The 1,153,433-nt window shown below is 39.6% G+C and overlaps 2 protein-coding genes and 1 non-coding gene across 11 annotated transcripts in view; 1 reads left to right on the top strand and 2 right to left on the bottom strand.

Annotated features, from left to right (window-relative positions):
- Positions 1 to 237,670: 237,670 nt before the first annotated feature.
- On the bottom strand, positions 237,671 to 715,718 carry IQCM (IQ motif containing M). The gene is made up of 14 exons (XM_070769022.1): positions 715,483 to 715,718; positions 713,417 to 713,535; positions 637,947 to 638,028; positions 628,901 to 628,983; positions 625,018 to 625,285; positions 567,634 to 567,724; positions 563,400 to 563,494; positions 507,618 to 507,733; positions 482,409 to 482,467; positions 461,077 to 461,275; positions 449,558 to 449,702; positions 442,413 to 442,547; positions 313,310 to 313,471; positions 237,671 to 238,257 (listed from the first exon to the last, which is right to left on the bottom strand). Exons 3-14 carry the CDS (start codon positions 637,978 to 637,980, stop codon positions 238,154 to 238,156), a joined length of 1,491 nt encoding a protein of 496 aa, XP_070625123.1. The 5' UTR covers positions 637,981 to 638,028; positions 713,417 to 713,535; positions 715,483 to 715,718; the 3' UTR covers positions 237,671 to 238,153.
- A 246,388-nt stretch (positions 715,719 to 962,106) lies between these two features.
- On the bottom strand, positions 962,107 to 962,179 carry TRNAE-UUC (transfer RNA glutamic acid (anticodon UUC)). Its single transcript has one exon. It is a non-coding gene; the product is annotated as a tRNA-Glu (tRNA).
- Positions 962,180 to 1,001,276: 39,097 nt separating this feature from the next.
- DCLK2 (doublecortin like kinase 2) overlaps positions 1,001,277 to 1,153,433 on the top strand; it is a 228,084-nt gene continuing 75,927 nt past the window's right edge. For 4 of the 9 annotated variants that reach the window (XR_011561284.1, XR_011561283.1, XM_070770127.1 and 1 more), the window contains exons 1-6: positions 1,001,280 to 1,001,960; positions 1,026,071 to 1,026,402; positions 1,123,385 to 1,123,487; positions 1,127,674 to 1,127,775; positions 1,128,651 to 1,128,701; positions 1,132,732 to 1,132,826. Coding sequence is in view for 6 of the 9 variants with exons in the window: in XM_070770127.1 (XP_070626228.1) it covers positions 1,001,540 to 1,001,960; positions 1,026,071 to 1,026,402; positions 1,123,385 to 1,123,487; positions 1,127,674 to 1,127,775; positions 1,128,651 to 1,128,701; positions 1,132,732 to 1,132,826 (1,104 nt within the window). In the remaining 3 variants the exon portion in view is untranslated. Of the gene's footprint in view, positions 1,001,961 to 1,026,070; positions 1,026,403 to 1,123,384; positions 1,123,488 to 1,127,673; positions 1,127,776 to 1,128,650; positions 1,128,702 to 1,132,731; positions 1,132,827 to 1,153,433 lie in introns of all 9 variants that reach the window. The other 5 variants (XM_070770124.1, XM_070770123.1, XM_070770126.1 and 2 more) reach the window with 5 other exon arrangements.

Below are 1,153,433 nucleotides of genomic sequence, written 5' to 3'. Positions count from 1 at the left end.
AATTACGGTTAGATTAGGTCAAGGGAGTAGGGCCTTCATAATGGAATTTCTGTTCGTGTAAGAAGAGGAAGAAAGAGGGTCTTGCTCCTTCTGTACTCACACACCAAGGAGAGGCCATGTCACGACACAGTAAGAAGGTGGTGTCTGTAAGCCAGGAAGACAGCCCTCACCAGAACCATATTCTGAGACCCCGCTCCAGAACTGTGATAGAATAAATCTCTGATGTGTACGCACACCAGTCTGTGGTATGTCATTCTGGAAACCTGGGCTAGAATAATGCAGCTATAGGCATAGTGATATGCAATGTCAGTAGTTTTAATTCAACATTTAAATACAATTTTCTTTCAAAATATCCTATTTTTATTCTCTCAGGTCCACTTCTACTAGCTTTCTGGTAACAAAGGTGCTAATACATACCTCATTGTCTGAGATTGTTTAATAATCAGTTTCAAGAGCAACTTTTCCAGTTGTATTTTTAATATTCTATTTTGTGAAATATGAGCAAAAGCATGAGTCTTGGGAAATGTGTCCTTTCCCTAATTGGAGTGTATTCATTTAAATTTTTTTGCAAACTCTGTCAAAAGTTAAAAGTCTTCTCTGATATGCATATTATGATTTTATTGGTAGAGATTTTATAGATTGCTTTGGCTTTAAGAGAAAAACATTGTTTTCTTGTTTGAATGGGAGATTTTTGCCCACTATATCAGAATTCTTCTATCTATAGTTATTTGTTTGTTTGCTTATTGACTAATTATTTATCTTATTATCATATTTTCATTGGTTAAAACAAGTGGGGTCTCTGATTGCTCTCTTTCAGGAGCTTAGTGATCTGATTCCATACATAAATGATTATAAACTGTTAGCGGCTCAGTCATGTCCAACTCTTTGCAACTCCATGGACTGTATCCCACCAGGCTCCTCTGGCCATGGAATTCTCCAGGCAAGAATACTGGAGTGGGTTGTCATTCTCTTCTCCAAGGGATCTTCCCAACCCAGGGATCAAGCCTAGGTCTCCTGCATTGCAGGTGGATTCTTTACCAGTCTGAGCCACTAGGGAAGCCCTACATGATTATAAGGCAGAGTTAAATTTTGCCTGACAACTCAGGCTCACATGAATGAGCTGCTTGTAGCTGCTCTTGGCTACAATTAGTGTTCAACTAGTTTCTCCTGAGCTCTTTAGAAGTCCCATGCCACTTTTGTGATTCCTACAGTGCCCGTGTTCTCTATGCCTGTCCTTGCTTTTTGCACAGGTGCTCATGCCCCACACAATGGTAGGTCTTTTAAGGATATCAAGAATCACTTTCCTTCTTGACCCTCCTCATACGTATCCTCATTTCCTTCATCATTTTCATGTGTCACTTCTTCCTTTCTTAGGGCTTCCTCCTCCCCTTCCTCCTTCCCTTCCTCTCCTCCTCCTCCCTCTCTCCTCCGCCTCCTTCTCCTCTTCTTCCTCCCCCTCCTCCTCCTCCTGCTTCTTCTTGTCTTGTCTAGAGTTTGTATTTGGGCTCCCTGGCTTAAGCATTTTCTAGATCTCTACAGGATTTCCACCAAATTTCCCTACACTGTGAGACATGTTTATCATTTCTTAGCTAAGACTGTTTTGAAGAAGGGAAATAATTGACTTCTTGGCATTTATCTCCAGTAAGCAAACACACAAGTAAGCAAACCAACAAACCCCAGGGTCTTCCTTCTCCCTGCCTTTAAGACTCATCTAGAGGCCTTGGGCCAGACATTGCAAGTGTAAAATCATGACAGAAATGGTGCTTTGGAACTCAGCTCTTTACATCTTAACTATCATAGCATAAGCTATGTAAGAAATCTTTAATGTCTTCAATCTTAAAGAGAAGTGAGACTATGAATTATCATCTGGTCCCAAAACAGAATTCTAAGAATGAGATAATTTGTCATTTGAGAGAAAAATGAACTTCCTTTGTAAAGAACATGGCTCACCTTCTGCAGTACCCCCCACTGAGACATAAATGTGATATTTATGTTTTAGGGAAATCAAGGCCACAAAAATAAAGTGAATAGACAGTTTTGTTGAGATTCAAAAATACATTCCCCCCCCCCAACTTGTTTAGATTTCCCATCATTCTTTCATGGTTTTGGTTTTTATGCTTATGAGTCATCGTAAGAAAATTTCAAAACAGAGTTGACAAGATTTATGGAAATTTCGTTCCATATTTTTAAAAGAAACACTTTTATTGGAAGAAGGTAGGCATTCATCTGTCTCATATGTCATTGTCTCAGTTGCATTGGGCACCATAACAAAAATCTTCATCTAGTTGTTTGCAGAGAAACAAGTAATCCTGTTAAGTTTATACTAGATAATTTTTAAGAGCTACATAATTCTGAACTCTGGAGTCAAAGTGTTCTGGCTTTACCCCCTGTTTCCTGTGCATCATTACATAACTTACTCTGCCTTATTGAGCCTCAGTTTCCCCATTTGAAAAATAATACCAGTGCCCACCTCTTAGATTTCTTGTAGGAATTAAATGATGAAATTATACATAAAGCACATTTAACAGAACATCTGCACAGAGTAAATGTCCAGTAAATACTAATTGTATTGCTATGACTACTGTACATTTCCAATTTTGTGACTTCTGAATGTCAATATATTGAGGTAGTTTCCTCCATAACCAACTGGAAATCTGTGACAAATGACCTAGCCTTCCTTCTCCTTTACATATGTCCCTCCATAGGAGCTTTCTTTTACATATAGTGGGTCATAATATTGAACCCTCAATCAGATATTTTTAGATCAGCATTTTGTTGTTCAAATGGTAATATTCAATAACTGAAACTGAGCAGGACCCTGTGGGGCTCCTGGGCATGGAAGCCTATCTGTGTCCTCCGTTTCTTATTTGTAGGATATAGATTTCATTTAGCCTTTGTGGCCTTCCCTGAGTCCCAAGAGCAGGTTGAAACCGTTGCTAATCAGGGACAGGAGTGGCCACAGAGACAAAGGAGAAGCAGCCAAGAAAGAATAGTACAGCCATGCCTGGGATCCTGGTTTTGCCCCAAGGGATACATATAACAATACCGTTGACCTCTCCGGCAGAGCTGAAACCCACAGCAAATGGAAGATGTTAACTCCTTGAAGCATTCTTCATTCCAGAGAAAAGGTCATGGCGTAACCTCAAGAACCACAGACACTCATCAGAAGACCCCTGAGGCCAGATTAAAGGAGCGTAGACCCTTGTTGTTCAGTCACTAAGTCGGCTGGACTCTTTGCGACCCCGTGAACTGCAGCACACCAGGGTTCCTCTTCCTTCACTGTCCTGGACTCAACCCGGTCCTTATCAGCAATACCGCTTGGACCATCGCTATAAAACTCCTCACTAAATCTCTCCCAGCTTGGGATGCGCAGTTTTTGAGCTGACGCACCTCGGTGGCCCTCTTTGCCTGGCAAAGCTATAATGCTATTCTTCTCTAATTCACCCAAAACTCCGCTTCCAAGATTTGATTCAGCCCCAGTGCACAGAGGCTGTATTTCGGCATTGTAACTGAAGTTCTACAGTCTGAAGTCTGAATTAGAGAACAAACTTCCAGGTGCCACATATCTGCTTCTTTTCTCTCATCATCACGCAACCGTATTCTCCATTATTACTGTTGATGATATCCAGAATCTATATTAAATTAAAACATAATGACAATGAGCAGTTATAACATACAATCAATCATGGAGTCACACAGTTTTGACCTCAGTAATTGCCACATAAAAATAATTTCCTTTTTAGTCCTGTCCTTTCTATCAAATAATTAAGAACTTCATACCTGTTAAATAATAATAGATTCCAGCTATTAGGACTCTGCTAGCTAAAAATCAATTACCTACATATTGTTTTCCTTATTCTTCAGGTAATAAAACTGAGACTTAGTTTAACTCTGTTTAAAATGTCTTGACCAAAATAATAATAATAATTTAAAAAACCCCAGCAAATAGTCAAAGGTGACTCCAGGATTAAACTCTTGGTCTGTTAAGCATGAAGGAAGTAGCCTCAACCATCTCACATGACCATGTAGCATGCAAACCTGCTAAGGAAGCATTTTCAGTCAGTCATTAGAGGAAAAGCTATTTCCCAAAATGAACAATACCAAACTGGTTTATATGGTATTGCTTTCCTTTCCCCATGCATAATTCACAGGATTGTTGACCCACAGGGGCTACACCTGTTACTCCACAGACAGACTATAAATTTTACAGTATAAATAATAGATTCTTGTAAATTTACACACCCTGCCAACTTTCCAACAACCTAGCTCAACCAGTTCCTGTGTTAGTTGACACAGGGCAGAATATTTACATGGCTGATTTCTAGAAGCGGTCATAAGCACTGTGTGGGAATAAAGGGTCATTGAGCTCCTTTAGTGGTTAAACTTTTTATTAAAAAAAAAAGTCATCTAGATGCATTCTTAACAACTAAACTTTAAATCACTGAGCTGCACTTAATCTATGAAGAAGTCACGGCAGGAAGTATTGATATATGTTCTGGTGACCACAGATGTTGCTGGGGGTGTGTTTTGCACGTGTGTGCAAAGCTCTAGAGCAAAGGCAGTTTATCTTCCAAAAATGACATTATACAGCTTTATAAAAATTTCGTCCTTAGCAGGAACTAAGACATCTTTTGTGCTTCATGTTTAGTATGTAGGTAGAGAAATTAATCATGAAGGATATAATGTATTTACTTATAAATGACTGTTTTGCTAAAATAGCTTGTGTTGCACCCAGGAATCACTGTCGTTTCTAAATTTTGTCAGGTTTTTCACTGTCTTCGGAGTAAGTTCAGTGGCTTATCTACACACACACACACACACACACACACACACACGCACACCAGCGTCCTTGATTAGGAGGTGGAGGCTAGTGGCTTGGCTCTTCTGTAGTAGAATTTCTTGGCTGATCATCTCAGGTCCTGGTCTTGGGTGTGCCGTGCTTGGAATTCCTTCTCAGAGCAGTTCAATCTTCTTGACCTGGTGCTAGTTGGCATGACTTCTGAGGGAATGTGCCTTACTTGCTAAGACAACTAAAATGAGGCTGTCCAAACCTGCTATTGTCAGTTACTGGAAATAGCATCAAGGCGAGACTTTATCTGGAACTCTGCAATTTTTACTTGATGTATCAAAATGACTTCACAGAACTGTGATAAACTTTTCTCTATTACTTCATTAAATAATAGTCACATGCTATATTTGTATTTTAAAGATTTATTCCTGAATTTTACATGAATGTATCTACTTACATCAGAAAAATGTCAATGGTCTTCCCCACTTAGATTTGCCAATAAAAAAGCCCCATCCAAAATCATCTCTTTCCATTACTTTCTATCTCAACTCATTTTTTTTTTACTGTTTCTGTGTAGCATATGCTCATCACTAATTACCTTTATTTGTTTATATCACCTCCATTGAGCATGGACTTTGCCTATTTTATTCACCAGTGGATTAAGAATTCTTGGTGGCAAAGTAAAAGTTCTTGATAAATACTTGTTCAATGGATGAGTGATGGGATGAACCAAAAGGTATCAACAGCTTAAGTAACCACCTTTCTTAGTTCTACAAACACTATTTGAGAAGGCAAATGTGAGGCAATCTCTAGAATATTTTAAAATATTTTAAATATTCAACCAAGCTGAGGATGGTTGCTTTAGGTTGAAGTACTGGGGGAAGGAAGTAAGAGAGTGTGTGTAAGTATGGAAATTATAATTGCTTCAATTTAGCCCACATACAGTAAGTTCAAATTCCATACTGAGTTGGAGACTGATAGCCTTAATATCTTTAAAAAATCAGTTTTGCCATCTTTAGATCATACTCTAGAACAAGTGTGGGCAATAGCAAAATCCTTGATCCAGAAATTAGCCTCAAGGAAGTTGAATCCAGTCCTCTCATAGAAAACATTTTCAGGTTCCAAGCAGGTCTCAGTCGTCTATATAAATACTAATGTTTGAATCAAAATGGTTTTTGCTGATTGCCAAGTCTATGCCATTGAATTCAGAGTCAATAACTAATTAAAAAAATGAAAATAAAGCTACTGGACAAAGTGAACTACACTTATCTTCCTGTGGGCAAATGTGAACTTGCTCACTGTGCAAGTAAATATCCATCTTACACGTACTTATGTGAAAGGACAATTAGGTTTCTTTCTGTTCTTCTTGTTGCTGCATTTTTGCAAACATAGATTTATAAATAGATGAACTGATAGGTAGATACATAGATAATACATAGATCGGGAGAGACAAATACAAAATGCTTGAAAATTACAAATGTATATCAATATCATTTATGCTCAAAACTAGGCACACTGATTTTCTGAGAATCTGAACATGGCTCAGTGACTTATGATATATCCTTCTGATTGAATATTATTGTAGAGGGAAACTCCTTTCCCCCAATCTCCAAACTCCCACTCTCACCTCCACAAAAGACAACTCTCCATAATTTCTACCTTTTTGCTCCTAAGGAACCTCTGCTCTGCTCGCTGTGTATTATTCCTCAAGGATAAAGGATTTGCTAAACCTATTGGCAAAAGACTGATCTTCACTGGGGTGGAAGTACTTTACCTTACAAGTGGGGACACAGTTTGGGGCCTTTGTTTCATTTTTACCTCTTTCCTTGGGCTGTCTGCTTTGGGAAAATGAAAGTTAATGGAATTCTTACCTGGGTCTTTTCCCATGTAAAAGTATACCCCGTTTAGGATCTGGCATCTGTCTTTTAGAATATGTCTTAAAAACTGGTATGGTAAGTTCTCCTTGTTTATTTTTCATTTGTAAGGCTGTTGATGTTTGTGGACTTCTATTTGCCAGATAACTTTTTAAATAGTTTTATTGAATTCCTCAATGATCTTAACAGATATTGAGTTTGCATTCAATTTGTAGAAGAATACAGAAAGGATTGACTGATTAACTGAATTCACATGTCAACTGTCAGGTACAGTGTGAGTGCCTCTGACCTGAGAGCTCTCCATTGTTATTGTTCAGTCGTTCATTTGCCCCCGACTCTTTGTGACCCTATGAACTGTGGCCTACCAGAGTCCTCTGTCCATGGGGTTCTCCAGGCAAGAATACTGGAATGGGTTGCCATTCCCTTTCTCCAGGGGATCTTCTCAGCCCAGGAATTGAACCCATGTCTCCTACTTTGGCAGGCAGATTCTTTACCTGGAAAGCCTCCCAATAGAAAGTATTATCTTCTGTAAAATATAAGGAACTTCTAGCCAGGACACTCAGATGTCTCTTCATTTGTCTTTTATTGAAGTATAAAGTTGCCCCCCTCCCCACCAAGAGAGTATTCAATAAGTGTAGTAAACTGGTAGAAACGTAGCAAGGCGTGTTTTTTACATTCCTCTTGGAATCCCTTTCTTTGGACATAAGGACGCTTCTTTTCTCAGGTTTGGGGCGGGTAGCTCTCACATGGAGGATTTCTTGCCTGTTTTAAGGGAGAAGGGTGGAGTAAAATGAAAGTGCTCTTTTGCTTCGGCTGTTTTGTCAAACGCCCACAGCTTAAAGTGTTCGGTATGCTAAGGTGTCATATTTTGGGTTAGCAGGTCTTGTACCTCATCACATACAAAAGAAAATTCTCAAAGGTTAACTAAATATAAGCCTGAAGAATTCTATAGTCAGGGCACTTCCCTGGTGGTCCAGTGGCTAAGACTCTGTGCTCCCAATACAGGGGTCCTTGGTTCAAACACTGGTCAGGGAACTGTTAGGGGAAGCACACTGATTGAAACTGCCCACCCTGGCCAGGCACCATAGTAACCATTGGCACGAGTTGTTTTATGACAGGAGGTCCTGGTAAGGAACATGGAATTAATAAGCCTCCACCCACCAGAAGAGTTCGGCAAAGGTCAAAAGGAGACACCACGTTTCTGACCACCTCCCAGAATCCTCTCTCTGGCATCCGTCTTGGATGGACAAGGCGTGCACCATCAGGAAGGAGTCTGAGTCAGAATGACTGGCTAAGGACAACCTGCAAGCCACGCAGCAGAGCTGTTCTCCTGGGTTCCCTTACCCTCCTGCTCTCCACCCGGGTGCCCTTTCCCAATAAAATCTCTTGCTTTGTCAGCACATGTGTCTCCTGGGACAATTCATTTCCAAGTGTTAGACAAGAACCCAGTTTCGAGCCCTGGAAGGGGTCCCCCTTCCTGCAACGGAACTAGATTCCGCATTCCACACCTAAAGGTCCTGTATGCTGCAACTAAGACCCACAGAAGAAAACAAATAAGTTCTTTTTTTAAAAAGGAATGGTACAGGTCAGTTCTGAAAGTTTTTTAAAATGAAGAGAAATACAGTAATCTCTGCAAATAATTTCTATTTTGTGGTTCATATCTAATGACTTTAAAAAATCATTTAGTTAAGAGTTGTAGCGGTAGAAAATCAAATAAAAATGAAGTATTGGTAATGACAAAAATTTATTAGTATAATTTAATTGACCTGTAAAATGACTATTTCTAAGGAAAAGAAAGCAATCTGTTTCAGACTAATCACAAAGAGTAAATCCCAATGTTTCATGCTTAATTGCTTAATTTAGGACCTAAATTTTATTATGGAAGAATCTTATAGAAAAGTTATTTGATGAGAGAGACATACAGAGAGAGACTTTCCTATTCACTATCTTTCCAAATATTACGTGATAGCTAAGGCTTGCCAGTATAATTCTACTTAATCATTTTTATGAGAATTAAGTTGCCAAACTTTTCATCAAATTTCACCTAAAAATTGGAAAAATACAGACTTTGTGGTCACATTTAATTTAATGTTATACAAAAAAAAAAAAAAGCAAAGGTTATGTAAAGACTGCATTCACACATGCAAAGCAAATAGAAGAAATGGGACTATTTTCCTGGTAGTCTGTACTGACATCAAACTTAACCTTGTGATACCTGGAATGAAATGTATTATGAAAGAAAGCAGTTAAGAAATTAGCCCTATTTCTCACTTCATTCAGAGTAAATACATATTTGATTTACACTTCAATGAAAATTGTTTGGGTCTTATGCTACATTAAAAAAAAAAAAAAAGCAACCCTACAGAAGGGAAAAGTTAAATGCATGAAGAGTTAAGGAACCTCTTAATTATGATATTTAGAGAGGATTTGCTGGAAATCACTTATACATTTCTTCTTCCCTGGTGGCCCATTGGTAAGGCTCCCTGCCCTCACTGCAGGGTACATGAGTTCAATCCCTCATTAAAGTTCTGCGTGTCATGTCGTACAGTGCAGCCAATGGGGAAAAAAAGGGCCCAAATGTGGATCACAATTTACGTTGAGAAACATATTTCTGCAGCTAGATTATTTTTCTCTGTGATTCTAATCTAGGATAATCTGGCAGTTTGTGGTTTAAGAGATCTCTTTTGTTGAATAAATGGTGTTTTGCTAACCGGCTGCCTTTTTGAGGTAGGAAATGGAATTTTTAAATATGAATAACACCCTGGGAAGATAGCAACAGTCAAAACAGTGTAAAAGGGCTCAATCTAATTTTTATCTTCCTGTCATCCTGGGTGGGTTCCCCGAGAGACAATAATGAAGACTTGCAGAGGGAAAACTCTCCCAGGATGTTTTACTCTTACAATCAACAGTAAATATTTTTTTTTTTTGACAGCTAGCTTAGGGATCTGCCCCTCCTCTTCCCCTGAATCATGCAAAGAATGTATGAGCCTAAGAGGATAAAGCAGTACTGTTCTTAAAAAGATAATGAACACAGAGCCACAAAGGAAACCCAAGGTCACAGATAATGGAAAATACACCATAGACACTTTCATTGCCTTTATGTTTTTAATGATGTCTTCATTGTCTTTCACTGAGTTTTTCTTGTGTTTTCTTTTTACAGTTGCTTATGTTTCCAGCTCTTTGCCACTTGCTTTTAGGCTGGCAAGAGCACTGTCATAAAATACCTTAATGGCCCCCTGCAGGGCTGCTGTAGTGAAGGGTCTGCTAATGTTTCTATTATGACCCTGGTCTCAGAGATCTTTATATCACAGTGATCGTAATTTGCATTAGACCTTGGGGAACATGTCACATAGGTCAGTCTTGGGAGCAATATTTTTTGATACATTTGAAAAAAATTATAGCTTAAACTCCTTAGCAGCTGTGTAGCTCTATAGCACTGAATCTAGTTCCAGTAGCATGTGCTGAGGTTTTACCTGAGTAATTTCCATAGAAGTTAATTGAAATTACCTGAATAAAGCCTCAGGTGATAATTTGAAAATACAGACTAACCTTGTAATTGCCTGATTCTCCTTTCACCCTCTTCTCTTGTGGATTAGCTGGAATGTCATCTTATAGATGAAGGTGGAAGGACAGAATAATTAAAAACAAATTGTACCTTAGTTTAATAAAGGATCCCAATATAAATACAAGACAAAACATTTGTTTTGAAATATCAAGGTGACCAAGGGTAGTGAAAATTAGAGATGTAAATGTTCCTAGGAAAAGAAACTGTCCCAGCATGGTATTCTTACCCTGGATTTGGAATCCAAGGAAATTAGACACTACTTTGAAAAATGTTTGCAATCTATCTCCTTTTTGTAAAGTGTGATCTCAGTATTTCAAAAGTTTTATTTAAATATTGAACTATCAAGAAATGACTAGAGAAATATAAGAAAAAGATCCCAGTAATACTGAATATATGGTGTGGTGGTTTAGTCACTAAGTCCTGTCTGACTCTTGTGACCCCATGGACTGTAGCCTGCCAGGCTCCTCTGTCCATGGGATTCTCCAGGCAAGAGTACTGGAGTGGGTTGCCATTTCCTTCTCCAGGGGATATAGATTTTTTAAAATAAAAATTTTAAATAAATTTTAACAAATATTTTGCAATTATTGTAAATCTTAAAAAAATACATAGCATTTTAAATTTTAAAAATATTTAGCATTCAATTATTCTTTGAGTCTTCCCAGCAATCTTTTGAACCATGGAAAATAGTTCCATTTCCTTTCAATTTTTAATTGCAGATAATTGCTCTACAATGTTGTGTTAGCTTCTGCTGTACAATGAAAAGGATCAGCTATATGTTTACATTTATTCCCCCACTCTTGAATTTCCTTTCCGCCACCCCCAACCCACCCCCAGATCACAGAGCACTGAACTAAGGAGCATCTTGTGCTTTATAAAAGCTTCCCACTAGCTATCTATTTCACATATGGTATTATATATATCCCCTTCATGGATCACAGCCTTGTTGTGGTGAAGGGCCTTGCATAATTCAATGAAGCTACGAGCTATGCCATGCAGGGCCACCCACGATGGACTGGTCATAGTGTAGAGTTCTGACAAAACACGGTCCACAGAAGGAAGAAATGGCAACCAACTCCAGTATTCTTGCCATGAGAACCCCATGAACATTATGGAGGCAAAAAGATATGACACTGGTAGATGAGCCCCTCAGGTGAGAAGGTGTACAATATGCTGCTGGGGAAAAGCAGAGAGCAATTACTAATAGCTCCAGAAAGAATGAAGAGGCTGGGCCAAAGCGGAAACGACACTCTGCTGTGGATATGTCTAGTGGTGAAGGTATAGTCCGATGCATAGGGACCTGGAACGTTAGATCCATTTATTGTTGTTCAGTCACTAAGTCATGTCTGACTCTTTGCGACCCATGGACTGCAAATTGCCAGACTTCCCTGTCCTTCACTGTCTCCCTGAGTTTGCTCAAACTCATGTCCATTGAATTGGTGATGCCATCCAACCATCTCATTCTCTGTCATCCGCTTCTCCTCCTGCCCTCAAAATTTCCCAGCATCAAATCTTTTCCAATGAGTTGGCTCTTGGCATTGGGTGGCCAAAGTATAGGCTCTTCAGCTTAAGCTTCAGCATCAGTCCTTCCAATGAATATTCAAGGTTGATTTCTTTTAAGATTGACTACTTTGATATCCTTAGGTCCATTAATCAAGGTGAATTGGATGGAGTCAAGCAGGAGATGGCAAGATTGAACATCAACATCCTAGGAATTAGTGAACTAAAATGGATGCTAATGCTGCTAAGTCACTTCAGTCGTGTCCGACTCTGTGTGACCCCATAGATGGCAGCCCACCAGGCTCCCCCGTCCCTCAGATTCTCCAGGCAAGAACACTGGAGTGGGTTGCCATTTCCTTCTCCACTAAAATGGATGAGAATGGGTATATTTAATTCAGATAACCTTTATATCTACCACTGTGGGCAAGAATCCCATAGAAGAAATGGAGTAGCCCTCATAGTCAACAAAAGATTCTGAAATGCAGTACTTGGGTGCAGCCTCAAAAATGACAGAATGATCTCAATTTATTTCCAAGGAAAACCATTCAATACTACAGTAATCCAAGTCTCTGCCCCAACCACTAATGCCAAAGAAGCTGAAGTTGAATGGTTCGATGAAGACCTACAACACCTCCTAAAACTAACCCCCAAAAGATGTCCTTTTCATCATAGGGGATTGGAATGCAAAAGTAGAAAGTCAAGAGGTACCTGGAGTAACAGGCAAGCTTGGCCTTGGAGCACAGAAAGAAGCAGGGCAAAGGCTAACAGTCTTTCAAGAGAATATGCTGTTCTTAGCAAACACCCTCCTCCAGCAACACAAGAGATGACTCTACACATGGACATGACCACATGGTGAATACCAGAGTCAGATTGATTATATTCTTTCTGTATCTAAAGACAGAGAAGCTCTATACAGTCAGCAAAAATAAGACCTGGTGCAAATCATGAGCTCCTTATTGTAAAATTCAGGCTTAAATTGAACAAAGTGGGGAAAACCACTAGGCCATTCAGGTATAATCTAAATCAAATCCCTTATGATTATACACTGAGAAGACAATGGCACCCCACTCCAGTACTCTTGCCTGGAAAATCCCATGGACGGAAGGGCCTGGTGGGCTGCAGTTCGTGGGGTTGCTAGGAGTCAGACACGACTGAGCGACTTCACTTTCCCTTTTCATTTTCATGCATTGGAGAAGGAAATGGCAACCCACTCCAGTGTTCTTGCCTGGAGAATCCCAGGGACGGGGGAGCCTGGTGGGCTGCCGTCTATGGGGTTGTGCAGAGTGGGACGCAACTGAAGTGACTTAGCAGCAGCAGCAGCATGATTATACAGCAGAGGTGAGGAACAGATTCAAGGGTTTAAATCTGGTAGACAGAGTACCTGAAGAACTGTGGACAGAGGTTCATAACATTGTACAGGAGGCAGTGACCAAAACCATCCCAAAGAAAAAGAAATGCAAGAAGGCTCTGTGGAGGCTTTACAAATAGATGAAGAAAGAAGAGAAGTGACAGGCAAGGGAAAAAGGGAAAGATATATCCAACCGAATACAGAGTTTCAGAGAACAGCAAGGAAAGATAAGAAGACCTTCTTAAATAAACAATGCAAAGAAATAGAGGAAAACAATAGAATGAGAAAGACTAGAGATCTCTTCAAGAAAATTGGAGATACCAAGGGAACATTTCAAGCAAGGATGGACACAATAAAGGACAAAAGTGTTAAGGATGTAACAGAAACAGAAGAAATTAAGAAGAGGTGGCAAAAATACACAGAAGAATACAAAAAAGGTCATAATGACCCAGATAAACACAACAGTGTGGTCACTCACCTAGAACTGGAAATCCTAGAGTGTGAAGTCAAGTGGGCCTTAAGAAGCATTTCTATGAACAAAGCTAGTGGAAGTGACAAAATTCCAGCTGAGCTATTTCAAATCTTAAAAGATGACTCTGTGAAAGTGCTGTACTCAATATGCCAGCAAATTTGGAAAACTCAGCAGTGGCCACAAGATTGGAAAAGGTCAGTTTTCATTCCAATCCCAAAGAAAGGCAATGCCAAAGAATGTTCAAACTACCACACAGTTGCACTCATTTCACATGCTAACAAGGTTATGCTCAAAATCCTTTAAGCTATGTTTCACAGTGAACCAAGAACTTCCAGATGTCCATGCTGGGTTTAGAAAAGGCAAAGGAACAAGAAATCAAATTGCCAACATCTGTTGTATTATAAAAAAGCAAGGGAATTCCAGAAAAACATCTACTTCTGCTTCATTGACAATGCAAAAACCTTTGACTGTGTGGATCACAACAAACTGGAACATTCTCGAAGAAATGTGATTACTAGACCACCTGACTTGTTTTCTCTGAAACTTGTATGAAGGTAAAGAAGCAACAATTAGAACTGGACATAGAACAACAAACTGCTTCAAAATTGGGAAAGGAGTACACCAGAATATATATTGTCACTGTATTTACTTAAATTATATGCAGAGTACATCATGTTAAATGCTGGGCTGAATGAATCACAAACCGGAATCAAGATTGCCAGGTGAAATATCATCAACCTCAGATGATACCACTCTAATGGCAGAGAGTGAAGAGGAACTACAGAGTCTCTTGATGAGGGTAAAAGAGGAGCGTGAAAACGCTGGTTGAAACTCAACATTCAAAAAACTGAGATCATAGAACCTGACAAATAGAAAGGGGAAAACTGGAAGAAGTAATAGATTTTATTTTCTTGGGCTCCAAAATCACTGTGGGTGGTGACTACAGCCATGAAGTTAAAAGATGCTTGATCCTTGGAAGGAAAGATATGATAAATTTAGGCAACATATTAAAAGGAGAGACATCACTATGTTGACAAAGGTCTGTTTAGTCAAAGCAATGCTTTTTCCAGTAGTCGTGTACAGATATGAGAGCTAGGCCATGAGAAAGGCTGAGTGCTGAAGAATTGATGCTTTCAAATTGTTGTGCTGGAGAAAACTTTTGAGAGTCCCTTGGACTGCAAGGAGATCAAACCAGTCAACCCTAAAGGGAAGGACTGAAGTTGAACCTGGAGCTCTAATACTTTGGCCACCTGCTGGAAAGAGCCGATTCATTGGAAAAGACCCTCATGGTAGGAAGAACTGAAGGCAAAAGTGGGCAGCAGAGGATGAGATGGTTAGAGAGTATCACTGATTCAATGGACATGAATTTTAGCAAACTCCGGGAGATAGTGGAGGACACAGGAGCCTAGCAGGCTGCAGTCCATGAGATCGTGAAGAGTTGGACAGGACTTAGCGAATGAACAGCAACAACAAAAAGTGTACATATGTCAATCTCAGTCTCCCGGTTCATCCCATCTTCCTCTCCCCTGCCCGTGCCCACTTGTCTGTTCTCTACACCTGTGTCTCTATTCCTGCCCAGCAGATAGGTTCATCGGTACCATTTCCACTTTCAAGATAAATAATTGAAAATGCTTAGCTGGCAGCAGGGCCTTCGAAGACGGACCTGGATTTGAATCTTGTTCTACAGCCCACTAGGTGAGAGTTTGGGGCAAGTTACTCAGTGTCTTAGTGCCTCTGTTTTGAACTTACAAGTGGGAAATGTAGAGTGATTTTTACAGGATTATCGTAGGGCATTAATGAGGTTTATGCTGTGCTTCACACAGTACTAGTACAGAGAAGGTACTTAAAATTCTCTTCTAGCTTGTTTCTTTGAGGATATGGGGTTTACTGAATAGGAAAGATAAGCTTAAAATATGAGTGTTTTGACTTCTGACTTGAATTTGTTACACTTCATACCTTGCTTCCTATGATTCAAGATATTTCACCAAATATTCTCACATAATTTTACTTTCATTTATTCACTCACTAATCAAAGCAGAAAGAATTGTAGTTGAGGAAGCATGATCTTAGAACAAAATATTATGTGAGTAGTAGAACAAAATGTGATCTCAGGAAAGGCAATTTCTTTCCTTCCAAATGAATTTGGAAAATATAAGGAAAATTTGAAAAATTAGTACTAGCTGCCAGAAGTCATGGGACAGAATTTGTAGAATCTACCCGCAAAGTTTCACAGGAAACAATGATGTAGAATGTGAAAACTGAAGACTGAATTATCTTATATAGCAAATAACACACTGTGATCTTTCATTCTTGATATTGAAATCACTCTCTGGTGACTTTGTTATTTGACATTATTACTCTTTTAATACACAGAGCATCTAACAGGATGGGTTCTGAGGAAATGCTCAAATTATAGTGTACCTATAAGTCTCTATATGCCTGAGATAATCTCTTTTTAGGTTTGTTATATGACACCATCCTAATGGCAGAACGCAAAGAAGAACTCAAGAGCCCCTTGATGAAGGTGAAAGAGGACAGTGAAAAAAGCTGGCTTAAAGCTCAACATCCAAAACTAAGATCATGGCATACCATCCATCATTTCATGGCAAATAGATGGGGGGAAAATGGAAACAGTGACAAGTTTTATTTTCTTGGGCTTCAAAATCACCGTAGACAGTGACTGCAGCCATGAAATTAAAAGACACATGATCCTTGGGGAAAAGGCTACAACAAAACTAGGCAGCATACTAAAAAGGTGAGATATCACTTTGCCTACAAAAGTCCACATAGGCAAAGGTATGGTTTTTCCAGTAGTCGTGTACAGATGTAAGAGCTGGACTACGGAGAAAACTGAGTGCCAAAGAACTGATGCTTTAGAACTGCGGTGCTGGAGAAGGCTCTTGAGAGTCCCTTGGACAAGCAGGGAGATCCAACCAGTCAATCCTAAAGGAAATCAACCCTGAATATTTCATTGGAAAGATTGATGCTGAAGCTGAAACTCCGATACTTTTGGTTACCTGATGCAAAGAGCCAACTCGTTAGAAAAGATCCTAATGCTGGGAAAGATTGAAGGCATCTTTCTTTTGAGGAGAAAGGGGCAACAGAGGATAAGATCGTTGGATGGCATCACTGACTAATGGACATGAATTTGAGCAAGTTCTTGGAGATAATGAAGGACAGGGAAGCCTGGTGTGCTACAGTCCACAGGTCACAAAGAGTTAGACACTGCTGACGAACTGAACAACAACAAATCCTACTGTAATTATTAATACTCTCAAAAATGATCGTATTTGGGTGATAAATTACATGGTTACCTACGAGAGTAGGAAAGGCTTTTCCATAGTTCTTAACCCAATGCCAGGCATCAGAATCACTTCAATTACCTAAATTCTTTGCTCACTCCTTAACACAATTCAACCCCCGGAGGTTAGGGCTCTTTGTGAAAGAGAGTGTGAAACTAAGAATGAATATCAGTTTGTCGAGGAGGGGGCAAGTGGTCTGTAGGAGCAGGAGTAGAGCCACAGTGGGATTCATCCACTAATCAAATCTAAGGCGTGTGCCTTTTAAGCCATTTTTAGAAAGGAAAGATAAACAGCGGGAAGCAGAGCATCTGGATGCTAGAGATCAGCTTCTAGTGTCGGACCCAGTTACATACTCAAAGCCCCAGATCTGGAGTCTATGTAGCACTTGTTCATTGGGCCCTTTGGTTAGGATTCCAAAGAAGGTTTCCTGTTAGAATGTTCCTGAGATAACTTACCATGTGCTGTGTCACTTCAATGTAATCAGTTTTTGGTCTTAAACTCTTGGATCAAATAGATTAACTCCTGTCTATACTAGTTGAATTGTTAGGTTGAACCATTTGAAATCATTGCTTTTTAACCATTTAGACTTAAAACCTGGATTCCATCCAGTTTAATCTAATATAGTCCTAATATGATAGGAAAAGGGAGATAAGGAGCTTGATTTGGCCTGGTAATGACCCTGAAGTACAACAGAGTGACAGTGAGAGACAGGAGGAAACAGGGAGAATTCACTTAAATATTTTATTTATTTACTTGTTTATTTTTAATTGAAGTATAGTTGATTTACAATGCTTTGTCAGTTTTCAACAAACACTACTGAGTGCCTGTGTCTTCTACGTGTCAAGGAGTGGTGCCAGGTGTTTGGGGTCACACTGGACTGAAATAAGCATTTGCTCTCCCCTCATGGTCTGTGAGGAACACAGGTATGTTCTGAGGTATGGTCTGTGGGGAGCATAGGGCCTCCCAGGTGGCACTAGGAGTAAGGAACTTGCCTGCCAATGCAGGAGACATAAGCGATGAGGGTTCAACCCCTGGGTCAGGAAGATCCCTGGCGGAGGAAATGGCAGTCTCCCTTATTCCATTATTTCCACTCCAGTATTCTCACCTGGAGAATCCCATGGACAGAGGAGCCTGGCGGGCTACAGTTCATGTGGTTGCAAAGAGTCAGATAAGACTTCTCTACTAAATCACCACCACCACCACCACAGGGCAAGACTGTGTGATCTCTGCTTCTTGGATTTTTAGTCTGACGAAGGGGCTGAACCCGTCCATGGGATTCTCCAAGAATAACAACCTGAGTTCTAGTAACAAGTTCTATTTTGGCTCCTGGAAAACATTATAAACAGATCTTTATTTAGAGCAGCGATAGGGTAATTCTAAAGTGGTTTCTCTCCCCCTGTACCACACGCTCACAGAGGCCAGCAGAACCTGTGTGTCTTGTCTGCTTTGTGTCTCTGGGCACCAGGCCAGGATGTGGCCCAAAGTGTGTTACTAGTGATTGATTGTGAGTTTAATTTACCTCCATGTGGAAAACAAGTCAATCTTAATTTTCATTATAATCTTGAATTAGCTTTCCATCTCCTTGAAGGAGAGAAAGATGATAAATGGAGCAAAAGAAGAGTAATGTGAGAGGAAAAAAGATAATCAGGTTTATAATTATTACAGTCTGGTCTAATAATTGCAAAGTGTTTATTAATAGTCCAGACAATTTCCTAGACAGGTAGGTACCCTTATTTATCTAATTTGACAGATGAGGAAACCGAGGCATGGAAAGCTTAAGTGATTTGCCTCAAGTTACAGTGCTAGTAAGTGGAAGAGTTAGGATTGGATTCAGGTAATCTAACCACAGAGGACACCACCCTTATGGCAGAAAGTGAAGAGGAACTAAAAAGCCTCTTGATGAAGGTGAAAGAGGAGAGTGAAAAAGTTGGCTTAAAACTCAACATTCAGAAAATAAAGATCATGGCATCTGGTCCCATCACTTCATGGGAAATAGATGGGGAAACAGTGGAAACAGTGTCAGACTTTATTTTTGGGGGCTCCAGAATCACTGCAGATGATGACTGCAACCATGAAATTAAAAGACACTTACTCCTTGGAAGAAAAGTTAAGACCAACCTAGATAGCATATTGAAAAGCAGAGACATTACTTTGCCAACAAAGGTCCGTCTAGTCAAAGCTATGGTTTTTCCAGTGGTCATGTATGGATGTGAGAGTTGGACTGTGAAGAAGGCTGAGCACCGAAGAATTGATGCTTTTGGACTGCGGTGTTGGAGAAGATTCTTGAGAGTCCCTTGGACTGCAAAGAGATCCAACTAGTCCATCCTAAAGGAGATCAGTCCTGGGTGTTCTTTGGAAGGAATGATGCTAAAGCTGAAACTCCAGTACTTTGGCCACCTGATGTGAAGAGTTGACTCATTGGAAAAGACTTTGATGCTGGGAAGGATTGGGGGCAGGAGGAGAAGGGGACGACAGAGGGTGAGATGGCCGGATGACATCACTGACTCGATGGACATGAGTCTGAGTGAACTCCGGGAGCTGGTGATGGACAGGGAGGCCTGGCACGCTGCGATTCATGGGGTCTCAAAGAGTCAGACACGACTGAGTGACTGAACTGAACTGAATCACAGAGGGCTTCCCCTGTGGCTCAATGGTAAAAAATCTGCCTGTAATGCAAGAGATGCAGGTTTGATCCCTGGGTAGGGAAGATGCCCTGGAGGAGGGCATGGCAACCCACGCCAGTATTGTTGCCTGGAGAATCTCATGGACGGGGAATCCTGATGGGCTACAGTCCATAAAGTCTCAAAGAGTCAGATGCCACTGAAGCGACTGAGCACGCACACATGCAATCTAATTACTGAACCTGCACTCAACCCAAGACTCAGCTCCCTTTGGAATACTTTTATCAAACTAAGTTGTCAAAGTCACTAAGTTAAAGGGGGAAATTTTCAAAGAATATTCACAAATTTTGCAAATGTGTATAATACTGAAAACAAAACAAAAATAATCTAGGATTTGATGATAGCAACTCTGTTTAAATGCTTTATACTGGAGTTAATCAAGTATAACAAATTTAGTACTACAGTGAACTACATATCAGCTAGCACTTATATGAGCACTGGAGTGTATTCATTCAACAAATATTGACCAGCAGCCCTGTACAAGGCAACGTGCTGGTGATGTGGCCAGGGCACACTATGGCAATCAAACCACCAACAGACCTGCAGGGCAGGGAGAGGTGAATGAATGGCTCCCTCATAACTGACCGACACAGACTGTGTGATGTGACTTGGGGAAAGGGCACATTTGTTTGGATAGAGCTTGGGAGGCAACTGGCACCAAGAATGCAAGGCAACTGGAGGGGAACCAAGAGTAGCGTGGTTCAACTGGTGCATGAAGTGCATGAAACCGATGAAGGATTTACAAGCTACTGGCCCTGTGCATGAAAGCCTTGAATACCAAGATAAACAAAGAAGGTGTGTGTGTTTATATGCATGTGTGTATATGAGAGAGAGAAAGAGAGACACCACCTTATATCCTATGCTTATCCTTCCATTATCCAGTCTTCTATCTATTTATTGTGGTTTAGTTGCCAGGTCATGTCTGACTCTTGCAACACCATGGACTGTAGCCCGTCAGGCTCCTCTGTCCATTGGATTTCCCAGGCAAGAATACTGGAGTGGGTCACCATGGTGTGTGTGTAAAGACAAACACATCTGTTTGTGATAGAAAGTACAAAGAATTTGGCATTAGTTGGACCTCAGTATCAAACCAGGCTCCATCTCTCTCTATCCCTGAAATCTCAGGAAAATCATCTGATATCTCTGGATCTAGATTTTTTAGGATGAACTAACCTGCAGAATTATTATGAGGACTGCATTAGTTCCAACCTCAGTACTTTGATCCATAAATATTAAATCAATATATATTATTTATCTAAGAGTATCAATATCATCCTTCAAGCAATGCAAAGTTACTGCAGATTTCTAGGTAAGGGAGAAGCATAGTTCATATTATATCTTGGTTCTGATTTCTGTAAAGAACAGAATAGAGACATGAATTTTTTTTACTTAACTAAAGAATTCATCAGTAGCTAGTGATATGTATTATTTAGTGTTCTATTTCTATGCTGCTGCTCAAATTTGAGAAACACAGGCCACTCTCAGCTCACAGTTAGGGTTTAAGAAGATCTGGTATGATCCATTCCTTCCCCTGAACATAGGGCCAGCTGGACTTCAGAGAGTTTCAGTGGATTGAGGGCTCACTAACAAATTTTGCCCTGTTACTCAGGCACTCTCTTCTACTTTTTTTTTTTTTTCCTGCTGTTTCTTATTAACAAAGATGCCCATAAAAACTGTGGGAAATGATGAGTGAAATACCCTCAGGCCACCTCGGTGGAGCCTTTTTGCTGTTGTTCTGTGCACACTCACACACAAACACACACATATATTCAGGATGGATGGATGTTCACTATCTATCCTGAATAACACTCTCCAGAATATCTAAGGAAAAACACAGAGACAGTCTCATCATTAGGCATCGATTGCAGGTAGGTGGTCAAAGGAGAAAAAAAGTGGCAGGGATGAAAAATTAGGACATATGAATATTATCACAGAAGTAGAATTTTCTGTGATCCTGATATAATTTCCATACACTGAATGCCTACTTTTCTATTCCCTCCTTATATTTTTACTTCTAAGCATAGCTTGAAAGATTTACCTCAATGTATTTCTTTCAGAGCTTAATCCTCAGGAGATTTTTGGGAGTATATATTCCTCCTTTTTTTTTTTTTTTTATTATGGCTTTAAGTTCCTGGAATTTTTCCTTCAGAATTGAATTGAGTAAGCCACTTATCACTCCATGCTTTTAGCCTGTCCAAGTCAGTCTAAGCATTCTTTTGTGACTGCCCCTTCAACACCCCAACTATCCCTATGTCAGCAGATTTTATTCTCTTAATGCATATGCCCTCTTTCAGGTCACTGATGTATAAAGTGAGCAAAACTCTATTCTAATATTTATCCCTGTGGCAGCAGTCCATTAGTTAGCCCTGACCAGTTACCAGTCTCAATTACCTTCCTTCTTAGTTATTCAAGCTCTCTCTTCCCTTCATTCAAATATCTCACTGCTTCACACCGTAATTGCTGACCTTATGAGTCTGCTTTTCTGTAGTCTATTATATTAAGAAATGTCTTAAATTTTAGAGAAAGTATCTGTTCATTGCTCTTATTCCAAGACTTTATACCCCTTGTTCAAAACATTTTTATCAGTCTTATAATGCATTGCCTCTTTTAGCTAATCAACCGTATCTTTCCATTTTAATTTGCCAATTTTGTACATACTTTTAGTCTCTCCACTCTCATTTCCCTTTTATAAAAAAGTACTGATTTTTTATTTTATTGTATCTGATTTGCTATACATAAACTTTGTAATTTAAAACCTAAGCATATATTTTATATATTTTAAATATATATTGATTTCTTATTTCAAATGAAAGTTAATTTTACATTAATGATACTTGTTTGAATTGGCTAACGGGTCATGGAAATTAAACTGCTTTCTGAGAATCAAAACTCATGAACCATATGAGTGCTTTTATCAGTGAGCTTTTGCCAAAAGTTAATGTATAATTTAACATTTTCAAATTGTTTGAATAGCTAAGAAACATTTTAAAAATTATATTGGTGACAAGTTTGAAGTGTTAACTTAGTTTTAAAAGATTATACTTTACCAAGTGCCAAGTGACTGATCTAAGCCTAGAAATTGTTGGTCAATTTTTTTTTTTTTAATTTGAATACAGCAGACTGCTACCAGTTGCAATTCTCTTGAATCCCAGGACCCACTATTGACATCTTGAGGGTCAAAATAACAGTCTGTGCCACAAAACTTGGGGCTTACCAGGTGGCTTGGAGGCAAAGAATCCAATTACAATGCAGGAAATGAGGGTTTGATTCCTGGGTCAGGAATAGCCCTTGGAGAAGGAAATGGAAATCCACTCCAGTATTCCTCCTTGGAAAATCCTATGGATATAGGAGCCAGTCCACGGAGTTACAAAAGTGTCAGACATGACTTGGTGACTAAGCAACAACAATGTCACAAAACTTACTTTTGACCATTAATTACAATTAATAAGAACTCTGCAAAGATTGCTTGTATGCATTATATAAGATGATGCCATCATTATCATGTAATTGAATCAAATTGAATTTAACCACAATGATTCTAGTTGTAAAGAAATACAAATTGCAGCCATTGCTAGAAGACAAGTATATTTAAATTTCAGGTTAACAATCAGTGAATGCCTACTGCTAGAAACTCATAATATTATTGACAGAGGGGTGAGTTTTTAAATTATGATTGGATTTTTAAAAAATAATCAGAATAAGTTAATTCATTTTCAGGGTACAATGTCATTTTAAAACTTTAGGATCAGATGCCCAGAAAGCCTGAAACCTTGGGCTGCTAGGGATAGTGTGAAAATGGCCTTTCAGTTGCTCATCATGCAGGAGCTGGTAACATGCCATTGCTGTCAGTTGCTTACATCTCATGGATAGACTGGTCCACAATCAGGTTTTCCAATGTGGGTGAAAGGGCCTAGCAATGGATTTAAATGAAAAAACCAAGAAGAATCTTGAAGGACTGAATGGGATCCCATTCCTGATCAGAGAGGGTTATTAGTCTAAAGACTTACATTCCAGGGAAACACAAATCCAGGTCAGGAGTACTGCTAGTGTTCCTTGCATTGCAGGGCTAACTTCAATGTGATGAGGTCTATGTATCCTTACAGATTGCTGTTGTTCAGTCACTCAGTCATGCCTGACACTTTGCTTTCCCATGGACTGCAGGACACCAGGCCTCTCTGTCCTTCACTATCTCCTGGAGTTTGCTCAAACTCACGGTCATTGAGTAGGTGATGCCATCCAACCATCTCATCCTCTGTTGCCCCCTTCTCCTCCTGCCCTCAATCTTTCCCAGCATTAGGGCCTTTTCCAATGATTCAGATCTTTGTATCAGTGGGCCAAACAATTGGAACTTCAACTTCAGCCTTAGTCCTTCCACTGAATATTCAGGGTTGATTTCCTTTAGGACTGACTGGTTTGATCTCCTTGATGTCCAAGGGACTCTCAAGAGTCTTCTTCAGTGCCACAGTTTGAAAGCATCAATTCTTTGGTGCTCAGCCTTCTTTATGGTCCAACTCTCACATCCATATATGACCACTGGAAAAACCATACCTTCAACTATACAGACCTTTGTCAACAAAGTGATGTCTCTGCTCTTTAATATGCTGCCTAAGTTTGTCATAGCTTTTCTTCCAAGGATCAAGTGTCTTTTAATTTCATGGCTGCAATCACTACCCACAGTGATTTTAGAACCCAAGAAAATAAAATCTGTCACTGTTTTCATTTTTACCCCCATCTATTGGCCATGAAAATATGGGACCAGATGCTACAATCTTATTTTTTTTAATGTTGTGTTTTAAGTCAGCATTTTCATTCTCCTCTTTCACCTTCATCAAGAGGCTCTTTAGTTCCTTTTTGCTTTCTTCCATAAGGGTGGTGTCATTGCATATCTGAGTTTATTGATACTTCTCCTGGTAGAAAGAGATGGGAATACCAGGCCACCTGACCTGCTTCTTGAGAAATCTGTATGCAGGTCAGGAAGCAACAGTTAGAACTGGACATGGAACAACAGACTGGTTCTAAATAGGAAAAGGAGTATGTCAAGGCTGTATATTGTCACCCTGCTTATTTAACTTATATGCAGAGTACATCATGTGAAACGCTGGGATGGATGAAGCACAAGCTGGAATCAAGATTGCCGGGAGAAATATCAATAACCTCAGATATGCAGATGACACCACCCTTATGGCAGAAAGCAAAGAAGAACCAAAGAGCCTCTTGATAAAAGTGAAAGAAGAGAGTGAAAAAGTTGGTCTAAAGCTCAACATTCAGAAAACTAAGATCATGGCATCCGGTCCCATCACTTCATGGCAAATAGATGGAGAAACAGCGGAAACAGTGGCTGACTTTATTATTGGGGGCTTTTGGGGCTCCAAAATCACTGAATATTGTGATTGCAGCTATGAAATTAAGACACTTGCTCCTTGGAAGAAAACTATGACCAACCTAGACAGCATATTAAAAAGCAGAGACATTACTTTGCCAACAAAGGTCCATCTAGTCAAGGCTATGGTTTTTCCAGTAGTCATGTATGGATGTGAGAGTTGGACTATAAAGAAAGCTGAGCACTGAAGAATTGATGCTTTTGAACTGTGGTGTTGGAGAAGACTCTTGAGAGTCCCTTGGACTGCAAGGAGATCCAACTTGTCCATCCTAAAGGAGATCAGTCCTGAGTATTCATTGGAAGGACTGACGTTGCAGCTGAAACTCCAATACTTTGGCCACCTAATGAGAAGAACTGACTTATTGGAAAAGACCCTGATGCTGGAAAAGATTGAAGGTGAGAGGAGAAGGGGACAACAGCGGATGACATGGTTGGATGGCATCATCGACTCAATGGAGATGGGTTTGAGTCAACTCCAGGAGTTCGTGATGGACAGGGAGGCCTGGTGTGCTGCAGTCCATGGGGTTGCAAAGAGTCAGACATGACTGAGCATCTGAGCTGAAATGACTGGGAATAAGTTATATATTATTATCCATTCCCACTGACTTCTTTCTGTCAATCACATTGCTACTTCCTTCAAGACAAACTTGCAAGTTGTTTTCCTCCTTTTCAGCAAAGGCATGGAGGCATGGGTGTCTTTGGCATCACATTGAAACCAAAATTATCTGTGACCAGTGAAGACAACTAGCCATTCTCCATGCCACGCCTTAGGGAATATCCTAATCTAAAGCTTCCTACATAGTCCACTTGTTCTTGAACAGTATCCTTAGTGAATTCTAGAGCTAAATAGATACTAAATGGCTAAACCTGAGTTGATGGCATATAATCTCTTTCCGTTCAATGGCTGCAAAAGTCTCTAACTGCTGAATAATTCATTTGTGCTTGAAATCAGCCATTCTCCATCAGCTACACCCTATTTATTTACCATCCACACCTTTCCCTTCCTTTAGACACCATTCCTAAGAGAGAAGCTCATGAATATCACAACAATGGATGTTTAACAGTGGCTGATTCACCTTTTGATATAAATGTTAATCTATTATATGAATTTGTATATTTTTGATGCTAGAGAATTTAATTTTTCACTCTAATGAAATTTTATACTATTCTAACTCTGTAAATGTGGGATACAATTATAATTAGAATATCAATTGTAATAGAAATGATCTCACTGTAATACTGGCCTTCGTATTAAACAGAACTATGGAATCATAGGTGGTTTCCCTGGTAGCTCAGTAGTAGAGAATCTGCCTGCCAACACAGGAGATGTGGGTTCGATCCCTGGGTCAGGAAGATCCCCTGATAAGGAAATGGCAATTCACTCCAATATTCTTGCCTGGGAAACCCCATGGACAGAGGAGCCTGGCAGGCTGTAGTCCACGGGGTTGCAAAGAGTTGGGTATGACTTAGCAACTGAGCATGTGCACATGGAATCATAGACCTTATATCATAGTGCCACTAGGTCTAAAGATTTGTTTAAAATCTTTTCTTTTCATTCATTAACCAAATATTTATTTGTATATATGAACTATGTGTTCAGGAACTGTTCTAGACACAAGGATACAACAAATGAGGTACCTGGCCCCACAGAGCTTAGAGTCTAGTGTGAGGGTGAGAGATGCGACAATAAATAGGCCATTTGATACTGTCATTTCATATTCAGAAGAAAATAAAGATAGGATGAAAGGAGAGAGATTCACTGGGGGCCGTATCACTGGGGACATGACATTTAAGCAGAGATTTTAAGGATTAGAAACAGCCAATTATGTGAATTTTCAGGCAAAGATATTTGTGGGTAAAGTCATAGCCAATGCAAAGACCTTGAGTTATGACATAGTCAAGGGGTTCTGAGGCATAGTCAAGGGGTTTCCAGTAATTGAGTTGATGGGGAATGTTTTAAACAAAGGGGAAATGTAGGCCATGAGGCAGACAAGGGGACAGGGGTCGAGTGTTGTAAGGTCTTCTAGCCTCTGCCAGGAGTTCATATATTATTCTAAGAGGAAGCCACTGGAAAATTATACATATGAGAAAGGTCTGATCTTATTTATGCTTTCAAAAATATTATTCCACAGATATTATTTGTGCCCATTCTCCAAAACTCTTAGAGAGTTAAGACTCCCTATATTCAGGATAGTCTGAGATTCATTGAAATAGCAGATATAAGCTATATCTGTTTATAACTAAATAGATATAAACTGTATTTCAGAAGTGTAATACAATAAAGATTTACTTCTCCCTTAGAGAAAGTCACTGAAGTCAGGAATCTCTCTTTCATCCTGGAGCTGGGTGACTTAGAACATGCACTCCCAAGCATGCCATGACAAGGAAAGAAAGAAGACTGCAGGATCCTGTAATGCATATTGAAGGGTTAGACCTAGACATGGCTTATATTGCGTCAGCAAACATCCTGTGGATGTGAACGGTCAGATAACATCAAAGGTCCGACAAGGGATGTTAGGAAATTTTGTCTTCCTGTGCGTCTGAGAAGAGAAAACAAATGTTTCTACCAAACTTCTTGAGCCATGGTAACTCTGACTTACTGCTTTCTAGAAGCATAAGAAGATGATAGATTGTCTCCTCCTCTTTAGGAGTAATGAAGCAAGAACTCCAGGGTCTTGGCATCCATTAGCGACCAGGAACTTCTTTAATCTGGCATAGTTCTAAACCCCACAGACCCACAGACTTAATTGATCTAGGCTCTTCAAAAAGTGATGGTAGTTCGCTGGCCGTTCTGGATAAGACTTGACTTACTGCTCTAAACTGGAATCACCTAGGTCAAAAACCTTCTCCAGGACCAGGACTCAGAATGGTATACATTTCATACAACTCAGAACTCACAGAATGAGGTGCCTGACATGGCTGGAATAAGCTGTGAGCAACTGAATCTTTGCCATTTTTAAGTGGGAGGACTGGTCTAGTAAGTACTACCGAGGGAAATCATTGCTCTAACTTTTCTTAGTAAAGTTGACTTTACCATATTTTATTTACACCTCTCCTCTTTCTCTGTGAGAGTGGAAAATTTCTTATTTCAAGACCAAAAGGGAAAGTTATAATTATTTGACTTATGAGACCTTTGCTTCTAAGCCATATGAATACTGGGGATATGTGAAGTATTTATTAATTTTCCTTTTTTCGGCCAGTCCTTGTGATTAATTCTTTCGAATCCTTTTTAAACCTCACTACAAATGGATGAAGCTGGAACTATTAAAAGTTGGTGAAACTGAGCAGTAGAAAGAGTACGCCCTCTTTCTGGTAGTGTAGCTAATAAACAGTGAGCTGAATCCAAACTCATGACTTTCTAACTCCTAACCCTATGCTTGTAAAACAAGAGAAGGTTAAAATTGACCCTCTGCTTATTCTGAGTCATTAAGATACAAATGTTCAGTTTAAAAATTTCATGGCCATTTACTAATTTCCCTAATACCTAGAATTATAGAATCTATAGTTTGTTCTTTTATGATATGCAAACATATATTGAACATATATTAATCTTTTTCACTACTGCTGCTGCTGCTAAGTCGCTTCAGTCGTGTCTGACTCTGTGGGACTCCATAGATGGCAGCCCACCAGGCTCCCTCATCCCTGGGATTCTCCAGGAAAGAACACTGGAGTGTGTTGTCATTTCCTTCTCCAATGCATGAAAGTTAAAAGTGAAAGGAAAGTCGCTCAGTCGTGTCCGACTCTTAGCGACCCCATGGACTGCAGCCTACCAGGCTCTGCCGTCCATGGGATTTTTCAGGCAAGAGTACTGGAGAACCTTTTCACTATATAGATATTAAAGATAGATGTTCTATAAAATTATAAGTTCTATGGAAGCATGAGGATATGCAGTTTCTCTGATAGCATCCCCTCCTCTAGATGGTCACCACCCTGTTATCAGCCCTCCTAGGCTGTGTTTGTGTTTCAATCTCTCATATTGCTTTGGAAATAGTATGCTTTCAACAAATATTTGTTAAATGAGTAAATTCATATTTCCATAAGTACCTACATGGTTGAAAATATTTGTAGGAACAGCAAATATTGATATTTTTTGAAATTATAACATGATGTGTGCTTTTGTATTGAGAGTAATTTTTGTTTTTATTTTCTTGTTACATATTAATATATAATGCATGACAATTGTGTTACTGAATTGGTCAGCCAGACCTGAACTGGGGTCCTAGCTTGGATGCCTTATTTTTCCAATCAGATTCAAGCTGTCAAGACATACTGAGACTGGAACAGCACCAGCTTTATTCAATGGCCAAAGAATGAAATGGGAAACTAGTTTACAAAACAATTTCTCAAACAAATTCAGGCAGAGAGAGATATCAAATATATAGGAGGGTCACGGTAAAAGGGGCTTCCCGGGTGGCTCAGACAGTAGAGTCTGACTGCAGTCCAGGAGATCCAGGTTTGAGGCCTGGGTCAGGAAGATCCCCGGAGAAGGAAATGACAACCTATTCCAGTATTCTTGCCTGGAGAATTCTATGGACAGAGGAGCCTGGCAGGCTACAGTCATGGGGTCGCAAAGAGTTGGATGAGACTGAGCGACTAACACTTTCACTTTCAGGGTAAACAGGAGGGAATTGAAAAGAGTGGGAGGAATATTCATGACTTATCTGAGAAAAGGCCTGTAGCTTGAACCCAGAACCCAATGCAACTTTCCTTTTCAATCCTTGCATCTTGCATTGGCTTTTTCAGCTGTTGTCAAGGCAATCAGCAACTGTCATGGGGTTGATGGGTGTGTCATTTAGTATGCTAATGTATTACAATGAGCATATTATGAGGCTAAAGATCTATTAGAGAATCCCTGGTGGCTCAGGAGTACAGAATCTGCCTTCAGTGCAGGAGTCTTGGGTTCAATCCCTGGGTTGGGAGGATCCCCTGGAGGAGGAAATGGCAAACCATTCCAGTTTTCTTGCCTGGAAAATCCCATAGACAGAGGAGCTTGGCAGGCTACAGTCCATGGGGTAGCAAGGGATCTACTGAAAGTCAAATCCTCTGCCATCTTGGGTCTCTTAGGTTTTAATCAGTTCTCATTTTCCTTTCTGTAGCTTCCTCCTGAAACTTGCACAAAAGCAACTGATTTCCGTTTGAGGGAGAGGCAGGGGTGTGATTCTGGGGCAACAGCTTCATTAGTAGCTAAAAAGAAAGAAAATACTGATATGTTTCGGATAGAATATATATGTATATATGTGTAAAATGGGCTTATGCTAGTGCACTATTTTTTAACTCTTTAAATTTTTCATTTGGTTACCTATCAGCTACTGTTCAACCAAGAAAACTTTCCAGGGCTTCCCAAGGGGCTCAGTGGTGAAGAGTCCACCTGCCAATGCAGGAGAGAAGGATTCAATCCCCAGTCCAGGAAGATCCCACATGCTGTGGAGCAACTAAGACCGTGCACCACAACCACTGAGCTTGTGCTCTGGAGCCCAGGAGCTGCAACTTCCGAGCCCACGCGCAGAAACTACCAAAGTTCAAGTACCCGAGAGTCTGTGCTCCGGGATAGAAGCCACCGCAAAGAGAAGCCCATAGGGCACAACGCGAGAGACGCCCCTGCTCGCCACAACCAGAGAAGAGCCCACGCAGTGATGAAGAACCAGCACAGTCAACAATAAATAAATAACGTTATTTTTACAGACTTTTTCAACCATGTTGAGTACTGTATGACTACCCTGTAAACTTTTCATAGTCCTTTCTTGCTGCAGTTTGCTGGAGAGGAATATGTGACACTGGATCTCAACCATGCTGAGAAATAGCATAATAAGTTTTACTGCTGTGCCAGTAAAATATTCTTGCCTCAAAAATCAACAAGGCAGCTCAAAAGTGAGATTCTTTCTTCACAGTAATCCGTACATAGTAGATTTATGCAAAATTTGTATTGGTAAATAGCCAAACAAAACAAGGTCCCTTCATTATGAATGCAGACAAAACTAAGAAAAATAATTAAACAATCATTTAAAAACCCATAAACGCAGTGCTCATGCACACACACACACACTCACACACATACACACACACACACAGAACAGTCTCATTAACTGCAAACCATAAGAAATTAATTACAGATTCACTGCTAATGAACATATGGGCCAAGTGCTGACACTCAACTGGCTTCAGTTGTGAGCACAGAGACAAAGCAGCACTCACAGACGGATGGTGGGGGCGCGTCAGGGAGCGGGGGCCAGGAAGCGAGATTCCTTCTGAACTATGGAAAGCAGTTCCAAAATACTCAGACAGAGAAAAACGGGCTCCAAAATCCATCCCATCCTGAGTAGGAACAGACCTTCTCCCTCACTACCACCTGCCGTCTCTACCTCTAGAGAAGCTGAAAGGTCTGATGGGGAGAGGTTAGAGCAGAGGGGAGGGTCAGGGCAGAGAGGCACCAGCAGTAAAAGAGATGTAGGTATGCATGCTAAGTTGCTTCAGTCATATCAGACCCTTTGCCACACTATATACTGTGGCCCACCTGGCTCCTCTGTCCATGGGATTCTCCAGGCAAGAATACTGGAGTGGGTTGCCATTTCCTTCTCCAGGGGATCTTTCCGACCCAGGGGTTGAACCCGCATCTCCTGCATTGGTAGGAGGGTTCTTTAACACTAGCACTACCTGGGAAGCCCCCCAAAAGAGATACCTACTCCCCTAGAATAAATAAAAAGGAAATGAAGTAAAAAAGAAAAGACCATGTCTAAACAGTCATAAGTCAGAATCAGACAGCTATCTATTCCCACAGGTCAGAGAGTAAATCACTCAGTGATTGCGGAGAAGTTAAGATGGTGACACTGTGTCCTTTTCCATTTAAATATGCTGATGATTTGAAACACCATCCTTAAAGATGCAGATCATGGAGCCATTTGCCTTTTCATACACAGAGTTACAATGTGGAGCTCAAAAGAAACCACAGTAACAGAATTGGCATGGCTTTATCATCAGGATTCTTACCTCACTGAAAACAGAAGTCGGCTATGTGGGACTTCGTCCCCATCAGCAGGATGTAAGAGCAAGTGGTACCACCTGGAGTTATAAAAGGGTGATTGCCATCTCATTCCTCGGGATGAACAAATTTCTCTATTTCTGTTCGTGTCCAGAGTCATCAGTTCATTATTCATCACCTGTGATGTATGTATTATTCATGATTAAGTAGTTATCAATTCATGTTGGTGTTTCTTCCTGTTGAATCACTTTCTTATTCGTACTCATCTGTGTTTAGATCCATTGAAAATGTCTTAATTTGTCTATGAGACGGGAAAATCCTAAACATTTTGTGTCTTTGTGCATTGCCTATCTTCTTACTTATAAATAATTATTCTCCAGATGTTTTAACTTCCTTTGGAGTTAGGCCACTTAAATATTCTTCTTCTTAGTTCTAGGATCAAAACCATCAGTTTATGTGATCTCCAATTCTATACTGATGAAGATATCCAGTATAATGTGGATACAAATGAATTCATTTAGTTTCTAGTTAGGAATTTTTCCTTCCTGTCTGTAGAAACTGTACCAACATTGAAAAACAAATCAATTATAAAGTTAGGCAATAATAATAGAGAATATAATTTATCAAAAAATTCTATCATTTTTGCCAGAATTTATTAATACCAAAAGCAAGCCTAGCAAACCATAATTTCAATTATGTAAAAAAAAATGTAATGATGTAAAATTGTAAGATTCAATAATGTAAATGGACAGTAAGACAGCATGATAAATTCCACACTACCCTTTAATGTGCAGTTTGAACCTTTGTTTATTTTTCTGGATGTACAAAAGAAATCCATCTCTAGCTAATGCACTTCCCCAGTAAATCTCCAGCCCATGAAAGAGTATAATTCTACACAGATAACTATTATACTAGATAGATACATTTTTTATAAATTGCAGTGACCAGTTCTGATTGAAAGGCTGTTTAATCATTACTTTGAGGACATTGAGAAATTGTAGTGAGTTGATGAAGGGCATAGTCTTTAAAGGTGAACTGCTTGAACCTGTTGATCCTTTCTGTGCTGCTGCTGCTAAGTCGCTTCAGTCGTGTCCGACTCTGTGCGACCCCACAGACGGCAGCCCACCAGGCTCCACTGTCCCTGGGATTCTCCAGGCAAGAACACTGGAGTGGGTTGCCATTTTGATCCTTTCTGTAGTTGTGGCTTTAACATCTGAAGAACTTGCTGAGGCCATCAGGGCCTGGTTTTGTTTCTAGGGACCAGACCATGCCAGGCCATGAGAGGGGTCCTGAAACCTCCAAGGTCACTGGTGCAGTCTGACTCTGACCCATCTAAACATCACTTGCGTGTCTCTCCTCTCTGGAACTTCACATAGCAGCCTGACACTGGGGTCAACTTGCCCTTATTTTCTATGATAAACACTTGGAAAAACTGTGACAAATCTTTCGACTCTAATATTTTTTTATTGTTGGAGTCTTGTTGATTCTCTATGAATAATTTCCATTTGACTGTACTGTGTAGAGTTAATACCTACTAGTAATATGTTAATAAAACTATAAATGCCTAGTGTAATATAGAATAACAATCTTTTTTGTGAGCAATTTATATAGAAAAGTAAGTTGTTTTTTAAGTATTAGGCACATTTCTTTTAGGAACTTAAAATGCTATGAGTTTTTTAAACATTCAATATTTTTAATTATAAGAAACATTTGTTACTATGGCCAATTATTTCAGGTAATATTCTAATTGGAATATAGATTTTATTACCTCATATACCCCTAGATTGCCATGTTCTGTTGGAGAAAAAATTGCACAATAAATGTTGTCTCTCTTAAGTGTTAAAAATAAAAATAATAAAGCTGAGCTGCTTGCATTCAAATCCCAGCTTCTCCACTTGCCAACTACGTAACCATGTCTGGTGCTGTGTGCTCCGACTCTTTGTGACCCCATGGGCTGTAGCCCACCAGGCTCCTCTGTCCATGGGATTCTCCAGGCAAGAACACTGGAGTGGGTTGCCATGCCCTCCTCCAGGGGATCTTCCTAACCCAGGGATTGAACCCAGGTCTCCCACAGTGCAGGCAGATTCTTTACCATCTGAGCCACCAGGGAAGTTCAACCATGTCTTGGTTTCCTTTTATGTAGAATGGGGAATAAATATACCTATATCTATGATGCTATATCTACATGAATGATAAAGAGGTATTTCAGATTTTTGAAAGCTCACTTTACGCTATTTGGCTTTTATGAAAGACATACTTTAGTACCTGTTTTTGCTAAGTGAAAGAAATCAGAATTGGACTTTAGCTTTTACCAAAGAAGTCTTCTTTTACCAAAAGAAGTCTTAAATCAAGGATACAGTTCTGTTTGTTTCATAAGGAATCTTGATAGGGGCAGCTGACATACCTTGGCATCACCAAGCTTCCTTTCAAGGAACTACGCTCAGTGTCTCAGCATCAAGCTACTAAAACTTCTGAACAGTGTCTGTGAGCAGCTGCACTTTATCTTGATTGATATTGTGTGTATGTCTGCAGAATGGGCCCTAAGATAGTTACCTCTTAGCTTTACACTGCTTAGGCTTAGGCAAGGTTTCATAGGAATACTCTCCTTTTGGAGAGTGAAGGAAACAAGATGTATCCATTTTGTGATACAAATATTCATGCATGTATTATATATACATGAATAGATATGTACATATACACATATATGACAGTCATAAGACCATCAATACTGCTAAAGACATATATCTATGATGTATTATATATACATGGACAGATATGTACACATACACATATGTCATAGACATATAAGACCATCAACACTGCAAAAGATTTCAATTACAATTTGGGAAAGCATTAAAAGTACTCTCATCTTATTTGCATATTCATTCACTCATCCATTCAGCACCTATTCCTTTAGTGTCTCCTCAATGCCTTCATGATAAAGTTCAAGCTCATTAGTATTGTCTACAAGTGCCTTCCTGAACTTATCTCTGCCTCTTTCTATAGCTATATTTTCTGCTACTTACTCACACAGCTTCTATATTCCAATCACAAGTTTTGCATGCACTATAATCTTGTCTCCTACTTGAAATTTGGTTTTTCTCTCCTTGCTACCAGGAATGTCCTTTCCTGCCCTACCCGGGGAAACTGGAACTCACTTATTCAGAGTAATTTGTTTTGACCCACCTGACCTTTCAGATTGTTAGAGACCCCTCATCTCACATAAATCTATACCATCAGCTGTCCAATTGTATGATAATTGCTTATCTTCTGATCTCCACTGGGAACTCCCTAACACATCACCATCATAGTCAGTTTCTTACACAATGGCTGGCACACAGTAGCAATTCATGAATGTCTTTTGAGTGAGTAAATGGCAGAACGAATAAGTAAACCACCCCACAAACACTTGGGTCACATGTTGCAGAAATATTCAGGACTTTGTTAACCAAAATACTTTTATTTCTTCTTTTCTTCTAGAGAGTTCTGGAATGGCAGCTTAAAGAGACTATGAAAGCTTTCCTAAATTGAGATTCAATTTAGCAGCAAAACCACCTAAATTCCAACTAAATCTCGATCTTTAGGTGTATCTAAAGATCTACATGACAAAAAATACCAAAAACAGTTGGAGATAACCAAGTATTTTTCTTAGATGTTTTGAGCACAACTTTTTGTTGTAAATAATGACACCTACACCTTTTGAAATCTCTTCAGTTTACTCCAAGGGCAGTGTGTCTCAAGAAATTCACCTTTATTTCATCTGCCTGCATGAAAGTTGACAGTTCTGAGAAATAAAAAAATCTCTTTATGTATACTTTCCCTCAGTCATTTCTTTAAAATGGGAGGTTCCTGAAAGCACCAAACACTGACAACAGATATAGCTATTGAGACTGTCTCCTCTGTCCATTCATTGTGAAAACCGTAAATGATACAGTCAGGGTGCATGTGGTGCAACGTTAACGGCTGCCTGCTCACTGTGCTGGAGCCTCTGCTGCTGCTGCTAAGTCGCTTCAGTCGTGTCCGACTCTGTGAGACCCCATAGACAGCAGCCCACCCGGCTCCCCCTTCCCTGGGATTCTCCAGGCAAGAACACTGGAGTGGGCTGCCATTTCCTTCTCCAATGCATGAAAGTGAAAAGGGAAAGTGAAGTCGCTCAGTCGTGTCCGACTCTTAGCGACCCCATGGACTGCAGCCAACCAGGCTCCTCCGTCCCTGGGATTTTCCAGGCAAGAGTACTGGAGTGGGGCGCCATTGGTCCTTCCAACTCCAGCTCTGAAAACATCCCAAGGCTCTTTCTAGAAATAGAATACACCCAGCTTGCTTTCTTTGACAATTTTTCCAAAAATCTAACTTAAAAAAAAATCGGGATTCTTCAAATAAAGGGTCATTGAGCATCACCAGCTTCTCAAAGCTTGATTCTATTGCAAATTACAAATAAAGCCAAGCACAATGAATGTGCTTGAGAAAGATGCTTTGTCATAAGTCAATAAATACATGAATCTTAGAATAAAAATTATAGCTTCATGCAGGAAATGGAAGATTTTATGCATGCATTCATATATAATTTCATGTATAAGATATTTTATATGTATCTATTTAAAGCCAGATGACCAAATAGCATAAATAATGTATGGATTAAAATTCAATTTGACTTTAAGCAATTATGTAATGTTCTGAAATCTTCTGAAGCTGTAGGGAAGTTAAATTTCCATTAGCAAGGCTATTGTACAATATTGCATTGTTCATTAATTGTTGCTTGAAGACTGAGTATGAAGTAATGGAGTCTGTGGCACTTACATAATATTTTATATTTGCAAAGTGCTTTGCAATTGTGTGCCAGTTAAATGTTAACTGGCCTTATATCCATTATGAATGAGAATTTAAAAAATCCTATATGCAGGACAGATTATTGGAACTTTAAAAATGAGACCAGAAACCTTTTCATTAACTACATATGTCCTGTAAATTATTGACCTGTCTACATCTTCCATTTTATGAAGAGTATTTGAAGTTGAAAGTTTAAAATACAACTAGTCATACCTCAATAATTTTCATTCAGATTTTGGAACAGAAACGGCACTAATTCCAACAGCCACATATTTCTCTCTGATCAATATCCATCCTAAATTGCCAATCTACCCTGGATTTTGGTGCATTTTGGCATGAATATTTCTTTTCTTCAACTCTCTACACTATAGAAAATCTTTAACAATTAAAAGAAATATAACAAATTTCTCCTATTTTATTGATCTTTGTATTTTTTATGTCAAAGTCTTTCAGGATCCTGCTTATTATTTAAATGAGCTCATCCTTCAATAGGACTAACCAATATTTTTAAAAATATATCTTCTACCTTCATATCATATCTTATAAAAATAGAATCTTTTCACAAATTGCATTATTTATTCTTATTAGAGATAATGTTTCTTAAAATCTTAGAATGATTTTTTAATTGGGTTTAATTTTGCTTTAAATGAAATCAGTAAAGTGAAATGAAAGTGAAAGTGAAGGTCACTTAGTCCTGTCTGACTCATTGTGACCCCATGGACTATAGAGTCCATGGAATTCTCCAGGCCAGAATACTGGAGTGGGTAGCCATTCCCTTCTCCAGGGTATCTTCCCAACCCAGGTATAGGGCATGCCAAATTTACCAAGTGGAAGAAACGCTTTAAGAACCGACATAAATCACACCTTGAAACTTCCTAACTCAAAGTAGTTATTTGTTGATAAATAATTGTAAATAGAATCTATGCTGAGCAACTATATGCCAATAAAAATTAATTTAAAAAAATCTATGCTGGCATCTGCTTAAAAAATAGTGATTATAAAATGCACATACAGTTTAATTATATAGTAATGTTCCTGATTCTTTAGTCAAACAAACCAGGACGTTCACATCCCTCATCTGAGTCAGGAGGATTGAATAGGACGCACTGGGATAGTTCAAGGACCTGAAATGGGGTGGGGGTGATGTGGCTGAGAAAGTGAAGGCAAGATAAGGGGGAGGTTGCTGTAGAACCACCACAGTGAGGCAGCACACAGCGGAGAAGTAGCCGAGGAGAGGGCCAAAGCATTGCAGCAAAAGCAGGCAACAGAGGAAAGATGCAAGCTCAATCTGAGACATTTCGGAATCGGGAAGAGGTGTCTGAGTGGGTTTATGGATCGGAGAAGGAAATGGCAACCCACTCCAGTGTTCTTGCCTGGAGAATCCCAGGGATGGGGGTGCCTGGTGGGCTGCCGTCTATGGGGTCGCACAGAATCAGACACGACTGAAGTGACTTAGCAGCAATAGCAGAACTAGACTTTGAGGGAGTGACACGGTGTGGCTGAGGCAGTGCATATGGATTTTGCAGCCATCTGGATAGTCATTTCTGTGGGGCTGATTTTAAACAGAGATTTGCGTTTGCAGACTCAAGATGCAAATTCTGCATATTTCTTTCTGCATCCTTTACTAAGCTTAGGTAAAGATAATCTATCAATTATATTATATGATTGTATTTCTAATAGAGAAAGATTGAAAGAAATAAAATCATCAAGTACAGAAGAGCCATTTTCATTAATCTTTAACTGTCATCACCTGTTATATATGTAACTTAAACTTTTCCACATAAAATGTCTCAAATACAATCATTTTTAGGTGTCAAACCACTCTCTCTGGGGCGGGGGTGGGGGAAAGGAATTTAGGGTTGAAGTTAGCCTCAGAGTCCAGAGTATCCTGGCTCTGGAAAAGTGAGTTTTTTTAAAATTTCTTCTTTTTTCTCATTGAGCCCTATCTATAAGACTTCATCTGGTACCTCAGATGGTAAAGAATCTGCCTGCCATGAAGGCGCCCAGGTTCGATCCCTGGGTCAGGAAGATTCCCTAGAGACAGGAATGTGAACCCACTCCAATATTCTTGCCTGGAAAATTCCATTGACAGAGGAGCCTGGCGGGCTACAGTTCATAGAGTCACAAAGAGTCAGACACAACTGAGCAGCTAACATCTTAACTTTCCTAAAAAATAAGGTTTTTTTAGATTGTGTGCCTGCTCAGCTGTGCCCAACTTTTTGCAACCCCCTGGGCTGTATAGCCTGCCAAGGCTACTCTGTCCATGGAATTTTCAAGGCAAGAATACTGGGTTGGGTTGACATTTCCTCTTCCAGGGGATCATCCCTACCCAGGGATCAAACCCACATCTCTTGTATCACCTGCATTGGCAGGCAGATTCCTTACCAACTGCACCAACTGGAAAGCCCCGAGGTTATTTTAACTACCCATCTAAACCCACCATAGGAGAAGTGTTGTTTTGGTTTTATTATTAGTATTCTCTCTCTCTGTTCCAAGGGTTCTGTCTTGGACTCACTTCCTAGAGCTTCTTACATTTTTTTAGACTTGGGATAAAGAAGAAATACAAAAATAAAAAGTTAAAACTCAAAACATGATCTACATTTTTGTGACCGTAAGACCATAGAACTCTTCCTAATTAGACAAAATTGTTGTTTCTTTTCAACTTCTACTTTTTAACCTTTGCAGCCATATCTAGGTACCCCTGATGGTTCAGTGGTAAAGAATCTTCCTGCCTGCCAAAGCAAGAGACCTGGGTTCATTTCTCCAGTCCAGAAGATCCCCTAGAGAAAGGAATAGCTACCTCCTCCAGTATTCTTGCCTGAGAAATCCCACAGACAGAGGATCTTGGTGGGCTACAGTCCATGGGGTCACAGTCCGACACGACTTAGTGACTAAACACCGCGCCAGCCGTATCTAACTATTGCTCATTCGCCCTGGATAGTTCATCCTCAGCCAACTGTGACACATAATTGATTTCAGTTATAAAGTAGCTCTCTGAATATTAATATTTATCAATTTTCCTAAAGTGTTTTATGTATTTAAATTACATTTAAACAGAGCCTTACATTTTAAATATAAAACTCAAGAGAAAAAGAAGTTTAACACAGGTAATAAATAAGGTATGCTGAATGTCCATTGGTAGTATATATATTTTTCTAAGTAAAATACTTAGAAATGAGAGTTTTAAAGTAAATAACTTGATTCTTTTCTGTTAGCAGACAAGTGAAAAGGTTTCAACTTAATTTGTAGGAATGAACTCTAATGAGAAATGCCAGTCTTAAAATCTGAGAAAACAAAAGTAGTCACTGATACATTTGGGGCAGCCTGACATATAAGAAATGAATAAATTCACATAAAATTAAAAGATTCCTTAAAATTAGATAAAATTGTATTTGAACATTAAAGAGATCCATCGAGGCTATATTCCAAGTCATAGTAAACAGCCAAATATACATGCACTTTTCACTATAAAATAACTAGTCTCTCTTTGAATGTATTTAGAAAGAAAGTTTATTGGCAGATTTGCTAGCAGACTTGTGATATATTTGTCTCACCACTTGGAAGATGTTGCTTCCAACCTACAAAGTAATGTTTCTTATTTTTCGAGGATGTGGGAAGTTTCAATATCTGTCTTATAGTTTGTATTTCCAGGTGTGTTCTGTGTTCCATATATGATCTGTGGAGTCAGGATGAAAATGTAACACTTGCTGTGTGAGCAAGAACTTTTGTATTTCATGCAAGTTATTTATATAATTCACTGAGTCTAAAACAGATATGATACATTGCCAATTGAAATCTTTACATAAGAAAGAAAATATGTGCAATGTGTAAGATAGTGCTTGAAAGCTGTTACATCTGACACATTTCCATGGCTTCATCAATCAATTGTGGAGTCTTTGGTGCAAGAGCTGTTTTACACTTCCTCAATGAGTACACAGCAATACATAAGGCTTAATATCTTTTTTCTTCTTATAGTTCTCTCATTAAACCAGTTTATTTGAAAACATTTTTTTCCACAGTGAATATGTGAGAGCAGCAACACAGTAATGTTTTCCTCTTTATCCCAAGAATCTACTTAATATCCCAAGCATTCATATGCAATCATTTGTGAGCCAAAGCAAGTGGCTGATTTAACAGGGGTGTTTACCAAAAGTTCTACTGGAGAACAAAAAGCCTGGAGGCTGAACCTAACAACCTCTGCCACCGAGCAGAAGTGTCCCCCATGGATGGTGAAGAGCCCTCACCTGGGACAGTTCTCCAGTAAGCAATGTTCCCACCCCATCCAGCATTTAACACAAATCATTAACTTCAGGGGAAATCAACTGGTGCTGGAGCAGGAGGCTAGGGTTGGGATGAACAGAAAGCCCTGAACAGAAAGGCACGTGGCAACTGTTTCATCAGTGAAAAGGGGCCTGTAAATAGCCAGAAGTACCAAGGCCAACCATTTCATTTGGCCATGTTTTCCTTGGCCACTACTATTAATTACAATCGTTTCCTCTGTTCTTTGCTGTTAGATTCCAGTGGGATGGACTGGATGGAACACAGATAGGGTTGCCAGGCTTAATAAGTAAAAGTGCAGGGTGCTCGGTTAAATTTGAATCTCAAATATACAATGTATGTATTTTTCCCATGAATTTTAAGAAACAAAAATAGACTATTATTTGTTGTATATCTGAAATACAAATTTAATTGGCCATTCTGTATTTGATGAGGCAACCTTAGATCTGGGGAGAAATTATGGAAGGAAACAAGCATATGGAAAAGAAGGGAAGAGAGGATGCAGGAGAGCCCAGGTCATATTAGAAGAGCCTCTCATTAATCCTAATCCTCTGGGGTCCTCTCTCTGTCTCTACTAGAGGCCCATGCTGAGTTTTCCTTGTGAGTTCTTCTCTACTTTCAGAAATTTGAAAGTCTGCTTTGAGATAAGAGCCACAAATATATTTTACTACATTTATTTTTCTGGCTACTTCTTTGTGAGCCTCCGCAAACCTCCTCCTGAGGACCACACATTTGAATTCTTCATTTGACTCTTGGAAGCATACAGTTTGCCTCCTAAAAACCTACATATAATTGGAGCCAATGAGAATGGAAGCCTCCAAAGCACCTTGGGATCCATGATTTCACATTCCCAAATGCTTTTATAAAAAATCTCAAGGAAATTTTACCTCTCCTCCTGAACCAACAGCTCAATTCAACTTCTCACCTAAAAATTGCTTGTCACTATCATGGACAATAAACACGTTTGGGACAACTCACTCAGGGCGGATGCCACGTATGAGGCAGGACCTTGTGATTCTATGACATTCTAAAACTGGTGGAGGGCAGCCAAACTATAAAACTGGAAACCTTCAATCATAGTGGCTGATAAGATGATGGTGCTAAAAAGAAGAAGAAAATGTCTGCCATTTCAGCTCTATAGGGATCAAGCCATGAGCCATTGCAGTGCATCCTAAGAGGAATTTAGGACAGAGAAAAATAGGGAACATTCTGTGTTTTGGCTATTCTGGTCCCTAGATAATTAAGTTGCATAGCTAAGGGAAATTTTCAATGACTCTGAGTTCTTACATCTTTCCCTACATAGAAAAGCACCCAAATCATTAACTTAAGGTAGCTATTCTTTGTGATCTGTTTAATCTTTGGATGTTCAACTACATGTTTTTTTCCTAGCAAAAAAAAATTATGTATACATATATATCCTGGTTCTCCCTTCTTCAGTGCAGTTTCTCAGAGCTGTCTGAAGGCTGTTCCCATCTATATTCCTCCCTGGATAAAATTTCACTTCCACCTTTTAAGTGTGCATTTTCCTTTCAGCCAGTAGAGCACTCAGGAATTTTAGTCCAATCCCTAATCCAAGTTTGATTTGTACTGTATTCTCCATGTGTCTGTTTTACTGTCTATCATTACTATGTGATGCAGCATGACACCCAGGGGTATCTGAGGTAGAATCCATGGTCATTTGGATCTGCACCTTCCAGAGGGTTGAACCTCTGGAAGCTAGAGGGTTAAGGAGAAGCACTTCACCATTCCTTCAATGAACTCATGCCTTGGCTGTCCCCCATGCATACAGAATGAAGCTCACACAGAGAATGAGCGCATGATGCTGTGATCTCATCCTGTAGAGGGACATTACTTTGCTGGCTCCCACACTTGAAGCAATTTGAATTTCTCAGCAGCCATACATCACCCATTTTGACAGAATTTGCAGGTTTATTCTTTATTCCAAGTCTAATGGATGAAATTAAACTTGGTGAGCTCCCAGAATTGGACAACCTTCAGGATGCTGAGACAGACCAAATGAAAGAAGAAAGTCCTTGTTTGTGTTCTCCAAAACACAGCACTCCCAGAACCTGCGGTGGGATCCTATTGTTTCAGTGAAAACCCAAGACAGTTGTAAACCAGCAAGTGGTCCCGATAATGACAAAAGTTCTGAGATTCCAGAAACTTTGGTTCAGCCTTCTTGTTCCTCTGGCCAAAGAAGATGGCATTTAAAGGACAAACAATACCTGACCCTCACCATCTAGCAAAATGACTTGCACACGCAAAGCAGATTCTCAATACAGTTGGCTCATGCCTGACTATCTCCAAGAGAAAAGGTGCATTATAAAGTCAGTTCAAATTGTTAGGGTTAGGTTTCTTTGTTTTGAGGTTTGTTTTCTACTTGTTTAACTTAAAAATCATCTCAATTTTCTTTGATTAAGATTGTATTTAGGATTGATAGCCCTAAATTTAGTCCTGTTGTTCTTGTTTCTTTAGAATAACATTGAATAACGGTTTTTAATGAATGGATCTTCAGATGCATCTATTCTATTAAATGCACAATTTCAGGTTCTTTTTTTTTTCTAAACCTGCCTGAAATATATGAATTTCTTATGTAAAGTTATAAGCATATTCTATTTCTTAGCAGGCCATAAATAGGATGAAAACATCTCATATATGTTTTATGCATTATAATTCTGACATTGCTTCTGATAATGATTGATGTGTGAAAATAGATAAAAGAGTTTGACCTAGAAAAAACAACTTTTTAAAGGCTGAGTTAGATTTTTAGATCGGAGTCTGTCTTTTGCTTCCTCAAATAAAAATCATATTCAATAGGAAATCTCATAAACATCTGAATGGGGTGAAGACATTGTTTCTCTTAACTGAACTTTGCTTTCTTTACTTATTAGTTAATCTCAACAAGGATGGAGGGCAGGACCGGCGTGGAATTGATGTGTATCGATGTATTATGAAGCATTACAGCTGAGCTCTATGGCCCCTGGGTTGAGGTCAAGTGAAGGTGGGAGAGATGACTTCATTCAGGTTCCTGCCAGGAGCTTGATATCGATGTTGACTGCTGACAACAAGCCAAGTGAGTTCACTAACATTTGGACACTGTACTATAAGTTTGGTGCCTCCTGTGGCTGCCTAATTGCTCTATACACTCCAGATTAAACTACTTGTGAAAGCTAAGGAGTCGTCAGGAGGATTCAAATTTTACTACAAAGGAAAAGTGCTTAGTTTTATTCACAGACAATCTTGTTGACCTGACTCAGGTGTATGTCTGAATAGTAACAAATATAATGGACCCTTGCACTTTATGTGAAGATAAACTTTAGGGCTAAAGTTCTTTTAGATAAAATGATCAGTTCTGTCCACATTTGCTTGTTTATTTGCATGTTGCCCACCCCCTCCTATATTTGAATAAAGGTCCCTAAGCACAGGAATGGTTGTTTTGTTTACAACTGTGTGTATTCCCCATATGTAGAAGAGTCCAAGGCTCATAAGGGGCACTTAATAACTATTTACTAAATGAATTATAAATGATGGAAATAAGAAACATTAAACTCAGGTTCCTGGGGACCACTAGGTAGAAAAAGGTTAAAAATAAACTGTGAAGGGTTACAGAATAGTATCACCTTTAAGTGGGATATCACCTTCAGAAAAGATCTGATATAAATATGCCAAAATGCTCAACTCTAAAAAAAAAAAAACAACAATTTAAAAAAAAACCAAAACAGAAAAAAGCCTTCAGCCACCGTTAAACAGTTGTGGGATATGATATAATAAATATTTTTCACAACTTGTTAGAGCGCACACCATGCAATTAAAAATTATAAATGACTTTGATTCACATAAAGAAAAATATGAAATCGTTTTCCTTCTTGTTTTGCCTTTTAGGTGAGTTCTTTTAAAGCTAACTCTTTGCTGTCTTACCAATTAAGTCTGTGTCTCCTTTTAATCAGAAATGGTCCTAAGAACCACTTTGTGTTGCTGTTGCTTAATTCATATCGCATTCAAAGCTATAAATGACAGTTTCAGATTATACAATGCACATACGCAAAGCTTTAATATATAAAGATATATTTGACTAATTTATTCAAGCCCATCCTGATTTTAGAGAGAGTCCAAATTATTTAGACGAAAACGCTTTATTGATTAAATTGACCAAACAATTCTAATTCTTTATTTTATTTAGCTTCTTTTTATAGACTACATCCTTTGCAGACTATATAGAAAGTGTCCTGACACATATTATATTCTAGATCTTATTCACTGACAAAAATATATTTTCTGTCTCTTGTACTATAAATTAAGAATTCAAAAGTTGAACTTCCATTGATTTTTCGGAATACATAAATGGCAATGCCAAGCAAATGATAAACAGACAAAATATCAACCCTTAATCTCATATGTTGACACTGACACGTTAGAGCTAAGTTATTTCATTGGCAACTATTTGGCAGGTGGAGATGTTCTTTGTTGTTGTTCTCTATCCTAGACTCAACATGCTTCAAGCTACCACTGAATCCATGGCCTCTACAGGAAGTAGTATAACAGAGCAATGAATACCCAAAAGCATTTTTTAGTTTTTATTTTATAAGAGTATAGTTCAGATGGTTAAGAACCTGCCTTCAAGGCAGGGGACACAGGTTTGATCCCTGGGTTAGAAATATCCCCTGGAGAAGGGAATGGCAACCGACTCCCATAGGAGACTTTGGGCTACAGTCCATGGAGTCACAAAGAGTTGGACATGAGTGAGCACACGTACACACAAGCACGCATAGTTGATTTATAATTTTGTGTCAGTTGCAAGTCTACAGCAAAGTATTTAGTTATACATAAACATTCTTTTTCAGATTATTTTCCCATAGAAGTTATTACAGAGTACTGAGGAGTGTTCTTGAAGAGATTTTGCAGTGTAAGAATCTAGGACATTTTATAACCCATTTCTAAAATCTTTTCCCTAAACTTCCCTTACACCATAAACAAGGTCTGTTGGTCTCCTCTCCATTCACTTATTAATCCACTTATTACAGATAATTATGTGGACATTGTCCTTGGACAGAAACGTTCTTCTCTCTACATAAAGTCATCAGGCAAGTCTAAATATAACTCTTTGGAGCTCTGAGGGTTCTGTTTTCCTCCAGTGGGATGATAAGTGAGGAGAAAGAGGTCTCCCAAAAATCATACAGAAAAAGAGTACAAAGATTCTCAGAAGGCTGTCCAACTCAGATGTTATTTGAAATACCTAGGGAATTTATAAAAGAAAAAAAAATCCTATCTAAGGCTTTTCTCTAATGTTTTTGGATAAAACTATTCTTCCCCAAACAGGCTTGGTGTGCTTTCTCATTCCATGCCTTTGGCCTAAAGTGTCCTCTTTCTAGGCTGCTTTTGTATCCTCTGCCTGATGGAATGAGGTCCCTCATCGTCCAAGGCTCAGTGCAAAAGGGACCAACTCTCTCTCCAAAGCTTTCTCTAATCCTTCTGATTCGAGCCATTTCTCCCTCCTCTGAGTTTCCTCGGCATCTTTATTTGGCGATCTAATGACCTTTAAACATTTCCAACATATTTAACAGCTTTCTATGTACTTTAGACAATAAACATTTGGAACACTGTGGGTATTATCTAGTTGAATCCTCCACCTTAGCCAGATGAATGTTTCGTATGCAATCGGCTGTCAATACATGCATGGTGAATACAAACTGAGCTGGATCACTCTCTTTACCAAGGAAGGAAGAGCTAAAAAATCACAGTTTAGCAGAGTATCTTTTTTCATATCTAGCCAGTCTGTCTCCTTTACAAAGTAAAAGTCTGGAGAGTCAGCCTATCTATAACTGAAAAAAAAAAAGAAATTGAGAAAAAAAAAAACCTGATAATGGCAGCTATAAACCAGCTGTTATGCCTTTTAAGCTCCAAGAATTCAACACAATCTGACTTCCCAGGAATCTCAGAGCTGTTGAATGTGTGATTCCACAATATAATTCTGAACATCAGCATTGAGGCTGGTTAGTTAATGATCATTCAGACTCTACTTCTCTTCATATTCTGTTTGGCTCTTAGCTAAGAAACAGCAACAAAAAAGCTGAAACAAAAGCTCTAGCCGAAGAAAATAAAGGAAAGGGGTGTTTAAAGATGAGATTATCACTTGAAAGTATTTGTATCTTTCAATTGTAAAGCCATATAACAAATATCCCAATCAGATTTTTCCCTTAAGTAATCTGAATTTACCTAAAATTTCTTATTTTCTTGTTTCTCTGGTCATCTTTATCTGAACCTGGTATAATTTCTCTGTCTAATATACCTCACTAGCCATTTCATGGGCTTTCCAGGGTGGAGCGAGTGGTAAAGAACTCGTCTGCCAGTATAGGAGGCGTAAGAGATGCTGGTTTGATCCCTAGACTGGGAAGATCCCCTGCAGGAGGATATGGCAACCCAGTCCAGTATTCTTGCCGGGAGAATCCCATGGACAAAGGAGCCTGGCACGCTATGGTCCACAGGGTCGCACAGAGTCCAACGTGACTGAAGTGACTTAGCATGCACTGCAGGCAGCCATTACATATTACGCTAGATAATGTGTTTTAAGAGAAAGTTCCTTCTTTCTTATGGGTTAATAGTCATATCCAGGTCACAGTGAGTTAATGTTAAAGCTCAGCTTTGGAATCCAGGTTTTCTGCTTCTTAATTTAGAGTTTTGTGTAAGTGAAAGTGTTAACCACTCGTCATGTCTGACTCTTTGTGACCCCATGAACTGTAGCCCACCAGGCTCCTCTGTCCATGGAGTTTTCCAGGCAATGATACTGGAGTGGGTTGCCATGCCATAAGTTTTAAAAACCCAGGTACCATAAAATATCAAGCTTCCTTTGTAAAATATGATTCCATTAACAAATAATTCAACCCAAATGGAATTTTTCCAGGAAACATCTATCAGCCAAAGTAAGAGACGGAATAATAAGACAAATGTAATAAAATTTAAAATAAAGCTAAGGAAAACAGTTTGGCAATTCATCAAAAGGTTAAAAATAGAGTTACCATATGACAATTCTAAGTTAAGTGTCGCTCAGTCTTGTTTGACTCTTTGCTACCCCATGAACTGTATAGCCTGTCAGGCCCCTCTTTCCATGGAATTCTCCAGGCAAGAATACTGGAGTGAGTAGCCATTCCCTTCTCCAGGGGATCTTCCCAACCCAGGGGTTAAACCCTTGGCTCCTTCATTGCAGGTGGATTCTTTGCCATCTAAACCACCGGGGATACTCCCAATATATTTGAAAGAGAAGAAAACATATTTTCACACAAAAATTTACACACAAATGTTCATTGAAGCATTATTTAAATAGCAAAAAAGTGGGAATAACTCAATGTTCATCAACTGATAGACACATAAAGTACAGTATATCCATACAACTGGATACTATTCAGCTATAAAAAGGAATGAAGTATTGATACCTGTCCCAGCATGGATAAATCTTGGAAACTCTCTATCAAGAAAGAAGTCCCTCTCTGAAGATCAATGTTATATGGTTCCAATTACATGATGTATCCGGAATTCTACAAATTTAGAAAGCAATTAGTGCCTGTATGTGGCTGGTGGGGGTGGCATAAACAAATTCCAGGGAAATGTGGAGTGACTGCTAATAGGGATGCATTTCTTTTGGGAGTGTCAAAAATGTTCAAAAATTGATTGTGGTGAAGGTTGTCCAACTCCATGAATACATTTAAAGCCCTTAAATCACACCCTTTAAATAGGTGAATTGTATGGTATATAAAGTCTTTATCAATAAAGCTATTATATATGTACATAAATATATATTATATACCTATAAAAGATAAGCCTTAGGGGCTTAAAACCCAGCTGATCCGTTTATCATTACTATTCTTTCATTCACGTATATTATATTCCCATCCCTAGACTAGCCTTTCCTGACATTGCTACCTCTACTTTTCTGTCAGTGTCTAGACTGACGACATCTTCATAGCACTCCTGAATTTTCCTTCAGGGCACAATTCACATTTGTAGGTAGTCTTTGTTTTCAAGTTTATTTATATTTAATTAGAGGATAGTTGCTTTACAGTATTGCGTTAGTTTCTGCCCTAAATGAACTGGAATCGGCCCCAGGTGTACTTACGTCCCTCCCTCTGGAGCCTCCCTCCCGCCTCCCACCTCATCCCACTCTAGTTGGCCCAGAGCACCGAGGCTGAGCTCCCTGACTCATACAGCACATTCCCACTGGCTGTCTACTCTGCATATGGTAACGTACAGGTTTCCATGCTACTCTTTCCTTTCCTCCCGCCCTCTCCTTTTCCCACTGTGTCCACAAGTCCCTTCTCTATGTCTGTGTCTCCATTGCCGCCTGGCAAATAGCTTTATCAGCAACATCTTTCTATATTCCATATATATGTGTTCACATACAGTATTTATTTTTCTCTTCTGACTTACTTCACTCTGTATAGTAGACTCTAGGTTCATCCACCTCATTAGAACTGACTCAAATGTGTTCATTTTATGGCTGAGTAATATTCCATTGTATATACATACCACAACTTCTTCATCCATGCATCTGTCAATGTCCTAGCTATTATAAATAGTGCTGTAACCAACCTTGGGGTACATGATAATTTTCAGTTATGGTTTATTCAAGTTATATGCTCAGTATGTTCAACATTGCTCATTATCAGAGACATGGAAATCAAAACTACAATGAAGTATTACTTCACACCAGTCAGAATGGCCACTGTCAAAAATCCTACAAATAAATGCTAGAGAGAGTGTGTAGAAAAGGGAATTCTCTTGTACTGCTGGTAGGAATGTAAATTGATATCGCTACTATGGATAACAGCACGGAGATTCCTTGAAAAACTAGGAATAAAACTACCATGTGTGTGCCTAGTCGTTCAGTCCTGTCTGACTCCTTATGACCCCATGGACCGTAGCCCGCCAGGCTCCTCTGTCCATGGAATTCTGCAGGCAAGAATACTGGAGTGGATAGCCATTCCTTTTTCCAGGGAGTCTTCCCAACCCAGGAATCGAACCGGGGTCTCCTACACTGCAGGTAGATTCTTTACCATATGAGACTTCAGGGAAGCCAAAAACTACATTGTGACCCAACAATCATGCAGTCTTTATAACTAAGGCATAACGCCTGTTTGGGTTATAGATGGTTTTCAGGAGGACCATGATGTTCCTGATGTTACATGCAAAGTTTCTTTGTGTCCATATAGATTTTCTTGGAGACTATCTATAGCTGTTATCGTAATATTTTAAGGCAGTCCATGAGCCTCCGAATGACCATTATTAGCCTTTGATCATAAAGCCCCCAAATGCTAGTGAAATTTAAAACTGGGACTGTTAACTTTTTCACTATCCCCATCTAACCCAACCTCAACTCCTATTGATAATAATCCTTAAACATTAGCTGAATGTGCCCTCATGTCTCTAATTCCATTTCTATTGCTTTGGATACTGCATTTGTAATATACTACCTGTACCAATATAATAGCAGACAAACTACTCTTCCCACCACCAGCAGAGAGGTGCTTACAATCTTACTCAGCAAATTAGTCATTTGCAGATGTTATGCAAATAACCTGGGTTGACTATCATATGCATATCTGCAATTATTAGTTTTACTTTCTTCCTTTTCAGTTAGTACAGGCAAAAGAAGCAATCAGATTCCTACGAACAAAGACCATGGTTAATCATCTGTATACCCATGTCTGGAATATTTTAGATGTTAAATAGTTTTTGTTTAATTGAATAAAACTGTAACCCTAAAATACCAAATATGTGTTTGCATAAGGGAGAGATTTAATAATGTAGAACAAATACATAGCATATTTTTGTATGCTATGTATTCATGTGTATTCTATGTGTTCATTATTTAGGATTTCTTTAAAGCTCTCCTGGGGGCGGAGGAAAGGCAAAAGCCTTGAAAACAGCAGGGGTTTACTTCTACATATGTTGGTTTAAGAAACTGATGTGTCTTAAAACCCAAACCAATTCTCTTAGCACAAAACAACCCCAACTACACATAGTGCAGAGTGGATGAAATTTAATGCAGTGCTGGAAGAAGCTACCCTGAAATTGCCATCTTGTTCCTTGGAGATTTCTAAATTATTTTAATATTTTATGTAAATTTACAATATCTTGAATGTTAAAAGTAGTTTTAACAAGAATTTTTCCACTATGTAGCCCATTGAGTTTATTCCATTTTGCTTTTTTTTTTAAATCTTTAACATATATTTAGTTATGACCTAATAAAGACCTTGTACAACAGCTCAGTAGCTGCTCTATTGTGGTGCCACAAGCAGCATGAAGGGCTTATTTTGTTTTTGCTTCAGGTTTCACATTGACTAATTTCCGGAGGTGTTTAGTTCAGATAGCTAGATTTACTGTGTATCCTTTGGTACACAATACATTTGCAAACCAGGAGGTAAATGCTTAGATTTGAAAAAGTCCAACATATTATTTTAACTAAATATGGGAATAAAAAGACATTTTATATCTTTAAAGAGCAAATCAGTGTTAGATGATCAGTGTCCAGTCACTTTACATTATATAAATATTATACACAATAAACCATGGTGCAACTACAACTTCCCAAACCACGTTTTACAAAATGAATCCCAAGCCATCCATCATCCCTGGAAGTGTGTTCAGCCTATTTTCCAGATGGAATTTTCCTTCCTGACACCTGGTACTTTCCATCCAACCTTTCACTAGCTATTGGTTTTGGGCAAATCTTTGAGGCCTGATTACATTATCTGTGAAGAGCTTAATGTCTTGTGTCAAATCATGGAGGCTGAAGTAGATCAAGAATTGAGGCTCTTTGAGGTTTCAGGGTTTAGAAATCCAGAATTTATTCAACATTCTCAGGTTTAGTACAATGAAGCAGATTTCACTAAGACAAAGAATAAAATGGAAAAATTAGTGGAAGGAGCTGGTAACCACTGGGAACTGAACATCCTCAAAACAAAATCTAAAGTCTGTCCCTTTCCCTCCAATGCAACTGCCATTGACTTAGTTGTCTAAAGTTGCTGGGGAAACATATCACTAAACTCTGGTTGACATCCCCCCAAAAGATTACCTGGCTTCTCAGCTTGTTCCTGGTAATCACTTGGATGAAGTCCACTCTTCTGCCATTTTTGACCCTTGATACTCACACAGATCTCTAACTCCTAAGTTTCTCAAAGATAATATTCTCTCTTAGAGACCATCCCAGGGGAACCCCCACTACTCTCCACCTGCCGTCATCATCAACACATACTTTATGAAAATTCAACCACTTTCACTGTCTTTTCTCAAGGCTTGGAGGAGGAAGAAGACAACTTCTTTTCTCATTTCAAGGATTGTAAGCTGTGCTTAGTTATGAACCTATTTTGGTCTGCCTCCTTTAAATATATGCCTTTCTATGGATAAAGATGAAGTGGTATATATGTATATATACACATACACCATGGAATACTACTCAGCCATGAAAAAGGATGAAATAATGCCATATGTAGCTACATGGATGGACTTAGAGATTATCATACTAAATGAAGTAAGTCAGACAGAGACAAATACCATATAATACCACTTATATGTGGAATCTAAGATAGAACACAAATGACTTATTTACAAAACAGAAAGTGTTGTGTGTGCTAAGTCACTTCAGTTGTGTCTGACTCTGTGACCCTATGGACTGTAGCCCACCAGGCCCCTCTGTCCATGGGATTCCTCAGGCAAGAATACTGGAGTGGATTGCCATGCCTTCCTCCAGGGAACCTCCCCAATCCAGGGATCGAACCTGTATCTCCTATGTCTCCTGCATTGGTAGGCAGGTTCTTGATTCACAGGCATGAAGAACAGATTTGTGGTTGCCAAGGGGGAGGGAGGGGGAAGAAGTTATGGATTGAAAATTTGGAGTTAGCAGATGCAAAATATTATATATAGGATGGACAAGTCCTACTGTATAGCACAGGGAACCATACTCAATATCTTATTATAAGCCAAAATGGAAAAGAAAAAATATATACTTTTCTAAGTACTCCCTTTCTTTTATCTATGTATGTATTAATATTATTCCTTGCATTCTATAAATATGGTCAGATCTCTTATATCTTAAAAAAAGCAAATCAAAAGCCTCTTCAAACTTAACTCCCCTTTTAGTTACTATTGGGGTTCCCTGGTGACTCAGATGGTAAAGAATCTGCCTGCCATTCAGGAGACCCTGGTTTGATCCCTTGGTCAGAAAAATCCCCTGGAGAAGGGAATGCCTACTCACTCCAGTATTCTTGCCTAGAGAATCCCATGGACAGGGGCGCCTGGCGGGCTACAGTCCATGGTGATGGTGGTTTACTCGCTAAATCGTATCCGACTCTTGTGACCCTGTGGACTGTAGCCCGCCAGGCTCCTCTGTCCATTGGATTCTCCAGGCAAGAATACTGAAATGGGTTGCCATTTCCTACTCCAGGGGATCTTCCTCACCGAGGGATTGAACCCAGGTCTCCTGCATTGCAGGCAGATTCTTTACTAACAGTCCATAGGGTAAAAAAAAAAGTAGGACAAGACTGAGCAACGAACACTTTCACTTCCACTTAGTTACTATCCCAGTGTTCTCATCCTCTCTCAGTGGGCTCCTGGGAGGAAGAGTCTATGTTGTGTTCTCTCTGCTTTATTTTGCACTCATGTCCACGACTTCTAAAATTTGACCATAAGCAATTTTTGTAAGGTCACCAAGAGTCTCGTTTCTTAAAGTCTAGTGGAAATTATCCATGTTTAATTAACCTCCACTTGTTCCAGGATTTTTGAATATTCGAGCTTGTTTTACACTTCTTTCTCAGGATTCCAGGATATTTCACATTCCTGGTTTTCTTCCTTTATTTCAACCTCTCATTTTAAGCCTTGTTGTTTGTTTCTGTCCCTCCCTCTGCTATTTGTGTAGCAAAGGCATCAAACCAGTCAATCCTAAAAGAATTCAACACTGAATATTCTTTGGGAGGACTGATGCTGAAGTTCGAATACTTTGACCACCTGATATGAAGAGCTGACTCATTGGAAAAGACTGATGCTGGGAAAGATTGAATGCAGGAGGGGAAGCAGGCAACAGAAGATGAGATGGTTGGATGGCATAAGCAACTCCATGGACGTGAATTTGAGCAAACTCCCTGGGAGATGGTGAAGGAAAGGGGAGCCTGGCATGCTGTAATCCATGGGATCACAAAGAGTCAGACATGACCTAGCGACTGAATGACAACAAACAACCAGACCAGGACCTTGGCTTTTTCTCTCCTCATTTCAGACGTGATTCCTTTGGGATGATATTCATTTCCATAGTTGACTTGAACAAACCTCAAGCAGTATTGCATAGATAGTTTCAAGTTAACATGTACAAAATTAGATGAACCCTTTCTCCCACACATGGACCTATTAAGAGGGAGAATGTTCAGAATAAATGAAAAGAAAAGATCTTTTGTGTACTCCAAAAAAAGGTCTTTTGTGTTACTTCAAAAAGTAACATAGCTAAACAATTTTGAAAACTTGGAAAGGATTTACAAATGAAAGAGCTAAAAATGGCTGCTTTCAGAAATTTGAGTATACCTAAGCTGATATTGAGAGAAACTGTGTCATTGTCCTTCAGTGGGACAATCTTAAAACCACTGTTTCCAGAACACTAGATGGGTGAATCTTTTAGGTTTGATTCAAGGTTGAAATTCTTGGACTCGTAAAAATGGGGAGAAAATATTTTACGTAGTATGGAGCAGTGAGGGCTTCCCTGGTGGCTTAGACAGTAAAGAATCTGCCTGCCAGGCAAGAGACCCTGGTTTGATCCCTGGGTAGGGAAGATCCTCTGCAGGAGGAAACAGCAACCCATTCCAGTGTTCTTGCCTGGGAAATCCCATGGAAAAGGGAATCTGGTGGGCTACTGTCCATGGGGTTGCAAAGAGTTAGATGTGACTGAGTGACTAACATGTGCGTGCATATGAACACACAGACACACATACGGAGCTGTTGAATTTTCAACCCAGGATCCTGGGAAAGATACCATTCCTAGGTACAACATACTAGATTCTTGTAGCTGAAATAGAAATAAAGAGGGAGGCACTTGGGTCTCTGGCTCTAGCTTGAAAAAATGCTTCAAATATTATGATATATTATCAATGAAAAACAAATATATTTATTTTGCAATTTCAAATAGCATTAAATGAATACTTCAGATTTTGTATTTAACAAATTGGGCATGGATTTCAAAGGTTTGAGAAATATCTATCTTTTCTAACATGTAGACACATTTTCAAAAAGGAATTTCATTGTTAAACTAATTTTTATTGCTATACCAATAAACAGGCAATTTTTGAAAATTGGTTTAACCTAAGATTTTTTATTTAAAAAGAGAAATATAAGTATTTTTAGTTATTCAATGAAGCAATGTTAATTCCTATTAGAATTTGAGATTGGAAAACAATCTCATATAGAACTGACTTCCATAATATTATTTGTTAAAACAAAATTTCTTCTTAAAGGGATCTTGATAAGAGACTTTCAGGTTCACATGGAACCTGAAAAATGTGTTATAATCCCTGACCTAGAATATTCATGGAGTTCTCATGATGTAATTTTTCAGGAAGCTCTGTAATTGTATCTAATCTTATGTTTTCATACCTGGTGTCCACAGGCGATAGCATATTTTGATATTTACAGGATTGTTGTGATTTAAAGTGTTTTACTTTTAAGCAGCTCTAATGTGACCTTAATTTAGATCATTTTTAAAGCAACTACAAGAAAAGCATTCCAACAAGACATTTTGGTGAGCAGATAAAGAAGAAGGTTAAAGTAGAGAACCAAGTGCAGGAAAGTGTAAGCATATATGGAAAATATTTATAAAGCATTTTTAATTGGGTTAAGAATTTATAGTGGGCAGCAGTGAAACTCAGATCCTAATTGTTACAATATTATTTCCCAAGATGAGTCAATCTGCATTTTTGTTCTTAAAGATATTGTGCTTGAATTTAATTTTTTTGGCATTGAAACTGCTTTCTTGAAAGCTTTCTTAATCAGCAGGACTTCAAAATAGAATTAATTCTCAATTACCTGTACCAATAAAGAGAATAAGAATAGAAAACAAAAATTATACCAGCAAAAGTAAGTAGCATTATATAAAAAGGAGTTAGTAACTCAAAATGGATTACAGTGAACCTAAATGAAAGAGCTAAAGCCATAAAACTTCAAGAAAGAAACATAGGTATAAATCTTCATGACTTTGAATTAGGCAATGATTTTGTAAATATGATGCCAAAAGAACAAGAAACAAAAGTAAATATAGATTAACTTGACTTTAATCAAAATAAAAAATTTATGCATCTATCAAGAAGGTGAAAAGACAACTGATAAAATGGGAGAAAATCTTTGCAAATCATTCATCTGACAAGAAATTAAGTACTTGGAATATAAAAAGTACTTGGCATATATAAAGAATTCTTATGATTCAATCACAAACAATCAACTGAAAAATAGGTCAAGTATTTGAATAAACATTTCTCTAAAGATGAAATACAAATAGCCGATAAGTACATGAAAATATGTTTAGCATTGTTAGTTATTAGGGCAATGCAAATCAAAACCATAATGGGATACCACTTAACACTTGCTATGATAGCTGCTATTTTTACAAAGGAAAATAGCAAGCATTGGTGAGGATGTGGAGAAATTGGAAATCTCATACATTGCTGGTGGGATTATAAAATGGTGCAGCTACAGTGGAAAACAGTTTGACAATTTCTCCAAGAGTTAAGTGTAAATTTACCAGATGACCTAGTAATTCCACTCCCAGATCTATACCCAAGAGAACCAAAAACATATGTACATGTAAAAATTTGTACACAAATATTCACAGCGGTATTATTTAGGGTAGCCAAAATGTGGAGACAATCCAAATGTCCATCAAATGATGAGTGGATAAACAGAGTGTGTTATAGCCATATGATGGAATATGATTCACCCATAAAAGGAATGAAGCTCTGATACATGCTCCAATATAGATGAATCTTGAAAACATTATGCTAATGAAAGAAGCCAGTCACGAAAGGCCACATATGGTATATTTCCATTTATAGGAACTGTCCAGAATTGGCAAATCCACAGAGAAACAAATTAGCTTAGAGACTGCCAAGGGATAGTGGGGTATGGGGGAGTGGAATATGTGTGGGTTTTTTTGGGGGTGGTGATGAAAATATTCTGGAATTGGATAGTGGTGATGGTTGTGAAACACTGTGAATATATTAAGAGTCATTGCATGCCTTAAAAAGGTTAAACTGGTGAATTTAGGTTATGTGTTTTATATCAATAAAATTTTTTTAAAGTGATTAGAATGTTGTCTTGATTCATCTTTATGAAGGCAAGAAGAAACACACCTTTAAATGGTCATTACTTTGTAATTAGTACTCTGAAATTCCTAGTTAGGCCTCTGATAAAACGATTCGTTTAAGACTTTGCCCTCCAGCAATAGAGGTGTAGGTTTGATCTCTGGTCAGAGGGCTAAGATCCCACATGCCTCATAGCCAAAAGGAAGAAAAAAAAAAAAAAAAGAACATAAAGCAGAAATGATATTGTAAAAAAAAAAAAAAATTGAATGAAGACATTAAAAGTGGTCCACATAAAAAAAATCTTTTTAAAAAGTCATTGTTGATAGATCATAGTGTCTTCAAGTCATAAGGACTATTTTTTAGTCAAGAGTTCCATCAGGAAAATAGACACATTTTAGATATTAGAAGTAGAGAAGACATTAATATAAAGAACTTTATGAGTTTAAAAAAATGAAATATTGAAAATACTAGGGTGGGGATACAAGAAAGCCATAACTGTGTCTCTAGAATGCCACTGGTTTCTATTGAATCAGGACTTCTCTGGTGGCTCAGACAGTAAAAGACTCTGCCGGCAATGCAGGAGACCTAGGTTCGATCCCTGGGTTGAGAAAATCCCCTGGAGAAAGGAATGGCAACCCACTCCAGTATTCTTGCCTGGAGAATCCCATGTAGCCTGGTGGGCTACAGTCCATGGGGTCTCAAAGAATGAGGCATGACTGAGCGACTTTCACTTTCTATTGAATCAGGGAGTCTCTTGGGACACCCAGGTCAGGAACTGGCAAATTTCAACCACATGTCCCAGTTCTCTGGAGTCCTTGGGCAGGCAATGTCTGGGGGCTGCTACAAACCTCCTGGTTCCCATGGCGCAAGCTTCTGCCCAGAGCTCAGCATCTTTCTTTAGCAGAACGTAAACTGCAAGTAGAATCCTGGTGGCAAGAGAATCTGAGAGATACAGTTTATGACCTGCAAGTCTTGTAAATAGAGAGAAGAAGAAAGAAGTAGGGTTATATTGTAATCTCCAAAAAAAAAAAAAAAAAAAATCTAGTACATTTTCCTAGAGTTAACTGTAGTTAAAACATTTAAATCCTCACGAATGTGATTACTGAATTGTCGGATATTAACCTCAATCAATATGGATGCTAATTTCTCACAGAGCTATGGAATTAATATAACCATTTAAGTCCATTTGGGAGCAAGTTTTCCTTTCACCAGTTCTTATTCTTCTAAAGGAAATACCATTTTCCCCATAGCAGTGGACCAACAAGTTATCAAGAAGGTAGATGTTTATAGAAGAAAAAACTGAAATGAAAGCTAGATTTCTTTAGATCATTTCAAGCTTACTATGCCGCTGGGCTCTTTATTTTGTTCTGTTGTTTTGTCTTGATGATGATTGTTCTCAGTCTAAATTTCTGGAACAGCCTGACTAATCTGAATTATGTAGGAATCTGATACCTGAAAGAAAAACAAATATATATGGAAGAGATAGGGTTTGAGTCAATATTCAAATATAAAAATTGTTAGATGAATTCCCTAAAATGAATTTTGGTTTGGAAAGATTCACTTCCAGAATAGCTTAAGAGTTACTATTTTTATGATTTTCTTGAGATATATGTTACATGAAATCAATTTACAATATATTAAATTAAAAACTAAAAAATCAATCTCTTCACAACAGATATTGGAAGGCAGAATTATACTATTAATGGATTTTAGACAAAATCGGGACATTCTTTTAAGTTACAAACTGTAAAGATAATTTCTGCATGGGTTCTCTTGACAATATAACCTAGTTATAGTTGCAGTATTTCCCTTATGTTTGGAATAGAATGTTTCCAAATTATTTTGGACAAACTTGTAAAGCATGAGTTGGTTCCAATTTACTTAGGCCATAAATAATAGAATCAAGAAAACTTATCTCCTTTGAACCATGGATCCTTAAATCAGCATGAGCGCTAACTAATATTTAGAATTTTATTTTAGTCTCTTTGAAGAACCTAGGATAATATTTTGGCTTTTTTCCTCTACAGAATGACCTCACTGCTGGCTCATGAAGTAGGTGAAATAATGCTAATAATTCATTGAGGCTATTTTAATATAAATTTATTTGGATTGGAAAACATTTCAGGTAGATGAATTTCTTGTCACTAAACATGTAAGAGAAGTTTTGTGACATAGAGTAATGTTACTGATGTAGTATTTGTTTTTATCTTATACTCTCAAGACTTGCTACCACAGAGTAAATTAAAAAAAAAAAAAAAGACCAAAAGAAAAGAACAATTTTAAAAAATATATCATGTGAAAATTACCTCAAAATGGATCATTAATTAATTAGAACATTTCACAAATAATTACCCACCTTGAAAATAAAAGCATTTTAAAGTCTATGTCAAAGTTGAAAACTTAGATAGCTAATTATTTATATAATTAAAGAGTGTCTAAAGACTGTCATAGGAGTTTCTACACAGCAAGGATCTGAAACATTTGTTCACTGTATTCCAATACTAGTCTAGGATGTTCAATAAGAAATGTGTTAACCAATTGTAAAGTATAGATATTGTTAGTGGGTGCATTGTCAAGGAAAGTATATCACTCAAGATCAAAATGATGTTTCTTGTAAAAATTTAAATTTCTAGAAAATTATATGTCAGCCTTCCAACAAATGGTAATCTTGCCTACTTTTACTTTACATTTAACATAACATTTCTTTCTAAAGCATAGACTCTGTCTTATTAAGGATTATGGATTATTATATCTTTGGATAATTATGTACTATTTTCTCTTCTATGGCATTTATTATTTCTTTATGTAGTCTTTATTACGGGGAGAAACAGATTAGTGCACAAGCAAAGACACATATAACAAGTGTGAAAAAGAAGGAGAACTTCTGTATCCTCTTTCAGCATGAATGAATCACCAAGATTTATCATAAGTACCAATTCTTTTCAAAGTTCTCGCTTAGAAGCTCAGAAGCTCCTTGAGGATTGTGTGAGACTCTGCCCTGCTGGTAAGGAATTTCTTCCAGGAATATTCTTATCTTTTGTCAACCCCTACTGTCAAAAGGAAACAATTTTAAAATTCAAAGTCTTGAGAATTTAGTCAAACTTATTCCTGACAATTTAGAAACTGTCATTAAATTCGACTACCTAGCTAGCACACAAACAAAAATAATGTGACAAGACAAGAATAGACAGTGGAATTATTAAACATCAATCTGTCTTTTAGAAGATGGCTTGGAAATTACGTTTTGTCAGGTTTTAGAGCTAAATGAAATAAATCTTTTTCTACTTGAAATTGTTACTACTCCCCCTGCATACCTCACAGGACTTTGATGAGACTCAGTCATGAACCAGACTCAAGATGGAGTAAAATAGCATGACTCTTTATTTAGAAATGAATGTAGAGAGACTGGGGGTCACAGAAATATTAGGGAGAAGTTTTAAAGAAAGAACTCAACAGCGCTGGTAGCTGCTGAGATGCCAAAGAAAGAAAGAGCAAGCTGAAGATTCCCTTTTGCTTTGGTGACGTGAGGACTGCTGATGACGAGGGAAAGAGTGGTTTCCATTGCAACTGAGGATTAATGGAAACCAGATTATTAAATGAAAGAGTAAGGAAGCGATGAAGAGGTGGAGAAAGCAAAAATCAAAAATGGTTTGTGAATGCTTGACACATGAGAGGAAGACAGATAGGAACATAATTACAGTCCCTAATTCCTTTGACTTTTCTCCATTGAGAGCTGGGGTCTACATCCCATCCCTACAACTGTTCATTCTAAGAATGCTTGACAAAAAAAATATGCTGTGCCAGTTTCTGGAACTGAGCACAATTCTGTGAGAAAACCACAGCCATCCTGTCAGGTGGTATAGTGAGAGGTGATCTCTGCACTGAGCGCTGCCCAAGTGGCAGATTTGTGAACAAGATAAATGGTTACAGTTCAAGCCATTAAGTTCGGGGATGGTTTGTTATGCAGTGATACGTAGCAGGTGTTTGTGCTGGAAGCAAAATGCTGCAGTAACAAAGACCCCTGCTCCCCCCAAACCATTGAGTTTAGAATTGGATGGTTATCAGAAGCTGGGAGGACATTGAGAAGCTTGTCTGGAGAAACCTAGAAAATTCAAGAAGATCAAAAAGTAGTGGTTTCTTAAAGTTTAGTTGTAATATGGAATCCATAACTACACTGATAACTTTTGTACTCCATAACATTAAAATGTACTGATTTGGGAACTTTCCTGGTGGCCTATTGGTTAAAATCCACCTTCCAGTGCAGGGGACACAGGTTCAATCCCTGGTTGGGGAACTAAGACCTCATATGCTGTAGGGCAACCAAGCTTACACAGCACAATGGCTATGTGCCACGGCTACGGAGCTGCTGCACTCTGAAGCCTGTATACCACAACTGCAGAGGAACGCATGAACCACAAGAAAGAGGCCAAGTGCTGCAATGAAGACCCTATGCAGCCAAGTAAATAAACAAATGTTTAAAAAAATAAAATTTACTTATTTATCTTAAAAAAAGAAAAGTCAAGGAGAATGCTAATGCAAACCTCAAGGGATAAGGAGAACGTTAGTAGAAGTCTTAAGGGCTTCACAATACTGTTGGTAATGTTTTAAAATAAGTAAAATATTGAAAACTAGAAGAAAAAGAACCCTTTTATAGTGGCAGAAATTTGCTGTCACCTGTACAAATGTGTAAATAGGAGCACACTCACTGTATTCAATTACGTACTAGCTCAGGGGATTTTCCAGTGTTGAAAGTCCAGCCTGGCTTCCTCACATTATTTTTCATAAAATTAAGGAGGAGAAAGATGAGCTAAAAAGGGAACTGCTAGATTTTGGAGAAAATTTGGAGGAAATATAAATGATTCAGGATATGCTAGTCTCAGAAATAAAAGTGTCTTATTCTCAGGGTCATTAGACGACAAAATATTCCCAAGTTAAAATATGGCTTCCACAAAAAGGTCAGATCCTTGAAGAGCCTCTAAACCCCTTCCTTAAGACATTATGAAGATTTAGGACAATGCCTTACAGAAACTTTCCAACAGACAAAATATTTTCTAAAAATGTTAAAGGCACGCTTCACAGACCCTGCTTATTGAACAATAGGGCCTCTAAGAATATTTAAGATATGGCTCATCAGTAGTGCATGATAGAGCAGGGTTTATCTCAAATACATTTTGGGTTGAATTTTTTTTCTGGTGGAGTGAACTGCAGTAACATTTATAGAAAATCTGGAATGCAAAGTCAAGTGGGCCTTAGAAAGCATCACTATGAACAAAGCTAGTGGAGGTGATGGAATTCCAGCTGAGCTATTTCAAATCCTGAAAGATGATGCTGTGAAAGTGCTGCACTCAATATGCCAGCAAACTTGGAAAACTCAGCAGTGGCCACAGGACTGGAAAAGGTCAGTTTTCATTCCAATCCCAAAGAAAAGCAATACCAAAGAATGTTCAAACTACCACACAATTGCACTCATTTCATACGCTAATAAAGTTATGCTCAGAATTCTCCAAGCCAGGCTTCAACAGTACATGAACCATGAACTTCCAGATGTTCAAGCTGGTTTTAGAAAAGGCAAAGGAACCAGAGTTCAAATTGCCAACATCTGTGATATCATCAAAAAAGCAAGAGAGTTCCAGAAAAACATCTATTTCTGCTTTATTGACTATGCTAAAGCCTTTGACTGTGTGCATCACAATAAACTGTGGAAAGTTCTGAAAGAGATGGGAATATCAGACCACCTGACCTGCCTCTTGAGAAATCTGTATGCAGGTCAGGAAGCAATAGTTAGAACTGGACATGGAACAACAGACTGGCTCCAAATAGGAAAAGGAGTACATCAAGGCTGTATATTGTCACCCTGCTTATTTAACTTATATGCAGAGTACACTATGCGAAATGCCGGGCTGGGTGAAGCACAAGCTGGAATCAAGATTGCTGAGAGAAATATCAATAACCTCAGATATACAGATGACACCACCCTTATGGCAGAAAGCAAGGAAGAACTAAAGAGCCTCTTTTTTTTTAATTTAATTTTATTTAACTTTGCAATATAGTATTGGTTTTGCCATATATCAAAATGAATCTGCCACAGAACATGGAAGCAACCTAGATGTCCATCAGCAGATGAATGGATAAGAAAGCTGTGGTACATATACACTATGGAATATTACTCAGACATTAAAAAGAATACATTTGAATCAGTTCTAATGAGGTGGATGAAACTGGAGCCTATTATACAGAGTGAAGTAAGCCAGAAAGAAAAAAAACACTAAAGAGCCTCTTGATGAAAGTGAAAGAGGAGAGTGAACATGTTGGCTTAAAACTCAACATTCTGAAAACTAAGATAATGGCATCTGGTCCCATCTCTTCATGGCAAATAAATGGGGGAAACAATGGAAACAGTGACAGACTTTATTTTTTTGGGCTCCAAAATCACTGCAAGATGGTGATTGCAGCCATGAAATTAAAAGACACTTGCTACTTGAAAAAAGAGTTATGACCAACCTAGACAGCATATTAAAAAGCAGAGACATTACTTTGCCAACAAAGGTCCATCTAGTCAAAGCTATAGTTTTTCCAGTAGTCATATATGGATGTGAGAGTTGGACTCTAAAGAAAGCTGAGGACCAAAGAATTGATGCTTTTGAACTGTGGTGTTGGAGAAGACTCTTGAGAGTCCCTTGGACTGCAGGGAGATCAAACCAGTCAATCCTAAAGGACATAGACCTGAATATTCATTGAAAGGATTGATGCTAAAGCTGAAACTCCAATACTTTGGCCACTTGGTGCGAAGAACTGACTCATTTGAAAAGACCCTGATGCTGGGGAAGGTTGAAGGTGGGAGGAGAAGGGGATGACAGAGGATGAGATGGTTGGACGGCATCACCAACTCAGTGCACTTGAGCTTAAGTAAACTCTGGGAGTTGTGGATGGATTGGGAGGCCTGGCATGCTGCAGTCCATGGGATCACAAAGAGTCGGACACAAGTGAGCGACTGAACTGAACTGAACACACATTTAAGGGTAATGGTTCTGGAAGAAGTGCTATTATTAAAAGTGATAGAGGTAGTACAAAATAAAAAGAAGAGTGGAGAACCTCAACCTATGCCTTCTTATGGGCAAGAAGCGGCTGAGGAAACAATTCAGTTGCAAACTCTGAAAAGAGAAGAATGATTCAATGATCAGGACCAAGAGCTAGGAGGATAGAGCTAGGTGCAACAAGGAATCATTCCCAGGATTGGGAGAAGGACTGACTCTAATCCGGGACCTGGCTTACTTCATTCTGTGTAACACTTTCGTCATATATCAACCCATACATGTGGAATCTATGAAAACGGTATGAAAGGGTTAGTCACTGAGTTGTATCTGACTCTGCAATCCCATGGACTGTAGCCCACCAGACTCCTCTCTCAATGGGATTCTCCAGGCATCACTGACTCAATGGACATGAGTTTGGGTAAACTCTGAAAGTTGATGATGGACAAGAAGGCCTGGCATGCTGCAGTCCATGGGGTCATAAAGATTTGGGCACAACTGAGCAACTGATCTGATTTATTTATTTAGCATATATGTGCTATATCTTTGTTTAATCATTCTCATTGTTTTATGTGTGCCTCTCTTAAAGAGATTACAGCAGAATTTTTCTATAAATTAATATTATCTGGATTATATAGATCAATTTATTTCTGTATGATTATTGCAGTTATTCATATGTTTTATACTATTTACTAAAAAATAGTTCACATTTTTATGAACTATTATGAACTATTAATAGTTTTATAAACTATTAAGAAATAGTTCATTTCAATATTTCATAACCAGTTGTTACCTGGTATCATTTTTCAGTCACTCAGTCATGTCCAGCTCTTTGTGACCCCATGGACTGCACCACGCCAGGCTTCCCTGTCCAGACTCCTCCCGGAGTCCACTCAAATTCATGTCCATTGAGTTGGTCATGCCTCCAACTATCTCGTCCTCTTTTGTTAACCTGGTATAGTTATGCCAAAATTTATTTATTCTACCATTTATGGACTCTCAGGTTGTTTCCTGTTTTTACAGTTTCAAGCTAGTATATGGTTCTTATACATGTTTTCTTGATTTGTGCTTTTGGGAGTACAGACACGAGGTGACGGAATAGGTGCATGTTTAATTTTACAAAATTAGCCTCATATTTTTGTGAAATGGCACCAAATTATGTTTCTATTAAATAGCATATTAGAGTCAATGCTTCTTCTCCTCCTCCTCACCAATGTCAGACTTTTTTTATTTTGATACTGCAAAAGGGTTTGATAAAATTTTAAAAAACACTATTGTGGTTTTTAATGTAGAATTCTTGGCTACTAAGGAGACAGAGCAACTTCTGGACCATTCTGGTCTCCCCTCAAGGAAAATGTCTTTTAACTGTCTTTTAACATCTTTTATTCATTTATTTTCCTATCTGTATGTTGTCTTTTTATTGATTCATGGGAATTCTTCATATAATATATATATATATAAAATATATATAGACAATTTGTTATTAGTTATATAGGCTTACTATCTTCTAGTTTTTCTTTTTATTTGATTTTTAAATTTTTTAAAAACAATTATTTTTAACTGGAGGAGAATTGCTTTATAATATTGTGTTGGTTCAGAGAAGGCAATGGCACCCCACTCCAGTACTTTTGCCTAGAAAATCCCATGGATGGAGGAGCCTGGTGGGCTGCAGTCCATGGGGTCGAGAAGAGTCAGACACGACTGAGCGACTTCACTTTCACTTTTCACTTTCATGCATTGGAGAAGGAAATGGCAACCCACTCCAGTGTTCTTGCCTGGAGAATCCCAGGGACGGGGGAGCCTGGTGGGCTGCAGTCCATGGGGTCGCTAAGAGTCGGACACAACTGAGCGACTTCACTTTCACTTTTCACTTTCACGCATTGGAGAAGGAAATGGCAACCCACTCCAGTGTTCTTGCCTGGAGAATCCCAGGGACGGGGGAGCCTGGTGGGCTGCAGTCCATGGGGTCGCACAGAGTCGGACACAACTGAAGCGACTTAGCAGCAGCAGCTGTGTTGGTTTCTGCTGTACATCAACGTGAATCAGCCATAGGTGTGCATGCGTGCCCCCTCTCTCTTGAATCTCCCTCCCGCCTGCCTCGCCATCCCACCCCTAGGCTGTCACAGAGCGCTGGATTTGAGGCGCCGGCATCACAGAGCAAATTCCCACTCGTGGTCCACTGCACGGATGATGATGTGGATGCGTGTTTCCATGCTACTCTTCCAGTCGTACCACACTCTCCTTCCCAGTCTGTGTCCACAGGCCTGTCCTCAATGTTTGCTCTTGAAACAGATTCATTAGTACCATCTTTTTAGATTCTATATATATGTGTTAATATACAATATATGCTTTCCTATTTCTGACTTATTTCTCTCTGTATAATAGGCTGATGTACATCCGTTCATCAGAACTGACTCAAATGCCTTCCTTTTAGAGTTGAGTAATAGTCCATTGTATATATGTACCACAGTTTCTTAATCCATTCATTGGTCAGTGGACATCTAGGTTGCTTCCATGTCCCAGATATTGTAAATAGTGTCAAAGTGAACATTGGAGTTCATGTGTCTTTTTAAATTATGGTTTCCTCAGGGTATATGCCCAGTAGAGGGACTGTTGGGTCATGGAATTTTGGGCCATGCCACACGCATGCAGGATCTCAGTTCCCCAACCAGGGATCAAACCCTCACCCTCTGTATTGGAAGCACAGAGACTAAAACACTGGACTACTAGGGAATTCCCTTCCAAGTTTATTCTCATATTTTTATTTTCATGTAGTGTCTTATAATGATTATAGTGTCTTATAATGATCTAAGGTCTATGGTCTAAGGTCTATAGATCTAAGATCTAATGATCTACTTACATTAATGTATTTTAGTGTTTCTTTTAGTGTCTTTTGCATTTTGTTTAAGAAATCTTATATCACTATAAAAATATAAAGAACACTTCTCTATTTTAAGAACTTATATAAATTGGTTTATATAATGGCCTTCATGCTCTCAGAATTTATTTTTGTATAGTGTAATATAAGAATGAAAATTCATGTTTCCAATGAGCATAATTAATGTTTTATTACCATTTATTTAGTAATCCAAATCTTCCACATAGATACTCAATTCATCCTTTCATTGAAAAATCTTTATGTCAACTTTATTACAAATTAAATTTTCACAGGTGCATGAATGTCATCTTGGATTTTACTTTGCTTCGTTGCTTCATTGACTAACTGTGTACTAATATCAAACTGTCTTAATAACATAACTCTATGAAATCTTATTTCATAGAGAAAGCCTCATCCCCAATTCTACCTTGTTAAAAAATGCCTTGGTTATTATTGGCCCATTGTCCTTCAATGTATGTTTTGGAAATGTCTTATACAGAATATGTAAAATAATCTTGTTGAAAATTCTTTTGAAAGCTTAATTACTGTATAGAAACTTTTGGTAGAATTTATATATTTCTACATATATGAATGCCCTATCTCTTGATCTATTTACGTAGTCTCTCATCTTTTAATAATATATTATAATATCCTCTACAAAAAGCTTACCCTTTTTTGTGTACTACTTTTGAAGTATTGCATGTATTTATTGATAATGTAAATGTTACCTTTCTTATTTATGAAATTTGAACTTCAGAATAACATAAATACATAAAATTCACAATCATGTACATAAAACAATGAATTATGGAATTGAGAACCCATACATTTAACTAACAAACAGATATAAAAATTGAACATTATCAAAACCACAGAAAATTAATGCAAGATGCATCTCAAAACTTTCCCATTGTAGAAGTACCACTACCCTCTCTGATTCATACATTTATATACTTGTTTTTTTTTTAATTTTAATTCAATAAAATCATATAATATATGTCTAGTTTCTTTAGCTCCATATTATATTTGTGAGATCCATCAACATCAAAATGTAGCATTAGCTGGTTTGTTTTCATTGCCATTTGGTATTACATTGTAGTGATGTTCCACCACTTAATTTACTATTCTAACACTAATGTGTCATTTTTGGCTATTAGTAACAGTATGGTTATGAACTTTTTGGTATACATACTAGTAAACATATGTTTACATTTCTAATTAGTATATACCTGTTAGATCTATTCTACCCCATTTCAAAACTAGTAAGTTAGCCTATGACTCTTTACTGGATGCTGCTGCTGCTAAGTCGCTTCAGTTGTGTCCAACTCTGTGTGACCCCATAGACGGCAGCCCACCAGGCTCCTCTGTCCCTGGGATTCTCCAGGCAAGAACACTGGAGTGGGTTGCCATTTCCTTCTCCAATGCGTGAAAGTGAAAAGTGAAAGTGAAGTCTCTCAGTTGTATCTGACTCTTAGTGACCCCATGGACTGCAGCCTACTGGGCTTCTCCATCCATGGGATTTTCCAGGCAAGAGTACTGGAGTGGGGTGCCATTGCCTTCGCTAGCAGAAAACAAATAACTGAATCAGAGGCAAACAGTTTGTTTCTCATGACACAGCAAGCAACTTGCATATTACTAAGTCTGTGTCACTTTTCCTTCCTCCCCAGCAACACTAGTCCCCAAATCTCATGGGAATGAGGCAGAAGCCCAAGCTGGATGCCTGTACACGTGAGTGCATGTTAAGTAGCCGTGGCAATAGCAAGCATCTTTTTCTTCTAGATCAAGTAGCAAGCTTTCAAAACTTTATCATTAAATGCAATGTCTGCTCTATGTTATTACCATTTCTAATATTATTATTGTTAGAAAGCGAAAGTGAAGTTGCTCAGTCACGTCCAACTCTTTGGGACCCCATGGACTGTAGCCTATCAGGCTCCTCTGTCCATGGAATTTTCCTGGCAAGAGTACTAGAGTGGGTTGCCATTTCCTTCTACAGGGAATCTTGCTGACCCAGGGAGTGAACCCAGGTCTCCTGCATTGCAGGCAGACACTTTACTGTCTGAGCCACCAGGGAAGCCACCATTATTATTATTGTTGTTGTTGTTGAAACATAAGTTAAATATGATATAGATGTTTTCACAAATGTACACAGACTTCAGTAAGTCCCTGTGGTAGACACAATTCCAAGGTCGCCCCCAAGTTTTCCATTCTCTAGGACACACACCTTCTATTATTCCCTCCCCCTGAGACAGAGTGAGTCCTATGAATATATTAGGATATCACTCCCTTGATTATGTTATATTTCTATAGCCAAAGAGATTTAACAGATTTAATTAATGTCCCTTACCAGCTTGCTCCCATCATAAGGGAGATTATCCTGAGACAACTTTACCTAGTCAGATAACCATAAAGAAAGAAGCAGCAGCAGTAGACACTCTTGTTCTGGTCCATAAAAAGGTAATTAGTCATATTGTGAACTGCCTTTTGAGGGAGTCGTGAAGCTAGAACTTGAGGCTGACCCTGAGATATTAATGATGATTCCTGGCTGAAAGTCAGTGAGACACAGGAACCTTAGTTCTATGGGTGCAAAGAACTTAACTCTTTGAACATCCCAGGAACTTAGAAAAGGGCTTGGGACTTCAGATGAGATGTCAGCTCCAGCTAACACCTTGACTGCAGCCTCCTGTGACCCAGAGTAGAGCACCCGTGATGCCAAGCCCACACATCTGACTTACAGAAACTGTGAGATAATAAATGGATGTTGTTTAAGCCACAAACTTTATCGTAACTTGGTATGTAGCACTAGACAACTACTACATTTCCTTCTGCTGTTTTTCCAGGTAATTTTCATATCCTAGAGGGTGTTTTGACTTCAATCACTATATCTTAGTCATCTTTTCTAGAATTCCATAAAATTGCTATGTATGTATAGTGTGTGTGTGTGTGTGTGTGTGTGTGTGTGTATATATATATAATATTATGTGTCTTTTTGCTTCATATTTTAGTGTATATCAGTAGTTTGTTCTTTTTACTGCTAAATATTTTTTATTGTGTGAATACACTACAATTTGATGATTCATTCACCTAATTTTGATGTTTGGGTTGTTTTCAGCTTGGGGATAATATGAATAAAGCTGCTATTTTGAACATTCTTGCCCATAAATCTGGATGTATGCTTCATTTCTCTGAACTAATTGTCTACTGTAAAATTGTTGAGTCATAAGGCAGGTGGATGTGTATATGATATCTCCAAATTGTTTTCCAGAGGATTACATTTTTTTTCACTCCCGCCAGCAAAGTACAATCATGCCAATTCCTCTACATCTTGCCAATACTTATTATTGCCAGTCTTTTTAATAGACTCTGGAGTAAGACTACCAGAATTTGACTCCTGGTGTCAAACACTTAGTGTATGACTTTGAACAGATTATTTTCTGTACCTCAGTCTTCTTTTTTTGTTGTTATTTTCAATCAGAGGATAATCGCTTTACACTGTTGCATTAGTTTCTGCCATGAATGAACTGGAATCAGCCATAGGTATACATATGTCTCCTCCCTCTTGAGTCTCCCTCCCACCCTTTTCCCCATCCCATCCCTCTAGATTGCCACAGAGCTCTGGGTTTGAGCTCCCTGCGTCCTGTAGCAAGCTCCCACTGGCTAACTGTTTTACATAAAGTGATGTATATGTTTCCATGCTGTTCTCTTGGTTCCTCCCACCCTTTCCTTCCTCCACTGTGTCCACAAGTCTGTTCTCCTAGTCTGTGTCTCCATCACTGCCCTGCAGATAAGTTCATTGGTAAAATGTTTCTAGATTCCATTTACATGCATTAATAAACAGCTTTTGTTTTTCTCTTTCTGACATGCTTCACTCATATAATTGGCTCTAGGTTCATCCACCTCACATTAGAACTAATTCAAATGTGTTCCTTTTAATGGCTGAGTAATATTCCATTGTGTATATGTACCACAACTTCCTTATCCATTCATCTGTTGTGGACATCTAGGTTGCTTCCATGTCCTAGCTGTTGTAAATAGTACTGCAATGAACATTGGGGTACATGTGTCTTTTTCAATTATGGTTTACTTAGGGTATATGCCCAGTAGTGGGATTGTTGGGTCACATGATATTAGATGTTAAGCTCTAGGTTTCATCCCTAGTTTTTATAACAAATCGTACTATCCTCCATAGTGGCTGTATCAATTTACATTCCCACCAATAAGGCAAGAGGATTCCCTTTTTTCCACACCCTCTCCAGTATTTATTGTTTGTAGATTTTTTTGATGATGGCCATTCTGACTGGTATGAGTAATACCTCATTGTAGTTTTGATTTACATTTATCTAATAACGAGTGATGTTGATCATCTTTTCTTGTGTTTATTAATCATCTGTACGTCTTCTTTGAAGAAATGTCTGGTTAGGTCTTCTGTCCATTTTTTGATTGGATGTTTGATTGGTTGTTTTTTCTGATATTGACCTGCATGAGCTGCTTGCATATTTTGGAGATTAACCCTTTGTCAGTTGTTCCATTTGCTGTCATTTTCTCCATTCTGAGGGAGAATGTCTTTTCAACCTTGTTTATAGTTTCCTTTGCTGTGCAAAAGCTTTTAAGTATAACCAGGTTCCATTTGTTTATTTTTGGTTTTATTTCCCTTACTCTAGGAGGTGGGTCATAAAGGACTGTGATTTGTGTCCAAGAGGGTTCTGCCTATGTTTTCCTCTAAGAGTTTAATAGTTTCTGGTCTGACATTTAAATCATTAATCCCTTTTGAGTTTGTCTTTGTGTATGATGTTAGGAAGCATTCTAATTTCATTCTTTTACACAGAGCTGTCCGGTTTTCCCAAACTGGGAATGTTAGTATCTGATCCATAGTCCAGAACATCTGATCCCCTTGGGTTTTGCCGGTGGCTCAGTGGTAAAGAATCTGCCTGGGTTCAATCCCTGGGTGAGGAATATCCCATGGAGAAGGGAATGGCAAATCACTCCATATTCTTGCCTGGAGAATTCCATGGACAGATGAGCCTAGCAGGCTACAGTTAGACATGAGTTAGACATGACTGAATGACTAACACACACACACACACTCACACTCACTCACACTCACTCACACAGTAGTAAAGAATCCACCGTAATGCAGAAGACACAGGAGGCACAGGTTCAGTCTCTAGGTCAGGAAGATCCCCTGGAGGAGGGCATGCAACCCACACCAGTATTCTTGCATGGAGAATCCCATGGATAGAGGAGCCTGGTGGGCTACAGCATATAGGGTTGCAAAGAGTTCAACAATAGTGAAGCAAATGAGCATGCACTGATCCACAAAGTTGTTTTAATGACTAAAAGAGTTTATATATGCAACATCCTGAGGATTGTGCTTGACATCTAATACCATATAAATTAAAATTATTGTTACTTATAATTTTTCACTTGTATTCATAATGAAGATTGTTCTATAATTATCCTTTCTTGTACTCACTTTTTAAAAGCTTTGCTGACAATAAATTAGTAGTAACATTATGTTCTTACTTTTTCTATTCTCTAGCAAATTTTATAAAATGTTAGAGCTATCTAAATTTTATTTGGTAAAGCTCAGCCATAGAGTTGTGTGAGAACTGTGTTTCATTTTGAGAAGAATTTTAACTCCTAATTCTATTTAATTGTCATGAGAAAATTCTAAGTTTCCATTTCTGTTGGTATAAGATTGATAAATTATATTTTTTCCAGAAATCTATCAATTGTATCTAATTACTCATATTCATTGGTTAATTTTTTCAATGGTCTTTAAAATTTTCATTGCATCTATAAGTATGAACTCAATTGTTTCCTAATATTGCTTGCTTTTCTTTTTTAAATTTTTTGGTCTTGCCATCATTTTGTCTGATCTTTCAAACTCAGCTGTTAACTGTGTTGATCTGCCCCACTGTATCTTTATTTTCCCTGCCATTCATTTATGTTTTTATCATTTGTTTTTTCCTATTCTTAGCAGAAATAGGAAATTCTTTTCTTTCTTAGCTTCTTTAATTTGATGTTTAATTCTTTAATTCTCAGCCCTTCTTTTAAATGTGTCAGCATTTAAATCTAAATTAACATTCCCTCTATGCACACTTGGAGAAGGAAATGGCAATCCATGTCAGGATTCTTGCCTGGAGAATTCCACGGATGGAGGAACTATGGGGTTGCAAAGAGTCGGACACAACTGAGTGATTAACACACTGTGCACACTGGGTCACCCTTGCAGCTCAGCCGGCAAAGAATCCACCTGCAAGACAGGAGACCCTGGTGTGATTCCTGGGTCAGGAAGATCTGATGGGGAAGGGATAGGCTACCCACTCCAGTATTTTGGAGTTTCCCTAATGGCTCAACCAGTAAAGAATCTGCCTGCAATGCAGGAGACCTGGGCTCAATCCTTGGGTTGGGAAGATCCCCTGGAGAAGGGAATGGCTATAACCCCAGTATTCTGGCCTGGAGATTTCCATGGACTGTATAGTTCATGGGATCACAAAGAGTTGGATGACTGATTGACTTTCACTTCACTGTCCACACTATTAGCTGCACACCAAAAGGTTTGGTATGAATTGTTTTCATTACAACTTAATGCTAAATTTTGACCATTTTTCACTATTGTTTTTTTTTTTAAAGGTTTAAAGTCTGTTTATTATTATTATTTTTTTTTAATTTTATTTTATTTTTAAACTTTACATAATTTTATTAGTTTTGCCAAATATCAAAATGAATCCGCCTCAGGTATACATGTGTTCCCCATCCTGAACCCTCCTCCCTCCTCCCTCCCCATACCATCCCTCTGGGTCATCCCAGTGCACTAGCCCCAAGCATCCAGTATCATGTATCATATGTGGCACATACATATGTTTTTCTAAATTCCAATATGACATCTTTTCTCATCATCTTTTTTGTTATTGAATTTTATCAAATGATTTTCTGCATTTTTGAGAATATATTATGTATTTCTATTTTGACAATAAGGTGAATTTTATAGTTGCTTGTCACATGGTGGAACAGTTATTGAAACAGATTTTTTACCTAGGTTATGGTTAAGCTTCCAAAGTATGTTTCCTACATATGTTGAAAAAGTATATTTTTATTTGTGGAATATAGTATTTTGTATTTTATATATGTATTGATTGATTTTGCTAATCAAACTTCTCAAAATCATGATCCTACTGATTTTTTCCTGTCTGCCTGATCTATTCATTATTGAACATTAATTCTTTTATTCACTTGTGAACGTGTGAGTGTTAGTCTCTCAGCCATTTCCAACTCTTTATGACCTCATGGATTGCAGCCTCTGTCCATGGAATTCTTACCTGTGGTCAATTATAATTGGAATTCAGAAATAAACAATTATTATGGAAACTGTAGCTTTGTAAAATTGAAATTCTTATTTGTAATTTTTTAACCTGTTTTGCCATGAAATTAAAAGACGCTTACTCCTTGGAAGAAAAGTTATGACCAACCTAGATAGCATATTGAAAAGCAGAGACATTACTTTGCCAACAAAGGTCCATCTAGTCAAGGCTATGGTTTTTCCAGTGGTCATGTATGGATGTGAGAGTTGGACTGTCAAGAAAGCTGAGCGCTGAAGAATTGATGCTTTTTAACTGTGGTCTTGGAGAAGACTCTTGAGAGTTCCTTGGACTGCAAGGAGATCCAACCAGTCCATCCTGAAGGAGATAAGCCCTGGGTGTTCTTTGGAAGGAATGATGCTAAAGCTGAAACTCCAGTACTTTGACCAACTCAGGTGAAGAGTTGACTCATTGGAAAAGACTCTGATGCTGGGAGGGATTGAGGGCAGGAGGAGAAGGGGACGACAGAGGACGAAATGGCTGGATGGCATCACTGACTCGATGGATGTAAGTTTGAGTGAACTCCGGGAGCTGGTGATGGACAGGGAGGCCTGGCGTGCTGCGATTCATGTGGTCGCAGAGAGTAGGACATGACTGAGCGACTGAACTGAACTGAGACTATATCACTAGTCTCATACAATTGTACCTTTCTGGTATTGATCTTATCAATATATGGTGATCTTTTTTGTCATTCGTAATCTTTTTATAATTGTTTGGTTTTTTTGTTACTTATAAAACTACATTAGCTTCTTTTGGTTAGTATTTATCTCTTGTACCTTTTTTATATTTCATCTTCAACAATTGCATATTTCTATTTTGTAGGAGCTCTTAACTAAAAAGTCTAATCTGATAGTCTTTGTCCTTAAAACTTAAGAATGTAGTCCATTTATGTTATTGTTAATACTTTTCAATGTGTTTATTTCTACCCTGTTATTTTGTGCTTTTCATTTTGTTTTTCTATAACTGAGGAAGATTTTCTTTGAATAATATAATTTTCCTCCTCTTGCTAGTATCTATTTATAGACAATAAATAAATCTTTCTAGGCTACTTTTTGAATAACTTCTAACTTCTCACTCAATTTTTAAATTCCCTTTTTAACTGAGTTTAATATATAACTTAACCTATCCATTAAGCTTAAAATTATAATTGCTGCTTTTGTGAATAGAAGCTCTTTCTGATTGTTTTCCAAACTTCCTCAAAAATTTTCATATGCCCTTTTTCTTTGTTTATATACTTAATCTCTTTTATTATTTCAAATTTATTAATGATATTTAGTTTTTTCTGTCTTGCAATTTAAAATTATCATGGATAATTTTATATGATTGTTTGTTTTCGTGACTTTTAACTCTGAACTTGTGTTCCTTGGAACATTTTGTTTATAGAATTCTTTGAGGCCTAGTCTGAGGTGCATTTTCTAGAGAGGAATTCAGTTTGTTTCTGCTTATTCCTAGGAGTGCCACTAATCTGGATTCACTTTTTTTTTTTTTTTTATTTTTAAACTTTACATAATTGTATTAGTTTTGCCAAATATCAAAATGAATCCGCCACAGGTACACATGTGTTCCCCATCCTGAACCCTCCTCCCTCCTCCCTCCCCATACCATCCCTCTGGGTCGTCCCAGTGCACTAGCCCCAAGCATCCAGTATTGTGCATCAAACCAGGACTGGCATCTCGTTTCATACATGGTATTTTACATGTTTCAATGTCATTCTCCCAAATCTTCCCACCCTCTCCCTCTCCCACAGAGTCCAAAAGACTGTTCTATACATCAGTGTCTCTTTTGCTGTCTTGTACACAGGGTTATTGTTACCATATTTCTAAATTCCATATATATGCGTTAGTATACTGTATTGGTGTTTTTCCTTCTGGCTTACTTCACTCTGTATAATTTCATCAGCCTCATTAGAACTGCTTCAAATGTATTCTTTTTAATGGCTGAGTAATACTCCATTGTGTATATGTACCACTGCTTTCTTATCCATTCATCTGCTGATGGACATCTAGGTTGCTTCCATGTCCTGGCTATTATAAACAGTGCTGCGATGAACATTGGGGTACACGTGTCTCTTTCCCTTCTGGTTTCCTCAGTGTGTATGCCCAGCAGTGGGATTGCTGGATCATAAGGCAGTTCTATTTCCAGTTTTTTAAGGAATCTCCACACTGTTCTCCATAGTGGCTGTACTAGTTTGCATTCCCACCAACAGTGTAAGAGGGTTCCCTTTTCTCCACACCCCCTCCAGTATTTATTATTTGTAGACTTTTGGATCGCAGCCATTCTGACTGGTGTGAAATGGTACCTCATAGTGGTTTTGATTTGCATTTCTCTGATAATGAGTGATGTTGAACATCTTTTCATGTGTTTGTTAGCCGTGTGTATGTCTTCTTTGGAGAAATGTCTATTTAGTTCTTTGGCCCATTTTTTGATTGGGTCATTTATTTTTCTGGAGTTGAGCTGTAGGAGTTGCTTATATATTTTTGAGATTAGTTGTTTGTCAGTTGCTTCATTTGCTATTATTTTCTTCCATTCTGAAGGCTGCCTTTTCACCTTGCTAATACTTTCCTTTGATGTGCAGAAGCTTTTAAGGTTAATTAGGTCCCATTTGTTTATTTTTGCTTTTATTTCCAATATTCTGGGAGGTGGGTCATAGAGGGTCCTGCTGTGATGTATGTCAGAAAGTGTTTTGCCTATGTTCTCCTCTAGGAGTTTTATAGTTTCTGGTCTTACGTTGAGATCTTTAATCCATTTTGAGTTTATTTTTGTGTAAGGTGTTAGAAAGTGTTCTAGTTTCATTCTTTTACAAGTGGTTGACCAGATTTCCCAGCACCACTTGTTAAAGAGATTGTCTTTAAACCATTGTATATTCTTACCTCCTTTGTCAAAGATAAGGTGTCCATATGTGCGTGGATTTATCTCTGGGCTTTCTATTTTGTTCCATTGATCTTATTTCTGTCTTTGTGCCAGTACCATACTGTCTTGATAACCGTGGCTTTGTAGTAGAGCCTGAAGTCAGGTAGGTTGATTCCTCCAGTTCCATTCTTCTTTCTCAAGATCGCTTTGGCTATTTGAGGTTTTTTGTATTTCCATACAAATTGTGAAATTATTTGTTCTAGCTCTGTGAAGAATATTGTTGGTAGCTTGATAGGGATTGCATTGAATCTATAAATTGCTTTGGGTAGTATACTCATTTTCACTATATTGATTCTTCCAATCCATGAACGTGGTATATTTCTCCATCTATTAGTGTCCTCTTTGATTTCTTTCACCAGTGTTTTATAGTTTTCTATATATAGGTCTTTAGTTTCTTTAGGTAGATATATTCCTAAGTATTTTATTCTTTCCGTTGCAATGGTGAATGGAATTGTTTCCTTAATTTCTCTTTCTGTTTTCTCATTATTAGTGTATAGGAATGCAAGGGATTTCTGTGTGTTGATTTTATATCCTGCAACTTTACTATAGTCATTGATTAGCTCTAGTAATTTTCTGGTGTAGTCTTTAGGGTTTTCTATGAAGAAGATCATGTCATCTGCAAATAGTGAGAGTTTTACTTCTTCTTTTCCAATTTGGATTCTTTTTATTTATTTTTCTGCTCTGATTGCTGTGGCCAAAACTTCCAAAACTATGTTGAATAGTAATGGTGAAAGTGGGCACCCTTGTCTTGTTCCTGACTTTAGAGGAAATGCTTTCAATTTTTCACCATTGAGGATAATGTTTGCTGTGGGTTTGTCATAAATAGCTTTTATTATGTTGAGGTATGTTCCTTCTATTCCTGCTTTCTGGAGAGTTTTTATCATAAATGGGTGTTGAATTTTGTCAAAGGCTTTCTCTGCATCTATTGAGATAATCTTATGGTTTTTATTTTTCAATTTGTTAATGTGGTGTATTACATTGATTGCTTTGTGGATATTGAAGAATCCTTGCATCCCTGGGATAAAGCCCACTTGGTCATGGTGTATGATCTTTTTAATGTGTTGTTGGATTCTGATTGCTAGAATTTTGTTAAGGATTTTTGCATCTATGTTCATCAGTGATATTGGCCTGTAGTTTTCTTTTTTGTTGGATCTGTGTCAGGTTTTGGTATTAGGGTGATGGTGGCCTCATAGAATGGATTCACTTTGCATGAGTTGGCATGAATTTGTGCTATAGACTCACAGGATAGGAGTATTGTGTTGTGATATCTCCCAAGGAGAATTTTTCATGTTCTTCTGATAATATAATCAATAGAATGATTCTTGTATCCACTTCTGCTAGACAACCTAACACTGCCTACATAACCTTTGGGACTCAGGTTTCTGTAAGACAGTTGTATTAGACTCCATATTAGTGTGCAGCCATAGGCTGCATGTTGAGTTTCTCCCATATGCTGTAACCGATGGAATTAAAACTCAAGGTCACCAGGGTTTGGCAAGCATCATCAGAGTGGCTTAGGCACTGGCTTACCTCCCAGAGTTCCATCTTTCACTTCATTTTTTGACCTCTTTTGATTCCAACCTTTTTTGTTTTTCCTACCTCTGTTGTGTACTAAAATTTTATATTTAAAAAAGTTTTAATTTTGCCCAGTTTATTAGTAACCTGGTTATTCTGCAGTATTTTTTTTTTCAGAGTATCCAGTCTACTTTACTAGTAGAAATAGAAAATAGCTATATCTTTTAAAATATTTATAGAATCTGCCCCTTTCCCCTGTCCCACCTGAAGTATCTTAAGTTCAGCCCTCAGCTGGGTTCTTACCTAGGTCTTAGCATCACTTTCCTTCACAGTGTGGTACTGTCAAATTTTTATGGAGTATTTTTCGGACTTGGTATAAGATCCAAATTCCTTGGCGAAAACAGAGAAGGAATGATAAATAAGATATGACTTAAACTGAAGCGTGTGCTTTTAGCAAACAGAGCCAGTTAAAAATTGGGTTAATCGATAGTGTATCTTGCAGGATATAAGGCCACAGAGTTATTTCACTTTATGTTTTAGTATAAAATCATAGATGTCTACTTTGCAATGAAGAAAATAATCAGAGTTCCCAAGTTCATCACTTGTATTTCAAAGCACATAAAATTATTGGCTTAATCTAAAAAGCTCTTTGACAGCAAGTTTCAAGTACTTAAGAATGCATGGAGCTTCTTGGCCATGAACAGAATGAACAGAAAGATGGATATATGCCTCAATATGGAAGTCTTCCAGCATGAATAATTCTATTGCAGATGGATAATGATATGTTGTCTCTCTTTGTTGTTATTGAGCATTAGAATGTTATTAATACTTTGTTTCTTTTTCTGTTACCTACAAAGTAGAGATGGAGGGAGAACCAGGTTCTTTTCAAAATGAATTCACAGCTTATTTTTATTAGAGTCTAAGATACTGTGATTTTTAAATCATGTGATCAGTTCCTCTACTCAGTTAATTGAATACTAATTTTAAAGCTTAAAATCTTTAATGACAAGGGAGTTCAAGGAAATACTGAATCAGATAATGCTCTATTTTATTTTTGATTCTCCTGTGCAGTATAGAAGGTACACATTCTGTTTCTCATACACACACACACACACTTTATCAGTAATCCAGTGAAAAAGTTCCTGGCACTTTAAGTTCTTGGACAGAAGGGGGAAGTTTTGTTGATAATATATCAATACATCTAATATATTGGCAAAATGTCATTTAGTAAAAATCTTTAGATAGTGAAAAGCAAATTTCATGAAGAATATTACCATGGTTATAAACAGAATAAGAAACACAGCTGTTCAAGTAACAGTGTTGCTGTAGATGTTTCAGGGAAACAATATGCAATCAATAATTCCTTGCCAAAGACCTGAAATGGAAAGCACACACTTAGCTACGTAAGCACTAGACTTGGGTGGGATGAGAACTATTTTCAGTGTAAGGGGTTTGCTGAGATGGATAACTGACTTCATAAAACTTAATCCTTTTGGCCTACATGTCTTCATACCTTTTGCCTGTTCTTCCCTTGTAACTGATGTACAGTTAAAACTGGGCCACTCTGTCTCAAGATATCAGGGTCTTGCTGATTTCATTGTCTTCCTAATAATCATTCCCTGCATCACAGTAATCAAACTCAACAGAAACCTTACAATTCTGTTCACTGCAGCCCAGCACTGGCCAATAGAAACATAGGACAAGCCAAAAGTGTAACATGAATTTTTTCTACCATATTTATAACAAAGGAGAAGAAACAGAGGAAATATTTTAACAATCTATTTTATTTAATCCAATGTCCAAAATAGTATCATTTCAAATACAATCAAATTTAAAATTATTAATCAGATAGTACACATTCTTTTTTTTTTCAAACTAAGCCTCCAAAATCCTTTACGTATTTTAGACTTCCTGCACATTTCAATTTGGACTAGTCACCTTTCAATATTTAGTATCCAAATGTGACTAGTGGTTACTGCATTGACAGCATGTGTGAGCTCAGTCACTTTAGTCGTGTCCAACTCTTTGCAACCCCATGGACTGTAGCCTATCAGGCTCCTCTGTCCACAGAATTCTCCAGACAAGAATACTAGAGTGGGTTGCCATGTCCTCCTCCAGCGGATCTTCTCAACCCAGGGATAAAACCTGAATCTCCTGCATTGCAGGCAGATTCCTTACCGCTGAGCTGCCCGTACAGTAATAGACAAAATTTTTTAAGCACAAGAAACAGGTTTTATGAGCATGAACTCATCCACCTCAGTGATAATGGAAGTTTGAGAATACACTTAACTCTCATTTTTAATTCCCTAAGATTGAAATACGCATCTGTTTATTTAACAAATATTTCTTCTTTGTTGATTGCATTTTATGATGGACTTAGTGGTAGCGTTGTAATTGTAAATCATCCCCACTCCTGGGGATCTTACATTATCATAAGAAGGGACTGACAAACAATTATTGAATATATATTTTGTGCCCAAAACTCCTCTAAGTGTTCTTTATTTAGTATCTCTGGCATGTTATCAGGAAGGTACTAACTATCATTCTTTCCAGTTTACAGATGAGGAAATTATAGTCATTTAGCTCCTTGCAATAAATAATGTCCTGTTCTCCATAGTATTGAAATTCCCCAAATGAAGTAACTGATTCCCACCTAAAGAGTCCTAGGGCATTTGTGTTCAACCTTGGCAGCACATTGGAACCAACTGGTAAGCTTCTTAAAATTACCAAAGCCTGAGAACCTCCCTCAGAAATTCTGATTTAGTTGGTTTGAACTTCAAAAGTAAAAAAAAAAAAAAAAAAGACCCAAGTGATTCTAATATGCTGCCCAGGTTGTTTAGGGAAATTCAAGGAGATTTAATCCCATGGTCATGGGAAATTGCTGCCAGTGACCAATAATAGTGGTCTCTATCTAATTTTTGCTCAGCACAGTATAATTAAGCTTTGGCTTTGTCATTGATACCAAGTTTCAAAGCTTTTACCCAAGTTCCTTTTGTTAATAGCATCTTCTGCTCACTTAAGAGACAACAAATATTTAGCTCTTGCTAAACTTTCTGTTGAGTCTGGAGTCCTTCTCTAAACCTCTACCCCAAGGCAGGACTAAGTTTGCATTTCTAACAATACCCAAAAGTCTCTGATGGTGTTTATCCAGGAGCTATACTTGGAGAACTACTGCTCTATGGAATGCTGAACTAGATTCTGCAAATTGCTTGTAACTGAATCTGTCTCTTCCCACAAACAGCATGGTACTTGCCTCTCTCTAGTGAATATGCCCACTAATTTCCAATATCTGCTGTTCTACTCTGTCTTATGTGCTTTGCATTTCTGTATCTAGCTCTGGGATGAGATATACTTATACCCTTACAAGTATGATATAGTCTCAGCTTTGATCAATGATGCCTTTGTAGATTTCCAGACAAACCTCATTCATCTATGAGTGCTGCCTGTGAATCATGTTCAAATCTGAACTTACTATACCAGAAATTTTGTAATCTTTCACAGAGAACTCAAGGTAAGATGCTACATATTTAGGATGGCATATGATTATAACAACAGAAAACAAACAAGCAGAAATAATTTAACAAGGGGAGACTGTATTGAAATTAAAAAAAAAAGAAAATATGAATTGAGACCTGCTTAGGTCATGTTCATATATACCGCTACAGATTATTATTATGGTACAATATGTATGTTTCACGAAGTATCTGCTTTAGGTAAATCGAGATCATTAAGTCTTCTTGGGATTAACCAGTTTTTATTTTGTCTTAACTTGGTCCCCTCTTATCATTATAGGTGGCTTTTGATGCTCTATGCTTGATAGTCTCAGTTTGGTCTCTCCCTCTCTATTTTGTGGCCAGCTCATTTAGCAATCACTGCAACCCTTTGATTGTTCATCTTCCTCTATAATGTATATGATAGATATTAACTAAATACCTGAATTTTCAGCTTTCCTTCCCAACAGAGGTGGCATAATTCTGTGAAATAATCCTGATCAGGGAGGTAGAAGCACGAGCCCCTAAGAAGGGCTTTCTTTCTCAAACAGAAATGCAGAGGTTCACAAAAAGAAGACTTTCATCCTTTATTCTTTTGCCTTTGTCTATCCTCCTTCTTCCTGCTGGGACAAAAACACAATGTCTCATAGGTTCAATAGCCATCTTGCACCAAAAAGAAATAGGAAGTTAGAAGGAGCCCAGGTCTTTGATAAGAACTTTGAACAATCACACCAGCCCTGAAATGCCTAACACTGAACTTTCTGTTACATGAAAATGATAGTCTATTTTATTCATCAAGTTTTTATGACAGTTTTTATAAATTTATAAAAATTGATAAATTTTATAAATTCAAACATGCGTGATACATATATTGAACTCAACATACCCTTTAAATTGTTAAACCCAAATACCCTTTACATTATTAAACCATTTCTTTAAACAACACTTTGTTGTTACTGAGTCCAAGATTCCTCTGCTCATTGCAGGACAGACCAATAAATCAGAGAACAGGTGTTGAGGCAAGGAATACTTTGTTGGGAAAACTGGCTGACTGAGAAGATGCAGAATAATGTCTCAAAATAACCATTTTATCGGGATCTACATGCCAGATTCTTTTAGTGAACAAAGACAGGGCAGAGGTGAGGAAGTAAAGCAAAAAGCCCATTACTCTTGCAAATATGTCCTAGAACAGCAAGCCTTGGGAAGGAGATATGTTAAATTCTTCCTTCCTGTAGCCATCCACAGGTGATCAGTGCACGTGTGCATGCTAGGTCACTTCAGTCATGTCCAACTCTGTGAGACCCTAAGGACTGTAGCCCACCAGGATCCTCTGTCCATGGAATTTTCCAGGAAAGAATGCTAGAGTGGGTGCCCATGCCCTCCTCCAGGGGATCTTCCCAACCCAGGAGTCGAACCTGCATCTCTTATGTCCCCTGCATTGGCAGGCCAGTTCTTGACCACTAGCACCCCCTGGGAAGCCCAAAGAGACGCATGGAACCACATAAACTTGCTCGCTAAGTTATTGTTAACCAAAAAGAACTTAATGTACGAGGGAGGGAAGTGCTGCCTCCAACAGTTTAAACCCTTTTAGTCTCTGTAATAGCAGGTTGTATAGTGTTTTAGGTTGAGATTAGTTGCTCATAAAGTTGTCAAGATAAAGAACCTTTGCCCAAAGTCTGTTTCTCAGCTGCTTTATGATTAGCAATACAACAGCTGGAGAACCACATCCTGTGGTCTCCTACCTGTTAAACAGCTTCACAACACCAGATTTTTACATCAAATGAAAAGGGCTATTAAAATGGATTTTAGTTTCTGGTGACTGAGGCTTTTGCGGTCTGACATGCAGAGCAACTCTGAAATATCTGATGACTTATTCTTATTATAATTTTGGTATGGTATGTTAGCATTCTGAGCTTGAAAACACAAAATTTTAGCATTCATAGCATCCCTTTCTTAACAAAGAGAAATGCATTTCTTCTAAAAGGAAAAAAGTATTACAAAATTACCTAGACGCAAATATATTTCAAGTGGTTATCCAGGCCCTATACAAAAACATTCCAATGGAAGCAAATCATTCTTGGTAGCATTCTTTGCATTTTTAATTCCTTGCATTATTCCTGCAACTTCAATGGTTTCATTATTAAGTCAAAATGAAGGTCTTGGCAGCAATGTCCTTTGAATGGTGAACAAAGCAGGTTAATTAGAAGCATTCTAATTTTTCTTATGTTACAAATTGTCTTGAGTAAAAGAAATGGATTAGAAGTCTCATAAGGCAAGAAGAAAAATGACATTGTATGCTTTCTGTTGAATAAGCCACGCTAAGAAAAAATATTGTTTATGGAAAGTCTGTAACAATAGTGGATTTTTTTCTTTTAAAGAAGATTGGCCCCTTGCCATCTTTTTCACTAAGCATCTATTCCCTATGGTGACCACAACATCAACATTTTATGTAATAATCTATTCTGTCTTCTTTTTCCCTATAGTCGTGAACTCCTTTCTTCTAGTCCTTCTTGCCCTGCGTTTGGACAGAAAGAGAATCTTTTTGTGATCACAGCGATCTATGGTTGCCTTTCAATTATCATCGCAGGCATTTTCCATTTCCCAGATTCCCTGGGGCACCCTGAGCCAGCTTCTCCCACTGTGCAGCATGCTCCCAGGATAAATTCCCTGCCATCAGTTGCTGTGTGGGCAGGAAATGCAAACTAATTTTAACCTTAGCTTCACCAAACCATTATTAGAATCTTTAAACCAGAGAAAATAAATCCTACAGTATAGGCAAAAGGCAAGCAAGAACGGTATTTGGAGAAAATCTGGGGCTATTAGGCAAGATGGTTTATTGTAATCTCTGATTCTCTCCATGAATACCAATCCTTGAGAGCAGAGTCTATAGATTTGCATATTTATTATTCTCAAGCACATGTCAGACAGACAATATTTATCTGGGTCAGTGAGCTCAGTTGGTGTGGAGCTAATAAGGCCAAAAGCATGGACTCTTTCCCCTTAGAAACCAGGAAAATGGACTCAGAGAAAAACCAACCTACTCTACATTCACGAGTTGTATCTCTAAACCTGGCCAGACATCCTGCGAGTGCATGCTGTGGGTAACAAGCAGCATGGGTGAGGAAACATGTGCTGACTCGGAATGAGTCCAAAGTAAGCATGCTAGAGTTGACTCAAAGTTGAGGTCCTTCAGGAAGCAAAGCCGGATGGCGACCAATTAGGAGGATTGGAACGCATATGCTAGACGAAATAGGCATATAGAGGCAGGTCACTGATCCTTTTTATAGCAAACTCTTTGGAATATAGTGTTATCTCCGCTGATGCGCACACGGTTTGTTCTAAGGTACTGATCGTGCGTTTTGCTGGCTTCCACTATTTTCAGTGTTCACCCTTTTTCATGTGACTCTGCCTCTTGGCCGCACAGGAAGACACTGTGCAGAAGTGTCATCTACTTTGGAGTCAAAGACCTGACATCACTTCCATCGTTTGCATCACTTACTTCTTGCATAGTGCAAAGATACTTGCACTCTCTAAATAGTTTCCTCATATGCAAGAGAGCTGTTGGGAGGATTCAGAAAGATAAGGTATGTAAAGCTATTAACTTGGTGCCTGGGACATAGTAAGCTCTCCACTAATGATGATGGGTGTTATTAGTATATCAGCAGACGGCATTTGAACAATGAGTGGCGTAGTATCAGGTTTATGATAAGAAATAATTAAAAATTAGTTTCCATCCTTCTTCCCCAGTTTCTGTTGTCTTTCTGTAGGTATCTCCCTTTCTCCATTGTGTTGCATTTCTTTTATCTTTGTGGGGCAATCTCTCTCCCTGCCCAGAGCTTTTCTACTCCATGAGTTCACAGAAGAGGTACTTAAGGGTCTTGCTGCGACTGTCTCAGGAGTGCTGCATCCTGCATCTCTTCATCTCTGCAATGATTATGTCTCAAAGTCCACCTTAGAGCAGCCATCTTTCTATTTAATATTCTGTAAGGCTTACTCATGGGGCTTCCCTGGTGGCTTAGATGGCAAAGCGTCTGCCTGCAACGCAGAAGACCCAGGTTCGATCCCTGGGTTGAGAAGATCCCCTGGAAAAGGAAATGGCAACCCACCCCAGTACTCTTGCCTAGAAAATCCTATGGACTGAGGAGCCTGGTAGGCTACAGTCCATGGGGTCCCAAAGAGTCGGACATGACCGAATGACTTCACTTCTTCACTTTAAGGCTTACTCATGGGAAGATTTCTTGATGCATCCAAAAAATGTATCTAAGTGATATCATTTAGGAAGCCAGGTATGGTGTATTTGGAAGGTATAGGCCACTTCATTTATAGAACGTTAAAAATTTGCCTCTCTATAGACCATTTCTTTGCCCAAAAGCTGGAGTCTATTTGGTTGGTGCAAAACTAATTGCGGTTTAGCATATTGACATTTGCCATTTGATATTGGAACACATTCTTATATAAATGTGGTAAGGTTATACATTATTTTAATGCACATTTCTCTGTTTATGTTATTTTGGTTAATGACATTACTTGCTGTTTATTTTATATTTATTTTAGACTATGGAAATGATGTTAGATAAAAAGCAAATTCAAGCGATTTTCTTAGTTGAGTTCATAATGGGTTATAAAGCAGTGGAGACAACTTGCAACATCAACAATGCATTTGGCTCAGGAACTGCTAACTGCTAAATGTAGAGTGCAGTGGTGGTTTGAGAAGTTTTGCAAAGGAGATAAGAGCCTTGAAGATGAGGAGTGTAGGGGTCGGCCATCAGAAGTTGACAAAGACCAATTGAGAGGATCATCGAAGCTGGATCCTCTTACAATTACATGAGAAGTTGATGAAGGACTCAGTGTTGACCATTCAATGGTCATTCAGCATTTGAAGAAAATTGAAAAGATGGAAAAGCTTGATAAGTGGGTACCTCAGGAGCTGACCAAAAATCAAAAAATCATCATTTGGAAGTCATCTTCTCTTATTCTGCACAACAACAGCAATCAATTTCTCAGTCAGATTGTCATGTGTGACAAAGAGTGGGTTTTATACAAATGGCAATGATCAGCTTAATGGTTGGGCTAAGAAAAACTCCAAAGCATGTCCCAAAGCCAAACTTGTACTGAAGAAAGTTCATGATCATTATTTGGTGGTCTGCAGCCTGTCTGATCTGCTACAGCTTTTTGAATCCCTATGAAATCATCACACCTGAGAAGTATGCTCAACAAAGCAATGAGAAGCACCAAAAATTGCAATGCCTGAAACCAGCATTGGTTAACAGATTGGACCCAATTCTTCTCCATGACAAGGTCCAACTTCACTTTGCACAGCCAGTGCTTCAAAAGTTGACCAAATTGGGCCACGAAGTTTTGCCTCATCCATCATATTCACCTGACCTCTCGCCAGCTACCTACCACTTCTTCAAGCATCTCGACAACATTTTGCAGGGAAAGTGCTTCCACAAACAGCAGGAGACAAAAAATGCTTTCCAAAAGTTTGATTCCCAAATCATAAACAAAAATAAGTTTGTTTATCAAACTTATTCCTCATTGGCAAAAATGTGTTGATTGTAAAGTTTCCTATTTTGATTAATAAAGATGTGTTTGAGCCTACTCAAAATGATTTAAAATTCACAGTCCAAAATGGCAATTACATTTGCACCAACATAATATATTGGCATCATGTTCAACTCACTTGAATTAAGCTTTTTTTCCCCTCCTCTCAATGATACAGAGAGTGAACTTAATGAAAATAAAGTGGTAGGCATGAAAGAAATTTATCATAAACCTTAACTCTAGCCTTACATGCTATGATTCTCAAATTTTAACTTTTGTGTTGGGACTCTAATGTTGTTCCTATATTTCAGTGATTAAAGTGGTAGAAATAACTGCACTTAATTTTGTCATGTACATCTGAGCGAGTGCTTTAGTCTACCTTATTGCTTACATTGATACTGTGATATAGAGGGTGCCAGAGATCACTTCAATTCTGCCATGAGAAACAGATTCCTTTTTAATATTCAAGAAAGTGCATCTGCGGGAGAAAAAATTCCATCAGAGGAACCCATGATTCAAGGAATTTTGCCTGGGTTTCCTTGTTCACTGACAGCTGGCTCTGAGGTCAGAGCTACCCTCACTCTCTTTTCTCCCCTTTTTTCATGATGAGTCATGGTCAGGTTTGATGTCTTCTACTATTCAAGTATGATCTCAGTTTGTCCTCGATTGTGACTTATCTACACTTTCTGGACTTTGATGGCCTATGCATAACCTTGTAGATACATTTGACCTACATTTGTGTTTTGTGGTAGTTTTGAAAACTAGTGGCAGGAGTCACAAAGAGACAAGATATTGGATGCAAGGATCTCTGTAGAGGCCCAGTCAGATGAACAAAGACCAATAAATTACATTCTTCTAAAGTAGAATCCCTGTCGATGTGTGTATTTCTTTGAACTCAATTTTGACTATATTATCTAGTTGGGTCTAAAACAGATTATTCCTCCTTCATTTCTTCATAATGTGACCCTCCAATGCAACTCTTGAGGGTTTTTTTTTTTTCTCAGATACCTTCCAAAGAATACTTCTGAAGATGGAAGGAGGCACCTTGGGAAATGACTGTCTTTAGTGTGGGCTGGGAGGCTGATGGTTTGTCTATGACTTAGGAAGCCATGCTCCAGTGTTTTCTCAGTACTCCATGCAAAGGGCAGAAGACATATGGCCAAGTTAACTCATTCTTTAAACTAACACATATTAAGCACTTACAGATAAACACTCAAAAGATGAAGATGAAGAAGATGTGGTCCCTGTCCCCATCTCATAGGCAAAGATAGATAAATCCTAAAACAAAAAGGTTTATTTATGGATAATGGGCATGATAATAATGCTTCACCTTATAGGCAATAGATGTGCTTTTCAATACCATTGAAATGTTGTTAACTTTGGGGAGTAGAGTTAGCAACACAAGTCTCCTATAGCTTCACCATATTTTCTATCCATATCTATTTCTCCAGCTCCCTTTTGGTTTTTAATTTCCTGTCCTTCCCCAAGATCTCAGGCAGTTTCCTCCAGTGCCCCTTTGATAAACTGCAGGGCAGTGTTATAAGTTTTGGTCTGTCTGCTAGCACCCAGATCACTGACTAAATGTACCAAGATTTAAAATCACTCGGCAAAGCTGTTGGTTGAATCTCCAATAAAATTATGCACTGAAATGTGCTTGAAGACAAGAATGGAATGTTTTTGTCTGTGTTTATTCTTTTTAAAAATTTGCTTACTTTTTATTGAAGTACAGTTGATTTAAGCATGTTAGTTTCAGTAGTACAAGGGTGTACAAAATATATATACATATATATATATATTCCTTTTCAGATTTGTATATATTATTACAAAATATTAAGTTGAGTTCCTTGTGCTATATAGTAGGTTATTTTTGGTTATCTATTTTATATACAATAGTGAGCATATGTTACTCCCAAACTCTTAATTTATCCTTCCCCCTACTTCCCTTTCCCCTTTGGTAATCATAAGTTTGTTTTCTATTGACATTTTTTATTGATACACTCCCTTGAATCAAGGACTCAAATTTTAAAACCAAATATACCTAAAAGGAGGGTCATTTATAGTGTATTCATTACTTCAAATTGCTTTCACTTTTTTCTTTCAAAAACCCATAGGACCCAGAGTATTACGTATATTCTTTAAAAGGGTATATTTTAACCCAATTTCAGAATGTAAAGAATTTCAATTGGTCAAACTCAACTCATGAATATTCATAAAGCTTTACATGTCTTTCCTCCCATAGACTACCAGGAACCCACAATTCATTTTCTCTTCCCTTTCTCTTTACAAAAATGAACCTATGAACAGTAATTACAATGAACTGAAATGACAGAGCTGACATTTAGGTGCTCATAATTAGGTTTGAAAGTAACCAGATTATTGAGATGGATAGAAGTGATTGTGTCACTTTCTTTTGTTCTAGTGGGCACCATTCCACTGGCAATCATATGTCACCATAGGGAGGTTAAGAAGTCCATAAAGTTTAAAATAGAATCAAGTAGAAGCCTTACAGAGGACCATCAGTTTTCAAAATCATAGACTGAGGACACTCCAATTTGTGTTGTTTCTGTATAAGCTGGGAACTATTCTTTGCCCATAAACCAACTAAATATGTTTGTATGTCTATGTATTTTCCCTTTTACTCCCTTTTGTTGCAATTATATCTATATTTGCATCTATGTTTTTACTTTTCCTTTAGCCTTTAGAAGATATTGATTCTTGCTAAAGTGCTATAATGTAAGGAGTACTTCTAAATCTAATGTGTTAATTCTGTGTACCAGAATCCTAAGAGAAATTTTCAGTTGTCTCATTATTTAAGCACTGATTTATAAAAATAATAGAATGAATCTTTACCAAATATTAAATCACTGAGAAATAACTGTGGAAGGGCTTCCCGCATGGCTCAGCAGGTAAAAAATCCACCTGCAATACAGGAGAAATAGGAGAGGCTGGTTTGATCCCTGGGTCAGGAAGGTCTCCTGCAGAAGGGAATGGCTACCCACTCCAGTATTCTTGCCTAAAATATCCCATGAACAGAGGAGCCTGGCGGATTACAGTCCATAGTATCATAATCACAAAGAGTCAGACATGACAGAGCGATTAAACACTTACTTTGTTTAGGTTAAACTACAAATAAAGCCTGGTTCTAATTTCAGCATCCAGTCGGATCCTTCCTTAAACTGGCTATAGTCTTAGAAAATTTGACTGAAGGATTGACTTTAGCCTCCATAAGTTTATACCCTCTTCTTTAATTTTTCTGGCACTGCTTTGCTCCCTCATTAAAACATAAGTTCTATGAGCCGAGGCTTCTATTTTGTTTACTTCTGGACTTCCTGTTCCTGGATGGAGTTAGATGTTATTATCGTGTTCTGTCTATCTATTTTATATGATGGTAGTAACTCTGAACTTTTCTGTTCAATCGTCACAGGTGGGCTTTTTTTTTTTTTTTTTTTTTTTCTATTTTAGCTTTTTCTTTTTTTTTTAATGTGGACCATTTTTTTAAGTCTTTATTGAATTTTGTTACAATATTGTTTTTGTTTTTATGTTTTTGTGTTTTGGCTGCAAGGCCTATGGGATCCCAGCGCCCCCACCAGAGCTCAAACCCTCACCTCCTGCATTGGAAGGTGGAATTCTAAACCACTGGACCATCAGGGAAGACCTATGTGTTTGCCTTTATGTAGCCCACAAATAAATATGTATATATAAATTAAATATATGTAAACATACATACACCTAGCATTTCATCTTTTCTCTTTTTTTACAAATATTCCATCATTGTGTTTACTCTAACTTTAAGTAGGAATTCTGTTTTGTATAGTAGAAAACATTTTGACTTAAAAATAATTCCCATAACTTAGCAGAAGATAGCATGGGGCAAGATAATTAACCTTTCTAAGCTTAAATTTCCTTACTTGTAAAATTTTTTAATTAATTGATTATCTTTTATTGAGGTATAGTTGATTTACAAAGTAGTGCTAGTCTCAAATATACAGCAAAATGATTCAGTGATACATATATATGTATCTATGCTTTTCAGATTTTTTTTCCCTTCAGTTCAGTTCAGTTCAGTTGCTCAGTCATGTCCGACTCTTTGTGACCCCTTGAATTGCAGCATGCCAGGCCTCCCTATCCATCACCAACTCCCGGAGTTCACTCAAACTCACGTCCATCAAGTTGATGATGCCATCCAGCCATCTCATCCTCTGTCATCCCCTTGTCCTCCTGCCCTCAATGCGGCCCAGCATCAGAGTCTTTTCCAATGAGTCAACTCTTCGCATCAGGTGGCCAAAGTACTGGAGTTTCAGCTTTAGCATTGTTCCTTCCAACGAACACCCAGGGCTGATCTCGTTTAGAATGGACTAGTTGGATCTCCTTGCAGTCCAAGGTACTCTGAAAAGTCTTCTCCAACACCACAGTTCTAAAGCATCAATTCTTTGGTGCTCAGCTTTCTTCACAGTCCAACTCTCACATCCATACATGACCACAGGAAAAACCATAGCCTTGACTAGACGGACCTTTTTTGGCAAAGTAATGTCTCTGCTTTTGAATATTCTGTCTACGTTGGTCATAACTTTCCTTCCAAGGAGTAAGCGTCTTTTAATTTCGTAGCTGCAGTCACCATCTGCAGTGATTTGGGAGCCCAGAAAAATAAAGTCTGACACTGTTTCCACTGTTTCTCCATCTATTTGCCATGAAGTAATGGGACCAGATGCCATGATCGTAGTTTTCTGAATGTTGAGCTTTAAGACAACTTTTTCACTCTCCTCTTTCACTTTCATCAAGAGGCTCTTTAGTTCTTCTTCACTTTCTGCCATAAGGGTGGTGTCATCTACATATCTGAGGTTATTGATATTTCTCCCGGCAATCTTGATTCCAGCTTGTGCTTCTTCCAGCCCAGCGTTTCTCATGATGTACTCTGCATACAAGTTAAATAAGCAGGGTGACAATATACAGCCTTGACGTAGTCCTTTTCCTATTTGGAACCAGTCTAGGTTATTAAATTATAATGTCTATCTCACAAGTTGTGAGATTTAAAAATGATAATATACATGAAGTATATAGTACAATGCATGGCCTCTAGTATGTGAAGAAAGCTGAGTGCCGAAAAATTGATGCTTTTGAACTGTGGTGTTGGAGAAGACTCTTGAGAGTCCCTTGGACTGCAAGGAGATCCAACCAGTCCATCCTAAAGGAGATCAGTCCTGGGTGTTCTTTGGAAAGAATGATGCTAAAGCTGAAACTCCAATGCTTTGGCCACCTCATGCAAAGAGTTGACTCATTGGAAAAGACTCTAATGCTGGGAGGGATTGGGGGTAGGAGGAGAAGGGGATGACAGAGGATGAGATGGCTGGATAGCATCACTGACTCAATGGACGTGAGTCTGAGTGAACTCCGGAAGTTGGTGATGGACAGGGAGGCCTGGCATGCTGAGATTCATGGGGTCCCAAAGAGTCTGACACGACTGAGTGATTGAACTGAACTGAACTGATATGCTTAATAAATATTATCAAAATAATGGAGATTATCTTATTCTCTCTTTGAGACTGAGGTGCATGGAACAAGACAATTACAAGGTTATGGAATTGCTTGGTGGCAAGTGGAGAATGCCTGGCCAGAGTTACTGACTGAGATCATGTATGAATGACAAAGCCTAATCAGCCACAGTGTAACTGAATTGCTTGTTTTGGCTTTATTTAACAATCAGTTCTGCACAATTAGTTACTATCAATCTAGTCAAAATTAATGGAGCTCCTTCTAGTGAAAGACTATTATGCAAGCTATATCTTTGTTATTTAAAATTCTGTAGTGTAGTTTAATTTCTAATTCTGTAGTGTAGTGTAATGTAATTTCTAAATCAAAGTGTCTTCCCCCAAATCCAAAGTAAAAATATTGGTTTATCAACAATTATATGCCAATAAAATGGACAACGTGGAAGAAATGGACAAATTCTTAGAAAAGTACAACTTTCCAAAACTCGACCAGGAAGAAATAGAAAATCTTAACAGACCCATCACAGGCACAGAAATTGAAACTGTAATCAAAAATCTTCCAGCAAACAAAAGCCCAGGTCCAGATGGCTTCACAGCTGAATTCTACCAAAAATTTAGAGAAGAGCTAACACCTATCCTGCTCAAACTCTTCCAGAAAATTGCAGAGGAGTGTAAACTTCCAAACTCATTCTATGAAGCCAGCATCACCCTAATACCAAAACCTGACAAAGATCCAACAAAAAAAGAAAACTACAGGCCAATATCACTGATGAACATAGATGCAAAAATCCTTAACAAAATTCTAGCAATCAGAATCCAACAACACATTAAAAAGATCATACACCATGACCAAGTGGGCTTTATCCCAGGGATGCAAGGATTCTTTAATATCCGCAAAGCAATCAATGTAATACACCACATTAACAAATTGAAAAATAAAAACCATATGATTATCTCAATAGATGCAGAGAAAGCCTTTGACAAAATTCAACACCCATTTATGATAAGACCATGGGGTCGCAAAGAGTTGGACACAACTGAGCAACTGGACTACAACAAATCCTTCCCCCTAAAATACTCTTCCCACCCATCTGTATCTAATTACTAATTGCTCAGACCTCATCATTTATCAGAAGATCTTTTTGTGGTCTCCTTGAATTACTCAAATACCCACAAATTTACTTGCTGACCATGTACCTTTCATTTGTGGCATTTATCCTTCTAAGCGAGCATTTGATAATCACTTTTACCTACTACTAGACTGTAACAGAGAGCAAAGTTTGGTTTTCCTCACAAGATCAGATCAGTCACTACGTCGTGTCTGACTCTTTGCGACCCCATGAATTGCAGCACGCCAGGCCTCCCTGTCCATCACCTACTCCTGGAGTTCACCCAGACTCACGTCCATTGAGTCAGTTGTCTTGGTAATGGTTTTGATATGGAAAATTATGCAGGGGATGGCTTAAGATATGCGAAATGGTTTCTGATTTGGAAATTCACAACAATTGAATCAACTTACTAAAATAGTGAGCTTTAGAAGAAGGCTTTATGGTGGAGAGAGCAGGTGTTGAGCTTTTGATTATGTTGAGTTGGAAATGTCTATCATATATTCAAAAAGAGATGGCAGTGGTACTAAATGGTTGGGAAATTTTTTAAAAGGCACCTATACCGAGATATAATTGTATTCATTCATTTAAGATGTCTTGAAATACTTATTGCTTTCTTTTTGTGCTAAATAAACAGTTTAAACTCCAAAAAAAAAAAAAAACTCTCCAGAAAGCAGGAATAGAAGGAACATACCTCAACATAATAAAAGCTATATATAACAAACCCACAGCAAACATTATCCTCAATGGTGAAAAATTGAAAGCATTCCCTCTAAAGTCAGGAACAAGACAAGGGTGCCCACTTTCACCATTACTATTCAACATCGTTTTGGAAGTTTTGGCCACAGCAATCAGAGCAGAAAAAGAAATAAAAGGAATCCAAATTGGAAAAGAAGAAGTAAAACTCTCACTATTTGCAGATGACATGATCTTCTACATAGAAAACCCTAAAGACTCCACCAGAAAATTACTACAACTAATCAATGACTATAGTAAAGTTGCAGGATATAAAATCAACACACAGAAATCCCTTGCACTCCTATACACTAATAATGAGAAAACAGAAAGAGAAATTAAGGAAACAATTACATTCACCATTGCAACAGAAAGAATAAAATACTTAGGAATATATCTACCTAAAGAAACTAAAGACCTATATATAGAAAACTATAAAACACTGGTGAAAGAAATCAAAGAGGACACTAATAGATGGAGAAATATACCATGTTCATGGATTGGAAGAATCAATATAGTGAAAATGAGTATACTACCCAAAGCAATTTATAGATTCAATGCAATCCCTATCAAGCTACCAACAATATTCTTCACAGAGCTAGAACAAATAATTTCACAATTTGTATGGAAATACAAAAAACCTTAAATAGCCAAAGTGATCTTGAGAAAGAAGAATGGAACTGGAGGAATCAACCTACCTGACTTCAGGCTCTACTACAAAGCCACGGTTATCAAGACAGTATGGTACTGGCACAAAGACAGAAATAAGATCAATGGAACAAAATAGAAAGCCCAGAGATAAATCCACGCACATATGGACACCTTATCTTTGACAAAGGAGGTAAGAATATACAATGGTTTAAAGACAATCTCTTTAACAAGTGGTGCTGGGAAATCTGGTCAGCCACTTGTAAAAGAATGAAACTAGAACACTTTCTAACACCTTACACAAAAATAAACTCAAAATGGATTAAAGATCTCAACGTAAGACCAGAAACTATAAAACTCCTAGAGCAGAACATAGGCAAAACACTTTCTGACATACATCACAGCAGGACCCTCTATGACCCACCTCCCAGAATATTGGAAATAAAAGCAAAAATAAACAAATGGGACCTAATTAACCTTAAAAGCTTCTGCACATCAAAGGAAAGTATTAGCAAGGTGAAAAGGCAGCCTTCAGAATGGGAGAAAATAATTGCAAATGAAGCAACTGACAAACAACTAATCTCAAAAATATACAAGCAACTCCTCCAGCTAAACTCCAGAAAAATAAATGACCCAATCAAAAAATGGGCCAAAGAACTAAATAGACATTTCTCCAAAGAAGACATACACATGGCTAACAAACACATGAAAAGATGTTCAACATCACTCATTATCAGAGAAATGCAAATCAAAACCACTATGAGGTACCATTTCACACCAGTCAGAATGGCTGCGATCCAAAAGTCTACAAATAATAAATACTGGAGGGGGTGTGGAGAAAAGGGAACCCTCTTACACTGTTGGTGGGAATGCAAACTAGTACAGCCACTATGGAGAACAGTGTGGAGATTCCTTAAAAAACTGGAAATAGAACTGCCTTATGATCCAGCAATCCCACTGCTGGGCATACACACTGAGGAAACCAGAAGGGAAAGAGACACGTGTACCCCAATGTTCATCGCATTACTGTTTATAATAGCCAGGACATGGAAGCAACCTAGATGTCCATCAGCAGATGAATGGATAAGAAAGCAGTGGTACATATACACAATGGAGTATTACTCAGCCATTAAAAAGAATACATTTGAAGCAGTTCTAATGAGGTGGATGAAACTGGAGCCTATTGTACAGAGTGAAGTAAGCCAGAAAGAAAAACACCAATACAGTATACTAACACATATATATGGAATTTAGAAATATGGTAACAATAACCCTGTGTACAAGATAGCAAAAGAGACACTGATGTATAGAACAATCTTATGGAATCTGTGGGAGAGGGAGAAGATGGGAAGATATGGGAGAATGGCATTTAAACATGTAAAATATCATGTATGAAACGAGTAGCCAGTCCAGGTTCAATGCACGATACTGGATGCTTGGGGCTAGTGCACTGGGACGACCGAGAGGGATGGTTTGGGGGGGAGGAGGGAGGAGGGTTCAGGATGGGGAGCACGTGTATACCTGTGGCGGATTCATTTTGATGTTTGGCAAAACTAATACAATTATGTAAAGTTTAAAAAAAAAATTAAAAAAAAAAAGTTGATTGTATCAAAGCAAGCGATGTGTCACTGCATGTCAATACCCTGGTTTCACCGAGTTTTAGGTTTTAAGCATTAATTAAGTGTCACTTAATTCTAAGTTATTTTCTCCTGACTACGTGGGTATATGGGAAACAGTTCTAGAATTATCTTTTTCCCACATAGTTGCTTCGAAGTTTCAAAACACATTGGTGTCAAGTCTATAATTCTCTGAAAAGTCAATGAAAAAAGAATATTGGAAATCCTCAGTTCCTTGCTCTATGCACTATGAAGTTGTGTCCCACAAGTTCACTAGGTTCTAGGGAGAAGACCTGGATTGAGAGTCCATATCTCCCATGTTACTAGGGGCTGGAGCTCAACCGTGGTCCCTTCTGATGGGCATGCCTTTTCAGATTCCCATGGTCCACTCTGTCCCTACTTCTGCCATTCTAGTGAGCTTCTTTGCCCCTGAGACACTAGATTTGGAGATTCTACACTTACTTACAAAGAGTGGGACAAAGTGACCTTACACAGGAGATGAAGTGCAATTTATTCAAAGAGTGAGCTGTTGAGTGGATGATACAGCAGGTAGGCACCTAGATGGAGGAGAAGGAGTGTAGAAGAAATGAACCAAGGACTGTGGTGAGTTTAAGAGAAGCGCCAATGCTAATAGCAGTCATAGGTTTGAGAGATTGACCCGTAGCCAGTGCACGAGCGCGGCGCAGTGCCTGCGACGGTGCAGGAGTGCGGCTGAGAGGAGCTACCCAGCGCCCGAGGTCAGGATGGTGGCCTGAGAGGAGCTACCCCGCACCAGAGGTAAGGAGCAGCGGCTGCGCTTTGCTGGAGCAGCCGTGAAGAGAGACCCCGCTTCCAAGGTAAGTAAAACCCAAGTAAGACGGTAGCACTGAGAGAGGGGATCAGAGGGCAGACATACTGAAATACAATCACAGACAACTAGCCAATCTAATCACGTGGAAAACATCCACTCAATGAAACTCAATGAAACTAAGCCATGCCATATAGGGCCACCCAAGACGGATGGGTTATGGTGGAGAGGTCTGACAGAATGTGGTCCACTGGAGAAGGGAATGGCAAACCACTTCAGTATTCATGCCTTGAGAACCCCATGAACAGTATGAAAAGGCAAAAAGATAGGACACTGAAAGATGAACTCCCAAGGTTGGTAGGTGCCCAATATGCTACTGGAAATCAGTGGGGAGATAACTTCAGAAAGAATGAAGGGATGGAGCCAAAGCAAAAGCAACACCCATTTGTGGATGTGACTGGTGATAGAAGCAAGATTCGATGCTGTAAAGAGCAATATTGCATAGGAACCTGGAATGTTAGGTCCATGAATAAAGGCAAGTTGGAAGTGGTCAAACAGGAGATGACGAGAGTGAACATTGACATTCTAGGAATCAGTGAACTAAGATGGACTGGAATGGGTGGATTTAACTCAGATGACCATTATATCTACTACTGTGGGCAGGAATCCCTAAGAAGAAATGGAGTAGCCAACATAGTCAACAAAAGAGTCTGAAATGCAGTACTTGGATGCAATCTCAAAAATGACAGAATGATCTCTGTTCATTTCCAAGACAAACCATTCAATATCAAAGTAATCCAAGTCTATGACCCGACCAGTAATGCTGAAGAAGCTGAACAGTTCTATGAAGACCTACAAGACATTCTAGAACTAACACCCAAATAAGATGTCCTTTTCATTGTAGGGGACTGGAAAGCAAAAGAGGAAGTCAAGAAACACCTGGAGTAACATGCAAATTTGGCCTTGGAATATGGAATGAAGCAAGGCAAAGGCCAAGAGAATGCACTGGTCATAGCAAACACTCTCTTCCAACAACATAAGAGAAGACTCTACACATGGGCATCACCAGATGGTCGACACCAAAATCAGATTGACTATATTCTTTGCAGCCAAGATGAAGAAGCTCTATACAGTCAGCAAAAACAAGACTGGGAGTTGACTGTAGCTCAGATCATGAATTCCTTTATGCAAAATTCAGACTGAAATTGAAGAAAGTGGAGAAAACCACTAGACCATTCAGATCAGATCAGATAGTTGCTCAGTCATGTCCAACTCTTTGTGACTCCATGAATCGCAGCATGCCAGGCCTCCTTATGCATCACCAACTCCCAGAGTTCACCCAAACTCACGTTCATCGAGTCGGTGATGCCATCCAGCCATCTCATCCTCTGTCGTCCCCTTTTCCTCCTGATCCCAATCCCTCCCAGCATCAGAGTCTTTTCCAATGAGACAACTCTTCACAGGAGGTGGCCAAAGTACTGGAGTTTCAGCTTTAGCATCATTCCTTCCAACGAACACCCAGGGCTGATCTCCTTGCAGTCCAAGGGACTCTCAAGAGTCTTGTCCAACACCACAGTTCAAAAGCATCAATTCTTCAGCACTCAGCTTTCTTCACAGTCCAACTCTCACATCCATACATGACCACAGGAAAAACCATAGCCTTGACTAGACAAACCTTTGTTGGCACAGTAATGTCTCTGCTTTTGAATATGCTATCTAGGTTGGTCATAACTTTCCTTCCAAGGAGTAAGCGTCTTTTAATTTCATGGCTGCAGTCACCATCTGCAGTGATTTTGGAGCCCAAAAAAATAAAGTCTGACACTGTTTCCACTGTTTCCCCATCTATTTGCCATGAAGTGATGGGACCAGATGCCATGATCATAGTTTTCTGAATGTTGAGCTTTAAGCCAACTTTTTCACTCTCCTTTTTCACTCTCATCAAGAAGATGTTTAGTTCTTCTTCACTTTCTGCCATAAGGATAGTGTCATCTGCAGACCATTCAGGTGTGACCTAAATCAAATCCCTTATGACTATACAGTGGAAGTGAGAAATAGATTTAAGGGACTAGATCTGATAGAGTGCCTGATGAACTATGGATGGAGGTTCGTGACATTATACAGGAGACAAGAATCAAGATCATCTCCATGAAAAAGAAATGCAAAAAAGGCAAAATGGCCATCTGAGGAGGCCTTTCAAATAGCTGAGAAAGAAGGGAAGTGAAAAGCAAAGGAGAAAAGGAAAGATATACCCATTTGAATGCAGAGTTCCAAAGAATAGCAAGGAGAGATAAGAAAGCCTTCCTCAGTGATCAATGCAAAGAAATAGAGAAAAACAACAGAATGGGAAAGACTAGAGATATCTTCAAGAAAATCAGAGATACCAAGGGAATATTTCATGCAAAGATGGGCTCGATAAAGGACAGAAATGGTAGGGAGCTAACAGAAGCAGAAGATATTAAGAAGAGGTGGCAAGAATACACAAAAGAACTGTACAAAAAAGATTTTCACGACCCAGATAATCACGATGGTGTGATCACTCACCTAGAGCCAGACATCCTGGAATGTGAAGTCAAGTGGGCCTTAGAAAGCATCGCTACGAACAAAGCCAGTGGAGGTGATGGAATTCCAGTTGAGCTTTTTTAAATCCTAAAAGATGATGCTGTGAACGTGATGCACTCAATATGCCAGCAGATTTGGAAAACTCAGCAGTGGCCCCAGGACTGGAAAAGGTCAGTTTTCATTCCAATCCCAAATAAAGGCAATGCCAAATAATGCTCAAACTACCGCACAATTGCACTCATCTCACACACTAGTAAAGTAATGCTTAAAAATCTGCAAGCCAGGCTTCAGCAATATGTGAACCATGAACTTCCAGATGTTCAAGCTGGTTTTAGAAAAGGCAGTGAAACCAGAGATCAAATTGCCAACATCCACTGGATCATGGAAAAAGCAAGAGAGTTCCAGAAAAACATCTATTTCTGCTTTATTGACTATGCCAAAGCCTTTGACTGTGTGAATCACAATAAACTGTGGAAAGTTCTGAAAGAGATGGGCATACCACACCACCTGACCTGCCTCTTGAGAAACCTATATGCAGGTCAGGAAGCAACAGTTAGAACTGTACATGGAACAACAGACTGGTTCCAAATAGGAAGAGGAGTACGTCAAGGCTGTATATTGTCACCCTGCTTATTTAACTTCTATGCAAAGTACATTATGAGAAATGCTGGGCTGGAAGAAGCACAAGTGGGAATCAAGATTGCCAGGAGAAATATCAATAACCTCAGATATGCAGATGACACCACCCTTATGGCAGAAAGTGAAGAAGAACTAAAGAGCCTCTTGATGAAAGTGAAAGAGGAGAGTGAAAAAGTTGTCTTAAAGCTCAAAATTCAGAAAACGAAGATCATGGCATCTGGTCCCATCACTTCATGGCAAATAGATGGGGAAACAGTGGAAACAGTGGCTGACTTTATTTTTCTGGTCTCCAAAATCACTGCAGATGGTTATTGCAGCCATGAAATCAAAAGACGCTTACTCCTTGGAAAGAAAGTATGACCAACCTAGACAGCATATTAAAAAACAGAGTCATTACTTTGCCAACAAAGGTCCATCTAGTCAAAGCTATGGTTTTTCCAGTAGTCATGTACGGATGTGAGAGTTGGACTATAGAGAAATGCTTTTGAACTGTGGTGTTGGAGAAAACTCTTGAGTCCCTTGGACTGCAAGGAGATCCAACCAGTGCATCCTAAATGAGATAGTCCTGGGTGTTCATTGGTAGGACTGATTTTGAAGCTGAAACTCCAATACCTTGGCCACCTGATGCAAAGATGTGACTCATTGGAAAAGACCCTAATGCTGGGAAAGATTGAAGGCAGGAGGAGAAGGGGACGACAGAGGATGAGATGGTGGATGGCATCACTGACTTGATGGACATGGGTTTGGGTGGACTCCGGGAGTTGGTGATGGACAGGAAGGCCTGGTGTGCTGCGTTCCATGGGGTCGCAAAGAGTCGGACATGACTGAGCGACTGAACTAAACTGATATTGTTTCTACATAAATCATGCCTTTACCTTTTTTTAAGGGTGAAATGCATTAACTGAAGTAGACCAACACCTTATTTTTTCTACTTGTTGCTTATATCTAATGCATCCCTATGTCTTATTTTTATCATTTACTTTTGCAGTGTTGCTATCAGTTTATTAGTAGCTTTATTTGACAAATATCTGTGTAGCAATTACTGTATGTGGAGCACCACTCCATGAATTTTACAAATGGTAAAAGTTATTCTCAACCAAGGACAACATGTGGAAATAATTTCGATTGTCTTAATTTGAGAGGGGATAGCTTCCTAGGTGGCTCATTGTTAAAAAAATCCACCTGAGATGCTGGTTCAATCCCTGGGTTGGGAAGATTCCCTGGAGGAGGGCATGGCAACTCACTCCAGTATTCTTGCCTGGGGGAACACAATGGACAGAGTAGCCTGGTGGGCTATAGTACATGGGATTGCAAAAGAGTTGGACACGACATAGTGACTAAACAACAACAATTATCACATCATTTAGTGGGTAAAAGACAGAGATGATGCTAAATATTCTGTAATGCACAGGATTGCCCCTCTCCCTGAACTAAAAATTAATCTAGCCAAAAATATCAATAGCTTGAGTTTTGAAAAATCCTCTATTAATTCCTTAACCTTTATAATAACCCTATAGAGTAGGTACCATTCTTATCTTCATTTTACAGATAAGGAAAATTAAACATAAAGAGGTTAATGAAATAGCTCAAGGTCACACAGCTGATGAGTGGCAAGGTTGATGTGTAAGACTAAGAGGTCTGTGTCTGAAATCCATGCTCTACCAACACACCAGGCTACCTCTGGGTTGCATGAAAAGTATTTTTACTCTTTTGAAATCTCACCAAGAAAGGCCATATTTCATCTCGCCCCATTTCCTGACCTCAAGACCACAGAGTTTAGACAATACTAGCTTTGTTCCTGTTACCCATACCTTCAATGGATGTCTTGTTATTGCACTGGAGTGGATATGTCAGATACAGAGAAGTTTCCCCTCCCCTAAACTGGACTCAGGTCACAGAGCATCCTTAACCCTTCAAAAGTGAAGTGAAAAAGTGTTAGTCGCTCAGTCACGTCCAACTGTTTGCAGCCTATGGACTGTAGCCTGCCAGCCTCCTCTGTCCATGGGATTCTCCAGGCAAAATACTGCCGTGGGTAGCCATTCTCTTCTCCAAGGGATTTTTCTGAGCCAGGGATCAAACCCAGGTCTTCTGCATTGCAGGCAGATTCTTTACCATTTGAGCCACCAGAGAAGCTCTAACCCTGTTCAGGGATAGTCTGTCTTGTGGCTTCTTTATCCTCTTCTTCATGACTTCAAGCCTTTTGACTATTTTAGAGCTAATTTATGTAGGCTTCAGAAGGTAGGTAATGGATAATGAAATTCTAATGAATCTATTTTATGACAAGTGAGCATCACTGAAGAAGGTGTGATACACAGTTTGGAAAATTATAACTAAAATTAAAATCAGCTCACTACTGTACATTCTTTATAATAAGACTTCTTAGGCCCTTATATTTATTTTGATATTCATTAAGTATAAATGTGGTATTTAATAATTGGATGCAAAAATGGATGTGAAATTGCATGATAAATGCACACTTACCTGAAAAAATAAAGCAGAACCAGGTACTCATATTAGCTCTTTGCTGTATTGTGTGTATATTCACTGATGAAACACAGGATTTCCAAGCAATATGTGAATCCTAACACACAAAAGAACTGAAGGAAAATATATCAAAGTGTATGTTTCTGAAAAGCTCCTCTTAAGTTTGTAAAACACATGGCATCCATCAAACAAAGCGTGGGTGGACAGTCTTGCTGTCAGTAAGTCAGAAATACTGGGTAATAATTAGAGTTCTGATTTTCCTCAATGATGTTGGTTCAGTATATATGTTAGGAAATTGTGATACTTGAACTGCCTGGATCTTCAGAAGCCATGTCACAGCTGGCCTGTGCCCTGGAATCACCCAATGTGACATGCTGATACTGAATAAAACTCTCTTTTCTTTAAACTTCTCATTTTTGTGCAAGCGTGATTACCAACCCGGGCTGTGTACATGGATGCTGAAGGAACAGGAGAATACACAGGGGAACAGAAAAGAGAAGCAAGGCAGAAAACCAGTGAAGGGAAATTGGTCAAGGCTTGAGTCCTGCAGCATCAAAGAAAAAGGGAAGCAGTCAAGAAGAAAAAGAAGTAAGATAGAAGAAAAATTAGGCAAGTGCCCACCAGGTTCCTCTGTCCATGGGATTTTCCAGGCAAGAATACTGGCATGGGTTGCCATTTCCTACTCCTGGGGATCTTCCCAACCCGGGGATCGAACTCATGTCTCTTGCACCTCTTACCTTGCAGGAGGACTATTTACCTCTGTGCCACAATCCCCCTCAAAGTTTTTGGTCCTTTTTTTTTAATCACCTCTCTCTCTCATCTCTTCCAGTCTAATGTTATCAGCATATAAACAAACTGTATTACTTCCAAGGTAAACTACAAAATAAAACAAGCAAACCTCACTTCCCCTTAGGGACCCCACTAGCTCTTGCCCATACATTTGCTCCCCTTTATTGCAAAAGCCCTTCAAAGAGGTGTCTATGCTCAGTTTGCTTTTCCTTCCTCATTGTCCTACATCTGTTTACCCCAATCAGAGTTTATCTGCAAGATTCCAGAGAAATAACTCTTCTTAACTGTTCATCCTCCTCTGACAGGAGGAGCAGGGGCTAACACTAGATTCAGGATGTCATAGAATGAGAGATTTTACTTTCTTGGGCTCCAAAAACAATGCAGAAGGTAACTGCAGCCATGAAATTAAAAGACACTTGTTCCTTGGAAGAAAAGCTATGACAATCCTAGATAGCATATTAAAAAGCAGAGACATCACTTTGCCAACAAAGATCTGTATAGTCAAAGCTATGATTTTTCCAATAGTCAGGTATGGATGGATGTGAGATTTGGACCATAAAAAAGGCTGAGCACTGAAAAATCGATGCTTTTGAACTGTGGTGCTGGAGAAGACTCTTGAATGTCCCTTGGACTGCAAGGAGATCCAACAAGTCAATCCTAAAAGAAATCAACTCTGAATATTCACTGGAAGGACTGATCCTGAAGCTCCAATACTTTGATCACCTGATGAGAAGAGCTGACTCATTGCAAAAGACCCTGATGCTGGGAAAGATTGAAGAAAAAAAGGAGAGGAGGGTGGCAGAGGATGAGATGGTTAGATAGCATCATCGACTCAATGGACATAAATTTGAGCCAACTCTGGAAGATGGTGAAGGACAGGAAAGCCTGGCATACTGTAGTCCATGGGGTTGCAAAGAATTGGACATAGTGACTGAACAACAACAGCAAAAGAGGATCAGGGGGCCCCTCCCGCCATGGCAGCCCAGACTCTGTCCCTGAGTTTTGTTCCAAGATCTCTCCCCCATAACATGAAATGGCCCCAGGCCATGTCTTCACTGTCTTCTCTCTAGTCTAAGATGATAATTGGGGAAAGTGAATTTTGTCTTTGCCTCCCTTTGAGAATTGGGACTTTGAAATCAGCCACTGTTGGTCTCTATTCACATTTTACTGCAGAGGGAAAAAAAAAAAAAGGAAATATTGAATGTAGTCTTTGCCTTTTATACACTGAAACTTGTTGCCTACAGACCATAGTTCATCAGTTAAGCCAGGCCAGTAACAAATGATAGAATTACTAAGTCTTTGTCACTAGTCATTCTGAGGTTGAAATTCTCATTTACCTTTTTGCTGTGATTCTCTGCTAATGGGCATGTGTACAGAACTACTGTGACCCTCATTTGGGAGAAGAACATGCCAGAAGGCCAGGACACTGGTCTGCTTTTTGGTTGGCTACAGAAAATTTGCACAAGAGATGGGAATACCAGACCACCTGACCTGCCTCTTGAGAAACCTATATGCAGGTCAGGAAGCAACAGTTAGAACTGGACATGGAACAACAGACTGGTTCCAAATAGGAAAAGGAGTACGTCAGGGTTGTATATTGTCACCCTGCTTATCTAACTTATATGCAGAGTATATCATGAGAAACGCTGGGCTGGAAGAAACACAAGCTGGAATCAAGATTGCCGGGAGAAATATCAATAATCTCAGATATGCAGATAACACCACCCTTATGGCAGAAAGTGAAGAGGAACTAAAGAGCCTCTTGATGAAAGTGAAAGAGGAGAGTGAAAAAGTTGTCTTAAAGCTCAACATTCAGAAAACGAAGATCATGGCATCTGGTCCCATCACTTCATGGCAAATAGATGGGGAAACAGTGGAAACAGTGTCAAACTTTATTTTGGGGGGCTCCAAAATCACTGCAGATGGTGATTGCAGTCATGAAATTAAAATATGCTTACTCCTTGGAAGAAAAGTTATGACCAACCTAGATAGTATATTAAAAAGCAGAGATATTACTTTCCCAACAAAGGTCTGTCTAGTCAAGGTTATGGTTTTTCCAATGGTCATGTATGGATGTGAGAGTTGGACTGTGAAGAAAGCTGAGCGCTGAAGAATTGATGCTTTTGAACTGTGGAAAACTCTTGAGAGTCCCTTGGACTGCAAGGAGATGCAACCAGTCCATCCTAAAGGAGATCAGTCCTGGGTGTTCATTGGAAGGACTGATGCTGAAGCTGAAACTCCAATACTTTGGCCACCTCATGCAAAGACTTGACTCATTGGAAAAGACCCTGATGTTGGGAGGGATTGGGGGCAGGAGGAGAAGGGGACGACAGGATGAGATGGCTGGATGGCATCACCGACTTGATGGACATGAGTTTGGGTGAACTCTGGGAGTTGGTGATAGACAGGGAGGCCTGGCATGCTGTGATTCATGGGGTCGCAAGGAGTCGGACACAACTGAGTGACTGAACTGAACTGAACTGTTCACCAAATATAATTGTCATTTACCTTACATCATTTTGAGTGCATGTCTCCATACATTAAGTAGAAGTGGCCTATGGAATTCATTGTATGACTGTGAAAACGTGTAGATTGGAGACTCAAAGCCAAAGTCAAAGCATCTTAGAACATGGCCCCTGAAACCCAGTGAGGGATTCTGTGTAGTAGAGGTTCTCATTGCTGAATTTATTGGGGAATTTTTAAAAAATCCTTTTTAAAATAGAAATATTAAGAAACAACTTGCTAAACTCATTTTTAAAATTTTCAGTTTATTTTTTGGAAGTGACCATCATTGCTGGTTCCCAGGCAACATCAAAGTGGGTTAAAGATAGTGTCAAATGAGAGAGGCTTTGAGGTCCTAGCATTGGATCTATTCTAGTGTACTTGGAAAGAATGAAGATGCAGTTCTATGCTGAGGGGTCTCGAGCCACTATGGGGTCCCAGCCACACAGAAGAACAATCCGGTGTGTTGTGTCTGGGCCATAATGAGCTGAAAAGGATTTATAAATGAAAGCACCAGAAACAAAACAATAAAAGTGATGGTTTGTAGATGAACATGGAGAGAAAAGCGGAAGTGATACCGTAGCAAGAATATCTTGGTAGAATCATGTGAGCTGGTCTAGCGTCCAGCTGCTTGACTGCAGTTACACTCTGAGCCTCTGTGCTCTGACCTCTACACTGGGAGTAACAACATTTTGCCCACTCCCCGTCTGCCCGCAGTGCTTCACAGACGCAGCAGTGATCTGTGTCCCACCACGGGGATCACACCTCCGGGGTGAAACACAGTGGTTAAGAGTCGAAACTCTAGATGTCCACCACTCTCATGCATGGCATCCGTCTAGGCACTCAGTGCCTTGTCCACTTGCCTTTCTCATCTATAGCATGAGCCACCTCTCAGGATTTGAGGACCAAATGAATTCTTTTTTTTTTTAATTAATTTTCAATGGAGTACAGCTGCTCTACAGCGTTGTGTTCGTTCCTGCTGTACAGCAGAGTGAATCAGCCGTACCCGTACATACATCCCCTCCCTTTGGGCTTCCTTCCCATCACCTCACCAGCGTGCATAAAGTAGAGCTCCTTTTGGTATGCAGTAGGTTCTCATTAGTTTTCCATTTTATACATAAGATCAATAGTAATCACATCAATAGTAATCCATAGTAATCACATCAGTCAATAATATCGATGTATTTTATCCATAATACATCAGTGTATATGTGTCAACCTCAGTCTCTGGATTCCTCCCATGCCTCCCCTTATCCTCTTGGTAATCCTTAAAAACGGTTACTTTGGTGCCTGGCACACAGTGAGTGCTGGCTGTTGACTCCAGTGTCCCTGCTGCCCCTCCACCACAAATGGAGAAGAAGACACATTGGCCTCGTATTTGCCTCCGTTTGAGGTGGAGTTATCATCCATACAGGCAACGCCATAGATGTGTTTCAGGCATCAAGCAGCAGAATAAAGGGGAAAAGCTTTATAAGTTCTTTACAAATACAAGGCATTGTTATTATTTGAATTCAGCACACCCCCAAGGACGAAAAACAACTTTAATGATGTACATTCAACTAAATAATGCAGAATTTAATTAGTTTAAACTGTGGGATTTGGTATGAAAGACTTTTTAGGTGGGTTGTAGCATTGCTTTTAGAAAATAATTAGTCCATTTTAGGGTATGAAACGAGTTTCTAATGCTTTCAAGAATGAATGCACCCCTTGAAGAGCCCTTCATAAGACTGGCTGGCACTAGGGCAAAAAGAACTCCCTGTAATACAGACAAATACTCACCCTCCCCATAAACTACCCTAGGCCAGTCATTGAGCGAATCTGTCTTGTTATTAATTTCCATTTTACTTTTTAATAAGTTTAAACCTTTCAACGTTTTATCATGTGAAGTGTTTGAGTGTTGTCCATGTACTTTTCGTATAAAGTTTAAGTTATCTAGACTGGCACAAGAAACTATTTTTTTTAATGTAAATTTGATTCAAACATTGGTGCACTCTAGGTCCATTATGGACTTGACAGCTGAACTCTTGAATCTCTTGACAATTTAAATATTAATGTAGACTTTCAATAGCATCACAGGTGTTTTACCCAATACAATCAAAAGGGAAATTGATGACCTTCAAGAAGCTGGCATTTGATAATGTGACTTTCTGGAGGGCCCAGCAGAGGTGCTCTCAAGGGAAAGAGACATGCAAAATATTTGCCATAACTTTTTGTCTGCCACAGAACTTCTTCTCCACTCCTAGGAAAGGTGAGTCTAATTTTATAGAAGTTCCTAGGCACCTGGCTGCTCCTAGATGCAGGCAATTTGGAGATTCATGGGTAGAGCTTGAATTAAGCAGCATTTTTCTTTGAAATAAAATCTTTAGCACTTCAAGAATGATCCCCTTTCAGAAAATTATGGCCCCCAGGTTTCATCCTGTCATCATGAAAAGTAATCTTGGAGGGGAGTTGTTAAATCAATGTTATGTTTTTGATAGATATTAAATGTCCAGATAGTCTTCAAATAAAATATATTATAAAACACAAAGGTAAGCTAATTGTTGTCCATGTTTAAAATCAAGTAGCACTGACATATATACGCTACCATGTATATATGGACAAATGTACACTAGCTTAAAACAGATAGCTAGTAGGAGGCTACTGTATAACAAAGGGAGCTCATCTCGGTGCTCTGTGATGGCCTAGAGGAGTGGGGTCTGGGGCAGTGGGCGGGAGACTCAAGAGGGAAGGGATGTATGTATACTTAGAGCTGATTCATGTTGTTGTACAGCAGAAACCAACACAACACTATAAGCAATTAGCCTCCACTTAAAAATCAATTAAAAAAACCAGAATGCACATATATGTATAACTAAATCACTGTGCTGTATAGCAGAAGTTAACATATTGCAAATTAATTATACTTAAATGTAAAAAATAAAATCACAAGCATTAAGTAACATTCATTAAAATTTATATTCTCCATTTTTTAATGAGGGATAAGTAGTGATAGGGTAAACCGCAAGAATTTGCATAGACAATTTAATGGATAAAACGTGAAGCAGGACAGTGATAAAGAATCAATTTAGAGTAGAAAAGCCAGGAATTGCCTAGTAATATCAAGTCTACCGTAGCTTATCTTTATACAAAATGATGGATCAAGAAAGTTTTTCAAGAGAAAGTTTTAAGAATAAATTTGCAGTGTCATGCTTTGGAGTTAGTTGCATCTGGGATTGAATCCTGCTTTTAGTATTTACTGATGTAATGGACAAATAACTAAACAAACACTCTGTGTTTTCCCTGGAGAAGGTGTATGTCTGCCTTTTAGAATTTAGAGGGAAGAATGCAATAATATATTTATGAAAAGCATCTGATTAATAGAAAATACATATAGTACATACTTATCTGAGAATTTGTGCGTTTCATGTGTGAGAGTGTGTATTTCTGTGGATGTGAGTATATGTGCTTTTCTCCCATGTAGAAATTGAGACCCTAACTCAAGAACTTACTTTCCAAGGAACACATACATCTCAATAGCTTAATAAGATTTAAATCTAAGACAAATATTTTAATGTTCCTTCTATTTAATGTGATCCTCATAATTCTCAATTCTGAAAACAATCAAGTTGTTCTAATTGATTAATTCTATATCTGATTAAGTACTATAGTGAAAACATATATATATATATATATATATAAAACATATATGTGTGTGTGTGCTTCCCTAGTAGCTCAGCTGGTAAAGAATTCGCCTACAATCCAGGAGAGCCCAGTTCAATTCCTGGGTCGGGAAGACACCCTGGGGGAGGGCATGGGAACCCACTCCAGTATTCGTGGGCTTCCCTGGTGGCTCAGCTGGTAAAGAATCTGCCTGCAATGCGGGAGACCTGGGTTCAATCCCTGGGTTGGGAAGATCCTCTGGAGGAGGGCATGGCAACCCACTTAAGTATTCTTGCCTGGAGAATCCCCATGGACAGAGGAGCCTGATGGGCTACATTGCATGAGGTCACAAAGAATCAGACATGATTGAGTGACGAAACACAGCACAGTATATATATAATTGATCTTTCTAACTACACACACACACACACACACACACACATATATATGTGTGTGCATTCAAGTGAAATAAACCACAAACGAGCAAGATAGGAAACTGAGGAAGTATTCAAGATGCTAAAACTGGAAGAAAAGCAATTAACTTGGGTAGCAGGTTAAACGTAAGCCCAACAGACAACCTGCTGGGTCTTTATTTAGTATTGGTGAGTGGGAGAGAAATGCCTACTCCATTCAGAGTATAAGCCAAACCTTGTAATAGACATCAAAATATTAGCATATCCAAAACTTTATTCATCACTCTAAGTTCTTCTTTCCTTTCACCCATTTTTGCTAAGCTTACATGTTTTTCTAGGCAGTAACAAAGATCATTAATAATACTTCTTCCTGAAATTCTTCAAACCTTGGAAGAATTTATATGAATTCCCTTATAAATTGGTAAAAATGCAAAAGGTAACAGTGTCACTAATATTAACACATGCACGCACACTTTCTTTTCTTGTGCACAGGAGAGATATAAATAATTATAAGCTGCAGTCTTTGATTTTAAGATGTTTATAATGCAGTTTGGGAAATGGTTGTTTAGAATTAGGTTACTTTATGAATGACAGAAAACTCAAAATATAGCAGTGTAAACGAGGGTATGTTTCCTAGCACTGCAGCACAAAATTACCACACACTTCATGACTTAAAAAAAAACACAATTTTATTCTCTCTCAGTTCTGGAGGCCAGAGGTCCAAAATCAAGGTGTTGCCAGGGCCATGCTCCCTCTAGAGGCTCTAACAGAGATTTCTTTCCTACTTCCAACTTCTGGTGGCTTCCAGCCTTCCTTGCAACTGGATCATTCCAATTTCTGCCCCTGCCTTCAACGCCCCTTCGCTTCTGTGTGTCTGAGCCTTCTCTTCCTCTGTCTGTGTGTCTCTCCTCTGTGTCTGCAATGAAAACACTTAAAATTGAATTCAGAGTCATTCAAGATGACCTCATCTTCTGATCCTTAACCTAACTGTATTTGCAAAGACTGTGTCTCCCAATAAGCTTCCATTCACAGGTTACATGGATTAGGATGTGGACGTGAGGACCATAAATCAAGCCACTACAACTGGATTGAAGTTCATTTCTCTCATAAAATCTAGACAGAGTCAAAGGCAGATAGGATTCTCCACCATGTGTCTGGAACCCAGGCTCCTGTTATTTGCTTTCCCTGCTTGAAGTAGCTGCCTTTCTGAAGACCACCTTATAATCAAAGAGAGGGGCTCAAGCCACCACATCTACTGTTGATCCAGTAGAAGGAGAAGCTGGGTTCATGAAAGAGTTTTCCTAGTGAATTGCTGAACTGCTGCCCCTGGTGACCTTATTTTATAAGAACTCTATATTTTAGTACTTGATAACTTAAACTAGCTTTTCTGAAACATATGCATATTAAAGGATATTGAATCTTGTACAGCAGCATTTCATAGAGTCCCGAAGAAGGGGGATCTCTGCAGCTTAGGTGGTCCACAAAGAGTTGACTCCTGATCATTATAAGGATTGGTGAGATTCATCAGTGTGGGAAAAACGCACTTCCAGATGACTTCAAGACTCAATTGATTGTCTTAACCATAACATTAAACCACTTGGATTTTTATAAGTACTTGTTACCTGTAACTACATGGACTGCTTATTAGGGACAAAAATATACCATTGCTAGAAGAATCCAAGACTACCTCTTAGGTTCTGCAATGCTGATGGAGTTTAGCTAGGAAAGGAGAACCAGAAAAGGCCTGAGATTTACCTAAGACACAGAGCACAATCCCAGGAACAACAGCAGCAAACAATGAAAGATTTGAAAGGTAAGAAAGATGTGACAGGGTCAAAATTTTGAGGCGGACAGAAAAGAATCTGGGGCAGCTGTTTTTAGTTTTAAAAACTTCTGTCCACCTCCTGTTGGCACCGCATTCGCTGCCACTTAAAGAGAATTCAGAAGAGACATAATATTATCGAAGGCTTTGGAGGAGCACTGTAAACAGCAAGCCTTAAAGCAGGCATGGGGGAAATATTTGCACCTCTAAGGTGAAAACAACAAAACTCAACAAACACTATGTAGGACAGATCTCCATTATAATCATTCAAGATTATCCTGGTTGTAGATCATTACTTCTACTCGAGGCAGACACCCTTGAGAAGCTGGGCACTGATCTAGCCACAGAAATATTCACTCCCCTGAAGTCACAGGAAGATGGATAAGACGCACATACAGCATTAGATATCGTTTGTTTATATGTTATTATCAATAGCCTACTTATATTGCTTTAAAAATATCGTGCACATTTGCAAGTAACCATCGGGAGTACTTTTCCATAAATTATTGTACCCTGTGCTGAAAGGAGCACAGGCAACTCCTGACTGGAGACAGAGGCTCTACGTGTTTACTTGCTACACAGCGCCATCTGGTGGCAAATACTACAAATTTCAGACACAGGGTCCCTGGGTTCCAGAGAGACTCCCAAGCTCATAAGTATCCACCCAATGGAGAATGAGTAAGTATACTATCTTTAGGAACACATGTCAAAGTTGAAGATCAAGTTCTTTGTTTATTATTCTTATTGATATTCCTAATATCCATAGTTAATAGTTTCCCAAGAAAAATGAACTGCTTTATGTACAAACTGATTCTGAATAGTAACAGTTCTCAATGGATGTAACACTGTCATTTACAAAGTTTGATTCTAAAGAGGGGTATGGATACTATGCCTTCCTCCATTTGGCATTTATATTTATAAAATGAAGCTCATGTAGGTAATAGAAATCGCTCAAGTTCAAAAAGTTGGGAAAAATAACAGTGCTGCTGAAACTCCAATAAAGACTCTTACTAATCTATGTGTTGTCTTCAGAGTGATCCTGTTTCTTTCTGCTTAAAATGAAGTGAAGCAGTTTCAGCTGAAACTAGATTGAAACTTTAGCTTTAGCAGGACGTGGTCTTTTGAATTAGGAGGTACTTGTTAGCTTTCCTGGTGGCTCAGATGATAAAGAATCTTCCTGCATTGTAGAAGACCTGGGTTTGATTCCTGGGTCAGGAAGATCCCCTGGAGAAGGAAATGGCAGCCCACTCCAGTATTCTTGCCTGGAGAATTCCATGGTCAGAGGAGCCTGGTGGGCTACAGTCCATAGGATCACAAAGATTTGGACACAGCTGAGTAACAAACTCTTTCACTTTCTTATAAACCATAGTTTCTCCTGTAGAATCTAGAGGAAGGCTTGGAAACCTTGGTGGCAATGGCAGTGCATTCCTAAAGTCTGGCAATTTTTTTTCTTGTTTTCTCCCCAGAACTTGTATTTACTTGTATATAATACCATCTCTGTTTTGCTCTGCTGCCCTATCTTGAGATTCACTTTTTATAATTTTTCATCAAAGGCACCACCTACTTCTCCATAGACCTTCAGGTAACCCTTCACTGCTTCCTAGTAGATGCATTTCTTTCAGAGTTAATCAAAGGATGATATTTAAGGTGGCATCTCTCCCTGGGCATCTAGATGACTTATGCCATTCATATCAATGAGACCTTTTCAACCCTAATATCTATTCCAGTGAGCTATGGAGCACAGCCTTGAAATTTAATCATGGGGATGTTTCAGAGGCTGATGGACAGCATTCAGCATCTCGCTTTAACATCATTAGACAGTCCCAAGTTTCAGCGCTATGAAAGATTGAAGACCAGTCTACTGCATGTCCTACCTGGATTATGAGCTGTAGGTATAAGCTTACATTTCTCAGACCCTGTCAGAAGGTGTTTTATCTTACGGCTGTGATATTCCACCTTGTGAAAAACTATTCAAATTTAATGCTATTTTTTGAGAAGCCTATTTAAGTCTTTGGATTTCATCCTGATTCTGGCAGTAAGTATTTTGGTCATTGCTATACAGTTGCTTACATTCTTAGACTTGGGCAAGGAGTTCTGGAACCATTCCAGGAGAAAAACTGAGACTTATTAATGTTGCATTAATCTAAAATAACCTCTTGGGGAAAATGGTAAATATGCATTTTTATAAAGTCTAATTTTTATTGGTTTATCGAAATAATTTAAAAATTTATTTTAGAATGTATCTCAAAATGCAGAATGTTTTCTTTCCCACAGTTATCAGACCACTGAAAACTTCAAATTTCCTTTTTCCTTTAAGCCATTTATCTTCAGCAGCAATAAAGATTGTGGAATTAGAACTTAGGTAGCAATTTTGGGATGATATATTAGCCCTTCTTCAGCTGTGTTTGCTTTAGAGAGCTGATTAATATAAATGTCAGTTTATTTGTAAACTAGGAGTATGTAACACAGAAAAGAAGACAGAGGAAATAATAGATAATGCCATTTCCAGAGCTTCCTTTTAGGTCCTACATGAACTTTAGTTGGGCCAATAAACACTAGAAGTAATATTGCCTAAAATGACAGAGAACACAGAGGCATCCATCTCTTTTCAAGGTTAAGAATTTGCTTATTCTGTTTCAAGAGCTCAGCATATAAATACAGTTTACAAGGAATTTTAAATTGATCAGTAAAACCTATGTATCTTCAACTGTTATATCAAAAAGGAGCCTGTGGTGTTGATCAAGCCCAGTAATCACTCTTTAATATCACTGGGGGAGACGGCAGCATGATGAAAAGGATAAGGACAGTATAAATCAACTGGAGAAATTCTGAGCCAAAGACCTTCATTTTTAAAAGGCAGAGATTAAAATCACCAAGCTAATAAGATCTGCTCAGGGACCTAGAAATGTCAGCCAAAAATATGGAAAATGTATCCCCCAAGAGTAAGCTTGACTCAGGTCGGTTTATAAATAATAGTTATCTGCTGAAAACAGACCATTAAAGCTTGCTGTTTAACTTAAAAGTTGTATTCTGTTATAATTCTATATATGGAATATCTTATTCATATGTTAATGTTCACATTTTAATGGACAGGAAAAGAAATAAACATTACAAATAGATTTTGCATGAGTCTCCTAGGTTTTCCCTGACATCTGGCATTCATTTCTCTACTCTCAATAATGTTGCTTTGCAAACATCTTCCTCCACCCAAGACCCTCAAAAGGTCCTCTTCGTCAATAGGTTACCCCCTTCTTACTAAGATATTGATACCTTAGATATTGATACTACCTAAGATAATATCAGTTCCTAAGATATCAATATTATTATCTATTGGCTGGGCAGTCATTCCCAACAGATTTGAGGTTAGTATATTAGTATATCAGTAATGTTTCTTTCTCCAGGGCCTAGCGCTATTCCTAACAAAAAAGCAAGTGCTCAGTACAAAGCGCTCATCTTTATTTAATTTTCATCATAAACATCTCAGCATAGACATATCTTGAACCCAGATGGTCAGCTGACATCCCCAGCCACTGAAAATCCCCTCCTCTGTGCTTTGGCTTCTACTCTATCGTCTTCTAGGAGGTTCTGATCCTTCTCTACCTTTTCCCTTTTCTTTTTTAAAATAAAATACAGCCTGTGAGACGTTGTTTTCCAGAAAATACAAACTTTTCTCTCCTTTCCTTCCCTTCCTAGGGCATTTGCTGTTTTCCCCAATTCTCCTAGTTCTTATTAGGACATTATCGTGTGTCTTTAGTTACATTTTTAATTTACAATCAAAATTCCTAATCAAGGTAATGTTTTTTTGAAGAACAGGAGTCATAAATGGATCTTGTCACATAGCAGTTACCCAGAACACTGTGTTAAGGCACCCAGGCATTCAGTAAATTTGAGTTTAAAGAACGCTGGTTCAAAGTTAGTCTAATGATAAGATAGTGTAATAAAAATAAAGCCCAGTGCCAACAACACAAGTGTAAACGATGAACAGAGGCAGTGATAAGTGAAAGTTCAGGCTCAAACAGGTGATGCGCCAGAATTTGGAACAATTAATTTTTAAAGATGATTTGAACCATTAAGGTGAAAAGGTTGTATACATTCCCACCAACAGTGTAAGAGGGTTCCCTTTTCTCCACACCCTCTCCAGCATTTATTGCTTGTAGACTTTTGGATAGCAGCCATTCTGACTGGCATGAAATGGTACCTCATAGTGGTTTTGATTTGCATTTCTCTGATAATGAGTGATGTTGAGCATCTTTTCATGTGTTTGTTAGCCATCTGTATGTCTTCTTTGGAGAAATGTCTATTTAGTTCTTTGGCCCATTTTTTGATTGGGTCATTTATTTTTCTGGAATTGAGCTGTAGGAGTTGCTTGCATATTTTTGAGATTAGTTGCTTGTCTGTTGCTTCATTTGCTATTATTTTCTCCCATTCTGGAGAACAGTGTGGAGATTCCTTAAAAAACTGGAAATAGAACTGCCTTATGACCCAGCAATCCCACTGCTAGGCATACACACTGAGGAAACCAGAAGGGAAAGAGACACGCGTACCCCAATGTTCATCGCAGCACTGTTTATAATAGCCAGGACATGGAAGCAACCTATATGTCCATCAGCAGATGAATGGATAAGAAAGCTATGGTACATATACACAATGGAGTATTAATCAGCCATTAAAAAGAATACATTTGAATCAATTCTAATGAGGTGGATGAAACTGGAGCCTATTATACAGAGTGAAGTAAGCCAGAAAGAAAAACACCAATACAGTATACTAACGCATATATATGGAATTTAGAAAGATGGTAACAATAATCCTGTATATGAGACAGCAAAAGAGACACTGATGTATAGAACAGTCTTTTGGACTCTGTGGGAGAGGGAGAGGGTGGGATGATTTGGGAGAATGGCATTGAAATATGTGTAATATCATACATGAAACGAGTCGACAGTCCAGGTTCAATGCATGATACTGGATGCTTGGGGCTGGTGCACTGGGACGACCCAGAGCGATCGTATGGGGAGGGAGGAGGGAGGAGGGTTCAGGATGGGGAACACACGTATACCTGTGGCGGATTCATTTAGATATATGGCAAAACCAATACAATATTGTAAAGTTAAATAAAATAAAATTAAGAAAAAATTGAAAAAAAAAAAAGGTTGTATACAACTCCTACTCATCATTCAAGAGGCAGGGGAAAATGTAACTTTCTCTAGGAAAATTTTCCTTACCCAATCCACTTCCCTCCCTAGTCAGTCTTGAAGCAATGACTTTCTGAGATAAATACCCAAAACATAGTATTTATTTCTCAAGTTTTTTTTTTTTTTTTTTTTCCTCAACCACACTTGGGTACTTATCATCTCCACTTTGGGACTGAACAGAATATATATTGTCTTTTTCTAAACCATAAGGTATATGAGGAAAGGAGTTCAAGTTTAATTTATTTTTGAATCACTCCCAACAGTTAGAGCATGGCTTACCTACAGAAATGCCTCAGTGTACGCATGCATGCCTATGTGAGTGAATAAGGATCCATGTCATGAATATAGGGGCATTCTAGTTAAAATTCTGTATCTGGAGATTAACAAGAAGCACACTGTTATTTTATTTGTAACACTTTCATATATATATATATATATATATATATATATATATATATATAATTTTTTAAAATATAGTATAATTGCTTTACAATGTTGTGTTAGATTCTGCTGTGCAATGAAGTGAATCAGCCATATGTATGCATATATCCCTTCTTCTTGAGCCTACCTCCCCCCCACCCAATTCCACCTCTTTAGGTCATCACAGAGCACTGAGCTGAGCTCCCTTCTGTAGCTGCTTCCCACTAGCTATCTATTTTACACATGGTAGAGAGCACATTTTTTAATTATAACATTTCTAAAATAAGAATACCTCTTACATTATGTTGATTACTTCTTGCATTGGGTTACTTCTGGACTGTGCTGGGGAAAAAGCAGTTATTCATCAATAGCACATCTTAGAACAAAGAGCATCTTTGAATTGAGAAACAAGTATACAGGCCCAAACTTCTAAATCTAGGCTAGAGGGTTCACATGTGTCCATGAGAGAGCACATGGCTAAATGTGAGAAAAAGACATCGCCATCCCCCCAGAGAAGTATAGAGTTTTTCTCCATGCTTGCCTTCCTGGAGTGAAACTAACATTTGCTTTCACTAGATGACATTCTGATCTCTGAAAAACTCCAAGCGACTGTTTAAACAGCCCTAGCCACCTGTTCCCTGCGCTTCCTGCATTATTTGTTCTCAGATGTGGATCTGTCAGCCTCCCAGTGCCCTGGCATCGCTGGATTCATGTCCATCTTTGGGCGTAGTTGCACCCTTTAATAAGCCCCGCCATTCCTCTCTGTGTTCATTCATCCTTTGCCTGAAGCTTCTCATTCACAAAAGGACTAGTTACTTCAGATGTGTATAAAATCATGGGTCCACAACCAAACAACAGTTGGCCAGCTTGAAAATTACATCCTTGGGTACAAAGAGGTGCCAGAAAGGACAAGACATACATACCACTCAGTGTACCTAGAATTCTATCTCTAGAATGCCCTGGCACTAGATGTGCTGACAATGTGAGGTTGCTCAGGCAGGAGGCTGAGCTGCCCGCTCCTCAGGGCAGAAAATCATCAAGAATAGAGAACCCTCTCTGAGCCCCTGTTGCCTGCTTTGAGATTATCCTTAAGGCTTATAAAAGTGAATAGACATCACACACTGAATTAATTTCAGATAATGGCCAGGGCAGCTGCTTAAGTATATATGTTCAGTAAGTCTCTGATACAACAAGAAGACATTATTATTTCTTAGGAATATATGTGGAAAATGCTGTTTATTTTTCCTTTTTCACAGCAGAGCAGGCCAGCCCCTGCGTGTGTGTGTTCATGCATCTGAGTACGGATGAGTAGGCAAATGATCAAGAGCAGGTATTCAGTGGAATTGTATTTTGAAATGTAATCATTGCTATGAAAGACTGTAATTGTATCTATGAGCCTAAAGAGTTAATTTTTTTCCTAGCATCATTTCATTTTACATCCCAAAGAATCAGATTACTCCCAGAAAAATGCCACTTAAACAGGAAAAATAAAAGGAGGCAAGAAAGGGATTGACAAAAAGCAGGCTTTGAATGCATAATGAATGCTTTGCAGCTCATTGATAGACAACCCTTAAAACAAAGCATTGTTGTGTGAAATGTTCTAGAGAAAAGAACTCAAGAGTTTATCAAATGAGTTATTGGAAAAGAATTTTTTTTTTAATTTGCCAGAAAAGTACCAGGCCATTATTGCATCTTATAAATTATTTATTATTCTTAGATATGTCATAAAGTCCAACACAAATAAAGGAAAAATGCTGAAAAGACAGAAATATCATTGTGAATATAGAGATAGCTGCCTGAAACCTTGCAAAAAGTTCTAAGAATTTTTGCACCCTGCCTACCACATTTTCACCACTTAGATATTTTGCTTTACTGTATTTGAGGGTGTCAGCAGTTTCTTTTTCCAACCAGACCACCCATTCCCATCTTTCTTTGCATGACTAAGCTAACAGACCGTAAACCCTTTGCTCTGTATGTGTGTGTGAGAGAGAGACAGCAAGAGAGAAAGAAAATTAACCATGAAAAATTAAGTAAAATATGATGGTGAAGAGAAATCCAATTTTAAAAGCATCTATTCATATGATTACCTAGTTTATATGCATCTCTGCAAGATTCTGCTGGGGACTGCCTTAGCTGTTCTGGAGTCTTACTTAATAAAACAGCCAAGTTTATTAAGAAAGACCCTAGTCTTTCACTCTTATGAAGCAGGCTAATGAAATATCATAGAAACGGTTTCATTTTAATACTAAGAAGATATTGCGTATCTGACTGTAAAATATTTTTCTTCTTATTCACTTTAAGAGTCTTATGAGAATGACTGGTTTAAAGTAAAAGCAGCAATTTCAAAGTTGCCTAGTCACACAAAGACACACCATCACTCACCTTTTCTGCTCTTTGCCCATTAATTATTTCAGAATCTGGAAGCACATATTTATCTCTCATGGCTTTTCCAGTGAATCACAGGATCCTCCAAGGCACTTCACCAAATGTTTTACAGATCGCCAGGTTCCAAAAATATTTGTTGATTTGAATAAGTATGTGTGTGGAGTGAGGTGCATGGAATCTTTCATCTCCCATCTGCTGGGTGCTTAGGAAATTCTAGAACACTGAGGGTCACATGACTTTATCTGACCTTCTTTACCATGGCAGGTGTTTGGGAGGTCACAGCTCTATTCTTTTGTATCTGCTCTATTATTTTGTATCTGAGAACCCCACTAAATGATGTGGGTTTTTCCCACTTAACTCCTTGTCATAAGCACAACACATCTAAGAAGACAACTTGCCTACTGTTAACTTCCAGCCTAATGGCTCAATATTTTCCTACTTTCGTGTTCTTAATCTTATGTCTCAATTAAATGCAGTTTTTTAATTTTTATTTTTAATTAGAGGATAATTACTTTACAATTCTGTGATGGTTTCTGCCATACAGTAACATGAATTGGCCATAAGTATACATATGTCCCCTCCCCCTCAAACCCCACTCCCACCTCCATCCCCACCCCACCCCTCTAGGTTGTTGCAGAGTCCCAGCTTTGGGTTGCTACACTGCTTACAATAGCCAGGACATGGAAGCAGTCTAGATGTCCATAAACAGAGGAATGGATAAGGAAGTCGTGGTACATATACAATACTCAATGGAATACTACTCAGCTATAAAAAGGAACATATTTGAGTCCATTCTGATGAGGTGGACGAGCCTAAATGCACTTTTAATCCTTACATATTTTTCAGAAACATTCCTCTGTACTTTGTAAAGGATTGCTCTGGAAATATTCAGATGATAACAACTAAACCATAGGTGGTCTAACACAAAAACAGAAAAGTTGAAGTATTGTGGTAAGAACTGTCATAATAATTAAGCAATAGTGAAGGAATATCAAAGAACACTGAAATTGTCTGTGAGAGATGTTGAAAGAAAGGGAATTGTTTCAATTTTATACTCTTCTCCTTACCACATCCAAGATCTTATAAAAACTAGATTGGTCACTGATTGAGCCTGAAGCTCTCTATGACTTTAACATGAATATGGAGTGGAAACATGGCTGGTGCTGAGGAGGCCTTCCCACTAAGAGACTGGAAGACTCCATATATTTCTTTTCTCAGCTACAGCTTATGACATTGTAAAGTGAGGACGTTGGACTAGTTTTTGTAGTTTCTCTACCATTCCTACCACACTCCACGTACTCAGTCTTGGATTCCTGCTTTCTCCAGGACCCAATAATAATCACTTCACAAGGACTCCTGATATTATCTATCCTCATATTCTGGCCAGTCTCTTGGTTCAAACCCTCTCCAATGCAAAGTTTCCTTAAACATTTTTCCTACTTTTATCTTTAATGACTAATTCATCCTGTACATTTGGTCTCTTCTAATTATGATTAAATTTCATCTGCTCCAGCTCCAGCAACTTCAAAGATGCCCCATGATCACAGAAGACAGTTCACCCATCTGAGTTCATGTCCCTCTTTAGTCAGAGTCTCATCTGTTTTTCATCTGTTCTTTACTGAGAAGTTAGTTATTAGCAGACTTCCTATCTCTTCTTTTTAATTTATATGTCCAAACACTTTTCATGTCTTGATTTCAAACATAACACTTGTTAATGCAAGGTTAGGCCCCCTTTCTTTCCTTACATCACTCTACTGCACAGTGAGCTCTGTGTGTGTGTGTGTGTGTGTGTGTGTGTGTGTGTGTGTATGTGTTAGTCACTCAGTCGTGTCTGACCCTTTGCGACCCCATGGACTGTAGCCTGCCAGGCTCCTCTGTCTATGGGATTCTCCAGGCAAGAGTATTGGGTGGGTTGCTATGTCCTTCTCCAGGGCATCTTGTCACTGGCAGATTCTTTACCATTTGAGCTACTTGCAAAGCCCCACTGCACAGAAAGCTCCTTCCTTCTAAATCTCTATGGTACTGCTGTTTACACTCTTTTCTTCCTTGCCATTTGTTGCTTCAATATCAATAATGTCATCTCCCCGTTATAAGGTTGTTACAAAAGTAATTGCGGTCATAGACCATGAATTTTAAATCCTTATAACTAGTCTCCAACACAGCTTTTTAATCAAAATAGGGACCTTTACAATCAACACAATTTTGGCGATGAGAAACAAGTTTGTGTATTCCTGTAGTGTAAAAATTCTGGGCCTTTGGATTTGATGAACTCTTGGAAAGCATTTTCTGCCTCCCGCTGGTTTTGGAAGTGCTTTCCCTGCAAAAAGTTGTAAAGATGCTTGGTAGTCAGGTGAATATGGTGGATGAGGCAAAACTTCTTAGCCCAATTCATTCAACTTTTCAAGCATTGGTTGTGCAATATGCAGTCAAGCATTGTTGTGAAGAATTGGGCCCTTTCTGTTGACCAATGCCAGGGGCAGGCATTGCAGGGTTCAGTTCATGTCATCGATTTGCTGAGCATACTTCTCAGATGTAATGGTTTCACTGGGATTCAGAAAGCTATAGTGTATCAGATGGGCAGCAGATGACCAAACAGTGACCGTGACATTTTTTTTGGTGCAAGTTTGGCTTTGGGAAGTGCTTTGGAGCTTCTTCTCAGTCCACACACTGAACTGGTTGTCCCTGGTTGTTGTATAACATCCACTTTTCATTGCACATCAAAATTCAATTGGGAAATGGATCATTTTTGTTGCACAGAATAAGAGAAGATGACACTTCAAAATGGTTTTTTTTAAAATTTTCAGTCAGCTCATGAGGCACCCACATATTCAGCTTCTTTGCCTTTCCAATGCTAAATGACTGTGGAATGGTTGGCACTGAGTACTATGCAACTTCTCATGTAGTTGTAAAAGGATCAGCTTTGATGATCCTCTCAACTGGTCTTCATCAACTTCCAGTGGCTGGCTACTACACTTCAACTTGAAGTTTTCATCTCCTTTGCAAAACCTCTTGATTCACCACTGCACTGTATGTTTGTTAGCAGTTCCGTGGCCAAATGCATTGTTAATATTGTGAGTTGTCTCTGCTGCTTTAAGGCCCATTGGCTGTATATTGTAACCCTGAAATCCCATGGACGAAGGAGCCTGGTGGGCTGCAGTCCTTGGGGTCATGAAGAGTCAGACACGACTGAGTGGCTTCACTTTCACTTTTCACTTTCATGCATTGGAGAAGGAAATGGCAACCCACTCCAGTGTTCTTGCCTGGAGAATCCCAGGGACAGTGGAGCCTGATGGGCTGCTGTCTATGGGGTCGCACAGAGTTGGACACAACTGAAGCAACTTAGCAGCAGCAGCTTATTTAACTTATATGCAGAGTACATCATGAGAAATGCTGGGCTGGAGGAAGCACAAGCTGGAATCAAGATTGCTGGGAGAAATATCAATAACCTCAGATATGCAGATGACACCACCCTTATGGCAGAAAGTAAAGAAGAACTAAAGAGCCTCTTGATGAAAGTAAAGAAGAGAATGAAAAAGTTGAATTAAAGCTCAACATTCGGAAAACGAAGATCATGGCATCTGGTCCCATCACTTCATGGCAAATAGATTGGAAAACAGTAGAAATAGTGGCTGACTGTATTTTTGGGGGCTCCAAAATCACTGTAGATGGTGATTGCAGCCATGAAATTAAGAGACGCTTACTCCTTGGAAGGAAAGTTATGACCAACCTCAGTTCAGTTCAGTTCAGTCACTCAGTCGTGTCCAACTCTGCCAGGCCTCCCTGTCCATCACCAACTCCCGGAGTTCACTCAAACTCATGTCCATTGAGTCGGTCATGCCATCCAGCCATCTCATCCTCTGTCGTCCCCTTCTCCTCCTGCCCCCAATCCCTACCAGCATCAGAATCTTTTCCAATGAGTCAATTCTTAGATGAGGTGGCCAAAGTATTGGAGTTAGCAACAGTCCTTCCAATTACCAAACTAGACAGCGCATTAAAAAACAGAGACATTATTTTGTCAACAAAGGTCCATCTAGTCAAGGCTATGGTTTTCCAGTAGTCAGGTATGGATGTGAGAGTTGGACTATAAAGAAAGCTGAGCACAGAAGAATTGATGCTTTGAACTGTGGTGTTGGAGAAGACTCTTGAGAGTCCCTTGGACTGCAAGGAGATCCTACCAGTCCATCCTAAAGGAGATCAGTCCAAGGTGTTCATTGGAAGGACTGATGTTGAAGCTGAAACTCCAATACTTTGGCCACTTGATACGAAGAGCTGACTCATTTGAAAAGACCCTGATGTTGGGATTGAAGGCAGGAGGAGAAGTGGATGAGAGAGGATGAGATGGTTAGATGGCATCACCGACTCAATGGACATGAGTTTGGGCAAACTCCAGGAGTTGGTGATGGACAGGACGGCCTGGCATGCTGCAGTTCATGGGGTTGCAAAGAGTCGGACACGACAGAGCTACTGAACTGAACTGAGCTTAAATTTTTAAAAATTGCTCAAATTTGTGTTTTGTCTAACATCATTTCTATAGCCTAAAATAAATATAAGGTAAACAGCAAGCAATGTCATTAACAAAAAGTGTAAATCGAGATTAAAATGATGTATAACATAAGCACATTTATTTAAGAATGTATTCCAGAGAGAACAAGATGGTGGAGGAGGAGGTGGACGTGGAGTATCTCTCTCTCCACAGATACATCAGGAACACACCTTCAGACACAGAAGTGCATGCAGAACACCAGCTGAGAGCGGACAGGAGGACCTGACCAGTGGGAAAGAATATATAGAACCACTCAAAACTCAGTAGGATGGATGAACTAAGGGGAAAAACAGGAATGTTAGTAGGACTGGATCTGCCCTTGATGGGTGGGGGAACTGAAGCAGGGGTCTGATGCCCACAGAGGGGCAACTGTCTGAGTCAGAGGAGAAACATTTAAGGTTGAGAATGAAACTGCTGACCTGTGGCAGCCTACATGGAATGAGAATCAGACAGTCCTTGCCACTGCCATGCATACCCTGGACAGTGACGCAGGTCCCCTAGAAGGCGCAGCAGCTGGGAGCTGGAGTTTAGGGATTACGAAGCAATCCCAGGGCGAGGGCTGCTGGTGACTGCAGAGAGACGGATTGAGTGGATGTGAGGGAGGAGATCGTGGTGGGAAATGCTGGTGGAGGAAAACCAGGCAGCCATGGAGGCAAGGTCATGCTGCTGAGTCACGCTAGGGGGTGGAGCCATCATCATAGCATCTCACCCCTGACACACCAGCATGGGCAGCTGAGCAACAGAGAGGCTGGTCCATCAAATGCCTGAGGCACTGAACTACAGAGTAGGACCCCACCCAGGGTGTCCCTTTCAGTGACTGACACGCCAATCTACAGAGTAGGACCCCAGCCAGGGGGGCCCCTCTATGTGCCTGATGTTCTGAACAACAGAGAAGGACCCCAGGCAAGGGAGCCCTCTAAGTGCCTGAACAGGCAGAGCTACAGAGAAAGACTGGCCAAAGAGGCCTTCTGGTCGCCAGCTACAAGAGGCTTGAAAAAAGACTCTGCTAGGGACATAACTCCTGAGGCAGAGGCAGTCTGTGTCCATGCACACTTGGTGCCACTGGGGTCCCCCCAAGCCAACCAGCTGCACCACCTTCACGCTCAGCTCTCACTGGGGCAGAGCTGCCACAGGCAAAAAGTCTTGCATCTATGCGTGCAGGGTCGCTTTGGTCGTGTCAGACTTTGTGATCCTATAGACTGTGGCCTGCCAGGCTTCTCTGTCAGGGAAGGGGTTTCTCCAAGCAAGAATATTGGAGTGTATTGGCCAATACTGGTTGCCATACCCTTCTAGAGCACTATATTTCCTGTTGCCCTAGCTGCCAACTCCCCTGAGTACCTGGTGCTGCCAGAACCCCTGTGACCCAAGCAGTTGCATCTCCATACCTGGCCTTCACAGGGGCAGACCCAAGTCCTTCAGGGAAGTCTCAGGAGCAAACTCCAGTGGACAACCCACAGGTAGAGGTGGAAATAAAACCACAATTGAAACCCAGGGGCAGTGTGGCTAAGGAAGAAGACCCAAAACCTTCCCACCAGCTGTACAAGTTGAAAATTAAATCCACACAATCAACTAGGCAAACTCTGTCTATGGACTATTCAAAAGGCCATTGAGAGCTCCCACAAAGAAAATGCACTAGTTTTGATAGCTGTGGACATGGGAGGCAAGAACACACAGGAGTAGGACCAGATTAAAATCTGAGCTGCCCCCACAGCAGGTCCAAAGATCAGCACAGTGTTGGAGGGCATCCTAGGGAGGTGAGGTGGACCATGACTCCCAGCGAGGGAAAGGACTCTCACAGAAGTGTCTCAAGAAAAACATTTATTATTCTTATTTTTTGACATTTCTGTAGATTCTTTTGGATGTTCTTTTCTCTTTTTCCCTTTCCTCTGCCCCTGTTGTAGTTGTTGATTTCATTGGCACTAAGAAATCCAATTAAGCTTTTGAGCTTTTTTTTTCTTTTCTCAGTCACATCTCTTATTGTTGTTATAAGCCTCTGCCTCTATGTTGGGCTTTTGCAGTTCTTCAGAGTTTTGGGGTGGTTTTATTTTTCCTTTTCTCATTTTTATAATTTTAAGTTTTAATTTTTTTAACCTATTATATTTTTATACATTTATTTCTTTGTTTGCCTTTCCTACTGTTCTTTCCCCCTTGCAGTTAATCTTTAATGTATACAAATCTTCTTCATCTACCTCTGTTTAACTTTGCATATTCATTCTTTCTTTCCTTTCTTCTCAACATATTTGTTAATTTTGTTTTCATTGCTTTATTCCCACCTTGGAATCTTGCTTTAGTTTTGTTTTCCAGTTTGTGCTTTAGTTAATTTTGTTTTTAACTGGTAAATATAATTTTTTATTTCCTTTGTTCACCAGGTGAATCTACTGTACTTTATTTTTTTTTCTTTTTTTCTTTTTTTTTTATTTTTAAACTTTACATAATTGTATTAGTTTTGCCAAATATCAAAATGAATCTGCCACAGGTATACATGTGTTCCCCATCCTGAACCCTCCTCCCTCCTCCCTCCCCATACCATCCCTCTGGGTCGTCCCAGTGCACTAGCCCCAAGCATCCAGTATCGTGCATCGAACCTTTCTATCGTGCATCTCGTTTCATACGTGATATTTTACATGTTTTAATGCCATTCTCCCAAATCTTCCCACCCTCTCCCTCTCCCACAGAGTCCATAAGACTGTTCTATACATCAGTGTCTCTTTTGCTGTCTCGTACACAGGGTTATTGTTACCATATTTCTAAATGCCATATATATGTGTTAGTATACTGTATTGGTGTTTTTCCTTCTGGCTTACTTCACTCTGTATAATAGGCTCCAGTTTCATCCACCTCATTAGAACTGATCCAAATGTATTCTTTTTAATGGCTGAGTAATACTCCATTGTGTATATGTACCACAGCTTTCTTATCCATTCATCTGCTGATGGACATCTAGGTTGCTTCCATGTCCTGGCTATTATAAACAGTGCTGCGATGAACATTGGGGTACACGTGTCTCTTTCCCTTCTGGTTTCCTCAGTGTGTATGCCCAGCAGTGGGATTGCTGGATCATAAGGCAGTTCCTTATGTGCACTCCACAACTCGACCACTCAGAGATGTTCACGGAGTTATACAGAGAAGAGAAGAAGGAGGAAGGAGACAGAGGTGGCCAGAAGGATAAAAGAGGGGAATGAAAAGGAGGGAGACAGATCCAGCCAGTAATCAGTTCCCTAAGTGTTCTCCACCGTCTGGAACACACAGAAATTCAGAGTTGGGTAGAGTAGAGAGGGGTTAGGGAGGAGACACAGGCGACCTGGTGGAGAAAAAGGAGAGTCCAAAGGGAGAGAAAGCAGTCAAGCCAGTAATCTCGCTCCCTAGTGAAAAATGGGCCCTGAAGATTGGGTTCTTAAAGGTACAAAATTGGTAACAAATACATAAAAGCAAAAATTAAAATTCTAGAGTAGAGTTTGGAATTTCAAAAATATGATGTTAAAGAAAAGAAGAAGGAAAAGAAAGAGAGAAAAAAACGAACAAAGAAAAACAAACAAGGTCGTGAAAATTATAAAGAAAATATAGGTACAAAATTGATAACTAATACCAAAAAGCAAAAATTAAAAATCTAGAGTAGAGTTTGGAATTTCAAAAATACAATGTTAAAAAAAAAGGAAGAAGAAGCATAAAGAGAGAAAACAAACAAACAAAAACAAACAATGTCGCAAAAATCATAAAGAAAATACAGGTACAAAATTGATATCAAATACCAAAAAGCATAAATTAAAAATCTAGAGTAGAGTTTGGAATTTCAGATATACAATGTTATATAAAAGAAGAAGAGAAAGAAACAGAAAAAAAAAAAAAAGTCACAGAAATTATAAAAAAAAACTATAGGTACAAAATTGATAACATATACCAAAAAGCTAAAATTGAAAAACTAGAGTAGAGTTTGAAATTTCAAAAATACAATGTTAAAGAAAAGAAGAAAAAAAAAAAAAAAACAAGGTAAAAAAATTATAAAATGTATATATATGAAGTTTGCTGAAGAAGAAAAAAATAGGGTCTTTTTTTTTTGCAAAGTAATAGGTTATAAAAGTGAAAATTAAAGGAACAATAGAGGAGTTAAAAAAATTTTTTTAATTAAAAAAAGAAAGAAAGAATGATCGTAAAAATAGTAAAAATATATCTAGGACTTTTTCTGGCTTTGTTGTGAGTATTGTGGTTTCAGTTCATTTTTGGCTAGTTCCTTGGTCCGACTTATATTTCTCAAAATCTATAGGCCCCTTCCTATGTAGTCCGTAGTAACCACAGGGTTTTCATCTATTGCCTGTAGCTTCCAGGGTGTTTCCCTCTGTTACAGCTTCTTCTGTTTGCTGGTCTCTTCAGTGTCTGGTTTCCGCCCTGACACAAAGGGGACAGTGGAGGAAACTTTTTTTTTTTTTAGGCTCACTTGTTCAGTCGTGCTCTCGGGAGGGAGGGAGGGATGCTGCAAACAACACTGGCATGCGCTCACAGTGCCTCAGCCACACTGGGTCTGCCCCCACTCACGGTGCGTGTAGCCTCCCTGCCCACACTGCTCAGGCTCTAGGTTGTTCCTCTGGGAACAATCCGAGGCCTGCCCTGGGCTGCATGTACCTCCCAGGTCCAAGCCGCTCAGGTTTAGGCACTCGGATAGTCCTCAGAGGCGCAGACTCAGTTGGGCCTGCGTTTTGTGCTCTTCCCAGGTCCGAGCAGCTCAGGTGATGAGGTGTTTGGCGAGCACCAATGCTGCGACTTATCACCTCCCCGCCACTCGGTTATCTGGGTGTAAAACCGGCGCACCTTCTCAGGCAGATGTTAACCGTCCAGACCCCCAAGAAGTTTTAGTTAGCAAAGAAGCCTGCTTACAGTTTTATAGATAATGTCTCTCTGGGGCTGCGATTGCCCCCTTCCGGCTCTGGCTGCCTGTCACCGGAGGGGGAAGGTCTGCAGCCGGCTATCTCTGTTCAGTCCTTTGTTCCGTGCATGGGCCTGGCGGTGTCTTAGGTTGGGGCTGGCTTTTCGCGTGGTAGATATCCCACAGTCTGGTTTGCTAGCCCAAATTATTTCGCTCAGATAGCGCTCAGGGTATTCAGGCCAGATTCTTACTCTAAGCGATGCAGCCCGCCGCGCCTCCCTGCCCAGCCCCCGCTTACTAATGGTGGATGCAGGCGTCTGCGCTGCTTCTCCGCTGGGGGAGTTACCGTAGGGTTCGCAATCTGCGAGTTTTAATTGTTTATTTATTTTTTCTCCCTGTTATGTTGCCCTCTGTGCTTCCAAAGCTCAGCACAGATTTGGCAGTGAGAAGGTTTCCTGGTGTTTGGAAACTTCTCTCTTTTTAAGACTCCCTTCACGGGACGGAACTCCGTCCCTCCCTCTTTTGTCTCTTTTTTTGTCTTTTATATTTTTTTCTACCTCCTTTCGAAGAGTTGGGTTGCTTTTCTGGGTGCCTGATGTCCTCTGCCGGCATTCAGAAGTTGTTTTGTGGAATTTACTCGACGTTTAAATGCTCTTTTGATGAATTTGTGGGGGAGAAAGTGTTCTCCCCATCCTACTCCTCCGCCATCTTGGCTCCTCCGGCCTGTACTTTATTTTTGTTGGGCTGTTTTGACTTTGCTCATGGATGTATATTCATATGTGTATATTCCATTATTTTAATTATTATTTGCCTGATTCTGTAACTGCCATTTGCCTAGGGTTCATCTTTGGTTTCTCATTTTTTGATATTTGTTTTAATCTCACTTGATGCCATAACAAACCACTTGTGGAGCCTTTGTTCCTGACCAGAGATCAAGCCCTGAGCGTTTGGAGTCACAGCATTGACTCCAAGACCCTAGACTATGAGAGAACTAACCCTGCTGCTGCTGCTGCTGCTAAATCGCTTCAGTCGTGTCTGACTCTTAGCGACCCCATGGACTGCAGCCTACCAGGTGCCTCCATCCATGGAATTTTCCAGCCAAGAGTGCTGGAGTGGGTTGCCATTGCCTTCTCCGAACTAACCTTAGGGAGTACCAAATAGTGAGAACTCACACAAATGAAACCACTTGAACGCAAGAAACTGCATCACCCAACCACCAGTAGCACCCTGTGCAGGATGCCTCATCTAAACAACAAAGAAAACAAAAATACAAATCCAATCATCAGCAGACAGGATTACCATCTCACTCAGCCTTGCCCATCAGAGCAAAAACAAACAAAGAAAAATTCAGCAAAAATATCACCCTACATGATGCTTATACAAACCACTGGACCAAGCTTAGGAGTGCAGAAACCAAAGGAAGAAGTAATTCAACCTTCTTCAAGGAAAGAATCCAACTTTCCTTGAAACCTGGGAAAAGGAGACCTCAAACACAATAAGTTAAAATAATGAAAAGGCAGAGAAATACTACACAAATGAAGGAACAAACTAGAAACACAGAGGTCCAAATAAATGAAGAGGAAACAGGCAAACAACCCGAAAAAAGAATTCAGAATAATGATAGTAAAGATGATCAAAAACCTTGAAAACAAAATGGAGAAAATGCAAGAATCAATTAACAAAGACCTAGAAGAATTAAAGACTAAACATACATAGACGAACAACACAATTACTGAGATTAAGAATATTCTAGAAGGAACCAATAGCAGGATATCTGAAGCAGAAGAACAAATCAGTGAGCTGGAAGATAAAGTGGTGGAAATAACTTCTGAAGAGCAGAACAAAGTAAAAAGAATGAAAAGAACTGAGGACAGTCTCAAACACCTCTGGGACCATATCAAATGCACCAACATTCAAATTATAGGGGTCCCAGAAGAAGAAGAAGAAAAAAGAAAGGGTATGAGAAAATTTTTGAAGAGATTATAGTTGAAAATTTCCCCAACATGGAAAAGGAAATAATCAATCAAGTCCAAGGGGCACAAAGAATCCCATACAAAATAAACCCAAGTAAAAACAGGCCAAGACACATACTAATCAAACTAACAAAGCCTAAACACAAAGAACATTAAAAGCAACAAGGGTGAAGTAAAAAATAGCATACAAGGGAAATCCCATATGCTTAACAGATGATCTTTCAGCGGAAACTCTGCAGGCCAGAAGGGAATGGCAGGAAAAATTCAAAGTACTGAAAGGGAAAAATCCACAATCAAGATTACTGTACCTGGCAAAGATCTCATTCAAAGTTGATGGAGAAATAAAAAGCTTTTCAGACAAGCAAAAGTTAAGAAAATTCAGTACCACCAAATTAGCTTTACAACAAATATTAAAGGGACTTATATAGTCAAGAAATACAAGAGAAGAAAAAAGAGCTACAAAACAACCCCAAACAATTTTTAAAATGGCAATATAAACATATATATCAATAATTACTTTAAATATCAATGGATTAAATGTTCCAACCAAAAGACACAGACTGGCTGAATGGATACAAAAACAATACCCATATATGTGCTGTCTACAAGAAACCCACTTCAGACCTGAAGACACATATAGACTGAAAGTGAGAGGATGGAAAATATATTCCATGCAAATGATAAGTAAAAGAAAGCTGGAGTAGCAGTCCTCATATCAGACAAAATAGACCTTAAAGAATATTACAAGAGGTAAGGAAGGACACTACATGATGATCAAGGGATAAATACAGAGGAAGATACAACAATTGTAAATATCTATGCACCCAACACAGGAGAACCTCAGTACATAAGACAAACACTGCTGCTGCTGCTGCTGCTGCTAAGTCGCCCCAGTCGTGTCCGACTCTGTGCGACCCCATAGACGGCAGCCCACCAGGCTCCCCCGTCCCTGGGATTTTCCAGGCAAGAACACTGGAGTGGGTTGCCTTGTCCTTCTCCAGTGCATGAAAGTGAAGAGTGAAAGTGAAGTCGCTTAGTCATGTCCGACTCTTCGAGACCCCATGGACTGCACCCCACCAGGCTCCTCCATCCATGGGATTTCCCAGGCAAGACTACTGGAGTGGGTTGCCATTGTCTTCTCCAAGACAAACACTAACAGACATAAAAGGAGAAATTGACAGTAACACAATAATAGTAGGAGACTTTAACACCCCACTCACACCAATGGACAAATCATCAAAACAGAAAATTAATAATGAAACACAAGTCTTAAATGATATATTAGATGAGATGGATCTCACTGATATCTTCAGGACATTCCACCCATATGTAGAAGAATACACCTTCTTTCAAGTGCACATGGAACATTCTTGAGGATAGACCACATCTTGGGCCACAAATCAAACCTCAGTATATTTAAGAAAATTGAAAGCATATCAAGCATCTTCTCTGACTACAATGCTATGAGACTAGATATCAATTACAAGAAAAAACTGTAAGAAACAAATACATGGAGATTAAATAATATTTTTCTAAATAACCAACAATTTACTGAAATCAGAAGGGAAATAAAAAAATTTCTAGAAACAAATGACAATTAAAACACGACAACTCAAAACCTATGGGATGCATCAAAACCTGCAAACCCCAAAATTAGTAGAAGGAAAGAAATCATAAAGATCACGGCAGAAATAGATGAAAAGAAATGAAAGAAACAACAGGAAAGATTAATAAAACTAAAAGCTGATTCTTTGAAAAGATAAACAAAATTGACAAACCTTTAGCCAGACTCATCAAGAAAAAAAGAGAAAAGAATCAAATCAACAAAATTAGAAATGAAAAAGGAGAGGTTACAGCAGACAATGCAGAAATGAAAAGGATTATAAGAGACTATTATGAACAACTATATGGCAATAAAGTAGATAATCTGGAAGAAATGGACAGATTCTTGGAAAAGTTCAATCTTCCAAGACTGAACCAGGAAGAAATAGAAATTATGAACAACCCAATTACAAGCACCGAAATTGAAACTGTGATCAAAAATCTCCCCCAAAAAACAAAAGCCCAGGACCAGATGGCTTCACAGGAGAATTCTATCAAACATATAGAGAAGAGCTAATACCTATCCTTTGAAAACACTTTCAAAAAAATTGCAGAGGAGAGAACGCTTGCAAACTCATTCTATGAGGCCACCATCACCCTGATACCAAAATCAGACAGAGACAACACAGAAAAAGCAACCTATGGCCAATATCACTGATGAACATAGATGCAAAAATCCTTGACAAAATTTTAGCAAACAGAATTCAGCAACACACCAAAAAGCTCATACACCATGATCAAGTTGGGTTTATTCCAGGGGTACAAGGATTCTTCAATATATGCAAATAAATCAATGTGATACACCTTATTAACAAATTGAAAGATAAAAACCACATGATAATCTCAATAGATGCAGAAAAAGCCTTTGACAAAATTCAGCTCCCTTTTATGATAAAAAAAAACTCTGTGGTACATATACACAATGGAGTATTACTCAGCCATTAAAAAGAATACATTTGGATCAGTTCTAATGAGGTGGATGAAACTGGAGCCTATTATACAGAGTGAAGTAAGCCAGAAAGAAAAACACCAATACAGTATATTAACGCATATATATGGAATTTAGAAAGATGGTAACAATAACCCTGTGTACGAGACAGCAAAAGAGACAGTGATGTATAGAACAGTCTTATGGACTCTGTGGGAGAGGGAGAGGGTGGGAAGATTTGGGAGAATGGCATTGAAACATGTAAAATATCATGTATGAAACGAGATGCACGATAGAAAGGTTCGATGCACGATACTGGATGCTTGGGGCTAGTGCACTGGGATGACCTAGAGGGATGGTATGGGGAGGGAGGAGGGAGGAGGGTTCAGGATGGGGAACACATGTATACCTGTGGTGGATTCATTTTTATATTTGGCAAAACTAATACAATTATGTAAAGTTTAAAAATAAAATAAAATTAAAAAAAATAGGCATTGAAGGAACCTACCTCAACATAGTAAAGGCCACATATGATAAGCCTACATAAAACATTATTTTCAATGGTGAAAAACTGAAAGCATTCCCTCTAAGATCAGGAATAAGACAAGGGTGCCCATTTTCACCACTAGTATTCATAGCTCTGGAAGTCTAATGCAATCCCAACACAGATTCAATGCAATCCCTATCAAATTACCAATGGCATTTTTCACAGAACTAGAACAAAAAATTCACAATTCATATGGAAACACAAAAGACCCAAAATAGCCAAAACAATCTTGAGAAAGAAGAATGGGGCTGGAGGAATCAACCTTCCTGACTTCAGATTATACTACAAAGCTATAGTCATCAAGACAGTATGGTACTGGCACAAAGACAGAAATATAGACCAATGGAACAAGATGGAAAGCCCAGAAATAAACCCATGCACCTATGGGTACCTTATTTTTGACAAAGGAGGCAAGAATATACAATGGGGCAGACAGGCTCTTCAATAAATGGTGCTGGGAAAACTGGACAGCTACAAGTAAAAGAATGAAATTAGGACACTTCCTAACACCATACACAAAGATAAACTCAAAATGGGTTAAAGACCTAAATGTAAGACCAGAAACTATAAAACTCTTAGAGGAAAACATAGGCAGAACACTCAATGACATAAATCAAAGCAAGATCCTCTATGACCCACCTCCTAGAGTAACAGAAATAAAAACAAAAGTAAACAATTGGGACCTGATTAAACTTAAAAGCTTTTGCACAGCAAAGGAAACTATAAGCAAGGTGAAAAGACAACCATCAGAATGGGAGAAAATAATAGCAAATGAAACAAGTGACAAAGGATTAATTTCCAAAATATACAAGCAGCTAATACAACTCAATACCAGAAAAACAAACAATCCAATCAAAAAGTGGGAAAACGACTTAAGCAGACATTTTTCCAAAGAAGACTTACAGATGGCTAACAAACACATGAAAAGATGCTCAACATCACTCATTATTAGAGAAATGCAAATCAAAACTACAATGAGATATCACCTCACACCAGTCAGAATGGCCTTCATCAAAGTCTATGAACAATAAATGCTGGAGAGGGTGTGGAGAAACAGGAATGTTCTTGCACTGTTAGTGGGAATGTAAATTGATATAGCTAATATGGAAGACAGTATGGAGATTCCTTAAAAAACTAGGAATAAAGCCACCATATGACCTGGCATCCCACTCCTAGGCATATACCCTGAGGAAACCAAAATTGAAAGAGACACATGTATCCCATTGTTCAATGCAGCTCTATTTACAAGAGATAGAACATGGAAGCACCTAGATGCCTATCAACAGATGAATGGATAAAGAAGCTGTGGTACATATACACAAGGGACTATTTCTCAGCCATAAAAAGGAATGCATTTGAGTCTGTTCTAATGAGATGGATGAACATAGAACCTATTATACAGAGTGAAGTGAGTCAGAAAGAGAAAGATAGATATCGTATTCTAATGCATATACATGGAATCGAGGAAAATGGTACTGAAGTGTTTATTTACAGGGAAACGATGAAGAAACAGACATAGAGAATGGACTTATGTACATGGGGAGGGGAGGAGAGGTGAGATGTATGGAAAGAGTAACATGGAGACTTACACTATCATATGTAAAATAGATAGCCAATGGGAATTTGCTGTATGGCTCAGGAAACTCAAACAGGGGCTGTATCAACCTAAAGGGTGGGATGGGGAGGGAGATGGGAGGGGGTTTCAAAAGGGAGGGGATATATGTGTACTTATGGCTGATTCATGTTGAGGTTTAACAGAAAACAGCAAAACTCTGTAAAGCAATTATCCTTCAATAAAAAATTAATAAATTAAAAAATAATGTATTCCAATATTAAACAGCAAACTTCAAAAATACAAAACTGCAATATTCGCACCAACCTAATAGCATCCATGTGGTTTTGGGCTAACTTCATAGCCTCACAGGTCTTCACTTGTCCTATCTGTGAAATTGGACAACAGATAGGTGTCTACCCAGGTGAGCTTGGGTCCCACAGATAATGTGTACAAAATACTTTGCACAGTGTTCAGTTCCTAATGGTGATAACCATTATCACCTAGAAAATATGTATATTGTCCTTTTTTGTTATAAGAAGTTTACTGCTTTTAAAAAATTAATTTTATTGAAGTATAGTTGATTTCCAGTGTTGCATTAATATCTGGTATCAGCCAAAGTGATTCAGTTGTACATAACTATCTATCTATATTCTTTTTCATATTCTTCTCCATTATGGCTTATCACAGGATATTGGATACTGTTCTCTGTTCTATGTAGTAGGACTTTGTTGTCTACCTGTTCTATATAAAATAGTTTGCATCTACTAATCCCAAACCCTTAATCCGACCTTCCCCATTCCCCTTTCCCTTAGCAACCACAAGTCTGTTCTTTGTCTGGGAGCCTGTTTCTGCTTCATAGATAAGTTCATTTGTGGCTTCCCTGGTGGCTTAGATAGTAAAGCATCTGCCTGCAATGCAGGAGACCTGGGTTTGATCCCTGGGTCGGGAAGATCCCCTGGAGAAGGAAATGGCAATCCACTCCAGCACTCTTGCCTGGAAACTTCCATGGATGGAAGAGCCTGATAGGCTACAGTCCATGGGGGAGCAAAGAATCGGACACCACTGAGCGACTTCACTTCACTTTTAGATTCCACATATAAGTAATATCACATGGTGTTTGTTTTTCTCTTTCTGACTTACTTCACTTAATATCTCTATGTCCATCCATGTTGCTGCAAATGGCTTTATTTCATCCTTTTTTATGGCTGAGACGTATTCCATTGTATATATACCATATCTTTATCCATTCATCTGTTCATGAATATTTAGGTTGTTTCCATGTCTTGGTTATTGTGAATAATACTGCTATGAATATAAGGGGTGCATGTTTAAGAAATTTACTCTAAACCACAACAGGATACAATACAAGGAAAAATAAAAGTAACCTATATCTGGGTAGAATGCTTGTGTATACAAACATATGACTACTCTTCCATTCAAGAAGAAAATGACCAAAAGTACAAAAAATGGAGAGTATGAGGCACCTGTTGCCAAAAAAAAAAAAAAGACTTGAGAAAGATATCATACTCATTGAATTTTCAAGATTTGATAGAAATAACAGCAAGAAAATCTTATTGGCAAAAGATACTCAGAGGTATATGGCAAGTAATTTCCCCATGTAATAGAGGTGGCCTCATGGGATCCAAGAAGAATAGCTCAGGGATATAACCCATCAGCTTAATAGCTGAATAGCCCATTAGCACCATCTATTTTGGAGAGCAGAGGATTAGAAGTGAAGGTGAGCTATAGGGCAAAAGGCATTTCTTCTGGCAGATGTAGATTGAAGACATTTGGACACTAAGGGGGAATGCCCAGGGCTATGGGCATTTATACACAGCAGGAGGACTGTGATGGGCTTTTCCTTGAAGCAGCAGGTCTTTTGTTGAAGAAGCAGTTGATGAGCCATGAGCAGCCTCTCCCAGACCACACTGGTGCCATCGACCACGATGAAAAGATAGTATCAATAAGATTATCATTGGGAAACAGAAATAGAGACATAGCCACAGAGAACAAGCATACAGACACTAAGTGGGGAAGAGTGAGGCGGAATGAACTGGGAGATTGAGATTGACATACATACACTATTGATGCTATGTATAAAAATAGATAACTAATGCAAATCAACTATTTAGCACTGGGAACTCTATTCAGTTAGGCAATGGCACCCCACTCCAGTATTATTGCCTGGAAAATCCCATTGACGGAAGAGCCTGGTGGGCTGCAGTCCATGGGGTCGGGAAGAGTCGGACACGACTGAGCGACTTCACTTTCACTTTTCACTTTCATGCATTGGAGAAGGAAATAGCAACCCACTCCAGTGTTCTTGCCTGGAGAATCCCAGGGACGGGGGATCCTGGTGGGCTTCCGTCTATGGAGTCACACAGAGTGGGACACGACTGAAGCGACTTAGCAGTAGCATAGTGACTTAAATGGGAAGAAAATCCAAAAAAGAGGGGATATATGTATACATATAGCTGATTCAGTCTGCTGTACAGAAGAAACTAACACAACATTGTAAAGCAACTATACTCCAATAAAAATTAATTTAGAAACAAAGATAATGCTGAGACCACACTCCTCTTTAGGAGACTATCTATTACTTATACAAGAAAACATAGAAAGTAAATGACCAATGAGTCACGATTTAAACTCAACTGTTTGGCTAACAAATGCTAAAATAATAGATTTAAAAAATAGGAAAATTGTGTATAACTAACTAAAGCTGTGCATCAAATCAATTTTGAGATGTTTGAATAATTATTTTACCTGTGGTTGCAAAAGTGGCAACTTTAATTTTGAAAATAAATTATGTAATATTGTGGAGATTTTAAAAACTGTAACTAAAAACTTAGATAATACAAAAATAAAACCAGGATGTGAGAAGATAAATTGTGGTAATGTTTTCATTTTGTATCACAGGAAGCCAGTGAATACCGTTTTGTTCTTGATATTGATGAAACACTGGAAAATTAAATACTCTTCCAGATAAACTGTGGGTTATTAAATACATCAAAACTGAATTTATCAAATGCATCAGGAATGATGATGACAACACTGCATATTAAAAACCATGGAACCTGGCCAAAGCTGAAATTAAAAGCAAACTTACATCATAAAATACTATGATTAAAATAAGAAGGAATGAAGATATGCAATAAACAAAATAACAAATTAGTTCTAAAGAAAGGAGATATAGAAAGGATTAATGAAAATACAGACAGAAGTGAATGTAAGCAAAAATGGTAAGAATCTACATGAAAGACATTCCTCCTATTATATCACTGAGAATGATATTAGAGATGTTAATAAATTATGGAATTATGTTTGAGATTGCCTGATTTAAAATATTGAATATGTGGAAACCTCAAACTTAATTTTAGAGATTTCTGAGCAACTCAAAGAAATATGCTTCATATTTCAATATAGCTAAAACTTAAATGAAGTTTTCACCTAATCTTGAGAGTAGCTGAGATGATCTCCTGCTAAACAAAGTTCATGAGAGTTTCATGAACTTCACTTTGGGAGCCCATGAAAGTGAAAGTCACTCAGCTGTCTCCAACTCTTTGCGACCTCATGAACTGTAGCCTGCCAGGCTCCTTTGCTCATGGAGTTCTCCAGATCCGAATAGTGGAGTGGGTAGCCATTCCCTTCTCCAGGGGAATCTTCTCAACCCAGGGATCGAACCCAGGTATCTGGCATTGCAGGTGGATTCTTTATCATCTGAGTCACCAGGGAAGCCCCTTGGGAGCACATTAGCACAACTAACAGAGAAGGTCGTCATCTTACGAACAACTGGGGCTGCAGCATAATGAACGATTCTCAAACTTCAAGCTAAAAGATATATTGCCACGTCTTAAGACATAATAAAGAAATAGGCATTTAATTATCAGGACAGAAAAATCAGCATCAAGAACTATGAAGGAGGGGAGATTTTATTCATCCTACTTTCAAATTCACAAGTTTGCCTACCACAGTTGCATGGATGTTGACAAAAGATACAAAACCTATGGGTCAGAGACAAAAGACTGTGAATATCATGTTTGTAGCAGTTTTTCTTGTACCTCAAGTCCTAGGTGGGTAATGTGGAGTAGCCCGGGTAGGTGCTGTGTACACAGTGGATTCAAATATGAGGAATCTTGAATAAGAATACAAGTCTGTTGTAATGGACTGCACGCAAACCTGCCTGACCTTAGTGCCACAGCTAGACGTTATCTTTATTACGCCAAGCAGGAAATGCATCTGCCCTCTGCTCCAGAGGGAGGTATCATCTCTATCTTCCAAGGCTATTTGCTCTGCAACATCCTTGAAAAGATAATCCAGGACAAAGGCTGCCTGGCTCACAATATATACAGAAGTGAGGGAGACAACATGAAGAACTGTCTCTAAACATACATATATGCTCTAAATTGTAGGTGTTGACTTGTAATTGCTTTGCATCTTACCTGAAAAATGATGTAGCAGGCTAGAAAGTAGAAGTCAGCATTTATTGAAAAACATTTACTGATCCTTCCAAGTGACTCAGAAGAGTTCAGCCAGTAAGTCCAAGGGTTGATTATTTGAAATAATTTTTTAAGGAAAAATAATAACTGGACAACCTGTATCAAAAATACAAAAATACAGAAGATTAGAAATTAAGAAAGGTATAAAACACAGATAAAGAGTTCACAAAAAATTATAAGAAAATACTATATTTAACTAAATTATAACATTGATGCACCATATGATTTTCTAAGAAAACAAAGATTACATAAAGTTTTGGCATTTAACTCCTCAATATTTCTGGAATAAACTTTAATACATGATATGATAGAGGCACTGCATTTTTATTTTTAAATATCAATACTCAAAATTTTTATAAATACTAATATAAGTGTATTATACATATTAATATTTTGCACTATTTTTTAAACCTTTTACTTTGTATTGAATGAATGAATGAGTGCATGCTCAGTCATGTCCGACTCTGCCATCTCATGGACTATAGCTCTCCAGGCTTCTTTGTCCATGGAATTTTCCAGACAAGAATACTGGAGTGGGTTGCCATTTCCTTCTCCAGGGGATCTTCCCAATCCAGGGATTGAACCTGTGTCTCTGTGTCTCCTGCATCTCCTGCATTGGCAGGCAGATTCTTTTACCACTGAGTCACCTGGAAAGGCCCTTACTTCGTATTGTGTGTTGCTCAGGCGTGTTTGACTCTCTGTGACCCCATGAATTGTAGTCCACCAGTCTCCTCTGTCCATGGGATTCTCTGGGCAAGAATACTAGAGTGGGTTGCCATTCCCTTCTCCATACTTTGTATTGGGGTATAGCCAATTAACAATATTGTGATAGCTTCAGGTAAACAGCAAAGGGGCTCAGACATATATGTACAGATACCCATTCTCCCCCAAACTCCCCTCCCATCCAGGAAGCCACAAAATATTGGGTAGAGTTCCAATGTGCTATCCAGTAAGTTCTTATTGTTTATCCATTTTAAATACAGCAATGTGTACATGTCTATCCCATACTCCCTAACTATCCCTTTTTCTATCATTTCTTTTCAGATTCCACATATAAAGGATGTCACAGGATATTTCTGTCCTGTCTGACTTACTTCACTTAGCATGACATTCTCTAGGTCCATCCACGTTGCTGCAAATAGCATTATTTCATTCTTTTTGAGTTGAGTTGAATAATATTCCATTCAAACATGTTTTTCTAACATGTATTAGTATTAACATTTTAAATATTTTAAAAATATTCTTTTATCAAATTTCTCTAATATCTGATATTCTAAGCATCACCTACTTATAAAGCTCATCTTTAACTTATTTAAATAATAAAACCCTAAAATAAATGAAAATAGCATAACATTAGAGATAGTAAAAAAAAAAAAAAAGGTCGCTAGTTTTATTTTGTAACTTTATTAACTGTCCATTCTGCCATAGAGCATAAGCAACCCATAACAATTCAGGCCCAGGAGCCTGAGTTCTGGGTAAGAGATCTGGTCACTAGATTTGAATGATTTGGGTCATGTTACTTTACCTCTAAACATGTCCGTACCCTAGTTTCATCCACTATAAAATAAAAATAATAACTGTTTGCATCTCTTATGATGATTAAATGAGTTAATAAATTTAAAGGATTAAAACAGTGTTTGGGACAAAGCAAATACTCAAAAGTATAAACTATTATTATTGTTTTACCATTTTTTATTTAGCACACCAAAACATAAATAAATATAGATGAGAAAAAAGGCAACCTATCTGAGAGGCTGAGTATATGGCTTTAATTGATGAGATACTTAGAAGCCTTTTAAGAAAAAACAAAGTCCCTAATGGAAAAAATTCTGGGAGACATAAGCAGGTGATATACCTACAGAAAAATGCAATGAAAAATAAAGTACTAAAATATTTAATATGACTAAACAGTGAAACTATAAATGATCAGATTTTTTATCATACTGCAGAGATTAAAATAGGTAGAAAAATGTATATGAAAAGTCTCAAATACATACTACTAAAAAAAATAAGCATAGAGGCATATCAACTTCCTGATGGAAATATGTCAATCTGGATCAAATCCTTAAGCCTTTTAAGAAAATATTCAACTACTCTAAATGTATTTCAATGATAAAATCAAATATGTTTGTGTTACATGTTCATCAGAATGTTATTTAAACAGGTAAACATTAAAAACAGCCTAAATGTCCAAAATGAAGCACTAGTTACTTGTATTATGGCACACTGGACTGTGAAGAAAGCTGAGCGCCGAAGAATTGATGCTTTTGAACTGTGGTGTTGGAGAAGACTCTTGAGACTCCCTTGGACTGCAAGGAGATCCAACCAGTACATCCTAAAGGAGATCAGTCCTGGGTGTTCATTGGAGGGACTGATGCTGAAGCTGAAACTCCGGTAGTTTGGCCACCTCATGCGAAGAGTTGGCTCATTGGAAAAGACTGATGCTGGGAGGGATTGGGGGCAGGAGGAGACAGGGAGGACAGAGGATGAGGTGGTTGGATGGCATCACCAACTCGATGGACGTGAGTCTGAGTGAACTCCGGGAGTTGGTGATGGACAGGGAGGCTTGGTGTGCTGTGATTCATGGGGTTGCAAAGAGTCGGACATGACTGAGTGACTGAACTGAACTGATAGTAAACCAGGTGCAGGAACTGGGATGAGAGGAAGCTCAGGGCACCTGATTTAAGGAGTCACTCACTCTCAGGGTTGTGTCAATGCCTATACTGCCCCTGCGGACCTCTGAGAGTGAAAGTCTCCTTAAATTTTGCTACCAAGGTGCTTCTTTTGCCTCAACCTAGGCCTGGCACACCACTCCAGTACTCTTGCCTGGAAAATCCCATGGATGGAGGAGCCTGGTAGGCTGCAATCCTTGGAGTCACTAAGAGTCAGACACGACTGAGCAACTTCACTTTCACTTTTCACTTTCATGCATTGGAGAAGGAAATGGCAACCCACTCCAGTGTTCTTGCCTGGAGAATCCCAGAGACAGGGGAGCCTGGTGGGCTGCTGTATATGGGGTGGCACAGAGTCGGACACGACGGAAGAGACAGCAGCAGCAGCAGCAGGCCAGATTCTACAGATAGACATCATTTAAAATCATGCTATTAAAAACCATCTGATAAATTAGTTCAGATACTTATATATTTCTAATTCAAAATCCAGGCTAAACATGCTGCTGCTGCTGCTAAGTCACTTCAGTCGTGTCCGACTCTGTGTGACCCCATAGACGGCAGCCCACCAGGCTCCCCCGTCCCTGGGATTCTCCAGGCAAGAACCCTGGAGTGGGTTGCCATTTCCTTCTCCAATGCATGAAAGTGAAAAGTGAAAGGGAAGTCGCTCAGTCATGTCTGACTCTTCGAAACCCCATGGACTGCACCCTACCAGGCTCCTCCATCCATGGGATTTTCCAGGCAAGAGTACTGGAGTGGGATGCCATTGCCTTCTCTGGTCTCTACTGAAGCTTAAACACCTGATGAATTTGAATTAGTTTTCCAACTCATCAACTATAGAGCCTTCCACGAAGGCAAAGACTTGACCATATACATTTTGGTTTTTCCTTATGTGCATTGCATGTGTGGCCCAAGTTAGAATATTGCTAGGCATTAATTGATCATTACTCAGTTCAGTTCAGTTCAGTTCATTTCAGTTGCTCAGTCATGTCCAGCTCTTTGCGACCCCATGGACTACAGCACACCAGGCCTCCCTGCCCGTCACCAACTCATGAAGCTTACTCAAAATCATGTCCATCATGTCAGTAATGCCATCCAACCATCTCATCCTCTGTCATGCCCTTCTACTCCAGCCTTCAATCTTGCCCAGCACCGGGTCTTTTCCAACGAGTCAGTTCTTTGCATCATGTGGCCAAAGTATTGGAGTTTCAGCTTTAGCATCAGTCCTTCCAAAGAGTATTCACGACTGATTTCCTTTTGGATTGACTGGTTGGATCTACTTGCAGTCCAAGAGACTCTCAAGTTCTTCAGTACTACAGTTCAAAAGCAGCAATTCTTCAGCGCTCAGCTTTCTTTATAGTCCACATCTCAGATCCATACATGACTACTGAAAAAGCCATAGGTTCGACTAAATGGACCTTTGTTGGCAAAGTAATGTCTCTGCTTTTTAATATGCTGTCTAGGTTGACCATGCTTTTCTTCCAAAGAGCAAGAGTCTTTAAATTTCATGGCTGCAGTCACCACCTGCAGTGATTTTGGAGCCCAAGAAAATAAAGTTTCTTACTGTTTCCATTATTTCCCCATCTATTTGCCATGAAGTAATGGGACGGCAACTAAGATGCCATGATCTTAGTTTTTGAATGTTGAGCTTTAAGCCAACTTTTTCACTCTCCTCTTTCACTTTCATCAAATGGCTCTTTAGTTCTTCTTCAGTTTCTGCCAAAAGGATTGTGTTATCTGCATATCTGAGGTTATTTATATTTCTCCAGGTAATCTTGATTCCAGCTTGTGCTTCACCCAGCCTGGTATTTCTCATGATGTACTCTGCATATAAATTAAATAAGCAGGGTGACAATATACAGCTTTGACATACTCCTTTCCCGATTTGGAACCAGTCTGTTGCTCCATGTCAGTTCTAACTGTTGCTTCCTGACCAGCATACAGATTTCTCAGGAGGAAGGTCAGGTGGTCTGGTATTCCCATCTCTTTCAGAATTTTCCACAGTTCATTGTGATCCACACAAAGATTTTGACATAGTCAATAAAGCAGAAGTAGATGCTTTTCTGAAACTCTCTTGCTTTTTTGATGATTTCACAGATGTTGGCAATTTGATCTCTGGTTCCTCTGTCTTTTCTAAATCTAGCTTGAACATCTGGAAGTTCATGTTTCATGTACTGTTGAAGCCAGGCTTGGGAATTTTTAGCATAACTTTACTAGCGTATGAGATGAGTGCAACTGTGCTGTAGTTTGAACATTGTTTGGCATTGCCTTTCTTTGGGATTGGAATGAAAAATGACCTTTTCCAGTCCTGCGGCCACTGCTGAGTTTTCCAGATTTTCTGGCATATTGAGTGCAGCACTTTTACAGCATCATCTTTTAGCTCAACTGGAATTCCATCACCTCCACTAGCTTTGTTTGTAGTGATGCTTCCTAAGGCCCACCTGACTTCACATTCCAGGATGTCTGGCTCTAGGTGAGTGATCACACAATCGTGGTTATCTGGGTCATGAATACCTTTTTTTTTTTTTTTTGATATAGTTCTTTTGTGTATTCTTGCCACCTCTTCTTAATGTCTTCTGCTTCTGTTAGGTCCATACTGTTTCTGTTCTTTATTTTGCCCATCTTTGCATGAAATGTTCCCTTGGTATCTCTAATTTTCTTGAAGAGATCTCTAGTCTTTCCCATTCTGTTGTTTTCCTCTATTTCTTTGCATTGATCATGGAGGAAGGCTTTATCTCTCCACGCTACTCTTTGGAACTCTGCATTCAAATGGGCATATCTTTCCTTTTCCCCTTTCCCTTTCACTTCTCTTCTTTTCACAGCTATTTGTTAGGCCTCCTCAGACAATCATTTTGCCTTTTTGCAATTCTTTTTCTTGGGGGTGTTCTTGATCAGTGCCTTCTATACAATGTCATGAACCACCATCCATTTTTCTTCCGGCACTCTGTCTATCAGATCTAATCCCTTGAATCTATGTGTCACTTCCACTGTATAATCATAAGGATTCATTCTTAAAATGTATTGCTTTCTGCCACAATTGTATAGACTTTTTAATCCAATAAGTTCTTTTTTTTTTAATCTCTATTTCTCTTTTAATCTTCTGATAGCCATAATACGAGTGGAAGCTGGCCAGAAGTCAAGGGAAGACAAAGGGTCCTGTTGGCTTTTTAGCAGTTCCCATCATTCTGGACCATCACAGTGTGGAGGATGCTGAGAAATGGTGAGTTAGGTAGAAGGTCTTTGGGAAAACGTCTCCTCCCTCCACTGACTGCTGTCCTTGACTCTCATGTCCTGGGATTACAAGCAAAGTTTACTGCACAGGTGATATTGGGAATTTGCTAAACTAAAATTAGAGAGACAGGACATTAAAACTTAGTTGACAAAGAAGAGAAAGGGAATAGTCTTACTTCCCATTGTCAGGGTGTGTTAGAGAAAGAGGCATCTCTCTGAAATGTTCTCAGGAGGATGGCCTCTTGTCCAGGCAGCCATGTGTGTGCTCTCAGGCCTGTCTCCTGACAACAGGGATCCCCACTTTCCCTTTTTATTTTCCTCCTCTATTACTGGGAATGTCCACCCAACTGGTCCCATCAGTAGTTCAAGTCTGTTGTCTAGGGCAGGTGAGAACACATAATCCATAGTGTAAAAGCCAAGATTCTCTTAGTCACAAGGACACACCTGGAAACCTGCATGAAGTACCTGGGTCTTCCTGTGCATGATGACTTGGAAGCAGATGACAATAAACTCTGCAGGAATTTGAAGTGAGGGGCAAACTGATACACAAGAGGAAAGGCGTCTTATTGTCACCTCAAATTCCTAGAGAATTTGTCTTTAAGACTTTGACATTTATTTCTTGGTTCCTTCCTCAACCTCTATTTCTGTCTCACTTTTATATTTATATTTATGAGTTGATAAGGGAACTTTCAATTAATCCAAGAAATCTGCCTATGCTTTTAAAACAATAGAAGGTCACTAACCTTGTTCTGATGGAGAAGGCAATGGCACCCCACTCCAGTACTCTTGCCTGGAAAATCCCATGGATGGAGGAGCCTGGTAGGCTGCAGTCCATGGGGTCGCTAAGAGTCGGACAGGACTGAAGTGACTTAGCAGCAGCAGCAACCTTATTCTGAAAGGAATACTAATTAGTTGGCATATTTGCAATGAGCCTCACATTTTACTGATGGACATTGTGAAATATTTTAAAAATTCCGATGTCTATTTGAGCAACTGACCCAGAGATAGCAACTTATGTTCTGCCTCTCAGCTATCATGAAATGATACTTACAGTTATCAGTTTTGAAATTTAAGCTACCAGCTATGAATATGTTAGAATGTTCAACCCTCCTTCAGCAGTTATGATATTGAAAATAATGATGCATATGAAACAGGAACAGATGCCCAGACATAGAGAACAGATTTGTGGTTGCCAAGGGGAATTGGGTGTGGGAGAGAAGGATTGGGAGTCTGGGATTAGCAGATGCAAACTATTATATATGGAATGAATAAACCACAGGGTCCTACTACATAGCACAGGGAACTGTATTCAATAATCTGTAATAAACCATGATGGAAAAGCATATGAAAAAGAATGTACATAACTGAATCACTTTGCTGTACAATAGAAATTAACACAACATTGTAAATCAACTATACTTCAATTAAATAAACAAAAACAAACTGGGACTTCTCTGGTGGTCCAGTGGTTAAGACTTTGCCTTCCTATGCAGGGGGTGTGGGTTGGATCCCTGGTCAGGGAACTAAGATCCCACATGCCTCTTGGCCAAAGAAACCAAAAGATAAAACAGAAGAAATATTGTCACAAGTTCAATAAAGACTTAAAAAGTCATAATAGACTTTAAAAATCTGAAAATGACTTCTGATAACAGAAAGAAAAGGAAGCAATCATAAGGCATTTCTCTCTTGGGTTCCTGAACATGTGATGGGCCAGACTCTTGGCACCTGCTGTCCCCAGCTGTGGGGACGACAGTCTGGTACATCATCAGCTGTTCCACATCTTGCCCTCCAGGTACCGTTCTGATTCCCACTGACCCAAATGCTAGCAGGGCCAGTGCTCTGAGCATGCATTATGAATGGCATGCCCTGCTCATCCATCATCTGCATTCTCAGGCCACCTCTGCGGGTCAAAAGTAAGCAGCTTGACACTTGTAGAAAATAACTGCACCCATCCCCTTAGAGGCTGGCATTCCCTGGAATTATTTTGTTCAGTGCAGTTCTGGGCCTTCCCCTTGCCTCTTCTTGTCAAATGTAGCTTCCCTTCTTCCCAGCCAGCAAGGAAGTTTTGTAGTTGGAAATCTTCTGATAAACATAACATGCAACAAGAGAGAAAGAGTCAGAAGTCTTGATTCAGAGTTCTACTTGAGGATGTGAGCACATTTCTGCAATCTGGACCTGCATATTCATCTAATGAATTCAGTTGGGAAATTTGGCTCCCATCGCGACTTCCTAAAAGAGATGGAGTGCCAAGAGGGTGGCAGCTGACAGGGGAGGGACAGAATGCTGGAGAGTGGGCGAGACTAATTGGTCTTGTCACATACACAGATTAGATTATGTCTGCCGAGGACGAGGAGGGGGCAGGGGCCCCGAATCACTGTTTATACTGAGAAGATATACAGCCAAGTGTCCTCCTAGAACCAGAAGCAGGGATAGAAGCACAAGCCTCTTGACAAGAAAACAGGGGAACCTAAGTGTAAGGCAATTAAAAAAAAAAAGATACAATATTTTTCTTGTCAACTACATAAGGGAATTGAGACCCAGAATAGCAAAGTACAATCTGATTAGAATTCCAATCATTTTTGCTAATTCACAAAGGTCAGGATAGAACTTTACTTTGCTAGACAAGTCAATAGATTTTTAAAAAGAGGGCAAAAATTGCTGGAGTTGTGAGGGGTATTCTTTAAAGAAAGATCAACTTTTCAAGAAATTAGGAGTCACTTTTTAAAATGTAAATAACTAACATGATTAACTGTTTATGATTCTTCTCTGTCAAAGAATAAGGGAACTTAGAATCTCTAATATAAAATTACTGTTGTAATTCAAATTACTGTATGTTCTACAATGTAAAACTGCATTTTTAAGACAGTACTCTGCAAATCAAATTTATAGAACCCAGGCCTAAATGACCACTGTGTGCTGGTTAGTGACCAAAATTCCTAAAATGAAGAAAACCAGTGCCTTTTTTTTTTAACCTATTTTATTTTATTTATTTATTTATTTTACCTATTTTATTTTTTACCTTCCTTTTTTTTTAACCTTTCTTCTTACCTATTTGTCCTCCTGCTCCATTTCTTCCCTTGTATCTTTCTTTTTTTAATTTATTTATTTTTTACTGGAGCTTAGTTGCTTTACAATTTGTTAGTTTCTGCTGTACAGCAAAGTGAATCAGCTATATGTATACATATACCTGTCTTTCTTCTTTTCCTGAGATACTTGGTCCCCTTTGGCATATTCCAATTCTTTCAATAAGAAAAATCATGAGAAAGAAGTAGAAAGTGTTTGTGTGTGACTAAAATATTCCCTTAAATTAGTGTGTCATTTCTATAACATAACCTTTTCTCTAGGCTCTGGAACTCAAAGGAAATACATATTTCCCCAAAGTCTTTATCTGTTGCCTCTGGCCAAGGATGACAGTGAAATCAGCCTTCCTGGGTTTGTCTTAACATTTTACATCGGATATCCCAAACTCCCTCATTATTAAACCCAGCTGTGAGCTAACTGATGGTCGCAAAATACAGTGTACTCTCTTTTTTACTGTTAAGAAAGCATACATAAGAGTCACAGCTTCCTGTAAGTAACCAAGTCTGTTCTGCAGTGTTAGTAAATAATCTGTGGATTTGTGATGGGAACTTCTTACTTAACACCTAGACCTGTTTGTCATATTGCGTGGCATCCGATAACTTAAAGCTTTTCCTCTAAAGAAGGTTTCGGAGGGTTTTCTCTGGTCAGTGAATCTTTCCAATTTTTTTTTTTCTACTTTCAGTCACTAGATATTTATTTTCTGTGAAATTGTAATTAGTGATATTCCTAGAAAGAATACTATTGAGTTTTGGATTACAACTCTCACACTCAAGTTCTGCACAGATGTTTCTAGAACGATGAATGCCACGATTACACAATGACCTTGAAGGTAAAATAGCACCAGTGATTGAATGTTGAGAAATGGCTGGCCTGTGAGCTCAAATGGGAACATTTCTTTCTGAAAGGATATTGGCCAGGAATCTTTAGCAGGGAGGATGCTTACGTCTGCTTTTAATGCAAGAGGGTAACTCTAGCTTCTAACCTTACATTTACAGGATCAGAGATGTTAAGGAGAGGATGGGAAAGAGTGTGCAGAGAAAGGTAGGGACCCTGAGGGTGACAGGGAAGGGTCTTTGAATGGCTATACAGCCGTGCCAAAAAGCAACAATTACAGGAACCAGATAACTTTGAAATAAAACATATAATTCTGAACTCATAGTTACAGAAAGCTCTTGGGCAAGATACAATAAAAACTAGTCCTTTTGATTTGTAAATTATTGGAATTGTTTGCAGACACTGTGGCCAGATACTGTTTGATTTTCAAGGCATCAGAGCTCTCTTAGAGACCTGAGTTCAGGAGAAGTTAGTCTCCCCTGTCCTGTGGTCTGGTCGTCTACTAAACTGGGGAGAGCACTCTAATCAATTGTTCTGAAAACCCCAGTTCAGTGCAAAGTGAATGACCTGGGTGGTCCCTTGATCTGTAAAACTCACCTGTGGTCATCCTGGTCATTATTCACATGGACTCATTTTTTGCACCCCAAAATAACATCTTTAGATTCCACTAGAAAAACAGTTTATGCTTTTGGTATTTACAAACAGTGATGATTGCTGCTAATACTATTGACCACTTATAATTGTGATAGTCTAATACATATCTGTCTATATATCTATCGCTTCACTTGATTCTCATGACAACTTTATGAAGGTAGCTATTGTTATTATCTCTGTAGTACCATGAGAAAACTTACTTTCAAGGGTTGAAAAGTCTCCAGGGTCCTAAGACAAATAAAACACACACCAAGATTCGAACCATCATCATTTTGACTATAAAGTCGTACAACTACCTTGCTTAACCTATTTTAGTTCATTTTCAAGGTTATTACATTGCCATTGTTTATGTCTAATACACAAAAAGGTAGAAGTTATAAAAATATTGGAATAAAATGAGTTAATCTTGTTTTACTATTATTCACTTGCAAATTTTTGCATTCCTGGTTACTTGTTGATGAATAGGTTCTTACCCAGGTAATGAAATCAGGTAAGATACCAATAGGGTCATAGGACTTTGCTTTGGTGCTTTTCTGTTTGTGTTATTCTCTAAAATATTCTGTAAGTGTTCTGAGGTCATCCTTCAGAGCTGTTCAGTTCAGTCGCTCAGTTGTGTCTGACTCTTTGTGACCCCATGAATTGCAGCACGCCAGGCCTCCCTGTCCATCACCAACTCCTGGAGTTCACTGACACTCATGTCCATCGAGTCAGTGATGCCATCCACCCATCTTATCCTCTGTCATCCCCTTCTCCTCCTGCCCCCAATCCCTCCCAGCATCAGAGTCTTTTCCAATGAGTCAACTCTTCGCATGAGGTGGCTAAAGTACTGGAGTTTCAGCTTCAGCATCATTCCCTCCAAAGAAATCCCAGGGCTGATCTCCTTCAGAATGGACTGGTTGGATCTTCTTGCAGTCCAAGGGAGTCTCAAGAGTCTTCTCCAACACCACAGTTCAAAGCATCAATTCCTGGCGCTCAGCTTTCTTCACAGTCCAACTCTCACATCCATACATGACCACTGGAAAAATAGCCTTGACTAGATGGAACTTTGTTGGCAAAGTAATGTCTCTGCTTTTTAATATGCTATATAGTTGGTCATAACTTTTCTTCCAAGGAGTAAGCATCTTTTAATTTTTGTACTAAATTCCTACTGTTGTTTGTCTGAATAAAGGCAACTTTAGTCTTGATAAAACTCATAGCTAGGAATAGTTGTCAAAGTAACAACCTAAATGGTTGATCTCATGGCCTCCGCATCCTGTTCTTGTGATGACACTGCATTTTATGCTTTTTCAACTTTGAATTTTTCTGTCTTATTCTTTAGAAAACGATTTAAGTCAACTCAGAGAAAAGATACAATAGCAAGCATAATAATATTTTGGGAAAAGAATCAGCAAATAAGATATAAGGAAAAGAGAAGAATGCAGAGAGCCAAATGGCAGGATTAACTTCATTGTACAGTTAAACTATAAGTTTGCCTCTGAACTTCACTGACACCAAAGGAAGCATGATGAATTGTATTGTTATTATCTCTGGAAAGCATATGTTTTAGGAAATACAATTGATGTTTAGGAAATACAGCTGTATTATGCTGCTGCTGCTAAGTCGCTTCAGTTGTGTCTGATTCTGTGCGACCCTATAGACAGCAGCCCACCAGGCTCCACCGCCCCTGGGATTCTCCAGGCAAGAACACTGGAGTGGGTTGCCATTTCCTTCTCCAAGCTGTACTATGAACTCTCCTTTATTTTCACATTTTTATTATGTCCATTCCTCCCTATTCACTTTTCTAATTTGGCGGTGGGAGTGAGAAAATTGTTAGGTAGGACTCCTACATTTACAAACCCATATATTGCTGGAATTTCATTAACAGAAAAGTTGTTATAAAATAAGTGTTTTTGTAGATACAATGGTCATCTGAGTTAAATTCACCCATTCCAGTCCATTTTAGTTCGCTGATTCCTAGAATGTCAACGTTCACTCTTGCCATCTCCTGTTTGACCACTTCCAATTTGCCTTGATTCATGGACCTAACATTCCAGGTTCCTATGCAATATTGCTCTTTACATCATTGGACCTTGCTTCTATCACCAGTCATATCCACAACTGGGTATTGGTTTTTGCTTTGGCTCCATCCCTTCATTCTTTCTGGAGTTATTTCTCCACTGATCTCCAGTAGCATATTGGGCACCTACTGACCTGGGGAGTTCCTCTTTCAGTATCCTATCATTTTGCCTTTTCATACTGTTCATGGGGTTCTCAAGGCAAGAATACTGAAGTGGTTTGCCATTCCCTTCTCCAGTGGACCACATTCTGTCAGACCTCTCCACCATGACCCGCCCATCTTGGGTGGCCCCACATGGCATGGCTTAGTTTCATTGAGTTAGACAAGGCTGTGGTCCTAGTGTGATTAGATTGACTAGTTTTCTGTGATTATGGATTCAGTGTGTCTGCCCTCTGATGCCCTCTCGCAACACCTACCATCTCACTTGGGTTTATCTTACCTTGGATGTGAGGTATCTCTTCATGACTGCTATAGCAAAGTGCAGCCACTGCTCCTTACCTTGGACAAGGTCGCCCCTCCTGACCTTGAAGGTGGAGTAGCTCCTCTCAGCTGTCTTGCGCTGGTGCAGCCACCACTCCTTGGACATGGGGTTGCTCCTCTCAGGCAGGAATCCCTTAGAAGAAATGGATTAGCCATTATGGTCAACAAAAGAGTCTGAAATGCAGTACTTGGATGGAGTCTCAAAAATGACAGAATGATCTCTGTTCGTTTCCAAGGCAAATCATTCAATATCACAGTGATCCAAGCCTATGCCCCAACCAGTAACGCTGAAGAAGCTGAAGTTGAATGGTTCTATAAAGACCTACAAGACCTTTTAGAACTAACACCCGAAAAAGATGTCCTTTTCATTATAGAGGACTGGAATGCAAAAGTAGAAGGTCAAGAAACATCTAGAGTAACAGGCAAATTTGGTCTTGGAATACGGAATGAAACAGGGCAAAGGCTAATAGAGTTTTGCCAAGAGAATGCACTGATCATAGCAAACACGCTCTTCCAACAACACAAGAGAAGACTCTATGCATGGACATCACCAGATGGTCAATACCAAAATCAGATTGATCATATTCTTTGCAGCCAAAGATGGAGAAGCTCTATACAGTCAGCAAAAACAAGACTGGGAGCTGACTGTGGCTCAGATCATGAACTCCTTATTGCCAAATTCAGACTCAAATTGAAGAAAGTAGGGAAAACCACTAGACCATTCAGGTATGACCTAAATCAAATCCCTTATGATTATACAGTGGAAATGAGAAATAGATTTAAGGGCCTAGATCTGATAGATAGAGTGCCTGATGAACTATGGATGGAGGTTTGTGACATGGTACAGGAGACAGGGATCAAGACCATCCCCACGGAAAAGAAATGCAAAAAAAGCAAAATGGCTGTCTGAGGAGGCCTTACAAATAGCTGCAAAAAGAAGAGAAGCTAAAAGCAAAGGAGCAAAGGAAAGATATGCCCATTTGAATGCAGAGTTCCAAAGAATAGCAAAGAGAGATAAGAAAGCCGTCCTCAGTGATCAATGCAAAGAAATACAGGAAAACAACAGAATGGGAAAAACTAGAGATCTCTTCAAGAAAATTAGAGATACCAAGGGAACATTTCATGCAAAGATGGGCTCGATAAAGGACAGAAATGGTATGGACCTAACAGAAGCAGAAGATATTAAAAAGAAGTGGCAAGAATACACAGAAGGACTGTACAAAAAATATCTTCATGACCCAGATAATCACGATGGTGTGATCACTCATCTAGAGACAGACATCCTGGAATGTGAAGTTAAGTGGGCCTTAGAAAGCATCCCTATGAACAAAGCAAGTGGAGGTGAATGGAATTCCAGTTGAGCTATTTCAAATCCTGAAAGATGATGCTGTGAAAGTGCTGCACTCAGTATGCCAGCAAATTTGGAAAACTTAGCAGTGGCCACAGGACTGGAAAAGGTCAGTTTTCATTCCAGTCCCAGAGAAAGGCAATGCCAAAGAATGCTCAGAATACCGCACAATTGCACTCATCTCACACACTAGTAAAGTAATGCTCAAAATTCTCCAAGCCAGGCTTCAGCAATACGTGAACCGTGAACTTCCAGATGTTCAAGCTGGTTTCAGAAAAGGCAGAGGAACCAGAGATCAAATTGCCAACTTCTGATGGATCATGGAAAATGCAAGAGAGTTCCAGAAAAACATCTATTTCTGCTTTATTGACTATGCCAAAGCCTTGACTGTGTGGATCACAATAAACTGTGGAAAATTCTGAAAGAGATGGGAATACCAGAACACCTGACCTGCCTCTTGAGAAACCTATATGCAGGTCAGGAAGCAACAGTTAGAACTGGACATGGAACAACAGACTGGTTCCAAATAGGAAGAGGAGTACATCAAGGCTGTATATTGTCACCCTGCTTATTTAACTTCTACGCAGAGTACATCATGAGAAATGCTGGGCTGGAGGAAGCACCAGCTGGAATCAATATTGCTGGGAGAAATATCAATCACCTCAGATATGCAGATGACACCATCGTTATGGCAGAAATTGAAGAGGAACTAAAAAGCCTCTTGATGAAAGTGAAAGAGGAGAGTGAAAAAGTTGGCTTAAAGCTCAACATTCAGAAAACAAAGATCATGGCATCTGGTCCCATCACTTCATGGCAGATAGATGGGGAAACAGTGGGAACAGTGTCAGACTTTATTTTTTTGGGCCCAAAATCACTGCGGATGGTCATTGCAGCCACAAAATTAAAAGACACTTACTCCTTGGGAAGAAAGTTATGACCATACTAAATGGCATATTAAAAAGCAGAGATATTACTTTGCCAACAAAGGTTCATCTAGTCAAGGCTATGGTTTTTCCAGTGGTCATGTATGGATGTGAGAGTTGGCCTATAAAGAAAGCTGGTCACCAAAGAATTGATGCTTTTGAACTGTGGTGCTGGAGAACACTCTTGAGAGTCCCTTGGACTGTAAGGAGATCCAACCAGTCCATCCTGAATACCCAGGAGACCAGTCCTGGGTATTCATTGAAAGGACTGATGCTAAAGCTGAAACTCCAGTACTTTGGCCACCTCTTGCGAAGAGCTGAGTCATTGGAAAAGACTCTGATGCTAGGAGGGATTGGGGGCAGGAGGAGAAGGGGATGACAGAGGATGAGATGGCTGGATGGCATCACCGACTCAATGCACATGAGTTTTTGTGAACTCCAGGAGTTTTGATGGACAGGGGGGCCTGGTGTGCTGCGGTTCATGGGGTCGCAAAGAGTGACTGAGTGACTGAACAGAACTGAACTGAAGTGTTTTTGTAAAAATAAATGAGTTAAAATATGAAGCTACATAATTTTGATTAATTCTCTTGGACTATCAATAGTAAAATCCACTAGATAACCGGTTGACAATTATGAAAAAAGAAGTAGTTATCTGTATACCGTGCAAATGATATGATGAGTAAAATTTGACAAAACAGAAATATTAGAAGCAATTTATACAATTTTCATCTCTCAAAATCTGACAGTGTTTAGTTCTGTCACTGGTTACATAGGGTGCAAAATAGAACACGGAATGGTGCTGAGAATTCTTGAAGAAGTCTCAAGATCAAAATATTGAAGAAACTTAACATCATGTATTTTGTTTTCCACGAAATCAAACTGCAAAGGCGTCCAAAAAAAAGTACTTTAGTTCTGAAAATGCGACTACCTAGAACCAGAGACCTCATCAGCCACTGCAGACAACACAGCATGGATTAGAGATGGCACATTTCAGTTGTCTCCTACAATATTTTTTTATCAAAATTTTACTTAACACTGAGCTTTTATCATTCCAGATTATAGTCAGCATTTTTTTAAACTTTGAATCATTAAATAAACCATAGTCTCATTATCTAGACTCCAACACTCCAACAAAATTATTTCTAGACTTCCTACGCATTATCCTTAATAAGTTTCTATTTATATCCCTTTGTAACACTTTTGAAATTTAAATGTGCTTTAATTTGTTTTAGATTTGTATTATGGATATTGTCTACAGAGAAAATACCATCACGTTATGGTTGAGAAGAAAATGGCAATAAGAGGAAGTCTAGGAAATATCCAGAAAACATTCACCAAAGTTCATGGAATTAGATAAATCAATTAGTTGAAAAAATTTAACTCAGTGATTTTGCTACCTGACAGTTTTGATACACTTATCCCCTAATTTTGGAATAACTGATTTTAAATTTTGTATAATTTTACTTCACATCTACTTCTTTTTAAGAACAATCATGTTTATTCCCTATGAAGTAAATGGAAATGCTACTATTTGTATTGAGAAATACAAGTTCTGAAACTAGTACTTTTTTAAAATTCATTATCAGGGATAATGTTCTATACCTGTTCTAAGAAAATATACCAGCAAATTACATGTATTAATACCTTCTGGACAACATATGTAGATAATGCAAAAATGATACATCAAGCAAAATGATACATCAAGCAAAAATGATACTGGTGACACGACTTGCATTTTTAGAATCATTTCTTGATCACTAATAGCAATATGTGAACCGTGAAATTCCTGATGTTCAAGATGGTTTTAGAAAAGGCAGAGGAACCAGAGATCAAATTGCCAACATCTGCTGGATCATGAAAAAAGCAAGAGAGTTCCAGAAAAACATCTATTTCTGCTTTATTGACTATGCCAAAGCCTTTGACTGTGTGGATCACAATAAACTGTGGAAAATTCTGAAAGAGATGGGAATACCAGAACACCTGATCTGCCTCTTGAGAAATTTGTATGCAGGTCAGGAAGCAACAGTTAGAACTGGACATGGAACAACAGACTGGTTCCAAATAGGAAAAGGAGTTCATCAAGGCTGTATATTGTCACCCTGTTTATTTAACTTATATGCAGAGTACATCATGAGAAACGCTGGACTGGAAGAAACACAAGTGGGAATCAAGATTGCCAGGAGAAATATCAATAACCTCAGATATGCAGATGACACCACCCTTACGGCAGAAAGTGAAGAGGAACTCAAAAGCCTCTTGATGAAAGTGAAAGTGGAGAGTAAAAAAGTTGGCTTAAAGCTCAACATTCAGAAAACGAAGATCATGGCATCTGGTCCCACCACTTGATGGGAAATAGATGGGGAAACAGTGTCAGACTTTATTTTTCTGGGCTCCAAAATCACTGCAGATGGTGACTGCAGCCATGAAATTAAAAGACGCTTACTCCTTGGAAGGAAAGTTATGACCAACATAGATAGAATATTCAAAAGCAGAGACATTACTTTGCCAACAAAGGTTCGTCTAGTCAAGGCTATGGCTTTTCCTGTGGTCATGTATGGATGTGAGAGTTGGACTATGAAGAAGGCTGAGCGCCGAAGAATTGATGCTTTTGAACTGTGGTGTTGGAGAAGACTCTTGAGAGTCCCTTGGACTGCAAGGAGATCCAACCAGTCCATTCTGAAGGACATCAGCCCTGGGATTTCTTTGGAAGGATTGATGCTAAAGCTGAAACTCCAGTCCTTTGGCCACCTCATGCGAAGAGTTGACTCATTGGTAAAGACTCTGATGCTGGGAGGGATTGGGGGCAGGAGGAGAAGGGGACGACAGAGGATGAGATGGCTGGATGGCATCGCTGACTCGATGGACGTGAGTCTCAGTGAACTCCGGGAGTTGGTGATGGACAGGGAGGCCTGGCGTGCTGCGATTCATGGGGTCGCAAAGAGTCGGACATGACTGAGCGACTGATCTGATCTGATCTGAATGAAGAAGGCAAAAGGTTAGCTGGAAAAAGAAGATTCTGAAAAAGCATGAAAAATGTTTTCTGATCAGACATGCTACAATGTAGAGGAGGTGCTGGATTTGATCTATGTTGCCCAATCAAATAAGATTTCGTTGGAAAGAGACTGCTTTCCACTATCTACCAAAACTGGATTCCATTTACAACTTCAGGAAGGCAGGAACATCTGTCTTTTTAAGCATGTATCCAAGCATGGGCACAATGCCTGAAAAATAATAGTTATCCTATCAGTAATATTTATAAAGGAATGAAATTCAGATTTTGGAAAGTGAATGGAAGGACATTCCATTTCTCTGGAGGATTTTCTCTGCAGAAAATATGCTTCTGTTGAGAGATGGGAGGTCAGGGAATCCCAAGATAACCATGATGATCTATACCTTATGGTTTAGATTGTCTAGTTCAAGCTTTGTCTGTAAAGGTCAGATAATAAATACTTCGAAGGCCAGTCTTCCTTACAACTACTCCACTCTGTTGTTATAGTATAAAAACAACCATAGACAATAAACGAAAGAATTGGTATGGCTGGATTTGGCTCATTGGTGGGCCAGAGTTTCCCAACTCATGATCTAATTATGCATCACTTTCTCTCTACTACCTTTATTTATCAATACACTTTTAAAAATTTAAACAGTTTTCATATTTTTGATTTTGGTAAAGTATACATAACAAAAATTTACCTTTTAAACCATTTTTTAATTCAGCATTTCCAATATAACTTTTTAAAAGTTTTATTTATTTTAATCAGAGGATAATTACTTTACAATATTGTGATGGTTTTTGCCATACATCAACATAAGTCAACCACTGGTAAGTACACAGTTCAGCAACATTAAATGCATTAGCATTTTTGTGTAAAGACCAATCTTATTCATTTCCAGAGCTTTTTCATCATCCCATACTGAAACTCTTTATCAGTTAAACAATAATTCCCCATACCCATCTCCCTCCAGCCCCAGGACCACTGTTTCACTTCTGTCTATGAATTTACTATCTGTACTTCACATATGTGGACTCATATAATATTTGTCCTTTTGTATCTAGCTTATTTCACTCAGTATAATATCTTCAAGATTCATCCATTTAGTAGCACACATCAGAATTTAATTTTTTCGGTAGGATTTATTTTTTAGAGAAGTTTTAGGTTCACAGCAAAACAGAGAGAAGTATAACAATTTCCTATATACCCCTGACCCTGCACAGGCACCGCCTCCTCCATTATCAACATCCCCTATTAGAGTGGTACATTTGTTACAACTGATGAACCTACACTGATAAATCGTAATCACCCAAGACAGAAATAATTTCTCTCTTGACCTTATACATTCTATGGGATTAACAAACTTTGGATAATATGTGTCCAATACTTTTACTGCCCTAAAAATCTCCCTACTCTGCCTATTCATCCTCCCCTGTCTCATTCCCTAGTGACCACTGATACTTTTACTGCATCCTTAATTTTGCCTTTTCCAGAATGTTATATGGCTTCCTGGTGGCTCAAACAGTAAAGCATCTGCCTGCAATGTGGGAGACCTGGGTTCAATCCCTAGGTCGGGAAGATCCCCTGGAGAAGGAAATGGCGACCCACTCTAGTACTCGTGCCTGGAAAACCCCATAGATGGAGGAGTCTGGTGGGCTACAGGCCGTGGGGTCGCAAAGAGTCAGACAGCACTGAGTGACTTCAATTTCAGAATGTTACATGGTTGGATTCATAAAATATGTGGCCTTTTCAGACTGGCTTCTTTTATTTAGTAATGAGCATTTATGGTTCCTCCATGTCTTTTCATGACTTGATAGCTCACTTCTTTTAGTGTTGAATAATATTCCATTGTCTGAAGTTACCAATTTATTTATCCTTTCACCTACTAAAAGACATTTTTGTTGCTTTCAAGTTTTAGCAATTACAAATAAAGCTGTTACAAACACCTCATCTCACATGCTAGTAAAGTAATGCTCAAAATTCTCCAAGACAGGCTTCAGCAATATGTGAACCGTGAACTTCCAGACGTTCAAGATGGTTTCAGAAAAGGCAGAGGAACCAGAGATCAAATTGCCAACATCCACTGGATCATTGTAAAAGCAAGAGAGTTCCAGAAAAACATCTATTTCTGCTTTATTGACTATGCCAAAGCCTTTGACTGTGTGGATCACAATAAACTGTGGAAAATTCTGAAAGAGATGGGAATACCAGGACACCTGACCTGCCTCTTGAGAAATCTGTATGCAGGTCAAGAAGCAACAGAACTGGACATGGAACAATAGACTGGTTCCAAATAGGAAAAGGAATATGTCAAGGCTGTATATTGTCACCCTGCTTATTTAACTTATTTGCAGAGTACATCATGAGAAACGCTGGGCTGGAAGAAGCACAAGCTGGAATCAAGATTGCCAGGAGAAATATCAATAACCTCAGATACGCACATGACACCACCCTTATGGCAGAAAGTGAAGAAGAACTAAAGAGCCTCTTGATGAAAGTTGAAAAGGAGAGTGAAAAAGTTGGCTTAAAGCTCAACATTCAGAAAACGAAGATCATGGCATCCGGTCCCATCACTTCATGGCAAATAGATGGGAAAACAGTGGCTGACTTTATTTTTGGGGGGCTCCAAAATCACTGCAGATGGTGATTGCAGCCATGAAATTAGAAGATGCTTACTCCTTGGAAGGAAAGTTATGACCAACCTGGATAGCATATTAAAAAGCAGAGACATTACTTTGCCAACAAAGGTCTGTCTAGTCAAGGCTATGGGTTTTCCAGTAATCATGTATGGATGTGAGAGTTGGACTATAAAGAATGCTGAGCACCAAAGAATTGATGCTTTTGAACTGTGGTGTTGGAGAAGACTCTTGAGAGTCCCTTGGATTGCAAGGAGATCCAACCAGTCCATCCTAAAGGAGATCAGTCCTGAGTGTTCATTGGAAGGACTGATGTAGAAACTGAAACTCCAGTACTTTGGCCACCTGAAGCGAAGAGCTGACTCACTTGAAAAGACCCAGATGCTGGGAAAGATTGAAGGTGGGAGGAGAAGGGGATGGCAGAGGAATAGATGATTGGATGGCATCACTGACTCAATGGACATGAGTTTGAGTAAAGTCTGGAGTTGGTGATGGGCAGGGAGGCCTGGCGTGCTGCAGTTCATGGGGTCACAAAGAATTGGACACGAATGAGCAACTGACCTGAACTGATAAACACCTATGTTCAGGGTTTTGTGCAGACATAAGGTTTCAGCTCCTTTGCTGGATCACATGCAAGAGATATGCATAATTTTGTAAGATACTGCTAAACTGTCCTCCAAAATGCTGTACCATTTTGCATTCCCTTCAGGTATAAATGAGGGTTCCTCTTGCTCCACATCCTCAGTATTATTTCGTGTTTCCAGTGTTTTGGATTTTAGCCATTCTAATAAGCATGTAATAGTATCTCACTATTGTTTTAAGTTGTATTTCCCTAACAACACACGATGTGGATTCTCTTTTCATATGCTTGTTTTCCATCTCTATGTATTCTTTGGTTGGGTGTCTGTAAAGTTTTGAGTCCATTTTTTAATCGAATTTTTTCTTATTGTTGACTTTATAAAGTTATTTGCATATTTTGAATATGCAAAGGTGTATCTTTTGCAAATATGTTATTTAAATCTGTAGTTCGTCTTTCCATTTTCTCAATCCTGGACTTTTCATAGAATTTTACATAAACATTCCATATATGTTTCAAGTGTCCCATGAAAAATTCAGGGAAAATGCACTTTTGGGTAAGGGTAGGACAGTACTCTGGAGCCAGTACAGAGAGATCAGTAATAACAAGTGAAGATCACATATGAAAATAGAAGTCACAAGAGTAAACTCAGGTTGCAATGTCCAACTGTCACATTTTGCTAATGCCAGCTTTGAAGATTTTTCTTGGGCATATCAGCACTCTGATGTGATAGCAGAAAAGTTTATTAAGGTTCTTGGGTCTGGTGAAATTGAATAAGCACATTTTTCCACTGAACGCAGCTATAGAACGTAGACAGAATGCATGAGCAGCTCTTTGGGAAATCTGAAAAGTAAACAGTAGCAGGCAAATTAGAAGATCAGAATTCTAAGAGCCACTAAACCACCGATAACTTATTATTTTCTGTCTCTGATACTTCCCAACCTGATCTCAATGCAGCCTGCAAGCCAGAAGTAGGAATTCTTGCAGGCTGATAGAGTTTCAGAAGAAGCTCTCAGATTTTGACTCAGAAGATGAGAAAGGGGTCTTCTAATGGTCAGAGGGAATGGGATTTAAAAAAAAAAAAAAACAACTTATGTGTTGTTTTCTTTTTATCTTTCCCTCTTCCCCTAGTTCTCAAGTGATCTAGTACTACTGATGATGACAATGGAAACAATAGCTTCAATGATGGTTTGTGTGCGTGCCTGCTAAGTTGCTTCAGTTGTGTCTCACTCTTTGCGACCCCATGGACTGTAACCCACAAGGCTACTCTGTCCAGGGGATTCTCCAGGCAAGAATACTGGAGTGGGTTGCCATGCCCTCCTCCAGGGGATCTTCCCAACCCAGGGATCGAACCCGAGTCTCTTGTGTCTAACGTGCATTGGCAGGAAGGTTCTTTACTACTAGCATCGACTGGTGAAGCCCAAAATGATGATTTGGGGACACACAGTGGGCAATTTGAAGCTTCCTTGCAAATCAGAAGAACTGAGGACCTAAGAGTGTTGGAGGGGGAGTGCCTATTGCTTTTCCCTCTCTTTTTTCCTGCTGCATCTAGACTCAGGACGTGACTACAGGTGCAAGCTGTACATGATAGAACTGGTAAAATAAAGTCCAATCTTTCTGGCTAAACTAAAAAGAGGAGTCACAGAGAAACAGAAAACATTCCAGGGATGTCAAAGAGAAGAAAGAGTCGAAGGGTAACCAGGAAAAAAAAAATTAGTCTATTAACTATTGGGTATACTCCCAGTTGGAGAAGGAAATGGCAACCCACTCCAGTGCTCTTGCCTGGAGAATCCCAGGGACGGAGAAGCCTGGTAGGCTGCAGTCCATGGGGTTGCACAGAGTTGGACACGACTGAAGCGACTGGGCAGCATACTCCCAGTATGCCCATGTAGAGCTTTGACAGAAACAGTGTTCCATTGACTTTGAGAACTGAACTACAAGATAGATCACTACCCAGAAGTAAGAACGGCCACAGGGTGGCACACACAGGTGAAGTGAGAGTGTTAGTCACTCAGTCCTGGCTGACTCTTTGCGATCCCATGAGTTGTAGTCCACCGGGCTCCTCTGTCCTTGGAATTCTCCAGGCAAGAATACTGGAGTGGGTAGCCATTCCCTCCTCCAAGGCATCTTCCCAACCCAGGGATCAAACCCAGGTCTCCTGCATTGCAGGCAGATTCTTTACCATCTGAGCCGTCAGGGAAGCCCACACACGTAGGACAAATACAAATAATACTGCAAAGGAATTGGTGGAGGAAGTGACATTGGGATCATAATTCCCATAAGGCTTGTCAGAACTTGCAATCTGAAAAACGTCAGTTCAACTTCCTGCTAAAACAAAAAAAATAGCAACAGTCTCCAAAGAGTTAAACAAGACCCAGATAATTCTAGCATGACATTCAAATGTCCAGGATGCAATCCAAAATTACATGGCATATGAAGAACCAGGAAATGTCAATTTGTGTGAAAAGGCAACAAAGGGATGCCAACACTGAGATGACACAGATGTTTGGGATTATCTAACAAAGACTTTAAAGCAACTATTTAGAAAATTCTACAGGAAGTAAGGTCAAAGACTATTAAAATGAATGGAAAAAGATAAGTCTCAAGAAAGAAATAAAAAATAAATAAAAACCAAGGAATTATAGAATGGAAAAAAAGTATTTAAAGTTTGAAACTTATTGGACAGACTCAATACTGATAGGAAATAACAAAACAAGAAGTGAACTTAAAGATGCATAATAAAAATTACCTAATCTGAATGATAAAGTGGGAAATGATTGCAAATTATGACCAGAACCTCAAGGATTTGTGGTGCATTGCCAAAAGCTTTAAATTTTGTATCATCAGAAACATAAAAGGAGAGGGAAGAAAGCATTATTCTGGGAAAGATCTAAAGAAATAGTGGCAGAAAACTCCCCAAATTTAGGGAAAGACATACCCTTACAGATTTGAGAAATGCAACCATCCTTAAACAGAATATACCCAAAGAAATTCCCACACAGACATATCATACTTAAATTCTTCAAAACTAAAGAAAAAATCTTGTATTTTTATAGAAAATATTGCATTATTTATAGGGCAACAATGATCTGAATAATCATATCTGTGATCAGAAACAAAAATTGGAATCTGGAAGGAAGTAGAATAGCACTTTCAAAGTGCGGGGAGGAAATAAAACGCCTAGAATTCCATATCATGCAAAAATATCATCCCTAATTGAAAGTGAGACAGAGACATTAACAGATAAAGGAAAACTGAAAGAATGCAGCGTCAACAGACCTGATATAAAGGATCTGCTAAAGCAAGTTAAACAAAGTAAAGGAAGTGATATGAGAGGGGAAGTTGGATGGTAGGGAGTAAATTAATCACAATAGAAGGAAAATAGTTTGGTAAGGATAACATACTGTTCTCTTGAATTTTTTAAAAATATGTTTGATAGCATAAAGCAAAAATTATAACACTGACTTATATGATTTTCAGTGTATGCAGAATGCAATACATAAGATATTATATCATAACTGGGAGGGGAGCACAGGACCCTAAATGGCTATTAAGTTTCTACATTCTACGTGAAGCAATAAACTACTGATTTTAAGTTGACTGAGAAAAGTTAAGCATGTATATTATAATCTCTAGAGCAACCACTAAAATTCTGTACAAAGAAATAGGTTGAAAAAGAAAGTAAAACAGAATACTAGAAATAGTCATCAAATAACTTTAAAGAAGCAGGAAATGGAGAAACAGAGGAACAAATAATAGAAGAAATAAATATAAATCAATTAATAAAATTATAGACCCAATTCCAAGCATACCAAGAATTATACCCGACAAAAATGGCCTTAAAATGCTAACTAAAAGAAATTAGGTTTGCAATGCTGGAGAAGACTCTTGAGAGTCCCTTGGATAGCAAGCAAATCAAATCAGTCAATCCTAAAGAAAATCAACCCTAAATATTTAGTGGAAGGACTGATGCTGAAGTTGAAGCTCCAGTAATTCTTTGGCCACCTGATGAGAAGAGCCGACTCATTGGAAAATATCCTGCTGCTAGAAAACACTGAAGTCAAAAGGAGAAGTGGGCAGCAGAGGATAGATGGTTGTATAGCATCACTGACTCAATGGACATGAGTTTGATCAAACTCCAGGAGATAGTGAAGGACAGGGGAGCCTGGTGTGTTGTAGTGCATGAGGTCGCAAAGAGTCAGATGTGACTTAGCAAATAAACAACAACAAAAAAAGAGATTAGAATGTATTTTTTAATTAATTAATTTTTTATTGAAGGATAATTGCTTTATAGAATTTTGCTGTTTTCTGTCAAACCTCCATATGAATCAGCCATAGGTATACATAAATCCCCTCCCTTTTGAACCTCCCTCCCATCTCCTGCCCCATCCCCCCTCTAAGTTGATACAGAGCCCCTGTTTGAGTTTTCTGAGCCATACAGCAAATTCCCCCTGGCTATCTATTTTACACATGGTGATGTAAGTTTCCATGCTACTCTCTCCAAACATCTCACCCTCTCCTCCCCTCTCCCCATGTCCATAAGTCTCTTCTCTATGTCTGTTTCTCCATTGCTGCCCTGCAAATAAATTCTTCAGTACCATTTTTCTAGATTCCATACATATGTGTTAGAATACAGCCTGACTCATTCCACTCCGTATAATAGGTTCTAGGTTCTTTTTTTTTTAGAAAAACATGACCGAACTTTATGCTGTTTATAAAGAATTACTTTAGATATAATTATAGAGATTGATTAAAAGTAAAAGGACATGAAAAGATACACCATACATGTATAAATGTAAAGGAAGTTGGAATGACTATACTGATGTCAGACAAAATAGACTTCAGAGCAAATAAACTTAGCAGACACAAAAAGGAACATTACATAATGGTGAAGTAAATTTACCAAGAACACATAACAATCTTAAATATTTATGTGCCAAAGCACAGCCTCAGAATGCATGAAACAAAAAGGAGAGAACTGAAGGGATGAGAAGACAAATTCAGAACTGTAGCTTGAGATTTCAACACTGTTGTCTCAGTAATTATGAGAATGAGTAGATGGAAAATTAGCAAGGATACAGAAAAACTGAAAAGCATCATCAACCACTAGATCCACTGACTTTTACAAAACCCATATAATACTTTTTTTCCAAGTTCACTTGGAATATTGACCAAGATAAACCATGTATCCCAGGGATTCAGTTCAGTTCAGTCACTCAGTCGTGTCTGACTCTTTGCGACCCCATAAATCACAGCATGCCAGGCCTCCCTATCCGTCACCAACTCCCAGAGTTCACTCAAACTCATGTCCATCAAGTCAGTGATGCCATACAGCCATCTCAGCCTCTGTCATCCCCTTCTCCTCTTGCCCCCAATCCCTCCCAGCATCAGAGTCTTTTCCAATGAGTCAACTCTTCACATGAGGTGGCCAAAGTACTGGAGTTTCAGCTTTAGCATCATTCCTTCCAAAGAACACCTAGGACTTATCTCCTTTAGAATGGACTGGTTGGATCTCCTTACATTCCAAGGGACTCTCAAGTCTTCTCCAACACCACAGTTCAAAAGCATCAATTCTTCAGCGTTCAGCTTTCTTCACAGTCCAACTCTCACATCCACACATGACAACTGGAAAAAACATAGCCTTGACTAGACGGACCTTTGTTGGCAAAGTAATGTCTCTGCTTTTTAATATGCTATCTAGGTTGGGTTAAACAAGTGTTAACAAATACAAAATAATTAAGACCAGATAGAGTATGTTGTCATAATCTGCCTGTAGTGCAGGAGAACTGGGTTCTATCCCTGGATCAAGAAGATCCCCTGGAAGAGGAAATTGCAACCCACTCCAGTAGTCTTGCCTGGAAAATCCCATGGAGAGAGGAGCCTGATGTGCTACACTCCATGGGGTCACAAAGAGTCAGACATGACTGAGCAACTAACAGTTTGTTTTTCAGAGTATGTTCTCTAATCAAAATGGAATTAGATTGGAAATGGATAACAGAAAGCTAACAGAAAAATTTCAAAACACTTGAATATTCAGTAAGACATTCCTAAATAATCCATGCTTCAAAGAAGAATTCCCAAGGAAAAAAAGATAATATTTGAACATATCAAAATTTGTGAGAGAGAGAAAATAGTACTCAGCTGTACATTTATATTGGAGAAGGCAATGGCATCCCACTCCAGTACTCTTGCCTGGAAAATCCCATGGATGGAGGAGCCTGGTAGGCTTCAGTCCATGGGGTCGTGAAGAGTCAGACACAACTGAACGACTTCATTTTTACTTTTCACTTTCATGCACTGGAGAAAGAAATGGCAACCTACTCCAGTGTTCTTGCCTGGAGAATCCCAGGGACGACAGAGCCTGGTGGGCTGCCATCTATGGGGTTGCACAGAGTCGGACATGACTGAAGTGACTTAGCAGTACATTTATATCATTCAGTGCTTAATTTGAAAAAGAAGGAATGTTTAAAATTAATAATATACTTCTACTTTAATGAAAAGAGCAAAATAAACTCATAACAAACAGAAAGAATAAAATAAGAAAGAGAAAAAAATCAATAAAATTGAAAACAACAAGCAGTAGAGAAAAAAAAAAAAAAACCCAATGAAACAACAAGGAGTTTCTTTGGGGAAAAAATCAGTTAAGTTGATATAACTCTACTAACAGAGAAAGTACAAAGATCCAAATTACTAATAAGGGTGCAAAGACATTATATCACCATAGACTGTGAAGACATTAAGAGAAAACTGTAACAAGTCTATATATATATAACTTTGAGAACTTATATGAAATTATACAAATTCTTGAAAAACTAACTCCCAAGAATTATCAAGTGGAAATAGATAAGCTGAGTCACTCTAGAACTATTGAAGAAATTAAATTCATATTTTAAAACCTTCCAGAAAGGAAATTTTAGGGCTCACATGATCTCCCTGGAGAAAGTCTTACCAAACATTTAAGGAAAAAGTAAAACCAATTCTGCACAATCTCTAAAATAAAATAGAAGAGGATAGAATACTTCATAACCTGTTCTGAAGGCCAGAACCTCCCTGATGAAATTAGATGAATAGCAAGAAAATAAAATTACAGAAAAATATCCCTCATTAAAATAGGTTTAAAATCCTCAACAAAGTATAGTACAAACACCACACCACAACCTTGCAGGAGATCAGGGCTGTTTCTGTATTTAAAAAGTGATTAGTATAATGCATGTTATAGTTTAAAGAGAAAACCAATATGATTATTCATGATTATTAATTATTGAATAAAAAACCTTTGACAAAACTCCATGATAAGAACTCTCAGTGAACTGGGAGTAAATTAGAACTTTTTGCATCTTGATAAAAAACATCTACCAAAAACCTATAGCTAATTCCATATTTGGTAAAAGACTGACTGCTTTCCCACTAAGATTGAAAAGCAAAGAATTTCTACTCTTTCTAATGACATTCAGTATTAAACTACAAGTCCTGGTTAGCTTAATAAGAAAAGAAAAAACTTAAAGCCACACAGATATGGAAAAGAAAGAAAGAAAATTGCCTCTATACTCAGATAATATGACTGCATATGTAGAAAATCCCATGGAGTATATTTTTTAAATTTCCTAAAAATTATGTTTTTAGCAAAGTCACAAGCCAGAAGGCAGCACAGAGAACAATTGTATTTCCATATCTATGCTGCAGTCCATGGGGTCGCACAGAGTAGACACAATTGAGCGATTGAACTGACTGATGTAATAAGCAGTTTGTTGCTGTTGCTGTTGTTTAGCTGCTTAGTCATGCCCAGCTCTTTTTCGACCCTGTAGATTGTAGCCCACCAGGCTCCATGGGCCTTGGATTTTCCCAGGCAAGAATACTGGAATGAGTTGCCATGCCCTCCTTCAAGTGGTCGTCCCAACCCAGGGATCGAACTCACATCTCCTGAACTGGCAGGCAGATTCTTTACCACTGAGCCACCAGGGAAGCCCAATAAACAGTTAAAAATCATAATTTAAAAATTAAAACATGAACTCCGACTCCAATAAATGAAATGCCTTAATGTGGGCTTCCCTGGTGGACACCTCACCCTGGGTCCACATATCCATTCCCTACATCTGTGTTTCTATTCTCATGCTGTGAATAGGCTCATTATTTGCCGCTTTTCTAGATTCCATACATGTAGGATGCTTGTTTCTCTCTTTCTGATTTACTTCATTCTGGATGACAGACTCTAGGTCAACCTACATCTCTACAAATGACCCAATTCCATTCCCTTTTATGGCTGAGTAATATTCCATTGTGTATATATATATATACCACATTTTCTTATCCATTCATCTCTCTGTTGATGGACATTTAGGTTGCTTCCATGTCCTATGTTCAGAGTCCTTTTTTTTTTTTTTTCATAATGGTTCCAAACTGGACTGGAAGCAGACAAAAGTCCTTCAACAGGTGAAGGTAAATGAATAAACAAATGGAGGAACATTGAGAATTTACTATTATCAATGAAGAGGAATGAACTCTCAACACAGACAATATATATATATTGTCCAAAGGAATTATGCTGAGGGAAAGCAGTCTCAAAAGTTTCTATGTAGTATGATTCTGTTTATATGGCATTCTCAAAAAGACAAACTAGAGTCTTTGAAAAGATTTGATTTTCGAGGGATAGGATGATGGTATGTTTTAATGCTCAAAATCCTTCAAGCTAGGCTTCAATAGTACATGAACTGAGAAATTCCAGATGTATAAGCTGGATTTAGAAAAGGCAGAGGAACCAGAGATCAAATTGCCATCATTCACTGGATCATAGGAAAAGCAAGGGGATTACCAAAAAAAAAAAAAAAAACTGCTTCTGCTTCATTGACTACACTAAAGCCTTTGACTGTGTGGATCACAACAAACTGTTGAACATTCTTAAAGAGTTGGGAACACCTTATCTGCCTCCTGAGAAAACTGTAGGCAGGTCAAGAAGCAACAGGTAAAACTGGACATGGAACAATGGACTGGTTCAAACTTGGAAAAGAAGTACACAAAGAAAGCTGTGGTACATATACACAATGGAGTATTACTCAGCCATTAAAAAGAATACATTTGAATCAGTTTTAATAAGGTGGATGAAACTGGAACCTGTTATACAGAGTGAAGTAAGCCAGAAAGAAAAATACCAATACAGTATACTAACGCATATATATGGAATTTAGAAAGATGGTAACAATAACCCTGTGTAAGAGACAGCAAAAGAGACACTGATGTATAGATCAGTCTTATGGACTCTGTGGGAGAGGGAGAGGGTGGGGAGATTTGGGAGAATGGCATTGAAACATGTATAATATCATATATGAAATGAGTCGCCAGTCCAGGTTCGATGCACGATACTGGATGCTTGGGGCTGGTGCACTGGGACGACCCAGAGGGAGGGTATGGGGAGGGAGGATGGAGAGGGTTCAGGATGGGGAGCATGGGTATACCTGTGGCGGATTCACTTTGATGTTTGGCAAAACTAATACAATATTGTAAAGTTTAAAAATAAGATAAAATTTAAAAAAGAAAAAAAAAAAAAGAAGTACACAAAGGCTGTATATTGTCACTCTGCTTATTTAACTTACATGCAAAGTATATCATGTGAAATGCCAGCCTGGGTGACTCAAGCTGGAATCAAAATTTCTGGGAGAAATATCAATAACCTCAGATGTGCAGATGATATCACTCTAATGGCAGAAAGTTCAGAGGAACTAAAGAGCCTCTTGATAAGGGTGAAAGAGGAGAATGAAAAAGCTGGCTTAAAACTCAGCATTCAGAAATGAAGATCATGGCATCCAGTCTTATCATTTCATGGCAAATGGATGGGGAAACAATGGAAACAGAGACAGAATTTATTTTCTTGGGCTCCAAATCACTGCAGATGGTGATTGCAGCCATGAAATTAAAAGACGCTTACTCCTTGGAAGAAAAGTTATGATCAACATAGACAGCATATTAAAAAGCAGAGACATTACTTTGCCAACAAAGGTCCATCCAGTCAAAGCTATGATTTTTCCAGTAATCATGTATGGATGTGAGAGTTGGACTATAGAGAAAACTGAGCACCAAAGAATTGATGCTTTCGAACTGTGGTGCTGGAGAAGACTCTTGATATTTCCCTGGACAGCAAGGGGATCCAACCAGTCAATCCTAAAGGAAATCTACACTGAATAATCATTGGAAGGACTGATGCTGAAGCTGAAGCTCCAAGGCTTTTGCCACCTGATGTGAAGAGCTGACACGCTGGAAAAGCCATTATACTGGGAAAGATTGAGGGCAGGAGGAGAAGGGGTCAGCAGAGGATGAGATGGTGGGATGACATCAACAACTCAGTGGACATGAGTTTGAGCAATCTCTGGGAGAAGTGAAGGACAGGGAAGTCTGTCATTCTGAAGTCCATGGGGTCACAATATGACACGCTTAGCATATGAACAAAAAAGACAGGTTAACAAGAGAAAAACAGACAGAAGTTTATCAACATGCACATATTGTATGTACACACAGGAACATCTGATGATGGGTAACCCAAAGGGGTGTTTAGATCTTGGGTTAATGTATCGTAATAAGCTAAATAATGGAAAAGGAGCTTTGTATTCTGGGTGGGGTGGGGAAGACAAGCTAAGAAATGTGTGGGGAGGAAACATGGTCCACAGGGGCTGTTTAAATCAGTGCCTTCTCTGTTAGTAAGAACTGTTGAGTCTTCCCCTTCTTGCAATGGGAGAAAGAAACACATTTTACAAAGAGAAGTGTCCTTTCAAAAAGGAAATCTCGTACCCTGTTTTTAGAGTTTTCCCTGCATCTGCTGGTTCTCAATGGCCTTTAGCTCAAAATAATTTATATGTCAGAGGAATATTTGGGGGTGGCATATTCTGCTGGCCTTCAGGGTTGATTTTTTATATGAATGTGTCTGTGTGTGTGTTAGTCACCTGGTCATATCCAACTCTTTGCAATCCCATGGATGTTGCTTGCCAGGCTCCTGTGTCCATGGAATTCTCCAGGCAAGAATACTAGAGTGGGTTGCCATTCCCCTCTCCAGGGGATCTTCCCAACCCAGGGATTGAACCTGGGTCTCCCACATTGCAGGCAGATTCTTTACCATCTGAGCCACCAGGGAAGCCCCACTGTGGTCAAATTGATATTTTTATTATATTTTAGCTTGAGCAATACAACTTTGATAAATATGAAAACTCATTGAGAAAAAGTAAAAAATGTGAAAGAAACTTTGACTTAGAAATTCATTCTATATCATAATCTATTAATAATAAACCACTTCCATCAAGTGAATTCACTTTTAATTCTTCTCAGCCCATTAAATGGATACAGTACCTAACACAACTTTCCAGACAGTAGTCATTCTCAATGTTCTTTTATCTCCATTTTCATTTAAGTTCTTAACAATATTAAAAATGTCAAAGAATTTTTATTTACATGTGTTTATCAGTATTTACAATATCAATAAGTAATGTAATATTATTTACAATAATATTGTAAATGCTTATCAGTATTTACATTTAGATATTTAGAAACATTTACAGTATTTAGAAACTAACACAGAACAAATGCAAATATGTATTAACTCCTTTTAAATGAGCAATAACAAACCTATTACATATTAACACGATAACATTCTTATAAAAGCTATTTTCCAAATAAATAAAATAGTGAGAGTAGTAAAGTTGTTTAAAATATTTTCAAATGTCCTAATGTACAGCTTAATGGAAGACAGCTGGATCTTTTATAGTTGTTTCTGGCCTCTGGGACCCCTGGATCTCAGAACAGACTTTAAGAACTACTGCTTTTTAGAAGGAACAGGAGGAATGAGAAATAAATATTTGATATGAAAATTTCCCTATCAATGAATCTGTATATATTATTAATATGTTTTAAAATGGTGTGTGTTATAGATTCAGAAACACAGTTGAGAGATATTTATTTCTTTATATGTGAGAATACAGGAAAATTATTGTCTTAGCCAAAACTAGAATCAACTTCCTTTGATTCCAAATCTATTCTTTCATTGTCATTTCCTTCTCAAATGCTTAGCAAGTTCAGTTCAGTTCAGTCACTCAGTCATGTCTGACCCCATGGACTGCAGCATCCCAGGCTTCCCTGTCCATCACCAGCTCCCGCAGCTTGCTCAAACTCATGTCCATCGAGTTGGTGATGCCATCCAACCATCTCATCCTCTGTCATCTTCTTCTCCTCCTGCCTTCCATCTTTCCCAGCATCAGGGTCTTCAAATAAGTCAGTTCTTCACATCAGGTGGTCAAAGCATTGGAGTTTCAGCTTCAGCATCAATCCTTCCAATGAATATTCAGGACTGATTTCCTTTAGGATTGACTGGTTTGATCTCCTTGCAGTCCAAGGGACTCTCTAGAGTCTTCTCCAACACCACAGTTCAAAAGCATCAATTCTTCAGCACTCAGCTTTCTTCACAGTCCAACTCTCACATCCATACATGACCACTGGAAAAACCATAGCTTTAACTAGACGAATCTTTGTTGGCAAAGTAATGTCTCTGCTTTTTAATATGCTGTCTAGGTTGCTCACAGCTTTTCCTCCAAGGAGCAATCATCTTTTAATTTCAGTGGTCAGTTGGAGAAGGGAATGGCAAAGCCCTTTGGTATTCTTGCCTTGAGAACCCCATGAACAGTATGAGAAATGCCTAGTGAGAGACAGTACAAATCCTGCCTTTCCCATCCTCCCCACCCCAAATCTATTGGAAGGTATGTTAATTTTTCTGGGATCACTAGATATTTTAAAAGTCTAAAAGTGCTATTTTGACTTATCTTATTTTCTTTCCCATTTTTCCTTTCAATTTTCCCCCTGAATTATATCTTCCCAAATATTGTCTGAATTTTTCTGAATAAGAACAGCTGCTCATTCCCAGGTTGGCTATGACCCTAAAGCAGCAATGGCACCAAGCCAATGTCCTCTTCTTGTCAGCATCAAGAAAATTAACATTTTCTGGATTCTGTTCACTTGGAGATCCTCTTCAAACTTGGACTCACAAGAGATGTTAGGAAGAATGAAGTTAAATGAAAACAGTATACCTTCTTTACTTTTTGTTTTGGCATAATTAAAAATACTGGGAAGTTTCAAACATCATCGATAAAGAATACATCTGTATGTTAAATTATTAAAAAATTAAAGAAGTTTATATGCCCTGGAAAGCCTTTTATTTTGCATCCTTTATTCAGTAGCACACTGATGTAAGAATTACATCAAAGTGCTACAAATATCTCTTATAGTAGCCCATTTTAATAGTTAGTTTTTGCTACATAAGAAACCACTTCAAAATGCATTATGTAGCTTGTGAGTTTATAGGCCAGCATTTTGAGCTAAACTGGACTGGATGGTTCTTCTGGGTTCAGCTGCCTTATTTATCTACAGTCAGCTGGGATGACTCATTTCTACAACACACGTTCTTATCCTCTAGGAAGCCAGCCCATATATTCACTGGTCATAGTTTTGCAACAGAGCAGATAATTAAGACTCTCTTGAGACTTGGACTTGAATTTGCACACTGTCACTTCTGCTACATCCTGCTGGCCAACACAAGTCACATGGCCACCTCAGATGGAATGGGTAGGAGAGTAGAATCCATCTCCTGATAGGAAGGACCTCCGTGTAACATGATAAGAGTATGTTTATAGAAAGGAGAATAATATAGCCAGTTTTGAACAAACTATTATACCCATTTTAGGGGATCCAGAAAGATACTCTATGTCAATTTTCAGTTCAAGAAGGAAATTATACAAGTTTGCAAGAAGAAGTAAGAAAATGTATAGGAAAATACCTAAATACACAAAGAGGGATACTTTTGTCAATGGTGACAGGGAGCAATGGAAAATGCTGAGTACTAAAATTTATAAAGAGCACTTCAATCTCCACTGTGTAGTTATATAGGGTTAATGAAGAGTGAAATTAAGAAAAAGAAAACTTGGGCAGAATTCCATGAAAGTTCTCAGAGTAAAGACTATTATTCTATAGAATAATCATGCAGATAAAGCAATTTATTATGAATTGCATAAGCATTTGAAAAAAGCTTGTTAGAAATGTACTTTTTCATTCTGTAAAGAAGAAACTTGTCTGATACATCGCAGGACTGACCAGTTTGTTTAGCATTCTTCCTGTCTACTTATCTGCTGATGTCACCAGTTTTCAAAGTGTGTCATCATTTTCTGCTCCGTGATCACAATGATTGGACCAGCTGTATTTGCGTCACGCCTGGTACTATCACAACACCACTGTCAGGCACCTGTTGCTTTCATTTCTCTTTCCTGTGCAATATTGAAAAATGAATTCCAAAAGTATCATCTTGGAATTACAGTCTCCTTAAAAATGTTGTGTTTTGTTTAGACTATCATTTTTAGCCAATGAACAATTTATTCAGCTCTGATCATATGCTAGATGTTAGATTAAAAAGCAGTTTGTTTATATAAAATATTACACTTCAACTGGATAATTTCTTTTTAACCATTTCAAAGAACTTTCTCACCTATTATTTCATTGAATCTCTGTGGATCGACTAAACAGATGCTTTCTTCCTTCTGTACATGTGGAAACTAGCGTACGATGAACTATGTGGGGCCAGGAAGTCGTTAATTATAGAGAAGTAGGAAAAAACAAAAAGATTAAGACTGAAAGCCCTGAGAAAGAGATAGTGTGTTTGTCACTATTTGGTCTGTTTAGTTGTCCAGTCCATTAACTACATCTTTTATATACCCCTTCCTCAAAAAATACTTACCTTATATACATCCTCCCATGGAAAATGAACTGTTCTTTCTGCCAGATTTCTCCTCTCCTCCAAATGTCCTTCAACACCCACCTCCACCAAGATATTGCCTCAGAGACTCCCCAGTTATAAAATAAAAAGTCTTTACAGTTACAGCTCTCATTTGTAAAAAAAATAAAACACCTAGAGATTTGATTTGATCCTTACACGATGGTTTAGTGACAATTTTTATCCTACATCACAGAGAAGGCTCTGGTATGACTTCAAGAGGTTAAGGGATGTCCAGGATCATAGTAGAAGAGCCAATACTGTGATTGAATCAACTAGGGAGTTTCCTTCTACAAGTCACTGACTCTAATCAGTCATCACAGCTTCTCCTTAGCATCTGTGAACATTGCAGCACCTTCCATATTCATAGGTACATTTCCAAGGAATGTATTTTCTCCCCAGTTATGAGCTGAATTGTTCCTCCCCATTCCTATGTTGAAGTCCCAACTCGGTACCTCAACGTGACCATATTTAGAGATAAGGTCTTTCAAGAGATGGTTAAGTTAAAAGGGGGCCCTTAGGGTGGAGCCCTCATCCAATATGACTGATGTCCTTATAAGAGAAGGGCACCAGGGAAGAGCACGTGAAGTCACAGCAAGAAAGTAGTCATCTTCATGCCACAGAGAAATCAAACCTGCCAACACCTTGATCTTGCACATCTGACCTCCAGAACTGTGAGGAAATAAATTTCTGCTCTTTAAGCCACCTAGTCAATGGTATTTTGTAATGGCAGCCCAAGCAGACAATTGTTGCTATTGTTGTTGTTTAGTTGCTAAGTCAAGTCTGACTCTGAGACCCCATGGACTGAAGCACACTAGGCTTCCCTGTCCTTCACCATCTCCTGGAGTTTGCTCAAACTCACGTCTATTGAGTCAGTGATGCCATCCAACCATCTCATCCTCTGTCACCCCTTTCTCTTCCCCTCAATCTTTCCCAGCATCAGGGTCTTTTCCAATGAGTTGGCTCTTTGCATCAGGTGGCCAAAGTCTTGGAGCTTTAGCATCAGTCCATCCAATGAATATTCAGTGCTGATTTCATTTAGGATTGACTGGTTTGATCTCCTTGCTGAAAAAGAGACCCTCAAGAATCTTTTCCTGCACCACAGTGTGGTCATGCTTCCTATGCATTCGATATTATTATGCTACTCATAACAGGACTGTTGTAATTTCTAGGTAGTTTTTGTCTCAACCTAGAAATTTCAGTTGGAGTGTTTTCCAAGAAATCTAAAGAAATCATAAAGAAAACATATAAGCCTTGGCCATGTTATTTCTCCAAGATAAATCCATCAAGTTATCTCTGCTCTAAAACAACTGTTAAGGATTTCAGGTAGGAAAATGAAAAAAAAAAAAAAAAAGGAAATTTGATAGGAAAGTGTTTTATATTACCACTCTGAAGCTTATGGCTTTCAGGTCATCAAAGATAAAATCTTAGGCATCGCTGCACTATTTAAATGCTTATCAGGAGCTAGAAAATTGTTGTGTAGAACATGGCATCTGCTGTGTGACCACAATAACAAAAGTGTGTTGCTAAAATAGAATTTGTTCCTTCCTGCCTATGTGTCTTTTCTCTTTCATCCTGGAAGCACACAATTCCACCAGCAGGTTAGTTGCCAAAACTAAAAACAGGCAGAATATGCATGGCAAATGCTAAGCTAGGCTTGGTAAAGTGTCTTCGGTTCTCCTCTTCTGTGCCAGGGGCTTAGTGTTTCCTGGTCATGTTTGAAGTGCAGGATTGACTTTTTCCCAGCCTCAGAAGGACTTGGTCCTTCTAGAAGCATGAGTTTTTGAAATACAGGGAACAGATGAGACATGGTGTAATGATTCTTACAGTATCAGAGCTCGGGCAAAGGATGAGAGGGGGAATAATTCAAACCAGTGCCATTCACACCTGCTGGATTTTTGATCAATCAATGTGCCAAATATTTGACAGTATAGTTATGAATGAAAAATGAAAATCTTTAGAAAATCCTAAAAGCTGTTTCATTCTGAGAGCCACTCAGCACGTGGACAAAACATAACACCATAAATGACAGTCATAGTCTAGAAAATAGACAATCACAGAGCTACTGGTCGGCAGTGGCACAGAAGATGCAAGTACAGGCACGTTTGCTTTTAGGAAACTATGAGATTCTGGGCGTGGCCTAGGCTTCACCTCTGGTCTTTTGTGCTGCTCAGTGGTCAGGAGAACTGAATCACCCCAGGGGACAGGATCCCTAGGAGTGCTTTTTGGAGCTAACTCCACAAGCACTAGCCAAAATAAATCCTGTATTCCTTTCTCACAACAAACAAATTTCTTGGGTTACATGAGAAACCAAATAGACCTCTAGACCTAGCAGGAACTAGCACCAGAGACAGTCCTCTTAAAGACTTAGAATGAAATCCCAAATTTCCCCAAGGACCAAACCAGCCTGATAAGACTAGTGGGTAGAGGCAGGTTGCAGTGAAGCATATCCTGGAATTGCCAAAGCAGGAAAAAAATCTTTAGTCTATCAATATCTGTAAATGCACTTTGCTTTGCTTTGTCCCTTTGAAATCCCGGAATGGCTAAACATTTGTGAGCCAAATGCAGTTCTGCTGCCCTTCATGATTACCGTGGGGAAGATAGCAGATAAGAGGGCAGGGCACACCCTCCACCTGAAGTGGAACGTTCTTTCTGCTCTCTGCACCTCATCAATATGGAGAAGACTGTGGTACGAGGGAGGATTATGATCTGAAAGGGAGGAAAATATGGAGCTGCCCTCTCTGCCTTAAAGCCTCACACTGCATATAAATAATTCAGAACTCAGATTATTAACTTGTTCATAAAGTTAACTTTTACTAGGAATCCAGCGTGCCTGTATAAATAAAAGAACTTTCTCTCAAAGAGAATTGGAAAACATGGAAAACACAGAGGCTATTTTCAGATTTATTTTCCGTGAAGAGCTTTTAGATCTTTGTAGATCTTTTATCTTTTAAAAGTAATGTATGCTCCCTATACAAGAAATTTGAGACAATGCAGAAGGATATAAAGGAGAACATATGATACTCTCCCTACTCTGCTTTTTAATTCTGAATCTAATTCTCTAGGGACTAACTGGTAACCATCTGATGTATAGCCTTATGCAAATGTCCCTGTGGATTTAAAAATATATACCCATATCCAATTGAATTACTGTGGTTAGATTATATAGTAGAAAACATATTATTACCTTTTCATTTAGTAATTGATCATGGATCTTTTCCAAAACAGGATATGTAGATATACTTCAATATTTTTAACCACTGCATAATACTCTAGTATACGCATTGTCATTGAACTTATTTAACTAGTTCCTAAAGATGAAAATGGGTTGCTCCAATGTCCACATGTAACGAACACAAGTACTGTGTTTACACTTCTAAACATGCATTACTTACTCTTTTCTCTTATAGACTTATTCCTAACATTGCAATTTATAGTTGAAAGGGCATTAGCAGTTAAGCTATTGATTTATGTTGACAAATTGTCCACCAAAATGTTATATCGAGGGAATTCCCTGGTGGTCTGGTGGATAGGACGCTGGGCTCTCACCGCCAAGGACCAAGGAACGGGGAACTAAGTTCCTGCGTCTCACAGTGTATTAAAAAAAAAAAAAAAAAACAGAAAAAAGGTTAGAATGAACTCATTAACAATTCAAGCATTATTCTGACTGCTCAGTTCCTCTACTCTCACCCAAGTTACAATGTACATTTCTTTGCCGTTTTAACTTTTATTTATTCAGTGAAATTGACCTTATTTTATTTGATGACAAGAGTCTGGGTGAACTCCGGGCATTGGTGATGGACAAGGAGGCCTGGCGTGCTGCGATTCATGGGGTCGCAAAAAGTCGGACACGACTGAGCGACTGAACTGATCTGATCTGATTTGTACCTACTATTCTGTGCATATAGCCTTTTCCCATTTAAAAATGATTTTTTATTGTATGAATATATAAAAGCTCCTTTTGTCTGAAGGACATTAAGCTTATTTAAAGCACCATGTATTGTAGAATACATTTTGCTATTAAGATGTAGGGAGTTTCTTGATTCATGTGGAAGTTTTAGATTGGGATGTACTAAAAACGAGTCAGTTTTCTTCTTTATGATTTCTAGATTTTATGCCAAACTTGGGAAATTTTTCCCTAACCCAAGATTATCATAATATTTGATTGCATCTCATCTCAATACTTCTGCTGGTTTTTAAAGAACATTTAAACCTATAACTCATCTGGAATTCATTCTGGTGTTAACTTTAAGGCAGAAATCCAGTTGCATCATTATTATTTTTAAGTGGCTATGTTACTGTGCAAAGCATCAGAGAATGAAAAATCATTTTCCCAGTGGTTTGCAACACCATCTTCATCACATTGTGAATTCCAATAAAGGTTTTCATCTGTTTGTTGATTATTCTGCACCATTGGGTTGTCTGTTCTCTTACTATTACCATACTATTTTAATTAATGTAGCTTTATGAAAAAAAATTACAATCTGACATGAATAGTTCCTTTGGATTATTCTTTCTTTCCAGCATTTCTCATCCAAGTCTTAGATATTTATACTTTTAGATGAAATTCATGAAGTTTTAAAAAAGCTATGTTGTGATTCACATTGGGATTTTATTTACTTTAGGGATTAATTTAAAAAGAATTTTTATCATGATGGTATTGAAACTTACTGTACAAGAACAGGAATTTTAAAAGGCATCAATTTCTCACATTTGAAGTTTATCATTTTCTTAAAAGAGGAACTAAGTAATTTTTTTTCTATATTCCTAGATATTTTTATTGTTTCTTTACTGGAACAAATGACTAGAATTACTTTAATTAATTATCATTGCTAATTGCTTATTGACACACATATGGTAATTTTTAACTGGAATTCAACTAAAGTTTTTAAATGCAGTTGATGGGAATTCCATGGTGATCCAGAGGTTAGGAGCCTCTGGTGTCACTGCAGGGGGCCCAAATTCAATTCCCCCTGGTCAAGGAGCGAAAAACCCATAAGCCACGTGGCACAGCAACCCCCACCCCCACAAAAAAAAATGCAGTTGATACTCTTCTATGCCTTCCCAGCATGCAGTTATAATATAACCTGCAAATAATCTACATCACTTGAATATAAACTCCAAGAGTGCAATCATTCCTTCTTTACATGGCAGTACAGTCATCCCTCAGTATCCGCAGATGATTGATCTCAGGACTCCCGTGGGTACCAAAAACCACAGATGGTCAAGTCTTTATATAAAATATTTGAACATAACCAACCTGCACTGTCCCATATACTTTAAATCATTATTAGGTTACTTATAATACCTAATACAATGTAAAAGCTTTATAAATAGTTGTAAATACAATGTAAATGCTATATAGATAATTGCTGGCCTGTGGCAAATTCATGTTTTGCTTTGGGGAACTTTCTGCATTTTTTTCCAAATATTTCTGATTGAAGTTTGGCTGAATTTGCAGATGTACAACTCTGGGATATGGAGGACCAACTGTATATCCAAACAGCCTTATTATATGGCCAACATTTAAAGGGGCTGTCAATTAGTATTTGTGGAATAAATGGATGAGATAACATTTTCTCCTTGTGCCAAACTTTCATGTTTCTTTGCTAGTTTTAAACACTGCTGGTAATAACAGGCATCGCTTATATTTCTGAGTTTAATTGTAATACTTCAAGTGCTTCATTGTTGTTCATCATGAGCCTTTTAGTTGGCATCTACATTTTTTTTTTTATGTGAAGGAAATTTCTCTGTATTCCTATTTCTCTAAGATTTTTTCTTCCTGAATCAGGAGTGAGTAATGGAACTTTTCAAATGTCATATCAGCATATGTTGAAGCCATCCTTTGCTTTCTTTCTCTTTTAACTCATTAATATGCTGAATATTATTAAAGCATTTTAAAACATTGAATCAGTTTCAATTTCTGGGTTGACTCCCAATTGGCTATGGTTAATTATTCTTTTAATGTACTACTGGATTCTATTTGCTAATATTTTACTTAGAATTTACATCAATATTCCCAAGTAAGATGGGTCTTTGGTTTTCTTTTTGGTACAGTTTATGGATATCAGCAGGATGGGCTTCAGACAGAGAGGTAGGAAGTTGACTTTCTTTGTGTTACAAACATTTTATTTTATTTTCATTTCACATATGATATTATACATGTTTCAATGCCATTCACCACAGCCAATCATTTAGGTCTCGGAGCTCTAACTCTGCTAATCTGAAGAAAAAATCAATTTCAATTCTTTTTGGGGAAATCCTTGCTTTCCCAGGTTTGTGTTATTTCCAGGAATCTGGCCCTTTCAGTCTGGCAGAGTTTCGGATCTTTTGCCTGCCCTCCCACCTCCAGACAAGAGAGCTTTTAAAATGACTATGCGTATATCTACTTGAGAACCTTTCCCTTCCTAGATCATATTAAATTTCAGTTTTATCTCTTGATTCTCCTTTCTGAGTGCCACGTGTTTATTTTTATAGCTCTATTATAAACACATGCTGAATTTTATTAAAGATCTTGATTAAACACTATACTTTTGCTATTCCTAAACATTTAAAGAGCTATCTACTAGAAAAGACTTTGTCTCATTCAACTTCGGTATATTCATTGCAATAATTTTGAAACACTATTGCTTATCATTTGAGAGGTGCAAGGCAAAACCAAAGTGGAATGGCCAAAAAGACGCTGGTACTATGATGCTTCAAATTCTGACACTGTGACAACATCTACAGACACTGTTAAAAAGACCAGACCATTTAAAGCTATGTTTTGAGATAAACTCTACTCTATTCTTCCCTGCTAACAGTGCCAATAGGTGGGGTGGTGCTGGCTTCCAGTATTCTATGATGCCAGAATATTGCTGCTGCTGCTGCTAAGTCACTTCAGTCGTGTCCGATTCTGTGTGACCCCATAGACGGCAGCCCACCAGGCTCCCCTGTCCCTGGGATTCTCCAGGCAAGAACACTGGAGTGGGTTGCCATTTCCTTCTCCAATGCATGAAAGTGAAAAGTGAAAGTAAAGTCACCCAGTCGTGTCCGACTCTTAGTGATCCCATGGACTGCAGCCTACCAGGCTCCTCTGTCCATGGGATTTTCCAGGCGAGAGTACTGGAGTGGGCTGCCATTGCCTTCTCCAGCCAGAATATTGAGATGTTATTAAATATCAAAATGCTTTGTTGCAGTAATATCATTACTCTGCTCTTTTTAAAAATATGAAATCTAGATCATTTCTGCCTTAAAATGATTCAATAGCATTATATACATTTTCAACAAGAACAAAAGTATATTCCTCCAAAAGCATCTTTCAGTGTTTAGAATCTATCCAATGCATCTTATTATTTTTATTCCAAGTAATTATGTTACCAGTGAAGCTGAGAAAATTATACTTATTGTCTATTCCTATTTTTTTGTGGAGCCAGCTTGCATTTCTTTTACATTTGGAGGATTGGAAAGCCATTTAAAGAAGTTGGGAGAAACCCATGGAAGAATTGGGGAGAATAGTGTAGGCAAGGGCTAGTAGGAGGTCTCCAGGCCCCAGTTCAAGCCTTTGTCCTGTTTCTTGACCACCCTTGTCCCCCAAGACTGAATTCCTGCTATTCTCACTTTTTCCTAATAGGATTAGGTCTAATATCTAAGTTTTTCCCTTACTATGATCATTTATTTTTACATTATAGGCATACATTTCTAATCATCCAACTGAATGAGACTCAGGTATGCAGGACAAAGAAATTCAGCCCTGAATCCCAAGTTTTTCTTAAAGGGAATAACTTTTGAGAACAGAGTATAGAGGACTGTGGCAGTGGTATCTCACTATTTAAAATAAGTATCTAAAGAGTAATACATTTTGTTCTCATTCTGGAATCACTAAATACTTTGATGGACAAGGTCAAATATTAAGTCTTTGAACTTCTCTTGCTTGTATTTTCTAAATAGTGTATATTCATGGGTGAAATCTTACAGTGATTCCAGTGAGTCTGAGAGCACTTTAGGTGCTAAGATATTGCTGGCAAATACAAGCACAAAGGATAGTCAAGGGCCAAAACATTGAAGCATTGATAATCAGACAAGAATATTTAGCAAGGGAAACATGTAACTCTCCTGCAACTTTGTGCATAAATGATGTGATCTAAATGGAAGACGTGACTCTTATGTGACTTCAATAAATTCTTAAACTTAGAAGAAAAGGACATTTAAGATACAAGAAAAAATGTTATCAGAGCCAAGGGCTATGATAGAAAAAAAGTGAAGAAAGAGAGATTAAAATGATTGAATGAGAGACCACAGGGTCAGTGGACTGGAAATCTCACTACTTTGACAACCATCTGGTGGGATTTTGGAAACATTCATAATTCTAGCTGAATTTTATTTGGAGAAGAATGCAACTGGTTGCCCATCTGTACAATGAAAGAGGATGACTTGACCTGAGTATGAAAGACAAAAAGGTGGAAGAGGAAAGAGTCACATGTAAATGTTAGAGTGTAGGGTAGTGGTTGGAGGTGTCAAAGGACAGCAGTAACAGAAGTAATGAGGGAATAAAGTGTGGGTGGGAGAGACCACCCACAAAGGCTGGGTCCCCAGGGCACAGGCAGGTTTACTAAAGCAGATGGAGAAGGAAGCACTTGGAGAAACATTTGAGTTATGAAGTCAGGTTGATAACTACGGAAGGATAGTTCTAGGACACACAGAAGAGGCAACAAGAGCTGGAGGAAAACTGAAGACTTGAACATAAAGCCTTGTGGGCAACAGAGTGTGATGCCTAATGTCACAGGTGTCCACTGACAGAATCACATTTAAGAAAAACGGTCAATGTAGTCTAATTGTGAGGGAAGTGGAAACTGCCTGATGTCCAGAAAAAGTGAAAAAAAAAGTGAAAGTGTTAGTTGCTCAGTCAAGTCTGACTTTTTTGTGACACTACGGACTATAGCCCACTAGGCTTCTCTATCCATGGGATTTCCCAGGCAAGAGCAATGAAGTGTGTTGCCATTACCTTCTGTAGGGGATCTTTTCAACCCAGGGATCGACCCCAGGTTTTCTGCATTGCAGACAGATTCTTTACTGTTTGAGCCTAGCGGCCTTAGCAATTAAGATGCTCAAGTGTCTGCCATATATAAATCAGTATTCAACATCAGTGACTTATAACCAGCAATTGTTTGGAAGACTAAATGTAATTTCAATTAACTCTTTTACTTATAATTTACCCATTTGATTTATAATAGGTATTCTGATATCACAGAAATTTACATGGTCTTTGACCTTGATTCCTTGTTACCAGCTCCTAAAACCCTTTGAATTTCTTGAGTGATAAGGGCAATAGAATTGTCTGATGTTCTAATGAGGTGGGCCCTTGATGGCTTCAAGATGAGGGCTAGTTATCAGAAAGATCAATGCTTGATTAGAAATTTTGAACCTGCCGTCCCATAGTCTCCAACCTCTGCGGAGGGGAGAGGGGCTGGAAATTGAGTTAATCATCAGGCTAATGATGGAATCGGGCTTCCCTGGTGGCTCAGTTGGTAAAGAATCTGCCTGTAAGGCAGGAGATCCAAGTTTGATTTTTGGGTTGGGAAGATCTGCTGGATCTTCCACTTCACTCCAGTATTCTTGAGCTTCCCTGGTAGCTTGGCTGGTAAAGAATCCATCTGCAATGTGAAAGACCTGTGTTCCATCCCTAGGTTGGGAAGATCTTAGCATATTAAAAAGCATATTAAAATCCTAAACAGCATATTAAAAAACAGAGACATTACTTCACTGACAAGTGTCCGTCTAGTCAAAGATATGGTTTTTCCAGTAGTCATGTATAGATGTGAGAGTTGGACTATAAAGAAAACTAAGCACCAAAGAATCGATGCTTTTGAACTGTGATGTTGGAGAAGACTCTTGAGAGTCCCTTGGACTTCAAGGAGGTCAAACCAGTCAATCCTAAAGGAAATCGGTCCTGCATATTCATTGGAAGGACTGATGCTGAAGCTGAAGCTACAATACTTTGGCCACCTGATGCAAAGAACTGACTCATTGGAAAAGACCCTGATGCTGTGAAAGATTGAAGGCAGGAGGAGAAGGGGATGACAGAGGAGGAGATGGTTGGATGGCATCACTGACTCGATAGACAAGTAAGCTCCAGGAGTTGGTGATGGACAGGGAAGCTTGGCATGCTGCAGTCCATGGGGTCGCAAAAAGTCGGACATGACTGAGCTGAACTGAATGATGGAATCAATCATTCCTACCTAATGAAACCTCCATTAAAAATCCCTCTGCATCAAGGTTTGGAGGACTTTGGGGTGGGTCAATGTACTTGAAGAGTGACACATTCCAGTTCTATGAGATCCTGGAGACCCTTCTGGACATCACCCTATGTACCTCTTTACCTGGTTCATTTGTATTCTTTATAATAAACTAGTGTCAGTAAAGTGTCTTCATGAGTTCTGTAGCCATTTTGACAGATTATTGAACCTGAGCTGGGGGTTGCAGGAACCCCAGTCAGTCAGAAGTACGGGTGGCCCAAACTTCCCACTGGATTTTGAAGTGAGAGCGGTCTTATGAGACTGAGCCCTTCAATTATTGGGTCTGTGTTAGTTTCAGGTACTGTCCGGACTGAGTTGAATTGATGGACATCCAAATAGTGTCCAAAGTTAGAGAAATCATAGTGGGGAAGCACCATGTATCTGGTGCCAGGAGGAAAGATAAAATTCCCTCTCAGGTACTGTTTCATTACTAGCCTGAACAATAACAGAACAAAGAAAATTGAATAGAATACCAATTATAGTGAAATGAACTTTCTGGCTCTCCCTATATTGAAATTCAGCCATAGGCTCTATTAATAGTTCCAAGTCAAATAGCAATAATTGTGAGCACAATAGAACTGGGCCTTATGTGTGCCTAGCATTTTCTAAGAAACTGCAACCTTCCTTCCTCTGCTTCATCCCTATAGTTTTGGTTCTATTTCCAAGATTAGAATATAATTATTTTATTTAGCTTATAAATTTCAGGACCACTCTGAGGTCAAGCTTGTTACATGTTTCTATTGAAATGGATAAAATTCCTAGACTGTGCTGTAATCCCCCAACACACTGTGTGAGGGAGGAGACTCAGGATACATGCCAACCATATAAGCCCCATGTGAAATAAATGTGTCATTGGTTTTTATTGCAGTTATGGTGTGAATTTCAACTGATCAACAAAGATAGCTGTTGAGATCCTGAGCATCTATCTGAGATGAAATTTAAAGTAATGAATCACCCCCTTGGAGTCAAAAAGTATGACAATTCAGAAATTGAAATACTTCCTCATACAAAATCCTTCTCTCTAAATTATGCTGTAGGTTTTCACTGCAGCATACATATGCTGTAGAAGTAAATAAGCATCTCATCTTTGTTCTCTCTCAATTCAAATAAATATTCTGAAGCAAATCTTATTCTCAGATACTTTAGTAAAGGTTTCCGGATATATTCATGGGTTATCCTGTGTCCCGGGAAAGTAAAGAGCATGACAGTTTCCGTCTATAATGCTAATGTGAGATAATATTTTCCTCAATAATTTTCCTATGCAGTAAATTTGGACTAAAAGGGGAAAATTTTAACTCAGTACTTGTCAGTTGACAATGAATTATTAAATATAACAACAATCATGGGTTATCCTGTGTCCCTCGAAAGTAAAGAGCGTGACAGTTTCAGTCTATAATGCTAATGTGAGAAAATATTTTTTCAATAATTTTCCTATGCAGTAAATTTGGACTAAAGGGGGAAAATTTTAACTCAGTATTTTTCAGTTGACAATGAATTATTAAATGTAACACACAAATGCCAATGTGACTCTCCTGTGTTCATTAGATGATCTTAGAGAACATTCTAAAAAGTTAAAAATAAATCTGTTGTGATTTTATCCAATCAAGGCACTGACAAAAAATTTCCATAAGGCAAGTTAATTATATATTTGAAGATAGAAATCTTTAGCATGTATACTTTTAAATAATGAAGACTATTATCTACTCATGTTATCAGTTAACACACTGAAGTGTCTAAGCATTGGTCAGAATTAGTGGCTATATCTCAAAAGAAAAATATTGTGCTCATTAGTGGCGGTTTTACATTGAAGAAAGCTGAAGTGCTGGTATAACTTTCTTAATAAATTATGATCTCTCTCCAATTTCTGTCACCTAACTATTTCTCCTCCCCTATTCTATACTGAATTTCAATCTGTAACATATGCACTTTAAATGGGATGCCAGAGATATGTGACTATGTGAACAGGTGTTGCTGTTAAAATTAGAACAAGAAAATGGAAAAAATTTAAAAAGCGTTTATCATATCTCAACTCACATTAGCATAAAAACACAATGAAATTTATTTTTTGTTTGAAGTGGAAGGGTCATATGGAAATTTGACCTATGACTACATTGCTCACATCTATATAAGTTAATAGAGTTTAAAACTTTAATGTACATCTGTGGGCATATATCTTCTCTATGAAAAAAGAAAAGGTACTGGTATTTTGAAAGGTACATACTAAATACACACACAAACAAAAAACAAAACCAATAACAGCAACAAAAAAGCTAACACCTAAACACTGCTTAAAATAGCCATCGTTTCTCATTAGCAGTTTGTGTTGTATTATTCTAAGAAGTGAATTAGTTTCTCTGGAGCTCTCTGTAAATACTAACTTACCAAACACAAGGTAATCCACCAACCACTGAATATACACCTAGGTGCTTTTAGAGGGCTATAGAACTCTGAATATAAGAAATAGCAATGCGATCATGGCAATATAAAACTTTGCAGGTTATAAGATTTAAAATGAAATACAAATTTAAAATCGAACTAAAATTGTCTTAAAAACACCACAGTATAAAACCTTTTTTGCCTTCCTGCATATTGACACACTTTTTTCATATACAATTGCTGTTATTTATGTGTAGTACGTATGCTACTCTAAGGAGCTTTAAATCAGGTTACATTCATTTTAAAATGTCTGATTGAACCCTAGAGGAACTCTATGCTTTTGTTAGTTTTCAGAAAGAAAATTAATATGGTAATTTTAATATACAAAAGGAAACTATTTAGTTTTTCTCAGAACATCCGATGCTGCTGAACAAAAAATAAAAATCAAGGTACTAGGGATGGTCCCATCTCAGTAGATGATGGTTGTGTTTTCTTAACATATAGTACTTCCATTGATACTGGATCTGGCAGCTTTTCAGAAATGCATGGACAATTCAACAAACGTGAATTGGGTTTTCTTGTAGATCTCCCTCAAGCTTGGACCACCTCCAGGCTGCAATCTAAGGTTAATGGAAGTACTATACTGTATCTGACAGCAGATACTCTTGGTCAGTTAAGCTTGCTGAATTTTTGCCTTATGCAAAATGGCAGAAACACATTGCAATATGTCCCCCTCCAACCCCCACCTTATTGAATGACTAGCTCAACAGCACTGACTCCTCTTAACCTGTTCCAATCACTCAACAGCCAAGTCTTAGGGCTTTATCAATGATGTCGAAATGTTTTTGTTCAGTACTATTTTAGAACTTTTCCAAAGGGACGTGTTTTCTTTTTTTTGGTGGGGAGAGAGAAAGGGGTGACTACAGCATGGTGAAGAATGGAAGAGAGTATCTCTATTACTGTATTCTCCTTCTCTCATCAAGTTTTATGAATATCTTCATGACAAGACAGTGAATAATAGATACTTTCAAAAAGTGGCATTTCCCACCAGATAACCCCAGTTTAGGACAGGATATCCTGGTCTCTCAACTGCCTGACAGAAACTCTTTTTGGATGAAATAGACCATCTGTTTTCCAGGATGGAAACAAAGACTTAAAGTTTGGAGGGAAGTTACTAGACATTCCTTCAAAGGACGAAGGAAAACAACAGAAGCATTTTGGAGCTGCCCTCTGAAGGAGCATGTCATAACAGATTTAGGAAATGTTCATCCAAGCCACAGAGAAATATTTAGCTAGTGGAAGGGAGAATTCATTTTCTAACCATGAAGATATTTAACATTTAGTTCTGTGGAGCAAAGAGTTTGTAGGGGAAATTCTTTCACTTTCCTGCTAGGATAATTCCCTGAGGAGGTCTCTTCAACTCTTATCTTAAAACACATCACTGAATCTTGGAATCGTAATGATTTTCATCGCTTTTCTGGAGATATGTCAACTTTTTTTCAAGTCTGAATGTGTGAATTATTTATTTCCTCAAAATAACTAGGGGAATATTCACAGATACTATTTAACAAGTATTCTTTCATCCAGTATTCATTTAGAAATAATATTTGCTTGGTACCACTGCATATGCAATTATAAATGGGAAAGACGTTAAAACACTAAAAATGACATATACCCTGAGCACAAACATGATGGTATAGTGATTCTCGTTAGAAATCTGGGTCTAGTATCAGTGCAGTGTGCTTGACGCCATTAATAACTGATATCATAAGATCTTTATTTCTTAAGTTAACTATTAGTAACATTTATCAAGTGCCTTCTACATATTTGCCACTGTACTAGGCACTGATGATCCAAAAAAATCCATAAAATGTAGTATATTGTATAAACTAAGTTTGTTAAAGAGCTAAAGGTAATAAATAACCTTTTAATAAGCAGACATCTAAGTATAGAGTATGTTCCAGAAACTATGGCTAGTTGCTGAAAATTTTAAAGTGAACTGTTCAGTCTCTTAGTCGTGTCTGTTTGCGACCCCATGGACTGCAGCACGCCAGGTTTCCCTGTCCTTTAGCATCACTAGGAGTTTGCTCAAATTTATGTCCATTGAGTCAGTGGTGTCATCCAACTATCTCATCCTCTGTCACACCCTTCTCCTCCTGCCCTCAATCTTTCCCAGCATCAGGGTCTTTTCCAATGAGTCAGCTCTTTGCATCAGATGGCCAAAGTATTGGAGTTTCAACTTCAGCATCAGTCCTTCCAATTAATATTCAAGGCTGATTTCCTTTAGGATTTACTGGTTTGATCTCCTTGCAGTCCAAGGGACTCTGAAGAGCCTTTTTTAGCACCACAATTCAAAAGCAGTAATTCTTCAGCACTCAGCCTTCTTTATGATCCAACTCTCACATCCATGCATGACTACTGGAGAAACCATAGCTTTGACTATCGGTAGAAGGATGTGCGCTTAAAGTGAATAAGAAAGTCAAGATTTCTACCCCCACAGATCATACAGTGTACTATAAGAAGAAGTCAGTTAAAAATAATTGCACTGAAATATGATAAAGACTGACAGGGAAGTAAAGATTACTAATAGGAGTGTACAACTGTCCACCCAACCACTTAAGATAAAGAGTGAAGACTTCTGGGAAGAAATGTCTATGTTGGTACCTAAAGAATTGTTAGCAGTTACAAGGGCTTCCCAGCTGGCTCAGTGGTAAGGAATATTCCTGCCAATACAGGAGATGCTGGAGATGCAGGTTCAATTCCTGGGTTGGGAGGATCCTCTGGAGGAGAAAATGGCAACCCACTCCAGTATTCTTGCCTGGAAAATCCCATGGACAGAAGAGCCTCGGAGGCTACAGTCTATGAGGTTGCCAAGAGTTGGACACAACTAAGCATGCACACACACAAGGTCAAGGCAGAGTGGGGAGGGGAAAGGGAGTTTTACAGGCAGGGAAAACGTGCGAAGATGCTGAATCCCAGTCTTGAGGAGTGGAAGTGATGAGGAGTGAGGATGAAGGATGGGGAGAGGCAGGAGTTAGGTCATAAAGCGCCTTGATCACTACCTTCATGGGACTGGTCTTCATTTGAAGGTCAGTAAGCAACCATTTCAGGTTTTAAGTGCAGGAACAATTTGTCAAACTTCCCCTTGGGAACATTGCAGTGGCTGCACTGGGGAAAATGGATGGAGCAGAAAGCAGGCTTTTGTAACAGTAAATCAGGTAAGAATCACGATGGTCTGCACTAGGGTAGTGAAGGCAGAGGGAAAAAGAGGAATCTAGAAGATATATAGGGACTTCCCTGGTGGCCTAGTGGCTAAAACTCCATGGTTCCAATGCAGGGGGCCCGGGTTTGATTCCTGAACAAGAAATTAGACCCAATATGCCACAACTAAGACCCAACACAGCCAAATAAATATTAAATAAATATTTTTTAAAGATATTTAGAAAACACCTCAGCAGTTCCAAGTGACTGTTAAATGAGAAAAGGGAGTAAAAGAGACAAGGCAAGAATAACCTTGATTTTCTGATTTAAGTAACTAGGCTGAAGGTGCCCCTCATACATTCAGGGAATACAGAGGGAAGACTCATTTTAAAAGGTGGGTAGGTGGGGATGTGCTGAATTTCAGCTGCACCTGAGCTCTCTAATACCAAGCAGGCCAATGGTCTAAGGAGCATGAAGGAAGACTGAATTTGAAGAATAAATACAAGAGTCAGTGCTCCCAAGCTAGTAGACTGTGCTATCATAGAAGCCAAGGGAAGAAAGTGCTTCAATAATAGTCATTATTAGAGACTTTCTAGTCCCCAGCCACAAGCTATGAGTATGCAATGGGTCTGTATGCAGAGCAACTCTAGAAGTATCTACGAAGTAACACCCACCAATAAATCCACCACCCAACGATATACAGGAAAATAGTGGGATAAATGCACCGGCTTGTTAGTGCCTCTTAGTTTTTTTCTACACAGCTACCCCTGCAGAGGTGCTGGTACCTGGCGACCCGTGGACACACTGGGGTAGCAAGGCAAGGGGTGGAGATCTCTGCAGGGGGTCAGGGGTCAGGTGGAAAATGGCGCTTGCCTTCTGAGTACATAAGGGATAACACTGAAAAATTCTGTGAGACAGAGAATAGGTGACTTGAGGAGGCAAAATTCTTCTCCAGATAAGGAGAGGCTTAAGATTATCTTACTTCTGATATCTGAAGAAAGCTAACTATTCTGTCAGATCTTCCCTGGTGGCTCAGCTGGTAAAGAAATGCAGGAGACCCAGGCTCAATGCTTGAGTCAGGAAGATCCCCTGGAGGAGGACGTGGCTACCCACTTCAGGATTCTTGCCTGGGAAATCCCATGGACAGAGGAGCCTGACAGACCACAGTCCATGGGGTCACAGAGAGTGAGAAATGACTGAGCAACTAATACAACTATTCTGTAGTCCAAGCTATTGAGGCCAGGGCTATATGAGTTTTTAAATTAAAAGTAATTAGAATGCAAGAGTTATGATAAAGTGAAAAAATATTTAAATTGTCTCAGAAAAAATTAATTTTAGATGTTTTAAGAAAAGTACTGACAATAACTTAAAATTTATCAAAGATTTATAATATCTCTCCTTAAAGATTTTTTGTTTTTGAAGCAATACATTTCGTAGTCAAGAAAATGAGCTAGTTGGTATTTTCATTTGTCTTAAAGTTTGTTTATTAAAATATGTGAGCACAGGTTTCAATATATTACACATATAAACTCTGGTCACATACATGTAAAGATTTTAAATGATTTATTTGATAACATATAAGACATGTTCATTTCCACATTGATGGGAAACTACATTATACTTTCAACCTAGACAAAATAAGAACCTGTCACTGATATAAATCACATACTTTAAAAATTTTTATAAGCCATTTGAAAGATTAACTTGGGCATATAAACACAAATCAGCTTTCACAGATAGACAATAAGATAATAAGAGGTGTTTTTATATTTTAGTGTAGAACACATGAAAAATTTTTAAGTTATCCATTACTCTTAATGCCCTTTTTGAAAACATTTATTGTAATAAATCATCAAAATATACACTATATTTTACTTATATAAGTTTAAAATGTTTAAATATCAGAAAAGTTTTCTTAAGCAATGTGACACATATTATGCTAAATAGATACCCATGTATATGGGTATACACATAAACACACACAACAGGGCACATATGGCGTTTATACATGTGTTACTCAAGGTAACAAAGAATTCTTACGTGTTTTTCTTGGACAGAGGGATTCAAAACTTTTTGAAGTGATGCTAAAGAATGTGACTATAATGTACATTTTATATATGTGTGTGTGTGTATGTGCTTAGTCACATCCAACTCTTTGGGACCCATGGATTATAACACATCAGGATCCTCTGTCCATGGGGATTCTCCAGGTCAGAACACTGGAGTAAGTTGACATGCCCTCCTCCTGGGGATCTTCCTAATCCAGGGATCGAACCCAGATCTCCCACATTGCAGGCAATTCTTTACCAGCTGAGCCACTAGGAAAGCCCAAGGATACTGGAGTGGGTAGCCTATCCCTTTCTCCAGCGCATCTTCCCAACCCAGGAATCGAACTGGGGTCTCCTGCATTGCAGGAAGATTTTTTACCTGCTGAGCTACCAGGGAAAAGTAAAAGTGAAAGTTGCTCAGTTGTCAGACTCTTTGCGACCCCATGAACTATACAGTACATGGAATTCTCCAGGCCAGAACACTGGAGTGGGTAGCCTTTCCCTTCTCCAGGGGATCTTCCCAACCCAGGAATTGAAGCCAGCTCATGGAATTCTCTAGTCTAGAACACTGGAGTGGGTAGCCTATCCCTTTTCCAGCAGATCTTCCTAACCCAGGAATCGAACTGGGGTCTCCTGCATTGTAGGCAGATTCTTTACCAACTGAGCTATCAGAGAAGCCCAAGCTACCAGGGAAGAGAAGCTATATATATAATAAACATGTGTATATAAACATATATATATATATGCACATGTAGATACACATGCATCTATGCATATATATGTAAATACATACACATGTTTATTACATTACTGGTTAGGCTAAACACTTTTTCTTTAGTACATTCCCAGTTACAAGATCCCTAGAGTTCAAGAGTCTACAAACTCTAATTTCACACATTGGAAAATTTTGAATACACAAATTAGAAAATTTATCAATATTATAAATCAAAAGATATTTATTTTATCCATATTAATTAAAAGCAATATTGCACATACAAGTGAAACATTTATGGGCTTTTTAAGAATGAAATTTGAAAAGTATCAGGGAAAGACAAAAATGGTGATTTTCTGCAAGTAGTCTTCTTTTATGTAAAATAAAAACAATGAAATGTGTGAGAAATCTAATTTTGGAAATGGAAAGAATAGAGGAATTTTGAACATTTTATGAGGTTGTAAGAATACAAATTTCTTGAGTTCCTATGGCAAAGAGCTCCAGGAGGTCTGTTTATGAGAGAACAGGGAAGTGCCAATAAATGTTATTATTACATATGTTAGTATTCAATATTAACAGAAATGGACCTTAGAAGGGATATAGCCACATGTGAAACATGTAAATTTCCTCCATCATTACCAATAAATATTTTACCACTTGATGCATATTTTATTTAGCATACTTGGAAAAATGATACAGCACAGTTATATAATTACAAAATAATGCAAAACCCTTTACTACAATCATATGTTAAGTTTGGAGGTAATGAATATATATCTCTCAAAAGTAAGTTGTGAAAACAACTTTAAATTTAAAAATTTCCATGCAATTTTAGTAGATTAGTGGGTAGTATGCATAGTTTCATGAAAGACTAAAGTTGTGAATATATTGAGAACAATATACAATCTAATTTTTTAAAAATTTTCCATGATTTTCATATATATACAAAATCAAATCTGAAATCTGTGCATGCATGACTCCTTGGAATCATACCAAAGTTAATGACACTGACATGATATAATACATTGGAAAAATACCAAAACTTTATACAATACTAAGATGCTACTTTTATATAACCATATAATTATAGTAATCTGGAGAGTTGCTGAAAATCACTTAGATGATTTCTGCATGAAAATTTCCTTTTTAAGTGCTCTTGTTCTTGAAAGTTCCATTGCATTTATAGATTTTTAATGAAAACTGTAAGATTTGTGTCCTATTCAAAAATAATGAACAATAAATAAGTTCTGCCTATTTCAATCAGATTATTTAGTTTTGAGCTATTTTTTTGGTTATTGAGTTGCTTGAATTCTTTATGTATTTTGGATAATAAGCTCTTAACTGATAATAATTCATAAGGATCTAAGGTACACTAAGATGAATAAAGGAAATAATACTGTGCAATAACTATATTAGGCAATAAATATCACTACAGTGTCAATCATATCAAGATATATAAATGTATTATTGTAAAATGCTGTACCTTAAACTTACACAATGTTAGATGACAAATTCACTCAATAATAAGTAAATGTCATGTGAATTAATTTAGACCACACGTCATGAAACATTTAAAATAGAAGATGTCTTAGAGATTAACTGAGCTAAACTCCTTATTTTACATGAAGAGAAAATGAGGCTCAAAGAGGTTAAATAATTTTCCCCCAGTCACTGCATTAGTTAATGATAGAAATGGGGCCTGAACCCAGCAGACATTACATATTTGTTCAGTTACCACCCAACCTATCACACAAACACATCCCCCCGGAACTAAGGCTGTTTCATGCATTGTCCTTAGCTGTATGGTACCTGAAAGAGTTATTTCATGTGACTAGCTCTTGTTTTCACAAAATTATAACGTTTTGCTCTACTGTCCCTCATAAGGGAACACAATGCTCACTAAGAAGTCTGTTAAGCTTTGATGACTTTGCTCAATGTTACTGTGTAAACCTCATCACTGAGATTTAGTGGGGCCTCCTAACTTGTCTTAGAGACTGCCCTTGTGTCCCCACGGCCCCGCTCTCCTCTGCACTCACAGTGATCTCCTTGAACTATGAGTCAGGCCACATTCCCCTTCTGCTCAGGATCCTGTCATGGGTCCTGTTTAACCAGGAGTAAAGGGTCAGATGCTCATGACGGTCCCTCCGTGACGCCGCCTCCACCTGCCGCACACACCTCCACCTTCCTCACCTGCTGTCATCCCACTCCACTCCTGCCTTCACCCCACTGGACATATCCATGACTGCATCCTTCTGCCTTCTGGCCACTACCCAGAATACTCTCACCAAATGCCTCCAGAAATATTGTCTTAGCATTTTAAAAAATGCTGAATATCACCTTCAAAATGAGGTATATCTGATGACACAAGGGTCTACTTTCTTTCCACCCAAATACTATTTAACTAATGATAAAGCCTTACAAATAGCTGAGAAAAGAAGAGAAGCTAAAGGCAAAGGAGGAAAGGAAAGATATATCCATCTAAATGCAGAGTTCCAAAGAAGAGCAAGCAGAGATAAGAAAGTCTTCCTCAGTGACCAATGCAAAGAAATAGAGGAAAATAATAGAATGGGAAAGACTAGAGATCTCTTCAAGAATATGAGAGATGCCAAGGGAACATTTCATGCAAAGATGGGCAAAATAAAGGATAGAAATGGTATGGACCTAACAGAAGCAGAAGATATTAAGAGAGGTGGCAAGAATACACAGAAGGACTATACAAAAAGAAGATCTTCATGACCCAAATAACCACGATGGTGTGATAACTCACGTAGAGTCAGAGATCCTGGAATGTGAAGTCAAGTGGACCTTAGGAAGCATCACTACAAATAAAGCTAGTGGAGTGATGGAATTCCAGCTGAGCTGTTTCAAATCCTATAAGATGATGCTGTGAAAGTGCTACACTCAATATGCCAGAAAATTTGGAAAACCCAGCAGTGGCCACAGACTGGAAAAGATCAGTTTTCATTGCCCAAAGAAGGGCAATGTCAAAGAATGTTCAAACTACAGCACAGTTGCACTCATCTCACGCATTAGTAAAGTAATGCTCAAAATTCTCCAAGCCAAGCTTCAACAGTACATGAACCATGAACTTCCAGATGTTAAAGCTGGATTTAGAAAAGGCAGAGGAAACAGAGATCAAATTGCTAAGATCCGTTGAATCACCGAAAAAGAAAGAGAGTTCCAGAAAAACATTAAATTCTGCTTTATTGACTACGCAAAAGCCTTTGACTGTGTGGATCACAACCAACTGTGGAAAATTTTTCAAGAGTGGGAATACCAGATCACCTTACCTGCCTGCTGACAAATCTGTATGCAGGTCAAGAAGCAACAGTTAGAACTGGACATGGAACAACAGACTGGTTCCAAAAGGGAAAGGAGTACACTAAGGCTGTGTTTTGTCACCCTATTATTTAACTTATATGCAGAGTACATCATGTGAAATGCCAGACTGGATGAAGCACAGGCTGGAATCAAGATTGCCAGGAGAAATATCAATAACCTCAGATATGCAGATGACACCACCCTTATGGCAGAAAGTGAAGAAGAACTAAAGAGCCTCTGGATGAAAGTGAAAGAGGAGAGTAGAATCCAAGAGCCTCTTGTGAAAGTGAAAAGGATAGTGAAAAATTTGGCTTGAAATGCAATATTCAAAAAACTAAAATCATGGTGTCTGGTCCCACCATTTCATAGCAAACAGATGGGGAAACAATGGAAACAGTGATAAATTTTATTATTCTGGGCTCCAAAATCTCTGCAGATGGTGACTGCAGCCATGAAATTAAAAGACACTTTCTCCTTGGAACAAAAGCAATGACCCACCTTGACAGCATATTAAAAAGCAGAGACAAAAGAGACATAAAGAACAGACTTTTGGACTCTTTGGGAGAAGGCAGGGGTGGGATGCTTTGAGAGAATAGCATTGAAACATGTATATTACCATAAGTGAAATAGATGACCAGTCCAAGTTTGATGCATGAAGCAGGGCACTCAAAGCCAGTGCACTGGGACAACCCAGAGGGATGGGATGGCTAAGGAGAGGTGAGGGGGTTTCAAGACAAGGGAACACATGTACACCCATAGATGATTCATGTCAATGTATGGCAAAAAACCACCACAATATTGTAAAAATAATTAGCCTCCAATTAAATTAAATTTTAAAAAAAGCAAAGACATTACTTTGCCAACATAAGTCCGTCTAGTCAAAGCTATGGTTTTTCCAGTAGTCATGTACGGATGTGAGAGCTGGACTATGAAGAAATCTGAGCACTGAAGAATTGATGCTTTTGAACTGTGGTGTTGGATAAGACTCCTGAGAGTCTCTTGGACAGCAAAGAGATCAAACCAGTCCATCCTAAAGGAAATCAACCCTGAATATTCATTGGAAGGACTGATGCTGAGGCTGAAACTCCAGTACTTTGGCCACCTGATGCAAAGAACTGACTTATTAAAAGACCCTGATGCTGGGGAAGATTGAAGGCAGGAGGAGAAGGGGATGACAGAGGATGAGATGGCTGGATGGCATCACTGACTCGATGGACATGCATTTGAGCAAGCTCCGGGAGTTGGTGATGGACAGGGAAGCCTGGCGTGCTGCAGTCCATGGGGTCACAGAGAGTCAGAGCACACACATAGCATGTACTGGGCTTCCCAGGTGGTGTTCACGCAGACACAACAGCACACACGTACCTGCGCGGCAGGTATTATATTTTGAATATTCTAAAATTCACTTTTTTTTTGTAGATTTTTGACTTGACTATCTCCTCCTACATTACTGTAAGCTCCACAATAATAAAGATCATTGTCTTTTGTTCATTTGCATTTTCCCTGTGCCAAGAACTGTGGGTGGCTAATAGCAGATGCTTAATATGCTATGCTATGCTCAGTTGCTGCAGTTGTGTCTGACTCTTTGTGATGCTATGGACTGTAGCCCGCCAGACTCTTCTGTCCATGGGATTCTAGAGTGGGTTGCCATGGCCTCCTCCAGGGGATCTTCCCAACCCAGGGACTGAACCTACATCTTTTAAATTACCTGCACTGGCAGGCAGGTTCTTTACCACTAGTACCACTGGGAAGCCCAGTAAATATCTGTTAAATTGAAGCCAATTAACCACACTTTCCAATAAAAGATTACTCAATTCCTTTACAGCAGAGCATGTTTTTAAAATGCCTCAAATAACTGCATTCACATTAATGACTATGACAAAGCTGTCATAATTTCAGATTGGGCAAGGTGCCTATAGAAAAATAAAAATCAGGTGGACTATAAAGATTTTGCATCTAATTCAAAATTTTACATTTTCAGTGTATAAGCTTTTCCTGAATATATGTTAATCATCTTTGAAAGCTATGTTAATACTTTCAGGTGACTAAAGCACTATTTAAAACACAACAGATAAATGAGAGTTTACAAAGTAGTCAATACAAGTCTACCTTAATCTATTATCTTTGTAACTTAAAAATCATATAAGCCCAGTTTTGTTTTATCATTCAGTAATTCTTATTTTGTTGGCATCTGAAAACCTCATTGTAAGATCTGATCTCTTTTTATCAGATGGAAACATATTTGACCAAATATACAAGCAGGAACATATAGATGGTGATGATAGTCATTTCATCCTAGTTGAATTTCCTTTAGTCCAATTACTAATGCATTTTTTCTTTCATGTTATTTATTATGATGCCTTCTGATAATTAAGTTCTTTCCATGGGAAGAAATAGTACATTAGGAAATATTTATTGAGTAAAAAGCCTTGCTTTGAAAAATCTACCAATAGTTTTATGTCCTCTCAGCAAGAGTCAATTGTAAGATGAAATTTTCCAAACATTTTCTTTTTTATAAAAATAAAATTTGCTAATTGAAACAGAGAATCTGTTGAACTTTTGTTATCCCCTGTAGAGAAGCTAAAAATGCATGAATTAATATACTGTGACTATGGAGCTTAGATACTATTAACAAGGGGAAAAATAAATATGATTCTAGGCCACCAACCACTTTTAGTATCCTTCTAGCTATTATTTTCTCTATTGAAAAAGTACATTAGGATTTGATGTGCTTGGCATACTGTACAGAATGCTAATACTTGCTAATTATAGACTGCTTTAAAAAAAATCAGGTAGATCTACAAATAATGTCCAATTTATCTGCACTTGCAGGAAAGGCAATTCAATATTGCTGAGAAAGTAAGAGGCCAGTGGAAGATACCATATACCATGACAATTTTACCTTAGCTTTGATTCTCTTTTCATATTTTAAAACTGGGGTATAGTTGCTTTACGACGTTGTGCTTTCTGTTGTACAGCGAAGTGAATCAGCCTTCAGTTCAATTCAGTTCCGTCGCTCAGTCATGTCTAAATCTTTGCGACCCCATGAACCGCAGCACGCCAGGCCTCCCTGTCCATCACCAACTCCCGGAGTTCACCCAAACTCATGTGCATCAAGTCGGTGGTGCCATCAAGCCATCTCGTCCTCTGTGGTCCCCTTCTTCTCCTGCCCCCAATCTCTCCCAGCATCAGGGTCTTTTCCAATGAGACAGCTCTTCACATCAGGTGGCCAAAGTATTGGAGTTTCAGCCTCAGCATCAGTCCTTCCAATGAACACCCAGGACTGGTCTCCTTTAGGATGGACTGGTTGTATCTCCTTGCAGTCCAAGGGACTCTCAAGAGTCTTCTCCAACACCACAGTTCAAAAGCATCAACTCTTCAGCACTCAGCTTTCTTCACAGTCCAACTTTCACATCCATACATGACCACTGGAAAAACCATAGCCTTGACTAGACAGACCTTTGTTGGCAAAGTAATATCTCTGCTTTTTAATATGCTATCTAGGTTGGTCATAACTTTCCTTCCAAGGAGTAAGTGTTTTTTTAATTTCATGGCTGCAATCACCATCTGCAGTGATTTTAGAGCCCCCAAAAATAAAGTCTGACACTGTTTCCACTGTTTCCCCATCTATTTGCCATTAAGTGATGGAACCAGATGCCATGATCTTAGTTTTCTGAATGTTGAGCTTTAAGCCAACTGTTTTCACTCTCCTCTTTCACTTTCATTAAGAGGCTTTTTAGTTCCTCTTCATTTTCTGCCATAAGGGTGGTAATCAGCCCTAAGTATACATATGTCCCCTCCTGCTGGGGCCTCCCTCCCATCCACTTCTCCACATCCCACCCTCTAAGTGATCAAAGTGCACTGAGCTGAGCTCCCTGTGCTACACAGCTGCTTCCCACCTAGCTATCTGTTTTAATCCTGGCAGTGTACATACATCAACCCCAGTCTCCCAGTTGAGGCTACCTCGTATCCCCCTCCACATGTCCAGCATCCATTCTCTGTCTGTGTCTCTATTCCTTCCCTGAAAATATTAATAGGTTCCTCTGTGCCATTTTTAGATTCCACATATATGCAATAATATATGATATTTGTTTTTCTCTTTTTGACTCACTTCACTCTGCATGAGAGTCTATAGGTCCATCCACATCCCTACAAATGACCCAATTCTGTTCCTTTTTACGTCTTTTCAATGTATTCCTCTGGCTGAACTTTTCAACCATCTTTTTCTCAAATTCAGGTTACTCTTCAGATTCAGGTTTAAAGAGCTCTTAAAAATTTAAAGTAGGGACTTCCCTGTGGTCTAGTGGTTAAGAACCCACCTTGCAATGCAAGCAAACTAAGATCCCACCTGTTGCATAGCAACTAAGCCCGCACTGTGCAACTACCGAGCCCACGCACCACAACTAGAGAGTCTGTGCATTGCAGTGAAAGATCCCGCATGGCACGCTGAGACCATGAAGCTAAATAAATAAATTTAAAAAAATGTCTTAGACTATCTCCTTGAACAACAATCTCAGTGACTATTCACGAGAAATAAGAGTAAGCAAGTAAAATTGAATTAGATGATGGGTAGGCAGATGATCATGGCAGGGAGGCAATGCACGTACAGAAAAACACTAGGCATTGGGGGCTCAATCCCAATTCTAATCCTGCTTTGGGTGCTTTAAGTTACAATTGCCTCTTTTCTTGTAATGCAGTAATAATGGCCTGCTGCTGCTGCTAAGTCGCTTCAGTCGTGTCCGACTCTGTGCAACCCCATAGACGGCAGCCCACCAGGCTCCCCCGTCCCTGGGATTCTTCAGGCAAGAACACTGGAGTGGGCTGCCATTTCCTTCTCCAATGCATGAAAGTGAAAAGTGAAAGTGAAGTCGCTCAGTCGTGTCCGACCCTTAGCAACCTCATGGACTGCAGCCTACCAGGCTCCTCCGTCCATGGGAGTTTCCAGGCAAGTGTACTGGAGTGGGATGCCATTGCCTTCTCTGAATAATGGCCTAACCCATAAGATTTTTGAGAAGAGAAATGAGATAGCTTAAAGCTTCTAGTGTAATTTTTGCACATGTTTAATTTTCAGGGAATAGCAGTAATTAAATGAATTATTTTCTTGAGTTTACTTATGTTTTTATTTTAGATGACTAGATCATCCTAAGATCAATATTCCAGTAGGAAAAGAATACCATACAACTATCCAAAGTCAACTTACTATGGTGTCGACAGGGATTTATCTTGGTTAAATGAAACAAAACAGTGAGGTTTCTGTTGAAATTTTTACTACAAAAAGTTTCAAGTGAGGTTTTGCAAGATGTTGCAAATGCCTTGCCTTGTGGCTAAGAGTGGAAAAATAATCTGAAATTTTAGCCTCAAGGTAAAGCTGGACTCATATTGCTAAAGGAAATGGGGGGCAGATGGTGTCACAAGAGGCTTCGTGGGGAGACACTCACAACCCCTGGCTCTCCAGGGTGCAGGGGACAGCAGTCTGACTTTCACACTCACACATGCGCCCATTAGGGTTAAAATGTTTGAGAGTCACAGTTACTGAGATATAACCATGGTAAGCAGAAAGGTTTTCTTTTTTTCTTCAGAAGTTGTTTTCCAATATCACAGAACAAGTAGGACTGACTCTAATGCTGGTGGTGTGTGTAACTGACTTACTGTCCTTTGAAAATTCAGTAGAGTTCTGAGTGAGCTCTGCAAAATTAGATCTCTTCCCTCCTTGTCCCTAAATTGTGTATGACGGAAATGTTTCATTCTTCTCTCAAGTGTAGAATCATATTTTAGCATGAAACTAGAAATGTCAGTTCATTAATTTACAGTGAATAATCTCTGATGCTTTTGAACTGTGGTGCTGGAGAAGACTCTTGAGAGTTCCTTGGACTGCAAGGAGATCCAAGCAGTCCATCCTAAAGGAAATCAGTCCTGAATATTCATTGGAAGGACTCATGCTGAAGCTGAAACTCCAATACTTTGGCCACTGACTCATTGGAAAAGACCCTGATGCTGGGAAAGATTGAAGGCGGGAGAAGAAGGGGTTGACAGAGGATGAGATGGTTGGATGGCATCACTGACTCAATGGACATGAGTTTCAGTAAACTCTGGGAGTTGGTGATGGACAGGGAGGCCTGGCATGCTGCAGTTCATGGGGTGGCAAAGAGTTGGACACGACTGAGCAACTGAACTGAATCTCTGTAATGAAACCAAAGTAGTCAAAACCTGACATGTAGGTCTACATAGAAGCCAAATAAAAATTAAAAGTTTTCTTTGGAAAGCAGAAATCAGACCAAGAGGAGTTCTGTGGAAATAGATGAGTGGAAATATACTGTTTCAATCCAGTGTTTAATAGCAGGTTTCCTTGACTATGTATATTCCCTCCTCCCATTACCCCATGGCCCTGCTCTCAGTCCCTAATAAACTCCTCAGAGGTGCTCCCTGTCACTGCTGTGTCTGCTTTCCTCTCCCATATTTCCATTCTTTCTTTTCCTTGTTTATAGGGGGATAGTTGCTTCACAACACTGTGCTGGTTCTGCTGCACAGCCAAAGTGAGTCAGCCACACGCATACACAAATGCCCCCCCCTTCTGGGTTTCCCTCCCATCTAGGTCACCATAGAGAATGGAGAGCAGGGCTCCCCCTTCTATACAGCGAACCCTCACATAATCTATTCCATGCATAGCCGTGTGGCGGTGGTGGTTTACTTCCTAAGTCATGTCTGACTCTTGTGACCCCGTGGACTGTATGTAGCCTTCCAGGCTCCTCTGCCCATGGGATTCTCCAGGCAAGAGTACTGGAGTGGGTTGCCATTTCCTCCTCCAGAGGATCTTTCTGACCCAGGAATCGAATCTGGGTCTCCTGCACTGCAGGCAGATTCTTTACCAACTGAGCTGTGAGCGAAGCCCAATGCATAGCAGTGTATACGTGTCAATTTCAATCTCCCAACTTATCCCACCCCACCGCCTTTGGTGTCCCTGTTTGTTCTCTTTATCTATGTCTCTATTTCAGCTTTGCAAACAGGTTCCGCTGTACTATTTTTCTATATTCCACATATATATTTTAATACAAAGTATTTGTTTTTCTCTTTCTGACTTACTTCACTCTGTATGACAGCCTCTAAATCCATCCATGTCTCTACAAATGACCTAATTGTGTTCCTTTTGATGATTAATATTCCATTGTGCACATGTACCACATCTTCTTTATCCATTCCTCTATAAATGGATATTTAGGTTGCTTCTATGTCTTGGCTATTGTAAAAGTGTTGCAGTGAGCACTGGGGTGGATGTGTTTTGTTTTTAATTATGGTTTTCTCAAGGTATATGCTCAGTAGTGGGAATGTTCGGTCATACGGTACTTCTATTTTTAGTTTTTTAAGGAACTTCCATTCTCTTTTCCATAGTGGCTGTATCAATTTACAGTCCCACCAACAGTGCAAGGGGCCCTGGTGGCTCAGCAGTAAAGTAAAATGCAAGAGAAGCGAGTTTCATTCTTGGGTTGGGACGATCCCCTGGAGAAGGAAATGGTAACCCACTCCAGTATTCTTGCCCGGAAAATCCCATGGACAGAGGAGCCTGGTGGGCTACAGTCCATAGCATCACAAAAGAGTCAGGCACGACTTAGTGAGTAAGCAACAACAGTGCGAGAGGGCTTCCTTTCTCCACATCTGCTCCAGCATTTATTTGGTGGTAGATCTTTTGATGGTGGCCATTCTGTTTGGGGCTTCCCTGATAGATCAGTTGGTAAAGAATCTGCCTGCAATGCAGGAGATCCTGGTTCAATTCCTGTGTCAGGAAAATCCCCCGGAGAAGGGAAAGGCTACCCAGTTGAGCTAGTTCAAATCCTGAAAGATGATGCTGTGAAAGTGCTGTACTCAATATACCAGCAAATTTGGAAAACTCAGCAGTGGCCACAGGACTGGAAAAGGTCAGTTTTCATTCCAATCCCAAAGAAAAGCAATACCAAAGAATGTTCAAACTACCCCACAATTGCACTCATCTCACACATTAGTAAAGTAATGCTCAAAATTCCCCAAGTCAGGTGTCAACGGTACGTGAATTGTGAACTTCCAGATGTGCAAGTTGGATTTAGAAAGGGCAGAGGAACCAGAGATCAAATTGACAACATTTGTTGGATCATCACAAAAGCAAGAGCATTCCAGAAAAACATCTATTTCTGCTTTATTGACTATGCAAAAGCCTTTGACTGTGTGGATCCCAACAAACTGTGGAAAATGATTAAAGAGATGGAAATACCAGACCATCTTACCTGCCTCCTGAGAAATCTGTATGCAGGTCAAGAATCAACAGTTAGAACGGGACATGGAACAACAGACTGGATCCAAATCAGGAAAGGAGTACATCAAGGCTGTGTTTTGTCACCCTACTTATTTAACTTATATGCAGAGTACATCATGCAAAATGCCAGGCTGGATGAAGCACAAGCTGGAATCAAGATTTCTGGGAGAAATATCAATAACCTCATACATGCAGATGACCTCACCCTTATGGCAGAAAGTGAAGAAGAACTAAAGAGCATTTTGATGAAAGTGAAAGAGGAGAGTTAATAAGTTGGTTTAAAACTCAACATTCAGAAAACTAAGATCTTGGCATCCAGTCCCATCACTTCATGACAAATAGATGGGGAAAAAATGGAAACAGTTTTGGGGGGCTCCAAAATCATTGCAGATGGTGACTGAAGACATGAAATTAAAAGATGCTTGCTCCTTGGAAGAAAAGCTATGACCAATTTAGACAGCATATTAAAAAGCAGAGACATTACCCACAAAGGTCCATCTAGTCAAAGCCATGGTTTTTCCAGTGATCATGTATGGATATGAGACTTGGACTATACAAAAAGTTGAGCGCTAAATAGTTGATGCTTTTGAACTGTGGTGTTGAGGAAGACTCTTGAAAGTCCCTTGGACTGCCAGGAGATCCAACTAGTCAATTTTAAAGGAAATCAATCCTGAATATTCATTGGAAGGACTGATGCTGAAGCTGAAACCCCAGTACTTTAGCCACCTGATGCAAAGAACTCATTTGGAAAGACCCTGATGCTGGGAAAGATTGAAGGCAGGAGGAGAAGGCAACAATAGAGGATGAGATAGTTGGATGGCATCACCAATGTGATGGACAAGAGTTTGAGTAGGCTCCAGGAGTTGGTGATGGACAGGGAAGCCTGGTGTGCTGCAGTCCATGGGGTCGCAAAGAGTCGGACACAAATGAGCAACTCAACTGACTGAATCTATCTGTGTGAGGTGATACCTCATTGTAGTTTTGATTTGCATTTCTATAATAATTAGTGCTTGAGTGGACTCTGATTAGCCTTCCATGTAGCCAGATCCAGTAGTCATTTCACAGTCCACACTAACTTGATCTTTGAGCGTGTAAAACCATGTAAAATATTATTGATGACTTCCTCCTCTTTGAAACATTTCATCACTTGTTTCTTAGTCATAATACACCCAGTACCATATTCCCTTGGTTTTCTGACACCACACTGGTTCTTAAAGATTTTTTTTTAACTTTTATTTTGAAATAACTTTATACTTAGAGAAAAGTTGCAGAAATAGTGCAAAGAACTTCCATAGACCCTTCACCCAGATTCAACAACTGATAATATTTTGCCACAGTGTATCATTTTCTGTCTCAGTCATTCAGCTTTTCCCCTGAACCTTCTAAGAGTATATTAGAGTAGTCAGGATCCTTGACCCATTCACTTCTCTGTGTATTTCTTCAGAAGTGAAGTGAAGTCGCTCAGTCGTGTCCAACTCCTCATGACTCCATGGACTGCAGCCTACCAGGCTCCTCTGTCCATGGGATTTTCCAGGCAAGAGTACTGGAGTGGGGTGCCATTGCCTTCTCCGAGGACATAATTTAATATAATTACAGTACAATAATAAAAATTGGAAAACGTTACACTGATATGATATTATCAATATTCTCCATTATTAGAATTAATCACATTTGATCAATTGTCCCAATAATATCCTTCTTAGGATATTCTTCTTAGGATCCTTCCTATTAAACTTCTTAGGATATTAGAAAAAAATATCCTTCTTTTCTAGTCTGGGATCAAATCTGGAATCATGACTGCTTTTATACTTTTAAATCACCTTTAATCTGAAGTTCTTCAGACTTCTTTGTCTTCCATGACATTGGCTTTTGAAAGAACACCAGACAATTATTTTGAAGAATGAGTCTTCCTCATGATTGCACTCAGGTTTACATGTTTGGTAGGAATGCATTTTTGGTAGGAATACATTTTGGTTCACATGTTTGGTAGGAATGCATTTTCATCAGGAGGCTCACAGTGTTGTCTGACTTGTCCCACTACTGGTAACATTACCTCTGATCATTTGGTTACAGTGATGTCCTCTGGGTTTCTCCCTGAAAATTACAACTTTTCCATTTACAATTAATATGTAATTAATGAGGTGATATGATGAGGCTCTGTATATATTCTGCTTCCCATTAACTTACAACTACTAGTCTAGACACATGCTGATGATTCTTGCCTTAATTATTATGATCGTGGTTGCAAAATGATGACTTTCTAGCTTCAGCTTTATTTGTTGGCATCCTATTCACAGTAAGGAAAAGTTTTCTCCCCCCCACCCCCATTTATTTGGAGAATGATTTTTCATTCAGTGTGAAGCCATTGATTCATATTATATTTGATAGTTTGATTCAATAGGTTTATTCATCTATCACATTCATCATATTTGTTGATGCTGAAATTGCTCCATTTTTGAGTCCCTTTTGCTTTTTTTCTAATTTCTTGTCCTGCAAACATGGAATAATCTAGGGCTTGCCCACACTTCTGGTTTCTTTTCTATGCACTCATTCTGGGTCATCTCATCCAATCCAATAGTTTAACTATTGTCTTTATACTGAAGACTCTAAACTTATATCTTTAGTCTACCCCTTCCCCATGAACCTGATCTGTGTTTCCAGTAGCCTGCTTTACCCTGTGAAGTCTACTACACATCACAGATTTAAACTATTCTCTCTATATACGTACCTCCCCTCCATATATCCCATCCCAATTAAGTAAAATTCACCTGAGCCAGTGATGAAGTAAAAATTCTTGGAGTCCTGCTTGACTCCTCTCTCTTTTCTCACACCCCTCATGTGATCTGCCAGCAAGTTCTACAGCTTCCAGTTTCATAAATAATCTGGTATTTGACTGCTTAACATCACTTTCACTGTTACCATGTAAATCTAAGGTTGTTATTCTTCACCTGGATTATTGCAATAGACTTCTACTCCTATTGGCTTTCCATGATCTACACTCCAATCGCCAACCAGACTGTGGCTTTAAAACCATATATTATATCATGGTATTCTTCTGTTCAAAATCTTCTAATGTCTTCCTATCCTTTTAAACTAAAATTAACAAATCTGATTATGGCCTGAAAGGTTTGGCATAGTCTGGTTGGTAATCTATCTGCCTGACTTCATCTCCAGTCCTCCTTTCATCTCATCCTATCTTGTCCCCTTGCTTGCGCTTCCTCTAGCTTCCTTGGCCTGTCCCTGCCTCAGGACATAATTCTGGGCAGATTTAATTTTTACCTACCTCTGCTCCGATTTGTAATGGATTGACTTGGGCAGTGGTTCTCAGCTGGGGGCAGTTTTTCTCCCCAAGATTATTTAGCAATGATTTAAGACATTTGGTTTTCATGACTGTGGAAGTACTACTGGTATCTATTAGGCAGAAGACAAAGATGATGCCAAATGTCCTATAATGCACAAAACAGCTCTCTACAACAAAAACATTACCTGGCCCCATATCCTGAGGTTGAGAAGCATTGATCTAGGGCGAACATGATAATTCAAAAAGCTCAGATATTAATGATAGACAGATTTGAGGTCAATACCCTTTCATCTACTAGCCTCCCTAACTATCAATTATATATCCGCAAAATGGGAATAGTAATATATAGCTGACATAAAGTATTGTTAGGTTTAAATGAGATAATGTTAAAAAAAACAACACCCACCCTTAGGGTAGATGGTAAATTTCCATAACTGCCACTCCAGTGACCTCTAAATTAAGGTCAGAATTAAAGTAATTAAAAGAAACTGAGCCTTTGGGTCTCACCATTCCCTCTGGATTCTCTTTTTGTTTGGTTTTCATGAAGCTCTAAATATCCTGAGAACACTGCTTCACACATGGCAAACACTCTATACATATTTGCTATTGCTGTTATTAGTATTGTTGTATTTTTTACCTCTATGCTGAACAAGTAAGCATTTCTTTGTTGTTGTTGTTGTTGGTTTTTTTTCATGAGAGATACACCCTAGTCTTTCCTCCACCAAAGAAATGTTTCTTCAGTCTAGAGAAATACTGAATTTTGATGGGTGGGATGCATACTCCTTCTTTTACACCACACCACGTCTGCTCTGACAATTGAGCATCTGTGATCACTTTACACTTTCTCTGATCCTTTCTGTGAACTAGCAGATTGATTTTTAAGCTTATCCTGTTGACATTTTCAGTTCCTAGGAAGTAAGACGTTTGTTTTGCTCTAAGCTTTGTCCCTGTGGATAACTCTACCCTGATGGCACCCATCTTTTTGGGATTTCAACAATCCCCCAAATAAACCCAAGTCCATCTGCTAAAGGACCTAAAAAGAGTCTGAAGTGTGATTAAAGGAAATTGAGCCTTTTGGTCTCACCATCCCCTCTAGATTTTCTTTCTGTTTGGTTTTCATGAAACATTAAATTTGCCAGGGAGTAAATACTGCTTCCCGCAGGTTAATGCATGTGTTCTCAGTAACATGAGAAATAAGGGGGAAAGGTGTTGGATGGAGAAAGTTATGCTGGGGAATGTGGGAGGATTAGCTACAGTGAAGGAGATAAGACATTTCAGCCTAATGGATTTTAAAAAGTTTATGCTTTTGTATGTGGGGAATCACAATTCCATGTAGGAAGGCAATTTGGTAGAAATGCAGGCACAGGTTAGGCTCAGGTTTAGGCACTCCCGAATTTCTCCATTGGTTCAGCCTGGACTAACGGCACGTTCTGAGCCCCATTAGTTTCTTCATCTATATTGTGAAGACAATAATATATCCACAGGGTACTTTGAGAATTAAGGTCATATGCCTGCAAGGACCTGATGCACAGTGAGCACTCAACATTACCATTATTTTATTTTCCTAACAACCTTCCTTGTGTTTCAGAGTCTCTGACCTCCTTTGGGAAGAGGAATGCCTGATCTGCTTCAACATGGAGATTTTATTAAAATGTTCTAATCACCTAAAATCTGATTTCTCAAGTTCTTTTTTGCTTGCTGATTTTTCTTCCTTCTTTTCTCACAGTTCTCTGATATAGAGCATGATAAAAGATTTCAGTTGTTACTTTTTAAACTAATTCTCCTTATATGCAAATATCTTTAAATGTGTCACTCTATGATCTACTCTAGTTCAGTTCAGTTCAGTTACTCAGTCACATCTGACTCTTTGCGATCCCATGAACCGCAGCATATCAGGCCTCCCTGTCCATCACCAAATTCCGGAGTCCACCCAAACCCATGTCCATCGAGGCGATGATGCCATCCAACCATCTCACCCTCTGTTGGCCCCTTCTCCTCCTGCCTTCAATCTTTCCCAGCATCAGGGTCTTTTCCAATGAGTAGGCACTTCACATCAGGTGGCCAAAGTATTGGAGCTTCAGCCTCAGGATCAGTCCTTCCAATGAACACCCTGAGTGGTCTCCTTTAGGATGGACTTGTTGGATCTCCTTGCAGTCCAAGGGACTCTCAAGAGTCTTCTCCAACACCACAATCAAAAGCATAAATTCTTTGGCACTCAGCTTTCTTTATAGTCCAACTCTCACATCCACACATGACCACTGGAAAAACCATAGCCTTGACTAGATAGACCTTTGTTGGCAAAGTAATGTCTTTGATCTTCAATATGCTGTCTAAGTTGCTCATGACTTTCCTTCCAAGGAGTCTTTTAATTTCATGGCTGCAATCACCATCTGCAGTGATTTTGGAGCCCAGAAAAATAAAGTCAGCCACTGTTTCCACTGTTTCCCCATCTATCTGCCATGAAGTGATGGGACCAGATGCCATGATCTTAGTTTTCTGAATGTTGAGCTTTAAGCCAACTTTTTCACTCTCCTCTTTCACTTTCATCAAGAGGCTTCTTAGTTCCTCTTCACTTTCTGCCATGAGGGTGGTGTCATCTGCATATCTGAGGTTATTGATATTTCTCCCAGCAATCTTGATTCCTGCTTCTGCTTCCTCCAGCCCAGCATTTCTCATGATGTACCCTGCATAGAAGTTAAATAAGCAGGGTGACAATATATAGCCTTTACATACTCCTTTTCCCATTTGGAACTAGTCTGTTGTTCCATGTCCAGTTCTAATTGTTGCTTCCAGGTCAGGAAGCAACAGTTTCTCAAGAGGCAGGTCAGGTGGTCTGGTATTCCTATCTCTTGAAGAATTTTCCACATTTTATTGTGTTCCACACAGTCAAAAGCTTTGGCATAGTCAATAAAGCAGAAATAGATGTTTCTCTGGGACTCTCTTGCTTTTTCAATGATCCAGTGGATGTTGGCAATTCGATCTCTCGTTCCTCTGCCTTTTCTAAAACCAGTTTGAACATCTGGAAGCCTAATAGAGTTCTGCCAACAGAATGTACTGGTTATAGCAAACACCCTCTTCCAACAACACAAGAGAAGACTCTACACATGAACATCACCAGACGGTAGACACCGAAATCAGATTGATTATATTCTTTGCAGCCAAAGATGGAGAAGCTCTATACAGTCAGCAAAAACAAGACCAGGAGCTGACTGTGGCTCGGATCCTGAACTCCGTTAGCCAAATTCAGACTGAAATTGAAGAAAGTGGAAAAACCATTAGACCATTCAGGTATGACCTAAATCAAATCCCTTATGACTATACAGTGGAAGTGAGAAATAGATTTAAGGGATTAGATCTGATAGACAGAGTGCCTGATGAACTATGGATGGAGGTTTGTGACATTGTACAGGAGACAAGAATCAATACCATCCCCATGGAAAAGAAATGCAAAAAAGAAAAATGGCTGTCTGGGGAGGCCTTATACAAAGCTGTGAAAAGACAGGAAATGAAAAGCAAAGGAAAAAAGGAAAGACATACCCATTTGAATGCAGAGTTCCAAAGAATAGCAAGGAATGATAAGAAAGCCCTCCTTAGCGATCAGTGCAAAGAAATAGAGGAAAACAATAGAATGGGAAAGACTAGGGATCTCTTCAAGAAAATTGAGATATCAAGGGAACATTTCATGCAAAGATGGGTTCAATGAAGGACAGAAATGGTAGGAACCTAACAGAAGCAGAAGATATTAAGAAGAGGTGGCAAGAATACACAGAAGAACTGTACAAAAAAGATCTTCATGACCCAGATAATCACGATGGTGTGATCACTCACCTAGAGCCAGACATCCTGGAATGTGAAGTCAAGTGGGCCTTAGGAAGCATCACTACGAACAAAGTGAGTAGAGGTGATGGAATTCCAGTTGAGCTATTTCAAATCCTGAAAGATGATGCTGTGAAAGTGTTGCACTCAGTATGCCAGCAAATCTGGAAAACTCAGCAGTGGCCACAGGACTGGAAAAGGTCAGTTTTCATTCCTATCCCAAAGAAAGGCAATTCCAAAGACTGCTCAAACTACTGCACAATTGCACTCATCTCTCTACCACCCTTATGGCAGAAAGTGAAGAGGAACTAAAAAGCCTCTTGATGAAAGTTAAAGAGGAGAGTGAAAAGGTTGGCTTAAAGCTCAACATTCAGAAAATGAAGATCATGGCATCTGGTCCCATCACTTCATGAGAAATAGATGGGGAAACAGTGTCAGACTTTATTTTGGGGGGCTCCAAAATCACTGCAGATGATGACTGCAGCCATGAAATTAAAAGACGCTTACTTCTTGGAAGAAAAGTTATGACCAACCTAGATAGCATATTCAAAAGCAGAGACATTACTTTGCCAACAAAGGTCTGTCTAGTCAAGGCTATGGTTTTTCCAGTGGTCATGTATGGATGTGAGGGTTAGACTGTAGAGAAAGCTGAGTGCTGAAGAATTGATGCTTCTGAACTGTGATGTTGGATAAGACTCTTGAAAGTCCCTTGGACTGCAAGGAGATCCAACCAGTCCATTCTAAAGGAGATAAGCCCTGGGTGTTCTTTGGAAGGAATGATGCTAAAGCTGAACTCCAGTACTTTGGCCACCTCATGCAAAGAGTTGACTCATTGGAAAAGACTCTGATGCTGGGAGGTATTGGGGGCAGGAGGAAAAGGGGACAACAGAGGATGAGATGGCTGGATGGCATCACTGACTCAATGAACGCGAGTTTGAGTGAACTCTGGGAGCTGGTGATGGACAGGGAGTCCTGGCCTGCTGTGATTCATGGGGTCGCAAAGAGTCGAACACGACTGAGTGACTGAACTGAACTGAACTGAACTATTCTAGAAACAAGTCTTAAACATTCATTCATGCGTTGGAGTTCAGATAGTGCTACAAGTTCAGGTTGTAAACTAAACTACCCTCTCTAATCAAAGCACACAGAAGTGATAGAATATGTGTGTTTATATGATGTATATAAATATAATAAAATATATTGTTATATATATATATATATATATTTTAGTCACACTTTGAAAAACAGATCAACATCTTAATGCACCACAAATTGCACAGGAACTCAGAAAAATCAAGGGCTTATTTTGGTTTCTAAGCCCCAAAATATTCAAGGATAGCTAAGAACTGACATTTGAAGGGTAATAGAAGCTGGAGTAGGGTCATTTGTAATGGGGGATTACAAACTTCAGGAGCCTCCAGAGGCTGTAGGTTATAGAAAGCTGCATAGTGTGTATAGCTTGGAGCTAAGCCTCTACTTAGGTAAGTGACTAGACCTGTGATAGCTCCAAGATCCTTTATATTCTCCTGCCACTATTATTTCAGATGCTACACTGGAGGAAGTGGCAATCAAGGGAGGCAATCACAAAACCACAAAGTAGGAATGATTTAAAACAAAGAAGAAAAAGAGAAGAAACAATATGCAATTTGAAACAATTCTAACTAAGAAGACTCTATATTCTGCAGAGATGGGTAGAGAACTAACATTTTGGAACAAATCAACAAGATCAGTAAAAGACATGGATTTATTTAAAAAATTCTTTCAAATGATTGTAAATGAGGTAAAGGGAAAAAGAGCAAACATATTTTTAAAAATATACTATGAAACAAAATCAGGCAGGTATGAATCAAGAATACATGAATATATAAAAGAATCAGTTGGATACCTTTTGCAATAAAAATATGTTAATTTTTTAAATTCCATGCACAAAATAATACTCTAGAAAGACAATCACAAAGAGGAGTATTGAATTGAAATATAGCCTTGAGGAATTCTTTTAAAACATGGCTTTAAGAGGTAAAGAGAGAAAAAAGTACAACATAGAAATTAAGAGACATGAAGGGTAGAAGGAGGCACCAATAAACTTGGTTTCCCAAGCTAAACACAGAGGTAATGACAGGAAATATTTATTCAATATGGTGGGAAATTTCCCACATTTGAAGAAAATTTAAAATATACATATAAAACCCAGCAGACAAATGAAAACAAAGTACTCCATGGGCACGCATTCTAATGAAATTTCACAAAACAAAGAAAAAATAAAGAACCATATAAGTCTTTGGGAAGAATAGTAAAAGGTACCTACAAAGGATGACATTTACATGTACAGCAATGAACTCATCAGCAAGAATGAATGACAGAAAATGATGGAATAAAATCTTCTAAGTACTGGAGGAAAATAGCTTGCAATTTCAAATTCTAGATCCAGCCAAATAAAGTATCACTTGAAAGCGTGAGAAGTAAAGCTATTCTTCAGCTATTTAAACAAGAGAATTAACTTCCCACAGAAACTTATTGGAAGAATTACTAAAGCACACAATTTTACAAGAATAAAAGTTAACCCAGAAATAAAAATACCACAAACATTAAAATGTGTACCATAATTTACTATTTTTAATCACAATATGTACAAATCTAAAATCCTAAAAGTAAATTGTTCAATGAAGAATTCACTTGCTAAGTTTTGTTTCTCATTCAAAAGAATAATGAAAATTTTAGACTCTGATAGAAAAATATATTTGAGTATGTATGTTAACATTTGTAAAGGTAGTAAATCAGTAGAGTGTGAAAGAGGAAACAAAACAAATTTATCAATCCAACAGAAGGCAGACAAGGAGAAACATAAGCAAAGGAAAAGCATGTAAAGCAGAAAGCACAAAATGTTCACAATGATTCCAAATTCAACAGTCTAAAATGTGAAGTTAGAAATTGTTTAGATGGAAGTTTTAGACAAATGCATTTTTAGAAAAAAAACAAGAGACATTATAAATAAATTGACTATAGAAGCTGTTGAAAGGGAAACAGAGTATATCTTAAAAAGGTAGAAATAAGGAAACAAAAGAGACAAGAACTTACAATAATAAGATAGAAAAAATACATAATCACAAAAGTAAGAGAATGTTTCTTTAAAAGGCTAATAAACAATCCTCTAGCAAGGCACTGATGTGAGTACTTCACATTGCATTAATTTGTTTAATCCTCACAGGAACCCTGTATGGTAGGTATGATTAAGAGTCAGTACAAATAAACATTAACACAGAAGGGAAAAGGAGAACATAGCTATTAATACAACAGAGATCTTACAAATAGTACTAAGTTCTGAAGACAGTTTTTGCCACTACATTGAAAATTTGTCCATGTCAATTACCCAAAGTAACTTAAGAAGAAAAAGAGCTAAATAACTCTGTATCTATTTTAAAAATTGGAACTGGCCGTCTAAAACCATTCCCTCTAAAAAGCTATTAGTAAGCTCAGGCAACTTTATAGAATTATTTTATTAATTTCAAATCCTATCTTAGAAAAAGTGTTATATAACACAATTAGGGAGTAGGTTAACAAATTAATGTTAGGAAGCTAATATAATTTTGAAAATGAGACCTGACAGGAAATTCAAGAAAATCTAAAATTAGAGATAATCTCAGGTGGTAACATAGATGAGAAAGTCTTAAACATATTTTTCTGTAAATCAAATCTAGCAGTGTTAATGTACACCTTGTACCTAAGGAAGATTTATCACAGGAAATCAAGTGATTCAATATCAGAAAATATTGCAATGTAATTAACACATTGACAAATGAAAACTAAGAAAAAATAGGTATATACAGTAAAACTTAAGAAATATTCCCAGTCTACATCAATAAGACATTGTTGCTCACTATAACTCATCATTCATCATTATTCATTGTTGTACTAAAGCTCCTAGCAAAAGCAAGCCTAGAAAAATAAATACATAAAACACAAGGATTGGTAAAGAGTATATAAAGCAATAAGTATTTATACAGAGCACATTTATCAATAAAGAGAATGTATGATAATTTCTAAACAACTAGAACACATAATAAAGTTTTGCAAGATGATTAGGAATAGTATCAATATTAAATTCAAAAGGAATGTTTATGTTTTTATATAGTAAATACACAAAATCAAAAATAACCAGTTAAAATTATAATAAAGAATAATACTAATTTTAATGGCAATGAAAATTATAAAGTACCTAGGAAAATAAAGTACCTAGGTTTATACAAAAGTATAAACCCTGTATTCATTTCCTAGGCCTTGACAAACTAGCATAAGCTGAGTGGCTTAAACCAACAGAAATTTCTTGTCTCACAGATCTGGAGACTAGAGATCCATCAGATCCAGGCCCATCAGATCCATCAGGTCCATCAGATCCAGAGAACATCAGGATGTTGGCTGGGCCATTCTATCGTCTAAACCCTCTGAGGGAGGATCCTTCCTTGTCTCTTCCAGCTTCTGGGAGGCCCTGGGGCTCATTGGTTTGTAGATGTATCACTCCAGGCTCTGCCTCCATCTTCACATGGAGCTTTCCCTTTTGTGTCTGTGTCTTCACACAGTCCATGGTCATATTCTTATAAAGTCATAACAGATTAGGGCCCCGTTATATTCTAGTATGATGTCATCTTAACTAATTACATCTGTAACAAAGTGTTTGTGACCCCATGGACTGTAGCCCACCAGGCTCCTCTGTCCATGGAATTCTCCAAGCAAGAATACTGGAGTGGGCAGCCATTCCCTTCTCCAGAGGATCTTCCTGACCCAGGGATTGAACCTGTATTGCCCGCATTGCGGGCAGATTCTTTACCATCTGAGCCACCATGGAATCCCATCTGTAATAAACCTATTTCCAAATAGGGTCACATTCTGGGTACTGGCAGTGAAGACTTGTCTTTCGGAGATCACAAATCAGCACATAACAATTCCTAAATTCAAACTATTATTTAAGGACATACAAGACCTGTATCACTGCCCAAAAGACAAAGACCATTAGCAACACCTGTCTTCAAATTGAGCTGTCATCAATTCTACAGATTGTTAGACTCAGCGGGGAGAACTGCGTGCCATAACCATGGGGCATCTCAGAAAGATGAAGGTGTGTATAGGGAGCTTCTGATAGGATTTGGGCTGGTATGGATGATTTGGGGAGGGCTGAAAGCTGCGAGATTCTGCTTTAGACTGGATGATGTGAGAAAGCAAAGTAATTGCTTAAGGATTACAGGTGATCTTAACAACTTTATCTAAGAGGTGTGAGGAATAGAGCGGATTTCATTCCCTAACTGGCAAAGTAGCAACATTCACTCATGTTAGCTGGGAAGTGGATATTTGGTCATCTTTATGCCTTGCATGGTGCTCTTGTTTTTGTCTGTGTCATTAGGTCATGGCCTAGTTTTAGTCTTACTCCATCACACTTTCAGGGGGCTTATCTGATGATCGGTTCTCTGATGCTATATTCACCCATGTCTAGCTGTCACCAGCCCATTAACAGCTAACAGTTATTAAGGGGACCTTCCCATATCTTACCTGTATTGGGGCTTCCCTGGTGGCTCAGACGGTAAAGCGTCTGCCTGCAGTGTGGGAGACCCAGGTTCGATTCCTGGGTCAGGAAGATCCCCTGGAGAAGGAAATGGCAATCCACTCCAGCACTCTTGCCTGGAAAATCCCATGGACAGAGGAGCCTGATAGGCTACAGTCCATGGGGTCGCAAAGATTCAGACACAACTGAGCGACATCACTTTTACTTTCCCCTATCTTACCTGTATTAGTAATGAAATTTACCATGATTATGAATGAGAATATTATAAAGATGTCAATTCTACCCAAATTAATTAATAAAATCACTTTGTAGAATTAAAAGAAGATGTAGTAAAGTTTATGGCAAATTTGAAAGTGCCCCTGGCTAAAGGTATTAACAGACAATTCTGTTTTCCTTGAAGCAGTGCTGGCTTATATGTATTGCCCCCCAGATTTTTACATTTTTAACAAAGCAGTGATTTTATTAATTACATTAAAAATAAGCCAGAATTAGTTTGGTAACATTCCTCTGTGCATATCCAGCTTCTATCATAATTTTCATCTAGCAGTATGTAATATATGTGTGCAGTGAACAGTTTTCATTCAATATAAGCTTAATTCAGGAAATCAGTCCTCAGTAACCCACCTCTCTTTTCCCCAAGCTCTTCATAAATATTTCTATTTATGCCTTCCATTAAAGAACAACATGCAGAGCAACCAGTGATAATGCATATACCACCAAGAGCAGCTGGAGACAGCAAACTTCTTTTGGTCTCCAGTTACAGGGGAAAATGGATATATTTTTTATTTGAGAATACTTTATTTATTAGGACTTCCCAGGTGGATCAGTGGTAAAGAAGCTACCTGTAATGCAGGAGATGTGGGTTCGACCCCTTGGTGGGGAAGACCCCCTGGAGCAGCAAATGCTGCCATGCCTGGGAAATCCCATGGACAGAGGAGCCACAGTCCATGGGGCCCCAAAGAGTCAGATATGACTGAACAAGTGCAAGCATCATCATTATTTACTAAGGATTCTCGTCAAGATGGAAACTCTTACCATTTGTCTCGGGGATAGAAATGTAAATTAAGCTCCATTCATTTATCTTAGCAATATCCTGGCTTTTAATAGATTTCCCCCAGTTTTATTGAGGTACAACTGACAAATTGTTATGTGTTAACATTTAAAGTATGTGACATGATGATTTGATATAAAGGCATGCCTCAAAGGCATTGCAGGTTTGTCTTGGCACCAGACCACCATGATGAAGCAAATATTGCAGTAAAGAGAATCACAATTCTTTGGTTTCCCAGTGCATGTAAAAGTTAGGTTTATACAATATTGCAGTATATTAAGTGTGCAATAACATTATGTCTAAACAACAATGTATGCTATGCTATGCTAAGTCACTTCAGTCGTGTCTGACTCTGTGCGACCCCAGAGACGGCAGCCCACCAGGTTCCCCCATCCCTGGGATTCTCCAGGCAAGAACACTGGAGTGGGTTGCCATTTCCTTCTCCAATGCATGAAAGTGAAAAGTGAAAGTGAAGTCGCTCAGTCGTGTCCGACTCTTAGCGACCCCATGGACTGAAGCCTACCAGGCTCCTCCACCCATGGGACTTTCCAAGCAAGAGTACTGGAGTGGGGTGCCATTGCCTTCTCCAAACAACAATGTACATATCTTAATTTAAAAATATTTTTTTGGTAAAAATACTAACCATCACTTGACCCTTCAGCAAATTATAAGCCTTTTATAGATTATAAAAATATGTAATTTTATAGATTATAACAGTCTAAAAACCTGGTGGAAGGTCCTGCTCATGTTGGTGGCGGCTGACTGATCAGGGTGGTGGTTGCTGAAGGTTGGAGTGTCACTAACAATTTCTTAAAGCAAGACAACAATGAATTTTGCTGCCTCAATTGACTTTCCTTTCATGAACAACTTCTCTGTAGCATGCAAAGCTGTTTGATAGCATTTTACCAACCATTTCACCCATCTTTTAATTTGGGGTCAATCCTCTCAAACCCTGACATTGCTTCACCTACTGAGTTCCTTGTCATGCCTCTAAATCCTTTGTTATCATTTAACAATCTTCACAACATTTGCAGCAAGAGTAGCTTCCATTGCAACTTTCTTTCCTCATCCATAAGAAGCAACTCCTCATCACTTCAAGCTGTATCATCTTTTGGAGCAATGTGGTCACAACTTCAGATGGCTTCAACTGTATTGAGAATCTGTGTTTTAGTGCATCCACATTCCTTAATTATCTTAGCTAGATCTTCTGGATAACTTGCTACAACTTTTCCAACAGCACTTGCTTCATGCACTGTCATGCTATGGAGATGGAATCTCTCCTTAAACCTCATGAACCAACCTCTGCTAGCTTCAGACTTTTCTTCTGAAGCTTCCTCACCTCTCTTGGCCTTCATAGAATTGAAGAGAACTGGGGCCTTGTTCTGAATTGATGCTTGCACACTGTGGTGTTGGAGAAGACTCTTGAGACTCCCTTGGACAGCAAGGAGATCAAACCAGTCAATCCTAAAGAAAGTCAACCCCGAATATTCATTGGAAGGACTGATGCTGAAGCTCCAATACTTGGGTCTCCTGATGCGAAGACCTGACTCTTTAGAAAAACCCTGATGCTGGGAAAGACTGAAAGCAGAAGAAGGGAACAGCAGAGGATGAGATGGTTGGATGGCATCACTGGCTCAATGGACATGAGTTTGAGCAAACTGTGGGAGATGGTGAAGGACAGGGAAGCCTGGTGTGCTGCAGTTCATGGAGTCGCAAAGAGTCAGACATAACTTAGCAACTAAACAACAGCAAGGACATTGCTCTGCATTTGGCTTCAGATTAAAGGAATATTGTGGCTGCTCTGATCTTTTATCCAGGACATGAAATCTTTCTCCATATCAGTAATAAGGCTGTTTTATTTTCTTATCATTTGTGATTTCTTATTTGTTTGGTCACTGGAGTAGTACTTTAAATTTCCTTCAAGAACTTTTACTTTGCATCACAACTTGGCTAACTATTTGGTATAAGAGGCCTAGTTTTCAGCCTACCTTAGATTTTGACATGTCTTTCTCACTAAACTTGATTATTTCTAGCTTTCATTTTAAGGTAAAAGACATGTGACTTTTCCTTTAACTTGAACACTTAGAGGCAATTGTAGGATCATTAATTGGCCTAATTTGAACTTCCTTGTGTTTGAGGGAATAGGGAGGTCTCAGAAAAGGGAAAGAGACAGGGGAGCAGCCAGTTGGTGGAGCAGTTAGAACACACACATTTATCAATTAAGTTTGTCATCTTATATGGGTGCAGCTTGTGGCTCCCCAAAACAATTACACTAGTAACATCAAAGACCCCTGATCAAAAATCACCATGACAGGTGTAATAAATGAAAGAGTTTGAAATATAAGAAGAATCGTAAGAATGTGAAACTGACACAAAGTGAGCAAATGCTGTTGAAAAATGGTGTCTATAGATACTCGCTCGATGCAGGGTTGCCACACACATTCACTTTGTAAGAAATGCGGTGTCTGAGAAGTGAAACAATGTCAGGCATGCCTGTACATACACATGATGGAAGGGTTCCCACAATCAAGTAGGAGATGTCTTTGATGGTGCTATCCGGGCCGGCCACACGACTCACGAGACAGCTGTGCTGCTGCTCCCCCCGAGGTTCACATGGTGCAGGGAACTTTCAGACTTGAGTTGATGGGCTACGTGGGAGACACGGCAGATTACAGGTTAGATGTACGTGGAACATGTGGAGGGAATGGAGGCTGAGAACTCTTGCATACATACATACATACACACATACACACATACATCAAACGTAAGGTGTAATCTAAATGGTCCTGCATAGTAGACCTATAATTTACACTTGCTTTGACAACATTTTCTCTCTTTTCCCCTTTTACTTTTTCAATCCCTTGTTTGCATGATTATGGGATCATAGTTTTTTTTGTTTTTTTTTTTTGCTTTGTTTTCATCTGTTTTGATTTTGGGGGTTAAAATCCAATAGTATTATAATTTATTCTAGCACTTAGAAACTTTTATTCTAGAAAACATTATATTTTGATTATTTGTAACATCTCAGAAAATGAGAATCTTAGGTCTCATTATCTAAAACAAATTCACTTCTTTATCCAAGCCTAGTTTAAGTGTAAAGTAGTTTCAGAATCGTTACCCCATATCTTGTACGGTAACAGTTTAATTTTGCAACCAACACTTTCTAGTAGCCATGAACTCAAGAAAACAATGTCTGTGTTCAATTAAAAATTAAGAACTAAATTTATTTCTTGAAAAAAATTAGTATTGAAATCTTCCAGTAGTTATTTTAATAAGACTATGCCCGAAGATTAATGACTTAAAGTGTACAGATCCAGAATATGCCTTTAAATATAACTCTAAAGTATGACACCATTTTAATTACTAAAAGGTTTTTGCTTATTTTCCATTTCAAGCTTTCTTTTATTAATCTCCAAGTTAAGTGGTTGTTGTTAATGTACTAACTCTATTAGCAGAGAAAGATAATTACACGAACTATATTATATTAATGCCATTAAATTGTACAAAAATAAATATAAATTAAGCTAAGACTAATAATAATATGTCTTTTTTTCATATACTTAATGGCATTCAAGTAAAGGTTTGGATTTTTATTCTTTGAAAGATGAGAAATCTGATATTTCTATAAATGCTTAATTCAGATAGTGACTTAAAAAGTTCAACATTGAAAATATAATTAAAAAAAAAAAGAAAATATAATTTTTGTTTTTTGCAGCGGTAATGTCATTATAAATTTTATTAAGAATGAGATTATGGTAAAAATGATGTTCTTATAAAATTAAAAAATCTTTGGGGCAGAAATATCCTTGGAATTGGTTGTAATATACACAGAATTCATAATCGCATACAAACAAGCTGTAGAATTCTGAAATAGAAACTGCAGTTGCTAAACATCATACACACACATCCAATGCATATTCACAGACACACACAAAAACACATACACACATCTGTAACCAGACTTGGAATAACTTTATCATTGATACAAAGTTCACGGGATGAAGATGTCACTGAAAATAAAGCAATACTTCCACATAGCAGTGTTCACTTTCTCTTTTTGCTTGCTGCCCATTGCAGAGATGTTTTTTCTTTACACTATTTTATGAATAAACATTTTGTGAGTCCTCCAGATTTGGGGCTTATTTTCTTCAGAATCAATATGAATTTTTAGTAAACATCAATGATGGGGGTTCTCAAAATGCCATTTTTTAAAAAGTTTTTATTGCATTGCCATTATTGAAAAACAGTACTAGAGAACATGATGACAGGTTTTTAGCCATATCTGGTATTTATCCACATAAAAGCAAGAGAGGGAGTGAGCAAATTAAACAATAGTCACTTAAATAGTATATAAGATTTAATTCTAAAATTCTATAGTTTCACGTTGGAGTATCTTGACTAGCAGGAACACAATGTTATTGGAGTTTTAATACTTTATTGGATAAGTTATGTTATGGAATGCAACGAAATTAACACTGCATGTAATTTTGTACCATCTAAAGTTAATAAAACATTCAAAAATCATATTGAGAATATACGTAGGTGATATATTTTTTTCATGTAAAAATAATAAAGAATGCCTTCTAACTGGAGCCTAAATGTGATTATCTGTTGTTGACTTGAAATAAAATGACTGCCAGATATTTTTCCAACAAAGAAGGATTTATTTGGAATGAGCAGAAAATTGTAACCATATGGTTGGGGTCTGCAACCACGGTCAACCACATGCAAGGTCTCACAAGGAAAGAATATCCTTTACTAGAAAGGGAAAAATGAGTTGAGAGGGCTATCATAAACACAGAGTCCGTGGCCTTTTATTGACTGAGTCCTTGAAGGGAAAGAAGAGGAACCTTTTTCCTCCCTCTTGGGCTCTGCTATTGTCATGGGGAGTGAGTGCTCCCACTGTGGTCCCTTGACTCTGAGATTTCTGTTTATTAATTTTTTCTACTGTGAAAATACTTGAGTTCAAATATTTATATACATCAACACAAAAATTTTTAAATTGAGAATATTCTCTGTTTGGCAGAATTTGCTCTGAGCTTACCTCAGTACATATGAAAAGTGTTCTCTCAATTCCAAATAATATAATCTATGGAAAACATTCAATGGAAGGTGTCAATTTTAAATCTGTTAAACATAAAACGCAATTTAGAAGACTACTGCAGGCAATTTTATGAAAGAATACAAATGATACCATATTTGAGAAAAATATCAATGGCATTTTATTCAAGAGCTATATCTAAGTAATTCACTAAAGTATGTGATTTTAAGATGTGATTTAATACCAAGAACAAATATTTTGCTTATTTATTTCTAATCAATAAATCAGTAATCAATAAAAAGATGGTTTGGTATGCTACATTAAGGGATATATATGTATGTTGTTTTAATTTTTTAAAAAGAATTTTATTTCTGAAGAGTTCAATAGACGCTTTACAGACAGACCATTGAAAAAAGTGAATAATTTTAAATATTTTTAGTACCATTTTTTACTCCGAGTTATTTTAGTTTGGATGATACATTTTTTTTGATTAGCTTTTTTGTAACCTGCTTCTGTCTACACTTTCCCCACCATTTGCTGTAGAATTAGGGTCTGATGTCTTTTATTTCTTGGTAAAAATCTTGCCAGCCTCTTCTGCTTGATTGAGAAGTTTACTTTAAAACTCTCTTAATAAAATGAGTATGTCTCAAAAATGTCTGATAGGTTTAGGCATAATGGCATAATCCTTGCTCTCAGGGATTTTTTTTTTCCTCTTTTTTTGGTGAGTTAAAAGTTACGCACATGAAGCCCCTGATAGAGACCAGTTCAGTTCAGTTCAGTCACTCAGTCGTGCTCGACTCTGCTAGAGACCAGTATAAACTGGTGCAAAATAGCATCATCAAGAAGACAAAAAATGGTGCAAGTTCACTCTGGCAGAAGTGTAAAAAAGGACTGAAGGATGACTGAGCTTTCTGGGAAAGGTTTTAAGGTAACTCTAGGGCCAGTTGCTAAGAAGACTAGCTAAACTCTGAGTGGACAGGAAGAAGATGAAGTGCCCTGAACTAGGGCAGGCAGATGGTTTCCTTCGGGTGATCAGGAGATTGGGCAATAAGGTGAAAGTATACTGCAATCAGCGTAGAATGCAAGGGTGAAGATGGAATGTCACCTGAGGCTCTGGAAATTCGTGGATGAGGGACTTGAGTGGGAGGTCTATACACCGCCACATGGATCTGGCGAATGGGATATTAATATCGGAGAAAATTCTGAGACATATTAAGAAGTCTAGATCAAAACGGATAAGGTTCTGGACCAGCAGAATGAATGAGAGTGAAAAAGAAAGGGACAAGTTCAAGAAGCATTTCGGGAAAAAGGAGAATAAGTAAAGTATCTTACCTCAAAAACTTAAAAAAAAAATGTAACTTTCTGGTTCTTTACCTCAAAGACTTTGCATTGGCTAGCCCAGGAAGAAGGATCCAACAAAGACTTGATATATTTATACAGCACTGGGAATATAGCCAATATTTTATAATAACTTTAAATGGGATATGATCTACAAAAATTTGAATCACTGTTGTACACCTGAAACTAATATAATATCATAAATCAACTATACCTCAATAAAAAGGGATACATTTGATAATTGAACATGTAATTATAAACACTCTGTACTGATTTTTTCTTTTTTATAAGAAATGTATGAGATTGAATTGATCAGAATTCCCGTACTCGTGAAGTGCAATCCACCAGAAGTACTATAGATAATCAAGATGACAGTGTGTACAGGCTGAATGCACTCAGGTACCAATAGTATAATACAAATCCTGATCAGTCATGCTAGGAAAAACCTGACAACTTTCTATATTCTCTACAAAAATATTGCAAGATCACTGATAAATAAAAAAGCAGTTAAAGCATGGAGCCAAAAAATGGGGAAAACCAGAAATATGTCAAACAGTTACTTAACAAAAACATTATGCTTTTTCTGGGGGGAAAAACCCTGAAATAATACACTGTACTGATATAATCATCTAGTTATAGATGTATAACTAGGAGGCTCACTTAGTAAAAGTCATAACAAACATCCAATATAAAATTTCTAGAAAGGAATGTTTTTGTGTTTCAATTCCTGTCAGTGGTGACAGGAATGTTACTAAGATGCTTCTTGAATACTTTACAGAACGTCCAAAGCTCCCAGCATTAGTCACTCAGCATTGATGTTACTGCTGCTGCTAAGTTGCTTCAGTCGTGCCCGACTCTGTGCGACCCCATAGACGGCAGGCCACCAGGCTCCCCCGTCCCTGGGATTCTCCAGGCAAGAACACTGGAGTGGGTTGCCATTTCCTTCTCCAATGCATGAAAGTGAAAAGTGAAAATGAAGTCGCTCAGTTGTGTCCAACTCTTAGCGACCCCATGGACTGCAGCCTACCAGGCTCCTCCATCCATGGGATTTTCCAGGCAAGAGTACTGGAGTGGGGTGCCATTGCCTTCTCCCGACAAGATCCTCAACTGATCCCAATTCAGGGACTAAATCGCCAGATGGCCCCATGAACCATCCACTTCAGCTTTTTATTTTTTGCAAAATGAGGACATTACAGACCACACAAATGATGCTTGCTCCAGCTACTCAAGTCTATAAAATAGTTGCTGTTGTCATTTTAGCTTTTCAGTTGCTTAGTCATGTCTGACTCCTTTGCAACCAAATGGACTGCTACCCGCCAGGCCCCTCTGTCCATGGGATTTCCCAGGAAGAATACTGGAGTGGGTTGTCATGTCTTTATTCAGGGGATCTTCCCTCACATTTTAATTTTTACACGTTTTTTTAAGTTGATATTTTTCTCTTAGTGTAAAGGAGTTTTATAAATAAGCTCATACTTTTATCAAGAAAATCACCTATTTGAGATTCTGAAGCACTGATGATGTTTCAAAGACATATATCTTCAGACTCTTTTTACAGGTTAGCCAGGTAGCTTGGCTTATGATGAAAATCTGTAAGTCCCACATTTATTGCCATTAGGCAATATCAGTTTCTTATAATCATATTTCATTTAATACAATGTTCCAATACATATGTTCCATTAATCATTTAACTATATGAGAAATTTCACTTCTATTAACCATGACATCATCACTGAAAACTGTCCCATATTTACAAATGGTTTAGTCTTTATATACATGTTGTCAAAATGCAGAAAGATTAAACTGATAAATCTCTTCCTATCACATCGCTTTCATTTCTGTGGATTATAAACAACTGTCAAGCCTCTGGAGTTTCATAAAATTATCATCCTGCTATCAAAAATACAGTTACTTTTCTGATATCTTTGGCTTTTCTTCTCTACAGAATTACTTATAGCAATATTATTTAGGATATCTAATATGCTTTCACCCAAGATGAAGCTGCAGTTATACCCAGAGGAAAAGAGAAACTAGGATTATTTGGGACAATGTGACCTGCCAGGAGATCTGATATTTGGGATTTATGCCGTGGAGTACATCCAAAATCTCCATTTTGAAAAAAAAATGCAGCTTAACTGTTCAATACCTTTATATTGCTAGAGTCTTTACTGGGAAGAATAATTTAGCTAAGACAGAGGGAAGAAGGGAAAGAAGGAAGGAAAGAGAGAAAGGCAGGAAGGGAGAGAGAAAGAAAAGAAGGAAAATGTATGGTCAGGTTTCTCTGTTGAAGATGACAGGGGAATATCAGGTATATTAACCAAAAAGAGATTTATTTTTTTATTTATTTTTAAAATGTTCTGACTGTGGTGGACCTTTGCTGCCGCCCACAAGCTCTCTCCAGCTGTGGTGAGAGGGGCTCTGCCCTAGCTGTGGAGCGCAGGCTGCTCACTGCCTGGGCTCTCTCGGTGCAGAGCACGGGTTCCCGGTGCCTGGGCTTCAGGACTGCAGCGCAGGGACTCAGGGGTGTGGCTCACGGGTCTAGTTGCTCTGCAGCATATGGGGTCTTCCCAGACCAGGGGTCAAACCCGTGTCCCCTGCAAGGTGGATTCTTCCCCACTGGACCACCAAGTAAGCCCAAAGAGAGATTTATTAAGAGATATAGACCACTAAAAAAACTGTTGGGATGGCAGACAAGAACAGGTTGCAAGAATTCCATGAGTCGGTCTTTTTCATCATATCATGTCAGGAACCGGCTTAACAAAATCAGGAAACTCTGAATCAGAAACCTGCTCCGTACCTGCGGACCCCGGCCAAGACAGGGCCATGAAGTATTCAAGTAGGTTTCATGCCTTATCCTCACCTTTATCCCTCCATAACTCATTTCCTGAGCAAAATTTTGTTTGGAGGAGGCTGAAAATTTGCATTATTATTATTATGGTTAAATTGTAAATGTATGTTTTACAATGTGGAAAACTAGTAAAATGTAAAGAGACTTTTAAAAATAACTGGAGGAAACACAAATAGAAGTTCAAAGTAGAATTTAACAATCCACAAACTTGAACGTTTTAAGTATTTATTCCAGAAAGAAAGTGCAGTCTTGAAATGAATGTACCCAAGTTAGCACATGCGCTCAAAACTTTCAGCAAATTTAGAATTTTGTTTCTTCCAGTTTTCTTTTCCTTTTCCCTTAGTTGTTTAAAAAAAGGCTTTGAAAACAAGGCTTTTAACCCTTCAATATTCTTGCTATTGAAATAAAAAGAATTATTTCTGAGATGGTGACTCAGTCTTGCTTTAGTACCATTTTATCATCCTTTCTTTTCTTGATTATTTATATAGAAAAGCATTCCTCCACGGCTCTGCAAGCATTCATTTTTGATAGACTGCTTCCAACTGGAAATAGGTGTTTATTTTTAAATATAGAAAGAATGATTCTTATCAACATATTACTGAAGATTATTTACTTGACATGATATTTATTTGAATAACAAAACTAAAACAAAAATAAAACACAAAGTTCAATTTCTAGAAAGAAAAGCATATATGTAAGACATAGAAAAATGGTTTCCCTTTAAATTAATGTGAGATGTTTCAAGATTCTTGATGAACTGTACAAAGAGTTAGCATCAAAATGCTAGAAAATGAAAAAAAACTGGATTATTTGAAAACTTTTATAATAAATTATTTTTGCTGGTATTTTTCCATTGAAGTATACAGTTGATCTACAATATTACATTAGTTTTGAGTATACCAGAGTGTTTTGACATTTATATACTTTATGAAATAATCACAATGAGTCTAGTAACCATCTGTCACATTACAAAGTTACTGCAGTTTTGTTGACTATATTCTCTGTGCTGTACACTACAGCCCCAGCACTGATTTATTTTACGACTGGAAGCCCCTATCTCTTAACCCCTTTTACCATCTGTCCGATCCTCCACCTCCCTCCCCTCTAGCAACCACCAGTTTGTTCGCTGTTACCTGTGAGTCTGTTTCTGTTTGGGGATTATTGTTGTTATGGTTTGGGATTTATTGTTGTTATTTATTGTTTGTTTTGGTTTTTAGATCCCACATATAAGTGAAGTCATGCGGTATTTGCCTTTCTCTGACTTTTTCATAATATCTTCTAGATCTCTTCATGTCATTGCAAATGGCAAGATTTCATTCTTTTTTACGCCTGAGTAATATGGAATATTGCTTTATCTATTCACCTATCGATGGAAGTTTAGGTTGCTTCAGTGTTTTGGTTATTTTGAATAACGCCACAATACCTATAAGGGTACATATATATATATATTTTTTTAATTAGTGTTTTCACTTCTTTGGATGCATACCTAGAGGTGCAATTGTAGAGACATATAGTAGTTGTATTTTAAATTTTTTGAGGAACCTCCAAACTGTTTTCCATAGTGGCTACACCAATTTACATTTCCACCAATGGTATACAAGGGTTTCTTTTTCTCTACATCCTCACCAATTCTTGCTGTTTTGATCATATAAAACATTGTCTTTTGATAATAACCATTCTGATGGGTGTGACTTGGCATTTCATTGTGGTTTCAATTTGCACTTCCCTGATAATTCGTGATATTGAGTGATTTTCATGGTCATCTGACTATCTTCCTCAGAAAAACGTTTGAGTCCTCTTGTTCTTCTTTCTCAAGATTCTTTGGCACTTCAGGGTTTTTCGTGGTTCCCAGGTGGTGCAGTGGTAAAGAATACGCCTGCCGATGCAGGAGATGCAAGAGACACGGGTTCAGTCCCTGGGTCAGGAAGATACTCTGGAGAAGGGAATGGCAATCCATTCCAGGACTCTTGCCTGGAGAATCCCATGGACAGAGGAGCCTGGTGGGCTATGGTGCATGGGGTCACAAAAGAGCCAGACGTGACTGAACTGCTAAGCACACACACATTTTAGGTTTCTTTGTTTCAGTTATGTGAAAACTGTCACTGGTGTTTTGATAGGATTGCATTGAATCCGTAGGTCTCCCCTTTAGGGGTCTAGACATTTTAACACTTTGAAATTCTCTACTTCCTAAGCACAGTATGTATTTCTATTCATTTGTATTATCTGAAATTTTACATCGTCAATATCTTATAGTTTTCAGAGAATAGGTCCTTCACTGCCTCGGTTATTCCTAGGTTTTTTATTCCTTTTGATGTAACTGTAAATGGGATTGTTTTCTTAATTTTCGCTTTCTGATCATACATTAATAGTGTGTAAAAAAGCACCAGATTTCTGTAATTACTTTTGTACCATGCAACTTCACTGAATTCCTTGATTAACTCCGTTTTTGAGTGTGTGTGTGGCATCTTTATGACTTTCTATATGTAGCAGTATCATGTCATCTGCAAATGGTGACAGGTGTACAGCTTCCTTTCCCACTTGGATGCCTTATATCTTTTTATCTGTGTGGCTAGGACTTCCAGTACTATATTAAAAAAAATAGCAATAAATGCTGGGGCAGAGTGAATCCTGTCTTATTCCTGACCTTAGACGAAATGCTTTCCGCTTTTAACTGTTGGGGATGTTGTTGGCTGACTACCACTAGCTTTTTGGTCCCCAGGTGGAGCCCCAGCTACTTCCTGCCTCTGCAGGAGGCTCTCCAAGATCATGAGTCAGTCTGATCCAAGCACCTTTCAAACTACTGCCTCTGCACTGGCTCCTGGAGCAAGTGAGGTTTGTGTGCAATCTACTTTAAGAGTAGAGTCTTGGTTTCCTAAAGCCCTCACTCCAGTACTCTTACCTGGGAAATCCCATGGACAGAGAAGCCTGGCAGGCTACAGTCCATGGGGTTGCAAAGAGTCAAATACGATGAACGACTAACACTCTGCTCTCCTGAGCTTAAGCCCTGCTGCCTTTCAAAGCCAGACTTTTAAAGGTGCAGGACCCTGGGATGGGGAACCTGATGTGGGGCTTAGACCCTTTCCATGTTCCTTGGAGAGGAACTCCTCAGTTATGTTATCCCACCAGCAGTAGGTCATCATGCTAAGGGTCTGGTCCCCAGTAGACCATGTCTACACCCCTCATACTCATTTCACTGTGGCCCCCTCTTTATATCTTTAGATGTGGAAAATCATTTCTACTATTCTTCAGATCATTCTCAGAGATGGCTGTTCTATATTTAGCTGGAGTTCACTTTCCACTTTCATGCATTGGAGAGGGAAATGGCAATCCACTCCAGTGTTCTTGCCTGGAGAATCCCAGGGATGAGGGTGCCTGGTGGGCTGCCGTCTATGGGGTCGCACAGAGTCGGACACGGCTGAAGCAACTTAGCACATAGTGCTACTGGAGAAGGTAAGCTCAAGATCTTCCAAAGCTGCCATCTTGATCCATACTCCTTATAATATTTTAAACTAGAATGATGACAATTCAAGTGAAAGCATTTGAAATTTTTCCTGTTCCCTAAAATAATGAGGAATGCAATTTCCTTCCATGTCCCAAAATGGCATATTCTCTTTTTTGATAAAACTAAACTGCATTTCCCAGTCCCAGTGCATTTAGATGGAACCAGTTAACAAATTCTCTCCAATAGAGATAAGTAATATGTTCCAAGCTCAGATTGAAGCAGTTAAGAAAAGGGTATGCCTTCTCCACACTCTCTTTTTTATCTGCTGCCTGGCTGTGAAGATTGCAGGTGAAGCCCTAAAGAATGTCAAAGCTATTAAGATGGAAAAAACCCGAATGTTTAAAATAATGCATGGGGCAGTACCTGCTGGCTTATGTTGAATTATGAAGTGAGCAAAAAAGAAGTCATTATTTTAAACTAATGGGATTAGGAGAATTGTTTCTCAAAGTTATTAACCTACCCAGAATCATATACTTCTTTCAACATAATATGGGCTTCTCTGGGGCTCAGTGGTACAGAACTTGCCTGCTAAGCAGGAGACTCCGGTTCAATCCCTAGGTCAGGAAGATCCCCTAGAGGAGAAAATGGCAACCCAATATTCTTGCCTGGAGAATCCCATGGACAGAGGAACCTCATGGGCTACAGTCCATGGAGTCACAGAGTCAGACATGACTGAGCATGCACGCGTGTGCACACATTCCAAAATTCACTTTTGTGTGAAAGTATACTGCAAACTCTAAAGCATTTTGCAAATTTAATATATCTTTGTTATAACAACATTAATACAAAGTTACATAGAATTCAGTATTTCAATTGTGTGTTCTAGAATGGAGGCTGAGAAAAGGAACGAGTCCACAAGGAATAATTCCCTTAAATCTGAATTTTCTGAAAGGTAGTCCATGTTTCAGGGTCATGGAAGTTTGGCTTTCAACTATTCTGATAGCTGCATTTACTTAGAAAAATACAGATTTATAAGAAAAGGTAAGACATAAGACAAAGATCATTTAAGAGCTGTAAGAAACCTAAATCTTGACCTTCTGTTGTTTCTGCTTTCTTTTCTTAATGCACTTTTATTTAATTTGGCTTAGGTATTTTAAAGATTGTATTACTCTAGTCAGAAGCAGTGTTTTAGAACTCAGCTGGGTCACAGGAACTTTCTCACCACTCCATTCTAATTTGCAGTTTTGCTATAATAAAAGCCCTAAATATATTGCTACTGTCTAGACGTTTTATCTGAAACAAGTGTCCTTTGTAGTCTCAGAGGACTTTTCTATTTTATTTCCAGTAAATCAAAGTCTGTGAAGAGCTTCAGTTCTTATTAAGACATACCCTTCACAGTCCAGTAATCGCCAACAGTGGCAAGCCATTGACAGTTCATTTACATATAAGTGATGACTTCCATCAGGTAGTTGGCTCAAAAACACAGTGGACATTTAGAGCATATCCTATATTTCTTGTTCTTTGATGAGCACCAAATGCCAATTTTTATATAGAAATTGACTATTGAAAAGTGAAGGCTCCTTTTCACTGACCTTACACTGTCTTCTAAACTCTGGAGTGACACGTCAGTGAACTTAATGTAGGATCACACCTCTACAAGGCATTTAGGAGCCCTACTTCAGTTAGCTAAAAATCAAGGAGTCAAATGTAGAAAACATGAGACAAGAACAATCACACTTTTTTAAAGGAAAAATAAATTTCTTCGGCATCTTGCTCCCAATTGTCATCATCATAGCTTAGTTTTCATATTTTATGTTAATAGGCTGTTGTGATATTGTTTTATATTCATTGTTTTCTCCTATAAATATATTTGTCATTTGAAATAGTGGCATTCATTACATAGGACTCATTAGGATATCTTATGTTTTAGTTTGTAAGTGCCTTTCTAATGAAAGAATATAATTATTCTATGCTTTTGCTCTCAATTTTTTGGAATACTGGAGGCAGAAATCTAGCCAACTTTTACCTTAATAACGCTATAAAAAGGAGCAGGCTGATGATCTGTTACCATGCTTGGACTCAACTCGTGTGAGTATTTAACTGTATATTTTCCAGCTATTTTTCAGTATTGAAGTAAAATGTTTCTCTTTAAAATGAAGCTTTCTCAATTATTAGCAGGGATAATACAGATCATCTAATTTCACAGATAAGCTAACCTCTCTATTTTGGCTACAGCACTCATTCCTCCCCAATCAGACGTCTTACTGTTAACATTTTCTAATTAGAGTATCAGCACGTGTTTTTGTCCATCTTGGTTCTGGTTTTAGTGGGGCCCCGACTTTACATGATTCTTGTAATTAGCTTTTCTGAAGATTTCACTCTAGTAATTTCCATATTTACAGCAAATGCCATTGCATGAAGTAGTCTGAGGGATTTTTTTTTTTTAACAAAACTTAAGTGTCTATGGAGAAGGAAATGGCAACCCACTCCAGTGTTTTTGCCTGGAGAATCCCAGGGATGGGGGAGCCTGGTGGCTGCTGTCTATGGGGTCACACAGAGTCAGACATGACTGAAGTGACTTAGCAGCAAGTGTCTATTACAGAGGTAACAGACTAGGGTGAGGACTGGGAAAATGGACCGCCTGTCACGCAATCCCTGCCTCTTTCTTCATGCCAAGTCACTGTGCTGTGTGTGGATTATGTTCTGCTAGGTTCACGCCTTCACCTATTTCTCCAATCTCATTCACAGATGAAAGGAGGAACAGAGGGACGAGGGAAGGAATGATGGATAGATGGATGGATGATGGACAGACTGATAAATTTAAATTCAAGATTCTTAAAGGACTGGTGTCAGCCACTGTGCCTCAGATCTTTTCCAAATTAAGGCAGGGAACTCAGGAATACTACACATTAACTCTCAGTTGTTCACTTTCAAGTGAGCAATAAGATAGGGGAAGCATAATAGGATGACTACACTAATAAAATAATATATTTTAAAACACACTTTGAGAAATCATTTCCAAAAATGGAAACAAATGTTTAATGGTGCACTGGGACGACCCAGAGGGATGGTATGGGGAGGGAGGAGGGAGGAGGGTTCAGGATGGGGAACACATGTATACCTGTGGCGGATTCATTTCAATATTTGGGAAAACTAATACAATATTGTAAAGTTTAAAAATAAAATAAAAAGAATTTTAACTTTTTTACAGCATTTATTGGTCCTGGAACAAACCAAATTTGAGTCCAATGAAAGGAATACTTGATACTATGTGATTTCTACTCCATTATGATTAAGCAGATGTTATTTATAAAAAAGATCCAATGAACGGTTCATCTGAAGACATTTAGTAATTATAGACCGTCTTGTGGAAGTTCTTCTTTGGATGTTCAAAGATACTTGTCCTTTTTTCCAGTTGATACAGAATTAATCCATGGCCAATGCTAATCTATGTCTTTGGGGAGATAGGTTCAACTCTTAAGGTAACAAAATTGTTTTGAAAACACTATCTTACTTCTCATGATGAATACCGTTGTCTCATTTTCCTTTCTCTTATAGATGCGGCCACCAGCTTTCCAACAATCCGGATGTTAGCTCTTTTGAGTACTGGATGCCCACTTACTGTCAGACAAAATATATAATTACATTAATGAATTTTAAATTCTATAACGGAATGTACCATGCTTTTGAAATCATCAAATGTTATAGAAAATCAGTTATGGTGGTGCTGAAACAGATTTGACTTTGGCACATTTCCTTCGGGTGTATTCATTACATTATATATCCTGACATGAAATTTAGCAAGAATGACATTGAACCAAAAGGTTGAGAGAAAGGATGGCAGAATCTGGACCCCACCAATATACAGCATAATGAAGTAAGTTGGATGCAACATATGTTTGGCCATAAGAACAACAACAGTGAAAACTTTTGCTTTACAATGAAATCAGTTCTGACACTGATATTCAAATCAATACAAAGCATTTTTTGTAGAAACGGCTTATACTTGATTCATCTTTATGAATGAAATGCATTCAAATAAGAAACAAAAGGGACTTCCTTGGTGGACCAGTAGTTAAGAATCTACCTCCTAGAGCAGGGGACATGGGTTCCATCCCTGGTCAGGGAACTAAGATCCCACATGCTGTGGGGTAACTAAGCCCACACACTGCAACCACTGAGCCTACACACCTCAGCCAGAGAACCCTGAACTGCAACAAAGACCCAGTGCAGTCAAAGATTTTTTTTAGAAAAAGAAATAAAGCCACAGATTTACTGCAGACACCATTACCCACAGGACTAACTTACAGACGTGGTAGTCTATTTGGCCCTGCAAGAACTATTGTTGTTCTTAAATGAAAACATAAACAACTACCCAAAAGAACATTTAAAGTTATGAGAAGAACACTCCTCATTACTAAAAGAAAATAAACGATGATGTGCTGTTAAGCCAAAAGCAGAGCATTGTTGTTTTCATGCTTATCTATATTGCCATTAGATAAAGAACAAGGCTTATAATAACAAAACTAAATTAGACTACAGAGTATTCATAAAACAATTAGTAACGGTAATTTTCATTGCAGGTGTGATCACAGGAAAAGGCCATCACCAACCAGTGTCCTAATATAATAGTTGGGCTTTCCTGGTGGCTCAGAAGGTAAAGAATCTACCTGCAATGTGGGAGACCTGGGTTCAGTCCCAGGTTGCGAAGATCCCCTGGAGGAGGGCATGGCAACCCACTCCAGTATTCTTGCCTGGAGAATCCCCATGGATAGAGGAGCCTGGTGGGCTACAGTCCACGGGGTCACAAAGAGTCAGATACGACTGAGCGACTAAGCACAGCAAAATATAGTAGTTATACAAGATAAGTGAGTTAGTTCTAAAGAAGAGATCTCAAAATACAATGATTTCCTATGGAAAATTTTTAATAATATGCAATACTAAGCATACATTTCAATAAGCAGAAAATAGCTGAAATATAGGATTATTCAAAGCAAAAATAGAAGAGAAAGTAAATATAATGGTCGAAGCTCTTGTTCTTATACACTTGTGAGTGAATCAAAATTTAATACTCAATCTTAGCTTCATTTTTTTTTTGAAATAGGGATAACATACATCTTGTCTGATTGCTAAAAGGATTCAAAAACATGTATCAAGAGATACAACAGAATGAAGTCAGACAGAGAAACAAATACCTATATTAGTGCATATGTGTGGAATATGAAAGTATTGGTATAGATCATCTTATTTACAAAGTAGAACTAGAGACACAGACACAGAAAACCAAGGGGGAAGGGGGCATGGGGTGAATTGGGAGATGGGGGTTGACACATAGGCACTGTTGATACTATGTATAAAATAGATAGCCAGTGAGAACCAAAAGTAGAGCTCAGGGACCTCTACCCAACTCTCTGTGGTGACCAAAATGGGAAGTAAATCCAGAAAGAGGAAAGGGGATATGTGTATGCTGTGCTGTGCTAAGTCTCTTCAGTCACGTCCAACTCTTTGCAACCCTGTAGACTGCAATGGCCTGGAGCATCCCATGGATGGAGGAGCCTGGTGGGCTGGAGTCCATGGGATCGCTGAGGGTCGGACACGACTGAGCGACTTCACTTTCACTTTTCACTTTCATGCATTGGAGAAGGAAATGGCAACCCACTCCAGTGTTCTTGCCTGGAGAATCCCAGGGACGGGGGCGCCTGGTGGGCTGCCGTCTATGGGGTCGCACAGAGTCAGACGCGACTGAAGAGAATGAGCAGCAGACTGTAGCCCGCCAGGCTCCTCTGTCCATGGAGTTCTCCAGTCAAGAATACTGGAATGGGTTGCCATGCCCTCCTCCAGCAGATCTTCCTGACCTAGGGATCGAACTCATGGCCCCTGCAGCTCCTGCATTGCAGGCAGGTTCTTTACTGCTGAGCCACCGGAGAAGCCAGGATATGTGTATACGTAGAGCTGATTCACTTTGCCATGTTTACAATGTGGCTAAAACAACATTGTAAAGCAACTACACTCCAATAATCTTTTTTTAGAAAAGAGACTTATTTACAACAATAATGTATTAATATTGACTCATCAGTTATAACAAATGTACCACACTAAGGTGTTAATAACAGGGACCGGGAGGAGGGAGTTGCAAGTGAGAGAGTATAAGGGAACACTTTATACTCTCCACTAATGGTTCCATAAACCTAAAATCCCTCAAACATAGAAAGCCTATTAGTTAAAAATGTGTCTGAAAATTCATAAGTATTCAAAATATAGTTGCTGAATTATTATTTATGCTGAAATTATAATATAGGTAGGCTTTACAAAGAAAATCCACTAACAATTGCATGAGATAATAAAAAAGGTGTATCAATTGGTCTCTGCCCCCAGTTCCTGGCACAAAGCTCCTAAAACACAATTTCCTAAGTGATATCAGTGCTGGGAGCACCTTTGGTTCTAATGAGGTGACTGGGTGGGTTCCTGGAAGGGTGCTGGTCACCAGCCATGATTAGAAGCTTAGAACTTTTAGTCTCCCCATCAACACTTCTCCAGGGAGAGACAAGGGCTGGAAATGGAATTAATGGTCCATCACGCCTATGTGATGTTCTTCCCTGGTGGTTCACAGGGTAACGAATCTGCCTGCAGTGCAGGAGACCTGGGTTCGATCCCTGGGTCAGGAAGATCTCCTGGAGAAAGGAATAGCAACCCACTTCAGTATTCTTGCCTGAAGAATCCCAGGGATAGACAAGCCTGGCGGGCTACAGTCCATGGGGGTTGCAAAGTGTCCCACAAGACTGAATGACTAACACTCTCACACCTATGTGATAAAGCCTCTGTAAAAATCCCAATAATGTGGGGTTCAGAAAACTTCCAGGTGGATGAAAACATCCTCAGACTTGGAGGGTGATGCCATAAGGACAGAAGTAGGGGGCTCTCCCAGATCTCACCCTCCTGATCTCTCCCACTGGCTGTTCTTGGGCATCTTTTATCCCATCCTTCAATAAAATAGTAAATGTAAGGAAGTGTCTCCCTGAGTTCTGTGAGCTGCTTTAACAAATTAATAAAACCTGAGGAGGGGGTCATGCGAATCTCTGATTTGTAGCCAAGTTGAGCACAAGTTGTGGGTACCTTGATGATCTACCACTTTATAAAGAATATTTCTCTATTTGGCTGCCCCGGGTATGAGTTGCAGCATGCAAGATCTTCACTGTTGCACATGTGATCTTTAGTTGCAGGATGAAGACTCTTAGGTGTGGCGTGTGGGATCTAACACCTTGCCAGGGATAGAATCAAGCCCCCTTGCATTAGCACCAGGGAAGTCCTGAAACCTACTATCGATTTGCATCGAAAATGGGAGATTGTCTCCTGGGATGGAGCCCTGAGCCTAGGGGGTCTGATTGGGAGTTGACACTCTCTCCAGGTAGACTCTACCAGAACTGAATAAGACTGAAGGACTCCCAGCTGGTGGCAGAGAATTGCTTGTTGACATGGGGGAAAAAAATCCCACACATTGAAATTGCCTACCAGAATCTTAGTTGCTGACTTGAAGTGGGACTGGGAGCAGAATCCTAAATTGCATAATTTGTTATTTCATAAATATTTCAACTAAATAAAGGATCGTCCATATTAGGGAGGATAAAAATGTGAGTATACATGATATATTTTTAATCATTCAAAGTAAATATTCTTGACCTTCATTTTTCTTATATGGTGAGACAGATTCAGAAAACAATCGTTTTGATTAAAAATACTCAAATCTTGAATAAAATATTAAATATATTTTAAGCTGTATTGCTGAATTGGCAGATAAGGAAGAAAATAAAGGCTAAAAAAAAAAAAGTAAAATGAGTAATCTTAGTGGATATTTGGGCTTCCTGGGCGGTGCTGGTAAATCTAGCTAAAGAACCTGCCAATGCAGGTAAACATAAGAGACTCGGGTTTGATCCCTGGGTCGGGAAGACCCCCTGGAGGAGGGCAAGACAACCCACTCCAGTGTTCTTGCCTGGAGAATCCCATGGACAGAGGAGCCTGGGGGGCTACAGCTGATACGGTCATGCAGAGTTGGACAGACTGAAGCAATTTAGCATGTACCCACAGTGGGTATTGTCAAAGTGCTAAAGCCAGTTTACTTCTGCTGTTGTTCTGAGGTCTTCTGCTGAGCCTTGGATGTCTGAAAAGGAAATTAGAAAGAAGAAACAAAGAAAGATGAGCACCAAAGAACTGATGTTTTTGGACTGTGTAGAAGAATGCTCTTGAGAGTCCCTCGGACTGAAAGAAGATCAAACCAGTCCATCCTAAAGGAAAACAGTCTTGAACATCATTGGAAGGATTGATGCTGAAGCTGAAACTTCAATCCTTTGGCCACCTGATACGAAGAGCTGACTCATTTGAAAAGACCCTGATTCTGGGAAAGATTGAAGGCAGGAGGTGAAGGGGATGACAGAGAATGAGATGGTTGGATGGCATCACCAATTTGATGGACATGAGTTTGAGCAATCTCTGGGAACTGGTGAAGGAAAGAGAAGCCTGGCATGCTGCAGTCCATGGGGTAGCAAAAAGTCAGACACGACTGAATGACTGAACTGAACTGGATGTCTGAGCTACAGCTTTGTGAGGGGAAAAGCATCAAGAGGCAAAGCATAGAGTTCACTCAAAATGGGGAGCCCAGCAGGAGACCACAATTGAAGGCATGGGCCCAGAGGGTTACACGATCAGAGTAAGTGGGATAATACCAAAAAAAAAAAAAAAGAGAGAGAGAGAGAGAGTTAGAGAGAGAGAGGAGGGAAGGAAAGGGAAGGGAAGAAAAGAGAAGAGAAAATTTCAAAGAAGGGGAGCAAGGAAACTTTCCCTTTTTCCTGAGGCAGGGTAGATGGAGCAGAGCCTCAAAGCTGCCATTGGTTTGATGCCCCAGTTCATGTCACCTGTGTGGTCCAAATACCTTAAATAAATTTAGAGTTTGCTGGGTACCAAGGACAAATAAAAAACTTCTCTAGATGAAAACAACTTCAACCAAGAACTTTAAACTATGTCATAGAACCTTCAAGCAAAGGACTCAACTCCCTGGGCCTGGATTTCCTTATATAGAAAGCAGAGATGGTAACTGTACCTACTCTCTAGGATAGTAGTGAGAGTAAGTGAGATGCCAGAAGGAAAACACCTGGCCCACAGGAGGTGCTCAGTAATTAGGCCATCCTGTTTCTTTTTTTGGCTCTGTGAAGTCTTCTTCAGAGATGTTCACCTGTTGTATGACAAGAACTCATTTCAGGAACATTTGTAATTTTTTTTATACCTTCTGGAAATCTCTTTTATTAACACTTAAACTTGGTCCTCAATAAAAGCACTGATCAATCTTGTCCAAGAAAAATAATATGTCATAGAAACATTTTATAAACCCCTATATGCTATAATTCATTTTAAATAGAAAAGCCGGTTACAAAGCAGTATCATGTAGATTCCAGGTTTTTGCTTTTGTTTTAAAGTTACACACATAGGAAACCATGTACAGTATTAAATACCAAAATATTCACAGTGGATGGAATTATAATTTAGCTTTAGTCTTTCTGCTTATCTATATTTTAAACAGAATATATTATTTATATAAAATAACAATATTAGACATTGTCAAGTTTCTAGATTGGAATATGGGAAAGGAAATGGCAACCCACTCCAGTATTCTTGCCTAGAGAATCCTGTGGACAGCGGAGCCTGGTGGGCTGCTGTCCATAGGGTTGCAAGTCGGACACGACTGAAGTGACTTAGAATGCATGCATGCATTGGGGAAGGAAATGGCAACCCACTCCAGTGTTGTTACCTGGAGAATCCTGTGGACAGAGGAGCCTGGTGGGCTGCTGTCCATAGGGTTGCAGACACTTCAGACACGACTGAGGCGACTTAGCATGCATGCATGCATGCATGCGTTGGAGAAGGAAATAGCAACCCACTCCAGTGTTCTTGCCTGGAGAATCCTAGGGACAGAGGAGCCTGGTGGGCTGCTGTCTATGAGGTCACACACAGTCGGACACGACTGAAGCAACTTAGCAGCAGCAGCAGCAGCAGATTGGAATATACGGTAAAGGTCACTTTTACTATAAATAATGAATAAGTAATCAGAAGTTAGATCTTTGCTGATATTCAATAATTTGAATAAATGACTTCAACTTGAGAAAATAATCCAATAAAAACAGACAACATGCTTAATACTCATTTAATAGGCTGTCTTTTCAGAAAACAGAAACTAGATTTTCCCCAAAGGCTCAAAGTAAGCTTTTACCCTCTGTTTTCTTTGAAACCACCTCTATGTTTTTATGTTCACAAGTCTGTTTTATGATTTTTCATGCCATTTCTCTGACCCAGTCAAGGTTATATATTATTCTACATTATTGGCTACTTTTGTCAGTGTTTCAAAATGAATGTTTGTAGAGCAACTTGGAAAGAAAACAAACATAGATTGTGTTGGAAAATAAAACACACATTTAGGGCACTGAGGATCTATTTAGTCCTATCTGTTTGGGTTCATGCTAAGTATTAGGAGGTGGTGTAAAAGGCATGAGATGAGCCCTTTCTGGGCTTTCATTTCCTAATCCAGAAAGAAAACAAAAAAACAGCGATTATTATGCTACTCATAGACATTTAGTATAAAAAATGAAAGTATCTACCTAACATAATATAATGGCCCTGCCCACCAGAAAATTATCATAGTCAATACAAAGCAAAAATACAGTCTGGGAGTATAACTGCTCTATAACCCTGTGTTTCTGCTACACAAGGAGGTGAATCAGCTATACACATACACACATCCCCTCCGTCTCAAGCTCCCCTTCCACCCTCCATCCCATTCCTGCAGATCCTCACAGAGCACGGAGCTGAGAGTACAGGGCATCAGTGCTCTGAGATTGAGGGAACCGGGGTATGAAAGCCAGGAGAGGGGCTTTTCTCTTCAGCAGGCTGGCCTAGGCCCACGTGGGACCAGCACAGGGTGGCCTGGACAGGCACTGGTGGCCACAGCAGCAGCAGGACGCCCCCATCAGCCTTCCTGAACTTCAGAGTGGCAGCAGCACATGGAACTAACTGCCAGGGGCTGGGGCGGGGACAGGGCGTAGTCCATGCTGTGGCCCAGAGGGGAGCACAAGGGAGACATCTTAGGAGAACTGCTAGAAATAGCTTCCGTTATGGGGCTGCTTTCAAAGAGGCCAGAGGCTGCCCAACAGTAGGTCGAAAATTCTACAGGCCACTATTTGGGGACTATATATGTATCTGCATGCATGCTGCATGCTAAGTCACTTCAATTGTGTCTGATTCTTTGCAACCCTATGGACTGTAGCCCACCAGGCTCCTCTGTCCATGGGATTCTCCAGGCGGGAATCCTGGAGTGGGTTGCCGTGCCCTCCTCATGTATGTATCTACATATACATATATGTGTATGTCATGTATACACATATATCTGGCTGTCTGACCGAAGGACGCCTAAGATCAACCACATACATGTGTATACATAGTTGGATATTGTTTTGAAATATCCAAGTTGGACAGAGGAGCCTGGCAGGTACAGTCCCTAGGGTTGCAAAGAGTCAGACATGCCTGAGAGACTTAGCTCATATGCACACACCAATAGCTTCCTTGAGGGTGACTAAAAGTAATCACCTCATTTCTGATGAGTATCAATCTTGAAATAGTGAAAAAATTATACAAACTAACAAATATTCTATTCTTGAGTTTTTAAGCAATCAGCTCTCTTATTAGTTATCTGTAAAGAGAAATGGAAAACATATAGCTATTTAATAAACATAGCCATTTAAAATGAGGTGAATAATTTTGTGACATTCCAGATACATGTTACCCTCAGGCAGAAAAATCCTAGAACAAAAAAACACCATTGCATTTCAAGAAGGAGGTTTTAAGCAATAGCAATATTTTCTAAAGGAGGACTTCTACTTGGAAGAGTATGGCTTTGCTCAGAAAGTGCAGCATTGGGGGGATTCAAGAAACTGGAATCTGAAGCACTTGGCACGTGGAGCCATATGGTAAGGAAAAATGTGTGATTACATGACAACGCTTTCCAACTTAGAGACGTGAGCTAACAGACTGGTGGGGGAATGAAAGAGGAAATATCCATGAACTCTTGAGATGGGGCCAGACACCCTCACTCTTGTATTTTGCCCTAGGGGAAGAGAAAATGGGAACCCTCAATGGTAGAAAACATGAATAGGTGGTGGAAAAATCTGGGAGTAAAGGGCTTTTTTTTTGAAGGGGTCAGCAAATCACTTAGAAGACATCATGGGGCCAATATGGCGCCAGAGCAGTGGCTGTGGGCAGTGCCTCGGTGATGGCTCTGCAGCCTGATGTGCTGTGAAGACAGCTACTGAGAGCTGGAGCATCCCAAGGGGATACGGGAATTCTGGGCAGGCTGTCTGACTGAAGGATGTCTAAGTTCAGGACAGGGAGCAAACAGAATATATGAACTTAACTGCTGAGGCCGTGGCAGATATGAATACTGGGGCCAGTGTATGGTTCCTGAGGTCCAGGTGGTGAGATTCACACCACCAGTGGCCAGCAAGGAGGAAAGATCACATTGAGGATGTCTCTCAAGATGAAAGGAAGAGAGAGAGCAGGCTTGTTATAAATGGGCTTCTGACACAAAGTAAGAATAAATGATAAAATTAGATGGCATAATATAAACAATGAATAGCATAAAAACAGAAATGATAGAAAAAGAGCTTACAGAACATTGACATGAAAGAAATCAGTCTGGGAAATATTTCTAATTTTAATCAGACTGATTAATTTCAATCAGTCTGGGAAATATTTAGCAGGGAAATATTTTCCATGTGAAAGACTTGACTCTGTATACTATGCAATCAGGAAATACAGGTTTCACCAAAAATCATGTCAACTCCTTGAAAGGGGTGCGGCGAGAGGAAAGGAACTTATCTAAGTAACTTTGGAAAACAATGCTTTGACCAGATTTCTGGAGCCTAAAGATAAAATGCAGATGGACTGACACAGAAGGAGAGATACAGACATGATTATAACTACGGGTACAAACAGGGGTTTGCATTCGTGTGTGTGTTTCCTAGAATTGTGCACCCAGAGAGCCTGGAAACAGTGATACCTCAGTAGCAAGGAGCACACCCAGTGCCCAGATTTTGGTCTCTAAAGATTATTCTCCAATAAACAGAACCAGGACTCCTGGAAAAATGGTTGGTTCTAGGACTAGGGCAGGTACTACAAGATGAGTCTGCAGAACCTTGTGTTGCCTAAGGAAGCATTAAAAAAACTGAGAAGCCAACCTGAAAAAAACTCCCAATGTCTAATGCTGAAACAATCTGAACAATAACAACAGAATAATATAGTTTTAGATCATAACTCGTATTAGGAAATGAATATACATAAGTAAATGTTTTTGAAAATATCTAGTAATTTTTAACAATTTATTGTAGAAACTCCCATCTCCAGGCAAAAAGCTTTATTCCTCCATTCCTCCCCACTCCTTCCCCCAGTATCAGTTGGACTTGGTTACATGCTTTCATAAATAGACTGCAGAAGGTGGTTGAGAAGAAAGTTACTAAAGTATTTCTATATATATCTCCCTGTTTCCATAAATAGTGAGTAGAAAAACCTGACAAATGCCTTGGCCAGGTGATTAAGGATAATATCACTGCGGATAAGTTATATTGACAACATGTTCCTGCTGATACGATGGGATGAGAAAGGCACTTCACCTCTGTGAAATTCTTTCAAAAAATGTATCATTTCAGCATTTAAAAAAGAATAATAAGAACAAGGATAACAGATGTCATTTTAGTGTACATTTATTCTTTGCCAGGCAATGTGCTGTGTGCTTTACTTGTATTATCTTACTTTCTCTTTGTACCAATACCTAATGCTAACATTATTACTATCAATGACATGTTTTATCAGGCCATAAGTAATTCTTGATCCATATATGGATTGCAGAACATTTGATAAGAACTCATTGGAAACCATAGTTGTTTAAAAAATTTCAACCCATAAATTATTTTCTTGTTATACATATGTATTGTGAAATGCTTATCACAATCAAGTTAATTAACATACATTTGCTGCTGCTGCTAAGTCGCTTCAGTCGTGCCCGACTCTGTGCGACCCCATAGACGGCAGCCCACCAGGCTCCCCCGTCCCTGGGATTCTCCAGGCAAGAATTCTGGAGTGGGTTGCCATTTCCTTCTCCAATGCATGAAAGTGAAAAGTGAAAGTGAATTCACTCAGTCGTGTCCGACTCTCAGCGACCCCATGGACTGCAGCCCACCAGGCTCCTCCGTCCATGGGATTTTCCAGGCAAGAGTACTGGAGTGGGGTGCCATTGCCTTCTCCATACATACATTTATCCTCTCCCAATTAAGCATCCCTCTCACACCCATCCCACCCCTCTGGGTCATCACAGAGCTCACCACAGAGCTGAGCTCCCTGTACTACACAGTAGCTTCCCACTGGCTATCTATTTTACACATAGTAGTATATATACAGGACTTCCCTGATGGCTCAGTGGTAAAGAATCCACCTGCAATGCAGGAGCCACAGGAGCCGCGGGTTTGATCCCTGGGTGGGGAAGATCCCCTGGAAGAGGGACTGAAGTGACTTAGCAATTTTTATATCTAACTGAGGTCATTTTTTCTGTATTTTTTTTGAGTACTATCTTGCCTGCTTCTACCTTAAATATGTAGTTTTCTAGATCTCCTCTCAGATTTATTTATTCACTCATTTTTATTTATTTACTTACTTAATTACTTAGAGTTTCCCAGGAGGTGCTAATAGTAAATAATCCACCTGCCAATGCAGGAGATGCAAGAGATGCAGTTTCGATCCATGGGTTGGAAGGATCCCCTGGAGTAGGAAATGGCACCCCGCTCCAGTATTCTTGCCTAGAAAGTTCCATGGGCAGGGAAGCCTGGCAGGCTACAGACCATGGAGCTGCAAATAGTTGGACACAACTGAGCACATAGTCACTTACTTACTTACATATCTATTTATTTATTTAGATGCTTGTTCAGTTTTCACAATTGACTCTTTTTGTATCTATCGATATTATATGATTTTTCTCCCTAAAAGTGTTGATGTAATAAACTATGGAAATAAAATTCTTAATTCTTCATATGGTATCATTCTTCTTTTTGGAACAGAATGTTTAGTAGACAGCCAGAACAACTTACTTGTCTCCAAGTAAGTTTGTACTTAGTCATGTCAAAATGGCAAAGAATGCCAACCTCTTCCACCTTGTCTGAAACTTTTTTGGATCTTTCAGACCCAATTACAAGACATCCACTCTCGGTAGGAGCCCCTCAGCCAGGTTTATATAAAAATGGCCAGGATGGCTTCCACAACTTGGCTTTCATTTTCTGACCAGTGGTGTAGCAGTGAGGCTTTGAACAAAGACATTATAGATGGAAACACAAGAGCAATTTTAGAGCTTTCAAATGGAAATTCGTCATCGTATTTCTTTAAGGGGGTGATAGAAAAAAGACAAGGTAATATAAGCAGAAGACTTTAGACTCTATATAAAACATATAAGTAAGAAACTCCTCTGAATGGATGTAGATCCTAATATTCCAAACAAATATATGAGATGAACCAAGAAGGAGGTCCATCTAAAGAAAACACATTTTGAATCCTAGGAAAAAAATGTATACAAATGTATTTTATCCCAAGTGTTCTCCTTAATTTAGCATATCCCTTGACCTTCCTTGGTTTTTCCATCTCCTTGTCATAAAATGAAAGTGGTATGGTATTACTATAATAATCTACTTAGAAATAAACATGTACATCATTATTAATTTTAGTTTATGTTAGGACAACACCAGAGTGAAGACTCAGACTGCTGATTGTCCTCTGAGAAAAAAGAAAATTAAAATGTTTCAATATATGTGCACATTGGAAAAAAAGGCTCAAACTGTTTGTGTTATATAATCTATTGAGCTCTTACTGAAATCCAATCAAACTTAATAGGATTTAGATAAGGACAGACTTTTCAAAGCAGAATGGTCTATATCTCACCAGGAAGTGATTAACATTCCTGTGATATTTTTGTTGTTCAGTTGCTAAGTCCTGTCTAACTCTTTGAAACGCCATGGACTGCAGCACAACAGGCTTTCCAGTCTTTACTACCTCTTGGAGTTTGTTCAAACTCATGTCCATTGAGCTGGTGATGATATCCAACCATCTCATCCTCTGTTGTCCCCTTCTCCTCCTGCCGTCAATCTTTCCCAGCATCAGGGGCTTTTCCAGTGAGTCAGTTCTTCACATCAGGTGGTCAAAGTATTGGAGTTTCAGCTTTAGCATTAGTCCTTCCAGTGAATATTCAGGGTTGATTTCCTTTAGGATCGACAGTCCTTGCTGTCCAAGGGACTCTCCAGCATCTTCTCCAGCACCACAATTTGAAAGCATTATTCTTCAGCACTCAGCCTTCTTTATGGTCCAACTCACATCCATACACAACTACTGAAAAACCATAGCTTTAACTCTACAGACCTTTGTTGGCAAAGTGATGTCTCTGCTTTTCAATATGACGTCTAGATCTGTGACGGCTTTCTTTCCCTGGTGGCTTAGATGGTAAAGAATCTGCCTGCAATGCAGGAGATCAGGTTCAATACTTGGGTCAGGATGATCCCCAAGAGAAGGGAATGGCTACTCACTCTAGTATTCTTGCTGGGGAGAATTCCATGGACAGAAGAGCTTGGTGGGCTACCGTCCATGGGAGACACAAAGCGTTGGACATGACTGAGCAGCTAAGACAACATTTTTGGCACAAAGCAATTTGGGGAATCAGAAAGACCAGAATTCAGATACTGGCACTACTAGCGTAGCATTTCTGTGTTCTTAGGAAAGATTAGTTTGCTTTTCTTTAACTGAAAAATGAAGATAATAAGAGTACCTACCTAAAAGGATTAGTACAGGAATTTAATGAGAAAATACATATAAAGTACTTGATTTAGATTTGAATACACCATAACTTCTTGATAAATTATAGCTGTTATCATTGCCATTCTCTCGCTCTCTCTCTCTTTTTTTGGCCATCCTTCACTGAGATAGAGATTAATTTACTATCATCTGCCTTAGTATGTATTTATTTATTTATTGGGTGTATATATATATATTTTTAAGTAGTATGCTTGCTATATGAATGCAACTTTCAGACAAGCAAATGACCTCCTCTAATGGATTAGCAAATTGTTTCCTCTAACCTTTTCTTAATATTCTCCATTTACCATAGATGTGTCTACATTCTGATGTAAAGATTATGAAATGTATAATTTTCCTCCATTCTGATTGGTTTTCAACACACAACGCTAGCTGCTCTGCCCACACACATACCCCAGGTTAAATTCTGAGAACAGAAATTCTTCATTTTGTTCAATTTTCTCTGATTGATCAGATAGGTACCTCTCTCTGGTGTACTCACTTCCTGCCATCTCACCTCTCCCTTCTATTATGAGCAAAACTCTGGAAATACTGAAAGACTCAGGCTGGTAGAGTTCCACTAGTTTCCTTCACTCAGATCTTGAATCTAGGCAATGACAATTTCTCAGCAAGCATATTTATTAAGGTATTTAATCCCTTTCCATACGGGATCCACGTTCCTGAAAAGGCTCAGAGCAGGATGTTCACAGGGTAAGAACCCTCATAGTCATACTCTGCCACTAGATGGCACTCCCTGTCACATCAAAGTAAATATGGGGCCACTTCCTGCTACCAAAATGCTCAGGCACTTTTCCTGCACTTGAGAAACTTCTAACAGTAACAATGACTTTGTCACACTGGAAGCAAATAATAATTTCCAGTGTAAGACCAAGTCTAGGCTAGATACGGATAAGAAAAACCGATTTATCTCCACCAACAAGGACCTTATTTGGTGGGAACCCATCTCCAGTATGTAGTTTTTCTGTTTCCGAGGGTATCCAGTTCTCCAAACCTCATCATTCTCGAGGTATATAACATCACCTTTTACCTTTACAGACTGTGTTGTCACTATGGTGTCAGACTGGGGTCACTAGCAAGAACTCAGATGGGCTTCCAATTTTGTGATGAAAATCAAGCAATACATCTTTATCATGCAAAACTCCTTATGTAAACACCATCAAATTGTTCCTGAGTCTGCAAGATTCATTCTACTATTGCTGACAATTCATGGAAGTTAATTTTCAAGCTGAATATCCAGCATTTTTCTTTCTCAAAGATGCACAGGAACTGAACAGATAAATTCAAGTGATCCACCCCAGAAACATTTTTGTGGAGCTGAATTCATAGAAAAACCCCAGTTCTAAGCAATCTAGGTCATATTAGCATTTCATGCTTCCAAAGACTCCCATCCCTAGAGATTGAGTGGCACGTTCTCATCATGACCAAGTCCTTTTTCTTTATTTGATGCTTCTTGTACTCTTGCCTGGAAAATCCCATGGACACAGTCCACAGGGTCGCAAAGAGTCGGACACGACTGAGCGACTTCACTTCACTTCATGAATTTCTCAAGTATCTTTCAATTACTATAATTATTCTGAATCAAGAAAAATATTATCTTGCTGTGCAAGTTCCACAGGCCTGGGGGCACTTTCTCACATTCTTAGGGGTCCATGTTCGTCTGATATGAACATTCTCTGAACAGAAGAATTTTAAACCTTTCAAAAATTAGGTCTCCATTGAGGCTTGGTTAACTCATATCCAATTGAAAACTTTAAAAAGTACTTCTTTAGGCTTCCTTATTATAGTAAATTTAAGTGATGCTGAATAGCTGTGCTTCCTTTCTGGCATTTCGTGTCTTAAGTAGGTCATCCTAAACACAACTGTAATTAGCACAAGTTCAGTTTCTTTGATGTCTTTCTCCTTTACAGCATCCTTTGACCAAAAAAAAAAAAAAAAAAAGTGAAATGTACTCTTGGCTCAATTTTAGAGTAATGTTAGTTTTTAGAATTTTATTTATTTTTGGCTGCACTGGCTCTTCATTCCTTGTGCAGACTTTTTCTAGTTGCAGCAAGCAAGGGCTACTCCTTGCTGCCGTGTGCGGCTTCTCACTGAGATGGCTTCTTGGTGCAGAACACAGGCTCTGGGCAAGCGGGCTTCTGTGCTTGCAGCTGACGGGCTCAGCAGTTGTGGTGCGTGGGCTCCAGGGCGCACGGGCCTCACTAGTTGTAGTTCACAGTCTTAGTTGCTCCACAGCATGTGGAATCTTCCTGGACCAGGGATCGAACCCCTGTCCCTTGCCTTGGCAGGTGCATTCTGATCCACTGCACCACCAGGAAAGTCCCTTACAAAGTAATTTTAATGCTGAGTATAGCAATTTGGTTTTAAAATTCTAGGTTATAGATCCCACAATCTACCCAAATATAATTCAGGGGTTCATGTGATCCCATTTCTGACATAATCTAAAGTAATGATAAAGAATTCTAATTTTTACTCACCATAAGAAAATGCCCATATACACACTATTGTATAAAACAGATAACCCACAAAGACCTACTGTATAGCACAGGGAACTCTGTTCAATATTCTGTAACAACCTAGATGGGAAAAGAATTTGGAAAAGAATAGATATATGTATATGTAATATATAACTGAATCACTTTGCTGTAAAGCTGAAGCCAACACAACATTGTAAATCAAGTATGTGTTTAGTCGCTCAGTCAGGTCTGACTCTTTGCAACCCCCTGGACAATTGCCCACCAGGCTCCTCTATCCATGAAACTCTCCAGGCAAGAATACTAGAGTGGTTTGCCATGCCCTCTGCCAGGGGCTCCTTCCTACCCAGGGATGGAACTCAGGTCTGCTGCATTGCAGGCAGATTCTTTACCATCTGAGCCACTAGGGAAGCCCAACTATAGTCCATTATAAAACAAAAATTAAAAATAAATAAATAAATAAATTTTAAAAAAGAAAATGCCCCAAATGTAGCTTCTTAAAAATTATTTAAAAGTAATATTTAGACATCTTTTCAGCAGCCACTAACATGAGCTTCCCTGGTAGCTCAGCTGGTAAACAATCCATCTGCAATGCAGGAAACTCTAGTCTGATTCCTGGGTTGGGAAGATCTGCTAGAGAAGGGAACAGCTATCCACTCTAGCATTCTGGCCCGGAGAATTCTATGGAAGTTATAGTCCATGGGGTCACGAAGAGTTGGACACAACTGAGCAACTTTCACTTTCAACAGCCACTATTTTTACGTATCATCTGAAGCTCGCTTTAAAAATATTAACTGTTTCTCTGCTCATCAGTGCTCTTCAACATCAGCCCAATGAATCATTTTGGTTACTATCCTAAATATTTAACCATTCATGGCAGTTGCTTAAAAAAAAAAAAAAAAATTTAAAAAGCATTTCTTTCTCTCTCATCCAAACATCAAGAACTGTCTCCAGTCATCCCTATCTTCTCCTTTTATTCCTGTGCTGTTAACACGCATGTGCTCCTGAAATCTGTCCTCACCCTACCTCTCTACTTCTGTAATACATCTAGAATCAAGCATAGTAGAAAAAAATGGTCATATCTGGAAAGACAATTTTTTTTTCTACTATGATTGATTCTGGGGTAAGTCTCAATCTATTTCTACCCCCTTGAATTCTAGGGAATAAAATTCTCTGTTGTCTAACTACTAATATCATAATGGTTGAACAGAAGAGGAAACTCAGGATTGGAAGAGCTAAGGAACTGGTCGTGGTAAGTGGTGAACTGTGAGTGAAAAACCAGGCCTGCATTACTCCAGAGCTTGAGTTAGTCAGGTAGCATTAAATGGCCAGTTATGAACAATTCTGGGCCATACAACCTGGGTTCAGACCATCACCCTGCTGCTTCCCATCTGTGTAACCTTGAAACAATCTCTCTAGGCTTCAGTTTCTATATTTGCAAAACATGGAGAATGACTGTACCGATATCTACAGTTGTGGTGATTAAATGAATTAATACATGAGCAAAATACACATGACAAGACTGTTTTAATGATTTATCACTAATTTTTACACTATAGGGGTCAGGAAGATGCTCTAGAGGAGGGCACGGCAACCCACTCCAGTATTCTTGCCTGGAGAATCTCCTGGACAGAGGAGCCTGGTGAGCTACACTTCATGGAGTTGCAAAGAGTCGGATATGACTGAAGTGACTTAGCACATGCACACACACATTGCCTTTCAAATTGAAAAACAATTTTTTAAAAGTGCAAATTTATTAGTGAAAAAATATAGATTATTAGTCTCCAATTCAAGTAGTAAATATGGAGATAACTTGACTTGTTTAACAAAGGAATAATTCACTGACCTGACGATTCATTTCAGATACTTTGTTAGTTGAACCCTCAATCAGAGTTTGAAATACATAGCAGGTACTTAATGATGATGATGAGGAAGATGATGATAATTGCTAATGTTTATTGAGATGGGGCAATAGGTGCTCATTGGAGGCTCTGACAAGTGCTTTCATTATCCCTATTTACAAATGGCTGTCTGGGGAGGCCTTACAAATAGCTGAGAAAAGAAGAAAAGCGAAAGCAAAGGAGAAAAGGAAAGACATATCCATTTGAATTCAGAGTTCCAAAGAATAGCAAGGAGAGATAAGAAAGCCTTCCTCAGTGATCAGTACAAAGAAATAGGGGGAAATAATAGAATGGGAAAGACCAGAGATCTCTTCAAGAAAATTAGAGATACCAAGGGAACCTTTCATGCAAAGATAGGCTTGATAAAGGACAGAAATGGTATGGACCTAACAGAAGCAGAAGATATTAAGAAGAGGTGGCAAGAATACACAGAAGAACTGTACAAAAAAGATCTTCATGACCCAGATAATCACGATGGTGTGATCACTCACCTAGAGCCAGATATCCTGGAATGTGAAGTCAAGTGGGCCTTAGAAAGCATCACTACGAACAAAGCTAGTGGAGGTGATGGAATACCAGTTGAGCTATTTCAAATCCTAAAAGATGATACTGTGAAAGTGCTGCACTCAATATGCCAGCAAATTTGGAAAACTCAGCAGCGGCCACAGGACTGGAAAACATCAATTATTATTCGAATCCAAAAGAAAGGCAATGCCAAAGACTGTTCAAACTACCATAGAGTTGCACTCATCTCACATGCTAGCAAAGTGATGCTCAAAATTCTCCAAGCCAGGCTTTAGCAATAGGTGAACAGAGAACTTCCAGATGTTCAAGCTGGATTTAGAAAAAGGCAGAGGAACAAGAGATCAAATTGCCAACATCCACTAGATCATTGAAAAAGCAAGCGAGTTCCAGAAAAACATCTATTTCTGCTTTATTGACTATGCCAAAGCCTTTGACTGTGTGGATCACAATAAACTGTGGAAAGTTCTAAAAGAGATGGGAATACCAGACCACCTGACCTGCCTCTTGAGAAATCTGTATGCAGGTCAGGAAGCAACAGTTAGAACTGGACATGGAACAACAGACTGATTCCAAATAGGAAAAGGAGTATGTCAAGGCTGTATATTGTCACCCTGCTTCTTTAACTTATATGCAGAGTACATCATGAGAAACGCTGGGCTGGATGAACCACAAGCTGGAATCAAGATTGCTGGGAGAAATATCAATAACCTCAGATATGCAGATAATACCACTCTTATGGCAGAAAGTGATGAAAAACTAAAGAGCCTTTTGAGGAAAGTGAAAGAGGAGAGTGAAAATGTTGGCTTAAAGCTCAACGTTCAGAAAACTAAGATCATGGCATCTGGTCCCATCACTCCATGGCAAATAGATGGGGAAACAGTGGAAATAGTGAGAGACTTTTTTGGGGGGCTCCAAAATCACTGCAGATGGTGACTGCAGCTGTGAATTAAAATACACTTACTCCTTGGAAGGAAAGTTATGACAAACGTAGACAGCATATTCAAAAGCAGAGACATTACTTTGCCAACAAAGGTACATCTAGTCAAGGCTATGGTTTTTCCAGTGGTTACATATGGATGTGAGAGTTGGACTATAAAGAAAGCTGAGCGCCAAAGAATTGATGCTTTTGAACTGTGGTGTTAGAGAAGAGTCTTGAGAGTCCCTTGGACAGCAAGGAGATCCAACCAGTCAATCCTAAAGGAGATCAGTCCTGGGTGTTCATTGGAAGGACTGATGCTGAAGCTGAAACTCCAATACTTTGGCCACCTGATGCGAAGAGCTGACTCTTTTGAAAAGACGCTGATGCTGGGAAAGATTGAGGGCAGGAGGAAAAGGGGATGACAATGGATGAAATGGTTGGATGGCATCACCGACTCCATGGACATGAGTTCAGGTGAACTCCGGGAGTTGGTGATGGACAGGGAGGCCTGGCGGCTGCAGTCCACGGTGTCGCAGAGTCAGACGTGACTGAGCCCCTGAACTGAACTGACAAATGAGGAACCTGATGCTCGCAGGTTAAATAATTTTCTCAAGATCAAGAAGGCATAAATGCCGAAGGTTGAGCTTCATCCCTCTCGAGTAACCGCAGTGCCTACAGAACCTACAGCTGACTATCAAGACATAATTTAATACATTTTCACATAAATGTTTCAGTTTTTTATAGTACAATTGTATTTCTTCAGTTTATCTTTTCATTGCCTTTACATTTTATATAATCTAAAGTTGTACTCTGGTCATAGACTCACAGAATCTGCTAGTGATAACAAGTTTTAGGTACAAAAAATTATAATTTAGTATACAATGTTCACTGAGGCTTAGAATAAAAAGAACTTCAGAAGATGTACCTATTAAACCAATGGGCATGAAGATGAATAAACTTTAAATGTAATTTCCCTAAGAACCCTGTAAGGTAGTTCCATATGGAAATAGAGTGCAGAGAGGTTAGGAGCGAATCTAAATTCACAGGGACAGTAAGTGTGAATGGGGATTTGCACAGATTAGTTTTCCTGAGCTCAAAGTAATTTCCACTAAACTGATCAAAAAATGAGTTTTATTTCTTAAGTTCGTCAGATAGGACTTTAATTTTTTTTTCTCATAAACAAACCTACCTTTATAAAAATCAATCTGTAATCATACTCTCAAAAACATTCTCTTCAAAATTCTACTGTCATTATTCACTGGTTTTGAGAGACAAACTCAGTGGTGTTACACTCTAGAATTTGTATCATTTGGCATCTACTGTATTGCTAGTAAAGATTTTACATGAAACATCCATCGTATCATATCTAGATAGCACATGAATCCTGTGTACCAGTCTAGACTGCTTCAGGCCTGAGACAGTTTATAATGCAATCAGTGTCTATAAGATATAATAAACAGAAATGGTTTATTCTGTTTCTCTTTAGAAAAACTGCAAAAACAAAGACCTTGTTTTTGTGTTAAATCTTCAGAAAGAAAATATTCACTGGAGGATGTTGTTATGGTAAATTCAATAACTAAACGTAAGATGTTTTTAAAAATAACCTGGATCTTATTTTGTGTCAGATACTCTTCAAAGCACTTTATATGTACTATTTCATTTCTTTCTTTCTTTTTTTTTTTTTGTCTGGTTGGGCATCGATGCTTTTATTTTTTTATTTTTTTAAATTTTATTTTATATTTAAACTCTACAATATTGTATTGGTTTTGCCAAATATCGAAATGAATCCGCCACAGGTATACACGTGTTCCCTATCCTGAGCCCTCCTCCCTCCTCCCTCCCCGTACCATCCCTCTGGGTCGTCCCAGTGCACCAGCCAGCCCTGTGACAGGTACTGTTATCATCTCAATTTTATATGTGAGGATACTGAGGCACAGGCATTTAAATAAATTTCCATAGTTACAACATTAGTAAATGTTACAACTGGACTGCAAACCCAGCCCAAGTAGGTGAGGTGTCTTGAGGCCAGCATACAACAACAATAAAACCAGTGCAATAATAGCAGTGACTCAGACACTATATAAGTGCTTTACATGTGTTTTCTCATTTACTGTTGACATCGACCCTATGAGATACAACTACTGTAATTGAATACAAAGTGTTCTTGCCTAGAGAATCCCAGGGACGGGGAAGCCTGATGGGCTTCCATCTATGGGGTTGCACAGAGTCGGACACGACTGGAGCGACTTAGCAGCAGCAGTATCTGTCTACAATGTGGGAGACCTGGGTTCAGTCCCTGGGTTTGGAAGATCCCCTGGAGAAGGAAATGGCAATCCACTCCAGTACTATTGCCTGGAAAATCCCATGGACAGAGGAGCCTGGTAGGCCAGAGTCCATGGGGTCGCAAAGAGTCAAACATGACTGAGCAATGAGACAACCACAGTTCACAGAAGTTAAAGAACCTGTACATATCACATATTTAATGAATGGTATGATCAGGATCTGAATCCAGCCAGTCAACAGACTTTGCACTCTGCCTTCTGTCTGAATATTAATTACCTGCATACATATTTAAATGAGATATATATTTATGCAAGTGAGATAAGTCACTTCAGTCGTGTCTCTTTGCAACTCTTTGGAATGTAGCCTGCCAGGCTCCTCTGCCCATGGGACTCTCCAGGAAAGAATATTGGAGTGGGTTGCCATGCCCTCTTTCAGGGAATCTTCCCAAACCAGGGATCAAACACTCGTCTCTTATGTTTCCTGCATTGGCAGGCAGGTTCTTTACCACTAGCGCCACCTGGGAAGCCTGAGATATATATTTATATGTTACACAATTATTTTATCTACATTATGATCTTAGATCTAGGAACTTAAATTTAAAATAACTATAGAAGCATTCATAAACATTTTCTATTCTCAGATATTGACTCTGCAGTGGATATTGTGAACTGACTCCTCCCTTCAACCTAGATTTTAGAGTAAGTAGAAATGCAAAAACTGTATTTCTGAGATGCCCATAAAACTGACAGTGGATGTCAATTACTTCTATCAACCAGCTACTCTTTCCTAAGATTTGGAAGGCAAAGGCGATGTGGAAGTCTTTTTTCCTACCCCTCTTTTTTTCTTTATGCTAGCATGTAAGAAAGAAAGGCAAGCTTGTTCTGCTTAAGTATTTCAACAACTCTTATCTAAACTCCTAGATGACTTGAAGTATTTGCAACAGCATCAACAATTACATGTTCATGACTGCACAACCTGATTTCTGGATCAGCTGTTGGGGTGTGCTCCTGCATTCACAGCTCCAGCCATCAAGATGGTAGCTTCTTCCCTCGTGTGTCAGACCTTCACTGCTCTGAGAGTCATTCTTAAAAGTCCAAACTAGAAACCACCCCTTTACCACTTGACATTATTTTAAAGTATTAATTTATTGTATCAGATGTATATATTCTTAACATTTCTAGCATGCTCTTCATTTCCTGAGCTGGGTCTTGACTGATAAAGTATTCATTGTTTGAACTGTATTATCGCTGTCTGGTAGAAGTTCTTGGAGCTGATGCCTTTTGGAGACTATGGAGATGCTGTGTCTTGCAATTTTGTCTCTTTGTACATTCTGGTCCACCTTCCTGACCTAGTCCTCCTTTCCTTACTAACCCTCTCCACCCACTACTTCAAAACCATTGATGAAAACCATCTTGTCCGTCAAGCTGCATGAATTCTTTGGTTCCAGTTTAGGAATGTTAATATCATTTTGACAGATTAAGACAATTCAGAAAATAGAATGTTTCAAGGCATTTAAAATGAAGATGTTCCTAATGAAGGGAAGGAAGATCCCCTGAAGAAGAGAAGTAGGCCAACCTACTCCAGTATTCTTACCTGGAGAATCCCATGTACAAAGGAACCTGGCGAGCTGTAGCCCATGCGGTCACAAAGAGTTGGACACGACTGAGTGACTACCACACTTTCACTCTGCTTGTTTCCTCTTCTCTGGTATATTTAAATTAGGAAATCGGTCCTGGTCCCTAGCTTCCAGCTCCCTGACACTTTCATCACTGATGCTACACACTTTGCTTCTGCTACTGTTGCTGCCTAACCCTGTTTCAAAAAGGTGTATAACTGCCATGCTTGACACATTGCATTTGCCACAAAATAGAAATATTTTCAAGATCTATGGGCTTAACAATTAGCAGTCAAGATCATGCCTAGTTCCTTGCCTCTGCCACAGGAAAATCCTTCATGCAAAAAACCAAGTTTTGAGAATTCCATTTTTTTAGGATATTTTAAAGGAACAGCCATTATGGAAGTCTCAAATCCATTCAGTTAAAAGGCTCAATAAGTTCATATCAAACAATAAATATTGGTAGCAGAGCACCTTGCTGGATTTGTTCTCAGCTGCACACTATAATAAATACCATACATATTTATATGTGATGGTTGTTGGGAAGAATATCAGAAGGGTAAACAACATTTGGGGAAAGCAACAGCCATTTGTTTCCTTGTACCTGACCAGAAATATGATCAGCTGGTATTTGTGCTACTACATCGATGGGCGCCTACAGCCCATCTGATACTTCTGCTTTCATCCTCGTCTCTGCGGAAGGGAAGGAAAAGACACAGAGACCTAAAACTATGCCCAAGTCCCACAATGCCATGGCCGATCCAGAGACGTATCCTAACAAAGGAGAAAGTCCTTGTCACCAGGAGCTAAGTTGGCTCTTACTTTTTGGTTTTTGGATGGCAAGGATTTTGTATAAAAAGCAAATATTAAGTAAAAGACAATTTCTACTCTCAAATTATTTTAAACTCTCGTTTGAAAGTTAATCAGGTTAATGCACTTCTGTTGAAAGAACTGGGACTTTTTGCACTCTGATTTCTTTCCAGATCTTTTACAAAACATAAATACAATTTCCCACTTCCATTTTCTTATGGGAAATATCCCATCTCCATATTCAGTTGTGTTTTTCCTAAATATTACAATTCATTGACCGTTCCTCCCAGTTTATATTTCTTTAAATTTAGATTGGAATTATGGAATTTCCTTAACAAAGAGCATTAGATGCTGCAAGATTATTTTAATTTAAATTTACTATAAATAAGCATTTAATGAAACAAACAAATGTCTATTCCATGTTCACTGACAGGGCCAAAGGGGAATATTTGAGTATTTTGTTTATAATAATTTATTATGAACATTTTCAAGCATACTAAAAATGAGAATAAACTGTACAATGAAAACCACTTAGATTCTACAATTAATATTTTACTGTACTTTCTTTATCATATAGTTTCTTTATCTTCGCCTATCTGCCCTATTTAAGGATTCTGTAATCAAATAATAGGAAGAATCAGCTGAAAAAGATGGGCATGACTGAATAGAAATCTCCCCACCCTTAATATTTTCAATATTTTGGCTTTGCTTTTTTCCTACCTAAACATTACTACAAACATTTTTTGATGATTGAATAGAACACTAGGATTATGACTCATATCTCAGTTTTCAGCAGGTTTTCCCATGTTTTCCAATAAAGTAGAGTTTGTTGGGTGGTAGAGGAGAAAGGGTTATCACTGAGCATCAGACTAATATATAAAGCTTCTTACATGCCATCACTCTTCCCTCTATTTTTAAATAACGGGATTTTATAAAAAGCCTGAATAAAGCACTCTAAAGCGATAAACCACAGAGATACAAGATGCTATTGCCAAAAACAGATAGCACTCAATTAGTTTTTTAAAAGGCATTCTTATCACATCTCTTCCTAATATTAGCTTTCTCAATAAACAATAGCCTGCTGCAATATTGCCAGGGTGGCCCAGCTGAGACGACAATGTGCAGGGACAGATGATCAGGACCGTCCAAAGCTGTTGATGTGATTCACAAATGACACCCACGAGCCACTCAGTCTTTAAGATCATTCTGATTCTAACAAGACACCAGATTAATATTTATATGGTAAGAGAGATAAGAAATGCATTTTTCTGCAATAAAAAAAAAAGGAACTAAAAATATTTTGTGGGTCTATTTTCATTTACTAGCTTTTATTTAATTGAATCTAATATGTACATAAAAAAGCAATAAACACCAATCTTTCTGCCTTTTTAAAAGGCTTTAAATATGGTGTGTCTGTTCAAGACCTTGGTTAAGATTTTCATATCATGCTTGCTATAAATTAAGAAAAAATAGGTAGGGGAAAATATTTCTACAATTTAACATAATCAGGCTACCATTCACACTAGCCTATGTCAGTTTCTGTTTTTTAAACTTATGAATTAGCACATTAAACTATTGGGCCAAATTAAAGCTCAGAATAATATTTTATAATCTGTTCTTTTCTCCAGAACATAGGCATTTTTAAATTTAGAAAAAATTCATTATTTTAAATCATCTACTAAAAATTATATTTTCACATTTTGGCACTTTGGCCAATTTGATAGAATTTAAATAGTTGACCTTCTGAAAGGAAATATTTAGATTTTAGAACTAAAGTAAGACATCTTGAAATCTTTGTAACATAATATTTTAAATTCAAGACATAAAGCAATTGCTGATTTATATTAAACAAAAACTGTCTTAACATTATCTATGAGTCTCTGAAAGGTCTGGCCCCTTCCTATCTTTCCAGTCTCATCTGGGATAAAGTTCACAGGGTTTCTAGTAAGTCAGCTCTCTAGTTTTCTCTCACCTTGATGAGCTGCTGTTTCTCAGTCTTTTAAGGATTCTTCCTCCTTCACTCTGTGAAGTGAAGCAAAGTGAAGTCGCTCAGTCGTGCCCGACTCTTTGCGACCCCATGGATAGTGGCCTGCACCAAGCTCCTCCGTCCATGGGATTTTCAAGGGAAGAATATTGGGGTGGGTTGCCATTTCCTTCTCCTTCACTCTGACTTGGTATCAAATTCTGTGCCCTAAACACTCCTCTGTATTCACCCTCCTTCTGTCTTTATCCAATACCACACTCTTAAATATCATAAATTTATTAATGCCTATCAAATATATGTCTTCAGTTTCAATAGCTCTCTAAGCTCCAGATTTGATGTGAAAAAGGGCCCCCAAATCCACTGCATATAGGGATAAAAAAATGAACCCTTTCAACGATAATCCTGGATTGATCAGTGGCGATTTTACACATCTCTTCCCAATTCTGTGTTTAGTGACATTACATTGGTAGCTTGAATGGCCATATTGGGAATATTTAGTCCATGAAAATCAGCAAATGCTACAAATTCCTGACCCCACCCAGAGCCACTTGAGCAGCACACAATGACCTGTAACATCCTGAAGAGACCCAAGAAAACCAGGTCCAAAAAGACCCTGAGTTATTACCATGCTCTTTTTGCATGTGGGAAAAAAGTTATTGTTTTCATTAATCTTGAAGATCATTTTTAAAATACATTGCTTCAGTTTCTTTGAAGAATTTCTGAACACACAAAGCTCCAAATCCTGGTCAGCAGCTAGATTTGGAGTAACAAGATTAGAGCAGTATGGAAAGTTAGAGGAAACAAATTTCATTACTTTAGGAAAATTTTCCTAATAATTATTATCTAGTACAAGAGCTCATGATGCTGGCATCTCTAACCCCTTCCCAATCCAGATTATCTGGGAGGTGATACTTAACACATACTAGCTAATCAGAATTTTTCTTGTAGAATTTGTAGGTCAGTTAGCTATTGACAAGTTGGAAAGTCAGAGGCATATATTCTGTCTGACATTACTGCTGTGAAGAGTAATGTGTTATAGGACAGAGGAAGAGAGACAGCAATGGGCAGAATAAAGCAAATACGCAAAGAGCAACAGTGCTAAGAGATCTTGTGATTCAGAAAAAAGAGAGGGGGGAAGGCGAATTGTTATTCTATAACCCATAAGTCTGGGGGCGCTAGTAGTAAAGAACCCACCTGCCAATGCAAGAGACACAAGAGATGTGGCTTCCATCCCTGGGCCAGGAAGATCCCCTGGAGCAGGGCATAGCAATCCACTCCAGTGTTCTTGCCTGGAGAATCCCACGGACAGAGGGCCTGGCAAGCTACAGTCCATAGAGTTTCGATGAGTTGGACACAACTGAAGCAACTTAACACATACACACAGCCCAGCATGGCTCTCCTGCTGCAATTGAGTTCCACGTGCTTCCATTCTGTTCTTAAATAAACATTCTTTTAGCTTAAAAGTTCTTATTAAAAACTGCCATTAAGACATAGTTGAGAAAAAAATACTATCTCATTGACATCCAGATATTGACATCCAGATTGACCTACTGCCATCACCACTTAGATGTGTAATAGTCATATCAAAATTCATATATCTAAAACTGAGTTCCTGAATTTCCCCCAAAGCTGCCTCATTCACATTTCATATTCCTCCTCAGTTCAGTAAATCCATCTGTTTTTTGTGGTTGTTTAGGCTAAAATCATTAGACTTTGAGTCCTCTTCTCTCATATAACTATATCCACTCCCATAGCATGTCCTGCTAGCTCCATCTTCTGAATATATTCAGAATCTGAATATTTCTTATCATCACCATCTCTGTTGTTACCACCCTCTTTCAGGCTCTTATTCTCTCCTACCTGGTTTATTGCAATAGCTCTTAATAGTCCCTGCCTCGGTCTCTCTCCACCTCCCTGACCTACCTCCCAAGTATATTCTCTACCCAGCAGCTAGAGTAAACCATGTCACTCTTCTGATCAAACCTCCATTGAGTTTCCCATTTCCCTCAGGCTAAACGCCAAAAACCTTATAATGACCCCTCCTCTTTAGCTCTGTAAACTCACCCCTAACTAGGCACCTCCTCAATTTCCTGCCATCTACACAGTTTCCCTTGCTGTCCAGAAACATGCCAGACACTCCTCTCCGGATCTTTGCTGTTTCTTTTGCTTCTCAGAATTTCTCCTCGATGATCCCTTTGGCTCACTTCCTCACCACTTTCAGGCATTTGCTCAAAGAGCATCTTCTAAATGCAGATTTTCCTGCTCATTCCATTTAAACTGAAGCACCATCTCCCCCCAGGACATCTAACCCACTTCTAACCCCTTTCTGCCATACAGTTTACAAGCATATATATAGTGTGTGTATTTTATTCATTTTGTTTATTTTCTATTTCTCTGCACTAGAATATAAACTCTTGGCTGGCAGACTGTTGACTATTTAAGTCACAGCTGCATCCTCATGTGCCTAGAATGAGGCCTATCATATAGTAGATGCTCAATAAATCCTTGAATAAATGAATGAATTCAGATAATAAATACAAATACTTGTGGGGGTGAGATTGGAAAAATGGCTGAATTACACAATCTGTTTGCCTCCACTGCCCTGATTCAATGGAATATTGCCAACTCTTTGTTTTGTTCTATTTTGATTCTGCATCTGTGTTGAGTTTGTTTCCAAAATTTGGGGATGTATAGTAATTTAGTCAGGGAAAAAGTTGTTTCCATGGAAGCCTGGTAAACTGATTATAATGAAATTGGCAGTGGGTCCTAGTTTTAATATGACACCATGGCATATTATAATTCTAATTTCCACTATAAAGGTTTTCTAGTGGCAGAATGGGTACTTTCCCAGGTCTTTTTTATTTTTATTTTATTTTTTTTTTACAGAACTTAGATGAAAAGCTCATGTTGTATTTGGCATACGATTGTTCACAGCAATCATCTCAGATAAAACACAGTGTCAGTGAGAAGAAAAGAAAAAACCTCCTGCAGACTAAAAGGGAATAATCCCTTGTGATACTGTCTCTGGATGCTAATGAACCAACAATAAAGACCCTATTGTGGGACTGTTTTGAATGAAATTGTTCACATTAGGTTTTAGTGATCCAAAGGCGGAACCATCCCGAGGCTTGGATACATCAGTTAGGACAATGACACATACGTGAACTCATCAATATTAACAATGGCTGCAGCATCGAGTTTAGATCAAAATGTAAAAATGGAAACTTGAGTTTTCTTTTTAGTCTTACATGGACATTTTGATCATATTCTTGTTCAGAAAAAAAAAAAAAAAAAAAGGAAGATTATATTGAGATATCAGTATCCTGAAATACACGCCAACATTTACCCTAATGGGAATGGGATAAGACCGGCATTAAAAGTATGTTGAGTCCACTTGCCTCTCCCCAGGCTGAAATGGTAACACTAAATATTTCTAGAATTTCTTTTGTCCTCAGACTCCAAGATTTTAAAGTCTGGTTAGATTGATAATTGCTTCCATTGCTATAAGTAGACACTTTAAATAATGATGTAGGTGATAGAAACTGGAGACAAATGCATTGTCTATATATTTTGACTGACTCATAAATCTAGGAAATTTAGAGATCTCTAGTCATTAACTTATGTTTGAAATCATATATGGATAATGAATATCTCTGTGGTCCTCCAAGGATAGTAAAGATTCAAAATTAGACACTAGAATTTTTCACCACATGAATGTGATACTGAAATCAGATGGTCAGCATTTTGGCATATTTAATAAAACACATTTGACACAATTGTGTTTTTTAGTGTACAATTAAAGTTATGTCACAAACTTTATAAGTAGTTGATTTCAGAACATTTTAAATATTTTGGTATAAAGTTGACTATTAAATCTGAAGAGCTGGATCTTTTTGGCCAACTGTCTACTGAAAGAATGGGCTAAAGTCCTCCATTATCTGTCCTCACATTCTCTGTATAACATTCTGCAGCATGTACATTAGAATTTCTTATGAAGTTAGTTTCTATGAATGTGAAGATCATGTAAGACAGATGACAGAAAGTATGTCTTCTAAAGAAATTTGAGACCTGAGAAGAACACTGGATATCACCTCAGTTCGTTTCCTTTTTTTTTTTTTTTTTCCAGATAAAAAGCTTTGATCCAGTAAGCAAAGTAGTAAAGTGATATGGAATCAATTAATAGTTATAACTACATTATGTGACTGAAGGGCATCCAAATATGCCATCCCAAAATACGTCTCTTTAGTAAAAGAATTATTTTGAATTGAAGGTAAATGAGAGGCAGCAGATGCAGGAAGAACTCTCTGCTCTTCCACTTTCTGCCTAAAAGCAAGGCATACACTTTGTGAAGGTGTTCCTCTTCCCTCTCCTATAACAGGAAGAGGAAAATGACTTCTAATATTGTTAGGTGGTTAGAATAGGAAAAAGGAGTCCAGAAGGGTGGTGGCTAAAAGACAAAGAAGGGAAAAGCCCACGAAAATAGAACAAAGGAAGGTCTGAGGACCGGAGTGAGAACCTCGAGTAAGACAAACAGCCCTCCTGGTTAGTCCAATTTACATAGGGCAGACCCAGGGGGAGGAGAAAAAAAACATATAAAAAGAAGAGACAGGGACTTCCCTGGTGGCCCAGTGGATAAGACTTTGCTCATAATGCAGGGGGCACAGGTTCGAGCCCTGATCAGGGAACTAGATCCCACATGCCACAACTGAGAGCTGGCTCAGCCTAAATAAAAAAATTAAAAAAACAAAAAAAGAGCAAAAATTGGGCCAGGGGTTTCTCTTCTGTTTGTGTCTTTCAGGTCGGCCCGCTCTCACGCCTAGAGGATGTATTTTCCTTTGCTTTCTAAGTAAACCGATCTGTAACACGGAGCTGTAACCCCGGACCATTCGAGGAAATTACATGGGGCTGTACCACTGGCCCATCAGAGGAAATTACATGGGGCTGTAACACTGGTCCATCCATTGCTTCAAATTTTTGTTGCAACGAGACAGAACTCAGGACATTACAAACTCCCTGGACAATATCACTGCAGAGTCATAGACTCTGCATAACAAACCTTACTAAATAACACATGTGTTTCACTAATTTCCCCATATATTCACCCTCCCCAAATTCCCTACATCTAGAAGCTCAGACTCCCTTTCCTTTGTCTAGTTAATTCTCCACAATCTATTTCCCATTTGTTAAAATGGTACATAAGCCCCAGGTCTAACTGACTCTTTGGGGCTTTTACTTCTTTTTTGTGAACCCTTCCCCACAAACTGCATGTAAAAATATTAAAACAAATAAAATGTGTATGCCTTTTCTCTTGTTGATCTGTCTTTTGTCAGCTTAATTTTGCAAGCCTCATTTATAAACCTAAAAGGGTAGAGGAAAAGGTTTTCCTCCCCTACATGACGAATGATTATTTGCCATTCAGTTAAATAGCTAGCATTAAGAATTTACTCAGAAACAGCTATTTTCATAGTGTGTTTATAATCCAGCTGTGGGTGATTTAGCTTTATTACTTAAAAAACTGTACATCCTACACTACCCACTTCAGAACGCCATCCCTCTATTTTCTCCTTGTGTTGTAGGAGGGGGAGATGAGGCAAGCAGGCACTACTGCCATTCATTCTAAAAGATCAGTGTAGAAAAACAGGAGAGGGAGAGGAGGCCTACTGTTTTAAAGTTGTCACCCTAGCTATATTCCAGGATTTAATTTTTAAATAGTCTTAATTTGCCTCCTTATTAATACCTTTAATACAACTAAGTGCTTACAAAACATTGGAGACTTGTTAAAAATAAGTAAGCCATGATACCTATACTTAAAGGTCTTACAATCCAACATGAGGAGACAGTTAAAACATAAGGTGTGAAATGAAGAGACCATAGGCACCACACCAGCAGCCTGTGTCAGAATAACGAACAGTGTGAGAGCAGATAATTGTAACACAGCATGGGCTGACACCCTTGGATAGAGAAGATGGCCCTTGAGCTCATGGAAAGCTGCTTGTTAAGAGAACAATGCCAACGCAGGGGACACGGGTTTGATCCCTAGGTTGGGAAGATCCCCTGGAGCAGGAAATGACAATCCACTCCAGTATTCTTGCCTGGAAAATCTCATGGACAGAGAAGCCTGGTGGGCCACAGTCCATGGGGTCGCAGAGAGTTGGACACAACTGAGCACCTGAGCACCCACGCCACTTCTATGTTATGTGTCATTCACAAATCCATCTCAAAGATTTCTAGAAAGCTAAGACACTCCCCCCGCCCCAGATTACAGACCCAAATATCCAACTGACTTGACAAACCCATCAAATTCAACATGTTTTACAAACTTAGGATCTTTCCTTACAAACCTGGTCTTCTTCACCATAGATATCCTGCCTGTTCCTCAAGAGAGAAATCTGGATCCAACTTGACTCCTATTGTCAAACCATTCATTGTCAAGTCCTTTCCTATGGATTTTTACCATCTGAATGCCTTTCAAATTCACTGATACCGGGAGAGACTGAGGGAAGAAAGAGAAGAGGGAGTCAGAGGATAGCTGGGTGGCATCACCGATGCAATGAACATGAACTTGGGCAAACTCAGGGAGATGATGAGGGACAGGGAGACTTGGCATGCTGCAGTCCACAGAGAGTCAGACATGACTGGGCAGCTGAACAACCACAACAACCTTTCAAATAAGTTCAGTTTTTCAATTTTCTCCAGCACCACTATAATTAAAACTATGATCATCAACCACTTCTGTTGCATTACTTGAGAACTTTTAACCTCAAAGAGGCTCTGTCAAGCCCAATGAAGTAAAAACAGAGATCCATGGCTTGAAACCACCCTTCCTGTGCTTCAAGTCCCAAGAAGCCCATGGTAGGGCATGTGCATTTCTGAGAATAATGGAGATGGGCAGAGGGAGCATGTTTATTAAGCACATATTTTATGCCAGGCTCATACTCAGCTTTATATATATGTGTTAGCTCTTGTATCTTAATGCTAACACTTCGACTTCTAAAAAAATAGGAGACTCAAAGTAGTTCAACACTAAAGGTCTTTTTTTTTTTTTTCCTAGTAAATGATGGAGCAGGGTTCAAACCCAAGCCTGGGTGACTCTTAATTCCTGAGCTTTTTGCATAACCCAGTCTTCCCCCATGGGATTTGTTTGGTTGGGTCTAAAAAGCAAGGAGGCTTAAACGACATTGTTTTGATGCTCAAATTTGACTCCCTGGAATTGGAAACTGATCGTGGGAGATGGCATTGGAACAGACCTCCAGATGTTGTAGAGAGATCACCAACAAGCTGAAGTGCAATTGAGAGGTTGATAAATACGACTAGACAGTGGTTTGGCAGCACCGTGGAAAGTTCTCTATTGTGACCTCTCTGGACCATAATGGTTGGTGAACATCCAATTGGGTGTGAGTCAATGCTTAGAGATAAATATGGGTAATTGGAATCTATCTAGAATTACCTTCTAAATTGAGTTTGACCTTCCTGGAACTGTGATGTTGGACTGTCTGAACTCCTTACATAGAAACTACCCTGAACTGTAATCCATTGAGGGGGATTGTTATATGGATGCTTACTTAGCATTAATGTTATTTCCATAACATTTCAAACAGCATTAATAAAAATTTTCTGTGTGAATCATTAAAGGATGAGAAAAAAAAAAAAAAAAAACCACATTGGCAATATCCTTCCAAGAGACACAGACGTAGAGAACAAATGTATGGACACCAAGCGGGGAAAAGAGGGGTGGGGTGAATTGGGAGGTGGGGACTGACATCTATAGACTCCTATGTATAACACAGAAAGCCAGTGAGAGCCCGCTGTATAGCACAAGGAATTCCACTCAGAGCTCTCTGGTGACAAAGAAGGAATACATCTATACATATAGCTGATTCACTTTTCTGGAACAGCAGAAACTAACACAATATTATAAAGCAACCATACTCCAATAAAAAATTCTTAAAAACACATAAGCTTTCCATTGCTTGTAAAGAAAAAATGAATAAGCCTTAAAACATCCTGCATTATTTACTGTTTTTTTTTTTTTTTTTTGTAGCTGAAGTATTTTAAGGGAAATGCTAACCCTCATGTCACCTCATTTCAGCATGTTTTAATGGGCATCTTTAACAATATGCACAACTTCTTGAAAACTACAATGTCATTATCATACATAGCAAAAACAGCAAGAATTCCTTGGTATTATCTAAGTCATAGCCATATTTTAAATTTTTACATCTTCTCCAAAATTGTCTTTTTCACATGAGTTATTAAAATCAGAATCCAAACAAGGAGTTGTCTAAGTAGTCTTCCCATCTTTTAAAACTTTCGTCCCTTTGACTTTAAGAAACTGGTTAGTTGTCCTATAGAATGTCCTATCTTCTGGATGTCTCAGTTTGATTCCTTTGTGGCCTCATTTAACTTATTTTACCAGGAAATTTTCTGTAAATTGGAAGTCAGCTTGAAAGATGTAAGTAAATTCAGGTTTAGCATCCTTCCATATGTGACTAAGAACACTTAAGCCACACTATCTGTGAAGCACGTAGCATCGCAGAGGAGGGCCATGATATCCAGCTGTCTCCTCTGTGAGACTGAAATAGCTATAATGATGGTGACTGACTGGCTCCTCCATTATAGAACTTGCAGTAACGTCATTGAGTTTTACCTAATAGCTTAATTCCTTGATGATCTTTGCTGTGAGTTCATTTTTTAAGGATTACAAAATGGTGATTTTCTAACTATTTCATTTCTTCCACATTTATTTGTTGGAATTTCTCTTGATGAAAAACGTTCCCCTTGTCAACTAAGACTCTTTGTTAACCCTAAAGCATAGTTCATAGTTCTTCATTGTTTTCCTGTAATTGACCATAGATGCTGGTTCAGGGCCTAGTCTGTGTATGTACTAAGGACTTCACTGGGAGACTTACATGTCATAAATTCACCCATTCAAAGTTTACAGTTCAGTGGTTTTTGATACATTCAAAGAGTTGTGCAATCATCAACACAATAAAATTTTAGAGCACTTTCAACATCCACCCCCCAAAAACTCATGCCCATTAGCAGTCACTTCCCATCATCCCACTCCCTAGTCTTAAGTAATCAATCCAATTTCTGTTTCTATGGATTTGCCTGCTCTGTATATTTCACATAAATGGAATCATGCAATGTGTCACCTTTTGTGACTGATTTTTTTTCACTTAGTATAATGTTGTCAAGGTTCATCTATTTAGGACCATGTATTAGTACTTCATTCTTTTTTTATTGATGAATAATGTTTTCTTTTTTGTATCTATATACCACATTTTGTTTATCCATTCATCAATTAATGGACATATAGGTTATTTCCATTTTGGTGTTTTATCAATAATAGTACTATGAATATTAGCATATGAATTTTGATATGGGCTTATGTTTTCATTTCTCCTGGGAAGATAGCTAAGACAGGAATTGCTTGATCATATGATAATGCTATGTTTGGCCTTTCGAGTAGCTTCCAGACTGTTTTCAAAAATGGCTCTATTACTGTACATTACCACAAGCAATATATGAGTGTTACAATTTCTCCACCTCTTCATCAACACTTGATTACAGTTATCTTTTTATTTTCGCTATCCTAGCATGTGTAAAGTACATTTTAATTGAGCTTTTGATTTTCATTTCCCTAATGACTAAAATTGTTGAGTATGTTTTCATATGCTTATTGTCCCTTTGTATATCTTCTTTGGAGAAAAGTTTATTCCAATTCTTTGCCTATCTTTCATTTTGCCATAGTCCTATAGGAGTATGGCCCCTGTTATGACTTCATTTAACTTTAATTACTATTAAAATTCCTGGGCTTCCCTGGTGGCTCAGATGGTAAAGAATCTTCCTGCAATGCAGGAGACCAGGGTTCAATCCCTGGGTTGGGAAGATACGCTGGAGACGCAAATGGCTACCCACTCCAGTATTCTTGCCTGGATAATTCCATGGACAGAGGAGCCTGGTAGGCTATAGTCGATGGGGTTGCAAAGAGTCAGACACAAGTAATCGACTACACTCTCACTATTAAAGATCTTATCTCCAGATATAATCACATTGGGGATTGAGACTTCAACATATGAATTTGGGAGGAACATAATTCGATCCAGAACAATCACACTGTTTTGATTACTGTTGTAGTATAGTTTTAAAATCATGAATCTTGCAACTTTAGTGACTTCCCCAGCATTTTTCCATTCTTTATTTCATTAGTCCCCCTCTAAACCCTATTTTATTTATGTTTTCCCTTCTTTTACTAGGATAGACAGGTTGCTGATTGGAGAGCATTCTTCTTCTTCTTTTTTTTTTTTTTTAATACAGGCATTTGCAGCTACAACTTCCCCTGTAAACACTACTTTAGTTGAATCTCCTGAGTTTCAGTATGTTGTGTTTTCATTTTCATTCATTTCTAAGTATTTTCTAAAATATCACTGGTGTTTCTTCTTTGATCTACTGGTTATGTATGCAGCATTGTTTATTTTCCATATATTATGAATTTCCCAAATTTTCTTAAATACAGTGCAGTCAAATAACATACTTTGTATAAATGTTAACCCCTATTAATTTACTGAGTCTTGTTTTATAGACTAGCATTTTCTCTATCCTGGAGAATGTTCTAAACGTGCTTGAGAAGAATGTGTATTCTGCTGCTGTTGAGTCGTGTGTTCTACAGATGTCCATGAAGTCTAACTGGTTTTCAGTCTTCTTTCAGTTTTCTATTTCTTTGTTGACCTTCTGCCTAGTTTTTCTATCCATTATAGAAAGTGGGGACTTGAAGGATCCAACTATTAAAGATTATTGTTGAATTTTCTATTTCTCCCTTTACTTCTGTCACTTTTTGCTTCATGGAGTTTGGAGCTCTGTTAGCAGGCAAGTATGTCTTACACATGTTTGGCACATATTCTTGGCAATATCTAATCAGCTAGTAGCTTGTTTTGCTAAAATCAATGACCTTGTATTTCCTATTAGATTCTATTAATATTTCTTGTTGACTCTGACCACTGTCTTCTGAATTAATAAAAATTAGTGAGATTTTGTTATATATCTAAAATTTATATACTCAAATGAAATAAATTTCATTAGGATTTGCAAAACAAGCTAATTTCTGACAAATATGATACCACAGTTCCACTGAGCCTTTCTCTTTCAAAATAAATTCTTTAAAATAATCAAAGTAACATGTAAGTATAAAATACCATTATCATATAAGTGTTTTAGGAATGAGGCAGTATAATGAATGGTTACAGCTTATCATGTATAAAGATTAATCTGGATAAAATCATGCAAAAATTAAATGTAGTCAACAAGTGACCACAAACTAAAGGACAGACTACCTTTAAGAGGAATCCATACCTGATAAGTGATGGAAACATGGCTCTAAGAAGACTATGCAAGTGTGCTATATTAAAACATTGGAATTAATATATGGAGAATGGGAGATGCCAGGTAGAAAACTCATATCCCTTACAAACTGAAGAGTCTGTGACCTCCTATTAAAACAATTAAAGTGCACATGGGGCAAAAATTAATAGGAATATATAAATAGGGAAATAAAGGGCTGAAGACATAGTACAGCTTTATAGGGGTCACTTGTTAAGCTCTGTCATCTATAAACAATATCCATAGCCGTGAACAAAAGGCAGGAGACAAGCTTTGAGCTTGCATAACATGAAGAATTGGAGTTACTATCTCCATATAATTTTCTATATATTATCTCCATATATAGTTCAACCTCAGTGAAAGAAAGGGCTAGACAAAAATCTGCCCATGGGGAAAAGAACCATGTCTGACACAACCTGGACACTGGGCAGGAAAAAAAGAGAAGAAAAAACCCTTCACTGAGAATTTATAACCACAGTTTTCTCATGGGTTTAGGATTAAATTTATATTAACCATATTGTTCCAAAAACTCCAAACTCACAAATTAATTTATTATTGTTCCATGATAGGGATGTACCAGAAACCTGGAAAGAAACCACAACAAACCTTTACTAAGATATTTATAGAATCATAATCCAAAATTTATATAATGGCCCAGAAAATAGGCAGCCATCAGTGAAAGTAAAAAAGCATACTGCAAATTTTGACTGCTGAGAACTTTGAAATTTAAAAATTTTTTAAACTTTTTTTTTTAAATGAAGGAAAATGAAAATTAAAGTTTAATAAGATTGGATCAAAAAGATGAACAAGTAATAAAATACTATTAAAACATCAAGTGAGGTGGAAAGTAACAAACAAATTTCTAGAGACTGGAAATGCAATAACTGAAATTATAAACTCCAATATTGGTTAAATAGCACAACAGGTAGTGTTGAAGAAGGATGAATAAATCAAAAGAAGGGTTGAAAACTTCGTAAGAAGGTAGAGAATATCAAAAACATGAAAGATAAGTTTTGAGATATGAAGAAAAGAATGAGAGTTTCCATTATAAACCTGATGGGAGCTTTATACGAAACAAGTATAATGGAAAAGATGAAATCTTCTAAAGAATCGTAGGTGAGAATTTTAAGAACATAATGAAATATAGAAATTCAAGATTCTGGAAACTGAAACAGACAAATAAAAATTTATCTTTTTAGAAATTAAAAAATATAGTTGCCACATCTAAACACCTCTTACTCAAGTTGTGTGAATCAAAGACCAAGACAATATTTTAAAAGAATCAAGGGAGGGCAACATACTTATATAAAAATGAGTGACAATGAAAATGGCAGCAAGAATAGACCAAACTGACATCACTGAAATACTGAGAAAAACTACTATAGATGAAGAATTAAATGCCCAGCTTAACTATCATTCATAACCAAAATAGAAATGATTTCTGAGAAATAAAAATGAGAATGTTTACCACCAACTACAACATTTCTAAAGGATATATATCTGGAAAAAGAAGGATCCCAGAAGGAAGTTGGAGATAAAAGAAATACTGAATAAAGAAACTGGTAAAAACACACAAAAACTAAACAAATGTTGAATAAATTAGTAGGTAGGTGAAGACCTAAAATATCATAGTTTCCAAGTCAGGAGGCCTAATCTCAAATGCATTTCTCCATTGTCTTTACATAGTCAGTGTTATTCTTGGCAAGTTTTATGCCATTTTTGTTCAGATTGATTTGAATATGAATCTTTTTGCCTGTTTTATTTTCTCATTGTAAGCTTTTGAATCATTTAAAGTAACTTATTTTGATGGTTGTCTTACTGTAGTTTATCTTCATGGTTACTTTGAGGGCTCTTATCTTAAATGTTTGGAACGTTTTCTTCCATTATTTCTTTGATAATATTCTCCCTTCATTTTTTCTATCTTTATTTTTTCAAATTCTAATATTTAAGAGTTGGACCTTACAGATTAATCCTCTAATTTTTCTTACACATTGTTCTCATTTTTCATTTGTTTTTTGTTAAGTCCTTCATTCTTTTCTTTTGAGATTTTTCTTTATCTTTCAGGTTCTTTTTTAAAATGTTTATTATATTATTGGTTTCTAAGCTATGTTTCAGTTCTCTACTATTTGGGGCTTGCTTAATCTGCATACCTCCCTAAATTTGCTGAGTCACATGTTCCTCCGGGGGCTTGATTATTTACTTTATAAAAAGCCCTGCTGGTTCAACTCACTTTCTTTCCTAGCACAACCAGTTGTCTCGGCCTCCCTTGGAGGGAAATCAGGTTTCACAGTCTTCAGGCTGAATGCCAAGGTGGGAGTACCTATAGTTTGGATGCCTGGGTCCTGCTCAACTAAATTCAATCCCACTACTTGCAAACTAACCCGCAGCTCATAGAACCTGGCTTCTGCAGCAGCAATTACACACTTGGAAGACTTAATATGAAAGATCTAAATAGTTTTGTGCATCTAATCTCATCATGACTAAAGACTGATTTGAATATTTTTACCTCGTTGCCCATTAAGTCAGAGAAAGAGCCTTGTAGCAAATTTTAGAGCATTTGCTTGATTAAACAATTACACTGCCTTGAGCTCCATATCATTGCCTCCGAACGCTTTTATTGGCCTATAATTTAACAGACATGGAAAATATCTTGAAAACCCCACCAAATAAAACCCAGCTAAGGGAATAGGAAGAGCACATGTCCACAAATAGGTACTAAAGCTGTCCTAGTGAAATCTAAGAATTTAAAAGAGGCCAATTCAAATGGGAAAGATGTCGCAAAGCAAAACATATAAACATATCTATAGCTAACATTTGTTTTGATCACACGTTCCTCTGGGAAACACATGGCAACTAGGAAGAAAATCTTATTTTCATTGCCAGCAGTTAAAGGGCTAACCTGCCTTGGAATCCAAAGTATTAGGGGTGTTGTATGTGTTTTAAAACTCAGCAAGTACCACTTTACACGAATGGTAGAGATTCACTTTTGCAATAATGATAACTATTTCCAGTATAGAAATATCATTTGCTGAATGTATATATATATGTGTATATATATATAGCTTTCAGGCAAAAAAAAAATCAGTATGTGAATAAATAGACCTCAGGTCTAATTAAATGCTGCTCTTTGGAGAATGGTTTACATATGCTTACCTTGGATTTAATGTTTTATTTAAGCATAGTTTGTTTTATATAACAAAGGATGGAAAATATAAAAGCATAAAGGGAAAGGGACCCCAAGGGGTTACACATTGCTTCTCTTTAGCCACTGGAGAATTGTACAACCCACCTGTCATGGGGTTGTCTGTTTTCTGCCCCAGAATGAGGCAGAAAAGAATGAGGGTGAATCACAAATTATTCTAAGTAGCTAATTCGGTTTCCTACCACCATCAGGAGACAGAAAAGTATTTTGGGAATAATAAAGTGCTATGCAAATGCAAGTTTTTATAATTAGTACTAAGACCTGTTCTCTATTCCCAGAAGGTGAAAATGACTAGACATTTTGCATCTTATAAAAATCCTTGTAACTCTGAAAACACTAAGGTTATTCTTTGGATTCTCCTATATAAATAAAACTCACATTTTACTTTTTCTTCATTAGCCTTACTTTTCAGTCTGATTTAGTAATCTGATTTATTGGACAATTGCCAAACTTACTATGCCATGAATTTAAAGCAAGTAGTAAATTAGCAAAAGCTGGTGTGACTTTTATTAAAATTTTTGTGTTTTTGAATAAAAGTCAATATCAAGTTCAAGTCAATCATGTATAATAATTACATTTTACTTTTTATCAATACTACTTTTAATTATAATTATTTTTAACATGAAAATCCAAAGAATACTACAAGGAACAAAGGAACGCTTGCATTACCAGGTAATCAACTTGATTTAGCATGATCAACTTTTTCTCATAGTTGATGATCTACCACACACCCACATGCACACATACGTAAGTTACCAAATTGTTCAAAAGCTGCAGATGCTACCTAACAATAATATCATTATCCCCAACAAAAATAACAATATCTTAATCTTATGCAACGTCCAGTCCATGATCAAACTGCTACAATTGCTCTCCAAATGTCTTGCACTATTTATAGATAATTCTTTTAATTAGATTCTGGTTTAGCACTCCAATTTTTACTGAAAAAAATGCATATATTCTTATGGGAAAGGAAGCATGATGTAGGCAGTTCTGCTCATTTAAAGTTGTAACACAAGTGATTTCTGTATATCAGTATACATTGAGCGTCTCCATTTCTCTTACCTCATGGGTTACTCTAAATATGAGTGGATACATGTAAAGTACTTATTAGCACAATGCCTATAAAACTTAAAGCTATCCATAAATGCTAATTGTTGTCCTTTTAGAGAGGTTATATAAGGAGCCTGTATATGGAGAAAAACACCCTGTTGATTTTCAGGAAAGGTACTAAACACATCTATGTGTAAATTGATTCCAAGATATTTATTAATTTGATGAAATAAGATTATAAATTTTGGATTGGCTACCAAAATGCAGTAGCAACACTTTGTTGCCTATCTGTTAAATTTTAGAGGCTGAACGACTGTTACTCAACTCTCTATTCTCCACTGCAGCTCTTGATGCTCTGAAACAATAAGAGTAGGTGGGCATCCCAGACCTTCTCATCCTATAAAGAGGCCAAGTGTCACTGGGACACTGGGAATAGGGTTTCTTGTTTGTTTTTAGTTTGTTTGTTTTTTCCTCCTTCGTCCCTCTTTCTATCTAGAACTCAGACCTGTGGTCTAATGATACATGAGCTCTTTTCAGACCCTAAAGCAAGAAGCTTGAAGACAAAGGCTTTCAGGTTAGGGGTAGAAGACTGAAAAATAGAAAAACCCTGACTTCCTTATGGCACCGTGAAACTGCTGCACTCTCTAGATTATTTTTGTTGTTTTGTTTATATTTGTGTATATTTGGTTTTCCCTGTGCTGAGTCACTGCTGCAAGCAGACTCTTAAGTTGCAGTGAGTAGGGTATCTCTCTTGCTGCAGAGGACAGGCTCTAGGCGCATGCGCTGTGGAAGCACGGGCTTCAGTAGTCGTGGCAACTGGGCCCAGAATTTATGGCTGGCGGGCTCTAGATCAGGGGCTCAGTAGTTCTGGCGCACAGGCCTAGCTGTTCCGTGGCATGTGGAATCTTCCTGGAATAAGGATCAGACCCATGTCCAAAGCATTGGTAGGCAGACTCCTATCCTCTGTGCTACCAGGGAAATCCTTTAGATTGTTATAATGCGAACAACTTTTATTTTTTTGAAAGCCACTTTTTGTCTGGTTTCTTCTCTTTTTAACTAAACGCATCTCTAACTGATAGAGACAGAAATCAAAATATTACAAGACTTTTTTCTGAAAACAAGATGCTTTTATTTTAAATTATACTTATGATAATGTGTTGTTGATTATATGAAAGAATATTCAGAAAAAGAATGAGGACTACTATGAGCCCTTCTGTATATTAAAATACATTTAAAGCAAAATTAGCTAAATTAATATATCACTGGGTGACAAATAATGATAGATCAAGGGAGGAGTATTCAAGTCTAATAAATATCTCAAACTATAATACTTGATAAATCAGGCATGACCAAATGATAAAGACAGAGAGAACTCAATATGTTTAAGAAGTCATTGATTTGAAAAAAATCAGACTTGTCCAAACATGTTCGTGGGTAAAGCTTTAAGATTAACCTTTAAGTTAATCTTAAAGCTTTAAGATTAACCCTGTGGTGGACCATATCTGCAGAGGGAACCCAGGGATCCTATTCTGTGTTGGGCCATACACTTTGTTCTGGCACTTTTCCCATACATTAGAAATATTAATTTGCTTGTCTTTGAATCAGTTCAGTTCAGTCGCTCAGTCGTGTCCAACTCTTTGCGACCCCATGAATTGCAGCACGCCAGGCCTCCCTGTCCATCACCAACTCCTGGAGTTCACTCAAACTCACGTCCATCGAGTCAGTGATGCCATCCAGCCATCTCATCCTCTGTCATCCCCTTCTCTTCCTGCCCCCAATCCCTCCCAGCATCAGTCTTTTCCAATGAGTCAACTCTTCACACGAGGTGGCCAAAGTACTGGAGTTTCAGCTTTAGCATCAATCCTTCCAAAGAACACCCAGGACCGATCTCCAAAAAGTAGCTGTGGGCTCAGTAAATATACAATGCACGACTGAATAGATATCCCTTTAGGTATTTCTGGATGTACAAAATGTATGTTAACAGACAGACCCACTCTCTGAAACCTCACAACCTGAAAAGAGCATATGAGAACTTAACTTCTGAAAAAAATAATATAAGCAGAAAGCTGTGAATATCTTAAGACAAATGAAAAACAGAACATTCTGGGAATCCATAGTATTCAAATGAAATCAGGAAGACAGAGGAAAATAATTATGATTTTGTCAAATACAGGAATAAGTATAATTTTAAAATTCATATATTATTTAGAAAAGTGTTTTTATCTTTCAGTGGGTGATGGAATACATTGGGCATCCAATTCTTACCAATAAATGCTCCAATGTCCATTGATAACAGTCTCGTACACGATTTCAGGAGATTCAAGGACTCCCCTGAAATTTGGCCACAAACACTTGGGGAAGAACCCTTGATCCATATATTTGTAGCTAAGCTTTTACCAGTATTTACGCAATCATTAACCTGACTGTGTCTCCATACAGACTAGCAAACAAACTATTTTTAATAAGACAGGAACAATGCTGCAGATCATGATACAATGAATGCATGTTTTAAAATGCAGGTTTAAACATTCCATTTTCAATGGCAACTTCATAGTGATGAAATTTTCTAAATAATCACAATACTGCTAATGAAAACCACAACCCTCCAAAGATTGCCATAAAGACCTAGCACAAGTTAGAAGATTCTTTTACAAGGGTTGATAGTTTCCAGGATATTGAAAGCATCTTATATATTCAATTCTGATTGAACATTAATTTTATTTTAGTGCAAAACTATAAATGTTCAGTTGAATTATGAAGGAGCTTTATGTCCAGATATGTTCAACTTAAAATATGTCTCAGAAATTAGCACTCGCATATCTTTAGATCATTTTGGTGGACATCTATTGGTTCTGAAAATGCTTTTCAAAATACATCACGAAGATTAAACTCCAGGCCATCATTGATTCCTTTGTCCATGATGGCAAAGTGAGGAGAAGCTTGGCTCACAGAGGACTGAGGCAGAACAAGGTCACTTATTCATGTCCAGGAAGAAAGGTTTCTTTTTTTCATGAAATACCCATATGAGGATCAGTACACCATAAATAAAATCTAAAAAGTTTTCAAACAGTGTTTTAATCAACAGGTAGAACTTTGTGGTTATAATATATTTCTTAAGTTCTTATTAGAAACTTTCTCTATTTGGAAAGTCCCAAGTCATACAATGTTTTAAATAATCATGCTTTTGTTAGTATGCTGTAACATAATTTACAAAGCATTTTAAGAAATATGGTTTTATTTAAACTTCTTAATTTTTGAGTAGTTCCTTTTATTTATAAATAAGGAAACATAGGGTTTTTTGATGGCTTATGCATAAGATGGCCAAACCAGGAGCTAATAAAGGTCTTTCAACTCTATCTCATATTATTTCCATGGTTACTTGCATTTTGTGATACATAACATGTACTGGTTTTTACATTTTTCATTATGATATAATTTATCATAATCCTCATACCATTCTTCTTTGAAAATTCATTAAAAATACATACAGTATAAGCACTTTTAAGTGAATGGAATATTTTGATCTTAAGCATTTTATTTCTTGAGACTGAATTTAGTTGGTGTTCAAATCTCCTTAAGAGAGATATTTATAGATCAAAACTACCTTTCCAGACTGCTGGTTTCTTTCCAAACAAAATTTCTTTTTACTTTTTTTCCCCTCTGGCACAAGTTTCTGCATGTAACAGCAGGAATACAAATTATGTCCAAAGCATTTACGTAGTTGGCAGAAGTATTTTCTCTTCTGCTATAAATTTATCAAACACTTTTCAAAACAGTAAATCCCTGAAAACAAGGGCTGAATTCCAAATACAATCATCACAGTCATGCCATTTACAATGTTGAAGTTAAGAGACTCTTCAATTATCTATTGTAAAGATCCTAAGTTTGAGAGCAATAACCATTTACTATGGGTCTAAACTGGCAGACTAATTTTCAGCTTCAGCAACTCTATTTTTTTTCTTGAAACTTTAGGCCAATTTTTCACTATGGGAAATGCATTGCTAATTAGTGATGAGTTCCTGCATGAGTCTTTTCACTCAACCTACAAATATGCATGCCTCTCCAGACAGTAGCATCATCATCAAATCGGAGCATAATGGGACAGATGGAGGAGAAAGGAAGAGCTTTTAGGAGTCAGAAGACAAAATTGAGTGCATGCGACATCATTTATAATGTCCTCAGCATGCACATTCAATTAGAAGTAAAATATTGATTAGGTAGCTGATGTCACAGATAATACATTATGGAAAAGTAATTAAACATTTTCAATTTTTCATCTTTTAAAATTCACACACTACAGCCGAATTAAAGATGAGTTAGTTAGGAAGCAAATGGTGCGGATGAAGGAGAGAAATTAGTCAGGTATGGACAAACCAAGTGAGTATTTTTTTTTTCATCAGAAGGGTTCAACAAGCAGTTATTAAGAGCCCAATATCTGTCGGGCACTCAGTTACGCAAAATAGACACAGAAGTGGACACAATGAGTAAGACACAGCTTCTTCCGTCAAAGGGCTCTCACATCTTGAGGGCAGAGAACAGACACCTGTCCTGTGGATCATCTCACACCATCACTTAACCCTGGAGTTACAGGGATCAACTGACTACACTGAGGCAACTCCAGCTGCCACCGGTCAATAAATGCAAAACACTTATTGAAATAGTTGTGCAAGTGGCCACCATCAAAGCAAGGATGTATTAAGACCTTCCCAGATTCTGAATAGTTGGTTTTATCCTCTATTTATAATCTGTGCTTGGAAACATTAACTTGATGGACCCTCAGAGAAGAGTTTCTGAGCTCTTGACTGTTTATCAACTGAAAAGGTGCCCTAAGAGAGTTTGAATGCTGCTGCTGCTAAATTGCTTCAGTCATGTCCGACTCTGTGCAACCCCATAGACCACAGCCCACCAGGCTCCCCCGTCCCTGGGATGCTCCAGGCAAGAACACTGGAGTGGGTTGCCATTTCCTTCTCCAATGCATGAAAGTGAAAAGTGAAAGTCAAGTCACTCACCCTCAGTGACCCCAGGGACTGCAGCCTTCCAGGCTCCTCTGTCCATGGGAGTTTGAATGAACATTGCTAAAAAAATATGGAAATACACAGGTCTTGGAGGTGTTATGAAAAGTTTCAGTTTACAAATACAGAGGCAAAGAGAATATAAGAAATGCACAGAGAAAGGCAGTGCTTATTTCTTGGGGTACAAAATCAAACCCAGGAGCTGGTGAAAGCTCAAGCAAAAAACTTCAACTCAGATATGGAACAAAAATCAGTACAGTTAAGAATGATAGACAGGAAAGTGTTTGAAGAATATAAAAGAAATAAAAGAATACAGGCGCCAAGGGTAAGGACAAAAACAGTACTATGGACACAAATATAAGGTTTTTAGAGGTTATGGGAAAAGATGAATTAACCTGTTAACAGCAACATGTGTTTCTGTAGAGAAAGCCGAGAAATATATTCGAGTGGTACACTGTATATTTTCTATAGAAGGATATTCTGAATAATCTAACAAGTAGACTTTTTTTTTGCTAATGCTTCCCATAATGAAGAAGCAGCAATTCAGGTAACATATAAATACAATCCACCTTGAGAAAAAAAAAATGTGTTTTGGAATAAAACACATCATTTAAGGATCTCTGTGTGGCAAACTGGCATGTTCAGAAGAGAAAGAATATTAGGTCATAAAAGAAAAGAAAGGGGAGAAGGAAGAACAAGAGGAAGGAGGCGGGGAGGGGCAAGAGACGTCAAATGATAGTCAAAATGATGTCTAAGAGACATCTTCTTAGAGATGTCTAAGAAATCAAAAGATATTGCAGAATTGCATACAGTCATTGCATACTCAATAAAGTCTTCCTAGCCATGCCTGACACATTGACCAGTGAATTAGTCCAAAAGGAACTTCCTGGGTCCTTTTATTATACAACCATTTAGCTTTATTTTAGACATTTTTCCAGCTTTGCCATTCAATTTACTAGCCCCCAAGAGATTAGAGATGAAGATAAGTAAACTGAGAAGAATAAGTAAGAGCTGACCCTCAGTCATTGAAGGAGGGGATAGGAAATAAAACTAGAAAAAGCCTCAAGAAAAATCAACATCAGTCACTTAATGTTGGAATATACACCTGAAACAACGCAGGAAAATGATATTCAGGTTAGAAATCACTGTTTACAAACACCAGATTGTTTTAATCATCCTTTATTCCAATAAATATCACTTATCTTCAATGTTTCTCAACCCATCTTTTCATTTTCCCCTTAAAAAAACTTTACAGACATTTAGTTTTTCTGAGCAACCATTCACAATTTTTGCCATGAAAATGTAATACCTCAAATATACTATTTATACTTTTACGTACTGTGGACCTTTGGAGGATGTCAAATCCTTGTAATAGCTAGGATTTTTTTCCACCCTTAGAGAACCAAGCTTTGCTCCTTTGAAAACAACATCACACCCACTGAAAATGCATGCTCTCATCTGAGCCAGGCACCGTACCAGGCACTGAAGTGGTTGATGGTGAGTAAAACAGACAAGGCCTCTGACCCTATGGAGCTCACTGTTTAGAGATAATTAATACAGGCTCAGTATAGTGGCAAATGCTAGGGGATAGCTCTGAGTTCATATTAATGGTTATGGAAATAAGAAAAGCCTTGTTTGAGAAAGTGGCATTTCAATTGTGATCTGAAGGATGGAGAGGATGCTCTAGGAAACAAAGGAAGGAAAAACATTCAAGACAGCGATGACAGCGTATACAAAGGTCCTGTTGCTGCTGCTAAGTTGCTTCAGTCGTGTCCAATTCTGTGCGACCCCATAGACGGCAGCCCACCAGGCTCCCCCGTCCCTGGGATTCTCCAGGCAAGAATACTGGAGTGGGTTGCCATTTCCTTCTCCAGTGTATGAAAGTGAAAAGTGAAAGTGAAGTCGCTCAGTCGTGTCTGACCTTCAGCAACCCCATGGACTGCGGCCCACCAGGCTCCTCCGTCCATGGGATTTTCTAGGCAAGAGTAATGGAGTGGGGTGCCATCACCTTCTCTGACAAAGGCCCTGTGGCAGGAAGGAATACGGCACAATTTTAAGAAGACCAATGTGAGTAGAGAATGGAGAACATCAGAAAGCATAAGGTACAATGAGGCTAGAGGAGGAGGCAAGGGGGTTACAGGTCATACCACAGACTTGCTCTATTCTAAGAGCAAGGTGAAAAAAATAAATGGTGTTTTAAAAACAGAAACCGAGTCTGTGACATGATTAGATTCTCAACAATCACACGTGCACACAGAAAAACTGAATTATGTTAAAGGTACTCTGCTTATGAATGCTTGGAATTGCGGAAGTTGTACACATTTTCAATGTTTCCATTAAAACAACTGTGTTTTAAAAATGAATGCATCCATGGAAGATTTTAGTTACTTAAAAAATCAGAATGCACAAAACAGTTAATTCTCAACTATGCCAGGAAAAGCAGGTATTTCTCTGTTTAAAATTGGACTCATTGTGACGTATGGAGTAATAAAATGAATAATGAATGTATGCAACAGATGATTATTCTGTTCAAAGTATGACACACAGACTGCTTACAAAACAACTGATGAAGAGTAAATGCTGATAAGATATGCCGCCTTAAAAGCTGTAAGAGCTTCACCTGGACTGATACACTGTGCCGTCCGCACTCAAGTAAACAACAGAACTGCTTCTTTTGTCTTTGAACACAACTGTTTCCCATCATCTAAGAAATTCCCACTAGAAACCAGGCAATTTTAAGAAATGACTTTAGCAGTCATTCAGTTCCTGCTCCTTGCTACTATAACAACAGGAGGTGAGTCTTAAAGAACTTCGTTTAAATTCATTTAGATTTAAGGTTCCATTTAGTTCCAAATACATCTCTGATTACTAGCTGCAGTATATCCGTGCTTGTGCAAGTGTGTGTGTATATAACATTGTTATTTTTAAAAAAATCCTTAAAGGCCTTTCCTACATTTCAATTTTATTTTTTCAGATAATACCAACTATTGTTCTTTAAGCGGAGCCTGTGCTCCCAGTTGACACTCTCAGGCTAACTAGGAAGAACATACTAGGAAGAAGGGCAGAGAGGTCTAGAAGTTTGTTATTCATGCCATTCCAGAAAAATCTAACCTTGCTCCAACCTAGCAATCCAATGGTTTGGTCAGATATGCTCACACAACACCACCTTTGACAAAATTCCTTCCTGCAGTTACTTTTATTTTCCAAATGACGTAAAGTTATAGAAAGTGATCAACAACTTTCTGCAACCCTTAAGAAGATGGCAGACATACTTCCCCAGCCATCCTGCAAAAGAAGGGTGGGTTCTCATACCAACTGGGGCCCTGAGCCAGTTCCAGGGCCCTTGCCCCTATCCAGTGGGTGACAAGCCAGATCGGAAAACATATACCAAGAAGATTCACAAAAGGTCAGTCAAGACAGGCCCTCTGAGGACGTTACAGATGAGGCTAGGATGGGTCCACTGAGACATGTGTGAATCGAAGCATTGAAAGATCTGGCAAGGGTCAGACCATCATTCATGCCAGTCAACCCCAAGCCCAGAAATTCACAGCTCACACCAGAATGGTCTCCACTCAGACATTCTGGCAGTCTCAGTGGCTGCACGCTGAGTCATAGGATGTGGCAAATCATCCAGCAATTATCATTCTGGCATTTCACAAAGAAAAACTCGTGGGGTTGCTTCTGTTCGGTTTTGTGAGGGCCAAGCTGACAAGAGAACAGGAGACGGCCAGAAACTATTTTTAAGTTTCTTCACCAAATCCCTTTCTGAAGTCGATTAGAAATTTGTGTGTTGGCATAGAGTAGAACTTTTTTTTTAATTATGAAGAAACAGGGGTAGTGTGTTAAAGGGCTTATGATCAGCTCTGAGTGTTATTTCATACTCTGGGATCCTGAAAATGGCCCTGTTCTTTCCTGGGGAATGGCCTCTATCTGCTTAGAAAGACCCTCTGCCCTTTTTCTAAAAGAATTATGCACCTATGCAGTGCAGCAGTAACATAGAGGGGCTATGAGGGCAGTAGCAAGAGTCTTTCATTGGGTTATACCTTCTCTGCAGGCTGACAGTACCCACGCTGCGTTGGCAGCATACCAGTACTGGAAGAGAACCAGATCTACAGTAAAAGACACCAAAATGCTCACTTCTGCACCCTAGTGCTCCTTGAAATCACAGCTTAAGATAACAGAGTTTATAGTATTATATTTTTAAAAGATTTTTTTGATGTGGACAATTTTTAAAGTCTTCATTGCGTTTGTTGCAATACTGTTTCTCTTTTATGTTTTGTTTTTTTGGCCATGAGACATAGGGGAGCTTAGCTCCCAGATCAGGGATCGAACCCACGCATCCTGCTTTGGAAGGCGAAGTCTCAACCACTGGACCACCAGGGAGGTCCACCATAGTACTATATTTCCAGTGTCAAATGGAGCCTTAAATTATTAAAATATGTTTGCCCTCCTGTGGCGAAGTTGTTCTACAAGTACATAGGTGGTTGCTAGATACTTTCAAATATAATATTTCCATGCTATATATCAGCACATATGATATCTTGTCAATATTTTACAAAAATAAAATTTATGTAATATTTTCCTTTTGTAATTTACAAACAAGTGGTTGGTGATGGGGGATTTATGTCTTCATAGACTGATTCAAGACCTACAATAATAACAGTAATACTTACATTGTCTACAATTATTATTTTTTTAAGGCAAGCACATTGCTCATGTTTTTCTGCCTTAAAAAGAGCTATTTTCAATTGCATGTAGGCTAAAATTAGCCAGATCAGACTTCTATTTGTATCTAGTGATATCTGATGCAGGGGAAATTTTGTAGCTGTCACTGAAAGTATTAAGAAAGATATCTTCCAGCTGTCTGGTAGTTCCCATGGAACAAGGACCTGTTCCCCAACCCTCTGCAGAGTGAACTTTACTGATTTATTTTACCTCACTAGATTTTATGTTTTATATTGGAACTGTGTATAATATCCTGGTGAACAAATGGGCAAAACTCTCCATTGTTGTTTTTTAACTATGGAGGAAAAAAAGAAATAAAGAACACTTAATTATCTTAGCATGTCTTGAAAAGCTAAGAGGCATCCTCCCAGTTACCATGGATATACGTTTCCTATTTATAATAACAGTCTTCTCAAAGAAACTGAAACTCATTAAAGTTGCCAATTACAATGTAGCACTTTATTGTAATGTCCCATTAAATTTATAAAGTTGTGCATCCTCAATATTTCACTTTCAATAGTGTCTTTAGTAGCAGTTTTTTCATACAATATGTTTTTTCAAATGTCATTTTAAAATGATTATATTTTAATGCATTTTAAACAAAATATGGATTCTGTTCATTGCAGTTCTGTTGGATAAAACAATTATTTAAGTTCAAAATATGTTTGTAGTTTTACACATACTGTGGCCATGAAAAATAGGTTAATAATCTGTCAGTAAAAAAGTCAACTGTAGCTAACATTTTTTGAGTGGTTACCATGTGTCAAGGTTTCTTTAAGGTAATTTGTATGTATTAACTAGTTTGTATTTTGGAATGAAAATTTATTTGGCAGTTTTAACAGAGGCTTAAATGAGTAAATCACATTTTGACTCTATAGAAGAAAGGAATCTGTTGTTTAAATATCCCACCCAGAGAAGAAGAATGGAAGGAATTCCCAAGACGTTTTTCACTAGGTTAGTATGTATCTAGTTCACCTTAAAATCCATTTTGTCAGGTTAAAAAAATCAATTATGCTTACTAGGAAGTAGAATAATGAAGGTGGCTAAAAATTACCAGGTGTTTTTTAATCAGGCACTATTAAGAATTGATGCTTTCGAACTGCAGTGCTAGAGAAGACTCTTGAGAGTCCCCTGGACAGCAAAGAGATCCAACCAATCAATCCTATAGAAAATCAACTCAGAATATTCATTGGAAAGACTGATGCAGAAGCTGAAGCTCCAAAATTTTGGCCACCTGATGCAAAGATCTGACTTATTGGAAAAAATCCCTGATCCTAGGAAAGATTGAGGACAAGAGAAGAAGCGGGCAACAGAGGATAAGATGGTTAGATGGCATCACTGACTCAATGGACATGAGTTTGAGCAAACTTCAGGAGGTGAAGTCCTTCAATAATAAAGGACAGCGAAGCCTGGGCTGCTGAAGTTCATGGGGTCTCAAAGAGTCTGACACAACTTAGCAACTGAGCAACAACAATAAGTCTGTTAGTTAAACACCTTACATTACTCAATCCACATAATACTCTTTGCAGACTTTTTTTTTTTTTTAATGGATATAAAAACTGGTGCTGAGGAAAGTAAAGAATTTGTCCCAACATACATAATTGATAGTGATAAAGGCAAGACGGAGTCCAAGTTGATCTATTGTTTTACTCAAGAAACAAAGGTCTCTACTACACTATATATTTTAATTATTATAAACATAATAAAACTATATAGTCTTATTTTATATATAACTTTATACTGTATATACCTTCATATATATCTTACATATAAAATTTAGTTAGATGGCTTCCCAGGTGATCAGTGATAAAGAATCTGCCTGTAATGCAGGAGACATGGGTTTGATCCCTGGGTTGGGAAGATCCCCTAGAGGAGGAAATGGTGACCCACTCCAATATTTTTGTTTGGGAAATCCTATGAACAGAGGAGTTTTGTGGGCTACCATCCATGGGGTCGCAAAGAATTGGACACCACTGAGCTACTTAACAAGGATAACTATTTTTTTTTTAAGATCTTTTTTTGGGGGGAAGTGGACCATTTTTTAAGTCTTCATTGAATTTGTTACAGTATTGTTCCATGTTTTGGCTTTTTGGCCAGGAGGCATATGGGGTCTTAGCTCCCAGACCAGGTGTCCCATGCATACCCCAGGGAAGTCCCCAGACTTGTTTGTTTTTTCTTTAGCCTCTCACTCTGCAACCAATCAGACCTAGAGAACAGAATGAGAAAACAATAAGGATGACCACAGTGCATATGATAGTCTAATCTGCCAGGATCCATGGCAAGAAAAAATGCAAGCCCAGGTCACCCTAAGCCTAAGAAATTCCTTAGGACTTAAAAATAACAGGGCTAGTCATAAATTATCATGTGTTTATTTTTTGACCCTTGAAAATACTGCTGTGGACACCTAGAGCCTTCCCAAAGAAACCTCTTACATTTGCATTCTAACATTTTCCTGGTGTCAGCGAACATTGACTAAATTTACAGCCATATACTGACTTGCCCTAGTGTTGATTATAAGCAGTAACCTATCTGTAAGGCATGTTCACAGTTCTACACACTCATTCAAAAGTGTTTATTGAGCACCTGTGATGTACCAGATGCCCGGCAAGGCACTGTAGATGCGAAGATGAATAAGAAACGACTCCCATCTGATGGAGTGCAAAGTAGAACTCGGGAGACAGATATATGTAGATTTGAATTATTGCGCTAGGTATTTTCAACATCTCTGAAGAAATGGCTATGGGCAGTCAGGGGGCAGTGACTGCAGAACTACCAAGGGTTCACACCATGGTAGCACTGACTGAGTTAAGGTTTGTACAGGGGATTTTCTGTACAAGGGAATCTGTGCTGGGGCAGGGCCAGGGAAAGGTGAAAAGTTCAAAGTGCCCAGAAGGTAAGCAGGCAGCAGGTGACCCAGTGGAGAGGACAATATCAGGGCCAGACTGTGAAGGAGCTTGAATTTTGTTCTCCAACAGAGTGTGGTCTCTAAAATCATTTGCTGTGCATCTCTATTAGTATGAATCCCTTGGTATTCTTATAAAATGTACATACATATATATTTATCTATGTGTAGAACTTATGTACATCCTAAAACACACATAAAGTGCAAATCCCAAAAATATTGTGTAAAAAATAAAATCACATAGAGGTCCTCTGATATTCTTCTCCCAACCCTATAGATCCCCCTGTGTCTGCACTCCACTTTAGAAGCAACTTTTTTAGGCAATGGACATTTGAAAGAGAATTGAAAACCATCAGCTTTGCTTTTTTTAAATTTATTTCTTGTTATTTGTTTTTTTTTTCATTGGAGGAAAATTGCTTTACAATGTTGTGTTGGTTTCTGCCAAGGGTAAAACAGATAGCTGGTGAGCAGTTGCTCTCTGTGACTACCTAGAGGGGTGAGATGGGAGCAGGGGAAGGGAGGCTTAAGAGTGAGATGATGTATGTTTAATTACGGCTGATTTGCATTGCTGTAGGGCAGCTTTGACTTTTTTGAGACTGACTCAGGGAGATGCACGAAGATTAGGCTGAAAGAGATGAGTGGAGCCTAGAGCGAAGGAGCAGGGTCGCCCATGGGAACCTGAGTTCAACCTGAAGCAGGAGCAAAGGTAATGATTGCTAAGGTCCTTGCAAGGGATGGTGTCGGGGAGGGGTGAGTGGGATGGTGGGGAGCAGTGCCAGGACCATGCTGTGGGTCTAGGGACCCATCTGCCAGGGCTGCTCAGAACCATCTACACACGGTTCTCAGGAGAGGTCTTCTGCACGTTTTATATCAAGACCGCATTAAAGAAAGATAAAGAAATGAAATAGAAATAAACATACAGAGAACTATATAAACAAAGCTTTAAGAGTCTTTGTGGGTAATGAACAGGTAAGCACTCGTTATATTAGCTGGTGTATTTCTTTATGTTTAGAAAATATTTTAAAATAAAAATAGATTTATTTACATTGCTTACATGCTTAAATCAACTTCATTAGCTAACAGAGAATTTTGAAACCTATGATTATTAAACACTATATTCTCCTTACAGAAACAAAGCAGTTTTGCTAAATTCAGTGAAATGTTGACATGTGAGAATTTCTTACCTAAAATGACTAAACATTTCATATATCTGCAGATAGGTGCAAAATTGCTATCAACTCCCCTCTTCTGATACAAAATTAATGAGTATTCAGTGAAGCCATAACAAAGAATTTTCCTCCAGGCATGTTATAAAAACACTTCTGGTTCTGGTATGAATGCAAAGTCTTGTCTGAAACCCAGTGATTTAAAATATGCACATTTGTGAAGCTGATGAATGCCACACAGAGTAATTCTTTTGATGTTTCTCATATTTAAAATCCCTGTCCTACCTTATCAAGTCCTATCTTACAATGAATGTTTTCCTAAGGAGACTTGAAGAACAATTAATGATTAAATTCAGAGCATTTTCATTTCATCCAACTACTTAAAGATATGAAGCCCTAATAAATTCTAAATATCAGTAAAGTACTCAATCAATACTACTGTTTCTTTTTCATAAAGGATGATACTGTCCATAAAAGATGATACCTCGAACTATCTCAGGAGTAAGGGAATTGCTTTCACGATGACAGCTTTTGTCTGCTGTATAAAAATACTGGGATCTGAATTTCAGTCTCTGATTCATGGTACATTCATTTAGTCCCAATGCAAGGGAAAAGCAGTGTTGGAAAGTGAGGTATGAACCTACTTGAAGTGCATAGAGTCATAGATTCATGAAATAAATAATCACCGATGCACTCAAGAGTCAGGCCATTATGATCCTTATGATAAAAATGTAATACTTTCCTTTTATCTTTTCCTTCTCCCCTTTTAAAAGGCTTCATGAGAATATTCTATATTTGTAGATATTTCTCAATAATAAAATCAAAAATAATCCAAAATATTAACAAACTGATGACTTCTCATATCAATAGTCCTATCTAAGAATTTTATTCTCACATTTATGAAATAATAATCTGAGGTTTTAAATGTAAAATTTAACAAAATAGAAAATTGCTCCTATAGGACAATAAATCTCATAGGGAAAAAACTGCAAATATCAGAAATATTAAAACAAACTTTTTTATTTTGTAGATTTATGGAGAAAATTATTTGCATTAAATCTAATAAAATATATTTTATAGCATAGACTCAACTATGTTTTGTTTTATAATTCTTATTTTCCACTTATATTCTATAATATTTGTATCCAGTTGAAAAGAAATTAATTTTACACTACTTCTAAAAACGTCAATTATGTTGGAAAAAGAAATGGATACTTCAAACTTCAATTAAAATGCCATCATGCCACATTTTCATCCTATTTTAAAATGCATTGGAAAAGGACAGCCTTGAACACTTGAAGTTTTGAGGTTACCTAGAAAAATTATATTGCAGGCCTTGGTTTGTGAAGAAAGTTCAATCACCATTTCCTGCTCATCATTCTTTGTAATTGATGATACAACCATATGAAAAAGAGCCTGCCATAAACTGACTGTGGCTACTTGGGCAAGATATGACTTTCTTAAAGCTCAGTTTTCTACCCTGCTAGATGGAAAAAGGCCTATCTGTGTCTATCTCTATCTGTCTACCTATCTAATACTTGCCTGAGTATTATTGAAAAGATCACAGTGACAGTGGTCAGCGAGTTTTATAATGTTTTTTGTGAACCACAGAACAGCTGCAAACGTCCACAAGGAAGAGGTAGGGAGTTTGAGGCCTGTCCTTGCTGAATGACTCTTACTCTGTTTTGTGGCTCCTGATTTAACAGCACAGCCAGAATGCTTTTCTAAATTATCCAACTTAACAGCAACGTTCATTCTATAACTATTCACAGATTGCACATAAGCCAGGACAAAAAAAGTCAGGGAAGGGATTAATGCTAGCATCTTCCATTCTTGGATGCGTAAGACTTTAATAGTACCTTATGAAAGGCAGCTTTTCCCAAACTTACCTATTCAAAGAGCTGGGCATTAAGACCCAGGCTGGGGAAAAGCCTGCTAGTAGTTAGTTTGAAAGTGAAAGTGTTAGCCAACTCTTTGCAACCCTGTGGACTGTAACTAACCCACCAGGCTCCTCTGTCCATGGGATTTTCCAGGCAAGAATACTGGAGTGGGTTGCCATTCCCTTCTCCAGGGGATCTTCCTGACCCAGGGATTGAACCTGGGTCTTCTACATTGCGGGCAGATTCTTTACCATCTGAGCCACCAAGAAAGCCCCTGGTTAGCCTCCTAATCAGCTGGCTGAATGCTTAAGACCCATGAACATGTGGTTAACACTAGTACAAGAAAAACTTTTCTTCACTCAGGATGAAAACAGGAAACACATCAATCTCTCTCTCTCTCTCCCTCTCACTCCCCCGCACCAACCCATGCTTCCCTCACCCTCATTCATAATTTCTCTGTCTCTCTTTGCCTCTCTCTCCCAATATGGACTTAAAAATACATACTGCAGAACCAAAGTGATTCTGAAGACTCAGAGGAATAACATATTCCTGATAAATTATCTATTGCTGTATTTATTTTTTTTTTTTGGAATGTATTTAAAATATAATTTAGGTAGGAGCCAAGCCCTCATTCATTTAATTAAAAGGTTACTGAGTATCTTGTATGTGCCAAGCATTTTCATAAGGCAGTGTTTCTTAGTTCTTGGTAGGCCCCAGAATCACCTGGGGTGGAGGGAGGGTCTGAAAAAAACAGTGTCTAGGTCCCACCCCAGACTGTATCATTCAGTGCTGCCCAGGTGCTTATAATGTGCCAACAGGGCTGAGAACCACTCGGCTAGAGGTGGAGGAGAAAGCTGTGAACCCACGGACAAGATTCCAGCTGTCCTGGAGACAAGTTCTCCAGCTGTGAGTTGGGGCATCAGTGGAGAAATAATAGAATTTTAGATAGTGATAAAAGCCATGATGAAAATAGCACAGCTTGTTGTACTAGGAGAGGGACAGGGACTGGGGCAAGATGTTTTTGATGGGGTGGTTAGGGACACCTCAACTGAGATCAGAAAGCTCTCCAGGTCATGATGAGTGTTTGGGGTCTTTAAAATTTAATGAGAAGGCATAAGAGATGTTAGGCATGAGAGTGGTGAGATCTGATTTACTTTTTGACTTTGTGTGAAAATAGACTGGAAGGTGAGCAAGGAGAAGATTATTAAGAGACTTTAACTGGTCCAGACCAGAAATAATGTGAATTGAACAAGAGTGAAGAAAGTAAAGAGAGCAAGGAATGTTCTGAATGTTGCGAAAATGCTGATAGTTGAGGAAGCCGGGTGGTGAGGCTCACTGGGCTATTCTGGCTGTATCTGTATACATTGAAAGATGTAGGATACATGAAGAGCTGTTATACACTTTCGAGGGAGAAGATTTTGACCAGAGATTTCATATGCTTTCTAGCTTTATGGAGGGAATAGACTTTCACAGGTGGGTGAGGATTTAAATAATTTTCAAAATCTTTTAGATGGACTTTAACAGAAGGAGTAATTAAGACCAAATTTAAGGATGGAAATGTCATGAATTATGGTTTTTCCTTATTCAGCTTGGAGCCTAAACTCAGGGGTCCTGTTGAATTCGTGTTGTCAGAACACAGGAGAGCCTGATTTCATTCTGTCCTTCATGGTGCTCCGCTTTTGCTGTTTTCCCTGTCTTAGGAATCGTGTTTCTTGTGCCACGACCTTTAACCCATTACTTAGATGGGGTTTTTTATTGCCAGGTTGATGTCTGCTAAGATCTTTTAGAATTCTCTCTAAAACTTGCATTTCAGTGCTTCTCTCCTTGCATGTGGGTTTTTATTACCTCATGTCAGATCAGAACTGCAACGCAATTCCATTCCAGTGGAGCTCAGCACTCTGCAGCCAGTTGTTCTGGGGCACTTTGGTTACACTGGAATTGATCTTAGCTGAAGATATTTCTGAGTGTTGCCTCCTTCTGTCATTAAGTCCCCTGGAATCTAATTTAGCAGTTTTCTAGTGTGACTAATAGGGAACGTAATTCACTATACATTACAGTGGATACTTTCCATGGGTGTATCATTGTTTCGTACCCCAAATCTGCTAGACTCAAAATCCATAATCTAATATTTAAAGTTCTACAACCGAGTCATCCCCTCTCTGCTCTACAGGAGAGAGACACACTTTGCTGTCCCCTCTACGGTGATTCGCCCTTTAGGCTAGGCTCTTCCAAGGTACTGGGTGTATATATATGTTCAGATGCCAAATGCTAGACAAGAATTTCCTGTTCCCTTTGTCACTTTGTTTCTCAGTGAAGGCACCTTAAATGTGCAGAAACACAAACTTGAAGATTGTAGGAGTATATGAACAGTGACTTGGGGTTGCAGGATGAGTGAGGGTCATTACCTACATATATTGAGCCTAGCAAAAGCAATGATGGGCTCTATTATCTTCTAGAACTTCTTTATTGGCTAAACGACTTACACAGTTGGATACTGCGATGGGAATAGTGCTAATTTTTTCCATTTAACGTTAGCAGAGAAGCATAGAGAAAGAGATTGGCCGTTTTCTTTATGGAGAATTGTGATCGACGCTCTTCCGTGTCTTTTAGACTAATGTAGAATGGCCCAGATCACTCAATTACTCAATCAAGAAAGATGACTAAACTTTCCCAAGCTAACGGTATTTTTCCATCATTCTCTTCATTATCATTTTTCATTCAGACATATGAATATTCTTGAGTTCACTGTGATAAAAATCAATACATGTAGATGTGTTTAATAGTATTAACCTATACAGTAAGTGAAATGTCTTATAATTCATTGTGCAATTCATGAGATACATATAAATTGTGACAGATTATTTTGAGGAGATGAATATTCCAAGGACTTAAAAAACAGTTACTTTACTTTCTTTTTCTAAACTTTCCATAATGAGCATATATTATTTTTATAATCAGAAAAATTGATTTAGAAGTTCATGTATGTATGTGTAACTTTTACATTCCCTGTAATCACAATTATGTATTGTAAAAAGCTGAACATTAGAAAATACAGCAGCAAGTTAATGGTAGTTATCTCTTGGGGCCTATTTTATAGGTGATCGCAATCACTCTGTAAATATCTGTTGAGTAAATGGGCAAATTTTCTTCTTCATCTTTTCTAAATGTAAGCAGTTTTTGGTAATAAACAAATGGCTTCCCTGGTAGGTTGGACAGTAAAGAATCTGCCTGCAAGGCAGGAGACCCAGGTTGGATCCCTGGGTTGGAAAGATCCCTTGGAGAAGAGAATGAAACCCATTCCAGTAGTCGTGTCTTTATAATCCCATGGACAGAGGAGCCTGGTGGGCTACAGTCCATGGGGTCGCAAAGAATCAGACACCACTGAGCGACTAACGCTACTGCTACTACTACCAGCATCCTTTTTAGGAAAAAAGCAATAAAATGCAACATTGATCATTGGTGTAAGTCCATAAGAACTAATTTTGCACTCCCTCTCCCCAAAAGAATTTATTGACTCTTACATAAAATTACCGATAAAAAATTATATCTACTTACGATATTAGTTACCATCCAAACAATTGTGTGTATGTGTTGGCCTTTCTTTTGAACTATTGTTTGAAGCTTTTGTTTTGATTCACGACTTTTATGGGTTATGTGTTGGAGATCCTACATTTTCTTGAAATATTTTGGAACCAAGGGCTGAAAAATCAGAACACTGTGGTTTCATGTCACAACTCTACCACTTTCTAGCTATACATTTTATTTTTTTAATTTTATTTTATTTTTAAACTTTACATAATTGTATTAGTTTTGCCAAATATCAAAATGAATCTGCCACAGGTATACATGTGTTCCCCATCCTGAATTTGCTTCTTTGTGATTTAGTGTTCTTATGGTGTATGGCCTACTGGGTTTCTAAGAGGATTAAATAAGATTATTTAAATAAATCATTTTGTTTGATCCTTTGCATATAGAAAGCATTCAATATATGTGAAGTGTAATTATTATTATTTTTATTTATTTCCAAATAATACAGTATCTGGAGACAGTTCTAGTTCATTAAACAGATGTTGACTTGTTTTGACTTTAAAGAATTCTGATTAACCTCAAACTTAAAGCCAGAAATCCAAATCATAATACCAGATTCTTCTTAAACAGTGAACATATATTAAAGAGCACACTTGCTGTGTTCTACAGCGTGAAAAAACTGTTTTACTACTTGGATACATAGGTTGTTCATTATGTAAGCACTTCTTTAAAAAGACAGAAATAGTTCTCTTGACTTCTGCCCATACCTATCACAGTGTATAGCGGTGTAGTGATGTTTTGGGAAATAACTAGGGGAAAAAATGAGGGATTTCCCTATAGCTCAGATGGTAAGGAATCTGCCTGCAATGCAGGAGACCTGGGTTCAGTCCCTAGGTCAGGAAGATCCCCTGGAGAAGGAAATGGCAACTCAATCCAGTACTCTTGCCCGGAGAATTCCATAGACAGAGGAGCCTGGCCGGTTACAGTCCATGGAGTCACAAAGAGTCAGACATGACTAAGAGGCTAACACACACGCACAGGAAAAAAAATGAAAATAACTAGGAGCAATATCTATTATAAAATTCATCTCCTTCTCATCCCTTCTATACACTTCCCTCTTCCGCCTTTAAATTTTATTCTTAAAATGTCAAATAAGAGCACACTCAACAATCAGGTGGAGGTTAATATACATAATTATGAAAAGCACAAATGTTTGTTTGATGGTGCCAAACCATAATCAATATTTTAGCTGAAAGGTCCTGAGAATCTACTGTTGACTCTCAGGAGTCAACTATACTGACTAGAAATAATTCGACTCGATGTTCAGCTTGCTCCATGATCCTTTTATGTCTCTACTTTGTGACAGGTTCCTGGTATGTAGTACCACAGCATGAACTTCAGAATATTTACTCAATGCATGAACATATAAATAGATGAAGTTTTGAGTGTTTCTTTTAAATAAGGTGAGTTGAAATAGTTCAACTTACTCTGAAAAAAAGCAGGCCATATCATCATAAAATGGACAGTATGTAATCGGGATGTGAAAGTTTAGAAAGCTATGTCTAGTGGTCATAATCACCAATTCCTTCCCATTCACAGATAAAGGAATTACAGTTCAAATCATTGGAAGACCTATATTATTTGCAACATGACACAGGAATTAGTTTTCAAAAAAGTTAACAAGTAGCTGTCAATGTAGTTGTTTGCATACCAAATAAAATCTGGGAAGGTCTAAATTTTTAAAACTTTATCATTCACTGTTGCTGCTGCTGCTGCTTAGTCGCTTCAGCCGTGTCCGACTCTGTGCGACCCCATAGACGGCAGCCCACCAGGCTCCCCCGTCCCTGGGATTCTCCAGGCAAGAACACTGGAGTGGGGTGCCATTGCCTTCTCCAGTATCATTCACTATTTTCCCACAATATACAAAGAATTAAAAGCTAAATAATCTTGTTCATTGGTTGATTTTAAGTTTTAAAAAATCTACATTTGTATAGAAATATCTATTCTCAACATTATGAAGGCTTTGAAGAGGAAACGCAACTGTAGATTTAGTGGCACATGATTTATATACTTGTTTAAATTGAGGTTAACTTTAAAGACATTTAAAATGTGCTATGCCCTCTAGAGTAATCTTATTTAACAGGTTAATTTATTCTAATATTATATAATCAAAATAAAATTTGAGCAAACTATATTTGAACCAGGATTAACATAATGACATACCTTTAATAGAAAGTCTTACCAGCTCCCTACAATTATCACACGTTCTAATTTAACTGACAGTCAAACAATACAGAGGACAATTATAAAAATTCCAAAGTATTGTGAAAACATTTTTACCTCATTATATTGCAGTCTTGGGGAGAAAAGTCATCATTGTCTCCTAGGGATATGAAATGATTTTCAGCTTAAACAAAATCTACACCTAAAAAGGATCAGTTTTTGTTTTATGTGAAGTTTCATGATGAAATACTATTCCCTACACTTCAATATGTGTAGTTGGAAAAGGAAAGCAATTGAGCTTAAAATAGTCATGCAGAGCGACATACGAAGGGGCCAAAAATGCACAGTCAGAGCTCCCCAAAGAGGCTGGAATCCAACCTATCCACAGGCAATATGAGTTTCTGCAGGACCAGACTGCCTTGACTCCAGGCCTCTCCTCACCTCCACTCGCAAGATAGAACAAAAGGGGTAGTGAGTATATTCCTTTTGGTTTTTGATTCAGAAAATATTAGAAGGATAAAAGTAATAGCCAGTTGTAAAACTTGAGGAAAACAAAGAAGAAAATAAGACTAGTACAAAGGCAGATACAATGGTACCTATTGGATTGGCTAAAACATTTCTTGGGGTTTTTCCATAAGATGCTACTTATCCAGAAAAATTACTTTTGATAAGAAGCCAGGGTGGTTTGGGAAGCATGTGTGTGTGGTGGTGGGGGTGGGGGGGGATGCGCCCGATGCGACTCTGAACTTGAATCATCATCATTGTCACAGTAACAGTTAAGGTCATGACCTTGAGCAGGCTCTTTAGCCTCTGCACCCTCAGATCCTCAATTCAAATGATACATTCTTAATACCTCCTAAATGACTCCGGATAACAATGGAAAGGGAATTGGGCAACAGGACACACAGTGTTACTTCCAGGGCTTAAACATTATCCTTACAAGTGGTGGTGGTGGGTGCAAGCTCAGCCTGTTTGACTCTTTGAGAATCCATAGACTATAGCCCACAAGGCTCCTCTGTCCAAGGAATTTTCCAGGCAAGAATACTGGAGTGGGTTGCCATTTCCTTCTCCAGGGGATCTTCCCAACCCAGGGATCAAAACTACATGGCTGGCATCTTCTGCATCAGCAGGGGGATTCTTTACCACTTGCGCCACCTGGGATGGCAAAAATATTCTAGTTACAAGTAATTTTATAAATTGCTGTAAAAAAAATATGCCAAGGTAATTAAAATTGCTATATTAAAGAAACTGAACTCTTAGTAATATTTTCCTATTTTATAACTTTAGATTTTCTAAAAATCTTTATGTTCAGATTATACATAAAAATATAATCGTCTAGTACATTGAAGGTGATCACTATATAATGAAGCAGTGCATACTTCTTAGTAAACAAGGGTAATGTTTTATTTCTCAGTTATACATACATATATACTCTTTTTCAGATTCTTTTCTGTTATAGGTTATTACAAAATATTGAACATAGTTCCCTGTGCTATGCAGTAGGTCTTTGTTATTTATCTATTTTATATATAATAGTGTGTATATGTTAACTCCTACCTCCTAATTTACCCCCTCCCCCCATCCCCTTTGGTAACTATAAGTGTGTTTTCTATGTCTGTGAGTCTATTCTGGTTTTGTAAGTAAGTTCATTTGTATCTTTTTTTTTTTAGATTCCATGTATAAATGATATCACATGATATCTGTCTTTCTCTGAATTCAATGAGTGTACTGTTTTTAATTATTGTTATTTTAGAAGGACTGGCTATATGTATTGTGAATGTGAGCATGTCATAACTTTAGAGGCATCCTCACAGTTCTCAAAAGATGTCAGAAGTGTCTGTCTGCACTTCAGACACTCAGAAGAGCTCAGGCTCCTCTCACTTGAAAAGCCCCTTCTATGTCCTCCTCTCAAGACTGCTTAGCAGAGCAACTGAGAACTCAGCACGTGCTTGTTTTACACCACTCACCACTTCATATCTTCTATTGTAGTTACTTATGTATATGGATCATTTCCCCAGCATAAATCATAAACACACAAGAGGAAGATAGTCTATTTACTTTTGAAACATCCTCAAATTTATCACAGAGTATTGAACACAAGGTACTCAATGAAGATTTGTGGAGGGACTGAAGAGGCTCTTATTATCTTGGATTTCTGCCTCCATTCTGGTTAAATTATATTTTATTAAATGAAAAATGTTAAATATTAAAGAACAGTGCCATACCACATTACATGCATATCATGGTACTCTCTGAATGAATCCAGAGAGAGTAAACAAAAGGTATGAAAGTGAAAGTGAAGTCGCTCAGTCGTGCCGGACTCTTTGCGATCTCATGGACTGTAGCCTACCAGGCTCCTCTGTCCACGGGGTTTTCCAGGCCAGAGTTCTGGAGTGGTTTGCCATCTCCTTTTCCAGGGGATCTTCCCATCCCAGGGATTGAACCCAGGTCTCCCGCACTGTAGGCAGATGCTTTACCGTCTGAGCCACCAGGGAAGATCCCAAAACAAAGGTATGTTGATAAGTAAAAGATGAAAAAATGAGTCAACTGCTATAGTAATACTTCGCACATACATTTATAAAACAGTTATGCATAAATGCTTACTATGTGATAAAGAATTTGAGTGTGGAAATAAGGAATATGCTCTCAACAGCTAATAGCACTACCAGAGAAAAAGATACGAAGGTTCCTGAAAAAGTTAAAAATAGAATCAAATTCTAGAAATTCCACAGCTTGGTATTTATCTGAGGGAAAAAAATACTAACTCAAAAATATGGGTACCCCCATATTCCCTGCAGTACTATTTGCAATAGCTAAGACATGGAAATACCCATATGCCCATCAATGGATATAGGGATAAAAAATTCCATACAAGAGAATATTGTGTGTGTGCTCCATCATATCCAACTCTTTGTGACCCCACGGACTGTAGCTCACCAGGCTCCTCTGTCCATGGAATTCTCTAGGCAAGAACATTGGAGTGATTAACCATTCCCTTCTTCAGGGTATCTTTCCAACCCAGGAATTGAATCCAGGTCTCCTGCTTTGCAGGCGGATTCTTTGCCATCTGAGCTAATATTATTCAGCTATAAAGCAAAGGGAATTTTGCCATTTGCAACAATATGTTTGTACCATGAGGTCATAATACTGAGAGGGAGTGACATAAATCAGACAGAAAATGACAAATATCAAAGGATTACACTTATATATGGAATCAAACAATCACAGAAAACACTGAATTCATAGATAAAGAGAATAGATTGGTGTTTGCCAGAAGTAGGGAGGTGGGTAAATGGGAGAAGGTAATCAAAGGTACAAATTTCTAGTTATAAAATAAATCACGGGGATGTAATGTAGAGTTTGGAGATTATTCTTAATAATACTATAATATACATTTGACACTTACTAAGAGGGTAGATCTTAAAAGTTCTTGTCACAAGAAAAAAAATTTGTAACCATGTTATCATGATAACTAGATTAATTGTGTTAATCTTTTCACAATATATATAATAAAAATATCAAATCATTATATTATATTCCTGAGACTAATATAATATTATTTGCCAATTATATCCCAGTAGGCAAAAAATAGTCTTGTACTAAGTTGTGCAGAAGAATTCAGTAAAAAAGAACTTAAAGTTAGTTCCAACATCCGGACTCCTTCATGCTCTCCCTGTTGCCTTACACTTTCTTCTATTCTGTATTTAGTAACTGTAACCTATTCTGTAAGAATAAACTAATATATCACCATCTTTATAAAATCATCTCTAATACTGTCAGATAGAGTCATTCTCTTTTAAGAGTCTTCTCCAACACCAGAGTTCAAAAGCATCAATTCTTTGGCAGTCAGCTTTCTTTATGGTCCAATTTTCACATCCATACATGACTACTGGAAAAAAAACCACAACTTTGAATATATGGATCTTTGTTGGCAAAGTAATGTCTCTGCTCTTTAATATGTGATCTAGATTTGTCGATATGTTATCTAGATTTTCTTCCAAGGAAATGATCAAATACGAAATAGCAACAGTGAACATCGACATATTAGGAATCAGTGAACTAAAATGGACAGGAATTAGCAAATTTAATTCAGATGATCATTATATCCACTAGTGTGGGACAGAATCCCTTAGAAGAAATGGAGTGGCCCTCATAGTCAACAAAAGAGTCCAAAATGCATTACTTGGGGGCAATCTAAAAAATAACAGAATGATCTCTGTTCATTTCCAAGGCAAAACATTCAAAATCATAGTAATCCAAGTCTATGCCCCAACCACTAATTCGAAAGAAGCTGAAGTTGAACAGTTCTATGAAGACCTACAAGACCTTCTATAACTAACCCAAAATAATATGTCCATTTCATCCTGTGGGACTGGAATGCAAAAGTAGGCAGTCAAGAGATTCCTCGAGTAACAGGTAAGTGTGGCCTTGCCTTAGAGTACATAATGAAGCAGGGCAAAAGCTAACAGAGTTTTGCCAAGAAAATGCACTGATTACAGCAAACACCCTCTTCCAACAATACAAGAGATGACTCTACACATGGACATTGCCAAATGGTCAATATCGAAACCAGATTGATTATATTCTTTGCAGCTGAAGATGGAGAAGTTCTATACAGTCAGCAAAAACAAACATTACTTTACCATCAAAGGTCTGTATAGTCAAAGCTAGGGTTTTTCCAGTAGTCTTGTATGGATGTGAATGTTGGACCATAAAGGAAGCTGAGCACCAAAGAATTGATGCTTTTGAACTGTGGTATTGGAGAAGACTTGAGAGTCCATTGAACTGCAAGGAGATCAAACCAGTCAATCCTAAAGGAAATCAGTCCTGAGTATTCACTGGAGGGACTGATGCTGAAGCTGAAGCTGAAGCTCCAATACTTTGGTCACCTGACGTGAAGAGCTGACTCATTGGGAAAGACCCTGATGCTGGGAAAGATTGAACGCAGGATGAGAAGGAGATAACAGAGGATGAGATGGTTGAATGGCATCACTGACTTGATGGACATGAGTTTGGGCAAGCTCCGAGAATTGGTGATGGACAGGGAAGCTTGGCATGCTGCAGTCCGTGGGGTTGCAAAAGAGTCAGACACAACTGAGCAACTGAACTGAACTTCTTCCAAGGAGCAAGTGTCTTTTAATTTCATGACTGCAGTCACCATCTTCAGTGATTTTGGAGACCAAAAAAATAAAGTCTGACACTGTTTCCACTGTTTCCCCATCTATTTATCATGAAGTGATGCGACCAGATACCATGATCTTAGTTTTTTAAATGTTGAGTTTTAAGCCATCTTTTTTACTCTCCTCTTTCACTTTCATCCAGAGGCTCTTTAGTTCCTCTTCACTTTCTACCATAAGGGTGGTGTCATCTGCATATCTGAGGTTATTGATATTTCTCCCTGCAATCTTGATTCCAGTTTGTGCATCATCCAGCCTGGCATTTTGCATGATGTACTCTGCATATAAGTTAAATAAGCAGGGTGACAAGATATATCCTAGGTTCATAATTATGCTTAATTGCTTCCAGTAAGTCAACTGCCATGTACCTTTGTTTCTTTCTGCGCCTATGCTGAGAATAAATTTTCCCCACAATATTGCTTCCCTGGTAGCTCAGATGGTAAAGAATCTGCCTGCCATGCAGGAGACCCAGGTTCAATCCCTGGGTTGGGAAGATGCCCACGGAGAAGGGAATGGTTAACCACTGCAGTATTCTTGCCTAGAGAATTCTATGGACAGAGGAGCCTGGTGGGCTACAGTCCATGGGGTTGCAAAGAGTTGGACATGATTGAGCAACTAACATTTTTACTTTCAACAGTTCTACATCTATGTACCAAGTTAATACTAGAACTTTTTATACCTTTTTAACAAAGAAGTTACAGTTCTATAGCCATGCTGATGGCTCAGTAGGTAAAGAATCTGCCTGCAGTGCAGGAGACACAGGAGATGCGGGTTCAATCCCTGGGTAGGGAAGAGACCCTGGAGGAGGAAATGACAACCCACTTTAGTATTCTTGCTGAAAGATCCCATGAACAGAGAAATCTGGTGGGCTACAGTCCAAAGGGTTGCAATGGAGTGTATAGGACTGAGTGACTAAGCATGCAGCCATGATGACAAGCAACCCCCAGAACCAATATTAAACCTGTTTTATCAGCCAGTGGAAACTCACCTCAGTAAACACACTTCTGAAACCAATCAGTGAGAGGTTCTACTTTTGATAGTTAAGCAAAGAACAGAAGTTTCACTCTAGTAATACGTTCTCTGAAGGCCAATCAGCAACCCAGTCTTTCCTGAGGAGCCACACTCAATCCTATGTCATTTTGCTTCCACTGTTAAAAACTACTAAATCACTGACTTGTATGCTCTGTAACAAATTTCCCCCAAACTAGAAGCTTAAAGCAACAGACTCACACAGTGAGTCAGGAATCTGGAGTGGGCTTTCTGGGTGGATCAGGCCAGGGTTTCTCATGAAGTTACAGTCGAGCTATCACTGGAGCTGCAAGCAACCTTGCAGAAGTAGAATGGTACTGGAGGTTTCACCTCCGTGCTACTCTATGAACACAGACCGCAATTCCTCACTGGCTACTGCACAACACTCAACTGAGTTTTGAAAAGAGCAATAAATGTCCATATTCTAAATACATTAAGTGAAATCAGGACAAGTCAGGGTACAAAATTTAAGAAGGCAAAATAAATTACATATGTCTAATAGTTACAAGAAAATATGCCATAAAAAGGAGATTAAAAATGACTATTAGAAATCCAAGTAAATGCTGAGATATGTATTTTAAAAGTCTAAAACAGTGAAAAGATATAAGCAGAATACATAGTAGCTAGGATTATATTCACAATAAATCAGATTTATTGGATTATTAAATCTTAGTCTGAGTTCCATCATTTAAAACAAATGAGAAAATGTGGGAAATGTTTAGAGAGAAGTGCCAAAAGACATTACGGATCAGAAGGAGAGCTTCTGAGGAACAATATTTTAAAAAGAATATTTTTTAGAACAAAGAAAAAGTCTTAACATGCAGGCATAGCATCTATTTTGTGGAGAGTGAAATAGTTACAACTGCAATAAGGGATGTAAGAAAAGAAAGTCTTATGTTGCAATGTAGACAATTCTGAGAAGATCATCAAAAACCAGACTTGACTGTCAAGGACAACTGAGTAATTGCCACAGTCTTTAAAAGATAGGAAAGATTCTCATTTGGCTAATGTACATTAGATCTTGCCTGAAGGCTGTGGAATAAACTGAAGGACATAAAAAGATACCTTGTTCTCATAATGGGATAATATTAGCGATTCAGCCAGGAAGTCAGTTTCCATTAGTACTTATAAAACTTAAATATCTATATGTTATCAAGGTAAGTAAAATTTACAGCACGAAGGGCTCAAAATGCTGTGTGAAATAGGAGTAGAAGTAGAGGTCTTTGCTCATTACTTGGAATCTGAACTAATTAGAAATCTTACATTAATATAACAATATGATTTCAGTTAAGAATGGACCATTGGCTTGAGAAAGTAGCTTAATCATTCATTTGTATTCCCTAAATTATTTCCTTGAAAGACAATGGCTGAACTACCCCTTTTAAGGTATTCCCATTAAAATTCCACAAGTTCCTTAATGTAACCTACAGCTTCCAAGTTGGACATTCACCAAAGTCACAGAAACTTAATGAAGGAGAGGAACAAGTTCAGTGTATCTGTGACAGGCCAGAAGGTCAAGTGAGCTCAAGGACAGACAACTCATAAGGAAATACAATCAAAAGCATGTTAAAAGACTAGCCTTCCAAAATAAGCTTTCTGAAAACAAGTTTGACAAGAAGACATATGCTCCTGAAAAAAATTTTAGACTTTTTTTTATTCATTGATGTTGTAAGACTATAAAATTATGATTCAGAAGAAATAATTTGTGCATATTAAGCAATTTGAAATCATGACTTATACAGCATTCCAGTTACATTCAAGCTACTGTGCTAGGAATTCTGGGATGTAAAATATGGAAATACCAAATATTTTTAGAGTATGTGTGATCTTTATATTACATAATTTGTTAGCAGCCCATGCCATTTATAGAGCATTCAGTAACTCTATTAACTGCTCCTCAGTTCTTGCTGATGATACATCTCTAAATCTACAGAGTGAAAACAATAAACAGAAGTGCTACATTGTGGAGTATTAATGTTGAAAAATGTAATAAATTCCCAGAGTTATCTTCCCTAAAATATTTATGGTCAAGGAGTTACTGAGTTTTAGAAGGCCCTTCTGTAATAGACTAATCTTTTTCAAGGCAAATGCTGTAAACTCTACTGTCAATCAATTTAATAACAACTGTAATTTTAAAAGATACAAGGCCCTGGCCACTTACTAAAAAGGGCAAAGACAGCACAAAACTTCAGAAGATGGAGTCTTCAACTTATAAGGCCACTTGCATATCTCCTTTCTGTCTATTTGGACCAAATGTTCACAAATGGACTCTAAACAATGAACACAAATCTTTTAGAATGATAGGCTAGCTCTAAACAATGATGCAAATTTTTTAGAATGATAGGCTAATTTTCAAGAGGGAAATTGCGAAGAGAAAATAAATTGCAATCAGGATCTTAGTTCATCTCATAGAACCTAAAGCCTCAACTTTCTTTTTCGTAATTTTCTTTCTTTTGTTTCCTCTTCTTTCTCCAGGCTATCTTTTAGAACTGAGCACTTAAATACACCTTTATATGCACAAGCCAAACGAGACCGCATTTAATTTGTGACTCTCTGTAGCTATCTCTAACATACTGGTTTTAATAATTCCCAAAATACCAATTTCACTATTTTGGTTCTTTAAATTTATGCTTTCAACTTTATTTTTATAGCTTCATTGACATGTAAATGAAAAACTACACATACTGAAAGTGTATAATTTGACAAATTTTGACATATGTTTACACCCATGAGACCATCCCCCATAACCACAGTCAACTTAATAAACATTTCCATTCTCTATTGTAATCCATCAGGTCTCACTTCATTTCCCACACCCATTCCAGGTAACCACAGATCTGATTCTGTCATGGGCCTAGTTTATTTGCAACTTCTAGACTTTTATATAAACAGAATCATACTCTTGTACTCTTTTTTGTCTGACTTTTTTCAGCATAACTCATTTGAGATTCAGTCATGTTGCTTATTAAATGTAAGCATCAACGGGCTTCCCAGGTGAGCCTAGAGGTAAAGAACCCGCCTGCCAATGCAGGAGACCTAAGAGACATGGGCTGGATCCCTGGGTTGGCAAGATCCCCAGGAGGAGGCCATGGCAACCCACTCTAGTGTTCTTGCCTAGAGAATACCATGATCAGAGGAACCTGGCAAGCCATAGTCTATAGTGTCACAAAGAGTCAGACCCAACTCAAGCGACTTAGCCACATGCACACACATAGCCTTTGAGTCTGGCTTCTTTCACTTAACATGATGCATTTAAAATTAATCCATGTTATTGAATCAATAGCTCATTTCTTTTTTATTGCTTGATAGTACTTCATTGTATATATGTTAACAAATTTTGATTATTCATTCACTAGCTGAGGAACATTTGTGTTCTTCCAGCTCTTGGCAATTATGACTAATCAGCTACATATATTCATTATAGGTTTTCATGTGAACAAATACTTTCATTCCTCTTGCATAATTACCTTTGTTTAGGACAGCTAGGTTTTATGGCTAGAGCATATTAATTTGTAAGAAAGTATCAAAATCTTTAGAAACTCATTGTACAATTTAGCATTTCCACTAGCAATGTATGAATGTGCCAGTTATTCCACATTCTTGCTAGATTTGGAATTATCAGAGTTTTAAATTTTATTTTAGGCATTTTAATAAATGAGTGGTACTATGACATTTTGGCTTTTATACGTATTTTCCTATTGATTAATGATTCTGGTTATCTTTTAACATGCTTATTTGCATCTATATATTTTCTTTGGTTTATTTGGTTTCCCAAAATACAAAGTTAATTCACAGAAGGATAGTCTTTTCTACAAGCAGTGCTAGCACATTTGAATATCAATATGTTAGATACCTTGAGTCATGTATAAAATATAATTCAAAAAACCATACATTGAAATATAAAATTTAAAACTATAAAGTTTCTAGAAGAAAATCTTTTGACCAAAGGTCTAACTAATATTTCTTGAATACGACAGTAAAAGCATCAGCCATAATTGTGATAAACTTGACTTTATCACAAGTAAAATCGTCTGCTGTTCAGAAGAAAGAGAAAGAGAAAGAAAAACAACAAGTCACAGACTGAGAGAAAATATTAAAAGCATATGTATGTTAAAGAGTTTATATTCAGAATATTGAAACATCTTGCAACAATTAAGAACAATAGCAAAAAATATAAATATGGCAAAAAGTTTTAACAAGCACACCAAGGAAGATACAAAAATGACAAATACATGAAAATACGCTGTATATCGTTGTCTACTTGTTGCTGTTGTTCAGTCGCTAAGTCGTGCCTGACTCTTTGTGACCCCATGGACTGCAGCACGCCAGGCTTCCCTGTCTATCACCATCTCCTGGAGCTTACTCAAACTCATGTCCATTGAGTCGGTGATGCCACCCAACCATCTTATCCTCTGTCATCCCCTTCTCCTCCTGCCTTCAATCTTTCCCAGCATCAGGGTCTTTTCCAATGAGTCAGCTCTTCACACCATGTGGCCAAAGTATTGGAGCTTGGCATCAGTCCTTCCAGTGAATATTCAGGGTTGACTTACTTTATGATTGACTGATTTGATCTTGCTGTCCAAGGGAATCTCAAGGGTTTTCTTTAGCACCACAATTTGAAGGCACAATTCTTTGGTGCTCAGCATTCTTTATAGTCAAACTCTCACATTTATACATGACTATTGGAAAACCATAGCTTTGACTATATGGGTCTTTGATGGCAAAGTGATGTCTCTGCTTTTTAATACACTATCTAGGTTTTTCACAGCTTTCCTTCCAAGAAGCAAGTGTCTTTTAATTTCATGGCTGCAGTCACTGTCTGCAGTGATTTTGGAGCCCAAGAAAATAAAATCTGTCACTGCTTCTACTTTTTGCCTATTTGCCATGAAGTTATGGGACTGGATGCCATGATCTTAGTGTTTTGAATATTGAGTTTTAAACCCATTCCCTTCCATTTTAGTTCATTGTTTCCTAAGATGTCAGTGCTCACTCTTGCCATCTCCTGCTTGACTTGGCCAATTTACCTTGATTCATGGACCAATGAATGTTCCAGGTTCCTAGGCAATATTGCTCTTTACAGCATCAGACTTTACTTTCACCAGACACATCCACAAATGAGCACTGTTTCTGCTTTGGCCCAGCCCTTTCACTGTTTCTGGAGCTATTAGCAATTGCCCTCTGCTCCTCCCCAGTGGTATATTGGACTCCAGCCTGGGGTGCTCATCTTCCTAAATGATGAGTGTCATATCTCTTTGCCTTATCATACTGTTCACGGGATTCTGGTGGCAAGAATACTGGAGTGATCTGCCATTCCCTCCTCCAATGGACCATGTTTGGTCAGAACTCTCCACTATGACCTGTCCATCTTAGGTGGCCCTGCATGGCATGGCTCATAGTTTCATGGAGTTATGCAAGCTCCTTGGCCATGACATTGAATCACTGTCTATTAGAGAACTACAAACTAAAACCACAGTGGAGTACCAATTCATATCACTTAGAATGGCTAAAATTAAAATACCGATTATAGTGAGTAGTGATACATCTATGGAACAAAAGCCACTCTCCTATTGCTACTGATAGGAAATATGAAATGGCATAACCACTTTGGAAATAAGTTTAGACAAGAGAAATGCAAACATATGTCTATACACAGCCCTGTACATGAATGTGTGTAACAGAATTCCTTGTAGAAGCACATTAAAAACAAACAAACAAACAAACAAATAACCATCATCCGGTGAATGGATTAACACAGTATTTCCACTATTCTAATGGAGTCACCAAAATAGAAAACAGCCACTTTTTAAACTGCAAGTATAATATTTAGAAACAAAAGGGAATATTCTATAAGGCCAATGTATCATCCCGTATCATCTAAGTGATGAATAAGAGTTATATAAAGTACAAGTCTCTTCCTTATTTATAAAAAGAAATAATAAGATTCAGAATCTTACCTATATACTTATATCCTTCTTCCCCATTTACTATGGGTCTCAGCCAAGTTGACCTAAGCCTCAAATTAGTAGACACATGGGCACCTTGAGGAGGGTAGAGTGTAAATAACATTTCAATTGCATTGTGCTTCTTGATGATATCAGAGTATTTTTCACGGTCTTCTGTAAAAAGAATAAAAAACAACATTCTTTTTTAATTTTAGACCTTTTGCAAAATTTCATATTCCTTTCTTTTAAGGGATGAAAATTAAAAACTATTGAAACATTTGAATGCTAATGCTTATTCAACATAGTTAGACAACATAGTTCTCTTTAGCCAAAATACTTTACCAAAAATCTGGTCTTTCAGATAATTCCTAGCAAAAATTAAGGAGTAAAGGCTTACAAGTAGAATTCTCTAACACTATCAGTCTAAAGCAGTGCTGTTAATAGCTTTGAAAAAAAGTAAGATAACCAACTAATAGCATTCATATAATATATACTATAACATAATCATATTTTAATTGCCATTAAACAATAATCTGAGAAAAATATTGAGTAAATATAGAGTTCCATAAACTGCCGCTGCTAAGTCACTTCAGTCGTGTCCAAGTCTGTGTGACCCCATAGACGGCAGCCCACCAGACTCCCTGGTCCCTGGGATTCTCCAGGCAAGAACACTGGAGTGGGTTGCCATTTCCTTCTCCTCCATAAACTACAACTACTGAATCAATGGGAAACAGATGGAGAAACAGTGCAAACAGTATCAGACTTTATTTTTTTGGGCTCCAAAATCACTGCAGATGGTGACTGCAGCCATGAAATTAAAAGACGCTTACTCCTTGGAAGGAAAGTTATGACCAACCTAGACAGCATATTCAAAAGCAGAGATATTACTTTGCCAACAAAGGTCCATCTAGTCAAGGCTATGGTTTTTCCTGTGGCCATGTATGGATGTGACAGTTGGACTGTGAAGAAGGCTGAGCGCCGAAGAATTGATGCATTTGAACTGTGGTGTTGGAGAAGACTCTTGAGAGTCCCTTGGACAGCAAGGAGATCCAACCAGTCCATTCTGAAGGAGATCAGCCCTGGGATTTCTTTGGAAGGAATGAGGCTAAAGCTGAAACTCCAGTACTTTGGCCACCTCATGCGAAGAGTTGACTCATTGAAAAGACTCTGATGCTGGGAGGGATTGGGGGCAGGAGGAGAAGGGGACGACAGAGGATGAGATGGCTGGATGGCATCACTGACTCGATGGACGTGAGTCTGAGTGAACTCCAGGACTTGGTGATGGACAGGGAGGCCTGGCGTGCTGCGATTCATGGGGTCGCAAAGAGTCGGACACGACTGAGCGACTGAACTGAACTGAAATGAATCAATATTCTTAGGCTATGGTCTTTAAGAAAATGTAACATCACCTATACAAGTATTTATGTAACACTTACTATATGTAAGAAACAGCCCCAAGTGCTTTTGAATATTAACACATTTAATTTTCACAGCACACCTGCAAGGCCAATACTGTTACTATCTTCATTTTACATGAGGAATTTGAGGCCCAAAGAAATTAAATAACTTGCCTAAATCTTAGAGTCTGCAACTGATGCAATTAGGATTTGGATTATCTGAGTAGATGCTTTGGCTATACTTTGGCCACCTGATGCAAAGAACTGACTCATTTGAAAGGACCTGATGCTGGGAAAGATAGAAGACGGGAGGAAAAGGGGACGACAGAAGATGAGATGGTTGGATGGCATCAGCGATGTGATGGACGTGAGTTTGAGTAAGCTCCGGGAGTTGGTGATGGACAGGGAAGCCTGGTGTTCTGCAGTCCATGGGGTTGCAAAGAGTCGGTCACGACTGAGCGACTGAACTGAGGAGAAGCTCTCATTTGCAAACAAATGTTTGTCAAGTGAATATGACCTGCATTAACTAGCTTTCAAGTTGTGGTGCTGGAGAAGATGCTTGAGAGCCCCCTGGACTGCAAGGAGATCCAACCAGTCAATACTAAAGGAAATCAACCCTGAATATTCATCGGAAGGACTGATGCTGAACCTGAAGCTCCAATACTTTCGCCACCTGATGCAAAGAGCTGACTAGTTGGAAAAGACCCTGACGCTTGGAAAGATTGAGGGCAGGAGGAGAAGGGCATGGCAGCAGATGAGATGGTTAGATAGCCATCACTGACTCAATGGACATGAGTCTGAGCAAATTTCAGGAGACAGTGAAGGACAGGAAAGCCTGGTAACTGCAGTTCATAGGGTCAAAAAGAGTTGGACACAACTTAGAGACTAAATAACAACGACTAGTAGATGAGAAAGATGAGATTAATGAATAATTTGAATTGTGGAGTGAAAAATCACTGGTTATGGCCCTTGGGCCTTCAGTTTGTGTTTTCAGCTTTTGGTTGATAACCCAATGTCCTAAAATTCAATGAGGCAGTCTACTGAGCAATTAATTCAAAGAAATTCTACCTAGAAATATTTCAAAGAAAAGATACTAATATAAATCTTCATTTATAATCCTGTTGCATTTTTTTCTTTTTTTCCCAACTACCTTCCTTCCTTTTTCTCTTTATTTTTTTAATATCATATTTTGTAGTACAGTAAGTATAAGGCAGTACAATATAATGAGTAAATGAATAAGAAAGTAGATTTGTTGGTAGACACTGTGCCAGGTATCTTTTACATGCTAAGTGGCTTCAACCATGTCCAACTCTTTGCAACCATATGGACTGTCGTCCGCCAGGTCCCTCTGTCCCTGGGATTCTCCAGTCAAGAGTACCGGAGTGGGTTGTCATGCCCCCCTCCAGGAGCTCTTCCTAACCCAGGACTGAACCCGTGTCTCTTACATCTCCTGCATTGACATGCGGGTTCTTTACCGCTAGCACCACCAGGGAAGCCCCATCTATTGCCTCACCCAAAATCCATCTTCACTGTCCTATTTGTGAGACTAGAATATTTTCCCCTTGCCATCTGGCAAAATTTTAAACATCCTTGATAGAAGGCAATCTAGGGAACTAGTGAATAAAGGGGTTCTTCCTGGTTCTGGGGGATTTTCTCCTACAATAAATAGTGACCCACAGTGCCGGGTTTTCTGGGCCATGCTAGCTGGTACCTCACAGGGCTCCTGAGACACACACACCGGGAGCTTGTGGGCACGTTCCTTGTGGCACCACCTTCCCTTGAATGGTTTCCACACTGAGACACTTGCCTGAAAACAGCTTCCCCAGAACCCCAGTAAGTATGTTCCCTGGGAACTACACTAGCATGCTACATTCGTGAGTGTCTCTATTTACTGGGTCACAGCTATGTCCTCTCCAAGAAAAGCTGGATCCAAGTTACAGGGAGAAATACGGTAAGGGGCACTGTTTAAAATTTGTTCGTTCCTTAAGTGCTCTATCCTCAGACTGACAGTGTGACTCCTCTTCTCAATACTTTATAATTAAATTTATTTATTTTTAACTGCAGGATAATTGCTCCACAATATTGTGTTGTTTTCTGTCAAACATCAACATGACTTAGCCATAGGTATACCTATCTCCACTCCCTCTTGAACTTCTTCCCCATCTCCCATCCCAGCCACCCCGCTAGGTTGTTACAGAGCCCCGGTTTGAGTTCCCTGAGTCATACAGCAATTCCCATCGGTTAACTATTTTATTTCACATATGGTGATGTATATGTTTCCATGTTACTCTCTCTACATCTCACCCTCTTCTCCCCGCCCCGCCCCCCGCCCCGTCCCCATGTCCATAAGTTTGTTCTCTATGTTTTCTCAATTCTTTAAGGTTCCTTTTGCCCTTAATAGCCCATCTTGGGCTTCCCAGGTGGCACTAGTAGTAAAGAATCTGCCTGCCAATGCAGGAGACATAAGAGACGTGGGTTTGATCCCTGGGTCGGGAAGATCTCCTGGAGGAGAGCACGGCAACTCATTCCAGCATTCTTGCCTGGAGAATCCCATGGACAGAGGAGCCTGGTGGGCTACAGCCCATGGAGTCACAAAGACCTGGACACGACTGAAGCAACTTAGCACACACCCACAGTCTATCTCAGTGTCCCTAATCTCCATCAGAGTTAATAATTCTTTATGTTAAACATTTCCTGCTCAAATCGCCGTGTAGTTTTATTTTCTAATTGGACCCTGATTGATACAAGCAGACCTGAGTTATAATTCATTTTCTTTTTTAATTTTTATTGGAGTATGGTTGCTTTACATTGTGTTAGTTTCTACCATAGAGCAAAGTGAATCAGCTGTATGTATACACATATTCCGTTATATGTATGCGTATATTCCATCTTGGTTTGGATATCCTTCCCATTTAGGTCACACACAGCACTAAGTAGAGATCCCTGTGTGATACAGGCTCTCACTAGTTATCTATTTTAACATTGTACCAATAGTGTACGTGTCAATCTATGAGCTCTAATCTTTCAACCATCATAACACGCTTTAAAATATTAGACAAATCACATTTATCTCCTGGTGATAGTACTGACCTCTGAGGATTATTGTTAGGATTAAGTGATATAAGAAACATATACAAATTCATAGCACCGTGTCTATAGATACTACATGAGTGTGTTAGTGTATGTAACCCAGTACTACCTCAACAGTAATGAAAAACAAAGAGAGTCAGGAAATAATAAGCTATTGCATCTTTTAATTATAAACACATTAGAGAGTTTTCTGCTCTTTTTAAAAGGAAAAGTTCAAAATTATTCCCTTCTAACTCAAAAAAAGCAGACATCTTTATATGTGCTCAGATATGCGAACAGATATTAGGTATACCTCACCTGCAAGCTGTGGGCTGAGTTGCTCAGTCGTGTCTGACTCTTTACAACCCTATGGACCATAGCCCACCAGGCTCCTCTGTCCATGGGATTCTCCAGGCAAGAATACTAGAGTGGGTTGCCGTGCCCTCCTCCAGGGGATCTTCTCGACCAAGGGATCAAACCCACATTTATATGTGCTCCGATATGTGAATAGACATTAGGTATATCTCACCTGTATAATTTTAAGCTCTTTCTCATCTGTCAACAGAAGAAAGAAAGCCAGTATGACAAAGCAGTGCTAAAGAGTCAACCCTGCTTTACTTTTTCACCCAGGTTGTGCTTCAAGAAGTTGAGCCAGGGACTTCCTAGGCAGTAGAGGTCTCTTGGAGTTGAGAAGGAGGCTAAGGATGCAGCATTAGTTACATTATAAGAAATCACAGTGAAATTAAATACAACCCTGAAGTTTTACTTCACACATAAAATGGGGAGGCAAAAAAGATCAGAGTTTTTTGTCTTTGAAACCATAAAGTAAGAAAGTAAAGTAGGGAAATCTAGCAATAATAGCAGCCTTTTTAGTGTGAAGGGCCAAATTGCACCTAAGGTTTCTCTCTTCCCTAAGATTGATACCTTTCTAACTCTTTTAGCTTAACCAAGATGTTTAAGCAAAATAGCTTTATGCTTATTAGTTTTAATAAAGCATCTTGTTTTCCATCGAGGCCATGTTTCCATTTTGGGCAAAATAAGATGCCTATGCTCAAGTCTAAGCCGTGGTGGATGCAGAACTGCCACTTTCTCTTCCTGGATTATTCTGATTAAACACTAAGCAGAAACTCATGAAGTCTGTGCAATGTTGAACTTGCCGTGATAATGGGATGTCATGAGAGCTACAGAATCAAGCACACGTTGAAGGTGTCTAGTTCAGAGTCTTGCTAATGCCACCATTTGCCATCGAGTAACACAAATGGCAACCCACTCCAATATTCCTGCCTGGAGAAACCCGTGGGCAGAGAAGCCTGGGGGCTACAGTCCACAGCAGCACAAGGAGTCAGACACAACTGAAGCGACTTAGCACACATGCAATAAGATGAAGCCTTGGGGCTTGTACAATATAAACAAAGATAACGATTTCGGATAATTGTACCTTCCGTCATAATGTCAAAATTGATTGCAAGTAAGCATGTTTCATTTTAGAAAGCACATGGCTTGTAAAATATGCACTCTTCTTTTTGTTTTATTACATATGTCACCCTAAGACAAAACAGGAATTTAATTTTTGTCGCTGATATTGCTAACTTGTTATTTATGGAGTATCTGACTTTTAATATACTGCTAAGTCAATATTGCCACATTACATTTAGGTGTAATAATAGGGTTCTCAGAACTCAAAAGAATAAGATCTCTTCCTTACTCCTTCTTCCCCAAGCCATATATGTAATAAAACTCTGCAGATCGCAGGTGGATGTGTCTAGGTCTGGTCTATGGCAGAAGCCCACACAATATTTCCATAAGTCTCTGTTGCTCCCAGATCATCAAGCAGTCACTTGTCTTCATTAGAGGTAGCAGCTGTGACTGAGCTGTGACTCTGGAGCTGACCATCACTGGGGTATGGACCTGACCTGGCACTGATGAGATGAGTGATCTGAAGCAAGTTAGCTAACCTCTTTAAAGCTAAAATCCCCCAGAACCAGGAAGAACCCCTTTATTCACTAGTTCCCTAGACTGCCTTCTATCAAGGATGTTTAAAATTTTGCCAGATGGCAAGGGGAAAATATTCTAGTCTCACAAATAGGACAGTGAAGATGGATTTTGGGTGAGGCAATAGATGGGGCTTCCCTGGTGGTGCTAGCGGTAAAGAACCCGCATGTCAATGCAGGAGATGTAAGAGACACGGGTTCAGTCCTGGGTTAGGAAGAGCTCCTGGAGGGGGGCATGACAACCCACTCCGGTACTCTTGACTGGAGAATCCCAGGGACAGAGGGACCTGGCGGACTTCAGTCCATATGGTTGCAAAGAGTTGGACATGGTTGAAGCGGCTTAGCATGTACAAGATACCTGGCACAGTGTCTACCAACAAATCTACTCTCTTATTCATTTACTCATTATATTGTACTGCCTTATACTTACTGTACTACAAAATATGATATTAAAAAAATAAAGGGGAGAAGAAGGAAGGTAGTTGGGAAAAAAGAAAAAAAATGCAACAGGATTATAAATGAAGATTTATATTAGTATCTTTTCTTTGAAATGTTTCTAGGTAGAATTTCTTTGAATTAATTGCTCAGTAGACTGCCTCATTGAATTTTAGGACACTGGGTTATCAACCAAAAACTGAAAACACAAACTGAAGGCCCAAGGGCCGTAACCAGTGATTTTTCACTCCACAATTCAAATTATTCATTAATCTCATCTTTCTCATCTACTAGTTGTTGTTATTTAGTCTCTAAGTTGTGTCCAACTCTTTTTGACCCTATGAACTGCAGTTACCAGGCTTTCCTGTCCTTCACTGTCTCCTGAAATTTGCTCAGACTCATGTCCATTGAGTCAGTGATGGCTATCTAACCATCTCATCTGCTGCCATGCCCTTCTCCTCCTGCCCTCAATCTTTCCAAGCGTCAGGGTCTTTTCCAACTAGTCAGCTCTTTGCATCAGGTGGCGAAAGTATTGGAGCTTCAGGTTCAGCATCAGTCCTTCCGATGAATATTCAGGGTTGATTTCCTTTAGTATTGACTGGTTGGATCTCCTTGCAGTCCAGGGGGCTCTCAAGCATCTTCTCCAGCACCACAACTTGAAAGCTAGTTAATGCAGGTCATATTCACTTGACAAACATTTGTTTGCAAATGAGAGCTTCTCCTCAGTTCAGCCGCTCAGTCGTGACCGACTCTTTGCAACCCCATGGACTGCAGAACACCAGGCTTCCCTGTCCATCACCAACTCCTGGAGCTTACTCAAACTCACGTCCATCACGTCACTGATGCCATCCAACCATCTCATCTTCTGTTGTCCCCTTTTCCTCCCGTCTTCTATCTTTCCCAGCATCAGGTCTTTTCAAATGAGTCAGTTCTTTGCATCAGGTGGCCAAAGTATAGCCAAAGCATCTACTCAGATAATCCAAATCCTAATTGCATCAGTTGCAGACTCTAAGATTTAGGCAAGTTGCTAAGGATATAAGCCAGGATAAAAGTCCACAGAATAAAACCTTAGACACCTCTCATTTTCCCCTGCCTCTCACATAAGTGAGGCTCATCATGCTTAATACTCAGAGTAGGTGGTGAGTGTTCAGAGAATCCAAATGCCCTTCCATTCCTCTCCCTCAGAGGACGCTGTATTATAGAGGACTCTGCTTCCCTCCTGCACAGCCTCAACCTAAATATTTAAGGCAGTGGTCCTCAGACTGGTATTTTGAGATGTGCAGTGACTTAAAAAAAATTATAAGTGGGATCATACTAAAGACTTATTTTTGTTTTCCCAATATTTTGATCCATGGTAATTTTAACATTATTTAAAGGTTTAAAAACATTATGTGTTCATGACAGGAAATTCTGGAAATACAAAGTATATAGGAATAATTATTACTCTTAATATTTTCCAATTCTAACCCCATATGTGTGATTTTCCTTCTCCCACAACCCCCAAGAAACTACAGTAGAGCGTAAGTAGTTAACAGGACACTTGGCGGCGGATCACTCTTAGCATCAGGAAACAGGCCTAAAGTCATCAGCTCTACGTTATAGAATGCTGTTCTTGTTGCTCAGTTGCCCATTCATGTCCGAGTCTTTGCGACCCCATGGACTACAGCACATAAAGCCTCCCTGCCCCTCAACATCTCTCAAAGTTTGCCCAAGTTCATGTCCATTGCATCAATGATGCCAACCAGTCACCTCATCCTCTGATGGCCTTTTCTCCTTCTGCCCTCAATCTTCCCCAGCATCAGGGACTCTTCCAATGAGTCAGCTGTTTGCATCAGATGACCAAAACACTGGAGTTTCAGCTTTAGCATCAGTCTTTCCAACAAGTATTCAGACTTGATTTCCCTTAAGATTGACTGGTCTGATGTCCTTGCTGTCCAAGTTACTTTCAGGAGTCTTCTCCAGCACCGCAGTTTGAAGGCATCGATTCTTTGGCATTCTGCCTTCTTTAGAGTCCAGCTTTCACAACTGTACATGACCACTGGTCCCTATTGCCTTGACTATATGGACCTTTGTTGGCAGAGTGACGTCTCTACTTACCAACAACACACTGTTGAGATTTGTCATAGCTTTTCTGCCAAGAAGCAATCATCTTCTGATTTCATGGCTGCAGTCACCATCCACAGTGATTTTAGAGCCCAAGAAGAGGAAATCTGTCACTACTTCCGCCTTTTCCCCTTCTATTTGCCATGCAGTAATGGGGCTGGATGCCATGATCTTAGATTTTTTAATATTTAGTTTTAAGCTGGCTCTTTCATACTCATCAAGAGGCTCTTTAGTTTCTCTTTGCTTTCTGCCATTAGAATGGTATCATCCACATATCTGAGGTTGTTTATGCTTCTCCCGCTTATCTTGATTCCAGCTTGTAACTCATCCAGCCTGGCATTTCTCATGATGCACTCAGCATATAGGTTAAACAAACGGGGTGACAGCAGACAACCCTGTCTTATTCCTTTCTCAATCTTGAACCAATCAGTTGTTCCATACAGGGTTCTAACTGTTGCTTCTTGACATGCATACAGGTTTCTCAGGAGACAGGTAAGATCAGGTAAGATGGTCTGCTATTCCCAACTCTCTAAGAGCTTTCCACAGTTTGTCATGATCCACACAGTCAAAGGCTTTAGGGTACTTGATGAAACAGAGGTAGATGTTTTTCTGCAATTCCCTTTCTTTCTCTATGATCCAGTAGATGTTGGCAATTTGATTTCTGGTTTCTCTTCCTTTTCTAAAGCCAGCTTGGACATCTGGAAGTTTCTGGTTCACATAATGCTGAAGTCTAGCATGCAAAGTTTTAAGCATGACTTTACTAGCATGGGGTTTCCTGGTGGCTCAGAGGTTAAAGCATCTGCCTGCAATGCGGGAGACTCAGGTTCAATCCCTGAGTTGGGAAGATCCCCTGGAGAAGGAAATGGCAACCCACTCCAGTATTCTTGCCTAGAGAATCCCATGGAGAGAGGAGCCTGGTAGGCTATAGTCCACGGGGTCACAGAGTTGGACACGACTGAGCAACTTCACTTTCACTTTACTAGCATTGGAGATGAATACTACTGTCTGATGGTTAAGTCTTTAGTACTATTCTTACTACCCATCTTGGGAATTGGGATGAGGATTCATTATAAAACAGGGGTGACAAAAAAAGAAAAACCATCTATTATCACAACTGTTCCCTTTCTAGGATTATTATTAAAAGATATTTTAACACCAAAAATGACTGAGGGACACAATCTCAGGTGCGTTGCGCACAAAGTAAGTTTTGGATTGAATAATGAGAAACTGGAGGTTCTAGGATTTTTGAAAGTGCTAACTTTTTCCTAACGGGCCAGTCCTCAACACAAATTCCGGCACAGACTCAATATTAGGATCAATCCTAAGTGTATCAAGGGACTTTACAACTGACCCTCACTTATTAAACCAGAATAGAAGACCTCATTGTGGAAGTCAATTATTAAGAAGTATTTGCAACTATGGGGCTTCCCAGGTAGCTCAGTGGTAAAGAATTCTCCTGCCAGTGCAGGAGACACAAGGGCCTAGGGTTTGCTCTCTGTGTTGGGAAGATCCCCTGGAGTAGGAAATGGCAACCTGCTTCAGTACTCTTGCCTGGAGAATCTCATGGACAGAGGAGCCTGGCAAGCTACATCCACGGGATCGCAAAGAGTCGGACACGACTGAGCACAGTGCACAGTAAACTTAAAGCCATGAGTAAAAAGTCTGATCACATGTGAGTTTAAACTGGTGGTCAGATTATCTATAACCCAGAGAAAATGACCGATTTCTAAATGTTGTACTTTTAATATAAGGCCATTGTTAAAGCACTTTAAACTTCTATGTTGCATTCATTTTATTTTATTTGAATTAGATGAATGTCATACTTTTTTATCTTGCTGCTTTTATCTAAGCTTTCTCTATTAATTAGTAAATTTAAAAGAATATCAATCTATCAGTTTAAAAAATTACATGTCGTGAACAAGGGAAAGTGAATTTAAAGCATTCCCATTCTGAAATTAATGAAACTTTCCTACATTCAATTTATCTTAAGCTGATATATAAAATCTTAAAGATCACTGATGAAGAAGCAAAACATTTAAGAATCAAAGCCGCAGGGAAAAATGGTTAAGAAGGCAGTTAAATAATATGCCCTTGGATGATATAATCAGCAAAAATAAATTCAAGGAACATAGATCTCTTGTATTATAATTAAATACCAACATTGTTTAACTTAAAGGAGAGCAAAAATGTTCATAACACTTCACTCTGAGTAAATAATCTAAAATAAGAACATGAATTAATTAAAAAATTATTAAAGTGTGGAATATTAATTTAAATTTTTTTAATGTAGCAAGTATTACTACTTTTAAGTCCTCTCATTTCATGACAATCATGCATGTTATAAGTTTATCCAGAACATTTTTGCTATATTATTCAAAGATTTCATGTGGGAACATTGTGTCATTAATACATACATATCTTTATAAATCCAATCAAATTTCTAATACAAAATAGAAAATTAGAGGATTGCAGTCATTTGATTGTTGAATAATCAAAGTAAAGTTATTGCAAAAGGTTCACTTCTTCAGTGGAATAAGTATACAGAATTCATAAATACGCTAAAATTTATTTTTATTTTTATTTCTATGCTGTTGTTAATTTTTAGATTTATAAGCAAATTAAACACATTTGCAATTGTTGTTCATTCACTCAATCATGTATGACCCTTTGTGACCCCATGGACTATAGCAAACCAACCTTCCCTGTCCTTCACTGTCTCCTGGAGTTTATTCTAACTCATGTCCATTGAGTCAGTGATACCATCCAACCTTCTCATCCTCTATTGTCCCCTTCTCCTCCTGCCCTCAATCTTTCTCAGTTTGAGGGTCTTTTCCAATGTCTTTGCTCTTCGCATCAGGTGGCCAAAGTATTGGAGCTTCAGCATCAGTCCTTCCAGTGTATATTCAGGGTTGATTTCCATTATGATTGACTGGTTTGATCCCCTTGCAGTCGAAAGGACTCTCAAGAGTGCTTTCCAGCACCATAGTTCAAAAGCATTAATTCTTTGGCACTCAGCCTTCATTATGGTCCAACTCTCACATCCATACATGACTAGTGGAAAAACCATAGCTTTGACTATCCAGACCTTTGTTGGCAAAATGATGTCTTTGCTTTTTAATACACTGTCTCAGTTTGTCATAGCTTTTCTTCCAAGGAGTATCTTTTAATTTCATAGCTGCAGTCACCATCCGCAGTGATTTTGGAGCTCAAGAAAATGGTCTGTTTCCATTGTTTTCCCATCTATTTGCCATGAACTGATGGGACTAGATGCCACAGTCTTAGGTTTTTGAAAAGTAAGGAAAACCACTAGACCATTCAGGTATGATCTAAATCAAATACCTTACGATTACACAGCGGATGTGACAAATAGATTCAAGGGATAGATTTGATAGACAGAGTGCCTGAAGAACTATGGACGGAGGTTCATAACATTGTACAGGAGGTAGTGATCAAAACCATCCCCAAGAAAAATAAATGCAAAAAGGCAAAATGGTTTTCTGAGGAGGCCTTACAAATAGCTGAGAAAAGAAGAGGAGCAAAAGGCAAAGGAGAGAAGGAAAGATATACCCATCTGAATATAGAGTTTCAAAGAGTAGCAAGGAGATATAAGAAAGCTTTCTTAAGTGAACAAGGCAAAGATATAGAGGAAAACAATAGAATGGGAAAGACTAAAGATCTCTTCAAGAAAATTAGAGATACCAAGGGAACATTTCTCCTTATTGCCAAATTCAGACTTAAATTTAAGAAAGTAGGGAAAACCACTAGACCATTCAGGTATGACCTAAATCAAATCCCTTATGATTATACAGTGGAAGTGAGAAATAGATTTAAAGGATTAGATATGATAGACAGAGTGCCTGATGAACTATGGACGGAGATTTGTGACATTGTAGAGGAGACAGGGATCAAGACAAAAAAAGAAAAAAAAAATACAAAAAGCAAAATGGCTGTCTGAGGCCTTACACAAAGCTGTGAAAAGACAGGAAATGAAAAGGAAAGGAGAAAAGGAAAGACATACCCATTTGAATGGAGAGTTCCAAAGAATAGCAAGGAGCGATAAGAAAGCCTTCCTCAGTGATCAATGCAAAGAAATAGAGGAAAACAACAGAATGGAAAAGACTAGAGATCTCTTCAAGAAAATGAGACATACCAAGGGAACATTTCATGCAAAGATGGGCTTGATAAAGGACAGAAATTGTATGGACCTAACAGAAGCAGAAGATATTAAGAAGAGGTGGCAAGAATACACAGAAGAACTGGACAAAAAAGATTTTCATGACCAAGATAATCACAGTGGTGTGATCACTCACGTAGATCCAGACATCCTGGAATGTGAAGTCAAGTGCGCCTTAGGAAGCATCACTACGAACAAAGCTAGTGGAGGTGATGGAATTCCAGTTGAGCTATTTCAAATCCTGAAAGATAATGCTGTGAAAGTGCTGCACTCAATATGCCAGCAAATTTGGAAAACTCAGCAGTGCCACAGGACTGAAAAAGATCAGTTTTCATTCCAATCCCAAGGAAAGGCAATGCCAAAGACTGCTCAAACAACTGCACAATTGCACTCATCTCACACGCTAGGAAAGTAATGCTCAAAATTCTCCAAGCCAGGCTTCAGCAATATGTGAACCGTGAACTTCCAGATGTTCAAGCTGGTTTTAGAAAAGACAGAGGAATCAGAGATCAAATTGCCAATATCTGCTGGAACATCGAAAAAGCAAGACAGTTCCAGAAAGACATCTATTTCTGCTTTATTGACTATGCCAAAGCTTTTGACTGTGTGGATCACAACAAACTGTGGAAAATTCTTCAAGAGATGGGAATACCAGGCCACCTGACCTGCCTCTTGAGAAACCTATATGCAGGTCAGGAAGCAACAGTTAGAACTGGACATGGAACAACAGACTGGTTCCAAATAGGAAAAAGAGTATGTCAGTGCTGTATATTGTTACCCTGCTTATTTAACTTACATGCAGAGTACATCATGAGCAACGCTGGGCTGGAAGAAGAAAAGCTGAAAGCAAGATTGCTGGGAGAAATATCAATAACCTCAGATATGCAATGATACCACCCTTATGGCAGAAAGTGAAGAAGAACTAAAAAGCCTCTTGATGAAAGTGAAAGAGGAGAGTGAGAAAGTTGGCTTAAAGCTCAACATTCAGAAAACCAAGATCATGGCATCTGGTCCCATCACTTCATGGGAAATAGATGGGGAAACAGTGGAAACAGTGTCAGACTTTATTTTTTGGGTTCCAAAATCACTGCAGATGGTGATTGCAGGCATGAAATTAAAAGACACTTACTCCTTGGAAGGAAAGTTATGACCAACCTAGGTAGCATATTGAAAAGCAGAAACTTTACTTTGCCAACAAAGGTCCATCTAGTCAAGGCTATGGTTTTTCCTGTGGTCATGTATGGATGTGAGAGTTGGACTGTGAAGAAAGCTGAGCGCCAAAGAATTGATGCTTTTGAACTGTGGTGTTGGAGAAGACTCTTGAGAGTCCCTTGGACAGCAAGGAGATCCAATCAGATCCAATCTCCTCCATTCTGAAGGAGATCAGTCCTGTGTGTTCTTTGGAAGGAATGATGCTAAAGCTGAAACTCCAGTACTTTGGCCACCTCATGTGAAGAGTTGACTCATTGGAAAAGACTCTGATGCTGGGAGGGATTGGGGGCAAGGAGGAGAAGGGGACGACAGTGGATGAGATGGCCAGATGGCATCACTGACTCGATGGACATGAGTTTGAGTGAACTCCAGGAGTTGGTGATGGACAGGGAGGACTGGCGTGCTGCGATTCATGGGGTCGCAAAGAGTTGAACACGACTGAGTGACTAAACTGAACTGAACTGAACTGAAGGGAACATTTCATGCAAAGATGGGCACAATAAAGGACAGATATATGGACCTAACAGAAGCAGAACTATTGGATAAAGAAACCTAAAAGACCTTTCCTTTTTTCAGTCTTCATGGAATTTTGACAAAAATACAGAACATATTACTATACACAAATAAGTCATATAGCTACATAAAACATAAATAACATTGGTTAATAATTTGTATAGAATTATGAGAATTCTTTATGAGGGTCATTTTCCTTTATTCTAAAAGCCTATGTTAAAAAAAAGTATGTTAAAACCTATAATAAACTGCTTAAGAAAAGCCTAATGATATATCTGCACTTTTAAAAAGCATTTTTGTCATTAAACAACAAAGATTAAAAGAACTTTACATCTAAATATCCTAAAATAATAATAGTATGAAAAATCCAAGAGCATAATTAAATAATAACACATAATGAGGAATAAAGATTTAAGCTGGGAATGCAACAGGTCAAATAAGATTTAAACTGTCTCCATACATATCAAAAGATATTTAATAAAGCTGAAAAAACAATCTCTTCATAAAGACATTTAATAAATAGGAAGAGAAGGATACAACTTCAAATAAGTATCAACATTACATAATAACATTAAAATTAGTGAGAAAATTATAATGTCCATCATTGACATTACTATCTAATGTCATAAATAATCCAGCTAATGCAAAAGTCAAGAAAAAGATATCTTAAGTTGTATTGTACACAATAAAAGTAGAATTGTAAAAATTTCATATCATTTTCAGGTGGTACAATTGCATACTTATGAAACTCAAGAGAAGATGAAAATTATTATAATTTAGGAGGGCAAAATACAACTACTGATTATAAAATAAGCTTATAAAAATTAGGGCTTCTCATATACAAGAAGAATTTGCTAAATACATACTAGAAAAAGAGCAAGATTAAAAAATATTTAAATCACAAACAAAACAGCTGGAAAGAAAAAAAAAGCCTATGTGTGTGTTTGTGTGTGTGTTTCTGTATGCTGGAAGGAAAGCAAACATTTTCTCATAAATGATTAGAGTCTTATGATTAATTTTAAGTACTCTTTTAAAAATATGCCTTTCATTTTTCTCTGAAGGTCTAAGTCTTGGGATAGCCAGATTAAATCCATTAACATGACTGTACTCTGACAGGCTAAAGACAAATGTCCTTCTCACCTTAGTTAAAATGCTCTCACTCCTAGAGAAATATAATTGCACAAAAAGTTCTTCAAACATAAAAGCACAGTGGCAGCTTTTACTGGGATCCCCATACATAATTGAAAAGAGATTTCTTTTCTCTTGGTTTGGAAGAGTGTCCTATAATGAAAGCTATATCTTAATAGGAAGCATAAAATCACAAATAAGTACTGCTATTCTAAACTGTTAAATTCAAATTACGCAAGTGTCTTGTATTTCTTGCCATGTATTTCCTTTTATTTATTTTTTTAATTTTCCTGTATGTATACATATCCTTAAGGGTTGAGAGAAATTCAACCAATCTCTAGGTTATTTCCCAGTAATATGAGTTTTAAAAAGTATACTGAGGGGAAATTTGGAGTTAATCATGAAACTCAATATTGTAGGTATTATTGTCCCAGATTATCTCAACTGCTTAGCAAAAAAATTATAACAATTGGCAGTTGATTACAACAGGCTTAGCTCTATACCTTTACTCAACAATTATGTCAGCCTGCAAGCAAAAAATATTCTCAAAAAACCCAGAAGATTTACCTTGCCTTTTAGATGGTTAGGATTTTCTCTAAATTCTAGAGACAAAGCTAATAATATCATGCTATTTCATAAAGCAAAACATGAACTCCAAATCAAGGAGCATTTTCCCTGATGCATTTTGCAAGTGAGTATCCAACACCAAATGGTATTCACCTGGAAAATTATTTGGTACTAGTTTTTTAAACAATAAATGCTGTCTTTTAGAACTAAACCATTCTCCAGCTTTTTGGAGATCACTCACCAAACTAATTTAGATTTCTCAATTCTAGCCTGAGAGACCTGTTGACTGATTATAGAAAAGTTAAGATTAATTGTAGTGTGGAGAAGACTCTTTAGAGTCCCTTGGACAGCAAGGAGATCAAACCAGTCAATCCTAAAAGAAATCAACCCTGAATGTTCATCGGAAGGACTGATGCTGAAGCTGAAGCTCCAATACTTTGGCCACCTGATGCAAAAGGCCAACTCTTTGGAAAAGACCCTGATGCTGGGAAAGACTGAAGGCAGGAGGAGAAGGGGATGACAGAGGATGAGATGGGTGGATGGCATCACTAACTCAATGGACATGAGTCTGAACGAATTCTGGGTGATCATGAAAGACAGGGAAGCCTGCCGTGCGGCAGTCCAAGGGGTCACAAAGAGTCAGACATGGTTTAGAGACTGAACGACAACAACAGGATTAATCTGAATTCTTTATGGAACAAGGCTGCATACTAGCTAATCATTAAAAGGAAAAACTTACATATTTAACACATGTCCAATCTCCCGGCTCAGTTTCTTTCCTGGTATCATTGGGCTTCCCAGTTGGTGCTAGTGGTAAAGAACACATCTGCCAATGCAGGAGACATAAGAGATGTGGTTCATTCCCTGGGTTGGGAAGATCCCCTGGAGGAAGGCATAGCAACCCACTCCAGTATTCTTGCCTGGAAAACTGCTATGGTCAGCAGAGCCTGGTGGGCTACAGTCCATAAGGTCGCAAAGTCAGACATGACTGAAGCAACTTAGCTGAGGTAGAGCTGAAGGCAGGAAGATTTCTGTCTGTCTCATGTGCTGACTTCATCCACCTTGTCCCAATGTCCCCGAAAGTCTCTATCACTGCAAGCATCAAATCATTCCAAAAATCCCCTCAGCTCTAATGTTTCTAAATCATCTAAATTTGGTTAGAGATGAAGCTCTCTGTATAATCTATCTTGGGGAACAATTCCTCTAACAATTCCTTTCTACCCAACAATTCCTCTCAACTTAAGAACACTTGTCTGCTCCTTTAACCTTTGTATTTTGGGGGCAGACAACGTGTTCTTAAGTTTCAGATGTCCACAGGTAGAGAGGAATTGATAAGCATAAGTTAAGACGTTTTCATTTCAAAGGGAGAAAAAGGAAAGAAAAAAATCACGGTGGTTTTGAAATCCAGCTGGATAAACTCCATTAGATTCAAGGGCTGGAAATAATCCTCTGCGGTTTGCAGCTCCAGCCTCTGAACCATCTTTCCTTTTTCATGAAGGGTAGCATGGAGTTGTAGCTGAAGCGCTTGATCAGTCTCTCCTGCCTATAAACATCTGGGTGTCCAGCAGCCTTCTTTCATTCCTGACTGTCTGTGTTCCTCTTTAGCACAAGCGGACAGTGTTCTCCTGTTATAAAATCCTCAAGAATCTGGCAATTCTCTCACGTAGGTTATAGAGATTCACTCCATTAAACAAGAAACTTCTCCACACATCTTTTCCTGGAAAATCTCATAACCAAGATGACTAAAAGGTTCACATATTTTTTTTTTTTTTTCTCTTCAGAAAACCTCTTTGTGACTGAGCTCTCTTTTTTCATCTTTTTGATGTATTAGCAAAAGATGGTCCAGTTACATTTTCAGCCTTTCCTCGAGAGCACGTTTTCCTGATGGTGAACCTTGTTAATTTGAGTATCTTTCAAAATTGGAATGAATTTAGAATTCTCCAAATCATCTAGTCTTGTTTCCTTTTTTTGTTTGTTTGTTTGTTTACCAGTTTTTCCCTCAATTTATAAGCAGCAAATGGTAACAAGGTTGCACTTTCAACTCTGCTTGGAAATCTCCTCAGCTCAAGGTCATAGTTAAAACATTCTGCTTTCCACATAATGGTAAGACACAATTCCACTGAACTTTCTGCCACTGCAGAACAAAGATCTCCTCTCCCCTATTTTCCCATAACATGATCATTTCCTTCTGAGCCCTCAGTAGCAGCAACTTTTAACATTCACATTCTTAGTAATAACAGTCTGTGATTTGGGGAGCCTCCAAAGTGACTTGGGATTTCTCTCTGTTCTTCATTCCCCTCTGAGTTCTTATTAGCAGAATCATTAGCATCCATAATTCTACTAACAGTCTATTGAAGGCTATCCAGGCTTTTCCTATCGAAGTCCCCAGTGTTCTAACCTCCACTTGCCCAATTCTACATTTTTAGACAATCTTTATCAGTTGATGTTCAACTAGAGAAGCAGATCTGGTAAGATATATATATCTTAAATTTTGGAATCCATGGACTTCTCCAGGCAAGTATACTGGGGTGGGTTGCCATTTCCTTCTCCAGGGGATCTTCCCAACCCAGGGATTGAACCCAGGTCTCTTGCATTGCAGGCAGATTCTTTTACCACTGAGCCACCAGGGAAGCCCCCTATATATACATATATATCTTATATGTGTGTGTGTGCTCTGCTCAGTCATGTCTGACTCTTTGCAACCCCGGGGAATGTAGCCCATCAGGCTTCTCTGTCCATGGGATTCTCCAGGCAAGAATCCTGGAGTGGGTTGTCATTTCCTTCTCCAGGGGACCTTCCTGACTCAGGGATTGAACCCACATCTCTTGTGTCTCCTGCATGGGCAAGTGGATTCTTTACTACTGTGCCACCTGGGAAGCCTATATATAAATATAAATATATATATATATATATATGTATTTTTTCTAAGAGATTTATTGTAAAGAAAGTTAAGTTGCTCAGTCATGTCCGACTCTTTGTGACCCCATGGACTGTAGCCTACCATGCTTCTCCATGCATGGAATTTTCCAGGCAAGAGTACTAGAGCGGGTTGCCATTTCCTTCTCCAGGGGATCTTCCTGACCCAGGGATCAAACCCGGGTTTCCTGCATTGCAGGCAGATGCTTTACCATCTGAGCCATGAGGGAAGCTATTGTAAAGAATTAGCTTACATAATTGTGAGCAGTGGTTAGGCAAGTCCTAAATCTACAGAGCAGGCCATCAGGAAGGGTAGGCTGAAATTCCTGGGCACAGGATGAATGTACTATTCACATTCTGCATTTCTTATTCAGAGAAGCCCCAGATCTTTTGTATTAATAAAGGCTTGTCATCTGACAGTATCAGGCCTGCCCAGATACAGATAATCTACCTTACTTAAAATCAGCCAATGATGTACTTCATCATATCTATAAAATACCTTTGCAGCAACATCTAGATTAGTGTTTGACTGAATTAGTAGGAAACCTTGAAAGTAGTTTCAAAAATCATAAGATATAATTTTAAATTTGGGAGAGGTTTGAGAGGAGAAGTAAAGGGAAGTTTAAATGTGATGATTTTCTCATTATACCGGTAATGTGTCAGTAGACAATTTTGACCAATTGGCAAAATGTTTAAGTGTTATGTTTAAATTTCCTTTTGTAAAATTAAGGTATAGTTGACATATTGTCACCTTGCTTATTTAACTTATATGCAGAGTACATCATGAGAAACGCTGGGCTGGAAGAAGCAGAAGCTGGAATCAAGATTGCTGGGAGAAATACCCATAACCTCAGATATGCAGACGACACCACCCTTATGGCAGAAAGTGAAGAGGAACTGAAAAGCCTCTTGATGACAGTGAAAGAGGAGAGTGAAAAAGTTGGCTTAAAGCTCAACATTCAGAAAACGAAGATCATGGCATCTGGTCCCACCACTTCATGCGAAATAGATGGGGAAACAGTGCAAACAGTGTCAGACTTTATTCTGTGGGCTCCAAAATCACTGCAGATGGTGACTGCAGCCATGAAATTAAAAGATGCTTACTCCTTGGAAGGAAAGTTATGACCAACCTAGATAGCATATTCAAAAGCAGAGACATTACTTTGCCAACAAAGGTCTGAAGCTAGTCAAGGCTATGGTTTTTCCAGTGGTCATGTATGGATGTGAGAGTTGGACTATGAAGAAGGCTGAGTGCTGAAGAATTGATGCTTTTGAACTGTGGTGTTGGAGAAGACTCTTGAGAGTCCCTTGGACTGCAAGGAGATCCAACCAGTCCATTCTGAAGGAGATCAGCCCTGGGATTTCTTTGGAAGGAATGATGCTAAAGCTGAAACTCCAGTACTTTGGCCACCTCATGTGAAGAGTTGACTCATATGGAAAAGACTCTGATGCTGGGAGGGATTGGGGGCAGGAGGAGAAGGGGATGACAGAGGATGAGATGGCTGGATGGCATCACCGACTCAATGGTCATGAATCTGAGTTAACTCCGGGAGTTGGTGATGGACAGGGAGGCCTGGCGTGCTGTGATTTGGGGTCGCAGAGTCGGACATGACTGAGCGACTGAACTGACTGACTGACTGACATATAACAATATTTTAGTTTCAGGCATACAACATAATATTCAATATCTGTATACACTGTAGATTTGGATGCTGGAAAAGATTGAAGGCAGGAGGAAAAAGGGATGTCAGAGGAAGAAATGGTTGGATGACATCACTGCCTTGATGAACCTGAGTTTGAGCAAGCTCTGGGAGACGTGAAGGACAGGGAAGCCTGGCGTGCTGCAGTCAATGGGTCACAAAAAGTTGGACATAACTGAGCGACTAAACAACAACAATACTGTAGAAATGATCATCACAATAAGTCTCGTTGTTCTCTATCACCATATACAGCTACAAAATGTACAATACAAACTGTTACACATGCTGTACATTCTATCCCCACGACATTTATTTTACACCTGGAAGCTTGTACCTCTTGATCCCCTTCACCCATTTGCCCAACCTCTCTCCCCTCTAGCAACCATTGTTCTACTGTCTAAATTCATACAGAGTTTGCTTTTGTTGTGTTTTGTTTGTTTCAATTGTTAAATTCCACATATACGTATATTCATATTTCTCTGGCTGATTAATTTCACTTAGCATATTTTCACACTCAAGGTCCGTCCATGTTGTCTCCAATGGCAAAATTTCATTCTAAACTGTGGCTGGGTTGTATTTCATCGTGTGTATGTGTAGACACGTATCTTCGTTATTCACACATCCATTAGTGGACGTCCAGGTTGTTTCCAGAGTTTGGCTCTTATGAATAATGCTGCAGTGAACACAGGGGTGCACATGCAGACCAGTGTTTTCCTTTTATTTGGATAAATACCCAGAGTGTAACTGTTGGATTACACCAGCCGCACATGCCAAGTCGCTTTAGCTGAGTCTGACTCTGGATCTTCCTGACCCAGGGATGGAACTGTGTCTCTTATGTCTCCCGCACTGGCAGGCGGGGTCTTATGACTAGTGCCACCTGGGAAGCCTGGATTATATGGAAGTTCTACGTTTAGTTTTGTGAGGAACCTCTAAACTGTTTTTCATAGTGACTGCACCAATTTATATTCTTATCAGTTTCAGTATGTTTGTGTCCTTACCTTTGAAGTGAACCTCTTGTAGACACCATATAGATGGGTGTTATATTTTTATACATTCAAAGTCTATGTCTTTTGATTGGAGAATTTAGGTCATTTGCATTTAAAGTAATTACAGGCATGCATGTATTACTGCCATTGTAAAATTATTTTTGGCTATTTTGCATTCCTTTCTTCTTCTCTTGCTCTCTTCCTTGTGGTTTGACAATTTTTTTAGTGCTATGTACAGATTCCATCCTCATCTTTTCTGTATCTACTGTAAGATTCTGTTTTGTGGTTACATTGCAGGCATGCTCAGTCACGCAGTCATGTCCGACTCTGCAACTCTATGGACTGTAGCTCTCTAGGCCCCTCTGTCCATGGAATTTTTCAGGCAAGAATATTGGAATGGGTTTCCATTTCCTCCTCCAGGGGATCCAAGGTCCACATATAGCGACCTATATATTTAGCAGTCTATTTTAAGTTGATACTAAGTTAAGTTTGGACACATTCTAAAACTATAATTCTACCCACTCAGCATTTTATGTTTTTGATGTCACATTGTACATTTTATTGAAATTATAGTTGTGGGTTTTTTTTTTTTTTTTTTTTACTATTTTTGTCTTTTAACCATCATACTAGCTTTATGAGTGATTTGTTCAGTAACTTTACTATATATTTTCCTTTACCAGTGAGATTTTTATATCTACATGCTTTCTTGTTAGATTAATTAGTGCTTTTTCTTTCACCTTAAAGTTCTTTCAACATTTCTTATAAGACTGGTTGAGTGAAGTTGCTCAGTTGTGTCCGACTGTTTGTGACCCCATGAACTGTAGCCTACCAGGCTCCTCCATCCATGGGATTTTCCAGTTAAGAATCCTGGACTGGGTTGCCATTTCCTTCTCCAGGAGATCTTCCCGACCCAGGGATTGAACCCAGGTCTCCCGCATTGCAGGCAGATGCTTTACCGTCTGAGCCACCAGTGAAGTCCATAAGACTGGTTAGTAGTGGTGAACTTTAACTTTTTGCTTGTCTGGAAAACTCCTTTTTTCATATCTGAACAGTAACCCTGCCAGATAGTTTCCTTGGTGGAATTTTCTTTTGCTTTTAGCACATTCCTCCCTCCTGTCTTACAGAGTTCTCACTAAAAAGACTGCTGATGGTCTTACACAGTTTTCCTAGCATGTAGCAAGTTGTTTTTCTCTTGCTGCTTTTAAGATTCTCTCTTTAAGTGTTGATATTTTACTTATGTGTCTTGGTGTGAATCTCTTTGAATTCATCTTATTGGGAACTCTCTGGGCTTCTTGGATCTGGATGTCTGCTTCCAGGGTAGGAACGTTTTCAGCCATTATTTCTTCACATAAATTTTTTGTCCCTTTTTATATGTTTTCTCTTTCTGAGATTCCTATAATGCAATTGTTCTGTTTGATTTTGTCCCATAGGTCGGTTAAACTATCTTCCCTTTTTAAAACTTCTTTTTTCTTTTTCTGCTCTGTTTGGGTAAGTTCCACTGCCCTCTTCAGATTACTGATCCTTTTTTTTTTTTCTTCACCTCATCTAATCTGCTCTTGGAACCTTGCAGTGTATTTTTTTCAGTTTGGTACTAGTCCTCTTCAGCTCTGTGACTTCTCTCTGGAACTTATATTTTCTAACTCTTTGTAGAAGTTCTCTCATGTTCATCCATTCTCTCCCAAGACTAATGAGCATCCTTACGACCATCACTTTTAACTCCTTTTTTCTCATTATCCTTTTTTAAAAAACATTTATTTCATATAGGAGTATAGTTGATTAACAATGTTGTGTTAGTTTCAGGTGTAAACTAAAGCAGTTAAGTTATACATATATACATATCTATTTTCAAATTCTTTTCCCATTTATGTTATTATAGAGTATTTAGTAGAGATTCCTGTGCTATATTTGTTGGTTTTCTATTTTAAATACACCAGTATGCTCATGTCAATTCCAAACCCAAACTCCCAATCCATCCCTCACCCTCAACCTTCCCCTCTGGTAACCATAAATTCATTCTCTATGTCGGTGAGTCTGTTTCTATTTTGTAAATAAATTCATTTGTGTCAATTTTTTAATATTATCCATATAAGTTGGTGTTGGTTATATTATCCATAAGTTGGTGTTGGTTATATTATATTGGTTATATTATATTAGTTATATTATATTGGTTATATATATTATTATATTATATATATAATATTATATATTATATTATATATATATTGGTTATATATATTATATTATATTGGTTATATTATATCCATAAGTTGGTGTTGGTTATATTATCCATAAGTTGCAAATGGTGTTGTTTTATTCTTTTTAACTGATGAGTAATATTCCAAAAGCTTTTGGACAGCAAAAGAAATCATAAACAGTGAAAAGACAATCCACAGAACGGGAAAAAATATTTATAAATGATGCAACCAACAAGGGATTAGTCTCTGTTAGGGAAATTAAATGACTAGTCTTGTTTAGGCGTCAGAGGCAAAGCAGAGCAGGCCTCTGACCTTGCTTCTAACCTGCCTGGATGCTGCCCTGACTGGGAGTGACTGCCTGCTGTGAGTGCAAGACTTGCAGCACGTTAGATAAGATGGGAGAGAAATCCTGAGATTGTTGAGACCCTGGAGGGGGCCAGGTCAACCAAGCCCCAGGCTTAACTACATTCCAAGTTTTACAGGACAAAACAAACAGCATTAAAATGAAACCAGAGCTGCAATTTGGTCACAGATTGATGATGATACCGGTTTATGACCTTCCTGGGATTATAAGTGGGAATTCAGAACTTCAGTCTTTGAAGTCTCACCCACTGAGGGATGCACTGCCTGGGATCAGTTCCCAGCTGGGACTCCAGATTCACTGTGACACAGGACTTCCCAGTGCTGTTTAAGTCTGGATGTTGGTCAGAACCCAATTTAGTGATGTATTCTCCACTCTTTGTTTTCTCCTTTCTTTTGATGTTAGAATGTTGAAATTAGGCTAGATAATTATCTAATAAATGTCTGTATTATTTATTTGTATATAACGAGTCACTTATTTTGTTAACAAATCCTCTGAACCTGAAAGAAAAGTGAAAACTTTCAGCAAAACAGTCTCTAAAATCTACAAGCAGCTCATGTGGCTCAATACCAAAAAACAAACTGCCCAATCAAAAACATGAACGGAAGAACTAAACAGACATTTCTCCAAAGAAGACGTATAAATGGCCAAGAGGCACATGTAAAGATGCTCACCCTCAATAAATATTAGAGAGATACAAATCAAAACTACAGATATTGCTTCCTGCCAGTCAGAATAGCCACCATCAAAAGCCTACAAACAATACATGCTGGAGAGGATGCGGAGAAAAAGGAACTGTTATGGGAAGTGTAACTCTAGAAGGCAATGGCACCCCACTCCAGTACTCTTGCCTGGAAAATCCCATGGATGGAGGAGCCTGGTGGGCTGCAGTCCATGGGGTCGCAAAGAGTCGGACACGACTGAGTGACTTCCCTTTCACTTTTCACTTTCACGCATTGGAGAAGGAAATGGCAACCCACTCGAGTATTCTTGCCTAGAGAATCCCAGGGACGGGGGAGCCTCATGGGCTTCCATCTATGGGGTTGCACAGAGTCAGATACTACTGAAGCGACTTAGCAGCAGCAGCAGCAGCAGCAGCATGGGAAGGGGACCACTGATGGGAATGTAAATGGGTAGAGCCACTATGGCTCTAAGATTAGCAGGTTAATCTCCTACACATATGATCTAGGCACTTTTCATTCCATGCTGTATGGAAAACAGCATGGAGTTTCCTTAAGGAACTAAAAATAGAGCTATCACATAAACCACCAATTCCACTTCTGTGCATGTATAGTTCAAAAGGATACATGTACCCCAATGTTTATTGCAGTGCTGCTTACAATAGACAAGATATGGAAGCAACCTAAAAATCCAAGACAGATGAATGCATAAAGAAGGTGGGGTACATATATACAACGGAATACTGCTTTTAACTCTTTATCAAATAATATACTCATCTTCATTTCATTAAGGATTTTTTTCTGAGATTTTAGTTTGTTCTTTCATTTAGAACATAGTCCTCTGTTTCCTTATTTTGTCTGACTCTGTTTGTTTCTATGTATTAAGTGAAATAGCTAGCTCTCCCAGTCTTGAAGGATTTATCCAGGAAGTCTGGGGAGGTGTGTTTCTATCAGTTGTCTGTGCCATGCTGTAGGGGTGGCAGCCTTCCAAAAACTGTCTCTCCAATTTTTTCAGTCCCATGGCATTCAGAGCTAGGCATTCAAGGGGAATCTCATAAATGACCTGTGCATACCCCTTGGCTTTAGCCAGGCCATAGGGCAGTGCCAGGACAGGGCAAACCCACCTGCTGGCTTTGATAGGGCTTTTGGTAGGGTGGTCCAGGGCCAGGGAAAACCTGCCTGTTGGCTTTGGTGAGGCTGTAGGAGGGCACCAGGAAGCAGAGGGCCTGCTGGCACTGGCAAAATAAAAGGAGAGTGTAAAACATCACTCACCAGAGCCTCTGTGCTCAGAGAGTTCCAACATACCCTTGCCTCTGTGGCAGACGCTCTAAGATTAGCAGGTTAATCTCCTACACATATGATTTAGGCACTTTTCAAACTGCTGATTTTGCTCTGGGTCCCAGAGCAAGTGAGTTTGTACACGAGTCATTTAATAGCAGAATCTCCATTTCCCACGGCCCTTTTGGTTTCTTGGATGTAAGCTTCCCTGGTTTTCAAGCCAAACATTTGAGGGCTTCTCTCTGATACAGGTCTCAGAGTTTAGGGCGTGTGATGTAGAGGTCAAATCCCTTGATCCACAGGGAGAAACTTCATATTTGTGAGATCCTTCCCAATTATGGTTTGCTGCACCAGGGGTGTGGAATGAGGGTAGCCTGCATTTCTGCCTCTCCTACCCATCTCACTGTGACTGTGGCCCTTTTATCCTTTATGTGGAAGGAGACTTTCAGCTATTTTTCAGAGGAAATTGTTTAATATACAGTTGTATATTTGGTGTGTCCATGGGAGAAGGTGAGCTCAGGAACTCCCTACACTGCCATCTTGAATTGTTCCTCCTAAATTTCTTAAGTGAAAGTGTCAGTCACTCAGTCATGTCTGACTCTTTGCCACACCATGGACTGTAGCCCACCAGGCTCCTCTGTCCATAGGATTCTCCAGGCAAGAATAATGAGTGGAGATAATCCCCTTCTCTAGGGGATCTTCTCAACCCAAGGATCTAACCCAGATCTCCCCCGCTGCAAGCAGATTTCTAAAAGTGTTCTTTGTGCTGTGCTGTGCTTAGTTGCTCAGTCGTGTCTGACTCTATGTGAACCCACGGACTGTAGCCCACCAGGCTCCTCTGTCCATGGGGATTCTCCAGGCAAGAATACTGGAGTGGGTTGCCATGCCCTCCTCCAGGGGATCTTCCCAACCCAGGGATCGAATCCATGTCTCCTGCATTGGCAGGTGGGTTCTTTACCATCTGAGCCACAGGGAAGCCCAAAGTATTCTTTTAAAAAAAACCCAAAACATTGTGGGATAATTCCTAATAAAGCTAAATTCCCATTAAGCAGCATAGATAGCTTTTAGTCAGACACGTTGCTTCCTCTAACAATTTAAAGGTTTGGTTACCAATGAAAAGGGAAACGATCACACACACACATATATTTATGGTGCCTTCACCCCATTCTCTAAATGAATTAATGGCATTTGGGGAACAAACTCTCATGAGATACTTTTTACACATACATACATATCACTTTTTTCTCTCATATATATTTTATGCTATTTCCTAAATCTAAGTAAACATTTACCAATCAGGTTATCTAGTAATTGAATTTGGGAGAAAAATGATGTGTAATAATATATTTCTTACTTTTGAAGCTAGGTAAGCAACAAAATTTCAGTGTTTTATGTATGTTGTTTCTTAGAAAATAAGACCACTTGGATTATTTCCCTTTGGGTTTTTCCCAAAAGAGCAAGATCAATTGCTGGAATCAAGATAAGCTTACATAATTTATAATGTGTATGTGGTCCACTGTGCTGTATTTCATTTCTTTCATGGGATAACAAGCTTAAAGGATAAAGTAAATTAGGGACCTGCTATCTATTTTAATGGGGCTTTAAAGAAGATTTTATTTAAAAAATTAAATGGAAATGAAAGAAAAACAGATTATCAGGGACGAAGAGCAAATGGATTGGCAGAAATAATAAACAGATTGTTTTTAGTGTTCCATGGCAAATTGACAGCAGATATTAGCTAAATTGATAACAAATATGAGCCTAACATATTGTATTGTTTTAAGGGAAAGGGGGAAATGTTAATTTAATGTAGTTCCAAAAATGCATTGAGATAATCTTCAGAAATAGCACAAAGTAAAGAAGATAGATGAATTTGACTAAATAAAAATTAAGAACTACTGTTTACCAAAAGACCACTTCCCTCTTAATCTCCACTTCCTTTTGGATTGAAATACACTTTATAAGCACAGTCTAAAAACATGACATATAATACACTGAGATTGTATCAGAGTCACAGTGTGCATTTTTTACCTTTTACCCTGAAGCACAGTTATGAGATTTTGGTGGCAATCAGCTCGTCCTTATGAAAAATATAACCTGTACACAGGCCTTCAGGAGCACTTCTGTTCTGCATTTCAGTGTAGTCTTCTACTTGGCTTAAAAACTAGCATCCACTAGATATAAGTGACTGAGAGAATGGTAGCTAAGAGGTCAACATGGCTGTCAAAGGAGGGTAATCTCTATTCTTGCAAAAGTTCATGTAACATGTGTATGTCTGTTAGTAATGTGTATTTATACAAATGCCTCAGTTCAGTTCAGTTCAAGTTGCTCGGTCGTGTCCAGCTGTTTGTGACCCCATGGACTGCAGCACGCCAGGTTTCTCTGTCCATCACCAACTCCCAAAGCTTTCTCAAACTCATGTCCATCGAGTCAATGCTGCCATCCAACATTTCATCCTCTGTCATCCCCTTCTCCTCCTGCCTTCAATCTTTCCCAGCATCAGGGTCTTTTCCAATGAGTCAATTCTTCACATCAGGTGGCCAAAGTATTGGCGTTTCAGCTTCAGCATCAGTCCTTCCAATGAATATTCAGGACTGATTTCCTTTAATATTGACTGGTTTGATCTTCTTGCAGTCCAAGAGACTCTCAAGAGTCTTCTCCAACACCACAAACGCCTCAGTTTCAGACTATTTAACAGAGGACATAGAATATATATAGTTATACCTTTTCATTAATTTTATTTTTTATTGAAGTATAGTTGATTTACAATATCATGTTAGTTTGGAAGTGAAAGACAGCGTTAGTCGTTCAGTCATGTCCGACTCTTTGAGACACCATGGGCTGTAGCCCACTAGGCTCCTCTGACCATAGAATTCTTCAGGCAAGAATACTGGAGTGGATAGCCATTCCCTTCTCCAGGAGATCTTCCTGACCTAGGGATAGAACCCAGGTCTCCTGCAGTATAGGCAGATTCTTTACCATCTGAGCCATCAGAGAAGCCCCTTGTTAGTTTCAAGTGTCCAGCAAAGTGATTCAGTTATTACAGATTCTTTTCCCTTATGGATTATTATAAAGTATTGAGTACAGTTTCCTATGCTATAAAGTATGGCCTACGCTCATCTATTTTATATGTAGTAATGTGTACATGTTTTAATCTCATAACTCCTAATTTATCCCTCCCCTATTCTTTATCTTCGGTAACCATAGTTTGTTTTCTATGTCTCTGAGTATATTTCTATTTTGTAAACAAATTCCACTGCATGCTTTTTTTTATTCCATATAAGCAATATCATATATTTGTCTTTCTCTGTCTGACTTATTTCACTTAGTGTGATAATCTCTAGGTCTATCCATGTTTCTGCAAAAGGCATTATGCCATTCTTTTTAAAGACTGAGAGATATTCATATATATATATGCATATATATATATATATATATACACACACATATATACACACACATATATATACCATATCTTCTTTATCCATTCATCTGTTGATGGACATTTAGGCTGCTTCCATGTCTTGGCTATTGTAAGTAATGCTGCAATGAATATTAGCATCCATGTATCTTTTTGAATGGTGGCTTTCTCCAGATATATGCCTAGGAGTGGCATTGATGGATCATATTTGTTGTTGTTCAGTCACTCAGTCATATCAGACTCTTTGCGACCCCATGGACTGCAGCATGCTAGGCTTCCCTGTCCTTCACCATCTCCCAGAGCTTGCTCAAACTCACATCTAACGAGTCTGTGATGCCATCCAGCCATTTCATCCTCTGTCATCCCTTTCTCCTCCTGCCTTTAATCTTTCCCAGCATCAGCTTCTTTTCTAATAAAGGCAGCTCTTCCCAATCAGTTGCCCAAAGTATTATAGGAGCTTCAGCATCAGTACTTTCAATTAATATTCAGGATTGATCTCCTTTAGGATTGACTCATTTGCAGTCCAAGGGACTCTCAAGAGTCTTCTCCAGAACCACAGTTCAATAGCATCAATTCTTCAGTGCTCAACCTTCTTTATGATCTAACTCTCACATCCATACATGACTACTGAAAAAAGCATAGCTTGGATTATATGGACCTTTGTCAGCAAAGTAATGTCTCTGCTTTTTATATACATTATCAAACTTTTTAATTTGCACATTTGATATACCAGATATCTAATTTCAAAACTGTGAAAGTGTGTTCATCACTCAGTCATGTCAAACAATTTGCAACCGCATGGACTTGCAGCTCACCAGGCTCCTCTGTCCATGGAATTCTCCAGGCAAGAATACTGGAGTGGGGAGCCATTCCCTTCTCCAGTGGATCTTCCTGACCCAAGGATAGAACTTGGGTCTCTTTACCAACTGAACCACCATTGATAACCAAAATTAGTACATTAAACCAGCCAAATGGTGGTTAAAAATATGATTATAATAAAAGAGGATAAGATAAACTATACAGCCTAAATTTGGGGTCAAATAGTAAGTTACAGGATCCTGACTTAATGGCTCTGTTAACTATTGCCTGTGTTTAGAGTAGCTTATTACCATTGGGTAGTAACACAAAAACTTTCACAGGTTCAGAATTTTTAGCTGTATTGTTACTCTCTACAGCCCTTCATAACAGGCTAACACTGTTTCTCTGATGATTTATCCTCAAATCTGGGATCTTGATTCAAATATTTAAAGGAAAAATTTATGTTTCAAGTAGCATCAATGTTTTACTTAGGATATCAATTGGAACTAAAAAAGGGGGTATCTCTTTTTTTTTCCCTAAGAAATACAGCTGCCCATTAATTTGGGTTGTCATATGATCTGTTACTGATCTGGTTTAAAAAATATTTCCCCTGTACTCCCATGAGATTTAGATCATTACTACAAACTAAAGAATATTTTCTATTCTCCATAATATTGGTATGAGTGTGTTTCTCCTGCTCAACGCAAATTTTTGACACTAACTTCCAGAGAAATAACCAAGGACTAAAAAATGAGAAAATTATAAAAATTATTATATTCTGACAAGTAATATTTTGGATAAAATCATTGTTACTGAATTAAAATACTAAAAGTACAGTTTAAAGACCGTTTTTCTTTATTAGCTGTCATAAGAAATCTGGAATGGGCCATTCATGCCCTCTTATTTGGTGACTCTTTTAATTCCTGAGATATACTTATGAAAAAGCTGTCTTTAAAGCGGATTTAATTCTTGTGCAGTTAAACACAATGGATTCTTCATGTCAAGCTGACTGGCTCATGAATCTATATTGCTAATATGCACCATTCAAAGGAGCTAGCTGGCTAAATATAAATAATACTAAACTTTTGAACAATAACAAAGATGCATGTCAAAGATATATTTGCTTCTTTAAAAAGTGATTGGATGTAATGTGTCATTTTACTGGACAGCAAATTGCACAGGCATGAGGGAAAACTTGAGAAATTATTATAACAAACTGAAATGGAATTTTTTACATAGCACCAAAAACCTTAATTTTAATAATCTCTGGAAGTAGCTGAAGAAAATAATGGGTCTTACACTTATTCTTTATTAACTTCACAGTTATAGATTTCATGTTAAAAATTCAAATTAAAGACATACATTCTTCTAAATTGTACATATAAATGCATTTCCATGAAGTATTTATTTTAGTAGAACATTTCATTAGAGAAATTCAGGGAAAAATACAGTGTTTTAAATTCTTTTAAAATAAAGTCAGGATAATGAGTAATAATTCCTTAGAATCAAAATTATGAAGCCTGAGGATGGTTTATATTTTACACTTATTAAGTGAAATTCACATGTTGCCAAAATGTTAAGTCCCCAAACTCGAACATTAATCTGTGGCATTAACATAGCAGAAATCAAAAATCACTCACTTATTTACTGAGCAATTATTATATGTTAGACACTGTTAGATATTAGGGATAAGAAGAGAACAAAGTGGCACTTTCCTTCATAGACCTGATGTTCTATTAGAATATGAGATTGACAATAAAAAAGTAAATGAACAAACATTAATACATACAAATTACTATTCATATAACAAAGGAAAAGATATATGAAAGAAAATGACATGGTGAGTGGTAGGAGGAATTGAATCACTTCACCCAGATTTTAAAGAAATTTCTTTATAAAGATAGAAAGTATATTAATAGTTGTAGAAATTGAATTATCAAATACCAATAAATTAAAATGCAAAATGTCTGTCATCCAATAAAAATTATGAGGCATGCAAAGAAACAAACCATACCGAGAAAAAAAATCAATCAGTGTAAACAGACTCACAAATAACTTGAGTCGCAGAAATAATAGACAGTTCCATGAACTGGCAACTCTTTATGTAACATTTATATTGTATTCATAACTATTACAAATAATTTGTAATTTGGGGCTTCCCTTTTGGCTCATCTTGTAAAGAATCCACCTGCAATGCAGAAGACCTAGGTTCGATCCCTGGGTTGGGAAGATACCCTGGAGAAGGGAAAGGATACCCATTATAATATTCTGGCCTGGAGCATTCCATGGACTGTATAGTCCATGGGATCCCAAAGAGTCAGACACGACTGAGTGACTTTCACTTTCCCTTTTCTTTCAGGTATTATTAGTAGTCTGGAGATGATTTAAAGTATATAGGAAGATGTGCATTGGCTATATAGAAATACTATGCCATGTTATATAAGAAACATGGAGCATCCTCGGATTTTGGTATCTGCAGAGGGTTTTGGAATATTGAAGGCTGATTGTACTTTCCTCTTTAGGTTAAGAAAAAAGAAAGGATAAACATTCTTGACACTTCTTTTTAACACACTTGTGGTTCTAGTTAGTGTCATAAGATCAGAGAGATAAGTAAATGAAAGGCATCTATCTTTAGAAGAAAGCAGTAAAACTGCCTTTATTCACAGGTTACATGTTTGTCTATGTTAAAAATTCTATAGACTCTACAAACACTACTAGAACTAGTAGTAGGGACTTTAGCCAGCTTGAAGATTACAAGATCAATATAGAAAAATCAATTATTTTTTATGTGCACGCACACACAACAAAACATCTGATTTGATATTAAAAACTGTATCATAATATAAAGCATGTAAAGATAAATTAGATATATGTAAGACTGGACACTCAAAGCTATGAACACTGCTGAGAGAAATTAAACAAAATCTAAATAAATGGAGAGATACATCATAGTTAGAGATTAGAACACTCAATATTGTTAAGATGTCAATTCTTCCCAAATTGATCTATTGATTCAATGAAATATCAAAGTCCTAATTTTTTTTTAACAGAAATTGACAAGGTGATTCTAAAATTCATATGGAAATGCAAAATATCTAGAATAGCCAAAATAATGTTGGAAAAAGAGAAAATTGAAGTGGTTATACCATCCAATTTAAGCCTTATTATAAAGTTACATAGGGCTTCCCTGGTGGCTCAGAGGTTAAAGCATCTGCCTGCAATGTGGGAGACCTGGGTTCGATCCCTGGGTCAGGAAGACCCCCTGCGGAAAGAAATGGCAACCCACTCCAGTATTGTTGCCTGGAGAATCCCATGGACAGAGGAGCCTGGTAGGCTGCAGTCCATGGGGTCTCAGAGTCAGACACGACTGTGGTATTTACATAAAGATACACATATATGATCAATAGAACAGAGCAGAAAGTCCAAAAATAGACCTATATATATACACACACAGTCAAGTTAATATTTGACAAAGATACAAATCGTTTGGGAAAGACAGTCTTTTCAATAAATGTCAAAACACCAAACTTCTGTCAATTAGGTTTCAACAAACCTGTTTAAATTAAATGAAATGGATTATTTTCTATAAAAGTTTAATTTGAGAAAAAATTAGAAACCAAGTTATAAAAGAGAAAGGGTGGTTAGAACAGCTTGAAATAATCAGGAAATAGGATGCAATGAACTGGAAGCAGAAGACCCAGGTGGCTGCATCATAGAGACTGTGGGCAGAGATGAATGATGAGATTGGAAAGACAAGCGAGGCCTAGAAAACATCTAGCTAATCATTGGTTAAACATATAATGGAAGACCATAATAGGGTTTATTCCGGTTATTGCTATGTGAATTTACATAGTTAATAGACCACTCTGATTCCTATGTGCTAAAAAGCACTAGTAGAAGGGTAGAGGTTGGCTAAGAGGCTTCTTGCAGGCAGAAGACACTGGTTCAATTCCTGGGTCAGAAAGATCCCCTGGAGAAGGGACAGGCTACCCACTCCAGTATTCATGGGCTTCCCTGGTGGCTCAGCTGGTAAAGAATCTGCCTGCAATGTGGGAGAACCTGATTCAATCTCTGGGTTTGGGAAGATCCCCTGGAGTAGGAAATGGCAACCCACTCCAGTGTTCTTGCCTGGAAAATTCCATGGACATAAAGCTTCCTATGAGCCCACTGGTATAGTAGGCATTGCCACACATGAGATCTCATGGATCACAGAGATCTTATGTTTTTGTTGTAAGTCTCATTTAAAGATTTTTTTTTTTAAGGCACAGAGAGGTTATATCTGCCTAATGTTCCACAACGGCAAGTGAGACCACATGACTGCAAACTCAGATTTGTCTGATTTCAATTATTTTCTTTATTCCACAATGAAATGAATAGCAATCTTTTTTTTTTCTCCTTAAAATTGGCACAGTTCTTCCATGTCTCACTTGGTTATAACTAGATTTGTGGGAAAACACTGAGAAACATGTTCTGCTCTAGGATTGCACTGTACTTAGGGCTTTCTGGAAAAGTAGTGCTCTATTTGTCCACAAATAGATATGCACTGGCCCTGGAGATCTCTCCTTTATCTTCTCCAGCCTCCTGTGAGTTCCTCTAGTCACTAGCATTAGAAAAACAAAGGCAGGTGATATAAATGTGCCCTGTAATAGAAAGGATAAATAGAACAGTGTGTTCTCTCTGATACACATTTCCAGAACGGGCAAAGTCTCACTCATGCCAGCATCCTTGATTTTTCAAATTTATAATAAATCTGAGGAAATCCAAAACAAGGCCATGGAAAAACATTACTTGTTTTTTGCTATTAGCTTGACAAATGAAAAAGGACATATAGAGGTTGGCTGGTGAAAAAAAGAAAAAAGACAGGAAAGTGTGATTGAAATTGTGCAACAATAAAATGAAAAAGAGATTTGGAAAAAAGTGTACCATGATGCCAGTGCTGTGTTTTAGAGACAGAGTTAGGGATACATTAACAATTCTACTTTTTTATATAACAGTTTTCGATTGCAACCGCTTCTTTTTAAAAATGAGGATATGGACTCTGTGGGAGAGGGAGAGGGTGGGAAGATTTGGGAGAATGGCAATGAAACATGTAAAATATCACGTAGGAAACGAGTTGCCAGTCCAGGTTCGATGCACAATACTGGATGCTTGGGGCTGGTGCACTGGGACGGCCCAGAGGGATGGTATGGGGAGGGAGGAGGGAGGAGGGTTCGAGATGGGGAGCACATGTATACCTGTGGCGGATTCATTTTGATATTTGGCAAAACTAATACAATTATGTAAAGTTTAAAAATAAAATAAAATTAGAAAAAAAAAAAATAAAAATGAGGATAAAGGTTTGCATGGATATAAAGTGGAAGAGTGAAAAACCAAAAATGTATTTTGACTTGTTACTTTATTTCCTTTTGCCTGCCTGTCTGAGTTACGAGTTCAGGAAAAGTAAATTAAGCAGTGCTATATGCACTTCATCATAGGTGATCCAGAGAAAAAACAAGGAATAAAAATATAGACATGCCATGAAAAAGGCAATAAATGTCACACAAACAACTAACACAAAAGGTAAAATGCACAAGAGTAGACTTACAAAACTTCACTGGGAACACAAAAGTGGAAGTTTAGGAAAATGTTTAATTTTGTGCTTGAAAGTACTTAATAACTCAAGCACTGTGCTAATCACTTTACTTAAATTATCCTGGCCATCTGAGAAATAATGTGACTTCACCACATTAAAATAAGATCAACAAAGTGTACTATGTAAATAACTCTGAATACATGAATAAAACAATTACCAGAAAAATAGTGGCAAAACCTCTTATCTAAAATTTATAAATATATATAAATTTACAAATAATATATATGAATGTATAATAGAATATATAGTGATAAATATATATACATGTACATTTTTAAATGTATATATATGTGTGTGTGTATATATACGTGTGTGTGTGTGTGTGTGTGTGTATAAACATCCTGTAAGTAAATTTAGGGATCAAGATTAATGAAAAGCAATTAAAAAATGAATGAGAATATTGAGAGCATTTAAATTCTGAAGTGTAAGATTATTCTATAATCCTCTTAATATTTTCTGTTTTGTTTTGTTTGTTTGTTTTACTTTTTAAAATTCCATCATAGTAGTCCTGCTGTGTTAATTTCATAACATCTAGTTTGAAAAAGAGGAAATCCATTTAAGAGTTAAATTTCTTATAGAAAATACAGATACAAATTATTTTATGCAATGTTCTTCTTCCTGGTAGCTCAGCTGGTAAAGAATCTACCTGCCATCCAGGAGACCCTGGTTCGTTTCCTGGGTTGGGAAGATCCCCCGGAGCAGAGGGATAGGCTACCCACTCCAGTATTCTTCGGCTTCCTCGTGGCTCAGCCGGTAAAGAATCAGCTTGCAATTCAGGACATGTGGGTTCAATCTCTGGGTTGGGACAATCCCCTGGAGGAGGGAACGGCTACATACTCCAGTATTCTGGCCTGGAGAATTCCATGGACTATAAGAGTCAGACAGGACTGAGCGACTCTCACTTTTCTTCTTAGAGACAAATTAGTTTGGTGTCAAATATTTTGAATGTTAATTCAGAATTCAATATTTTAGGTACAAAATCTCAAGTGGCAAAAAGGAGAGAAATTTAATAGCTATAGGCGGCAAACAAACAAATCAAACCTACAAACACTGTTTATTTTCCATGATCCTCTGCAAAGTACTAGAATTGGGGATTATGCTTTACCACAGATTAAGTGGTTTATCCTTGGGTGCCCTAGGCAGCCATCCAGTGTAGTAAACGTCTAACGTAAGTCATAACAATAAAGCTAGATAGAGAGTGTCTGTTACTGTTATTACTTCCAGCACCACTAGATCACAGTGTAGTGGGAGTGTGAATCCCCCAATGATGCCTTGAAAATGTTTCCATATGTTTCACACAGTGGTTTCACTACACTGAAACAAACAGAAAGGTCTAAATAGCACAAGAAGCATTTACTCCCTACTTTAGTATGCACTGCTGCTACTGCTACTAAGTCACTTCAGTCGTGTCCGACTCTGTGCGACCCCATAGATGGCAGCCCACCAGGCTCCGCCATCCCTGGGATTCTCCAGGCAAGAACACTGGAGTGGGTTGCCATTTCCTTCTCCAACGCATGAAAGTGAAAAGGGAAAGTGAAGTCACTCAGTCGTGTACGACTCTTAGCGACCTCATGGACTGCAGCCTACCAGGCTCACTAGCATGATCATATATTCAAGATGAATGTAAAACAATTGTTGCTCCTCTGCTTTCAATGGGAACAAACAAGACTTCAGCATGAAAGTAAAAGATGCTCTGTGTTAAGGTTTTTATCACACTTTCTCCCCTTAGGTCAGATATAGCATTTTTGCCCATTTCATCCCTCTCTTGTCAATATTTGGCACTTAGCTGCAAAATAAGTGTAGACTGTTGGATTAACTGAGAAGAAAACCATGAAGTAATTGCAAAAAACAAAGTGAGAAATACTTCCCCATAATCTTTTCTCAGGTAACTTGGTTTCAAGTTTTAGAAACAGGTAGGTAGATGTATAATATATATATTTTTCCCCTGTATAAAAAGTCCACTCTAGAGCTACCAAAACAAATGTTTGAATTAGCTTGAGTAATATAATTATACTGCCTCAGGTTAAAAAAAATCTCTGAGATCAAGGGTGGAATTTTTCTGGTACCACACAGAGGGTCAGCTGAGAGGATCAATACCAAATACACTGCAAAAAAAAAATGGGGAAAAAAGAGAGGAAAAGAAAGGAAAAAAGGATCAAATGACTGACAGTATAAATTAACCCACATCCACAGAAAGGTGTAATGCTTCGCAATACTTGCCATAGCCGTGCACAGTAAAAGGCACTGAAAGTCCCTGGGTCAAATGGAATAAAGGTGTCTGTTTAAAAAAACATCAAGTATTGATTTTCAAAATTCCTCCTGGATCCCTTGAAATAGTACTGTTATACTACTTTGAAATTTTTCTCTTTTAAAGAAATCATTGTCAAAAGATGTCATTAATGAAAGGTAAAGCGGTATATGGACTGCTACTGTTCATGGTAAGGTGACATCTAAAGATGATTTTTACTATGTTATACTATCAGGAATCATTTCTCCATGATGAGAATTTAAAAATACCCATTATGCTTACAAGCCTCTAGCTTTATTTATATTAGACTAGAGTCAGTTCAGTTGCTCAGTACTGTCAGGCTCTTTGTAACCCATGGACTGCAGCAAGCCAGGCTTCCATGTCCATCGCCTACTCCCAGAGTTCACTCAAACTCATGTCCATCGAGTCAGTGATGCCATCCATTCATCTCATCCTCTGTCATCCCCTTCTCCTCCCACCTTCAATCTTTCCCAGCATCAGGGTCTTTTCTAAGGAGTCAGTTATTCATATCAGGTGGCCAAAGTATTGGAGATTCAGCTTCAGCATCAGTCCTTCCAATAAATATTCAGAACTGATTTCCCTTAGGATTAACTGGTTTGATCTCCTTGCAGTCCAAGGGACTCTCAAGTGTTTTCTCCAGAACCACAGTTTAAAAGCATCAATTCTTCAGAACTCAGCTTTCTTTATGGTCCAACTCTCATATCCATACATAACTACTGGAAAAACCATACTCTTGACTAGATGGACTTTAGTCTGCAAAGTAATGTCTCTGCTTTTTAATATGCTGCCTAGATGAGTGTTGCCAATGTTAGTCATTTCAGTCGTGTCCATATGGAGGATATTGAAAGTCATTCACTCATGTCCAACTGTTTGCAACCCCATGGACTATATAGTCCATGGAATTCTCCAGGCCAGAATTCTGGAGTGGGTAGCCATTTTCTCCAGGGGTCTGGAGTGGGTAGCGATTCCCTTCTCCAGGGATCTTCCCAAGCCAGGGATCAAACCCAGGTTTCCTGCATTGCAGGTGGATTTTTTAACAGCTGAGCCACCATGGAAGCCCACTGGTAACATGGGGCCAATAAAACTAAAGGAATAACTGATGTTCATCCATCCTGAGGCTAAATGTGACATTTTGGCTCATTTTCAAGAAAAGCAATTTCTGTAAAAATGACTAAATTTATCAAAAGTTGGATTAGTCTCATTAGGAATATGTTGAATCATCCTATACTGTCTAGGGAAAAAAGTGATAAATGACTAACAGTGAAGAGATTTTGAAGAAAACATATACTCAAAATAAAAGTGGTCAAAATGACTGTGACTTGGATGGAAGATAAATGTCAATTCCCTTAGAACTACTTGAAGAAATACCAAATCTAAGCTAGAGGGAAGGTCTAGAAGCCTGAGAACTAAAGCAACTCTATTCCAAAATGAGTACAACTGTAGTTTGAACATAGTAGTTTGAACATCTTTAGCACTGCCTTTGGGATTGAAATGAAATTCTTTTCCAGTCTTATGGACACTGCTGAGTTTTCCAACATTGCTGGCATATTGGGTGCAGCACTTTAACAGCATCATCTTCTAGGATTTGAAATAGCTCAGCTAGAATTCCATCACCTCCACTAGCTTTGTTCACAGTGACACTTCCTAAGGCCCACTTGACTTCACACTTCAAGATGTCTGACTCTAGGTGAGTGATCACACCATCATGGTTATCTGGGTCATGAAGATCATTTTTGTACAGTTCTGTGTATTCTTGCCACCTCTTCTTCATACCTTCTGCTTCTGTTAGGTCCATACCATTTCTGTCCTTTATTGTGCCCATCTTTGCATGATATGTTCCCTTGGTATCTCTAATTTTCTTGGAGAGATCTCTAGTCTTTCCCATTCTATTGTTTTCCTCTATTTCATTGCAGTGATCGCTGAGGAAGTCTTTCTTATCTCTCCTTGCTATTCTTTGGAACTCTGCTTTCAGATGGGTTTATCTTTCCTTTTCTCCTTTGCCTTTAGCTTCTCTTCTTTTCTCAGCTATTTGTTAGGCCTCCTAAGACAAGCATTTTTCCTTTTTGCATTTCTTTTTCTTGGGGATGGTTTTGATCACCGTCTCCTATATAGTGTTATGCACCTGTCCGTAGATCTTCAGGCACTCTGTCTATCAGATCTAATCCCTTGAATCTATTTGTCACTTCCACTGTAAAATTGTAAAGGATTTATGTCATACCTGCATGGTCCAGTGGTTTTCCCTATTTTCTTCGATTTAAGTCTGAATTTGACAATAAGGAATTCATGATCTGAGCCACAGTCAGCTCTCAGTCTTGTTTTTGCTGACTGTATAAAGCTTCTCTATCTTCACCTGGAAAGAATATAATCAATCTGATTTTGGTATTGACCATCTGATGAGGTCCATATGTAGAGTCATCTCTTGTGTTGTTGGAAGAGGGTGTTTGCTATGACTAGTACATTCTCTTAGCAAAACTCTATTAGCCTTTGCCCTGCTTCATTTTGTACTCCAAGGTCAAGCTTGCCTGTTACTCCAGGAATCTCTTGACTTCCTACTTTTGTATTCCACTCCCCTATGATGAAAAGCACATGTATTTTTGGTGTTAGTTCTAGAAGGTCCTGTAGGTGTTCATGGAACCATTCAACTTCAGCTTCTTTGGCATTAGTGGTTGGGGCAGAGACTTGGATTACTATGATATTGAATAGTTTGCCTTGGAAATGAACAGAGATCATTCTGTCGTTTTTGAGATTGCACCCAAGTACTGCATTTCAGACTCTCTTGTTGACTATGAGGGCCACTCCATTTCTTCTAAGGGATTCTTGCCCACAATAGTAGATATAATGGTCATCTGAGTTAAGTTTGCCCATTCCAGTCCATTTTACTTCACTGATTCCTAAAATGTTGATATTCAGTCTTGCCATCTCCTGTTTGACCACTTCCAATTTACCTTGATTCATGGACCTAACATTCCAGGTTCCTATGCAATATTGCTCTTTACAGCATCGGACTTTACTTCTACCATCAGACACATCCACAACTGGGCGCTGTTTTCGCTTTGGCTCAGCCTCTTCATTCCTTCTGGAGCTATTTCTCAGCTCTTCTCCAGGAGTATATTGGATACCTACTGACCTTGGGGGTTCATCTTCTGTTGTCATATCATCTTTTTGCCTTCTCATATTCTTCATGAGGTTCTCAAAGCAAGAATACTGAAATGGTTTGCCATTCCCTACTCCAGTGGACCACGTTTTGTCAGAATTCTCCACCATGACCCATCCATTGTGGGTAGCCTTATACGGCATGGCTCGTAGTTTCATTGAGATTTAGACAAGGCTGTGGTCCATGTGATAAGTTTGGTTAGTTTTCTGTGATTGTGGTTTTGCCTAAACAGTCAAGAGAGTGGAGTAGAAGGATGTGTGCTCATCTTCTCCTGTGAGTGTTCCAGAGTCTCCACCAAAGAAGATATATACAAGTATATGGTTGTAAGTGGAATATCACTTTACATAAAAAAGAAATAAGTAATGTCATATGCAGCAACATGGATGGACCTAGAGGTTATTATATTAAGTGAAATAAGTCATGCATGCATGCTAAGTCGCTTCAGATGTCTCCAACTCTGTGCAACCCTATGGGCGATAGCCTGCCAGGCTCCTTGGTCAATGGGATTCTCCAGGCAAGAATAGTGGAGTGGGTTGCCATACCCTCCTCTGAAGTAAGTCATACAAAGACAAATATCATCTGATATTGCTTATATGTGGGATCTAAAAAAAAAATGATTCAAAGGAACTTATTTACAAAACAGAAATAGACTCATAGACATAGAAAACAAACTTGGTTACCAAAGGGGAAAGCGGGGATAAATTAACGATTTGGGATTAGCAGATATAAACTGTTGTTGTACTGTATGTTAAATAGATAAACAACAAGGACCTACTGTATAGCACAGGGAGCTATTTTCAATATCTTGTAATAACCAATAACAGAAAATAATCTGAGCAAGAATAGAACTGAATCACTTTGCTATATACCCGAAACACTGTAAATCACTACACTTCAATAATTTTTTCAAGAATCTAAATTGAAAAATAAAATAAACCTCAAAAACTAAAGCATTAGTAATTGAGAAAGAGATTCTTCCTACCCTATAAAATCAAATGCTTCTACAGGATTTATTGCATATATATTATGTGCTTCCCTTCCCTTGTAGCTAGCTCAGTCGGTAAAGATTTGTGTGCAATGCAGGAGACCCAGGTTCGATTCCTGGGTCGGGAAGATCCCCCGGAGAAGGAAATGGCAACCCACTTCAGTATTCTTGCCTAGAGAATCCCATGGACAGAGCACCCTGGCAGGCTACAGTCTATGGGGTCACAAGAGTCAGACATGACTGAGCAACTAAGCATAGTGTGTGTGCGCGCGCACACACACACACACACACGTGTGTGTGTGTGTATATAATGTACCTCTCTAGATACTTAGTACCTAAAAGGGTTTATGTGCTCAGTTGCAACTGACTCTTTTTGCCCCATGGACTGTAGCCCACCAGGCTCTTCTTCCCATGGAATTTTCCAGGCAAGAATACCAGCTGCTGCTGCTGCTAAGTCGCTTCAGTCGTGTCAGACTCTGCGACCCCATAGACGGCAGCGCACCAGGCTTCCCGCCCCTGGGATTCTCCAGGCAAGAACACTGGAGTGGGTTGCCATTTCCTTCTCCAATGCATGAAAGTGAAAAGTAAAAGTGAAGTCGCTCAGTCGTGTCCTACTCTAGCGACCCCATGGACTGCAGCCTACCAGGCTCCTCCGTCCATGGGATTTTCCAGACAAGAGTACTGGAGTGCGGTGCCATTGCCTTCTCTGAAGAATACCAGAGTCAGGTGCTATTTCTTACTCTAGGGTATCTTCCTGTCTCAAGGATCAAACATGCGTCTCTTGCATCTCCTGCATTGGCAGACAGATTCTTTACCACTATTGCCACCTGGGAAGCCCAAAGTGTTAATATGTAATATCTACTAAGTCACCTGCAAATACTTTGGAGATTATACCAAGTGATGTTCTATATCTGTGCTACCCATATGTGCATCATGATTTGGTAGATCCGAACCAGAGCTTGAGGTCATGCATTTCAAACATAAGCCCAAATAACATCAGGTTGCTGATATCAATGAACATTGAGTGGAAAGGTCCTCATAGGCTAACTAGACAACACAACGGAATGGTCTTTCTCAGGGACAGACCAAAATCAGAAGGACACTCCTTCAGAAAGTTACCCAGTCAAACTAGTGACCAACAACAGTAGAGTGGGGTTGTCAGCCCCATTGTCTCACTGTGCATGTGTTTCCTTGATCATTATAAACACATGGGGGAGAGTAGTGTTAAAGGGATGAACACAAATGAAAAACTACTCATCTTTTTCCCATCTCTCAACCACACCTACCACCTACATACAGCACACAGAAGCTCATCTTCAATAAACAACAGGACTATTTCCTCCTGTTTGACTTTCTATCTTTTCTTGTTTCCCTTACACGTGTCTTTTTCTCCATTCTCCACTTAGATCCCATTAGTTATCACGGAAACAATGATCCTGGTGTGCATGAGGAATAGAGGCATTAAGCATTTTCAACTGAGGCAAAATGCCACAAGTTACATACAATTCTCAGAGCTGGCTTTACACCACAGTTGGACAGCAACAAAATTAAATCAGAAATTAGACTCCTGAATTATTCTAGATTCAACTTTAGAAGGCAGACTGCTAGTCTCTGCAGGAGAACGTATGAATCTGAGTTGCAGAGAATGATTAGGCAATGAACAACACACTGGGAGAAAATGGATTTGTAGGAGGAAGGGATAAATAAAAGTTCCATCTCTTTTCTACAAGTTTCAAAATACCCTTTTGGTGTGAGGTGTTGCAATTACTGCATTAAAGGAAAAAACACAAAACTATTAGAACTTAGGGAAATAGCATGATTTTCATCACTGAAGGGAACAGCCTCTGGTTAGGAAATATAGAAAAGACAGCCACGTTACATAAGAATTCCATTTATATACTCAGGCAAGGTGAAGACTACTAAACTGGAGGTGTCCAATGAAAATCTAAACCGGATTCATTAAGTCATGAAGACAAATGACGATCAAACAGAACACTTTAAAATGAACTGCCATAAACAACAGGAGTACAGCTTACTGCTGCTATTAGCCATAATTGGGTTTTGGAAGGAAACAGAAGCTGAATGCAATATAGGTAATTAAAGAACAAGCTTTTGTTAACACTGGCAATCAAGGGGTTGTGATTTTACAGACTTGGAACCTATTATGGTATCCTGAAACTAGTCTATTTTTAAACAGTAGTGTATTTCTCCTTCTTGCAACACTAAAGTATAACTCTGGCTAACAGACAGGTCGTTTTCTATTCAAACTATTTACTATCCATTTAGGGAAAAGATGAGCATTTTTAGAATCCAGAATTACCATGGAAACCATATTCTTAATCCCTGAGGAATGGGGAACAATCGGTTATGAAATCATGACGGCTAAATTACAAGTCCCTAAATAGTGCATTATCGTAACTGCTATCTCAATACTAAGCATATGGATTTTTATGTTATTTCCCTTTAAAATGAACTCATTGTTCTCTTATAAGATACCTATAACATTTTGACTAGGTAACTTAAAGCAACTAGGGTATTTCAAAATATGATGACTGAGAATCAAAATTAAAATCATAATGAAATAAAAGAATGATTACAATTGTCATGCCAGACGTTCAGCATTTCTGAAGAAATAACACACACTAAGTGTTTAAAATAAGTTCAGAAGTAAAACATGAAAATAACACCAGCAGACCTGATAAGTAGGAATCTTTTTAGAAAGTTCCTAATCACAGTACTTGGAAAGGAGATCTGAATCTCAAAGTAGCTCACCAGATAAGAAATTAGTATAAACTGTATATTTCTTTCTAGGTTGAGCAAAAGGTAGAATTATAAAGTTTGATGGTATTCATCATTTTCCTCTTTTATTGAAGATGTAATATTGCCCCTCAGCTAATTAAAGTGAGCTTTCAATTTTAGACTATCCATACCTACCAACCCACAAAAAGAACACTTAATCCTACCTCAGGGTTCTGCTTTACACCGTATTCTTAATCAGGGCATTGAATTGCTCTCAAATCAGCCCTATTCTGATATTATAATCTATTATAATCTAATTTTACTAATTGATTTCCAGACTGCTGCTGCTGCTGCTAAGTCGCTTCAGTCGTGTCCGACTCGGTGCGACCCCATAGACAGCAGCCCACCAGGCTCCCCCATCCCTGGGATTCTCCAGGAAAGAATACTGGAGTGGGCTGCCATTTCCAGACTAGGTCCTCATAAATAGACCACAATCTTCCTCTTAAAATTATTCCAAATCCAGACCCAGGGGATTCTTCCTGTCCCCCTAACTAAATTCTTAACACACATCTTGTGTGTGTCCAGTTCCATTTAAGATTAGAACCAATCCTGCTTTGATCGTGTAGAGCTCTCTGGATTAGGTATCCAGCCCCTAAAGCCACTCTCTTGCTAGACTGGTCTGCTTTCCTTGTGTTGACCTCTGACTATTGCCACTCAGAGACCATACCTTTCTTATCTACAGCAAACCATTAAGGCTTTCTGGTGCAGACTTAACTTGGCTAATTGTACATCCAATTATTGATTTTGTTGGGACCTTTTCCTGACACAGGAAATCTACATCATCTCAGGGTTCTAGTTCTATGTGATCAGTGCTACCTAATAGAACATCCTGGGATACTGGAAATGTTCTATACCTATGTTGCCCCAAATGGTGGTCACAAGGAACTTGTGACTCTTGAGTTTTATAAATGTGGTTAGTGTGACTAAGGAGCTGAATTTTTAATTTTAAAATTTTTGATTAGTTGAATAACATATTGGATATCTCAGGTCCTCCCCTAAACTCTTAGTAGTTTACAAATAAAAATCATAATATAAAGTTAGATAGGAATAGTTATAAAGTCTAGATGTAGGGTGTGCATGTAGATAAAAAGGGAAAACAAAACCATGTTTTATTATTTTGTTTTTGTCCTTCCTCCATTTTCATCACATCTATAGTATTCACCAATGTATTAAAGTACACAAATCATTAATTTAAGAACTGACAACATATTCAAGATGATAATGAAGAAAAAGAAGAAATGACACTTAAATGCTAGTCTTTGTGTACCATTTCTTAAGCTATTGGATATAAATAAGGAGAAAACGTCAATGACGAGAAAGACAATTTTATATTTTTATTTTTAAATCAATTACCTAACAGAAAATGTAGCTTAAAAAGCACAGTTTATATAAATAATGCACAAGTTTTATCATTAAAAACATAATGTTTCTATGTATAATGGAATGATACTAGGAGCCAAAGAACAAAATATGTAAGTAAGATCCCAGATGAGTTATAAGAAGCTGAGATACTACATTTTAAGTGTGAAACGAAAGTAAAAGGGTTAGTTGCTTAGTCATGTTCTGTTCTTTGCAATCTCACAAACTATAGCTTGGCAGGGTTCTCTGTCCATGGGATTCTCCAGACAAGAATACTGGAGTGTGTAGCCATTCCCTTCTCCAGGGGATCTTCCCAACCAAGGGATCAAACCCATGTCTTCTGCGTTGCAGGTGGATTCTTTACCATCTGAGCCACCAGGAAAGTCCCACATTTTAAGTTTATAAAACTACAAACTATTGAGGCACAATCTTCCCTGAAGGAGTGTTGAGTGATGCATACTACAGAACCAGTTCTAACTCCCTTAAGACTCACCTCACTGCACAGCCACCACCACCACTGGAGAAATACAAGTGCCTCTGAAGGAAGACCACTGTAGGAAACTTGTCCCTTCTCCTCACCTCCTTGCGGGAACTTTACCAAAGTCAAACGAGAAAGATTCCAAAGAATTTGTTTTACATAATGGTGGTCTCTTCAAGAAGAGGAAATTGGCTTTTTGGTTTGTATCAGGCATTATACTTACAGACCTGTTCTGTATTAATGGAGCAGGGAAAAAGAATATGGGGGGAAATAATAAAAAACTAGATGACAGAGAATATGTAGGTGGCAAAAGAAGGGATGCTTTTTCATGTCCCCATTTTCTGTAAGATCAAGGAGCACAGATAGATTGGGAGGGAGGAGGAAAAGAAATGTGTGAGCAGGTTTTGCCTCGGACATTGAAAGAAACACGCAAACACCTCTGAGGAGTGTATCAAGACATCAACAAGAGAAGATGTAGGGCATCCTAGAGAAGGACCATCGATGCATATGGGGGCTTCCTGGGTGTGAGCCCTTCTCCAGGGAGTCTTTGTGAATCTCTTACCACAGTACAGAGTCTATATACAATAAAACAGAACAACAGATTTACCAACTTTGGCACAGGTAGGTAAATAAGGCATGTAAATTATCTTTCCTAACCCACTCCTGCCCAAAATCAGGATATTAATTGCCCAGAAGAAGGTATGGAAGAGTAAATGTACAAACCAAACATCTTTACCAATTTTCATTACAAGCCATTATAAGCTCACAGGTCAACCTTCTGTGAGAAAGGAGGGGGGCTTACTTTCTAAGATTGTAAACATAAAATTAGTTTGTGAAATACATAAAATATAAATATGTTTATAAATATATATGTATATATATATTTATGTATGTTCACTAAATATAAAATCAGTCTTACCAAATGAAAATGAGGGTGGTTAATTAACTGGGAGTGACAGAAAATTTATTGAATTATACATGAGATATAATTAATATAAACATATTTCCAGCTAGAAAGGGGTGGTGGAGGTTGAAACAAGATAACTGGAGGTTGTTATTACAATAAATTATTTCACTTTACTCCCAAATGAGGTGACATCCTTATGTAAATCACTGCATTGAATCAGAAAGAAAAATGTTTGTAGAGCTGTGTGTGTGTGTGTATGTGTGTTTGCATTATAGAAAATATGTACCCAGTTAGCAAGAAGAACAAAAAAAACTAAACTCACAGAAAAAAAAAAAAAAAAACTATAGGAATATTTGGGGAAAATGCAAAAGTGTAACACATACGTAATGAAATCTCAGAAGGAAAGAAGAGAAAGAATGAGAAACTCAAAACAATCTTTAAGACTAAATTTCTTTAAGCTTAGAGCTAATGATTACAGAACAAAACAACACATCTTGCTCAAGGATATGTTTTTCCTTAAGCTCTGTACTAATGATTATATAAAAACCTTTATATAATTTGATATACAAAAGCTGGCTTAAAACAACATTCAAAAAACTAAGATCATGGCATCTGGTCCCATTACTTAATGGCAAATAGATAGGGAAACAATGGAAAGGGTGACAGAATTTATTTTCTTGGGCTCCAAAATCACTGCAGATGTGACTGCAGTCATGAAATTAAAAGATGCTAGCTTCTTGGAAGAAAAGTTATGACCAACCTAGTCAGTATATTGAAAAGCAGAGACATTACTTTGCCAACAAAGGTCCATCTAGTCAAAACTATGGTTTTTCTAGTAGTCATGTATGGATGTGGAGAAGGCAATGGCACCCCACTCCAGTACTCTTGCCTGGAAAATCCTATGGACAGAGGAGCCTGGTAGGCTGCAATCCATGGGGTCGCCAAGAGTCAGACACGACTGAGCAACTTCACTTTCACTTTTCACTTTCATGCATTGGAGAAGGAAATGGCAACCCACTCCAGTGTTCTTGCCTGGAGAATCCCAGGGACGGGGGAGCCTGGTGGGCTGCCGTCTACGGGGTTGCACAGAGTCAGACACAAGTGAAGCGACTTAGCAGCAGCAGCATCGGCAGCACGTATGGATGTGAGAGGTGGACTACAAAGAAGGCTGAGCACCAAATAATTGATGCTTTTGAACTGTGGCGTTGAAAAAGACTCTTGAGAGTCCTTTGGACTGCAAGGAGATCAAACCAGTCAATTCTGAAGGAAATTAGTCCTGAATATTCATTGGAAGGATTGATGCTGAAGCTGAAGCTCCAATACTTTGGCCACTGATATGAAGAGCTGACTCATTGGAAAAGACCCTGATGCTGGGAAAGATTGAAGGCGGGAGGAGAAGGGGATGACAGAGGATGAGATGGTTGGATGGCTTCACAGATTCGACAGACAAGCGTTTGAGCAAGCTCTAGGAGATGGTGATGGACAGGGAACCCTGGGGTGGTGCAGTCCATGGGGTCGCAAAGAGTCAGACACTACTGAGCCACTGAACTGAATGATTATACAACAACAATGTATCTTGCTCCTGGACATGTTTGTCCTTCTTGACAGGAACCTTCTGACTAATTCCATTATCTTAAGATGTATGTTGTGGAGTTGGTCTGGTGACACATTTCTATTATTAGTTCTAATCCTGTTATCTTAAGATGTATGTGGTGGGAGTGGGCCTGGTAAAAGTATACAAGGCTTACATAAGCCTTGCTGAAGGCAATGGCACCCCACCCCAGTACTCTTGCCTGGAAAATCCCATGGACAGAGGAGCCTGGTAGGCTGCAGTCCATGGGATCGCTAAGAGTCAGACACGACTGAGCGACTTCACTTTCACTTTTCACTTTCATGCATTGGAGAAGGAAATGGCAACCCGCTCCAGTGTTCTTGCCTAGAGAATCCCAGGGATGGGGGAGCCTGGTGGGCTGCCGTCTATGGGGTCGCACAGAGTCGGACACGACTGAAGCGACTTAGCAGCAGCAGTGGGGTGCTCTCTGCCCTCTCCCGATGTCTGTGCCAGAAGCTTTCTCCACCCCTTTTTCACTGCAAGAAAACTTTTCCCACATGAAGCTCTGAGTGCCTGAAGCCTCGTCTCTGGTCATGAATCCGACACCATTCACTGTAAACTATGAAAGCTACAGTCATTAAGACAGTATGGCACTGGCACAAAAACAGAAATATAATCCAACTGAAAGATAGAAAGCCCAGATATGAACCCACACACATATGGGCACCTTATCTTTGACAAAGGAGGTAAGACTATACAATGGGGAAAAGATAGTCTCTGTAATAAGTGGTGCTGGGAGAATTGGACAGCTATCTGTAAAAGAAGAAAATTAGAACACTTCCTAAAACCATACATAAAGATAAACTTAAAATGGCCTAAGACCTAAATGTAAGACAAGAAACTATAAAACAGAGGAAAACATAGGCAGAACACTCTTTGACATAAATCACAGCAAGATCCTATATGACCCACCTCCTAGAGTAATGGAAGTAAAAACAAAAATTAAAAAAAAAAAAATAGGGCCTAGTTAAACTTTAAAGCTTTTTTTCATAGCAAAGGAAACTATAAACAAGGTGAAAGGACAACCCTTAGAATGGGAGAAAGTATCAAATGAAATAATTGACAAAGGATTAATCTCTAAAATATATAAGCAGCTCATGCAGTTCAATGGCAGAAAAATAAACAACCCAGTCAAAAAGTAGGCAAGAGACCTAGAGAGACATTTCTTCAAAGAAAAAATACAGATGGCTAACAAATACATGAAGAGATGCTCAACGCTGCTCATTATTAGAGGAATGAAAATCAAATCTACATTGAGGTATCACCTTACACCAGTCAGAATGGCCAACATCAAAAAATTTACAAACAACAAATGCTGGCGAGGGTGTGGAGAAAGGCAATCCTCTTGCACTGTTGGTGGGAATATAAATTGATAACAGCCACTATGGAGAACAGTAGCAAGATTCGTTAAAAAAAAAATTAGGAATATAACTACCATGTGATCCAACAATTCCACTACTGGGCATATACCTTGAGGAAACCAGAATTGAAAAAGACATACATACCCCAGTGTTCACTGTAGCACTATTTACAATAGCTTGGACGTGGAAGCAACCTAGCAGTTCATTGACAGACAGATGGATAAAGAAGTTGTGGTACAAATATACGATGGAATATTACTCAGCCGTAAAAAGGAGTACATTTGAGCCAGTTCTAGTGAAGCTGATAAACCCAGAGCCTATTGTATAAGTAAAGTAAGTCAGAAAGAGAAAAGTCAGTATCATATACTACTGCATATACATGGCATCTAGAAAGATGGTATGGATGAACCTATTTGCAGGGCAGCAATAGAGACACAGACACAGAGAACAGACTTATGGACACAGTGGGGCAAGGAAAGGATGGGACAAATTGAGAGACTAGCATTGAAACATACACCTTACCATATGCAAAACAATCAGTGGCAATCTGCTGTATAACACAGGGAGTTCAAACCTGGTGCTGACAACCTCCTACTCCTGGGATGTGGTGGAAGGTTTCAGGGAGGTTCAAGAGGAAGGGGACATATGTATACCTATGGCTGATTCACGCTGGTGTATAGCAGAAATCAACACAATATTGTAAAGCAATTAACCTTCAGTTAAAAAATCAATTGATTAATTAATCAAAAGAAATATGAATAACCAGGAGGTAGGTATTTATTGAGCACTTACTTTGTACCACACACGGTGCTGGGAAACTGGGGTATATAAGGAAGTGAACATGGACGTGCCTCTTGGCTTCAAAGTGTTTACTGCCCCAGTGGGGGCTAGGAGGAGACATATCAAATCAAATAGAAGACACATAAAACCAAATAGTCCCACATATCAAATATCAAACAGACGTGGAGTAGTTAAGATAGAAGGTAAGAGTTGTGATTTGGGGGGAGCTATAGTGGCAAAAAAACATTGTGTGTGCTGGGTGGTATGAGTGGCATGATCAAGAGTTAGAGACCTTTTAAAACAAAATCTTTCACAAGAAGGACTTATCCACAACTGGAGCCTGTGCGCCACAACAAAAGAAGCCACTGCAACGCGAAAACCGTGGACCACAATGAAGAGGAGCCCCTACTCCCCACAACTACAGGTAGCCTGGGCAGAAATGAAGGCCCAGTGCAACCAAAAAATAAATAATTAATTTTAAAAACAGTAAAGAGAAATTAATTTTTTAAAAAGTATGTAGAATCAAAGAAGTGGGACTTTGTTTTCGGGGTGGTGAGCTTGAGAACCAATGATGGGAAGTGACTCACCAGAGGTGACATGGCTATTAGCTATGATTCTTTCAGTTTCAAGCAACAGAAGACAATTTTGATGACTTTATGACAACATAGAGGATTAATTAGAAATCAAGTGATGTTGCTCTTGGAACCCATTAAAGAGTTCTAGGTGTTGTATGTATCTTACTATGCAGGGTGAGAACTGACTGCCACCTACTTCTCCCTGACCTCTCAATTAACCCAAAGGTATAGTTCCTGTTTACTGCACAATTCTATTAACCTCAGAGTTACTAAATGCTTTGTTTTTCAAAAAAAAGAGAGAAGGATTTACGGTCTGCAAGACAAAGTGGGATGTCAGAAGCATTTCAATTCCATATCTTATCCTAAAGTTTCTGGATAGAAAAAAGAGTCAAGACTTGAAAACAAAAGCAAACTGCTATCTTCAGGGGAGAGGCACTTTTACAGTAAGGCGGGGAGCTAAAGGAACTACATATAAGAGTAAGGACAATGTAGGATTCACCGAGCAGGGAACAGCAGCCCCAAGGGCACAGTGGAGTAATTTAAGCTATTATGAAGTGAGAGGAGATGATCAGGGAAAGAAAAGCAAAATATTGGAAGAGTTAGGGCTTACACTTAGGCTGTTGACTGATGAAAAGGTAGATTACTTCATTTACTTAGCAGTTTAACAAATATTAAGTATCACCATGGGCTCAAGGGCTGATGAGACCGTGAGACCTTGAAGTACCAGGGAAGCAGTAGATGCTGAATGGTTAATAGCACTGACTCTGAAGCCAGGCTGCATGGGTTTAAATTCTGTCTACAACAGCTATTAGCCATGTGACCTTGGAAAAGATACTTTACATTTCTAAGCTTTGACTGTCACATCTGTAAGATATAATATACCTGTCTAATATACTTTAGACTTATATGAATTTGGCCATGAAGCATCTAGAATATTTTCTGGAACTTAGTACTATATGCACATTAGTTATTAGACAACTTTTATTCTTAAGCAACAAAAAAGTGGCAAACAATATCATTCCAGATACTGTGTTGATATGAAGGGAATAGAGAGAAAGAGTTGGCCATGCCAAAAACCATAGGCAGCTTATAATGTGGAATGGGCTCTGGCTTCTCACCACCTGGCTTCAGATCTGGACTCTACACATTCTAACATGTGACCCTTCTTAAACTATGTGTCTTTGTTTATTAATCTCTCAATGGTTAATAACACTCATTTCATGGAGTTATCTTGAGGAATTAGACAAGTAAACACCTGTAAGTTACTTAGAGTAGTGCCAGGAATAGAGCTAGTGTACAAAAGTATTGGCTATTAGTATAATAATTAATTTATTTTAGATAGTGTAAGAAGCATGTGAAAAACTTCCACGGCCCATACAAAGAACAGAAAGCCACTATGACTGGAAGTTAGTGAGCAAGAGTTTCAACAGTCTTAGACATGAGATGGGCAGCAATCTTAGCCATCATAGGACTTGTCTTTCTCATCTGGGTAATGGCAGGTGGGAGATTATAACCACTTGAGAGTTTGCTTCCCTGATGGCTCAGCAGGTAAAGAACCCATCTGCAATACAAAAGATACAGGAGACACAGGTTCCATCCCTAGGTTGAGAAGAACCCCTGAAGAATAAAATGGCAACTCACTCCAGTATTCTTGCCTAAAAAATCCGATGGATATAAGAGCCTGGTGGGCTACAGTCCAAATGGTCGCAAGGAGTCAGACATGACTGAGCAACTGAGTACACACACAGAGGAGGTAGACCTCGCAGACCCCTATATTCTGGCTGCTGCTGCTAAGTCACTTCAGTCGTGTCTGACTCTGTGCGGCCCCGTAGACGGCAGCCCACCAGCCTCTCCCGTCCCTGGGATGCTCCAGGCAACCTGAATCAATTCCCCAGCATAGAACAAGAGTTGGTGGACCGGAATATAGACCGGAAAGGGATACCAGGGCATTCTGATATATGGGTTACAATCTCAGCAGCCTAGGTGCCAAGACACAAGGATGTGACGATACATACTTTGCCAGAGAGACAGTCTTCCTATTAAGACACCAAGGCCACAAAATTCTGGTTCAGTGAGGCATAGAAGGAACATGGCATGTTTGGTTCCTCTAGAATTCTGCAGCTTTGGATCAGCAGGAGACACACTCACGAACAACTGCATGGAGAATACAGCAACAGGAAGCAGCATAACGGCCTCAGCCTCCTTCAAAGGATCTGAGGACAAAAAGAGCACCCAAGTGCTCTCGTGCATGAGAATCCATAAGAGTCCTTCTAGGGCCTTCTAGGAATATATGGGGTGAGATTTCCTGATAGGTATAGGATTCCCTGCAATTAGTTTCAGGTTATGTTGTTCTGTAGTCGCTCCATCGTTTCTGATTCTTCTGGGACCCCATGGACTGTAACCTGCCAGGGTCCTCTGTCCATGGGATTTCCTAGGCAAGAATACTAGAGTATATTGTCATTTCCTCCTTCAGGGGACCTTCCTGATCCAGGGATCAAACCTGCATCTCCTGCACTGCAGGCAGATTCTTTACTGCTGAGCCATCAAGGAAGCCCAGTTCAGGTTATAAGTAGGTGAAATTTGAGTATTAACAGTAATTTGATTTCATTTGTACCTACAGCTTGATAATGACTGGGGAAGCTCGGAATATATAATGCTTGTTATTTTTCCAAGATTATACACTGTGTCTCCTAAACTCCTAATAAAATACCAATTAACAAATAATTGATGATGGTAATAAAGGTGAGTCTTATTTTCAACAGAAGCAAAGAAGGCAAGAATTCCAGATCTTAGAAGTAAAGAATCATTCAGTTTCTCTTTGCTTCAGAATATGGAAAAGTGTTGCTGGAGAGAAAATATAGCAGGAATAGAAAACTCTTTAGAATATAATAGGAACAATTCATATTTGAGTCACTTAATGCCAATGACTGATCATATTGACACTATTAGCTTAAGTATGGGGTAGAAATTCAGTAAGATAAACTACACATTTTTCAAGTGTTCAGCTCAAATGGCCTGGTGTATAGAGGGGAAAACCTTGTTCCAGGAGTAGATGTCTTAGGTCCTGCTCTGCTACATGACCTAAGTTATGATACTTGGGGCATGTCACACTTTTTAAAATAATGATGCTGATAATAATTATAAACCTCTATCTTTGGGGGGTATTTACAATTTGCATGTCACTGTTTTTTTTTTTTTTGTTTGTTTGTTTGTTTTTTTGCCTGTCACTATTCTAAGGGTTTGACACCTAGCAATGCATGTGAAGAGCTGACTCATTGGAAAAGACCCTGATGCTGGGAGGGATTGGGGGCAGGAGGAGAAGGGGACAACAGAGGATGAGATGGCTGGATGGCATCACTGACTCGATGGACATGAGTTTGAGTGAACTCTGGGAGTTGGTGATGGACAGGGAGGCCTGGCATGCTGTGATTCATGGGGTTGCAAAGAGTCGGACACGACTGAGCGACTGAACTGAACTGAACTGAATTCATGTGATCCTCCTTGTAACATTCACAGGTCACATCCATTTTAAGTGGTATAGCCAAGTTAAGAATCCATGGACTCCCAGAAGGACTAGGGCTCATCTCCTCCTGCGAGAGCACCAAAATCACTACTAGCTGTTGAGCAACCATCCACAGGAGGATGCTGGAATCTATGAAGAAAAGGCACCCCACGTCCAAAGACAAAGAAGAAGCTGCAGCAAGACGGTAGGAGGGGCACAATCACGATAAAATCAAATCCCATACCCAGTGGGTGAACCACAGATTGGAGAACAATAATACCAAAGACGTTCTCACACTGCTGTGAAGGTTTGGAATCCCACGTCAGGTTTCACAGCCTGGGGACCCAACAAAGGGACTGGGAATCCCCAGGGAACTTGACTTTGAAGGCCAGTAGGATTTGATAACAAGACTTCCACAGGACTGGGGGAAACAGAGACTCCAGTCTTGGAGGGTACGAACAAAACCTTGCATGTACCAAGACTCAGAGGCAAGGAGCAGTGACTCCACAAGACACTGAACCCCAAATACCTCCTAGTGTTGGAGGGTCTCCTGTGGAGGCACAGGTCAGCAGGGGTTCACCACAGGAATGGGGCTGCTGGCAGCAGCTGTCTGGGAAGGTCCCCATTGGCATTAACCCTCCTGGAGGTCACCATTAACCTTACCATAGAGTCCACTGACCTGAGGGCTGAGTCACCTCAGGCCAAACAACTACCAGGGAGGAGGGTAACCCTACTCATCAGCAGATAATTAGATTAAAGCTTTATTGAGCATGAGCCCACCAGAGCAAGACCCAGTTTTTCCCACCACCAGTCCCTCCCATCAGGAAACTTATACAAGCCACTTAGCCTCCTCCATCAGAGGGCAGACAGAAGAAGGAAAAACCACAATCCCACAGGGACAAAAACAAAACCATGTTACAGAAAGTTAATCAGCATGAAAAAGCAGAAAGCTATGTCCCAGATGAAGGGACAAGATAAACCCCCAGAAAAACAACTAAATGAAGTGGAAATAGGCAACCTTCCAGAAAAAGGATTCAGAATAATGGTAGTGAAGATGATCTATGATCTCAGAAAAAGAATGGAGGCACAGATTGAGAAGAGGCAGAAAGTTTACCAAAGAACTAGAAGAACTAAAGAACAAACAAACAGAGGTGAATAATACACTAGAAGGAATCCATGGCAGAATAACTGAGGCATGTCTGATTCTTTGCAAACCCATGGATTGCAGCTGCCAGGTTTCCCTGTCCTTCACTATCTCCTGGAGCTTGCTCAAACTCATGTCCATCGAGCTGCTGATGCCATCCAACCATCTCATCGTCTGTCATCCCCTCACCCTGCCTTCAATCTTTCCCAGCATCAGGGTCTTTTCTAATGAGTCAGTTCTTTGCATCAGGTGGCCAAAGTATTATAGTTTCAGCTTCAGCATCAGTCCTTCCAATGAATATTCAGGACTGATCTCCTTTAGGATGGACTGGTTTGATGTCCCTGCAGTCCAAGGGATTCTCAAGAGTCTTATCCAACACCACAATTCAAAAGCATCAGTTCTTCAGTGCTCAGCCTTCTTTACAATCCAAGTTTCACATCCATACATGACTACTGAAAAAAAGCATAGCTTTGACTATATGGACCTTTATCAGCAAAGTAATGTCTGTGCTTTTTAATATGTTGACATAGCCTTTCTTTCAAGGAGCAAGTGTCTTTTAATTTCATGACTGCAGTCATTATCTGCAGTGATTTTGGAGCCCAGGAAAATAAAGTCTGTCACTGTTTCCTTTGTTTCTCCATTCATTTGCCATGAAATGATGGGACCAGATGCCATGATCTTAGTTTTTAATGTTGAGTTTTAAGCCAGCTTTTTCACTCTCTTCTTTCACCTTCATCAAGAGGCTCTTTAGTTCCTATTCACTTTCTGCCATAAGGGTGGTATCCTCTGCATATTTGAGGTTGCTGATATTTCTCCCAGCAATCTTGATTCCAGCTTGTGATTCATCCAGCCCTGCATCTTGCATGATGTACTCTGCATAGAAGTTAAATAAGCAGGGTTGCAATATACAGCATTGATGTATTCCTTTACCAGTTTGGAAGCAGTCCATTGTTCCATGTCTGGTTCTAACTGTTGCTTCTTGAGCTGCATACAGGTTTCTCAGGAGGCAGGGCAGGTGGTCTGGTATTCCAATCTCTTTAAGAATTTTCCACAGTTTGTTGTGATCCACACAGTCAAAGGCTTTAGCATAGTCAATGAAGCTGAAGTAGATGTTTTCCTGAAATTCTGTTGCTTTTTCTATGATACAGTAGATGTTGGCAATTTGATCTTTGGTTCTTCTGCCTTTTCTAAATCCAGCTTGAACATCTGGATGTTCCAGTTCACTTACTGTTGAAGCCTAGCTTGGAAAATTTTGAGCATTACTTTGCTAGCATTTGAAATGAGTGCAATTGTGTGTTAGCGTGAACATCTTTGGCACTGTCTTTATTTGGGACTGGAATGACAACTTTCTTTTTCTAGTCCTGTGGCCGCTGGTGAGTTTTCCAAATTACCTTCAATGTAAACGGATTAAATGCACCAACCAAAAGACACAGACTGGCTGAGCAGATGAAAACATGTGCATGTATGCACTTCCACTTACCACATCACTCTGCTTGATTCCACCCCCTCAAACTGCAAGTAATTATTTTGTATTGTTAGGTTAATCATGTTCCCACTATGGCTTGCAATTGTAATTATCTTTTATTATTAGTCTGGTTATTGATTGTGAAAACTGATAAACATCTTTTCCTATTGTGATTATGTAACTATTACTCAATACCATTCTATCATGATTGGTCAACAGAAAAAGTATAGAATTCTATATCACCAAAACTAACATTTAAGAGAAAAACCTGTAATCACTTTTTAAAATCCAGATGCATATCAGAATTACCTTGCCATTTTTTGAAAAATTCAAATGCCCCAGTATTGCTTTTTTTTCTCTCCAGAGCTCCAGATGTATTTCTGATGAGCAGCCATGTTTAAAAACAACTAGATTATATGGGGATTTGTTTTATTAGTTTGTTTCACTTTTTCTATTTCATATTCAGTGATCCCATTTCACTTAGTTTTCAAATTTCTCCATCTCTTCTTTTTTTTTTTGATGTTCTTTCTCAAAACTTTATCAAGGATAGTAGAAAAGTTTTAGTAAACATATATATAAATAATACACATAATACATATATATATATATATTTGGTAAACATATGAATTTTGGCCTAGCTAAAATATTTATGACATGTTGATTCTAGTTGTTTGACTTAGTATGAATAGAATGCTAAATTTCTAATTTAAAAAATAGATATGCCACAAGCAACAAGGTTTATTGTATAGCATAGGGAATTATAGTCAATATCTTCTAGTAACCTATAAAGGAAAATAATTTCAAAAATAATATATGTGTATATGTATAATAAGCAAGGTCCTATGCTGTAAAGAGCAATATTGCATAGGAACCTGCAATGTCAAGTCCATGAATCAAGGCAAATTGGAAGTGGTCAAACAAGAGATGGCAAGAGTGAATCTCGACATTCTAGGTATCAGCAAACTGAAATGGACTGGAATGGGTGAATTTAACTCAGATGACCATTATATCTACTACTGTGGGCAGGAATCCCTCAGAAGAAATGGAATAGCCATCATGGTCAACAAAAGAGTCAGAAATGCTGCACTTGGATGCAATCTCAAAAACGACAGAATGATCTCTTTTCATTTCCAAGGCAAACCATTCAATATCACAGTAATCCAAGTCTATGCCCCAACCAGTAACACTGAAGAAGCTGAAGTTGAATGGTTCTATGAAGACCTACAAGACCTTTTAGAACTAACACCCCCAAAAGAAGTCCTTTTCATTATAGGGGACTGGAATGCAAAAGTAGGAAGTCAAGAAACACCTGAAGTAACAGGCAAATTTGGCCATGGAATACAGAATGAAGCAGGGCAAAGACTAATAGAGTTTGGCCAAGAAAATGCACTGGTCATAGCAAACACCCTCTTCCAACAACATAAGAGAAGACTCTACACATGGACATCACCAGATGGTCAACACTGAAATCAGATTGATTATATTCTTTGCAGCCAAAGACGGAGAAGCTCTATACAGTCAGCAAAAACAAGACCAGGAGCTGACTGTGGCTCAGACCATGAACTCCTTATTGCCAAATTCAGACTTAAATTGAAGAAACTAGGAAAAACCACTAGACCATTCAGGTATGACCTAAACCAAATCCCTTATGATTATACAGTGGAAGTGAGAAATAGATTTAAGGGACTAGATCTGATAGATAGAGTGCCTGATGAACTATGGACAGAGGTTCGTGACATTGTACAAGAGACAGGGATCAAGACCATTCCCATGGAAAAGGAATGCAAAAAAGCAAAATGGCTGTCTGGGGAGGCCTTACAAATAGCTGTGAAAAGAAAAGAAGCAAAAAGCAAAGGAGAAAGGGAAAGATATAAACATCTGAATGCAGAGTTACAAAGAATACCAAGAGAAAGAAAGCATTCTTCAGCAATCAATGCAAAGAAATAGAGGAAAACAACAGAATGGGAAAGACTAGAGATCTTTTCAAGAAAATCAGAGATACCAAAGGAACATTTCATGCAAAGATGGGCTCGATAAAGGACAGAAATGGTATGGACCTAATAGAAGCAGAAGATACTAAGAAGAGATGGCAAGAATACACAGAAGAACTGTACAAAAAAGAGCTTCACGACCCAGATAATCATGATGGTGTGATCACTGACCTAGAGCCAGACATCCTGGAATGTGAAGTCAAGTGGGACTTAGAAAGCATCACTACGAACAAAGCTAGTGGAGGAGATAGAATTCCAGTTGAGCTATTCCAAATCCTTAAAGATGATGCTGTGAAAGTGCTGCACTCAACATGCCAGCAAATTTGGAAAACTCAGCAGTGGCCACAGGACTGGAAAAGGTCAGTTTTCATTCCAATCCCAAAAAAAGGCAGTGCCAAAGAATGCTCAAACTACCACACAATTGCACTCATCTCACACGCTAGTAAAGTACTGCTCAAAATTCTCCAAGCCAGGCTTCAGCAATACGTGAACCATGAACTTCCTGATGTGCAAGCTGGTTTTAGAAAAGGCAGAGGAACCAGAGATCAAATTGCCAACATCTGCTGGATCACAGAAAAAGCAAGAGCGTTCCAGAAAAACATCTATTTCTGCTTTATTGACTATGCCAAAGCCTTTGACTGTGTGGATCACAATAAACTGTGGGAAATTCTTCAAGAGATGGGAATACCAGACCACCTGATCTGCCTCTTGAGAAATTTGTATGCAGGTCAGGAAGCAACAGTTAGAACTGGACATGGAACAACAGACTGGTTCCAAATAGGAAAAGGAGTACGTCAAGGCTGTATATTGTCACCCTGCTTAACTTATATGCAGAGTACATCATGAGAAATGCTGGACTGGAAGAAACACAAACTGGAATCAAGATTGCCGGGAGAAATATCAATAACCTCAGCTATGCAGATGACACCACCCTTATGGCAGAAAGTGAAGAGGAACTCAAAAGCCTCTTGATGAAAGTGAAAGAGGAGAGTGAAAAAGTGGGCTTAAAGCTCAACATTCAGAAAACGAAGATCATGGCATCCGGTCCCATCACTTCATGGGAAATAGATGGGGAAACAGTGGAAAGTGTCAGACTTTATTTTTCTGGGCTCCAAAATCACTGCAGATGGCGACTGCAGCCATGAAATTAAAAGACACTTACTCCTTGGAAGGAAAGTTATGACCAACCTAGACAGCATATTGAAAAGCAGAGACATTCCTTTGCCAACAAAGGTTCGTCTAGTCGAGGTTATGGTTTTTCCAGTGGTCACGTATGGATGTGAGAGTTGGACTGTGAAGAAGGCTGAGCGCCGAAGAATTGATGCTTTTGAACTGTGTTCCAACGAGAAGACTCTTGAGAGTCCCTTGGACTGCAATGAGATCCAACCAGTCCATTCTGAAGGAGATCAGCCCTGGGATTTCTTGGAAGGAATGATGCTGAAGCTGAAACTCCAGTACTTTGACCACCTCACGCGAAGAGTTGACTCATTGGAAAAGACTCTGATGCTGGGAGGGATTGGGGGCAGGAGGAGAAGGGGACGACAGAGGATGAGATGGCTGGATGGCATCACCGACTTAATGGACGTGAGTCTCAGTGAACTCTGGGAGTTGGTGATGGACAGGGAGGCCTGGCGTGCTGCGATTCATGGGGTCGCAAAGAGTCGGACACAACTGAGCGACTGATCTGATCTGATCTGATATGTATAATTGAATCACACACAAAAAAGAATTCTACTTTATGAAATTTAGTAATGTTTATCTTTTTGCCCATTTTTCCAAATGTCCTATGGACATTAATAACTACATAAGAGAAACAGAATTTTAAATATATTTGTGTTGGATATGATTAATATAAATATAAATCTATTACATTTAAATTATTAATATCATTCAAGATGCTCCTATTCTTTTTTTTGTACTTCATAAAATATTCTCAATGAAATGTTAATATGCCTCACTATGATTATATATATATTTTACCCTTATATTTCTTCTGATTTTTGCTTTATGTATCTTTGCTTCTTTGTTATTAAGGTATCTAATAGTTTATGATGTCTATCTTCTATGTGAATTGTACCTTTTATCTTTTAAAATATTCATCTTTGTTTCATTTAAAATAAATAAATAATTTTTTAAACAATTTTTTAAAAAGAAACAATAAAATGTGATTAGTTGACCAAGGAATTAAAAAAAAAAAAAAAGAATTCATGGATTCCCATCTTCTTTATCTTCCTTTCCTTTCCTGAATAAGGCACCCCACTCCAGTACTCTTGCCTGGAAAATTCCACGGACGGAGGAGCCTGGTAGGCTTCAGTCTATGGGGTCGCTGGGAGTCGGACACGACTGAGCGATTTCACTTTCACTTTTCACTTTCATGCATTGGAGAAGGAAATGGCAACCCACTCCAGTGTTCTTGCCTGGAGAATCCCAGGGACGGGGGAGCCTGGTGGGCTGCCGTCTATGGGGTCACACATAGTCGCACACGACTGAAGTGACTTAGCAGCAGCAGCAGCAGAGTCACTAAATGAGACTGAGCATGGTAGGCATTCACACCAGGCAGGAAGGGGCCCCAGTCCTCTGACCCAGCATACAGTGATAGAGTGAAGGTCTGGGAAGAACAAGGAAGGGTGTCCCTGGAGAGGAACAGCCTGCCACAGTGCACTGGATCCCAAGTGGAGTGAGGAAGACAGCCACATGCAAAGAGTTCCAGATGAAACCCAAGAGACTGTCCCAAAGCTTAATATCAAATAGTGTGCTGCCATGAAAAGATGTTCAACATCCTCATTATTAGAGAAAAGCAAATCAAAACTATAATGTGGTACCACCTCACACCAGTCAGAATTTGTTGCTGTTCAGTTGTTAAGTCATCTCTGACTTTTTGTGACCCCATAGGTTGTCTTTTCATTTTGTTTATGGTTTCCTTTGCTCAGTGGGTCAGGCTTCCTTGTGCTTTATTATCTCCTAAAGTTTGCCCAAACTCACATTCACTGAGTCAGTGATGGTATCCAACTATCTCATCCTCTGTTGCCCCATGTCCTGTCCTCAATCTTTCCTAGCATCAGGGTGTTTTCCAATGAATCAGGTCATCCCATCAGAATGGTCATCATTAAAAAGTCTACAAATATATGTGCCACATCTTTATCAATTCATCTGTTGATAGACAGTTAGGTTGTCTCCATGTCTTGACTACTGTAAATAGTGCTGCCATAAACACCATCATGCCCCTATCTTTTTGAATTATAGCTTTGTCCAGATATATGCCTGGGAGTAGGATTTCCAGTCTATTTTTAGTTTTTGGAGGAAACACTACATTGCTTCCCATAGTTGCTGTACCAACTTACATTCCCACCAACAGTACAGGAGGGTTCCTTTTTCTCTAGACCCTCTCCAGCATTTGTTATTTGTAGACATTTTAATGATGGACATTCTGACCAGTGTGAGGTGGTACCTCATTATAGTTCTGATTTGCATTTCTCTGATACTTAGTGTTGCTGAGCACCTTTTCATGTGCCTGTTGGCCATCTGTATGTCTCCTTTAGAGAAAAGTCTACTTAGGTTTTCTGCCCATTTTTTATTGAGTTATGTTGTTGTTGAATTGTATGAGCTGTTTGTATATTTTTGAATTTAAGCCCTTGTTGGTCACATAATTTGCAAATATTTTTGCACAGCCCATATATAGGTTGTCTTTTCACTTTGTTTATGGTTTCCTTTGCTCCACAAAACCTTGTTAGTTTGATTAGATCTCATTTGTAGCAACATGAATGGACTTAGAGATTACCATAATAAGTGAAGTAAGTAAGAAAGAAAGACAAATACCATATGATATTACTTATATCTGAAATCTAAAATATGACACAAATAAACCTTCTACAAAACAGAAACAGAGGATATATAGACTTGTGGTTGTCAGGAAGTGGGGAGGGATGGATTGGGCATTTTGAGCTAGCAGATATAAGCCACTATACAGAATGGATAAATAGCAATGTTCTGCTGTATGTTGATAACGGAAAAGAACAAAAAAGGTCTATGTATATGCACAATGGAAAAACTTGGCTGTACAGCAGAAATTAACACAACACTGTACATCAACTATAATAAAAAAAAAATAGTTTACAAATAACAAATCCTGTTGTCGCTGTTCAGTCACTCAGTCATGTCCAACTCTTCTGCAACTCCATGGATTGTAGCCCACCAGGCTTCTCTGTCCCTAAGATTTTCCAGGCAAAAATACTGGAGTGGGTTACCATTTCCTTCTCCAGGGGATCTTCCAGACCCAGGGATAGAACCTGCATCTCCTGCATTGGCAGGATTCTTTACCACTGAGCCACCAGGGAAGCCCCAACAAATGCTGTAGAGGGTGTGAATAAAAGGGAACTCTCCTACACTGTTGATGGGAATGTAAATTGGTGTGGCCACTATGGAAAAAAGTATGGAAGTTCCTCAGAAAACTAAAGATAGAGTTACTACATGATCCAGGAAGCCTTTCTACTGGGCATAGATCCAGAGAAAACTCTAACTCAAATAATAATGCACTCCAATGCTCATGGGCTTCCAGGTGGCACCAGTGGTAAAAAAAAAAAAAAAAAAAAAAAACCCTGCCTGCCAGTGCAGGAGATGCTAATAGACTCAGGTTTGATCCCAAGGTTGGGAAGATCCCCTCGAGGAGAACATGGCAACCCACTCCAGTATTCTTGCCTGGAGACTCTCCATGGACGGAATCTCCATGAACTACAATCTATGCAGTCACAAAGAGTCAGACAATGTTCATAGCAGCACTCTTTACAAAACCCAAGATATGGAAACACCCTAAATGTCTATTGACAGATAAACAGATAAAGAAGATGCGGTACATATATACAATGAAATACTACCCAGTCATAAAAGGAATTAAATAATGCCATTTGCAGCTACATGGATAGACCTAGAGATTATCGTACTAAGAGAAGGGAGTCAGAAAGAAATACAAATGCCATATGATATTACTTCCATGCAGAATCATGTAACAATTAACTTATCTGCAAAACAGAAACTGACTCACAGACATAGACAATAGATTTGTGGTTGCCAACTGGGGGGTAGGGAAGAGTTGAATTGCAAGTTTGGGATTAGCGGATGCAAACTATTATATATAGAATACATAAACAAGGTCCTACTATATAGCACAGAGAACTATATTCAATATCCTATAATAAACCATAACAGAAAAGAATATGAGAATCACTTTCCAGAAGAAACTAACACAACATTGTAAATCAAGTACACTTCAATTTTTCAAAATTTTAAAAAGTAGTGGTCTGCATGTCTGGACCATTTGGAACAATGACTATCACAGAGAAAGTAAGATGATACACAGAAAAAAATGTATGCAGAAATATTAGATAATGTATAAACAACAAACAGCAACAAACAGACCTGCAATTTAAGGCAACTGCCAGACATTAAAGGATGGTGTTAATATGATTACTAACATGTAAAAGTCTTCTGTTTAAACAGCATAAGCATAGTTAATATGCCATCTGTAGATTTACACTAATCATGGTGATTTTTAAAATAGTGTTTTTAAAAGATAACTAGATACATAAATAAATGGGTATAATATATTCTATAGGTTTTCTCCTTCATAGTTGATTTTTTAACACACAATACAATTTTATTGATATTACTATACTGTTAAGGATTTCAGTGCATGTATTGACATGTGAGAATTATACAGTTACCATGCAATATTTATTGACTCAAAAAAGGCACCCAGAAATAAGTATTTTAATTTCACCTTACAAATATTTACCAATAATCCAGTACCACTAGAAATATCCTAGTTTTAAAACAGGCATTTTTATGCAGTTATGCTAAAATTATTAACCTAATTTCAAGATGATAAAAATGCTCCCCATGAAAACACCATTCAGTTTTCAAAAATATATTTGAGATAGACTAGTAATTGGAACAGAGAAGGCTATGGCACCCCACTCCAGTACTCCTGCCTGGAAAATCCCATGGATGGAGAAGCCCGAAGGCTGTAGTCCATGGGGTCACTGAGTCGCACACGACTGAACGACTTCACTTTCACTTTTCACTTTCATGCATTGGAGGAGGAAATGGCAACCCACTCCAGTGTTCTTGCCTGGAGAATCCCAGGGACAGGAGAGCCTGGTGGGCTTCTGTCTATGGGGGTCACACAGAGTCAGACACGACTGAAGCGACTTAACAGCAGCAGCAGCAGTAATTGGAAACAAACAAATTTTGAAACTTCTAAATTTATTTTCATATGCATTTCACTTCAGGTCTGGAACATAAATACATTATGAAAAGTTGTTAATAGAATCTCACCAAATATATTATTGCCATAATAACAAACTCCATGCTGCTATTGCTAAGGTTGTTCCTTAATATATAGACTCCAGATTGCATTCAAAAGTGTAAAGTGAAATGTGATTAATCTCTTCCTGGGTACTGAAAGGGGGCAAATATGACCCCAAAGGACTTCATGTCATACTTTAGTTTACAGTGCTTTATGAATTAAGTATAAACTCTAGAAAAGAAAATAGATGAGACTGAGTAGGAAGACTAATTTCCAAGAATAGAAAAGGTAATCGCAGGCACTTCATCTCAAAAGGTAACCTCAGCTGATAATGAATGTGGAAACTTGAAAACTTGGGTGGGCTTCCTATAGGACAGTGAAAAGTTGGACTTTTTAATGGCATGAATGGCAATGTAAAAAAGCAGAGTGTTAATTTAAAATATTTTTACTAAAACTATAGATCAAAGAAAGTCTAATTATTTATAATGAATGGCTAGGGATCTCATCCAGCTAAAAGACTTCAATGATCTAGCCTCTCCAAATACATTTGGAATGGAGATCTAATTGGTTGTTCTATTTAGAGTCTGTGCTATTGAAAAAGGCTTTTATCAACATCAAATGGGCATAGTAACATAATTCAACAAGCAAGCAAGTAATGGAATGGAATTAAACAAAGGAAAACATACACCCACAAAGGTGAACTTAGCGTTGGAGGGCTTCAATAGTACTTGTTTTAAAAATTCTGAACTAAAGACAAAATGCCTAACATGGTTTTCTCAGCAAGTATATTATATGTTGGAAGCCAGAATACTGCTTCAATGTATTCTGATTCCTTATTTTGTTACATAATAACATGCTTAAAAAGCAACACATTGTGAGCTTGGGAGTTGTTAGGCATTTATTTACCATGGTGGGTTAATCTCATTCAGTGAGGTATAGAAACTCAATAATGAGTGCTACAGTATATAAGCTAATTGCTAGGATAAAACCAAATGAATAATTACTTAACTCCAGAATGAGGCCTGCGGGAATTTTTCTTTAATAAAGGTTTAATTCACCAGTGATAATGAATGCAATCTCACATACTACTGAATAACACCATTAGCATAATGGCTGTGATACAAAAACTATAATTAGAACTAAACAGAAACGTTAATTACAACCACCAAGGTACTGAATGAAATACTGTTGTTTAAGAAATTGACCTGCTTCACTGTCATGTTTTATGGGCTCAAGGATATCTCTGTAATTAAATATATATGTACATACATATATATGCATATATATAAACATAGAACAGGGCTTTTTTTATCAGTCAACCTGAAACCTCTTAGGGGTAACAAATATATTAATGAGAAATTGCCTAGAATTTAAAATATAAGTTAAATATGAAAATGATTAGAACTTTTGTTTTTTATTTGGTTAAATGCAAACATCAATATTTGTGCTAAAAAAAAAATCCAGTATTAGAGAGTGAAGTGAAAGTGAAGTCGCTCAGTCGTGTCCGACTCTTTGCGACCTCATGGACTGTAGTCCACCAGGCTCCTCCCTCCATTGGATCCTCCAGGCAAGAGTACTGGAGTGGGTTGCCATTTCCTTCTCCAGGGGATCTTCCTGACCCAGGGATCGAACCCAGGTCTCCCACATTCCAGGCAGACGCTTTAACCTCTGAGCCACCAGGGAACTTCAATTTTACATTTTATTGGTGTTAGGTCTGTGATCACCAGAAAAATGGTTACTAAAAATGAACAGATTAATAAAGTATGAAATATTATAATAATCAGTTGGAAAAATAAATTGCATAATCCATGAAAAATGTCAAAGATACTAAACTAATGGTTCTAAAAAGACTCAGCTGTGATTCTTAAAATTCTTTGAATTCCACTTACTAGCTATATAAATATATACATAATATTTAATGGCATTCATAATAGGAGATTTATGTATCTAAAAGACATGTATTGATAAGCATTTTGAAGCCAAGTGTCACACTCTATTAAATATCAAAAACAATAATAACCATAATAGCCCACTATTATTGCACAGACACTTTCCATTTATCAAAAAGATAAGCCATGCACTTCAAATATGTTTTATTGCCAACTCTAATGGTATTAAGTTTTCATAATAAAAGATTCTTCCTTTTTAAGATGGAACTTCAATAGAAAATAAAAGCATCCTATGAGTCAAATCAGTAAGACTGGCTTATTATCAATGTATCTCTGGCAACTTCTTATCCTTTTACTCCATTATTCTAATAGAATAAATATATTTCCCACTATTTTTCTATGAATCCCTTCCCTCCATTACAATGCATTTTTCAATAGCTGAACACAGTTTTTGAGGTCTGATGTTTGTAGCATCTCCAGTAATGCACCTCGAAAGTGCCACTCTCCTCACTACCAGTCATCCCATGAAAACTCCATTCTTTAATGAAATGTTACCTGCTAATAATTCACACAACAGATGTATTTATGCTTCGTAGTACTGACTGCAATTTTCTATGACCTAGATGATGGCTTGCCCCAAGCAGATTGCTAACCATAGCACCCACCCTGACATTAGCCAATGAGGAAAGAAGAGGGAGGAAGCATTAGCTTAGATACATCCACTCCCATGCTGCTCTCATGTCCTCTTCTGCTAATAAACTGAGTTGACTGATTGCTGTCTGCGAGTTTCTCTTTTGCCATTCACTATCCTGTGGAAGTGGGCTGGAAGAAGCACAAGCTAGAATCAAGATTGCCGGGAGAAATATCAATAACCTCAGATATGCAGATGACACCACCCTTATGGCAGAAAGTGAAGAGGAACTCAAAAGCCTCTTGATGAAAGTGAAAGTGGAGAGTGAAAAAGTTGGCTTAAAGCTCAACATTCAGAAAACAAAGATCATGGCATCTGGTCCCATCACTTCATGGGAAATAGATGGGGAAACAGTGGAAACAGTGTCAGACTTTATTTTTCTGGGCTCCAAAATCACTGCAGATAGTGACTGCAGCCATGAAATTAAAAGACGCTCACTCCTTGGAAGGAAAGTTATGACCACCCTAAATAGCATATTGAAAAGCAGAGACATTACTTTGCCAACAAAGGTCCGTCTAGTCAAGGCTATGTTTTTTCCTGTGGTCATGTATGGATGTGAGAGTTGGACTGTGAAGAAAGCTGAGTGCCGAAGAATTGATGCTTTCGAACTGTGGTGTTGGAGAAGACTCTTGAGAGTCCCTCGGACTGCAAGGTGATCCAACCAGTCCATCCTAAAGGAGATCAGTCCTGGGTGTTCATTGGAAGGACTGATGTTGAAGCTGAAACTCCAATCCTTTGGCCGCCTGATGTGAAGAGCTGACTCGTTTGAAAAGACTGTGATGCTGGGAAAGACTGAGGGCAGGAGGAGAAGGGGACGACAGAGGATGAGATGGTTGGATGGCATCACCGACTTAATGGACATGAGTTTGGGTAGACTTTGGGAGTTGGTGATGGACAGGGAGGCCTGGCATGCTGCAGTTCATCGGGTCACAAAGTCGGACATGACTGAGCGACTGAACTGAACTAAAGTCATCTTTTACTTACATTCTCTCCCTCAGTTAATACTATACTATCAGCTCAAATAGGAAAATCACCCAAGCGGGGAAACAGAAAATTTTCTCTACATTCTTATATTTCATTAGTTAACAACCATTAAATACCTTAAAATTTTTATTCTTCTCATCATCCAGAATAATTCTCTTATTTTTTTTCATTGAGAAAGGGAACATAGAAGAGAAAATATTTTCCTACAACAGAAACCTGAATGAGCTTTAATATACCTTGAATTAAAAGAAATATTTTCAGACTCATTAAAATAAAACACTAGGATTTTAAAAATAATATTGAGTTCACCAAAAAGTTTGTTCAGTTTTTTCCATTATGGAAAAAAATAAACTTTTTGGCCAAGGTAGTATTTTAACATGGATAGTATAATGTTACCATTTTTGGAAAATGTGTCACCAACTGATCATCATAAATGTGGATCCAAGTAGATCTAGAATTGCCTGTTATCATATACCAACTCTTCATCAAGCCCCATCAGGGCTTCCCTGATGGCTCAGCAAATAAAGAATCAAAAAATCCTCCTGCAATGCAGGAGACACAGGAGATGAGGGTTTGATCTCTGGAGTCAGGAAGATCCCCAGGAGAAGGAAATGGCAACCCACTCCAGTATTCTTGCCTTGAGAATTCCACGGACAGAGAAGCCTGGCGGGCTGCAGTCATGGGGTCGCAAAGAGTTGGCCACGACTGAGCACATGGCCCACATCACATTACACATAATGTGTATGTCGAAATTGCCTGTGACCATGTGGGTTAGAGAAAGAGCTCATGGTTCAGGCACTAAGCAACACCTTTTCTAAAGGGAGCAAAGGAGGAGGATCCCAGTGGCTTGCAGGAATTGGTACCTTTGCCCTTGGGTGATCTCTGCAGTTAGAGAACGCACGCACGGTCTGAGAAAAAATTCACCTTACTATGGACCTTGAACCATTCTGCACACACACAGAAAAATAAATTAATTCAAGTGTTCTTAATGCTGCTAACATTGTACTTCACTGAGGAGAAAAAAAAAAAAAGGTGGGTGCAGATAGAGGGGAGGACTACAGAGAAAGAAATTTGGAAATGGCACAAAAATCTACATTCTGCCTAGGGCTTCCCGGAGTATACATTTATGAAAAGGAGACATAATCAAACACGAACCATCTATTCTGTTGTGTAATAATTAACAACCCTGGTCCAAGCATGTGGCCCTATTCAGATATAAGGCTTTTCTTCTTCTTTTTTATTTTCTACTTCATAACATACAAAACCTCCTGTCCAAACAGAGCCTGGTGCTACACCCACAATAAGATTCAGCCTCCTCTGTAGTTTTAATTAACTCAGGCCCAGCAGTTGTTTTTAACAGTTAACAGTTTGCATGAGTTACAGTATGCACACTGCTGAGACATAAATGCAAAGTAATCACTCTAATAAGTAGATACAAACATTTACAACAATTGCAACAAGTCTCTGCAACAATAAGGGATATAAAGAAAAATATCCAGCAGCAAGCCAGGAAACAACTCTCAGTACAACAGCATGAGTATGAATATCATTCAAAGCTCTGATCTTTTGTTGCCTTTAGTAATTTCAATAACCCAAAGCCACTAATGAGCTTGTGCTTTCAAGGCCAAAAAATAAGAACTCTGATGAAGAAACAAAAACAAAAACCAAGACTTCAATTTTCATGTTTGTGCCAAGGACACCAGGAGAGAACTCAAGGCAGTCGAATGACTACAACATTTCCACAACAGAAAGAAATTTGAATGCCTCAGTTGAAAACAAACAGAGCAAGGCTTCAGCACTCTACTCTCAAAGAACAATATGCCCTAAGGTGAGAAGAAGCGAAAGGCACATGAAGACTAGGGAAAATGCCACAGGAGCAAGATGAGGCTGGAAAAGCAAGCTGTATAAAGCTAGGTAGGTCAGGGTAAGAGGAATGGACATTGTTCTAAGTACCATGAGGATATGAGAAGGTTTTAAACAAGGGGGCACCAGGATCTTGCTTATGTGTCTTGAAGATTACTTGAGCAGCCAGTTTGAGAATAGATTGTATCGAGGTCAAGGATGAAACCAAAGAAACCACCTATGAACTAAGGTAGTGGCTGGTTGTTATTCAGAGACTGGATGATAGAGAGAGACAGAAAGAAGACAGATCAAGAGCAGGTATTAGAGAAGTGAGGAAGAGATAAAGAATGAGTCCCAGGGTGGGACTCCAGCACAGGGGAGAATGAGGATGCCATTCACAAAGACAGGGAACACAGGGAATGGAGGAAGCCCATGCAGAATGGAAGTTTATAGAGAATTTAAGTCAATGATGTTCATGTTTCTGATCTGTTCAGATCAGTTCAGTCACTCAGTCATGTCCAACTCTTTGCGACCCCATGGACTGCAGCACACCAGGCCTCCCTGTCCATCACCAACTCACAGAGCTTACTCAAACTCATGTCCATTGAGTCAGTGATGCCATCCAGCCATCTCATCCTCTGTTGTCCCCTTCTCCTCCTGCCTTCAGTCTTTCCCAGCATCAGGGTCTTTTCCAAGGAGTCAGTTCTTTGCATCAGGTGGCCAAAGTATTGGAGCTTCAGCTTCAACATCAGACCTTCCAATGAATATTCAGGACTGATTTCCTTTAGGATTGACTTAATCCTAAAGGAATCTCCTTTAAAGTTGGATCTCCTTGCAGTCCAAGGGACTCTCAAGAATCTCCTCCAACACCACAGTTCAAAAGCATCAATTCTTTGGCCCTCAGCTTTCTTTACAGTCAACCTCTTACATCCATACATGACTATTGGAGAAAACCATAGCTTTGAATAGACAGACCTTTGTTGGCAAAGTAATGTCTCTGCTCTCTAGTATGCTGTCTAGGTAAGTCATAGCTTTCTTCCAAGGAACAAGCATATTTTAATTTCATGGCTGCAGTCACCATCTGCATTGATTTTGGAGCCCAAAAATATAAAGTCTCTCACTGTTTCATTGTTTCCCCATCTATTTCCCATGAAGTGATGGGACTGTATGCCATGATCTTAGTTTCCTGAATGTTGAGTTTTAAGCCAACCTTTTCACTCTCCTCTATCAATTTCATCAAGAGGCTCTTTAGTTCTTCTTCACTTTCTGTCATAAAGGTGGTGTCATCTGTATATCTAAGATTGTTATTTCTCCCGGCAATCTTGATTCCAACCTGTGCTTCTTCCAGCCCAGTGTTTCTCATGATGTACTCTGCATATAAGTTAAATAAGCAGGGTGACAATATACAGCCTTGAGGTACTCCTTTCCCTATTTGGAACCAGTCTGTTGTTCCATGTCCAATTCTAACTATTGCTTTTTGACCTCCATACAGATTTCTCAGGAGGCAGGTCAGGTGGTCTGTTATTTACACCTCTTAAAGAATTTTCCACAGTTTGTTGTGATCTACACAGTCAAAGGCTTTGGCGTAGTCCATAAAACAGAAGTAGATGCTTTTCTGGAATTCTCTTGCTTTATTGATGATCCAGTACATGTTGGAAATTTGATCTCTGGTACTTCTGTCTTTTCTAAATCCAGCTTGAACATCTGGAAGTTCACGTTCACGTACTGTTGAAGCCTTGCATGGAGAATTTTGAGCATTACTTTGCTAGCATGTGAGATGAGTGCAATTGTGCAGTAGTTTGAGCATTCTTTGGCTTTGCCTTTCTTTGGGATTAGAATGAAAAATTACTTTTTACTGTCCTGTGGCCACTGCTGTATTTTCCAAATTTACTGGCATATTGAGTGCAGCACACTAACAGCATCATCTTTTAGGATTTGGAATAGCTCAACTGGAATTCCATCATCTCCACTAGCTTTGTTCATAGTGATATTTCTTAAGGCCCACTTGACTTCACATTCAAGAATGTCTGGCTCAGGTGAGTGATCACACCATCATGGTTATCTGGGTCATTAAGGTCTTTTTTGTACAGTTCTTCTGTGTATTCTTGCCACCTTTTCTTAACATCTTCTGCTTCTTTTAGGTCCATAATGTTTCCATCCTTTATTGTGCCCATTATTGCATGAAATATTTCCTTGGTATCTCTAATTTTCTTGAAGAAATCGCTAATCTTTCCCATTCTATTGTTTTCCTTTATCTCTTGCATTGATCACTGAGGAAGTCTTTCATATCTTTCCTTGCTATTCTTTGGAACTCTGCATTCAGATGGGTATAACTTTCCTTTTCTCCTTTGCCTTTAGCTTCTTTTCCTTTCTCAGCTATTTATAAGACATCCTCAGACAACCATTTTGTCTTTTTGCATTTCTTTTTCTTGGGATGGTCTTGATCACTGCATCCTGTACAATGTCATGAACCTCCGTCCATAGTTCTTCAGGCACTCTGTCAGTCAGATCTAATCCCTTGAATCTACTTGTCACTTTCACTGTGTATTATCTAGTATAATACAGAGAGACAAATATAAGTAATCATTGGGAAAAAAATAGCTAACACATAAAATGTGAGCTAAGGACTAGTCTAAGAGCTTTACTCATTTAAACCTCTCACAGACTCATGTTATAGGTAAGAAAATTGCAATCCAGAGAATTAAAGTGACAAGTCCAAGGTCATCCAGTGCTAAATATTAGATGTATAATTTAAAACTTAACCAGTCCATCTCCAAAGTGCATGCTCTTAACCTTCCATAGCATACAATTTTCAAAACACATGTGTGTGCACATGCATACACACACATTGAAAGTTCTATGGTAAAGGTGCAACAGAACAAAGATTGATGCCAACTCTAAGCATCTGGGACTCTGGAAAAGCCACTGAGGAGGGCTGTGCAAAACAACCTTGGTGGCTAGGCAAATTTTTGACAGAAAGGAAGAGTATGCTTGCTAACACCACAGAAGGTAAAATGGTTAGTGTAAGTATAAAATGGGTTTCTTAGTTAAAGAAACAAAGGAAAGCTTGAAAAATTACTTCTCTGATATAATTTTGTCTTGAGTCATGATTTGTTGAAAACGGTCAACATGAAGCACATGACTACAGTAGGCTGGTAGAGAGGTTTGTTTCATTCATTTCATAGCAGTGAGAATCTGATGGCTCGATACTGACATGAGCCCTGAGCACTGAGTGTTCTACCATCTCAAGGGGAGGAGATGTTTAGCTGCATGAGATTAAGCAAATAAAACAGGTTTCTGATAACCTGGGACCTGGCAGTTCAGGTCCAAATCTATTGACCTGTGTATGGGGAAGAAAAATGATCTCTGAGGAAAGGCCAGCAAGATCTTCTCTAAAGGGAGAGTCAGACTGCAGGGGAGTGTAGTGGGGGTAAGTAAGATGGAGAGCAGACAGCAGAGTATTCTCACCCTAAGAATAGCGATATCTAGACCAATCCAACATGGTTCTTACTTACCCTTAGTGGGGTCAGGCATTATGAATGCTAAGAACCTTGCAATTCTATGTAATTTAGGTAGAATAATGATTCCTCGAAGATGTCCGTAATTATCTCCAAAACCTGTAGATATGTTACCTTACATGGCAAAAAGAGATCTTACAGATGTGTTTAAATTAAGGCTTTTGAGATGGGGAAATTATCCTGGATTACCTGGGTGGGCCCAATGTAATCATGGGGTGTTAGGGAGGAAGGAAAATGAGAGTCAGAGGAGGAGATGTAAAGATGAAAGCAGAGAGGAGAGACACAAAGCCTTAAAGTTGGCCTTGAAGAAGAGAGAAGGGGTCACCAGCCAAGAACTGCAGGCAGCATGTAAGGTAGAAAAGGCAAGAAAGTAGATTTTTCCTCTAGAGGATTCAGAAATGATGTAGCCTCACTAACATCTCGATTTTAGAAATGATGGCCTCCAGAATGCAAGACAATAAATCTGTGCTGTTTAAACAATTGTTTGTGGTCATTTGTCACAGCATCCATAAGAAACTATTTAATAGTCTGTAAGTTTTGTAGCCTGCTCATTTTTTGTTGCTCCTTTCATTCAACATACATTCATTCCTTTTGTTTCCAACTTTATTGGGGACAATAATATACTGATATATTTAAATTATACAGTGTGATGGTTTTACGTATGTCACATATATATGTATATATTCATTGTAGAACAAGATCAAAATAATTAACATGTCCATCATCCTACAAAGTTAACATGTGTGTGGTAAGAACATTTAAGATTTACTCTTAACAAATTTCAAATAAACAATGTTGCATTATTAACTATGCTATTAATTATAGTCAGGATGCTTTACATGAGATCAGCAGCACATATTCTTCTTTTAACTGAAAGTTTGTAGCATTTGACCTACATCTCTTCAGGGGAGTGACCTTCCCCCTGGCTTCTGGCAACCATCATTCTAATCTTGTCTATGAAGTTGACTTTCTTTTTGTTAGTTTCCACATATAAGTTATACTGTAGAATATTTATTTTTCTTTGGCTGGCATATTTCACTTAGCATAAAGGCCTTCAGGTTCACCCATGTGGTTTTCCAAATGGCAAGATTTCTTTCTTTTTTATGGCTGAATAATATTCTATCTAAAGATAAAGATATATTGATATGTTGAAACACAGATATATCACATTTTTTAATCTTGTTGTGGTTGTTTAGTCACTATGTTGTGTCCAAGTGTCCCATTTTTGGTGAACCCACAGACTGTAGCCCACCGGCCTCCTCTGTCCATGGGATTTCCTAGGCAAGCATACTGGAGTGGGTTGCCATTTCCTTCTCCAAGGGACCTTCCTGACCCAAGGATATAGCCTGTGTCTCCTGCATTGGCAGGCAGATTCTTTACCACTGAGCCATTAGGGAAGCCCTATTTTTTTTAATCTGTTCATCTATTAAAGGGCACTTAGGCTGCTGCCACATCTTGGCTATTGTGAATAATGCTACAGCTAATGTGAAGGTATAGAAATCTCTTTGAGATATTAATTTCCTTTCCTTTGGACATATATCCAGGAATGAAACTGCTGGATCACACACTAGTTCTACTTTTAATATTTTAGGACCCTCCATACTGTTTTCCCAGAGAAGGCAGTGGCACCCCACTCCAGTACTTTTGCCTAGAAAATCCCATGGATGGAAGAGCCTGGTAGGCTGCAGTCCATAGGGTCGCTAAGAGTCAGACACGACTGAGCAACTTCACTTTCACTTTCCACTTTCATGCATTGGAGAAGGAAATGGCAACCCACTCCAGTGTTCTTGCCTGGAGAATCCCAGGGACAGGAAGCCTGGTGAGCTGCCGTCTATGGGGTCCCACAGAGTTGGACACGACTGAAGCGACTTACAGCAGCAGCATACTGTTTTCCATAGTGGCTACACCAATTTACATTCCCACCAATAGTGTATTAGAGTTATTTTTTTCTCTGTAATTTTGCCAACATTTGTAATCTCTGACCCTTTTTATAATAGCCATTCAATGGTGTAAAGTGATATCTCATTGTGACTTTGACGTGCATTTCCCGGATGATTAGTGCTGTTGAACACCACTTCATGTACTTATTCAGTTCAGTTTAGTTCAGTTGCTCAGTCGTGTCCAACTCTTCAAAACCCCATGAATTGCAGCATGCCAAGCCTCCCTGTCCATCACCAACTCCCGGAGTTCACTCAGATTCATGTCCATCGAGTCAGTGATGCCATCCAGCCATCTCATCCTCTGTCGTTCCCTTCTCCTCCTGCCCCCAATCCCTCCCAGCATTAGAGTCTTTTCCAGTGAGTCAATTCTTTGCATGAGGTGGCCAACGTACTGGAGTTTCAGCTTCAGTATCATTCCTTCCAAAGAAATCCCAGGGCTGATCTCCTTCAGAATGGACTGGTTGGATCTCCTTGCAGTCCAAGGGACTCTCAAGAGTCTTCTCCAACACCACACTTCAAAAGCATCAATTCTTCGGTGCTCAGCCTTCTTCACAGTCCAACTCTCACATCCATACGTGACCACTGGAAAAACCATAGCCTTGACTAGACGAACCTTTGTTGGCAAAGGAATGTCTCTGCTTTTGAATATGCTATCTAGGTTGGTCATAACTTTCCTTCCAAGGAGTAAGTGTCTTTTCATTTCATGGCTGCAGTCACCATCTGCAGTGATTTTGGAGCCCAGAAAAATAAAGTCTGACACTGTTTCCACTGTTTCCCCATCTATTTCCCGTGAAGTGATGGGACCGGATGCCACGATCTTTGTTTTCTGAATGTTGAGCTTTAAGCCAACTTTTCACTCTCTACTTTCACTTTCATCAAGAGGCTTTTGAGTTCCTCTTCACTTTCTGCCATAAGGGTGGTGTCATCTGCATATCTGAGGTTATTGATATTTCTCCCGGCAATCTTGATTCCAGCTTGTGCTTCTTTCAACCCAGCATTTCTCATGATGTACTCTGCATATAAGTTAAATAAGCAGGGTGACAATATACAGCCTTGACGTACTCCTTTTCCTATTTGGAACCAGTCTGTTGTTCCATGTCCAGTTCTAACTGTTGCTTCCGGACCTGCATACAGGTTTCTCAAGAGGCAGGTCAGGTGGTCTGGTACTCCCATCTCTTTCAGAATTTTCCACAGTTTATTGTGATCCACACAGTCAAAGGCTTTGGCATAGTCAATAAAGCAGAAATAGATGTTTTTCTGGAACTCTCTTGCTTTTTCCATGATCCAGCAGATGTTGGCAATTTGATCTCTGGTTCCTTGTACTTATTAGTCATCTGTATATCTTGGGAAGATGTCTATTTGGGTCCTTTACCCATTTTTAAATCAGGTAATTTTCTTGCCACTGAATTGAGTTCTTCATGTATTTTGGCTATTAAGCCCTTCTTAAATGCATAGTTTAGAAATACTTTCTTCCATTTGATAGGTTGTCACTTCACTTTGTCAATTGTTTCTTTGCTGTGCAAAAAAAGCTTTCAGGATCATATCCAAAAAAATAATTGCCCAGACCAATGTCAAGAAACTTTTCCCTTGTGTTTTTTTTTAGAATATTTCCGCTTCAGGTCTTACTTATATTTAAGTTTTTAACCCATTTTGAGTCAATTTTTATACTGGGTTGGCCGAAAAGTTTGTTTGGGTTTTTCTGCAGCATCTTATGGAAAACACAAATAAGCTTTTGACAAACTCAATATAAGTTCAATCTCATTCACATGGATATGGAAGTTTTCTCAATATCTTTTATTGAAGAGACTATCCTCTCTCCATTATATGTTCTTGACACCTTTGTTGAAAATCAACTGAATGTAAATGTGTGAATTTATTATATTTCTAATATTTCTCCTCTGCTCCATTGATCTATATGTCTATTTGTATATCAATACTATACTTTTTGATCACTTAGCTTTGTAACATAGTTTGAAATTAGTTTATGTGATGCCTTCAGGTTTGTTTCTCTTTCTCAAGATTGCTTTGGCTATTTAGTGTCTTTTGTGGTTCCATATAAATTTTGGAATTTTTTTTCTATTATAGTGAAAAATGTCATTAGAATTTTGATAGGAATTGCACTGAATCTCTAGGATATATTCTAGATATATTTTCTAGGATAGAATTCTTTGGATAGGATGTATATTTTTAACAATACGCTTTCTTCCAATTCATGAGCACATAATATCTTTTCATTTATTTATGTCTTCTTCAATTTCTTTCATCACTGTCTTATAGTTTTCAGTACAGATCTTTTACCTCCTTGATTAAATATTTTCCTAATTATTTTTTGATTCTATTGGAATGGGATTGTTTTCTTAATTTCTTTTTTGGATAGTTCATTGTTCATGTACCAAAATGCAACCGATTTTTGTATATTGATTTTGTAACCTGCAATATTACTAAATTCATTCATTAGTTTTAACAGAATTTTTATGATGTCTTTAGGGTTTCCTATATATAAGATTATGTCATATGCAAACAGGGACAATTTTATATCTTCTATTCCAATTTGGATGTGTTTTATTCATCCTGCCTAATTGCTATTACTAGGACTTCCAGTAATACATTGAATAGAAGTGGTGAGAATGGGTATCTTTGTCTTTTTTCTGATCTTAGAAAAAAGGCTTAAAATTTTTCACCATCGAACATGATGTTATGTGTGGATTTGTCATCAGATCAGATCAGATCAGATCAGTCGCTCAGTCGTGTCCGACTCTTTGCGACCCCATGAATCGCAGCATGCCAGGCCTCCCTGTCCATAGATGGTCTTTATTACATTGAGGTACCTTTCTTTAATACCTAATTTCTTGAGAGTTTTTATCATTAAAAATATAGAATTTTGTCAAATGTTTTTTCTACATCTGTTAAAATGATCTTAAGGTTTCTGTCCACTCTGCTAATGTGGTGTACTGCATAGACTGATTTGCAGATGTTGACTGATTTGCTTGTATGATTCGTCTAATGTGCTCTTGAATTCAGTTTGCTAGCATTTTGTTGAGGACTTTTGCATCTATGTTTAGAAAAAAATAGATAATTTCCTAGAAAAATACAACATATCAAGACTGAATCATCAAGCAATGGAATATATGAAGAGACCAATAACAAGGGAGGAGACTGAATCAGTAATCAAAGATCTCCCAACAAATAAAAACCAAGACAAGACGGCTTCATGGGTGAATTCTACAAAACACTTAAAATGAATTAATACCAATCATTCTCAATCAATACCAATCATTCAATTCCAATAACAAGGGAGGAGACTGAATCAGTAATCAAAGATCTCCCAACAAATAAAAACCAAGACAAGACGGCTTCATGGGTGAATTCTACAAAACACTTAAAATGAATTAATACCAATCATTCTCAATCAATACCAATCATTCAATTCCAATAACAAGGGAGGAGACTGAATCAGTAATCAAAGATCTCCCAACAAATAAAAACCAAGACAAGACGGCTTCATGGGTGAATTCTACAAAACATTTAAAATGAATTAATACCAATCATTCTCAATCAATACCAATCATTCAATTCCAAAATTGAAGAGGAAGAAACACTTCCGAGTTCATTTTATGAGGCCACCATTGCCCTAAAACCAAACCCATCAGAGTGGGGTATTTAGAGAAGAGCTTTCACAAGTGATAGCTGGCTAGAAATAAAGATTGGGACTTGATTTATTCCTTTCAAATGAGTGAAGAAAAACACATATTCAATTTTCTCAGTCTGTAGAATATAAATACAATTCTGGCTCCTGAGAAACAGGACAGGGGAAGGTAGAATGTAATAGAGAGAATGGGAAAGGTTATTTTAAGTGCTCATCTATCATATATTGCTCTGTAAGTTAAAAATACAGAAACATGTGCATATACCTGCCACTTTTTCTAGAAAAACAGAACAATTTCCATAGCTTTATTTGACTTCTTTAATTTTCACAAGGAGACAATATATTTTCATCAAAATATTAGGAAAAAAATAATTTGCCTTAGTAAAGGCAAACACAAACATAGTAACTCTAATTTGGAAAGATACTGAACCTATATTTATTGGCTAATCAAATATATTGTAAAAGCAGAAAGACACAGCAATATTTAAAATCCAGCTGATTACCCTTTGGAGGCAGATGACTAGCAGCATACCTCAGCAAGGCAAAAACTGCTAACAGAGACTTAGAAATAGTCCTTATTTATTATCTAAGTAACAGCTGTATACCCCATACACAAGAAATAAAAGCTTTTAAAGGCATGGTTTTGGTTGAAGTTCAAACTTTATGTTAAAGTAATGTGATACTAATTAAAGTGATGGCTTGGAAATAAATTCAAGATGTTTTACTCCATTATCCACTGTAATGAAGAAAATGTAGACTGATCAAAATAGTCAACAGAGATTCAGTAGCATTTACTTCGGGATGTAATTTTTATTTGAACACTTGAGCCAGAAGGATTTTTAAAATGTGGCAGAAATTGCCTTACAGACTATGTAATTTCTTCTGTCTGAACCTTCTTTGCTCAACCACTTCTTGAAACTCACTCCATCCTAAGAACAGGCTGCTTTCTTTTCAATTGACCTAGAGCAATAGCCTCAATGTAGCAGACCTTCCAAACCCTCTCTGGGGAAAGCTGGTTTAAATGAACAACCAATTAATAAGCTCTTGCCTTATCCAAACATAGCTGTACTAATGCAATTTCCTCAAGAAATTTTGTTTTAATGACCTTTCTTTCCGTTTGAAAGGTAAAGAATCCAAGATAACAATAAAGAATGATTAAATGAGAAAGGTCTCAACTATCAATGAAGGGAGATATCCCTGGAGAGGAAACACTTTTCATCCTGCCCTTGTAGAAGTCTGCATGAATATTTATGACTTAAGCCAGGGAAGTGCCAAACGCAGGCTTAAGTCAGTGTCTTTTAGATAATATAAACCTTCTGTCTGTATTCAACGAGGAAGGAGTAAAAACAATTTCCTGTTAGATATAGTAAATTGAAGCTTAAGATAACTGAGAAGAAATTGAAATATTTAAGTACATAAAAATAGTTTAAATACTCAGATCCAGATGACTGAATTAGAGATGGCTAAAAGCATCATCAGTTATGAATACACACTATCTTGAATTAACATTTAGAAGCCATACAAACTTAAAAAGGAACAAAAAGACTAAGGTAGGCAAAAGGTGCCTTGTTCCCGTGTTTTAAGGATGAATTTCAAAAACCACAGAAATGTTGACATTAATCTCAAGATAAAATTATGGGACAGGTTTTTGTGCAGATGGCGTGTATATATTTAGGGAAAAAAGGTGAGAAATGAAAGGAATCCAGCTAGGGTCAGTGTGTGTGTGTGTTAGTGACTCAGTCGTGTCTGACTCTTTGCGACCCCACGGACTGTAGCCCACCAGGCTCCTTTGTCCATGGGATTCTCCAGGCAAGAATACTGGACTGGGTTGCCGTAAGAAAATTCAAATCAAATCAATATTAATTCCTTCCTTTGATACTATTTCTCAGAGGAACCTAGCAGGCTATAGTCCCTGGGATCACAAACAGTCTGACACGGCTGAAGCGACTGAGCACACAGCACAGCACACCTCTATTAAAAGAGTAGAAGACTATCTCAGACATACACGTCCTGAATAATACAAATATTCAACAAAATTACATGGTATCATGGGACATGACACAGAAAGACACAGAACACTGAAATAACAACCCAGAGTGCTATCCTGGTCTATGCCACTGAGTTTTTTTTCTATGGTGATTCTGTTGCATAGTTATCCACATTTAGAAGATAAAAATCTATCTAGATTTATTTTGCATGAGATCCTTGAACTTCTTTCACTTTCACACTTGGGGCTTCTGCATTGGCTATTACTTCTACTGGCAATGACTTTCTCCTGCCCTCCCTGGTTTGTCCAAAAGAAAAGCCTCCATGTTTCCATCAAATCTGTTTAACACTTACATCCTCTAGCATGCCCTCGCAAGAGGTTGCTTATTTTTCCTATTACCTGATGACTGAACTAATCTCATTACATTGTTGTTGTTAATTCAGTCGCCAAGCCGTGTTTGACTCTCTGCAACCCAATGAACTGCAGCACACCAGGCTTCCCTGTCCTTCACTATCTCCCTGAGTTTGTTCAAACTCATGTTCATAGAGTTGGTGATGCCATCCAACCATCTCATCCTCTGTCGTCCCCATTTCCTACTGCCTTCAATCTTTCGCAGCATCAGGGTCTTCTCTAATGAGTTGGCTTTTTGCATCAGGTGGCCAAAGTATTGGAGCTTAAGCTTCAGCATCAGTCCTTCCAGTGAATTTTCAGCATTGATATTATTTTGGATTGACTGGTTGGATCTCCTTGCAGTCCAAGGGACTCCTAAGAGTCTTCTCCAGAACCGTGGTTCAAAAGCATCAATTCTTCAGCGCTCAGTTGTCTTTGTAGTCCAACTCTCACATCCACACATGACTACTGGAAAAACTGTGGCTTTGACTATACAGACCTTTGTTGGCAAAGTGCTCTGCTTTTTAATATGCTGTCTAGATTTGTCATTAGTTTTTCTTCCAAGGAGCAAGTGTCTTTTAATTCTGTGGCTGCAGTCACCATCCACATTGATTTTGGAGCCCAAGAATATGAAATCTGAGAGTTTCCACTTTTCCCCCATCTATCTGCCATGAAGTGATAGGACTGGATGCCATGATCTTAGTTTTTTTGGATTTCGAGTTTTAAGCCAGCTTTTTCACTCTCCTCTTTCACTTTCATGAAGAGGCTCTTTAGTTCCTCTTCACTTTCTCCCTAAAGATGGTGTCATCTGCATATATGAGGTTGTTGATATTTCTCTCAGCAATCTTGATTCCAGCTTGTGATTCATACAGCCTGGCTAATTTTAGCATGATGTATTCTGTATGTAAGTTAAATAAGCAGGGTGACAATATACAGCCTTGACATACTCCTTTCCCAATTTTAAACCAGTCCATTGATTCATGTCTAGAACTAATTGTTGCTTCTTCACCTGCACACAGGTTTCTCAAGAGGTGGGTAAGGTAGTCAGCCATTCCCTTCTCTTTAAGAATTGTCCACAGTTTGTTGTAATTCACACAGTCAAAGGCTTTAGCATAGTCAATGAAGCAGAAGTTTTGGCGAAATTTCCTTGCTTTTTCTATGATCCAGTGGATGCTGGCAATTTAATCTCTGGTTCCTCTGCCTTTTCTAAATCCAGTTTCTACATCTGGAAGTTCTCAGTTCACTCACTGTTGAAGCTTAGCTTGGAGGATTTTGAGCACTACCTTGCCAGCATGTGAAATGAGTGCAATTGTGTGGTCGTTTGAACATTCTTTGGCATCGCCCTTCTTTGGGATAGGAAAGAAAACTGACCTTTTCCTGTCCTGTGGTCACTGCTGAGTTTTTCAAATTTGCTTGGATATTGATGCAACACTTTAACATCGTCATCTTTTAGGATTTGAAATAGGTCAGCTGGAATTCCATCACCTCCACGAGCTTTGTCTGTAGTAACGCTTCCTAAGGCCCACTTGACTTCACACTCCAGGATGTCTGGCTCTAGGTAAGTGACCATACCATCGTGGTTGTCCAGGTCATTAAGAACTTCTTTGTACAGTCCTTCTGTGCATTCTCACCACCTCTTCTTAATCTCTTCCGCTTCTGTTGTAGCTCCTTGTCGATTCTGTCCTTTATTGTTCCCAACTTTTAATGAAATGTCCCTTGGTATCTCTAATTCTCTTGAGGAGATCTCTAGTCCTTCCCATTCTATTGTTTTCCTCTATTTCTTTGCACTGTTCACTTAAGAAGGCTTTCTTATCTCTTCTTGCTATTCTCTGGAACTCTGCATTCAGATGGGTATATCTTTCCCTTTCTCTTCTGCCTTTTACTTCTCTTCCTTTCTCAGCTATATATAAGGCCTCCTCAGACAAGCACTTTGCCTTCTTGCATTTCTTTTTCTTGGGGGTGGTTTTGGTCACCACTTCCTGTGCATTAATATAAACTCCATCAATAAATAGGTCTTCAGGCACTCTGTCTATCAGATTTAATTCCTTGAATCTATTCGTCACCTCCAATGTATAATCATAAGGGATTTCATTTAAATCATACCTGAATGGCCTAATGCTTTTCCCTACTTTATTCAATTTGAGCCTGATTTTAGCAATAAGGAGCCAATGATCTGTGCCACAGTCTGCTCCAGGTCATTTTTTTTGCTGAATGTAGCAGTTTCTCCATATTTGGCGGCAAAGAATATAATCAATCTGATTTCAGTATTGACCATCTGGTGATGTCCATGTGCAGAATCGTCTCCTGTGTTGTTGGAAGAGAGTGTTTGTTATGAGCAGTGCAATGTGTTGCAAAACTCTGTTAGCCTTTGCCCTGCTTCATTTTGTACTCTAAGGCCAAACTTTCCTGTTACTCCACATATCTCTTGACTTCCTACTTTTGCATTCTAGTTCCCTATGATGAAAAAGATGTAATATTTTTATTGATGGTTTATGTTATAAACTACTAATAGCTGTTTACTTGCTTTCCAGCATCTAGACAGTGACTATCTTGAAAAAAGGATATTTATCTGAATTCCTGTTGGTATCCTTTGAGTGTCTGAAACATAATAAATATTCAGTATTTGATGAATAAAGCCAACTTTCATGATTCTAGAAGTTAACCAGGATGGTGAAAAACTCTTATCAGATATTGGAGAAGAAGCTGCAGTAATCTAGTTGTTAAAAAACAGAATTCCTAGTAACATGAATAGTATTTACGTGGAACTCCTTGAGTTCACCCAAACCCATGTCCATTGAGTCGGTGATGCCATCCAACCATCTCATCCTCTGTCATCCCCTTCTCCTCCTGCCCTCAATCTTTCCCAGCATCAGGGTCCTTTCAAATGAGTCAGCTCTTCACATCAGGTGGCCAAAGTATTGGAATTTCAGCTTTAACATCAGTGCTTCCAATGACCACCCAGGACTGATCTCCTTTAGGATGGACCAGTTGGATCTCCTTGCAGTCCAAGGGACACTCAAGAGTCTTCTCTAACACCACAGTTCAAAAGCATCAATTCCTCGGTGCTCAGCTTTCTTTAGCCCAACTCTCACATCCATACATGACCACTGGAAAAACCATAGCCTTGACTAGACGGACCTTTGTTGGCAAAGGAATGTCTCTGCTTTTGAATATGCTGTCTAGGTTGGTCATAACTTTCCTTCCAAGGAGTAAGCGTCTTTTAATTTCATGGCTGCAGTCACCATCTGCAGTGATTTTGGGGCCCAGAAAAACAGTCCTCCACTGTTTCCAATGTTTCCCCATCTATTTGCCATGAAGTGATGTGATCGGATGCCGTGATCTTCGTTTTCTGAATGTTGAGCTTTAAGCCAACTTTTTCACTCTCCTCTTTCACTTTCATCAAGAGGCTCTTTAGTTCCTCTTCACTTTCTGCCATAAGGGTGGTGTCATCTGCATATCTGAGGTTATTGATATTTCTCCCGGCAATCTTGATTCCAGCTTGTGCTTCCTCAATCCCAGCATTTCTCATGATGTACTCTGCATACAAGTTAAATAAGCAGGGTGACAATATACAGCATTGACGTACTCCTTTTCCTATTTGGAACCAGTCTGTTGTTCCATGTCCAGTTCTAACTGTTGCTTCCTGACCTGCATATAGGTTTCTCAAGAGACAGATCAGGTGGTCTGGTATTCCCATCTCTTTCAGAATTTTCCACAGTTTATTGTGATCTGCACAGTCAAAGGCTTTGGCATAGTCAATAAAGCAGAAATAGATGTATTTCTAGAACTCTCTTGCTTTTTCAATGATCCAGCAGATGTTGGCAATTTGATCTCTGGTTCCTCTGCCTTTTCTAAAACGAGCTTGAACATCTGGAAGTTCATGGTTCACGTATTGCTGAAGCCTGGCTTGGAGAACTTTAAGCATTACTTTACTAGCGTGTGAGATGAGTGCAATTGTGTGGTAGCTTGAGCATTCTTTGGCATTGCCTTTCTTTGGGATTGGAATGAAATCTGACCTTTTCCAGTCCTGTGGCCACTGCTGAGTTTTCCATATTGGCTGGCATATTGAGTGCAGCATTTTCACAGCGTCATCTTTCAGGATTTGAAACAGCCTAACTGGAATGCCATCACCTCCACTAGCTTTGTCCATAGTAATGCTTCCAAAGGCCCACTTGACTTCACATTCCAGGATGTCTGGTTCTTGGGATCATATTGAAGATGGGAATTGAGAGATGATGCCCAAATTCTGCTGCTACAAAAGTTCAGAATCAACAGGAAGGAAGACAACCCATGCAGAAACCCACTAACACCACTCAACTTTGAAGAGGAAATACTGGATTCATGGACAAGGCATGACCAATATGGAGCACCCGTTTAGACTGCCATCAGCCACTAGGAATTGAATGGCCTTTGGAGACTGCACTTGAGCTGCACCATCAGCAGGTGGGTGGAACAATGGCCGTACTAGGAAGGTTGATGTGGGTATAAGGCTGAGAGCCAGGAGGGAAAAAAAAAAAACAGTGTCATCTGGAAGCCAATTCCCAACAGAGCAGATTCATTACAAAGACAAAAATGCTCTATAAGGAAGTTCTTTTGTTAGTAACAGGCAAAAATCCTTAAAATAAAGTTGTTGAACTTCCTATAATTTTAATTCCCTCTCAGTTGACTTTAGTCTGTTCGATCACTGGTTAAGTATAGTCCACCAGTCAAAAATAGCAAGATATGATAAAGTATTTCAATGGTACAGTTTAGACAATGAGAACCTATTAAATTCTTTATGAGCAATTACTATCCATGAATAATAGCCTTATGGATAATTTTAAAGAGGTATAAATAAAGAAATAAATGTATGTGAGTATAGAGAGACAGAGAGGTACTTTGCCAAAATAATTTACTGTTGAAAACAAAAGTCAAATTTGTAAATATATCAGCTTTGTGATCACATAAAAAATCAAAGAAAAAATGGGTTCTGAAACCAGAGATGAAAAATAAAATGATAAAGCAACAGGCTGAAAAAAAGAAGAAAAAAGATCATGTGAGTTAAGAGAAACTGAAAAAAGTAACTCACAGAATTGAAATATGCATCAAGAGCAATGTACAGTAAAACCAGCACTATAGAAAATTTGAATTCACCATGTAGAGGACTAAAGGGAGAACATTTCTGAATAAGCAGAAAGACTCAAAATATTGGTATTCGTCTTCCCAGGTGGCGCTAGTAGTAAAGAACTCATCTGCCAATGCGGGAGACATAAGAGATATGGGTTTGATCCCTGGGTTGGGAAAATCCCCTGGAGGAGGGCATGGCAACCCATCCCAGTGTTTCTGCCTGGTCAGAGGAGACTGGCGGGCTGCAGTCCACACAGTCACACAGAGTCAGACACAACTGAAGCGACTTAGCACACAGGCACACAGACATCTATGTTCCTAAAAATATACTGGGGAAAATCGGAATAAAAATGAATCATTACATTCAAAATAACTTTCCTGATCTATAGACATGCTTGAATCTATATATCTATAAGGCTTACCAACCCCCAAAATTAATGCAGAAGAAAACATACTACTATATGTCAATGAAATTTTTAAATTTCAGAGACAAATAAAGACTCACTAACCATCCCAGTTGAAACAGTTTGGCAGAAGGGAATCAAAGTGACTTCAGAATTTTTCTACTAAATATTAAGTGCTAAAATGAAATGACACAGCATCTGCAGAGTTTTTAGAGAAAATAACTGTAACCCAAGATTTTGATGTGCAGCCAAATTGTAGGTCATATGTAAACACAAAGGAAAGATTCTCTCAATATAGTTCAGAATCTTGAATATTAGATATTTTTTCTATAAATATTATTTGAAGGCCTACACCAGCCAACCAAGAGGTGAACCTCGGGAAAAAAATAAATAAAAAACTGAAGTAATCACCAAAATATAAAAAAGAATCTGTATCAGGTTAGAAACACCAAAGAACTATAAAGAATGGACTGGAGGGAACCGAGAGATATGCTTACTTCAAAACACCTACACCATCTAAATTTTAAAATAAACATCAAATTTGAGGGAAATGCACCTGGAATTCTGACAGAAAAAGAGCTATTATTCTTAGTATATAAAAACATAGCCAAATTATCAAGAAAAAAGACAATCACATAAATTAAGCAAAGTAGCAAATGACTCAAATGGACCATTTAAAAAGGAAGAAATTCGAATAGCGTATACACCTATGAGAAAGGATTCATTCTTACTAGTAACCGAATAAGACAATTCAAAACAATGCGGTGAAATCATTTTTAGTCTATCAGATTAGAAATAATAAAAAAGTATGAAACTACCCCCAAGATGGCCAGGATGGGAAGAAATGAATATTCTTGTACACAGCTGGTGGTAATGTACGAATTGTTAGTCCTTCTGGAGAGACATTTGACAAGAATCAAAACCCTAAAAATGACTCACTCAGTGACCAAACAATTCCACACTAAAATTGTTAAACAAAATGAACACAAAACAGAATGTAAGAATAATATAGAAAAATCATCCATTTATTCACAGAGCAAACATTTATTGATTACCTATTGTGTCAGGTACTATTCTAACTGGGGACCTATACTAATAATTACGTCAATCAAGATTCCTAATCTCATGGAGTTTACACTGTAACTGGAGAAAAGCGGACAAGAGGCACATCACTGAAATTTCTGCACATATTACCTAAAAGATATGTAAGAAAAAAACAGAAATTCCTAAACTCATAGAACACAATGACTTAGATATAATATCAAAATAACCTTTCTTTGACAACTATTGACAGAGCATTTTTCTTAAAGACTGGTCATACTGAAAAGGGGAAATTCTATAGCCCCAGCAAATAGTCTTGTGCGTGTGTTAAGTCACTTCAGTCATGTCCAACTCTGTGTAACTCTATGAACTGTAGCCCACCAGGCTCCTCTGTCTCCAGGCAAGAACAGTGGAGTGGATTGCCATGCCCTCCTCCAAGGGATCTTCCTGACCCAGGGATCGAACCTGCATCTCTTATGTCTCCTGCATTGACAGGCAAGTTCTTTATCCCTACCTCTACCTGGGGATTCCCAGTTAATATACTATCATCTAGCTCTTAAAAGTTCTAAAAGTAAGATATCTGTTTCATTTTCTTTAAGCTTTCCAAAGTGTGTATTTTGCAAAAATATAGCTCTATAGTTCTTACCAGATCGTATAATAGTATTTCAACTACTATCACAAAGAACAACATAGAGAAGCAAATATAAGTCATCTGAAATCACACCATCCTGCAATAACCACTATAAACATTTTGCTTCTGGCCTTCCTTTCTTTCATCTCTCCCCATTTATATAACCACACAGTCAAAATGTGTACTTAGAGATTGTTGTAAAACTACGTCTTCATTGTATATTAACTTTTTATCTTTTCTCTCACCTCTCCATCATCCATCCTGGAAATCAATATTAATGATTTGCTTGTTACTTTTTTCCATATTCATATTATCATTGCACACATTTTTGTGTAACAGGATGTTAAATGGGATAGTTCCTATACTCAGACTGGGCTGAAATTCTATACAGATGAGGAATGATAAGCGTCAAAACACTCAACATTTTTAAAGAGAGATCACTTATTAAAAAGTGAACAAAATTGGGCCTCTGAACCTTAGTCACCCCCTCCAACTTGAACCTATGTGTGAATCTTTATACGAATGTTAGCTTGAGAGTGAGCCAGCATTTTCTCTTCCTAATAGAGGAAGGGATGCTATTTTCCCAGGTACCAATCCAAGTACAAGAGTGGGGAGTGCAAGAGGAGGACAGCAATAAAATCCTTGGGCAGATTAAAGGAGGCTGCATAAGAAGATTCTGCCATGTTACTTTCTGATTGGATGGGTATTGACCCAAGGAAACTCATCAGCCCAACCAGCACCACATCTACTTCTATTACAAAAGAATTCTGAGAATATGATATACTCCTCTAAGAGTTTGTGAGAATGCACCATAAAAACAGAAGCCTCTAGAATCCCCCTGAGATGGGGGGAAAGGAGAGAAGACTGACACAGGAGTAAAGTACGTTTCCATGGATTTGGGGGCAAGCAGGTACAGTTTCCACAAGCGATGCCATAAATGTAAGTAGACTAAATCTGAAAGGATTTCCCTTTCAGGGTGTCTGGCAGAAGGAAAGAACCCAAAGTTTAAATTCCTTGGAAAATAACTAAGAGAAAATACTCTCCCAAGTGGCGCTAGTGGTAAAGAATCCATCTGCCAATGCAAGAGACCAAGAGATGTGGGTTTGATCCCTGGGTTGGAAAGATCCCCTGGAGGAGGAAATGGCAACCCACACCAGTATTCTTGCCTGGAGAACTCCATGGGCAGAGAAACCTGGCTGGCTACAGTCCATGGGGTTAAAAAGTTGGACACGATTGAGCATACGCATACATACACAGACCAAAAGCATATCACTCAAATTAGGGAAAGGTGGAATACGGAAAGCCATGGCACCAGGGGGCCTGGGGTAGGGGTGCCACTGGAGACTCTACAGTGCATTCTCAAGAGCAGCTAGCGGCAGCTGGATGTCTGTTATAACGAACAGCATGTAAGAGCCAAGAAAGGACTCCAGATAGCAAAGCTTTTGCCTGGTTGTCTCTCAGCTCTCCCCCTGCTCTGACACTAGAAGAATCAGAAGCAGCAAGAAAAACCGAGGAAGACAGGCAAGAACAAGACCAAAGAGAGTGTGAAATAGATGACACCACAGCATCACTACACACGCGCTCCCTTCTCACCGTCCTCACTATTGCTTTGCAGACACAAGAACCCAGCCTGAGCTAGCGGTGAGGGAGAAGATTTGAACTGGCTGAAAGATTGAAGTGTTGATATTAGGTTAGACTGCATTTTTTATTATCTTAAAAAATGGCTGGAACAGCCAAGAGATCTGGGATCAATATGTAATCCAGGGACAATAACTATCCAAGAAAGTCTGTCTGTCCTTTAGTGGAGAAAAATAAAAGGTATTTCTTTTTTTTGCATTCCCTTGAGACTATCAGAATTAATAAATAATATATAGATATCTTGTGTGAATATATAGGTTGTGTGTATCACTATTAAATTTATAAATGCAATCATATTTTATATATCTTATATATTTTTTCATATATTCCTCTTGTTATTGAATAACACACTCTGGAAAGCCTTCCAAATTTATTTCTAATTCACTCATAACGGTCATTTCTGAAACCATGGTGTTGAGGTACCTCAGCTTTTCATCATTCCTATGTTATAGATTTTCATTTCAGTATTTTTTGCTACACCCCTGAAAAATGCATTTTTACTTTATAATAACTCCTATTTTTATGGAATCATTTTCTGGGAGTCCACTTGCTAGGAAAATGTATGCATATTATATTCTAATATATTGCCAAAAAGAATTCCATAAGGAATATAACAAAATTTCCAGCAGCAATATAGAAGAATGCCATGTTCTTGGAATCCCCACATGCACCAGATATTACCACTTTTTAGTTTTTAACAACCTAATAAGTGAAAGAGATATCTCATCATTCTTTTACTTTGCATGTCCCTGACTACCAGTGAGGTTGAGTATATTTAGCTGGTCATGGAACTAGCTCTTCTAGGAAATTCCTTATGCATAATATTATTTGCCTGTTTCTACTCAGTTATTTGTCTTTTCCATATCAATTTAAAAGACTTTTTGTATAGTATACAGTTTAAATTTATTTCCCAAGTATTATTTGCAAATCAATCAAAACTTAGCCATTTTTCATTCTTTAAAAATAACCTTTTCAAAATACATTTTTAAATTTTGGAATAATTTTAGATTTACAGAAAAGTTACAAAGAAAGTACAGAAAGTTCCTGAGTGCCCCTCACCTAGTTTCAGTTTCCCTGCTGTTATCACCTTCCATCGTCAGGGAATGTTTGTCAAATTTAAGAAACCAACATTGGTCTGTTAATAGTAACAAAACTTTAGACTTTATTTGAATTTCACTAGTTTTTCCATTAATGTTCTCTTTCTGCTCCTAAAACTAGTCTGGGATAACATGTTGCATTTATTTGTTGTCTCCTTCAGATCTCAATCTTTTTTTTTTTTTTTTTATGATGTTCAGAGCTGCTCAAAGCAAGGATTTTATAGAATTTCCCTCAATTTGGATCTGTCTGATGATTCTCATCAGACTAGGGTGATGAGTGTTTTGGAAATAGTACCGTAAAGGTGCTCTTCTCATCACACATTGTCGAGCAGTATCTGGTGCCACGTGACATCACTGATGATGGTAAGCTTCATCTCTTGGGTACCACAATGTTTGCCACTGTAGTTACCATTTTCCCTTCCCATCTCTATTCTTGGGAAGCAAGTCATTAAAGCCATACAGTTTTGTTTTTTTTTTTTTTTAATAATCAAACACTATAGCTTAAGCCCTGACCATTTTTTTTTCTTTTTTATAATGTAAGTGCCTGATTTAAACTTTGATTGACAAGAGATTGATTTCAATGAAGCATCCTCTAAGGATATTTTGAACAAAAACATCAGCAGCCATCAGTTCAGTTCAGTTCAGTCGCTCAGTCGTATGCAACTCTTTGCAACCCCACGGACTGCAGGACACCAGGCTTCCCCGTCCATCACCAACTCCCGGAGTTTACTCAAACTCATGTACATCCAGTCAGTGATGCCATCAACCATATCATCCTCTGTCGTCCCCTTGTTCTGCCCTCAATCTTTCCCAGCATCAGGGTTTTTTCAAATGAGTCAGCTCTTCACATGAGGTGGCCAAAGGATTGGAGTTTCAGCTTCAACATCAGTCCTTCCAATGAACACCAAGGACTGATCTCCTTTAGGATGGACTGGTTGGATCTCCTTGCAGTCCAAGGGACTCTCAAGAGTCTTCTCCAACACCACAGTTCAAAAGCATCAATTCTTCAGCGCTCAGCTTTCTTTATAGTCCAACACACATCCATATATGACTACTGGAAAAACCATAGCCTTGAATAGACAGACCTTTGTTGGCAAAGTAATGTCTCTGCTTTTTAGTATGCTGTCTAGCTTGGTCATAGCTTTTCTTCCAAGTAGCAAGTGTCTTTTAATTTCATGGCTGCAGTCACCATCTGCAGTGATTTTGGAGACCAAAAAAATAATGTCTGTCACTGTTTCCAATATTTCCCCACCTATTTGCCCTGAAGTGATGGGACTGGATGCCATAATCTTTGTTTTCTGAATGTTGAATTATAAGCCAACTTTTTCACTCTCCTCCTTCATTTTCATCAAGAGACTCCGTAGTTCTTCTTCACATTCTGCCATAAGGGTGGTGTCATCTGCCTATCTGAGATTATTGTTACTTCTCCTGGCAATCTTGATTCCAGCTTGTGCTTCATCCAGCCTGGCATTTTGCATGATGTACTCTGCAGGGTGACAATATACAGTCTTGATGTACTCCTTTCCTGATTTGGAACCAGTCTGTTGTTCCATGTTTAGTTCTAACTCTTGTTTCTTGACCTGCATACAGATTTCTCAGAATGCAGGTCAGGTGGTCTGGTATTTCCATCTCTTGAAGAATTTTCCACAGTTTGTTGTCATCCACACAGTGAAAAGCTTTGGCATAGCGATACAACTAGATAAAGAGCTGGGCCACCATCACCACTGAGGCTCCTTGCTTTAGAGATATTGATTGATTTTGCTAGTTGCCATTTGGGCCATTAATTTTTTTTTTCTTTACTCACACTTTAAATTCTGGCTTGTATGTTTCAGATTCACCAGTATCGAGTGAACCCACAAAACTGCAGGCCCCCATCCTCCACCCCAGCAAAAGCTGAACCCCAGACCCATACACACAGCCTCTACCAGCAATCTCACTCTGTGGCCCCTGTGTGCTATGTAATTTTCCAGTTCCATAAGTAATAAACCCTTATTTTTTTCAGTTTCCTTGTGGTGATGCTGAAAGGCATCTTACAATTATAATAAGAACCACAAGGGCTGGTCCATCCACAAAAACTGGTTGTTGATAGGTTGAGAGCAGCACAAAACAAAGACATAATCTGCATTAAAACTTCTGGGTTTCCTACCCAGAGCATTTCCTCAAAGCCCATGGGACAAGCCCAGCCTTTCCAACATGACCCACAAGTCCACAAAGGATGTGACCCCCACTGTCTTCCTCGGTCATATCAGACATGCCTATTCTTTTTTCCTCTCCCACACATCTGGTTTCACTGAGGTTAATCCCATTCTTCCCTCAGACATCGATTTATATATCACATTTTACAAATGCATTTCATGACATTTCCAGTTTGGGTCTGATGACACATCTCTGGGCACCCAGGGCATGCTGTCCTCCCCTGTCACAAATCTTATTATTTTGCGCTACAAGCTTCCCTGGTGGCTCTGATGGAAAAGAATCTGTCTGCGATGTGGAAGACCCAGGTTCGATCCCTAGGTTGGGAAGATCCCTTGGAGAAGAAAATGGCTATCCACTCCAGTATTCTTGCTTGGAGAATCCCATGCACAGAGGAGCCTGCTGGGCTACAGTCCATGGGGTCACAGAGTCAGACGTGACTGTATCAACTCAGCAAGTACACATAATCCTCTGTGTCCTGCACTGGATTATATTCATATCACAACAGGGCAGCGATAGTATCTTTCATCTTTCCTTCATGTCTCCAGGGCCTAACATAGTGCCTCATTCAAAACAAGTACTCAATAAATACTTGATGATCAATAAATAAATGCTATTTACCATGGTCTTGACCATGTGTATGTGTGTGTTAGTCACTCAGTTCTGTCCAACCTTATGGACTGTAGCCCATCAGACTCCTCTGTCCCTGGAATTCTCTAGGCAAGAATACTGGAGGGGGTAGCCATCCCCTTCTCCAGGGGATCTTCCCAACCCAGGACTAGAACCTGGGCCTCCCATAGTGCAGGCTGATTCTGTATTGTCTGAGCCACAAGAGAAACCTGGTCTTGATTACGGTGGCTCTCAGTAATAACTGTTTACTGCTCTTAATTTTCATTCATTCATTCATCCATGTATGCATTCATCCATTCAACCAATATTCATTACACTTTCTTTATGCCAGATACATGCTGGGTGCTAGATGCCTAGTGCATAAGCATACATAACCTCTACACTTATGACTTTATAATTATACACCACAAGAAATTATACAGTTTTGGGGGGGCACTGCCCCAGACTACTGCCCCAGTAGTCTACACTCCCAATGCAGGGGACCCTGGTCGAGACCTAGATCCCACATGCCACAACTAAGAGTTTTCATGCTGGTCTGACTCTTTGTGACCCCATGGACTACACAGTCCATGGGATTCTCCAGGCCAGAATACTGGAGTGGGTAGCTGTTCCCTTCTCCAGGGATCTTCCCAACCCAGGGATTGAACCCAAGTCTCCTGTATTGCAGGTGGATTCTTTACTAGCTGAGCCACCAGGGAAGCCCTGCAAAGCACAATTAAGTAGTTATAGGGGTTGGGAAGGTGGAGTGGGACTGAGGGATAGAAATGTGAAAGGAAGGAGGGAAAATGGCTCAGAAGTTGGAGATTTCCACAATGTTCTGCAGTGATATTATGCAAAACCTAGACCCGCACATTTTATTAATATTTCAAATGCTAAACTAAGAAATTTGACAATAGAAATGACAGTGGCATTTTAAAACCCTTTATATAGATATTATTTAGCTTCACTTTAGAGGATTCACACATATAAATTTTAATGGAGTGCTTTTGACCTTTCATATTAGGTTTATTTCTCTTTTAAATTGTTTGAGTATTTTCATTTGATTCTGTGTTGCCAGTTGAATTATTCTACTATGTCAGAGGTAATGCTTACAATTATGGAATCCAAGCATACTTCTGACTTATGACACAGCCACCTTACATTACTGCTGACTGGGTGAACCCCAGACCTCCTAAAATATTAATTGTGTAATTTCTGCTGAGGTCTTTTCTATTTCTCATAAATAGGTTTCAAAAAAAAAAAAATGAAGTCCCTATGGTCATCCAGTGTTCTGAATAGCTTTTATCTCAGAAAGTTGAAGTGTTTTTAAAAATATACCTGATGCTTTTGAACTGTGGTGTTGGAGAAGACTCTTGAGAATCCCTTGGACTGCAAGGAGATCCAACCAATCAATTCTGAAGGAGATCAGCCCTGGGATTTCTTTGGAAGGAATGATGCTAAAGCTGAAACTCCAGTACTTTGGCCACCCCATGCGAAGAGTTGACTCATTGGAAAAGACTCTGATGCTGGGAGGGATTGGGGGCAGGAGGAGAAGGGGACGACAGAGGATGAGATGGCTGGATGGCACCACCGACTCGATGGACATGAGTTTGAGTGAACTCCGGGAGTTGGTGATGGACAGGGAGGCCCGGCGTGCTGTGATTCACGGGGTCACAAAGAGTCGGACACGACTGAGCGACTGAACTGAACCACGTCCTATGGTAAGAAGTTGCCTGGATTGCTATATGCAAATAATGAGAGCGATTTAATCTAAGTTTGAAATACCTTATTTAGATTTTTTTTCTAGCTTACAAAATACTTCCAATTTTTGCACTACACAAATAACCCAGCCATGTCCTAGGAATCCTGCTTAATTACAGAGCTGCTGGTGGTGGTGCTTTAGTTGCTCAGCTGCGTCTGACTCTTGCACCCACCAGGCTCCTCTGTCCATGGGATTCTCCAGGCAAGATACTGGAGTGGGTTGCCATTTCCTTTTCCAGGGGATCTTCCCAACCCAGGTTTCAAACCCAGGTCTCCTGCATTGCTGGAAGTTTCTTAACCAACTGAGCCACCAGGTAAGAGCTAATATAGACAAATGAACTCCGCGATCCCAAACCCACTTGAGTTAGTAGAGAAAATATATCTATTCTCTTCTTTCCAAAGAGAATCTTTGAAAGATTTACAATTTCCCATGTTATATTTTGCTTCTAAAGGGTATAGAACAATTTAAAACTTGGACAACATACTTAGTGAGGAGCAGGAGCTGAATATTTCTTTGTATAATGAGCCACTTCCTAAAGGCGAATGACTTCCACTGTTAGTTTATTCACTTATAGCGCCCAAGCCATCCTTAAGTTTTTGTCAATGTACCTTTAAGAGCTAATACTCACTCCCTTAAAAAAACACAAATATACCAAACAAATATTGTCTCTGAAAGAATAAGTATAAAATGAAAAGATAGAAAGAGGGGCCACATGTATCCATTTAGTTGTAATAAGTAATGCAAGCTTTCCAAATGGAAGTACTACAATAATGAAACTAATTTTCCAAAATTATTGTAGTGTATTCAATTATGGATTTTAATTATTTTAGAGAAGAAACTCAGAGTGTTAATGAAAGAGGCAGTAGTAAAAATCATGATGGAGTTAGGTTTCATGTTGCTGCATTCTATAAGCTTTATTAGATGATGTTAATCAAATATTTGATGAATACTAAGAGCCTTTTGGGATAGTACAATGAATATTTCCATCATAACTCCGAGAACCAGGTTGAAGTATAATCATAGTCAGTTAAGGTAAGTAGATTTTGCTGCCAAAAGGAACATTGGTTGTTGAAAAGAGGCCTCTGGAGAACTGTTTGGTATCAATTATAAATAATAGTAAAATAAAAATTAAAGTATACTGAACTTATGATGTAAACTACAGGAAATAAAAAATAACAGGACAATCTTCAACTCATAACGAATAAACAGATTCAGGAGGATATAAGAGAACAGAACGGATCCCTTATCATTTAATTTTATTTCTAATACTTGTTTCATGAGTCACCCAACTACATCTTATACTTTGACCTATAGGGAACTTTTAAAAAAGAAGAAAATGAAAAGAATATAAGAAAACAAAATAAATATATCAATGTTTCTTAGACTATCTAGGAGCAGTACCTAAACATCCAAAATCCTGGTAGCTACCCAAAATCTAATGAATTAATTGCTAATCTTAGAGTCAGGGATTTATTTCTTAAATAATCTACCCAAGTGATTTTTCATCATGTTAAGTTTGAAGACCCACTGAATTAGACTGCTGAGTGAAAGGACATGCTGAATATTTGACTATTAGGATTCCTCTCTTTTCCTGCAGCATTATTTGAATTTATTTTCTCTCTCCTAATGAGTGTCACATACTAAAATATTTTGCTTACTTGAAGTTAAATTTCTTTTCTGGAAACATGTCAGGGAACTATTGCTATGAAACAAACAGCATAGAATATTAGTGGCATACAAGGATAAGCACCTGTTTGGCTAATTTCAATGATAAACATTTCACTAGCTCAGGTGAGTCAGCTGAACTAAGCTAGGCTTATCTAGCTCTAAGCTTCAAGTGGCTTGTTCAGCCTCCAGGTCTCTTATTCTCCTTGAACTAGAGGGCTAGTTGGGGCATGTCATTCTCATGCAATGAGACAGACACAAAAAGGCTAGCACATGTCAAGTCTCTGTGGATATCAAATTCACTGGTGTCCAGCTGGCCAAAGCAAACCACCTGGCCAACCCAAAGCCAAAGTGTGAGGAAGCACATTCCATCCACTGTGAGGCTAAAGCTAGTTACATGACCAAGTCCAACATCAGGAGAGCAGGAAAGTACATATACTCCTACCACGGGAGTGGTAGGGCAGAAATGGCTATTGAACAAGCCTAAAAGTCATAATTTACCTTAATGAAATTACAGCAGATCACTGCTAAAGCTTCCCAGGTGGCGCTAGTGGTAAAGAACCCGCCTGCCAATGCAGGAGAGGTAATGAGACGTGAGTTTGATCCCTAGGTCAGGAAAATCCCCTGGAGAAGAAAATGGCAACCCACTCCAGTATTCTTGCCTGGAGAAGCCCTTGGACAGAGGAGCCCAGTGGGCTACAGTCCATGGGGTCGCAAAGAGTCGGACATGACTGAAGCAACTTAGCATACATGCACCCATGGGTGGATGAGGAAGACCTGAGAAGGAGTGTTATCCTATTCACCAGCACCTACCTAAAATGTCACTCAAGTTTACTCTTTTCAGAAAAGTCTCTGTGATATATAGGACTTCTGAAAGAAGCAGTATATTTTGAACAAAATAATACATTTGATGTCTTTTCTTCCATTAGAGAACATTTAGGGGAGTGTCTCAGTAGCATATTCATAAGTTAAATCAGTCAAATATAGAGTAGCAGCCAAAAAAATAGGAAGGAGAAAGTAAGAGATACCAGGACAAAAGAATCAAGGGAAAATGACAAGTAAATGGATGATGTGAAACAAGTGGAAAGAATCACAATGAATTTTAGGTTCCAGTGGGTATCACGATGGAAATGACCCACAATTCCACATTGAAAGTGTGGGAAGAGAATTCAGCCAAGAACACATGGATGCACGAGAGAGAGAGAGAGAGAGATGTGGAAGTCTTGGATATAGAATCAATGAAAGGGGCTTCTCTGGTGGTCCAGTGGTTAAGACTTCACTCTTTTAATACTGGAGGTGTACATTTAATCCCTGGTTGGGGAGCTAAGATCTCACATGCCTCGCGGCCAAAAAACTGAAAGATAAAGCAGAAGCAATATTGTACCAAATTCAATAAGGACTTTCAAAATGGTCCACATCAAAAATAAAAATCTTTTAAAATAATTTTAAAAAATAAAAAGAAATGGCAATGAAAGTTGAGAAAGGTGATGTAGTCACCTAAGAAAGCTCTGAGGAAAAGTACAGAAATCAATTAAAGGGACACTCTTGGGGAGTTCCTAAGTTTAGGGAGGAGCTTGAAAAGGAAAAGGAAAGAGAAAGAACACTTGAATTAAGCTTCCTTGTCCAAGACAAGTCAACTATACAATAAGCAGGAATGGTTCCCATCATTTGATCTAGAGAAGATAGCAGAGGAATGAGATTAAATCCCTCTACTGTGGTTTCTTGCCAAAAAATGAAAGAGACCACTTACCAGGCATTGCTGCTGTTTCGCTACACAGAAAGCATCTGCCTGAATCCAGTAAAATAAATATATAAGAGCAAGTTGACACTATCTGTAACACAAAGTTTTATACAAATGTGATTAGTTTTCTACTAGTATTTGGTGACTATTTGATTCTGTACCATTTTGGAAAATTGAAAAATCAATTCTAAGTACTTAACATGCAAAGACAATGACATTTGCTCTTCCTTGAATCGGACAATACACCTTAATTTGCTTTCTTAAAAATGTGCCATTTCATATATGTGTCTTGCTTTAAAAATGCTGTCATGCTTGATGTCTGTTAAGCAGTATTTAGTAGACTTGGCTGAAACATTCCCACCAAATGGTGAAGCTATGGTAATGACGGGTAACCCTTGGAAACCACACCACTATACTCCAGGCACTGCTCAGAATGCTCTCTGTATATTAACCTGTTTTTTTCACACAATATCCCAATAAGCTGAAGTACCTTTATCATCTTCTTTTGCAAGTAAAAAAATAAGAGCAAAAAGAGTTTAAGTAGTGAGCTCAGGCTCTCAAAGCACATGCAGAATTCAAACCCACACTGTCTAGCTCCAAAGCTCAGCTGACAATATGTCCTTCTCCACTCAAAAGATTCACGGTTTTTCCTATTATCGGAGTGGCATTATTAATTAAATGTCCTCTAATTCTCAAAGTGTCCCATTTAGGATGATAAATTATATGGCTAGCCTACCCAGAGCCCAAACCCTTATAAACTACACAATGCTGCCTCTCTGGCAGAAAGCAAGCAGTTCTGAGGAAGAAAAAAGGGAAAATAAAGAAAGTGCTTCTAAGAGCAGTAGACAGTTTAGTTCAAATGTACCACCCCAAAGGGCTAGAGAATACATAAAGTGCTCCTCTCCTTACTATAGATATGTAATTTGAATGCTCTAGGTGTCACTAACCTGTCAGCATAAATATAGTTCCATTAGCTTTAGTGTGTAAATCCTAATTGCTCTTAACCTCATCTGAATGATTCTGAAACACCATGCTTTCCTGGAAGTCTTCCTCAGCTATATTAGGGCCTCCAAAATACTCACTACATACCTGGAGACACAGTGCACTCACGCTCTCCCACCTTGCGTCGTTGGTGGAAGTCTGCCCTACCCACACTTAATAGAGACATCTTTCCTAGCCAATATGCCCCATGAGAACACCTCTCTCTAAGTGCCCCCAACTCTCCTGTTGCTCTACTGGGCCCATCAACTCTCTGCTGGTGGCCACTACGATGAAATGGGGTCCCAAGCGGCCCTGAGCTCTGTGATGAAGCAGAGCTAGGGGAAGAACGGCTCCCTAACCCACTGTGGGTTGGGGCTTTTCCTTACTTGGGTCCAGAAGAGTCAGCTTTTACCCAAATCTCCTGAGTTCTTCATGAACAGTTCTTTCAGTTCATGGGCATAAATCCTCGTTACACAAGGCCTCAAATTCATCTCCTAGTTGGAAAATAAGACATGGAAAACAAGGGAATAGTCTGTCACCTCAGTTTTCCTCTTTGCCACATTTCTTTTTTAACTTTTTATGTTGGAGTATAGTTGATCATAATAAACTGTGGAAAATTCTGAAAGAGATGGGACTACCAGACCACCTGATCTGCCTCTTGAGAAATTTGTATGCAGGTCAGGAAGCAACAGTTAGAACTGGACATGGAACAGACTGGTTCCAAATAGGAAAAGGGGTACGTCAAGGCTGTATATTGTCACCCTGTTTATTTAACTTATATGCGGAGTACATCATGAGAAACGCTGGACTGGAAGAAACACAAGCTGGAATCCAGATTGCCGGGAGAAATATCAATAACCTCAGATATGCAGATGATACCACCCTTATGGCAGAAAGTGAAGAGGAACTCAAAAGCCTCTCGATGAAAATGAAAGTGGAAAGTGAAAAAGTTGGCTTAAAGCTCAACATTCAGAAAAGGAAGATCATGGCATCCGGTCCCACCACTTCATGGGAAATAGATGGGGAAACAGTGGAAACAGTGTCAAACTTTATTTTTCTGGGCTCCAAAATCACTACAGATGGTGACTGCAGCCATGAAATTAAAAGACGCTTACTCCTTGGAAGGAAAGTTATGACCAACCTAGATAGCATATTCAAAAGCAGAGACATTCCTTTGCCAACAAAGGTTCGTCTAGTCAAGACTATGGTTTTTCCTGTGGTCATGTATGGATGTGAGAGTTGGACTGTGAAGAAGGCTGAGCGCTGAAGAATTGATGCTTTTGAACTGTGGTGTTAGAGAAGACTCTTGAGAGTCCCTTGGACTGCAAGGAGGAGATCCAACCAGTCCATTGGGATTTCTTTGGAAGGAATGATGCTAAAGCTGAAACTCCAGTACTTTGGCCACCTGATGCGAAGAGTTGACTCATTGGAAAAGACTCTGATGCTGGGAGGGATTGGGGGCAAGAGGAGAAGGGGACAACAGAGGATGAGATGGCTGGATGGCATCACTGACTCAATGGATGTGAGTCTGAGTGAACTCCGGGAGTTGGTGACGGACAGGGAGGCCTGGCGTGCTGCGGTTCATGGGGTCACAAAGAGTCAGACACGACTGAGAGACTGATCTGACCTGATCTGATAGTTGATTAGGATTGTTGGGTTAGTTTTGGGTGTAGAGCAAAGTGATCTACTCTTTTTCTAAATTTTTTTTCCATTTAGTTTGTTACATAATATTGAGCAGAGGTCCCTGTGATATACAGTAGGTCCTTGTTGGTTATCCAATTTAAATATAGCAGTGTGTACATGTCAGTCCCAAACTTCCTAACTGTCCCTTCCTCCCACTTTTCCCTACTGATAACCATGAGTTCATTCTCTAATTCTGTGAGTCTGTTTCATTTTACAAATAAGTTCATTTGTACCATTTCCTTTTAGATTCCACATACAGGTGATATCACATCATACGACATTTGTCTTTCTCTCCCTGACTTACTTCATTGAGCATGACAATCGGTAGGTTCATCCATGTTGCTGCAAACATCTTTGCCATATTTCTTAGTATCTTTGTGTTCAAAAGAAGAGGAGAATGAAAAGAAAAAGGAGAACAAGAAATGGAAGGAAGGAAGGAGGAGGATGGGAGCGTGGAAGGAGAGAGAAAGAGAAACAAAAAAAGAATTTTAAAAACCTTTTCCCCTCACTTTTCTCACCATGTAAATAATTGCCTCATGATGTTCACAATTCCCATAAAGAATAGCTCACTTTAAGTGTCAGAGACAGAAAGAAAAATTATCCTAATTTTCATAATTGTTTAATTCTATTTAAATATGTGAATCTTTCAAGCTCCCTCAGAAAGAGTCAGAGGTTTTAGGTTAAAATACATTCAATTGAATTGAATTAAACTGCAGAGAGTCTAAGTCAGTTGACCCTTTAGGCAATTATTTGACTGAGTTTTTTCCAAAGATGAGCTATTATTTAATTATCTTTAACAACAACATAAAAGGCTTCACTAGATTAATTAGCTATGACTGACACAAATACCAAATTTCATCGCCTCCATTTTACCAATATTGGAGGCAACAGTTGCTGAATTAATCATCAGGCTATACTGGCCTTTTGGACTCTCACCAGCTGCCCTCCTCTTCCACTACAGTTCTACTGGTAGGAGGAATTTGTTCTCCAGACTGGATGAGCTTAGAGGGTCTGAGACAGTGGCATTCTGCCAAAGATCAGTGCATCTGACTCTTCTTGGCTATAAAAAAAATAATGTAGGCTGAGGTTGAGGGTCCATGGGCAAGAATCAATTCTGAGAGTGTTGGGACCAAGAGTGATAAGAACCTTGGAAACAAAGAGATGCCTATCCTAAAAATCATATGATAGTCTCCCTTTCTGGAGAAGGCAATGGCACCCCACTCCAGTACTCGTGCCCGGAAAATCCCATGGATGGAGGAGCCTGGTAGGCTGCAGTCCATGGGGTCACTAAGAGTTGGACACGACTGAGCGACTTCCCTTTCACTTTTCACTTTTATGCACTGGAGAAGGGAGCCTGGTGGGCTGCCGTCTATGGGGTCGCACAGAGTCGGACACGACTGAGGCGACTTAGCAGCAGCAGCACCAGCAGCAGTCTCCCTTTCACTGAAAGTGTTAACAGAGGAGCAAACAGGTGAGCCTAGAGCTTCTGACACTAGAGGCTGAGAGAGCCTCTGCTGTTGAAACCACTTGGGAGCAGATAGGATTCCTTCAAGGCTTTCTGGTACCTCACCAGCTACTGCCAATTTGTTGGTCAGTCCCTAAAATACCATACAGTCACAACTTCAGATTGGCTAGCCCCAGACATCAAGATATAATGAACCATACCCATCAAAGAAAATTTACTTTATTTTCTAGGAATCCAAAAACCAGGCAGAAGAAGGAGAAATAAAACACTAAGACAGATGGCTCCTAATAGAACAGAAATGCTGATGTAAACAGAAAACCACTTAAACACGATAAGGTAAGAAAATATAAGTATTGCTAGAAACACTAAAAATACTTTTTGTAACAAGAAAATTATGTTTCTAGAAAGGCAAAATCTATGAGAATTATAGAATAACTAACTAAAATTGACAAAAATTAACAAATTTGATCATTGATGGCCAAACCTACCAGATAATCTAATAGACAGAAATAACTACCTTAATAATTCAGTGGGTAAAATGAAAAAGAGGATAATCACTTTTAAAGTCTGATTTAGTAGCTAAGAAGATTCACAGAATAATTTAAGACATAAAGAGGAGAAAAGACATGACAATAGACCCAATAAGTGCAACATGGAAACACAAAATCCAGTTATGTCTAATTTACAAAAAACAGAAATTTAAATGTGATAGAGGAATACTGAAAAGAAAGTTTTGGACAAATAGATCCCAGGCCAAAAATAAAAAATTTGGAGTCATGAAAGTAATTTTAGAGATGGTGACACTTAAGGATAAACTCATTAAACAGAATAAAGAGCTAGAATAAAATGATGAAAAATCTTTAGGGATAAAATATAATAATCATAAATATATATGGGCCAAACAACACAGCAGAATCTATTAGAATGTCAAAATCTACTAGAATTACAGAATAACTAACTAAAGTTGACAAAAATTAACAAATTTGATCAGTTCAGTTCAGTTCAGTCACTCAGTCGTGTCTGACTCTTTGCGACCCCATGAATTGCAGCACGCCAGGCCTCCCTGTCCATCACCAGCTCCCGGAGTTCACCCAGACTCATGTCCATCGAGTCAGTGATGCCATCCAGCCATCTTATCCTCTGTCGTCCCCTACTCCTCCTGCCCCCAATCCCTCCCAGCATCAGAGTCTTTTCCAATGAGTCAACTCTTCGAATGAGGTGGCCAAAGTACTGGAGTTTCAGCATCAGCATCATTCCCTTCAAAGAAATCCCAGGGCTGATCTCCTTCAGAATGGACTGGTTGGATCTCCTTGCAGTCCAAGGGACTCTCAAGAGTCTTCTCCAACATCACAGTTCAAAAGCATCAATTCTTCAGCGCTCAGCTTTCTTCACAGTCCAACTCTCACATCCATACATGACCACAGGAAAAACCATAGCCTTGACTATTGAATATGCTATCTAGGTTGGTCATAACTTTCCTTCCAAGGAGTGAGCGTCTTTTAATTTCCTGGCTGCAGTCACCATGGATGACCAAATCCACCATCTAATAGACAGAAATAACTGACAAAGATGTAACAAAATTTTGTTTTAAAAAAATAAAACAACTTGGACATAGATTTTACCCTATATTCAAAAAAAATCCTTTAAAAAGCTTATATTTTACATATCCTCTGATCATAATCCAATTACATCAGAAATTTAAAATATACAGTTGAATTAAAATATTTAACTACTTGGAAATTTTAAAAGTAACAATTGGTTCAATCTAGTTATTCCATTCCTTCAAATATACCCTAAAGAAATGTATATCTTTATCCACAAATACCCACAAAAAGATTTGCACAAGAATGTTCATAACAGTTTTGTGTATAATAACCTTAAACAGAAAATAAACTAAATTTCTATCAATGGGAGAATGAATAAATAATGATAAATTCATACAAGGAAATTCCAAACAACAATTTAAAAAGAACTATACTGCTACACAGGACATACAAATGTTCAGTTCAGTTCATTTGCTCAGTCGTGTCTGACTCTTTGCGACCCCATGAATCGCAGCACGCCAGGCCTCCCTGTCCATCACCAACTCCCAGAGTTCACCCAAACTCATGTGCATCGAGTCAGTGATGCCATCCAAGTATTACACACTCTACAAATGTTAAAAATTAAGGAGTGAAAGTGTTAGTCACTCAGTCGTGTCTTTGTGACCCCATGGACTGTAGCCCACCAGGCTCCTCTGTCCATGGAATTTTCCAGGCAAGAATACTGCTGGAAGTAGCCATTCCCTTCTACAGGGGATCTTTCCAAACCAGGGGTCAAACCTAGGTCTCCTACATTGCAGGTGGATTCTTTACCATCTGAGCTACCAAGTACATGCTGTATGATACTATTTACATAAAGATGTAAAACTAATCTTAGGTGATAGAAATCAATCTGGTGATATATTGACTGAGAAGGGGCATAAGCAAACTTTCTGTAGTGATGTAAATGTTCTATATGATGAGAAGAGCTAACTCATTGGAAAAGATCCTGATGCTAGGAAAGATTGGGGGCAAGAGGAGAAGGGGGCAACAGAGGATGAGATGGTTGGATGGCATCACTGACTCAATGGACATGAGTTTGAGGAAACTCAGGGAGATAGTGAAGCACAGAGAAGCCTGTTGTGCTGCAGTTCATGGCATCACAAAGAGTCGGACATGACTTAGTGACTGAACAACAGCCACAAATATGTTGATCTATCTGTAGTTACACAAATGTGTAAGTTGTAAAATTCATCTAGCTGTATGCTTACTATGTGTTCACTTTAAAGTTATTCAAGTTAAACCTTATTAAATAAATCTTTAAAATAAAGAAACTGAAATTACCCCTGCTGAGAAAGGAATGAAAAGAAAACAGCATTAGAACAATTAGGACATCTAAGCTATAATTAGATCAAATTTATAGGCTTGTAGTCCTTCATTATTAAGGGAGAACAACAATAAATAAAGCAACTTATACTCATTTTAAAATGTTTTAAAAATAATAAAAGTGTATTAAAGGTAAAATCTAGTATTAATGAAACAAATCTAAAAGTAATGTTCTAAGTCCAAACTTCAGAGCTTCACAGTGACAACACAGAAACCCTTGCAATTTCAAAGACAAAGATGAGAAAATGTATAAAATATAGTCACTCGTAGAGAAACTATTTTTTAAAATTATTGGCAAACATTTAAAAAATTAGATTGCAATATGCTTGTAAACCTAAAATAAATCAATAATTTCCTAAAGCTAATATAAATTACCACCATTAATCCAAAATATGGGAAATTTAAATAAAGTAATTCCTTTACAGCAGATTGAAATGTGATCAATAATCCTTTTTTCAAAGAGGAACCTGGACCAAGTATCCTATACCTAGGTTTTACCTAACCTTTAAAAAAGAAATCATTCTAATATTTTAATTAAACTTTCCATAACCATAGAACATGACCAAAAAATCTTTATTTTTTAAAACCAACATGATCTTAATCGTAAAACCTGATGAAGCCATTCTAAAATATCTACAGATCACTCTTATTTGTGAAAATATCTGAACTATTCTAAATAAAATACTACCAAATAGAAACAGCAGGATTCCCACTGTTAAAATGTATGGTTATTCTAGAAAAGTCACTACAATGCCAACTAATTTATCAATAAAATATATTGAATCAAAATAATAAAACAGAGAAAGAGGTCAAGATAAATACAGAGAAAGAGGTCAAGATAAATACATCAAAACTACAACTACACATAGAGCGACTTCTGCTGAAATCAACCTGGGGACTTAGCAGAGCAGCTCTTTCACAACCAAAGTTGTAAAGAAAGATCCACATGGAGTTGGGAAGGAAGGGAGAAGTAATCTGGTTCTGGGGAGGGATCAACACCCCTGACTGGGGATAATGAAGTGGAGGGAAGTATGACCGGCCAGAAGATCCTCTCTGAGGAACAAAAGGTTTGGGCTACATATTAGTCACCCTAACCCTGGGAGAGCACAAATGTACAAAGAGCACCTAAATGTCACAGATAAAGAAATGTATGTTAAGTTTAAATCATGTCTCACTCACCAAATTGGCAGTTCAGATAAAAATTATACTCAACCTTTCCTGGTGGGAGGGTTGGTGGGGGGTGGGGAGGGGTTTGAATGTGCCTTTTTGAAAATGTAAGACAATTTATGTCTTTTGTTTTAATAATCTCACTCTTGGAAATCTATCCCATAGAAATAAAAGCACCAATATAAAATGTTTGTAATCGTCCAAAATATAAACAAATTCTGATCAACAGGAAAATCACTAAATAAAGTGGAGTGGATATATATTATGGAATATTATCAAAGCATTAAGAAGAAAAACAAATATCATATACTAACACATATACATGAAATCTATAAAAAATAGTACTGATGAACCTATTTGCAGGGACAGATGGAGATGTAGAAAATGGACTTGTGGATGCAGTGGAGGCAGGAAAGGCTAGGACAAATTGAGATATAGCACTGACATATATGCACTGCTGCTGCTGCTGCTGAGTCACTTCAGTCGTGTCCGACTCTGTGGGACCCCATAGAGGGCAGCCCACCAGGCTCCACCGTCCCTGGGATTCTCCAGGCAAGAACACTGGAGTGGGTTGCCATTTCCTTCTCAAATGCATGGAAGTGAAAAGTGAAAGCGAAGCCGCTCAGTTGTGTCAGACTCGCAGTGACCCCAGGGACTGCAGCCTACAGGGCTCCTCTGTCCATGGGATTTTCCAGGCAAGAGTACTGGAGTGGGGTGCCATTGCCTTCTCCCATACATGCACTAGCATGTGTAAAACAGATAACTAGCAGGAAGCTGCTGTCTAACAGAGGGAGCCCTGCCTGGCACTCACTCCATCATGAACTTCTGAAGTAGAATGCACAGGGGAGGAGAGGCTCAAAAGGGAGAGGATATATATTTATTTTTATATATTATGTATATATATATATAATTATAACTGATTTGCATTAATGCATGGCAGAGAACATCACAATATTGTAAAGCAATTAGCCTCCAATTAAAAATAATTTTCAAAAAAGAGTGTTCTCATGATATACTGCTAAAGTGAAAAAAAGACTTAGAGAAGTGTATGAAATATGATTCTAGTCTATAAAATAACAATAATCATAAACATGCACTTTCATATGCATATATAAGCAAGAAGAGTATAGAAAAAATTTTAATTTTATGATACCACATTATTTATATCATCAAAAAGTTTTTTATAGTGAAAAATTTCAAAGTTACACAATGTGAAAAAAAATATGGCTTCTCCTCAAGCACTTTGCAGCCTGCTTACATTACAGAAGTGAAAATTTAATCTACACAGAATGAAAGATACTTCTCTGTGTAATCGTGAGAAACGAATCCAAGTTTAATTTATAAATAAATAATCAACAGTGTAATGACAAAATGCTCTAAATAGAACTTTAACAATTTGATGTTTTTTGTCAATTGAACATATCTATGAACATTGAAACTAGGTATTCCATGAAAAAATATTTTATGCCAGTATTTGAAATATATAAGCTGCATGTGAAGGATTAACATTCAAAAAAACACTCTAAACATTCTGGCATGTTTTTTGTTATTTCCTACACATTTTGCTTATTGTGAAATGTTATACTCTATTTTAAGGAGATCATTTATTATAAAAATTTACAAATAATTCTATTATTTTCTCATGCTCCTCACACTCAGTTGCTCAGTCATATCCGACTCTTTGCGACCCCATACACTGTAGCCCAACAGGCTCCTCTGTCCCTAGAATTTTCCAGTAAAGAATACTGGAGTGAGGAGAAAGGCATTGAAACATGTATAATATCATATATGGAACAAGTCGCCAGTCCAGGTTCGATGCACAATACTGGATGCTTGGGGCTGGTGCACTGGGACGACCCAGAGGGATGGTATGGGGAGGGAGGATGGAGGAGGGTTCAGGATGGGGAACACATGTATACCTGTGGTGGATTCATTTTGATATATGGCAAAACCAATACAATATTGTACAGTTAAAAAATAAAAAATAAAAGCAATAAAATGAAAAAAAAAAAAAAATACTGGAGTGGGTTGCCATTTCCTATTCCAGGGGACCTTCCCAATCCAAGGATCAAGGCCACCTCTCTTGTGTTTCCTGCCTTGTCAGGCAGATTCCTTACAACTGCACCACTTAACCTTTCATAAAAGTGCTTACACATATGTTAAGTTACAGGACATTTACAGATGAGTACAGCAAGGGGAATTCTAGTTATATGCCAAAGTGCTTTCCTATCTGGCTCCCGGAATTATAATCTCAGCAATAAATAAATTACAACAGTGATGTCAAAGTGAGAAGGGAATTACCAGTTCAGCTTACTCTAAGTAGATCATGATCATCACTTCCCTCAAGTAGGCAGCCCTAAACTAAGCATGAGTTGGCCGCACCAACCAAAGCAGATTGAATAGTTGAGTCCTTTCTCCAGAACAGGAAGAAGAAAGAACATGAAGTGACTGACATGTATGAACCTGCAGATGTGTTGCCTTATGTAAAATACGCATCCCTTCGTTGTTATGGATTGAATGTTTACATCTTTTCCAAACTTCATATGCTGAAGCCCTAAGCTCCAATGTTATATTAGGGTGAGGACTTTGGGAAGTATCAATAATTAGGCTGAGATGATGGCATGAAGGTAGCATTCCCATGATGGAATTAATGTCCTTATTTGAAAAGAAACTGACATGAGAGCTAACTCTCACCCCAAGATTAGGATTCAGTGAGGGGACTGTCACTAAGCACCAAATCTACCAGCACTTTGATTTCTGACTTCCAGCCTCTAGAACTGTGAGGAAAAATATCTGTTGCTTAAATATTCTGTATATGGGAGCCCAAGCTGACAAAGGCACTAGGTTTGTTGGTGAAAAAAATCTGTAGTTTTAATTTCAATGCATTTGTCTGCAGAAACTATTACAAACAATAATTTCTTGAATGTAAGCTGGTAGCTACCAGTTTTAAAAATTCATTACATGCAGCACTATCAGAACCAATTCCACAGAGGAAACTGCATACGAGTTACCATTCTATCTTATTTTTCTTTTAACAGTAAGAATAATGCCTTTAATATTAAACATTTGTCCTGATTACACAGTCCATTCCTGTTGGCTCATAACAGACACGGGCCCTGTGCCGTTTATTAACCTTCCTATGAACACAGTGTTTCCAGCAGGTGTCTGATTAACATAACTGGTCACTCAAGCCCCATGTTGGCCACCTAAGAAAGTAGCTTTGCCTGGCAGCAAGGCCAGCTCCTTTATCACCTCATGCATTTGAATCGTAATCAGATTTAATCCTCTTCTAACTTTCCCTTTTGTTGGGTGACTCACACTTGGCCAGCTATGAACGCATGTCCTCAAGTTCACCAGATCAGTGCAGAAAACTATTTGAATATGCTTTATTAGATATGGCCTCAGGATATATTACAGCTGTTCTCACCTTAAAAACCTTAACAACACCACACAAACTAAATAAATGAAACAGGAACAAAATGTCCTTTCGAAACCTGGTAAACAAAGGTGATGCTGGTGTGATACCAGGACCCAGGCCATGCTCAATCCCTAGGAAGCGGCGCACACAGCAGACCTAAAAGAGATGCCCCATGCTTAAAGGCACATCTTTCAACAGACCAAACAGGTTACTGCCGAAGAAGAAACCATAATCTGTGTGTTACTCGAGGATCTCCACAGACTTGCCTGGAGAAGAGTTTTGCAGACTTCTGGGAAGAGCAGACTTTTCCTGAAGGGTAACTAACAAGGTATGTCAACTGAATCATCTACTTTCTATCATCTCTAGGACTATATGGATATAGGCTACCTTTTTCATTTTTTCCTAATCCACTAATTTTAGAGGAAGTTTGGGAAGATTTTCTTTTCACCTTAGTACTGGCATAGGTCCTGCATCCTGCTGTGGCTGATGATACCATCTCTCCCCTCCTTACTGTATACAAGGTTCTCTTCAGTGAACTGGATCATCACAGTGAACAAGATAGATAAGAACCCTGTCAAGTTGAAACCAACAGCATGTTGGAGGACACAGACTATAAACAAACAAACAAAAAAATGTGTTTAATATAATACCAGATAGTGATAAATAGAACAAGAAAAATAAATATTAAACAGATGGAAGCCACTAATACCTGAGAACTTTGTATGCAGGTCAAGAAGCAGTAAGTAGAACCAGACGTGGAACAATTGACCAGTTAAAAATGGGGAAAGGAGTACATCAAGGCTGTATATTGTCACCCTGCTTATCTAATTTATATACAGAATACATCATGCAAAATGCCAGGCTGGATGAATTACAAGCTGGAATCAAGATTGTAGGGAGAAATATCAACAACCTCAGATATGCAGATGATACCACTTCAATGGCAGAAAGCAAAGAGGAACTAAAGAGCCTCTTGATGATGGTGAAAAGGAGAGTGGAAAAGCTGGCTTAAAACTCAGTATTCAAAAACCTAAGATCATGACATCTGGTCTCATCACTCCATGGCAAATAGATGGGGGAAAAAATGGAAACAATGACAGACTATTTTCTTGGGCTCCAAAATCACTGCAGATGGTGACTGCAGCCATGAAATTAAAAGACACTTTCTCCTTGGAAGAAAAGCTATGACCAATTAGACAGCATATTAAAAAGCAGAGACATTACTTTGCTGACAAAGGTCTGTCTAGTCAAAGCTATAGTTTTTCCAGTAGTCAAGTATGAATGTGAGAGTTGGACCATAAAGCAGGCTGAGCACTGAAAATTGATGGTTTGAACTGTGGTGTTGGAGAAGCCTCTTGAGAGTTCCTTGGATTTCAAGGAGATCCAACCAGTCAATCCTAAAGAAAATCAGTCCTGAATATTCACTGGAAGGACTGATGCTGAAGCTGAAGCTCCAATATTTTGGCCACCTGATGCAAAGAGCCAACATTGTGAAAAAGACTGATGCTGGGAAGGATTGAAGGCAGGAGGAGAAGGGGACAACAGAGGATTAGATGGTTGGATGGCATCATCGACTCAGTGGACATGAGCAAACTATAGGAGATAGTGAAGGGCAGGAAAGCCTGGGGTGGTGCAGTCCATGGGGTTGCAAAGAGTCAGACACAACTTCGGGACTGAACAATAACCAACAAAGCAATGGAGGAGGACCGACGGCAGTGGACAGCGGGAGGAGAGCGGGACGTTTCAGAGAAGAAAATCAGGAAGGGCCTTTCTGAGCCAATGATATTTGAGTGGAATGTGAGTTAAAATTCTAGAAGAGTTATCGATGAGGAAAGAAAATTCTAAATAGTAGAAATAGCAAATGCAAAGAATTTTCTGTATTCAAAAAAGCAAATGTCATTAGCCTGACTGGAGTAGAGCAAGCAAGAGGGAGGGTATAGGACCTGAGGTCAGAAAGGTAAAAAATATATCGTTTCTTGGATGTTTGGAGTTTATTCTACATGTGATATGAAGGAACTGCAGTTTTTTTAATTTTATTTTTAATTATTTCAGACATATAGAAAAGAAATCAAGGGGGGAAATGAGCTCTGTATACCCAGCACCCAAATTAACAAACATTAAAATACTTGACTCTCCTTCACATCTGAACAGCAACAAAAGAAAGTACCAAACAAGATAAGTAAACTACAGAGATCCAACACAGTATTTTACACCTATATGCAATAGCACTGCTGTTGTTACTGTTGTTTAGTCACTAAGTCACGTCTGACTCTTTGCAACCCTATGGACTGTAGCCTGCCAGGCTTCTCTGTCCGTGGGATTTCCTAGTCAAGAATACTGGGGTGGGTTGCCATTATATTGTGCATTTAAAAATTTGTTAGTGGGACAGATCTCATGGGATATATTCCTACTACAACATAAAATAAAAAAGGAAATAAGTCAAACAATAATTTATAAGATCTTTAGAAAGGAAACCATTGAGAAACATAATGTGTAAATGCAAAATATGTGATTTAAAAATACATAATTTTATAATTTTCATACAATTTATAAAACATAAAGACTTAACCTATTAGCAGAAAAATGTAATATTAAAAAGAAGTCCATGGTCTACAAATTATCTCAACATTAACTGGATTTTTAATGGAAAGAAAAAATTCTCACATTTATATAAAAGTTAAAAAAAAATCAAGAAAGTGCAAAGCAAAAAAAAAAAAATAATAAAGTGGTAAACTCTCCTTGCCAGGTATGGCTCATTATAAAACTACACCAGTTCAGGTGCTGGTGTAGGGACGTACCAGCTTCCCAGGTGGTGCTAGTAGTAAAGAACTGCCTGCCAAAGGAGGAGATGCAAGACACAGGGTTAGATCCCCGGGTCAGGAAGATTCCCCTGGAGGAGGGCATGGCAACCCACTCCAGTATTATTACCTAAAGAATCCCATGGACAGAGGAGCCTCGTGGGCTATAGTCCATAGGGTCATGAAGAGTTAGACACAACTGAAGCGACTCGGCACACACACACATAAGGATATACAGAGATAAAGGAATTAGAACAATTTCTAATAGAAATGAACCCAGAAACAGGCCCAGATTTAACTGGGAGTTGGTGATGGACAGGGAGGCCTGGAGTGCTGCGATTCATGGGGTGGCAAAGCGTTGGACATGACTGAGCGAATGATCTGATCTGATCTGATCTTGACATCTTGTAGCATATCACTCCCCTTATCTTTCCCTCTATGTCTCTCTCTCCCAGACCCACAACCTAATGTGGAGCTCAGATTTACCTGTGCCAGAGAGCTCTCCTTTTATCCAAAAATCTCATTATTTCACCAGCAGCTTCCAGCGAAGTTTCATCTGGGCTAAATTCACAGCATATCTACTGTTAGGTTATTAAGATGGAGGTTTTAATTTCACACTTGGTATTTTGAATGCTACATTCTTACTCTGTACCAATGTTCCCTCTCTTTTCCATAACTGACTGGGCTCCCTGACATGCCTAGACTCCTTACAGAGCTGTTTCTTCTTTGGTGTGAAAAAAGAAAAAGGGAAGTAATCATTACTCTGAATTTGCTATCTTCCTTTACCATTCATGTCTTTCTGATTTTACTACATATACATGTACTCTCAAGCAATATAAAATATAATCTTGAATATCTACAACTTGTCGATATAATAATGTGTCTCTGAAACTTTTTCTTCACTTATAACTTTTCCTTTTACAAATATTCATCTAGTTGATGTATGTAGCATTAGCCCACTACTTAATTGGTGTTTATTATATATTTCATGGATTCTTTTTATACATCCAAAGTGCTTTCATGTGTGCGTGCTAAGTCACTTCAGTCATATCCGACTCTGTGACACTATGGACTGTAACCCACCAGGCTCCCTTGTCCATGGTATCCAGGCAAGAATACTAGAGTGGGTTTCCATGCCCTTCTCCAGGGGATCTTCTTGTCCCAGGTATCAAAGCCATGTCTCCTGCATTGCAGGCAGATTCTTTACCATCTGAGCCACGAGGGAAGCCTAAAGTATTTCATAATATGTCTTAAAAAGAAAAAAGGTATGGGCAGTAAAGAAGGAAACAGACATGGCAAATAGACTCAATAGTTTGAGGAATTTCTTACAAAAGAGAGCAAAGAAATGGAATGGTAATTTAAGAATGAAGAAATAGTAGATTACATAGCATCCAGGGAGGGTGTTTGTAAGATGGAAAGTTTCTTAGCATGTCTATATGCTCTTAAGATACAGTTGACAGAAAGAATAATTGATAGAGGTGAGACAGAAAATAATCTGGAGCAAGAAAGTAAAGTGAAAGTGTTAGTCACTCAGTCATACCCGACTCTTTGCGACCCCATGGACTGTAGCCCACCAGGCTCCTCTGTCCATGGAACTCTCCAGGCAAGAATACTGCAGTGGGTAGCCATTCTCTTCTCCAGGGGATCTTCCTGACCCAGGAATCAAACTCAGGTCTTCATTGCAGGCAGATTCTTTACCTTCTAAGCCACGAGTGAAGCCCAAGAAAGTAAAGACAGGAGTAAAATCCTTGAGTAAGTCAGAGATAACAGAATTCTGTGATCAAGAAAGGATGAAAGGGAAAGTTCATCCATTGCAAGAGGAAGAAAAGCAGGCTCTGAGGCTGAAGAAGCTGGAAGTCTGACGGGTTGGGAGGTCAGAAGACAAAGTAGTCCTTTCTAATGTGTCTGCTCTTTCAGTTTCATTAGAGACAAGGTCATGAATAGAAAGGAGGAAGACGAGATGTTTAAAGTTTGAGGAGGGCCAAGTTCATGTGGACTGTTAATCAGGGAGAGGAGGAGCCTGAATTAACTTGAAAAGTGGAATAAAACTGGTTGGCAGTTCTGAGGGCCCACTTGACATTTGTGATCAGAAATTGAAAGTGAAATAAATCGGCATATTTATATTCTTCTCCAGCAATGCCATGTTTATCTGTATGAACTAGGCAGAAAGTTGGTTCTACCAGATCCAGCCTCTTGGAAAAAAAGTGAGGAGGGTAAGGAGGTTTAAAAAGGATGCATGGGTACCATGGAATGAATTAAGATGAGTAAGGAGAAAGGTAAAAACAAAAATCTCTGGGGTTATGAATACTGTATAAAGAGCCTCTTGATGAGGGTGAAAGAGAAGAGTGAAAACGCTGGCTTAAAACTCAACATTAAAAAAACTAAGATCATGGCATCTGGTTCCATCACTTCATAGGAAATAGAAGGGGGAAAACTGGAAACGGATTTTATATTCTTGGCTCCAGAATCACTGAGGATGGTGACTGCATCCATGAAATTAAGTGACACTTATTCCTTGGAAGGAAAGCTATGACAAACCTGGACAGATTATTAAAAAACAGAGACATCACTTTCCCAACAAAGGTCTACATAGTCAAAGCTGTGGTTTTCCAGTAGCCATATACAAGGATGTGCGCCTTGGATGACAAAGATGGCTGAGTGCCAAAGAACTGATGCTTTTGAACTGTGCTGGAGAAAACTCTTGATAGACCCTTGGGCTTCAAGGAGATCAAACAAGTCAATCTTAAAGGAATTCAACTGAATATTCATTGGAAGGACTAATGCTGAAGCTCCAATCCTTTGGCCACCTGATGCAAAGAGCCGACTCACTGGAAAAGACCCCAATGCTGAGAAAGATCTACAGCAAAAGAAGAACAAAGTGGAAGAGGACGAGATGGTTAGATAGCATCACCTACTCAATGGACATGAATTTGAGCAAACTCTAGGAGACAGTGGAGGACAGAGGAGCCTGCAATCCATGGGTCACAAAGAGTAGAGCACGACTTATGGTCAGAACAACAAAAATCAATACTGTAAATACAGGAAAGTTAACGGGCTGAAAGTCCCCATGGGGATGCAGATTTATTGAAAAGATCTAAGAGCCAAAAAGATATCAAGAGGTGATTAGAGAGTAAGAGGCTAAAAAGAAAGATGAAAGATGTTACTACGAACAAGAAAACCTAGTTACAACCTAAGAAGTAATTAAGTAACTATCAGAATGCAATCATTAGAAATGAACACTCTAGAAAATGAGAGATCAAGATCATGAAAACTGTTTTCTGCAAGCACCTTCAGAAGACTGAGAACATAAAACCACTGGAAATAGCGAAAAAAAAAAATCTTCAAGGTATTTCAAATGCTGCTGCTGCTGCTGCTGAGTCGCTTCAGTCGTGTCCAACTCTATGCAACCCCATAGACGGTAGCCCACCAGGCTCTCCCGTCCCTGGATTCTCCAGGCAAGAACACTGGAGTGGGTTGCCATTTCCTTCTCCAATGCATGAAAGTGAAAAGTGAAAGTGAAGTCGCTCAGTCGTGTCCGACTCTTAGCGACCCCATGGACTTCGGCCCACCAGGCTCCGTCCATGGGATTTTCCAGGCAAGAGTGCTGGAGTCGGGTGCCATTGCCTTCTCCAATTTCAAATGCTATGTCCTGCAAATGGATATTAAGGAGATGGTTATCATCTGCAGACTAACCATTTAAAATATGGTAGTTATAGTAACAGGCCTCTTTGTCTTTTATTGTAACTGAAACATCATGGAGAACCATGGTATTAGGAGTATTCCAAACAATGATTGGTTCTAGGTATCCTCCAACAATACAAAAGTATGCCATCAGCAAGAGGTATGCAGTAGTTATACTAACAATCATCTCATTCCTGAGAAGCTACACTACTCCTTATTCTGTACAATAATTAGAACTGTTTTTCCAAGGGCAGATTAAGATTTACCTGCTAGAAATTAGTTAGCTGATATGGGACATTAACTCAACACAAGTGTTCTCATTCTCTTTCTGGCTCCAGTCACCCAAAGGTGAGGCTCACCTGCATGGCACAGGCATCTTAGTGCAGGTCCAGCATACCAGTGACAGTTCTATCCTCTCTTTCCTCAACCAATTCTTTGGAATTCCAGACAGCGAAAGTTATAGGGATTATCATTTAATCCATTCAAATTTATTTCTTACTTTGAAAGTCTGGGTACATTAACTTCCTTACAATCAAAAGATTTGGAATTCACTTTACAACTCATTTAAATACACGAATATGTTATGAAACCTTGGCAAAGAGCCATGAGTTTAAGTGATTGATATTAAATGCAAAACTCAATTGCTAGAAAATATGCACAATAAACTGTAGGTGTATAATCAAATTTATGTTTTCTCCGATTGGTACTATGGATTAAACTCCACAGAAAATAAAGAGAAAGAGGAGATTATAGTATCTGCCTTTCTTATAGGTAGTTATTAGTGCTGGTGGGAGTTACTAACTATAATACACATGCCATACAAATGTGCTTATATATGTGTTCCTATTTTTACCACAAAGGATTATAACTGCATTCAAGGACATATGTGAAAATCAAGTCCTCTCTATCCAAACCACTAAGCAACATAATCTAAAAGGATGCTTGGTCCTTCATCATACTAAAAAATATATAAGCATTGGGAGATAAAGAATAATTGGCAGAAATACTTCAAAAGAATAGAAACATGAGATATTTACAATAAAATTCCTGGAAAGCTATTCTGTAAAAGAAGTTTGCTCTATAAACATCTTGCATAACAGGCCAACATGACTCTGATTTAAAAAGTAATAATAACACTTCCACACAACAGTACTGGCATGTTGATTTCAACGCGGCAACAGTCACCAAAGTTTAAATTTTGGAAACAGAAATACCAAAGTGAAACTCTGATGGGCTTATACCTAAAGAAGAAAATTTTAAGGAAACAATCCTTTAGCATTAACTTTTGGCCTCTAAGCTGCCAAACTCACAGCATTCTGCAAGAAGCTTGGTTTTATGAATCTGAATCATAAGCTTTCATTTCAATAATACTGGTAACTTAGATCAGCGTGATAGACTTCACATCATAGCAGTATCATGGTGCCTTACTGAGCAGAGCTTAATTCTTTTTGAAAGCTTGATTCTGAAATGCTAGAAAACGTTCATTCCTAAAGGAGACTTAAGAAGTAAACTGAGAACTGTAAAACTTACTTGACTGTAAAGGTCTGAGAACCATTCTAAGTCCTTTTAAAGTTTTCACTTCACTGTGGGAAATCACAGTATTCTGGATCAAGTGAAATGCCAGAAAAAAAAAAAGTTCTTGAATGCCATGTTTATGATGTTGGAATAATTATATCATAAAATTTTGCATTTCACAAGAATTTCTGATGAAACATTTTATATTAATGTTTCTTTCATTTATCAGAGCCTTGCAGAGCAAAGTTGCTCTCACCAGGGAATTTATATTCCTGATATTATAGTAATTCAGTCATATAAAACAAAGGCTTGTTGGTGGATCTCTGCGTGTTAGGAAGACTGAGTGTGTAATCTTAATAAACAGTGATCTAACAAAAGAAACCTAAAGCCTTGCTCTCGAACAGACTTATGAAAGTAATTATACCTTTATTGAAGTTATTCCATTCTCCAACCCCTGCTGTTCCTGTTGTTTCTTAAAGATGGTTATTTTCTACTTAAAGAAAACAGACAGGCTTTAGAAGAAGAGCTGGTGTTAAGTACTATTACACCATTTAATCAGATTCTCTGTGCAGCTTATAGAACAATAGTACAAATATTTCAACCTAAATAATAAAAGATTCAAAGAAACCCAGAATGGTTAATTAGGGTAACCTAATAATTGGAGTAACAACTCACATGATGGTAGGATAGCAATTAGGGGAAAACAAGGCTTCCAAAGGCGATGGCCATTCTCAGGGCATATCATTAGCACAGGATTTCATAGGCTTGGCACAGCCATGGATGAAGTGATAGAAGGCATTAGCAGTGTTAAATAATGTAAGATGAGACAAAATGTCAAGAACCATCTTTTTAAAAGTTTTAGAGGAGAAAGCAGGAGGAATTTTAGGAGCAGCTGCTTGGATTAGGTAGCTGAAGCAAGGTGATGACACATGTTTCAGGATTGCTCTTTGCCCCGAGGGTTCCGTCTCCAGTTTATTCAGGGGGTATTTGAGCTCTAGGGAAGAGTGTTTAAATAGCTCCTACTGTCACATAACTGATTTATAACCAAAATCTAATTTGCATTATGAATTTGGAAACAACCATTTCCCATAGGCAGATGACAGGTGGAGAAGGGACTTAAAACAAGGAGAATCCTATAGGGAGAAGCAACCACAGTCCAACTAGATCTCAGTGAATGATCTGGCATCTTTTTTTTATTCAGCAGTTTTAGTAACATCGTGCCTTCTCCAGGTACCCACCCAGCAGACACATGTCTCTGCTATTCAGAGTTACTAGCAGCCCTGTAAATTCTAATTTGCTTTGTATACAATCCTTTATGCATTAAACCTTATCTTTATTTTGTAATCACCTTGTTAACACATCCTACAGTGATGCTCTCAAATCTCAAGTACACTCTATAACTTTCCCTGGTTTCCAAACTTTAGCCATAATTTATATTGGTATCATTTTAGCACTTGATATATATGTGAATGCATAAACACTTACAACACTGTATTTATCGTTAAAAATGTGCATGTCCCTCCAGTTATTATGGAGACTGAGACCTCTGAACCACATTACATTTCACAGCCCATATTAAGAACTCAAAAGATGTTTGTTAACAACATTTGCAATGATTTTATAAAAAAAAATTCTGGATTGTCTCAACTAAGGAAGACATCCATATAATATGCTCTAATGAATTTCCTTTCACTTTATGACTTGTACCTGAAATTATCCATTGGATAAGAGAATGTGCTTTTATCTTTCACGTGGCTGAAAGCATTAGAGAGTACCTACTAAAATACCAGGGGAAAAAATGGCATCCTGCTACCCAAGGGTTATAGACACCACTGAAAAAACCTTTATATATATGTAGTGCACAGAAAGGGTCTGTAGATTCATGAGACGTTAGCAGGAAACCCATCAGAGCAGGTGGGATAAACATCAAACACTTCTCAAGTTATCCAGTGTTGCATAACAAAATATTTAATCCTGCTAAAAAATGTCATGGCAGTACAATTCAGGGAACTCATTGGTGGAGGGGAGATGATATTAGAAAGTCTCTTCCTGTTGTTCAGTCATCAGCATAGCTGCCAGGCTTTCCTAATAGTGACCACATGCCTAAATCATCTTTAGTGCTTCATTTCTGATAATGTGATTTTGTGCTAGGAATTATACTTATTTACCTGCCTCTGCATTTTTTGAGCATTTTGTCCTCCTCTAGTGAACAAATGTAGACCTATATAGGTCATAGGCTCTACTCAACTAGATGATGACAAGGATCTCAAGACCTGGCCAATATCAATAAGCGCAAAATGAGAATTGTTTTCTCCACATAACAAGCCGTCAAAGGAAGTTCAATTGACATGAAGAGGTGACAAAAAGGTCAACACCCATGGGCGTCAACAGTATACATAACACACTTCATCGGAAATGTAAGAATAAAGGTGCAGATACTGCAGCTCAGTTGGTCAGGACACCCCGTGCTATGTCGCCACGTAGCCCTCAACTGTTATGTGGTCACAATCTCATACAAAGAAATTCAAAAGCCAGACAGATTGAAATTGAAGTTTGATGGATGGAGGCTAGAAATAAAAATTAACTCCTTGTGAGAAGCAGTGAGCTCACGGCCTGAGATTTGTTCTAGCAACATAAATATACAGTGTATTTATTTTTATTATATAAAATTACATTAAAAAAGGATTATTTTATTATATAAAAAGAAGACAGATTGCCAGACACTTTCCCCGACCTTTACAGTCCACTAAGAGACCTCTGTAAGACCTGGCGACCCTCTAGGCAGTAGCCACATGTCATTCTGAAACATAAAACAGCTAGTAGTTTTCATTTCGTCTTTGGTTTTAGTATGTATTTTCAAAATGCTTTATGCTAAAAATGTGTTAAATTTCTTTTTTAGAAGTTATTTAAAATAAGGTTTTTGTAACACATTACCTCTGATACTTCTGCATTCTTTCATTGTTAGAATTTCTTTGGCCCTCGAATACTCTTACTATCTATTATCTTTTAAAAATCCTCTTTAATTCCTTTTCTGCATAGACAAAATCTTATTGTTAAAGAGCTTGCTCATATGAAAAAAAATAGGGGAAAATCATTATATTATCCCCAGTTTATAAATAAAGTCATATCTTGAAAATATAACAGGAAATCCAGTGTTGTCTGCTTTTAGTAAACAAAACTGTGCCCTAAGGAGCAGGGGGCCCAGGCCACAGTTACAATTTGCCACCAACGTGGGAGCTTGAAATAATTCATATCCTACCTCAAACTATTGTTTCTTCAGATGCAGAGAATGTCTTAGGTTTTAAGACTTTTCATCTAGGGCTCCACAGTGAAAGTGGACTTCATTATTGAGGTAATTTTAATTGCTGAAAACAAACTAAACTTTCTATTCTCATGTTGAGAAAATGCTGGAAAATTTCCCAAGTTCAAACTTCTAAAAATTAGGCAGATGTGAGTATATAATATAGAATGAAATGTATTATTTTCTTTAATATATGTCATTCTATTGTTATTAGTTTCAATTGTTGAGATGTAAATGAACATCAAGGAAATGTTCTCATGTCTGCATAAGTGAAAGTAAAGTGAAAGTGAAGTCGCTCAGTCATGTCCGACTCTTTGCGACCCGTGGACTGTGGCCCACCCAGCTCCTCCGTCCATGGGATTCTCCAGGCAAGAATACTGGAGTAGGTTGCCATTTCCTTCTTCATAGTCTTCAGTTTTCAAGATCAGCCTCTACATTCAGTCTGAAGTTGCTTCATTCTCCCAAAGAAAGATTTTCAGACAAAAATCATATCCTCAGTTACAATTTTTGTTACCATAGTGATAAGAAGGAAAAAAAATGGAAAAAAAAAAAAAGCTAAAAATACCTGAACGCAAAGACAGTTTTGAAACTTTGACCTACTTGGTGTCATACACTGAAGAAGTTAATCAATTGAATTAAGAACACATGAGCTGGTGAAATATGCTATTGGATGAAAAAATGTGTAGGTTGCACACCTGGAGCTATTATCCACAATCAAAGAAGTCAGTATGAATGAAGATGATTGACAATCCAACATGCATAAAATCAGATTCCCTTACCAGAAGCAAGCAGAAAACACTAGCTCCATTTCCCACAAATTTTTGGTTTTCTTTCTATTATTTTAGACTATCTCTATTTAAAACTAATGCTTCTTATGAATTAGAATTGTTTAACTGGATGTAGCAACACAATTGGATATATATTTTAAATTATGTTAGAGTGGCTTCTTCTATAAAGGAAAGTTTCCCAATTTTAGGCATTATAATAAAAAGAGTATGTTTTTAAGCTAACTGTTCTTTTGAAAATTCTAGTTTTAATAAGAAATTTAATAGAGTGAAGCATTTACAGAAAACCTACTATATCACAAGGCATTATCTAGTCTGTGAAAGATAAAAGGCAGTACTTGCTGTCAAGAACATTTTAATCATCCATCTAATTATATTTTTGTAATACTGAACTTTTAAATTCTACTCCACATAGTAAAGAGCATTGAACTTGATTGTTAAAGCCCAGGGTTAAAGTTTCAGCTCTCCTAATAAGCTTTAAAAACTTGCTAAGTCTCAGTTCTCTCATCTGTAAAATGAGCATAAACGAACATTATCTCCTGTAGTACGCAGGTCATTATGATAATCAAGAAATGATATGGGTAGAAACCAATGGATGACATTCAATACAAAAATATCTATAGAAATAAGTCATTCAACAATTAGGTTCAATATTTTAACATCTTCAAAATTTTTAAAAATTATGAAAATTAATTTTCATAACTTATTTCAGTATACTAAAGAATTATTTAAGAATAACAGACATTTATTGGTACTTAAAATGATCCACAAGTTTTACATGAATTATTTCATTTAAAAGTCACAATAGCCCAACTATTTTGATAGCATTATCTTGCTTTAAACATATATTAATAAAATAAGAAATAGCAGAGATAAATAACTTGTCCAAAGACATACAGCTAATAAGTGATGAAGTCAGGAATTAAATCCAGGCAATCTAAACCTAAGCCTCTAGGATACACTCTAAAATAATTAATAAAGGAAAATACCACTATGAAATTTAATTGGAAGAAAAACTTATGTTTTTAAATTACTAACACTAATCAGAATAAGTTTCTGAAATCTCTAATTGATTCTACTTCGCTGCATTCAACTTTTTGAATTTTATTATTTATTATAAAGAACAATGGTAAGAATTTAAATGTACGATAGTAAATGCTTTACAGAATACCTTTATGATAGAGTTATTGCTCAGTCATAAATAATGTTGTAAAAGGTATTTATGGCTTGGGAACTAAGGAGTATTGTTAAGCAAAAAATGTAGATTTTCCAACATGTGTGTGCTCAGTTATTAAGTCGTGTCAGACTTTTTGTGACCCTATGGAATGTAGCCCACTAGGCTCCAAGGGATTTTCTAGGTAAAAATACTGGCATGGGTTGCCATTTCCTTCTCCAGGAGATCTTCCCAACCCAGGGATCAAACCCATGTCTCCTGCATTGGCAGGCGGATTCTTTACCAGTGAGCCCAACATGTAGAAAATTCCAATTTTCATAAAACTGTTCTATGTGAAGGAAAAAAACTGGGAATGATAAGCATCAAATGTTAATTGCTATTTGTTAGTAATTTTATATATTTCTATATTCTCAGATTTTCTATTATAAATGCTCAATGTTTTTTCAGTGGGAAAAAGTTGCTTAAACATTCAAAGTGACCTGGATGCTTCTCCAGTCTGTGAACAAATTTACCTAGAAAACTTTTCTGGGTACTAAGGATGCAACAGTGGCGAAACAAAGCCCGTACGTAGGTAAAGTATTAGGTCAATTTACACTAAGAACTAACAAAAAGAACTTCAACCCATGATGAAGCTTCAGCCTAGTCACTCCAACATTAATCATACCTTCTTACTGGCATGGGGGCCCTTCTCCTCTATTAGAAAAAAAGATCTTGAAATATTTTATTTGTTTACCTTTTCCTCTCAATTAAATTTTGGGTACCTCATTCATCATCTCTAAACATGCTAGTAAGCCATAGCATTAGGGTGGACATACAAAGAAATGTTGAGAAAGGAGTTAAGTAAAATTCATTGAGACTTCCCACACCTTGGTGACAATTTCCACCCCCTTATCAGTATAAAGAAAGGAGAAATGTTGCTCCATTTAACTTATTAAATATTCCTATACAATGCATACTATCCTTTCGCGTATTTACTGTTAAGAAATGATTTTATTGTGTCAGCAATAATTTATAATGTTTAAACATTCAAACTTGACTATATTTTTTGTACCAAATATATTTAGGAGAAATCATTGTAGCATCAGTATTTAAAATATGGTGGTTTTAAATGTATTCAGATACAACATACTGTATCAAAAATACATTAAAAGCTTTTTAAAAGCTAAAATCATCTCCTCCACTCCTTTAAAGGTAACTTTTTTCTTAATTTATTTTTTACTGAAGGATAATGGCTTTACAGAGTTTTGCTGTTTTCTGTCAAACCTCAATATGAATCAGCTATAGGTATACATATGTCCCCTCCCTTTTGAAACTCCCTCCCATCTCCCTCCCTATCCCACCCTCTAGTATCAACCCCTCTAGGTTGATACTGTATTAACTCTTAACCTGTTATTTAAACCTTCTTTCATATGTATATTAACATTAGGTTTTAGCAATTTGAAAAAAGGGATTTATAAGAAAAATCTGGTCCCATCACTTCATGGCAAATAGATGGGGAAACAGTGGAAACAGTGGCTGACTTTATTTTTCTGGGCTCCAAGATCACTGCAGATGGTGACTGCAGCCATGAAATTAAAAGACGCTTACTCCTTGGAAGGAAAGTTATGACCAACCTAGACAGCACATTAAAAAGCAGAGATATTACTTTGCCAACAAAGGTCCGTCTAGTCAAGGCTATGGTTTTTCCAGTGGTCATGTATGGATGTGAAAGTTGGATTGTAAAGAAATCTGAGTGCCGAAGAATTGATGCTTTTGAGCTGTGGTATTGAAGAAGACTCTTGAGAGTCCCTTGTACTGCAAACAGATCCAACCAGTCCATCCTAAAGGAGATCAGTCCTGAATATTCATTGGAAGGACTGATGTTGAAGCAGAAACTCCAATACTATGGCCACCTGATGCAAAGAGCTGACTCATTGGAAAAGACCCTGATGCTAGGAAAGATTGAGGGCAGGAGGAGAAGGGGACGGCAGAGAATGAGATGGTTGGATGGCATCACCAACGCGATGGACACAGGTTTGGGTGGACTCTGGGAGTTGGTGACGGACAGGGAGGCCTGCTGTGCTGCGGTTCATGGGTTCCCAAAGACTCGGACATGACTGAGCGACTGAACTGAACTGAACTGAAAGAAAGTAAGAGAAGAAACATAGGAAAGATCAAGGGAGGAAAACAGGGAAGAAATAAAGAAGGAAGGAGAAACCAAAAGGAAAAAAAGAAATGAAAATGACTTACCTCTATGGACCAGGTCCCAAACCTCATCAATTTGCTGGTGGGTTGGGAAATGACCACAATCGTTGAAGTACTTAAGGAGTTCACTTTTTTCTAACCCTTGCCAATCTTCTCTTTTAGCAAACATTGTTTCATAGACTACAAAGGAAAAAGATATTCGAAAATATTTTCTTTGTAAATAATATATCACGTATATTCCCCACCTGAAAGTATCATTGGGATTTAAAAATACTTTCAGTCCAGTTTTATTCTGATGTCTGTTAGAGCAGCAGCAGATTAGCCTCCTGGGGGTGTGAGGAGAGGAAGTGGGCATGCTTCTCCCTCCCCAGGCCCACAGGAGGGAATCTGGACTTGCTTCCCCACAGAGAACACAGGCACCCTCCGGTCAGGTTTGCTGGACAGATGTCCATAGACTCTGCAAACATCACTGTTCAAACCACATCATAAGACATAGCGCAGGGTTTCTGGGGACCTGACTTTTGTTGACATATTTCGTCATTTCTTTTTTTTATTATTATTACTTTTGATTCCTAATTTTTCCATCTCTTTTTTACTTCTACCCGCATTTAACTGCTTGGTGAATCCACTCTGGACTGTTTACATTACTGCAGATTTTTCCTGTACAGTGTCTACTTTTTGCTGACTTCATGCACTTCTACTTCCCATTTTAATGTCTTTTGTGACTCCTGGCTCAAGACTTCCCCAGAAAACCATTCAGTTGATTCACCCCTCACCTACTCCCCATACTTGGTGTTAGACAAGGTTTAGATAATGCCCAAGGGAACGGACACACGTGATTTTTAAGTGTAGTTCTCCATTGGTTCTTTTCGAAAAGGTGAAATTGAGTCTCCATTCTGAAGTATATGGATTAACCCCTTGAAAGTGATTGTTAACCAACATTTATAAGATGAGAAGGTCTGTGCTCAGTACAGGTTTAGCTCTGAAATACGGGCTCCAAATGGCAAAGGGCACCAGAGTGGTTTCTAAGTGAATGTATCACCCTGGCAATCAACAATATGGACTTCAATTTTTAATCCATTCATGTATCCACTCAGTTGAGGTGGACAGTCCTGAGGTATCAACAAGGTCAAGAAACGTTTAGTGATTGTAAAGGCTAAGTTCTTCAGTCCTGTCCTTCTCTGTGACCAGTCTCTGTCCTTCTATGGACCATAACCCACCAGGCTCCTCTGTCCATGGGATTCTCCAGGCAAGAATCCTGGAGTGGGTAGCCATTCCCTTCTCCTGGGGATCTTCCCCACCCAGGGATTGAACCTGCATCTAGCTTAGGTCTCCTGCATGGAGCAGGCAGATTCTTTACCACTAGCACTGCTTGGGAAGCCCAATTGCCTGAATACAAGTAGCTATTCCAGATTCTGAAACACAGCTGAAAATAAACATAAATATCTATTAAGTATCTCTATGACTGTCTCTATATTCAAACAAGCAAACTAGAGCAGTTGCTATTGTTTTCTCCATTCATACTGCCTTGTCCCTTACATGTCTGTGCAAACTAACCTGACTTTCTAAATTGCCAGCATCTACATTTCATTGCCTAAGGGCTCCCTCTGGCTGCAGGACTCTACTCTGCCCACCTGTGCGGGGAGTCAAAAGTGCCAGGGAATCAAGGCTCCTCTTGGAGTTGCCCTTAATCTCTGACTGGGGGAGTTGGTGGATAAACACAGCCCTTGTGGCAAGATGGCTCCATTGTTCCCTAGAGGGATTAAGCTCTGGTTGCCCACATGGTCATCTGGGGGAGAATGCCCTTATGTTCTTCCTTCATTCTCTTCTCTGTCTTTTCTTCTCATTTCTCCATTCTACTAACAGTATTTCCTGGGATCAACTCCCCAATAAGATAGCAGTATTCCCTCTCACTTTTTAAAGGATTTTTAAGTAAATGGAGTCCCAGGAGTTTCTTTTTATTTAATCAGTTAATTTGGCTGCACCCAGACTTAGCTGCAGCATGAGAGACCGTTGATCTATGTTGCGGCATGCAGGATCTTCAGTTGAGGCAGGCGAACTCTCAGTGGCAGCACGTGGGATGCAGTTCCCTGATCAGGACGGAACCCACCTCCCTGCATTGGGAGCACAGAGTCCTAGCCCCCTGGACCACCAGGGAAGTCCCTCTGTAGTTCCTCAGTGAGCAAAGAGTTTGCTCTTTCTCTGTCTCTCTTACTTGTTCTCTTTCTTCCTTCTTCTTCCTGCCTTTCCATCTCTCAAACGCTTTGCTCCTTCACACTTTTTTCCCTGAAAACCAAGCTGCTGGATGGGGGAAACTGATCGGAGTCCCATGGCTCACCTAGAATCTCTCTCTTTTTCTCTCTCTGATCTCTTTCTTCCTTAACCTCCAGCCACAGAAAATGAGGCATTCTAGCTCAAAGAATTCTGGTTATTGGTAAATATTTTTGATACATAATTTTAGCATAATTAATAAAGTTAATGAAAGCTATCCTTTCAAAAATATTTTTGAGCCCTTCTGATAAACTGGTATTTTGTTAATAGTGAGTGTATACTATTGAACAAAACAATCACAGTCCTTGTCTTCATGGAACTTACAGTCCACTGTAAAATAAACATTTTATGACTAGCTAAAACTATCAAAAATGTAGCATCTTTACATCATAAGGCAATAAGTTGCTGATTCTGATTAAATATTATTTACTCACATCATTTTGTTACTACTGTTTCAAATTTTTTAAAGAAAAGTTACAAAAGAAGTTTTATATTGAAAACAAAATTGAGGCGGAGGTACAGAAATTTCTCCTAAGCCCTTTATCTCCACTCAAGCATAATCTGCCTGCCCCTATTATCAATTATCAACGGATGCACCAAGTGGTGCCTCTGTTACCAAGGATGAACCTACACTGACCTGACATCCTCATCACTAAGGTCAGTAGTTCACCTTAGGGCTCACTCTTAGTCTTGTGTACATTCTTTGGGTTTGTGTATCCATCGCTGGAATAATGTACAAAATAGTTCCGTGGTCCTAAAACTCTGTGCTTGCTAATCCATCCTTCTTCCCACCCCAAGCCACCCCTAGCAACCATCGACCTTTTCATTTTCTCCACAGTTGTGCCTTTTCCCAAGTATCTGGTAGTTGGAATCATATAGTATGTAGCCTTTTCAAATTGGCCTCTTACACTGAATAATATGCAGTCAAGTTTATCCCGTATATTTTCACGACTGCTTCATTTCTCCTTAAAACGAAATATTTCATCTTCTGGATGCACCAGTTTATTTACACATTTACCTACTACTGTAGGTTGACAGCTTGGAAGGCTGCTTCCAAGCTTTGGCAATTACAAAAAAGCAGCCATAGACATCCATGTGCAGGTTCTGTGTGGATATAAACCTCCTGCAGCTAAATACCAAGGAGAATGATTGCTGGGTTGCATGGTAAAAGCGTGTTTAGGGGTTCCCAGGCGGCACTAATGATAAAGAACCTGCCTGCCAATGCAGGAGACGTAAGAGAGGTGAGTTTGATCCCTGGATCAGGAAGTGGGCATGGCAACCCACTGCATTATTCTTGCCTGGAGAATTCCATGGACAGAGGAGTCTGGCAGGCTACAGTTCACTCGCAAAGAGTTGGACACGACTGAAACCATTTAGCACGCACACACCAAACTGTATTTCATAATGGCTGTATTATTTTGATGTTACACCAACAACGTGAAAGGATACTCCACATTCTTATCAGCACTTTGGTGTTGTCAGTGCTCTGGATTTTGGCCATTGTAATAGATGTGTAGTGGTATCTCTTTGTTGTTTTAATTTTTATTCCCCTGAAGACAAATGATGTGGAGAATCATTCCATGCATTTAACTGTTTTCTGTATATCTTCTTTCCTGAGGTCTCTGTTGAGACCTTTGGCCCATATTTTAATCAAGTTCTTAACTTTATTGTTGAGTTTTAAGAGTTCATTGTATATTCTGGATAACAGTTCTTGGTTAGACATTTCTTTTTCAAATATTTTCTTGCATTAAGTGGCTTACCTTCACATTCTCTTGCGACCCCATGAACCCCAGCAAGGCAGTCCTCCCTGTCCATCACCAACTCCCGGAGTTCACCCAAACTCATGTGCACTGAGTCGGTGATGCCATCCAGCTATCTCATCCTCTGTCATCACCTTCTCCTCCTGCCCTTAATCCCTCCCAACATCAGGGTCTTTTCCAATGAGTCAATTCTTCACATGAGGTGGCCAAAGTATTGGAGTTTCAGCCTTAGCATCAGTCCTTCCAATGAACACCCAGGACTGGTCTCCTTTAGGATGGACTGGTTGGATCTCCTTGCAGTCCAAGGGACTCTCAAGAGTCTTCTCCAACACCACAGTTCAAAAGCATCAATTCTTCGGCTCTCAGCTTTCTTCACAGTCCAACTCTCACATCCATACATGACCACTGGAAAAACCATAGCCTTGAATAGATGGACCTTAGTTGGCAAAGTAATATCTCTGCTTTTTAATATGCTGTCTAGGTTGGTCATAACTTTCCTTCAAAGGAGTAAGTGTCTTTTAATCTCATGGCTGCAGTCACCATCTGCAGTGATTTTCAAGTGAAGTCGCTCAGTCGTGTCCGACTCTTTGCGATCCCATGGACTGTAGCCTACCAGGCTTCTCAGTCCATGGGATTTTCCAGGCAAGAGTACTGGAGTGGGTTGCCATTTCCTTCTCCATAGAGCCCCCCAAAATAAAGTCTGACACTGTTTCCATTGTTTCCCCATCTATTTCCCATGAAGTGATGGGACCAGATGCCATGAACTTTGTTTTCTGAATGTTGAGCTTTAAGCCAACTTTTTCACTCTCCTCTTTCACTTTCATCAAGAGGCTTTTTAGTTCCTCTTCACTTTCTGCCATAAGGGTGGTGTCATCTGCATATCCGAGGTCATTGATATTTCTCCCGGCAATCTTGATTCCAGCTTGTGCTTCTTCCAGTCCAGCGTTTCTCATGATGTACTGTGCATACAAGTTAAATAAGCAGGGTAACAATATACAGCCTTGATGTGCTCCTTTTCCTATTTGGAACCAGTCTGTTGTTCCATGTCCAGTTCTAACTGTTGCTTCCTGACCTGCATACAGATTTCTCAAGAGGCAGGTCAGGTGATCTGGTATTCCCATATCTTTCAGAATTTTCCAGTTTATTGTGATCCACACAGTCAAAGGCTTTGGCATAGTCAATAAAACAGAAATACTGTTTTTCTGGAACTCTCTTGCTTTTTTGATAATCCAGTGGATGTTGGCAATTTGATCTCTGGTTCCTCTGCCTTTTCTAAAACCAGCTTAAACACCAGGAAGTTCACGGTTCACATATTGCTGAAGCCTGGCTTGGAGAATTTTGAGCATTACTTTACTAGTTTGTGAGATGAGTGCAACTGTGCGGTAGTTTGAGCATTCTTTGGCATTGCCTTTCTTTGGGATTGGAATGAAAACTGACCTTTTCCAGTCCTGTGGCCACTGCTGAGTTTTCCAAGTTTGCTGGCATATTGAGTGCAGCACTTTCATAGCATCATCTTTCATGATTGGAAATAGCTCAACTCGAACTCCATCACTTCCACTAGCTTTGTTCGTAGTGATGCTTTCTAAAGCCCACTTGACTTCACATTCCAGGATGTCTGGCTCTAGGTGAGTGATCATCATGATTAACTGGGTCGTGAAGATCTTTTTTGTACAGTTCTTCTGTGTATTCTTGATTGGGCTCTGCTAATACCCAACAGTGAAGAAGGCAATGGCACCCCACTCTAGTACTCTGCCTGGAAAATCCCATGGACAGAGGAGCCTGGTGGGCTGCAGTCCATGGGGTCGTGAAGAGTCGAACACAACTAAGCGACTTCACTTTCACTTTTCACTTTCATGCACTGGAGAAGGAAATGGCAACCCACTCCAGTGTTCTTGCCTGGAGAATCCAGGAACGGGGGAGCCTGGTGGGCTGCCGTCTATGGGGTCACACAGAGTCGGACATGACTGAAGCGACTTAGCAGCAGCAGCAGAAATACCCAACAGGTTAGGTTCTGGTTAATTAGTTTTCCTTGAAGGCAGGCCTTATTAAGAAGAACAGAGTGCTCTGGCATATTTCAAAATGGTTCATCTTCTCATAACTATCCTGGGAATCTGATTGAGCTTCTGTAGGTAAATATCACAGTACTGTGGTGGTCCCTTTATGACCGGATCCTCCTGGAATTTTTAACTCAGTGTTGTCCACATTGAGCCAGCAGCCATTTGTCAATTATAGTTCATTTTTCTTAACCAAGTGCCAGTTCCCATATCAGATTCTGCTCATGAGTCTCTGCTCTGGTAACCTGGGACTGCCTGTATTTGCAAGCCTGTCTCTCCAGTTTGCCCTATATCCTCCTCCCGTCTCTTAAAGGTCCAAGAAGAGCTGTTGATGTTTTAGTCTGTTCAGATTTTTTATTTGTTGTTAAGATGGAGTGATGACCTCCAAGCTCCTTACATGCAAAAGCAAAAACCAGAAGTCTTCATTTATTTTTAAATCAAGAAACAAACTGTAATATTCATTCTAATCCTAAGCAATACTAAATATAATAAAAATCAGGATCTCTGAAATTTAAAATAGAAATTGGAAAACTTGTCCGTTGCATGGACTTTCAACACTAAAAAGCAACATATATTGGATATCTGTTGTTTTGTCTCCTCAGTGTCCATGAACTGCTATTCTCTTATAAATACATAGTTTTCCTTTGAGGAGCTCCTCCCTCCCGCCAATGAATATAGCCCCTATGCAACTCCCAATCAAATTTCTTTGTCCTACACCAAGGCAAGGTGTTGAAGATATAACTCAAGCTAAACCAACCAGGAGTTCTCTCCTTAGAATTTAAATTTAAAGCTCAAGAATATAAAGTCATAAAGTGATAGCATCTTTTGTATCCCCCCAGAGGCAAATAAGAGATTGCCCCTTATTTTTTGCTCCCTAGATCTCTGGAGCTAATCTGAAATCTGATTCTTTAGCCATCTTTCTTTTAAATTTCCTTTTTTTTTTTAAGCCAAAATGGAATCCTAATAAATTAATCCTCATATGTCACCTTAAAATGCAAATAGCTTGCAGCAATAAAAATATTGTCTACTTGTGTTCTCTGTAAGGTTTTAATGGTTAAATAAATTCCAAACCTAAAATCAAATCAGAAAAGGCAGCCTCACTCACATTTTTTTCTGTCCATCCACTCCTCCAACTCTGTAAGGTTTATAATCTGTCTCGTCCTCCAAAGACCAAGTCGGTATTTAACACGATGGATTTGTCTGCAGTACATGTTTATAACTGTCCTCAGATCTGGTCCATGATACAAAGCCTATAAAACAGCAATGTAAACAACTGAACTCCTAATATATTTCTGTTGTTTATACTGAATCTGATTGTGCCCTATTCATTTCATCTATTTCACCCAGTTTCTTAGAGCATTTATTTATGTTTCTAAATAAGGTTAGCAAAGTACATGCATCATAGAGTGGTATGATCTAGAGAACATCATTTTGAGTTGCCTTGGCATCACATACTTATGCTTGCCATAACGTAGAAGTTTCAGTATTGAATAATTTCATAGAAGCTTCCTAGGTTGGTGTAGAGATTTCTATAATATGTAGCCCACTTAGCCAGAAAAAAAAAATAAAAATAAAATTTTTACTAAGGCATTACTCTGTAATGGATGATTCTGTCCACTCTGGGTGCTCAAATCCTTGTATTTTCTTTCTTTCAGAAACTGTATATTTATGTGTTGTACTTATTTTTCACTGGATTTTTTCAGGTTTTATCATATGTACATACCTGTTCTATCAGCTCGTATTTTATTCGTGACTACATTTTTCTGTATGCACATTTTCTACATTCTACTCAAATAAACTTTTTCAAAAGTATAAAAATTCATCTATTTCATTTTTTTCTAAATAACCAGTTCCATCTTATTTATCCATTCAATTATTTTTACATTTTATATTTCTAGCTCATTACTTTCTCTACTTATCTTTATTCCTTTTTTAAGGTTTCTTTTCTCCTCCTTGACTTCTTGAATTAAAAACTTCATTCACCAATTTTCATTATATTTTTAGGAATCTATTTAAGGTCATGAAATTTATTCTGAGTCTGCTTTCATTTGATATGCTTTGCATACTATTACACAAGTAAAAACCCTAAAGCATGAAATGTTTAGCTTTCCCAAGGTCCTATAGTTATTAAATTACAGAACTGGTTCTAAATCCAAAACAAGGATACTTTACAGTCCACACTTTTAATTACATACTATATTCCTCTTAATTTACTTGAATTTCATATTTTTCACCCATTCTGTAAATTTTTGTTCTAGTTCTTTCCTAGTTTATTTATTATTACACGTATGACTGATTGTTCTTGCTCTTGTCATTTATTTTCTGTTTTGTGTGATTCTTTAAAGGTTGTTTTTATTATTTTATTTTTCTTCACCTTTGTTTAGTTTTGTGGTTCTTCTCTGACATTTTTAGATACTATGTTTAAGCCTATTATTTCTTAATTTGTCAAAATTTTCAATGAAATAATATTTCTTGATTTACCTGAAAAAAAATAAATCAGCATAATTTCACTACTTTCCTTTTCTCCTTCTACCTGAATTCCATCAGAATCGGGCAGATTCTCAATGCTTGCTAGCGTCTTTCAACACTTAATTACATTTTCCAATGTGTAATTTTAATCTCCCTTTTGTTCAATAGAGCTTTGTCACTCTGTTTGTTGTTGTTGCTTTGTTTTGTTTTAAACAACGAATGGGTCACACTTTAGGAGCTCTCCCTACCATGTGAATCCTAATAAAAGGCAGAGCTCCTGTCCTTCAATTGGAAGCCACAAATCAGATGCTCATGACCAAACCTCCTCTGTTGCTAGGATGCAGACATGTGACAAAGCCTCATCCATTATCTACACAAGCCTCAGGTTTTGACTAGAAACTAATAATGCTTTTAAAAGGGAAACAGTGGGAAACCTATTTGTGCGGAAGAGTAACCTTGGCACAATATCCATTTTCCAAGGGCGGCATTTGCAGAGGGAGTACAGGATTCAGCGGCTGCATCAGAATTTGTGCAGGATTTGACTGCAGTCCAGGGAGCTGTCTAGGCTAGCCTTCACCATTCCTCTGTGTTTCTGAGCTTACTTCTTCAGACCTCTGCCCAAAATTTTACTCAATACCTTTCTGCTTAAATCTGTCAGTAGGTTCCTCTTGCTTATAATTAAGAATCAAGCACTGTTTTAATTGTATTCTTAGAATATAAACCAAAAGGTCTCTGCGTAGAGTGCAGCTTAGTTGAATGGTGACATTTGCTAAGGGAGAAGGAACATTTGGGCAGTCACCAAACCCAAGCTGAGTGTTCTTTCCTCAAAATTTAATAAATACTCTTTTGAGGACACAACCCATCTCATGAAGAAACCCTGCTCAGGTCTGAGGCATTCAGAAGGCTACCTAGGTGGTTTTCATGGTTAAGAAGTTGGGTCAGAGAAAATGGCAGACGTCCATCTGTGTGCTTCTTATTATAGCATGCCTCTCTGCCAGCCTTCTGTACAGAAATATGCCTTAGTTACGATGCCATGTCATCTCAGTATGCAAATCTTTCACTATATTTCTAAATTTTTCTGCAGATGGAATTAATCAGAAAAATGTACAAATTGATACAACAGCAATATTTAAATAACAGACAATGCAAATTACTGATTATAATTTTCCAATCCATGTTGACTTAAACTGTAAATGTATCATGCTTATCATACATCAGGATTAAAATGTTTTTACAAATAAAAGTCTGCTTTGTATTTGATATGATCACGTCTTTTGTTCCTAAGTAATGAATTTATTTCTTGTTTGGTTAATTCCACTACTATATGATACTTAGTGGTACTCAATTTCTTTGATTACTAGCAAGAGTAGCCTCTTTCCATATTTACCAACCATTTACGTTTATTCTACTGTGAAGTGCTAGTTCACATTTTCTACCCATTTGGCCTAGGCCTTCATTCCTGGAAGCATTGGGAATCACTGACCTGACCCTCTTTATCACACCGTGTCTGGACTTTCTTGATCTAACAGGTTTCAGTTTTCCTCATACGTCTCTAGCTATTGTTTCATTGTTTGTGAAATCCTCACCTCTGGCTTCCCCTCTGAGCATTGGTCTTTCTCACTCTTATCTTTATATGCCTCTCTCCTTACTTTATATACTCTCTGGACAATGACATCAATTCCAACGGCTCTAGACAGTATCACTAATAGTGATTCTCAAATCTATGGATGAAGGCAGAGTACAGGAGGGCATCCTAGGGGAGCTGAATAAAATTATACATCCTCTCACCCCTCCTCCAATGTCTTGAAAATAATTTATTCAAAAACATGAACCCTGAATATTCTAGACCTTGTGAATAGATTAATGAACAGAAAAAATTCCTGATAGAAGGGACGATAATCCAATGAACATAAAATACATATTACATGGTAGTAAGTAGTGCAAAGAACAATAGTGTTTTTAATAGAATAAGAAATGATCAGAGTAAGCGTTTTTTTGTTTTTTTTTTTTAATAGGGTAGTATTGGGCAGGGTTTATGATAATGTCACAGTGAGCAGAGACATGAATGAAGTAAGAAAGCCATGGAGTCATCTGGAGAAAGAGCTTTCTCAGAGATAAAGTGATAATCATTGCCAGATTGAGCCATTTTAATGTGTGGGAGGGTTTTGTATTCTCCAAATGTGTTAAGGTAGAAAAAGTTTTAGAACTTCTCATGAACCCCAAAAGCTTCCCTGTGGCCCATCATCTTTCTGAGCTTTAGACTCATGTACCCAACTGCTTCCCAGATGTCTCAAGGATGTTGCACAGGCACTTCAAGCTCAGTGTTGAAAAACGGACTCTACCTCCCTTCCTTTCCCTCCACCTCTCCTACTCACGTCTCCTAAGTTCTATATTTCACAACCATTCATCATGTTGCTCAAGACAAAAGCCTCAGAGCCATTATTGACTCCTCCTACTTCCTCATCTCCAAATCCAATCAATTTCAATACCCTGTCTCCTGTCCATTTCTCCATTTACCCCAGGTCAACACCATCATGCACCAGATTACTGAATAAGCATACAGGTGGTTCCTTCTCTAATTTGTGATCCTCTTTACTCAATTCATTGTCCAGAGTCAGTAATTTTTCTAAAATAGCAAATCTCTTCATGTCACTCAGCTCCTCTAACGTCATCCATTCTGATACACTAAGTATAAACTCCTTAGTATGTTTTTAAGAACACTGTTCGTCTGCTCCTACCTTCCTGTCCCTATATTGCCACTGTCCTCCCAACCAGCCCCCCAAATATTCTGTCTCACCTAAGGCCACTGATATTTTCTTTCCCCGGGCCTACACTCTCTCAACTTCCCAGTCTACATAGACAAAACACACTTCCCAGACAAAACACAATTACTCTTCCTCCTCCAGATCTCAGTTTCATGGGACTACTCCCATACCAGACAGAGGCCTTTGGGTTAAATGGTCTAAGTTCTCATTATTAAATACCTGAGACTTCCTCCATTTCTGTCTGGACTATTTGCTCTATGCACCAGGTAAGAAATCAGACCCAGTAAATAGCGACTATGATCAATTTTTTTTAAGTATTCTAGAATATATTAATATAGTTCTCCCTGTTTGTGCATGCATGCTTGGTCATTCAGTCATGTCCAGCTCTTTGAGACTCTTTGAACTGTAGCCTACCAGGCCCCTTTCTCTGTGGAATTTTTCAGGCAAGGATATTGGAGTGGGTGGCCAATTTTTCCTCCAGGGGATCCTCCCAACCCAGGGATCTAACCCTTGTCTCCTGCATCACCTGCACTGCAGATGGATTCTTTACCACTGTATCACCTAGGAAGCCTGGAAATAAATAATGCTGATAGTTAAACGCAGCAATCTCTGTAGTCTCCTTATGGATGATATAATATAATGCTGCTTCATTATTTCTAAATAAACCCAATCTGGAGTATTTCACATAAACGATAGAAATTGTACAGTCTCTTGAGGTACCTTAAAGTGACATTCTAGCAGATACTGTCAACAGTCATAAGCTCTGAAGCGCCAGCCAAACAATATGACTATGGAAGTTTCCCAGTGGAAGGATTGTCACAGTCCTGACAATTATCCAGTGATACTCTGTGTGGCCTCTAGACCAGAAAGTCTATTAAGAATTCCCCCAACAGCAACCCTGCACAAAGGCTCAGCTCTGGAACCGGACTATGTATGCATTACAGGCCTGCCACACGAGCATTTCAAGTGAGCAAAACAACGTTAACTATATCGACAGAGCAGCCATCCAACATACAAAGCAGCATACCAATACTGGAATAAAAAAGAAAATGATCGTAACAAGTTTTATAACCAAATTGAAGCCAACAATCTAGTTTATATTTGTTGGGATCCTTCAAAAAGGTTTCTCACTCTTTTCATTTCAAATTTTACCTCCCTATAGAAATTAAAATTTTTCTTTGTCAACCTCTCCCTTTCATTATCATCTTGGGCCCATTCCTGCTAAGTTTTCTAGACCTATTTTGTCCCAGATGTTGTAGATGATGGTAAACATTAGGAACTGCTGGAATTAAGTTAAATTATGATATAACTGGGCTTCCCTGGTAGCTCAGCTGGTAAAGAATCTGCCTGCAATGCAGAAGACCCTGGTTCTATTCCTGGATCAGGAACATCCCCTGGAGAATGGATAGGCTACCCACTCCAGTATTCTTGGGCTTCCCTGGTGGCTCAGCTGGTAAAGAATCTGCCCGCAATGTGGGAGACCTCAGTTCAATCCCTGGGTTGGGAAGATCCCCTGGAGAAGGGAATGGCAATTCACGCCAGTATTCTAGCCTGGAGAATTCCATGGAGTGTATAGTCCATGGGATCGCAAAGAGTAGGACATGAATTACATTATAATATGTATAATGTCATGCATATGACATGCTATATTTTTTATGTTCATATATACATGTTATATATGTATGGATCTTTAGTGCCCTGACAAACTTCTATATTTTGTTGTATTAATTCATTCAAAAAGTCATTTGTTGAGTACCTGTCACATGCTAAGCACTGTTTTAGGTATTGAACACAGTAGCAAACAGGACAGAAAACAACATAAACAAGCATACACAAACAAGTAAATAAACATGAAAAACAGCAAGTAATTGAATGTAGTTAAAATGAGAGAGACTATATGTGTCAAAACAATATGTGGTATTATAAATAAAAATAGTGTGTACTCCCAAACAGGTCATATAGATTGTAGTGTCCATGACAGACATCTAAACAAAAGGTCAAAATGTAGAATGACTAGCACAATAATCACCAGAAATGGAGAAATCAGCTCTGCTTGATGGACCAGAGAAGGTGTCTCAGTTCAGTTCAGTTCACTTCACTTAGTCCTGTCCGACTCTTTGCAACCCCATGGCCTGCAGCACGCCAGGCTTCCCTGTCCATCACCAACTCCCGGAGTTCACTCAGACTCATGGCCAATGAGTCAATGATGCCATCAACCATCTCATCCTTCTCCTCCCACCTTCAATCATTCCCAGCATCAGGGTCTTTTCCAATGAGTCCAATGAGTAAGTTCTTTGCATCAGGTGGCCAAAGTACTGGAGTTTCAGCTTCAGCATCAGTCCTTCCAATGAATATTCAGGACTGATCTCCTTTAGGATGGACTGGTTGGATCTCCTTGCAGTCCAAGGGACTCTCAAGAGTCTTCTCCAACACCACAGTTCAAAAGCATCAATTCTTTGGCGCTCAGCTTTCTTTATAGTCCAACTCTCACATCCATACAGGACTACTGGAAAAACCATATCTTTGACTAGACAGACCTTTGTTGGCAAAGTCTCTGCTTTTTAATATGCCATCTATCTTGGGCATACTTTTCTTCTAGATGTGGACATTTAAGCTCTTAAAGAAAGAATTGGAGTTTATTAGAAAATTAGGGAGGAAGAGTAATCCAGTCTGAAAGGTCAGCACTAACACATAAGATAATAGTAATCAAACAAGGAATGAAATGATTTGGGCTTTGCTGGGGCACAGGGTATTAATGAAAAAGTGTCTTGTGATGAGCCTGGACAGCGGGAAAAGGCCAGATCAAGGAGCTCATGTGTGCTGTATACTACAGAATTCATAGTTCATCTGATAAGCAATATGGAGCCATCAAAAGACTAGAAGGAATAGAATAAGGTCATCAGAGTGCACTTTCCTCCATTGCACGTGACAGATTAAATGGGAGTAGGTCTACAGGCAGGGAGACCAATTAGGAGACTACTGCAGTTCTCCATGCAAGGGGGTGATGAATAGGAGATCTGGCAAGAGCCCCGTGAGGAAGAGCAGCATAAGAAATATTAAAGAAGTGGTGACCAACTGAATACGGAAGTGAGCAAGTTGAAGGAGACTAAGAAAACTCCAGGTGTATAGCTTGGACAATGGGTGCTGGGTGAGTTCACCAAAATAGGCAGTACAGGAAAGGAAGAGGTTTGTAGAATAAGAAAATGAGTTCATTTAAGGCTCTGTGGAGTCTGATTTAACGACGGACCTTGCAAACAAGCAATTAAATGCCTCAATCTGGAGCTAGAGAGACCAGCCTGGGATACGGCTTTAGATTAGATTAGGGAGCAATTAGCCATAAAGTAGGTCAGTGATATAATATGTAGAATAAGCATGGGCTTTGGGGTCAGACAAAGGTTTGAATTCTAGCTTGGTCACTTACCAGCAGTGCAACTCTGGTCAAATGACTTAATTTCTCTGAGCATGAGTTTCTTTACATATAAAATGAATATAGCAGCTATTTCACACAATGAGCGAAAGATTAGCTATACGGAATGTTTTACTTCAGAGTTTTACATGCTTTATCCTATATAATCATCTGAACTACAAATGTATGTTCTATGTATATATTTGCTCAAACTCCAGGAGATAATGAAGGACAGAGAGCTGTTGTGCTACAGTCCATGGGATCACAAAGAGTCAGACACAACTTAGCAACTGAACAATAAAATGTACATATTAATGCGTGTATACATATACATACAGAGACAGGCAAATGGATTATGCACTAACAGCATCTCAATGTTCTCAGAGAAATGTATTCAGGAGGTACGGTACAAGGCCATTTGAGAGGGCTCCTCACAGAAAATCAAGCAATTCAGGTGGGCACTCCTGACCTACTCTTTCATTTCTAGCTGGTTTTCTAAATTTCTTTATTAGTAGACTTCAGGTGAGAGTATGTTTGGATTTCTCTCAAAGGTTCACCAAAATCCATCCATTCAGTTTCTCCTGCATTTGCCCAGCCAAAATAGGTCCTTATGATTTATTTTGACTGTCAGGACTGCTATTTATAAAAGTTGCTAGGTGGATATGTGTGGTTTCTTTTTAAGGTAAAGGTTTATGCTCTGCAAGAGTACCCAGGAGTAAAAGAAGTGGAAAGTTGCTTTAAACAGAGAATGAGCATATAGCATAGGAGAAATAAAACCAATGCAAAGATAGGTACTCTGAGCCTTAGGGTAAAAGTAGTCCCAGGACTGTTGGGTTAAGGATAAGCCAGGCATTTGTTCACAGTCTCCAGATTGACACAATCTGCAACTGTCATAAGAGAAGATTATTCATAACAATTTTTTAAACCAAAGAACTTTATTTTGGAAAAATCATAGGTATATTGACCAGCTTACTATTCAAAAGTCTGTTAATTGAATGTAAATGTGCACTGATGAATGAATGGATAAAGAAGCTATGGTTTATACATAATGTATGTGCTCACTCAGTCATGTCGGACTCTTTTCTACCCCATGGACTCTAGCCCGCCAGGTTCCTCTGTCCATGGGATTTTTCCAGGCAAGACTACTGGAGTGGGTTGCCATTTATTCCTCCAGGGGATCTTCCCGACCCAGAGATTAAACCCACGTCTCCTGCCTCTCCTGCACTGGCAGGCAGACACTTTACCACTGAGCCATATGGGAAGCCCCATACATATAATGTTTTATATTATAAATATATATAAAGCATATATAATATATATTTATATGATACGTGTCTTATATATAATTATACAGTCATATATATAAATATATGACTATATATAATTATATATATTATGTTTATATAATATATACTATATTATATATATTAAGCATATATATTATATATAATAAGCATATATAATATATATTATGTATAATGAGACATTAGTGGAAAAAAAGAATGAAATCTTGCAACTTCTGACAACCTAGTTGATATCAGGATAGAACTAGGGGATATTTTTTTCCTTTTTTTCTTTTTTGACCTAGAGGATATTATGGTAAGTGAAATAAGTCAGATCAGATCAGATCAGTCACTCAGTCGTGTCCGACTCTTTGCGACCCCATGAATCGCAGCACGCCAGGCCTCCCTGTCTATCACCAACTCCCGGAGTTCACCCAGACTCACAACCATCGAGTCAGTGATGCCATCCAGCCATCTCATCCTCTGTCGTCCCCTTCTCCTCCTGCCCCCAATCCCTCCCAGCTTCAGAGTCTTTTCCAATGAGTCAACTCTTTGCATGAGGTGGCCAAAGTACTGGAGTTTCAGCTTTAGCATCATTCCTTCCAAAGAAATCCCAGGGCTGATCTCCTTCAGAATGGACTGGTTGGATCTCCTTGCAGTCCAAGGGACTCTCAAGAGTCTTCTCCAACACCACAGTTCAAAAGCATCAATTATTCGGCGCTCAGCCTTCTTCACAGTCCAACTCTCACATCCATACATGACCACTGGAAAAACCATAGCCTTGACTAGACGAACCTTTGTTGGCAAAGGAATGTCTCTGCTTTTGAATATGCTATCTAGGTTGGTCATAACTTTCCTTCCAAGGAGTAAGTGTCTTTTAATTTCATGCCTGCAATCACCATCTGCAGTGATTTTGGAGCCCAGAAAAATAAAGTCTGACGCTCTTTCCACTGTTTCCCCATCTATTTCCCATGAAGTGATGGGACCAGATGCCATGATCTTCGTTTTCTGAATGTTGAGCTTTAAGCCAACTTTTTCACTCTCCACTTTCACTTTCATCAAGAGGCTTTTTAGTTCCTCTTCACTTTCTGCCATAAGGATGGTGTCATCTGCATATCTGAGGTTATTGATATTTCTCCCGGCAATCTTCATTCCAGCTTGTGTTTCATCCAGTCCAGCATTTCTCATGATGTACTCTGCATATAACTTAAATAAGCAGGGTGACAATATACAGCCTTGACGTCCTCCTTTTCCTATTTGGAACCAGTCTGTTGTTCCATGTGCAGTTCTAAATGTTGCTTCCTGACCTGCATACAAATTTCTCAAGAGGCAGATCAGGTGGTCTGGTATTCCCTTCTCTTTCAGAATTTTCCAGTTTATTGTGATCCACACAGTCAAAGGCTTTAGCATAGTCAATAAAGCAGAAATAGATGTTTTTCTGGAACTCTCTTGCTTTTTCCATGATCCAGCGGATGTTGGCAATTTGATCTCTGGTTCCTCTGCCTTTTCTAAAACCAGCTTGAACAGCAGGAAGTTCACGGTTCACATATTGCTGAAGCCTGGCTTGGAAAATTTTGAGCTTTACTTTACTAGCGTGTGAGATGAGCACAATTGTGCGGTAGTTTGAGCATTCTTTGGCATTGCCTTTCTTTGGGATTGGAATGAAAACTGACCTTTTCCAGTCCTGTGGCCACTGCTGAGTTTTCCAAGTTTGCTGGCATATTGAGTGCAGCACTTTCACAGCATCATCTTTCAGGATTTGGAATAGCTCAACTGGAATTCCATCACCTCCACTAGCTTTGTTCGTAGTGATGCTTTCTAAGGCCCACTTGACTTCACATTCCAGGATGTCTGGCTCTAGGTCAGTGATCACACTATCATGATTATCTGGGTCGTGAAGATCTTTTTTGTTCTTCTGTGTATTCTTGCCATCTCTTCTTAATATCTTCTGCTTCTGTTAGGTCCATACCATTTCTGTCCTTTATCGAGCCCATCTTTGCAGATAGAGAAAGACAAATACTGCATGATTTCATTAATGAACAAATAGAACAGAAAAAAAGTCATATATACAAACAGGTTTCATGGGTATGAAATGTACAGTACGGAGAATATACTCAATAATTATATGATACCTTTGTATGGTGACAAATGATAACTAGACTTGTTGTGGTGATCAGTTTGAAATATATAGAAGAATCAAATGCTCTGTTGTATAACAGGAATTAACATAGTGTTATAGGCCAATTACACCTCAGAAAGAAATAAAAAGGCAAATAAACATAGTAAAAGACATCAGATGTGTGGTTACCAGAGGCAGGAGGCAGGGGAAGGGGAAATCAGCTGAAGGCAGGGAAAAGGTAAAAACTTCCAGTTATAAGACAAATAAGTACTAGGGATGTAATGTATGACATGATAAATATAACCAACACTGCTATATGTTATATATGAAAGCTGTTAAGAGAGGAGAACCTAAGAGCTCTGATCATGAGGAAATTTTTTTTCTATTTCTTAATTTTGTATCTATAGGAGATGATGAATGTTAATTAAACTCATCGTGGTAAATCATTTTATGATGCATGTAAGTTGAAACATTATTCTGTATACTTTAAACTAGTACAGTGCTATATGTCAGTTATATCTCAGTAAAACTGGGAGAACAAAGAATTTTTAAACACATTATAATACTCAATATATGCTTTACCTTGGTCATTATTCTTTGGAATCTTTTGCGTTCAAGCCACCCTCTGACAAGTGCCTGCATGATGGTGACCATCTTAATTATGTTTTTGGTTATTGCAAATTTTTTTCTTCCCCGGAACACTTGGAAGATCTCTATGTGTGGTCCAATTCTTTTAACTTTATTGTCAATTTTATCACTTTTACTAAGAATGGATTTGGGGCTAAAAATAAAATATAAAATTTCTTATTACAGTTAATAAGAAAAACAAACTTCTAAAAAGTCTTAAATTCAATTTCATAATGAATATAATGAAATAGAAAATACACTGTAATTAGCATATAGAATTTCATGTGTGTGTATATATATATATATATATATATCATCTGAACATTCCAATAGGGTTCTCCAAAGAAGGTTGAATATGTCAAAATCAATAAAACATACATAAATTGACCTTCTGATGAAATGAAACCTAAAAGAAAGTGAATCTGTCAAAGTTTAGCCACAAGTATTCAAAAGAGAGATACAGTATCTAAGGAACAAAATATTTTCATATGACAAGGCACATTAGTAAAAATAACTTTCCTGTCCCAGAAGCTATTTTAAACTAAAGACTGCTGCAAAATTATTCAGCACTGATTCTCTGCTTACCAAACTCCTCTGAAAAGTAATTTTATTTTCCAAATGCTTCCAATTGAGAGGCAGGGTACGTATTGATAGAGCCATGGACTACAGGATCACGGAAGTGAGTGATCCTACTGGAAAACAGGACAAGCCTTGCAACACCGATATGGACGGCCCTTGCAGCCGTGACGACCGCGTGAGAAGACTTTCTGCATGGCAGTCTGTGACCTTGGTACTCTTCTGTCTGCTTTATTCCCTCGTATATCTTTTTTATTTTTTACTTTGTAGTCAGCTTTTCAAAGTCTTCCAAAGTTCAAAGTATAGTTTCCTTGCAATTTTTAGCATACAAACATCTTTTTCTCCTCTTAATTGCTTTTGCTTCTGCATCTTTCACAGCTGGAGTTCCAATGAGATAGCCAGGTCATTTCACACACCAGACCTGAGTCTTGCCCTACAAAGTGCACTGTGCATAGACTTCTAAATCCCAGACCCAACTTTGTTGATTCCCGGAGTGAATATCATTGACTGTTTCTACAATTTTCTTCACCAGATCTGTTTTGATATTTGCATTAAGCTGGCTCTTACAGACTCCTGTTCTCGTTTGCACATGATCATTATTTTTCTTCCCCTGGTGACTAAAATGTTGGAAGTCTGATTTTGATTATTGACTCCAGCCATCTAGTCTCTGTTGGGTGGTAGATAGTAGATAACAGGGGATCTTTTTTCCATTTGTTTCTTCTGTTAGTTTGTCTTGAAACTTGTGGTATCTTCTAATATGCCTTGTATTATCAGTATACCTAAAATCAAGTTTCCCTGTGGCTCAGCGGTAAAGAATCTACCTGTAATGCAGGAGACACATCCCTGGGTCAGAAAGATCCCCTGGAGAAGGAAATAGCAACCCACTCCACTATTTTTGCCTGGAGAACCCCATGGACAGAGGAGCCTGGCAGGCTATAGTCCATGGGGTCAAAAAGAATCAGACACAACTTAGCAACTAAACAACTACAACAAAACCTAAAATCATTTGAGATACTTTTGTACCCACTAGATTGGAGATCAGCTCCAGATCAGGAAATTCACAACAAGTATTCTTTGATGATCCTTCTTGACTCTTGGACCTTCCTACACCAAAGTAGCCACTACTGACCAGTGAGATTTGCTCAAGCACAGAAAACTGTCCTCTGGATTTACTTTTGATCTAAAGCTAAATACACAGAACTGAGGCTAGCATTTCTCTCTGTTTGTGTATACAAATAAACATTGTCCTGTTTTTGCAAAAGAAAGGAAGTTAGCCTTGTACGATGTTCATATAAAAGTAGTTCTTTTGTATCTTTGGTTGGTTCTTTCATTATTTCTCTTGAGAAAACTTCCTTAGATTGAGTCAAAAATACAACATGTTGTGCTGGAGAGAAATATTTAAATAGACAAAGCTACCAGAAAAGGCATAGAAAATAAAGCAAAGTTTTCTTTTTGGTTGTTTAAATTAAGACTGATTTTGAATAGCTCATAAAACAGGGAGCTCTGCCTTCTAAGAGTATTTTTGCTCTGTTATATCAATTTTTATGAACATGCCTCCATGTATGAGATAAACTGGGAATGCAAATAAAATAGAAATGGTTACTTCTGACTTGTTCGGAGTTTTAAGACCTATTGTGAAATCAAAAGGATTTTGAGTTCATGACTTTTTTTCCTTTTTCTCAGAAGAAATAAGAGAAGTCTTCTAGAAACACATAAATGAGCCAACTTTATGGTCAAACTTATACATTCTAACAATAATGTGTAAATAAATCTTAAAGGGACATATACACCTGACCACAAGGTGATGTGTGATGTGTACTGTTAAAGTACCAGCAGTGGTCACAGGAGCTCTGCTCTTCTCCTAAGTTGCCTTGAATGGCACAGAATTCTTTGTCACATACTGAAAACTGTCTGTGGAAATGTTAGGGGAAGCACACTAATTGAAACCACCCACCCCGGCCAGGCACCATAGAAACCATTTGTATGAGTTGTTTTACAACAGGTGGTCCTGGTAAGGAACACAGAACTAATAAGCCTCCACCAACTGAAGAATTTGGGAAAGGTCAAAAGGAGACACCACGTTTCCGACCACCTCCCAGAATCCTTCTCTCTGGCATCCATCTTGGCTGAACGAGGCGTGCACCACCAGGAAGACTCTGAGTCAGAATGACTGGCTAAAGACAATCCGGACACTAATCCCATCACCATAAAACCCAAGACTAGTCAAGTGGCAGAGCTGTTCTCCTGGGCTCCCTTACCCTCCTGCTCTCCACCCGGGTGCCCTTTCCCAGTGAAATCTCTTGCTTTGTCAGCACATGTGTCTCCTCAGACAATTCATTTCCGAGTGTTAGACAAGAACCCAGTTTCGGGCCTTGGAAGGGGTCCCCCTTCCTGCAACAGAAGGGGGTTTGGGAGAGGGAGGGGGAGAACTGAAGTTAGTTATTTTGGTTAAAGGCTATAGTTAGCATGAATGATTAGAATGAGTGATTAAAAGCTATAGTTAACATGAGTGATTAGAATGACATTAATTAAAAGAAAAAGGAAATGCAAAAATGTTTACAAAATGATGGATATGTTTTGTCTGCTTTTTAATCAATTGAAAAAGAAAAGGATTTATCTTGGGCCCTAGTCATATGGACTTTGATCAACAACACATCTCTAAACAATTGGAATGTTAAAAGAAACAGAAATTTGAAGCTGAAGAATAATTTATAGAAGACTTGATGGAAAGTGAATTATATTTACAAATAATGGGTTTGAAAAGAAGCTATGAAATACACCAAATTTTGATAGTAGTTAGGTCAATTTGGATAAGTTTAATCCTCAAATAGAGAAATGCTTGTGAATCCTTGATTATGAAATGTTGCATGGGTGGAACACACAAAAAAGTAAAATCAAAATTTGATTTTCTTTCTGTTACACTGAAAAAACTGATTTTCGAATAATAGTCTGCTCCTAATAGGAGAGGGGAAAAATCATTCAGAGCCTTTATTACAGTTTTCCTAGGAAGCAAAAATTCCTTACATCACACAAAAATATTTCTTATAAATACTTATACATTTTTTCTCTTCTTTGTGACCTACTTCTTACAAAATCTGGTATTCCTAATATTTAATGTGATTTGTGACTATGTTACTTTTTTTTTTTTTTTTACTCTAAGGGCACCTATGACTTTTGTTGATACTTTGCAGCCTCTCAAAATTCTTTGCAATTCAAATTCTAATCCCATATTTAGAAACAAAAGCCTGCTGGTTCAAAACTCAAAATTCTTAAAGATCCAACTGTTTTAAATATGACCTGAATAACCATAATTTTGGGCCAGTTACAGCCTGCTTGCTTTGCATTTCCTATAAAACTATAACCAACATTTACTAGACAAAGATAAGACAAACTTTGAGGCTATGAAAGACTTCAAGCCACTGCTGCCCATCAGAGTTCACTGCCGCAGAGACTCCCCTTCTTGCTGTGACATGTAAGCTCCCCCTCCTCCACTCCCACAGGAGGTCCCTTACTCTCGTCCCTTTCTGAATGGTGACTCCAGGTAGGTCTTCTGCTGTGAGGGACTTCCTCTCTCACAGCTGTCCATGTGAGCCAAATAAAGTGTGTTATGTGCCATTGTCACCCATGACCATATCTTTTCCTTGATTATTCTCATGATCCTGAACTCATTATAATGTCCACAGTTTTACTTAACTCAGCACTACTATATTGAAAGTTGTCCAATGTATCCAAGTCCACACCACGAAAAGATACCAAAGAAAAATCTCCTTAAGTGAAATACATAACAACTAAAATATTATTAATATAAATATATTAGGAGCACACTTTGTGGTAAACTGATTGCATTGATGGCTAATTAATGCCCCTCTATGTCCCTATCTTTGCAATGTGACTTTACAGCCCCACCCATCAGGTGGGGAATCAAGCTACCCACCCAAGAATCTAGGTTAGCCCTGTGAACTGCTTTGACCAAAAGAATTCAATGGAAGTGATGCTATGCCAGTTCTTAGCATGTGCTGCTAGAGGCCTTACACAGTTCCATTCTCCTGGAACTCTTCATGTACATGAGAATAAGCCAAGCCTCTAAAGAATGAGAGACCACAGGAGAACAGACAAGAGCGGCCCATTGAGTGATCCCTGATGGTATCAGCTGAGTACGGACCACATCATCGGAACTGCCTCATGAGAAATAACAGTTGCTGTTTTCAATTACTACATCCTGCGATGTTATTGTAGCAATGAATCACTGATGCACATACCCATGTTTACACACACAGGGTAATACAGTAACTCTCGGATTGTTTTTTTTTTAATATTTTATTTCAGAGGTAAATTATCTCTGCCAAGTAGTGACACTCATGACCAAGATTTTATGGGATGACTTTTAAAAAGAAAAACTTGAGGGTTGCCAGTGTGAATAGTACGTTCTTATTTTGAGATGTATGTGTGTGTGTGTTAGGGAAATAAAATAGAGGTGGTCTTGTTCAGGCTTCAGAGACAAAGGAGCAGATCAGGCTGCTTACCTTGCCTCTGACCCACCTAGACACTGCCCAGACTATTGCTGTGGGTGTCAGCCACAACTTCCCTGAGTGTTGGAAGAGAAACACAATAGATAGATAGGAAGCAGACCTTGGAATTTGTTAAGTCCCTAGAGGAGGTCTGGCCAACCACTCCCTGGATTTAACAACATTCCAAGATCTGCAAAACAAAGCAAAGAAAGAAAGAAAGTGAAGTCACTCAGTACTGTCCTATTCTTTGCGACCTTGTGGACTGTGGAGGAGCCCACAAGGCTCCTCCGTCCATGGGATTCTCCAGGCAAGAATACTGGAGTGGGTTGCCATTTCTTTCTCCAGGGGATCTTCCGGACCCAGGGATCGAACCCAGGTCTCCCGCATTGCAGGCAGACGCTTTATCCTCTGAGCCATAATAGCAGAGCTGCTGGTTTTTTGTTTTTTGTTTTTGCTCGTCAACTAATAATTGGTTTGTGGCCTGCAGATTATAAGTGGGGCCAAGAAACAGCAGTCCAAAGACTCACCCACAGAGTTCACACTGCCTGGGACCTTTTCCCAACTGGAACTCCGGACTGCTGTCACACAGAATTTCCCAGCGCTAAGTCTGGACGTCTGCAAATCCAATATGGTGATGTATATACTACTGCTCTCCTCTGCTGTTTCTATTTCTTGTTTTCTTTTAAGGTTAGTATATTGAAAGTAGACTAGATAGTTCTCTAATAAATATTTGTATTGTTTATTTGAATATAATGAGTGGCTTATTTTGTTAGCAAATCCTTTGAACCTGAGAAGAAAGTGAAAACTTTCGACAAAACCGCATGCTAAGTCACTTCAGTCTGACTCTTTGTGACCCCATGGACTATAGTCAGCCAGGCTCCTCTGTCCATGGGATTCTTCAGGCAAGTATACTAGGGTGGGTTTCTGGGCCCTCCTACAAGGGATCTTCCCAACCCAGGGACCAAACCCATGTCTCTTACATCTCTTGCATTGGTAGGTGGGTTCTTTACCACTAGGGCCACCTTTAGTGAAGGTCATTCAGCCGTGTCCGACTCTTTGTGACTCCATGAACTATACAGTCCATGGAATTCTCTAAGCCAGAATACTAGAGTGGGTAGCCTTTCCCTTCTTCCCAACCCAGGGATTGAACTCAGGTCTCCTGCACTGCAGGCGGATTCTTTACCAGCTGAGCCACAAGGGAAGCCCAAGAATATTGGAGTGGGTAGCTTATCCTTTCTCCAGCGGATCTTCCTGACCCAGGAATTGAACCAGGGTCTCCTGCAATATAGGCTGATTCTTTACCAACTGAGCTATCAATGAAGTGGCCGCCTGGGAAGCCCTGTTACAAGGTGATCAGTGACTAAAGCCTTATGCAATGAATATGTATGTCTTCAATAGAGGATTCCACTTCTCTCCACTCTGATATTTCTGTTTATTATATCAAATACACACTAGACATGTATTATTCCACTCAGACATAACTTCGACAGGTGGCTTCGACCTTTCACTTGCCCAAAGTCCCTAGTACAACTTATATGGGACTTATGTCCCCTGAAAAAAACATCAAAAGAATGATGGCCTTACAAAGAATATATTTTCTTAACAATCTATAGTAGAAGGAGAAGACTTAGAGTACAGGCTTCTCAACTTATGATATGTATCATATATATGATACTACAGCGCTCCTCAACGTTTTTTTGGCAGTAGGGACTGGTTTTATGGAAGACAACTTTTCCACAGACCAGGATAGGGGATGGTTAGGATAATTCAAGCAAATTATACTTATTGTGCACTTTAGTTCCATTATTATTACATCAGCTCCACCTCAGATCATCAGGCATTAGATCCCAGATGTTGGGAACCCCAGTATAAAACCAAGAGAGGACAAAATTATGACTTCAGAAAGGTTGCCATTGGCAATCTCCAATCCTCAATGGTTTGGATAATTTGGGTGACTGACTTCAGGGTTTTTTTTCTTTCTTTGTTTCAGGGGTACTAAAAGACAGTCATACCACATGAACTGACTCTACTACATAAATGTTCAACTTCATGAAAAGTACAAGCATCAGTAATAAGTAGATGAGATGGGGAAATGCATTACGACTGTCAGATACATGGAGGCTCTGTAACCACCTCTGAATTAGAGCATCAGTAGGAACTATCCTTTGCTTACTTCTTCAAATGTAATTTTTAAATTTATTATCCTTCATAAGGTCTTAAAACAGTTCTGATACAGAGAGAATTATCATTTTACAGATTTTATAGTTCTGATACAGAAAGAATTATCATTCTACAGATTCTCAGTCACTAAAGAGTATCTGTAAAACTCTTGGGCCAAAAGATATAGTTATTCCAGTTATAAAATAAGTAAGTTCTACAGAAGTAATGTCCAGCAGTTAGTAAATAGAGTTAATAATATCATACTGTATATTTGAAAGTTGCTAAGACAGTAGATCTTAAAAGTACTCATCAAAGGAAAAAAAACTGTGACTATATGAGATGATGGATGTTAACAAGACTTTCTATGATCATTTTGCTATATATTCAAATATCGAATCATTATGTTATACACCTTAAACTATGTGTCATTACATGTCAACTATATCTCAATTTTGAAAATTCTGTTAGAAAGTATTTATAAACATAAACATAAGTCATTAGAAACTAGGTATGAGACTAGTTCCCACCATAGAAGAGATTACACTTTTGTCCCCAAGCCACCTCTTCTGAAAGTCACCCTATAAAGGTTGAGAAAGACCAGAGCTGAATAGCTGAACTGAAATCTTTCACTTGCGGTTTGACAAATCTATGATCAAGGTGTCAGATCAAAGAGTTTTCAGTGAGAGAAGAAATTAAGCAAGATTACACGTGAGAAAAGATACAATAAGTTAATTAGTAAGTTAATCATGTCTGAATATTAGACATTGAGCTTGGCAAACATTTGAACAGGGAATTTCCTTTCAACTGCTAATGCTTATACGATAATATATATTAAACACTAAATCAGTTTTAGAGTTTGGTTCAGATATTGCTACTAATTAGTTTTGGCTGATATTGAAGTATTTTGTACGCTCCATTTATAAAAGCACTCTTCGCCCATCTGTTCATAGGTTGAAAGTGATTAAAGGATACTTACTTTGGCTGCTGTAAAAGTCAAATACTTTTTAAGCTGCAAATATGTGACAAAACCAGTTCAGGTTGCCAAGTTCAGAAATACATCAAGAGAGATTTGCGATGCCTCCCTGCCCCCAATTCCTCTTCCAACCTGCATTATCAAAAAGTAAATATCACCGCTTTCCTGATTAGACTAGCATGCCTGCTTTGTCCAAATGCTTTGCAATTTAGTTATAATTTACACAATTTACTCTGATTTGGATCCTCTGCTACCAAGCTGTGTTGAGGGCTTTCGTTTCCTGTACATGCAGCCTTGAAGCAGAAGCATGTGATGCTTTCGTGCTTTGAATGCTGGATCTGAAAGCAATCTGGCTAACAAGTGAAACAAGTTTGTGACCTACTTTAATACCCTGTATGAGGTCTGTTCAGTTTAAAAACAATGCATTATATTCAGCATGGGTGATAGAGATTTTTAAGAACAGGAAGGTAATACATTTCCACAAATAATATTGTCTCAGTATTATTTAATACTCCACTGGCAAATCTTCCCAAGGGGTTAGGACTTCATGCTAGCAAAACCTGCTCAATTCAAACATCAGAACTGAATTCCTGGCACTTTTTAAAAAGATGCAATCCTTCTGAAGTGGAAGATAACATCACTTAAATTGAGGCAAAATTTTTAAATAGTTTAAATATCTGAATGAAATGTGTTTCCTTCTGAGCTCTCCACACTCTTGTGTTCTGATCATTCCTCACAATGCTAGCCTGCCCTGACACACAAAAATGAAGAGCCCTCCTTTTTGGATGTTGTTGTTCAGTCGCTGAGTCATGCCCAGCTCTTCACAACCCCATGGACGGCAGCGTGTCAGGCTTCCCTGTTCTTCACTATTTCCTGGAGTTTGCTCAAACTCATGTCCACTGAGTCAGTGATGCCATCTCATCCTCTGCTGCCCCCTTCTCCTGCCTTCAATCTTTCCCAGCATCAGGGTCTTTTCCAATGAGTCAGTTCTTCACATCAGGTGGCCAGAGTACTGGAGCTTCAGCTGCAGTATCAGTCATTCCAATGAATATTCAGGGTTGATTTCCTTTAGGACTGGCTGGTTTGATCTCCTTGCAGTCCAAGGGACTCTCGAGAGTCTACTCCAGCACCACAGTTCAAAAGAATCAATTTTTCGGCGCTCAGCGTTCTTTATGGTCCAACTCTCACATCCATACTAGTCCCTTTGACTAGATAAGGCATTTGTCAGCAAAGTGATGCCTCTGCTTTTTAATATGCTGTCTAGGTTGGTCATAGCTTTTCTTCCAAGGAGCAAGCATCTTTTAATTTCATGGCAGCAGTCATCATCTGCAGTGATTTTGGAGCCAAATAGTCACTGTTTCCATTGTTTCCCCATCTATTTGCCATGAAGTTTATGGGACCAGATGCCATGATCTTAGTTCTTTAAATGTTGAGTTTTAAGCCACAGCAACCTCTAACTAGATCACATTAAAAGGTGGAGGCTGATAGTCTATTTAGAGCCTCTGAGGATACTTGTCTTCACCAGTTTATTATCTAAAGTGTTCTAACCAGCACCTATCCAGAAATGCAAATGACACAGTGACCTGGGAGGGTTTCTTCTCCCTACCCCACACCTGATTTTATTAGGAAGACATTCTCCCAGTCCATCAGGCCATATCTCTGGAAAGATGAGTTTTATTTTTGCTATTGCTGCTTAGTTTCAATTTTCCAACAGCTCTTCCTCAAAAAAAGAAAATTTTAAATCCCAAATTCAGTTCAAAAAATGAAATTATTCTTTCCTGCATGTATTAACTTTTTGGAGGAGCACTATTTATTATGAATTAAACCAAAATTATCATTTCACATCACAGCCAGCCAAAAGGTTAAACTGGATTTGTTCAAATTTAATTGATTCTGCCTATATGGACAAGATAATCATGACACACTCCCAGGGAATTCTAATACAAGCATTTAAAACACCATTTTAATGTACATACAGGTTTTTATCTGTAGGGCACTTTAAAAAAAAAATTACCCTGGAAGATGTCATAATGACTAGGGTGTTTATGCCAAAGGTGTAATAGGAGCTTATTTTTCTGTGACAGAGTGACCAGAGTTGTCCATTTATCATGAGCTTATCTATGTGATAGGGAACATAATGAGTTGTCTAGTCCTTCTCCCCAAATATTCATTTACTCCTCTTGGGGTAGCCCTTTGCTCTCAATCCAAACTTTAGTCAGTTATGGAGGAGAGCTGAATCTACCCACTGCCATCTGTCTCTCTCATCTCTGATCAGAAAGAACAATGACGATCAGTGCCTGTCCACAGATTATTTGTCCCTAGAATCCAGTTTTAGATAATGAAATATATCCTCACAACAATTCAGGTGATTTTTAAAAACAATTTACGATATTATACTCAACCTGTTATTCCCAAACACCTATGTCTTTTAGAGACTGTCATTTCCAGGAATTGGGGAGACCCTCGAGCAAGCACACCCAGTGTGAGGATCAGAAAGCAGGTCAGATTTTCCTAGAAAAGCAGGAAATGTGGACAGTCTTCAGAGCAACCTGGAGAGGGATGGGACTTGTAATCCCTCTCCGCAGGCTTCTGCTTCCCTATTTTCCCTCTGGATGAGTTCTTCCATGAAAAAAGTAATTGAAACTCTGAATTTCCCTATGAAATGAGACATCCATTCGTCTTCATTTCACTTTTGTGGGTAAGATCACTGTGATTTAGAGATGAGAACTTCTGTGATCCCTCTCTCATTGTTCTTCTTGCTGTTTCTCAGCTGTTTTCTTTCTGGCTCCACACAGGAACTGTTACAATAAAGTCCGCTTCTTTCCCTGCCAGAAATTACTATTTATAGCAGGAGACGGAAAAAGTATTCATTGACCAAGGAATGGAGAAGCAGGAGGTCTTGCTCTAAAAGCACCTTCTCCCATAGACAAGGACAAGCTTTTCATCGGAAAAGGGGCTAAAGAGACTGAATGGGGCAGATGTCATGGTCACTTAGATTCATGGCAATGGGTGGTGATTTCCTGGATCAGCGTCAGTGCCTCTTTTCTTCTCCTTTAGAGTTTGAGTCAGAAGCAGATGGAACCAACATGGTGACCTTGGGCAAGGATTACAGCATTAAAGTGACAGTGAAAGTGAAGTCGTTCAGTCGTGTCCGACTCTTTGCGATCCCATGGACTGTAGTCTACCAGGCTTCTCTGTCCATGGGATTTTCCAGGCAAGAGTACTGGAGTGGGTTGCCATTTCCTTCTCCAGGGGATCGTCCTGACCCAGGGATCAAACCCAGGTCTCCTGCATTGCAGGCAGATGCTTTACCCTCTGAGCCACAAGGGAAGCCCTATAGCATTAAAAGGAGATGATAAAGAGTTTCAGAGCAGCAGTACTCAGCTGTTTTGGCACCAGGGACCGATCTCATGGAAGACAATTTTCCATGGACCAGGGGTGTGCGGGAGTGTAGTGGTGGTTTGGGGATGATTCTCATAAGGAGCGTGCAACCTAGATGTCTCACAAGCACAGTTCCAAGTGCCATTTTACTCCTGAGAATCTAATGCTGCCACTGATTGGACAGGAAGGCAGCAATGCAAGCAATGGGGAGCAGCTGTAAATACAGATGACGCTCCGCCCCCTGCTCATCTCCTGCTGCCTAGCACGGTCCTTAGCAGGCCATGGACTGCTAGTGGTCCGTGGCTCAGGGGTAGGAGACTCCTGTTATAGCAAGATCTTCATCCCAGTTTTGAAGTTCAGACAGCTTATACCACTTTCTTGTGGCTAAACTTCTTGTTCATGTCATGTAAACACAGCTAGAAAATACAGTCAGCTCGGTTTTCTGCAAGTTTTCTTAGAAATGAGTTGGGGGGTGGCTGTTTTCTCGCTTCCTTGATGAAAGCAGGTGTTCTTATGTTATTTAATATCAGACTGTATCACTTATCAATGGGATAGTATGTGCAGAACTAAAGAAAGCAGTAGTGAGGCCAAGAGCCAGAATGTGTACAAAATGATGTCATGCCATTCTGAATTCACTTCCTTTATTTTAATTTTATGATTATTTTTGTTTTCACTAGATTGCTATACCATGGAATGATTTATAATGTTTCTGAATTTCAGGAGGCTAAATTTCATGCTTTTCATAAAATCTTTGCAAACAAGGTAGAGAAATTCAGGTTGACTGGCTGATCTTGGGGGGTCCAGTGAATAGTGTCATTACTAGCTGAGATGGTGAATTTACGACAAAGACACGGGAAAGGGAATACACGATAATTTCAGTTTTGAGAGACGGTTATTATGGGATAATCCAGTGAAGATATTCAGGGAGGAGTAGAAAGTCTGAGATAGGAATTATAAATGCCTGAAAAGGGAAAAAAAATCATTAAAAGGCAGAGAAAAAATCCAAAATTTTAATCCATGCACTGAACATATATATATATATATATATATATATATATATATATATATATATATAATTTACTCACTCATTCAGTGTAAGTTGCTCTTTTAACACTGGGGATACACTAATAAATAAAAGAACATTCCCTTTCCTCCTTAAGTTTATGTTTTAGTAGGAGAGACAGATAGTAATCACAGGAAACAAGTTAATAATAGAGTCTGTTAGAAAGCAGTGTATGCTATCATAAAAAATAAGGCAGGGTAAGGTGACTGGGGAGTGCTAGCAGGGGTACAGATTGCAATGTTAGTGTATGTTTTGCAAATAAGATCATCTATAAATGTGTGGACACCAAGTGGGTAAAAAGTGGGTAGGTGAGTTGGGAGACTGGGGTTGACATGTATATACTATTGATACTATGTATAAAAACAACTGCAGAGAACCTACTATATATCTCAGGGAATCCTACTCAGTGCTCTGAGGTGACCCAAATGAGAAAGAAATCCAAAAGTGAGGGGATATACGTATACACGTATGTGTGGCTGATCACTCTGCTCCAACAGAAGCTATCACGACACTGTAAAGCGTGCACTAACCATCTCAGGCACAGGTGGCACGGAGCTAAAGCCAGTGATGAGATGTGGTCGCTGTACTTGTAAAGCTCTCTAGTTGGTTCATGTATATGACTGTACAAATAGTTCCTCAGACTCATGAGGATGCTTAGGTATATTTCCTGCAGCACTGTAGTTACCACATAACAATTCTCTGGGTCATCGCACCTCTATACTCTGAATTCCTTGAGAGAGATTACTTTTGCTTGTGTGCCTGGCAATATATAATAGACGAAGGGAAGGAAAAGAAAGGAGGGATGGCAAAGGAACAGAATGGGGACATATAAGAATCTAAGAAAGTTTGAGGGTTTGCTTGTTTGGGTTGTTATTTTTCAGAATTGAAGTCAGTGTGACTATTTTTCCTTAAGAAACTGAATGACCAAGTTGACAAATGATAGGCTTCATAAATTGATCTAGGCTATTACAGTTTGGTTCCACTGAACACTGTATTCATAAAATTACATTTGAAATGCTGTATTCTTCCCCAAGCATCACATTTCAAGAGGGATACTTTTCAGTATAGTAAGCACCCATTCCTTTCCTCCGTTTTTATCTCATTTCCCCTTACGGAATTGCACTTCTTCTTCTCCAATCATGTGACTCCTCTATGATTTGCCTGGTCATGTCATCCAAGCTGGAAGGTCAGCCAGAATATTTCTACATGAAGTGTGAATGTGTCTGTGTGTGTGTGATGTGTATTAAGAGACTTTTCTTTTTTGGTAAGACCAGGAAGTACAATTACAAACAGCTGGAAGTCAGTCATTTTCCTTACCACATGGAGAACAGCTCTGTAGTAAGAGGCTTTAATTGTTCCAAACAGGGACAAGCAGAGATGTAAAATGAATGAAAGGAGAGTGCATCCTAAGGCATCACTTGAGTCTATTGAATTCACTGAGTCTAAGATGCTGAACAGATCCCCACCATACTCTACACTCTTCGAATTTCCACTTTCATGAGCAAACAGCTAAATATCATTTTGATTAAGCTAATTTGAATTAGTATCCTAATAACAATATAGATAGATAGATAAAGAGAGAATCTAAAAAGATGAAATTGGTGCTTAGAGTGGTTTCAAAAAGACTGACTCAGGAGCAGTGGTTACCATTTCAAGGTAGATAGGTGTCAAGATCAGAGCACTACTTGGAATGAAATTGGATTCCACTTGAACAGACTCATTACTAGTCCCTGGAGTCTTCAGCAAGAGGCTATGTATAAGACTCACCCTTTGGATAGTTTCTGTAAGAAATCTCTAAGGTTTCTTAAACTCTGATATTCTACAATTTCCCAGAGACAAAACACACGAAAGGAACCATCACTGGAGAAATACCATCCACTATAAATTTATTTTCAAAAAATGCTTAGCCTCTACTGACCCAGAAAAAAATTGTTCACAGAAGATACTATGAACAAGCTAATAATACATCGCGTGCATGTGTGCTAAGTCGCATCAGTCGTGTCCGACTCTTTGAAACCCTATGGACTGTTGCCCTCCAGGCCCCTCTGTCCATGGGATTCTCCAGGCAAGAATACTGGAGTGGGTTGCCATGCCCTCCTCCAGGGGATCTTTCTGACCCAGGGATCAAACCTATGTCTCTTAAGTCTCCTGCATTAGAAGGTAGGTTCTTTACCACCAGGGCCACTATTAGTAGATAACAAATTTCAGAAGAGATCACAGGAAAGTCATTAGGTAGTAAACTGTAAAAGTGTTTTGAGATAAAATAGGTGGACTTGAAATATTTCAGGAAAAATGATGATAGACAAGTGTAGTAATTTTAGAGACACAAAGGAAAAATTTTAATGGCTAAATTTCCAGACTTTGAAATGTGAATTTCATACTTAGATATGCCAGAAAATGTACAGTATTCTATAATATCAAAAAAGAGGAAATTCAGAATTCTTAGCACAATTTTGCCTTTTAGTAACACATTGGTGAGTCATATCCAGCAACTTCTACCCTTTTAGTTCGAGCATGCTACAAAATAGAAAGGGAAAGTATACAATTATTCCTCATCTACATATTTACATGAACTATCTGGGATAGTTGGGATCCTAAAGAATGAAAAAAGAAAGAGAGAAACTTAAGATTTATAAAATGGTACACTTCATTGATGACATATATGAAAAACAATGTTTACATTATCCAGAATTAATAGTAAAAAGGTGGAAGGCTGATTACCACCTTTTGAACTTCTTACAACTTGAACATTATGAGTCAACAACAGAATGTTTTTCCTCTATGAATTAAAAACTCATCAATTGTTCTATTTGATGCTTAGAAATCAGTCAGTCATTTTCAAAAGCAATTATGTACTTTAGAAATTCACCAAAAGGAAAATTCATTACTAAAGTCAGATGAACAGCTCACTGCAGAAAGACATCAAAAGAGAATAAATGTTTTGTTTATGGAATACAATAGTATATCTAAATGAAGGTGATACTATTTGCAATACAGTCAGAGTAGCCAAGGAAATTCAAGTGAACCTCAAGAAAGATATATGAAGAACACCTTTCTTACAGAAAATAAAAGTACAGTGTCACTGTAATACTATAATAGATTACAATCCTGATTCACAATTTTTGCTTAAATATTGAAACCAGTTCTATTTGCCAACTGTAGAGTGTTCCCCCAAAGCTTGCGGCTATGGGTAGAAGAATTCCATCATGTTTTTCTTTCCTATAACTAAGAGGGGGAAAAACCAATTCATATTTATTGTAGCCTGGCAATGACAATATATGTATGATGTATTTTCACCCTTTAAATCTAAAAGTACTTTAGAAATTGGACAGTACCCTTCTGAAATTGATTGATAACTGATGAAAGGTCATAACATACTGTGTCTTATGTAGACTCTAAGGAAAACTCTAGCTGAAAATATATGAGAAATTTCTCTCTAACAAGAAAAAAATTTAAATATAAACTTAAAGGGTTTCAACATTTGGATTCTAAGGGCTTCCTGGATAGCTCAGCTGATAAAGAATCCACCCGCAATGCAGGAGACCCCAGTTTAATTCCTGGGTCAGGAGGTTGCCCTGGGAAAGGGATAGGTTACCCATTCCAGTATTCTTGGGGCTCCCTGGTGGCTCAGATGGTAAAGAATCTGCCTGCAATGCAGGAAACACTTGGGTTTGATCCCTGGGTTGGGAAGATTCCCCTGGAAAAGGGCATGGCAACCCACTCCAGTATTCATGCCTGGAGAATCCCCATGGACAGAAGAACAATGGAATTTCTGATAGAAATGGTATAGGATTTCAAATAAACAAGAAAATCTTAATAGTGTTTGACTTAAATATTTTCAATGAAATATGTTAGCAAATGAAATATTTACAGTTTTATATCATTCACTTGTGTTTGTTGCTCAGTCACTAAGCCATGTCCGATTCTTTGCCACCCCATGGACCAGCTCCTCTGTCCGTGGGATTTCCCAGACAAGAATACCGGAGTGGGTTGCCATTTCCTTCTCCAGGGGATCTTCCTGATCCGGGGATCGAATATGTGTCTCCTACACTGGCAGGCGGATTCTATACCATTGAGTCACCAGGGGAGCCCGTGTTGTTCACTACTTCACTTTATTTTCACGTTTCTTCACTTTTATCTCTCTCTTTTTCTGCAGAAGCACCCTTATACATGCTAATTTGTTAGTTTCAGTCTACTTCTCTTAAGTAATCATCAGAAAGGCTGTTAAAATTTAAGATACAAACAACATAAAAGCAGCATGACTGAGTAAGAACACTATAAAATGAGGGTTGGATTCTAGTAACGGTTTTTGTTTGTTTCTTTCTTTTTCTGTGTGACCTTTTGTGACCTTAAAGAAGTCACTTTAATCTTTTTAAATCTTTATATCTCAACTGAAAATTAAAGGATCGGATCAAGTGCTCCGTAAACTTCCCTTCAGCCATCATCCTCTAAAACGTTCATAATATCCCTGCAAAAATTAGCTAGATGTCCCTTCAAAACTTTGCCACAGCTCTTTATGAGGCAACAGATGGCAGGCGAGACAGGAAAATGTTTCACATTCAGAGTGGCTGCTTGGCTTCAGGAAAATAAAAACAAGCACTCACCTTTCAGACTGTACAATTTTTATCATTGGAAAATGGGACTAAATTTTAATTTAGCAATACCTATGAAGAAAAGAAAAAGATTTCCCAAACTAACCAGGTAAAGGATATTTATAGGAAAAAGACTTACACAAAAAAATAAGGGAACACTATCAACTAGTTTAAAAATGTACATATAGTATTTTTTTAAGCTAATCTTTTTGTGAAAAGGCTTTTGATGACAAATTCAATTTAATAGACATGAATTATTCAGATTTTCGATTTGCTCTATGTAAATTTCTGTATGTTGTATTTTTTCAAGAATTTTTCCATTTCATCCTTGTCTTTGAATGTGATAGGCAAGAAGTTACTCATATAATCTTTTATCTTTTCACTGTCTACAGAATATATAGTGATTCCACTTTTTTCATTTTTAATATTGGTAATTTGTCTTTTATCTCTTAGTTTTGTTAGGAGTTTACAAATTCTATATTCTTAAAATTTAGTATTTTCAAAGAACAAATTTTTGGCTTTGTTAATTTGGTTTATTGTTTCTGATGTCTATTTCATTGCTTTCTGATTTTATCTCTATAATGAATGTTACACATGCATCTAAAAAAATGTATATTCTACAGTGGTTGGCTATAGTCACCTCTAAGTGTCAATTATGTCAAATAAGTTGAAGGTTTGTTAAAACATGCTATATTGTTATTTATTCTTTTTTTATTTTACTAATTTTCCTATCAATTACTAACAGAGGAATGTAAAAAAATTTCCAGTCATAATTATGGAGTTGTCCATTTTATTCTTTAATCCTGTCAGTTTCTACTTTATCTATTTATGCTGTTCTGTCACTAATCCATCTCTGACTCTTTGTAACCCCATGGACTGCAGCACGCCAGGCCTTCCTGTCTATCACCATCTCCTGGAGTTTGCTCAAAGTCACATCCATTGAGTCGGTGATGCCATCCAACCATCGCATCCTCTGTCGTCCCCTTCTCCGCCTGCCTTCAATCTTTCCCAGCATCAGGGTCTTTTCCTATGCGTCAGCTCTTTGCATCAGGTGGCCAAAGTATTGGAGTCTCAGCTTCAGCAATCAGTCCTTCCAATGAATATTCAGGACATTCAGAATATTCAGGATTTACTTTAGGATGGACTTGATGGATCTCCTTGCTGTCCAAGGAACTCTCAAGAGTCTTCTCCAACACCACTGTTTGAAAGCAACGGTTCTTCGGCACTCAGCTTTCTTTATAGTCCAACTCTCACATCCATACATGACCACTGGAAAAACCATAGCTTTGACCAGATGGACCTTTGTTGGCAAAGTAATGTCTCTGCTTTTGAATATGCTATCTAGGTTGGTCATACCTTTTTTTTTCCCAAGGAGCAAGTGTCTTTTAATTTCATGGCTGCAGTCAACATCTGCAGTGATTTTGGAGCCCCCCAAAATAGTCTGTCACTGTTTCCTTTCTTTCCCCATCTATTTGCCACAAAGTAATGTGACCAAATGCCATGATCTTCGTTTTCTGAATGTTGAGCTTAATTTAAGCCAGTTTTTTCACTCTCCTCTTTCACTTTCATCAAGAGGCTCTTTAGTTCTTCTTCACTTTCTGCCATAAGAGTGATGTCATCTGCATATCTGAGGTTACTGGCTCCCAGCAATCTTGATTCCAGTTTGTGCTTCATCAGCCCAGTTTTTCTCATGATGTACTCTGCATATAAGTTAAATAAGCACGGTGACAATATACAGCCTTGATGTATTCCTTTCCCGATCTAGAACCAGTCTGTTGTTCCACGTCCGGTTCTAACTGACCTGAATACAGATTTCTCAGGAGGCAGGTCAGTGGCCTGGTATTCCCATATCTAAGAATTTTCCACAGTTTGTTTGGATCCACACAGTCAACAGCTTTGGCATAGTCAATAAAGCAGAAGTAGACGTTTTTCTGGAACTCTCTTGCTTTTTCGATGATGCAATGGATGTTGACAATTTGATCTCTGGTTCTTCTGCCTTTTCTAAATCCAGCTTGAACATCTGGAAGTCCACAGTTCACGTACTGTTGAAGCCTGGCTTGGAGAATTTTGAGCATCACTTTGCTAGCATGTGAGATGCAGGTAGATTCTTTACCAGCTGAGCCACAAGGGAAGCCCTCTCCACTCCTTAGGGACTGGCGTTCTAAAATTTCCATGGAAATCTGAGGTGTTTACTAAGTCCCTGTCACTTGGCAGGACTTGAATTCCAATTTCTGCCTCTCTCCATGGTGAAGAGCAACTGAAAACTCTGCCTAGGCTTTACATTCCACAAATGTTAGAGGAGTTTGTCTCATTCACCCTGTCCTTAACATCTAAAATAGCAGGCTCTTAATGTGTGTTGTCAAACTAATAAACTACGAAAGACTGAAAGAAAATTTTCTCAACAGGACAAGATACAAATCTGTTTTTCCTTTTCCTCTGGAAATTGTTCATTAATTCGATTACATTTTCTGAATATCCACTATATTCCATAGATTGTGCCATGAACTGTAAATTGAAGCATTAATAGAATCAACCATCCCTGCCCTTGCAGAACTTGAAATTTTAGCCAGGTATCATTCTGACATAATTTAACTTATAGTAGATAGCCATGACTCTACAATTAAAGGACCAACATTTGAATCCAGTTCCCTCACTGACTAGCTGAATGGCTATAAGTGAAACATTCAACATGTTTATCCATCAGTAACATAGTGAAAATAAAAATACATCACGTGTTGTTATGGGAGTTATATGCAAGTACCTTGTACAAGATAAACACAGAATGATTGCTATTACTAAATTCATTATGAGACTAGCTCTCAGAAAATGTCTAATCTTAAATTCGATATTTATTTATTGGATATTTAAATAATTGCACTGAATTATTTCACAGTCATATTTGGCCTAGATTCACCATATAGTGCCATTCTATAGTGCTTGATCTTTAGAGTCAGATGTATTTTGAAAATCAGATTTTGTTTCAAAGTCTAGGAAATTAATATAGCATGTATGCCATATATTATATAACACTGAAGTACAGTCTGTGGCATGCCTATCATTAAATATATTATTATTTAGTACAATTAATGTTCATATGTGTGCAACACTGGAATATTCACATGAAGTGGGCAAAGTGTAGACTATGAGTAGTCATAATCACATGTTATTTCGGTCAGGTTTTGACACTAAAGTTTTGGCACCATCTTAGGTGACATCAGCTTTCAGTTTCTGGAGCTTTCCAGATTTGGAATTATGAATGAGGGATTATGGACATTGTATAGCCACACTTTAAGAGTAATTGAGAGAAGGAATTAAGCAGGATGTCTGGTAAGAGAAAGTAGCCTGAAAAATATATTTGAATAAACCTGTATCTACTAGGGGGTTAGATTTCCAAACTGGTTGCTTCTGGCAAACTTTCGTCCCCTGGGTCTACCCCTCCACTAGCTGCATCTGTATGGCTGACACAGAGCTTTGCAGCAGGGTGGTACAAAAACAGTACCGGGTGCATTAATACATGAACGTATTCCCAAAGCAAAAGAAAGCACAAGTCTGAAACCTCTCTTTTTCAGAAACTTCACCATTAGCTTTCCATGTCACCCTCCAATCTATCTCACAAAATCAGTTAGTTTTTCACAAAAGTCTGTCAACAAATTTGCTACACAGAGAAGCAGAGCAATCTTGAGACTCTCTCAGCGTGACTGAAAAGCATGCTGTACCATAGCGGATTGTTGTACATAGCTTCTAATAAACCAAACTACTGAGACATCACACAGCAGTGTTTATAGAGTGCTTTTACTAGCCACTGTAAACCATAGCCTGGTCTACTGAATGAGCAATATATGCTCAAAAAAAAAAAAAAAAAAAAAGAATTGTTTTCCCTTGCTTCAGTCAAATTAAATGGGAACTTTGAAAAGATATGTTCATACTGTGAGCTTTCAACAGCCTACACTTCTTTAAACCAGATACTTAAGTCAGGATAAAACCAAAGCAAGCACATTAATTTAAACATTCATGCTATCATATAAAAGGTGTACCTGGGTTGTGGCTTTGACTCTGGCTTTACAGATTGTTGTTCTTTTTTAATAAAGTTTTTCTAGAAGAAAAGAAAGAATTGACACAATTAGGAAAACAACTTCACTGTCAAATAAAATTTTAATTCCATTGATGTTCTATTATATTAATCAAAGGGAGAAAGAACTATTCCATTATATTAAATGTTAAAAGCCTGATTATACTATATATTAAAAGCCTGAACAATGATATACATACGTATGTCTAATGCGCTCACGCTAAGTCGCTTCAGTCATGTCCGACTCTTTGCGACCCTATGGACTATAGCCCACCAGGTCCCTCTGCCTGTAGGATTTCCCCAGCAAGAAAACTGGAATGGGTGGCCAAGCCCTCCTCCAGAGGAAATTCTTGACCCAGGGATCGAAGAGTCTCCTGCATTGCAGGTGGAGTCTTGACCGCTGAACCACTGGGGAAGCCCCATTTATGAGCCTAAAAACGTATATAAATGTGTACTCAGCAGCATATGATCACAGAACCTCTTCCAGCATCTTCTGGCCCCCAGGAATACAACTCTTGATTATTTCAGTGAGCAAATATCCATAAAGATCTACTACAGATATGAATTTATTTACTTAGTTATTTGTCCCCCATGTTATAAAAATATTAAAGTAGCTTCCAAAAACACAGTATGTATTAAAAAGGAAAAAAATATCAAGTTGAAAGGAAAATATGAATAGAAAAATAATGTCAAGTGTTTCTGCTTTTGCTTAATGTGTTACACAGATCTGTCTCTCAAATTTCTAGCTATCAAAATATTGTGGCCTAAACTGTGTTCCCCTAAAATTCATATGCTAAAGCCCTAATCCCCAGATGTGATTCTATTTGGAGATAAGGCCTTTTAGGAGGTAATGAAGATTAAATGAGATCATAAAGGTGAGGCCCTAATCCAATAGGACTGGTGGCCTTATAACAGAAGAGGGGCCACATGTGTGCACAAAGAAAAGGCCATGTGAGGACACAGCAAGGAGAAATCTGTAAGTCAAGGAGAGAAACCTCAGGAAAAACTCACTGTGTCCCAGAACTAAAAGAAAATTAACTTCCACTGTGCGAGCCACTCACTCAGTCCATAGCGTTTATTATGGCAGGCCTGGCAAACTAAAACGCAAAGTAACAAAGAAAGCATGGTCGTTCTGATACTCACAATGTCTATAAGAGAAGCACACTTATTTTCTGTAAATTTTTTTCCATTAGACTAACTTTGACGATTAACTTTTCTTCTAAAATTTCTTCCATGAGTACTTTAAAGGAAGCCTGGGATAATGGCATGGTCAGCTTCAAGAGCATCTCTTCAATAATGACACTGGAGTGCTTAATATGGATCTTTTATACAATCCTTCAATACCAGTCAGCAGTGGAAAGAACAACTCAGAAAGATAATTTTTCAAGACCTCAGAATAACTGGGCCATTCCCTTTCTGGTCATTAGGTGTGATCCAAAGCTTAAACTGATACCTAGAGGCAATGCATACCCAATTTATAATCTGCTATGACAATTATTGTGCCCAAAATAGCTTTTGAAAAGATGGCCTTGAATGGGAGGAATTTGAGGCAATCTTGTTAATGAGTGAAGACTAATGGATTTTGGATTGTTGGCGTTGTCTTCCCTCTCAGACTCTAGAAGAAGTCAGTACCAGAAAGTGTCTTGGCTATGGATGTGTTTCTCATAGCATAAGGAAAACATTTATTTTAGTTTTGTTTTTAAAGTTTCAAGTATATATATTTCACCACTGTTTGGCACCTGGAGTCAAAGAAGTCTGCTCTATAAAATCTCAGGATATATAAAGAATAAATGTAAACATGAAATATGGAAGAAATCTGTATTTGTATTGCAATAGGACTCAGTTTTAAGACACAGAGTGATTATTTTAAATATATTAAACAAATCATAAACTTCTCCTTTGGAGTCAAGCTTCACTCTATCCTACAGTGAGTATTCTCCTGAATGCAGTCTGACTTGTATGTATAAATTTTTATTTCATGCCATTCATTTTTTAAGGTTGAAGATTAACTTTTCTTCTATAGTTGAGTTAGAATACAATAATAACCTTGAGAAGCACTTTGTATTATCTCTTGACTACTTGTTCCTTTTAGAACTCCCTGATCATGTTTTCTATTTCAAAGCAAAAAATCATCCTCAAAAGTAATATTGTACTTTTAAAAATGTATGCGCACATGAAACAGGACCTATAGTCTAAATACCACGCTCAAGATGTTCCATGACACATATTCATGGCTAGAAAAATACTCATGGCTATACAAATTATTTTTTAACCTATATATTCCATACTTTCACACAAAACAAAGTGCTTGGCTTGAAACACACTGTCCTTATAAGATATACTATTTACACTTGCCAGCTTGATTTTTTTCACTGCCTCCTTCTCTGGCCACATGACACACTCTCCATTATGAAGGGTGTCAGATATGAAGGTCATTCAGCAAAGCAGCCTGACAACCATTCTTTTTTTAAACGGTGGTTGTACAAGACACAGACTAAAAGGCAGCCACCCCAACTTCAGGATTTTAACACTTTATTTGTCTGTTCTGGGTCCTAGTTATGGTATGCAGGATCTTTTTCAGTGGCAGGCATATTCCTAGTTGCAGCATGTGGGATCTAGTTCCCTGCTGCTAAGTCACTTCAGTCGTGCCCGACTTTGTGCAACCCCATAGACGCCCACCAGGCTCCCCTGTCCCTGGGATTCTCCAGACCAGGGACCAAATCTTGGCCCCCTGCAGGGGAGTGTGGAGTCTTGGCCACTAGACCATCAGGGAAGTCCCTCAGACAAACAGTCTTGAGGATTCTTACTAAAATGTTCTCTGATTTTTTTCTAGTGACATCTGTTGTTTCTTTTTCTTCCTACTTAACATAATTAGAACCTGAGGGATTTGGGGTCATCTTTTTGCAAAGTTGCTTCAGTCGTGTCTGACTCTGTGTGACCCCATAGACGGCAGCCCACCAGGGTCCTCCGTCCACAGGATTCTCCAGGCAATAATACTGGAGTGGGTTGCCATTTCCTTCTCCAATCAGCACTCCTTTATTTAAGGTTTCTTGGTTTTTTACCTAAGTCTTCGTTTTCTCCATACCTATATATTAAAATTGCAAGTCCATTTTGCCTTGGTGTTTCTATTCCATTCTCTCTCAAAATGTGTCTTCTTACCACAGCTGCCACCTGCTTCTCGAGACCTCCCCAAGGTCCTAGTCTCTTCATGGCAATGCATTTCAAGGGACACATTCTAAATACTTGGTTGAAGATGTAAGTCACTTATTAAATACTCATGTCAAATTTCCAATGTTTTTAACAACCTGTGTTGATTTACTTCAAACCTTTTTTTCAGACTCCTTTCCCACATATTTTCTCAAACCCCACAATTTAACTGGCACCAATTTGTGATAATTCACATAATATTATTATATCTCAAACTTCCTTTCAGAAGCAGCTGTCTTATCTACCAATTCCCCCTTCTTTCCAAATCTCATCTGGAATTTGTGTTTTCCTTTTGACAATGCTGCTAATTTCTCTCACAGTTTAATGATTAAATTTTTGCACTGATTAACCAGAAATGAAATACGGAAAAAAGCCTTTCATTTTGCACCTTCACGCTAGCCATGTTTCTATATTACTACTATTAGCGTCAAATTCTACAATATGTTTGCAGTATAAACGTAATCTATAATTGGCACATTATGCCTCCAATACTTTACCCTAAATGTAGTTAAAGGGTATTTTCTAAGTAGCAAGAAATTTTCATAGTTTTAAACAGCTTTGTGACCCTACCAGAAGCATATATAAACACACATTTAAGGTAAATGAAATGTTTCTTTAAAAATAGGTAACAGTGAACAGAAATCACTAATAGCATATACATGTAAAATTACAAATTACACATTAAAACATGTGAAGTAAACTGAAAAGCTTTTTCTGCCAAGCTTGAATATAAACATTCCTGTTTCCCCAGCAGAAGTCAGTCATGTCACCAGCACATTCTGTGAAATAGCAGTGAGTTGCATTCCTTACACTGCTACTGCTTCTTGATAAATATTTTAAAAAAGAAAACTGTCAATAAGTTGCACACATGCAGAACCAAAAGGCAATGGCAACCCACTCCACTAATCTTGCCTGGAAAATCCCATGGGTTGGAGGAGCCTGGTGGGCTGCAGTCCATGGGGTCTCAAAGAGTCGGACATGACTGAGCGACTTCAATTTCACTATTCACTTTCATGCACTGGAGAAGGAAATGGCAACCCACTCCAGTGTTCTTGCCTGGAGAATCCCAGGGACGGGGGAGCCTGGTGGGCTTCCATCTATGGGGTCGCACAGAGTCGGACACGACTGAAGCGACTTAGCAGCAGTAGCAGCAGCAGAACCAGAAGGCACAAAACACATGATTTTGGAATTTTTCACAAGTCATTTTCTTTTTTTTTTTTTTTTTTTTGTCATTTCTCCAGTGAATTTTTATTTTATTTTATTTTTTTTTAAGTTTTGTTTTTCTCTAATTTTATTTTATTTTTAAACTTTACATAATTGTATTAGTTTTGCCAAATATATGGACATCTAGGTTGCTTCCATGTCTTGGCTATTATAAACAGTGCTGCGATGAACATTGGGGTACACGTGTCTCTTTCCCTTCTGGTTTCCTCAGTGTGTATGCCCAGCAGTGGGGTTGCTGGATCATAAGGCAGTTCTATTTCCAGTTTTTTAAGGAATCTCCACACTGTTCTCCATAGTGGCTGTACTAGTTTGCATTCCCACCAACAGTGTAAAAGGGTTCCCTTTTCTCCACACCCTCTCCAGCATTTATTATTTGTAGACTTTTGGATCGCAGCCATTCTGACTGGTGTGAAATGGTACCTCATAGTGGTTTTGATTTGCATTTCTCTGATAATGAGTGATGTTGAGCATCTTTTCATGTGTTTGTTAGCCATCTGTATGTCTTTTTTGGAGAAATGTCTATTTAGTTCTTTGGCCCATTTTTTGATTGGGTCGTTTATTTTTCTGGAGTTGAGCTGTAGGAGTTGCTTGTATATTTTTGAGATTAGTTGTTTGTCCGTTGCTTCATTTGCTATTATTTTCTCCCATTCTGAAGGCTGTCTTTTCACCTTGCTAATAGTTTCCTTTGATGTGCAGAAGCTTTTAAGGTTAATTAGGTCCCATTTGTTTATTTTTGCTTTTATTTCCAATATTCTGGGAGGTGGGTCATAGAGGATCCTGCTGTGATGTATGTTGGAGAGTGTTTTGCCTATGTTCTCCTCTAGGAGTTTTATAGTTTCTGGTCTTACGTTTAGATCTTTAATCCATTTTCTTTATATTGTTGTATTTAAGCGTTTCTTTCTCAAAACACACAGAAAGAACAGGAAGGTTTTCGAGCCACAGAATCTCCCCCAGGAAGTTGCAATAGGCCCAGGTAACCCCTAGTTTCTCCAAACCTGCTCATGGAGCCCTAGATGCCTCCACTTTGAAGGTGTTCTCAAGTGTGGGGTTTCCTTTACTTTCCTTATGAGAAGTCAGGGGAATGCCACAGGGAACGCTGGTCACTTGGTCACAGCCACGGCCTCAAAAAGTCATTCGACTTTCAGAGGAGGAAAGCCTGAAGAAGGTGGCCCAACAAAACATAGGTTGGTCCTTTACCAATCACTAGACAAACGTCTTTAATCTCCAAGGGAAATCAAGCCTCTTTGACAGGTAGAACTTTAAGACTAACATGGTAGCAATACAAAGATGAGTAAGAAAGACAGAGAAGTTTACATCCCAGTGTAAGTCCCTCTCAGGGTTGAAACTTATTTGTAAAAGATATAATAAGGCTGTTATTTCTTGAAGCATGTTCATAGCAACAAATCAGAGGATAATACTATAATACATTCTAAAAATAAAAATCAAAGATATTTTAAATGCATAGTTGAGATGAAGGGAAAGTAATGGAATTTCTTTCTGGTCAAAAACAAGAAGAAATGTTGAATTTACTGTTGTATGAGTTCTGAGACTTGTCTCTGCCTCAGGGATTGTGTGGAAATTTTAGACAACCTAGACCCTGGGTTTTAATGAGCTCTGTGCCTCCTGAGAAATCTGTATGTAGGTCAAGAAGCAACAGTTAGAACCAGACATGGAACAACAGACTGGTTCCATATTGGGAAAGAAGCATATCAAGGATGTATATTGTCACCCTACTTATTTAACTTATATGTGGAGTACATCATGTGACATGCTGGGCTGGATGAAGCACAAGCTGGAATCAAGACTGCCAGGAGAAATATCAATAACCTCAGTTACACAGATGACTCCAACTTTACAGCAGAAAGCAAAGAACTAAAGAGCCTCTTGATAAAGTGAAAGAGGAGAGTGAAAAAGCTGGCTTAAAACTCAACATTCAAAAAGCGAAGATCATGGTATCTGGTCTCATCACTTCATGGCAAATAGATGGGGAAACAATGGGAACAGTGAGAGACTTCATTTTCTTGGGTCTCCAAAATCCCTGCAGATGGTGACTGCAGCCATGAAATTAAAAGATGCTTGCTCCTTGGAAGAATGACAAGCCTAGACAGTATATTAAAAAGTAGATATATCATTTTGCCAACAAAGGTCAATCTAGTCAAAGCTATGGTTTTTCCAGTAGTCATGTATGGATGTGAGAGTTGGACTTTAAAGAAAGCTGAGCACTGAAGAATTGATGCTTTTGAACTGTGGTGTTGGAGAAGACTCTTGAAAGTCCCTTGGACCACAAGGAGATACAACCAGTCCATCCCAAAGGAAATCAGTCCTGAATATTCATTGGAAGGTCTGATGTTGAAGCTGAAACTCCAATACTTCGGCCACCTGATGCGAAGAACTGCCTCATTGGAAAAGACCCTGATGCTGGGAAAGATTGAAGGCAGGAGGAGAAGGGGCAACAGAGGATGAGATGGTTGGATAGCATCACCGATTCAATAGATAGGAGTCTGAGTAAACTCTGGGAGTTGGTGATAGACAAGGAGGCCTGGCGTGCTGCAGTCCATGGGGTCACAAAGAGCCAGACATGACTGAGTGACTGAACTGAACTGAACTGAACCAATTCAATGGACATGAGTTTGAGCAAGCTCCAGGAGTTGGTGATGGACAGGGAAGCCTGGTGTGCTGCAGTCCTTGGGATCGCATAAGTTGGACATGACTGAGCGACTGAACTGAACTGAACTGTGCCCTCTAGTTGAAAGCACTGGAACCCAGAGCATGAAAAAATGTTAGAGTTGAAAACACCCTGTAAAAGGCTAGGGACTGGAAGTATAATATCCTTAGCATATAACTGGGATTTTCAAATTTCCATGGGGTGAGAAAGAAAGAGAAAGAGAAAGAGATATCATGAGTCTACTTGTCTGGCATGGCCTTGGCTCTGGGTAAAGAGGGGGCAAAATCCCCTCCTAGGAATTTCTAGGCCAACACCTCATTCATAAGGTTTTGGTGCCTCACTTCACACTATCTGAAATTCCCTAAACTACCCCCACCCCACAAAAAAAGGCAGCAAATTTAGAGTAAAAGGTCCCAGGTTGGTGGTGGTGGTTGTTCTGTCCATTCGCTAAGTCATGTCCAAATTTTGCGACCCCATGTACTGCAGCGAGCCAGGCTTCAGTAGTTGGTAGTCCTCTAAAAATGTACCCGGTAAAAGCAAATATCAATATAAAGAAGAGTGTAGCTTAAAGTTTCAAAGAATTTTCATAATAAAATACAAAGAAAAATGAGCTCCCAGTCAGAAAATCATCGAATATAAGAACTATTAAAAAGCAGAGACATTACTTTGTCAACAAAGGTCCGTCTAGTAAAGGCTATGGTTTTTCCAGTGGTCATGTATGGATGTAAGAGTTGGACTATAAAGAAAGCTAAGCACTGAAGAATTGATGTTTTTGAACTGTGGTATTGGAGAAGACTCTTGAGAATCCCTTGGGCTGCAAGGAGATCCAACCAGTCTATCCAAAAGGAGATCAGTCCTGGGTGTTCATTGGAAGGACTGATGTTGAAGCTGAAACTCCAATACTTTGGCCACCTGAAGTGAAGAATTGAATCATTTGAAAAGACCCTGATGCTGGGAAAGATTGAGGGCAGGAGGAGAAGGAGACAACAGAAGATGAGATGGTTGGACAGCATCACCAACTCAATGGACATGGGTTTGGGTGGACTCCGGGAGTTGGTGATGGACAGGGAGGCCTGGTGTGCTGCAGTTCATGGGGTTACAAAGAGTCGGACACAACTGAGTGACTGAACTGAACTGAAGCAATCAAGGTGTCAGAAAAAACAACAAGCTACACATTCAGAAATTTTAGGACTGCAATACCCTAATTAAGGTAAACAGAATACAAAATAAGAATGAGTTTCCTTTTCTATATATTCAGAAATATATTGCTGCTGCTGCTAAGTCACTTCAGTCGTGTCCAACTCTGTGCGACCCCATAGACGGCAGCCCACCAGGTTCCCCCATCCCTAGGATTCTCCAGGCAAGAACACTGGAGTGGGTTGCCATTTCCTTCTCCAATGCATGAAAGTGAAAAGTGAAAGGGAAGTCGCTCAGTCGTGTCTGACTCTTAGCGACCCCGTGAACTGCAGCCCACCAGGCTCCTCTGTCCATGGGATTTTCCAGGCAAGAGTACTGGAGTGGGGTGCCATTGCCTTCTCCGCAGAGATATATTAAAGGACCCCAAATTATCAAAGTTGACCAAGCTAATTTGGAAAATAACAACTAGACACTGTAAAAATGAAACATATGATTGAAATAACAGAGAGCTAAACGAATAGCAAAAGACAAGAATGGATACACAAAAATATTTAAACTAATATAAAAATAGAAATCAGGTAGGAAAAAAAAGACCCAGGATGCAGCACTGAGAGGCAGAGAGATGGCAAATATGAAAAAGAGGGAAAACAAGAAAGACAACTGAATGGAAGGCAATGTATATGTAAGGACAGTTTCATAAAAAGTTTTAATCAGAGTTTATACAGAAAAAAAAGGGAAGAAAAATACCATTTAAAGAGATAGTGACAGATTTTTTTTTCCCATACCACAGAAAGACACTGATTTTAGGAAGCCAAATAAAAACCAAGCAGAATAAACAGAAAACCACACTTACACATCTCATAATAAAACAGCAGAACAACAATTAAGTCCTTAGAAGTAGAGAACAGAGACACATTACTCACAGAAGAAAGACAACTGGATAAACATCTGATTTTTCAACAGTGGCAGTCAGAAAACATGAAAATGATAACCTCAATGTTTAGAGAATGTATTATTGAGGATAAAAGTAAATATAATATGAACAGAAGCTTTCTGCCAACTGACCCTTACCTAAAGTGAGTGAAAGTCACTCAGTTGTGTCCAACTATTTGTGACCCCATGGACTGTAGCCTGCCAGACTCCTCTGTCCATGGCATTCTCCAGGCCAGAATACTAGAGTGGGTATCCTATCCCTTCTCCAGGGGATCTTCCCAACCCAGGGATCAAACCCAGGTCTCCCGCATTGCAGGCAGATTCTTTATCAGCTGAGCTACCAGGGAAGCCCTTACTAAAGGTACTTCTAAAGGACATAGTTCAAGAAGGAAAACCATCCGATAGGCTTGTGATGCTAGATATAAAAGTGAAAGTGTTAGCTGCTCAGTCGTGTCTGACTCTTTGCGACCCCATGAACTGTAATCCACCAGGCTCTTCTCTCCATGGAAATGTCCAGGCAAGAATACTGGAGTGGATAGCTATTCCTTTTTCCAGTGGATCTTCCCAGGGATCAAACCCAGGTCTCCTGCATTGCAGACAGATTCTTTACTGAGAAGGCAGGTAAAAAATTGGTAAGCATGTACATAAACATAAACAGGTAGGGAAGTATAAAACAATATGACAGTTTCTACATAATTTGTGAAGCTAAATAGAATGAAAGAGAGAACTAAACACTAGTAGTTAGGGCAATCTAAGATTTCTGTATGAGGTGGGAAGAGGATAAGTATATTTTAAGTTAAAAGTATGTATTAAAATTCCTAATTTAACCACTTAAAAAAAAGTAAAAACAAGAACATAAATGTCAAATGAGTACAAAGAAAAATAGCACAATGTCAAACTTGTACTAAGGACAAAGGAACAAGAGGGTAAAATGTCAATTTACCAAAAAAAAAAAAAAAAAAAAAGGATAAAATGGAAAGACAAATGGAGAACACAAAATAGAAAGGGTGTAAATGCACCTAAATATATTTTTTAAAATACCACTCTATGGTGTTCACAAAGAAGAAATAATAGTGGCCTAGAAATGTGTGAAAAAAAATTTCTCAGCCTGATTTGTCATTAGGGAAATGCAAATTAAAATTGCAAAGAAGTATTTCACACCTTCCAAATTGGCAAAGGTTAAAATTTTGACATATTAAGTGTTGCCAAGCATATGAAGCAATGGGGATTCTGATAAACTGCTGCTGAAAGTGGAAAACTGTTCACTGTATTGCCTGGTAACACTGAACACACATGCGCCCACTGACCAGTACAGCCAGTCTACTCCAGGCTGCTTGTGGCTGGAGGCGATCAATTATCCAGGTAGTTAATAATCAGTTACTGAGTTCCTACTCCCCAGGCCCTATCCACCTACCTCCCAGGCTAAAGGGATCAATATTCTAGCATCTACATAACCCATTCTCAATGTATCAGGGTGCAGGCTCATACCGATGCTGGGAATTCTTACCCTAGAGAAACTCTTGCACCTAACACTTGTCAAAGAATGTGGTGGAATTGTTCACAATAGGACATAACCTTTTAAAAAGACAAATATCTCTCAGCAATGGAGAGGATAATTAAATTTCAATGTGATTATTCAATGGGATGGTGTGCATCCATGAAAATGAATGAACCATGAGGGCAGAGGTCAACATTTATGAACATTGACAGTTCTCAAAAATACATTGTTGGGCAAAAAGAAAGAGAATATATTATAATTTCATACACACAAAGTCAAATACAAGTAAAATTAAGCAAAATACTAATTGGAGTTGTGTCTAGATGTGCTAAAATTATAAAGAAAACAGGGGAACACTTAACATAAAATTAAGAAGATTGGTTTCTTCAAGTTATGAAGGGAGTGAAAAGACACAAAGAGTTCTGTTTCCTAAGTTTTATAAGTATTTGTTTCAGTTTTATTCTTTAAGATATATATATAGAGCTACATATAGATATGTATATGAATAATACACTGTTTTGCACTATTAACACATAAAACAATAGAAATCTTTAAAACCATGTGATAGAAAAGTTCCCGAAGTTTAAGGTGAATGTCAGTCCCCCAAGAAAGAAAAGAATGAAAAGACTTTGGAAATCTATACGTTTTCCAAGTTTATCAAAACCCCCTAGGAGCATAAGTGGCTCCAGATCTACCCTGTATGTTCTTGGAAATTTCAAAATTCAAGAATGCCAAGCAATGGAACAGCTGCTGCCAGGAATGAGCTATCTGATTCTGAAGTTTTAACTGTATGAACCTATAAATACTATGACTTCCCTAGTGGCTCAGTTGGTAAAGAACCTACCTGCGATGTGGGAGACCAGGGTTCAATCCCTGGGTCGAGAAGATCCCATGGAGAAGAAAATGAAGGCACCCCACTTGAGTATTCTTGCCTGGGAAATCCCAGGGACAGAAGGGCCGGGCAAGCTACATACAATCCATAGGGTCACAAAAGAGCTGGACACAATTTAGTGACTAAACAACAAAAAATTGAATGCATGTTAAAAGCTGCCCAGCCACTAACTAAAGTTTGGCTAACTACCCTTGTTTGAAGCACTTTTATGGGGAATTACATAAAAGTATGCTTCTCAAACTTTATGTGTTTATAAATCACGAAGATCTAATTCTTCGAAAGTAAGGATACACTTGGATATATTGGCTTATTGAAATTGTACAGATTACTTTATTGGGGTGAAAGGTCTATTACCTGGCATACTTTCCCAGGCCAATTTTGATATTCACTATTTTTATTTCATTATTTGAAAATGTGTTTCTCAGATCTTTGATTGGTTATAATCTTACTCATCAACATTCACAAGAAAATGCATTCCTATCCTGCCATGACTCTAAATTAAGCAGAATGCATTCCTGTCCTGCTACGATTCTAAATTAAGCAGAGAATAGTTGTTATACAGTTGGCTAAGTCATGTCTGACTCTGTCTGCGACCCCATGGACTATATCAAGCCAGTCTTGCCTCTCCTTCATTATCTCCCAGGGTTTGCTCAAACTCATGTCCATTGAGTCGGTGATGCCATCCAACGAACTCATCCTCTGCCTCCCTCTTCTCCTCCTGCCTTCAATCTTTCCCAGCATCAGGGTCTTTTCCAATGAGTGGGCTCTTTGCATCAGGTGATCAAAGTATTGGAGCTTCAGCTTCAGCATCAGTCCTTCCAATGGCTATTCAGGGTTGATTTCCTTTAGAATTGACTGGTTTGATCTCCTTTCTGTCCAAGGGACTTTCAAGAGTCTTCTCCAGCACCATAATTCAAAACCATTAGTTCTCCAGTGCTCAGCCTTCTTTATGGTTCAAGGCTCACATTCTTGTACATAACTATGGAAAAACCATAGCTATGACTAGACGGATCTTTGTTGGCAAAGGAATGTCTCGGCTTTTTAATATGTTGTCTAGGGTTGTCATAGATTTTCTCCCAAGGAGCAGGTGTCTTTTAATTTCATAGCTGCAGTTACTGTCCACAATGATTTTGGAGCCCAAGTAGATAAAATCTGTCACTGCTTCCACATTTCCCCCTTCTATTTGCCATGAAGTGATGGGACTGCATGCCATGATCCTAGTTTTTTGTATGTTGACCTTTTTTGCTGCTTTTGTTGAGTTTTAAGTCAGCTTTTTCACTCTCCTCTTTCACACCCAATCAAGAGGCTTACACACACACACACACTATATATAAAAGAGATAAACAACAAAGACCTACTATATAGCACAGGGAACCAGGGAACTGTGTTTGATATTCTGTGATAACCTATAATGGAAAAGAATGAAAAAGAGTGTGTGTGTGTGTGTGTATATATACACACACATATACAATTGAAGAATAAAACAATATACTTGTACCAAGGAGTAAGCACTACTTCATTATATAGTGATCAATCGTAGTGTATTATACAGCAGTATTTTTATGTATAACTTAAAAAGAAGAGGTGGCAAGAAAACTGACCTTTTCCAGTCCTGTGGCCATTGCTGTGTTTTCCAAAGTTTTTGGCATATTGAGTGCAGTACTTTAACAGCATCATCTTATTAGGATTTGCAATAGCTCAGTTGGAATTTCATCACCTCTACTAGCTTTATTTGTAGTAATGTTTCCTAAGGCCCACTTGACTTCACACTTTAGGATGTCTGGCTCTAGGTCAGTGATCACACCATCGTGATTATCTGGGTTGTGAAGCTCTTTTTTGTACAGTTCTTCTGTGCATTCTTGCCACCTCTTCTTAATATCGTCTGCTTCTGTTAGGTCCATACCATTTCTGTCCTTTATCGATCCCATCTTTGCATGAAATGTTCCTGTAGCATCTCCAATTTTCTTGAAGAGATCTCTAGTCTTTCCCATTCTATTGTTTTCCTCTATTTCTTTGCACTGTTCACTTAAGAACACATTCTTATCTCTCCTTGCTATTCTCTAGAACCCTACATTCAGTTGGGTATATCCTTCCCTTTCTCCTTTGCCTGTCACTTCTCTTCTTTCTCAGCTAGTTGTAAGGCTTTCTCAGACAACTGCTTTGCCTTCTTGCAATCTTTTTCTTTTGGACGGTTTTCATCACCACCTCCTGTACGATGTGACAAACCTCCGTCCATAGTTCTTCAGGCACTCTGTCTACCAGATCCAGTCCCTTGAATCTATTCATCACCTCCACTGTATAATCATAAGGGATTTGATTTAGGTCATATCTGAATGGTCTAGGAGTTTTTCCCCAGTTTCTTCAATGTAATCTTGAATTTTGCAATAAGGAGCTGATGAGCTGAGCCACAGTCAGGTGCCAACTGTATAGAGCTTCTCCATCTTTGGCTGCAAAGAATATAATCAGTCTGATTTCGGTGTTGACCATCTGGTGATGTCCATGTGTAGAGTCTTCTCTTGTGTTGCTGGAAGAGGGTGTTTGCGATGACCAACGTGTTCTCTTGCCTTTCTCTTGCTTTCATTTTCATTTCCAAGGCCAAACTTACCTGTTACTCTGGGTATCTCTTGACTTCCTACTTTTGCATTTCAGTCCCCTACGATGAAAAGGACATCTTTTGGGGGGTGTTAGTTCTAGAAGATCTTGTAGGTCTTCATATCTGTACTTCAGGTATTTGTCAGGAAAAAATTACATTGAATAGACTGTAACTATTTATCAAAAGCCCACTTAAAAGGCAAAATATTATGGGGAATTGCCTAAACAGTATTTCTCAAACATTTATATACTTATAAATCACTATTGATCTTATTAATACAATAGATTTTGATTCAGTAGATTTGGGGTGGGTCCTAAAAGCCTACACGTTTAATCAGTTCCCAGATGATAATGATTCTGTTGACCCACGGAGTGGCAAAGGACTAGAGGATATTGCCCCACTCCACAAAACATCCTAAAATCTAACTCTGATTTAAACTAAACCTGCAGAAAATTATCTAATTTTAGTTGATTATTGTTTTTTTTTTCTTTGCATACTTTTGTTTTTGAGGAAGCAACAGCAGTGGAAATCTATGTGAAAATTGAAAACCAACACCTCTTTGGAAGACAAATTATCAATATATAATAAAAACAAATAAGAAACATAACAACAACTTCACTAAAAGGAATTTATTCTAAGGACATTAAGAATATGCACAAAGATTTAAGTACAAATATAGTGCACTGCATCCCATTAAAGCAGTCAATTGCCAAAATAACCAAAAATGAGCTATGTACATTCAATGGAATAGAGCTGTCATTGATTTAATGTTACAGAATATACGCTAATCAATAAGATGTTCAGAATATATTTTCAAATGAAAAAATAAGATTATAAAGCATTGTTGTTGTAATAAGTGTGGTTGATTTTTTCATTTTTTGGCTCATTGGGGTTTCCTTCAAAATATAGATATTGCAAGCATATTTGTAATTGCAATTTAGTATAATATCTCATTAAGCTAAAAGTGTATAATTGAGGAGAAAACTTTGTACCTAATCCATCTATTGTTTAATGAATACACTTGACTTTTTAGACTTTTTTCTGACCATTTAAAGAAGCAAATCTAAATCAATGCAATATTAACAGCCACAGCAAGATCCAAAGCCTGTGGCCATAACCCTGGATACCAGCACTTTCTACTTCCCCTGGCACTTTCTGTGTCTACTTATTATTACTACTGAAGTTTTCATTCATATTCAACATCCATGTCTGGTGCATTTTGTTTGATGAAAACAAGCTAATTAGTGCTGAACCTTTCCTAGTTCATAAATTTATTCCTAAGAACATTAAAATGAAGTCAAGTAAGACATGTTCAGTAACAGATGTTTGCCTTTTTTGGCTGCCTTTTTACAGTTTGTTCCCTTTCATTACTTTTTAAGAAATTTAGTTAATGTTCCCTTTCCTAGAGAACAAGCATACCTAGCTTCCCAGGAGGTGGGGGTGGGGGGATTCCCCAGGGCAGGCACAGTCTGTTCACTCCCTTAACCTAATAGTTGTTCCAATGTTCTCTGCAGCCAGCTTTTCATTTTTTTCATCCAGATTTTGGTAACAATCACACTCCAGCTTATTTCAGAAAGGATGAATATGTGGACTGGGAGATTATTATAAAACTAGAACTGTGGTGAGCACTATTATTAATGCCCAGGGTCCTAGAGTCTCTCAAATACCTTTCCCACAAGAGGATATCAGAGAATAAAAGGTCAACATGATTGACAGAATTTGATTGAATCCTTTGGCTTCTATGGTAAAGAAAGATTGTGAAGTGAATTCTGAAACTAAAAAACTAATGGTCTCCTACAATCAAAGAAATGAGAAGTGTAGATCAAGATTCTTCTCTAAAAAAATGTATCAGTCCAAAAATACAAATTTAAATGGTTTATATTTACCTACCTTCCATTTTTGAATATTTTTTAGCGTGAGTGGTATTGTGATGTAGTTTAAATTGTGGTACATTGGTAAACCTAAGTAACATTATAATCCAAAGCATGCATTCATCAACAGTGCTTTCTTTTAAAACTTTGTTAGAATAGTTTTAAATATATATGCAAACCAATTTATTGTGACTGTACATCTTAAACTATTGCCAAAGGAATTCTACATAAAGTACCTCCTTTATTTTTTCCCAAAAGTACTTTAAGGCAACAGTAGAAATTTTTATCTAGAAAGAAAGATTCAAAAAAATAAATTTTTATGAACATACTTAAGACCATATAAAATATATGATATAAAAATATCAGGTTCAGATAATCCTGCTGCACTGAAATGTAGAGTTTTAGCTGCAAGTACATACATTAAAATAATAAGTATATATATATATGTATATCAAAATAAATATCTGCATCATTCTCACAAAGATTCAAAATTTTATATTTCATAATAAAATAAATACACATTTCAAAATTAAAATGTAAAATTTGTATTAAATATCACTACTCCTTGTAACAGGACCATAACAAATAAATTTAAAAATTAGAAAAAAGAAACTGTTGGAATGTTGTTCAACATGTCAAATCATAGTCATGTAGTTAACTCAAGGCTTAAAGCAGTCGCAAGCCTACTACAGGATTTTTAACATATCATTTCAATAGTATCCAAAATGATCTTTTTAAACATAAGAAATTATTTTAATAAATAGAAATTTTAAACTTAATAGTCACAATGATTTATGTTAATCCTTTGAAATATCAGAAAATCAAATCAGATGACCTTTTTATCAAATATAGCCTACAAGATGAGAATATCATGAACATGAAAATAATTAAAATGTCTCTCAAATGTGTGGCAGAGGGAAGGAAAACAGCAGACAGAAGAGATTATGATGGAAGAGGAAAAAAGGAGGAAAGATGTTTTACATATTAAAAGTTAATTGACTACTTTTTATTATGTAGTAACATCTTTTTTTTTTTTTTTTTTTTTTTTTAGGGGCGCGTGCGGCTAGAGGCCCCGTGCGCGCGTGCATGCGAGACTGCGCGCGTGCTTGAGCGCGCACCCGGCAGAGCGCCCACTTAAGGAATCCTATGTAGTAACATCTTTCAAGTGAATGCCCATAGTCTTTTGACAGCACAATTTGGTAAAGAATCACATAAAAACATCTAAATTTCAAAGAAGAATATCCCCTTAGATTCTTACAGTTTTCTTTCACCAAAATTGTGCAAGAAAATGCTCCAGAGAAAACTGATAAGAAATTTCATTAAAATCTAGTCAACCCATTCACAGTCAAAATTAATATAAAGAATAATGCTATATATTTGACATGTTTTCATTTCTAAAAATATTTCTTATAAAACTTATTTTAGTTGTGTTTATGTGATGATTCTACACATATGTGTAAAATATGACAGTGACTCCTGGTTTCTCTCACATAAGACTGTTCTCTTTGGGAGGTGCTGTGCTTAGCTGCTTCAGTGTACGACTCTTTATGCCCCCATGGACTGTAGTCCACCAGGCTCCTCTGTCCATGGAATTTTCCAGGCAGGAATACTGGAGTGGGTTGCCATGCCCTCTTCCAGGGGACCTTCATGGCCCAGGGATGGAACCTGCATCTCCTGCATTGTAGGTGGATTCACCACCGAGCCACAAGGGGAAATCCAAAGTGATGAATCTAGATGTATGTTTGAAAATATGACCAGTGACTCCTGGTTTCTCTCTTTGTACTTGTTCTCTTTGGGAGGAGGGAGATCCAAATGCCCAGAGGACTCACAGTATGTTCTTTGAAACACAAATCAACAGTGTGGAATGCAACCAGTTATTAAACCATTCTATTTGCTTGTATTCCCTTACTCCCTAGTGTCATGGTTAGGCAAATTCTTTTCACATAAAGACAGTATGGTACTGGCACAAAGACAGAAATATAGATCATTGGAACAAAATAGAAAGCCCAGAGATAAATCCACACACCTATGGACACCTTATCTTTGACAAAGGAGGCAAGAATATACACTGGAGAAAAGACAATCTCTTTAACAAGTGGTGCTGGGAAAACTGGTCAACCACTTGTAAAAGAATGAAAATAGAACACTTTCTAACACCTACACAAAAATAAACTCAAAATGGATCAAAGATCTAAATGTAAGACCAGAAACTATAAAACTCCTAGAGGAAAACATAGGCAAAACACTCTCCAACATAAATCACAGCAGGATCCTATATAACCCACCTCCCAGAGTAATGGAAACAAAAGCAAAAATAAACAAATGGGACCTAATTAACCTTAAAAGCTTTTGCACAATGAAGGAAACTATAAGCAAAATGAAAAGACAGCCTTCAGAATGGGAGAAAATAATAGCAAACGAAGCAAATGACAAAGAATTAATCTCAAAAATATACGAGCAACTCCTGCAGCTCAATTTCGGAAAAATAAATGACCCAGTCAAAAAATGGGCCAAAGAACAGACAGTTCTCCAAAGAAGACATACAGATGGTTAACAAACACATGAAAAGATGCTCAACATCTCTCATTATCAGAGAAATGCAAATCAAAACCACAATGAGGTACCATCTCACACTGGTCAGAATGGATGCTATCCAAAAATCTACAAACAATAAATGCTGGAGAGGGTGTGGAGAAAAGGGAACCCTCTTACACTGTTGGTGGGAATGCAAACTAGTACAGCCACTATGGAGAACAGTATGGAGATTCCTTAAAAAACTGGAAATAGAACTGCCGTATTACCCAGCAATCCCACTGCTGGGCATACACACTGAGGAAACCAGAATTCAAAGAGACACATGTACCCCACTGTTCATCACAGCACTGTTTATAATAGCCAGGACATGGAAGCAACCTAGATGTCCATCAGCAGATGAATGGATAAGAAAGCTGTGGTACATATACACAATGGAGTATTACTCAGCCTTTAAAAAGAGTACATTTGAATCAGTTCTAATGAGGTGGATGAAACTGGAGCCTATTATACAGAGTGAAGTAAGGCAGAAAGAAAAACACCAATACAGTATACTAACACATATATTTGGAATTTAGAAAGAAGGTAACGATAACGCTGTATGCGAGACAGCAAAAGAGACACAGATGTATAGAACAGTCTTTTGGACTCCATGGGAGAAGGTGAGGGTAGGATGATTTGAGAGAAGAGCACTGGAACATGTATATTACCATATGTGAAACAGATCACCAGTCCAGGTTCGATGCATGAGACAGGGTGCTCGGGGCTGGTGCACTGGGATGACCCTGAGAGATGGGATGGGGAGGGAGATGGGAGGGGGGCTTCAGGACAAGGAACACATATAAACCCATGGTGGATTCATGTCAATGTATGGCAAAAACGACTACAATATTGTAAAGTAATTAGCCTCCAACTTAAATAAATAAATTTAAAAAATAAATAAATGTTTTAAAAAAATAAATAAAGGGCTCAAATGATGTCCTCTGGAAGGCACTAAGGAAGGCACTTCAGAGTGATGGGACTTTTCTTAAATTCATTTTCTTGCCACCTTCTCACTTGAATGTTATGCTTTTACCACACTCAATTTCTTTTACTTCCTGAAACGCACCCTGCTCTTCCATCCAGACAACCACAACTGTTCTTTCCCCTCTGCTCCTCCATCCCTGAAATTTGTCACCACCACAATAGGTACACAAGCCCACACGCCCAGGCATTTATTTGCTTATCTCATCCTCATTCTAGAGTGTCATCAAATGGTGGAGTTCCCATCAGAGAACATTCTGATCCCAGAGCCACAGTAACATGATTGTAAATTAGCCACTCAATGAGGAGAGTTCTGCCTTGTCACTTCTAAGAGACATGGATGGACCTAAAGACTGTCATAAAGAGTGAAGTAAGTCAGAAAGAGAAAAGCAGATATTGTATATTAACACATATATGTGAAATCTAGAAAATGGTACAGATGAACCTATTGTCAGGGCAGGAATAGAGAGACACAAAGAGAACAGACCTATCGACACAGTGTGGGGCAGGGCAGTGGGATGACCTGGGAGACTGACTCTGCTGCTGCTACTGCTGCTAAGTCGCTCCAGTCGTGTCCGACTCTGTGCGACCCCATAAACGGCAGCCCGCCAAGCTCCCCCATCCCTGGGATTCTCCAGGCAAGAACACTGGAGTGGGTTGCCATTTCCTTCTCCAATGCATGCAAGTGAAATGTGAAAGTGAAGTCGCTCAGTCATGTCCGACTCTTAGCGACCCCGTGGACTGCAGTCCACCAGGCTCCTCGTCCATGGGATTTTCCAGGCAAGAGTACTGGAGTGGGGTGCTATTGCCTTCTCTGATATATACTCTACCATGTGTGAAATAGATAGCTAGTGGGAAGCTGCTGTACAGCACAGGGAGCTCAGCTCCATGGTCTGTGGTGACCCAGGGGGATGGGATGTGGGGGTGGGGGGTGGTGAGAAGGAGGCTCAAAGAGGGAGGGGATATACACATACATAGAGCTGATTCACTTCACTGTACAGCTGGAACTAACACAGCATTGTAAAGCAACTATACTCCAGTAAAAAAAATTTAAGTTCTTCACTCTCCTATGTTTCTAAATATTAACTAGAAATTAACTTCTTACACAAATTTTTGTCAATATTTGTTTTTATTCTAGATTTTTTAAGAGCACTACTGATATTAATTTTTCATCTCAGAATTTTGATAAATACCAGGGTTGTTTTACACATTGACCTTCCTTCAGATTGTGGGTTTCCAGATTGATTCCTACATATTCATAAAGTTAGCAAACCTTGTAAAGAAGAGTTGTGAAATGAAATTGCAGAAACAAAGTTGGAGATGGTGGTCTCTCCTAATATTATTGCAATGTAATACTACATTTTTATGTTATGCAAGGGATGTTATTGACAGGTGTTCACTTATTTGGATAAATATTATCTTTCAAGATAATTAAGAATATAAATATCTCAGGACTGCAGACAGCATCTTAAACTTAGTGCAAAGAAGTTTGTGAGCCTATATGCCATTGTTTAAAATAACTGGAAATTCTAATACAATCCTAATACAATAAGTCTGCAGTTGCAGAAATGAAATATTAAAGCTAAATACATATAACATTTTGTATTATCATCTAATTAGAACTAAAAACATATAGGATACAAAATACTTTTAAAAGAAAATTAAAACTTCAGGCTTAAAGGGGATATTTTCTTTTAGCCTAAAGTAAGTATCGGAGAAGGCAATGGCAACCCACTCCAGTACTCTTGCCTGGAAAATCCCATGGATGGAGGAGCCTGGTGCGCTACAGTCCATGGGGTCGAGAAGAGTCAGACATGACTGAACGACTTCACTTTCACTTTTCACTTTCATGCATTGGAGAAGGAAATGGCAACCCACTCCAGTGTTCTTGCCTGGAGAATCCCAGGGACGAGGGGAGCCTGGTGGGCTGCTGTATATCCACATTAACTTTCTTACTTGAGAGAATTAAAATTTTGAGAGGAACTAACCTCTACAGAGTGTTTTGAAAGCAAAATGTGTTATATTTTTCTCTCCTCCCACAAATTCAAATACAGGATTTTCTGTACTCTGTCATCACTCCTAACAATGCAAGCTTCTTTCTACAGTCTCAATTTTTCTAGTTCCATTTTGTCTTCTGGACCTGATTGAACAAACTCACATCAAGATCACTTAACACTTCAAACCCATTAGGATGTATTAGGAAAACAGAAAATATAATCAGTGCTGATGAAAATGTGGAGAAACCACAACACAGGCACATTACTAGAGGGAATGTAAAAGGTGTAGCCAAGGTACTAAATATAGAACAGCGATTCCTCAAAGTATTAGACATAGGAATACAATGCTGCTGCTGCTCCCGCTTAGTCACTTCAGTTGTGTCCAACTGTATGTGACCCTATGAACTATAGCCCATCAGGCTCCTCCATCCATGGAATTCTCCAAACAAGAATACTGGAGTGGGTTGCCATTCCCTCCTCCAGGGGATCTTCCCAACCAGGGATTGAACCCCGATCTCCTGTACTGCTGGCAAATTCTTTACCACTGAGTTACCAGGGAAGTCCATATGGTTCAGCAATTCCACTCCTGGATAAATACCCAAAAGATGTGAAAGAAAGGACTCAAACAATATTTGTACATCCATGTTCATAGTGAAATTATTTGCAAGAGTCAAATTGTAGAAGCAACACAAGTGTCCACCCTCAGACGAATGGATAAACAAAATATGGCACATATGTAACAGAATATTATTCAGCCTTTTGAAAAAAAGGAAATTCTGACACATGATACAACATGGATGAACCTTGAAGACATTATAAGTGAGACAAGCCAAGCACAAGAAAGGAGAATATTTGTTGCCAGGAGATGGGGGAAAGGAAGAACAAGGAATTCGTGTTCAATGGGTACAGAGTTTTAGTTTGGAAAGATAAAAATGTTCAGGAAATGGACGGTGGTAATGGTTACACAGCAGTGTGCGTATACTTACTGTATGTACACTTGAAACTGTTAAAATGGGAAATTGTATGTTATGAATAGTTGACCACAATAAAAAGAAAAGGGAAAAAAACTTAACTTAGAACTTGGTGTTTAACCCCTTTTAGAATTGTTATTATTTTAAAGAATAAATGACAGGAGAAACCTTACTTAAAAAAACAAAATGTTAGACTTTCGATGGTGAAAACTAAAGGTGCAGTGAGCTGAAGGAAAATAATTTGAAGATTTCAATCTTACTCTCTCCTATCCATTCCCACCCTACGCCCAACATAATAGGTTTGCAAGGGTAAGTGGACTGATGTGACAAGCCTCGTACTGCTCACCCAGTCTCCACTCTAGTCTACCCCAAATTCTTTAGGGAGGCACACATATCCAAAGCACCAACTATCATTCAAAGCCATGGTTTGTAGCCCTTTGCACTCCTAATTCCCCAGTCAGCAAGGAATGAACATTCCCAATCTTGCACTTGGGAGCTCTCCAGTCACATTTACTCTTGCCAGATTTACTCCCCAAAGTGATATATTTAAATATACTTCCTCACATAACTAGGAGCAATCTCTAAATTATTAATATAAAATAGCATAGAACTGGCAGGCATAGAAACAAGAGTCCATTTATTCCCCTTTACTGGAAAAGAATGAAAACAACCATCTCTGGGTGTTACTTTTGCTAAGGACATGCATGAATTAGAAATATACACCCCATTAGCTGGAGGTAATCATTTTTTCTATATTTAATTAATATATTCTGAAAATAGTATTAATAGATTACAACAACTTTGAGTTTCAGGAAATAATATTCATATAATTTCCTCATCTAAATTCATACAATTTTCCTTAATAATATTCATATTATGTCCTTATCTAAAACAAGGATGTGATGATTGACTTTTAGTATATTTACTTACAAAGAATTTAGTAGTAGGAGTTAAGTATTACATAATTGAAAAGGTTTGGTTTACAGGAAAAATATAAAAACTCAAGATTTTTTTAAAAAATACTAGGTAACAAGCTATTCAACAGGTAAGAAAAATAATTGCTATCAAAGTTGGACTGTGAAGAAAGCTGAGCACCAAAGAATTGATGCTTTTGAACTGTGGTGTTGGAGAAGACTCTTGAGAGTCCCTTGGACTGCAAGGAGATGCAACCAGTCCATTCTGAAGGAGATCAGTCCTGGGTGTACATTGGAAGGAATGATGCTAAAGCTGAAACTCCAGTACTTTGGCCACCTCATGCAAAGAGCTGACTCATTGAAAAAGACTCTGATGCTGGGAGGGATTGGGGACAGGAGGAGAAGGGGACAACAGAGGATGAGATGGTTGGATGGCATCACTGACTCGATGGACGTGAGTTTGGGTGAACTCCAAGTGTTGGTGAAGGACAAGGAGGCCTGGCGTGCTGCAATTCATGGGGTCGCAAAGAGTCAGGCATGACTGAGCGACTGAACTGAACTGAACTGATCCAGTGGTGTTATGGACTGAACTGTGTGTCTCCCCACAATTCATATGAATCCTTAAGCCCCAGTGTGACTGTATTTGGAGATACTATCCGTGGAGAGGTAATTAGGTTAAATGAGCTCATAAGGGTATGGCATTAACCTAATATGACTAGCATGCTTATAAGAAGAGAGAGAGAAACCCTAGACACACACACTGGAAAAGCCATGTGAGGACACAGCAAGAAGGCAGCCCTCTGCAAGTTAAGGAGAGAGAAGCCACAGGAGAAAACCACCCTGCTGGCACCATGACCCTGGACTTGCAGGCTTCAGGACTTTGAGAAATAAATTTCTGTTGTTTAAACCACCTGGTCTGGGGCGCTTTGTTATGGCAACCCAAGAACACTAATACAAATGATGAGTCAAAATCAAAAATAATTAATGATATGAGAAAAGGAAAAAGGCAAAGAAAGGATGAGACAGACACATTCACATACAAAGCAGAACATACAGGAGACGTAAGAAACTCGGATGCCTATTCAGACACTATGTGACACAAATGTTATTAAATGGCATTTTGCAGTCTTTTAAGAAATCATTGCTAAAGATTTTAGAACATATGAGTTGCTTTCACTATTTACATAGAGACATCACAGGACCTGCCCTGATGAGCATGTGAACTTAATGCGAAATCTGGATTCTATCTTCAAATCACAGATTCCCATGTCTCAGTTTAGAGAAACCTCACTCATAAACCATCAGTTTGTGGTCATGACAGTGTGCTTGGATTTTTAAAACTTCTTAGTGTCACACTCCTTACAAACATCTTTCTTCTTGTCTGGCCTCCACTGTATTTTTCTGATAAGTTAGTTACCATTACAAAAATAGTTGCTATCACAGTTGGCAAAAACCACCGTTATGAGCATTTTGGTTATTAGCTCTCTTCAAACAAAAACTAATCCACATATTTAAGGAGTTAAGGTGATCAGCAAGATTAGCACAAAATAACAAAAGCATTGCTTCAGGGAAAAAAAAAAGAATTTCAATGGGGAATCATTTTAAGAATGAATTATGCTCATAGTAACATCGTACATGTCATATCAAAATTAACTCAATCATTTGCCAGAGAAAACAATGGTAATTCAACTCTATGTCAGGTTTTACAAATACTTACACTAGAATAATCCTGAAATGCTAATGATGATCCAGAGAAACTAGGCCAACTGGAATCGTGAGTCAAACGGGAGAACCTTTTTGACACAGATCCTCTCCAATCATAGAGTGTCCTGTCTGTTAAAAATATCAACGCAGGTTAAAAGAATATTTATTCAGGAAAAATACACAGTGATCATACTGCTTAGTGTTACAAAGATGAAAGTAAATCATCTTTATAGCCCCACTATTCTGTATTAAAATCACATCTTGTCATCTAATCATAGCAAGATGAAGAAGTGATAGCAATGCATAAAGAGAGGCTTCAATTAATAGGCTTCCTTATACCATAAAGCTCTCGTGTTTTTATTACATACAGTGTGCCCATCAGAAAACTAATAGGTTCATTCTTTTGACTCAAGAACACTGACTTCTTTTGTAAGAGAGGCTTAAAGCAAAATCATATTTGTGAATAGCACTTAACAAAAATAAAAGAAAACCTCCTCTCCCTGTTACATAAGCCCTTTAAAAGAGAATTTAGAATTATTTGAAAGCAGAACTTTTGATATTGAAAGTATTTAAGGTAAATAGGTTGGAAGAGCAAAAGGTGAACCAGTATATACCCGCATATTTCTTCTGGCTCATAGAAGTTATCATGTAGGATTTCTGCACACAATTTTTATTAAAGAGGCGGAGATTCAAGATTTACTTGTTCACTTATTTCTCAGAAATACAATTTAATCCTGCCATCCAAATGAATCAAACTAGTTTTACGTTTCCAATTTTCTAATACTTCTTCATATACATATACTCTTCCCTAAAACTTTAAATTTAAGAGAGTCCTCCATGGACCGGTTAGTTCCATGTAAATTTAGAGAAAAATCAGAAGTAATACAGTCTCTCATTTCATTGCTTCAGTTTATTTACAGGACCATAAATTAATTGCCCTATATATGGGGAGGTAGAATAGCAATATAAAATAATGAAACGTGATATTATCTCAGAGACATTCTAATCAGTATACACATACACACATCCTGCTGCTGCTGCTGCTAAGTCGCTTCAGTCATGTCCGACTCTGTGCGGCCCATAGAGGGCAGCCCACCAGGCTCCCCATCCCTGGGATTCTCCAGGCAAGAACACTGGAGTGGGTTGTCATTTCCTTCTCCAATGCATGAAAGTGAAAAGTGAAAGTGAAGTCACTCAGTCGTGTCCAACTTTAGCGACCCCATGGACTGCAGCCCACCAGGCTTCTCCATCCATGGGGTTTTCTAGGCAAAAGTACTGGAGTGGGGTGCCATTGCCTTCTCCATACACACATCCTACCGCATCTTAATTTTGCATGTATTTCCTCCATTTCAGTCAGTCTCTGCCCTCTATCAAAAGGAAAACTCTCTAGGAGAGGCAACATATAAATGATATATTTCATTCACAACACAATATGAAGAAATGAATTTCTTTAATGGAAGCAATGCCAATCATGAGTAGACCACAGAGAATCTGAAAATATTATCTAAGGAGAGGATAGCAAAGAAAAGGCCATACACATCATACTTTACTCGGGAACTTGTATAAATTCAGAGGGACATAAAAGGACAGCATAAGAGTTACTGAGATGTGAAAGCCCCCACATTTCCTATGAAGCTTTGCTGACTAATTTGAAGTATTCTTTAATTCATTAGCACTAGTCCTATTCCACCCACTTGCTCCAATGCACTTTGACAGCAAATATTCTATTTTAGATAACAAAGCATCTCTTTCCAATCTCCTTTTAAAATGTATAAACTCTTCTGGGGCAAGGACAATATCTTACTTGGAACTGCTGTATGATTCTGGTTCATTAGTAATATGATTAAAGTCACTATGTAAACACTGATAAATCAGAATTAGCCTCGTGAGGTTAAATCTCACAGGGAAAAGAGAATCTTCCTGATTACTGAGGAGCACAGCTAAATATGAAACCCAATGCTGTATGACTTATTTTTCCAAGAGATTCCAGAGTATTTCAAATATTTTATCTTGTCTACCCACAAAACAGATCCATGTAATCGAGAAGTCATACATTATTTTCTTCAGTATACAGGTATCACACTGGAAAATATAGCTATAACTTTTCCACTTCAGGAAGCAGTAAAGCCTCCACTAAAATCCTCAAGGTGATCATTCACACACTGATCTATGCTAATGACTCCTCCTAAGAAGCCAGGCAGAGAAGGTGACATGCAACAAATTCCAGTTTATTCCACAAAGTCAGTTGAAAGTTATAAGCTGATAGTTTGAAGAAGTCATACATCAGACTAAGTCTTCACAAACTCTTCACAGAGCCAATAAGCTTCAAAGGTAATGCCACAGGGAAGTGAAGATTCTGAATTCTAGGGTGTGTGTATGAAAGAGAGACAGCATACGAGTAGGCTGTACATTAATATGTGAAAAAAAAAATTTTTTGTCAGTATCATCAGCCAGCAGGATAGAATGAAATACTCTGAAGTTAAACAAATGTAGGCTAAATGCAACAGCATTATTTGGAAAGAAGCCAAAACGGTCCCCTCAAGTTGTGTGCATGTGCTCAGTCACACAGTCGTGTCCACCTCCTTGCAACTCATGGACTACAGCCTACCAGGCTCCTCTCTCCATGGGTTCTCCAGGCAAGAATACTGTAGTGGGTTGCCATGCACTCCTCCAGGAGACATTCCCAACTGAGGGATAGAACCCAGGTCTCCCATGTTGCAGGCAGATTCTTTACTGGTTGTGCTACCAGGGAAGTCCCCCATCAGGTTAACAAAGAATTATTAGCTAATTGTTAGTTTCTTAGTCATATCAAACTGTTTGTGACCCCAGTGACTGTAGCCCTCCAGGCTCCTCTGTCCATGGAGTTTTCCAGGCAAGAATATTGGAGTGGGTAGTCATTTCCTTCTTTAAGGGATCTTCCCAACTCAGGGATCGAACCCTGATCTCCTGCTTTGCAGGCAGATTCTTTACTATCTGAGCCACCGGGGAAGCCCATTATTAGCTAAATAGCAGCTAAATCTGAACATTAAAAAAAAAAACTGTAAATATCCATACCAATGTCTTCCTGTCTTTACATTTCCTCAATAGTTATTTAGGCCTTTGAAAAATGCTTATACCACTAGTTCGTGTTATTTTGTTGGTTTCTTCATATCTCATCTATCTAGACTTGCGAGTCTTTCACTTGGTTTGTATTCTCCATAACACTGAACACAACACCGTGCCCCAAGAATAAGTTCAGTCCTGGGCTGACCTGGCATTGGCTGTAACGCCCATCAGCAAACTGCTAAGAGTGAAAGTTCCCATCCGATATAAACATCTGATTCCATGGAAGAGTCTTTAAAAGGGGGCTTTTAAAATTCTATTTTTTTTTTCAGGACAAGTATTTTTCACCAGATCATCTTCTCTCTCTTGATATTTGTCTTGATGTGTATAATGGTAATAGATTTCAAATACGTATCTGCTGGGGATGGCTTTTTATTGCATTTCCCATTTTCATTCAAATTCATGTAGTTAACAATAAGCCAATTATTTACACAGGTGAGAGATACTATTAAAATTAATAAGCATAATTATTTTAGACACCTAAATTACCTAGATGACTCACAGAAAACTGATAAGATTGCATCCAGTGATATAACCAAGAGAATGAAGAAATAAAACGGGAAATGGGGAGGAGGGAAGAAAAAAATCTCTAGCTAGTTAAAACATTTATCATTTTTCTATGATCTTTGCAGTGACAAGCATTTCCTTCACATTGCAAATGGACAGATTTGTCCCCAGGGGCTTCCCTGGTGGCTCAGTGGTAAAGAATCTGCCTGCAATGCAGGAGACATGAGCTCGATCCCTGGGTTGGGGAGATCTCTGGAGGAGGTCGTGGCAACCCACTCCAGTATTCTTCCCTGGTGAATTCCATGGACAAAGGAGCCTGGTGGTCTACAGTCCATAGGGCTGCACAGAGTCGGAAATAACTAAAGCGACTAAGCAGCAGACTTGTCCAAACTGTCCGAATATCAGTACAAAATCCAAAGACAATAGCAGTTTAAACTTTTCAATTATACTGTTTCAGTCAACCAAGAAACCAAATGTCCGTAAGAAATAATCAATGCAACTGCCTCCAACAGAGGCAAAGTCCAGATGCAAGCGCGATGTATCTTTATGAGGATGTGACAGAGCCCAAGACACAAGTGGGTTCAGTGGTCCTATGCCCTTAGAGCCTTTTTTATGCCAAGCCCATTCTGTTTCCCTTTTATCAATTCCTTTCTATCAATTAATTCTTTGAGTTAATTGCACATGCAGTTTTAATCTGTAGGTAATTACAATCAATTAATAGTTAGGAGACAGAATTAGCAGTTCTTAGTTTGATTATCTATATAATTAAAAGGGGGTGGTAAACTAGAGTTGACAAATAGCATCTTAATCAGTTGAATAATCAAACCCTAGAAGCTTGCTTGGGCAGCTGAATTCCATCTATTGCATTAGTTAGTTCAAATTTTAGAATCAATGACTGAAATGTCCATTTGAATCAATTTATATTGTCAATTTATAGTCAAAAATGAATACATTCTAAAATGACTTAAATGATTTACCTTCTTTTATTTATAATGAACTGCTTCCAAAAGAATTCAGTAAAAACAAAGAGCCAACAAACGAACTTATTTACAATCTACTGTATGTCCATGGCTCCCAAGTTGTATGTTATAAAACATCTAAGGAATATGACCAACTCCTTTTGTACAGGTTCTGCTTAACAGTTCTATTCTATGTTCTGAGAGATAGCAAATATAACATAGCTTTCATCTTTTTTTTTTTTTTTTTTGGCTATCTAATGGCAATAGCTGTTTGTAGATACAGAGGAAATAACAAGATGCAAGATAAGCTTCAGGTAATTTAGAAAAATATATAAGAACTTCGTTGTGATTAGGATATAATATAATGGGACAGTATCATCACTGTTGCATAATATCTTTCTGAATTATCAAGTATTTGAACAAGATTGGCAGATACTTCCAAGTGTATAGTAAATAAAAAATATTCAAAAAGAATCATGATTTCTGGTTCAATATGGTTTGTTACCTTCGACTGAGGCAGCCCCTTTTATAGTCCAAAATAAAATACCATAATAAAAAAGACAAAAATTTCAAGGTCACAAAAAATAAATTTAACCATTCACCTAGTGTCGACTGAGAAAAGTTTTTTTCATAATTAGGATAATGGAAGGGAATTGAGGAAAGCAATCAGTGATCTTTACATAATAATAAACCCCTAGCCCATCTGAAAGCCATTAGAAAGAGGCTTAAGACCACCTAAAAAAAAAATGAAGAGAACAACCAACCATTTCTCTAAAATGTGGGTGCACCTATTGAGAACCACTTTCCTCTCCATGCCCCATCCATCACAATCCACTTGACACCACAACTGCAAGAAAACAACTAGGAATGAAGTAATCCTGGCACCAGGATTCGATACAGTCCTGTTTTAAGGAAAGAACCCTGCACAGAGGTGAGACAGGCAGTTCTCAATAGCAATGTACAGTGGGGACTGTAATTCTCATGTGCTGAACAGCTAAGAAGAATAAAGAACAAAGGAGTGGAATAGGACAGGCCCCACACTGGCAGAGCCAAACTATATTCCAGATGGGTAAGTGGGTACTGACACCTGCTCATCAAGTATAGAACTAAAAGAGGTGACCAACCACCCAAGTGAACATGGAGCAGAGCTGCGGTAAACCCATGTTCTCCATGGGTAATCACTCCCTTTGCATAGATCGGTTTCTCCTTATTCAGGGTAGAGCCTACATTAATCATGGCAATGATAGTTAACATTTAATGAGGGCCTAGTTTGCTAAACACTTAAGATACATTATATATGTGTGCTCAGTCACTCAGTTGTGCTACCCCAGGGACTGTAGCCCGCCAAGCTCCTCTCTCCATGGGATTTTTCAGGCAAGAATACTGGAGTGGGCTGCCATTTCCTTCTCCAGGGGATATTCCTGACCCAGGGATTGAACCCATGTCTGCTACAGCTCCTGCATCGGCAGGCAGGTTCTTTACCACTGTGCCATTTGGGAAACCCTGAACATACATTACTTATCTATCCAGAATATTAACCTACAAGGTCCGTGGTGAGTTTATCCCAGCTTAACAGCAAAGAAAATTAATTAAGTCACTTGTCCAAGTTCAGACAATTGCTAAGAGGTTGTGTGAACCCAGGCCACTCCAAATTTGAAGCCTGCAGGACCGTGACACAAAGGGAAAATTCCCTGTAGTAGACTGAACAATGGCTCCGAAGATACCATATCTTTATCCTTAGCTCATATGATTTAAAGGGTTTTATGGGTAAGATTAAATTAAGAATCCTAAGAAGGGAAGATTATCCTGGATTATCCCGAGGGACTACACGCTAGTATCCTTACAAGGGGGGTTGGGGGTGAATGTGACTAGAAGGGGAAAAGAAAATATGATGACAGAGGCAAGAAACCAGAGTGATCTGAGAAAGAGGTCATGAGCCGGGAAATGCAAGCAGCCTTTAGAAAGGCAAAGTAGATTCTTCCCTAGGGTCCTCAAAGTCTTAACTGAGTCCAGACTCTCGATACCTGGACTTAGTCCAGTGCAATTAATTTTGGATTTCTGGCCTCTAGAACTACTGGAGAATAAATTTGTATTGGTTTAAGCTAGCAAGTTTTGGTAAATTGCTAGAAGAGCCATGGAAAACTAATGCAGTCTACAATTCTGAAAATCTAGTAAAATATTTCACAAGACTGAGAAGAAAATTTTAGAAAAGTGTTGGCATTCCCACTATATTGTAGCAAGCCAACTCTTCAAAATAGAGGCCAAAATATGGGGTGCATGTATCTTTCTGAATTAGTGTTTTATACACCAATTGGATAAATACCAATGAGCAGAACTGCTGAGTAATGAGATTGTTCTATTTCTAGTGTTTTGAGGAACTTCTGTACTGTTTCCTATCAACAGAGTACAATGGTTCCCTTGTCTCAACAGTCTCACCGCTATTGTTATTTGTAGACTTTTTGATGATAGTCATTCTAACAGGTGTGAGGTGATATCTCACTGTGATTTTGATCTGCATATCTCGGATGATTAGCAAAGCTGAATATATTTTCATGGGCCTGTTGGCCAACTGTATATATTCTTTGGAAAAATGTTTATTCATATCCTCTGTCCATTTTTTTTAATTTTATTTTTAAACTTTACATAATTGTATTAGTTTTGCCAAATATCAAAATGTTTGGGTTTTTTTGAATATTGATTTGTAAGTGCTGTTTATATATTTTGGATATTAACCCCTTACCAGTCATTTGCAAACATTTTCTCTCATTCATTCGGTTGTCTTTTTTATTTGTCCATGGTTTCTTTTGCTGTGCAAAAGCTTTTAAGTTTAATTAGGCCCCATTTGCTTATTTTGCTTTAGTTTCCTTTACCTTAGAAGACAGGTGCAAAAAAATATTGCTAAGATTTATGTCAAAGAATGGTCTGCCTATGTTTTCTTCTAGGAGTTTTATGGTTTCCAGTCTTACATCTAAGTCTTTAATTCATTGAGTTTACTTTTGTATATCATATGAGATAATATATCTGAAGAAAATTAAAACACTAATTTGAAAAGAAACATGTATCCCAATATTCATAGCAGCATTATTTAACAATAGCATTACTTATAAACACTTGAAAAAACCAGGAGCAACCTAAGTGTCCACCAAATATGAATGGATAAAGAAGATGTGGTATACATATACAATTGAATATCACTCATCCATATAAAAGGATGAAATTCTTCCATTTGCAACAACGTGGATGGAACTAGAGAGTATTACAGTATTATGCTTAGTGAAAATACAGAAAGGCAAATATGCTATTTTATCACTTACATGTAATACCTAAAAAACAAAACAAATGCATGAATATAGAAAAACAGAAACAGGCTCACAGATACACGAGATTAAACTAGTGGTTACCAGTTGGGAGAGGGAAGTAGGGAGAGGTAGGGTAGGGCTAAAGGAATAAGAGGCACAAACTACTATGTATAAAGTAAACAGGCTACAAGGATGTACTGTACAGCACAAAGAATATAGCCAATATTTTACAACAACTCTCCCACTCCAGTACTCTTGCCTGGAAAATCCCATGGACGGAGGAGCCTGGTGGGCTGCAGTCCATGGGGTCGCTAAGAGTCAGACACGACTGAGCAACTTCACTTTTACTTTTCACTTTCACGCACTGGAGAAGGAAATGGCAACCCACTCCAGTGTTCTTGCCTGGAGAATCCCAGGGACGGGGGAGCCTGGTGGGCTGCCGTCTATGGTGTCGTGAAGAGTCAGACACAACTGAGCGACTTCACTTTTACTTTTCACTTTCATACACTGGAGAAGGAAATGGCAACCCACTCCAGTGTTCTTGCCTGGAAATCCCAGGGACGGCAGAGCCTGGTGGGCTGCCATCTATGGGGTCACACAGAGTCGGACATGACTGAAGTGACTGAGCAGTCTTAGCAGTAAATGTAATAAGATGTATAAAATATTGAATCACTATGTTGTACACTTGGAATTAATATACTATTATAAATCAATTAAACTCCAATTAAAAATAGAAGTCAAAAGCAACAAGGATAAATTAAAGACTTAAAAATAAGATTTGTAAGGTAAATGAAAATGGAAATAAATGTTTTTTAAAAGACAAGAAATACAAGGAAACCAGAAATGTAATGGCAGAATTATAATGTACTTCAGAGTTAGTGGGGATGTAAAAGATAGTGCAGAATATCAAATGACTGGATTTGGCAAGCACTCCTAGAATGCAGAAGAAAAGTATCCAAAGACAAAAATAATGAGAGACAAGATTACAGATTAAAGAGGACAAAAGATAAATATACATGAAAGAAATCATATACTTTACCAAAGATGAAAACAGAACAATCAGGAATGAAAAAAATAACACTATTGAATTATAATTTTCTGAGCTGAAACAAAATTTGCATCTTCTGAGTATCGGCGCTCATTGTATTTTAGGAAAAGTTAATTAAAAGGGATTTGTATGCAAATGCATTCTGCAAAAGTAAAGGAATAAAAAAATTTAAATTATAAGATTAAAGAAAAATTCATATATATTTAGAAAGAAGAAAAATCTCAACGTTGCAAAACTCAGGTCCTTTCCAGATTTCTTCTGTGAAACAGCAAAAGAACCCATACATAATAGAATACCATCAACAGAATTTCCAGAGAAAAGAAAAGGTGTGAAACAGAAATTTTGTGACAAAATTGTTTTCAATGTATGAAGTATGAAGGTCAGCAAAAAAACAAAAAAAAATCGTTCTCAAATATACCAATGCTCTGAAAAGCTGCTCAGAAAAACACGTTGTTTTTAAGTAAATAAACAAACATTTATCTGAAGACCAAGACATGAATCAAAATCAAGGATGCAGGGATTTAGAAATCATGGTGTAAGAGTTCCAGAAGTTTTTCCTGTAATCAGTATTCAGTTCTAGAAGGATCATTTGTGGTATGTGGATGCTGTGACTCTGATGTAAAGATTGGTCCTGCCAGGCTTTACCTCATAGTTTCTTTTGCTATTCTACTTTCCCAGGAACCAAATGATTAGTTTCCTAGGGTATACACTTGAACTCACTCGTAGTTCCAATGAAATGTTCTTTCAAATGGAATCTTGCTCTAGAAGCAATAACCAGTGTTGTTCTGTCAGCACTTACAATGGCTAAATGTTTGGAACATGTACCCAGAGACCCAGTAAACCACACAAGAATAACAACAATATAATGACTATTTTCAGGTTCACAGAACTTAAATCTGACTTTTCTCCTTTTAAAAGTTCAAACTGAATTGCCTGAGTCAGGGCATCACCCCTCACAAAGATCCTCTTTATATCATAGAAACACTCTCTGAGTGTTCTTATGGAGCTTTGCTGTTTAAGGATAAAAATATACCTGGGAAACAGATTCGACAAAATATACCAGAATTTAGCAGTGAGTATCTCTGGATGGTGGAATACTAGAGGTCTTTTTTCTTTTCTGATAGTTGTCTGTATTTTCCAAATTTTCTGAAATCTATTATAACTAATAGTAAGTTTTAGGAAAAACATATTTTAAATGAAGCCATAAAAATTTAGGTAAAAATAAGTGAAATTATGTAAAAAACTATTAACAAAAGCAAAGTATCACAGAACTTTAGGAATGGTTTACCTTTCAGGAGGCAACACACTGAGACTAAATTTTAATCCTTTTTTTTTTTTTTTTTTGTCTAACAAGGACATGTTGTATTTATAAAGGAGAAAATACAATTAGTTTGAACTTCTTTTAACAAAACATGCATACAAAAATAAGTGTTTCCTTTAAATTTGTCCTCAATGATCAACACATATTTTGAGAGCAGGGACATCACATAATCTTGAGAGTCAAAACTCTTATTCCCCTCCCAGGAAGTAAAAGTAAATCTGCTATGTCCTATGTCCAATTAATATACTACTATAAATCAATTAAACTCCAATTAAAAACAGAAGTCAAAAACAACAAGGATAAATTAAAGACTTAAAAATAAGATTTTTAAGGTAAATGAAAATGGAAATAAATGTTTTTTAAAAGACAAGAAATACGAGGAAACCAAAAATGTAATGGCAGAATTATAATGTACTTCAGCTTTGGAAAACGTCCGTCTCAGGCTTAGAACCTAAAGACTCTTGATTAACTGAAGCAGGTGTCAGGGTACCAGGTCTGTCACAAATTAATTCCTGCAAAGCAGGGGCAGCTATCCGAATACGTGATTTGAAAATGCCACTTCTTTTTAAAGGTTTTGTTTTTTTGTTTTTTTTTTTAATTTGGACTTCTTTTAAAGTCTTTATTGAATTTGTTACACTATTGCTTCTGATATTTTATGTTTTGGTTTTTTGGCCATGAGGCATGTGGGATCTTTGCCCCTCAACCAGGGATGGAACTGGCACCCCGTTCATTGGAAGGACAAGTCCAACCAATGGCCCCCCAGAGAAGTCCCTGAAAATGCCTCTTGATTGCAGTTCACCTGTAATCTTTTCCAAGAAGCAATGTGACAAATATAAGCACATGTTGGTAGCAGCCTGCAACAGCAGGAGGGCAGGGACTGTGCCCAGTGGCACTGTTTTATCCTCCACACAACTGAAATGCCTGGTACAGAATATGTGCTAATTGTTTATAACAAATGAATTTAAAATTAACTGGATACAGTGTGGTTTACAGGTGGCAATGATGTCATAGGTCTCTAGACAAAAAAATGACAAAGGTCTAGGAGAAAACTGCATATTGGGTGATAATTTAATGGGAGTGTTCTTGGTGTCTCTGCCTCCTGCAAATGAAAGCAATGACTAGTCTTCTGTTCGTCTTGTACAACTCTAACTTTTTTAAAATGAATTCTTTCAAGTTTATTGTATACTGCTGTTTAGGCCATATGGATCTTACCTATTTTGGTGTCCACACTCATACCTGTTTGGTGAAAACGAAAATTTGAAGAGACTTCTAGGAAAGTAATTATCAGTAAGAAGAATCTATTAAAGCTCATATTTTTGATGTAATATTAATTTCTAGGAATCTTTCATAGGGAAATAATCTGGAATGTGCCAAAAGATTTATTAACAAAGATGCTTATTACAGTATTATTTATAACTGTGCAGAAATCAAGTTAGTTTCTGAGTTAGCATAACACTGCTATTCTTAGAAAAAGATGCTTGCAAGGTTGAGCCTCAGCTGGCATCTAAGCACTTAGAGGGTAAACAGTTCCCTAGCCCCTGATGTAAAATTTTCCCTGAAAGATAAGGGTATCTCACTATGCCTAAATTGTACAAACAATATGATTTAGCTTTCCTAATAAATAAATCAGCTTATCCTAAGCTGATATGAATATCAGCTTTCCTTCTGAAAGTCTGGAATATTGGTACATGCTATGCAGACGGTGCCAACGTGAGCATGTCCCAGTAAAAATTTTGGGTGCTGAGTCTGTAACGAGTTTCCCCAATATATAACCCTTCACATGTGTGATGACTCGTTGCTGGAGGAATCAAGTACCTCCGTGTGATTTCCCTGGAAGAGGACTCCTGTGAGCTTGCTCCTGATTTTCTCTGGACTTCACCCCATGTGCCTTTTCCCTTTGCTGATTTTGCTTTGTATCCTTTCACTACAGTAAACCTGAGCTGTTGATAGGACCATATACTGAGTCCTGTGAGTCCTCCTAGCAAATCACTGAGTAGCCTTGGGGTGGTCTCAGGATCCACAACACAATAATCAAATTAGAAATAAGATAATATTCCAGTAATGGGAGATTGGTTGAGAAGTTTATAATATATACATGCATTGTATTATGTTTTGATAAAAATTTTACCTATGAATTTTTTTACGTTATACAAAAATGTAAAATATGATATACCTTATACCTTTAATTATTAACAACAAAGAAAAATCTGTAAGCCAAAGGACTGGACAAAAATATGCCAAACTGCTGAAAGTGGTTGGGTCATATTTTTGTCTTTATTTTCTTTTCTTTTGTTCTGAATAGGCTGAATGTGAGGTTCATAAATTCTTATACCTCACTCACCACCTTTTGAGGAAGGCTTCCTCATACTCACAGGTTATGCATGAGTTAGAATTATTGTGCAAATTCTGGAATGAGAATTAAAAATTCTGGAATGGAATTAGGAAATAAAACCAAGAATCAAATCCCCTAAGAAAGACTGTTAATTTTTTTTATATTTGCATCTGTGTTTGATGATCAACTTGTCAGAACATTGAAGTTCATTAATACATCATTATCTTTATTGAAAGCTCATTAAAGCAACACATTCAATGTAAGAAAAAAAGACTCTGGTGACAAAAATGAAAGGATAATCATGGAACAAAATCTTAGCCTTGCTTATGCTTGTATCTTTATTCCAAATGTTTCACTCTATTCTTTTCTACTCTCCTAATCAGTTAGCAGTGAGTGAGTTTGTCACTAGCAAGGTATTGACCTTTTATGATTAGTGAAAATTTAAAACCCAACTACAGGCAGAGAACTGTAGAAAACTATATTAAAACTCTGTGTAAGTACAAAGTGATTTGCAAAGCCCAAGTCTATAAAGCTACAGTGAGCATCATACATAAATATAACAAACAAGATTTTGTGAAACAAGCTAATGATGAGGACTTTCCATTGTTATGATCAACATTTACAATCTAGTTTTAAGGATTAGTCAGTTTCAACTGGTCCTTTTCAGTCCTTTCAACCATCACCAGAAAGGAAGCAAAGATAAAACACAAATCAAGGTTTCTACTTGTTATGACTACTAAAGTCTAAGTTCTGATAAAAATTCTGAATATTAATGTATTAAATGTTATCTATGAAGTAATAATATTAAATCTTATCTATGAAGTTCAGTAGCCATGTGGACCCTGTTTTCATTATTACTAATAAATTAAAATTGACTGTACTAATAAAATATTTCACAGATGCTCTGTCTTCTTACTCCTACACATCCAAAGATCAAATTCAACAAAATTTGGTTCTTTTGAGAAACATATTATGTATCATTTTAGCACCAACTTTAAGAATAATTAACAAAATTATGGGCATTTCTTAGTGATTTTACTAACTACTATGCCCATATATGATTTTTTCCTCTAGTTAAAGTGCTCTACTTGCCTTAATCTAAGAGTATTGAATTCCATAGCCACTCATTTGCTTATGCCACAGTGCCCACTTATGATGGTTAATTTTAATGTATCAACTTGTCTAGGACACAGTGCCCACATATTTAGTCGAACATATCTAAATGCTTCAGTGAAGGTATATGTAAATTATTGACATTTAAATATGCTTTGTGTGAAAGCTTTCCAAAAGGTGGGTGAACCTCATCCAATCAGCTGAAGGCCTTAAGAAAAAGACTAACCTCCCCTGAGGAAAATTCTGCCAGCAGACTGCCTTCAGACCTGAGACACAACATCAAGTCTTCCATGGGTCTCCAGTCTGGAGCCCACGCTACAGATTTTAGGCTTGCTAGTCTCCACAATTGTATGAACTAATTCCTTAAAATAAATCTCTCCATATATGAGGAGGAAGGGTGAGAGAAAGATTTATTTTTAAAAATCACTTATGGAGAAAGAGAAACCTACCTATCTACCAGTCTATGTATCCTCCATTTATCTAGATGTCTATGTAAATATATTGATCAATAAATATCTATATCTGTATTTATATCTATAGAAAGAGATCCTATTGATTCTGTTTCTCTCAAGAACACTAGCTACGATCCCTGACCAGTTTTGACCTTCCCAAAGCACATCCAGCTTTCCAGGACAACTTGTAATTCCATCCTTTTTCTCATCACTCATAAGAACATATTGGAATTCAAAGGAATGTAGCTGGCAGGATCACAAAAATAGCCCTGAATCCATCCTAATTATTAAAAAGTTAATTTTAAAAGTTTTGTCTTCTCAGTATTAAGAAACATATGCCTTGCAATCACCTCACCCATATGATATACCAATGTGAATAGTCATGGAGGCTGAAAACCATCCAGCTCCATCACTGGGACAGAACATAACTTATATTGTGGGTTACCTTTTATGTTTTAACTCAGCCACAATATTATAAACTTTGTAAGACATGGCTGATGTCTAAAAGCTTTTTGTATTCATTATATACCTATCATGGTATTGTGTATAGTCAATTTTTTAAAAATTAAAAAGAAATTACTCAATTTAATTGCCTTTAGATTCAAATGACATCTTTACTTCTATGGATACTTATACCAAATGTCTTTATCCTTATAAAAAATGGAAGCGAAAATAATATCACAACTATATCTCTACTTGAATGTAGTTTTATAAAAATAATATAAAAATGTGGAATTTGAACAACTACTGGTAATAATATAATTTTTAGATGAGACCGTGGTATTTTGGTATCCTTTAAGATACCTTAGATTTTATAATAAAACTGAAAAGTATTGTGGGTGGATGGCAAGGAATTTCCTAAAGTAAGAAAGGCAATGTCAAAGAATGCTCAAACTACTGCACAACTGCACTCATCTCACATGCTAGTAAAGTAATGCTCAAAATTCTCCAAGCCAGGCTTCAAAAATACATGAACCGTGAACTTCCTGATGTTCAAGCTGCTTTTAGAAAAGGCAGAGGAACCAGAGATCAAATTGCCAGCATCCGCTGGATCATGGAAAAAGGAAGAGAGCTCCAGAAAAACATCTATTTCTGCTTTATTGACTATGCCAAAGCCTTTGACTGTGTGGATCACAATAAACTGTGAAAATTCTGAAAGAGATGGGAATACCAGACCACCTGACCTGCCTCTTGAGAAATCTGTATGCAGGTCGGGAAACAACAGTTAGAACTGGACATGGAACAACAGACTGGTTCCAAATAGGAAAAGGAGTACATCAAGGCTGTATATTGTCACCCTGCTTATTTATCTTCTATGGAGAGTACGTCATGAGAAATGCTGGACTGGAAGAAGCACAAGCTGGAATCAAGATTGCCGGGAGAAATATCAATAACCTCAGATATGCAGATGACACCACCCTTATGGCAGAAAGTGAAGAGGAACTCAAAAGCCTCTTGATGAAAGTGAAAGTGGAAAGTGAAAAAGTGGGCTTAAAGCTCAACATTCAGAAAATGAAGATCATGGCATCCGGTCCCATCACTTCATGGGAAATAGATGGGGAAACAGTGGAAACAGTGTCACACTTTATTTTGGGGGCTCCAAAATCACTGCAGATGGTGACTGCAGCCATGAAATTAAAAGACGCTTACTCCTTGGAAGGAAAGTTATGACCAGTCTAGATAGCATATTCAAAAGCAGAAACATTAGTTTGCCAACAAAAGTCCGTCTAGTTGAGGCTATGGTTTTTCCTGTGGTCATGTATGGATGTGAGAGTTGGACTGTGAAGAAGGCTGAGCACCAAAGAATTGATGCTTCTGAACTGTGGTGTTGGAGAAGACTCTTGAGAGTCCCTTGGAGTGCAAGGAGCTCCAACCAGTCCATTCTGAAGGAGATCAGCCCTGGGTTTCTTTGGAAGGAATGATGCTAAAGCTGAAACTCCAGTACTTTGGCCACCTCATGTGAAGAGTTGACTCATTGGAAAAGACTCTGATGCTGGGAGGGATTGAGGGCAGGAGGAGAAGGGGACGACGGAGGATGAGATGGCTGGATGGCATCACTGACTTAATGGACGTGAGTCTGAGTGAACTCCGGGAGTTGGTGATGCACAGGCCCTGGCGTGCTGCGATTCATGGGGTTGCAAAGAGTTGGACACGACTGAGCGACTGAACTGAACTGAATCCAAGCTGAGAAGGAAATTGAGTTGGTGCATGGATCAGACAGTACTGACCATGAGTTCATAATTACTAAACCCAGGTGATGAGTACATGTGGATCTATTATCCTCCTCTCTTTATTTTTGTATATATGTAGATTTTGCATAATAAAATGGCTTTTCATCTATTTATTCAAAAGTATATAAACCTTCTCAATGCCAAGAAAAGTTTTAATTAAACAGCTAATCATCAGAAAAAGAGAGCAGACAACAGAGCAACACATAAAGAATGATACTTTTCTATCTGGCAAAATCTGGTTTAGAAAAGAAAGAATAAAACTGAACAATTAGGTATAAGGAACTCAGCTAAGTAATAAAATCCCCAAGTCCTCATATGGTGACTTTGCTAAAAATATTCTAAAATCCTATGTCAGAAACTCTCTACCTGAGAGAGTTTCTGAGAATCTCTATCAGCATCTCTAAACAGCATCAAAAGTTTGTTTATGGTCTATCTTTTCCACTAGAACATAAGCACTGCAAAGTCAATAGCTTTTGTCATGTTCATCAGTGCCTCTCCAATGAGAAGAGCACAGATAGTAGGTGCTCAATAAATACTTGTCAATTATTCCTGTATATAAAACATGCTGTCTTCTGATTACCATCATAAGACCATACAGCATTAACTAAAAGTTTTAAACCATTAGTGTAAAAATTTGCTTCAAAGATTCAAGCTTTATTTATGTATGATTCTTTCCAAAAATTATTCATTAGTAATTCACATCTACTTATTATGTTAAAAATAATTTCTATATATATATACATCTCATTTTAGCCTTATATCCAATGAGAGATAGCAGAAACAGGGATAATCTTTCCACTTCAGAAAATAAAAAACTGAAGCTCATAATATTGATCTGCTGAGATTTTAGCTCTGGTTTTTTACTCATGATCATTCTTCATTTGGAGAACTATCCATATAATCTTTTAACTTAACATATCTCTAAAATTAATCAAGTGCTTTCACACAACACTATTCATTCTAGTAAGGAATGAAACAGTGTCTAAGAAGAAGTTGGGCCCATGGCCAAAGGCTGAGACAGAGAAAATCATACCCATTATGTGAGCTTTACATTCAATATTAAGGAATATAATTTCAAAATCTTAAAAAAAATATGCAGAGTTCATCTTTTACTTTAAATATAGAAAGTCAGGAAAAGTCTTTCCAACTTTAACAATGAGAACAGCTCAGACAGTTAATAAAACAATAATGTTTTGAGCTTATCTGAGAGCTGAGGTCTCACGGCAACCTGATGAACTGCAATACCAGGTTGCCAAACTCTAGCAGTGAGAGTCAACACACATCACCTTGGGCAGAACATGAAGAGATGACAAGCATAGAAGCAGGGAAGAAGAAAACAAATGGAATTCTAATAAATCTTTTCAAGGCCAAATGTGGACTCACTTGATAGTACAGTTTTCTCGGAAGCCCAGACACCTGGGGCATCTGTATCCACTCCCCTAGTCTTTTCTAAAGGCTTCCACTGACTACTGCTGAGATAGATTGGGATCTGAGAGAGAGAGCTCTTCTGTGGTACAGGCATGTAGGACCAGAAGAACCCAAAGAAGCCTGTTTCCAAACCAGACCCTGCATGAGTACAAGGTGGTGCCTGGCTGATGCTGGGGAAGGAGCAGGAAACTTATGAAGTCATTGTTACTCTGACAGCAAAGTCAGACAAAGGTATTAGAAAAAAGAAGAATTATAGCCCAACATCATTAAACATAGATGCAAAAATCTCTAATAAAATATTAGCAAATCAAATTCATCAATATATGAAAAGCATAATATGTCATGGTCAATTAGGAGTTGCTCAAGAATATAAAGTTGGTTTTATATGTGAAAATTAATCAGTGAAATTTGTTATAGTAATACTCTAAGAGAAATCAAATAATATTTAAGGACATGCATAAAAAACATTTTACAAAATTCAACAATTAGGAATAAAAAAATTGTTCCAGAGCCAACTACAAAAAGGAAACTTCCAAATCCAGACAATAAGAACCTACAAAAATTGTAGCTAATATTCTACATGATGGTGAAATATTGAGTGCCTTCTGCTTAAGATGTGAAATAAGACAGGATATCTATAACCAGCATCATGCTAGGATTCATAACCAGTGCAATAAAACATAAGACAGAGATTTAAAAAAAGACAATTAAACAAAAAAAGTATAAATACCTTTATTCAGAATGCCATGATTGCGTATGTAGTCAATTCTAATGAATCAGAAATAAAACTAGGAGAACTAGTAATGAATTTTAGTACTCTCGCAAAGTACAAAGTCAATTAAAATATGAACCGTATTCTATAGAGTATCATAAACAACTAGAAAAAGGAGTTAAAAATCGGCATCATTTGCAAAAGCTTCAAAAATCAAAGCATTAGGATAAATGTAACAAATAGCAGGTAAATATAAATATAAAATGTATATTTTATAAAAAGAAAATATTGATAAGATGTGAAAGATTTAAATAAATGAAGCAATACACTATGTTCAGGGATTGAAGACATAACGTTAAGATTGTTGTTCTAAATCCCACAATTGATTTCTAGATTGAAAGCAATGTCAATTATAGTCACAGCCATCTTTTCTTCTGTAAATTGAAAATATAACTTAAAATTTACTTTGGAAAAGAAAACTAATAAGAATAGTAGAAACAATCTTGAAGAGAAAAAAATGAGAGGGTATACATCATTTAAAATTTACAATAAAGCTATAAGAATAAGGTAATCAGGGAATGAAACAGAACAGAGTCCCAAAATAGATGTACACAAATAAAATCAGTTTTTGACAAAAGTACCCAAGCAATTCATTGGAGAAAGAAATCTCTTCAATAAATGATACTACCGTAAACTACACACAAAATTTAATTTGAAATGGATCATAGGGTAAAACATAAAAGCTAAAACAACAAAGCAGCTAGAAAAAAAATATAGATCTTCACAAACTTGGGATCAACCAAGATTTTTAAAGAAGAGACAGAAAGTACAAGTCACAAAGGGGAAACAATGAAAAAAATTAGACTTCTTCAAAAATAAAATCTTCTGCTCATAAGAAAACGAAGGAAAAAAAAGAAAACTACATACTGTGAGTAAATATTCATAACTCATGACAAAGGATGTAAATCCCAGAATACATATAGATTCTTGAGTTCAGCAATAAAAAGACAAACCACTCTATTTTTAAAAGACAAGCTGCTTCACAAACGGAGATCTACACATGTAAAACATGCATATGACAAAGTGCTCAGCATCATTAGTCATCAGGCAGAGGAATGCAAATTGAAGCCCCAGTGAAGCCCTATTCCCACTGAAATGACTAAAATGAAAGAGACGGACAAAAACAAATGTTGGAGAAAGTGGAGCAACTGGAAGGCCAACGGAAACGCAAAATGGTACCATGACTTTAGAAATTATCTTGTTTCTTAGCTAACATACATCTACTTTGTGACCCACCAATTCTGCATCGAGATATTAATGCAACTAGCCCACAGGCTCCTCTGTCCATGGAATTCTCCTAGCAAGCATACTGGAGTGGGTAGCCATTCCCTTCTCTTCAGGGGAATCTTCCTAACCCAGGGATGGAACCCAGGATGGAACTCATTGCAGGCAGATTCTTTACCATTTGAGCCACCATGTATCTTAAAGGTATTTGCTAATTTTAAGTTCATCTTCAGAAGAAATAATTCACAAAACAAATTAGAGCATTTCAAAATCTAAACAGCCAAGTAGTTTTCCTTGGACTAAGCTCCTTTTTTTCTCACTGGCAAATGAATTAAATTAAAAAAAATTTTTCTAACTGCTGCACTGAGGTGGTTTGCTGTGGAGGAGAATCAGAATTCCTGTGGATATTTTAAATTTATTAGTATAAGACCTTTTTAAATTTAGATATTTTATAATATTATTTATTAATTCAAGTATAGATAAGGGAACATTTCATGCAAAGATGGGCTCAATAAAGGACAGAAATGCTATGGACCTAACAGAAGCTGAAGATATTAAGAAGAGGTGGCAAGAATATACAGAAAAATTGTACAAAAAAGATCTTCACAACCCAGATAATCACGATGGTGTGATCCATCACCTAGAGCCAGACATACTGAAATGTGAAGTCAAGTGGGCCTTAGAAAGCATCACTATGAACAAAGCTAGTGGAGGTGATGGAATTCCAATTGAGCTATTTCAAATCCTGAAAGATGATACTGTGAAAATGCTGCACTCAATATGCCAGTAAATTTGGAAAACTCAGCAGTGGCCCCAGGACTGGAAAAGGTCAGTTTTCATTCCAATCCCAAAGAAAGGAAATGCCAAAGAATGCTCAAACTACCACAGAGCTGCACTCATCTCACACGCTAGGAAAGTAATGCTCAAAATTCTCCAAGCCAGGCTTCAGCAATATGTGAATGGTGAACTTCCAAATGTTCAAGCTGGTTTAGAAAAGGCAGAGGAACCAGAGATCAAATTGCCAACATCTGCTTGATCATCAAAAAAGCAAGAGAGTTCCAGAAAAACATCTATTTCTGCTTTATTGACTATGCCAAAGCCTTTGACTGTGTGGATCACAATAAACTGTGAAAATTCTGAAAGAGAAGGGAATACCAGACCTCCTGACCTGCCTCTTGAGAAACCTATATGCAGGTCAGAAAGCAACAGTTAGAACTGGACATGGAACAACAGACTGGTTCCAAATAGGAAAAGGAGCCCATCAAGGCTGTATATTGTCACCCTGCTTATTTAACTTATATGCAGAGCACATCATGAGAAACACTGGACTGGAAGAAGCACAAGCTGGAATCAAGATTGCCGGGAGAAATATCAATAACCTCAAATATGCAGATGACACCACCCTTATGGCAGAAAGTGAAGAGGAACTAAAAAGCCCTTGATGAAAGTGAAAGTGGAGAGTGAAAAACTTGGCTTAAAGCTCAACATTCAGAAAACTAAGATCATGGCATCTGGCCCCATCACCTCATGGGAAATAGATGGGAAATGGTGGAAACAGTGTCAGACTTTATTTTGGGGGGCTCCAAAATCACTGCAGATGGAGACTGCAGCCATGAAATTAAAAGACGCTTACTCCTTGGAAGGAAAGTTATGACCAACCTGGATAGCATATTCAAAAGCAGAGACATTCCTTTGCCAACAAAGGTCCGTCTAGTCAAGGCTATGGTTTTTCCAGTGGTCATGTATGGATGTGAGAGTTGGACTATGAAGAAGGCTGAGCGCCAAAGAATTGATGCTTTTGAACTGTGGTGTTGGAGAAGACTCTTGAGAGTCCCTTGGAGTGCAAGGAGATCCAACCAGTTGATTCTGAAGGAGATCAGCCCTGGGATTTCTTTGGAAGGAATGATGCTAAAGCTGAAACTCCAGTACTTTGGCCACCTCATGCGAAGAGTTGACTCATTGGAAAAGACTCTGATGCTGTGAGGGATTGGGGGCAGGAGGAGAAGGGGACGACAGAGGATGAGATGGCTGGATGGCATCACTGACTTGATAGATGTGGGTCTCAGTGAATTCCAGGAGTTGGTGATGGACAGGGAGGCCTGGCATGCTGCAATTCATGGGGTCGTAAAGAGTCAGACACGACTGAGTGACTGAACTGATTGATTCAAGTATTTATATTCCATTGTAAAAATAGTCATCAAAGTCCAGTACTTCATAATTTATAGCTAACTTCTTCATAAACAATCTCATCTGATTTTTATATCCACCAGGAGAAATAGATAAGCAGGGATTTCCCCTGCTCAATATAAGACAAAACTACATTTTTCTTCTTTTGCTCTTCTTCTTTATCGTACTTGAAAGGCCCTTTAGTTTAACTATTTACCTCTTTGATTTCTTAAATTCTCACCACATTTTCCAACTGCATATTTCTCCATTTAAAGCTTTTCTCCTAGTCAAGATCCTCTCTTTTCCTAAATAATTATCCTTTCTATCCAACTTTTTTTTTATTGTAAGGCCAATCTTGGAATACAAAAGCAGTTTTTAATAGAGCTAAGAATACAGGGAAAGTTTTTTTTAACAGATCAACATCATCTTTCATCCTTCAGAAAATATTTGCTCTCATTTTCATTGATTATTAAGAACCTAACTGGCAAAACAATACAAAAAAAAAAGAATTATAACTATGAAGAATAATATAAAACAACTATGATTTTGCTTAGCCATTTTGCTTATTATTTGCCCCTACAATAATTTACCAATTCTAATTAAAACCATTTTTTAAAAACCCATGGTATTAGGATCACACATAAAATCTGTTTTTAATTATGTATTATTTCAGAAACACTAAAAACTGGGGGAAAAAAATTGCCAATACTATTTCAAAAATTCATGTTCTACAGATTAATTGCAGAAAAGCATTTTTATTCACAATTAGATGAAATTGCGGCAATTAAGATCATGAAAAACAAGAATTTTTCTAAAAGTGTGTTTTTCTTTCTTGTAAAGTAATGAATTAAATCCTTTTTTAAATACAATAAGAGAGACCACATCGGTGATTTAAAAATTTTTTCAGTACATTTCCAAACCAAATTTTGCCTCAGAGAAATTTAAGCCAAAAATTAGAAACCCAGAAAAAAATAAGTTTCTAACATTCAATTTTCTTTATTCCCATGCTTTCCTTATTCCATTCATTAATATTCCTTAAGTTAGATAAGCTTGCAAAATACATAATGACAAACATGTAACTTACTTTGGTCATAAATTATTAATTCCAATTTTTAAAACTTATGCCACTGGGTCGCCCCAGGGCACCAACCAATACAGTATTGTAAAATTAAAAAAAAAAAAAAAAACTTATGCCAGAGAAGACTATTTTAGGTATAAAAACAATATTACAAATCTAGTTGGAAAATTGCCTTTAAAAGCAGGGAAAGGGGAAACTTTAAAAGAATAAGATTTTGCTTTTTGTATTCTAAAAATTCATAGTCATTGTAAGGAAATGAACCAACATTAAGATTTTGGTTGTTTATGGACAAAGTTTAGTTTACAGTGTATATATTCAAGAAGAAATATCCCAAACAGAAAATAAGAGGCAAAAAAATACTTTCAGAAAACACTGTCACAAATATTTATTTTATGGGACTGATGATACAAGTAATTACTCTGACATTTAATAAATGGCACTTTGAAGAACTGCTGCTGCTGCTGCTGCTGCTAAGTCGCGTCAGTCGTGTCCAACTCTGTGCGACCCCATAGACGGCAGCCCACCAGGCTCCCCCATCCCTGGGATTCTCCAGGCAAGAACACTGGAGTGGGTTGCCATTTCCTTCTCCAATGCATGGAAGTGAAAAGTGAAAGTGAAGTCGCTTAGTCATGTCCGACTCTTAGCGACCCCATGGACTGCAGCCTACCAGGCTCCTCCGTCCATGGGCTTTTCCAGGCAAGAGTACTGGAGTGGGGTGCCATTGCCTCAGTAAACCTTCAAGTTGAACCACCTTGGCTTTAATTTGTTTTTAAGCAATAGAATTGTAGCGTATTTTGTAAGCATAGTTTCAATACCTCATGTTTAAAAGATACATCTGCATGAAATGCTTCAAAGACACATCCCTTATATACACTATATTTCCCAGTGGACACAGCTTAGCACAAACTGATGAAAATGAAGGGCCATAAAATAGGAAATCCATTTTCATACCCATTGGTGTGTAATTGAAAGGAATCTTTGAATACTTGCTATAAATTAGTTCCAACTTAAAAGCAATGAAACATTTTACCTTTTGCAAAGCAGTCAGGAATGACAAAAAGTATCCTTTTCTCCCTTTAGCAAAGAAGGGATGTTCTGTGATCTCAACAGTTATTGCCTTCATCTGTCTCAACTATAAACCCATCTCATGGACTGCACAGGAAAATTTGGAACTCCTTCAAAATTCAGTCATCCAAATATTAATACAACAGAGATTCTCATTGGTTGAAAGTACATTTTAGAACACTAGAATATTGTTCCAGGATATTAAATTTGAAGAATGACTGACTTTGGTTTCCCTGTGAGTTAGGACACAGTAATAAATGGTATTCCTCAGACTTAGGATAGACTCAAAACTGTATGAAAGGATACAAACATGTTTTCTGGTCCATAAAATCTGTATCATCCTTTGCCATATGTATTAGAGAAAACATATCGAGTATTTGCCTTAATTAGGAATAATAAATGTGTCAGTTGCCTAGCAGAACTCACACATAACATAGGACCTGCTCTAGAGGGGTATATGTTCGAAGACATTACTTAATAGGAATAATAGCCTATAGATAAGTGCTTGCCTTCTCTTTTTACTTTCTTTTATAATTACAAGGGCTTTCCGGGTGGTACTAGTGGTAAAGAACCCGCCTGCCAATGCACGTGGACATTAAAGACATCACATATTCAGTCCCTGCACAAGGAGTATTCTTGTCTGGCGAAGAGACTTGTAGAACTCAGGGAAACTAGGAGCCATGCCGTGTAGGGCCACTCAAGTCAAATGGGTCACAGTGGAGAGTTCTGACAAACTGCAGTCCACTGGAGGAGGAAATGTCAACCTACTTCAGTATTCTTGCCACGAGAACCCAATGAACAGTATGAAAAGGCAAAAAGATATGACACCAGAAGATGAGCTCCCCAGGTCAGAAGGTTTCCGATATGCTACTGGGGAAGAGTGGAGGGCAATCACAGTTCCAGAAAGAATGAAACGGCTGGGCCAAAGCAGAAATGTTGCTCATTTGCAGATGTGTCTGGTGGTGAAAGCAAAGTCTAAAGAACAATACTGCATAGGAACCTTAAATGTTAGGTCCATGAATCAACAGTCAAGCAGGATATGGCAAGATTGAACATCAACATCTTACAAATCAATAAACTAAAATGGATAAGAATGGGCCATTTTAATTCAGATGACCATTATATGTGCTACTGTGGGCAAGAAGCCATTAGAAGAAATGGAGTAGCCCTCATAGTCAACAAGAGCCAGGTACAACCTTATAAATGTCAGAATGACCATTTCCAAGGCAAATCATTCAACTCAACTGTAATCCAAGTCTATGCCCCAACCACTAATGCTGAGCAAGCTAAAGTTGACCAGTTCTATTAAGACCTAAATACCTTTTAGAAGGAACATCAAAACAAGATGTCCTTTTCATCATAGAGGATTGGAATGCAAAAGCAGGAAGTGAAGAGATACCTGGAAAAATAGGCAAGTTTGGCCTTGGAATACAAAATGAAACACGGCAAAGGCTAAGAGAATTTTGTCAACAGAACACGCAGGTAAAAGCAAACATCCTTTTCTAACAACCCAAGATATGACTGTCTATGTGGACATAACCAGACAGTCAATACTAAAATCAGATTAAGTTCTTTGCATTCAAAGATGGAAAAGCTCTATACAGTCAGAAAACACAGGACCTGGAGCTGACTGTGACTCAGATCATGAACTCCTTGTTACAAAATTCAGGCTTAACTTGAGGAAAGTAGGGAAAATCACTAGGCCATTCAGGCATGACCTAAATCAAATCCCTTGGGACTATATAGTAGCGGTGACAAATAGAATCAAGAGATTAGATCTGGTAGACAGAGTGCTTGAAGAACTATAGATGGAAGTCATAACACTGTACAGGAGGCAGTAACAAAAACCATTTCATTTCATTTCATTTCAAAGGAAAGGAAATGCAAGAAGGCAAAGTGGTTGTCTGAGGAGGCTTTACAAATTGCTGAGGAAAGAAGAGAAGTGACAGGCAAGGGAAAAAGGGAAAGATATACCCAACTGAATGCAGAGTTCCAGAGAACAGCTAGGAGAGATAAGAAGATCTTCTTAAATGAATAATGCAATGAAATAAAGGAAAACAATACAATGGGAAAGACTAGAGAGCTCTTCAAAAAACTTGAAGATATCAAGGGAATATTTCATGCAAGGATGGGCATGACTAAGGACAGAAAAGGTAAGGACCTAATAGAAGAGATTAAGAAGAGGTGGCAAGAATATACAGAAGAACTATATTTTTAAAAAAAATATCTTAGTGACATGGATAACCACGATGGTGTATCTCACATAAAGCCAGACATGCTGGAGTGTTCTGAAGCATCACTATGAACAAAGGTAATGGAGATGACAGAATTCCAGCTGAGCTACTTCAAATCCTAAAACACAGTGCTGTGAAAGTGCTCCTTCAATATGCCAGCAAATCTGGAAAACTCAGCAGTGGCCACAGGACTAGAAAAGGTCAGTTTTCATTCCAATCCCAAAGAAAGGCAATGCCAAAGAATGTCCAAACTTCATACAATTTTGTTCATTTCACATGCTAGCTAGGTTATGTTCAAAATCCTTCAAGCTAGGCTTTAGCAGTCTGTGAACTGAGAACTTCCAGATGTATAAGCTGGATTTAGAAAAGGCAGAGGAACCAGACATCAAATTGCCAACATTTGTTGGATCATGAAAAAGACAAGAAATTCCATAAAAACTTCTACTGCTTCATTGACTACGTTAAAGCCTTTGACTGTGTGGATCACAAGCCATGGAAAATTCTTTAGAAGATGAGAGTACCAGACTACTTTGTCTCCTAAGAAACCCATATGTGGTTTAAGAGGCAACAGTTATAACTGGACATGGAACAACTGACTGGTTTAAAACTAGGAGAGGAGTGTGACTAGGTTGCATTTTATGACCCTGCTTATTTAACTTATATGCAGAGTACATAATGGGAAATGCTTGGCTGGATGAGTTACAAGCTGGAATCAAGATTGCCAGGAGAAAAAGCAACAACCTCAGATATGCAGATGATACCACTCTAACGGCAGAAAAGTGAAGAGGAACTAAACAGCCTCTTGATGAGGGTGAAAGAGGAGAGCGAAAAACCTGGCTTGAAACTCAACATTCAAAAGACTAAGATCATGGCATACGATACTATCACTTCATGGCAAGTAGAAGGGGAAAAGTGGAAACAGTGACAGATTTTATTTTCTTGGGGGCTCCAAAATCACAGCAGACAGTGACCGCAGCCATGAAATTAAAAGACGCTTGCTGCTTGGAAGGAAAGCCATAACTAAACTAGACAGCAAATTAAAAAGCAGAGACATGACTTGGCTGACAAAATCCGTATAGTCAAAGCCATGATTTTTCCAGTAGTCAAGTACAGATGTGAGAGTTGGAGTATAAAGAAAACTGAGCACTGAAGAATTGATGTTTTCGAATTGTGGTGCTGAGAGTCCCTTGGACGTCAAGGAGATCAAACTAGTCACTCTTAAAAGAAATCAACCCTGAATATTCTTGGAAGGACTGATGCTGAAGCTCCAATACTTTGTCCAATTGATTCAAAGAGCTGACTCATTGGAAAAGACCCTGATGCTGGGAAAGACCGACAGCAAAATGAAAAGGGGAGGCAGAGAACGGTTACATAGCATCACCAACTCAATGAATATGAATTTGAGCAAACTCTGAGAGACAGTGGAGGACAGAGGAGTCTAGTGTGCTACAGCCCCTGGGGCCACAAAGGGTCGGGCATGACTTAGCAACCGAAAAACAACAAATCACATTTTATAGTCTTAGTATTGATAAAAGAGGGCTTCCCAGACGGTGCTAATGGTAAAGAACTTGCCTACTAATGCAGGAGACAGAAGAGACATGGGTTCGATCTTTGGGTCAGGAAGATACCCTAGAGGAAGGAATGGCAACCCACTCCAGTATTCTTACCTGAAGAATCCCACACACAGAGGAGCCTGGCCGGCTTACAGTCCATAGAGTCACAAAGAATCAGACACAACTGAAGTGACTTAGCACGCACACACTGATAAAAGGTAGAAACATATATACCTACTATGTAAACACAAGTCAAGAGAGCTGAAAAACCTTTAACTTTTTATATTCTATATTTTAAATGTGTCTCAAATACATTACATAGTTAACATTTTCCCCTTATACCCTAAAATTCTTTGACTTTTACCTGGAGTATTTTGTTCATTTTTGCTCAATGTATGTAATAGCAATTAAGGGAATATAAGTAATAGTAAGTTTTTACTTGTATTTACCTTCTCATTGTCATTTTCTATTTTCCCACGTGTTCCTTTCCTTGCTCCTCTTGCCCTCAACTGTGTCACATACTATATTTAATGCTATGTTTAACCATCTACCAGTTTAAAAGTCACATAATTATGTCAGTGATTCTGGATAAGAAAAAGTACATACTTAACAAAAACTCTTTAGGACTTCTCTAGTGGTATAGTGTTTGGGACTCTGCTTCCACGACAAGGGCACGGGTTCAATCCCTGGTCAGGGAACTAGGAACCTGGGTGCTGCATGCTGTGCAGCCTCTTTAGGTTTTCCCCCTGCCATTTACCTTAGATGGGACATTGTCCCTCTGGACGGACCATATGGCTGTTAGATGTCTTCACAGTATTTCCCTAGTATCATTCTTGGCTTTGCTTCAAGTATTTTGCTACTTGTCTTTCTGTGTTGAATACTGGATAATTTCTTCTAACCTTACCTATCATTTCACTGGTTATTTCTTCTGCTGTATCCAATATGTTACCAAGCATGCCGATATAGTCACTACGCCTTTATTTTCTAGAAGTTCTGTTGTCTTAATTTCAAATGTATGCCACTTTTTATAATTCCCTATTCTGTACAATTACTTTCATCTTATTTCTTTAAGCACACTAAGTATAATGGTTCTAACATTTGAATCTGATCATTCCAACACATAAATCTGAATGAGCTTGTTACTACTGTTTCTTCAGCTGGTTTTGTACCTTTTGCATTGTTTCTTTATGTGCTTAGATAATATGAACCTCTTGACTCTCAATGCCCCTAAAAATTAATTTAAGCTCCTTTCATTCAAGAGGATGTACACTTCTGTCTGCAGCCTAGGGGCATTACCAGTTGGAAATCATCCTAAACTAAGTTCTAATTTGAGGCTCCCTGCTAAGCTAGGCTATGTATACACAAGGTGCCAATCCATGTAAGACTGAAAGTGACCATAACTCCTCAGGGAATTTGTTTCTTTTTCGCATTTTTAAAAAAATTTCTGCATTTGTTGGAAAAGAAGTGGGATACATCCTAGATTGCTCTTACCCGGGCTTAATGCAGGGAGGTTCTTTAATAAAAATCTCTGATGTGGACAGGCCATAAACCTTAACTCTGTCCTCCTTACCTGCAAGCTTGCTTTTCCCAAGTGTGCAGTATCACAGCGCCTTCAGGGCATACACAAGTTTCCCATTTAACACCCTGCTGCTTATGTTCGTTTAGGGCTTCCCTGGTGGATCAGAGGTTAAAGCGTCTGCCTGCAATGCCGGAGACCAGGGTTCGATCCTTGGACCAGGAAGATCACCTGGAGAAGGAAATGGCAACCCACTCCAGTACTCTTGCCTGGAGAATCCCATGAACAGAGGAGCCTGGTAGGCTACAGTCCACGGGGTCGCAAAGAGTCAGGCACAACTGGGTCGCAAAGAGTCAGGCACAACTGAGCAACTTCACTTTCACTTTCTTTCTTAAGTTGCTTATAGGTGATCAATGAACAACTGACTGGTGGAGTTCTCCCTTGTCTTTTTAGTGCTTCACTGAATTTTAAGATAATTTTTAAAGAGATTTATTTTTAATTTTTTTTTTAATTTCAAAATGGATGATTTATCCAAACAACGTTTCTCTCCATTAACTGAAATAAATACCTCGGTAGAATCATCATATTATTAAAGCCAGAATTTAACAAATTTTTGTTACTCAAAAACTGATACAAGATACTATTTCAATGTCCACATTTCCTTGGCTACATGATAACAGTTTTTTACAGTCTCAAAGGTATTTATCTCTCTCTAAGTAGAGAGCTAAGTAGCACTGGCCTATATTTCTATTTCCGGATATAATAATCATTGGCAGTCTCCAAACATCTTTTTCCCAGTTTAACAAAGATATAAGACTAAACATAATACTAAAATAATGAAGTCAATATGTCTCAATGGCTCAATATAGCTGCTATAAAAATCACAATGTTTTCTAGGAATGCTGTAGAGTTGCTTCACAAAAATATTACTTATCTATTAAAAAAAAAAAAAAAAACAGTGTTAGGATAATCAACTAATCCATTCTCTACCAAAAGATACTACAGCATATGTTACAAGTTAAATTGTGTCTGCCAAAAATATGTTGAAGTCCTAAACTCCACACCTCTAAATGTCATCTTTTTTGGAAATAGGGTCACTGCAGATATAATCCCAGGGATGGGGGAGCCTGGTGGGATGCCATCTATGGGGGCGCACAGAGTAGGACACAACTGAAGCAACTTAGCATCAGCAGCAGCAGATATAATTAGTTAAATTAAGATGATGGCATACTGGAGTAGAAAAAAAACACCATCACTCAGTCATGACTGACTCTTTACGACCCCATTGACTGTAGCACGCCAGGCTCCTTGGTCCGTGGGATTCTCCAAGGCAAGAATACTGGAGTGAGGTGTCATTGCTTGCTCCAGGGGATCTTCCTGACCCAGGGATTGAACATGGGTCTCCTGTACTGCAGGCAGATTCTCTACTGTCTAAGCTGCTAGGGAAGCGCATAGTGGGCTCTTAAATCCAGTGTGACTCATGTCCTTATAAGAAGAGGACAGACACACAGACACAGAAGAAGAGAGCTATGTGAAGGCAGAAGCAGCGACTGGATCATGCTACCACAAGGCAAAGAATGCCTGGAGTATAATAAGCTGGAACAGAAAGAAAGAAAGAGTTACCCCCACCCCCAGAGGCTTCAGAGGCAGCATGGCCCTGCCTACACTTTAGGTTTGAACTTCTACTGTCCGGAACTGGGAGAGAATAAACTCCTGTTGTTTTAAACTACTCAGTTTGTGGTGATTTGTTATGGCAGCCCTAACAAACTAATCAGATCAGATCAGACCAGACCAGATGCTCAGTTGTGTCTGACTCTTTGCGACCCCATGAATCACAGCACGCCAGGCCTCCCTGTCCATCACCAACTCCCGGAGTTCACTCAGACTCACGTCCATCGAGTCAGTGATGCCATCCAGCCATCTCATCCTCTGTCATCCCCTTCTCTTCTTGCGCCCAATCCGTCCCAGCATCAGAGTCTTTTCCAATGAGTAAACTCTTTTCATGAGGTGGCCAGAGTCCTGGAGTTTCAGCTTTAGCATCATTCCTTCCAAAGAAATCCCAGGGCTGATCTCCTTCAGAATGGACTGGTTGGATCTCCTTACAGTCCAAGGGACTCTCAAGAGTCTTCTCCAACACCACAGTTCAAAGGCATCAATTCTTCGGCACTCAGCCTTCTTCACAGTCCAACTCTCACATCCATACATAACCACAGGAAAAACCATAGCCTTGACTAGACGAACCTTTGTTGGCAAAAGAATGTCTCTGCTTTTGAATATGCTATCTAGGTTGGTCATAACTTTCCTTCCAAGGAGTAAGCGTCTTTTAATTTCATTGCTGCAGTCACCATCTGCAGTGATTTTGGAGCCCAGAAAAATAAAATCTGACACTGTTTCCCCATCTATTTCCCATGAAGTGGTGGGACCGGATGCCATGATCTTCATTTTCTGAATGTTGAGCTTTAAGCCAACTTTTTCACTCTCCACTTTCACTTTCATCAACAGGCTTTTTAGTTCCTCTTCACTTTCTGCCATAAGGGTGGTGTCATCTGCATATTTGAGGTTATTGATATTTCTCCCGGCAATCTTGATTCTAGCTTGTGCTTCTTCCAGTCCAGCGTTTCTCATGATGTACTCTGCATATAAGTTAAATAAACAGGGTGACAATATACAGCCTTGACATACTCCTTTTCCTATTTGGAACCTGTCTGTTGTTCCATGTCCAGTTCTAACTGTTGCTGAGCTATTCCAAATCCAGAAAGATGATGCTGTAAAAGTGCTGCACTCAATATGCCAGCAAATTTGGAAAACTCAGCAGTGGCCACAGGACTGGAAAAGGTCAGTTTTCATTCCAATCCCAAAGAAAGGAAATGCCAAAGAATGCTCAAACTACCACACAATTGCACTCATCTCACATGCTAGTAAAGTAACGCTCAAAATTCTTCAAGCCAGGCTTCAGCAATATGTGAACCATGAACTTCCTGATGTTCAAGCTGGTTTTAGAAAAGGCAGAGAAACCAGAGATCAAATTGCCAACATCTGCTGGATCATGGAAAAAGCAAGAGAGTTCCAGAAAAACATCTATTTCTGCTTTATTGACTATGCCAAAGCCTTTGACTGTGTGGATGACAAGAACAAACTAATACACCTTATTAAAATGCTATTTTTAATTTTACGTCTTATCAGTAACTTTTGAAGAAATTATGATTCATTTAGCATAAAAATTAGGTAATGATAAGAGATTTGTGTTAGAAATTAATGTATGAACTATGAATTCTTCAAGGAGGCTTGCTTCTTGGCATTTGCTTTAGTTACTCAAAATATTATATGCCTTCTCATTTGTAAATTTTGGGGTAAAAATATAGACTTTTCCCCTTATCTTAGAACTAGTCCAAAAATAAGCATAAAAATGAAAAAAATCAGAAAAGTAAACTCCTTAGGTGACATCAGACAACATCCACAACTCAGATGCACAATATACAAGAAAGAGCTTCCAAATATAAATTGAAGTTAAATGAGAGTTGAGGAAGGGAAAGTTAAAGATGCCCGTGGTTGCAGATGTCAGACAATGCAGGGAAGAACTCTCTAAAATAGCTCTACTGCCTGAGGAACGAATCCCTTTGGAAAAACAGAACTGAGATTCTGTAACAGCAAAAGCACTATATTTTTACAAGGTCTCCAGAAGTCGAGAAATGAGGCTGACTGAGGAATCACACAAATGAGACGTATTTTCAGGATTCAACCCCCTTGTTGTTAATGGGGTAAAGAGAGATAGTCAGCAATATGAGCAGCCCTCAGAGTGGAGATAAAATGACTGGGGGGGGGCGGGGATGCAAAAACTAAAGAAAGTGTTAGTCACTCAGTCATGTCCCACTCTTGGCAACTCCATGGACTGTAGCCTGCCAGGCTCCTCTGTCCATGGATTCTCCAGGCAAGAATACTAGAGCGGGTAGCCATTTCTTTCTCCAGGGCATCTTCCTGACCCACGGACTGAATCTGGGTCTCCTGCATTGGAAGCAGATTCTTTACTATCTGAGCCACTAGGGAAGCTCTTGGGTACAAACAGGGACCTGTGTCATTAAAGGTGATTCCCACTAACGTGGAACTCTTCTCTGACCACTAAGATACATAAAGCTCCAAGCCTCCTACAAGTGGCTGGTCCAGGAACAACTCATCACAAAGTGAGTAATGACAAACAGGAGGGACTAGTATAAAAAGTATACAGAAAACACTGTAGAAACTAATAAAATAGGAAAAGTGCTAAAGAAAATTATGACCAATGACTACAACAAGAAAAATGTTTCCAGGGGGACAAAAAGGATGAAAACTAGTACCACAAACAATGTAAGCATTTTGAGCTAACGTATCACCTACGGCCTCTGGAGGGCAAAAAAAGGGTGATTGTTTCTATTAAAATAACTCCCTGAAGGAACACAAAAGCTGAACAAAGATATGGTCAGACAACAGAAATCCACTTGAGCTGAATAAAAAAATAAAATCATTTGCATAAATAAAGACATATGTCCTCAATGGCATTTCACTAAGTGAAATTAGTCAGAGAAAGATAAATAATGCATGATCTCTCTTATATGTGGAATATATGTGTACATATATATATAATTTATATACACAAATACTAAGCTTATACATACAAAGAACAGATTGATGGCAGCCAAAGGCAGGGGATGGAGGGTGGAAGAAATGGGTGAATGCTTTTGTTTTATATTTGTTCAATTCAATTTTTTTAAAAAGAGAAATGAAGACTGACTATTGGACAATAAAAACAGGATAGACAGAAGTACACAACATGAAAATCAACACAGTAAAGAAAAAATTTTAATGGAATAAAAGAAAATGATAGACATAGGAAATAGGCAAAGGAAGAAAAAAAGAACAAAATAATAGAACAAAATATATTAAGGACATAGTTTCAGGATCAATTACTAAAATAAAATTAGGATGTTATAAATTGAAGGACATTCTTTATATCAGGAAAGAATTGTCTCAGTTTCATACTCATCAAATCATATCTCAGAAACATTATTAGAATTCAGAAATTAAGAACAGTCTGAATAGCCAGGCAAAAAGAACATAATGCCTATAGGGAGCAAAGCTTCAAGGTAAAAGATAGTGGAAAAATGTCTACAAAAGACTCAAGAAAAATGAGTGTGACAGAAGATTTTTATCCTAGCCTAGATAATACAGTCAATAAATAACATAATTAACTGAAATTTTGAGAGAGAAAAGAAGTCAGTAAAGGGAGGCTTCCCTGTCCATCACCAACTCCTGGAGCTTGTTCAAACTCACGTCCAGCAAGTCGGTGATGCCATCCAACCATCTCATCCTTTGTCATCCCCTTCTCCTCTCGCCTTCAATCTTACCCAGCAATAGGGTCTTTTCTAATGAGTCAGCTCTGTGCATCAAGTGGCCAAAGTATTGGAGCTTCAGCTTCCAGCAGCAGTCCTTCCAATGAATATTTAGGACTGATTTCCTTTAGGATTGACTGGTTTGATCTCCTTGCAGTCCAAGGGACTCTCAAGAGGCTTCTCCAACACCACAGTTCAAAAGCATCAATTTTTTGGTGCTCAGCATTCTTTATGGTCCAACTCTCATATCCATACATGACATGACTACTGGAAAAACCATACCTATGACTAGACGGATCTTTGTTCACAAAGTAATGTCTCTGCTTTTTAATATGCTGTCTAGGTTGGTCATAGATTTTCTTCCAAGGGGTCAAGGGGAAAAAGTACCATTTGGAATTAATAAATTGCATGATCAAAAGTAGGTATATTTAAAGTATAAGGTATGCAGTAAAAGGTGACTGACTCTGGTAGCTCAGTGGATAAAGAATCTGCCTGCAATGCAGGAGATCTGGGTGTGATCTCTGGGTCAGGAAGATCCACTGGAGAAAGGAATGGCTACACACTCCAGTATTCTTGCCATGCATGATCTCATGAACAAAGAAGCCTAGTGGGCTGCACATGGGGTCACAAGAGTCAGATATGACTTAGCAACTAAACCACCACCAAACAATAAAAGATAAAAACATAGCTAACACAATTTGGTGATGGGTTAAAGAGAGGGGAAAGTGAAAGTGTTGGTCACTCAGTCATGTCTGATTCATTGCAGCCCCATCAACTGTAGACTTCCTACATTCTTTCCATGGAATTCTCTAGGCAAGAATACTGGAGTGGATTGCCATTCCCTTTTCCATGGGATCTTCCCACCTCAGTGATGGAACCTGGGTCTCCTGCATTGCAGGCAGATTATTTACCATCTGAGCCACCAAGGCAGCCCATAAATAGAGGGGTTCAGTTCAGTTCAGTCGCTCAGTCATGTCCAACTCTTTCTGACCCCATGAACTGCAGCACGACAGGCCTCCCTGTCCATCACCAACGCCTGGAGTTCACCCAAACTCATGTCCATCACACTGGTGATGCCATTCAACCATCTCATCCTCTGCCATCCCCCTCTCCTCCTGCCTTCAATCCTTCCCAGCATGAGTATCTTTTCAAATGGGTCAGTTCTTCGCATCACATGGCCAAAGTATTGGAGTTTCAGCTTCAACATCAGTCCCAGGACTGATCTCCTTTAGGATGAACTGGCTGGATTTCCTTGCAGTCCAAGAGCTCTCAAGAGTCTTCTCCAACACCATGGTTCAAAAGCATCAATTCTTCGATGCTCAGCTTTCTTTATAGTCCAGCTCTCAAATACATACATGACCACTGGAAAAACCATAGCCTGACTAGACGGACCTTTATTGGCAAAATAATGTCTCTGCTTTTTAATATGCTGGTTTTTAATATGTTGGTCATAACTTTCCTTCCAAGGAGTAAGCGTCTTTTAAATTCATGGCTGCAGTTACCATCTGCAGTGATTTTGGAGCCCAAAAAAATAAAGTCTGTCACTATTTCCACTGTTTCCCCATCTATTTGCCATGAAGTGATGGGACTGGATGCCATGATCTTCATCTTCTGAATGTTGAGCTTTAAGCCAACTTTTTCACTCTCCTCTTTCACTTTCATCAAGAGGCTCTTTAGTTCTTCTTCACCTTCTGCCATAAGGGTGGTGTCATATGCATATCTGAGGTTATTGATATTTCTCCCAGCAATCTTGATTCCAGCTTGCGCTTCATCCAGCCCAGCGTTTCTCATGATGTACTCTGCATAGAAGTTAAATAAGCAGGGTGACAATATACAGCCTTGACGTACTCCTCTCCCAATATGGAACAAGTCTATTGCTCTGTGTCTGGTTATAACTGTTGTTTCCTGACCTGCATACAGGTTTCTCAACAGGCAGGTCATGTGGTCTGGTATTCCAGTCTCTCTCAGAATTTTCCACATTTTGTGGTGATCCACACAGTCAAAAATACTTTGGCATAGTCAACAAGGCAGAAATAGATGTTTTCCTGGAACTCTTTTCCTTTTTTAATAATCCACTGGATATTTGCAATTTGATCTCTGGTTTCTTTGCCTTTTCCAAATCCAGCTTGAACATCTGGAAGTTCATGGTTAATGTACTGTTGAAGCCTGGCTGGGAGAATTTTGAGCATTAATTTACTAGTGTGTGAGATGAGCACAACTGTGTGGTAGTTTGAGCATTCTTTGGCGTTGCCTTTCTCTGGGATTGGAATGAAAAGTGACCTTTTCCAGTCCTGTGGCCACTGCTGAGTTTTCCAAATTGGCTGGCATACTGAGTGCAGCACTTTCACAGCATCATCTTTCAGGATTTGAAATAGCTCAGCTGGAATTTCATCACCTCCACTAGCTTTGTTCACAATGATTCTTCCTAAGGCCCACTTGACTTCACATTCCAAAAACAGAGGGGAGGGAAGAGTAAATAGATACAAATTCCATTATTTTTCACAGGAAGGGGCCATAGTTATGTATAAAGAAAATATATCTTCTATTCATAAGATATTAACTGCTATGGCAATTGACCTCCTGTCACAAACATTGAGAAAGACAAAAGATTTATTATAAACACATGGTGATTAGGAGAGTGTAGCACTCTTCCAAACCCAAAAACCAGCCTGATGCAACACAAGGAGAGCACCAAAGCATACCTGTGTATGCGTGGTCACTCGTATATGGCTCAGTGTCTTCAGGGTCTTATGGCAGCCCCTAAGGCAGCAGGTAAATATTTATCAATAAATATTTCTAGAAAAACTGAGTGTCTCTATGACAGGGATGTGGGAGAGAATGGGGAGGGATTATAACTTGATCTTTCTCTCACACCTTTCACAAAAATCACCTCCATTATGCTTAAAAACCTAAGTAAATATATGAAAGCAGTAAATAATTTAGAAGCTAGTCATGGATATTAATTCAATGACCTTCAGGTGACAAAGAATTTCATGTTTTTAAGACAAGATTAAAAAAACAGTCATAAAGGAAACACCAGTAATTTTCCATTTCTACTTAGCAGAAACACCATGAGAGAGCACATAAAGACAAGCCATGAAGCCGGAGAACTTTTTTCAACACATGCAACTGCCAAGGGTACAGTTTACAGCATTTTACAAAGAGGTGTTTTTTTTTACAACTTAATAAGAAAAAATAGTCAATTCAAAACAATATTAGAAAAAAAAGCAACAGAACAAGATTTTTTAAGAGGAAATCCACATGTCCAAGAAGTATATGTTAAGAATGCTCAATATCATCAAAAATTATAAAAATGCAAATTAAAGAATTTTTTAAACACTGAATCCCAACTAATGGTTGCAAATTTATGCATTTAACAATTTCAAGACCTGAAGAGGTTGTGAACAATGGGAATATTTGATCTCTGCAAGTGTAAATGTGAATTAGTACCACTCTTTTAATACTGTTCAGTCACTCAGTCATGTCTGACTCTTTTAATATACTTTGGCATTATTGAGAAGTTATAATAACAATCCATAAATCAGAAAATTATCTCCTTGGTATAAACTCTAGTGCAAGTTTACACATGTACACCAGGAAATATATACATATGGTTCACAACAGTCCTAAAGTGAAAACAACTCAATGTCCATCAAGAATAACCTAAAAACTTCATATATTTCCAAAGACCATTCTGTACAGCAGTGGAAATAACAAGCAATATTGTAACAGCATGGACAAATTTTACAAGCAATGTTGAGCCAAACAGATAAGGCACAGAAAATGCACGCAGTACAATTTCACTTACATACATTTTTTAAATATGTAAATTTGTAAATTTTAAATATGTAAATATGTAAATTCACCATCTCTCTGGATGACAGAACTAGAGAGGAAAGCACAGAAACTGTTAACATAAAACTTAAACTAGTGGTTAACTCTCAGGGGTGAATAAGTGTTCTTAGTGGGAAGGGTGAGGGTCAGGGGGATACTAGGTCCTAACAGTGTTCTGTTTTATGAGCTGTTTAGTGTTTACACGGGCTTTGCCTCCCTGGTGGCTCAGACAATAAAAGAACCTGCATGCAATGCAGGAGACCTGGGTTTGATCCCTGGCTCAGGAAGATACCCTGTAGAAGGGAATGGCTACAACCTCCATTCTTGCCTGGAGAATTCCATGGACAGAGGAGCATGGCAGTCTACAGTCCATGGCGTTGCAAAGAGCTGGACATAACTGAGCCTAGAGGAGCTACCCCACGTCCAAGGAGCGGCCAGGAGAAGCTACCCCATGCCCAAAGTAAGGAGCAGCAGCTGCATGTTGCTGGAGTAGCCGTGAAGAGATACCCCACGTCCAAGGTAAGAGAAACCCAAGTAAGATGGTAGGTGCTGAGAGAGGGCATCAGAGGGCAGACAGACTGAAACCACAATCACAGACAACTAGCCAATCTGCTCACACGGCTTGTCTAACTCAGTGTAACTAAGCCATGCTGTGTGAGGCCACCCAAGATGGACGGGTCATGGTGGAGAGGTCTGATAGAATGTGGTCCACTGGAGAAGGGAATGGCAAGCCACTATAGTATTCTTGCCTTGAGAACCCCATGAACAGTATGAAAAGGAAAAAAGATAGGACACTGAAAGATGAACTCCCAAGGTCGGTAGGTGCCCAATACGCTACAGGAGATCAGTGGAGAGATAACTCCAGAAAGAATGAAGATATGGAGCCAAAGCAAAAACACCACCCAGTTTTGTATGTGACTGGTGATAGAAGCAAGGTCTGATGCTGTAAAGAGCAATACTGCATAGGAACCTGGAATGCTAGGTCAAGGCATTGAATGAATCAAGGCAAATTGGAAGTGGTCAAACAGGAGACGGCAAGAGTGAATGTCAACATTCTAGGAATCAGAGAACTAAAATGGACTGGAATGGGTGAATTTAACTCAGATGACCATTATATCAACTACTGTGGGCAGGAATCCCTCAGAAGAAATGGAGTGGCCATCATGGTCAACAGAAGAGTACAAAATGCAGTACTTGGATGCAATCTCAAAAACAACAGAATGATCTCTGTTCGTTTCCAAGGCAAACCATTCAATATCACAGTAATCCAAGTCTATGCCCTGACCAGTAACACTGAAGAAGCTGAAGTTGAATGGTTCTATGAAGACCTACAAGACCTTTTAGAACTAACACCCAAACAAAGATGTCCTTTTCATTACAGGGGCTGGAATGCAAAAGCAGGAGGTCAAGAGATACCTGGAATAACAGGCAAATTTGGACTTGGAGTAAAGAATGAAGCAGGGCAAAGGTTAATAGAGTTCTGCCAAGATAGCGCACTGGTCACAGCAAACACCCTCTTCCAACAACACAAGAGAAGACTCTACACATGGACATCACCAGATGGTCAACACCAAAATCAGATTGATTATATTCTTTGCAGCCAAAGATGGAGAAGCTCTATACAGTCAGCAAAAACAAGACCGGGAGCTGGCTATGGCTCAGATCATGAACTCCTTATTGCCAAATTCAGACTGAAATTGAAGAAAGTGGGGAAAACCACTAGACCATTCAGGTATGACCTAAATCAAATCCCTTATGATTTTTCAGTGGAAGTGAAAATAGATTTAAAGGACTAGATCTGATAGACAGAGTGCCTGATGAACTATGGACGGAGGTTCATGACATTGTACAGGAGACAGGGATCAAGACCATCCCCAAGAAAAAGAAATGCAAAAAAGAAAAATGGCTGTCTGAGGAGGCCTTACAAATACCTGTAAAAAGAAGAGAAGTTAAAAGCAAAGGAGAAAAGGAAAGATATACCCAATTGAATGCAGAGTTCCAAAGAATATCAAGGAGAGATAAGAAAGCCTTCCTCGGCGATCAAAGCAAAGAAATACAGGAAAACAACAGAATGGGAAAGACTAGAGATCTCTTCAAGAAAATTAGAGATACCAAGGGAACATTTCATGCAAAGATGGGCACAATAAAAGACAGAAATGGTATGGACCTAACAGAAGATATTAAGAAGAGGTGGCAAGAATACATAAAAGAACTATCCAAAAAGATCTTCAGACCGAGATAATCATGATGGTATGATCACTCACCTAGAGCCAGAGATCGTGGAATGTGAAGTCAAGTGGGTCTTAGGAAGTATCACTACAAACAAAGCTAGTGGAGATGAAGGAATTCCAGTTGAGCTATTTCAAATCCTAAAAGATGATGCTGTGAAAGTGCTGCAATCAGTATACCAGAAAATTTAGAAAACTCAGCAGTGGCCACAGGACTGGAAAAGGTCAGTTTTCATTCCAATCCCAAAGAAAGGCAATGCCAAAGAATGCTCAAACTACCGCACAGTTGCACTCATCTCACATGCTAGAAAAGTAATGCTCAAAATTCTCCAAGCCAGGCTTCAGCAATATGTGAACCGTGAACTTCCAGATGTTCAAGCTGGTTTTAGAAAAGGCAGAGGAACCAGAGATCAAATTGCCAACATTCGCTGGATCATGGAAAAAGCAAGAGAGTTCCAGAAAAACATCTATTTCTGCTTTATTGACTATGCTAAAGTCTTTGACTGTGTGGATCACAATAAACTGTGGAAAATTCTGAAAGAGAAGGAAATACCAGACCACATGACATGCCTCTTGAGAAACCTATGTGCAGGTCAGGAAGCAACAGTTAGAACTGGACATGGAATAACAGACTGGTTCCAAATAGGAAAAGGAGTACGTCAAGGCTGTATATTGTCACCCTGCTTATTTAACTTATATGCAGAGTACATCACGAGAAATGCTGGACTGGAAGAAGCACAAGCTGGAATGAAGATTGACAGGAGAAATATCAATAACCTCAAATATGCAGATAACACCACCCTTATAGCAGAAAGTGAAGAACTATAGAGCCTCTTGATGAAAGTGAAAGGAGAGAGTGAAAAAGTTGTCTTAAAGCTCAACATCCAGAAAACTAAGATCATGGCATCTGGTCCCAACACTTCATGGCAAACAGATGGGGAAACAGTGGCTGACTTTATTTTGGGGGGCTCCAAAGTCACTGTAGATGGTGACTGTAGTCATGAAATTAAAAGATGCTTACTCCTTGGAAGGAAAGTTATGACCAACCTAGACAGCATATTAAAAAGCAGATACATTACTTTTTCAACATAGGTCTGTCTAGTCAAGGCTATGGTTTTTCCAGTAGTCATGTATGGATGTGAGAGGTGCACTATAAAGAAAGCTGAGCAGAATTGATGTTTTTGAACTGTGGTGTTGGAGAAGACTCTTGAGAGTCCCTTGGACTGCAAGGAGGTCCAACCATTCTATCCTAAAGGAAATCAGTCCTGGGTGTTCATTGGAAGGACTCATGTTGAAGCTGAAACTCCAATACTTTGGCCACCTGATGCAAAGAGCTGACTCTTTTGAAAAGACCCTTATGTTTGGAAAGATTGAAGACAAGAGGAGAAGGGGATGACAGAGGATGAGATGGTTAGATGGCATCATCGACTCAATGGACATGAGTTTGGGTAAACTCCAGGAGTTGGTGATGGACAGGGAGGACTGGCATCCTGTGGTTCACGGTGTCACAGAGTCGGACACGACTGAGCAACTGAACTGAACTGAGCCACTAACACTTTTGTTTTCACTTTAGTGCTTACGCATGGTTAACTCTGCAACTCCGTAAAATTCTTCATCACATCATACCAGGTTTTCATTTATTTAGCAGTCTCTCTGTCATGGTGTGGTTTAATTTGCCTTTTTTTTTTTTTAACTTTACAAAATTGTATTAGTTTTGCCAAATATCAAAATGAATCCGCCACAGGTATACATGTGTTCCCCATCCCAAACCCTCCTCCCTCCTCCCTCCCCATACCATCCCTCTGGGTCATCCCAGTGCACTAGCCCCAAGCATCCAGTATCGTGCATCGAACCTGGACTGGCAACTTGTTTCATACATGATATTTTACATGTTTCAATGCCATTCTCCCAAATCTTCCCACCCTCTCCCTCTCCCACAGAGTCCATAAGACTGATCTATACATCAGTGTCTCTTTTGTTGTCTCGTACACAGGGTTATTGTTACCATCTTTGTAAATTCCATATATATGCGTTATTATACTGTATTGGTGTTTTTCTTTCTGGCTTACTTCACTCTGTATAATAGGCTCCAGTTTCATCCACCTCATTAGAACTGCTTCAAATGTATTCTTTTTAATGGCTAAGTAATACTCCATTGTGTATATGTACCACAGCTTTCTTATCCATTCATCTGCTGATGGACATCTAGGTTGCTTCCATGTACTGGCTATTATAAACAGTGCTGCGATGAACACTGGGGTACACGTGTCTCTTTCCCTTCTGGTTTCCTCAGTGTGTATGCCCAGCAGTGGGATTGCTGGATCATAAGGCAGTTCTATTTCCAGTTTTTTAAGGAATCTCCACACTGTTCTCCATAGTGGCTGTACTAGTTTGCATTCCCACCAACAGTGTAAGAGGGTTCCCTTTTCTCCACACCCTCTCCAGAATTTATTACTTGTAGGCTTTTGGATCGCAGCCATTCTGACTGGTGTGAAATGGTATCTCATAGTGGTTTTAATTTGCTTTTTAATGTTGTGCTCCCTTGAGTATGAGGACATTAGCTGGGCAAGTGCAGACCCACATAGGTATGCTGATGCCATGCACTCATGGGACCTTCTTTGATCTGTATGCAGACCCACACTTGGGCTGGAACCTGGAAGTGGGTGCTCAAGAGCCCAACCTGGTAGATGGAGAAGAGAACAGAAGGTGGAACCAACTGGGAATCAAGCCACCAAACTCCCAGTGCATATTTCATTTATCCTATCAGACTACTCACAAACCACAAATTTAAAGATAAAATTATTAAGAATTTCACTATGCCAACCATAGACCATTAAACCCCAAGCACTGATCCCCTTCTGAAGAAGGAGTCCATCGTGATGGAAAGGGTGCACACGCATGAACCCAACCAGACGACATATATATAGTGCTTTCTGTACATCGCACCTGTGTGCTACCTTGTGCATGCACACTTGTGAGCCCTTCTATTTCCTTCTGGGAGTGCCTGAGCTCCGGCTCAGCCCTAAGCAGAAGGGAACTGAGATGATCTGAAGTGATTGTGCCATTAACGCTTTAAATTGGCTATCAGGCTGAAACTTAGTTACCAAAATTACTCATATATCTAAATGCAGACTTCCGTGTTTAAAGGCTGTTTCATAAATTAAGTATTTATAATTAAGATCACAGGCAATTAATTCCACAGCATGCTAAGCAACTGAATGTTTAACTGTCCTTGGCTACACATTTGATGCCAAGAACCTCCTACTCTCTACCTTCCTTCCTTTCCACACACATATAACTGAAAAAAAAATGTGCTTTATTTGCTGTGATAATTAATATGATCTAATAGAAGTAGACACAAATAGATTACATCTAATACATGACTTAATTCAGATTTCAGAGAAGAAATGGTATGGAAGGGAACCAGCGAGGTGCTCTGTTTATGTTACCTTAACACTTTCACAATAATTTTGAAAGGCAGATACACATATCTCACTCCTACAAAAGGACTCTGAGGTCAGAAACAGCAAATATCCTAACCAAGGATATCCCAGTGGTGATTGAGTACAGAGTTCTATCTTACTACAAACTTGTCCTATTACTTTTCTTTGCTTCCTTTTCTTCTTTTTCTAAGCATTTACTGTCCATGTGCCAAGCATAATCAAAGAAGTGAGTGGCCAAGATCTGGTGCAGCCCCAAATCCATGGCTGTGCTGTCACTATGGTAACATGTGGCCATGCGCACGTGAAACATAGTTAATCTGAAATGAGATGTGCTCTGTGTTAACTACACACCAGAATTCAAAGACTTTAGTAAGAAAAAAAAAAAAAAGGATGTTAAACATGTTAATAATTTTTCATAGTGATTACAAATTGAAATGATAGATTATATATATATATGTTTTGTGTGTGCTCCTCTGCCCATGGAATTCTCCAGGCAAGAATACTGGAGTGGGTTGCCATTTCCTGCTCCAGAGGATCTTCCCAACCCAGGGATCAAACATGCATCTCTTGTATCTCCAGCACTGGCAGGCAGATTCTTTACCATTGCATCACTTGATATATGTTTTAGGTTAAATAAAAAACGTATTTAAAATTTATTTCATCTGCTTCTCTTTACTTGTTCCATGTGGCTACTAGAAAATTTTTAATCCTAAGAATCTCACATTTTACTTCTACTGTACATCACTGGCCTAAAGATAGTCTCTCAGTCTTACTTTGGATATACAAATGAATTGCTTACCTGTAATTTTTAAATTGAAAATTATTTCAAGATTATTTTGAATAAGAAATTTCATGTTTGAATAAACTATATTTAAAGATTAAGTTTGAATAAGAAATTTCTTGTAATTCACTATGAAATACATCTTCCGCCCACCATCAATATTTATCAACTATATATCCAATCTCTCTTGAAATTTTAAAACCTGGCCTAAAATTAACTAAAGCCTGTTTGTTGTTTTTTTTTAAATCCTGACAGAGTGTACAAGGAACTGAAAAGTACCTGGATTCAAGACACAAGTACTCTTATAATGGATCAAAACAGTATTTATACCCCAAAGTATCTTTTATAAATATGCTGAACATATTTAATATCATAGCATCCATCCTACAACATGAAAAAATTCTGCTGTTTAGAATTTGGTACATCAAAAATATTTCTCATATTTTCCCAAAGAAAATGAGGCAAGATATGTTTTCAGACAATAAAACACTTGTGTTTTTATAAAATGTGTATTAACATGAGCAGAGGGGAATCACACAAGACAGCTCTCTTTGCTATTATATTTTTACATACTGAAAAAGCAAAACAAATCAATTTATAATGGAACATAAAGGCTAATAATCTAAAATTATATCAGGTACAGTAACATTATTGATAAACTGATGAAACTGAATGAAAATGTAATTTTAAAAAATATGTACAGTTGTAAGAAAGACCAAATTTAGCCTGTATGGGACCAACTGAAGTAAAATGCTCAAAAAATCATATAAATTTATATGTCTTTAGTTTATAACATTGAATCAGTGAAGTTGCTCAGTCATGTCCGACTCTTTGTGACCCCATGGGCTGTAGCCTACCAGGCTCTTCCATTCATGGAATTATCCAGGCAAAAGTACTGGAGGGGACTGCCACTTCCTTCTCCAGGAAGATCTTCCCAACCCAGGGATCGAACCCAGGTCTCCCGCATTGCAGGCAGACGCTTTACTGTCTGAGCCACCAGGGAAGCCAGGGAAGTTTATAACATTATATGTACCAGAAAATACCCAATTTATAAGCTCATCTTATATCAAATCTTTCGGTTTTCCTTTGAAATACAGACTTCAGTTCAGTTCAGTCACTTGGGCTTCCCTGGTGGCTCAGAGGTTAAAGCGTCTGCCTCCAATGCGGGAGACGCAGGTTCGATCCCTGGGTCGGGAAGATCCCCTGGAGAAGGAAATGGTAACCCACTCCAGTACTCTTGCCTGGAGAATCAAGAGTCGGAGATGACTGAGCAACTTCATCACCTTCATCACCTTCGTGACCCCATGGACCGCAGCACGCCAGGCCTCCCTGTCCATCACCAACTCCCAGAATTTATTCAAACTCATGTCCATCGAGTCGGTGATGCCATCCAACCATCTCATTCTCTGTCGTCCCCTTCTCCTCCTGCCCTCAGTCTTTCCCAGCATCACAGTCTTTTCAAATGAGTCAGGTCTTCACATCTGGTGGCCAAAGTACTGGAGTTTCAGCTTCAACAACAGTCTTTCCAATGAACACCCAGGACTGATTTCCTTTAGGATGGACTGGTTGGATCTCCTTGCAGTCCAAGGGACTCTGAACAGTCTTCCCCAACATCACAGTTCTAAAACATCAGTTCTCCAGTGCTCAGCTTCCTTTATAGTCCAGCTCTCACATTCATACATGACCACAGGAGAAACCATAGCCTTGACTAGATGGACCTTTGTTTGCAAAGTAATGTCTCTGCGTTTTAATATGCTATCTAGGTTGGTCATAACTTTCCTTCCAAGGAGTAAGCGTCTCTTAATTTCATGGCTGCAGTCACCATCTGCAGTGATTTTGGAGCCCCAAAAATGAAGTCTACCACTGTTGCCCCATCTATTTGCCATGAAGTGATGGGACCAGATGCCATGATCTTAGTTTTCTGAATGTTGAGCTTTAAGCCAACTTTTTCACTTTCCTCTTTCACTTTCACAGGGAGATATACTGAATATCTTATAATAACCTATAATGGAAAAGAATCTGAAAAAATATACATACATATATTAATAAAGATTGAGGTGCAGGAGGAGAAGGACGAGACAGTTGGATGGCATAACCAAATGAGTGGACGTGAATTTGAGCAAACTCTGCAAGATGGTGAAGGACGGAAAAGCCTGGTGTTCTGCAGTCTGTGGGGTTGCAAAGAGTCAGACACGACTGAGCAACTGAACAGCAACAACATGTATAATAAATGTGTGTGTGTGTGTGTGTGTGTGTGTGTGTATGTACTTATAACTGAATCACTTGAAAGTAACACAACATTGTAAGTTAACTATACTTCAGTTAAATAGGTATACACAAGGCAAGCATCAACTACTTCTCACCCCACCTGCTGTGATACAGTGACATTCTACATAAAACAATCTATTTAGAGATTTTACTATTTTAGATTTTGCTACTTAAAAAAAAAAAAATCTGTCTTCTGCTTCCAAAATGAGTTGAGATTCCATCCCTCCCTTCAGCTGCCTTCACACAGTGTCAGAAGGCAGGAAAAAAGAATATGTTCTTTTCCTCTGCTGAGACTGAGTGCTGTGAACTGAACTGTGTCCCCACAAAACCTGCATGTTGAAACCCTGTCCATCAACGTGACAGTATTTGGAGACGGCTCCTTCGGGAGATAATTAGGTTCAGATGAGATCATGAGTGTGGAGTCTTCATAATGGGATTAGTGGCTAAGAAGGGACCAGAGACCTCTTTCTCTTTGAATGTATGGTCTGAGAAAAGGCCAGGTGAAAAAAACAGCTGCAAGGCTGCTGCCTGCCAGTAAGGAAGAGGTCTCCCATCAGTACCTAACCAAGCTGACTTCCATGGTTGATCTTGCATAGTGGCTTGCAACCACCGTGATCTTAGATTTCCAATGTCCAGAACTGTGAGTAAACACATGTTGTTTAAGCCATGCAGTCCATAGTATTTTGTTATGGTAACCCAAGATAACTAGTTCTAGCTAACTAGAACTAGTTAATAAGTTCTCTAATAAGCCCTAGAGTGGCAGGCAGACAAAGAAGGCTACACATATACATGGAAGAGAATTCTCTGACAATTACTGGGGGGAAAAATGAAATGGATATTTATGTCCAATTAATAAAAGGTAACTATTAGACTTAACTAAAATAAATAATGGGCTTCCCTGATAGCTCAGTTGGTAAAGAATCCTAGGTTTTAAAAAGATGCTAAGGGAATACAATTGGAAGGAAATAAACCAAGTTGTTAACTATGGGAAGGGAGGAAGCACAATGGACAAGTTTTTCTTTTCTCCAAATGTTCTTTAATATAACTGATTATATTTATAACAAAAAGAAATGAAAACTAAAAATTTGCTAGTGATCTTAATATGAGTCTAATGGCAAGGGTTTTATCTTAAGCTATCTTCACAGGGGAACAAAAACTATTTATAAAGCATTTTTTGAGATCTCATATGTCTAACACTTTCTATCGGCTATTTTTAAAGGGGGACTGATGTCCTCAAAAAAAGTTCATTTTACTGAGAGAAGACTGCATCACACTAATTAGATAATAATACCATATATAATTCCCAGTGGCTCAGCAATAGAATCCACCTGCAAGGCTGGAGGTACAGGAGACACGAGGGCAACCCATGTCTGGAGCTTCCCTGAAGAGGAAATGGCAACCCATTCCAGTATTCTTGCCATGAAAATCCCATGGACAGAGGAGCCTGGTGGGGGCTACAGTCCACTGGGTCATAAAGAGTCAGACACGACTCAGTGACTAAATGCACAGACACATCATATATAACAGAATTTAGAAAGTGTTCATTATTAGGAAGAATTTCAATGAAGGTTTTTCATCAGAGCTGACCAATATGAAGATCAGGAAAATATAGCAATTAATTATAAATTCATGAAATAATAATGCACTATAGAGAAAACACGTATGGCTACAATGTTGGTTTAAATTTAAAAACTAAATAAAGTGGACTAACTTTTAGCAAAACTGACCAAAGAGAAAGAGTGAGGAAGGGAAGTAGAGAAAGAGATCACACATGTGCCTAAATAATAAATACCAAAAATTAAAAAGAATACATCAGCAAAAATGTTATTATGGACAATTTTATGGCAATACTCTTGACAATTCAGACATATCCTTATAAACATAACTTACTAAAACTGAAAGAAGATGAAAATAGCTTCATAAAGACATTTTATCCATATAAATGTTTCTCCCAACATTTAATAAAAATATAGCAGTCTTATACAAATTCTTCCAGACACCAGAAAAAGAGGAAATTGTTTCCAACTTACTGTATATAATGTCATCACCTCAATACCAAATCCTGACAAGATCATTACAAACAAGAAAAATAATAGGCCATTTCCCTCTTCAATAAAATTAAAAATCTCTCAACAGAGTATTACCAAGTTGAATTTGTATTAGGTTTATTCCAGGGTTAAACATTAGTTTGACATCTGAAAACCAATAAGTTAATTCACTACATTAAAAAACAAATGAGAGAAATCATACAATCATCTTAAGAGATAAAAAGAAAATTAGTTGATAAAGTTCAAAATCAGTTCATGATAAAAACTCTTAGAAACCTAGGATCTTTTAGTATAATAAGGACAGTGTAAAACAAACACTATATATACATTATACTTAATGCTAAAGTATATAATACTTCCTTTTGAGACAGGGAATGAGACAAGAAAGCTTCTCATCACTTCTATTTTACATAGTACAGGGGGTGTTAACCAACACAATAAAGCAAGAAAAAAATAAAAGCTCTAGAATAGGAAAGAAAGAACCAAAACACTCATCATTTGTGGACAATGTGATTGTGTACATAGGAAGTCTAAAATGATCAACGTATAAACCAAATAAACTACTAGAAGTAGTAAGACAATTTTAAAAATATCACAGGGACATAAGGTCCACACAGAAAGATGAACTGTATTTCTATATTCCAGAAAAGAGGGTGGTGGTGAAATAAAATTTTAAATACCATATAAAACAGCATCAAAAACATCAAATGCATAAAAATATATCTTTCTCAAAATGCAAAAAACTATAAAATACTACTGAGACCATTCTAAAAGGGCTAAATAAAAGGATATTTAGCATCCATCTGTATTTCATTCTAAAAATTTCTAAGGTTTTCTTAAATCTTAATCTATGTAGAATCAAGGAAAGCTTGTGTGGATCACAATAAACTGTGGAAAATTCTTCAAGAGATGGGAATACCAGACCACCTGACCTGCCTCTTGAGAAATCTGTATGCAGGTCAGGAAGCAACAGTTAGAACTGGACATGGAACAACAGACTGGTTCCAAATAGGAAAAGGAGTACGTCAAGCCTGTATGTTGTCACCCTGCTTATTTAACTTCTATGCAGAGTACATCATGAAAAACGCTGGGCTGGAGGAAGCACAAGCTGGAAGCAAGACTGTCGAGAGAAATATCAATAACCTCAGATATGCAGATGACACCACCCTTATGGCAGAAAGTGAAGAAGAACTAAAGAGCCTCTTGATGAAAGTTGAAGAGGAGAGTGAAAAAGTTGGCTTAAAGCTCAACATTCAGAAAACGAAGATCATGGCCTCTGGTCCCATTACTTCATGGCAAATAGATGGGGAAACAGTGGAAACAGTGGCTGACTTTATTTTTGGGGGCTCCGAAATCACTGCAGATGGTGACTGCAGCCATAAAATTAAGAGACGCTTACTCCATGGAAGGAAAGTTATGACCAACCTAGACAGCATATTCAAATGCAGAGACATTACTTTGCCAACAAAAGTCCGTCTAGTCAAGGCTATGGTTTTTCTAGTGGTCATGTATGGATGTGAGAGCTGGACTATAATGGAAGCTGAGCACTGAAGAAGTGATGCTTTTGAACTGTGGTGTTGGAGAAGACTCTTGAGAGTCCCTTGGACTGCAAGGAGATCCTACTAGTCCATCCTAAAGGAAATCAGTCCTGGGTGTTCATTGGAAGGACTGATGTTGAAGCTGAAACTCCAACACTTTGGCCAACTGATATGAAGAGCTGACTCATTTGAAAAGACTCTGATGCCGGGAAAGACTGAGGGCAGGTGGAGAAGGGGACGACAGAGGATGAGATGGTTGGATGGCATCTCTGACTTGGTGGACATGGGTTTGGGCAGCCTGGTGTGCTGTGGTCCATGGGGTCGCAAAGAGTCAGACACGACTGAGCGACTGAACTGAACTGAAACAAACATTAGCTTTAATAATTAATGATAATTATGGTATGGTTTCTGAGATTAAAGTTTTAAAAAAGAAAAAATTGAAATAATGGACAATGATAGTATAAAATTCAAAATGGAGGCAGAGCAAACCTAAAGTGTTTCATAGCCCTGTTATTACCTCAAGAAGATAACATTTTTCCTCATTTACTGTATTTAAATCAATATTATTTGTTTATCAAAGACACCTTAGTGAAAAAATTAGTCACAAGAAAACTAACAAAGGATTACTAGCAAGAATGTAAGAGAATTCCTCCAAATCTGTGGTGGAAGCAAAGGAATAGGATTTGCACGAGGCACACAAGAAGATGATAGTTGCCATCAATATTATAGTCTTTTGGCTGTGGGATGATTTTGTTTGTGTTCATTATAATACTCAATAAGACAAAAATAAATTGGAAGGCAGTTCATGGACAAGTGAAGATAATGCATCATGAAACAAGGATTTCTATTAATCTAATTCTAGATACCTGAGGCTGGACAACAAATCCATGCACATGTAATTGTTGATAGATAGACAGGTAGAGGAAAGTGGTGCTGCTTTTTGTTTTATTTTGTTTTTTTAATTAGGAAAGCTGTAGACCACCAGGAATAAGTATAAGTCCTAAATACAAATTCAGTTCAGTTTAGTCGTTTAGTCGTGTCCAACTCTTTGCAACGCCATGGACTGCAGAAAACATGTACACAGCCACTGAGTTGGAGGTGTTAAATTCAAAATGCCTAATAACAACCTAGGCAGAAATGCTGACTGAGCATGTGGATGTGAGCTGGAGTTGAAGAGAATGACCAGGCTGGAGATATAGATTGGAGTCATCTGCATATAAATGGTAGTCAAAACTACAGATTGAATAAAATTACCAAGAGAATGATTATAGCTGAGAAAAAATTCCAAAAGTGACCTCCTGGCCTAGGAACATTTTATCTAGGGAATTGTAGCTAAGAATGACTACTTTGTTAAGCACTAGGATGTATGTTATACATTTTACAAGCATTATCTAAAAAATTCTAGGTAGGTATTATTATTATTCCCCATTTAAACAATGAAGAAACTGAGTCACAGAATGATTAACTTCGATGAGGTTTTCCAGCTAGAAACTGGGAGAGCCAGAATTCTAACCTCATTAGAGTAACTGCAGTAACTCCAATGCCTTCACTCTTAATTACTGTGCTATACGGCTTTAAAGGGCAAGACTTCAGGTGGTACAAGGTACATACATTTATATATACATATATATAAAAATAATACTACTATTATGTATTCTACATTTTATAAGTCAAATGGATTGAAATCATGACTTTGCCTTAATTCCTATATTCTAATTTCCTTTCCTTTTTCTTTTAAGAATAATTTTTTATCCTAAAAAAAATTAACTGGGCAATTTTAAGAGCCCAGTAAATTACCATACACCCCAGAGAAACCACAAGTTCTACATTATTTCACAATTTAAGCAACATTCTGTTATTAAAACAGATCTCAGTGGCTGTTTTCAGACATTCAATGAAGCTGTAACTTACGAGAGTTATATGTGGAGAAAAAGCTTTGTTGTGCAAATGTTTAGACTATAGCCTCAAAATGAACTAAAAAATTGACAAGCATAAAAATATATTCATTATTTTTCCATCCAAGACACAAAGCCAGGACCATACCTCAGTTATGGTAAAAACTCATGGTAAAAATCAACATTTTCCATATTTTGCTAATAGCTTACATAAAATAAATTTATGACCAGAGAGCTTCAGATATTTCTGCCCTTATTTTTTTTAATGTTGCAATTATAAAAGAGCGGTTTAGCTTAAAACAAAACAAAGACTTCACATACAACAAAACAGGGATGAAATTTCCATTCTTATTGGATTAAAAATACATTTCAATTTAAGGGAAAAAAAGAGCTACCCTGCAGCATTTGGAAATAATGGTTTTTATTGCAATTTTTACACTTTTAGCCAGTTCAACCTTTAGATTTCCCATGATGTTTATGGGTATTGAGAGACTCAGATCATGAAACTAATAATCTACCCAACAATTTGCTTTTAAAACATATGAAAAACACTGTATAACATTCTACTTATTTTTATGGTATCTGTGCAGTCTCCATGTAATTCTGATTAAACCAGAACTGTAAAAGTACTGGGTCCAGTGCTATCCTTTTGCATGTTTATATTTGTTTATATTCACTGCTGTTATTATTATATTTTCCCAAGTTCTTTTTTCTTTTATCAGTTATCAAGTTTTAGCCTACTGTGTAGAAACAGACACAAAGAAGTATATAGAAGGATATTCCATTCGAGTAGCTTCTCCTTTTATCTTCACTTATTTATTCATTTAACAAATGTTTGTTAAGGCCCAATATACGCCAGTCACTGTGATAAGCATAGGAATTCTTTAGTTTCCAAGAAGTTATAGTTCTATTAGTACTGATAAATATTTTAGATACTTCAGAACACTTTTGCACAGATAGAATCTTTAGCAAATCTCAAATCCCGTCATGTAGGGATCTGCCCATTCTGCAAACCCTCTAGTCACAATTTCACAATAATCTATAGCTAGTAACTGGGATTCTCTCAACAAATGTTTTAGAAGAAAGGTCTTCCATCTTTTCCTTAGCACTAAACAAACAGTGGTTGAGCCCCTGTATAGTAAGCTCCACAGGTACAGAGAAAGAAGACTCACATTTCTAATTTCAGATTAGAGCCATGAGAATCACTGAACCCTTCAATGGACTGATACACCCCCTACAAAATGGAAAGAGACATGTGATTTACCTGAGGTGGATGGTATTTGAAAACAGAGGCTTTCATCAACATTTAGGATGATCCTGCTGTTGCTGCTGCTGCTGCTGCTGCTAAGTCACTTCAGTCGTTTCCAACTCTGTGCAACCCCAGAGATGGCAGCCCATCAGGCTCCCCCGTCCCTGGGATTCTCCAGGCAAGAACACTGGAGTGGGTTGCCATTTCCTTCTCCAGTGCATGAAAGTGAAAAGTGAAAGTGAAGTCGCTCAGTCGTGTCTGACTCCTAGCGACCCAATGGACTGCAGCCCACCAGGCCCCTCTGTCTATGGGATTTCCCAGGCAAGAGTACTGGAGTGGGTTGCCATTGCCTTCTCCGAGGATGATCCTGAATAAACACTAAAGTAAAGTGAAAGTCTCTCAGTTGTGTCCGACTCTTCGAAACCCCATGGACTATACAGTCCACGGGATTATCCAGGCCAGAATACTGGAGTGGGTAATGGTTCCCTTCTACAGGAGATCTTCCCAACCCAAGGATTGAATCCAGGTATCCCTCACTGCAAGCAACTTCTTTACCAGCTAAGCCACCAGGAAAACCCAAGAATACTGGAGTGGGTAGCCTATCCCTTCTCCAGCTGATCTTCCCAACCCAGGAATCAAAGCCAGGTCTCCAGCATTGTAGGAGGATTTTTTACCACCTGAGCTACCAGGGAAGCCCTGAATAAACCCTAAATGTCACACAATTCGTAGAACTTCCACTGTGTAGAAGCTTTCAAGGGTTATCAAATTTCAAGATCGCTATCTATTAAAACTATTTCACCCACTGGATCCTATACCATAAGAGGAATTTTTGACAACATTTATCTCTTCACATACATACTCAATTCTAGACTCAACTGAGACCTACACATTATTCTACTACTCTGAGGCTTCAAATTATCTGATCGAGCCTTAAAAGAATTTAAGCTATGGACAAATACAACCAAAAATTTTAAACAGGCCTATTATGTGTTCAAGATTCTGATATTATATTCACAAATACTAATAGTTTGGTTAAACACTAGTTGGATTAACAAAAATGCATTTGATGAACCTCCAGTTGATGCTTAAATTCTTTCTAAAGTAATTCAAACAAATAAAGGCTAGTAAAATTATTGTTGGATAAAGCCAATTTTAAACAGCGCCTTGAGAACCCAAGAAAGAGTTTATTCTGCAAATTTCAAAAAATGTATTCCAACATCAATGCCCCACTCTACAAGAAAAGTTTTCTCTTAATGACAGCCTGAAGCTCAAGACATGAGTAACACATTAAAAAAGAGGGAAAACTACAAAATAGCTGTCTTTGAATCAATAGCCCCCAAGTCATCACATAGCTGACCACGTTCCAAACAGATTTTCAGTCACATTTAAGGGACTTTTAGAGGTTCATCTATATTTTCTTTTGAAGAAATCTTAATACATATTTTGGTAAACAACAATAACTCAACTATAGAGAAACATTTAAAATTCTAAAAATGTATCCTTATAATTTTCTAAAACCTTCAATATTTACACACATTTAAAAAACCCAATCTCTAAAGTTCAAATAAAGGAGCTGAAAATTAGTTAGTACTAGTTGTTTCTGAAATCTCTATCTTGTGATACATTATTTGAAATGAAACATAAAGGAAATGACTGTTCGATACTAGCTGGGTGCGTCTGCTTTTTAAATGAATACTAAACACTGAAGAATCACCATGTTGCTACTGCACTTAGGCAGCGAGACTCACCGTGCTCTTTCAGCTGCCCCATGGAAGAGGAGGTCGTGGGTCGAAAATGCAGGCCAAGGTTGAAGACCGGGAAGGCAGAAAAGGAGTCCAGCTTTCTGTTTCCAAAACATGAAGTGAGAGCTTTGAGTGACTGACTAGCCCTTATTTTGTAACACAAACTCCAGAATAATGTTGCAAGATTAGATACTAATCAAGAGAAAAGGACTTCTCTCCTATCAACAGAGACTCTGACTATGCTATCCTTGGTGCCCTCACTGCAGAGTAAGGAGCACGCAACTGGCCCTCTATAAACAATCACTATTGAATAAAAGACAAAGTAATACCAAATTTTGCTGCCCCTGAGCAAAGATAGTATGTAACGTTTGCTTTCTAAAAGAAAAACTCTAACAAAAATTAGAAAATAACACACATCACATCTATTTCTTCCATTTTGCAAAGATTTTAAGTAACATGTTTTCCTATTATGACTTGGAGAGCTTCAACCAAGTCAGCTGAATTAAAAAATGAGTACCATGCAGAAACTTTGGAAAATGGAAATAAACAAAAGTAAGAAAACAAAAATTACCCCTAATTCACTACCCTAGTAGTGTGAGTAATACTTGCAAAGCTTTAAATTCTTCCTATGAGTTGAGCACTATTCTAACTTTTTATTTGTCTTATATTTAATACTCAAAACAAGCCTCTGGGTATTTACTATTATTATACCCATTTTATAAAGGAAGAAACTAAAAGTTTAGGGGTTAGATAGGCTATAGTTCAGATTACTCCAGTTAGATATGGGTGGAGTCAAGATTTGAATCAAGGCAGTGGGATTTAGGGAACTAAGTAAACACCTTATTACTATCTATCACCAACTCCATTTGTCACGATTAACATGTGTAATATACTCCATACTTATGTTTAGGTGTACCTAAATGTACATGAACTTTTTAGCTTATTTCTTATATTTGACAAAATACAATTAATGTATTTCCTTGTAAATGTACAAAGATGCACACCATTATTTTGGCCTAGAAATTCTAGACCAATTTGAATCCAATTTGAACAACTGGATTGTTCAAAATCCAATTTAACTGAACTGGATTGAATTCAATTTGAACTGGAATTGTTAGTTCAAAAATTTTAGAAATGTTAAACACGAATTTTTAGGATTTTAAAACATTCTGCCCATCAAAAAAGTATGGTGTAAAAGGAAAGTCTGTGACTGTCCTATTTTGAGTTTTATAGTTGGCATAGAGTAGATGCTCAATAAATTAGTAAATCAATGAGTGATTTACAGGAGCCATTAGTCTAGCTGTCACTCATGTGGTTCAGTTGGCCAAAGAACTGAGATATCCCTTATATGACAAAATCATATTGTCAATGGAAAATATGAGAGGTTTGAGTACGCAGGCAGCTTTGCCAAACTCCATTTGAAATTCTAGAATTTTATTTATATGCTACCAAGAATGGGGCCAAGGTACATAGTTGTAGTTTGATTTGCTTCCTTAAAACCGCTGCTGCTGCTGCTGCTAAGTCACTTCAGTCGTGTCCGACTCTGTGCGACCCCAGAGATGGCAGCCCATCAGGCTTCCCCGTCCCTGGGATTCTCCAGGCAAGAACACTGGAGTGGGTTGCCATTTCCTTCTCCAATGCATGAAAGTGAAAAGTGAAAGTGAAGCCGCTCAGTCATGTCCGACTCCTAGCGACCTCATGGACTGCAGCCCACCAGGCTCCTCCGTCCATGGGATTTTCCAGGCAAGAGTGCTGGAGTGGGGTGCCATTGCCTTCTCCTTAAAACTAGACCCTGGCTAAATATTTTTACATAAATCTCCAAATTAGAACTATTAATTGCATTTTTCAATGATCCTCTATTAATGAAAGATTCTGATAGAAGCAGACAAAAATTCATCCACTAAGCAAAATATTTTATAAACATTAAGATGAAATGCCAGAGTTGTTTAACACAAATGTGAAATGACATGAGGGAGTCTATCATTATTTTATAATATCCACATTCTGTTATTAATTAGAATGACCTAAATACAAACACTCATGTAACACATAAGAAACTCCCACTGATCACAAAACTAGGGGAAGAAGTTGAGGCTCATTTGCCTAAAATCATAGAACACATTTACAGAAATGCAGTTGTCATACCTTCAAATGTATCAAATATTATCAAGTAAAAAAGTTAGCTCTAATAGATAAATGCATAATAAATTTCTTTGATGGAAAATTAATATTTAAAATGCACTCACATTTATCATTGTTGTTGTAAGAGTATTTAATGTATAATTTATCTTTGAAGTTAGGCAAAGGTACATTGAAGAACTTCATTTCCTTCAACCTAAATTTGAATATGCAGAAGTATTCAATTTTGTTTTCCTTTGCAAGTTAAACATAGAGAAATTTGGGGGGGGGGAATAGACATTTATAAGATTCTATCATATTTCTTCATGTATTTTATAAGGAATTTCTTTTGCTGGGCCAATATTTTTATGGTCCACCTAAAAATATTATGGTTCATCCTTAAAAGTTAGTGTTTTCTAAGGCATCTTCTGGGGAATTAGAAGTAATTCACATACAACTCCTGTCACAGGACTCTGTTTGGAGCAGAAACTTTTCCAGAGTATTACAAAGGGTTATACAATTTAGCGACTTCTCTGCATTGTTAACAATCTCCTACCTGATTTCCTGACTGATTCTGTTTTCCTTTCTGTCCTTTATAGCCTCATGGCTCAGTTACTTCTAACCTTTGTGAATGAAGCTAGCTTCAGCGGGTAGGAAACACATTATCCCCACTAGTCAGCTATAAATAAAGACAAGGTAGCCTCCGGTGGATTGATGATATTCAGGGTCTGTGTGTCCCAAGCTGTCACTGAAGTACTTTTAATTTCATTAAAAGTACTTGCTCATTAAGCAAGACATGTTTTCATTAAACATGGAATGTTAGAATGTCAAGAGACCTTTATCTTTACCAATTTCAGAAGAAACAATTCTTAAGGAAATACTCAACTCTCTTGAGAAAGACATGCTGAAAGATATTAAATGATCAGATTTATTGTTAATGAGTGCTCCAAGTATCCCTAAATTCTTCTTCTTCTTCCTTGGATCACAGCTCCATCTAATATACTAAAAATGGTAGCTTTTCAAATTAGTTCCATTTAGGTTTTCTAGTTTTAAAGTTTACCTGAAATTCTCAACTCTGGTTAAATTGCCATATTAACTACTCTTTTATCAGGCAACACTGTGCTAGTCTAACCCAGGTCTTGGGTTAACTCAAGTAAAGGCAAAAGTTTTTAGACTGGTAAATTTCCTATATAAATCATTTACTTTCTTTTGTAATTCATATCTTCTCTTACCATGGGTAAAACCAAATCCTCATTATTAAAGCTATGCATATATTTCACTCTTCCAAATTCCCATAGTATTACCTTTTACTTCTGAGTAAGAAACTGGTAGTGCTAAGCACATCTTGCAGGTAAATTTTAGAAGAGCCAAGACATTCCTTACAGCCATAGCAACATTTTCTTAAACTTCTATTACCTAATACCCCACATTTCTGATCATGTTATATAACGAATTATCTTAACAGAACAGCATTTACATTCTACAAGTATAAATGTTCTTACAAAATGTGCTGAAGAGCCTTTAAAGTTTCTATCTGTAGCTCCAGGGCCAAAACTTATGTACACAATGGTAACATTATCCCAAAGGTGATGCTGCTATTTAGTGGAATAATTCAGAAAAGTAACTGACCCATCTCCAGACACCTTTGGACAGCAGAAGCAATGCTCAAAATTCCTGCCTTCAAAGTATGCTCTGTAGGATCAGCCTCATCTTCTGTTAGAACACACACTAACTTTAAATTATATTAAAAAGGAAAAATTATCTTAACTCTGCTTCATAATTGCTGCAGATTAATTATTAAAATTCCAAACTTATGTAATATTACCATAAAATATGGCATTTTTCTCAAGAAAACCACAAACTGGATTTGAGCTTATGCACTGTAAAACCCAGATGGTTTGCTTAACTATTCAGACATCCTCCAGTTCAGTTCAAAAGTTAATTGAACTGAAAACTAAAATTTTGATAATTGATGTTCTTCAAGGTACTGAAGCAGAAGGATAAATTAGCCTTATGTACAGGGTGTTAAAAGACTTGAGAAACCATGACAATTGGTCAAGAAATACTAGCAAAGAAGAAAAGTGCATGTTGTCTATAGGTTAGCCAACTACACCTTCCTTACCTGGTCTTTCCATGGTGCAACTGCTTTTCTTTCTCCATTTTTTTACTCACTGACTCAATATTAGTCACTATGTTATCCAGTTTAACTTGTTCTTGAATTTGAAAGAAAAAAAAACATTTTAATTGTATACTATTAGTTTTCAAGGTCTAAGTGCATGTTTTGAATTAAATTGCAAATCACAGATTTTTTAATAACAGGTACAGTATTTTTCAAAAAAATTACTAATAAAAAGATAGCCTAAAAACACATTTGAGTGTCTTTTTTCACCCCATGCTCCTCAGATGTTTTGCAATTACTAAAATTTAGGACTGCAAGTATAGAGTAAATGAACTGCATATATCAGAAAGATCGCTCCCTTTGTAGAGAAATGTCTGCAAGAATACAGCACAAACCAAGAATACAGTCTCCTTTATACATATCAGTATTATGGTCATCCTTATCTTCATAAGGCTTAGCTTTTATAGGACAGCCTGCTATTTCAAAATAATTTAGCAATCATTAGTTAATGTAATAGGAACACTGGGAGCTCCAGAAATCTCCATTTGCTAGAAAGACTTAAATCCACAAAAGCAAAGGTTCTGCATTTAAAAAAAAAAAAAAAATCAAGTTCTTAGAGTCTAAAAAGAAACTTAAGATAAATATTTTTAAATACTTATTACTTTATATTTTATTCAGATAATGGGACTAACATAGTCCTAACATATGGGGCTAACAGTTTGAAACTGTGCAACAAAATATTGTCATATCTATTAAGGACCTTCTAGTTAACCAGTTCAGGTATATTAAAAAGACATTAAAGATACAGAGAACATATGAGATTAAACCCTGTTTCAGAAATATTTACAAATTAGTTGGTATCAATGCTAATGAATAAAAGAGCACACTAGATAGCATTATATAATTTAGATTTAAAATGTATAACAAAGACCATACAAAATTTGGAGAAATGGAAAACAGAATGCTAATATTTACTATTCATAATATATTAGGAGTGTTGGTTAGCACTTCTGTGGATTATCTCACACTTAAACCTGAAAATTGGATTTTTGGTGAATTTCTGTGATTATTCTCTTTTATACATCAGGAAAGCAGTTTACCCAAGATCTAAGTTTTAAAAGTGCTAAACCAGGGATCAAACCCATTATCCTTGACTGTAAGTTCACCCTTCTTCACTCTGCCCTACCACCTCAGCAGGTTTCATGAGGGTGCTTAATTATTGATTATTAACAGCAATTATTATCCTAATTACTAGTAATTATTTGTGTTATAACAATTATTAGGTGCCTAGTAATGGGAAAAGGATAATCTCTGCCATGCTTACACTGGAGGGTGATATAGAGCTCAAAAGATACACTTCATATAAAGATAAATGGCAAGTTGAGAAATACATTAAGGTGAAAAAGAAAAAATTAAAAGTTTGAGTCTTAAAAACATAACATTTAAAAATATTTGCCACACATCAAGTGTGCTAATTGCTGTATATGGATTATCATTTTTCATTCTCACAACCAGCCCATAAGTTAGTTATATTATTGTCTCCATGTTTACAGATGAGGAAACTGAAGCAGAGAAATAGAGATTAACTTTTCTTTCTTTTTTTTTTTGATCAACTTTTCTAAGGTTATACAGCTAGCAGTAGGCAGAGACAATATTCAAACCCAAGCAGGCAATTCCTAGAACCTGCATTCTATCCATGGTATCCAATGGGTATGTTTTTATTGTACTTATTTAAGGAATACCTACTGAGTGTAAACTGCCATACTAACTCATAGAGAGGCGAGATGTAGGATATAGTGTTAATAAAACACTGCCATTCTCAGTGGACAACATGACTAACATGAAAATCACTGCAGAAAAGTGAAAGAAAAGAAAGGTCATGAGATGTGCAACCCATAGATCTAAAGGGTGAATTGTACAATGACGCTACGGGAACTAAGCCTGTGCTACTACAATAATTAATAAAGCAAAAGATATGCCTATTTTGTGAAAAAATATTAAAAACTTTGGGAATTATCCATTTAATCACTAAAATGAAAGTCTCTATAATACCATTAAACTAAGTCATGTTAGTTCTGCATCCCAAATAGAAAATAAGTACAATTATACTGCCTAAAAAAAAGTATAGAGTTGTCTCCCTGTTCACACTGTCAGCTATGCCAGTAATCTCACTGTATCTCACCATTCATTTCACCCAGGGTAGGCAAGATGAGAAGGGGGACGCTGGAAGAAAATTCAAGGCGCCTTAGAAACTACAGACATGTTTACTCTCTCCTCACCGGGGTGGTAGCTGTAGGAGCTGCTTCTGCTGCTAAGTCGCTTCAGTCGTGTCCAACTCTGTGCGATCCCAAAGACGGCAGCCCACCCGGCTCCCGCATCCCTGGGATTCTCCAGGCAAGAACACGGGAGTGGGTTGCCATTTCCTTCTCCAATGCATGAAAGTGAAGAGTGAAAGTGAAGTCGCTCAGTTGTGTCCAACTCTTCGCGACCCCAAGGACTGCAGCCCACCAGGCTCCTCTGTCCATGGGATTTTCCAGCAAGAGTACTGGAGTGGGGTGCCATTGCCTTCTCGGAGCTGTAGCAGCAGACATGCTGTATTCTCTCACAGCCGACCCAGAGAACACAGCCATAACGCAGCCTCAAGGGCTTTTTAGGTGAAGCTTATATATGTTTACAGAACAAACGAGGCCTGTGCAAAGCGGGTACACCATGATGCACATGCGCAGTGCTGTAAGTGATCTCAGCCGTTACATAACCATGAATTTACAACACATGGGGTGAGAGCGCAAGGTCATGGGGCAAGAGAGCCTTACCACCGCCATCTTGAATAATTTGCTCTTGCAAGACAAGAGCTAAAGGAGATTTCTAAAAAGACAACTAAAGCATATGAAAATCCTACAGTAGGTAAATCTTTAGATGAGGAACAAGACTTACTGTATGACTTGGGGCAAATTATAACATCTCTGCTGTGCAGAATTGCTTCAGTAGTGTCCAGCTTTATGTAGCCCTATGGACTGTAGCCTGCCAGGCTCCTTTGTCCATGGAATTCTCCAGGCAAGAATATTGGAGTGGGTTGCCATGCCCTGTTCCAGGGTATCTTTCCAACCAGGGATCAAACCCACCTCTTCTGCGGCTCCTGCTTTGCAGGCAGATTCTTCACTGCTGAGCCACTGGCGAAGACCATAACTTCTTTCAGTTCATAACTATTACCTCTATGTAAAATCTAGTCTCTCAACTCTAGAATTTTACTTCTGAAACATAAATTTTAAATCACTTCTGTAAAACAATTAGCAAGAGACAGGGAGACTAGGAAAAGAAAATGCTTGTAAAGTGGTGAATATTTGGGGTTTCTGTAATGAAAGCAAACAAATGAAATATAAAGCATTAGCACTTACAACCAAAGGCCTCTAGTCCTCAACACTATTTTCCTTGCTCTCCTCAGAGTTCACCTGAAATCAATCATCCATTCAATTCACTTATGACTACTTCACTCGCCTCCTTCACAGGCTCATTATTCTTTGACCACATCCAGCTGTTGTGTATGCCCTACAGCTCTTTCTTCGGTTGCCTTCTAAGCCTTACATGAAGGGTATGGTCACTCCCAAGCTCTATTTATCATGGAAACGTGGATGCCTCACAAAATCTCAGTATCCTGCTCAGACCACCCTCAAGTGCCAAATTTCAATAACTTACCATGTCTATATGCATGTCCCAAAGACATTCCAATTGACATGTTCCTCTCACGATTGATGACACCACCATCTATCCAAAAACCCAGAAGTCACCTCTACTGTCTACTCTCCCTCAGCTTCCTAGGACAATCAATCATCAAACCCCTCCTACTGTTTCCACTCACATTGCCTCAACATAGACTTTGACCATCTCTTCTCTGGGACACTAATAGCTTTCTCACTTGGATTCCTACTCCCAATCATAATACCCTCCAATTCAGCCTCCATACTTGCCATAAATAAGCTTTGATTTCCAAATAATTGGATTTTAAATTATGATAGTTATTATTTTAAAATTTAATTTTGCTGTAGTCAGGGAACATGATTTACATAATTCTAAATTCTTTGAAATGTATTGACTCTTTGACCAATGTGTAGTCAGCGTCAATAATGTTCCATACTTGTCTGAAAATGAATATCCTCATTGTTGTTCTATACTCATCTGATAAATAAAGATTCTTAACTTAGTTGTTTAAATCAAATACTTTGTAGCCTCACTAATATATGTGTATGCACACAGTCATGTAAATATGTGTGTATACATTATTTTTTGCTGGACAATTTGAAAGTAAGTTACAAACAGCATGACATTTCACCCCTAAACACATCATATAGCTCCTAAAAACAAGCACATAAACTCAAATCCAATATGCTTCCCATATTGCATATGCCATAGTATTTTCTCTGCTTGCATGTGTGCTAAGTCATTTCAGTCATGTCCAACTCTGTGCGACCCTATGGACTGTAGCCCATCAGGCTTCTCTGTCCATGGGATTCTCCAGGCAAGAATACTGGAGTGGGTTGTCATGCCCTCCCCCAGGGGATCTTCCCGACCCAGGGATCAAACCCACATCTCTTACATCTCCTGCATTGGCAGGTGGACTCTTTATTGCTAGTGCCATCTGGGAAGCCCTTAGTATTTTCTCTGAGCTTACTCATATAAAGTCCAATAAAAAATTTTAAAAATTAAAGCTCAAGGCCACTTAAGATATGCAGAAACTGCTGGGGTCTCCCCCAATTACCTCTTTATTCTTCTATTTGTGTGTGTGTGTTTTTTTTCTATTCTTGATTCTCAGAGGCTCTATAGAAATGTGGTGAATAAGGAATTCCATTTTGCTGTGTGTGTATGTGTGCTCAGATGCTCAGTCATGTCCGACTCTGTAATCTGCCCACGAGGCTCCTCTGTCCACGGGATTTTGCTAGTCATTCACATTTCAAGACTCAACTCAGGGGACACTATCTGGTCTATCTTAATGCTGAAACAATTTGCAATATTTCTTGTGTACTTGGCCTACCTCCCTCTTATTAGTCTGCAAAATCTGGGACCATGCCCCTAGCCAAAGTGAGATAAGTTATACAAATCAATAAATAAAATGTTCAACACCTTTTATTCAGTTACATAGAATTTTGAATATTACAAGTTTATATTTGCCAGGGACATTGATTAATTTATTTCCTTTTTGTTCAAATATGATACATACTATATACATTCCTCCTTTAACTGATTCCCATTTCTCCCCTGATAGTTATAAAGTTTCCCCCCTTCCACAAAACAAAAATCAAAAAATTAAACAAACAAAGTAGGCACTCTAATCCAGGTTGCTAAAAGCAGCCAATCTTAAATAGTTAAACTGGACCAATGTAAGTTACTAGGAACTATCTTTTCAGAATTTAGATTTTAATAATTCAGAAATTGGTTACCATAAAAGAGGTGTGTTCCCTACCACAGGCATCTCCTGTAGAGATTGGATAGGAACTTTCCATAGAACATTATATAGGGGATTTTATATCATGAAAATAGTTGGGCTGGAACAGTGCTAAGTTCTCTTCTATACAGAGACTTAATGATACTATAAAAAAGCTTCACAAGGGTAAATCCAGATCCTTTTCATTCAAAAAATGAGATTTTAGACTTATATTGAGTGATTATAAAATACTTTCTCATTTTTCAAGACCTACAATTTAAATTCTACTCAGTTTGATATGAAGTAATTATAATAAAATTTAAAACTTAGTTATAAATTTATAGACGGGCTCATTAGTCAAGAATGACAGATTGCAATTTTCTGACATTTCACATTCTAGTGTGTGGGCTGGGTGAATGTCATACGATTTTCTACTGTTAGAAATTCTAGCACATGTGTGTTATATAGAATGCCAATTCCTCACTAAATAGTGAACTCTTTCATGGTCTCTTGAGGACAGGGATTGTATTTTAATCCGTCATCCACTTATTCAGTCATTCAACAAATATTTACCAAATGCCTATAATGTGATAAGCAGTCTGCTTGGCATAAGGGATGCAAACCATAACCTGGTGATTATGAAGGTTATATTCTAGGAAATTAAATTGATCAAATGATAGTTACACGAATAACTGAGTAACCCCAAGTGCAATGCTATAAAAATTTATTTCCATTATCTCATAAATTTAAGACAAGGAATAAAATGCATCCTTTAGCTTTTGGAATTGGGAGGTTATGGATAGAAAACTGAATGAAAATATGGAAATAGAAGCAAGATTTCACTGCTTGAAGGAATAAAGTTATTGGAGGTAACAAAAGAAGATTCTCTTTTAATGATGTGTGGTTCAAAGAGAAGAAGAGAGGCAGAACGTTCACTATAAGGACATAAGTTTCAGAAAGAATGTTTGGGTGTCATTATATTTTAAGACACTTAATATACGAAAGGAGAAGGTGAAAATACAGAAGAAAGCAAATAATATGTGATAGATGAGGTAGATTTCTGGCAGAGAAGAGAAGTAATGGGATAGAATTCAGCCAAGATTTGGAGAAAATAGGCATTTTCTTCTCAAAGAAGAAGGTAGATAAGGTTTTGCTTCAGTCATGTCTGACTCTGTGTGACCGCATAGACGGCAGCCCACTAGGCTCCCCGTCCCTGGGATTTTCCAGGCAAGAACACTGGAGTGGGTTACCATTTCCTTCTCTGAAAAGTGAAAGTGAAGTTGCTCAGTCATGTCTGACTCTCAGCGACCCCATGGACTGCAGCCTTCCAGGCTTCTCCGTCCATGGGATTTTCCAGGCAAGAGTACTGGAGTGGGGTGCCATTGCCTTCTCCAAGATAAGGTTTTAGATGGCTATTAATACATTTCCAGTGAGTTCACCATTCAAAACCTTTATTTTCTCTACAAAGTAGGAACTGAGGTCTTTTACTGAGAGAAGGGGAGAGAAGTTTAAGCAGGGTCTCCAGGAGAGTGGCAGATATTTGAATAAATAGCAAGTAGGGCGGGTAAAAGAACGGACCAAGGTAACATTAAAGGTTGTACTATGATTACCACTGAATGCAGTCACCATGACAGCTAACACTGCAAAACAAAACTTCTCACTTCTGTTCAATTCCTCTCTGCTTTATAGAAAAATGTTTAAACTGATTGTCTATACATCTGATGTGTACTTCCTCATCCCATTTACTCTTCAGTCCACTGGCAATCCAGCTTGCACAGTCACCACCCTGATCAAGGATACAACTTCCACGCAAGCACACACACTGGACACATCAGCAGTACATGGTGACAATGGTGGCTTTTGTGAAGGGATTCTCTGACAACAGGTTTTCCTGGTCTTCATCCTATGAATACCTGGCTGCTGATTTTCAGCCTCCTTTGCTGACTCTCCTCCTATCAGACCTCTAAAAACTGCAGTGCCTCAGACCTCGATCGTAAGCCCTTTTGTATGGGTTAACTTTTTTTTTAATGTGGGCCATTTTAAAAGTCTTTATTGAATTTGTTGCAATATTTCTTCCATTTTATATTTTTGGGGTTTTGTGCCATGAGGTATGTGTGATCTTAGCTCCCCAGCCGGGGATTGAACCCGCATCCTCTACATTGGAAGGTAAAGTCCTAACCACTGGACCGCCAGGGTAGTCCCTGGGTTAACTTCACTTGTTCGTTAGGAGATTTCACCCAGTTCCTCAAGTAAATACGTCCACTCACCAGTGACTCTAAATCTTTATCCTCCAGGCCATACCTGTCCTCAAAATTTCAGACTCATATACACCACTGTCTAACATATGAAGTTGCATGCTAATAAGCATTTCAAATATAATACATTTTATAGAGATCTTGATTTTCTCTTCCAAACACTGTTCTTTCTTGTCTTTCCTGTGTCAGTAAATGACATCATCACACAGCCACTCACTCAAACCAGAAATTCATTACCTATGACTAAAGTATACATCAAAGTTGCCAATTCCCCTCCAATTTCACTAACACCTCAACAATAATGCTACATACCAAACCAAACCCAAACTCAGTGGATTACAAGTTTGGAAGATTCTTGCTCATGCTTCTTTGACTTGGCCAGAGTATCTCTGCTTCTCCCCTCTCTACACAGGTCACTCTGGAGTCGGGGACAGCTACGTGGGGCATGGTCTTCTCATGGCAGACCAAGGAGTAAACAGACAACTTAAGCCACAAAATATTTAAAACTATTGCCTGTGTTATATCTTCTTACCCTCTACTGGCCAAAGCAAACATATGGCCAGTCTCAAAGTCAGTTGTGCAGGGAAGACTATTCTAACCCAGGGTGGGCGACGAAGAGTGGATGTGTCTTGAACAATAACTCAATCTAAGCCAACATTGTCTTCTGCTTGAACTGAAAAAATAGCTTTCTAATCAGTCTCCTGTTTTAGCTCTAGCTTCTGTTTAGTCTACACACACGGTCAACATATCTTTTTACAGTCTGATAATAACATCTGCCTTAAAAACATTCAGAGATTTTATATCACTCTTAAAAAAATCGGTTCCTTGACATTACCTATAAGGCCGAACATCATCTGATTCTTACACATCTCCTTCAGGTGGCTTCACAGCACTGCCTTACTTTTCTGCCACTACACTTCAGCCACACTGGTTTCCTTTTAGGACCTTGAATAAGTCGATTCCTGCCCCTTCTCAGGGCTTTCTCACTGCCTGGATTTCCCTTCATCCTGCTCCCAGTGAGGTGCGGCAGCTGAGTTGGATCAGCTTTCAAAAGTCAATTCTTAAATTTCTTAAAGTTTTGCAATCTAGATTTCAAACCCTTGGTAGGCTGAAAACACCCACAGTGGAAATATTTACACCATGAAAGTTAGGATGTGTTATGGCAGGCTTTTTTCCCAGAGAACCAGTGTAATAGTACACCACTTTCCTTCAGATCTCAGACCAAATATAAGCTCCTCAGAGAACTCTGTAGATGACAGCTACATCTCAAGTATGGTTGTTTTTGCTTTCAGTCGCTAAGTCATGTCCAGCCCTTTGTAACTCCATGGACTCTAGCACACCAGTCTCCATGATGTCCTCCATTATCTCCTGAAGTCTGCTCATATTCATGTCCATTGAGTCAGCAATGCTATCTAACCATCTCATCCACTGCTATCCCCTTCTCCTTTTGCCTTCAATTTTTCCCAGCATCAAGGTCTTTTCCAATGAGTTGGATCTCCCCATCAGGTGAAGTCCAAAGTATTGGACTTCAGCTTCAGCATCAGTATGCCCAGTGAATATTCAGGGTTGGTTTCCTTTAGGAAATCTAAGGTAAGTCCCCAGTCTATTATATCATTTTGTTTTCTTCATTGTTATCTTCACATTTTGTGATTATCTTGTCTATTTATTTGCTTTTTCCTAGTTTCTCCCAGAAGAATATAAGGTCTATTTTCACAATTATATCATCAGTGTCAAAGAGAGTAACTGGCATATAACAGATGCCTAGTAAATACTGAATGAATGAATGAATTTTTGTTCTGATATGTTATGAGCTATTTAAAAACAGAACATTTTTATTCCCTTTCTAACTCACACATAGCATTATAAATCAGCAGTCCAATACATATCTATTGAATAAATGAAGTAATTAATGTGTTTACTAGGTACACATGTATAAATTTCAGATTTCATGTCAGAAAGTGGAATAAAGACATTCGTGATAGGCAGGTGGTCTGAATACTTCAGATTTCACTTATAATTTTCTATGCCACCCTCGTATAGCTATTATTGTCCAGTATAATACCATCAATTAATAAACTGCTATTAACTACCTCCTATCAGCCATGTGGTCTTATAACAGAGGTTTTATATTTTATTAATCTCACAGTAATGTTAATTAATCTCACAAATTAATTAACCTTACATTCATTCATTGTTGAACATATACCTCAGTGCCTAGCCAAGCATACCTTAGGTACTCAATAAATGCTGAATGAACAAACAGAAGTCAGTCAGGCATCAAGAGCAGAGTTGAGTTAAATGCATGAAAATATGGAACTCCCTACAATTTCATCAGAAGAGTACTGCAAATTAATCTGTGTGTTGTCAGCAAAATTTAACTCCACTACAAGGCCTCCATGTACACAATAGAGTGAAATTATTTTAAACACTTTTTAATTTTTTAAAAATAATGAATAGTTAACTGTTTTCAGGAATATAAAAACATAATAGTAACAAAAGGAAGACAAAAATTATACAAGTAAAATAAACTTTAAGACATTTTACTCAAGTATAATTGATTCAATATCCACTGGTACAGATTATTAAATTAACTGATATATTTATTTATTTTATATTTATCCTCTAGGTGGCTATATTGTATTATTTATGAGAGATAACACAGAGACATGGTTAAGAAAGCAGATACACTCAAGGGGATATAAATTTGAATTTTATAATCAGTATAACCCTCAGCAAGTTACATTATGTCACTGAGTTCAGCTTCTTCATTTGTAAAAACGTGTATGATGATCTCTTTAAGAAAACTGGAGATACCAAGGGAGAATTTCACGCAAAGATGGGCACAATAAAAGATAAAAAAAAGGCAAGGACCTAACAGAAGTAGAAGAGATTAAGGAAAGGTGGCAAGAATACAGAGAAGAACTATACAAAACAGTTCTTAATGACCCAAATAACCACGATGGTGTGGTCACTCACTTAGAGTCAGACATCCTGGAGAGTGAAGTCAAGTGGGCCTTAGGAAGCATTACTATGAACAAAACTAATGTAGGTGATGGAATTCCAGCTGAGCTATTTCAAATCCTAGAAGATGATGTTGTTAAAGTGCTGTACTCAATATGCCAGCAAATTTGTAAAACTCAGTAGTGGCCACGGGACTGGAAAAGGCCAGTTTTCATTCCAATCCCAAAGAAAGGCAATGCCAAAGAATGTTTAAACCACCACACAATTGCACTCGTTTCACATGCCATCAAGATTTTGCTCAAAATCTTTTAAGCTAGGCTTCAGCAGTATGTGAACTGAGAACTTCCAAAGGTACAAGCTGGATTTAGAAAAGCAGAGAAACCAGAGATCAAATTCCCAACATCCAGTGGATCATAAAAAAAGCAAGGGAATTCCACAAAAACATCTACTTCTGTTTCACTGACTATGCTAAAGCCTTTGACTGTGTGGATCACAACAAACTGTGGAATTTTCTTAATGAGATGGGAATACCAGCCCACATTATCTGCCTCCTGAGAAACCTATAGGCAGGACAAGAAGCAACAGTTAGAACTGGACATGGAACAACAGACTGGCTCAAAACTGAGAAAGGAGTACGTCAAGGCTATATATTGTCACCCTGCTTATTTAACTTATATACAGAGTACATTATGAGAAATGCTTGGCTGGATGACTCACAAACTGGAATCAAGATTGCCGGGAGAAATATCAACAACCTCAGATATGCAGATGATACCATTTTAATGGCAGAAAGCAAAGAGGAACTAAAGAGCATTTTGATGAAGATGAAAGATAAGAGTGAAAAAGCTTAAAACTCAACATTCAAAAAACAGATCATAGCATCTGGTCCTATCACATCGTGGCAAATAGATGGGGAAAATGTGGAAACAGTGACAGATTTTCTTGGGCTCCAAAATCACTGCAGATGGTGACTGCAGCCATGAAATTAAAAGACACTTGCTCCTTGGAAGAATAGCTTATACAAATCTAGACAATGTATTAAAAAGCAGAGACACCACTTTGCCAATAAAGGTCTGTGTAGTCAAAGCTATGATTTTTCCAGTAGTCATGCATGGATGTGAGAATTGGAGCATAAATAAGGATGAGTGCCAAAGAATTAATTGATGCTTTCAAACTGGGGTGCTTGAGAAGAGTCTTGAGAGTCCCTCGGACAGCAAGGATATCAAACCAGTCAATCCTAAAGGAAATCAACTCTGAATATTCATTGGAAGGGCTTGTTGTAAAGCTGAAGCTCCAACACCATGCCCAACTGATGCGTAGAGATGACTCATTGGAAAAAACCCTGATGATGGGAAAGACTGAAGGCAAGAGGAGAAGGGGGTAACAGAGGACGAGATGGTTGGATGGCATCATTGACTCAATGGACATGAGTTTGAGCAAACTCAAGGAGATAGCGAAGGACAGGGAAGCCTCATATGCTACAGTTCAGGGGGTCACAAAAAGTCGGACACGACTTAGCAACTGGACAACAAAAATGTGTATGATGATCACAGATTCCTGTGAAGATTGGGTGAATGATACATGCAAAGTACTTAGCACAACTGGTACATAGTAAGTGCTCAGTAAAATTAGTTAAGGTAATGTTTACAATAGTGAGAATTGTAAGAACATGGCATTGATTACAGTCTATACAGGAGATGGAGCAGACACATAACATGTTATAAGTACCATAAGATAAAGCACTACCAAATATTATATCAAGCATATAAACTTGCAGTAATAGCACAACATATGGAAAATAAAACACAACGTCACATTATACTGAATAATTACGCCTATGCCTAAAACATCTCCATCAAGCATTCATTTCTCTCTCTCCAGTAAAAAATACAACAGTACTCATCAAGCTTTGGGCAAGTAGCATACACTATTCCCCTGCACAGAAAATAATACCAGTTATATCTTAGTGAAACAGCTGAATCTCTACTAAGTAAATATCATGGCCAAAGGCTTAACAAAACTGCCCAGACGAAATGAGTTTATATTGATCATCTTGGTCCACCCTATCCAACAAACAAACCAAAAAACTAAAAAACAAACAACAAAAATGACTCTCCAAAACAGCTAATGGAAAGACACTGGTGTACAGCCCTAGTCAGTTTATCCCTTGATCTTTCTCTTACACAAAGTTAATACAAGTGTCAAGAAACAATCCTCCATTAATATTTTCACATTTTGGCACTGTCAGGGCCTTCTGAGCTACTCATTCTGGCACCTGAGTTAAAGGATGTTCAAACAGCAAACAAGCCATGGGAGTTAAAGACCCAGGAGAGATTCAGAGTCACCTCTGCTGAGATGACTTGTAAGTAAATGTAAGCCATTTACTTACATTCCAAAGAGTAACAGACTTAGGGACTCCCACTTCTCCTCTTTCCAGAACGGATGTGCTTACATTTATAAAGCACTTCTAGAGAAGAGAATGGCAACGCACTCCAGTATTCTTGCCTGGAGAATTCCAAGGAAAGAGGAGCCTGGCAGGCTACAGTTCATGGGGTTACAAAGAGTCGGACATGACTGAGTGACGAGCACACACACACACACATAAAGCACTACTCCCTCCTTTTCCCTTCTCCTTCTTTCTCTCTACAGAGGAGGAGAGGCAAATTTGCCAAATACTGTGTGTGTGTGCCTGCGTGTGCGTGTGTGCACACTGTCATGTCCTACTTTCTACTACCCCACGGACTGTAGCCCACCAGGCTCCTCTGTCCATGGAGTTTTCCAGGTAAGAATACTTGAGTGGTTGCCATTTCCTTCTCCAGAGGATCTTCCCAACTCAGAGGTCAAACCCACGGTCTCTTGCATCTCCTACTTTGCCAAGTGGGTTCTTTAGCAGCTGATCCACCAGGGAAATCTGCCAAATATCCTACATAAGTGCTAAAATTCCTAATCTCAGAATTCCTCTTCTGTGGCACTTCGTCCCATCTACATGAGGCAATGAGGAAACAGAGGTAAGATGCTCTCTGAATATTAAAAGGTCTGTCTCCAATCCAGAAACCTTATAGGGATTACAAATGTGAATGGATAAATATATGGGAAATAGACAGACAGATAGATAGATAGAACTTAAGATAAACAGGGCAGACACACTCCTAGAAACTCATCTCTCCTTCCCACTGAGTCTGATCTAGGAAATCTAGGAGATGTGATAACAACTCCAAAACCCTTTGAACATGCCTCCCCAAGGTGAGACATACAAATAAATAGCAAGAAGCAAGTCCAGCATAAGGACATGCTAACATAGGACCTGAATCAGATTTTGAAAACTCAGTGAACTCCTTCGACCCGGGCTAAAATACTGTCTGAAGAAACTTGGGAAAAGGATAACCATTAGGAGGGGTGACAGGTGTAAAGACAAACCAACATAAAACTAATGATATTCATGTGTCAGGTGGAAAAAAATACAAGCACTCCCAGAGAAGCTTAAAGCTTTTATCATAACCATTTTAACTTTCCAATCCTAAAGAAAGGCAATGCCAAAGCATGTTCAAACTACCTCCCAATTGCACTCATTTCACACAGTAGCAAAGTAATACTCAAAATTCTCCAAGCGAGGCTTCAAAAGTACATGAACCAAGAGCTTACAGATATTCAAGCTGGATTTAGAAAAGGCAGAGGAATCAGAGATCAAATTCCCAACATCTGTTGGATCATAGAAAAAGAAGAGAATTCCAGAAAAACATCTACTTCTGCTTCATGGACTACACTAAAGCCTTTGACTGTGTGGATCACTACACACTGTGGAATATTCTTAAACAGATGGGAATACCAGACCACTTTACCTGCCTCCTGAGAAATCTGTATGCAGGTCAAGAAGCAACAGTTAGAACTGGACACGGAACAATGGACTGGTTCCAAATTGGGAAAGGAGTATGTCAAGGCTGTATATTGTCACCCTGCTTATTTAACTTGTATACAGAGTACATCATGCAAAATGCTGGGCTGGATGAAGCACAAACTGGAATCAAGATTGCCAGGAGAAATACCAATGACCTCAGATATACAGATGACACCATCCTTATGGCAGAAAGTGAAGAAGAACTAAAGAGCTTCTTGATGAAGGTGAAAGAGGAGAGTGAAAAGGCTGCCTAAAAACTCAACATTCAAAAAACTAAGATCATAGCATCTGGTCCTATCACTTCATGGCAAACAGATGGGGAAAAAATGGAAACGGTGAGAAACTTTATTTTGGGGGGCTCCAAAATCACTGCAGATAGTGACTGCAGCCATGAAATTAAAAGAAGCTTGCTCCTTGGAAGAAAAACTATGACCACATAGACAGCATAATAAAAAGCAGAGACATTACTTTGCTGACAGAGATCTGTCTAGTCAAAGCTATGATTTATCAAATACTCATGCATGGATGTGACAGTTGGACCATGAAGAAAGCTGAGCACTGAAAAATTGATGCCTTTGAACTGTGGTGTTGGAGGAAGGCTGTTTGGAGTCCTTTGGACTACAACAAGATCAAACCAGTCAATCCTAAAAGAAATCAGTCCTGAATATTCATTGGAAGGACTGATGCTGAAGCTGAAACTTCAATACTTTGGCCTCCTGATATGAAGAACTGACTCATTAGAAAAGACCTTGGTGCTGGGTAAGATCAAAGGCAGGAGGAGAAGGGGACGATAGAGGATGAGGTGGTTGGATGGCATCACCAACTCTATGGACATGAGTTTGAGCAATCTCCGAGAGTTGGTGACAGGCAGGGAAGCCTGGCGCGCTGCAGTCCATGGGGTCGCAAAGGGTCAGACACGACTTGAGTGACTGAACTGAACTGAATCTTGACAAAATGAGGAGGATATTCATTTGTGATTTTATTCCTCACAGCAGATTCTTGTGGGGTGAGAAGGGAGTAATTACTAGGGCAGGGCTGCTCAACATAGAAGGTGGCAATGTGAACACATTAAGGGCTATTTGCAAATGGAGATCTTTTAATTTTATTAATCTTTCGTAGTGTTAATCACATCGCATCCTGCGGTAGTGTTGTCATTTCTCTAGCATGCACACAGTGAATTACTGAGCAGCTCTATGCAATGTGTCTCACACGCTCTGGCACTTCCATTTCATACTTCACAGTTTTAGTGTCACTTTGAGGTTTGAAATGCTTCACAGTTATTTGCTATATGTGGGTGCCAGAAAAAAAGTCAGCCTATATCACTGAAATCTCTGAAAAAGATACTGCAAGATTAGAAAATGGTTAGAGTCAGATGGGAATTTTTGTGCCACTAATATTCAGAACTTTATCAAGAATCCATTTAATTTTATCAAAATCTAATTTATGTTTTACAGATGCATGAGTGCATACAATTGTTTTGCTCACCACATAGAGTTCTTATGAAGTTAAATATAAACTTTTATTGATGTAGATAAGATTCTATAATTAAAAGGAAACTGAAAACACCATACATCTTTTCTAGCCTACAACTTGCCCATATGCTCTAACATAACAAGTCCAAAAGTCCCCATTCAGTCACCTGATCTAATCCAGTATAAACATTGAGTGAATTTCTATGTATATATCTTGAGGCATGTTTCAGTTTAATGTGTTAAAGTGAATCTATTTAAACAAAGATAGAATAAGTTGTATCTGCCACAAACAAAAATGCATTAAGACTGATCATACACTGAACAATATATTGATGAATATCTCCAAATATTGACAAACTTTTACCATCAATCTCTGTAAACACACACTTGATGATCTACTTCTGCCTGTATATTCTTACTAGGCATGACTGACTTCACACACACCCATGGAAGTTTGGCATTTGATCACCCAAATAATACATGAATATTTTTATTAAAATAATCTGTCCAGAAGTCAACCAAAAAATTAAATAAATACAAAAATAAATAATGATAAACATGTTAAGATGCACAAAAGAGGAAGCTTCCCTCACAAGAGAAGCATCTAGAATGAGCATTTGTCACAAATTAAGCACTAAGTCAAGGTTTATCCTCTTCCTCCCCTTGTCTTTCCAACTGCACAAGATGCCTCCTCAAATTTAAATATCTGGTTTGTTTCATTACAAACAAAACCTGAAAGCCATTGGTAAACATGAAAAGAAAGCAGAAAAAGAAATAAGCAAATACAGATGGAAATTCAAGTAGTGACATGTTCAGGCATGCTCTGAACAAGTTTTTAATATCTGAAATGATTTCCCTCTGATACTTTAAGAGAAATTTTTCCTTGTGGGAAGAGGGAATTTATGCTTACAATGTGGCATTCTGAAAGATTACAGTTAATTGCTCGAAAGTAAGAGAATAACTTTTCCGTAAAGGGCTTAACAAACAAAAATGATCAATATGATCAATAATGCTGACACGTTGCCAGAAGTACTAAAAGTTCGAAGGAGCTGCTCTTCAAATATTCCCTCAGGAACCTATAGAAATCCTAAAAGGGGGTAGTGGAGAGAGGGCCAACCTCCCCAGAATGGGCAGTGGCTGCAGGGAGAGCTGATCAAGACAGAATGCTAGCATGGTCTGGACTGTGTTCTCTACTTAACCCAAACTCTAACTTGACAAAGCCACAATAAAAATGCAAAGCCACCCCAACTGATTATGTCTTACATTTGCAACCATCTCTTTAAATGCACACACAATTAAATGTTTAGCAACAACAATAACAGACTTAAAACATACAACTTTTCAATAGGAAGGGTAAAAGTAGGTAACTTAGAAAGCAATAATGTTACACTATTTAAAAGGTTTTTATTTAATTTGGCTACCTATAGTAGCCACTTGTACAATCTGACCCTAGCTTTCATATAGCCCCAAAGTCCTAAAATTAAGCCAAACAAGAAATTGACAAAAAGTTGTCAAAATAAATGAATTGTAATTCATGTTAAGGTTAAAAGTAACACTTCCCAGAAGAGGTTTAAAACCAGGTGGGGGAGGAAGTGGCAGAAATTGACCACAAAATACATGCAAAACTTTATAACTATCACAACTTCTCCCCAAAAGGTAGGCAAGTATCTGTGTAAACATAGGCCAGCACCTCTAACCGTGGTCTCCAAAGAGATATATAGGGCTTGAGGTCAATTATGTTTGCATATCCTTTATTTAAAATTAAGAACGTGTTGCCCTTTGTGGATCAAAAATTTTGTCAGATGCCAAGGTGTGGCAAAAGCTAGAAAAATTATGGTCTGAGACATCAGTCGAATTAGAGAATAACACCTTATGCAGAATAAGAAGTCACTGTAATCCTGTTAAGAAAATACAAATTCAGAATATTCTTGAGACAGCCAAAGAGTAAATAACTACTGTTAAAAGGAAAATCAGACTAATAGTCAACCATAAGTTCACTGAGGATGTTTCAATAAAAATGTGAGACAATTTATAAGCGCCTCAGACAATCTAGAATCCTCTCTCTGTTTCACAACTCCACACTCACCACTTCCTACACTAATAATGCCTTTCTCATGTATAAACATGAGAGGTATATTTCCAAATGCCTAATCTTTGTAAAGAATGAGAAAAGCTGGCATAAAAGTCTCTAATTTTCCAACTATTAATGTCAGTACAAAATTTCTGAGCAGGTGTTCCAATATGTACCATTCTTTATGTATAGATTATATTTATATTGCACTTTACTAACATATGTACATTATAAAACAAACAAAAATAGAATTAGACCCTGAAGATAGAAATGTAAACAAGAGCTTTGAACTATACAATTGGACAACACTTGAAGTAAGCATTCCTTATTAAGAGTAGAGCAGGAGTTGGCAAACCATGCCATTGTTTAGTCACTAAGTCATGCCCGACTCTTTTCGACTCTGTAGATTATAGCCTGCCAGTCTCCTCTGTCCATGAGATTTTCCAGGCAAGACTCCTCGAGTGGGTTGCCATTTCCTCCTCCAGGGGATCTGCCCAACCAAGAGACCAAACCCATGTATCCTGCATTGCAGGCAGATTTTTTACTGCTGAGCCACTAGGGAAGCCCTGGCAAACCATGCTGCTGCTGCTGCTAAGTCGCTTCAGTCATGTCCGACTCTGTGCGACCCCATAGACGGCAGCCCACCAGGCTCCCCCGTCCCTGGGATTCTCCAGGCAAGAACACTGGAGTGGGTTGCCTTTTCCTTCTCCAATGCATGAAAGTGAAAAGTGAAAGGGAAGTCGCTCAGTCGTGTCTGACTCTTAGCAACCCCATGCACTGCAGCCCACCCAGGGAATCCTAGGGTGGGCTGCAGAGAATCCCAGGCTCCTCTGTCCCTGGGATTCTCCAGGCAAGAATACTGGAGTGGGTTGCCATTGCCTTCTCCTGGCAAACCATGGCCAGGGCCAAATTCAGCCTCTCACCTGCTTCTGCAAATAAAATTTTATTGGACACAATCAAGCCCATTTGTTTACCTATTATCTATGACTGCTTTCATGCTACAAAAGCAGAGATGAGTACTTGTGACCACATGAGCCACTAAGTCAAGAGTATTTACTATCTGACCCTTTGCAAGAAAAGCTTGTCAACTCTCATATCAGGCTTGATTTCAAAGTACCTAAGAAGGAAGAGCTCTGAGGCTGAGTTTCTGAGATGGAAAGAAAGAAAAAGGTGGAAGTGACCGAACTGCTAGGGATGCCAACCAACTTGCACAAAGGCATGGGAGAGGAATCCCCTCCCAGGATAAAGCTATCAGGGAGGGACTGGCCACAGCATCACAGAGTGAGAAAACAGAACATAAACACGGGTGAAAACCAAAGATCTGTCCAAAGGCATAGCGGGACACAGCTGTCTTTCTAACTGGTATTTTTTATAACACCTCAATCAGAGGGTAGCTTCTCTCTCCATCCCAGCAAAGCTTTAGTTGGCACACCTTTTATTATCTATGTCAGCACTTGCCATTAACTTCAAAATAGGAGTCAAGGAGATATTTAAGATATCAGTGGACACGATTTAATGTGAAGAATGAATAGCACAGATTACAATTCAGTCTCTCTCTCACTTACTCACACACACACACACAATTCTAGTACTGGCATTCTCTAGCAAATATCATTATATTCTTTTGGCTCTGACAGAGGATTTTCTTAAATATGCTACTAAAGATAATCATTGGAATATGGAGAATTAAGACCTTCAAGTCACCAATATCTCTTCTTTCCCAACTTTTCGTATACTTAAAAGTCAACGCCAAAGATTCTAGCCTTTATTATTCTCCAATGTTAGTTGTGACTTTCCCAACTAGAGCAGACCTAAATGAACAAAGGTGTCTGATATACTTTTGTATGCCTTGTGTCACTTAGCATGGGCATGTGGTAATACACTCAATAAATAACAATTGAGTTTCAGAGAGGTTATACACAAGAAATGTTACTAAATATCAAAACAGATTTGCCCATTACTTTTTCTTTCAAAATTATTCTTTTTTAAAAAACTGTTTCAAGATGAAGTAGAAAGAACACAGGACTGCTGCTGCTGCTGCTAAGTCGCTTCAGTCGTGTCCGACTCTGTGCGACCCCATAGCCCACCAGGCTCCCCCGTCACTGGGATTCTCCAGGCAAGAACGCTGGAGTGGGTTGCCATTTCCTTCTCCAATGCATGAAAGTGAAAAGTGAAAGGGAAGTCGCTCAGTCGTGTCCAACTCTTAGCGACCCCATGGACTGCAGCCCACCAGGCTCCTCCATCCATGGGATTTTCCAGGCAAGAGTGCTGGAGTGGGGTGCCACTGCCTTCTCCGAACACAGGACTAAGAGTTTGGAAATTTGATTCTAGCCACAGGTGGTATAATAGACTAGCTTTACTGAGTTGAGCAAGTCACTGCATCTTCTTTGCTTCTCTTTCAGCATAATGATGGGTGAGAGCATCTGACAACTAATACACTATTGAGCTCTGAAAGCCTATACAACAAAATCACATTTAAAGATACAGTAAATCTTTTAAAAGCATGCTATTCAAATCATGTTTTATAAGTGGCAGCCGGATGGCCAAGTCCAGAGGCAGAAATAGACTGGGGGGACATAGGATGCTCACAAAATGTTGGATCAGAGTGTCTGATGCACATGCCTTCTCCAGTTTGTTGTCACCATTTCTCTCATTGATCACACTGGCTAGTTCTCTGTTACCTGCTGATCTGAGAAGGGCATGTAAGCTTGCGGTCCATGATTTAAAGAATTTATAATTCTGTTGTTATTTCAATACCTAGATTGATTCTCCTATATTTGAAAAACAGAAATATACACTATTGGTACTAAACAGAATTTTAGAACACATAATAAAGGTCCACCAATATCCTTGAATTCTTTTACTTTTAGAATGCAAGTGCCAACTGCAGATGGCACTTGCCATCTACCTCTACCAGGGCTTCCCACGTGGCGCTAATGGTAAAGAACCCACCTCCCAATGCAGGAGATGTAAACTATGAGGGTTCAGTCTTTGGGTTGGGAAGACCCCCTGAAGGAGGACGTGGCAACCCACTCCTGTATTCTTGCCTGGGAAATCCCATAGACGCAAGAGCCTGGTGGGCTATAGTCCATAGAGTCAGACACAATGGAGTGCCTTAGCACTTTCGCACACATCTACCTCTATAAGGATTAAATCATGAGCCCCTAGAGCAGCTGACCTTTGACAGCAGCTGAAAGTTCAGGGGAGATCAGGAATGAAGCACTCTGTGCTCCAGGAAAAACTGGCAGAACAGATCCTCAGGATTTTTATCAGACCAATTCTCGCATCACCTCGTATCTATAATAGAAAAGGACTAAAATCATTGATGGTGACACGTGCTCCTTATGACTAGCAGAGAGCCTCTGCCAAAATGTGTGCTTTACCACACATAACCCTCCTTCACTAAAATCATAACCCTGACCTTGCCCTGCCTCTTTGGGGTGGTTTCTCAGAACTGAGATGCTGTCTCCCGGGCTACAGTCCTCACTTTGCCCCAAACAGAACTTAACTCACAACTCTCACATTGTGCTTTTTCCCCTCCACTGGACAAAACGTAGTGCAGAGACAAAAACACTGAATTTTATACACAAAAACCTTGAGTTTAGTCTTCTCTTTAATCACCAAGACCTTTGACCCTGGGTGGCAATTCACTGAGACTCTCTGGACCTCTGCTTCCTTATTCATAAAATGGAGGTAGGGTAGTTAAACTAAATTGTGTCCAATGTACATTTTGTCTCTACAACTCTGCAGTTCTGTGATAACAGACAATTTGATGGTTTTGACCCTATTTCCTAAAACTGCGAAAGCTATGGGTCTTTAGAAATAAAGAGATCTATCTAAGCTAAAGGTGGGGGGGGTGGGGAGTGGGTGAGGAAGATGTAGAAACACACTAGACCAACAGAATCAAAATACAGCAATAGATCAGCAAAGGAGAGTTAATTTCCTGAAATGTACATGGTAGTAAATAAAATAATGGAAAAGCCCTCACCACAACACGCTTTAGCAGTAACGCAAAACAGGGTAATGGTAACAGCATTAGACTATGAATTAAAAATGCTGTGTTGCAGTGCTGTTGCACCATTTATTTGTGATTTTTGCTTCTTAGTTAAACACAGCCTCAAATTCCTCGTTTGCTCAAAAGAGGGAATAATAATGCTGTGCATAGAGTTTATGCATGTTACAACAGACACACATGGCTTGGAAGACAATTTGTCTTGAGTTCCTTTGTGTTGGAAGAGGTAGCCTACCATGGGTCCTGAGCATACCTAAAAATCATACTGGGTGCCAAGACTGAGATGCTCTGGCTACTCTTCGCTCTTTACCCAGATTGTTCCCCCAGGGTGGTATTCACAGCAGGTTACCCTGAGGACTGAAATAACACCTCCCCCAGGACAAGAGCACGTTCATTTTGAAAGTCATAGATTGCCCAAGCTCATATTTTTAGCCGTAACACAATCCACATGCACAGCGTCCACCTGAACCCCACCCCACCCTGCCACGTGGCCCCAGGGAACTGGGGGCAGAGGAAAACTGACTTGGACCTGAAGCTCAGCCTGCATGCTGTGCCATGTATAATGAAGTCCCTGTTTCTGACAGGTCCTGACTCTGCAATCAGACAGCATCCATGAAGCTGTGGTAGGCTAAACATTTAGCCTGTCAATAGGAGGAAACCCCACAGCCTTCACAGGCCCTGTGAAGATGCTGAGTAGATGCCTGATCATTGGATGAACGTATCAGCTTCAAAAAATGCACCACGTTAGGGCATATGCTGCTGCTGCTGCTGCTAAGTCGCTTCAGTCGTGTCTGACTCTGTGTGACCCCATAAATGGCAGCCCACCAGGCTCTCCCATCCCTGGGATTCTCCAGGCAAGAACACCTCAATGGGTTGCCATTTCCTTCTCCAATGCATGAAAGTGAAAAGTGAAAGTGAAGTTGCTCAGTCATGTCTGACTCTTCGCAACCCCGTGAACTGCAGCCTACCAGGCTCCTCCATCCATGGGATTTTCCAGGCAAGAGTACTGGAGTGGGATGCCATTGCCTTCTCCTAGGGTATATGAGATAGCCTAATTTTACATTTGCCAACTTGAAGTTAAAGCATGTGAGAACTGTGGGTTAAGCTTTATTTGGGGCAGAATGAGAACTGTAGCCCAGGAGACAGCAGTTTCTCTGAGCTGTCTGAGATGCTGTCTCCAGAGTTACAGTTCTCTTGCATGTGTATTCAATCACTCAGTTGTGTTCAACTCTTCGTGACCCCATGGACTGTAGTCGCCAATCTCCTGTGTCCATGGGATTTCCCAGGCAAGGATACTGGAGTGAGTTGCCATTTCCTACTCCAGCTATAGTCCTTATTTTGCCCCAAATAAAACTTAACTCACAACTCTCATGTGCTTTCACTTTAAGTTGGCAAATATAAAATTTAAGTATCCATATATACTTCAGGGCTTCCCAGGAGGCACTAGTGGTAAAGAACCCACTTGCCAAGGCAAGAAACATAAGAGATGCATGTTGGATCCCTGGGTGGCATGGCAACCCACTCCAGTATTCTTGCCTGGAGAATACCATGAGCAGAGGAACCTGGCAGGCTACAGTCCATGGGGTCGAAAAGAGTGGGACATGACTATTGCAAGTTAGCACACAGGCATGCATGAATATATATTTCACTATCTTTTCTTAGTAGAGATCTAAGGTAAGTTCATTAGTCTTAGTAGAATAAAGAGTTCTATGTTTTCATCTAGAACCATGAAGACAATGTTTGTGGTGTTTGCAATCTTCCTGGTTTTCACAGCCTGTCATCCGTCAGCAAATTCACTGCACTACCACCGGTGACCCATCCTACCCATTGCTCAGCACTACTGAAGACAAATGCCAGCACCTCAGCCCCTTTCTTCCTTCCTCACACAAAAAATCAGAACTGTCCCCCGCTCCCCAATACTCAAAGCTAAGCGCTTATAGCCTCACTTCTGAGGTTCTGATTCTGAGCTAATTCTAGAACTGCCAAACTAATTATAAAGCTTGTAATTGTGACGTTATCTAGCACCAAAACCCAAAATACATTGTCTTTGTGGAAACTTTATAAATGATATTTCTGTGCCTTAATTGCACTTGAAATTGTTACAGAAAATAGGCAGAGCTGAAAAGACAGTAAAATTGCTTAGGATTAGAGACAGAAACTGGGAGATTTAAGTGCCACCTCTACTATATTTTGTCAGAATGTAAATATAACTGCAGGTGCTTAAAAAAAAAAAGAAGACAAGTATACCAATAAAAATCTTACATGCTGAATGCCAAGAAAGCAGTAACACTTTTATTATAAGCCATTTTATGTGATAATTGCCGTTTGAGAAATAGGGGTAGGGATATTATCACCAACAGAAAAGCTTTAATGAAATGCAAATTCCTGATTAGGATCATTTTCAAGTGAGGTAAACAGCTATTTGTAAATGATTATTTCTTTGTTTTCTCACCAGCTCTTATTTTTCCTCATATTTCATACCATTATTTGTTTTAGGTAAAATATCTCAAACACCTTGACATACTTTTTCACTTTGCATCAGGAGTTTATTTTCCTCCTGCGTAAAACTAAGTCAACACGAGAAGACAAAGGATCGTTGAGAAACCATGATCTGCTGTTTGTCCCCCAGTGGATTTGGCCCTCGACCCTTGTAGCTCAGCAGGTAAAGAATCTGCCTGAAATGCAGGAGACCTGGGTTCAATCCCTGGGACAAGAAGAACCTCTGGAGAAGGGAATGGCAACCCACTCCAGTATTCTTGCCTGCAGAATCCATGGGCAGAGGAGCCTGGCAAGCTACCGTCCATGAGGTCACAAAGAGTTGGACACAACTGAAGGACTAACACTTTCACTTATTGTTTATCTACAGAGACTTTCAATGGTATTATCCACCTCCCAGAACAGGAATCTGACTCATGTGCAGCCAGTCATGAAGCTCTAGGCTGTAAAGCTGACCAGCAGAAACCAAGGCGAACTAGAGAACAGAACCTGGCCTCACTCCTAATGAAGACGCTCTCTACTGAAAACCGTATTTCCCGGTGTATCTGATGTCAACAACACTTGTCACAGTTGTTCCCTAGCAGTTTACTCAGAGAAGGCAATGGCACCCCACTCCAGTACTCTTGCCTGGAAAATCCCATGGACGGAGGAACCTGGTGGGCTGCAGTCCATGGGGTCGCTAAGAGTCGGACACGACTGAGTGACTTCACTTTCACTTTTCACTTTCATGCATTGGAGAAGGAAATGGCAGCCCACTCCAGTGTTCTTGCCTGGAGAATCCCAGGGACGGGGGAGCCTGGTGGGCTGCTGTCTATGGGGTCGCACAGAGTCAGACACGACTGAAGCAACTTAGCAGCAATTTACTAAGTAGTTAAGGTTTTATTAACTTTTGAAAGTCACATGATACACGAAACTCTAAAACCAGATAACACCCTTGATCACCAGTCACTTGAACACATTCACGTAAAACTATAGCATTAGTTTTCAGATAACCATGAGCAAATGTGTCATACTAAGCTTAAGACTCCCTCCCCGTGTCATGATGAAATATGACCTTTCGACTGAAGGGAAGGAAGAGAGGGTCAACCCACTCATATTCCCAAATAAATTTTCTTTTGCAAATGCACTTTGTAACTTCTTTAACTCAATGGACCAACCACCAGCTTTTCTGTATCAACATATATGAGTCTTTCAAGTCATTAATAATGTGCCTGCTATTTTCTGGTTTAGCTTATGTTTTCACACAGGAGTCTCATTTGGACCTTGTAGCAATATAGTCAGCAGTTAATTTTTATTATCACCATTTAACTGAGGATCCAATGTGTTAAATAATTTGACCAGATCATGCAGCAAGAAAACCAGACTTTGATTTTTTTTTTATTTTAGCTTCTATACTTGGATTCCTTCCCAAGCAGATACAGAGAGTTTATTAAGTATGACGTGCTTATTAGACTCCCATTTTCTTTCAAGTACAGATCATCATTCTGGACTATGGTCATCATATGGACACACAGATTCAAGGTCTCATCACCCACCCTCTCCAGCTACAGAAGCTGCCCCTTTAAGCAGTTCAAGTATTCCCTCATGGATGGGGTGTTTATTTCAGGGCTGAAGACATGGGAACAAACCTAGGAAGATGTGAAATTCACTCCAGGTTCAAGATGATAGAACTGGAGGTCAAACAACACTTGAAAAACATTCCTTTTGCAAAGACGAGAGTGACCCGAATCTTTAGATCGGGATGATTAAAATTTCTGTAGGGGAAAAAATGATTAGAAAAGCCACAAACTCTTGATTTTACAGCAGATGCCATAAAACCTCTTCTAGTATAATATGCTTGTAAGTAAATAAAGTCAGCTGCAAAAGGCAGATTTGAGGAAACTGGGGTTCCAGCTATTGTGATTCTTTTTTTCTTTTAAACAAGGCAAAAGCACTATGTTCAAAGTTTTAAAAGTCTTCATTTAAAAGCCGGGAACTAAATGGCTTGGGCAGCATAAACCCAAGGCCTGGAAACCTGTAGTTTGGGATCCTCATATTGTAAACACACAACGTAACTGCTAAATTCTATCTGCTCACACAACGGTTTTGAAACTGTCCAGGAACACCAAGAATATGTTTATGGTCATTTTGGGCAGTTCATTGTTTGCTCAGCAAAGAAGTCACGCCCTCATCTCTTTTCCAGAAACAGTCCATCCTCTGTCACCTTCTTGCTGCTGCCCCTCCCACTCACGGAAACTATCATCTCCTTCCATCATCTCCTGTCAAAGAATGTGGTATTGTTAGAAACGAGTCTCTGGGTAGATATGGAATGGTTACCATTTTCACGGTAAAAAGAAAAGAAAGCAACTGCCAAAGTTCATCCAGAAGCTAACAATTTAACATTTGAACTATCTGTGTTAATACTAGCTATCTTTTCATATTTACTGTCATATATATATATATGTGTGTGTGTGTGTGTGTGTGTGTGTGTGTGTGTTCATTTTCTTGAGCTTTCCATATCATAGCATGTTAGGCCCCTCAGATGTCATTTCTTTTCTGGGGCGATTTCTAAAATGGATCATGTCTCTGTGGCTTTGGTCATACAGGAACTCAAAAGCAGGAGCCAGACGTCAAACACTTCACTGCAGACCCATACAAGCAACCAGGGCTGAATTACCTGGCGGCCACCACTCCCTGCATGCTTTTCTTTTTATCCACGGGATGCCTCTATGAGGACTTACTGAAAAACGACACTACCACTTCAGACCAGCTTTGGAAGAACTGGAAAATCATTCGATTGCTACAGGATGTAAATGACAAAGGTGTCATTTTCATTATTACCTAAGAGTGAGGTTGGGCACTTTCAATGTCACCTTTCTTCTGAAAGATCAAAGTTCTTGGTGACAATAGAACAGTCTTCCAAAGCAGCAGGACGAGATGAGTTTAGTGAGGCCATCTGAGACACAGAGAAAACTGACTTGCTCAAGGGAGCCACGAATTAAGGAAAAGATTCAGAACCATTTCCACACAACCAGAGCACTTGGGAGACCGTCAGTCCTCCAAGAAACTCGGACTGCTCCTAATGTCACCGAGAAAGAAGATGTAGCCCAGCACAGAAATGGAAGGAGTTTGCAAGCCTTGGTTAGAGTCAGAAAGATCTCAAATCCTGGTTCTGTCATTACCATCCAAGCAAGGAGTTGGAAAACTCTCTGAGCCCAAGTTTTCTTTTCTATGGAACACAACTAACAATCTGCCTCTCTTGCAAGACTTTAGATAGTGCATGGCTTAACATGCTGCTGCTGCTGCTAAGTCGCTTCAGTCGTGTCCGACTCTGTGCGACCCCATAGGCGGCAGCCCACCAGGCTCTGCTGTCCCTGGGATTCTCCAGGCAAGAACACTGGAGTGGGTTGCCATTTCCTTCTCCAATGCATGAAAGTGAAAAGTGAAAGTGAAGTCACTCAGTCGTGTCCAATCTTAGAGACCCCATGGACTGCAGCCTACCAGGGTCCTCCGTCCATGGGATTTTCCAGGCAAGAGTACTGGAGTGGGGTGCCATTGCCTTCTCCGATGGCTTAACGTAGTGCCTAATAATTAGTGATGAAAGTGAAAGAGGAGAGTGAAAAAGTTAGCTTAAAGCTCAACATTCAGAAAACGAAGATCATGGCATCTGGTCCCATCACTTCATGGCAAATAGATGGGGAAATAGTGGAAACAGTGTCAGACTTTATTTTGGGGGGCTCCAAAATGACTGTAGATGGTGATTGCAACCATGAAATTAAAAGATGCTTACTTCTTGGAAGGAAAGTTATGACCAACCTAGATAGCATATTCAAAAGCAGAGATATTACTTCATCAGCAAAGGTCCGTCTAGTCAAGGCTATGGTTTTTCCAGTGGTCATGTATGGATGTGAGAGTTGGACTGTGAAGAAAGCTGAGCACTGAAGAATTGATGCTTTTGAACTGTGGTGTTGGAGAAGACTCTTGAGAGTCCCTTGGACTGCAAGGAAATCCAACCATACCATTCTAAAGGATACCAGTCCTGGGTGTTCATTGGAAGGACTGATGCTGAGGCTGAAACTCCAATACTCTGGCCACCTCATGCGAAGAGTTGACTCACTGGAAAAGACCCTGATGCTGGGGGGGATTAGGGGCAGGAGGAGAAGGGGACGACAGAGGATAAGATGGCTAGATGGCATCACCAACTTGATGCACATGAATTTGGGTGAACTCCGGGAGTTGGTGATGGACAGGGAGGCCTGGCGTGCTGCGATTCATGGAGTCGCAAAGAGTCAGACACAACTGAGGGACTGAACTGAACTGAACAGAATAATTAGTAGATGTTCCACATATTATATTCCTTAGCCCCTCTGTGCTATTTTCCATTAATCAGATTCCAAGGAAACAACAGTGGAAGCATTTTAAGTTTCTCAAAATCAGTTTGCAGAGATATATAGAGAATGCCAAGCATTCACTGAGAAATTAAAAAGCAAAGGTCATTAAGGGGTCATTTATTAATAGAACTACAACCAAGTATCCAAATCTATTTTTGAATACTACTTAAAGGTCACAACTTAGGGTTTAGTGTGGCTGGAAATCAAAAACTTCAGTAGAATCTGCCATCAACTCCATCACATTGGAAGCACTTGTGAGCACCTATTAAACATGTGATAACACTTTATGTGTGTTCATGAATGTCTCTACCGTGACTACATGAAACACTTTTCTAATCCATCCTAAGTATAGTCAGAGTACTCACTGGATTTCTGGAATAGGTGAAAAAAAGTAAAATAAAATGTCTCTAAAAAGACGTTTTGACTCATTAAGTGATATGGGATCAAAACCAGATGGATTTGGCAGTGGGCTCATTGCCCTGGTTCTCAGGCTGCTTCAGAGCAGTGCCAGCTCAAAGAGGGGATGATCAATGTCATACACTCCACACTTCAGGCACTAATAGATCTTTGGCTCCAGATTTCCTGGAGTTTGCAGGGAATGCCAGAACACACATGCTGTGAGAGAAGCATTTTGGAAGCATCCATGCAGGCCAAAGAAATGAAGAATTGCCCTGAGCACCAAATAGCTCAGGCAACAGCTGTTTCATACCGGACAGTGATTAGGATAACTTCTTTCTTCTGCACATTGATTACCACGAGTCACACACACACACACACACACACACAGTCATCTTAAGGTGTAACATGGGCATCAGCATCTTATAACAGAAGTTATATAACAGAAGTATCCACTCAACATTACATGGACTTTGAAGAACCAACAGGCTTGCTTAAACCTGGTTAGAAATTTACATACACACAACACTTACTCACACCCCCTTCACTGCACTAGTCAACAAATGTTTATAGGATATCTTTCAGGCTCTAAATGAGCCTGTCATTCTGCTGCTTAGGCACTGGGAATACAAATGCAAATAAGACATAGAGGATCCTTCCTTCTAAAGGCTTATTATCCAGCAGGGAATCCAGATCAATACACAGCTAAACTATCCAATAGATATTTTGGAGCTACAAACAGGAGGACCTAATAATATGGTTAATAATATGCCTTGCAACGCAGGGGACATGGGTTTGATTCTTGGTCAGGGAATGAAGATCCAACGTTCTGTGAGGAAGCTAAGCCCATGTGCTGAAACTGAGACTTGATGCAGCTAAATAAATATTTGGCTACCTGCAAAACAGGAGACATAGGATACATGGTTCAATCCCTAGGTCAGGAAGTTCACCTGGATGAGGAAATAGCAACCCACTCCAGTATTCTTACCTGGAGAATTTCATGGACAGAGGAGCCTGGCGGGCAACAGTCCACGGGGTCACAGAGAGTCAGATACGGCTGAGAAACTGGGCATGCACGCACTCTCTAATCACGTCCTTCTATTTATTCCCCTTGACTAACAATTTTTGACCTCTACCAGACCTGCAATTCATTGATATGACCACCTCTTCACTCTCCCTTGCTACCTTCATATCTTAAGCCAGCTTAAATTCCATAGATAACCCTTATGATCATTCTGTAATAGACTCCCAACTCCATTGTCCCTTCCCCTCATTCTGTCATCTTCATTTGATAAAAACACAAAACCCTAGTTGAATCTAAGTTTACACCTATTCTGTGGCATTTATACCCAAAACAACTGATGTGATGGGAGAAACAAAAACACAATTGGTCTAATTTTCCATTCATTAACAAGAACCCAAGTGGACTTGAATGTCATCCAGTATTCACAGAACGCTTTAATCCATTCATTCTCCCCTTTCTAGTTCATATTTTCTGCTCTCTCTTCAAACTTTCAGGACTTTGCCCTGACCTTACCTACAGCTGATATCCTTCAATTTCACTGGGAAAACCAAAGCAATCGAAAGATGCTGCCTTCCTGACGGCATCTGTGTCCCTATACCCTGTGCGACCTCTCATTACTGCAGGTGAGGATCACCCACATTCCAGTCCCTCTTCTTGCACAAACAGCTCCCACCCACTCTCTTTCTCAAGGACACTGCTCTGGCAATCCTCCCTTCTCTTTCCTTTATTAGTGATTTTTCTCCCTGCTCTTGATTGTTCTGATCAGAAATGTCATTCCTCCTATCTTAAAACGAAAGACCTACTCTGTCTTGATCTCACCTCCCCCAGCAGGCACCCAACTTCTGTGACCTCCTCTACAACTCCTTGAAGTAGTTCTTGTGCTTGTTGTCTAATTTCTCTCCACCCGTTCTTTGTAACTGACCTCTCTTAAAACAGCAGATGTAGAGGTCATTGCTAAGTTCAGTGTGAATTTTCAGTCCCCATCTCGCTTGATCCATAAGCATGATTTGGCATGGTTGATTGATCACTCTCTGCTCCTAGAAACACCCTCTTAGTCGCCAGAACACCTTGGTGTCCTGTTTTGGGTTTGTCTTTCTTCTTTCCTCACTTAATGTTCCTTCCTTAGGCATCGCTGCTAGTTTCCCCTCATGTCCCTGGCCTCTAAATACTCCACAGCTTAGTCCTTGGGTTCTAACTCACTCCCATGGGTTATCATCTAACCTCTGGACATTAACTAGTATCTATAAACCAAAGTATCACAAAGTGACACCTGAGTCTAGTCGTCTGCCATGAACTCCAAACCCTAATGCCAGCTTTCTATTCAGTATTTCCACCCAGATGTTTAACAGACATCTCAGACGGTAAATGACTGAAACCTCATAAGAATCAAATCTCTTCCCCCATACACTTCCTCATTTTGGTAAATGGCAACTCCATCCTCAGTAACTTGGGGGAAAAGCATTTATGTTCGGGATTTAATTTGAAGGTAGAAACTTCAATAGAATTTGCTGATAGATTAGTCATTTTTGACTCTTCTCCTCTCCAATAACATGCAATAACCAACTCATCAGTAAATCCTTTGGAAGATTCTATCTTCAAAATCTGAAATCTAAATGTTTGCCATCACTCATGTCACCACCTCACTATTTCTATCTTGCAACAGCATCCTCCAACAGTTCTGCTTCTAGCTTTGCCTCTCCATCAGTGATAGAGTCATATCTTAGGGACTGAAACATAATACTTGTGGGGACATACTAAAGAAAGTACATATAAAAAGCATAAATACAAAATGAGGCATGACAGTCAATACTAGAATTAAAGAAGTGGGATTTTTGTGGTTATCAACACAAATGACAAATTCTAAAAAACTGGCAAATAACCACAACATTATAAAATCCAGAAAAGTAACAGTAACCTTGTTAAATAATGATCATATACACTATATACTTTTTTCTACTTCCTGACTTTATAGTTTTTGGTTACTTCTTCATGCAACAAAAATTTCTTATCTTTCATAAAAAGTTTAGAAAGATAATTCAGTCTTTCTTCTATCATGGTTGATCAATTTTTCAAAAAATACTCATAGCTGGGATGCATAAAATATGTAACTTCATTTCCTTTATCCTGCAGACTCTGGGGAAACATCAAGGGACTCTAGGGAAAAAAAGAATGTAGGATCTGTGTTTTACAAAAAAGAAAAAAAATCATTCTGGCATTACTTTATTTAAAGATCAAGTTAGGTTTAGACCAAAGGCAGGGGGAAAAGTTAGGGGAACACATTAATAACGTAGGATCAAAATGACAAAAGACTTTCTATTACTATAAATGGGTTACAGTCTTAAGACTCTTTAGCTGATGTGGATACCAAAGAAAAAAACTCCATTTCAAAATTAGTAAAAAGAGAAGTAATTTAAGTTAGCTTCCAGTGATTTCTTTTATGTAAACATGTATCCATCTCAGAAAAGTATGTCTCAGAAAAACAACTAAAATTCTAATAAGAAAATCAGCCTCAACTGTTGAAAGTTATTAACTTTACTCGATTTACTAGTTAAGATGTGATGATCAGATTTGTGACTGAAAAATGTTAAACTAATACATATGTTAGTACTTGGGTTTGACTAACATCTACAAAGTAGGACAGAAATAATTATGGGTCCCTACAATGTATAATACATTAAGAGGAAGAAAATGTTCCATGGCTTACACTATTTTTTTTTTAACATCCCAGAGTGCCCAGCACTGCTAGGAGGAAATTACATGCCACTCAGTAAAAGATTTTATTACCTTAATACCCAGCTCGTGACCATTCCTCTTCCAAACCCTCCAAAAGGTAGGTAGACCTCAGATTCTAGGAAAATCTTACAAGCAGCACTGGAGAAGGAAATGGCAACCCACTCCAGTGTTCTTGCCTGGAGAATCCCAGGGATGGCGGAGCCTGGTGGGCTGCTGTCTATGGGGTCGCACAGAGTTGGACACGATTGAAGTGACTTAGCAGCAGCAGCAGCAGCAGCAACACAGTGGCCTCTGATGATAGGAATCTGTTTCACAGAGCACAGAGAGATTTACTCTTTCTCTTCATTCGGAAGTACAAGAAACAGGAGGGCATACCTAGAAGGAACAGTTCAAAGCTTTGGCTGGTGAGAGTAGAAAGCTTGTAACACTTCAGCCCCTTCCTCACTCTGATTAGTAGGGTCAGGCTGGGTTTAGTCCTTCTGGAGTTTTTCCAGCCTGCCAGCATGGAGCCAGTAAGTATACTCTCCTACGTGCTACCACGTTGAGTCAGAGGACACGTCCTACTCTGTGTAGAGGAGAGGAAGGGCAGGTGGCTGCTGGCAGAGCTGCCTGGGACTGAGAAGGTGAGTTTAATTCTAGGAGAGCATTAACAAGCTATGGGGCTGCTTATCCAGAGCAAGGGTCTCTCAACAGCTTTCTTTGTAAGAAAATAAACATCTGAATCTCCATTTGCCCAATTCTTGCTTCCCAGGTGGCGCTAGTGGTAAAGAACCTGCCTGCCACTGCAGGAGACATGAGAGACCTGGGTTCGACCCTGGGTTGGAAAGATCCCTTGGAGGAGGTCATGGCCACCGACTCCAGTATTCTTGCCTGGAGAATCCCATGTACAGAGGAACCTGGCAGGCTACAGTCCATAGGGTTGCAAAGAGTTGGACACAACTGAAGCAATTTAGCACACACACACAGAGATGCATCTTTCATTCAGATGGTTCTAAATGCAGATGAGAAAACACAGTGTAAATTATAACCCTGCTTTTCATTCCCACTGCCAGAAGAAAAAGGAAAGAAAACAAAAACCTACAATATCTATATTTTTTGAAAGAAAAAAGGCTAATTCACTGCTACTAACCCGGAAGTTCCATGAGAGTAGGACCCATGACACACAGTATCTAGTTCAAGCAGGAGCTTAACAGAGACTCCTCATTCATGGATGAGGAAATTAAAGTTGAAACAATCAGCTCATTGATCACACTTCAGTTCCGTTCAATCACTCAGTCATGTCTGACTCTTAGCAACACCATGAATTGCAGCATGCCAGGCCTCCCTGTCCATCACCAACTCCTGGAGTTCACACAAACTCACATCCATCGAATCAGTTATGCAATCCAGCCATCTCATCCTCTGTCGTCCCCTTCTCCTCCTGCCCCCAATCCCTCCCAGCATCAGAGTCTTTTCCAATGAGTCAACTCTTTGCATGAGGTGGCCAAGTACTGGAGTTTCAGCTTCAGCATCATTCCTTCCAATGAACACCCAGGACTGATCTCCTTTAGAATGGTATGGTTGGAGCTCCTTGCAGTCCAAGGGACTCTCAAGAGTCTTCTCCAACACCACAGTTCAAAAGCATCAATTCTTCGGCACTCAGCTTTCTTCACAGTCCAACTCTCACATCCATACATGACCACAGGAAAAACCATAGCCTTGACTAGATGGACCTTTGTTGGCAAAGTAATGTCTCTGCTTTTGAATATGCTATCTAGGTTGGTCATAACTTTCCTTCCAAGGAGTAAGCGTCTTTTAATTTCATGGCTGCAGTCACCATTTGCAGTGATTTTGGAGCCCCCCCAAAATAAAGTCTGCCACTGTTTCCACTGTTTCCCCATCTATTTCCCATGAAGTGATGGGACCAGATACCATGATCTTCGTTTTCTGAATGTTGAGCTTTAAGCCAACTTTTTCACTCTCTACTTTCACTTTCATCAAGAGGCTTTTGAGTTCCTCTTCACTTTCTGCCATAAAGGTGGTGTCATCTGCGTATCTGAGGTTGTTGATATTTCTCCTGGCAATCTTGATTCCAGCTTTTGCTTCTTCCAGCCCAGCGTTTCTCATGATGTACTCTACACATAAGTTAAATAAGCAGGGTGACAATATACAGCCTTGATGTACTCCTTTTCCTATTTGGAACCAGTCTGTTGTTCCATGTCCAGTACTAACTGCTGCTTCCTGACCTGCATATAGGTTTCTCAAGAGGCAGATCAGGTGGTGTGGGATTCCCTTCTCTTTCAGAATTTTCCACAGTTTATTGTGATCCACACAGTCAAAGGCTTTGGTATAGTCAATAAAGCAGAAATAGATGTTTTTCTGGAACTCTCTTGCTTTTTTTATGATCCAGCAGATGTTGGCAATTTGATCTCTGGTGCCTCTGCCTTTTCTAAAACCACCTTGAACATCTGGAAGTTCACGGTTCACGTATTGCTGAAGCCTGGCTTGGAGAATTTTGAGCATTACTTTGCTAGTGTGTGAAATGAGTGCAATTGTGCAGTAGTTTGAGTATTCTTTGGCATTGACTTTCTTTGGGATTCGAATGAAAACTGACCTTTTCCAGTCCTGGGGCCACTGCTGAGTTTTCCATATTGGCTGGCATATTGAGTGCAGCACTTTCACAGCATTATCTTCCAGGATTTGAAATAGCTCAACTGGAATTCCATCACCTCCACTAGCTTTGTTCGTAGTGATGCTTTCTAAGGCCCACTTGACTTCACATTCCAGGATGTCTGGCTCTAGGTCAGTGATCACACCACTGTGATTATCTGGGTCCTGAAGCTCTTTTTTGTACAGTTCTTCTGTGTATTCTTGCCATCTCTTCTTAATGTCTTCTGCTTCTGTTAGGTCCATACCATTTCTGTCCTTTATCGAGCCCATCTTTGCATGAAATGTTCTCTTGGTATCTCTAATTTTCTTGAAGAGATCTCTAGTCTTTTGCATTCTATTGTTTCCCTCTATTCCTTTGCATTGATCACTGAGGAAGTCTTTCTTATCTCTCCTTGCTATTCTTTGCAACTCTGCATTGAGATGCTTATATCTTTCCTTTTGTCCTTTGCTTTTCGCTTCTCTTCTTTTCACAGCTATTTGTAAGCCCTCCTCAGACAGCCATTTTGCTTTTTTGCATTTCTTTTTCTTCAGGATGGTCTTGATTCCTGTCTCCTGTACAATGTCACGAACCTCCGTCCATAGTTCATCAAGCACTCTATCAGATGTATTTCCTTAAATCTATTTCTCACTCCCAGTGTATAATCATAAGGGATTTGATTTAGGTCATACCTGAATGGTCTAGTGGTTTTCCCTATTTTCTTCAATTTAAGTCTGAATTTGGCAATAAGGAGTTCATAATCTGAGCCACAGTCAGCTCCCTAAGTGATCACACTTAGGTACTCATAAAAAGGGGGAAAAATGTAAGTAATGTCTAGAGATGCAATCTAGTTTGGGAAGTACACTATATTAGTTATCTATTCCCATCATACGGAGAAGGCAGTGGCACCCCACTTCAGTACTCTTGCCTGGAAAATCCCATGGATGGAGGAGCCTGGTAGGCTGCGGTCCATGGGGTCGCTGAGGGTTGGACACAACTGAGCAACTTCACTTTCACTTTTCAATTTCATGCACTGGAGAAGGAAATGGCAACCCACTCCAGTGTTCTTGCCTGGAGAATCCCAGGGACGGGGAAGCCTGGTAGGCTGCCGTCTATGGGGTCACATGGAGTTGGACACGACTGAAGTAACTTAGCAAATAGCAATAGCAATTTCCATCATAACACATTATCCAAAACCTGTTGACTTTAAATAACAGAAATGTATTCTCTCTCAGGTATGCAGGCCAGAATTCCAAAACCAAAGTGTCAGCCATGTTGTACACCTTCAGAGGCTCAACAGGTAAATCTATTCCATGACTCTTCCTGCTTCTGGAGCCTGCCCACAATCCTTGGCTGCTTGCTGGACATAATATTCTAATCCTGCCTCCATGGTTACACTGTATCTCCTCTCCTGTGTCTATAATTTCCATCTGACTTTCTCTTATGAAGATACTTGTGATGGCATTTAGAGCCACTGGAATAATCTAGATAGTCTGTTTAACTCAAAATCTTTAACCTAATCACATCTGAAAAGATCTTTTTCCCAAATAAGTTAACACTTACAGGCTTTAGGAATTAGGCTCTGATATTTTTGGGTGGTTATTTTTCAGCCTACTACACACATTTTAAGTGTAATTTTTCCTTTAAGGACTAGATAAGGAAGATGTTTCCAAGAGACTATCACTGAAAACCAACAGGTAACCAAAGAAATAAAAGAAACAAATGAGTGAGAAAGCTGAGATTTTTTTTTACTTTATTTTTTATTGAAGGATAATTGCTTTGCAGAATTTTGCTGTTTTCTGTCAAACTTCAATATGAATTAACCATAGGTATACATATATCCCCTCTCTTTTGAACCTCCCTCCCATCTCCTTCCCCATACCACCCTCTAGGTTGATACAGAGTCCCTGTTTGAGTTTCCTGAGCCATACAGCAAATTCCCATTGGCTATCTATGTAAGTTTCATGTTACTCTTTCTGTACATCTCACCCTCTCCTCCCCTCTTTCTATGTCCATAAGTCTATTCTCTATGTCTGTTCTCCATTGTTGCCCTGTAAATAAATTCTTCAGTACCATTTTTCTAGATTCCATATATATGTGTTAGAATACGATATTTATCTTTCTCTTTCTGACTCACTTCACTCTATATAATAAGTTCTAGGTTCATCCATCTCATTAGAACTGACTCAAATGCATTCGTTTTTATGGCTGAGTAATTGTCCATTGTGTATATGTACCACAGCTTCTTTATCCATTCATCTATTGATAGGCATGTTCTAGCTCTTATAAATAGAGCTGCAATGAACAATGGGATGCATGTGTCTCTTTCAATTTTGGTTTCCTCAGGGTATATGCCTAGGAGTGGGATGCCAGGTCAAGTGGTGGCTTTATTCCTAGTTTTTTAAGAAATCTTCATACCATCTTTCATAGTGGTTGTATCAATTTGCATTCCCACCAACAGTGCAAGAGTGTTCCCTTTTCTCCACACCCTCTTCAGCATTTATTCTTTGTAGACCTTTTGATGAGGGCCATTCTGACCGGTGTGAGGTGATATCTCATTGTAATTTTTACTTGCATTTTTCTAATAATGAGTGAAGTTGAGCATCTTTTCACACATTTGCTAGCCATCTGTATGTCTTCCTTGGAGAAATACCTGTTTTGGTCTTTTTGCCACTTTTTGATTAGGGTGTTTGTTTTTCTGGTATTGAGTTGTATGAGCTGCTTGTATATTTTGGAAATTAATCCTTTGTCACTTGTTTCATTTGCTATTATTTTCTCCCATTCTGAGGGTTGTCTTTTCACCTTGCTTACAGTTTCCTTTGATGTGCAGAAGCTTTTTAGTCAGGTCCCACTTGTTTACTTTTGTTTTTATTTCCATTACACTAGGAGGTGGGTCATAGGGGATCTTGCTTTGATTTATGACATCGAGTGTTCTGCCTATGTTTTCCTCTAAGATTTTTATAGTTTCTGGTCTTACATTTAGGTGTTTAATCCATTTTGAGTTTATCTTTGTGTATTGTGTTAGGAAGTGTTCTAATTTCATTCTTTTACATGTAGCTGTCCAGTTTTCCCAGCACAAGTTATCAAAGAGGCTGTCTTTGCCCCATTGTATATTCTTCACTCCATTGTCAAAAATAAAGTACCCATAAGTGCATGGGTTTATTTCTGGGCTTTCTATCTTGTTCCATTGGTCTATATTTCTGTCTTTGTGCCAGTGCCATACTGTCTCGATGACTGTAGCTTTGCAGTATAATCTGAAGTCAGCAAGATTGATTCCTCCAGCTCCATTCTTCTTTCTCAATACTGCTTAGGCTATTCAGGGTCTTACCAGACCACCTGATCTACCTCTTGAGAAATTTGTATGCAGGTCAGAAAGCAAGAGTTAGAACTGGACATGGAACAACAGACAGGTTCCAAATAGGAAAAGGAGTACGTCAAGGCTGTATGTTGTCACCCTGTTTATTTCACTTATATGCAGAGTACATCATGAGAAACGTTGGACTGGAAGAAACACAAGCTGGAATCAAGATTGCCAGGAGAAATACCAATAACCTCAGATATGCAGATGACACCACCCTTATGGCAGAAAGTGAAGAGGAACTCAAAAGCCTCTTGATGAAAGTGAAAGTGGAGAGTGAAAAAGTTGGCTTAAAGCTCAAAATTCAGAAAACGAAGATCATGGCATCCGGTCCCACCACTTCATGGGAAATAGATGGGGAAACAGTGGAAACAGTGTCAGACTTTATTTTTCTGGGCTCCAAAATCACTACAGATGGTGACTGCAGCCATGAAATTAAAAGACGGTTACTCCTTGGAAGGAAAGTTATGACCAACCTAGATAGCATATTCAAAAGCAGTAACAATACTTTGCCAACAAAGGTTTGTCTAGTCAAGGCTATGGTTTTTCCTGTGGTCATGTATGGATGTGAGAGTTGGACTGTGAAGAAAGCTGAGCGCCGAAGAATTGATGCTTTTGAACTGTGGTGTTGGAGAAGACTCTTGAGAGTCCCTTGGACTGCACGGAGATCCAACCAGTCCATTCTGAAGGAGATCAGCCCTGGGATTTCTTTGGAAGGAATGATGCTAAAGCTGAAACTCCAGTACTTTGGCCACCTCATGCGAAGAGTTGACTCATTGGAAAAGACTCTGATGCTGGGAGGGATTGGGGGCAGGAGGAGAAGGGGACAACAGAGGATAAGATGGCTGGATGGCATCGCTGACTCAATGGACGTGAGTTTCAGTGAACTCCGGGAGTTGGTGATGGACAGGGAGGCCTGGCGTGCTGCGATTCATGGGGTCGCAAAGAGTCGGACACGACTGAGCGACTGATCTGATCTGATATGAATTGTGAAATTTTTTGTTCTAGTTCTGTGAAAAATTCCATTGGTAATTTGATAGGGGTCACATTGAATCTGTAGATTGTGTTTGATAGTATGGTCATTTTCACAATATTGATTCTTTCTTCCCAGGAAAAGGGAATGTCTCTCCATCTGTTTATATCATCTTTGATTTCTTTCATTAGTGTCTTATAATTTTCTGTGTACACCTCTTTTGTCCCCTTAGGTAAGTTTATGTCTGTTATTCCCAGACATTTAATTCTTTTTGTTGCAATGGTGAATGGGATTGATTCCTTAATTTCTCTTTCTTATTTTTCATTGTTAGTATATAGAAATACAAGTGATTTCTGTGTATTGATTTTGTATTCTACAACTTTTAAAAATTCACTGATTAGCTCTAGTAATTTTCTGATACTATCTTTGCAGTTTTCTATGCACAGTATCATGTCATCTGCAAACAGTGAGAGCTTTATTTCTTCTTTTCCAATCTGGATTCCTTTTATTTCTTTTTTCTTCCCTGATTGCTGTAGCTAGGAATTCCAGAACTATGTTGAATAATAGTGGGGAAAGTGGGTGCCCTTGTCTTGTTCTTGATCTTAGGGGGAATGCTTTCAGTTTTTCACCATTGAAAATAATATTTGCTGTAGGCTTACCATATATGGCCTTTACTATATTGAGGTAGGTACCTTCCAAGCCCATTTTTTGAAAAGTTTTAATCATAAATGAGTGCTGAATTCTGTCAAAGGCTTTTTCTGCATCTATTAAGATTGTCATATGGTTTTTATCTTTCACTTTGTTATTATGGTGTATCACATTGAATTATATGCCTATATTGAAGAATCCTTGCATCCCTGGAATAAACCCAACTTTATTATGGTGTATGAGTTTTATGAAGTGTTGCTGAATTCTGTTTACCAAAATTTTGTTGAGGATTTTTGAATCTATGTTCATCCGTGATATTGGCCTTTGTTTTCTTTTTTTGTGTGTTGTCTTTGTCTGGTTTTCATATCAGAGTGATGGTGGCCTTGTAGAATGAGTTTGGAAGTGTTCTTTTCTCTGAAATTTTTTGAAAGAGTTGTAGAAGGATAGTCATTAGCTCTTCTCTAAATGCTTGATAGAATTCTCCTGTGAAGCCAACTGTTACAGGGCTTTTGTTTTGGGGGAGATTTTTGACTACAGCTTCAATTTCAGTGCTTGTAATTACTGATGTTCAAGCTGGTTTTAGAAAAGGCAGAGGCACCAGAGATCAAATTGCCAACATCTGCTGGATCATGAAAAAAGCAAGAGAGTTCCAGAAAAACATCTATTTCTGCTTTACTGACTATGCCAAAGCCTTTGACTGTGTGGATCACAATAAACTGTGGAAAATTCTGAAAGAGATGGGAATACCAGACCACCTGATCTGCCTCTTGAGAATATTGTATGCAGGTCAGAAAGCAACAGTTAGAACTGGACATGGAACAACAGACTGGTTCCAAATAGGAAAAGGAGTTCATCAAGGCTGTATATTGTCACCCTGTTTATTTAACTTATATGCAGAGTACATCATGAGAAATGCTGGACTGGAAGATACACAAGCTGGAATCAAGATTGCCAGGAGAAATATCAACAACCTCAGATACGCAGATGACACCACCTTTATGGCAGAAAGTGAAGAGGAACTAAAAAGCCTCTTGATGAAGGTGAAAGTGGAGAGTGAAAAAGCTGGCTTAAAGCTCAACATTCAGAAAACAAAGATCATGGTATCCGGTCCCATCACTTCATGGGAAATAGATGGGGAAACAGTGGAAACAGTGTCAGACTTTTATTTTTCTGGGCTCCAAAATCACTGCAGATGGTACCGCAGCCATGAAATTAAACGACGCTTACTCCTTGAAAGGAAGTTATGATCAACCTAGATAGCATATTCAAAAGCAGAGACATTCCTTTGCCAACAAAGGTTTGTCTAGTCAAGGCTATGGTTTTTCCTGTGGTCATGTATGGATGTGAGAGTTGGACTGTGAAGAAGGCTGAGCGCCGAAGAATTGATGCTTTTGAACTGTGGTGTTGGAGAAGACTCTTGAGAGTCCCTTGGACTGCAAGGAGATCCAGACAGTCCATTCTGAAGGAGATCAGCCCTGGGATTTCTTTGGAAGGAATGATGCTAAAGCTGAAACTCCAGTACTTTGGCCACCTCATGCGAAGAGTTGACTCATTGGAAAAGACTCTGATGCTGGGAGGGATTGGGGGCAGGAGGAGAAGGGGACAACAGAGGATGAGATGGCTGGATGGCATCGCTGACTCAATGGACGTGAATCTCAGTGAACTCCGGGAGTTGGTGATGGACAGGGAGGCCTGGCGTGCTGCGATTCATGGGGTCGCAAAGAGTCGGACATGACTGAGCAACTGATCTGATCTGAATTGGGTTGTTCATGATTTCTATTTCTTCCTGGTTCAGTCTTGGAAAATTGAACTTTTCTAAGAATCTGTCCATTTCTTTTATTGCCATATAGTTGCTCATAATAGTCTCTTATAATCCTTTGCATTTCTGCATTGTCTGCTGTAACCTCTCCTTTTTCATTTCTAATTTTGTTGATCTCATTCTTCTTTTTTTCTTGTTGAGTCTCGCTAAAGGTTTGTCAATTTCATTCATCTTCTCAAAGAACCAGCTTTTAGTTTTATTAATCTTTATTATTGTTTCTTTCATTTCTTTTTCATTTATTTCTCCTCGGATCTTCACGATTTCTTTTCTTCTACTAATTTTGGGGAGTTTTTTTGTTCTTCTTTTTAAAGTTGTTTTAGATGTAAAGTTATGTTGTCTATTCAATATTTTTCTTGTTTCTTGAGGTAGGATTGTGTGGCTACAAACTTCCCTCTTAGAACTGCTTTTGCTGCATCCCATAAATTTTAAGTTGTCATGCTTTCATTGTCATGTTTATAGAAATTTTTTGATTTCCCTTTTTATTTCTTCAGTAATCTGTTGGTTTTTTAGAAACGTGTTGTTTAACCTCCATGTGTTTGTGTTTCTTACATTTTTTTCTTGTAATTGATATCTACTCTCACAGCATTGTGGTCAGAGAAGATGTTTGATATGCTTTCAATTTTCCTAAAATTACTGAAGTTGATTTGTGACCCAAGATGTGGTCTATCCTGGAGAATGTTCCATGTGCACTTGAGAAGAAGGTGAATCCTTCTGCATTTGGATGGAATGTCCTGAAGATATCAATGAGATCCATCTCATCTAATGTATCATTTAAGACGTGTTTCCCTATTAATTTTCTGTTTTGATGACCTGTCCATTGGTGTGAGTGGGCTGTTAAAGTCTCCTGCTATTATTCTATTTCTGTCAATTTCTCCTTTTATTTCTGTTAGTATTTGTCTCCTGTGTTGGGTGCATAGATATCTACAATTGTCATGTCTTCCTCTGTATTGATCCCTTGATCATTATGTAGTGTCCTTCCTTATCTCTTCTAATATTCTTTATTTTAAGGTCTATTTTGTCTGATATGAGGATTGCTACTCCACTTTTCTTTTGCTTACCATTGGCAATGAATATATTTTTCCATCTTCTCACTTTCAGTGTATATGTGTCTTTAGGTCTGAAGTGGGTTTCTTGTAGACAGTACATATATGGGTCTTGTTTTTGTACTCTTTCAGCCAGTCTGTGTCGTTTGGTTGGAGCATTTAATCTGTTTACATTTAAAGTAATTATTGATATATATGTTCCTATTGCCATTTTCTTAATTGTTTGGGCTTAATTTTGTGGATCTTTTTTCTTCTCTTGTATTTCTTTTTTGCTGGTACCGAATTCTCTTAATTTTTGCTTGTCTGAAAAGCTTTTTATTTCTCCATCAATTTTGAAAGAAATCCTTGCCAGGTACAATAATCTTGGTTGTAGATTTTTCCCTTTCATAGTGGTTTAAATATATCCTGCCATTCCCTTCTGGCCTGCAGAGTTTCTGCTGAAAGATCAGCTGTTAAACATATGGGGTTTCCCTTGTATGTTATGTGTTGCTTTTCCCTTGCTGCTTTTAATATTCTTTGTGTTTAGTCTTTGTTGGTTTAATTAGCATGTGTCTTGGCATGTTTCTTCTTGGGTGTATCCTGTATGGGACTCTTTGAGCCTCTTGGACTTGATTGAATATTTCCTTTTCCATGTTGGGGAATTTTCAGCTATAATCTCTTCAAAAATTTCCTCATAGAACAGTCTTATGGAATCTGTGGGAGAGGGAGAGGGTGAGATGATTTGGGAGAATGGCATTGAAATATTTATAATATCATATATGAAACGAGTTGCCAGTCCAGGTTCGATGCACGATACTGGTGCACTGGGACGACCCAGAGGGATGGTATGGGGAGAGAGGAGGGAGGAGGGTTCAGGATGGGGAACACGTGTATGCCTGTGGTGGATTCATTTCGATATATGGCAGAACCAATACAATATTGTAAAGTTTAAAAATAAAATAAAATTTAAAAAAAAATTTCCTCACACCCTTTCTTTACCTCTTCCTTTCTGGGACCCCTATAATTCAAATGTTGGTGCATTTGATATTGTCTCAGAGGTCTCTGAGACTGTCCTCAGTACTCTTCGTTCTTTTTACTTTATTCTGCTCTTTAGAAGTTATTTCCACCATTTTATCTTCCAGCTCAATGATTCATCCTTCTGCTTCAGATATTCTGCTATTGAGTCCTTCTAAAGTAACTTTAATCTCAGTAATTGTGTTGTTTGTCTCTGTATGTTTATTCTTTAATTCTTCTAGGTCTTTGTTAACTGATTCTGGCATTTTATCCATTTTGTTTTCAAGGTTTTTTGATCATCTTTACTATAATTATTCTGAATTCTTTCTCAGGTAGTTAGCCTATTTCCTCTTCATTTATTTGGACTTCTGTGTTTCTAGTTTGTTCCTTCATTTGTGTAGTATTTCTCTGCCTTTTCATTATTTTTTTTTTAACTTATTGTGTTTGAGGTCTCCTTTTCCCAGGCTTTAAGAAAAGTTGGATTCTTTCCTTGAAGAAGGTTGAATTCTTTCTTCCTTTTGGTTTCTGCCCTCCTAAGGTTGGTCCAGTGGTTTGTGTGAGCTTCTTATAGGGTGAGATTTGCTGAGTTTTTATTTGTTTGTTTGTTTTTCCTCAGATGGACAAGGCTGAGGGAGGTGGTGATCCTGTCTGCTGATGGCTGGGTTTGTATTTTTGTTTTGTTTGTTGTTTAGATGAGGCGTCCTGCACAAGGTTCTAAGTGGTTGAGTGATGCTGGGTCTTGTATTCAAGTAGTTTCCTTTGTGTGAATTCTCACTATTTGATACTCCCTAGAGGTAATAATCTGGTAGTCTAGGGTCTTGGAGTCAGTACTCTGACTCCAAAGGCTCAGAGCTTAATCTCTGGTCAGGAGTGAAGATTCCACAAGTGGTTTGTTATGGCATTGAGATTAAAATAAATCTAAAAATGAGAAGCCAAAGAGGAACGCCAGACAAATGGCTGTTACAAAATCAAGCAAATAATAACTAAAATAACGGAATATACACATATACATATACATCCATGAGCAAAGTCAAAACAGTCCAACAAAAATAAAGTACAGTAGATTGACCTGGTGAACAAAGGAAATCAAAAATTATATTTACTAGTTAAGAACAAAACTAACTAAAGCACAAACTGGAAAACAAAACTAAAGCAAGGTGCCAAGTAGGGAATAAAGCAATGAAGATAAAACTAACAAATATGTTGAGAGGAAAGGAAAGAAAGAATGGATTTGCAAAGTTAAATAGAGGTAGATGAAGAAGACTTATGTACATTAAAGATTAACTGCAAGGGGGAAAGAACAGTAGGAAAGGCAAACAAAGGAATAAATGTAGAAAAACATAATAGGTTTAAAAAAATTAAAACTATAAAAAAGAGAAAAGAAAAAAATGGAAGAAGAAAGAAAAAAGAAAAAAAGGAAAACTCCACAGAACTATAAAAGCCCAACACAGAGGCAGAGGTTTATAACAATAATAAGAAATGTGACTGAGGAAAAAAAAAAAAAAAAAGCTCAAAACCTTAATTGGATTTCTTAGTGCCAATAAAATTGACAACTACAACAGAGGGGGAAAAAGGAAATCACAAAAAGGAAAAAAGAATCCAAAAGGATCTACAGAACAAGTCAAAAGATAAGAATAATAAATGTTTTTCTTAAGTCACTGCTGTGAGAGTCCTTCCCTCCCTGGGAGTCACAGTCCACCTTACCTCCCTAGGATGCCCTCCAACACTGTGCTGATCTCTGGACCTGTTGTAGGGGCAGCTCAGATTCTAATCTGGTCCTACTCCTGTGTGTTCTTGCCCCCACAGCTATCAGATCTAGTGTGTTTTCTTTTGTGGGAGCTCTTAGTGGCCTTCCATAGACACAGAGTCTGCCTAGTTGATCATGTGGATTTAATCTGCAATTTAATTGTACAGCTAGTGGGAAGGTTTTGGGTCTTCTTCCTTAGCAACACTGCCCCTGGTTTTCAATTGTAGTTTAATTTCTACCTCTACCTGTGGGTTGTCCACTGGGGTTTGCTCCTGAGGCTGCCCTGGAGGTCTTGGGTTTGCCCCTGTGAGGGCCAGGTGAGGAGGTGGTGCAGCTGCTTGGGTTTCAGGGGTTCTGGCAGCACCAGGTACTCAGGGAGCCTGGCAGCTAGGGCAGCAGGAAATACAGTCCTCTAGAAGGGTATGGCAACCAGTATTGGCCAATACACTCCAGTATAGTTGCCTGGAAAACCCCCCTCCTTGACAGAGAAGCTTGTCAGGCCACAGTCTACAGGGTTGCAAAGAGTCAGACACAACTGCGTGCATAGATGCAAGACATTTTTTTGTCTGTGGCAGCTCTGCCCCAGTGAGTGTTGAGTGTGAAGGTGGCACAGCTGCTTGGCTTGCGGGGACCCTGGTGGTGCCAAGTGTGCAGGGACACGGACTGCCTCTGCTGCAGGAGTTATGGCCCTATCGGTGTCTTTTTTCGAGCCTCTTGCACCTGGTGATCAGAAGATCCCTTTGGCTGGTCTTTCTCTGTAGAATAGGCAATTCAGGCACTTAGAGGACTCCCTTGCCTGGGGTCTTTCTCTGTTGCTTGGCACATTAGGCACATAGAGGGGCCCCCCTGGCTGAGGTCTTACTCTGTAGATCAGCACATCAGTCACTGAAAGGAGCACCCTGGGTGGGTCTTACTCTGTAGATCAATGCATCAGTCACTGAAAGGAGCATCCTGGGTGCAGTCCTGCTCTGTAGTTCAGTGCATCAGGCATTTGATGGACCAGCCCCTCTATTGCTCAGCTGCCCATGCTGGCATGATGTGGAGATCAGAGCCCTCCTTCAGTTCCCCTACCTGTCAAGGGCAGGTCCAGTCCTATTAACACTCCCATTTTTTTCCCCTAGTTCCTTCGTCCTACGAAGGCAATGGCACCCCACTCCAGTACTCTTGCCTGGAAAATCCCATGGATGGAGGAGCCTGGTAGGCTGCAGTCCATGAGGTCGAGAAGAGTCAGACACAACTGAGCGACTTCCCTTTCACTTTTCACTTTCATGCATTGGAGAAGGAAATGGCAACCCACTCCAGTGTTCTTGCCTGGAGAATCCCAGGAACAGGGAAGCCTGGTGGGCTGCCATCTATGGGATCGCACAGAGTCGGACACGACTGAAGTGACTTAGCAGCAGCATATATTCTTTTCTACTGATCAGGTACTCCTGTCTGCTCTGCATGCACTTCTGTGTCTGAAGGTGTATTCCTGATGTATCCATGGAGAGAGATGTACTCCACATCTACCTACTCTTCCGCCATCTTTACTTTTTGAAAGCTGAGATTTTAATCTAGGTCATTGAACTCCTATGTCCCATGGAGTCACTAAACTATGCTGCTTTGTCAAAAGGGAAGAAATCACAAATTTATACAAACTGAAAAATCCAAGTAACATTTGTTTTCAGCAAAGCTTGGATAAGAGGCTCAAACAGTGTCATCAGGATTTGATGTCTCTGCATCATTCAGCTCATTCTTCCATACTGACTTTATTCTAGAATTCCTTGCTGTTTTCTCAAGTACCTCAAGCTCTTATCATCCATGCTGATTTAAATCCAATCACTCTACCTCTCCCTGCGGCCAGGAGAATCAGTTCTTCTCACTGGCTGTGCCCGAATCACATGCCAGCTCTGGAGTTAGAGGGCAGAGGGACACTTCCCCACCCTGCACAAACTTGTAATGCAAGGGGCATTTCTCCAAAGCCAAATCAGAGTTCTGCTACCAGAGGTCAATTTAAAGGATGTCAAGAGGCCCAAAAAGACGAATGTCTACCGAAGGAGGATTTCACTACAAATAGGAAACCATTTCTAGGATGCCATGAACTGCTCTCACTGTACTTCCTCAGAGAAGCTGGCATTATTTACTTGTACACAAAACTTTATGTACAATGACCTAGGGAGGACCCCAGGTATGCTAAGTCACTTCAGTCGTGTCCAACTCTTTGCAACCCATGGACTATAGCCCACCAGGCTCCTCTGTCCATGAGATTCTCCAGGCAAGAATACTAGAGTGGTTTGCCATTTCCTTCTCCAGGGGATCTCCCTGACCCAGGGATTGTCTCTTAAGTCTCCTGCATTGGCAAGCGGTTCTTTACCACCAGTGCCACCTGGGAAGCTTAGCCCACTGGAAAATAGGTCACTAGCCTCTGAACTCTTCTCTGCCTATGTTCCTTGTCAAATGCAAAACATGGAACAAATGTACTTAATCAGAAAATTTCTGAAAGTCACTACTGTAGCCTAAGATTTCTGGTCTCCCTAAGTTGTCCTCTGGACTCGTAAGAAAATTAGTAGGAGGTAGATGTCTAGAAAAATACATTTCTACTGTCTCTAAATCCTTTATAATGTTTTAATAATTCTCTTAGTAATATGCTATTAACTTATTAAAAGTTATGAACTGTGGCTATTTCAATGTGGTAAGCCATGTTACTCCAGAGGCATGGAGTAAGTCTTTTGTCTTACTTTAGGAATCTATCCTGCACCTTTCCATTTCAGAGCTCACCAGGCCAATCCAAAGAGAAAAAGCATAAGTTAGAATGGACTGTGATCAAGACATTGGTTGCACAATTATATAATTATACTCATTTGCTAATATTAAGAATTCTGTTGAACTTCTTTCTTCAATAGCATAGACAAGCAAAAGAAAATTCCTGACAAGAAATGGAAGAAGCATAGATATCTGAGGCAGGAAGAAACTAAGAGAAGCAAAGAAATACTTACAAAATGCTCTGTATAATGCTCTCTAAAGATATTATCCAAATTTATTCCCTCATTTAGAAATTACTGAGTCTGTTTTTATACAGGGAGGAAGACTAGTATATTTCAAGTTTCAAAGCTTCCAAAATCAAATTATTTTGTAATACCAAATTCAATTTAATTTTCCACTTCATTAAAAAAGTCTCTAGTTTCCACGTTTCTTATAAATTGTTATGGAACCTGGTCTTCAGTTCCTCCAAATAATTTTGTGGGAACACGTAAAAAAATCCAGTTTTAATGTATTTGTTAACATTCTATGTATACTTAAAATCATCAAAATACAAAATAAAAGATACCATAAACATTGTTGATCAAAATACTGTTTGGTAATTTGTCACCACTACGGGCAAACAAATATGACACTAAGTCACTTTCCCTTATGGTTTTCTCCAGTACTTTCTAGCCTTAGGAGAATTTTATTTTAAAGCACTATCAAAATTTACTATGCCTTCATTTTATATTTAAAGGAATAGATTTGCGATCTGACCAAAGAACACACACATGCACACACACACATCTATTCCTTTCCAAGTTGGCTAAGGAACAACGCAATGTTCCCTAAATATACTTGTTTGACATGAATATCATGAAATCTTACTGAGATTAACTGAAATCTGTTTTCAAATTTAAATGACTCAAATTAGACCTCAGTATTTTTTGCTCCCAAGGGAATGCGTAAGCAGATGAATATAATGTAATATATGGTAACTATATTTACATTAAAAAAAACTGACTTTTACATGTGACTTTTAACTATCAAGACCCATAAGCTGCTGGCAGTATGACAACAGAAACTGGTTAAGCAGTACTATAGAGTATCTATGTGCTCATAAAGAAAATCATTTCATATTTTTTATTTTGCTCTATTAAGAAAAATACAAGCATGCAGTACAAGCAAGCACAGGGAACATATTTACTAAAGATATGTGATATTATAATTGCTGCAGTGTATTTTTAAAGTTGATATCCTTGGATCAAATTCAAGGGATGTGTGGCCTGTCCTCACATAAGATGTTCAGCTTATCGAAGGTAACGCAACCGAATTCTTCAGTGCAGCATGAGTGAAAGGCACACAGACGCCACACACAGGACTCACTTTTCTTTCTAATCTCACAAACTTTAATCAAGTTCTAGAATTAATGTGACTGATATCTTCCATCATGCATCCATTCACATCGAAGTGAATATTGGGAATGTGTTTTAAAAAATAGATCCAAGTTACAGACTTAATATACATTTTTGAGATAAGAACCTGGAGAAATAGATTGCAATTTTAATTCAAATATAAACTCTGAGATCAGCACTTCACAGCTGTATGGTGGGACACATGCAGACTTTCCTAGTAAAATGTCTCTGATTTCACCATAGCCTGCAATAAAAAGTCAAGAGGACCAGTGTCCTCCTTCACTTCTTTCTCACACTCTCCATCCCTCAAAAACTTGACCTCATGATGACAACCAGTCCATCCTAAAAGAAATCAACCCTGAATATTCATTCGAGGACTGATGCTAAAGCTGAAACTCCAACACTTTGGCCACCTGATACGAAGAGCTGACTCATTGGAAAAGATGCTGATGTTGGGAAAGATTGAGGGCAGGAGGAGAAGGGGGCAGCAGAGGATGAGATGGTTGGATGGCATCACTGACTCAACTCCAGCAGATAGTGAAGGACAGGGAAGCCTGGCATGCTGCCGTTCATGGAATCGCAAAGAACTGGACACGACTGAACAACTGGACAGTAACTAAAAAGGACAATCCCCCAAAGAGACCATCATAAGGAAGGCGTACTCACCTTCTCTAAGAGATCCTGAGGACTATTCTTCCTTTGCTCCTCCTGTCTAAGCCTTCCTCCTCCCTGACTGAACCATGAGTAACATATTTCACACTCTCTGACCTCCCTCCTAGCTGTTCATTCCCACTTCTTTGCTGGGTACTCCTCTTCCTGATCTCCAAATACTGGAAACTGCCAGGACTTAGTCCTTGGATTTTTTTTTTCTTTACCTACATTTACTTCTTAGATGATGTCTCTAAGTCTATGATTACAAATAAAATCTACACCTCTATTGTCCAATGCAGGAGCCACTCATCATCTGTATCTACTGAGTAACTAAAATGTGGTTAATCCAATTTCTATAACACACACTGGATTTGGGAGAATTGGGGTTAAAAAAAAAGCAAAATATCTCCTTAATAATTTTTATGTTAACTATTAAATGATCATATTTTGATATATTAGGTTAAATAAATCTATTATTGAAATTAGTTTTACCTGCTTCTTTTTTACTTTTTAATGTGGCCCCAAGGAAATTTTCAATTACAACTTTTGTAGCTCTTATTATATTTCTATTGGACATAGATCTCCACGTTAATGACTCCAATCTTTCTTGGAAAGTGAAAATGAAGTCTCTGAGTTGTGTCCGACTCTTTGTGACCCTGTGGACTGTAGCCCACCAGGCTCCTCTGTCCATGGGATTCTCCAGACAAGAATACTGGAGTGGGTTGCCATTTCCTTCTCCAGGGTATCTTCCTGACCCAGGGATGGAACCCAGGTCTCCCACATTGCAGGCACATGCTTTAACCTCTGAGCCACCAGGGAATCTTTCTTATGCACCCACAATTACATAACAGACTCTTTATTAGACAGTAGTCTAGAGCACAGTAGGCTAGTCTATTGGACATTTTCATTTATATATGTGTACACTAAGAACCTCAACATAACGTGCCTAAATCTCAACTCTGGGTTTCTGCCTGTTCCAAAACTACATCTCTCTCTCCCCCCATCTCAGAAAATGGCGATTCTTATCTTTCAGTTCATCAAGCCTAAAGCCTAAGAATCACCCGTCCTTCATTTTTCTTTCCCTCACACTCCACCCCTAATCTTTTGACAAGTACTAACAACTTGCCAACAAAATATTTTTAAGAGATCATTTTAAGGATGTAAGTTCAGGGATCAGGAATGAAAAGTGGGGGTGAGGGGGAGGAAAAAAAGGAGAACTAATGTAAGAATCCTTTTCTGAGTTGACAACCACAAGAAGAATCTGGGTGCTTAATTATTTGGGACCTTCTGAGAAGGTTTACAGAATGTAACTGAGACAGGGCAGACTCTTCTGCCCTGGCAAAGAAAGGAGGAAGTGTTTATCCACCGGCCCTCACCCTCCCTTCCCAGCTCCTCCTGTGTGACAGGTGAGCCCATTCTTGTAGGTGTCTCAAGCCAGGAAGGCGCTGGGGAAGCCTGGGGCAAGAACCTCACCACAGCAGGGGTGGACACAGGAAGTGAGCCCAGAGGAGCTCAGACTATGTGAACAGGGTTTGCCAGAAATACTCCAGAGAGCAAACAGTGTGCATCTCGTCCCGACTCCCGTGATCAGTGGTATCACATCAGTGGCTTGAAACTGGCCACGTGAGAGTACTTACCCGTGGAAATGGGCAAAAGCTGCACATGGAGCTTCCTCCCTCCTCCCCAACACCAGTTGCTGAACATTTCCTAGCACGTCACTGACAAGGTTCTGACAGCTGCGGCTGACCTCTCTTCAGCTCCTCATCGGAACTATGACGAAAATAGTTCCTCATAGTTCCACTATAGACAATAGGTGTGGCTATTCTTTCTGCACTTTTTGAAAGCACTTCTGCGTTTCCCTCACTTGGGCCATTGCATATAGACCCAGAACTCCAAGCAGGAATTACTCCTTGTCTGAGAAATTCTTTCCCATTTCTCATACCTTAGTTCAAATGACATTTCCTCTAGGATGCCTTTGTTGATCCCCAGACCTGGTCCAATTCACGTGTTGTATACTCTCAATCCAAATACAGGTGACAATTTAATTAATATCTGTTTTTCTAGACTACAAGTTCTGTGAGGGAACAAGTTATGATCATTTTTTTCTCACTCATCAACGTCTGTATATTTACTCCATGTCTGAGGAAAAGCTTTTTGATCAACAGATACTAAAAGCACTTTGATCACTCTCCCATGAATGAAACTGAAATTGTTTTAAGAATGTTGAAAAAGAGACCTTATGCTTGAAAATGGGGGGAGTCGTGTTGAGAGACAAACACCAGAGAGACATTTTTTATGGATGTGCAGCACTTCCAGCTATAATCCATTGAGCCAAATCTCAATCAGATAGCTCCTCCTAACTACAAGGGAAGTGAGGAGTGTATCAAAGCCAACTACTCAGGAAAAAAAGGATATAATAAGCATCTAGCCAGTCTCCACATAGTCTGTCCTTTTGTACATCAAATATCCATTCATTTTTATACCTTGACAGGACACAAAGGAGACAACCCAGAGTTCCACCAAAGCACTGCATCCAGCTCAGAGCCCAGGATCTCTGGCTGTTTGTAACCTTCTCCATCAGGCCCAGATGTGGCTCCTTCTGGTCTAGGAACAATGTGTACCAAATTCATAAATTATTTCCACCTTTCCCCGGAAGCACATAAAATGCAGCAGTGGAGCAATCATTAGGCCAAAGAAAGTTATAGAATCCTGCTGGGGAGGCGCTGAGAAGTCCCCTGAGCAGACAAGGATCCTGTTCTGAGAGGCACCCCCTTGTTCATCTCCTTAGTGCCCCCTGGATCCACTCTGGGAAGTTTTTCTCTGCTCCTGGGCCACGCATTGCTGTTATTCTCCTTGGAGACTGTATAGCTTTTGTGATACACTTCCAGATAAAGCCAGGCTGGTTTACTCTTGAATATTCAATTAAACCAAGGTTCATGGTTTCTTCAGCAATGAAATTCTCTAAAATATTTGGTAGTATTTTAACCTATTTTCATCCAATTCTGCACACCAATAACCGCATTCAAAGCTCTTTTTTTAGACATAGTTTTAAAATCTCCCTTGTATCTTCACTTCTCTATCTCCTGCTTTAGTCTCTCAACCTAATAGTTAGTGCCTTTGGATTACCTGCAACAATGGCCTGGGTTGGTAAAAACATATCATTATCTGATTTTTGCTACAATGATAAATCTTAGTATGTACTTTCTCAAAACCAGGGACCCAAATACTTGGTGCCTCTCTATGCGCTCTCATTTCTGCTTGCAAACCAGCCAATCGTTTTCTTAGTTCATCTCTCTTTTATAATAAAAACTTCCCAAAGGCAACCAAAACCACCAACACATTTTAGTAATGCTATTTCCTCCCAACTTCTTCACCTAGAGCTACAAAGCTCGGGATGTACACAGTTTAGATTTCAACTTGTTGCTGGCGGCAATTTCACCATTACATAAGAATGCATCTCCAACTCTTTAATTCAATCTGTTTCCATGGTGCCGCTTAGTATCACTAAGCCCATGAATCCCACAACCTTTCTCTATGTCTGATGTTCCACCTTATTGTTGACCAAATCTAGATAACTCTACTTCTCAAATATGTCTAAAATCTCTCCCCTCACTTCTATCCCCAATGCCACTAATGTAATACAAGTCATCCTTGCTTATGAGAATTACTATCTCCTCATTGGTCTCCGTGTCTTCAAAATTCATCCCACCTCACCTCTACTGCCACGATATGTTCTCAAATGCAAATGTGATCACTGCAACTGTTGGGTAAAACATCTGGATTACTTTTAGGTTAAATTTCAACGTTCTGCTGGTCTCATCTCTAAGTGCCCACGCCTCATATCAGTTATTTATAATTATTTTAGTTCCCTCAAGTACATTATCATCACTTTCTCAGATACTCAGTATGATCCCCACGCCTCATATCAGTTATTTATAATTATTTTAGTTCCCTCAAGTACCTTACCATCACTTTCTCAGATACTCAGTATGATGCAGATGCTTGACTCTCATCGTGCCTTTCTTCCTTCTTGAGTTAACACTTGTTCATCCTTCAAAATTTATCAGACTTTAAATCTCCTGGGAATCCATCCCTATTACTAAATCTGAATCAGGTATATTTCCAATTGACTTCAAACAGTAGCACTGGTTTTTATGACAGTCAGTCATACTACACTTATAATCACCTATTTATCCTCCTTCATCCAACTGCACACAAATTACATATATGAAATTAGAAATTCTTGAGGGCAAGTAACATCTTTTATCTCTATATCTCTCCCAGAGTAAATAAATGTTGGTTGAACAGTGCATGAACCCCACAATGGTTCATGTATGGCAGCGATCCCCAACATAAACCTTCAGTCTTAACCTGGTTCTTTCTAAGTAGCTCCATTTCCAGCCTCCAACTGTTTATCTCCCAATGCATGTCTATTGAACAGGTCTACAACTGAATTCGAGAAGGCAATGGCACCCTACTCCAGTACTCTTGCCTGTAAAATCCCATGAGTGGAGGAGCCTGGTAGGCTACAGTCCATGGAGTTGCTAAAAGTCAGACACAACTGAGTGACTTCACTTTCACTTTTCACTTCCATACATTGGAGAAGGAAATGGCAACCAGTGTTCTCGCCTGGAGAATCCCAGGGATGGGGGAGCCTAGTGGGCTGCCGTCTATGGGGTCACACAGAGTTGGACACGACTGAAATGACTTAGCAGCACAAATGAATTGGTTATCTTTCCCATTCCTGTCTCCACCTGCCCTAAATCTGTTTTTCCCTCTGAATTCCCTTAATGATACCTGTTGAGTTTCCCATCTAGAAACCTAAGTATCTTTCTTGGGGAATTCTTTGGTTAAACAAATTGGTGATAGGCAGGTTAAAAACATTAAACAGATTTCTTTCCTGTAGTATTTCTTAGAGCTTTCAATATTTTAATCTTCAATATGAATCTCCAAGAAGTAAATGCATTTTTCAAACTTATCTAAACAAAGAACCCTTGTGTCAAGGTGAATCACTCAGGACTAGTGTTCTGAACACTACACTGAGAAACACTGCAATAAATCCCTGGACACTTCATGCTTCACTCCTGCCCTACTTTAGGCCCTGCCATCTCTTACGTGGACCATCTCTTTCCTGGGCAGCCTCCTCTCATCTCTCTCTGCCACCATTCACTCTACAGGCTCTACTGCCAGTTTTATTTTTCTTGACAGAAAGAAGTAGTCATACTTCACTCCTTCCCCATCTCCCAGCTTTAATATCATCATTGGCTCTCAAATACACATGAGTCAACTCCTGGGTCTGCTATTATAATCACATCAAAACCTAGTCTCACCCATCTCCGCAACTTCATTTCTTACCAAATCTCTCCTTCCCCAAGACATAGCACTTTCTTTTGTCCTTTGGCTCTTCCACTGATGCAAATGGCCTCTCCTGTTCCCACTTACCTTTAATGAACTTCTCCTTAAAACCCATTTCTAATGAGATCTCGTCTGAGAAATTTTCCCTCTGGCATCTGGTTGGTTACTCCTCACTGTCTCCATAATCACTTGCACCAACTGTATGCCAGCAGTTGTCAGAATAAGAAATTACCCAAGTATTTGTCCCCACCACTACTCTCTGAGCCTTTTAAGCTTTGTGTTTCCAACTCCTAACACACTGCCTGACACAGAAAGGCACTCACTGAGTGAAAAAAATTCAAATGAATGAATAACATAGTAAGCAATAACAAAACAGGGAAATGTAGATGAAGTTATGAAAGTTTATAACTAGAAATGTATTTTGAGAGGTCATTTATTCTGGCCAGGAAAACACATTAGTCTCAGAAAACAGTATTACTCTGCTTAAATAGACCTCCAGGTTCCACTTTACTGAAATCCTGATAAAGAAGAAACCTTTACCACAATAGGTCCTAAAGGAAACTCTATACCTCCCCCAAATCCTTTTACGGTTTTGGGGTAACAGCCTCATGAATAGCTCACCTACGCTAGCTACCCCGCTCAACAACAGACCCCAGAGCCATGAGCCTCTGCCTGCTCTAGGAACTGTGTCTACTGGAAGAAGTGGTCAACCCATTCTGTTCCTCTGCATTCCTCTTTCCATGAGGATGCCTTCTTTTCACCTTCTGGTGGCTCTCAGAGGTTAGCAGCTCTTCCAAACATGCCTCCCTACCTTTCACTGCTAGCATTTAAAATGTGGGGTTTTGTTTAAAGGTAGAAATTTCATTACAAGCACACCATAAGCAAATAATTCTGCCTGATGGCTTGCTGAACTTCTTTGCTCCACCAAAAAACTTACCTTTCACAATTAGATCTATAGGCTCCTTGTGTTTCTTTTTTATATTAAAAATGTGTGGCTCACTGAAAGCAGTCCGTTGTGGAGGCTCCTCAGAAGGTCCACTTTTGGAACGGTCCTTGGGAAAACAAATCCTTTTGTATGCTGCCTGAAGTTCTTGGACCGCATCAAGTGTTTCCTTTTTTTTGATCTCCAAAGGTATGAATTTGGTAGATTTTGGTTTCTGATGTTTATTTCTGAAGACATTTATGGAAGTACCTGGAACTTTATTCTATAAACAAAAATAAATTTAATTAAATTTAACTGTATAAAACTAGGTAATAAATTTGGTAATAAATTAATAAAATTATATCCACTAAATATATTTTACAAAGTACTTTACTGTATAAGACATTTACTTAAAGCACATGACAATACTCAGATAAAGTAGATGTTATCTTTCATAGTTCTCTAAAAGCCCTTAATGAACATAAGTGTTACATTCCATTTAAAATATATATATAAATTTTTAAATAGTGATGCTTTCCTCAAATGTGACATTTTCTAATACAGCTTTAAAGTCAATTTTAAAATAGAAGTTTTCAAATAGACAAATAAGAATTCATTTTCAACCATCTTTGGAGAATCTCCAAATGTCAGAAAAAAAAATGGTAACATCCTCAAAATTCTCTGTTGAATCAGAAATAACTGCTTACACATGGACATAGGTTCTTAAAGAAAGCATATTACTAATTTGATATGTATTTTAGATCCTTGCAATCACTTAATTGCTTACTAATTTTGACTACCTGAGCAATAGAAAATAATATAGTCCCAGGTCTCTGAGAGGCAGTTATCCAAACAATTATAATTGTTCTAGTCTAGTAATTCTCTAGCCCATAGATAGAGCTACGGCTCTTCTCCTCCCTACAAGAAAAGGTTCAGACAAAGTAAACAGATGCCAACTCAAAATGCCAATGAGGAAGTTTCAGTACATGGTATTACATTTTATCAAGCAACCAAGGGTAGGATATTGTCCTGTTAGATAAAATTCTAAAAGTAGGTGAAGGTTCTAAGGCACAGCTGTCTAACTCTGAAGAGTGTAAACTTTTCATCTCACATGCCTACCACTGAAATCCATACAATTTATGCTGCTAAGTCACTTCAGTCGTGTCCGACTCTGTGCAACCCCAGAGATGGCACCCCACCAGGCTCCCCCGTCCCTGGGATTCTCCAGGCAAGAACACTAGAGTGGGTTGCCATGTCCTTCTCCAACGCATGAAAGTGAAAAGTGAAAGGGAAGTCGCTCAGTCGTGCCCGACTCCCAGCGACCCCATGGACTGCAGCCCACCAGGCCCCTCCGTCCATGGGATTTTCAGGCACGAGTACTGGAGTAGGGTGCCATTGCCTTCTCCATACAGTTTATAAGTACTTCTAATGATTAGAGGCGAAAATTAGTAATCAATGTTAACAATGTTGATTACAAGATTAAAATCACCTATGGTCGGTCTCAGCCTTCAGGACCATTAAAAACAAGCATGAGTAAAAATTATAACCCTTCATGTACTGGCTATTTTAAATGATGCTGCAATGAACACTGGGGGTGCATGTGTCTTTTGGAATTATGGTTTTCTCAAAGTTTGTGCTCTGTAGTGGAGTTGCTGAGTCATATGGTGGCAACTTAAATGTCCATCGACAGATGAATGGATAAAGATGTGATACATATATACAATGTAATATTACTTAGTTGTAAAATGCACAATATTGGGTCATTTATAGAAACATGGATGAAACTAGAATCTGTCATACAGAGAAAAGTAAGTCAGAAAGAGAAAAACAAATATATTAATGTGCAAATGTGTAATCTAGGGAAATGGTACAGATGAACGTATTTTCAGGACAGGAATAACCCAGAAGTACAGCACGGACAGGTGGACACAGAGTAGACAAGGAGGAATTAGTTGGGAGATTAGGACTGATGTGTACTGCCATGTGTAAAACAGATGGCTAGTCGGAACGTGCTCGATAGCACAGGGGGCTCAGCTTGGTGCTCTGTGGTGACCAAAGGTGGGGATGGGATGGGAGAAGCTCAAGAAGGAGGGGATACATGTATACATATAGCTGATTCTCTTTATCATACAGAAGAAACACAATTTTTAAAAAATATATAATCCTCTTCCCCCTCAACAGGAAACATGGAAAAAGTTAAAATCTTTATTTAAAAGTATAGGTTTTTTTTTTCTTTCACATATAATATCATATATGAAACAAGTCGCCAGTCCAGGTTCGATGCATGATACTGGACACTTGGGGCTGGTGCACTGGGACGACCCAGAGGGATGGTATGGGGAGGGAGGAGAGTTCAGGATGGGGAACACATGTATACCTGTGGTGGATTCATTTTGATATATGGCAAAACCAATACAATATTGTAAAGTTAAAAAATAAAATAAAATAAAATTTTAAAAAAGTGAGGGGAAGATAAAGTCAATTGCAAGCACCAGGACAAAACAAAAAGTTATATTAAAAAAAAATGTGTTATAGTACACTACTTGACTCTTCAGTGAACAAAATTTACAAAGAAACAATGATGTCAGAAACTTATTGCTTTACAACTTTTCATATTAGCATGATTTTGTTACCTAGCCTTTAACAAACATTTTGTTGTACATGGAAGTTAATTTTTGGAGTTCCCACTTACATAGACAGCCCCCAACAACATGTAGGTTCAGCAACATGCATTTCTTCAAAAGTAAGTTTGTAATGGTTCAGAACCACTGAGGACTGCTTGAGCTCACTTCAGGTGAAGTTTGTGTTTCCAACTCCTGTGGTTTATTCCTCAATTCATACTGTGTATTTGAAATAAGCAATGATATCACTGTGATTATTAATAAAAGTTAAGCAAAAGTTTAAAAAAAAAAAAGAAATCAGCCTGCCAATGCAGGAGACACAGGTTTGATTCCTGGTCTGGAAAGACTCCACATGCTGCAGAGCAACTAAACCCACGCTCCACAACTACTGAAGCCCGTGAGCCCTAGAGCCCACGATCCACAGCAAGAGAAGCCGCTGCAACGAGAAGCCCACACTCCGCAACAAAGAGGAGCCCCTGCTCGCCACAACTAGAGAAAGCCCGCGAGCAGCAAGGAAGACCCAGTGCAGCCAAATGTAACAAAAATATTAAAAACTAACTAAATAAAATGTGTCCAACATAAAAAAAAAATTCAAAAGAGAGAACAGTGTGGCACACAGTAATCCATCCTAGATCTCCTTCTCTCACCTATCTCCCCAAAGGGCCATCCTCACAGCAGCCACTGCTCCCCAAAGTTCCCATCTCCTCTCTGGGTGCTCTCCTCCAAAATTTTATCCTGTACCCTTTTCTCCTATCTCTTTGCCACCCCTTTCCCTTTCATTCCTCCCCACCAGTCTATGCCAGTAAGCAATTACTTATCGAGCCAGGCACAAGACTCATTGCTAGGGATGCAACAGTCAAACAAGACAGCTACTGCCCTCAAGGAACAATCAGACTGGTACACAGTCCTGCTGGCGGCGCAGGAGGGACACATCTCAGTGTGTTTTCTAATTTAGCTTCATCCAACAGTGTTTAAAGAGGGATCTTTACTTGAGATATTTAATCCAAAAACTTCCATTGTAATTCAACAACAGCAAACATTAAAAATTAAATGTACAAACTGAACATATATGTAATTAAGTAACCTGTAGAGCTGAAAAATCTTTTATTTTTAAATGCAATATGAAATCAATTTTTATAGCTAGCAAGGATTTCATTTTCTCTTCTGTTCAAAATCTATTAGGGTTCATGCAATCATTTGTAACAATTGTTGTAGTATACAAAAATTGTTATTAGTTTCCTGGAAAATACGATGTTAGCTAAATTCAAAACACTAACCTCATTTATTTTCTTGTAATGTTGAGCAATGAGAGTTTTTGCTTCTTGAAAAAAATCTTGCTTGGGAATCTCTAATATAGAACCTGAAATAAAAACAGAGAAATGGTTTACTTTTTTTAATGTAATTAATGTACTTTCTTAACCAAAAATGGCAAAACTATGAAACTGAAATTTGGAAAGTTATGAATCTTGCAGGATATTATAAAACGTGAATTATATAAGTGGATGTTATAATATAATGCAAAAAAAGTTAACGTAATGTTCCTTCAATGTAATATTTTACTTAAATTAGCTTACAATGGTCAGAATGTTAGATTATCCTAAGTCCAGGGATACCAAAGAAAACACACAGAACTGAAATCTCCTTTATCTCTGAAAGCTTTGAAATATAGAAGACACAAATGATTTGAATACGAAAATTATTAGTAAGTCTATCCAAGTTTCTATATCTGATGACTAATTAATATGACTGTACATTTCTTCGAGAGTATTTACCTTATAACTTGATAACATTATAACTGAAAAATAAAACTCAAAAGTTTAAGTTAATTTAGTAGAAACAGCTGCTGCTACTGCTAAGTCACTTCAGTCGTGTCCGACTCTGTGCGACCCCATAGACGGCAGCCCACCAGGCTCCCCCGTCCCTGGGATTCTCCAGGCAAGAACACTGGAGTGGGTTGCCATTGCCTTCTCCAATGCATGAAAGTGAAAAGTGAAAGTGAAGTCACTCAGTCGTGTCTGACTCTCAGCGACCCCATGGACCACAGCCTTCCAGGCTACTCTGTCCATGGGATTTTCCAGGCAGGAGTACTGGAGTGGGGTGCCATTGCCTTCTCCGAGTAGAAACAGCACTGAAATAAAAAATATATGTACCTTCAAGTCGGTAGCATTATAATGATAACTATTTTCCTAAGATTCTTATTCATTTTACCCAGAGCTATGTATAGAATTCTATAGCATGTACATAAAATATATCATCTTAACTTAGTCTTGTCTAAGATTTCCTCCTTATATATTTCCTTTACTGTTAGCTGATTTTGATGTTTATAAGTGTTTCTTGGCTTTCTTCTCTTATCCTGGACACAGAAAAATTTCAATATATTACTTATCAAATCAGCTTTTCAGTCTGGCCAGTATGCTCCCCATTTCTTTAACTATACCTCTTTAAGTAACCTTAGGATCAAGATTTTCTCTCTCTTCTTTTCACCTACTCAAATTTTAAGCATTTAGAAACTCCATCTTCATGCAGATTAAAACCATAATAAGATACTATCTTAGTCTATGTGGGCTGATACAACAAAGTATCAGAGACTAGGTAGCTTGTAAACAACAGGAATTTATTTCTCTCCATTATATGGAGGCTGGAAGTCCAAGATCAGGATTGGCAGCATGGTCAGGGAAGGGCCCTCTTCCTGGTCAAAGACATCTACTTGTATCGTTACATGGTGGAAGGGAGTAGGAAGGTCCCCAGGGCCTCTTTTATATAAGCACTCATCATGACCTAATCACCTCCCACCAAAACCTCAACCCCTAATAACAGCATCACATTGTGCATTAGGATTTCAACATATGAATTTTAGGGGGACACAAACATTGAGACCATAGCAGACACCACCACATGCTCACCAGTATGGCTAAAATTAAACAGACTGGTAACAGCCAATGTTGATGAGGCAGTGGACCTGCTGGAGCCTCATGTGTCATCAGCGGAAGTACAAAATAGGATAAACAGTTTGGAAAAGCTATGGCAATTTCTTATATACACCTAATATACACCTTCCCTGTGACTGAGCGATCCCACTCCTAGGTATTTTCCAAAGAGAATGAAACACATATTTACAAAAGACTTGTACAAGAATGCTCACAGCAGCTATATTCTTAATAGACTCAAATTGGAAACAGCCAGATGGGGATCAACAAGAGAACAGCAGACAAACTGGTATATCATACAATGAAATACTACTGAGCAACAAAAAAGGATCAAACTACTGACATACATCACAACATGAGTGAATCTCAAAATCATTATGTTATATAAGCAAAAACATTATGTCAAAAAAGCAAATACTATATGGTTCTATTTAAATAAAGTTCTAGTGGAAATATAGCTAATATATAGCAGAAAAACCCAGAACAGTGGTCTTCAAGACTCACTGAGAAGGGACATGAAGGAAATTTCCAGGGAGATGACAATGTTCTATATCTTGATACACAGTAGATTACACAGGTACATTATCATAACTCAGTGAATATATATTAAGATCTCTGCTTTTCATTGTTGTACATTTTACATTAAAAGAAAACTATTTAAAAATATTGAATTCTGACTAAGGCTATGTATGTTGCTTGATGGATAAATATGTGATGAATCAAATAACGTAAAATATGAACGGTGAGCACTGGGTTGTAGGCCTATGGGTATTGATTTAAAATGCTTTCAAGCTTGCTATATGTTTGAAAATTTCATAATGAAACACTGGAGTAAACTCTTTATTCCTTCACAAAATTTCCCCTTGTTTTTCACCATGCAGACTCATGGGCCACTGGCCACTGTTACTTTGGGGCAGTGATATCCTGAGGAGGGAGATTCAAGCAGTGAATGGGAGGAACAGCTAGACTCTTAACCCACTTAAACAGTGCTGGGTTAGGAGAGAAAGCATCTACTAAGATAGCCCATCATTGGGATGAGGCTGTCACCCTGCAGTTATTAAAGAAAGGGCATCTCCCTTTGCTCCCTATCTTCTCCCCTCCACCTTCTCTTACCCATGGGAAGTATGTAAAGTCATCCCCAAATTCAAATCTCCCTGTGCTCCCACATTTGCTACTGTATCTGCTCACATTCAGGGCTGCCTACATATTTCTAAGGACAACGATTGATGGATTTTTTTCTTCTTTGCAAAAGTAGTTGTCAAGACTTCATGCACACACTTGTGAAGAAGTGGATATACTCTTCGAATAAATTGGAACACAAAGTCACATGTAAATCACAAAATGGTTCATATAAATGTCACCATTCAAAGTCATAGGATGCACCATTCTCACATCAAAGAGATAGGAGTTACGGAATTAAAATTGTCTCTTACACCAAGTTTCAACTGAAATCTATTTTGAAGGGGCTTCTAACCAGACCACTTAGGTCCCAGTGCAAAGGCGGTGATCTGTTCCAAGGTGTGACTCCACAAACTGTCCTCCTTTTTTTTCCCCTCTCAAGATAACCTTTCCTCCTTTAATTTCCTTCCTCTAACTAATCAAAACTCCCCTACAACTACTTATAATTACAATATTGTCATGTGTCATACATGACAAACAATATTCATATATTAATATGTAAAATGATTAAGTCATTAGTTTTTGGTGAAAATGTATATTCATAAAAGCTATTGCATTTTCATTCCACAGAAGACCTTAGAGATGATCTCATCTTCATTTTCAGGGAAAGCTCTGAGACACAGGGAGGCCAAACGCCTTCTAAAGTCAGTTATGCTGGAAGCCCACAAGGTGCTGGTCTCCAGAATTGCTTGCTGCTTTTTGGTTTGGGGTTGTTGTTTTTTTTTGTTTTGTTTTGTTTTGTTTTGTTTTTAACACATCTGCTACTTTTCCTAAACAGTCCTTGTGAGTTCTGGAGACTCCTTTGAGGTATGGCTGGCTGGTCACCCTAGTGGAGTACTCACATTTCATTGACATTTTCTGCTAAAACTGAGTATATACATCCACCCAAAATTGATACATTGAAACTTAATGCCCAGTGTGATAGTATTAGGAGGTGGGGCTTTGGATAAGTGATTAGGCATGAGAGTGGAGCCTCATGACTGAGATTAGTGCCCTTATAAGAGAGACCTGGAGAACTAGATAGCCCCCTTCCACCATGTGAGTGTTATGGTGAGAAGACACTCATTAATGAGGCAGGGGGGCCAGGCCTTCACCAAACCTCAAATCTGCTGATGCCATGATCGTGGACTTCCCACCCTCCAGAACCATGAGAAATGAATTTTTATTATTTATAAACCACCCACATTATGATATTTTGCTGCGGCATCCTGAACAGAGTAAGACATTTTCATGTCAAGCCAGCAATCATTCTGCCCCTCTTGTAATGTGCTGAGAGAGCCATTCTGCTTTCCCTTTCATGACTAAAATTTAGCCTTTGACAACAGAGCTTAAATTCCCAAGGCAGCATTTTCTTCCTCGCTGGGTTCCTTGTTGACCAGTGTGTTCAGTATTCACCATCAGAACAAGGCCTGGGATCTTCCTAAAGGGGCAGAGAAGGATAGCCACCTCCAGATGAGAATGACTTCACACAGATCTAGAGATCGTCCTACCGAAGATACGGGCAGCTTGACTCCAAATGAGCAGTCCTGGGCCCTCGTTGTCATCTAAGGTCCTGAGGCAGCTATTATGATCTTCTCACAGTACTAACAAGTATCCTTTGAACCAAAGAGTTAAATATTGAAGGCATCACAAGACAAGTCATATCTCAAAGCCTTGGAAAAAGCAAAGATAGTGTGCTCTTTATTTTTATAATATCCAAGGATAAGTATATGTTCAACAAATGAATCTAAAATTGAAACAAATTAAACAACTTTGATGTTAAGAATTCATCCAGTTAATAATAATAAAAGTTAATAATCTTTGAGGCTTTTGTTTCTTTGTTCTCAATGGGATAAGTATGTAAGCATGCAGCTTTTATATGTTCAAGTGTGCATTATAACTTCAATTATTAAAAGGGAGCTGTCAAGGTCTCCTCCCTCTCTGTTAAGAAAAAAAAAAAGTCTGTCATTAAAGCTCTATTTGAAAATACATATCCACAGCATATAAAATGATTTTTAAGAGCTCTCATTCCTGAGTTTTACTATTTTGCTCTGAATTTCAATTTGTACATGAACTATATTTTATTGTCCTTAAACCTTCATTTTCTCACTTGCAAAATAGAGATAATAATAATAACACATATTGCACAGAATTGTTTTGAAGATTACATTGGACTGGGTTACAAAGCATTTAGCACAGGGCCTGACACATAATAAACTTTCAAATGTGACCAATTATTATTACTGTAGTTATAGTTGTATCATTTACTATCATTGGACTAAATTTTACCCAACAGTGTTTATAATTTCATTAATCAATCCTCATTACTTCAATAGTACAAAGATAAATTTCAACTTTCTAAATTAGTTTGAAAAAATTTGGTTTTATTATAGTCCTTTTTATCCAAAACTAATTCATGAATAGGTTTGCAAATAATGAAATCTCTTCATACTTTGGTTTCAAGTTACTAAATCCCCACAATGCAATAAAAAGTCATTGTAAGTAATAATAAATATTTTATGATAAAGTTCATGAAGAGGTTGAAACAGTCATATTAAACTGATATAAAACATGAGTGTAAATATTAATATCATCATAAAGAAAGAAAATGAATCTCTAATGCCAAGTGATTTCACTAGCCTAAAATATTTTCTTACACTTATTTTATCTTTTTTTAAACTCACTCTTCATCCATCACCAGTTTAATGCTATTGTGATTAATAGTTCATAGAACTTCAGATTTCTCTCAATGCTTTATAGAATCTGTATAGTTGCTCTAGTTAATTTGAAGTGAAGACACCGGAAGAAGATCTAATTATGGAAACTATGACAGAGAATGAGCCACTGGCCATCTCTTGATTAAGCAAGTCTTTCATTAAGCAAGTCTTTCCTGCATCCAGAAAGACCCAGGGCCTAACAAACATGTGTTTCTTATAATCATAACAAAATAACTGCCCTTAATCACAGGAGTCCCATTTTTTTCTACAAACAGGCTGCATTCTTCAGAGACTTCACAACAGTTTACTAAGAAGGTTGCCTGCACAAAGATGTACGGCCATATGGCTAAGGCCCCCCATGCTTGTGCAGTCAGAGTCAGTGTCTGAACACCTGTGCTTGATTTCACAGGTGTTAAAAAAGCAAGAAGGAAGCAAAGAAAGAAGAGTGAGTGCCAAAGAATTGATACTTTCAAACTGTGGTGCTGGTGAAGACTCTTGGGAATCTTTCAAGGAACAGCAAGGAGATCAAACCAGTCCATCCTAAAGGAAATCAGCCTTGAACATTCATTGGAAGGACTGGTGCTGAAGCTCCAATACTTTGACCACATGATGCAAAGAGCTGACTCAATGGAAAAGATCCTGATGCTGGGAAAGATTGAGGGCAGGAGAAGAGGGTGACAGAAGATGAGATGGTTGGATGGCATCACCAACTGAATGGACATGAGTTTGAGCAAACTCCGGGAGATGATGAAGGACAGGGAAGCCTGGCATGCTGCAGACCATGGGGTCACAAAGACTCAGACACGACTTAACGACTGAACAAAAACAAAAAAGCACTAACTCACATTCAATGATGGAGAAGGAAATGGCAGCCCACTCCAGTATTCTTGCCTGGAAAACCCATGGAGAGAGGAGCCTGGAGGGCTACAGTCTATAGGGTCCCAAAGAGTTGGACATGACTGAAGCAACTTAGCATGCATATTCAATGAGACTCAGTTTAGTATGTATTTTCTAAGCATCTACTAAGTCCTAGGTGCTGTTTTGGTGCTAAACACTTTGAAATAAATAAGACAACTTAGTATCCCAGCCTTCCAGGGGCTTAGAGCCTAACACCAGAAAAACTGAAAATGAGCATCATGACATTTAGCATCATACTGTCACAGAGGCCAGCATACATCACTAACACCTGCTGTTGCCAGTTCACTCAGTGTGAATTTCCCTTTAAAGATATAAGGCTTTTCACACTGTATTATTAGAGGTAAGATTTAAAACAGGAAGTATCCCAAGAGAAATAACACAATGAATCAAATCCAGACTCAGGCAGCAGTTTTAAAGTTGTGCTTCATCAATTTCACTGCCTTGGGGGTTCCTCTTTACTCAGAGCAGCTTAGACTTTATATGTTTTACATATCTGAGCTCTTCCTAAGTTTTATTTTGTAGGGGAAAATTCCTTGGCTAAAAATAACAAACACACAGCAAACAATTACAAAACAAATAAAGGGCTGGGGGACCAGAGAAACTTAGGAGGAGAGGGAAAGGGAAGCTAGAACTAGGAGCCTTTAACTTGCTCTTATGCAGAGCTGCAGAAACTAGAAAGTGAAGAAATGCCCTGAGAGACACCTAAATAAAATAGTTTACATTCAATTCCATGACTCTTAAGTGAAGAAAACAAAATTTATTTCTAATTTCTGTTGAGAAAGAATCTTAAAACCAAGCAAAATCTAAATTTCAAGTGGCATACTGCTTTTCATCACCTAAAATCTACATTCAACAATTTTTTCCACAACCCATACTGCATGAAGACTCAACTTTTCAATTTTAACTTAAAGGCATTCTGTTGTCTCTTATAGATACAAGGTTACTCACTTCCCCAGTTATATTCTCCTTAAGCAAAGTGTCTTACTCTCTTTGCAACAATAAATGATTAATAACTTTCTTATGTACCTCAGGGAGACTTTACAATTTACCCCTCCCCACAAAAAAATCACTACAGTAGTATTTCTCAGACTGGGGTTAGGTTGCTAAGAAGATGTAGGGCAATTCCAAGCTCATAGAAACAAGACTTCAAATCTAATTTAAGTAATTATGGGCATGACCCAAAGACAAAATGAAGCTCAAGAACATTCCTCCTCCACTTCCTAGATCGTCCTCCTTTTCTACCCTTTCCATCTTGAAAAATGTGCTGTATTATCCAAATAGGAAGAGTGTTAAAGTGATTCACACTGCACTCTCTATTTGTAACCCTGGACAGATGTCAGCTGGCCTGTATCACAGACTGCCTGGGTACAGGAGCCAAGTGAAGGTAATAACAAAACAGAAAATCTTAGTCATCCCAGCTCCATGTTCAGCACCAAACATTTCTCAATCAGGCCACATAAGCCTAAATTTAAGATTACTTGAAATGTTGCCAAGTCTAGTGGTGGCTTAGTGGCTAAGTGTCTGACTCTTGAGACCCCATGGACTGTAGCCCGCCAGGCTCCTCTGTCCATTGGAATTTTAGGTAAGAATACTGGAGTTGGTTGGCATTTCCTTCTCCAGGGATCTTCCCAACCCAGGTATTGAACCCAGGTCTCCTGCATTGCAGGTAGATTCTTTACCAACCGAGCTGCCAGGGAAGCCAAATCTAGAGCAGCTCTGCTGCTGCTGCTGCTGCTGCTAAGTCACTTCAGTCGTGTCTGACTCTGTGCGACCCCATAGACGGCAGCCCACCAGGCCCCACCGTCCCTGGGATTCTCCAGGCAAGAACACTGGAGTGGGTTGCCATCTCCTCCTCCAATACATGAAAGTGAAAAGCGAAAGGGAAGTCGCTCAGTCGTGTCCGACTCTTAGCGACCCATGAAGTATATTGTGTACCCCATTTCTAATTTAAAATTTTCTAGTAGTCACATTTTCAAAAGTGAAGAGATGAAATTCATTTTAATAACATATAATAACTGTTATAGGATATTTTAAATAAAGCATATACAAACACTATCATTTCAACATTAAACAATATTAAAAATTAACAAAATATTTTACATTCCTTTTCTTGTTCTGTCTTTAAAATCCTATAAGTATGTTACACTGACATACATCTCAATTCAGATGCCAAATTTATATCAGAAATACTTTATCTCTATTTATAAAATGTCCACTTAAAAACATAGACTCACATGCCCAACCAAGTTGCTCCAAATATGCTTAAAAGTGTTCCAATAACTGAATTATCAGGCTTTATATTGAAAGTAAAATGAATTAAAATTAAATACTCAGTTGCTTACTTTCACTAGCCACATTTCAAGCAGTTAATAGCCATATATGACTACTGAAGACCGCATCAGACAGTCTATTCAGTTAAGACGAATATATATATATGTAGAGCAACACACGCTCTACATCTCTCAAAAGTTGGTTACATTTAAATAAAGGGAATGAGATGGATTCTTAAAGGTTTGCCAATAAAGTTGGCACTCTGAGAGTTCATAACTAATAGAGTTGTTAGGCACCAGTCGCCGAGTGGCGAGGTAAGTGCTGATACTCACTTCCCGCTTTGTCCGACGCAGCCTCTGCAGCCATGGTGGGCAGCTAGGGGGCCCTTCTCTTCTGAAGGTGAGCCTCCAATCCCTAAACACAATGACATAAAGTAACTCAGTGATGATGAATGCTTATTTTTAGCTATTTCTTGTATTCATTTATGAACAGAATGAATGACTAAATTTTTTAACACATCACTCCTCTACTCAATACCTTCCCTTCCCAAAGACAATAATAAAACATCTAGCACTGTGTAGGGCTCTGGATTTTATCAAGTGCGTGTATACATATTTCCTCACTGGTTCCAAACAACCCCAGAACTCTTGTCCCACTTTCAGCAGAGGTGGCAACTGGAGCTCAGAGAAGTGAAATACCTTGTCAGTGAAAAGGTGCTCAGTGGTAGTATAGAACTCAAAGTCAGATCTTTGGGCCCAAGTTCTTATGCAGGCCCACCTGATTTCTCACAATTTTCAAACTAATATCAAGATAATACTTGGCACATACCTTACACCTTCTCGCCTTGAGCTTACACACTTAAGCTGAAGTTTATGCTAGTTTTCCACTCAAAATGTCCCGTTCTCACATCTATGTTTATTTATAGCCTACCCATTCTTAAAGCATAGATTTGAATCCTATCTCCAGCCTCTAACTATCTGTTCCTCCTTTAAACTCGATAGTTACGTTGTCCACACCTCTCGCTTGAAATGCATTATAGGCTTCTGTGTAAGGAGGTAAAAAGTCCGAGTAATAGACGTAAATGAAGTCCATAAATAGGTATGAGTTAGACTCCTACTGCCTTGCACCAAACTATACTTTATACTAAAGTTACTCAAGCCAAGATGACAATTTCCTGGAAAGATGGTAGAGTTGTTTGGTCACTCAGTCATGTCTGACTCTTTGCAACCCCACAGACTGTAGCCAACCAGTCTCCTCTGTCCTGGGATTTCCTAGGCAAGAACACTTAAGTGGGTTGTCATTTACTTCTCCAGGTGATCTTCGCGACCCACGGATGGAACCCATGTCTCCTGCATTGGCAAGCGGACTCTTTACCACTGAGCCACAGAGTGGGGCTAAGCATCTATATTTTTTAACATTTCCCAAAAGATTGAAATGTTCAGTTGGAGGAGTGAACCCCTGCCTTGTTCCTTGAACTTCATGGTTGCAAGCTCAGTGCATCACATTCTGGATGCTCAGTGAAGGACCGATTAATGGGGTGACTGAACTGAGCTATTCTTACGTTTGAAATTGTCCTTTCCTTCCAAAGGATTTCCCTGGTGGCTGAGATGGTAAAGAATCTGCTGACAATGCAGGAGAGCTGGGTTCAATCCCTGGATCGCTAAGAAGCCCTGGAGAAGGAAATGGCAACCCACTCCAGTATCCTTGTCTGGAAAATCCCATGGACAGAGGAGCCTGGTGGGCTACAGTCCATGGGGTCTCAAAGAGTGGGACACAAATGAGTCACTAACACTTTCACTTCACTTCCAAAAGATTACCCAAGATGCATCACTGTTGCCCCTACAGCCAGAAAGTCAGTTCCACCAGTGTACTCTGCTTTGTGCTCACAGACTTTAGAATTAGAGCAGGAATATTGAAATAGGAAATATTACTGGAAAGTAAAAATAGGAAGAGTAAGTGCTTTATGAAACTCCATGGAGACGCTTGTTGCAAAACTCTAAGTGTAGTTGCTCGGGTAGCTGACTAGACCATCAAACTGCAGTGAAATATTCGAAATTTGTTAAATAATTGGGGGGTTATTTGAGTAAATCTGTCAACCAGCTTTACCATATGGTAGTCATGACTCTGTAGTCACATGCTTTTAGGTAAAAGGCGACAACACTTTTCCTTTGGCTTCTACCCAGAGGGGAAAAACTACTGGAGTTACAGTTTTAAAATGACAAATCGGGAACATCCAAAAATGATTAATTCTCAAATATTCAGCCTTATATCATGGGCAAGAGCAAAGAATATGTACCTCGTTTGCCTAGTTCTACAAATGACTGGGTTAAATTAAAATACTGCACCTCACTTAGCAATTAACAATCAGAGCTCATCCTCTGCTCTGGCTTAAGTACTGCCTTCTCACCATCTAAATATAAGTTGAAAATAAAGGTGTTCCGCACTCCGTCATTTTCTTGTTTTAACCTCCATAGGAATGGACTCTTCTCCGCGGCAGCCGGCTCCTCCACCTTAATTCAGTGTGCCAGCAGTGTCAGCCTGCATTAAACTGGCTGGCAAGCAAGACGCCCCACTGTCCTCTTAATGCAGAAAACCAGCCAAGCATCCTAAGGGGTGCTGGCATGGTAATGCCCCACAAGAAAAGGTGATGGGGGATGGCTCTGAGACAGGAGCTGGGGGCAGAAGAAGGCCCTGGAGGATGGAACTGCTTAAAGATAAGCACACTGACACAGAATATCAGCATAGAGCTCCCTCTCTACTGCAAGTCCACAGCAGACAGTTATGAGATGCTGAGTCCAGCCTGATGCATTGATCAATTACAAATTGCAGATTTAGTGTCTGAGTTGTGCAAGGAGCATGTTATCTATTTTGGAAGAAAAGACAAAAGCCTAAGTCAATTTTTAAAATAAAATGCAAACAACTCTATGTCAGATATCATAAGAAAGTCTGTGAGCTTTGTGAAATAAGTGGGATAAACCCGTGGGTACCAGCAGTTCACATGAAGATGAGATCACTGAAGACAGGAAGGAGCCAGAAAAGGCTGCAGAGAGGCTTGAGCTGCACCTGGAAGGGTGGTGCAGGGCTAACAGTGAAACGGTGAATAACTGGTCTAGCACAGGCATCAGCCAGTTAGAACTGGCTGCTGACCAGCATCCCCCTGTGGTAACACCAGTCCTGCGTGGGTCATACTGGCCCACTCAGAGGAACAGAGAAGCAGGCGGGTGAGAGACTGAGCAAAAGTAAATGAAAGGAAGTGAGAATGTGTGTGATTTGGGAAACAGCAAGTAGTAGGTGTGTTTGATTTAAGCAAAAGGCTAAAGGTTACGCTGCTGAATTATGAGAGTAGCGCTGACATATACACAGTACCATGTGTAAAAACTGATAGCTAGTGGGAAGCTGGTATAAAGCACAAGGAGCTCAGGTGGGTGCTCTGTGATGGCCTAGAGGGGTTGGGTGGGGAGGGTGGGAAGGAGGCTTAAGAGGAAGGGGATATATGTATACATATAGCTGACTTACTTCATTGTACAGAAGAAAGTGACACAACATTGTAAAGCAATTACACTCCAATAATAAAATAAAATAAATTTAAAAAAATTTTAATATTATGCTGCAGAAATGGGCAAGCAAATTTGTGAAGAGGGTACTGACATAGTTGATGTTCTGGAATTTAACTCCCATAAAGGCAAGGATTGGTCTTTTTCCCTGCTCTATTCTCAGTGCCTTCATGAGAGCCTGGCATGTAGAAGGATTTCAAAAAATACTTCAAATTTCCCTTCCTTACAGAATGGGAAGAGATAATTGCAAACCATGTATCTGGTAAGAGGTTAATATCCAAGATACATAAAGAATTCATACAACTTATTAGGGAAAAAAAAGACAACTAACTCAACTAAAAAATGGTCAAAGGGCCTAAATAGACATGTCCCCAAAGAAGATACGCAAAAGGCCACCGAGGACATAATAAGATGTGCAATACCACTAGTCATTAGGGAAATGCACATTAAAAGCACTGTGAGATATCACCTTAGAATGGCCATATCAAAAATACTTTTATGGATGTGGAGAAAAGGGACCTCTGCAGTTGTTTGGAGGGATTGTAAATTGGTAGAGCCACTATGGAAAATAGTATGGAGAACCCTCAAAAAATTAAAACTACCATATGATCCAAAAGTTCCATTTCTGGGACTAGAGCTAAAGGAAATAAAAACACTAACTCAGAAAGATATTTGCATCCCCATGCTCACAGCAGCACTATTTTTAATAGCCTACACAGGGAAGTGACCCAAGTGTCCATCAGTGGCTGAATAGATAAAGAAGCTATAAAGAGTGAAACGTTATTCAGGCATAAAAACTAAGAAACCGTTTGTGACACAGATGAACCTTAAAGGCGTTATGCCCAGTGAAACAAGTCAGGCAGAGAAAGAGAAATACCATATGATTTTATTTACACGTATATGAAATATTAAACAAAAAGTTGCAGAAAAATAGATCGGACTTGTGGTTACCAAATGCTGGGGTAGTAGGGGGGAATGAGACAGGGGATTGAAGGAAGGTGCTAAAAGGTATAAACTTCCAATTATAAGATAAATAAGCACCGGGGATACAAGGTACCACATGATTATAGCTACTGTTGGAAGATATGGGCTCCCCAGGTGACTCCGTGGCAAAGAACCTGTCTGCCATTGCAAAAGACGCAGGAGACATGGGTTCCACCCCTGGGTTGGGAAGATCCACTGGAGGAGGAAATGGCAATCCACTCCAGTATCATTGCCTGGAAAACCCCATGGACAGAGGAGCCTGGCGGGCTACAGTGCATGGCGTCGCAAACAGTCCTGTAGCACTGACTGACGAGCATACACGCTGTAGACTACATAGGAAAGCTATTACAAGAGTAAACCCTGAGAGTTCTCATCACAAGGAGAATGTTCTCCCTTTCTTTCTTTCTTTTCTTTTTTTTGAATCTATAAGAGAAGACAGATGTGAGTGGAACCTATTATGGTCATCATCTCACAGTATATGTGAATGAAACCATTACAGTACATGCCTTAAACTTATACAGAGGTGTATGTCAATTACTTCTCAATAAAACCGGCGAATAAATAAACAAAAATTTGTGAAACGAGTAACCATGACAACAACACGCTAGACAGGGATGCCCCACCTTCCCATGTCTCCTTGAGCATATCTGTAATACAACTTACTGCTACTGCTGCTGCTAAGTCACTTCAGTCGTGTCCGACTCTGTGCGACTCCATAGACGGCAGCCCACCAGGCTCCCCCATCCCTGGGATTCTCCAGGCAAGAACACTGGAGTGGGGTGCCATTGCCTTCTCCAATGCATGAAAGTGAAAAGTGAAAGTGAAGTCGCTCAGTCGTGTCCAACTCTTAGCGACCCCGTGGACTGCAGCCTACCAGGCTCCTCCGTCCATGGGATTTTCCAGGCAAGAGTACTGGAGTGGATTGCCTTAAGGCTCTCATAAATCAGGTTACAGGGATGCCAAGGATTTCTAATTCCATTTCTATACAGATATAAGGCAAGCAGAAGGAGCAATGGTATTTCCCTACCTCATCTCCTTAGCTTGTCCTTCCAAAGACAAAGCTTATGACTTCATTGTGACATCCTATATAATTAAGTATTTTGTTGTTGTTGTTTAGTCACTAAGTCGTGTCCAACTCTTTTGTGACCTCATGGGCTGTAGCTCACCAGGCTCCTCTGTCCATGGGATTTTTGAAGCAAGAATACTGGAGTGGGTAGGCTTTTCGTTCTCCAAGGGATCTTCCAGACCCAGAGATTGAACCCGCATCTCCTGCATTGCAGGAGGATTCTTTACCACTGAGCCATTGGGGAAGCCCATAATTAAGTATCATGGTGGGTGAAAAACTGCCCTATGGTACTCAGTAGGACTTGGGGAAACAGGTTTAGAGATTTATGTTGGTAGTTCCAGCAGTTGATACACAAACTAATGAGAGAAAAATCTCCATTTTCTACCCCCAATTTTCTCTCCACTGGCCCTCCTTCCAAATCCTAGCTGTCAAGCACATGTTGACTCTCTGCCGACTTCTCCAAATAGAAATTGTCCCTATATCCACCCAGTTGCTTAAGCCATAAAACTTTTGATTTCTCCTGTAGTTTTACCTTACATATCCAATCCATCAAGTTTTCTACATTTTAACTTCAAAATACATCTCCCCATCTCCCCCCTCTCCTAGCCACCCGCTGTCAAATATGCTGGCAGCAAACAAAAGGAATGAGAAAAGAGGAAGGAGAGGGGCAAAGAAAACAAGAAAAAGTCCTAACTACTAATAGGTCCAATGTAACAAGGCCAATATTAGGCACCTACAGTGGGTAAAATGATATACCAGAGAGTAGGAGAATAAAAAATTCATAATTACTTAAATAAAACTATGAACCAAATTGGTCAGAGGGCCATAAGATGAGTTGGAAAGGAAATACTCTATGAATTCATGATCATGAATATCAGACAAGCTGGGAGCCCAGGGACGCATACAACAGCAGGAAGCATGTGGAGTAACACTCCTTTCCTGGCACAGACCCTCCCTCTGCTTCTCTAATTAACTTGGATTAATATATTTCTCAGAGTCAGGAAGTGGGAAGGAAGAGGACATAACTGACTCATTAGGATCTTACTGCAGCTGATGCAAACATCAGAGTCTTGGACCATTACAGAGAGAGCAAACTTGGCTATCAGTCCTGACTGTTCCTTGGCGGTATGTGGCCTCCATCAAACCACTGAACCTCACCGAATCCACCATCTTGTCCAGAAGTGAAGGACTTAAAATAGACACACCATTTTACATTTGTTCTCTATGTGTCTATATGCTTTGTAAATAAGAGTGGCTATACCAATTTTTTCAGATTTCACATATATGTGTTAATTGTTTTTGTCTTTCTGACTCACTTCACTCTCTATGACAGCCTCTAATGGGGAAAGGTGGGGTGGGATGAATTGGGAGATTGGGATTGACATATACACACTATTGATACTGAGCCATATCCAATAAGCTGTGGAGTTTTTCTGTAATCTTAGGGTTTCAATCTAGAGAATTACAAAGTATAAGATAGATAGGACTTCCCAGGTGGTGCTAGTGGTAAAGAAACCTTCTGCCAATGCAGGAGACATAAGACTCAGGTTCAATCCATGGGTTGGGAAAATCCCCTGGAAGAGGGCATGGCAAATCCACTCCAGTATTCTTGCCTTGAGAATCCCATGGACAGAGGAGCCTGGCGGGCCGCAGACCATAGGATCACAGTCAGACGTGATTGAAGCAACCAGGTACACACACATAAAATAGATAACTAATGAGGACCTACTGGATAGCATAGCAGACTCTCCACTCAGTGCTCCGTGGGGACCTAAATCTGAAGGAAATTCAAAAAAGAGGAGATATATGTGTATGTATAGCTGATTCACTTTGCTGTACAGCAGAAACCAACACAAGATTGTAAAGCAATTATACTCTGATTTAAAAAAAGTTTTAAATAAAGTCAAAAAATAAAATAAAAATAGATACACAATTTTAAAAGAGTAGCTTCAACCTATGTTTGAAGGAACTCTTTCTGAAGCCACTGAGGACAACAGAGGAAAGCCAGGCTGTCCTCATGGAAGAGGGTCTCAGAGCCTCTCTGGGTAGAAGCACCTGGCACGGCACCCACCCCAACCCCAACACTCCAGGATTCGAGAAGCCCAGGCAATGACTTCACAGATGTCTTCTGCCTGTAGGATTCAACTGTTTCATAAACAGACATTATGCTCTACTTCCTTGTGGGCTTGTACCAACACAGACACTAACTAAGAGATCCCAAATATCCTGGCTTTACATAAAATATTTCTTTACAAAAGAAAGCTATTAATTTCACTGAAGTTCTCAAGTCATTAAAAAGAAGCTAAACTGAGAAGCCTCTTATATTATAATGTTTTCAAATATTTTTTCCCTAAAATATAGTAACTGTTTCAACTTTTGCCTCAATGTGTAAAAGAAAACTGGTCCTTCCGAGCCATATCTAATAAACGATGGCGTTTTTCTGTAATCTTCGGGTTTTAATCTAGAGAATTACAAAGTGGGACTTGGCAATACATGAAAACATACACAGAGTGTTACTGAGAGTCAGTACCAGCAGGAGACAATGGGCTGGAGAGGGAGAGAAGACTGTGGTTCCATGGTGGTAAAGTGAAGGAACTTTGGGGGGCGGGGTCTGGAAGGGGAACAAAGTCACATGGAGCCACTCCCGGAAAGGACTGACTGACTGGGAGAGCAGCAGTGACATATATGTACACACACTGGGCTCACCTGGTAACTCCAATGGTACAGAATCTGCCTGCAATGCAGGAGACCTGGGTTTGATCCCTGGGTCAGGAAGATCCCCTGGAGAAGGGCATGACTACCCACTCTAGTGTTCTTGCCTGGAGCATTCCATAGACAGAGGAGGCAGGCTATGGTCCATGGGATCGCAAAGTCATACATGCCTGAGTGATTAACACACACAAACACACAAATACCCAGGAGGGACAAATTGGGAGAATAGCATTGATATATATACACTGCTGCTGCTGCTACTGCTAAGTCGCTTCAGTCATGTCTGACTCTGTGTGACCCCAGAGATGGCAGCCCACCAGGCTCCCCCGTCCCTGGGATTCTCCCAGGCAAGAACACTGGAATGGGTTGCCATTTCCTTCTCCAATGCATGAAAGTGAAAAGTGAAAGTGAAGTCGCTCAGTTGTGTCCAATTCCTAGCGACCCCATGGACTGCAGCCTATCAGGATCCACCCCATCCCTGGGATTCTCCAGGCAAGAACACTGGAGTGGGTTGCCATTTCCTCCTCCACATGTATACACTACCATATGTAAAATAGATGGCTGGTGGGAAGCTGCTGTATAAAACACTGTGCTCAGCCTGGTGCTCTGTGGTGACTTAGAGGGTAGGATGGGACAAGGAGGCTCAAGGGGGAGAGGATATATGTATACATATGGTTGAGTCACATTGTAGAACAGAAACTAACACACATTGTTAAGCAAGTATACACCAATAAAAGTAAATTAAAAAAAAATTTTAATGAGATCAACTACTAGAGGGAACTGAAATTCTGAATTTTAGTCCCTGTGTTTTCTAAAATCATAAGCACAAGCCAAATATATATAATATATATTTTGCAAATTAATGAAGAAGACAAATCTAACATGAAAGTAAGCAAGCAAGGTAATAGACTCTTTGCAAATGGAATTTCCTAGTAGGAAATCAGCATGAAAAAAATAATGTTTCAAATTCATCAGTCATCAAGGAAATACGAAGCAAAGCCACAATCACCACATACTCAAACAAATGGCTTTAACAAAATGCTAAGGGTTGACAAGAATATATAGAAATATTCATACACTACCTGTCAGAGCATAAATTGGTAATCTTTAGAAAACTATTGGGCAATATCTTCAAAATCTAAATTTGTACCTAAGTGAGACCCAACCCTCCCACACCCAACAGAAATACTTTTTAACATATACAGAAGAGCACATATAAGAATGATCATAGCAGTACCATGTTGTCACAGCTAAAAGCTGGAAGCAACTCAAATGTCCACTGATAGTAAGCAAATTGCAGCTTTTTCACATGATGGAGTGGTTCACAGCACCAAGAATGAACTGCTATACATAAGATATAACTGATTCTCACGTACACAATCTTGAGAGAAAGAAATCAGCATAAAGAGGACATAGCGGGCTTCCCTGGTGGCTCAGTGGTAAAAAATCCACCTGCCAGTGTGGCAGACAAGGATTCGATCCCTGATCCCAGAAGATACCACATGCTATGGAGCAACCGAGACCATGCACCACAAATATCGAGCCTGCGTTCAAGAGTCCAGGAACCACAACCACTGAAGCCCACGCGCCCTATAGCGCGTGCTGCAACGAGAAGCCCCTGCAATGAGAAGCCCGCCTATCACAGCTAGAGTCGCCTGCCGCTCGTCACAACTGGAGAAAAGCCCACACAGCAACAAAGACCCAGCAGAGCCAAAAACAAATAAATAAATAAGACTGTACTTTTAAAAAGAAGACACATGCTGTGTTTTCATTAACACAAACTTCAAAAAGAGGCACAATTTACTAACAGAAAAACAAGGTACTGGTAGCCTTTGGAGGAAGACTTGTGTCTGAGGGTGGCACAGGGGGCGAGGCCTGCAGGGTGCTGGAAATGCTCATCACCGGATGGCAGTCACACAGGTGTGTTCCCTTCCTGACCACACCCTGTGCTCATCACTGGATGGCAGTCATGCAGGTGTGTTCACTTCCTGACCACACTGTGAGCTGGCACTTAGGGACAGTGCCCTTCTCTGATCATTTGCTACATATCAGTAAAATTCTAATTTTAATTCTTAAGTGTTAGTTTTTCAAAGTAACCTATTAGAACTCAAAACACTACCTTCATCATTATGGGAAGTTTCATTTCTCCTCTTCTTACTCTTCCTCAAAAGAAATATGAAGCGTAGAGCTTTGCTAAAGGCCAACAATATGCTAGATTATAAGCCCCAATAGAGGAGAAACTAGCTTTTTAAATTTCTTTTATGTCTTCAAGCAACAAGTACCACAGAAAAAGCAGCTGATTTGAATTCCTGTAGGGAAGTCCTGAAATATGACACTCTACTTGTTTTCACAGAGTTCTGAATATTTATTTAGAAACGTCACTTCTACTAAAGTTTACATATAACTTGTCATGATCTTCTGCAGTGTGGTTAATGGACTTTGCTTGTTTAATCTTATGTACCTAGTTATCTCCATTGGAAGACCATAACTATCCAAATGAGAAACGGAGTTAATTACTTTACTTTGGCCCAAAATGAGTGCCAGTCACACACACACACACACACACACACACACACAGAGCTATGCCTTCAAAGATAACTGAGCCATGTTGCCACTCTTTTTCTTCTGATTTTCATAGATTAAAACAGTGCTGTTATAAAAGTACATTCTCTCAGCTATTAATCACACATGCCTTAAATAGGACCCATTAACATTTTATAAATAACAATAAAGAGTGAAAACGTGATTCATAAAGCAATTCCTGCTGAGATGCTTGGGACATTATATAAACAGTTAAAGACAACAATGAAAACACCATAAAGTTAATTACCACAAATTAAATAAAATAAATTAAGGGAAAAAACTGTTAAACTGCTGCAATGTAATTTTGCTGTGCTCAGAAATACTAATTGATGTTAAAGAGCAAGATCTAGAAATTTGAGAAAAAGCATGATATATTGTAAATCCTGGCATGCATTTCAGATATTCTCTTTCTCAATGACCTTACAAAAAACAAGATAAACATTGGACTTCCCTGGTGGTCCAGTGGCTAAGACTCTGAGCTTCTGCTACAGGGGTGTGGATTCCATCCCTGGTCAGTGAACCAAGATTCTGCATGTCTCATGACACAGCAAAAAAACAACAAAAACAAAAGAAAACAAAAAACTAGCTAATATTAACAGACAATGAAATTATTTTGGAGAGCTTACATTTAAGGAACAGGTTTCAGTAATACAATTTTTAAATTGGAAACAATTTTAGGACTTTTCAACTTGTTGTTCAGTCACTCAATAACATCAGACTCTTTGCAACCCCATGACTGCAGCATGCCAGGCTTCCCTTTCCTGCACTATCTCCCAGAGTTTGCTCAAATTCACGTCCACTAACTCGATGATACCATCCAACCATCTCATTTTCTGTCGCCCCCTTTTCCTCCTGCCTTCAGTCTTTTCCAGCATCAGGGTCTTTTCCAATGAGTCGGTTGTTCCCATTAGGTGGCCTAGGTATTCAAGCTTCAGCTTCAGCATCAGTCTTTCCAGTGAAAATTCAGGGTAGAACTGCTGTCCAAGGGACTCTCAAGAGTCCTCTCTAGCACCACAGTTCAAAAGCAGCAGTTTTTCAGTGCTCAGCCTTCTATATGGTTCAACTCTCACATCCATACATGACTACTGGAAAAACCATAGCTTTGACTAGATGGACCTTTATTGGCAAAATATTTCTGCTTTTTAATATGCTGTCTAGGCTTGTCATACCTTTTCTTCCAAGGAGCAAGCATCTTTTAATTTCATGGTTTTAGTCACCATCTGCAGTGATTCTGGAGTCTAGGAAAATAAAATTTGTCACTGTTTCCATTGTTTCCCCATCAATTTGCCATGAAATGGTGGGACCAGATGCCATGATCTTCATTCTTTGAATGTTGACTTTTAAGCCAGCTTTTTCACTTTCCTCTTTCACCTTCATCAAGAGGCTCTTTAGTTCCTCTTTGCTTTCTGCCATAAGGGTGGTTCATCAGAATATCCAAGGTTATTGATATTTTTCCTGGCAATTTTGATTCCAGCTTGTGATTCATCCAGCCCAGCATTTCCCATGATGTACTCTGCATAGAAGTTAAATAAGCAGGGTGACAATTGGAGGAGGAAATGGCAACCCACTCCAGTGTTCTTGCCTGGAGAATCCCAGGGACGGCGGGGCCTGGTGGGCTGCCGTCTATGGGGTTGCACAGAGTCGGACACGACTGAAGTGACTTAGCAGCAGCAGCAGCAATGGAACCAGTCTGTTGTTCCATGTCCAGTTCTAACTGTTGCTTCTTGACCTGCAAACAGGTTTCTCAGGAGGCAGGTAAGGTGGTCTGGTATTCCCAAATATTAAAGAATTTTTCATAGTTTGTTGTGATCCACACAGTAGGTGTTTTTTGGAATTCCCTTGTTTTTTCTATCATCCAGAGGATGTTGGCAATTTGATCTCGATTCCTCTGCCTTTTCTAAAGCCAGCTTGTACATCTGGAAGTTCTCAGTTCATGTACTGCTGAAGCCCAGCTTGAAGGATTTTGAGCATTACCTTGCTAACATGTGGTGCAATCATGCGGTAGTTTAAACATTCTTTGGCAATGCCCCTCTTTGGGATTGGAATGAAAACTGACCGTAGTCCTGAGGCCACTGCTCAGTTTTCCAAATTCACTGACATATTGAGTACAGCACTTTAACAGCATCATCTTTTAGGATTTGAAATAGCTCAGCTGGAATTCCATCACTTCCTCTAGCTTTGTTTGTAGTGATGCTTCCTAAGGCCCACTTGACTTCACACTAGGATGTCTGGCTCTAGGTGAGTGATCACACCACCATGGTTATCTGGGTCATTAAGACCTTTTTTATACAGTTCTTCTGTGTATTCTTGCCACCCCTTCATAATCTCTTCTGTTAGGTCCATAAGTTCTATTTCTGTCCTTTATTGTGCCCATCTTTGCATGAAATGTTCCTGTAGCACCTCCAATTTTCTTGAAGAGATCCCTAGTCTTTCCCATTTTATTGTTTTCCTTTATTTCTTTGCACTGATCACTGAGGAAGGCTTTCTTATCTCTCCTTGCTATTCTTTGGAAATCTGCATTCAGATGGGTGTATCTTTCTCTTTAACTAAACTTCAATAAAAACTTAAAAAAAAAAAGAAATAAAGTGTTTCAAGGTCATGTTGGTCAACATAATGAAATAAGAAATGAGGAATTCCAGGGAATTATAGGCTTCTTGATTCTATACCTATATGTAGATTATATTCTATAAAGGATTAAAGGAAAAGTAAGAGAGAGGAAGTGAGGGTAAGGGATAAGTAGGTATATTTTGTCTACTACATGGGATAATTTTAGAAACTTGAAGAATCTCCCAAAGAGCCAAAAATGTTCACCATTACCACACTGTGGATGCATACCACACCTAGCAACTATATCCTTCCAGAAATGGAGGTTTATTTCTCTCAATGTGTCTAACCTCTGAGAGACACATTGAAAAACAAATATCAAAACATATTCCTTTTGCTCACAAATACCTAATTGAAAGCTTTTCCCTATGGAATGAAATAGGCATAAACAATGTAGAGACGTACTTGCAGTCGTCTTCGAGAACCAGGGATAGAGATAAATATAGAGTGGTAATGGGACTAAAGCAATGGATGTTGTCCAATTCCTCAAGACCGGCAGAAGCAACCTGGAGTTCAGCTCCACTGGGACCATCAGAACTCAGTGTAAGTCCTGTGTGAGAGAGGGGATCAGGGCTAGGCCACTCAAAACCACCAACTGAGAAGAGACAAAATACAACATCCAACTCTCACTTGGGGCAGGGGCTTATTATAAGTTCCATACTCAGAAGAAGGGTTTCCATTGTGGTTCAGCTGGTAAAGAAGCTGCCTGCAATGCAGAAGACCTGGGTTCAATTGCTGGGTTAGGAAGATCCCCTGGAGAAGGGAAAGGCTACCCACTCTAGTATCCTGGCCTGGAGAATTCTATGGACTGTAGAGTCCATGGGGTTACAAAGAGCCAGACACGACTGAGTGACTTTCACATACATACATATATATTTAAGAGAGGCGAAAGATACCCAAATGCATGTGCATGCGTGCTAAGTCACTTCAGTTGTGTCCAGCTCTTTGCGATGCTATGGACTATAACCCACCAGGCTCCTTTGACCATGGGCTTCTCCAGGCAAGAATACTGGAGTGGGCTCCACGCCTTCCTCCAGTGGATCCTCCTGGACCCAGGAGTGAATCCATGTCTCTTACGTCTCCTGCGTTGGCAGGCTGGTTCTTTACCACAAGTGCCACCTGGGAAGCCCAAAATATTCACACATATCTCACCATTAGGACCCAACCACACCAGACACTGGTTTGAGACAGGATTTGAAATGTCAGTATCATAGGAGCCCCAAAGGACCAATAACAGACCTGGTTCCAGAACAGGAAATAGTAGCAACTATAATACTGTGACTCAGAAAGTAGTGAAAGTATAAGTAAATAAGACATAAAAATACAATAAAACTTCCTACTTCACATAAGCCTGAAAATCATTATTAAATAATTTTGAAATCACAAAACACACATCCAAAACTAACACTAGGAAAGACAACCAATAATATCAACAATAGGGATAGTAATTAACTCCACAGAATATGAATGTGAAATAAAAATGTAAACAATAAAAGAATATAAAAAAGAATTTAAAATAAATGGGTTAAAACTCCACCAAGAGACAGAGGAGAAAATAATATTCCTTAAAATGACATAAAAATATGAAGCAAAGTAGCCAGAAATAAAATGGGGATATATAAAAAAGAAACAATCAGAGTACCTAATATAAAAATAGAGGGACTTCCCTGGTGGTGTAGTGGCAATCCCTAGATTGGGAACATCCCATGGAATAGGAAATGGCAACCAACTCCAGTCTTCTTGCCTGGAAAATCCAATAGACATGAGAGCCTGGTGGGCTACAGTCCACAGGGTCACGAGAGTCAGACACAACTGAACACACAGGCACTTTTTAAAAGATCTTCTGTGTTTGGTTCCTACAAACCTCCACTGCCCTAGATTTTCTCGTTACCTTCCCTTACCTCCTCTTCAGTCTCTTTCACTAGACACTCATCTCACTGACCTCGAAACATCAAAATGTCCCAATCAGATCTTGAATCTCTTTTCCACCACAAATACTTTGTCAGTTCATCCAGCTTCATGGCTTTATACACCAATCTCTACATTGATGACTCACAAATATTCAAAGTGGTCCTGTCCCCTTGGCTTTTTCACATGTTCATTTAGATGTCATAAAGGCATGTCTCATTTTATTTATCAAAACTGAGCTCCTAATATTCCTTGGACAATTTTCCTGAACTCAGCAAATGATAACATCACCCCTCTTCAGTTACTGAGGCCAAACTAGCAAACTTGACTCTTTTCTTTTTGTATATCCCACATCCTATTCATGAACATGTCATTTCAGCAATACTTTAAAATATATTCAGAAATCTGAGGGCTTCCCTGGTGGCTCAGTGTTAAAGAATCCACCTGCCAATGCAGGAGACACAGGTTTGATCCCTGATCCAGGAGGATCCCACATGCCAAGGAGCAACTAAGCAGGTGTGCCACAGTCATTGAGCCTGTGCTCTAGAGCCCCAGAGACACAACTCCTGAAGCCTGCAATCCCTAGAGCTCGTGCTCTCTAACAAGAAAAACCACTACAGCGAGAAGCCTGTGCACTGCAACTAGAGAGTAGCTCCCACTCACAACTAGAGAAAATCTGCAGACATCAAGGAAGACCCAGCACTACCAAAATAAATAAAACTTTTTTAAAAAAGAAATCTGATAGTTTCACACCACCTTCACTGTGAACACTCTAGGCCAACCATCATTGTCTCTCACCTGAATTATTAGCCTGTACTTCTGTAACTGACCTGTTTGATTCTACTCAATATCCTCCATGTCTATGCCTTAGCCCATATCCTAGTCTATTGCCACCCCAGTAACCAGAGTCACCCCACTAAACATTAAGGCAGATCATACCCTCCATTCAAAGCCCACTGATGACTTCCAGACTCAGAGTAAGAAGGGAAGTTGTTACAATGGCTTACAGAGCCCTACATAATGTTACCCCACTGACTTCCTAAAAATAAAGTTTTTCATGAAAATGAGCCCCTTGCTCATTCTCTGCAGATATGCTCTCTTCCTTGGGGCTCTGATCAGGCCAGGATGGCCCCCACCTGAAGATATTTGCTTTTGCTATTTGCTGTTGTGAAATATTCTTCTTTCAAACCTCCACTAGGTACCAACCACTCACTTTGCAAGTGTATGCCCTCCCTAGCCCCCTCTTTGGTATGTTTTCCTTCTTAGCACTATTACTGCTATTTAGCAGACTGTGTGTTTCACTTATTTACTATCTGTCTCTCCATAGCAGAGACTACTAGCTGATCCCCAGGTGTGTTTTCTCTTCCTCCTGGGCCTATAGCCAAACTAGCTTTCCCAGGCAACCCTGAAGTTAAATGCGAAAAAGTGACTAAATTCTAGTCATGAGGACACGGGCCAAAGTGAAAGTGCCACTTCCAGGCCTGGTCCATGAAAAACTCTCATGCGATCTTCCATGCTTTCTCCCTCTCTCTGGCTGCTGTTAATAGAATGTTGGGACCCCAGGACCACACTGGAACCACAGGTGGCATGGTCACTGGGACTTCCCTGGTGGTCCAGTGGCTAAGAATCTACCTTCTAATGCAGGGGACTCGAGTTTGATCCCTGGTTGGGGAACTAAGATCCCATATGCCTCCAGGCACTGCCAAGCCTGCATGCTCTAGAGCAGACACACAGCAACAAAGACCCAATGCAGCCCAAGATGTCACAACCACGAGGAACAGGAAGCCTGGATCTTGAGCGATGCCTAACTATCCACAGGAGATAGTTTGATAATAGAAAATAAAACTGCAAGGCACTGAGTCAGTAATAACCAGGGGTTTAATATGACAGTAGCTAACTTGATCTTAGCTAATACATTCACTTGCTGGCTAAAAGATCAACAAGTGCAGGGATTTTTGATTGCTTTATACACTGATGAATCCCCAGTGTCTAGAATACTGCTGCTGCTGCTGCTGCTGCTGCTAAGTCGCTTCAGTTATGTCCGACTCTGTGCGACCCGATAGATGACAGCCCACCAGGCTCCTCTGTCCCTGGGATTCTCCAGGCAAGAATACTGAAGTGGGTTACCATTTCCCTCTCCAATGAATGCATGCATGCTAAGTCACTTCAGTCATATCCAACTCTGTGTGACCCCTATGGACAGCAGCCCACTAGGCTCCTCTGTCCACGGGGTTCTCTAGGCAAGAATACTGGAGTGGGTTGCCATCTCCTTCTCCAGTCTAGAACACTATCAATCAATAAATAAGTATTTGAAGAATAATGGATAAAAACTTAAATTCTCACACAGAGCAAAGAGAGGCCATCTACAAAAGGGTGAAAACTATGACAAGACTTCTCAGCAGCAGTGACTGTTGATGGAAGACAAATAGTATCTTAAAACAGCTGAGGTAAAATAGCAATAAATATAAAATTCAGAATCAATCTAAACTATCTTGCAAAAGTGAGAACAAAATAAAGACTTTAGAAATACTAAGTCTAAGAAATCTCTCTCTCACACACACACACACAAACACATACAGATAAGATGTTATAGGATATACTTCAGTAAGAAAAACGTAAACCCAAAAGGAATAAATGGGATGAAAAAAGAAGGGAAGCAGAGAAATTTGACAAATTACACTTATAAATTCAAATAACTATTACCTATAAAAACATGTAAGAGTAGTTAATATGATTTTTTTTCATGTGGAACTAAAATTTGAAATACGATAAATAGGAAGAGAAGGGAAGACACAGAATGGAACCATTTTCAGGGGACTAAGAGTGCAGTGTCCTGTTTTTGCTTGGAAAAAGAACAAATACACTGAGTAATTTTTTAAGAAAAAAAAATGTAGAGACAAATATTTCCACTAACATGTTAAAGCTACCTCTAATAATAGATATATAATGTAATAAATAGACATATAAAATATAGCTCTCAAACTAACAGAGGAATCATATAGTAACTATAGAAAACATTATCAAGACAAAGAAAGCAAAAGATTAGAAAAGAAGCAAAAAAGGGGGAACTATAAACAGAAACCTAAAATAAAAATGCTACCATATTGTTACCAAAATGTTACTATAAATATAAATTGCCAATGGTACCATATATATGGGGTTTCCTCAGTGGCTCAGTGGTAAAGAATCTGCCTATGATGCGAAAGACATGAAGGAGCCATGGGTTTGACCCCTGGGACGGGAAGATTCCCAAGAGAAGGAAGTGGCTACCCACTCCAGTATCCTTGCCTGGAAAATTCCAAGGACAGAGGAGCCTGGCAGGCTACAGTCCACAGAGTCACAAAAGAATCAGACATGACTTAGTGACTAAACAACAACCACCATAAACAGACTACATTCATCTATTAACAGATAATGATTGTCAAATAAGATAATGTAAATAAAATTAAAGTGTCAACTATAAAAGACATATTTAAAACCAAAGAATATAAGAAAGATTGAAAATTCATGAAAAAATACTTGCTAGTAAATAAGAATTTAAAAAACTGTTGTAGTACTGGTGAAAGTGAAAGTGAAGTCGCAGTCATGTCTGACTCTTTGCAACCCCATGGACAGTAGCCTACCAGGCTCCTCCTTCCATGGGATTTTCCAGGCAAGAGTTCTGGAGTGGGTTGCCATTTTCTTCTCCAGGAATCTTCCCAACCCAGGGATCGAACCCGGGTCTCCTGTGTTGCAGACAGAGGCTTTAGTGTCTGAACCACCAGAAAAAAAAACAGACACCAGATCAAAAATCATTAATAGTAATAAGAATGAAGAGGTACACTAAATCATGAATAAGGGAACAATACTTCAGGAAGATAGGCAAACCATGAATCTATATACACCTAACAAAACAGCTCCAAACTTTTAAAATTTGTATTGCAATATAGTTGACTTAGGGCTTCCCTTGTAGCTCAGTTGGTGAAGAATCTGCCTGCAGTGCAGGAGAAACTGGGTTCTATCCCTGGGTTGGGAAGATCCCCTGGAGAAGGAAATGCAACCCACTCCAGTATCCTTGCCTGGAAAATCTCATGGACAGAGCAGTCTGGTGGGCTGCAGTCCATGGGGTCACAAAGAGTCAGGCATGACTGAGCAACTAACACTTACTTACTTACAGTTGATTTACAATGTTGTGTTACTTTCAAGTGTACAGCAAAATAAATCAGTTATACATATACATATATCCACTCTTTTTAAAATTCTTTTCCCATATAGATGATTACAGAGTACTGAGAGAGTTCTCTATGCTACACAGTAGATCCTTATTAGTTATCTATTTTATACATAGTAGTGTATATATGTCAATCTCAGTCTCCCAATTTATCCCTTCTTCCCTTCTCCCCCTAATAGCTCCAAACTTTTAAGTAACAGAATTATAAAAAAGAAAGTAACAAAATGACAATTAGGGAGATTGGAACATACCACTATTAGCAACACAGGTCAAGTAAGTAAGGACAGAAATGTAATATGAGATACATGCTTGATCTATTTTGATAATCCAACAGAAATAGAGAAAACACATTCTTTTCAAGCACATATAGGGCATTAAATATTTTTCTGTCACATGAAATGTCTCAATAAGTGTTTGAATAACACAATTGTTTAGTTCAGTTCAGTCACTCAGTTGGGTCTGACTCTTTGCAACCCCACAGACTGCAGCACGCCAGGCCTCACTGTCCATCACCAACTCCTGGAGTTTATTCAAATTCATGTCCATTGAGTTGGTGATGCCATCCAACCATCTCATTCTCTGTCGTCTCTTTCTCCTCCTGCCCTCAATCCTTCCCAGCATCAGGGTCTTTTCAAATGAGTCAGTTCTTCACATCAGGTGGCCAAAGCATTGGAGTTTCAGCTTCAACAACAGTCCTTCCAATGAACACCCAGGACTGATCTCCTTTAGGATGGACTGGTTGGATCTCCTTGCAGTCAGTCCAAGGGACTTTCAAGAGTCTTCTCAAATACCACAGTTCAAAAGCATCAATTCTTCATTGCTCAGGTTTCTTTATAGTTCAGCTCTCACATCTATACATGACTACTGGAAAAACCATACCCTTGACTAGACAGACCTTTTGTACAATTGTTACAAGTTAATAAGAAAGATTTTAAGTGTATTCCTGAATTTATTAAAAGTATATCAAATTGGATATCATAAAATATTTAGAACAAGAGTAGATAAAAACAACAAATTAGACCTCTGGGATGCAGACCAAGTAGTAACTTTTGTTTCCTTAAATATATTTATTAAACAAAATAAGTATTTATTATGGTTAAATAGTCAACTTTAACAGATATAGAACAAAAAATTATTAAACTCAAAGAAAGAAGAAGAAAGAAACTAATAGAGGTATGAGAAAAAAAACCAGAAAACTGCAAAAAAAAATGAAAAAGAGAGGGATTGGTCTTAAGATGGTGGAAGAATAGGACAGGGAGAACACTTTCTCCCCCACAAATTCACAAAAGATCATTTGAATGCTGAGCAACTTCCACAAAACAACTTCTGAATGCTGGCAGAGGACACCAGGCACCCAGAAAGGCAGCCCATTCTCTTCAAAAGGAGGTAGGACAAAATATAAAGGACAAAAAGAGAGACAAAAGAGTTAGGGATAGAGAGCCATCCTGAAGAAGGAATCGTGAAGAGGAGACGTTTCCAAACACCAGGAAACCCTCTTACCAGAGGGTCTGTGGGGAGTTTTGGAATCTCAGAGGGCAACATAACCAGGCAGGGGGCATGGGGGTTGGGGCGGACCCACAATATATTCACCTAACCACAATTCCCAGTGGAGAAGTGGCCCAGATGCTCGCATCCACCACCAGTGAGCGGGGACTGGGGGCTGAACAGGGAGGCACAGGTTGCATGCCTAGGGTAAGGACCAGGCCTGAATGCCCTGAGGACAATCTGAGGGAGCTAACGTGAGATAGCAACCCAAACTGTAGGATAGCCAGAGAGAGGAAAAAAGAGAGAGAGAGAGAGAGAACTTTCCCATGAAAATCTTTAACCTAAAAGGCATAGCCTGACCTGCTCACAGAAAAAAGGATTGAGGGAATACCAGAGGAGAGCTATCCGGCTGCAGACTGGCCCATCCCCCTGCCAGAGGCAGAGAGGCAGGCAGGCAACAGCCAGAGCTGGAAGGCAAGGGGCAATCTCGGCCCCAGAGACAGCATCCTCCACCAAACTGTGAGCAGGCTCCCAGTTTCTAACCAAGTCTTCCTGGGATCCTGGACGGCTGACATCTGCCAGGAGGGTCGCAGCCAGAGATCAGCTCCCCAAAGGAGACACACAGCATACCTGAGATGGCACTCTCATGGTGCACCCAGGAAACTGAGCGGCTGGGACCAGGGAGGTGATTAAGAAACACAGACCACCTGGGACAGTGCGCTCACCAAGCACCTGGTCACCTGAGCTGCTTGAATCTGGGCACAAACGCATGCCCAACCAAGTCTATGCCTTTGTGGAGTACCTGAGAACCTGAACCTGAGCAGCTTAGACCTGGGAAGTGCACAAAACCCAGGGCCGGCTTTGAACAGTTCCCCTGAAGAGCAACCTGGAGCCTAAGCAGTGTAGACCAGGAAAGCACATATGCCATGAGTGGGGGCAAACCCAGTGTGGCCCAGACACTGTGAGCACTCCCCACACATGCCAGTGATATTTGTTTGCAGTGTTCCTCCATCCCCACAGCAGAACTGAACAAGTGAGCCTAAATAAGTGACCGTCTTCGCTCCCTTGTGTCAGGGCAGAAATTAGACACTGAAGAGACTTGCAAACAGAGGAAGCCAAAATAAACAAAGAAGAGGGAATCACTTTGGAAGTGACAGGTGCAACAGATTAAAAACCTGTAGTTAGCATTCACTAAGCATTGGAAGGGGCCTATAGACCTTGAGAAGAAGTATAAGCTGGAACAAGGAACTATCTGAAACTGAACTGACCCCACACTGCCCTCAACAGCTCCAGAGAAATTCCTAGATATATTTTACTATTATCATTTTTTAATTCTTTTAATTTTTTTATTTTTAACTTCTTTATTACTCCTTTAATTTTCATTTCTATAATATTCTATTATCTTGAAAAAAAGACCCTATTTTTAAAACAAATTTCATATATCTATTTTTTATAATTTTTGTGATTTTGTCCTGTATTTTTCATATCATATTTTTGAGAGTCTAATCTCTACCCTAGATTTTTAAACTTTCCTTTTGTTATTTGTTATCAATTTTATACTTTTAAGAATCTAATCTTCAGTACCCATTTTTACTTAGGGGTGTGATTACTGGCTTGATTGCTCTTTCCCCTTTTGATACTCCTTTTTCTCTCCCAGGACATCTCTATCTCCTCCCTTGCCTTCTATTCTCTACTTAACTCTGTGAATCTCTTTGGGTGTTCTGGGCTGTGGAGAACACTTAGGGAACTGATTACTGACTAGATTGGTCCCTCTCCTTTTGACTTCCCCTCTTCCCCTCCTAGTCACTTCTGTCTCTTTCCTCCCTCTTCTCTTCTCTTCTCTATATAACTCCATGAACTATCTGAGTGTTCAGACTGTGGAGAGCACATAGGGAATTGATTACTGGCTAGATTGCTCTCTCCCCTTTTGATTCCCCCTCTTCTCCTCCTCAGGGAAGGCAATGGCACCTCACTCCAGTACTCTTGCCTGGAAAATCCCATGGACAGAGAAGCCTGGTGGGCTGCAGTCCATGGGGTCGCGAAGAGTCGGACACAACTAAACGACTTCACTTTCACTTTTCACTTTCATGCATTGGAGAAGGAAATGGCAACCCACTCCAGTGTTCTTGCCTGGAGAATCCCAGGGATGGTGGAGCCTGTTGGGCTTCCGTCTATGGGGTCGCATAGAGTCTGACACGACTGAAGCGACTTAGCAGCAGCAGCAGCAGCAGCAGCAGCTTCTTCTCCTGGTCACTTCTATCTTCCTCCTCCTTCTTCTCTTCTCCATGTAACTCTGTGAACCTTTCTGGATGTCCCTCATTGTGGAGAATCTTTTCACCATTAACCTAGATGGTTTATCATCGGTGCTATATGGATGGAGAAGTCTTGAGGCTACGATAAGACTGAAAGCCAGAGGCAGGAGGCTTAAATCCAAAACTTGAGAATACCAGAAAACGCATGACTTCAGGGAACATTAATCAACAAGAGCTCATCCAAAAGCCTCAATACCTACACCGAAACCAAGCTCCGCCCAAGAGCCAACAACTTTCAGAGCAAGGCATATCACGCTAATTCTCCAGCAACGCAGGAACATAACCCTGAGTATTAAAATACAGGTGGCCAAAAGTCACACCAAATGCATAGACACCTGAAAACTCACTACTGGACACTTCATTGCACTCTGGAGAGCAGAGATCCAGCTCCACCCACCAGAACACCAACGCAAGCTTCCCTAACCAGAAAACCTTGACAAGCCACTCATCCAACCCCACCCACAGGGAGGAACCTCCACAATAAAGAGGAACCACAAACTTCCAGCATACAGAAAGGCCACCCCAAACATAGCAATTTAAACAAAATGAAAAGGCAGATAAATATTCAGCAGGTAAAAGAACATGATAAATGCCCATGAAACCAAACAAAAGAGGGAGAGATAGGGAGTTTACTGAAAAATAATTCAGAATAATGATAGTAAAGATGATCCAAAATCTTGAAAACAAAATGGAGTTACAGATGAATAGTCTGGAGACAAAGATTGACAAGATGCAAGAAACGTTTAACAAGGACCTAGAAGAAATAAAAGAATCAATCAATAATGAATAATGCAACAACTGAGATCAAAAGTACTCTGGAGGGAAGCAACAGTAGAAACACTAAGCCAGAAGATAGGATAAGTGAGGTGAAAGACAGAATGGTGGAAATAAATGAAGCAGAGAGGAAAAAAGAAAAAAGAATTAAAAGAAATGAGGGCAACCTTAGAGACCTCTGGGACAATGTTAAACACCCCAAAATTCGAATTATAGGAGTACCAGAAGATGAAGACAAAAAAAAAGGCCATGAGGAAATACTTGAGGACATAATAGTTGAAAACTTCCCTAAAATGGGGAAGGAAAGAAACCTAGAGAGTTTCTTTCACCCTAGTCCAAGAAACCCAGAGAGTCCCAAATAGGATAAACCCAAAGCAAAACACCACAAGACACATATTAATCAAATTAACAAAGATAAAACACAAAGAACAAATATTAAAAGCAGCAAGGGAAAAGCAACAAATAACACACAAGGGGATTCCCATAATGATAACACCTGATATTTCAATAGAAACTCCTCAGGCCAGAAGGGAAAGGCAGGACATAAGTAAAGTGATGAAAGAGAAAAACCTACAAACCAGAGTACTATACCCAGCAAGGATCTCATTCAAATATGAAGGAGAAATCAAAAGCTTTACAGACAAGCAAAAGCTGAGAGAATTCTGCACCACTAAACCAGCTCTTCAACAAATGCTAAAGGATCTTCTCTAGACAGGAAACACAGAAAAGATGTATAAACTCAAACCCAAAACAACAAAGTACATGGCAATGGGATCATATTTATCAGTAATTACCTTAAATGTAAATGTGTTGAATGTCCCAACCAAAAGACAAAGGCTGGCTGAATGGATACAAAAACAAGACCCTTACATATGCTGTCTACAAGAGACCCACCACAAACCTAGGGACACATACAGACTGAAAGTGAAGGGTTGGAAAAATATATTTCACACAAATGGAGACCAAAAGAAAGCAGGAGTAGCAATACTCATATCAGAAAAAATAGACTTTGAAATAAAGGCTGTGAAAAGAGACAAAAAAGGACACTACATAATTATCAAAGATCAATCCAAGAAGAAGATATAACAATTATAAATATATATGCATGCAACATAGGAGCACCACAATATGTAACGCAAATGCTAGCAAGTATGAATGGGAAAATTAACAGTAACACAATAATAGTGGGAGACTTTAATACCCCACTCACACTTATGAATAAATCAACTAGACAGAAAATTAGCAAGGAAACACAAACTTTAAATGATGCAATGGACCAGTTAGACCTAATTGATAATCTATAGGACATTTCACCCCAAAACAATGAATTTAACCTTTTTCTCAAGGGTACATGGAACCTTCTCCAGGATAGATCACATCCTGGGCCATAAATATAGCCTTGGTAAATTCGCAAAAACTGAAATCATTTCAAGCATCTATTCTGATCACAATGTGGTAAGATTAGATGTCAACTACAGGGGGAAAAAAAAAAACTATTAAAAATACAACATATGGAGGCTAAACAATATGCTTCTGAATAACCAACAAATCACAAAAGAAATCAAAATATGCATAGAAACAAATGAAAATGAAAACACAACAACCCAAAACCTATGGGACACTGTAAAAGAAGTGATAAGGGGAAGGTTCATAGCAATATAAGCTTACCTCAAGAAACAAGAGAAAAAATCAAATAAGTAATCTAACTTTACACCTAAAGCAACTAGAAAAAGAAGAAATGAAGAACCCCAGGGTTAGTAGAAGGAAAGAAATCATAAAATTAGGGCAGAAATAAATGAAAAAGAAACAAAGGAGACCATAGCAAAAATCAACAAAGCTAAAAGCTGGTTCTTTGAGAAGATAAATAAAATAGACAAACCATTAGCCAGACTCATCAAGAAAAAAAAAAGGAGAAGAATTAAATCAACAAAACTAGAAATGAAAATGGAGAAATTACAACAGACAACACAGAAATACAAAGGATCATAAGAGACTACTATCAGCAACTATATGCCAATAAAATGGACAACTTGGAAGAAATGGACAAATTTGTAGAAAAGTATAACCTTCCAAAACTGAACAACAAAGAAATAGAAAATCTTAACAGACCCATCACAAGCACTGAAATTGAAACTATAAAAAAAAAATCTTCCAACAAACAAAAGCCCAGGACCAGATGGCTTCACAGGTGAATTCTACCAGAAATTTAGGGAACAGCTAACACCTATCCTACTCAAACTCTTCCAGAAAATTGTAGAGGAAGGGAAAATTTCAAACTCATTCTATGAGGCCACCATCACCCTAATACCAAAAACAGACAAAGATACCACAAAAAAAGAAAACTACAGGCCAATATCACTGATGAACATAGATGCAAAAATCCTTAACAAAATCCTATCAGCAGAATCCAACAACATATTAAAAAGATCATATATCATGACCAAGTGGGCTTTATCCCAGAGATGCAAGGATTCTTCAATATTCATAAATCAATCAATGTGATACACTATATTAACAAATTGAAAGATAAAAACCATATGATTATCTCAATAGATGCAGAGAAAACCTAGCCATATATGATAAACCTAGAGCAAACATTATCCTCAATGGTGAAAAATTGAAAGCATTTCCCCTAAAGTCAGGAACAAGACAAGGGTGCCCACTCTCACCACTACTATTCAACATAGTTTTGGAAGTTTTAGCCACAGCAATCAGAGAAGAAAAATTTTTTAAAGGAATTCAGATTGGAAAAGAAGAAGTAAAACTCTCACTGTTTGCAGATGACATGATCCTCTACATGGAAAACCCTAAAGACTCCACCAGAAAATTACTAGAGCTAATCAACGAATATAGTAAAGTTGCAGGATATAAAATTAACACACAGAAATCCCTTGCATTCCTATACACTAACAATGAGAAAATAGAAAGAGAAATTAAGGAAACAATTCCATTCACCATTGCAACGAAAAGAATAAAATACTTAGGAATAAATCTACCTCAAGAAACAAATGACCTATATATAGAAAACTATAAAACACTGATGAAAGAAATCAAAGAGGACACAAATAGATGGAGAAATATACCATGTTCATGGATCAGAAGAATCAATATAGTGAAAATGAATATACTACCCAAAGCAATCTATAGATTCAATGCAACCCCTATCAAGCTACCAAGAGTATTTTTCAGAGAAATAGAACAAATAATTTCACAATTTGTATGGAAATACAAAAAAAAAACCCTCGAATAGCCAAAGCAATCTTGAGAAAGAAGAATGGAACTGGAGGAATCAGCCTGCCTGACTTCAGACTATACTACCAAGCTACAGTCATCAAGACAGTATGGTACTGGTACAAAGACAGAAACATACATCAATGGAACAAAATAGAAAGCCCAGAGATAAATCCACACACCTATGGACACCTTATCTTTGACAAAGGAGGCAAGAATATACAATGGAGAACAATCTCTTTAACAAGTGGTGCTAGAAAAACTGGTCAACCACTTGTAAAAGAATAAAACTAGAACACTTTCTAACATCATACACAAAAATAAACTCAAAATGGATTAAAGTTCTAAATGTAAGACAAGAAGCTATAAAACTCCTAGAAGAAAACATAGGCAAAACACTCTCTGACATAAATCACAGCAGGATTCTCTATGACCCACCTCCCAGAGTAATGGCAATAAAAGCAAAAATTAACAAATGGGACCTAATTAAACTTAAAAGCTTTTGCACAACGAAGGAAACTATAAGCAAGGTGAAAAGACAGCCTTCAGAATGGGAGAAAATAATAGCAAATGAAGCAACTGACAAAGAATTAATCTCAAAAAAAAAAAAAAAAATAGAAGTGGCTCACGCTGCTCAATACAGAAAAATAAACAACCCAATCAAAAAATGGGCCAAAGAACTAAACAGACATTTCTCCAAAGAAGACATACAGATGGCTAACAAACACACGAAAAGATGCTCAACATCACTCATTATCAGAGAAATGCAAATCAAAACTAAAATGAGGTACCATCTCACGGTGGCTAGAATGACTGCTATCAAAAAGTCTATAAACAATACATGCTGGAGAGGGTGTAGAGAAAAGGAAACCCTCTTAAACTGTTGGTGGTAATGCAAACTAGTACAGCCACTATGGAGAACAGTGTGGATACTCCTTAAAAAATTGGAAATTGAACTACCATCTGACCCAGCAATCCCACTGCTGGGCATACGCACCGAGGAAACCAGAACTGAAAAAGACACGTGTACCCCAATGTTCATCGCAGCCTTGTTTACAATAGCTAAGACATGGAAGCAACCTAGATGTCCATCGGCAAATGAATGGATAAGAAAGTTGTGGTACATATACACAATGGAATATTACTCAGCTATTTAAAAGAATGCATTTGAATCAGTTCTAATGAGGTGGATGAAACTGGAGCCTATTATATAGAGTGAAGTAAGTCAGAAAGAAAAACACCAACATAGTATATTAACACATATATATGGAATTTAGAAAGATGGTAATGATGACCTATATGTGAGACAGCAAAAGAGACACAGACTTAAAGAACAGACTTTTGGGCTCTGTGGGAGAAGGCGAGGGTAGGATGATTTGAGAGAATAGCACTGAAACATGTATATTACCATGTGAAATGGACTGCCAGTCCAGGTTCGATGCATGAGATGGGGTGCTCAGGGCCAGTGCACTGGGATGACCCTGAGGGATGGGATGGGGAGGGAGGTGGGAGGGGAGTTCAGGATGGGAAACACATGTGCACCATGGCTGATTCATGTCAATATATGGCAAAAAACACTACAATACTGTAAAGTAATTAGCCTCCAATTAAAATAAATTAATCAATTTTTTAAAAAATGAATAAGAGACTGTCAATGAAACCAAAAGCCAGTCCTTTGTAAATGCTGACAAAATATACAGGCTCCTAGATGCCACATTAAGCAGAGAGCAAGAGAAAGGAAGGCGGGCAGGCAAATAAGCAATCTTAGGAAAACTTAAAGGCTGAAGAAGGTGGGGAGAGAAGTCTAGACTTGTCAGAGTGTTGGAAGGACCCAACAGGCCCAGATAAGGCAAGACAGGGAAGAAGGAGCAGACATCCAAGAGCAGCATGAAGGCACTGAGTTAAGAAGAAGAAATCACAGAGAATAAGGGAAAAGGACACGAAGAGCATGAAATGCATTAAGAGAGAGACATATGAAGAGCAGCATTAAGATAACCATAGACTAGCTCTTCAAGTGAGTTTCTAAGGCAAAAGCTAGCATTACATAAAATAAAGACAATTTAGAATAAAATGACTTTATGAAAAACTGTTCATTTAGAATTAAAATAATGTAGCAGAAGGTTGGGAGTGAATATAATTGTTTTTTCACACATCTGAATAGCTCATTAACAGAAATCAAGGTATTCATTAAGCAAACATAGCCGATCTTTCTCCAGAGAAGAATCCCTAATCTAACTACCCATCAAGGTCTGTTTCATGATTTAATGTGCTCAGGAAACACCTTTTAGGTATGAAACGCTCAAATTATATTAAAAACTGCCAATGAACCCAGTGTACTGAATTTACAGAGTTAATTGTGCTAACTTCCCTGGTGGCTCAGATGGTAAAGCATCTGTCTACAATGCGGGAGACCCTGTTTCAATCCCTTGGTCAGGAATATCTCCTGGAGAAGGAAATGGTAACCCACTCCAGTATTCTTGCCTGGAAAATCCCATGGATGGAGAAGCCTGGTAGGCTACAGTCCATGGGGTCACAAAGAGTCAGACACAACTGAGCGACTTCACTTCACTATGTATGTGATGAAGCCAAAGCTCCAATATTGTCCACCTGATGCAAAGAGTCAACTCACTGGGAAAGGCCCTGATGCTGGGAAAGATTGAAGGCAAAAAGAAAAGGAGACAGAAGAGGATGTGATGGTTAGATAGCCTCACTGACTCAATGGACATGAATTTGAGCAAACTCTGGGAGATAGTGAAAGACAGAGGAGCCTGGCAAGCTGCAGTCCAGTTCTTCCACTTTGAGATATCTTTTCCCTGCATAGGGCTCTCAGTCTGCATCCCAAGCCTTTGTATTTTAACAGGGGAAAATACATTAAGATATTGATCATGGGGAGGGGGGTTCAAGAGGGAAGATTATATGTATACATATAATTGATTCACTTCTTCGCATAGCAGAAACTAACAAAACATTGTAAAGCAATTATACTCCAATAAAAAAATATATTGATCACTTGCCTTTAAGGAATATGCATAAAAAATATATTAGCAGAGAATCTTGTTATGCCTTTGTAAAACAAGCTTTCATACCATTCTTAAAATCACAAAATACAGAATCACTACTGTTCTTTCAACCCCTTGGCCCAAAAATGCCTATGATACATAGACTACGATGTGCAATTGAACAAGGATATTTACTGCCAAATAAAATATAATTCAGCTCTTTCTTCACACATGACCTTATTTCTCACTATCAAAAAAAATCACAATCTCCTTTAACTATGGATCTATTCGTGTGACTCTTTTGATCAAAGTGTATCTACAAAATAAATAACCCAAAGTCACAAATCCAACTCTACGTTCCAACATCTCATTTATGCAAAATAAGCAAGCTTCTCGTTTATTGTTCCCACCAGCACCAAGGTGATTTCCTTCATCCTCAGTTTTGCTAATGTTACATTCTCCACCCAGATATCAACTCTTCTATTCCCCAAAGAACAAGTAATCCCAACTTTCCTTAGAGGAACTGACCAAATGCCTCCACAAAGTTTTCTCCTGATCCTCCACATCAGAAGTATTCCTTCTTTCTTACACTCTCTCTCATTTATGACAGCTGTTCTTATAAATCTTGTATTAGGATCATTTGTATGTAAATGTTTTTTCCCCTACTACACAGCAAGTCTTAAGGATAATATTCCTTTCTGAATTCTCATAATATCCCTCACAGTTCCTTGGAAAATTGTCTCAATGTAAGTATTCAAAAATTATTTGTAAAACAATTAAATGTAGCAACAAGTTACAATGATTATATTACTAGTACAAAAATCCAGTTTCCTAGGAATATATGTACCAAAAAAAGGTTTAGTTACTGACAACTTGTATAACAATCTCTTTTCTGGGGCCTCAATTTCTCAAATACATACCATTAATTAACCACAGAAAAAACTTTAACATAAAATTTATGAGAAAATAGTTATGTGCCACATAATGTAAAAATGAAGAACCTTAGAACTAAAGTAAATGTTCTTTATAAGAATTCCCAAGAAGGAGCCTAGCAGCTTAGAGTAAGGAACAAAGGAATTGATCTCCATTAATAAAGCTGGTTATCATTTGGGGCAATATATATACATAATGATATAAATGAAAGTGTGAGAGCCAAATCTCAGGAACTTTTAAAAATTGATACTAAATCAAATTTAGGAAGAGCAGGCTACAAAATTAATCAGTCTAGGCAAATAAGAAGTAATTCCAATAGCATTTTTCATTAAAATAGAACAAACAACCCTAAAATTTGTATGGAACCATAAAAGATCCCACAGAGCCAAAGAAGAACAAAGTTGGAAGCAAAATGCTTCCTGATTTCAAACTATACTATAAATCTATAATAATCAAAACAGTATGATACTTGCATAAAAACAGACACATAGATTGATGGAAGAGAATAGACAGCCCAGAATAGAGAGTCCAAGACTGCTATCAAGAGGCCAAGAATATACAATGTGGAAAGAACAATCTCTTCAGTAAATGGTGCTTGGAAAACTGGATAGTCATATGCAAGATAAAGAAACTGGACCATTATCTTACACCATAGACAAAAATTAACTAAATTTTTAAGGCATCAAAGACTGCATGACTTGAAATCATAAAACTCCAAGAAGAAAGCATAGCTTTCTTGGAAAAGATTTTTTGAGTTTGACTAAGCAAAAGTAGCAAGAGCAAAAATCAACATTATGGACTACACCAACCTAAAGAGCTTCTTCACAGAAAAGGAAACCATCAATTAAAAAAAGACAACCTACCGGATAGTTGCAAATCATACATTTTAATACATAAAGAATGCCTACAACTCAATAGCAAAAAAAAAATCCAAATATAAAATGGACAGAGGATCTGAAGACATTTTTTACAAAGAAGACAAACAGATGGCCAACTGGTACATGAAAAGGTGCTCAGCATCACTAATCATCAGGGAGATGTAAACCAAAATCCCAGTGAGATACCTCACACCTATTCGGTTCAGTTCTGTTCAGTTGCTCAGTCGTGTCCGACACTCTGCAACCCCATGACCACAGCACGCCAGGCTCCCTGTTCATCACCAACTCCTGGAGTCCACCCAAACCCATGTCCATTGAGTCAGTGATGCCATCCAACCATCTTATCCTCTGTCGTCCTCTACTGCTAATGCCCTCAATTTTTCCCAGCATCAGGGTCTTTTCCAATAAGTCAGCTCTTTGCATGAGGTGGCCAAGTATTGGAGTTTCAGCTTTAGCATCAGTCCTTCCAATGAACACCCAGGACTGATCTCCTTTAGGATGGACTGGTTGGATCTCCTTGCAGTCCAAGGGACTCTCAAGAGTCTTCTCCAACACCACAGTTCAAAAGCATCAATTCTTCAGCGCTCAGCTATCTTCACAGTCCAACTCTCACATCCATACATGACCACTGGAAAACCATAGCCTTGACCAGACGGACCTTAGTTGAAAAAGTAATGTCTCTGCTTCTTAATATGCTTTCTAGGTTGGTCATAACTTTCCTTCCAAGAAGTAAGCGTCTTTTAATTTCCTGGCTGCAACCACCATTTGCAGTGATTTTGGAGCCCAGAAAAATAAAGTCTGATACTGTTTCCACTGTTTCCCCATCTATTTCCCATGAAGTGATGGGACCGGATGCCATGATCTTCGTTTTCTGAATGTTGAGTTTTAAGCCAACTTTTTCACTCTCCTCTTTGACTTTCATCAAGAGGCTCTTTAGTTCTTCTTCACTTTCTGCCATAAGGGTGGTGTCATCTGCATAGCTGAGGTTACTGATAATTCTCCTGGCAATCTTGATTCCAGCTTGTGCTCCTTCCAGCCCAGTGTTTCTCATGATGTACTCTGCATAGAAGTTAAATAAGCAGGGTAACAATATACAGCCTGATGTCCTCCTTTTCCTATTTGAAACCAGTCTGTTGTTCCATGTCCAGTTCTAACTGTTGCTTCCTGACCTGCATACAGGTATCTCAAGAGGCAGGTCAGGCGGTCTGGTATTCCCATCTCTTTCAGAATTTTCCACAGTTTATTGTGATCCACACAGTCAAAGGCTTTGGTGTAGTCAATAAAGCAGAAATAGATGTTTTTCTGGAACTCTCTGGCTTTTTTGATGATCCAGTGGATGTTGGCAATTTGGTTCCAAAGACGTTGGTTGCAGGATATTGGCAATCTCTGGTTCCTCTGCCTTTTCTAAAACCAGCTTGAACATCTGGAAGTTCACGGTTCACGTATTGCTGAAGCCTGGCTTGGAGAATTTTAAGCATCACTTTGCTAACATGTGAGATGAGTGCAATTGTGCAGTAGTTTGAGCATTCTTTGGCATTGCCTTTCTTTGGGATTGGAATGAAAACTGACCTTTTCTAGTCCTGTGGTCACTGCTGAGTTTTCCAAATTTGCTGGCATATTGAGTGCAGCACTTTCACAGCATCATCTTCTAGGATTTGAAATAGCTCAACTGGAATTCCATCACTTCCACTAGCTTTGTTTGTAGTGATGCTTCCTAAGGCCCACTTGACTTCACATTCCAGGATGTCTGGCTCTAGGTGAGTGATCACACCACTGTGGTTATCTTGATCATGAAGATCTTTTTTGTACAGTTCTTCTGTGTATTCTTGCCACCTCTTCTTAATATCTTCTGCTTCTGTTAGGTCCATACCATTTCTGTCCTTTATTGAGCCCATCTTTGCATGAAATGTTCCCTTGGTATCTCTAATTTTCTTGAAGAGATTTCTAGTCTTTCCCATTCTATTGTTTTCCTCTATTCTTTGCACTGATCGCTAAGGAAGGTTTTCTTATCTTTCCTTGCTATTCTTTGGAACTCTGCTTTCAAATGGGTATAACTTTCCTTTTCTTCTTTGCTTTTCACTTCCCTTCTTTTCACAGCTATTTGTAAGGCCTTCTCAGACAGCCATTTTGCTTTTTTGCATTTCTTTTCTTGGGAATGGTCTTGATTCCTGTCTCCTGTACAATGTCACGAACCTCTGTCCATAGTTCATCAGGCGCTCTGTCTATCAGATCTAGTCTCTTAAGTCTATTTCTCGCTTCCACTTATAGTCATAAGGGATTTGATTTAGGTCATACCTGAATGGTCTAGTGGTTTTCTCCACTTTCTTCAATTTCAGTCTGAATTTGGCAATAGGAGTTCATGATCTGAGCCACAGTCAGCTCCCGGTCTTGTTTTTGCTGACTGTATAGAGCTTCTCTATCTTTGGCTGCAAAGAATATAATCAATCTGATTTTGGTGTGGACCATTTGGTGATGTCCATGTGTAGATTCTTTTCTTGTGTTATTGGATGAGGGTGTTTGCTATGACCAGTGTGTTCTCTTGGCAGAACTCTATTAGCCTTGGCCCTGCTTCATTCTGTACTCCAAGGCCAAATTTGTCTGTTACTCCCAGTGTTTCTTGATTTCCTACTTTTGCATTCCAGTCCCCTATTATGAAAAGGACATCTTTTTTGGGTGTTAGTTCTAGAAGGTTTTGTAGGTCTTCATAGAACTGTTCAACTTCAGCTTCTTCAGTGTTACACATATTAGAATGGCTACTATTAAAAAGCCAGTAAATAACAAGTGTTTTGAGGAAAAGAGACCCCTTGTGCACTGTTGGTAGGAAGATAAATTGGTGCAACCACTATATAAAAGAGTATGAAGGGTCCTAAAAAAGTTAAAAACAGAACTGCCATACAATCCAGCAAGTCTACTTCTGGGTATTTATCCAAAGGAAATGGAAACACTAACTCAAAATGATATATGTACCTCCATATTCACTGCAGATGATTTAAAATAGCCAAGATACGGAAACAACCTAAGTGTCCATCAGTGAATGAATGTAAACACAATGGAATCTTATTCACCCCCAAAAAAGGAACAAAATCTTGCCATTTGCAACAACATACATGTGTCTTAGGGCATTATGTTATGTGAAATAAGTCATACAGAGAAAGATAAATACCATGATCTCATTTATAGGTGTAATCTGAAAAAAAATTGAACTCATAGACAGCAGACTGGAGGTTGTCAGAGGCTGAGGGGTGGAGGTAAGGAGGTGGGAAAAAAGGGTGAAAGAAGTCAAAAGGTACAAACTCTCAGTTATAAAGTAAGTCTTGGATTGTAATGTACAGCATACTGACTATAGTTAATAATACCATATTATATATTTGAAAATTGTTAAGAAAGTAGATCTTAAAAGTTCTCATCACAAGAAAAACACCTGTAATTATGTATGGTGACCACAATACTTATGTGATCATTTCGCAATATATACAAATATTGAATCATTATATTATATACTTTAAACTGCTATGTTAATATATATTTCTCAATTTTAAAAGGGAAATAATAAAGTTAGATACACTAAGACAATTTTAAGCAAATTACCTAAAAATTTGCATTGTGATTAATTTTTAAATTGTTTCTGATAGCTTCAACACCATGACAGGAAATGCAGAAATATATGAATTGAAAAGTGGTGAACAGAACAAGATTATGTTTGCAAAACAATCCTTCATTGTGAGCCTCACAAACTTCACTTCAATGCCAAGGTGAATGTAGGAGGTTTACTTTAAGATAACACCAGGATCCAGTCTGGGAAAAAGTTGTCTTCTTCCAGGCTTCATCTCCAGTTCACCACATAATTACAGTGTTGTGTTTCACACACACACACACACACACACACACAAACTGTATCAAATTCTTCATTTTAAAAAGTTATTTTATTTCATCTTCTGTGAGGTAGCACTACAGAGAAATTGACAGTTTTATTCATGGAGTCCTTTCAGTAAGGAGACAGAAGCATGAGGACAAAGGCTGCAGTTTTTATATATATTATATGTGTATGTTAGTCACTTAGTCATGTCCAACTCTGCGACACCATGGACAGCAGCCCATAAGGCTCCTCTGTCCATGGAATTCTCCAGGCAAGAATCCTAGAGTGGGTTGCCATTTCCTTCTCCAGGGGATATTCCTGACCCAGGGATCAAACCCAGGTCCCCTGAACTGCAGGCAGATTCTTTACCATCTGAGCTACAGGGAAGTATATATATATATATATATATATATATATATATATATATATATATATATATAATAAAGGTGCCTTGATCCCATAGACTCTGTTTATCTAACCCTCTCTATAAGACCATCAATGCCAGTAAGAGAATTATGTTTAATTGAATTATTTAATAAGTTTTAGGTACAGTTGCACATGAGGGATTAGAAAAAATAATCTCCAGTTCAGATTAATTTATAAAAAGCCTATTCAGTTATAACTCAGGGATAAGGTTCTCTACAGATCTCTACAAACCCCTAAGAGACAAATCCCCAAATAGTTTCTAAATCACTTTTCCTAATTACTCCCAGTATGGGTTCTCAGAGATCTTAATCCATTTGCCATGAAGTGATTTTCAGTAGCAGCTTTAATGAAAATATTAAATTTAAATACATTGTGTACATGGAGTGTGTGTACAAACACAGAAGGCCTGGTCCATGCTCTGATAACCCCACCTGAATAACAAAATAACAAAAGCTTTCAAGTACATTCAGTGAGTGAGGTTTAAAAATAATTAACTACACCCTAATACTGGCCTTTATCCTAAAAATACGGTGGCTTCCTAATTATGCAGAGTCCGTCATTATCACTGTCATCAGAAAGCAGTAATATGGACAATACATGATCCTGCTCGTGTAGAGTACAGCATGATTCATACAACAGCAGGAGCAAACAAAACCATTTGCAATCACTGCAGAAAGTCCTATTTTTACATGTTGAGTTTGGCCATACATGAAAATACATGGAAGAGGTGAGATTTTACAAAGCTGGTGAAGGATGAGGAAAAGAGGCTTGGAAAACACAAAAGTCAAACTGTTTCTTAAAATGGAACATCAGAGAAAATCTCACAAAGATTTGTAAAATAAAAATAACTGATGCCGGGAGTGGAAGAAGGCTCAAGAGGGAGGGGCTATATGTATAATTATGGCTGATTTGAGTTGTTGTATGGCAGAAAGAAATGGCAACCCATTCCAGTACGCCTGCCTGGAAAATTCCATGGATGGAGGAGCCTGGTAGGCTATAGTCCATGCGGTCACAAACAGTCAGACACGACTGAGTGACTTCACTTTCTTTCTTTCTATAGTTCCTTTTGCAGAGGGAAATGGCAGCCCACTCCAGTGTTCTTGCCTGGAGAATCCCATGGACAGAGGGGCCTCATGGGCTACAGTCTATGGGGTTGCAAAGAGTCAGACATGACTAAGCAACACACACACACACACACACACACACACACACACATACAGTAGAAACCAACACAACATTTTAAAAATTAAAAACAAAAAATGAAAGTAATTGGTGTTTGATCTTCATCATGATAAAACCTCTAAAGCATGATTCTACTGAAGAGTCACACAATACTCTGCCCTTACTACTAATAATCTCAATTTCTTAGAGAAAGACACTGGGGCTTAGAGAGGTCCAATTACTCATTCAAGGCCAAAAAGCTATAGATGGCAGTGTCAGGGTTCAAACCAGGACCCTCTGATTCAAAACCTCAAGCTTTTAACCAATAGGCATGCTGCTGCTTATTATGAAAGGAACGAAGAGAACTCCCACAGAAAGATCAGATGCCTGAAGAGCCAGGAACATTTATCCACCTTGTAAGAATCTGTGCAATGAGGAAAAGGAGTTGAGAACAGAGACATTACTTAGTGGTGGTGGTGGTGGTGGTGGTGGTAGTGGTAGAGTTGAGAAATATGCCATATTTGCCAGTGGAAAACAATGTATTTTCCTGAAAAAAAAAAGTCCACATTTATCTTCTCACCAAAGTGCTTGATTTCAGCACCTCAGTCACATTAAATAAGGATGCTGTGATATCCCTCAGTGCAGAAACAGGCACCACAGACATCAGAGCTGGATAAAAGCACTACATCCTAGGAGTAGTTTCTTTTTTTTAACTTTTTATTTTGTATTGGAATGAAAGTGTTAATCACCCAGTCATGTTCAACTCTTGTGCGACCCCATGGACTGCAGCATGCCAAGCTTCCCTGTTCTTCACTATCTCCCAGAGCTTGCTCAGACTCATGTCCATTGAGTCAGTGATGCCATCCAACCATCTCATCCTCTGTCACCTGCTTCTCCTCCTGCTCTCAATCCTTCCCAGTATCAGGGTCTTTTCCAATAAGTTGGCTCTTCACACTGGGGTCAGTGGCCATTCCTTTGTCCAGGGGATCCTCCTGACCCAGGGATCTAACCCAGGTCTCCTGCATTGCAGGTAGATTCTTTACTATCTGAGCCACTAGGGAAGCCCATGTATCGGAGTATAGCCAATTAACAATATTGTGATAGTATCAGATGCACAGCAAAGCAACTCAGCCATACATGCATGTATCCATTCTCCCCCAAACCCCACTCCCATCTAGGCTGCCACATAACACTGAACAGAGTTCCCTGTTCTATACAGTAGGTCCCTACACAAATGGTTTCTTAACAAAAATAACAAGTCCCAAACCACACTGCTCTTGTCAGCTATGGTTTGGACTATTTACTTAAAATTTCATACTGAAGTTTTTACTACCATAACCTTAGCTCAAGCACAGTAGAGACACTGCTTTAACATTCATTTCAAACTGAACATTACAGGAATGATGAAAGAACACAGGAAGAGGGCCACGTAGTGATATTTGGGTCTGTCACCAACCAGAAAATGATGAAGAGGAGAGCAGTTGATAGCTGCAAAACAAAGGGAAAGAAAATAATGTTTCCTCTACCTAACCACTTCAAAACCCTTTCAAAAATACGAGAAGTACCAAGAAATAGATTTCTCCACAAGATTTTCCTATAAAATTTAGATTACGATTGAACACTTAGGCATTTTATATGCTGGCAAATGCTGCTGTCAGGGAAACCAAGAGATCAGAATCTTTCTATTAGTCTTAGCCCTCCAGGAAATGCTCTCAAGGAGACGAAGAGTAAGGATGGCATTCACTGGTTTGAAGCAGGAGACAGCAGAAACTGACCAAGATAACACAGTGTGAGAACACGAAAAAAAAAGGAAGATGAAGGAATTTTGAAAACAGTTAATCACTATTTCTGTGTTTCTATGATTTACTGAAAAGTCACAGAACATTTACTATTTTGCAACCATTACCCCATAACTGGCAGAATTGTTATGAATAAATCTTAGCTTAACAAAGATGTTTGATTAAAATAGGAAATTCAGTGGGTATCCATAGGAACAGGATGTGGTTCCCAGGTTTGCAAGTCAAGAAACTCACTACATATAACTTTCAGATTTTTATACTTATGCTACTCTTTCCACATTAATGGGAAAATGATATACAAGAGATCAATGTTGACCCTAATAATGATAATCACATTTTTGTTACTTTACCTACTGCTAATTGAAATGCTTCTGCCTGAAGATATTAGTGAAAACAAATTAGGAACTGTAAAATAGTAGGTAAGTAATGAACATATTTTGTAAAAAACACAGACTTGTGGTCTGATCTCATGACCCTTAATTTTATCTGCAAATTTTCCTAAAAGCATATACATTGCTCATATAATTTTTTAAAAGATGGTATAGGAAGAAGTAAAATCTAATGAAATAATTTTCATTTGCCAAAATCATCTATCACTAAAATGGCAGTTTATCTACTTCTGACAGTAACTGTCATGAGGATTTTCATGGGGACAGGCACTGCTCAGTGTAATATGCAAACTGGATGCCACCTTGCCTGAGGATACCCAGAGATTTGTATTGAAATTCTTATTCTGAAACTGAGTTTTCAAAGATTCGTGAAATATTGTTCCCTTTTTTTCAAAATACCTCCCTAATATACTTTTTCTTCTATTGTACGCGTTATATTTTCGTGTGGTTTGTTCCTGGTGTCATATTTAGCTCTTGTCATTTCAAGTTGCATTAAGTCGCTTGTGAAAGAGACAGCTGTAAACAGCAAATTCCACCCATGCCTGGTGTCACTGTCAGTCTTAGAGGATAATACTTCCTGAACTTGACCCAAGGTTCAAGAGTGCATCTTGCTTGATAGCCTGCAGTCTTCTCTCAACTGATTGTGTTGGTTAGAGTGAAAGTCTCAGTACTATAACTACACATTTTAGCTTGGACTAGTAAACGCTTTGTTGAGCTGTGTCATCATTGCTGATCATTAGTCTCTGTCATGAAGATGACAAGTTAAAACTCGTTCTGTGAAGAACTGAAATCTTTATGTGCAAATGTTCTTATTGAAATAGGAGAATGAATAGGACTGTTGGAGGGACTATGCTGTTTAGTCATTAAATCGAGTCTCACTCCTTTGCAACCCCATAGACGGTAGCCTGCCAGACTCCTCTGTCCATGCGATTTTCTAGGCAAGAACACTGGAGTGGGTTGCCACTTCCTTCAGGGGATCTTCCCAACCCAGGGATTGAACCTGCGTCTTCCACGTCTCCAGCACTGGCAGGAGAATTCTTAACCTCTGACCACCTAGGAAGCCGTAGAGGTACTTAAAAGAGAGAGAGAGACAACATGAAACGGCCTTTTATAAGTATATATGTACTAAGGAGATCTGTTTTCAAGTTTAGGGTATTTACTATTTTAAAATTACATATATGGCCTAATTTTAATTACATGAGCCTAGAAAAATCTATATAAAATCACTGTGAGTACCAGTCTCATGTCTCAAGGAAATTAACTCACAGCCCTCATATAAATAATTTTATCACCTAAGTTCCTAGGAGGATAGCTAGATAGGAGGTGACATTCCTTTCCCAGTGGCTCAGACAGTGAATCCACCTGCAGTGCAGGACACTTGGGTTCAATCCCTGGATTGGGAAGATCCCCTGGAGGAGGGCTAGCAACCCACTCCAGTGTTCTTCTCTGGAGAATCTCTATGGATAGAGGAGCCTGGCAGGCTACAGTCCATGGGGTCGCAAAGAGTTGAACATGACTGAGTAACTAAACACACATTTTGCTTCAAATTAAATTTGTATTTCACACACACCAAAAAATGTGAAAGGCTAGGTAGATTAATTAGTAATCACGCTTTCAAAAAGGGAAAATTTCATAATCACTGTGAAGCCTTTTGCAATTTGGAGACTGGATTAACTGCAACACCAGGAGGTAGAATGACCTTATCCACTTCACAGCCTCTGTGATACAAAAGCAGGATTAGAAACTGAAAAGTTTACTCACTAGATAAATGACTTATAATGAATGAAATCATTTTCTAACCTCTCTGGATTGTTATAGGCATCATAATTTACACCAACAATAAACAACAGTTAATAAGAAAAAATTTGTAAGTAGAGATATCATATCAAACCTTTAAAAATTGTTTTAATTTTTAAATTTTCTATTTAAAAATTTCTGGACAAGTATATTTTAAAGTTAAAATAAATTCTTGTTTAGGACCAATTTTCTGAACAGCCCACACACTGCTTAGGAACTTGAATATCTGCTGACAAGAGTTCTAACATGTAGAATCCAGCCTGTGACATTTCTATCTGTAATGGAATTATCCCAATGTTTTCCCCACCCCTAATCAGGGTAAGATTACTCAACAACAGGAGCACATAAATAGTGACCAAGGATCATTAAGGAAAACACTCACAAGATTTGGCAATTGAATCACATATTTACTGGTGGCTTAAAATATGTGAATCCTCTGTGGTATTACTTGGCAGTAAGAGTTAAGAATGAAACAGCTGACACTTGAGCCTTTGGGCATTTTATGTAACTTGTTGACCAAGACAATTCAATTCTTTACAGCATCTGAGACTAAATTTAGAAAAATATTTATAAATAATTTGAATTATTTAGGGTATATTTAGATCAAAAACTTAAGAAGGAATATTAAAACCTCCACAGATCAGAGAATGAAATATCAAAATTATTTTTCATGATAAAGGATTCACTTTTATTTGCACTTAACAATTCATAGATGTAAGAAATCTTCATTACCATAAGTAATACTGCATTAGAACTTACCTAAACAACAGACTAAATACCCTTCTTAGCCAGGTTTTCATTTTGGTTCTTCTCTCATTCTGAACAGCTTTCTTAGGGGAATTCATTTCTACCCATGAATTCAAGAACTTCCCATGAGCTGGCAGCTCTAAGTCATAAAACTGTACAACCAACTGCCTGCCGGACATGTCCCTCAAGGTGGTCCATCAGAAATCACAAACTACTCTTGACTAGATAAAGTCCATGTACTTTCATATCCAAAATGCATCCCTTTCTGAATCTCTGCAAATAAAAGTACCAACCTCTCAGATGCAGCATTTTAATGGGGCATACATATGAGAAAGAAGACACAGTCCAGAACTCTAAAAAGTGCAAAGTGAGATCAGAGACCAACATCACATAAAACCTAGAGCCCCCAAAATTTGTGGTGCTCAAGAGCTAAAAGAACCTAAAAATAAAAAAACAGACCATGCTATACTGGAAAAGGTCAGTTTTCAGTCCAATCCCAAAGAAAAGCAATGCCAAACAATGCTCAAACTACCACACAATTGCACTCATCTCACATGCTAGCAAAGTAATGCTCAAAATTCTCCAAAATAGGCTTCAATAGTATGTGAACCGTGAACATCCAAATGTTTAAGCTGGATTTAGAAAAGGCAAAGGAACCAGAGATCAAATTGCCAACATCCGCTGGATCATTTAAAAAGCAAGAGACTTCCAGAAAAACATCTACTTCTGCTTTATTGACTATGCCAAAGCCTTTGACTGTGTGGATCACAATAAACTGTGGAAAACTCTGAAAGAGATGGGAATACCAGACCACCTGACCTGCCTCTTGAGAAACCTATATGCAGGTCAGGAAGCAACAGTTAGAATTGGACATGGAACAACAGACAGTTTCCAAATAGGAAAGGTTCCAAATCAAGGCTGTATATTGTCACCCTGCTTATTTAACTTCTATGCAGAGTACATTACATAAAATGCCAGGCTGGATGAAGCACAAGCTGGAATCAAGATTGCCAGGAGAAATATCAATAACCTCAGATATGTAGACTACACCACCCTTATGGTAGAAGGTGAAGAAAAACTAAAGAGCCTCTTGATGAAAGTGAAAGAGGAGAGTGAAAAAGTTAACTTAAAACTCAACATTCAGAAAACTAAGATCATGGCATCTGGTCCCATGACTTCATGGAAAATAGATAGGGAAACAATGCAAACAGCAACAGACTTTATTTTCTTGGGCTACAAAATCACTGCAGAAAAGAAGCTTGCTCCTTGGAAGAAAAGTTATGACAAACCTAGACAGCATATTCAAAAGCAGAGACATTACTTTGCCAACAAAGGTCCATCGTCAGTCAGTTCAGTTCAGTTCAGTCACTCAGTCGTGTCCAACTCTCTGCGACCCCATCGCAGCACGCCAGGTCTCCCTGTCCATCACCAACTCCCGGAGTTTACTCAAACTCATGTCCCTTGATTACATGATGCCATCCAGCCATCTCATCCTCTGTCATCCCTTCTCCTCCTGCTCCCAATCCCTCCCAGAATCAGAGTCTTTCCCAATGAGTCAACTCTTCACATGAGGTGGCCAAAGTACTGGAGTTTCAGCTTTAGCATCAGTCCTTCCAACGAACACCCAGGACTGATCTCCTTTAGGATGGACTGGGTGGATCTCCTTGCAGTCCAAGGGAGTCTCAAGAGTCTTCTCCAATACCACAGTTCAAAAGCGTCAATTCTTCGGCACTCAGCTTTCTTCACAGTCCAACTCTCACATCCACACATGACCACTGGAAAAAACATAGCCTTGACTAGATGAACCTTTGTTGGCAAAGTAATGCCTCTGCTTTTTAATATGCTATCTAGGTTGGTCATAACTTTCCTTCCAAGGAGTAAGCGTCTTTTAATTTTCTGGCTGCAACCACCATTCGCAGTGATTTTGGAGCCCAGAAAAATAAAGTCTGACACTGTTTCCACTGTTTCCCCATCTATTTCCCATGAAGTGATGGGACCAGATGCCATCATCTTCGTTTTCTGAATGTTGAGCTTTAGGCCAACTCTTTCACTCTCTTCTTTCACTTTCATCAAGAGGCTCTTTAGTTCTTCTTCACTTTCTGCCATAAAAGTGGTGTCATCTGCATTTCTGAGGTTATTGATATTTCTCCCGGCAATCTTGATTCCAGCTTGTGCTTCTTCCAGCCCAGCATTTCTCATGATGTAGTCTGCATATAAGTTAAATAAGCAGGGTGACAATATACAGCCTTGACGAACTCCTTTTCCTATTTGGAACCAGTCTGTTGCTCTATGTCCAGTTCTAACTGTTGCTTCCTGACCTGCATACAGGTTTCTCAAGAGACAGGTCAGGTGGTCTGGTATTCACATCTCTTTCAAAATTTTCCACAGTTTATTGTGATCCACACAGTCAAAGGTTTTGGCATAGTCAGTAAAGCACAAGTAGATGTTTTTCTGGAATTCTCTTGCTTTTTCTATGATCCAAGGGATGTTAGCAATTTGATCTCTGGTTCCTCTGCCTTTTCTAAAACCAGCTTGAACATCTGGAAGTTCACGGTTCTAGTCAAAATAAGGTTTTTCCAGTAGTCATATATGGATATAACAGTTGGACTATAAAGAAAGCTGAGTGTCAAAGAATCAATGATTTTGAACTGTGGTGTTGGAGAAGACTCTTGAGAGTCCCTTGGACTGCAAGGAGATCAAACCAGTCACTCTTAAAGGAAATCAGTCCTGAATAAACATTGGAAGGACTGATGTTGAAGCTGAAACTCCAATACTTTGGCCACCTGATGTGAAGAACTGACTCATTGGAAAAGACCCTGATGCTGGGAAAGATTGAAGGTGGGAGGAGAAGGGGATGACAGAGAATGAGATGGTTAGATGGCATCACTGCCTCAATGGACAGGAGTTTGAGTAGGCTCCAGGAGTTGGTAATGGACAGGGAAGCCAGGCGTGCTGCAGTGCATGGGGTCCCAAAGAGTTTGACACGACAAAATGACTGAAGTGAACTGACTGATATTAATCAAAAAGACAAAAAAGCTGAAATGGTTATACTAATATTAGATAAACTAGATTTCAGAGCAAACAACATACAAGGGATAGAGTAGAACACTTCATAATTACAAAAGGGACAACTCATTTAGGAGGACATAATAATCCTCAATATTTATGTACCTAATCACATAACTGAAAACTAAGCAAAGCAGAACCCTGACAGAATTACAAATTATAGCTGGAGACTTCAACATCTCTTAAGAATTGACAGACAAAGTATGCAGAAAATCTTTAAAGATACAGGCACGTTAAATAATACTATCAAGCAACTTGAAAGAATTGACACTCACAGAATTAAAAAAAAGCCAATTAGGACCTAAAGTAAGCAAAATTAAAAAATCATAAGAGTAGGGCAGAAATCAACAAGAGAAAAAAAATTTTAATTCAATAAACTTAAAAGCTAGTCCTTTAAAAAAAATCAATAAAATTAATGACCCTATAGCCAGACTTATGAGAAAAGGAGTGTGAAGATACAAATTGCAAATATCAATTAAGAAAGAGGTGTCAAAACTATATATTTTACAGGAAGTAAAATAATAAAGGTCTATTTTCAACAACTTTATGCCCATAAATTCACTCAGAAAAAATGGTATCCTTGAAAGACACAAACTTGTAGGGTCACTGAAGAAGAGTTACCTGTATAACTACATATCTATTTTAGAAACATATATAGTTTAAATTTTTCACAGAGAAAACTCCAGGCCCAGATGGCCTCACTGTTGAATTCTAACAAATATTTAAGGAAGATATACCAATTCTACACAAGCTCTCCCAGAAAAGTGAAAAGGGCAAAAAGACTGCCACTCCTTCTATGAGGTAAGCATGAAGACAAAACCAGACAAATCCATTATAAGGAAAACAAAATAAAAAAACAAATAATATTCCTTATGAACACAGATGCAAAACCCCTCTATGAAATATTAGGAAATTACATCCAGCAATATACAAAATAATTTAAGGGACTAGATTTGATAGACAGAGTGCCTGATGAACCATGGACAGAGGTTTGTGACAGAGAGAGGGATCAAAACCATTCTCAAGAAAAAAAATGCAAAAAGGCAAAATGGCTATCTAGGAGGCCTTACAAATAGCTGTGAAAAGAAGAGAAGCAAAAAGCAAACAAGAAAAGGAAAGATATACGTGTTTGAATGCAGAGATCCAAAGAATAGCAATGAGAGATAAGAAAGCCTTCCTCAGCGATCAATGCAAAGAAATAGAGGAAAACAATAGAATGGGAAAGACTAGAGATCTATTCAAGAAAATTAGAGATACCAAGGGAACATTTCATGCAAAGATGGGCACAATAAAGGACAAAAATGGTATGGACCTAACAGAAGCAGAAGATATTAAGAAGAGGTGGCAAGAATACACAGAAGAACTGGACAAAAAAGATCTTCATGACCCAGATAACCATGATGGTGTGATCGCTTACCTAGAGCCAGACATCCTGGAGTGCAAAGTCAAGTGGGCTTTAGGAAGCATCACTATGAACAAAGCTAGTGGAGGTGATGGAATTCCAGTTGAGCTATTTCAAATCCTAAAAGATGATGCTGTGAAAGTGCTGCACTCAATGTGTCAGCAAATTTGGAAAACTCAGCAGTGGCCACAGGACTGGAAAAGGTCAGATTTCATTCCAATCCAAAAGAAAGGCAATGCCAAAGAATGCTCAAACTACCACACAATTGCACTCATCTCACATGCTAGTAAAGTAAATGCTCAAAATTCTCCAAGCAGGCTTCAGCAATACGTGAACTGTGAACATCCTGATGTTCAAGGTGGTTTTACAAAAGGCAGAGGAACCAGAAACCAAATTGCCAACATCCACTGGATCATGGAAAAAGCAAGAGAGTTCCAGAAAAACATCTATTTCTGCTCTATTGACTATGCCAAAGCCTTTGACTGTGTGGATCACAATAAACTGTGGAAAATTCTGAAAGACATGGGAATACCAGACCACCTGACCTGCCTCTTGAGAAATCTGTATGCAGGTCAAGAAGAAACAGTTAGAACTGGACATGGAACAACAGACTGGTTCCAAATAGGAAAAGGAGTTAGTCAAGGCTGTATATTGTCACCCTGCTTATTTAACTTATATGCAGAGTACATCATGAGAAATGCTGGGCTGGAAGAAGCACAAGCTGGAATCGAGATTGCTGGGAGAAATATCAATAACCTCTGTATGCAGATGATACCATTCTTATGGCAGAAAGTGAAGAAGAACTAAACAACCTCTTGATGAAAGTGAAAGAGGAGAGTGAAAAAGTTGGCCTAAAGCTCAACATTCAGAAAACTAAGATCATGGCATCCAGTTCCATCACTTCATGGGAAATAGATGGGGAAACAGTGTCAGACTTTATTTTTCTGGGCTCCAAAATCACTGCCGATGGTGATTGCAGTCATTAAATTAAAAGATGCTTACTGCTTGGACGGAAATTTATGACCAACCTAGATAGCATGTTAAAAAGCAGAGGCATCACTTTGCCAACAAAGGTCCATCTAGTCAAGGCTATGGTTTTTCCAGTAGTCATGTATGGATGTGAGAGTTGAACTATAAAGAAAGCTGAGCACCAAAGAAATGATGCTTTTGAACTGTGGTGTTGGAGAAGACCCTTGAGAGTCCCTTGGACTGCAAGGAGATCCAACCAGTCCATCCTAAAGGAGATCAGTCCTGGGTGTTCGTTGAAAGGACTGATGTTAAAGCTGAAACTCCAAAATTTTGGCCACCTGATGCAAAGAGCTGACTCATTTGAAAAGACCCTGATGCTGGGAGGGATTGGGTACAGGAGGAGAAGGGGACAACAGAGGATGAGATGGTTGGATGGCATCACTGACTCAATGGACATGAGTTTGGGTAAACTCCGGGTGTTGGTAATGGACAGGGAGGCCTGGCATGCTGTGGTTCATGGGGTTGCAAAGCGTCAAACATGACCTAGTGACTGAACTGAACTGAAGTGAATATACAAATAGGATAATATATAATGACAAAGTGAGGCTTGCCCCAGTAATGCATGATCAGCTTAACAATCATGTATCAGGAAATGTAATTCCCTATACTAACAAACAAAAAGAGAAAGAAATTGATCTTTTTAACAAATTCAGAATAAATTTTTAAACAAAATCCAACATCTATTCTCAATAATAATAATAATAAATTCTCATCAGACTACGAGTAGAAGAGTATTTCCTTGATCTCACACAAAACATATATGAAGACTCTATAGGGCGAACCATATTTAATGGCAGAAGACTGAAATTTTTCCCCGGGTATCAGGAACAAGGCAAGAAGGCCTGCTCTCTCCCTCCCGTCCTGGAGGTTCTTGCCAGTGCAGCAAGGCAAGAAAAATGAAATGAAAATCGTCCAGATTGGAAAAGAAGGACAATGGCCTTTACTGCCTAGGGCTTCCTAGAATATCTCTAATTTGATAATTAAAATTTTTTCTTTATATATCTATTTTAAAGGTTTTTAAGACTTTATTGAATTTGTTACAATATTGTTTCTGCTTTATGTTTTGATTTTTCTGGTTGCCAGGAATGCAGGATCTTAACTCCTCAACCAGGGATTTTATCTGCAAGCCCCTGCATTGGAATGCGAAGTCTTAACCGCTCAACATCAGGGAAGTTCCTATATATTTTAAATAGTAAAAGAATCCCACAACTCAACTAAAATTAGAGTAATAGTGTATATAACAAATAATTATATATTTCCTAAGAAGAAGAAATTTTTTTATCAGATGACCCAGGGCTTCCCAGGTGACTCAGTGGTAAAGAATCTGCCTGCCAATGCATGAGACACAGGAGATGTGGATTTTTCCTGGGTCAGGAAGATCCGCTGGAGGAGGAAATGGCAATCTACTCCAGTATTCTTGCCTGGAAAATCCCCTGGACAGAGGAGCCTGGAGGGCTGCAGTCCATGGGGTCACAAAGAGTTGGACACGACTTGAGTGACTACGCAGACGACCCAGGTAAACTGCTGAACACACTGAGTCTCACTGTGTGCCAAGAGCCCTCTTGGTGACCACTTTGAAATGTGCAGTTCTTTTTAATGTCCTACTTACTTATTGTCTTAAAACTACCATTTAAATATCTACCCTGTCAAACGCAATGCCTTACTTGCACATGATGCAAGTACAATAAAACGAAGGCAAAAGAACAAAGGCTAAAGACAAAGACGGCCTTAAAATAGCTGTGTCACACTTACATGTCATGCTGCGTCTTCAAATTTCCTCTCTTACAAGCTAATTAATTCATTCCCTTGCATTGTGAAAGTTAGCTCTTCAAAATAGTCCACTGCAGAGTGGAAGTTCTTTCTCTTTATTTGGGAGACAAGACTATAGACTAATAAATTTCCTTCATCCTTCTTTATTACTTGGCTGGTTACTTGGTTCTGGTTTGATAGTAATACTTTAAAAATGTGTTATGTTCAGATCTCTTCATAGTTTTATAATGGAATCACACTGTCAGTCCTAAATTGTGTATATGACTTCTAGCATGCAGTGTAGATTCACACTGACTCACAAGAAGAATTCTGATGAATAAGAAAGCATAAATTCTTGTGCTTGATAATGAGTTGTTATGACAATAGGTACACTGGTATTACCTTTATTAAAAATCAGTCATGCAAGGGATTTTTCTTATTCTAATAGGGTAACATCAGAGGAATTTAAAAGGAAATAATCATATTTTCTTTTAGTATAATAGGATGACTGACCCTAGGTTCTTCTTCAATTAGCTAAGTCTTTGTTTGTATCTATTGTTGCAGTTCTGTCTATCTTAGCATCTGTTTTGACGAAAGTGGTTTGGTTGATCAGCTATATGGTCACCCTATCTTTTAGAGAGATTACTCTGAGACCTGAGAAATGTTTGTATCTTTTGATCTAATAATTCTTTAAGAAATCTATTCAAAGGAAATAATCACAGATACAGAAATATACATCTGTATGTAAATATGTCCATTATGAGATTATTCATAGTCACAAATGTTAACAACTTAAAGGCCAACAATAGAATTGTTGAATAAGTAATGAATCATAAACAAATGGGCTTTCCAGGTGGCACTAATGGTAAAGAATCCACCTGCCACTGCAGAAGACACAAGAGACTAGGGTTCAATCCCTGGGTTGGGAAGCCCTGGAGTAGGAAATGACAACCCACTCCATTATTCTTGCCTGGAGAATTCCATGGGCAGAGAAACCTGGTAGGCTACAGTCCATGGGGTTGCAAAGAGTCAGAGATGACTGAGCAACTAAGCACAATACATAAATAAATGGGATGTAATGCAGTGCTTAAATGTTTCTGAAAACAGTTAATGACTGAGAAAAGTTCAGAATGTAATCTCAATATTAAAAAAATAAAGTACAAAATGTATGTACAGTATAAGCCCCACTCAATTACATATATCTCATATATAAACATATGCATACCATTCACAAAAAAAGAAACATACAAAATGATAAGTGATTATCATTGGATAATGATTATTATTTTTTCTTCAAATTTTGCCATATTTTAAAAATTTTCTTTACTAATGTGTCACTTTTATAATCAGCAAAAAATAAACATTACTATAAAAGCGCAAAAGAAAGAAGCATCTTTAAAAACAATCAACATTGGTTAATAACATAAGTTATTTTCTCTGCCTGACATTCTTTTTGGGTATTACTAAATCAAATAGTAATTTAAAGAGGGAAACTCTCTAAAACTGAACTAGTATATACTGTGTGCACGCACTCAGTCACTCATTTGTGTCCAACTCTGTGACCCTAGGGACAGTAGCCTGCCAGGCTCCTCTGTCCATGGAATTATCCAGGTAAGAATACTGGAGTGGGTTGTCATTTCTCCTCCAGGGGATCTTCCCAGCCCAGGGATTGAACCTGCATCTCCTGCATTGGCAGGTTGATTCTTTACCACTGAGCCACCTGGGAAGTAATAGCAACTAAAAATCTTTGCTTGCCGTCTGGTTCTAGAAGAATGAAGTATCTACTGCAGTCGCTGACCTTCAGTACTCCTTGAAACAACTTCAGAGTGGAGATCAGGAATGAGGCACTCTGTGCTCTGGGAAAAACTGGCAGAACAGACCTTCAAGGAGTTAGATATTTTTAGGAGAAGATTTTATGAGCCCAGTTTCTTGCATCTCCTATCTAGGAAAGCACTAAAATCATTAACAGAGACATCTGCTCCTCATGACTAGCAGCAACCTTCTTGTGACTAACAACAAGCCTCTCTCAAAATCTGTGCATGATTGCACAGATCCCCTTTCACTAAAATCGCATATATACTGACCTCCCTCCTTCCTGTTTGGAGCAGTTCTCCAGAGCTACCTGAGACTGTCTCCCTGGCTATAGTCCTTATTTTGCCCCAAATAAAACTTAACTCACAACTCTCACTTTGTGCTTTTTTTTTTTTTTCAGTCCACAGAGGTCTTATTTAAATTTAAACTACCCCATTGTCACCTTGAGTATTACACTGTGAGCATTTTAAAATAAACATTTTTTAAATGGAACATATTTAAAGGATAACAACTAACATTTTAAAAATCTGACTGTTATATGAAGAAGACTTAAAGATATCCACACTGCTTTCAAAAGAAGTGAAAATTTAAGTAGACAAAGGTTTTGCGAAGAAGCAGCTAATGGACAGAGCTAACTTATGAAGAAATAGGACCTCTTATCAGGCAGTGAGTTCCCCCTTCCTAATCATTTGAGAACTGCTGTTACTGGCCAAAAGTCTTACATGACAACCACATAGGAATCTGCTGTTGTTTGTAAAAATACCCTTCTTAATCTGGTTTTGGAGAGGCTAGGCATCAGATGAGTACTTAGACTGACTATTCTCTAATGATCCCTCCAAATCCAGCATGGTATATAAGGTTAATGATCCACATTGCTCACACCTAGTTTTACATCAAACTGTAAGATAAAGCTGATGTTCCATCATTTAATAGTCAGGGAGTAATTATTCTCAGCCACTTCACTATTCATCAGCACTCCCACTAGAGGTGGAGGGGTGGAGAGAAATTCATTTAAATAGGTTGACTCTTGTGCATAGAGAAAGTTAAAATGAGAGACTGCATGCAAGCATTTAATGTGTGTGTGTGTGTGTGTGTGTGTGTGCTCAGTCACATCTGACTCTTTGTGACCCCGTGGACTGTACCCCACCAAGCTCCTCTGTCCCTGGAATTTTCCAGGTAAGAATACTGGAGTGGGGTGCTACTTCCTTCTCCAGGGGATCTTCTCAACCCAGGGATCAAACCTGTGTATCCTATCTTGCAGGCGGATTCTTTACCGACTGAGCCACCTGGGAAGGCGGGGAAGCCCCACACCATTGCCAAAGAGGTAAATTAGTATTCTGAGTGTGCTCCCTCAACTATTTATCCCTATTATCTATTTCCCATGCATTAGGTGCTTTCTGTTTGTTAACTAAACATACAATCAAGGATTTAGAATATAATTGTCATCTCGACTTCTGTTAACTGCCAAATCTGTAACAATAATGACATGATAATACTGAGCTCATCTAGCCTAACTCAAGAGTTCTGATTTTATCACAACTTAATAAACATGGTGCAAATGACAGACCCTTTTATCCTCTGTCCTGCTCTACCATGATGTCTAAAGTGAAAAGTGAAAGTGTTAACCAACACTTCTAAGGTAAATGATAGTCATTCTAAGAGGATGGATCATAAATATCTCTAGGATTCATTATTGTAGATTTCAAGTGACTTCTTCACCCAGAAAGTTTATTTACAGTAAATAGACTACAATGATGAGGTAAGACTTTACTTCTACTGTTATTACAACTACAGTAAAAAAACATAACATCAAATTTACCATCCTTACCATTTTTAAGTGTACAGTTCAGGAGTATAAAGTGTATTCTCATTGTTGCAAAACAGATCTCCAGAAATTTTCCATGTTGCAGAACTGAAATCTATACCCATTAAACAACTCCCTAATACCCTCTCTACCCCCATCCCTTATAATCATTCCATCAATACTTTCTGTTTTTAATAATTTGCTTCTTGGGTTCATTTTGTCCAATTTTCTTGTACTTTTATGTTTGTGAAAATGAGGGAGAACATGCAGATGTTCCACTTTACATCTGTTTTCTGAAAAAATCAATCATTGTATTTGTATCAGGTTTTCCTGAATGTCATAGGATATACTGTTTTAATGCTATTGAAACTATAAAAGCAATTTGAAGAATAATGAGCATTTTTCTTGTCATACATAGAAAGTGATTGTTTGAAAAATGTAAGAGGCATTTAAGCAGTTTTTCTCCTTAGTTTTGCTCAAATATAGCAAGAGTATAATTAGCTGGACAATCTGCCTAACTCTGTAAGATATGTTACCTTAACTTACAAACCTGAAGAAGTGACAAATCTTACAATAAAATTAAATTCTCTACTTCCTTAAAAAAATTACTTTCAGAGAAATGAAATAAAACACCTCCTATTTTCTCTTTCCCAAGAGGAAAGTATGTGTGTGTGTATATATGTGTGTGTGTGTGTGTGTATAAAAGCAAGGTTAGAAAGAATTTTCAATTTTTTTTTAATTTAGCAAATTAAGATGCTACAATAATGAGAAGACATTCATTTTCTCACCATCAACTAATCACTTCCACATTACTGGACAGCTTCATGGGTTTGACTACTTCATTACCACTTAATGATCCTGGAAATAAGCCAACATTTTTCTTGGGTTCTTTTTGCTCAAAAACAAACAAACAAAATCTAAGAAGTTATTTTGGCAATGCAGCAACTCAATTCTTTCACTTTGGATTATTCCTCCTTTCTAGCAAATATTTAAAAGATAAATTACCTTCCTACATTCTACCCCTAAACTCAAAGCATCTAAAATATAGATCTCTTGGTTTTACCCATGTTCCTGAAATGAGTAAATGTAAAATCTTCTCTGAAATAAGTATCTTAATGTTGCTTCTTCAAATACAAAGGTCACAAGATATGACCCACAACATATATTTCTACACTAGACAAAGAAGTTAATGCCTAAAATGTTTAAAGATCTACAAAGGGAAAGCTAATAATAACCCAGCAAGTAATGTATTGATAGCTCAGCAGAGCCTTAAATCTGCTGACAAAGAGACAACCAGGAAAAGGATCCCCAAAACTACTAAAACTAAAGAGTCTGAGATAAAACCGTAATCTCTTCATTTTTGATCTTGTAATGTTTTCAGTTTTATTTATCAGCATAGGTCAGAGACTCACCACGTGTTTCAATTTTAACCAAATCCATGATTCTAAAGTGCATATTTTCTAATTAATTGCTTGTACATCTCTTAAATTATACTTTTTTTTTGCACAAACTAAAAGAGTTAGTCACTCAGTCGTGTCCAGCTCTTTGTGACCCCATGGACTGTAGCCCACCAGGCTCCTCTGTCCATGGGATTCTCCAGGCAAGAATACTGTAGTGGGTTGCCCTTTCATTCTACAGAGGATCTTCCCAACCCAGGCATCAAACCTGAGTCTCCTGCATTACAGGCAGATTCTTTACCATCTGAGCCACCAGGGAAGCCTACAAGTTGAAAAACGTTGTCTATTATATAGTTTTAAGTTCCTCCCACTGAACCTATTTTAAGTCAAGATAAAGATGTTCGTAATGAAACACTATCCCATGCTTAAATACCTATTTTCAAAATAGTCATTAACTCAAGGGTTAAGAGCACTCTAAATAAAAGGCAATGGGCTAGGTGTTATAGATGACATGAAGATGGATAACTATCCCTGTCCTGTTTTCAATCTTCCTTGGATGAGAGTATAAAGAGAACATTATATTTTGTGTGATGAATCTATTATTCAAGCTCTGACACTTCTGAGAGTGAAAGAGAGGTGGTCTTAAAAAATTAAGCCAGGATATCAGGCACAAACAATTCTGTCCCAGGAAAATTAGGACATTTAGTCCCCCTAACTATGTATACAATGTTTTGCAGTTTATTAAGTGACTTCCAGAAAATCTTATTTTATTTTTTTTTTCCTGGGAACAAAACTATGAGATAAATTATGCAACACTATCCCCACTTTTAGGTGGAAAAACTAAGGTTCAGAAAAGTGAAATGATTTACCTAAGGACACACAGCTAAAAAACAATTGATTCAAGGTTTGAGCAGAAGTTTTATGATTCCAAATCTAATGTCTTTCCAACATAACACACTGACTTGTCAATAACTGTAACCACTAGATATACAGCTACCTTCTATAATAACAAATCATGGGAAGCATAGTTCTTCTGATTATAAGATCCCTAAAAAATATAAGAAAACATTTATGAATACAAATTTGACAATATTATCATTTTCATGGTAAAATTTATGTGGATAAATGAAGTCAGATTGATAAAAGGAAACTATTTAACATAAAGTCGACTTACCAAAAAGTAAGAACTAAAACAATTTCAAGTAAAATCAGAATGTAAGGGGGATGGTTTCACCACCATTCAGAATTGTCTTGAAAGCTGGAATGAATAAATACTGAATAAGAACAAACTTATGGTTACCATAAGGAAGGATGGGGGAAAGGGACAGTTAGGGAATTTGGAAAGGATGTGTATTCACTACTGTATTTAAAATGCATAACCAACAAGATCCTACTGCACAGCACAGGCAACTCTGCTCAGTGTTATGTGGCAGCCTGGATGGGAGGGGAGACTGGGGAGAAAGGAAACATGTATCTGTTGGCTGAGTCCATTTGCTGTCCACCTGAAACTATTACATTATTAATCAGCTATACTCCAATATAAAATAAAAAGTTTTTCAAAATGCAGTGGATAAGAGATAAGAACACCTCTTTTGTTAATAAGATTGAACAATACTAGTGATATTGACTAGAATTTTGAAAGATAGCTAAATACAAGGTAAACATTTTTAAATTGTATAATTTTTCTGTGTTCATCAATCAGCTCCCCTTGCTACCAAGCGCAGCCTCCTCCAGACCACTTCTCATTCTGTGCATAGACTTCTGTCCTGGTTACTTCAGGTATTTACCATCTTGAATAGAATATTTAGCATCATACTCTGAATGTCTATGAGTAACAGAATTTACTAAAATCTCCCCTTTGAGAACAAAGCGGGCTTAGTTGCTCATTCATGTCCATCCCTTTGGACTGTGGCGCACCAGGCTCCTCTGTCTGTGGGATTTCCCAGGCAAGGGTACTGGAGTGGGTTGCCATGCCCTCCTCCAGGGGATCTTCCTGACCCAGGGATCAAACCCACATTTCCTTTGTCTCCTGCATTACAGATGGATTCTTTATCCTCTGAGTTATTAGGGAAGCCCTGGAGGATAAATACACTACCTCTAAGACAAAATTCTACCCCATTCTTCAAGTCACTGGCAGCAAATTCTTAGACATTTTTTGGGACATTTTCAAATTTGCATATTTGTCTCTGTAGTTTTCAAGAATTCATAACTACTGACATCCAGTATCAGATTATCTAACTCAGACAAGCAAAAAAAAAATTAAAAATGCCCATGATAAAAAGACATGCATGTGATTTTTATGGAGACTGTCCAGTTCAATATTAGCTCCCTAATAAATTGATACAATCTGTTTTATATGCCTCTCTTTCAGACTTTAAAATCTTTTTTTTAATAAAAATAGCAGTTCCTACAAAACTCAAAAAAACTAGTTGATTTATCAATGAGATTCACATGTCATGCCTTTAAAGACTGCTAGTAACATTAAAGGAAATTTCATTTTATTGCTGTGTTGAGATTTATTTCCTGAGCTCTTTCATCTTTTCTGCCTGTAATAGGTATATGGGACTCTCCTGAGTTTGATGAATGAGCAGCCATATGGAGAAGCCTACAGGGCAAAGAATTGCAGTAACCTCAAGGGCTCCAGGGACTGTAGGCTGCCTCTAGGACCTGAGGCCATATCTAGTGAATAATCAGCAGAAAGTGGGCTCTTCAGTTATATAACCACAAGAAAATGGATTCTGCCAACAACCTGAATCAGCTTGAAAGTGGGTTCTTCCCCAGTCAAGCCTCCAGTTGAGCATGCAGCCTGGCCAATAGAGTGAATGAAGTTTTCTGAGACCCTGAAATACAAAATAGATTCAAGTCATGACAGAATCCTGGCCCACATAAAGCAAGATGATAATTTGTGTGTCATTTTCAGCCACTGAATTGGTGATAATTTGTTACACAGAAGGAAACTAGTATACTTTCCAGTGGTTTTCTGTCTTAAGAATGAAATCCCAAGTCATTTCTATAATTTGGGCCCTTGCTACTCCCTCTAACCTTATCTTCCTCCATTTTTGTTACTGCACAATAGCCTATAAGTTCATCAAATATGAGAAAACTGCCACTAGCTCAAGGCCCTCAAACATTCTGCCTGGAATGCTATTCCCAGATTTCTACTTAGCTCACAGCTCACTTTTTCGGGTATCTATTTAACTGAGTCAATTTACAGCAGAGGTTGGCACAATACTGTAAATCAACTATACTTCAGTGTTAAAAAAAATTTTTGCAACACCTTCCCTAAAAACAAAAGGAATTCCTAACCCAACTCAACATGCACTGCTAACATCTGACTGCTTTACTTTCTCTACAGCACTCACATTGCATCAGCTGATACATATTTATTCATTATCTGCTTATTGTATTTCTCCCTGCACCAGAATGTAAGTGCAAGGAGGCAATGACTTTGTTTTGTTAACTGTTGTTAACCTATGTATCAGAAAAATTTGTTGAATAAACAAATGAATATATGGATAGATAAGTTAATGAATAAATCAAAGCAAATCACAAAGATATTGATGAAATTAGAGGGAAGTTAATATAATGAAGAGTAAATAAAATAATTTATAAAGATAAACTTTACCTAACAAGTGGAACAGAAAAACATTCAGAGCTCTTATAAATAATTTCCCAATTCCACATTATTCAGGTGGGAAAATAATATAATTTTTCTAATCATGGGAATTAAGCTAACTTCATACTTCTTCACAGCAACTTCCAAAAAACAATGGAGCAATAACTAAAATGTTCTAAGGGAAAGAGAGTATGGCCTAAGGATTTTACACTCATTGATCTTTTCCTCTGAAATTCAAGCAACTGACTTTATTAATCTCACAAAATCACAAGAAATATACTTTCCATTATAGCTTTATGAAAAGTGAAATCCAACAGTCAAGAAATAGATGAAATAAGGGATCAAAAATGAAAAAAAAAGCTGAATAAAGTAAGTGTTGGTGGGCACTGAATCAATTTAAATATATCTATTTAAATAACTACAATTATTTGTTAGAAAATATGATTTGAATGTTTTCAAACCTTAACAAAGAAAAATAATATAACCAACAAAGCTGAAAGATTGGTAGAGATGAAACCATGAATGAGCCCCTGTGTCCTGGTCTTTTGAAGTAAAATGCTGACTCAAGAGATAATGATTGGGAAATGTGAAGATGTTTCCCAAAAAACCAAGATTAGCTGTTGGGTTGCAGAACTTGTAAAAATTTAGATAGTACTTCTGCCTCATAACAGAATCATCAAACTCCCAGTTCCCTAAAAGATATAGATAAAGGCCTGACACATATTGCTCAGTTGTTTTTACAGGAAGCAGACTGCCCTCCAGATGAAAACTGCTGACCACAAGAAGACCCTCAACTGGTCAAAACCAGAAGGTTGATGATGCTTGAAAGTTCACCTGGATGCCAACCAATCCTAGAATTATCCAGGAGCTGATCACGCCCTGCTTCTCAAGCTCTGCTACACTCTTAAAACTCCTCACTACCCTCTCCAGGGTGAGTCACATAGTCTTCAGGGCATTAACCCCTCTCCCTGGAAAAGCAATAAAAGCTACTCTTTTCTACTTCACCCAACTGTGTCCACGCTTCCATTCAGCACCAGTGAATAGAGGCCGAGTTTTGACAACAGAGAGACAGAGATGGTTAGAAGGAAAAGAATAATTATTTCCTCATAATTCACATCAGGGAAGAAACTTACATTATCTCAAGAACAGACACATGAAATTTTTTAATTACCCAAACAACTTAATTTATGCTTCATTATAATTTTACTAACTTTAAATCTTTGAGGAATTTTTTTATAAAATGTTTGATAGATAACCAGAAAGTAAATATTTAGGCTTTGTGAGCCACATATAATCTCTGTTGTGTTTGTATTTCTTTGCTTCTTTTACAACCCTTTAACAATGTAAAAACCAACCTTAACCCCCAAACTTCACAAAACTAGGCCAGGGGCTGAATTTGGCCTGTTTACTATAGTTTGTTGACTCCTGGCTAATGACAAAGAAACACTGAGCTAAATTCTGCTGTTCTTTCATTTTCACTCTATAATTCCTTATTCTGTTAAATTTAAGTAAATTAACTGTTGTATTTTATATTTCAAAATTTTATGATAATGTATAGGCCTTTCACTTTTGGTCAAGACGTACCTAACAGGTATGATCTACAATGTTTGACATCCAATAAAAAATTATAAAGCATGCAAAGAACCAGGCCAATAAATCATATGATCATCACAATAGATGCAAAAAACATTTGACAAAATTCAATATTCGAGATTAAAAAAAAAAACTCTCAACAAGGTGGGTATACAGGGAAAGTACCCCAACATAATAAAGGCCATATATGACACACCCACAGCTAACATCATACTCAACAGTGAAAAGCTGAACACTTTTCCTTTAGAATCAGAGACAAGATGAGGGTGCCCACTTTCATCACTTTTATTCAACACAGTATTGGAACTCCTCACCACAGCAATTAGGCAAGAAAAAAAAAAGGAAGAGAAAGAAAAGGCATCCATTTCAGAAAGAAAGAAAACTGCCACTATTTGTTGATGACATGATAACCTAAAGTCTCCACCAAAAAAGACTCAGAACTAATTAATGAATTCAGTAAAGTCACAGGACATGAAATCAATATACAGAAATCTGTGGCATTTCTATGCACTAATAACAAACTACCAGAGATAGACACCACCCTTATGGCAGAAAGTGAAGAGGAACTAAAAAGCCTCTTGATGAAAGTGAAAGAGGAGAGTGAAAAAGTTGGCTTAAAGCTCAACATTCAGAAAACTAAGATCGTGGCATCTGGTCCCATCACTTCATGGCAAATAGATGGGGAATCAGTGGAAACAGTGCCAGACTTTAATTTTTGGACTCCAAAATCACTGCAGATGGTGATTGCAGCCATGAAATTAAAAGACGCTTACTCCCTGGAAGAAAAGTTATGACCAACCTAGATAGCATATTCAGAAGCAGAGACATTACTTTACCAACAAAGGTCCGTCTAGTCAAGGCTATGGTTTTTCCAGTGGTCATGTATGGATGTGAGAGTTGGACTGTGAAGAAAGCTGAGTGCCAAAGAATTGATGCTTTTGAACTGTGGTGTTGGAGAAGACTCTTGAGAGTCCCTTGGACTGCAAAGAGATCCAACCAGTCCATTCTAAAGGAGCTCAGTCCTGGGTGTTCTTTGGAAGGACTGATGCTAAAGCTGAAACTCCAATACTTTGGCCACCTTTTGCGAAGAGTTGACTGATTGGAAAAGACTCTGATGCTGGGAGGGATTGGGGACAGGAGGAGAAGGGGACGACAGAGGATGAGATGGCTGATGGCATCACCGACTCAATGGACGTGAATTTGAGCGAACTCTGGGAGCTGGTGATGGACAGGGAGGCCTGGCGTGCTGCAGTTCATGGGGTCGCAGAGTCGGACACAACTGAGCGACTGAACTGAATTGAACCAGGGATAGAAATTAAAAAACAGCTCCATTTACAGTTGCATCAAAAAGAATAAAATACCAAGGGATAAATTTAACCAAGGAGATGAAAGCTCTGTACACTGAAAACTATAAGACACTGATAAAAGGCATTAAAGAAGACACAAATAAATAAAAAGACATTGCATATTCATAGGTTGGAAGCATTAATGTTGTTAAAATGTCCATACCACTCAAAGCAATCTACAGATTCAAGGACTGATGGAAGGACTGGTGCTAAAGCTGAAGCTCCAGTACTTTGGCCACCTGGCTTAAAAAGCTGACTCATAGGAAAAGACCCTGATGCTGGGAAAGATTGAGGACAGAAGAAGAAGGGGGCAACAGTGAATTAGACAGTTAGAGAGCATCACTGACTCAATGGACATGAATTTGAACAAACTCCAGGAGATAGTGGAGGACAGAGGAGGCTGGTGTGCTGCAATCCATGGGGTTGCAAAGAGTGGGACATGACTTAGAATCTCAACAACAATGGTTAGAAAACATCAATGGATAAGCCAGTATCAGGGCAACATCCACTGAAGAGGAGAATGAGTTTCTGTCCTAATGCAGGGAGCTGAAGATTAAGATGAGACAGAAGACAATTCTAGTTTCCAGAGGGACTACACTTGTCCTAAAAGTAAGTAAAGTTTTTTTTTTCCCCTGCAAAATAAAATTGCTAAAAAGGACAAGAAAAAAAGACACCTTAAAAGCAGTCAATTAAATGTAGAGAACAATGTGATCAAATTAGTCTTACTATATCATTAAGATTTTATATTCCTTACCAAAGTGCTTTGCATACATTACTTAAATAACTAAAATATGTCTTCCAAAATGTATCTAAAGAATTTCAAATTGTTCTTTAAATATGTTCCTGTAGATAAAATGCAAATCATATCCCCCACAACATCCTTAGGAGTGATTATCCTCTGGCTTCACTTTTTAAATGAGGAAATCAGTAGGCTGATTCAATAAATGTAAAAAATTCTCAGGTGTCTCATATTAAAATTCAGATCCTATAGACATTTTTAAGATGAATTTTAAGTTGCCAAGCTACATAGACTTGGCAACTTAGTTTTAAAAACAAAACTCCTGAATAACTAATAAATTTGTATTAATTATCAGTGAAAATATACACTGTTATATTGTCATTTATCTACTAGAATAAATCAGAATTTACCAATTGAATTTTCCCTAAGGAAACTTTTCAATGTAACCATGCATTGGAGCTGAAGTGAAAAGAGGCAGACGATTCTGGTGGTTTCATATTTTTAGTCTACTTAAGGTTTTCTGCTGGGAACTGAATGAAGAGAACCAAATGAAGCCCTGGAGTCTTTCTGTTACACTCTATATAGTTCAGGGACAAAACTTCCATGCAGTCTGCGGGCTCTTAGCTCTACCCTGGCATATGTCCTCAGCATATTTGGCTGGGCTCATGCCCTTAGTATATATAGTATTAAAATACAAAGGTGACACAACGTATCAGTATCTATATTTCTTCATTAAAGAGCTGGCTGTAGTGATAAGCATTTTAGGCAGTAGTCAAAATACTTTCTGGTCATTCATATTTCTCAGGCAAATATCTGCTCAAATTTATCAATCATGTGCTACAGCAAAAGACAAAATTTCAGATCAAGAAATAAACATCTTATTACATATGAATCTTAGAAAGTCTTTTTTTCACTGAAAAGCAAAATATTCTACTGTAAGAAGCCATTGATTATTTTTACATACCTCAACAAAATAATAAGGTCCTTTGTGTCAATTATCCCTTTGTTACCTTAGATTAACCATACATAAAAAGTGTTATTTTAATCATTCAGAAAATACATAATTCAGCATCTAATGTAATTTTATTTCACCCTCTATCACTGTTTAATATTCAGCATTTACTAATTTTGTATTGCTTGCCTTCCATAAATGAAAAAAAAAATTGAATCTCTTTCTGTAGCAAATTTCAGAAAGTAAAGTAAAACTCGAGCTAAACCAAAGGGAATATATAGGCTCATGCAATTAAAAAGTCCAAAGTGAAACCTTTCAGGCATGGATGGACTTAGAGACTTGAAAATTCCATCAGAACTCATTTCCTCCTTTTTCACCTCTCAGCCCCTATCTATGTTGGTTCTCTCCCCAGCAAGATCCCCATACAGTGAAAAGATGGTTTCAGCAGTTCTAGGCTGGCATGGTCAAAGCTCAGTATACTCTGGTTGCTTTAACTTTAGCAAAAGTCAATGGGTAAATTATCACTGGCTCCAAAGGCCTTGGCTTGGGCCACAGACGTGTGGGAACAAACACCTGGGAACAAATCACAATATTCTCACTGGTCAGGAGTGGGTTATACCCTCCTTTGGAAATGTACCCAAATCACATGGACTGAAAACAGATGACATGCAGTTCTAAGGAACATCAGAGAAATCTTACTAAACAAAATTTTTTTAATTTTGATACCAGAAACTTTGAAGTTCACCATCCAAGGCTAATAGTTCTTTTATATACAGATCAAACCATGGTCTCCGCAAAAACACTAGGATACTAATAACGCTTCATCCGGGACTGTCTGCAATTCATGGGGTAAAATACCCATTAGAGACGAATGAGTTCCCACCTGATAAACCCTGTCAGAAGAAACCAGGCTCCCTAACAAAATATTCTGTGTTAAACATTAATTTGAAGGAGGTAAAAACACACGTATATGCTCCACCAGCCCAATAAGTAGAACTTGCAAGAGATATAAAAGTATCTAGTACAAGCAAGAAGTAAAATAAGACAAAATGAAGTCGCTCAGTCGTATCCGACTCTTTGCGACCCCATGGAGTGTAGCCTACCAGGCTCCTCCATCCATGGGATTTTCTAGGCAATAGTACTGGAGTGGGCTGCCATTACTGAGTTAACAAAAACAACACTCTTGCTGATTCAACCAGATAATCAGTTTAGGAGGAGGTCTGCTACATTGAAGGCTCACTCCTTCATCCTTCTAATTCTTAAACCTGAGACCTCTTATGTAAACTCAGTTCTACATCAAGATTTATAATCCTGAATAATTTAAGGACCCCAGATCAGGAATTATGTTTTGATTGTTGGCCCCTTCCTGACTTTGTTCCCTGAACCTAATGACTGGATTCTTGCTGCACTCCTCAGAATAAACACCCCAATGGTACTGCAGTTCCAAAGCTTCCTTGTTCCTGAGTTTGTTTTTCTGTATGACCCCGAACTTGATCACCTCCACTTCATTCATTCTTTCAATAAAATTTTATTGAGCACCCAAGAGTTTCTACACATTGTGCTAGGTGCCGTGGATACAGGCATCATCACGGTCCTCGTGTTACTATTGTGTATTCCCAGACTCCCCTGGTCCCGTGCTTTCCCCATCCAGTCAGGTAAGAGTGGCTTACCAGTATCCCTTCTAACACCTATCATCTCTGAAAGTCAGAAAGTCTTCAAACTCTTACCAGTTTTACAACCCCATATGAATTTGAGTTGGTTATCTAATTTCTTAAACCTTAGTTTTTTCATTTTTATAGTAGAAATAATAATAATCTAGCCTAACCATACTATAGATTAATTGTAGAGATTAAAACATCATATAGTAGGCAAACATAAATGCCCATTTCCTTCTCATGGCCCACCACCATTCAAATATACAATTTATATTTGGAAAGGTGAACAATGCTTTGAATTAATTAAAGAGTTCTGTTAGTAAAATCACTTATGTATAACCTCTATTATGGATCAGGTACCATCAAAGGATAAACTCAAATAAAACGTGTTCTCTGATGCAAGAAACCCTACGTGTTAGTGGAATGAATAGCTCATATAACTCCTGGGAGCAATTAGAAATTGATAATCTGGCTCCTAAATTCAGGAATAAATTAAAGACTAAATGGGAGGGTCCCTGCATAATTAAGGATGAAATTCTTCCTAGAATATAGGCTAAAATTGTAATATAATATCAAAAGCAACAGTGAAACAGCACAGCTCAGCAACTATAAATTTCAGAAACAGCCCAGGGGTCAGGCCACTGTCAAGGAAAAACATACACTCACATGTGCACTTCCCTCCAAGCATCAATTAAATAGACACCAAATGTAGCTCTTACACATTTATGCTAATAAAGTCTGATGATTTGAAGTAAGTAACTCAATCATCCAATTTAATGGTCTTTATCTTTGAAATTTATCATTTCAATATTAACATAAAGAGAAATATTATGAATTTATAATCCTTAATACTCTCTTATATGTTAAATCATTGACTTCATTTTAGAAAGTGCAATAGTTTTCTTAATTAAACATCCAGTAATTAAAAAGCAAAGTAATATAAAGTATAAATAATTTTATTCAGGCACCAAAAGTTCCAATAAGAGAATTAATAAGATTTGATGCTTCATATTTCATTACGCATAAATAGCTTTTGTAGGTAACACTATTTATTGACTATACTTCATTGCTGTCTTTTGCTGTTTTTCTCCATCTTTCTTTCATTGACTCTAATTATCCTCTTTTTAACCTAGAAAAAAATTTTTAATTATACACTCTGCAGTCATGCTATTGAATAACTGAAAATTCTAAACAGTTCACGTACATGAGAAACATAACCATACTTCATATAATGTCCTTATTTTACACTACAGGGATGTTTAGAGAAACAGCCTACCATAGAACAAGAAATGAAACTACAGAATACCACTCGATTACTTGGAAACTGTCATTATTGCAAACAGTATACATTTAAACTATCACAATGGAATCTCAAATTTTAAACTCAACACAGAAGGTTAAATACCAGTAGAAAAATAAGCATGGGTTGAGAACTAAAATTGTTTTAATTCCACAACATGATCAGAGTGTGTATATAACTGACTTCAAGAACAACCTAACCAGAGAATAAACTGATGCAAACAGCATGCCAGCCAAAAATCAGCTTTCTGCCAAAGGTTTTCCCCAAGAGATGAATAACATTTTCTGTAAGTCCATGGAAATTGCAGAATTGGTTTGGTAATGCAATACACTTAGCCACTTTTTATGAATAATTTAACATTTCTGTTCTCTACTAGATAGTATCAGTTCAGTCGCTCAGTCGTGTCCAACTCTTTGAGACCCCGTGAACTGCAGCACACCAGGCCTCCCTGTCCAGCACCAGCTCCCAGAGTCCACCCAAACCCATGTCCAGTGAGTTGGTGATGCCATCCAACCATCTCATCCTTTGTCATACCATTCTTCTCTTGTCCTCAATCTTTCCCAGCATCAGGGTCTTTTCAAATGAGTCAGCTCTTTGCATCGGGTGGCCAAAGTATTGGAGTTTCAACTTCAAAATCAGTCCTACCAATGAACACCCAGGACTGATCTCCTTTAGAATGGACTGGTTGGATCTCCTTGCAGTCCAAGGGACTTTCAAGAGTCTACTCCAACACCACAGTTCAAAAGCATCAATTCTTCAGCGCTCAGCTTTCTTTATGGTCCAACTCTCACATCCATACATGACTACTGGAAACACCATAGGCTTGACTAGATGGACCTTTGCTGGCAAAGTAATATCTCTGATTTTTAATATGCTGTCTAGGTTGGTCATAACTTTTCTTCCAAGGAGCAAGCATCTTTTAATTTCATGGCTGCAGTCACCATCTGCAGTGATTTTGGAACCCCAAAAAATAAAGTCTGTCACTGTTTCCAGAGGGTTTAGACGGTGATATAAAAGCTGGCTCCACACTGGGGCCCGTGCAGCTAAGCACTGGTGCAGTGTGCACTTGCAGTAGGCTATCCAGAAAAGATAAACTGTCTGTGCCCTTGACTGGGCACCTGTGACTTTGGAAAATTAAATTTCACACTCCTTCTTTATGAGGTCAACAGAAATCCCTTGATGGAATTTCAGCCTAATTAAGAAGTGTTAAGAGAGGTTCACATTTCCTTACAAGTTCACATAAACACTCCACTGCTATAAAAAGTAGACAGTTACCCTCTGATTGAAGAAAACTAATGAATCCACAGCATTGATCTCCAAGATCATCAAGAGAAACTCAAATGTGATTTCCTTTTGTAGTTTTGAGCTATAAAGTGTTCAGGGTCAGAGCTACACAAAGCTTTTTCCATACCCAAAGGGAGTGAGAGGCAAGAGACATGTATTTTCCTTTTTCACATTTTACCATCAGGCACATCTTTCCCCACCAGCTGTCAATTCTTTTCCTCCACACCTCCTGGTGCCCCTTTCCTCTAACTTCACCTGCTTCTAGTTCACTCCTGTCCTTTCCTGCTTCATAACTATAAAATCAGACAAAACTAAAGGCTATTTGAGTAAAATTCATTTGAAGTATAAATATATATATATATTTACATTTAAATAAGGATGCAATAAGTTGGTTTTTAGTTTTTCTACCTTTGCCAAAACGCAAATTTGTCACAACAAAACTTTCACAAGCTCTGTTATACTTTCAGTTATGGTTCCATGCCAGGGGGCTTTAAGAATTAGTCATTCAACAGATATTTACTAGCTCTGTGAAATATACAGTTACCGACAGAATCTATAAGGATAAGTGATGGGGAAGGGAATATCTATAAGACACTTAAACCTACCTTCAACGCCCCTAAAACTTTTTAAAAACAAAAAAACAAGGCAAATACCTAAATATTTAAATAGCAAAATAACATTCAAAGTACATGCTACTACTGAGGCAAGGCAGCAACCTAAGCACAGTTACCTTTCTCCTTTCAAAACACACTGAAATGAATCTAAAAATGTAGAAATGGGAATATAAAAACAAAAAGTGAGGTAGGATAGCTAGTGGGCTGTAAACTCTAAGCGGTCTACAATGTTAACGGATTTCGAGACGACAGGACACCAATAGGATTACTGTAGTGACTCTGTGACGACAAAGCCTGGGAGCAGATAAGGGCTGGGCAGAAGATAGGTCTGTTTCACCCAAGAGAGAACTCCAGAAAGGTTCTAACAACACAAGCTGGGGGCCTAGGAGACAAGAGTAGGTTGTACCACAATACTGAGGGTACTTGAATAAAGGACTGACCACTGAACAGCTGAACAAATCTCTCCCACTTTCACTTTCAGACAGCGGGCAGAACTGCCATGTGACAAAGCTCATCGCCAAAGAATTTAAATGATTTTTCTTGGAAGGGCAAGACTCCAATGGACAACAGCAGACTGTCAATTATATAGGACTTACCTTAAGTTCAGTGCACATGTATTTACCAGTTATCATGCCTACTCAAGTACACACAGACTCCTTCCTTCATGGGAAACAAGAGGTAAAAAATAACAAAAGAAAGCAGTGCCCACAAGTTATGAGCATCACACTTCCCCAAAAACATGCATCACTGGTCATCTGAGAAAAATCAACAGCACAAGAGAAAGTCTAAAAACTATCCCACCCATATAATAAAAACAGGTGGCCGGGCTGGAGGGCAGTGATTAGAGAACAAGATTTTAAGGGAAATTAAAAGTATTAATTTACTTTTAATTAATTATTAAAAGTATTAATTATTAAAATTCAATGGAAGAACTATAAAATAAAGTCAAAAAATCATAGAGTAAGAAGAAAAAGATAACAAAGAGGTAAGGTAGGTAAAGATGTAGATATTCCAGCCTTTATTGTTCTTTACTACTGCTGCTACTACTGCTGCTGCTACTGCTGCTAAGTCGCTTCAGTCGTGTCCGCTCTGTGCGACCCCAGAGACGGCAGCCCACCAGGCTCCCCCGTCCCTGGGGTTCTCCAGGCAAGAACACTGGAGTGGGTTGCCATTTCCTTCTCCAATGCATGAAAGTGAAAGTGAAGTCGCTCAGTCGTGTCCGACTCTTAGTGACCCCGTGGACTGCAGCCTTCCAGGCTCCTCCGTCCATGGGATTTTCCAGGCAAGAGTACTGGAGTGGGGTACCATTGCCTTCTCCGGTCCTTTACTACAGGGGTCCCCAAATGAGGCTCCTGGCCCCAGACCACTAGCAACCTGTGGCCTGTTAGGAACCGGGCCACACAGCAAGAGGTGAGCAGCAGGTGAGTGAGGGAAGCTTCATCTGAGTTTCCGGCCGCTCCCTACTGAGCTCTGCCTCCTGTCGGATCAGCGGCAGCATTAGATTCTCTTAGGAGCATGAACGCTACTCTGAACTGCGCATGTGAGGGATCTATCTGGGTTGCCTGCTTCTTCTGAGAATCATCCCGAAACCATCCCTCATCCCCCAGTCCATGGAAAAATTGTCTTCCATGAAATCGGTCCCTGGTGCCAAAATGGTTGGGGGCCGTTGCTGTATATACTTTTATATATTTTATGTACTTTGTTTATATACAGTGGGCCCCAACCTTTCTGGCACCAGGAACCAATTGCATGGAAGACAAAATCTGCAAAGAGACAAGAAACCCGTAATCAGGAGAATATATATACAGCAGAAGCAAGATACAATGGTTGAAAAGATAGGAGTACTCAGGAAATAAATGGAAACTCTAAAAAAAAAAAAAACTAAAGAAAATCCTAAAATTGAAAAATATAATTATCTGAAATTTTAAAATTCATTGGGCAGACTTAAATTCAGATTGCACACTGTAGAAGAAACAGTACTGAAACTGAAGAGGGGTCAAAATGATACAATTTAAACTGAGTATAAATAAGGACAGATGGACAACATTTTAATTATTTTGAACATCACCTTTCATTCCAAAAATTATCTCCATTTGGATTCAATGATACATGATATGGTCACCCTAGCTATAAGATATGAAGCCATAGCTTCTGACTTTCCAGATTTGATTTTTTTCTAAAATGGTACAAATGAGATCATTTATTTCCTCACAAGTAATATATCTGTGTAATTACAGGTTATAGGTTATAATATTACAGGTTATTACATTATAAGGTTAAAAGCTCTAACATGGTAGGTGATATCTGGACTCCAATGTAGTTTTCAGTTTTCCATGGGTGTGATTGACCAAAAATATGTTAGCTTGCTTTTCTACTCACATATGCTGTTCTATAAGAAGAACAAGTCTAACAATTCCTAAAATAAGTAGATTATATTTCAAAGGCTTTACAATTTAGAGCAAGATTTAAAAAAAAAAAAAGAAGAAACACCTGCTTAAGCTAAAATATTTTCCAAGCCTACCAAGGACACAACTACATTGCATATCCCTGCCATGTAGCAAACATTTAAAAAAATGTATCTGAAAGAAACATTTCTTTAACCAATAGAGCTGCAAAATTGCTTTACTGAATAATTCTGAGACCTCCTCTCTGCTTTTGACAATAATTAGTCTTACAACACTGATTATTTATTCCCTGAAGTTTAAAATATAAATAGTTTAATTAAATTGCTTTCCTCCAGTTAATGGAAGTTTGATGAATAATGTTTAATTGAATTAAACATTTGTTTAATTGTTTAAACATTAAGCAATTGTTTAATGAATAAAAGATAGCAGCACTGTATATGTTTTATGGCATTTTTCGAATACAGCTTGTCTGTTTTTAAGGTCTATATTTTCTTTCCTATATATTAAGATATATATTACACAAAACATAACACGAATTTAAGACAAAAATACAAAAGCATTTCTCCAGAGTGCCCAGTACTATTGACTTAAGGCCTTTATTACAGAGAAAGAACTGGCCCACAACCTTTCAGAGCTGCAAGTGTGTCTTTGCCATTTTCCCACTCCTCTTTCTTCACTCGTGTCCTAGCACCTGTCTCATCCTCCCGATCCCAAATACCCAGGGCCCTCACGCTCTCCTTTGGATGTCAAAAGTGAGCCCACTTCAATGTCCTCTGCTCAGGCTTGCCTTACACTTAAGAACTCCGGGGAATAAGTTATCTCCCTCTTCTCTCTTCCTGACCCCCATCAAAACTTCCATCAACTAGAGAAAAGCAATGTAACTAAACTAAGCTACATTAGATTGTGAATGATTGATTAACAGACTACTCAACCCTCCCTGGGATATTTTTATTTTAAAAGAGGACACTGTAATCTAAGTAAATCTGTAATAGGCAAAATTTGAAACAGTTCATAATAGTGAGAAATATACAGGCTTCTCTCAGAGAGAGATGTTTTAATACAAAACCTTGTGAGGGTCCTTAAATTATCCCTGTTGTTGGCCACCTACTCACCTTCAGCTCCTGACTTGGAGAATAAAGTGTTGACTGAAATGCCCTTTTCCAGTTGTATAAGTGAACAGAAAAGTACTCTCAGAGGAGAGGATTTGACTTTGAAACAGACTTCAGAAATTGAAGTATGGTTTATTACTCCTCTGGGTGAACTGAGAAATACAAATGCTTCTTTTAACTTGGAGTCAAATTCCTAAGAACCATCCTTAAATAACACATATCACTATGACAAAGGTCATATCCCCTGTCGTGTAGAAAATACCCTACTGATACTCTTTTTATACTGATGACACTTTTTTTAGGACTTCCCTGGTGGCTTAGCAGGTAAAGAATCTGCCTGCACTGTGGGAGACCTGGGTTCAATCCATGGGTCGGGAAGATCCCCTGGAGGAGGGCATGGCAACCCACCGCAGTATTCTTACCTGGAGAATCCTATGGACAGAGGAGCCTGTTGGGGTACAGTCCATGGGGTCACAAAGTCAGACATGGCTGAGTGACTAAGCACAGCACACGTTTTTAACTTTTAATTGGAAGACAGGAATGATCCACAGAAGTATATGATACAACCCTGTCTTACAAAGATGCAAATGAGAATATTATGATAAGTGAGCCTCTACAAACTTCATGGTAAAATTCAGCTTCTCATCTCATCTATCCTGCCTTCCAGATCATACACATCCACATCCACACACACACACACACACACACACCCCTCAAGTGACAATAAAAACTCCTATTCCCCAACTATTATTTATAGTGTTTTCTCTTAAAAGTCAGCTACATTTCATCTAAACATTTTGCAATAATATTGATAATTAAAATTACTAACATATCTCTATTGTTTATAACTAGGTTAGAAGTTATTACAACATCCTTTTAGTTTCAATTGACAATGTACTTTTTTCTGTCTTGTCCCAGGTATAAAATGCAAGGAAAAGAACTGTTTACACTTTGCCTCCAGTTCGAGTGATGTAAACTGAAGAAAGATCTTCTACTCTGGCTAGTTTTAAATGTCGCCTTCCCCTACAAGGTGATGACACAGACCTCTCTGGTCACGATAAAAGCCTCTAACATTTTATTGTAATACTTGTAAAAATCGACAACTTGACTCTGGTTATGAAACAACTGCATTAATATCTCAGAGTTTGGGGTATCTTTCTGCAGAAATAGCAGGCTATACATAGCCCCATGACAAATTTTTTCACTGCAGTAAAATATATACTTAGCCTTTGGTCAACCTTTTCACTGCAGTTTACTTTACTCTGTCTTAATTTTAAAAATTTACATGGGTGGTTAGATATAATACTTCCACACAAGAAAGACATAGTTGCAGTATCCATTTTTCTTTTTAGCTCAAAAAATAAATCCTCAGAGCTAAGTAAACTTTCTACAGTAGACCCTGGTGCACGATTAGTATAAGATCTGCCTTCTGAAAGCTTCCCATTCAAAGGAACATTTTAATTAGGTACATTTAAATATATTGCCCTATTCACAGCAAGATAGTGTATTAAACAAAAGATTCTAATTTGGTCTTTTTTTAAAAGAAAGACATGAACTTACAAGAACAGAAAGAACAGGAAAGGAAACATGGCAATGAAGTTTCAGAAGAAGGAAAGCAGGTACACAAGTAGTAACTGTACTACCAAAGACAAGAAAGCTCAACCTTGAGTGGGCAGTGGGAAAAGCCAAGAAGTAACTAGCTACATTCGGAGAAGGCAATGGCACCCCACTCTAGTACTCTTGCCTGGAAAATCCCATGGATGGAGGAGCCTGGTGGGCTGCAGTCCATGTGGTGGCTGAGGGTCGGACACGACTGAGGGACTTCACTTTCACTTTTCACTTTCATGCATTGGAGAAGGAAATGGCACCCCACTCCAGTACTCTTGCTTGGAGAATCCCAGGGACTGGGGAGCCTGGTAGGCTGCCATCTATGGGATCGCAAAGAGTCGGATACGACTGAGAGACTAACCCCACCACTACCCAACTAGCTATAAAACAGGTTCCCCAAATGCTCTGCAACTGGTAGCATAAGTTTCTCTAAAATGGGAGAAAGGTAGGGGAGGCAAGTGAGAAGCTAAAATGAGCACTGGGTAAGAGCTATTTGAGAAGTGGTTAAACACCTACATATCTTCCCCTACTCTCCTGAGTTAAGCCCCTCACCCTGCCCCTGCTTCCATCTCCACCACTCCCACTGAAGAGTCTGGTAAAGGGGAAAACAGAGGGTCGTTGAGTTGGGAGGATCCCAAGAAACTGAGGATACAGTAACTCTACAGAAAACAAGGGGATTGAGTAACTGCACATACGGGAGGCTAGGTGCTGAGACACCGTCTTTCCACCCCCACAGCCCATTTCCTAGTGTCAGAAGACTGGCAGCAGAACTTTTCCTTCCAGAAAAGGCAGAACACGTTTCTCTGTGCCTAGTTGCTCAGTCATGTCCGACTCTTGGTGACCCCGTGGTCTATAGCCTGCCAGGCTCATCTGTCCATGGGGTTCCCCAGGCAAGAATATTGGAGAGGGTTGCCATGCCCTCCTCCAGGGGAATCTTCCCAACCCAGGGATCAACCCATGTCTCCTGCATTGCAGGCAGTTGCTTTATTGTCTGAGCCACCAGGGAAGCCCGAGAATACTAGAGTGGGTAGCCTATCCCTTCTCCAGGGTATCTTCCCAATTCAGGAATCAAACTGGGGTCTCCTGCATTGCAGGTAGATTCTTTGCCAGCTGAGCTACCAGGGAAGCCTTTCTCTAGGGAGTTTAAATGCCTAATTTAAATATTCAATGGCCCACCTAGATAACTCACAGCTGGAGGAAGCACAAGCTGGAATCAAGATTTCCAGGAGAAATATCAATAACCTCAGATATGCAGATGACACCACCCTTATGGCAGAAAGTGAAGAAGAACTAAAGACCCTCTTGATGAAAGTGAAAGAAGAGAGTGAAAAAGTTGACTTAAAGCTCAACATTCAGAAAACAAAGGTCATGGCATCTGGTCCCATCACTTCATGGCAAATAGATGGGAAACAGTGGAAACAGTGGCTGACTTTATTTTTCCAGGCTCCAAAATCACTGCAGATGTTGACTGCAGCCATGAAATTAAAAGACGCTTATTCCTTGGAAGAAAAGTTACGACCAACCTAGACAGCATATTAAAAAGCAGAGACATTACTTTGCCAACAAAGGTCCTTCTAGTCAAGGCTATGGTTTTTTCAGGATTCATGTATGGATGTGAGAGTTGGGCTATAAAGAAAGCTGAGTGCCAAAGAACTGATGCTTTTGAACTGTGGTATTGGAGAAGACTCTTGAGAGTCCCTTGGACTGCAAGGAGATCCAACCAGTCCATCCTAAATCAGATCAATCCTTGGTGTTCATTGGAAGGACTGATGTTGAAGCTGAAACTCCAATACTTTGGCCACTTGATGTGAAGAGCTGACTCATTGGAAAAGACCCTGATGGTGGGAAAGACTGAGGGCGACCCTGATGCTGGGAAAGATTGAGGGCAGGAGGAGAAGGTGACGACAGAGGATGAGATGGTTAGATGGCATCACCAACTCAATGGACATGTGTTTGGGTGGACTCTGGGAGTTGGTGAGGGACAGGGAGGCCTGGTGTGCTGCGGTTCATCAGGTTGCAACAAGTCAGACATGACTGAGCGACTGAACTGAACTGAAAACTCAAATTTGACACTGCTAAAATGCTGTGAGCTCCCAAGCAGCTTTTTATTTAGGGAAGATAGGCCAAAACCAACTACTTATTTAAAATACAACATTTAGAACACAGAGATTTATTCAGAGAGGAGAAAACTTTTCTTTAAAACCAGAGTAAGACATCAAGATACCTAATTTAAGATTACAAGAGACCAAGCTGCCACAAATAAGAACCACCACAAAAAGAACTTTTAGAAACCAAAAAGCATAATAAAAGAAATTTAGAAATCAATATGAGTTAGAAGATAAAACTGGAGATATCTCACAGAAAATAGATCAAAAGGATAATGAGATTTTTTTTATAAATGGGAAAGGAAAGATATGAAAGGTAGGTGAACAGTCTAGGAGGTCTACCAGTTGTACAGCAGCATCTCCAGGAAGAGAAAGATCATCACACAGTTCAAGAATATTTGTTCAACTCTCTAACCAGATCAACTGAGGTTTGAGGAAGAACCAGGTACCCATTGGTGCAGTTTCTCTACATGTTCAATTTCAAGCAGAAAATAAATCTAGACAGTACCAGATCCCTGGAGCCAAATAGAAGATTTTTTTTTTTTAATTACAAGAATACTGTTTAAATCATCTTTTTACTTAGCTGGAGCAAAGGGATAAATCTTTCAATAAGGGATACTTTGAAAGAACTCTTTCACTGATTAGTGATCAACAATGTTCTTCTTTCCTTAGAAAAACAAAGAAATCAGTAGGTGCCAAAATTATTATTCCAGAGTCTTCAGCACAGATTGCCTATTGAATATTCTCACAACCAGAGAAAGTACAAAATCTGTTCTGACCCATTTAGAACCCAAAGCTTCATTACAAACCTCCCAAGAACTGGAAATCTGCACTTCATTAGGAACAGGCTGGGATCCAGGGCTTCATGAGGGAGTTGCCCGAATAGCAGGAGGCAGTTGGAAGAAATCTTCTGGATTCCTTTACATTTCTAAAAATAAACAGGAGACTCTCTTGATGAGCTTAAGATACAGAAAATCAAAAAAGCTTAGGCCCTAGGTTCTTTAATACTCATCAAAATAAAACCTGTTCCAAAGTTATAATGATCTTAGTTGCATGATAAAACCTAATTCCTATACCCTTTTAAAATTCTTTTTCAATCTTTTATTATCCAATTATACATTGTTTTAAAATTTTAAAACCAATTCCAAATAAGTAGTCAATAATCGAAATAGTTTTCTAGGTCATGGCAACCCTGTGATCACTTCCTCCTCTCACATATGCCTGTCTTTGTTAGACACCAGAAAAATTCTAGAATCAGAGTATTTCCTTGTGATATACTTGATGATGATCACCGGTTGTTACTATCACATTACTTGTATCAAGGTAAGCTTTTCTAGTCCAGACAAGAGTACAGGCTCCTTTGTGAAGAACACCAAAACTGACCACAGAAAGCACAAAATGCCTCACAGAAGACAGTCTCTACATTTAACATTTAAGATTTAAAAGAATCAATAAAAGTTCACCGAAGGGTGAACATTCTCAGATACAGAAAATGATGTTTAAAGACTGCAAGACATTCCAAGAGGAAATACTGAAATGCGTATTTCCATCAGATACTGATCAAGTAATTTCACTCCAAAATGATAGTTTATGTTAATATTTCCATATTAGAAATCATGTTGGAAGCCTGTAACGTCCTGTCCTGGAAAACAAATAATTACCTATACTATTTTGAAAACAGCTCTAGAAAATGATGAGTTCTTATCACCAGAATTGTATTCATAAGCTGTTCTAAAAGAACAATCCAGTCCTTAGCAAGCTAATTACCTAGTTATTTTGAGTCTATAGGATAATTACTCAAGATGGAAAAAAGTGACATTTTTACACTTAACCACTCCAAAATAATAGACTGATAATATTTCTTGGTATGTTTTCAGAGCTCCATGACAGCTTTTTTCTTAACAAATCACAAATATCAACAAGGTATACAGAATGATTATCCCAAAAATCACTATTTCTGTTCCATCTCATTAGCAACAGTTAAGAAGAATATCTCTAAATAATTTCTTTGACCTATCATTAGCATTTGACCCAATGGACAAAGACCATCAATAGTAAAAATGTATAAAGTTCATATAAATCCTATATATTGGTTGCCATTTTGGAATCTAAATCATATTACTACAGTGAAAATCTGGGGTTTTTCTCATGCATCACTCAACACAAATATTTCAAGACAGTAAACAAATTTATGTCCAAGTACATTCTAAGAATCCATATTTTAACAACATGATTTAGCAATAGAGTTGACTTTTTAAAAGAAAGTAACAAAAATAGTGTGCTACTCTCTGAGGAGGGCATGATTTTATCTTCTCTTTGTAAGAAGGCTCTCAAAGCAGTGCTAGCTCTGCTACAATAGTCCTGACAGCTCAACATTAGTGCTCAGTGTATTTAATTTGGTAACGTTCTTCAACTTATAAATGGCAATTTTTAAGTAGCCCAAGTCAGAAAATCTAATCAAAGCTATATGCAATATAGTTTATAACTCAGGTTGCATGAGGATGCCATACTATCTAAAAATCTAAAATCAGACATTAACCAGGAAGGCTTTAATTGCTTTTTATACACAACGTGGTACAGTAGTAACCTCCACGTTGATTTTTTTTCCCTCTGAGTCCACTTGCTTTTCTTCCTATGAGACACAGAACTCATAGCTAACTGATAACATTACCCTGTCTGGAAAAACAGGAAACATTGTTGACTACATATCTCAACGTCTTTAGGCAAAAAAACTATAAATTTTGTCAAATCCTAAGAAAATTTAGTTATTTGGACATATCCTACAAAAACAAAAATGTGCCTTACAGAATAACTTAGAAGCCTTTTTTAAAAAAGATAATGAATACTACTTAATTGATATTACTTAACCACTTACCTTGTTGGCTAAGCTCCAACAAAACGTTAAGAAACAAACTCAGTGCCCCAAAGTTACAGGGATCTTAGTTGCTTGATAATATCTAATTCCTGTATGCTTCTTTTATTCCTTTTTAATCTTTAATTATCCAATTGTACACAGTTTTACATTTTTAATGCCAATTCCAATAAGTAATAAATGACTGAAAGTTTCCTAGATCATGGCAGCCATGTGGTCGTTTCCTCCTTCTCACTTACGCCCACTTTCGTCAGACACCAAAAAAATTCTAGAATCAGAACATTTCCTTGTGATGTACTAGATGATGATCACTGGTTGTTACTACCACATTACTTTTACCCAGATAAGAGTAAGAACTGAGCTTCTCTGTAAAGAACACCACAATGAATCACAGAAAACATAAATTCCTCACGGTCTCTACTTTTGACACTAAATATTTAAAAGAATCAATAAAACTTGAGTGAAGGATGAACATTCTTTATTTCTTAAAATACTTAACATTATAGTAACAGTATAAAATTACTGTTGTCCATGATGATTAAAACTTCAGTATTCATAAATGCCAAATATTCAATTACATCAAAAGCTTTGATCATTTTCAATGTTGGATTCCAATGCAATATCAAATGTAAAACTATCGAATGTCCGGTTGCCAGATCTAGGATACTGAAATAACATTGCAGCCATTTCTGACTGGTTTAAACTTAAAAGACTTAGCTCAGTTTGACTGAACTTAGTGGCAAATAGACTAAACATTGTGATCTGTACCTTATTTTAATACACACACACTATGATGTCTTCAAGATGGATACCCTGACATTGATCATTCTTCTCTTTATTGCATCATCAAATAGTGGCCCTCAGCTGGGGTGATTTTTGTCCCTTTGGGAAATCTGGCAATATCTGAAGACATTTTTGGTTGTGAAAACTGGGGGTGGTGCTACTGGTATCAAGCTACCTACAAAGCACAGGACAGCCCCTTACCCACCATAAGTAAGTGACAGCCCCAAATTACAATATTGTGCAGGCTGAGAAATAGTTACAAGGACTGCTGCTGCTGCTGCTAAGTCACTTCAGTCGTGTCCGACTCTGTGCGACCCCATAGACAGCAGCCCACCAAGCTCTGCTGTCCCTGGGATTCTCCAGGTAAGAACACTGGAGTGGGTTGCCATTTCCTTCTCCAATGCATGAAAGTGAAAAGTGAAAGTGAAGTCGCTCAGTCGTGTCTGACTCTTTACGACCCCATGGACTGAAGCCTACCATGCTCCTCCTTCCATGGGATTTTCCAGGCAAGAGTACTGGAGTGGGTTGCCATTGCCTTCTCCAGTTACAAGGACTAACATTCAAAAATTCATACTACTGTGCTATTCCTCAGGTCACAATAAAGAAGGAGAACTCAGGCTGACAGTTCATAACTGCTTCTATGGTCAATTTAACCCTGGAATTTATTCCACATTTGGGCACTCAGAGCCCATATTCATTAAGTTCTGATTCTAGTCACATCCTTTCATTCATTCAAAAATCTTTTTTATGCCATTTCAGGCCAATGCTGGAATATTCCTCTGTATAATTAAAATTAAGTACAAGGTTTGATAAAAGCCCTCAGGGTCATATCTGTTTTGAACAAAAGCTCAAAGAGGAGCTAAATAGAATACATTTAATCTATCACTAGCTCTTCAATATACTCCCTTTAGGCCATTTAACTTTTACTCCCCAAATGAAGCTGATTGTTCACCTGTAATTTTCATGTTTTTATTACAGTTCTGACAGTTCTTTAAAATTTCAGCCCTAATCACAAAGAGAGATGCTCTAAAATGCAAACGAGATGTCCTCATCATATTAAAAATTGAATAGTGTCACACCAGAAATAACCAAAGCTGAAGTTCTGATAGATGCTTTCTATGAAATATGAAATAGCCAAGTAACAAACTTTAAGATATGCCTTAAATTTATATGCTTCCAAGCTATTCAGATATAAAGCAAGCACTAACAAATGGCAACCTTGTCCACTGCAAGGCTAATAAATCAAAACCACCAAGGTAAGTTAACTGCATTTCCAGTGGGTGCAGATTTATCATCAGAGGCCTGATAATCATGCAGCAACCAAAAAAAGCTATGTGTTTTCCACGACCTTGGTCATAAGTCACCAACAACACTGACTTGTAACTTTTCACTGTTATGTCACCCTAGGCACACTCTAAAAAAGATTTCAGGATTTTTGGACTTCTGAATGAACGCACATGTATTCATTTCGTTATATCTTTTTTTTTTTTTTTTTACATTAGAACTCAGTATAAAAACTGAACATCTAATATATGAAAAATAGGATAGTGGATAAGAAAACTAAAAAAAAAAATCAGGACGTAAATGTTCAGAATTTTTTTGAAAATATAAAGCTAGCTAGAAGCTTGAAGTTTTCAAAATGCAGAAAGGCTCCAAATTTTCACCTTTTCAGCAATTACTGTATCTCTTATGTCTGGCAATTCCTTTTCACTGGATTCCCAATACCAAACTGGTAATAAAGTCAGCAGGAATGTCATCAAGGCTGAAATGAAGTCAGAGAAGCTTTGAAGTATTCCATTCTGTAAGTAGTTTTATTTTGATCTCTACATGTGGAGAAAGGCCCAGCTGCCACAAATGTTTCAAAGAGGGGGAAAGTAGTTAAGAGATGCTGATAACTGTCTAGGCTTTTCAAAAAGTAACTCAAATAGGGCAAATCCTTTCAAGAACACAAACAGACAAAATAGGGAATAAATTGTTGCAACAACAGGCAAGAAGTCAAGGTATATTTATCAAACTCAGATACTGGCTCCCAAGTTTTGAATGAGAGAGAAGAGAAATGATTAGATTTTTTAGTATTTAAATAAAGAATTTTTTTTTTTGCCTTAGGACAATAGGCCAAGTAGCCAGAAGAGAAAATGTTGAGGAAGTGCATCATCTGAAGAATTGCTTAAAATTAAAAGCCTGAATTAGAATCTTGATAGGAATCCTTATGGCATGAATAGCTTTAGGCTAGCCAGGTAATCAATCATGCAGAGGCTCTGCTTTTTGCTGTTGTTCACTTCGTTTTATTTTGCTTTGCTTTAGTGTTGGTTCTGATTTGTTTTAAGGTATAAAATAGAGATTATAAAATACATCCTCCAGAAGGATTATGTGCGCTAATGTATGTAAAGAGCCTGAAATACATATTATGTAAAAAATTAAAAGTGGCAAAGTAGGTTATGGAGAAGACATGTCTCTATGTCAGAAGACAAAGAGCAAAGACAGAGCGTGGGGAGGAGTCAACATACTGGATCCCACACACCTTGCCAGCCTTCATTCTAAAGACAGCCCAGAGATTTTCTAACAACAAGCAGGGTAAGCAAGTTGGTCAGAAAACTCAAAATTCTAACAAAAATAGTAGTTAATGTGCCAGACACCACAATCCAGTTCAGGTGGTTCTATCATTTTTTCTTTTAAGCTGTTTTCTTTTTAGATTTTTTTTTAATATGGACTATTTTAAAAGTATTTATTGAATTTGTGACAATATTGCTTCCGTTTTATGTTTCAATTTTTTGGCCACGGGGCACATGGGATCTTAGGTCCCTGACCAGGGATCAAACCTACACCCCCTGCATTGGACGGCAGTCTTAACCCTAGACCACCAGGGAAGTCCCTATCATTTTCAATTAGTATTCTATAGCAGCAGGACACAAAGATCAAAGAAATTAAGGAACCTGCCCAGGTTACAGGTAGCAAATGGGAGGCGGGGACCCTCAAGAAGTACTAGAACCAAAAGCAAGCTCAAGAACAGGCGGCCATTAGTATAGAGAGGGTGCCATCCATGATGAGTCCTGGATGCTGGCTTCTCACCAAGGTGTCCCTTTTGGGCCTGCAGCTGGGGTTAATTATTCTTCCAGATACAACTGTCCTGTAGTACTCTACCTTCCCTCATGGGTACAGGGTCTGGCTCTTAAGCAGGGATTTGGGAGAAGACCAACATTTTAGCAAAGAAGTGAAGATGAACAACAGAATTGGGTTCCAGGAGAGTCAAGCTTGAATGTGTGGTATGGTCAGAAACAAGTGTACAACACCAAGACAATGTATAAGATTGTTCTCGGTGCTTGCTATACAGTGTCTGAGAGAATGCAAAGGTGAAAACTGAAGAAGCCAATTTTGACAACAGCAGAAAGGGCAAAAACAAGGTCTGGAAACAGCAGGCAAAGACAAAAAGTCAAGGACTAAATATATTCAGGAATGAATCAGAAAACCAGGAGCAAAAGCAGAATGAAAGCAAAAGGCTCCAGACATTTTCCCTTGAACGGGAGGATTCAATGGAGGGGAGTCAAATGAGTGGAGGGGAGTCAACACCCCAGGGGTCACCCTCAACCACTGGTTGATGGAAGCCCACAGATTCACACTCCAGCCTCCTGTTCTTAGGGCAGACAATCCTGAGAAACACTCTGCGCTGTTCTCAGAGGTTCAGATGGAATAGCATGCCCACTTTCGATAGTGGCAACTCATTCAGTTCAGTCACTGAGTCGTATCCACCTCTTTGCAATTTCAGGGACTGAAGCACACCAGGCTTCCCTGTCCATCACCCACTCCCAGAGCTTGCTCAAACTCATGTCTGTTGAGTTGGTGATGCCATTCAACATTCTCATCCTTTATAGTGCCCTTCTCCTCCTGCCTTCAATCTTCACCAAAATCAGGGTCTTTTCTAGATTTTCTTCTAACACACTTTTTATATTGGTTTTCTATCCCTACGTCATGCTCCCCACCTTCTCAGTCTACAGTATCTCAAGTGAGATAAGAAATTTATGTCTGGATGTCCCATGAGCCCATAACTGTGACTGGTAAGGAAAAGTTATAAAAGAGACCATTACTCCTACTTTACCAGATGGCCCTACCCCTTAGTATAGTAGTCTGGTAAAAGTCTGAAAACCTCAGCCAAAAAACAAAGGAAACCCCATCATCACCTACCTTATCCCCAAGGAAGGCACACATCTCTGAGTGACTCAAAATAACTGCAAATAATATCAGAGTCTAGGCCCAATATGGTTACTGTTTGCACATTGCTAAGCATTGCATTGACTGCTACTGCTACTGCTGCTAAGTCGCTTCAGTCGTGTCCAACTCTGTGGGACCCCATAGACGGCAGCCCACCAGGCTCCCCTGTCCCTGGGATTCTCCAGGCAAGAACACTGGAGTGGGTTGCCATTTCCTTCTCCAATGCATGAAAGTGAAAAGTCAAAGTGAAGTCGCTCAGTCATGTCCGACTCCTAGCGACCCCATGGACTGCAGCCTACCAGGCTCCTCCATCCATGGGGTTTTCCAGGCAAGAGTCCTGGAGTGGGGTGCCATTGCCTTTTCCGATTGCATTGACTAGACAATGAAAAAGAGGAAATCATTTTGGTTTCTTCTATAAGCCTGCAATTATTGTTTCAGTTCAGTTCAGTTGCTCAGTTGTGTCCAACTCTTTGCAACCCCATGGACTGCAGCACGCCAGGCCTCTCTGTCCATCACCAAATTCCGGAGTTTGCTCAAACTCATGTCCATTGAGTTGGTGATGCCATCCAACCATCTCATCCTCTGTCATCCCCGTCTCCTCCCGCCTTCAATCTTTCCCAGCGTCAGGGTTTTTTTTCCAATGAGTCAGTTCTTCACATCAGGTGGCCAAGGTATTGTATACCACAGTATACATCGCAGCAAGTGGCAATTATTGTATACCACAATAAAATAGAATTTGGAGTTCTATCTCCATAACATAGATCTTTCCTAGAGAAGAAACACCTTCTCAAAATTGACAGTCCATGGAGAAGCAATTCTATTGGGACAACCATGAGGGAACCCGGTGTGACAAAAGCTATGTGTGACTGGAAGAGAAATACAGGCCTAGAGCTCTATGGCTCTGATGACCATTGTTGTCCTCAAGACCACTGCGAACGCCATCAGAGTGCAGACCTGATGCCTCTCAGTCTGCAGAGAGTCTAGAATGATGAGTCAAATCAGAAGGCATTCTTGACCTTGTCTCACCTTGGTCTTCTGACAAGTGGCCTGGAGAGCCTCTCCATGGAGCAGAAAAGGTGCCTAAGTACTGTTCAACAAAAGCTGCAGAGCTGACAGCAACAGGAGATGGACACATCATCAGGTCAAGGAAAACTCAACCTCCTTGAAACTGCACAGGCAGAGGATTCCCCGACAGGTCTGAACTATGGCATTTGTGACTCTGGGAGAGAATACTGACATTTCTATGATCTCCTATGTACATTGTGTTTGTTTATACCTACTGCAAAGATATATCATACACAACTTTATAAGTATACTTAAATACAACAAAGATTTGTTATCAAATTTTTAAGCATTTTAAAGCCTTTATTATCAAATGCTTTGTTACATTTGAGGCAATTTATAAAAAAATATTTTTTAATATCTTTTAAAAATTTTTAAAAGATGCTTGCTCCTTGGAATAAAAGCTATGACAAACCTAGACAGCATGTTAAAAAGCAGAGACATTACTTTGCCTACAAAGGTCTGTATAGTCAAAGCTATGGTTTTTCCAGTAGTCAAGTACAGATGTGAGAAAGTGAAAAGTGAAAGTGAAAGTCACTCAGTCATGTCCGACTCTTTTCGAGCCCATGGACTATCTACAGTCCATGGAATTCTCCAGGCCAGAAAACTGGAGTAGGCAGCCTTTCCCTTCTCCAGGGGATCTTTCCCACCCAGGGATAGAACCCAGGTCTCCTTCACAGCAGGCAGATTTTTTATCAACTGAGCCACAAAGGAAGCTCACAGAAGTGAGAGCTGGACAACAGAAAAGGCTGAGCACTGAAGAACTGATGCCTTCAAAATGTGGTGCTGGAGAAGACTCTTGAGAGCCCCTTGGACAGAAAGGAGATTAAACCAGTCAGTCTTAAGGAAATCAACCTGAATATTCATTGGAAGGACTGATGCTGAAGCTGAAGTTCCAATACTTTGGCCACCTGAAGAAAAGAGCTGACTCATTGGAAAAGACCCTGATGCTGGGAAAGATTGAAGGCAGGAAAAGAAGGGGACGACAAAAGATGAGATGGTTGGATGGCATCACCAACTCAATGGTCATAAGTTTGAGCCAACTCCAGCGGATGGTGAAGGACAGAGAAGCCTGGTGTGCTGCAGTAGATTGGGTCGGACACGACTGAGTGACCGAACAACAAATAAACATATATGGTAGGGACTTTCCTGACGGTTCAGTAGTTAGCATTTTGACTTCTAATGCAGGGGGTGTGGGTTCAATCCCTGGATGGGTAGCTAAGATCCCACATGCCTCATGGCCAAAAAACCAAAACATAAATAATACTGTAATAAATTCAATAAAGACTTAAAAATAGTCCATATCAAAAAAAAATTTTTTTAATACACATATATGGTAAATGACAATAAAAAGAGGAAATCAGGACAGAGGGTAAACTAGGAGACAATAAAAAGACAAAACTGATGGAATATATATATTACCAGCCAGCCTAATATTTTTAAGGGAGAAAGGGGACATCTGCAAAATTAGGGACAGGCAACTATAAACACTTACAGAATATTTATATATGCCAGTCACTGTTCTAGGCACTTTTCATAAATATTGTCTCATTTCATTTTTACCCTTTCTCCATTTTATAGGTGGGGAGGCAGGACAAATAAAACATAATTTATCCAAAGTCACACAGCTTGTAAACAGTGGACCTAGGATTCAAATCCAGGCAGTGTGGCCCAAGCTCACATCTACTAACTACTGTTCTGTCCCCAAATGGAAGGAACCAGGAATGCAAAGTAATTGATTAGAGTGTAAGAGCCTAACATTTTTGAAAACCTTGGAATAATGCTTACAGGAAAATTTCATACTACTAAAAGCAACACTATAAAGGAGACAAAAACTAAACTAAAACCATGGGGAAAAAGTGAGGAAGTCGTCACAGACCTATCCTCAAAAAACTGCCAGACCCAAAGCTTTCTACATTAATTATTTCAAATTTTCAAGGAAGATACAATTAAAATATTATCTCAAAAATTTCACAGCATAGGAAAACAAAAGAAAAATATGTAAATTTGTTTTCTGAGTCTTGTTTTTGGTACCATAAACTTGGTGCCAAAACCCTATGAAAAGACAGAAGCAGGAAGCAATGGGTCAATTTTGCTTAGAAATATGAATGCAAACCTCCTGTGTAAAATATTAAAAATTCATATCCACTGGTTACTTAAAAGTAACATCAAAAACATGCAGTCTTTATAGAAAGTGTGCAAGAAAGGTTCAACCCTAGGCTATAAATGAGGAGTGCTAAAGAATTTGCCTGACAATGCAGAAAACGCAAGAGACTTAGATTTAATCCCTAGGTCAGAAAGATCCCCTGGAATAGGAAATGACAACCCATTCGAGCACTCTTGGCTGGAAAATTTCATGGACAGAGGAGCCTGGTGGGTTATAGTCCACGGGGTCACAAAGAGTCAGACAGAACTGAGTGACTGAGCATGCACACATACATCTGTTAATGGAAGTCACTATAGGGAGGGAATAAATGAGAGCAACAACAGAATTATTCCAACAGATCCTGAAAATGCATCTGAAAAATATGAACATCCACAACGATATTTTTTTTAAAACTTTTAGTAAAGTAGGGATAAAAAGAAATTCCTTCAACATGATCAAAATATTTTTCAAATAGATACAAATATCCTTAATGATGAAACACTAGACTCATTCTCCTTGTGATGGATGTTATTAAATCTTTCCTTATTCTACTGTAAACATACATATTGAGAAAGGAGAATAAGAAGTTCAGATACATCTATAGAGAGTGGGAACTGAGTGGAAGATAAAAAGATAAATTTTAATAAATGGAAAATAATGAATTATAAAATAAATATAATTGGGAAAATGATTTTTATTTAGGAAAAAAGAAATTCTACCTCATACCACAACTCACAAAAAAATAAATTCCAAAAGCAATAAAGTTTTATATATAAAAATCTTTTTAACAGATACATAAACATTAATTTTATAGACCCATAAGCAGGAAACCAATGTGTTTTCATAGAATACTGTCCTTTGCTATTATGGCAAAATATATCAACCTTCCTAGTATTAATTTTTTCATATATAGCATATGATTACTTGCTTCTAAATATATAAAATCAAGGAACACTGCTAATACAAAATATTTGATCCAACACCTCATAATTTTAGCCTTTCCAAAGTACAATTACATTTCTTCATAGGTCAGTTTGCTTCTAATGTAACACGGGGGTGACTCAATTTTGGTATCCAACATATGCTGTTGATTGGCTGGTTCATTTTCTACCAATCTAGAAAAATGTCTACTGACACACTATAATATGATGACAGATTATTTACTGGGTGAATTACAATTACAGAAAAGAAAATAAACAGGGGGAAAGTAAAGGATTCTGAAATTGACCAAGCATGAATTTTGTATAAACTAAAAAACAACAGTTTCTTCTGTTCATAAATGATATTTGGAAACTTCTGTAATTCAATCTCAAATCATGTTCCGGAAGCACTCTGTCTCAAAATAAGTTTGTTATTTTAGTCTCCACACTCATTGAGTCTTTCTCCAAAGAAGCTGCCAAACCAGCACCAGCTGGCCCCTTGGGAACAAGTCTAGGCTAACAGCAGGTATTTCTTTTTGAATCATTAATAGAGATTAAAAGAATAGAGTTGAACTAATCTAAACCTGTTAAGTTGAAATAAAGGGTTACAATCAAGAGAGTTTGAATTTTGCAGTAAACTTTCAAACATATCCATTTTCTTCCCTATAAATGCTTACCTTTTTTAAATGTTCTGGTTTTTCTGAAATATCAACTGTAGATAAAGTGCCTAGCAATTCTCCTGCTCCCTTATGCCTGGTTGTTTCTTGGTGTCATCAGAGAAGTCCTTGGAGGCATTAGTGAAACCTGGGTAAAAGCATGCACAGCAGCATAGCTTGTGATACCCACCCCCACTTCTTTCCCTACCTTGCCGGACTCTACCTACAATAGCAACAAAATGTACTGAGTTTCAAGTTAATAAGAAAAAAGTAAATGTATAAGAATGGTAGTTTGCTAGTGAGAATATAAACTGGCCCAACCACTCTACAGGCAATCCATGGTGATGCTCTTTAATATCTTCATGCCCTTTAATCCAGTAATTTGCCAGAACTATTTATATTCAAATGGGCTTCCCAGGTGGCCTTAATGGTAAAGAACCTGCCTGCCAATACAGGAGAAGAGATATGGGTTCAAATCCTGGGTCAGGAAGATCCCTTGTAGGAGGGCACAGCAACTCACTCCAGTATTCTTGCCTGGAGAATCCCATGGACAGAGGAGCCTGGCAGGCTATAGTCCATAGGGTTGCAAAGAGTGGACACGACTGAAGTGACTTCATACATTTACATTCAGCTAGGTTCAGCACAACATTATTTAGTCACAATAGGTTCACTCTTTGCTGGATCTCTTTTTACTTTGATCAGGTGGTACTCTAATCCAGAAACAACAGTGTTAGAGCCATAGACACTGAGCAATGAATGCTTCAGCCTAGCACTCTCCTTTGATTTCTCAACCAGGGTCCCAAGGGTTCTTCAGAAATATGGGAGAGTGTTTGATGGTCGTATTAGATGGTTAAGGATGCTGTATGCCTGCCATGCCTGGATTATTTCCATATAACAAAGAACTGCTGTGCCCAAATCCACCAGTAATACAAACTGGTGCTCTGCTCAGATCCCCTCTTCAGGGCCAATGCACCCACCCTCGAGTTGCAAGGACTGTTGTTTTGCTTATATTTCACAGCCATGTCCTTCACTGAGCATTGCCTCTGCTGCGGAGAACTACCTTGCCCAAGGTTGTTCTTCCTCCCGGGAGGAACCCACAGGTGGTGTCCGGCTGAGAGCTTGGAACAAAGCGTCCGTTTCCCTACAGCTTTCTTGAGGATTGGCTGAGAGGCCTCGCTTGCTATCCTAAATGCAGGTCAGCTTCTCCCTCAGCCCAGTCTTGCTTCCTGGTTTCATCACAGGAGTGTCTCCTGTGAACACATATACACCAGTAGAACTGATGCACACCATTCTCCCTCTAAGACTCTGTTTCCACAGAACCCGATTTATGACAGTCCTTGCTGCACATCACTGCCTAGTCTATCCCCGCATCTTCCAGATGAGTGAAGACTCGCTCAAGGCACAGGGGTAGGTAATTCAGCACTCACTGCACATGCTGTGCATTAAAAACCATGGGAAGCTTGAGAAATTGGGAGAGAACTGAATGAAAAAGGAAAATATGTTAAAATATTTACTTTTTTTAAACTTTTAATTTTGTATTGGGATATATCCAATTAACAACATTGTGATAGTTTCAGGTGAACAGAGAAGGGACTCGGCCATACATATACATGTATCTATTCTCCCCCTTATTGTGGGAAATAATAAGTACCCAAGGAGAAAAAAAGCAGAATGAGAATTTTTTAAAGCATTGAGATTTAACTATATGGGTAATTCTAAATAATGATACAGACTGAGATTCAATATTCTCAGCTCTTTGCAATCACAGAAATCTAACGAAGACTGCCAAAATATCTCAGTTGGAGAAGACTACTTAGTCTGGATCCCGTAATTACCATCTATTTGTCTAAACGACTTAAGATTTAGTATTGATCATCATGATGGAGCCAAAAAAATTATAATGAGACATTTTCCTCCTAACAGTAAACAGCTGGTATCATGTGGAGATCATTCATGGAGGTGAGAGTGAATCAACATGAACTGATCAATCAAGTCCCCTTCATTTACAACCCTTATTCCTCTTTTCTCAGCAAGGGTTGCCAGTTCTAGATGCTGTCCACCAAAGGAGTCTTTCTTAGCTCCAGTTATCTCTTCTAAGGCATATGTCCATCTTGGAAGACACATCTCTACCATGGTCAATTCCTTCACTCTTATTTTAACACAGCTCTTAAGTATGGTATTACATGTTCATTCTGCTCCTAGTGCAGAAATTCCCCCTATTTTTTTTCAAGAATCAAATAGAAAGAAATATAGTGTCGCTGAAATTCCCAATTATGGCGTTAACAACTACCCCTTTCCACACACAAAAAAGAAAAACAAAATAAAAGATTTTGAAAGATTTTGTTTAATGCAACCCCATACCTGGAATACAAAATTAAGTTTAAAATGACTAAGACTTCTCATTTTTTACATAAAAGAAAAATAATCTTTATCACACTGGAATTCTTAATTTTCTCAGAGTCAAATTAGTTATTTTATAAGGCAAGGAATAAAGCACACTGAATGGATGGAATTATAATCAAAGCCAAAATGATCAAGATAATTTTCCCCAAAGCCTCATTTGAAAAGAATGTGACATTTTAATGTGAAAACTCACAGAAGTCCTTTGCGTTTAACTAAGCTCCTCAAAATATTGTGCCAAATACTTAACATTTATTTTAAAACATTTTAAATAGCACTTTTACCATTTACATGTCCAAAAACAATCCTGAAAAGAATGATTTTTCTAACTTACAATAAAAAACTTCTGCTTTCAAAGTCTGATAGGTCATAATCATAAAATACTAGGTTTCTTGTTTATCAGCTCATGATATGAAAAGAATTATGTCCAATAGCTTTGGTCAGGGGGAGTACCAACTAGAATTTACTATTAATAATTTCCTCATTGTCTTGGTCATCTATGTGCAGTACCAGAAGAAGGAGTCAAATATTAGGACTTCCTCTTTTAAAAGGTTGAACAATGATAGGAGTTACTGCCAAATCCTGCTCTGTTATACAAACTCTGGGTTTATATCAAAGATCACCATGGTCTTGCTTCAGTCATACTCTGATTTACTGGCCCCGTCGTCTTCATACTGCATAGGACAATCATATGTTTAATTAAATCTGGGGGAAATAATAAGCATTCCACATTTAGGGGGTGACAATATGGGCCCCCTCCTGTGTTGAACATGTCCCAGTTTATAGCTAAGTTGACAATTCAAAGGCTAAACTAGAAAAGTCAGGACAGCTTGACTTTGTTGGTTTCCCAGTTGTACAGCTTGCAATCTATTTCATTGAGGTAACAGGGCACCATAACAGGAACAGATTGTTCCATCAGCAGAACAAAAATTGAACCGGAGCAGCTTTCTCCAAAACTGTAACTGTTTTCCAAATGTGCATGCTCTAGTAAGGGCTAAGGTTATTTATTCAAATGCTAATAGAAATTACTGTGGCCACTGGCACTCTAAATTGAAGTTAGAAACTATTCTTTTCTCTCCTGCTAAAAGATCTGGTTATCTTCCTAGATCTTTTCCCTCATTGAACCAGATATCCTTTTGTATCTATGTGAAAAAATGATTTGATGTTGATCACTCTGTTTACCTTGGCATCATTCCACAAATACTCATACATTTAGAAAATGAAATTTCCTCCATATCTTTCTAATTATGATTTACTTCTTCTCTACTGGGTTACTTTTAAGATCAGTTATGATCAAGGTAACAAAAAAACTGGAAACCCTTAGGTCATGGAAATAGCTTTCTAGTAGATACTCTCTGTTAAATCTCTAATCATCCCCAGCTTTGCAATGTCCTTGTAATGAAATCAAAACTACATAATTTGACTTACAGGCCCTGTACCATCTGCCTTGTGCTCATTTCTGCCAATGCCTCATTTCCCCCTTGAAGTTTAGCTTCAGCTTCAGTAAACTTCTTTCCATTCTCAAAGGCACTATAGTCTTCATGCCTTGCAGTCTGCACACCCACTTCTTTCTGCCTAAACACTCTTACTAGAACTCCTACCCCTTTTGCTTGTCTGCCTCCTCATCCTTTCTTTGTCACTCTTTTTCACAAATACATATGGAATATGTCAATGCTGAATAGAATTAGTGCTGCCATCAAAAAAAGACTTTTCTGTCTCAAAACATCTCCCTCACTAGGGCATTTTTTGTGAAGTTTCAAATACAAATTTTAGAAGAACTGACAAAGAATTATTTGCATGTAATGAACTTAACTGAAATTAATAATATGGTTTGTTATGTGAATAGGCCAAGCAGAGAACAGAGCCCCTAGGTAAGAAATGGAGGCCTGAATGGGGAACTCCCTTGGATGCCCTGCTCATCTGCTTCAGTGCTACCAAACAGGGGACCATGGATTGGTACTTGTCTGTGAACTCTGTCACAGAAGGATGAGGAGACAGGAAATTGCACTAGAAAGTAAATTAACACACTGCTTCCTTCATTGAGAAAGTCTTGCAGCCAATAAAAAAGTTAGCTGAACTAAACGTATTTAGTGACTTTGTGTAGCTCTGATTATAACACAATCTGAAAGTCCTAGAAAAAGAATTAAACATAATAAAAAGGATCATAAAAGCAAGAAGAAGCTTACTTACATAAGTAAGTACGTATTTTACTTACATAAAAATTTTGTACCTGTCAATTCTTTTTAAGGTCTGGCCTTAAATTGTATCCATATCTGTATTCTGTTTTCCCTTACCTCTGGGCATACTAGATCTAGCTATGATGGTGACTAAGGAGGAAAATTCAGAAAACATGAGTAAGACATTAACATTATTTTACAGTGAGAGGGTTGCACTAAATCAATGGTTCTCAACTAAAGGTGATTTTGACCCTCACAGAACATTTGGCAATATCGAGAAATTTTGACTATTACAGCTGGGACCTGGAGGGGGGAGGGGAAGGGAGGGAACAAGTACTACAGATATATCACTGGCATTTTGTGGGCAGAGACTATAGGATAGTGGTAAACCTCCTACGATGCACAGGACTGTCCACTCCACTCCCACAAACAAAGGATTATCCAGTCCAAAATGCCAATAACGCTATTGCCGAGAAACCCTCCACTGGTAATCTCTAAAGTCCCTCTCATCTCTAACATTCTCTGACTCTTTAATGTTCACAAGAATTGCATACATTTTAGTGATCTAAATGACAAGTGAGCAAAAGTAACTTATTTGGCTAATGTCAATTCCCTCAGTGAAATATATTTAGGCTATAAAAAATAGGGTAACATAATTTCGGTATAAATTCAAAATCTGAAATAGCTTAATGCTCAGCAAACTTCCATAATAGTGATAATTTATCTAACTGAACTTTTTTTTAATGACAAGAGAAAAAAAGCCAGAAACTTCTGCCCAAAATGATGTATTTTTCTCTATCAGCTAATTGTTTAATCCAGTTTTATAGAAAACCAAAAACATTCAAGAAATGGTTAAGTCAGCACCTCTGTCCTGATCTAACATAGAGCCTTAAGCAGGGTTCTATATTCCGAGCTTTTGGCTTTTGTTACTTTGTTTTTACTGGAAAAGAGATACCACTTGAAGGCTACAACCAAGAATGGCACAGAAATAAGAAGGTTTATTGTATTTCTTGAGGCCTTTAAACTTTCCTACAGTTAAAAAAACATACTACCATGAACATAGTTTTATTCTAACATTCTATTTGAGTACTCTGCAAATTCCTTACCTCTAAATCAAACCACTATTCTTTTTAGGTACATTTTATAGTATACTGCAAATTTTCTTTGTTAAGTTAAAACACTAATTCAAAAGGATATTTTTCTTATTGCATATAAAAATTATTTCCTGTTAATTTCTAATGCTTGCTTGCTTAATGATACCATTGTGACTGTAAGATTCACCAGGGCTACTATGCTTTGGTGAAATAAAAAATCCAAAGATCCTCACAAAGGATGTCAGTCATGCCCCTGGAATTACACCCTTCTGTTTGATCTGTTCCAACTTTTTCAGCTGGCACGTGCATACTTGAAAAAACGAAAACCTCAAGTTCCCAGGATGGTCTTTTGTCTTCAGTCCTTTCTGCAGAGAGAAGTGATCTTGTCTCTGCATGTCCCACTATATTGTGTCGAGTGGTTCCAAAAGCACTTATCCCCGAATACTTGCATGTGACTCTTAAGTGTTCTTTCAAGTCATTAGATCTTTTATGTTCATAGCCATAAACAAATAGGGTTTTGTAAGCCTTATATAAATATTAATGACTACATGCTAAGCATCAGATGCAAAATGGGCAATCAGGATTTTTATGTGAATAAAGATGTAGGATAGAAATATCAAGCCTGTAGGCAAAAACTGCAGACTAGATCTCACACGGCAATATGGATAAGTGAAAAGATAACAAGGAAGTTTCCAAGAGTATCATGGTTTTAACCCAAATAAAACACACTGAGGGACTTCCCTGGTGGTCCAGTGGCTAAGACTCTGTGCTCCCAATGCAGGGGGCCCAGGTTTGATCCCCAGTCAGGGAACTATACTCCACGTGTCACAACTAAGAGTTTGCATGCTGCAGTTAAAGATCTCACGTATTTTAACTAAGACCTGGTACAGCCAAATAAATAAGAATAAAATTAATAAGATATTTTTCTTAAAGTACTGGTATACTTAAAAAAACAAGTAATCTTGTTCTGACCTATTAGTAAAATGTAGCATTTAGGAGCAAAGTCTCTGAAGTCCTAGTTCTGCTTGTGACATCTATGAGTAACTTAATTGCTATACATTTCTATTTCCTCATTGGCCAAAAAAAAAAAAGGATTTTAAACACACTTAACTTCAAGAGTTAGCGTGAATTTCAAATGAATCTGAGTGTTAACGTGTTTGCCCAGTGCCTAATACAAAGCATGCACCTTAATGTACATTGGCTATTATTCTGAAAAATAATACAGAAATACTCAAAGGTTTAGACCAATGGTTGGCAACTACAGTCTGGCCCACAAGCCAAATCCAGCTAGCCACCTGTTTTTATGAGCAATTTGCTTGGGACACAGCCATGCCCCATTCATGTCTGCACTGTCTAGGGCTGTTTTCACCCTTCGATAGCAAAGTTGGGTCCCTGTCACAAAGATTATATGGCCTGCAAAGCCTAAAATAGTTACTATCTAGACCTTTACTGTTTCTGAGGATCTGTTGCCTCTGGGGGTGGGGGGAGACAATAAACACACATCAAGAAGCAGAACACAAGTTCCCTCTGCTTTCACATGCCCAGAGAGTTTTGGGAAGTTCTTCCCCTAAAGGGTTTTGATTTGAAAGGGGCAGGGGGGGAACAGAACTAGTGAGGAGGTGAGAACAAGCACAGCCTATAGGAATGAAAGGGGGGATAAAAAGCTTTCTTTCAAATAACTGGGTTCTTGCAACTGAAAGCCACTGTCATGGTTGCTCTTTTAAGGGGTTAAAATAAGACCATTTTGAAAGCATTCCTGAGAAACTATATTGAATTGTGATTAAGATCACAAACCCTGGAGTTAGCTCCTTGGGTTCAAATCCTGGTTCTCCCATTAACTAGCTGTGTGACCTTAGAAAATTAACTAATCTCTCTGTAGTTAAGGGTTAAGTAAATTAGTAAAAAGCACCTCTTACTTAACATCAATAATCCATTCCTAAAAATTCAATGTTATATACACAAATGCTAACCAGACTACACTATTTATAAATAAGAAAATCCCTCTGTTTGTGTGTCCCACCTCTGCACATCCCACCCACTACTTAACACATATCTGTGTAACCACTCCATCCTGACTCCACAGTAACCCATTACATGGAATGCTAATCCTTCTTCTGTGTGTGCCAGTCCTGGCTGGGGCTTTCAGCAGTATGCTGTCCTTCCTAAAATTAAATAAGAATAATAATAAAACACTAAAGCAGTAAAACTGTGCCCATTTATAAAGTATCATTTTAGGATTTAAATGTTCAAAAAAATCTCCTGACCAGTAAACATCATTAATATGTTTGTTAAGAAGAGTTGCTTTGTATGAAGTAACATCTTTTTCATTTCACTGCTTTTCTCGGTTGCTCTACTATGTCACTACTTTCTTCAACACGTTTTCAGTGTACCTTTTAGGCAAAACGAGGTGGCGGTTTAGTCGCGAAGTCATGTCCGACTCTTGTGACCCCACGGACTGTAGCCCACCAGGCTTCTCTGCCCATGGAATTCTCCAGGCAAGTACACTGGAGTGGGTTGCCATTTCCTTCTCCAAGTTATCTTCCCAACCCAGGGATCAAACCTGGCTCACTTGCACTGCAGGCGGATTCTTTACCAACTGAGCCTCTAGACAAAAAGAGACCTCAATACAAAAGGCATTGTGGAATCGACCTTCAGAAGCAGCGCACAATGACAGAGAGAGGTGAGCCAGTGAAGCCTGTCTTCAGGACCACAGCCTCCAAGATGCCCCACATCTTGGCTTTGCAAGACGTCCCCTCGCAATTCTGACTTCCCATCCTCTGGGAATAACTCCAGGCTTTTTCCACACACTGGGTTTTTTGTTGTTGTTGTTTAACATGTATGCAGTTTGAGGAATGTAAAAATAAACTTTTCTCATGTAAACACTGCCTGAGAGGTACCTACACAATGTATGAATACGAAAAACCAAAATATTAGCTCCTAAACCGCCCCTTAATCCTCTTCCAACTCCACCCCACAGCTCCACCCTGCAGCTCACCTGTCTTCCCGCCTTTTTGGTCTCCACACTGGTCTCTGCTCCTCAGTTTCCGGTCTCACCTTCCAATCTAACCAAGCCCCGCCCCCAGGACGGCTCCACCCTTTGCGCCCTCGCGCGTCAGACCCCTCCGCCCTTCAGCCACGAGGGCAGCTTTCCTGCTGCAAGCCACGGAGTGCTGAGCGGTCAGAGCTTTCTGGGGCTTAACCCTACACTCACCGCCCAGGATGGCTCAAGATTCCGGAGCTTTACAATGTTTACAAGCTTTCTCAGTGTTCCTGAGAACACTGCCTCCTGTTTGCCGGAGCTTTGTCAAACCCCGGAATGGTGTTTCTCCAAAGCAAAGCGGGCTTCCGCTGCTTTTGAAAAGGCACAGAGCTTCAGATCAAAACAGGGCCACTGCCAAACCTCAGATGTAGCTGTAGTTCACCAAGATGATGAACGGAGGTCTTCGCAAACTTCAGAGGTGGCCTGGGTATCGCAGAAGTCTTTGTAGGCCTGCAGCTTCTTTATCTGGTAGCTCTGGACTGATAGAAAATGGATGCGAAGAATTTGGTAAGCGCTGGAAATAGGAACCCCAGATCTATGTATCGCCTGGATATCAGAGCTCCACCTCTGGGTTCCCCCTTTTGGCTGTGCATTGGAGGACAGCTTCACCGCTCTGAACTCCCATGGGCACCGCTTGGGGTCATGCATGAGGAGATGGCCAAAGAAAATGTCGCAGGAACAGACTGGTGCTCTCCAGTACGGGGATGCTCTGTTCTCTGCCTCACTGACCAACTCCTCAGTGACTGGGGAGTTGGGAGCCCAGGAGAAGCCAGACACACTTTCTCATTGCACTAGGGACCCCAGGTTCCACCTCACACACCCCACCTGCTAGGAACACTTGCCTGCACGATTGCTGTAAGCTGACTCTACAATAACTAGCTACATAGAACACTAACCTTTCCTCTATGAGTATGGGTCTTAACTGGGGCTTCTTTCAGGACTAGCTCCTGAAAAATTGAGTTGTTAAAAGGTGAGACTATATGGGCCTTTCCTGGCTAAGACTTCCACTTCCAATGCAGGGGGTACAGGTTTGATCCCTGGTCATGGAGCTAAGATCTCACATCCCTCCTGGCCGAAAAAAAACAAAATGTAAATCAGAAACAATATTATAACAAATTCAAAAAGACTTTTTCAAACTCCACATCAAAAAAAGAAAACTTTGAAAAATAAAAAGTCAGGAATACAGAATTGGATTTGAATATTTAAATAATATGTATAAATATATATTCCATCAGACCTCTCGAAGCTACCATGATATGTGCCATCTGTTATTGGTCTAGGGTTGACACAGAAGTGAGAGAAATACCTTTCAGAAAATAATGGAGTCAGACCACAGGTATTGGGGTCTTATGAGACCCTGAGCCTCATCTCCATCAGGAGTGTCACTTTCCTCATCACTCCCTGCCACTCCTCCCCAACCACTGACATTGCCCTTCCTATTCCCACATCTACAAACTCAGCCCCAGAACCTGATTCAGTGTCAGCTCTGGGGCGCTTGGGGCTGGGATGTCCAAGGTCTCCCTAAATGCCACGTGCCCACTTCTGGGAGGAAGAAAATAGAAAAGGCTGAGACTTCATCTCACATTCTCCTTTCCTCAATAGTTACCTTTTGCCTTTTTGAGAACATTCCCAAACAGTAAGTAAAAGGTGATACGAAACAAAAATGTCTTTGTATTCACAAAGAGCATTTTAATGACATATTTATAGTACTTGACATTTCAGCACAAAATGACTTCTGCTCTTACTATGAGAATTAATGCATAATCAAAATTTTCTTTGTTACAGCACTCTTAGTAGCCCCGTAATTTTTTTATAGCACCTACAGGTCAAAGGAAATAGGTAATACTTTTGTTTGTTAAGAAATTACTGATGTGCTCAGTCGTGGCCGACTCTTTGCAGCCCCATGGACTGTAGCGCTCCTGGTTCCTCTGTCCATAGAGTTTTCCAGGCAAGAATACTGGAGTGGGTTGCCATTTGCTTGTCCAATTAAGTAGTTAGGTCTAATCAACTTAATAGGTATTTATATCCTAAGAAAATAGTAGCCTTTGAAAAATAATAAACATTAATAGAAAGAAAATATTTTTATTTTATTCTTAAATACCAGTTCTTAAATATTTTATTCTTAAATAGGATGTGTGAGCTTCAGGGTACATGGGATTCTCCAGTCTTAAAATCAAATGGCACACCAGCACCTTCCTTTCCTGATCTATATGGGTTTACTTGTTAAATTCTTTTCTCAAAGGAACCACCAAAAATACAGCTCTGCAAAAATATGGCATCATCAAAAGAAATATAACACTGTCTCCTGTTGAAATTGAGAGCTACTCAAGCTAATAGTCTGTGTAATTTCTGGACAGATGACAAGTATCACTATGTTTCCTTGAATATTGTAATTATCTTGCAGTGACCTTGTGGGGTCATTCCAGTGCTTCAGGATGTTTCATCACCCAGTTTGGGAACCATGGGTTTGAAGTGAAAGTGAAAGCTGTTCAGTCATGTCCAACTCTTTGTAACCCCATGGACTATACAGTCCATGGAATTCTCCAGGCCAGAATACTGGGGTGGGTAGCCTTTCCCTTCTCCAAGGGATCTTCCCAACCCAGGGATTGAACCCAGATCTCCTGCATTGCAGGTGGATTCTTTAACACCTGAGCCACCAGGGAAGCTCAAGAATACTGGAGTGGGTAGCCTATTCCTTCTCCAGCAGATCTTCCCAACCCAGGAATTGAACCAGAGTCTCCTGCATTGCAGGTGGCTTCTTTACCACATGAGCCACCAGGGAAGCCCTGAGAACCATAGACGTAAACTCTATCAAATGAGGCATAATAACAGGACAGTGTGGACAAATCTATCCAACAGGAGAATATATGTGTGTAACAGTTTACAGTTACATTTATGTCTACAACTTTGGGTGCCATGTTAATTACAGGAAAATTTCTTAAACCTTCAAAGTTAGTTGATGCTCTCAGAGTAAAATGTCCGTCACATCTTTTATAGATCTAAGATCATTTTACCCCTCCAGGTAGGCACATTTTCTAGATCCCAGGTTTCATTTTCTAACTCAATTAAGGAAAGATATTATTAATTACGAAGTGCAGGATTACTCCTTGCAGTTAACTAAAGTGTGGGATTGTTTTGTCATTTGTGCCAATCAATCTGAATTATCAAATTAAAACAAGGCTATGATGTCAAAAACTGACTTTAGAATTCTATTGCAGCTTATTTTGAAGAGAACCATGAAAGCAGAAGAAATATATGGACATTTTTATTAATTCTGAATTATATATGTCCCTGATTCATATGCAATTATGTGACTGTCTTATACATAAAAAGGAAACATGATATTTATTTTAAACTGTAACTCAGAGGACATGATGCCATAGCTCTTCATGCTGTCATCATTCACATACTCAAAAAATATACATTGCTCCTTTTCATAGACACCAAGTACATTTAAATTAAATGTGTTTACATTATGACTGGATCACGTATAGCAAGTACAAAGCTAAGTCATAAGTTATTCAAAGAGGTGTTAAGTTTCTTGTCTCTGAGTTGATCCAAACAATTGCACCTGCATTTTAATGAATAGGACTATACACAACTCCCCTAGAAGGCTTGTATTTCTTCTCAATCCTCCAAATGATCTTTTGAAGCATTTGCTGGTTGATACTGCAAACAGATTTTATATTTATCATTTCACTTCAGGCTTAAACATGATTATTTTCTGTTTATTCTCCAGTATGACGCTAGCTCACTGGTACTGACTAATTCTTTGAACAAGTAAACAACCCAGTTATGTAACTTCCATTATTCTTACATGTAAAAAAATGTGACGGGATTTAATTTGTCCTCCAGTATGCAGTTATGAAACCTGACATCAGTAGAATCTGTATTTATAAGCATTTTATCGAAGACAGTCCGAGAAATGTCTGCTAATGTGATTCACATCACTGTACCTTCTTTTAAGCCCTTTGAGATCTTGTTCTGGGCTCTTATTTTTCCTCCAGAGCTGCTGCATGTTCAGCCTGCCCACCTCACCCTGGTCAGGAACCGAGGCCTCTCCCAGAGACTGTGCTGTAAATGAATGGAAACAGGGATTCAGCCCAATACTATTTAATTTCTAATATTTAAAATCAGAAGTGTAAAGTGAGGGCTTCCCTGGTGTTCCAGTGGTTAAGAATCTGCCTGCCAATGCAGAGGACACCAGTTCAGTCCCTGGGTCAGGAAGATTCCACATGCAGCAGGGCAACTACCCACAACAAGCCTGCACGCCTAGAGCCCATTATTTGCAACAAGAGAAACCAGCTCGGTGAGGAGTCCACGCACCGCAACTAGCAAGTAGCCTCCATTCACCGCAACTAACGGAGAAAGCCCGCATGTGGCAATGAAGACCCAGCGCAGCCAGCAGCAAAGTGCAAAGTGAAATTGGAAGATTCCCGAAGAACGTCACCTTTCTTAAATAAATTGAAAAAAAATCACACAGTAACCACCAGAAAGTAAGTATCCTGCCTGTAAAATGCTCACCCAGGAGACTTTCTGTAAAGTTCTTAGATCAGTGTCTGGCATATAGTAATTAGCACTTATGCAAGTGTGTGCTATTATCATTATCCTTCATTGTTACTGCTGGTCTGCCTCCCTTCAACGTGTGAAAGGCTGAGATGGCAAGACTTAAGAGGAGTGGAAAATAGCTCAGATTATTTCAAAATAGTATCTCTGCTATATAGATAATGGTGGAAGGAAGATAGGGTGAATCAAGAAAGAAAGTTGTTCCCTATATCCCTCCCTCTGAAAACCTCTTCATATTCCTTCATAAAGATCACTGCCTTTTCTAATAATTACTGTGTGGAGGCTGAGGGAAAGCACAGTGGTCTGGCTGTTGATATACATATGTACTTCTTCAAGGGTGGGATCCAAGAAACAGAGTCACCATGAATACTTTTTTGGATGGCTTTCAAACCTAGCCCCCCAGGAACAGCATGACATGGAAGACAGATCCATGTCTTACCCTGTCCTGCCAACACTCTCCACTGTCACCCCCATCTAGAATATTCCACTCACTTCCCAAGGTCCTCTTCAGAGTAGGCGTTTCCCTCTGTATTTAGTGGCAGTTCCTTTTCCTGCAGGTGAAATGTCCTTCATATGTCTTCCAGATAAAAGGACACTGAGTAAGACTCACAGAAATACACAGGCCAACTTCCAGTGTGAGATGCCAGTGGTCCCATCTTCATCCCTTGAATCTCTGCCTCATTGTCTTCTCTCTTTCCCATAGGGTCAGGGCTACTGCCCAGCAAATCTTCACTGGGTAAGGGCCTTCTTCTCCAGTTTTGATTTCTATCAACCAAAATCAGGAGCAAAGAATCAACAGTTGGCACTAATCATCTTAGTGACTCACCCCGATGTGTCTTGTTTGAAACAGTGTCTTTATGGTAAGTGGTAGTTGGCTTTCCAGGTGGCTCAGATGGTAAAGAATCTGCCTGCAAAGAAGGAGATGAGGGTTCGATCCCTGTGTCAAGAAGATCCCTGGAGAAGGGAATGGCAACCCACTCCAGTATTCTTGCCTGGAGAATCCCATGGACAGACGAACCTGGCAGGCTACAGTCCATGAGGTCGCAAAGAGTCAGATATGACTGAGCAAGTAGCAATAGGTCACAATGGAAAAGTAGTATTCCTGTGATTTACTGGGCAAGCCCCAAATTTCATTGCTCTTGGTCCCCTTCTTAGCAAAACATGTGTATTTCTGAGCAGTGATTTGCCTGTCTATATCACTATAAGAAACAGTAGTATCTAACACAATGATTCTCAAAACTTTTGGTCTCCTTAAAGCCATTCATAACCAAAGACTTTTGTTTATCTGGATAATATTTACTGATATTTATCATATAAAAAATTAAAACAGAATTTTTTGAAACAAAAAAGCATAGGCCTACATTCCATTAGCCACCACAGCAATGACATCATCACTGCACACTTATGAAGAAAAGTAACTGGGGGCTTTAGCAGTGTTCTCATACTAAGAATTTGATACATCCTCTGTCGCACAACAAAGGGCTGGTCTGTTTAGAAATCCTCAGGGCTAAATATAAACATTGAATAAGTCACTTTCCACGTGTCTCCATCTTCCTTATATATCTTTGGGAATTATGGAGAATTTATGTTATTTAGAAAATTCTAGTAAGGCTTCAAACTAGAATCTTCCTTCATGAGTATATGAGACTTCAATTGAGAACTTTCAAAGATGCAAACGTGGTGTTTGCATGTCCAGTCAGTTAGGTTAGTTCACATGTCTGGTGTACGTTGTCATACGTGTGCATCCTCTACACGTAGTTGTGCTTTTGTGTTCTTTAATGTACAGTACTGTATAGAGTATAGCAGGACACTACTTTATTTCAAGCCCAGGATGTCTGGAAGCAAACATAAAAGCGGCAGTGATGTAGCCGGTACTACTGTATTTTTCTTTTTTTTTTTTTAATTTTATTTTATTTAACTTTACAATATTGTATTGGTTTTGCCATATATCAAAATGAATCTGCCACAGGTATACACGTGTTCCCCATCCTGAACCCTCCTCCCTCCTCCCTCCCCATACCATCCCTCTGGGTCATCCCATTGCACCAGCCCCAAGCATCCAGTATCGTGCATCGAACCTGAACTGGTGACTCGTTTCATATATGATATTATACATATCTCAGTGCCATTCTCCCAAATCATCCCACCCTCTCCCTCTCCCACAGAGTCCAAAAGACTGTTCTATACATCAGTGTCTCTTTTGCTGTCTCGTATACAGGGTTATTGTTACCATCTTTCTAAATTCCATATATATGCGTTAGTATATATAGTATATAGTATATATAGTATATAGTATATATAGATATAGTATATATATATACAGTATATAGAGTATAGTATATAGTATATATATAGATATAGTATATAGTATATATAGTATATAGTATATATAGTATATAGTATATATAGATATAGTATATAGATATAGTATATATAGTATAGTATATAGTATATATATAGATATAGTATATAGTATATATAGTATATAGTATATATAGTATATAGTATATATAGATATAGTATATAGATATAGTATATATAGTATAGTATATATATAGATATAGTATATAGTATATATAGTATTGGTGTTTTCTTTCTGGCTTACTTCACTCTGTATAATAGGCTCCAGTTTCATCCACCTCATTAGAACTGATTCAAATATATTCTTTTTAATGACTGAGTAATATTCCATTGTGTATATGTACCACAGCTTTCTTATCCATTCATCTGCTGATGGACATCTAGGTTGCTTCCATGTCCTGGCTATTATAAACAGTGCTGCAATGAACATTGGGGTACATGTCTCTTTCAATTCTGGTTTCCTTGGTGTGTATGCCCGGAAGTGGGATTGCTGGGTTGTATAGCAGTTCTATTTCCAGTTTTTTAAGGAATCTCCACACTGTTCTCCATAGTGGCTGTACTAGTTTGCATTCCCACCAACAGTGTAAGAGAGTTCCCTTTTCTCCACACCCTCTCCAGCATTTATTGCTTGTAGACTTTTGGATCGCAGCCATTCTGACTGGCGTGAAATGGTACCTCATAGTGGTTTTGATTTGCATTTCTCTGATAATGAGTGATGTTGAGCATCTTTTCATGTGTTTGTTAGCCATCTGTATGTCTTCTTTGGAGAAATGTCTTTTCAAAGTACTTTACTGTACTTTAAAGATTAAAAATGTTTACTGTCTTTGTGTTTGTTTTTTATGTATGATTTGTCTATGTATCATTTTAGTATTTACATATTATTATGTATGTATTTACATTATGTATTATTTAAAATTATGTATTATTTTTATGTATTATTATTTTATGTATTATTTTAGCCCTTTACTGTACTTTAAAGATTACAAATGTTTTCTTTGTGTTTGTTTGTTTGTTATGTATTATTTGTGTTAAAAGTATTATAAACATATTACAATACATTACTATATAGCCAATTGTGTCAGTTGGGTACCTAGAATAACTTTGTTGGACTTACAAACAAACTGGACTCAGGGACGCACTCTCAGATGGAACTCATTTGTATATAGGGGACTTGCTATAATTAATTCCCAAAACTTGAAGGCTATCTATGGAAAGCTCTCCTCATCCAGCTCTACTTCAGTTCACTAACATCCATGAAGCCAGTCACAATCTCTCTCAGTCCTCATCCATATTCCATGTGCCAATTCCCCAAAAAAGACATTGACATTGTGTGAAGCTCGGGCCTTCTCCCAATATTTTCAGGGCCTGGAGTAAAAGCATATCTGGACAACCTAGTTCCATGGCCCATCACCCTATTCTTTGCTCTCACAGCTTTTTCTTACAGTATTGATGTTGTTCAGTCTCCCAGTCATGTCCAACTCTTTGTGACCCCATGGACTGAAGCACGCCAGGCTTCCCTGTCCCTCACCATCTCCCAAAGTGTGCCCAAGTTCATGTCCATTGCATCAGTGATGCCATCCTGCCATCTCATCTGCTGACACCTTCTTCTCCTGCCCTCGATCTTTCCCAGCATTAGGGTCTTTTCCAATGAGTTGGCTGTTTGCATCAAATGACCAAAATACTGGAGCTTCAGCATCAGTCCTTCCAAAAAGTATTCAGGGCTGATTTCCCTTCATATTGACTGGTTTGATCTCCTTGCTGTCCAGGGGACTTTTAGGAGTCTTCTCCAGCACCACAGTTTGAAGGCATCAATTCTTTGATGCTCTGACTTCTTTATAGCCCAGCTCTCACAACAATACATGACCACTGACTGGGAAGACCATAGCCTTGACTATACTCTTGTCAGCAGAGTAATGTCTCTGCTTTTCAACACACTGTCTAAGTTTGTCATAGCTCTCCTGCCAAGAAGTCCTTACAGTGTATGGGACACAAACACATCCGTATGCATGTTACAACCTACAAGGTCAACATGCAGAGTCTATAAATACTATTAACCTTTGAGAGCTCAGATTTATTCTAGGATTTTTGTGGAAGAGAAGAGAATGCCATCCTGTCCAACTCTGTATCACATGTTGTCAGTCACCTGAGTCCCCGAGCATCTCTGTTTATTCTCCAAATCTCAAAAAAAAAAAAGTCTCTCTTGCATCATTCTGAAAATTTCTGAAACTCTTTTCTCTGACTATAAAGCTCAAACCCAAGGCCATACATTGAAATAGGGCAAACATCATACTATATGCCCCATTCATTCATTTCAACCCCACATGTTTCATATAAAACAAAATCTGTCTTCATGTGAATGAATGTAAGTAAATATAAAGTTCAAGGAATGAAATAGAGTCTATGTTCCTTGTTACAAAGGCGTCCATGCATGCTCAGTCATGTTCAGCTCTGTGATCCCACGGCCAAGCTCCTCTGTCCATGGAATTTTCCAGGCAAGAAGACTGGAGAGGGTTTCCTACTCCAGGAGATCTTCCCGATCCAGGGATGGAACCTGCATCTCTTGTGTCTCCTGCATTGGTAAGGGGATTCTTTACCACTGGCATTTATAGAGCACAATTTGAAGCCTGGTTTTGGAAAAATGAAACCAATGTAATACATAATAACAATGGATCAAAAGTCACTTGTTCAAGTGTTTGAACTGTGGTGTTGGAGAAGACTCTGGAGAGTCCCTTGGACTGCAAGGAGATCCAACCTGTCCATTCTGAAGGAGATCAGCCCTGGGATTTCTTTGGAAGGAATGATGCTAAAGCTGAAACTCCAGTACTTTGGCCACCCCATGCGAAGAGTTGACTCATTGGAAAAGACTCTGATGCTGGGAGGGATTGGGGGCAAGAGGAGAAGGGGACGAGAGAGGATGAGATGGCTGGATGGCATCACTGACTCGATGGACATGAGTCTCAGTGAACTCAGGGAGTTGGTGATGGACAGGGAGGCCTGGAGTGCTGTGATTCATGGGGTCACAAAGAGTCAGACACAACTGAGCGACTGATCTGATCTGATCTGATCTCAAGTGTTTTAGGCTTGAAAGAGTAAGAAGAATGTCCAGATGTGAAGAGATCACTGACCAAACAGCAAAACCTTCAGAAGTACATGCCAAAGCAAGATGAAATATTCAAGAAATTTACCAAAGGAAGTATCAACAGAGGTTCCCAACCTCCAGGATCTAACGCCTGATGATCAGGGGTAGAACTGATGTCATAATAATACAAATAAAGTTCACAATAAATATTGTGTGTTTGAATAATCCCAAAACATTCCTCTTGCTCACCCTGTCTGTGGAAAAATTGTCTTCCACAAAACTGGTCCCTGGTGCCAAAAATGTTGGGGACTGCTGAACATTGGTGAGGAAAAAATGTAGAGGACTTGAAGGAGACTGAAAGAGCCTCAGATTTTGATGTAGATCTGACTGCAGTGCAGGAGAGGAGGAAGAAAGGGAGGAATTATCCTACCTCAATCCACCTCCTCCTGAGCCCCCTCCCCATGCTGATAATATTAGAGGCGCCTGACCATTTTTTGTTCAGTCTTATCTCTGTCAATGAATTCTCTCGTATCCACACCCTGACATTCATTCTCTCCTCTGGAACCTTTGCTCTGGTCACTCTTAACTCCTGGGTAGGATATGCAGAAACCCTCTAGACCCTTCTCTGCAGCAAGAGGAGGACAAATAAGGGTATGTTAAATGCAGTAAAATAAAATGAGATGAATAAATGTGCTTCCATCCACAAAATGATATACAACTTACTAATACCAATTTAAATCACTTTTACATGGATCTAATTTAGATGATCCAAGACTCCGATCTCCTTCCCTTAATTCCAGTAATAAAAATAGTTAATTAGAAGAAAATATAATAAAGTGTTCTAAGTCCCCTTTACACTAGACTGAATGCTCTATATGGGATGATCACTGATGGCTAGTACATGGGAATCAATAAGGTAATTAAAACTTAGAGTCATTTCATATAATGTGTGTCAGGGTAAGAACAATAATCAGCAATGAATCACCAGTTCTGAATCAGAGAAAACCAAATTATAACACTGCTTAATTTTTAGTGCTTTGACCAGGGCCAGAGTCATTTGTGGTGAAATGACAAGTAGGTTATAGGAGCTGGTCACCCTTTAACAGGTTGACAGCTCTAGTTATTAGAAAAGTTGAGTCATAGAGAATAGTACATAAATTCCAGAAAAGTCCTAGACATAAACGCTTTGGATCTATTTATTTTATATGAACTTGCAGAGCCCTGTAAAAGAAAACGGATTAAAATGATCACGAAGAGATTTTTTTAAAAAATGGAAAATTCCTTTAAGCTGTGCAATTTGCCTATCACCAGAAGTGAACATCAAAAAGATTGCCTCTCTCAACAGGGATGATACAAAATGAAAGAAAGATGAACAAGCCACACATTTTTAAAAGCAAAAACAAAAACAAAATAATACTATTTAAACTGGACTTTAGATGTGGTGAAGTCACTGTTTTACTAAAAAAAAGTGGAGAGAAATTCCAAAGTGAAAGCTTTTGGTTTTGTAAAGCAGGCTGTGTGAAAAACAGGTATTCAACGCACTTTGCAGCAAAAAAAAAGATTCTTGTATTTACTCATAAGTCGAGGCACAGATATTTTCTTGTCTGGATGTAGTCAGTGTTTTGTACCACTTCTAATATATTGACTTAAACAATAAGAACGTATACCTATAACATGTCTATCAACTAAATTTTTACATTTTAAAAAATAATTTAGTGTTTTAATAAAAAGCCAGTTTTTGTGAACCAATTTAAAATTCCTAGAATTTAAGCAGTGAGCCTACTCAGATACTTATCTTTTCTACCATTGCATTTTACAACCAATTACTTAGGGGAAAAAGTTAAACTATTTTCTTTCCTTTTACTATTTGGTTGGCCAAAAAGTTCATTTGGGTTTTTTCTGTAAGAGGTTATGGAAAAACCCAAACGAACATTTTGGCCAATTCAACATTTTCATAAAGTTTATTTTTTGTGTGTCCGCTTACAAGCCCTTGCATATTATATATTTTTTCTCTAATATATTTGGTAAAGGTCTTTGTTTGTTTCTAGCCGATACATGTTAAACTGTTCAAATAGTCACTTTTACTAGTAACAAATTTTGGATACATAGAAACAACTGTGGAACATAAATTCTGAACCTGTAGCACCAGGTAGAGGTGAAGCTGCAGATTTTGTCAGCACTCCCTCATCAAGCCTAAGGGATGATTTCTTCAAATAATTACATAACTGGGAAGAGTTGTCAATGAAAGACCTCAAACATGTGCCCACATTTCTTAGCCACCTATTAAGCTTCTGGTTTATTTTCTTCTTTCTGAAAAGATTAAGAATCTCAGTGTCCAATTTGTATGGGTCTCAGAATGTCTACTACTGAAACTATGGAACATAGGAAATAGACCTTGGGAAAATAATTTCCAAAGTGATTAAGCCCAAAGAAATGTTGAATCACCTTTTGTCTTCAGTAAAATTCCAACAGCATTACGTTAAAAATAAGAGTTGAATTGCACAGCCACTAAAATGGACAAAATAGGGTCATTGGTAGAGACGTGGATGGACTTAGAGTCTGTCATACTGACTTAAGTCAGAAAAACAAATATCATATATTAATGCTTATGTGTGGAATCTAGAAAAAAAAATTATACAGGTGAACCAATTTCCCAGGCAAGAATAGAGACCAAACAAAGAGAATGGACATGTGGCCACAGTGGAAAGAGGAGAATGGGACAAATTGGGAGATAGGAATTGACATATATTTACACTTTGTTCTTGTTGTTTAGTTGCTAAAGTCATGTCTAACTCTTTTGTAAACCCATGGATTGTAGCCTTGCCATGCTCAACTGTCCATGATATTTCCCAGGCAAGAATACTAGAGTGGATTGCCATTTCCTTCTCCAGAGGATCTTCCTGACCCAGGGATCGAACCTGCATCTCCCGCATTGCCAGGTGGGTTCTTTACCACTGAGCCACCTCGGAAGCTCTATATATGCACTGCTGCTGCTGCTGCTAAGTTGCTTCAGTCATGTCCGACTCTGCGTGACCCCATAGACGGCAGCCCACCAGGCTCCCCCATCCCTGGGATTCTCCAGGCAACCCACACTGGAGTGGGTAGCCATTTCCTTCTCCAATGCATGAAAGTGAAAAGTGAAAAGTGAAAGTGAAGTCGCTCAGTCGTGTCCGACTCCTATCGACCCCATGGACCGCAGCCCACCAGGCTCCCCCATCCCTGGGATTCTCCAGGCAAGAACACTGGAGTGGGTTACCATTTCCTTCTCCAATGCAGGAAAGTGAAAGTGAAGTCGCTCAGTCGTGTCCGACTCCTATCGACCCCATGGACTGCAGCCCACCAGGCCCCTCCAGTATATGCACTAGCAGGTGTAAGGTAGAGAGCTAGCGGGAGGCTGCTGCACAACACAGTGCTATACAGTGGTGACTAAAGTGGCGGGGTGGGGGTGGGAGAGAGGTCCATGAAGAAGGGGATATATGTACCCATACAGCTGATTTGTGGTGTTGTACGGCAGAAACTAAGAAAACATTTTAAAGTAATTATATGCCAATTGAAAAATGAGTAGAATAAAATGTCCAGACTGTTTCTTTATTATACTCATATCTCCCCTACTTGGGAGATGGGCTTCCCAGGTGACTCAGTGGTAAGAAATCCATCAGCAGTGCAGGAGATTCGAGTTCAACTCCTGAGTCAGGAAGACCTCCTGGAGAAGGAAATAGCAACCCACTCCAGTATTCTTGACTGAAGAATCCCATGGACAGGGGAGCCTGGTGGGCTACAGTCCATGAGGCCACAAAAGAGTCTGACACAACTTAGCAACTAAACAACAGCACCTGGAAGATACCCTTAGTTCCTAAATGCAAACTCTTCCTCCGTAATCCTACAGCCACTCCAATACTTGCCCAATGACAAGGCCATGAAGATACTTGTTCCTAAAAACCTTCCCAGATAAGTCCTTAAATCTGTAAGTCTCAAGTGAAACCAAAAATAACTTCAAAAGATAAAAGTCAGAGGACTCCGAGCTTTAAGACAGCAGAACGAAGACATTAGTGTTTCTGTCTTCCTCTGAAATCACCTAAAAACAACAAAAAATGAGAAACAGAAATAGATAGGACAAACCACAGTGCATTTGAGGAAGAGTTGCAAGAAAAATTGGACCAGTATACAAAAAGATACTGAGAAGAGACACAGAAAATCTATGTGGAAAATATTAAAGGAAAGAAACACGCATAAATAGAAAGTAAACCAAGTAGGGACACTAGAAAAATTTTCCCACAGAATGGGTGAACATCTTGCCAAGCTACTCTTTGTTGTTTAATCACTCAGTCGTCCCCAACTCTTTGTGACCCCATGGATCACAGCATGCCAGGCTTCCCAGTCCTTAGCAAATTCAAACATCAAAAATGGCCTCTATGAAATAAGATGTCAAAGCATATAAAAAAACTCAAGAAAGAAATAAGAAGGCAAAAGAAGTTTTTTTCCTAATGAGCTGAAAAAAAATCAGCAAAGAAATAGAAAATAAAAAATCATCATAGAATTTAAAAGTAAATTAAAACAGTTTGACAGTGTGAAATTATATATAGTCCAGAAATAGGATTATATGCATTGGTTGTTTATTATTCAGTAAAGTGGCATTTAAAATTAGTAGAAGAAAAAAAAAATATATATATATATAAATAAATAAAATTAGTAGAAGAAAGAAAATTCAATAAATGATATCGGTAAACCGGCTAAATGTTATTGTTAGTCGTACAGTCATGTCTGACTCTGCAGGCTACTCTGTCCATGGAATTCTCCAGGCAAGAATACTAGAGTGGGTTGCCACTCCCTTCTCCAAGCGGTCTTCCTAACCCAAGGGATCAAACCTGGATCTCCTGCATCGCAGGCAGATTCTGCACCATCTGAACCACCAGGGAAGCCCCAAAACTGGCTAGCCATCTGGCTATGCTAAAATGTTACAATTGATCAACTGTTGAAAAATAAAAGTAAAGTAAAAACCATAAGTTACCAGAAGGAAATGAATTTCTAAAATTATTTCACAGATGAAGGTAATATACAAACCCATAAACATTATAAACTATGCTTTCAAAGTTCAACATGACAAAAATAATTCCCTTCAAGCCATGTCAAACCCCAAGTGACCAATTAGATAAGAAATCTGTAAGTAAATATAGCGACTAGTAGGAAGCATTTCCTTAATATGTAAGCTCTTACTAATCATTAAGAAAAATATCAACAGTCAACAATGAGAAAAAGATAAAAGTCATGAATATGTAGTTATTTAAAAATAAGTACAAATATTATTTAAACACATTAAAAGTGTCTAAACTCAATCCAAATTAAAGAAATAAATACAGTGGGATGAATTGGGAGACTAGGATTGACATATATACACTACTATGTATAATATAGACAAATAATGAGAACCTGCTGCATAGCACAAGGAACACTGCTTAATGCTCTGTGATGACCTAAATGGGAAGAAAATCCAACAAAGAAGGGATATATGTATACATATAGCTGATTCACTTTGCTGTGCAGCAGAAACTAACACAGCATTGTGAAGCAACTATATCCCATTAAAAAAAATACAATACTGACAGATTCTTATTCTTTAGTTCAGTACAATTTTTTAAAATATATATATATATTTTATTGAAGTACAGTTGACTTGCAATGTTTCAGATGCACAGCAAGGTGACTGAGTTATGCAAGTACACATATATTATTTTTTAAATTATTTTCCATCATAAGTTATTACAAGATGTTGACTACAGTTCCCTATGCTATACAGTAAACTTTTGTTGCTTATTGCATATCTATTTTTTAATTAGAAATCTAGGATTCTATTCATACTAAGTCGAACAAGTGGAATCAAAATGTCACAATTATTTAGTTAGACAAAAATTCATAAGTTTTCTAAAATATATATATTATACCTTTTTACATATATATGTGTGTACCAAAGCTTTTCTCCTACACTTGATAAAGGCTTGAGAAAGAACATTAAAAAAACAAAAGGAAGAGATGGAGAAACTGGAAAACAGAAACTAAATGAAACGGGAACACTGAATACGAAATAGAAAAAGTGAAACAAACTAGATGAAAGTAAAAGACCATCATATAGTCCAGTTGTTTTTAAACATGACTGATCATTAGAAACATACCTGGAGCTCTGGAGGGGAAAAAAAAAAAACAATACCTGAGCATTTGTATTTTTAAAAACATTTCAAAACAGTACTGATATGCATATGGATTTTAAAAAGTGATTACAGGTTTTTCTATTAGATTCTAGTTTTGGTTATATAGAGTTCTACTATTTTCCTGTTGACCAATCATGATGCAATGATATTAAGTGAGTAATGGTTCCGTAATCACAATAGTAAAAGGTGTGTATCAGTTTTCACAGTCAATAGCCAAACAAAAAAATAAAAGATAGTGACAATTGCAAGCCATAATGGGAACATGATTAACCTAACAATACAATTGCATACAATTTGGGGTGGCAGGGGCTCAAGCAGAGTGATGTGAAAGTATACACGTGCACATGTTTCCATTCACCCTGTCAGTCTATGTCTTTTGGTTGGTATTTAATCCATTTACAGTTAAGGTAATTACCAATATGCAGGATCCTATTACCTTTTTTTTAATTGTTTTGGTTTATTTTCTGTAGGTCTTTTCCTGCTCTTGTGTGTCCTTTCTAGAGAAGTTCCTTTAGTATTTGTTGTAAAGCTGGATTGGTGGTGCTGAATTCTCTTAACTTTTGCTTGTCTGGAAATCTTTTGATTTTTCCATCAAATCTGAAGGAGAGTCTTGCTGGGTAAAGTATTCTTGGTTGTAGGTTCTTCCCTTTCATCACTTTAAATATATCATGCCATTCCCTCTGGCTTGTAGAGTTTCTGTTAAGAAATCAGCTGATAGTCTGATGGGAGTTCACTTGTTTGTTATTTGTCATTTTCCCTTGTTGCTTTAAATATTTTATCTCTGTCTTTAATTTTTGTCAGTGTGATTACTATGTGTCTCAGTGTGTTCCTCCTTGGATTTATCCTGCCTAGGACGCTCTGTGCTTTTTGGACTTTGTTGACTATTTCCTTTCCCATGTTCAGGAAGTTTTCAGCTATTATCTCTTCAAATATTTACTCAGGTTCTTTCTATCTCTCTTCTCCTTCTGGGACCCCTGTAATGTAAATGTTGGTGTGTTTAATGCTGTCACAGAGGTCCTTAGGCTGCCTTCATTTCTTTTCATTCTTTTTTCTATATTCTATTCTGCAGCAGTAATTTCCAGCATTCTGTCCTCCAGATCATTTATTCATTCTTCTGCCTCAGATATTCTGAAATTGATTCCTTTTAGTGTATTATTCATCTCTGTTTGTTTGTTCTTTAGTTCTTCTAGGTCTTTTGATAAACATTTCTTATATCTTCTCAATCTTTGCCTCCATTCTTTTGCCAAGATCCTGGATCATCTTCACTATCATTATTCTCAATTATTTTTCTGGAAGTTTGACTATCTCCACTTCATTTAGTTGCTTTCCTGGGGTTTTATCTTGTCCCTTCACCTGGGACATAACTTTCTGCTTTTTCATCATGATTAACTTTCTGTAATATGGTTTTTGTTTTAATTGCTGTGAGACTGTGCTTCTTCTTGCTTCTCTCTGCCCTCTGATGGATGAGGCTAAATGGATTGTGTAAGCTTCTTGATGGGAGGGCTGGTGGTGGGAAAACCTGAGTGTTGCTCTGGTGGGCAGGACCTTGCAGTTCAGTTCAGTCGCTCAGTCGTGTCTGATTCTTTGCGACCCCATGAATCGCAGCACACCAGGCCTCCCTGTCCATCACCAACTCCCGGAGTTCACTCAGATTCACGTCCATTGAACCAGTGATGCCATCCAGCCATCTCATCCTCTGTCGTCCCCTTCTCCTCCTGCCCCCAATCCCTCCCAGCATCAGAGTCTTTTCCAATGAATCAACTCCTTGCATGAGGTGGCCAAAGTACTGGAGTTTCAGCTTTGGTATCATTCCCTCCAAAGAAATCCCAGGGCTGATCTCCTTTAGATCTCCTTGGTTGGATCTCCTTGCAGTCCAAGGGACTTTCAAGAGTCTTCTCCAACACCACAGTTCAAAAGCATCAATTCTTTGGCACCCAGCTTTCTTCACAGTCCAACTCTCACATCCATACATGACCACTGGAAAAACCATAGCCTTGACTAGACAAACCTTTGTTGGCAAAGTAATGTCTCTGCTTTTGAATATGCTATCTAGGTTGGTCATAACTTTCCTTCCAAGGAGTAAGCATCTTTTAATTTCATGGCTGCAGTCACCATCTGCAGTGATTTTGGAGCCCAGAAAAATAAAGTCTGACACTGTTCCCACTGTTTCCCCATCTATTTCCCATGAAGTGATGGGACCAGATGCCATGATGTTCATTTTCCGAATGTTGAGCTTTAAGCCAACTTTTTCACTCTCCTCTTTACTTTCATCAAGAGGCTTTTTAGTTCCTCTTCACTTTCTGCCATAAGCATGGTGTCATCTGCATATCTGAGGTTATTGATATTTCTCCCAGCAATCTTGATTCCAGCTTGTGTTTCTCCCATCCCAGGGTTTTTCATGATGTACTCTGCATATAAGTTAAATAAGCAGAGTGACAGTATACAGCCTTGACACACTCCTTTTCCTATTTGGAACCAGTTTGTTGTTCCACGTCCAGTTCTAACTGTTGCTTCCTGACCTGCATATAGGTTTCTTAAGAGGCAGGTCAGGTGGTCTGGTATTCCCATCTCTTTCAGAATTGCCCAAAGTTTATTGTGATCCACATAGTCAAAGGCTTTGGCATAGTCAATAAAGCAGAAATAGATGCTTTTCTGGAACTCTCTTGCTTTTTCCATGATCCAGCAGATGTTGACAATTTGATCTCTGGTTCCTCTGCCTTTTCTAAAACCAGCTTGAACATCTGGAAGTTCACGGTTCATGTATCACTGAAGCCTGGCTTGGAGAATTTTGAGCATTACTTTACTAGCGTGTGAGATAAGTGCAATTGTGCAGTAGTTTGAGCATTCTTTGGCATTGCATTTCTTTGGGATTGGAATGAAAAGTAACCTTTTCCAGCCCTGTGGCCACTGCTGAGTTTTCCAAATTTGCTGGCATATTGAGTGCGGCACTTTCACAGCATCATCTTTCAGGATTTGAAACAGCTCAACTGGAATTGCTCAGTAAAGCTCTAATCTAATTATCTGCCGATGGGTTGGGTTTATTCCCTCCTTGATAATTGTTTGGCCTGAGGTGACCCAGCCCTGTAGTCCACAGGCTCTGTGGTAGGGTTAATGGCAAACTCTAAGAGGGTTTTATGCCAAGGCGGACCCTCCAGTGCCCCCATTCCTGTGGTGAGCCCCTGCTGACCCACCCCACACACACCCAGGAGGCCCTCCAACACTAGCAGGTCGCTTTGGTTCAGGCTAGTGTGGGATCACTGCTCCTCTCCTCTGCGTCTTGGTGCACATAGAATTTTGTTTGTGCCCTCCAATACTGGAGTCTCTATTTATCCCAGTCCTCTGCAAGTCCTATAATCAAATCCCGCTGGCCTTCAAGGCCAGTTTCCATGGGGATTCCCAGTCCCTTTCTTGGATCCCTATGTTGGGAAGCCTGACATGGGGTTCAGAAACTTCATAACAGTGGGAGAACTTCTTTGGTATTATTGTTCTCCAGTCTGTGGCTCCCCCACCCAGCAGGTATGGGATTTGATTTTATCATGACCCTCCTACTGTCTGGCTACAGCTTCTTTGTCTCTGGACGTGGGGTATCTTTTTTTGTGTGGTTTCCAGTGTCCTCCTCTCAATGGTTGTTCAACAGCAAGTTGTGAATTTGGTGCTCTCGCAGGCAGAGATGAGCACATGTCCTTCTACTCTGCCTTCTTGAACCAGAAATTGTTAGTTTGGTACTATTGACAACATGCTATGTCAGCCAGTATGTAGAAAAACAGACACTCTTACATTATTCTTATGCAGATATAATGAAAATAATTTCTCTGGAGAAAGAACTGAAAGCTATCAAATTTTAAATGAACACCCATTATACCAATCTCACTTCCAGGAATCCATGTTACAATTATGCACACCTAAGTTTGCAAAGATATGAATGAGGGTAGTCACTGAAAAATTGTTTATAATTTTTTTAAAAAATTTGGAAGCAATCTAAATGTCCACCCATTTAGAAATATGCATATACTCATTCATATATAAATGATAATATCTATAACACTGTTTTATATATTATCACTTTCTTTAAAAATACATCTTAAAGATTGCTTCCTTTCAGGACACATGTGTAGATCTAATTTATTCATTTTAACAACTACATAAACCATCCTTCCTATTTTTGATACCTTTCTTTCTGCATTTCACAGGCTGTTTCACAGAGCTAAGTCCACACTCTCTCCCTCATTAAAAAGAGAAAGGAATAAAGCCCTCGGTTCCCATAAATGGATAAGCTTATCAAGAGAGTATCACCAACCATTCTTCAAATCTCTCATCTGTCCCCACTCCCATCCTTCCAACAAAAGAGCCCTACTAAGATTATCAGGATCATTCACAACTCTGGATACAAACGATGTTTTTTTCTCCAATCAGTGATCTTGTTTATCGTGTTTACCACTCAGCTGGCTCTCCTTGGCTTCTGTGATGAAAGGGTCTCCTGTTTTTCCTCCTACTTTTATAACCATTTATTTCCCACCTTCTGTCTGGCCATTAAATCTTAGAGTTGCCCCAGTCTCAGTCTTATGTCATCTCTTCTCCTCACTCTACTCTCTCTGTTGGCAAAAATAAACCCAAGGGTGGGACTTCCCTGGCAGTCCAGTTGGTAAGACTCTTCCCCCAATGCAGGGGGTGTGAGCTGAGCACCAATCTCTGGTTGGGGAGCTGAGATTTCACATGCCTCCTGGCAAAAATACCAAAACATAAAACAAAAGCAATATTGTGACAAATTCAATAAAGACTTTTTAAATGGTACACAGTAAGAAAAATCTTCTAAAAATAGGACCCAAGGCATCAATTTATCAAGCCCCCTATATATCCAGCCCTCATCTCTCCTCTAATTTCCAGACTTGCTTATACAACTGCCTGTTTGACTAGGATCTTTCCTCAACGGTGACCTTTTGGAAGTACCTCAAATTCTGTATGTTCAAAGTTAGCTCAAAAACCCCTCCAAAATCTAGGTTTAATTTCCAATATTCCCTATGTCACTGGATGCTACTTTAGTAGTATGTGACTAACATGCTACTCGATGTTAGTCACTCAGTCGTATCTGACTCTTTGTGACCTTGTGTACTGTAGCCCACCAGGCTCCTCTGTCCAGGGACTTCTCCAGGCAAGAATACTGGAGTGGGTAGCCATTCCCTTCTCCAGGGAATCTTCCAACCCAGGATTAGAACCTGGTCTCCTGAATTGCAGGCAGATTGTTTACCATCTGAGCCACAAGTGGTAAAAGCTGGATACCTCAGAACTATCTTGAACACTTTCCTCTCTCCCTGAATCCATCACAAAAGCATGCCTACTTAATCTCTTAAAGCTCTTACAAATATGTCCACTGCTTGTCCATCTCCACCCCAGCCCTAGAATGCCATGGACCCTCATCTTTCACGTGGACGACAATAGAAGCCTCCTAAGTATATCATCCACTCTTCCTAATTCAGTCTCACAATAGCTAGTTATTTGCTCAGTATCCAAGAATGTCACATCCCTGCCTAGGAACATGACTGGTCCTCATGGAAAAAGAGCCAAAAAATGAATCGATGATTAAAGTGATCAGCTATTAGAAGAAGTAAGAGGGAAAACGAAATCATCTGGGGCTAGAAGTTGATAAAGGCTTAAAGAAACAAGTTACGCTGGATCTTGTCAAGTATTGGGTTGGCCAAGAAGTTTGTTCAGGTTTTTCTGAAAGATGTTATGGAAAAAACAGAACAAAAATTTGACCAACCTCGTATGTAGGCTCTAGAGCATAGAAAGGTAAAGGAAGCCCTTTCCAGATCATGTGAATAGCTATTGAAAAAAAAAAAAAAAACCCACAGAGGAGACAATGGGCATATCAAGTGAGAAGATCAGCCAGGGTGACACAATAATATTAAACCAGGGGGTGGAAGATGAGAGATACTGCAAAGCCTAAAAAGAGTTTGCAACACAGAGCACAAGATAAAAACAGACAAGTATTGTTCAGACAGACTTCAGAACCAGAATTAATCCACAGGACAGACCATAGTGAAAAGAGTCTTTGTTATTTACATTAGTGTCAGTGGGAATTCTATGTGGTTCTGGTAGACCTGTCCATTTACAACAGGAAAGACTTTTTAAAACCTGGAACTAAGACTAAAGGAGCCATAGTATAGCTCTCCAAGGTAAACAGGAGTAGAAAGAGACATATGGGCTGGAGACCAGAACAGCACCAGTAATCCTGAAAGGAAACAATGACATCCTGCAAAACACCTGGCTGGTGTATGGCCTGGGGTCGAGGCATAAGCCCAAAGCTGCAGTGTTGTGACCCAAGGTCATGCAGGAAGCTTCGAGAGCTTGTCTAGGTACCCTACATCTTGGGGTCTGGTAGGCAACAAACTTAATTCTTTAAATTTTCAACTTTATTGAGTTATAATTGACAAATAAAATTATAACATATTTAAAGCATAATTGAAACAATTAAAATTATAACATATTTAAATCTATTTATAACAGATTTAATACACACAATAAGACAATTCTATTACTCAACCACAAAAATGAATGAAACCGTGTCATCTGTAGAGATACAGATGAACCTAGAGAGTGTCATACAGAGTCAAATAAGACGGAAAGAAAAAACAAATATCATATATTAATGTATATATGCAGAATCCAGGAAAATGGTATTGATGGTCTAATCTACAAAGCAGAAATAGAGACACAGACGTAGAGAACAAATGTAGGGACAGCAAGCAGGGAGGGAGAAGAAGGGGGCAATAAACTGGTAGATTGGGATTGACATATATACACTATTGATACAATGCATAAAACAGATGACTAAAGAGAACCGACTATACAGCACAGGGAATTCTACTCAGCATCTTTCCTCAACTGTGATCTTTTGGAAGTACCTCAAATTCAGTATGTCCAAAGCTAGCTCAAAAACCCCTCCAAAATCTAGGTTTAATTTCCAATATTCCCTATGTCACTGGATGCTACTTTAGTAGCATGTGACTAACATGCTACTGGATGTTAGTCACTCGGTCGTATCTGATTCTTTGTGACCTCGTGTACTGTAGCCCTCACTCAATGACCTACATGGAAGGAAATCCAAAAAAAGAGGGGATGTATGTATTTGTTGGAGAAGGAGATGTATCCTTGCATCCAGTATCCTTGCCTGGAAAGTCCCATGGACAGAGGAGACTGGTGGGCTGCAGTTCATAGGGTCACAAAGAGTCGGGCAGGACTGAGCAACTAACACACACATATGTATATGTATAGCTGATTCACTTTTCTGTCCAGTAGAAACCAACAAAACACACAATATTCTAAAACAACTGTACTCCAATAAAAATTAATTTTAGGAATTTTTTGAAAACCTTAATTCTAAAAAAAAATATATATATATATACTTAATTCAAAACTGACCTGTTTGCTGCACTGGCTGCTGCTTTGTCTGGGGTGATATATCAGAGAGCTTGAAAAGTTCAACAATTATGTCCATCATCAGTCTTCTCACTAAGGATCTGCCTCAACAGATTTGCTAAATAGTGAAGCACTTCTACCTCTGACATTAGCAATGGTGACATCTCTGCCTAAGTTAGAGAAAAGTCTAGATTTTTTCTGCCCAAGTCTGCTCCTTCCCTGGTCTTCACTCTTGTAGTAAATGACATCACTTTCCACTTGTCAAGCAGGATATGTGAAATATATGTGGAAGTCGTTTTTGACTACTCACGACGTCTGTCATCTCACATTAAATCTATTATCAAGGTCTTGTTCGCTTTTTTTTTTTTCCACATCATAAATCTGACCACTTTTCACTACCACTATCTCTACACACCCTCATCCGAGATCCATCATCTCTCACTGTGGCTCCTGAAGTAGTCTGCAAAGATGACAGCTTGCTTAAATCTTTCCCCCTGTGATAGATACTGCTAGTTGTCTGCAATATCCATTCTGCCATTATTTCTTACTACTGGACCCCTGATTTTGATCAGGGATACAAAATAAGAAACTCAATACACACCTTCTGTGTTTCTCTTGTAGCTAAAGATAGCCATTTGACCCACTTCTCGCCAAAGAGAAATACTCAGAATAATCCCAAGTACAGCTTCCAAAAGAGCTTTTTGGAAAGAACAGACTAAAAACTACACTTTTCTCTCCTTCTACTTCCTTCCAGGAAAGTGGTCATGATATTACAAAATGAAACAGCTGTATTGCAGCCAAGAGATAAAAGCCACATGCTAAGGATGGTGCACAGGAAAGTGGAGGAAGCCTGGTTCCTTGAGGATATCCCCGAACCCAACGAGGATGGACACTTGCTTTCAGTGTTCTAATTGTGTGAAACAAATAAAACCCTGGCTTGTTTTAGGTGTTGTTTGTAGGTTTCTCTTCTGTTTTCACTAAAAGCATTCTTAATAGATAAAACTCCTTTTTGTTCAAGCCTCCAGATAATAATCAACATGAGCTTTGCAAAGACTAGGTTCCCATCAAACCCAGAAAAAATTCCAAAGGCCTTATAAAGTCTTTATAAAGATAGCCCCTGCCTATCTTACAGTATTCTTGCCTGGAGAATCCTGTGGACAGAGGAGCCTGGTGGGCTGTTGTCCATGGGGTCGCACAGAGTTGGACACGACTGAAGCGACTTAGCATGTATGCATGCATTGGAGAAGGAAATGGCAACCCACTCCAATATTCTTGCCTGGAGAATCCCAGGGACAGAGGAGCCTGGTGGCCATCTATGGGGTCACACAGAGTCGGGCACAACTGAAGCTACTTAGCAGCAGCTGCCTATCTTTCTAAACTCTTCTTTACTTCTCCTATTGTTATGTAGCCTTTCTGCCACTAAAACAGTGTATGTGGTTTTTAAGTAAAGGAGATTATTATTAGAGCAGAACTTACACCTCTCTCCTTTAAGTATCTTACATTCATCTACCAAAGGACTAACATAGTCTTAGCTCCCTTATTTTTATTTTAACAGTCTTGGCACCAATCTATGCCCTCCTCACCCATATTGGGGAGACCAGGAGTTAGACAGGACCATTGTCACACCACCTCAACTTCTTTCCCCTGGCTTCCTCCACCTCTACAACCTTCCTCTCCATCTTTATTACAGCCTCTGTTGGGTCATCCTATTGGGTAGATCCTCAAAAATCTTGAGTGTAAGAGGCCTATGTCTGATTCCTTAATTTGATTAATAGATAATTTGCTCATTCAACTTTTCAGCTTCTAATCTTTGGATTTGCCCCCAAAATGTCTAAAATGGCACTCAACTTAGATGATACAGCTCCTAAATATATGAAAAAATCTCCTCACTGGGCTGCTAAGGCTACTTGTGAAATTTATATCTCTGAGTTGGAATGATTATGCCACTAGATTGTACCTTCAATAATCCTATGGGTTTATTAAGTATCACTGGGTTCATTGAAATAAAGCTGAGGAAATTTATTATGATATACTGAGTCTCACAAGCTTTAAAGAGCACAGCACAATTCTGATTAAGAATCTCAAATGATTTTGCTCCAAAATAGAATCAAAGCACATGAATCCTAAAAATTAGATTGTTGTTTGCTAAGTTGTGTCTGACTCTTTGCAACCCCAAGGAAACCTGTCACCATCGCCAGGCCCCTCTGTCCATGGAATTTCGCAGTCAAGAATACGGGAGTGGGTTGCCATTTCCTTCTCCAGACAATCTTCCTGACCCAGGGATCAAACCCACGTCTCCTGTGTCTCCTGCACTGGCAGGCTTTCTTTACCACTGAACCACCCTTCCTGAGATCAAACTCTTCAGTACTCTTCCCACATAGCCATTTAGCATACAAAGCTTCTCAAATCCAAGATGGGAGGTGAATTCAATACTACAAAGCACTTGACTCACCTCCTACAGTAATAAAAATAAAGCCAAAAGTAAACAAATAGGGCCTAATTAAACTTAAAAGCTTTTGCATAGCAAAGGAAACCATAAAAATGACAAAAAGACAACCCTCAGAATGGGAGAAGATATTTGTAAATGAAGCAACTGAAAAAGGATAAATATCCAAAATATACATGCAGCTTATGCAGCTCAATATCAAAAAAACCAAAAAACTCAATCAAAATGGGCAGAAGACATGCAGACTGCCAACAAACACATGAAAAGAGCCTCAATATCACCAATAACTAGAGAAATGCAAATCAAAAGTACAATGAGATAACATCTCACACCCATCAGGATGGCCATCAACAAAAAATCTACAAACAATAAATGCTGAAGAGGGTGTAGAGAAAACGGAACTCTCTTGTACTGTTGGTGGGAATGTAAATTGATACAGCCAATAAGGAGAACAGTATGGAGCTTCCTTTAAAAACTAAAAATAGGACTACCAAGTGACCCAGCAATTATACTCCTGAGCATATACCTGGTGGTGGTGGTGGTTTAGTGGCTAAGTCGTGTCCGACTCTTGTGACCCCATGTACTATAGCCCACCAGGCTCCTCTGTCTGTGAGATTCTCCAGGCAAGAATACTGAAATGGGTTGCCATTTCCTTCTCCAGGGGATCTTCCCGACCCAGTAATCAAACCCAGGTCTCCTGCATTGCTGGCAGATTCTTTACCGACTGAGCTACAAGGGAAGCCTTGTGGCTTTCAGGTTTCTTAAAGGGGATGCACCCAGATTTCCATGGACTGGACTGTAGGTCCTTAATTCTGTACACTCTCTTCCCACTTAGCCAGTTCCTGGAACACAAGCCTGTTTGGAAGGGGCTTATCCATTCTACAATGCTGCAATCTCCCCTAGTCCCTATTAACCCAGTCGCTCTTTCTGTACACAAATGCTTCCCACCCTAGGCCTTCTTAGATCTTAAGTCCCTGGACATATACCTACATGAGCTTTTTCTTCAGGACACATGGCTCCTATGGTGGACCTCCGAACACAGCTATCTCTCAATGTTGCCATGGGATATCCACTAAGTACAAGGGCCCCAACTCAGGCTACTGCCAAATACTGCTGTTTGCAAACCATTTGCCCCAACTGATTGTGGATCCACAAATAATCTTCACATCCAGGGCATGAGATCCTGGTGCAGGGGCCCTTCAGGCTTTTCCAGGAAGCCTCAGGAAGCAATACAAGAAGGCCAGATTTATACTGAGAGCTGTTCATTGTCCTGATACTTCCTTTAGGTCACACAAAGTTAAAGAGTAAAGGTGGCTTAAACAGTAAGACCTATGGAGGACAAAAGTGCAATGTACTGCAGCCTCACGTGACAGTACAGGAGTCTCGGAGCCTCATCAGGAAGTCCCTACTCCTCCTGGGAGAAATGTATGGCCACGTCCTCAAAGACCACAAGGCCCTGAGCCAGCGTCATTGCCGAGGCTTCTGTCGCCAGTCGTAGGAAGAGCGCGGATGGACCAGGGGCAATGCGGTCAAATACGGTCTCAGGGGGCCCCACAGCCGCCACTAGGCAGCGGGGCCAACACCTCTCCTCTCATATTTCAAAAAAAAATACATGCACTCTAATGTTCAGTGCAGCACTATTTACAATAGCCGGGACATGGAAGCAATGTAAATGTCTATTAACAGAGGACTAGATAGAGAAGATGTGGTATATACATACAATGGAATATTATTCAGCCATTAAAAGGAACAAAATTGGGTCGTTTGTGGAGATGTGGATAGACCTAGAAACTGTCATACAGAGTGAAAGTGAAAGGCATTCAGTCGTGTCTGACTCTTTGTGACCCCATGGACTATACCGTCCGTGGAATCCTCTAGGCCAGAATACTGGAATGGGTAGTCTTTTCCTTCTCCAGGGTATCTTCCCAACCCAGGGACTGAACCCAGGTCTCCCGCATTGCAGGCAGATTCTTCACCAGCTGAGCCACAAGAGAAGACCAAGAACACTGGAATGGGTAACCTATCCATTCTCCAGTGGATCTTCCCAACCCAGGAATCGAACTGGGGTCTCCCGCATTGCAGGCGGACTCTTCACCAACTGAGCTATCAGGGAAGCCCCTAACAGAGTGAAGTTAAGTCAAAAAAAGAGAAAAACAAATATCATATTATATATATGGAATTCAGAAAAATGGTATAGATGTTCTTATTTGCAAAGCAGAAATAGAGACAGACATAGAGAAAAAAAACATGGATACCAAGGGAAAAGGGGTGGGGTGGGATAAATAGAAATATTATGATTGACATTTATACACTATTGATACTATGTGTAAAATAGATAACTAACGAGAACATACTGTGTCCACAGGGAACTCTACTTAATGCACTGTGATGTCCTAAATGGGAAGGAAACCCAAAAGGGAGGGTATATATATATACATATATATATATGTATACATATATATATACATATATATATACATATATATATACACACACACACACACACATATATATATATATATAGTTGATTCTTTTTTCTGTGCAGTAGAGGCTAATACAGCATTGTAAAGCAACTATATTCCAAAAAATTAATTTAAAAAAATACCATAATGGATTGTCATCAAGTGGCCATGTACTCCCTCCTTTTTGTACACTTTCTTATCAGTTGAACAGCACCTTCACTGCCCAAAGACACATTAGAGCAGTGATAAATTGGAATGAAATAAGAAGGTCTTCAATATTCCTTCACTGGGGTTAAAAGTATTCTCACTCACCCAACCATGAATTACTCACTACAATAACAAAGCAAAAGGTGAACTGGCATACTTGCAGAATACTAACAAAGAGCTGGATCCTATGGTACTCCAGGGTTTCTACATGCATTTTAATTCATTTCTAAAAACATATCAACTATTTTTAAAACCATAATCTAAGCCACATGGACACTAGAACGTATCAAATAGAAATGTTTAACACGTGAAAAACTCCGACTAACTAGCTTCAGCTGCCTGATTCACTCATTTTATCACATTTAAGAGTTCCGCTTCCTTGAGGTCTTACTTACATACAGTTACTTTTACCCCTTTGAATAATTTGATAGATTTTGACAAAAGTACAGTCACGTTACCAGCACAACAATCATGATGTGGAATGTCTCCATCACCTTCCAAACTTCCCATGTGTCTGTCTGCAAGTCAACCCCTACTCCCACCCTCTGGCCCTTACCAACAGCTAATTTGCTTTTTATCACTATTGATTTGCCTTTACTGGAATTTCGTATTCATGAAATTCACAGAACGTAGTATCTTGTGTTTAACTTCTTCTACTTGGCAAACTGTTTTTGAGATTCAAGCTTATCATTACATATATCAGTACGTTTATTTTAATGCTGAGTAGTATTTCATTGTCAGGATATATCACTGGTAGCCTATCCATTCACTGAAGCTATTATCCATAAAGCATCTATAAGTATCTGAGAATGAGTATTTGAGTGGGCATATATTTTTATTTTCCTTAAGAAGATAGAATGCTTTTTATAAAAAATATAGTCCTATCCATGTCTATGCTTGTAACAAGTTGTGTACAAGTACTCCACAATAATATGGGTGCATCTGCTCTCATTGGTGCAAAACATGCAGTTTAGCAATAACGGGTGAATGCATTAAGATGGAGCATTATAGAGTCAGTTGCTTCTTACCTGACTTGTGCTTGTGTTAAGGAAGGAGCATATTTAGTTAATAGTGCTAGTCATTTAGCCTCAAAAAATTTGAAATAATTTCTTCTTTTTACCTGCTTTATCGAGTGTAATCTCTCTACAATAAACTTTGTGTATTTAAAGTATAAAATTTGATCAGTTTTGACATATGCATGCATTTATGAATCCAGCACACAAGGAGGACGATAAACATATCACTACCCAAATTATGTTTATGTCCCTGTATAATCCTCTTCCCTGCAACTCCCCAAAGCGCCCAGGCAACCACCAGTTTGCTTTTGGACACTAGAGATTAACTTAAGTTCCCTAGAGTCATACCTATATAAAATTATACATATATATTCTTTTATCTGAACTTCTTCACAGTATAATTAACATATCCATATTTCATTCCTTTTATTATTTTCTAAAATTTTTCCTTGAAGCATAATGAATATATAACATATAGTTTCAGGTATGCAACACAATGGGCTTCCCAGGTGGCTCAGTGGTAAAGAACCCACTTGCCAATGCAGGAGCCACAGGAGACACAGGTTCAGTCCCTGGGTCCGGAAGATCCCATGGAGAAGGAAATGGCAACCCACTCCAGTATTCTTACCTGGAAAATCCCACGGACGGAGGAACCTGGTGGGCTGCAGTTTGTGGGGTCACAGACAGCCAGACATGACTGAGTGACTGAGCACCTTGCAACATAATGATTTAACATTTGTATACATTGTGAAATGATCACCATAATAAGTTTAGCTAACATCCATCACCTTATCTAGTTAAACACATTTCTTTCTTGTTATGAGAACTTTCAAGAGCTACTCTTTTAGCAACTTTCAACATGTGATGTAGTATTAGTAACTATAGCCACTATCCTGTACATTAAACCCCTAGCACTTACTTATTTTACAACTGAAAATGTGTACCTTTGGATCCCCTTCACCCATTTCTCCCACTCTCCACATTTTCCTTTTAATTGATGGTATATATTCCACTGTATGTGTATACCACAATTTATTTATCCATACACTTGTTCATGGACATTTGTTTTTTGCCAAATAAAAACATACGTAGCTATTCTTAAAACTATAATCTAAGCCACATGGACACTAGAATGTATCAAATAGAAATGTTTAACACATGAAAAACTCTGATTAATTTCAACTGCCTGATTCATTTTATCATAATAAAGTTGAGCTATCATAAATAAAGTTCCTATGAACATTTGTGTGCAAATCCATGAACATATGTTTTCATTTGATAAATACTTAGGAGCAGAATGACTCCATTACTTAGATTTTTATGTTTAACATTTTAAGACTAATAAAATTTATTTTCACCATTTTCTATTGCCACAAGCAGTAAATGGAAGTTCTAGTGGCTACACATCCCACCAATACTTGGGATGGTAAGGCTTTTGTGAATTGTAGCCATTCTGGTGAGTGTATAGTGTGGTCTTAATTTGAGTTCCCTAAAAACAAATGATATAGATATGTCATTTTCATGTCAATATGTCATCCATATATCTTCTATAGTAAGCACCTTGACCTACTTTTATGGCATTGATGCCTTCTTATTGATGAGTTGTAAGAATTCTTTCTGTATTCTAGAAATGAAGTCTTTGTTGGATATATTTTTACAAATATTGTCTTCTTGTCTGTGGCTTTTATTTACACTTTCATCAACATTTTTTGAGGAGTAAATTTTTTAATTTTTATTATGTCCAGTACATTGAATTTTCATTGAAATTCAAAAAAACTTCCTAAAAATCAAAGTCACAAGTATTTTCTCTTATGTTTTCTTTTAGATATTTTAGAGTTTTGCTTCTTACACCAACTTCAGTTAATGTTATGATATACTGCAGCTAAAGGTCAAATTTTCTTTGTTTTTGATTGTCTTGTTTTGTTTTTACATGTCTATCCAGTTGTTGCTTGGTTCACATACTGTTGAAGCCTAGCTTGGAGAATTTTGAGCATTACTTTACTAGTATGTAAGATGAGTCCAACTGTGTGGTAGTTTGAACATTCTTTGGCACTACCTTTCTTTGGGATTGGAATGAAAACTGGCCTGTAGCCACTGCTGAGTTTTCCAAAGTTGCTTCCAAAGCATATTGAGTGCAACACCTTCACAGCATCATCTTTTAGGATTTTGAATAGCTCAGTTGGAATTCCATCACCTCCACTAGCTTTGTTTGAAGTTATGCTTCCTAAGGCCCACTTGACTTCACACTCCAAGATGCCTGGCTCTAGGTGAGTGATCACACTTAGTGGTTATCTGGGTCACAAAAATCTTTTCTGTATATTTCTTTCCCTGGTGGCTCAGACGGTAAAGAATCTGCCTGCAGTGTGGGAGACCTGGGTTCAATCCCTAGTTTAGGAAGATCCCCTGGAGAAGGGAAAGGCTCCAACTCCAGTATTCTGGCCTGGAGAATTCCGTGGATTGTACAGTGCATGGGGTTGCAAAGAGTAAAACATGACTGAGTGACTTTCACTTTCACATTTTCTGTGTATTCTTGCCACCTCTTCTTAATATCTTCTGTTTCTGTTAGATCCATACGATTTCTGTCCTTTATTGTGCCCATCTTCGCACTATACGTACCCTTGGTATCTCTAATTTTTTTGAAAAGATCGCTACTCTCTCCCATTCTATTGTTTTCCTCTATTTCTATGCATTGTTCACTAAAGAAGGCTTTATTGACTCTCCTTGCTATTCTTTCCTTTTCTCCTTTGCCTTTCACTTCTTTTCTTTTCTCAGCTATTTCTAAGACCTCTCCAGACAACCATTTTGCCTTTTTGCAGAGAAAATAGAGATCAAATTGCCACATCCATTGGATCCTAGAAAAGTAAGAGAATTCCTGAAAAACATCTACTTCTGCTTCATTGACTACACTAAAGCCTTTGACTGTGTGGATCACAACAAACTGTGGGAAATTCTTAAAGCAATGGGTATACCACCTTGCCTGCCTCCTGAGAAATCTGTATGCAGCTCAAGAAGCAACAGTTAGAACCAGACATGGAAACAACCGACTGGTTCCAAATTGGGAAAGGAGTACATCAAGGCTGTATATTGTCACCCTGCTTATTAACCTGTTTCCAAAGTATATCATGCGAAATGCCAGGCTGGATGAAGCACAAGCTAGAATCAAGATTGTTGGAAGAAATATCATTAACATCAGATATGCAGATGACACCACTCTTTTTGCAGAAAACAAAGAACTAAAGATCCTCTTGATGAAGGTGAAAGAGGAGAGTGAAAAAGCTGACTTAAAACTCAACATTCAAAAAATGAAGATCATGACATCTGGTCTCATCACTTCATGGTAAATTGATGGGGAAACAGTGACAAATTTTATTTTCCTGGGCTCCAGAATCACTGCAGATGGTGACTGCAGCCATGAAATTAAAAGACACTTGCTCCTTGGAAGAAAAACTATGACCAACCTAGACAGCATACTAAAAGAGTAGAGACATTACTTTAGCATATAGTCAAAGCTATGGTTTTCTCTAGTAGTTATATATGGATGTGCAAGTTGGACCATAAAGAAGGCTGAGCACAGAATTGGTGCTTTTGAACTGTGGTGTTGGAGAAGACTCTTAAGAGTCCCTTGGACTGCAAGGAGATCAAACCAATCAATCCTAAAGGAAATCAGTCTTGAATATTCATTAGAAGGACTGATGCTGAAGCTGAAGCTCCAATACTTTGGCCACCTGATGTGAAGAACTGACCTATTGGAAAAGAACCTGATGCTGGGAAAGATTGAAAGCAAGAGGAGAAGGGGACGACAGAGGATGAGATGGTTGGATGGCATCACTGACACAATGGACATGAGTTTGAGCAGGAGATGGTGAAGGACAAGGAAGTCTGGTGTGCTGCAGTCCTTGGGGTCGCAAGGAGTCGGACACGTTGAGCAACTGAACAACAACAAATCCAATTGCTCCAGTACGATTTGTTGAATAGGTGTCTTTCCCCCATTAAACTGCCTTGAAAACTGGACAATGGATTGATCATTTATGTGTGGGTCTATTTCTGATGGTCCACTCTACACTAATAATCTGTCTCCATGTGGTAATCATACTGCCTTGGTTACTGTAGGTTTATGATGGGGCTGTCCCCCAATTTTGAACCTTTTCAAAGCTGCTTTGGTTGTTCAAGGTAAAATTTACAAATAAAATTTAAAGTCTGTTCATCAATTTATACAAAAAAAGAAACTAATCAGAATTTTGAATAGAATTCAACCGAATTTATAAATCTGGGGAGAATTGGTATCCTAATAATTTTGAATCAATCAGTTCAGTTCAGTTCTGTCGTTCAATCGTGTCTGACTCTTAGCAACCCCATGAATTGCAGCATGCCAGGCCTCCCTGTCCATCACCAACTCCCAGAGTTCACCCCAACTCATGTTCATCGAGTCGGTGACGCCATCCAGCCATCTCATCCTCTTTCGTCCCCTTCTCCTCCTGCCCCCAATCCCTCCCAGCATCAGAGTCTTTTCCAGTGAGTCAACTCTTTGCATGAGGTGGCCAAAGTACTGGAGTTTCAGCTTTAGCATCAGTCCTTCCAATAAACACCCAGGACTGATCTCCTTTAGAATGGACTGGTTAGATCTCCTTGCAGTCCAAGGGACTCTCAAGAGTCTTCTCCAATACCACAGTTGAAAAGCATCAATTCTTTGGCACTCAGCTTTCTTCACAGTCCAACTCTCACATCCATACATGACCACTGGAAAAACCATAGCTTTGACTAGATGGACCTTTGTTGGCAAAGTAATGTCTCTGCTTTTGAATATGCTACCTAGGTTGGTCATAACTTCCTTCCAAGGAGTAAGTGTCTTTTAATTTCATGGTTGCAATCACCATCTGCAGTGATTTGGGAGCCCACAAAAATAAAGTCTGAGAGTTTCCACTGTTTCCCCATCTATTTCCCATGAAGTGATGGGAACAGATGCCATGACCTTTGTTTTCTGAATGTGAGCTTTAAGCCAGCTTTTTCACTCTCCACTTTCACTTTTATCAAGAGGCATTTTAGTTCTTCTTCACTTTCTGCCATAAGTGTGGTGTCATCTGCATATCTGAGGTTATTGATATTTCTCCCGGCAATCTTGATTCCAGCTTGTGCTTCTTTATATGCATAAATTCAGTATAATTCTCTATTTATTTGATTTTCCTTTTATTTCTCTCAGGAATGCCTTACAGATAGAGAGTACAGGTCTCCCGCATTTTTGTAAACGTTATCCCTAATTGTTTCATTTTTATGATATTAGAAATGATAGTTTTTTTCTTTTCAATTTCTAAATATTGTTTGCCAGTATAGAAAAATATAATTGATTTTTGTTTATTGCTCTTGAATTCTATATGTTTGCTAAAGGGCTTTCCTAGTAGTTACTGGAAAATGTTGAATGAAAATACTGAATACTTCTGTAGTACTGGCTGAAAAGTACCAAATCATCAAAGAACAGGTGAGAATGGATATCCTTGCTTGGTTCCTGATCAAAGGGAAAGCACTCAGGTTTTATCAATAAGTATGATATTAGCTGTGGTTTTTTAATAGATGTTCTTTATCAAGGTAAGGAAGTTCATTTATATTCTAAGTTCTCTGAGAGTTTTTATCAGGAACAAAGCTCTTAGAGGAAAACATGGGCAGAACACTCCTTGACATAGATCACAGCGAGATTCTGTGTGATCCACCTCCTAGAGTAATGGAAATTAAAAAAAAAAAAAAAAAACTAACAAATGGGACTTAATTAAACTTAAAAGCTTTTGCACAGCAAAGGAAACCATAAACAGATTTAAAAGATAACCCTCAGAACAGGAGAAAATAATTGAAAATAAAACAACTGACAAAGGATTAACCTCTAGAATATATAAGCAACACATTCAGCTCAATATTAGGGAAACAAACAGCCAAATCAAAATATGAACAGAAGACCTAAGCAGCTATTTCTCCAAAGAAGACACACAGATGGCTAACAGACACATGAAAAGATACTCAACATCACTAATTATTAGAGACAAGCAGATCAAAGCTACAATGAGGTATCATCTCACAGCAGTCGGAATGGCCATCTTCAAAAAATCTACAAACAATAAATGCTGGGAGAGGGTGTGGAGAAAAGGGAACCCTCCTTCGTGGATAGTGAGAACATAAACTGATGCAGCCATTATGGAGAAGAATATGGAGAGTCCTTTAAAAACTAGGATTAAATCTACATATGACCCAGCAGCCCCACTACAGGGCATGAAGTGAAGTTGCTCAGTCATGTCCAACTCTTTGCGACCCCATGGACACCAGGCTCCTCCATCCATGGGTTTTCCAGGCAAGAGTACCGGAGTGGATTGCCATTTCCTTCTCCTGGACTACTGGGCATAAACCTTGAGAAAACCATGATCGAAGAAGACATACGTAACACAATGTTCATTCATTCTCGATGTTAAACTTCCAGAAAACTAAGATCATGGCATCTGGTCCCATCACTTCATGGGAAATAGATGGGGAAACAGTGGAAACAATGAGAGACTTTATATTTTTGGGCTCCAAAATCACTGCAGATGGTGACTGCAGCCATGAAATTAAAAGATGCTTGCTCCTTGGCAGATTAGTTATGATCAACCTAGACAGCATATTAAAAAGCAGAGACATTACTTTGCCAACAAAGGTCCATCTAATCAAAGCTATGGTTTTCTCCAATAGTCATGTATGGATGTGAGGGTTGGACTATAAAGAAAGCTGAGTGCCGAAGAATTGATGCTTTTGAACTGTGGTGTGGGAGAAGCCTCTTGAGAGTCCCTTGGACTGCAAGGAGATCCAACCAGTCCATCCTAAAGGAGATCAGTCTTAAATATTCATTGTAAGGACTGATGCTGAAGCTGAAACTCCAATATTTTGGCTACCTGCTGAGAAGAATTGACTCCTTGGAAAAGACCCTGATACTGGGAAAGAATGAAGGCAGAAGGAGAAGCGGACGACAGAGGATGAGATGGTTGGATGGCATCACCATCTCGATGGATGTGAGTTTAGGTAAACTCTGGGAGTTGGTGATGGACAGAGAGGCCTGGCATACTGCAGTCCATGGGGCCACAAAGAGTCCAACTGAGCAACTGAACTGAAAAAAATAAAAAGCTACAGTGTTCATAGCAGCACTGTTTACAATAGCCAGGATATGAAAGCAACCTGGACGTCCATCAACAGATGAATGGATAAAGAAGATGTGGTACATATATACAATGAAATATTACTCAGCCATTTAAAAAAAAAATAAAGTCAGTTCTAATGTGGTGGATGAACATAGAACCTGTTATACAGAGTGAAGTAAGTCAGAAAGAGAAAAACAAAGACAGTATATAAACATCTATATGGAATACCAGGGACGGGGGAGCCTGGTGGGCTGCCGTCTATGGGGTCGCACAGAGTCGGACACGACTGAAGCGACTTAGCAGCAGTAGCATATGGAACCTAGAAAAATGATATTGATGAACCTCTGTGCAAGGAAGGCATGGAAATGCAGATGTAGAGAATGGACTTGTGGACACAGTGCGGGAGAGAGAGTGGGACAGATGGAGAGAGTAGCGTCAACACGTACACACTATCAAGTGTGGGATGGATAGCTGGGGAGAGCTTGCTGGGAGAGCCCAGCCTGGTGCTCCGTGATGCCCTGGAGGGACGGGATGAGGGAGGGGAGGGAGGCTGGCGAGGGAGCAGATGGATGTATAATTATGGCTGATTTGTGTTGCTGAATGGAAGAAATCAACACAACACTGTAAAAATTAATATATATATATATATATATTTTTTTTTTTTTTTTTTTTTAAGAAAAAACATGGTGGAGGGGGAGGAAGAGCAGGAGGAAAGAGAATCAACAAAAGCCAATGTCATATACAGAGCCTAAAATATTTACTATCTGACATTTTGTAGAGAAAGTTTGCCAATTCCTAGTCTAAGGATAATCTTGCTCCATTCTAGAGACAATATCCTAATGAATGATAAGAATTGCAAGGTCATCTGTGTGGGCTTCTATAAACACAAACTATTCCTGGCTTAGTTCTTAGGACTTCCCTTGTGGCGCAGCTGGTAAAGAATCTGCCCGCAATGTCGGAGACCTGGGTTCGATCCCTGGATTGGGAAGATCCCCTGGAGAAGGGCATGGCAACCCACTCCAGTATTCTGGCCTGGAGAATTTCATGGACTGTATAGTCCATGGGGTCGCAAAGAGTTGGACATGACTGAGCGACTTTCACTTTCCCTTTCTTTCATTCATGCCTGTGCAATATGTTCCGGTTGTTTCCTCTGCTTCTTTCGGCTTGTTCTTTCTTCAGGCTTGCGTAGTTTTCTCACAGGCATATTCTGATAGCACTCAGCTGAAGGCTCAAGGAAGTCCACTGTATACTTCTGGAGCTATCTCTCAGTGCAGCTCTCTGTATTCCAGTACTCTCTTTTATAAACATTAGCCGTCTGACTCAATTATATCTCAACTTAGAGACTGCTGGGACTCCTTACGGATCCCTCTTCCCAGAATTTGGAAGCTTGGAAATTCTCTCCAGACTGTGACCTGGGTTCACTGTAGTCTTATCACGGTTGTTTCCTGGCTCCCAAGCTCACTGTCCTACACTGCTTCATATCCAATGTCTAACAACCATTGTTTCATATATTTGTGTCCAGCTACTCCAATCCTGCTACAAATGATGATTTCTATTGTTCTCTTTCAAATATCTGGTTTTCCTGAAGAATATTCAGAGATTGCAAAACAAGTATTTAAACTAAATGAACAGTTACTCTTTTATTCTTTGTAACTGCTAATCTGAATGCCATTATTTTCTCAGTACGGTACAGTCAAAAAACAAATCAATTTGTTGCTGATAAATTGAAACTTTTACCTATAATCTCCAATTGAAAATTTTCTTTTTGCCTTCATAGAAAAAGAGATCAGATTTATAATTATCAGACACAGGTGTGGGAGACTGAAAGCAGTCAAAAGGTACCATAAACTTCCAGTTACAAGATAGGGATGTAGAGATGGGATATGTGACGTGATAAATATAATTGGCACTGCTCTTTGCTATATACTAAATTTGTTAGAAAGTAGGTCCTAAGAGTTCTCACAAAATAATTTTCTATTTCTTTAACTTTCTACCTATATGAGATGCTGCTGCTGCTGCTAAGTCGCTTCAGTCGTGTCCGACTCTGTGTGACCCCATAGACGGCAGCCCACCAGGCCCCGCCATCCCTGGGATGCTCCAGGCAAGAACACTGGAGTCGGTTGCCATTTCCTTCTCCAATGCATGAAAGTGAACAGTGAAAGTGAAGTCGCTCAGTCGTGTCCGACCCTCAGCGACCCCATGGACTGCAGCCTACCAGGCTCCTCCGTCCATGGGATTTGCCAGGCAAGAGTACTGGAGTGGGTTGTCATTGCCTTCTCCTGAGTATTTATTAAACTATTAGGACAATCAGCTCACGGTGTGTGTAAGTCCAATCATGCTGTATTTCTTAAACTTTTACAGAGTTGTATGTCAATTATGATTCAATAAAACTGGAAGATAAATAAAAATTTTTCAATGTAGCCTCATCATTCTCATTGAATCCTTTTTATAAGTAAATGTCATTAAATTTGAACTCAAAATAAAAAGGTTTTCTAATAACTTTAACATATTGATGGATTTTGAAATTTTTTAGATGAAAAGAAAGTTCTGATGTCAAAAAAAGAAAAAGTTTGAAAGCACTGATTAGGCAGAAATAGTTTAGCTTTGTAATGTTAATATCCAAAAATGTTATAAACATAAAGGATCAAAGTCCAAATTAGAGTTCAAGAATCACCATCCAGGAGAGAAACACTAAATTCCAACACCAAAAGGGAATTACTGTAGCTCATTGTCTTTCAGGTACAAATATCCTTCTCTTTATAACTGTAGTTTGCATTGAGGAAGTTCTGGCCACTCACTATTTTACCCTATTTAATAGTATGAAACGCAGGGCATTCTTTGCCAGTGTTTAGCAAATGTCTGAATATTCTTGATCCTCAGCAGGACATCATGCATTTGATCTCCTATTCCAACTTCCCATCTTTTGTCTTTTTTTCAAGATAGAATTAGACCATTAAGGACCTAAATCAGTTCAGTTCAGTTGCTCAATCATGTCCAACTCTTTGCGACCCCATGAATCACAGCACGCCAGGCTTTCCAGTCCATCATCAACACCCGGAGCTTACTCAAACTCATGTCCACTGAGTCGGTGATACCATCCAACCATCTCATCCTCTGTTGTCCCCTTCCCCTGCCCTCAATCTTTCCCAGCATCAGGGTCTTTTCCAAGGAGTCAGTTCTTCTCAGAAGGTGGCCAAAGTATCGGAGTTTCATCTTCAACATCAGTCCTTCCAATGAACACCCAGGACTGATCTCCTTTAGGATGGTCTGGTTTGATCTCCTTGCAGTCCAAGGGACTCTCAAGAGGCTTCTCCAACACCACAGTTCAAAAGCATCGATTCTTTGGCACTCAGCTTTCTTTATAGTCCAACTCTCACATCCATACATGACTACTGGAGAAAACCATAGCTTTGACTAGATGGACCTTTGTTGGCAAAGTAATGTCTCTGCTTTTTAATATGCTGTCTAGATTGGTCATAGCTTTTCTTCCAAGGAGCAAGCGTCTTTTAATTCTCTTATTCCAACTTTTTGGAATAGAAGAAGTTGGGCTTCCTATTCTAACTTTCCATCATTTTTTTTTTTAAAGACAGGATTAGACCACTAAGGACTTAAATACATTTGGCAAAATTAACATTTGTCCCACACTCTGTGTTGCCTCTCTGTCCACCAACAATGAAATGAACAGCATAAAATTGTACCCAGAGATTGATTTACAGGGTCAGTAAATTTGCTATCTCCAGGGAACTTCTGACTACAAAATCATTATCTAATTAAATTAAAAGGTGAAAGCTCAAAAGGTTTCCTAATTCAGGCCACAATCAACCTGGTGATGAAGACAGCAGTAACAGTCCATTACTATCTCACTGGGAAAAAAATTCCAAGATCCTTGTCTGCTCTGATTAGGTAGCCCTAAAGCTATTGTATGTATTACTGTGGGCTTATAATTTGTACTTTTTTTTTTACTATTGAAAAGATTTTATTTCTAAAACATTCATCAAAACATGAATAATTAAACTTCCATATGAAACAATCATTTGAAAATAATTGTATTGCCTTGCACAATAGAAGGGATACTTCCTCAGATATGGAAATTCTAAAAGCTGCATTTTGAAAAGTTAATTTAGAAATTTAAAATATAAATCTCTAGCTATGTACGTGTACATCAATTTATATGCACTGTAGTCTCTAAGCATGAAGTACATTTACAAAGTAGCTCTGTTTATGAATTATTTTTCATCATAAAATCTTATAAAGATACAATATATTGTTCTGATAAAAATTATAAACACAATTTTCATAAGGAAATCCATAAAAGCCTAAATAAATATTCACAAAAGAGAAACTAACTAAATAAATAAATGCTTTTAAAGAGAGGGCTTAAAATTACAGTTTATTTAAAAATTAACACATGAGATGAGTTGAATTCTTTGAGGAATTTTCATTTTAAAACTTTTCTTTTCTACTACATTCTGATGAACCAAAGCAATCCAAAGCCAAGAAAATTACAGTACAACTATAAACATAATAAAGATTTTTATGAGTATAAATTAGCAAAAATTTTTAAATTTTTAAAATATATATCAGGATGATACTCAGCTTATTTACTGAAAGTTGCCAAAGAAATTTCTCTATGGTGTTAGTTCTCTCAAAATTCTCTAGAGATACCAGCAAAAAAAAAAAAAATCTTTTTTTAAAATTAAGTAAAACACATAGCTTAGAACTATTTATGATGTGTCATTTTTGAACCTTAAAAATAAGAGAGTATAGAATGATGAATTTGTCAATTGCACCAAAAGGATCTTGCAAGATAATCCTTTATAGGTTTTACCACCAATAGTACCTGGAACATCTATATTTTCAGGGCAAATTTTCTGAAACACAGACATGAATATGCTACATTTCTGTAGTCCAACAGTTTCTAGCAACCAATTTTGTATAAGAAGTTTCATATCTCTATGTTTGCTTGTTTACGGCTTGAAAAGCATATAGCCCGGTTCCAAGGGGAATGGAGGATTTCTAAATGCTTTTGGAACAATTTGCCTGGCAATAATTTTTAACATCTTGGAAAAGAAAAATTACTGATTCTAGCTATCTTCCCAGGATGATTATAATCATAAAAAATTCACGAGAAGTGCCTAAATCAGTGTATGTCTAGCAGAAAAGAGATGCTCAACAAATATAATTTTCTCTCCCTTTCCCCCACGCCTACTCCTCCCCTACCACATCCCAGGCAGGAGCCCCAGCCAGTGATGGAGCAGGATGGGGGGGGGAAGTCAGGCCCCTGGTCTTGGGAACACTTCTCTTTTTATCTGCCTTACATCTGGGCATCCAGTTAAGAGTTTGTTTGAATAAAGAGTTCTAGTTGCACTACTGGGTGAAAAAGATGATGATCTCTGTCCTTTGGAAGTGAAATTCTGTCCCTAGTTTTCTCTTTCTGGGGTGGTCTCCAGTCTTCCCACAAGCTTCAATTACTCCCTCCACAATAATACCCAGATCTCTGTCTCAAGACCTTCATCTTCATCATACCCAGGACCCAATCGGCCACAAGAGTATATGAAACCCAAATATCTCTTACTCCTCTCCCTCCAACCAACTCCTATCATTAATGCCTACATTCAGATCCAGATTATTTTCTGTGTGAACTAGTGCAAGAGAATAGAATAGAACAGGAGTTCATTCCATCAGCAATATGTAAGCTGCTTTGGGAGGAGGAATACTGGGAAGCAGTGATCCAGACAAGAGGTGATGAAGACATAGATTAGAGAGTGGTATTGAGAAGAAAAGGGTGAATGTGAAAGACACCACACAGGAAGATTCAAAAGGTTTTTTTTTTTAATTTTTAAAAAATTTTGGCCACTGCCTACAGCATGTGGGATCTTAGTTCCCAAACCGGGGATTGAACAAGAACAGAGTGTTAACCACTGCACCACCAGAGAAATCCCTCAAAAGATTTAAGTGACTAATCATGAGGAGATGAGAGAGAGCAAGGAGTCGAAGTAACTCTAAAATTTCCAGGCTAAGTATATTGGAAAATGCCTACTGAGAATAGACTGCAGAAAAAAGTAGAGTCCTTTAAAAAGATGCAGGAAATTGACTTGAAAGTAGGAAAACCAGAGCTTGGCAGCATAAAGAATTAAAATAGTGATAAATATTATAAAGTATATATTATATAATTTAGAATTGTGTTAACATTTCAATATCATTTTTATTAATATAATAATTATGTTGATCATTTTAATATTACTTTTCCTACAAAGTAATACAAAGGCACTGGGGAATGATCAATCAAATTAAATGATGTTGACATTGAAAGACATTGACTGCAGACAAATGTTCATTCACCGGATTTGCCAGTGAGGAATCCATTAGGGACTCACTCAGAGAAGAGGGTGGGGATGGAAGCCAGTCTACAAGGGACAGACAACACAAGTGAGTAATGAAAACTGCAGGCTGTGATAGATTTTAACAAGTATGGCAGAGAAAGGGAAATATTAGGATAAGATGGCTGCCAACAGGGATCTTGAGCCATGTCAAGTTTGCAACATTTGCGAAGAGAGCTAGTAGAAAAGAACTATCCATGTAATAAAGGAGGAAAATTGGTCTCCAGTGCTTCCTTTATGAAGAAATCACAATAGAAGAGAGTAGACTCCCATATCTTTCTGCCTTTTCATACTATTCATGGGATTCTCAAGGCAAGAATACTGAAGTGGTTTGTCATTCCCCTCTCCAGTGGACCACATTTTGTCAGAATTCTCCACCATGACCCATCTGTCTTGGGTGGCCCTACATTGCCTGGTTCATAGTTTCATGGAGTTAGACAAGGCTGTGATCCAAGTGATCAGTTTGGTTACTTTTCTATAATTGTGGTTTCCATTCTTTCTGCCCTCTGATGGATAAGGATAAGAGGCTAATGGAAGCTTCCTGCTGGGAGGGACTGGCTGTGGGGGAGTCTGGGTCTTGCTCTGATGGGAGGGGCCATCAATAAATTTTTGTTCAATAGATCTTTAATCCAATTTTCTGCTGATGGCTGGGGCTGTGTTCCCTCCCTGTAGTTTGGCCTGAGGCCACACTATGGTAGTGGTAATGGCAGACCTTCAAAAGGACTTATGCCAGGACTGTTGTATTCAGTGCTCTTGACCCCACAGCAGACCATTGTCAACACATGCCTCTGCCAGAGACTCCTGGAAACTCACAGGCAAGTCTGGCTCCGTCTCTTGTGAGGTCACTGCTCCTTTCTCCTGGGTCCTGGTGTGCACAAGGTTTGGTTTGTGCCCTCCAAGAGTCTATTTCCCCAGTCCTGCAGACATTCTGTAATCAAATCCCACTGGCCTTCAAAGTCAAATTCCCTGGGGTCCATGGGGTCACAGATCTGACCCCACAGATCTGACACGACTGAGTGACTGAACTGAACTGAGGCTCCCATGTTCAAGAAGATAGGTACAGAAATCTGCTGATGTGACATGGATCCGATCCCAGCTGCTTGTACCTTTTGAATATCTGATTCTGAGTCATTCACTGGCCAGAAAGGTAGGGATATTGCAAAGATATCTGTCATCTTACTAAACAAGGCAAATAATGTCATAGGGCTGCCACCTTTCAAGGTAATTTTTTCCTTCATACTTTCAGTTTAACATTTTAACATCTTTTTCCAAAAAATAGTTGCTATAACAACAGTACTTGGTGACACAAAATATTTAGAATAGGGCATCCATCAAGTAGGGCTTCCCAGGTGTCTCAATGGTAAAGAATCTGCCTGCTAATGCAAGAGATGCAGGTTCGATTCCTGGGTCGGAAAGATCGCCTGGAGTAGGAAATGGCAACCCACTCCAGTATTCGTGTCTGGGATATCCCATGGATAGAGGAGCCTGGAGGGCTACAGTCCATGGGGTTGCAAAAGAGTTGGACACAACTAAGTGACTAAACAACAACAATCAACCAAATAATCTATGTTAAGTCAAATGTCAGCACAGATTTTAATCACGAACGTAGCCAGACGACCGATAGCATATCTGATAGCCAGCATTTATGAATTTTACCTCCTAAAAGAAATCACACACTCAAATTCACCAGAAGTAAAAATGAAATTAAAATAAAGGATTGTAATTCCCAAAGTATGCAGTTTACTGACGGGTCTTCTGCTTCTTATAAATAGAGGGTGCTTGAAACCTGTCCTTCAGTTCATAATAAGAGCCTGCCAAGAGCTTCTAAAGCAAGTAAGAAAGAGTGGGGGAGTGAATTTGTGTTCTGAAGAGGAGATACTGTATATTTGGAAAATTCCATTTAACTAACTCAGTTGTAATAAATCTCCTTCCCAGAGCGCCATCCCAGGAGACTGAAAAGCAGTAATTAGAACAGGTGGGCAGAGAAGGTCGACTAAATGCAGATTGACAGACAGGCCTACGAGAAGAGGCATCCTGTGAACTTCATTATTCTAACAATAGTGTCTTTATTTACACACTAAAGCGGGTATATTGTGTTCAGTAAAGCTTTTCAGTAAGTAGAAGCATGCTGCTGAAAGAATGGCCCACCACCACAAAGAAGTGCTAATTTAAAGATACAAAAACCAGGCTGATAATTATTTCTATAATCCCACAGAAAACAGTGAAATCGCTTTCTTCCTGAGTCTTACAAATCACAACCATAGCAACTTAACACATGGGGTCCCATATGGGTGGACTGCTTCACAGGATGTGGCCAGGAACTTGGGAATTTAAGCTCTTACACCAGAACTACAGAAAAAATGGACATGGAACTATTTTGTATCAAAGTGAAAACTCAGAAATTCTCAGAGGAAATCTCAAGAAATAATTATAAATACTCTTGCTCCTTCTGATACTATTCATTGGGTGCTCTTAGAATTGTCTGGCCTGTTCTACATCCCAACAATGATCGAAGAGCCTCACTGATTAAGAATGGCATTGCAAGGGATTTCCCTGGTAGTCAACTGGTTAAGACTTCACCTTCCAATGCAGGGGGTGTGTGTTTGATACCTGGTCAGGAAGCTAAGATCCTACCTGCTGTATGGCCAAGAAACCACAACATAAAATAGAAGCAATGTTGTAACAAATTCAATAAAGACTTGAAAAATGGTCCACAGCAAAAAAAAAAAAAATCTTTAAAAAACTGGTCATTGCAAGAGTGTGCATGTGTGTGTATGTGTTTTATCTGGGGTTTTTTTCTGATCCTGAAGAGAATTTTCAAAAGAAAATTACTTTGTTGCTGTAAATAGCCCACTGAAGGAGGCTAACACTGGTTAGGGAAAAGCACCAGTTCCAACAATCTGCTACCAATTTGTAACACATGCCCTGAATAAATAAAAAAGCACTGATGAACTACCTGAATCCAAAAATGTAGGAATGGATCCTTGTAATTAAGCATGTGCCCTTGGTGGGCGTTATTTTCCTCATATGTCAAAGAACCGATGAAACTGCTGCTGCTGCTGCTGCTAAGTCGCTTCAGTCGTGTCCGACTCTGTGCGACCCCATAGACGGCAGCCCACCAGGCTCCCCCGTCCCTGGGATTCTCCAGGCAAGAACACTGGAGTGGGTTGCCATTTCCTTCTCCAATGGGTGAAAGTGAAAAGTGAAAGCAAAGTCGCTCAGTCGTGTCAGACTCTTCGCAACCCCGTGGACCACGGCCTACCAAGCTCCTCCATCCATGGGATTCTCCAGGCAAGAGTACTGGAGTGGGGTGCCATTGCCTTCTCCACAGATTAAACTAGATACATTCGAATCCTGGCTTTACCACTTAATTTCTAGAACCTTGAACAAAGTACTTAAATTCTCCATGCCTCCATTTCCTCATCTGTAGAATGAGGAATAACAGTGCATACCTCAAGAAATGAATTAATACATGAAAGCAACTAAAACTACCTGTCTGCAGAAACTGCTCAATAAACATTCTCTGCGATCCTCAAGCGGAGAAGGCAATGGCACCCCACTCCAGTACTCTGCCTGGAAAATCCCATGGATGGAGGAGCCTAGTGGGCTGCTGTCTATGGGGTCGCACAGAGTCGGACACGACTGAAGTGACTTAGCAGCAGCAGCAGCAGCGATCCTCAAGAGAAGACTCAAGTGCCTCCCAGATCCTTGGTCTGTGATCATATGAAAACTGTGCACATGTGCTCTGTTGGCTTCCCTTAAGAACTGAATATCAGAGCCAAAGGGGAAATAATTCTGATGAGATATTGCTTTCAAAGTATTTTGAAGTATTTAATGCCACCATTTTGGAAAGATCAGATAAATTAGTATTCATCGGGTGTTTTTTAATCAATACCTTCTGACCACAATTATAGACTGAAATGAAGATTAAATGTTATTTTCATTAGATAAAAAGTAGTCGTGAAATGGAGCAGGACCCTGTGGTGCTTGCAGCCTATGTCCTCAGCCTGCCTTTTGTCTGTAGAAAAACTTTAGTCAAAGAATCAGTTTAGTCAGAGAAGTGAGAAAATGCAGAAACAAAGGCTAAATAATAGCAGTCATTAAGCAAAGTCAAAGACCTTTGGTCCCTCCTCAAGGGCTATGGATAAAGTTCTGAGCCACCCCCTTTGAGCTGCTTTGTAGATACTGAAACCCCCACCAGGTGGAAGATGTTAACTGTATGACCACCAGATTGTAGCCACGACATGTGATAAGTCACTTCATTCACGTCCAAATCTTTGCAACCCTATGGACTGTAACCTGCCAGGCTCCTCTGTCCATGGGATTCCCCAGGCAAGAATACTGGAGTGGATTTCCTTGCCCTCCTCTACAGGATCTTCCAGACCCAGGCCCTGAACCTGCGGCTCCTGCATCGTAGGTGATTCTTCACTGTTGAACCTCTGGGGAAGCCCTAGCTATGACATAAGGTGCCACAGTTTTGAGAACTGGCCTCAAAGTAATGGGAACAAACCGACCCTGGAAGTGAAGACTAACTTTACTGAAAACAACCAAGACGACGCTGCTCAGACTACTACATGACCCGTTTCAATATCCCTGTCAGAGCTGACTGTGCTGTTTCTGCATAAAGCCCCCTCCCTCCATCTATGAAAGCTCCTACTTTCTGATTGTTGGGGGAGTGGGAAAAGTCGGCCTTAGGATAGGAGTTTGCCCTCCCTTCACCAGGTTGCCAGTCTCCAAAATAAAGCAAAGTTTCCATTCCACCAATCTGGCCTCTTTATTGACTTTTAAGCAGAGAGAAGCCAGATTCCCACTTTGAGTAACAGGCAGAGCCATATTTGGGGTTTGCTTTTCTTCCTGATCACTCCATCTTTTGTGGCCTCTATCTTTTTACTGGGTGTCCATAACTGTGGAACTACCAGAGTAATTTTAAAGAATATAAAATGAGTCAGTTTAGTTCAGTTCTTTCACTCAGTCATGTCTGACTCTTTGTGACCCCATGGACTGCAGCACGCCAGCCTTCCCTCTCCATCACCAACTCCCGGAGCTTGCTCAAACTCATGTCCATGGAGTTGGTGATGCCATCCAACCATCTCATCCTCTGCCGTCCCCTTCTCCTCCTGCCTTCAATCTTTCCCAGCATCAGGGTCTTTTCCAGTGAGTCAGCTTTTCACATCAGGTGGCCAAAGTACTGGAGCTTCAGCTTTAGCATCAGCCTTCCAATGAATATTCAGGACTGATTTCCTTTAGGATTGATTGGTTTGATCTCCTTGCAGTGCAAGGGACTCTCAAGAGTCTTCTCCAACACCACAGTTCAAAAGCATCAATTCTTTAGTGCTCAGACTTCATAAAATGGGTAGGTCTTGCATATAATTATTGAAGACAAGGTCTTTGTTAAGAATGTACATAGAGGGATTAGGGTAAAGAACCTAGAACCTGAGCCTCTGTTGAAGGGTCTAACCCTTTTAGGAAAAAAAGAAAAACACTTTTTATGCATTTCAAATGCACAATTTACATTCGTTTATTGAATACATATCTAATGAAAATGTTAAGCAGTGTTGTAGAAACCATGGACACATAAAGTAAATACACAGTCCCTTTCCTCAGGGAGCTTATAGTTTCACAGGAAGACAATCGTGTAAACCAACAATTACAATACAGTACAACAAGAGAAATAATAGAGGTATTAATGTAAGGGGTCCCGTGGGAGTGTGAAGGAGAGAGGACCAGTGTCTGCCTAGAAAGTGCCAGGCAGAAATTTACAAAGGAAAATAATGCAATTTTTTTCTCAGCCTGAAAATGATCAGAGGGCACCCCAGGCAAAAGGAATGGCATTTGCCCAAACCTGGAGGCATAAAAGAGCCTGTTTGATGTGCTGCAAAGAGATTGATGTTGCCATCAGGAGGTTAAAGTTTGGATGGAGAATCAGAGCTGAGAGAAAATCAGAGTGGGTGAGAGGAAACAGACCAACCATACCTGGCTACAGAACTCAGACTTTAAATGTATATCGCTGATCCTGTTCGTGACACCAGTTGTCTTGCTGTATCTCACTGTGCACCCTGTTCACTCAACCCATGGTAGGTGAGGCACAAGCAAAGAGGCTGGAAGAAAATGCAAGGAGCCATAGGAACTGCAGCCAAGAGAACTGCATTCTCTCTTGGCTGACACAGCAGATGTAGCAGCAGACATAACATAACACAATATAACTGCACACAACCCTTCAGGGCTTTCCAGGTCAAGCCTATATATACTTACAGAACAAAAGTAGCCCATGGCCAAGCGAGTACCTCGTGAGGTGCATGCACAGTGCCATAAGCAAACTCAGCTGTTACACACAATCATGCAAATCATTGTTTACAGAACGTGGGGCAAGAGGGCAGGAGAGCATGGAGCGAGAGAGCCTGGCTGGCGCCATCTTTTTAATTCCCCCACGACAGGTGATACAGAAAGAAGCATTACAAATGCGACCAAAACTAACTGATCTCAAAACTGGAAAGGTCATGCTAGCCACAGAATAAAGACCAGTTCAGAGGAGAGGCAGAAGAATCCCAGGCTGGCAATGGTGAGGGCCAAAAATAAAGTAGGCATCAGAGTAGACAGAAATGAGAGCTTGCTGAAACACAAATTTAGGGGAATGGATTTACAGAAGTTGATCATTGATTGGATTTAGGCATCAGAAAGAGGCAGGAAATGAGAATAATTGCAAAGCTTATTTCTCTCTTGATTAAAACAAGTGAGAGATGAGGGCAGGAAGAGAAGGTTTATGACTTCAGGTGAGTTCTCTGTGGAGTTTTCAGGTGCAGATGTTGAATGTGGTGGAGTTCAGGAGAGATTGGGATTAAAGATAGAGCTTTGGGTCTGATGAGAACAGAAGCGATGGGCATGAGTTTGCTCACCTAGAGTGAAGAGATGAAAGGAAAGGGGACCAAAAAGGCAGCAGTAGAATTCTCAAGGAGAAGCTGAGTCACGGAGATCAAACAGAAGGTGCAAGTGGTCACCAGTACCAAATGTCCCCACCAGCATGTGCTTCCCTGAAAAGTACAGGGAAAGAAATGTCTATCATGTGTCATAACTGAGGAGTCATTGTCACTTTGAGGGGAATGGAGAGGAAAAGGAGTTGGGTTTTGCAGGCTGAGGATTAAATAGAAACTGAAGCAAGTCGCCATAAGCTGACTCAGCTTTCTCTAGATGAATGCATGCATCTTATTCCACACACGGTGCATACACAGTCACACTTCCAGTCCATGTGTTAAATCCATGCTGGCTTGAGTAGAGTAAGCTACTCTCTATGTGGTGTGATAGTAAAGATGCCAAGGACCTCCCTGATGGCACATTGGATAAGAATCTGCCTGCCAAGGCAGTGGACATGGGTTCGATTCCTGGTCCAGGAAGATTCCACGTGCCAAGGGGCAAATAAACCCATGCACCACACCTGCTGAGCCTGTACTCTAGAGCCTGTGCTCCACAACAGAGAAGCCCCCGCAGTGAGAAGCCCACACACCACAACCAGAGAGTCGCCTCCACTCACCACAACCAGAAAAAGCCTGCATTCAGCCACGAAGCCTCATCACAGCCAAAAATCAAATAAATTATTTTCAAATTTTTTAAATAAAATAAAGATGCCAGGAAGCTCCTTTTTTTCCCAGGAGGATCTTTTTGCTAATTGACTAATGCCTGAAAATCTGACAGAACACAAAGCCATTCTTTCACACAATAATTAAAAATAAAATTTTAAATGTAAATTGCTTCAGGAGATGTAAAACATGGAAAATTTCAAAGTAGGCTGGAAATTACCCTTACCTGACCCTCTTCTGAAGAGGGGTTTGAGCAGGGCAAGCTGCCAGAAAGAATCTGAAAGTCCTGAAGAAATAGACTAAAAAAGAGGCCCTGAAAGTACTGAAAATAAAATTTTACCAGGTCCAAAGCTGTGCTTAGTATCACCCCATCCACAATGTCATAAACAGGAGGCAGATCCCGAACTGTTGGGAGAAGAATTCTTTCCTTTGGTTATAGAAGCGAGGAATTATCGTCATTAATAATTGCATTGTCTAAACTCGAGAGAGCTTTAAATAAAAAGTCTGCCCTCATTCTTCAACCCACATATTCATTTTCAACTTCTACCTAATAATCTTGACATATTTCATTGGTTTTATGAGTTTTTTTTTAATATCTCTCTAACATTAGTTAATTTTTAATTGCCAAGAAGGTTTTTAAAATCTATTATGGGTATTAGGATATGGAACTATTAAGTTTATATATATATATTTATATATATACATTTATCTGACTTTGAGATATTTCTGAAGCCTGTCATAAAGTCTTAACTTTTAAAAAGACTCTACTACTTTCATGAGCTTTCTGCAAAACCACTCATCAGAGCCATTTAGAAAGGAATATGACATTAAAAGGAGGTAAATTTTCCTCATGTTATACTGTGATTTAGTTGTGCTCGCCCATTAAGTCTAAATCTGTCTTCCAACCAGTGTGAAGTAGGCATGATTTATTTAACCCTGATGGTAAAGGTCTATTAAAATAATAACTTGAACATAGTCATTGAAGAAGGGAGTGGCAATCCACTCCAGTATTCTTGCTTGAAGAACTCAATGGACAGAGGAGCCTGGTAGGCTACAGTCCATGGAGTCACAAAGAGTCAGACAATGACTGAGCAGCTAACACACACACACACATAGTCATGGCTAATACGTCACTCATCAAAAAGAGCAGGCCAGGGATTCCACGGAAGGCTGTGGGTCTCTCCATGTCAAGGGAATGAACAACCAAAGGGACTAAAGATATCAACCCCTCAGGAACTTCTCTGGTGGTCCAGGGGTTAAGACTTTGCCTTTCAGGGCAGGAGGTGGGGGTTTGATCCCCGGTTGGGGAGCTAGGATCCCACACACCTTGCAGCCAACACACCAGAACACAAACAGCAGAAGAAATATTGTAACAAATTCAATATAGACTTAAAAAAAGTGATGTCATGAACAGAGAATCTCATTCTCAGAGGGTCTCAAGGAGCCAGGAAGCAGCCTATTGGAAGTGGGGGGTCTCCATGACACAATCATGAACCATTATCACAGACCAGCTCTGCATTTAACAAAGGAAATGTCTGCAGTTGGATAAGGAAAACAACAACAAAAATCACGGTGTTTAAATCTTTAAAATAACATACAGCAGTGTTGCTTTACAATACACCTTGTTGATGAATGGATTTAGACGTTCTAAGGATCAAATTCACATTCCTCGAGTGTTTTCACTATGACTACATCTACAAACTTTCTCACAGTCCTTTAAAATGTTAGGGCTTTTTAGGTACTTGAATCCAACAATGACTTTAATCAGTCATTCCACTTTTTCTACAGCCGTACACTTATTTCATCACTAAACTTCTCAAAGGCAAGTTCTATCCTTATACTATCTACTTCTTGCTCTGTCTTCACTATCCACTTCTTCTCAATATAAGGACATAAATCAATTCATTGCCTCAACACTCTCCTAAAACTGCTCTAGTTAAAATAACCAGTCATACAAAAAACAACAGTCCTAAGATATGAATTCTTTACTCCTATTCCCTGGGGGTAATCACCTTTATCAGTTCTACTCTCAGAAATAAGTCCATTAAATGTTATGAAAATAGTTTGTAATAGCAATAGATGTTAATTCTGCTCCATTAGAAATTAATGAAATGGCTGATACTCAAGAATATTCTCTGATAGTGCCACAGGAGTTAGAACTTTTGATGGGAAACTGCACAGGTGATTGTTTTCCTCCAGAAAGCTTTGTCTCAATCAAAGAAAAGTTTGAGCCCAGAATCAGAATTGTAGGAGCGATGGAGCATGATGTTATGGCTTTCTTTCCAGTCAACCTACATAAAATTCTCATCAGATAAAATTCAACTTACCCGCTTTTTTGAATGAGTTTCTGATTAACTTATTTATTTAGAGTAATTAAATAAGAGCAGAATGTTACATATTTTTGATTCTCTGGTATAAACCTGAAAAGCATTCTTCTTTGAATAAAACAGCAAATTAACATGCAGAGAAAGAAGACTGGCTTACTTCCTTTTATGTGGAGTGGTATTTGGCTTTTGTTAAGATCCATTACCAATTTCACTCATCACGTAGTAGGCCAAGCTGAGTTCCAGGTGGAGACCCTGAATATTACTAATGGGCGAGTAAATCTTGGAGCAAAAGACAGCAGAACTCTCCCCACTCGGAAAAGGAAAACACATCAGAGGCTTCCTCGAGGTGAACCAGAAGTCAAAGAGAGTTAGTCCATTTGTGACTCTGAACAGATAACTGCTGCTGCTGCTGCTAAGTCGCGTCAGTCGTGTCCGACTCTCTGCAACCCCAGAGACGGCAGCGCACTAGGCTCCCCCGTCCCTGGGATTCTCCAGGCAAGGACACTGGAGTGGGTTGCCATTTCCTTTTCCAATGCATGAAAGTGAAAAGTGAAAGTAAAGTCTCTCAGTCGTGTTCGACTCCTAGCGTCCCCATGGACTGCAGCCTACCAGGTTCCTCCGTCCATGGGATTTTCCAGGCAAGAGTACTGGAGTGGGGTGCCATTGCCTTCTCCATCCGAACAGATAAGAGTAAGTCAAAGAGTAAGCACAAGGAGTAGTAAAGAAATCAAGCACCCACTACAGAACAAAGACTTCAGGAACAAAGGATGGGAAGCTGAAGATCAGAGTGAGAAGAAAAGTTGTTGGAATCGTTAAAAAGCAAAGCTCCAGAGGGGAGCTGGGGAACTCCAACAGGGGAGGACTTCTCCAGTGGTTCAGTGGTCGAGAATCCACCTGCCATTGCAGGGAACATGGGCTCAATCCCTGGTCCAGGAAGATTCCACATGCCAGGGAGCGACTAAGCCCTAGCGCCACACGCCTGCAGGTGTCTGGAGCCGGGTTTTCTTAACAAGAGGAGGCGCTGCAGTGAGAAGCTGCGCATCACAAGTAAAGCACAGCCCCCGCTCACTGTACCTGGAGAAAGCCCGCGCGCAGCAACAGGAGACCCGGTGCGGTCAAAAATAAACAAAGAAGATTCAGCAGCTGGGATTCAAGAGTCAAAATCAGACAATGAGAAGACCGCATCTTTTAAGCAGCCTGGAAGAATCAAGCGTGGACTCATAAACTTTGTGAAGAGCCTGTCTTATATTCACTGTGCTAGACAATCTCTGCGCACCTCTGCTTGGCAACTCTTCCCCAAGTGGGCTTAGCAGTTAGCAGCCATCTATATTTGTGTGGATTCCAATCAGGACCCATTTCCTTGCCTCCTCAGGGGAGGTCAAGGGTATTTTTTTTCCCCCAAAGTAGTACGTAAATCCTGAATCACCATCACCAAAGCAATCTTAGTTTTCTTTTCTCCTGCCAACATCTGTGTTAGCCTGTTGACCACTACAAAAAATAGCAGCCTTGTCTTCATATGTGATCATTTAGTACCATTTTGAAAAACCCAGTTGCTGTCTCCCTTTTGAAGGACTAAGATGCAACATTCTGGAAAGAGAAGAAAAAGAAAAGAAGGGTAACAGGGGGACCAGTAGCATGCCAGAGGGGAGAAAAGAAGGAATTCATTTATTTGACTCATTTCCTGGCAGGATTAATTTATAATTCTTGGAAATTTTTGGCAGGAAAGTGGGAGGAAAGATTTCAAAAATTCTTAGAATCATTAAAAAAAAGTAGCATGAGGAGGGGGATATACATTGCCTCTAGTCCAGTTCTATTATATCACAGATTTGGAAAAATGAAGAAAAGAGGAGCAGAAACAAGATGGTATTTACTTCCATCCCAGTATTTGCCAATTACTTTATACTTGTCATTTCATTTATCCTTTTTTTAAAAAAGTATGAGGTAATGATGTCTCCGTTTTATGAAGAAGAAAACTAAGGCTCAGCAAGGTTAACTACATTTTCTAAGGGCACACAACTAGTAAATGAAAAACAAACAAAACAAAAAAAAAACAAGATTTAATTCAGATTATTCTGGATTCAAAGCTTCTTTCTACAAAGAGGTATTAGAAGGTTAAACGATTGTCCCAGACAATGTAACCAGTTAACAGGGGGCAGCTGGGTCTCCTGACTCCCTCCCTCCTGACTCCCAGTCTCTGTTACACTGCAATTTCAATTTTTTTAATGGAAGATGGATGACACTGTGAATTAAATTATCCCATTCATTCAGCATGGTGTCCATTATGTTCACCTGCCCAAGACTTGTCTTCCCCACCTTGCCTCCAGCCCCTGCTTGGTATCTGTGCCCAATTCACAATTTTACTGACTGGCCATGGACCCTTACTTTACAATTTCCCTTCTCAGTTCCTCCCCTCAAAAAATAGCTTTCCTTTCTCTTATTCCCTGAGGACTCAGGGGTCTTTTTAAGGAACTGATACATCCATGTAAGGAATATGTTAACTGATAATGGCTCCATGCCTTACTGTATTATAACCACCCAGACATTAATTACATGTCAATATCCAGCTACAATGTAGCAGCACCAGGGATTCCAGTGCAGGAAATTTCAAGGGAGGAAAGACCCTTGGGGCTTTTTGTCAGCAATTTTAGAGGGAGGCCAGTATCACCTTCCCCTAGATCTGGCTCCAAAAGCAATATATATCATCAATTAATATGTATTTCCTGAACACCTACAATATGCTCAGTACTGTGCTAGCGGCCTGGGAGAGGTGACAGGTGAGAATGAAAGACTTCAGACACTGCTTCTCACAGTAAGTGGCTCCATAATAGTGCTCTTGAGGTCAGACAACCGGCACACAATAACCTCTGAGATACTCAACCCTCCATGCCTCCCTGGAAGCACCTTAGACCTGACGCTGCCTCACCTTCAGCATACACGAACACTACATACTTACTTTGGTTAATGAACATCTTCCTCCCTACAACTAGACACACCTCTGCCCTTTCCACAACCAGCTGATTGCCTGGTCCTACTGGTTCTAGCTCAGCCATGTCTTGGTCAGTTCAGTCGCTTTGCAATCTCATGGACTGCAGCACACCAGGCTTCCCTGTCCATCACCAACTCCCAGAGCCTACTCAAACTCATGTCCATTGCATCAGTGATGCCATCCAACCATCTCATCCTCTATTGTCCTCTTCCCCTGCCCCCAATCCCTCAGCATCAGGGTCTTTTCCAAAGAGTCAGTTCTTCGCATCAGGTGACCAAAGTATTGGAGTTTCAGCTTCAGCATCAGTCCTTCCAATGAATATGCAGAACTGATTTCCTTTAGGATGGACTGGTTGGATTTCCTTGCAGTCCAAGGAACTCTCAAGAGTCTTCTCCAACACCACAGTTCAAAAGCATCAGTTCTTCGGTGCTCAGCTTTCTTTATGGTCCAACTCTCACATCCATACATGACTACTGGAAAAACCATAGCTTTGACTAGATGGACCTTTGTTGGCAAAGTAATGTCTCTGCTTTTTAATATGCTGTCTAGGTTAGTCATGGGCTTCCCTTGTAGCTCATTCGGTAAAGAATCTGCCTGCAGTACAGGAGACCTGGGTTCATTGCTGGGTTGGGAAGATCCCCTGGAGAAGGAAATGGCAACCCACTCCAGTATCTTTGCCTGGAAAATTTCATGGACAGAGGAGCCTGGTGGGCTGTAGTCCATGGGGTCACAAAGAGTCAGGCACGACTGAGCAACTAACACTTACTTACTTACTTTAGGTTGGTCGTAGCTTTTCTTCCAAGGAGCAAGTGTCTTTTAATTTCATGTGTGCTGTCACCATTTGCAGTGATTTTGGAGCCCCCAAAAATAAAATCATTAGACCATTCAGGTATGACCTAAATCAAATCCCTTACAATTATACAGTAGAAGTGAGAAATAGATTCAAGGGATTAGATCTGATAGACAGAGTGCCTGAAGAATTATGAATGGAGGTTTGTGATATTGTACAGAAGATAGTGATCAAGACCATCCCCAAGAAAAAGAAATGCATAGTCAAAATGGTTGTCTGACAAGGCCTTACAAATAGCTGTGAAAAGAAGAGATGCAAAAGGCAAAGGAACAAAGGAAAGATATACCCATTTGAATGCAGAGTTCCAAAGAATAGCAAGGAGAGATAAGAAAGCCTTCCTCAGAGATCACCGCAAAGAAGTAGAGGAAAACAATAGAACAGGAAAGACTAGAGATGTCATCAAGAAAATTAGAGAACCAAGGGAATATTTCATGCAAAGAGGAGCACAATAAAGGACAGAAATGGTATGGACCTAACAGAAGCAGAAGAAATTAAGAAGAAGTGGCAAGAATACATAGAAGAACCATACAAAAAAGATCTTCACGACCCAGATAACCACGATGGGGTGATCACGCACCTAGAGCCAGACATCCTGGAATATGAAGTCAAGTGGGCCTTAGGAAGCATCACTATGAATAAAGCTGGTGGAGGTGATGGAATTCCAGTTGAGCTATTTCAAATCCTAAAAGATGATGCTGTGAAAGTGCTGCACTCAATATGCCAGCAAATCTGGAAAACTCAGCAGTGGCCACAGGACTGGAAAAGGTCAGTTTTCATTCCAATCCCAAAGAAAGGCAATGCCAAAGAATGCTCAAACTACTGCACAATTGTACTCATCTCACATGCTAGCAAAGTAATGCTCAAAATTCTCCAAGCCAGGCTTCAACAGTACATTAACCATGAACTTCCAGATGTTCAAGCTGGATTTAGAAAAGGCAGAAGAACCAGAGATCAGGTTGCCAGCAGCCATGTCTATCATCTTTCTTTTCACCACGCTGCTATTACGTTCACACTTTGGTCATCTCTCCACTTGATTATTGCAATGACCTCTTCATCTACAGTTTCTTCCCTCTCAAAGCCATCCTGTGTGTTATTGTTGTTCAGTTGCTAAGTTATGTCCAACCCTTTGCCACCCCATGGACTGCAGCACACCCCAGTCTCCCCTGTCCTTCAAACTCATGTCCATTGAATCAGTGATGCTATCCTATGTACACACTGGTTTAGTTTAATCTTTAAGTACACCTCTGTCCTCGTCACTCTGTTGAAATCATCAGTGGTTCTCCATTTCCAGAAGTCTAAATTCCTTAGCCTGGTACTCAAAACCCTTTGTAATTTGGCCAAGTCCCACCTTTCCAGTCCTATCTCTCATTAAAAATTCTTTGACAAACTTTGTTGGGCTGTATTTATTGAGCCAATTACTATTTCTTGGAAGACTCCTGCTCCCATGCCTCTATCCCTTACCCTGGCAAGACTTCCATTCCTCCTCCTTTCTGCCTCCCAAAGAGTGTCCATTCCTCAAAGGCTCACTCCCAACTCTGCCATGAAGCAGTCCAAAGTCACCAATCTGTCTCTAAATACTCATAGGACTTTACCTGATTATCTGAAATGGTCTCTTCCTTGTGTCAGAGTTATTAGCACATATGTTTCCCTCTTCTACTGGTCTGTAAACCCCATGAAATGCAAGATTAACATCTAATGCAGATATAGTCAAAGTGCTTTGTGTGGAAAGAAGTTAGATAAACTTTCCATCTGAGAAAGTAAGAGACAAAAACAAAGAAGAGGTAACCTTTGAATTGAGCCTTAAAGAATGAGGAAAGTATGAAGACAGAAAAGCCCTGCTGATGAGAAGGGGGATTCTTGGAATAAGGCTTACTTATATATGGCATTTATGTGGAAAAGACCTGATGCTGGGAAAGACTGAAGGCAGGAGGAGAAGGGGATGACAGAGGATGAGATGGTTGGATGGCATCACCAACTTGATGGACATGAGTTTGAGCAAGCTCCAGGAGTTGGTGACGGACAGGGAAGCCTGGCATGCTGCAGTCTGTGGGGTTGCAGAGTCAGGCACAACTGAGCGACTGAATTGAACTGATGAAGAAAAGAAGGTTTTCCAGTTAGGTTAGAGTTCAGAGTGTCTGAAAAACTGCTATCAGAATATCTTCAAGAACAGTTTTTAACTTACATAACTCTTAAGCACAAAACTTGGGCAAGCACCTCAGAGGAAGCTTGACTAGTGATCTATAGACTGAGCGACTAACACAATCTGTATTTCAAAATGATGCTGTTATTAAGCCTATAGAGTAGAAGATGAATTTAACTCTTATCTGGTTACATATTTTTCTGTAAATTTCTTTGGTTACATTATGAATACAAAGATTTTTATAAAGCATTTTTATTGTTTTACAGTGTTGTGTTAATTTCTGCTGCACAGCAAAGTGAGTAAGTTATAGATATATATATACACATATCCCCTCCATCTTGAGCCTCCCTCCCACCATGTAAAGTGTCTTTAAACATCTCAGTTTAGTTCAGTTGCTTGGTCGTGTCTGACTCTTTGCGACCCCATGAATCACAGCACGCCAGGCCTCCCTGACATCACCAACACCCGGAGTTTACCCAAACTCATGTCCATCAAGTCGGTGATGCCATCCAGCCATCTCATCCTCTGTCCTCCCTTCTCCTCCTACCCTCAATCCCTCCCAGCATCAGTCTTTTCCAGTGAGTCAACTCTTCGCATCAGGTGGCCAAAGTATTTGAGTTTCAGCTTCAGCATCAGTCCTTCCAATGAACACCCAGGACTGATCTCCTTTAGGATGGACTGGTTGGATCTCCTTGCAGTCCAAGGGACTCTCAAGAGTTTTCTCCAACACCACACTTCAAAAGCATCAATTCTTTGGCACTCAGCTTTCTTCACAGTCCAACTCTCACATCCATACATGACCACAGGAAAAACCATAGCCTTGACTAGACAGACCTTTGTTAGCAAAGTAATGTCTCTGCTTTTCAATATGCTATCTAGGTTGGACAAAATTTTCCTTCCAAGGAGTAAGCATCTTTTAATTTCATGGCTGCAGTCACCATCTGCAGTGATTTTGGAGCCCAAAAAAATAAAGTCTGACACTATTTCTGCTGTTTCCCCATCTATTTCCCATGAAGTGATGGGACCAGATGCCATGATCTTCATTTTCTGAATGTTGAGCTTTAAGCCAACTTTTCACTCTCCTCCTTCACTTTCATCAAGAGGCTTTTGAGTTCCTCTTCACTTTCTACCATAAGGGTGGTGTCATCTGCATATCTGAGGTTACTGATATTTCTTCTGGCAATCTTGATTCCAGCTTGTACTTCTTCCAGCCCAGCATTTCTCATAATATACTCTGCATATAAGTTGAATAAGCAGGGTGATAATATACAGCCTGGAAGCTTTAAAGTCATATATGTTGCCTCACTGAATTTGTGTTCCTTCCACTATTTCAAAGAAAATGAAAAAAAAAATTTTATTATTACTTGGAAAACTGAGGAAATTTGATTATATCTTCATTCAACAAATATTGATTGCACATTTCCTTTTGGCCAGGCACTTTTTCTAGGCACTGGAAATACAATAATGAACAAAACTGACAAAAAAAAAACCCCTGCCCTTATGAGGTTTACATCCTAGGATAGGGAAACAAGCAATAAACAAAATTAATAAGTAAGGCATATAGTTATTAGAAGCCAGTAAGTGCCATGGTGAAAAATAAAATGGTAAACAGGAAGGGGATGCTGAGACACTGTGGAAGTGGAGGGAATAGCAGTTTCAGATCGGATGGTCTGGAATGTCCTCACAGATAAAGCAATATTAGAATAAAAAGCTTTGGGAGCACTAAACAAATTAGTCATGTAATCATCACGAGGATCAATGCTTTAGACAGAGGGAAATGTCACTATAAAAACCATGAGGTGAGGAAAGGACAGATACCATATGATATCACTTATATGTGGAATCCAGAAAAATGATACAAAGGAACTTAATTACAAAACAGAAACAGACTCACAGATCTAGAAAACAAACTTCGGTTACCAAAGGGGAAGTATGGGAAGGGGTAAACTAGGGATCTGGGACTAACAGACACACACTGCTGCTGCTGCTGCTAAGTCGCTTCAGTCATGTCCACCTCTGTGCGACCCCATAGACGGCAGATACACACTACTACACATAAAAAGATGAACAACAGGGACCTACTGCGTAGTGTGTGAGCTTACTCAGTCACTCAGTCGTGTCCGACTCTTTGTGATCCTATGGACTGTCACCTGCCTGGCTCCTCTGTCCATGGAATTTTCCAGGCAAGAATACTGGAGCTGGTTGCTATTTCCCACTCCAGGGAATCTCCCCAACCCAGAATCAAACCCATGTCTTGTGAGTCTCCTGCCTCTTCTTTACCACTAGCACCACCAGGATAGCTCTGGAAACTACATTCAATATCTTGTAATAACCTACAAAGGAAAAGAATCTGAAAAAGAATAGATATACATGCATATTTATGTAAAACTCTGAACCATTTTGCTGTACACCTGAAACATTGCAAATGAACTATACTTCAATGTAACTAAAAAAAAAAAAAAAAAGCAACTTGCCTGCTGGTCCAGCGGCTAACATTTTGTGATCCCAAAACAGGGGGCACCAAGTTTGATCCCTGGTCAGGGAACTAGATCCCACATGTCACAACTAACAGTCCACATGCCACAATGAAGGCTGACTATCCTGTTTGACACAAGTAAGACCCAGCACAGCCAAATCAATAAATAAACATTTTTTTAAAAATCCTGGGATGGGAACAGGTAATTGAGGAAGGGCAGAGAGATCACTGTGACTGCCGCTGCCACTGAGGATTGGAGGCAGAGGGAGGGAGTCCCTGGCACGTCACCACGGATAGGGGAATACATGGTCTGGAATGATGGGACGGGGGTAGGGAAACCCAGGCGCAGTGATATGGAGTGACTCTTTCCAGAAAATAATAGCCAAAGAGAGGAACTGGCCTCACAAGGGAGAGGGGAGGGTCTTACATAAAATGAAACTCCAGCCTTCTTCCTGGAAGAGCCATACCAACTGGGGAGCCAGTCAACACACGTGAAAGCCATTGGCCCATCTCTGCGATGCCTGGAGCCTCCCCTCACACACACACACACACACACACACACTCGTTTCTCCCTGCTGCCTGTTGTGGAAACAACACAAACGCCAATCAAACAGGGCTTTATCAGGGTGCTAGCATTAATCTGCAATCCGCATGCTTCATCTGTGCTGCTGCTGCTGCTGCTAAGTCGCTTTAGTCGTGTCTGACATCTTTGCTATGGCTGGTTATATTTTCCCTGCTAGTTTAATATTCCCTAAAATTTTTGCGAAGGGACACAATGACAATTTAGGGTGTCAGTTTGTCTGTCTCATATAGTAGAACTTCCTAAAGATGCTGAGGGGGACAGTATTCCAATAAAAAGCACCATACCTAATCTAGGGAACTAAGGGGCCCTGGGGAGAGCCGTACCTGACCCAAGTATTAACAAAATATATAAAAAACTGTCTAAACAAAACCTTGATTTAACAAATGCCTTTACAAGAAGTTACTTTATTGAACAGTATTCCTCTAGTATGTTCTGATAAACAATGAATCGTGAATTTAAATTTCATATTTAATCCCACTGTAAGCATTGAACTCTTACTAAATATTTTAAGATAGAGAACAAAGACCAAATTTTTAAATTCCATTAACAAGTGTTAAAGATAAGCTGCTAAAGCCCGTTAAAATATATATGCTTGAATGCCCCTTCATTTCAAAAAGTTGGAAAACAAAAAATGAAAAACTTCGCCTCACTAAAAATAACCATGCCAAACTGCAAATATGTATGGGGAAGGTGTCAGTTAATAGAAGCCAGGCAAACGCTTTTAAAATACCTGAAACCAATATAACAATAATTATCATTCACTTGAAAGCTCTGAGCTTAGCGTGACTTTCTATATTTGTGTGAGCTTTAGGTGATCACATTTGATTCTGTCTCATTTCACAGTAAAGCAATGTCATATATAATGATGTTACCAACTCAGAAAAAAATGGAACTGTTGTAACAGGATATCTTAATCCTGCTAAATTCGTGGTTTGTCACTAATTTGCTACAGCACTAATTTTGTCAAAGTACAAACACCTTGTATAGCAATTCACCTGCATTTACTGGGATTGGAATCTAGGCCTTTTCTTCAACACCACTGCCACCTTCTGTTTAGTGTGGGTTACTTTTATTTCTATGCCTTCAAGAGTCAGGAAACTTACTTTAGAATTGCATATTTTGGGGTGGTTTGGGGTTTTTGTTTTTTTTTTTTCTTTGTTATTGAAGTATAGTTTATTGCATTATGTTTATTATGTATACAGTTTATTATGAATACAACATTGTATTCATTTCAGATGTACAGCAAAGTACTTCTGTGACTGATCAGACATTCTTTATTGTCTCTTCCAATTTTTGGACTATACAAATATTCTATAGATGAGAAAACTGAGGCCCAAAGATATTAAGTTACTTGCTCATTGTCCTACAGCCATTTTATTCCAATTAAAATCCATAAGGTATCGATTCTGTCTGATTCCCTTGCCATCTATATATCTATTAAATCAAACATAGTGGAAATGTTTTATTAACTGCTTAATAATACTTTTCTCCATGCATAGAACTTGCTTATTTATGTTTCATACATTTTGTACAGTAAGAAATACTGTACTTTCAATTCCAAAAGATTTATATTTGTTCAGTGTGTGGCTTCAAGGTAAAAAAATTACTTTAGGCCAGAAAAGCAGGACTAAAAAATTTTTTTTACTCGCCTTTGTTTTTCTCCTCCTCAGTTATGAAAATTTTGTATAAGTAGGGCATAATACCAATGCTAATGGGAAGATTCTAGAAAAAAAAAAAAGGACAAGAAATATATCACATAGATTGAGAAGTAATTAAGCAAGAATTGTGTTGTTAAACTTTAAACCTGTAGATATATTTTAGAGTAAGCCATTTTAAATTTAGCAGGGTTTTTTTTTAAGTTTTACATCAATTTAAATATCTCATTTAGCTAGGTTGGATGTAACTAAAATAAGCATTTCTGGTTTAAACCCACTTAGTTATTCTAACATATTTTGCTATGTTGTGCTAAGTCAATTCAGCCATGTCTGACTCTATGACTCAATGAAACGTAGCCGCCAGGCTCCTCTGTCCATGGGATTTTCCAGGCAAGAATATGGGAGTAGGTTGCCATTTCCTCCTCTAAGGGATCTTCCCGACCCAGGGATTGAAATTGCGACTCATGTTTCCTGGACTGGCAGGCAGGTTCTTTACCATTAGTGCCACCGGGGAAGCCAGACTCTTCTGTCCATGGGAATTCCCCAGGCAAGAATACTGGAATGGGTTGCCATTCCCTTCTCCAGGGGATCTTCCAGACCCAGGGATTGAACCTCGGTCTCCCCCATTGCAGGCAGATTCTTTACCATCTCAGCCACCAGGGATTCCACTCTAACATATTACATATTTGTTAACATTGGAAGTATTTTTGTGTTCATATATACAATATTTTAAGTATTCTATATTCATGAAAAATATTGACCTGTAGGTTTTTCCTGTAATAAAGTTACGTTGGCCTCATAAAATAAATTTAGCCTCCTCCTTTGTTTTCTGGATGAGTTTGTAAGGTCAGGAATATTTCTTTCCTGTATGTTTTATAGAATTCACCAGTAAAACTATCTGGGCCTAAAGCTTCCTTTAAACCAAGGTTTCTATTTATGAATTCACATTAATAAATATAGATATAGGTCTATTTTGACTTTCTATTTTTTTTTTACTTCATTTTGGTATTGATTGGCATTAAGTTGTCCATAAATACCCTCTACTATCTTCTCAAAGGATCTGTAGTGATATCTTGTCTTCTGACCTTAATATTGGTGATTTATTTCATTTTTTCATGATTAGTCAGGTCAGAGGAGAAGGCAATGGCATCCCACTCCAGTACTCTTGCCTGGAAAATCCTATGGACGGAGGAGCCTGGTAGGCTGCAGTCCATGGGGTCGCTGGGAGTCGGATACGACTGAGCGACTTTGCTTTCACTTTTCACTTTCATGCACTGGAGAAGGAAATGGCAACCCACTCCAGTGTTCTTGCCTGGAGAATCCCAGGGACGGGGGAGCCTGGTGGGCTGCTGTCTATGGGGTCGCACAGAGTCGGACACGACTGGAGTGACTTAGCAGCAGTCAGGTCAGAGGTTTATCAATTGCATTAGTTTTTTCAAAGGACCAGCCTTTGATTTTTGTCTAACATTTGTCTGATCCTTATCTCACTGATTTCTTCTCTTATTTTCTTCCTTCTGTTTACTTTGTTTTGTTCTTTTTCTAACTTCTTACTGTGGACGCAGAGATCACCGAATTTAAACAGCTCTTATTTTCTAATATAAGCATTTAAAGATACAAATATATCGCTAAGCCTTCTTTTAGCTGCATTTCATACATTTTGATGTATTATATGTCCTTTAACATTCAGTTCTACTTTCTAATTTCCCTTGTTTTTTCTTCTCAGACCCATGTGCTTTTTTAGAGCATGTTGTCTCCTTTAAAAAGTAGTTCAGAACTGTTTTATAGTCAAGCAAATGATATGTCTTACAGAATTTCTATGTGCACTCGGAAAGAATGCATATTCTGCGATTGTTTAGATGTGTATTCTATTAATGAGAGTTCAAGTTGATTTATTTTTTAGATCTGCCAACTCAATAGTCAATACCTTTACTTTCAAAATTTTGTTTCAGTAATTTTTAGATTATTGGGCTCACCAAGGAGGATTACCAAATCGGAGCTAAATATCATTGCCTAAGGCAATTAATCAGTTTGAAAGCTAGTGACCACATGATTTCCTATGGTGCCTCATTGCTCTGAATTTCTATGATTAAGCACAACACTGGAAAATATAGACTGCTTTATTGAATGGTCACTGGAAACTTGTTCTAAAATAAAACATTAGGAAAAAAACAAGGTAAAACTAATAATTAATCATACTTTTACAAAGTAAAATAAAATTTAACTGTACAGTGGCCAGCTAATTTAGCCTCAAGGGGTTAATTCTAATTAACCTAGGTTATATGATAACAATTTAAGAGCCTTTGCTCCAAAACCAGTGGATTATTACGATTCTTTACTTCATTTTCCTAAAGGCAACTGAGCTTTAACTTCCTTATGCTGTGGTTTCTTGCATATTACACTCCATAGAATCTAGAATGTAAATTAGGGTTAGAAATGACTGAGTTTCTCTGAGATAGCATAGAAACAGAGCTAAGTATCCTACTGGAAAAAATAGCTTCATTTCTGTATCACAGCTATAGTCAACTATTCTCCCCATTCTGCTAATCAACAATCATGGCAGGACAAGTTTTAATTAGGGTTAAAAAGCCAAGTGTGATTCATAATAGTAAGAATTGCAGTGTATTTACTCCTAGAATTTCAATCACATTTTAATCAAATTATTGCACACTGATGAGTCATTACTGAATTGAGGTAAGAATATTCCAGATATTCTTCCTGTGCATCACCCCTACTTATATGACTTTATTTCTGAGATGAAGTTTATCATTCTTTAATAGATAAAGCACTTTCTGGCAAGCTTTTACTTCCTGATAAATAATGAGGAACAATTAATATCAGAGCAATAGAAATTGTAATTGGCTCTGACTAGTAACTTAAAGGAAAATGTATATATACAGTAAGGATCCACAAGGCAACATGCAGCAGCTTTTTGCCATCCGTTATTTCACAGCTGAGAGGGGGAAAACTTATTTCTAAAAACGCCAAGATTTCTCAGTATAGAAATAATTGCTTTCTGTTGGAAATTGGTATGTCCTAACTAATAGAAGTGGTTTGGAGTAATTAAAAATTACTGCATAATGACATGGAGTAATTCATCAACTTTCAAACTAATAGAATACAGAAAAATACACTTAACACCAAAACTCCACTGAACATAATTTAATTGTTTTCTGGATGTTGAAGAACTTCAAAATCTTGTGCTTCTCTGTCATTGTTACGAAAGCAGTGACCATTAAATTACTCATAAACAAGGAATTAGAGATTCTAGACTAACTCATCTGGTCAATCATGGTGTCGGCCATACCTGCAGCCCATTCAAGTGGAAACTTCCCATTCCTACAGCTTCTTAACAGTGGCAACTCAAGGTAGCTCGATTTCAAAGTTAGGGCAGCGTCTGCTGGTTGGACCAAAGTGATCATTTTGCTCCTTAAGAAGCCAATTCAGAGTGTAGCCAGCAATCTATCATGTGCTTTGACATGAAAAAATCATCTACTTTAGGAAATTTAAATTTATTTTCTAAAATTACACATCTGTGTATAAATGATCACTTTGGTCCAACACACAGGGCTTGTGTCTCAGTGGGTAAAGACCTACCTGCCAATACAGGAGACTTAAGAGATGTGGGTTCGATCCCTGCGTTGGGAAGATCCCCTGGAGGAGGGCATGGGACCACTCCAGTATTCTTGCCTAGAGAATCCCACGACAGAGGAGCCTGGCGGGCAACTGTCCATAAAGTCGCAAAGAGTCGGACACCACTGAAGCCACTGAGCACGCACGCATGCGCGGGCGCACACACACACACACACACACACAAAGATTTGTCAGAGAAACCCAGGGAAGGTTAATGGGAAAATATAGGGTAAAGAAAATTGTGACAGCCAAAATTACAAGTAAATCAAAATTATGACTAAGCAGAAGGCAAAACGTAAAGAAAAGATACACAGAGAGTAGAGGGTGATGAATATAGTAAACAGAGTGAGGAGAATGGAGCAGACGTGAAAAGCAACTGAATCATGTTAACAATAGAACCCTTGACTCAAAATCAATAAATTCCTATTGTCCAAATCTTTGGAGCTGCCTGGGATTCTGGGCTGACATCTAGTTCTGTTTTTCTCTTGATTTTCGTATCTTCTTGGGTCCTCCCTTCACCCCAAATGACTTGATAGAAATTGGGTTTCAAATCTTTTCATCAAATCAGTATATGAGAATAAAAAGATGAAACTCTACTGCTCCTGGACTTTCCTCATAGCTCAGTTGGTAAAGAATCTGCCTGCAATGCAGGAAATCCTGGTTCGATTCCTGGGTTGGGAAGATCCGCTGGAGAAGGGATAGGCTACCCACTCCAGTATTCTTGGGCTTCCTTTGTGGGTCAGCTGGTAAAAAATCCACCTGCAATGGAGGAGACCTGGGTTTAATCACTGAGTTGGGAAGATCCTCTGGAGAAGGGAAAGGCTACCCATTCCAGTATTCTGGCCTGGAAATTCCATGGACTGTACAGACCATGGAGTCACAAAGAGTCAGATGCAACTGAGTGAATTTCACTACTGCCCCAATGGCATTCTTAATTGTATTGAATAAGCCTCTGCTAATAATTTGTCATTGGTCTTTCCCTCATAAAACATTACTACAGTGATAATAATAATTTTAACTACTATTTTTTGGATTTCATTTTAAGTAGGATGTAGACTCTTGGGTAAAGGGCAGGTTTTATCCAGAAATATATAATTTAGATTGAGAATCAAGGCTAAACTTTCCATGCAGACCAAAGCCAGCTCTACAAAGAAAGGAATTCCTGGTACCATTGTTATAATTACTTTCAAAAATTCAGCTACTATTGGTCTTAGATGTCCAGGAAAAAAATTAATTACATTTGCACAAAGTTTTATACATAGCTTATGTTAAGATCACATATCCCTAACTCTAATTCACAAAATAAAAGTGGATACATCTAATGAAATTGTATACAGGCACAATATCTAGATTATCAAATTTGAGAACTAAATATGATTAAATATAGCAGAAAATGCCAAGAGAGGAGAGGAGAAAAAAGAAGAGCAGGGGAGAAAGGAAATTGTAGGAGGTAAAATTATGATCCGAAGCCTATATACAAATACACTTTAGACTCCACAAGGAACACTGGGCGCATTAACTGGACCAAGAGAAAGGCAAGCTGGAAAATGGAAAAGACGGAAAAGACTGCGGCTCCATTCATCCTTTACCCTCGCAGATTTTTTATGAATCAGGCAGTGAAAGTTTAGTTCAATGTTACATTTTGACTATAAAGAGAAGTTAAAGGAGCATTTATGGTCAATGTTAAAAATAGAAGTATTTTACTCAGGGAATCTTAATTATATTGCATTGAATTATGTTAATACACCTATGTATTTGCTTATGGTATGTCTGAGAACCTTTATGCTCTCTTTTAATTTTCACTATAACTAGAGGCTCCTATTTGGCTTTGGTTTTCTCAGATTATCCTACTTCCCCAGGATACATGATACTTTGTATTCTGTATACACAACAAGGAAAATCACCTCGATGTTATATGTAGCTAGCTGTGACCAACTGAGATTTGGCTCGAGCATGTCTTCACCACGATCCTTTCACATTGGAGTCCAAGGTCATTCTGCAGGGAGATGTCAATGACAGGCCTTGCCTACCCCACCTCCATAACCATCATCACTGCCAGATATCAGAATTGATGCTCATATAAGAAACGCTATCCAAAAAAAAGAAATATTATCAATGAATGTTAGACACAGAGATATAATACTGACATTAGGGCCAAATGAGCTTTAACAGAACATACCCACCACCCACTTTATGGTTATTATGGGGAAATGCATTCCATATCCTAGTCAATGAGCCAACACTTTAACTTCCAGAAGGTGCAAGTTGGTTGAGGCATGCATATGTGCATGTGTGTGTAATACATAAGAAAGACTTCAAGATTTTCCCTGGGAATACATGCAAAGGTTTTTGAAAATTTAAGGAGGGTCAGGGGCTGGCGGGGGCAGGGGGAAGCTAATGTGCTAATGTTTTTAGCTTCTCTTCACTCAGAAATATTAACACATTTGCTTTGAGAAATCAAAGATCTGACCACAATTAGTGAAATGCTGTTTTTATACATTGCCTAGAGCTCAGTACAAAAAGAAAAGTGCCAAGTGTTCATGTCATTTTAAATGTTTCCAGTTTTGAGGATATATTACAAAGTCTAGATGACAGGGTAAATACAGTTTTTAATGGCAAGAGAGGAAAAAAAACTAGATTCACATTTTGGGAGTCTATTAAATTAAAGTGATTTTTACCACACTCTGCATTCTCCTTGCTTGAAAGAGAAATAATAATTCACAGATCAGCCCTTTCTTTTATTCCTCTGAGAGGCATAAAGAAATATGACTGAAATGACTTTGAGAGGAGAAAAAGAACCAACAGCCAGCAGGGAGAATGGATACTGCTGTGAAGAAAGGACTTAGAAGGAAAAAATTTATCTTGGGTAAGGAAGTATAAGCGGAATGGAAAATAGAGAAACAAGATAGAAGAATGCATGGGTCAGGGGAAATCAGAAATACTACAAAAGTTTTGCCTTCAAAACATTTAATATAATGGGCACCATATTGGTCAGAAATAAACTCTCAAAAAAAAAAAGATTTCTTTCAGTGCCCATAAAATATGTTCATATTATGAAATTTTATTTATTAGTCTACTCATTATTTCCAAATCTAGTATCAAAATTAAATAAATTGTCAAATTTATTTATTCTTAACCTTGAGTCACATATTCTTAAATTGAATACTCCAGGTTGCATTTCATTAAGGAAAAATAATTAAATGGGAACACAGTCTGGACTTCTTTAAAAAAAAAACACACACATTTTCTTCCTTTTTCCAAGGCATTGCAAGAATTCTTTCATAAGCAAATCATCAAGCCTTGAGTTTCCTTCCTAAACTTTTTTCTTGAATATTATAGCCAATGCCCTACTGAACATTTGGAAGTTAATTAGCTGCCCTTATCTAGCAGCAGTATCTGATACACATTCTCTTTTTTTTTCATGAAGTAATACACTGAGAAAAAACATATCACAAGTTTCCTAAAATGCAAGCTTAATGAGTCCTATTTTATGTACTAAAAGGAATCCCGAAACGAAGCCCAACAATGCGGTTCCTCTCATTAATCGTAAAGGAAGCGTATCTGCATTAGAATGCTTTCTTTTTTCCCTCAAAACTTTGCAATGCTGGTAGCTATTTGCAGCATTAAATGTCATCATACTGCATAAATCCAGAGAAGCATCATTGATTTGGGGCCCATATAAATGGTACTTCCTGGAGTGAGGGTATATCCTCTTCAGGTTAATAAAGTATTGTCCTAGCACAATTTTGCTGAGAGATTTTTGTTGTCATGGGTAGGAAGAATGTTATCAGGTGCTTTTCCCTCTGCCTATTGAGTAATCACATACATTTCCTCTTTTAATCTATTGATGTGATCAATTATACACAATCATTCTTGTGTTCCTGTTGTACACCAAACATGAGTTTTTTAAATACACTGCTGAATTTGGATTGATACTATTAGGCTATTTGACAGTACATGAACATCTTGGCAGTATTTACATTTTACACTGTCAGATTTTTCCAGAGACCTGTATCATCTACGTGTTTCCAAAAGTAACAGCAATAAAATTTACTTATTACCAAAACTGATTCTCAGTCTTTGTCATCCATTTCCCAGTAAAATACTGTTAAAAGGACAAGAGCTCTTCTTCATTTAGTTTATATCTCAAATCTCCCACTCACTATCCATGAAATTTTGTACAAGTTATCCAGCCCTAGGTCTTACTCATGTCTAATAGGATTAGCCATCTCTCCAATAAAAATATAAGCATAGGTACACTTCCTGATACAGAATATTTACCAAACAAATCTTACTTGTTTTATCATACCATCAACATACCACAGCTTATTTGTTTGGATTATAAAAAATTCGAAAAGCTAATGGTTTTTCCAGTAGTCATGTATGGATGTGAGAGTTGGACTGTGAAGAAGGCTGAGCGCCAAAGAATTGATGCTTTTGAACTGTGGTGTTGAAGAAGACTCTTGAGAGTCCCTTGGACTGCAAGGAGATCCAACCAGTCCATTCTGAAGGAGATCAGCCCTGGGATTTCTTTGGAGGGAATGATGCTAAAGCTGAAACTCCAGTACTTTGGCCACCTCATGCAAAGAGTTGACTCACTGGAAAAGACTCTGATGCTGGGACGGATTGGGGGCAGGAGGAGAAGGGGATGACAGAGGATGAGATGGCTGGATGGCATCACTGACTCAATGGATGTGAGTCTCAGTGAACTCCAGGAGTTGGTGATGAACAGGGAGGCCTGGCGTGCTGCGATTCATGGGGTCGCAAAGAGTCAGACACGACTGAGCAACTGAACTGAACTGAACTGAAGGGGTTCAGGATTTATGTTGGGGCTTAGAATTTAAAACTATACTCCTGGTTAGATATTTGTCATAAATAATATGCATGACATTATATATCTTTTTATTTGTGTGTTATACATGTGTTATAGATTGGTGCATTTTCATCTTCACATGCACAAATAATTCTCTGTAACAAAAATTTAAGTTCAGGGATGTTAATATATGTAACAGTATCTATTAAAAGAAGTTCATTCATGAAAAATATAACCCTAGGTTCCATGGCAAGAAGTAAGTTGGAAGAGATAAGTTCCACCAAACATTCAGAAAACACACAGTCTTATACAAATTATTTCACTAATTTATAAAGTGACATGGTGCTGGTATTCAACTCTTTTAATGAAGCTAACAATAACCTTGAAATCAAAACCAAGATATTTTAAAATAGAAATTACAGTTTAATATCACTTATGAGTATAGACATAAAATCCTAAACATAATATTATCAGTCCAAATACAGCAGTGTTTAAAAAAAAACCCATGTTTTATTTACTTAAGAATGATTGTGTGACAAATATATGTTTATGTAATTGATCACAGTAATACATTAAAAGAGGAAATTTACCTGATTATCTCAGTAGGTAGAAGGGAAAAGCATTAGATAATATTCATCCTACCTATGACAACAACAACAATAACAAAAAACCTCTTGGCAAAATACATTTTATTAACATAAAAAGGATATACCCCCAAAACTTAGAGTGACTGTTATACTTACTAACGGGAAGCCTGAGGCATTCCTTATCTTTAAGATAAGGATATCACTATTATTAATTCTACTCAGCCACATCCTGGAAGTCTTAACCAATGCAGCAAAATTAAATAAAACAAAAGATTTCAGAACTGAAAAAGAGTAAGCATAAGTGCTTTGAAATAACATGATTTTTCACCCAGAGAACTCTAAGAGAATCTATAGACAAATTATAATAAGAAAGTACAGCAGACTTAGAAGGTGAAAAAAGCAATATATAAAGTTTATAGTATTCCCACACACCAGCAACAATTATAAAATGCAGTTTTTAAAAGACTTCATTTATAACAGTAACACACATTAAAGATACACAGAAATACCATTTTTAAAGACTTTAAAATTTTAAAGTTGGGTTGCATTTATATGGAGAAAACTTTCAAAACATTATTGAAAGGCAGAAAAGGATGGCAAAAATGGAAAGAAAAAATACATGATGTTCATGGATATAAAGAGTAAAACTAAAAGATTTTTATTTTGTTGAATTTCATACATTAATTAATGTAATTCCAATCAAAAGTCCAACAGAGATTTTTGTGGAAATCGAAATATTGATCCTAAATTTTACTTAGAATAATAAAATCTAAGAGTTTTGGAAACAAAGAAGAAGCTGGAGTAACTTAACAGAGCAGCAAGAAAGCAATTGTATCACAAAACTCTAATAATTAAGATAATGGGATCTTGGCAAAATAACCCAGTGGTAAAGAACAAAGGGCTTCCCCTGTGGCTCAACAGTAAAGAATCCACCTGCAATGCAGGAGACACGGGCGGGAGACACAGGTAGGAGACCGGATTCAATCTCTGGGTTGGGAAGATACCCTGAAGAAAAAACTGGCAACCTACTCCAGGATTCTTGCCTGGGAAAGCCCATGCACAGAGGAGCCTGGGGGGCTTCTGTCCATGGGGCCACAAAGAGTCGGACATGACTGGGTGAGTAAACAACAAGAATAAAAATCACACACAAAAAACTATTCAATAAACAATCATGGGACAGATAATTATTTAGACATGTGGGAAATAAATCAGGCCACCATGTACAAAGATTGTGGTTTAGAAGATCAAAAAATGAAAAACAAAAGTTTACAGCATGTATAAGAAGGAGTAACAACCTTTATGTGTACAGGATAGAAAAGCTTTCTGAAACAAGGAATCAAAAGTATAAACAATGAAGAAAATACCTCTACTACTGACCGTATTTAAATAATAAAACTAAAATACAACAAAAGACAACTTGACATGAAAAGACAAGCCGCAGACCAGAAGAAAATACAGATGGAATCCAGAATTTACCAAGAATTCTGAAAAATAAGGAAAAAAAAAAAGTTCAATAGAAAAATAGCCAAAGGATATAAAGAGACAAGTCAAAGAGAAAGTAACAAGATTGACTAACGAATAAATGAAAACTGTTCCTCCTAACCAATAATCTGGAAAAGGCAAGTTAAAACCTCAATGCAAGACCATTTTATACTCATCAAATTCACAAATAAATTTAAAGTCTGACAGTCCCAGGTGCTGACAAAAATATGGACCAGTGAACTCTCATAAATAGCTGATGGAGTTATAAATTGGCATGTCCTTTGAGAAAAATTTGACAATATCTAATAAAATTGAAAACAAGCAGACTTTTTCATCTCAGCGATTTCACTCCCAGGTATATACTCTAGAGAAACTTTTTTTTTCTGGGGGGAGGGGGAGAATAGCTACAGAGACCTGTATACAATGTTCTTTATACTCCTATTTATAAAAACAAAATATTGAAAATAACCCATACACCTATCAGCATAAGACTGGGATTGTAAAATTGTTATGTAGCTAAACTGGAATAATATTTTCTTATTAGATTTTTTATGTTTTTCTCTATATTTTCAATATTTCCATTTTTAAAAACAAGCAGAGAGAGAGTAACTATATTTGAAAAAATAAAAGGTATTTCTAGATATTTCAAGTCTATGTGCCAGGCTAGAAAACTGCTAGAAGAAACCATTACACAATAAATTCACAGATACTTAAAAGGTATCAGACTGCATCATCTGTATGGACCAGTTCTCATCAGACTCACCTAATTTTATAAGATAAAAAATAAGAGATTGCTTGGATCCAGAGGAAGAGATAAATGCAATGTCCCAACCTTAGCATCTTAGCAAGAATTCTAATCCTGTGCCATATGGTATTCTCATCAAAAAAAAAAAAAGAGAGAGAGAAGAGGAAGAAAATTTAAAACAGAAGTGGGGCTAGCATAGTCTAGACCTAGACTCAAGTCAATAGGATAAATTTACACAGCACACAAGAAGATGGATAACTCTTCATTCTTAATGAGCATTATCAACCGTTGAGAGCAAAACGAGAGGCAAATCTAGGTTCTTGTGTCTCTTGGCCTCGGTAGTAAAATAAAGACCACAGGCCCTCAATGTGCAGTTGACATCTATCTTAAGAGGGTTTGAGAATTTTGTCATATGGAGATGCACTTATTAAAAAGTGGTCAAAACCAGTCTAATATTCAAGAGAGGATACCAAAAGAGTAGCACATCTGAGCGAAAGAAATTGGTGTTCTACACATATAAGATGAGAGCGAACTGACGCTCCAACTTGGAAGCACCGTTCATAGTCCTTCACAAGTGAAACAGCTTTGCCAAAGACAGTGGTGATTTTCTGTGAAGCAATTAATTTGGCGACAGACGCAGGATAGTGCGGGAGGGCTGGGCGTCCATACAGGTACCTCTCACTGGCAGCCTGTTGAGGCCAGCCCACCCTCACTGACCCACTGTGTGGGCAACCAGCCAGATGGCCTCATGTGCGGGGACAGGGCCATCGAGAGAAGAAACCCACGTAGAGGGCAGCCTGGACGGCAAATTGACTTCTCAACATCATGTCACTATGATCTAAAAATCAATCACAAGAACAGGAATCCTGCCCTGAGCATGAGCCCAGGAATTCTCTCTGTTCCATAATGTGTCCACTTCCATCTCCACCACTTAGAAGAAATAGGGGGATAGGAAGATGGGCAGAAGACCCTGGGCGCCCACCTGGAGCCTGGGCCTAGGGGCCCAAACTGGCATTTTTCGCCCGGGAAGTCCTAACACGGGGTGGCCCAGCAACTGCTTGCAAAGGCCTCCCGTGGCTGTTTGGGCCCTTTTGCCAGAGCTAGCGTGAGTGCGTGCTAAAAGTCACTTCAGTCATGTCTGACTCTTTGTGACCTGGTGGACTGTAGTCTGCCAGGCTCCTCTGCCCATGGGGATTCTCTAGGCAAGAACACTGGAGTGGGTTGCCATGCCCTCCTCTGGGGATCTTACCAACCCAGGGATCAAATTGGGGGCTCCTATGTCTCCTGCATTGACAAGCGGGTTATTTACCACTAGAATCAAAGTCCCATAGCAAGTTGTTATTATAACATGCCTGTCAGAAAAGAAATGCTTCCATTCATGTTGAGAGAATTGTAGCTGGCCATATAACACCCATGAAAGGCCTTACCCAGAATGTGGTTCCTGGCTCTTCTTCATTTTAGGAAAAATAAAATAACAGCTTGGATGTACAACATGAGATATTTAGATGAAAAACGAAAATTAACTTTCTGAAAGAGCAGCTGATAAACTTGAGAAAGGGTCCATAAGAGAAGTTATAGAATTTCCTTTTAAGGAGGAATTCTTTAATAAAATGTATTCCATTCCGCTCTGGATAATCCTTTCAAGCTTATTTCAGTCCTGAAAGAGTCTTTCTAGAACACCCGGCACTCCATGAAAAATTACTAAAAATTATTTGAGGAAATATTTTAACAGAAAAAAATTCATTATAAATTAAGTACTTGGCAAGGTAAACTTTGCATTGTGCAAGGAAGGTGTTTTATCTTAAATTATACACCCACATCCCAGAAGAAAGATCAGCATTAATGCTTTTAAAACAGCTAATGCCTCACGGAAAAACATATAATTTCAGAAACCATCTGCCCACAGGTCTTATTTTCTTTGTTACTTCTTTCGGTTTTCTAAACTACTTGGTTAATATTTGCATAAAAGCGGGACCTTACTTTCATGAAAGCACAGATATTCAATTGATGTTTATAATATTACACAATTGTTGAAATTACGTGGAACAAAAATCAGACGTGTAGTGCTGAGGCATTTGCATGCTGAAAGATTGAGCATTCCCAGAATAAGTGATGCGTGTGGACTCAACATTGTAATTGCTGGTGTTTCTCTATGCCCCCAATATCTGCCCTCTGTCTGATGAATGGACTCAACTCTTCCCCTTCTAGGGTGGAGTGGCAAAGAGGAGAGAAGGGGGAAGGGAGTGTACATGCGGTATGATGATGCCTGTCTCTGACTCCAACCTGCTCCCCTAAAGGAACCAAGGCCGCTCACTGCAGCACACACACATTGAGCTGCAGAGGAAGGGGTTTTCCAGCTAACCGGGGTAGAACACAGAGCATCCTGATGCCGTAGACTAAGAATAGTTCATATATTAATGCATGTATGTGGAATCTAGAAAAATGGTACAAATGAGCTAGTACCAGGGCACCAATAGATATGCAGACATAGGGAACAACCTCATGGGCACAGGGGGGCACAAGGAGGAGAGGGAGGGATGAACTGAGAGAGTAGCATTGAAACATGTACTGAGGCACCACCACCTATAAAACAGAAAACTAATAGGAACCCAGTGTACGGGATCTTTCTGTGAAAAAAGCCAGAATCCAGGCAGCTGTAGGACTTTAGGAATAAACTGACAATCCCTTCACAGCCACCAGGACCACCACCCTCGATCCTGAAGAATGAGTTCCAGGCCTTCTCAGCTGTCCTTGCATCACTCAGGACAAAATACAGATCAGGGAGAAAGAAGTGGACCTTGAGTTTGGGCTCGACTGGAGGACAGAGGGGCACCTTGAGATGCAGTTTTAATTTATTTTCTTTTTCATTTAGTTTTTGTGGTGATCCTTTTATCTATTTCTTATTGGAGTATAATTGCTGTACAATGCTGTCCGACAGGAATCAGCTATAAGTATACATATATCCCATCCCTCTTGAGCCTTCCTCCCCGCTCCATCCCACCTCTCTGGGCCATCACAGAGCACCAAGCTGAGCTCCCTTTGGTATACAAAAGCTTCCCACTAGCTAGCTATCTTATCCATGGTATTTGTTTACCTGGCAATGCTGCTGTCCCAGTTCATTCCACCCTCCCCTCCCGCACCACTGCACGTCTGTTCTGTATCTGTGACTCTATCCTGCCCTGCAAATAGGTTCATCTGTACCATTTTTCTAGATTCCATATGTATGTGTTAATACATGATACTTGTTTTGCTGACCTACTTCACTCCGTATGACAGACCCTAGGTCCATCCTCATCACTACAAATGACCCTATTTTGTTCATTTTTATGGCTGAGGAATATTCCACTGTATATATGTACCACATTTTCTTTATCCATTCCTCTGTCAATGGACTTTTAGACTATTTCCACGTCTGGCTATTGTAAATAGTAAGTAAGGCCACTTTGAATGACAGTCCCATGACACTGAGTTCAGCAGGGCAAGGGCCCAGATAAGCTGCTCTGAGAAGAAGTAGGAGTGCATGGCAAGCAGACAGAATCAAAGGCGGTGTGGGCAGTAACTAGCTTCCCTTAGCAGTAACTTAGCTCCGTGCCCATCTGGGAGGGAGCTAAGGCGAGAAGGAGGGTTAGGAGAACACGCATCAACTCACTGCAGAGGGCAACAGGTTCAGAGACAACAGGTTTACTTCTTCCCTCCTGGTGACTTCCTGGCAGTCTGGAACATTCTTCAGTATGCAAAACTATTGCTCATCTATCATTCTCCTTTCCCCTATTTACATTTCAGCTCTCTCTCCATCCTCCTGGCTGCAATCTCATTTCAGTGGTAGATTAAGGGAGACTTCTTGGAAGACCCCATGCTCTTCCTCTAAAACAAATAGACCACTTTAAATATCACTTCCTCACTAATTCACTCCTTCATTCACTCAATAGCAACTGTATTTGGTTTCAGGAAGTGTCACTTGGAAGTGCAATTGAATACCTGGAGCAGCTGAAGGAGCTGTTTTTGCAGACTGAAAGAGAAAGGGAACGTGAAGTCGCTCAGTCCTGTCCAACCCTTTGTGACCCCGTGGACTGCAGCCCACCAGGCTCTTCTGTCCATGGGATTTTCCAGGCAAGGATACTGCAGTGGGTTGCCATTTCCTTCTCCAGGGGAATCTTCCGGACTCGGGGATTGAGTCTGCACACAAAACCCTTTCTAAAGACTCCATGAAATTAAACAGGGTCATGCAGAACATTTTCAGTTTGGAGACAGTTTATCAACTGTGGATCTGATCAAACATCACACCCAAAAGGAGCATTCAGAGACACTCTAAACAATAAAACTCTTGAAATTTCTGAAAAAGACAACTCTGGAGATTAATACATGTGTCTATGACACTTCCAAATGGACCCAAAATGAAATGTCTTTACAAAAAGTGTATTATTGGGTCACTGTTTATGTGTAAGTATAAATACCAGCCCTATGCAGTCACTCAGTTTCAAGTAGCACCAACCTCACACAGACCACCCACTTTTATTTTTTCTGGCTCCTGTTTCTCTGTAGGAAGTGAATAGAGACGTGTGTTCACATACACATACACAGGTACTTACACATTCACCTACATGACACCCAGCATGTTCTTACACCTGAGGTGGAGATCCTTACTTATAAACGATTCACTGAGTAATAAAGTCCCCTTGACCCTTTCTGTGCATAAAGAGCTCAGAAAAAAAGGAAGAAAATCACGCAAGGACTTGGCAAAAAGCTAAAAATAACAAGGGCTAAGAATAACAAGGAAAATTTTAAGGAGAAAAAAAATTTAAGTATGGTTTAAAGAGAATAAAATTTTTCAACACCAGAGGAAAGACATATTTCTTCCTTAGGTTTTCAAATCTGAGGTCCGTAGCCAAGTAAATATGAAGAAATATGATGGCTCCCAGGTGGTGTTGGTGGTAAAGAATCCGCCTGCCAGTGCAGGAGATGTAAGAGACATGGGCTCAATCCCTTGTTCAGGAAGATCCCCTGGAGGAGGGCATGACAACCCACTCCAGTATTCCTGCCTGGAGAATCCCATGGACAGAGGAACCTGGGAGCCTACAGTCCATAGGGTTGCAAAGAGTCATACATGACTGAAGCGATTTGCACGCATGCACATGCCTCAGCTTCTAGCAGCTGAGAATTCAATGAAATCTGGGTAGACTATCAGCTGGGACGTCTGCTCTGGAATAGGAATAGAGATAATTTTACTAAAACTTTAATGCTGTCAAATATTAATAATAATCCAAGAAGGCTAACAAATGGTTAATATGGGGGAACCTGGATTTAATGAAAAGAAAAACAGAATTTCTTATCTAGGTCTCAAATATTCCTACTGAATATAAATGGATATCAAATTCATATGAAATTTTTAAAAAGGTATAACCTGCCACTCTGTTCTTTTTTAAACCTAATCACAGAAAATCTATAGCATAAATGTTTTAAATCCCAAATTCTAATGAATTCAGACATTTGGAGTCACAACACTTTCAAAATTGTGCCCAAAAGATACCAGCTATTTTTGGTTTGAAGAGCTATGGAACACTATATCCCTCTACTGCCAGCCCTTGGACCATTACCACCATGGATAAAAATTGTCCAGAATACAAGAGCAGGGAAGTCAGAGGTCAGGCCTCCCTTTCTAGGAGATGATGCTATTGATTGACTCTAGGAAGAACAGGAGGTGTAGGACTCGCTTTAGCCAGGGTATAATTCAGCCCTAATTGAGAAGAGAGCTTTATGAAACTAGAATGGGCAATGTGTGTTCTTTAATCCACATTAAATACCTCTCCAGATAGCATTTCTCTTGAACTTCTTTTAGTCCTGGAAAAAAAAAATTTTCTGGAGAAGTCTGGTTTTCTGCTCCCTCATGGTGGGTTGAGTTGGACAAATCTAACTAAGAATATGGCTTCCAAGTGTAGGAATTTGCTTTGATTGAATAACATGTAGAAACACTATATTTCACACAAATCTATGTTTTCCTGTTTTTCCTTTTTTTTTTTTTTGCTTTTATCATTTTGTTTTTTCTTTTCTTGTAATTAAATATATGTAACAGAATTTGACATTTTAATCATTTAAAACATGCGTTTTAATAATTTAAAGTGTGGCATGGATAGCCGATCCCTTCTCCAGCAGATCTCCTGACCCAGGAATTGAACTGGGGTCTCCTGCATTGCAGGTGGATTCCTTACCAACTGAGCTATCAGGGAAGCCCGTACATAACAGTATTTGTTATCTTAATCATTTAAAGAGTGTAACTCAGTGGCATTAGTTATAATATGCAGGTAGTGAAAGTTGCTCAGTAGTGTCCGAATCTGCAACCCCATGGACTATACAGTCCATGGAATTCTCCAGGCCAGAATACTGGAGTGGGTAGCCTTTTCCTTCTCCAAGGGATCTTCCCAATCCAGGACTGAACCCAGGTCTCTGGCATGGCAGGCAGATTCTTTACCAGCTGAGCCACAAGGGAAGCCCAATATGCAGGTAACGCAGTGGTAAAGAATCTGCCGACCAATACAGGAGACGCAGGAGACATGGGTTCCATTCCTGGGTTGGGAAGATGCCCTGGAGTAGGAAATGGCAACCTACTCCAGAATTCTTGCTGGAGTTCCGTGGAGTTCAGTTCCATGAACAGAGGAACCTGACTCACTACAGTCCATGGGATCGCATAAGAGTCAGACGACTTAATGACTAAATGTTACTCAATCAATGTTACACGATCATCATATTTACTTTCAAAACTTTTTCATCATCTAAAAGACAAACTGTTCCCATTAAACAAGAACTCTCCATTTCCCTTCCTCTCAGCCCCTGGTTAATATTAATCTATTTTCTGTCTATGAATTTTCATACTCTAGATATTTTACAAGTGTAATTGTTCGATATTTGCCCTTTTGTGTCTGGCTTATTTCATGTAGGATAATGTTCTTAAGATTCATCCATGTTGCAGCACTTATCAGAGCTCCATTCTTTTATGGTTAAATAATATTCCAGTGTATGACTAGATCTCATTTTGTGTGTCCTTTCATCTGTTGATGGACATTTGAGTTGGTTTCACCTTTGTGGCCATCATAAATAATGCTGCAAGAAACATGGCACACTACTACCTGTTTGAGTCACTATTTTCAATTCCTTTGAATTATATCTAATACCTGCTGCTGCTGCTGCTAAGTCGCTTCAGTCGTGTCCAACTCTGTGCGACCCCATAGACGGCAGCCCACCAGGCTCCCCCATCCCTGGGATTCTCCAGGCAAGAACACTGGAGTGGGTTGCCATTTCCTTCTCCAATGCATGAAAGTGAAAAAATAAAGTGAAGTTGCTCAGTCATGTCTGACTCCCAGCGACCCCATGGACTGCAGCCCACCAGGCTCCTCCATCCATGGGATCTTCCAGGCAAGAGTACTGGAGTGGGGTGCCATTGCCTTCTCCATCTAATACCTAGGAGTAGAATATTTGGGTCTTGTAGTAATTCTGTTTAACTTTTTAAGGGACCACCTTGCCATTTTCCACTGTGGCTGTACCATTTTGCATTCCTACCAGCAGTTGTCTTCTCTTTTTGAGCAACTTTTTCTTAAGCCTTGAAATAGACAAAAAGAGAAGGAAGGAACGGGGAACTCGCTTGTATCACAAGGAGGCAGCCTCTGTCATCTTTCCCCTTGTCAACCTGTCCTGCTGACTTGTATAAACGGATTGTAAAATGGTTCTTATTTTAACACTTGGTTTTGTTTGTTTTTTTACTGTTTGTTTTGTTTTTTATGACACGGGGATGTGTAATTAAGTGTGTATTTCTTCTTCTGGTTCACTAGCCCATCTTATTTCCATTTTCCATGATCAGGCTGTGGGAAAGCATGACTTTGGTTGGGTAGAAGGCAGCACATCCAAGGCCTATTATTAGTTACCCCACAAGTACACTGGGAGTTGTTCTCTCTGCCCCTGATTACCCAGATCCTTCCACCTCACCAGATTGCGGTTACACTTTCCAGCCTTTTTCCTCCCTGAACAAGTTTTCCCATGTCATTGCCCAGAGCAATTGCAGGCAGCTCTTCCTGCTTCTGGCAGATTGATTGTCTCATTTAGTGGTGTGGTTTTCCTTTGCCTAGAAAAAGAATTTCTTCTGCATTAATCTTTTGTCTAAAAATTCCAAGAATAACTCCACTAAGTATACAAGTTAATGGGTCCTCAGCCTGTGAACTGCACATGATTGCAACCAAAAGGATCACAAATGGCATTTTTGAAAACTGCACTCCATTCATCTTTTTGGCCCATTACATGTCTCGAGCAGAGGAGTTTCAACTGGTTAATATATTAAGTTCTCAGAGAGTGAGAACCTCACTAGAGGGCACATTCTCAGTGTGCAACCGAAAGGAGACCCTCTTCTCACGTTGCCAACTACTTAGGAGACAGAGAGATCTCACAGACAAGAGATCATTACTGAGTGGCCAGCAGGCCCAGGGTAGGAGGAGCTGAGTCATGTACTCTCCTTGGTACAGAATTGAATGGGTTCCAAAAGCTCAGTAATCAACCAAGAAACATAATATTTTAATCCAATATGTTTTAAAAATAGAAATTAATACAAAATATACATGACAAACACTATATCAAAATTTTAAATAAAGATAGGATTAGTGTCACTGATTCTTCCTTCTTCCTCTAGCTCCAAATGGTTCAGCACAGTACTAGAAGCTAGAAAGATTTTTATTATAACAACAACAAAAAAAGGTTGAATCATTGTAATATTTCTGAGGTTGCACTATTCTGCTTCCTCATATTTCTCTCCCATGTAATAACTCACACAGCACGCTGGGCAAATCTGTGGACCAAGGAAAGCTTATCCAGTGGCTTCCATCTGATTCTTTTCCTCACCCCCACCTCCAGATACTCAGTAGGCTCATGCTATGCCCTGACAACTGAGAGCCTTTCACTTGGGCACCTTAGCTCTGCCTACTGTCCCCCCAGGTAAGACAAACTCTGCATTTCTCCTAGCCTTGTGCAACCACACAAAAGAAAGAGAGTCTATCTCAAATGGAAAAAAAAAAAAAAGTTTGGAATCAAAAGGGCCTAAGATTGCTGAGAGACAAAATTAGGGTCATGTATTTTTAGAATAAGACAGCGCCCAAACCAATTCTTTTTATTTTACAATAAAGTGAGCTTTAAAATGGCTTGTGCAATGAGCTACACTAGAGCATAGCAAACACTAGAAGCAAGGTCTAGTTGCTTACAAAATTGACAGAGCTTCATCTTCACTCCATGGTTTTGACATTCACAGCAGAATATTAAAAAAATTCAGAAATCATTGAGATGTGAAACTATTCAATTTCTTAAAGTCTATTGCATAATCACCATCTTTAATAACTTCAAACATTTATCCAGGGATGATTTTGTATCTGGGTGCTATGTTAAGTCTTAAATCATTTACTAACCAAAAGCAGAGAGCTCATGGAGAAAAGAAATGGGCAAACACAAATGGGGAGATTGAGCAAAATAAGCAGTATATGTTTCCACAATAAAACTGTTTGTTTTTTTTTTAAGATGCAGCATTTAAGTGGGTTACAAAATTTGCTAGAAAACTTTCTTAAATATTTCAGTAATCAGAGCATCTTCAAGGTTTGCCCCAGGAACACAGATGGATTTTCCAAAACTTTGCCCGTTGTGCAAAAAGGGTGTCACAGTATTAGACTTCTTTTTTAAGAAACTTCTCATTATTCTCTAAAGTGAGACATAAAATATGTTTACATATTTTACATATAACAAAGTCAGATGAAAAACATCAACTGTTAGCTCGAGAATGTTTGTCACTGCATTTAGTACAATAAACAACTGGGAGTGGGAGACTCTGAGTAGACTCAATCCCATACAGCAAAAAAAGTATCAAATACAGCTTATGGACTGGGGACGGAGGAGTAGGCATGATTCTTATTTTTCTGAGTTTTTGGTTTTCTTTTTCTGAAAATGATTACTCTGAGCCCATGCATTTTAATTCACTTTTCTTTCTTAGTATGATCTTGATGATTTTTTTCTCTTCGTTCAAGTGGTTGCTTGTTTTCTGTAAGCTGCCAAAAGCCTAAAGATTCTATATTGTTTAATGATCAGTGAGCAGAAATTTCTATTATTCTGTTCAGTCAGTCAGTTCAGTTGTTCAGTCATGTCCAACTCTTTGCAACCCCATGAACTGCAGCAGGCCAGGCCTCCCTGTCCATCACCAACTCCCAGAGTTTACCCAAACTCATGTCCATCAAATCGGTGATGCCATCCAGCCATCTCATCCTCTGTCATCCCCTTCTACTCCTACCTTCAATCTTTCCCAGCATCAGGGTCTTTCCAATGACTCAGTTCTTCACATCAGGTGGCCAAAGTATTGGAATTTCAGCTTCAACATCAGTCCTTCCAATGAATACTCAGGAATGATTTCCTTTAGGATGGACTGGTTGGATCTCCTTGCAGTCCAAGAGACTCTCAAGAGTCTTCTCCAACACCACAGTTCAAAAGCATCAATTCTTCAGCGCTCAGCTTTCTTTATAGTCCAACTCTCACATCCGTACATGACTACTGGAAAACCATAGCTTTGACTAGACGGACATTTGTTGGCAAAGTAATGTCTCTGCTTTTTAATATGCTGTCTAGGTTGGTCATAGCTTTTCTTCCAAGGAGCAAGCCTCTTTTAATTATTCTATTACTATTTTATTATATGAATAATTCACTTTTTAAAATCTTTAAAATGTTTGGAAGTAAACAACACGTTCTATATTATTGCTTCAAATGACACTTCTAAATTTAATATGATGATTGTAATAATTGTTAGAGTTGTCCCAAGCAATGTGTAATAAACTAACACAAGACAAGATCTGTGGAGGTATGGAAACCAATAAGCAATGCATATATTGAAATTCACCTCTCCAACTCCACCCCCACATCCTGACACGGCCACCAAAAATGGCCAAGACGTACTTTTCCCACTCTGTTGTTTCAATACATTTTCAAAATTCCTAGGAAGCCTGCATTTCTGCATAGAATTCAGCCAGTGCATTAGAAGGCAATTGACATTGTTAGACCCTTTGTTTTACAATTTTACGAAGCACGCATTACTAATATGCTGCTTTGGCTCCAACCTAGTAGTTTCGTTGGTAGTAATTTTATCTGTGCTTCCTCAAGTTTAAGTCTAACATTATAACTGCTTATCCATGTCCAGTTTCCACATACTTAGTGGAAAGAAAAAAGCATCAGGTAGATGCCGTATAACAGGACTGTTCATTACTAAACTGGTATTTCAAGGAACAAGTAGAGAATATTACATACCAGCTTCAAAATATCACATTCAGCTTGAAAATACAGTTTATCATTCAGCTTGGCTTTCAAATATTTGATTTTTTCTTGGGGGACAGGCATTTCCAATCATTATTATTGATATACACTAGGCAGGTGATAAGGTGGAGCTCAACACGCTATTACTACATGCGGAATGGTGCTTGGACAGCAGGCTGCCTGAGCCATGAAAGACAAACTGCTTCACGTTTCAGCGCTCGTTTAAAGCAAGAACGTTAAAAGATGGCCCAGTGATTGTTTCTAGGCAATCAGTGTTCTCTAAACTGAACTCCAATAAACAGAAATCGTGAAGTCAGTTCAAGCACACTTTGACTGGACTGAAAGCATTGTACAAAACAAAAATAAAAATGCATTTTTAGACCTTGGTTGACATGTTGATTAATTCTTATTCAGACAAAATGTTCCTGAAAGTTTCTTTTCAGATACTTAGTTCAGAAACTAAATATTGGAATGCTTGAATGATCTTTTCTGATAACACTTTTGCATGCTTATATAAAAGGAAGATAAGTTTATCAAATAAAAGTATGAAAATGTATATAATCCATCCTTGGACATGAAGGATTTTAGTTTTTCAGTCTTTGAATGAAGTTTATTGTCACTATATTTGTCTCTATTCTCACCAAAGTTGAAGAAATATTGAATATAGTGGAAGTAATAACAATCTTGGAATTATGATTATCATAATTTTTGATTGATATAAAATAAAAATAAGTAAATATCAAAATTCAAAAAATTATTATCATATTTGATGATAATTATGATTATCATAACTAGCTTAAGAAAGGAGTAGGGCTTCCCTGATGGCTCAAATGTTAAAGAATCTGCCTGCAATGCAGGAAACTCAGGTTCAATCACTGGGTCGGGAAGATCCCCTGGAAAAGGGAATGGCTACCCACTCTATTCTTGCCTGGAGAATTTCATAGACAGATGAGCCTAGCAGGCTACAGTCCACAGGGTTGCAAAGAGTTGGACAAGACCAAGCAACTAACACTTCACTTCACTTCAAAAAAGGAGTATCTGCTAAATGTGTCTTTTGTGTCCTGTGCCAGGGAACATGGTTGCTGCTGCTGCTGCTAAGTCGCTTCAGTCGTGTCTGACTCTGTGTGACCCCAGAGACGGCAACCCGCCAGGCTCCCCCATCCCTGGGATTCTCCAGGCAAGAACACTGGAGTGGGTTGCCATTTCCTTCTCCAATGCATGAAAGTGAAAAGCAAAAGTGAAGTCGCTCAGTCGTATCAGACTCCTAGCGACCCCACGGACTGCAGGCTACCAGGCTCCTCCGTTCATGGAATTTGCCAGGCAAGAGTACGGGAGTGGGTTGCCATTGCCTTCTCTGAAGGAGCATGGTTGGGTCTTGGGAAAACTGGGTCCAGGGACTCAAATCCCATTAGAAAGTCCTGGCTGTAGTGCTTACTTTTCTCTGTGCAGCAGTTTCATCTGTCTCTCTGTTTCTCTGTCTCTCGTCTCTATCTCTCTCTCCCACTCTTTGGTTGCTTTTACTCATGTCTTCTGCCTACATACCTGCAGTCATGAACAACTCCCAACCTTCTCATTTTACAAAATTAGGCTCTTCAAGAGAACCAGTCACCTCTGTCAATTTCCAAAATTCTCAGGGAAGGATTCTGATGCTTTCAACATGTGTCAGGAGAACAACCTTGAACCAATCAAATATTACAAAGTAAGATCTCATTCAAGTGATATGTAATGAGAAGAGGCAGAAATGATAGAGAACATTGCACAGAAAAAAAAAGAAGAAAGGTGTTGCTATGCAACATTATTTTGGCCACTTGATGCGAAGAGCCAACTCATTGGAAAAGATCTTGACGCTGGGAAAGATTGAAGGCAGGAGGAGAAGGGGATGACAGAGGATGAGATGGTTGGATGGCATCACCGACTCAATGGACATGAGTCTGAGTAAACTCCAGGAGTTGGTGAAGGACAGGGAAGCCTGGCATGCTGCAGTCCATGGAGTCACAAACAAACACAACTTAGCGACTGAACAACAACATGCAACATTACAAACACACACCTACACTCATAAACCTTTAGATAATAGCACAAAGGGACCCAGAAGTGCTCAGATGTGTGATACAAACAAGTATAAGCCAGAGAACTTAAGAAAGATTTAACTAGCTTGAAGTCAGTAGAGAAAAACTTTCTGAAGGATGAATGATATGAGTTTTCCTCTGAAAGAGGACTTCTTCTGTTTTATTGCAAAGAGTCAAAAACTCAAAATGCTGAGCTGTTACAAAGGAAACATTCAAACCACTCAACAAAACTTTGTCAGGGACCTGTGCTGTGCTGCGTGAGGGAATGTACAAAAAACTAAGGGCCAAAGATGACCATAAAGGGTGAGGGAATAGCATGCTCATCCCTACTAAACTCTGCTTAACTGAACAATGTGCTCAAAGAATGTGAGCGGATTTTTATCAACATCTAGAGAAGTCCCTAGTAGCATTTTATAGAATATTATGTTAAATTCTGACTCAAACATTTTATCGACTTGAATGAAGGCATTTCAAGTATGGTTACAAACTTTGCCAAGAATACAAATGTGAGAAAATTTAATAAATCAAAAATACTTCAAAACACTAAAATATAGATTGAAACCAGCATCATAAAATGTAATAGGAATCACAAAAAATTAAAAAAAAAAACTGCAGCAAGGAGCAAAGTGAAAACCGGTTGGATGCTCACAAGGTGCAGATTGGGTAAAAGAGAAATCTTGTGGGGTTAAAAAAAAAACCCTATAATCATCTGTTAATTGAGATGTTGCTAAAAGGCAACCTTCTGATAAGACAATAATGTACCAGATGAAACCTTTAGCGGAATTTGTAGAATCATTGTGTCGAACAAGAATACCCGCAGTGCCACAGCTGGATATGATTTACTATTAGATGATTCTATTCAACTCTGGATTCTGCATTTAAGGGAAGCATTGGCAAACTTCCAATGAAGTGGACTAGAAACTGGAAGGGTCTGAAAACCATATCATAAAGAATAACTTTAAAGCATCTAGAAGGAAGGAAAAAATGGAGCCAAGCAAGAAAAGTTTTATGACAGCAAGAACTTAGACTAACTCTGAGGGTCTCTAGTGAGTGGAGTAAGTACCAATGAAAGGAAATTACCAATAGGCAGTGTTGGGTTCACTTGGAGAAAGACATTAGGAACAATTACTGCTGTCCCACAAAATTGCCTCTTAAAATAGTGAACAGGATAAATATCTGCCAAAGACCTTTTCCTTGCAGTGGGGAGGAGGTTGGGCTCAATGACCTAATAATCTTCCAACATTCTATATTCCATGCTATTATTTTTCTCTACATATTTACATATAAAGATGAGAGCAGCTGAATAAAGGAGCTAGCCCATGTCCTTCACCTTCAACATGTTAAGAGCTTAAAAGCTAACAAAGCTTAACATTTGCCAGACTTATTTTATTCTAAAAAACTCAAAGTTATCCAGAAAATAGATGTAATAATATCAAGTCATGGGCTACTTACATAGGAGGGGTGAACCTGAGGGAGCCAAATGTACCAGTGTTATAACTCATTTCAGAACAAAGTGAGGACTCCTACATGCTCTTCTCCGGAGCATCCGTGGCTGATGGTGACAGTAGAGGCAGGAGTACCAGCTGGTTCGCCCACTGGCTACATTAACTGAGGCATGTCATTAGCCTGCCTGAAGTCCTGTTTTTCACCATGAAAACAAAGCTATTAATGCGCTAATGCCTCCCAAATATCTTTTGAGGTATGTGTAGAGATCAAACTAGATAATACATGTGAATTCATAACTGTACCTATTAGCTATTATGACTTCCCTGGTGGCTCATACGGTAAAGCATCTGCCTATACTGTGGGAGACCCGGGTTCCATCCCTGGATGGGGAAGATCCTCTGGAGAAGGAAATGGCAACCCGCTCCAATACTCTTGCCTGGAAAACCCCACGGACTGAGGGGCCTGGTAGGCTACAGTCCATGGGGTCGCAAAGACTCGGGCATGACTGAATGACTTCACACATAGGGAAAACAGCATATATTCAATTATGAATTTCTGTGGCTGGAGTTTCTTGCAGTGAAACATTTCTAATGTTCCATAAAATCCCTCTTCCACCTACAAGTTTGCCTGGTTTTAATACACCAAGTTACATTTTAAAGATATAACCATTCTCTAATTACAATGGTTTCCTATATTGCAAGATTAACTGTTACACTTAAGTGCCGAGTTTAGCATCTGGCTCAACTTTTATGCTTTTTACTCAGACCACACACTGTGGCGTAATATGCTTTGACTTTATTCCAGTGTTCCACATAAATTTTACACTTCTTAATTGTCCTTTACAGTAATTCTGTCTTTTAAAAAAATTGTGGCATCAAGTGAAACACATGTGGAACCACAGGCCACCACCCAATCAAAACTTCAATTTTTCCTAATGAGTCACCTAGCAATTTTATAAAAGATAAAATTCAGGAAAAGATAACGAAGTTGCTCAACACCAAAGCTGATATTTCAATTATTTATAAAGCAGAAGGGAAGAATTAGATATTGCTGAAACAAAAGGATTTTTGCACTTGACGTATTTTAAGTGATTTTTACATGCACAGTATGTTTTTTAAAGTGTTCTGATCCCACATTTAGTAATAAACTCCATTGGACGTCTGGCAGAAATTCCCTGCCACAACAGTTTACATCTACCATCTGTGTCTACAAGAAGCTTCCAGATATTCTGCCACCTGATTCACTGTCCCAACTCTTCTCACTTCTATTCACAGGCTTCTTTTCATTTTCATCATATACTGTATCTGCCCTGTGAGGAAGAAAATATTACCAAAACAATATAGTGTTACATATTCCTGAGCCCAAACTAAGATTGAAGAATTTTTAACAACCAATTTACTCTGAAATGGATTGATGAAGCTCCAGCTCTTGAGAATGAGGATACATCAGCATCAGAGACATTTATAGAAGGTGGGGTCTTTAAAACTTGGTTAGTCCTCTGCCTTCTTTTGCTGGATAAGGAAACAGGCTCAGAAAGTGAGAGGCTGGCCCAAGGCCCCACAGACTGAGGTAAGGGCAGAGAGAAGAACTCAGAGTGTGGCCTGTACCCTGCTCTACACACCACTCAAATCCAGCCATTCTTCATGACAAGTAACTCATCTGCTCCAGATCCAAAAAGCAGCCTCCCACTCACCAATGAGGCTTTGAAGAGTAGACCTATTTAATAGGAAGGACAGATAGTCCAAATAGGTAAAGTCCAGCTGCTCTCAAAGACCTTATTCTGTTATTAAAAATAGGGTCCAGCTGCTCACAGCTCAAAAACCAGTACTCAAAAGGCAGGGTTGGTTCAAAGGAAAGTTTACTTTACTCTGGAAACCAGTAACTGTGGGAGAGGGTGGACTCATGTCCAAAAGCCAGCTCCCCCTGACAATCAGAGGCAAGAGCTTATAAAGGAGAGCTTCAGGGGTGAATGGGTGGAGGCGGGGTTGCAGACAGCAGTCAGCCCTCTCTGTCTTCTTGAAGTTGGTGATGCAGTGGTCTGATCAGCAGCATCTTGATTGTTTTCCATACAGTTAGTCTTCAGTTCCAGGGTTAGTTTGTCCCTATTTCCTTGAGGCTAGTTCTCAGAATTTGGCAACTCATGTCATGGCTTCCACCTGGTGGGGGGTTTCAGCACCTACAAAACAGCACAAAGGAAATGGCTCAGCCAATAACCTCAGATATGCAGATGACACCACCCTTATGGCAGAAAGTGAAGAGGAACTCAAAAGCCTCTTGATGAAAGTGAAAGAGGAGAGTGAAAAAGTTGACTTAAAGCTCAACATTCAGAAAACAAAGATCATGGCATCCAGTCCCACCACTTCATGGGAAATAGATGGGGAAACAGTGGAAACAGTGTCAGACTTCATTTTTCTGGGCTCCAAAATCACTGCAGATGGTGACTGCAGCCATGAAATTAAAAGACGCTTACTCCTTGGAAGGAAAGTTATGACCAACCTAGACAGCATATTGAAAAGCAGAGACATTACTTTGCCAACAAAGGTCCATCTAGTCAAGGCTATGGTTTTTCCTGTGGTCATATATGGATGTGAGAGTTGGACTGTGAAGAAGGCTGAGCACACAAGAATTGATGCTTTTGAACTGTGGTGTTGGAGAAGACTCTTGAGAGTCCCTTGGACTGCAAGGAGATCCAACCAGTCCATTCTGAAGGAGATCAGCCCTGGGATTTCTTTGGAAGGAATGATGCTAAAGCTGAAACTCCAGTACTTTGGTCACCTCATGCGAAGAGTTGACTCATTGGAAAAGACTCTGATGCTGGGAGGGATTGGGGGCAGGAGGAGAAGGGGACGACAGAGGATGAGATGGCTGGATGGCATCACTGACTTGATGGACATGAGTCTGGGTGAATTCCGGGAGTTGGTGATGGACAGGGAGGCCTGGCATGCTGCAATTCATGGGGTCACAAAGAGTCGGACGCGACTGAGTGAATGAACTGACTGAACTGAAGTGAAAGATACTTGACATTGTTTGCTGCTGCTGCTGCTAAATCGTTTCAGTCGTGTCTGACTCTGTGCGACCCCAGAGGCGGCAGCCCATCAGGCTCCACCATCCCTGGGATTCTCCAGGAAAGAACACTGTTTAGTGACCAACTATTATTCTTTTGTCCTGTTTGGCTGTTTTTCTTTGCTTCTGTATTTTCTCACTTCTCTGATTAAACTTACTCTTTAGCTGAAGTTTTTCCATAGACAAAAGGTAGGCAAAGGACGTGGTGGGGAAGGACCATAGGGTCCTATTCCATTTCAGTTTCATGACCCGCCATGGCCCTACCTCCTTTCACTCAGTGTCCCCAGATATTTTTTTAATTGAGATATAATTGACAAATAACATTGTATTAGTTTCAGGTGTACAATACAATGATGTAACATTTGCATACATTACAGAATGATCACAATAAGTCTCGCTAACACCCATCACCATGCACAGTCACAAATTGTTTCTCTTATGATGAGAATATTTAAGATCTATTTACTTAACTTTCTAATATACGATACAGTATTATTGACTTCAGGCACTATCCTGCATATTACGTTCCCCAGAACTTTCATTCATTTCAATGAGACATGTTTTTGGATATCATATTGATATGTAGGTACTCTAATTACCTATAGTGGCTTTAATGGAACTGCAGGATTGAAATGGACATTAAGGAAGTGTCTGATCCAACTCTAAAAGTGCTAAATGTCTAAGAGAGTTCTAAAAGAACGCTAAGAGAGTTCCAAACGTCGGCCACCGTGCTCCATCCTGACACACAGAGACTTTGCAGCTTCACGTTGTTTTCTCACTACTCACCACTCTCTACTCCACTATTCATTTAGCTAAAGGAGTTCTAGCCTATTATATGCCGAACATCTGTTTGCGAAAATAGCAGTTCTTTGCAAGACTGCTTTTGTAAATAACCACCTCCATGTAGGAGGAGCAGATGAAGTCAATACACAAGTTCACATCTCATCTGTTACTATCTAGATATTTCCCAGGCTACTCTATTATCTTAGGCTCTTGGTGCATGTATGCATGCTAAGTTGCTTCAGTCATGTCTGACTCTTTGCGACCCCATGGACTGCAGCCCACCTGTCTCCTCTGTCCATGGGATTTTCCAGGCCAGAGTACTGGCGTTGGTTGCCATATCCTACTCCAGGGGATCTTCTTGATCCAGGGATCAAAACTGCATTTCTTAGGTCACCAGCATCTCTTTCATCTCCTGCACTGGCACATGGGTTCTTACCACTAGTGCCACCTGGGAAGCCCAGGCTCTTGGGAAGCCACAGTTATTTACAGGTTGCTCAAGTTTATCTTAGGACCACGTGTATAAGAAGTTAAGTCTACCAATTCTCTATGTAATTCACACTGAAGTCTACAGTTCTTCACTTTAAACATCTAAGTAGCATGAGAAGGGGAAAAATAGTAATTGCTAAGAAAAGTAAACTTAACCTCAACCTGCCTATATTCAAAATAAATCTCACCCCATTACTCTAATATTCTGTCTGAAGGTATGTGGGGCTTACAGGTTTAAGAGAAGCTGGGTGAAAAAGAAAAAGATGGATTTGGAAATAATAAATTAGCATCTGCTTCACATAGCATGGTAATTAAACATAGCATAAAGCAATTCTAACATTCTGCTGTCTTGAACTTTACAGGTCCCTGGATTTACTGATTAAGATTTAGCCACACTGAGAAATGTGGTAATGGTTGTAACAATTCCAAATTAAATTAATGCAAAGACAGTTAAGAGAATTGGGGAAAGAGCTAGCTAGCTAATGAATAATTTTATAAAGTGTCAAGAGCATCTGACAAGAAAATAGTAATACTAATTAATACCAACTGGCTTCTCAAAGAATATCTAGCAGCCCCTCTCAGGAAATGTGATTACTGGGTCGCAGTTCACGGATTCAGTGGTATTTGGAGTAAGTCCTGCATCTCTCAACATTCTGGACTGTGAATAGCCCTCAAATGGAGGAGTGATCTCACCGAGCATAAATCATGCCAGGCCTTCAGTAACTCCCCCATCTTGGACTCTCTGGAAAGATACCGCTTCCCAAAAAAGCTGTGGGTTGTAACACATTAATGTCCCAGGAGGAGTGGAGTGGGGTGGGTTTAGATTTTCTGTGTTAAAATGTTAATGTGAGTATATGAGTTTCAGTGTTTAAAGGAAGGCAATCAGAACTTTTCAGTGCAAGTTGATAATCTCTTTTTTAAAAATCTTTAATTGTAAAAGTAATACCTATTTGTTATATAGAACTTGGAGATGATAGAAAAGCACAAAGGAAAAAATTAAATCCACAAACAGTCCTCTGGAATGGGCACTGTAACAACTGATGGTAAAGTTTACAACGTAGATACTGTACCAGGACTATGACGGACTTCTCAGGTGGTTAACAGACCACCTGCCAATGGACATAACAGATTGAGAGAGCTAATTCTTAGGTTGGTTGATAAGGAATCCAGGGCCCTCAAGGAGAAAGGGCTCCAAGGCCCTCGAGGAGTGGAAAGGGGTCCAGGACTCTCTAGGAGGGGAAAAGGACAAACTTATTTTCTACATTGCTTTGTCTTAATCACATAAGATGCTTTTGCTTAAATCGATGAGTTGTTAAGACAACAATCTTTAAGGCCAGAGCTAATGATTGTACAAAAAAGATTTTCACAACCCAGATAATCACAATGCTGTGATCACTCACCTAGAACCAGACATCCTGGAATGTGAAGTCAAGTGGGCCTTAAGAAGCATCACCATGAACAAAGCTAGTGGAGGTGATGGAATTCCAGTTGAGCTACTTCAAATCCTAAAAGATGATGCTGGGAAAGTGCTGCACTCAAAAATATGCCAGCAAATTTGGAAAACTCAGCAGTAGCCACAAGACTGGAAAAGGTCAGTTTTCATTCCAATCCCAAAGAAAGCCAGTGCCAAAGAATGCTCAAACTACCACACAATTGCACGCATCTCACACGCTAGTAAAATAATGCTCAAAATTCACCAAGCCAGGCTTCAGCAATACGTGAACCGCGAACTTCCAGATGTTCAAGCTGGATTTAGAAAAGGCAGAGGAGCCAGAAATCAAATTGCCAACATATGCTGGATCATCAAAAAAGCAAAAGCATTCCAGAAAAGCATCTATTTCTGCTTCATTGACTGTGCCAAAGCCTGACTGTGTGGATCACCACAAACTGTGGAAAATTCTTGAAGACATGGGAATACCAGACCACTTGCCCTGCCTCCTGAGAAATCTGTATGCAGGTCAGGAAGCAATAATTAGAACTGGACATGGAACAACAGACTGGTTCCAAATAGGAAAAGGAGTACATCAAGGCTGTATATTGTCACCCTGCTTATTTAACTTCTATGGAGAGTACATCATGAGAACCGCTGGGCTGGAAGAAGCACAAGCTGGAATCAAGATTGCTGGGAGAAATATCCATAACTTCAGATATGCAGATGACACCACCCTTATGGCAGAAAGAAAAGAAGAACTAAAAAGCCTCTTAATGAAAGTGAAAGAAGAGAGTGAACAATTTTGCTTAAAGCTCAACATTCAGAAAACTAAAATCATGGCATCCAGTCCCATCATGGCAAATAGATGGGGAAACAGTAGAAACAGTGGCTAACTTTATTTTTCTGGGCTCCAAAATCACTATAGATGGTGACTGCAGCCAAGAAACAAAAGACACTTACTCCTTGGAAGAAAAGCTATGACCAACCTAGATAGCATATTAAAAAGCAGAGACATTACTTTGCCAACAAAGGTCCATCTAGTCAAAGCTATGGTTTTTCCATTAGTCATGTATGGATGTGAGAGTTGGACTATAAAGAAAGCTGAGCACCGAAGAATTGTTGCTTTTGAACTGTGGTGTTGGAGAAGACTCTTGAGAGTCCCTTGGACTGCAAGGAGATCCAAGCAGTCCATTCTACAAGAATTCAGTCCTGAATATTCTTTGGAAGGACTGATGTTGAAGCTGAAACTCCAATACTTTGGCCACCTGATGCAAAGAAATGACTCATTTCAAAATATCCTGGTGCTGGGAAACATTGAAGGCAAGAGGAGAAGGGGACGACAGAGGATGAGATGGTTGGATGGCATCACTGACTCAATGGACATGGGTTTGAGTCAACTCCGGGAGTTGGTAATGGACAGGGAGGCCTGGTGTGCTACAGTCTATGAGATCCCAAAGAGTTGGATATAGCTGAGCGACTGAACTGATTGAATGATTACACAACAAAATAACTCATCTTGCTCAAGGGTATAATTTTCCTAAAGCTCTCTACTAATGATTATATAACAATGTATCTTGCTCAAGGACATGTTTCTCCTTCTTAACAAGAATCTTTTGACTAATCTTGTTATCTTAAGATGTATGTTGCAGGAGTGGATCTGCTTCAGTTCAGTTCAGTTCAGTTCAGTTCAGTTGCTCAGTCATGTCTGACTCTTTGCGACCCCATGAATCGCAGCACGCCAGGCCTCCCTGTCCATCACCAACTCCCAGAGTTCACTCAAACTCACATCCATCAAGTCAGTGATTCCATCCAGCCATCTCATCCTCTGTCGTCCCCTTCTCCTCCTGCCCCCAATCCCTCCCAGCATCAGAGTCTTTTCCAATGAGTCAACTCTTCCCATGAGGTGGCCAAAGTACTGGAGTTTCAGCTTTAGCATCATTCCTTCCAAAGAACACCCAGGGCTGATCTTTAGATTGGATTCGTTGGATCTCCTTGCAGTCCAAGGGACTCTCAGGAGTCTTCTCCAACCCCACAGTTTAAAAGCACCAATTCTTCGATGCTCAGCTTTCTTCACAGTCCAACTCTCACATCCATACATGACCACTGGAAAAACCACAGCCTTGACTAGACAGACTTTTGTTGGCAAAGTCATGTCTCTGCTTTTGAATATGCTATCTAGATTGGACATAACTTTTCTTCTGAGGAGTAAGCGTCTTTTAATTTCATGGCTGCAATCACCATATGCAGTGATTTTGGAGCCCCCCCCCAGAAAAAGTCTGACACTATTTCCACTGTTTCCCCATCTATTTTCCATGAAGTGATGGGACCAGATGCCATGATCTTCGTTTTCTGAATGTTGAACTTTAAGCAAACTTTTTCACTCTCCTCTTTCACTTTCATCAAGAGGCTTTTTAGTTCCTCTTCACTTTCTGCCATAAAGGTGGTGTCATCTGCATATCTGAGGTTATGGATATTTCTCCCAGCAATCTTGATTCCAGCTTGTGCTTCTTCCAGCCCAGCGGTTCTCATGATGTACTCTCCATAGAAGTTAAATAAGCAGGGTGACAATATACAGCCTTGATGTACTCCTTTTCCTATTTGGAACCAGTCTGTTGTTCCATGTCCAGTTCTAACTGTTGCTTCCTGACCTGCATATAGGTTTCTCAAGAGGCAGGTCAGGTGGTCTGGTATTCCCATTTCTTTCAGAATTTTCCACAGTTTATTGTGATCCACACAGTCAAAGGCTTTGGCATAGTCAATAAAGCAGAAATAGATGTTTTTCTGAAATTCTCTTGCTTTTTTGATGATCCAGAGGATGCTGGCAATTTGATCTCTGGTTCCTCTGCCTTTTCTAAAACCAGCTTGAACATCAGGAAGTTCACGGTTCACATATTGCTGAAGCCTGGCTTGGAGAATTTTAAGCATTATCTTACTAGCGTGTGAGATGAGTGCAATTGTGTGGTAGTTTGAGCATTCTTTGGCATTGCATTTCTTTGGGATTGGAATGAGAACTGACCTTTCCAGTCCTGTGGCCACTGCTAAGTTTTCCAAATTTGCTGGCATATTGAGTGCAGCACTTTCACAGCATCATCTTTCAGGATTTGAAGTAGCTCAACTGGAATTTCATCACCTCCACTAGCTTTGTTCGTAGTGATGCTTTCTAAGGCCCACTTGACTTCACATTCCAGGATGTCTGGCTCTAGGTGAGTGATCATACCATCGTGATTATCTTGGTCATGAAGATCTTTTTCGGACAGTTGTCCTGTGTATTCTTGCCATCTCTTCTTAATATCTTCTGCTTCTGTTAGGTCCATACCATTTCAGTCCTTTATCGAGTCCATCTTTGCATGAAATGTTCCCTTGGTATCTCTGATTTTCTTGAAGAGATCTCTAGTCTTCCCCATTCTGTTGTTTTCCTCTATTTCTTTGCATTGATTGCTGAGGAAGGCTTTCTTATCTCTTCTTGATATTTTTTGGAATTCTGCATTCAGATGCTTATATCTTTCCTTTTCTCCTTTGCTTTTCACTTCTCTTCTTTTCACAGCTATTTGTAAGGCCTCCCCAGACAGCCACTTTGCTTTTTTGCATTTCTTTTCCATGGGGATGGTCTTGATCCCTGTCTCCTGTGCAATGTCACGAACCTCAATCCATAGTTCATCAGGCACTCTATCTATCAGATCTAGTCCCTTAAATCTATTTCTCACTTCCACTGTATAATCAAGACCTTTTCATTGTTAGTAACCAACTGATAAAGAATATAAGGCCTCCAAAGGACTAGCGAGTGGGGCATGCTCTCTCCCCTTTCCAATGTCTATGTCAGAAGCTCTCTGTCTCCTTTTTCACTGTAATAAAACTTCTGTCACACAAAAGCTCTGAGAGATCAAGCCTAGTCACTGATTCTGAAGCTAGATATTCTTCTTTGGAGATCATGAATCAGACATCTTTCCCTGTAAGCTATCAAAATGCAGATTTGATCCCTGGGTTGGGATGATCCCCTGGAGGAAGGCAAGGTAACCCACTCTAGTATTCTTGCCTAGTGAATCCCATGGTCAGAGGAGGCTGGCAGCCTACAGTCCATACAGTCTCAAAGAGTCAGACACAACTGCAGTGACTGAGAATGCACACACACACACACACGCCAGGACTATGACAACTGGACTATTGGGAAAAGGGGAAATTTGGGCTAAGCCAGGTATACAATGATGCTCAAGGCAAGAAAAGGGGTTAAAGTTTATTTTTAAAGAAAGCAAGCCTTTAAGGGTTATCTTGACAACAATTAGATAGAACACTGCAAGAGAAATTTTCACACTGTGACTGTCACACTCAACCAGCTCATAGGGACAAAGACTGCTCACCTTTGTGTCCTAGCACACCTGGGAGGAAGGGAGGGAGGGAATCCTTGCTCTTCCTCACCCTGCAGGGCTGCCTGTGTGAGAAATCGCTTGATTATACATTAGTGAAGCAGAATGCCTGTCCTTGGGATTTTTCCATTTAAGAGTCATGCTATACACCATTTTTGCTTTCTCAGGTCAGAGCATCTTGACAGCATGTCTGTCCTTAAAGCAGCCCCACTGCTCTCCAACCAACCCTCTGTTTCAGAAAACAGCTCTTTCTTTGAGGTATTCCCCAGCAATCGAATGCTGAGTCTTCCCTGTAATTGAATGTTGTGTACATCACACATTCCTTATTTTCAGTCAGAAAAACACAAACCTACTCCAGAGTTGAGAAATATTTGTTCAGCCACTGTTTCACAATAGAGTAGCACATGGAGAGAAATAGTCAATGGTGGTTAAGCTCAGTTCAGGGCAACAAATATTAATTATGTGATATGTGCTGGCAACTGTCCTGGTCACAAGCATGAAAATTCAAGACGTTCTCCCTGCTCCTGAAAATCTCACAGTCTGAAGTGGGGAGAGGGGTACCGCAATCATTTCTGTGCAACCTGTTAAGTGTAAATGTCTCTGTACATGTATGATAAAGAAGGACATTGTGTTAAATACCTCCAATTAACTTTCTCCTGTTTCTACAACTTGTTCCTCAGGTTCTTTCACTTAGGAGGCTTTTTTTTTTTTAACTTTTTTTGCATTTTTGAACTTTTTATTTTATAGTGGAGTATAGCTGATTAACAATGCTGTGATAGCTTCAGGTGGACAGCACAGAGGCTCAGCCATACACAGACATTCTCCCCCAAGCTCCTCTCCCACCCAGGCTGCCACATAACGTACAGAGTTCCCTGTGCTGTACAGCAGATGCTTGCTGGTTATCCATTTTAAATATAGCAGTGTGTACATGTCCATCCCAAACTCCCTATTTATCCCCCCAGCTCCTTCCCTGATGTGGGGAATTTTGGTTTGAAATTAATTTTAATTCATTTAACACTTCTTACATCTAGCAGATATTGTGTTAAGTGCTTTATAGAAATTATCTCAATTCTTAACAGCCCTGTGAGATGGACATTACTTCCACATTTTAAAGATGAAGAAACTGAAACAGAGATTTAAGTCACTTTCCCCAGTAATAAAATTAGGAAAGTGAAAAAGTTGATATTAAATAGTAATCTGTGTCCAAAATTTCTTATCTTTCCCCAGAAACCTAATACTTGAGAGCATAGCTTCAGTGGATCATGATTATAACTGCAATTACCACTGTCTGAAAAAATGGCAAGTTTGACTCCAATATCACAGTCCTCAAAAACATTACTTTTTCAGGATTATGTTCATTTAGGTCCAACAAATGCTCTCATGCATTCCATTTCTGAATGTACACTCCTGTTACAAAGGCGGTTAACCTTGGGGACATCAAAATAAATAATTTTAGAAGAAAAGTACGCATAGTTTCCTTTGATTATATGTGCTCAGTCACTCATTCATGTCTGACTCTTTGCAGCCCCAGGGACTGTAACCCGCCAGGCTCCTCCATCCATGGGATTTCCCAGGCAAGAATACTGGAGTGGCCTTTGATTATAATTATTTTTATTTATATATATATATAAATTTAAAAATATATATATAATATATAAAATATATTTTATATATATAATATATATATAATAAAAATATTTATTTTATTATAAAATTTTATTATAAAATAAAAATATATAAAATAAAAATAAAAAATAAAAAAATAATTAAATAAAATATATTATATATATATAATATATAAAATATATATATATATATAATATAAAATATATAAATAAAAAATATATATAATATAATATAATTATATTATAATCTCCCTTAATTAACAATTTCCAACAACTTACCATTGCCTTTAAGGAGATCTAACCAGTCCATCCTAAAGGAAATCAGTTCTGAATATTCACTGGAAGGACTGATGCTGAAGCTGAAACTCCAATACTTGGTCACCTGATATCAAGAGCTGACTCCTTGGAAAAGACCCTGATGCTGGGAAAGATTGAAGAGGGAGGAGAAGGGGATGACAGAGGATGAGATGGCTGGATGGCATCATCAACTCAATGGACATAAGTTTGAGTAAACTCCAGGAGTTGGTGATGGACAGGGAGGCCTGGCATGCTGCAGTTGATGGGGCCACAAAGAGGTGGACACAACTGAGTGACCGAATTGAATTGATTGAATGACCATTGCCTTTAAAAAAGATTTCCATCCAAAATATGAATGCTGGCATTCAAGGTCCTGTCATAATATCTTCCACCTCCACTGTGGAGTCTGTCTTTACAAATCCCATTTTGAGCTGTCTTCCTCCTTTAAATAAAACTATCAGGAATTTCTCATACATCAGGCACTGCCCAATAAAGACAAAGCTCTAGTATCCAATCATTGGAATTACTGATATCAATATAGAGGGACAATTTTTTTTGGTGATGTTACAAAATGACAAAAATTATTGTCATCTTCATTCCAACCAACTATATTTAATTAATTTAAGAGGAAAAAATAAGACTCTATTATAATTCAATTTTTTTGTATTCTGCCTCCAGCCTAAAGAAGTTTTGTTTCTGTCTCTTAAGATCAAGTTCAATTATACAAATTTTTTAATTTGACTAGAACAACCATGTGACAACCATGTTACAACTGCTATGATTTTGATCTGATCTGCAGTTTTCTATTATTATAAATTTTTTTTTCAAATGCTATATATATGCACTGGGGAACACTAGAAATTACAAAGAAGCAAAATTAAAATTAAAACACATGTTCCTACCACCAAGAGATTACTATCCTTTACCTTTCAGTGTATAACCATGTTTCAAGTGAGATATTTTTTCTCATAATTTGCTTTTTGAACACTCAGATTTTAAAAATGTATTTTTTCTCTATTAAATGAAATCTGTTAACCATATTTTATGTTAAGTCTATGTTAATGAGAAAGTACTCTCTAGCACTCCCAGGTGGTGCTAAGGCTAAAGAATACTTCTGCCAGTGCAGGAGATGCAAGAATGCATGGGTTCAATCCCTGGATTAGGACAATCCTTTGGAGTAGGCAGTGGTAACCCACTCCAGTATTCTTGCCTAGACAGAGGAGCTTGGTGCTTCAGTGCATGGAGTTGCAAAGAACTGGACGCAGCCGAGCACACTGCTGCTGCTGCTGCTGTTTAGGCATTTCAGTCATGTCCAAGTCTGGGTGACCCTATGGACTGTAGCCCATCTGGCTCCTCTGTCCATGAAAGTCTCCAGGAGTGCTGGAGTGGGTTGCCATGCCCTCCTCCAGGGGATCTTCCCAACCTAGGGATCGAACCCAGGTCACCTGCATTGCAGGCAGATTCTTTACCACTGAGCTACCAGGGAAGTCCGATTCAGCGCGCGCGCGCGCACACACACACACACACACACACACACACACACACACACACGCACACTCTATTGTAAAGAGAACGCCCCAGAGAGGGGACAGATGAAAAGAAAAAGAGTTGACCTTCTAAAGAGACACAAAATCACTTGAAAGTGAATTTCTGTCTTTCACAGATAATTTCATGACCATCCACAGTCAGGTTAGCAGCACAGCTGGAAGTGATTGGTTCAGACAGGTTAGAGGGGGCGATGTCCAAACTGCTTCTCAGTCAAAATGGAAATGTTTCCCAATACTAAAAAATAGGAAGAAGGATGGAAAGGCATGAAAGCAGCAAGTCTAAAGCAGAAAAGGAAACCATTTATTCTCTAGTTCCAGTTTTTAAACAACAGTAGAGTCAGATTTCGGAGAAGGCAATGGCACCCCACTCCAGTACTCTTGCCTGGAAAATCCATGGATGGAGGAGCCTGGTGGGCTGCAGTTCTTGGGGTCACTAAGAGTTGGATATGACTGAGCAACTTCACTTTCACTTTTCACTTTCATGCATTGGAGAAGGAAATGGCAACTCACTCCAGTGTTCTTGCCTGGAGAATCCCAGGGATGGCGGAGCCTGGTGGGCTTCTGTCTATGGGGTTGCACAGAGTCAGACACGACTGAAGTGACTTAGCAGCAGAGTCAGATTTTGCCTTTTTGCCTGGCCTTGTACTAGGCATCTTAAAGCATTAATGCATTTTATACTCACTTAAACCCCATAAGATCAGTACTATTATGTCTTCTTTCACAGATGAGGAAAATGAGGTATAGAAAAGGTAAATGACTTGCCCAAGTTCACACAGCTAATCAATAAAGGAGTCAGGGATCAAATTCTGGCAACCTGACTCCAGAGCCTAACCTTTGACAACTGCACTATTTTGCCTCGTTCAATCATCAAATTCTCTGAAGATCAAATAGAGGAATGGGAAAAAGAAAATGCCTGCAGGGAAATAGGCAAAACCAATGGAGCTGTGTTCTCCAAACTAAGGGGACAACTTTGAAATGCAAACCCTACCAACATTTGTTAGGGCGCTTCCTGAACAGACAATAAACAGAGGAGGTGGTTTCAAATGACTAATCTTACAGATATGTCGTCAGTGCAAGCCTGCAACTCTGGAACATAGCCTTGACTCCATCGTAGAAATCTCCCATGAAGAGCTGACACAAGGACATCTCTCGTAGTCCAGTGGTTAAGAATCTGCCTGCCAATGCAGGGGACACAGGTTCAAACCCTGGTCCTGGAAGATCCCACATGCCGCAGGGCAACGAAGCCCGTGTGTCACAACTATTGAGCCCGCATGCCTAGAGCCGGAGCTTGGCAACAGGAAAAGCCACAGCAATGAGAAGCCTGCACATTGCAACTACAGAGTAGCCTGACTCTGCAACTAGAGAAAAGCCACCCACACAGCAGCAAGGACCCAGCATGGTCAAAACTTCATTCATTCATTCATTTTTAAGAAAGAGGAGATCCAAAAATAATCTTCCTCATTCAAACTTTATCAATAGTTAAAATGTATCACCACAAGATCTGTACTAAGGTACCACATTTTTTAAAAGGAAGTGACGTGGGAGAAAGCTAAATAATATAGATAAACACAAAACACATGAAGCTAAATAATATAGATAAACCAAAATAACATAGATAAACCAGATAAATATAGCCACAGAACAAATGGAAACTGTGACCGAAACTCTGTATGGCATAAAAGGAATCTTAAATAACTAATAAAGACTTTTATAAAATAAGAACTCAAAGCAAAGACACAAGAGTTTAGAATAACTGGCAAGATACCAGAAAGAGATGAAAGTGACTTGGCAGGTCTTAGAAAGGAGTAAAAGAAGAAAATAAATCACCATAGAAATGAGACTCATTTTGAGACGGTGATTATTTCACTGCTAGAAATAATAAGGGACACAGAGAGAGGAATGAGAAAAAAGAAAAAGAAAAGAAAAATGCAAATAAAGAATAGAGAGAAAATGATTAATCGTAAACACAAAAGAGATTCTACCATAGGTGTTTGGTGTCTCTAAATAAGAGAAATAAAGTAAATTTTTACAAAGTTACGTCAAAAAAGCAAAGAATAAATCAAAGAAAATTTAAATCTAAAGATGGAGTGATATGACCACCTAAAAAAAGTTGACACACAATGCTTAACATCTAAACTTAATCTGAGTAAAATGCTGCTGCTGCTACTTCTGCTAAGTCGCTTCAGTCGTATCCGACTCTGTGCATAGATGGCAGCCCACCAGGCTCCCCCGTCCCTGGCATTCTCCAGGCAAGAACACTGGAGTGGGTTGCCATTTCCTTCTCTAATGCATGCAAGTGAAAAGTGAAAGTGAAGTCGTTCAGTCGTGTCTGACTCTTAGCGACCCCATGGACTTCGGCCCACCAGGGTCCTCCGTCCATGGTATTTTCCAGGCAACAGTGCTGGAGTGGGGTGCCACTGCCTTCTCCATGAGTAAAATGAGAGGACTTCAAATAAAGAATCGTTTAGTCACTGAGGGCAGGAAGGAACAGGCCATCTCTAAGGGGAAAATTCAGGATCAACTTAGACTTCTCCTCAGCAACATTCAACACAAATACATAATTGAGAAACACCTGAAAATTCTTCAAGAAAGACAAGTGACCCAAAAACTTAATTTCGAACCAAACAAATCTCAAATGTAAAGGTAAGATAAAGCATTCTGGGGGGTTTTAAAATCTCAAAGCACACAGCTGCAGCTCACAGGTGGCTCTGGCTCTCGTCCCTCCGTCTGCAGCCACACCACCTGGACTCCCCGGGGGAGGGTGAGACTTGAGCTCATGTTAGATGCAGACTCCCACCAGTGCCCCTGGGCACACAGGACTGCACAGAGACGCTGCCACACAAGGACATCTCGTCAAGACAGGCAGAATAACTGCGTCACCTAGTTTCACAGAGACAGAGAAAGTTAAAATAAGAAGACAGAGACATTCGTTTCAAGAGGAAGAACAAGAAAAAAAAAAAAAAAAAAAACCCTGATAAAACAACTAATGAAACAGAAATAATTTACCAAAGAGTTTGAAGCATGAGTGATAAGAATGTTAATTAAATTAGAGAAAAGACTAGATGAACACAGTGAGATTTTCAGTAGGGAACTAGAAAATATAAAGAACCAATCAGAACTGAAGAATTCCATAACTGAAATGAAAATATACTAGAAGGAATTAACAGGGGAGTAGGTGATATAGAAAAATGTGTAAATAAGCTAAAAAGCTTTTGAATAGTAAAGAAAATAATCAACAAAATGAAAAGACAACTGATGGAATGGGAGAAAATATTTGCAAATGATATGATAAACAAGGGATTAATATCCAAAATATATAAACACCTGAAACAATTCAATATCAACAAAATCCATAAGCCAACAAAGAAAAATGGACAGAACACCTAAATAGAGATTTTTCTATTTCTATAAGAAGACAAACAGATAAACAAGGACATGAAAAGATGCTCAGTATCACTAATTATCAGAGAAATGCAAATTAAAACCATGAGACATTACCCCACACCAATCATGACTATTATCACAAAGTCTGCAAACAGCAGTATTGGACAGGGTGTGGAGGAAAGGCAACTCCCCTACTCCGTTAACAGGAGGCAACTTGGTGCAGTCACTAGGGAAAACAGTATGGAGCTTCCTCAAAAAACTAAAACTAGAACGATTACATGATCCAGCAAACCCATTCCTGGGTATATATCTGGAAAAAAAAAAAAAAAAACTGAAAGCACTAATTTGAAAATATACCTGCACTAACAGCAGCACTATTTACAATAATCGAGATATGGAAGCAACCCAGGTGCCCGCCAACAGATAGATGGATAAAGAAATTGTGGTACACATATACAATGGAATATTACATATACATATACTACATATACACAAGTATATTATGTATACATATATATGCTGCAGTCCATGAGGTCACAAAGAGTCAGACACAACTCAGTGACTGAACTGAACTGAACTGAAACAAAAGCCATGAGAGCACGAAAAGAAAACATGATAAAACTATTTTAATAAGTCTGAAGAAGTGCTTTCTAAATGTAACACAAAACCTAGAGTATGTAAAATGAAAGGTTGTTCAGTTCAACTACCTAAAAACTTCACACAGCGAAAACAGAACAAAGTACCAAAACAAGGTTAAAAGACAAACAGCAAACTAGGAAAAACTATTTGTAACATACTTTGCATTGTTGTTGTGTTCCGTCACCCAGCCATGCCCGACTCTCTGCGACCCCATGGACTGCAGCACGCCAGGCCTCCCTGTCCCTCACCAGCTCCCGAAGTGTGCCCAGTTCATGTCCATTGCATTGGTGATGCCATCCAGCCAGCTCTTCCTCTGACGCCTTCTTCTCCTTCTGCCCTCAATCTTTCCCAGCATCGGGGACTTTTCCAGTGAGTCAGCTCTTCCCATCATATGGCGAAAGTACTGGAGCTTCAGTTTCAGCATCAGTCCTTCCAAAGAGTGTTCAAGGTTGATCTGTTAACATCAACTGGTCTGCTCTCCTTGCTGTCCAAGGGACTTTCAGGAGTCTTCCCCAGCAGCACAGTTCGAACGCATCAATTCTTTGGTGTTCTTCCTTCTTTACAGTCCAGCTCTCACAACTGTAGGTAACCACTGGGAAGAGCATAGCCTTGACTATACAGACCTTTGTCAGCAGAGTAATGTCTCTGCTTTTCAATACACTGGTAGGTTTGTCATAGCTTTCCTGACAAGAAGCAATCATCTTCTGATTCCAAGGTTGCAGTCACCATCTGCAGTGATTTCAGAGCCCAGGAAGAGGAAACCTGTCACTACTTCCACCTTTTCCCCTTCTGTTTGCCATGAAGTCGTGGGGCCAGATGCCATGGTTTTAGTTTTTTTAATATTTAGTTTTAAGCTGGCTCTTTCACTCTCCTTCTTTACCGTCACCAAGAGGCTCTTTAGTTCCTCTTTGCTTTCTGCCATTAGAGTGGTATCATCCACTTATCTGAGGTTGTTGGTGTTTCTCCCCTCTATCTTGATTCTAGCTTGTGACTCATCCAGACCGGCATTTCTCATGATGTGTTGAGCATACAGGTTAAACAAGGGGGGGACAGCAGACAGTCTACTTTGCATTAGACTAGGACTAAATTCCACTGCATACATTGGTCAATAATACCAATCAGTAACCCAGCAGAGAAGCTGGTGATGATTATGAACTGTTGGTTTATACACAAGGAAATACAAACAACTCTAAACATATGAAAAGATGCCCAGTCTTACTTAATAAGAGAAATACAAATTAAATCTACTGAGAGGTATCATTTTCTACTTAGCAGCTTGACAAAAAATTTAAAACTTTGACAATGCAGGCTTTGGTCAAGGTTTTGAGGAAACAGGTAGTTACATATTACTAAGTGCAAATTGATACAACTTAAACCAAAGGAAATTTGACAATATATATCAAAAGTGTTGGGCTTCCCTGGTGGCTCAGACGGTGAAGAGTCTGCCTGCAATGCAGGAAACCTGGGTTATATCCCTAAGTTAGGAAGATCTCCTGGAGAAGGGAATGGCAACCCACTTCAGTATTCTTGCCTAGAGAATCCCATGGACAGAGGAGCCTGGTGGGCTACAGTCTACAGGGTCACAAAGAGTCAGACATGACTGAGTAACTAACGCACACATACACACACATCAAAAGTGCCATGGACTTCCCTGGTGGTCTAGTGGTTAAGAATCTGCCTGCCAGTGCAGGGAACTAGGGTTCCAACCCTGGTCCAAGAAGATTCCACGTGCCATGAAGCAACTCAGCCCGTGCACCTTGACTAATGTCCCCTCGCACTCTAGAGCCCATGCTGGGCAACAAGAGAAGCCATTGCAGTGAGAAGCCCACACGCCTCACCAGACAGTGACCCCCACTCGCCACAACTGGAGAAAGCCTTCATGTAGCAAAGAAGACCCAGTGCGGCCAGAAATTCCAAAATAAACTTAAAAAATTTTAAAGTGCCAGTACATGTAACTTTGACCCAGAAATTCCACTTCCAGAATTATATCTTACAATACATGTGAACATTTGCCAAATAACACATGTCCAACAATATTCTTCTTTGCCTCTCTTGGGAAGATTGGAAAGGACCTAAATATTCATCAACAGGAACTGGTTAAATAAAATACACAACATTTATATGCTGGAATCCTATGCAGCTATTAAAAGGAGCTCTCTAAGTACTGATATGGAATGAAAAAAGATACTTTTTTGTGAGGCAAAACGTATTTATCATAATTCTTTTTGTGTTTGAAAAAGTAAAGAATATATAATTATATATGCCATATATAATTAAAATCAGATAGCTCTTTGAAGTGCACTGTTGTAACAGAACGGATATTAAACTAATTTGCTAAGCTTGAAATAAAGGGATAGTGTTTATTTCATTGTATGAAACTGAAAACTAGTCTTGGTGTTTTTTTTTAATATAAATTTATTTATTTTAATTGGAGCCTAATTACTTTACAATATTGTATTGGTTTTGCCATACATCAACATGAATCCGCCAGGAGTGTACACATGTTCCCCATCCTGAACCCCCTCCCACCTCCCTCCCCGGACCATCCCTCTGGGTCCATGGATGCAGCTGCTTTGCCTTGTTCCTGGCCTTTCTCAGAGCTCGTGACAGGACCTGACCCAGAATAGGAGTGTACCAAATATTCACAGAAGAAACCAAAGATTTAAGTGGAATTATAACTAAAAGAAACAATGGAAAATGTAATGTTACAAGTGTCACTGAAATTCATGATAAATTACTAAAGTTGCTATTAATCCTAGTTTCTTCTGTTCTGATTTTCATGATTCCAGGGTCTCAGTGACTTTTCACCTGGAACATTTACTGTATTGTTAGCTCTGGAGAACAGACCGCAAAGTTTACAGTCTTGGGCCATTTTCATATTGTGGCACTAGCTCTCTTTACTCACACACACACACACACACACACACACACACACACACACAACTCTCCATTTTACCGTTGTCAGGCTGCTCACTTCTTCTCACACCAGCTGCTCCTCCCACCTGCTCCCCCAAAACATAACGTAAACCCTCCATCTGATGCACAGAAGGGACACCAACAAAGATAAGGATACATTTCCAAAGATGCTTCTCTTCTCTATGGAGGCAGAGGGTGTTGAAAGAGCTTCAGGTAGCAGCAGATAATATGATTTCAGTTCAAACACAAAAGTAGAAACACTCTGGCATCAAACAGAAAGTAGAGGAAGTTGTGGCCTTAGAGGAGGATTTTTCCTTTAAGCTGATGTTCAAAATCCCAAGCCTTCCTTAGAATGATGGCATTTATTGAGGATGACTTCAGTCTCTCCTGAGAAAGCAGTGAGATATCCAAGAATTCTTCCCTTAATTTCAGTGTCATTGTTTTCCAACTAGCAATGAGGTTTAATAAGGACACCTTAGGCATCACAAAAAGTGACTCAAAAAATGTGGGCACTCTGGGGTCTTTGCAGAACATGATGTAGATGTTTTTTTCTAGAAAAGACTTCAAAAGTTGCCGACAGTAGATTTTTTTTTGAACCTCAAACTGGAGTATGAAATTAAAACACCAAGTCATCTATTTGTAAAAATCTGCTTAATTAAGATGAGTTACTGATTTACAGTTATACTAGGATCTGCTTCTTGTTTTCTTTGGTAAGAGTATAATCTGCTTCTTATTTTTCTTTGGTAGGAGTATGGCTTAATTTTATTTAATTAAATTATTTTTATTTTCATTGGAAGCCCTCTGCTATGGGAATTTAAAGCAGAAGAGATGAAGGAAGACTCAGCCACGTCATTGACAATGTCAGGAGTCACTGCTAAGAATGGAAGCAGCAGAAATTGGGAGAAACCAGGTTAAGTATTACTCTTGCCTGGAGAATCCCTTGAACAGAGGAGCCTAGCAGGCTACAGTCCATGGGATCGCAAAGAGCTGGACACGACTAAGCAATTTAGCATGAGCACGGGGTTAAGTATTGAGAACCAAAGGCAAAAGCTGTGGTGGAGAACCAGGTTGACAAAGGACAAATAGAATAATCTACAGAGCTGAAACCCAGGGCTCAGATAAACCAAAATAACAATATGAAAAGCACTCTCTTAAAGAGGCTAAGTGAACGTAAGCACAGAGGTATTTATTCATGAGCAGCACTGCCAAGTGGAGGAAAAAGAAATTACCATTATATATCCAAGCAGACTGTCTCCTATCTTCTTTCATACATGATCCAACAAATATTAATTGATGACATTCTCTGTGTAAAACACTATGTGAGTGAGTACTGGAATAAACAAAACAAGCATGTCTCTCTAACCTTGTGGAGCTTACATTATGGGGGAGGAGTGTAGGTTAAATAAACAAATTAGTAACCTGATTAAAAGGTAAGCAAATTAAATATTTAAGATGATTCTAGAGCAATAAAGGGAACAAGCAGGATGCTGAGAGGCAGGACAGGAAGAGGAGACCTATTTTAGAAAGACTGGCCAGGAAAGGCTGCCTGTAGTGACACTGAGCTCAAGCATACAGGGTGAGAAGGAAGCAGCCGTGAGAAAAATGGAGGAACAGGTATCTAGACGAAGAGCCCAGCAGATGCAAAGACGCAGAGGTGAGATAAACTCCATCTAGTCAAAGAAAATCCACGTGGCTGCAAACTGGTGCTTCTTGTGTAGCTACTCTCCCCATCACGGCTTATCCCACAGCTCGCAAGCATCTTGAAATCATAGCTGCTTGGAGGATCTAAATTATTCTTTCATTTCCCCTTGAGAAATACTGTCTAAACCACGATCTCAAATCTGGTGATAAACAGGGAGAAAATTTTCTTCAAAAGTTGTTCTTTGTTTTGTTTTAATGATATACTTTAGATACTAAAAACCCACCAGGAAGTTGTCTAATCAACACATATGTATTTGAATGTGTCTCCACAAAGACCCACCCACCTAACTCAGAATCATTGGCCTGTTCACATGGTTGCCATGGCACCACCTTCCGGGCGCTTGGAGCTCACTTGAACCACCTTGCTGGGTTTTGCATATAGGTCTCAGTGGGGAGAGGTGTCTATAGGGAACCACGCGGCTGAGTCAGAAGGCACTCTAAATCTGACGAGAGAGAAAAGAATTAATCATGTGGTCTACTCCTATCTTGAAGTGGTGGTGCTAATGCTAATATTTAGAAAATAAATTATTTTATGTATGAAAGATGCTTGAATCTTGGTCTACAAGCCAGGAATATAAGAAATGTCACATTTCTTTCTTTTCTTCCTATGAACCTAAATAAAATTCAATTTCTGTCCCACCAGGTGGTGGGAAATTCAATTTTAGTCGTCGTGGGGTTTCTTTTCCTCCTGCTTACTGCCACCTCCAACTCAAGGTCATGCAAAGGTCTCCCAGTCTCATTTAGAGAGGTCAGAAATGACATTCCTTGATGGCTCTGGAATACCACTACCTAGATCTGTATCTTGGTTCTGCCACTAAGTACTATGTGACATTGGGTAGCTTGCTTGACCTCTCCGACCATTAATAGAGCTCATGATAGGAAGTACCTCATAAAGGTATTGGACAGTTAGATGTGTTAATATATGCAATTTTTCTTAGGATGATGTCTGGCACTTTAATATGCAGTAAATATTTGACACCATCATCATTATCATTTTTACATGATGTGAAAGTATCTGGAAATTTCCTCCAAGAACTTGCCCATTCTAGTTATCAGAGATGCCCAGTCTCTAAGGAGTATCCTCATATCCAGAGGCCCTGTTGCTTCTGACTGGAAGAATCTAAGCCTCTGAAATGTTTTCCCCTCCCAGAACACCTTGAATAAGCCACAGGTCCCACCGATGTTTGAGATATTCCCCAGGAATCTCTCTGTCAGCACCTCCCCATCTTTCCTCCTAGGACCCTTGAAGGTCTCTCCTCCTTCACAGAACAATCAGCAAAATGCATTCAGTGAGTTTGGTCTCATCAACAAAAACAAAAGTAACCTTCAGAAAATTTTGATCAATTTCCGTGGCTTGTATAAAGGCTGCCTACCTGCTTGCAGAGGATTCAGGGAGATGGAACAATATAGAGAAAATAGGCTTCCGTAGTGGCTCAGCTGGTGAAGAACTGCCTGCAGTGCAGGAGACCTGGGTTTGATCCCTGAGTATAGAGAGAGTAAACACGAATCTTTCTTTTCCTGCCACACTGACTGTGTCACACTTGCTTAGATGATGCACACTCCAAAAGGTTGCAAATGCGGGGCAGTTGATGGCCGTGTCACAAGTGTAATTCCTCTGCCCTCAGTGATAGCTGATGGCTCAGGCCTGATTCTCATCTGGTGGTAGTCAGGATAGGTCCCAGTGACGCCCCTGGACAGAAAGACAAACAGACAATGAAGAAAGAGCGCTCCAGGAGCTTGAGAAGCACCAAACGACTGGGAGATGTGGCTTGCAACTTCACTCCAATGTGGGTGCCATCAGAGTTTGCAGATTCACCCACATGCCAAACAAATCCTGAAACAACTGCAGTAAAGCTAATCATGAGATAAGCGGACCAGTAGGGGACAGGAGCACCTGGCAGATTCAGAAGAACCATGAAAACGGGGAGCTTAGGTTGGGGAATCAGCCAAGGGAAAGGAGACGTGAGTTCTGCCAGTGTAGGCAGGACACTCATCCCTGACCATCTATTTATGTGCAGAATCGGGAAGGGCAGCCACTCCCAGTGGGAAGCAGAATGAACCACAACACTGAGAGGAAAAAAGAAGACACAAACCTAAAACAATGCCTAGAAACTAAATCCCAGATGTAGAGAACAGATGTATGGATACCATGGGGTAACCAAGCCTGGGATGAATAGAGAGATTGGGGTTGACATATATACACTATTCATACCATGCTTCCCTGGTGGCTCAGATGGTTAAGAACCCATCTGTCAATCAGAAGACGGCTTGATCTCTGGGTTAGGAAGATCCCCTGGACAAGGGAATGGCTATCCGCTCCAGCATTTTTGCCTGGAGAATTCATGGACAAAGGAGCCTGGTGGGCTAGAGTCTCTGGGGTCACAAAGAGTCAGACATGACTGAGTGACTAGCACTTTCACATAAAATTGATAACTAATGAGAAGCTGCAGGGAACGCTCCTCAGCGCTCTGTGGTGGCCTAAGTGGAAAGGAAATCCAAAGCTGATTCGCTTTGCTGTGCAGCAGAAACTAACAACATTGTAAAGCAACTATACTCCAATAAAAATCAATTAAAAATTTAAAAAAGAAACTAGATTAATCCACCTACAACATTGACACTTTGACATCTGCTCTTATATTCTTTTGTCGATATTCAGCTCCAGAGACAGTCTCTCATTTTCTCGTATGATTACCTCTAGCATATCTTCAGCAGTGTTGGGAATGCTGCTTTCCAGGTCAACACCTCCCTCACACGTTTGGGGAAGACAGAGAAGGGAGAACAGAGAGAAGAAAATGGAGCTATGAAAAAGCAGGATCCCTGCCTGTTTCCATAGCTTCCAGGCACCGGGGTACCATTGTTCTCGGTACTTCTCTGAGCCTGGGCAGAGATCCATGCACCTGGAGAGGGAGATGGGGTCGGAGGAGGAGAGCCATCTGTTTTCTCTCCCTTCTTTCCTCCTCCCTGATTCCTCCCCTGCCAGGTGCCTCTACGACGATGACCCACTGAAGGCATGACGTGTTGGCAGTGGAAGAACAGAAGTCCACTTCCTCAAGAGCCTATGCGTCAGGTGGGACAGGAAGGACTGGCTTGTGTTCTAAATGGCAGTTATAGGATGTGCCTTTCAACCTCCGTGGTGGCCTTGGCGCAGGAGTTCACGAACCCTGGGGTCATACACACCTACAAGGCGTCAGCTCCTCCTGGGTGGACAATAACTTCTTGCTCAACTAAGGTGACTTCCTAGTAGAGCCCAGGCCATGCCTTTTTTTTAATAACTGACTTCCAAAGTTTTTAAAATAAACTTTCTTGTCCCTTCCATGCCCACACAGCTGCCAGATGAACCATGCTCGGTGGGACCCACCCACTGCACCCTCGCCACACACACGGCACACACACACACACAGCACCACAGCACACAGCTGTGTGTTGTGTGGAGGAAGCTAGCTGTGTGCCCCATCCCACATGAAGGCAGGCAAAGACTCACAGGCGTGAGCCCCACACACAGCAAGAAATACTAAGTTATTGGAGGACGAGGCACAGAGGCTTGTCTCTGTTTCTCACAGCAGTGGTGCGCCTCCCTGGAACCCAGAAAATATTTCGGCTTTGCAACACCCTGAGATGTGGTGCAGAGAGTGCTGGTCAGGCTTCACCGTTTGCTCTTTTACCTTGAGGAGGTTACTTAAATGAGTTTTATCATATATAAAATCAAGATAATAACATAATCAAGGACTTCCATGGTGGTCCAGTGGATAAGAATCCACCTGCTCAGTGCAGGGGACACGAGTTCGATCCCAGGTCCAGGAAGATTCCACATGCGGCTGAGCAGCTAAGCCCACGCACCACAACTACTGAAGTCCCCGTTCTAGACCCCCCGCTCCCAACAAGAGAAGCCACCGATGAGAAGCCCACACACCACAGCTAGAGAAAGACTGCACGCAGCAGTGAAGACCCAGGAGAGCCGAAAAGAGAGTAATTAATTTTTTAAATGATAATCATCTATTTCACAGGGATGGTGTATGGATTTAATGAAATCATGTACAATGCTTGCAGCAAAATTTCTGGTACAGAGGCAAAATGTCTAGCACTCAAAAAATACCGGTTGCCTCTCTTCACTTTCCTTTCTATAAAGAGACCACCATCTTTCATTCTTTCTGACTTAGTCTCGTAAAAATCACTCCTTTGAATTTAGGCAACGGTGTGATCTGGAGAAGGCAATGGCAACCCACTCCAGTATTCTTGCCTGCAGAATCCCAGGCACAGGGCAGCCTGGTGGGCTGCTGTCTATGGGGTCGCACAGAGTCGGACACGACTGAAGCGACTTAGCAGCAGCAGCAGCAGCAGTGATCTGGAGAAGGCAATAATTAGATGCAATTGAGTAATTAGAGGCAATTAATGAGAGGCAAAAGGAAGGAAAGAGGGTGAGGGGGTTAATCTTTTCCAGAGGACACATTACCCTAGATTTGGTTTTATTAAATAAATGATTTGTCTACTATTTATCTTCCTAGTCAACGTTGAGGAAGTAGCAAGAATTGCCCAGGGACAATGGGGCTTGAGACCTGAACATATATATACTTACACGTTGAGGAAAGGGGAACGGTCCAATGGGCTCTAAGTGACAAATATCAATCCACAAAAGGGAGAATAAAGACACAGTTTTCTGAGTTTTCTGAATTCAGAATTGTGCCTAGAATCAGCCCTGGTAACCTGCATGGGAACATGAAATAAAATAATAGATATCACTAACTATATCACAGCAAGTAGGTATTTGAATCCACTCTGCTCAAATATGTCAAAAAGAACTTTCAAGCAATACTTCTTGTCTTATGAGAATTAACTAAATTCTCTTTCAATGACAGATTTTCTCTAAGACTAGAGAATTCAATTCAATTCAACCAGCATCTATCATGCCCCTATTATATGCCCTCATACTACAAATCCTTACAGTGACAGAGAATCAATCTTATCTCCACTAAAAGTCAACTCCAAAAGGCCCACTCAAAAAGACCAGACAAGGGTTCAAGAGTAATGTACCGTTCACATAACTTTAGAAATATTTACACAAAATTCACTGGTTGTGTTCCACTCACAGTTGGCTTACACTATGACACACACTTAGAGTTGTGTGTCATATTGATAGGAAAATGAGCTCCAGTAACTAACACAGTGAGTTTTTTACATATTATTTCTTCTTGAGGTAAAGCTGGTGTAGACTATTGTATTGGTTTCACGTGTACAACATAATAGTTCAATCTTTGTTTTCACTGTAAAGTGATCACCGCAACAAGGCTAGTTGCCACCTCCCAGCTTCCGTGATAATTAACCCCCTTTACGCATTCACTCAACACCCTGCTCCCTTCCCCTCTGACACCCACCCATCTGTTTTCCGCATCTATGTTTGTTTGGTTTGTTCATTTGTTTTGTTTTTATATTCCACATATAAATGAAATTGTAAGATGTTTGTTTCTCTTTGCCTGACATTTCAGTTTGTGTAATATCCTCAGGATCCTCAAGTTGTTGAAACAGCAAGATTTCCTTCTTTTTCACAGTTGAGTAATATTATATATACACACAGTGATTTCCGTATCTTGGCCTTTGTAAATAATGAATACCAGGATGCATATATTTTTTCAACTAGTGTTGTTAATGTTTTTCAATTAGTGTTTCATTTTCTTCAGATAAATACCCAGAAGTGGGATAGCTGGATCATAAGTTAGTTCTATCTTTAATTTTTCTGAGAAAATTCTATATTGTTTTCCATAGTAAGTGTACCAATTAGCATTCTCACCAACAGTATACAAGGGTTCCCTTTTCTCCACATCCTCTCCAAAACTTCCTTATTTCTCATTTTAATAATGTGAATAAAATGTGTTATTTCTCACATTTTAATAATGTGAGAAAAGTATTATATAAATTTAGTCATCCTAATAGGATGTGAGGTGATATCTCATTGTGGTTTTGACTTGCATTTTGATGATTACTAATGCTAAACATCTCCTCATGTCTGAATGTCTTCTTCAGAAAAATATCTGTTTAGATCTTCTGCCCATTTTTAAATTGAGTCATTTGGTTTCCATGCTATTGAGTTGTTTGAGCTCTTTATATGCTTTGAATATTAGCCCTTTCTCAGATATATGATTTGAAAATATTTTCTCCCATTCCATCCACTGTCTTTTCATTTTGTTGATGTGTTCTTTTGCTGTGCAAAAGCTTTTTTAATTTGCTGTAGTCCCACTTATTTATCTTTGCCTTTGCTTTAGAAGTCAGGTTCAAAACTTCAATCCAGGACTGATGTCAAGAAGCTTACTGCCTATGTTTTCTTCTAGCAGTTTTATGGTTTCAGGCATTACATTCAAGTCTTGAATCCATTTTTAGTTAATTTTTGTGAATGGTATAAAGTGGCCTGGTTTCACTCTTTTGAATGTAGCTGTCCAGTTTTCCCAACACCATTTATTGAAAAGACTATTCTTTCTCTACACACTTAGTCTCTAACATTGCCCAAAGCCAAGAGCATTCTCCAGGCAACTTATCTCTTCAACAGCAGATGGCTGATAATGTTGGGATGCTCTAAAACCCATAATGCACTTCAAAAGAAAAGTCAACACTGTGATAACCTGAGTCTAGCAAACTGAAAAGCTGTGAAAAGGTTTGGAAGCTGAGAGTGCATGGAAAACAAGAAACAGGCACGAATTGCATGAATGTCTTCAAGAACAGGTGACCTATGTAATAACAAATGCAGAGGGAAAGCGTGTTGACCGTGAGGGTCTCGGTAGTGGAGCAGACCTTTAAAGACACATATCCAAGAAATAAGTGCCTAGAAACTGATTCATTCCACCAGCCTACCTTGGAGTCTTCACATTTTGATATCTTACGTTATACTTTGTTGTCATTCTGCCCCAGTACATATTATTCATTTCTTTTTTATATGCTGGAGTCTTAGTCTGTATTAATTTAATGGTTTGCATTTGTCTTAAAATTTTTATGTATACTGCTTCCAAGAGAGTGGCTTGCAGATAATAGGCTCTCAGTAAATATGTATGGGTTGATGACTGATACCCAATCACTGGAAGATGGATCATCAATTGCTTACCCTTACTCCTTTGCTAGTTTGAACCCATCCATTTTCTGTTCTCACCTGACTGTTGCTCTGAAAGTCATACTGCTAAACTTTACTTCATCACTTTATAGATTGGTTACATTGGGATCACCTGAGATCCTGCAGCCTGGTTTCCACCCTCAGAGATTCTGATAATCAGGGCTTGACCTGGGCATTGGGATTTCTGAAAGCTCCCAAAGTGATCCCTACCTGAGGTTGAAAACCTCAGGTTTACAAGCACATATGTGACAATACAGAACCAAGAAGGCTAATAGGGAAAAGACAGTCTGGAAAGTTGTCTTACCTGTCTAGAAGTCATTTATCACAATATTACGTTGGCAAAATTTAGTAAGCAAACATCGATAGAAATGTCTTTTGAGAAATAGGATTGTGTAAGTTTAGGTCATTATTATTACCTATTAACACAAGAAATTTTCATGTTTTAGATTAAATGAAACATTTTCTATTGTTAAAATATTTAAATATACAGTATGCTGTTTTAGCAGTTGGGCCAGTTTAATAAAGTATATATGAAATTTTCAAACATGAACTCTTTATGTCTCAATTGTTTCAAGAAATATATATATCATTATTATACCAATTAATTATACCTAATTATATATTATTATATCAACTAATTATCTCCAATTTGTATAATTAGCTGGTATAAGTATATTATTATACCAACTAAATTACACCTCCTTATTTAACTTATATGCAGAGTACATCATGCAAAATGCCAGGCTGGATGAAGCACAGGCTGAAATCAAGATTGCTCAGAGAAATATTGATAACCTCAGATATGCACCCTTATGGCAGAGAGCAAAGAGGAACTAAAGAGCCTCTTGATGAAAGTGAAAGAGCAGAGTGAAAAAATTGGCTTAAAACTCAACATTCAAAAAACTAAGATTGTGGCATCTGGTCCCATCACTTCATGGCAAATAGATGGGAGAACAATGGAAACAGTGAGAGACTATTTTGGGGGGCTCCAAAATCAGTGCAGATGGTGACTGCAGCCATGAAATTAAAAGATGCTTGCTCCTTGGAAGAAAAGCTATGACCAACCTAGACAGCATATTAAAAAGCAGAGACATTACTTTGCCCACAAAGGTCCATCTAGTCAAGGCTATGGTTTTTCCAGTAGTCATGTATGGATGTGAGAACTGGACCATAAATAAGGCTGAGTGCCGAAGAGTTGATGCTTTTGAACTGTGTTGTTGGAGAAGACTCTTGAGAGTCCCTTGAACTGCAAGGAGATCAAACCAGACAATCCTAAAGGAAATAAGTCGTGAATATTCACTGGAAGGACTGATCCTGAAGCTGAAGCTCCAATGGTTTGGCCACCTGATGCAAAGAGCTGACATTAGAAAAGACCTGATGCTGGGAAAGATTGAAGGCAGGAGAAGAAGGGGACAACAGAGGATGAGATGGTCGGATGTCATCACTGATTCAATGGACATGAGTTTTAGCAAGCTCTGGGAGATGGTAAAGGACAGGGAAGCCTGGTGTGCTGCAGTCCATGGGGTCACAAAGAGACAGACATGACCGAGCAACTAAACAGCAACAATACTGAGGTAAAATATCTCTGTATTATGCTTCAAGCTGAATAACTGTGCTGCTGCTGCTGCTAAGTCACTTCAGTCATGTCCGACTCTGTGCGACCCCATAGGCGGCAGCCCCCCAGGTTCCACCGTCCCTGGGATTCTCCAGGCAAGAACACTGGAGTGGGTTGCCCTTTCCTTCTCCAATGAATAAGTGTGCTAGGTCAATAATAATAATAACTATCATTTATTGAGGTAAAGTAATAAGCTCTTTACAACCACTGTTTTATGTATACGTAACAAGAACACTATTTAAAACAGAGAAAAAGTTTTAATTTTAATGAGGTTCAATTGATTAATTTTTCCTTTTATGGGTCATGCTTTTGGTGTCACGTATAAGAGCTTTTTCCCGAATCCTAGGTCCTAAAGACTTTATCCTGTTTTTCCTAGAAATTTTATATTTTTATGTTTTACACTTAAGTTCATAATCCATTTTGAATTCATTTCTGTATAAAGTGTGAGGATACACTGCCTTTGGGATTTTCTTTTTTGCTAATGGATATTCACTTGTTCCAGACCACTTATTAAGAAAAACTATCTATCACTCTTCCATTGGATTGTTCTTGCTCCTTTGTCAAAAATTAACCGGTTATATTTGTGTGGATCTATTTCTGGGTTAACTATTCTGTTTCATTGACTTATATGCATCTATCCACACTGTAGTTATAAGCCTGAACATCAAGAAGAATGTTTCCTCCCACTTTATTCTTATTTTTGAAAACTATTTTGGTCAGTCTAGAACTTTTATTTTTCCATTTGGGTTTTAGAATAAGCTTGTTTATGTCTACCAAAAAAAACCTTGCTTGGATTGATAGGAACTGGGTTAAAAAGTATTTGATTTAGGGAGCACTGACCTTTTTCCTCTGTTGAGTCTTCCAGTGTATCAATATAGTATGTTTTTCCAAATATTTAGGTCTTCTTTGATTTCTTTCATCAGCATTTTATCACATCCTTCACACCAATTCTGAACACAACATGTGTTAGATTTATACCTAAATCTTTAAATTTTTTGGTGTAAATGAAACAGTCCTGTGTTTTTTAAATTAATTTATTTATTTTAATTAGAAGATAATTACCTTACAATATTGTGATGGTTTTTTGCCATACATCAACATGAAAACCAAGATCATGGCATCTGATCCCATCACTTCGTGGCAAATAGATGGGGAAACAGTGGAAACAGTGACAGACTTTATTTTGGGGGGCTCCAAAATCACTGCAGATGGTGACTGCAGCCATGAAATTAAAAGATGCTTGCTCCTTGGGAGAAAAGTTATGACCAACCTAGACAGCATATTAAAAAGCAGACACATTACTTTGCCAGCAAAGGTCCATCTAGTCAAGGTTATGGTTTTTAGAGTAGTCATATATGGATGTAAGAGTTGGACCATAAAGAAAGCTGAGCGTTGAAGAATTGATGCTTTTAAACTGTAGTGTTGGAGAACACTCTTGAGAGTCCCTTGGACTGCAAGGAGATGCAACCAGTCCATCCTAAAGGAGACCAGTCCTGGGTGTCCACTGGAAGGACTGATGCTGAAGCTGAAACTCTGATGCTTTGGCCACCTGATGCGAAGAGCTGACTCATTGAAAAGACCCTGATGCTGGGAAAGATTGCAGGCAGGAGGAGAAGCAGATGACAGAGGACGAGATGGTTGGATGGCATCACCGACTCAATGGACATGAGTTTGAGTAGGTTCCAGGAGTTGGTAATGAACAGAGAGGCCTGGCGTGCTGCAGTCCATGGGGTCGCAGAGTCGGACATGACTGAGCGACTGAACTGGACTGAACTGAACATGAATCGGCACAGACACACTCGTGGTACTGTTTTTCAATCTTGGTTTCCACTTTTTGTTGTCAGTGTATAGAAAAGCTATTGATTTTTACGTGCTGATGTATTCTGTGGTCTTACTAAACTCACTTATTAGTACTAGGAGTTTTGGGTCAGTTTTTCTTCGTCTGTCTCAGATCCTGTGGGATTTTCTACATAGACAATCATGTCATCTGCAAATAAACACAGTTTTATTTCTTCCTTTCTAATCTGTATGTATTTTTTCTTTCTCATGCCTTGTTTTATTTCACTGACTGGGACTTCAGGTACTATGTTAATAGGAATAGTGAGAACAGACATCCTTAGCTTGTTTCCTGATCTCAGAGGAAAGCACTTAATCTTTTATCATTAAGTATGATGTTAGCTCTAAGGTTTTTGTTGATGCTTTTTATGAATTTAAGGAAATTCTCCTGTATTCCTAGTGTACTGCAAGTTTTATTATGAATGACAGTCGAATTTTGCCTAACGTTTTTCTTGTACATTGGTATAGTCATGTGATGTTCCTTCCTTAGCCAGCTGATATGGTGTTTTACATTGAGTTTCAGATGTTGAACCATCCTGTATACCTGGAATAAATCCCACTTATATGTGATATATTATTCCTTTTATACATTGTTGCACTTGATTTGATAAAATTTGCTTGAGGATATTTATACTTAAGTTCATGAGACTTATCAGCCTATCACTTCCTTTTTGAAGACATTTGTCTAGTTTTTGATATCAGGGTAATATTGCCCTCATAAAAAGTTAGGTAGTTGGGACAGGTTCCCTTTTCTTATATTTTCTAGAAGAGATCATGTAAAATTTTTGTTACTTCTTGAATGTTTGATAAGTTTCTCCAATAAAGTCATCTGGGCCTGAATATTTAAGAGTTTTTAAATAACAAATTCATTTTCTTTCATTATTAAAAGTCTATTCAGGTTATCTATTTTATCTTAGTTGTATTTTAGCAGATTGTGGTTGTTTGAGGGAGTTGTTCAATTCTTCTCAGTTGTCATATTATGAGTGTAATGTTGTTCATAGTTGTCCCTCATTATCCTTTTAATGGCTGAAGGATCTATAAATTATATTCCTTGTCATTAAAGATATTGGTGATTTCTTCTCTATTTTTATCTTACTAAAGGCAGGATAAAAAATAAGATTTCAAAAGTAAGATAAGATTTTAGTCTTACTAGAAGTTTATTAATTTTATTGATTTTTTTCCCCAAAGAACCAGCTTTTCACTAATTTTCTCTCATGTTTTCATATTTTGAATTCCACTGATTTCTGCTACCTTGACATGTGCTATCCATTCCTCTGCTTGTTCAGGATTTATTTTTATGTCATCATTCTAATTTCTTGAGGTAAAAACTTGGATTACTGATTTGAGCTCTTTCCTCTTCCGTAATGTAAGTCTTGAGTCCTTTCAATCCCACAAATTTTGATATACTATGCTTTCACTTTCACTCAGGTTTACGTATTTTTTAATTTCCTTTGAGGTTTCCTCTTTGACCCAGGGATTATTTGGAAGTGTGTTGTTTCATTTCTAGGTGCTTAGAGATTTTCCTGTTGCCTTTCTGTCGGTGATTTCTAGCTACAGTGTAATGTGGTCAGAGAGCACACTCTATGTGGTTCCTTTTTAAATAGTTTAATGTTTGATGACTCAGGATAGGATCTGTCTTGGTGAGTGCTCCATGGGACTTGAAAAGAATGTATATTCTGCTTTTGTTGGATAGAATGTTCTATGAATGTCTATTAGTTTTATTGTTTAATGGCGGTGTTCAGTTCTATGGTCTCGCTAAGGTCCTATGTAGTAATTCTATCAGTTGTGGAGAGTGAGATGTTGATGTCCCCAGTTATAAGCAATCTCGGTGTCAACAAGCCTTCCAGTGATTCAGCAGTGCGCTAAGGTTGGAGGACCACTGACTCAGAACGGTTACTCAATAAAGTTAGCTGAGTTGCATAAAACTTTCACTGTTTTATAAACTATAAATTAGAACTTTTTAATGAACTTGATATCGTTTTAAGTGAGTGCAAAAAAATTGTTCAAATTGAGTAAGGTAGAAATACAAGGGAAACTCTCATCCCAATTGTTTTCCCATTCATTAAAATAAGCAATAAGTTGTACCACGACGACTCACCACGAGGACAGGGTCACCATAAGCAGCTCCACACATGGGAGAGTGCCTGAAAACCTCTGGGGTTTTAACTAAGGCCCAGCTTTATTTTTAAAGCCAAATTTTAAACTTAAACAAAGGTCCACTTAATGCATTAATTGATTATTTCTGAGGCTGGTTAATTTATTAGCATGTGCATTCAATCATTGAGTATTTACTGATCTCCTCTTATGATCCAAGAACTGTACAAGGTACTTAAAATAAAGCAGAGAACAAGACATAGAGTTTACTACATATACAAATAATTACTTTAATTATGATTGTAATAAACACCAGCAAAAAGAAGGGCAGAGTGCTAACACAGTGTATAACAGCAGACCTAGCCTGGTCCAAGAGGATCGGGGAAGTTTTCCTGATTACTTGACAAGTAATCTGAGATTTAAAGGATGAGTTAAACTTAGTCTAATGAAGAGGGAGGAAATGAGGTTAAAAATCAAGGGAACTCTATTTGTCAAAAGCTTAAAGAAATAGTTTGGTCTTGAGAGAGTCATTTCCTAGGCAGGTTGATAGGGAGTCTAGGGGTCCCCAAAGAGAGAGGGGTCTGGAATTCTCAAGGAGGAAAAAAGGACAAACTTTTTTTCTTTCTCCACATTCCTTAGGATTATATACCAATAATGTATCCTGCCTAAGGACAGTCTTTGGATTCAACCTTCTGTTATTTTAAAAAGTTAATTATGGGAGTATACCTGGTCTTTACAAGGATGTATCTTGCCTGAGGACAGTGTTATCTTAAAATGTAAATTATGGGAGTAGGTCGGAGGAGGTCTTTACAACCTCCAGACATTCTTTGGATTATATAACCTCATTATTAACACTAGCAAGCGGGTACTCTTTCTGCCCCCTTCTGATGCCTATGTCAGAAGCTTTCTCTATCTCCTTTATACTTTAATAAAACTTTACTACACAAAAGCTCTGAGCGATCAAGCCTCGTCTCTGGCCCCGGATTGAATTCTTCTCTTCCGGGGGCCAAGAATCCTGGTGTATTCGCGTGATTCAACAACAACCTTTCATCTTGGGGGCTCGTCCGGGATCCGTCAGGACAAGGTAAGGATGCTTGGAGCTTTAGTTCTTTGTTCTCTTGGCGAACACATTTTCTGCTGTGCTTTACTAACTCTACCGTGTGCTTGTGTGAATGAATGGCATGCCCTGCGTGAAACAAGTAAGGAGCCCTGCTCTGCGGTTCCACGGTGATCTCATAGGGCTTATTGGCAGAAACCTGTCGGGGCGTTATACCGACCTGCCAATGCCAAGAGGCACCCAATGTCTCCTTCGGGAACCGACCAGAAATGGGCAAAGCGTGTGGACCTCTCCTTTCTTGGTCAAACTTTTCGGTCTCTTTGACCATTTCATAACTCCTTGGGAATTAGAAGTACTAACCTAATCTATCAGATCATAGACTTTCAAGGGACTTGTGATCTATACTGTTACTGTGTACTGTGGCTTAGGTCCCAAACTTGGATTGGTAGTCAAGAAAGTGTCTAGCCTCGCTAGGAATCGAAAGTTCGGAAGCTAGATGGAGCTCTAGCTCCCAGAACATCTCTGAGGTTAAAGGTTACTCAGATTGGGACTGTGATGGGTTTTTTTTTCTTTTGTAACGCCGGCTCTTAGTGGATCAGAGGAGGCTGTTATACTGGTGTGGTGATGCTTGGAAAGAACATCTCAGTTTTATGTTCGCATCGGTCTTATTGTGGTCAAGAAATACTCAGGGTCGTGCACAGGCACTCAGGTGACGAATGTTTCCCACAATGGTCTTAGCTTGGGAGGCATTCCGGAAGGTTACTCTGATTCACCCCGGGTGACATCAGAGGCAAGCAAGGTTAAGGGTGAAGAGCTGGACGTCAAGTAGGGATGCTATCAAGTCTACCCCTGGTACATCCCCACCCCGTCTCGGTGGTAGAACCGGGAGGGACGAGTACGGCGCCTGCGTCGGTAAGGGACAGACTAAGTCCGACCAGGAAGGAAAAGCTTTTGGTGTAACGTCTGTCTACACCCCCATCTAGAGCAGGGAGGGACGCCTCCGGTAGAAAAAATGGCGCTGGTCGCTTTTTTTTCTCTTACAGATGGGAGCTAACAATTCCAGCCTCACTCCTTTGAACTGTATCCTGAAAAACTGGGATAGATTTGATCCCCAGGGCTTAAAGAAGACACACCTGGTCTTCCTATGTGATACTGCATGGCCACGGTATCCATTGGAGGACGGCGAACGGTGGCCAGTTGGAGGGTCTCTTAAGTATAATACTGTTCTACAATTAGACCAGTTCTGTAAGGAACAAGGGAAATGGGTAGAAGTAGCATGTGTTGCCCTTTTACTCTCTGCGAAATATGCCAGACTTATGTCCTAAGGGTATAGATTTGGGCGTGAAACCTTCAGCTCCCTCCTGTCCTCTTACTTTGCCCCCGTACCAGGGACTCCAAACTGGGATTCAAACTGCCCACATGGAGGTCCAAACAACTCCTGTCTCAGTACGACCTCAGACTACTCTGGTTTCAGTAGAAACTCAGACCATCGAAGTAAGCGATGAGATGGAGGACAGGAGACAAAGAGAAGAAGAAAAACAGGTTTCTCCAATCTATCCCTGGGATCATATGCGCAGAGCAGCCAGAGAGACTGAGGAACAGCCACACAAGCTGTTGCCTCTTTATGAAACACCCACCGGAAGAAATAATCAGTCTGTGAGAGTTAATAAGCCTTTTTCTTATCAAGAAATACAAAGAATCAAGGAGGATCTGGGAGACTATTTAGAGGACCCAGAAAAATATATCAGAGCTTTTAAAGGTGTTACTTTGCTTTATGATCTCACTTGGAAGGATGTGATGTATATCTTGGGACAAACGCTGACTCCTGAGTCAAAGACTCGAGTTTTGGGAAAAGCGGTTGCTTATGGAGATGAGTGGCTTGGTAATGAATCAGTAGGGAAGAGGGAGAACGAGATAGCGGCCCTCCCCACTGGGAATCAGGCGGTCCCAACTGTAGAACCAGACTGGGACTACTACACAGCTAAAGGAAGATGGGATCAGAGTCATTTTGTTAGATGTATTCTTGAGGGACTTAGGCAGGCGAGTTCTAAGCCTTTAAACTATGGCAAATTGGCAGATATAGAACAGGAAGAGAAAGAAGCTCCTGGTAAATTCCTAGACAGACTGAGAGAAGGCCTTCGCAGATTCACTGAGATTGATCCCGAAAGTGAAGAGGGAAAAGTGATCTTAAAGGATAGATTTCTCACTCAGTCGGCTCCAGATATCCGCCGTAAGCTATTAAAATAGGCGTATGGACCAAATCAGTCTTTAGATACTCTGGTACAACTGGCTCAGACAGTCTATTTTGGTAGGGTGTATGAGGAAAAGAAAGAAAGGCAAAAAAAGACAAAGGAAAATGCGGAAGCCTTCGCCATGGCTATGAAAAACGTTCTTAAACAGCCTGAGAAAAATGCTCAGAGGGGCCCAGGTGAAAAGGGATGGGCTTGCTACTGCTGTGGAAAGGAGGGGCACCTCAAGCGGGATTGCCCTCAGGCATCTAAGCCGCCCCCGGCTCCATGTCCGGTCTGCAAAGGACCACACTGGAAGAGAGACTGTCCCCAGAGGCGTAGGTCTCCGGGGTCGGACTCTCAAGACAATCAGGACTGAAGGTGCCCGGGGGTCCCCACACAAGCTCCCGTCCTAATTACACCTGAGGAACCCCGGGTATTAATAGTTGTGGGGGGCCAATCCGTCGATTTCCTTTTAGATACTGGGGCAACTTATTCTGTGCTTACTGAAGCCCCTGGCCCACTTTCTTCCCGATCCGCTTCCGTAATGGGACTGTCTGGACGAGCCAAAAGGTATTATTTCAGTTATTCTTTATCTTGCAACTGGGATTCTGTGCTGTTTTCACACGAGTTTCTGATTGTGCCAGAATCTCCCTCACCCCTTTTGGGAAGGGATATACTGAGCAAGGTCCATGCCTCTGTTTTCATGAATATGGAGCCCTCCCTTTCTCTCCCTTTAGTTGAACAAAATGTAAATCCTAGAGTATGGGCTGATGGAAAATCTGTGGGTCGAGCACAAAATGCTATTCCTGTAGTTGTTAAGCTCAAAGACCCACACGTATTTCCACATAAGAAGCAGTATCCACTGAAACCTGAAGTTAAGAAAGGATTAAAACCCATCATCGAAAATTTAAAGGAACAGGGACTATTAATTCCCTGTAACAGTCCTTGCAACACTCCTATTTTGGGTATAAAGAAATCAAATGGTAAATGGAGACTAGTTCAAGATTTACGAATAATAAATGAGGCTGTAGTTCCTTTACACCCCGTGGTGCCTAATCCTTATACTCTATTGTCTGAAATTCCTGAACGGGCCAAATATTTCTCAGTAATTGATTTAAAGGATGCCTTCTATTCAGTGCCTTTGGCGGAAGAAAGTCAATTCCTATTTGCCTTTGAAGACCCTACGCAGCCAGCTTCTCAGTTAACCTGGACAGTTTTGCCCCAGGGATTTCGTGACAGTCCTCACTTATTCGGACAAAGTTTGTCACGGGATTTACAAAACTTTAACAGCTCTGAAGCAGTGGTGTTACAATATGTAGATGATATTTTGCTCTGTGCTGAGACAGAGGAAGCTTGTTCGCGAGCCTCAGAAGATTTCTTAAACTTTCTGGCAGGCTGTGGTTACAAGGCATCAAGAGAAAAGGCTCAGCTTTGTCAACAATCAGTTAGATATCTGGGCCTAATCATATCAGAAGGGACTAGGGCCATAGGCCCTGAGAGAATTAAACCTATACTAAATCACCCCCTACCTATGACTTTAAGACAATTGAGAGGATTTTTGGGAATCACAGGTTACTGTCACATTTGGATTCCGGGTTACAGGGAACTTGCCCGGCCTTTATATAAACTTATAGCTGAAACTCAGCAGGCCCAAACCGACAAACTGGTTTGGTCTCCAGAAGGTCTGAAAAGGCTTTTAAGGTTCTTCAGACTGCTCTCCTGCAAGCTCCAGCTCTGAGCTTGCCCACAGGGTCAAAATTTAATTTGTTTGTCACTGAAAGAAAAGGTGTGGCATTGGGAGTTTTGACACAACCCCGAGGGCCTCACCAGCACCCTATTGCTTATCTAAGCAGAGAATTAGATGTAGTTTCATGTGGGTGGCCCCACTGCCTAAGAGTAATTGGGGTAGCGGCTTTATTAGCACCTGAAGGTTTAAAAATAATTAATGGATGAAACCTTACTGTACTGACTTCTCATGATGTGAGTGGAATCTTAAATTCTAAGGTTAATATTTGGATGACAGACAGTAGGCTTCTTAAGTATCAGTCATTGTTGTTAGAAGGACCAGTAACTAAGCTTAAAGTTTGTGGAAATTTAAATCCTGCCACTTTCCTTCCTGAGAAGGAAAATGAAACACCTGATCATGATTGTTCTCAACTCCTAACTTTAAACTATGCAGCTCGGGAGGATCTAAAGGATACCCCATTAGACAATCCTGACATGAAAATATTTACAGACGGCAGTTCTTTTGTTCAGGATGGAAAGCGTAAAGCGGGTTATGCCGTGGTGACTGCTGAACAGGTTTTGGAAGCAAAATCTCTCCCCCAGGGAACCAGTGCTCAGTTAGCGGAGCTTGTGGCCCTGACCCGAGCTCTAGAGTTAAGCAAAGGGCAGCGGATGGGCCTGATAATCTATGTGAGTCTACTTCTGCTGACTCCAAATATCCTGAGTCTGCCTTTGGATCCTCAAGACAATGTCTTCTTGTCCTGGGCTCACTCCTATGCTGCATTCCACAATCGGTCTAACTGCTGGGTCTGCGGAGCGCTCCCCTCTTCGTCAGTGGAAGGCTTCCCGTGGTGGACATCCCCACTTCAAGGAAAAGACTTTCTCCAAGTCTGTGAATACCTTCGACAACAATCACATGCGATGCCTCTTCTTCATCTGATGACATCTACCAACCCTAAAATGGACTGGTGCAACACTTTGTACTCTAACCATGGACATAATGTGACTTTTAATTTTGATTATACATTGTCTCGGTTCAATGACTATTTTGCTACATATAAGGTAAATAGGTCTAGATCTAATGGTTTTCTACCTGACGTTTATCAAATATGGGATGAGGTTACATGGCTAACTCTGAAAAAGGACGTTTAATATCTACTGCCTCTATATGCTGGGAACAAACAGAGCCGTCCCCAAAAGTTAGCCAACAACTTAATTACAATGATTGGAAACAAGTGGGATATTTGTCTCAGGAAACATGCAATGTAATCATTCCAGTGTTTTCCAATCCCAGTTCAGGTTCTCCCTTTGTCTGGCCAGGCACGAATTGGGACTGGATATCTCAGTCGCGCTGGCTTGCTCCAAACGGGACTTATTGGATATGTGGCTCTTACCTATGGGCATGGCTTCCCCCTGGTTGGATAGGGAGATGCACCCTGGGTCTAGCCTTTACTCATGGCTTTATATTTTCAGAGCTTCCAGAAAAGCCTGCTAATTTACCCCACCTTAGAACTCGGTGGGCAAGGTCTGTATTTTATTGGTATGATTATTTGGCTGCAGCATTTGTTCCCTCTTTGGGAACTACAGATGTTATGTTACGAGTGGATGCTTTGACTAATTTTACTCAACAGGCATTACAAGATTCTCAAAAGGCTATTTCAGCTCTTAATGCTGAACAAGCACAAATTAGAAAGGTGGTTTTACAAAACAGATTGGCTCTAGATATTCTGACAGCTGCACAAGGAGGAACTTGTGCCATTATTCATACCCAATGCTGTACATATATACCTGATATGAGCACGAATGTTACTCATTTTACTAACCACATGAACAAGATGATTAGGGCCATGGACACTCCTGAAGCCTCAATTGCTTCACTTTGGAAAACGTTAACTAATTCCCCATGGTGGACAACTACCTTAATTACAATAATTCTGGTTGTTTTGTTCTTGCTGTTTGCTCCCTGCATCTGTAATTGTATAACTGGATTTGTTTCTAGCCGCATGAAAGCTTTTAAGTTACAAATGGTTGCTCAAACTCCTGCTACTGCTGTAGCTTCCTCCAGCTACTATTTGGGGCCCCTGGATCAGATATCCTCAATATGAGGATTAGGAGAATATGTTGCCTCACCAATTTAGGGACAGCGCCCCTTATCAGCTTGGAAGCAGTTATGGGACGAGAACGACGCCCCTTTTCCCTAGGCAACATAATTCTCCTAAAAGAAAAGGGGGGAATGAGAGAGTCATTTCCTAGGCAGGTTGATAGGGAGTCTAGGGGTCCCCAAAGAGAGAGGGGTCTGGAATTCTCAAGGAGGAAAAAAGGACAAACTTTTTTTCTTTCTCCACATTCCTTAGGATTATATACCAATAATGTATCCTGCCTAAGGACAGTCTTTGGATTCAACCTTCTGTTATTTTAAAAAGTTAATTATGGGAGTATACCTGGTCTTTACAAGGATGTATCTTGCCTGAGGACAGTGTTATCTTAAAATGTAAATTATGGGAGTAGGTCGGAGGAGGTCTTTACAACCTCCAGACATTCTTTGGATTATATAACCTCATTATTAACACTAGCAAGCGGGTACTCTTTCTGCCCCCTTCTGATGCCTATGTCAGAAGCTTTCTCTATCTCCTTTATACTTTAATAAAACTTTACTACACAAAAGCTCTGAGCGATCAAGCCTCGTCTCTGGCCCCGGATTGAATTCTTCTCCTCCGGGGGCCAAGAATCCCGGTGTATTCGCGTGATTCAACAACAACCTTTCAGTCTTATGCAGGCAGTAGAAGTAAAGATCGGAGAAGGCAATGGCACCCCACTCTAGTACTCTTGCCTGGAAAATCCCATGGATGGAGGAGCCTGGTGGGCTACAGTCCATGCGGTCGCTGAGAGTCGGACACGACTGAGCGACTTCACTTTCACTTTTCACTCTTACGCATTGGAGAAGGAAATGGCAACCCACTCCAGTGTTCTTGCCTTGAGAATCCCAGGGACAGGGGAGCCTGGTGGGCTGCTGTCTATGGGGTCGCACAGAGTCGGACACGACTGAAGCGACTTAGCAGCAGCAGCAGCAGCAGCAGCAGCAGCAGCAAAAGTAAAGATGCACTAGCAAGAAAATTGAGGGTGATGGTAGGAACCAGAGGGAGTACTCATTTACCTAAAGTGGCCCATATGGAGATCACAGCTTCCAGCCAACTGAAGTGTATCTTAACAATTCAGTGAGACTGAGGACCTGTGAAATAACAATAGGTGCCTCTTACCAAATCCTACTGTGTTCCAGAACAGTACCAGGAACCTCCTGAACGTTCACTCCTATAATTTCTTGGGTCCACATAAACACAGTTTGGTTTCTACTAGAATGAAAGCCGTTGGAGAAGGAAATGGCAACCCACTCTGGTGTTCTTGCCTGGAGAATCCCAGGGATGGGGGAGCCTGGTGGGCTGCCGTCTATGGGGTCACACAGAGTCGGACACGACTGAAGCGACTTAGCAGCAGCAGCAGAATGAAAGCCATTGGGGGGCCATATTGAAAAGGTAAATGGGGAAAAATCAAACTGTGCATTGAGAGATCTTCCTTCATCAGCTCCTAGGCATTGGGGAGGATAAGAAAGTAACATTATAGATAGGAAAGAAAATTAGCATTTGTCAAGGATCTTGCTTAGTGGTCTGGTAGCTGAGACTCTGTGCTCCCATTGCAAGGGGCCTGGGTTCAATCCCTGGTCAGGGAATCAAACATGTCACATGCCATAACTAAGAGTTCACAAGCTACAACTAAGACCCAGCACTGCCAAATAAATAAACTTTTTTTTTTTAATTAGCATTTGTCAAGGGCTTTCTATGTGCTAAGCACCTTTTTGATTGATAATTTGGCACATGTTATCTGTGTTCATCTCTTCTAATATTCACAATAACTCCAGGAAAGGGGGGATCATTTTTCTCATCTTAAGGCATAGAAAGCAAGACTCAGAAGTAAAGTAACTTTCTCATGATGAAAACTACTGACTAGCCAAGTATAGTGCTGAATCCAGGGTCTAGTGATTTATACTTGGGGCAGATTCCCTGAGAGCTATGTTCCATCCCAGAGACACTTGTTCCATTTTTAATTCCAGTCTCATTGTTTCTTTGCCTTGCCCCGCTATGTCAGACCCTGGATTAACTCTAATCCCAGCCACCCTAGTCTCCATAGCCGCCCATCTCTGACTCTTCCTCTTATATTCACCAAGACTCTTTCTGTAATACTCAATAACCAAAGCAAGATGTTTGCCCAATGCTTGAAAGGCTACTTTATAAGTATAATGTTGAGAATTTACAATGCGAGCCATATCATTCTAAGAAAGTTCAAATCCATTATTTTACCCTCCTTCCTTTATTACAGTGATGAAGACAGAATCTTAGTACTCAAAGTCTAAAGGAACATTTTTAGCTCTGCTACTGATATTTTACTGTTTCAAGATCTTAGTGCTATTGTATTGTTATGATTTTATTTGGATTCTAATATGACTTTAGGGTACTGTGAGATCTGTAAAATATATTTATGCAGCATCAGAAAAAGAACTGAGATGGTTATGAAAGGAACAAAAGAAAACAAAACACCATAAGATGCTGCAAATCACTGTGGATATTCTATTTCTGTTACCTGGTATGAGACTCATACAGGAACAATTTCCTATAGCACACAGATAACAATTGAAAAGCCGAAGTATAATTTCAGTTGGGAATCAGGTTGTGTGTAGTGGGCCTTTTCCTAATCTAGACAAATAAAATATATATAAACTCCAGAAAACTATGTTTTCCAAGTTCTAGTGTCCATGTGAATAGTGAGTTTAGGTTTTAATCAATTGTAAAAACCACAAATGTAATTCATTAGGTTGTAATGGGAACAATAAAGTAGAATGAGAGTAAAAATATGTGAATACTGTTTTCAAGATAAGTAGTTAAGTTTGACAGAAATAAAAACTGAAAATCTGGGAAGCTCATTGTATTTTTTTTTTTTTTCATTTCTAGAACAAAGCACCGATCAGCATTAGCTTTTTTAAATTTTTTATTTTGTTTCAATTTTTATTTTATACTGAAGCATAGTTGAATAACTATGCCCATTTAAAAGAGATAACCAACAAGGACCTACCATACGGCACAGGTATTCTGCTCAATATTCTGTAATAACCTAAATGGGGAAATAACTTGAAAAATAACAGATACATGTATATTTGTAACTGAAGCATTAGCTTTAAATAAGCTGATTTTAAATGTTGTTTCAAACAATGTTTCTTTATTCTTTTTACTCTTTGGATAAACACATACTATAGAAGTAGCAGCACTAGATTGGCATCACTGCCTAGGCAAGCAGAGGGTCCTAGAGAATCCAAGTAAAGGGAATAGGAAGCCAGCTCTAATTATCCACCCTAGTAGCTTCCTAGCAATACTGGAAGAGCCTAATATTGTTGAGAAGTAAATTGTTTGCCTTGCTATATGGTATTTAGTTTTCAGTCTCCACATTATACTTAAAGGAGGTTTTCCTGATCTGCTTGCAATGCAAGAGACTCAGGTTCAATCCCTGGTCCAGAAAGATTCCCTGGAAAAGGGAATGGCTACCCACTCCAGTATTCTAGCCTGGAGAATTACATGGACAGAGGAGCCTGATGGGCTACAGTCCATGGGGTCACAATGAGTTGAACATGACTGAGAACATAAAAATTTTATTGAAGTATAGTTTATTTACAATATTGTGTTTGTTGCAGGTGTACAGCAAAGTGATTCAGTTTATATTCATATATACATCTGTACATATATATATATGAACATATGTGTGTGTGTATATATAAATATCTCTTAACATATGTGTGTGTGTGTGTATATATATATATATATATATATATATATATATATATCTTTTCAGATTCTTTTCCCTTATAGGTTATTACAAAAGATGGAGTATTGCTTTCTATGCTATACAGTAGGTCCTTGTTGGTTATCTATTTTATATATAATAGTGTGTATCTGCTTGGAGAAGGCAATGGCACCCCACTCCAGTACTCTTGCCTGGAAAATCCCGTGGACGGAGGAGCCTGGTAGGCTGCAGTCCATGGGGTTGCAAAGAGTCGCTCACGACTGAGCAATTTCCCTTTCACTTTTCACTTTCATGCATTGGAGAAGGATATGGCAACCCACTCCAGTGTTCTTGCCTGGAGAATCCCAGGGACAGGGAGCCTGGTGGGCTGACGTCTATGGGGTCGCACAGAGTCCGACACGACTGAAGTGACTTAAAAGCAGCAGCAGTGTGTATCTGCTAATCCCAACCTCCTAATTTTTCCCTCCCTTCCTTTCTCTTTTGGTAAACATAAGCTTGTTTTCTATGTCAGTTTATTTCTGTTTTGTATATAAGTTCATCTGTATCATGTTTTTTAGATTCCACATACAAGCAATATCATGTAATATTTGTCTTAGTCTGACTTACATCAGTTAGTATTGAAATGGAGCAGGACTCTATGCTCCTTGCACTCCATGTCCTCAGCCTGCTTTTTGCCCGTATATAAATTTCAGCCACTCCAGTATTCTTGCCTGGAGAATCCCATGGACAGAAGAGCCTGGCAGGCTACAGGCCATGGGTTTGCTAAGAGTCGGACATGACTGAGTGACTAAACTTCGGCCAAAGAATAAGCTTAATCAAAGAAATGATAAAATGCAGAAACAAAGAAAAACAGTCAAAGAAGACCAAATAATAATAGTTTAGTCTTTAGGCAAAGTTAAGGAAAGTCCCCCCCTCAAGGGCTATAGATAATATTCTGAGCCATCTCTTTTGAGCTGCTTTGTAGATACCGAAACCACCCCCACCCAGGTGGAAGATGTTAACTATTTGATGACCAAACTGAAGCCATGACAAAAGCTGCCACAATCCCGAGAACTGAACTCAAAGAAGGACTCCCTGGTGGTTCGGAGGTAAAGAATCAGCCTGCAATGCAGGAGTTGCAGGAGGCAACTGGTTCAGTCCCTGGGTCAGGAAGATCCCCTGGAGGAGGGCATGGCAGCCCACTCCATTATTCTTGCCTGGAGATTCCCATGAACAGAGGAGCCTGGAAATCTACAGTCCATAGGTCGCAAAGAGTCAGACACGACTGAAGAGACAGCACACATACACGCACGGCCTCAAAGAAATGGAAGCAAACTTCCCCTCACCACTCCCAGATTTCTGGCCTCTGAAATAAAGCGAACTTTCCTTTCCTCCAACCTTGCGGGTTTTTGAGGGGCGAGCAGTGTTTTGCATCCGAATGAGGCTGTGCTCTCGCGATATCTAGCTTCCCGGGGTTTTCCCAAGCGGAGCCATCAGCCATGCCAACGTGCCGGGATGGTCCCGATAAGTCCGCTGCTCCTGGCTAGCTTGCCCTGGGAGGAAGCTTTGGGGGGAACATTCCTAGCAGTTCCTGAAACCATTTGTTTCAGGGATCCTCCCCGTGTCCCTCCTGCTCGGCGCTGGTTGTCAACTTATGCTTTTCGTAAGTGGAATGGAAAAATGGACCCGGACAAGCTGATGAACTCCAAGACCAAGTAAGTCCACTGGTGTGCAGCTGGGCAAACTTTTCTCTTTTGAGCACGAAGTTTTGTTTTTGCATTTTCCAAATGGTTCTGATGTCAGTCTGCTCTTGAGGACCTTTTGTGAGCACAGAGAGTCATTTGGGCATTTGCTAATTGGTTCTGATGTGTGTTTATCATTGAGGATCATTTTTGTTGGGGAAGAGTTTATTTGGGACACCATTTCAGGCATCCTACCAGTGGATTTGTGGCAATTCTGTCTTCTGGTGTGTGAGTGTGTGTTCCATTTGTGAGACTGGTATTCTTGTTCCCTTTTGCAAAATGGGAAATTCAAATTCAATTTATTAGAAAAATTTTATCTGTTGAACCTATGACTAAGACAAAGATAATTTTTTAACACTGTATGGCAATGGTACTCTTTAAACTCTGGATAAAACTGATCAAGATGAAACTCTTTTGAGACTCCAAAACGAGTTCTTTTTTCAAATGCAATTAAGAGAAAGCTAGCTTGATTAAACCACTTTTTTCAGAGAGTATAAAAATATACCTAGGAGAAAACTTGAAGTTAACTTTCATCATGTCCTTAAAATACAAACACAATCCACTTTGCCTGAGTTAATGAGTAGAACTTCAAGACAAAAGAAAAAGGAAGAAAAATGTTTTTAAAACTGAAGTCTATAAATTTAACTTGTTCCAATTGTTACTTATAGATGAGTAAGTTTTATATTGAAATATTTGATTTATGATTAAATTTTAAGATGAAAGTATGAGATCTCTGGATATATATGTGTGAGATACTGTTATAAATGAAATAAAAACTTTTGGGTGAACATTTTGGATATAATTATGTTTCAGGGATGTCTAATTTTTACAGATTTTTGGTAATTTGAAACATTAGAGTTTTGCTAAATTAAGTTAAATGATGAGATTCAATTTAAAAGTTTAAATCATTTTTAAGCTAATATACTGGAATTCTGATTGCCAGCCAGACAAGTCTGGTTTACCTGATTTTGTCTTCTTATGAAAAAAGAAAAAAACTAAAGATGTTTGGGTTTTTTAAACACACATATTGCACCACATTCAAGAGAAATTGTGCTACGAGAAAAATGTATGTTTTTAGTGGTTATGGAATATGTTCTCAAGTTTGCCAATCAGAACATGCTGATATAACAGTTCAATTACTTGTTTCTTGGTTCTGTTAAGGTCTTTTAAAAGTTAAAAATTATAATATGCAATTAAAGCTACTACAAATGATAAAGGACGCATTTCAGTGTGTAAACCAAGTAGGATGTGTGTTGTTGGCAGGAGAAGGTATAAAGAATGGAAATATTATTGTTGATGGATAAAAGGAGAAAATGTTGTTGTTTCTGGATAGTAAAAATATGGGACAAATTAATAGAGAAAATGATGATGGTTTGTGAAAAAGGAACTTTGAGAAGAATTCTGTGTGTTCTCAAACTGAATAAAATTGGATTGAATTTAATTAGATAAATGAATTTTGTTATTAATAGTAAGTTGGTACAAGGCTGGGATTTAATTTTCTCTCTGTGTGTTAAGAGAATAACATTTTCCTTGTATATTGAGCTGCTTTTGATAACAGATATGTTTCTTTCTCTACCTAACTTTGAGTTTTCCAGAAGGTTCCCTGAGACACCGCAGAGGGAAATATTGATAAGAACTTTAAAGAATTCTAATGGAAAGCTATTATTTTACTTGTAACCGTATTTTTCAAAGATGACAAAAACTGTCTAGTGAAGTTATCACAGAGTCTAAGTCCTTATGCTGTATACCATGCAGAGTCTAAGTCTCTTGCTAAAAGCACATGTATGTTTGTGTGTCAGTTGAATATAACTGATAAAATGTATAGCTTGTAAAGAGTTTCCCTGGCAGCAGAAGGGATACAGCAGTATCCCTATCAGGGTACTTCCCTGTCAGAAGTACCTCTCTGTACTTGAGACGGAACAAAGACTGTTTGCAGAACGAAGACATAGGAGGGAAGCAGTAGTAGAAATCAGGTAATTTTTAAGAAATATAATTTACAAAACTGACCCTAAAATTTTTTTTAAAGAAAAATTCAGTTAGAAGAAATACAGAACACTATCAAAGACCTACTCACTATCACCCCCTCGTCATCCCTGGCCACACACACACAAACACACACATATACACAAACGATTTATAAAAGTACCTTGTTCAGATTGTTTCATAGAGGAAACCAAATTTTTAAAGGCAAATAATTCCAGCACTAATTAAAATACTATATAAACAAAAAGCAATATAAATAAAACATTGCAGTAATACCTAATTCTGATGAAGATACATTAAAAGATACAAAACACATATTGGCTAATTAAACTAGCAAACAGAATCTTGAATTATATTAAATAAGTGAGTGAGACTTATTCTAGGAATAAAATACATATAGTTAGTCTTATATATTTAATTTATGAATGTGGTCCACTGGAGAAGGGAATGGCAACCACTTCAGTATTCTTGCCTTGAGAACCCCATGAACAGTATGAAAAGGCAGAATGATAGGATACTGAAAGAGGAACTCCCAAGGTCAGTAGGTGCCCAATATGCTACTGGAGATCAGTGGAGAAATTAACTCCAGAAAGAATGAAGGGATGGAGCCAAAGCAAAAAGAATACCCAGCTGTGGATGTGACTGGTGATAGAAGCAAGGTCCGATGCTGTAAAGAGCAATATTGCCTAGGAACCTGGAATGTCAGGTCCATGATCAAGGCAAATTGGGAGTGGTCAAACAAGAGATGGCAAGAGTGAATGTCGACATTCTAGGAATCAGCGAACTCAAATGGACTGGAATGGGTGAATTAAACTCAGATGACCATTATATCTACTACTGTGGGCAGGAATCCCTCAGAAGAAATGGAGTAGCCATCATGGTCAACAAAGAGTCCGAAATGCAATACTTGGATGCAATCTCAAAAACGACAGAATGATCTCTGTTTGTTTACAAGGCAAACCATTCAATATCACAGTAATCCAAGTCTATGCCCCAACCAGTAACGCTGAAGAAGCTGAAATTGAACGGTTCTATGAAGACCTACAAGACCTTTTAGAACTAACACCCATAAAAGATGTTCTTTTCATTATAGGGGACTGGAATGCAAAAGTAGGAAGTCAAGAAACACCTGGAGTAACAGGCAAATTTGGCCTTGGAATACGGAATGAAGCAGGGCAAAGACTAATAGAGTTTTGCCAAGAAAATGCACTGGTCATAGCAGACACCCTCTTCCAACAACACAAGAGAAGACTCTACACATGGACATCACCAGATGGTCAACACCAAAATCAGATTGATTATATTCTTTGCAGCCAAAGATGGAGAAGCTCTATACAGTCAGCAAAAACAAGACCAGGAGCTAACTGTGGCTCAGATCATGAACTCCTTATTGCCAAATTCAGACTTAAATTGAAGAAAGTAGGGAAAACCACTAGACCATTCAGGTATGACCTAAATCAAATCCCTTATGATTATACAGTGGAAGTGAGAAATAGATTTAAGGGCCTAGATCTGATAGATAGAGTGCCTGATGAACTATGGACTGAGGTTCATGACATTGTAGAGGAGACAGGGATCAAGACCATCCCCATGGAAAAGAAATGCAAAAAAGCAAAATGGCTGTCTGGGGAGGCCTTACAAATAGCTGTGAAAAGAAGAGAAGTGAAAAGCAAAGGAGAAAAGGAAAGACATAAACATCTGAATGCAGAGTTCCAAAGAATAGCAAGAAGAGATAAGAAAGCCTTCCTCGGCAATCAATGCAAAGAAAGAGGAAAACAACAGAATGGGAAAGACTAGAGATCTCTTCAAGAAAATTAGAGATACCAAGGGAACATTTCATGCAAAGATGGGCTCGATAAAGGACAGAAATGGTATGGACCTAACAGAAGCAGAAGATATTAAGAAGAGGTGGCAAGAAAGAATACACAGAAGAACTGGACGAAAAAGATCTTCACGACCCAGATAATCATGATGGTGTGATCACTACCTAGAGCCAGACATCCTGGAATGTGAAGTCAAGTGGGCCTTAGAAAGCATCACTACGAACAAAGCTAGTGGAGGTGATGGAATTCCAGTTGAGCTATTTCAAATCCTGAAAGATGATGCTGTGAAAGTGCTGCACTCCATATGCCAGCAAATTTGGAAAACTCAGCAGTGGCCACAGGACTGGAAAAGGTCAGTTTTCATTCCAATCCCAAAGAAAGGCAATGCCAAAGAATGCTCTAACTACCGCACAATTGCACTCGTCTCACACGCTAGTAAAGTAATGCTCAAAATTCTCCAAGCCAGGCTTCAGCAATACGTGAACTGTGAACTTCCTGATGTTCAAACTGGTTTTAGAAAGGCAGAGGAACCAGAGATCAAATTGCCAACATCCGCTGGATCATCAAAAAAGGAAGAGAGTTCCAGAAAAACACCTATTTCTGCTTTATTGACTATGCCAAAGCCTTTGATTCTGTGGATCAAAATAAACTGTGGAAAATTCTGAAAGGGATGGGAATACCAGACCACCTGACCTGATTCTTGAGAAATGTGTATGCAGGTCAGGAAGCAACAGTTAGAACTGGACATGGACCAACAGACTGGTTCCAAATAGGAAAAGGAGTATGTCAAGGCTGTATATTATCATCCTGCTTATTTAACTTCTGTGCAGAGTACATCATGAGAAACGCTGGACTGGAGGAAACACAAGCTGGAATCAAGATTGCTGAGAGAAATATCAATAACCTCAGATGTGCAGATGACACCACCCTTATGGCAGAAAGTGAAGAGGAACTAAAAAGCCTCTTGATGAAAGTGAAAGTGGAGAGTGAAAAAGTGGGCTTAAAGCTCAACATTCAGAAAACGAAGATCATGGCATCCGGTCCCATCACTTCATGGGAAATAGATGGGGAAACAGTGGAAACAGTGTCAGACTTTATTTTTCTGGGCTCCAAAATCACTGCAGATGGTGACTGCAGCCATGAGATTGAAAGACGCTTACTCCTTGGAAGGAAAGTTATGACCAACCTAGATAGCATATTCAAAAGCAGAGACATTAGTTTGCCAACAAAAGTCCGTCTAGTCGAGGCTATGGTTTTTCCTGTGGTCACGTATGGATGTGAGAGTTGGACTGTGAAGAAGGCTGAGCGCCGAAGCATTGATGCTTTTGAACTGTGGTGTTGGAGAAGACTCTTGAGAGTCCCTTGGACTGCAAGGAGATCCAACCAGTCCAATCTAAAGGAGATCAGCCCTGGGATTTCTTTGGAGGGAATGATGCTGAAGCTGAAGCTCCAGTACTTTGGCCACCTCATGCGAAGAGTTGATGCATTGGAAAAGACTCTGATGCTGGGAGGGATTGGGGGCAGGAGGAGAAGGGGACAACAGAGGATGAGATGGCTGGATGGCATCACTGACTCGATGGACGTGAGTCTGAGTGAACTCTGGGAGTTGGTGATGGACAGGGAGGCCTGGCGTGCTGTGATTCATGGGGTTGCAAAGAGTCAGACACGACTGAGCGACTGAACTGAACTGAAAACCCATTATATACGCATATATACCCATTTAAATGCAGAGTTCCAAAGAATAGCAAGGAGATATAAGAAAGCCTGCCTCAGTGGTCAGTGCAAAGAAACAGAGGAAAACAACAGAATGCGAAAGACTAGAGATCTCTTCAAGAAAATTAGAGGTACCAAGAGAACATTTCATGCAAAGTTGGGCACATTAAATGACAGAAATGGTATGGACCTAACAGACGCAGATGATATAAAGAGGTAGCAAGAATACCTAGAAGAACTATACAAAAAAGATCTTCATGACCCAGAAAACCATAATGGTGTGATCACTCACCTAGAGCCAGATATCCTGGAATGCGAAGTCAAGTGGGCCTTAGGAAGCATCACTATGAACAAAGCTAGTGGAGGTGATGGAATTCCAGTTGAGCTATTTCAAATCCTAAAAGATGGTGCTGGGAAAGTGCTGCACTCAAAAATATGCCAGCAAATTTGGAAAACTCAGCAGTGGCCACAGGACTGGAAAAGGTCAGTTTTCATTCCAATCCCAAAGAAAGCCAATGCCAAAGAATGCTCAAACTACCACATGATTGCACTCATCTCACACGCTAGCAAAGTAATGCTCAAAATTCTCCAAGCCAGGCTTCAACAGTATGTGAACTTTGAACTTCCAGATGTTCAAGCTGGTTTTAGAAAAGGCAGAGGAACCAGAGATCAAATTGCCAACATCCGCTGCATCATGGAAAAAGCAAAAGAATTCCAGAAAAACATCTACTTCTGCTTTATTGACTATGCCAAAGCCTTTGACTGTGTGGATCACAACAAACTGTGGAATATTCTTGAAAGATGGGAATACCAGACCACCTGACCTGCCTCCTGAGAAATCTGTATGCGGATCAAGAATCAACAATTAGAACTGGACATGGAACAACAGACTGGTTCCAAATCAGGAAAAGAGTATGTCAAGACTGTATATTGTCACCCTGCTTATTTAACTTCTATGCAGAGTACGTCATGAAAAATGCTGGGTTGGATGAAACATGAGCTGGAATCAAGATTGCCAGGAGAAATATCAATAACCTCAGATATGCAGATGACACCACCCTTATGGCAGAAAGCCAAGAAGAACTAAAGAGCTTCTTGATGAAAGTGAAAGAGGGGAGTGAAAAGCTGGCTTAAAATTCAACATTCAGAAAACTAACACCATGGCATCCAAGTCCCATCACTTTATGGTAAATAGATGGGGGAAAATGGAAACAGTGGAAACCAAAATCACTGCAGATGGTGACTATAGCCATGAAATTTAAAAAATTCTTGCTCCTTGGAAGAAAAGCTATGACCAACCTAGACAGCATATTAAAAAGCAGTGACATTACTTTGCCAACAAAGGTCCATCTAGTCAAGGCTATGGTTTTTCCAGTAGTCATGTATGGATGTGAGAGTTGGACTGTAAAGAAAGCTGAGCACTGAAGAATTGATGCTTTTGAACTGGGTGTTAGAGAAGACTCTTGAGAGTCCCTTGGACTGCAAGGAGATCCAACTAGTCAGTCCTAAAGAAAATCAGTCCTGAATACACATTGGAAGGACTGATGTTCAAGCTGAGACTCCAATATTTGGCTACCTGATGTAAAGAACTGACTCATTTTAAAAGACCCTGATGCTGGGAAAGATTGAATAGGGAGAAGGGAATGATTGAGGATGAGATGGCTGGATGGTATCACCGACTCAGTGGACATGAATTTGAGTATCAGTGGATATGAATTTGAGTAAGCTCTGGGAGTTGGTGATGGACAGGGAAGCCTGTCATGCTGCAGTCCATGGGGTCACAAAGAGTCTGACACAACTGAGCTACTGAACTGAATTGATATATAATATAATTTATATAAATATACATATTTGGTAAAAAGAAATTATCAGGGATCACTTATGATTTTGCTATCAAGGCATTTGATAAAATTCAGCATCCATCTGTTTATGTTTTTTGCCTATTTTTCTATTGGTTTATAAGACTTTTTAATTATTATAGAGTTCACATGGGAGAAATATTAATTTGTAGAAGGACTTTATATATTCTACATGTAGTTTCACTATGGCAAATATTTTCTTCCAGTTTGTGGTTTATCTTTTAATTCCACTATGGTTTTATTTGAAGAACAGAGGTTTTTAATTTTAGTCTAATCAACTATATTAATATTTTCCATTTTGTCCCTTATTATTTAATCTAAGCATCATTCTCAAAAAAACTGATAGTTTGTATGCTTAAGCATCTGCTGTTTATAAAATTAAGCTCTTAATACAATGGAAATGCACAGACACTTTCTTAAGATAGTAAAATATGTTCATCCAGTCCCAAAGTTAGTTCCATGCTTAATGAAGAAACATAAGTATCACACTAAAGGCAAAACAGAACAAGGATCTCTATCATCCCCACCATTATTCAACATTTTTCTGCATGTATTAGCCAAAGCAATTAGAAAAGGGAAGATTCTGTAAAGCTAAATAATTTTTTTAAAAGAAAAAAAAGGGAAAGACATGAAGTACATAAACTGGAAAGGAAGAGATTAAATCATTTGTATATAGTAGGATCACATATCTGGAGAACCTAGGAGAGTTCACTCAAAAGCTATTTTGAACAAGAAAATTCAGCAAAATGACTAAATGTGATGCTAATATACAGAAATTAATAGTTCATTTCTAAAACCAAGAACCAACTAGAAGCCATTTTATGATGGAAGTGCAGTTTTTTCAGTGTGCAAGATCTATGTGGTTAAATGCTTTAAATACTGTAAAAGCCTAAGAGAAGACTTGAATAGCTGGAAAGTCATATTCTTTGAGAGCAAGATTCAATATTATGACGATGATATACTTGTGAATTTAACGTAATCACATTAAAACTATCAAATCAATTTATTTTAATTAGACAAGCTGATTCTAAATCCAGATGTGAAATATTAGACAAGATCATTCTGCAAAAGAAGGGGAAGACTAGCCCTAAAAATCCTAAAACATAAATATTATATAGAATATAATAATGTAATAATAATTAAAAGTGAGATATTGAAGCCATAACCAAGCAGACACAGCAACTGAACAGAAAAGAAATGCCAGAAGGAGGTCCTAACACACCAAGAATCTGTTATGGAATAAAGGCACTATTTCAGATCATCGGGGAAATGCTGGTACTGAGAAAGCTGGGGGAAGGTGCCAGCAGGAGATGATGTCACCAAAACGAGAGCAGAGAGATCCCAGCCTCCATCCCCCAACAAAGATCAACAGTTAGACAACTATCCATGAGTAAAAAACGGCTCTGGGAGACCTCTAGAGTCCACTTAAGAAACTTCAACAACACAGCAGAACAAAACAGAAAACAACACAACAAAAACTGAGACTAGCCACACATAAAGGGAAAGAGTGAGTGAGTGAGTGAAGTCGCTCAGTCGTGTCCAACTCTTTGCGACCCCATGGACTGCAGCCTACCAGGTTCCTCTGTCCATAGGATTTTCCAGGCAATAGTACTGGAGTGGATTGCCATTTCCTGCTCCATTTTGCCTGTATTGCCCCATTCCCCAAGCTGCTATTGCTCTGCACCCACCAAGAGGGAGTTCCCCTGCCAGAAAAAGCTGTCAGCGGGAAAGATAACCAGGATGACTGACTGATGAGCTTCCCCAGACTTTAAGGGCACTGCACAAAGGTCCTGCTTCAGTTTCAACCCACCCAGACCAGCAAACTTGAGATGTGTATAGACAGTTAGGAGAAGGAAGGAAAGTAGGGCATACCAATAGCAGCCATGCAGAAGAAGTCATTGTGTTTCCCAGAGATTTGCTCTGCAAACAAGGCCAGCAGTTTTTACCACTGAACCTGTACGCTTGCATACCACCGGTCTGATACCTCTCACTGGCCTCCTCTGCTCTGGGTTGTTCATTTTTTGATATTGAACTGCAAGAGCTGTTTGTATATTTTTGAAATTAATCATATATACAATGGAATATTAATCAGCCATAAATAGAAATGAAATTGTGCCATTTGCAGAGATGTGGATAGACCTAGAGACTCTCACAAAGAGTCAAGTAAGTCAGAAAGAGAAGAACAAATACCATACAATATTGCTTATATGTGAAATCTAGAAAAAGGATACAAATGAACTTATTTGCAAAGCAGATATAGAGGCACAGACATAGAGAACAAATATATGGATACCAAGAGGGGAAAGGGGGTGGAAAAGGGGGGTGGGAATTTGGGATTGACTTCTATTGACTATTATATATAAAATAGATAACTAATGAGAACATACCATTTAGCACAGGGAACTCTACACAGTTCTCTGTGGTAACCTAAATGGGAAAGAAATCCAAAAAAGAGGAGATATATGTGTACATATAGCTGATTCATGTTGTTGTACAGCAGAAACTATCACAGCATTGTAAAGCAACTATACTCCAACAAAAATTAATTTTAAAAAGGAAACTTTAAAAATTTTTGAATGACAGAAATAGAAACAACACAGCAAAACTCATAAGGTGCTGCAAAAGCAGGTCTAAGTGGGAATTTTGTAACAGTAAATGCCTACAGCAGGAAAAAAAAGAAACATTCTAATTCAAAACTCTAAATCTCAAGGAACTAGACAAAGAACAACAAATCAAACCCAGAGTTAGCAGAAGAAAGGAAATAATAAAGATTAGAGCAGAAATAAATGAAATAGAGGCCAGAAAAGATAGGGAAAAAATCAATGAAACTAAGAGATGTTTTCTTAAAAAGATAACAAAATTGACAAAATTTTAGCTAGACTAAAAAAAAAGTTAGAAAACTCAAATACATAAAATCAGAAGTGAAAGAGGGGACATTACAATGGATACCTCAGAAATACAACAATTATAAATAATAGTTATAAGAGATGACTGCTGCTGCTGCTGCTAAGTCGCTTCAGTCGTGTCCAACTCTTAGCGACCCCATGGACTGCAGCCTACCAGGCTCCTCTGTCCATGGGATTTTCCAGGCAAGAATTACTGGAGTGGGTTGCCATTGCCTTCTCTGATAAGAGATGACTATAAATATCTAAATGACAGAAATGGTATGAACCTAACAGAAGCAGAAGATATTAAGAAGAGGTGGCAAGAATACACAGAAGAACTATACAAAAAAGATCTTCATGACCCAGATAATCATGATGGTGTGATCACTCACCTAGAGCCAGACATCCTGGAATTTAAAGTCAAGTGGGCCTTAGGAAGTATCACTACAAACAGAACTAGTGGAGGTGATGGAATTCCAGTTAAGCTATTTCAAATCCTAAAAGATGGTGCTGGTAAAGTGCTGCACTCAATATGCCAGCAAATTTGGAAAACTCAGCAGTGGCCACAGCACTGGAAAAAGTCAGTCTTCATTCCAGTCCCAAAGAAAGGCAATGCCAAAGAATGCTCAAAGTGAAAGTGAAGTCGCTCAGTCGTATCCGACTCTTTGCGACCCCATGGACTGTAGCTTACCAGGCTCCTCTGTCCATGGGATTTTCCAGGCAATAGTACTGGAATGGATTGCCATTTCCTTCTCCCTACAATTGCACTCATCTCAAACGCTAGCAAAGTGATACTCAAAATTCTCCAAGCTAGGCTTCAACAGTATGTGAACCATGAACTTCCAGATGTTTAACCTGGATTTAGAAAAGGCAGAGGAACCAGAGATCAAATTGCCAACATAGAGAGTTCCTGAAAAATATCTACTTCTTCTTTTGACTATGCCAAAGCCTTTGACTGTGTGGATCACAACAAACTATGGAAGATTCTTCAAGAGGTGGGAATACCAGACCACCTGACCTGCCTCCTGAGAAATCTGTATGCAGGTCAAGAAGCAACAGTTAGAACTGTACATAGAACAACAGACTGGTTCCAAATCGGGAAAGGAAAGGCCATATATTGTCACCCTGCTTATTTAACTTATATGCAGAGTACATCATGAGAAATGCTGGGCTGGATAGAGCACAGCTGGAATCAAGATTGCCGGGAGAAATATCAATAACCTCAGATATGCAGATGATACCACCCTTATGGCAGAAAGTGAAGAAGAACTAAAGATCTTCTTGATGAAAGTGAAAGAGGAGAGTGAAAAGTTGGCTTAAAACTCAACATTCAGAAAACTAAGATCATGGCATCTGGTCCCATCACTTCATGGCAAATAGATGGGGAAACAGTGGAAATAGTGAGATACTTCATTTTCTGGGGCTCCAAAATCACTGCAGATGGTGACTGCAGCCATGAAATTAAAAGACTCTTGCTCCTTGGAAAAAAAGCTGTGACCAACCTAGACAGCATATTAAAAAGCAGAGACATTACTTTGCTGACAAAGGTCTGTCTAGTCAAAGCTATGGTTATGGTTTTTCCAGTAGTCATGTATGGATGTGAGAGTTGAACTATAAAGAAAGCTGAGCGCTGAAGAATTGATGCTTTTGAACTGTGGTGTTGGAGAAGACTCTTGAGAGTCCCTTGGACTGCAAGAAGACCCAACCAGTCCATGCTAAAGGAGATCAGTCCTGGGTGTTCATTGAAAGGACTGATGTTGAAGCTGAAACTCCAATACTTTGGCCACCTGATGTAAAGAACTGACTCTTGAAAAGACCCTGATGCTGGGAAAGATTGAAGGCAGGAGGAGAAGTTGGTTGATGAGATGGTTGGATGACATCACAGACTCAATGGACATGAGTTTGAGTAAGCTCCAAGAGTTGGTGATGGACAGGGAAGCCTGGTATTCTGCAGTCCATGGGGTTGCAAACAGTTGGACACAGCTGAACTACCAAACTGAACTTATAAACATCTAGACATAAAATTGGATAGCCCAGAAGAAATAGGTGAATTTCTAGAAACATACAACCTACCAACTGAATTATAAGAAAAATAAATCTGTAGAGACAATAACAAGTAAGGAAATTGAATCAAAAATCTATCAACAACAACAAAAAAGCCAAGGACCAGGTGGTTTCACTGGTGAATTCTACCCAACATTTAAAGAATCAATGCCAGTTCTTCTCAAACTCTTCCACGAAATTGAAAAAGAGGCAATACTCACACACTTATTTCACAAGGCCAGCATTACACAAACACCAAAGCCAGATGAGAAAAAGAAGACTTCAAGGAAATCACAGGCCAATATCCTTGATAAATATAAAAAAGATGCATAAATTCTCAGCAAAATATTGGCAAGTCAAATTCAGCCATACATTAAGTGAAAAAGTAGAATTTACTATTGGTCTGCAAAGATGGTTCAATATATGCAAATCAATAAATATGATACAGCACATTAATGGAATAAAAGATAAATATTATTTAACCATCTCAGTAGATGCAGAAAAAGCATTTAACAAAATACCATCTCCATTCATGACAGAAAAAAAAAACTTAACAAATTGATTATAGTAGAAGCATATCTCAACATAATAAAGGCTATGTATAACAAGCCCACAGCTATCATCATACTCAATGATGAAAGATTGAAAACTGTTCCCCTAAGATCAGGAACAAGATGAGGGTATCTACTCTCACCTTTTCAATTCAATATAGAACTGGACGTCCTAGCCAGAGCAATGGGTAAGAAAAAGAAATAAAATACATCAGAACTGGAAAGGAAGAAGTGAAACTGTCTCTCTTTGCAGATGACACAATTTTATATATAGAAAATCCTAAAAACTCCACCAAAAAAATAAGCTGTTATACGTAATCAACAAATTCAGTAAAGTTGTAGGATACAAAATTAACATACAAAAATCAGTAGCATTCCTATACACTAGCAATGAACTATCTGAAAAGGAAACAAAGGAAATGATTCCATTTACAATAGCATCAAAAACAGTGAAATATTTAGAAATAAAGTTAACCAAGGAGGTGAAAATCTGCACACTGAAAACTATAAGACTTTGCCGAAAGAAACTGAAGAAGACGCAAATAGAAAGATATCCCACGTCCAAGGATTGGAGGAATTAATATTATTAAAATATATATGGAACCACAAAAGACCCTGAGTAACCAAAGCAATCCTAAAAGTGAAAAAAGCTAAAGGCATCACATGTCCTGATTTCAAACTATACTACAAAGCTACAGTAGTCAAAACAGTAAGGTATTAGCATTTAAGAAGAATATAGACTAACTGAAAAGAATAAAGAGCCCAGAAATAAAATCCACATATACAGTTGACTAATATTTGACAAGAAAACCAAGAGTACTCAGTGGGAAAAGTATAGTCCCTTCAATAAATGGTGCTGGGAAAACTGGATAACCACATGCAAAAGAATGAAATTGGACCCCACTCTTACATCTGTCACAAAAATTAACTTAAAATGTATTAAAGACTTAAACATAAGGCCTGAAACCAGTCTAGTGATGTTTGATAATGGAGCCAAAAATACTCAATGGGGTAAATACAGTCCCTTCACACCTCTCACAAAAATTAATTCCACATGGATTAAAGACTTAAATGTAAGTGCTGAAACCACAGAACTCTTAGAAAACTTGGTGAAAAACTCCTTGACATTGGTCTCAGCACTGATTGTTTGTATATAACATCTAAAGCAGAAGCAACAGAAGCAAAAACAAACAAGTGGCTGTGAGACAGGCCGAGACTTGGGACCTGGGACCCTTTACTGCAGTGCAGCAATGCTTATACCTAGACATACCTCTTTTCCAGCAACAAAGTACAAAGAAACTACATGGAACTAAAAATAACTGTGTGCATGTGCAGCTGGGGCAAATCCGGACAAAAGAAACAAACAAACAAAAACAGTTGCCTCTTTTGAAGAGCCTGGAGCAAAGGCCAGAGGTTAGGAACAAAAGCAGGGCCCTGCACTTGGCCCCTGCACACACCACACCACCTAAGGGGTGGGAAAAACACCTAAGCCGCCCCTTGACACAGCCCCTACGCTCATCCCACATAAGGATCAGGCTTGCCCCACTCGGGGTGAACAACAAGGGAAGCTGTTACTTGTTCTTACTCCCGACTGCTGCAGCTGGGGCCCCAAGAAGGCCTTGCCTGAATTTCTCGTCTGGCCTCTGATCAATCTCTATTGATTAAGGAGGCCAAGAACCCTAGTCAGTAACAGCTTTATCAAACTAAAAAGCTTCTGCACAGCAAAATAAACAATCAATAAGATGAGAAGGCAAGCTACAAAATGGGAGAAAATATTTGCAAACCATGTATCTATTAAGAGGTTAATATCCAAATATATATAAGGAATTCATACAACTCAATAACAAAAATAAAATAATCCAGCTTAAAATGGACAAAAGATCATGAACACATTTTTCCAAAGAAGATACACAGATGGCCAACAGGTATATGAAGATACCCGATATCATTAATCAACAGAAAAATGCAAATCAAAACCATGGTGAAATATCACCTTATATCTGTTAGAATGGCTACTATCAAAAAGATAAGAGATAACAACTGCTGGCAAGGTTAGAGAGCAAAGGAGACCCTTGTACACTGTTGGTGGAATTGTAAATCGTTACAGTCATTATGGAAATCAGTATGAAGTTTACTCAAAAAGTTAAAAAATAGAACTACCATATGATCCACAAGTCCCACTTCTGAGTATATATCCAAAGGAAATAAAAAAAGATCTTGAAGAGATACATGCACTCCTATGTTGGTCGCAGCATTATTTACAACAGCCAAGCTATGGAAACATCCCTAAACGTCCACTGATGGATAAATGGATAAAGAAAATGTGGTATGTAGACACCCATACACACAATTAATGGCTGAATACTGTTATTCAGCCATAAAAAAAAAAAGAAGAAGAAGAAAATCTTGCTATTTGCAACAACATTGGACAGACCTTGAGAGTATTAGGCTAAGTGAAATAAGTCAGACAAAGAAAGACAAATACTGTGTAATCTTACTTATATGTGGAATCTAAAGAAACCAAACAGAAACAGAGATCAAATTGGTAGTTGCCAGAGACAGCTAAGAACGGGGCTAAGGGGAAGGCATGGGCTGGGAGAAATGAGTGTCAGTGATGAAAAGATATAAATTTCTAGATACAAGATAAATAAGTTCTATGGATCTAATGGTGGTGGTTGTTAATAATATTGTATTATATTATCATCTATTGAAGTATAGTTGATTTACAACTTGTGCCAATAAATGTAAGAATTTAGATAAAATGGACACATTTTCAAATGATACAGAGTACCACAGCTCATTGGTGTATATCAAAGCTCAATGGCCTAGATTATTTCACTGATTAATTTGTGTGAAAAAGTTAAGGAAGAAATAATACCAATCCTATACAAATTCTTCCAGAAAACAGAGGAATGCAGAGTCAGTAGATAGAAAGCTTGCCTCCAGCTTCCCAGTGTATCAGAAAGCGGATCTCTTATACACTTACAGAAGCACAGGTCTGCTGAGAATAAAAGCAGATTAAGAAAGAGTAAAAACTAGTTCCACCAACTTGGCCTTATTCAGTTCCAACCATCACTTCCAAACAGCTTCTTCAGTGTACCTTTTGGTAAGCCGTACCAGGGTGACTGACCATCCCAGTTCGCCCCAGACTTTCCCAGCTGTGGCATGAAAGTCCTGCATTCTGGGGAACCCCTCAACTAGAGGAACATCAGAACGATGGACACCCTCTCTGACCCTGAATTTCATTGCTCTGTAAATGCAAACCTTATTTTAAACCTCAAGAAAATGTCTGCTTCTTTCAGTTGACTTCCACAAATTCCAAATAAAAGTAGAATTTAATTATAATGAATAAAATATCAACATAAGGCTATCATTCTTATCCTTATTTTACAAACTCTCATCCCTTCTGTTTTCAAGTACTAAATGTGAATTAATTAAAAAAAAAAAAAAAAACTCAACGGCAAAAAAATAAAACCTATGCTTACACTTAAAAACTTAGAATCCAAAGAGTTGTTTTTCTGTGACTTTAAGAATTTTATTTTACCAAGAGGCATCAGAAAGACAGTATTTACAGTCTTAAGAGACATCGATAAGGTTCATTACACTCAGTCCAAAAGTTATGACTGTATTTACCCCTTATTTCCACCAGATGGCAGGCATGAGCGCTACTTCTGTGCTTCTGCCTAAGATTCTGAATTGAGTTAGATTTTTCTGAGTTCAAAGTCATAAATTAGAAATGTCCTTAGAGTGACCTATGGATGTAAATTACCAGAATTTATCATCTGCTGTTACATATGTGGGATCTTTCCTGATGTCCTGCCTTAGAGAGTCATTTATTATGTGTGTTCAAAAGGAATTTTTCCTTTGAGGCCCCACAATGTGGTCACTGCAGTGGAAAGCCTGTTTCCCATGCTTAATGACATACCACTCTCTGAGCAAAGGACAAAGATGAAGAACACTTGGAGAGAGATGAGAAGGAGCAAGAGGCAGGGGCTGCGTAATACGTTCCATGTCTCAATGTCTGTTCTGATCTCTGAAATGAGTAAATTGAAAGGTACAAAAAGACAGCATCTTAAGGACTTCCGATCTTTCCTGACTTTCTAAGTCATCAACTTTGAGTAACGCCAATCTTTATCTGTTCTTGAAGCAAATTTATAAGCTCACTTCTTCCCATTTGACGTATTATGGAGCTTACGTGGGGCACAATTTATTCACGCTACACTGAAATATACAAAGAAAATATAGCTTCTTTATTTTTCTATCATCTAGGCCACCAACCCCCACCCTCCCTGGGGGTAAAGCAAAACTTTAAACTTGCTTAAAGTGAATACCCAGTCACTTCTCATCACGCAGCCTGTTTTCTGTTTGCGATAGTTCTTCTCAGATAAAAGTCAGCCTTTCCGAATGTTTCCCCCGACTCCCCTCCCTCTCCCTCCCCAAGGTGGCATCTTGTGATACCATAAAGAAAATCCCATCCTTCTGGAGACGCTGGGATGTCCCTAGGTCCTTGCCAGCCTCGGAGGTGAGGGTGCGTTTTACGCTCCAGGTCAGATTCACTGTGCTGAAGTCAAGTCTCTGCGTCCCCTGGGGACCGGACAGCCCTCGCTGCTGATTTAGCAGCATCAGCCCCAGCCCTTTTCCCAGGTAAACATGCTTCCTGAGGGGGGCTTTGATCCCCAAGCCAAATGGTCCACTGGGCGGCCTTTAGTTTCAAGATAACCTGCCCCCTCCCCAGTGCCCTACTGCAGCAACGTTCCTGACAAAGTCACCGCCTTTCTCACAGACCATCCCGGCCATCTAGATGCCGTCCACCACGCGTGGGAAGTAAGGGCTTTTCAAGATGCAAAGTCAGGCTTCTCCACCCAGCCGAGCTGCTCCCTGGACACCTGCTAAGCTGGAGCTGCTCTTGGGATGCCAAATGGGAAAGAAGCCACGGACCCTCTGCATTTGTCTTCAGCCTCCATAGTACACGGACTTCTCTGCTGGCTCAGATGGTGAAGAATCTGCCTGCAATGTGGGAAAACTGGGTTTGATCCCTGTGTTGGAAGATCCTCTGGAGAAGTGAATGGCAACCCACTCTAGTATCCTTGCCTAGGAAATTCCATGGTCAGAGGAGCTTGAGGGGCTACAATCCATAGAGTTGCAAAGAGTCGGACACCACTGAGTGACCACTAACACTTTCCACTCCTTAGTACAGTAGACACACACACATTTTGGGATTTCGTGGGCTGTCGTCGGGAGGCCGGGAGGCCCGGAGGCCCAGCACATCCTGGATGTCTGATCGATCGCCTCGCTGGCCCCTCCCTCTCGCCTCTCCTTGTCGTCATTGCCCAGCCTCCAGGGGTGCAGGGACAGGCGCACTCTTCCTCTTCTGCCCTGCCTGGGGCTTGCCAGCGCCCTTTTCAGTTCTGGGGGCTGTGAAGCCTCACTGCTCAGCAGTTGTGTCTAATCGTGACTTGAGGACTCCTTTCTCCTACTGGACCTCACTCTTGAAATGTAAAAGTCAGATCTTTGGAACATGGAAATCCCATCTGTCTCAAATGCCTTACATCCGAGACCTTTGAGATGTTAATTCTTTGTTCTCTCTCGTGTCATTTTTTCCTTCCTGGGGAAATAGCTTCCTCAGATCAGATCAGATCAGTTGCTCAGTCGTGTCTGACTCTTTGCGACCCCATGAATCGCAGCACACCAGGCCTCCCTGTCCATCACCAACTCCTGGAGTTCACTCAGACTCACGTCCATCGAGTCAGTGATGCCATCCAGCCATCTCATCCTCTGTCGTCCCCTTCTCCTCCTGCCCCCAATCCCTCCCAGCATCAGAGTCTTTTCCAATGAGTCAACTCTTCGCATGAGGTGGCCCAAGTACTGGCGTTTCAGCTTCAGCATCATTCCCTCCAAAGAAACCCCAGGGCTGATCTCCTTCAGAATGGACTGGTTGGATCTCCTTGCAGTCCAAGGGAGTCTCAAGAGTCTTCTCCAACACCACAGTTCAAAAGCATCAATTCTTGTGCGCTCAGCCTTCTTCACAGTCCAACTCTCACATCCATACATGACCACAGGAAAAACCATAGCCTTGACTAGACGAACCTTTGTCGGCAAAGTAATGTCTCTGCTTTTGAATATGCTATCTAGGTTGGTCATAACTTTCCTTCCAAGGAGTAAGCGTCTTTTAATTTCATGGCGGCAGTCACCATCTGTAGTGATTTTGGAGCCCAGAAAAATAAAGTCTGACACTGTTTCCACTGTTTCCCCATCTATTTCCCATGAAGTGATGGGACCGGATGCCAAGATCTAGTTCATAGCTTCCTAGTTCAGTGCATTCTCTGGGTTAAAGTTAAAGGAAGTAAGGTTTAAGGGACAAATTAATATAAATTATTTTCAGATTGAAAGTATTATCACTGTGATAAGGGCTAAGAACTCCAGGTGTATAATGTTTGAAACAGGACTTGGCACACACAGATATTTTAATTATATATAATATAATCATAAAATTATATGTTAATAATACTATAATTATATAATTATTACATTATGTGATATTTTATATGTTATTGTTTGATTATATTATTATCAATATTATTACTGGATGGCAAGTAAAAGCAGGCCTGCACAGCAGAAAATAAATTGTCATGTTGGGAATAATTATTAGAAAAACTTACTAGTAAGACACAAAATAGCTTTTAAATTTTAAAAATGTTATACGGAATGTGGGGGGGTGAGGGGGTTAGGCATGAAATCAGAATATACTTTCCATTTGGGTTGTGAAAAGTTGATGGGCCAATTCAGCATCTGAAACATGTTAATTCCTATTTTTCATATTTTGATTTGGATCAGATGGCTAATGTTGTAAACTTCATAACAATACCAACACATGTCCTAGCTTCTCTCAGATCAGCGTAAACAAAGGCGTTGCTTCATCACATCAGAAAATGAGGAACAACAAGAGGCATAAAGGATGTCAAAGTGGCTGCTGCTGGCAGCTGAAACACAGTTGTAACAGAAAAGCTCTGACAGAAAACCACCGGCTCGTCGTGGTGGAGCCTGTTCTGGTGGAAAAGACAGAGGAAACCTATGCTGTCAGTGACAGTAAATAGAAAGTTGCTTCAGCTGTAAGTTTTAGGATCAAAACATGCAAGTTGAAATGTACGCGTTGCTTCTGTTTTCTGTCCACGTGACGGCTGCCAGCCCTGGTCCATTAAGCAGACAGGCCCCTGTGAGAACCTGCTGGGTGAGGCGGTGTTAACCTCTTTGACGCTGATTTCATTAACTAGTGGCTCCTGTTTATTCAGTTAACGTTGATTTGGTGTTAATATTTCCAGCCTTCCAAGGGACATGATTATGGGTGCCTCCTAACCTTTGAGAATAATTACATTGTCTGCAGCAGAGCACCTGGTATTTTAGAAATCAATAAGACAATCTGAGTACATAAGATTAAAGTAAAAAAAAAAAAAATAGGAAAAGAAGGAAAAAGAGTTTCCAGCCATTTTGATATTTTGAAGGTTCTGTCATCTTATAATAACAGAACCGTTTGGGGGGGCCTACTTTTTCAAGGTTTGGATTTCATAAAGGCCTTCCTAGTTTAATTGTTATGACATCTTTAGTCATCACTTCATCAACCCGAATGCCTCACAGGACTTCTTGGAGCCACAAAGCAGAAAACAAAACAGAGAACAACAGCAGTGGCCAGTAATTCAGCAGCAGCAAGACTCTCCCAGAAGCATGGCCAGAGCCCCAGGGAAGGCAGGATGCATAAGAAATACTATTCCCTGTTGTCTGTGACTGCAGAACACGATTCTGGTTGGACTGATAGCTTCCTGTGTCCAGCTGTTCCTTCAAAGTGCTTTTCAAGGCTCCACAGGGCCCAGAGGTTCTCTTGCAATGCCTCGGCGGCCACTGTGAGGATGTAGGTGAGCAAGGTTTATATGTCTGGCTCCTGGTTATTCTGAGGAAAGTGCTCTTCTGTTTGAAAAACAATTCCAACCCATTATCTTAAGCCCTGTTGTATAATCACAGTACAGGGAAGGAAAACCAAGCATCTACCCTTCTCACGGTCTTTCCCATCCTCCAAGCTGGTGTGAACCAAAACCTTACGTTTTGAACCTTTAAAAGATACTGTTTTTCAGTTGCTCAGTTGTGTCTGACTCTTTGCGAGTCAATGGACTGCAGCATGCCAGGCCTCCCTGTCCCTCATCGTCTCTCGGAGTTTGCCGAAGCTCATATCCATTGAATCAATAATGCCGTCCAACCGTCTAATCCTCTAAAGGATCCTTGAAGGCCACCTTCTTCAGCCTTCAATCTTTCCCAGCATCAGGGTCTTTTCCAGTGAGTCAGCTGTTCCCATCAGGTGGCCAAAGTATTAGAGCTTCAGCTTCAGCATCAGTCCTTCTAATGAGTATTCAGGGTTGATTTAAAAGATAACTGAGCTGTAAAAACAACTTTATCAGAGTGCACAGCGATGTCTTAATAAGCATATTTTTCAAATAAAAATAATACCTAGAATACAAGAGGTACGCACAAGGTGCTTTCTGTCTCCTGGGCATATTTGAATAACTGGGAAACTAAAAAAAACCAAAAAGAAACTAGGTTCCCAACGGAAATCAATCTGGAAAGGAGTCCAGGAATTAGCAAGTTTTCAGTTTCTCAGATGGTTCTAATATACAGTGGAGATAGAAACCAGGGTACTACAAATATACAGAGAAAGGTATGTTCACTCAGAGAACGGAGAACAAATATGCTCTTAGTGGGTCCTGCAGCTTCAAGACACCCAGAGGGCCCCTAAGCACCTACTCCACCTGAATCCCACTGAGCTGGCACCGGTTGCTCCCCAGAGTTAATGGGAGCAGTTCCCATCCCTGTATCTGTCTGAACACTTTATCTTTTGCTTTGCCACAGTATTTCCAAAACTTCTCAGCTTAAGACTCAACAGAGACTGATTCAAACTAAAGATTCCAGGCTCTCCTCTCCAGACTCCAATTCTACAGAGTCTGTGCTGCAGCCTGGGCAGCTGTACATTCAAAACACCCAGGGGGGATTTCCCTGGCAGTCCAGTGGTTAAGACTCTGAACTTCCAGTGCAGGGAACATGGGTTCAATCCCTGGTCAGGGAGCTAAGATCCAAAATGCTACAGGGCATGGTCAAGAAATTTAAAAATTTTAAAGACAAGAAATACTCCAGGTGACACTTAGGATTTGGCAGGCTGGAAACCCTGCTCCGGGATCTAAACTGCTAACATGGCCTCTTATGCCAGTCTTCCAATTTCACCCAGTGTCAACCCATCACACACCTCGTTTTTTGAACAATCTTCCCACATCCTATATCCCCTATGCTATTCTATGTGGCATATGCATATTCTGTGTCTGTTCATCTTAGGTTTTTTCATTAATTAATTAACCTAAATAGTTCAGTTCAGTCGCTCAGTCGTGTCTGACCCTTTGTGATCCCATGAATTGCAGCATGCCAGGCCTCCCTGTCCATCACCAACATCCGGAGTTCACCCAAACTCATGTCCATTGAGTTGGTGATGCCATCCAGCCATCTCATCCTCTGTCGTCCCCTTCTCCTCCTGCCTCCAATCCCTCCCAGCATCAGGGTCTTTTCCCATGAGTCAACTCTTCGCATGAGGTGGCCCAAGTACTGGTGTTTCAGCTTTAGCATCATTCCTTCCAAAGAAATCCCAGGGCTGATCTCCTTCAGAATGGACTGGTTGGATCTCCTTGCAGTCCAAGGGACTCTCAAGAGTCTTCTCCAACACCACAGTTCAAAAGCATCAATTCCTCAGTGCTCAGCTTTCTTTATAGTCCAACTCTCATCCATACATGACCACTGGAAAAACCATAGCCTTGACTAGACGGACCTTTGTTGACAACCTAAATACTTCAATCTCATTGACTCCCTCTGGGAATGCAGGAAGTGGGACTGGGAATAGGGGACATCGGTCTGGTCTTAAAATCCCAGAACATGGAAGTTGGAAGGTCCAAAAAACAATGACCCAACAATGATGATAAAGGGGTGGAGCCGTATCTGGAAGTCGAGCAGCCAGGCTAGCCCAGGGCCTGCTCGCATACCCGCCGGGAAGAAGAGGTGACAAGGACAAGTGAGGAGGCACCGACGCCTGCACACACTTGCTGCTGACTGCTTCACGGGCATTAACCGTTGGATCCATGTAGCATGTGAGGGATGTGCTGCTGTGGTCCTGAGGTTCACAGAGGGAGACATCGTGAGTATTTAGATTCAGTAACTTGCCCAATGACACACCAGTAATACAGACCCGGGAAGCAGGCAGAGACCAGGCAGCTTTTGCACCCCTGAGCAGTACTGTCTCCCATGTACAGAGAACAAACCAGCTGCCAGGTTCAATTCCCTCCACGTCTTGTCCCTGCTTCTGGAGGAGTGAACATGTGACCCACAAAACTCCGAAGCTCGGGCTGGAGGCTGGTGTTTCAGGGAGGCACCCGGGTGTCTTCTAATGCTCCTCTACTGTTCCTTGTAGTCAGAGGTTCAGGGAAAATGATAATGAAAAACAAAAACAAAACAAACACAGCTGTTTCTACTTTTCTGAGGAGTGTGAAAAGAATCATTTAAGAAATAGACTATAACATAAGGTACAGTGGAAAACAAATGAACTGGAAGCTGAACACCCCAAGATGTGCCTGACAGTGGGCTGTGGGATCTGGATTAAGTACTCCCCTCTCTAAACTGTGATACTTTGTCTTAAACATAAGGATGGTATTACCAAAAATGGGGGTCAACAAGTTGTAGCCATGGCCCAGATCCAGCCCCCTTGGAATATTTTTTAAGGATTCTTTGCAGATAAGAATAAGTTTTATGTTTTTTGGAGTTGTTAAAAAGAGAACATAAGAGACAGAGAAAGGAACAGGATTCAGCCATGATCCTGTGTGGCCTGCCAAACCTAAAATATTTACTGTCTGGCCCTTTAAAGAAAAAAGTTGCTAACCCCTGACCTAAAACTAAGATGGTGCCATCTGCCCAGCTATCATAAACAACAAAGCCAAGATGAGTTGCAGATCTGTATTTTAAAGTAGGCTCTCTCACTAGCTAATTGACTATCTCCCAAGCAGCCTCTCAGCACTGAAGTTCAAATTTGTGCTTCAGCAAAATTTCAAATGACTGCAGGGTCACTAACAAATGAGACAGACGTCAAAGACTCATTCTTCAAGAGGCAAAGATCTGTTCCGTGTTGAAACTAAATGATTGCTATGCATGGGGTCTAACAGAGGTCTTAAAACAGGAGAAGAGAGAGGACTTGGAATGCATTATCCTTCAAAATGTCACACAGAAGCATAAACAAATAAAATAGGTAAACCTTGGTGGTAGGGTCTGCAATGAGACGAGCTGAACCCTCACTTGACCTGCTCCAGCAGAGCTGCTCTGAGAGCTCCTTGAAGGCCTGTTTAGCAACCACTGATGCAGAGGAAAAGGATGCACTAGCGTCTGAAGGGGCTTCAGAGGATTCCCACCTCCCCAGCACTTTTAAAGATTTTATCAAGTCCCATTCCCTCTTTAATCCAGTTTTCTCACTTTTAAAAAGGTGATCTAAATATCTTCTAGAATTGTTTTTGACTAGTGTTGATGTCTATAATGAATATATAACCAAAAAGAATATTCTTCATATACATATCATAGAATTATGTATATAATTTGGGACTTCCCTGGCAAACCAGTGGTTAAGACTTCACCTTCCAATACAGGGGGTGTGAGCTCAATCTCTTGTCAGGGAGCAAAGATCCCACATGCCTTGCAGCCCAAAATACAAAAATATGAAATAGAAGCAATATTGTAACAAATTCAATAAAGACTTTAAAAATTATCCACATCAAAAAAAACCTTCAAAAAAGATTATTTATGTATGTATGTAATTTAATTTTGTTCAAATTTTGAAATATTTATATAACATTGTACATTAGTAACATATTATGGTGTCATTAATAATTAATAAACATTTAAAGTATGTATAGCTTTTATAATACATATTTCAAAATTTGAACATATATTTGAACAAAATTTGAACTATATATATAAATTATATAACATTGTACATTGGTACATATTATAGTGTCAATAATTACCTAATAATAAACATTTAAAATGTGTATAGCTTTTATAATACATATTTCAAAATTTGAACAAAATAAAATTAGTTTGCAGTAAACATGGCACAAGCTTTCCTCGTGGCTTGGATGGTAAAGAATCTGCCTGCAATGCAGGAGACCTGGGTCCCATCCCTGGATCGGAAAGAGCCCCTGGAGAAGGGAATAGCAAGCCACTCCAGCACTCCTGCCTGGAGAATTCCATGGACAGAGGAGCCTGGCGGGCTGCAGTCCACGATGTCGCAAAGAGTCAGATTCGACTGAATGACTAACACTACCTAAACGTGTCTCGGAGTAGGACAGAAATGGGATTGAAGAGGTAACTGTATTATGAAAGTCTGGAAATGCCCTTCATCACTGCGCTTCGAGAAGAGCAAGGGTATCAGCCAGAACTTGGAACCTGGCGCTCTTCACTGCTGACCACACCCATCCTCTCCCTGTTTCTGACTAAGGGACTCATAGCAGCCACAGAGAAATTTGGCTTCCACCAAGGGGAGGGTGGAGAAAACAAAAACAAGTCGACTGTAAAACAGAAAGGAGAGTGGGTCTGACAGACTTATTCCTGTCTGCATTTCCTGTTGCTGCTTCCCAAGGCCTCCTCTCTAAAGCAAGACATTGACGCAGGAGAATAACCTCCACAGTGGGGCGGCCCTCTCTGGGAAAGATCTGCCTCTCTCTCTTCATTTCTTGATTTTTTTTTTTTTTTAAATTCTGGAGCCAAAGCAAGCCCCAGGTGTCCTTTATGTCCAACACTAACATGTAATATTCTCTTTCCTCTGTTTTCATAAGGCTTTAGAAAGGAAGAGGGAGAGTTATCCGAGTCCTCGGGAGGGGGAAAGGGAACCTGGAGGCCGTCCCAGAGGGAAGGAGAAAGCCATGTAATGTTTGCAGAACAAACGGAAATAATGACAAACTAACACTTTTGGAAAACTAGAGCCATTCTCATTCATGTGTCTGTTTGAAAATGTATGTTTTGTAAGTACATGTAAGCGATACCCCAAAGACAGATTCAGGAGGCTGCAGATAGACGTTCGTGTAAGTGCAGACTCAAGAAAAGGATAAAATGATTCCACGGGGGCAGAATGGTGAAGTAATGTGTATTACATGTCAAAGTGTCTGCCAATTGGGTATGTTCTTATAAAGAATTAATGTTTCACTCACATTCAATACAGTTGACTTGCTCCAGTTGAAATGGACCCAGATAGCTATTTATTATCTGAATGGCTTTAACACAGTATTCTCCACCCTGCAGCTGAAGTTATTGAGTCTAACATGTGGTATTCATTAGTCAGAATCCTGGAGTGTAATTGTCTAGATTTTACGCATAAAGCTTGGCAATAAAATTTTGCATTTAAAAAAATAAAATTTGTTTGAAATCACCAGGGTTCTGCTACCAACACAGTGGAAACAATACCAATTTTCTTTTCCTTTGGCCTAAAATATACACTTCATTGATTTTTTTTTTCTTTTGCATTTCCATTCAGAAAAGTTAGAATTCCTCTTGCAAACAATTTTTGAATAATATTTAGTATATTTTTTCTGGGGAATCATTTAGGGAAAAGAACACAGTTCCTCTTAGAAGTATAGAGAATAGTGATTTCTGTACTTAAAGCATCTAATTAATTCCCTTCCAGTTTCTTCCTCCTCCTCCTCCTCTTTAGCAATTCCTCATTCTACCCTCTTACTTGAGAATTGTTATTATACAGGGAGAAAACAATGCTAATAATCAGTAAAAATCTATAAAATCTTTTTCATATAGTTTGAGTTTTAAAGTCCATTTTTATTTATTTGTTAAGTTATTTTCAGTGATGAATCATAATGTCAAGGGCCTAAGCAAAACCTAGAAATATTTTTGAAAGTGAGGTCTAGGGGCCAGTTTCCTTTTTTCCTAAGTACCTCACTTCCAAAACAGGAAAGTTTTGGATTCTCAAATTTTTCATGATGAATAAAATCCTTAGGTAAATGATAATTAAATATGTTGCTTAAAACTTTACTACCGCCAGTCCCACAATAGTGTAAGGACTATTCAACAAGAAGGTGTCACAGCAAATAACCTAGAGTTTCAAATTATGATATACTTCTATATACTATACATATTTCTTTTAAAAAAAATTAGGATTTTTAAAATTCCTACTGAAGTTATAAATATTCTTTTTTTTCAGCCATGCCACACAACTTGCAGGATCCTAGTTCACTGACCAGGGATTGAACCCATGCCCCCTACAGAGGAAGTATGGGGTCCTAAACACTGGACTGCCAGGGAATTCCCAAAACATATACATACTTAAAAAGTGAAGTTGTTGTTTAGTTGATAAGTTGTGTCCAACTCATTTGCAACCCCATAGCCTGTAGCCCGCCAGTCTCCTCTGTCCAGGGGATTTCCCAGGCAAGAACACTGGAGTGTGTTGCCATTTCCTTCTGCAGGGGATCTTCCTGACCCAGAGATCAAATCTGTGTCTCCTGCACTGACAGGCAGATTCTATCACTAAGCCACCAGGAAAGCCTCCAAAGTGAAATACCACATACAAGAGAATGAAGTTGGACTCTTACCTTGCAGCACAAACAAAAGAAAATGCATCTAAAGACCTGAATGCAAGACCTAAAATGTGAGAATTCTTAGAAGAAACCACAGGGAGGAGTCTTCACAACATTGGATTTGCCAATCATCTTTTTTTCCAATATGACACCAAAAGGAAAAAATAGATCAAATGAACCACATCAAAATTAAAAGCTCTGTGCATCAGAGAACACAATCAACAAAGTAAAAAGGCAACCTGTGGGAATGGAAGAAAATATTTGTAAGTGATATATCTTAAAAGGGGTTAATATCCAGAATATATAAGGAACTCCTACATCTCAATGATAGCAACAAAATAGCCTGATTAAAAATAGGCAAAGGACTTGAATGTACATTTCTCCAAAGATGATTTACAAATTGCTAACACATGTAAGAAAAAATGTTCAATATCACTAAGTCATTTGTTGTTGTTCCATCCCTCAGGCGTGTCCGACTCTTGGCGACCCCAGGGACTGCAGCATGCTGGGCGGTGCTTCACCATCCTCCGGAGCATGCTCAAACTCACGTCCATTGAGCCAGTGATGCCATCCAACCATCTCATCCTCTGTCGTCCCCTTCTCCTCCTGCCCTCAATCTTTCCCAGCATCAGGGTCTTTTCCAATGAGTTGGCTCTTTGCATCAGGTGGCCAACGTATTGGAGCTTCAGCTTCAGCATCAATCCTTCTAAATGAATATTCAGGATTGATTTCCTTTAGGATGGACTGGTTGGATCTCCTTGCAGTCCAAGAGGCTCTCAAAAGTCTTCTCCAACACCACAGTTCAAAAGAATCAATTCTTCGGTGCTCAGCTTCTTTATGGTCCAGCTCTCACATCCATACATGACTACTGGAAAAACCATAGCTTTGACTAGATGGACCTTTGTTGGAAAAGTAATGTCTCTGCTTTTTAATATGCTGTCTAGGTTGGTCACAGCTCTTCTTCCAAGGAGTAAGCGTCTTTTAATTTCATGACTACAATCACCATCTGCAGTGATTTTGGAACCCAAGAAAATAAAGTCTCATACTGTTTTCATTGTTTCTGCATCTATTTGCATGAAGTGATGGGACTAGATGCCATGATCTTCAGGAAATGCAAATCAAAACTGCAATGTATCACTTCATACCCATTAGAATGGCTACTATTTAAAACAAAAAATAATTAGGTATCTTATAAAAATGTGAAGGAATCAGAACTCTTGTTGTCCACTGTCAGTGGGATTATGAAATGATACAGCCACCATGAAAAGTAGTGTGATAATTCCTCAAAAAATTAAAAATAGAATTACCATGTGATCCAGTAATTCCACTTCTGGATATACATTCAAAGGAAATAAAAGTAAGGACTCAAAGATATTAACACATTTATGTTTACAGTAACATTATTCACAATAACCAAAAATTGGAAGCAATCCAAAGGTCTCAAATATCCGAACAATGGATGAATGGATAAACAAAATGCGGTATATTCATGCAATGGAATATTATTCGACCTAAAAAAGGAAGGGAATTCTGGCACATGCTACAACATGGATGAAACACTGGCATTATGCTCAGTGCAATAAACCAGACACACAAGGGCAAATTTTGTGTGATTCCACTTGTGTGAAGTGTCTAGAGTAGCTAGATTCATAGGGGCAGAAAGTAAAATTGTGCTTGTCATGACAGAGATTAGAGCAGAATGGGGAGCTGTTGTTTAATGTGTACAGAGTTTCAGTTTGGAAAGATGAAAAAGTTCTGGAGATGGATACCGGTGATGTTTGCATAACAATGTGAATGTACTTAATGACACTGAACTGTCCACTCAAAAATGGCTGAAATAGCAAATTGTACACAGCTGAACACATGTGCATGCACGCTCAGTCCCTCAGTCATGTCCGACTCTTTGCAACCCCATGGACTGTAGCCCACCAGGCTCCTCTGTCCATGGAATTTTCCAGGCAAGAATACTGGAGTGGATTGCCATTTCCTACTCCAGAGGATCTTCCCAACCAAGGGATCGAACCTGAGTCTCCTGCACTGGCGGGAAGGTTCCTTACCACTGCACCACCGAACACCCACATACATATACTTCCTCTCATCCCTGTCATCTTTTTAAAATAGATAGCATTTTTTTACTAAATTAATATTTTATCATGAATATGTGAATGTTGTTCTGATGAGGCCTTATTTTATACAATGATTACACTCCCTTGTATGTACAGCCTTTTATTTTCCCTAGAATTAATCCTTACCTCAGAATGTTGATTGGGGGGGGGGGGGGATGTTGGGAAGGTTATTTTTCTATGTAATTTTTTAATCTATCTAATTCTTTTCTATATCATTCCTCTCTAAAATTCTCTAGCAAAGCTGTAAAATCCCTTTCAACATAATAAAAACATTGAGCAATCTGTCAGCTTCTTTTTTTCCCTTGGAGATACTTGTCCCAGAACGCAGCGTCCTCCCACTCCAATCTGGATTTGTCGTCTCAGCCTGCTGGGCAGCTGTCATGCTAGGACATGTATTCACCATCACCCTAGGACTTCCTTTCACCCTCAGAGTTTTCTGTTGTTCCTCTTTCCCAGATCACACAACAATCTTTTTCTTGAATCATTTCCTTCTTTCAGTGGGACACATTTCCAGAAGCTCCCCAAGGAAGTATATACATAGGAGGTTAGTTTCTTTAACTTGCTTATAGGAAAAAAAAAAACTTTTTGTAACCCTCTTCGGAAAAAAAAGTTAGTGACTTGAATTCAATAACAGAAATAACTTATATTCAGAATGTTGAAGCTACTTCTCACTGTTCCCCGTATTTAGGGACTGCTTATTGACAAATCCAGTGCCATTCTGAATCTTGATCTTGATTTTTATGTGATTGATTTTTTTATTTCTAGACATTTTGAGGATCTTCTCTTCACCCAAAATTTCAAAATGATGTACTTTAAGTCTCTTTCCCATTAATGTGTTCAGTACTTAGTAGGTGATTTCAATCTAGAACTTCTTCATTCAGTTTGGGGAAATTTTATTTTTTATTTATTTAAAAAAAATTTTCTCACTTCAAATTTTTTACTTCCCTTTTATGAGATTAATCAATCAAATATTAGACCACCAGATTCAGTCCTTTAGTTTTCTTATCTTAGTCTCTTTGCTCTGAGTTGATGGTACACACTCCTTTGGTTAGGCTATATTTGGTAGCACAGCTGGTATAGAATCTGCCTATGTGCAGGAGACCCTGGTTTTATTCCTGGGTCAGAAAGATCTGCTGGAGAAGCGATAGGCTACCCACTCCAATATTCTTGGGCTTCCCTAGTGGCTCAGCTGGTAAAGTATCTGCCTGCAATGCGGAAAACCTGAGTTCGACCCCTGGGTTGGGAAGATCCCCTGGAGAAGGGAAAGGCTACCCACTCTGGTATTCTGGCCTGAAAAATTCCATGGACTGTATAGTCCATGGGGTCACAAAGAATTGGACATGACTGAGCGACTTTCACTTTGATTTCTTCATCTGGCAAAGTAGAGTCACTCCCATGACTAAAAAATCTTAGTAAACTGGAGTGAGAGGTTATCCTCCTGACTTGGTGAAGTAAGCAGGCATATTGAAAAAGCCCATGGAGCAGGAAAGAGCAAGTAATATCTAAGACCTGCAGATGGCCTCTGGGACCTGAAGGCAACCGGTAGCCAGGGGGAAGGGGAGGGAAGATGGGGCACAGGAAAATATAGCAGCAAGAAAATGAATTCTGCCAACAACCTAACTGTGCTTCGAATTGGATCTTTATCCAGTTGGGCTTCACTTGAGACCACAGTCCCATCTGAAACCTGTGCCACAGTCTTGAGTGACTCTAAGGCAGAGAACAGTACTAAACCTCACCTGAGTTCCTAACACAGAAAAGCTGTACCGTGAGAGTGTGTGTTGTGTAGCACGCTAGAGGTGCTAATTTGTCATGCAGCAATTGAAGACAAATACACTGATGATTTCCAACTTTGTTTTCCAACGTTTTCATTGAACATTTAAAATGTCTATCATATATTTATTTTCTAATTTTGTTGTTCTTTGAATTCATTTAAAATATCAGTAGTAGGGACCTCCCAGGTGTCCAGTGGCTAAGACGCCACACTTACATTTTAGATGGTGTGTGTTTGATCCTTGGTCTGGAAACTAAACTCCTGCATGCTGCACCATGCATCCGAAAGATAGGGGGCGGAGGGGAAGGATAAAATGTCAACAGTATCCAGTTCTGGTTATGAGGGAGGTGGGTAATAATATGAATACTTTTTCAATATAGATCACAGAAGTAACCATACCCTTCCCATACCCTTTGTAATATGACGTTGTAACCCCCTCCCATGAAAATGTAGAGTCTTTTCCCCAACTTTGAGCTGGTCTCTGACTTGCCTTGGCCACTAGAATATGCAAGAATTACTCGTGTACACGTTAGAGCCTTGGCACCAAGGGGCTTTTCATGCTTCTCTTGCTCTTGAGACCCTGCTTCTGCTAATGAATAAGCCTGTTGGAGGATGAGAAACCACACAGACCAGAGCTGAGTCAACATAACTATTCCACTTGAGACCCTGCTTCTCCTCATGAATAAGCCTGTTGGAGGATGAGAAACCACACAGATCAGACCTCAGTCAGACTAACTGCTCCAGCCAGAGCCGCAGAGACGTGAGCGGGCCCAGCCATCATCAGTGGCGCTCCAGACCCACAAGCAAGATGCACCAGCAAGGTGGCCCTCCAGCCAGCCCACTGGTGACCAGGATGCCGTGAGCTAGTAAACAGATGTTGCTGGTTTCAAGACACTGCCCTACAGAGTGGTTTGTTACACAGAGATTTCCAAACGATATGTAATTCTTTACACAGGTTTATAATGAGTCGTTTTTGCTTGTTTCTTTCTGCCCTACCCTCAGATCTCTTCAGAGTTATTTGTGGCCTCCAGTTTCTGGGGATCTATGGTGGTAGTCTTTTTTTCTTCTCATTGACTCTGTCTCTTATTCCATTAGGTTTCAACTTCCTCCACTCTGCTAGGTCAGCTTCAGAGTTCCCTCTTCCAAATTGTCATTGTCAATTCTGATTTGGCATCATGTCCTCTCCTATCTTTTTTTGGACTTATTTATTCCTTTATTTCCATCACAGTGGGATTTCAGCAAACAGTGGAGATAAACCTCTGTATTCATATGTGTTACTATATTCATAAATTAAATACAACCCTCAATTGCAAAAGCAAGATGTATTTCTGTCTCCAAGTTTCATTTTTATTAAACAACAACAACAAGAGGTATTCACTCTCCTGTACTTGTCTCTCTTTTCTTCATGATTTATTTCTGATCTAGATGTCCATAGCAAGTCCCTTTACCCCTTCCCTTCCAGGACTTCTATTCACCTTTTCCTGCTATGCTTTTCACCACTTATCAGGTTTTCTTAACCAGGGTTCCAACAGAATCTTTGGATTCTGTGATAATGTTCCTAGAGTTTCTGTGAGGAACATGAATGAAAAACGTACCTTGATTTTTTTTAATTTTGCAGGTCATGCAATTCTAACAGGCATAGGGGTGGACAATGACCAGTTCAGTTGCTCAGTCGTGTCTGACTCTTTGCGACCCCATGGACTGCAGCATGCCAGGCCTCCCTGTCCGTCACCAGCTCCCAGAATTTACTCTAACTCACATCCATTGAGTTGGACAGTGACCAAGCAGCCCTGTTAAAATTTGTTTGGAAGTTTTTCTGCCCCAGGTGGCAGTGTAGTGTGGGGCCGTTTTGTTTGATGAGCATCTCTCTTGGTTCTTGATGTGAAATACAGGGGACCATGGATGACTGTTGAACACAAAATCGCACAGAGTGGGGGACAGCAGACTATCGATGTCAGCCTTTCTCTTCCAAATTATAGCCCCCAGTCACCATTTACACATACCAGGTGACCTGGTAGGGGTGGGGGGCACTCTACTAGCACAGCAAAAAATCAGAAGGAAACTTTCATTCTAAAGAAAGAATTTTTGTGCACCATGACTCAGCTTCTCTTCTGTCACTTTGCTGTGGTAAATCTTGCAGGGATTATGCATCTTAGAGGTGAAGTGTATTGAATGTTTTCATAGTCTTTCAAAAGTCTTTGCCTAGACTTTTAAGCAAACTGAATAATAGCCCTCAAAGATGTCCGCATCCTAATCCCTGAAACCTGTTAATGCCTTGCCTTATACAGCAAAAGGGACTTAGCAGATTGATCAGATTTGAGGTCTTAAATAGGAATCCAGGTAGGCCCAGTGTAATCACTAAGGTCTGTAAGAGGGAGGCATTAGAATCAGAGACTTGAGACGCTAACTTTGAAGAGGGAGAAAGGAGCCGTCAGTGAAGGAACGCAGAGCCTCTAGAAGCTGGAAAAGACCAGGAAATGGGTTTTCCTCAGAAACCTCCGGAAGGAACATAGCCCTGCTGACCCATGTTGAACTTCTGGTCTCCAGAATAGTAGGATAACAAAATTGTGTTGCTTTAAGCCACCAAGTTTGCAGTCATTTGTTATAGCAGCAAGAAACTAATTATGTAAATTAGGAAACAAATACGTAGAACTAATTGGATAAGGTTAAAACACAAAATCATACAGGTAATTTTTTTTAACATAAAGGAAAAGCTGAATTTCTTCTACCTACAGTTACTGATTTGCTTTTGGGGATTACACATACTTGGCTTCCCAGATGGTGCTAGTGGTAAAGAACCTGCCTACCAATGCAGGAGACACAAGAGAAATGGGTTTGATCCCTGGGTTGGGAAGATCCCCTGGAGAAGGAAATGGCAACCCACTCCAGTATTCTTGCCTGGAAAATTCCATGGGGTCACAAAGAATCAGACATGACTAAGCAACTGAGCACACACACATATATATACTTGGTGGAGAGGAAAAACCAAACAAAAAAAGAGGCTAATAGGCTGGCCAAAACAGATCCATAGGAAAAACAGCATTCTTCATTCAGAAGACCATTTGGCAACTATTCTTGGATTATCCTGTCTACAAATTACTGACCCTGCTAACTTACCACGAGCTACAGTTGTAGTAATTTTATGCAGACGGCCCCTGAGACCTAAAGGTTATTTCAAGGGTCCATCTGAGTAAAAAGACTGAGAATGGCTCTATCTATGTTTACTTGCTGATCAGCGCAGCCCGTAGCTGCTGACTTACTGTGAAAGCTCCACGCCCCTGCACTTGGCCATGCCGGGTCCTGAGCTCTGCCTTTCTTCCTGGAGCAGGTGCTCTGGTTCTCTTGGGAGAACACAGTTGTCCCTGCTGAAGCTGCGGTCTCAGTGCTCTGCTCTAGGAGTTGACAACTATAACCCACAAGCCAAATCTAGTCTACTGTGTCTTTTCATTAAGAAGAAAAGAAACGCTCATTATTGGAACGCAGCCATGCTTATTGGTTTATAAGTTGTCCGTGGCTGTGTTCAGTTCACACCTTCACAGGTGAGCAGCTGGGATAGAGATCTTATGGCCTGCAAAGTCTGTAATATTTACTAAATGAAATTTGAAAGGAAAAGTTTGTCAGCCTCTGCCCTATGCTTCCATACAAGAGGAGGATTTTGACCCCCCTTTCACTGGATCGGGCCCTTCCTATTTGGATTCAGAGCTGACAACTGTTCCTCCTTTTGTGCTGTTTACCTATGTAACAGAGAGACCTGCTATATAACAATGTCACATATGATTACTTAACCCATGCTAACATTGGGATATTATGTTTGGGATATTAGTTCAAAATAGCCAGCAGATTACAAAACAAGTGTCATATAGAGAAGATACTGTCCTTCCAGAAAAAATGGACATTTCAAGTTGAATGAAGTGAAGTGAAGTGAAGTGAAGTCGCTCAGTCATGTCAGACTCTTTGAGACCCCATGGACGGTAGCCTACCAGGCTCCTCTGTACATGGGCTTTTCCAGGCAAGAGTACTGGAGTGGGCTGCCATTTCCTTCTTCAGGGGATCTTCCCAACCCAGGAATCGAACCTGGGTGTCCTGCATTGCAGACAGACGCTTTACCATCTGTGTAAAGAAACATCAACTTTATTTTTATGATAGACTGAGTTCATTGATTTGTGGAACTTCTGACCAAATATTTTCAGAGACGTTCAAGCTCAAACTATCCTCTCCATATTCTTGGTAACTTCAGTGAGAATTGTGCTCACAAAGCTGCTTCCTATAGCACATACCTGTGTATATTTTTTCATAATTGGAGCAGTTTTGTAATAAATAATTTTTAAATCAATATAAAATGGTATTGAATAAGACAAAAAATTTCTAAATCTCTTATTCTATAAGAAAATTCTGAATATAGGCATTTTAACATTCTAGTCAGCCTTATTTATAGATTGCCCCAAATTTGCAATTTTAAATGGGAGTTTAAAAGGTCTTCATTATTTTAACATTTTTAAAATATCTAGTTGATTCTGCAGCATAAAGAACTGTTCAAGCATCCTATCCAGATTCTCAGAATGCAAATGATCTGAGCATATTTCTCTGCCTGGCAGAAGGTGGCACTAGAGTTATGCTTGCAAAACCACTGCTAAATGTCTACAGTGTTTAATTATTAGCCAGCTTTCAAACAGCTTGCTAGAATAGGAACCATGATATATACAAATCAACTTGTAGATTTCAAATATATTTATCAGAATCAAGGCCGTATCAATCAAACTTCTCAGAATCCTCCTCCAAAACCTTCAAACAAGTACAGCAAAGTATTCATTTTACAAATATTTGTTAAGTGCCTACTATGCACAAGTTACCCTCTATGTATGTATGTATGTGTGTATGTACATATGTATATGTGATACTCAGTATATGTATGAATATGTACATACTTTCATATGTATATATTAAAGTGTATCTTTTAATGGAAGAGACAGACATTAAGTAAGCATGGACAATTACCTACTTAATGACAACTGTCATGAGTATTATAAAGCAGAGGCACAGGATGCTATGACAGGGTATTAATAGAGAACCTGGCCTAGTTGTAGGAGCAGGGTAAGAGGTCTTCCTTGAGTCCTCCTTCCTGAAAGTGCTCATTCTTCATAAAATGTCATTCTTTCTAGACCCTATTTCTCCTTCTACTCTTAAATACCACTCAGTAATCAAGTACATTATTAAAGTTCTGTCCCATTTTCCATTAGCTCATCTAGCACTAGGTAATTTCCCTTGGGTTTGCAATGCAACTTTTTTTTTTTTTTTTTTGAACATTCAATAGAGTCGTAGTTCCCACCTGTGGCAGGACCACCCTCACGGGCAGTGTAGAAACTTGTGGAGGTGTTTGTGTGGATTTCACAATGATTTGGAGGGTGTTCCTGGTGTTAACGAGTGAAGGCCAGGAGTCCCCGGCAGCCTGCCAGGTGGGGGGCTGTCGTGCACCAGGAGGACTTACTCCTCGGCCTTCATGACCCTCCACGGTCTCGCTAGTCCTTCGTGCACGTGAACAGCCTGCTTATGTTGTACATGTAAACACAAAGCCTTCTGCATAGTTGTCATGTATAAATTTTCCAGGACTGTAAGTGGAAGACTGTACTGTGTTTAGTTTGAAACCTTACCAAAAGTTCCTAACCATTTTAGAAAAGTCCATTCACTAGTGGCAGCATCACAGCTAATACTGGAGTTGCTTATATGACACAATAGGAGTATTCTGTTTCTGGAGCTGAGATGTTCATAAAGGTTTAACAGGAGGGTGTAAGCATCTGCTCACCTCACAATGTCTTCTAGCAATTACATATGGAAATACACATTTTTTCATTTCAAAATTACTTTCCTTGAATGTCTCCTTTATATTAAGGCCAGGGAAAATTTTTTTTTTATTATGTGTGTAGGGAGGTTATATTAAATGTGAATTTCATTTCAGGGTTGTAAAGAAGACTTTACACTATAATTTGTTTTTAAAAGAGGGCATTGGATCTCACAGGGGGGAAAAAACCACTGCAGCTGGACCTAATAGTTTGGAAACAAGGAGATGGCCAGACCTCCTCCTACATACTGTCTCTGTGTCTATGGACAAGTTTCTAAATGCCTATTTCAGTGTTTTCGTCTATGTAACAGGACACCAAGAGAACACACTCAACAGTAGTGCTGTTGTTTCTATGAGGATTAACTGAGATAATGCTCAGAAAATGTGCACCAACCACACCATAAAAACTCATTAAATGTTATTTAATGATTTTAGTAGTTGAAGTGGCAATGTATAATGCCTTAGGGATTATTTTCCCAGTCGGGTGAAGCATACTTGTATCCATCCTCTGAATGTTACACTCCGTATTATGATTGAGTATGTTTGGTATGTGCACTTTAAAAAGAGAGTGTTTGATTATTGTTTTAGGCTCTAATCCTTTAGGATTAAAGCCATCTGGCTTCCACTGTGAGTCCAGCTACACACTGTTCCAGCATCTTCAGTTTACATCACCGCTATATCATCCTATAACCAGAGAGAATAAGAAAATGTGGTTAGTGATCAAAACTGATCAATAGAAGTCAAGATCTTGTATTTGATGAGGAAATATCCTTTGTTCCACTTCCTCCATAAACCCAAGACCACATTTATCAGAACCAAATAGGTCATTGTCCAAATGGAAATTACTGTCTCCTAAGTCAGGTTCATGACCCACATAACCATGATGGTGTGATCACTCACCTAGAGCTAGACATCTGGAATTTGAAGTCAAGTGGGCCTTAGGAAGCATCACTACAAACAAAGCTAGTGGAGGTGATGGAATTCCAGTTGAGCTATTTTCAAATCCTAAAAGACAATGCCATTAAAGTGCTGCACTCAATATGCCAGAAAATTTGGAAAACTTAGCAGTGGCCACAGGACTAGAAAAGGTCAGTTTTCATTCCAATCCCAAAAAAGGGCAATGCCAAAGAATGCTCAAACTACCACATGATTGCACTGATCTCACATGCTAGCAAAGTAATATTCAAAATTCTCCAAGCCAGGCTTCAACAGTATGTGAACCATGAACTTCCAGATGTTCAAGCTGGTTTAGAAAAGGCAGAGGAACCAGAGATGTAATTGCCAACATCGGTTGAATCGTCAAAAAAGCAAGAGAATTTCAGAAAAACATCTATTTCTGCTTTATTGACTATACCAAAGCCTTTGACTGTGTGGATCACAACAAACTGTGGAAAATTCTTCAAGAGATGGGAATACCAGACCATCTGACCTGCTTCCTGAGAAATCTGTATGCAGGTCAAGAAGCAACAGATAGAACTGGACATGGAACAACAGACTGGTTCCAAATTGGGAAGGGAGTACGTCAAGGCTGTATATTGTCACCCTGCTTATTTAACTTATATGCAGAGCACACCATGCAAAATACCAGGTGGGATGAAGCACAAGCTGGAATCAAGATTGCAGGGAGAACTATCAATAAGAAAGCTGAGTGCCGAAGAATTGATGCTTTTGAAATGTGTTGTTGGAGAAGACTCTTGAGAGTCCCTTGGAGTGCAAGGAGATCCAACCAGTCCATCCTAAAGGAAATCAGTTCTGAATTTTCATGGGAAGGACTGATGCTGAAGCTGAAACTCCAATACTTTGGCCACGTGATGCGAAGAACTGAGTCACTGGAAAAGACCCTAATGCTGGGAAAGATTGAAGGGAAGAGAAGGGGATGACAGAGGATGAGATGGTTGGATGGCATCCCCAACTCCATGGACATGAGTTTGAGCAAGCTCTGGGAGTTGGTGGTGGACAGGGAAGCCTGGCGTGCTGCAGTCCATAGGGGTCACATAGAGCTGGACATGACTGAATGACTGAGCTGAACTGAACTGAACTGAAATCAGGTTGAAAAAAAGATTGATATTATCCCTGAGTAAACTATTAGTCTTCTTTATGACTCTGAATAATACATTTATTCAACAAATGTTTATTTAGCTCTTACTTTGAACAAGGAAATGTGCTGGGAGCTGGAGTGAATAATGAACTATAGACATAAGTTAGTATTCACACTGATTCATTCTTTCAACAAATATGTATTAGCATGACAGGCCCTGGGCCAGGACTAGGGATAAGCAGATGAATAAGAAATGGTCTTTGCTACAAAATTGGAAGCCATGTGAAAGGAACCAGCAGAATTTGAAATGTAAAGAATCTTATTTTATCTCGGAGAACATTTGTAAGATGACCAGAGTGCTCTATGGCACTGCAGTGTCACATACTCTAAAACTGGGGTTCGTTTCATTCTGGTTCCCAGCACATGAGACAGGCCTTATACTCATCCCTGGTGGGGTGGTTCATGAGGAAGTCAACTTATTGAGAATCTGTAACTTTTCCAAATTAGTGATGACTTTTCCAAAGACCTGGGTTTTATTAACACAAGTACTTTGCATTAACTTATGTTTAGTCTAAAAATGATAGAAATGAATGTATTTACAAAACCGAAATGGTATCACAGATATAGAAAACAAACTGATGGTTACCAAAGGGAATAGTGTGGTGGAGAAGAGATAAATTAGGAGTTTGGGATTAATATCCACACATTCAGTTCAGTTCAGTTCAGTCACTCAGTCGTGTCCGACTCTGCGACCCCATGAATTGCAGCACGCCAGGCCTCCCTGTCCATCACCAACTCCCGGAGTTCACTCAGACTCACGTCCATCGAGTCAGTGATGCCATCCAGCCATCTCATCCTCTCTTGTCCCCTTCTCCTCCTGCCCCCAATCCCTTCCAGCATCAGAGTCTCTTCCGAGTCAACTCTTCGCATGAGGTGGCCAAAGTACTGGAATTTCAGCTTTAGCATCAGTCCTTCCAAAGAAATCCCAGGGCTGATCTCCTTCAGAATGGACTGGTTGGATCTCCTTGCAGTCCAAGGGACTCTCAAGATCTTCTCCAACACCACAGTTCAAAAGCATCAATTCTTTGGCGCTCAGCTTTCTTCACAGTCCAACTCTCACATCCATAGATGACCACTGGAAAAACCATAGCCTTGACTAGACAGACCTTTGTTGGCAAAGTAATGTCTCTGCTTTTGAATATGCTATCTAGGTTGGACATGAGGAAACAACAAGGACCTACTCTATAGCACAGGGAACTATACTCAAAATCTTACAACAATGGAAAAGAATCCAAAAAAGTATATATACATATATGTATATGCACACACGTGGGCTTCCCAGGTCATGCTAGTGGTAAAGAACCTGCCTGCCAATGCAGGAGACACCGGAGACTCTGATTCAATCACGGAGATCCCCTGGAGAAGGGCATGGCAACTCACTCCAGTATTCTTGCCTGGAGAATCCCATGGACAGAAGAGTGTGGTGGGCTACAGTTCATAGCATTGCAAAGAGACAGACAAGATTGAAGCAACTTAGCATGCACACATACATATGTATAACTGAACCACTTTGCTGTACACTTCAGTCTAAGACATTGTAAATGAACTATACTCAATTTTTAAAATTATACTCATCCTTTATAAAAATCCTACATAGCAGGCATCATTATTGTTGATATTCTATAATGTGGAAGCAGAGGATAAGGGAGGTTTAAGTCAGTGTTGCAATTTCATACAACTATTTGTAGAGCCAGGACTCTGCCCAGGACAACTGCTTGCCAAGCCAGTGCTCCCCACTATATGTGTTACCTCCTATCCCAGCAGATAAGAATTGGAAGGAGGACCCCAGCCTGCCTGACATCAGACTCTGTGCTCTTTCTACCGGACACAATTTTTCTAGCTCTGGTGCATGTCTGGTGGCCATGGAGGAACTGCACTCTGGGACTTTTTGAACCCTTAATGAAATGAGATCCAAAAGGAGCTACATGGATGGAATAGAATGGAACAATTTGAGGCAGACCTAAGATCCTGCCAAGGACTTATTTTTTTTAAAGGATACAAGAGTTTTAGAAATAAGAGGACCTCAGGACTGACATTCTAGAGAAGTTAGAGCCTCTTGGAGGTGAGCTGAAGGGCTGAGCTGTCCCCCCTCCCCACCCCCAGAGCATTTACTAATTCTGGATGCAATTTGGGGTTTGGACTATGTGAAGGCACTGCCGTGGGCAGAGAAAATGGCAAACTGTAGGCAGTGCTCAAGGGTGGAATGACGAAAATTGGAGAATTCCGGAACCTCAGATATACAGAGTTTAACCATCCAAGACTTTACTAAATTCTGAAGTTTTATGAGGCAAGAACTTAAAAACCTCTACCTAGAATCTCCTATAAGCAGAGCTGACTTTCCTGGTGTCTTTCTTGATGCTAAGGAAACAAAAACTTGCCCAACTCTGAATTAAAGCCTTGGACGGCCATTTCCCAGGAAAAGGGACAATCAGACGGGACGGGATCCTACTGTCTTCATAAGCTGGGGCTACCATAACAGAACACCATAGACTGGGTGAGTTAAACAACAGAAATTTATGTCTCACAGTTCAAATGATGGGGAAATCCAAGATCAAAGGTGATGACTGAATCATTTTTAGGTGAAGGCTCTCTCATCTGCCTTCTAGCATGTTCTCACAAGAAGGACAAAGAGAAAGATCTCTCTCTTCCTCTTCTTATGAGGCCACAGTCCTCCGGGATTAGGGTCCCACCCTCAAGACCTTGTATGCATGCTAATCGCTTCAGTCATGTCCGACTCCATGAGACCCCAGGGATTGTAGCCCACCAAGCTCCTCTGTTCATGGGATTCTCCAGGCAAGGATACCAGAGTAGGTTGCCATTTCCCACTCTAGGGGATCTTCCCCACCCTGGGAAGCACCAAAGTGGAAGTGTTAATCCTCAGTTATTTAACCTTAATTGATGGACTGGGAGGCCTGGCATGCTGTGATTCATGGGGTCGCAAAGAGTCGGACATGACTGAGCGACTGAACTGAACTGAACCTCTTAAAGACCCTGTCTTCAACTATTGTCACATTAGGGGTTAAGGCTTCAACATATGAATATTGGAATGACAATTCAGCCTACAGCACTTATCAAAAAGGAATCTGGCCTCAACATACCTAAATGTGGTAAAGTAAATTAAACAGAATTTCCTAACAGTATTATGCTAAAGGTTGCAGCCTATAGTTTATATAAATATAGACTCTGCATGGAATACCTACAAAACAGTATTGAATGCATTTTTTTCCTCTTTGTTGAACTTATTACCTCAAACTATAGCTGTCTGAAAATAAAACCTAAGCAGTGAGAAGTGAGTGATAAACTTTCATCACAACTGATTCTATATTATCACATTCTCTTCGATGCTGACACATTATACAGGGTAGTTAATTAGCTCTTCCTGCAGAACTAGATGTTGCCTCAATATGAGATTTCTGGGATAACATTTGTGATATAATTTACTGATTTACTGAATATAGTTTATTCAGAGTATGAATCCCTTTCATCAGACAACTCTTTGAGGTTTTATTCCTTCATTTGTTCTTAGAAAAATGTATCAGTGCCTTAATATTATAAGCAAAAGCATAAAGCAAAAGCAAGGACTCTTAGCTGATTCTCAAGTTGTGCTGGAGTCAAGGGTGTTTCTTCCTAATTTGGAGTCAGCCAAGTTCAGACTCCAGACACAGGGAAAATGCAGAACAGGACTATCAGTCTTCTTTGTTCAAAACAGATGACTCTGTAAGTATTTGCCTAGTTAAAAATAACAGCATTCTTTCCCCAAGTCATCAGCTGGACAGTCTAGCCTGCTCATATTTTTTTAACCCAGTCAGGGGAATTAAGGTCAAAAGGCTATGTACTCAGAATTAAGTTTTTTTCATCATAGATTATACTTAAAAATTTGTCTACTGTTGATATTTTTCTTTAATGATTTTCCTACTTCTCATTGTGAAAAATGTAATGTATTTACCTTCAGTTGCCATTGAACTGCTTCTCTTTCACCAGTTTTTCATGTTACTAACAGAAAAGGCAATTAGTTTTTACCAAATTGTTATTTAATTTTCTCTAGGAAGTTTCTAGTACTTCCAATAACAACAGTCTTGCTTGAATAATTCCATATCTTGATGGCTGTTTGCTATGCTATATATTAATTGAACAGTGATGACATTTTCTTTCTATTGTTTCATTTGTATAATTTCCATCCCCAAATGGATATGTCCTTTTATTTGATTCAGAAAGAAGCTGTGTCATATTCTCTCTCACTTTTCTTTTTTTTTCGCATTCTCATACCTACTCATAATTTCATGTTGAGAATTTTGTGCAAGAGTTGGTGTTCGGTCGCTAAGTTGTGTCCAACTCTTTGTGACCCCATGGACTGCAGTGCACCAGGCTTTCTTGTCCTTCACTATCTCCCAGAGTTTGCTCAAATTCATGTCCATTGAGTCGGTGATACTATCTAACAATATATTTGGAATTTTAGGATAACATTTCAGTGGAATGTCCCAGAGTGTTCTATCTCCTCCCCATTAATCTATGCTCTGCCCTGCCCCCAGCACAAAGAAAGAAACCATCCAGAGCAAAATAAAGTTATATGAACTTGTAAAGTAAATGTCAAAGCTCTCTCCTTTAAAATGCAAGTATAATTTATTGCCATTATAAAAAGTGACAGTGAAAGAGCAGTTGATAGCATGAATTTGGCTATTAGAGCGCAGTGAACATTGAGGAATAGTTACATTCCAGCTGAGAAGATTTCAGAGCCTTCAGGAAGCCTGCATGTGTTTTTTATTTTAATAATTCATTAGCTACTCGGGGTTAATCGAATGTTGAGCTATCCAGTGCTGCTTTTCAGATCTTCTGGAAAGAAAATGCTATGTTGCTGTACAGTCCGTGCCCCCTATGGGGTTCCTATCACCTCTCATCTTAATGCCCAGGAGAAGGGGTCCAAAACCCAGCACCGGACGATATACTCCAGTGTGGTTCCTGGTCCCATTGATAAAGGTCACGCACTTGGCACTGCGTATTGCTGATTGTGATCTCAGCAGTTTTGCTCAGTGTGGGTCCTGGCTACCCGAGATCATCTTTCTCCTCTGAGGGTTTCACAGTAACCAGCAAAAAAGCCATGGAAGGCTGTAAACTTGGTCAGACACACATGGAGCCACGGGGTGCTTTGAGGGTCACTGAAGGGCAAGTATGCTCTGTGCCCCCTCTGTCCCCCCTCCCCTGTGATCACTGACGGCGAACTGAGGCATGCTTCCTCTAATGATTCCCCACAGGGGGATTTTTTTTCATCGAGTTCATGCCCTTGACCTTCAGATCAGGCAATGAAATTAAAATGTTCAAGAGCAGCAAAGCTAGGAAAGTTTATGCTTCTCTAAATAGCCACGACATGGCATCCAGGGTGTGATTTCTAAGCTAATATTGCTAACATAGAATTTTTAAATATCTCATTCACTCCACCAACTTTTAATTAGGACATAGAGGTGCGATGACCCTCCATCCAGGCAAGAACACAGTCAGCCTTTTCAACTTTCAGTAGAATGTGAAGCTTGCCTTGTGCATCTTCCTTCAAACAATAACATGTGGTATTTGCACTCTGGGATTCTTGCCAGAATTTAACTTGAACAGGCTGCTCTGCAGCTTCTGTCAAAAAGCAACAGAGAGAAGCAATATTTAAGGAAGATAGTTTATCCATCCATCTCGTTAGGTATTCTAAACTATCTTCTTTATCCAAATAATCTCCAGAAAGCTATTTACTTCAACTGCATAGACTTTTACCCTTGAAGAACTATCTTCACTGAATGTTCAATTTATTGTTATACACTTGGTAATTGTTAAAGGTTGGCTTAACAAATACCCACCTGAAAAACATTTTAAGCAACCTGATATGAAGAGACAAAGAGCTGCTGCTAAGTCACTTCAGTCGTGTCTGACTCTGTGCGACCCCATAGACGACAGCCCACCAGGCTCCCCCGTCCCTGGGATTCTCCAGGCAAGAACACTGGAGTTGGTTGCCATTTCTTTCTCCAATGCATGAAAAGTGAAAAGTGAAAGTGAAGTCGCTCAGTTGTGTCCGACTCTTAGCAACCCCATGGACTGCAGCCTACCAGGCTCCTCCATCCATGGGATTTACCAGGCAGGAGTACTAGAGTGGGGTGCCATTACCTTCTTCGGAAGAAGAGCTAGAAGGTATTAGAAGTTAGGAGTTAGGGGACATTGGTTTGAGGCTTGCTGGTACCTCCATACTAGTTGGGTGATATCTCAAAAGCTCAGTTTTCTCATATTAATAAGGGACATACATTAATGATTATAGTACCTCTCTGGTAACATAGAGGTCTGACACAAGAGTAGATGCTTAAATATGAATTGAATCTTGTATGAAAAGTGTTGCTATTATGTTGTTCATAGTCCTCCAAATAAGAAACGACTACTAAGAAAATATTCATTCTTTTAGGAAATCATCCCAGTGGCTCTAGTGGTAAAGAACCCACCTGCCAGTACAAGAAACATGACGAGAGGTGATTCAGTCCCTGGGTTGGGAAGATCCCTTGCAGGGGGGCACAGTAAACAACTCCAGTATTCTTGCCTAGAGAATTCCATGGACAGAGAAGCCTGGTGGGCTGCAGCCCATAAGGTCACAAGGAGTCAGACATAACTAAAGTGACTTAGCACACATGCTGATACTTTTTAAGTTGACCTGCCTTTATACTTAGAAATGTCTCTTAATAGTAGGCTTGCCCGGTGGCTCAGATGGTAAAGACTCTCCTGCAATGCAAGGTCCCTGGGTCAGGAAGATCCCCTGGAGAAGGCAATGGCAACCCACTCCAGTAATCTTGCTTGGAGAAGCCCATGAACAGAGGAGCCTGGCAAGCTACAGTCCATGGTGTTGCAAAGAGTCAGGCATGACTGAGCAACTATCACTCACTCATACTTCATTTTAAAAGATAAAGCAAAGAATCCAATCTATGGCTTTTTAGACTTGGCTAACAGAAAGGGCATAGCTAAATTTAATGCCTAAAAATGATATTTATCTAAGTGTTTTTCATTGTTCCACATGGTCATCTTCATTTTCTATTTCCTAATCACCCTATCATAGCTTTGAAGGCTCAGAAAATATTCAGCTAAATATTCACTTGATTTTTTCAGTTCCATGTGTTTTTCCTCACAGTGATTCTTCTATACCTGCAAACACTAATCCACCACCAGTCTCAGAAAATGATCATAAGTCTGTACTGGATTCCTGAGGCCAGAACGAGGGACCATAACCAGGTGGCCTAAAACAACAATAAATGGGACCTTCCCTGGTGGTCCAGTGGTTAAGATTCCTGTGCTTTCTCTCCTGAAGGCCTACAGCACCCCCCACCCAGCCCCCCACCCCAGGGAACTATAATCCCACAAGCCGCTTTGCATAGCCAAAGAAAAACCAAAAACAACAATAATAATAAAACAAGAGAAATGTGTTCTCTCACAGTTCTGGAAGCGGGACATCCAAAATCAAGGGGCCACAAGGCCTTGGCCCTCTGGGTAGAGTCCCTCCCCGCCTTCTCCCAGCCCTGATGGCGCCTGGCAATCCTTGGCATCCTACAGCTGGTAGCTGCATCTCTCCCCGCTCTGCCTCTGTCATCACATGGTGTTTTCACTCATCTTTTAAGGCCACTAGCCATGAGGGATTGGAGCCACCTTACTGACCTCATCTTAACTTGATGCCATCTACAAAGACCCTATTTCCAAACTAGGTCATGCTAAGAGGCATCAAGAGTTCAGATTTCAATAAATCTTTTGGTGAGGACACAGTCCAACTCAAAGCAACTTCCTGTGTCTCAAAAAAAAAAAAAAAAATCCCTGATATAATGTTTCTAAAATATGTGCACAATTATCCATCGTGAGTCCAAGCCTTCTATACTTCCATGCAGTATCTGAAGTCCTCTCCTCCTTTTCACCTGATCTCTGGGTCCCCTCTCCTCCCCTGCTTCACCAATTAGCCCCTCTCTCAACCACTCTCTCAGAAATTCACTTCTCCTCTGAATTACTTTGCTTTATTCTGCAAATATATCTAAGCTTTCCCATCTATTGAAACATCTTTATTTTGAATTTGTTTGCCATGTTGAATCTGCTTTCGCCATGACTGTTAGACTCCTTCCCTTTGGGATCTGAGTTTATGGAAAACTTATCAAACCTATAAAACTCACCCTCTGTGCATGCCTACCACATGCGGTCATTTCACAGGGAATTTCTCAGTGAAAAGGCACTGTCTGTCCCTGGCACTAGGGTTGCAGCTGTGAGCCAGATAAATGTAGCCCCTGACTACATGAAGAGAAAACAGACACCAAATAATACCTACTCTTCTCCACGAAGGAAAGGATCCAGGGCTGTGAGAGCATGGTAAGGGAGGCCAGATGAGACTGAGGAAGTGGGGTGTTCCCTGAAGAAGGAGCATAACTTAATAAAGAAAGAACTCAGAAGAATTCGCTACACAGCAGGGGAAGAGGCAGGCTGGGGGCAGAGGTGGGGTGCAGGTGGTGAGGGGAGATTCCAGCCTAAGGGATGAGTGGGTGTGAAGATGGTAAGGGAGAAAGAAATGTGGCATCTTTCAAGAAACTAGAAGAAGGCTAGTGTGACTTTAGAGACTCAGGGGGAAATGGTACAAAACTATGTTGATGGGACACACAATGGATGAATCCTGAGGGTCTTTGGGCCTGTTGAGAATTTGAAATTTACTTTTAGGAAAGTGAGGTGGGGGGAGGCTTTAGATAGGGATGTGATCTGACAGATTTTCTTTTAAAAGGATCAGTCTGGCTATGGGTGCAGCATAAATTGGAGGAAACAGGACAGATGGGAAATAACAGCTCAGACGTCATTATAGGAGTTCAGCTGAGAGACTCTTCACTCTGGGGTGAAGAATCAAGATACGTCCTGGCTGAACCCCAGGTCTCCAGGTAAATAGTTGGAGAGATGGCAGTGTCATCACTGAAAACACTGATTTCATCAGGAAAACAATGAGTTCCTGGTGGCTTAGATGGTAAAGCATCTGCCTGCAATGCGGGAGACCTGGGTTTGATCCCTGGGTCGGGAAGATCCCCTGGAGAAGGAAATGGCAACCCACTCCAGTACTCTTGCCTGGAAAATCCCATGGATGGAGGAGCCTGGTAGGCTATAGTCCATGGGGCACAGAGAGTCAGACACAACCAAGCAACTTCACTTTTCAATTAGAACATGTTGACTTTGAGGTACCCATGAGACTTTCAAGTCAAAGTAATAAGTAGACAATCCTCAACGTTAGTACAATGGCCAGTAACAAACCCATTGCTGAGTGTAGTGAGTCCATTTCACTAGCCAGCTCATTGGACCGTTCTGAAGCATTTGAAACTGTAGGTCATTCCTTCCTTGAAGCAAGAGATCTTCATCTTTGATTTCTACTAGAGCACTGTCCTGCTTTTTTTTCCTTCTCTGGCTTATCTTCCTCTGTCTAACTTTAAAATATTTGAGATTTTCAGAGCTATTGCCTCCCCCTTATCTCTTCTGATTTACATTCTGTCTATGCCAACTATCTCTCCATTCTGCCCTTGCAAGAGTTTCAAAGAGGATCTTGAATTAATAAATTCCAAATCTGTATCACCAGCCCCAGCTTCCCTCAAGATATATGTCTGAGCTTCCTCTTCCTATATTTTCCACAAGTAGTTCGGAGTCAATAAGCCTAAGTCAAATTATTGTCTACCCTCGATCTTACTAGATCATTTCTTCTCCCAAATATTCTTCCTCACTGAATAGCATTGAAAGATGTGTGAGAAGGATGAGGAGTTGTCAGCAAAATTCAGTCCATTTCTTCTAAGTCCTTACAATTGCACCCAGGGAGCTCTTCTCCCATTCCTCCACAGGCATACCTGTCACATGGACTATGACAACCATGGTCTAACTTGAGGACCAGCAAACATTTTCTTTTTATTTTTGCCAAAGTATAGTTGATTTACAATGTTTTGGATGTAGAGCAAAGTGATTCAGTTATATATATATACACACACACACACATTCTTTTTCAGATTCTTTTCCATTATAGGTTGTTGTTGTTCAGTCTCCCAGTTGTGTCCAACTGTTTGTGACCCCATGACACACCAGGCCTCCCTGTCCTTCACCATCTCCTGGAGTTTGCCCAAGTTCATATTCATTGCATAGGTGATGCCGTCCAGCCATCTCATCCTATGATGCCCTCTTCTTCTTTTGCCCTCAGTCTTTCCCAGCATCAGGGACTTTTTCATTGAGTTGTCTGTTCGCATCAGATGACTAAGATACTGGAGCTTCAGTTTCAGCGTCAGTCCTTCCAGTGAACATTAGGGAAGATTTCCCTTAGGATTGACTCATTTAATCTCCTTGCTGTCCAAGGGACTTTCAGGAGTCTTCTCCAGCACCACAGTTCAAAGTCATCAGTTCTTTGGTGCTCTGCATTCTTTACGGTCCAGCTCTCACAACAATCCATGACCACCGGGAAGCCTTGACTATACAAACCTTTGTTGGCATGATAATGTCTCTGCTTTTCAATACACTGTCTAGGTTTGTCATCGCTTACCCGACAAGAAGCAATCATCTTCTGATGTCATAACTTCAGTTACCATCTGCAGTGATTTCTTCTTGGAGCCCAAGAAGAGGAAACGTCACAACTTCCACTTTTGCCCCTTCTATTTGCCATGAAATAACAGGACTGGATGCCATGATCTTAGTTTTTTTAAAATATTTCATCTTAAGCCAGCTCTTTCACTCTCCTCCTTCACCTTCATCAAGAGGCTCTTTAGTTCCTCTTCACTTTCTGCCATTAGAGTTGTATTGTCTGCATATCTGAGGTTGTTGATGTTTCTCTGCCTATCTTGATTCCACCTTGTAACTCATCCAGCCCAGCATTTATCATGATGTGCTCAGCATACAGGTTAAACAAACAGGGTGACAGCAGACAGCCCTATCATATTCCTTTCTCGATCCTGAACCAATCAGTTGTTCCAAACAGGGTTCTAAGTGTTACTTCTTGACCTGCATACAAGTTTCTCAGGAGATAGGTAAGATGGTCTGGTATTCCCTTCTTTCTAAGAGCTTTCCATAGTTTGTCATGATCCACGCAGTCAAAGGTTTTAGTGTAGTTGATGAAACAGACATAGATGTTTTCCTGAAATTCCCTTGCTTTCTCTATAATCCAGTGAATGTTGGCTATTTGATCTCTAGTTCCTCTTCCTTTTCTAAACCCAGTTTGGACATATGGAAGTTCTTGCTTTGCATAATGTTGAAGCCTAGCATGCAAGATTTTAAGCATGATCTTACTAGCAGGGGAGATGAGTGCAGTTGTCCAGTTGTTAGCCCAGTCTTTGGTATTACCCTTGGGAATTGGGATGAGGACTGACCTTTTCCAGTCCTGTGGCCATTGCTGAGTCTTCCAGATTTGCTGATATAGTGAATGCAAAACCTTGATGGTATCCTCCTTTAGGGATTTGAATAGTTCTGCTGGAATTTCCAGAGAAGGTAATGGCACCCCGCTCCAGTACTCTTGCCTGGAAAATCCCATGGACAGAGGAGCCTGGTAGGCCGCAGTCCATGAGGTCAATAGGAGTCGGACACGACTGAGCAACTTCACTTTCACTTTTCACTTTCATGCACTGGAGAAGGAAATGGCAATTCACTCCGGTGTTCTTGCCTGGAGAATCCCAGGGACGGGGGAACCTGGTGGGCTGCCGTCTCTGGGGTCTCACAGAGTTGGACACGACTGAGGCAACTTAGCAGCAGCAGCAGCTGGAATTTCATTGCATCCTCTAGCTTTCTTAGCAGCAGTACTACCTAAGGCCCACCTGACTTCACGCTCCAGAACGTCTGGCTCTGGGTGACTAACTACACTACTGTAGTAATCTGGTTCAGTAAGATCTTTTTTAATACAGTTCTACTGTGTATTCTTTCCATCTCTTCTTGACCTCTTCAGCATCTACTCGGTCTCTACCATTTTTATCCGTTGTTGTGGCCGTCTTTGGGCAGAATGCTCCCTTGATGTTTCCGATTTTCCTGGAGAGCTTCTAGTCTTTCCCCTTTTGCTGTTTCCTTCTGTTATTAAGCACTGTTCATTGAGGAAGGCCTTCTTGTCTCTCTGTGCTATTCTTTGAAAGTGAAAGTGAAGTTGCTCAGTCGTGTCCGACTCTGTGGCCCTGTGGACTGGAGCTGGTGGGCTCCAGTCCATGGAATTTTCCAGGCAAGAGTACTGGAGTGGGTTGCCATTTCCTTCTCCAGGAGATCTTTATGACCCAGGGATTGAACCTGGGTCTCCAGCATTGCCAGCAGACACTTTTACTGTCTGAGCCACCAGGGAAGCCCCTGGTGGCTTTGAAACTCTGCGTTTAATTGGACATTCATTTCCCTCTCTCCCTTGCTTTTTACTTCTCTTCATTCTTCCACTATTCGTAAAGTCTCCTCAGATAACCACTTTGCCTTCATGCTTTTCTTTTTCTTTGGGATGGCTTGTTCATCACCTCTTGTACAATATTACCCACCTCGGTCCACAGTTCTTCAGACACAATGTTAACTAGATCTATTCATTACCTCTACTGCGAATTCATATGGGATTTGATTTAAGTCATACCTGGCTAACCTAGTGTTTTTCCCGGTTTTCTTTAGTTTAAGCCTGAATTTTGCTATGAGAAGATGACGATCTGAGCCAGTCAGCTCCAGGTCTTGCTTTTGCTGACTATCTACAGCTTCTCCATCTTCGGCTGCAAAGAATGTAATTAATTTGATTTCAGTATTGACCCTTTGGTGATATCCATGTGTAAAGTCTTCTCTTGTGTTGTTGAAAAGGGTGTTTACTTGCGTTCTCTTGGCAAAACTAAGTTAGTCTTTGTCCTGCTTTACTTTGTTCTCCAAGGTTTGCCTGTTGCTCCAGGTATATCTTGACTTCCTACTTTTTCATCCCAATCCCCGATGATGAATAGAACTCCTTTTTTAGGTGCTAGTTCTAAGAGGTCTTCATAGAACTGATCAGCTTCTTCAGCATCAGTGGTAGGGGCATAGACTTCAATCACTGTGATGCTGAATAACTTGCCTTGGAATCGAGATCATTCTATCAGTTTTGAGGTTGCACCCAGGTACTGTATTTTGGACTCTTCTGTTGATTATGAGGGCTACTCTGTTTCTTCTATGGGATTCTTGCCTGCCGTGGTAGATATAATGGTCATCGAATGAATTTCACCCATTTCCATCCATTTTAGTTCGCTGATTCCTAGGATGTCAGTGTTTCCTCTTATCATCTCCTGCTTGACCACATTCAATTCTCCCTGATTCATGGACCTAACATTCCATGTTAGGCCCCTATCTTGTATGTTATTACAAGGTATCAGTTATCCCTCCCTGTGCTATCCAGTAGAGCCTTGTTGTTTATCTATTTCATATGTAGTATTTGTCCCTCCCTGCCTTTCTTCTTTGGTAACCATTAGTTTGTTTTCTCTGTCTGAGTCTATTTCTGTTTTGTAAATAAGTTTATTTGCATCTTTTTTTTTTTTAGATTCTACATATATGATACCATATAATATTTGTCTTTCTCTGACTTACTTCACTTCATATGATAATCTCCAGGTCCATCCATGTCACTGCAAATGGCATTATGTCATTTTTTATGGTTGAATAATATTATATTCATATTATATATATACGTATATATACACACACTGCATCTTCTTTATCCACTCTTTTTTGATGAACATTTAGGTTGCTTCCACTTCTGGGCTACTGTAAATTCTGTTGCTATGAACATTGGGTGCATGTATCTTTTCAAATTATAAGTTTTCATCTTTTCTGGATGTATGCCCAAGAGTGGGATTTCTGAATCCTATGGTGACTCTATTTTTAGTTTTTTAAGGAGCCCAGCAAATATTTTCTGTAGAGAGCAAGAGAGCAAGCATTTTGGGCTTTGCAAGCTATGTGGCTCCTGTGACTGCCACTCGACCCCACTGTTACAGTCCAGAAGCAGCAACGGACAATATGCAAATGAAGGGACTTGGCTGTGAGCCAGTAAGACTTAAGAATTTGAATTTATTTTTTTTTCCTGAGGAAAAAAAGATGTCTTCAGAATCACACCGACTGATAATATCACAAATGGCTCCTGTCATTGTCCCTAAAGATTTATTTTAAAAATAGAATGTATGTACTAATCATCAGGGAAATGCAAATAGAAGCCACAATGGGATATCACCTCATTCCTGTCAGAATGGCTATCACCAAAAAGACAGGAAATAACGAGTGTTGGAGAGGACATGGTGACAAAGGAACCCTTGTGCACTGACATCGGGAGTGAGAATATGCGGCCGCTCTGGAAAACAGTAGGAAGCTTCCTCAAAGATGAAAAATGGAATTACCACACAAACCAGCAATGCCACCCTTGGGTACTTGTCCAGAGAAAATCCAAATACTAATTAGAAAAGATACATTCACCTTTATGTTCATTGCTGAACTATTTACACTAGCCAAGATATGGAAGCAACCAAAGTAGGTCAACAAATGAATGAATCAAGATGTGGCATATATACATAGATATGTGTGCATATAATTGAATACTACTCAGCCATAAAACTTCACTTTCACTTTTCACTTTCATACATTGGAGAAGGAAATGACAACCCACTCTAGTGTTCTTGCCTGGAGAATCCCAGGGACAGGGGAGCCTGGTGGGCTGCCATCTATGGGGTCGCACAGAGTCAGACACGACTGAAGCGACTTAGCAGCAGCCATAAAAAGGAATGCAATCTTATCCTGTGCAACAGTACTGATGCACCTAGAGGGTATTATGCTAAGTCAGACAGAGACAAATTGTGTATGATTTCACTTATATGTGGAATCTAAAAAGGCCAAACCCTTGAATAGACATAGAGTCAAAGATACAGAGAATAAAAAGATGGTTACCAGAGGGGAGGGGGCCTGGGAGGGAAGAGAGAAATGAGAGAGATTAAAAGGTACAAACTTCTAGCTGCAAAATAAATGAGTCACATGTATGAAGCATACAGTGTGAGGAATATAGTCAATAATAATGTTTGTGGCGACAGATGGTAACTAGGCTTATTATGACGATCATTTTGAAATGCATTGAAATACCGGATCACTGTGTTATGTAACCGGAACTAACATAGTGTTGTAGGTCAATTATACTTCAGAAACAGACTCATAAAAAGAGAGACCAGATTTGCGGTTACCAGAGGTGGAGTGGAGGGAAGATTGGATGAATGCAGTCGGTAAGTACAAACCTCCAGTTACAAGATAAGTAAGTACTGGAGATACAATGTACGGCATGATAAATATAATTAACCCTGCCATATGTTTTGAAGTGTGGTGCTGGAGAAAACTCTTAAGAGTCCCTTGGACAGCAAGGAGATCAGACCAGTCAATCCTAAAGGAAATCAACCCTGAATATTTGTTGTAAGGACTGATGCTGAAGCTGAAGTTCCCGTATGTCGGCCACCTCGTGTGAAGAGCTGACTCATCAGAAAAGACCCTGATGCTGAGAAAGATTGAGGGCAGGGATGAGAAGGGGTTGACAGAGGATGAGATGGTTAATAGCATCACTGACTCAGTGGACATGAATTTGAGCAAACTCCTGGAGATAGTGAAAGAGAGAGGAGCCTATATGCTGCAGTCCATGAGGTTGCAAAGAGTTGGGCACAACTTAGTGATTGAACAACAACAAACGTTTTATATATATGCATATCTATGTATATATGTATATATACACATATACATGAGTAAAATCCTGAGTTCTTATCACAAGAAAAACAATTTAATTCATCACAAGAAAAGAAATTTTTTAATTCTGTATCAATATAATATGATGAATGTTCCCTAAACTTATTGTGATAATCATGTCATAATGTATAAGTTGAATCATTATGCCGTACATTTTAACTTTATATAAACCATTAGACCCAGGACCAATTGGGGATCAGAGCTGGGGTGCAATTCTTAGGAGTAAAAACGATCTTGCTAAATTTCTATATCCCATTCAATTATAGCTCAATAAAACTGGATGAAAAAAAAATAGAATGTACAGAAAGGGAAAAGATCCAGGGCTATTATTTTCAATTTTCAATTATTTGTAGTTAAAAAGCTTTATTTTTTCTCATAAGAAGAGCTTTCCCTTGATGCACATATGTATCAAGGCCTTCCTACTGGCCTTTTATAGGAGACATGTGCCTGCACTGAAGGTGATTTTTTCCACATTAGTTCATGTATCATGAAGTACTCTTCTTTTTTTCCCCACATAATAGTATAAAAGCCATTCGTAGCTCTCAGGCAGTATCAAAACAGGTGGCAGGCAGGTTTGGCCCGTAGGTCTTGGTTTATCTTGGTTCCCTAGTCAAAATGGTCTCTCTGCCTCCACGTGGCAGCCAGAGACGACTCTAAACACAAGTCTGAACACATGTAAGTCCTCTTTCTCAAAATTTTCTGATGTTGCCTTTGCACTAACTAGACTGAAATACAAGGCTCTTCCACCAGATGGCCCCAAACTTATTTTCTAAACTCACTTCTTTCTCGCCCACACAATGTTCCCAGGCTCCAGACAGACTAAACCCCTGGCTATTCCCAAGCCTCAGATGCTCTCACCCTCTCTGCCCTTACATCCGCTCCAAGTTAACCTAAGGCAACTTGACCATGCTCAGCTCTTAGGTGCGCTTGGTAGACAATGACAGCCCCAGAAAATATTCGAAGTAAGTCCACTACTCTCCCACAACTCAGCTACTTAATTATAATGAAAACAAGCCTCTGATTAGATTCTTCCACAACTCTTATTAGTAAGCAGGCATAAAACAGAGAAACCATGTGTTTAACTTGAACTGCACTGAAGTGTGAGATCTTTGTCTACATTATCTTACTTGAAAATTTCCCTGAGGCAATGAAATAATCCTGGTACCAGATTCAACTATCCACTCAGATTCTGGCAACCAAGAATCAAGGAATAAGCCATTAAACCCAGAACCGATTGGCAATCAGAGCTGGGGTACAATCCTTAAGAGTAAAAAAGATCTTGCTAAATTTCTATATTCTATTCATGCAAAGTAGGAATGTCTCCAAAGTATACTCATCAGTACATATACACTGAATGCCAGTAATCTGATCACTGAAGGAACATTTCTAATATCCTTTATGTTAAATAAGTAGCCACTAATTTTATATTAGTAACTGAATAACTATAAATATGTATATAGTTATATATATAGTTACATATATATACTGTATGCATAGTATATGTATACATACATACAAGTACATATGTATTTGTAACTATATAATATGTAACTATATAATATATATATTATAATAAATATATAACATATATATAATCCCATATATATGGAATTATTGAGTTACTATATATGAAATTAGTGGCTACTTATTTAGCACAATGGATATTATATGTCTCCTGTAGTGATAATCAGGGATAAAAAATATTGAAGCCTTGCAGTAGCTTCCTCTAGAGTACAGTCTCATGATTAAATGGCAGTATACACACCCTGGATGTGTACATAATCCTAACCACATCATCTGAGGACTCCTTAAAGTGTAGCTTTAAATAATAAATATTACACACATAAAAACAAATGACATTCCCTCTTCCTGGAATATCTTTTTTCTTTGCCTAGAGAAAGCCTATTCATCCTTTAAAACTCAGTTAAAAGATTGCCTGTTATTGTAATTCCCACCAACATACAGGCATTCGCTGTGGTGGTGTTAATCATCTGGTAGATGAGGAAACTGAGGTTCAGGTGGTTAAGTGGTCAGCCCAGCTTAGGATACAGAGCTAGGATTTGAGCCCAGGACAGTCGTGCCTAATCCTGTGAGTAAACTTTTGGGGACATGGTGGGGAAAAAAAACCTAGTGAGTTAAATTCAACCCTACCTTAAGAATCTGTGCTATCTTTTGTGTGACCATGTGCTTGAAGATGATAGGTGGCTTCGTCACTAAGTCATGTCTGACCTTTGTGACCCCGTAGACTGTGACCCCATGCCAGGCTCCTTTGGCCATAGGATTTTCCAGGCAAGCATTCTGGAGTGGGTTGCGGTTTCCTTCTCCAGGGGATCTTTCTGACCCAGGGACTGAATCTGGGTCTCCTGGACTGCAGGCAGATTCTTTACTGACTGAGCTACCAGGGAAGCCCTGAAGATGATTGAACTGGGATTAAAGAAACTAGAGAATTCCGAGAAACAAAAGTATTGAAACACCTGGCTCAGAGAGGTGATTTTATTGCACAGGTTTGAGATGAACTAGCACTGTTTTATGTGGGGGGTTTTTTGGTCAGGTATATACCAAAGCCCAATAAAGTCCTTTCTCTGCAGTAATCAAGATGCCTGGGTCTCTTACCACCTAAAATAAATGCATTTATGATGTATACCAAGTAGCCTAGCATGTAATGTACGTGTGTCCAGTCACTCATTCACGTCTGACTCTTTGTGACCCCATGGACTGTAGCCCACCAGGCTCCTCTTTCCATGGAATTTCCAAGGCAAGAATACTGGATTGAGTTGCCATTTCCTTCTCCAGGGTAGCATGTGATGGGTGTCTGATAAGTATAGAATAATGAGCTACATGAGTTAGCATTCATTTCACAGTCTCACTCAATTCCAGGCTCCCAGACTTAGGTTCTATCTAATACTCTCACAGAAACAATTTCTTTGATATACCTTTTCTCATATGGCTAAGGTAATGTGAAGATCTCCTTTTAGAATTCACTTTGTTTATTATTGAGCCCTCAAAGGCACTGAGGAACAATGTAATTTTCCCACACAAGGCATCTTTTAGGAGCAGATAACTCATACACATGGTTATTTAAATTCCTCAGACACACCCAGTGTAAGACAGAGACAGTGTGAGAAACTCACAAATGTCTATTTAGTCATCTGGGAAAGATGACTCAAGGCAGCTATAAAATGTCAGTCTTTGCAGCCAGGATAGTAAAGCATAATCCAACTTCCCCTATGGCAGAAGAAGCAGGGCATTGGTATTTAAAGTCAGTCTTCCCAGCTCACAGACACGTCCAGGGACATGTGAACTCAACAGAAGACAGCAGAACTCCTTACACGGTGGCTTCTTTAAGGATTTGGTATTATCCTTGTAAGAGGCTCACCATAGAGACATTTGATCAATACTACATAAAAGACATGATATAGGGGTGGTTGTAGAACTTCTTGATGCTGCTGATAACAGCAGTGATTGCCTTGTTGGCCTTATGGTCTGCAGATGACCCGGGTTTTAGTCTGTAAGCACTTGAGAATTCAGTGTCCTCTCACACATTGTGTCTTAGCACTGCTCTAACTCGTCTGGAGAGCAGAGTAAGAAGAAACAGCCTGTGTTCATCATTATGTATCATCTTTGACTCAGTCAGAAACCAATAGTAACTTGAGATGACGGATGATGCCCTCCTACCAGAAGTTTAACAACACAGAGGGTCTTTGTTGAGTATGTGACAAAGTGCCACCTTTTGGAGGGGAAGGGGGTAAACGTTAGAAACTAAGTAATTCTGGGTATTTGAAAGATTTTATTTATTTTTTTTTGAGAAAGAGTCTTACGGGTTTTTCATGTCCTTTCTTGAGTAGGAAGAAGGCATTTTTACAGTTGCCTGAGAAGCATATTTCCTTTCATCTCTTTACTGAAAGGAAAACTTTCTGAGTTCATCTTCAGATGATATTCATCCTTGTTTATTTCACAAACAAAATTAGAATCAATTATTAGAATTCTTGGTGGCCTTGTTGATAAGCTATAAACGTTAGGTTTGCAAAGGCCTCTACCTCAGGGAGTACAAATGACAAAATTTGTTGAGAGCAGCCTCTACTTAGGGGCACTTCTTAAGTGCCTTATTCAAATGATCTTAGTTCCTGTGACTTTGGTATATAATAATTGATACAGCTCCCCAGGCTTGTGAAACTGGATGGGAGACATGCCTGTATGTGGAGGATCTTATCTTGACATGACACTGAACTTTACTGTACTTTGGTTTCTCCCTATATAAAAATGGAGGTCATAGTAGCATGACCATCCCTGTAAAATGCTTAGAGCAATTCCTGGCACATAGTAAATGCTCAATAAACAATGATTATTAAATTTTTTTCTGACCTTCAAGTGAGGTGAGGGCATAGTTCACCAAAAGTGATCTTACTGGATCCCTCTACTTCTTTTTTAAATTTCCCATTCCTGTGCAGTATACTGACATCTTCATGTCATTTAAGAAATTCTCAAAACTAGGAGGCACTAGAAGATAACGCAGTTTACAAAATGAAACAATGATATCCTAACCAGTTCAATCATTACTGACTGATGGTATTGAAAGCCATGTCTCCACTTATCTCAGGGGGTTATTTTGACAGCTCTGTTGTATAAGTGAAGCAGGAGTGGGGATGGACTGTGATGTGCCTTGAAATTGGCCCGTGCAGATTGCCAAGGGCAGAGTGCATCTCTGTTATTGGTTCTCTATTTGGTTTACTTCTGGGGAAAAATGGAAATTTCTAGGCTATGAAACACAGAAAATAAGCCAATTAACATCAAAATCTTCAATATGCTCACTAGATAGTCTTTCACATTTTTCAGAAGTAATACATATTTAGTGTGGAATTTAAAATTTTTTTCTGTATCAAAAGGAAAATAACATTATCTTGACTCAATCACACAGAGATAATCACTATTCATGTATTGATATGTATAATTCCAGTCTTCATACCCCACCATGTGTACATACAAATACAAGTAAAATTTGGATTATTCATGACATCCCATTTGAAAATAGACTCTTTTTACTTAACACGTCATGAGTCTTTTCCCATTCAAAGAGAGTGTCGTACATAGAAAAATCTTCTGGGAAAGAAATAAGTGGAGATCCTGGCAAACAGGCCGTAGGTGTGGGGATCTTCTCACAGGACTGGAAGGAATGGTCAGAGGAAGGCAGGACGCTGTCCAGGACAAACAGACATATGGACTACGATTGCAAGATATACAGGGTCAGATATCAGGAAATAGCACAAGCACCAATAGCGTAAACTGTAATACAAGGTAGAGATTGGCAAATTGGAGTAAAGAAAAACCACACAGAGTACAGTTATTAGACTTGGGACTGGTGACTTGACTGCCCCGGTGCTTAGACATTGTGGGCAAGCAGGTCAGACTGACAGATTCCACACAGCAGTACTGGGTTGACTTTGGGATGGAGGCATTTGGGAGAAGAATCTGCTAGTTCTTCCTACAGAGGAAAAAGTAACAATTTCGATATATGTTTAGAGATCTCTGTTATCCCTAACAAAGTCAGGCCATGACAACAGCATCTTGCTGACTTCTAGATTACAGTTACAGTGGCAAGAGCTTGAAACCAAAGGTTCAAAAGTGACAGTGAAGCCGCTCAGTCGTGTCCAACTCTTTGCGACCCCATGGACTGTAGCTTACCAGGCTCCTCCCTCCATGGGATTCTCTAGGCAAGAGTACTGGAGTGGGGTGCCATTGCCTTCTCAGGTTCAAAGGCAGCCCTCAACTTCCAATCACTCGGCCTTCCCTAAGATACTATGTGCTTCTAATCCCTTGTATTAAATCCCTTTCTGTTGGCTTCTGGTCTCCACTTTGACATGTAAAGGGCTTGAATGCTGTCACTCTATGCCCACAACAAGAATAAACTGAAAACCAAATACCCTTCTTAGATCCACCAGAGAATAAAGTCATGGGGCAAACTGTTGCCTCCAAAACTAGAAACGCAGGCAATACAGAGAATTAGAGCTTAACTAGGACCAGAAGCCCACACAGGAGTCACTATGAAGCCCACCACAAGCTGGAGCGCGTGTTAGTCAGAACACTGCAGCTGTGATTGAGGAACTGCTGGAGGCTCAGCATAGACTAGTTTGAGAGTTAGAAAGTCCAGGGAGGCCCAGTCTTGAGGAAAGTGACTCCCACACTTTCCTAAGCTTTACATCCAGGAGCCCCACAAGGCTTCTTACTGTGAAAATCAGAGAGGAGTCTGCTAGTTCTTCCCACAGAGGGAGAAGTAATCATTTTGAAATATGCCGAGAGATCTCTATTACCCTTAACAAAGTCTGCCCTCAAAAGAAATTGCATTAGGTCCAGGAGTTAAGACTCCACAGTTCCATGACAGGAGGCACAAGTTCAATCCCTGCTCAGGGAACTAAGATCCCACATGCTGCACCGCCAATAATAATAATAATAAAAATAAAATTACAACTTGTTTTACAAGACAGTAATGGACTGGGGTTTTGCCTGGGGAGGGCGGGTGCCTCCTCCAGCTCCCTTTACCCGTCCTGTCTCACTTACGGCAAGGGAGGAGAAGCTGAGAAGCACCCCTGAAGGTCGTAGGTCAAGGACACAGGCTCACTCAAAGGCAGGCCTAATCATGAGACGGTAGAGTGTTTCCCTCCCTCCGCACCCCACCAGCACCCAGGGGAGGCCTGTGAGTGACACAGGAGATGATGACTGAAAGAACTGTGAGCCTCAGACGCTACTTAAGGAACCTCTAGGAAAACCTAAAGATGGTAGGACAAACAAAAGCAAGAACTGGGGGAAACTTCAGCCTCTGACAGCATAATCACTACAGCAAATAGGAAATCCAGCTTCACTCTTAGTCAAAGAAACGTAAAAGCTCGCACCAAAGGCCTATAATGTATATGTATATCAAAGCACCATGACGTACATTTTAAATATTTTATAATTTTATTTGTCCATTGTACCTCAATAAAGCTCACAATTATTTTGTGGTTCTATTTAACTCATTTCCTTTTACCCAATACATCACCATGTTCAGCTTTAAAAAAAAAAAAAATTTACAAGCCATGATAAAATGAATAAAACACAGCCTAAAGAGACAAAATAAGCATTAGAACCAGACTCAGATATGGCAGAGATTTTTGGAATTATCAGACCAGTAATTTTAAATAGTTGTGATTAATATGCTAAGGATTTTAATGAAAAAAGTAGACAAACACAAAAACAGATGGGTAATATAAACGGAGATGGAGACTCTAGGAAAGAATCTAAAGGAAATTCTAGAAATAAAAAAATATCAAAACAGAAATAAAAAATGCCTTAATGGATTTATCAATAGACTGGACATGGCCAAGGAAAAATTAGCAAGCTTTAAGAAATGTCAATAGAAACTTCTAAAACTGAATCCAAAAAGAAAAAAGAATGAAAAAGACAAAACAGAGTATCTAAGAATCATGGAACAACTGCAAAAGATAGGCATAATTAGAATAACAAAAGGAGAAGAAAGAGAGAAAGATAGAGAAGAAATTGTTGAAGTTAATGGCTCAGCCTTTTCCAAAATTAATGACAGACACACAACTGCAGATCCAGAAATCTCATTTAAAACAAGCAGGATAAATATCAAAAAATCTTCACCTTGTATCTCATAGTTAAAATGCATAAAAAGCAAAACCCTTTCTATTTGAAACCACCAAAGTCATTTGTTTCCTTTACTGAACACTAGCTGTGTGACATTCTTACTAAACCTCCTAAGCCTCTGTCTCTTATATAAAATGAGGTAATAATATCTAAGAGCTGTTGTGATAATTAAATTCGATATTGCAGCTAAAGTACTTAACATAGCGATCTATCTATTTATCTATTCTAAGTATGTGATAGTTATAATCATCATTATTACAGATGATAAGGCACTAGCCCAGGAAACCTTCATTTTTCTGTTGGCAAAAACCTGGTTCTGGCCTGAGCCAAGCCTCATGAGGAGCTACATGACCCCAGGTGTGAGGTGAACAGTTGCCTGGGCAGAAAGCCAGACAGAGCATTCTATTAACCTCCTTAATTCTCAGGAACATGCTCTCTGCTTACCTCTCCAGGGTGCTTGCTACTTTTTTGCCAGCTTCCTGCACCATATGGCCCAATCCTATGCCACATGGCTTCCATTCTTCCTAATTCATAATATCACAAGTTCCTTTAACTCTATTGAAGGATCTTTCTGAAATGGTCCTTGCACTCTTGGGATCTTTCCTATTTACTAACTCCAGATTTTCATCATTTTTGCTATTCTTATCTTTTCAACTCATCAGAGCTAATACAGTAATAACATCAATTTTTCCCCATGTAGATAGAATAGTATTTGGAACATAGGAAATTTTATCCACCACAGAGACATTCTCGTGGCTATAATTAGGATATTCAGAGCCGATATTTCACACTGGAAGGGCACAGCGATACCCTAAATCATTCCTGGAGCCCAATGTAGCTCATGTTGCTGGAAGTTGGATACAAAGATACAATCTAATTGCCAAGAGAGCAGAAAGAGGATTCTAGTCTTCATTTGTGCTCTTGAACAGCATTTGAAGAAACTGGGACTCAGAATGCATACCAACATTCCCACATCTTCTCTGCTCCCCAGTTTTTGCATATGCCATAGTTTTTCCCGAGCTTCTTGCTCAAAAATATGACTCAGCAATCCCACTCCTGGGCATACACACTGAGATAACCAGAATTGAAAGAGACACGTGTACCCCAATGTTCATTGAAGCACTATTTACAATAGCTAGACTATGGAAGCAACCTAGATGTCCATCAGCAGATGAATGGATAAGGATGTTGTGGTACATATATAAAATGGAATATTACTCAGCTATAAAAAGGAATGCATTTGAGTCAGTTCTAATGAGGTGGATGAACTTGGAGCCTATTACACAGAGTGACGTAAGTCATAAAGATAAAGACTGCATATTAATGCATATAAATGGAATTTATAAAGATGGTACTGACAAACCTACATGCAGGCAGCAAAGGAGACACAGACATAAAGAACAGACTTTTGGACTCGGTGGGAGAAGGTGAGGGTGGGATGAGTTGAGAGAATAGCACTGAAACATGTGTATTACCATATGTGAAATAGATGACAAGTGCAAGGCTGATGCATGAAGCAGGGCACCCAAAGCCTGTGCTCAGGGACAACCCAGAGGAATAGAGCGGGGAGGAGGTGGAAGGGGGATTCAGGATGGGGGAAACAAATGTATACCTGTGGCCAATTGATGTTGATGTATGGCAAAAACCATCACAATATTGTAATTATTCTCCATTTAAAATAATTAATAAAAAATACACTCCAGAAAACGTCTCCCAGGCTATAGAGTTTCAGTTATGAATCTTATTTTTTTCTGTTTCCTATTGCTCCTTTATTATGTGGGTTGAACTAACCTCTGACTTAAGCAAATTTCCCTATCCCCAACTCATTTCTCCTGAGCCTACTTTACAAAACATTCTAAGACCCAGTTGAAAATAAAGCCGTGAAAAATCTGAATTGTTCTTGGATTGCAGAAAAAGAAAGAAACTAAATAGGCAGAGACAAAGCACACTCACCCGCAGCCCAGTCTCAGCCCCACCACAGATTGCTGGCATTCCTTTTTGCAGCTGCAGATTGAGCGCCCTGTCCTCCGTCTCCTACGTTCTCTGTGGAGGGGCTTCTGCTCTGGATCTCTGCCAGCTTGTAAAGCAGCCCAGCAGGAAACTTTCCTCCAACCCCTGCCACTTTCTCCACCCGCCACAGCCCAGGGCCCATCCAGCTCTATCCCCTGCTCCTGCTCTCCTCTGGAGCTCACCCTGACATTTAGTGGCTTTAGAAAAATAAAAGTACTTTCCAAACAGAAAAAAATGAGGCCCCTAAAGTACCTTTCCAGAGTTCCTAAAAATTAAGAGATTATTAATGACCCCTTCCTCTACTCCTCCACCCCCAAAAATGTTATATAACTCTTTTGAGGAACAGAAAAGGAAGAAGTTAGATGACTTTGATATCATTCTGCATCCAACCCTCCTTGTCTCTACTTCTAGAGTCTGCCTTTGATGAAACAGCCAAGGCCTACTTCCCTGAAGAGACTAGATGATCATCTATCTCCTCAATGAACAGATGATTTTGTACAAAACTCATTTGCTAATATGGCCTTGATGCTGTGAGTCCATGGAAGGTGGCAGTAGGGAACAAGAAAGGGACTTTTAATTTCATTAATTATTTCAAGCATATAAAAGATATAGAATATAAGGGCTTCCCGGGTAGCTTAGCAGTAAAGAATCCACCTGCAATGCAGGAGATACAGGAGATTTAGGTTTGATCCCTGGGTAGAGAAGATACCCTGAAGTAGGAAATGGCAACCCGCTCCAGTACTCTTGGACTTCCCTAGTGGCTCAGACGGTAAAGTGTCTGCCTACAATGCGGGAGACCCAGGTTCAATCCCTGGATCGGGAAGATCTGGAGAAGGAAATGGCAACCCACTCCAGTATTCTTGCCTGGAAAATCCCATGGACTGTGGAACCTGGCAGGTTGCAGTCCATGTGGTCACAAATAGACACAATTTAGAGACTGAGCAAGCTCACAGAGTGAATATAAAGACCAACCTTATATCAACTATCCAGGTTTCACAAATCTGAACATTTTGCTCTATTTGCTTCAAAGCTCTTTTTCTATTCACACTTACAGGTACAGTTAAAGCCTCCCCATGGTTCCATTCCCCTTGTTATTACCCAGAGATAAACATGATTCTGAGTTACCATGAGGGCACTTTTATTTGTCTCCTACATTAGACTATAAATTCATCAAGGGCAAAATCCATACCTTGTTTGAAGTGAAAACAACTGTCTGTTGGCTTTGTAGCCAGCTAAGGAAAAGCAGGAGGTCATTCCCACGTCAAAGTCCTACCTCTCCCCAGTAATTCTGGACATATCCAAAGGGGTGATTCACGGGTACCTACAAAGCAGTTTGTCAGGTCCACTAAGCCTTACAGTAATAATGATGGCAACATTTATTAAATGCTACTCAGTGCTTACTCTGCTGAACATTTTGATAACCACTTTACATGCAAGATTTTCACCCTAGCAGTTACCTATGAAAACAGTTGTTTTATTTTTTTAATTTAACCTGTTTATTTTAATTGAAAGTTAATTACTTTACAGTATTGTGGTGGTTTTTGCCATACAATGATATGAATCAGCCATGGGTGTACCTGTGTCCCCCCATCCCAAAACCCCCCCTTCTTCTCTCCCCATCCAATCCCTCTGGGTTGTCCCAGTGCACCAGCTTTGAGTGACCTGCTTCATGCATCAAACTTGGACTGGTCGTCTGTTTCACATATGGTAAATACATGTTTCAGTGCTATTCTCTCAAATCATCCTGCCTTCTCCCACAGAGAGTTACAGAGACTTTTCTTCTTAAAGAAAAGTCTGTTGTTTACATCTGTGTCTCTTTTGCTGTCTCGCATATAGGGTTGTTGTTACCATCTTTCTAAATTCCATATATATGCATTAATATACTGTTTTGGTGTTTTTCTTTCTGACTCACTTCACTCGGTTTCATCCACCTCATTAGAATTGACTCAAATGTGTTCTTTTTTTATAGCAGAGTGATATTCTATTGTGTATATGTACCACAACTTTCTTATCCATTCATCTGCCAATGGACATCTAGCTTGCTTCCATGTCCTAGCTATTTTAAAACAATGCTGTGATGAACATTGGGGTATACATGTCTCTTTTAATTCTGGTTATCTCACTGTGTATGTCCAGTAGTGGGATTGCTGGGTCATATGGCAGTTCTATTTCCAGTTTTTAAAGGAAATCTCCACACTGTTCTCCATAGTGGCTGTACTAGTTTGCATTCCCACCAACAGTGTAAGAGGGTTCCCTTTCCTCCACACCCTCTCCAGCATGTATTGTTTGTAGACCTTTTGATGTAGACATTCTGACTGGCGTGAGATGGTACCTTAATGTGGTTTTGATTTGCATTTCTATGATAATGAATTATGCTGAGCATCTTTTCATGTGTTTGTTAGCCATCTGTATGTCTTTGGAGAAATGTCTGTTTAGTTCTTTGGCCCATTTTTTGATTGGGTTGTTTGTTTTTCTGGTATTGAGCTGCATGAGCTGCTTGTATATTTTGGAGATTAATTCTTTGCCAGTTTTTTTGTTTGCTATTATTTTCTCCCATTCTGAAGGCTGACTTTTCACCTTGCTTATAGTTTGCTTCGTTGTGCAAAAGCTTTTAAGTTTAATTAGGTCCCTTTTGTTTATTTTTGCTTTTATTTCCATTATTCTGGGAGGTGGGTCATGGAGGATCTTGCTGTGATTTATGTCAGAGAGTGTTCTGCCTGTGTTTTCCTCTAGGAGTTTTATAGTTTCTGGTCTTACATTTAGATCTTTTTAATCTATTTTGAGTTTATTTTTGTGTATGGTATTAGAAAGTGTTCTAGTTTCATTCTTTTACAGGTGGTTGACCAGTTTTCCTGACCTGCATACAAATTTCTCAAGAGGCAGATCAGGTGGTCTGGTATTCCCATCTCTTTCAGAATTTCCCACAGTTTATTGTGATCCACACAGTCAAAGGCTTTGGCATAGTCAATAAAGCAGAAATAGATGCTTTTCTGGAACTCTCTTGCTTTTTCCATGATCCAGCAGATGTTGGCAATTTGATCTCTGGTTCCTCTGCCTTTTCTAAAACCAGCTCGGTGTGCTGCAATTCATGGGGTCGCAAAGAGTCGGACACGACTGAGCGACTGATCTGATCTGATCTGATCTGACCAGTTTTCCTAGCACCACTTGTTAAAGAGATTGTCTTTTCTCTGTTGTATATTTTTGCCTCCTTTGTCAGAGATTAGGTATCCATAGATGTGTGGATTCATCTCTGAGCTTTCTATTTTGTTCCATTGATCTATATTTCTGTTTTTGTGCCAGTACCATACTGTCTTGATGACTGTGGCTTTGTAGTATAGTTTGAAGTCAGGTAGGTTGATTCCTCCAGTTCCATTCTTCTTTCTCAAAATTTCTTTGGCTATTTGAGGCTTTTTGTGTTTCCATACAAATTGTGAAATTATTTGTTCTAGTTCTGTGAAAAATACTGTTGGTAGCTTGATACGGATTGCATTGAATCTATAAATTGCTTTGGGTAATATACTCATTTTCACTATATTGATTCTTCTGATCCAAGAACATGATATATTTCTCTATCTATTTGTGTCATCTTTGATTTCTTTAATCAGTGTTTTATAGTTTTCTATATATAGGTCTTTTGTTTCTTTAGGTAAATTTATTCCTAAGTATTTTATTCTTTTCATTTCAATGGTGAATGGGATTGTTTCCTTAATTTCTCTTTCTGTTTTCTCATTGTTTGTGTATAGGAATGCAAGGGATTTCTGCATATTAATTTTATATCCTGAAACTTTACTGTATTTATTGATTGACTCTAGTAATTTTCTATGTAGAGGATCATGTCATCTGCAAACAGTGAGAGTTTTACTTCTTTTCCAATCTGAATTCCTTTTATTTCTTTTTCTTCTCTGATTGCTGTGGCTAAGAATTCCAAAACTATGGTGAATAGTAGTGGTGAAAGTGGGCACCCTTGTCTTGTTCCTGACTTTAGAGGAAATGCTTTCAGTTTTTCACTATTGAGGATAATGTTTGCTGTGGGTTTATCATAGATGGCTTTTATTATGTTGAGGTATGTTCCTTCTATGCCTGCTTTCTGGAGAGTTTTCATCATAAATGGGTGTTGAATTTTGTCAAAGGCTTTCTCAGCATCTACTGAGATAATCATATGGCTTTTATCTTTCAATTTGTTAATACAGTGTATCACATTGATTTGTGAATTTTGAAGAACCCTTGCATCCCTGGGATAAAGTCCACTTGGTCACGATGTATGATCTTTTTAGTATGCTGTTGGATTCTGTTTGCTAGAATTTTGTTGAGGATTTTTGCATCTATATTCATCAGTGATATTTTTGTGGCATCTTTGTCTGGTTTTTGTATTAAGATGATGGTGGCCTCATAGAATGAGTTTGGGAGTTTACCTCCCTCTGAAATTTTCTGAAAGAGTTTGAGTAGGATAAGTATTAGCTGTTCCCTAAATTTTTGGTAGAATTCACCTGTGAAGCCATCTGGTCCTGGGCTTTGTTTGTTGGAAGATTTTTGATTACAGTTTCTATTTCTGTGCTTGTGATGGGTGTGTTAAGATTTTCTATTTCTTCCTGGTTCAGTTTTGGAAGGTTATACTTTTCTAAGAATTCATCCATTTCTTCCAAGTTGTCCGTTTTACTGGCATATAGTTGCTGATAGTAGTCTCTTATGATCCTTTGTATTTCTGTGTTTTCTGTTGTGATTTCTCAATTTTCATTTCTAATTTTATTGATTTCATTTTTCTCCCTCTTTTTCTTGATGAGTCTAGCTAATGGTTTGTCTATTTTATTGATCTTCTCAAAGAACCAGCTTTTAGTTTTGTTGATTTTTACTATAGTCTCACCTGTTTCTTTTTCATTTATTTCTGTTCTGATTTTTATGATTTCTTTCCTTCTACTAACTTTGGGGTTCTTCAATTCTTCTTTTCCTAGTAGCTTTAGGTGTAAAATTAGGTTATTTATTTGCTGTTTCTCTTGTTTCTTGAGGTAAGCTTGTATTGCTATGAACCTTCCTCTTAGCACTGCTTTTACTGAATCCCACAGGTTTTGGGTTGTTGTGTTTTCATTTTCATTTGTTTCTATGCATATTTTGATTTCCTTTTTGATTTCTTCCATGATCTGTTGGTTATTCAGAAGCATGTTTTTAGCCTCCAGATGTTTGTATTTTTAATATATTTTTTCTCTTGTAGTTGACATCTAATTTTACTGCATTATGATCAGAAAAGATGCTTGAAATTACTTCGATTTTTTTGAATTTACCAAGGCTAGATTTATGACCCAGGATGTGATCTATCCTGGAGAATGTTCCACATGCACTTGAGAAAAAGGTGAAATTCATTGTTTGGGGGTGAAATGCCCTATAGATATCAATTAGGTCTAACTCGTCCATTGTATCATTTAAAGCTTGTGTTTCCTTGCTAATTTTCTGTTTGGTTGATTTATCTATATGTGTGAGTGGGGTATTAAAGTCTCCCACTGTTATTGTGTTACTGTTAATTTTCCCTTTCATACTTGTTAGCATCTGCCTTACATATTGAGGTACTCCTATGTTGGGTGCATATATATTTATAATTGTTATATCTTCTTCTTGGATTGATCTTTTGATCATTATGTATTGTCCTTCCTAGTCTCTTTTCAGTCTTTATTTCAAAGTCTATTTTATCTGATATGAGTATTGCTACTTCTGCTTTCTTTTGGTCTCCATTTGCATGAAATATCTTTTTCCAGCCCTTCACTTTCAGTCTGTATGTGTCCCTTGTTTTGAGGTGGCTCTCTTGTAGACAGCATATATTGGGGTCTTGATTTTGTATCCACTTAGCCAGTTGTTCTTATTTTAGAGACAAGAATGGAGAAGGCAATGGCACCCCACTCCAGTACTCTTGCCTGGAAAATCCCATGGATGGAGGAGCCTGGTGGGCTGCAGTCCATGGGGTTGCTAGGAGTCGGACACGACTGAGCAACTTCCCTTTGACTTTTCACTTTCATGCATTGGAGTAGGAAATGGCAACCCACCCCAGTGTTCTTGCCTGGAGAATCCCATGGACAGAGGAGCCTGGTGGGCTGCTGTCTATGGGGGTCGCACAGAGTCGGACACAACTGAAGCGACTTAGCAGCAGCAGCAGTAGAGACAAGAAAATGGCTTCTAGAGAAGAAACATCACAGTTTCCAGTGAGAATGTTTGAACCCAAGTAGCTGACTCCCGGATCGTTCCTCATACTTCTTCCTTCAGCGCTGTTCTTCCACCAGCTCCAATTCCCAACCCACTTGTCCAAGTTCACTTGTAAAGCCATGTGGAGATAGCTCAGCAGTTCCCTGGTTTCTCATGAGACCGTCACCACCCCTGCTGCCAGTGTGTGTCAGATGTTCCCAAGCAGAGCGAAGGGCATCAGGGTGGGATTCTTCCTGTATCAGGCTGATCATCTTGAGAGATTGGGGCCCAAAGAGAAAATCTCCAGTGTAGATTTAAAATTAAATGGCCCTGAAAACCTGCCCTATGATTTTTAGAGTCTTAAGTCAGAACTATTTCAAAAGCAGGAAGGGTGTGATTTTGGCCAAGATGAGGTAAATCCATGTGTCTTTCCCACTGATTAAACTTAAAGCTCTGAACAAGATACAAAAAGAAACTACTTAAAGACTTTAAAAAGTAAATAACAGCAGAACTGATTATTAGATTGGAAAAGAGCTAATCCCAGTGAACAAAAAACAATAAGAGCAAATTTTTCAAGGCGTTCTACATCCATCTCATGTTGACTTTCTCTAACCCAGTGTTAGATTCTAATCTAAAGTGTTTTTGAAAGGGACTGGAGACCCATAAGTGAGGCAATGAATCAGTTTAGTCAATCAAGTGAATGTTGATCAGCATCACTTAAATAGAATAGAATACATCAGCAAATTTTGCAAAATTTTGGTTTGGAAAGCCACTGCACTGACTGGTAGAGCAGAAAAGAGATGGTCAACTACACATGCATGGTAGGACATCTGCCATGCTGGGGGCTCCACAGAGGAGTCCCACAGGAAGAAGGCAGGTCTCTCTCTCACCTAGTGAAGACGGCTCCAGAGAAACACAGAGATTACAAAAAATACTAAGAGTCAGGTTTGGCATTTGAAATTTTCTTGTGGATGGAATAGACAGTTTCCTCAAATCCATTTATGTCTCATCCAAACATGTAAACTTCCTGGAGTTTTTATTAGAAATCACAAATATAACAGTGATAGTTTTCAAGTCTCTCTACTTTCACTAATATGTTGTTACAGTTTTCAACCAACTCTCGATTGTATAAACTGCTCAATTCCAATATGAAAGAGAAAGATGTTAGCTTTTCAAAGTTAGAAATCAAGACAAGCCATTTGGGAACTCTCTCCATGTATAGTGCATGCATGCTAAGTCACTTCAGTCATGTCCAACTCTTTGCAACCCTATGGACTGTAGCCCAGCAGGCTCCTCTGTCCATGGGATTTTCCAGGCAAGAATATTGAAGTGGGTTGCCATTTCCTCCTCCAGGGGATCTTCCCAACCCAGGGATCAAACCCATGTCTCTTGCATATCCAGCATTGACAAGCAGATTCTTTACCATTAGCACCATGGTAGCTATGGAAGCCCCCTCCATGTATAGAGTTGTGTATAGTTTAACAAATATTTATTGAGGGCCAACTCTACAAGTTACCATGGAGGACAAAGATACAATGAATATGATAAATTTTTTATTAAAAAGCATGTAGCTAAATTTCTTTGGGGAAAAAAGGGGAGGGGTTATGCATGATTTCACTTCAAGTCAATTAAGAAAGACTTACTTTGACTTTAAATTTTTTTATGTTTATATATAGATGAAGCTCAATGCAAAATTTAAGTGGGGAAAACTCTAGAACTACGTAGAATAATCCTACTGAATAAACACATATACAAACCAAAACACTTACTCAGTGTTACATTTAGAATTTTACTCATCAAAACATGCAGTCTTTTCACCTGGCGATGTACAGGGTGCTTTCATTTTTGCTAACTTCAAATAGCCCAGGGGTTCAAGTAGGCTTCCCTGGTGGCTCAGATGGTAAAGAATTTGCCCACAATGCAGGAGAACTGGGTTAGATCCCTGGGTAGGGAAGTCCCCTGGAGAAGGAAATGGCAACCCACTCCAGTATTCTTGCCTGGAGAATCCCCATGGACAGAGCCTGATGGGCGACAGTACATGAGGTCACAATCTGACATGACTGAGCAGCTAACATATTCACTTTCAAGTAGAAAAGCGCTTGGAGATTTGACTATCTCTGGCATTTCACTTTCTCATAAAGTGTAGTAGCCCATGGAGGCCACCCTGGCTCGTGCCCTCAGAAGTTCCACGTGAGAGACTTGAACCGCCATCTTTTGGTTTAATGAAAAAATTACCCTGAATGACCAAAACAATATAAGATAAACTTGTGTCATTTAATATCACTGAGTAGTGACTAAGTTAAAAGTGAAAGAAGAAACACCCAACTCACTGCTTTAAGGGTGATCGGCATTAATTAATTGCAGGAATTTGTTGAATTACAGGAATTTGATATTTCTACCTCAGACTACCTGAAATTAATTTCCAACCCCACTGGTTACTGGTTTCATTATTCCTCAGCAGTACTTAACTCCTTTATGTCTTAATTCCAAATTCACAAGCTCTTGTTATGAAGAGTAGCTAAGATAACCCATGTAAAGCTCTTAGCACAGGGCTTAACACACCTTAAGAGTTTATGAAGGTTACCCTTCAGTATAATTATTCGTAATGCTATTCTGTTTCCTGAAAGTTCTTGCTAGCTAGATACTATCTGGTTTCCTGAGGTAACACCATGCTGTCAAAATGTCTATATATATCATGTGGGGGAGGGGGGAACAGCCTACGTTTTAAACTTTTTTTTAACGTTGGTTTTGTCATTTCTTTTGCTTAAACCCAGTGTTCAGGATGGCCTGATTTTAGAAGCAAATGAACTTAACATTTATTTTCATCACAATTAGAATGATTTGTTCTGCCCTTTCTGTGGGCAGAAACTTAAATCCAAATGAGATTCTGAAGTGGAAAATAACATTCACAAGTAAGGACTGTCAGAGCTTGTGCCAGATGCCTCTCTTAGTTTTAGTGCACTAATTTCAGCACCATTGTATTCTAATACTAGCTGACACCACAAAGATTCAGGTGTGCCAAGTCTTGTTCCTTCTCACTTCTAGTCCCTCCCTGCACCATTTGTTCGGTTCCAGGACCCGCTCCCTGTTACCAGCAGGTTTATGAATTTATCTGCCTGCCTGTCTACACCCAAGACTAAATTCTCTTCTTAGAAAGTGATTAGGTAGCCTCCTGTTCAGGATCAGATTTCAATTTCCTCACCAGAAAAGTGGACATAGTAATATGTCTTCTTAGCACTGAGTCTTTAAGAATTTTCCACAGTTTGTTGTGATCCACACAGTCAAAGGCTTTGGCATAGTCAAAGGCTCCAGGAGTTGGTGATGGACAGGGAAGCCTGGCGTGCTGCAGTCCATGGGGTTGCAAAGAGTCAGACATGACTAAGGGACTGAAGTGAACTGAGAACAGAGTCTAGGGCTTCCCAGGTGGCGCTTGTGGCAAAGAACTCACCTGCCAATGCAGGAGACATAAGAGTCGTGGGTTCGATCCCTGGTTTGGGAAGATCCCCTGGAGGAGGGCATGGCAACCCACTCCAGTATTCCTGCCTGGAGCATCCCAAGGACAAAGCAGCCTAGTGGGCTTACAGTCCCTACGGTTACAGAGTCAGACGTGACTGAAGCAGCTTAGCATGCAGGCACAGCACAGAGTCTAGCCCACAAGAGTTTAGTAGTAATTCGTTGTTGTTCAGTCACTAAGTCGTATCTGACTCTGCGGTCCCGTGGACTATAGCCTGCCAGGTTTCTCTGTCCACACGGTTTCCCAGACTAGAATACTGGAGTGGGTTGCCAGTTCCTTCTTTATTAATAGGAATTATTATTAGCTATCATGAGTTTTGTTATTATTATTTTTAACAAGCTCCATCTTGATATTTTATGTTTTTTCTAAAAGACTATAATTAGACTCTGGCTTCTTATTTTCCCTTCTGGGGTTTCAGAAATCACCCAACTAGGCAGCTGTCCACTAAGCCTAAGCTTACAACTTGGCCCAAATTAGTCCTTAGAGGACTGAGACAAAGTCTTCTTTTCTTCTTTATTCACTACAGAAGTTACCACAAATGTAAATGAAGATTTTAAAATCTTCATCCAAAGTCACAGAATAATTTTTAAGAAGTTGCTTTTTTCTTTTCTTATGTATATTTTAAAAAATCATGATAAAATAATGTAGATTCTCCACTGGGAAAATAAAAGAGAGAGAAAGCATGAAAATCAGAGTCAATTAAAGAAGAAATGTAAAAGCTTTTGGCCCTAGATTAAGAATGTATGTAAGGAGAAAAAACCCCTTAAACCAAGAAGGTTCCCAGGGTAATAATTTCCTTGTGCGCAGTGACTCTGAAAGCACTGTAATTGTTACTTGGGAACAATTCACGACTTTAAGATTTGTTTTGGAAATGTATAACAAATACAAACCAAACCAACAATTGATGCTTCCAAGTTCAAGTGAAAGAAATTTTTGAATCCTTACCAATATTTATTCAAAATCTATGATATTGAGAAAATATTTGCTTTAATAATGCAGCTGCCCACTTAGAGTATATAAAGAAGCCAAAATGTTTTTAAGTTAAGAGGTCCTTCTGCCAAAACCATTTCGAATCACAAACCTAGACTAATAGATTCTGAGGCCAGATCCTACTATTCTATGGCCACAGACACTTGGAACCCATGTCACACAAGGGAAAAACAGTAGACTGAGCATAGTCAAGTTCAGTTCTTTGTGTTTCCCACCATAGCTTCCTGCTGGCAGCCACTGTGTTATTCTGCCACTGTAGGGAGACCCAGCAGATTTGCAAAGTTACACAAATCAACCGTTTCCTTGCCAAGCATAGTGGTTAAGACGTGAGGCCTCAGTGTATATCCTGGCTCGGGTATTTACTAGACCTGTGGCTTTAGATGAATTACCTCTCAGCATATTTCACATATTTATTTATTCATTCAGTAAAGTTTTTGAACACCTATGATGTGTGCCAGGTACTATATTAACATGGAGGGTACAATCAATGGTGTGTAAAGCAAGCACTGTTTTTGAGGCAGACTCCATAGGTGGGCTAACCAGCACCCACTGTCAACTCTCTCCACTGCTTCTGCTCCATCATGAGCTGCGTGGCCAAACTGAACTACCTTGAGCCATTTCTCTCATTGGTAAAATAGGTGGGTTGGTCTATATTTCCTCTATGATCTGATCTAGTTCCATAATTATGTCTGCCTGAACTCTGGGTGTTATTAGTCAAGTTTCTACCTTGTGCAAATGCTAAACACAGCTGGGCTAGAGAGGGAAGATAAAACATGCTTGCAGGGCCACGAAATCTGTGAGAGACATCAGCTGTTGCCTTCATAGCATGTCCATGGCAGAACCACAAGTGGTCTTGGCCCCAAATGTCTCCCCTACCAAGGCATCCATGATTGGTGGGGCCCAGAACCTGGGAGATCACAGCATGTTCTTCCCAACACCCAGCAATCATACACCAGTTAAAAAAAAAAAAAGTTAGAGCAAATACCAAGGACCGAAAGAGATCGCAACAGAGTGAGATTTCATCTGTCCTAAGGAAGGAAGAAGGGCAGGTCCATATAATTTGCCTAGTAATGAACTATACATAATACTTACAGCATGTCTGTGGTAAAGAAAATTTGTTACTGAAGGAGTAGATTTTGCTATTTGACTGTGGTTGTTTTGTATAGTTTTGGTTATCCTCTTGTATTCTCTAAGCCTAGGTTATACCTGGATGGTGGACCAGTTCTCTCTTAAAAAATAAAAGTTTTATGTATTTATTTGACTGTGCCACATTTTAGTCACAGCATGTGGGATATTTAGTTGCAAACCCTTAGTTGCAGCATGTGGGATCTATTTTCCAGACCAGGGATCGAATCCAGGCCCCCGGCACTGGGAATGCGAAGTCTTAGTCTCTGGCCCACCAGGTAAGTCCACGTCAATTCCCTCTTGAAGGGTGCTGGAACTCCTGATGTCATACAGGGTGGAAGGCAGACCCTGAAGACGACTCAGGAACCAGGGAGCAGGCCTTAAGAGACAAGAAGCATTTGCTCTCTTGTTTTCCTTTTCTTGACCTATACTTTGATGAGTAAACATAGCTAAAAACAGTCCTCCTAGGAGAGGGAATTAATAAAGTCGTTGAAATGGGGTTTAGGAAGGAGGTTGTGCAGGCAGAATTGGAGCTAGGGGAAAAGAATTCATGATTTGCTCACATTACCGGGATTCCTATTGCTCTGGTTTCAGTTTCCTTTTTATTATGCCCTAGCTTGGGGGTAAATTTATACTTAACTGTTTAGCCTCTTTTCTTCTAAAGGGTATGGTAAGATAAAGGTGTGAAGAGAAGGCTTATTTCTAAAGGTTTTATCAGAGGAACCAAACAACTAGAAGGTATATAATCATAAGGGATTTGTTATAGGGATTTGACCATAGGTAATTACAGGATCTGCTTAAACAGTCAGGGTGAAGCTGTTGGCTCTGCATCTGGTGCTGGATCCTAAAGTAATCAGGGCAGGAAGTTAGGGAAGGAAGATGGATGTGAATCAGAGAGAACAAAGACAAACCAGAGCCTATATTTCTCTTCCTGCCTCTAAACCTGCCACGTTGATGATGCAGTGTCCTGCAGGAGAAGCTGGTGCCCTTCATCACAGATCTAAATACGTACACGGTCAGAGAAGCTGCAGGAAGACCTGCAGGGAACTGAAGGGGCTGCAGGCTGGGATGCATACCCAGCCAGCAAAAATGAGCCAGAAGATAAACAGTCACGCTCACAAGCAACAACAGCTGATGCCTCTAGACTGACTTTCCAGACATAAAAAGAATATGGCTGCTTCCTCACCTTCCAGATCTCGTGAAAACTGTCTTTTGTGGCCTCTTAACATGTACAATGGCACCCCACTCCAGTACTCTTGCCTGGAAAATCCCATGGACGGAGCAGCCTGGTAGGCTGCAGTCCATGGTGTCGCTAAGAGTCGGACACGACTGAGAGACTTCACGTTCCCTTTTCACTTTCATGCATTGGAGAAGGAAGTGGCAACCCACTCCAGTGTTCTTGCCTGGAGAATCCAAGGGACGGGGGAGCCTGGTGGGCTGCCGTCTATGGGGTCGCACAGAGTCAGACATGACTGATGCGACTTAGCAGCAGCAACATGTGCAAGGAAGGCATATCTTGGAAATGTAATTCTAGCTTAGGTAGCCTGACAAAATAAAAATCCACCAAAATTCTCATTTCCACACTTGTACCTGATTATTAAATAAGGGGGAAGTTCTCAGGCCCTCATGGGGGAAAAAGTAATCATCTAGTGGTTCAAAGAGTACAGTCCAAGAGCCAGGGCAGCATGATCTAGCTGTCCCTACTGTACTAGAAATTCCACTTACAGTGCCAACTCACTAACTTGTAGTGTGGAAAGGAGTCTATTCTTTTACAAGTGCATGAATCACAGATATTCTTCGGTATGAGCTAATAGAAGCATCTCCTTAAATTTTCTTCTTCTTTCTCCTGCATCCCTGCTTCACTGCCCATATGCCTGTGAACTTCTGGGTCTGGGACTTCCTTCCCAGTTCACTACACCCAAAGGAAGCCTCTTACTCCACCAACCTAACCATGTACATATTTAACATTCCTACCAATTTTGAAACTATGTCTCATGTTTATGATAAAAGATATATTTCCAATAAATAAGAATGCTAAAATTGAGGATTAAGGGACTTTTGTTTCTGGTTAGAATATAGAAAGTTTCTAATCAGTACCCTCCACCAAACAAGAACAAGCTAAAAAAATGAAAGTAAATGATAGTAAAAACTATTAAAAGGTAGTACATGATTTGACACAAGATCAAAGTATCAAATCATAGCTGAAACAATAAAAAAGCTGAATAATGAACCTAAATGAACTAAAGGAAACAAATTAAATTCCAACATGGAACTCTTTCTAAGAGAGAAAAGATACATGCCTGCTTTTATCCCTGGCAGAACAATGGCCTGTGGAATAAATCTGCCATTGACAGGGGTATGGAAAAACCAGCCCTACTTTGAACACATGTGGGATGATTTGTGTGGCTGGACTATATAGCAGAGAAAGATTATAAGATGCTCACTGATTCACAAATCCCAAGACATACCAACACGAAAATACTGATCATTTGCTCTAAACATTTGAACCAAAAGTAAATTGAACTACTGAAAGCTGCTACCAGTCTAGAAATGCATCAGTTACAGGTTAGATTGACTTTCTCTTTCTATATCTCCTTCCTCAACCCAGCAGCTCAAGGAAAGAACATACACTTTTCTATGGATAAAATATTACTTACTTCCACCTCTACTATTTTTTACACATGTTGGTCATGAGTAAAAAATATTTCAAAGCTATGCAGAGGAATAAAATCTGACCTAAATTCAATAGTAGAAACTCACCCAGAGATAATGTGATTTTTAAATTCACACAAAGTACTTTAAAATAACTGTGATGTTTGTTAAGAATATATGGAAAAGGTTAAAAATATGATACATGTGTGGAACTTCACTAAAGAAATAAAAACTACAAAGAACAAAATGAAACATCTACAAATGAAAACTACAAAATAATAAATGAATTCATTCCATGAGATTTACAGAAGACTAGACAACTCATAAGAAAGTAAAACTGAAGATAAATGGCTAGAAATTATTCAAACTGAAACAAAAAAAGGGACAATGACCAAAAATGAACAGAGCATCTGAAACCAATAGAACAACATTAAATAGTCTAACATATAAAGGAAAACAACCCTGAATATTCATTGGAAGGACTGATGCTGAAGCTGAAGCTCCAGTACCTTGGTCACCTGATGCAAAGAGAGGCCTCATTGAAAAAGACCCTGATGCTGGGAAAGATTGAAGGTGGGAGGAGAAGGGGATGACAAAGGACAAGATGGTTGGATGACATCACTGACTCAATGGACATGAGTTTGAGCAAACTCTGGGAGATGGTGAAGGACAGGGAAGCCTGGCGTGCTGCAGTTCATGGGGTAGCAAAGAGTCGGACGCAACTGAGCAACTGAACAACAACCAATATGAAATTAAAGTTACACAAGAGGAGGAAATGAGAAAATGGGGTAAAAGAAAGACATGAGGAGAAAATATTTGATAAATTTCTAAAGTTGATGAGAGACTTTAAACCCCTTAGTCAAGAAATTTAGCAAACTCCAAGCAGAATAAACACGAAGAAAAAAATCTAGATGCATCATAATCCAAGTGCTGAACACCAAAGATGAAGAATCATACAAGCAAATAAAAGAGATGTAACACACTGCTTCTGCTGCTGCTGCTGCTAAGTCGCTTCAGTCGTGTCCGACTCTGTGCGACCCCATGGACGGCAGCTCACCAGGCTCCCCCGTCCCTGGGATTCTCCAGGCAAGAACACTGGAGTGGGTTGCCATTTCCTTCTCCAATGCATGAAAGTGAAAAAATAAAGTGAAGTCACTCAGTCGTGTCTGACTCCTAGCGACCCCATGGACTTCAGCCCACCAGGCTTCTCCACATAGGATTCTCCAGGCAAGAGTACTGGAGTGGGGTGCCATTGCCTTCTCCAGTAACACACTGAGGGGAATAATATTGAAAATGAATCTGACGTCTCATCAGAAAGATTGAAAGGTAAAAGACAATAAAAGAGCATGTCAACCTAGAATTCTATACCCAGTAAAAATATCTTTCACACTAGAGATAAACATATTAATATATTTGGACAGACAAAGCTGAGATAATTTCTTTCCAGCAGATGTGTGCTTTAAAAACTATGAAAAGAAGTTCTTTAAGCTGACAGGAGATGATGCCAGATGAAAGCCCAGAACTACAGAAAGGAGAGACGAGCACTAGAAAAAAAATAAATATGTGAGAAAAATAATTTTAATTTTTTTGAAAAGATGATTGTTTAAAGCAAAAGTATTGGCAATGTATTATGTGTGTATGGAGGAAAAAATATGGCAATAAGGGCATAAGTGTGGAAAAGGGGTGACTAGAATTGTACTGTTATGTGCTACTTAAATCTTTGTGAAGTGATGTATTATTCTTTGAACGTACATTGTGATTACACATGGACGCCTATCATAAACTCTGTAAACCCACAGTTATTAAGACAGAGTGGTATTGTCATAGCTTAATGGAATATAAGGAGAAGACAATGGCACCCTACTCCAGTACTCTTGCCTGGAAAATCCCATGGACGGAGGAGCCTGGTGGGCTACAGTCCATGGGGTCATGAAGAGTCAGACACAAACTGCATGACTTCACTTTCACTTTTCACTTTCATGCACTGGAGAAGGAAATGGCAACCCACTCCAGTGTTCTTGCCTGGAGAATCCCAGGGGTGGGGGAGCCTGGTGGGCTGCCATCTATGGGGTCGCACAGAGTCAGACACGACTGACGCTTCAGCAGCAGCAGCAGCAGCAGCAGCAATGGAATAGAATGACAGAGCATCCAAAAATAGAGCCACATACAAATGGTCAACTGATTTTCAAAAAAGGTGTCTGTGAAACTCAGTGGAAAAGGAACATCCTCACAAAGAATTGGAACAATCCAGATATAAGTATAGGGAAAAAATTGAACCTAGACCCCTACTTGATTCTATGTTTAAAAAATTAACCTAAGATAAATTATAGATTTAAATACAAAACTCAGAACCATAATGTTTCTAGAAAAAAAAATAGGAGAATAATGTCATTCCTAAGATTTCCTAGGATACCAGGAACATTAACCATAAAAGAAAAAATGATAACTTGGACTTCATAAAAATTAAAAGTTACTGCTCATCAGAAGACACTACTAAGCAAATGAACAGGACAGATACAATCTGTGAGGTCACATCCACAATGTAACAAAGGACTTGTATTCAGAATTATAGAGAATTCCTACAAATCAATAAGAAAATACAAACAGCTCAAAAATAACAAAGCATTTAAATAACACTTCAAAAGGAAGAGTCATGACAAGCAAGCAGATGCAGTTACTCAATATCATTAGTCATCAGGGAAATACAAATTAAAACCACAGTTTCATACCTACTGAATGGTTGATGTCAGAACAACCAGTGTGGAATTACTATTAAGGATGTGAACAACCATTTTGGAAAACTGACAGTTTCTTCTACCTATGCATAAACCTATCCTATAACCAAATAATTCCACTCTTGGGTGTTTACTCAAGAGAATCTACAACTATGTCCACGGGGAAAAAAAAATACTTATTACTAGACAATTAATAGGAGCTTTATTCTTGGTAGTTGAAAACTTGAAATAGGGGCTTCCCTAGTGGTCTAGTGGTTAAGAATCTGCCTTGCAATGCAGAGGATGTGGGTTTGATCCCCGAGCAGAGAACTAAGATCCCACATGCCGCAGAGCAATTAAACCTACACGCCATAATTACTGAGCCTGAATGCTCCAGAGCCCACAAGGCACACCTAGAGAGAGCCCATGTGCCTCAACAAAAGATCCCACAAGATGCAACTAAGGTCTCAGTGCTGCAACGAAGATTCCATGCAGCCAAATTAATTAATTATTTTTTTAAAAGAACTGTTTGTCACCAAGTTAAATCTTTTTCACAAAAAACTTGAAATAATTAAAATGTCCATCAATAGGGAATGGAATACTATACAGGAATAAAAAGGAACAAACTACTGATAAATCAACAACACAGATGCATTTCATAAACATAAAATTAAGTGAATGAAGCCAGACACAAAAGAATATATATTATTCCATGATTTCAGTTATAAGGAGTGCAAGGCCCATGGTAACTAACTCATCTGTGGTAACAGACACCAGACATGGTTGCCTGGAGCAGGAAGGATTGACTGGAAAGGACAAGAGATCATATTCTGGGGTGATGGACATATATTCTAGATTTTTTTTTTTGAGTGTGGAATTACTTCCCTTTATTTTTTAATATAAATTTATTTATTTTAATTGGAGGCTAATTACTTTACAATATTGTATTGGTTTTGCCATACATTGACATGAATCTGCCATGAGTGTACATGTGTTCCCCATCCTGAATCACCCTCCCACCTCCCTCCCCATCCCATCCCTCAGGGTCATCCCAGTGCACCAGCCCCAAGCATCCTGTATCATGCATCAAACCTGGACTGGCGATTTGTTTCACACATGATAATATACATGTTTCAATGCCATTCTCCCAAATTATTCCACCCTCACCCTCTCCCACAGAGTCCAAAAGACTGTTCTATACATCTGTGTCTCTTTTGCTGTCTCGAATACAGGGTTATCGTTACCATCTTTCTAAATTCCATATAGATGTGTTATTATACTATATTGTTGTTTTTCTTTCTGGCTTACTTCACTCTGTATAATAGGCTCCAGTTTCATCCACCTCATTAGAACTCATTCAAATGTATTCTTTTTAATGGCTGAGTAATACTCCATTGTGTATATGTACCACAGCTTTCTTATCCATTCAGCTGCTGATGGACATCTAGGTTGCTTCCATGTCCTGGCTATTATAAACAGTGCTATGACAAATATTGGGGTACACATGTCTCTTTCAATTCTGGTTTCCTTGGTGTGTATGCCCAGAAGTGGGATTGCTGGGTTGTATGGCAGTTGTATTTCCAATTTTTAAGGAATCTCCACACTGTTCTCCATAGTGGCTGTACTAGTTTGCATTCCCACCAACAGTGTAAGAGGGTTCCCTTTTCTCCACACCCTCTCCAGCATTTATTGCTTGTAGACTTTTGGATCACAGCCATTCTGACTGGCGTGAAATGGTACCTCATTGTGGTTTTGATTTGCATTTCTCTGATAATGAGTGATGTTGAGCATCTTTCCATGTGTTTGTTAGCCATCTGAATGTCTTCCTTGGAGAAATGTCTGTTTAGTTTTTTGGCCCATTTTTTTTATTGAGTCGTTTATTTTTTCTGGAATTGAGCTGCAGGAGTTGCTTGTATATTTTTGAGATTAATTCTTTGTCAGTTGCTTCATTTACTATTATTTTCTCCCATTCTGAAGGCTGTCTTTTCACCTTGCTTATAGTTTTCTTTGTTGTGCAGAAGCTTTTAATTTTAATTAGGTCTCATTTGTTTATTTTTGCTTTTATTTCCAATATTCTGGGAGGTGAGTCATAGAGGATCCTGCTGTGATTTATGTTGGAGAGTGTTTTGCCTATGTTCTCCTCTAGGAGTTTTATGGTTTCTGGTCTTACATTTAGATCTTTAATCCATTTTGAGTTTATTTTTGTGTATGGTGTTAGAAAGTGTTCTAGTTTCATTCTTTTACAAGTGGTTGACCATATATTCTAGATCTTAACTTGGGTTGTGTTACATGGGTGTATACAGTTTTCAAAACTCATCAAACTATATACTTAGTATCTGTGCATTTTCTTTTCTTTTTAAAGAACAGATTTTTTCCCCTTTTAAAAAACATTCTGGCTTGGCTGGTCATTGCTGTGGCTCACAGTCTCCTCATTGTGCGTGGGCTTTCCCTGGTTGCAGCACAGGCTCTAGCTGCCCTGTGGCATGTGGGATCTGAGTTTCCGGACCAGGGACTGAGCCCACATCCCCTGCATTGAAGAATCCCCTGAGGATTCTTAACCACTGGACCACCAGGAAAGTCCCTATCTGTGCATTTTATTAGGTAAGTTATCTCAACAAAAAATGTAAAAATTAAAAAATATATATTGAAACTATAAGGAGTAGCTGCAATAACCTTACCACTGATCATTCTAACTCACCTGTACAATAGTAAGCAAGCATTCAGTTCTGAGCTTCCCCAAAACTAAGAAAATGTCTGTATTTTACCTGAGATGAAACGTTTTTGACATATAAAGGCTTGTTGGCTCCTCCAGTGGTTCAGTGGTAAAGAATCTGACTGCACTTCAGGAGATATACAGGAGACATGGGTTCAATCCCTAGGTTGGGAAGATCCCCTGAAGAAGGAAATGGCAACCCACTCCAGTATTCTTGCCTGGAGAATCCCATGGACAGAGGAGCCTTCCTGCAATCTATTCCTGTAACTTACAATAGGAGATATTAAAAAACAAATATGACCCTGACTTCCTACTGTATGTGTGCACGTTTAGTCACTCAGTTATGTCCAACTCTTTGTGACCCCATGGACTGTAGCCCACCAGGCTCCTCTGTCCATGGGATTTTCCAGGCAAGTATACTGGAGTGGGAAACCATTCCCTTCTCCAGGGGACCTTCCCAACCCAGGGATTGAACCCTAGTCTCCTGCATTTCAGGCAATTCTGTCGATTACAAATCAAATATAAACTTTGTTGTAGTGTGGCATGTAAGATATTATATAGCTTCACTCTGTTTACCTCCCTAGTCTCATTTGCTACTACTCCTTGCTTCGTACCTTAAAGTCTTCTAATACGCAATTGTTAAAGTGTCCTTGCACACTCTGTGTTGTGTAAAATCCCCATGCCTTGCTCATACTCTTCCCTGTGCTCAAAATTGCCTTTTCAACCTATCTTATCTTCAGTATCTTATTCATCCTTTTCAGACTTAGCTCAGGTGTCATCTTTTTACGATATGTTCCTTGAACCATAACTTTCCCACTGTACCCAGTATAGACTTAGCCTTAGGCTATTTTAAGTGCTTCAGCAAATATGTATTGAGCATCTACTATGCACCAAGCACTGTCTTAACCCTTGGAATACATCAGTTAACTTATTGAACCACCTTAACATCAGATAAATTTGTTAATTTGCTTTATCCAGCTACATTCCATGAAGCCAAGCCATGGTTTTCCAAGTTTGTGCCCACCAAGCACTGTACTGAGCACATGATAACTGTTCACCAAATGATGGAACAGGACAAAAGATGGCTATGTGCTGATTAGTAGGAATGGGAAAGACTGATTCTCAGGAACTGTCTGTGAGGCCCCAGCCTCAGGGAGGCCCCTCGGCCGTGGGGAGCAGCGGTGCAGCTGAGGGCCACGGGGAGGACCAGGCTTCATTGACTACACAGTTTTGCCTAGATCTGCCGCTGTGTGAAGCAGCCAGGAATCGTTTCAAGACCACATACAGGCCGAGCTTTGAGTGGCGGCAGGTCCCCGCTGACATCCCACCGAGGGTGTTTGATTTCTGCCCTGTATCCCACACCAGATGTCTTTGGATGGCAGTCTACTTTCTCTCACCCTGGGGTGGCCAGAGGGGAAGTTGGATTAGAAGTAGGTGGGCAATAAGGTGAAGGTTTAAAAAATTGCATGCTATGACTGATTCCCTAAGATGATGTATGAGGTGTGATTACAAAGTAATGAGAGATATTTTCATGTGTGACTTGTCTTATGTTTTAATCACACCTCATATATGGAATGTGTGTCATTTTATACAATGTTTGAAAATTACCACAACCTAGGGGATTTGGCAGGAAATGTTGAGTTGTTATTGACTGCTCTTTTGCTAGGAAACCGTACCCTGGTTTCTCCTCAGAGAATGTACGTAATTATAAGACTATGAAGAGTCTTTTCCTTTGAGAATATGTAGTTCTAGGCATGTCACTTATGAGAAGAGAGAAACACTGTATGTATAAAGTTGTGATCGTTTAAACACTTCTTGGAGAAGGCAATGGCACCCCACTCCAGTACTCTTGCCTGGAAAATCCCATGGATGAGGAGCCTGGTAGGCTGCAGTCCATGGGGTTGCTAAGAGTCAGACACGACTGAGCGACTTCACTTTCACTTTTCACTTTCATGCATTGGAGTAGGAAATGGCACCCCACTCCAGTACTCTTGCCTGGAAAATCCCATGGACGGAGGAACCTGGTGGGCTGCAGTCCATGGGGTCGTTAAGAGTCGGACACGACTGAGTGACTTCACTTTCACTTTTCACTTTCATGCATTGGAGAAGGAAATGGCAACCCACTCCAGTGTTCTTGCCTGGAGAATCCCAGGGACGGGGGAGTCTGGTGGGCTACCATCTACGGGGTCGCACAGAGTCGGACACGACTGAAGCGACTTAGTAGCAGCAGCAGCAGCAAACACTTCTCAGCCCTGTAACGATTGTTGTAAACTACCTGGCAATGATGATAAAAATGAAACTTTTGTGAATATACAATAGACACATATGTGGAATTAAAGAGGAAGCTTATTAATTAAAATTATGAAAGTGATAATAGTAAAGGATTTCTATACTAAACAACTGTCATACTTCTTTCAGGCATTTGCCTTTATTATCTAAAGGTCTTCTAATAGAATTCAGGTGGGTATTTGACAGACATGAAAACATTAACATTGAAACATATAGACAGCATTTTAAAAAGCAGAGACATGACTTTGCCAACAAAGGTCCATCGAGTCAAGGCTATGGTTTTTCCAGTGGTCATGTATGGATGTGAGAGTTGGACTCTAAAGAAAGCTGAGGGCCGAAGTATTGATGCTTTTGAACTGTGGTGTTGGAGAGTCCCTTGGACTGCAAGGAGATCCAACCAGTCCATCCTAAAAGAAATCAGTCCTGAACATTCATTGGAAAGACTGATGCTGAAGCTGAAACTTCAATACTTTGGCCACCTGATTTGAAGAACTGACTCATTTGAAAAGACCCTGATGCTGGGAAAGATTGAACGCAGGAGGAGAAGGAGACAACAGAGGATGAGATGGTTGGATGGCATCACTGACTCAATGGACGTGGGTTTGAGTAAGCTCTGGGAGTTGGTGATGGACAGGGAAGCCTTGGCGAGCTGCAGTCCATGGGGTTGCAAACAGTTGGAGACGACTGAGTGACTGAACTGAATAGTTGGTTCACAATGTTGTGTTAATTTTGAGTGTACAGTAGACTTAGTTATATGTATTCAGACTTTATATATATATATACATATATATATTATATTCTTTTTCATTATAGGTTATTATATGATATTGAATATGGACTTTTAAAAACAGTTCTTGCTGTAGCTAAAAGAACACTTATAACCGACTTCACAAGAGAATAACCATATTTTAAGAACCTAAGATTTGAAGTTGAAGATGTCAAATGCAAAAAAAAAAAAAGGAAAGGAGAAGAAAAGTAGCCAATTATGAGATTGATAATAATTGGATTCTGTCTTTGGTCACATGGAACTAAATCCATGATTATCAATATTAGATCTTGAGGGACAGATATGGCCAATCCAACATAAGAAGTAAAAATGTCAGCAGAAGCCAGAGTTGCACACAGCAGATTATAAAAAGGGAAATTTAAAGAGCCATTTTATCTGGAGTGTGTAATTTTCAAAATGACTTAGAGCAGTAGTTCTCAAACTTTATGGCTCATAGAAGTCACCAGGAATGCAAATTTCTCATTAGTGGTAGGACAGGAATTCTGCATTTTATTCTGATGTAGGGGGTCTTCTGATCATGTTTTTAAAGTAGCACAAAGAAAGTAAGAATACTTATATAATTGAGATTTTTCATTATGACTTTCCTACATAATTTAATATGGCTTCCCAGGTGGCACAGTAGTAAAGAATCTGCCTGCCAAGCAGGAGATGCAAGAGACACAGATTTGATCCCTGGATCAGGAAGATCCCCTGGAGAAGGAAGTGACAACCATTCCAGTATTCTTGCCCAGAAAATCCCATGGACAGAGGACCCTGGCGGGCTATACACCTCACAGGGTCTCAGAGTCAGATATGACTGAGCGGGGTTGCAAAGAGTCAGATACAACTGAGCGACTGAGCACATAATTTAATAGTGATAAGACTCAGATTTTTAAAATTTAGCAAAACTTACACTTGGGAAATAAATTCATTTAAAAATATTTCCCCTAAGTTTAATTATTTGAGGGGTCTGTATCCTTAGGGTATCTAAGAGAATGCAGTGAGAAGTTGATTTTCTCTAGACTATGATTAATGACTCGAAAATCAAAAAGAAATAGGAGAAATAATTTAAGGTTCAATTTTCAAAGTTAGGGGTTATCATTCAAGATAGATCAGTGTTGCCAGAGGGTGATGCTGTAATGTGAAAACCAGGTTGGAGGCATTCATATTTGTATGCGTCTAATTTGAGTATGCAAATATAGACTTCTCGCTGAGAAGCCCTTTTGCAAATTTTGCCCACAATTGCAAATGAGAGCTCAGAATGTACTACTCCCACAGCCTCCGAAGGGTCCCAAGCTGAGCAGATCCCATCTGCCCGGGGATTCTACCACTTGTAAAAGCAGCAGCTGCCGCTTCTCTGGTGTATGTTGCTGTGAAACTCCCAAGCGAAATAAAAGATTGACATCTGGGCTTAATTTCACTTCAATAGAAACTTTATCATGCTATGTTTGTCATGATTCCAAGAGGGATTTTTAAAATAATTAATGAGAAAGATACATTTCTCAAAACTCCCAGTTGAGTTCTCACACATGTTTTATTACAAAGATGTCTGTCACAGAAAAACAGGATTGTATTACTTACACTAATATAAAAGGAGATTGATAAATAAGGTACTGAGCAACTGTATCTTATTTGCTTCAGCAAATATAGAGAAAAAAGATAAATTTTATTCCAGCTTATTTGTGGTATTTCCACATAGTAGGAGCTGTGCAAGCAAGGTTTTGAAATCACTGGAAATATATTTATGAAAATGACACAAGGGAGATGGCTCCCTTTCCAGTGCCATTAAGAGTGAGGGGAAGGGAGGAACACAAGTCAAATTATATTGCTATGATACAAGGACATACAGACCAGAGAAGGGGCAAAAAGGAGAGTGGGCCATCTTACCTGGAGAAGACTGAAAATTCTCCCTAGAAAGGTGAGCTGAGACTTCTAAAAAAGTGTTTAGACCAGGAGGATAAGTGTACCATGTAGGACGTCCTGGGAACCTCATGGGAATTTGAGGAATACCAGCAATTTGATGGGGTAAAAGGGGGAGCAGATAAATGTCAAAACTAGAGAGGCAGACAGGAACAGGGCTGGCGGTTCAGGGGCTCTGCCTCCATGGGAGTTACGTCAGAACCGCGAGGGTAGGTCTCCTGCATCAGGACCTTAAAACAGATCCATAAACGATGATTATATGTGTTGCCAAGATTGATAACTACAGCGCCAATGCATTCTCGATGTTAACGTACATGTGGTATGTGAATATTCCACATTTTAACGTAGGGCTTAATGTCATATATATAAAATACTAAAACTTGAACATTTCTTTAATTTACTGCTGCAAATAAATAATACATTATTTTCATTGTAGTTAGGATAACCTATGTAGAAGGGATTTGAGAAAGGAGATGGAAGTCCAGGCAGGAGGCTATTCCAGTAGTTCTGGTAATAAGCATGAAGCTAGGCAGTATCCTAGGAGATAAATAGGAGGAATAAAAATAAGATTAGGAAAGAGACCTAAGGGACAAGACTTGATCACAGATGCAGGTGTGAGGCGGAGAATTCAAGGGTGCCTCTGAGGTCTCTGGTCTGGATGCCCTATGGACAAATTTAGCATGAATATCCCCACTTGAAATATTCAGATTTTACCAATTCCATCCAAACCAGCAGGAATACCACTTTTTCCATGTGTTCCCTGCTATCCCTGGTAACAGTCTTCCTTCTGACCATCCTTAGAAACCTACCTGTATTTCTCTGTGGTGCTTATGGTTTCTAGCCATTTGCTGGCATGATACACACAAGTCTGCACAGTGAGTGTGCTCCTCAGTCCTTACAACCGTGTGCAAGACCCCACGGTTCTGTACGGAGAAGAAATGATATTGTGCCTACTGTGTCTCCTAGAAGTTTCTACCTTGAGATGCAGCTCCAAAGCCGGTGCTTTGTTTTGTTAAATTATTTATTAGAATCCTCTGGATTCTACTTAGGAACAAGTTCAGGGAAACTTGATGGTCCATGATTGTGGGCCTGGACAAGGAGTCCCATTTTTTCTTTCAGAAATGATCAAGCCATAGACAACAGGAACTTATATATATTTTTTTGGCTGCCCTGAGCAGCTTGTGCAATCTTAGTTCCCTGACCAGGAATTGAACCTGGGCCCTCAGCAGTGAAAGTGCCGAGTCCTAACCACTGGACTTCCAGGAAATTCCCCAAAGCCAGTATACTTAACCCTATAGGTGTATCATGGGCCCTGTTGGCACTCTAGAGGCAAACTGATCAAGTTAGTGATCTCTTTCAGAATGATTTTTTTTTAATGCAAAGAGATAAAATACACAGATTTACAAGAGAAACCAATCACATTGAGACGTGGCTGTCAAAACAGCTTTGAAAAACAAATGTGTAATATATTACTATGTGTTTTTTATTAGTGTATTAAGTTCAAAAATACATCAAAATATAAACAAATTAAAAATAAATTTATCTGTAAAGATGTATCAGTGGGAAGTCTGTTGTTGCTAGATTGAATAAGGACATTAATCTCTGGAGAGGGCTTTGAAAAGGCTATAGGCATGTCTTGTTGGATAAACAGCTTATGTCAATTTTTTGTTATTGTTACAGACATTGAGACTGCTGATTCATAAATGTAAATCCTTGTAGAGCTTCTTTACAAGACAAGAATAGTTTCTGTTGAGGAACACCTGAAATCTCCAAGGTTTTTTGAATTAAACTTCAACTGGAGTCTTTTTTTTTTTTTTTTAACCTAAGACTAATGAATTCCCCTTTGGCTAGCTCATCATCTTAATATACTTCATAGCAAAAAGAAAAAAGAGTAAGAGTTCATGGTTCAATTTTGATGTCATCAATATAAAATAACGGGTAGAACTTTCTGAACTATTTCCAGATGTTTGCAAATTTGTCTTTTCAAAGAAACTGACAGAGACTTTTGCATCTCATCTTCCTAAGATAAAGCATCCACTCCAGCAGTGACAGCAAGATTTCCAAGAGTATCCATTTAGGCGACAATAGAATTTATGCACTCTGTTCAAAAGGCCTTGCTGCCTTACAGAGAGTGAAGAATTCTTATTTAAACTGTCTAGTTTTGCAAACATTTAAGAACTAATTCCTCATATTGATCAACAAACAATTGTAGGTGGCTAATCTTGTAAAGCAGCATAACTGTCTGGGATACGGGTCTAGGACTACATTATTTGTTTGATGAAAGTATAGAGTTGACCAATAGCTGGCCAGCAACACTACGCAGTATCTCTAAACATGAAGACTGTGGTCCATGTGATCTTTCTAATTCAGAAATAACAATGAATAGTGATATTTTGCAAATCTGCAATAGCTATAGATATGAAAATATCTGTAGATTTTCTTGATAATTAAGTCACAAGAGAAATAACACCACTGTGGTTTGTCATCTACATTCATAGTTGAAGGGCAATTAGAATTAGATATATTAAGGGCATCTGAACTGAACTGAAGGGCATATTTTTTTCCTCTCCAAGTTCATAGTCTCCCTCAAATTCTGATTTCAATCCATAGAACTCCTGTTCTAAAGGTAAACCTGAAATTTCCGGTTTACTTCTGAAATTCCAAAGGAAAAATAGTAAATGTAAACCTCCAAGGATCAGTTCAGTTCAATCGCTCAGTATGTCCGACTCTTTGTGACCCCGTGGACTGCAGCACGCCAGGCTTCCCTGTCCATCACCAGCTCCCAGAGCTTATTCAAACTCATGTCCACTGAGTTGGTGATGCCATCCAACCATCTCATCCTCTGTTGTCTCCTTCTCCTCCCACCTTCAATCATTCCCAGCACCAGGGTCTTTTCTAAAGAGTCAGTTATTTTCATCAGGTGGCCAAAGTATTGAAGTTTCAGCTTCAGCATCAGTCCTTCCAATGAATATTCAGGACTGATCTCCTTTAGGATGGACTGGTTGGATCTCCTTGCAGTCCAAGGGACTCTCAAGAATCTTCTCCAACACCATAGTTCAAAAGCATCAATTCTTTGGCGCTCAGCTTTCTTTATAGTCCAACTCTCACATCCATACATGACCACTGGAAAAACCATAGCTTTGACTAGATGGACCTTTGTTGGCAAGGTAATGTCTCTGCTTTTTAATATGATGTCTAGGTTGGTCATAGCTTTTCTTCTAAGGAGCAAGTGTCTTTTAATTTCATGACTGCAGTCACCGTCTACAGTGATTTTAGAGCCCCAAAATAAAGTCTGTCACTGTTTCCATTGCTTCGCCATCGATTTCCCATGAAGTGATGGGACCAGATGCCATGATCGTATTTTTCTGAATGTTCAGTTTTAAGCCAACTTTTTCACTCTCCTCATAAAATTTCATTGTTCAAAACACCTTTGGTGGGGAGCTGGGGGAAGTGTATTAATAATTACACCAGAACAAAAGTCTCCAGACAAGATTGTCCTGTTGTTCAGTAGCTAAGTTGTGTCAACTCTTTGCAACCCCATGGACCACAGCCCACCAGGCTTCCCTGTCCTTCACCATCTCCCAGAATTTGCTCAAATTCATATGCATTGAGTCATTGATGCCATCCAACCATCTAATCCTCTGTCACCCCCTACTCTTCTTGCCTTCAATCTTTCCCAGTATCAGTGTCTTTTCCAATGAGTCAGCTCTTCACATCAAGTGGCCAAAGTATTGGAGCATCAGGCAAACCAAAATATTTGGCTATGCTACCCAAAATAGAAAGGAGATTACATGGAAAATATACATTGCAGAAATCAAAAGTGGCTTTATTTTTACAGAGATTCAATTCTCCCCTTTTACAAAGAATCACAGAATCTGAGGGAATTAGTGATTTCAATCCATTAATAGATTAAGCTTTTTGCTTATATCTTACCAGATATAATAAGCCATAGCCATCAATAATATAATTTACTTGTGTATGTGAAGATGATCTAAGCAAAGTTTTTTGACACGATGCAAAATTTGCCTTGGTCTAGAAGGCAATGGCACCCCATTCCAGTACTCTTGCCTGGAAAATCCCATGAATGGAGGAGCCTGGTAGGCTGCAGTCCATGGGGTCGCTAAGAGTTGGACACAACTGAATGACTTCACTTTGACTTTTCACTTTCATGCATTGGAAAAGGAAATGGCAGCCCACTCCAGTGTTCTTGCCTAGAGAATCCCAGGGATGGGGGAGCCTGGTGGTCTGCCATCTATGGGGTCTCACAGAGCTGGACACGACTGAAGCGACTTAGCAGAAGCAGCAGCAACACCCACTTTCTACTAAAAATTTATCCTAATTTGGGAAAATTATCTTAACATGCATGTCTAAATGATTAAAGTATTTAAAAGATGATCTTTTTAGTCAATTATTGTGTCATTGCCTGTTGTAATCCATGAGCTTATGATACTTTATAGGCTTCCCTGGTGGCTCAGATGATAAAGAATCTGCCTGCAATGCAGCAGACCTAGGTTTGATCCCTGGGTTGGAAAGATCCCCTGGAGAAGGGAATGGCAACCCCCACCAGTATTCTTGCCTAGAGAATTCCAAGGACAGAGGAGCCTGGCGAGCTACAGTCCATGAGGTCCCAAAGAGTCCAACACGACTTAGTGACTAACACTTTCTCTTTCACTATGGTACTTTATTAGCTCCTTGTAATATACAAGAAAAAAAGAATAGGCACCAACATGGTTGACCATTTGCCTGTCACTTGGTACTCAAGGGCTTGAGTGAGCAAGGTTATTGGAGATTCTGAACTTGACGTTTTCCCTGTATGCTCACCAGGCTGTAGAGTCCTACTGCCCTAGAGACACAGATGCAGGGGAGAGTTTGCAATCTCCACAAGTCTTGCCAAGAGGCAAAGGAAGATATTTTTTCAGAGAAAAATCTCAAAAGTGGAAGTCACAGGTTTTTCTTTGTAGAGGCACAAAATTGATTGAAGGAGAGAAACTGGGAATGAAAATGAGAAAGCACTCCTTTTTGGAGGTCTACATGTACCAGTATTTAAGATATCACCTCATTTAGTTGTAAGCCTGTAAAAGTACCGTTGTTCCTGTTTTACAGTTGAGGTACAGTATTAACAGAAGGACTAATTAACTTTTTGGAGGTCACAAAGCTAGAAAGTGCCACAGTTAAGTTTTGAACCTTAAACTTGATCTTTCAGTCCAGAGCACTCTCTGCTCCTCACTGATACCTCAGCTCAGTTTGAGAGATCAAGGACACCACCATAACTGTGATCCCTTCTTGCCCCTGGAATGTTAAGTCCACCCTCCTCTGAATCCAAGATCTAAGGATGGAAAGGAGAGAGGCAGGAAGGCCTGAGTCCCTGGGAGAAGAAATTCAGGTCCTTTAGGGGTATGGGTCATGAAAGTGTTTCCTAGAAGAATAAAGTTGATATTAAGGTTAAGTCTCTTCTGTTACAAATGTTGTTGGGCTATAAGAACAAGAAGTTTTTTTCAAATGTCAAGGAAGATTTTTCACAGCCCAGTGCAATTGTCAGTATCACACAACACACTCATTGGGCTTTCAACCAAGTCAATTATGACTTGTATTCATCATAATGCCAATACAGATTCATTGCAACATGTGTGGAAAACATGGCTTGAAATATTGTTTCATCAATCTTTTTCCCTGTCTATTGTCCATCCCATAATTTTAGGCCTGAGCTATGTAACTGGAGCTGTTTCTGATTAGCAAAATTAGCCTCCACTCCCCTTCGTGTTAACATGTAACACACTTGAAGATAAGACTGATTGCCCTCTTTGAGTAAAGAGCTTTCAACAGAAATCATGGTTAATTGAAAAAGTTTCCCTTGAAATACAAAATACAAGGAGGGGAAACCCAGAAACAATAATGAAAAGTTATCAGAAATTTAAAATTTTATCTTGAAAGGCAGCTTAAATTTAAGAGCAATTGTACTCATAGTTGTATTCATCTCCTATATTTTTCTGTCAAGGTATTCCACAAATGTAAATAAGATTATGAAATTTTAAAAAATGAAGATGAGACTTCATTCATTCAATGATTTTTTTTTTTTTTAGCACCAACAGTTTTTCACACATCAACAATATGTTAGGCATTGAAAATACACAAGTGAGCAAAACAGACACAGTACCTGCCCTCATGGAGATCACAGACTAGTAAGAAATACAAAACTGTTTTTAAAGTACTCAGAGGATTAAAGAATCCTTAATTCTCTGGCAGTCGAAGACTATGCAGACAGAGTCAGGGTGTGCAAAAGAGCAAGAGATTTTAAGTCAAATGACTCAAGTTCTTGCCTCAATTCTACCACTATCTCCAAGAACACATTACTTCAAACTCTTTGATAGAAATAATAGAAACCAGATCATATCATTTTAGGCAAAAACCAGTTTATTATAAACATATGTAGCATGAGTGATATTTCTGAACATGTAAATATTACCAGTTTTTCTCAAAACTTCTATTTCCTCTCTACCCACTCCCGAGTTTCCAAGTTTCTGTGATGAGTAATAAAGATAAGGAGAGGAAAGAACAGGAGGGGGAAGAAGGGAGTGAGAACAATGAGACATAAATCCACACATGCTGAAATGTTACAGAGATTTTTGGTTGTTATGTGAGTAACAAGTAACAAGGCCTATTTCAAAATAGGCCTGAGGAGCCAGGAATCAGGTGAAAGTGGTTTTTTAAAAAGATGTTCTTATAAAAAGCATTGTGAATTGCCCACAAGAGACCCAAGACAAGATTGGAATTCAAGTTACTTTTTTGCATTCTATGTCATGATTCTTGCCAACGCTGGGTCAAGCAGGAGTCCTGCTTCCACCAGAGTTCTGTTCCATGCGTCCTCTACATCACTCAAGCGATACATCCCAATAAAAGTGACAAATATCTTCTCTAGTCCATTCAGATTCTGCTCCAAGCTCTGTCTCAGACGCAATCTATCTCAGGGACCTGAGGCAGATGAACAGCCTGAATCGGAGCCCACGAAAGTTCTCCAGCCTCCCTTCACCCCTCTCCCCTTACTTTAACCCTCCTCTTCCTGCTTCACTATTTATGATAGAAGAACTGCACCCCAGATCCCCAAGGGACAGACAATTTGATTTTTGGTCACCGTTCCAAACCATCTTAGAAGGATCTCCGACTGAGCCAGTTGGAGTCAGATGGCCACTCCTGATCCAAACACTATGGGAAGGGCTCTTACTTCTGTGAGTCTTCCGATCTCTAGAACAAGTTGATGGTTTTGTCCCCTCTGTGTTTTTATTTGCTTGGCTATAAGATGAAAATAATTTTAATTCTCCAGTTTTTAGCACAGACTGCTGTATTTTTTTTAATTTAAACCTTTTATTTATGTTTAAAGACTTTTAAAAAAATGTGAACCATTTTTGAAGTCTTATTGACTTTGTTACAATATTGCTTCTGTTGTTTTATGTTCTGGTTTTTTGGCCAAGAGGCATGTGGAATCTTAGCTCCCCAACCAGGGATTGAATGCATCCCCTGCACTGGAAGGCAAGTTTTAAACACTGGACTGCCAGGGAAGTCCCACTATCACTGTGATTTTTAAATGAGCAAATATAGATTAAAGTGACCGTCTGTGGGGTCGCACAGAGTCGGACACAACTGAAGCGACTTAGCAGCAGCAGCAGCAGCAGCAGTAACTGTAAAGTTCTCTTTAAATAGAACTTTAAAATTGTTATTTATATTAAAATATTTGAAAGCAATGTGTATAATCACAAGTAATACTGTACTGATGCCAGTTCTGCACCTGTTCTCAAGCAATCCTTTTGACTTAAGGGTAAATGTGTCTGCTTCCATGTTCAGATGACAGGATCCCCCCTCAATCGTGTATATGCATATTCAGTCACTCGGTCCTGTCTGATTCTTTGCGACCCCATGGACTATAGCCTGCCAGACTCCTCTGTCCATGGAATTCTCCAGGCAAGAATATTGGAGTGGGTTGCCATTTCCTTATCCAGGGGATCTTCCCCACCCAGGAATCAAACCAGCAGTACTGATTACTCTTTTGGGATCACAGCCCCCTCAGAGGCAGTGGCAGGAGCTAGGGAACCTCTTCCACAAAAACACTCCCACATTCCTAAATGCAACATTTTGTGTATGATTTCAAGGGCTCCATAAACCCACCAAAGCCCTATCTCTAGCTAAAGATGCAGGGAGCACCCTCAGAGGCTTAGTAACCTGCTTCTCCCCTCTCCACTGACACAAAAGGGAAGTCACCTTCAATAGACTTCACTGTCACACCTGAATAAGAGCAGGATTTCATCAGAGGGAGAGAGGGGGGGAAAAAACTGCATCCTCTCAAAAGGTTACAAACTCCACTTCTATCTCTCCAAGAATTATTTCCTTTTCAATTTATCAAACAGTAAGCATTCCCCCTTGTGTCCTTATGGAATGAGAATTAATGTATTACTATTTCTGTCCTGTTTATTTTCTTTAGTAGAAATTTTTAATTCTTGAGGTTATCATGAATTAAATAAAATATTATCAGGTTCTATTATAAGACAATAAAATTCTGAAAATAAATCTTATATAACATTTATAATCAGATATATATAGACAAATGAGGGGTCAACATGTCCACTCAATTTGCATTTAAATATGACTTTCTTGTCACTTTTGGCCTCACTATGTCTGCATAGTATTCTAATTAAACTCAAAACTTGATTATTTATTCTATTAATTGTTTGACCCACTAATAAGGTAAGTGGGTAAATCTGATGAGCATAAACATGCAACCTAGATAATCCACTTTTTATAGGTAGATATTCAGCTTGAGGTATGTGGAAATTACCACATCTACCAACAGAGAGCTAAAGGTATTTCAACAGATAAGGACAAACTGTCAAGTCCTATTTGCTATTGATCATCATGCACCATCTAATATACTAAATCAGGTGGACATTTACCTAAGTCATGTGCAACTCTCGCCAGCGTCTAGAGTCTCCCAATGAAGATGTAAATTGGGATGACTCCTGAAGTGAATTCACCTGGATAAGGCTTTTGAGCCCCTTAAGTGCCCTATTGCACTCCTTTGCTAAATCATACCCAAGTTTGCTTTCATTAAACCTGAATTAGAAACCTAGTTATGGCATTCACCAGCTACCTGACCTTGAGCAAGTGACTTGGCTTCTCCGCACCAAAATTTTCGTAGCCATAGAGTGGGGATGACTCAAAGGGTTATTGTGGGGACAAGATAAGAAAATGTGTGTACCCCACACAATGCATGACACATAGTAACTATGAAATAAATGGTAAATTGTTAGTGCTAGCCAGTTTGCAAAAATAGGGGCTGAATTTGTCAACTATCCTTCCATGCTGTAGACATTACCCACATTCCAAAGACAGGCGTGGGTAAACTCCAGTCTTATAAAATTAAAAAATTAATATTCCAATTAAAAAGAAGGAACAATGCTGAAAAAAAGTTATTATTTATTTGACATTCACATTGTCCCAGCTTATCTTAGCAATGGGTCTTATGAACCAGAAGCTGATTTTATCATTCAAATATGTCTTTGTGATTTTTTCTATATATTTTACTAATTTATTATAGTTTTAAGTAATTTATCTTTCTGTACACAATCCAAATAGACTTAAAAATCCATATTCAAATTACCATGGCATGTGTCACTTGCCTGTAAACTTTTTAAATGAACACTAACTGCTGGTTTATTATAATACTTAAGAAACTAAACATACTAGATATTTGCTGGCATTTTTAACTATTACTTTGGTCTACCTGGCATCTGAGCCTGCATGTGACTTTTTGTGGAAAGCACCACTCACTCCAGAAGTCTAAAAGGCCAGATTGGCTCTTTTTCAGCCTCCCTTGCAGCTAGGAGATGAGCGCATAAGGTAGGTCAACCCGATACTCCATCACAGATTTTGAATAGGCATGCATGACACATGAGGGAGGGGAGCAGAGAATCTATTTGGCTAAATCTGCTCAGCCTCCAAGAGCGGCGAGGGCGGGGTGGGCATCCAGCCCTTGACAGCAAGGGCTACTGTGCCCCTGACAGGCTGATTCCGTGACAGGATGGGATCTGTGGTCCTGTGTGCTGACCCTCTCACTCCGCCTATCACCCAAGCCTGACTCCCCACCCATCCACAGCACACTTAGACACTGATTGCCTTCCTGCATTTCCTTTTCTATGTCCTACTCTAGGGGATCTTCCTGACCCAGGGGTTGAACCCAGGTCTCCTGCTTTGCAGGTGGATTCTTTACCACTGAGCCACCTGGGAAGCCCCTGCATCTCCTTTTCTGCTTAAATCATCCATTTATCTTGCTCAAACCCAAGAACACTGACTGATACACTAAATCTAAATCCAGAAACAAAAACTCAAATGGCATTTCATAAGAGGTATCTTGAATAACTCTGGAACTTTTTCCAAAGAATACATCAGAGTATCTAATAACTACTCAGTGAATCATTAGACTTAGAAACAAGCAAACAAAACAGCTATTGACCTCATGTCTATCTCCAACCCACCACCATTTCTCTTCAATTCTGTGCTAATTAGGAATAGATTTGGTTAACACAAGAGGGGGAAAGACAATAATTTAGACATGCAAGTATTTCTTCTCTCACATTAAAGATTTGCAAAAGTAGACAATCCACGGAGTCATCAGAGACCAGACTCTATCACCTTTCTCACTACACTGGATTTGGATGTCACACTCTCAATTACTCGGAGAGGGAAATGGCACCCCACTCCAGTACTCATGCCTGGAAAACCCCATGGATGCAGGAGCCTGGTAGGCTGCAGTCCATGGGGTCGAGAAGAGTTGGACACGACTGAGCGACTTCACTTTCACTTTTCACTTTCATGCATTGGAGAAGGCAATGGCAACCCACTCCAGTGTTCTTGCCTGGAGAATCCCAGGGACGGGGGAGCCTGGTGGGCTGCTGTCTATGGGGTCACACAAAGTTGGACACGACTGAAGCAACTTAGCAGCAGAAGCTCTCAATTACTTCATGGCTCAGGATGGCTGCTCTTGAGGTATAAGCCATCAGATCCTACATTCCAGACAGCAGAAAAAAGGCAAAGTGGTGCTCCTCCCAGGTGAATTGCTTCCTTTTCTTATTGTAATTTTTTAAATTTATTTTTAATTGGAAGATGACTACTTTACAATGTTGTTTTGGTTTCTGCTATACAACAATATGAATCAGCTGAATTTCTTCCTTTTAAGAAGCTTGCCTAGAAATACTTTGTCAAGAACCTAGTCCTGGGACCATACTTCCATCCACAGCTACAAGGGAGGCTGGAAAATGAAGTCTTTATTCCAGGTAGCAAAGATGAGGTGAAGAGGTGCTGCTTCTAAAGTAAAAGGGGAAGATGAGTGTGAAGAAGGCAGATAGTGTCTTGGCCACACCTCGACAGCAAAACTCGTCCCCCAAGTGGAAGTAGTTTATAGTCATGCTCCTGCCACTGTCTGTCCCTCAGGATGCTCCCTCCTCCACCACCTTGAAACTGTTCTAGTCAAAGTCACCAACTTCCAAATTGCCACAGCTCATGACATGTTCCCATCTTTTCATCTTTTCACTTCTGAACAGCATGTGGCACCATGTCCCACTTTCTCCTCTTGGTCTCCGCCACCCATTCACTTTTCCTGGTGTCCCTGCTCCTTCAATGGCTAGTTCTTCTCAACCTTCTTTGCTGGCTCCTTCCCCCTGCCCTCCTCTTTGACAGGACACCCCCTCCAGGACAGTGTGTACAATCCCAAGCTTTAAATACTGTCTCTATTCTGATGGCCCCTAAAACTATATCCCTGCCCTAACCTCCCCTATGAGTTCCATAATTAATTTGAGCAGTATCTACTCCATATCCACACGATGCATATAATTTTTGGCATGTCCAGCATGGCACTCTTATTTCTAAAAAAAAATAGTGACTTCTCCTCAGATTCTGTAAATGAATAACCAGCTACACACTATGCTGTGCTTAGTCACTCAGTCGTGTCCGACTCATTGTGACCCCATGGACTGTAGCTCGCCAGGCTCCTCTGTCCATGGGGATTCTCCAGGCAAGAATACTGGAGTGGGTTGCCATGCCCTCCTCCATGGGATCTTCCCTACCCAGGGATCAAACCCAGGTCTCCTGCATTGCAGGTGGATTCTTTACCAGCCGAGCCACCCGGGAAGCCCCAGTCATCTACATGGAATTGCTCAAACCGAAATACCACTCTCTAGTCCCTGATTCTGGGCCTTCTTTTACACCCACACACTCAGTTCATAAATAGAGGGTTGCTAGCACCACTTCTGAGACGTTCTAAACCTGTCCACTTCTCTCCAGCTCCCTTGCTGCCTCCACAGTGCAAAGTTCAGAACCAGTATCATTTCTCATGTGGACTGCAGAGCTGGACACTTAACTGACTTACCTGCTTTCATACTCCCTCATCCCACTGTTTAAAATATAAGACAGCGGAAAAACCCTTTAATAGCTTCCACTTTTACTAAGAATCAAATCAAAAGGCCCGCGAGGCTCTGCGGTGTGGACCCTGCCTTCCTGAATGCCCTCAGCTCACCCTTCCCTCTCCCTCTCCAGCAACACTGCCCACTCTGGGCCTCCTTCTCTCCCTTCCACACATCAGGCTCATTTTCGTTCAGACCTCCTGCACTTGCTGTTCCCTCTATCTGTAGTATTATTCCCTCTGAGATCATCTGGTCGGCCCATTAGCCATTCAGGTATTCAGATGCCACCAGCTCAGACATCCCTTACCTCCTCGTCTAATACTGTGCTCCCCTCACCCAGCTGGACCGCTTTCTCTCTATGTGCTTCTTTTTTAAAAGTGGGATAAGTTTGCTTTACACTATTGTTAGTTTCTGCTGAACAATGAAGGAAATCAGCCATCTATCTATCTATATATGCATGTATGCCTTCCCCCTTGAGCCTCCCTCCCACCCACACCCCCTTCTCAGCCCTCTAGGTCATCACAGAGCACCGAGCCGAGCTCCCTGTGCTTTATCCTGCAGCTCCCCACTAGCTAGCTATTTTACACATGGTAGTGTGTACAGGTCAATCCCACTCGCCCACTCTGAGGAGGTATCTTTTAGAAAGTGACTTTTAAGCTGATATTAAAAGTAGGTGGTTAGTCCAAAGAAGAGGGTAGAGAAGAGCATCCCAAGCAGAAGGAGGAGCACAAGCAAAGGCCCTGCAGGAGGACCAAGGTTAACCAAGGACAGGTCAGTGTAGTGTGGAGACAGAAGCAGGGCTAGGTGTGAGTGTCAAGGCTGGAGCCACATTGCATAGGGCTTTATAGACTACGGTAAGGGCTCTGATCATTCTAAGAGTAATGAGAAGCCGTTACTGAATCTTAAAATGGTTCAGGGAGTAGATGCAATGAAGATTTGGAAGCAAGGTGGCTTCACTGGCTTCTGGGTCAGAATGATCTGCTGCATAGAAAGGGAAACAATCCAATCCCTTTTCCTTTTGCTTGACATCATACTTCAAGCTAATTGGCGTAAAACAGACAATGATCCAAAGGTCTTAGTACCATCAGATCTGCAGTCTAAGGGAAATAATATCATTGGATCTCCCTCTGTTAAGAATGGAACCTGGTCTTTCGAGATTTGGATATAATTATTTCACACGATCCAGTCCCCTTCCAAGGTGACTGCAGATTCTGAGGGACTTCAGTTTGCCTGGTTACTGTGGCACAGGGAGTTACTCCAGACACACCCTGTACTTTTCCTGCTGGATCCTGGACTCAGGCTTACCCAGCTTCCTTTCTTCCGTCTTCCCTCCCTTCCTCTCTCTCTTCTTCCCCACATCCTCTTCTCCTCTGCCTCCTCCTCTTCTTCTTTTTAAAACATTTTTATTGACATATAGTTGATTTACAATGTTAATTCTTCCATAATTCAATGTTAATTTCTTCTATACAGCAAAATATATACATTCTTTTAAATATTCTTTTCCATATGGTTTATCACAGGACATTGAATATAATTCTCTGTGCTATACAGTAGGGCCTTGCTGTTTATCCGTTTTATATGTAATCTCTCTCCCTGCCCCTTTTTCTGCTCATTTTCTTCTCTCTCTCTCTCCCATTCTCACTCTTACTCTCCTGAAAGCCATGAGTTCGTCCTGACACCTCCAATTAATTTCAACCCAACACTGCAGGGCTCCTCCTTGTTTCTCTCTTTCTCTGCCTGTTACCACCTCTTCTTACCACGAAAAACTTGACTCCCGTCCTCCTCAATATACTGACCTATTTGCTCATGCCAAGACTACACTGACAATTGTTTCAGAAGTGCTAAACCATACTGCTGAGAAAACATACATTCCATATTGTGTTGGATAAAGACGCTGCAGCTCAGAATGCTGAAGTGATTTGCTTGAGAGACTAGGAAGCAGCAGAGCCGAGATTGTCCTTCTGTTCTTCTGATGTCTTCTTCCATGTCCTTCCCACCATTTCTGTTTTTTTAGGACATAAAACAAAATAATGACTCTAAATATTTTATCTCTACTTGTAATTCAGCAGCCACACACTTTTCAAACAGTACTCAAGGTGTCAGAAACATCAGGAAGTATAGATATTGCCAGTTTTGACTGGATAATTTTCAGTTTTTTCTATACTTTTCATGAGGCAAACATTGAAACTCAGAAGCAACTTTAAAAATAACACAATTTTTAATGCATATTTTTTGAAAAAATTAGCCATTGAGATCAGTGAGTTAATTCTAATTAGATGGAAACAGATTTTTGTGAGTTTATTTTGATTCCTGTGAGTTTTTTCTACACCCTCCATCCACTCACACCCCAGAGAAGTGAGCTAAGCAGAAAGATGAAAATTACCCCCTTCCTTAGACGGGTGGGGTGTTTCTTTGCTAGAGAATCCCAGGGTTAAGACTTAACATTTGATGAAATAATGCTACTTTCAGCAACATGGACGGACCTAGAGGTGACCAGTCTAAGTGAAGTAAGTCAGAGAAAGACAAATATCACATGATATCACTTATATACGGAATCTAAAAAATTATAAAATGGACTTATTTACCAAATAGAAATAGACTCACAGAGGAAGAAAACAAACTTATGGAGGACTTCCCTGGTGGCCCGGTGGTGAAGAATCCACCTTGCAATGCAGCAGACGCAAGCTGAATCCCTGGTGGGGGAAATAAGATCCCACAAGCTGTGGAGCAACTGAGCCCTTGAGATGCAGCTCCTGAGCCCACGCATTTTGGAGCCTGCATCACAACTAGAGAGCCCATGAGCTGTAAGGAAAGATTCTGCCTGAGGCAAAGAAGATCCTGCATGCTGCAACCAAGACCCGAGGCAGCCAAATCAATACATAAATATTCTTTAAAAAAGAAAATAAACTTATGATTACCAAAGGGGAGGGGGAGGAGGGATAAATTACTAACAGGAGGTTGGGATTAGCAGATACAGACTACTGTATAAAAACTAGTAGATCCTAATAAGGACCTACTATGGCTTCCCTTGTGTCTCAGCTGGTAAAAAATCCACCTGCAATGCAGGAGACCTGGGTTCAATCCCTGCGTTGGGAAGATCCCCTGGAGAAGGGAAAGGCTACCCACTCCAGTATTCTGGCCTGGAGAAGTCCATGAACTGTATATAGTCCATGGGGTCGCAAAGAGCACACACGACTGAGTGACTTTCACTTCACTTTATGTATTCATAGCACAGGGAACTATATTCAACATCAAAGCCCCTGATGCTGGGAAAGATTGAGGGCAGGAGGAGAAGGGGGAGGACGGAGGATGAGATGGCTGGATGGCATCACCGACTCAATGGACATGAGTTTGAGCAGACTCCAGGAGATGGTGAAGGACAGGAAAGCCTGGCGTGCTGCCGTCCATGTTTGCAAACAGCTGGACACAATTTAGTGAGTAAACTGGACTGCATAACCTATAATGCAAAAGAATACGAAAAAGAAATATATGTATAGGTATGTATAACTGAATCACTTTGTAATACAGCATATTCTAACACAACAGTGTAAATCAATTGTATGTCCATTAAAAAAAAGATCTGAGATTGTACATACGTTTTTTTATATAATTTCAGGTTGCAGTCACTGAAGTCACCTTTGTGGGGCTTCTAGAAATGATATTGATGGCAGAGTCCACACACCACTAGTCAGGCTTAGGTCTCAGAGTATAAACAGACTAACTGAAGATAGCAGGAGTTTTTGTTTTCCTTGAGCAATAATACCTAGGTAAGAAGCATTGTAATTAGGACCTATACAATAATTACAGATGTGCTGAAAAAGCATGGGTGTTATGCTCCTCAAAATGTATTATTTCATGGTCTTTGAAGCAACCATTATGATACCATGATGTTGAAGCTGTAATTAGAAGATAAGTCGTACCAACACATTTTTGCAAAACAAAGTGAAAAATCTTACCCTTTTCTTCTTTGGGGGAAGGAATAAGAAGATTTTACCCAAAGTGTTAAACATTAAGAAGTGTTGAGAATAAACAGGAAAGGCAACTCCATCTATCTCACTCTGTGAGTCCCTGGAGGGCAGTTCCGCTGACTTTTGCTTCCTGGGACAGCCTGAAGCCACCCGGAAAAAGATGCAACAGACTATGAGATTAAACAGGAGAAGTTAATGTGCTGGCAGTGATTACTGCTTTGAAAGAAAGCCACTGTCCTTGAGGCCTTATTTGTAAAAGGGATTTTTAAGTGGACTCTCAAGGAATATAGTTTTTGTCCCCAAAACCTGTAGAAAAAAAAACAGAATACTATGGTCTGCCGTGGGTGGTGAGATGTAATGATGCTGGTGGAACATTATTGCGTCCAAGGACACTGGGACGTGCTTTGGGGCCTGAGTGCCAGCCCCTCACCAGCCGCATCCTATCTTTGTGTGCCACATGGCTACTGTCTTGCAATAGTAGCTGCTCAATGAATAACGCACAGATCTGTCACATGAATCCCATCCTCCATAGAGCAATGAGATTAGGTTCAGGGAGTGATTTGAGAGTCAGGGGTAGGGGTAGAGAGAAAGCACAAATTACTGGGTCTATTTTTAAATTGGAGAAGTCAGGGGAGCACCTGTGTTTTGTGTACATAAATGTAATCTTCACAACTGCCTGGTGACCATCAATTTCCCCATTTGGCACATAGGGAAATAACACTTGCTGACGTGGCTTGGCAAGTGTCATGCTTCTGATGCTAGAATGGAAGCCATTTACTTGTTATACTCCAAATCCTTACTCCACATCATACTGGGATGTAAAATTTGCTTCTGGCCAATGGCAATCAGGGCCCCCCTGATAGTTCAGTTTGTAAAGAATCTGCCTGCAATGCAAGAGACCCCAGTTCGACTCCTGGGTCTGGAAGATCCACTGGAGAAGGAATAGGCTACCTATTCCAGTATTCTTGGGTATTCGCCTGCAATGTGGGAGACCTGGGTTGGATCCCTGGGTTGGGAAGATCCCCAGGAGAAGGGAAAGGCTACCCACTCCAGTATTCTTGTCTGGAGAATTCCATGAACTGTATAGTCCATGGGGTTCCCAAGAGTTGGACACGACTGAGTGACTTTCACTTTCAATGGCAATCAGGTGGTCATCAACAGATACCGAAATGCTCCTCTCACCAAGGAATGAAAACACTGCATTTTTCCCAGGCTAGGCTGACAGAAAAACTGCATATCTGACTGTTCGTGCTCCACATGTGAGCACAAACGAGTGTGTTAGGCCCAGGCTATGCATACCCCCAAGTCTACCCGCTCCTTGCTCCATGAGGACCCCCAGCCACTGCCTCTCATGTCCTGTCTCACAGAGTGCTTCCAGAGGCTGCTTGAGGGACAGTCAGGTTGGAACACAGTCTACATTAAGCCCTTGATGGCAGACCTACCGCAGCCCTGGTACCCAGGCCTCGTCTGCCAGGATGCACAGAAGTTCTGCCTCTGGTCAAGTATCCCAGCTGTGTAATCTGCCTTCCCGATGGGGTCGTGTAATTCTGTTGGTATGCATTAGAAGAGGAAGTCAAACTGATTCATTCAAAGGAAACTTATGACAAGGGTCTGCTTTTTTCTTCTAGGCATTGTTTTAGAACCTGGGGCATCTATGGTGAAGCAGTTCTCAAGAAGCTTGTATTCTCTGGGGAAAGTCAGGTTACCTGACGTGGGGCCGTGCTTTTCATCTCTGCAGCACATTGCCAATTCCAATAACCCACCTAATATTACATGTATTTCTTTTTAAAAGTTTTAATTTTATACTGGATTATAGTTAATTTGCAACATTGTGTTAGTTTCAAGTGAACGGCAAAGTGATTCACCAAGAATATTGGAGCGGGTTGCCATGCCTTCCTCCTGGGGATCTTCCTGACCCAAGGATCGAACCTGCGTCTCTTATCTCCTGCATCGGCAGGTGGGCTCTTCACCACTAGCGCCACCTGGGAAACTAGTTTTATACATATACGTATCGGAGAAGGCAATGGCACCCCACTCCAGTACTCTTGCCTGGAAAATCCCATGGATGGAGGAGCCTGGTGGGCTGCAGTCCATGGGGTCGCTAAGAGTCAGACACGACTGAGCGACTTCACTTTCACTTTTCACTTTCATGCATTGGAGAAGGAAATGGCAACCCACTCCAGTGTTCTTGCCTGGAGAATCCCAGGGACAGGGGGAGCCTGGTGGGCTGCCCTCTGTGTGGTCGCACAGAGTCAGACATGACTGATGCAACTTAGCAGCAGCAGCAGCACATACATATATAAGTTCTTTTTCGAATTCTTTTCCCCTTTAGGTTATTACAAAACACTGAGTACAGTTCCTGGTGTTATACAGTAGGTCCTTGTGTGCTGTAGGTCCTTGTGTGCTGAGTGTGCTCAGTCAGTCGTGTCCAACTCTCTGCGAACCTATGAACTGTAGCCCACCTGGCTCTGCTGTCCATGGAATTTTCAAGGCAAGCATACTGGAGTGGATTGCCATTTCCTTCTCCAGGGGGTTTCTCCAGGGGGTTTTCCCAACCCAAGGATCAAACCCACGTCTCCAGCATCTAATGCACTGGCAGGTGGATTCTTTACCACTCTGCCCCCCGGGAAGCCCACAGTAGGTCCTTGTTGGTTATCTGTTTTAAATACAATAGTGTGTATATTTCAATCCCGGACTCCCAGTGTATCCCTCCCAGTCACCCCTCCCTTTGGTAACCATATGTTTGTTTCCTGTGAGTCTGTTTCTGTTCTGTAAGCAATTTCATTTGTATCTTTTTTTCCCTTAAGATTCTGTATATAAGCAATCTCATGTATTTGTCTTTGACTTACTTCTGTATCTTCTAATTCTCATTGCAATATTTTATAAGAAAGGAGAAAAGAAATACATAGGTATCAGTATATTAATAACAAAAACATCCCCAAATGCTGAAACTCCAAGTTCTACTATTATCCCTAAATAATATTGGAGGGTGTGTTGGGTGTGATTCAGTGTGGGAAACAGAAGCCACTTTTCATACTTCAAACAAAAAAAGATCTAACACGTGAAATTAGGGGTTGATAAAGTGTTTGGAAGAGTTTGGTCTCTAGAAACCAATCACAGAACCATTCCTTAGAACTGACTCACTGGAAGCTATTTCTCTGAGACTACCATTTGAACAATTGAGTTCAAGAACATACAGTCATAACTGTAGTGACGACATTAGGAAGTGGAAATTAAGGAGCTGAACGCGACATTTAGCCTCCTCTCTACGGCAACTCCTCTGAAAACATAGAAAGCTAGATAAGGAAATTGGTAGCATCACTAGCAGAAAACTTCACATCCCGTGAGCTTGTTTGCCAATGGAATAAGGCAAAAGTCAAGAAAATGGCCTCCACTTCACTTCTGCCTCCCGAATCTCATGCAAGGAATCTTGCAAGGAATCTCATTTCTAGGAAACTACCATAGGAAAAGAAATTTTCAGCATTCCAAACCCTACAATAGAGAAAAACATACTAGAAGCATGATCAAATAGAAATTGAATTAGCCAGTCCACCATGCCCACCACACAGAAGGGAAGACTGAGTTTACCACATTGAAAGATCTCTATGGAATTAGCAGGTGAGCCATATCTCCAGCCCAGTGCCTGGCGCAACATCCTGCACCTATTAGATGCTCATCAAAAATTTAGTAAGTGAAAGAATGAGTCCATGAATAAATGCACTGTGGATGCCACAAAAATGAACTGTAATGGTGGCTTCTTTCTTTTAGTCTCCTTTTAGAAAATTATTCCTAAATGATGTAGTGATAGTTGTTTGTTCACTTATTTCAAATACAAACTAAAATATTCTTAACTGTCTCACTTCCCTTTTGTGTCTGTCTAAGCAGCTTTTAGAAAGCTCAGGAAGTAAAGTTTTAAAAATAGAAGAAATCTAGATTTTTTTTTTCTCCTTCCTTTTGTTGGACAATGAGTTTCCCTTTCACGCTTTTGTGGTTATTATTGCTAAATGTTTCCTCCAAGAAGAAGTCTTCCTATTTGGTTTATTTTTAGAAAGTCAAAAGAGAACTTCTAAGCAATGGCTCGCTATTTAGGCCAGGATAGCAGCAACTTTGAGTAGATTATAAGAATATAGCCCTGCAGTTGGTCAACCTCTGATTCTCTTTGTTCCACATTAAACAGCATTTTTCAAGACTACTTTTTATTCTCTTTCCCTATAGCATATAGACAATCAAATCCATTTACCCCTAACAAAAAGTCACCCAGATATCTCCTTGCTTAAATGAGAACTAATTCGGATTGGCACTAAGTTGCACAAACTCTTATCACAGAATGTTGGGACCAAAAGAAGTTTTAAGAGTCACACTGTGCTACTGTCTCACTTGTAGGTGAACCGCTTGTTTGTAGGTGAGCAAACTGACATACAGTGAGGTTGAAGATTATCCTGCATATCCAGCCTCTTCTCCTTACTTTGGTAACATTCTCTCACATACATTTGTCCATCTAGTAATAGTCAGTGTATTAGACACACAAAGCACTGTGGGAGGACTTGCATGCTGAGACACTGGGATGTTTCCAGCCACACACCTCAAGACTACATCTAATGAGCCACACACAAATCCAGCCACATGGGACAGTGATCCACCTCCCAAAGTGACATGCATTTTCATGATTGCTCATCCCTTACCTGGGATTTCCCCCACAAGACCCAACCCCTCCCTCTCTTCATGTCAAAATCCTACATGTTCTTCAAAGCCCCGGTCAGTTGTTAGTTTCTACCATGGTCTGAGTGTCTGTGTCCCCTCAAAATTCATCTATTGAAATCTTGGTGCCCAATGTGAGAGTATCAGCAGCTGGGACATTTGGAAGGTGGTTAGATCATGAGGATGCAGCCCTTATGAATATGATTAAAAAGTGACCCTACAAAACTCCCTAGCTCCTTCTGGGAGGCTCCAAAGAGAAGTCTGCAGCCTGGAAGAGTGGCCTCACCTGACCATGCTGGCACCCTGATCTCAGACTTCCAGCCTCCAGAACTGTAAGCAATACATTTCTGTTGTTTTGTAAGTGACCCAGTCTGTGGGTTTTTGATACGGCAGCCAGAAGAGACTACGACAATTACCAAACCAAGACCTTCTCAAATCCCGCCATCACAATTGATTTTATGAATTGCCAAGAGGTTTCTTTGCTCTTCTGTTATGTCCTGGCTGTCTTCTGGCGGGGTAGATGTTGTGTAGATGGATACGCATACCATTTTGTCATGGTGTCAGCACTATGTTGAACTAAGACAACACAGAAGCCCACTAGCTATAAGCCCTCAGGAACACTGGATTACAAAATAACATGACAGAAAAGTTTTTAAAGTTAATTTTTAACTGAAAGAAAGGGAACACTCCAGCTGCCAGAAACACAAAGGGAACTGAAAGCCAGAGTAAGAAATGCCAGAACTGGGGGAGCAGCAACTTTGAGAAGCTGATGGAGACAGTGCTATTGATTTGGTAAGTCCAGGGTTTCAGTGGGGCTTCGCTGGTGGCTCAGATGGTAAAGAATCTGCCTGCAATGCAGGAGACCCAGGTTCGATCCCTGGGTTGGGAAGATCCCCTGGAGCAGGAAATGGCAAGCCACTCCAACACTTTTGCCTGGAGAATCCCATGGACAGAGGAGACTGGCGGGCTACAGTCCATGGGGTTGCAGAGAGTTGGATGTGATTGAGCACACACACACACACACACACACACACACACAGTGATACTGCAGGAAACCTCAAGCCTAGAAATTGTCATGGTCCTGGGCCTGTTTTGTCTCCAGGACACCAGGAGGATGCTGCTATTAAACTCTGCTACCCACGCAGCATGGGACGAGCACAGACAAAAATGAGCCTGACTGCAGCGAGCTTGTAATAATAATCCACATATAATGTATAAGAAATAACGAGGGATATAATAAACAGGAGATTTTTTAATCTCAAAATTTAGTATACAGAAAAATAATCTAAAAGAAACCATAGTCCACATGTTTAAAATTTTGAAAATCTGAAAGGCATTGAAAAAAATAAACAAATGGCATGTGTGTGTGCTAAGTCGCTTGTTGCGTCTGACTCTGTGTGATCCTATGGACTGTAGCCCACCAGGCTCCTCTGACCATGGAATTCTCCAGGAAAGAATACTAGAGTGGGCTGCCATGCCCTCCTCCAGGGGATCTTCCCAACCCAGGGATACAGCCCACGTCTCATTCTCCTGCACTGGCAGGTAGGTTCTTGACCACTAGTGCCACCTATTAAGCCCCAAACAAATAAATGGCAATTCACTACAAAAGAAAAGGCAAACATTTAAAACAGCAAATAGAACATCTGGAACCAAGTCCCCTTAAAACTGAGATCCCTTACAGAGTTAATGATCTATCTCTCTATCCAAATCTTTATTCTCTTTTTGTCCCCTCTGAACTCAGTCCTGTGCTAACTGGACACCAGAATCAGATGACTGAGATTGGTGTTGCTGATAACACTGTTAATGTTCTAAAATTGTTAGATATCACCATCAAACATACAAGCTCAGGTTGTTTCTCTGGGGCAAGATGAGATAACAGATCTCTGAGGGACAGATCACCTGGACAAAAAAACTGTAAACCAGAGACACCCTAACTCCCAAAACCATGTAGGTCACAAGACAATGATTAGCCCTAGTTTCTTTGTTCTTCCCCTTTAAAAATACCCCCTAACTCAAAGACCAAGTTGGAGTGGATCTGAGGTTTGTCTCCCCCTCCCTTGCTTGGCACCCTGCAATAAATCCTTTGTTTGTTGCAAACTCCCACTGTCAGAGTTGGGCTTTCTGAGCCGCAGACACAGAATCCTTGCTTGGTTACCCACCTAGATGAATGGTCATTTAAATTTACCACTGGACAAATGGTCTGAGCAGCAGATTACAGCCAGCTGAAGAAGGGATTAGTAAACTTGAAGGTAGATTTGAACACATTTTCCTCACTGTAGGACGGATGAAGAAATAGAAAGTATGAAAAGACACAGAGGAAAAAATGTAAAGGTCCAACTTAACATCGGATAGGAATTCCAGAATGAGAGAACAGACAGGATATGGGAGATAAAATATTTGCAGAGATAATGGCTAGTTGACTATATCAATAACCTCAGATATGCAGATGACACCACCCTTACGGCAGAAAGTGAAGAAGAACTAAAGACCCTCTTGATGAAAGTGAAAGTGGAGAGTGAAAACGTTGGCTTAAAGCTCAACATTCAGAAAACTAAGATCATGGCATCTGGTCCCACCATTTCATGGCAAATAGATCGGGAAACAGTGGAAACAATGACAGACTTTATTTTGGGGGCCCCAAAATCACTGCAGATGGTGACTGCAGTCATGAAATTAAAAGACACTCCTTGGAAGGAAAGTTATGACCAACCTAGACAACATATTAAAAAGCAGAGACATTACTTTACCAACAAAGATCCGTCTAGTCAAGGCTATGGTTTTTCCAGTAGTTATGTATGGATGTGAGAGTTGGACTATAAAGAAAGTAAAGGGCTGAAAAATTGGTGCTTTTGAACTGTGGTGTTGGAGAAGACTCTTGAGAGTCCCTTGGACTGCAAGGAGATCCAACCAGTCCATCCTAAAGTAGATCAGTCCTGGGTGTTCTTTGGAAGGATTGATGCTGAAGCTGAAACTCCAATACTTTGGCCTCCTGACGCGAAGAATTAACTCATTTGAAAAGACCCTGATTCTGGGAAAGATTGAGGGCAGGAGGAGAAGGGGACGACAAAGGATGAGATGGTTGGACGGCATCACCGACTCAATGGACATGAGTTTGAGTGGACTCCAGGAGTTGGTGATGGACAGGGAGGCCTGGTGTGTGCTTCAGTCCACGGGGTTGCGAAGAGTCGGACACAACTGAGCGACTGAACTGAACTGAACTGAATGGCTAGTTGATAAAATCAGTTGATAAAAGATATATTTCTTCTTTTACTGGATAACTGCTTTGGGGCACAAACTAATTATTCATATTTACATTCTTAGAGCTTTGTAAAAAAAAAAGTGTTAGCTGCTCAGTCGTGTCCGACTCTTTGCAACTCCATGGACTGTAGCCTGCCAGGCTCCTCTAGTCCATAGAATTCTCATAGAGTATTGTAAGAACTCTTAAAATATAGATTTAATTAGTATAATGCAAGTTACAGATATCAATAAAGGAAAAATATTAAAATAAGATGTGAGAGAAATACAAAGGAAGTGCTACTGATGAAGAATTTATAGCAAGAAATTGCTTACATCTGGGATTACCAAAGAATTCATGAAGAAGGAAAGGAGTACACTTTGACAGGTAGGAAGGAGGGGTTGGCCATTCCCAACAAACAGGATGATCTAACAAAGGCACAGTGGTATTGATTTGGTAAGGCGCAGAGTGAGAAAAGGCAAAAAGCATTCAAGAAAAGGCAAGTAATCCACTGGTTAAATCAAGGACTAGTCATGGGAGAGCAAGAAAATAGAGCCAGATGATATAGGCCTTGAATGTCAGGTTAAATATTTCGGACTAGTGGAGGAAGAAAAAACACTTTAAGTAACGGGCTGATGGAGGTGTTTCAACAATGGGGTGACAAGATCGGAACCGTTGTTTAGGATGATTGATCCAACTGATAATTACACACAATACGAACTAGAGGGAAGACACAGGAGCCAGGAAAGTCAATCGGTTCGTGTGTCACAAAGGATGCTGGCTGGTGACAGAAAATGCAACTCTACCTGACTGGAGGAAATAGGTTTTACCAGGTCATGTAACCAAAATGTGCAGGGTAGATCTGCTCAGGTGTGTCTTTACTCAGCGTTCCATAATAAAAAGTTGAGGTACCTCCCTGGTGGTCCAGTGGTTAAGACACTGGGCTCCTACTGTGCGGGCTGTGGGTTTGCTCCCCAGTTGGAGAATGAAGATCCCACAGTCCACACAGCATAGCCAAGAAATTTAAAAAAAAAATTAATTAAAAAATAAAACAATGTGGCCTCTGTCCTTGGATGCTGGGAAGTAACCTATAATGCACTGGAACTTCCTAAGTAATAGGAATATTTTTGTCATTCATAATGGACCCTGAGAGTTTATGCTAATGCTGTGACTCACCTTGGGTCCCTTGTTTATACTAAGATGATGACTCATGAGGGTTGGGGAACTGAGCCTGGTGATATCAGCCTGATCTCCACAGAGGGGAGAGGGCCTGGAGAACGAGTTTAAACGTATGACTAATGGTTCCATCAATCTACAGTGAAATTCTAGTGAAACACAAGACAACAAAGCTTGAGAAAGCATCCCTGGCTAACAACATTCTGTGCGTATTGTTACGCATCAATGCGTCCCGACTCTGCAGAGAGAGGAGGCAGAAACTTTGCTCTTGAGACCCCCTAGACCTCCCCCTCTCTTCTTTTGGCTGGACCCAATCTGCATCCTTTTGGCTACAACAAGACTATCACTGTAAGTATAGTGCTTTCCTGAGCTCTATGGCCCATCCCAGTGAATTATGAAAACTGAGGCGGTACTGTGTCCCCCGTAGCCAGTTAATCAGAAGAATGGGTGGCCTGGGAGCTCCTGAGCTCACTGCTGCTGATGGAAGTGAAGGCAGCTTTATGCAGGACTATGCTCTTAACTTGTGAAGGCTGGCTGAATTCTGGGCCGTTAGTGTCAGAAGTCGGAGAAGGCAATGGCACTCCACTCCAGTACTGTTGCCTGGAGAATCCCGTGGATGGAGGAGCCTGGTGGGCTGCAGTCCATGGGGTCGCTAAGAGTCGGACATGACTAAGCAACTTCACTTTCACTTTCCACTTTCATGCATTAGAGAAGGAAATGGCAACCCACTCCAGTGTTCTTGCCTGGAGAATCCCATGGACGGGGGAGCCTGGTGGGCTGCAGTCCATGGGATCGCACAGAGTTGGACACGACTGAAGCGACTTAGCAGCAACAGCAGCAGTGTCAGAAGTCATTGCATCCAGCAGTGCAAAGACCCTGAAGTGGGATCATTCTTGGCTCACTTGAGAAACAGCAGAGGGGCCCAGGTAGCTAAGGTAAGTGGTGGTTAAAGTGATATATATATATATATATATATATATATATGAGTCTGATTGGTAGCCAGTCAGCTCACAAAAGCACTGGAGAGCTTTTTAAAGAAACCAGTGTCAGGGAATCTATCCTAGGTAGATCCAATCCATTTCTCTTGGGGGTGGGCACAGGCATCTGTATCATTATAACTTCTTCAGGTGATATAGGTCTGATGTAGGCCCTTGCTGGCCATAATGTAAGGACATTAGATATTGTTCTGAGTGTAAGGGGCAGTTGATGATGCCTATTGAGCAGAGTGACATAATCTGTCTTAAGGTTTTAAAGGACTCACTCTGGTTGCTGTATGAAGAACACTCTGTAGTGGGACAAACTGGAGGCAGGAGGTCAGGTGAGAGATGAAGATGGCTTAGAATAGGATATTTCTGTAAGTGGCAGAGAGGAATGGTTCTATCTGGGATGAATTTTGAAGGAAAGCAATTTGCTTATGAATTAGATGTGCAGTTTGAGAGAAAGAAGTCATGGATGAGCATATGATTTCTGGTTTTTGTCTTCTTTGGGGCCTAAGCAACAGAGTAAAAGGTAGTGCTGATCACTGGGGCCAAGAGGATGTGGTCAGCTGGCCAGGACTGACTCACATGCGTATCCCTAAAGCAAGAGTGAAGTCAGTCTTGCCTGAAACACATATACTGAGAGCATAAGAGAGTATTCCACCAGAGTGAAAATCAGGGCATGCCATCAGAGGCAGGGGGAAGAGCTGCTGGGTAAGCCAAGAACAACAGCTCGTTAGAGGAGTGAAATACACTTCAAGAAAAAAAAAAAAAAAAAGCTCCTTCCTTTCCCTTCCCAAACGATTCAGTCCTAAGGCAGTTAGGTGACCAAGAGGGTAGTCACGGTGGACCAGAGCAGGGTGTCTGACCCCAAGCAGGGTGAGGAAGGTATTCCGATCAGGAGGCAGCAGTGGCAGCCAGGCATGGTTGCTGGAATCTGGGAGGGGCGAGAAAGTCAGCACACAGGAGGACTGGCCTGCAGGGAGTGTCAGAGCCTAATCAGGATGAGGAGACTGCACAGGAGGACCACCCAGTTGTGGAGCATCCAAGTAGGATAAGGAAAGCGCCCGTGCATGACGCAGCCCAACACAGGGTCCTGGGGTCTGAGTCGGGTGAGGAGGACTTCTGTGTGGAAAGGGGGCTTCAGCATGAACTGACAGTTTTCAAGATACTGTGTGCATACACATATTTCCTAGTTCTGTTCACTAAGAAGCCTGAGAGCAGATGAAACCCAGTGACAATAAGCACACCTATTACCCCAATCTTGGCTCCTAATTAGCATTATTTATCAAGTTCAGTTCAGTAGCTCAGTTGTGTCCGACTCTTTTCGACCCCATGGACTGTAGCACGCCAGGACTCAAACTCATGTCCATCGAGTGGGTGATGCCGTCCAACCATCTCATCCTCTGTCGTCCCCTTCTCCTCCTGCCTTCAATCTTTCCCAGCATCAGGGTCTTTTCAAAAGAGTCAATTCTTCGCATCAAGTGGCCAAAGTATTGGAGTTTCAGCTTCAGCATCAGTAAAGGAAGAAAAATAACTGATTCCATGGCTAGGGCAGAGAAAGCACCACACAAGTCCAAAACTTAAAGCCAAAATTAAGTACTAGAAAATGATGGGGACAGCAAAAGGGCATAGACGTCGGCTTGACTGCATTGACCAAACCAGGGATAATTTAAGCATTAACATAAATAATGAGAGTAATTGACTAAAATAGGATACCATGAGTCAAAAGTGATAAATGAATAGATTGAAAGCTTGAGGAATATAATGATAGTCACATAAGTTACAAAGTGTCTTCTGATAATACTAGCTAATTACAGGAAATGCAATGAAATACTTACTAATTACAAGGGAAAAAAAGAGTAAACTTACATTGAAGAAGCCTGATAGGTATCACTTAATTAGGTGATCAAAGGGAACACCATTGGTAATGAGACAAATTGAAATTGACCTCCCCCCCCTTATGATACAAAAGTGCACAGCATCACTACTCTGGTATTCCTGCCAAAGACATATAACTTATATCTAATCCTGAAGCAGAATCAGGCAAACCCAGCTGAGGGACTCCTCAAAATCACTGGCTGGTAATCTTCAAAAGGGCTTCCCTCCTGGCTCAGTGTTAAAAATCTGCCTGCCAATGCAGAAGACAGGGGTTTGATCCCTGGGTTAGGAAGATCCCCCAGAGTGGGAAATGGCAACCCAATCCAGTATTCTTGCCTGGGAAATCCGATGGACAGAGGAGCCTGGCAGACTACAGTCCATGGGGTCACAAAAAGTCAGACACGACTTAGTGATTAAACAGCATGCTCAGTTATTAGGTCATGTCTGATCCCTCCGCCAGGCTTCTCTGCCATTTCCTTTTCTGGGGGATCTTCCTGATCCAGAGATGGAACCTGCACCTCCTGGACTGGCAGAAAGATTCTTTACCACTGAGCCACCTGGGAAGCTCCTCTAAACAACACAATCTTCAAAAGTGTCAAAGTCATGGAGGTCTAGGAAAGACTGAGGAACCATTCTAGTTGAAACAGACTAAAGAAACAACACAGAGAAGCACATAGTGATTCTGAATTGGATTCTTTCGCTTAAAGTGACATGAGTAGGGCATCTGGAAAATTTGAATGGGTTCTGAGAATTAGATGGTAGCAATGTATCAGTGTTAAATTCCTGACTTTGATACTTGCATCATCCTGCTGTGTAGGAGAATGTTTCTATTTTCAAAAAAATACACAGTAAATTATCTAGGGATGATGAGACATCATGTTGGCAACTTAATCTCAAATGATTCAGGAAAAAACTGCTTTATAGTGAATTTGCACTTTTTTCTGTCAGTCTGAGGTTTAAAAAAAAAAAACAAAACAGACAAACCAAAAAAAGAGAAACAGAAAACTTGAGGTGCAGATTGTTTTGGTATGTCAAGAGTCTTTCCAGCCCTATGGACTGTAGCCCACCAGGCTCCTCTGTCCATGGGATTCTCCAGTAAGAATACCGGAGTGGGTAGCCATGCCCTTCTCAAGAGTATCTTCCCAACCCAGGAGTTGAACCCTGGCCTCCCACATTGCAGGCAGATTCTTTACCATCTGACCCACCAGGGAAGCCCCATAACTAGTAGTTAGTTCAGTTTCCCAGTCGTGTCTGACTCTTTGCGACCCTATGGACTGTGGCATGCCATGCACCCCTGTCCATCACCAGCTCCCGGAGTTTACTCAAACTCATGTCTATTGAGTTGGTGATGCCATCCAAGCATCTCATCCTCTGTCGTCCCCTTTTCCTCCTGCCTTCAATCTTTCCCAGAATCAGGGTCTTTTCCAATGAGTCAGTTCTTTGCATCAGGTGGCCAAAGTATTGGAGTTTCAGTTTCAACATCAGTCCTTCCAATGAACACCCAGGACTGATATCCTTTAGGATGGACTGGTTGGATCTCCTTGCAGCCCAAGGAACTCTCGAGAGTCTTCCCCAACACCACAGTTTGAAAGCATCAATTCTTTAGCTCTCAGCTTTCTTTATAGTCCAACTCTCACATCCATACATGACTATTGGAAAAACAATAGCCTTGACTAGATGGACCTTTGTTGGCAAATTAATGTCTCTGCCTTTCAATATGCATTCTAGGTTAGTCATAACTTTTCTTCCAAGAAGTAAGCGTCTTTTAATCTTATGGCTCCAGTCACCATCTGCAGTAATGTTAGAGCCCCCCAAATAAAGTCAGTCACTGTTTCCCCTATTTCCCCATCTATTTGCCATGAATAACTAAGAGAGGAAACCATAATTTTAGAGCTGATTGATACCATTTAGTCTGTGACCCAATCCAGAATTTTTAAATCATTCATTTGCTCCAAATAATTATTAGTAATTCTTTAAGGTTTTCTTAAATTATTATAATAGATTTTTCTGATATTGAATGTAGATGCATTTCTTTAAAAGTATTTTAAATTAATATATGTACATTTTTAGACATAAGGCTATTGCCTACATAACAGACTATAGTACAGTGTAAACATAACTTTTATACACACTGGGAAAACAAGTTTGTATGGTTCACTGTGATATGTGCTTTATTCCAGTGGTCTGGAACCAAACTGGAAATATCTCTGACGCATGTCTGTACTATTGTAGTAATAATAATAAACAGTAACTATAATTAATCATAATGCTGAAAGAAACATAATTTTACATTGCTACCAAACTATTAAAAATGAACATATCAGTTACATTAAAATATATATTATTGGGCAATCATATGCATATACCTCTTTACCTTAAATGTTTTATATATACATTATATATATCCATATATAAAACATACACACACACACACCTACACATACAAACAGGTGAACAAACACAGATACACATGCATATATAACAAATAATTTGTATGACCAGTAAATCATGATCAATAGCAGTTACTTCAGATAGGACTCTGGAAAGTATCAAGGAAAAGCTATTTTTTTAAACTAAATGCATAGCCAAGTGAGTATAGATTTACTAACAGGGACTGATCAAGTCTGAATAGTATCATTATTTCTGTATATATGATAAAAAAATTGTTTTAATCTTCAAATATTTCAAATGTGTATATGAGGTAAAAAACGTTTGTCCTAAAATAACCAGCTAATTATCATTACAAACCTACCATAGGTATGTTGCTGCTGCTAAGTCGCTTCAGTCGTGTCTGACTCTGTGTGACCCCATAGACAGCAGCCCACCAAGCTCCCCCGTCCCTGGGATTCTCCAGGCAAGAACACTGGAGTGGGTTGCCATTTCCTTCTCCAATGTATGAAAGTGAAAAGCGAAAGTGAAGTAGCTCAGTCGTGTCCGACTCTTAACGACCCCATGGACTGTAGCCTACCAGGCTCCTTCGTCCATGGGATTTTCTAGGCAAGAGTACTGCAGTGGGGTGCCATTGCCTTCTCCGTACCATAGGTATGCTGCTGCTGCTGCTGCTAAGTCGCTTCAGTCGTGTCCGACTCTGTGCAACCCCAGAGATGACAGCCCACCAGGCTCCCCTGTTCCTGGGATTCTCCAGGCAAGAACACTGGAGTGGGTTGCCATTTCCTTCTCCAATGCAGGAAAGTGAAAAGTGAAAGTGAAGTCGCTCAGTCTCGTCAGACTCCTAGGACCCCATGGACTGCAGCCTACCAGGCTCCTCCGTCCATGGGATTTTCCAGGCAAGAGTACTGGAGTGGGTTACCATTGGTATAAAGATCATTAATTTTTAACCATAAACTCCTAAAGAGACCTCCTTGTGATTAATGAATTTGAAAGCCTGAAATGAACATCTTCTAGAGTTAGCATACCCTGGAGTCAATTTCTATTGCTGCTGCTTAATCTTTCCTATTTCCTTGTCTGTAATCTGTTTCTTTAACTAGGTCATAACTGCTTATCAATCATTATGAAAGTTTTATTATCCTTTAAGTACTCATGACCATCATTATTTTAATCTCATATACAGAATGACAGGAACACAGTTTGTCATATTCAGTATTAATATAAACATGGAAAGTGCTATCGAGAGGAGGAAACCACTATCATGATTGATTTTAAGACAAACACAATAATTCTTTTGAATTTTAAATGAAGCAAAAAGCCTACATTCAAAGAGTAAATTTTAAATCAGGTTTGAGAAATTCGATTCTTCAGAAACAAAATGAGAACACTATAGTTCTTTCCCATGGTCTTCCACTTTTGATATTACTAAATATCAAATAATTAAATAATTGTTGAAAATCACTGACTGGATCTCCATCCCCTTATCTCAAAGTAGGGATACTAGTAACTGCTTTCTTCCTAGGGAGAGTTAAGACAAAAAGTTCAAATTTCTAGAAAGAGTTACTTTATAATTTTAATGTTCCCATTATTTTTCAATTTAACAATCATTGCAGATGGTGGTGGTTTAATTCCTAAGTCGTGTCCGACTCTTTGGTGACCCCATGAGCTGTAGCCCTCCAGGCTCCTCTGTCCATGGGATTCTTCAAGCAAGAATACTGGAGTGGGTTACCATTTCCTTCTCCAGGGGAGCTTCCCCATCCAGGGATAGAACCTGGGTCTCCTGCACTGCAAGCAGATTCCTTACTGACTGAAAAATGAAAAAAATAACTGAGTATAATTTGAATACAGAGAATTTATTTGAAAAGTGGGAGTCTTTGACTAGACACTTTGTGGAAGTGAAATGGACCAGTAGAGCTATTAGAAGAACTATAAAACCACAATTTTCTTAAAAGGAAAGAACAACCCCCACACACTTGTGTTCTATAAACATGTCAAGCATGCATATCTGAATTTTTCTTCCACTCCTCTGATATTTTCATTAAAAAATTAAACTTGAAATTTTTGAAAGACTTAACCACTTTTCTAAACCTGAAAGAGTAGTTTTAATCATTCTCTCATCTGTATTTGCAAAGTCATTGTATTTGTGAAGTGCTACAAGCATCGTGGCTGCAAAGAACAGTAAAGCTCTCAAGGGGAAATAAAAAATGAGAGAAGAGTTTGAGTCTTTTTTCCAGTCGTCGTGCCGGTTATATGGTGGGGTACAGAGTCTCTGAACCTCTGGGCTTTACACAATTTCTTGTTAAAGTGTGACAAAAAAACACTAAGTTTATCATCATTAAAGATTATTAAATAAAAAACAATGCTCTTTCAAAAATTCAAGTTCATAGTCACCCGGCCTTTTCACTGAAAACAGTCGTTTCATCACTTTTGCTTCTGGAAGAAATGCTTGGCACACAGTGAAGAGAGATGAAAACATGAGACAGCAGAAAGTCTTAGCACAGTGCAGTCTAAAAGGCTCACAAGCACCCTTTATGTAATAAATAATGGAGTGGCTGGAAGACTGCCTCTGAAAGCAGAAGGTTCTGGCCCAAAGTGAAGAGCAGCCAATGCATCTGAGAAGTGAAGTAGTGGGAAGCAAGCCCAGGAGATGTTCAAGGCAAGTTTCTTAGGTAAAGCTTCACGTGGAAGTATGGAATAAATAAATCTCATTTAAACAAAGTATGCCAAATAAAAATTGGTACTGTATTTCTTAATTAATGTGGAAATAGGAGGAGGGATCAGGAGTTACCACTTGGCTACAGGCAGCTCTAAAATTCTATTGCTCATATGTGAAGTCTGAAGAGAAGTGTCGAGAACAAAGAACAGTCACCTTCCCTTCCAGCCTGGTTGAATTTTTCTGTCCCAAGTGGTTTTCAGACGATCCATCTTGGATAGCGTCAAGAAAAGTTTCACATGCCCTGAGTATTTTGTGATTTAAAAATATTGTTTATCAAGAGCAGAAAGGAGTTCTTTCTAACCCTGCAAAAAATAAATGCAGAAGATATTTTGGATTGAAACTCTTGGATCCTCTGTAGCTTAGAGATAATTTTTTTTTTTTTTTTTTAGGCGTAAAACAGCAAGAATTTATTCTCTCTTTGCTCGTGGTCCTAGTGGCCAGAAGTCCAGGAAAAAAGTGTCATGGGGGGATGTCCCCCTGAGGTTCTATGAGGGGTCCTTCCTGCCTCTTCGGGCTCTGATGGTGGCTGACGCTGCTTGGCTGGGGCCGCATGCCCCTGCCGTCTCCTGGTGGGGATCCATCTTCACATGACCTCCTTTCGTGTCTGTATCTCTTCTTATAAGGCACCTCATGTGAGATTTAAGGCCCACCCTACTCCAGTATGACCTCATCTTAACTACTAACACCTGCAAAGGCCTTATTTCCAAATAAGGTGGCCTTCTTTTTCGTTTGTTTTTGTTTTGTTTTCAACTGGCGTATAGTTGCTTTACAATGTTGTGTTCATTTCTGCTGTACAACAAAGTGAGTCAGCCATACGTGTACATATATCCCCTCCCTGAGGAACCATTTTTAAGTACTTCGCACAACAATTTTTATTCAGATAAATGTTTGACTAAGAGGGGTTCCCTGATAGCTCAGTTGGTAAAGAATCTGGCTGCAATGCAGGAGACCCCAGTTCAATTCCTGGGTCAGGAAGATCCGCTGGAGAAGGGATAGGCTACCCGCTCCAGTATTCTTGGGCTTCCCTGTGGCTCAGCTAGTAAGGAATCTGCCTGCAATGCGGGAGACCTGGGTTTGATCCCTGGGTTGGGAAGATCCCTTGGAGAAAGGAAAGGCTACTCACTCCAGTATTCTGTCCTGGAGAATTCCATGGACTGTAAAGTCCATGGGGTTGCAAAGAGTAGGACACGACTGAGCGACTTTCACTTTCACTTGGAAGGATGAATGATTAGCAAATCAGATAGTGTTTCTTGGTTAGAAAAAGGGGGGGGGCATCTCAGTAAAGAAAGGATATATCTTACTCTGCAAATTCTGCAGCCCCTTGAAAGGGGAGTATTTGCTTTATAAATTTTAAATCACAAAATAATCAAATTAATTAATAGTCGCCTACCTAGTACCCCCAAATTTTGTTTGCATTAGAATTATAATGCTGAAACTAATTTTCCCCACCCCAGTAAAAGATCAGGGATAAAATTCTTCAAACAGATTAATGTAAAAAGCAGGCACAAAATGACTTTTTACATTAGGAAACAGCTTTGGAAATATTAATACTTCTCTTCTCCCCCCAACCCTCTTGAAAAGCCATCATCTTTGTCAACTTAGGGATAGAGCCTTAGGGAATAATGTTAAAATACTGGCATATTACATCACTGTACTCACTGTTTAAGAAGGGTGAAATCTTTCACTAGGAATCCTTGAGTGAGAATGCATGATTACGTCCTAAAGCTTGACTGACTGAACCTGTGCTGCCAGCCTGCACTACGGCCCCTGGGAGTTCCTGGTAGTCATAGCCCTACATAGTCCTCTCCCACATTAAGCAGGTCTGACCTCTGTAACATCATTTCATTTGCAGAAATGACCATGTATTACTTCCAAGCCTACATCATGAAAGACATCTGGCTTCCACCAAAATGCAGTTCTTGGGTGCAATCTCAAAAATGACAGAATGATCTCTGTTCATTTCCAAGACAAACCATTCAATATCACAGTAATCCAAGTCTATGCCCTGACCACTAATGCTGAAGAAGCTGAATGGTTCTATGAAGACCTACAAGACCTTCTAGAACTAACACACCCAAAAGATATCCTTTTCATTATAGGGAACTGGAATTCAAAAGTAGGAAGTCAAGAGATACCTGGAGTAACAGGCCACTTTGGCCTTGGGGTACAGAACGAAGCAGGGCAAAGGATAAGAGAGCTTTCCCAAGAGAACACACTGGTCATAACAAACACCCTCTTCCAACAACACAAGAGAAGACTCTACACATGGACATCACCAGATGTCAATACTGAAATCAGATTGATTATATTATTTGCAGCCAAAGATGGAGAAGCTCTATACAGTCAGCAAAAACAAGACTGGGGGCTGACTGTGGCTCAGATCATGAACTCCTTGTTGGAAAAGGAGAAAGAAGTAGGGAAAACCATTAGACCATCCAAGTATGACCTAAATCAAATCCCTTACAATTTTACAGTGGAAGTGACAAATAGATTCAAGGGACTAGATCTGATAGAATGCCTGAAGAACTTGGGACGGAGGTTCACGACATTGTACAGAGGCAGTGATCAAGACCATCCCCAAGAAAAAGAAATGCAAAAAGGCAAAATGGTTGTCTGAGGAGGCCTTAGAAACAGCTGAGAAAAGAAGAGAAGCTAAAGGTAAAGGAGAAAAGGTAAGATATACCCATCTGAATTCAGTTCCAAACAATAGCAAGGAGACATAAGGAAGCCTTCCTCATTGATCAGTGCAAAGAAATAGAGGAAAACAATAGAATGGGAAAGACCAGAGATCTCTTCAAGAAAAATGAGAGATACCAAGGGAACATTTTATGCAAAGATGAGCACAATAAAGGACAGAAATGGTATGGACCTAACAGAAGCAGAAGATATTAAGAAGAAGTGGTAAGAATACACAGAAGAATTATACAAAAAAGGTCTTCCTGACCCAGATAACCACAATGGTGTGATCACTCACTTGGAGCCAGATATCCTGGAATGTGAAGTCAAGTGGGCCTTAGGAAGCATCACTATGAACAAAGCTAGTGGAGGTGATGGAATTCCAGTTGACCTGTTTCAAAGCTTAAAAGATGATGCTGCTAAAGTGTTGCACTCGACATGCCAGCAAATTTTGAAAACTCAGCAGTGGCCACAGAACTGAAAAAGGTCAGTTTTCATTCCAGTCCCAAAGAAGGGCAATGCCAAAGAATGTTCAAGCTACCGCACAATTGCACTCATCTCACACGCTAGCAAAGTAATGCTAAAAATTCTCCAAGCCAGGTTTCAACAGTATGTGAGCTGTGAACTTCCAGATGTTCAAGCTGGATTTAGAAAAGGCAGAGGAACCAGAGATCAAATTGCCAACATCCGTTGGATTATCGAAAAAGCAACAGAGTTCCAGAAAAACATCTATTTCTGCTTTACTGACTATGCCAAAACCTTTGATATGTGGATCCCAACAAACTGTGGAAAATTCTGAAAGAGATGGACATGCCAGACTACCTTACCTGCCTCCTGAGAAATCTGTATGCAGGTCAAGAAGCAACAGATAAAACTGAACATGGAATAACAGACTGGTTCCAAATAGGGAAAGGAGTACGTCAAGGCTGTGTATTGTCACCCTGCTATTTAACTTACATGCAGAATATATCCTGTGAAATGCCAGGCTGGATGATGCACAAGCTGGAATCAAGATTGCTGGAGAAATATCAATTACCTCAGATATGTAGATGACACCACCCTTATGGCAGAAAGTGAAGAAGAACTAAAGAACCTCTTGATGAAAGTGAAAGAGCAAAGTGGAAAATGTTGGCTTAAAACTCAACATTGAGAAAACTAAGATCATGGCATCTGGTCCCATCACTTCATGGCAAATACATGGGGAAACAGTGGAAACAGTGACACTTTATTTTTTGGGCTCCAAAATCACTGCAGATGGTGACTGCAGTCATGGAATTAAAAGATGCTTGCTCCTTGGAAGAAAAGCTATAATGAACCTAGACAGCATATTAAAAAAACAGACATTACTTTGCCAACAAAAATCCATCTAGTCAAAGCTATGGTTTTTCCAGTAGTCATGTATGGATATGAGAGTTGGACTATAAAGAAAGCTGAGCGCCGAAGAATTGATGCTTTTGAACTGTGGTGTTGGAGAAGACTCTTGAGAGTCCCTTGGATTGCAAGGAGATCCAACCAGTCCATCCTAAAGGAAATCAGTCCTGAATATTCATTGGAAGGACTGATGCTGAAGCTGAAGCTCCAATACTTTGGCCACCTGATGTGAAGAATTGACTCCTTAGAAAAGACCCTGACGCTGGGAAAGATTGAAGGCAGGAGGAGAAGGGGATGACAGAGGATGAGATGGTTGGATGGCATCACTGATTTGATGGACATGAGTTTGAGCAAGCTCTGAGCGTTGGTGATGGACAGGGAAGCCTGGCGTGCTGCAGTCCATGGGGTCGCAAAGAGTCGGACACACATGACGGACTGAACTAAACTGAATAACAAAACAAATGAACCGCCCATTTTAAACCATTTACATAGTCGAAAGGCTCTGCAGTTACTACTACTTAAGGAGGACTTACCTTAAGAAATTTGGCATTTAGGTACTTGTTTCTCAAAGTGTACCAAGACTAGCATTATCTGGGGCTTCCTAGGTAGCTCAGTGGTAAAGAATCTGCCTGTCAATGCAGGAGATGCAGGTTCGATCCCTGGGTCAGGAAGATACCCTGGAGTAGAAAATGGCAACCTACTCCAGTATTCTTGCCTGAAGAATTCCATGGACAGAAGAGCCTTGCGAGCTGCAGTCCATGGGGTTGCAAAGAGTCTGACAGAAGTGGGTAACTGAGCACGCAGGAGCACACATTCATGGAAACTTATCAGAAATACAGAATCTCAACTTTCACCAAAGACCTACTGACTCAGAATCGACATTTTACGAGATTTCCCCCACTACGTGTAAGTACATCAAAGTTTGAGAATCAGCACTGATCTGTTGAATCTTAATGTTACATCCTATCGTTGGAAACTCTGGCTGTACCTTATATGTAGTTCTAAAAACTACTGTTTGGGAAGCCCAACTCCAGAAATTCTGATTTAATTGGCTTGGGTTGAGGTCTATTATGGCCATGGACCTAATTTCACATGCCCACATGTGTCCTGAGCCTGTCCTGGGGGAACTATGGGGCCCTGAGCAAGAAGGAAGCTTCTGGGGCACTGCATGCCAGTTCAACTTCACAGCTACTGAGAAACTCCATCATATTTTCTGCCTTTTCTTATTCATGCTCCTTCAGGACTTAATTCATTTCAAGAAAAGCATCCATGTTCTAATCTTACAGGGGGTTTGGATTTGCTATCTAGGGCCACTCAGAGAACTAGGTGCTGAATAATGTAAGGCCTCAGGGTAATTTACCCACCTGTCAGATTAGCACCAAATTTGTTAGTTTCATCTTTTCCTAATGGTGAAATGGAAGTAACTAATATTTCTCTCAAGCCTTTGGAAAATATGCTTTTACTGTTGACCAGGCACTACTAAGATTTCCAGTATGACTGCTGCCGCTAAGTCGCTTCAGTCGTGTCTGACTCTGTGCGACCCCATAGACAGCAGCCCACCAGGCTCCCCTCCCTGAGATTCTCCAGGCAAGAACACTGGAGTGGGTTGCCATTTCCTTCTCCAATGCATGAAAGTGAAAAGTAAAAGTGAAGTCGTTCAGTCGTGTCCGACTCTTAGCGACCCCACGGACTGCAGTCTACCAGGCTCCTCCGTCCATGGGATTTTCCAGGCAAGAGTACTGGAGTGGGCTGCCATTGCCTTCTCCTCCAGTATGACAGGTGCTTACAAATAGACATATTACTTAACAAGAAGCTCAAATTGATAATAAGTATCACTTAGATGCAGGTGGGTGGGTGGGGATTGTCTGTTTACTAATGCATCCCCAGTGACAGAGACAATGCCTGGAACGTTGCATGCTTTAATAAATGTTTGTTAATTAAATTCCTCAAGAAACAATAACGTCTGACCTTTCATTCATTCAGTTACCGAACGTACCGTGTTAGCGAACCTGCAACAGAAAGTGTTTTATCAAAGAATTTTTAAATGAAGCTCCAGATTTCCTTTGAAAAATAAATTGTGTGCCCCAATCCAATGCCATGTTTCAGGTGCCCTAGTTTGACCTCGGCTCCTCAGCTGGAGGATGGCTAAGGGATGTGATCCCTGCCCTTGAATCTCCTTCCTTTGTAGTTTTTTTGACCTGCGCGGTTCCGTTTCCCAGGCGGAGGAGCGCGCGCCGCGGCTGCGCCCATCAGCGCGCGGCGCGGGGTTGTGGCTGTCAGGCGGGCGGGGCCGCCTAGGACCCGGGAGGATCCGCTTCTCTGGCGCCGCAGAGCCTCGGCGCCCCCACGTGCGGCCCCCTCCTCCTCCTCCTGGCCCACCTCCCTCTCTCCGGGGTTTGGCATTCCTTGGGGAGCAGGAAGGCCCCTCCGGCCCTGCAGCGGGCTGGGCAGGCGGAGTGGTCGGGCCCGGGAGCGGATGCTCGTGGGTGGGCCGGGCCAGCCGGCTGCGGGGGAGGCGGGCTGCGCTGTTTCCCGCTAGGGCCGGACTCTGCGCGGGACGAGCCTCCGCGCGGTGCTCTCGGGCGGGGCCTGGAGGCGAGCGAGGCGGCGGCGGCGGCGCTGCATCCCGGGCCTCGGGCCGGGCCGACGCCCCCGCGGCGCCTCTCCCACGCTCGCCGCCCCTCCCTCCCTTCCCCCGGGCTCCCGGGAGCTGCGGGCGGAGGAGCTTTGTGTGCGCCCGCGGGCCGGGGGCGAGCCTCGGGCGGCCCAACTTGACGGCGGCCGGCGGACTCCGGGGCGGGAGTGGTGAGGCGTAACCGGGTGGAGGGGGGGCGTGGGGCTCCCGGGCGCGGGGAGGGACCGAGCGAAGCGCGCCGGACAATGAGCCGGGCAGCTCGGCGCTGCGGCCACTTTTAGGGGGCGCGGGCCTCCGCGGCTCCACCTGCGCGGAGAGGGCGGGATGTCCGGGCCAGGTGTCTCGGCGCGCTAAGGCTCTCTCGCAGCCCGACGTTCCCGAGCCGGTTCTCGCCTTGACCCCGGGCTACCTGCAGCCTCCGGCTGGGACGCGCTTGGCCGGGCGCCCCCCGGAGCAGCCGCGATGGCCAGCACCAGGAGTATCGAGCTGGAACACTTTGAGGAACGGGACAAAAGGCCGCGGCCGGGGTCGCGGAGAGGGGCGCCCAGCTCCTCCGGGGGCAGCAGCAGCTCGGGCCCCAAAGGGAACGGGCTCATCCCCAGCCCGGCGCACAGCGCCCACTGCAGCTTCTACCGCACGCGGACGCTGCAGGCCCTGAGCTCGGAGAAGAAGGCCAAGAAGGCGCGCTTCTACCGGAATGGGGACCGCTACTTCAAGGGCCTGGTGTTTGCCATCTCCAGCGACCGCTTCCGGTCCTTCGACGCGCTGCTCATGGAGCTCACCCGCTCCCTGTCGGACAACGTGAACCTGCCCCAGGGCGTCCGCACCATCTACACCATCGACGGCAGCCGGAAGGTCACCAGCCTGGACGAGCTGCTGGAAGGTAGGCGGGGAGGGCCCGGAGCGGCAGGTGCGGCCCCGCGGGCGACAGGTGCACCCGCCGGGCAGCCTGCGGCTGGGCGGAGGCGGCGGTGATTCTAGGCGGCCGCGGGGATTGTGTGGTTCTCTCTGCTGTTCCACAGGCTCTGTGTGTGGGACGTGCTTTCACAGACACTCGGGCCTTCCTAAGAGATAAGTGTTAAAAAAAAAAGTGAGAAATTCTGACGGGGCTTTGTGACATCTGTCAAGATGGGTGAACTTAGGTTTGATATTTGCTCTTTTGAAGTGTTCCATCATTGTGCAAGTGGCTCTCCCGTGAGGATCTGGGTAACCCTCTAGCTCGTAAGCTGTCTGTCCATCCCTCTGTGTGGAGCTCAGTACTGGCATCTGTGGTGTTTCAGCTTTCAGGACCCTGTTGTAGTGGGTCTGCTCAGAAGCTGTGTTTGTGAGACACTCTAGGTTGCCTTTCCTGATGTGCTTTGCAGCAGAAGTTCCCTGAGGTCAGGAGAGGTGAGAACTATGGTTCTCAACCTTGGTTGCATCTTGGATCACTGGGAACTTGAAGAAGTAAGGGTGCCTGGGCCCCCTTCCCAGGTATTTGGATGTAAATTGGTTTGGGGTGTGGTCTGACCATCTGGAGTTTTAAAAGCTTCTTAGTTGATCTGAATGTGCTACTGAGGTTAAGAAGGGCTGTGATAAGGGTTTTCCACGATTGATTGGTAATGAGGTGCTTCAGGGTTAATCTCTCCTAGTTAGGGAGATAGAGGCCACAGAGTCAGCAATTGAGGCCTGTTATAGATTAGGCCTAGAATGTCAACCATGCTGGACTTAAGACTGCTTGGCCTTATGTTGGGGCATCCTTGAATTCCTGCAGTATTTAGGCTTCTTTCCCTTCACGGAGAGAAATCATTACTAGTAGTTAAGAACCTATATCCAGAATGAAACAGGACCCATAAAGTTCAGAACCCAAGTATGTGCTGACTGTGTTTATATACAGCCTGCTCTCATGCATCGTTTTATAATTTATTTTTTTTTAGATTTTTGGCTGTGCTCTGCGGCATGTGGGATCTTAGTTCCCAGACCAGGAATCGAACCCACACCCCCTGCAAGAAGTGAAAAATCTTAAACAGACCTCCAAGGAAAGCCCCTCACGCATCTTAATGCAAATGGCACATACTGCTCTGGTAGTCATCCCTATATTGGCTTGGAAGGAGAAGGAAACTGAACTTGAAGCCAGCTATTTTTCTTATAGTAACTTATCATGTTGTTATGCTCTGAAGGCATTATGTCCTTTTTATGCATGGGGAAACTTAAGCAACACGCCTTGTTATACAGGACATGCGGTATATGTCCGTTCACCTGCAATTCACTTTTTAAAATTTTTATTGGAGGATAATTGCTTTACAATATTGTGGTGGTTTCTGCCATACATCAACATCAGTCAACCACAAGTATACATGTGTCCCCTCCCTTTTGAACCTCCCTCCTATCTTCCACCCCATCCCACCCCTCTAGGTTGTCAGAGAGCACTGGGTTGAGTTTAATAAACAGATGTAGCCACACTGTGGAGTCCTTAAAGTGGTCGGGTTTCTGTTTACTCACTATTACGGAAAGTTTTCCCTGCCCTAGGCTAGATGAGGACTCAGCCAAAACTACGTTGTCTTTTCTCTGTGTGTGTGTATGTGTGTGTGTGACTTCACAAATTCTCCTGCACATTTGAGTGTTTTGGTTTTAAAGGCTACCTGAGGTGATGACAACCAGCAGAGTATTAGAATGAAGATACATGGTTAAAAGGGTTTTATTGCTTTATCCTGTTGCAAACTTAAAAGTAACATTTGCCTAGATACTTCAAAACTGAGTAACAAATTTTCTGATTGACCCAAGGCTCGGCTAGTGGCCCCATGGAAGGATGGAGGCAATGCCTTTTGCGTAAATGTTCATTCTCACACGCCCTTGGGAAACTGCCCAGTGTGGTCTGAGAAGCGACAGTAGTCTTAGTGTCCTTCTCTGAAATAGTCTTAACAGTGTTAGCTGTATGAAATGAATGTAACCCTAAGGTGAGTGTCACCCAGGCGGGATGGTCAGCGTTTCCATTGTGCATGTTAATTGAGAACACAGATCGTGTACAGTTTATCTTTGCTCTGGTGGGACACGGTCCCCTGAGTCTCGTTCTCAAACTATAAACTGAAGGTTGATAAATATCCCTCTAATCGTTCATTCACTGATTTCTGTAGGAGAAGGAACCCTAAGTATACGGAGTCCAAATTACACCACAATATGAAAAGTGATAGAACACAGATATTTGCAACAGAACTGTTTCCCTAGTTTAGCCAATTGCCCACTGTTTCAAATGTAATAAAATTATATATATTTAAGTGTAGTAAAATCACTGCAAATGAAAATTTAAGCACTTCTTTCGTCATAGTGGCATTCTCTTTGACAATAGATCTTTGAGTCTTGGATTTCCCACAAAGTGAGTGGACTACACTGTTTCAAGGCAGTTTTTAAGAAAGACCCATCGATGCTTAATACCAGCCATTCAGTAAATAGTTTCAACATTTAGTTAAAATTGTGTACTCAAATGTTCAGCTTTATCATGCAGCAGGACTAATGAGCTGTCTGTGAAGTTACTTGCATCAGTATCACCCATGTCGTCAAAATTGACTATTTCATCTTAGTTCATCATTTTTAATAAAGATTTTCTGATAGTATGTTTTTACACCATTATGTTTAGCTATTCTCTCCTCTGCCTCTTCTATGAAATTTGTAGTTTAGGAGATACTGTTTTTCCTAAAATGTTTTTTTCTAAAATATTTGCTGTGAAGAATAGAAAATGATGACTCAAGATAGCTGGGCATGAATGCTTATTCAGAGCCTCAAGCTCACTGAACTCATGACAAAAGAAATTTGCATGGCCCAGATTTTTTCTTCTGCCCTTGAGAGCCTCTGGAGACTAAAACCTGTTCAGGTGTAGGCTGGTCCTCCTGCACTGCACTGACCAGCAGGCACCTTGAAAGTGAAAGTCACTCAGTCGTGTCCGACTCTTTGCGACCCCATGGACTATACAGTCCAGGGAATTGTCTAGGCCAGAATACTGGAATGGGTAGCCTTTTCCTTCTCCAAGGGATCTTCCCAACCCAGGGATCAAACCCAGGTCTCCTGCATTGTGGGCAGATTCTTTACCAGCTGAGCCACAAGGGAAGCCCAAGAATACTGGAGTGGGTAGCCTATCCCTTCTCCAGCAGATCTTCCCAACCCAGGAATTGAACTAGGGTCTCCTGCATTGCAGGCAGATTCTTTACCAACTAAACTATCAGGGAAGCCCAGCCTAATGGTTTAACTCCCCTTGCTGGATTAATTTCAACGAGTTGGTGCTGTGCATCCCTATAATCCTATTTAGTCCATGTAACTGGATAGAGACCTTCTCTCAAAGGACTGAGTCATAGCAGTCAGTATTGGGAAACACAGGTTGAACCGTCTGAAGCCATGAGCCAGCCAACCGTGTCACAGCTCTGATAAATAACTGAGGATGTCTGGCTTACACTTTCCTAGGTTCTCAGAACTCTTGGTCTCAGTGTTGTTTCTTGAGCGTTCTCTTTTTCAGAGCTTGAGATGTAATTGTTTTGATGTTCCAAAGACAAATGCCCAAGGACAGTGGAAAGAATGCATGACCAAGTTGATGTCCCTAGGTTCTGATGACTGTGGATTTGAAAAAAATTCACCTCCATTCACGGCCTCAGTGTCCTGTAGAATGAAAGGTTGGCAGATCCCCTAAGTTAGATCTCATCTGGTCTAAAATATATACCCTTCCCCTGCCTAAGTGGTTATTTATTGTGTGATGGTCTGGGGTGCCTTCCCTTACCGAGAAACTATCTTCCAAAGAATTGACAAGGGAGCAAATGCCTACACTACAAGGAGTGGGTATGTGGCTCCGATAAATGGTTTGCAAGGAGCCTAAATAGTTGCTGCCTATGTCTGCCTCTTTCATTACAAAGTAATGTGTCACTTTATATCATTTATACCTTTTCCCCCTCAGTCAACAATGAATAAGCCTCTTCCATTAAGCTGTCTTAAATTAGCTTGAATTAGCTTCAATTTGAGAAAAATTAAGTTCTAAAAGAAATCAAGCATTTGAAACTTCTGAGGTTTTCCTACTGTGCCTACTTTATTGAATCTCTGGTTATTTAGTCTCTTTGGTTATTCAATCTCCTTGAAGGTGTTGGATCAAAATATAGTGACAGTTACTTTTGAGTAAAAATGAGTCTCCTATAAGAACTTACATTATAGGTTTTATCTCCCTTGAGAGGTGGACTTTTATACTAATAATAGAACCTGAGCTCTTGGAACTTGGTACAGTGAAAGCAACATAAAACCACGAGATACAAGATATTTGTGTGTGTGCGTGCCTGCTCAGTCATGTCCCACTCTGTGACTCCATGAACTGTAGCCCTCCAGGGTCCTCTGACCGTGGGATTTCCCAGGCAAGAATACTGGAATGTTGCCAGAGGCTATCCCAACCCAGAGATCAAACCTGCATCTCTTGCATCTCCTGCATTGGCAGGCACATTCTTTACCACTGAGCTACCTGAGAATCCCCTGTAAGATATTTGCACATGGTGAAAAGCAGGGCACATTTATATACAGCTAGTCTGATGACTGGACATAATAGTTAACATTGGATCTTCACTCTGCAAAACCTTCGCTACCTGGGAGACTCCTATCTCCTTCCAGACCCTCTTCAAATATCATCTTTCTGTGAACTCTTCCCACATCTCAGGGTCATTGGTCTCAAAGTGGTGTTGATTGAGAGAATAGTTGTTTTTCAAGGTGTTGGGGGTACAGTTTTTTCCCTCACCGTGCTCATGTTCTAGAGAGGGCTTCACCGGTGGCTCAGTGATAAAGAATCCACCTGCCAGTTCGGGAGGCACGGGTTCCCTCCCTGGTCCAGGAAGATCCCACATGCTGCGCGGGACCAACTGAGCCCATGTGCCAAGAGAAGCCACTGCAATAAATAGCCCAGAAAATGACTTGGCCTCTAAGTCTCTGGATTGTCAAGAGAGAATTCAAACTATGAATTAAGTTTGAATAAGGTTGTTCCTGTATATTTGTGACAATGTGTGTTTTGGAAAATTGGATTGTATTTCCGATGAATCAGAGATGCCCTGCTGACTCATAATGGTGAAGACAATTGTACTCTTCTGCAGTACTTGCTTCTATAAATCTGATTTTTTTTCTTCATCTCATTTCCTCAAAACAGGGGAACTGAGGTCTGCTATAATGCAGCTGCATAGGAAGCTCTTTCCAGGGGCAAAGGGAAGAGAAATTTTCATTTGAAGCATAAAGAATTCTAGAATGGATTCTAAGATGAAAAGAAATACTTTGGAGAACATTTGTGAGATGAGGTTCTGACATAGTGATACGCTGGTAGTTAAGAGAAGATCACTATTTCATGAGGTTTTAAACTATGGAAATGGATGTTTCTATGGTCCTGTGATATAAAGTAAAGGGAACTAGAATCCTTGAGCAGTGATTGTCACACTGCTTTCTTCATCATAGAGAGGCCAGGGAGTTTCTGAGCATCCGTACTGCCTGGCTAGGTCTCTGCTTCTCATCCCTACCAGCCTCTGCTCCTAGCACTTCTGTTTTTTCTCTCTTCTGTTGATGAAGTAAACCATTACCCTAAGGATGAGGGATCCTTTTCTTAAGATAGCTACGATTTTTTAGATGTTTTACCTGCAGTCCTTGTGTGAGATGCAGGTATTGTGTGAGATAATCTGTGTTTTTATTTCACCCTTGTTATGCACATGGCATATGGCTGCATTGTCTTCCCCATTTTGCAGCTAGGGAGGTTGAAATCAGAGGACAGAGAAATTCTCCCCTCGCACCAGTCAGAAGAGGTGGGCTGGAACCTGGGTTCTTCCTCCTTGGCCTTTGAACATCTGAATTCTTTAACTGCTGTGCTCTACCACCTGTGAGATGGGGTCCCTTCTGACCCCTGAAGTTTACATAGGTTGCTGCTGCTACTGCTAGATCGCTTCAGTCGTGTCCGACTCTGTGCGACCCCATAGACGGCAGCCTTCCAGGCTCCTCCATCCATGGGATTTTCCAGGCAAGAGTACTGGAGTGGGGTGCCGTTGCCTTCTCCGTTACATAGGTTAGGCGTCAGCAGTCTAGAGCTGTATCACTGCTGCAGCCAGATCCGCTAGTCATTTGTATTTGGAAAAAAAAAAAAAAGTGCAGTAATTTATCAGTCACTATAGATGTAAAGACAGTTTTAGGATGTTTTGTGTATAGTTCCGAAAATGAACCCTATATTGACCTGTATACCTGCACAGTAAGGTCTGTGCATTCAAATTCTGCAGGGTGCCTTACTTGGCTTCAGCATCCTCATCTGCAAAATGAGGAAGGTTAAGATTGCTAAGAAGTCTTCCTGCTTAAAGTTCAGTGATCTTGAGAAATGTTTCCGGAAGTGGGAAAGAGAAATGATCTGTCTGCCTTCATATCTCTCTTTAAAAATTGGCCAGGTTTTGTGTTTGAATGTGGTTACCCAGGTTCAGATGGAGTTCTTAGAATCTCCAGTAACCTCTAGGAGGTTCTTCTCCACAGAATGTTCCTAGGAAAGAGGAAATTACAAACCCTTGGGGGATGGGACCATAGTCATCTTGTTCATTCCTTTGTTCTATCAATAAATACTTCTGGCACATGATTTTTTTTTATTTTACGTTTGTGCCATATAGAAGATAATTTTGATAGGTGGGAATAAGTGGGTATTGGTGTTTAGAAAATCTTTCTTAGTTAAGACAACCGGCTGAACAGTTGGCTAGATTTGCAGAGGTGGACTTAGTTCATGTCACTGGCAAATATTCCTTGTCTCTTGTCTCAGTTTTGAAAAAAGATTTTATTCAAGGAAAAAGGATGTGGTATATTTATATGTTAACAACTTATCAATTTCACTAGTGTCTGAGATGCCTGACTTGATTTTTCTCTCTGGAAATCTTTCATACTCAAATTCTTATACCTTTATTTTGAATGTGTGTGTTAAATCCCAGGACTATTCTAAGCCCCCTACTATTTTCAGCATCTGCTTTGAGTTAGTTCTCTGACATAACAAAGACTTAGTTTTGTTCATCTTTTCATATTCTTATTTTAAGCATTGTATTTAGAGGATTTATTTCATATATAGTTTAGATATGATGTGCATTGTACTATAGTTTTAAAATTCTATGTGTTGGGACTTCCCTGGTAGCTCAGATGGTAAAGAATCTGCCTGCAACGCAGGAGACCGGGGTTCAATCCCTGGGTCAGGAAGATCCCCTAGAGAAGGAAATGACAACCTACTCCAGTATTCTTGCTTGGAGAAGTCCATGGGCAGAGGAGCCTAGTGGGTTACAGTTCATGGGGTTGCAAAGAGTCGGACATGACCGAGCAACTAACTAATGCTTTTCATTCTTTTATTCATTAGAACATGCAGTAATTTCCATTCTAATTCAGGCTATTTCATCCTGTTTGCTATATCTCCTGCAGCCTAAACCATTAGACTGGGCATATTGTAATCTGTCAGAAGCTACTACCTTTGAGACTGAAGGAATGGGGAAATAATGATTTGTGAGATCAACTTTGGTACTTTTGATGATAACATTTACTAACATCTCAACAGAAATAATCTACAGTTGTGACCTACTATGTTTTTTGTTTATGCATTGGTTAAATCACAATCACTAGCAACCAAAATATATCACAATAGAAGCTTTAAAATTCTCATTGATTGTTTCTTCCTTCACTGTATATGTTTTACAAATTTCAGATTACTTTGTTAATTTTTTGTTGTTTAGTCACTGAGTTGCTCTTTACAGCATCGGACTTTGCTTCTATGACCAATCACATCCACTATTGCATAGAAACCTGGAATGTTAGGTCCATGAATCAAGGCAAATTGGAAGTGGTCAACAAGGAGATGGCAAGAGTGAACATCGACGTTCTGGAAATCAGTGAACTAAAATGGACTGGAATAGGAGAATTTCACTCAGATGACCATTATATCAACTACTGTGGGCAAGAATCCCTTAGAAGAAATGGAGAAGCCCTCATAGTCAACAAAAGGTCCGAAATGCAGTACTTGGATGCAATCTCAAAAACAACAGAATGATCTCTGTTCGTTTCCGAGGCAAACCATTCAATATCACTCTCAGTATCAGTGTATCAGTATCAATATCACTATCAATATCAACATCAGTAATCCAGGTCTGTGCCCCAACCAGTAACGCTGAAGAAGCTGAAGTTGAACAGTTCTGTGAAGACGTACAAGACCTTCTAGAACTAACACCCAAAAAAGATGTCCTTTTCGTTATAGGGGACTGGAATGCAAAAGTAGGAAGTCAAGAAACATCTGGAGTAACACGCAGATTTCACCTTAGCGTACAGAATGAAGCAAGGCAAAGGCTAATAGAGTTTTGCCAAGAGAACGCACTGGTCATAGCAAACACCCTCTTCCAACAACACAAGAGAAGATCTACACATGGACATCACTGGGTGGTCAACACCAAAACCAGATTGATAATATTCTTTGCAGCCAAAGATGGAGAAACTCGATACAGTCAGCAAAAACAAGACTGGGGGCTGACTGTGGCTCAGATCATGAACTCCTATTGCCTAATTCAGACGTAAATTGAAGAAAGTAAGGAAAACCACTAGACCATTCAGGTATGATCTAAATCGAATCCCTTACGATTATACAGTGGAAGTGAGAAATAGATTCAAGGGATTAGATCTGATAGAGTGCCTGAAGAACTATGGATGGAGGTTCATGACATTGTACAGGATACAGGGATCAAGACCATCCCCAGGAAAAAGAAATGCAAAAAAAGCAAAATGGCTGTCTGGGGAGGCCTTACAAATAGCTGTGATAAGAAGAGAAGTGAAAAGCAAAGGAGAAAAGGAAAGATATACCCATTTGAATGCAGAGTTCCAAAGAATAGCAAGGAGAGATAAGAAAGCCTTCCTCAGTGATCAGTGCAAAGAAATAGAGGAAAACAATAGAATGGGGAAGACTAGAGATCCCTTCAAGAAAATTAGAGATACCAAGGGAACATTTCATGCAAAGATGAGCACAATAAAGGACAGAAATTATATGGACCTAACAGGAGCAGAAGATATTAAGAAGAGGTGGCAAGAATACACAGAAGAACTGTACAAAAAAGATCTTCACAACTCAGATAGTCACGATGGTGTGATCACTTACCTAGAGTCAAATATCCTGGAATGCAAAGTCAAGTGGGCCTTAGGAAGCATCACTATGAACAAAGTGAGGAGGAGGTGGAATTCCAGTTGAGCTATTTCGAATCCTAAAAAATGATGCTGTGAAAGTGCTGCACCCAATATGCCAGCAAATTTGGAAAACTCAGCAGTGGCCACAGGACTGGAAAAGGTCAGTTTTCATTCCAGTCCCAAAGAAAGGCAATGCCAAATAATGCTCAAACTACCATACAATTGCACTCATCTCACACAGTAGTAAAGTAATGCTCAAAATTCTCCAAGCCAGGCTTCAACAGTACGTGAACTGTGAACTTCCAGATGATCAAGCTGGTTTTAGAAAAGGCAGAGGAACCAGAAATCATATTGCCAACATCCATTGGATTATCAAAAAAGCAAGAGAGTTCCAGAAAAATATCTACTTCTGCTTGCCTTTGACAATGTGGATCACCACAAACTATGGAAAATTCTGAAAGAGATGGGAATACCACACCACCTGGCCTGCTTCTTGAGAAATCTGTATGCGGGTCAGGAAGCAACAATTAGAACTGGACATGGAACAACAGACTGGTTCCAAATTGGGAAAGGAGTACGTCAAAGCTGTATATTGTCACCCTGCTTATTTAACTTCTATGCAGAGTACATCGTGAGAAACACTGGGCTGGATGAAGCACAAGCTGGAATCAAGGTTGCCGGGAGAAATATCAGTAACCTCAGATATGCAGATGATTATCACCCGAATGACAGAAAGTGAAGACGAACTAAAGAGCCTCTTGATGAAAGTGAAAGAGGAGAGTGAAAAGGTTGGCTTAAAGCTTAACATTCAGAAAACTAAGGTCGTGACATCTCATCCCATCAATTCATGGGAAATAGATGGGGAAACAGTGACAGACTTTCTTTTTCTGGGCTCCAAAATCACTGCAGATGGTGATTGCATCCATGAAATTAAAAGACCCTTACTCCTTGGAAGGAAAGTTATGACCAACCTAGACAGCATATTAAAAAGCAGAGACATCACTTTGTCAACAAAGGTCCATCTAGTCAAGACTATGGTTTTTCCAGTAGTCATTTATGGATGTGAGAGTTGGACTATAAAGAAAGCTGAGCACTGAAGAATTTATGCTTTTGAACACTACAGAGTTGGAGAAGACTCTTGAGAGTCCCCTTGGACTGCAAGGAGATCCAGCCAGTCCATCCTAAAGGAGATTAGTCCTGAATATTCATTGGAAGGACTGATGTTGAAGCTGAAACTCCCAATACTTTGGTAACCTGATGCAAAGAGTTGACTCACTGGAAAAGACCCTGATGCTGGGAAAGATTGAAGGTGGGAGGAGAAGGGGATGACAGAGGGTGAGATGGTTGGATGGCATCACTGACTCAATGGACATGAGTTTGAGTCAACTCCAGGAATTGGTGATGGACAGAGAAGCCTGGTGTGCTGCAGTCCATGGGGCTGCAAAGAGTCAGACACTACTGAGCAACTGAACTGAACTGAGTCATGGAGTTGTGTTTGATTCTTTTTTAACCCCATGAACTGTAGCCTGCCAGACTCCTCTGTCCATGGGATTTCCCAGGCAAGAATACTAGAGTGGGTTGCCATTTCCTTCTCCAGGGGATTTTCCTGATGCTGGGATTGAACTGGTGTCTCTGGCATTGCAGGTAGATTCTTTACCACTGAGCCACGGGGGATGCCCTTGTTAATTTTTGTGTAAAAACAGTGTAATTGTTTCTGAAGAACAGTGTTGGATCGTCTCTTCCCCAGTATCCTTGCTCATTATCTCTGTGTCTTTACTTAACAGTATTTTTATCTCATCTGTTAAGGAATCAGGAAAAGGAAAAGGGAGTTACAGAAACTTACTACTGGTTATATTCTTCATCAAGCTTTGGCGAATGAAACAACTTGAGAAATAGCCTGGTGTAAATGCATTTCTTCTTAGTTTAGTGATTAAGGCCAACAGCTAGAAAGTTTCACATAAACCTTGTATATGAAACACTTAGCAGAGTTCTAGCATGCTGTGGCTCTTTTTTAGTGGGAGTGCTCCTCAGCATCTCAAGCAAAAATGTGTCTTTGTAACTTACCCCTGAGATTCTGGAGCCACCCTTTGGAGCCATAAGACTTCAGATGGGACTGCATGGCAGCGCTTCACACGTCTTATGACAGAGGTCATGCTTTCCTCTACCGTTTCCCCTTTCTGCCCATCCCCTAAATGTAACCCACTATTTTTTTTTTTTTTTTTGACAAACATCTGGTTTCTTTATCTTTTAATCACTTGACTGAATTTTTTTTGAGCTGTTCTCACTATCAATCTGTTGCTTAAAATTGGAGCCAAGTCTTCCTCTAAGATGAGTAGTGAAATTTAAGGGTGGGCTGGGGAAACTGTCGAGGATGGTTTACCTCTATTCAGATGAGGAGCCAATTGAAGGACTGACCCTGCGTCCATTAGGTCCCGGTTACTTACAGATACTGTTAGACGGGCAGGATTGTTTCTGTTTCTGTTCTGACTGCATGGCTCCTAGTTGTGGCACGCTTCTATTTAGCTGTGACACAGGGACTCAGTAGTTGTGGTACACGAGCTCAGCTATCCCACGGCATGTTGGATCTTAATTCCCTAACCAGGGATCGAACCCATGTCCTCTGCGTTGGAACGTGGATTTTTAACCACTACGACTCCAGGGAGGTCCCCTAGATGGGCACATTTTGGTTTGAAGATCTCTTTCTCAGTATCCTTAAAACTGCAGCATTTCTCAAGCTTCTGGCAGTGTTGGGATAATTAAAATCGAAAACCAGTGTAACACCTAGCAGCCAAGTTGCAGAAACCCAGCACTGCCTTAGTTATTTTAAACACACTGTCACTTAAATATTTATTAAGGTAGATATACCTGTGCATATAGGTCTTAGACACCAGTACAACTAGACAAACACATTGATAACCTAAAAACCAACAAAACTGTATAACCAATAAAAATGCAAAATAGCGACATAAAGCTCCAGATACTATTTGCTTAAACTAAATTGTTCATGGTGCTGAACACTGATCAGGCTTGGTGTGCTGAGTTTCAGAATGCCTTGTGATGAGTCCGTTTTTCGCCACTAATGAACCTTCATTCTCACAGGGTAAAACTATGTCCTCTGGCCTTAACTCTCTGTGCACATGCTTTGTACGTAGAGTAAGTCCTCTTCCTCCTCTTTACCTCCCAGCAGAATTGCACAACTTGAGGCCAGAAGTGTGGAGGCTGTTTGCACAGAGTAGCCTGACTGTGCTTGCTTTAGAAATAGACATTCAGTTGTCCCAGATAGGACGGTGTAGGAATTTTAAGTCTTACCGTCAAATTAAGTGCAGAACTGGGAGTTCCCTGCTTGCCTAGTGGTTAGGGTTCTGGGCTTTTACTGCCAGTCCCTGGTCAGTGAATTGAGATCAAGTAAGCTGTGTAGCTCGGCCAAGATAAATAGGTACAGAATTAAAATTGCCCTGATGGATGCTTGTGGATTGTGGGGTATGGTTGGCTCAGGTTTGAGGAGCAAGAAGACAGATAATGGATTTGATCTGTGGGTTCCATCCTACCGGGACATTGTTGTTGTTGAGTTGCCAAGTTATGTCTGACTGTTTGTAGAGATTAGGCTTATTTTTTGTTTCCCCAGCTTTAAGTCTTTTTGGTTTGTGAGAAGCATTTTTGTTTTTACTTTTACATGATTTCTTTGGTCTTATGTTAACTTCTCCCAGATTTCCATGGTGAAACGTGGAGTTGGACCTGCTTCCTCCTAGATATTCTGATGTTCGGCGTGGCTTTTCCGCCCCTTCTGCGGTGGAGGGTACACAGTCCGTGCCCCCGGATGTCACTCTGGGAGGTTGTCTGCGGCCGTCTGCCTTCAGATGTGCTGAGGTGCACTGGTCTTGGCGGTGAAGGACCTCATTCTGTGCCCTCAGCCCTACCCTGTGGGAAAGCCTCTTATTCATTTTGTGAAGGTAGCCGCAATGGTCCGGCATCCGGGTGAGAGCCGTGAGTTTTGTGTCACTTTTCCGGTTCACATAAGTTTAAATTCTGAACGTTATATGGTTTCGGTAGAAAACCCAATTAAGCTGTTTGCCGTGACAGGGTAGCAAGTCAGTCTTACTTTTCCTTACTCTGTATTTTTCTTAACCAGCTGGGTGTGGGAACTTATCTTTGGTGTGGTTTAGATGGAGATACTCACGTTATTTCTGAGGAGGGCATGGCAACCCACTCCAGTATTCTTGCCTGGAGAATCCATATGGACGGAGGAGCCTCGAGGGTCGCAAAGAGTAAGCCACGACTGAGCAGCTAAGCACAGCACTCACTTTATTACCCACCCCCAGGACAGTCTCACAAATGTTGTACTTGATTAAGGACATCAAATCATCTTATAGATGCTACATACCCAAGTTTATTTTTCTTGGTTACATTCCTTTAGGTAATTTTTTTTCCCCTCAAGTTTGGAAGTTGGGAAAGAATTTAGGTTTCTAAGATTTTTTTGGTGATATTGGACCTAAAGTGTCAGCCATAGTTTTTCTTTTCTTTCCTCTTCTTTGTTACCATTTTTAAATCTGTGTGGGGGGGGGGGCGGGGAGGGGGGAGGTTTTCTTTAAGCTTGATGAATCCTTGCACTTTAGACTTGTAAACAAGTTTTCTTTTTCATCATGAAGTTCATTGCTTGCTTCTCCCAGAGTTAGGTATAGTCTCAGTGTCCAAGTTTTGTGTACCTGAGTTTCTGCCACGAATGTCAAATAGTTTGTAAATATAGCTAATTAATGTTGTTAGACAGTTAATGTAAATATTTTAACAGAGGTGGGTAGGAGACTTTCATAGTAACTGGTAGGGCTAAAACGTAGTGTTGTGGAACTTCCAACTGTGAATTTACATTTAGCTGTTTACAATTTGTAACAGTAAGTGGCTCAGTGGTAAAGAATCTTCTTGCCAATGCAGGAGACATGGGTTTGATCCCTGGATCGGGAAGATCCCCTGGAGAAGGAACTGGCAACCCACTCCAGTATTCTTGCCTGGGAAATCCCTTGGACAGAGGAGCCTGGTCGGCCACAGTCCACGGGGTTGCAAAGGAGTCAGACCCGACTTAGCAACTAAGCAACAGAAAACAGTAAGTGACATTTTAAATGTTGAGGAGTTACTGTAATTTAGCTTTTAAAATATATTTCATGTATAATTCACACAAAAACACGTATGCACACATTTCATTGATTGAAAGACACATTTATTGGGGGCCTCCTTGATGGTTCCAACGATGAAGAATCTGACTGCAATGCAGGAGACCCAGGTTCCATCCCTGTGTTGGGAAGATCACCTGGAGAAGGAAATGGCAACCCCTGCAATATTCTTGCCTGGAGAATCCCATGGACAGAGGAGCATAGTGGGCTGTGGTCCATAGGGTTGTGGAGAGTCAGACATTTCTGAGCAACTAACACTTTGACTTAAATTTATTGGAGTGAAAACGTGTCACGGTCTGAAATGAAAACATTTCGGTAAGTACTAGGCAGCCCTCCCAGCCTGCTTGTCTTCCTCTGCGCCGTAGGTTGCCCTCTGAGGGGCTTTCGTGACCTGAGAGTGTCTCGGACCACACGTGATGTCCATTAGGAGCCTGGCCCGGGCCTTTCATGGTCATTCCATATCAGCACCTACACTATGCAAATGTTTAACCCAGGAGCAATGCAGATCCAAACCGTGAGGTGTGCAGGTTTGCTCTGGAAATACGCGTCTTCATCATGACTTTGACAAACGTGTTTTGGGCGCCTCCTATGTACCAGGTGCTGGGCTAGGTGTGGGGAATGTGAAGAGGCGGGTGCCGCTGTTTCAGGGAGCTTCTGGTCTGGGCAGTGGCTTGTAACCAGATTGTGTTTGAAGTCAACTGTGAAATTAAGAAGCCTTTCTCACATACTCTGGTCACACGTTCCAGTGTTTCTGGTTCAGAAGAACTGTGGTGAGGCCTGGGTGTCTGGGTTCTACAATAAAACCATCACACACAAAAGAAATTCTCCCCTGAGGACCAGCAGAAGAGACAGATAAAGAACAAATGATTATGAGAGGTGGGCACACTGTAGACTCCAGATACAGTAAATACACCGAAGAGTGACATAATTTAAAAAATTTTGAAACTTATCTATAGAAAATTCATAAAACGTACATGTAGAGCCCAGTGAGTTATTACGAAGTGAACACCTTTGTGACTCCTATCAAGAAATAGAGTAGTGGGAGTCCTCTGGCTGGCTAGTGCTTGCACCGCCGGGGCCCTGGTTCAGTCCCTCGTTAGGAAACTAAGACCCTGCAAGACGCATGGCACGGAGAGAAAAGCAGCAGGATGGTGCCAGCATCCGAGAGGCGCTCGCTGTGTCCCTTCCTAGTCCCTTCCTAGTCACAGTAGTCCGACGCCTGCTTCTCTTTGTGCTTCTACTGCAGATGAGGGCATCGCTAATCAGTATAGTTCAATTTTATTTGTTTTGAGTTTAAAGAAATAAAATCCTATTGCATTCTATTCTTTTTTCATCTTTTGCTCACTATTTGTAAAATTCATCCAAATTGTTGTATGTAGCTCATTTGTTCATTTCATCACTGCATCAGTCAGTTCAGTTCAGTCGCTCAGTCGTGTCCAACTCTTTGCGACCCCATGAATCGCAGCACGCCAGGCCTCCCTGTCCATCACCAACTCCCGGAGTTCACTCAAACTCACGTCCATCGAGTCGGTGATGCCATCCAGCCATCTCATCCTCTGTTGTCCCCTTCTCCTCCTGCCCCCAATCCCTCCCAGCATCAGAGTCTTTTCCAATGAGGCAACTCTTTGCATGAGGTGGCCAAAGTACTGGAGTTTCAGCTTTAGCATCATTCCTTCCAAAGAAATTCCAGGGCTGATCTCCTTCAGAATGGACTGGTTGGATCTCCTTGCAGTCCAAGGGACTCTCAAGAGTCTTCTCCAACACCACAGTTCAAAAGCATCAATTCTTCTGTGCTCAGCCTTCTTCACAGTCCAACTCTCACATCCATACATGACCACAGGAAAAACCATAGCCTGGACTAGACGAACCTTTGTTGGCAAACTAATGTCTCTGCTTTTCAATATGCTATCTAGGTTGGTCATAACTTGTCTTCCAAGGAGTAAGCGTCTTTCAATTTCATGGCTGCAGTCACCATCTGCAGTGATTTTGGAGCCCAGAAAAGTAAAGTCTGACACTGTTTCCACTGTTTCCCCATCTATTTCCCATGAATTGATGGGACTGGATGCCATGATCTTAGTTTTCTGAATATTGAGTTTTAAGCCAGCTTTTTCACTCTCCACTTTCACTTTCATCAAGAGGCTTTTTAGTTCCTCTTCACTTTCTGCCATAAGGGTGGTGTCGTCTGCATGTCTGAGGTTATGGATATTTCTCCTGGCAATCTTGATTCCAGCTTGTGCTTCTTTCTTCCAGCCCAGCGTTTCTCATGATGTACTCTGCATATAAGGTAAATAAGCAGGATGACAATATACAGCCTTGACGTACTCCTTTTCCTATTTGGAACCAGTCTGTTGTTCCATGTCCAGTTCTAACTGTTGCTTCCTGACCTGCATACAAATTTCTCAAGAGGCAGGTGAGGTGGTCTGGTATTCCCATCTCTTTCAGAATTTTCCACAGTTTATTGTGATCTACACAGTCAAAGGCTTTGGCATAGTCAATAAAGCAGAAATAGATGTTTTTCTGGAACTCTCTTGCTTTTTCCATGATCCAGCGGATGTTGGCAATCTGATCTCTGGTTCCTCTGCCTTTTCTAAAACCAGCTTGAACATCTGGAAGTTCACGGTTCACATATTGCTGAAGCCTGGCTTGGAGAATTTTGAGCATTATATTACCAGCATGTGAGATGGGTGCAATTGTGCGGTAGTTTGAGCATTCTTTGGCATTGCCTTTCTTTGGGATTGGAATGAAAACTGACCTTTTCCAGTCCTGTGGCCACTGCTGAGTTTTCAAGATTTGCTGGCATATTGAGTGCAGCACTTTCACAGCATCATCTTTCAGAATTTGGGATAGCTCAACTGGAATTCCATCACCTCCACTAGCTTTGTTTGTAGTGATGCTTTCTAAGGCACACTTGATTTCACATTCCAGGATGTCTGGCTCTAGGCGAGTGATCACACCATTGTGATTATCTTGGTCGTGAAGATCTTTTTTGTACAGTTCTTCTGTGTATTCTTGCCACCTCTTCTTAATATCTTCTGCTTCTGTTAGGTCCATACTATTTCTGTCCTTTATGGAGCCCATCTTTGCAAATGTTCCCTTGGTATCTCTAATTTTCTTGAAGAGATTTCTAGTTTTTCCCATTCTGTTATTTTCCTCTATTTCTTTGCACTGATCGATGAGGAAGGCTTTCTTATCTCTGCTTGCTATTCTTTGGAACTCTGCATTCAGATGCTTATATCTTTCCTTTTCTCCTTTGCTTTTCACTTCTCTTCCTTTTACAGCTATATGTAAGACCTCCTCAAACAGCCATTTTGCTTTTTTGCCTTCAGAAGACATCAAGTGACCCTACAGTATGTGCTGTGCTTGTGGCAGGAGAGAAATGCTTGGGGTTAGGGCCTGTCAGCCAGGGGGGTGCAGGAAGCAGAGGTGCTGCTGCAGGGGCTTACGAGCAAAGTGTGGGTGAGGAAGTGGGGGAGGCAGATGAGGACTGTCTAGCTGGGCACTGTGTGTGTTGGTTGCTCAGTCGTGCCCAACTGTGTGTGACCCCATGTGTGCAGCCCACCAGGCTCCTCTGTCCATGGGATTCTCCAGGCCAGAATACTGGAGTGGGTTTCCATGCCCTTCTCCAGGGGATCTTTGCAACCCAGGGATCGAACCCAGGTCTCCTGCATTGCAGGCAGATTCTTTACTGTCTGAGCTACCAGGGAGTGAATGGAACCCAAAGCGCATCAGGTAGAGGGGGATGGGGAATGAAGAGGGGAGGATTTGTGTGTGGTAAGCTCGGAGACACTTGTGTATAATCCTGTGTAAACAAAGAAGAATGTGCCTGACCTGAAACCTCAGCATGAGGGGCAGGAAGGATCCAAATGTTGGGCAAGGGGCGTAATATTGAATGGGAGGAGAGTGCCCTTGTCACCAAGACGGGAAAGGAGGCGAGAGAATTAGCACAGACTCATTGGAAAAGACTGATGCTGGGAGGGATTGAGGGCAGGAGGAAAAGGGGACAACAGAGGATGAGATGGCTGGATGGCATCACCGACTCGATGAACGTGAGTTTGGGTGAACTCCGGGAGTTGGTGATGGACAGGGAGGCCTGGCGTGCTGTGATTCATGGGGTTGCAAAGAGTCGGACATGCCTGAGCAACTGAATTGAACTGAACTGAAGTATGTCTGTAAGAGATGGAGGTGTTCGGAGAGGAAGAGTTTGGAAAATTCCTAGCTTCTTGCCTTTTAAAGAGGAGGCGGTTCATTTGATTAAGGATGAAAGTTAGTAGTTAACAGGTACCCAGGTTACATTACACAGCTGGTGACGGTCGGTCTGTCATCCTGCTCAGCGTGAAGTTATAGGGAGCATCTCTGAACAGATGTCAGTGGTAAGAAGCCGCAGCCACGCCTCCAGAGAGAGGTAGAATTTGGAAATCTTTCTGTTCTGCACTGTGCTTGAAAACAGTTAGGGTGTTGTGTAAACCACCTCCTGTTTCTACCCATCCTACTACACAGAAAACGAATCCTTAAAAAGAAAGGTTCATTGAGGTATAGTCAACTAACAGTATTAGTTTCAGGCATATGGCTTAGTGATTGAATACTTTTGCAGATTACACACCATACAATATTATTGTAAAACGTTGGCTTTATTCCTTGTGGTGCATCTCACAGTCCTGTGACTGACTTTCTAACTGGTAGTTTGTAACTGTTAATCCTCTTCATCTATTTTGCCCCTTTCCCAACTCCTCTCCCCTCTGATGACCACTGGTTTGTTCTCTGTATACAAATCCTCTTCTATATAGTATTCTTGTGATCATCATTTGTCACATGATTTCCCACCAGTGTGTTATGGTCCAAGAACTGTTGTTAGAGACAGATTGTAAATATGTCTGAGTGTGCGTATGTATCTCAGTTCTCTCCAGCTAACAACCACCAGGAGCATACCCAGAGCTGAGCTGAGTTTCCCACTCACGGCAGCAGGCAGGAGTGGACCCCACAGAACGCCTTAGGGCAACTCAGGAGGAGGCATGACAGCTGCCATGGAAAGTGGGCTTTGGGTGCATGATTTCAGGGAGGTTCTAGGGAAGCAGGGACTCATTCTGTATTGGGTGTTGTCAGAAGAAGGGCAATTCTGTGACTCAGTGTCTTACTAAATGTTATAGTGAGGGCAGACGACTGAGGGAAAAGCTACAGTTGGTGAAGAAGTGGCAGTCACCGAGTGACCTGTTTGTGTCACTCTGTCACCTCGGAGTGGCTTCATTTGATACAGATATTCTGTGAAGTGATATCCACAGAGGAACACAGGTTGGACCATCTCAGACCAGACCCTGAGATCCAGCTGTGACTGTCAGACCAATTCTGACCATCCTCGGGGATGGCTTTATTTTTGATATATCCATGTATGATATTTAGGTATATACATAACACGTTTATAACCTTCATTTTAAAAGAGATGTTTATTCCTTGTTTTGGTGAGTGTGTAATGTGTCTTGGTAAAAGTTTAAAAGATTCTCTGACAAGTTAGGGGAACAAGGTCGCGAGGAAAGAAGCGCCCGGTTTGCAGCCGCCGTTTCTTCCACCTTCAGTCTCTGCATCTTTCGCAGAGCTTCCAGCAGCGCTGTGCGGGGACAGAGCATCCAGAGTTCACATCCTCTGTGGCCCATAGGAGCCACTATGAAGACGGTCCACGGAAGAATATACCACTTTCAGTGGAAAGCAAGTGGAGGTTTCTAGCTATGATGACTTGGTTCTTTGGGTTTGGATTGCTGTACCTTTCTTAATAGTAAGATATCAACCACTTAAAAAATGATCAATGAGACAGAGGAGGAGCATATTAAGAGGCGGAAGAGAAGCCTTCCAAATCTTTGGGTTTGGATTGCTGTACCTTTCTTAATAGTAAGACATCAACCACTTAAAAAATAATCAATGAGACAGAGGAGGAGCATATTAAGAGGTGGAAGAGGAGCATATTAAGAGGTGGAATCTCTTAAAAGGATCAAACCCTTGAACTCAGCACCCTAATTATGTTTGTGAATAAACTTATGGCATAAATCCTTAACGCCTCTTCTCTGGAATATGAAAGTGAAACTAAAGTCGCTCAGTCGTGTCCAGCTGTTTGCGGCCCTGTGGACTGCCGCCCGCCAGGCTCCTCTGTCCATGGGATTCTCCAGGCAAGAGTACTAGAGTGGGGTGCCAGTTCCTTCTCCAGGAGATCCTCCCAACTCAGGGATTGAACCTGTGTCTCACACATTGCGGGTAGACTCTTTACTGTCTGAGCTACCAGGGATGATAATTGAGCATGTGCTTATTACATTTTATTTGGGTAATATTACGTTATTACTTTCTTAATTAATATGTGATTTAAAAGGAAAAACAATTCTCTCACAATGTAGCATTTTATCCATATACCAGGGTTCATTACTTGAGGATATACTTTTTCAGCTGTGTCATTAGCATAAAATGCACTGCCGTTTGGAAAACTTGTTTTCTCTCTGGAGAATGTGTAGGAAACAGAAGATTCTTCCACTGACCCAGGGGGGAAGTAGGTGGTGAGGAGGGATGTTTTTAGTATTTAGAAGGTTAATACGACATTGTACAGCAGTGATGCTCCAATAAACTCCTTTTCTTGGTATTTATTTATTTTGGTTGTGAGGAGTCTTGGTTGCTGTGCACAGGCTTTCTCTAGTTGCGAGGAGCGGGGGCTGCTCTCTAGCTGTGATGCACAGCTTCTCATTGCGGTGGCTCCCCCTGTTGCAGAGCATGGGCTCTAAGGCAGCGGGCTCAGCAGTTGCAGCCCTTGGGCTCCAGAGTGCTGGCTCAGTAGCTGTGGTGCACGGACTTGGTTGCCGTGTGGCGTATGGGATCTTCCTGGACTAGGGATTGAACCAGTGTCCCTTGCATTGCAGGGCAGATTCTTAACCACTGGAACACCAGGGAAGTCCAAAAGCTTTTTTTAAGAGAGAAACACTTAGAAGATAAAGCAGATGGAGCTTGATATCAGAATATAGTTTGTAGGGAAAACCGTAAGGGTGAGGGATGATGCCTAGGTCTCTGGCTGAGGATTGAATAGGAAGTGCTGTTCCTCACCAGGATGGGGAAAAAGGAAGAAGTGACACATTGGCAGGGGGGGTAACAAATTTTAAACAGAAATCCCTACAGAAGCATAAATCTGGTTGTTGGAAGACTGATTGCTTCTATTCAATCTTGTAGTTGCCTGGTGTCTAAAGAAGAATAAGGTTTTATTGTTTAATAGCAGGAACTATCACTGCCTTAGGAACCAAAATTTTTAAGTGCTTTTGTCCACATATTCTCTCCCTGTAGGCAGATCTGTGTAAATGACAGAACTGTAGTCAGGAGATTGTTTGATGGAGGGGAACCAGGGGCGGCTGGTTGAGGCATCTCAGTGGCTACTTTGTCAAGGTGTGACATCTGTATATAGGGATTTCTGTGTCCAGAATACAGAAACTCAGGGCTGACCTCAAAATCACGTCTTGAAACTTTGTGCTGAAATGCTGAGTGCCAAGGATGCCAAGCTGGGTTTGCTGCCATGGGGGCAGCTGTCATGTGAGCGGGTACCCGTGTGAACGATGAGGAGGGCGTCTGGGCTAAACAGAAGGGTGCTCTATGAACGGTCGTGTCTGCCATGGGTGCAGAACAGGATGAGGCTCTGTTCAGCGGGCGTTCATCAGGCCAGGTTCAGCACTTTACATATTCATTATAGAACTGGTCCACAAGTTTTTAACAGAAACATTATGAAGAAAGGAACAGAGAGGAAGGAAGTAAAAATTTATCAGTAACCACACACAAAATTGAGAGACAGGCTTTCTTTACCTGTTTTCATTCTGGCATTCTGAACTCGTGTAAAGAGGCAAAAGGAAAATGTAAAAGGCAGCTTTCCTGGTTGACATATCAGCTTTGCAGGGGCTAGTTTGATCAGGGTAGTCTGACGTACTAAATTAGCGCTTGTTTTGCCATTGCCATTTCTCTTTATGTTTCGAAAGACTCTCCACTAGCTGATTTCTTTGGCCTTAAAAAAGAACAATCCCTTTTTCTTGCTGAGATTCCTTCTTTTATCTTCCAACTTAATATTTTGGATCAAACATACAATTAAACTTTATCATAGATAAAAATAGTAAGTTTTTCAATGTGAGAATGGTTTTCTATATAAAATTAAAGCAGGATTGTAATGATTTATTTTAGCTCATGAATACTTGTATGTGATACATAGTTTCGTTTTACTAAGTTTACACTTACTTTTGAATTACATGCCATTTTCCCACATTGAGAAAAAAGATAAACCTACAGAGATGGAAAATCTCTAAATGGTGATGGTTGGGCTGGATTTCAGAGTATTGGTGAAGAAGTAACATTGAAGCCTGAGGCTGGTTCCCTAACTTTTGGTGGGCAGTGGCCCTTTAAACAGAAGACGCTGCTCCTCTTTTCAGATACTTTTGTGTCTCATCTGTTACTGAATTGTTCACATACCTTTGGGAATCTTCGTGTTCTCCATTAATTAAGACTTCAAAACATTCTGATACTAGTTAAAAATAATATTTGCATTAATATGTTTTCCTCAAGAATTCCCCTCTACTATTTTGGTTATTTTGCTTTTAGCATTTAAGGCTTGTATCATCTATTTAAAATGAGACCATTATATTACATATGTGAAAAAAGTTAATTCTTTTTGAATTAGAAGATACTTTAGAGAAAATCTTAACATGTAATCCTTTTACTTTTATACCAGAAAGTTGGGACTAAAAGAATTGGGTGACTTCTGAGTTTCCTGAGAGAAATATTGTGATTTTTTTTCAATATATAATTTTGGAACTTGAAATTAATGAACATTTGGATCAGTTTAACCAATTGAAAAATTATACAGTTGTTATGTTTACTTGCTAAAAATTAAGCCAAAGGCTACATGAATAATGAACACATCATTTTAACTAATAATCCTTCATTTAAGTAGACATTGAAAAGGGTATCTATTTAAACTAATTATTTTAAATTCGTTCTGCCATTAAGAAAAAAAATTCCTGTGGAATATTTCTTTGAGCTGACAAAACTCTAGCTTCATTTTTGTAGTTTCGTTAATTGAGTAAATGATCATATAACTGAATATAATTTAGTCAGCTCTGCAAATTTTGTAGAAATTTTTCTTGGAGGGCTGAAATACGTAATTGGAAAGAGGAGGAAAACAGTTTTACTTCTTTATGTGAATATATTATCTTGTGATACCGTTATTTCTTCCAGAATGAGACATTAAAAATTAGTTAATGGACTTTTGTAAGCAAGGAGTACCTTAGAATTCACCTGGTTCAACAACTTCCCTTTAGAGACAAGCATGCTGAGAAGCAAAGAGCAGGAAATTCCCTGGTGGTCCAGTGGTTAGGACTCTGCACTTTCACTGCTGAGGGCGTGGGTTTGATCCCTGATCAGGGAAGTAAGGTCTCACAAGCCGCTCTATGCAGGGTGACATGTGACCAGAAAGAAACTCAGATCTTTAGTTTCTTTGTCCAGTACGTTTCACTCCGCACACATTATGAATAGCATCACACAAGATGCTATTAAAAAGAAAGGGCTGTGGGGAGAACGCTGAATCTGCTAAGTTGAAGAGTCACTCAATGGACTTACAGCATTTGTGCTTCATAGAAAATGCTTCTACGGTGGGAATAATTCCATTGATAAACCTGATTTTTTTTCTTTTTAGGTGAGAGTTATGTGTGCGCGTCAAATGAACCATTTCGCAAAGTGGACTACACCAAAAACGTTAATCCGAACTGGTCCGTGAATATCAAGGGTGGGGCCACCCGCTCGGCCCCTCCCTCCTCAGTGAAGAGCGAAGTAAAGGAAAGTAAAGATTTCATCAAGCCCAAATTAGTGACTGTGATTCGAAGTGGAGTGAAGCCTAGAAAAGCTGTGCGGATCCTCCTGAATAAGAAGACTGCTCACTCCTTCGAACAGGTCTTAACAGACATCACCGAAGCCATTAAGCTGGACTCGGGAGTGGTGAAGAGGCTCTGCACGCTGGACGGGAAGCAGGTAGGATGTTTCTAGCCCCACACACTCTAGCTTGCTTTTAAACCCTCTCTGTACCACAGGAGTTACCTAGTTAACAATATGAATGTCATAGCTCATTAGAAATGATTCTCCTAGTTGTACTTGTGAGGAGTGTGTGCGTGTGGGTCTTTATCATGAAAAATGATAAAGCAAGTGGCTTCCTTGTCTCTTTACCCAAGTATCTCAAAAGAGATGTAGAGAAATCTATCATAAACTTTTTGAAGTATAGTGTTACTGTTGTTTAGCAAAGTGATTCCGTTATACATATATATGTGTACACATTCTTTTTTAAATATTCTCTTCTGTTATGGTTTAATCATAGGATATTGAACATAGTTCTCTGTGCTATTCAGTAGGGCCTTTTTGTTTATCCATTCTGTATATAAAAGCTTTCATCTGCTAGCCGCAACCTCCCACTCTATGCCTCCCCCAGTCCCCTCCCCTTGGCAATCACGAGTCTCTTCTCTCGGAAAAGGAGATGGCACCCCACTCCAGTACACATGCCTGGAAAATCCCATGGATGGAGGAGCCTGGTGGACTGCGGTCCATGGGGTCGCGAAGAGTTGGACACGACTCAGTGACTTCGCTTTCACTTTTCACTTTCCTGCATTGGAGAAGGAAATGGCAACCCACTCCAGCGTTCTTGCCTGGAGAATCCCAGGGAGGGGGGAGCCGTCTGTGGGGTCGCGTAGCGTCGGACACGACTGAGCGACTTAGCAGCAGCAGCAGCAGCCTGTTCTCTGTGTCCGTGTTTCTGTTTCATAGGTTCATTTGTGCCGTATTTTAGATTCCAAAAAGAAGTGATATCATCCGGTATTTGCCTTTATTTTTCTGACTTCACTTTAGTACGATGATCTCTAGTTGCATCCATATTGCTGCAAATGGCGTTGCTCCCTCCTTTTTGCGGCTCCGTAATCCTTCCCTGTCTATGTGTAGCACATCTCTATCCAGTTCCTCTGTTGGTGGACTTTGAGGGTGTCTCGGCTGCTGTGAGCATGGGGTGCATGTACCTTTTGGAATCAGTTTTCTCTGGATATATGCCCGGGAGTGGGATTGCTGGATCATATAATAATCTGTTTGTAGTTTTCTGAGGAACTTCCATAGTTTTCCATGGTAGTTGTACCAACCTAGAGGGAAATGTGAACTTCTGAGGGAAAAATTTATGTTGAAAAGGCTGCTACATGAAATATTCTCTATTTAAGAATAAAAACATCTATTGACCAGTAGAGTCATTATGAGTGTGGGTAAATCACAGAAGTAAAAATAAAAGATATTTAATGCTTTTAGGAAACTCTTTCCTGTCTGATACTACTGCTACTGCTAAGTGGCTTTAGTCGTGTCCGACTCTGTGTGACCCCATAGACGTCAGCCCACCAGGCTCTTCTGCCCCTGCAATTCTCCAGGCAAGAACACTGGAGTGGGTTGCCATTTCCTTCTCCAATGCATGAAAGTGAAAAAGTGAAATATTTATGTATAATATAGAAAATGTGTTTCAAAAATGTACTTTCATAGGAATGACCATGTGAGTTTCATAGGGAACACTGGAGGTAATTAAGCAGCATTTCTGAAAAATGTACACAAATTATACAGGAATATACAGGCCAAATTATAGTAACAATATACAAGGGAACCTAATATGCTAAAAAAAAAAAGTTGAGCAGATAGCAAGAATGCATGAATAGCAGATATACAAATATTGAGTTTCACCACAATCAGATTATCATTTCTAAAAAGAAACATGAGACTTCCAAAGTGTATTTTTTCCTAATTTCAGTAGTTGTTTAGATTTACATTGTATTAAACATTGTAGTTTCCAGCATTCGATTTGTTACTTTATTCCACTTTATTTCTTCCCTCAAACATACTTAATTTATTTTGAAGTGTTTGGCTTGTGTAGTGCTGAGAATGAATAATAAACACTGGAGCAATATCTTCTGTAAAAACACAATTAGTTTCTAATTTTCTAAGACCAGATCTAGTTACTGGGTTGTTATCTTAAACATAAAATTTTATACAGTAGATTCTGAAAGTTCTAGTACATGATAGTGAGTTTACAATGACTTTATTGATTAAAATTAATAGTGAGAATGCATAACATTTCATAGAAGCCTGTCCCAAAATAGGTTCACAATATGAATGGAAATAGACACTTTACATTTTAACTTACTAGCACAGCACAACACAAAACACCTTAAGATTCATCTTACAAGTAAGTGAAAAAAAAAATTAGACCACAGGACAAAAAGATGTGGTAAATCAAATAGCTGATTGTTGGTGGACGCATAGCAGACGAGAAGTGGGAAGACAGATGTTTAAGATACCTAACTTTTACCTAAGGGAAAAGGAAGATCAAAGGTGCAGCAAATCAGAAAACATAGAGTATAAACTGGAATTCAGCAAAGATTTTAAAAGCAGAAACCGATTTGGAAATCTCCAAATGAACATTGTTCAGGGAAAATGTAAATAAACTATAGAAGTTGAGCATCTAATTGAAATAGAAATCACTGAAACTTTAGTATTCAGAAAATTGTCTTTGGAAAAACTCCAGGTAGAAATATTTATATTTAAAAATGTTTAAAGCACAAGCAACACAAATCACCAACATACTAAAGACTATTGTTATGAGTAGACTTATGACAGAAATTAAAGGGTGGCTTACTATTAAGAAACCCTTTCATACATGAGATCTAGAGGAAAAAGCATAGTACACACATTCCCAAATGCTGTCACAAAATACACTGTATTTTGGCACTGACAAAATACAGATCTATATTCTGTTAAAGATCTAGTAGTAAAATGGGGGATGAGTTCTTTAATACACTAAGAAAAGAAAAATTCTTACCTGAAACAAAAGTGCATGTCAGTTCAATTCAGTTCAGTCGCTCAGTCATGTCCAAATCTTTGCGACCCCATGAACTGCAGCACACCAGGCCTCCCTGTCCATCACCAACTCCCGGAGTTTACACAAACTCATGTGCATTGAGTCGGTGATGCCATCTAACCATCTCACCCTCTGTCGTCTCCTTCTCCTCCAGCCTTCAATCTTTCCCAACATCAGGGTCTTTTCAAATGAGTCAGCTCTTCACATCGGGTGGCCAAAGTATTGGAGTTTCAGCTTCAACATCAGTCCCTCCAATGAACACCCACAACTGATTTCCTTTGGGATGGACTGGTTGGATCTCCTTTCAGTCCAAGAGACTATCAAGAGTCTTCTCCAACACCACAGTTCAAAAGCATCAATTCTTCTATGCTCAGCTTTCTTTATAGTCCAACTCTTACATCGATACATGACTACTGGAAAAACCATAGCCTTGACTAGATGAACCTTTGTTAACAAAGTAATGTCTCTGCTTTTGAATATGCTGTCTAGGTTGGTCATAACTTTGCTTCCAAGGAGTAAGCATCTTTTAATTTCATAGCTGCAGTCACCATCTGCAGTGATTTTGGAGCCCCCAAAAATAAAGTCAGCCACTGTTTCCACTGTTTCCCCATCTATTTGCCATGAATTGATGGGACCAGATGCCATGATCTTTGTTTTCTGAATGTTGAGCTTTAAGCCAGCTTTTTCACTCTCCTCTTTCACTTTCATCAAGAGGCTTTTTAGTTCCTCTTCACTTTCTGCCATAAGGGTGGTGTCATCTGCATATCTGAGGTAATTGATATTTCTCCCAGCAATCTTGATTCCAGCTTGTGCTTCATCCAGTCCAGTGTTTCTCATGATGTATTCTGCATATAAGTTAAATAAGCAGGGTGACAATATATAGCCTTGGCGTACTCCTTTTCCTATTTGGAACCAGTCTGTTGTTCCATGTCCAGTTCTAACTGTTCCTTCCTGACCTACATACAGATTTCTCAAGAGGCAGGTCAGGTGGTCTGGTATTCCCATCTCTTTCAGAATTTTCCAGAGATTGCTGTGATCCACACAGTCAAAGGCTTTGGCATAGTCAATAAAGCAAAAGTAGATATTTTTTCTGGAACTATCTTGCTTTTTCAGTGATCCAACGGATGTTGGCAATTTGATCTCTGGTTCCTCTGCCTTTTCTAAAACCACCTTGACCATCTAGAAGTTCACGGTTCATGTATTGCTGAAGCCTGGCTTGGAGAATTTTGAGCATTACTTTACTAGCATGTGAGATGAGTGCAATTGTGCGGTAGTTTGAGCATTCTTTGGCATTTCCTTTCTTAGGGATTGGAATGAAAACTGACCTTTTCCAGTCCTGTGGCCACTGCTGAGTTTTCAAAATTTGCTGGCGTATTGAGTTCAGCACTTTCATAGCATTATCTTTTAGGATTTGAAATAGCTCAACTGCAGATGGTGACTGCAGTTGTGAAATCAAAAGGCGCTTACTCCTTGGAAGAAAAGTTATGACCAGCCCAGACAGCATATTAAAAAGCTGAGACATTTACTTTGCCAACAAAGGTCTGTCTAGTCAAGGCTATGGTCTTTCCAGTAGTCATGTTTGGATGTGAGAGTTGGACTGTGAAGAAAGCTGAGCACAGAAGAATTGATGCTTTTGAACTGTGGTGCTGGAGAAGACTCTTGAGAGTCCCTTGGACTGCAAGGAGATCCAACCAGTCCATCTTAAAGGAGACTAGTCCTGGGTGTTCATTGGAAGGACTGATTCTGAGGCTGAAACTCCAATACTTTGGCCACCTAAAGTGAAGAGCTGACTCATTTGAAAAGACCCTCATGCTGGTAAAGATTGAGGGCGAGAGGAAAAGGGGACAATGGAGGATGAGATGGTTGGATGGCATGACCAACTCAACGGACATGAGTTTGAGTGAACTCTGGAAGTTGGTGATGGAGAGGGAAGCCTGGCGTGCTGCAGTCCATGGGGTTGCAAATAGTTGGATACGACTGAATGACTGAACTGAAACTATGGTAGAGGTGATGAAGATAATTGTGACCTCCCTCAAAAGATCCCATGTATGTACTGCTACAGTCTGTGCTCCCAGCCCTGCAGCAGGCACCCCCGACCCAAGCCTTCACTGGAGATTTCCTGGACACCCACAGGCAAGTCTCCTGTGGGCTCACTGTGCCTTTCTCCTGGGTCCTGGTGCACAAGGTTCTGTGGTGCCCTCGAAGAGTGTATTTCCCAGTCCTATGTGGGTTCTGGCAGCTCTATGGTGGGGTTAATGGTGACCTCCTCCAAGAGGACTTATGCCATACCCACACCCAGAGCCCCTGTCCCTGCGGCAGACCACTGCCGACCTGCACCTCCACAGGAGACGCTCACAGTTCTGTCTCGGTCTCTGTGGGGTCCCTGGGTCCTGATGCACGCAAGGTTTGTTTGAGCCCTCTAAGCGTCTCTGGTGGAAACAGGGTTTGACTCTGAACACGAATTTGCCTCTCCCACAGTCTTGCTGCAGCTTCTCCTTTGCCCTTGGACATGGGGTATCTCCTCACAGCCACTCCAGTGCCTACCGTCTTACTGGGGTTTCTCTGACCTTGGACGTGGGGTATCTCCACACAGCCGGTCTGGTGAAGCGCAGCAGCCACTCCAGACCTTGAATGTGGGGTATCTCAAAAGCCCATGTGTTGGAAAACAAAGGAGTTACAGGAAGTGCTTCTATGACAATCAGGTGCCTGGTAAGGATGCCAGGTGGCACCTGGTACCATCACATTGATTGTTGTTGTTGTCCCGCCACTCAGTCATGTCCGACTCTTTGTGACTCCACGGGCTGGAGCACGCCAGGCTTCCCTGTCCATCTCCTGGAGCTTGCTCAAACTCATGTCCATTGAGTCGGTGATGCCATCAAACCATCTCATCCTCTGTCATCCCCTTCTTATACTGCCTTCAATCTTTCCCAGTGTCAGGGTCTTTTCTGAGTCAGTTCTTCGCATCAGGTGGCCAAAGTATGGAGCTTTAGCATCAGTCCTTCCAAAGAATAATCAGGATTGATTTCCTTTAGGATTGACTGGTTTGATGTTCTTGCAGTCCAAGGGACTCTCAAGAGTCTTATACAGCACTACAGTTTAAAAGCATGAGTTCTTTGGTGCTCAGCCTTCTTTATGGTTCAACTCTCATCAACTCTCCTGATTTTTTGTATTGATTAAATGCCGTTTCCTTAAGAATGTAAATGAGATTGTTTTGGAGTGAGGAGAGCAATACCTGACAAAGTGATTTTAAATGTTAATCTGAAAAAATAAGCAGGAAAATTTTGGAAATAATGATTCATTGGCTGTCATGCTGCCAGTTATCAAATCCACATCCTCATAACCATACCAAAAATAAGCTCCAGGTGTCTTAAACATATAGATGTCAAAATGAGACAAAAGAACAAAAGGATGATATGTCAGTAGTTGGAATGGGAAAGGATTTTCTAAGTATGAAAGTAGTGGAAAAATTAATTATGAAGGGAAGGTTGATTGGTTAGGCATAACAGTTTTAAATTTCTAGATGTCAAGCAAGGATTATTATGTATGTTTATATTGAGTCATAGGAGTTTAATATGAAAAAACTAACATTACAATGGAAAAGTAGATAAAGGGCCAGACAATTTGAGAAGATAGGATTATAAATTGTAAGCATAAAAAGGTTCAGTGTCACTAATGAAAATGTAAATTAAGGCAATGAGATATTATTATTAATATTTAAAGTTGATAGGTTTTTTAAAAAAAGAAAATGTTATTGTTTAATGTGCAGTGAATTGGCATTTCCAAAGAGTGGAAGTGTACTCTGTCTCATTAGCTTTATGGAAAGCAATTTTTTTTGTATACCTTCAAAATATTTTTACTAGTTGAACTAGTAAATTAACTTCTAGGAATTTATCCTAAATAACTGAAGATACAAACATAATTGTGCATAAAAATTTTCTAGCAATCAGATCAAAAGATTGGAAATAATTTAAAATCTCTAAAGTAAAAAGCAGTTAAATGGTATTACTGTAAGATTTATGTGTAGTAGGTATTGAAAATTGTGGTGAATTGTGGGGAATATTTAAAGACAAAGAAAATGTTAAGTGGAAAAGGCAAGGAAAGAACACTGTAATGTGTTTTCAATTTTGTGTTAAGTAAGAAAAGTGATGGTATAGTTACCATCAGAAATCCAGCATTTGCTGTTTTGATTTCCACTACTTTCTCATGTCTGCTTAGAAGCAGAAACTCAAGCACTGAGAAAGAAAATAAGACTGATTTCAATCAGATCATAGAAATTAAAACACTGAGTTAATCATTGAAATTTTGGCATGTGGTTATAGAATGTTACATATATCATTTTTGCCACCGTTCATGTCTTAAAAAGATTAAACCATTATTTCATATGTACAAAGAAAAGAGAGATTTTTAAACTTTGAAATAAAATGATGATTTGGAAAAATTATAGAATTCATTTTTGATAGACCCAGCTTTGGATATTATATTTTCAGATTGCCAGGTACCCTTAAAAACTAGTTTTCTGGGCATGGATTCAACATTTTTGTACTGTAGGTGGACTTACTATTTAAAACATTAAGTCTGTCTTTTTGTTGGTTTATAAGTGTGAAGAGATTAAATCTTGCTTTGAAATAGCCTGAGATTTGTCTTGTGCTTAAGATTAAAGCAAACCTTTAAGTGGTCAATGTTCATTTTATTTTTCCCCATAAAATGAATTTTTCCAAACTATCTGCTCTCTAAAAACTCTCAAAAAAAGAACAGCTTTGCTTAGGTGATGAGAAAGGAACTAAGATGTGTTCATGAATTGTCTCTGCACAAAATTTTAGACTATCTGCCTTGACTTCAATGTTCTTTTTCTTGGTTACTTCCTACTCATATTTTGTTCTCACTGTAATTAGTCTGGTCTTTGACACAAGGATAGAGGTTAAACAATTTGTAGGCAATTAATCAGTTCATCATGAACAGTGTAATGATCCCATTCTGACCCTTGTGCTAGAGTTTTAAAGGGCCCTTGTTATCTTTTATGGTTTGAGAGCTTTTCTTGATTGAAGAGGTACTGGTGTGTCATATGCCTGTAAGCATTTATGTGGTGAAAACCATGTCTGTGAAGTCTTTCCTTTCCTCTAAACCGGTGATCCCATCTTCCTAGTAGTAGTACCTCCATTTACAAGGTCTGACTTGGTTAGTCTGATGCATTTTATGTCTCTTTACAAAATCACTTAAGATAAAATCACAGTTTAGGATTTTGTCCATGAGAATTCTTGGGTTTTCTCTAGCATTAAGCTATCGTGCTCAGCTGGATACACTTTTGCCTTTTGAGGACTTTGCAACGTCTGTGAGTCATGCTTTGGTGATCCTGACTGGCATTTAATGGGTAGGTGCCAGAGGAAACTGCTGACCTTCCTGCAACGCACAGAACGGCCACAGAATAATTCTTTGGGGGCCAAAATGTCAATAATGCTGAGATTCAGACATCTTGGTGTAAAGTAAGTGAAATGCTTCAAAGGGAAATGATGCTTATTAAAATATCAGCTTTGTTATCGTTTAGGCCACATGCTCCAAGTTCAGTGTATTTCAGACCTCTTAGGTGTTCTCATAACCTTTCTATCCACTTTTTCCCGAGGCAGGTGGGTTTGAGTGCCACAGTCTGTAGTCTTTATTCTCCTGGATTTCAGACTGTTGGTCTGACGTACTGTTGGGTAGTATAGTTTCACACGGAATTAAATAAAAGATGTCCTGAGTCATTTTACCTGTATTTAAAGAGAAGCCTAAGACATCAGGATTTAATTTTGTAAAATCTCAAGTATTTAAGACTTAAAAGTGATGTCATAAAAAAAAGCGATGTCATAATTATCAATTTTTTAAAAGTATGCAACCTAGGTGTTTGTAGATGGGATGACTAGAAAAAAGCATTTGTATAAATAGAAATCGTCACTGTTCCCCTAAGTAGTTTTTTTAAACTTGAAATTAATTTAGATTAAATGCTTGACTTTTATTTTTGTTCTTAAAAACAAAATCTTCTTGAACTTTTAAATTGTTTAGGAAGAGAAGGTTTACTTTTTAAATTTTCTGAAAATCAGAGTGCCTTTCTTAGAATAAACTGCAGCAGGGGAGAGTTCTTTTTTAAAAATGTCTTTATTTTGTTAAGAGACTGAAAGGTCCAAATATAGCTTTTGTCCACATGTGTAAAAAATTCTAGCTTTTAGCTTTCATAGAAACAGCAGAGTTTTAACGTAAAAGAAACATATTTAGTGGAACTTTGGAACATGTTGATTCTTGTCATGGGCAGAGGCAAAACAGACTCAGAAATTGCTTGCAGTTGACGCTTTGGGGGTAAAATGCTTCCAGACTTTGGGACCAGTGCCAGCCTCAGGATGCCCGTGTGCCATGGGGCCCGTGTGCCATGGGGCCTCCATGGGGAGCAATGGCAACCCCTTGGAGGGCATCAGTCTTATCAGCCATCTTAGAGTTTATGAAGGTTTCCATCCTCACTTTTTAAAAAGTTTTTTTCATGGGTACTGTACTATGAATAATACTCTTGTGTCTTTTCTTTTTCCAGCATCACATTTTTCTAGTGAAGATTCATTTCTTTGTAATGACCCAACCATATTTATTTAAAGCAATCTCGTCTCTAAAATTGCTGCAGAAAAATCAAATGGTTGAATATAAATGTTTTCTATAATTCATCTAATCCTGATAGTTTTCTCCCTTGAGGTCAACGAGGACAGCTCGGTTTTAATTCTCACACTGCTCCTAGCGCCCGCATTTCCTTTTGTAGATACTAGAAATCCAGACAACAGTGTTTTGTCCTCCTAGATAAATTCACACCTCTGAAGTATGAATAGCTTATTTATCTCAAGTCGTGGAGAATGTTTCCCAATCAGGAATCAATAGACTGTGTGTAACCAGGGGTTTTATTCAGTACAGCTGGGGTCCAGGTATAGAGAATGTTCATTTGTTTTTCGATTCTTCATCTAACCACAAATATCTCTTATTTTAAGAAGGAGGGGAAAGCTTCATCTTTGTTTTTCATGTAACAAATCCCATTTCTCAAAGAGTGATCTGAAAGGTGGGAAGAAAGAGGGAGTATTTAGATATCACTCTTCAAAGTTTGTGTTTTGCTATTCTGATATCCACAGTATAGGCAGTTTCCCCTGACCTTAAATAATAGTTTCTCCCTTTTATGGGACACTGTAGGAAAACACTGAAATTTCGTTAGTAATGACTGCGGTTGCAAATTAGGAGAAGAGATACTTAACAACAATTTTAGTTCTCAGTGAATTACGCAATGTAAAGTGTAGGTGAAATAAAAATGACATCACTGAAAAATCTTGTTTCCTTATTTATTCCTTTGATGTCCAAGTTAGAGTAATACATAGAACATAAAGACTGTGTCAAATTAGTCTCACTTTTGTTATAATGTATTTTTCAGTGATTATCATAATTATTAAAATATATACTTTGTCACATACATATTGTGCAGTGCTTAGAGTAATAGCTTAACTAGCTAATAGATATAGCTAGCTGCTTACAATGTCAGGCATTAACGTTATTCTTTGCATTAGTCTTCTCCACTAGTCCGCACAGCAGCCTTGAGAGTTAGGTATTACAGTTTTTACTTAGCAGTGGGCGAGCTGAAGTAAAGAGAAATCAAGTAACTTGCTCAGAATCATGCTGCAGGCCGCAGAACTGGGGTTCATACCCAGAGAGTCTGGTCCTGGATTCCATACGTTTCACAGCTATACTGTACGCCCTCTGTGGCCAGGCTTTGGGAAAGGCTTCAGTGATATTATTAATAATAATGAGGGACAGGACAAATAACTAATAAGTTAAGCAGCTTATGTCAAAAAAATTTTTTTAGCATGATGCAATTTTACCTGGGGTTTCTCTAAAATCTGTGTAATATTAGGTGCTGTGGTTAAATTATACTTTGAGTCAGTCAGTTCACTTGCTCAGTCATATCTGACTCTTTGTGACCCTGTGGTCTGCAGCACACCAGGCCTCCCTGTCCATCACCAATTCCCAGAGCTTGCTCAAACTCATATCCATTGAATTGGTGATGCCATCCAACCATCTTGTCCTCTGTTGTCCCCTTCTCTTGCCTTCAGTCTTTCCCAGCATCAGGGTCTTTTCCAATGAGTCAGTTCTTCACATAAGGTGGCTAAAATATTGGAGTTTCAGCTTCAGCATCAGTCCTTCCAATGAATATTCAGGACTGGTTTCCTTTAGGATGGACTGGTTTGATTTCCTTGCAGTCCAAGGGACTCTCAAGAGTTTTCTCCAATACCACAGTTCAAAATCATCTATTCTTTGGCGCTCAGCTTTCTTTATGGTCCAACTCTCACATCCATATGTGACTACTGGAAAAACCATAGCTTTGACTAGATGGACCTTTGCTGGCAAAGTACTATCTCTGCTTTTTTATATGCTGTCTAGGTTGGTCATAGCTTTTCTTTCAAGGAGCAAGCATATTTTTAATTTCATGGCTGCAGTCACCATCTGCAGTGATTTTGGAGCCGAAGAAAATAAAGTCTGTCACTATTTCCATTGTTATATTTTTAGTAGGATCTGAAAATTGAAAAAAATAGGTGAAGGAGTGATTATATGCTTGACAAAAAGATGCCTCAGTGTTATTTTATAGATTAAAAAAAAAAATGTGACATTGCAGAAATTTAGAAAATACAGGGAAGGCTAAATGTATAATCTTTCCACTTTAGCACTTTTTTTTCATAATCAAGTGTTTCTATCAATATTTTCATTTACACATGTTTCATTTAAGAGAAAACTATTCAGGTAAAATCAGTATATTTCTACTGGAAAATACAAAGATTCAGGGAAATGCAAAGAATGAAAGGTTTTTTCCATGTCTGCCCTGCTTCCCCAGTCTCACTCTACTACTTAAAAGGAACCATCTAATAATAGCTTTGTTAATGCAATTTATTTTTATTTTTACTTTTCATGGTACAGAAAGGCTTTAATATAAATTTACATATACTATATTGCATCTAGTGGTTAGGAACACAGTGGTAATTTTCAGACATAAAAGCAATAATGGTGAATATTTATTGAGTACTTACCGTACGACACTTGATACATGTTATCTCACTTAATCCTTACAAAAATCATTGAGGTAGATACTATTTTATTACTTTTCTATCCCTGTAAAGCAGAGACATTACTTTGCCATCAAAGGCCCATATAATCAAAGCTATGGTTTTTTCAGTAGTCATGTATGGATGTGAGAGTTGGACCATAAAGAAAGCTGAGCGCCAAAGAATAGATGATTTTGAACTGTGGTGTTGGAGAAGACTCTTGAGAGTCCCTTGGACTGCAAGGAGATCCAACCAGTCCATCCTAAAGGAAATCAGTCCTGAGTACACATTAAACTGATGCTGAAGTTGAAACTCCAATACTTTGGCCCCCTGATATGAAGAACTGAGTCATTGGAAAAGACCCTGATGCTGGGAAAGAGTGAAGGCAGAAGAAGGGGATGACAGAGGATGAGATGATGGGCTGGCATCACCAACTCTATGGACATGAGTTTGAGCGAGCTCTGGGAGTTGGTGATGGACAGGGAAGTCTGGCGTGCTCCAGTCCATGGTGTTGCAGAGTTGGGCATGATTGAGCAACAGAACTAAACTGAATGGATGAGAACTGTCTAAAAGAGGTGATGTAACTTAACCAGGGTTGCAAAGGTCATTTAAATGCATATGTACACACAGGGTTTACATAACATGGATTTTACATGTAATCATGTATCCTGCTTTTCTCATTTGTTAATCATACTCTTCCATGTAATATAATCAGCATATTGCATACTTAATGACTGAACCTAATGGTCAGTTGTCTCAATAGACTGTCATTTCTCAAACCTATTGCTGGACATTTGGGTTTCCAGCTTCTCTCTCTCTCTCTTTTTAATCCTGTGATCCTGTCAGTACGTAGAGATTTTAACATTACTAGATCAGTTGATCAATTAGATCAATTCCTTTCTTTAGGATGCATTCCTAGAGGCATATTCCAAGAAGAGATTTTTAGGTATTTGGGGATAGTAGGGATACAGTCAAAGCTGTTGACACAAAGTTGTCTAGTTGGCAACAATCCTGGTATGTGCCCCAGTGTTTCTGAAGCTAGGAGAGACTTAAGAGTGGATTAGATAGGACAGCCAGGCGAAGTGGTCATACTTGATTTCTTGCATGGAAAAATGTACTTTATGCAAAATACCTGTTGTGTAAATCGAAGCCCATATGCATTCCTCTTACCACCTTTGCTGCTTGCTGTTCTAGAGAGTAGTTTAAGGAGAAAAACCAGTTGACCTGTGTTTATCAGTTGTATACTCAAGGCAAGGGCCAACCAACCAGTGTTGAAGATGTTAAGCTTATTAGTAGGGAGAAACTCTTTATTTTTTTAAGCAAGTAGCCCACATTATGGTACTATGTCACCTTAATCTTGAACTAAAAACCTATCATTTCATTCAGTTGTCTTTTTTTTTTAAATAACCTTTGCCTAGATGCCAAAAGTCCCATGAATATATTTCTGGTATTTAGTGAAGTCAGGTAACTTTTAGCTTTATGATACTTTGACTCAGAATTGAGTCAAGGATATTACTTGGAATAGTTACTTTGTAAAGTTTATTGCTTTTAGTCATAGCTAACTCTTGGATTTGTTTTGTTTTTGTATGCTATCATGAGTGTCTACTGATCACAATTTCTACCAATATATATAATATATAATAGTACTTCACAGGTTTTACTGGATTTTATGAAAAGGTCATTTATTCATCATGCCTATGGTAATAGCAACAGCTAAGTCACTTCAGTCGTGTCCGACTCTGTGCGACCCCATAGACGGCAGCCCACCAGGCTCCCCCGTCCCTGGGATTTTCCAGGCAAGAGTACTGGAGTGGGTTGCCATTGCCTTCTCTGTGGTAATAGCAAGGACAGGTGCAAAGTCAGCATGGTGTTTTAGAATTTACAGTTGAGACAGGAAATTATTTAGTGTAGCTATCTAATTTTATAGATGAGAAATCTTTCAGGGCTCATAATAGCTTTTGAGGACATGATGAAATCTGTGATTTTTCTCTTCCAAGTAAAGCCTGACTCAAAATTTTATGTATGATCAGCTTGTTTGCAGTTTAAGAAACTCTTCTTTGGCCTGTTTTACTCTGATCCCTTTAGTTGGGGGAACTGTTTACTTTCAGCCTTAAAATCATTGATTTTCCTTGAGAGCAAAAGTTAAGCTTAATCATGGTCATCCACATTCTCAGAGTGCTGTCTCAGAGAAGAGGAATTAATTGGATTTCAACTAAAAATTACTTGAAGAAGAAAAATAGTGCCAGAGTCTTTATTCGCTTTTTTAGTAATGCTGTGCAATCTCCTGGATTTAAAAAATTAACTTCTCGCATTTTGCTTGAGTAAGGAGGAGCACCACACTTAAACAGTAAGACTAGCTTTCATGAATATTCGGTGTGTGTGTATTTTTAGAACTTTTAATTGTACCCTGATGCAGTTGCCAGACTCCCAGAAAAGTGTTGGAACGCCCGTAGTCTTTAGAGGTTTGCCTCCACAGAAGTTTAATTTTCTGGGCTTGAGGATTGTTACAAATGAAGTAACACATACCCAGAAGGAGCGTTCTGCTTTGCCATATGCATTTCAGGCTATAAGACTTGAAATAGTAAAGTTTTATTTTAAAGTTTCTTTTTTTGTTTTGTAATGGTTTATGGCAAGCTTCTCTAAATGTGAGCATAAAGACGCTTGATTATATTTTTAAATATTGCTCTTTGTTTGCCGACATGGTAAGTCATTAAATGCCATTTTAAGTGTGAGTTGTGGAAGATATCTAAATATTATATCTATGTATTGGTACTTATTAAAATGACATTAGTTACACTATTGTGTTTCTGAAGAATTAAGTTTATTAAACACCTAGTGTTTAGTATCACTTACATGTTTTTAGTGGTAAAACATGGTTACACATGCTACTGTGAAAATGCAAATTAAAAAGACAGTATTTTTAATGAAATGCAAAAGTTGTGTAAATGGAAACTTGTGAAAGCCTAGTTATGTAATCCACATTTTAATTTTTTATGTGTCTTTTCACTTAATACAGTCCAGATTTTTACATGCAGATAAAATGTATAACTCTTCTAGAAGGTTGTTAAGTGATTTTCCCTTTTAGAGCATTCCTGCCTAGGCAGCATTAGTTCATCAAGGTCTTAATCACTTCTTGAACTTCTAGGAGTTAAGAGAGTTGACATGAGTGTGATTTATGCCCTTAACTAGCTGATTATATGTACTGGAATCAGAAAATACAAATTGAAATTTGATTTAAATATATTCATTTCCTATGATGGGCTTCCTTGGTGGCTCAAATGGTAAAGAATCTGCCTGGAATGCAGGAGACCCCAGTATGATTCCTGGGTCAGGAAGATCTGCTGGAGAAGGGATAGGCTACCCACTCCAGTATTCTTGGGCTTTCCTGCTGGCTCAGCTGGTAAAGAATGTGCCTGCAATGCAGGAGACCTGGGTTCAATCCCTTGGTTGGGAAGATCCCCTGGAGAAGGGAAGGGCCACCCACTCCAGTATTCTGGCCTGGAGAATTCCATGGACTGTATAGTCCATGGGTCACAAAGAGTCAGACACGACTGAAAGAAATAAGATGTAAATTGTATTATGGATGGGGAGGCTGATCTAGAAGGGCTGTTCCCACCTGACCCCCCAACCCCACCAGTATGGATGGGGAGGCTGATCTAGAAGGACTGTTCCCACCTGATCCCCCAGCCACACCAGTATGGATGGGGAGGCTGATCTAGAAGGACTGTTCCCACCTGATCCCCCAGCCACACCAGTATGGATGGGGAGGCTGATCTAGAAGGACTGTTCCCACCTGATCCCCCAGCCACACCAGTATGGACGGGGAGGCTGATCTAGAAGCACTGTTCCCACCTGACCCCCCAGCCCCACCAGTATGGACGGGGAGGCTGATCTAGAAGCACTGTTCCCACCTGACCCCCCAGCCCCACCAGGATGGACGGGGAGGCTGATCTAGAAGGACTGTTCCCACCTGATCCCCCAGCCCCACCAGTATGGACGGGGAGGCTGATCTAGAAGTACTGTTCCCACCTGACCCCCCAGCCCACCAGGATGGACGGGGAGGCTGATCTAGAAGCACTGTTCCCACCTGACCCCCCAGCCCCACCAGATACACACGTACACAACAGCAGTAAGGGAAAAGCAAGCATAAAAATGAACAGCAGAACTAAGGGACAGTAATGTCAGGTCATAGTAGGAAAGGAGTTTGAGGAACTGGAGGGAGGAGTGGACCTAAGTTCAAAGAAAGAGCAGTGTGGAGAGGGGCTATCAGCTTTTGATGAAACAGCAATGTGTTAAAAATCTGCTTTGGAGGGACTTCCCAGGTGGTCCAGCGGTTAAGACTTCGCCTTCCATTGCAGAGGGTACAGGTTCGATTCCTGGTCGGGGAGCAAAGATGCCACAAACCTCAAGGCCAAAAAAGAAAAAAGAAAACCCCAGAAAACAGAAGCATGTTGTAACAAATTCAATAAAGACTTTAAAAAATTTATTAAAAAAAGAAAAATCTCCTTTGGGGTCAGTCTGCCTCTGGACTGATTTTGGAATGGAAGGAGAAGGACTGCGCAGCCCATCAGAAGAGCTTCCCCGCAAACAGGGTTTGGTCCAAAGTGGCATGGCGGAAGGGGACAGAGGAAACGACGGGCAGCAGAGAATCCAGGCTGAATGGGTGTGAAAAGAGTGCGCTGGTGTCCTTCATACGCTCTCTGAGCCACAGAGCTGGCTACAGGCCTGTCACAGAAACCCTTCAAAGTCCTGGCTTTCTAAGGGGCCACCAAAGTTGGAACAAACAGAAATATCAGGGACCCAAAGTAGAGCTTCTGCAGTAAGTTGATCATTTTATTGAAGGGACGTGGAAGCTCGTTATTATGTTTGAGGTAGAAAAATGCCTAGCACATTTCCATCCAGGAATAAAGTAAACCAATTAATTTTTTTAAATACCCACTTCATTTTATGTTAGCCGCTTCCCTGGTGGCTCAGACAGTAAAGCATTTGTCTGCAATGCGGGAGACCCAGGTTCTATCCCTGGGTGGGGAAGATCCCTTGGAGAAGGCAATAGCAGCCCACTCGAGTCCTCTTGCCTGGAGAATCCCATGGACAGAGGAGCCTGGTGGGCTGCAGTCCATGGGGTCATAAAGAGTCGGACACGGCTGAGCGACTTCACTTTCACTTTCAGTGAGATAGCAATAACATTTTTGTTTAATTCCATATCACAAATTGCTTATGTGGGAGTTTTGTGTTTTTTTTTCCCAGTAGATGTTCTTTGTGTGAAGAAAAACTGTTGTTTTTTACCTAAGTAAAGTGTAAGCCTAGTTTATGTAGCAAATATCCTTATTTTGCTGTTAACCTGAAAACGTGAGAAAGAGCTGCTTTGTGCCTGGAGTGGACTTTTCAGATGTGTAAGAGCCCATGAGACTGTTCTGTGGGAAGATAGCTGAGGTCCGCATGTCTGGGTCTCTTAGCTGACCCTGCAACCATCCTCGGTTACCAGAGGAACTGGGTGCTGTAGTTGCTGTTGTTAGAAACCTTTTTACTAGAGGTAGAAACGCTGTAAGAACCCTGGGGAGCCATCCTCAGACCGTGCCACCATTAACTTGGTAACCATTCGTTTCCTGTGTCTGTGGCTCTGGTTTGTAAATAGACTTGTAAATGAATGTTTTGTATCATGCTTTATATTGCGCATGAAGTAGTGTCTTATGATGTTTGCCTTTTGCTGTCTCACTGACCTTACTTAGTATGATGATCTCTAGATCCATCCATGTTACTGCTGCTGCTGCTGCTAAGTCACTTCAGTCGTGTCCGACTCTGTGCGACCCCATAGACGGTAGCCCACCAGGCTCCCCGACCCTGGGAGTCTCCAGGCAAGAACACTGGAGTGGGTTGCCATTTCCTCCTCCAATGCATGAAAGTGAAAAGTGAAAGTGAAGTTGCTCAGTCGTGTCTGACTCAGCGACCCCATGGACTGCAGCCCACCAGGCTCCTCGGTCCATGGGATTTTCCAGGCAAGAGTACTGGAGTGGGGTGCCATTGCCTTCTCCCCATTTTACTGCAGGTGGCATTATTTCATTCTTTTTTTATACACTTATTTTTAATTGATTGCTTTACAATATTGGCTTGATATCTGTCATACATCAACATGAATTAGTCATCCATTATGTGTATGTGTGTGTATCACATCTTCTTTATACATTCATCTGTTAATGAACATGTAGGTTGCTTTTATGTCTTGGCTATTGTAAAGAGTGCTGCCAAGGACATTGAGGTGTGTATATCTTTTTGAATTACAGTTTTCACCTTTTCCAGATATATCCCCAGGAGTGGGATTGCTAGATCTTATGGTGAACGTATTTTTACTTTTAGTTTTGTAAGGAGCCTCCATACTGTCTTCCGCACTGGCTTTACCAGTCTGCATTTCCACAAGCAGTGTATGAGGGTTCCTTTTTCTCCACACCCTCTGCGCCGTGTATTATTTGTAGACTTTTTAATGATGGCCATTCTGACTGGGGTAAGGTGTTACCTCCTTGTAGTTTTGATTCACATTTCTCTAACAATAGTCAGAATGAAGATATTTTCATATGCCTGTTGACTGTCTGCATTTCTTCCTTGAAGAAATGTCTGTTTTGGGTTTCCGTCCATTTTTAATTTTTTATTTTTTCATATTAAGCTGTATGAATTGTTAATATATTTTGCAAATTAAGCCCTTGTTGTTTGCATCATCTGCAAATATTTTCTCCCATTCCATAGTCTGACTATTAATTTTGTTTATGATTTCCTTTGCTGCTCAAAAGCTCTTAAGTTTTATTAGGTCTCATTTGCTTATTTTTGTTTTTATTTCCATTACTCTAGGAGATGGATTCAAAAAAGTACTGCTGTGATTCATGTCAAAAAGTATTCTGTGTTTTCCGCTAAGAGTTTTGTAGTATTTGGTCTTAAATTTAGGCTTTTAATCCATTTTTAAGCTCATATTTATAAGTGGTATTAGAGAATTCTAATTTCATTCTTTCACATGAAGCCATCCAGTTTTCACTGCACCCCTTACTGAAGAGGTTGTCTTTTCTCAGTTGTATGTTCCTGCCTCCTTGGTCGTAGATTAATTGACCATGAGCGCATGGGTTTCTTTCTGGGCTTTCTATGCTGCTCCACTGATGCATGTATCTGTTTCTGTGCCAGTGCTGTACTGTTTTGATCACTGTTGCTTTGGAATATAGTGTGAAGTCAGAGAGCCTGATTCCTCCAGCCCTGTTCTTCTTTCTAAGCATAGTTTTGGCTATGCATGGTCTTTTGTGTTTCCATACAAATGGAATTTTTTTTGTTCTAATTCTGTGAAAAATGCCATTGGTAGCTTGACAGGGATTGCATTGAAACTGTAGATTGGTTGGGTAGTATGGTCATACTAGCAATATTGATTTTTTCCAATTCAATAGCACAGTTTAATTTCTTTCATCAGCATCCTATCATTCTGAGTACTGGTCTTTTGCCTTCTTAGGTAGGTTTGTCCTAAATATTTTTTCTTTTTGATACAGTGTTAAACGGGACTGTTTGATTAATTTCTCTTTCTGGTATTTAACTGTTAGTATATGAGAAATGCAGCAGATTTCTGTGTGCTAATTTTGTATCCAGCAATGCTATAGAATTAATTGATGAGCTCTAGTAATGTTCTGGAAGTGACTTTAGGATTTTCTACGTATAACAACATGTCTTCTGGAAACAGTGACAGTTTTACTTCTTTACTATTTAGATTGCTTTTATTTCTCTTTCCGATTTCTGTGGCTTGGCTTCAAAATTATGTTGAATAGAAGTGGTGAGAGGGTGGGCATCCTTCTCTTGTTCCTGATCTTCAAGAAATGCTTTCAGCTTTTTACTGTTGAGTTTGTTAGCTATGGGTTTGTCATATATGGCCTTGACTGTGTTCAAGTAGAGTACAGTTGCTCAGTCGTGTCCGACACTTTGCGACCCCACGAACTGCAGCACGCCAGGCCTACCTGTCCATCACCAACTCCCAGAGTCCACCCAAACCCATGTCCATTGAGTCACTGATGCCATCCAACCATCTCATCCTCTGTCATCACCTTCTCCTGCCCTCATCTTTCCCAGCATCAGGGTCGTTTCAAATGAGTCAGCTCTTCGCATCAGGTGGCCAAAGTATTGGAGCTTCAGCTTCAACATCAGTCTTTCCAATGAACACCCAGGACTGATCTCCTTTAGGATGGACTGGTTGGATCTCCTTGCAGTCCAAGGGACTCTCAAGAGTCTTCCCCAACACCACAGTTCAAAAGCATCAATTCTTTGGCACTCAGCTTTCTTTATAGTCCAACTCTCACATCCATACATGACTACTGGAAAAACCATAGCCTTGACTAGATGGACCTTTGCTGGAAAAGTAATGTCTCTGCTTTTTAATATGCTGTCTAGGTTGGTCATAACTTTCCTTCCAAGGAGTAAGTGTCTTTTAATTTCATGGCTGCAATCACCATCTCCAGTGATTTTGGAGCCCAGAAAAATTAAGTCAGCCACTGTTTCCTGATCTATTTCCCATGAAGTGATGGGACTGGATGCCATGATCTTCGTTTTCTGAATGTTGAGCTTTAAGCCAACTTTTTCATTCTCCTCTTTCACTTTTATCAAGAAGCTCTTTAGATCCTCTTCACTTTCTGCCATAAGGGTGGTGTCATCTACAGTCTGAGGTTATTGATATTTCTCCTCACAGTCTTGATTCCAGTTTGTGCTTCCTCCAGCCCAGCGTTTCTCATGATGTAGTCTGCATAGAAGTTAAATAAGCAGGGTGACAATATATAGCCTTGGTGTACTCCTTTTCCTATTTGGAACCAGTCTGTTGTTCCATGTCCAGTTCTAACTGTTGCTTCCTGACCTGCCTACAGATTTCTCAAGAGACAGGTCAGTATTGTGGTATTCCCATCTCTTTCAGAATTTTCCAGAGATTGCTGTGATCTACACAGGTAAAGGCTTTGGCATAGTCAATAAAGCAGAAATAGATGTTTTTTCTGGAACTCTCTTGCGTTATCGATGATCCAGCAGATGTTGGCAATTTGATCTCTGCTTCCTCTGCCTTTTCTAAAACCAGCTTGAACAGCAGGAAGTTCACGGTTCACATATTGCTGAAGCCTGGCTTGGAGAATTTTGAGCGTTACTTTACTAGCGTGTGAGATGAGTGCAATTGTGTGGTACTTTGAGCATTCTTTGGCATTGCCTTTCTTTGGGATTTGAATGAAAACTGACTTTTCCAGTCCTGTAGCCACTGCTGAGTTTTCCAAATTTTCTGGCATATTGAGTGCAGCACTTTCACAGCATCATCTTTCAGGATTTGAAATAGCTCAACTGCAATTCCGTCACCTCCACTAGCTTTGTTCGTAGTGATGCTTTCTAAGGCTCACTTGACTTTACATTCCAGGATGTCTGGCTCTAGGTGAGTGATCACACCATCGTGATTATGTTGGTCATGAAGAGCTTTTTGGTACAGTTCTTCTGTGTATTCTTGCCACCTCTTCTTAATATCTTCTGCTTCTGTTAGGTCCCTACCATTTCTGTCCTTTATTTTGCCCATCTTTGCATGAAATGTTCCCTTGGTATCTCTAATTTTCTTGGAGAGATCTCTAGTCTTTCCCATTCTATTGTTTTCCTCTATTTCTTTGCATTGATTGCTGAGGAAGGCTTTCTTATCTCTCCTTGATATTTGGAACTCTGCATTCAATTGGGTATGTCTTTCCTTTTCTCCTTTGCTTTTTGCTTCCTGTCTTTTTACAGCTATTTGTAAGACCTCCTCAAACAGCTATTTTGCTTTTTTGCATTTCTTTTTTTAGGGATGGTCTTGATCCCTGTCTCCTGTACAATGTCACGAACTTCCGTCCATAGTTCTTCAGGCACTCTGTCTATCAGATCTAGTCCCTTAAATCTGTTTCTCACTTCCACTGTATAATCATAAGGGATTTGATTTAGGTCATACCCGAATGGTCTAGTGGTTTTCTCCACTTTCTTCAATTTCAGTCTGAATTTGGCAATAAGGAATTCATGACCCGAGCATGTATGCCCATTTTCTGTTGAGGTTTTAGTTTTTATCATATATTGATACTGAATTTTATCAAAAGCTTTTCCTGCATCTATTGAGAGGATCTATCGAGATTACTCTTTAATTTGTTAATGTGTGTCAGATTGATTTGTGGATATTCAAAAATCCTTTCATTCCTGAGATAAATCTCACTTGACATTGTTTGTAATCCGTTTAATATATTATTGGAGTTCAGTAGCTAGTATTTTCTTGAGTATTTTTGCAAATGTTTTCATCTGTGATATTGGCCTATAATTTAATTTTCTTTTCTTATGATATCTTTGTCTTGTTTTGATGGTGATGATGGCCTCAGAATGAGGTTGGAAATGTTCCTTTGTCTGCAATTTTGGAATAGTTTCAGAAGGATAGGTGTTAATTCTTCTCTAAATGTTTGGTAGAATTCACCTGTGAAGCCATCTGGTCCTTGACTTTTGCTTGGTGGGAATTTCTCAATTAATGAATCAGTTTCAGTACTGGTAACTGGTCTGTTAATATTTTCCATTTCTTCCTGGTTCACTCATGGGAGATTATAGCTTTCTAAGAATTTATTCATTTCTTCTAGATTGTCCATTTTGTTGACATATCAATTCAGTTCTGTTCAGTTGCTCAGTCACGTTTGACTCTTTGCGACCCCTTCAACTGCAGCATGCCAGGCTTCACTGTCCATCACCAACTCCCAGAGCTTGCTCAAACTCAGTGTCCATCGAGTCTGTAATACTGTCCAACCAGCTCATCCTCTGTTGTCTCCTTCTCCTGCTTTCAATCTTTCCCATCATCAGGGTCTTTTCCAGTGAGTCAGTTATTTGCATCAGGTGGCCAAAGTATTAGAGTTTCAGTTTCAACATCAGTCCTTCCAATGAATATTCAGGACTAATTTCCTTTAGGATTGACTGGTTTGATCTCCTTGTTGTCCAAGGGACTCTCAAGAGTCTTTTCCAACACCACAATTCAAAAGCATCAATTCTTTGGCACTAAACTTTCCTTATAGTCCAACTCTCACATCTATACATGACTACTGGAAAAACCATAGCTTTGACTAGACAGACCTTTGTCGGCAAAGAAATGCCTCTGGTTTTTAATATGCTATCTAGGTTGGTCATAGCTTTTCTTCCAAGTAGCAAGCGTCTTTTAATTTCATGGCTGCAGTCACCATCTGCAGTGATTTTGGAGCCCAGAAAATAAAGTCTATCACAGTTCCCATTGTTTCCCCATCTATTTGCCATGCAGTGATGGAACTGAATGCCATGATCTTAGTTTTTTGAATGTTGAAATTTAAGCCAACTTTTTCACTCTCCTGTTTCACTTTCATTAAGAGGCTCTTTAGTTCACATATAGTGGCTTGGAATAGTCTCTTACGATCCTTTGTATTTCTGTGGTGTCTGTTGTAACTTCTCCTTTTTCATTTTTTATTTTGTTTATTTGGACCCTCTCCCTTTTTTCTTAATGAATGTGGCTAATGGCTCATCAGTTTTATCTTTTCAGAGAACCAGATTTTAGTTTCATTGATCTTTTCTATTGTCTGTATTTCATTTGTGTCTGCTCTTTTTTTCTTTCCTTCTAATGACTTTGGGCTTCCCAGGTGGCACTAGTGGTAAATAACTCACCTGCCAATGCAGGAGACATAAGAGGTGTGGGTTCAGTCCCTGGGTTGGGAAGATCCCCTGGAGGAGGGCATGGCAGACCACTCCAGTATTCTCGCCTGGAGAATCCCATGGACAGAGGAGCCTGGTGGGCTACAGTCCTTAGGGTTGCAAAGAGTTGCTTCTGACTGAAGCCACTTAGCACACTAACTTTGGGTTTTGTTTATTGTTTCTCTAATTGCTTTAGGCATAAGATTAGGTTGCTTGTGTGAGAATTTTCTCGTTTCCTGAGGTTAGGTTGTATCGCCAAAAACTTGTCTCTTAGAAATGCTTTTACTGCATCCCATATGTTTCAGATCTGCATATTTTCATTTTTCTCTAGGTATTTTTTTAATTTCCTCTTTGAGTTCTTTAGTGATTCATTGGTTGTTTAGTAGCATATTGTTTACAGCCTCCATGTGTTTCTGTTTTGTGCAGTTTTTTTCTTGTAGTTGATTTCTAGCCTCATAGTGTTGTGGTTGGAAAAGATGCTTGATATGATTTCAGTTTTCTTAAATTTACCAAGCTTTGTTTAGTGGCCTAGCATGTGGTCTATCTTGGAGAATGTTCCATATTCACTTGAAAAGAATATGTATTCTGCTGCTTTCAGATGGAATGCTCTATAAACATCAATCAAGACCATCTGGTCTAATGTGTCACTTAAGAACTGTGTTTCCTTATTGATTTTCTGTCGGGATAATCTGTCCATTGTTGTAAAGTGGGGTGTTGAATTCCTCTGCTATTTTGTTAATGTGATTTCTCCTTTTATGCCCATTAACATTTACCTTAAATATTGAGGTTCTCCTGTGTTGGGTGCATATATATTTACAGTTGTTACATCTTTTTCTTGGATTGATTCTTTTTTCATTATAGTGTGTCCTTTGTCTCTTATAACAGTCTTTATTTTAAAGCTGATTTTGTCTTATGTAAGTTTCACTTCTCTGCCTTCCTTTGACTTATATTTGCATGGAATAGCTTTTTTCATCCCCTCCCTTTCAGTTTGCATGTTTCTCTAGATCTGATGGTAGTCTCTTGTAGGCAACATATATACAGGTTCTGTTTTGGTATCCAATAGCCAATCTATATCTTTTGATTGGAGCAGTTAATCTGTTTACATTTAAGGTAATTATCAATATGTATGTTCCTGTTGCCATTTTATTAATTATTTTGGATTTGCTTTTGTAGGTCTTCTTCCCCCTTCTTTTGTTTTCTTGTGATTTGATGACTATCTTTAGTGTTATGTTTAGATTTCTTTTTCTTGTGTCTATATCTATTATAGATTTTTAGTTTGCAGTTACCGCGAAGCTTTTGTATTGCTGTCGGTCTATGTATGTGCTTGTTTTAAATTGTTTACCTCTTAATTTCAAATGTATTTTAGATACCTTGCATTTGTACTCTCCTTCCCTCATGATTACTGGTTTTGATTTAACTGCTTATGGTGGATACAGATGAATTTACTACTTTTGTCTTTTAACCAACCTACAAGCTTTGTGTGGAGATTTCTTACCTCTATTGTGTGTTTGCTTTACCAGTGAGCTTTTCCATTTTATAATTTTATTGTTTCTAATTGTGGCCTTTTCTGCCTGGAGAAATTCCACTAGCATTTGTTGTGAAGTTGGTTTGATGGTGCTGAGTTCCTTTAGCGTTTGCTGGTCTGTAAAGCTTTTGATTTCTTCATCATATAGAATCAGAGCCTTGTTGGATACAATATTCGTGATGGTAGTTTCTTTTTCTCTTTTATCACTTTAAGTATATTATGCCATCCACTTCTGGCCTTCACAGTTGCTGCTGAAAAATCAGCTGATAGCCTTATGGGAGTTCTGTTGCATGTTAATTTATTGCTTTTAATATTCTCTTTTTATCTTTAATTTTTGTCATTTTGATTAGTGTTTCTTGGTGTGCTCCTCCGTGGGTAATCTGTTATGGGACTCTGTGCTTCCTGGACTTGGGTCACGGTTTCCTTTTCCAGGTTAGGGAAGTTTTCAGCTATTCTCTTCCAGCATTTTCTCAGCACCTCCTCCCACCCCCCCCCACCCCCCACCCCTTCTCCTTCTGGGATTCCTATAATCCCTTAGCATGCTTGATATTGTTCCACAGGTCTCTTAAACTGTCCTCATTTCTTTTCATTCTTTTCTCTGTTCAGCAGCAGTGATTTCCACAATACTGCATCTTCCAGCTCACTGAAATGATGTTCTGCCTCATTTAGTCTACTGTTGATTCCTTCTAGTGTATTTTTCATTTCAGTTATTGTGTTCTTCAATTCTCTTTGGTCGTTCTTTATATTTTCTAATTCTTTGTTAAAAACTTCTAATTTCTTGCTCTGTGCTTTCATTCTCCTGAATTCTTTGATCATCTTTATGATCATTACTCTGAACTTTTTCTCAGATAGGCTTTCCATCTCCATGTCACTTAAAACCCCGTCTTCTGGGATTTTATTTTGTTTCTTCAGCTGAAACATATTCCCCCGTTCCCTCGTTGTGTGTGAATTGCTGTTTGTACTTTTGTGTATGCGGTAGGTTAGTGAAGTTTCTCAATCTTGGAGAAGTGGACCTCTGTAGAAGATAGCTTATGCATCCCAACAGTGCACTTCCCTATTGTCCCCCAAGGCCTAGAGGCCAGCTGATCCCAGGGTGGTCTCTGGCCTGCATTTGTGAAGTTGGTCTGCAGGCTGTGGAACTGGACTTTCTTGCTTCTGGTGTCTGCCCCCTGGTGGGTGAGGCTGGTGTGGAGGTTTGGGCAGGCTTTGTAATTTGAGGACCAGCGCCTGCCCACTGGTGGGTGAGACTGGGTCTTGGTCCCCTGGTGGGCAGGGGAGTGTCTAGAGGCAACTGTGGGCTCCGGGAATCTTTAGGCGGCCTGTCTGCTGATGGGTGTCCCTGCAGGGGAGCCTACAGGCTATTGGGTGGGACCAGGTCTTGGTGCCAAGATGTCTGCCTCTAGGAGAGCTCACAGATGGCTTTTCCTGATGCTTATCACCAGTGTGCGTATTCCCAGGGGGAGCCAGAGTCTTCTCTTCCTCCCCCACCCTCCACAGCAGAGCTCCAAGACTGGCAGGCTCCTATCAACTTACTGCTTTGCCATTGGTCCCTGAGCCTGTGAGATTTTGCATGGGCCCTTTAAGAGTGAAGTCTCTCTGTTTCCCACTGACCCTCAAAACCAAACGCTCTGGGGGCTCCTCGTCCTAGTGCTGGGCCACTGGGCTGCGGGGCCTGATGTGGTACTCAGAACTCTCATTCCTGCGGGAGAATCTCGGTAATATAATTATTCTCCAGTGTGTGGGTCTCCCACGCAGGGAGTATGGGATTTGATTATATCGTGTACCCATTCCTCCTGGATTTCCCTTGTGGCTCAAACATTGAAGAATCTGCCTGCAATGCAGGAGACCTGGGTTCAGTCCTTGGGTCGGGAATGGAGAAGGGAATGGCAATCCACTCCAATATTCTTGGCTGGAAAACCCCATGGACAGAGGAACCTGGTGGGTGGAGTTGCAAAGAGTCAGACATAACTGATTAACACTTTTATCCCTCCTACCCATCTTGTTGTGGTTCCTTCTTTGTTAGTTGTAGATCTTTGCTGGTAGGCTCCAGTCTTGTTCATCAATGATCGTTGTGTGATTAGCTGTGATTTTGGTGTGCTCTTGAGAGGAGGTGAGCTTATTGTTGTTCAGTCACCCAGTCGTGTCCAACTCTTTGTGACTGCATGGACTGCAGCATGCCAGGCTTCCCTGTCCTTCATCATCTCCTGAAATTTGCCCAAGTTCATGTCTATTGCATGGATGATGCCATCCAGCCATCTCATCCTCTGATGCCCTCTTCTCCTTCTGCCCTCCATCTTTCCCATCATCAGGGACTTTTCCAGTGAGTTGGCTGTTTGCATCAGATGACCGAAACACTGGAGCTTCAGCTTTAGCATCAGTCCTTGCATGAGGATTCAGGGTTGATTTCCCTTAAGATTGACTCATTTGATCTCCTTGCTGGCCTAGGGACTTTCAGGAGTCTTCTTTAGCACCACAGTTTGAAGGCGTCAATTCTTTGGCATTCTGCCTTCTTTATGGTCCAGCTCTCAGAACTGTTCCTGACCACTGGGAAGACCACAGCCTTCACTATACAGACCTTTGTTGGGATGGTAATGTCTCTGCTTTTCAACACACTGTGTAGGTTTGTAATAGCTTTCCTGCCGAGAAGCAGTTGTCTGACTTCATGGCAGCAGTCACCATCCACAGTGATTTCAGAGCCCAAGAAGAGGAAATCTGTCACTACTTCGGTCTTTCCCCCTTCCATTTGCCATGAAGTAATGGGGCTGGATGCCATGATCTTAGTTTTTTAATATTTAGTTTTAAGCCAGCTCTTTCACCCTCATCAAGAAGCACTTTAGTTCCTTTTCATTTTCTGCCATTAGATTGACATCATCTGCACATCTGAGGTTGCTGCTATTTCTCTCACCTGTCTTGTTTCTAGCTTGTAACTCATCCAGCCTTTCTCATGATGTGCTCAGCATATAGGTTAAACAAACATGGTGAAAGCAGACAACCAAGGTGAGCTTAGTGTCCTTCTATTCTGCCATCTAACAGAAGCAGAAGATATTAAGAGGTGGCAAGAATACACAGAAGAACTGTACACAAAAAAGATTTTCATGACCCAGATAACCATGATGGTGTGATCACTCACCCAGAGCCAGAGATCCTGGAGTCCAAAGTCAAGTGGGCCTTTGGAAGCATCACTATGAAAAAGCTAGTGGAGGTGATGGAATTCCAGGTGAGCTATTTCAAATCCTAAAAGATGATGCTGTTAAAAGTGCTGCAGTCAATATGCCAGCAAATTTGGAAAACTCAGCAGAGGCCACAGGACTGGAAAAGGTCAGTTTTCATTCCAGTCCCAAAGAAAGGCAATGCCAAAGAATGCTCAAACTACCAAACAATTGCACTAATCTCACACACTAGCAAAGTGATGCTCAAAATTCTCCAAGTGCACTTCAACAGTACACAAACCAAGAACTTCAGGATGTTCAAGCTGGATTTAGAAAAGGCAGAAGAACCATACATCAAATTGCCCACAAACGTTGGATCATCAGAAAAGCAAGAGAGTTCCAGAAAAACATCTATTTCTGCTTTACTGACTATGCCATTTGACTGTGTGGATCACAATAACCTGTGGAAAATTCTGAAAGAGATGGGAATACCAGACCACCTGACCTCCCTCCTGAGAAATCTGTATGCAGGTAAAGAAGCAACAGTTAGAACTGGACATGGAACAACAGACTGGTTCCAAATTGGGAATGGAGTATGTCAAGGCTGTGTATTGTCACACTGCTTATTTAACTTATATGCAGAGAACATCATGGGAAATGCTGGGCTGGATTAAGCAAAAGCTAGAATCAGGATTGCTGGGAGAAATGTAAATAACCTCAGATATGCAGATTACATCACCCTTATGGCAGAAAGCAAAGATCTAAAGAGCCTGTTGATAAGAGTGAAAGAAGAGAGTGAAAAAGCTGGCTTAAAACTCAACATTCAGAAAACTAAGATCATGGCATCTGGTTCCATCCCTTCATGGCAAATAGATGGAGAAACTATGCAAACAGTGGCTGACTTTATTTTTTTGGGCTCCAAAATCACTGCAGATGGTGACTGCAGGCATGAAATTAAAAGATGCTTGCTCCTTGGAAAAAAAGCTATGACCAACCTAGACAGCATATTAAATAGCAGAGACGTTACTTTGCCAACAGAGGTCCATTGTCAAAGTTATGGTTTTTCCAGTAGTCATGTATGGATGTGAAAGTCGGACCATAAAGAAAGCTGAAGCACCAAAGAATTGATGCTTTTGAACTGTAGTGTCGGAGAAGACTCTTGAGAGTCCCTTGGACTGCAAGGAGATCCAACCAGTCAATTCTAAAGAAAATCAATCCTGAATATTCACTGAAGGACCGATGCTGAAGCTCCATTGCTTTGGCCACCTGATGGGAAGAACTGACTCCTTAGAAAAGACCCTGATGCTGGGAAAGATTGAAGGCAGGAGGAGAAGGGGACGACAGAGGATGAAATGATTGGATGGCATCACCAACTCAAAGGACATGAGTGAGCAAGCTCTGGGAGTTGGTGATGGACAGGGATGCCTGGCATGCTGCAGTCCATGGGGTCGCAAAGAGTTGGACACAACTGAGTGACTGAACTGATTCTGCCATCTCAGCACCTCTCACCATCCTTGCCTCCTGACTGTTCTGTTCCTTCTCTGGGTGACGTGTGCTGTCCCTCCTGTCGAGTCGGAAGCCTGAGAGCAAGACCAGCTACATCATTGGTAGGGCCCAGTGCAAAGTGAAAATGCAGGACTCCTTGTGGAGATGAATGTGGGGATAAGCTGTGGCACCCTCAGTTTCTCTCAGGATCTTGTGAGACTTGGAAGGACTCCTCGCCTTCCACCAAAATGGAGAACTCAGGACTGGCTGCTGCTTGCACAGCCTCACATGTTCTGCCTGTGCTTCAGTGTCAGGGAGGACGGAGCTCCCTCCAGCCCTCCTCGTTCAGCTCAATTTTGTTAACAGTAATGTTCTTCGAGAGGAATGGTTGACTTCTTCAGACATTCAGTGCTAGGTGGTAGATTCCAGAACACAAGAGAGCCTCATCGTTTATGGTAGTTATGTTCTATAAAGTTGCCACAGACACTGAATTAGCAAATATTGATATATTTCTCCTGGGTAACAGAGTTAGGTTCCTGTGAACCCATGGTCACAACTTTCATCAACCAGTCAATACACAATCTTGTTTTAAGTGTGTTTCGGTTGAATGATGCTTTATTTAATATATATTTAATATATAGTGTTCATCCATTTAGGATGATGCACTCAGGACCAACCTTGCTGTAACTCATGGCCACACGAATTGTGTCTAACACGTGTATTTTTCTCTGTGAGGCACATCACAACCTTCTTGAACCTCGGAACATTAGGTAGCGCTTCAGCTCTACATTTGGGGGACATTTTGAGAGAGAAATGATAGCAAGCCCCCAAATACAGAAACAATGGCACTAAATAGATCTCTCATGTGTGAGCAGGGACCCGACAACAGAGTGTCACTCTGTTCAAGCTCAGCTGGGAATGGTTGGGTGGCTCAGATTTTTTTGTCACTGTGCTCATGTCAGCGAATGACTGCAGAAGTGCCATGAGTGTTGATTTAGGGCCAAAAATACATTGTAGAAAGTAGGCAAATTTGCACCTGTAGGATCTGCAGCGGAGGATCAAGTGCACTTGGAATGTCAGCTGTTTTATCATAGTGAGCTGACTTGTGATGCAAAACTGTGTATCAGCGTGGCAAAAGGTGGTCACTGTTTATTTTGTTGTTTTTTTTGAAGAGTGGTATAGTATGTAATACATTCATATGACGAACCAACACAGTGTTTTTTAAAATTTGAGAGAGCTGATTCAGAAGATAGAAAAAGTTGTTCTGTGTCAGACATTTTCAAATTAAACCTGAAATACATTTACTTCTCTCTGATAAGAGAATGTGAAGGTGTTGTGGTTTTGATAACCCACGGTGCTAATAACCATCATTGAGTGTCAGCTAATTACAGTGTGTAAAAATAAAGTATCCAGCTAATGGTAGGTTACATTAGTTTCAGTTCTTGAGTCATCTTGTGTAAACAAAAGTTGTAAGAAAATGAGATGAAAAAAGTTGAGATAGTACAGAGTATATAAGGGCTGTTATTACTCCCTTAAGGACACTGGCAGTCTCCAAAATATTGTCCAGTCTCTTTAATGATTGCACGATTAAAGGAATTCCTTTGGAAAACAGAGTTCGGTGTTTGTGATACAACATTAAAATTCAGGAAATGAGATTGCATGCTTTGAAAGCATTCTCCTCTGAATGACACTTTTGTGTTCAAAATATTGTGAGACATCCTATGGTAGGGACTGTTTTGTGAAATAAACAGATAAAGCAGTACTTGATGTGTTGACAAGATAACTGGAAACATCCTGGGAGATTTCAGTCACTCACAGATGCAGGGTGTGTCTATTTGTGTTTATGTGTGTGTAGCGAGGGCTCATGGTATGTGTCAGTGTTCTTTGGTTTTGTTTCTTGCACATTTTTTGGCTTTGTTTTTTGATCTCCAGGGAAGTCTGGAGGGTTACAGTTTACGGGGTCGCAAAGAATCAGACACGACTGAGCGACTATAAGTTGTCTTATCACCTTTAAACCAATCATGTACAGTGATGGTATAATAGTTAAGTGCTGGGTAGCATCAATAATTGCTTTCTTGTTGCAAAGATTTTGAAATATCCAAAAGTCTTTTGTTTTTCTGTCTTCTCAAAATCCATCTGCTTTCTGAAGCCTGGTGTGTTCTGGGCTTATGGTTTGAGTTTGTGGTTGTTCTTCACAGTAGTTCTCTGAGAAATGCTCCCTCTCTCCTGGCGGCCTTCCGTTTCACTCAGGAGGCCAGACTAGCAATGGCCTCACTCTCTCTTTTGATACTATTTTGGTCTTTAAATGAGTTCATCTTCTAAATAACTGTTTACTGACTTTCCTTAGCCAGATGATAATGTTAGACCATTGACAAAACCCCAATTTCATTCATTATATAATGAAATGGTTACTTAGAATGCTTTTAAACAATTTATAAACCAAATTTTAGAAGACTGGTTTTCTAAATTATTATTTTTCCCTATTCTCTGGGCAGTGCTTTCAAAAAAGTCAAAATCCACTGTGCCTCACCCCCCTTCACAAACATACACGTACCATACGTATGTGTACACACACATTATATATATGTGCGTGTGTGTGTGTGTATCTGTATTCCAGAGTTCTGGGTTGTATTTGGGAAAGGCATCATTCTTAGAGACTCAAAGTGCATATTAGCTTATCAGAAGCTTTGAAAAATCCTGTCGTGACAAAGCCTATTGGTACAGGAATCCCCAGCTCTGGGGCCACGGCCTGGTAATGGCCCATGGCCTGTTACAAGGCAGGCCGTACAGCAGGAGATGAGTTGCAGAGAGCGAGTGAAGCTTCATCTGTATTCACAGCTGCTCCCCATCGCTCGCATTACCAGCTGAGCTCCCCCTCCTGTCAGATCAGTGGTGGCATAATAAATATAATGCACTTAAATCATCCTGAAATCTTCCCCGGCTCCCTCAACCCTCCTGGTCCGTGGAAAAATTGCCTTCTGTGAAACTGGGCCCTGGTGTTGTGTTAGAACATTTCCCAAAGTATTTGATCATAGACCCCTTCGTTGCGGAATACCCTGTTAGTATCCCCTGGAGCTCATGTTCTGTAAAATGCTGCCCTGAAGAGAAACAGGCATTTAAATGTTATTACTCACTCAAATATAGCTAGTGTCTACTATGGGCCAACCACCAAGCTAAGCAGAAGGCATGTAATTGATGACTAATGGTTTTTACCACTTTCATGGGGAGAGCAGTGAATGAGACAGAACGCAGTGTGATGGGTGACAGGTACCTGGTGGTCAGTACAGGTGCTGCTGTGAAAGACCGAGAAGGGCGGGGACTAACCCATCCTCAGCAGGAAGGGTTCTTTCATTCACTTTGCAAAAATGTCTGAATGGGTTGAATTGGGGCTACAGCTGTGAATAAGAAAGGCCTCTGCTGGCATGAAGGTTAAATTCCATCATGGAAAGGCAGAAGATAAGTCATTTAGCATTTTTGTTAGTAAAAAGTTGCATGAAGAAAATGAAGTTTGAGATGCTGCTCCTGCTAAGTTGCTTCAGTCGTGTCTGACTCTGTGCGACCCCATAGATAGCAGCCCACCAGGCTCCCTTGTCCCTGGGATTCTTAAGGCAAGAACACTGGAGTGGGTTGCCATTTCCTTCTCCAGTGCATGAAAGTGAAGTTGCTCAGTTGTGTCCGACTCTTAGCAACCCCATGGACTGCTCCTTTGTCCATGGGATTTTCCAGGCAAAAGTACTGGAGTGGGGTGCCATTGCCTTCTCTGGAAGTTTGAGATAGCTGTGTATAAATGCAAGAGAGCTGGAAGGGGGTAAGCAACTGTGAGGGTTCTGGTGAGGTGGGAACCACAGACTTCATAATGGCATCATGAATATACAGAGCTTTGTGGGTTTTATTCAGCTGCATCCATTGCCCAGGTGAGGAACAGACTATTTAAAAGCCGGGATGACAGGAATTTGGGATTTCTCGGTCATGGGCAGTGAGAGGACGATCAAGTCATGGTAGTAGATCATGCAGGCTGAGCTGAATGGGGAAGGAAACCTCTATCGGGAGCAAGGAGGGTAGTAAATGGTTCAGATCCCAGAGATCAGTCAGTTCACTTCAGTTGCTCAGTCGTGTATAACTCTTTGCGACCCCATAGACAGCACATGCCAGGCCTCTGTGTCCATCACCACCTCCCAGAGCTTACTCAAACTCATGTCCATTGCGTCAGTGATGCCATCCAACCATCCCATCCTCTGTTGTCCCCTTCTCCTCCAGCCTTCAATATTTCCCAGCATTAGGGTCTTTTCTCATGAATCAGTTCTTTGTATCAGGTGGCCAAAGTATTGGAGCTTCAGCATCAGTCCTTCCAGTAAATATTCAGGACTGATTTCCTTTAGGATTGACTGGTTTGATCTCCTTGCAGTCCAAGGGACTCACAAGAGTCTTCTCTAACACCACAGTTCAAAAACAGAGATCAATATATGGCTGTATTAGGACTGAAAGAGCTAGAAAACAGGAAGTTTGTGGTCAGGGGGCTGTTTTAAAGATTCAGAAGTGGGGGTCCCCAGAATGAGGAGGTCCGGATTGCAGCAGTGAGCCACAGTGGCTGAGGACCTGCGGTGGTACTGGCCGTGCTGGAGCTGAGGAGGCTGTCCTGACCGTCAGCACAGGCTGTGATGTCATTCAGGATAGTAGGAGGCATGCTTGGTATGGAGAGACCATGAAGCCAGGTCTCAAGCTTTTAGGGAAAGAGGGAGACTGTCAGAACTGGAAAATATGAAGTGATGAATTAGATGGTGTGAGACTCTGACGAAGAGGGGATTTCTCTACATTCGGGGTGGAGAAGTGGTTGGAAGCATCACTATGAAGATGTAAGCAGGTTCTTCTTACCGTGCAGTGTGGGAGAGTCTCCAGGTGCCTGGAGTGTGGCTTCACCATAACCTGGGTTCTGAAGAGGCTGTGACTTCTCAGGGCAGTTGGTAACTGGCCGGCAGTAAAGTTCAAACCATGTCTTCTGGCTCTCTCTGCAGGGTCTTTCTTCCTAGTTGCAGAGATGTAGAGGCTACAAAATAAAAGATAATGATAAATTCATAAGCAGCCAAATAAATACTTTTTTTGATGAATGCTATCGGTAGTCTATCTACTGTGTAAAGTTGTATACATAATGGACCAAGCTTCTGGATTTTCATTTTTGAAAACCAACTTTGAAATTTTATGGAAACCATTTTTGAGCTGTAGACATCCAATATTTGAAAAATTATGTGATTCACAAAATGACTGCTCCCAGATCTCCATCTGTGACCTGGTTTTCCTCCCCACCCCGGGTCCCGTATCCCTGCCACATCCCTTCTTTCCTTTCCATCCTGCCTTGTTGTCCCTAACTGGCTAAAGTATTCATGGGAAACCTCAGCTAGCCTGCATCTCATCCTAAAGACCTTTGAGAGGTCATTGCTTCAAGTGCGTTTTCCTTGGAGCCTTAGCGAGAGGTACAGGTGCTGGAATGTTTTTTTTAGAGATAAAGAACAGGAGCCTTGGGGGCTCCCCTGGCAGCCCAGTGGTTGGGACTCTGTGCTTTCACTGCCGGGGGTGAGTTTCAGTCCCTGGCCAGGATCCGACAAGCTGTGTGGCATGGCCAAATAATAATAATAAGAGCTTTTCATTTGCACAGAAATTGATTCCTGGGTCCACCTTTTTTATTAATGGGATAACCTTCATCAAGTAACCTCATTGCTCTTTAAAAAAATGCGAATAAAGTAAAATTTATGCTAAAGCACTTAGCCCAGGGCTGACACATGGTACTTGGCAAGTGGAATGTCATGGTTCTTACTGGCATCCCCAGGGGTCCCTGCAGGAAGTAGTAGTGTTGGGGGCTGCTGGGGACGAGGCTCTGGAATCCGTTGTCTCTACAGGGACATCCTTCCCTTTTATGTGCTTCTCTGTGAACGTGACCTGAGTCGCTGTCTCCTGTGGGCTGGGAAGCCCTGCCCAAGAGTGAAAGGCCAAATCTGGCCTGTGAGTAAGCTGGCCCTTCGTCTTTTGGAACTGTCAGTTAGGGGTCCTGAATCATGACTGTCCATCAGAATTACCTGTGGAGCTTTAAAAAAAAAAAAATAGACCCCACGCCCCAGGAGATTCTTGTTAATAGACCTGGGGTAAGGCCTGCACAAATGCATTTTAAATGTGCATAAACAGGTATATGAACTGATAGAAGGTAGGACTAATAATCAAAACTTCCCAGAGCTGTCAGGGTGAAGCTTGCCTCGTCCATCACAATTCACAGAATTATGTCAGTGATCTCTTGTTGCATAATAAATCACCCTAAATTCAGTTGCATTCAGAAATCAGCACAATAAGCATTGCTCTGTCGCCCTTTCAGTGCTGGCTGCACAGCTCTGCTGGTGCCCACTGAGCTGTGAGGTAGAGTGGGGGTGGCTTGGCAGTGGCCGCTTTCTGCCACAGCTTTCTTACGCTCCTGCCAGCTGCGGACCTGCCCAGGCCTCCCCAGCGTCTGTTGGAAGCACAGGGGAGCAAGTGGAAATGTGCGTGGCCTCTTGAAGCCTGGACTCAGAACGTTACTTCTGCCTCATTCTGTTTTGCAACAAGCTCTTGTGTCAAGGGGTGGCGAAGTGTATGCAGAGGGCTTGGGTGCAGGGAGGGGTCAGAATTAGGGGACAGTAGTGAGGTCTGTCACAGAAGCCAGAGACACGTCTTTGCTAGTGAAAATGAAATGACCGCAGATGGAAAAAAATTGATGAAGCGTCCACTCTGCCAGGCTCAATGGTAAAATACCAAGAAAAAGTGACCAGAAACTGCCCGTAATGAAGGATTAGCAATACACATTATTAGTTCCTCTAGGAGTGAAACAGACTTAGAGGGGGTGTAGGATTTTGAGAACTTCCCTTGCTTCATAACTTTTTCCTCCCTGTAGGAAAAATCACACAGGATTTAAATGAGTTTGGGAAAATTACTCATAAAATGTAACCCACTTGTATTTTCCTTATTTCCGTTCCATGACAAAATGTGTTGTGAAAATATTATTGAACCCCCAAACCACATCCTTTTTCAGCTACCATCTAATTATAACCTCGCGTATGGAAGGGAGCTTTGTGGGAAGCATTAGGTATTGGATTTTTTTTCTTTTTGGTTGTGTGCTCAGGCTTCTCTAGTTGCGTGCTTGGGCTCAGTTGCCCCACAGCATGTGGAATCTTGGTTCCCCGACCAAGGATCGAACTCACATCTTCTGCCTTACAAGGCAGATTCTTAACCGCTGGAGTACCAGGGAGATCCCTACACATTGGATTTTAACATAAAGAAATTTGCTACTTCATCTGACGCTTTCGTTACAGATGTATGCATGAAATTTTTATCTCTGCCTGTTCTTCATTTGTAATGATAGAAGTTACTTCACAAGTTACGTATTGAGATTAGATGTAATAAAATATGAGAGTAGCTTCAAAGTTGAATATCATAAACCAGTAATAAATGGAAGACATTTCTCCCAAGAACAGAGGATAAACTGTGGGGCTTCATAGCCAAATTACCTGGGTATGATTTCTGGCTTTGTCACACTGGCTCTGAAATGTTGGGCAAGGTAGGTTAACTCTCTTGCCTCAGTTCCTCCTTGTTTAAAAGGGAGTGAGCATCCAATCTGGGCTTCCTTGATGGCTCAGCTGGTAAAGAATCCACCTGCCAATGCAGGAGACCTGGGTTCCATCCCTGGGTCGCAAAGATTCCTGGAGATGGGAATGGCAACCTGCTTCAGTATTCTTGCCTAGAAAATTCCATGGACAGAGGAGCCTGACAGGCTACAGTCCATGGGGTTGCAAAGGATTGGAGATGACTAAGTGACTGAGCATGCACACACATAGACACACAGCAGTCCTGTGTACTCTCTAAGGTGGCAGGAGGATTCAGCGAGGCGTTTTCTTGTAAACCTTGTCGTGGGCACAGTGCCTGGCCTACTGTAACTATTAGTAAAGGTTACTTTTTTGCCACAATAAATGAAATATAAACAAAGTTACTATTTGGCAAATTATGCTCAGTGATAGCTAGAACAAGTCTAAGACTTGTGAACTTAGAAATCTGAGTAGGAAAGTTTGAAAGGTTGTATCTGCTTTGGAATTTTTCCGGTCTCAGTTATTTAAAGGTGAGCATTATTTTGCAAAAGGAGACATTTACTGGGGACCTGCCAGTGCACAGTAATGTGTCATCCCTAGCAAAAAACTGAAGATATGGTCTCCATCTTCGAGAAGCTTGCAAACTGTTAGGGAAAAGCACAATTATAAATCTGAAGTGATGCCAGTGTGAAGTGATGCAGTGCAGACTAGGTGCATGAAGGAGTGTGCATCCAGGCTGCTGGGTGGGTGCCAGGGAAACTCTATCTGTGGTTTCAGATGGCACTCGGTGGTGAGCCACGGCGTAGGGTGGTTATGTACTTATACAGGGGCTCAGGGTTAAATTGTGGTCCCCAGGTGTCTGCAGCTGAAATGAGAATCCACAGAGGGAGAAGGGGAGTTTTGTAGTTGATGCTGGTGTTTCTGAAGTCTCTGAAAGTCTCTTCTTTCCAAGAGATTGCAGAAAAGAGCTAAGTCATTTCATGCAGAGGCTCTCACAGAGCGAATGGGTCATGTGTCATTCACAATGAAGTGTGGTGTTGGCCCTTGCTGTGAGAAGCAGAAACCAGCTTGTTCAGGCTCCGGTGGCTCTGCAGTGCCAAACCTAATGCCGTTTTTGAGCCAAGAATATAGTTCAGGATATTGGAGCATTATTGTCTTTGCAGTCTGTCTTTTTAAAGAGGATGATTTCGATGTTTATATGAAGTTAATCTTGTTTGTCTGTTTCTTATCCAGCTGATGTGGTTTGTTGTACATTTTGGCAAATGTAACAAGCAAAATATACCTCTGGAATGTCACTGCTTAGTCCCCACTTAGCCTTATATAGTCTATAAAGGTGGTGTTGGTCATTATCTCAGTATGGCATAAAAGTGAAGCTTTAATAAAGCATTATATGTAATAGAGTCAAAGACTCTTAGTAAGTCAAGGAGGGGAATATAGAATATAATTTTCCCTTTGCAAAAACAAGAAACAGAACAGATTTCTTTCATAAAGTACATTAAAATGACTCAAATTCTAAAATGAAATTGGTGATGAGTTGTTAGTTTACCTTATCTATTTGTTATTAATATTTTGCAGTGCTTCTGGCTTAGAATTTAAGCTCTGATAGAAGAGATTAGATACCTTTGTTCTCTTTGGGTGAGTGGGGCTGTTGAGGAAATATAGACTAGGCTTCCCCAAGCAGGAATGTAGGCCCTTCTAGACCCCATGGGTCTCCAGAACCTGAGGGGGCGGTGGCAGTGCCAGCAGAGGAGCCTGTAGGTTGAGGTCTTCAGCGGTGATGCTGTGTGGCTGGCAGGAGCAAGTTCTAGAGTCACGCATGAAGACAATTCTGGGGAGAAAGGACTTTTTCACCAAAGACTTTACAGTATGCATGAAATAACTACTGCCCTATGCTCAAATGTTGCAGATAAGTCAATGCACTGATAAGAATTTTACTATATTCTTCTGCTTCTTCCTAATCTTACTCAGTTTGCTTTTCACAGGAGTGAAATTTTGTATTGGTGCTGCTGTTTTATTTTTATTTTCTTAAATGTTTCTTGTGATAGTCCATGTATACTTTTAGATCTTAAGACAATGAGTACTGCTGTTGTCGTTGTTTAGTTGCTAAGTCGGGTACAGCTCTTGTGACCCCGTGGACTGTAGCTACCAGGCCCCTCTGTCCATGGTATTCTCCAGGCAAGAATACTGGAGTGGATTACCGTTCCCTTCTCCAGGATATCTTCCCAACCCAGGGATAGAACTCACACCTCCTGCATTGTCAGCGGGGTTGCTTACCACTGTGCCACCAGGGAAGCCCAGTGAGTTCTGTAAAGAGGTTATGTTGATAATAACAGTGACCTGATTACAACTAGGTAAATAAGATAAGAGTAGCAGATTATAACTAGAATTATCATATCTGTGTATCTGCTGCTGCTGCTGCTAAGTCGCTTCCTTCATGTATGACTCTGTGCCACCCCATAGACAGCAGCCCACCAGGCTCCCCCGTCCCTGGGATTCTCCAGGCAGGAACACTGGAGTGGGTTGCCATTTCCTTCTCCAATGCACGAAAGTGAAAAGTGAAAGTGAAGTCGCTCAGTTGTGTCCGACTCCTAGCGACCCCATGGACTGCTGCCTACCAGGCTCCTCCGTCCATGGGATTTTCCAGGCAAGAGTACTGGAGTGGGTTGCCATTACCTTCTCCGATTTGTGTATCTAATGCTTTTCAAAGCTTTTGTTGAATGTGTAGAAAAGCTGGATGAGAAACTTCTTTATTGTTCAGGTTTTTTTTAATGTTTACTGACAAAACTCTGTATCTAGTTAGGGGAATGAATGGCACTTCATTTTAACTCATTCTCTTCCTTCAAACATACATACTCAGCTAGGCAGGTATTACATTTATGATTTTGAAGCCATACTACCAACTACGTGTGGCTTTGAATGTTCTGTTTTTTTTGGGTGGCAGAAGTCTGCATGGCATTTTCTTAGCCTATGAGTTTTAATTCCATAATATTTCTTAGTTCTTAACAGTTCTTAACACTAGGCCATATTTCATTAAATGCTCAGAAAATTAATCTTATAAAGGCTGTAGGATGATTCATGCTAGCCTTCCTTTCCCAGATCATGACTCATTTTCAGAGTTGTGTTTGAAAAGCTACATAAGGTAAGGTGAAATATTTAGAGTTTGGCACTTGGCTATTTCCCCGACTACTCACGTGGTCTCTGCCAGCAGTGAGTGTGATGACAGGGTTAGGTTTTATTTCTCAGGTGTTCCTGTTGGTGTTTCATTTTGAGGATCTAAACAGGGGGTTAGAAGGGAGTGCTGAAACAGAGGAATAAGCCCTTAAGATTTTGGTTCCTGCAAGATGGAAACCATTCAAGGACATCTGGCACATGGAGCTTTGTTAGCTTCTCAGTATTTGGCTCTTACCAGTTTATCGGCATCTGTACTATAAGACCGGTCTTCCAGGATTCATTTTCTGTCTTCACAGAGTTCTCATTGGAAGTATACAAACAAGTCATGGCAAAAAGTAGAAGTTGAAACGTATTAGGGATTAGAGAGTGATAAACTTGAGGAACACATTCATTTCTTGGCAGAAAGATGTGAAGGAAAATTGTCTTCAGAGTACATGAGAACTACTCTACAAAGTTTTGAAAGATGCCTTTGAAATTTCTTTGTTTGTGTGGTTTGTTAACTCTTTTCCTCAAAAGAGTAGTGTGATTTCATGCTCTGAAGTTAGGGTCATTGTGGTGAACCGTACAGCTGTAATTAGAACACAATGGGCCTGAACCGTAGTTTGAAGTTTGATGCTTGATATGTTAAATGCATTAGTTCTTTTTTAGGAAAGATTTCTGTAACAATGAATTCAGACTGTGTTATGTTAAATTATGTTAGTATCTCTCTTTTAGACAGAGGATTGTGAAATGTCTGATTTTTTCCCCATTACTCAGGAAAAAGGTTTATAATCCTGTCATGAATCAAATAATTATTTAGTATAGTTTCCACTTAATTCCCTGCATTGCCAAATATTCTTCTGTGAATCTTTCTTTCATCACTGCCTTCTGACTTCCTCTTTCGATCTGCAGTCAGTTTTCAGAAGCACATCTGTCATCATCTTGTATATAATTAGCACAGTGTCTTAGGTGATATCATCTGAATTACCCAGCAGGGGTATTGATTGAGTAATTTGAGATGTCATCATTGACCCCAGATCTTCCTTCTTTGAATGGTAATAGTAGATAATGGTTTCTGAGCCATTGCACCCTTTCTATTTAATAGAATGTGGGGTTAAAAAAAGGAGGGAGAGGAGAAGGAGAGAGAGTCTTTCTGGATGTTTTTCGTTTCTTTTGTTTCCTTTATGTATTATTTAACATGCTAACCTACAGCATTTGTTTCCCTCACTTATGTTTCAAATTAGAGTCAGTTACCTCTGGTATTTGTTGACATCAGAATGGACTTCAAGCATTTTATTTATGGAAGCTGTACTGGAGTTAACAATGAGCCAAGCTCCAGGAGAAATCATATGTTAAATCAAGTATTTGAGTTCAAGAATTTATGCTTAACAGACACAAAAGTGCCCAACATGCAGCTCATCCCTTTAGTCAACTTGTGGTTGAATAGTCAAAGTAAGTGTAAAGAAGCAGATTCAATGAGAAAACCAAAAGCCCTCAATTCTGTGTAAGGTTTTTCATAAGAGCCTTGGAAAGAATGTTGCAGACAGTGAGATAAGATGTTTTAAAGGGATGCTGACTCAGATTTTCCTCTTTCCTTGGGGCTGCCTTTGACTGTTTGTGCATCACCAAGTACTGCCCCCATCCCTGGGAAGGCAAGTCGTCGGTGGTCATGGGAGCAAACCGTGGAGTCTCCATGCCAGGTTGGGATCTTGAATCGTTTATGTGGCCTTTCTGAACCTGTGTCCTCACTTGTAAAAGGGGACGATAATACAGACTTCCCTGGAGAAATACCTTAATAGATGTTGAAGCAATGTTAGCTCTTACTACTTTTGCACTTTTTCCTTTAAAGTCCAGAACTGAAGAAGTGAAAGTCTCTCAGTCATGTCTGACTCTCTGCGACCCCATGGACTAAGTCCATGGAATTCTCCAGACCAGAATGCTGGAGTGGGTAGCCTTTTCCTTCTCCAGGGGATCTTCCCAACCCAGGGATTGAACCCAGGTCTCCCGCCTTGCAGGCAGATTCTTTACCAGCTGAGCCACAAGGGAAGCCCTTTAAAGCCCAAGTGTTGGCAAAAATACTTTGTTGTGATTCACTTTTGCCAAATGAGACTGGCTGGCATTGTAGGAAATAATTTTTCTTGATAAAATACTTACTGAATACCTACCATGAGGCAGAAACTACACTGGTTGGTTTAGGTACATTATTTTACCTAATTATCATGACAGATGTAAAGAGGTAGGTAGCCTTAGCTCAGTTTTATTGATAGCAAAGTAACAATCTCTTTGAACATCAGTTTCCCTAAAGTCACTCCACTTTGGTATGTAGTTGGAGCTGAAATGCCAACTCCTGATCTTTTTGACTCTGAAAACTCATGTTTCCTCTCCAGTATCTCACAGAAATAGATATGAAATGACTCTAAAAAATGCAGAGTACCAAAACTTCCTATCAAAAGGGGATTTTCTGTTGAAAGCATATAGAGTATCAAAGTTTCCCAGGCCCTGATCCTAAAGAGCTCGTATGACTTCACAGACAAAATCATTCAAATAATGATTGGAAATTAAATTTTGAGCAAAACAGATTCCTACTTCTTAGCCTCCCGTTCATCTTCAAATGGGGGACTTCACTAACGTCAAGGACCCAAGACCCATTTTGAGCTTAAAAATGGTGAAATACCTAACCCAGTGAAGTCAGTTGCTTATGATAAGACTTACAGGAAAAAAGCAGGTCAAGTTTTAGTCTTACCTCCTCCCCACCGGGTGCAGTCCAAGGACGATCATCAGCGTCCCTCAGAAGTTTTTACAGATGCAGACTCTGAGGTTCAGCGTTAGCTCTCTTGCATCTAACTCTGCATTTTCCCAGCCTCCAACTGATTTGTATGCACAGACTCGCTGTTTAAAAAAGCAGTACAGGAGAAAACTCTCTACACCTTACCTGGACAATTGGACTAATTATTAATGTTGGAAGACAATACAAAAGCATAGTTCATTTCCTAAGGTGAATTTATGAACTAGTTGGCCGGTACTGTGGTATAGCTGTAGAAAGCTAATTCGTTCCGCTGAGACCCGAGTTTCTGGAGTCAGACTGCCTGCGTCAGGTCCTAGCTCTCTCACTGAGCCAACGTGTGAGCTCGGGTGAATACATCCCAGAGGCTGTGATGTGTTCAGATACCTTCTCAACAAGTCAGTGATCAGTGTAACGCCTGCTGCGTAGTGAGCCTTGCATCGTGAACTGGTTATTTACTATTGAAGAATCCCTAGATAGGTGTGAGAGTTCTTTAAGTTGATTAAAGTTCAGGTAGTTAGAATGTGGCATGATTTGATGTGTTTGGGAAGGAAGATGAGTGTTATAGGGAAAAGCAGGTTTAGAAGGCTTGCATTCTGGGTCTAGCTGTACCACTACCCAGTTGATGGCTTTGGGCTCAGCTACCGTGTCTGTAAAATGGCTTGCCTCCCTGATGTAGTTTTCTAAGGGCCCATCGAAACAATAAATGTAAAAGTGCATTGTACACCATAAAACAGCAAGGGAGAACTGATATTTCAAAGGCCCTTTTTGAATAGAGATCTTGAGCTAGGTTACCTACTTAACGCTGTCAAAGACCAGACCCAAAGCAATTATTTTCATACTGCTGCTGTGATAAACTGGAATAAAATGGTAAGAAACATACGCATCAAAAATAAATTGTGCAGCTGCTTCATCCCCTGTGTTTGGGGCCCGTTGGCTCCTGACTCTGACCTAGTCATAATGCAGATTATACCCTTGTTATTCAACCCCATTATGCACGGTTGTGTTGTTAAAACTGGGCTGCAGAGGAAACACCTGTACTTCATAGGAAGTTGCCTGCCTCTGGAGCCGACGCTGGCCAAGCACAGGGCCAATGCATGATCCGCTGACTATGCAGTGGCTGTGCAGTGTGCGGAGAGCATTGCTGGTACCTTATCCTTCTTTCTAGCCACGATATTGTCATTTTGTGAGTTACAGTAAATAGGTTAAGTGAAATACGAGTCTGGGCAATATTTATCGGTAGAGTGTTGAAAAAATATTTTGTTGAATAATGAACAGAGTGGATGTTGAAGTAAGGGTTGCCCTGGAAAGTGAACCGTGATCATGTTAAACAGTTGCTCACAAGAGGAACTGCGGTAGAAATCCTCTTGTTTTAATGTAATTGATCTAGTATTATTTAGTGGATCAAAAGTCTTAGATCATAAAAATTACATATTCTTTTTATAGTAGAGTTTAACTTAAAACAATAAGTACACTCTGATTCACCAGATACTCGATGTCAAGGCCTTTGCTTGGATGGTAATCAGCTAAAGAAATATCTACCTTCTCTCTCTCTGGTGTAAACCACATCTACGGTGTTGAGTCTATAATTGCTAGTCTCAGTTCTTAAAGATGGAGTGGGACATTGGATACCTATGAGTCAATCTGAGGGAAGAATCCATTTAAATTTTTATCATATTTCATCCCCCAAATTTAAGATGTCTTGAGAACATTTAATTCAGTAGTAGTTTATTTGAATAACCTATCTTTATGGAGCATTTCCAAATCATTCAAATTAATTTCTGTTGAGAAACTTGATTTTCATATTCGTATTTCTACAATGTATGTGATGATTAAATTGCAGGTTTAGCCAGTTCAAGTAGCATAAACAGTTTTGGTAAGAAGCAGAACTGACTTTTAGTAAGTTTAGTATCTATTAAACTCAGCTGTTGGAAGCCGTAAGTTTTAGGTACCTGGAGGTAGCCTTGAGTGTGTCATTAAGCCAGAATGTTTCACAGAGGAAATGGAGAGTGTGGTGGAGAGATGGCCAGTGTTTATGGTAATATTCATTTTGACCACTGGCTCTAAGATGCCTGGCATGAAGTGAAGTGTTTTATTTTATGGAAGTTTTTTTTCTTCTTCTTCTTCTTCTTCCTACCGTTTTGTGAGGACTAAAGGTCACTTGGCAAACATGTGCTGTTTCACAACACATTATTAATAGCTTCTTTTCTCATGGGACAAGAAGCAAGAATGTATTTTTCTTTGCTACTGCGAATGTCTCTCACTCCAGTCTTTGGAACTGTGTTTAATACAGAAAATCTGCACTGATTCTGGACTTGAGGGGAAGAAATCTTGGCACGTTGGTTGGGGATAGAAATGAGGTAGTCCTGTGACTTTTAAAATATTACAGAAATGTGCATCCAGTTCTTGTAAAACCAAGAGGACCCAGTCCTAATCTGAGCAAAACTTCACGTGTTTTAACTTGCTTGTGTTTTTAAATGAATGTTTTTGCTCTTTTGTTCAAAGGATATTTTGACAAAGAGCATAGTCGAAGTACATGAAAGTGAAAGAAAGTGAAGTCGCTCAGTCGTGTCCGACTCTTTGCGACCCCATGGACTGCAGCCCACCAGGCTCCTCTGTGCATGGGATTTTCCAGGCAAGAGTGCTGGAGTGGGGTGCCATTGCCTTCTCCAGGAGATCGTCCTGACCCAGGGATTGAACCCACATCTCCCGCATTGTAGGCAGACGCTTTACCATCTGAGCCACCAGGGAAGTTACATGAGGGTTAGTCATATTATGCTGACTTCTCAAAAATGACCGGAGGGTTTTTTTTGTTTGTTTTGTTTTGCTTCTGTGACTTCATTTAATGGGAAGTTTAACTGAATGTGTTTGAGATAAAATTTTTTAAAAAGTGGAAACAGTGTATATCGTGTAAGTCATGCATAGTCTGTGTCTCATTTCAGAAGGATCAGTGCTCTTTCACGATCTTTATGATGAAAAGGGTGCGCTGTCCCTCGTCTGACAGAGCACTGACTGGAGACAAAGCCTAGATTTCACACCGTCACCTGGGTGATGTCTGGTGAAAGTGTTGGTCACTCAGTCCTGCTTGACTCTTTGCGACCCTGTGGACTGTAGCCCGCCAGACTCCTCTGTCCATGGGATTCCCCAGGCAAGAATACTGGAGTGGGTATCCATTCCCTTCTCCAGGGGATCTTCCCAACCCAGGGATCAAACCCCAGTCTCTTAAGTCTCCTACATTAACAGGTGGGTTCTTTACCACTAGAGCCACCTGGGAAGCCCATTTCCGGGAAAGGCACCCAATGTAAAGAATTTGCAGAGGACTGAATGATTTGGGGGTCTGGGAGGCACTCTGGCCAGCATATCTGAGCCCATGGAAGATTTGAGATCTTCAGGCCGGATATTGGGATGGGCATGTATAGCTCTGCAGGACCCGGAAAGGAATAAACTAGAGAGAATTCAGGCTAGCTCCTCGCCCAAGGCTACTGCTTGCCCTCTGCCCTGGCATGTTTCTGTAGATAAGGACCCCTGAATCCATTACTTTGGAAGTTTGGAAATATAGCATTTTGAGTGTTTTATTCCTCAAGAAGCTTGAAATGGAAAGTGTGTCTAGGTAAAACCTAAGAAGCTCCAGTGAAGGTTTCTCCATAATTATTGATGAGATATTTTAAAATGTGGCTCTGGGTAAAGTTTTAGATAATCAAATGAGGTGCTTTGCATAATATTATTGTTGTTACTGTAATACCAGCTCACTCAACTGACGTATTTTAGGTCAATTTGAATCATGTACCAAGTTCAGTGAAGTGTAGAAATAATTTTTTATATATATATATGTGTATATGTGTATACATATACATACATATACATACACACACGTTTAACATATGCATAGATTACGTGTATTTATATATTCCTCATATATATATATATGTATATATAAATATAAATAAAAGGAGAGGAAAACCTGAGAAAACTGTGACCATAGCAACAAGATTGGGATCCTATGAGTCTTCTTCGGGATATCAGATTTTGGTAAATAACAACTGAGTGGGAAATGCATATGTAATTTGAAAGCACCTGTGTGACATAACTGAATTTTGGTTTTATTTCGTTTTTCACTCTCTATGCATATCAGAAAAAGTGAAAGGCCGGTAACTGGTTCAAAACAGTGAATTCTCTGTACGCTGCCCCTAGAGTAGCTGCTTGGTGACTTAATGTTTAGAAATGATCATAACTAATGGTCATGGTATAACTAATATTATTATCCATAACAAATGGATCGTAGCTAATGATCATAATGTAAGGCCAAAAATATGCTTTACTAATGCCCAAAGATTAATTTAAAAAATAAAACCCAGCTCTTCTATTTAAAAAGGAAGACTCTTGTTTATATATTTTAAACAGTGCTTTCAATGATACATTTCCTGGTGGCTCAGACAATAAAGAATCTGCCTGCAATGCAGGAGACCTAGGTTCGATCCCTGGGTCAGGAAGATCCCCTGGAGAAGGAAATGGCAACCCACTCCAGTATTCTTGCCTGGGAAATCCCATGGACAGAGGAGCCTGGCAGGATACAGTCCATGGGGGCAGGCTGCAGTCCAGGGGGTTATAAAGAGTCGAACACGACTAAGGGACTGACACTTTCACATACTTTCAATGAATCAGACTTACAGAGCAGCTTTGAGGTCAGTATTATCCACCCTGTAAAAGCTTGGTAAATGTTTTAAGGTATTAAGCAATGTGCTGTGAGAACAAAGGAATGACTCATTCTGACTGAGAGGCTCTTCCCTCCTCTCAAAGGTTGGAACATTTAAATAGGGCTTTTGATGAATGAGTGAGGGAGTAAGTGTGAGCAGAGGCATGGAGGTGTGAAAGTCCGTGGGCCTCTTGGCAACCGTGGAAGAGTTGTCATCGCTGTGTTTGCTTCTCTTTTTCAGGTGGGCCCTGACAGCTTTGGGGCTCTTCTGACACAGCCCAGGTTCCCCTCCATCCCTCCAGCAAGCATCTCTGAAGGAACTCTTGACACAATAGCCTGATTGCAGAGTCAGACTCTCTTTGGAGACTCAGTGCTGTCAGTTGCTCTGGTCAGAGGCCATCCTGGGTTGAGTGGAGAGAGATGGTTCTGTGAGGGAAAAGTGTGTTCTGTTATTAGAGGAGTGAGGGTGTGGGTGCTGGGCTTAGTTTGCAGCACAGGCTTGGTTCAGAGGTCTCCTTGTCTTCAGTATACACAGTCATTCACTGCAACTCTTTCTCTCCCATCGCTAGTGGATACTTAGCAGAGTCCTTTCATTACATTTCCCCTACCAGAGTGGGATCTCCTTGAAATCAAGGATTCACTTACTCATGTCAGTAGTATTAACACTCATTTTGTACTAAGAATCTTGCTCTGCATTAGGGATGCAAAGACAAGGAAGTTTGGACCCTGATCTCTTAGGGTGCTTACCATGGAGTAGGGGCTTAGGTCAGAAAGGTCAGAAATGCCTTAGGCCATTTAGATACTCAGGCTTTACATCAGGACCCTTCATTTCTGTTAAAAAGGTTTAAATTTCAGATTCAACTTCAATTTTTAGGTGGAAAGATGGTGTGCACTTTATTTCCTTGCTTTTTTTAGAAACAGGCCTTCATGTTATTACCAAGTACGTTTTAAACACATAAAGGGAGCTAATCAACTAACTATAGAAGCCTCTGCTAAGTAAGTTTGCAGAAACAGAAGTGGGGTGATGGGTTTTTATTTTTTGATTTCTGTCTTTGTCATGTTAGAAAGCTTATTTGTATAAGCAGTAAGCAACACGTGTGAATGCACATTCTCATTTAAGTAATAGCTCTGTTACCAAACCATACTTGGACTTGTGTGCCCTTGAGCAATAAAGCCAAACTACTGCCCCTAGCTGGCGGTGAAGGGAAAGTTCAGCATTTATTGCAGGAACCAAGTAAGGAGTCCAGGGCAGCTAGTGCTTAAAAGACGCAAAGTTCCCCAAAGCTTGCAGAGAAAGGTTTTTAAAGACAGGGTGAAGGAGGAGGGTTGTGAGGTGTGCAGTCAGCTCGCGGACATTCGTCTGATTTGTTGGTGGTGAGATAATTAGGAGTCAGTATCATCAACCTTCTGGTTCCAACCAGCCTGGGGTCTATGTGCTTACGGGCAGCATATAGTTACCTTCTCCCACCTGGTGGGGGCTTTCAGTATCTGTAGAACAGCTCAAAGGACATGGCTCAGAATACTCCCTGTAGCTCCTGAGGAGGAACCGAAGGTCCTTGACTTTGTTTAATGGCTACACGTGTGTTCAGTCATGTCTGGCTCTTTGCATCCTGTGGACTAGCCTCATCTGTCCGTGGAATTTTCCAGCCAAGAATACTGGAGTGGGTTGCCATTTCCTCCTCCAGCAGGTGTTCCTGACCCAGGGATCAAACCTGTGTCTCTTGCATCTCCTGCATTGGCAGGCAGATTCTTTACTGTTAGTGCCACCTGGGAAGCCCCTGTTTAATGGATAAACTATTATTGTCTTACTCAACTGTTTTCTTTCCTTCTGCGTTTTCTCATTTCTCTGATTAAACTTACTCTTTGGAAGGTCTAAAAGGCTAAAAGTTTCTCTATAGACAAGAGGTAGGTGGAGAACATCGTAGAAGGGGAAACACAGTCTGTTCTGGGAAGGTGCCATAAGGCCCTCCTCTGTTACAGCTCATGAAGACGACTCAAGAGAAAGTTAATCCCGAAGGCTGAACTCACCTCCATCGTGAGTATACAGTATACATTATGCATAACTTTTCTATGGATCGAGACCTTTATTTTCGAGCTCTATGCTAGCTGAAGTGTATAATTCATATTAACTTTGTGTGCGTGCTAAGTGGCTTCAGTTGTGTCCCAGTCTTTGCAATCCTATGGACCGTAGCCCACCAGGCTCCTCTGTCCATGGGATTCTCCAGGCAATAGTACTGGAGTGGGTTGCCATGCTCTCCTCCAGGGGATCTTCCTGACCCAGGGATCTAACCCCTGTGTCTTCTGTCTCCTGCCTTGGCAGGCAGGTTCTGTACCACTAGTGCCACCTGGGAAGTAATTCATATTAACTTGAGGGTTGGGAATATATTTTTCAAGAGACTCAGTCTTTACATACAGCAAAGCATTACTTTATGAGAAAAAGACAATGGCTGTACTGAATTTGAGAAGTGAATAACAGTAGCATGCCTGAAGATATGTTGGATGGTGACCATGATGACATGGGCCATGAGGATGTCCCTCTGGAGGTCAGGAAGGGCAGGGCGGCTGAGTTTTTCCCAACAGTAAGTACTGAGAAAGACTCCAGGCCCCAGGGCAAGAGTCTTGAGAACTTCGTGGCAGTAAGTAGTGCTGGGCGTTGACCGTTAGGTTGGGTTGAGTGTTTAGCCTAGAGAAAGAGGATGGGGTGAAGACAGCACATGGGTGGGTAGAGATGCATTCAGGGCACATGGCAGCCCTGGAAGAAGTTGTCTGCACAGAGGACAGAGCAGGAAGAAGGGGGCCTAGGACTGAGCCTTGCAGAATTTCCGCAATAACAGAGCGAGGAGGGCAGATAGAGGAAGGGCCTGGGAGGCTGAGGAAGACAGATGGGTGTGGAGTAAAGAGCCAAGGGGTAAACAGGCCTTTCAGGAAGGAGGTAAACGGATAGGTGCTGGCAAGAGGTCTTTCTGAGGTGAGAACTGGAGATTTGGCTGCATGGAGGTTGCTGGTGATCTGGAGGCGTCTGTGAGGCGTGGGGGCAGAACCCACACTCAAGTGCCTTCAGGGGTGGGGATGTGAAGACGCTGGTGAAGATGGTCTGCCAAGAACGTTGGCTGGGGAGGAGAGGGAAAGATGCGGAAGAGTAAGTAGGGGGTGCAGAAACTTTGCTTTTGAGGTGGGAGAGATTTGAGAAACAAGTAAATGCTCTTGCAGATGATCCTGTAAGGAAGTGAAAAAGAATCAGGCCCTGAGAAGACCGGAGGAGGTGGGTCTTAGATCACCATGGGGAGGAACACGGCCCTGTTGTAACTGGAAGGAAGGTATAAAGAAACAGGTGTGTGTATAGGTTCTGGGGAGTTGTTGTTTTCCGATCAGTCCCAGTCTTGAAAACTGCAATGGTAGATACATTTCTGTATTAGCCACTTCAGTGTTTCTTAACTTTTCTTTTTTGTTATTACCCTCTAGGGAAAAATTCTTAAGTAATTAAGTATATGAATGTATTAATTCCTTCAAGATCTTTTAATTTAATTGTAATGAGATAATTAGTAAGAAATGTAATTTTGTCAGGTAGGGTTGAATTTTGGAGGGCCACAAGCTGAAGCCATGTAACTCGGTTTGAGACTTGAATCCACAGTTTGGGACAAGTACCCATGGTCTTTTAACTGAGATTACACCTGGTTTTAGGACTTAATTAAGCTCAAATTCTTTATATCTCCTTGCAGAAAGAATTCACCGAGAGACAAAGTGATAGTAAGAAGTGGGTTTATTTAGGAGAAGTGTTCTCTACAGGCTGCCCAGGTGCCCAGGTAAAGCACCTTCCTACCAGTGCGGGAGATGCGGGTCCAGTCGCTGGGTGGGGAAGATCCCCTGGAGGAGGAAATGGCAGTCTGCTGCAGTATTCTTGCCTGGAAAATTCCGTGCCCAGAAGAGCCTGGTGGGCTATAGTCTATGGGGTTGCAAAGAGTCAGACGCCACTGAATGAACGACTGAGCAGACGGAGTGTGGGCCATCTCAGTAGGTGAGAGCAGTCCCGGGGTGTGGGGTTGTCAGTTTTTATAGGAGTGAGTAATTTCATAGGCTAATGCGTGGGAGGGGTATTCCAGCTACTTTGGGGAAGGGGTCGGGATTTTCAGGAACTGGGCTACAGCCCACTTTTTGACTTTTGTGGTCAGCCTTGGCACCGTCATGGCACCAGTGGTTGTGTGTTTCAGCTTACTGACATGTTACAAAGAGCGCGTATTGAGGCTCAGTGTCTAGTGGAGGTCGGCCTGTCCACCACCTTGGACCTGTTTGGTTCTAATCAGTTCAGTCTTGTCCTCAAGCTGTGTCATTCTTTTAAAGGTTGTGCTCTGTCCTGTTTCCTCCTATTTCAATACCACATCAGAAGAGGTACCATTCTCATCTAAAACTGAGCAGGGCTCTACGGGGCCCTCCCAGGTACAAAAGCCCTTCTGTATCCCCATGGTTTTATTTGTAGGCCTTCCCTGAGCTCCAAAGGGCAGATTCAGACAATTTTTAATTAGGAAAGTGAGGCAATGCAGGTAGAAAGGAAATGCAGTCAAACAGTGGTGTAGCCATAAGAGTTCTAGCTCCTCCTCAGTGAATACATATAACGGTGTATCTTTGTGTTCTTTGTAACAAACTGAGGCTCCCACCCAGGTGGAGCATGGTAACTTCAGGCTGACGACATAGGATTCCCGGAGCACGGCCGGTTAACCTCACTGCTAACTAATCATAAGAAAGGCACGCACCCTGCAGCCCTCCCCAGCGAATTTGACTTTAAAAACTCTTCCCTGAAAACCATCTGGGATCCGGGGCTTTGAGTGTGAGCTGCCTGTTCTTGCTCGGCCGCTGCCATAAACACTTCTCTGCTCCCTACTCCGACATTTCGACTTGTTTGGCCCCCCATGTACCTCTGGCTCGTGTACTTGGGGGCTCCAGCGCATCCTTGATATGGCCTAGTGTGGGAGTGGCTGGTGTGGCGATCCCGGGCTGCTCAGGGGAGCACTGGGCTGTGAAGGAGAGGCCCGCGTCGGCTCACCTGTCTGTGAACATGTACGGTCTACACACCCACTGGATGGCGTTTCGTCTGCCTCCAGCTGTCCTCTAAGGGGGCTTCTCTGCCTGTCTGCCACTCTTAGGGATTTAACACTCACCTTTCGTCACCTTGGAACCTGGCAGTGTCATCTAGAAGGCCTGGGCCAGCAGGCTGGGTGCATGTTGGGCCTGCGAGCCCTGCCTGGCATTTGAGAGAGGGGTGTTGTGACTTAGTGTGCACAGACCATGACACCCGCTAGTCCCCCTGAACAGGGCTTTCACAGTGTGCTATTGTAGGGACCATGATTCATCACACAAAATGTGCTTCTTTGTCCTGTGATTGTTTGAAGCTGGCTATTTTCTAAGAAACAGCAGACTGGAAAAACTCTTGAGGACCAAGCAGGAATTACGCTTTAAAAGAGGCGTCTGAAATAATCAAGATTTTTTTTTTTCCACTGCTGGGCATGCACACTGAGGAAACCAGAATTGAAAGAGACACGTGTACCCCAGTGTTCATTGCAGCACTGTTTATAATAGCCAGGACATGGAAGCAACCTAGATGTCCATCAGCAGATGAATGGATAAGAAAGCTATGGTACATATACACAATGGAGTATTACTCAGCCATTAAAAAGAATACATTTGAATCAGTTCTAATGAGGTGGATGAAACTGGAGCCTATTATACAGAGTGAAGTCAGCCAGAAAGAAAAACACCAATACAGTATACTAACACATATATATGGAATTTAGAAAGATAGTAACAATAACCCTGTGTACGAGACAGCAAAAGAGACACTGATGTATAGAACAGTCTTTTGGACTCTGTGGGAGAGGGAGAGGGTGAGATGATTTGGGAGAATGGCATTGAAATATGTATAATATCATATATGAAATGAGTCGCCAGTCCAGGTTCAATGCACCATACTGGTTGCTTGGGGCTGGTGCACTGGGATGACCCAGAGGGATGGTATGGGGAGGGAGGAGGGAGGAGGGTTCAGGATGGGGAACACATGTATGCCTGTGGCAGATTCATTTCGATATATGGCAGAACCAATACAATATTGTAAAGTTTAAAAAAAAAAAATGAGGCGTCTGTTTGTAAGGGAAAATCTCCATTTGTAAGGGTATCTCCTTCACTGTACCAGGAAGAGGTGGTTGTTTAGTTGCTAAGTCCCCTCTGACCCTTTGTGACCCCATGAATTGTAGCCCACCAGGCTCCTCTGTCCATGGGATTTCCCAGGCAAGAATACTGGAGTGGGTTGCCATTTCCTTCTCCAGGGGATCTTCCCGACCCAGCAATTGAATCCATGTCTCCTGCATTGGCAGGCAGATTCCTTACCACTGAACCACCAGGGAAATCCAACCAGGACGAGGAGGACGACCAGATCTCTAGAAACTTAACAGCAGAGAAGGTGGTGACTTCAGTCTGCACACCAGATTTGTTTACTGTCCTTTTCCTGGTAACCTTCCATAACTGGCTCTCCCCACCCTCAACATCCTTTTTTTTTTTTTGGTCTATAGTTGAGGATGCTGTTTAAGGTGAGGGCTTCAGCCGATTTCTGTGAATTACTTAGTTCTGCTGGGTCTTTCCCATGTATGCTTGTTAGTAAACCTTTGCTGGACTTTCTCCTGTTCATCTGTTTCATATTGATTTAATTCTTATACCAGCCAGAACAACTTAGAAGAGTAGAGGAAAAAATTTCTCCCCCCTGACACGAAATTGAAATCTTTATTGAAGAAAGGGAACCTTTTTCTACTTTTCACAAAGGTAAATTGATAGTGATGATGAAAGTGGTACAATTAGGAAAGTGTTTTAGAAGGATAATCTTGGAGGCAAGGAGACATTTGGATTCAATAAGGATTAGGACATGAGGGTGGGAGGTGGCTGAGAGAGAGGAGCATCTTTCTTTGTTTCCTCATTAGAAGGAGCAGGAGTCCCTGTGCATGAGACTTACAAACAAGAGCAACATATAAAACAACCGTCCAGCATATGAAAGATTTCCTTTTTCTTTCATCCTCTTGTTTGCAAACCTTCTCTGATTGCCCTTCATTGTAGCAGAAGGGGTGCTTTGAGAATAGTATTTTCTTTCTCTGATGATCATATGCTAATTATTTTGCAGCTTCTGAAATTATTCACACTCAGTATTCTGGCACTGTGTTGGCGTGGAGGTCCTGAGGATGACTTGAATGTTATCCGCGTATCTAAGGACTTGTGATGACCCTGGGCAGTTAAAAAACCCGAAACTCAAAGAGGTTAAATCGCTTACCCCACCTCCTACAGGGTATTGTTAAGGCTGAGGAACTGGCAGTGTTAAAGAGCTAATGGGCTTGTTTTGTTTCACAGTGGATTTGGAATAGAGCCTAATACTGGTGTTCCTTAATGTGTTCAAGACTCCAGAGGGTGCTGATTAGGCAGACTGTCCCATCCAACCAGAATGTTTGCTCCCTCTGGACTCCTTCCTGTGAGAAGGAAAGGGAGGAGAAACATTTGTGTTATTTGGTCTTAGGTAGAAGGATACTTATAAATCCTCTACTGCAGGCTCTTCACTTCATTGGTGAGATAATTAAGCCCCAGAAAGGCTGAGACTTGACTGAAATAACAAAGCTATTTGGTGGCAAGACTCCTGTCTCCAAATTCATTGATTTTTTTCAATCATATCCACTCTTTGAAGTTTAAAAAACAAACATGCAAAAACTCACTGAGCTAGTTAAAACCATTTGCATTAAAAGGAGATGAGAGAGAAGAGGGAAGCAGTATTTAGGTAAAACATTTGATTGCTTTATAGAAACTTTAAATTATATAGATTGTGAACAGGGGCTGTAAAAATCAGAGGCTGAGGATGTAGAGAACTTAGTTTAAGGGTAGTTGGGGAGGCTTCCCTTTTGTGATGTAAATCAGTACAGAACTGCCTGGATGCGGGCTATCTTAACTCATGTGGGTCTTGTAAAACAGTAATAAATGTGCTTTCTATTTGCAGTTTCGGCTAACCTCTATAAATTAGAAAAATTAATGGATACTGGTGAATCTGAAGCCTGGAGAGCCACTTGATAGGTCTTCCCTCAAGAGCCAGAGATCAGTCTGCTTGTGGGTTCACAGGGTAATAGATCTAGGATGTGCATTACAAAGAAGCAAAATACAAATTTTTCAGTTCCCAAAGGTCTAAGAGCTTTTCCACTTCTTTAGATGCTATCGGATAATTTATAAGATGTGCAGCTGATAAAAGACAGTGTAACACCCCATCATTCAGGACAGTAACTCACTAAAGCTCTCTGGAATCAGTTTGGTTTTCTAATATATTAACAGTTTGTGAGGAAAGGAAGGAAACCACATCACATCCATTTAAAAGTATGCACAGATGTGCCCCAAATCCACAGACAGGGGTTGCCATTTGTAAGTATTTTATGCCGTGGACAGATTACGAAGTGCCGGGAAAATGGGAGATGAGAGATCACAATTTGTGAAATTGTGGCATTAGAACTGAATTGTACAGGGAACTTAAATTAAGAAGAAAATAATAAGATATGTGTCTGCTGCCTTACCACTGTACGTGGAGAGTCCCTCAGTTCGGGTCCTGTGAGTTACAGGGGCAGATGGGGTGACTCTTCTAGGGAGAGTCGTGAGCTTGTTTCCTACTGTGACTTTCTTCATGTCCTCACTTTCTGTTTATTGGTTGTGATTTATTTTTTTTTAATACACTAAAGGTAGAATTATCAGGAACAGAGGAGCAAATCTAGATGGCATTTTTTTTTAAGTGGATTTTAGGACTAATATAAATCTATTAAATAGTATTAACCTCTATGTACATTTATATGGCCTCCCTCCTAAAAGTTTCAGGCTTATATTAGAAAAAATCAGAATGTTAATTTTAGTTAACATGATAGATACCTAGATGTTTTAAGGTATTTTAGTGAATACAATTTCAAATCAAATGTACAGGTAACTTTTAATAATGTTCTCTGAACTTTTTTCCCCTAAGGCTATTATTTCACAGGCTTTCCAGTAGGATACTCTCAGTCCTACTGAAAGTACTTACAATGTTGTTTCATCGCTCAGTCATGTCCAACTCTTGTGACCCATGGACTGTAGCCCACCAGGCTCCTCTGTCCATAGGATTTCCCAGGCAAGAATACTGGAGTGGGTTGTCATTTCCTTCCCCAGGGGATCTTTCCAACCCAGGGATCGAACTTGTATATCCTGAGTTGGCAGGTGGATTCTTTACCACTGGGCCACCAGGGAAGCCCAGTTACAACATAGAAGGCAGTAACTCAAACTCAGGCTCAGAAAAATCTTTTGACACCTTTATTCTATATCCTGATCTCATCATTCAGCTGAGTATTTATTATGACCATAGAATTGTCTATTGGGTAGTAATATTGAGAATGAGCTACATCTGTGACATATCTCCCTTTCTTCCAAAATTGGCAAAATAACAATTTTTAAATCATTCTTCAGGATAGTCACCTCATCAGAGGGAGGTGATGAAATCAGACATTTAAATTATTGTTCTTTCCCTCTTTCATTCAATAACAGATCATATGTTCAGAGCCCAGGACTCTAAGCCACCTCCTACCCCCTTGTTGTATAACTTAACTTCTGAGCCCCTTTCCTTACCTACACAGTGAGGGTAATTATAGTGCTTGCCCTGCAAGGATTAAATAAGGTTGTGAGGATTAAATAAGAGAACATTCAGGAAGTGTTCTCTCTGGCTTCAGAGAGTGAAGTGAAATGAAGTGAAAGTCAGTTCAAAAGTAAGAACTCAGCAAATGTTAGTTATTGTTGAGTACTTACTATGTTAAAAAAAAAAGTTGCATAGACAAGCTCAAGAAGATTATGTTTGAGGCACTCTCTGATATAACTTATTTAATTTGTATGAGATTTTTCTGTTTTGAAAATACCCTGGCTTGCATTCCCATTTGAACCTCATAATAATACTTTTTAAAATGTCCATGATTAAGATGAATGGCCATAATTAAGTTCTCGTCAGTCTTAGGAAGCTGGCTATTTTATTTTTAATTCTTTTCAGCTTTCCGTGGTTAAGGACAGTACCATACCTTTAAGCTACCTTTCCAGTTCTCTGTCATATTCATTTTTATTTCTTATATTACTGTACAGTTTTTATGCAAGCAATGAAGAGGTAAACTTCAGTTTCACCTTGGAAATTAGGGTATAATGTCTACTTTCTAAGATAACGGCTCTTAACTCCACATGCATGTTAGGATCACCTCGTGGAGGATTTGAATGCTACTGATGAAATACAGATGCCTGACCCCTCATCCTAGAGGATCTGATTAAATGGTCTGGGGCTGGAACCCACAACATCAACATGTGAAAAATATACAGCTCCAGTGGAAACCACTGCTGTAAGGAATATGTTCCTACTTTAGTGCACACACCTTCCCCACCCTGCTCTCCTCCCCTAAATTAAAAATGTATAATTCATTAGCAAATAGCAACAATTCTAGATATTCTGTAGATTTGCAGCTATTAAAGACGTATTTGAAACAGTGAGAGACTATTTTGGGGGGCTCCAGAATCACTGCAGATGGTGACTGCAGCCATGATATTAAAAGAAGCTCCTTAGAAGAAAAGCTGTGACCAACCTAGACAGCATATTAAAAAGCAGAGACATTACTTTGTCAGCAAAGGTCCATCTAGTCAAAGCTATGGTTTTTCCAGTAGTCATGTATGGATGTGAGAGTTGGACTATATAGAAAGTTGAGTGCCGAAGAATTGATGCTTTTTTTTTTTTCATATTTGTATTAAAGGTTTTTTTTAAATTTAATTTTATTTTTTAACTTTACAATATTGTATTGGTTTTGCCATATATCAAAATGAATCTGCCACAGGTATACATGTGTTCCCCATCCTGAACCCTCCTCCCTCCTCCCTCCCCATACCATCCCTCTGGGTCGTCCCAGTGCACCAGCCCCAAACATCCGGGTAATGGAGAAGACTCTTGAGAGTCCCTTGGACTGCAAGGAGATCCAACCAGTCAATCCTAAAGGAGATCAGTCCCGAACATTCACTGGAAGGACTGATGCTGAAGCTGAAACTCCAATACTTTGGCCACCTGATGTGAAGAACTGAGTCATTGGAAAAGACCCTGATGCTGGGAAAGGTTGAAGGCAGGAGGAGAAGGGGACGATAGAGGATGAGATGGTTGGATGGCATCACTGACTCGATGGACATGAATTTGAGCGAGCTCTGGGAGTTGGTGATGGCCAGGGAGGCCTGGAGTGCTGCAGTCTGTGGGGTCACAAAGAGTCGGACACAGCTGAGCAACGGAAGTAAACTGAAAGACACATTAATAAGTGTGTATACTATTTAAAAGTATGTGAAATCTAATGTGTAGCTTAACCATATGTGTCTCTTCAGGTAGTAAAGATTTATTTTTGTTTATTTTTTTAGTAATGATTTATTTTGAGCTGCAATAACATTATATAGAGGAAACAAAACTCCCCTTGGTTCTTGTCTTCTGACCCTACTGTTCTTTTGATGACACTGATTTATTAAAACACTTGTTCTGGTTTACGGGAGTAATTTCTGATTTTGTAGACATGAAATGGGTTCAGTCATCCAAGACAAGTTTATTCATAACCTTTAGTGAAGGTCCCTTGAGGACATGAATATTCCTTCTGTCGTTAATGGTGGAACATACCATTAGGGAAGGAACTTCCTTTTTTAAAGACCCTTAACAACTGTGGACTCTGGAGTTTTATAATTAAATGACTGGTCATTGAACTGTGAGTGTTCAGTTCTGTGGTTTCTTCTGATCTTTGTCTGCCTTTGGGTGTATTAGTGCTATTTCTGTTCTATAAGTCTAGCAGCTGCTAGAAATACCTCAGATGTTTGCTGAAATTAGGTGGTAATTTTATATACAATGCTGCTGATTGGATTGCTCAGGATGGAGGTTTGCTTTTTTTTTTTTTAATCTGTCTTCCAACATAAAGTTGGTTAGATTGGGGAATTGCTCTGATTTCTGAAAATTGGTTTTTAAATGTGCAGCATGCTACCGCAGTTGCCATAAACAGCTGCGAACTGTGTATTAGCTTGAACACATGGTAATCATTTTCTGGCTGGAATCATGAATGTTGCTTGGAGGAGAGAATTTATTTCAGAGAGAACATAAATTGATCTATAAAAACACCAGTGGGAACCTTGAACCTTGAGATGCTGTAGTCCTGAGTCTCTTGTTTAGCATCCATATAGAGCTAACCTGAATCCTTCTGTTACATTCCAGTCTTATCTACATGCATTTTGGTTGACTCGCTTGATGTCCGAGTCTGGATTCTAGTCACTGTGGAGAGTTTGTTTATCTGTCTGCACCCAGGCTTGGTTGCAGTGCTTGGGATCTCTGATCTTCATTGTGGCCTGTGGGTTCTTTAGGTGGGATGTGTGGGATCTAGCTCCCCGACCAGGGATGGAACCCAGGTCTCCCGCCTTGGGAGCACGGAGTCTGAGTCTTGGCCACTGGACCACCAGGGAAGTCCCTTCAGAGAGTTCAGAGGCTAATGCCAACACAGTATTTCTTTAAAAATCTCACCAAAGTTCCACTTGTTCCTAGGGTTGACTGCTGATGAAAAATTAATCTAAAAAAAGAAGTAATAAAATTTTATTTGAGTCAAATTTGAGGATTATAACCAGGAATAGCATCTCAGAAAGCTCTGAGAACTCTTTTGTCTCAGACAAAGCAGTCAAGGCACAGTTCAGTTTTTTGAGACAAAGGGCTTTACTTTAAATGATTTATTATCATTGACAGTTTACAGAAACCAGAGCTAAGCATCATTGTGGTGGGTCATGTGACCCCTTACAAGATCATGATGGAATGCTATCATTTAAAAAGTTTTTTATTTAGTTAGTTATTTTTGGCTGCATTGGGTCTTTGTGCGGTGGGTGGGGACCACTCTCGAGTTGCCGTGCACAGGCTTCTCGGCGCAGAGCGTGGGTGCAGTGGCTCCTCTTGTTGCAGAGCGTGGGCTCTAGGCCATGGGCTCAGGGGCTGTGGCACGTGGGCTCAGTTGCTCTGTGTCCCGTGGAATCTTCCTGGACCAAGGATGGAAGCTGTGTTGGCAGGAAGACTCTTAACCCCCGGACCACCAGGGAAGCCCGGGATGTTATCTTTAAAAGGGTCCTCTCGTTGCTCTTTATGGTTGAGCAAGTATTTCCACTGATTGGGCAAGTTTGGTCAATGCGTGATACACGGTGAGGGGAGATGGAGAGGCCAAGGGGTAGAGAAGAGTTTTTTATGTTTGATGCTGAAAGCTCAGCTTTCAGGTTGACTATGGGTGTTGCATCGAATCTCAAAGACAGAGTTTTGGGTGAAGTAGAACAGAAAGGCTTTATTGCTTTGCCAGGCAGAGGGGCCACCAGGTGCTAATGCCCTCAAAACTACGTGTCCCAACTTGAAGAAGACAGTGAGAAGTTTATAGTAATTGTTCAGAGGGGACAGGATCAGCTTCTGGACATCCTGTTGATGGGTTGGTGGTGAGGTAAGTCGGAGGCAGCGTCATCAACTTCAGGTCGCGCTGGTCTGGGGTCCCCTGAGCTTGTGGGCAGCAGACTGTCGTTAATCAACTTCTCCCACCTGGAGGGGGTTTCAGTATCTGCAAACTAGTTCAAAGGTGATGTTATGTGTATCCCTTATGGGGAAACAGGACTTTGCCCCAAGGCTGCTCTTGACTGTCTGTTTCTCCCTAGTTTCACATCCCCTCACTTCACCCTAATTAACAACTGATAGAATCTGCAGGTAAATCAACAAGTTCTTGAATTGGGACTCAGGGAAGATCATGGAGGATGAATGAAGCCTACCAGACCACCTGACCTGCCTCCTGAGAAATCTGTATGCAAGTCAAGAAGCAACAGTTAGAACTGGACATGGAACAACAGACTGGTTCCCAATCAGGAAAGGAGTACATCAAGGCTGTATATTATCACCCTGCTTATTTAACTTCTAAGCAGAGTACATCATGCAAAATGCCAGGCTGGATGAAGCACAAACTGGAATTAAGATTGCTGGGAGAAATAACAATAACCTCAGATATGCAGTGGAGAAGGAAATGGCAGCCCACTCCAGTACCCTTGCCTGGAGAATCCCGGGGACAGAGAAGCCTGATGGGTTGCCGTCTGTGGGGTTACACAGAGTCGGACACGACTGAAGCAACTTAGCAGCAGCAGCAGCAGCAGATATGCAGATGACACCATCCTTATGGCAGAAAGCGAAGAACAACTAAAGAGCCTCTTGATGAAAGTGAAAGAGGAGAGTGAAAAAGTTGGCTTAAAGCTCAACATTCAGAAAACTAAGAACATGGCATCCAGTCCCATCACTTCATGGCAAATAGATGGGAAAACAGTGGAAACAGTGACAGACTATTATTTGGGGCTCCAAAATCACTGCAGATAGTGACTGCAGCCATGAAATTAAAAGACACTTGCTCCTTGGAAGAAAAGCTATGACCAACTAGACAGCATGTTAAAAAGCAGAGACATTACTTTGCCGACAAAGGTCCATCTAGTCAAAGCTATGTTTTTTTCAGTAGTCATGTATGGATGTGAGAATTAGACTGTACAGAAAGCTGAGCACCAAAGAATTGATGCTTTTGAATTATGGTGTTGGAGAAGACTCTTGAGAGACCCTTGGATTGCAAGGAGATCCAACCAGTCCATCCTAAAGGAAATCAGTCCTGAATATTCAGGACTGATGCTGAAGCTGAAGCTTCCATACTTTGGCCACCTGATGCGAATAACTGAGTCACTGGAAAAGACCCTGATAAGGGGAAAGATTGAAGGCAGGAGGAGAAGGGGATGACAGAGGATGAGATGGTTGGGTGGCATCATCCACTTGATGGACATGAGTTTGAGCAAGCTTCAGGAGTTGGTGATGGACAGGGAATCCTGGTGTGCTGCAGTCCATGGGGTTGCAAAGAGTTGGACATGACTGAGCGATTGAACTGAATGAAGCCTATTTCCTTTACTCCATGAAATAGGGAGCACAGAAGAGCTTTGTGCCCAGGAGCCCACAGTGCCCTGCTCCATTCAAGGTTACTGCTAGTCACGAGGGTCCGATTGCTCAGTTTATGATGTTAGTACTTTCCTTTGCAGGATGCAAGAATTTGGGTTCATTAAATTTTTCTTTTCTTGTGCTATCTCCAACTATCTAAGGGGCCTGGTTTTCCAAAGTACAGAGTTTCTTATCTCAGGTTTCATCCTGGATTCCTTACATGGTACACTGTCAGTCAGTGACTGCAGTGGCTAACGACCTGATCCTTGTTCAGCTGGACGGTGGGCAACATTCTTTGTTTTACCCAAGCCTTTTCAGTTGCTGGTGTAACGGAGACGAGTATTTTCCCTGGGGTCTTATCTCTGAAGGGGTGAAGTTCTGGGTGCCGACTTCTGTGATGAGTAAACATTTTCCTATTTTCTTTGTGTGACAAATGATTAACTAAAATGCAAATGTTAGTGCATATTTTATCTGAGTTTTTAATTAGAGCACAGCTCCAGGCAGTGATTAAAAGTCCTTTCTGCTCCTGCAGTCTTTGTGCACTGTTAGGGAGAGCCGGGCTCTCACTGGGCTGATTGCCGGTCCTTTTCTGATTAGGAGACAACCCTCAAAAAAACAGTGCTTCTGGCTTTTTTCAGATCCCTCTGAATGGCAGGGAGCCTTGCCTCCTTTTCAGGATTCTTCCTTGTTGCAGGGATAAATGGTGGGCGTGACGCTGCCTAATGATGGCTGTGATCATGTAAAATAGCCTCTGATTAAAGAGCAGCTCTGGGGGCCTGCCTGGGTGCATTATTCTCTTGGGAGACTCATTACCAGGGTGGGGTTGAGGGAATTCTCTTCCATATTCAGGAGATAAATTGCTGTCATCAGAGGACCATCAGTTAGTTAAAAGCAATTTAAAATGTGCTTTTCTCATTTCAGGGAAAAATGTCAAAAATTTTTCTATTTCAACTAGAAAGAGGAAAGAGAAAGGAACATCCCAAAAGCCTGGCCTCAGACCTACAGACTAGTAGCTCTTGGGGCCTTTGCACTAGTTGCATCCTCAGCTTAGGAAGGGCAGGTGCTCTTTGTGGCTACAGGAGTGGCTCTGAAAGGCTCTAGTCATGTTTTGAATATTCATGGACAGTTTCCTATAAAGTTGCAGAAGAAAACAGTCTGTATCTGCTTGTGAACTTGCACCCATCTGCTAGTTATCTGTCTGCCAAATTATACTACAGACTTCAAGTTAAGACCCAACAGAGTTTGTTTTGAGACCTAAATCTAACAATTGATCGGAAGAGTAAAACTGTGCGCCTCTGAGTGGACTTGAACCAACACATTAAGTCTCTAACCTGGCAAAAACCCAGACTGGGACTTGAACCCATGGTCTCTTAATTAGAATCACTCACCTGGTGTCTAGACTTATTGAGGCTTAGGTTCTTTGTGTCTCAGCACAGAAAGAATTCAGTGGGAGAGAAAGGGATAGGTAAGAAGTGGATTTAGAGAGAAACACTCTCCACAGACACGGTGTGGGCCATCTTACAAGGTTGGAGGCCAGGAAATATGGTGTGGTTGGTTTTTTAATGGGCTGAGTTAATTTCATAGGCTAGTGACTGAGAGCATTATTCCAACTGTTCTGGGGATTTCCAGGAACTGGGCCATCACCCACTGTTTGACCTTTATGGTGGCCTTTGGAACTGTCCTGGTGCCTATATTTGTGTTATTTCGCTTGCTCATATGTTAAGATGAACATTCACTGAAGCTCAAGGGTTAATGGAAGTCGGCTCATCTGCCACCTTGGACCTTTTGGTTCTAATCAGTTTGTAGTGTCCTCAAGCTATGTCCCTGGTGGCTCAGACGGTAAAGCGTCTATCTACAATGTGGGAGACCCGGGTTTGATCCTGGGTCGGGAAGACTTCCTGGAGAAGGAAACGACAACCCACTCCAGTACTCTTGCCTTAGAAAATCCCACAGAAGGAGGAGCTTGGTGCAGGCTACTGCCCAGGCTGCTGTCCATGGGGTCGCAAAGAGTCGGGCACGACTGAGCGACTTCACTTCCCTTCCCTTCCCTTCCCTTCAAGCTGTGTCATTCTTTTCAAGTTTGTGCCCTGCCCCCATCCCTCATATTTCAAATACTAGAAAGGCATTCTATCTTGTGGTTTTCCTATCCCCACCGAAAAAAACAAAAAGGAAGGATCAGTACTGTGTGTAGAATTATCATTAGATTATTAGTTGACCATGGCAGGAACCGAGGCCTCTACTTCTGTTTGTGTAGCAGCTATTGCAATCTGAATGTTGCACTAGCCATCTACTAATACTCTTAGGTGAATACTTTGCAGTGAGTTGGCAATGACACTTACTGTAGTATATGCTTTTCACATCATCGGGCAATGCTCTTGAAATGACTGACCCATATTTCTCACTGATGAACTCTAGATTTTAGCTTGTTCTGACTATTAAGCTGTTTACTAGTTTCTCAGTGATGTTGCTTTTGAAGGTCAAAGATAGGTGACTCGTGTGAGATGGAGGTGTGATGTTTAATGGTGCAGGAAGGTCCCATGACCATCCCAAGGCTCAGGAAGAGCCTCTTCTGCCATCGCTCCACATAAGAAGCAAGAGAGCCCACCTGAGAGAATCACTGTTTGTGCTGGTCAGATTTCACACATCTTCTTTGTTCTTAGCTTCTTGGCTTAGGCAGATGCCTCCCCCAGCTGTTCTAAATAAAGAGTGGTCATTCACATCCAGGAGTGCTATCAGATTGGAGAAACTTCTTATCTGACGCAAAGGAGAACCTCGCCTCTGGAAATTTACTAAAATATTTCCAACATAAAAATTAATTTCTAAACATCGTCACACTGGACTGAACTGGTAAAGCTGTCAGATTCAGAAAGGGAAAAAAAAATGTTCAGGAGACATTTATACTAAAAAATGATTTATTGCTTATTTGAAATTTACTTATTTTTTTCAATTAAAAAAATTTTATTGGAATATGAAGTTGATTTACAATGTTCTGTTTTAGGTGTACAGTCAAGTGAATCAGTTGTATGTATACATAAGGTGAAAGTGTTAGTTGGCTCAGTCATGTCCGACTCTTTGTGACCCCATGGACTGTTCTGTCCATGGAATTTTCCAGGTGAGAATACTGGAGTGATCCCCTTCCTCTAGGGGATCTTCCCAACCCAGGGACTGAACCTGGGTCTCCTGCAGGTTCCTTACCATCTGAGCCACCAGGGAAGCCCATTTATACATATATCCAGTCTTTTCAAGATTCTTTTCCCACATAGGTCATTACAGAGTGTTGTATAGAGTTCCCTGTGCTGTACAGTAGGTACTTATTAGGTATCTGCTTTACATATAGTGGTGTGTGTATGTCAATCCCAGCCTCCCAGTTTCTCTCTCCCCCACCCCCTGCTTATCTGAAATTTAAATCTAACTTGATGTCCTGAATTTTATCAGGCAATCATAGATGCAGGTAATGTTAAAAGAAATAGAAAAAAGAAATGAAAGGAATTTCCTTGAGTGGGGAAAGGGAGAAATCAGTAAAAACATTTTTGGACTACTGGTACTGTAAGAAAAGTTGACCTCAGTCCAGTACAAGAAACTAGAATTTTTCAAAGTTAGGCTAGAGACAATGAGAAGAGGGAAATGGATGGAAATACGCAGACAGTAGGAGTGGGAGTCATAGAATACAAAGGTGTCCCTGTGATATGGGGATGTGAAACATAATCTATTACAGGGGAAAGGTTCCCTATAGACTGCCTAGTTTGATTTCTTCATTTCTCCTAGAAGGAAATTGGAAGTGAAATGCTTAGAGGCTAAGTTACCTAACCACATGTTCAGTGTCATTTGGATGCAGAACCAAGAACAGAACCTTGATCTCTGACCCTTCCTTTCTGAAGACCTGTACGTTGAGACTTTGACACACTCTAAGTTTAGAGTCAGTCCACAGAAAATCGAGTACTTTTGATGATGGAGACATCTGAAGAGAGCTTTCTTGTGTAAAAAGATTTATTGTTAAAATTGAAGCAGCACTTATCAAAATCCATCATATTCCAGTTACTGCCCTCTCCCTCCTACAGTGGCCAGATTCACAACATCTTCAATACCTATTCCTGACTTTTTTGACTCCTAAAGGGAGCATCCCAGTTGACTAACCTATAAATAAGGGAGTTTGGGTTACATGATCTTAGGGGGAGCTTCTAAGTCTGGGACTCAATAATCTGTATTGCCTTTATCTCTCTTTAGAAGTTTAGAGTCCTGGTGATAGAAGATGTACTCATACAGTGTGCTCAGTCGTGTCTGACTCTTTGTGGACTGTAGCCCACCAGGCTGCTCTGCCCATGGAACTTTCCAGGCAAGAATACTGGAATGGGGTTCCATTTCCTACTCCAGGGGATCTTCCCAACCCAGGGATCGAATCCAAGTCTCTTGCATTTCCTTCATTGCCAGGTGGACTCTTTATTACCGGTGCCACCTGGGAAGCCCACACTAGGTCATTATAAAATTGGTCAAAAATTAATGTTAGTTAATTAAGTTAAATCAACTAAAATTCAGTATGTTTGTGCCTAAGGAAGGAGATAGCAGTATTAACTGGAGTGAATTCTCCAGAATAGGAGTTAAACTTAACCTTGAAAGGGCAGAGAGTGTGCAGACTAGGTTCAAGGGTGAGGTATCAGTTCAGTTCAGTCACTCAGTGGTGTCCAACTCTTTGCAACCCCATGAATCGCAGCACACTAGGCCTCCCTGTCCATCACCAACTCCCGGAGTTTACCCAAACTCATGTCCATTGAGTCGGTGATGGCATCCAGCCATCTCATCCTCTGTCGTCCCCTTCTCCTGCCCCCAGTCCCTCCAGCATCAGAGTCTTTTCCAGTGAGTCAACTCTTCGCATGAGGTGGCCAAAGTACTGGAGTTTCAGTTTCAGCATCATTCCTTCCAATGAACACCCAGGACTGATCTCCTTTAGGATGGACTGGTTGGATCTCCTTGCATTCCAAGGAAATCTCAAGAGTCTTCTCCAACACCACAGTTCAAAGGCATCAATTCTTCTATGCTCAGCTTTCTTCACAGTCCAACTCTCACATCCATACATGACCACTGGAAAAACCATAGCCTTGACTAGATGGACCTTTGTTGGCAAAGTAATGTCTCTGCTTTTGACTGTGCTATCTAGGTTGGTCATAACTTTCCTTCCAAGGAGTAAGTGTCTTTTAATTTCATGGCTGCAGTCACCATCTGCAGTGATTTTGGAGCCCAAAAAAATAAAGTCAGCCACTTTTTCCCCATCTATTTGCCGTGAGGTGATGGGACCAGATGCCATGATCTTCGTTTTCTGAATGTTGAGCTTTAAGCCAACTTTTTCACTCTCCACTTTCACTTTCATCAAGAGGCTTTTGAGTTCCTCTTCACTTTCTGCCAAAAGGGTGGTGTCGTCTGCATATCTGAGGTTATTGATATTTCTCCCGGCAATCTTGATTCCAGCTTGTGCTTCTTCCAGCCCAGCGTTTCTCATGGTGTACTTTGCATAGAAGTTGAAGAAACAGGGTGACAATATACAGCCGTGACGTACTCCTTTTCCTATTTGGAACGAGTCTGTTGTTCCATGTCCAGTTCTAACTGTTGCTTCCTGACCTGCATATAGGTTTCTCAAGAGGCAGGTCAGGTGGTCTGGTGTTCCCATCTCTTGAAGAATTTTCCACAGTTTGTTGTGATCCACACACTCAAAGGCTGTGGCATAGTCAGTAAAGCAGAAATAGATGTTTTTCTGGAACACCCTCACTTTTTCGATGATCCAGTGGATGTTGGCAATTTGATCCCTGGTTCCTCTGCCTTTTCTAAAACCAGCTTGAACATCTGGAAGTTCATGGTTCATGTATTGCTGAAGCCTGGCTTGGAGAATTTTGAGCATTACTTTACTATCATGTGAGATGAGTGCAATTGTGCAGTAGTTTGAGCATTCTTTGGCATTGCCTTTCTTAGGGATTGGAATGAAAACTGACCTTTTCCTGTCCTGTGGTCACTGCTGAGTTTTCCAAATTTGCTGGCATATTGAGTGCAGCACTTTCACAGCATCATCTGTCAGGATTTGAAATAGCTGAACTGGAATTTCATAAACAAGACATAAGGAAAAGCATTAACAAGACAGAGAAATTAAAAATTATTATAGAATGTTCTAGAAATTTAAACATTGGTCATAGTATAAAATGTGTGTTTGGAAGTTGTGTCAAATAGTAATGCTGCAACCTCCGCTGTCCTCTCCCGTCTCACCCCTAGTCTTTTACAAAGTAACTGAGCCACCCTGGCTTGTCAGGTCTGTTTGTTCTGACTAGTCTGGTCTGTTCACCTTCTCTCTAAGGAGGCTTTTCCAGAGTCCTCCAGGCCACTCCCTCATCTGACAGGACAGAAGATAAGTCAGCACTTGAGTCCCTCTTATGCCATGTCCAGAATGTGGCTCAATAATGTTGTTAAAAGAGTTGGACACGACTTGGCAGCTGAACAGCAGTCCTGTTTCCTGCTTACAGAAATCGCACGCATCCCTTGCCCTTCGTTGTTGCTCCTCCAGGATCAGGCACTGCGCCTTACACGCAGTTAGTGTCCAATAACGTCGTTTGTTCCAAGCTGTTTGCTGTTCTGCATGCCTGACTTAACAGATGATAGGAAAGAAGTGCAAATGTTCTTTGATGAAAGAGACCTTCCTTCCCTTTGTGCTTAATGCAGTGCCAGGAACACATAGCTAATCTCAATAGACATATGTGTGGAAACATGAACGTGTGTGATGAAAGGAATCTACAGCTCATATACTGCAAACCCCCAGCTTTATGGGTGAGAAAACTGAGAACTGGAACAGTTAGTAACTTTCTCAAGATTACCAAACAAAATTTTAGGCAATATTATCCAGATCTCCTCACTCTAGGGGGTGCTTTTTTTTTCTTTTAAGAGATGCCTTGCTCTTTCTCATCCTTGCCTGGCAGTATATAAGAACAATTAGCTGGATTCAAGGTTGGATTGTATATCTCTCTGTGGCATGCCCATGTCTCACTGTCTATCTCTCCTTTTCCTGTTATTGGGACTAAAGTGCAAAGAATGCCTAGGAGCCAGGGGACCTGGTTTCTTTCTAACCCTGCCACTGCATATGTGCCTTTGAGGATTCACTTATTTTCTCTGAGTTTCTGTTTGCATGTCTAACATGGCATGGGCATGGAGTTTAGCACCACATAAACACTGAGGCCCCTCTAGTTACACTCTGTAATTCAGGCATAGTTCTGAATTTTGTTGACTTTTGGGGGGTTCAAGAATGTTCCATTCTTCTTTTGCTTTCCTCTTATAAAGTGTTTCTACAGCATTTGCCAAAAGTAATGGCTCAGATGGTAAAGAATCGGCCTGAAATGCAGCAGACTCGGGTTTGATCCCTGGGTTGGGAAGATCCCCTGGAGAAGGGAATGGCAACCGACTCCAGCATTCTTGCCTGGGAAATCCCATGGACAGAAGAGCCTAGCGGGCTCCAGCCCATGGGGCTGTAGAGTCAGACATGACTGAGCAGCTAAGCAGAGAGAGAGCAGAAAGGTGTAACCAAGTGTGGGAGTGAGGGGAGGGGAGTGGTGGGGCAGGGATAGGGCCAAGCTCCGGGGCGAGACTGGCTGGTGGTTCCTGCCCTGCTGCCCACCCTTCCTCAGGTGGCTCAGGGTGAAAACACCAGCCAGCTCAGCAGGATGACTGTGGGCTTCAGGGTGTTATGAACCTTCTCATTGTGGGTGCCCCAGCTTTTGTTCTCATGTGGACAGTGTATTTGGTATCCACGTCCATGAAGCAGAAAAACAAAATAGCAAAAAGACAGGCTCTTCCAGGGCGTCGGTGGTGGTGGAGCAGTGGGGAGGGAGAGAAGCGTGTGTACCCTCTTCACCTCTTTTTAAGTGCTGAGCCTCCCCTGAAGGGTGTGTGTTTTTTCTAGAAGGGAAAGCCTGTGCTTTTGACAGCAGAACCGAAGTAGAGAAATTGAGCTTGACCTACTTCCTTAGCAGTGCAAGCCTTGCATTGTCCTCTCAGGCGCTATGAAAATCCTTGAACTGGGAAACTGACAGCTGCAATCAGACACTTGCATTGAGGGAAACATCATGAATTTTAATGGGAGTGCTGCTCCTGCATGAGGTTGGGAGAGCAGAGAGCGTCTAGCCAATTCAAACAAAGGGAGCAGGAGGGGGGTTATTACACCCACAGCTCACGGCAGTGATGAGAGCAAAATTCAAATTACTTATCCCACACGATGTTGATGATTTACCAGGGAAGGACTGCGAAACTCTTGTGAAGTGGACAGGGTTGTGAATCTTCCATGATTATTAATCCCACTGAACTGAAGGTAGAGAAGGCGGGGACAACAGAACCTGACTTGTTAGCAGGAGCGGTCCTCCGCATCAGCAGTGCCCGGGAAGTGAGCTGGGGAGCCCCGGCACCACCACCCGATGACAGCACTTTGCTCCTGGGCACACCGCAGGCGGGCCGGGCACACGTGCACGTCCACAGAGTGGGCTTCAGGCGCCCTTCCTGCAGCCCGCTTTGCTGTGCAGAGCACTTCCCCTCCTGAGTCACGGCCAGCATCCTGTTTGTCCTGCGATGGAATCCGGTCCCATCGTCAGGTCCTTTTGTCACATGGTTGATTCTTGCTATGAAAACTCCCAAAGTGGTCTCCTAAGGAGTGACCAGCACAGTTGTTGCTGTTGCTCACTCGCTTAGTCATGTCTGATTCTCTGTGACCCCATGAACTGCAGCACGCCAGGCTTCCCTGTCCATCACCAACCCCTGGAGTTTGCTCAGACTCCTGTCCCTCGAGTCGGTGATGCCATCCAACCATCTCATCCTCTGTCGTCCCCTTCTCCTCTTGCCCTCAATCTTTCCCAGCATCAGGGGTTTTTCCAATGAGTCAGCTCTTCATATCAGGTGGAGCTTCAGCTTCAGCATCAGTCCTTCCAATGAATATTCAGGGTTGATTTCCTTTAGGATTGACCAATAAAGAGAACATGTAAAAAGAATGCTTCTCTTTTTAGAACATGGTCCTGTCTCTCTCTCTCTGACTGTTCCTGCTGAGCCACACCCCGACCAGTTGCATTTGTCAGAAGCTCAACTGCTTCAGAGAGTGAATGCATTGCAAGCCTCTTTGTTCCTGTTACATGACTGTGCTTCATTTTAGAAGGGAGACCTGAGTTTTTATCAGAAAAAGAATGTGATCATTTCAAAACCCCGTTTTTATGTGTAGATCTTGAAATAATTTTTTATAGTGAAGATGGCACTTAAAAAAATACATGACAAGCTTTGTTCATCAGGTTCCTCTGTTGGTGAGATTATTTAGCCTGAGAGGGTGCAGCCCTCTCAGCACCCCTGAGAGGGTGCTGGCTGCCGCTTTATTTATTGGGGAAGGGCTGAAGAAAACCTCTACACACTGCACAGAAGCAGCAACTGCCATTCCAAAATGGAATATTAAAGATGGAGCTAATTTCTTAGTCTGTGAGTAGGTTCTCCTCCTGTAGTAGACAGGGAATGAGATGAGTAAGGTCATCCCTTAGTATCCTCGCTGGGTGAACAGGTTCCAGGACCTGCTCTGGATATCAAAATGCACTGATGTTCAGTCCCCATAAGGGGCCTCCACATCCACGGTTCCACATCCTTGGATTCGATCATATAGCAGTTCTGCAGAATTTAATGGAAAAAAATCCTCCTATGTGTAGATCTATGCAGTTCACACCACTGTTCTTCAGACATCAACTGTGTTACTACAATGTAGAATTGGAACTCAAGCCAGAGCAAGGCAGGACACCTGAGAAATGGAGATGAGGAAAGAGCTACCCTTTACTAACCAGACTGTGAAGGGGGACTCATCCTCATCCCTGCCAGGACTTGGCACTCGCCTAGAGGTGCTGGGGCTGACTTTGTGGGCTGTTTGGCCCAGACCTCACATTTGTGAAGGTCTCATATTGAATCTTTAAAAATATCACTGAGTGAATTTATATAGTTGTGCAAATTTGTGCAAAGTCTCTTTAGTCATGTCTGACTCTTTGGAACCCCATGGACTGTAGCCCACCAGGCTTCTCTGTCCATGGGGTTCTCCAGGCAAGAATACTGGAGTTGGTTGCCATTTCCTTCTCCAGGAATATGTGGTTGTAGTTTTGTGTGTATTTAAATCATTTGCTGTTGTGTGTAGAATGTCATGACTACTTTAACCCGTTTCTGCACTTGTGTTTTAGTACGTGGAAGTGTTCCTCCCTCCTCACCCCCTTCCTTGGTCTCTGAGCACACTCTTCCTGCCCACAGCACTCCAAATACTGGGGTGTCCTAGGAGTCCATTGATACCAGGGTCTTCTCAGGGTCCCATTTGTTTTTGTCCTGACTGTAAGCTGGGAGTGTTCCCATCGAGTCATTTAAGTTGCTAGATACTAACCAGCTATGGGTGGAAGAGGATAGATAGGTGGGTGGGGTTTTTTGTGATAACAGTACTTACACTGGGGACCCTGCTGGTGGTCAGAGCCTTGCTACTGCGCAGTCATGCCACCGTTCCGCTCACGTCTGTTTCCTAAGCCCTCGGTGGTCCATGGCCATCCCTGCAATGCAGTAGTAAAACCTGCCGCACTGTGGGTCTAAGGCTGCTGAATCTGGAGTGCCTGCCTCTGCACCACGCATCCACCCACTCACATGACGAGTAGACCCTGTGTGTCGTTACTCAGGCGCAGGGCTGGTGCTCTGGGTACAGTGTGGAGAGACAGACACAGGCTGCAGCTGCCACACGTTTCCCCATCCTCCTCGCTGCTCCAAGCTCACGCTGACCTACCTAAGTCCCCATCTGGACCTTCCATCTGTCCTCAGCCACCTGCTTAGGTTTCCAAGGTACCTTGCACACCACGAGAGAGTAGGGGTAACTTCTGTTCATATGGATGAGAAATAAGGTGCCAAGACCAAGGCGTCTTCCTGGAGAGAGGCTGAGAGGCCTTAAAGCTGGGGTGAGGCAGGGCATTCTTTAAGTCATTCAGGTGCCACGATGGGTTGGAAGATGGCCAAGAAGGAAGGAGGCTCTTCTTTTCAGGCTAAATAACAGCCTCCTTGTTGGGAAGGAAATAATCAATCCCAGCTGGAGCAGAGAGCCCACGTTCGCTTTGCTTTTCCATTCAGATCTAATCTCATGACATGAGTTTCTGACATGAGTAGCATTCTTGCCCAGACTTGTGGCCCCAGGGAGCGGATGGTTATTTAAGACAGCTGGCTACTCATGCAAGGCATATAACTTGATGATAAATGCTTACAGACAACTTCCCTTACTCGCTGGTCCCAGTCCCCGTTTAATTGACAGCCCTGGAGACTTGGGGGGAAAAAAACAAACAAACATAGATGTTTCTTTGAAAGAATAATCATGTCTCTGGATGCAAGAAAAAGATAAGAAATTCTGCAGGCATACAGCTCATCGGTATTTCCCAGCTTACGAAATTCTTCAGGGAGGAATTCCTTTTATGCATTCTCTGTGAAACAGAAGTTTCCTGTGCCTTTAAAACCTGTCTGGTGGTATAGTGTACAATAAATCCGACGCATGATATTGCTTTTTTCTTCCTTTGCTCTGTCTTTCAAAAAGAACTGTTCCTATGAATTAGTAATGTTAAGTCATTTTGCAGGTATTTTTCTCTGAAAGCTTAGATATAGCTCTGTCATGAATAATTTTAAGTTTTAGTAATTAAACAATTCTTTTTTTCAGAGTTTATTCTCCTTTGGGTCAAAAACCCCTGTTCTTGGAATAATAGTTTTGCCCAAATCTCTGCACTTAAATGTCAAACATTTGCTGCACATTCCTTTCTCATAATTGGAGATGAAGTCTGTGGGCAAAAAAGGAATTGATTGACACATCTTTTCTTCTATCTGAGAACTTACTTGGTCACCCTAATGGTTATAATGTACAAACTAAAATGATTAGTCTGAGATAATGGTCATTTATCTGAGAGATTCTGAGTTTTGAGACTATGTAGAATTTATCTTTGCAATCAAAAGTAATGTTAAGTGGTACATGATGATCAAGGTTTTAAAAGCAAAAACTTTAGTAACGGAACAATGGGCTTAAAAAATAATAATAATAATACAAAAAAACTGAGATCTGGATAGATTTTAAGATCAATACCAACTGAAAAAAGCAAATTGCAGGATGATGTATTTATTATGCTATAACTTACATAAAATTTTTACAACATATTAAATTCCCGGTTGGTTGTAATATTGCTACAAGGTCTAAAAACGTGGCTTGAAAGGACCTAGGCTGAATATATCATGGTGTTTTTTGGGGGTGGTGGAGAAGAAAGGCAGGCAAGAGGGAAGGGAAATGGGGCTTGGGACCAGGACCAAAAGAGATTTTAACTTCGGTTTTATTTCCAAATATTAAAGGAATCTGAGGCCAACAGGGCCAAATAAAATTTGCTAACTCTGGGGGGGAGGGCAGGGGGAGGGGGGGCTGGGCATTATCTGCAGTACTCTTTGGTCCTAAAATAGATTAAATTACCTTAAAATGAAACAACAGCAAAAATATTTTTCTGCCTTCATTCTAAAGTTTCAAACCAATGGGAATAGACTTGCACAGTCAACAGATACATGTCTTCTGTGGGGTTTTGTATTTTTGACAAACTGATGAATCTGACTGCTGCGTATCTTTACTGCTTTAAGTCCTCCAAAACTGAGGACCCCTTCTAACAACAGTGCAGATCCATTATGCATATGTTAGTGTAACAAGTTCTGGCTGTGTTTCAGGAACAGGTGCCTTTTAAATAGGAAAATCTAATTGTGGTCTTTGCCTCCGCCAGTATCACTTTCATTTTAAAAGTGTTGCCATAAATAATTCAAATGGATGGCATGCTTTCCATTTCTAAATAGCCACAGGCATGTAACTTAACTCAGAGGATTTCTTTGGTTGTAAAAGTGAGACCTGCGTCTGGTAAGAAGACTGTGTTGGAAAAAATACTCTCATTGCTTTTCATGTAGGATTGATGTTGCTTTAAAAATGGAAATTTTGATTCCTTGTCATGGTGAAAATAAATGCAGCCATAGAAACCAAAATCTTAAGGTTTCTGTGGCACAGAACTGCCCACTTATTTTGGATTCAAATCTAGCCTACTCACCAGGCTGGACCACAGCTTAAAACAGGAACTATGTGAAGGGAACTTTGTCGTTAGACAGTGTAGAATTTGGGCACTAAACCTTCTTCCAGTAAAAGTTTACTCATTTTACTCTTGTTTCCAAAACCTGAATTATCTCTCCCAAATGTGAAATGCAGCAAATTAGAAGTGAACAGTGCTGAAAGAGTAGGTGGACAAGAGATGGAGATTCAGAGCATGATGGTGTTGCCTAAAAAAAAGATGCATAACTTGAGAGTTGTGAGTTAAAGTTTTATTTGGGGCAAAATGAGGATTTCAGCCTGGGAGGCAGCACCTCAGATAGCTCTGAGAGACTGCTTCAAAGAGGCAGTGGGAGGAAGGTCAATATATAAAGTTTTGGTGAAGGCAGAGTTCAGTACTATTAAGTGCTCATTTTACAAAAGGTTTTCTGCTAGTTAGGAGGATCTCATGTCACCATGAAGGAACTTAGTGCTTTTCTAGATATGAGGAGATGCAACGATTGAGATAATAAAATCTGTTCCTGTTCCTGCTACTGCTGCTAAGTCGCTTCAGTCGTGTCTGACTCTGTGCGACCCCACAGACGGCAGCCCACCAGGCTCCCACATCGCTGGGATTCTCCAGGCAAGAACACTGGAGTGGGTTGCCATTTCCTTCTCCAATGCATGAAAGTGAAAAGTGAAAGTGAAGTCGCTCAGTCATGTCCGACTCTTCTCGACCCCGTGGACTGCAGCCTACCAGGCTTCCCCATCCCTGGGATTCTCCAGGCAAGAATACTGGAGTGGGTTGCCATTTCCTTTTCCAATGCATGAAAGTGAAAGTGAAGTCGCTCAGTCATGTCCGACTCTTCTCGACCCCGTGGACTGCAGCCCACCAGTCTCCTCCGTCCATGGGATTTTCCAGGTACTGGAGTGGGGTGCCATTTCCTTCTCCGAAAATCTGTTCCTAAAAACATCCAAATATCTAAAGACCTGTCCCACCAGATGCCCTGGAGCTCAGAGTGCCTCACTCCACCTGAACTTGCTCAGGGGGGTTGAAGATCAACAGCTGCAACAGCACAGGGTTCAGTCTCTGCAGAGACAGATGCAAATGCCCCTGTTGTTCAGTCATTGGCAATGCCATTGGTAAGTGCCAACTTGTAGTTGACAATGGCAAGAGAGGAGAAAAATAATTAAGATGAAAGAAGCATAAACAACAGACATGATTCTTTTTTAAAGATAGGGATGGTTTTCCTACAAACCTAAATAGCCCTACTACCTGAGAACGTGCAGTGCTGTTTGTTCTGGTAGTGCTGAGTGATTGGTGTTTTCCAGAATAAGTATAGAATTAACTGACCAAGTTTTTCCATACTCTGTTCTCTGATGGTTCTCTTAGTCTTGATTCCCCGGGTCTTTACTACCTGGATGTGCTTACCATATGCTAAACTATATGCAGAGGATGCATTTCCAGAAAGTGTTGCAGGGTTTACCTTTATGTTAAAATCTTAAAGGTCACAATATTTATTAATACATATTATATTCTAAGAGTCTCCAGTCTGGAAGCAAATGGAGTCCTGAAAACCATATGATTCCAACTTGTGCTTGTAATTTGTGTTTAGTAAGACTTAGCCAATTTGTTTGAAGATACCAATTTCAGAATATATTTAGTATTCCCGAAAAGTATATAGGTGGTTGGCCTGAACTTGTCCTGACCTTATGGCATTACTTAGAAGTTGATCCTTGGGTAGGGGGAAATCCTAGATATATGCTTGCCTTTCATTTTCTTCATAAAAGTATGACATAGAAAACTGGTCTGATTATTTGGGTTTTAGACAAGTATATAAAAACTTCTTTGAAGTTTTTATACTCAATAAGTATAAAATCTTATACTTTAAGATTTTATCTCAATAAGGTCTTTTATGTTGTTTTTGTAGATTATAAATCACATTGTTGGCTTCCCTGGTAGCTCAGTTGGTGAAGAATCCGCCTGCAATGCAGGAGGCCCCAGTTCAATTCCTGGGTCAAGAAGATCCCCTGGAGAAGGAATAGGCTACCCACTCCAGTATTCTTGGGCATCCCTGGTGGCTCAGCTGTTAAAGAATCCACCTGAAATGCGGGAGACCTGGATTCGATCCCTGGGTTGGGAAGATCATTCTGGCCTGGAGAATTCCATGGCCTGCATAGTCCATGGGGTCACAAAGAGTCTGACACAACTGAACGACTTTCACTTTCTGCTTTATGGAAACAAGTGTGTGGTCAGGTACAAAGGATGCATTCTAAGTCAGATCGGCAGAGTTCACAACCTGTAACAGGAAAGAGTCAATTTTGACTCTTCCATTCTAGATCTGTTTCTTTGACTTTAACCCTTGTGTTTTTTTTTTTTTTTTTGGCTGCTTTTTTACTGTAATCATACATGATGGCCTGCTTCAGAGAATCCTGCCCCTGTGCCTGACTGTTAAGCTAAAGTGCCTCTGTTCAAAACCCTGTCTACCTGTAGATGGCAGGAAGAAATTGAAATTGACACATCCACCTGCCTGAGGCTTGCCATTCTCAGAGATATTTGCAAGATGAAGGGCCTTTTTCACTTTGTTTCCTTGCCCCCACCCCAAACTCTGATCCACAAAAGAACTTGGCATCCAGACCCCAATAAGATGGTTATTTTGAGACATTAGTCTGCCATCTTCTTGGTCAGCTGGCTTTCCAAATAGTCGCATCCTTGCCTCAACACCTGGTCTCCCGGATTCATAGCCTCTCATGCAGCGAGCAGAGTGAGCTTGGATCCAGTTACAACGTCAGCTCCTCCCTCACTGGCTGTGTGACCTTGATCAAGTTACTTAACCTTTTTGAGGCTTGCTTTCTGTGTTAAATAGGAAAAATCATGCCCCCTTGACAGGGTTGTTCTGGGAGTTCAATGAAATCGATGTGCAAGTAAGAATCGGGATGTCCAGTGTGTAGGTATGTATGCTCTGCATGTTCTCTTTCTGTTGGAAACAGAAAATTTTGGATTAGAAAATTGCTGCCTTAATTTTGATTCTCAGTTGCCTCTTCTGTAACACTGACAATACCATTTTTTTTGTTTTGTTTTGTTTATGGTTGATGCCTGAGTCCTAGGGAACATTCACTCAAAATTCTAGTCACATCTGCTTGAAAATATTTAGGTCCCACTTCAGAATTAGAGGAAAACTCATGATGGTTGGTGTAATAGATTTCCTCCGACTACTTCACCTGAATTCTTCTACAATTTTGCTCCAGCCTCTCTCTCTTGATAGAAAACTCTGGAGTAGGTTTGAAACTTTTTGTCTTGTAAGATTTAAGACTGAGTCCCTCAGTGGAGGCAGTCAGAGGGTCAGCTTAGAAATCACCTCCTTTGTAGAAAGAGTGATCTCTCCTCCCAGAATCAGTAGCTAAATATCTGTGAATGTTTCAAGGTGTTTTCGTCCTATTGATAGAACTATTTCCTGAAGCCAAATCTTAGGCCTCAAGATTCTCTAATTGGTGAATCATCATTATTATGGGGAGGCCACAGTGGGAAAAGGAAGGTTAGTCCAGTATTTTTAGGTGAAAGCAAAGTAAATGTAGGGAGGTCTCTGCAGATGAAGCTGAGAAGCCCTCTGCTGTAAGTACTGTCATCTTTTAGCTTCAGTTCTGTTTCCACGGCAACCACAGGGTTGCTGTGTGCCTGGCTGAATGGTTTTACAGGAAGCTGAAAAACATTGCTATTCTCAGTAGCTTTCTTTTTTGCTGTAGAAAGGAGTCTCTCCCTGACTGGAGGCCAGCCAGCATTTACTGGGAACAAAGCAGGCTATTTATGCTGATTGTATTCTGGGTAGGGAGGATACAAATGGGGGAGAATCCCAGCCCCTGGCTACTGACCTGTGAGTTTATTTTTCTGGTTGTTGTTTCTAGCATTTTGGAAGAACCAGATGACTTAATTCAGATATGATTTTCCTGTTCATTTTAAGCAGAACTTATATTTCAGAGGTAGAATTGGGTTTAAAAAGAAAAGAGTGGTGGTGGTGTGTGTCTGAGATAATGTTAGTTATGGTGAAGTCAATCTGCTGAATTTACACCTTTGAAGTATCTATGAGCACAATTTATTAAAAAAAAAAAAAAAGTGTCCCCTGCTAGCAATAGAAACAGGAAGATGTTGGTTCAGTCCGTTATTAGGCTTATCCTTTATTATATATTAAAATTGTCATTGGAGCTTTTTTACATCTTAAAGTTAACATTTTTATTCGTTTACATAATAGAAAAATTACATGTGGTAGAATACACCTTGAGAGTTCACCATGCAGTTCTCTTTGGCAATTTATTACCATTTCTTAGGAAAAATTAAAAGCAAGGGTATTGATACAATTCCATTAAAAGCTTGTATAATAGTTTTAGTTTCAAATGTAAGCTGCTTACTGGGCTTTCTTTCTGGAGCTCCTTCAAACCCTTTTTATAAGTAAGCTAGGGAACAAAAAAAAGTTTCTGCCTAACTACTCTTCAGCAGAGGGCACCTTTCAAAGCCAAACCCTGATAGTGAAAGCATTTGATGTCAACAGGAGCTGTGGACTTCTGTTCTCTTTCTCTCTTTCAGATATACCGACACACAGTTAAAATGAAAGAAAATCCATAAATTCCATCTTGTAGTTTTTTAACTTCTAATATCCATCATGCCCTTATTTCTTTGATAAAGTATGATTCTTGTTCCAAAAAGTAGACATTTCAGAGGTAGACATTTCATAAGTTTTGAGATTTGACCCTGACTGTTTAGGTAAGTTGATGTTTGTTAGTTTTAACTAGGCTCTCACTGAGATCCAGGATGATTCTTTTGCATTTTTCTCAGGTCTTGGAGATTTTCAGTAAAATAGGCTTGGAAAATAGCTCAAGAGAACTTGTTCACTAGATCCGCAAGTCTTTGAATGGCACCAAATGGCAGGTTTAATTGCAAACTGCCTGCCTTTGGATCTCCTCTACCAAATGGTTGCAGCAGGAGAGTTCATGAGCAGGTTTTGATGAGATTTAATTCCAAAAAGAGGTATGTGATCTAAGATGAGTATTCCGAGGTGTCTAGAGCCAAAATTTGATCACTAGGTATTTGCTGAATACCTCCTATACGGAGCTAAGGGTTTGATTGGTGTGATCAGAGAGTTTATAGATTACCTTGATACGACCCATGGACTGTATACCACCAGGCTCCTCTGTCCATGAAATTCTCCAGACAAGAATACTGGAGTAGGTTGCCATTTCCTTCTCCAGGGGATCTTCCCAACCCAGGGCTCGAACCCAGGTCTCCCGCAATGCAGGCAGACGCTTTACCGACTGAGCCACCAGGGAAGCGGTCAGAGAAAACTAGCATTATAAATCTGGGAACAAATACTACCTTGCGTGATAATGAGTTGATAGGAACTCATAGAAAGAGTGTGAGATGGAACCTCTAGGAAGGGCTTCCTGGAACAGAAAAGGAGTGAGGGCATTTCATTAATTCAACAGAAATTCACTGAATACATGCTCCATGCTAGGTGCTCTGTGCTAAGCTAGAAATCTGTTAATAGTTATGATAATGAGCCTACATGTGTGGAACTCACACTCAGGTGAGAGGTTCAGACAACCAGGCTGCTGCCTCACTGTTGACATCTATGTTGAGAAAGTTAGAGAGTATTAAGGCAACACCCGGGTTTGGAGGGCATGAAGATTTCACTGACATTCCCTTTGAGGACATGTGAAGCTGAAACTTGAACAGAAGGAAATCCCAAATGGACATAGCTATTTACCCACTTATAATAGTGCTCCTTTTTTTTCTTCTCTCAGAGAAATGCACTCAACTTTTCTAAAAGCACTGTCCTAAAATATAAATAAGCTTTTCTTAGAAACTAAAATGTTTAGACTATACTACTTTGTAGTAGGAAGTGATCTCAGAGAAATTCAGCCTGTTTTATCGTCAGCTCCTTGGCAACTCTGGAAAGGGTAGGAAATACAAGATTTCCAGAGTGCTAGGGGGTCAGGACAGAGAAGGCAATGGCACCCCACTCCAGTACTCTTGCCTGGAAAATCCCATGGACGGAGGAGCCTGGTGGGCTGCAGTCCATGAGGTCGCTAGAGTCAGACACGACTGAGCGACTTCACTTTCACTTTTCACTTTCATGCATTGGAGAAGGACATGGCAACCCACTCCAGTGTTCTTGCCTGGAGAATCCCAGGGACGGGGAGCCTGGTGGGCTGCCGTCTATGGGGTCACACAGAGTCAGACACGACTGAAGCGACTTAGCAGCAGCAGCAGCAGCAGGGGGTCAGGAATCAGAGACCTTGAGTTCAGAACTCGAGTGTCCGGGGACGATGACAGCTCTGTGTCCTCCACCTGTTTTCTTTGGAGGAAATGGGTTATTATGCTCCGAATACATGCAGAGTATTTTTATCAGACCTCATGCCTGTGTGTCTCTTTCTGTATCCTCTAACAGAGTCCAAATAGGGAAGGAAGAGGGAAAAAAAAAGTGGTTGTTGCAATTTATTAAGTACTAGCCCTGAAATTATGGCTGCCACCTCTTCACCCGGGCCTCATTAATCTGTCTACTGAAGTATAGAAAAATTACTGTTTTTAAATGGCCCACATTCATTTGGAGGACTCAGATATGCTCCTGCAGATACATTACTTCTCGGTTGGAGGTTTCCCCATTAGATCTGCTCATGGCTTTACTTCTGCACCTTAGCAGAAACACTACTTTGCCTTCATCTGTGTAGCTCGCTTTCTAAGCTACAGAGCGTCCATTATTCGGGAGGAGCTTTTTGCATGGAAAAAAGAATTTAGAAGCAAACTGTAAGGGGTCTTTCAAACGGATATGCTTTTCCTCATCCTTGTTAAGAACGATTTTGAGACATTATTCAAGGTATTGATGGGTTTTTCTTCTGAGTCAGATTTAGTGACATGGCCCATAAGCGAATGTTAAATGCCGGTTTTAAAAATATATGGTAAGAGGAACAAACAGGCCACCGGAGTTTAAGAACAAGACATATGTTTAAAAAACCATAAGAGAATTATCTAAGTGCCTAAGCAAAAGAAATACTCTGAAGGTATTGAATATTTTACAGGATGCGGTTTTTCATCAGGTTATTGCTGCTTTGCCCTGCCTTATTGCTGTTGTAGCCAGGGTGTTCTGTTACCGCCTTCGCTTATTGTCATGTTTTGAGTGATACCTACTCCTCTTGTTCGTCTCTGCCACTAGCCTGTCTGCTTCTTGCCTTTTGTTTATGCCTGGCGTCCAGTAGGCCTATGATTCATGTTAGAATGAATGTGCAGTAGTAATTAATGTGAGAGTTTTTTAACTTACAACATTACCCTGGGCATTTTGTCTGATGTTTTATTTTGAAAAGTATCGGCTGACTTTGGGGTACTACAGAGAACAATTAAATATGTGCTCCGACGTGCTTGTAAAATTTAAGCATGGCCAAGTAATGACTGTATTACATGGGGACCTACTATTCACAAATATAATTTTGGCATTCAGTTAGATTGATATGCTTGGAGTTCTATCTTTATGTACATTTAAAAACATTGACATTTATAGGTATACTTATGTACATAAGCCAATGCTTATTACATTCAAGTCAAATCTTTCTTTTCTTGTTTATAATTATTCTAGGTAGAAACATTTAGTATATGCATATAAACATTTATGCATATCTTACATGTCACATGTATACTCTATATGGTTTATTTTATATGACATGAATCACATTTTTGTATGCAATTTTGTATGCAATTTCTAGGAGCATAAGAGATCTTAAATTTGGGGGGAACTGATTTTTCACAAGTGAAGGGTATCAGTGGAAAGTTTCCAAAGCATCAGCGATTTTTTTTTTTTTTTCTGGGAATATATCTATTTTATTGAACTTGTAGGAAAGCGTGTGTTTTTTTGTTTTATTTATACTTAGGGAAAAGATTATCCATTAAGTTAAATTTTAAAAAATATTGGAGGCCATGGATTAGTGAACATGAAGAAATAACATGTAGCTCCTTAAAGACGAAACTGGTTTCTTGCCCATGTTATAGACAGAGAAACTGAGCCTCGGAAGTTAAGTATCTTTTCTGCCTGTATAAGAGGGAGGAGGCAGTCACACTCAGCCAGGTGGTCCTCTGCTCCCAGCGATAGCACACATTGAGCCTGGGCTGGGCTGACACCTGTATTTTAAATAATGCCGTGTTATCCTATTCCGCCAAAGTACGGACAGGACTGAAGTCTGCTCACTCTCCTGCGCGTGTTAGCTTTGGTCCCCTTTACTCACGCTTGTCAGCTCGCGTCTCTGCCCGCTGGCGTCTGTTTCCGCTGTGCTTTAAGTTTACAGTTTAGTTAGACACAGTAACGACGGTGCCTAACAGTCCATGTCCGTGCTGTGAAAGATATGAACGGAGATTTGCGTTTTATCTGTATTTTACATTGGCAACAGGGGGAGAGAGGTTCCCATTCATTCCTTATGTACTCGTTTTCCGTGGGCTCTAGGGTTTTGTATCATCCGTGTTCCTAGCAGTTCTCCTCTAGTGATTGATCAGGTGCAACTCCATGAAATGGTAACCATTCCAGCTTAAAAAGACTTTGGATTTTCTAAAACACTATATAGGTTGGATAGCTGCTTTCTGGTTTTAGAACCAAGAATGTCTGGTATGCAGGCTGTGGGACGCTGAGTGGATCCCTAATTCTGTCTTCAGGCATGTCATATTTCCTTCCCCATTCATCCTCCCCACAATCACAGACTGTAATTTCACACCTTTTTTTCCTCCTCAAATCTGCCGTACTTCCTCCCTCCTCCTGCCCCCTGCCTCACTTGGAGCTGATGACTTCGCTTCAGTTTTCTCAGTGAAGCAGGAAGCACACTCACCCCTACCCCACCACTGCAAGTCCCCACCCAGCAGGTTCCGTCTGGTCCTTCCCTTTATTGTGGAAGGCTGACAGTGGTCACGTGCAGGCCGAGCCCTTCCACCTGCCCGCTGATTCCCTCCCCTCTCACAAAGGGAGGCAGCTCTGGCAGTTCCTTGCACCCCCATTTTTGTCCCACTAGATTGGTTCAGTAGCATAGTGACTTGAGTTATTTCTCTCACCTTGAAAATGAATTCTCTTAACCACGGACTCATTTCTTCCTTCTGCCACCTGCCCACCCCCTCTGCTCCACTTTTTCAGTCAAAACTCCTTGAAAAAGTTGCATTCTCTGTCTCCAGTTCTTTTCCTGTCCTCTGCTAGTGGTCGTTCAGTCGTGTCTGACTCTTTGCGACCCCATGGACTATAGCGCACCAGGCTCCTCCGTCCATGGGTTTTCCCAGGCAAGAATACTCGAGTGGGTTGCCATTTCCTTCTCCAGGGGATCTTCCTGACTCAGGGGTCAAACCCAGGTCTCCTGCATTGGCAGGCGGATTCTTTACTGTCTTATCCGTCCTCTGTTAAAGGTGTTGCAATTAGACTTGCTCTTCAACCACTGCACCAAAGCTAATTCTGATATTAGGATCCCAGTGATCTCCGTGTTGCTGAATTCCACGGTCACTTCTCAGTCTTCATCTAACGTGGCGCACCAGTAACGCTGACCTGCCTGATCGCTCCTCCCCCTTGAAACACTTTGCTTGGCGTCCAGCAGACTACAGACACTCACTTCTCTTCCTCCCTTACTGACTGTTCCCTCTCTGTCTTCTTCACTGGTTCTGCTTCTTCACCCTGACCTTGTAAAGTTGCTGTGTTTCAGAGCTCAGGCTTTAGACCGCTTCTCCGTGTGCACTGCCATAACCGATCTCAGGATTTTAAATATCATTCAAGTGCTGGTGAGTCCCAAACATGTATCTCCAGGCCAGATGTCTCCCATGAAATTCAGATTTATGTCTAACTTTCCACCCAACAACCTCCACTGTTTAATAGGCATTTCCCAGTTCTGTTCCCAGTCTGGATTTGTGAGCATCCTCTGTGCCACTAACCTTGCCCATTACTTTGTACTCTCCCGTTAGAGTTAATGGCAAACCTATCCTTTTAGAGGCTCGAGCCCCAGGCCGTGAACCATCATAGTCTTCTCTCTGCTCTCAGGCCCCAGTATTCAAGGGGTGGTGAGACCCTCTCTCATTCCTCTCACTCCTGCCACAGGCCCCTCTCATTGCCTGACTAGCGACAGCCTCCGCTGCTGTCTGTCCTAGCCCGTTGACGGTTTAGTCTGAACGCAGTGCGATCCTGTTTCAAGGCATGCAGTGCAGCGCTCTGCTCAGGAGCCTCCAGTGGTTTTGCATCTCATCCAGAGCCAGCCCCGACCAGCCCCACCTGCCGGCTGCCTCCCTCACCCTGCCCACCTTGTCTCCCGCAGCGTCTCCCTCTTCGCGTGCTCTGTGAGTGTTCCCTGTGAGCATGCCAAGGCTTGTGCGTGTTCTTTGCTCTCTCCTGGAACACTGCCCCACCCCACCTCGTTCCTAGACGTTCATGTAGCTTCTCTCCGACCTCTCAATATTTTCTTCAAATGTCACCTTTGCAGGGAAGCTGTTTATTGCAGCACACACGCTGTGTTCAGCATTCCCCTTCCTTGCTGTCTTTCTCTGTCTTTCTCTGTGCTGTGTAACGTCTTTTGACATTGCATACATTAATTCCTTATAGGAGTATGATTTCTTTCCAGTGTTGTGTTTCTGCCGTACAACAAGGTGAGTCAGCTGTGTGTATAGAGTATACCCCTCCCCCTGGGACCTCCCTCCCCTCTCCATCCCACCCCTATAGGCCTTCACAGAGCACCGAGCTGAGCTCCCTGTGTGATACAACAGCTTCCCACTAGCTGTCTATTTTACACACAATAGTGTATTTGTGTGGAACCTAGAGAAAGTGTGCAGATGGACTTCTGTATTCTTATCACGCTCAGCTCACACTTCTTCCTGAGGGCAAGGCTTTCGTTGCCAGCACCCCCTCCCCTGATGTTTCTGTAGCACCTAGTGTGATGCCTGGCACTGAAGTTCTCAATACAGATTCGTTGAATGAATGGAAATGGGAGTTGTTTAACATTTTATGAGGTATGTCAGCATTCTGAGTATATCTTAATAGAATTATTCAAAATACATGCTGGTTCATCTCAGTTTTATCATTTATATGACACCTATCATTTTGGGGGAGTAGTGGTAACTTATTTTAGGTAAATCTGAACCTAATTGCTAATTTATATGGTTTGCTTAACTGTTTAACCAAATGTGTATTTAATGGCTAGAACCTGAATTAAAAGAGCGCAAACATCTTATGCAAACCGTGTTTGGAAAGCCAAACAAATATTGACAGGTGAAATCATTAAACAGTTGATTAGGAAGAATTAAATAGGACTGCTGGGGGGGGGAAATAAACTACCTTTTTGATGTATTTTATTCCCTAGGCTTGTTAAATACCTTTATTCCACATAATAGGCAACTTAATTATTTGGCATTTATTCTACTCAAATGCCAACTAATTTAGTATAAGATGAAATGGTTCCTTGTAAAATTAATTTGCTTTTCAAACAGATATTCAGACAGGTATATTTTAGAAAATTCACTTGTCATATTTTGTAAATTGATTCAAAAACTAGTGAAATGTTGTTTTTAAAAAAAATGGATTAAACTTTGGTAGTAGTTTATTTGGCCAAGAAAGTAAAACTCAATTCAGTTCCATTTAAGAACCATTTATTAATTATATGTGTGTAAAAAACAAAATAGAGGGAGATGTGAGAGGCGTTGCTGTTGTTCACTTGCTAAGTCGCATCTGACTCTTGGGAACCCCAAGGACTGCAGCATGCCGGGATCCTCTGTCCACTGTCTCCCAGAGTTTGCTCAAATTCATGTCCATGGAGTCAGCAATGCTACCTAACCATCTCATCTTTGCTGGGAGCCGGCATATTGCATATTGAGTGCATATTGCATATTGAGTGCAGCACTTTTCAGGATCTGGAATAGCTCAACTGGAATTCTATCACTGCCGGTAGCCAGCGTGAGGAACTCCGCCCATGACGAAGGTCATGAGGAAGGAGGCTCGGCATACGCAAAGGCGGGATCAAGCCTCAGGAGTCTCCCTGGAAATTCTCGAGCAATCTACCCCCAAAACCAGAGTCTGCCTACTTTCTGCTTTGTGCTGTCACCTACACCTCTGACTTTACGGGGGGCTGTCCCCCACTACCTCTCTCTGAAAAAAGAGTTAGCTTACAGCTCCAGTTAATAATTCTTGGGTGTGACAGTGTTTCAACCTACAAACTCCTTTGGAAGTCCTCTAGCCTGCCTGAATAGGTTTTTTCCGGCAACATGTGATTGTTCAGAGCCTCCCAACTGTGAGAGGCAGGAGATGTTCTAAACTGTCTAAACACAGATTCCTTTGAGTAGTTAAAAGATTGATTAGAAATTGTATTGGTGAAGGGTTTTTCACTTGTTGGGCCAATGTTTGCTGCTAAGTCTCCATATCCCTTACCTACTGTGTCCTTGGCGGTGTATTGATTGATATAATGGGTGTATAGAAATGTAAGCAGTCGCCTCAATGTTTGTAATCTTGGACCCTTGAGTTAATTCTTTTCTTGATTGAGCCCACCTCACCTTTGCCCTATAGGAATGCAACTTTCTCCAATGCTTTTTGGAGGCTGGCGCCTGACTTTAAAATAATCACCTTTAGAGAAAAATAAGTTTCTTAAAATGTTAACAGGCTTCCTGGCCAGAAGATGATGTAAATCACCTAAACTTTTGCATATGATAAGTTTGAAAGCCTGACTTCGATAAGGATCAGGAACTGCTGTCTTTGCATGCCTCTACCCCTTCCCCCATTATCCTCTATGCACAACTTAAGGTATAAAACTGCTTTGGAAAATAAAGTATCTCCTTTTGTTCACCGGAATTTGGTGTCCCCATGTCGTTCTTTCTTTCACCTTCTAGCTGAATTTTTCCTCTGAGGCAGGGAAGCTTGTCAAGCCTACTAATTTTGCCTGGGCTTCTAAGATCCGACCGGGGAGGCCTTAGTGTCTCCTCTCCTTCGGGAGAACGGGAGGACGCCTGCGGCCTTCGTAGGTGACATTAATTCCCTGCTTTGGAATTTTATTCAGTCTCTTTTCTTCAGTGAATTTTCCTACTGAGCTATCCTTATTTCAGCCTCTTTTCTTCACTGAATTTTACTGAGCTATCCTCATTCTATTACTCTTTATATCCTTAATTAACGTTTAATTAAGCAATTGTTTCCTGATCTTCGCCTACGCCGTCTCTCCTTCGAATACCCTGGTTCAGCCGGGGCTGGTCCCCGGCACATCTTCTGCTGGCCCTTTCTTTTTTCCCTTCAGTCTTTCCAGCCTCAGGGTCTTTTCCAATGAGTCAGCTCTTCACATCAGGTGCCCAAAGTATTAGCACCTCAGCATCAGTCCTTCCAATGAATATTCAGGGCTGATTTCCTTTCAGTTCAGTCGTTCAGTAGTGTCTGACTCTTTGTGACCCCGTGAATTGCAGCACGCCAAGCCTCCCTGTCCATCACTAACTCTCGGAGTTCACCCAAACTCAGGTGCATCGAGTTGGTGATGCCATCCAGCCATCTCATTTTCTGTCGTCCCCTTCTCCTCCTGCCCTCAATCCCTCCCAGCATCAGGGTCTTTTCCAGTGAGTCAACTCTTCACATGAGGTGGCCAAAGTATTGGAGTTTCAGTTTTAACATCAGTCCTTCCAGTGAACACCCAGGACTGATTTCCTTTAGGATGGACTGGTTGGATCTCCTTGCAGTCCAAGGGACTCTCAAGAGTCTTCTCCAACACCACAGTTCAAAAGCATCAATTCTTCTATGCTCATCTTTCTTCACAGTCCAACTCTCACATCCATACATGACCACTGGAAAAACCATAGCCTTGACTAGACGGACCTTTGCTGGCAAAGTACTGTCTCTGCTTTTCAATATGCTATCTAGGTTGGTCATAACTTTCCTTCCAAGGAGTAAGCATCTTTTAATTTCATAGCTGCAATCACCATGTGCAGTGATTTTGGAGCCCAAAAAATAAAGTCTGCCACTGTTTCCACTGTTTCCCTGTCTATTTGCCATGAAGTGATGGGACTGGATGCCATGATCTTAGTTTTCTGAATGTTGAGCTTTAAGCCAACTTTTTCACTCTCCACTTTCACTTTCATCAAGAGGCTTTTGAGTTCCTCTTCACTTTCTGCCATAAGGGTGGTGTCATCTGCATATCTGAGGTTATTGATATTTCTCCCGCCAATCTTGATTCCAGCTTGTGCTTCTTCCAGCCCAGCATTTCTAATGATGTACTCTGCATACAAGTTAAATAAGCAGGGTGACAATATACAGCCTTAACGTACTCCTTTTCCTATTTGGAACCAGTCTGTTCCAAATCCACTTCTAACTGTTGCTTCCTGACCTGCATACAGGTTTCTCAAGAGGCAGGTCAGGTGGTCTGGTATTCCCATCTCTTGAAGAATTTTCCACAGTTTCTTGTGATCCACACAGTCAAAGGCTTTGGCATAGTCAATGATTTCCTTTAGGAGACATAAATAACTATAAAGCAAGGTAGAATGTGATAAGAACTATAAAAGTATATACACGAACTCTGGGATTCCAGGTGAGGGGCTGCACCATAGAGTCAAGTTTAAAACAGAGATGTAGACGTGGAGGACCTGTGTCGAATCCCTGTGCTTTGTTCATTACCTGTGTGTGAGCAAGTTGCTCACTGTAGAATGCTTTTTTTTTTTTCATTTGTAAATGAGGAGTGATGATGGTATCAACCTGATGGTTATTGTAGGGGTTAATGAGATAACACATATACAATACACAGAGACCATTCTGAGAGGTTAAGCGATGCCGAAGCGAAGCCCTAAACGTAAGCGATGGTGGTGGAGGTAGCAGTGGAGATGGCGTCTGTGGCGCCACTCACCCTAGAGGAGTTACTCAGTGCCTGAGAGCTCAGTGCCAATAGGAACAGGCCACACAGTTCATTCAACAGACATGTGTGACGCAGCCACCGGAGCCAGGACTCTCCTAGACCCCAGGGAACAATGGATAGGCAATATCACTGCCTCCCTGGAGGTCACGGCACCAAAGGTGGTCAGAAAGGTCACTTCAGGCAGAGAAACAACACGGGGGAAAATATACTGATAAGAGCCAGCACTGAAGTAGAGATTACCCACATGTCCACTAACTGGTGAGTGGATAAACAAAGTGTGGTGTATCCATGCAGCCAAATATTACCTGTAGAAAGGTATGAAGTAGTAATACCTGCTACAACATGATGAACCTTGAAAACGTGCTCAGTGGCAGAAGATACTTGCAAAATGCTTCATATTGTATGACTTGGTTTAGATAAAATGTCCAGAATAGGCAAATCCATACAGACTGAAAGCAGATTATAGGTTCTTGGGCGTGAGGAGATGCAGACATGGGGAGTCGATGCTAATGGGCCCTGGGGAGGATTCTTTATAGGTCATGACAGTGTCCTTACGTTATGGTGACGGTTGCAGAACTCTGAATACAGTAAAAATCATTGGATTGTATGCTTTAAATGAGTGAATTGTATGGTTTGTGAATTATGCTTCAATAAAGCTGTTTAACAAAAAAGAATCACTGGACTCTACGGGTAGTGACCCTTCCGTCATCCTGGTTTGGATAAGCAGCGAGTGTGCAGAGTCAAGGGTTGAAGGCCTGGGCAGGGCCCATCTTGTGTGCCCTGTGAAGGATCATCATCTAGTCAGGGAAGGAGGTCAGTGAGCCCTGTGTGTAGTGTGGGTATTCCAGGAAAGAGTGGGTCGCTGGAGAATCGTCACATCCCAGGTCACATCTGAGTTCCTGGGGTGGTTGCCAAGTGTGGGTTCCTGGCTTCACAAAGGAAAGAATTCAATAGCAAGCCTTAGTAAAGTGAAAGAAGGTTTATTCAGGAAAGAAGCATACTCCACAGAGTATGGGTCATCTCATAAGGCAAGATAGTCCCCAGGGTATGAGGTTGTCAGTTTTTATAGGTGTAGGTAATTTCGTAGGCTAATGAGTAGGAGGAGTATTCCAGCTCTTTTAGGGGAAGAGGTGGGGTTTTCTGGGAAGAGGTGGGGTTTTCCAGGAGTTGGGCCACCGCCCACCCTTTGACTTTATGGTCAGCCTTGGAACCCTCACGGCACCTCGTGGGTGTGCCGTTTACCTTGCTGATGTGTTACAATGCGTGTGTAATGAGGCTTAAGGTCTAGTGGAAGCTGGCTCATGCAGGTCTTGAATCTCTTTGATTCTAATCGGTCTATGTTGTGTCCTCAGGCTATGTCATTCTTTTAAAGGTTGTGCCCCGCCCATTTCCTGTCTCATGGGCACCCCTATACCATAGCTCAGTCGGTAAAGAATCTGCCTGCAAGGCAGGAGACCTGGGTTTGATTCCTGGGTTGGGAAGATACCCTGGAGAAGGAAATGGCAACCCACTCTGGTATTCTTGCCTGGAGAATCCCATGGACAGAGGAGTCTGGCAAGCTACAGTCTATGGGGTTGCAAGAGATGGACACGACTTAGTGACTAAATCATCATACAGTAACAGACTGCATATACCAACACGGTCTTCATTTATTTCCACATCTGTGAGAACAGTGATGACTGGAGCTAGGGGAGCAGTGAAGACTGGAATTAGAAACCTGTTGCTTGACAACGGCAGGTGCCCAGGCAAGAAACAGTGAGAGCTGAACCAAGGGGTAGGAAGGACAAATGATCTGAGGGGTTGATGATGAAGGGAGGAAAGGATGAGTCCCAGGATTCTAGCATGGACAAAGGATGCATGTGATCACCAGCTGAGGGGAAGAGAAGCAGGTTTTACAGGAAAGGTGAAGAATGTTATTCTTCTGTTATGAATGGCATGTTGGTGTCTCTCCAAGATTCATATATTGGAATCCTAATCCCCACTGTTGATGCTGAAAGCTTGGTGAAGTTGATGCCGAAAACTGAGCCTCTGTGTACCAGTACCAAATTGAACCTCAGAGACAGAGTTTTAGGTAAAGTAGAAAAAAATAGCTTTATTGCCTTGCCAGGCAAAGGGGACCACAGCAGGCTCCTGCCCTGAAAAACTATGAATTCTTACCCAGGATGATTTGATGGGGAGTTTTATAGCAAGGGTGGGGTGGCTGATTCGGGTGTGTGCAGGGCCTCAGTTCAGTTCAGCCGCTCAGTCCTGTCCAAATCTTTCCGAACCCATGGCCTGCAGCATGCTATGCTTCCTGTCCATCACCAACTCCTGGAGCTTGTTCAAACTCATCCAACCATTTCATCGTCTGTTGCCCCCTTCTCCTCCTACCTAAAATCTTTCCCAGCGTCAGAGTCTTTTCTAAGGAGTCAGTTCTTCACATCAGGTGGCCAAAGTATTGGGGCTTCAGCATCAGTCCTTCCAATGAATATTCCAGTTCTGATTTCCTTTAGGATTGACTTGTTTTATCTCCCTGCTGGGCAAGGGGCTCTCAAGAGTCTTCTCCAGCACCACAGTTTGAAAGCATCAATTCCTCAGCACTCAGCCTTGTTTATGGTCCAACTCTCACATCCATACATGATCACTGGAAAAACCATAGCTTTAACTAGATGGACCTTTGTTGGCAAAGTAATGCCTCTGCTTTTCAATACGCTATCTAGGTTGGACCTAACTTTCCTTCCAAGGAGTAAGCGTCTTTTAATTTCATGGCTGCACTCACCATCTGCAGTGATTTTGGAGCACAAGAAAATAAAGTTTGTCACTGTTTCCACTTTTTCCTCCATGTATTTGCCATAAAGTGATAGGAGCGGATACCATGATCTTAGTTTTCTCAATGTTGAGTTTTAAATCAACTTTTTCACTCTCCCCTTTCACTTTCATCAAGAGGGTCTTTAGTTCCTCTTTGTTTTCTGCCATTAGAGTGGTATCATTGCATATCTGAGGTTGTTGATATTTCTCCTGGCAGTTTTGATTCCAACTTGTGCTTCATCCAGCCTGGCATTTCGCATGATGTACTCTGAATGTAAGTTAAATAAACAGGGTGAAAATAAACAGCCTTGTTGGTCTCCTTTCCCAATTTGGAACCAGTCCGTTGTTCCATGTCCAGTTCTAACTGTTGCTTCTTGACCTGCATACAGATTCCTCAGCAGGCAGGTTAGGTGGTCTGGTATTCCTATCTCTTGAAGAATTTTCCACAGTTTACTGTGATCCACACAGTCAAAGGCTTTGGCATAGTCAATAAAGCAGGTGTTTTTCTGGAATTTCTCTTGTTTTTTCTATGATCCAGTGGATGTTGGCAATTTGATCTCTGCTTCCTCTGCCTTTTCTAAATCCAGCTTGAACATCTGAAACTTCTTGATTCACATACTGTTGAAGCCTAGCTTGGAGAATATTGGGCATTACTTTGCTAGCATGTGAGATGAGTGCAACTGTGTGCTGGTTTGAGTATTCTCAAGCAGCATCACTTTCAGGATTTGAAATAGCTCAGCTCGAATTCTGTCACCTCCACTAGCTTTGTTCGTAGTGATGCTTCATAAGGCCCACTTGACTTTACACTTCAGAATGTCTGGCTGTAGGTGAGTGATCACACCATCGTGGTTATCTGGGTCATTAAGACCTTTTTTGTACAGTATTTTGTATTCTTGCCACCTCTTTTTAGTATCTTCTGCTTCTGACTGAAGTGACTTAGCAGCAGCAGCCGCTTCTGTTAGATCCATACCATTTCTATCCTTTATTGTGCCCATCTTTGCATGAAAGATTCTCTTGGTATAGCTGATTTTCTTGAAGAGATCTCTAGTCTTTCCCATTCTATTGTTTTCCTCTATTTCTTGGCTGTTTCTATTTCTTTCCTTTATTTTAGATAGTTTATTAAGAAGTAGAGATATCACTTTGCTGATAAAGGTCCAGATAGTCAAAGCTGTGGTGTTTCCTGTAGTCATGTATGGGTGTGAGAGTTGGATTGTGAAGAAGGCTGAGTGCTGAAGAATTGATGCTTTCAAACTGTGGTGCTGGAGAAGCATCTTGAGAGTCCCTTGCACAGCAGGGATAGCAAACCAGTCAGTCCTAAAGGAAATCAACCCTGAATTTTTTTGGAAGGACTGATGCTGAAGCCAAAGCTCCAATACTTTGGCCACCTGATATGAAGAACTGACTTATTTGAAAAGACCCTGATGCTGAGAAAGATTGATGGCAGATGGAGAAGAGGGTGACAGAGGATAAGATGGTTGGATGGCATCACTTACCTGATGGACGTGAGTTTGAGCAAGCTCCGGGAGATACTGAAGGACAGGGAAGCCTGGCATGCTGCAGTCCATGGGGTCGCAAAGTGTCGGACTCGACTGAGTGACTGAACATGGCAGTCACCTGATGAGCCTCTCTGGTCACTTTCACTTGGCCTCAGGTGGCTTTTTAGCTGCTCCTTCCTTGATTAGCAACTGTTGGAATCTGCCCTTTGAAACTCAGGGGCATTCTGTTCCCTACAAACAAGAAAACGGGAGACAGAAAGTCTTCTGTGTCCCAGACCCCCACAGGCTTCTTCTTGGCTTCAGTGTGATGGTGTTAGGAGGTGGGGCCCTTTGGGAGATCAGCAGGGTTGGGTGAAGTCATTAGGGAGGAGCCCCATGGAAGGTATTCGCACCCTTATGAGAAGAGACAGGAGACAGCTGCTCCCTCCTGTGTCTTCCCTGCACCCCGCCGTGTGAGCGAACCGGCAAGAGGGTTCTCACCGGAACCCCACCACGCTGGCACCCTGATCTCAGCCTTCCAGCCTCCAGAGCTGTGAGAGTAAGTTTCTGTCTTTGAAGCTGCCTCGTCTGTGGAAATTTACCAAACTGACTAAAGCGCGGCTGCCTGGGCGGATTTCAGTGAGGTGCAGAAGACACATCTTGCTTGCTGAGAATTGGAGTGACTGGAGCAGTGTCTTTGTTCCATGTACTGTGTCTAGTTCACTGTCTTCTCTCTAGAGCATTTTTATTTTAACTCTGCAATGAAAAAAAAAATTTTTTTTTTTTTCAAATAAAAAGCTAAGTAGTGATCAGAAGGACAAGGAATTCCTGAGATAGCACAACTTTTCCAAGTACTAGAAACTTTATTAAACTTTATTACTTTTTAAAAACTTTATATTATTATTGGGAGAGGAGTACTTTTTTGAAAAAGAAATCATATACATCCCATTATAAAACAGGTGAGAGTGGATCCTGTCTGCATCCAAAATCCTAGAAGATGGTTCTTCTTGTCACCACTTGGATGAATGGATAAATGTGCTCCCTGGGGTGGGTCAAGTTCTATGGAATCTGAAACTTATACTGTGTCGGGGAGGGTTGAATAAAAGAATGTGAAGTTAAGACTGTTTAAGTACAGGTCCTTGGAAGGGCCCTCATTAGCTTTATGACAAGTCTTCCTCTGATTCCAATGATGGTGGCAGAGATGAGTATTAACACATTGTACTTACATGCCTGGCACTCATTCCGAGAGGTTTTCGAACATCAATCCTCGTGACAACCTAAGGCGCACTGTGCCGGAGATACAGAGGGGCCACACCCGAGATGACGTGGCTGGGATGTGGAGCCGCTAGGAGAGAGGAAGTGTAGACAAGTAGACTGGGAGCTCCATTGGCCCCAGCGTTGCCCCCTGTTAAGGGAAACCTGGAATACATCACTGAGGCTCCTGTGGATGCCTTTCACTTCACCTGTGAAACAGGAATATTGGTGCTAGCTATGAGTCCCTCATTTTGTTGTTCTGAGGTCAGGAGATGGTGTGTGAAAGTGCTTTGTGAAGAGTAAAATGCTTGGAAATAGTTTTTTCATTCCAACTCACTATTATAGGTGAGGCTTGAAAATATAAATTTTATTGAATTTATTGCACTTCTAATGTTTCTAATTTACTTCTTGGACATGATATTTTTTTTGTTTTGTAGGTTACTTGTCTGCAAGACTTTTTTGGTGATGATGATGTTTTTATTGCATGTGGACCTGAAAAATTCCGTTATGCCCAAGATGACTTTGTCCTGGATCACAGTGGTAAGGCAATTCAGTGACCATCTTTGTAACCCTGAAGTGGAGGCTTAGGTGTGTCATTTGGTGCATGTTAAGTGGTCTGGTTGTCGAAGAAAGAAGTAATGAAGAGTTCATTTAATTAGATCATCATCTACTCTCACTCTTAGTAGAGTTAATTTCTTTGAATTAATAAAAGTAGAAAATACAGTGAGGTAGTTACCTAGTTGCAAAAACCAAAAAACCCTAATTCCAAGTAGTTAAATATTTTTTGTTTTGTTTTTGCAAGTTGGGTTCTTCACTTTTTTACTGCATTGTTACACTTTCAAAATTGATCCCTATCTTCTTCCAGAATGGTGCCTTGGCTAGGCCACCTTAAAATATGGAAAGTACTGAACCTGAAAATAGTTCAGTATACATTTCTCATGTCCATAAAGAGATATGTAAAAGAATAATAATTTGTTAGTAGTGATTATCTCAGATTTCTTTGCTCTGTTTCCATCTTTTTAAAAAAATAACATGAATTGTTATATATGCAGAAAAAATAAAGCTGTTTTCATTGATAGGATAAGAAAATCCCTTTCTCTTAATTTTAGCCAAAAAATGGAGTTTTCACCTGTTTAGCAGTAACCTCAGTGATTTCAGATGTTATTGATTCTGGGAATAGTGCTCTACTCTGTTATCTGAAATTTAAACTGATCAGAGTATTAGTGATTATTAGCCGATAGTGAAGTCAGCTTCATCTTTAAGTGAGACAGAATCATATAGACAAAACGTTTGACAGAGAAGAGAGATGTTAGAGGTTTCAATCCCACGCTTTAATTTCATCAGTGAGGAGAGCTGGCTTTTCAAAAATTAGGCTAGTGATAAACCCCTTCCAGCTGTAGTGACTCGGCAGTCCAGAATTAGAGAAACATACAAAATCCAAGATGGTACACGCTGTGGTGTCAGACTTCCTTGTGTAACTCTTTCCTGTTACACTATGTCAGTTTCCTAGGGGATAAATATGGTGACCATAAACTTTCAAAAATCCAAGATGGTACACGCTGTGGTGTCAGACTTCCTTGTGTAACTCTTTCCTGTTACACTATGTCAGTTTCCTAGGGGATAAATATGGTGACCATAAACTTTCAAAAATCCAAGATGGTACACGCTGTGGTGTCAGACTTCCTTGTGTAACTCTTTCCTGTTACACTATGTCAGTTTCCTGGGGGTGACTTACCTACTGGGGCTCATTTGTCTACTCTTCTCGGTTTTCCACTTTGCTTTTCCCCACAAGTGCCAAATTTCTTGAGGGTTTCTGTAGCATCTTCTATCTAGCCCTGCTTTAGATTAGTAATGCCACAGAAGGACCTTAAAGAATTAGTGATATTATCTATATTAATACTCTCATCTCTTCTTGTGGGTTTACTGAAAAATGGGAATTTACATAGCATCTCTATTTTACATCTTTTTTTGACTGTAGCTTAATTTCATTTCATAATGTTTCTTTGTCAATGTTTATCATTTTAAAAGTTGAGACATTGAAACTCGGTGTATTTCAGGTTGTAAAGTTAATTTGGGTGGCAGTACAGCAATTAAACATTTATTGAGCACTTACTATGTGTATACTAGGCATTGTATTCAGTGCTTTTATGTTAGTATGTTGTTAATTTACCTACAATATTTGAATCATTCATAGGTTTTGTTGTTTTGGCTACCAATGAACTCCTATAATTAGAGATAGGTGAAAGTTACTGATCTCTAATTACTTAACCTTCTGCAAACTGGGGATAATAATAGGGGCTTTTTCATAAGGTTTTGTGAGGGTTAAATGAATTAATAAGTGTAAAACAGTTGGAAGGGTGCCCATTACATAGTATGTGCTGGTACTGTTGTTGTTAATGTTATTATTGTATCATCACCATTAGGTCATAAAATTTTACTATGAAAACAAGTCTGAGACCTAATTCTGCCACAAGTGTCTTTATTAGGAGTGATGTCAAAAACTCAGCCTCTGTGCACTGGTGCTGAATCAAATCTCAGAGACATAGTTTTGGGTGAAATAGAAAAGAATAGTTGTATTGCTTTGCCAGGCGAAAGGGGACACAGTGGGCTCCTGCCTCTCAAAACTGCGTGTCCCAACCCTGGAGGATTTGGTGAGGGGTTTTACAGCAGTTGTTCAAGGGTGAGGTGTGTGCAGAGCCTGCAATGCCTTTGACCTGTTCTCAGGTGGTCTTCTGATGAGTTTTTCTGGTTCCTAGAGGTGGTCTTCTCTGGAATGAGGATTGCTGATATCTTCCATTTACTGGGGGGGTTTGTTCTGTTAAGAGCTCAGAGACCCTGTTCTGTGTGACCCTTGAGGCAGAACCAGGGCCCTGCCCCGAATCTGCGCTGCTGTTTCTTGGCTGCCCCTCCCTTGCCTCTTCATTGCCTCCCTTCCCTGACTAGCAACTGTTGGAACCTACCCTTTGGAGCTCAGGGAAGGTCATGGAGGCTGGAGTCTGTTCCCTACAAGCAAGGGGGGACAGGGAAAGGCTTCCATGCCCAGGAGCTTCCACAGGGTCCTGTTTGGGTTCAGGAGGCAAAGATTACAAAACAAACAAAGTCTGTTTAACTTGTAATCTTGATGAGTCCCAGCTCTGTCCTTTTATACATCTGACAACATCTTGCATTGAAAAATCATTCAAAATTCATAGAATTTAGCTAACCCAGTCTTAGGGCAAAATCCTGTCTGTGTTAATGAGCTGGGTGCAGGGCTTGCTCAGATTCCTAAACCCTGGGGTGGTTCTGGTTATTAGCTGTCTAGGGTTACACAGCCTGCTCATGAAAGAGTGGCAGTGCCTTTAGGAAGGTTCTAACTAGTCTACACACCATTCCTTTCAGCACTGGAATACTTTCTAACATCTATAATGCTCATTAACTAAACTGCTGTTGCTACAGCCCCCTTGGAGTAAGGTTTTGATTAGAGTCTTTCAGATGCTAACTAGCCTCCCCTGGTGTGTATTTCGCTGATTAGTGTACTTCACTTGTTAATTTATTGTCCCTGGGGGTATAGATTAAACCCAACCCGTATTTTAATCTTTCTGCATAAATTGAAGTATTTTAATGTGAAGTCGACAATATGTTATATAATTTAATCCTTATAACAAGCCTGTTAAGCAGATTTAGTCTCATCCCAATTTCATAGGGAGAGAAAACAGACTTAGACCTAAGCTAAGTGCACCAGTTAGCAAAGTCACACCCATGATTCACCCCAAATCTGCTTGACTCCAAAACCCAGATTCTTAATTATTTGAATTGGAAGTGATTATTTTAGCTGTGTAATTAGTTCTGGTACTCTACTTGCTGATTTGTGCTTTCCTGGTAGCTCAGCTGGTAACGAATCTGCCTGCAATGCAGAAGGGAGACCTGAGTTCAATCCCTGGGTTGGTAAGATCCCCTGGAGAAGGAAAAGGCTACCTACTCCAGTATTCCGCCCTGGAGAATTCCATGGACTGTATAGTCCATGGGGCGCAAAGAGTCAGAGATGACTGAGCCACTTTCACTTTCACATGCTGATTATTTGGCAGTTAATGGAAAGAACAAAGCTATTGTTTAAAGCTGCTGCTGCTGCTACTGCTGCTAAGTTGCTTCAGTCGTGTCTGACTCTGTGCGACCCCATAGACGGCAGCCCACCAGGCTCCCCCGTCCCTGGGATTCTCCAGGCAAGAACACTGGAGTGGGCTGCCATTTCCTTCTCCAAAGGAAGAGAGAAGATTGTTTAAAGCTAGTTCCCTCATTTTTGATGCTTTGTACTTTGGGCAGATGGAAAATAAGACAGTAAGGGGTTCGTAAATTAGAATCCTATATCCTTTCAAATTAAGATTATCTGAGTTGGAGAGAACTCTTTATTATAGCCTTTGCCTATCAATGGTGTTGATGAAAAATAATAAGTTGCACATGTGGAGATTAAGTTGTGCATGTGAATCAAGTTTTCTTGATTGAGCACTTACTATATATGGATTTCTGTATTAAGAACTCCCTCTGAAACAATGAGGTGAATGACAAAGTCTGAAGCCTAATTTAAGAAAATCTCAGGTGTGCTTTTGGGATTGATGCTTTGTATATAAAAGTCATTTAACAGTAATAAGATGATCAGGTAATGGTTCTAGGCACTAAACTACTGGAATGTGGTCTTTCTTTGGTTAGAATTAAAACTAGATCTCTTTAAAGCGCTTTCCTTTCTTTCTAGAGTGCCGTGTCTTGAAGTCTTCTTATTCTCGCTCCTCAGCTGTTAAATATTCCGGATCCAAGAGCCCTGGGCTTTCTCGACGCAGCAAATCACCGGCTTCAGGTAGTTACGGGGAAGGAAGCGGGCAGTCACAAATGGAGCACGTTCTTTGGTTTTCTTTAGTATGAGTAGGTAGTCTTGCCCATCCTTGTATGCAGCCAGGTTCCAACATAACATATAGATGGCATGATTTTTAGATCCAAAATGTTAAGTCTGTTTCTCCAAGTTATAACAAGTGTCCTAAGATACTTGTTTTGTTCTGGCACATTTTCTCAAGAGCAATCTTATCTAGATTCTTTTCCTGGTATTTACATAGAAGTGTTTCACATTTTGACCACGGTGTCTGCATTTTACATTTTTGCTGTATGATTGTGGATATTTTCTTCTCTTATTGGTTTAAAGCATAAGCCAACACACCCACCAGGCAAAACTATTCCCTTGATAAGGTTCCACAGGCTTTTCCTTTGTTAAGCAATTTAATCGTAGCAACAATTACTGTTGGAAGTAATACTGCTTATTTCAGAGTCAGAGTTACCTCTACATTTCTTTCAGATCCTAAACCTATAGATTTGTCATAATTTTGACAGCTTTTGACATTTAAAAAAAATTAAAATGTCCCCCAAATCTTGATATTTCGATGCTATAAGGCTCGCTTATAGTATGCTAATATTGTTTCCCATTAAGGAAAGGATTGTGAAAAAACATGATTTTACATGTGAGGAATCTAGAACATGTGAAAGTAATACAAATAAAAACTGTCTGAAGCCTCAACCTGTCTATAAAATACTGGGTTTGGGGGGTCTCTGCTGCTCCGTCTTCCGCCCCGACCCCGCTTTCTTCAGGTGGGATAGTTTCCCTTCTTTCCGTGTGCACGTTTAGACCTGCCGAATAACTGCTGTCCTTACTTCTCCCCCTTTGTTGATACTGAATATGTCCAGTAAAGAGGGGTGGCCACTACTCCAGTGCCTACTCTACAGCCAGATCCCCAGGTGAGCCAGGAGAGGTACAGCTTTGTCGCTCTGCCGGGTTTTTTGTTTTTGTCTTCTGCCACCTTTTCTGTTTCCTTCTGCTCCATTTCCATGGCTGTGTCTGGCTTGTACCGGTGACGTCTGTGCTGCAGCACGGGCGTCCTGCCGTGGCTCCCTTGCTTGCTAGAGAGCCGGGCGCCTGCAGGAGGGCGCCCCGCGTGTGGTCTGCGTGCAGCCACAGTACACGGCGATGGGGGAGGCGCGGTGCCTCAGGGGGCCCGTCTTCTAGTTAATTTTGGAACATAATCTGTTACTGAAAAAGGCTAAGCGTTGTCGGTAATACGAAAATGGCCATAGAAGCAATTCTACTGTCCTTCCCTTCTTCCTCACTCTGGAGTCAATAGGCCCAGTATTCTCTCTCTAAAAATATTGGCAATATGAATATTTTTAACTGAAAGCATCTCTCTGATGTTAAGCTTATTTCAGATCATATTTTGCTTTCTGTAAAGTATTGGGTATGCCCCAAAATTTGTTTTTTAAGATCAAATGGAAAAATCCAAGTGAACTTTGGGGCCAATCCAATATTTCAAATGCTGGGAAAGCTAACATAACATGAAATTTGCATGAATACACTTCGCTGGGTTTACTGTATGGTAGATGTAGACATTTGTCAGGTTCTTAGCGTTTGTGTTAGTGATAGCTTTACTATCATATGCTTATCATATAACTAAAATAACTAAATAAGAGTGGAGAGAGTGGTTCAAAGATCACATATGATTACTGTAATTTTGGCTACCCGAGGTCTAAAGAGGGAAATTAATTAAAAACCTGTTTCATAGCCATACTTGTCTTGCAGACCAACTGCTTCACAGAATAGTCTAATAAATGTATAAATCTTCTTAACTAGAATTTGAGATGCTTAAATACAGTGATTCAAGAAAATCTTAACATTTCACTACCTCAGATTTTCAACTGAGTCCATATTTGGATTTGGGTTAATAAAGTTTGTCTTAAACTTACAAGTTGTGAGATGTAAACCACATCTGAGTGGTTAAATGACTTCTCTAAAAGAGATTAATCCAAAAGCATGTTCAATACATACTATATAGTTATAAAAAAAAAAAAAGAGAGAGTTTTGTGTTATTAAAAGCCACAGAACCCAGATGGATAACTTGCTTTTACAGGCATTTTTGCTGTAGTGTACCCGTTACCATTTAGAACATTCCATGGGACTCCCTGGAATTTCAAACAGAGCAATAACTTTGTAAACATAATCTTGTGCTTTTCCATTCTTGGGACAGAAGTGCTCCCATCATTGAAGTCTTCTGATTGACTAAATCCCTCCATAAAACTCAAATTTATCAAAATAGCTAAATAGTGTCTAATAAGTACATAGACATTAACCCGGGTAACCCAGTGGGTAAAGGGAAAGGGAAGGTCTCAGTCGTGTCCCACTCTTTACGACCCCATGGACTATACAGTCCATGGAATTCTCCAGGCCAGAATACTGGAGTGGGTAGCCTGTCCCTTCTCCAGGGGATCTTCCCAACCCCAGGGTCGAACCCAGGTCTCCTGCATTGCAGTCAGATTCTTTACCACCTGAGCTATAATAGTCACCATAATTTGAGTATTAAAAATTCTCACTTAAGGTTTCTAGCTTGTGACTCTTTGTCCACCCAGATAAAAAGTGTTCAGAGCAAGTGAACAAGAAAGCCCCAAGTCAACTTCTTACCTTACAGTTGAGGGAAGGGTGGATAAACGCCTTATTTGGGGGAAAGAAAATCCAGGGTCTACTGAAGGAGAGGGAGCATCCCAGAGATGCTGGGCGTTGTCCACCTTCCTGTTGGGGCAGCAGTGTCGGGGCAGAGAGCCCAAGGTGACCCTGTCCCAGCTTCCAGTTACCTTCCCGGAAATGGAGAAATGTGCCAATAAAAATGACATGAAGAACTCACTAGACAGCATTTTTTTTTTTGAGCCTTTCAAATACTATCAGAAACTTAAAGAGCTATCTATGTTCTTGCCATAGACAGGCAAGAACACTGGAGTGGGTTGCCATTTCTTTCTCCAATGCATGAAAGTGAAAAGTAAAAGTGAAGTCGCTCAGTCGTGTCCGACTCTTAGCGACCCCATGGACTGCAGCCCACCAGGCTCCTCCGTCCATGGGATTTTCTAGACAAGAGTGCTGGAGTGGGGTGCCATTGCCTTCTCCGTTAAGGATAAATATGAACATGTATATGCAGATACCAGTTCAATCCCTGCCAGTGAGTTTTGTTAAGAAATTATGTTTAGGCAGGAGGTGTGTTTTTAGGGACACTGCTTGGCCACAGGGATTACCATTTACAGGAACTAATTTTTCTTCTTTAGTCCCTTTCCCATCACTGCTCCAGGGAAATCTTTGATTGCAGAGTGGTTTCTGAAGATCAGTGAAAGGTAACAGCACTTGGGGAAGAGGACCTGAACAGGTAGTTGTGTTGAATGAAGAGGAAAAGGAGCCAGACTCAGTATCAGCTCCTAGCAAGCTCACTAGCTCATAAATATCTCTTTTCTATGTGAATTCCTACCACCAGTTCCCTTTAAAGAGAATTTTTAAAAGAAACAGCATTAATTGAAGTGTAACTTTTTTGAAAAATAAGCAGGACTGTTGAATATTCTAAAAAGTTTTCTAATTGTACAGTTACTTGTGTTGCACTTGTGCTAAAAATACCCACATATGTTTGTTCAGAAAATCTAGATAACTGATAATGATTTATGAATGAGTGGTTTTAAACTAGAAAAGTTAAAGTTTGGTAATTGAAAAATAACTAAAATTTTTGCATCTTTGCTGAATTTTTACAGTGAGCCATACGATAAACAAACATGAATGATTCATCTCATCACAAATATTATGCTTATTGATCCAGAATTCTGCCTCCTTTCAAGGACTGGTGCTCAGTTTTTTGAGGTCACCTTTTCAGGAGTTTTGCATTTTGCTTTTTATACTTATTAGCATCATTTAAAATAACAGTTGTCTGCTCCCTTGTATTAAAAAGATTTTTTTAAAAGGAAATGGACTTTGCTTGTCTTTCTGTAGAGATGAATGGCAGTTTTCATCTACTTGGGGTAAAAGCTTTGAAAATTAATGATAAAAGGGGTTAAGATAAACTCCCTAGAAAAGGAAAAAAAAACAAAAAACAAAAAACAACTAGTACCAGGTGTTAACTAATAGCTTTGTGAAATTACAACCGAAGTGGTATAATTAGGAATAAGCCTGAGTCACAGTGAGATGTGTGACTAGCACTGTATAGTTACTGTAAAATCTGCAAGCTCACCCCCTCTTGGAAGCCGCCACGGCCATGCTTTTCGTCACCTAGTCTCTAAACTGAGCTTTCGACCTAGGAAATGTACGGAAGTTTAGAGGAGGGTGTCAGAAAAACCCACCAAGATTTGCTAAATAATGGGAAAATTAAGCTAAGAAGACAAGAAAATGGAAGGAATCAGAAATAACTAGTCCAGATAAAAAGAAATCGGAAGAGTGCCTTTTATGACCTTTAAACAAATAAGTGGGTATTACAGGGGGAAATGACCAATAATTTTCTTTTTCCATTAAGAATACCCTTAGGATATGTGTTAGAATTATTGTATTGTGGAGTTGATCTGGGAGAGACTGAGAAATGCTTCAGTGATTCAGGTCGTTTGGACAGGTTATAGGACAGCCTTCCGAGTGAACAGTTACAAATACGACAGCCAAGCATTTCTCTACCCTCGCTGGCATGCAGGATTTGTGGACAAGTTCCCGTTCACATCTCGAACTCCATAGCGTTTTATATATTTGTTTATGTTACTGCTGGAAAACTATTATTGAAAATCTAGTTTCACTGCTTATTTGTCTGATACTTTGTCTGTAATGCAGTAAGACACGTTATTTTTGCTTTTTGCTGATTTGCCATCTGCTTTGAGCTTTCAGTGAGTTGCAGCTCCGTTGGAGCTGTGTGGGGCATGTCTTGGTGTTTTTGCCCCGTCTGGTGGCTCTGGGTTCTGACGACCTCTGTCTCCTTTGTTGTCTCATGGTCAGTTAATGGAACTCCCAGCAGCCAGCTTTCCACTCCTAAATCGACGAAATCCTCCAGCTCCTCTCCAACCAGCCCAGGAAGTTTCAGAGGACTAAAGGTATGAAATAGGATATATGCCGTGTTCGTGTGATTCCGTTCTGTTGCATAATTTAGTGGTTAGTTTGTTCAGGGACTTGGGTGCAGTAACAAATCAAAAAGGAAAGAAGTTAGGATTTGGAGCCAGGAAGACTTGACTTTGGATCCTGTATCCTTTTTTTATCTCGTAATTTGGGTCAATTTACCTTAACTCTTCTGAGCTAAAGTGTTCCCATCTCTTAAATGGGAATATAAAATTATGGTTAGGGTTGAACATGATATAGTTTTATATCAGTAAACAGTAGTTTTCCTATTATAATCAGAATAATTTGCAATGGCAAAGCTTTGGAGATTGATTCTTTTTAGAAATCTCATTTAGAAACCATGATTCTTTTTAGAGATCTCATTTAAAATTCACGATTTTAATATTGTTACCATAATTTGACTATGTAAAAGTCTAAAATAGAGTGAAATTCTAGTAGAATACTTATATACAGAAGTTAGTAACACAAGAAAAATATGTTCATTTTGGTGAAGAAATAAATTTTAGGTTTTGACTGTGATCTCCTGAAAATATGAACAGTAATTTAACATGATTAAGCAATTGGTTTAATAGGCATTTTATCTAGTAGAGAAGAATGATAAGTGAAACCAAATTTGCAGAATTTCAGTAAGTTTAATTTGACTTAGTAGCTCTCAGTAGTTTAAACTTTTGAGTAAATTTGCCAGATAAAATAGCAGTACTTTTTTTTTAATTGAAGGATAATTGCTTTACAGAATTGTGTTGTTTTCTGCCATACATCAACATGCATCAGCCATAGGTATACATATGTCCCCTCCCTTTTGAACCTCCCTCCCACCTCCCTCCCCATCCCACCCTTCTAGATTGCTACAGAGCCCCTGTTTGAGTTCCCTGAGTCATACAGCAAATTCCCATTGGCCATCTATTTTACATATGGTAATATACATTTCATGTTACTCTCTCCATACATCTCACCCTCTCCTTCCCCGACTCCCCGACCCTGTGTTCCTAAATCTGTTCTCTATGTCTTTTTCTCCATTGATGACCTGCAAATAAATTAATCAGTACCATCTTTCTGGATTCTTTATATATGCATTAGTATATGATATTTATCTTTCTCTTTCTTACTCTTGGAGTGTTTAGTTGACATTGGAAGTATCTTCATGGTGACAAATATATTCTCTAAAGTTGGTGACCCAAACGTTTCAGGTATCATCCAAGTGGGAAATTTTCTTTCCCTTAAGGATCTTGAAAAACATTTTCACTGGTAAAGTGAAAGATAAAAGGCCCAGCGTGCCTTGGGAATTCGGGGCGGGAACCTGCTGGGCTGGCAGGGAAGTGGGTCTGCGGGTTCTCCTTGCCTGCAGGGTGGTGTTCTCCATCTGACACTCGGTGTGCTTGTCAGGTCCGGAGACCATCGTGTCTACCTCCAGAGTGAACTTGCTATGTTCTTGTCTAAGTGCCTGACATCAGGAACAGAACTTTCTACTGGAAAAGGACAGATCATCTGGTTTTGTGCCTGCTTGCTTATGTATGTTGGCAGAATTTGGAGGGACCAATAGTCAGTCTGGGATTCGGAGCACAGCTCTAGGTAACCTCTAAGTGCTGGAAGTTCCTGATCTTTATCAGAAGAGCTGGCCATTTTCTGAAGTGCTAAATTGGCTTAGGTCAGCACTTAACATGATTTCAATGGAATTCTTAAATGTCAACTCCAAAAGAAAAGCTGTATCAATTAAAAATCTCTAATGTGATTATTTTCAGCTTTTCTTTCCCAACTTCTTTTCCCCAGAATAGATTGGAGGTGTTCTGTGTTTTAATCCAGGTAACTTTCAAGAAAATTGAAATAAAAATCAAGTCAATTTATCTTGTTTCCAGTTTCGATCGTTTTATCCTTTATTAAAGCAAAAGCAAGCGATTCCTAGTGCTGGCGATTGTCAACCCATGCAGACCCAAACGAAGCTTTCCAGTGGTCCACCTGCAGGGCTCACTTGCGTTTCTCCCCCGGCTGTTGCCGGAGGCAGGACTGCTGTGATCCTTGGCCTCTGGTTGTCTCTGGCCGTCCCAGAGGGTACCTTAGACCATGCTCTCCTGGGTCTTGGTTGTTTCCCCCTTTTTTTTATCCATTGGTGACGTGGGCTCTTGTCTCTCTTCCTCGTCTGTCTTCAGCTCTTAGCCCACAATTGTTCTTTCCTGTGGATGCCCCCAGGTCAGGTGATGATGCTATGCTCCATTACACATGTGCACATACTGGGAGGAGATCACTCACAGATGTGGAAGTCTGAAGTGAAGAATTGGGTTTCTTTTTTAATAGTACAGAAGTTAGTAACGTAATAGTATAATTATGTTTAAAAAATTATTTATTTTTGGCTGTATCAGGTTTCAGTTGCAGCACTTAGGATCTTCACTGTGGCATGGGTGTGTCTGCTAAGTCGCTTCAGTCGTGTCTGACTCTTTGCAACCCTATGGACTGTAACCCACTAGGCTCCTCTGTCCCTGGAATTTTCCAGGCAAGAATACTGGAGTGGGTTGCCATGACTTCCTCCAGGGGATCTTCCTGTTCAGGGATCAGACTCGAATCTCTTGTGTCTCCTGCATTGGCAGGCAAGGTCTTCATCGCTAGTGCCACCTGGGAAGCCTCTGTGTGGCGCACAGGCGCTCTAATTGTCATGTACAGGCGGGCTTAGCTGCCCTGCGGCAGGGGATCAAACCCATGTGCCCTGCATTACAAGGCGGACTCTCAACCACTGGGCCACCAGGCAAGTCCTCCAGGGGGATTTTTAAGACTTGCTAACAAGGTTTAATAAGATTGCAGAGACATTAGATAAAATCATTCCCAACTACAATAGATACATCTTAGTATTTAGAGTAACCTCAGAATTTAGCACACACAGTTCCATGGTAAGTGCTCACGGATTATTCATTGATCCAAAAAGAGATGAAGAAAGTTACAGGAAATGCTGATTCCTGGTCAAGACTGACATTGAAATCACCAGTAAGATAAAGGGTAACACCCCTTTCGTGACCTCTCACGCCTTCCTTTCTCCTCCAGCACACCTGAGGCTTGGCTGACAGCTGCGAGACCGCCTCTGGGTTTCTTTTGATCATCTGTAAAAGAAGAACGTTTGACTTTAGGTGACTCCTACAATGCTAAGATTGTAGTTCTTGTAAGTTGTCCAAAAACCTGTCTAGGAGGCTGGGGAATCCATTCTTCTTCCTCTCACTCAAGCTGATATAGACTCACTGAATCTTACATTAAATATTTGAAGCTAAACAAGTCTCTGCTACACCCATCAGCTGTTCGGATATAAAGCTAAATATCTGTAGCCCCTGCCTGTTCCCGGGGGTCGTACTTTGTGGGCATTCATTTCATCGCAGATTCCCCACAGTTGTGGTGTGTATTGACCTTGGGATGAAAACTTGCCTTTGAAATACTGCAGCTTAGGCGTGCTCCGTACTGTACAAAATACCCTCATTTTGATGTCACTGTAAGGCTCTAGTCAGCATCTGTCCACATTTGCATTATTTTCCTCTATTAAGTGACATTACACATGGAGAATTACAGATAATTATCATGTGTTAGTGCTAGGCTTTTTCCTTCCCCTTCATTTAAAATAGCTCATTAAGATCCATTAAGAGGGGATGTCTGACAGTGGAGGGCCGTTCTTCATGGGCAGCAGCTCTTTACTCCTATTTATCCTACTTCGATGCTTTTATGGCTTTGTGGGAAGTCTCTTTGCAGAGCGCTGGCAAAAGCAGGCAGCGCAGGCCAGGACAGCATCGGCAGGAGTTGACGCTCCCGTCACTCTCCCAGGACGCAGCTTTTGGCGCATGGCCTCCTCCCCGCCCCTCCCCCATCTTGGTTTTACTTAATAGGGGCTTTGGCAAAGGTGAGCAGAATTTGCTATTCTGTCACAATCCCCCACCCCCCACCTTGTGGCAGATTCTGGGAACCATTCAGGCGTTTGGGTGGAGACACTAAAATAATTGAAAATGAAAAATACTGACGTTGTGATGTTTAATCTCTGACTCCAGGGCGGCAGTGGTGTTTTTATTTGCTCCTCAAAAAACGTGGGGATTCAGAAGCAGCTCCCCCTCCCCCGCAAAATGCCCTCATTGCTTTCAGGGTGATACTCTTGTGAGGAAGACAACTCCACTCCATTCAGACGTGTTCACAGAAGGTCGGGCTCTCTAAGGGGCTGGACCAAAGGCAGGAGAGGAAGCAAGTTCAGTTCAGTCGCTCAGTCGTGTCCGACTCTTTGCGACCCCATGAATCGCAGCACGCTAGGCCTCCCTGTCCATCACCAACTCCCGGAGTTCACTGAGACCCACATCCATCGAGTCAGTGATGCCATCCAGCCATCTCATCCTCTGTCGTCCCCTTCTCCTCCTGCCCCCAATCCGTCCCAGCATCAGAGTCTTTTCCAATGAGTCAACTCTTCGCATGAGGTGGCCAAAGTACTGGAGTTTCAGCTTCAGCATCATTCCTTCCAAAGAACACCCAGGGCTGGTCTCCTTCAGAATGGACTGGTTGGATCTCCTTGCAGTCCAAGGGACTCTCAAGAGTCTTCTCCAACACCACAGTTCAAAAGCATCAATTCTTTGGCGTTCAGCTTTCTTCACAGTCCAACTCTCACATCCATACATGACCACAGGAAAAACCATAGCCTTGACTAGATGAACCCTTGTTGGCAAAGTAATGTCTCTGCTTTAGAATATGCTATCTAGGCTGGTCATAACTTTCCTTCCAAGGAGTAAGTGTCTTTTAATTTTATGGCTACAGTCACCATCTGCAGTGATTTTAGAGCCCAAAGAAAGAAAGTCTGACACTGTTTCTACTGTTTCCCTGTCTATTTCCCATGAAGTGATGGGACCGGATGCTATGATCTTCGTTTTCTGAATGTTGAGCTTTAAGCCAACTTTTTCACTCTCTTCCTTCACTTTCATCAAGAGGCTTTTGAGTTCCTCTTCACTTTCTGCCATAAGGGTGGTGTCATCTGCATATCTGAGGTTATTGATATTTCTCCCGGCAGTCTTGATTCCAGCTTTGCTTCTTCCAGCCCAGCATTTCTCATGATGTACTCTGCATAGAAGTTAAATAAGCAGGGTGACAATATACAGCCGTGACGTACTCCTTTTCCTATCTGGAACCAGTCTGTTGTTCCATGTCCAGTTCTAACTATTGCTTCCTGACCTGCATATAGGTTTCTCAAGAGGCAGGTCAGGTGGTCTGGTATTCCCATCTCTTTCAGAATTTTCTACAGTTTGTTGTGATCCACACAGTCAAAGACTTTGGCATAGTCAATAAAGCAGAAATAGATGTTTTTCTGGAACTCTCTTGCTTTTTCTATGATCCAGCGGATGTTGGCAATTTGGTCTCTGGTTCCTCTGCCTTTTCTAAAACCAGCTTGAACATCTGGAAGTTCACGGTTGACGTATTGCTGAAGCCTGACTTGGAGAATTTTGAGCATTACTTTACTAGCATGTGAGATGAGTGCAATTGTGTGGTAGTTTGAGCATTCTTTGCCATTGCCTTTCTTTGGGATTGGAATGAAAACTGACCTTTTCCAGTCCAGTGGCCGCTGCTGAGTTTTCCAAATTTGCTGGCATCAAATTGTGTTTTTTGCAAGGTGGGGATGTTGAGAAATAGGGTGGCGACCAAGTCATTAAGGTTCTTTAAAACTAAAACTGAACGATGTTAGGACAACTGAGACTTACTTGTTCCTCAGTTAAAACTTACTGGTTTTGCTAGATAGTTATCTAAAATCATACAGTGTGGAAACTGGAAGTGACCCCAGATATTTTAGTTCATCTTTATCTTATAGATGGAGAATCTGACAGAGATATGAAGTGAGTTGCTCAAGTCCCAGTGGCCAGTTGGGATCTCTGACCCTCTCAAGCGCTTCATCTCTAACCTTTGACCTTCCCCCACCCGCTATGGGTCTGCTTCCATGACCCCAACACAGGCACCCCTTGGAAAGCTGTGTTGCATAGGTCTTTTAGGAGGGGGAGTGCCTGGGTTTAGATGCTCTGAATAAAACTGGATTGTGAGATTGGGGAATGAACAGGGAGAGTGGAGGGTTGAGAAAAGGGATCCTGGGCTGGGGGAGAGGCTGGGTGAAGGGAGGGGGAAGGTAGAGGAGAACGCCTGTTGACAGTTCTTCCTGGGAGACTTTGGTGGAAGAGATTGTTCATCGTATCTAATGATGATTCTTTTCAGGTGAAATGGTTACACCGTGTGACCAGCAGTTCTGCCTGACACCCTAAGGCTTAGTGGAATGACAAAGTCTGCAGTAGGTTAGGGTTACTGGTTTCCTTTGGAAGCCAGCAGTGGAGCTGAGCGTGGTCGAGATCGGCACAGGTTGGAAACGGATGTTGTGGTCCTGGCCCAGCAAGCACGGGGTCCTGGACGTGGGATGATGTTCCCCGGTGGTCCTCTGACCACAGGTCATGAGCAGTGTGGCATGACTGGGACTTGAAAGTAGATCATGCACATGACCTCTCCTGGCCCCCGAGGACGCAGTGAGAAAGCAAGGCTGGCCTGCTGGATGCTTGGAACTTTGTCCTCAGGCCAGAAATTCATAAAGGAGGCTGCTAGGGCTACTGGGCGGGTCCCGGCGTTCCGCAGAACCTAGACCCTAGGGCTGAGAGGTTGGCCTTGATTTTTGTGACGATTTGGGGAATCTGGCTTTTCTAAACTCAGGGCCCCTCTCGTTGACAGTCATGCAGGGAGGAGACGTTTTTGCAGCCAGAAACGGGCCACCTCCACCTCCACGGCACCAGGCTGCCCACCTCAGTCAGGCATCTGGGGAGTCAGGCTGCCCTAGGCCTGTGTCTGGAGGGCACATGTCTCCTCAGGACTCTTGTTTATTTTCCTGTTACTCTCCTTGTTGTTCAGTTGCTGAGTTGTGTTCTGCTTGCTTAGTAGAATTTTCTGTCAAAGTCCAATCTGCCCCAGTTGAGAGGCCCACTTAAGCCTGAGGGGGAAGGCAGAGACAGCACCCCCTGGCCTGGCAGCCACATAGGGTGAGACGCTCTGAGAAGGGTGAGCCCCCAGGCCCCTGGTCTGAGATGGACACAAGATGCTGACGTGGTGCAGCGCGGGAGCTCGGAAACTGGGCTGTCTTGGCTTAACCACTCACCAGCTGTGTGGCCTTGCACGTCACATCACCCTTAGCTGTGAAAAATGGGATTTCTGGGACGTGCTGCACAGGGTTGAGCTTAACTGATTAAATATAGAGAAAGCACTTAGGATAACTTTGTTACTCTGTTATGCTGTTGTTATTCTTTTATATTCTGTTGTCCCATTTGTATTACCAGAAACATTGGGGTGTCCAGGTTCAGTTTTCACATGAGAGAAGTTTCACTTAGGAAAAAAGAAATTGATATGCAATGAGGTAAGAAGAAGGAAAGAGAAAATGAGAGAGGTCAGACTTCTCTGCTGATATTATTGCCTTCTCTGCTTTCCTGTTACGACTTGAGCTCCCAGCTCTACCTTTTGTGTCTGTTTTCCTGCCCTCTCTTAAAATTTTTTGAATTTATTTATTTTGGGCTGCATTGTGGCGCGTGGGCTTCTCTCTAGTTGTGGCACGCACACTTAATTGCCCCTAGGCCTGTGGGGTCTCAGTTCCCCGACCAGGGATCAAACCCACGTCCCTTGCATTGGAAGGTGGATTCTTAACCACTGGACCACCAGGGAAGTCCCTTCCTGCTCTCTCGACATACTTCAACCCTATTAGTAATCTATAGATAATATTGTTAGTAACAAGCTATCCCCAAATTTAGCAGCTTAAAACAACAATAAAAAGTTATTTTCTCCCACAGTTCTTGGGGGTCAGGAATTCAGGGACGACTTAACTGGGATAAGGTCTTAGATGGGGTTGTAGCTGTGCACCAGGGCTGCAGTCGCCCAAAGCTTGGCTGGGAACAGAGGATCCCCTCCCAAGGTGACCTGCTCACTTGGAGGCAAACTGCACCAGCTCTTGGCAGGAGGCCTCAGTTTCTCACTGGGTGGATTTCTTCATAGGTTGGCTTCAGTATTCTTAGAATGTTGCAGCTGTGTTTCCTGAGAGTGAGGGATCTGAAAGAGAGTGCTAGGTCCTGTCTGTGACCTAGCCTCGGATGTCAGGGACAGCGTCATTTCCATCAGAGCTTAGGAACTGGAGATGTCAGTCCAGCTGAGTGTGAGAAGGGACTGCACACGGGCATTATCATCAGAGCATGGGGACTGGCCTGGAGACTGGCTCCCACACCCCTTGTCTCTGCTTTCAGCTTGCCCAGAATTTCTCTCCTGGGCTGCCTCTGCTCCCCCAGTAGCTTTCTCCTCTCTCCCCATAAATCTCATTGGTCTGTTCTCCCTGCAGTCCTTCTATTCTGTAGACCCATCACCCCCTGCCCATTTTTTTCTCTCCCCACCACCACTGACATTTTCTTCTCTTAATCCCCGACTTCCGGATCCTCCATTTTCTCCTCGACTTCAGCCTGTGATCTCCTGTTTCCTCTGCCCAAGTTCCTCGGAGTCCCTTCGATCTAGCCGATAACCTTCCCTTCAGGAATATTTACTGTGTTTAAATCACAGCGTTTTCTTCAGGACAGATAGGCAGTAAAGAGTACTAAATGTGTCATCAGCTGCCAGATGGATGAAGAAAGCATTTCCCTGAAATTTAATTCATCATCCACGTCCCACTTTAAGACTTTCAAGGCTGTAGTAATTCAAGGCTTCAGAGTGAGGGGCACATCTGTGGACACTGGGGGCTGAAACGTCTCACATTTTGATGCTGACGCGTATGCCCAGGGGCTGTCTACTGTGAGCATTCTTGTTGGTTGAAAGAAGAAAGGGAAAAAAGGACGTTGGAACATTATCCAACATCTTGAGATTATAAACTGTCTGATGTGCTGATATTTTATCTGATGATGTCTCCTGGGTCTCCTGGCGGTGAAAGATTTTCCAGATTTGTGAAGTGTGATGAAAGGGCTGGTAGTATCTCATACTGATTGGCAGAGCTAAAGTGTAACTCTCTGACCTTCTGAACTCAAAACTTCTTTGCGAAGCTGTGAAATGTAAATCCACGGTAGCTTCTGACCTTGGAGAGGTTGTCGGCTTTTCCCTGGAGCTTAGGCTTTCTTTAGTATTTAAAAACTAATTAATGGTCTTAAATACAAAGAGACTGACACCCTTTATTACCTCAGAAATAAAGTGAGTGGTCACTTAATCTCCGCATGTAATGATTTTGTTGACAGAAAAGCAAAAGAGGGACTAAGCAGTTTTGAAGATTTTGGTGCCCTAAAGAAATCAACCATCATGATGACTCGCAGATTCTGTTTGAGGACATTGATTTGTACATTGTAGTTGGTCAGCAGAAAACAGGCATTTGGTGCATAAATGGAACAGCTGGGTGGAAGCCCACTTTTATGGGGGTGGAGAGTTTGCCAGGCAAATCGGTGTGTAAGGTAGGATCAATTGTATAAACTTTATTTGAGTATAAGCAGCATATGTGTTTATCTCAAACACCCTCTTATTCATAAAAGTGGGTCATTAGACATTCTTCTCGGTCATGCATCAGATAATTGGGTGCTGTTACTACTTAGAGGTCGTGGCATTGAGCTGCCCCGTGCCAGGGAAAAACAGGAGTGGCCTATGCTGTGGACACTGAAAGTGACAGTCACCTCTCCCAGCAGCCAGGCACCCTGGGCATGGGTGGAGCATCACACTGGGAGTATGCGGACATGTTTCGCAGGTAGGCGTGGCCATACCACTTGTTGCTCAAAATCCGGTAAGCCCACACTGCTTGGAAGTTTCCCTCAGTAGGGATGTGATGAGATTCTTTGCTGGTTTTGGCAAACCATGTCATCAGCTGAGGTGGCAGCAATACTCAGAGGAGCAGAAGGCCAAAGTCGGCAGTTGCCACACAAGCCCTTTTGTTACCAGGTCCAAGTTCACACTGCTCACCACAGGATGGGCCAGTAAATTGAGAGAGGAGTTGTTGAGGCAAAGAGTAGTGACTTTATTCATAAAGCAGGAAGACTGAGAAGATGGTGGACTAGTGTCCCAAAGAGCCTTCTCACCCAGGTTAGGATTCAGGCTGCTTTTATACTAAAAGGGGAGGGGGCGTGGTTGGTTATTGCAAACCTCTTGGTGCCTGAATCCTTTGTTCTTGCAGCTGCTGGTGTAGGTCAGGTCACAGTGTTCCTTTAAACCTTCAAGACAACTGTTATTCTCTGTTCTGCAACTTTTTATCTCTGTATGAATGGAGAAATGTTACACCTTTAAACATCAGAGCCTGATGCTGGGCTGTCCTGTATATTTCAAGCTACAGGCAACATTCTTTTAGTGATTAACTTGTAGCAAAAGCAATAGAATACAAAGGTCAAAGTGAAAGAAACAGCCAATATGGAGTCAGGCTTGCTCTTCCCTATTACACCTTCATGGACTTGAGCTGGCCCCTGTCCCAAACCATGTACATGTGCAGACGGTGGGGTTCTGTGTACTGCTGGTCTCCAGCATTAACCATCACAGGTCTCAGGTTCCACTGATTGTGCCAAGTGAGACCAAGGCTAAGGTATGGCTGTAGCTCAGAATATTTTGTATGTTATGAATCTCTAGGTGCTGATTCAGATTAATTGTTCTCATATCTCATTACTAATACTGAAGTATTTCAGAGTACATTATTACAAATCCAGTATGAAAGTGATAAAGCCTCTCTTTTTATTTTTTTAAATAATTGTGTCTATTTATTTTTGACTGTGCTGGGTCCTCGTTGCCGCATGGACGTTTCTCGAGTTGCATTGCAGCGAGGGGGAGCTGCAGTCTAGTTGCAGTGCTTGGGCTTCTCGTTGCAGAGAAGGGGCTCCCGGGTGCAAGGGCTCAGCAGTTGTGGTTCCTGGGCTCTCGAGCACAGGCTCAGTAGTTGTGGTGCACCGCCTTAGTTGCTCTGAGGTACATGGGACCCCACCAGACCAGGCATCGAACCCATGTCTCCTGCACTGGCACGCAGATTCTTTGCCAGTGAGCCACCAGGGAAGCCCCAAGCTTCTGTTTTTAAATGGATGCCTGCTTTACACTAATTTTCCTTCTGATTAATGGAACTGATGTTTCTGATAGTTTTTAAAAACACCACAAAAATGATAATGGAAGCAAATCTATTTATCAGTACAAGTAATAATGTAGCATCCTGATTTAAAAAAAAAAAAAAATCTTCCAATGCATTTCAGAGGTCATCATTTTAAAGAAAATTTTTTCTGAAGACCTCTTTATATGAGGAAAGGCTGTGTATTTATTTATCGACTTAGATATTATTTGACTAAATTATAGGAAGGTGATTATAGTTATGTAACCTGAAAGCATGTTCTAAATATACCGCAATGAATATTTTGATCAGTGAATTGTATTGGGTACAAGACTTCATGAGGAATTCGAGGTTGTAATGTGAGACTAGCCAAAGAGCTCCTGGGCTCAGCAGCCAGACCTGAGTTTAGATCCTGAATTTACATTTGCTGTGCCATTTGGGCAAGTTATATATAACCTCTCTGAGCTTTGGTTTCTTCACAGATCAATGGAGATGAAATAATACCTAATTCATAAGATATAAAAGTATTCATTTTAAGACTTAGCTCAGAGTAGGCACTCAATAAATTGCAATGAGTTTCTTTCCTTTACTTACAAAGAGAAAATTCTCCTTGGGCTATGGATGACTCACAGTGGTTAGGTTACTGGATGAGTGACAGAGAGAAGTTCAGGTAGCTGAACGATCAGTTATAATTACCGCAAGAAACTTCCTCCATGGAGGTTCTCAACCGTAGCTACACATTAGATCTTCTGTGGAGCTTAAAAATATCTTGAGGCCTGGGCCCTACATGCAAGGATTCTTTAATCTGTGGTGCAGCCTGGCAACAGAATTTTTCAGATCTTCCCTGGGAATTCTAATACACAGCCAAGGACAGAGAACTGCTGCTTGCGTTTAAAAGTGTAAGAATTATGTTGGAGGGAAAGCTTTCCTAAGAAAGTTCTTGTGGACTAGGGATTTATTTGCCTGTGGCCAAATTTGGCCCATTGCCTGTTTTTCTCAATAAAGTTTTATTGGAACGCAGCCATGCTCATTCATTTCTATTTGGTCTCTGGCTGCTTTCACACTACAACAGCAGAGTTATGTAGTTGTGACAAAGACCACGTGACCCACAAAGGCTAAAATATTACTCTCTGACCCTTTACAGATGTTTTCTGACCCCTGCAGCAGGCCACTTAAAATCACAGTGCCATTTTCCAAGATGCATTCAAGAAAGTCAACTCTCTACACAAGTGTATCTGCTAGATTCTGTTCACATGCTTCTTTTTATGAAAACCACAATGAAGTAGGGACCAGCATTAATAGAACTATTTTTGCCTCTTTTTTCCCCCTGAGAATTGCGTGTTTATGAACAAAAGTTCACAATTTTAATATAGCATTTAACATTTCTCTTTAAATTTCATAGAAATAGTAATAATCCACTTGTCAAAGAAATTTACTGTAGGACACTGACTTCTTTGCTAAAAATGTGGAAAGCTGGCATGTCATCAGATGTACTCAGTTTGCCAGGAATGCTCTTTTAAATGGTGCTAGCAGTTGAGGGCACTTTATAGATTTTTTTTTGCTCTGTTTTCAAGTCTTTTTTTAAAGTTCTTAGCAGAAGTGGATTCTGGTGCAGTTTCCTTCCTTCCTTACTCATAAAACTGGGGCTGCTGCCGCCAGAGAGAAGGCCAGTGGTGGTGGAGGGCACAGAGAATGCACTCTCAGGGTCTTCGGTGTTTTCCATCACTTCCCTTCTTCACCCTCTATGACCTCATCAGGAGACAAGTCCCCTCTTCTCCCCACCTCTAACATCAGTGCATCTTTAAAAATATATATATTTATTTATTGGCTGTGCTGGGTCTTTGCTCCTGTGCACAGGCCTTCTATAATTGGAGCGAGCAGGGGCTGCTCTCTAATTGTGGTGGGCAGGCTTCGCATTGTGGTGGCTTCTCTTGCGATTGCGGGCTCAGTAGCTGTGGTGCACAGGCTTAGTTGCCCCAAGGTATGTGGGGTCTTCCTGGACCAGGGTTTGAACCAGTGTCGCCTGCACTCACAGAGAGATTCTTAACCACTGGACCACCAGAGAAGTGTATTGCATCTTTTTGAACCAGTTAGTAATTATGGAAAATATCTTGAAAGAGTCCAGATGCTCCCTACCATCCCCACCATCCGTTCACACTTTACTGAAGAGCGTCTCGTTCACACGCAGCACCCAGGCAGCGTCTTCATGCTGTCTCAGCATCCTGGCTGCTGATGGAAGCATGAAACACATTAGCATTTTAAGAGATTTTAATAAAAACATTTAGTTGGACAATAGAAACAGGACAGGTTTAATCAGGAATGCTGTATTTTATTCTCTCCTTGCTTCAATAAGAGAATAGTTCTCTTGCCAGGGACTGGAAAGTCCATACATTCTGCCTGGTAAACGGAGGGGATTTTGTAGTCCTTGTTTTGCCCTTCTGTTTTCCTTCCTCTTTGTCTGCATGTCTCTCGGGGCACCAGGAGTGCCTTATATGTAACAATGGGCACTTCATGTTTGCCAGGGATCTGTCCAGAGATCTTGGTGAATACCCAGCTTTTCTTGGCTTCTTGAGCACCAGGCTGGGAGGTCAAACTTAGAGGGTAGAGGTGTGATTTAGGTGTGCCAAATGCAGACTCGTGATGTAGCGAAACAGCTCCCGTGCACGGGTTACAAACCATCAGAAAGAACCGCATTCTGGAACAGTGAGGTTTCCAGGAAGGGTTTTGCATGTACACATATGCCTCTTCATTAGACTGTAAACTTCCAGGCTCTAAAGACCGTAGCCCTAATCTTTGCATCCATTAAAAATCCGGCACTGGTTGTTGCTGATGGAGGGAACGAAAACTGTCCCTGCATCTAATCATGTTCTGTCTGTTGAGCTGTGTTATAATGTTATGATTCCCTCATTTTTTGTATGCATTTTCATTTTCCTCATGAAAGCTTTTTTTTTTTCCCCAAGTAAAGGAACATGTTTGGACAGGTAATCAGATATGTCACTTCTGTTAGCTCTCTTATTTTTTAAATGCTGGAGGTTTAGCACTTTGAAAAAATGTATCATTCTGTTGGAGAGTTTAGAACACTGCTCTTCCTGCCATCAGCCTTTGCTGAGAGAGTGCATTTCCTGGCGGTTTAGTGAGACCTTTGTCAGATACAGGTGGAAACAGCCCTTTGCATTGCCCTGCGGCCTCACGCTGTCCCCGAGCCGCCTCTCAGGCCCGCGTCAGCCTAGTTCTCGTTTTGGTCGCTACGCTGTCAGCTTCCACCCCCGGCTCTGTATCCGGGTATCTTTTCTGCCCCTTGCCACCTCTGAATCCCAACACCAACCAAGTTTGTAAGCGCTGGGAATCAGGATCGGTGTGAATGAGAATTTAATCAAAAGAAACACTGAGAATGTGACTGAGGTTGATGGGAATTCAGTCAGTACTCCAGCGAGTCACCCGTCCGTGTGAACATGTACAAGGAGGTAAAGATGCCTGCATTTTTTGCCTCTTTCTCGGACTTCTCTCTTAGAGAGCCCTTGAGTCACACAGAGCACATCAGTTTGTGATGAACTAACTTAACTCACATAGCTCAGGGAAGAGACCTGTGAGAAGAGGGTCACCACTTCCAGGAGAGCTAAGCAGGCAGGCCTAGAGGAGAGCAGGGCAAAGGCAGGCAGCGGCGGAGGTGGGGTCTGCACCCCGCACACTCCCCAGGCTCTGAGTGCTAGGAAGGGAGGTGCTTCCTGCCCAGTGCCCAAGGCCAGACCCAGCCTGCTGTGCCCCGAGGGTGTGGGGCAGCCCCGTCCTGGGTTGTGAAGTATAGACAGGCAGGTCAGCCAGGCCACTGTTCACTGCTGCTCCCCCGGGCATCGACAGTCCACCCCCCCCGTCCCTGTAACCTAGAGGTGAGCTGAGATCAAAAAGCATCTTTCTGTTTACCTTTTGAGATATGAAACTTCCCCCCAAATGACGTTCTTCTTACCTTTATTCTACTAAGAACCTGTTGTTCGGTTGCTCAGTCATGTCCAACTCTTTGCTATCTCTTGGACTGCAGCACGCCAGGTTTCCCCATCCTTCACCATCTCCTGGAGCTTGCTCAAACTCATGTCCATTGAGTCGTTGATGCCATCCAACCATCTCGTCCTCTGTTTTCAGTCTCTCCTCTTGCCTTCAGTCTTTCCCAGCATCAGGGTCTTTTCCAACAAGCCAGTTCTTGGCATCAGGTGGCAAAAGTATTGGATCTTTAGCTTCGGCGTCAGTCCTTCCGTGAATACTCAGGGTGGCCTGGCTCTAGGTGAGTGATCACACCATCATGGTTGTCTGGGTCATTAAGGTCTTTTTTGTATAGTTCTTCTGTGTATTCTTGCCACCTCTTCTTGATATCTTCTGCTTCTGTTAGGTCCATACTGTTTCTGTCCTTTATTGTGCCCATCTTTGCATGAAATGTTCCCTTAGTATCTCTAATTTTCTTGGAGAGATCTCTAGTTTTTCCCATTTTATTGTTTTCCTCTATTTCTTTGCATTGATCACATAGGAAGGCTTTCTTATCTCTCCTTGCTATTCTTTGGAACTCTGCATTCAGGTGGGTATATCTTTCCTTTTCTCCTTTGCCTTTCACTTCTCTTCTTTTCTCAGCTATTTGTAAGGTCTCCTCAGACAATCATTTTGCTTTTTTGCATTTCTTTTTCTTGGGGATGGTCTTGATCACTGCCTCCTGTACAGTGTTACAAACCTCTGTCCATAGTTCTTCAGGCACTCTATCAGATCTAATCCCTTGAATTTATTCATTTCCGCTGTATAATAGTTAAGGATTTGATTTAGGTCATACCTGAATGATCTAGTGGTTTTTCCTACTTTTTTCAATTTATGTCTGAATTTTGCAATAAGGAGTTCTTGATCTGAGCCATAGTCAGCTCCCAGTCTTGTTTTTGCTGACTGTATAGAACTTCTGCATCTTCAGATGCAAAGAATATAATCAATCTGATTTCAGTATTGACGATCTGGTGATGTCCATTGTAGAGTCTTCTCTTGTGTTGTTGGAAGAGGTGTTTGCTATGACCAGTGCGTTCTCTTAGCAAAACTTTGTTGGCCTTTGCCTTGCTTCATTTTGTACTCCAAGGCCAAACTTGCCTGTTACTCTAGGTATCTCTAGACTTCCTACTTTTACATTCCAGTCCCCTGTGATGAAAAGAACATCTTTTTTTTTGATGTTAGTTCTAGAAGGTCTTATAGGTCATCATAGAACCATTCAGCTTCACCTTCTTTGACATTAGTGGTTGGGCTTAGACTTGGATTACTGTGATACTGAATGATTTGCCTTGGAAACAAACAGACCATTCTGTCGTTTTTGAGATTGCACTCAAGTACTGCATTTCGGACTCTTTTTTTGTTGACTATGAGGGCCACTCCATTTCTTCTAAGGGATTCTTGCCCACAGTAGAAGATGTAATGGTCATCTGAATTAAATTTGCCTGTTCCGGTCCACTTTAGTTCACTGATTTCTGAAATGTTGTTGTTCACGCTTGCCGTCTCCTGTCTGACCACTTCCCATTTACCATGGACGACATTCCAGGTTCCAATGCAATATTGTTCTTTACAGCATTGGACTTTACTTTCACCACCAGACACACCCACAGGCAGGCGTTGTTTCTGCTTTGGCTCAGCCTCTTCATCCTTCTTGGAGCTTTTCTCTGCTCTTCTCCAGGAGGATACTGGGCACCTACCAACCTGAGGAGTTCATCTTTCAGTGTCATATCTTTTTTGCATTGTCATACTGTTCATTAAGGATCCAGTTGATATGAATTTAATTTGGATTTCTTATTTCCTTGAGTGACAGTTTTCAATCTAGCAAGTGTTGGATTAGAAGAGAGAAGTGACTTGGAGTGAATTATATAGAAACATCTCTTATAGCCATTGTACACTCAACAATTCAAAAGCCTTTCTCATACACTCATTTCAAGGCCCTATGTTAGGCGTTTAGAGGAAAAATACTGATAACTAATGTTGAGTTAGTGCTACACATCGTTGACTGTGCTAAATGATTTATATTGCTCCTGTTGTTACTTAGTCACTCCGTCATGTCTCACTCTTTGCGACCCCATGGACTGTCGCCCACCAGGCTCCTCTGTCCGTGGGATTCTCCAGGCAAGAATACTGGAGTGGGTTCCCATGCCCTCCTCCAGGGGATATTCCCAACCCAGGGATCAAACCCAAGTTTCTTATGTCTCCCGCATTGTCAGGTGGGCTGAAGACCTGAGGGTTGTTCTGTTGGTTCCGAAGACCCAGTGAGGTTCTGGGATCCTAGGGTCGGAATGAGAAGTCTCCTCTGGTAGAGCTGCTCTGGCAGTAATCGTGGCGGGGGGAGACTGGCAGTGACTGAGGCGGCCTCTGGTGGCGTTGTCAGAAGCTGAGGACCACCGGACTGGAGTGGCTGCCGTATCCATGAATGCTGCAGGGAATGTGGTGGTTTTCCTTCCAGCTTCCCTTCATGCCGCCTTCTGGGGCTTGGTTTTTAAATTCTAACTTTTAAACATTCTAGCAGGAATTCCTGCTGAATTTGGAATTGCCTTCAGTTTTAGCAGGGGAAAAAAAACAGGAAACAAGCAAAAAGGCTAAATTTTGAAAAACTTTGTCCGTCAATGACATGTGTTATGAGGAAAGAGTGAGTGAGTTCTGAGGAGCCAGCTGTTCAGCCACCTGCAGTTCTCGTCAGGTGAAGGTGGTCAGAAAGGGACACACACACAGCCCCACGTTTCTGCAGGACCACTCACCTGTCGGAGTGCAGGACACGCACTTAGGAGAGGCGCGCTTATTCCTCGGGGCAGCGCTAATTTGGTGCATCTCAGCGCTGGTTTTCAGTGGCCTTGGGTTTCCTAACAAGACACACCACTCCTGGTTTTACCATCCACACAGGTATGCTTATGTGAAATCTGAGGAAATAGCTCAGTTTTTATATGCCTGTCATTGCTGAGGCTTGTGTTTTATCTCCAAAGAACTTCTGGATGATCCTGTTTGAAGGAATGTTGTAAGTATTGGGTTTTCCTGGATTGAATGAAACTCAGACTCTGTGAGGTTTCCCACTTTACCCAAGTGGATTTCAGGTCTCCAGATCGCGGGCCATGGGTGGGTGGGTCCCTGCCCTGGACCTGTGCTGGCTGTGTTTTTGTTTAGCAAGTGTGAATTGAGCGGTGTGTTCCCCCAGCCCTGTGGTGCACACAGGGAATGCAGGGGTGAAGAAGGCACAAGCGTGTAAACTATCAGCAGCAAAAAATACCGGAATTACTTCTTAGTGTTTGGTAAGACCTTTGACCATGTAAACTCCTAAAAGGAATACTATTTTTTTTTTTAAGAAAAGAAAGAAACTTAAGAAAGAGAAAAGATTGGGTTGGGAGGTGTAATAGCCCTTGGAAATTATGAAAAAAAAATTCCATAAGCCTACAGAATAATAAATAATACATAAAATAAAATAATAGTAAATAATGATGCATATTTTATCATTTGATGCATTTGAACTGTGGTGTTGGAGAAGACTCTTGAGAGTCTCTTGGTCTGCAAGGAGATCAAACCAGTCAATTTTAAAGGAAAAGGAAATCAATCCTGAATATTCATTAGAAGAACTGATGTTGAAGCTGAGGTTCCAATACTTTGGCCACCTGATGCAAAGAGCCGATGCATTAGAAAAGCATCCCCTGATGCTGAAGATTGAAGGCAGGAAAAGAAGGGGATGACAGAGGATGAGATGGTTGAATGGCATCACCTACTCGATGGACATGAGTTTGAGCAAGCTCCAGGAGATGGTGAAGGAAAGGGAAGCCTGGCGTGCTGCAGTTCATGAGGTTGCAAAGAGTTGGACACGACTGAGCGACTGAACAACAACAATGACAAGCGTGTGTGTCGTAGGCAGAGCCAGTTTACCTACGTGTGCTCAGTTGCTTCAGTTTTGTCTGAGTCTTGTGACCCCATAGACTGTAGACTGTCAGGCTCCTCTTCATGAGATTCTTCAGGCAACAATACTGGAATGGGTTGTCATTTCTGACTCCAAGGGATTTCCCCTGCCCTTGTCTGCCAGCATTTCTTGCATTGCAGATGTAATCTTTACCTACTCAGCATCTGGGAAACCCTTTTCAGTTTCAGTTCAGTTCAGTCACTCAGTCCTGTCTGACTCTTTGCGACCTCATGGACTGCAGCATGCCAGGCTTCCTTGTCCATCACGAACTCCCTGAGCTTACTCAAACTCATGTCCATTGAGTCAATGATGCCATGCAACCATCTCATCCTCTGTCGTCTCCTTCTCCTCCTGCCTTCAATCTTTCCCAGCATCAGGGTCTTTTCAAATAAGTCAGCTCTTCGCATCAAGTGGCCAAAGGATTGGAGTTTCAGCTTCAGCATCTGTCCTTCCAGTGAATATTTGGGATTGATCTCCCTTCAATCGAAGGGACTCTCAAGAGTCTTCTCCAACACCACAATTCAAAAGCATCAATTCATCTGCACTCAGCTTTCATTATAGTTCAACTCTTACATCCATACATGACCACTGGAAAAACCATAGCCTTTGTTGGCAAAGTAATGTCTCTGCTTTTTAATATGCTGTCTAGGTTGGTCATAACTTTCCTTCCAGGGAGTAAGCATCTTTTAATTTCATGGCTGCAGTCACCATCTGCAGTGATTTTGGAGCCCCCCAAAATAAAGTCTGTCACTGTTTCCACTGTTTCCCCATCTGTTTGCCATGAAGTGATGGGACCAGAAGCCCTGATCTTAATTTTCTGAATGTTGAGCTTTAAGCCAACTTTTTCACTCTCTTCTTTCACTTTCATCAAGAGGCTCTTTAGTTCTTCTTTACTTTCTGCCATAAAGGTGGTGTCATCTGCATATCTGAGGTTATTGATATTTCTCCCGGCAGTCTTGATTCCAGCTTGTGCTTCATCCAGTCCAGCATTTCTCATGATGTACTCTGCATATAAGTTAAAGAAGCAGGATGACAATATACAGCCCTGACATACTCCTTTCCCAATTTGGAACGAGTCTGTTGTTCTGTTTCCAGTTCTGTTGCTTCTTGACCTGCATACAGATGTCTCAGGAGGCAGACAGGTCAAGGGGTCTGATATTCCCATCTCTTAAAGAATTTTCCACAGTTTGTTGTGATCCACACAGTCAAAGGCTTTGGCATAGTCAATAAAGCAAATGTAGATGTTTTTCTGGAACTCTCTTGCTTTTTTGATGATCCAGTGGGTGTTGGCAATTTAATCTCTGGTTCTTCTGCCTTTTCAGTTTACCAAAAAATTTAGAGATATTTGTGTTAGACCGGGACTTCAGCTTTTTGTTAGGTGGGAACCTATCATTTAGTTTTATCTTTTATTTCCCTGTTTCCTAGTTAAAAAAAAAATCCTGATGATGCTGCAGAGGAATTCCTACTGTCTTAGGATGGTAAAGGAGTTGGTTGGGCCAGGGCTGCTGTCTGGGTATTGAACCCTCTGGAGGGTGTTGTGCTGTGGGTGACTACCTTGTTCATCGAAGATGCCATGAAAGTCTCCTTTTCTTTAGGTCATTGAGATCAAAAGTAACA

Source organism: Bos indicus, chromosome 17 (genome assembly GCF_029378745.1).
Source record: "Bos indicus isolate NIAB-ARS_2022 breed Sahiwal x Tharparkar chromosome 17, NIAB-ARS_B.indTharparkar_mat_pri_1.0, whole genome shotgun sequence".
Taxonomy (NCBI): Eukaryota; Metazoa; Chordata; class Mammalia; order Artiodactyla; family Bovidae; genus Bos; species Bos indicus.
Note: the sequence above shows the minus strand (reverse complement) of the source record. Positions and strands in the feature narration are given on the sequence as shown.

Coding starts and splice junctions, on each gene's coding strand:
- IQCM (XM_070769022.1), bottom strand. CDS start 637,980: ATGGCTGCAGAGGCTGCGTCGGACAAAGCGGGAA. Junction 507,734..563,399: donor GGGGCAGCTGAAAGAGCACG/GTGAGTCTCGCT, acceptor TATTTTTAACAG/ACAGGACACTCTATGATTGG. Junction 482,468..507,617: donor CATTTCAGGATTATTCTAGT/GTAAGTATTTGT, acceptor CTTTTCTTCTAG/AAAAACTTTATTAAAAAAGA.